The sequence below is a fragment of the Rhinolophus hipposideros genome (assembly GCF_964194185.1).
Source record: "Rhinolophus hipposideros genome assembly, chromosome: 25".
NCBI lineage: Eukaryota > Metazoa > Chordata > Mammalia > Chiroptera > Rhinolophidae > Rhinolophus > Rhinolophus hipposideros.
This window is the reverse complement of record NC_138071.1, coordinates 11,624,109-12,654,329: the sequence shown is the minus strand read 5'-3', so window position 1 is coordinate 12,654,329 and position 1,030,221 is coordinate 11,624,109. Positions and strand designations below refer to the sequence as shown.

The 1,030,221-nt window shown below is 38.7% G+C and overlaps 7 protein-coding genes and 4 pseudogenes across 14 annotated transcripts; 5 read left to right on the top strand and 6 right to left on the bottom strand.

Moving 5' to 3' along the window:
• Positions 1-17,866: 17,866 nt before the first annotated feature.
• PAX4 (paired box 4) lies at positions 17,867-22,004 on the top strand (the record flags this gene model as incomplete). Its single annotated transcript, XM_081038312.1, is given in 12 exon segments — positions 17,867-17,879; positions 18,289-18,419; positions 18,702-18,917; positions 19,236-19,311; positions 19,862-19,987; positions 20,201-20,283; positions 20,637-20,706; positions 21,050-21,105; positions 21,389-21,526; positions 21,528-21,530; positions 21,860-21,931; positions 21,933-22,004. Coding segments are annotated over 12 exon segments (1,056 nt in total).
• A 3,247-nt stretch (positions 22,005-25,251) lies between these two features.
• Positions 25,252-32,766, bottom strand: FSCN3 (fascin actin-bundling protein 3; the record flags this gene model as incomplete). The annotated part of the gene is made up of 7 exons (XM_081038311.1): positions 25,252-25,423; positions 27,513-27,718; positions 28,037-28,207; positions 28,669-28,828; positions 30,461-30,579; positions 30,903-31,599; positions 32,623-32,766. 6 exons carry the CDS (start codon positions 32,764-32,766, stop codon positions 27,513-27,515), a joined length of 1,497 nt encoding a protein of 498 aa, XP_080894437.1. The 3' UTR covers positions 25,252-25,423.
• Positions 32,767-34,257: 1,491 nt separating this feature from the next.
• Positions 34,258-37,299, bottom strand: ARF5 (ARF GTPase 5). Its single transcript, XM_081038450.1, has 6 exons — positions 37,083-37,299; positions 36,488-36,568; positions 36,047-36,156; positions 35,511-35,582; positions 34,854-34,979; positions 34,258-34,745 (listed from the first exon to the last, which is right to left on the bottom strand). Exons 1-6 carry the CDS (start codon positions 37,147-37,149, stop codon positions 34,659-34,661), a joined length of 543 nt encoding a protein of 180 aa, XP_080894576.1. The 5' UTR covers positions 37,150-37,299; the 3' UTR covers positions 34,258-34,658.
• Positions 37,300-39,922: 2,623 nt separating this feature from the next.
• On the top strand, positions 39,923-45,050 carry GCC1 (GRIP and coiled-coil domain containing 1). Its single transcript, XM_081038676.1, has 2 exons — positions 39,923-41,328; positions 42,206-45,050. The coding sequence occupies exons 1-2, from the start codon at positions 40,297-40,299 to the stop codon at positions 43,499-43,501; spliced, it is 2,328 nt and encodes a 775-aa protein (XP_080894802.1). The 5' UTR covers positions 39,923-40,296; the 3' UTR covers positions 43,502-45,050.
• Positions 45,051-141,373: 96,323 nt separating this feature from the next.
• On the bottom strand, positions 141,374-147,096 carry LOC308492851 (uncharacterized protein; the record flags this gene model as incomplete). Its single annotated transcript, XM_081038310.1, has 3 exons — positions 141,374-145,191; positions 146,237-146,737; positions 146,874-147,096. The coding sequence occupies 3 exons, from the start codon at positions 147,094-147,096 to the stop codon at positions 145,109-145,111; spliced, it is 807 nt and encodes a 268-aa protein (XP_080894436.1). The 3' UTR covers positions 141,374-145,108.
• An 86-nt stretch (positions 147,097-147,182) lies between these two features.
• Positions 147,183-190,903, top strand: ZNF800 (zinc finger protein 800). 2 transcript variants are annotated; one of them, XM_081038399.1, is made up of 6 exons: positions 147,183-147,827; positions 148,260-148,381; positions 153,336-153,431; positions 161,379-161,522; positions 163,684-165,376; positions 190,588-190,903. In XM_081038399.1, the coding sequence occupies exons 2-6, from the start codon at positions 148,321-148,323 to the stop codon at positions 190,772-190,774; spliced, it is 2,181 nt and encodes a 726-aa protein (XP_080894525.1). In that variant the 5' UTR covers positions 147,183-147,827; positions 148,260-148,320; the 3' UTR covers positions 190,775-190,903. The 2 variants fall into 2 exon arrangements, with proteins under 2 accessions (XP_080894525.1, XP_080894526.1); XM_081038400.1 differs by lacking the exon at positions 190,588-190,903 and adding an exon at positions 166,622-168,403.
• Positions 190,904-237,214: 46,311 nt separating this feature from the next.
• GRM8 (glutamate metabotropic receptor 8) lies at positions 237,215-944,613 on the top strand. Of its 3 annotated transcripts, XM_081038725.1 has the most exons (11): positions 237,215-237,320; positions 246,916-247,739; positions 375,512-375,728; positions 561,185-561,320; positions 561,792-561,946; positions 563,195-563,332; positions 684,943-685,143; positions 818,379-818,515; positions 869,832-870,767; positions 938,277-938,578; positions 944,035-944,323. In XM_081038725.1, the coding sequence occupies exons 2-10, from the start codon at positions 247,230-247,232 to the stop codon at positions 938,571-938,573; spliced, it is 2,727 nt and encodes a 908-aa protein (XP_080894851.1). In that variant the 5' UTR covers positions 237,215-237,320; positions 246,916-247,229; the 3' UTR covers positions 938,574-938,578; positions 944,035-944,323. The 3 variants fall into 3 exon arrangements, with proteins under 3 accessions (XP_080894851.1, XP_080894852.1, XP_080894850.1); XM_081038724.1 differs by lacking the exon at positions 237,215-237,320 and having other exon boundaries at positions 247,085-247,739; positions 938,277-938,523; positions 944,035-944,613; XM_081038726.1 differs by lacking the exons at positions 237,215-237,320; positions 869,832-870,767; positions 938,277-938,578; positions 944,035-944,323 and adding an exon at positions 237,690-237,923 and having other exon boundaries at positions 818,379-819,358.
• LOC308492887 (large ribosomal subunit protein eL32-like) lies at positions 274,479-274,925 on the bottom strand (annotated as a pseudogene). Its single transcript has one exon. The product of its transcript is annotated as a large ribosomal subunit protein eL32-like (transcript).
• Positions 494,772-495,893, bottom strand: LOC308492825 (ATP synthase F(0) complex subunit C2, mitochondrial-like; annotated as a pseudogene). Its single transcript has 2 exons — positions 495,832-495,893; positions 494,772-495,129 (listed from the first exon to the last, which is right to left on the bottom strand). The product of its transcript is annotated as an ATP synthase F(0) complex subunit C2, mitochondrial-like (transcript).
• Positions 666,644-667,685, bottom strand: LOC308493064 (annexin A1-like; annotated as a pseudogene). The gene has a single exon. The product of its transcript is annotated as an annexin A1-like (transcript).
• A 28,947-nt stretch (positions 944,614-973,560) lies between the features above and the next one.
• LOC308492850 (5' exonuclease Apollo-like) lies at positions 973,561-1,030,008 on the top strand (annotated as a pseudogene). The gene is made up of 2 exons: positions 973,561-973,654; positions 1,028,502-1,030,008. The product of its transcript is annotated as a 5' exonuclease Apollo-like (transcript).
• The last annotated feature ends 213 nt before the right edge of the window (positions 1,030,009-1,030,221 follow it).

Below are 1,030,221 nucleotides of genomic sequence, written 5' to 3'. Positions count from 1 at the left end.
GACCCCCAGCGTCTACCGGGCACCCACCGAGGCCTCCGCCGCAGCCGTGGCGCGAGCGACGGGCAGAGCGCGCAAGATCTGAAACAGCGTTCACTATGCTTGTTTCTCAAACATCCGTCATCAACACACCACACCTTGAAGCACGGAGTGATACAATAATTGGCTAAAATAGAGTAATGGACCTGTCCCAAAGTCAGAGTCCTGCTGGAGCGAGGAAGGGTGGCTGGTCATCACTTGGCCATATTCTGTTCATCAGAAGAGTCATTAGTCCTGCCCGCACTCAAGGACAGGGGACCGCAGGGGGCATGACTGCCAGGAAGGGAGACCACGGGAGATCGTCACACTCTGTCCCCGAAGTGGAATTCAAAGGGCCTGGACCTCACTGACCTTTCCATCTACTCCTTTCTGCTGGGAATGTCTTCTGTTTCCTCAGTCACTTTGATCTCCCCCAACTCCATTGGGTCTGGGTTGTTGGTTTTATTAAGACTTGATTTTTGGGTGGCTGTCTTAGGTTCACAGCAATGTTGAAGGGAAGGGACAGAGATTTCCCCTATTCTCCCTGCCCACAGACACACGCACAGCTTTCCCATTATCGACATCCCCCCACCAGAGTGGTACATTGGTTACAGTTGACGGACTTCCATTCACACATCGTAATCACCCAAAGTCCATAGTTTACATTAGACTTCACTCTTGGTGTTGTGCATGTATATTCTCTGGGTTTCTGCAAATGTATATCTCCCACACTCTCAAAGTGATAAAGCCTCCTACTTCAGAGAGATAACAAAAGCCATCAAGTACTCCCTCTGGTTCCCACCATCAAATGTACAAACTTATCTTCCTTCTCATTCCTCTCTTCTTCTCCCTTATTTATTTTTTTAGCTTTTTTTGGGGGGTGGGTGGAGATGAACAGGACTTTGTTGGGGAACAGTGTGTACATCCAGGACTTTTTCCAAGTCAAGTTGTTGTCCTGTCAGTCTTAGTTGTGGAGGGCGCAGCTCAGCTCCAGGTCCAGTTGCCCTTGTTAGTTGCAGGGGGCGCAGCCCACCATCCCTTGCAGGAGTCGAACCAGCAACCTTGTGGTTGAGAGGACGCACTCCAACCAACTGAGCCATCTGGGAGCTCAGCGGCAGCTCAGCTCAAGGTGCCTGTTCAATCTTAGTTGCAGGGGGCAGAGCCCACTGTCCCTTGCGGGAGTCGAGGAGTGGAACTGGCAAACTTGTGGTTGAGAGCCCTGCGCTCCAACTAACTGCGCCATCTGGCACTGGCCCATGTGGGAATTGAACCGGCAGCCTTCAGCATTAGGAGCCCAGAGCTTCAACCGCCTGACCACCGGGCCGGCCCCTTCTCCATTATTACAAAGAAAAATTTTCCTCCCACTGCTTAGGCTAAACTCTCCATCTGTGTTGTGGACCCACATCCTCCACCTTCTCAAGGACTCTCATAACAGATAATTCCTTCTCCTGTTTATATAGCTTCTCGGTTTACCCTGGATTCTTCTCATTAGCGTTTAAACATTATCAAATTTCTTGCATAAAAATAACTTAATTAAATAAATCTTTCCATCACTCCACATCCCCCTCCAGATAGCTCTCCCCACTTCACCAGCAAATCCTCTTAGTGAAATTCTTTGTTGCTTCCACATTCTCTCCCGGCCCCCTTCAGTCCTCAGGCCACTACATTCTGACTATTGCTGAGACTGTTTACAGAAACTGTTTTCTCCAAGGTCACACATGACTGCCTTGTGACTCCATTCGATGGACACTTTTCACACTTCACTTTGCTTAGCTCCCCACAGTATCTGCCATATTTGCTCTTTGAAATGCCTTTTTCCTTCCCATACTCCTTGTATTCCTCCCATCTTTCTAGTGGCTGTTCCTCCTCTCCATTCTGAATGACTCTTCTTTCTCCTGTCCCTTAATATTGATGTTCCTTTGGGCTCTTCTCAAAGCATCTTCTTTTTTAATTTGAAACATTATTCCTAAGACATCCATTCCCATGGCTGCAGGCTAATGAGTCCCAAATATATAGTGCCTATTAAAATCTCTTGAGTTCCAGGCATATAGACCCAGTGATATACAAGATACCTTCCCATGGCCGTCGCCTTGGAAATTCAAATTCAACATGTTTCACAAGGAACTTATCTTTCCTCCCCAACCTGCTTTACCCTAGTACGTGTCTCAGCTCAAATAATGACACTAAAAGCTACCAAGTAGCAAGCCAGAAATCTGGGGATCATTGGTGACTCCCCATCTTCTTCATTCCCCAATTCTTAGTCAGTCTCTGAAATCTGATGGATCTACAGCAGCAAAGTCAAGCACACAGGCCCTGGAATCAGGCTGCCTGCGTTTACATCCCAACACTGTATAACCTTGAATACGTTATGTAGTGTCCAATGAGGTCCAGTGAGGTCCAATGAGGTCGTAAGAGTAGGACCCTAATCTGATAAGATTGGTGTCCTTATAAGACAGGAAGAGAGACCAGATATCTTCTCTCTCTCTCCACGTGCACAGAGGAAAGGCTACGTGAGGACATAGCAAAAAGATGGTGTCTGCGATTCAGAAAGAGAAGCCTCATTAGAAACCAACTCTGGTACCCTGGTCTTGGACTTCTATCCTCCCTAAGTTTCTGTTTTCTAGGACACCCAGTATCTTTTTTTTTTTTAATTGGGGAACAATGTGTTTTTTCAGGACCCATCAGCTCCAAGTCAAGTTATTGTTTTCAATCTAGTTGTGGAGGGCACAACTCACTGGCCCATGTGGGAATCGAACTGGTGATCTTGGTATTACAAGCACTGTGCTCTGACCAACTGAGCCAACCGGACGCCCCCAGTATCTTTTTATGGCAGCCCGAGTTGACTAATACAGTGTTTAACTGTATGTTCATAAAAGAAAGGCCTCACAAACCCAAGTCGTCTGGATCAGCCCTGTCCAAGAGAACTTTCTGCAGTCATGGAGTGTTTTATATAAACTTTGTCCAACACAGTAGCCTCAGCCACATGTGGCTAATGAGCACTTGAAGTGTGTGTGGCTAGTACAACCAAGAAGCTGAATTTTTAATAGTGTTTAATTTTAATTAAGTTTAAATAACCACAAGAGGATAATGACTAATGCATTACACAACACTAGTCTAGGTGATTAAACTTGAATCTTGCTGTCATATCTGATGCCGTAATGTTCTATGCAGGTTTTAAGTTTATATCCATATGCCTCGTGCAGTCCAAATTTGTTTAAAATGTATGATGGCATAAGGCATCATGTTTTAAAAATCTTAAGAAACAACAAAAAACATTTATAACATTAAAAGTGGAATTCAAATTCTGTTTTAAAAAACAATGTATCCGTGCTTGTGACTTACACATTATTTCTCAAAGTTCACAGCAGAACAAAATTCATATCAATGTGCTATTCCTAATTTGCCCTATCTATACAGTCAGTCAATGCAAAGGATTCATTTATATAACTATATGATTTGGGTAATGGTTACAAAACTTAGTTAAAGGATTGGCTTTGTACCCTGTGCTGTTGTCATTTAATAGCAAGACCAACCTTCATTCTGTTCTCCTAAAAGCCATTAATTAATGTCTGGCTTCTCAGTAGCCTTAGGTAATTATATATTGATTTGCTCCTGCTACAGCCATCAGTTGTAACCACTATCAGGTTGGTTTTGTCACGTTGGACCCTGGCAGCCATACTCAAGTCTCTAGGGAAAAAGGCATAAGGAAATCTCCTGCCAATGGGGCCACGTTTATCACAGGGTGTTCTGAATCTCTTGTCTCCTCTCTGCAAACTGAGATGATCAAGCTAAGACGGAACCTGAGGATTCCTTTCTCTCTAGCCCCTGAAGTCAGTGGCTAGCAAACTCAGAGTTAGGAACATTTCAGGTAGTAATAGCAACCTAGATTACCTATGGGATAAACATACGTGTTTTCTTTCACAGCCCCAAAAGTTGGAGATATTCGTTTACAGGCTCAAGCATCGCAGGGCAGGCATCTCTGAAATTCTCTTGACTTTTCCCTTGTAGTTGCAAAATAGTTGCTTCAGCTCTAGACATCTTAGGAAGAAGGAAGAAGAAGAGGAAAAAAACCAGTACAGGAAATATTGGCCCATTTTTATCAGGAAAGCAGTAGCCTTCCGGGAAGTCCTGAGCACTGGGCCCTTCCTTTGTATCTGGTCCCATTCTGTCCTTCCTAGAACTCCTGCCTATTTCTAAACCCCATTCCTTCTCTCCAGGAAAATCCTGTCTCCTCATTCTCTCCAGACTAAACAACCCAAAAGCAGTGACCCTGTGTTTCATCTCTGCTGCCTCCAGGCTAGAGACCCTATTACCACCTCTTCTCCCAAAGGCACAGTTTCCATGGTAACGCGGCCTTCCTCAGCGTCTCCACCTTCTCCTACCTGCAGACTGGAGGACAGAACCTGGTGTTATAGTGCCTTGTATTACTCACTGTGGCTCCAGCAGCTCTGGCCATACTAGAAAATTTACCTAAATACGCTCAAGGCTTCCTGTCCCTGAGTTTTTGTTCTCCCAATTCCCTCCACTTGGAATGACCTTCAATTCAGTTCCAATCCAGATTTTTCCATACAATCTTCTGAGACAGCTGCAATCGGTGGTGACTTCTCCCTCCTCTATATCCCCAGACCCTGTGGTTTATGCCTTTCCCATGCCGTGCACGACATTCTCCCTGTGTCACAGTTTGTGTAATGGTTGAACTAGCCTGTGCACTTTTTGACAATGAGCTCCTATAAGTCTTGTTAATTTTTGTGTTCCCTAGAGGCCTGGCACTGCCTTGTAAAGAATCATCACTCAGTAAGTGTGTTTTGAATTAAATTGAAGTATTCAGTATGTTCGAATAACAGAGATGACTTATTCACCTTCTCTTTTCTTTCCACATAGCCAGCATGTATCCTTTGTGTTTTCCAGAAATTGTAACTGAGAATTTTGGGGGTGTTTAGGGTGGGCGTTAGGAATTATAGTGGGGGCAATTATCATTGGACAGGTCCAGATAGAGGATAGTTCATCTGAAACATGAATTTCATTTAACTCCTGCCAACAATTACCTGTGTTTCCCCTCTTCTTGAACCCTGGCAACCACACATACTTTAATTTTTGCTTCCTCCTTGTATTAGATAGGGTGGGCCAGCTGTGGAAACAAAAGAACCGACAATTATTTAGTATCTTAAATAATAGAGAGGTGTGTTTCTCTCTCACATAACAGCCCAGGATGGGGACTCACCTCATGTAATCATCCAAACACCCAGGCTGGTGGCAGCTCTTTTATCCATCTACAGAAATTCTACAGAACAGCCCTCCTTTAATCAAGAGCTAAAGAGGGATCATGTAATGATGCAGACCCATTTTGAAGAAGAGAAGAAAGACGTTGAAATGGTCACATTGGACATTCTCAGTCTTCCACATACAGTAGGAGGACTCAGGATACAGAAGACAGGATGAGTCCCTGTAGAAACAGTGACCCCATGATTGAAGATGAGGCTCTTTCCAGGGTGGGCAGGGGTCTGGAATAGCCAGGAGCTAAGGCCAAACTAAGGCCGGGATTCTGCAGTGGGGCGGTATGGTCCCGACCCGGACGGCTGTCAGAGCTGAGGGGCCCGAGCAACAAAGAGGAAGCAAAGCAAGAGGTCAGGACCTGGGTGAGCAGTGACGGTTGGGGAGGCAGACAAGGTGAGGACTGGGAACTGGAATGTGTGGGGATGGGGGTGCCAGAGTGAAATGGCCAGAGTCCAGGCAGAGAGGTCATTTGCTGGGAGTGACAGGGCAGGGGTGGAACTGAAGCGAGGCCAGGGTGCAGGTGGCAGGCAGCTTGAAGGGGCACACAGTCTGGTCAAGGGAGACGTCAGGTTGATCCATGCATTTTTTTCAGGCACCCTTTTCTGAATCTCCGCCAGCTTAATTCACCCAAAGGAGAGCTACTATGTTGGTGCAAAAGTTATTGTGGTTTTTGCAATTATTTTTAACCTTTTAAACCACGATTACTTTTGCACCAACCTAATATTTCAAGGGGAAGAACACTCTATTTCAGCCACAACCCATACACACCACAGACATATTTTGAGTCAGAAAAATAATCTCTCTTTCTTCCTCACCTATGTCTTTGTTTCGTGTATTTGAGAGTGGCACAAATTCCAGGAAGAAATGATTTTATGAAAAGGCAAGATAATTCTAAAATTGTACCACAACCTATTGTTCAGTGGAGAGCAGTTAACAGAGTTTGCTCTCTTAAGAGTCCTTCAGAGGATAGGTTGTTGCTTTATGTTGCAATTGAAACAGGCTAAACAACCTTAGAGTTATGTGATGTTTACAGGTTTTTTTCAAAGAAAAGCTCTTTCCTATCCAGGGCCTTTGAACTGTTTCCTTCTGCCTGCAGCTCTGTTCCAGCAACAAGGAACAAAATGGACAAAAACAAGGAATAAAGATGGCCACAGAAATATCTCTCAACACACCTGCTTTTTTTTCTTTTCTTTTCTTTTTTTACAAAGTGACCTTCCCTTAAGAGGTAGAATCTATGTCCCCTTCCCTTGAATCCAGATGGGTCTTTGCTCTGCCTCGGCCAATAGAGTCCAGCAAAATTGACTTCTTCAGTCACTTCATAAATATGCCCTATACTTTACCTTGTTCTTTGGAGCTCCTTGCACTTGGAACCCAGCCACCATACTGTGAGAAAACGCAAGCTACTGCATGGAGAGCCTGCATTCAGGTGTTTGGGCCGGCAGCCCCAGCTGAATTCCTGGCCAATAGCCGATATCAACAGCCAGATGTATGAGTGAAAAAAGCCTTTTGATGATTCCAGCCCGTCATTATTGAGTCACAGCCTTTGAGTATTGCAGCCGAGGTCACAGACATTGCCGAGCTGAGACAAGCAATTTCCTTTCTCTGAACTCCTGACCCATAGAATCCATGAGCATAACAAAATGCTGATAGTTTTATGCCTCTACCCTTAGAGTGCTTTAATACACAGCGGTAGTGTCTGGAACTGGGTTGTATCCAGTTTTTTAGCTATTATAAATAAACATTCGGAGCATGCATTTCTGTGGGGAATGTATAGGGGTCATAGGTTATGAATATCTTTAACTTTGGCAGATAATGCCAAACCGTTTCCAAAGCGGTTGTACCAATTTCGATGCCCTTCCGCAGTACATGTGACTTCTAGTTGTTCCACACCCTCACCAATATTTGATACTGTCGGTCTTTTTAAATTCCAGCCATTTGGAGTGAATATATCTCATTCTTGTCTTAATTTGCATTTCTCTGATTTTTAATAAGGTTGACCGGTTAAGAATATGTGCTTCTGGCACTTGGTCACAAAGATATTCTTCTATATTATTTCTGGGAACTTTATTAGTTGGCCTTTCATATTAATAGCAACAATTCCAGAACATACGGTGATGTCATTTTAGTTTACTTCCCTCATGTCATATTTTGGGATTGTAACCATTTGGATGCTAACCTAATCCAAAATGAGGTAGGAGAGTAAGAGAGGAACTAGCTCTGGAATAGTCTCCTCCTCCCAGACCTTAGAAATTCTTAAATGTAAAACAAGTAATAAAATCAAAATTCTAAGGCCTTACAAGAGTAAAACTCTTTATTTTTCAAGCAGCTTAATCCAACTCCATCATTTGGGACCCAACCTCCGCAGAAGAGGTTACCCAGTCATTCTGTTCTCTCCATCTCAGGCCTCTCCTCCTTTCTCATTGTAAAAGCCAAATAAGCATGAATTTGGCCACTCCCATCTGGGCCTTGTGGCCAGGACAAGGTTACAGTTAAAAGGCACTGAGATCCTTGTATTTGACTCTAAATTCTAAGTTCTTCCAGAACTTAGGGAAGACATTTTTCTTAATCATCTTACCAGCTGGAAAGTGATCTTCGCGTTTCAGAGCACTCGCAGCTGCCATGTCTGTCCTAAATCTGCATCTTCTTCGGCCCTGTGAGCTGGTGCTGACTCCCCTGCCAATTACACTGCTGAAGGGAGCCTGCGTTACCGACAATTACGTGTCAGGCCGCGTCCCTACGCAACGCAGAGCCCTGAGCGGGCTGCAGGGGGAGCCCACGTGCAGACCCCGCGGGCCGCCCTGCGCCGCCGGGTCCCAGGTGAGTGAGCCTTGTGGCTGAGGTCAAGCAGCTTTCCTTTCAAGCACCGTTTGGATGGAACAATTATTAGTGTACATTAAATTATGAGAAACATAAAGAACACTAAGAGAAAGAACTCCAAGTACAAGGAGACTGAAGAGAAACATCGGCATAGGGAGTGGAGCAAGTCAGGGCTGCAGTGCAACGTCTAAATGCTGGAGAGAAGAGAAGAGAATCAGGGAGTAAGCAGAGGCTTCCCCTAAACAGCAGGGTTGCTCTGACTTCCGGGGGGGGGGGGAGAGAAAGAGAGAGAGAGAGAGAGAGAGAGAGAGAGAGAGAGAGAGAGAGAGAGAGAGGTGGAGCAGTCCAGGGAAGGCTAAAATTGCTGATTTTGGTTATTGGAGACTTGAGAGTGGAGAAGCAGTTTGATGGAGAACCAAGAAGTGGGCCTGAGGACCAGTAAAGAGAATGAGGTGAGCTGGGAATTGGTGATGAAGGAGATGCCAGCTGGGCTGATAATGAACCTGGGACAATGGACCATTCAAAATCTGGCTATTATGTTTGATGGTGCCAAGCCAGAGACAATAATGAGACTTCATTTATAATTATCTATTTTACATAGCTTGCTCTCTGGGTAGTGGGTGACTTCTGTTGTGCTGAGCAGGTGTTGCTTTGAGGGCCCTTATGGGTGCAGTAAAGATAAATAGCTCTGGATTCCTGGGACAGAAGTAAGATCTTTATCCTTAGGGAGGGAATTTTCTCCCCCATTGCCTTTGGGTCTTGCTGAGCAGTGGAAAGTTACCCAAGCTGAAGCACTGAGCTTTCCTATGTAGGACCTGTTACAGACTTTTTAGTGATGGCTGGATTAAATTAATACAGTCCCCTCTCTCTCTAACCTAGGCCAGGCCAAGATCCCATAACCTTTAGAAAACATACAGGCAAAGACCTTGGATCATCCATGACTTATACTCTTCATCCCCTTCCTTTTAAAAACGGCAGAGTTTTGATATATTTCAAAGGCAACAGAAAGATAGCTGCTCAACTCTCAGGTGAGGTAATTCTAGGTCAGAGAAGAAATCTCATGTCATAGGCGTAATCAGCCCAGAGGTCAAGAGGGTCAATTGAAGAGCAGAGAGACAGGAAAGACAGGAACGCAGCCCTAGGACAGCAGGGATGGCGCTGGAAATCTCCTAGACTAGAAACCCTGAACTCAATCAATAGATAATAGTGTTACCTATGGGCACGTACTAGTAGTAACAACAACAATAATACAACACTTACATAGAATGTTCTTTGCATATATTAACTTGTGTAATACAACAATCCTTATCAGGCAGGTACTACTATAGTCCCATTTTATTCAGGTGGAAAACTGAAGCACAGAAAGTTTAAAAATGTAAACCTCAAAAAAAAAAAGTAAAAAAACTAAGCTCTAGGAAGGCCGGGATTGTCTTTTTTATTCGCTGCCGTTATCCCAATGTCTGGCACATAGTAGGTATTCAGTAACTATTTGTGAAATGAATAGCTAACTGGGCCAAGATCATGCAGGTAGCATGGCAGGGCTGGGGTAAGAACTAAGGTTTGAGGGTCCTAAAGGTCCTGCTGTTAATTCCTGAGTCACACTGTCTTGGATGCTGTGATAGGTGGTAAGCTTTGCGTGTCGCTCAGCCTCAGTGACCTCTGCTTGGTCAGCCCTGCCCTCACTGGCTACCCGAGGGAACACTTCCGAACTCCTCTTACGAGACCAATATTACCCTACTACCAAATGAGATAAGGACATTACAAGAAAGAAAAACTAAAGACCAATATGTCTCACGAACATAGAGGGAAAAAATCCTCAGTAAAATATTACAAATTGAATCCAGCCATGTGTAAAAAGAATTATACACTGTGACCAAGTGCACGTATTCCAGGTATGTAAAGCTGGCTCACCAATGAGCAACCGATCAATACCACCTATCACATCAACTGGCTAAAGAAGGGAAAAAAACTCGTATCAACTGATGTAGAGAAAGCATTTAAGAAAATCCAATCCCCATTCATGATTAAAAAAAAAAACCTCTCAGCAAACTAGGAATAGAAGGGAACGTCTTCAACTTGATAAAGAACATCTACAAAACCTACAGCTTAGGTTCTTTAATTGTAAAAAATGAGGGATGTTGAAAATAGGGGACGCTCTACATGTGTGGGGGCAAGGAGTATATGGGAAATCTCTGTACCGTCCTCTCCATTTTGCTGTGAACCTAAAACTGCTCTAAAACATAAAGTCTATGGGTATGTTCATGTCTCTTTAGCTATAAGACGTAAGATGTTATTCATGAAAGAAAAATAATTGATAAACTGGATTTCATTGCAGTTAAAAACTTCTCCTCTAAAGACCAGATCAAGAGAATTAGAAGACAAGCCACAAACTGGGAGAAAATATTTGCAAAAGACTTGTCTGATAAAGGACTGTTATCCAAAATATATAGAGAACTCTTAAAATTCAACAAGAAAACAAACAACCTGATTACAAAATGGGTCAAAGACTTTGACAGTCACCTCCCCAGAGAAGATGCACTGATGGCAAATTAGCATATGACACCATGCTCCAACTCACGTGTCATCAGGGCAATAGAATATTATTTTGTACTAGAAAGAGAGACGCTACCAAGCCAGGAAAAGACATGAAGGAAGCTTAAATGCATATTAATAAGTGAAAGAAGCCCATCTGAAAAGGCTATATACTGTGTGATTCTACTATACGACATTCTGGAAGAGGCAAAACTGTAGTGGTGGTAAAAAGATTAATGGTTGCCAGGGGTTGGGGGCAAGGGAGGAAGGTTGAATAGGTGAAGCACTGGGGATTTCTTAGGTAAAACTGTTCTGTATAATACTGTATTTGTGGATACATAACATTATGCATTTATCAAAACCTATAGAACCTTACAAAGATTCATGAGTGACTCTTCATGTATGCAAATGTTTAAAAATTATGTAGAGGTCAGGGGTTCCTAAGATGAAATGTAGAACGTGATCGGATTACAAATGCATGAAGCAACTTCAGTGAAGGGAGTGGGGGGGAAAGGTGCTGATTCAAGTAACGTTGGAAATGAGTGGGGTCTGTAAGACTAAAGGTAAAATAAATGCTACATACGTATGGTACAGAGTGTACAGATAAGCAAGGGGGGACACTAGAATGATCCATGTAATAATGGATTCAAGTTGGAGACATCAGTATGAACTCATGTTAGTTTAATATAGATACAAATGGTTACACATATAGGACTATGGGTAGAAATGTCTATATACGTGGGTTAGCACACACATGTACACACACACATATTTCTTTGATCTGAGAGAACCGAGACGCATTGACACCCCAGTAACAACAAGCACACTTAGTGCCCAGATCTTTGTTTCTCATGCCATTCTCCAACAAAAGGTACCAGGGCTCTTCAGAGAAATGGCTGATTCTAGGAAAGGTGGTGCATCTTGCAGTGCCAGAAAGTAAGAAAGTGCACACACACACACACACACACACACACCAAAAATCAAATTCCGTACTAATGAGAGTAGGCCAACGGGACACACGAGTCAACTCCCAGTGGCCAAAGCTGGAACAATTTGAAATCAAAAGAAACAAAGTACTATATTGGGTTATAATCCAAAAAGTAAAATAAGCATCCATAATTTCCTACTGCTATAAATTATTGAAGAAATAAATGGGAGACAAGAGAGAAATCTCCTGGGCAGAAGAAATCCAAATGATTTCTGTAGATATTCTGCCCTCAAGCAGGTAAAGCATAGCTCCCACTCCTTAAGTCTGAGTTGTACATAAGGACTTCCTTCAGAAAAGTGTGGGAAAGCCAACAAACACGACCTCATTGTGGTGATCCAGGTCAACTTCCACAGAGATAAGCCAGGTTGACAGTACGTGATGAAATGGCACTTTACACCCCACCTGAATCCTTTTTTGGGTCTTCTTCCCCCAAATCTGTTACCCGGGTCTAGTCAAGAGAAAAACATCAGACAATCCACTTGAGGGATGTTATACAAAACACCTGGCTCCTCCAAATGTTCAAAGTTATCAAAACCAAGGGAAGTCTGAGAAACTGTCACAGCCAAGAGGAGCCTAAGAAGACATCACTAAATATGAAGTGGTGTCCTGGATCCTCGGACCGGAAGAGGACTTTAGGGGAAAACTGAGGCAATCTGAATAAAGTGTGTGGACTTTAGTCAATAACATCTCAATATTGGTCTATTAATTATAACAAACATACAATGTAAGAGGTAAATAATAGGTGAAACTGGCTGTAGGGCGCATGGGAACTCTGGATTATTTTTGATATTTCTCTTAAATCTAAGACTGTCCTAAACAACAAAGTTTATTAAAATAAAGCCTATTTTTAAAAAAGCACTTCTATCTGCTCCCCCAGATCCTCCACAAAGCGAGGTTGGGGGTAGGGACGCGTTGGGGAGCGCAGAACAGGCAGTCCGCGGGGAACAGACTGAACTTCAGGTTTCGGTGACAAGGTGGGTCTAAAACGCCAGGCAGGGTGCACACAGCACATTCCCCACACGGCAGGGCTGGTGCGCACGCAGACCCAAGGTGGCACTCTCCACAGGTGGCTCACAGAGCATCGTCTAACTGCCCTGGTCAGCTGCGGACAGAGGCACACAGCGCCGGTCCTGGCGGCTCTGGGCTGGGCTCTTCCCAGCCTGCCCTTCACATCCCCATGGGTTTCTTCTCTTGGCCTCCGTGGGCCCGTGGCTGTAAGCCCTGATCTCTGTAGTTCTGCTGGGGGTTGTCCAAGGGAGCGCAGACTCATCATCCCACCAGCAAAGAGAACCGTGGGCAGCGTAGAGCTCAGAGGTTAGGGCCTCATGGGGAAAAAGAGGGGAAAGGGGAACTTTTCCTGTGCCCCCAGTTCAAAGCCACAGACAGGAGAACGTGTTCTTCACTCCCTCCCAGGGGAGTTCAGAGGGAGGGAGCTGGGTAGCCAGAATTCTAAAAGCTGAGCACAAAAGTGCGGGGGATTTGCTGGTGTCCGAGCAGGGTCCGGCCTGGGAGAGGAGGGTGACTGCATAAAACTCTGGGAGTGGAGAGGTTGCAATTTCAGCACCAAGTTTAGGGATACCCAGGGACCTTGAGGATTCCCCATATTTTTGTAGCAAGGAAACTGCTATGACTTTAAACTGAAAGGTACGTGCTGCCCAAGAGTGGGTTTGGAGACGGGGGCACGGTGCGCTCTGGAAAGCAGAGGGCTGCGTGAGATGGAAGCTTGCTGGGGAGAGGGAGGATGGGAGCCAGAACGCACAGCCTGCTAAGAGGCACCACAGGGAAGGGTAGAAACAGCCTGGGACTGGTGTCACCTGCCCCAGGGAGTCCAAAAGTCCGAGGTAAGGTGTCAAACCGAAGCTGGCGGGTCCCTGTGCTGGCTGCGCCCTGCCGTCTCCAGCTTTACGCATGGACTTGTCTTCTCTTTTGAGGAGGGCCGGGGAACTCCAGCCATCTCTCCAGAAGACAGATCTTTTCCCACAGCCAAGAGGCTTTATACTAGAAGCTCCCAAGGGCAGAAGAAGCCAGCAGTTAGGGCTCTACATTAGGATGAAGGACCAGCTGGGATGGCCATGGCTGCCCCAGAGAGGGGCGCACAGCTTGGCTGGCGGGCAGCAAGACCTCTGAGTTAATGTATAATTGTGAGCAGATGGCGGGGGCTGGCGGCAGCCTGGGGCCTGGGCCCAGCTAATGAGGTACAATTAGCCCCAAACCCAGTGGGGGCGGTTGAGAGAATCAGACGGTGAAGGTAGATATTTGCTCCTCAAACAGTCTGGCGCACTGAGCAGTGGGCTGAGTGCTGAGACTTTGGGCTGGCTAGGCCCCCCTGCCAGGGCCCTTTCTCTCTTTTCCCTCCCCCCATCACCTCTGGGTCGAAAGCCTCTGTTTGTTCAGACCCAAGAGTGCGTTGTAAAGGCGGGGGGAGAGGGTAGTTTATGGGGGAAATCCCTGCCACCACCATCTGCCAGGGCCTGTCCCTTCTCCCCCTGACACCCCTCTCTCCACCCTCATGCAGCTGTCTATGGGCATAGCGGGTCAGCACACGGAGCCTGGCACCCTCAGATGCAGGGGTCGATGGGGGTGGATGAGATGAAGCAGGAAAGGGGAACTAAGATCAGGTTGCCATATGCTCCCTTGGGATCCCCTCTCACCCAGGCATGGCTGAGTGGACTGACCAGCAGTCCCAAGTGCCCTGGGGTTCAATGGACTCGCAGGCACTAGGGGATGTGCTGTTCCGCTCATGGTGCTGAACCACTGCTGGGGGCTCCCCACGCCCCAAGGCTCTGCACCAGCCTGAGGAGGTGGGAGGAGGAGAGGAGCAGCTGCAGGGTAACGTAGAAAACCCATTTCCTTGCTTTGCTTGGAGAACAAGAGCTCCCAGCCCCAGGATCAAGCTGAACATACAACACACACCTCCACTTCCTCCCAAACCAAAGCACTTACCAGTGAAATCCATTCTCCCCACTCTGGGTCGAGTCTTCTTGCCCCACAGCCTGCCTACTTTCATCCTGACTTTTGGGAGGCTTTCACAGAATCCACGGTGTGGCATGGACCCAAAGAGTTTTCCATGTTGGCTCCTTCGCAAGGGACCTGCCCAAGGCCATGATGGCAACGAAGTTTCTATGCACTGGGGACTGTGTTTCGTTACTGGCATCCCACTTTACAAGAACCACTGGTGCTGGTACCTCCACCTGATCAATGATCCAGAAAACCTGCGGAGTCCTCTGTGGGAGCAGGAGGGTCATGCATAACTTAGACGCTCAAAGCACCAAATCCTCAGTGGAATGGAGCCTGATAACGCCTAGAGATGGCAGAAGGCAAATCAGGCTGCACACCTCCTCACAAACACCCCACCTGCATCCGAACTCCCTTCAGAGGCTCCTTCCCACTGCCAACACTGCTGTCAGCATTATGAAGTCCAGGATCACTGATTCCTAGGCAAGAATTCTCCTTTGGTGTCACCTCCATCAAGGAGCCAGTTGGAGATTTGGTGAGGACACTGTGGAGAGAATTGGTGCCACGTGACACCAACTCTTCTAAATGCACCCTAATTCTCTGAGATTTAGGAGTCAACTTGGCCAGTGTTTGGGTCTCCATCTCTATAACCACTAATGTTTTATAATAATACACAGGACCCAGGAGTTGGCCCCCAGACCCAGGCCTGTGCGTTCTGGCTGGGAAGCTGCGTCTGTGGCTCTGGAGGTAACTTTGGGTGCCTGTGTATTTGAAGCCTTGGACACACAGTCTGCAATTCCCCACCTTCTATAATCCCCATTCCCTCCAAGAGTACTGGCCCCTGAGTGGGGGCGCTCAGAGCCCGGGGCCTTCGTGAGACTGGCTCTGTACCTGATTTAGGTGGCAGGTGGACACGAGGTGAGCTCTGAGGACTTCCCCTGGGAGGACACAGTGGGTCACTGGCTGTGGTTTGCCCTGCCTCAGGGCTGGTGTCAGTCAGCTCCATGCACACCTCCCTCCTCCTCTCTCCTCTGATCATGGCCTGTGACATCACTGGCTGCTCCCAGAAGGCTGCCCTCTGCTCCTGAGCACAGGCTCTCTGTAGCTCTGGACCCCCAGGCAGGACTGACACAGGAGCAGAGTGGAGGCTGTTACCAGAACCAGACCACCAGCACCCCTGGAACCTGCAGGGGTCTTGGGAGCCCACAAAGGAGACGGAGACTGAAGCTCCCACTGAAACTCCCTCCTCATTGCCTCCACACAGGTAGCTCTCCTGCAGGTTCATTGTCTGCTCTGCCTCCCATGCTGTCTCCACGTCTGTGTGGCCAAACCAACTTCTCTCCTCCTCTGTCTTTGCAGCACCCACCCGCTTGCCCCTTCACGCCCCTATCCTGCTTTCCCATCTTGTGAGCACCAGTTCTTTGATCAAACAAGTTAATATGAGTGTTGGGATATGTGATGTGACTCCTGGCAGTGGAGCTTGTCTGTGAGTTGGGGCATGATGATTTTCAGTTTGGAAATGATTTAGGTTTATGTACTGAACCTCTGAGCTCTCGTCACCTAGGGGAGGATTCAGGGTTTGGCTGATATTCTGAGCTCCCACCCCCATGTCTTGGCAAAGCCCCTCATGTTCCCAGCTTGGCTCTCCTCTCTCCATTGCTTTGGTGGCAATTACAGGAACATGAAGCAGGGATGAGGGCAGAGAAAAGAGTTGGACCAGTTTCTGGTGAGGAACTGGCTTCTAAACCTTCTTGAACTTAACTCTCTGGGTGGCTCTTGGCTTGTGTGAACCCCAGTCTGTAACTCAGTGTTCTTTTTGGAAAAACTTCTGCCTTCCTTCCTGACTTTCTGGAAAGAGGAGAGCTTGAAGGGGGATGTGTCTCCACCCAGAGAGGAGTGGGTGAAAGCCACTCCTACTGAATTTCAAAAGTAGCTCTGGATTCCATACTCGCTGTGAGCTCATTGTTATTTCACAGGTGCCAAGCTCCTCTCCCGGATGCACTGTAATCTCTTGGAAGGCAAAAACCTTGTCCCTTTGCTTTACACCCCCTTCATCCTGAACAACTGGCAATATGTCCATGATTAAAACCTTATTCAGGAAATAATTGCAGATTAGTTAACTGAACCAAGATGGCGTGGTTATCATAGGAAAGTTCTATGCCTAAGCTATTCTCTGCAGTGAACTCCAGCTCTGCCAGGGTTCCAGGCATGGAAGGAGACTTGTACTCCCGAAAGACACGGTGGTCCGTGACTTGTGTGCTCAGACACTCTCTTGTGCTCACAATGGCTTCTCTGTCAGTCAGCAGACAGCGCTCTCCTGCCTCTGACTCCCTCCCTCCCACATGCCTTCTACAAATGTTAGTTGAATGAGTGAGTGAGTGCTCCCGGAGAGTTGGTCTCTGAAAGTGAAGCTTTCCTGAGCGATCTAAAACTGTCCAGAATTAACAGGAACCAACAATCCCAGCAGGTCAGAAAGAGATGTGTCGTTTAGAAGCCAGGATCTCAGGCTCATTTATCTCTACTTCCGATATATGGGGTCAGAGCCTCAATGCCCGGGGCGGAGCTGAGCCCCATGTTTCCCAGTGCTTCCTGGAGAGTTGAAGAAGCAGGAGCAAGACCTTCTCTTAAAGTGCTCTGAAGAAAGCTTTCTGGCCGGTGGTTTGGGGAAAATAACCTCAGCAGCTACCTGGAAGTGAAGGCAGAGCCTTGAACTTGGTCAGACCAGGGCAACTGGGATCTTTGGTCACTGGTGCCCTTTTCTGGCTGGACAGAATATCCTAAGTTTTGGGTTTCAACCCTATTGAGCCTGAGCTGAGGAGGCAGGAGCCCAAGTGTGTCACGTGGGGCTGAGAAGGCTGTGGAGGGGCAGAGGTGACACTTGTCTGTTTGGAAAAGGGAAAGTCTGAGCATGTGGAAGCACCATCCTTTTCTAACTCCTGACCCCTTGTAATGGACGTTTGAGAAATGGGAGCCCTCCCACCCTCTCAGGCCCTATGAAGACATCCGGAAAGATCCAGTCCTCTGCTAATCCTGTGATGTTTTAGTTCATCAGAGAAGGATTTAAGAAGATTTGAATTTTCTTAACCAACCTGCTAGCAAATTTTATAAACCTGACCCTCTATCCCAAAACACTACATCCCAATACCATTTTAAGCAAGAGACCAAATACACCCCGATTATTGCAGGCCCAGCCCCACAACCAAGGAACAACCAAGGAAGGAGCTCTCAGGAGGAACTGCCCTCCCCAGGCTTCTTAGTTCCTGCCCTTCTGTGACAGGGCTCAGCATGCCGCAGGACGGTAAGAGACCTAGGGCCTGGGAGAGTGAGGAAAAACAGGATGATGTCAGGACGGAGGGAAACTCGCTGGGCTTTGCTTCCATCCGCATGGTTTCATCCGCCCTTGACCAGTGTTCTGGGGAAGCTTCGTCCAGTTACCCTCCCTGCTCTACTCTGCTTACCTTAGATGACAAGGGTCAGTACATGTGCTCACAGAGCACAGACTCACCCAAGAGCCAGCTACCAAAGACACTGGCATGTTTGGGGTTCCCTGGGAGCAGAAGGGGAGCAGTCCCTTTGGGGGCAGGACTTTATGGTGGGAGGCCAGGCTGGAGGGGTCTGAGTAAGTCTCTCCCAGGAGGGTCCTTCCTGTCACAGGTGGGCCGGGGAGAGGGGGAATATGGTGTGTGGAGGCCTCCTTCTCTGCGCAGGAATCAACAGTGTGAACCAGCTGGGGGGCCTCTTTGTGAATGGCCGGCCCCTGCCCCTGGACACCCGGCAGCAGATTGTGCGGCTGGCAATCAGCGGGATGCGGCCGTGTGACATCTCACGTAGCCTTAAGGTAGTGTGCTGGGACCTTCACCTAGTGACGGGGACAAGAAGCAGGGAGAAGGGGCCCTTCTTAAGGCAAGTCTGGGGCTGCTGCAGACTCTGAGGGCCGTGGGGGCTTGGGCTACTTCCTAGAAGACCCTCTTGGAGGCTGGGATGGGAAACTCAGGTTGGACTTTCAATTCTGTGACCTGGGCCAGTAGGTCTCACTTTGCCTTGTAGCCTCCTTTGGTCCCAGGGACACTCACCCTCTGCCCATCGTGCCATACCTGTCCCTAATTCTCACCTGACCCAGGTATCTAATGGCTGTGTGAGCAAGATCCTAGGGCGTTACTACCGCACAGGTGTCTTGGAGCCCAAGGGAATTGGGGGAAGCAAGCCACGTCTGGCCACACCTCCTGTGGTGGCTCGAATTGCCCAGCTGAAGGGTGAGTGCCCGGCCCTCTTTGCCTGGGAGATCCAACGCCAGCTCTGTGCTGAAGGGCTTTGTACCCAGGACAAGACTCCCAGTGTAAGTACCCGCCTCTCCCTGACCAGGGCTGGCAAATAGGTTCTCTGGGGAGAAGAAGATCCCTACTTACTTGGTAATGGGGTCACCTCAGGCTGGGGGACGGGCTCCCGGGCTCTCCTCTGACATATAAGTTTCTCTCCTGAAAAGTAGTGGTGGTGAGACAGGTGAGAAGAAGAAAGCATGGCGGGGACAGGAGGCTGCCCTTAGGAACTACGTGCGGGGCAGGACAGAAGGAGAGAAAGGATACTGGGGAAATATCCTTAGGGTCAACCCTGGGACTGGGCATCATCTCCCCACTCAACACCCGGACACTCCCAGGTCTCCTCCATCAACCGAGTCCTGAGGGCGCTGCAGGAGGACCAGAGACTGCCCTGGGCACAGCTCAGGTCACCAGGTGGGTCTTGGAACCAGACCTCAGCATTTTACAGTTCTCAAAGCCCTTTCTTGTTCTGTCGTGGATTGCCTGCATAACAAGACAATAGGATGGCCTGGCGGGCATCTTATTCTTTCCTGGCTGAAGAAAGGGACGCCCAGAGAAGGGACGTGAGGTACCCAAGGTCGCCAGCTAGTTGCTGGCAGGTCCTGGAACAGAACCAGGGCCCCTAGCCCCTAGGTTCACCTGATCTTCCGCACCCCCTTCTGCCTCGTGCGCAACTCCCCAAGCACCCTTTGTGTTCTGTGGGATCACACGAACCTGGGCCAAGTTTGCTGCTGTTTCCCCCCAAACACCAAGCATGGGCATTGCTTGGCAACCAAGGCATTGAGTGTCCCTCCCATGGTGTGATCCTACAACGACATCCAAGGAACTGTGAATGTGCCACCAGAGCAGCTCTGCTCTTAGACCCATGCTGTCCCCTGTCCACAGTGCCAGGGCCTCGGGGACCCCACCTGACCAGAGGACTCACCATCACAAACCACCACAAAGCCATTGTCTCCCTTTGCAGCTGTTTTAGCTCCAGTTCCTCGCAATCCCCACAGTGGCTCTGAGGCTCCCCGGGGTCCCTACCCAGGGACTGGCCACCGGAATCGGACTATCTTCTCCCCAGGCCAAGCTGAGGCGCTGGAGAAAGGTGCTGGGGCCGGGGTCGAGGTGCTCAGTGTGAGGCATGGAGGCAATGGCCCTCAGGCCTGTGGGCAAAGATTGAGAGGTGGAGGCTATGGATGGCCCTGCCTTGGGGAGGAGGGTAGTGTAGGGTTGTCGCGGGTGGGGAGTGGGGCCTCAGGGGGAGACTCATGGCCTGCTTCTCTCCGCATGCCCTTGCTATGAGCCTCAATCTCTGCAGAGTTCCAGCGTGGGAAGTATCCTGACTCAGTGGCCCGTGGAAAGCTGGCTGCTTCCACCTCTCTGCCCGAGGACACGGTGAGGGTGAGTGAGCTTTGCCACACAGTGAGCACAAACCATGAGGACAGAGTCTGTGCCAGGAAGGCTTTGGATTTTGGTGAGGTGAAGAAGGGGCAAGGTGTGGAAACAAATTTGTCTGGAGCAGAATTAGAGACGAGACCCTCCTTGTTCTCCTTCTGCTGATTTCTCTCTTCTCTACACTCCATGCCATTGAGTGGAGGAAGGGGCCAGAGAGCAAAGGCCAGAGCAGGAAAGGGAAGATCTCAGGTCTGAGGAAGAGTCTGCACTCTGAGCCCAACCCAGGACCAAGTGGTGAGAGCAGTAGGTGCCAGGTAGTGGGGAACACAGCCAGTCACTTTGTTTCTGCCCTTCCTCAGGTCTGGTTTTCCAACCGAAGAGCCAAATGGCGCCGACAAGAGAAGCTCAAGTGGGAAACTCAGCTTCCAGGTGATTTCTCTATCTGTCCGTCCATCCGTCTGTCCATCCATCCATCCACCCACCCATCAAACATTTATTTGGCACCTCCTATGAGCCAGGCCCTGTGTGAAATGCTGGGCACACACAGTCCCTGCACTTCTAGGATGCACTGTCCTCAGTTTACCATCCCTGGGATTTAACCCTCTTCCCCAGTCTCCCAAGCCTCTCTCTGCCTTGTGGAGGAGGGCAGTGTAGAGTCGTAGCACCCATTTTCTCTCACCCCTTTCCTAGAACCTCCTTGCCTCTCACCACCAAGTCCCCTTTCCGCAGACCCCAGTTCTTCCCTCTGAGAGGATCCACCCTCACCTTGTAGGTACTTCCCAGGGTCTGATTGTACCGAGTGCTTCCTCAGGGATCGTGTCTGCACAGGTATCCAGGATTCCAGGAAGGGGAATTGGTGAAGTGGGATGGCCGAAGGGCTCACCGCTTCTCCCATTCCCAGGGAAAGCCTGAGCGACATTTCACAGCTTCCCCGGGACATTTCACACTTCCAGAAAGTGCTACCCTCATAGTCTATTATGTGACTGGCACCCTCTGGAGCTGCACAGATATAGCCAGGGGGTGGGGGCGCGGCATGGGCAGCCCTGGGGTCCCAGTCCTGCTGAACAGGAAGCATTACTGGCATCTCAGGGTGTCCTCTTGCTTTTCCTAGCAGCCCCCTAGCAGTGTGCCCACCGCAGCCCTGCCTGCCCTGGAATCTTTGGGTCCCTCCCGCTATCAGCTGTGTTGGGGAACAGCATCTGACAGGTGTCTAAGTGACACTCTACCCCAAGCCTGTCTCAAGCCCTGCTTGGGTAAGAATCAGGCTAGGCCTCACTTTTGCAGGTGTGGGGAGGGCTAGCTGATTCCTTAATCCACAGGAGGGCATGGGTCTCCAGTCAAGGTTACCAAAGGAAACTCGATACAGCCTTCCTTCTTCCTTACATGACCCACATGAAGTTGGGGAGACTAGTACCCCTTGAGTCTATAGTACCACTGATAGCCATAGAAGGAAAAGGTTTTGGGGTTGGGATTTGAGTGAATCCATTCAGGGTAGAGAACTGATGTCCGCGTGTCTCCCCAGTGACTTTGGGGGTGGGGTGGCAGCAACAAGCCCACGCTCACCCTCTCTTTGTCCCTGCAGGCTACCTGCCCCCCACAACCGAGCTCCCTGGATTCAGTTCTGCTCTGCCATCCTTGCCGCTCCTATCACTGCCCCCGCCGCCGGTCTTGGTGCCCCTCAGGCCTTGCTCTGGCCTGGCTCCCCACTACTGAAAGGCCTGGGATGAGAGGAAGGCCAGAGTGGACAGGAGATGGAATGGGCAGGCTCTCACACCGGCCTGCCCAAGCAGCTCGCTGCTCCTTCCTCCTTTGTCCTCCCTCATCTGTGGGCTTTGCCTGGCCCTGCCCTGCTGCCCCTCCTGCTCATCACCTGATTTGAGGGGCTGGAGAAACCGTGCCCACCCATTCTCCACTTGGCACTAATAAAAATATTTTAAAATTAGTAGTAGTTCCTGTTGTCCATCATGTTTTTCCCATGAGCATTCATACTCCCACCTTTACCTTATATCTAACAATTATAAACAGTTTGCTTTATCTATCTATCTATCTATCTATCTATCTATCTATCTATCTATCTAATCTATCTATCTGGTATAATTATCTATAGATGTATGTATCTATCATCTAGCTAAATGTGTTTATGTGTCTATGTAACTATGCATGTGTGTAATTATGTATCTATATATGTATGTGTATGTGTATCTATCTCGGTGTTCGGGTGCGCGCGCGCGCGCGCACACACACACACACACACACACACCCTGATAGTGTATCATAGCATGTCACCCCTAAGTCCTCTAGCATGTGTCTCCAAAAAATAAGAAACTTTTCTTACATTACTACATCTAAAATCTACAAGAATTCCTTAATTTAAAAAAGTAGACATTAATTTCTTAATTGCATATGTATTTTTTGCCTAGTAGCAGAAAGAAAATGCCATTTTTCATATTCTGCTTGTCCCTTTATACATGCTCCTGGGCCATGTTTGCTTGCTGCTTCTTGGCTGTAAGTTCCAAATCTATTCAATTTTGTCCCCTGCAGAGAAATCTCTAGGCTCATCCCTAGAAACCTTGGGATATAGGGAAAGATGATTATGGGGAAAGGGAGTGAAGGAAGGAGTATTTGAAATGGGGGATGGGCTGATCCTGCCAAATTCTTTCCCTCTTGAAAAGCAGGGATGGAATGATGATGGTGCAAAATGGTAGTGGGGAGGGGCACGGTGTTTACTCCCACCTGGGACCGGTACTGGTCCAGAAATTGTCCTTTAAGAAATCTGTTGATCATCAAACACTCTAGAACTACGCTGTGCAATAAGTAGCTACCAACCACATGTGGTTGTTTGAATGTAATTAAAAGTAAATAAAATGAGTAATTCATCTCCTCACTCACACTAGCCATATATCAAATGCCCAACAGTCACATGTGGCCTGTGGCTACTGCATTGGACAGTAAACATTATAGAACATTTCCATCAGCACAGGAACTCCTATAGGACAGAGCAGCTCTACAAACTCTAAGGAGAAGAGAGCACACCCTGCCCTGACCTGCCCTCTCTATCCTCAGGCTGGAGGCCCTGCTGGACAGACTGCCCAGGGAAACGGGCAAGACCTTGCGGGCTGACAATCTGCACAGCACAGTCCAAGAAGAAACCATTCACTTCAGTGATAGGACTGACATCAGCCATGGAAGGAGCTGTCAGCTGAGCCCTCACAGCTGAGCACAGTCAACTGGAGGTTGGACGGGCATTGTGGGAGCTTGAGAGAGAAAGCACATGCGTGCGTGTGCGTGTGAGTGTGTTTCCCCATGCCATGCATGTCCACAAATCTCAGCGTGTACATTATTTATGGAATGCTGAGGAAGAGGTCCCGCATTAAATGAACTCCAAGGTCCTCTCTCTCTGAAGAATGTAATCTACTCCATCTGTGACCTGTTCTTGATATTCTCTAGGAAAGGAGGTACCCTGGTCTCTAGTGTTCTCGACATCCACTATTGGATTAAAATATTTACAAAATTCTTTTATAGCTCTTGAGAAGAAACCCACGTACAAAACCTTGAGGTCATTTTCCTCTATTCAAATGGAATCTCTCTCACCTCCTGGTTTCAGCTTTTCTTCTCAACGGCCTTAAACACCAGGCACTCATTATGACAGGGCACAATTTTCCCAAAGTGGGGGTGAGGTATCAGTGTTGGTATCTGAGAGCGTTTCAGCAGGAGTGCAATAATAATGAGTCAGAAATGAGAAAATGGTTCCCTTTTCAACTCCTTTTCAATTCCGATTGCATCAAAGAGAAAGTCTTCATTTTGGTCCTGGTCTTCAACACCTCTGTAACAATTGTTAATGTTTTTTAACAGAGGGAAGGGGAGCCTTGGGCTCTGAGCCTTGGGCAGGGAAGGGAAAATCTAACTAGGATTGATAACATCACTTTGTTTTCATTGTGTTTATTTTTTATGGCCACTTTCTGGCAAGTGATTCTGGTCTTCCGTTTTATGGTAGCATTTTTTATTTAAAATACTCTTTTCTAGATTTTAAGCCAGCCCTGTCCATTGTTCTTGTGCATTTAGGTTAACACGCCTTTGAAATACCCCTTGAAGAGAGCACATAATATCGTTAACTATTCTGTAAATCAACTCCTGCCTTGCTTTCTCTAATCTTCCTTACGTTCCCTCCTTCGTTTCAAACTCATAAAAGAAGCTGCAAAACTGTTTTTCTCTAGAGCATTTGAGATCTTTTGTCTCCCCAGCATATATCGTCAAGTTTGGCTCAAACAAACTCATAAAAATTTTTAAAAATCCTTTTAAAATAAATGTACTTAAGAATCTTTGTCAATAAAAACATAATAGGGCAGATGGAAGATCAATAAATATCAAAGTTAGGAACACGGTACAAGATTGACAGTCACTTTGGAAGCTCTGTTTTGATGGAAAGAGTAGTGGACTTTAGCGTCCTTTCTGAAGAATTGAGTCAGACGTCCCAGTCCTGGTACCTTTGGCAAATCACTCCAGCTCCCTATAAAAGGTGGGCAATGATGGGGAAAGTACCTGTTGTGCCCAACTGACTGGATCGAAGGTAATAATAAGGATGATTATTATTATCATCTGTAGGATGAGCTGTAAGATGATTGGTAAACTTCATGGGGTGTTGGGATGGTGGTGAGGTGGTAGGCTATACAGGCATATTGGGTTATTACCATTACCCAGTGCCCATAGGATTAATAATCCCTCATTCTTTCTAAACCAAAAGGACATTTAGTCATACCTGGATTCTGAATCCTTTGGGGTAAGGCTGACTCTTCAAGGGATCACCGGGAAAAGTCTAGTGGTTCTGGTGGGGGCGGAGAGGATCAATGGAAGAACTGATTACCGTTTGGTCTCCCCTCTTCCAGCTGGAACTCGGAGCAGCCTGGGACCTGTCTCATGCCCCCGTCCCCATCCAGACCCCTACTATGTACTGAGTCAGATGCACACCAGGGTTTTGGGGGTGGCCTTTTGTGATGTATTATTGCTCGAAACAGGTGTTTTGCAAAACTGGGTAGGAAAAGTTGTGTAACATAATTCTCATGGATCTTGACTCTGGAGTTCCTGTTCCATTCAGTGTAGTAGTTTCTCCCGGAAGTATTGGATTTCAGTAGTTGGCATTCCCATTGATCTGGGGAGGGAAGGGGAAATAGAAACCTTCAGTTAGTCATTTGCTGATCTCTAGCTTTTAGGAAAAAACCTGGTAAGACCACGGGGGAAGAGAGAGAATAAAGTGATTTGTCCTATTCTTAATGAGGTGAGTGATCATATAGACATATGAAGTTGATTTATAGGAAAAGGCAGCAGAAATTACTTTTAAAAGTCAAATTAATGGTACAAAAATATCATCAGAGTTCGCAGGGAGAATGCAGTCAACAGGTAAAGTTTACTAAGAATTCAAACTGGATTGGGAAAGACCTCTGATAGAGTGAGAAAGTACTGGGTGCCAGCCTGTTTACTAAGCATTTTGTAATCATTATCTCATGTGACAATAATCCTATAAGGTAAATACTATATTCCCATTTTACCCATGAGAAACAGACTTTGAGAGGTTCATTTGCCCAAGGTCAAACAAGTTTAACTGAATCTAATTAGAAGCCAGTTCTGTGTCCAGAAATGAGCTCTTAACCACTACAATACATTGTCTAGAATTAGGGTTTCCAGGTGGGAATTCCTGCCCATTCTCAGGAATTTTTTTCACTTTTTCTTCCCCGAATCCCGAGATATAAACTGTTTTCTGTTCTCCATGATGAATTGTTTCCACAAAGTGGCGTCTGATACTACCAACCACCTGGGTTCAAGGAACCGATTTTCCTGATTTCTCGACCAACTTTTCTTGGGATTCAGGACAGAAAAGCGAAAAAAATTTCTGAGAATGGGTGGGAATTCCCGCCTGGAAACCCTAACTAAAATGTCAGGCTTAGAAGGAGCCTGAGAAGTCCTTCATGAAATAGAACAGAAAACGGGCACAGTGGGATTTCATTTTATTTTCTCCCAGTTTGGCCATAGTAAAGGGTTTGTGTAGAAAATTAGTAGAAAATGGAGGAAAGGAGTGAACACATATTGGGGGTCTATACCTAGGTTCACGCTGTCATTTAACCTTCACACAACCCTATGAGGTAGATATCATTCCCATTTTCAGATAAGGAAACCAAGGCCTATAAATGTTAACACAATTTCTCTAAAGCTACATAGCTAATAAGGACCAAGTCTTACTAGCTCTTGGGACCACAGGCCTATATGATATCAAAACCAAACTCTTTCTGCAACACCCTCATGACTTTTCAAGTCAGGAAAGGGAGGTAGATTGTGAAGGGGCAGGTCTAAGAGCGCTGAGGTGTCTGCCCAAGAGTTGTGAACAGGAAATGATGGCATGGAGGCAGTATTTGAGGAAAGCCAACTTAGTGTGGAGAATGGATGAGGTGGGGCTGGGTCTTGGGGCTTGGAGTGCTGCTGGGGTCCGTCTTTGCAGAGCAGGCTTTTGATGAAAAGCCTGGAACCACTGGTGGTGACGGTGATTTAAAGGAGCAAGCATTCCGGAGGCGATGTTAAGGAAGTAGCCAAGAATGTTCAGAGTTTTGTGAAGGGAACGAAAGGGAGGAAGGAGACATGGTGCTGGGGTCTTGAACCTGAGTGTCTAAGAGGATGGCAATGCCCTAGACAGCCACGGGGACAGCAGGAAGTCACCTTTGAAGGGGAGGATGAGGAGGCTGATTTTGAAGGGACGGCAGGATGAAGTCAACTGTCAATCAGGAAGGAAATGAGGTTAGAGTTCAGGAGAAAGTTCAGGCTAGAGATAAATATCTGGGACCCATCAGCACCCCAGGGATTGAGGGGGTAAGGATAGAGGTTCATAGGGTAGCAACATGTCTTCAAAGTCACTCTTCCTGAAGAATGAGGCAAAAGTCTGCATCTTAATGAAGAGAGACGGATACTTAGATACACCTCCTCCTGTCCCCTGCAGGCTTGCTTGTGTCAGTGTGGCATAACTGAGAAATCTAGACCTGACTGCTCCTCTCTCTAGCATGGCTAGGGTTAGAGGCCCTCAGAGGAAAGGCATAGAGGTGGAATAAATGTCTGGAGCTGATCAGGTTGTGGGACAGAAGTCAACCCAGGGTATGTTCTGGTCTTACTCTCACATGCCTCCGACCCACCTCCCTTCTCCTCTTGCCCCTCAGCTCCTGCTCCCCGACGCCAGGCCCTTAGCCACTGCACCTTACCTAAAATTCCCAAATACACTCTTTGGTAATGTCCTCGCTGTCTGCCAACAGGGTGCCGCTTCGGTCGGATCTCATGTAGAAGCCATTGGGTGCTAGCACTGTAAGCAGGTTGCTCCCCTGAAGCTCGATGCAGAAGTTGAGGGCAAACTTTCCCCAAGGCCGGAAGGTGCCAAAGGATGTGATTGACCAGAAGGCCCCACCCTGTGCTGGGGAGGGAAGAGCTCGGGTCAGTGGACCATTCGGAAGGGGTGTCCTACAGCAGCGCAGCTCTGAGGAGGCTCCCGGGAGACATGCCACCCCCCTGGCTGCCTTAGCCTGCCCATGTTGGCAGATTCCCTCCATGGAAACGCAGGAGGGCTGGTTTCTGTTCCGCCAAGCCACTCCAGGGGCCGTGAAGTGTGAAAACAAACAGAAACTCTGCTTTTCCTTTTCTCATGAACAGACCCTGAGAGGCAGGCCCTGAAGTCTGAGCCGGGGCTGAGGCATGGCTACATTGGAACTGAGGGGTGCGGATGATTACTCACCCTGGAAGTGATAAATGCCCTGGCGGCAGGGCAGCAGGTGAATGCAGTCGGGCTGATCCATGTTGCACTGCATGAGGTCGTGTTCCGATGAGGTGCCCACATACCCATACCGACCTCGCAACACGAGGAAGGGGCGGTTGGCTAATAGAATCCCAAATTCCTCATTTGGGCCTGAAAGACATGGAAGGAGTTATCTGGTGGGTTGTCTCTAGATGCTTCCGCAGATGGAAGCAGGTAGGGAGGCACTAACTGCAGACAGTTGTTGTCAGTATTTTAACATTTAGTGAACACCTACTGTGTGCCAGGTCTCATGCTAGGTACTTGTGGAATGTTTGTGAAAGCACTTAGAAATTTTAACATTCTTCCTTCCTTTGAGATATATGAATCTATTTAACCTTCATGATAATCCTGTGAGGCAGGCAGGTTGGACATCACCTCCATTGATAATGGAGACGATGAAACCAGGCTCCAGGAGGTGTTCTGCCCAAGGGATGACAAAAATTCAGTGACTCACCAAGTCTACAGACCCAAATCTTCTGACCCCAACTCCAGTGCTCGTTCTAGCATAGCGCAGCTCCCCCCGAAAGCATCTTGGACTTGGAATAAGCTGCCTGGAGGGCTGCTTAGCTCACCTGGAACCGTGGCATTGGCCATTAGCAGGCTGTTTGGTGCGATGCCCAAGAAGCGTCCGCTGGGAGACTGCAGGATGATCCTGCCGCAATTCCAGTGCATATGGAAGAAGGTGTCAGACTCCAGTGGGTGCCCATCAGCCATCACCGTCCTATGGCGCCTCTGGAGAAGATATTGGGAAAAGAAAAGGGAAGCAAGGAATGAAAATCTCACCTTTCTCCCCATCATTTTTATCCCTAGACCCTCTTTCCCACATATCACCAGTAGCCTTTTTCACTCTCCCAGGGTACGCTCATGCTTTCAGATCCTTTTTGGAAAACATGTTGTGGCCTCAATTCTCCCACTTCCCCAGTCCGTACTGTATCCCAGAGCCCAATATCAAAAAGGATACCCCATATGCAGAGAAATAAACCTCAGCCCAGACGCCAAAATTTCAAAATGAATCATAGACATAAAAGTGAAAGCTAAAATATAAAACATCTAGAAGAAAACATAGGAGAAATTCTTTGCAACTTTGGGACAGGTAATAATTTCTTGGGATAAGAAAGCACTAACTATTTGCAAAATGGAAAAATTGGATTTCATCAAAAAATTGGACTTCATTAAAACCTGTTGCTCAAAATACACTATTGAGCAAATGAGAAGGCAAGCCACAGACTGGGAAGGAACATTTACAAAACATATATTAGGCAAAGGACTTGACCTGAGAACATATAAAGTACTATTACGACTTAATAATATGACAAACAACCCAATAACAAATGGGCAAAAAATGTGAACAGACATCTCACAGGGAAAATATATAAATGGCCAATAAGCACGTGAAAAGATGCTCATACATTATTAATTATAAGGGAAATGCAAATTAAAGTCACAATAAAATGCCACTACACATCCATCAGAGTGGCTAAAATTATTATAAAAAGACAGGCAATTCTAAGTGCTGACGAGAGTGTGGAGCTATTAGAACTCTCATACGTGACTGATGAGAAAGTAAAGTGGTGTGGTCATTTTAGAAATCTACTTGACATTTTCTTAAAAAGTTAAACACACATTTATCCTATGACCCAGTAGTTGCAATCCTAGGCATTTGCCCAAGATAATTGAAAACAAAGGACCACAAAAACACTCATATGTGAACGTTCATAGCAACTTTATTCATAATAGCCCAAACTGGTAACAACTCAAATGTTCATCAACAAGTGAATGGATAAACAAATTATGTTTGTGTTTGTGAGTAATATGATGAAATACTGCTCAACAAGGAAAAGGAATGAACTGCTGATACATGAAACATCATAGATGAATTCAAATACATTACATTGAGTGAAAGAAGCATACATACTGTAATATTATATGATTCTATTTATATGAAATTCTGGAGTAGGGAAATGGAATCCACAGTGACAGACTACCAGTCAGTGGTAGTGGGGAGGGCAAAGGTGGAAGGGAACTGACGGGAAAGTGGCAAGAGGGAATTTCTGTGTTGATGGAAATATTCTCTAACTTGTGAAATGGTGTGGCATGGTTGCATGGGCATATACATTTGTCAGAACTTACTGAACTGTACACTTAAAATGGGTGCATTTTATTGTATGCAAATTATGTCTCAATAAAGTTGAATTTTTAAAAAAGAGGCCCCATTGGATGAAAATAGGCCCACTGAGTGAAAATGAATGTTTGACAAGAGTTCACCTCACAATCTGGTCATCTGACTTGAAGAAGAGAAAGAGTGTCTAGAGAGGGAGAATTCAGGGCTTACGGATTGTCTTGCTTAGAAAGCCAAGGCCTTACCTGGGCTAGGTAGCAGCCATTGGTTGAACGAAGCTGCAGGGTGTGGCTCTCCTTGTCACTTTCAAACTGGAACAATGACATTGGGGTTAAATGCTCAAAGGCAGCATGCACCTCAACATCTGCAGAGGGAGAACAAGAATATGTCATAAGAAGCCTGAGTCTCGTCTCACTCTCAGCCCCTCCTCCATGCTTTATGCTGGAGTTTCCTCTCCTTTCCCTCCTCAGCCCTCATTACCTTCTGCTGGAGAAGACCCAGACCATTTCCCCCTAAAGCCCATGCCCCTGCTTCATCGCCCTTTCCCATGGCACAGAGAAGCTCCTGGGACCCCAAGATCTTCCTGATGAGCAGGTTTAAAGATCCTCACTGATCCCAAACACGTTTCCCTCTTTTTTATCAGCCAGCTCTCCCCCACTCTGTGGCTGTGTTGGACTCTGCACTTGCCGTAGATGAGGGAGAGGAACTTCCGAGACTTGGACCTGAGGCTGACCCAGGTCGGACAGCGCTGTAGGATGAACCACTCCTCGCCCCTGTGGGGATTGGAGCCCAGGCCCAGGAGCAGGCGTGTGCCCTGTGCGTACAGCATGCCTCCTTCTCCATCACCGAGTGCCACGAGGCCTCCAGGCCGCACTTGCATGTGAAACGCTGTCTGTGTTGAGGGTTGGGAGACAAGCTGGTCTAAGTGGGACAAGAAGAAGTGGGTAGAGGTCTCCAGGTGGTAGCATTCATCTTCGAAATGCAACAGGAAGCCACATTCCTCCAGGCAGGGAACTGGTGCGTCCACCCAGACTCGACACGTGGTGGGGTCCGCCCTGGCATAGCACTGGTTGAAGGGACTGTAGAGGATCACGTGGACATGCAGGGCTGGCCGGGGGATCCACATGTGGTAAGCTGAGAGGACCCGGGAGTGGCAGAACACATCCTCACCGTCAGACTCCAGATAACGACCACTGATTATGCACTGGAGGGTCCACTTGCCATTTCGGTGGAAACGGAGTAGGAAGCATCCATGGTGGCTGGTCCGCGGGCGGCCGTAGCACAGACTGCCATCCGCCTCACACAGAAGGTAGAAGCCCTGCAAACTCCTTAGTCGTACCACAGCCTGTGTGTCATGCTCATTGCTCACCAGGATCTCCCAGGTCTGGAGGCATTGGGAGAAGAGGGAAATCAGTGCTTCCAAGTGACTCGACCGAGCAGTTCCACAACCATCAGCCCAGCACTTTCACTGAGGCCAACATACTTCCCGTGCACGTCAGCCTCCTTGGCTCCTCCACTCTCTCACGCAACAGTAATCAAAAGATCTCAGGGCACCTCGAGCACTGGAACCACAGGGATTCTCAGGATCCCAACAGAAGTTCTAGATGCCCATCTCCTCCAGCTAACAGAAGGTGAACCTCCCTCTCTCTTCCTTGACCACTTCCTTTAATACCTAATTTCCCAAGAAATGTTTTGGTTTAAGTCTTACTTCTCTCTTCCCCACTGTTGCCCCTGGATAGCACACTCAGCCAACACTTCCACCCCCAAAGGCCACCTCCCCAACATGACAGGAGAAAAGCGAGACCTCTTATAAGCAGGCCTGGGCTCCAGGGATGAGATTGGGAGCCCAGACAGTTGAAATACAATTGTTTGCTTCAGCTGTGACCAACCGTTATAATTGAGAAGACCTTGTTACTGCCTTGCTCCGTATGTGGTAGCATCCCAGATGTGCCGACATCCCTTCCTAAGATAAGAACCAACTCTCTTAGGGCTCCTAGAGTACCCCATTCTCAAGCTATAACCTGGACAGAGACATAGGCCTTGCGATAAGTCCACTGCTCCAACTTCCCCTGGATGCCCACAATTCTGCCTTCTAGCCTGGGCTCTCCACCTCTCCTCTTTGTGATGACACAAGCACTCTGTGCTGGAGTGGAGGGTAGGTGGCTGCCAGAGCCAGCCAAAATAGCAAGGTCAGGGCTGAGGCTTCACCTCCTGGGAGAGGTTTAGAGAGGGTGAGATGGAGCAATGGAGACCCGTGACCAAGAGCCTGGCGTAGAAGGGTCTTGGCCTGGCAATGGCAGAGGTTAGACAAGAGATTTAGGTAGAGAGTGCACCCCCACTCCCACCATACACACAACGCTTAGTTAGCCACGGGAAAAATGGTCCCAGTACAGGTGTGCTTTGTTACCTGTCTCCGGCCCAAACCCTTGGCATCTGCAGTGACAGTACTCTTATATGGCTCGTAAGTGAGGTAGGATCCTGCCCAGCTGATGAGCCCGACCCTTAGGTCCTCTGGCTTGGGGTGCCTTGGTGTCCACTCCACCTCATCCATGGGGCCGGCAGCACTGCTGATGACTCCGTCCGGCCCAGCCGTCCCCCCCGTGGTGAGGTTCCACAGGCCATAGGGACCAGAATCAGGCCCAAGTACCCACCAGGCCCAAGATGTTCCCAGGGGGACTTTCCAGGAAGAGGCTGGCCTGGGTCCCAGCACCTCTGTGACCCGGAGGGCATTGTGACTGTGAGGGGTGCCTCTCACCCCGTGGGGAAAGGGCGGTGGCCCAGCAGCATCAATCCATGGCCCAGAGGAAGCAGGTCCAGGCCTCCTGTATGAGCCTCCCCACCCCACTCCACGCACCCAGGTGGGCTGAGCTGACTATCAGAGGTTTGGCCGGTGCCAGTGACTACCTGTGACTTCAGGCAAGTCCCTCCCCTTCTCCACCTCTGTTTCTCCTTTTAATCACAGGAAATCAACCCCTTTTCTCCCAGGAAGCGGGTTCTGCCTGGCTCTCTTGGGGCTCAAGTGTTTTTGGAGTTCATGATATCCAAGAAAAAGCTATTGATTTTTATGGCCCTTGGGAGGATAAAGCCACAATGTCTCAGAAGGTACTTTTCAGGGAGGGTGAGGAAACCCTGGCGAGATAACCAGCAAGGATCAAATTTCCCATATTAATCAAGGACTGGCTCGGTGGCAGGGTGGAGAATGGTCCAGGTGGGGAGAGTCCTGTGCACCCTTGTCCTAACCCCCAGCTGCAGCCCTGCTGCACAGACAGTCAGAACTGCCTCTCAGGATACCAGCCCAGGCCCCAGTCTGTTGGCCATTAGCCTCCGGACTCATGGAGAAAACCAGCCCACAACCTAGAGAAACTGACATGAAAAAAGGGAGAAAGGCGAAAAGAAATAATGGTGTTGATGGTGGGTTTCAAGCTTTGCTGGGATGCAAAGGGAACTGGGCGGTGAACCACGCTCGGAGAATTGCCCACAGACTGGTTCCTATTCCCCGTGGCAGGGTCTTCCCAGGTAGAAAGTCCCAGTGATGCACAATGAGGGACTGTAATCCCCGGTTTTAGAAAATAAGGCTAACCGGCAGAATCACCTGGGTGATTTTACAGATGCCTATTCTTGGGCCTCAGACCAGTCCTGATGAATCACTTTTTCTCAAGTGTGCCTCAGGAACCTTATTTTTAATGATTCTCTCACCCTCACATTTTAATGTGCATCGTAATCACTAAGGACCACGGCTACTTAGGAGGTGAATAAGAATGGGAGTTAAGTCGTTCACAGAAGTATGAAGGTAGATCCTGTTACCCTCAGCAAAGGCCCCTTGAAATTGGGGAATGGGATTCCCTACACTGAAACCCCTAAAATACTTCCAGCCGCAAGGATCAGGAGGGAGAAACTAAGCTAGACGAAGGCAGCAATGTGTGCGTATGCTTGGGGAGAGGGGGGTGGGCCCTGCAGCCTCAGCTGCTTTGAGCCTCCCCCATATTGTTTCTTTGCACCCAATAACCCAGCGCCCCACTTCTAGGCTACAGACAACACCGTGTACAAACCACAGCAAATTTATTACTCAATATCCAGTGCCATATCATAGCACCACCTGGAGCCCTCACCTTCCCTCCCCACCTAGCCCAAGGGTACACCCAAAATGGAAAAAACAAAAGTGAACCCAGATCCCTGCTCCTCCTCTGGAAGAAGGGGCCCCGGCCCTGGAAGTCCCTTCCACAGGTCCCAGCAGGCAGGAGAGTAGACCCCTCCGTGCCCGGAGAGCAAGGCTCCAGGCTCCAGCGACAGAGAGAACATGCAGGCAGGAGGGGCAGGAGCAGAGACCTGTGTCTGTGGGAGGAGGAGCAGGAGGGAGGAGCACTGCCTGAGGAGTCCGGGAGTCTGGGCATCCCGGGGATGCACGCGGGAGCTTCCGGGCAGCAGGGGCAAGCCACTGCTTGCTTAGCGCTTTGACAGCTCATGGGACAGCCAGTCCAGCCCATCATACAGGCCTGTGCCTTGGGTGGCACAGGTGGCCTGGACGTACCACTGTGGGGCGAAAGAAAGAAAGAGGTCAGTAGCAGGGAACAAAAAAGGGGGGGTGCTTTTACTTCCTGCCCCAGCCTGTGGCTCCCTTGGGAGAGGCAAGACCCTCACCGTACGGCTTCGCAAGTGCTGCAGGCCCAGCTTGTCGGTCAGCTCGCTCACTGGCATGGCGTTGGGCATGTCCTGCTTGTTGGCAAACACCAGCAGCACCGCATCCCGCAGCTCATCCTCCTGCAGCTGAGAGGCCAAGGGAGTAGAATCTGGGGTCCTTTGGGGTCTCCAGGCTCCCTCTTTCCCACTGTGTAGGGGAGCCCCTTTCCACCTTCTAGCATATTTGTGGGAAAAATATAACATTATGCAGTCTCCTGCTGAACACAAGACATAGTTCTAAGTCAGCTAGAGACCTTCTTGGCATTAAGTCCAGAAAGGACCTTTTTCTAATTCGTTCTAGGACATGTTCTAGTCAAAATGACAAGATTTCCTAATGGAAAAACAAGAAGGTACGATGATGTTTATCTCCAATGCATATAATTTCCCTCTCCCCAACTTCTCAGACTCAGATGTGAAGACGTGAGAATTCAAGGAAAAAGTCAACCCTATACTCTTTACCTGACCCAAATTCAAAACAGGGTGAGATTCTCCATGTACCTGTGTCCACCAAGAGAACTGTATATTCAAGGCCCATGAGGCATTTCCTGACATTCACACCAGCACAGCGACCTCTGTTTCCAAACTAAGGGCTCAGTTCCCAGGGTCCTGGGTGCTCACCATTTTCTGGAGTTCATCAGCAGATTCCTGGACACGCTCTCGGTCATTACTGTCCACCACGAAGATGAGGCCCTGGGTGGGAAGGAAGGAAGGAAGGAGGAGCAATCACTCCCACCTGGGACATACCCGAGTCTGGCTTTCTCTCTTTAATTGTGTCTAAATCCTTCTCATCTAGTAAACTTCCACTAAGGCTCTGCAGACATCCTGGCACAAACTGGTGACACCTTGCAAAGGACACAAACAGCTTCTGCCCTCAGACAAGCAGTCTAGTTAGAAGATATGCATGGGAACGGGGAGACATGTGATGAGAGCTAAATCAGCCTGGACCCAGAACCCTGCTTCTCAGAAGATGCCAAAGGTGGCTGAGTCTCAGAAGATGAAGGCCAGTTCTGAAGGATGAGTAGAGGCTGACCTTACTAAAGGGGGTTAGGAGGGGGTAAGGCTTTTTCCTGGCTTAGGGGCCCAGCCTAGGCCAACAATTTTCCTAATGCTATCACCTCCTCCCCTGGGGTTGGGGAGACACCCTCGCCCCCCACCTGAGTGTTCTGGAAGTAGTGCCGCCACAGAGGTCGAATCTTGTCCTGGCCTCCCACGTCCCAGACTGTGAAACAGATGTTCTTGTATTCCACTGTTTCCACATTGAAGCCTGAAGAGAATTGGGGAAAAAAATATGAGGAAAAAGTCGTGATAGGAAGAAACTCACTAAACTACAGTGCATTCAGCAGGGACACGAATCAGAAGGCAATGATCAAGGTCTACGGGAAGAGAAGTCCAGAAGACTGGCAGTCAACTGGCAGGGCGGGGCCAGGTCACATCCACCCCCCCTCGACACCGTCCAGCAGGTACAGATAATGTGACCCACTTCTCAGGTAGCTGTATCCGGTGTCAGGTCCCAGCACGGAGGTGCAGAATGAGGAGTAGACCCCGAGGTCGCCGCCACGCTCCAGCTCCTCCCAATCTCACCTCCTCTGACTCACCTATGGTGGGGATGGTGGTGACAATCTCCCCCAACTTCAGTTTGTACAGGATCGTGGTCTTGCCAGCTGCATCCAAGCCAACTGCAAAGACGAGGGGCACAGGGATGGAGATGGGAGCGAGGGAGCCCCCTAGAGACCAGGGAAGGGGAGAGGCCAGGACAGCTGCCGGTGACAGGGGCGGAGAGCCCGAGAGCCTCCAGGTGCGCGCTGTTCTCTACCTTCCGGGCCTTAAGGGCAGTCCGGGCGGTGAGCGCCAACTCCTGCCCCCGAGCGGCCGAGGACTGGGGGCGGAAGGGGCACAGGAGGAGGGCCGCGCTCCTTTTAAAAGTGGCCTCCAAGGGCGGAATCCTCCCTTCTCACCATCCGGGCTGGGGCGGAGGGAGCGTCACCCCACCCAGGCCCGCAGCTCCCGGTTTCAGGCCCCGGGAGCGGCGCTGCAGACGGTGACCCGCCCGAGAGCAGTGGCCCCAGGGGTTTAGGCGGTGGGTGACTCAGAGTCAGAAAGCGGGGTGAGCTGGCCTGGAGGGACGCGGGGGCGGGAGGGCTGCGCGGGGGCCGGCGCTCCCGTCCGGGCCGCGCGCTCGATCTGCCTCACCCATAAGGATCCGCATCTGCTTCTTCCCGAAGATCCGCGAAAAGAGCGCGGACACGGTGAGGCCCATGGCGGGGCCCGGGGAGGGGGCACGGACGCGGACACCGGGTGCAGGCTGGAACCGGCCGGCCGCGGGGGGATGGGGCGCAGCAGCAGTGGGAGGGGCCGCCTCCGCCTCCGCGCGTCGCGGCCCGCCCGACGTCACCGCGGGCCCGCCCCCATCCGCGCCCCGCCCCCAGCTCCGCCCCCGCCCCGCCCCGCGGCGCGGGCTCCCGGAGAAGCCGAAGCGGGACGAGTCTCCGCAGCGGGCTGGGTCCGCGCCGGTTTTAAAGACGGAAAGGGCCAGGGTCTCCCCGTTTCTAGCACGCCTGTCACATCTGTGGCTGTTGAGCCGGCAGTCAGAGGGGGGCGGAGGAAAGCCTTCCGTGCTCCGCAGCGGCCCCCACCCCCATCTTCCGTGGCCCGCCGCAGGGCTTTGGCTTGTGGCGTCCGGCTCACTCGGGTCTCCGGTTTAGTTCTTTCTAACTGGCAGCGTCGACTGTGTGCACCACCCTCTTAGAGGTGCGTAAGCTCCCTGCAGTCGTCTTAAGACCTCCCTTTCGCCCCCTCAGCTCCCAGTGAGGGAGGGGCTTTGAGCATAGTACGTGGTTCAGGGACCGTAGAATCGCGAGAGGACTGACGGTACCGGGTGTGCCTAGAGGCAAAGCCTTTCAGTCTGGACCCAGGCAGCCTTTCTGAAGTCCTTCCTCATTTTGCCACAGACCTGGCAGCCTGGATTATTAATGCACACTTATCCAGGATGTGAGGATGTTGTTGCCTCCTTGGGCCCGAAGAGCTTCTGCAGTAATTTCCCCATTCATCTTAGCGTTGCAGGGGAAATAGCCAGATTGGAAGTCATTTAAATATCTTGGATGGCAAAAACTGGATCATGCCAGGCTTATGCTTAACAAATGCCTGTTCGGTTGAACTGGACTGATAGGTTGCTCAGTGGAGCGTGGACAGGTGTTTTGCCTGTTCTGGGTCCCAGTTGCTTATGGACTGGACATGGTGAGGTGAGCTGAGAAGCAGAGAACCTTCATTCACTCAGTCAACAAATATTGAATGCCTACTGTATGCCATTGTTCCAGGCCTCAGTTCAAATCTCAGTTCTGCTTCAGATCTTGCCTTCAACAATCCTCACAAGCTGTCATTTTCCTATTTATAAAAGGAGACTGATATTTGTCCTATCTCATGAGGTTATGGTAAAGATTAAAATGATGAGATACTGTATCTGAATGTTTTGTATGAATGTTTTGTATGAAATAGCTGGATGTGTCCTGGGCCACTAAGAAACTGGGTCTGAACAGAGCTCCAGGGCCTGCCCCATCTAGACCTGCAAGTCTGTAAAGAGAACAGACTTTGGGCATCAGGTATGAGTGCACGACTTTACTCTTCAATCACACTTGCATTCCTGGGAGACTTTTACAAGGTCGAAGAATACGTTTAAAAGAGTCCCAATATAATAACACAGCTAGCGATGAATAAGTCAGGTCAGTTCCAAATCTTCAGCTTTTTTATTAGCCTCTTTCTTTCCATCACTGTTGTCACCGCCATATTTCAGTACCGTCTCTTCTCCATGACTGCAATAGTCTCCTCACAGTTCTCCTGCCCCTTGGTATTGCCACCCTGTCATACAAGTCTTGATGACACCTCTCTTGTGATTAAAATCCTTTAGTGTCTTCTTATCACCTAAGATAAAATCTAATGCCTTAATTTGGGTCCCCACCTCCTATGCCAGCCCTGTCTGTTGCCACCTCCTTCACATACCCTAAACTACTGCCTCGAGATGCTTCTCAATGCTTCCCACGTGAGCCAGCCTCCCTGATGCCACAGGAGTCCTTGTAATCTTTTCCCTCTGCCTGGAATGCTTGTTTCCCTGATCTCTAGTTAGATGGGTAGTCTCTACTCATCCTTCACATCCGAAAGTATTTTCTCCGAGAGCCTTCTCTGCCTCCCCTACACAGGACCTCCTCCGCTTAATTTCCATATCACTTTGAATATACGTATGCGTGCTGGTATGGCAGGACTTGTGTTTGCATGCCTGGTTCTTCACTAGATGGGAACTCCGTGAGGGCAGGACCTTGTCTCATCATAGTGATCACCTGGCACAGCATCTGGTATGTTGAGAGTTGGATTGATCTAGATAGCATCCCTAAACTTTGTAGCTGTGCGACCTTGGGCATGTTACTTACCTCTCTGTGCTTCATGTTTCCCTATCTGTAAAACAGTGCTGATAATACCCACTGAGCAGAATTATTGTAATGACTCCATAGCAAAGCTCCTGGAATATAGTTAGCACGAAGGACAGACGTCCTGGCCATACGGATGCCCTTTACAAACATTTGTTGCATTAACTCCGCAGAACTCAGGAAGGGTGCTGATAATTATTATATCATACGCCTTCCAGGTGCCAAACACTGTACTAGAAAGGGTTGCAGTGTTCGTGGTCTGAATGAGAGTCTTAATTGTTGCTCTTTAGGGACAAAGGTACTGAGCCCCCAAATGGAGACGCGTCGCGAGCTGTTCAGTAAGGACGCCAGTCAGTGCGACGTCGCCCCCTGTCCCTCGCTGATCGTAGCCTGAAGGCAAGCGCGGGCGAACCTCACGAAATCAGCATCACTCGCGTCCTTAGCTCGGCTTGCTCGGCCCTTCCCGGAGAGGGAGAGGGAGAGGCCCGCCAGGTTCCCAGCAGGCCGCGGCCGCGCTCCCCGGGGGTGGCCCCGCGCTCCTCGGGCCACTGGGGCGGAGCGGCGGCGTCCTGCTGTCGTCACTTCCAGCGGCCCCGGAAGCGCCCCGGTCGGGCCGCTGTAGTTCGGAAGTCGTGGCGGGGCTGCGCTCCGCCTAGAGCCCTGGCGGACAGGGGGCCGAGGTCCCGCGGGGGCTGCCGTGGCCGGGGCGGGCGGGAGCGCGGAGCAGCTCGGGACGCGGCGGGGCGCCCTGGCCTGCGCTCCTCTCTTGCCCGCGTCGCCCCGCCTCTAGGTGGGGACCGCCCCCGCCTTCCGGACCCCGGACCGGACCGGTGGCGCTTCTGCCCCGCCGCCCCGCCTCCCCGCGTCGGTCTCGGACAACTGGGAGGGACGGGCGTGCGGCCGCGGGGACCACAACGCCCGCCAGCGTCCCCGCGACCCTCTCCCGGGCTGCCCCCACGCTGACGCGGAACCACCCGTTCTGAGTCCTCATGGAGAAGTTTGGAATGAATTTCGGGGGTGGCCCCAGCAAAAAGGACCTGCTGGAGACCATTGAGACGCAGAAGCAGCAGCTCTTCCAGTACCAGGCACGTCTCAAGGATGTGGTTCGCGCCTATAAAAGCCTACTGAAAGAGAAAGAGGCGCTGGAGGCCAGCATCAGGGTGCTGTCAGTATCCCACGAGGCGGATGTGGGCCTGGCGGAGGGCCCGCCTCCAGGCCTCACCTGTCCTGACAACGTGGACGACCGATGCTCCACTCACAGCGAGGATAGCACTGGGACCGCCACCAGCTTGGATACTGTCGCCAGTCTCACTAGCACCAAGGGTGAGTTTGGGGTAGAAGATGACCGACTGGCCCGAGGACCACCACCTCCAAAGTCGGAAGAGGCCAGCGGGTCGGAGAGTGGCGTTAGCAGTAGCAGTGGGGATGGACCGTCTGCAGGTGGGGAGGTGGACAAACGACTGCACCAGCTGAAGACTCAGTTGGCTACTTTGACTAGCGCTTTGGCTACAGTCACCCAGGAGAAGTCCCGCATGGAAGCTTCTTACCTGGCTGACAAGAAAAAGATGAAACAGGACTTACAGGATGCCAGCAAAAAGGCAGAAGAAGAGAGGGGCCGTCTGGAGGGAGAATTGAAGGGGCTGCAGGAGCAGATAGCCGAAACCAAAGCCCGACTTATCACACAGCAGCACGACCGGGCCCAGGAGCAGAGTGACCATGCCTTGATGCTGCGTGAGCTTCAGAAACTGCTGCAGGAGGAGAGGACCCAGCGCCAAGACTTGGAGCTTCGGTTGGAAGAGACCCGAGAAGCCCTGGCAGGGCGGGCATACGCAGCTGGTCAAATGGAAGGGTTTGAACTGCAGACCAGACAGCTGACCCGGGAGGTGGAGGAGCTGAAAGGTCAGCTGCAGGCGCTTCAGGATGAGAAGAATCAGCCAGACCCCCGGCTGCAGCAGCTGCAGGAAGAAGCTGCCTGCCTGAAGAGCCATTTCCAGGCTCAGTTGCAGCAGGAAATGAGGAAGGTAATTATCTTCATCTCCTTCAAAAAGTCATTTAAGCCTGAAATGGGAAATAATTTTTTTCTTCTTTTGATAGATCTAAGTGGCTGCACTGTCAATTTTTGATGCTATTCAAAACGTTTTATTGAGTTGGAAATTCTGTTCTACGTGGTGTTGACAGTATCCACAGAGCATGTTTCCAACAGGATGTCGAGTTTCTAAGTGTAGGCTGGGTTGGAGCCAGACAGGTCTAGCACTGGCATCTTACCCGCTGTGCTCTGTGAAGTAGTTCTGTGGCAGACATGCAGTGAAAAGGGCGTGTGTCTGACTGTAGCTATATGCCTATGTGGGGGTAGGGGGATATGCCTATAGGTAGGATGGCTGAAGGGGGAAAAGGGAGTTTTCTCAGAAGAAATGACCTTTTGTCACTGCTTTCGGCCACGGTTTGCCAACTCTGGAAAGGTATTCTATTTTATAGTGCCTCCATTCAGTGTGGAGAGAGGTCCAACTCAGTGTTGAACTTCCAGGAATATTGGAGGAGGAAGAGAATGTCATATGATTCCTTAATAAGATTTGGGGCAACACATGATAAATGAAGATAGCACTCTTTATACGTGAGTTTGGTGTATGATAGGAGACAATGGAAGAACTCAACCAGAATAGGAGCAGATATGCAGAGGTTCTTAATTGTTTGGTATAACATGTGTCTGTGAGCAGAACCCAAGCAAGTTACAGGAACTTTTGTTAGCTCCCAGATCAACCAAAAAATCCCCAGTTCCTATTCTTGCCTGGCCATCCCCATTCTATGACTCTTTTGCTCTCCTCTCTTGTGATCTCACAGTTTGCCATAGCCCTCTGTGGCGTTTCTGGGTGCATTTCCATCTGTTTCCTTGTTTTACAGACAGCCCTCGCAGAGGATCAACGACGTCAGCAATCTCAGCTGGAAGAGCAGAGGGTGGCAGCCCTGGAGAACCAAATATCTGAGGTGTCGGAACTGCTAGGCACATATGAGAAAGCCAAGCAGAAGGACCAGCTGGCCATCCAGAAGCTGAAGGAGCGCATCATGCAGCTGGATCTGGAGAACAAGACGCTGGCTCTCGCGGCCTCCAGCCGGTCCCCTCTAGACAGCCATGGAGAGGAGTCCAGTCTGGACGTCAATGTCCTGAAGGACAAGATGGAGAAGTTGAAGAGGCTACTGCAGGTGGCGACCAGAAAAAGCCAGGTGACCTTGGATGTGGAGAAGCTCTGCGACCTGGAGATAATGCCCAGCTCCGAGGCCGCTGATGGGGAGAAGGCTACTGCACTCTACTACCAACAGGAGCTAAAACAGCTGAAGGAAGAGTTTGAGAGGTACAAGGTGAGGGCCCAGGTCGTCCTCAAGAGCAAGAACAGCAAAGACGGTAACCTGGCCAAGGAGCTGGAGCAAGCCCAGGAACAGCTTGCAGAGCTCAAGGAGAAGTATATTTCCCTGCGTCTGTCCTGCGAGGAGCTTGAGCGCCAACACCAGCAGGAGGCTGAGGACTGGAAGCAGGAGCTGGGCCGGCTGCAGCACCACCACCGGCAGGAGCTGGAGCGCAGCCAGCAGGAATTCAGGGACCGCACGCTGAAACTGGAGGAGGAGCTGCACAGGCAGCGGGACCGGGCGCTGGCCGTGCTGGCCGAGAAGGACCTGGAGCTGGAGCAACTGCGCTCTGTGGCCTTGTCCTCTGGGCTGCCGGGACGCAGAAGCCCAGTGGGTGGCGGAGGTCCTGGGGACCCAGCCGACATCACTTCCTCGGAGAGCCTGACCCAAGCCCTGCAACTAGCTGCGGCCAACGAGCCTACTTTCTTCCTGTACGCTGAGCAGTTGGCCCGCAAGGAGGTGGAGATCACGTTGCTGAGGAAACAGAAACACAGGCTGGAGGTCGAGGTCCGTCAGCTGCAGGAGCGGCTGCTGGAGGAGGGGGAGCGGCATCGCGAGGAGGTCGGGGTCCTGCAGAGCCACATTGAAAAGAACTTCAGGGACCAGAGCCGGGAGGGAGCCAACCTCGAGTACCTCAAAAACATCATCTACCGCTTCCTGACCTTGCCCGACAGCCTGGGCCGCCAGCAGACGCTCACAGCCATCCTGACTATCTTGCATTTCAGTCCAGAGGAGAAACAAGTGATCATGCGGCTCCCCCCCAGTGGGAGCTGGTGGCCTTCTGGCAAGAGATGATGCTGTTTTCACTGACTGGAAATTTCTGTGCCTCTTATGTGGGAAGGGACAGGCTCTGGTTTCTACTGCCTCTTCTCTTAACCTTTTCTTTCTTCACTGTGTTGAACTGGGAGGAGTCTTCAACGTAGGGTGGAATTTTCCGCCAAATACCATTAATGCCGCTTTACCCCTTGGGCCGTAGAGACACTGGAAGAGTTGGGACAACATCTTGTGGTGGTGTGTGTGTGAGGGGGAGAGGCAGGAAGAAGTTGGGATTGACAGGTGCAAAAGTTGGGGAAGTGGTGAAAATCTTTAAAAATAAGACTTCTCTGTTTTAATATTATGCTCCTAGTGCAGAGCTAGGAGTAAACGTGACTCCAAAGGGAGTTCAGTTAATTTCTAAACACACACAAGGACCAGCTATTTTCTCCATCAGCACAATCTGAGTCTGGTCCACTGCTGCCCCAATTCTCTGGGGACACATATCCAGGCTGAAGAGGGACCAGGAAGTCTGAAATAGTGACAGCTTGCCCACTGGTCCAAAGGGCCAAGGAACAGGGAGTTCATCCTGGAACTGGGAAGTTTGGTTTAGTTAGGGCTGGGTACGACTTAACCAGTCTGGACAAAACGCTCCACTTGTGACCATTGTAGAGAGAGCCCTGAGCACCAGTTCGATCTTGGGGATTTCCTGAGTGACCTGCTTTTGGTCCGGATAGGGCTATCATAGACCCTCCCTGCTTGTCCCTGCCTTAACCTGCCCTCCTAAGGTTGGCCTGAGATTGTGCAGGAATGACTTTGTCATCTTCAGTGTTGAACTTCCATTGCAAAAAAAAAAAAATTGTAGCTTCTTACAGAGAGGGATCTGATTAGGCAGCTGTGGTCCTGCCTGGATCCAAAGAATTAGTTCAGAGATATATAGGGCAGAGGAGGAAGACCTACTGCGGAGGATTCCAGAAGATTGCTGTGAGCCTCAGAGGAAAAGTGGCGGAAGTTCAGCCAAGGCTAGGCCAGGGTGCTTGCTGCTCCGTGGACAGCATTCTGGGTAAATGTCCACGTCCCTGCAGCCAGGGTATTCATGGGTTACTGTTATGTTACCAGGGTATTTTGCCCACTCCCTTGAGGCGGTAATTGAGTTTCAGCCCACAGTCCTCATCTTCCCCACGCGTGTTACTATAACTTTCCCCCCTCCCGCGGAGTTTCTTACATTTGGTGTTGCGTAAGCAGATTCATTCTGCCCTTAAGGAAAGGAGGACACAGACTTCTAAGTCAGGTTCCAACAGTATCTATGCGTTCCTTGCCCCCATCTGCTCTTGCTGGTCTTTGGATCTTAAAAGACCAATGCTTTGCCACTCACTGAACGAATACGTTTTTTTTCTGTTATTTCATCATAGAGATCTGGTTTGTGAAGGTTTGGGGTGCAGAAAACTTTGATTAAATGTTCTGATTGGGAGGCTGGGCAATCTGGACTATCTACAAACAGTGAGTGGACTTTAATGGAACAGAAGTGATGGGTTCAAATGATAATAACAAACCATGGAATCATTAAACCTGAACGACTTGACCTGTGTGCTTTTGAATGGTACACACACACACACACACACACACACACAATGTGAATATAAATGGTAAGTTCAAAGAATTGAAATAATATATTAATCCATGAGCTTGAATCTAGGGAGGAATGCCTCAAAGCTTAAACAGTCTCAATTACAACACACATTTTTTAGCCGACAATTATGTGTGTATGTGTATATTTGTGTGTAGGCAGCTACACTGGAAACAGATGTCTCATGGATTTAGTGAGTGGGCTTGAAACTTCCATAATTACTTCTAAAACTTTAGAAGTAATCTCTTTATGAATGCTTTGCTCTGCTTCCAATCGGATTCATGGTTTCCTAGAAAAGTTGCTCAGTACATCAATAACATAAACTAAATCATCATCTCTTCGTTTTCTTACCTGATCCCCTTACATATAGGATATATTCTTCTTGTTTCTAGGTGGTTTTAGACAGAATACAAAGATCCATAATCACAGTTGCTTTCCTGGGATTAACAATTCTTGTGCTTTTTACTTTTGAGAAGATTCCAAACGACCAAAGAAGCAAGTCAATTTGTGATTAAGTATCGATTTACATAAGGCTCAGAATGCTCCCCACTGAATCAAAAAGTCTTGGTCCCTCCCGACCCTTAAGGTCACAGGTTCCTTGTCTCTCCACTCCTTTCCCCCAAATACAATTTTCAGTTATTTGATTGCCCTCTCGGAAAGAGAAAGAGAAAGAATGGAGATCAGCCTCAGTCAGAGAAAAATACACTTTCCACGGGCCCTGGCCCCAGAATGTCAGACAGTGTACAAGGTATGTCAATAAGGTAATGAGACTGCACCTTACTTGTTTAACTTGTACCACGTAAGTCGGGAGGGTCACTGGAGAAGAGATGGAGGGAGAAAATGGCAGGAAGGCAAGTTGACAACGGTAAGGCCTTTCTGCTTTGGTTCCCTCTCTCTCCTGTTGGGTACCTCTGACCTGGGGAATAAAGGTCCATTCATCGTGCCCTTGATGCAGTTAAGTCTCCATGTGTTACCTAGAACCCCAAGGTTCTCGGCTTTGTGCTGGGGAACTGCTATTACAGGGTTGTTTTGCTAACTCTTGTGGAGGTGCCAGAACCATGTTGAGCCATTTATGCCCATTACATCTTTTACTCCTCACAGGTGTCATTACCCCCCATTTTACAGATGAGGAGGCAGACGCTGAGATGGTAAGTTTGCCCAAGATCGTGTAACTAATATATGTCTGAACCAGGTCTGATTAACCTGAAAGCCTGCTTAATCTAGGTGTGCTCCTGTCTCCTCGGGTCCTGGAAGTGCCTGGCCTGTCTCCATAGGTGATTTCTAGGGATGGAGAGAGTGATCTTTAGACTGAACTGGGCTGGTTCACATGGAGAGAGAGTCTCTAGCTATAAAATGCCGTCTAGCAAAGTTGCTGCACTATATAGAGGAACAGGCAACGTTGGTTCTTTCTAAGAGCCCTAAAGCTGCTCTGTGCCCCAGGTTCTAGATGACTGCTAATTTTAGAACTTGGATCATTCTAACAAAATAAAAGGAGGGCTGTGGACTAGCTCTTGTTACAGTGTGTTCCAACTATAACCTCTAGGTAAACCGGGGAAACAGCACTGGGAATTGGAAATAGAGCCCTACTGAGTGGTCACTTTACCCCATCTTCAACCACCTTTCCTCCCTCCCCTTCACTCTTCCAGTGCTGCCCCCAAGCAGCCTGATTATTGATGATTTTGGGAGCAAGAAACTAGATTCAGACATTCTGGATTGAAATCTCAGTTCAATATCCTGCCAGCTGTGTGACCTTGACAAATGCCTTCATCTCTCTGAACTTAATTTTCTTATAATGGGGATAATAATACTTTTGTCAGGGTTATATCCTCAAGATTAAAGAAAGATACGTAAAGAACCAGCAGAGTACCTAAAGCAAGGTACGGGCTAAACTGCATTTCTTTTTTTCCAAGAATTTTTTCCAATAAGTGGGAGAACTGGAAGCCAGACTGAGCTCTTCCGGATCTAAGTCCCATGCTTCTTAATCACAGATGTTGCTGTAAACAAAAGGAATATCACAGATGTTGCTGTAAACAAAAGGAATAACAGCTATATTTTATCAAGTGCCTATTATGAAGCCAACGGCTAGCATTTCCCCTGCATTATTTTACTGATTCCCACAGCAGTCTTGTGAAGCATGTCTATTTTGCAAAGGAAGAAATGGAGGCTTGGCAAGATGAATTGCCCAGGGCCCAGAGTCAGTGATGGCAGAACCTGGATTCAAACATGTTTCTGTGAACCAGCGGTCCAGGTTCTTTCTGCTCTCTATGCTGTCTTCAAGCAGAGGGCAACGTGGAATACTGAAAACGCGTGGCTCCCTGGAACTGGAGGGGGCCGTGTTTCTGGCACAGGCTGGGGAAGAAAGGGCGCTTGTCCAGGTAGTGCTTGCTTTAGTGGCACCTGACTTCCTTATAATTTCCCAGAAGCTTCATTCTTTCCTAGCAGCACAGCTCTTTCACGCCGAAAATTTGAAATGGACTCTTTCGCTCCAAGTCGGTTTTATGTAAGTTTGAGTAGAGACCTTTGTTTTCCCTGGGACCCAGATGTCCTGGATGACCTACATATCAGTGTTTCTGACAAACCCACAGTGGAAGGGAGCCCAGAAAAGCAAAGGCTACCTGGAGGCCAGTGGCCCTCATAAGGAAGCAAACCCTGTTCCTTGACTTTGGCCATGAGACCCTCTCTGGCTCAGTGCAAATTCATCCATCCCTCTGGGCCTACCACCAAGGGACTAAATATTCTCTTTCATATCTGAGAGAATGAAGATTGATATGACTTTACATGAATATTAGTGTTTAAATGTAGATGACACATTAACTTTTAATTAACAGAGGCCGTGCTGTCCACACGGTCAAAAGTTTTGGGAGTTAGTATTTAGCGGAGGGTCCATTGCCTTTCCCTTAGTTTACCAGCTATCTGATGTCTGAAAGTGAAGCCTCAGTTTAGGGAATTTCACAGGCCCTTAGAGGGACGTCCTGCCCTGGTGTCCTGTATACTCCGCTGGGATATCTGCCCGACCTGCAGCCTTAGTCAGCTGTGTGAGATCTGAAAGAGCCTGCAGGCCAAGCTTGTTTGTGCTGGTTTTGAATGCCGGCAGTATCACCTGGTCAGTGTACATTTTCCAACGTAGGATCCTTCGGCACATTGTTTCCTCTACCTTTAAAGTGCCCCCCCATCCCTGCCAGCCCCATCCCAACCCTCTGCGGTATGATCCTGTCCTTTCAGACTCAGTTGGACTGTCACTTCCTCTGTGCTGATTTTTCTGCTCCCCAGGTGCACAGGTACTTTCTTCTCTGAAATCCTTCAGCACTTTTTTTCATACTGACCTTGGGCACAGTGATTTCTTGTACTTTCATTTTTGAATTTACGTCTCTGCTCTTTGACTACTTTATACATTCCTCAAGGTCATGCCCCATTTATCTTTGTGCTGTCAGGACTTTTCATAACCTGGCACATACTAAGTGCTCCATAAATAGCTGAATGAATGAGCAAGAGACTGCAAATACCAATCTTGTACAATTCTATGATATAATCCTCCATCTGCATTCCAATTTGTCAATGAACACATAATCTCCTTTATGGGATTTTTCCCTCTGGTATAAGATCCTGTCTAGGATCAGTACTGCATTTAGTTGTCATGTCTCTTTAGTCTCCTGTAATCTGCCACAGTTCTTCACCTTCTTATGGTCTTTTATGACAGTGACAATCTTTCTTTTAAGAATACAGCCCTCCCCACTTTTTAATAGAAGGCTTCTCATCTTGAGTTTGTCTGGTGTTTCTTCATGATTGGATTCAGGTTATGCAGTCCCTGCCAGAATACAAGGGATGTGAGCTTATTAGGACATCACATGGTGGGGGGGGGCAAATTAGATCCATTTGCCCCTCATTGGTGACATTAATTTCGATACGTAGGCACGGTGTCTGATTTTTTCACTGTACAGAGTAGGATGGGCCAGAGGGATGATTTCATGGCAGAGATTCTTTGAGTCAGGGTTGCGCCTCCAGGGCTCAGAGGAGGGTAGGAAGGGAGAGCCAGTGAAGAGTGAACCCTTGGAGGAAGGAGCCTGTGGATTCTGAGGGTTCCCTTTGCCCTGGGAACCAAGCATGCTACAATGGTAGGTCTGCCTGACCACCAGACTCCAGATCATTTTCTAGAAGCCCAATGGAGGAAGCTTTCAATTAACTTAATGGCTTTGAACTCTTTCCATCAGTGCTAAATATGGTGGCAGAATGCCTGAAAACATACAGGAGACTTAGGAAAGTGAGCTTTTTGTTTCTGGCACCCTGGGACCCAAGTTCTTTAAAAGAGTAAGATTTAAAAAAAAAAAAAAAAAAAAAAAAAGGCTGAGAACAACTCCCGAAAGAGAGAAAAACAAGATGCTAGTTCTGTCATTATCTGTCTCTGGGACATTCCTGGTGACTCATTGTTTTTTATCTGTCAAAAAGGGGAGTGAAAAAAAAAAAGGGGAATGAGGCATTTACGTTAGCTTTTCAAAGTTATTGTGATGATCGAATCAAACAATATATTGAAAGTTCTTGGAAAAGCGTAAAGTACTATAAAAAGTAATTGCTATTAACATCTGACATCATATATACTAGCTAACATAACACAATGATAGAATAACTATATGTTGGTGAACTGTCACCTAACCCTCACCTTGGCTCCCCCCCATCACCCTGTTTTCCTTAGCTGTAGATTCATACTTTCAACAGAATGAAGGGGGGGAAATATTAGCATATGTATTGATTTTCTATTTGCTGCCATAACAAATTACCAGGAACTGAGTGACTTGAACACAACACAAATTTATTATCTTATAGTCTGGAGGTCAGAAGTCTGAAAGGGGTCTCACTGGGCTAAAATCAAGGTGTCCACAGGGCTTTGTTCCATTCTGGAGGCTAAAGGGGAGAATGTTTCCTTGCCTTTTCTAGCTTCTAGAAGCTGCCTGCATTCCTTTTCTCCTGGTCCCCTTTCTCCATCTTCAAAGCCAGCGATGTTACATCTCTCTGTGCCTCTCTACAGAGTCACACCTTCCTCTAACTCTTTCACTCTTAAGGACCCTTGTGATTACATTAGACAGTCCAGAATAATCTCCACGTACACAATCCAGGATAACCTCCCTATTTGAAGGTCAGCTAACTAACAACTTTAATTTCCTTTTGCCATGCATCCCAATAGGTTCTAGAGATCAGGTTCACGAGCATCTGTAGGGGGATATTATTCTGCCTACCACAGTATGTATTTTGTAAATATTTTATCTGGAAAGAACTTTGGCAAAAGCAAAAATGGAAAATCAAAATTCTTCCTTCCTTCTTGGTAACAAAGGTTTATGGTGCTACTGGGTAATTCCTAACAATATTCTTTTTCATGGGAAAGCAGCAACACCTAGTGTCTCTCCATTTAATTTCAACAGAAAACATAAAGTGTCCTGTAATTAAAAAGGTAGAATAGAAGATGCAGCTCAGTGATCGATGGTGGAGAAGGGAAATTCTCACTCGTCACAGAGGGTGAAGGCTGGTGATTCTCTCTGCATGTTCTTTAGACTCAGTGTAAGCCCCCACATCCGTGCACATAAACAGAAGTTATTTTAATTCATTCTGTTTGGGGACATGGCACCATCCTGTACTCTGTGATAGATGCAGGAATATAAGAACACGATCCCCATCCTCAACTTGCTTCTAGTCTTACTGGGCAGACGAAAAACAGCCGGCAATTAAAGGCTATGTAACCACTGAGAAAACACTAAAGACTTAATGGTCAAAGGTACCGGTTATAATTAGGCCCAGTTGTACATACATCCAAACACAAAAGAACTCTGGCTTAAACAGCGGGAGAGTTTATTTCTTGTACACTTGAAAAAATTGGGGCAGCCACAGTCCTCAACAAGTTAAACACAGAGTTATCCTATGACCCAGAAGTTCTACTCATAGGTATATATCCAAGAGAATTGAAAACACTTTCATACACAAGCTTGTACACTAACGTCCATAATAGCATTAAAAACCAAATGGTGGAAACCTATGTCCATCAACTAATACATGGATAACGAAAATGTGGTATAGCCATATGGTGGCATATTATTCAACCATAAAAGTACTGTTACATGCTGCAACATGGCAAAACCTGGAAAACATTATGTTAAGTGAAAGAAACTAGAGACGAAAGGCAACCTATTGTGTGAATCCATTTACACGAAGTGTTTAGAGCAGGTAAGCCATACAGACAGAAAGCAGCTTTGTAGTTGCTAGGAGCTGGCACGTGGGGGGGCTGAGAATGGGAGTGACTGCTAATGAGTACAGGGTTTATTTTGGGGTGAGGAAAATGTTCTGGAAGTAGATAGTGTTGATGGTTGAACACCTTCGTGACTATACTAAAAACCATTGAATTATACACTTTAAATGGGTGAATCGTTTTATATGTGAATTTTATCTCAATAAAGTTACTAAAACATACTAGGAAAATCGAGGCAAAAATGGGTGATGAATAATTAGAGAACAAGAAGAAGAGATTGGAAAAATACTTCCGATTAGTTTTTTGTCTTCCAACCCCCCACCGCCGTTCCTTCTCCAGGCCTCAGAGTGGTCACCCCTTTCTTTCCAATGTATTAGGTCTTCTTCCTCTTCCCATCCCGAACTAGAGTCAGCAGAATGTTGACTATGAGGCTATGAGGCTGGGCTGGCCCCAGACAAGGAGAGAGATGGTGGTTCTGATCCCTATGGAGACAAATGGAGCGCGTGCTGATGGAAATAGATGATGGAATAGAATTCATGCCCTTTGACTCCTGAGGGTGTCCCCACTTGAGAGGCACCTCTGGTTCTGGGAAACAATGTCCTTGGGAGTCCCTAGCCTTGGTGGCACAGGGAAGGGGCTCCCTGAGCCTGGTACATCCCTGTGGCCTGCCACACAGTTTCCCCATCTGTTTGGAGAATGAAGATCTCTTGGGGTGGATTGCCGGACTGTCCCTTTGTCTGTACTCTCCACGGGGAACGTGACCTTGCAGTGTTGTGTCTGCTCGCCTGGCTGGCCTTGCTCTGGGGCCTCAGGCTAGTGACACTCCAGTGCCACTGTGGGCAGGTCCTCATCAACACACTTTCCAATGTGTCCTTTGCAGCCATGTGGCTTTGTTCTTGATCTGTCTCCTGTTCCTCTTCTTGTGTGGTACATACCAAGGGACTTTTTCTTTTCTTCTTCTTTTTTTTTAAAGAGTATAGGTCAACCACTTTTTTTTAAAAAAACTTTTTATTTATTTAAGTGTGTTTCCAGGACCCATCAGCTCCAAGTCAAGTAGTTGTTTCAATCTAGTTGTGGAGGGCGCAGCTCACAGGGGCCCATGTGGGGATCGAACTGGCAAACTTATTGTTAAGAGCACTGCGCTCTAACCAACTGAGCCAACCAGCTGCCCCAAGGGAGGTTTTCTTACAGGACAAGATACCACCCTCACACCACTGTAAGAGTTATTTCACTTGTTCTAATAGAACTTTTATCAACTAGGCAGATTGGGTCAGGCTCCATGTGTTACCTTGAGTGACTCATGTCTTCCCCTCTTACCTTCCTCCCCATGCTCATGGATTGCTAGGTAGCCCAGAGAGGCATGAAAGTTGAGTCTGAGAGGGCAGAGCCATTGTAAAACACAGTGTCCCAACTGTCACAGCCAGGAGAAGTGGAAGGAGACACGGTGACTAAATGTAATATCCAGGATGGGTTCCTGGGACAGAAAAATAACATTAAGTAAATACTAAGAAAATATAAATATAGACTTTAGTTAATAATAATGCATCAGTATTTGTTCATTAATTGCAACAAATGTGCCGTACTAATGTAAGATGCTCATCATAGGAAAAACAGAGTTTGGAGTATATAGGAACTCTGTATTGTTTTTGAAAATTTTCTATGAATCTAAGATTCTTCTAACATTAAAACTTTGTTAAATCCCCCCAAATATAGTGTCCTCACCCCCATTAGTACATTCAGCTCTGGCCTGGCTGGGTCGTTTGAAAAAAGAGTGCCATCCAATATGTCTCCTTTGAAGGGTAGTTACCAGATCCCTGTATCATCAGGGCAGTAAATGGAACTTTTCCATTACTGTCTATAAAAGATAGCGTTTTAAAGTCCTGGGTGAGTGGATAGGAAAATGAGAGCATGGAACACAAGTGAACGTCCTGGTTTTAGAGTGAGTAAGGACTTCAAGGACAATGAGTGACGATGAGTGACCTTGCGGTCATCCTGTACCACGTCCGAAGGCCGTTAGGGAAGGCTCAATCTGTGAAGGGAGTTGAGGTTAAGTTTTGTAGATGGGGCGGAACCAAAAGTCAGCATCTGAAAGTGTAGCCAGCCTTGAGAATTTAGGCTGAGAATGAACAGGAGCTGAGGGTGTATACACCACGCAACTGGGTCAGTCAGGAGTGGGTTCAGGGCCCTGGGTTCTCTGTTGTGTGCTCAATGTGCCAGCACACTTCTCAGGACAGACTGTTGAAGGTGGATGGACAGCCTGGTCAGACACGATGCCTCTGGAGCTCTGCCTTCAGGCCAGGGTGAGCCCTTTAAAGGCTCCTAACTGGATGGAAAAGTAGTCTTTTCCTGTCTCTACCGTCTACCTTGCAGCTAGGTTCTGCCTTTCCTCTCTGTAATAACACCCTTCCGGTCTAGCTCTTGGTGAGCTCCAGCAGGCTGATGAGCCTAGAACCTCCTGTCTGACCTATGGTCCTGAGTCTTGTGCTTTATGGCCCTCACACTTCCATCCCCAACCCCTCCCTGTTCATATTAACTACCTCGGGTTAGAGTCCAGGCCAGCGAATACCGCCATGTACTCATAAGAATGATCAAAAGTCTACAATGGTCCAACGGCCGTTTTTCTTTAAACTTAAAATGTTTATGGATCCAGAAGTGGGTTGGGAAGTTGAGAAGAGGGATGAGAACCCCATATAATAACATTTATTTCCCGATGTTGCTAATGATATTAAGTCCTGACACTAGAAGCTCGGGAATGTACTGACGATATTTGTGGGATAGCACTGGGTATTCCCCCAGCATATGAACACTCAGTTGGTTTTTGAGACATCGAGTAATGATTAGAAGTGTCCCCCTAAGCATCTCTGGGCTCAGCTCTGGCACTCTTGTCTTAATTAGATGGGTTTTGACTCATTATTTAGTTACCCATTTGTCCTTAACAGAGGGTTTTAGTTGTTTTATGCAATTAGAAGGAGAAAATTCACAAAAGTCATCCCCTTACAGAAGAGATATGACAGGAAAGATCATTAACTCTATCTTACTGTACAAGAGCCAGCAGTAATTAAGAATTTACGTAAACAGCACAGCTTAAATTATTTAGTCGGCAATCCCCAATAACAACACCAGCAGGGTGGTACACTTTATTCTTCATAAAAGTGATTCATTTGCGATATAACCTAATCATCATCAAAATGTAATTCCCACAGCAACATTTGTTATTACTAGCTTGTAAAAGATCACATTAAAGGCAGAATTTTGACACATCACATTGTACTGCAGCACAAAAGCCAAACTAAGTGTTTCCTCCACTAGAGGGCTGGTACCCACGCTGTTTCTGGAAGTCCTTCCCTGGGAGGCAGGCGACGTGGATGGAGTTGGGCAGAACCTAATTTTCAGTATGTTCTTATCTTTTTCACTACCTGGATGAATTCTAGGAATAAATTCTGCAGAAGCTAATTCTTTCAGGAAAGGAGTGATTCTAGAAAGATAATTGAGGTTCATCTGAGAGATTTGGGGGGATTTAAAAACTTCCACTCAGCAAACAACTCAACTTAAATATTTATTGGGTTCATATAACCTTGGATATGTGAGAATGTGGGCCAGTTACTAGATACAGACATAGTGAGACATGGCACTGGCCTCTAGAAGCTTCTTTCTAACCCCGGATCATTAGCCACTGATGTCCAGTTGCCTAGGCACTTGGTTAGGCATGGTCATGTCCCTTGCTTTGACCAATAGGAACACTTGTGTAATTCTTTCAGTTCCCTGTAAGTGGTCAGTGAGTTTTCTTTTTAACTCCATCGTATCTAGCCCATCCTGCCTATTACAGAAAGTAAGTTGGACTTTCCCCCACTCCTGGCAATGGACCGTCAATGAGATGATAAATGCAAAAAGGCACAGCAGTTGGCATGAAATAGGCCTCAGTGAAGGGTGTTTTATCTTTTCCCTTTCAAACTTTCATAAAACAATGTGAATTCTTATTTCTTAAAACTGAATCTATGTGTATTTTTACTATAGCGATGTCTGGAAATTTTTCACACGGAGATTTTTTTCATTTGAGGGTTATGTAATGGCAGGGATGATTTTATAGTTATCGTGTGTGACAGAGTCTGCTAATTGTCTCCCATTGTTTATTCTCTTCTTCTCCCTTGGTAGTAGCATCTCAATATTTAGGTAGGCCTATTGAGCCTCAAACTAAAAAACATTTGCCAGGTTCCCTTGCAGCTATGCAAAACCACGTGACTACTAGACAATAAGATATTAACAGGAAGTGTTGTGTGGGATTTCCGTAAAGCCTCTTCTTAAGGGGCAGAGTAGCCCTGTTTTTCACTTTGATCCATTCTGCTGCCTGGGATGTAGATGAAGTGGCTGAAGCTCCAGCAGCCTTTCTTGGACCATGAGGATGAAGTTCCCATACTAGGGATGGTGGAGAGTAAGCTGGAAGGTACTGGGGTCCTTGGTCACTTAGTGGAAGGCCATATACCATGTTTCCCCGAAAATAAGACCGGGTCTTTATATTAGGATTTGCTCCAAAAGACACAGTAGGGTTTACGTTCAGGGGATGGCATCCTGAAAAATCACGTTAGGGTTTATTTTCCATTAGGTCTTATTTTCAGGGAAACACGGTAGGCCATGGACTGTCTGCTTCTGGATTTCTTTCAGATGAAAGAAAATAAATTTCTAATTTGTTTACGCCACTGGCTCTTTTACATTTTAATTTAATTAATTAATTTTTTCATTGTGGTAAAAAATAACATAAATTTACCACCTTAACTATTTTTAAGTGTATAGTTCAGTAGTGTTAACTATATTCACATGAACTACTGTTGTTTTCAGTTTTTTATTTGTATGAAGTCAAACTTAATCATCACTAAAACATAGTAGAAGCTCTTTTAACTGACCTTCCAATGAACTAACTTATTAACTTAACAACACTCTCTGTTTCTACAGTAACGTGTACCAGTCGTTGCCCATCCCATGAGTGCTCCTGGCTACTAGACTATTCTCTCCGACAGCAGTTCTCAAACTAGCCTGCGCATCCGAATCATCGGCAGGGCTTGTAAAAACAGACATTTCTGGGCTCCACTCTCACGTTTCTGATTCAGTAGGTCTGGAGTGGGGCCTGAGAATTTTGCATGTCCAACCAGTTCCCAGGGGATGCTGTTGCTGCTGGTTTGGGACCAAAGTTTGAGAAACACTGATGTAAATAAGTAAGGACACCACTGTCTTCTGTCCTTGCTGGTGGACTTGAATGGTACCAGGAATCAACTGTGTTTGTCCTCAAACCTGCTTCTACGTGTTTTCCTTGGTTGCCCTTATAATTGTAATGATGTAAACCTGTTTATATGTCAGCCTTTTGATATGTAATGTATTTGTGATTGTAACATAATTAAACGTGACATAAACCTATGGAAAAGTCGTTGAAAAAGGAATTGTTCCCATGAAACTAAGCTGAGTGCCTTGGAATGACTTCATATAGGTACTCACTAAAATAATGCTACCAAGTTATGTTTGGTGGGGCAACTGCTAAACATAAGAAAAAAAGTTTATAAAAATGTAAAGGAGTTATGCATTCAAGTTGCTTTAAAAGGGTCTTTAAACTATTGCTTTACTTTAAACAAATCAAGTCTATAAATTGCAAATGATGTGTTGTGGCTGTGATTTAGTCAATAAAGACAAAATAGGACTCCAGTCAATGGACGTATTAATTAAACGTATTAATTAAAATAATGTTCTAAAGTAAAACAAACATTTAAATCAAAATAAAATGTTTAAAGTATGATTCCTTCTTCCTTGCTTTCCAGTTAACTGATGGTCGTAGCCTGGGTTACCCAAAATGCGGAGACTGTGAGAAGGGCGTAAGTGATATTACTTTAATCAGGAATGCACTCCAAGCAGGAGCGAGGCCAGGAGGGCGTAGAGCTGATATGAAAATGCCCAATGGAGATGCCTGCACTTGGAATTGAGTGTGACTAACTTCTCGATCTTACAGAACCGTTTTCCAAGAGGCTATACAAACGACTGCTTTTCAGGACAGCGCGTCTGGAGTAAGGAGGGAGAAGAATTCACTTGTCTCCCCTCTCCCATTGGTTAAAAGTGCTCCATGGGGTGTTAATTCTCTTATACTCCCAGTTAGGCACGCCTGGGCGCCAGGGCAGGCTTCTTGGGCTGGTGATTCCTGCAGTCATGCAGGGACTGAGCTCAGAAGGGGCCCAGCTCTTGGGGTTTAGTGCTCTGTAGTCACTGCCTTGAAATTCTTAATAATTTTATTTCTGAATTTGTGTTTTGTAAGTGAAGCATGCACTGGGGGCTTCGAACATTTGTTAGCAAGTGGTCTCTTTTCCCTGCCTCCCTGGGGTGGATGGGTTCTCAGCAGCCTGCTTCTCCCCTCTGCTGCTATCTTTGCCCAGGGGGTGGGGTGGGTGGGGTGGGACCTGGATTCCTGCATTGGGTAGAGCTGGGTTGGGAATAAGTGCTGTGTGCACTGAGTCATGGTCAAGGTCCTGGACTCCGGAGGGTCTGCACTCACCCAGGGAGAATCTCTATGTCCGAGGGAGAGCAGCATTAAGTAACAAGTAAAATGTACCAGGACAGGTGAAGGCAGACGCTGTGGGAGAAAGAAAAAAGCTTTTTTTCCTGCGTTTTGAACAAGCAACCACCCAGTTTCACTTCTGCTGGGCCCTGCACTATGCAGCTGGCCCTGACGGGCATTATGGGTCTGTGCGTCATACCTGGGTGCCAGGAAGGATGCCTTGGGGCAGGGGGTAGGTGCAGCATGGACATAGGGCAAAGTATTACCAGGTCCCCCTGGCCTAAAGAGGGTCAGAGACTGCAGGGAGGAGGTCACTGCCATTGCAGCCCCGCCAGAGGCCCTGAGGGCAGGTGAGCCCCAGGGGATCCGGACTGGCACAGAAAAGGTGCGGATACAGTTGTTCCCTGGCATCTCTCAAATCACTCTGCCCTTCCCGCTATATCTGGCTCTCGCACTATAATAACATGTGGCCTTCCTTTGTGTGAAGTGAAAATGTCTTTATGTCTTTCCCGAGAAAGGAGGTGCAAGTTCAGTAATTCACAATCACCTTCAAGATGGTAGCCAACCATAATTTCTGAAAAGATTTAAGGCAGGAGAGAAAAATGAACCGAGGTCCCCAATGCTATAGCTCATTCCTTGGCAGTAATAGATATTCATCGTCTCACTCCTCCACCACTCATTCTAGATTTCTCTCTCCCATGGCCAACACATTGCCTGGTCTGGGTTTCTTCCAGGGTAGAGAGACCTAGACCTTCATCCTTGAGGGATCTGAATCATTAGCTGCCTTAGCTCCATCAGGTACTGGTTGCTCAGTTTTCCATCCGTTATTATCACTGGGCATGGAAGCAACTGGAGATACCCCAGTGAGCCCCTGGGGTTCAGACACACTCGTCTTGGCCCCATTCTGTAGCTTGGATCCTAGCTTTTTATGGCAATTAGAAATAAACTCATGTATATGCCTGTTTGTCTACTGGGATGAGGAGATGAAAGTGACCAAGTCAGAGTTGAGGCTTCAAGGTTAGTCCCCTGTTTCCCTGAAAATAAGACCGGCTCATATATTTATTTTTGCTCCAAAAGACACCTTAGGGCTTATGTGCAGGGGATGTCATCCTGAAAAATCATGCTAGGGCTTGTTTTCTGGTTAGGTCTTAGTTTTGGGGAAACATGGTAGAACTCTACCGTGTTCCTTGGTAGAAGTAGCGTCACTTAGGATCAGAATTTCTAACACAGCAGAGCCTGAAGCGAGAGGACTGGGAAGCACAAATTCTGTGAGGGAGTCACTGGGAGTGATGGTGATGAGGGTTAATCCCACTTCTACCCATTGGCTCTTGGTCTTGGGTATTCTAAATATTGGAGGCACAGAACCGCGTACTGCCTATTGGTTCAATGCCGGTGCCATACACTGGAATAAAGCATGATAATTCCATTACACTGCATGATAACAGGCCATTACGCTGTCTATTAGCCTGAATGTTTCAGGGTGATGAGGCATATGATAAGACAGTGGAGTCTGGTCATGTGCCCATCGTCATACTGCCTCTGCTGCAAAATGGGTCCTTTGGACCAAGGCAATATTTGTGTGATATAACAGCCACAGAATGGACATTGCAGACCTTAGATGTCCCACAGGGAGTCATGGGAACATTGTTTGAGGCAAATCCTTTGAGTTTTGTTTTGCCTTTTTTTTTTTTAGAGGGGTAGGGAAATAAGGGGGGGGAAAGGTGTCGTGGTGTGTTGTAAAAGTCTCTTTGTTAGGAGATCTGAAGTTTGGTCCTGGCTCTGCCTCTAACTAACAGAATGACCTCGGGCTACCCACTTTCCCACTCCAGGCCTTACTTTCCTCATCTGTAAAATTATAAGGGTAAACTGGGTGATTTCTAAGGGCCAACCCAGAAGTAACATCAAAGAGTGACGAACGAGCGTGTTCCTCTGAAGGATGCAGATAATAGTCATAGAACGGTTCCAAAATAAATCTCTTATGTGCTTTCTATGTAACAGAACAGCTCCACTAGAACAGGGTGGGGATGGGAAGGTTTTCTCTTCACCTCCTACTCTTAGCATCTCTCTGCTACACATAAATTAACTTAAATGTGGTCGATTTTGAATTAGACATGAGGTTTCTGGCAGATAACTGCACCAATGGATCCCAAATCTGCATCCTCCGTAGGAAAGCCTTGGATGGTGGTGCTGTTGGAGGCATTGTGGAGAGGAAAGGAAAACATTGTCTAAAGCCGACTGGAAAGCGCCACTACTGTTCCATGTCGGCTGTGAAGCAATAGTGCCACGTTAGTGTCTCAACGTCAGTCTCTGCTGTTGGCAGATTGGCCATTCAGCAGTGGTAGTAACTACATCAATGTCGTGAGGGGTAATTTATGCTTTTTAGCCCCTCCATACTGTGGTAGCAAGGATGGAAGTGATGGTGTAGCATGGATCTTTTGCACAGGCAATAGCAAGAAGGACTGGCTCATGTCCATAAGACAAGTCACCCTGTCCACCTGGTTGGCGAGATCCTTATGTGGGAGGGACACTGTCTAGTAGGGACACATAAGACACGAAGATCTAAATACTTTGTGTCTACTTCCATAGTTTCACCCACATACTTTTTCCTCAGACCTCTTTATTCCCAGTATTTTAATCTTGTTCCCATTAGGACTTGACCACACAGTGAAGCCACTGCCCAGAATCTCAGTATATCTATACTCCACACCACTCCATAGGGAGGAGATGATCCAGTAATCCAGCTCAGAGCTCTGCCTACAGGGAGAATCTCCCTTCGTTGCTTTCCTTTATGTCCGCTCCTGAGTAACGTAGCTGCAGTCTTTTCTTTTCGAAGTTTTGTTTTATTTTATTTCTTTGTCTTATGTTGTTTTGGTTTTTCATTAAAATGTTGTTACTGACCCATCTATGAACCAGGCTTGGAATAGTTCTTGGCACAAAGCAGGCGCTCAATAAATATATCTTGACTGAAGTCATGGGTACTGAGACTTGTACTGGAAGTATTTATAACTAAAACAAGACTTCCTCTTTACAAATACGAAATGCCTAAGAGAAATGTTTGTCAAATAATTTTCAAAAATACCATCCTGTTTTCCCATTTGACTGAAGAAAACATAGAGACTGGTTCTAGAAGACTAACAGTTTGGGCCTAATGGCCAGATATGTAAAACAGGCTTTCCTGTGGAGGATTCAGATTTGGGATCCATTGGTGCAGTTATCTGCCAGAAACCTCATGTCTAATTCAAAATCGACCACATTTAAGTTAATTTATGTGTAGCAGAGAGATGCCAAGAGTAGGAGGTGAAGAGAAAACCTTCCCATCCCCACCCTGTTCTAGTGGAGCTGTTCTGTTACATAGAAAGCACATAAGAAATTTATTTTGGAACCGTTCTATTACTATTATCTGCATTCTTCAGAGGAACACGCTCGTTTGTCACTCTTTGATGTTACTTCTGGGTTGGCCCTTAGAAATCACCTAGTTTACCCTTATGATTTTACAGATGAGGAAAGTAAGGCCTGGAGTGGGAAAGTGAGTAGCCCGAGGTCATTCTGTTAGTTAGAGGCAGAGCCAGGACCAAACTTCAGATCTCCTAACAAAGAGACTTTTACAACACACCACGACACCTTTTCCCCCCTTATTTCCCTGCCCCTCTAAAAAAAAAAAAAGCAAAACAAAACTCAAAGGATTTGCCTCGAACAATGTTCTCGTGACTCCCCGTGGGACTCTGAATCCTGACAATTGTGGTAACAGTGAAGGCACTGATCCTCTTCTCTTATTTTTCTTGGAATATTCATGACTCATCATCAAACAAATATTTACCATCAAAGGGAAGTAATTGTATTTTCAATGAGGGCTCCAGTGACACCTACATAAAAAGTCACAGGAAACATTCCCATTTCCATTAGTTAACAGTCCACTGAAATTCCACTAGAAATAAATGACTGTGGATAGGTTTTCTCACAGTGCCATAGTTTGTCTCAATAAATTGATAGATGTAGTTGTCTTTTCCGTTTTCTTTGTAGGTTTAGGTTTGCAGAATTTCAAAAAGTTTAACAGATCTCCAAAAACCAGAACCATTTTTTTTTTCAGACTGTGTTGCTGTCCTTAACAGTTAGCACGGTCAGGGAAAGACTGCAAATAATTTGTTTAGAAGACTTGGGGGGCAATTGAATGTTTCCCTTCACGGCAAACAATTCAAATTTATATTCCCTCTCCTGTATCTGTGTTCACCATTTCCTTCTTCCCTTGTCTTCCTGACTTCTGGGGTGGGAGGTGGGGTAACATTTCCAATGTGAAGAGTTTTTTTTAAATGCATATTTGTTTTTTTCTAGATAATTCTCAGGATGATTATGAGGATTTGGTTGTTGGGGGTGGGGAACACCTATGTGCAATTTGAGTAACTTATTAGCCCTGTGCATTTTTAGCTAAGCACGTGACCAAGAACTTCAGGACCCGTGTTTTATGGTAAGTGTGCCCTTTCTAAACATTATATGTGATGTGATTAGAGCAGCATGACGTTCTTTTGTGTCCAGGGTGGGTTAGGGGAACAACAGACAGCCCAGGACGTTGAGTGCATCCCTCCTGAAGCAAACGATTGAAACAACCGGCTGAAATCATCACCGGGTGCCTTGCTCCTGCAAATGACTTTTATATGCGTTGCAGCTGTCTGTGCTTTCAGCACCCTCCTGGCCCGGCTGGGTCCCTGAAGAGGCAATTGCACATCTTGCCAGACTTGTCCTGTAGCCCTACCTTTGTGCAGCTGTTTACCGAGGAGTAAAATGTTCTCAGCGCACAAAAGCAGCCGCTGAAGGGAACAGCTACGGGCCGGGGAGGGAGCTGGCGGCTGCAGCGTCGGCGGCACCCTCTCCAGTGGAAACGGACGCTGCCAACCCCACCTAGGAAACTAAACGGAACGTCCCTCAGAACCCCAAACTCCAGCTTGGCTCACCCCAGCTTCCTCCCCCACCTCCAGACCCCCAGGTGAGACGAAAACAAACCCACAAACCCCGCGCCCGGCCCGGCCCTCCCCTAGACAGCCTGCCTGGAGAAAGTGGGCTCGCAGCCTGTTTAGAATCCCGGAATTCCCCTCCCCCCGAATTTTTGTTAGCATGTTTTGTTTTGTGCAAAGAAATGCTGTCACCACTGTTTTCTTTCGTTTTCCAGCAATTTGTTTTCTTGTGGTAACTTCAAACGTTTCCTCGGGGGATGGGGTGAAAAAAAGTCGGCTATAAATGTTTACGGGGGCGAAGTGCTTTGGCTTGCTTGATGCAGTGTTTGAGATTTCAGAAATGCCTACTGCTCCCCAGGTTACCCATGCCAGGCTTCCAACTGCCTCCTAAGAATGGTGGTGGAGAGCCCAGGGTTACCAATGTGATGCTGCCATTTGTGGGGGTCTGTTTCCGCATTTATATTTAAATATATTTCTCTCCAAGAATTTTTAATTGGCGATGTCGCCTTGAGGTGCTCAAACAAATCAGAGAAGGCGCCAAACCTAGTTATTTCGCTTCGTAACCAAGCTTTATTTCAGGGCGTTCTTTCCCCTGAGGTTCTTGCCCCAAGCGATCTGTAAAGCGAACCCACTCTGATACAATTTGAAAAGTGCATTTTGTACTTGGCTCTTTCTTTGATCGAATTAATCTGGGCTTTTTTGTAGTTCTAAATGAGGCCTATGGGCTGACAATGTAGCTGTTTAAAGGGGATTTTAGGGGATAATAGCCAATGCAAATAGTGGTCAAGAGAATGGCAACTTGGTTTTGCACTTTCAATCACATAATAACAGCAAAGAAAGCTTTTAAAATGAATTGAAATTTTGTGGCATGCCATCTGGGATTATTTGGGGGAAACAGTTCTGAATACTGCAGTTGGGCAAAAGAATGGTGGTAGGGTCTGCTCTTAACCTGACATGTTTCAGATGGCATCCTTATGCTAACTGGTGCGAAGTTGGCTAGCATTTTTTTTTAATTTTATTATTTTCTTTCTCTTGGATTATCTGCAAAAATTCTCTTTGATTGCTGGTATTTGGGTTTGAAAAACTTTTCTATTGTTGAAGAATTCAATTCAACCCCTTGCAGCTGCTGATCCCCTCATTGTTCCACTCGTTATGTGTATGCGTCTCAGATGAATGTAGCCAAGCCTTTTAGTGCCTTAATAGGTGTCTACATAAAGGTCATTTATTCGGCCGTACTTGTTTTAACAAAAGTTTATACACAAACAACAACCACAGCTAAAACATTCGCATTAATCAATTTCCTCCTGATGCCGAATGCAAAAACTGCGTCAAGCCATGGCCTGAGCGCGAAAAATGTTTTCTGTGTGTGTATGATGTAAAGAAGAAAATAGGTTCAGCAATTCTATCAAGGGCAAAGCGTAATTGTTTCAACACTGTTTCTAGCCGAGAGAACTCTCCCAGTCTGTGTTTCTGTGTCTATGTAGCGGTGCTACATTGAGGACTGAGAGGCCCTTGGGATGGAGTGAGTTGAGGGTTTAGCTCTTCCCTTGATGTTCATGCTGGTTGGGGAGCTGTTCTCCATGTACTTCTGATGGGTGTCAACTATTGCCTCTGCAGGAAAGGGTGCGTAGGTAATGCCAGAATTTGGAGAAAATATAGCATAAAGAGGTACAATTGGTATCTAGAATTTGCAAAAAATAAATCATTTCCTCACAAGTGTAAGTTTTCCCGTGATGCAAAAGAAAAGACAGCACAGCCACTCCTTTCCTTCTGCAAACCCCATAGCAGGCTGCTTTTAGGATGAAGTAAATGGAGAAAATAATAGTCACCAATTGCAAACGCTGGTGAGGATGATGATATGCTCACTACACCACTGGGGGCTGGCGGGAGGCAAGCAGGGGTGTCTGAGGGATTTAGTGCTGTCCTTTGGTGCTGTGAAGGGATCATCCAGCACAGTGGACGTCATATAGGAATTACAAAACTCTGGCCATGTGGGGGAGGGAGCGGGGCGGCCGACCTACCTTGTGGCCCTGAGCAAACCCCCAAGAGCTTGCCTCAGCCGCAGGGTAATTCAGAGACAGGAGTGCATTCTTCCATCCATCTCAGGATGGTACTCACTACCAGTTTGTGGCCTTGTTTTCATCCAGAGCCTTCAGGAAGTAAAAATAAACACACTCTGGTATCTCTAGATTATTCTTCTCTGCTGTGGGTTTGCCGGTTCATTAATCTTTCAAGCTCAAGGCTTACACTTGAGAAGTTAAGAATTCAAGTCCTTAGATGATGTGGGGGGGTTTTGTGAAGGTCGCAAAGCTCTGGGATTTGAGCTCTGGGATTTGGCCTCTGGATGTGGCTCCACCCCCTCCCCCAACCTATCTGAGGGTCTCTTCCCTTCAAACACTATCCCAGCCCGAGGCCCCTCCTAGTGGAACCAGCTGATTCTTTCCCACAACTTCTCAGCCATCAGACAGGGTGCTTCTCAAACTTTAATGAGCCCGTGAATGACTTGCGATCTTGTTAAAATGCACATTCTGATTCTGTAGTTCTGCGACAGGCCTGAAAATCTGCATTTCTAACAAGCTCCCTGGAGATCCCGCTGCTGCCAGGAGCTTGAGATTCTAACTTACCTGGAGATGGGTTACAGCTCGCACTGTCCCAGAGCTAAAGCATCCATATGTAAAGTGCCCATTGATGCAATCAGGGATTTCTTGACTTTTCAGCTCCAGTAACTTTTTGGGAGACTGGGAAGGGCTTGGGGGCAGTTGAGTTTTAGGCAGTTGAGTTTTAAACCGCTTATTTTCTGGTTTATCTTGCACTAGTCTTGAACCTTCATTTCCAAGCAGAGGAGACAAAGTAAACGGTGCTTGGTCCCAATCCTTGATCATTTCTATATTTGTCACTCATTTTTAAAATGACCAAATATATGTATATCAGATGACTGCTAGATGCAGGCACTGAGCTGCTGTGGGTACCATGGTGGCAGACAGAGTTCATCTTTGTTCTGAAGCAGTTTACCTCCTAGGGCAGAGGGTCTCAATCCTGGCTGTTCATGGGAATTACTGTGGGAGTCTTTTCAACTAAGAGATGTCTGGGCCCCACGTCCAGTCTCCCAGAGTCACATTTAATTGGTCTGGGAGGGGGCCCAGTCGTCAGCATTTTGAAAGCACTCCTCGGGAGTCTGGTGTGCAGTGAGGACTGAGGACTCCTGGCCCAAAGGGTCGAACTAGATGTGGGTGGGAGCTGTGAGAACTGCGGCCTCAGGTACAGACTCCAATCCAAAGCTCGGGAAGGACAGTGGGATGACCAGGTAAGTGAAATTCTCCTTCCCTGCCAGCCTGCCTTTCCAGGGCACGATACCCATCGTCGTGAGAGAAGCAGTGGTGATTACCATGTGTGCCAGTCAGAAGTTGGTAGTATCATAACTATTTGTGTGTCTGTGACATCATGTCCTGATTCGGGGTCATAAGGCCTCCTACTATGCCACTGAGGCTGCTGTGGAGAAAAAAAGGGACAGGATTCCATTGGTTCTAGTTAGGGTGACCAACTGTCCCGGTTTGTCTGGGATGCAGGGGTTTCCCAGGATGCGGGGCTTTCAAAGCTAAAACCAGGAAAGTGCTGCACAAACCTGAATGAGTTGGTCACCCTCATCCTAGTGCAGTAACTCTTGTTTCAGGGTTCTTAAACTTGACACAAGTAGCAGGCTTTGAAAAAGGAAAGTTTGAGAATTTGGACCTCACCAAATTAAAAACTTTCGCTTTTGTGAAAGACTATGTGAAGAGCATGAGAAGATAAGCTACAGACTGGGGAAAAAAATATTTGCAAACCACCTAGATTCTTTACAAAGAATTTTCAAAACTCAGCAGTAAAAACCAAACAGTGCAGTTAGAGAATGGGCAGAGAACATGAACAGACGTTTCACTGAAGAGGATATACAGATGACAAAGAAGCACATGAAAAGATGTCCAGTGTCGTAGCCATTAGAAATATGCGAGGGGCTCATTTTGTGTTGGTCATGCTACAACGGCACCCTACTGGAGCCCTACCTCTAGAACCATAGAAATAATAACAACTGACTCCTGTATAGTAAGTATTTTCCATCCACCAGATGCTGTTCTAAGTGTTTTACACATGTCGACTCATTTAATTCTCCTTACAACCCACGAGATATGCACTATTCCTAGCCCCATTTTACTAATGAGAAAACTGAGGCACAGCAGAAGTTAAATTGCCCAAGGTCATATAGCTTAGCAGAACAAAAATTCAAACCCAGTTCATTTGGCTCTGGAGTTCATTCCCTTTCAAAAATGGATGCAAATGTGTAGACCTTATAATAAGTCATTTATATGAATGCCAAGTATTTTTATTTTATTTTTTAATTAGTTTCAGGTGTACAAAGCAGCATACTAGTTAATATTTTTATTTTAATATGCCCCCAAGTTTTTAGAATTTTTTTTGTTCTCTTTTTATGAATCAATTTATCTATTAAGTGTCTATATCACAAAGCCTGTGGACCGACATACAATATTCCAGTTCAACAAAATGGGAAATCATGGGAGCGTATGTTAATTGTGGCGTCTCACAGATGGCAAAACCAAATCAAGATGGAATAACGTACTTCTCAAAGTCATTGTGTTTGTCAACTGTTGTGATGAGGCCTGCATAATATACCAGTTACTGGTGCTGTGGAATAATTTATTGAATGGTATCATTTTCATTTATTCAAAATTATGGTTCATCATAATGTGTCACTTGTTTGTCTTCATGGTTTGTTATTTCCCATGCGTACCTTTGAAGATGAAGGACAAGCTTACTGTAGAAGCCCTAATAAGTTTTAGAGAAATTATCTGAAGTTTGTATCTGCTCTCCCTCTCCCCAGTTTAGCAAATTTACTGCAGATGGGCTGACCTAGGCACACCAGAATGGTTTTTTATTTTATGGTATGTTCACAGGCTTAGAGGGATTTGTTTTAATCACCGGTTGCTGTTTCTTAATGCAGCATGTATTCATTTAAAAATGAAATGAGACCAATTAGGTCTAGGGATTTTTTTCTTGCAGGAATTTGTTGTTATTTCTGAGACTCTCCTTTAGTATTATTTCTGTTTCTCTATTTTCTGAAACAACCAGTGGCTGCACTAAAGGTTAAGTTGTATGATTTCTCCCTTTCCTTCACTCTCAACTTAGACTGCTGGGCTAGCTCAGCGGGTGAACTAATGGCTGGTAATTAACTTTTAGATAAATTACTGCTTGAATCAAAGGGAAGACACCTTGAGAACCAGAAGTCCGTCTGTCAAAACAGTTGGTGGAGACGTTCCTGTAATTTTGTCATTTTGCTAATGATCCCAATAATGTTTGCTTGACAATCTAAGAAATAGCATTTCAAACATGCAGGCATCAAAATTAGTAGGAAAAAAAACCCCAAGCCATCATCAAAGTGTCTTCTCTCTGACTCAGAACATAAGGAGCGGAGAGAACAGAATGTATCACTGTGGCTTACCATAGACTTCCACTTGCATATGCACCCATTTTGTGACCCGTATGAGCAAGCTTAAGTATAAGAAAGTCATGGAAAGATTCTAACAAGATATGGAAAAAAATGTTTGTGTATTCAGGAACAATTTAACGGCCACATACAACCTTACTGAACATTCTATTTTATCTGAGAAATCAGACAACTAAAGAAGATGGAAGAAAGCATTTGAATACATCCTGTTGTCATGGAAGTGTTTGTACAGAATGACAAGAAGACTTCAACTTCTTAGGATTTTAAGCTCTAGGTCAAGTCAACTTAAGCTATAATTCTGTGTTCTTTGATATTTTATTATATATACTATTTAAATTGTAATTCTATTAGATATCTCAGAATTGTAGAACTGGAAGGGGTCTTTGAGCAAATACCAGCTGCAATTACAAGTGCTTACTCCCCATTAGGGACCCGAATAAATGCTATGTATATTGTTTCATTCTCTACAGTCTGTGATTTGGGTGTAATTATCTGCACTTTATAATGAGGATAAACAAGGCCCGGCAAGGCTAAGTAACATGACCAAAGTCCCCAACTGGTAGAGCTGCATTAAAAGAGTAACAACACCGACTGTAACATGTATTCTTCACATCTAGGTTCTACTTCTCTTGGGTGAATACTTTAGGAAGAAAACGGAGATCAAGAGAAGTAAATGTACCTAAAGTAAGATCAACACAGGGCTGATTTTCTGAATGAATTAAGTAAAGAAAAGAAGGGGAAGGCCCGGGATGAAGGCTCTGGTGTTCTGGAATGGAACGCTGTCCCCTCCAGGTCTTAGACACCCCAAATTTCCGTCTCCGGAGACTCCTTCACTGATCAGAGCACAAAGCACTTCCTAGCAATAAGCACTCACAAAGAAATAACAGCTTATTGAGATATAGCGTACGTATCATAATGTTCACCCTTTTGAAGTATACAATTCAGTGGTTTTAGTATGTTCACAGAGCTGTACAACCATCACCACTGTTTAAAGTCAGAATGTTTGAATCACTCCAAAAGGAAATCCCACACCCATTAGCAGTCACTCCCCATTCACAGCTTCCCTGGACTCTGGCAACTTCTAATCTGCTTTTTGTTTCTATGGATTTGCCTGTTTTGCACTTCTCATGCAAATGGAATCATATAATATGTGGCCTTTTGTGTCTGGCTTCTTTCACTTAGCATACTGTTTTCAAAGTTCATCCATGTTGTAATATGAATCAGTTGCTTTTTATGGCTGAATAATATTCCATTGTGTGAATATACCACATTTTGTTTATTCCTTCAGCAGTCAATGGACGTGTGGGTTGTTTCCACTTTTTGGTCATTGTGAATAATGCTGCTATGAACGTTTATGTACAAGGTTTGTGTGGATGTATGTTTTTACATTTTAGGGGTTGTTTTAAGGCGTGGAGTTGTTAGGTTATAGGTTAACTCTATGGTTGACTTTGAGGGATGCCAGACTATTTTCCAAAGTGGCTGCACCATTTTACATTCCCACCAGCAATGTTGAGAGTTCCAATTTTTCTACATCTTGTCAACACTTGTTAGATTATCTATCTTTTTTATTGTAGCCATCCTAGTGGGTGTGAAGTGGTATCTCACAATGGTTTTGATTTGTATTTCCTTAAGACTAATGACGTTGGGCATCTTTTCATGTGCTTATTGGTCATTTGTGTATCTTCTTTGGAGAAATAGCTATTGAAATCCTTTGCCCATTTTCAATTGGGTTGTTATAAGAGTTTTTTATAGATTCTGGGTGCAAGGCCCTTATCAGATATATAATTCACAAATATTTGTCCTAATCTATGGGTTGTCTTTTCACTTTCTTGATAGTAGTGTCCTTTGAAGCACAAAGTTTTTAATGCTCATGAAGTTCAATTTATCTATTTTCTTCTTTTGTCACTTTTGTGTGTGTGTGTGTGTGTGTGTGTGTGTGTGTGTGCGCGCGTGCGCATGATATCTAAGAAACCATTGCCTAATCCAGGTTACAAAGATTTACTCCTGTGTTTCCTTCTAACAGTTTTGTAGTTTTAGTTCTTACCAGTTATAGTAAGAACTGTAAATTTAGGTCTATATTCCATTTTAATTTTTTGTATAAAGTATGAGGTAATAAACATTTTAAATGCATATTTATGGGAGTTAATCAAGTTGGCAGTTATCACTGATTACTAAACTGATGTATTTAGAACAGTATAGTCAATTACTTGAAATTATGGTACTCTATTAATCTGATTATGAAGAAATATTAGAATTTTGGTTCCAAATTTAAGATTGATTCTAGCCCTGTCTTTTCTAACTTTAATTTTCTTAACACAAATAATAGGAAAATGTTATATGATTCCTTGATTTACATCTGGTAAGCCATTATACGAGGGAGGGGAAACCATTTTCTGTTAGTGATTTTGTTAATTCCCGGGGGAAAAAAAGCAATTCATGAGCCACAGCAGTAAAATGTAACTTTAATGATTATTTTAAAGAAAGGAATAAGATGATAAAAAGAGTGCATGAATCTCGTTCTTGCATTTGGAACAGGCAACTGAAAGTACTATTGAAGCCCTTAAGTACTGAATATTTAAGCATGCTGTAGTTCTATATGGTGGTCCCCTGCTGAGGGAGAGAAAAAGGATAAGTGAATTGAGAGGGAAGGATGAGGGCAGTGAAGACAGATGACTAGTCAGGGAAGCCACACCCAGGTACCTAGTGGGGCCTGGCAGTTCATATGGGGTGTGATCAGTAGGGAAGGGGGCCAAAGTGGGACACAGGGGCAAAGACCCACCCAGATGAATGGCACTCAGTCACGAACCTGTCAAACTTTCTGTGCTGTTCCAGATACAACGGTAGGTAGAATAAAAGAGGAAAGAAAGAGACTAAACTGGAATTATTCACAACCATGAAGAGAAAACGAGGTTTCATGAAGTCATAAGCATTTAGGGAGATGGAGAATAAATCATTTTAAAGGGGAGGGGGAGTCCCTTTATATAACCAAAAGCCCAACAAAAGATGTCCCATGTTGGGACTACCACTTTGGGTACAATGACGTTCAGAGCCCGATTCAGCTCCACAACCACCTTCTATATCCTGGGTGGTCTCTGTCCTGCATCATAGCTAGACCACCGTGCAGAAGATAGAATTTCTTCTAGTGAGTTCATAGGCATCACTTTGTATATTATTCTGCTTATTTGATATATTTCATGCAGCCTTAGCACGCCAGGAACTTATTAGGATCAAATATAAATGAATCTTTTTTTTGGGGGGGGGCTTTCAAGGAAATTGCTGCTACTATAATGCAGGTCAGTAGGCACAAGAGTCTAGGTCTTCAACACAGCACGAAACATGGACTATTATTATTGCAAACTCGAATTCAGGTTGTAAATTTACTAGAATTCAGTTGTACTGAACTGACATGAGCTACAGCCTTGACAACTTGATGAAAGGGTTTGAGATCATTAAACAAAAATTAAAATGTTGATAAATAGCCACAACGTGAGACTCTTTTCAACAAGTTTTTAATTTAAGAACATCACATTCTTTTGTATGAAGTCCTTCAATAATATTAATTTTCAAGAACATTAAATTCTGTCTAGTGTACTGAAGCTGCTAATTACAATGTGTAAAAACAGCGGAATAACCAGGGTAGTGCCGATTACTCTGTCACTCATGAGTAATCAGTTATTTTTGGTCAGCGCCATATATATCTGAGGCCTGCACAGAAACTGATAATGGACAGCACATAAATGAGAAACATTTTCAATGGCATGGCAAGGCCTGCCTTAAAGCTTTAACACATTTACTTGAGAGCTAGGTTCTGTCTCTTTGAGGAGTGCCGAAGCGAATGGTTTGAAGAGATTGGGTCCTGGGCTGGCCTACACGTCAGGATTCCAGGAATACTGGTGGCACAGCTTGCACGTGCTTCGGGTAACCCATGACAAGTGGCAGACCAAATGTGTGATGTGTGGAGCATCAAGAATGGGTGGGTTCCAGCGGTGATCATGGTGTCTGTATGAGGAATGGGTATTGCAGCTCCAGGATTTCCCTGCAACTCCCCAGCAGCGTCTCTGTGAAACTGGGGGAGGCTTCTCTGAGTGGGTTGCCCCTGGTGCTTATTCTTCAGGTATATTCTAGCATGCTCACCAAACCCCTGGTCTTTTGGAAGGCCGCAGGAGTGAGCCTTTCAGATGTCTCAAGTATAGCCCCCTTCCTCTGTGATGGGCTCTTTCAAGAACGGAAGCTCAGGAAGAAGCTGATAAAATTCAGAAACAGCAAGAAGACCACTTGAGCGGGTTGTTGTTAGAATTAAATGAGATATTTATAGAGCGCTTACTATGCCCCAGGCACTGGTTTGATAGACATGAAATTATTATTATTATTACTATTCATGGTTATTAATGATAATCATACATTAGAACTAATTGCTTATTTCATGCTCTAACAATCTATTGCCCTTTTATGGAAAACTACAGTCACAGAGGAGGTAAGAGATACTTTTCTTTGTAAACACTGTGTTTCACTTCAGATTTACGTGTAATTTTCATTAAAATCCCTCAAATTGAAGTATGTGAGAAAAAAAAGATTGGACCCAGAGGCATTTCAGAAGATACTAGGTAAAGTCTTATACACAGCAAGTTATTGGATTCAGAGAATGGTATTTATTGAGCATTCACCGAGGAGTTCTAAATAAGAGCAGAGTGTAACATGGCATGAGAGGTGGAAAAGAATACATGCCTGACACAAAGGATTTATCACAAAACGCAAGCAGAGGGCTTGGACAAAGTACATAAAACAACGGGATAACTGGATGTTAGAATAATCAGTCATGGAGGAAATCAGAGAAAAATTCACAGAGGTTGAGCTATTAAGCAAGTTTAAAGAGAGGAGGGCTTTGGTAGGAAGAAACGGGAGAATGTGAGGGAAGGGTCAGCATGACAACTAGAAGGAGGACTCAAGTCAGCCCTTGGTGAAGGTGTGTGTGAGTGTGAGTGAGTGAGTGTGTGTGTGTGTGTGTGTCTGAGTGTGTGTGCTCGCATTGGGATAAGAGGGAGAAGGGCATTAGGTAATCAAAACCAAGAGAGGAGAGTAGGAGCTAGGGAATAATTGGGAAGAAAGGATTCTAGTCATTTTTATTGCATACTAGGTACTGTGCTACATGACAGAGGTCACTGTGACAAGCAGAGCCAGCCTCTCTGCCTTCATGGAGCTTACAGTCTACAAGGGGATAAAGGCAAGACTAAAGGCACAGAGATAAAGGCAAGATAAAGGCAAGACTAAAGGCACAGAGATCAGCTCAAAGTCACCTGCAATAATCTGGAGGAGAAATATGGTGGCCTGAACTAGGGAGTGTCAGAAGGTGCTGTAGATACTGTACTAGATAACTCAGAATTCTCCGTGGCTTGACACAATAAGTTTGTTTCATGCCGTGTCACCGTCCACTATGGGTATTTCTGGTAGACAGTCTTCCAAGTGCTCATTCAGAGATGTGGGTTCCTTCTACCTCATGGCCCCATCGTCCTCTAAGACCAAGAATCCACTCCATTCAGCTGGTGGATGAGGAAAGAGTCTTGGCAATATGCATCTGCTCCATAAGTGTTATACTAAGTAGCACAAGTAACACTGGCTTACATTCCATGGGCAAGAACTAATTATATGCCCTTTTCTCATCCCAGATGCTAGGGGCTTAGAAACATAGTTTCTGTCTAGATAGCTGTTTTCCTGTGACAATTCCACACAGTAGAAGAGGAGCACAAATATTGGGTAGTCAGATAGTGGTGTCTGCTACAGTTGGGTTGGTGAGACATGAATAAAATAGAGAGAAACGCAGGAGCTGACTCAGGCAAATTAATTAAGCTTTTGTGATTGACTGAGTATGATATCTGAAGGACAGGTAGGAATTTGTGGATGGCTCCCAGGTTTTTGGCTTGGACAACAAAGTCAGTGGTCTATTTGCAGAGATAAAGAGCACAGGAAAGGGAGGTAGGTTGTATTAGAGAAGGGAAAAAAATAGAAATTTAATTTTGGGTATGTAGAATTTCAAGTACCTGGGATATCCAAGAGCAGATGACCAATTATGTGGATCTGAAGTTGAGGGGAGAGGTCTAGGTTGGAAAGGGGAAGTAGAGGTCATCAGGACATGGGTGGTAATTGGTGTCGTGGAAGAGGATGAGTGTTTTGTTGTCTTTGTCCAGGTAAGAAGCAGTGGGATCAGGGACCAGGATTCCTGCTGCAGAAATGGTTAGGGAATGTTGCGGGGGAGAAGAGAGAGAAGCCAGCCATGGCACCACATCCAGCTGCGATTAAGGAGCTGGGAGGACAGCACTGCGTTTGATAGAAATAGAGGAGTAGGGCAGGGGTGATGATTCAGAAGGGGGAACAATAGCTCAGTGTTTGTAATGCTAACGCTACAGCTATTGATAGGGTGTAAAATTATAGCATTAAAGTAGGGACTTTGCAGGTCATTGCTCTTATTCTAAGTCATGGAAACCTCAGGAGATCCAGGAGGGAAAAGGTCAGGGAGTTCTTATTCAATGGCATACTAAACCATGTACTTACAGTCGTCTGGATACCGCATGGGAGAAGTGGCCGCCCAGGACTGCACAGGGAGGATCCTCTACCTTCTCTGGGCAGTGGGTAGAGGAAGAGAAAGGATGCAGGGTCACAGACAGGAGAAGAACACAGTGGAGGTCAAGGAAAGAGGGTTAAAAAGGAGAGTCAAGGAGGAGAGACAAGTTAGCAGGGTGAATGGCAGGACGCTTTTGTATGGAGGACAGGACTTGTGTCGATCAACATGTCCATGTAATCGTCCTCATAACTAACATTTCAATATTGTGTCAGTCGAATGACAGTTCTTATTTATATAGCTTGTGCTTGGAATCATGGGGCTGTTGCCTACATGGGGGTCTGATTTTTGTTTTAGAAAAGAAGTACAATGGCATTAAGTCTCGTTTCATAAGAGTTGAAGGAAACGCGAGAAACCACCATGAACCTGAGTTTGCAGTCTATTAGGAATGAAGGGTGTAACAAACCTTCAGTGGAGTGATGTACAAAGCAGGGCCAGTAAGACATTCGGTTTAGAAGTAACTGCTCTGCAGCTGATGAGAAAGGAGGGACTAGACAAAGCCTCAGTGCACTTGTAGCCAACAGATGTCAGTGTTGTGATGAGATACACTGCAGAGTTTGGGATTCTCCTCTCACGCCACACCAGACTCTGATTTAATGTATGAGTATTGTCTCTCCCCTGTAAAAAAAAAAATGCCAGGAAAAGTACATTATAAGGAAAGCTTTTCTTCATACAGAGAACTGTTTCTCACACCCTGGCAGCTTCATCTGATTGTGAGAATGGACAAGAGTTGATGTCGTCTCAGTGCATCTTTGCAGCAAAGTGCAAGATAATAGCATGCGTCTGATGATGAATATCTTGGCACGAGCAGGAGAAATATACGATGGTGAAGGATACATTAGCTAACTGTTGGCACAGATCTTTTTTTTTTTTTGACAGTCACTGACTCTGAAGGTTGTCGTATTTATTCTTTCATCAAGCTCCACTGTAGTCTTTGAGAAATTATGATCATTGAAAACAGGCAGCAGCTATATAGAATGCTCCGTCCTTCTCGCATCATGCCTTCATGTGTCAGAGGCTGAGGTCCGGCTGTTTTGTAGGGTCCAGGCAATCCTGAGAGATTAAAAGTGGGGTGAGCAGGGGATTCCTTCTTGTTCTTTGGAGAGCCTGATACTGTGACCCAAAACACATGTTGTTAGAGGCTGAACAGAGCTAGACATCTTACCAGGCTGCTGCTGTTTCGACCAGTACTCAAAGTGGTGGTCCAATCGAATGGGGAGAAGCTTGCAGACTGAATTCGTTTTGGCCTAGTCTAATTTCTTTTTTCTCTGTGGATGGGACAGCGTTGCTGACAGTGTAAGCAGCTGTCTGGTGAAAGCACAGGTAAGGAGAGGAGATGATACAGCGGTCAAGGTCAAGGGAAGACAAACTATATTCCTGACCACTGCAGCTGCCTAGCCATCATGTATTCTCAAGTCTATTCAGGTATTTGGTCTTTTTTGTTGTCTGGGTCCCTGGATATGACCAACTGCTCTTTTGAGCAACATTCTGTCTGAAAGGAAGGAGACTTGGTACTAGAGAAACTCATCCTGATTTCCAGGACTCAGTTTTCTAGTTACAATAGCGAGGTAATATTGACTTCTCAGCAGCTGGAAGGTGTGATATTGTGATTTGTAATAGGAAATATGTATTTGGTCTTCATCGCAGTTTCTTGCACAGGGCTCCTAAAAAAACCTTGGAATTTCCTAAGTGATGAGACCACAAAGGTGTCTTCTGTTATATTAATGAAGTGACTTTTGGAAAGTACCTAAGGGTGGAGGCTGGTAGCCAGGACTGCCAACCATGTGATTAGAGGGTTGAAACTTCCAGTCTCATCCCCTGACCTCTGGGGAAGGGAGGGAAGCTAGAGATTGAGTTTAATCACCGGTGGCCAATCATTTACTCTGTCATGCCCAGGTAATGAAGCCTCCATAAACACCCAAAAGGACCAGTTTCAGAGAGTTTCCAGGTTGGTGAACATGTGGAGATTTGGGGAAAATGATGAGCCTGGACCGGGCATGGGTGCCCCGTGCCTCTTCCCAGGGAAATTTGTTCTATGCATTTCTTCCATCTGGCTCTTCCTGAGTTCTACCCTTTTATAAGAAATTGGTGGGTCGGCCCGGTGGCTCAGGCGGTTAGAGCTCCATGCTCCTAACTCCGAAGGCTGCCGGTTCGATTCCCACATGGGCCAGTGGGCTCTAAACCACAAGGTTGCCAGTTTAACTCCTCGAGTCCTGCAAGGGATGGTGGGCAGCGCCCCCTGCACCTAGCGATGGCAACTGGACCTGGAGCTGAGCTTCGCCCTCCACAACTAAGACTGAAAGGACAACAACTTGACTTGGAAAAAAGGCCTGGAAGTACACACTGTTCCCCAATAAAGTCCTGTTTCCCTTCCCCAATAAATTCTTAAAAAAACAAAAAAGAAATTGGTGACCTAGTGGGTAAACAGGTATCCTGAGTTCTGGGAGCTGCTCTAGGAAGTCAGTGAAACCTAAGGAGGCGCTCATGGGAGCCTCTGCTTTGTCAGAAGTACAGTAACGACCGGGACTGGAGGCTAAAACACAAGGAGGGTCTTGCAAGAACCTCCAATCTGTAGCAGTTGGTCAGAAGCAAAGGTAACAATGTGGGCGTCTGAAGTGGAAGGAGAGAGGGAAGCATCTTGTAGGACCGAACCCTAAACCTGTGGAATCTGATGTAGACAGTGTCATAATTGAGTTGAATTGTAGAACATCCAGCTGGTGGCCGCAGAATTGCTTGTTCTCCCGCCCACCCCACCCCCAGCGCAGCACACTGACACGTTGCGATTGGGTCCAGGAGCCTAAAAGAGAAGGATTTGCATTTGGTAGTGGCTAAACCTGATGACTATGAAATTGCTTCAGGTAATAGGAGGGTGCAACCTTAGGATATACGGAAGCTGATTCTATTAGCACACAAGGGGCGGGATGTCTTAATGACACCATCGTGCCTTCTGAGATATTTTCCTGCATGTGACTTCTTTTCACTGTGTCATTCTCAGTGCTCATGGCTGACTCTGAGATGGAAACCAGAAATCTGTGAGCTGGATGCTGAGGATAGGTCTTAAACCCACAGTTGCATATATTGGCATCGGGAATTTTGCTGGGCTAACACCAGAAAGTCTGATGACTCGCCAGAATGTTGTGGCAGAAGTGCCCAAATTCTGATGATGACTCAGAAAGCCCAAACCCGAAGACACAAAGTAAAAGGCCAGCTGGGAGTGGCAAAGCTATCAATAGTGCTCTATTCCCTTTTGAGCACGACCACTGTGTTTCCCCCCAAATAAGACCGGGTCTTATATTAACTTGGCTCCAAAAGACGCATTAAGGCTTATGTGCAGGGGACGTCCCCCTGAAAAATCATGCCAGGGCTTATTTTCCGTTAGGTCTTATTTTCGGGGAAACACGGTAGCCAGCGATTGGGATGGGGTTTCTTCGGGAAGCAGATGTGGAGGAATCAAGGTTTGCGTATCATGAAGCTAAGCAGTCGATTTGGGGAAAGAACTGACAACCTTTTGGTCTTGTGTTCTCGAGGGTCATGACCAGGTTTGGGTCCCAGTTGGTGGCTGTTATGGCTGCCTGAGCACCATAGGCATTGAATTCAACCCACAAACTTTCTGTTGATTTAAACTATGACCCAGGATTACGATTTGGGTAGAACATGTGGGGGGTGAGTAGGAATTCCAGCCTAAGGGAACAGCATGAGGAAAGGGGACCCTTGAAAGGCATGACCTGGGTGGATAAGGCAGGCTGTCTAGCTGAGCAAGGTGCATGAAAGGACACAGGAGAACACAAGGCTCAAAGGGTGCTTTGGGGTTAGGTCTCAGAGAGCTTTGAAACTGATGCTGAGGAATCTAGGCACAAGTGACGCCATTTTGGGTCTGTGGTTTTCTCTTTAACAAAACCTAAACTATCTCTTCTAAGTTCCAAAAAATCAAGCTACAAATGAAATGTGGAAACACAATCTGTTACTACTTGGAGGTACCCTGAATTCAATTTAATCAAAGAGATTAGTTTGTATCATAGGAGTTTGGGAGCATGGGCATCAAGAGAGGAAGGGAGAGAGCAAAGTGGCTTTTTAGTGTGAAGCATAAAGAGATTTCCAGGAATTAGTCATTTGGCTGTCGACAGACCATCCCATTCACGCCATCACAAGGATGGATGCTGCCTCATCATGCAATGGTCTACACTGTACGGTTTCTCCGCTTAGATCTGTGGATCTCGTCTGTGTGCAGTCACATTATATACACTGATGGTGATAAAATAACACAGATGGTACTACTGTGTTTTCCCAAAAATAAGACCTACCCTGAAAATAAGCCCCAGTTAAGATCGTCAGCCAGACTGACGCATTTAGTACATTATGACGATGTTCCAGAAGAAGATGACATGACTATATTTGAATAAATGAAAAAATAAGACATCCCCTGAAAATATGCCCTAAGCCATATTTTGGAGCAAAAATTAATATAAGACCCCGTCTTATTTTCGGGGAAATACGGTATAAGACCTGGCCTTATTTTCGGGGAAATATGGTGTGTACTGGAGTGATAAGTGATATTTATTGAGTGCTTCCTCTGTGCACATATTGACTCATTTAATTATCACTATGACCCTTTTAGGTATTAGATATCAATCCATTTTTCAGTAAACTTGGATTTGACCCAGTTAATCTTATTTTAGAGCCTGGGGCCTTCATTACCATCCTACTAGAGGTAGTAGATGTGAAGAGCTTAGTTGAGTAGGACATTCAGAAATGTATACATGATAAAAATAAAAGCAAATATTTAAAGTATTGCATCATATCTGACTTAAGAATAGTTTTTCTCTATGACTAAAAAATTGACATACCAATCTATAGCTACATATTTGTAATAGATACAAAAATAGTTCTATTATACATTTAATAGTATTTGGTTGTATGAGGGGCACAAAATGCCTATTAAAAAGGAAGATATTATTTTAGTATGACGATAGTAATAATTGCATTTTTAAGTACAATTTTATTGAAATAGTTGTAGAATCACATGCAGTTGCAAGAAATAATATAGAGACATCTCATCTACCACGTACTCACTTCCCCACAGTGGTAGCATCTTACAAAACTGTCCCAACCAAGATATTAGCATTGATACAATTTATCTTTCTTATTTCCTGTTTTATTTGTGTGTGTGTGTGTGTGTGTGTGTGTGTGTGTTTGGTTGTACATGGTTTTATCACAGGTGTGGGTTTATGTATCTACCCCTACAGTGAAGACCCTGAACAATTCCATCGCAAGGCCCTTTGAGTTGCCCTTTTGTAATCACATCCTTCTTTCCCCTCTCACCACACCTTCTGTCCCTGATCTGTTCTCCATTTCTATAATATTGCTATTTCAAGAATGACAGATGGACTCATATAGTCTGTAACCTTTTGGGACTGGCTTTGTTCACTTGCCATGAGTCTCTTGAGACTCATCCAAGTTGTTTTGTGTATCAATAGTTTATTGCTTTTTTTTTTTTTAAGATTTTTTTTTAATTGGGGAAAGGGAACAGGACTTTATTGGGGAACAGTGTGTCAATCTTAGTTGTGGAGGGTGCCGTTCAGCTTCAAGTTGTTCTTTCAGTCTTAGTTGTGGAGGGCACAGCTCAGCTCCAGGTCCAGTTGCCGTTGCTAGTTGCAGGGGCCACAGCCCACCATCCCTTGAGTCGAACCGGCAACCTTGTGGTTGAGAGCCTGCGCTCCAACCAACTGAGCCATCTGGGAGGCAGCTCAGCTCAAGATGCCGTGTTCAATCTTAGTTTCAGGGGGCGGAGCCCACCATCCTTTGTGGGAAATTGAACCTGGCAACCTTGTGGTTGAGAGCCCACTGGCCCATGTGGGAATCGAACCGGCAGCCTTTGGAGTTAGGAGCATGGAGCTCTAACCGCCTGAGCCACGGGGCCGGCCCCAATAGTTCATTGCTTTGTATTGCTGAATAGTGTTGTGTGGTACGGATGTACCCCTGTTTGTTTAACCCACCTATAGAAGGACATCTGGACTGTTTCCAGTTTTGGGGCTGTTACAAATCAGGCTGCTCTGACCATTTGGGTACAGGTTTTTGTGTGAATATAAGGTGTTCATTTTTGGGGGATAAACACCCAAGAAGCAATAATGATGTCATATGGTAGTGGTATGTTTAATTTTATAAGAAGTTGCTTATATTAGTTTTTTATCATTGCTGCAAATTTAGTGGCTTAAGAAACACAAATGCATTCTCTTATAGTTCTGGGGTTTAGAAGTCTGAAAAGAGTTTTATAGGGTTAGCAGGGTTGATTCCTTCTGGAAACTCCAGAGGAAGATCTTTTCCTTGCCTCCACCAGCTTTAGAGGCTGATGGGGGTCCCTTTCTCCATGTTTAAAGCCAGCTTTGTAGCATCTTTTCTCTGACATCCTGCCTTCCTCTTCTAAGAACGTTTGTGATTACATTACACCCACTAGATAATCTAGGATAATCTCCCCATCTGAAGAGTTTTATTTAATCACACCTGCCAACGATCTTTTGTCATATAAAGTAACATTTTCAAAGATCCTGAAGATTAGGACATGGCCCCTTTTGGGGACCATCATTCAGCCTGTCGCACTGCCAAAATATTTTCCAGGATGACTATGCCTTTACGTTTCCAGCAGTAATGCATGATGATGCTTTATTTTTCTGCATCCTTACCAGCATTTGATGTTGCCACTATTTTTCATTGTAGCCATTCTGATGGGTGTGTAGTGACATCTCATTGTGGTTGGTTTTAATTTGTATTTTCCTGATGGCTAATGATGTTGAACACCTTTCCATGTGCTTATTTGCTGCCTGTATATCCTTTTCATTGAAATGTCTGTTCATGTTTTGACTGTTTTGTAATGGATTGCTAGTGTTTTTTTTTTTACTGTTGAATTCAGAGAATTTTAATATTTTTAAGATACTAGCCTTTTGTTGGATCTGTGGTTTGCAAATATTTTTTCCCAGCCTGTAGCTTGCTTTTCATCCTATTTACATGATCTTTGGAAAAGCAAAAGTTCTCAATTTGATGAAGTCCAGTTTATGAAGTTTTCCTTTTATAGAGTATGTTTTTTTGTGTGTCCAATCTAAAACCTGACCCCATCCCTAGACCCAAAACTTTTTTCCTTTTTTTTTGTTTCAAAAAGATTTGTAGTTTTATGTTTTACGTTTAAGTCCATGATACATTTTGAGTTAATTTGCGTAGAAGAAATAAATGTTTTTAATAGAAAAATGGGTGATTTGAGAGTCTTTTGGCTCCTGATGTTTATATTCATGATGTCACTACTTTAATAAGACTGTCAATTGATGCCAAAATAGACATATCCTTTGCAGATAAACTGTAATGCTTCTGATTCCCCAGGGTATAGCCCTGGTTTCTTTTTCACATGTACATCAAAAAATGAATGCCAAACTTTGTAGTGCTTTTGTGAAGAAAAATAATTTAAAAAATTCTATGACATTCTGCTTACTTGATTTTGCTACTGGTTTGAGTAATTTTAACTGATACTTTATTAGAAAAAGAGCTCTGTAAACTGTTTTACTTTTCTTAGTACGGATTGTTTCATTGCCTGTTCTTCTGGTTTTGGAAGTGGGAAGTGTCCTTTCCAGTGCTCTAGCATCTAATTAAGTTCCATGTTATTTTGTTGGACTTTGGCTGGAGAGTACAGCTGAGGCAAATAGTAGAGTGAATTTTGGAAAAGGACAAGGCATAAATTTGTAAAAGCTGAAAACCAGAATCTTGAAAGATGGGACAAAAACAGGAGGGTTATGAATATTATTGCTGAATGGTAATAAGAAAACAGTGGAGGGTCTTTCACTGCACCCTAGGTTATATACTAAAGAAGAAAATGTAAACTCGTATCATGCTCTGAAATATTCAGGAGTGTTCACTGTCATCAGTACAGATAAATCCTTATTCTGGCAATTTTATTTTACAAATTTCATGATGGATTTCATACTCTGCATATGGAAAGGACAAATTCAATAGAATATAATGAATGTATGCACTATGAGTTTCAAAAAGTCAGTATGGAAAGTGAAGTGGCTTTTGTAATAAATATAGCAACTGGATTCGTAAAGATAATTATGGAGTAATTCTACCCTCGGCCTTGAAGACAGATTCCACTGAAATCAATGAAATTACACACATGGATCAAAGATAGAATGTTGATAAACTTTCACATGTCAAATTAAATCAGCTCACAAACTAGTTACTACATGTGCTAGAAGAGTTATTTTAAAATATAGAATCAGATCTTTATACTAGTGCAAAAATTATTTGTTTTAAAGAAAATATTTTATGCATGTTATTTTGTTGTCAAAAATGAGATAAAATAGTGTGACTGTTATTACTGCATCCATATCTTGAAAATGATAAATGCATAATTCCAAGGACCTTGGTGATGCATTTGGTCTCCACAATCATAGCTTAATTGTAGATCACCAAATGAAGGGGATAAGCCTCCAAAAATAAAGATAGCACTATTATAATTAGTTTTCTCCTCTCAGAGTGAAGATGGAAGTGAATGTACCAATGGAAGGCAGAAACCTTTGGTCTTCTTGGGCTGACAGTATAGTCTCCTCTTTGAGACTTATAACCTACTTGGGCTCAACTCGTATGCTTCTTGTTTCTCATTCTCAGCATCAGAGACTGTGGAAATGACAATGACATGCAGACTCCTCCCCTACGTGTTAGCTCCCTAACGCTATATGTCCAGATCATACCTTCTCAAATATCCTATTTAAGACTTGAAGCTAGAACTGAAGAGGACCAATGTAAAATATCAAGAGTCCCTGCTTTTGTCCTTTTGGATCACCTGATCATATTTTCTAACCTTGCCTTGGTCTCTTTTGCTTATAGACAAGTCTGTGTTGGTATACCCTTATTTTATAGCTTATGCAAACAGTGGTGTGGATGAAATGAGCTCGAGTTCCTGCTCAATAACCAAGTGTGACAGATGTTCACTTTAGCCTGAAAGGGCCCTTTTTGAGGGCCATATACTTTCCTGGATTTACTTGGCCATATGATTGAGGGCTGTTTGCCTTCTCCAATCCCTCCATGCAGAAGTAATTGCTTCCTTCTGTGAATTTCCTCAGCACTCTGATTCTGTCTCAGAGAATGTCTAACTCTTTACCTTGCTATAGTAATTACCTAGGCACCAGTCATCTCTCTCAATAGACTGGAAGCCTCTAGAGGGCTCAGGTGGTGTCACAGCTACTGTTGTGGGTTTCCCATGGCATCTGGCTGGGACCTGGAACAGACTGGGCACAGGGGCACAGTGCACGGGTTGTGTTAATGTTTTCCACATATTCTGAAACCTAAGCAAGCCGTGTTATAATACCTAGCTGAGCTATACATGCTATAACATTTAACGACAAAGCTTTCATTGGTGTGGATTAGAGCTTTCAGATCAGTGGGTCTGCCATTCTTATGAGCACATTTTCTGCATTTTTGTCTTCACAGAGAGAAGTGGCTATCTCTTCTCTTTGCTCCCTGTTTTTATCTCCTAGGATGCGAAACATGCTTATATATCATGCACTTCTAGCTAATCTCTACTTTGTGACTAATCATCAGGGACCTTAAATTTAGAAGAAAATGTGTAAAATTCATGCCCTGAATTTGTTTTTAAGAAGCCACTGGGGTATTTTCCTGAAAAAAAGAAAATCACAGTCTTTTTATTTATTTATTTTTATTTTAGGGAATTTAAAAATCCGTTTATTTGAGCCCAGCTGATGAGATATGTCTGGAAGCAGGATCTCAAATGCTCCTCAGAAAATTAGTCTTAATCCTCTTATTATTAATGCTAGATGATCCTAAGGATACACATTATATATAGTGAGCCTGAAGAAACAGCGTGATATTCTTACAGAGAAATTATCTTACATAAAAAAGAATGCCTCTAGTTTTCATGCAGAAGTATTGTATAAATCCAAAGTACAATTATTATTTTGTGTTTTTAATTATTATTAAAAGTGGGTCTATAAAGCCAGGAAGATATATGTTTTCTAAGAAAACAGGAAACAAATTTGGTTTTACTAGTCATACCTAGTAGAAAGCTATTAATTGTCTTCCAAGAATAAAATAGGATTGAAAGTGGGTGTTTAAAAAAGTGCATTAAAATGGCAATGTGCACATAATTTAAATGAGCTAAGAGCTGCTAATTATTCTGGCATGTGTTCAGTTACTTTTGTACTATTTCTCCTCTAATGTAAACAAGAGAAATCCTCTTAATTGTCACAATTAGCTTTTAGTAGGTGTTGCTTTTTTCTATTTTCTGCTGTTCTTTTGTACAGTTTGTATATTTAAGCACTAGTCACAAATATACGATTATTTAGAATAATTTTTTAAAAAGCAATGCACTATTACTTATATTTTTCAGCTCTTAAAATCAAATTAAAGAGCTAATTAAGCTATTCGTTTACTAGAGCGGAAAATAATTCTGCAATGTGTATCTGGAGGAATAAATGGCTTCATGTGCATCTAAATGAGGAAAAAGTGGGCTGAGACGTACGCAAGTGTATAGGGGGTGCACATAGCAAGATGCGTAATAAAGAAGGCAGCTCTTTCACTGGAGTGGACTTGATCATTATTTTCAGAAATGACCTTGATTTGTAGGCACGACTAACTATTCTTCACAGCTCTGGGCCTTCAGTGTAGGACTGAATACTGAGGCCGTATTCTGAAGGCATTTTATCATACATTTACAATATTTAAATGAGTTAATTAAGTTTATTAGAACATGTTCCTGCTTCTACCAGCACGGAGGATGAACTACTCAGCTAGTTCCTGGGTAAAGCATACATAGTGATGAGTAACAGAATGTTAGACTGAATGTCTTCCGCCTGAGTTTTGCCGGAAACACCAATGTGAGTGAGAGTGAAAATTCTGAGAGCCATGTCCGTGCGGCCCTAGATCGAGGATATGAAGAAGGCCAGGGAGACAAGAGGATTAGTGAGGAGGACATCTGGAGAGAACTGTGTGATAATCCCACTGCTACCCTCCACACAAGAGAAGATACTTTCTTCTTCATCTCAGATTCCACGGCACTATCTGGAGACTTTTAATGTGTGTGGGCTGGAGTCTGATTCTGATGTTGAAAGTGGCAGACACTGGGGGCAATTGACATTCATATATATATATATATATATATATATATATATATATATATATATGTTTTGTTTTGTCTTGTTTTTGGGGTTTTTTTGTTTGTTTTTTGCAAAGCCTGTATCATTGTTTCAAAGAGACTAGAGGTGGGCACTTGGGAAAAAGAGTGAGTGTGGTTTCTCTTAGAGCCTGCCATCTGTAAGGGGTGAGAAGATGTCAGCAGACAGAATCTGGTTATGTACCACTGGTGTGCAAAGACTAAGGGGGTAGGGACTATGAATGACCACTCCAGTTACAAATGCAGCCACCTGGGCCTACTAGTTACAAGAGAAAGATGTCCACTGATGGTAAGTTCTGAAGAGCTTATTAACCTTCAGATCAGGAGGACATCAGTTCAGGTAAGTACCTTTGTCCTACTCCTCTTCACCATCTTCCTGCTTTGACCCTGAGGACATCAAAACATCAGCTGGGGTTAAGGACAAGGAAGGAGGAGAGAGGAAAGAGGAAGCGCAAGGCCCTGAATTAGGGAAGAAACCAAGCAGCCCCTCTTTCTCGTTGCAGGATTTCAGCCTGAAGCGCAAGCAGGCTGGGAGAGCAGTCGATTTACTGCTAAGTCAAGCCCAGAGTTATAATTATTGTACAGAATTGAACCTTCTAGTTTCTGAATCAAGACTGTTTTCATCCAGGCATAGGGAAACGTTATTCCTGCTAAGTAAAGCCTCATGGAAGAGTGGGAGGCAAAAATAAAGTTGTGTTTTGATTACATAGGTTGTAGATGTGCTTGAGTAACATCATCATTTCAAATGCAGCGCTAGGTTTGTAGGAAATGGGGGAAATGTCCAACGGTGTAAAAGAAAAAAAGGGGTTTGTTGAAATTTGAGCAGTTGGCCAATGCCATGAGGAGACTAAGCTTTGTGCCCAGTGTCAGGCGAAGGAAGGGAACCTGAGACTTCTGTGCTACTTTAGACCCCGGAAGGGGGATACGGCAGCTCTGTGTGTAGCATTCCTTGGCCCTCAGCAGAAGGGGAAAATCTGCTCTGGAGGTCGGCAGCCTTAACAGGTCCTCAGGATTCCCACAGGTTAAGATCTACCAAATATAAACTCACAATCAAAGATCACCAAAATGACAAGAAAAGACCTCTGTCTCACCATGAGGAGAGTCAGCAGAAACAATAAACAAAAGATTTAGAGCCCTACTGAATTCAGATTTGGAATTATCAGATGTAGATTATCCGATGATTATGTATAAAATGTTTAAAGAAATAACCTGGTGGCTCACAGAAATAAGAAAGCAATGAGAATCACCCCAAAATAAGCAGGAAGATTTGAAAAGAAAATCAATAGGAATTTCAAAATGGAAAAATATCATTGTTGAAATTTTTAACATTAATGAGCTGGTTAAATATCAAATAAAATAATTGAAGAGAGCATTATTGATAGATAGATGGAAAGAAATTACCCAGAATGCAGCACAGAAAGACAAGGAAATGGAAAATATGAAAGAACTTATCACCAATAGCTCCTCGATAAAGGAACAAAGGTGCCGCGTTCAATTTTAGTTGCAGGGGGTGCTGCCCACCATCCCTTGCGGGACTCAGAGGAGTTGAACCAGCAACCTTGTGGTTGAGAGCTCACTGGCCCATGTGGGAATCGAACCTGCAGCCTTTGGAGTTAGGAGCATGGAGCTCTAACCGCTTGAGCCACCGGGCTCCTTTATATTTTTAAAAATTATATTTTATATTTTTAAACCCCTTTATATTTTTAAAAATTATTGAGGACCCCAAAGAGCTTTTGTATATGTGGGTTGTATCTGTTGATATTTACCATATTAGAAGTTAAAACAAATTTTAAGAAATTTATTAATTCATTAAATAACAAAATAATAAACCTAGTTGATGTTATCATAAATAACGTTTTAAGAAAAATAGCCTATTTTCTAAAACAAAAATATTACTGAGAAATTGCTTTGCATTTTTGAAAATCCCTTTATTGTCTAGATGAATAGAAGACAGCTAGATTCTCATATCTGCTTCTGCATTCATTCTGTTGCTATTTGTTATCTGTTGTTATTGTTATATGTTATTTTGAAATGTTGAAATGTATGAAGGCAGTCTGGCCTCACACACATGTGTAGCTGGAAAAGGGAGAAGTATTTTAGTAACCTTTTCAGACAATGTTAGAGATTATTTTTAATACTACATCAAAATCCAACAAATGGTAGTTTCCTAATGGCTAATTTCAATGTTGAAATTGAAAGCCATCTCAATAAACTTTTTATCTTCTGTTACGTTAAAATTCATTTGCCTATCTTAAGCTTTAAATAGGTCTTTTACCTAAGTGTGATTTTGTGACATCATGGACTAGTGATTTGTAAAATACTGGTTCATTGAGTAATACACGTCCTCCAAACATTGATGCAAAAAATCACACTGATTAACATCACTGCTAATCTCGTTAGAAAAGTCCATGTACTGAGAAGCTGTCAAGCTCATGGTGGGAAATATAAATTTTCTAACATTCTAATTTTTGCTCGAAAACTTGAATTTTATCATTGGCAATAAATTTTGTCAGTTGTTTGCCTTGAAGTAACAGTCTTACTTCATTCAATTTTGAGAAAATGTCTGCCACTTATCCAAGTCTGAATAGCCATAGTTCATGTGTCAGTCATTCTTTTAAATAAAGATGGTGTTCCATGAAAAAACTGGTTACGTCAGCGTGAAACTCAATCACACAAGTGTTTTTCCTTGAGACTACCATCATGCTTTGGTATTCAGCAGAAGTGTGCTTTGTACTTCCCATTTGGCCACAGAGAATATTAAAAAAGACGTTGCGTAAGGGTCAAGATTTAATAAAATAATGCCTGTTTTTGTTTGTTTGTTTTTCTTTTTCTGCTTCACCAAACACACTGTTAAGTGAAGCTGGCAGCTTACTGTGAGTGGTGACCGTGAAGAACGCAATGATTCCTGGCGTAGTTGGATGGCACTGTCTGGATGTGTGCTAAGTACCAGCACCTTTACCTTCCATTGCTTTTGCACCATCAGTGTATGTGTCACTGCGGTGAAAAAGTCAACAGCTTAGTATTTTTATGAAAGTGGTTTTGACCTTGTGGACCCCTAGAAGGGTATTGGGGCTCTTTAGGTCCATAAATCACACTTTGCGACTGCTATTCTAAAGAAATGGGAAAAATATCTCCAGAAATAAATTCTAAAATGGAAAAAGGTCTGGTGAGCAAAGAAACTTGTAATCTAATGTACCTTATCTATATAAAATGATGTTTTATTTGTGGGAATCTAAGTATAAGAGTTAAATTATAGGCAACGGTAGCATATAAATTGGGAGAGGTGAAAATGTCATGAAAGGGGAAGGGTGTTTAGGAAGGAGCATTATGGTATTGAATAACTTTACAATTTCACTTAAATATGAAGGAAAAAATTTAAGGATGGAGAATGTCCAATTAAACATTATAGATTGAACGTATACATTTATTTGCAGTCCTTAATCACAAGCATGACAAGAAATGGATGTTTTAAAAAAAGATATAAAGCTACAGGAACAAATGAGATAATAGCAACCAAATTTAGGAGGGTAGAAAGCAGGTGGATGAGTTGAGTTCCAAGCTTCATGAGGAGTGAGCAGTAACAATAAAAATGATTTAGATTCCTAAGGACTTCAGAGTTACCAGATGAAGCATATAAACTGATTGTGTACAAAAATGCTTAAAGAAATAACATGTGTACTCACATAAAAAGGTAAGCAACAAGAACTTATCAGAAATGCAATGGTACCTGGAAGCAATAAATGGTGTCTTGTGATCCAGATGGAGAAAGCTGTGGAGCAATTTATTTATGCTGAGGAATCAACAAAAGGTTCAAGAGGTACTTCTTGGTGTCATTCGGTACTTCGTGGAGGCGGAGGTAAAGTGAAGCTATAAGGAGCAGTGGTTGAAAGCCTTCACCTTTCCTTCGCCACCCTGAAGATTACCTATGGATAGGGTACTTCATTTCAGGGGCTGGGAAGTGCCGGGCACAGTTGGGAGTGGAGTATAGTTAAACTTTATATACTGAAGTGTAGGTACTGAATGTGTGCAAAACAGGAGTCCCTATCTAAAAGTCAAATAACTATATTATGAAGATTGAAGGATGGTGTACGTAGTCCCCCCTTTTCTGCTGGGGGATACATTCCAAGAAGCCTGAAACTGTGGATAGTACGAAACCCTACATACAGTCCTCTTTGCATAGCTGAGTTTTCTTAATCATCTGTGCTTGGTCTTGATTATCTGTGTTGTTGGGGAATGAGATGGCAGATGTATGTGTCATAGATGTAGAGACATAGACGCACAGAGAATTTTCCAAACGTGTTTTAGTCATCAGAATCAATCTCAATCCCCTAAGCACCATCAAAATTTTGTGAAAGTTGTTCACACGACACAATACACTATTTTAAACTTCTGCCTTTCTTTCCTCCTACCTACTTTTTGAATAATTAATAGCCAAATGACCAAAAACTGGGAGTAGTGGGGAGGAGGTGGAGAACCAGGATTCCAGGTGAGAGGCTGGCTGCAGGGTAGGAAGGGAAGGAGACCTCAGTGTTTACAACTTCACTGATGTGCACGACGGACATGTTTAGGTAATGAAGTAATTTTGTAATGCTCTGGTTCCACTTCTGACTTAGTGTGAAGTTTCTTTCTGAAACTGTGTGGTCCTAGTGAATGTCAAGACCCAGCTGACTGAAAATCGGTACACATTTTATAAGTGGCCTTTTGTGGATTGTACTTTGGTGGTTGTAGTTTTCTCATCTGACCGAGAACTCCGAGATGGAGCCAGAGAATTACATGGATGACAGAGAGCAATGCTATTAAAGAACACTTGTGATTAGAGTTAGAACTCTACTCTGAAGAAATTCCATTTCAAGAAGGGACTGCTTTTACTGCTTTTATATGACACTGGAAGTGTAGGAAATTGGTTTTGGCAAGGAAAAATGGGGGAAAGGAGTTTGGAGGACATGTTCACAAGAAGTATAGTGCTGAAAGCCACATTTTTGAGAATACAATGGTGGAAATCTCTGCCATAGCTGTCTAATTCCATGGAATCTAGAATCTTTCCCTAAGACCTAGAATGGAGAATGCCACCAGCCCCACCACATTTAATCAGTTTGATGATGTGAGCAGAATGGTAAAAGTTTAGGTGTTTAGAGTGTCATCTGAGATTCCCCACAGGTATAATCGATGACAAAGGACTGCCAGTCTCTCTAGAGTTCCAGCCTGGAGAATAATACAACTTGTGTGATACTTCCTTGTATTTGAGATTTCTACACCTGGGAAGCAGTTGCTCGGTGAGTTATGGTTCAGTTCAGGCTGAGATAATGTTTGATTCAAAACTTGAGCTAACTTTTAATGAGAATTGAATTTCCTATGGTTAAAGGGAGAAACATAAACCATGGAATAAGTGGTGAAATTTAGCAGAGCTGTGAGTATGCAAATAAATCTTTATGGAAGTCATTGAAGTATTTTAAATTCCTGCCTTTATCCCTTTATGAACCCTTTCCGTGCTCCTCAGCCTCTTCCCACACCATTAATTTACAAGCTCCACAAAGTGCACGGTAGTGGTCATACAAAGCACTGGTGATGGACCATACTTTTGCTGTCTTGAAGAATTCATGCACTCATTGGTTTACGCACCAGCTCACATGGATAAATTGCATTTCTTTATCTCTTGCCCTAATATATTCTCTGCAGACCAAGGATTCTGGATTTCTAAAGAACATTTCTGTGGGCTTAACATTCTGTTAAACAGGTTGCTTTACCTTTTTCCATCAAAGTAAATGGTATCAACAGGGTTCCCAGGGCTTCAGTCTCATCCCATTATGATACTTTTAATTGACTATATGTTTTCCTCCTACTCCTCATCTAGAACTATACTGCCTACTATGCCCATGTGGTTATTTAAATGTAATTTTGTATGAATTAAAATGAATACAATTAAAATCAGTTTTCCAGTCACACCAGCTACATTTCAAGTGTCCCATAGCCACATGTGGCTAGTGGCTACTGAACTCAACAGGGATGACAAAGAACATTACCATCATTGGACGGAATTTTTTTTGGTTAATGATGATCTAAGACATTTCTTGTACTCATCTTGAGCTTTTAATTTTTTTGGATTCTTTTTTCTTTCTGCTGTTCCAGTTGGGAATTTCCTGCTACCTTGTCTTCCAAATCGCTGCTTTGATCTAGTCTGCTGGCGATTCCTTCTAGTGCATTTTTCATTTCAGTTATTAAATTCTTCACTTCTGACTGGTTCTTTTTTTTATGGTTTCTATATCCTTTTTTAATGCTTGCTATCTCTTTGTTCTCACTAAGTTCCTTGAGTATCCTTATAACTATTGTTTCAAACTCTATCTGGTAGGTTGCTTACCTCCATTTCATTTAGTTCTTTTTTTGGAGTTTTCTCCTGTTCTTTCTCTTGGGACATATTTCTTTGTTTCCTCATTTGACTGCCTCTCTGTGTTTATTTTATTTTATTTTTATGTATGAGGTATATCTGCTATGTCTCCCAGTCTTGGCCAGGTGGACTTATATAGGAATTGCCCTGTGGGGCCCTGGCACAGTCTTGCTGGTCACCTGCTCTGGGTGCTCCAAAAGTGTCCCTTGTGTGGGTTGTGTGTGCCCACCTGTTATAGTTGAGCCTTGCTTGCTATTGGCACTTCAGTGAGTGGGATTGACCCTCCGTGATTTGGCCACATCCATAGCTTATAGGCTACTGTGCAAGGGGCTTACCCCAATGAATGGGATTCACCCCCGTCGGCTTTGGTGCCTTTTGAGACTGCTCTTCGTATATGTCAGTTGTGGGGCTAATGGGGTGGTGCTTTGTTGTCTTCTGAAGCCTTCCTTCAAGTATGTTGGTTCTGGGACCTCTTGGGAGGGGCTTTGATGGAGGCCCAGGTCACCCACTGCCTGTGACCTACTGGGGACTAGCTGGTAAGAGCTACAAAGTGATCCACAGTTGTTTGCTGCCTGTGCTAAACCCTGGAGGCAGGTGGGAGACGCTATGTTGCAAACCGAGGATGTCTGCCACCAGTACTGGGCCTGGGGTAGCTCTTCAAAAAGCCAGGATGCCCTAAGGTCTGTTGCCACCTGCCAGCTCCCTTTAGGTTCAGCCGCTGATAGAGCCTTGTGTGGTATGCAAGTTGGGTGAGGCAGGGAGTCATTAGAGTGGGAAGAGTTGTGGTCACCAGGTAAATGTAGACTCTGGTTTGGTACTAGTGCTGACCCTGGAGCTACTCAGCAAAAATCTGAGAGCACACTGAGGACAGTTGCCAACTGCCTCCGGCCTGCTGGACTCTGATAGTTTTCTAAGAAAGAGTGCATCTCGGGCCAGGCTGGCTGCCTGCAGAGAAAGTGCGCCTGTCATTGGGGTAGTTGGGTGGGGTGGGTTCCCAATGAGTCAGCAGGGTGGAGTAGCGAAGCTCACCAGCTCAATCAGATTCAGATTTGGCTGTGGTGGGGGCAGGTTCAACACAAGAAAGATGGCTCCCATATGCTGGCTGCATGGAAAGAGGGCCCCTCACAGGGAAAATGGCAACTGTTTCCAGCCCTCGCCTTATAGCCACACACCTCAAATCTGTCCCCTGTATGCCTCCAGCGTCCCCTGAGTCACCATCCCTCCGCTGGAGCCCAAGGTGAATGCCTGTGAGTGAGAGAGTCTGTGCCCGGGCCATTTAAGCCCTCCATCCCAACTACATTGTTAGAACCCTTACAGTTTTTCACAGCCAAATATTGTGAGGGCTTCTCTTTCCGATACTGTTATTCCAGGCTGTGAAGTCTGGTGTGGAGCTGGGGTCCCTTGCTCCTCTGGGGGAACTTTCTTGGCCTGCCAAGATATCCTTCCTTATTCTCAACTGCCTCACAGAAGTTTGGGGCCTGTTCCGTGTCTCTGCCTCTCCAGCAGTCTTGATGTGACTTCTTTTTTTGTATTTGTAGTTGTAGGACTTCTGTTTGGCTAGACTTCAGATGGTTCTCCAGGTTGATTGTTCTATAATTTAGTTGCAATTTTAATGTGTCTATGAAGGGACGCAGGCAGTGTTTAGTCCGCCATCTTGGATTTCCCCACCCACCATGAATTTTTTGTATTTGTTAAAATGGAGAAAATCTTGATATTTTCTCCTTTGTTAATGAGATTTCCTAATGTTGAATTATCCTTGCATTCCTGCAATAAGCCTTGTATGGTCATCATGTATTTTTCTTTTAATATACTGCTGTATTTGATTTACTAAAGTTTGATTTAGGATTTTTGCATCTACAATTTTGAACAATATTGTCAACAGTCTTATTTAGCGTGCAATTTCTGTCCAATTTTAGTAACATGATTATGTTTAATTTGTAAAATGAAGTGGGAAAACTTTCAACTTTTTCTATGTTTGATCTGGAATTGTTTGTGTAAAATAGAAATCATATTTCTTCCTAAAATTTTTTCTAGAACTCCCTTGTAAAACAATATGGATCATCTTGATGCCTTTTCAGGGATAGATTTATAAATATATTTTTATTTTCTCCAATAGTTATTGACCTCTTTTCTTATACTAAAAGGTATTTGTATTTTCTCTCTCATTTTCTCTTTCCTTAATTAGCTATGATGAAAGTTTGTCTGCCTTATTGGTCTTTTCAAAATTTGAGCCTATCTGATTTTTGTTTTCCATCGGGTTAATTTTTCTACTTGTCTTCGTTAATTGCTTATTTCTACTTTCTTTGGGCTTATTTTGTTCTTGAGTGGATAAATCTTAGTGGGAGGCAAAGCCTGCCTTCTCTATAAAGCTGAAAATGTTGGTTTCTCTTGTAGCTTGGACACAGACACACAATTTGGGCTCCAATCATAGGTATGTTACCCTGGTTTTTAATCAAGAGTTAGTAATGCACGGAAGTGACAGTAATGGCATTTACAGCAAGACCAAATTCTTGGGACAGTAGTGATAGGACCACCAGAGGAAGTCTCAGCATCCATGGCTGTCAGGGTCAGTGGTGAAAGATGCAACTTCTGGCTCCTCATGATGGCAGTAGCATTGTCCCTCCAGATTGGTTCAATGACACTATGGTGGGCATTAATCTAACTGCACAGTTTTGAGCCTACTTCTACTGCCATGGCAGTGATTCTGTGAGCAAACCAATGTCCTGTCAATAAGTTCATTTTCTGCCTAAGTCAGCCAGAGTGAATTTCTATTGCTTCCAACTAAGAATTGACTGAATACACGTGTCATTGTCTTTCCTTTCTTAATAGCGTTTTTAAATAACAAACAGTGTTTAAATAACAGTGTTTCTAAATAACATTTTGATTTCCTCTTTATTCAAAGAGTTATTGAAAAGAATGTTTAAAAGTATTTCCTAGTTAATAAACATTTTGGTTCTTTCTTTGTTGTTAATTTCTCTTTTTGTTACAATGTGGTCAGCTAATGTGGCTTGTAATATTTCTGATTTTTGGAATTTATTGAAATTTTACCTGTGATCTTATATATCTTGTCAGTGATCCAAGAGTGTATTTTTTATTTGTGAGTATGAAGTTCTACTCTGAATGTAGCCATTCATAGATTTGTTAATCTTACCTTACATTTCTAAGAATTTTCAGTCTTTATGATTAATTGTGCATTTTTTGCCCTAAAATGTTCTTTTTCCGTTTACTGTTTTTTTAACCTTGAATCCTTTTGTTTAATATCAATATTGTTACATTTCCTTTTTGTTTGCAATTGTATATTTTTCATACCTCTATTTTTAATTTTACTTCATAATTTCCTTTCTATCTTTCATTTTTCTTCCTTCCCCCCACTCACTCCTTCTTCCCTTCCTTCCTTCTTTCCTCCCATCCTCCCTCCCTCCTTCCCTCCCTCCCTCCCTTCCCTTCCTTCCTTCCTTCCTTCCTTCCTTCCTTCCTTCCTTCCTTCCTTCCTTCCTTCTTTTTTTCATCTTCTTTTCTGACCTCACTCCTTCCTCTACACTATGTGCAAATCTCTGTCTTTTAAAGGGAGAATTTAACATATTTGTATTTATTATGATTATTAATATTGCTGGTTATATTCCTGCTACTTTATTTTGTATTTATCATTATATCTTGGTGTTTTTTCCTTTTGGGTCTTGTGTTGGATTTATTGCACTTTCCTCATGTAATTTTTATTTCTCTTTTCCTAATCATTATCCTTTAAATTTTTATCCCATATATTTAAACTTAAAATTTGACTTCACACTCTCAAGCAGCTTTGTGCAATAGAAATTTCTGTGATGATGAAAATGTCTTATATCTCTAATACTGTCCAGTATAGTAACCACTAGCTACATATGGCTACTGAGTACTTGAAATATGGCTAGTGTGACTATGGAACTGAAGTTTTAATTTTAATTTTAATTAATAGAAATTTAAATAGCCACATGTAGCCAGTGAATACCACTGTATTAGTTCGCTAGGGCTGCCATAACAGAATACCACAGACAGGGTGGCTTAAACAACAGAAATATATTTTCTCATAGTTCTCGAGGTTGGAAATCCAAGATGAAGGTGTTGCTAGGTTTGGTTTCCCCTGAGGCTTTTTGTTTCTCTCTCCTTGGCTTGCAGGTGACTGTCTCCTCACTGTGTTCTCACATGGTGTTTCCTCTGTGTGCGTGCATTCCTGGTGTCCCTTTTGGGTCCAGCTGTCTTCTTCTTATAAGAACACCAGTCAAATTGGGTTAGGACCACCTTAACAGCTTCATTTTAACTTAATCATCTCTTTATCTCCAAATACAATCACATTTTGAAGTACTGAGGGTTAAGGCTTCAACATATAAATTTCATAGGGACACAATTTAGCGGATAACAGCCATATTGGATAGCGCAGGCCCACGGTTAGTCTGTATTTCTTTCTTCTTCTCCAGATACACTGCTACTCACCATAGGATACTTTGATTTTTCTCCTCCCCATCCTACACTGCCATCTGCCACATGGTAATCACCTGGAATTCTACTTCCGATTTTCTCTTGCTTTCTGCATTAGCAGTTATTAGAATTAACTAGAAAATTTACATTTCTTTGTTTATCATTGTTTTCTTGTATACCATGTATTTTTCTTTAACTCATTTATTTTGTTGCCACAATATTGCCCTCAAGAAATTCTTTCAGAGAGGGGCTTGAGGGCCAGGTATAGCGTTCTGAGTTCAACATTAATTTCTCTTAATAATTTGAAGGCATTATTTACACTGCTGGTGTCCCCCTGAGATCCCCTTTAGCAGGCTAGAGCACCCATCCCTCAACTGCCAACAATGTTGGCTACTAACAGCTACTCCTGACCTCTTACCTGGAGAACAGCCCTTTACTCATTCACTTCCCCTGGGGGCAGCCTCTAGACAAATGCTGCCTGCTGGGGGAGGACAAAAGGCCTCAGAGCCTCCAGGTGGGACTAACTCTGTGGGGAGTATTCCTGCTCCAGGGCTTGCCAAGGATTCAAGCTGCTGAAGCCAGACTCTTGCTGACAACACGTTTCCGTTTAGTTCTTTCCCCAGCCCTCTTCCGTTTCCCTATCCTCTCTCCCGAGTACTCCCTTAATTGATCATGTGCGTCCAAATCCTTATCTCAGGCTCTGCTTCTGTGGAATCTGGTCCAAGACACATTGTTTCAGTATTTTCTATTGGCCTGTGCCCTCACGCTTAGCCCATGACCCCATGGCAATTAGACCTTCAATAAATGTTCACCGAATGTGCAAGTGAAGTCATCTTCCTGGACAGCATGCTGATCACATTATACTTTCTTTCTGAACCTACTTCTAATTATGAAGTTAAAATGCTTGATTTTGGCTTTAAAGTCTTATTCCAGTGGTTTATTCACATTAAGCCCATCTGACTTTATTTATTAGTCTAGTCTGATTTTTTTTTTACTGCTTTTATGATCCCAAAAATATATTATTTTATACCTGAATTATGCAGTCTTACATTGCTTGTACACTGTGTTATGTGGTAAGTGTCTTATTTCCTCAGCCGGAACACAATTTTATGGACTTTGTTTCTCTGTATCACTTAGGATCTAACACTTTTCTAGATACATAGTATTCAATTAATAATTACATAATGTTTATATGACAACTTAGTTTAAAGGGATGTATTTGAACACAGATTTTCTCTTGGAAAATACTTTTTTCTTTTTTTATTACTTCTGGATCATTTAATTCCTTTTTAGAAACTCTATTTCCATAGCAAGAGACTATCATAACAGAAAGAGGATAGTATGGTCTTTACTTTGAATAACGAGAAAGAGAAGAGTTACGGAAAGAAAACTTGTGATTGCAAAATTATAAATAAAATGAGTGACTCAAGCAGAGGGAAACACTTAGTGCAAAGAAGGATAAATCATTTCTAACAGTGTTTATAATATTATTGTACTTCAAGATGATTAAAATAGCCAACAGAATCCAGAGGCTCAAACATTAGTAATGTGATAAACTTCAGAAGCTGAAGGCAGAAAGCATTGGGTCAGTCCCAGGAGTCCTGCAGACTCCAAAGCGGTGCCCTCTATTTAATCAGTGAGGCCAGTGGCCCAGAACCTACGCTTCTTAATGATTTGCAGCATCATCAAGCCTCCAATAAACTTGTACTGGAGAGTTGCCTGAGGTGACTTTTTCTTTAATTTGCAAAAAGTGTTCAATATCCAAGTTGTGCCAAGTTGAATTTGGCCCACAAAAAGGAGAGAAAAATAATGCAACACAAAACAGATTTCTCGAGAACATAAAGAAAATTCAGGACAAACTCCAGTGGCTGGAATTCAGTGGAGATTTCTTTGGCTTTACGTGGCAAGATATTTTAAAACACGTGAAGTGGATGTTGCCATCAACCGGACTCTCTCTCGTCATTGAGCGTGCTCACTTGTTCTTGACGTGAAGAATTTGTGGTGGGAATAAAGGGCTGCTGGAGAGATGAGACCACACCTGTGGGTCAATACCCAACCAGCCTTGGCGGTGCAGAGATTCAAAAGAGGAAGCAATGTGGTAAAAGGCACAGAACATGCTACACAGCCAGCTCTGGGCTCTCTGGGGCGTGGTGACTTCAACTGAGAAGTAGAAGATGAAATAGGATGATGATCTCTCAGGAGAACTGAGTTCAGCAACGTCACAGTTCCAAATAAAAACCAAAGCTATTAGTCTCTATTTTTCCAGTTGCAATTTCTTCTTTCTCTTTCTAGAAAAGAGTTTCTCTAACTCTTCTTTGTGTCAAATATGGTTCTTTATATATTCTGGATACTAGTCCTTTGGTGGTTATATATGGTGCAAATATTTTCTCCTACTCTGTGGCTTGTCTTTTCATTTGTTTATGGGGTCTTTTGATAAACACAAGTTTTTATTTAATGTAATGTAGCATCAGTTTTTACTGTCACCATTTGTTTTTTTATGTCTCGTTGAAATACTCTATGCTGTGGTCACAAATATAGTCTCCTTTTTTTTTATTAAAAAAAATGATTTATTGGGGAATATTGGGGAACAGTGTATTTTTCCAGGGCCCATCAGCTCCAAGTCGTTGTCCTTCAATGCAGTTTTGCAGGGTGCAGCTCAGCTCCAAGTCCAGACGCTGTTCTCAATCTTTAGTTGCAAGGGGCATAGCCCACCATCCCATGCGGAATTGAACCAGCAACCTTGTTGTTGAGAGCTTGTGCTCTAACCAGCTGAGCCATCCAGCCACTACAAATAGACTCTCCTTTATTTTTTAAGATTTTATGTTTTTTCCCTATTACATTTACATCTTTAATTCATCTGGAATTGATTCTTATCTATGATGTGATATAGTAGTACAATTTAATTTTTTTCACTTGAGTACCTAACTATCCGAGCACCGTTTATTTAAAATCTAATAGCCTTTTCTAATGAATCTGCCATGCAACTCCTCTGAATTATAAATGATCCATATGTGAGTGTATCCTTTTCCAGACTCCTTCATTTGTTCTATTTGACTGTTTCTTTACAAACACCCCATTATCGTATTTCTTATAGCTTCATAATAGGTTTATATCTATCAGAGCAAGCTTTTCTATTCCTTTGTTTTTTGAAGATAATTTAAAAAAAAATTATTTTAAGTGTGTTTTTCCAGGACCCATCAGCTCCAAGTCAAGTAGCTATTTCTATTTAGTTGTGGAGGGTGCAGCTCACAGTGGCCCATGTGGGGATCGAACCGGCAACCTTGTTGTTAAGAGCACCGGGCTCTAACCAACTGAGCTAACCGGCCGCCCCTCCTATTTTTTTTTAAGTCATGAATGTATGATAACTTTTATCAAATGCCATATTCTATACCTACTGAGATGATCACGTTGTTTCCTTTACTCTGTTCATATAGTGAATTATACCCATTGATTTTTCTAATGTTAAAATAACTTTTCTTCCTGGGATAATCTAACTTTGTTATCATGTAAGTTACCTAATGCAGCAAAACAACTGACTCCAAATCTCAATGGCACACAACAATAAGCATTTATTACCAGGAGTATTAGGTCAGCTGGGTTTTGGCTGATCTAGGATGGGTGGCTTTGTTTTACGCTGTGGCAGTTGGGGCAGCTCATATTCTCACTGAGGATTGTGATTGAGTTGGGGCAACTGTGCTGTACCTACCCCTCACCCCTCTCTAATCAGTGGACTAGATAGTGCATATGCTTTCATTATCAGGAAATTAACACTGAATTAACACAGTACTACTACCTAACTTATGGACTTTAATGAAATATCACCATTCGTCTCACTAATATCCTAAATGCCAAAGAAGGAAAAAAATGTTCTGGTCCAGGATCCCATTCAGGACCACACCATGCATTTTCTTGTCATATTTCTTTAGTCCCTTTGACCAGAAACATTTCCTTACTCTTTCTTTCATGTTCTTGGTATTTATGAAGGGTACAGACCATTTCTTTTGTAAATATGTTTGTATTTTGGATTTAAAAATAATAGTCTATAAGTGGGTTTTGTTTATTGTTTTAATCCAATTGGAAAATATATTTCTTCCACTGGGCACTTAACTTATTTACATTTATTATTATAGTTAGCAATATATTTGGATTTACTTCAACCATCTTTTCATGGGTTTTCTCTTTTTCTACCTTTTCTGTCACTTTTCTCTTTTTCTTTGCATTCTTTTGAATCAGGTATTTGTTTTTCTTATTCTGTTTTCTTCCTTTACTATAGACTTCGTTTCTATTTTTTACTTGTAAACCTAGGTATTTTAGCACACGTGTTTGACTTATCAAATCCTAAAGTTAATCATATCATCACTGTCTTCTCTAGTAATACAGTTTTCTTAAAACATTTTAATCACCTACTACTGAAACATATTATTTTTTATACATTTTAAGTTTATTTTGTTTTTGTTTTAATCCCACAAGACAATATTTTATTATTTTATAAAATTAATGTTTTTATAAAACATTGTTTGCTACTTTTTAAAAATAAAACATATTTTAAAAATAAAACATATTTGCTACTTTTTTCACTGATTATTTCTTTCTGCATCTTAGATCTTCTATCTGGGATTGCTTTCCTTCAGCATAGAATATATCCTTTAGAATTTCCCTTATTGAGTGTCTGTTGGTAGCAGCCTGTAAGGATAATTTTATTAGAAAGTAACTTCCTTTGTCTTCTTTTTGAAAAACATTTTCACAGTGTGTACAATTCTACACTGTCAGCTATTTGTTTCTCAGCCCTTTGAAAATATTGCTCCACAGTCTTCTGTCATTATTGCTATCTTTGTCCTTCATCTGGAGGACCTTCTTAGCTTAATCTGTCTTTTGCCTCTGGTTCCTTTTAAGATATTTTCCTTGTCTTTGTTATTCTATACTTTCTCTGTGATATGTCTAGGCATGCATTTCTTTTTATTAGCTAGCTTGGGATTCATTAGGTTTCCTCAACTTGTGGCAAGCACCCATCATTTCTGAAAAATTCTCAATCATCAATCCAATTGTTCTTTTTTCTATTCTTTATCTCTCTTTTCCTTTTAGAGCTTTGATTTGGTCTCTCTTTCATAATTTTTAATCTGATCTCTCTGTGCTGCCTTCTGGATGATTTCTTTGGATCTGTTGTCCCATTTCACACTTTAGCTTTTCCTAGCCTGAGTTTTTAATCTTTGTATTGTATTTTTATTTCTATAAGTTATATTTGTTTTTAAAATGTCTGCTTCATTATTTCTACAGTGTCTTTCTCTTTCCTTATATTTTAAACTACTCAAATTTATTTAGACATAAGCCTTTTAGACTGTTTCTTTTCCGTGACCTCATATTTCTGGGAATTTTTTTATATGAATTATTTGAGACTCTGACAAAGCTAATACTCCAGAGAGGATTTGAATTTGTTTCTTCCAGTAACCTGGAGGAGCTCCCAGCCCAGGATAACTCTAAACTGACTTCTTAGCTTGTAATCTGTTGGACGTCGCAGGTAGTGTGAATTTGGCCTGCACAACTACAGGAAGGCTCGCTTATAGCAAAGAATTTTGGAGAAAAGTCTCACTTTCTCCAAGGCTAAACTTCTGGATAGGTAATTTGGCTTTCAGTTCCTTGAGTGGCAGGAGTTTTTCCTAGTTCATGCTTATACTGAAGGGGTGGCCCTTTGTCGTCTCATTGTATTGCAGGGGGATCTCTATTAAACCTCCCACCTTGAGTGAATCCTGGGCTTTGTCTTCTCTTCTCTGTGACTTTATTGGATCAAGAAAACCAATAAAGAGCCAGTTCAGTTTGGTGAGTGTTCCCCCAGGCGTGAGGTGGCTTCATTTCTATGATTACCTCTCTGGATTCCTACTTTCACTGAGTTCTCCTTCCTAAATAGCCAGATATTGATTATTAAAAAATATTTTTAATGTCTTTTATCTATGGTCTTTATTTATGGCTTTTTATCTTTGTTTTTTTTTTTTTTTAGGAGGACCAAGCAGGGTACTTTGTTAACCACGTTGTCGGAAATAGAAATCCAGATATCAATTTAAAATTATATTGGGGAAAACTTCCCTAATACTGAATAAGTGGATAGCATTGATGATCAAAAATAGGATGTCTGACAATTTTTCTTTTTATAAAAAGCTAATAACGAGTACAGGCAGTAATACTAATGTAAATACACAAATTAGTAAAGCAGTATTCGATCAGGACTTTAATGAAAACATATCCATTAGATTTTATGAGTTAATACATTATGTTAATGATTGTGTAACAGAAAGAGCTAGGGTTTTGTGGGAGTGAAATATTGTATTATCCTGCCTTCCACTCTCAAAAGACCCTCTAACATCCTGAATGCTGGCCTGGCAATCAAGGCTCTTCAAAATAAGAGCTAATTTTGCGGTATCTCTCTACTCCTCCACTTGTAGAGACTGGTACCCTGAACTCCACCCAGATTTCATCACCAGGGGACCCTGACCAGGTCTTTGCTTTGCCACCTAAGTCTTTGCACTTGTCCTTTCTCCTTCTCCCACCCACGCCTTGAATATTTTTGCAAATAACATGGTTTTTGGCATATAACAAATCTTTTCTATCTCTATTTCTATTTTGAGATTTATTTAGAAAGCATCCTTTTATTTAGAAAGCAACCACACTCTGATCACCCTGGTAAGACAAGATATGATCTCTTTCTTCGCCGCCCAAGGCCTTTTAAACCTCTCTTAAAGTTCTTCTATTGTGTCTTGCATTATCATTTTGCTTTTTTCTTACCTTCTTTGTTAGAATGTAAACTTCCTGGATGCAGAGACTCTTATTCATAAGAGTGTTCCCCCACAAATGACCCAAACGGTGTCAAATACACATGGTATAGGTATAAGAAAGCACCAGACATAATCTAATCAAAAACATCTATTTAATTGAATGAAACAGACTGGCTCGAACACAGAGCTCTTCTTTCAGTGTTAGTGCATGTGAAATTATGTAAATATGCAAATAATAAAATGGTAGGGAAAAAAATGTGTGGCTTGTATGTAAACAGGATTTGGAACCCTTGTACCATGCAGAAGAAAGGGAATCATTATTTAGGAAGTAGGTGGGAAAAAAAAGAAGTGATTTTTGTATTATTATTAACCTTGTGCATTAGTCTTTGTAAGTGGATTTAAGTTAAATTTTGCAGGATTATGGTCATGAATAAGAATTAGAGGAATTCTTTTAGGATATAATTAAGCATAGGCTAAATGCAAATTGCATAGCTTGAAGTCCCCCAAGAGTAGCTTAAATTGAACATGACAATTTTTCAAAATATTATTTTCGTGTGTAAGGATCCTGGAATAGGTGCAATCTTTTTGTTTTGTTTTGATTTGTTTTGCAAGCAGCATACCTTTATTTCTGCTCCCTGTTAGGTCTTTTATGTTTTCAAATGCATCTGCGTCACTAGCAGCTTGTGGCTGGGTGGAGAGGAATTGCCGCTGTTACATCACAGCGGGTCTGCCTTTTATACTCTTCACCGGATATACAGCACGTTATATTCACACAGCACTTTTAACTTCTTCAGAGCACATTTACATTTTTTTATGCTTGCAACTCTGTGGAGTAGGTAGTGTGAGTTTTTCTACCCACCTTTTACAGGCGAGAACAATGAGCCACAGAGAGGTTAAATGATGGGTTAAAAGCAGACACCCTTCCCCACCAGCCCATGCTGCTTTCCTTTCCTGAGTGAAAGTATGTGAGCACATAAGTTCTACCGGAGCAAACACGAGGCAGGTGACCCCTGTGTGATTGCTCACTCCATTGTGTGGACAGAGGGCTGCAGGAAAATGAATTTGTTCCGAGAAAGCTTGTTTATGTATTCACATGTTTTATCTACTCTGTCGTTCAAACTCTGTAGATCAGCCAGTTTTCATAATGACCTCATATCATCAACACTAGGAGTTATTCATCCAATGATTTGGAGATCAGTTCGTTTAATTTATGCCAGATGCTTTCTTGCTGTTTTATCACCATCTGCAAAATAACACTCAGATGTGAAAATTTTAATTTTAAGATTAAGTTTTTGGCTCCCAAGCCAAAAACTCGAAAGACTGGTTAACTTGCCTTTTGTTAATAGCAAAGTAAATACATTTCCTGACAAGAAGCAGAGATGTATTTTGAATCATTTGCTTCATCCAGAACTAAATCCACAAATTAGCCCAATGAGCATGATGATGTTATTCAAGAATTTGTGGAAGAAATGAAGGATAAACGTGTTCACAGCTTCTTACTCTTTCGGTAATTCCTATACAAACTTCTCAAAAGATGAGATCTTGCATGGTACATTCGTCAGCGCCTTATTTACCCCAAGATTTACATTTAAAATTGTACTCAGTTTTGTGGCACATCTTCTGTTTTGTCATTTAAATCCATTTCATTCTTCAGTTTTGCATTAAAGAATTAATATAACCATAATGTTCTGTATAAATAAGACCTTTGATTCCCAAACCTGTTTTTCACTAATGAATTTCTCTTACTCCTTAGATAATTCTTATTGTTTTCCTCCAGACCAGGTAAACTTGTTTCCCTTTTTCTCTATTAAGATGACCTAACCGAAGGCCACAGATCAGAATATTCACTTTGCATATAAAGTAGACCTTACCTCTTAATGCTTCCACTAGCTATGTTTAAGTGATTCCCTTAAAATAATTCCTGACCTTAGTTTTTGCAGGATGAAAGTAACAAGTGAGGTCATCAGCAGGCCAAGAAGGAGCTGGGAGAACTCTTATCCTTCGTAAAGGAAAGCTGGAAGTTGGTGACTAGGTCAGCAAATGAGATTTGGGGAAGAACAGGGTTACCAATGGCCCTTTACTAGGTGAACAGAGGTTGTATGTGTGCAGCTTAGTGTAGTATAGAGTGTTGAACTTGGGGACAGCCTAGAATTCTAGGCCCTCTTCTGCTGCTTTTTAGCTCTAAGACCTTGAATAAATTACCTAATCTCTCTGAACTTTACAATTTATAAACTAGGAATAATAGTATCTTCTAGGGCAATTTTGTGTATCAGTTATCTGTTGCTAAGTAACAAATGATCTCAAAACTTGGTGGCTTAAAACACAATGATTTATTTGCTTACAGTGTTGGATGGGTTCAGCTGAACAGTTCTTCTATTGGTCTTTCTTGGGATCACTTATGCAGCTCCAGTGGTCTGGAGTTTTGACTGCAGCTGAATGATCCCAAATGGCCTCATCCTCATTGGTTGATCAGCTGGGAGTATCAGCGGAGTGTCTCAGTTCTCTACATGGCTGCTTCAGCAGCAGAGTTCAGGTTTCTTACGTGGCAATGACAGTCATTCCAAGAAGGCAAGTCCCAATCTGCAAACACTTATCAAGTCTCTGCTTGTGTCACATTTGCTAAATGTCTTTTTGGCCAAAGCAAGTCACATGATCAAGCCCAGGGTCCACGAGGGAGGGAGCTATGCCACAGTGTAGAGCTCGGTGTGAGACAATTAGTGGAACCGTCTGCACGTTCTGTCAGTCAAATGTGACAATGCATGGGAAATCACTTTTTTAAAGTGTTAAATCAACGTAAATTTTTTGTGGTGTGTTTGTGTGTATGAGTGGTGGTGGTGGTGGAGGGGAGAAGATATGGAAACCTTAATAGATATTGAATTTACAGTCCTGAAAATAATTATTTAGACTTCCTTATTAAATTGAAAAATATTTAATTCAGGTGGGCTCAGAGGTGTAGCATTCTGGAACCTGGGTAATGTGATTAGTATGTGAAGCTTGGAGAAATGGACTCAGCTACAGAGAATTGGCAGTCCAAGACGCAGGGTTTCAAGGATATGTTAATTATATATATATAGATAGATAGATAGATATCTGGAGGTCCATTCTAAGTGAGTGTCACTTGAAAGTCAGAAGGATAGAGGTTAATGTCCTGAGAACTTTCCACACATCCTGACTGTGGATGGAGACAGTAAGCATGAGGATTCATCTGATATAGTCTGGTTGGAATTAGGAAGATACCATCCCTACAACCAAAGGGGATTAGGGGAAGAGCAGGGGGCCTGAGGAGGCAGGCACCAAGGCAAGTGCCTATTTATTTGGACTAGACAAAAATACACAGAGAGAGAGGGTAAACAGCATATCAATTTGTGAGTGCTGTGACTCAGGGCAGAGTAAGATAGGTGCTTAGAGTTTGTGTGTCCTTAAAGTTGGCCCTTAAAGAATTTTGGGTTGCAGAACGATGATGTGGCAGCTCAGCAACCACTGGGTCCTGAGCCACTGGGCCCCAGCCATAAAGACAGGCCTGACAGTGGGGCTGGAGCTTTTAAGCTTCCTAAGTCAGGATCAGCTCTGGAACTGAAGAGAACACAGACATCAGTGGACCCAGAGGGAAAGCTTCAGAAGCTGACACAAATGCCCTATGGGATAGTGGGTCTCACACGTCAGTGAGCACAGGAATTTCCTGCTTAAAAGTGCACATCCCTGGACTCACTCCAAAGATTGTGACTCAGTACATCTGGCGTGGTGCCCGGGAATTTGCATTTCCAGGAAACTTCTTCCTGTTGGTAAGCTAACCTGTGCTGCCCAAGATGGTACACCCGTGACTATTTAAATTTAAGTTAGTTAAAATTAAATAAAATTTGATTATTCCTCTATTAGCCACATTTGAAGTGCCCAATAGCCACATGTAGTAGCTAATGACTACTACATTGAACAGTGCCCAATTAGAACATTACCATCATGACACAAAGTACAACTGGATGGCTCTAGTTAAGCCATCTACTCCATGTTTCTTTTTCTTTGGACCACATCTGATTCTGCTAGGACTTCCTGGTTTTGTGCCCCATCCCAAGTCCATAATCACATTTCCTACTTCCCAGAGGAGTAACTCTAGGGAGCATGATGGTTCAGGACCATGGACAACAGCACACACAGCTGTCCCTCTCCTCAAATAGTTTGAGTCACTCTGTACTTAATTAAATCTAACCAGGCGAGAAGCCAAGAATGAGTGGCTAAAGTAAGGAATTCGAGCCATGTTGAAGAAGAGACTGACCTATCCTGAAACCTTCAGTCCATAATCCCATAGCTCAAGGGTAGTGACTTTGGCTTCTGGTCACATTGGCTCTTCACAAGAAGTAGGGGGAAGGGAGCCTTGAGCAGCTATTTAGAATGTACTACTAATAAGCAGCACACATGCTGATGTAGGGCAGTGACGTAGGAGACAAGCATAGGAACAGTCAAGCAGGATTAAATTCTGGGCTGCCACCTACTTGTGGTGTCACTATAGGAATATACCTTGACCTCTATGAGTCTTGATTTTCCAATATTAAAGCGGCTATAATAATATTAATGTTACCAAATGGAAAACTACATGCAATGTGTGTAGTGTAAGGCCTAGCACATAGTAGTCATTCAATAAATATCAGTTCTATTTACCTTCTTGGTAAGTTGAACTTCATACTATCTAGTGTGGCAGTTCCCCCTTATGGTATAAAGTCTCTACTTTCTGGTAACTGTGTCTAAATTTAGGGATAGAGATGACTTTCTGTTTAGACCTTTTACTCATTTAAAAAAATGGGTTGTTGATATTCTTATTGTTGACCTATGAGAGTTCTTTTCATTCCAGACAAAAGTTCCTTATCAGGTATGGGTTTTATGACTATTTTTTCCAAGCCTGTGGTTTACCTTTTCATTTCCCTAACAGTGATTTTTGAAGAGCAAAAGTTTTTAATTTTGATGAAGTCCGATTATTCAATTTTTTTCTTTTAGAATCTGTGTTTCTATGTTCTATTAAAAAATTATTTGCCTAACCCAAGGTCACTAAGATTTTCTCCTACATTTTCTTCCAGAGGTTTTATAGTTTTAGCACTTATATTTAACTCTATGATCCATTTTGAATTAATTTTTGTATGTGATGTGAGGTAAGGGTTCAGACTCATTTTAGTTTTTCATATAGATATTCAATTTTTACAGCATCATTTATGAAAAGGGTATCATTTCCCTATTTAATCGTCTTGGTGCATTTGATGAAACTCAATTTACCATGTATGTGTGAATCTATTTCTGGACACTCCATTCTCTTTCATTGTCTATCTTATTTATTTATTTATTTATTTATTTATTTATTCATTTATTTATTTATTTATTTTTTATTATTATTAGTTTCAGGTGCACAAGACAAGGTAATACTTAGACGTTCATCATTTATATCCCTCACACTGTGAACCCCCCTCCCCCATCCCTCATTGTCTATTTTTATGTTTATCGTTACTGTCTATATTGTCATCTGTATGTCTATCTTTAGTCTATACCATACTATTTTGATTACTCTAGCTTTACTGTGAAATGTGTGAATTTCTATAAAACATCTTGCTGGCATTTTTGTTGGCATTGCATTGAATCTTATGATCAATTTGGGAGCAATGACAAGTAGATTGGAGCAGCCATGTTGATGACTGTCATCAACTTGCTGCTGTAATTCTCTTTTAAAATGAAAGACAGAATAACTGAGTGAGTCTGTCCAGATTTCATATCTGTACTTGGTATATCTTGACAAAGTGCTAAATGAGCCTTCAGCTTTCCTTAATAAGACAGGGTGGATGTCTTCCCAAAAGTTTTTAAGGGCAACTGTCAAATTTGGGTGTATGCAAATGTTATTCAATCATGAATCCTACAAATATTGATTAAGGGCATAGTATGTGCCAAGCACTGCTCTAGGTGCTGGGGTTATATAGCACTTAACAAAGCAGACAAATATCCCTGCTTTGAAAGAGCCTAATTAACTTCTAGTCTTGTGGAGAACCATCCGTGTATAAGATTAATTAAATGTAGAACCTTAAACATTATTCTATCTCTTGATCTAGTACTATCTCTTCTAAGAATTTATCCAAAGAAAATAATCAGGGATGTTGTCAAAAAATTATGTAAAAATGTTCATTGCAGCATTGATGATAACAAACTCTAGAAAAAAAACCTTACATCCTTAATGATAGAGAAGTAATTAAATCACTGGTGATATATACCTTTGATGAAATATTATGTAATCATTAAAAATTTAAATTTTAGAAGACTGTAAGACCACAGGATAGATAACTTAAAATGCTCAATCTTTTCTAGTAACATACGTCTACCAGCAGTGTTAGAGTGTCCATCTAACTTTACCTTACTATAGTGAATACTTTGAAAAAACAGAATGTGGTGTAATCCTAAGTGTGTGTGTGTGTGTGTGTGTATAATTATAATTATTGAATAAAGCCAGTTTGGATGGTACAAGTGGTATCTCATTTTAATTTACATCTCTTTGATTACTAGTGACAGAATATTTGTATATCTGTTTAGGCTATTTTTGTATTTCTTTTGTGAATTGTTTTTCTTGAGTTTGACTTGTTGAGAAAGCACCTGGTTAGTGAGATTTTTATTCTTTTACTGAGAAATCTATTTATTGTGCTACAATGTGCTTTATAACAGATATCTTAAAATTTAGAGTTTTCCTTGTGTTTCCTGGGGAAGTCAGTAACTTAATACTACTGTAAATGTGAAAAATCTCACACCTAACTAACTGAAGCAGTAAGTGTTCATTCTTTCCCCATAATTTTTTGCTGTTTAAAAAGCTTAGTAGGTAGTATATAACTTATGTTGTTGATTTTGCTTATCGTTTTGGATATTTTAAAATATCTATTTCTTGCATATTTGAGCAGTATGTATTTCAGTGCTCTACCCTTCCTGTTTTTGGAAACATCTGCTTCTATAACTTTTGACATTAAATTTTCCATTTGAGAAATAAAAAATAAAACTAATAAACTAGGGCCAAAAGAAAATTGTTAAATGTACACTCTAGAAATGGAAAGCATTCACCATCTGTCACTGAATTGCTTTTCTAATATAAAATGACAAGATGCAGAAACATTATATCACTGTGTTCAAGCAAATACAAAGAGGTGGGAGATAGTCTGACATGTTTAGAAGACAGGAGAGATGGCTCGCAGGGAGAAGGGTGTTGATATTAAAGAAAGGTGAGGAAAAGCTGGGTGGACAAGGTGGGACCTGATCATAGGAGTTTGAAATTCTTTCTGTAGATAACTGGTGGCAATGAAAGATACAAGTTTAGAATAATGAGAATAATATAAAAATATCTTGTTGGTAGTCTTAAGTCTATTCATAGCCAGGCTGTGAATGAAAGGTCCTTATTTTAGTATTTGACGTACTCCTATCCCTCTAGACCATGTATGTTTGCTCCGTTGAATTTGACTAAAGCAAACAGAATGATCCAACCATCACTCATTTAAGCAAAGGGAGACTTAATACTTTTAACAACAAAGATGCCTGTCACAGCCAAAAGTATTAGAGGCCAGCAAAGATGGGTTCTAGTTTGTGGTGGCTTCAGTGAACTATCAATGTCTGGACCTTTGTCACTCAGTCTTGCAATAGCTGCACCTTCCTCGATGGACTAGCATTCATTCTCAGTGTTCATCCACAGAAGAATTCGGAAGCACCCCTCTCTCTGATGGTGTGGTGACAAAGGTCTACACCCTTATCCCAGTGACTCTGAGTTTCTTGGGAAAAATTAGCATCTATAAAACTAGAAGACTCTCACTTAAAGTCATAAAAGAATTGAAACGTGTGTGATTGTCCCTTGAAAGGCAAGCAAGGCGGGACCACCGAAGTCTGCTCTTGGTTGTAGTTTAGGCAGCAGGGAAAGGTCTAGGTGGGCTATTCCTTTGCTGTATGAATTAGCAACTCCTCTGTGAGTAGGAGGGAGATAAGATAGTCAAGATTCAAGACTAAAGGGAGTGTGAGTGATCTCACTGTTTGTGCTTGCCTGAGATATCCCTTTAATATTTCACTGGACTGAAAACCAGGGCAATTTCCCTGGTTTCAAAAGGCACACTTAAACAAGATGGGATATACTCCGAGAAAGATAAAAATTTGAGTGTATGTGAATGTTATTCAAGTATTCATTCACCAAGTATTCATTAAGGTCATACTCTGTCCCAGGTACTGCTTTATATTGCAGTATGAAACAAAACAGGTAAAAAACACTGCTTTATTAAAAGCCTATATTCCAGGCTCTATGTTTATTAAAAGACTTGCATAGAACAACAAGTATATAGGATGAGGTAAAAGGAAAACAAGAGAGAGAGAAAAAAGGAAATGGTGGGTAAAAACTTTTGTGCTTCAGTAGACACCATCAAGAAGTGAAAAGATAACCCACAGAATGGGAGAAAATACTTGCAAGTCATATGTCTACTATCAAATACCTAGAGTAAAGATTATGTAAGAAACAACAATAAAAAGACAAGTACCACAATTGAAAATAGGCAAAGGATATAAATAAACATTGTCTCAAAGACGACATACACATGACCAACAAGCACATGAAAAGATGCTCAATGTCGCTAACCATCAGGGAAATGCAAATCAAAAGCACTATGACATGCCACTAGGATGGCTATGATCAATGAGACAGATAATAACAAGCATTGGCAAGGATGTGGGAAAATTGAAACCCTCATATATTGCTGGTGGGAATTTAAAGTGGTATAGCTACTGTGGGAAATAGTCCGTCAGTTTTCTCAAAACATAGAATTACCATATGACCCAGCAATTCCACTCCTAGATATATATCCAAGAGACATGAAAATATATGTCCATACAGAAACTGGCACACAGATGTTTACAGCAGCATTATTCATAATATCCCAAAGTAGAAACAACCAAATGTCTATTGACTGTTGAATGGGTGGGTAAAATATGGTAAATCCATATAAAGGGATTTTTCCCCCCAGTACAAAGGAATGAGGTACTGATCCATGCTACAACATGGACGAGCCTTGAAAACATTATGCTAAGTGAAAAAAATCAGACACAGAAGACCATATATTGTATGATTCGGTTTATATAAAATTTCCTTAACAGCAAATTCATAGAGACAGAAAATATATTAGTGGTTGACTAGGGCTTGGGGGTGGGGGGTCGAGGTGCTGTTGGGGAAAAATAAAAATGATTGCTAATGGGTTTGGGGTTTCTTTTTGTTGCCATGAAAATGTTCTAAAATTGTGGTGATGGTTGTACAATCCTGTGATTATACTAACAACTGTTGAATTATACATTATATATTATATATATATGTGTCTCTCTATATATGTGTGTCTATATATGTATGTATATATGGATTGAAATCTATGCTTAGAAAGGGTGGTGGGTGAATGTGTCAGACTCCATTCTGCGTGACTGGCAGCTACAAAAGCGAAACAGTTCTGGAAAGGAAGTTCCCATCCTTTTCGATTAGTGGGTATGGCAGCTCCACGTCCGCTCTGCAGCCCTAAAACGGAAGATCTGTCCTCCATTTCTCTAAGATAGATCAGGCGTGGCAGTCTGGACAGGGCCATTTGTGGACCACACTGATCTGACTTCTCCTGCACATGAGATGGCTGAGTTCCCCGCTGTGGTCTGGGAAATTCCTTCTCACCTGAGTGATAGAAACCCTGGAGAGCATGCTGGGGAAGAGGGGGTTAGAAGAAGCAGGCAGTGGACCATGGACGGGAGCAGAGAAGAGTGCCTCCTGTTTCCTTTCGATAAAGGGAGACATTCGAGAGAGAAGAGATCATCTTTGGCCTCTTGTACAGAATATTTAAGCATAAATTATAAGTTGGCTTTCAAAAGCCAACTTATAATTTATGCTTAAATAGTCTGTCAAACAACATACTTTATTATATGCTTTTCAAGTGAAATAAATTTCAAGTTACTTTTCAAGTCCTTTCCAAATTCAAACACTTAAATAACTTTTTATATATTTTTTAAAAACTACAGTGATTCAAAAAGCCCCCTAAAGTTATTATGTAGTGGATATTAAACTAACTAAATAAACACTGTAAACTAAATAATAAATAAATAATAAACTAATACATAATAAACTAACTAAATAAACACTGTAAGAGAGCAAAAGAAAAGTGGAAACAATTCAAAATGAGTTTGATATTCTGAAATAAAGCCAACATCCAGTAGGGATGAAGCACTTTTTCATGCAGTAGGTTTGAAATGGTGACAAAGTGTGTAGACTCTGGATTGCTCTTCGTCCAAAGAGCTGTCCTTCCGTTCAGCATCCTCTCCTGGTCGCCACTCGCAGCTCTGTACTTTTCTGCCTGTACTATCACAGTTCGTGCCTCTTCCTGTGTAGACGACATGTGATGTGATGGGCTGTTCGTACTTGTGGGGTAGGTTTTGCTTACACTTTGAATCAGCATGAATTCTGTAACCACTACAGCTCCCAGCATTTGCTTTTGCACAGCTCGCCGGTAGTTCCCCAAGTTCACTGCACCTTGGCTTCTCCTGACTGATGCTGGGCTCCCACTCGTAGATGTGTGGTTTCATATGTATGGGGTGTCATATGAACACTGGGATTTCAGAAATTCCCCAGAGGCTCCTCATGGGTAGCTGTACCATTATTTAGGACTCTTAGCATAAGCCACTCCCTGAGCAAAAGGAAAGCATTAACCCCTGCAAGCCTCCAGTCCAAGGAAACTATGACGATTAAATTGAACAGTAGCATATAAAGGCAAGTATAAGAGACGTTCCAATGACATCATTTCAATAATTTTCACTACAATTTTTTTTCAGTTCCTAATTTTATGTAATACCAGTATTCTTAGCTGCAGGCTAAGTGCTTTCTCTTTCCTTTTGGCATTAATATATTTTTTATATCTTTCTCTCTGTACTTTGTCATCTTTTTGTAAGTTATGAATGTTAAATTTCTTGCTCTTTTTTTTGATGACTGCATCCCTGACGACTCCTATTTATATGCTTTGCTGGACCGACTGTTCACTGGTTTCTTGTGTCCCCACTTTGAACATTATGTGGGACTAGATGGTCCCAGCAAGCCAGAAGCAGCGGCGGTCTTGCCCGGCTACTCTGTCCAAATCAGCGCTCGTGTCACTGGAAACGAACCTCTCATTTCTTTCCCATAATCATTCCAAGATCTCTTCCCTTTTCTCCACTGCTGTTCCTGCTTGCCCATTGTTACTTTCTAGGCTTCTCTATTATGGAATAATATGGAGAAAAGAATTTCCCCAGAGGTTTTGAATTGAATTTTTTCAAGATTTAAAAAATACCCTTGTTTATTAATGAACTGCTGGTCACTTTGATCAACTGGGTTGGCTTGTTCTTGTAGCTCTCCCCATGGCTTGCCAAGATACTGTTTGAAATATGACTTAATATGCCTTGAACTTCCTTTTGGAAGCTATTAATATATGTAATAACGTCAGAACCAAAACAACAATAGCCCCACATCACAATTGCCTTAAATGGATAGGCTGAAGGGTTTTTATTTTTTCACACACAACTCTGTTTAATGCCTACATCTCTTTTACTCCCTTTTTCTGATTATAAAAATAATATGTGATAATTAAGAAAAAATTTGAAATTACAGTGTAACATTTTTTAAATTGAGAGGGAAATCACCTGTAATTACGCTGACATAACTACTGTCAATATTTTGGTATATTTCTTCTTAGTCTTTTTTCTCTCTCTATATATATATTTTCTTTATATATATATATATATTTTCAAGCTTTTATAATAAAAATTTTAGACATATAGAAAAACTGAAATACTAGCATAAGGAATACCTATATACCTACTCCCTAGATTCAACAGTTATTAGGATTTGCAATAAATGATTCATCTTTCTCTGTTTTTTCTGTCTCTGTCTATCTCTGCCTCTGTCTCTTTTTTGGGAGAGCGAACCATGCTTCTTTACTTTCCAAAAAAGAAGACATTCTCTTATATAACAACAATAGCATTAGCAACAAAATTAACAACTCTCAAATATAACCTATAACTGAGTCAGTATTTAAAATTTGCTCCATTTCCCCCAAATGTCTTTTATAATTGCTTTTCTTCTTCCAGCCAGGATACGATCAAGAATGTCCATTGGGTTGTCATGTTTCTTTACGCTCTTTTCATGACATTGCCTTTTGAAGGGACTAGTTTTACAGAATGTCCCATGTTTTGGTGGGTGATTGTTTCTTCAAGATGACATCTAACTTGTTCTGTTCCTTGTGTTTCCTATAAACTGGAAGTTAGATCTAAGGCATTGGTTAGATTTACACTAACATTTTTGGCAAGACTGTTTCATGGGTGATGTTGTGTAGTTCATATAGGTTCATGTCTAGAAGAATCTGATATCAGGTTGTCTCACTAGGAGTGATGCTGTTTGCTTCCCTCATTAAAGTGGTGTAGCCACTTCCCTCCATTTCCCCCTCCATTTTGATTGGTAATGTGTGGTATGAAATGTTGACACTTTCAAATATCTAGTCCGTCATCCTCTTTTCATCTAATGGTTTCAGCATCCACTGAGATTCTTGCCTGAATTAATTATTTCATTGCGGGGAGCCATGTTGCAAAATAGTGATTTTATAATTCTATTCTGTCTACATCTGTGAGCTGGAATTATTCTGAAGAGCAGAGCTTTCCCTCATTAACTTTCTTTCCTCCTATAGAGCCTGGGTAAATGCTTAATAATTTCCTTTTATTTACTAATTTTCAGAGTAAATAAGTAGTATAACATTTCATGTTTTTTTTTTTAAAGGCACAAAGTTGAGGTCAGAATGCATATATACAGTTCCTGTACTTCTTTCTTGTTAGTATACTATTATAGTAGAGTTAGCAGTTTCTCATACTTCTAATGATTTGTAAATATCTCTCCCTTGATGAATACATATAATTTTTCTTATAGTTGTATCAAAATTCTTTTCTATTAAATATTTAGATTGTTTCCATTATTTGTGGTCACGAATATGTTTTGGAATAGTTTGTACCTGAATTTTTGCTTAAATTTTGAGTTATTTCCTTACGATAAAGTCTGTTTTCTTAAAACCCCTAAGAAGCATGTAGCTACCATGCTTCCCCGAAAATAAGACTGGGTCTTATATTAATTTTTGCTCCAAAATATGCATTAGAGCTTACATTCAAGGGATGTCATCCTGAAAAATCATGCTACTGGTTAGGGCTTATTTTCCGGTTAGGTCTTATTTCAGGGAAACATGGTAGGTAGAGCACTTTGGTCAATGACTGGCTCACGTGTATATAATGGACCTTAATTAAATGCTGGCTGCCCCCCTTTCAGACTCAATGCTCTTCTACTCGTAGTGCTGTAGTTTGCCTCATGCTACAGTGTGTTTTACTTCACTTTTAATATCTATTTTCTCTTTCTCGATCATCTTATAAACACTTTGAGGTCAAATATTGTGCTTTATTTCTCTGTGTATAGCCTTAGCACTGTGCATTATGTTTTTTACTCGTCATAGACATTGAAGAAAATGTTGGTTGATGATGGTGATGTTATGATATTTTGCCTGATTGTGGCAAATTTAGTAGCCTTAAAGTCATTAGGACTGTCTGTGATTTGGGGGCTTACGTCAATATTTTGTCTGATTGTGGCAAATTTAGTAGCCTTAAAGTCATTAGGACTGTCTGTGATTTGGGGGCTTACGTCTAATGGAAGGCTCACTGAGGTCTGTTCCTCCTATTAGAAGGGTCCATCGTTTTGTGTGTGAAGCATGATTGGAAAGATTGCGGAGGGTGCTGCTGATGTGTTTCCTAAATTGCTCCCATGTCCTGGATAAGATGTTGTGAACCTTGGTGCTGATGCTGGTTTATTTTAACACACAATCTACTGTATCTACTGTATCTTCTCAGGTATGCTGCTGAGAAGTCTCAGGTGGGGACCAGTTAGTGACGAATGTGGCTGAGTGTCCCTGTCCATAGTGTGGCCGTGTCTACTCCTGGGAAGATTTCATTGGCAGATGATTCTGCACAAAAGGAATGAACATTTATCTTGGGATTAGCCATGTTAGGGGAGATAAAACCTTTATTACCTACAATGATTATTATTTATTTGGTATTGCTAGACATCAACAATGCCCCAAAAAACAACGCACATTTTAATGGCTTATTTTAATGAAATGACAGCTTCTCAGTGGTAAAACTTGTTCTTTGAGGATTCTTCGGTTTTATTTCAGTTGGAGTAAAGTTCATAATTAATTCATCCTTCTAACTCATAATCTATCGAATAATCTTTTTTGGTTGTACTTCACATACATTCTTTTCAAAACAAGTTCTTAGTTAAAAAAAATTTTTTTTAGTTTGAAACATTTTATATTCAGGAATGTTTAGACATGGAAGTATGACTTATTTTTTGAACTAACACAGGCAGATAGACAGAATTATTCTTCACTGTGCACTAACTATATCTCTGTTGCATAGACCACCGAATAAACTGTGAAATGCATGATCACATTTTTCTTTTTCATTGTTTTAAAATGAGAGAGAATTTCTTTAATAGAGTTTACCTATATTGAGGACAGGAATCATGTTTTAATAAAATTGAATCTTTAGAAATCAATATAGTGCATAGCTGGTGCTCAATAAATTTTGCTTGAGTCAAAAATGAGTTTTCCTCTGTTGCTATTGGTAAGGCCTAATCAAAGAACAAATAGAGTAGTTCCACTTGTCTCTGAATGACACAAAACCCTTTGCAGTTCTAGTAATACTTCCTTCTATCTTAAAATAAAGAAGTATGTTTATTTCTTTCGGGCCAGCTAAGCGGATATTGCCGTTTTTCTTCTCAAGGTGTTTTTCACAACACACACACACACACATGCACACCCCATAGGAAAAACACACAAAATTAATGAGTTACACCACCTTCAGTGCTTTATAAGCATTAGTCCTATTCCCCATCATAATATTCTTATAAAATAAGTATTATTATCTTCTGCATACAGCTTGGTAAATTCAGGGACCATGTGTGCAGTGAATGTGTCGAATCACTTAGTGTCACAAGAGTTTTCTCATTCTTCTATTAGGTACACAGCATCCATCTCTTCTTTTGATAGAATACTATTTTTCATCATTATTAATTGTAGTTGGTACAAAATCATTTCTTAATTCTGGGAAATATCAAAAAGATATTTACAAATGAGAATAGAATGTAAATGAAGTATCCTCTAATGGACAAATGTTTTTCATTAGCAGAGCAAAGCATAGTGAAATAAGAGAGACTAACCACTAAATTGCAATCCTTTCTGTATTTGTAGTTAACCAACAACCACCTGTCAATGTCATACATATTTTAAATTTCCATTCTGGTGGTCTAGAACTATTACTTTTGTTCCCGTTCTGTAGTTACCCTAAGACTCAGATCTAGTCTATGGCCACAGTAGCTTGAACGCGCCCTACCTCCTTTGATCTGGGAAGACTCAGATCTTCCTACATATCTGTTCCCGTCTGACTTCTCAAACTCCTAGAAATTGTTCTGGGACTGTGTCTTTCTTCCATTTCACAGAGTCCATCTGTTCTTACTTTCCAGTTCTCCATTTGTCCCCATGAATCTAAGTGACCCCTATGTATACCTGAGTGCACACCTGCATAGCCACTCATCTCTTTTCATCCCTATCTCAGAATCGCTATCTACCGGTAGCTTCAAACTGGCTTGAGGGCAGGATATGCCACTCATTTCTGGGGGGAAACTGTATAGGTTGAACAGAAGATTGAAGTGCTAGGGGAGTGTTTAGATTTTGTTTCCTTCTAGGATATTTTTTACCAGTAGCCTCCAACCCCACCCTAGAAACTCAATGGAGACACTCTCCCAGGGCCTGGTTAAAAACCTCCCCAACCAAACCACATGAAAAAGATGGTAAGCTGAAAAAAGGCATGCAGTATGGTGAAGGGTCTGTATGTGGCAGAGAAAATGTGACAAGGACAACTTCTAGGCTCAATTCTGAAGGCAAATTTTAATTCATTGTAATGGTGATGTCAAAGGGGTAGTGGATGGGGGAGGGGGTTGATATAGTGTGAGGGATATAAATGATAAATGTCTAACTATTACATTGCTTTGTGCACCTGAAACTAATAAAAAATGTTAAAAAATTTTTAAAAAATTCATTTTACTTATACTCTTCCCATGTCATTCTTTAATTATTTTATGCTACCTGGCACACTTGCGTGAGGACAGAAAACAATCAAAGTAATTACTCTAAAATGTCATGGTCTCACTATTACATTATTTATTCCTATAACCCTGTGATATAGTTAATATTGATTCTGTTTTACAGCTGAGAAAAAGTGGAATTCAATGAAGTTAAGTTATTCATAGAACCAATAAGTGGCAGAAATTGAACTTTGTCCAGGACTTTGAACTCTAACTCTGTGCTTCCTTTATCAAACCATAAGACAAAGACAATAGCACAGTATATAGGAGATGACAAAAATCAACATAAGAAAAAAGACCATATTTAGGATTTTGGAAAGTTAGTCTAACAACATCATATACAGAGTCATTATCTGGGTAGGAAACAGTAGAGAAATAGAATGCCAAACTTTCCTGTAGCTCAGTAGACTGGTACAAGTCGATCCTAAAAAAGGCTATGCTTCATTAATTTCAGAAATGACAACTACAGCAATAATAAGAATAGAAGCCTCTGAAATTCACAGGAAGTACCTAAAGGATATCTAAATGAAAAACATTTAAAAATGAAAACAATAGATCTATGTTAAGGGAAACACATCTTAAGGAATCGAAGTGGGGAACATAAAAATTTCAATCTCAGTGGCTGCAATAAAGAGTGAGTAGCTAAAGTACGAATCTCTTTTCATTACAGTATAACTGCCAATCAACCAGAGAGTAACAGCCCATGGAACTGAGGACCATAAAGAATGACAAGAGGTTTCATATAGGGACTCCACGTATTGTAAAGAGAATTTCTCTGTAGATTCCAAAGCATATTTGTTCGGGTTGGAAACATTTCAACATTTAAAAAAAACTGTTTTGATTAAACTAAATCTATTTGCCCTTCTTTTCTAGAATAATTCTTGTTTAATTCCCATGTAATATAGTCCATCCATCTGTGACACGTTAGAAGGAAAAGAAGAAAAGTAATGGGGAAAAAAGTCTCTGTTCAATCTTGTTTATTGAAAATGCATTCTATGTCAATTTATATGAAAAAATCTTTTTTCACCTATAAATAGTGAATCTGGTTACAGTTATATGAATGATGGATTTCTCTTGGGTTTAATGGAACCTCCTATGCTTATCTAACCTCATCTTAATATTTTCAAGGAACAATTAATACAAATATATAACGACAAGAATAAAATTCATCCATAATTCCTCTGCCTAGAGAAAACCACTGTTAACATCATGGTATATTTCTTATTTGGATTTTAAAGTGCTGATGGAATCGGTTAGGCTTCAGAAGGATATTTTCATAGAAATGGCACTTTATTTTTTTTTTATGGAATGAAAAATCTAAACTAAGAAAACTAAAATGCCAATTATTTGTAATTATACAATTACTCAATCAGGAGATTATTCTGTCGCAATGCTCACAGATTCTAGGTTTGACAGGTACCCAAGAGGCCCATATGCAGAGATCACTTCAATAGGTAGTATTGAGTCTTTGACAGAATGATTTCATAATTGGTTTGGATCATTCTGATACCTTCCTCTTTTAAGTCATTTACTTATGGAAGACTTTGGAGTTTAATATTTCAAGACTTGATCAAAAATGAAAAAATATTAATTATAGAGCAGTGGTTCTAAAACATACGTATGCAGCAGAATGGCCTGGAGGGCTTATTAAAACACATTGCCAAGTTTCTAATTCAACACTGTGTCTGGGGCAGGTCTTGAGACTTTGCCTGTCTAACAAGCCCCACCCCAGGTGCTGCTGGTGCTACTGGTTTGGGGACCACACTTTGAGAAACACAGATATCATGCCCACTTACAAGAACCCAGATTAGAAGAGGTAATTTCCCCTAATCATGCCCCAAATAGTTTAACGCTTGCAAGTTAGCATCTTCCATTTGAGCTATTTCACACAACAGTGACGAGCTCTAGGTTTTATTTAGGATTTTGAAGGTGAAATTTTGTAGTCTGATTTTAATGAGAATGTCAGGAACATGCTCGAATATTAAAGACTTCACCTAAACAAACCTCTGTAGGCCTACGAGAGGAAAAGCAATTCCTTCAAAAGAAAACCTCCTAAATGCCAGAATTTCCTATGTATGTGCAGATTGTCTATAAAAGCACTTAGGGTGTGTGCCAGCTTATGAGTCTGTACGCATGGTGAAAACTTTGGTTTCTCACGTTCTAAACCCCTGCTATTTGAGTTTTCCTTTTCAAACCCTAAACCTATCAGCATCGTCTCTTGCCCACGATCAATGTCCAGGCACTCTCACAGATGTTTCTAGTCCAGGAGCCTCACACATTTCCGAACATGCTCAAATCCTCTGATGCTTTATAAAACATTTGCAGAGCATGAGATAGGAATAAGTGTTCCAGTGGCTCTCAGAATTTTGCCAGGTAACCACACACCAGCACATGAACTCTATAAAGCTTTGTATTTCAAAATGTCTTTATAGTAATTGAGTCAGGATACTGGTTTGGGGGTCAGGTGACCTCCATTTCATCTCTCGCTCTGCTGTGACTTAGTTGCTAACTTCAGGCAAATAGTTTAACTCTTTCCCATGTAGTGTTCAAGACTTCAGGTGTGAAGCAGACCTGGGTTTGAATCCCAGTTTCTGGTGCTCACTGGTTCTGGAATCTGTAAAAATGGGGAAAATAACAAATACACAGAGCAGGGTTGATGTAAATATCAGAAAATGTCTGCCCCACACAGCAGGCACTCAATGCTACCAGTTATTATTACTATACATAAAATGATAAGGTTGGACTGGAGAATTGGTGCTTGGGCACTTTCCAGCTCTACAATGCTATGATTTTAAGTGAAATATATAGTTGAAAACAATGATAGCTGTATTAATTAGTCTGTTAGAGTTGCCATGACAAAGTATCGCAGACTGGGTGGCTTAAACAACGGAAATTTATTTTCTCACACTTCTGGAGACCACAAGTCCAAGATAAGATGTGGCAGGGTTGGTTTCTTTTGACACCTCTCTCTTTGTCTTGTAAATAGATGGCTGTCTTCTCCCTGTGTCTTCACATGGTTGTTTCCTCTGTGTGTTTGTGTCCAAATTTCCTATTCTTATAAGGAATCAGTCTTATTAGATTAGGACCCACCCTAATAACCTTATTTTAACTTAATTACCCCTTGAAAGACACTATCTCCAAATTCAGCCACAATTTGAGGTGTCAGGGGGTGAAGACTTTTAACATATAGATTTTAAGGGGACATAATTCAGCCCATAACAATGGCTGAGCATGCAATTTGGGCCTTTTTCCTCCTACTGGGTTTGATGAAGAATTGTGAGGAATTTATCCTTAATTTTGGCTTTTTAGTTTCTGTTTTGGTGAGTCATTTCATGGTAAACCATTGGCTAGCCAAAAACAAAAACCGAAAGAAACCCAAAATGCCACTGCCATCAACCACCAAAACACAGAAAAAAAGCAGTGGCATTGATTTAAAACAAAATAATTCTTGAATGACCATTTGACATTAGAACGCATGTTTTAAATGCTAAAAGATTTCCTTAATCATATCTTGTTTTCTAAGAATTACTGGCATGACTCCATATGAGCTGGCTTTTTCAGTGGTGTTCATATTGGTTGTGACTTCCTTTTTGGTATCAATGAATGTCTCAGAACTGATGTCCTCACTTTCTGCTAATGAACACTGATCATCCACAAATTAAATACGTAGTACCAAGACATAATTTTTACATTCCATGTTTTCTGCTATGTGGGCATCCATTAACCAACAATTAATGCCCTCATGGGCAGTTACCTGGCAAAGCTCTGAGATCCACTGGACCTCTTGTTTCTGCCTCATGCTCTTAATTCATGACACGCTAAAGATTGTCCGACCAGTAAATGTATTTAAGATGTATTTAAACATAGTCTATTGCCAGAGTTGGAAAGAATACATCAGCTTGCCTTGTCTCGGGAGCTGTTTCATCAAGAAAGTTCTTCTAGGTGTGAAAGAGATCGCGTTCGAGTGCCAAACTTAGTGTTTGGTATGTACTTGGTACTCAATGAATTTGTTATGAATTCTATCAGTCTCAATTCATTGTGGGTGTAAATATGAACTAATTTTACTATCTCAAGTTAAGCTCTGCTTCTAGGTGATGGGCTCCTTTGAGACATTGCTGTGCATTTCCACAATTTTGAAGACACAGTTATTAGAACAGTTTCTCAACCACGTTTTAAGACCTAGTACTATTCACTTCCAAATATTAAACTCATACTTGGTTCAAATCTCTATCCATACCCCTGTCCAGATTTTTGGTACTGGAGTAATGGTGGTGCTGGTGGTAGGTGTGCAGGTGGGGGTGATGGTAGTGGTGATGATGATGGATGTGGTGGTAAAGGGAATGGCGGTGGTGGTGGTGGTTGTTGGTGGTGATGATGGTAGGAACTGGAGCAGTGGTTTGTGGCCTGGCTGACTGGAGTGGGAAGAGAACACACAACGGACACTATAGAGGCAACTTTCCTCACCCCTACCTTCTCACTGCTTTCCCTGTGGTGCTGGAACGAGAGTCAAGTACGAAAGCGAGAGGCAGTGGTCTCCTTATAGAATGGCTCATAGAAAAGTAGCAATTACTCCTCTGTTGATTATGATTGGTGCTTATACATTTTGTAGTAGCAACAAATGCTGATTCTCTTTGAGGTGTATTGGTTGATTCTTTGAAGGGTGCTAATAGGGACCTCCTCTTTGCATGAGAGATCTGGCTTGGACTCCACTGCTGCCTTGGCCACAGCCCCTGCCCTAGGTTGTCCACTTCACATGGGGTCCCATCAACTATTGGGTGATTCTTCATTGCAGTAAAAGCAAGATGGTGCAGGTTCAGACTCCTTCAGCAGGGTCATCTCAACTCACAGACACTCAAGCGTCCTTGTGTCTTGAAACAGTGAAAATGCAGGTTGCCTCTCCCAGAGAAACTTTCTCTCAGAACTGTCATATTCTCTGAGGCGGCATCAGGCACTTGGCTAACCCAGCCCTTGATATACTCTTAGACAAGATTCTAATCTCTATCCCCTGGGTTGGTTGAGGGAGAGAGTTTGGGGATCCTCAGTCGTTCTGATTGCCTTCCTTTGGCTTTCTGAAGGTAAAGGACGAGTATAGCTTCACTTCAACAAAACTGTAGCCTTCCAAATTGTGACCTCTTCTCGTCCAGTTTTTCCCTTTTCAGTTCTCCCAGAATGGTAGCTCTTCTCAAGCCTCAACAGCTGTGGCTTTGACTCATAACGTGGGGATTTTCTGGACCTCTTTTCTCAGCTCTGGGTCTTAGTTGCCAATTCTGTTACTCAGAATCTGAAACCACATTATTGCTTTAGCTTTGTTCCTCGAAGCAGAAATAGGAAATGAAAAGGTTGGATTACATGGTCTTGAACTATGGTCATCTAACTATGACATACGAAAATCCCTTAGTAAAGAAGGGGGACTACATCTCAAGAAATTTTGCTGGAGCATTACCTAATGCATTCGTAGACACCATCAGAATAGGTGACTACCTAAAGAACCGTTCTTCATTTGCTTTGTTCTGTAGGCTGAGATTTATATAGTCTCTCATCTTCATAGAATATTGCAGGGAGAGTATTATCAGTTCTATCCATTCTATGGATGAAGATATGGAAGTTCAGAGAAGTTAAGTGGTTGTTCAAATTATGCAAACTTCTGAAGTAACAGCATCAGGACTTGAACATGAATATTCTTATTCGAACATTTGTGTTATGTTTTACAGTTTACAAAATACATTTACTGAATGTGTTACAGATAGTCTGAGCTGTGGACCCAATACAGATGGACCCACGCTGGGCCCAATCCAACTGAAGTTTATTTCTCACATCACAACCCCTGGCAGTTGTTCAGGTCGGTGGGTGACTCTCTTCCATGTTGTCATACGGGCTCCTTTCATCTGTGATTCTGTTATCTCCTGGCAGAGTGTTTTTTTGCTTGTTTGTTTTAAAGTCAGGTTTATTTAGGTATAATTTACATATAGTGAAATTTTCCCTTTTTAGGTTTATAGTTCAATGAGTTTTGATAAATATATACTATATAGTTGTACAACCATCATCGCATTTGAGATATACGTTTCCCTCATTCCAAAAAAGTACCCTTGGGTCTTTTTGAAGTCAATATCCTTCTCTCCCTAACTGATTTCTGTCTCTATCAGTTTGCCTTCTCCAGTACATCTTATAGATGGAATCACATCGTAAATAGCCTTTTGTCTCTAGATTTTTTTCTCTTTAGCACTATCCTCCGAGGGGCCCTAATGTTTTGTGTCAGGGGCCACTTAGGCAATCTGGCTGAGCCTCTAGCCTTCCTTCTTGGATTAATGTTTACAAATGCATAAAATAAAATATTTAAGATTCCACAATAAATGTTGAAATATGGTTATTAAAGTTTTAAAAGAGCTAATTTGTGATGTGCCACACATACGTTTATTAATGCATTAAATAATAAAATCTAACAGTGGGTCTAATTACTGTCGTGTCAAAGTAGTGATGAGTACACACTGCATTTTGAGATGTCTGCAACAACTGTAATAAAATACAACAATATTAGTGATCTTTTTGTTTGTAAAAGGGTCAGTTATTGCTCACAGTACTGTACTTTGTTGCCTACATTAATAAGGAAAGGAAATGCAACATTTCAAATAGAGATTAGTGGAAATAAAGATTGAAAGTTTTTCCTCATCTAAAGCACAGACTCCTTGAATTCTATCCATACATCCCTTGGGGCCCCATGTACCCCAGGTTAAGAATTCCTTTTTCTAGGGTCTCATCATTTACAACCAGCCTGCCGAATGGGAAGGGCATAGAGAAGCAGCTTTGGGAGATTTTTCTGGGCTCGGCCTGGGAGGGGCATATGTCACATCTGCTCACATTCTGTTGTAGAGAACTTAGTCATATGGCTCCACCTATCTGTAAGAAAGACAAGGAAACATAACCTCGCTGTGTACCCAAAGATGGAGTGAAAGAATTTTGGTGGCTAGCTTGTAGTCTCTGCCACAACGAGCCTTATGTAATATAACTCTTGGAGGACATCACCTTTTATGATACCATCATAAGTGACAGAAGCATGGTTTTGAAAAGTTTAATGATATTATCATTTATTAGTAAGTTAGAAACTCAGGACACAAATCTGGATTTTCTTATTCCATATCCTGTACTGTTTGCAGTATATCTTGGTGTCCTTATGATGACATGTGATTGAAGGACCAATACAAAGATCTTGTAGGAAAATACTCTCTTTTCTATGGAGCCACTGTGCTTGGGGTTTAATGCTCTGTGGCTACTGTCTTAAAACAACAATGTTGTCTTTGAAGTTGTGTTTTGTAAGTGGAGTCTGATGGAACAATGGAGTGTTTGCTGGGGACTTGGAGCCTTGGCTCCCATGCAGTGTCATTTGCCACTGCCCTCCTTTCCCCCACCGCCCCTCGCAGGTTCTTGGTTGCTTGCTCTCTGCCTCCTGGTGCCCTGGGCTCAGCTTGCTTCCTCCTCCCCTCTCTCGCCCCATTGCCATTGCCACCCTCTCCTTGGCCCAGCAACCAGGTCGCCTCAGCAGAGAAATCTACATTCTGTTGGCCCTTCTGCCCTTGGTGGCAGCCTGGATTCAGATGCAAGGAGGGTCAGAGTCAGCACTGCCACACGTTCGTCAGGTGACTCTGAGGGGCCCTCTTGAACATCCCCAATCCTGGCACTGAGTGTTCACTGGCGTGGAGGTTACGATCCTTTGGGGGTTGCCTGTCCCTTGTGGGTGGGGTCTTGCATTTTGATTTTGCACTGGACCCTGCAAATTATGTAGCTATCCCTGTCTGAAAATCCCAACGAAAGCCATTATGCTGAATTATACAACAGGCATCCGCTGCTGTGTCAGAAGTTGTTTGTTCTTTTTTTGTTAACACAGATTTACCTAGAAGGGATGGAAAGACCCTTTGTCTGTCTCTCACTACCCCATTGCCATGGGGAAAATTCATTAGTTTTGCAAATTATAATCAAAGATTTAGACTCTGATTGGGAGAAAATTCAGAACTAACAGATTTCGGCAGGTAAATTCCTAATAATAAATCCTGAGTGGCAGAGGCAGAATGAACCAAACAGCAAGGCTGGCAGGCTCAGACAGAATGTCGACAGGACCCCAGGGGATCCTGGCCAGGAAAGGCATTTGCACATGGTGAAGAGTCTGAGAAAGGCTGTGCAAAAAGAAGGAGCAGGGTAAGGAAGAGAAAGGAGTAGCCAGAAAGGAAACTCTCCTTTACTTCACCACTTTGCTTAGGTTGAGTTTTGCTTTGAAGATTCTTGAACTTAAGGAAAATGGCAGCAGGAAGCTGAGGTGTAATATGTATCAGCAATGTTCTATATGATCACATCTAAAACTAATAATTTCTTGACACTTTTAAATATGGCTGATAATTTTGCATAGTTTCCATGACGAATCGCTGTATCTCTATTGCTACCATCTCACGAAAAACACTCAGAGCGACTTATGGGTACTTAGAATGGTCCAACACTTCTGGTACGTTTCTTTCTTTTTTTTAAAATTTATTTATTGGGGTGACAATTCTTAATGAAATTACATAATTTCAGGTGTACAATTCTGTATTCCATCATCTAGAAATCCCATTGTGTGTTCACCACCCAGAGTCAGAGCTCCTTCCATCACCCAGGGAGATGAGGGTAAGGAGGATCAAATATATGGTGATGGAACGTTTCTTTCTTAAAATCAAGAAGAAACTTAAGCAGGAGGACTTAGAAATCGAAAGTAGAAGTCATGGTTGCCATACCACTAATCAAAACCACGAGTTTACTTCCTTTCCCACACTGTAAGGCAAAGCATTATTGCTTTCATAGGCAAAGCATTATTGCTTTAAGCAAAAAGGTAATGTTTAAGAAAAAATGTTATGGGTTGAATTGTGCCCCCTGCCCCCAATTCATATGTTGAACCCCTAGGACCCCTAGTACCTAAGAATGTGTAATTTGGAAATAGGGTTGTTGTGGAGTAATTGGTTAAGATGAAGTCACACTGGAGCGGGGTGGATCCCTAATTCAATATGACTGATACTCTATGAAAAGGGGAAATTTGAACACCGAGACACACACATAGGGAGAACACATGTGAAGACTGTTATGCTTCCAAGAGACAAAGAACTACCCGAAGCTGGGAGAAAGGCTTGAAACAGAGCCTTTCCTAGTGCCTTCGGAAGGCACACAGTCCTGCTCACGTCTCCATCTTATATCTCCAGTCTCCGGAACTATGAGACAATAAATTTCTGTTGTTAAAACCACGGAGTTTGTGGTATTTGTATTGGCAGCCTTAGAAAATTAATACAGTAAGCACAGGATTGCTGAGTCTATACGGTAAGAAGTCATATTTCACAGATTCTTCATTTTATTAAGAAGTGACTTGTCAACAGAAAAGTGACAAAACGCATGTATTATTCAGATACACTGAGTAAACCATCAATTTCAATCAAGTAACCAGCCAGTAAATAAACTAAAAAATCTTAAATTTTTAAAAATTACATTTCTTTTTTTCCCCCCCAAAAAAGACAGAAATTCATTTTTTAATTCACCGTCTGAGTTCCAGGCTGCTCCACGCAATCGTGTCTTTCTTCTCAATCATAACCTCTAGGACACTGTCCTCAATAATTGAGTTGACTATGCCTGAAAGGACATCTTTTTAGCCCAAGGGGAAGCAAAAAAAAAAAAAAAGCAGGCTCACCATCTGAAAGTCTCTGCCTAGGAACGACAGGCACATATCTCTGCTGAAGGGAAGCTGGGAGATACAGTGCAGTTGAGCAACTAATTAAATTATATTTCTTAATGAATCACAGAACTCTCTGTCTGAAAGGGACAAGGAAAGTCAGTACATCCAGTTTTCTCTCTCTCTTTTTTTTAATGGATAGATATATTTTTGCTTATTGACTATTTCCCATAGAAGGAGTCCACGATCCTTCGCAGGAATGTCTTCTTCTTTGCCATCTTGACTTAGGTATTCTATCCTATACAATTTATATCCACCTCCTCCCCCAAATAATTTGAGGCAATGGATGAATCTTTCCTTCTTCTTACCAGTCTGGTATATCATAGCCATACTTGTGGCTGGATCAGTAATAAAGTGTTCATTAAACAATTCACATGGACCAATATGACTCTTGTTGCTACAATACCATGTGATAATTATAGGAGATGTCTTGATATTGGGTCTAATTCAACTTCATTAAATCATATGAAAACTAAAATAAAAGGGGAGGATTCAGACTGAGAAAGCAGTAATGCATAAAGACCCCATATTTTCCTGTTCATGCAGCAGCAACTGGACTCCCATTCCAAGACCTGCCTTTATTAGCTAGAAGCTGTAAAGACTCAGACCACAGCAGAGCAGCTATTTTAGTTAAAGATAATCAATGCATAAAATTATAACATAAGGGAGGAATTAGATTCTTAAGAACATTAAACCACTCCCCAATTATATGTTTCACGTCTCCATAAATTATACTATTATTCAGTTAGTCTCTTAATGTCCCAGATGACTTTTAGTGGTAAAGGATTAATTTAATGATACCTGACACCATAAGGGAGCATGGGGAAATCCCGGCCGCAAGAGAAAACCGGAAAGGCTGTTGAGTTTCTCTTGAGTCAATGCTTGAGCCTCTCACAGTCGTTTACCTGCACAGCAGCTAGAGTTTGCAGAACCCAAACATGATTATGTGACTCTCTCCCCTGCTTCAAACATTTATTGTTAGCAATAATTAAAATAACAGATTTTAAGTTGCCCCTTAAATCATGAGTTTTATCATCTTCCACATTTGAAGCTGAGTCTTGAGGCTTACTGCTCTGGGAATGAGAGGGAAGCTACCTAAAGTCTTTAATCTTGAAATCAGGTTTGGGTGAGCGATTATTATGTAATTCCTTTAGTGTATCAAGAACCAAACCTACTCACTTGAGATCATAGTGTGGAGAAGATACCCCCTCCTGCTAGATAGCCAGGCCATGAAGCTTGCTGTCCTGTAGTGGATGAGGAGATGACATAGAGCCATAGTTCTCAGCCCTCTCAGGTCCCATGTCCCATTTTCATAGCTAATGTTTTGTAATGCCTTCTATATTATCCTGAAATTAAAGTCATAGGTAATATAAATTATCTCCACATATAATTCCAGAAAATCAATGTAATGACCTAAACCTAATATAAAGGAGAAATAAAGGGGAAGTCATTTATTATAAAATAATAAGTTTTTCAATGTGTAAACACCTGGGTATGTCTGGACTAGAAGATATTATGAAGGGGTGAGATGCCTGGGTCTGGTTATAACAAAAAAGTTTGAATTTAAGAGAAGTAAAAAACTCATCTGTACAAGAAATACAGGAAAATGAAAGACCAGAAGTACAAGTGGAAATGAAAATATAAACTAGAATCGGAATGTAATAATAGATCAGACTTATTTGTATATGATAAGCAAAAGAGAAATAAGGATAATGGAAGTGTGGGTAACAGGACAAATTACAGGCAGTGAAATAGAGAAAATGAGTAAGTATAAATTCGTACAAATGAGATTGGTCTTATTTTTTAGTACAGTGTCGCATAATTCCCTTTATTATGACATCGGTCAGGCAGTGGTACAGTATCATTCACACACACACACACACACACACACAAACACACACACACACACACACATCTCCTGTCTTAAAATCCCACTGCTTCCAATCTTTGGTATTTATAAAGACCTTGGGTACTGTATTCTTATAGGCAAAGGGGAAGAAGGCAGATTGGAGAATAACACCGCTATCAGTAGAGGCTTCCAAGAGGATGCTTTGATTCTGTCTCCAGAATCAAAGTAAGACTGAAAAACAACAGATCATTACAAATTATTTAATTTTAATATGTAATTTTTACAGCATGGATACCACTGTTACACAACATTAAAATATGTTAGAAATACCATAAAATATTTAAAAACAACCCTTATAGGTAACATTCAATGAGATCCCTGGTTCTAACTCTGTTAAAAGAATCTCAAATTCCTTTCGATTCATATTTGCATGTCATTGCAACAAATGCAGACCGATGTAGAAAGGCATGTTGCACCAGCATTTCAAACACCGTGGGGGCACTGCCACTGCTGATGTGTTCTGGAATAACGGACACATCTTGCTAAGCTTCCAAACAGAGCAGGTGTAATGGACACTCAATTTACATGGCAGTTGCATTCCTTGAATTCACTGTATTTTAAAACCATGCAAAAATACTTCATGATTATATATACACTGGAGTTAGATTCTAGGATTAGATAATTATAAGCAAATGTTTTCATCTTAATGAAAGTCTAGTGGGACGTTAAAAAGTCAGGTATGATATTTCTCCAGAGAAGAACATATAAATGGCCAATAAACACACGAAAAGCTGCTCAACATCATTCGCTGTCAGGGAAATGCAAATCAAAACCACGATGAAATACCACTTGACACTAACTAGGATGGTTATGATAAACAACACAGACAAGTGTTAGCAAGGATGTGGAGAAACTGGAACCTTCATTCACTGCTGATAGGATTGTAAAGTGGTGCAGCTACTTTTAAAAAAACAGTTTGCATTTCCTCAAAAAGTTAAACAGAGTTACCATATAACTCAGCATATTTGGCAATGAAAAGAAATGAAATACTGATCCACTCTGCGACATAGATAAACCTTGAAAACATTACGCCAAGTGAAAGAAGTCAGACACAACAGACCACATATTGTAGATGTCCAATTATACAAAATATTCAGAATAGACAAATCCAGAGACAGAAAGTAGATTGGTGGTTGTTAAAGGATAGGGGATTGAGGTGAATGGGGGTGATTATAATGGGTACAGGATTTCTTTGGGGGGTGATGAAATGTTCTAAGATTGACTGTAGTCATGGTTGCACAACTCTGCATATATACTAAAAACCATTGAGTACTACTTTAAATGGGCGAATTTCATAGTAGGTGAATTTCATCTCAATAAAGCTGTTAATGTTAAAAAGTCAGGCAGCACGTTGCACAGGGTGAGACATCTGGTATCCTCAGTCTTGTTCAACTCAATGCCAGTTGCACTCCCCCAATAATCGTGACAACTAATAATACCTCCACAGAATTCTGAAACTCCCCTAGAGAGAATCACTGAACGGTGGCAGAAGTGAAAATAAAGTCTCCCAGTTTGGTGGACTAGAGGGGCGGAGACAGAAATGAGCGGGAAGACTTCTGGACAAATTCTCGTCTCTTTATTCTGAGGTCCTGAAACTGGAGGGGAGATGAGACACGCTGGCCTCACCCACTGTGGGCAAGTGTACTTGACAAGTTGGGATGAATTATTCCTCCACTCATTAGTTGCAATCCTGGGTGGAAGCTGCAGGGCAGGGAGTCTGCCACCCAGCCGGGGGAGTGCATGCCGTAATTAGAAGTGTGCCGTGCTGTGCTCAGTCAGAGACAGGCTTAATTTGCATTGGTGATTCTTCCTCAGTTCCCCTGTGGCCTGGATGCTGGGTACAGAGCTGGCTGATGTGCTATGGGCAGTCTGCCAGGAACTAGACGGAGTTTGTAGCAAGCACACAGATGCCAGCGTGATCCCAGGAGAGGCTGAGCAGGGGCCAAGGGGCACCTCTGAGCTCTGACTAAGCAGAATGAAGAGCAAGCCGGAAGTTCCTCTACCGGAGATGTTAATGGTGAAAACTAGCAGAACATGCCTATGAGCCAGGTAATGCCACTCCTACGTACTACCCAAGGGGTATTAAAATATATGTCCATACAAAGACTTGCATGCAAATGTTCATGGCAACCTATTCATAAGAGCCCCCCAAATGGAAACGACTCAGATGTCCATCAGCTAATAAATAGATAAATAAAATGTGGTGCATGCATACAATGGCATACTTAGCAATCAAAAGACATGAAGTCCTGAAACTTGCTACAATGTGGATGAACCGTAAAAACGTTATGCTAAGTGATAGGAGTCAGGCACAAAAGGCTGCTTACCGTGTTTCCCTGAAAATAAGACCTGGCCCGACAATCATCTCTAATGCGTCTTTTGGAGCAAAAATTAATATAAGATCTGGTATTATATTATATTATATTATACCAGGTCTTATAGTAAAATAAGACCGCGTCTTATATTAATTTTTGCTCTAAAAGATGCATTAGAGCTGATGGTCCGGTTAGATCTTATTTTGGGGGAAACACGGCAGCATATGATTTCATTCATATGAAGCATCCAGAATAGGCAAATCCATAGAAATAGAAAGTAGATTAGTGGTTTCCAGAGACTGGGAAGAGAGGGGAATAAAGAGTTACTGCTAAGGGGAACGGGATTTCTTTTGGGGATGACGGGGGTTCTGAAATTATACACTGGTGATAGTTGCACAGCTCTATAAATATACTGAAACCCACTGAATTGTTCATTCTAACATAGTGAATTTATTATATCAGTTATATAATATCAGTGTTATCTCAATTTAAAAACATGTATACACACACACATTGCACACACACATATAACAATGACACATGTTTTGTGCCCTCATATGAGTGTAGTGATTAAATCTGTAATCTTGCTACACACTCTGATGCTTTTACTTCGCTCTTAAGTTAAAGGACCTCTACGAATGGCCCAGAAAAGTCATTCCTACCTCATGTCACATCTTGTCCCCTGTGCAAAGTGACACTAGCCCTCATTCTTCTGTATGAACTTTGCACTTTCCAGATCCTGCACCTGGAACACTCTTTCAACCTTACTTCATCTGGATAATTCTTTGTCACTTCTTTAGCAAGGCTTTCCTGACCTCCCCCCGGCCGACAAGGTTCAATCCCTCTATTATACCCTCTCTTAGCACCATAGCTCTTACATACCATCTATCATATTATGTGTGTTACTTTTGCATTTTAATGGGTGATTTTTGGATTAATATCTGTCTTTTCAATTAGACTGTAAACTCCTTGAGGGGTAGTATGATCATGTCTGGTTTTGCTTATACCTGTGTAACTTAGAACATGTCTGACACACCGTATCTGATCTATTTCCAGGGATCAGCAAATATTACTGAATCGAGTTAATGAGTGAATCACTTTCTCTTTCGTCCTTGTTGTGCCACTTCTGAGTTTACTTCCACTTCTGCCCATTTGTTCATTCATTCATTCAAAAATGTTCATTGAGTGCCACCTCTGGGCCAGACTCATGGAAGGAAGAGTTGCGTGTGACTCATGAAATGATGGCTGGTTTAATCAATTATGATTATGAAGGCAGGAGTAGTTTTACCTACAGAAAATTCTGAATAGGCCTGCAAGAATATAGGAATTTAGCTCCTCATTATGCGGTAGGAACTTAAGTCTTCACAGACTCTGCCTTCGGAATTTTCACTATATTATTCTTGGTGATGTTAGTCACTAAATCATATAACTTGATCCTGAAAGTTTCTTCTAGCTCCTAACCTAATCCTACTACCAAACTCCCAGCTCAACTGTAAAATTAATTTTGTAGCACATCAAACTATCATGGTCTGTAGGAACTAGACATACTAACCAAAAAGTTTCCAACCACTTATCTAGACTGTACTACCTATCTGAAAACTGCAGAAAGTCAGCTAACTAATTTGCACAAATGATTTTCAGTTATTTAAGTTATTGTGTTCTCTTAACGAATTGTCATTTTGAACCCCTGAACCCATTTCTTATGAATTCATGGCATGATAAATGTAAAAACAAACAAAAAACCTCTGTACTGTTAAAAAAAGAGAAAAAAGAAAAGAAACTAGTGAGTAAAATTCTAACTTTGAATTAGGAAGGGCAAGAAAAATCTGATTTGTTAGTGCATGGCTCATGTGAGAAAAGTTTGTTCCAAGTTATTGTATTTCATACTTATATGAGTTCAGAGGCATGGACGTTTGGTTCAATTACCAGTCATTTTTGCATGATGTCAAGGTTGGAAATAACTTCAAAGTCCTCTTTTTAAAATTCAAACTTCAATCTATAGTTTGAATCTCCTTTTATAATATTTCTGCCAAGGACCCAACCAAAGGGGGAACTTAACACCTCCTGGGCAATCCATTCCGTTTTAGGACAGTGTGGTTAGAAAATTCTTATTCTATTGTGTTGAAATTGGCCTTTCTGTGCTTCTCACACCCAGTAAGGATGGGTCTATAGAACACATATACTTCCTCTTCTATCCAACACCCCCAATATGTATTTGATGTCGTCTGGGCTAGGCCAAATGTCCCCACTTTGTATGAATACTCCATGTAGGACATGATTCCAAGTCTCTTCTATTTCCTGGTCACTCTCCCAGCGAATGTGTCTCTGTTTGTTTATATCTCTTTTAAAGTGTAGTGTCCAGACAGAACGCAGTATTTTAGGTAGTTTATGTGCAACAACTATGCTCCTGACAAATACTGGGTTTGTAGGTAGCCAGGAGTGTCCCAGATATGTTTTCTTGGAAGTATAGGGACAATTCCTATGAATCTCAACAACCTTTTTGTCTTGCTCACAATTATCAGAGCTAGAGCATTTTAGATTGGGGGGAAATGATTCTTTCCTAGGTCACATAAAAAACAAAGGGAGAGAGTATGTATCTACTTTGATCTCCATGCTCAGAGAACATGAAGGTTAATACAAAACTGTTTAATGTTTAATGTTTTTGCCTTGCTTTTAAGGGGCCTAGCCTGGTGTCTGGTTCAGAATAGTGATTCAACAAATCTTAGTTAACTTTCCTTTTTCTCTTGCCAATTCTCTTTACATTAATATTTTTTTCTTGGAATTTCCCCCGCCCCCTTTTTAACACAAGGATGATATAGGGATGAATATGTAGACTATAAAATATTTCTGTAGACTCCTTTTTAATTTCCAGAAGACATGAGTTTTTTGTTTTCTTTAAGTCAAATCCTAAGGGACACTTAGATAAGATACAAATGTCTCAGATGTTTTCCAAATAAAATATAGCACTTAAGTTGAACAATCTTTAGACATCCATTTTATTAATCTAGTTGACTTGTTCATGATTTTGATCTTCATTCATTTGGCTGGATAGTGTATTTAAAATGAGCTTCCAAAGACTAGAGAGACAAGAATTTAAAAACAAGAGGTTTCAATTAGATCCTCTCTCACCTTACTGTATTATAGTTCTCAGTTTCACTAGTAATTAAGAAAAGAGAACTAACATCAATGGGGGAATTTTTGAATATCCTATAGCACTTGTTCCTTTTAAAAAAAAATTCTGAGAAATGTAAAGTAACTTTGTTCCCATAAATGAAACTGCCATTCGTGACAGTGTTGGCACACTGTCATTTCTACCAGTAAGATGATTAGAAACACACGGAACTTTGACTCACTTTTTTACAAAGCCATTTATTTTAGAAAAGAGAGTGACAGTAGATTTAGGTACTCCCCCACAAAGTGTTAAGAAAAAAGAGTCATACTACGGCACTGAACCAAAACTCATAGACACAGACAACAGTTTAGTGGTTACCAGAGGGTAAGAGGGCAGGGGGGTGGTAGAAGACGGTCAAGGGGATCCAATATATGGTGATGGAAGGAGAACTGACTCTGAGTCGTGAGCATACAATGTGATATATAGATGATGTATTATAGAATTGTATACCTGAAACCTGTGTAATTTTATTAACCGTTGTCACCCCAATAAATTTAATAAAAAAAAGAAACCAGTGATATTAACTCTAGCATCTAGGTGTCACCAGATGATTTAGCACTGCCTAGCAAAACAGGTCTTGCCAAGAATCTTGACGCTCTGGATATTGTGGGGCTTTCTCCTAACTAAAAACTATTCTGCCTGAGTAGAGAGAGTCATTTCCTGATGCTTTTTCAAAATTTTCACCAAATCTAACTCTTTCCTTATTATACGAACACTTACAAGTCTGAAATTGCTTTTTAAACATGTTGTCTGCTGTCAATATCTGATGAAACATCCACCAAGCTTCCTGACTTTATATGAAATACCTTCTACCTTCATACACTCTAATTCTAGAGATTTCTCAGATTGAAGACATACAACTTTTATTTGAAAAAATTAGAAAGTTTGAATGGGAAAAATTGATGTCGTCTAAAAATGTGATCATTTTGTAAAAATTATTTTAGAACTTATTTAAAATCTCAGATAAATATAATAAGTGCAAACACCAGACATTGGCTTAAAATGTTCCATTAATATAGTATTTGTTTTTGTAGGTTACAGTCTGGTGTGTTGTAGTGTATGTGATCAACTGGAATTAAGACCAGAGGCACATGGATTGATTTTAAAATTTTGACTCAGTTTTCATTAGACAAAACCAAAGGTGAGCATTTCTTTTATACTTTGTCGTTGGAGATGAAGCATCATCTCACTTTTCCAGAATAGGTTTCCAATTTGGTATTTTAGATCAAGATGCTAATGAAGTTAGAGTTACATAAAAAAACTAACTTCATTTTGTTCCACAGTCTTGAACTGTAGTCTTATTCTCAGTCTTGCAAACCTTCTTGGCTGTTAAGGAAGAACAGTTGGGAAAATGAATGAAAAACTCAGAATGCCTTTTGATGATATAATTATCACATGTAAAGCTCTTCGATGACTACCTGTTCAAATTGAATCACGTAGCATTTACAAGTTAAAGCTCACCATGAATTAGCCTGCTAATATATAACAGTAGATAATCTATTAGTTAGCTATCCTGAAGAAATAGGTCTTGGGGGGTAGCCGGTTTGCTCAGTGTTAGAGTGCAGTGCTGGTTCTATTTCCACATGGACCAGTGAGCTGTGCCCTCCACAATTAGGTAGACTGAAAACAACGACATGACCTGGAGCTGGTGGGTCCTGGAAAAACATGCTGTTCCCCAATAAAAAATTGAAAAGACAAAAAAAAAGACATAGGTCTTGGTAACATAATGTTTACTTGGAAAAAACAACACATTATTGTTCATCATCTATTATATCTCTTCTCTAATTCAAGTGAGTTGAAAAACTACTGCTGCAAACATCCTTTCCCCCGCCCCACTGCTGTTGTTGTGTAGAAGACCTTATAAATCCATGGTTTCAGTCATCTCTCTTGTTCCTGTCTTATGTAAATATCATGAAATAATACATGCCACCATAATTAGATTAGAATCTCCTCAATAATTAGACTAGAAACTCTAGGAGGGTAAGAATTTCCTAAATTATTTATGGATGTATTCCTATGACTTAGTGCATAGGCACTAAGGAAATTTTTGTTGACTAATGGAAAGAAATCTTGTCTTACTTCATCTGTGTATTCCATTTGGCATGATGTTTGGAATATAACAGAAACTCAGTAAATGTTGGTTGAATGGATTTACTGATAATAAATTAGCACCCAGGGTAATTAAACTTTTTTTCTAACTTCATATCTTATAAGAGCAAACCAAAATACACTTTCCAGTTACATAACTAGTCATAGTTTCTAATTATATTCTAGTCCATTAACTTTTACTCTTGCCTTGATAATTTCTAAAACCTAAGTAGGATTATTAAGATCAGTAGTTAAAAGGAGTCTATAATAAAACCATTGTTATCGTCTTACAAGTTACTTTATTCATAACAAAAAAGGTAACTATTCATTGGAAAAACTAACCCCTTAAGCCAGTGTGTATGTATGTATGTGTGTATACACACACACACACACACACACACACATACACACACACACAGTGGGTTATTATTTAGCCATAAGAAGAAGGAAATCTTGCCATTTGCCACAAAATAATATCTTGAGGGTATTATACTAAGTGGAATAAGTCAAACAGAGAAAGATAAACACCATACGATCTCATATGTGAAATCTTAAAAAAACAAAAACAAAAACAAAAATCAAATAAAACCTCATAGATACAGAGAGCATATTGGTGGTTGCCAGAAGTGGAAGGTGGGAGGGGTGGGTGAAATGGGTGAACAGGATCAAAAGATACAAACTTGCAGTTGTAAAATAAGTAAATCCTGAGGATATAATGTATAGCATGGTGACTACAGTTAATAATACTGTATTGTATATTTGAAAGTTGCTGAGAGTAGATCTTAAAAATTATCCAACACACACAAAATTTGTAACTATGTATGATGATGGATATTAACTAGACTTATTGTGGTAATCATTTTGCAATATATACAATATTGAAATATTATGTTTTGTACCTGAAACTAACATAATGTTAGATGTCAATTATACCTCAATAAAAAAAAGATTAATGTCAGACATTACATGTCTCTGGATGTCATACCCTGAGAAAGACACATCACTTATGCTCTATTCCATTCAAAAAATGTAAAACATCAATCTAATCATGCAGGAACATTGACTCATTCTATAAAACAACTGGCCTGTATTAATTTCATTGTCATGAAAGACAAAGAAAGGCTGAAGAATGGTTCCAGGTTAAAGGAAAGTAAAGAGACATAACAAGTAAATGCAGTATGTGATCCTGGAGCAAAAAGGGAAAAATTCATAAAAGACATCATCAAGATAACTGATAAGATTATAATATAGACTATAGGTTAAACAAAAAAAATGTATAGATGTTAAATTTCCTGAATTTGATAACACTATTGTGCTCATGTAAGATAATAATATCCTTGCTTTTAGAAAATACACACTGAAGTAATTAGGAAGAAAGGGGCTTGATGTATGCAACCTACTATCAGTGGTTCAAAAAAATCATTTATGTATATGGTGAGAGAGAGAGAGAGAGAGAGAGAGAGAGAGAGAGAGAGAGAGAGAGAGAGAGAGAGAGAGAGAATGCAAATATGACAAAATGTGAAAATTTGGTGAATCTGGGTAAAGAAGTATGGGAATTATTTGTATTCTTGCAATTTATTTTTAAACTTGAAATTATTTAAAAATTACAAGTTAAAGAAAACCAAACAAAAAACCACCTCTCATAAAAACAAAAATAAAATCATAATGAAGGTTTTCCATAATGAATGGTTAGTGGTTTCAAGCGTCCAGCTATATAGTATAGCATGTATTCTACAGCATTACTAATTCTATGCAATAGTGCTGCCTTTAATTGTCCTTACATGGTTGTTCTCTACACTGAAAATGGATGTCCTATTAGGCCAAGGGCCTAACTAAACCGAACTACTAAAATTGATTTTCCCCACCAAACTTTTCCTTACGTTTATTGCAAAGAATGTTGCAAATAGTTCTTCTTTAGCCCAGTTGAAATGAAAATTCACTCATTAAAGCCATCCAGTAACTTTTAATGGTTACCTATTATGTGTCAGGTAGATGATAGCAAAACGAAGAGGAATAAGGTATGGTCTGTTTATTGATGAATTCAGACTAATGGGAGAGTCAGACATTTAATCAGAATGGTGTACTACAGGTGCAGGAAGATGGAGCAATTATTTGTCCGTGGGAACTAGTTTCACAGAAGTGACATCTGAAGTAGGTCTTGAAGGAGAGTAAGAGTTTTCCAGGTGAAGGGGAAGAATACTTCCATGCATGAGGAATAGCATGTACAAAGGTACTTTCTAACTTAATGCTGGATGTAGTTCAGAGGCATTAAAAACCTAGATCAGCTGCTTGAAAATACTTTTATTGTGAAATGTTATACACATTCATAAAAGTGCATAAAACATAATTATCAGCTTATTGAATTACTACAAAGCAAATAAATATGCAATAATTGTTGAGATCAAGATGCATAAAATGGCCAGTAACCCCAAAATTGGCACACCCCCATCCAATGTACTTCCCAGCCCTCTCCTTCCCTCAAAGGTAACCACTATTCTATTAGTTGCTTTAACAAATGGATACAACCACACAACCAAAACCTCTATCATCTTTCTCTAAAATTCCCTGTCTCATACTCTCTCCCCACCCAGTTTAACGACTGTTTGCTTTGTTGGTTTCTGTAAAGTGTGAGAAATTGTGTGTTTGGAGCATAGTGTTGTAAAGTTATGGGAGGGACATGTATCATTATAAGTGTTTGTTCTCATCATACCTTGTATGGTGTTCCAGGTCCTGCTGGGTGCTTTATTTGTTAACTGACTTCTCACAACGCCGAAAGTAGCGTGTAGCAGAGGAAACTGAGGCTCAAGAGAGTTTCTTGCTTGTTTAGACACAAAACTCATAAGTGATGAAGATAGGACTAACATTTAGATTCATCAGACTCCAAAGCACATGCTCTTTTTGCTAATGCTTCTTTTTAAGATTTGACTTTTTCACGTAGAAAATTGGCAGTCAACAGGGATTTTAAATTGGGGAGTAATATTATTAGATTTGTTTGGACTATAATTTTGTTGATGGTGTGGAATAATGGAGTGAGGGAGATTGATGGTAGGGAGACCATGGGAGTAGTAATTGCAATGGTTCAGAGATGAGGTTTTGTTCTAGAAGACTGATGGTGCATGTGGAGAGAGAAAACTATATCCTAGGCCTTTCTGAAGTATAACCAATTGTTTATGGTGCTAGGTTAGGTGGGGATAAGTGAGATGAGAAATCTTTTACACAAATAACTCTCATTACTTTGCATCTTTGCATATGTTCCTCTCTATGACTCCAAGGCTTCTACCTTAATAGCCTGAATGAATAACAACTGTTGATGAAATTTTGGAAGAGGGACAGATTTGGTGAGAAGATAAGTCCAGTTATGGTTCTGCTACTTATGAAATGCCTGGGGAAATTCAGATGCTCTGTCTCATGGGCAGTTACAAAGAGCTTAGAGGCTCCAGGGGCAGGTAATAAAATGTTAGGAATAATCAAAATATATGTAACTTGAGGCACAGGACCTGCATTCAGACAGACCTACACTTAAATCTTAGCTTAGATGTAAATATCTTTCCCCCTATTTGTAAAATGGGATAATATCTAACCCAGAATATTTGTAAGGATTCAGTGAAAAACTAAGAAGCACTTAGCACATTGTCTGCGTTCAACAAGTGACAAAATTATCATTAGCAATTATTATCAGATTACAATACAGATTTACTTACAAATTCCACCAAATAAAAAGTATTTTTTAAATGGAATTCACTTAAATGTCAGAAATGAGTTTGAATGGAAGATCTGTAAGGTATGTGGTGCTCACATGGCAGCCTGACGCATGCATTGTGTCACCTGGCCAGCAAGGCCTAAGTGTGCCTTTAGCGCCAGGAATGGAAGGTACAAGTCCATGTCAGAGGTTTAATACTAGTAGGCAACTTAGCTCCAGGTTACCAACCCAGGTGCACCTACTCTCTACTCTCCTAAAAATAAGCATTTTAGGGAAAGCACTATCCTTTTTTCATATTATGATGCTTGCACAATATCAGGTGTTAAGTTCCATGTAGTTGAAAATAGATCAACAGTTTAATATTTGTCCTTCTGAATCAGTTTTCCATGACCTTTTCTAAACTCTCAGCCTTTATTTTGGCCTGTAATTTGATTTGTACAGTCATGAATTTATTTGTGCTGTACAATGCAACGTTATAATCAAAGGTAGCAAAATCTGGACCAGAGTATATAGGTCCTATGTGAACGATAATTGCTTCTACTTGATGTTCGGATTTTATGCTGTGTTTTAGTGGGATCTGTTTAGAGCAGATGGGAAAATCTTAACGAAAGCAATAAAATGATGAGAAAGAAGTCCAGGAATAAAAGTTAAGGAATCACAAAAGTTTATCTACACAAGGCCATCAAATTGATCCAATTAGTCAGTTTAAAGAATGGGTTTGACTAGCATTTCCGTTTTGCTGTTCTCGAAGGCATCATCAAGCATTAAAAAAGTCAGCAGCTTTAATTAGCTAGTATCATTCTTGAATTATATATTGTAATAAACTATGCAAAGATCATCACAGTAATTTCTCCCATTCTTATATGCGTATCCCTTTGAAATGTCACGTTGCCCCTCCTCCCATCAAAAAAGGGAATCTATTGCCCCAATTCTTGAATCTGTGCTGGCCTTTTGACTTAACTTTGACTAATGGAAGTGGTGGAAGTGATGTCATTCATGTAACTTCTGCTTCAAAAGGTCTGCTTCAAAAGCAGCTTCCATTTTGTACCCACTTGGCATGCTGCCCCCATATAGAGAAGCTCATGCTTACCTTGTGAACAAGGTTATCAGGAGAGAGAGGTTCCAGTGTCAAGGTCAACACCAACTGCCAGTCATGAGTGCTCCCAGTCAAGCTGCCAGATGACTGTGGCAGATACAAGCATGATACCCGGCAAGGCCAGTCCAAATCACTGATCTATAGACTTGAGAGCACATCAAATGGCTTTGAGGAACTAATTCTAGGGTGGTTTGTAATGCAGCAATGTGTGTGTTCTGCAATGAAGATGAGAGAATAATTCTGTGTTTCCCCAAAAATAAGACCTAGCCGGACCATCAACTCTAATGTATCTTTTGGAGCAAAAATTAATGTAAGACCCAGTATTATATTAATTATATTATTATTATAGACCCAGGTATAATACAATATAATACGGTTATAAACTGTAACACGGTTTTAAACTGTAAAAGGGTCTTAGGTTCATCATTAGAATGTACTTTCAGACTATAAGGATCAGAAAAGTCCCTTAGGGCTGGCCTGGTGACTCAGGTGGTTGGAACTCTGTGCTCCTAATGCCAAAGTCACAAGTTCGATTCCCACATGGGCCAATGAGCTGCGCCCTCCACAGCTAAGACTGTGAATAACAGCTCTCCCTGGAGCTGGGCTGCTGTGGGCTACTGTGTGCTGCCACCAGTGGCGGGTGGCGTGTGAGTGGCCTGCAGCCATCGTGAGCGGCAGGCAGCCTGCGAGAGCTGCCGTGACCAAGGACCAACTGCCTCAGCCTGAGGGGGTGTGGGGGGAGCGTAAGGCTCATAATACCAGCGTGGGCCAGGTTGCTGTGTCCTACACAACTAGACTGAGAAACAATGGCTTGAACCGGAGTGGGGTGGGGAGGCAGAAGAAGGGGGAAAAAAGGTCTCTTAAAGCTGTTATGATGGATGAGTCATCTCTATGGCTGCAGTCAAAAGTGGAAGGGAAGACAGATCATTTTTTTCTGGGAAGTTTTGTACCCAGTGTCTTCAGAGATACAGGGGATACTCTAGATGGTGTTCAAAGTCTCTCTAAATTCCAGAGCCCTGTGAAATTCCAATTCTTGGGCTTTTAGCAACTCCATCTCCACTTCATGAACTTGTACATAGCATTTTAATACCTTTCAAAACTAACAGGATCTACTGGCTTCTCTTTCACTCGCAATGATTGAAAACAGCACTGGATGGTATAGCGTAGAAAACACTGGAAAGGCAATACAGCATAATGACAAGGTTGTGAGTTCCAGAGCCATACTACTTGGGTTCAAATGCTGGCTCAGTGATGTTATCAGCTGTAACCTTGATGAGTTCTCTTATCTTTGCCTCAGACTCCCCACCTGTAGAATTAACAAAATCTTATTGAACTGTTGATAGGAATAAGTTAACATTTGAGCTTAAAACATATTAATTATTCAATATATGTCAGATACTAATATTGGTATGTTATAGAAGGGAATAATCTAGGTCCTAGACAGGGTTCTGTTACTGTGTGACCTTTGGCAAATCACTTAACTTCTCTGGGTTTCAGTTTTGTCATCTATAAAGTAAGGTTCACCAGATAATTTCCATAGTTTCATCTTTAAAATTCTGTGGTTCAGTGTTCAATATTTGTTTTACTCATTAAACACATTTCAATCTTGTCTCTAAATTTTCAGATTGTCTAAGCTTATTTGAATAGCAAGCAATTTTGAGGACCCTCTAGTCAGGACCACTTTGAAAGTATAAATAACACTGCATTTACTGAGAAAACTAAACTTTTGTACTCACATCTGGCCAGCAAACATTTATAACTCTCACGTATCTGAAGCAGTGCCCTTTCAGGTTTATGGAAACATAAAATTGTACATTCATTTTAAAACCTGTGACAAATAGGCTTATTAAATAAAAGTTAGGAAAAGATCCTCCAAAAATGAAGAAAATATTTCACCTCAAATTTTACTATAGATCTTGTGTTAAGTAAAAATCACCTATAATTCCATTAAGGTATCACATTAAACATTCGTTTTTTTTTTTTTTTTTTTTTTTTGCTTAAGCATATTGCATACAATTAAATGTTATATAAAATGTTACACATTTCGGCTGCATAACTGGCATCTTCATATGCATGCATCATCATTTATCTTAAGTTGATTTGTGGTGTTTCCTTACGTTTTAGTTTGATGTTGTGTGATGCTCTTGACAATGGGACAGAAAAAACCTGATCATAATAATAAATGACTGGTGAGTGTGTATGATGTGCACATTTTAAAAAGTTCATAATTTTTTTATCCTTTTCCTGTTCCCCCCGCAACCAGGCTGCTACACTCCCCCAAGATCTACGCAAATGCTTCATTCGATATTTTCACAGTAACAAATTTGTTAATTACTAGGCCTACTAAAAACTTTCCTTTGGATTTTGAAAATGGATTCCAGTCACTCGGTTCCTCTTCCAAAACGCACAGTGCGCCTCCCTAACTACACTTCGCTTTTTCAGGACCCCCCAAAACTGGCATCGTGGACAACTTCCAGGGTTTGCAGTGGAGCTTGGTGGTGGGGTGTCCACAGAGCGGGGGCGCTTTTTCTCCCTTAATCTCCCGGCACGTATGCGCTGCTCGTCGGTTTCCGCCCTGGGAGGTGGGCTGATGGTGGAGGAGGCGGCTCCGCTCTTCAAGAAGCGGACCGCGGGTGAGCTGAATGCGACAGACGACAGCGACGTCCCACCTGCGGGGATTTTCCGAGCGGGAGGCAGGCGCCCGAGACGACGCCGAGTGCGTGCTGCCCACGTGCCCCGCCGGCACGTGCGGGTTCCAGAGCCGAGCGCGGCTGGAAGCAGAGCCACCACGAGGCTGTTTTCCTCGCACGGACCTGATAAAACCCCCCAAGCTCTGAGGCCCACGACGGAACCTGTTGGGTGAAAAAAAAAAAAAAAAAAAAAAAAAGAAAGGTCGTTTACCATTTATCAGGGCGCCCAGCACCTTTGCGGAAACCAGCACCTCTCCCGGCTCACACGTTCTCCAAGCCTCTCCCAACAGTTCTTTACCAACGTTGCCCGTTTCCGTGCCACTGAACAGAAAACAGCGACAGCAACAGTGTGGAGGCGGAGGAGCCCGTCTCCGGGGCCTCTGTCCCGTCGGCGCGCGCGGCTCGGGGCCCCGGCGCCTCGTCCGCCGGCGGGAGGACGCGCGGCGAGCGGCCTGCGCCACAGCCCGGGCACCGTCCGCCCCGCCCCCCCCGGCGCCTCCGCACAGGCCGGGCCGGCGCATGCGCGGGCGCTCCCGGGCGCGCCGGCCACACTCCCCCCACCCACTCCGAGAGCTTGTCACTTCCTGCCCTCGCCCCATCTCCGTCCGGGGTCAGTCGGTCGCTCGCTGTCGCCGCCGGAGAGTCTCTGCTTCCCCCTTCCTACCCGCTCCGCGGCGGTAGCGCAGGCTCTTCTGGGAGGGGGAGACAGAGAAAGAGAGGGGCTGACTTAATAAAGTTTCCCGAAACAACAACTACTGGCCGAAAAGGCCCAAGGAGGGGGGAGACCCCCGTTCTCCTCCGCCCCTCTCCGAAAGCCCGAGGGACCGTTGCAGGTGGCGCGGCGCTGGGGGAGCCGGGCTCCGGCGGCAGCCGTTGCCCGGGCGAGGGGCGCCTCGAGTCCAGCCCGCTCCGGTTCCGGCTCCGGCGGCGGCGGCGGCGGCCGCTGCGGGGCGGTTCCTCCTGTCAACTGCCCGCACCGCGCGCCGCCCGCTCGCCGCCCCCAGCGCGGAGGGACGCCGTGGGCCGCCGCAGCCGTCGCCTCGGGTCGCGGAGGGCCGTGGTGAGCGGTGGCGCTTCCGCGTCGGCGTCGGCGGGGACTCTGGGAGCGCGTCGGGCCGGAACCCAGTGCCCTCGCGTGGTCCGCGGAGGCCGCGCCAGGTGTGGCCCGGAGCCGCCTCCCACGCCAGGCTGTCCCTGCGGCCGCCCGGCCTTCCTTCCTTCCGCCTGCCCGCCGGCCCGCCCTAGGAGTTAAGTAAGTTGGGCGCACTCGGTGGCGGGGACCGGGGCTCCGCCGGGGAGACCCCCGCGCACGTGCGTGGCGGGGGGGGGGCGTGGGCCGGTCGCCGGGAGAGGCACCGCGGCCGCCGGGGCGCCTCGCCCCCACCCGGCCGCCCCGCGTGCGCCCGCGCCGGCCGTGCCCGCCGCGCTCCGCGCCTCCGTCCCCGCGCGCGCCCGCCCGGCCGGCCAGGCCGTGGTCCTGCGCTGCGCGTTTCCGGGTGGGCCGGGGAACCTGTGCGCCCGTGTGGCCCCGAGGAGCCCGGTGCGCGTTTGTGGTTTCGGTGCCCGAGGGAGGTGCGGGTCCGGGGAGGGCCGGCGGAGGGCGGGGGAGGGCACGGAGCTGGCGACTGCGCCCGGAGCCTCCCCAGGAAGTTCGGGGTGAGTGACGGGCGTGTGCCTCTTTCAGCAGCCGAGCCGCGATGAAGAGCTTCTCGCAGTAAGAGGAAAGTAGGTCGCGCCCACTGAAAATGCCTTTGAGGGACAAATACTGTCAGACTGACCACCACCATCACGGCTGCTGTGAACCAGGTACGCCTTCCTCCCCCTTCCCTCCCCGGCTCCTTTGCCCTCCCGGCGGAACCGCTCCGCCTTCTGTTTCCTTCTACCGCACTTTTCTTCTTCTCCGGCCCGAGAAACCGTTCTTAAGTAAGCAGGCCGTCATTTTCCCAGCAGCAAACCGGTTGTGAAGCTACACGGCTTGTACAAATAAGAGGTCTCCCCTGCCTGAGCCCTTAGAAAAGCACAGGTGTCACCTTAAATCTTTAACACAAGATCCATCACCTACTCTCCTCTCTTTCAAGGCAGTCTGCAGTTGGTAGTGTCCCCCCATGTTCTGTAAATATTTACAACTCAAGAGAAAGGAAAAAAATAGCTAGTAGAATGCTAGCATTTAGCTTCGTGAAAGTTGTTTCGTTTAAACTTGAAACACTTAAAAGGCTCTTGGGTATTTTTTATCAGAGAATAGCACTGTAAAGCCTAAAACGAGTGTAGTTTGGACTAAAAAAAAAGTTTGTGGAACTCCGCTTGTTGGGAGAATCAATCAGGTTTTGCCAAGTGCAACCTTTCAACAAATTTCTTGGCCAGAACACACTGTATTTCAAAATAAGGAACATCTCATTATTTAGGTAGAACACATAAGTATTTTCAGCAAATGTATGCGGTGGAACTTTTAAAAGTCAAACTTATGAAATGAAAACGTTGCTCTTTGGAGTCTCATGAAGAATATTAGAAAACTTTCATTTAATGAATGTGATACACAAACCATTGATAGTTTTTCTACCTAGAGGTGCTTTGTCACCAACAGAGGAACAACTTAAAAGGGAGTTATTGAGCATACCACCGCTAAACCAAATAAAGGCTGCTCTCGTTAAAGGCAGGTGTTACCATTATTTTTGACTTAAAAGTTATTAGGACTTTCGTAAAAGTTAGTAGGACTTTTGTTGGAGTATTTTTAACTGCAGTTAGTAGTATAGTGATGTACTCAGTTTTATCACAGTAGAGTTCATTTTAAGTATTCTTTTCCTTAATGGGAAAAATTGGCAATGGTTAAGGGGAAGAACTTCCATTTTCAGAAAACTTTGGTAGACGTGAGAATAAAATTTGTACTATGACCCTATCCCCACTGATTTGCTGAAAAATCAGTAATTCACCTCTGCTTATAAAACAGGTGGTTCCAGGATGGGAGCCAGTTTCTATTCAACTGTCCCTTTACCTATCTAACTTGCAGCACTGTTTCACACTGCATATTTTGTATATTTGAAGTGAAGGTAAACCACTTGTTTTACCAAATGTTGAATGGAGTTTGCTAGTTTTGAAATAGAAGGCTGTGAATGCCTTTTATACCTATGTTCCACTGGCTTTTTATTTCAGTTTATTTCTGAAAACACTTCAGGTTATTTTGGTTGAATTAATTAATGAAATCTCATTTAGGAAGAAGTTTATTCATTTCTTTGATAAATTGTTATTGAGTACCTGTTTGGTGCTAGGCACTGTCCAATGCAATTGGGATATAAGTGGTGAACAAAACAGGGAAGGTCATTCCCTCACAGAACTTTTGAGTGGAAAGAGATAGACATAAACAAATAAATAAGTTGTGACCATACCTTTTTTAGTGTATTATGTAGAGACTTTATTGTCTTTTTACAGACGTTTTCTAGAGTTGAACTTTTTAATATGCATTGGAACTTTCTTGATTCTTTTTTCTCTCCCCTTAACAAGGAATCAGATAAGTTGCGATAATTAAAACATTTCAACTTTATTTTACCATAAACTTCCAATGCAATTTATTTTTCAGACTATCAGGTCAAAAGTAGTTATTGTTTCTTTGCTTTCTTAGCTATAATTGAACACTTTTTGAGCATTTAGTTCAGTGGAAAGGTAGAAGTTTGTAACTTCTACCTCTATTAACTAAAGGGTAGTTAATTGTCATTATTTCAGAGGAAGGTAGGTGCTGAGTGGGAGGATGGTTTCAGTCCTGAGAGGAATATATTACAATAGAAGAAAATGATATGATGTTTGAGAAATTCTTTGAATGGGTTCTTCTGAGAGGTCTGTCCTGGTTTGCATTATGAATAGTGGGTGAGTTCCTTGGATGAGAGCAGTGTTTCCCTGAGAAGGCCTTGATAGGATGGGTTAGTTTGTGTCAGTGTATGCGAAGTATTTTCTTAGTTATCTTTTAAGAATGTTTTTTATTATAGAAGTTTTCAAACATTCTAAAGTAGAGAGAATGGTATAAGGAACCTACAACTCCTGTGAGTTATCAATACATGGGCAGTCTCTTTTTATCTCTATTCTCCCTTCCCCATGATTACCCTCTTCCCCACCCTCTATTTGTGAGCAAATCCCAGACATCGTAAGTAAAAGGATCTTTTAAGGGGCTTTTTAAAAGGTAGGAGGCACTCTCACAAAAATAAATATTTTATTCTGGAATTGTGTTATTGGAAGGACATAAAGAAACATGTTAACTTCTGAGGGTTTTGGTTTTTTTGGTTGGAGGGAGATGCTGGTTTTTTTTCTCCCTAAATGGTCATGTAACCTGTTGGAAGTGATATGTAAGAAGAAACTTTATAAAATATTAATACATAATGCTTTTTAATGTATGTTTTCAAATGAAGGAAAAACAGTTTCTTAAATGGGAACTACACAGACGTGTCTACCAAGTGGATGTGTCCATGCGTAACTAAACCTGGGGTTATTTTGAATGGTATCTCAGGATGTACATGTGTTCTGGTGGTAGCAGTGATGGGTAACAAAATTTAGCGCTTGCTTTAAAATCAGATGTCGTGTGGAAGTAAAATTTGGTATATTACAGAAACTTTTCTGGAGAATGGACTTAAATGAGGAAGGGGGCTCTAAGTTTCCATTTTTTTCTTTTATTCCCTCCTTTAATCATTACTGTTTTTTCATTCTCCTTTTCTAGAATTCTTGCCACTTATAGGGCCAGATCTTGAAGATTTTAGTTTTTTACAGTAGTACAGTTTCCGTCCTTTTTTGTTGTAGTTATATTTTGTAAACAGTTATCAGTTATAATGTCCAAATACTGGAAAGAAATTCATCTAATCCGAATAAATGGTATCACCAATCTATTTACAAACTTTTGCTATTGTTTCTCTAAGGGGTTGAATTTTGTTTCTTCTCTTAGATTTTGGAAAAGATTTCAGCTTTTAGTGTCAGGAAAGTAATTGATTTGTACATGGTGGTGGTGGTGGTGGTGATGGTGATGGCGATAGAACATTTATTGAGCACTTACTATGTTCTGGGCTCTGTTTTCACCAGTTTACCTGCATTAGCTAATTTAATCCTCACACAGTCCTGTGATTTAGGGTTTTTTATTATCCCTATTTTACAGAAAAGAGACATCAGAGATTTTAATTTGCCCTAGTTGGCAGAAAGGGAATTTCAGCGCAGTCAGTCCAGGTCTGGAGTCGTAATCACTGCAGTTAGTGCCAGTGTCGGATGTTATCAGAATGAGGTGTGTGTGTGTGTATGTTCTGAATTTGTTTAAAATACCTCGAAAGTATCTCTTAAAATTAGGAGAATTTGTCTTAATGAAGTGACGTGGTCCTGAGACATAGTTCCTCTTATTTGTGTGTACTGAGCGCAAGTCTTGGAGCCTTAAAGAATCTAAGGCCGTGTCTATATACAGACCACAGGCTTTAGCCAAAACCTTATCAGAAAGCTCAGTGCTGTCCAAGCCCAGGCTGTGAAGCAGTAGCCGCACACATTACTGAAGTAAGCTTCCTTATCTCCCCACACTGAGCAGGTGATCCTGGGTTAAGATGGTAATAGTTGAGTAGAACGTTATAGTGTATTGAAACAAGAGGTAATTAAAGGGGCCGGTTTTCTCCACCACAGCCATCTCTATTTGATATCTGATGGAAAACGCAGTTTTCCTTTTCACTTACCTTGTTTCATATCACCATTATCTAATTGATTGCATATTTGTTCTGCTAATCTGAGAATTTTGGAAAGCAGGGATGGTCTAGACCTCTGTATAGGAAAATGAAAATTTTTATTTTTAAAAAAGAAATATTTTTACTTACAAAAATATGTTCTTTCTCAAATGCACGCTTCTAAAAGCCAAGGCTCTGAAGTACTAGTGAAGTGTAAGGCAGGCAGAAAGTGAAAATCACCCCTGTAAACCCACCCTGACAGAACCTTGGTTAAGTTTTGTCATCCCACCAGACTTTTTGTGTTTATATTAGCATTTATACATATACACAAATATACGTTAAATTTATGCCTGTCTGTATCTAGTGAAATACATTAATTTATATTAATATAAAAATAATATAAAAATTAATAAAAAATAATATAATCTATTATTGACATCTTTTGTTGTCAGTACATGTAGATCTAACTCATGCTTTCTAACAGCCATCAGAGATTCCGTTGTATAGATATTTCATAGCTCATTTAGTCTGGTTCCTTTTGAGAGACTTTTAAGTTGTTCGGAATTTTTCTCCATTATTTACAGTGCTGCAGAGTGCTGCAGTGAACATTCTTGTACATCTGTCATTGTGCACTCCACCAGTTCTTCCTTTAGGCAGTGGTTTTTGAGTTCCCTTATGATTGCCCAGAGAGCTGTAGTAGATTGTCCAGAGGGTTTTGGATGGTTTATGAGGTACGGCTATGCCGTCATTGCCCTTGAGTTTTGGTTAAATATAGAGGTTTCTCTTCAAGGGGAATAAAAAGGCAAACATGACAGGTAGTATGTACTAAAATAATACCAGAATAGGAAGATCTTTGCCTTTAAACGTATTTTCTAGTCTTAAGTAGCCGTATTTTAGCCTTGAATTGAGAATGATTTTAGTTATTTTTTTCCCCATTATTTCATTTTGCTTTACAACGATGATGGTGAAATACATACAAGTGTACTTGTCATTTACCTGATTGTAGCAAGCCATTATTTTATTTCAAGAGTAAATGATTTAAATAACCCTTTTTTGTGGGGATTGGGGTGGGTATTTTGTCTTTCATGTAGTTTATATCCTGGAACCCGGAGATGCTCCTTTGTTACAGCAACCACTACAGACATCCAAATCTGGTATTCAGCAAATAATTGAGTGCTTTCGATCAGGTATGAATGTTTTAGGATGTATTTTTCAATCTTCACATAGTAGTTAAAAACTATCTAGAAATCCTTAGAAATAATTTTGAAAAATTAAAATGTGTACGTTGACTTTTTTAATAGAATATTTTTAATGTCATATTTTTAAAAAAGTGGGTGAATAAATATTAACTTGATCTACAAATTCTTTTTCAGTACTATGTGTTATATATTAATTTAAAAATAAACTTAATATGGTTAAAGAAACGTGGTATATTTGCTGATAAAGTGCCTCTTCCTCTTAAAGAGTCATTGTTATTTTTTGACATGTTTTATAAACTCTCAAAGGGCATTAGTAAATTATACTGGGTCTTTATAAGCTTTGGCGGAGTAGATTATTTACTCAGAATGTTGGAGATGTCACTTGTTCTAGATTAATTACTTTATCATCTCTGTGACTCACCTTCTGCCTAATCCTGGAGTTTCTGGAATTTAAATATCTTTAATAGAGCACAAGATAGAAAAAAGACTTATTCCAGCCCTCATATCTACAGATAAATTTGTTTAGTTTTTCTATTAGGTTTTATAATAATTACATATATAAGTGTATCTGCGCAGTTGCAATCCAATGCTTTAAAATAGGTGTTGCTTACTATATGTAAGTGATTGAGAACTGTTAGAACTCCTGTGCTGTCAGTAAGATCTTAAGTTGCTGTGATTCTTATGATCTCTTTGTCACCTCTTAGATTTGGCTTCTCTGACAGTTCAGACTATTGAGTCAAATATGAACAAGCAAACATGACTGATGGATACTTAAAGGATTAGAATATCTTTTATTATTTTAAACCTTACTATCTTAATGAAAAATTTCTGAAATTCAAAGGAAAAGATAATTTATATGCAACCACGTGTTTTGTATTGATGAGAAATGTTTTGAGGTGCTTGTTTTTAAAACATTGTAAAGGGAAATAGCATATATTTGGTTTATTTTAGTATTCCAAGAAAAAAATTGTACCTTAATCTAAAGGATTTTTCCTGACTCTCTAAGATCCATTTCTTAGACTTTTCATCTATAGTTCTCATGGCATTGCTTTTATGTATTATTTAATTCAATAAGCATTTAGTGTTTACCATATGCCTGTGCTCATGTTGGTTGGTGGCATAAACTATTTTGCTTTTTAAAAATTCATAATTTGAAATTAATCTTATGCTTTAGTATATTATAGTGTTTATTTGTTTAAGAAGTTAGAATTGATCCATTCATAAATGCTTTCTTATAAAAAGTACCTTTTTGACAAGATCCTATACTCAAAATCTGTATTTTTTTAACTTTGAAAGATGAATATTTAAAAATGAAATGATTTGTTTCCTTATTATACTGTGGTCATAATCTGTTTTCTATGTTTGCCATTTTTTTATTAGCTAAAGTAAAGGGACTATGAAATGGGTAATACCTTCTTTTCTAAATGTCCCCAGCAAATTTGCCTTCTGAGTTATTTTTTATTTAGGCAAATTCTGAAAATACTAAAATTTTAATTCTTTAAGTACCAATAATTTAAATTAAAGATCATTTAGAAATGTACTGATTGGTACAGAGAAACTAATTTTAGATTAAAATTGATTTATTTTACTTCATTAATGTGTCTTATAACTAAGCAATTTTAATTTCCTCAAGATTGTAGTAATCTCTTACATATCTGGATAATCTACTCTACTCAGGTAGCTCTTAGTTAGCACTGAGGTATTCAAGCTGTGGCTAACTGAAACGTTGGGAGGATGGGGTTGAGGTTTGGGACCATATGCCTTAGGAACTGAGATCGCTTCCCACTCGGAGACTGCTGGAAGTTCCTCCTAGGCCCCACTCTACTCCCAAGCCTGTCTTCAATAACTCATCTCTTTGTAGGCTCTTTCCATTACAGCGAGGTCACACACGTGTTAAAGAGCTCTCTTGGTTGTTATGCATCTGACAGATATCTGCAGGTAGAACTTCGAAGTCCATGCTTTTGTTCTTGTTGACCTACAGAGGCAAAGTCAGGTAGGGCAATAGTAATGTGTTAGGTTATCTACCTTTGTCTTCAAGCTCAGATAGTTGTCTTCAGCTACTGTATCATTCCTGTTTAAGTGACTCACCTTCTCCTGCCTACACTGGGCTCTCTATGACCTGGTTTTAATTCCTACCCAAGCTGGAAGTTCATGAAAGACTGAGGAAGGAGTTGACTCATTGTTTAGGTCCACCAACGCCATGTGTGCTGTAATGACTGCTTAATCAGTTTTGCCTCACACTTGTTTTGGCCTGTTTTCCTGTCTTTAAATTACAAATTCTGCTTGATCTCTGATATTTTTATTTCTTTCTGCTTGACTTGTAAATTAATTTGAATAGATTTTTCTTTTTTGGAATAAGTGATGTGTACTTGTGGTTTTTAAGAAATAAAGAAGTACAAAAAGAGATACAAGAATACAAAAATAACTCTCTTTGCTCAGGCAACCACTGTTACATGATTTGTATCTTCTTCCAGAGACCTTCCTTCTATATGGTATAAGGCATATATCACATATCCCTTAATTTCTTCCCAATACAAATGGTAGCATTCGACTCTGCGTACTGTTATGTATCTTTGCTTTATTAATAGTACATTCCACGCTTGTTTGGCATTTATCCATAGATAGATGTTTCATTTTTTTTTTTTTTGGTAGAAAACTGCCTGTTTTGCCAGATCTACAGATTTTCGACTCTGAAATCCCTGGTGGTTGGGTGACTTGAGACATGCCTTTTGCACTGACTTCTGGTCCTACCTTTACTGCGCCAGCCCTTTGTTGGAGCCTTGGCTTGGCTGTGTTAATCCTTATAGGATCACATCTGTGGCTCAGTGTCTTCAAATTTCCCTCCTATTCATTCACACTTTTATTTTAGCTTCCTTTCTTCCTGACTTTTCTCGCCAAACCAAAACAAAATTCTAAATAACAAAATTTTGAGTAACAAAAGCAGTTTATTAAAATGGAATTAATTGAGCTTAATATTCATTCTTAGTCTTCTGGTAGAGACAGAGGAGTTACAGATTTCCCTAAGGGTAGAAACAGAAAAAATGGGAGGAAAAAGGAGGCTAGTCATTTTTGTCTGGTATTCAAAACTAGTCTTTAATACGAAATTGACATCTTGTTTTGAATTCTTGAAATATGTAATATTATAAAAAGAGACAACATGTAATATTACAGAAAAAAGATTCTACCTGTAGAATGCACGACTGCTATGTACAATGAACAGCATTTTTTTTTTATTTTAGGGAGGAATAAATTGTAGTGAAAATGAGAATTGGCTTTGTGTTTATTACTGTCATTATCTTCCTAAATTTAGATCTGGTCATTTAACTTCTTAGAAGTTTTTTTTTTTTTTTTTTTAAACTGCTTAAAGCAACTTTAACGTCAGTTAGTATAAGCCATGACTGGGTGATGATGTCTCATTTCTGACTCTGTAAGCAAAAGTTACGATGGAATTAAGATTTATCAGACATACATAAGAGAGTACCATATTACTATATGATGGATTTTTTGTTTCTTACATAGCAGTTGTAGGCAATTTAAAATAGGACTAGATATTTTTTGGATGAATAAGAAAAATTTAGATTTCTTTGTTTGATTTGTTCTTAAATTCATCTTCAAAGCATGTCATTTGGGGCTGTTTTTAGAAGAGCAGACATTTATATTAGTCTGGGAATTTCTCAAGGGTACATATCATACCCTTCACTTTCATGTCTCCAGTGAATAACGTTGTACCTGGTATTTAATAGATGTTCAATAAATATTTGTTAAACTAAACTCAAATATTCACCAAGTAGGTAATAAAATAATTTTATTCTACTTATAAATTTATGTTCCATAATTAACCTAGTAATTTGTTTTCACCAACCCTTGTAAGTGGTAGTTTTAAGATAACAATCTTAATATTCTTAAGTTTTCCTGCTTTTTACCTTTCCTACTTTTTACCTTTACATAAAGGGATGATCAGTTAGAAATTTCTTCTGTACTTGCCTTGGAACTCAGGCAGTTTGACAGGAGTTAAAGATTTGCCTGCAGTGTTGGGATGATATTGTGGTTAAATAGTCATCCTAAAGAAGACCGAGCTGATGTGTGAGTCAATAATAATAAAGCAAGAAGTGTACCATTTAAAATGACTACTGCCACACCTTAAAATGGTCATTAACCAACACATCAGTATACTTTTTTAAAAAAAGAAAGCTTATTTTTTTCTAGCGTAGAAGAGTTGATATTATTGTCATGTAAAGTGGCAGCCCTCCAACCTAATGTAAAATTGAATACTGATTCCTTTTGAAAAAAATCTTTTAAGCATTTTTTGTCAATGCATACAGTATATTTGGTATTAAGGAATAGCATAAGGTAAACCTTTGATGAGGTTTGACTAATTTTTATTGAACACCTATTAGGTGTGAGAATCTGAAATATTAACTAATTAATTTTTAGGCATCAAAAACCTTACCTTTTATAGAGGGCTGGTTTTTTGAAAAATACTGGTATGTAATCAGTGTGTAGTGACTTCTAAGATAATTTAGCATAAGAAAGAGACAGGAAAAGGAATAATTGGGAATAAGGCAGCATGGCTCTCTTCAGGATCAAGAGCTGTGGAAGAACGATGTTGCTGACCAGGTGTTGTCTCAGGTGACAAAGTTTTAGCTGTTGACAGAGGCTGTCTAATTGTTAGTGAGTAAACAATCAGAAAATGGTAGCTGATTACAATAAAGTTATTTTGTCCCCATGGGAAAAAAACCAAAACCTTAAATGGCTACTGAAACTAACTTGGGGAAAAACTGTCACTATCTGTATTTGTGGAATGAGGGACATCTTATTTTTCTCATTTGTAAAATGTGTAAATACAATTAGAAAATCTTTCGGGTCCCTTTTTTGACTTCTCAGTCACCTTTATATAGACTAGAAAAAACATTTATAGAGGTTTTCTTAAACATAGAGAAAGCTCTTCAATATGTCATTTAAAAATGTTAATCAGGCATGGTCCTGAGGGCTGGGAATATAGTGGTGAGCATTAAAAGATACTTTCTCTGTTCTTTTAGAGCTTCCAGTTTAATGGGGATACAGAAAAGTAATTAATTACAAGATAGTAAGATAATATAGATGTGTAAGATGCTATGGGAATATAGATGAAGAATTCTTAACAAAAAAATAGGAAGGGTCAGAGAAGGCTTCCTGGAGGAAGTGACATCTAACCTGGGACCTGAAGGATCACAATAGATGAGCCAGACTAGGGAAATGGGAGGATGAAATAAGCAGAGAGAACAGAAAAAACATAGGTGAAGGCCTTAAAAGTGACAGAGAAATAGAATTTGGTGAATCCATGGATCTGAAGTACACTTGTTACGCCCAGATCAACACAACTGTGTATGTGTGTCTTTTGTGTAGGTGGAGTGGGGGTGAGGGAACATTTGTGATTGATAATTAAGAGTGATTAGTCAAGGTTAGAGCTAAATACTTCTTTTTAATGCTTATTGGGCACACTACTGAATATAACTAACTCTATAACTAGTAATGTATGTGTAAGAATTAATACATGTATTTTTCATGGTTGATTGAGAGAACCTGGTAAAGAAAGGGATATGTCTGATTTAGGGATGCAGTCGTATATTTTTACAAGTAACTGTGTTTTATGTGTAACCTCATGTGTAACTGTATTTTTCATTTAATTCTTCAGTTGAATTCTTTCTTTTTTGTTTTTTTTTATTAGTTTTACGTGTACAAAGCAATGTAATAGTTAGACATTTAAACCCTTCATAAAGTGATAACCCACCCCCCAAGCTACTATCCTTCAGTTGAATTCTTAAGTTAACCTAGTTTAGGTTATTTCTCTATCCCTCTGTAGTTCTTTTTGGCTATCTGTAAAGGCAGAATTGAATCTTTAGTGTAGGTCTTGCAGGTCTTTTAATTAAATGTGCAAATATTTCGTATGTTTTATTCCTACTGGTACTACACTCAACTATACTTCCTGAGAACTTCATGTAAATCAGTTAGAGAGGTTTTTATTTAAAGTATTTTTACCATCAGTCTACCTTTCCTAGTCTGTCAGTCACTTACGAGGTTAACTGTGAACCATGAGCAGTTTATTGCCAATATATTTTGTAATGTGAATTGCACTGCACAAATAATGTGTGTACGCATGTATATATGTACATGATTTACTTTTATTTTATTTATTTTATTTATTTTTATTTTTTCCCCTGGTATTATGATTTACTTTTATATAAAGAGTAATACCCAGGCTGTCTTCTGAATTTTTAAAAATTTATGTTTTCTGATTTTGTGTTAATACAGTCTAGTGGAGTAAACATTGATTTGGATTTGGGGAATGGTGGAAATTATTTCGTTACACATATTTTTTCCCCAGTAGAAACCTAGATGTATAATTTAACTTTGGGGGGTTTTAGGTTCATATTTTCTTTCATAATTCTCCAAAATAGGTTTGGTTTAGTTTGTTTATTTTACAAGATGGATAAACCAAAGTGCAAAGATTATATAGCTCTTTAAGGTCACATAGCTATCAGAATTGGAATCTCTAAAGACTTAGTAAAGTTCTAATAATCTGGTAATCCGTCTTTTTGTAGTAGAATTTTGGGGGCTGGCCTGTATTCAAAATGGTGATAAAATATACAATGGTAATTAATACAAAAATTCAATGTAAACAGATTGCAAAAGATTGAATTAGACATGCTTAACTTTTATGGACTCTGTGGTATTAATTATACTACTAAGATTGTGTTTACTCTTCAGTAGTCCCAAGCTAAATAGATAGTCAGATGCTTGTTGAATGACGGAACGAACACTGCACCTAGCTAGTCGTAAAGATATTTTTTAGGACGCTTTTTTCCCCCCTGTTTAACTTGAGTGAATATTATTATCATTTGTTTTTATTTGATGAAACTGAAGGCTCCTTAATTAGGAAAGTGCTTCATATTAATTTTGTCATTCTACCTGTGGCGAAGACCTGTAGGAATCAGTGACAAAAGACCTTTTCCCAGTTGTGTATTTTTTCCTGTGGATGTTTTTATTTCAAAGGTCAGATGCTTGTTGCCATTTGCTTTTTCTTTGCCTTTTGATCTTTTGTTATAGTGCTCAGGTTCTCTAGTTCACTGGCATTTTTTCAACGAATATTTATTGAGCATCATTAGAGCTGAGCACTTTATACTTATAAATAAGACAGACTTGGTGTTGGCTACTTTGGAGTTCATAATCTAGTGGAGAAGACAGACTTTAAACTAGTTACTATGTCAGTATTTAATTAATCGCAATTGGAGTTTGAGGGAGAAAGGTTTTGAATAAATTTATATTGATAACAAGAGGCCTAAGCAAAATTCAAAATTATGGACAACTGCTGTCACAGTAAATGGCCGTAATCCTGTGTTGGCTCAGAACCTGAAATAAAAGGAAAGTCACAGACAAGCCTGTGACAGTTTTGACCTTCTTTAAGGAGTCGGGGGAAAATGTATTACAAAACTGCATGTTCACATCCTAATGCAGAAAGAGCTGGAAGAACCAGCCAAAAACTTTGGCAGAAAATGGGAGGGAATGGGAACGTTTAGTTATTCTGTCCCACTCCAGATCCATAGAATTAGAATCTCTAGCGGTGCATGACATATATCTTTATTCCCAGGTTATTGTGATGATCAAACAGATGTTTGAACCACTGTTAGGCTATCCCAAGAATTGATTGGCTGTTGCATTAGAAAAAGAGCATCAATTTTAGCTCCCCTAATATCTAAATGATAGTAGGATTTTTGCATAGAACTTAGTTTATAACTTAATTCTGAATACGTGGTAGTAGAAATTGGCTCTGACTGTATATTTTGTTTTAAAAAAGTAAAACTGCACTTTTGGGTTGTCAACAGTGGTTGCCCAGTTTAAAAAAGTACATATTAAAGTTACCTTTTGTGTGAAGTTTTCTTTTCTTTTTTCCCTCAGGAACTAAACAACTTAAGCATATTTTATTAAAAGATGTGGACACTATTTTTGAATGTAAATTATGCCGCAGTCTCTTCAGAGGATTACCAAATTTAATTACCCATAAAAAATTCTATTGCCCACCAAGTCTCCAGATGGATGACAGTAAGTTTTATTTATGTATTCAGTTATGCATTTTACAATTAAGTATTCTTATGCTATAACTATATGTTTGTGTTAAATTATGGCTATCTAGTTATGGATAGTTTAATAATAGACAATAAAATTAAGTACTTGACTCAATGTTGTATTCAGTTTCTTAGGTAGGTGCTTACATGTATGTGCTCTTCATTTGGGTTTTCCTAAAGATATGAGATTAGATTTATGATTATATCTGTTTGTATTAAAATACTGAATATTGTTTTTGAGTGTTCATATGGATCATCTAGGTTATATTCAGGATTTTTGTAAGTTAAACTAATGCTTGAAGGGTGGTATTGATATTTTTCCTCTTTACGTCTTTAACAACTTGTCACCAGATATGACTTAGATTTTTGCTTAGATTCCCCTTAAGTAAATGAGATTGTTGAGAGAGAATAAAGAATGAGTCAATGAGTTGATTTCTTGGAAATGGTAGAGAACATTAAAAAATATTTACTAATCTTTCTGATGTTCTCTGGGTCTTGATTTGAAGGTCAGTTTTGTTCTCAGTGAAATTTATATTAGTCTTTTTATCAGAAGTTAGATTTATTATGGGCTAACTTGAGATCTGAAATAGGTAAAGGTAGACAGTAGGCTAATAAAGTCTTTGTGGAACCAAATGTTTGTTGAATTAAATGTATTGTCCCTCTGTGATTAAGATAGCAGTATATATAATGGTGTTATTTTCTTGCTTTAAAAAAACTAATGTAATTTCCTTCAAATATTTTAATAAATAATAGGTTACTTTCATTATTCTTGTTCAGGGTTTTAACTCTTGTGGACTTAATATAGAACTTATTTTGTCCATTTGATACTATGGTTGCATTATGGATTTTGTGTGTTTTTAAGTTAACCTTTGTGATGGGAATGAAATGCAAATTTCAGTTATCCTAAGTCCTGCGTTAATCATTAGCATGAAACTGATTTAAAACATGATACAGGACATAGATGAAATGAAAATTTCATATGTGTCTGGAAATTTCCTATTGCTATAGGATCTACTATACTTTTTATCATTGAGATGTAAATGAAAAGCCCGTCTATAAAGATTAGTTTCAAATCTAACTTTTTAATTAAGTACTATTAGAAAAGAAGTTAATTTTTTTGTAGTTATGTGTTATTTTTTAGTATGGAGTTGACTAGTATGGAGTAGCAGGAAATAGATAAATGGATTTGCTGGATTATTGTGCTCTCTTCTTGCCAATGCTCACTGTAGAAAAACTTTTGTGAAGGAAAGTGTTACCTTTCTTATAGACACTACTTTTTAAAAAGGAATATGAGTAGATGAAAAGAGCTATAACAAATCATTTTTTACTTTCTAAATAGATAGCAGATTTGATGCTGCGTTTCTATCTAGAATTTAGAGTTGCATCTGGAAACACAACCAGTGTTAAAATAGGAATATTTAGTTACCTATAGAGTTGTAATTGTTGTACAAGTAAATAAAACTAGCTCTATTTTCAGAATAAATCTATAATTTTTAATCATTTGTTTTAATAGAATGGTGTTATGTTAAGGAGACTCGTAATAGGACCAAGTTTATTTAGCAAGTACTTACGTATCATGTCATTCATGTTTATATATTTTCCTACAAATTTTCTTTTTCATTTCCATAAGTATGTCTCCATACAATTAGACTAGGTAATTTATTGTGAATTAGGTTAAGAGGAATACTGCTATGTTTTCTTAAAAAAAAAAAAAAAAAGTTTTCATATATAGTAACATTCTTTATGATGTTTTCTCCATCTTGGGTTATGAGAACTCTGGTTTGCCTTTGGATAGCCTAAAAATTATAGACTAAAACTAAGAAATACTTTATTGTTTAGGACATCCATTGGCTCATCTATGTTATATTAAGGGCACTTAGAAGTAGAAATAGGTCTTCAGTTGCATCTGTTTCTTAAAATTTGCGTACCCTAATGAGGTTTTAAATTAAAGCAAATTTTAGTTTAATACTAGTTTCTATCTTCATAAAATACTGAAAAGAGATAATGCTGTTATAAATAGAAACATGAACCAGAAACATAATAAATTTTAAGATAAACGTTCATAATACATTAAAAAACATTAGAGGGCTAGAGAAGACCAATTATTTCAGATTAAAATGTTGTTTTTTTCTTAACAGACCTTCCTGATGTAAATGATAAACAAAGCCAAGCCATAAACGATCTACTAGAAGCCATATATCCAAGTGTGGACAAGCGAGAATATATTATTAAGCTAGAACCCATAGAAACTAATCAGAATGCAGTGTTTCAATATATTTCAAGGACTGATAATCCTGCTGAAGTCAGAGAGTCAAGCAGTACTCCAGAACAAAGCGAAGTTCAAATACAGGAAACTAGCACTGAACAGTCTAAAACAGTTCCAGTTACAGATACAGAAGTGGAAACTGTAGAGCCCCCTCCTGTTGAGATTGTTGCAGATGAAGTTGCACCTACATCTGATGAACAACCTCAGGAATCACAGGCTGACTTGGAAACTTCTGACAATTCTGATTTTGGTCACCAGTTGATATGCTGTCTTTGTAGAAAAGAATTCAATTCCAGACGAGGTGTTCGTCGTCACATTCGAAAAGTACATAAGAAAAAGATGGAAGAACTAAAAAAGTACATTGAAACACGAAAGAATCCAAACCAATCCTCTAAAGGACACAGTAAGAATGTTCTAGTTCCATTAAGTAGGAGTTGTCCAGTATGTTGTAAATCATTTGCTACAAAAGCGAATGTAAGAAGGCATTTTGATGAAGTTCATAGAGGACTAAGGAGGGATTCAATTACTCCTGATATAGCAACAAAGCCTGGGCAACCTTTGTTCCTGGATTCTGTTCCTCCTAAAAAATCTTTTAAGACTCGAAAACAAAAGTCGTCTTCAAAGGCTGAATACAATTTAACTGCATGCAAATGCCTCCTTTGCAAGAGGAAATATAGTTCACAAATAATGCTTAAAAGACATATGCAAATTGTTCACAAGATAACTCTTTCTGGAACAAACTCTAAAAGAGAGAAAGGCCCTAATAATACTGCCAACAGTTCAGAAATAAAAGTTAAAGTTGAACCAGCAGATTGTGTAGAATCTTCACCCCCTTCCATTACCCTTTCTCCACAGAATGAATTAAAGGGAACAAATCATTCAAATGAAAAAAAGAACACACCGGCAGCACAGAAAAATAAAGTTAAACAAGACTCTGAAAGCCCTAAATCAACTAGTCCGTCTGCTGCAGGTGGCCAGCAAAAAACCAGGAAACCAAAACTTTCAGCTGGCTTTGACTTTAAGCAACTTTACTGTAAACTTTGTAAACGTCAGTTTACTTCCAAACAGAACTTGACTAAACACATTGAGTTGCACACAGATGGGAATAACATTTATGTGAAATTCTACAAGTGTCCTCTTTGCACTTACGAAACTCGTCGGAAGCGTGATGTGATACGACATATAACTGTGGTTCATAAAAAGTCATCCCGCTATCTTGGGAAAATAACAGCCAGTTTGGAGATCAGAGCTATAAAAAAGCCCATTGATTTTGTTCTAAATAAAGTGGCTAAAAGAGGCCCTTCGAGGGATGAAGCAAAACACAGTGATTCAAAACACGATGGCACTTCTAACTCTCCCAGTAAAAAGTATGAAGTAGCTGACGTTGGTATTGAAGTAAAAGTCACAAAAAACTTTTCTCTTCACAGATGCAATAAATGTGGAAAGGCATTTGCCAAAAAGACTTATCTTGAACATCATAAGAAAACTCATAAGGCAAATGCTTCCAATTCACCTGAAGGAAACAAAACCAAAGGCCGAAGTACAAGATCTAAGGCTCTTGTCTGGTGAGGAACAGTTACAGAGTTTTGCTTTTTTCCCCCCATCGAACTAAAAAAATCATTTGACCTTAATTTATAGCTGGTTCCATTTTAACACGTTTGCTTCCATATATCTTATGGCAGTGGGAACTGCAAGAGTAATGTGCATATTGCATTTATCTCTTCAGTGACCTTTATTCCAGTGGCTTGGGAACAAAAGTTAACTTCAGAACTTCCACAGGACAATGCAATATAGTTACAGGTAGATGGCACAGGGTCAGTGCTTTCCTCTCACTATTGTAAAATACACATTTATATTGGCTTATGTTTACAATAGAAGACTTCTGTTTAACTAACTTTGCACAGGTTTAATTTGATTCAGTGACTTAGTCTACTAATTAATGCGTTGTAGGAAAGTTAAATATATTAGAATGAATTTGTGAAGGAGATAATTATAGGAAAAAAGTCCTTTGAGGCACTGTAATTATTGTAAAAATTAATCTGTGACGGCTAAATAAAGTGCTGCACTCAGAAAAAAAAAATCCCCAAAATGACTTTAGAGCGATTAACATTTATTATTTACTTTTAACATAGTGCTTCTAGGCAAAGGGGGAAACTTGACAAACAAAAGTTTGGAATTTTTTTTTCTTCCTTCTTGGGAGTATGTGTCAGTTTTTTAGTTTTGATCTATGGAAAAAGAGATTACTTAGGTAATCACTTTTATTTCCTCTTATTTCCCCCTTTTTGTTTAAATACACTTTTTGGTGATCATTTCAACATAGTTAATATTATTAAATAGGGATTTTATTGTTTTTTTTTTGGTTTATTTTGGTGTATGTGGTTGTGCATTGCAAAAAAAGTAAAATCCCTATCGGGAAGAAAGAAAAAAAATACTACTTTTTTTTAAATAAGATTTTGAAACAAATGCCGACTTTTAAAATGCAACATAAAATAAGGAGTAGACGCCCTAGACTTGTTTTTGCAAGTCTCTCTGTGTTTTTAAAGTTTACCTTCAGTACCTGTGTCCCTTGTGTTAAGGCAGTTAATATATTTAATTAGTATTAAATTAGTTTTGGATTCAGATTCTAAAGCAGTATAGTTTGAGTGCTGAGTAGGTTAAATATTGTGGTTTGATGATCACACTTTTTTTTTATTTGTGTGGAAAACTTGAGATGAAACCGTTCTTTAGAAGTCATTTACTATTGTATAATTTTAAAAACAAGGTTTTATTGGTAAACTCAAAAGTGTTCATTTATTCCCATTTCTCCTCAGATAACTTCAAGTGATGTACGAAAAGGTTTGGAGTTCATTTTTGTGGAAAGACTTTAAATTGGTGTTAGAACCACTAAACGTCTTCAAATGGTACTATGAGGAAAAAAAAGAAAAACATTTTCATAAATATTCGACTGTAACTGCTGTTTTCTGACTAAAATAATAACCATCTAACCACTTATTTCAAAGGCACTGCCTTTCCCAGCACTTTCAAGTACCTGTGACATTATATATTGTCATCACAGTCCATCAGCTAACCACCCTTGACCTTGTGCATTTGGTCTACAGTTTCTATAAAAAAATGTTGCAAATTTTGTTTTCCAAACGATTTGTTGATTAAAGTGATCAACAACCTGAAGAAAATATCACCACTGGTGATTTTTAATTGACAAGACTTTATATTTTAATGATTTTAGTTTTGTTCCACTTTATTTGGCAAAATTTTTATCTGAATTGTATAGATATATGATTTCCTAGTGAGTGTATGTTAGGAGTAAAAGACAAATTAGTATCAATACATTATATATATTTAGCCTACTAAATATTTGTAATTATTTTTAAATCCATTTATTTCTAACTTGTTCTCCAGCACTTAAATGTTTGAAAGTTTCATTCTAAAATATATACTACAGGAAAGTTCTAGTTCATTTTTGTCCATGGATCATTACATTTTTCATTTGTAAACATTTTATGAAAATTAAACATTCCCCTATTTTTCTTTAAATTTTATACAAGGCACTTTAATGATAGAGGCAACTTAACTTTTCAGTTTCTATTGTTTTTTAAAGACCACACATTTACTAATGTTATATGAAGGTAGTAAGTAGCTTACTGATATTTTTATGGATGCAGACAATCCATGCACAACCACTTCTTATGATACTAGTTTATTTCTTTAAATATTGCTGAAAAAGGAAGATAGGGGTGTAAACCCTGACTTTTTTCCCTCCCAAGTAAAGTCTTAAATGACCACTTTAGATAATATTTGATTCCTACTGTAAAATTTGGAAAATAATGAATTCTTGTCCATTTTTATAATCAAGATTTTAGGAAAAACAGAAGTACATCTATCTTTATGAAATTTTGGACAGGTTTTTGTGTATCAATATTTTGTACTTTTTAGGGAATATTTTATTTTTTAGTAATTTTTGTCAAATTATAATTTTAAAAGGTACAGCAGAGACTATACCATGTTTTTATATAGGTTCACACCTGTACTTAGGAGGGACCCTGTCCATCTATACACTTTTTGTACAAAATTTAAAAATGTTGAAGATCCACAAGGTCATAATAAAATGCTTCTATAGCTAGAAAAACATTTACCCTTCCCAGTGCTTTGCACTAAAATATACTGTGAAAGGAAACTAGAAAGACTGTAACTGTTGCTGGAAATGTTCTATATTGAATGTACATGCTCTTGTTGGAAAATGTACTTTATGTGATGGAAATAAACCAGACTCGGAGTTATTTCAGCTAAATGTGCTGAACCAAGGTGCATTGGTTGAAACTTAAATGTTTTATTATCAAATTTAAATTTATTCAGTGACCGAGCAGCTACACTTGAATTTTATCCTGATAGTTTTATTTTTAAGAATTAGAGTGATAATTTCTCTTTAATTTAAAAACAGATTTACTTTTCCACATGTGGAAAACTTGTACTTATAGGTCTAACTTTAATGATTAATAGTGTAATATATTTAGGGAACTAAATGTGTAGGTGGTATTTCATTTATAAACCATCTTCATTAGTTGCACATTATTAAACCTGTATGTTTGACTTTTGCAAGGTGTTATCTTTTATGCATTCCTACACACAAGACATATTCCAAAGATACTTTCCAGACTTAAATACCTATAACCAGTGAAAAGATATAAGGATTCCTAAAAAAGCTTGGGCTAGCTCTTCGCTGCAGTTTCTCATCTGTATGCAGCCTGTTCCTCTCTGCTTTATTTGTTCAGTACTATCGGGAAGAAAGAGAAATAGCCTGATGTTGGTAGAGGGGAGCCCAACTGCTGGAATTTCCTACTCACCTGTTTACACGTCTTCTCTGTCATAACTCCAGGGCCACAGAACAGAAATTTAGAAGGAGGAATAGGGAGTTCAAAGACTGTCAAAAATTATTATCTGGGTCATTGAGAAAAAAATAGCTCTGTGTCAGGACTGGGGTAAATTAGAAGGGCCTAGAGAGATTAGGAATGTTTTATCATAATAGTCAAAGTAATGGATCATGGAGACACAAGTTAGAGGCTGAACTGGGACCAGTTTAGAAAGGGAGAAGGAACAAGTGAGAAGTGATTAGAAATTCTTTGTTCTTATTTCTTTCTGGTCTTCATTCTTAGCTTTTTGGTTTTATTTTGATTCTTGAGTGCCGTCATCTCAGAGGCTTGAGGGTCTTAAGAAGAGGCCCAGGAAATTTGTGTCAGAAGCTTTCCGACATGCAGGCTATGTAAGCTAATATTAACAGCACTTGTGTTGGGAGGAATAGTTAAGCAGGTAAAGAACCATCAGAAACTGCTCACATTAAGACTGATCTCAGGTTAAAGGATTATATCCTGTGCTGCTATTTGATCACTTAAAGAGTTTTTCTGTAGAATTCAACTCATCTTCTTTCCTGAAGACACCTTCCATTCCTATGTGAAGTGGAAGAGGAGAAACAATAAAAGGTATGGCTTGCACTTCAACTTCCTAAGTTTAGGTAGTCTAAGTAGAGCTGGAGGAGGTATAGCTGACACTGGGCAGGTATTCGTTAGAATATGCAGATGTACCTTGAAAGCACAATGACCACTTGATGGTGGTGGTGTTCACATCTCTTACTTTTCTTCTTTACTCCCTACTGCAAGAAGAAAACCTTAAAGAATATATATGTATATGTTCTTGAAGAATATATAAATTACCCATCCTTAAGTTTTAGCCTACTTTTGCATATAAGAGGTAGGTTTTGACACCGATTGCTTGTATTGTTTAAAAAGTACCTTCACATTTTTGGGGAATATGCGTTTCTTATATTGCTTTATGGTCAATAGGCTCTTCTCAATTTACTTTAAAGAGCCTGTGGATGCAGTAGTAGGGAGTTCTGTGGCTTTGCTAAGGCTTGAGGATGTGGGTCTAGAAAGAGGAGTTTCCCAGTAGGTGTTATGGCAACTAGGAATGGAGATGGAGAGGCACAAGTGGATATCATTTCCTGTCGTGAAATTGCTAAAGATCTCTTTCAGATAGCATGACCACTGAAGATGAGACAGGAATGCTTCTAAAACTATAGATGAGGTTTCCTGCAGGGGCCTATGGAAGTAATCTAGATCCTTAGGAGTTACTTTCTAATGGGATCCATAGATAAAAGCAGGATTATGATTTAGCCATGGCTCTCATAGTTGATCTGAAGCTGAGCTCTAAGATGTGCAGCATATCGGCTGTGGGATAGCCAAAATCCTTCTGCACTCTATGCTATTTCCCTCTTTTCTGACTGGAAGAGCTAATGGAAACCTCATGATTGAGAAGGAGTAAGGATCAGCAATCTTAAGAACTATTTATTGTTTGGTTTCTAAGTCATGAGGCACATGGTAGAATGCAGAATAAAACATGTTTCACTTAAACTCACAATAATTTAGTTTTTCTAACTTTCCAAATTTACTTCTCCTCCCGTATAACTTATTTCTGCATCCTTTTCCTCTGACCTCTGTTCTGAGCTTCCAGCTCTTTCGTATTTTCTCTTCTTGTTAATTAACAGTGATCATCAGTATCGATATAGCTAAAACTTTTTAGCTTAATGTTAAGAGGGTGGAAAGTCAGCTCATTTGTTCCTGAATCTTAATACTCTGCCTTCTGTTTGTCGGGTTTATTATTTATTTCTAAGCTGCTTCTCCATATATTCACCACTACCGCAGAACAAGCAGAGGGGAACGTAGGTACATCTGGTTGGGAAAATGCCCAAAGTTGGAGGTTTTGCTGTTTGTGCCCATTCAGCAGAATTAATTTGCTTGATTGTGTATTTTTGAAGTCAGGGACTATGTCTTGATAATTCTGTTTAGTGCCGAGCACATTTTGATGTATACCCAGGCACTTTAAATAAATGTTTGATAATGATACAAAGTAAGTAGTAGCCGTTTCCATCTCAACACTGTGCTGTCATATACTTTGAGACTTTGGGTCTAAATTTCATAAACTTTTTATTATCTCAATATTGATAGCTTTCACATTTTAGAAAATGCCACCAGTACTAAAATGAGAGTTTACGCTAAAGAGAATTCTTAGTATTAGCTAATAATAATGAACATTCACGGAATACTTATTTATGCCAAGTACTCTGTAATCTTTTACATGCATAATCCACCAACAGCCCTAGGAAGTAAGAACCATTACTTCTTTATCCCCATTTTATAGAACAGAAAATTGAAGTTTAGAGAAGGTTGGTGATTTAGTCAAGTTCACAAAGCTACTAAGTTACAGATTGAGACCTGACACTAGGTCTTACTACAAAGCATGTACCCTTGATCAATGCTCCTTATATTTGCACATTTTACCATTTGCAAAGTACATTCATTGCATCATTGACAGTTTAGTGTAATAATCTGGGGCTAGATTAGTGGGTGAAATTTTTGGATCCACAAATTATTTTCTGTGTGACCTTGTGCAAGTTACTCAAACATTCTGTGCCCTAATTACCTACGTATAAAATGGAGATATTTCTTACCTCATAGGTTGTTCTAAGGATAAAGTGAAAAATATATGTAAAACTCTCAGAATAGTGCCTTGTGTGTTACAATAAATGTTAGATATGATTACTGTAAGTAATTTTCATAGCGTATCCAAATGTGGAGATTTTTTATGGCCTCTACGTTGAGATGAAAATGTGTGCATTAAAAGAGAACTTTGAGAACACATCCTATTTTAACTGCTGCTTTTGTATTTAATTAGGACAATGGAGATAACCAACTATATTATTTGCTACAAACTATTCTAGTCAGATATTACTAGTTTATCCTTCTTACTCAAATTTTTCATTGATCTTGAAAAAGATATTAGGTAGTGGTAAGCACATTCATTGTAAGTTAGGCTTTGTTTTTATGCTTACTCCCAAGAGTAAGCCATCTGTCTTAAAATTCTCTTTAGTATGTGTCCTGTCACAGAAATATTTTATTTTTGGTCATGTACAAAAGACTGACATGAAGTAAATATTAATTAACAGCTGAAGTAGTTGTATAAAACAAAAGTAGATTTGAAAGAAAGCAATTTTGGAAAGAGTGAATTCTTCAGGACAGCATGATTTGGGCTAAGTCAGGAATTTCTTTGGTGAGTGTGTCATGAAGAGATAAGAAATGGCAGTTTTCAACAGTCTTGCCAATGATACACGTGGCCATCCTCCAGATTTCAGCTGAGGCCCAAGGACTGTTCAGTTATCTGCTAAGAGGCTTTACCCACACACCTGACTATTCTTGACCTGGTTTTCATAACAATAAGATGATGATTTTAGAAATGTTAGTGTTTAGGGACTGGTATAATTTGTCCCTTGGTTTGGATGAACCTTCATATCCTGAACTTCAGATAAAGTGCTGGGGTACCAGCACCTGGGTTGTGTGGCTTCTTAATGATTCTGATACTCAAATGCTTGCGTCAGGTATCTGGGGCATATTCTTGGCACACAAAATATAACATTTAAGCAATAGAATGATGTGGTTGAAAAAACAGCCAAGCAAAAATAAACAGAAAAGCCCACTTTGAATGCTTGAGCAATAATAACTTGCAATGTATTTGGTTGTCCTGTTCTATATAATCTGGTAACAGTTTGAATACGAGAGTGTGTAATGATGTTATATTCAGAGGAGAAATTATTACCCAAAATGAACCTTAGGTGCATAGAACTTACTACAACTCAGGTTTTGAATATTGGTTTTTAAGCTCTTTTATCTGTGGGATTATCCTGAAAATAAATTAGCTCTGAGAAATGGAACTGTGGGTTTTAGTCAAACTTTCTAAGCTGTGCAAAAGCGATTTTTAAAAAAGCTGAGACTCTTTTGGGTAGATCAGTCCTTTGGTAGACCTGAACCCCAATGTACCTGATAGTTGAGACTGGTAGCTTTTTTTTCAGATGGGAAAAAAAAGCAAGAAATACTTTTCTTCTAAGAAAAAAATAGTGAAACACCAGGAACATTGTGTGCACAAATGACTGAATTATATGGAAAAAAATAAGTGAAGCACAGTTGCAAGCACAGTTTTACTTGGTTGGTAGCTAGTAACTTGGAGTAATTGTGCAAACTGAATTCACCATGTAGATTTCAAGCAGGTGTTACAGAAATGAAAAAAGTACATTTTTATGTAGTTTCCTTAAATTTTTGACATGCAAGTTGTTAGGGTTAAGCTTCTGTGGGAGAGTGGCCATGTCATTTTCATGCCTTTTGATTCTGCAATAATTGTGTGAGTTTCTTGGAATTCAGACTGGGCATTTGTCAGTGTTGGAGACTTTCTGAGCATCATTCTCCTTTTCTTTGAATAGGTAGACTTTGGGGAGATAAGATAGGCTAATGGGGCTGTCTGTGATAAAGATAGGCAAGAACAGACTTAGTGAAATTTAGAAATAATTTTTAATATATATGTTAAATTTATAATATTTATATCCTCAAGTTAAACTTGTTCCAAAACATTTTCATAATTTTCCAGTTTGTCCTTTTTTTGCCTGGCCATCTTGACTATATAGTCAGCTATTGTTTCTTGTGATTGTAATAAAACAAAATCACGTATTTGTCATGAAATTCAGACACAGTGAGATTTATGCATACACAAGAGAAATAAACTTTTAAGAGATGGTTTTGTTGCCTATAACTGCTCAGGATCTCTTTTTAATCTCTAAGGGCACACTTGTAATGATATGAATTATTAATTTTTACGGTTTAAGGTAGTTCGTTGAAAGCCCTTCTTCCTAGAATAGTTAACTAGGGCCAAGTAATGCAGTATTTTCAAACCACAGATGCTACAAGATGAAAGTAAGACCCAGAGTGCTTGGATTACTAGCCATCCAACTTGCCATGTCGTCTAATTGCAGGTGTGTGAGTATATGTGCACCCATCTACCCATATATATAAATATAGTGCTGTGCTTTTTCTTTTTCCCTTGTGGTTGCAAGCACAGTTTTACTTGGTCAGTAGCTAGTAAAGAGAGGTTTATTAGAACTGCTGGGATAGGACCAACAGAGAGCACTTATCCCAAGGTTTATTAGAAGGCTTTATCTGGGGAATTAAGGGAGATACAAGTGGCCAGGTCTTACGGAATCTAGGAGTAATTGTCGGGGGCTCCACCATGTAGACTTCAATGAGGTGTTACAGAAACGAAAAAAAATCAACTCTATAGTGATTGGGTGTTGCTTTCTTAGCAGAAGTATTGCTTCTCTGCTGCTACTGGCCCTTCTTAGACTCTGCTTTTACTTTTTTTCTTTTTAATGACCTCATTCTATATCTTCTCAATATGATTATAACTGCCTCATTACTTCTGCTGCCTGCCTCTCTGTGTCTGTCAGCTACTTTTCCCTCTTCATATAGCTTGAGTTCAGACCCATGCAGGAGAAGGTCTGATTGGTTCAGTTAGGTTGGGCAGATCTGCCATGTCTGGCCTCTTCATAGATTGCTGGCCTTAGGTCACTCTTTGTTGATTGGCTGCTCTTGGGACAGGTGCTGTCTGTCGGCCCTATCCTAGGTGGTATGGTAGCAGACCCTGGTATAAAACATGGCCCTGGACCCAGGAAAAGGAATCTTTTGATGGGAATCTTTTAAAAGAGCTCTGGATAGTCTTAAAATATAATAATCTTTCCAGTACCAAGGCTTCTTCCATTTTAAAGGTGACAGAATTAAAAGTAACGTGGGCTTGACTGTTACGTCAGTGCGGCCCCAACAGTCCTTTCCATACTGAGAAAGCGTGGGAGCAAGGTTTGTGATCCGCACCTGCACTTCCTTTCCTGGATTGCCTGATGCTGATTCTGTCTCTGGCTTCGCAGATTCATAGGCAGCCTGAAGTTTTCACTCAGAAAGAGCCCCTACGTTTCCTGTAACGGCGTAGCAGGCCTTTCTGTCATTGCTGCTATTTCCCAGACACCCACTATTATGCTGCACAATTCGAGTTGGTGATTTAGCGAATCCTTCAAATACTGCTTCTGCTTTTCTACTTGTGCTTTCCGCATCTAGGCTTACTGTGCAATAGCTGTTTTATATCCTCTAATTCATTCCTTCAACGACAGACACTGCTGAGTGTCCATCGTATGCCTGGCACCATTCCACTCTTTTTTTTTTTGACAAAATGGTTTTTTCTTTTTTTTTTTTTTAAATTTATTGGGGTGACAATTGTCAGTAAAATTACATAGATTTCAGGTGTACAATTCTGTATTACATCATCTATAAACCCCATTGTGTGCTCACCACCCAGAGTCAGTTCTCCTTCCATCACCACATATTTGATCCCCCTTACCCTCATCTCCCAGCCCCACCCCCCTTACCCTCTGGTAACCACTAAACTATTGTCTGTGTCTATGAGTTTTTGTTCCTCATTTGTTTGTCTTGTTCTTTGGTTGTTTTTGGTTTATATACCACGTATCAGTGAGATCATAGGGTTCTCTGCTGGCACCATTCCACTCTTGTGGGGAAGCAGAAGCACCCATGGTTAACGCGTGGATTTTTAAGAACCATGCATATATGTGTTCAAGTTCTGGCTCCTTTACTTAAAAGCCATGTAGTTTGGGCAAGTAATAATTTTTCGAAGCTTTACTTTTCTTGTCTGTGAGATGATAATTAGAAACTGTAGGTAGGTTTGTTGTGGGAATTTAGAAAGTTTAATGATTGATAATATATAAAATACTTAGCACAATGCCTGGCTCAAGTAAGAGCTCAAGAAGTATGCATTGTTGCAGTGGTCACTAAAATTGCTATTTACTGCTGAGATATTTTCTAGCACTTAGTTTCTGGTTATCTTGCTTTGCCATTTGCTGTTTGTTGGCATTAATCCGACCGTTTAATGAAAAGTCAGATGTAACATCTGTGATAAAGCAAAGATATGCAGCAGTTTATTAAGTTAGAACCTATTATTTTATGGGTCTTTAATATGTGGCCATTTTTGGCAGTACCTTTTGCTAATAGTTGAAGGATTGAACTTTTTGATACAGCTTTGCTTCTTTGTGATTAATGTCTTACAGAACATGTATCATTTTGGGTAACGAAACTGAGCAACTTTTTTTTTTCCTGGTGGTTGTAGACATGGGACTATGGGTACATGAACATATTCTGAGTTTACAAGCAAAAATTATGTCTTCTCTTTGTATCACTAATGTCTCAGAGTATACCTGGCATATAACAGGTGTTAGAATGTAGAAGGAAGGAAAGAAGGAAGGCAGGACTATTATATCAGTTATCTTCAGGCTTTATTTAGGGCTTTATCATTCGTCCTAAATATGTCTTTGCTTTTAAGCTTCTTTTCCCATTTCTTCATCATCTAATCCATTTCGCTTCTCTGCCTATAACCTCTTCATTCTCGTTACTGATGGCTTCTGTTGCCTGCCTTCTCTGTGTGAGATTCCTAGTTTCTGCCATTGCTACTAAGTAAGGGTGACAGATTCAAACTCACAGGAGCTCTGTATTGACTGTATACCCTGATAAATCATCCATAATCAATTATACACTGTATGGACGTACATTTGGGGATTTTGTTTTTGATAATTGTAAGATTTACTTTTGTTTAATTCATGCCTATTGAATTTTGTGAAATGCAGGTCGCATCTCACTTCATACTCCACTTCCAGATCCAAACAAAGTGAACATACAATTGTTGATTGCCTCTTCTGTCATTGGCATAATCTTAGGAATTGGAATTGATTGGTTATTTCATTTACCCAGTTTCATATTGCCTATTTCAAAACTTTCACACTGCCCTCAAAGCCTCCAATGCTATTTTTGCTTCCTTGATAAGAGGCAACCTTGCCTATATTATTGCAAAAGGTAGAGCACGTTTTTTAATGCTCCCCTTCCACTTCAAGATTATTTTTTGTCTTCTGTTCCTTTGGTTCTTGGGAGGAAGAAGAGTACTTGTTTTCCAAGTCCAACACGTCTACCCTTGCCAGCCTTCTTCCCCGGACCTTCCTTCAGCAACCCTCCTCTCTTTTCCCTTCCTATCCTCTGTCTTCCTTTTCACAAGTTTCTCCCCCTCAGCCTACAAACATGTTCAAATTCCTTTTAGCCAAAAAGTAAACTTTCCCTCCCTTTCCATACTGTCTTCACTCTAGTTACCGCCATCCCTTCCTCCCTCCTTTCACTGTCAAACTTCCCTGTGCTCTCATATTGCTCTGTTTTAGCACTCATTTCACTATAACTGTAACTGTCTATTTCCTTGTCTTCCTTCTCCACGACACTGTAAGCTCTTAGGAGATCTGTGTCTTGATCACCTTGATTCCCCAGGGCCTAGGATAGTTCCTCAGACATAGCAGGCACTCAATGAATATTTGCTGAATGAATGAACAATATAGAGCCACGCCTAGACCACTCACTTGTGAACCATGTGCAGTTGTTTTCTACTCCGGCATTTCTACTGAAAGTTCACTTCAAGGGCGTCAGCAACCCCATAAATGCTAAATCTGGTGGCTTCTCCCTTTTCATCATGCTTGACTTCTCTACAACCATTAATACAAACTTACCTTTCCCATATTTCCATGGTCACTTACAACTGGGTCACCTTAGGCCAGTCTCAGCATGGTATTAGATCCAAAAGAAATAGATAAGCCTCCACATTCTTAGGAAAATCATGAACTTCTTTACTATTTACAGAATCTTACATAAAGTTCAGCAAACTTCACACAAGTTCTCTTTACCAATTTCCCATCCCAAATCCTCGTACCACTTGGCAGCTTCCCCCAAACTGTCTTCTGTAACATTTCCCCCAAAACCTATAAACTTTCTACCAAAACTGTCCACTTTTCCCATCATCTAGGCCTCCTTTTCTTCCAAGAGTAGCTCTACTCTTTGCAGTTTAAATCACTTTAGCTTTTAGGATTCTTCCAGATTTTTATTTTTCATTTATTTATTTTTTTACCCATTATCCTGTTTAGCATTTCAAAAGTCTGGGAGCATTCTTTTGGCTTTGTCTGGTTGGTCCTTACCAACTTTCTCTGCATGATTTTAATCAACCTTAAAACCTTCCATCAGACATTGTCTCCTCCAGTTTGCATTTCCTGAACTCCTAGGTTCAGTTGGGTTTCCCCCTGGTGTGTTCCTCTCGTGTCCCATCTATAACTATGTTGAAATGGCCTGTGTGTGTCTCACTCCTGGGCTGTAAGCATCCCTAAGGCTAGGGCCCGTCTCTTACTTAGACTCCCCCCATCTAACATTGCACCTGGAACATGGTGGGTGCTGGTGTTCACTGAGCTGATGCTCCTCGGAACTCTCATCCTTCCTCTCGCCACTGGCTTTTATTTTGTTACTAGGTTTTTAAATATGGGTCAAAGTTTCCTTAGTCCCTTTTCTTACTGTATACTCTGAGTGGTTCATCCACTCCTAAATCATCACTCATCGTTCTGTGAAGATGACCCCAGACCTATTTTCTAGTCTGCCTATTCTTATTATAAGAGCATTTGTTTTTAAAGCTGCACGTCAGACATCTCTGCATGGATGTTTCTCCAGTATCTTAAATGCTACAGAAACTCAGTAAACCAAACCTGTCTTCCCTTTAAACTCGTTTTTCCTTTATGTGTTCCCTGTCTCAATTATTCACACTCCTACCCTCCCAGTTTTATCTAGGCTAATTAGAATCCGAGGAAATACCTTGACTGCTTTCTCTTACACTCCCCCTAATCAGCCATCAATGCCTGTCCATCCTGCCCTTGAATGTTTTTCCCATTTGCCATCTCCACCTTAGTAGTTTAGTTTGGACTCTTATCTCTTACTTGCACTGTTGCAGTAGTCACTTAACTGACCTCCTTTCTAATCTATTCCAAGCTGCTGTAAGAACTATCTTCCTAAAACAGATCTGTTGTTACTGTGTGTTTGTCGCTTTTGTTCATCACTTGACTAACTTTCTCATTCTCAGGTCTCATTTTAAATGTCATTTCTGAATAAAGATAATCTGAAGTATGGCTCCCTTGTAGTTCTGTTTCCTGTTCCTTTCCTTATTGTCATCTAATACAGTTTGTAATTACTCCTATATGTGCACTGGTTTGTTTAACGTCTGTCTTCCCACTGGAGAGATTTATATAAGAGACTAGGGAGAAGAAAAGAGAAGACTGGGAAGAGTTATGCAGACCCTGTATCTACCATAATGCTCAGGACATTGTAATATTTAAAAAATATTTGTTGATTGAGTGGATGGATGGTGGATAGCTTATCAGTATGGGCAAGCAGGAGAGCAACAGCAGAAAAGTTACAGGCTCCTAGAGTCTCCCTCCATTCTCGGGGTCCTTGGTTTGTGTTCTAGCCTTTCAGAAACAGTACTGGGCTTCTCCCTTCTGCCCTTTGCATTTGTTTCCCTGAGGATGGGAATCAACAGTTATTGTACAGCACTCCTACTAATGCTGATTCTGGGGCCCTTGGTAGTGATAGCTAGATTTGTTTACCTGTTAAATTGAGGTATAGGTGGTGTCCGAGGCATGCAGCCAAACAGGTATTTGCTAGGTTGTGTCAACCCAGATTCCTTTTTAGCCTCTTGATGCGTGCCTTTGTACCACATGTTAAAGTGTTCATTACTTGTAGAGCCAGTTGTGTTTGAAATGAGGTATCGATTTGCCTTCTACAGAGTAAAGATTTAATTTTCACAAACTTTTATTGACTAGAAGATGAAATAAATTGTTAAAAATATTATCCAGGGGCAGATTAGTAATAATAAGCAAATGAAACTATTTTCCCTTAAGGAGCCTGCTCAGGTGTCAAAAGTCCAAGAAGTTCATGAGTATTCTTCAGATTTTACTTCTTACCTTCACTTGCTTCATCCATTCAGTAGACATGTTGAGCTCCTACTTTCTGGGAGACACTGAGTTAGCTGCTGGAGTTACAGAGAGAAGAAACACAGACCCTCCTCTCAGGTTCTGTGGAAGGACACATTATAAAGATGCACAGTGTAAGGGGAGTATTAAGGAACACTGAGGGCTCCGGGAAGGCTTTTCCTAATTCCTAAATTCAGTTTTGAGTTGAGTTTGAGGGAGTCAGGCAGAACATCTTTCCAGGTAGGTACAGAGACATGAGACCTCATGTAGACCAAGGGCAAGAATGTGAGAGATGACAGTGGCCAAATCAAGAAAGATCTCATATACCAAGTCAGTAATTTGAATCATATTTTCAAGACTAGGAGTAGCTGCTTGGGGTTTTAGGCAAGAATGTCTGACAGCATTGAGGAGGCTGAGTTGCAGTGGAGGGAGAGGGTAATACTTGTGGGGAAATCAAACAGAAACCACTTTCAGAAATCTAAGACTTGGTAAGGGCCTCCACTTAGGTAATGGCAATGAGACTATGCAGATGAGTACAGATTCTCTGGTTGTTTCAGAAGTGGAATTGTCCAGACAATGGAGATGAAGAAGGAACCTAGTATGATTCCCAGGTTTGGGCGGGTGGGTGGTACCACTTTAAGGGAGGAAACACGGGAGAAGGGAACACTTTTCCAGGGGGGAAATGTTGAGTTCAAGTTTAGATGTGTTGAGTTTGAAGTGCCTTTGGGACATCTAATGGGAGATGCTTAGTCGGGGCAGCAGCTGCAGACTGGAGGCCAGGAGAGAGATTGTCCGGGGTCTGGAGGTTTAGGAGTCATTAGTGTATATGTGGTGGTGAAAGCTATAAGTTTCGAAGAGATGACCAGGAAGAATAAATGGAAGTACTGTATCCTACTACTAACATTCTTTTAGTTTATTATGTAATTTAGGTCAGTGTTTTCCTATTTCAGTTTTCCATTTGGGAAATGATGTTTGGCCAACACTGGTTCTCTGTCTCTTTCCTCCCCCATCCTATCCGCCCCCTCCACCCACTATCACGTATAAAAGCTGTCATATAACATGTATTTGATACTAATCTAAGAAGTGCTGGATAATTAAATCGTAACAGTATTAGGCACTGTGAACTAATCTATGTGTCATAGAGGGCTTTTAAAAAATCTGTAAGACCTGTTTAAAAAGATTATTTCTTTAAAAAGGAAATGTCTTATTTTCAAAAATAAAATAATCTATTGGTATTCTTGGGCTGAACGAGATTTGTTGAGTCCTATAGTTTTGATCTGTCCAGGAATTGTTTGTGATTTAGTCCCTAAGCCTCTGACCAAGGAAGAAACTTTCTCAAAAGTAAGGGCACGCCATCTGGGTAAACTAATAGAATCTGACATAATCCATATGATAAACTTAGTATCCATAGCCAGGTTCTATGGGGAAAAAAATATGCTATTAAACATTGAATAGATGATTGAAATATATTCTACTTCGGCAACCTGCACTTTTTGGACTGTTGCATATTTAAAATAACACTTAATAAAAACTAGGTCCTGCACTGTCACCTGTGTTCCTATGGTCCTCACTGGTTTCTCCCAATTTCTTTTCGCTTCCCTTTTGAAGGGAGAACCTAACAATAAAACCTTGGACTTTGCCATCTAGGTAACCACTAGAGTTCAAGTGAAGGTTTTTGTCAACCTCAGAACTGAAATGAAGCAGCCTGTTTACCCTGCCTAGGTCAGTGGATACTTAGGAAGGTGTGCAGAATGACTTTTAAGAAGTCAGCCCTGTTTGGGCTTGGAACCGATGATTCAATGCGGAAAGCATAGCTCTGCATCCATTTGAGATATCCAACTTTTGATTAACTTAAAATCTGCCTTTGAAGGGAAGATATTCCCAGGAGACTTTTGTCAAATTTCAAGAGTAAATTTTATTGTTATGACCCTTAAAAACTGAACTCAGTAATAAAAGGATGACAGACTTGAACTAGAAGAGGATATGATAAAACAACATTTTATTATAATCTTATAATCTATAGTAAAATGAGGGAAAAAAACCTTTAAAGTTTTCTGTTCTAATGGTTTTTCTTGTGTTTTGAATTTTAAACTAATCAATAAACCTAATTTCTGTGTTAGCATAAACCTAATACCCATGTTAAAATAACACAAAACACATTGCTATAGCACAGAATCATTTTAAATCATAAAACTTTAATACCTGTTTCAAACCTTCCTTTTAAAATAAATTTGTTTTTAAACATTGATTTGTTTTTTCCTGGCAAGCCTCTATGTACCCATTCTAACCTCAGTAAATCACTAAGAGATAATTGAATAAAGGTAATGTGTATTTAGGCTTTTGAAGGATTGCAACACAAATGAACAGTGGAATAGTATTTTAGAATAATGTACTTTCTGAATTGAGGACTTCATTTGCTTAATAACCTTCTTTATATTCTCACCCTATGCTAACATTTTATAGATAAATTTTGTTTAGAAATTCATTTCAAAGTTCATCAGTATGCTACAATGACATACACACACACACACACACACACACATTCTTTTGCATATTTTGCTCAAAGTTTTTAAGTGGTTATACATTATTCCTTTAACTTTACAAGATCACTAGATCACTGAAAGAGAGAGGATGTTTTTTGTTGTTTTCACATTTTTTTCATACAGGGAAACCCATAGCACTCTATTTCATTAACCAGACCCAGTTCACAAACTTAATCAATGGAAAAGAAAACCTGGCAGCTCTTGATTTCCTGGTTTTGTGTATTTTTGGGTGGAGCTGACTCCTGAGTATGAAGGTCTTGATAGGAAATAATAGAGGTACATGTAAGAAAATACTGGAAGAAGATTGCCAAACATCCTGTATGTCTGATTTTCTCACACCTCAGAGCCCTTCCCTGTTAAAAGTTACAGCTAGATGTATATTGATCTTGTATTTGAGCCTGTTAAGTCACTTTTGATATATTTCTAGCATGTCATCCTTCCTTTGTTAGTATTATATGAAGAAAATTTGGCAACCCACTATTTCAAAAATGTTTCTAACATTTTTTTGCCAAGTTACTATTTAAACTCAAAGTATGACTAAAACTAAATTTATCATCCTACTACCAGATCTGACTCCCCTCGCTGACTTTAGTTTGTCCATGCGAGCGCTGTCATTTTGCTTATCACACAGGTTTCAAAGTCCGGTTTCTTCTATGAATCTGTTCTTGATAGTTCCAGCCCATGGCGACCTCTTCCTTTGATGACCTCACAACATTTACCTTATTTATATTTCCCTTTCATCTTTTGTGTTATTGCATTTCTATTTAATTACAGTGTCCTCGTGATTAGACTCTAACCCCATTGAGACCCTAGACTAACCGTTTTACTCTACAGCATGTAGGGTTATGATCGAGGGCGTCCCAGGCTTACCCCTATTCTCTGCTCTCCAAGTGTCAGTTTTGGTTTCTTGGTTTTCAGTGTACTCTTCATGTCCTGGTCTAAACTGGTTTTACTGGTCTAAACATTCAATTGCTCTACTCTTGGCTCCTGTGGTTCTGCTAGTATCTTGTGTTTATGAAGATTATGGATGATTTTAGGAGATTCTGGGCAAATTTTATGGGACTAGAGAGGTTCTTTCTTAGCTTTTTCCTATCAGGATTCATTTTTAAACTACCACAAAAATTCTTCCTGTCTATAATCACTTTTAATAATATTTATTCATTTATCAAAATATGTTTTGATCTAGTGATCTTGTCTATGTCTGAGAAGCAATAGTTTGTATATATAAAAACGAGGATTAACCAGACATTTACTTTTGATACAGAACAAGAAGAAGATAAACATTGTCAAGTTCACGAACACAAATTTTCTTCCTAGACTCTTGCTTACTATGCTGGTTTTATAGCCTGATGGGAACAGAGCAGGCAGAAATGTAAATAATTATAATAGCATGTTATAGAAGTCACTGCAAAGTAAGGCTTATATCATTTTATTTCGGCACCTAGCATTTTGTATACACCTTCTTCCGAACCATGATTCTGCTGAATTGTAGATGGGGACCTAGAGATTTAGTATAACCTCATTTTAAAATGGAGAAAATTGAGGTAAGTGATAGCTAATGAAGAAGTCAGGAATAGAGGCCAGCTGTTTCTTAAAAGATCATTTTAGTATGTGAGGACACGTACATGTAAGAAAATGAAACAGTGCACAGAGGTGTGCTGTGAAAGGTAAGTTTCTTCCTGCCCCATCTCTCAGTTCTCTCATGCTCTTCCCCAGAGTCAAATTACCAGTTTCTTGGGCTTTCACGAGCTGTAATTTATATGTATATATCTCTCCATATTAATATACACATTCCCCTTCATGCAATGGTAGCATATTGAACACTTCTGTTCCTTCCCCCCCCCCCCACATTTTAACAACATGTCTGAAAATTGTAGAACCCAGATATTTTTATTCCTTGGTCCATGAACTTTCCATTTTTTACTATATTGCCTATCATTTAGACACCCAGTTTTTGTTAACGTGAATGGACAAAGTGTTAAATTATTCTTTGTTTCTAGCATATTGTACTGAGTACCTAATGTAGTATTTCACATTTTTTTTCAGAAAGAGATCGTGGTCATTTATGATAAATGTTGAAGTTAAAAAATAGCAAGTAATTCTATAATAATTACTGCTAGTTACCAAAAATAGCTGATTAGGATTTTTTTTTTTTTCCATTTGAGGAAGAAATGGCAGGTGAAGTTTTCAGGGAAATGATTTACCTTTAGACTTTTGTAAAAATCTGTGTGGTAGGTACAAAACAGTTTAATATCTCATTGCCAGTGAAAAGCAATCGTTATAAATATCAAACCACAAATGTGTATTTTCTGAATTTTAAAATCTGCAACCTCATACAAATCACAGAAATAACTTTTCATTTGTTTCTTGAAACAGTTTCTTGAAACTTTTTAAATTTTTTTGATAGGACTCATAATCTGTATAAAAATATAACCTTAATTTTGATCATTCTGGGTTTATTTTGGCTAACTTAGCTATCAATGCCATTATTGCTTTATTTCTCAGAGGTGAATGGGGCCTGTCAAAGTGCTTGATTTTAGATCTTTTGGACCAAACTGTATCAAAAAAGACAAATCATTAAAAAAATGTGTCCCATGCCAAATGTCTATGATAGCATTCATAGAGGTTACTTATATTTGGACTAAATAATTAGTAATCTAGCATTCTTCCTAAAGATGGCAGTACATCTCAGTGTATTATTTATGGAGTAATTCTCTTTGAAAATAGTATTAATTGCAACTCCATTATTGATTGAAAAAAGTTAATCAGATTAAAAGTATATTTTCATAATACTGTCACAATAGTTAAAATTCAATGGTAGAACAAGTAAGATTATATTCTTGCAGGTTGTAGCATTAGTGCAGCTGCTGTGTGTTGTACTCAAGCCTGGACATCGGGTCCTCTTGGTTCTTACTGCATTCTGACTTTGGAATTCTTGGTGTAAGATCGTGCACTAAAGTCTTGTCAAGAATTGTGATAAATCATGTTAGGACCTTGCTGTATTTATAGGTCTTTCTTCTATGGGGATGTTATCAGAAAACAAACTGACAAAACGCTCCAAACGGGGGCGGGGGGACCCTAAGAACAACTGCTTATTGTATGTATTTGAGGACATGGGAAATGTTTTGATATTTATTATTTAGTAAAAGTTTATATGAACTTTTTTGTTTAGGTGACTAATTTTTTAATAAGTGAAACAAGTACTTGTTTATGCCATTAGGAAAAAAACACCTTCAGCCTTCTCTACTATAAAAACGAAGTTCCAAATTCACAGTGTGGTGCTCTGGAACATGGAGAAACAACACTGTATTTTCCTCCTTTCCCATCATTTGCATTTCTTTTTAAATGGTTCTTTTGAGCATGTGTTTGAAATCACATGGTATAATTTGAAAACGGTGAACAGCAAGACAGAAAGGGCAGGCTAATCTCCCTGCGAGGCCGCACAGGTAACTTTGACATGGCCATGACTTCCTAAGGCTGGCCGGATGGTTGGTTCTCTAGCAAGGTGACGAGCCTATACTGGCATATAAATACCACAATACTAGTTGTTAAAATTTGCAATGAGAAGTATTGGGCACACTCGCTTCTCATGTTTATGGTTCAACGTATTTTTCTCTCAGTGGGCAGATCTACATGGAAAACTAAATTATAGTCATGAGGTTGCTTGATGAGTGTTGAGTTAGCTCTCTGCCCAATGTCAGCAAGCTCTGGTAGTGTGATACATTCAATTTTCCCATAGGAATATACTTGCCACTCAGGCCAGATCGTTCGCAATTTTCAGAGCATCCTTTCTTCTAGGCCAGGGTGCAGACACGGCCAGCTTTTCCTTGATTTCTTTTCTTGTAGAGTTACTATAGACTATCTCTTTCAGTACGTTTTTTCCTACTCGAGTTTAATAAAATTGCACTAATGTATGTGAAACACTTAGCTTAATGCCTGGCATATCAGTAAATAAATGATAGTATAAGTATAACTGGTGTTGAATTCAGGTCACTTTGATACTTAATAATGTCAAGACAGTATTTTGGACCATTTCTTTAGATGACTATCTCATCTTTTACATTTTTTTATTTTTTAAGTCTTTAATTCTTTTAACTCCTTAATATAATTTATCCTTAATGTTTAATCCACGAACTACTTAGGACAATCCCTTTTGGCTCTGCATGATTTTGCTACTATTTTTTGTTTTTGAGATTTTGATTTTTTCAAAATTTTAGTTTCTTCAAAATACCTTATTCCCCACAGTTCCCCCATCTGTAATGTGATTCTTTTGGCAGAAATGATCTTCAAGTTAACTGCTCAGGGGGAAAAAAAAGTATATATATAGATATATATGTACATATATATATGTATATATACATGTATGTATATATACATATATATACTTTATATATATATGATGTCAGTTGTAGTCCTTTCCGTCTAATCATGCTTACCTTCATTACGAGCTCTGCTTAATTTCTCTCTCATAGAATGTAAAGTTATTTTGAAAATGGTAACAGCATCTGAATCTGAATCATTAGAACAGTACAATGGGCGTGGAATTGGCAGGCAATCAATGATTGAAAAACACAGGGGTGGAGGTTTAATGATGGTAAATTCAGCAGTCAACAGTGACATTACAGATCTTGCAAATACACATTGACAGATCAAAACTTTTTCTGTGAAAGTGAGTACAGAAAGGAATAATTGAGATGAGTCAGTTGGTCACTCCAGCAACAATAAGCCTTGTCAGCCATCTCCTCCCCATGTATGTGGGGATGAGTTAGTCTTTTAAGAGTTGCAAAATAGATTTGTGAAAACAGTGGGAAAATTGCCACAGCTCTTTCTGGTGTTTGTAAAAATACAGATTATCGTGCATTTTTGAAGCTGGTGGTCTCAGAGTCACGCTTTGAGGACAGTCATAGATAGTAAACATTGTAGGGGTTAAGAAAATGGATAGATCCTTTCAGATTGCAGTAACCAGGGAAAGCCATTATCACAATGGCTTTTGCTCTGGGACTTGAGGGATGGGCAGCATTTGAACAGATGAGAGAAGGGAGAAGGTATTTTTATTGATGGGTGAAATGCCAAGAATGAAAGCATCGGATGGGAAATAATAGTGTATGTCGGAGGAGTGGAGACTCAAGTAGTTTGGTGCAAAGTTTCCTAAGTATGGTCCATGAGAGAGAACTGAGGCAGTGCTTCTGTCCAATGATATCATTCCAGAAAAAAGTGAGCACTCTGCTATTTCTGTTCAGCATGCAACTGGATGAGATTTGATGCCTCTCACTGCACCAAGCTTCATGTTTTCATGTGCTCTCTGATGTTACCAAATAATTTCATTTTACAAAAAGTATTCATTTTAGGACACATTTTGGAAACTGCAAAGAGTGTCAGCATCTTCAAAATTCTCTCCTCTCTAAAAAACATCCAAATGGAAGAAAACAATGATTGCTCCCTGAAAGCAGATGTGCACCTGTAATGTCAGGCACGTATGATTTTCCTGCTTTGACGAGGACAGGAAAGCCACACATCATTGTGCCTTATTATTTTCCATATCAGCAGCTGTCACCAGCTTTCCCAGAGGTATTGCCAAGAAATCTGAACAGAATGTGATGTTTTTCTCTACCAGACAGAAATTTGCCGCCTTTCCAGAAGTCTTAATTGAACTTGAAGGCAAAGGAAATAGTGTGACTTGAACTTGAAAGTCTTGAAGGAGGTTAGTGTTCCAGGACACAGGCTACCTTAACCTGGCAGGCACAGCATGACATGGAATTCCACTTTGGTTCTATGGACCTCTTTGAGCCAAGGATTTTGTCATTTGTTGCCATGGAGAAAAAAATTGCACTTGATTATCAAAGATGATGTATGTGTTGATATGTCAAAGACCATGTCACAGTTTCAACTCACTAAGCCATATCTCATTGAAATTTACTACAGAGCAGTTAGAATTTTTTAAATTTTTTTCACACCCTTTTTCTTTCATTAAAAATAATGTGAAGAAGGCATATTCCTTTGTAAGTAATATTTTTTATATGTTGCTTACATTCAGGAGATCAGTTTGCAGTGACAAAGTCTATGGTGTATGCCTCGCTTTGCATGTTTCTGCAAGACAGAGTCCACATCTTTAATCAGAGTCTCAGACTGGTCTTCCACTTCCCTGAAAGGTTAAGAACTAGTAATTCAGCTCCTGTGAAGACAATGAAGTGCTCTGGATGAATTTGAGCAAAGGAATGACAGGAAATTAGCTCACCTGAGGAATATGGGAAAGAAAGCCTTGGCAGGACTGCTGGGTGGTTTAGGAATTCAGCCCCAGGGTCTGAGTTATCCTAATGATCTGAAGGTAATTTTCTAGATAGAGCTTCTCAAAGGTAGAAACCTCACGAGAGAAATATATATATATATATATATATGTATATATATGTGTATATATATGTATATATACACACATATATATGTATATATATATTTATATTTATATATATTTATATTTATATGTATAATATATATTATATGACATAATATATGTTTATATATATTTATATATAGTTCTTTGTGTCTAAGCACAGTGTTTTAAACATAATGGGCACTCAAAAATGGTGAATGTTGAATTAAATTGAAATATGCACAATGAAAGTTGGACTATAGCACCAAAAATAAATGCTCTTCTGTCTTATCTGTATTCCTGTTAAGTCATTTTATGATAAACAGATTTTTGGAGAGAGAATGCTTCATAAAAGATCATATAACCTTTTTGTTTAGGAGCTGTTGGTTAACAAACTTTTGTCCCCTTAGGATTTGTCCTCTGTGTGAATTTTATTTCCGGTATTTTTTTCAACTAAAGGTATGCCTTTAGACATGATAATTTTATCCAGTATCTTTAGAGGGAAGAAAACTTGCAGGTTGGTGTGGTTGATTAGGTCATCATCTGTTTAAGCAACATTTCAGTCAACATCTAAGCTTAGATTTGCTCATCATTAAATAAAACCAACCTGACAATTCTGAAATCACTTTGGGTTAAAATATCATTGTAACTTATAATGGCTCTTCTATCAGTTTAATAACACAGCCCTGGAAACATGCCCCAATGCCATATTAGTATAATTTTATTATCATCCTTACACATTTTCCTGGTAAAAGATTTAGCAAGACAGATTCCCTAGGTATAATAACTGCAAAAAATTTAAATTTGACCAAGATGTTACGTTTAAGCTCTAGTCCATTGTTTAGACTCTAGTTCATTGTTTAGACTCTAGTTCAATTATTTTCAGTTTTGCTCTTACATCATTCTTTCAAGTTAAAGACAACACTATTGAATACATTGTTAAAACATTGGTATTATCTAAATTATTTGTTCCAAATGGTAATTTTATGGCAATTTTTCTTCCGTTTTTACAACACTTTGTGTTTCCAAGTGTGTGGAGATTACAAATCAAATTAGGTTTGTTAGAAGCCCAGACAGCTTTCTTTTTTTCTGAAGTAGAAATGTTTAATAGCGTAAAATAAGGTAAAACTTTACAAAAGACTGGTTTTGATTACCTATGTAATGTTTAAGGAATAATCTGCTCTGTAATATGGTGATTTATTTAGAACCTTTGAGGAAGATAAATTTCTGTAGACCATTCATTAATTCTTAAAATCTTCGGGTGTGCACCGCTTTGCTACACAATATAAAATAGGTTTTTCCATAAATTTGAATTGGGAGAATGTTAGAATGGGTAATAAGAATGGAGTAAAATTCCTTTCATTTAATTAACTTGGATTTTTATTATAAATATAGAATATGCTTATTGTACACAATTTGGGAAATATATAAATAAAGATTACCTGCAGCCTCATCACCGGGAGATAACCAGTTAACATTTTGGAGTGTTTCTGTTTTATAAATGTGTGGTGTGTTGTGTTTATACATAAGGGTACACACCCCCACACACACTACAAATGGGGATGAAACTGATGTTTTAAAAAAATTTCATCTAGTATATTTCCCCATATGATTAGGTGGTATTCCTCAGCATTATTTTAATAGCAGATTAGTATCCATTATGAGAAAAGGACTGACCTAACCAACCCCTTATTGTTGGATATAGGATACTTCCAGTTTTTATTTTTTTGACTTTGTTTTTGTTGTTTTGGTGCTATTATAGACATTGCTCTGAACACCCTATGTGAAACTTTTGTATGTCTTCATAATTGTTACTTAATGGAAAATTCTAAAACTGCAATCTCTGGGTCAGAGAGTATTAAAAAAATGTCAGGGTTTTGATGCTTTTTCCTAAATTGCTAAAGCATGTCGTATGAGACTTCCGCTGGATGCCGTTGTCCTCCGACCCGCACAGGTTCACACCTGTGTCCGTGCGCCAGACCCCCTGTTGGGCGCAAATGGCACCGCGCTGAGTTGGGGTTTGCAGCACTTGGAATAACTGGGAGGCGCGTTTGTCCCGTTTCTAACCGGCGTGTCTCTGTCTTTCTCCCTGGGGACCGCTGCCGCCCGCGCGCGCCGAAGCCTCGGGAAGCCGTCGCCCCGAAGCGCCGCCGCCCTGCGCCCGGCCGCCCCCGGGAGCCGCTGCCCGCCCGCGGCCGCCGTCACCACGCGCCAGGCCGCCGCCAGCTGCCGCGCCAAGCTCCGCGGGGGCGCCGCCCGGGAGCGCCAGCACGCCGCCCGAGGCCTCCGGAAGCCCGCGCCGCCCTGAGCGCCGCCCGCACCTCGCGCGCTCCTCGCCCTCCCGGAGCGATCGGAAGCCCACGGTCAGCCGCGGACGCCCGCGTGTCCGCTGCGGTTCGCAGCGCCCCTTGTTTGCCCCGGACCGGACGCCCCGCACTGAGGGCCGCGTGCCTTCGCGCCGGCGGGCGGGGCGCGTGGCCTCCTAGCCCCCTGCTGCTCGCCCAGCGGTACTTCCTCCTCCGCCCTGCCGAAACCCGGGCCGCAGAGAGGCTCGCCACCGGGCAATGCCACCCTCTTTCCCTCCCCACAGGATCTATCAACTACCTAGTCAATTTCTTTAATTATTAGTTCTTCAAAGACTCGCTCCCACTTAAGGCTTCGTCACCTCCAGGCCTGTCAGCCAGCTAACTGCCCCCTCCCCACCCCCACATCTGCCAGAAGACTGTTCTAATAAGTGTGCAAATCCCAGTGACTACGGAGCGATTGACACAATCTGGCGCTGTGTGATGCCCTTCTGTGCTTGAACTTGAACTCCAGCATCCAGCCCCCGCCTTGTAGTTCATCTCCGACGACCATATTTCTTCCCTTTGGAATCATGCTCGCTCCCACCGTTCTAGACTGCCATCCCAGGGCGTGCACTATGTGCTGGGTTTGCGCTGAGGCCCCACTTCTCCCAGGCTATTTCCAGCCACACCGAGCTCAGTGAGGGTGTTCGTGGGGACCCATTGGCGTGAGACGCTGGACTCCTCTAACGAGCAACTTCGGCTGAGGACTCTTCAGCAGCCTGGCTGAAACTTTCTTACAACTGTGCTGCATGCACTCTAAGGCTCTTCTCGCCCAATCCCTGTCTCCTTTCATAGGTGTCAGACGTGCATTATGGAATGAAGGCCTCCTCCATCCTGCTTCTGATTCCTCCCCTTTGTCCTTCACTGATGTTTCCCTCAATAAAACTCTTGCAAGTTGAACCCCCGCCTTGGTGTCTGTTTCGCAGAGGACCTGAGCTAACACATTATCAAACATTCCACTCTCATCATCACCATCCTATCCTCTTGGATCCCTTGTTCGCTGATAGCTAATTCAGTAACCTCATTTTCCCCTCCGTTTATCAACCCCTTCTTGAACGCACTTCCTTCTTCTTCTAGCCAAGATCCATACCCTGGTTCATGATTATGATCAACCTCTTGAAATACAATGCTTTCAGCAGCATTGAACCTCAATTTCTTCCAATTTACTTTCCCGGTAAAATTCCAACTCTGGATGGACCTTACCATTTGCCTTCCGTGGGCCTGACTGGGATAACTGAACATTTTCTTCATGAAAATCACACAACACAGCCAACTTGTTTTCCTTTCAGTCTGTTATCTCAAATTTCAAATGGGTGCTCTTGTTCGTACTGCGGCTCTCAGTTTCCCATTTCTGAAACTACTATTTATACCGTTTCATCTCCAAATTTTCTGATCCTCTCCTCCCAGTTTACTTCAAATTTTCCTTGGAAAATAGAAGATATTACATACAAACTTTCTCATCTTTACACCACAAGACCCGCCAACCCCCCACCCAGCTGCCTTGGTAACCATCTTCTTGTGATTATGGAGGAAGTTTTAAAGGCCAGCTCCTCTTTTGCTCTGGATCCCATCCCCTCTTGCCTTTTCTTAGGCTTTCACCTTTCTCTCTTCTGCTCATCAATCCCTGTCTCAAATGGATCATTCTCATCGGATTGCAGACATGCTTCAGTGTCCCCAATCTTAACCAAACCTTTCCTTGTGCACATTTCTTCCATCTACGTATGAGCCATTTCTCAGCCCTCCTTTATAACCGTACTTCTTTATAGAGTTATCCTTATATATTGTCTTCATTTTCGAATCTTCTATTCACTTTTCAATCCACAATCTGACTTCCCCATCAACACACTGAAAGTGTCATTGTTAAGGTCGCCAGTCACTTCCTCATTACCCTATCCAAAAGGGTACTTTCCAGTCCTCACCTGACCACTCTCTCCTTCTTTAAATGTTCTCTCTTCATATTCAAAACACTATTCTCTCCTGGATTTCTTCTTCACTGATCAGTCCTCAGTGTTATGCTCCATCTCCTTATGCCTAACTGAAATGTTGAGGTCTCTCACCTCCATTTGGCTCCCTCTTTTCTTTCTATGTTCTTTCCCAGGACGAGCTTATCACTTTCCATGGATTTAAGTCTTTATGCGAATGAGTTTCAAATTTATGTTTCCACCTTGACCTTTCCTTTAAGTTCTAGACTCAAATGTCTAATTGCTTGCTCAATATCTTCCTTTGGATGACTCAGATCTCTCAGACTTAATATGTCCAAAGTCTAATTCCTCATTCTCACCCCAAACCTGTTTCCACCCTTCCCCCAATGATAGGAAACAGCACCACCCATCCAACCAATTGCTCCAGCCAGAAACCTAAGCATCATCCCTGATTCTTTTCATAACGTTAACCCTGCATCAAATAGACCAACATAATCTATCAGTTTTATCCTCAAAATATATCTTTAATCTGTCTGCTTCTTTCCATTTTCAATGCCATCACTTAATCCTGATCAATATTTTTTCCTCACTTGATTGTAGTGACAGCCAGTCCTACCTGGTCTCTGCTCCAACCCATGACCCACTTCTTGATAGAATGGCAACAGAGAGCTTACTCATAAATTGAATAGAGTCAAGTGATGCTCATAGATACAATCTAAACTCCTTCTGTGTCTCACAGAGCCTTGCAAAATCTGACCCTCACCTCTCTCTCCAACCCTGTCTATACTCCTCTGTGTATTGCTCACTCTGATGTAGCCACACTGGTTCCTCCAACATGCTTGAGATCTGCACCTCAGGGTCTTAGTAAATGCTGTTATCTCTGTGTAAACTGTCTTCTTATCTACCCTCTTCCTCCACCACACCCTTGTTTTTTAGATAAGAGCTGAAATACTTCTTGAGATAGGCCTTCCCTGAGCATTGCTTGAAAGTAGTCCTTATTTCCATTCTCTGATTTGCTATCTCAGTTCTTTACTCAAATCCCTTATCTCAATGTGTAACTTTATTTATTTGTTTAATTACATGTTTGTGTGTGTGTGTTTGCCACACTGGAATGAATGAGGGAAGAGACTATGTGTGAATGTCTAGATTCTTCAACATTGTATTCCCAGCCCCTAGAACAATACTTGGCACAAATAGGTGCACAATAAATATCTGTTGAAAGAACAAACACATTTGCTCATTTTTCTTTTGGGGGGGGTTCACTTTTTATTGATTTGTAAAAGCTCTTTATATATTAAAACCACTAATGATTTGTTTATTCTATATGATGCAGACGTTTTCCCCATTGTCATATATTTACCAATTTAATTCATGCTGTCTTTGCTATACGGAAATATTACATTTTTCATCTAGATAAATCTATCTTTTCTTTCATGATTTCTGCTTTTGGTGATATGTTTTAAAAAGTCTTCTCCATCTTGATGTTACATAAATATTTGTTTATGTTTTCTTTAAAAATTTTCTTTTAGATTTAAATCTTTACTCCAAATGAAATTTATTTTTGATATAGATGTAATTAAGGACCTAAATATTTATTTAGTTGTTGCATCATCATTGATTGGAAACTCTCTCTTCCACTGTTGAAAATTCCACATTTATTAAATATTAAATATTTACATATACTTGGAATGTTTCTGAATTTATTATTTGTTTGTTTTTTGGTATCCTTCTCTATTCTTGAACCATACTGTCATTTATATTGTCATTTTGTAATTTATTTTATTGTGTGATTAACTTTTTAATGGGGTAAACATTACTCTTCTTTTTCAAAAATATTTTCAGCTCTATTTGTGCACTTATTCTTCCAGATGAACTTTAGTTATATTTTGGTCACGTTTCAAAATAAATTCCATTGGCATTTTGTTTAAAATTGCTCTAACGGTATAGATAATTGGGGGAGAATTGCCATCTTTGTAATATTAATTTTCCCATTCAGGAATTATCACGTCAAGTTTATTGAAGGCTTCTTCTATATTCTTCAGAGATTTTGTAAGTCCTGCATATTTCTTAATAATAATATTAGGTAGTTTATATCTTTGCTGGGATTATTAATAATATTATTATGTAGTTCATATCTTGGTTGGGATTATTTAACTTGATCCTTCTTGCAGGGTCAAGTTATTGATTTTTGTATTTGGTAACTTTTCTGAACTCTTTCATTAATCCTACTAGTTGATTCTCTTCTAAATAGACAATCATTTGAAGTGTAATTAATGATAATTTTCTCTCTTTACAATTTTTATACCTCACATATTAAATAAATGATAGTATTAATTTTGCTCTTACTCCTGACTTTTTAGGAATGCCATTAATATTTCACCAGCTTTAGATGTTAGCTGTTGGATTAAAATAGAGGTCTTTATCAGGTGAAGAAAGTGGTTTCCTGGTTTAAGTATACTAAACATTTTGTTGGAAGTTGTTGAATTATATTAAACATATTCTGGGGAACTAGAAATTATTATATGGTTATACTCTCTTGACCTATTATTACAATAAATTATATTAATTGATTTTTCAATATTGAATTATTTCTGCATAAGATGCATCCTCTGTCATCAAGGTGGGTTTTTCCCTCTTTCAGTATAATAGTGTTGAATTTACCTTCTTACATTTTATTTAGGATAATTCATGTATAAGATTGGACTGTAGTTTTACATTTTTTAATTCTATAATTCTATTTTTATCAGATTCCGAAAATGTTCTGTGCTCCAGATTAGTGTAGAGGACAGGAATTGCCTACTCTGAAGTTTTGGAGGAAGCGACCCATAGTGCTCTTTAGGCTCCAAGCTTTATTTCAGGGTAGGTGAATGAAAGATAAATCTCTGAAAACATTAAAATTTTCTTCTATGATTTTGGGCTAGACAGGTTAACCACTAATTCTTCAATACATCAATTTAAAAAATAACATTTCAAAAAGGAAACCATGCATTTTAATAGAATTTTAGTTTATTAGTAGATGTCTATATATAACTAACGTATTTTCTGTATATTCATAGTTATAACTCCTTTCTTATTTCTGATCTTTTTAGCTGCATTTTTCCTTCTTTTATTAGACTTGCCAGTCTTTTAAAGGAACCAACACTTAGCTGTTTTATAAATTATACTTTTTTCTATTTTCAACGTTATTAATATAACTTTTACAACTTATTAATTTCTTCTTTATTTTTTCTTCAGTTTATTTTGTACTTTCCTGGATATTTCTTTGTAATTGATGACTTAGTTCATTTATTTTATTTCTTATTTAATAATAGGACATGTAAGGCTATAAATTTACCTATGAGCACAGCTTTCACTGCATCTTAAAAGTTTTGGTATGTAGTTTCTTAATTGTTGCTATTTTAAAACAATGGATTATAATTGCTGTTTTTATTTCATTTTTGACTTGTGTTATTTAAGATAGTGTTGTAAGGTTTTTGTTACTGTGAATTGTTTCCTTCTTAATAAAGAATAAATTTATTAGTATTTATGTTGCTATTTTAATAAAGAGCTAATTGTGTTTGGAAAAAATGAAGTTATCTGTGAAATGGTCTTATCTGAAGTTATATGCAGACATTACCTAGAGTTCCTTGTTACAAGAGCCTACCAATAGCATCAACTAGTGGTGACTATACTAATTACAATGGGATTTGGCATACCACTAATAGCAATAATTTACTGGAATTGTGATTTCTGTATAATGTGCTAGTTACTCATGTACAAGACAAGAAAGAGCTTTAAAAATGTTTATCAAAAATCCTCAGGTAATATAGAACTTAAATGAGCATCTAATAATTAGAAAAATTCATTATCAAAGTTTATGAACTCAGGAAGGATTTGAAAATTGTGAACATGGACTTTGTCACAAAATTTTAGCATTAGAACAGTTTCTCTTTTAGACTTGGAAACAGTAGTTTTAAAAATATTTAATTTTATAATTACAAATGTAATTGATGTACATAAATAAAGTCAGAATTACCTATAACTCTATCATCCAGAAAAAACCCCATAACATTTTGTTGTATTTCCTTCTAGGACTGTTTCTGTACATTGTTCTTTCTTTTTTTTTAAATAGAACTGGGCTCATATTCTTTTGCACCCTGGTTTTGTTTTTTCACTTATTTGTGAGCATTGCCCTAATACACAAGGAAGTAGAGATCTTTGGGAATTGACGTTTTTCAATATTATTAGCATTAGCATTGGGCTCTTTCTGCTGTGGTTTCTAAGCCCAGAGCGCTTGCTTGTCAAGCCTTGTCCTTGAAGACTCCCTTGGTAATCTTCCATTTAATATTTTTGCTTCTTAAACTAGCTTTAAGTAGTTTTTGTCCCTTGCATTCAAGAACTCTGACTGATACAGTGATTTTGTTTTATTTGATAGTATTTCCAGAATTCTTGTGCCAAGAGATATATTATGCATATGTGCAGGCACATGCCCTCCACCCCCTCACACACACCCATAGATGTTTGGGAAGTATCACGTATAATATTTGCTTATTTGGAGGTTCATAGACTACATTCTTACATTAAAGACTGAGAAGTTGTGCATTAAAGAAAAAAGTTTGCTTTAAAAATATGTATTTCAAACATTTCATTATAAAACACATTTTTAAATGTAGAAACTGATAATTTTTTTTTTTTTATAAAACTTCAGGAAACACTGATTTTGTTTATTAGCTTAGCAGTATCCTGATGGCCCTTTTGCTTGGCTTCTACATATCAGTACAGTGGTACCTCGGTTTTCAAACATCTCCATTGACGAACATTTCGGTTTATGAACGCCGTAAATTTTATGGATCTATGGTATCGTTAGATGGTAAAATTCATGCTAAATTTGCAGTTTTAGGGGTTAATTTTAAAGGTCTGGAACAGATTAATCCATCTTGCATTACTTTCTATGGGGAAACTGTGCCTCAGTTTTTGAATGTTTCAGAACTCGAACGGTCTTCTGGAACGGATTATGTTCGAAAACTGAGGTACCACTGTATTATGTAGTCAAATTGGTATTGGTAGTATAACTTTCAATTGACTTAATGTGTAGAATAAATTGGTTTTTTGGTGCCTCTTATTGTTCTGTACTAAGAAGTTGATCCTAGCATGGCCTGAGGATCTGACCTCAGGATTGCCCTCAGACTCTGGTATGAGAGACCCCTGTTATGAGTTCCATGCTTTATAGGGCCCCACTCTGGGCCTCCTTTGGTCACTCTTGCTGTGCCAAGATGAAGAGTCTGGGAGCCAAGGGAACATGCCCACTTGGACCCTGAGCCTTCTTATGTAGACTACATTCTGGGTGCCTGGGACCCAAAATTCTCAATCCAAACAGCCGTGCCTTCTGGAGCTTCTTCAGGTCCGTTTTATTGTGCCATCAGTTGAGCCTTCGTAGGTCCAAAGCGTGGTCAAAAGATGGCTATTTGCAGGAGTGTGGACAGGCTTCTTCCCCCTTTCCTGGCTCAGTGCTCCTACCTCTCTCTTAGCTTGCCCAACCTCTTTTGTTTGGGAGAAAGCTGCCCCTCCAGCCCTCTTTCTGAAGCCAGACAATTCAGTTCCTCCTGTATGTCCCTGGCCCTTTTCAAGCTGCTACCCCAGCGCTGGAGCTCAGAATCTGTGAGTCTATCAGCAATAAGTCTGTGTGTGGGCCATTTATGTGGAACGCCTGAGACTCCAACAGTCATTCGGCTCACTCAGCCACAATCCCCACTGTTTTTCACAGTCAGAAGTTATGGGGACTTCTCTTTCTGGCACTGGAAGCCTGGGCTGGGGAACCTGATATGGGGCTGGGTACCCTCGCTCCTCAGGGGGGACCTCTGCAGCAGAGATAGCCCTTTCGTTTGTTAACTGTTACACTGTGGGTGTGGGGCCTGCCTGATCTGTGTCTCTGCCCCTCATACCAGTCTCCATATGTCTTCTTCTGTATGTCCTCCGTTGTAGGACTTCTGCCCTTATAAGTAACAGAGAGGCAGGAGAGCAAGAGAAGATGTGATGACAGAGGCAGAGGTTGGAATAATCCACCAAGGAAGATGAACAGCCTTTAGAAGCTGGAAAATGCAAGAAATTGATTCTCCTCTGGAACCACCAGAAGGAACACAGCCCGGTTGATACCTATAATTTATTCTATTGACGCTTCTGACCTCCAGAATGGTAAGATAGTACATCTACATTGTTGTAAGCCACTAAGCTTGGGGTAATTTGTTACAGCAGTAGTAGGAAACAAACACAAGCAAGAGCCAGACCTCAGCTCATTGTAGCCCCAAATTTGTAGGAACACATGGTGACTGGGTGGTCTTTTTAAAGTCCCTCTACTTTGACTTTTCATAAGTCAGATTTCAATTTCATTTTCAAACAGCATGGTGCTTGGATGCTTGGCATAACTCCCTTTTAAGCGGCCTCATTGCTTGTTTGTGGGGGCAGAAATCAAAGCTTTGATTTGACCTGGCAGTGCTTAATAAAAAGTTTATTAATTTTGAGCTGAATGAAAAATATTCCCCAAATTACAAACCGTAAATTTGCAGTTTTCGTTTAATGTCATCCTTTAAGAATATTCACTGTTTCTAAGTAAAAGGAATATGCAATCAACAATTTATCAAATCAGCTTTGATAATTTTCTCCGACACTTTTCTTTCATCCAAATACTATAAAGTGCTTTATAGAAATTAGATTTCGTGCAAATAATACAATTAATCTTCCTTTGTAGGTGTTTGCCTGTAGCATTAGCAGAAATCTGAAAATGATATAAGCAAACCCAAGTTTCTTAGGATTAAAACAACACTTAAAAGCAGTTTGCTATTGTTTCACTCACCTGACTCTCATGAGTCTGTGCTATATGAATATTTATCATTGTGCGTAGTTAATCAAACACAATCAAATGGCTTAATGCTAACTTTCTGAAAACACTTCAGCTATATTACAGTTCTGTTTCTTAAGTCAGTAGAAATTCTGTATTGTATAAACGTAGGCTGAGGTTCAGAAAGGAAAAACAGTAAGGGCAAGACTTAAAGTTCACAGCCCTCAGAAATGTTCCTATTCATACTTCATAATGTAGATATTTGCTGACCATTGAAAATGTAAGACAGCGCATTAAATTCAATAGAATGTCAGAAATTGTTTCTCTTGATTAATTACCCAGGAAATATCTCTAAGTAATTGGGTGATCAGCCTCCGGCATATACTATTTCCAGTAGTTGCTCACGTCAGCATTATATCATATACGTAAAAATCAAAGAGACCAAATGAAGAACTAGGGATATGTAACCTGAGAAAATCCATTATAAAAGGACTGATTTTCTGACTGAAGCAGATGCTTTAACATAATCAAACTTAAAAAATGTCACGCTTTCTTTAACATTTTTTCTTTTAGTCCTCCTCTGCGTTCTCAGGTAAGTTGAAAAGATGATAAAGGAACTAAAGAGGAGAAACGGTTTGTTTTTGAGCTGTCACTATTCTGGGGCCCTATCAAAGAAACTCAGTTCATTTGGATTGAGTAAGTTAATAGAAATGAATGAAGAGAATTGAATTGAAATATAAATGGAAAGAAAGTGTAGTTTAATGGGATAAGCAAAAGATTGGGACATGGATTTGACATCTAATAGTTTCAGCCCGTAGGCACTTGTTTTATCTTTTGATGCTGACTTCTTGGCTATAAATAAAGTGGAACCCGTGGAACTCATTTACCTCAGTGTTCTTGGAAAACATGTTAATCAGACTGACAAAAATGAGATCTGCAAAGTCCAACTACAGTACATGTTATGGTTAAAGATGAAAAAATGTGGATGGTTGGGAAAAACAAAAAGGAAACCTTGAATTCATCAGTTAGGGCATTGTTTATACTTCTGTTTTCAAGACTAATCTTTAATTTGTTTTAGGTAAGATTTTTTTCCCCCTTTAGTTACTTAGAAACCTGGAGTAACTGATAATATATTTTCATATATGCTAGCAGGTTTGAATTTCACATCTTTGTATGACAGAAATGAAAATCATCAGTACTTTTCCAGGCTGCCACCAGAAATCACATTTCAAGTAGTCCTTTAAGTTAAACAATTCTCAATAGAAGAAAAGACATAATTCTACTTAAGGCCCACTATTATTCCCAGCAATGTACACTGGTATTAGTCTTTAAGCTTCAATCAATATTAAATTTCTTCCCATTTTAGCTGTATAATAGGAAAGAGAAAATTTTCAAGGTAATTTTTCACTTATGTATAAAACTGATCCCAGAAATGACAGCCGAATGCACTCTTGTCAGAGAGTGTAGGCTCAGAGGAGGTATGCCCTGGTACTTCCTAAAATCAGGATCATTCCTTACCATTGTTCATCCATTTCGAGATGAGGTTTTGTTTTCTTTTTTTTTTTTTTTATCACCCTGACCTTGGTGGCATCATAGTGACATTGACATTGCAGCACAAACATGCTCATGGCTTTTCATACACTCCTTTCATCAATCAAGTGATGTACATTGTTGGTACTACACGGTGAGTTTAATTTAAACAAAAGGTATTTAAAACTGTCTTGAAAAACCTTTTCCTTCGTCGTACTGCAAAGCCTGCAGGTCTGTATGAGGCCATGAAAAGGAAGGACAGGGTTTGTGAAAGTTGTCAAGAGATACAATGTGAAATTGAGAAGGAGGAGGGGAAAGTGTGATCCTCATGCGTAGGGCACCTGGTAAGCCAGGCTACGAAGGAGTCCACGTCACCCAAACGCAGGGTGACAGTTTGTGGTTCCAGCCAGGGCATACTCTGCCAGCTTGCTTGTGCCTGAATGAAAGTGGACATGGTAGTCTGTGCAGCTTCTGCTCATGCTCTCAAGCATGTGTGGGTTGGTTTCTAAGCAACGCTAGGGCAAGAGGGCACTTCTATGGACGAGGCTACATGCAGTGCAGGTGACTAGGGAGGAATGCAGTGTGCCAAGCCGATGGTCAGCCTGCTGCCTCTGTGTGCTGTTCAGATGTGGGCCTTGCCAGATGCCTTCAGGAACAAAGTTTTTGGGACTCCGAGGGAGCTGAGGATTCGGGGTGTCCCACCCCTCCCAGGTCCCAGGTGATTCCCTGGTTACAATTCAGAAGGCAATAATTCCATGCAGAAGTATGTGGTCAACATATGACGGGGTGTATGCTTCTAAGAAATAATTATTTCAAAGCTTAAGAAAAACATAACTCCAGGCTTGATGGAAGAGGTGTTAGAAAGCTCATGCTGCTACACTGGAGAATCCAGGCTATCACAAGAAATTTAGAGTTTAAAAGAAAAGGTAGAAGTGTTCTCAAATCTGTCTTGTCTAGAAGAAAGATCAGGTTGCTCAGGAAGCGGCCAGCTTCCTCAGAGCTCAGGAATAGGCTTAAACGAACCACAACAATCTCAATTCTCCATGAAGATTGGTTGTTGTTTTTCTGTTTGTTTTTTTTGTTAAGCCAATAAATTTACTGATAAAAAAGTCTTCAGAAATATTTCTCTGTGATTCAGCATTGAAAAGTTACGATGTACAAAGAAAGGCACAGAAATAGAGCAATAGGGCATATATTTTATGTTAGTAAATCAGATGCTGATTGTTGGAGGAATCACTGTAATACTATGAAAGAAAAACCAAGCGATCCCTGGCAGGCAGGTGAAGCGGTGGCATGTTACTTCCTGAGACATGTGCAAAAGCACTCCCTACTGCAGGTCAAGGCAAACCCCCGAAGGCACAACTGGTCACATCCCTTGGAATCGGTGATCGAATTTTAAAGCAATGAGAGAAGCTGGTGTGCTTAAGTGATGCCGGATGCAGCTCTATCGTTAAGGCACCAACTGTGCCTTTATCAGAAATGTCCTGCTACCTTTGAGTAGAAACTCCTTAACTTCCAGCAACATGTGATTTTGTTGAGGGAGAAAACTTGAACTCTGAGTTTAAAGTGGCTATGCTAGTAAAACCCAGGTATGCCTTGGTGTGCCTTGAACTTACACTGTCCCTACAAAGGTGCTAGAATAAATCTAGATCAGGTGAGCACAGGTTACTTGACATCGGTCTCTAGGTGTACCAAGAATTCTTTTAATAAGGACAAAATAAAAATTACAAATGATAAGAAAGTAGTGTTAGTATTTATTAAGCAATACTCAAAAGAGTGGCATCTTAGGCTCTGTGATATTTACTAGATTTTCTGGAATCCTGAGTCTAGCACAGCATTAGGCCCCCTCGAGGGGCCCAGGGAGGGGTTATTGGCGGACTGGAAGAAGGAGTGGCACAGTGGTGCAGGGAACTGGATGTGTTTCTCGTGGGCACTCAGGTGGGTTACCTGTGGTCTATGGATTCCTATTAAGCTTTGAGTCTGCTCTAGTAATTTCATGTACTAACCAAAGAGGACTTGTGTGTGTGATGGGAGGAGACTTAGTTATGCAGAAGAAAAGACAGGCAGTAGCTCCAAGTGGGCAATCTTTTTCTGTCCTAGCACTAGCGTTGGGAGGTGGTCCAGTGGAGAGGTTAAAATCATGGGCTCTGGAGTCAGGCAAGTAAAGGTGACTCGATGTGCAGCCTTGATGGAGTTACTGAGTCTGAGTTGCTTCATCTGTAAAATGATAATAAAGGATGTCTATACAATGGCGTCCGTACAGTGTGCTTAGCGCAGGATCTGACATAATAAGTGCCCAATGAATGCTATTACAAGCATTAAAGGTGGAGGAATTATCGTTTCCCCCTCTAAATTCTGGGAAAGGAAAATGGGTGGAAAATGATGTGAATACATGTTAGCCACCAGAATGGCTACAACTCTAAAAACCGGCAACACTGAAGGTTGCTGAGCGTACGGAGCAGCCAGACACTAATGTTCATTGTTGCTGGGAATGGACAGTGGTACAATGACTTTGGAAAAAACCTGGCAATTTCTCATAAAATTAAACACACAGCTACCAGATGGCCCAGACATTTCACTCCTAGGTGTTTACCTAGGGGAAATGAGTATGTCGACCCAAAGACTTGTATACGTACATTCATATTAGCTTTGTTCATAATAGCTGCATACTGGAAACATCTGAGCTATTCTTCAAGAGGACAATGGACAGACTACAGGGCTTTGGCTTAGAGAGCTGTGTGCATTTGTCAACATACAATACATGAATTAAAATCTGTGCTTTTCACTGTACGACTATGTACATTTTAGAGCAAAAAGTGAGATGAGCTGTAAACAAATATTGAACTCTAGTTGATGGTATGCCTGCTGAGGTGTTTGGGGACAAGCTGTACTGATGTCTGCAACTTACTTTAAAGTGCAGCAAATATAAGAGGCTGATGGGTGGGTAGAGGGATGGAGAGAGGGTTCTATGTGTTACAATGAACATGTAGTAAAATGGTAATTTAAGTGGGAGTATGCAGGTGTGCGGTGCACAATAATTTCAACTTTTCCATGTGTTTGAACAGTTTTATAATAAAATGATGGGGAAAATATAGTATATTTACACTTGTGCAGCAGTCATATTGCTCTTCCTGGAGTTGGGGCTTCAGCACGCTCATCCTCCCAGTAAGCCCCCTACTCTTCAGCTTTCCTTCTTCCCACCTAGGTTGCTTTAGGTCTTTGCTTGCAGGGTTCGGTTTCGGGATATTTCCTATGCCCTCTCCAGCCCTTGAACTCTCTGGATATTTTTGGTCCTCAGGCCACTCAAATTCCCGTTTGCTGTCCATCTCATCTGTGTTTCCTCGAGTCCCCTTAATTCTCCCCATGCTGCCCGGCACGTGGTGGTTCTGCCCCCACAGCCCACAGGCATAGCCTAAGAGGGCACGTGGAGGGAAGGACCAACTCCCCGGGTGGATGGGCCATCCCATACCACCTCTCAAGGAATGAGTGTAAGTGTGTGCTTGACAGTATTAGGCACGGTGGCACCTGTTTTTTGACTCTAGGAATCAGAATATGAGACAGTTCCACAAAGGCTGTTACATTGGCTTTGCATAGTGTAAAGGACACAGAGCTGAAGAGAGGAGACCTGATTTCTTGCCCTGCTCTTTCTTCCATTAACTCTCGCTGTACAACATGGCAAGAATCATTTGTACTCTAGGTGTCAGCCCCTTAATCTCTGGAACGAGGAACTAGATTAGAGACCGTGTACAGACTGCTTCAGTCCTAAAATTCTGAGTCCAGTTGTTTAGATCAAGGCCTGGTTCAAACCCTGCCTCACTGCTTCTTCATTATGGGACCTTAGACAAGTCACGTGTTTTGAAGCCTTAGTTTTCTTATCTGTAAAATGGGAATAATAATAACAATAATTACTTATCTCTTAGAGATTTCCTTAAGGATTAAATTAAATAATGTATGTAAAGACCTTGTAGGTTCTGGCACATAGTAAACCCTTCAATGTTAGCTGCAATCACTACCACTCGTATTGTTATTACTTCTATGCTCATCCTCCAACTCGGGGGTAAACTGGAAAGCTGCCATGAGTACATTTAGCTGCAAAAGTCCTCCAATGCCTTCACGTTTCATTTTCTCTCCTGGAGAGAAATGTATTGTTATTTTTTTAAATTTAAACAAAGTTAACTTAAATATTTTTTTCTGATTTAGATTTGCTAGCTATATTTGCAGTAACTTTAGGGGGTGTGCTCTTTCTTTCTTTTTTTTAGTCACATTGATTTTTCAGAAAGGATATCATATTAAAAATAATGATTCATTTTAATTTCATATTCTCTTCATGAGCTTTCATATTCTAAAGGCAAAAATCTTCATATTCTTTCTTCTGCGAATCATAAGGATTAAACTGAAAAATCAATTCTTCCTAAGAAAGGAGAAAATGAACTATTATTAACAAGTAACGAATAGTCTGAGGATGATGTGGGAAGATCAATGGAACCATCGGAGATAGTTTCTTACTTTAGTATTTTTTGCTAAAAACTAAACCATCACCTCAGGCTGTTGATGATGAATTTCCATTCCCATCAGAATCAATCCGAAGACATATAGGCAAGTACCCATCAGCCTCAGCTCTCAGGATCTCTGCCTTGTATTTTTCACTCTTAAAAACAAAACTAAACGACTGAGAATATTAATCCAGTTAGATAAATGCAATTAAAAAATAATTCTAGTGAATGACATGAACTGCTTTTAGCTATCTGATATTCTATACTAATTAGAAAAATTTAACTAGAACTTTTAGGAGCCAGTGAGCACAATTTTAGCTCAATAGATGAATTATATTTGTAGCATAAATCATAATACATTTTCCAAAATGCTGGGGACCTAGAGTCATGAGTGAAGATAATAGCGGTATTTGATCAGAAGTCCCTACTCTATGTAACCTTTGTCTTGAAGCAGTCTTCCATCTCCTCAAGGAACTTGTTGGAAATATGGGCACAGAAGACAGAAGTCTGCCAATGTTCACTTGTTATAACTTTGGCACCAAGCCTTAATCCTTGTAGCACAGGGTTCCGTTGGCTGCCACAAGAGGCAGCTGGGCATCTAGTACCAAGACAGGCTGAAAGATGACTCTTTCTCTTAAGCTCATTTCCAAGTCTCAGACCTCACCACCAAGGCAAGAAAAGGCCAGTTAAGAGCAAGCTAGCCACTGGGTCTCTAGTAGGCCTTGTCAGGATGGCACAGAAGTTCCCTGGCTGGGAGGTAGGCTGTGTTTGAACTTGGGAAATACTCAGACCATAAGTATCCCCCAGAACATTAGATCTACTAGTTGAGAGTAAAGAAAGTGTGGGGGTGGGGGTGGAGATAAATATGGTACCCAAGAACCCTGCGGCTGTAGCTAGGCCACTGATAAAGAGTTTTATAATTTATTTAACACCAAGTTTAAATATGAAATTAGTGTGGTTTAGAGATGGGCTCTAAACTTGTTAGCTGTAAGACCTTATTAACCTGTCTATGCTTCATTTGTTCCATCTATAGATTGGGACTAATAACAGTAGTTGTCTCGGGGTTGTAAGCATTAAATGAGCTAATTTATGTAGAGGCATTAACCAGTCCCTGGCATAAGTAAATGCTCAATCTCAATAAGTGTTAGCAATTACTGTTATTATTAAACAATCCCATATGGCATCATGACGCTAGATTATGTGAAAGAAGAAAGGTGGTATGAAAGGCTCTGAATTGTGTTAAAGCCACTGCTTTGGCAGAGCAAGGAGTTAAACTCATTTTCAGAAAGAATCTACATTTTGCAGTTGTGCAGCTTAAATACAAGCTGCCAAATGAAACATTTCATATTTTATTCCTCAAGTTAAAGAATACACACTATTGACACCATGCCTTACCCGACCACTCTCACCTTGGGAGAGGACATTCAATGAATAATAACTTAGTCCTTCCACCATTAAGGTCTCCAGGGTTAAACCGTCGGGATGAAGCAGCTCTGCCTTGAACTCTGGCCCCTCCCTCACCGTCACTTTGGACACAAATGGTTGGCAACAGGTGTTGTGTCTTCTGCCGCAGACTCGGACCACAACTTATTCCAATTTCCTAAACAACCATGTGTGATCCGGTTTTTCTAAGAAATGGACCACTATTTCCTCTCTGAGAACAGACAGGGTGAAAGAAGTGGGGAAAGTCCACAGTTAAAAAGCAAAAGTCTGAAGTTTTACAAGGTTGAATGTCCCTCTTGGGGCGGACTATGGAATTCGAGTTCCTCGCCTGCAGCTGAAAGAGGCGAGAAGTGCGGAGAAGGAGACACCCGAGAATACATAATGATTGTTTCGTGTGTGGCAAGCATGATATTCACATAGTTATAAAATTCAAGTGGTAAAGAGAAATATAGTGGTTTTTAGAAAAAAAAATCAATAGCGGAAAGGTAATCTTGCCAATTCAAGGTAACTCAATCACTGTAAAATGGAGTTGCCCTTCGTCTCTTTCCTTCCCTTCTCCCTGGCTTATCGATTTCTTCATCCAATATTTAGTAGTTGGAAATCTACTGTAAGGAAGATTTGTTTGTTTGTTTGTTTGTTTATTTATTTATTTATTTATTTATTTATATCACTATGAACTCTTGTATTCCTATTTTAGTCCATGAGTCCTAATCCATTATTATCCTTTTTTGTTCTTGTTGCTCAAATTGGCTCATATTTGACTTTTGGGACCCCCTTCAAGTTGGCTATCACAATATTTGAAGTCGTTCCTCTCTGAAACTGAAATACTACAATTATTTGCTCAAATCCTGAGAAGATACAAATCCAGAAACCTCTGGAGTTTCATTCTGGCCCGTCTTAGAAAGAAGCCGGCTCTGGCATCTGAGATAGCTCCACAGAGGGGTTGAATATCCCAGAGGCTGAACTCAGGGGCGTCCCGCTTTCTAACAAGGCCATCTCATCTACCGTAAAGTTCTCATTGTTTCATAGGTGTCTAGATCTTTCCTGACTTCTTTCAATGCCTCAGTGGCACAGGATTGGTTTTGGGTGCACTTCCCATGGCGTGTCTGGCTATGCATGCCCCAATACCACCTCACCGTGGGGTAGCGAGAGGATGGAGCTTATACCCCTGCTGCTTCATTGCCTGTAAGTTTTTTCTAAAAAATTTATTTAAAAACTCATTTTGTTCTTACATCATGTGGTGTCCATGCCTGTTTTCACGACAGATCCCTGAAGCAACCCTGTCATTTAGATATATTCATGCAATGATTTTAAAGAATGTTAGAAGTTGCCTTATGATCAAATGAATTTTTATAATGATCTCACTAAACTTAAGCTGCGAAAGTTTTAACAACATTATATGCAACATTCTGTATTGATTTACAGTATTTCTACATTTTAAAGGCATAAAAATGAACTACTACTCAAACATAAGATTATGAAAGAATGAAAAATGGGTGAAAGTGACAGTAAGTCAACAATTAATCTAAGTACAATGTAAAATAAAGAATTACCCTATCCAAATTAAGTTTTGGGGCATTTTCAGTTAGATTATTTCAAGCATGGGCTATTAAGAAGCAAATATCAGTACAAATTTGCCAGTTTTTTATGGTATGCTTTAGGCCAGATGTTTTGTTCAATGTAATTGCTTTTAATTTTTCGTTGTGTCTATAGTAGGACCACTTTTTCAAAAAACATTTTTTTAAGAATTGAGAAGTAAGGATTACTTATAATATTCTTATAATGTTGCTGTGTTTCCCTGAAAATAAGATCTAGCTGGACCATCAGTTCTAATGTGTCTTTTGGAGCAAAAATTAATATAAGACCCGATCTTATTTTACTATAAGACTGGATCGTATATATAATATAATGTAATGTAATATAATTAATATAATATAATTAATATATTATAATATAAATACCAGGTCTTATATTAATTTTTGCTCCAAAACACATGTTAGAGCTCATGGTCTGGCTAGGTCTTATTTTCAAGGAAACACGGTATAAGAATATTGATATTGTGTAAAGACTTTCTTTAATTTTTCAAATGCCTTATAGGCCCTAATAGATATGTCGTATTATGTTAGAGGCATTCCATGATAAAGGAGCTTGAGACTCTTGGAATTTAAAAGGGGCCAGATATTTTGTAAGGTGAAAGGAAGCAAAGAGATATGCTAACAGGGAAAAGAGGAAAAGAAGAGAAGACATTTCCAGGAGGAAAATCTAACACCTATTCAGCGTCAAAATCATATTTGGTTTTGTCAGGGCTGAAAGTAGAGATCGTAGTCTGGATTTTTGGTTCAACGGTGCCTTACAGGCAGTGGGATAGCCTGGTTGTTGTTGAGTGAAGGCACTGAAATCAGGCAGACATGAGGTTAGGTCTACTTCTATACTCACGAGCTGTGTGACCTTAGACAAGTTCCCAAACTTTCATGAGGCTTATGGAAAATGGCAATGTCTATAGTACGAAATCAGATCACAGCTCAAATAGCTTGGCACAGTGAATAGGCCATAAAACCTGCCCCCGTAAGTGAGAGCTATCACCATTATCTGAGACCAAACCATCGGGCAGTCATTTCATTATGCACTTAATATCAGTCTGAGGCTATTGGAGTGAAGGTGAGGCCAATGAAAATGATCAATAGTTTTGTGGTTTTACAGAAACGTGGAACAGGCTCCATTTACACACATAAATGAATCTGAGATTTTAAAAGCTGCCTGCCTGGGGCATTCTGGGATCCTGCCTCTCCTGTAACATAATTAACTCAGTTGTAACCACTGAGCTGAATCTGTGGATTCATTAGTGCCTGAGAAGCTGACATTTGAAACACGTGTCTGGAGACAATCAGAAGGCGGAAGGACGTTGTTTTGAGGTAGAGTTACCTTTTCTCGCATAAAGTTTGGCCACTTGAAGTTCAAATGAATGTGGACTGATTTAAAATGCCTGGTGGTGTCATTTAGCTGTTTCTTAACAAGGCTTTTGAAGACTTGACTTCAAGCTGTAACTTTAGAGCCAAACAGATGCTTTCAGGGGCTCAGTCTGAGTAATGTCCCCTGTAGTCTGGGTTGTAACTCATCAAACATGGCTCTAGTGGCCTGGAAGAGGCAATATATTTCTGCGTATGCACAGGGGACGCACTTGAATGCCAGAGGGTCGGGTTCAGTAACCAAAAACATATTTAGAGCTTAAAGTCAAAATCCCAGTGGAAAGTCTATGATTTAAATAGATTTCTAGAGGGTCCTCTTCAGATTGGCTACCCATCAGCTCCCACGGTGTTGATGCCATTTGTGCTCAGAACAAAGCTCTTGTGAGAACAGACTTATTTAATGTTCACTTTTTTGGGGAAAACCATTAACATCGTTCCTCTAGTACTATTGATGACAGCTGAGTCCTGACGATGAGTTTTTGTGAAGATGGCTATTGCACCCCTGTTTTAGTGTACTTTTGCATTTTTCCATGAGTTGCCTCAACTAATTAGTTTAGCAGGTTATTGCCTTGACTAGTGTTTAACTGCACTCATGATTCCTAGGAATATTAAAAGCATGGGGCAGGCATAACCACGCTAGCCACCTTGTCGTTCTTCTCCCCAGAAAATGCTGAGACTAGTAGTTCAATTGAGAGGAATACTAACTTTTTAACTTACACTGTTTTCATTATAAGTACGTATATGCCCGATAGCAGGGATCAGGGTTATTGCCTTGGGGGAGAGACAGGTGCAGAAGACTAATTCTTGACTTTGAACCTCCACTAGTTCAATAGTTCCTTGATATCTAGGGCAAAGTCAAGGACTTAAGTTGCAAAAGTCCAGGTTTGTGAAAGAGAAAAAGTATTTTGAGTTCTAGGAGGCTAAGAGACTGAAGGATTCAGAGCACAAAGTTCATAGAATAGACAATTGCTTTGGACAGACAGCACAAGTGTGACAGCTAGTTCTTCTCATAAAAGGCTAGGTGGAAGATGCTGGTGTGGTCCTAGGAGAAGGGATTCCCATTCCAGCCTCCATCATGGATTAGCAACAAAAACACTACCCAATACATCTAACACTTACTATGTGCCAAGCATTATTCTAAGTGCATTATATATTTTAATTCATTTACCCTCTCAACACCTTTATGAGATCCCATTTTGCAGATGAGAAAACTGAGGCACAGAGGGGCAAGTGATGGGCCCTAAGTCACATAGTAAGTGGCCGAGCCCGTGTTTGCACTCAGGCAGTTTGGCTCTGGAGTCCTTGGTTGGCAGTTATCAAGCTCTGGGAGAGGATGACAGAACGCTCATCTTGGTTTGGAGGATTCCAAGAGCAGGGACGATCTGTGCCTTGCTCCAGCATGAAGCCTGAGTGTGCAGCAAACTTCCTGGGCACATTGGAACAGTAGTAAAGCAGAGGTGGCAGCCTGGCCAGTCTAGGCAAGAAGGGATCTGACAGTTTTGAGTCTCTTGCAGCCCAGAGGAGAGCCTACAAAATATTCATTGTCCCTGAGAGGGTTGTGGACACAGCTGAGAGAGGTTGTGATGAGGGTTCACTGTTAGCAAGAGCAGCATAGAAAAGCCAGAGGCCATAGTGGACCCATGTACAAGGTCAGGGGACGCTATGAAGGTAGTGACCAATGACCAAAGACCCTCATCAGATGTCAGTGGAGGGTCTGCCTCACTCCCCAATGCCACGACATATGCACACCCACAGAATTCGCTGCCATCTCAAGAGAATGAAAGGAAAAGGGTGAAACCCAGAATAGATCTGATTTTATTCATAAAATGATTGAAGAATCACTAATTTGAGTTAAATTATGGAGGTAAACTGTCCCACTACAGAAAAGACTGAGAGCTTGAGATACAAGTTCAATTCTCGGAAAGGTAAAGGTTATAGTGCTGTACCCCTGATGATTCGCTTGTAAAAACTATATTTAGTATATAACTACGGAAATCATACAACTTCAACACAGGAAGCCCCATTAGGAACTTTCTGTCATGTTTTCAAATAGAAAGTGCTCAGTCTTTGACCTGGTTTCATGAGATGGACTCTCGATCCCTTGCTTCACATTTCTAGCACAGCACAACTCCTTGAGAAGCAATTTCCATTCAGTTGCATTTACTTTTCCATGGTTGAAGCAGTTAAGGGAAATGAAGGACATTTCGGTGCCAGTGTTGTGTTGGTACCGATACCAAATTACTTCTGGATTAGAAACACAGTGGTCTGTGTTGTGGTGGTAAAAGTCCTTTACACCCCATCTATGGATGAGGCTAATGTGTCAGTTTATAGACCTTGTACTCCCTGGAGTGCCTTGTAAATCTGTTGAGTTGTTCCCAAGTGCTCTATTTTGCATTTGGATCCCTGAGAGAGCTGGCAAATCAAATGAATAAACACACATGCATGCAAAGAGGTACCTGGTTAATTATGCATCACAGGAAGTAGACATGCTCCATTTATTTTTTGTTTTTTTTCATAGCTTTTTTTCTTTTCTGGTTGAATTTTTTTTCAGAGAAACAAAAGGGACTTCTATTAATACCTCAGTAAGAATTTGTTGGCCTTGAAAGACATGTACATGGCCAAAGGGGGTCTGGGATGGGCTCCTAAACAAAGAACAACCAGGTCCTTATTGTTGCTACAGCCATCTAATATTTATTGAGAATCATCAGTGCAAATAGCTCTGTTATAGGTTTCATATATCATTATGTCTTAGTTTTTCTTGCTAGTAAATAAGCAAGTTTTAAGTCTTTTCTGGCCAAATGCTCTTCATTGAACTTCAATGCATCATCCTTTGCTAAATCAGCCTGCTGCTTGGGAGCCAGGAGAGGCTCCAAGTTGTTCTATGATTCTCTCCTTCAATTTCTTCCTCTTGCTAAAATGGAGATATCTGCCACAGACACGTCACAGAGATGTTAGGGTAATTTGCGAGTTATTACCTGAAAAGTACTTTAAGTATCTTAGGAGAAAAGAATCATAAAATATAGACCCGCATTACTTTCACACTGCCCACTAGGAGAGATTCCATTACGTAACAGGTCTTCCCAGGAATATCTACTTAGGACAGGAAGTTATCCACTTAGGACAGGATGTGGTGATCCACAGGTCTTTGAACATACTGTTCTTACACTGTTTTTAACTGTCTCTTCACCCTAGGGCATGGAGCTGCAGGCCTCGGAGGTACAGTCCCTCAGCCTGCAACATAATCTCAGTGTTCCAGTTGTTTTGTCTGTCAATTTAGAAAATGTAGTTCACAGGATTGCCACACGGAGTAAGTAACCAGGGCACTCACAAAGCCCTTGGAAAATAAAAAGTGATATATGTAAGTGAAGAATAACACTTAAGCACACACATTATGAATGCAGAGATACGGGTATTTGTTAGTGCAGCCCTTTATTTGCAGGAAATGAGTATGTTGGCTGAACTAAAGCCGTCCACAGCTTTTAAGACGACAGCTGTGAGATACTTAAAAACATATGCTCCTCCACATTTTGTCTGCTTGACACTGCCAGATTGAAGGTTACAATGAATTTTAAAGAATTTTCATGGTATTGCATATTTGGAAGGCTTTTTCATAAAGAACTCAATTACTCACAGTCTATTTTACCAAGCCACCTGTTTGACATGCCTGTCATGGAAAATCTACCAAAAGAACAGGGTGTCCAGTGGGTGAACAGAGGTTCCTTGGACATGTTAGGATTCCTTCAGTCTACAGCAGGGACTACTGTCATCCCAGACCAGCAAGAGGCCCAGAAAAGGAGCACAAACCTGAACCTTGTTAGTTAGGTAGGCCATGGCTCATTTTCAATTCTTTTATGGTGTTATAAGCACAATAATATTTTCTCATTATTTTTCTTGAGAGTTGGGGGCACACATTGTCTGAATTCTGGAGAACTAGTTGATGTCTGAATGTTACAGTTGCTTCGTAAATCCTGAAGAGCACAGCATCATTGATGAAGAGCAGGCACAAACAGGTGTTTCTTCTCTTTTGCACTTTCCAAATTCCTCTCAAGTAAAGCCTGACATCAGTGATGAAGATATTTTTATTTCCTGACTGTGAGTTAGGAGTAAGTCTGACACATAATCAGAGTTCTAGAAGAGTTATTTATTTATTTTTGGTTAGTATTAGATGGAGACTCCCTGACGGTAGATTATGGGGAGCCAAAGTCTTCTCAGGAAGGGCCAGCCATTGCTGCCAGAGTGGTCCTTGTTGGAGAGCCCTGAGCCTAGGAAGGGTGTTACTGCTCATTGTCATGGCAATACCAAGCCCACAAGGAATGAAAGGAATGAAATGGCAAGTGAGGAGGCAGAAGGGCACCAAAGATTTTGCAGGGTATCCGATGGGCACGTGTCCCATTTGGGAGACCACCTCAGGGAAGATGTAGATGCCTGATCGCTGCACTGTACACCTGAAGCTGAAGCTGAACAATAATAAATATCAACTACAACTTTATATATATATATATAGTTACAAGACGTGGAGTGTAGCATTAGGAATAGAGACAGTGGAAATATAATGGCTGTGTGCGATGTCAGAGGGGTAGGAGATGGTTATCACTGTGTGAGGGATATAAATTATAAATGTCTAACTATTACTGTTTTGTACACTTGAAACTAAAAAAAAAGGTGTGATCAAATGTGAGGATGGGGAGAAGAAGACCCTGGAGAATGGGTGCCAAGATAGGAAGGAGGTAGAGGTACAGAGTAGGAGTGGTTCCATTAAAGAAATAGGCATCAAACCCATTAGAAAGGTGGCTGGTGGTGGAAGAGGGAGATGGAAATGGTAGTAATGGATAGTAAAAAGTAAAGTAAAAGAGAGACCTTTCCTGGAGTCGAGGAAAACAATATGCCATGAGCTACGGAGTATGATGAACCTCTGTTCTGAGGTTCAACCAAGAAGACAGATAAAACAACTTCAAGAATGTGGGACCCCGGCCCCTGAGTCCTTTGTATGTGCAGCTAGGAGCGTCTCCCATGAGTGGGATTTAGCATCTGGATGCCCCTGACACACGTGAGGCGGAAGCCAGCTCTCTTGGACTGGGTCTTACATGCCACTTCTAAGATAAGATGGCCCTTTTCCTCACCCCACACCAGTCTTCCCCAGGAAGAAAACATAAATACTATGCATAATGCATATGACTGGGCACAAACAGGTATTGAAGTGGGGAGACCATTGAATTAAGAGAAGGCAGAGTGGAGGTTCGGCCACGCTCAGTATTGGAGGCTCTACCCAGCCAGGTGAGACTCTTGTGGCAATTATCTGCATGTAGATGGAGAATCACGGGATTCCATCATTCTCCTGTCTTTCTGCTGCTTCTTCATTTATCTCCATTCACCCCCATGTCCAGGTGGACCTGCAGGTGCCCCTTCTTTGGTCCCCTACATTTTTGAAGGTCAGGGAAACCAGGAAAAAGTCTCCGGCTGACAGATTGCTTCATCTCCTCACTGGACTGTAGCAAAGAAGATCTGTGTCTCTTCTGCTCAGGCCCAGGCTTTGTGAGGGAGGGTCTCACACAGTCGAGGGCAGCCACACAGGCAGATCTAGAACTCGGGTTTCTGAGAAAAACGGAGAAGACATTTGCCTTTCAGGTCTCGTCAACACCGTACGCAAAGGTGGTGGCTGCCACTGTGTCCAAAACACCTTGATGAGATCTGGCGGGTCCAAGTAATATTTCAGAGAGTATGTGGGAACTACTTAAATAAACTTCTCTGGCATGTAAAACAAGCTCATTTGCGGAAAGTCAATAGGCCAATTATTCTTAGCCCTTTATAGAAAGACTCCCAAGGGCGGAAATCTACTTGACAGCATTCTATTGGGTTATTGCATTTACTTAAGGATAAGAAAACAAAATTTCTTCTAAAAAGTCTTAGAATTTTCACTGTGCTTCCTTCAGTAAGAGAAAAACTATATCTTAACGTCCACAGAAATATGTAGTTGTCTGAGCAATATCCCATCTCGTTTAATCTTACAACCACACCTTTTGATGATGAGAAACGGGGCTTCCGAGGGCTTTGCCCAGGGTCACAGCCAGCAGGGAGCAGAGCAGGATCATCAGATTTCAAGTCTTATTTCATGGCTCTTTGGTGCAACATAAACTTAGAGTGAACTTGAACGTGGTGAATGTAAAGTCTCTTAGCTCTTCCCAGTTTCCTTAAGTCATCACAAGCACAAATTGAGGCAGTTTTAGCCCCTTCATAGGTCTTCCTTTTTCTTTGGGAAAAACCCCAACATCTTTCTCTATCTTTTCTCCTCTCTGTTTTTTTCCTTTTTCCTGTGAGAATTTTGGGAGATTTTTATAATTTTGTTTTTGAGTAATTAGGTTATTTAAAAAGTGACAGTGATATCTTAACACAAGTATTCCTGCAAGTGAGAAAAATGTATCCTACAAGTTGTTTTCAGATATCGTAAAGGTTTTAGATATATTACATTCAATAATTAATAGAACCTATGCAATGCTATCTGTGGTAGACATTTTATTAAGGATTTGTTTTCATTATGCAGTTTTCTTTTCATATCTTTTTAGGCATCACATATTTTTATAGGCTTTCAAAGCACATTTTCAGTTTTCTCATCCGTATATTGGATATAGTATCACCTGCCTCATAAGGTTGTTACAAAGACTAAATCTATTTCAGTTGATAAACTTAAAGTTCTCAGAACAATACCTAGCACATGACACTCAATAATGATTAGTTATTATTATTATTATTATTATTATTATTATTCCTATTGGACAAGAGCTTTCATTATACACCTCATGACAGAACAAATTTGTAGGGAATCAGTAATTTGACAATTTGAATCCTAATATAACCCATGACTATTACTAGTTTATGCTGAGCACCCAAATAATTTAGGAATATACCTCTTAAGAAATGACACAGTTTAAGAGAAGAAACTGTATGAGGTAATTACAGTCAATTATAGTAAGAATGTTAAGGGGAATGTTCTAGTGAGAGGTGAACATCAGCTCTTTCCAGTAGAATAGAATGGAGTAAGGTGATTAAGAGTTTGGATGTCCCCTTTAAAATCTTGGCTTTGAGTTTACTCTCTGTGTGATCTTGGGTGAGTTATTTGAGGCCTCAAAGCATCCATTCCTTGACCTATAAAATGGAGATACATTAGTGTGTATGTCAAAGGTTGGGGGAGGACTAAATGAGATGGTGCTAAAGGGCTTAGCCCAGAGCCTGGCACAGAGTGATGGTCAAAATGTTGGAGTTATGATTGTGAGCTCAGGGCAGGAGTCCAAACAGAGACTGGTCACTTCTTCAGTCCAAATAGCCCTAATGTCCATTTACCCTCTTTATAGCTCCCATATGCCAATATTGTACAACCCTTTAAAATCCTTGACCACAGTTGATAAAAAATTTACTTGAAATCTTTCACTCCTTTTTTTCTGAGATTCCAATGTCACCCCCATGGGTGAACCTCCGTTTGAGAATTGCTGTGTATTGTGCATATTTCTTCCAGCCTAGAAAGTGTTGTCAAGCATTGGTTTGCTTTCTATACTTTCTGTTTTGAAACACACACACACACACACACACACACACATTTATATATGAAAGTGATATATATATATATATATATATATACACATATATATACACATATATTTAGTTTCTGTAATATAAAAATATAATATTGACAATTCTTAAAACCTCTATAGTTCCATTTTCTGATTCCTCTATCCAGTTTGTCTGAAACATAGCTTACTCCTTTAGTAGGAGTGCAAATGATACTATTCACATCAGTTGGCCATAGGTTGGAAAAAAACCCAAGATTTCCAAGGCAATTCACTAATTGTGTGTGTAAAAAAAAATTCATATTTCAATGCATAACTAATAATGCCACAAGTTACTCATTTGAATACTTTTGTCAAAAGTAATCTATTTTCCTTTTAAGAGAAATATACCTGCGCTTGATCATTAGATTTCTATTAAATATTTTTTTCCTTGTGTAATAGTCTTTTTTTTCAACCCCAGCTTCTTTTATTTAAATATGAAATTTGTGAGTCAAATATGGCAAACAGTATAAAATGAAAATTATCTTTAATTCTTTACTTTAAGTTTTATTCATTTGCATAATAGGCTTCATGGTGGGAAAGTATTGACTTTAAGTCAATTAATTTAGAAACGATTCCTATTTCTAAGACAAAGCACTGGTCCTACCCTGTTCTATGGTTCATCACTTTTAAGCATGAGTGAGCCACAAAGAAATTTTGTAAGAAATGAAAATCTGAAAATGGGGATAAAAGAAACAGGTAGATATCTGTCCTGGGTAGAGATTGATATACCACCCCTAGGAAGACAATAGGACAGGTAAAAGAAAGTGTTCAGGAAAGGAAGAAAGAGATAAGTCATGCAGGCTTCATGCAGTTGAGTGCGTACAATATAAAAGAATATTAGTGTTAGAAGCCCAAATAGCATAATTAGATCTGAATCACATAGGACATTGAGATTTCTAACCCATATCAATAATTCCAGGAAATGATCAAAGGTTAAAAGTGGGTCATTGATTCCAAGAAGCCCTCTGTGCTTAAAATTCATTTTCACACTGATGTTCAATATAAAAATACCCACAGCTCAATACAGGTATGTCCCCATTCAATAGCCTGGCATTTATCCGTTCCATGGGACAAATTTTATTTTATTGCACCATTACACTTTATTCAGGCAATATTAGCAAGTACAATGGCCTGTAAAGAAAAATTAACTTTCAATAAAGATATCAGGAATGAGGTAAAATATGTAAAGTTAATACTCTGGCTACTAGGGTCCCTAAAATGTACCACAAAGTCCTAGTAGTAACATTTCTTTGAAATATGTGGTGCTCCATGATAGAAAGGATACCCTCTTACCCTTACAAGCTGTTTCCAAATCTGGTGTAGATTAAATGCCTGCCCATTTCCTTCATGCACAGATCTAACATTGTATCATCTCTCATTTAACTGCGCAGAATTGAGCACATGCATAATTTATAAAATCTTTCACTTAGAATGTCAAGTGGCCTGAGGTGCGTATATCTAGGGTTGAATTTTCCTGTCTTGCACAGATATAATGGCTTGTGACTAAAGGTCTAGGGCCATTGCTTTTTCTTCAGAACACAGCTTTGCACCTAAATGTCATAGTAGGGTGAGACTTGGCCTGATATCCAGGTAGGGCTGGCGGTAACGCTTAGGTATTAGGTTGAGAGTGTGTGTACAAGTATGCACATACACTCACACACACATACACCCAACACTCACACTCGTCTCCAGAGATATCATGTTTAAAGATGGTTATGCAAACGTGGGAGAGTCCGTGGGCAAACTTTGTCCTGTTTTAAAGTTCTATTATAAAGAACAATCACTCTAAACCCAAGCAGAATCTATTCCTCTTGAAAAGGACTCATCTATTAACATTTTTTGGACTTCAGCAAACACCTTAGAATATATGATGGAATATGATGGAAGGGTATCATCTTTAAGAAGAGGTTAAGAATCATGATTCTCATGCTCACATCACTCCTCTGTTCAAAATCCTGTAACTACTCTGCCTTTCACCCCGAGTAGAAGCCAAAGTCATCATGGCGCTGCAAAGGCCCTCCCCTTTCACTCCCCCATTTTCGTAGGGCTTTTGCACCTGCTGTGCCCTCTTGGAAAGTTCGTCCTCTGGCTCCCTCCCTCCCGTCCATCAAGTCTGATCAAATCTCACTTTCTCAAAGAAGCCCGCCTTCACCTGTTCTCCCACCCCTGCTACCCCAATCTGAATTACCCTGCCCTTACTTTTTCTTTTCTTTCCATTAAATTTAGCATTTCTACCCTCTGCTATAATTTACTTTATATTTTATTTACTGTTTACCATTTAGCTCCTTTTCCTAAAATGGATCTTTCTAAAAGATCCCTGTCCTCAGGCTGCATGAGGACAGGGATCTTTTTTTCTCCTATGGGTCCCATGGGAGGTGCACAGTTGGTGCTTAGGAAATGTTTGTTGAATGCCTGATTGAACAACCACATTGCAGAAATGATTTTGAGTCCCCTTCACAGTCCCTAGTGTGATGATTCCTGTTTTGTAGATGAGGAATCTGGAGCTCAGACAGATTAAGTATCTTGTCCAAATAAAAGAAGTTACTAAGAGCCAGGGACAGGATTCATGACAGGTCTGCCTGCCACCGAAGCCAGTGTGCTTTCTTTAATGCCAACATCATGTCCTCTAAAATGGGATTATAGTTGATAAAAACAGACTGAATTATGGTTTGTCATGCTAGGATGAAGGCAACTGCATACAAACAAAGGGAAGTTTGTGGATTTTTTGTAATTCTAGCCTTGAACATGACCTTTTGAGGTTTTGAGGTCTTGGGGAGGGGGGTCTGGAATTTGAGGATCAGAGAGATGACAACATTCTTGAATTTACATGTAAAATAAACTAACCTAGAACAGAAGGAGAAAGATTAAGTAGACGTTGGTCAAAAGGATGTATATAGTAAGCAGTGTGACATTCAGTTTGGTTTTTATTTTTAGTTTCCTATTCACCTAACATCTCTTACGATAGTGTCTCTCAAACTTGAGTGTGCTTAGAAACTTCCTGGGGATTACATTAAATACCGATTCATAGGCTCCACTCCAGATGTAGTTAATAATGTGGACCTGGAAATCTGCATTCTCAACCAGCTCTCCTGTAGTTTCGAAGCAGCTGACCTAGAGATCACAGCCAGAAATCTGTCCCTAAGGTTTGTAAGTGAAAAAAAAATGACTTTAGAGACTTATTGAGTCCCTAAAATATTCAATATTTCAGTTTTAATCTCTTTCTCTAAAAAAATGGAGGATCCTGTCATATGAAGACATTCACGTTGGTTTAACTGCTCCCTTAAGGAGCCTTTGCCATTTGGCTGGTTGGTGACTGACACTGACAGGGGTGGTGATTGGAACACACAGTTCTTGGGTGCCAACATGCCTTCTGAAAGTATTCATTGACTTGAAATGCAAGTGCTCTGCAAACTCTCTTGAAGAGCTCTCTATAAATGAAATGTAACGGTTATCCTCGCGACTGTCATTAAGTTTAAATGTTAATGTCTTCAGCCTCTATATCCCTAGGCTGCACTCCCAAGTTCCACAACTTATGAAGAATCTAGAGAGGCAGAAGCATTGAATCAATGCCTTTCTCTGTGTAGAAAAATCCTTCTTTTTTTTTTCTTGAAATCTTTTTGTTGTCACCATGTAGTTGGGAGTGGTGCCTCAACAAAGACGTAATTAAAACGAAGCCTAATCAATGAGTTTGCTAATAGTGTTTATAGGTAAATTCTGGTAAAAGCCCCACACATGCATTTGTGTTGCACGTCAGGGTATGGCTGACTGCCTGTTTCAGGTAGAACTTCATGGTTACATTTTGGAATTATATTACTTTAGCCCAGGCTGAGATCCTCAGTTTTTATAAGTTATGAAATTAAATTTGTCACTTCATGAAGCTTAACTTGTCTTGGGGTTGATTAAATCAAGCTGGATTCATAGGATGTTTTATGAATAAATAGGAATTCCAGTTTCCTCAATTGCACTAGAAGGACCACGTCCCTTAGATGGTGGGATGATGGGTTTGTTTTTGGATGCTATGGCTGCGGTTGGTGAGCAGAGAGTTAGAGGGAGGAAAGAGGGTGTCACTAAAATGATATTTGATTTAGGTTAATATTAATTCCTAAGTGAGCTTTCTCCAGCTTAGGAATGAGTATTTTGTGTAAGTCCTGATTATCTATATTTAGGGTACTCTTTTCCTCCGAGCTGAAGTTACAAGTATTTATTTTGATGACCCTGCTCTTTTTGACCCCTTATCAGTTACCCCAAACTTTTATTATTACAATGTCACTTCTTAAAACACTTAACAATTTATCTTAGTGCTACATTTTAGTTAGTTACTTTCTGACCTCTAATTTTATTGGCAAACTCTTTCTAAATTAAGACAACACATAACTTCATAAGGGACCTCATCTTGAGGGTCTGAATGGACTGTGTCTTACCTAAAGTCACGTAGCCTGTTAGTGGTAGAATCTAGACTAAATTCCAGCCCTCTGACTACTAATTATAAACTCTTCTATGTAATTCACACTGCCTCATGTTCTTACGGTTAACTGGAGATATGGGGACAGTTTTTAAGCTGTGGGAATGAGTACAACAACTAGCTCACCTTGGAAGATGACCTTCCATCACGATCTCTTTAACACAGCATTCTAACCAAACTAACCAGTCCATATGGGTTATCCCAGATTACCAGTACTGTTTATTTTCATTATTAGGTGAATGAGGGAGAAATACTTGCTGGGTGTAGACCTCAATCTAATTAATACTGCTAGAGAACTTTGTCTAAGAATTACCAAAATTCTCATTGCCTCCATTTTCTTGAAATTTTCAAGTATTTGTAATTGCCTTGGGTTTTAAAAGTATTTCCTCTTTCGGTCTTGGAAAAGCATTGGCCCATTAAAGCCATATTTTTACTGCAGATATAGACTTTTCAAGTTTAGTCTCCTTCAAACAGAAAAGGAACCATTAAATTTCTTTTTTTTAGAAAAACTGGTAAAAAACTGTACAATAGCTTTTTATGTCCTTATAATTTGAAAACAATTGATTTTTTCAAAAGGTCATTTTCCCATATTTTCTAGTACAGAGACAATATAATAAAGGTACTTAATAAATATTGTGGAATGAATGAATAAATATTTACTTTGGTCATCAAAAAGATGTATATAAAGTAACATAAAGATGTTTATGTTACTTATCACTCCTTTGGTAGCACTGGATGAAGGTAACAAGATTCTCACAGATGAGAAGCCAGACATCAAAGGACTAGCTGGTTGCATTGCAGAGCCTGAGAACCAGGTACAACTGTAGATGTTTTAGTTTCTAAATCACCTAATGTTTCCCTAATGGTGTGTCATGAAGATCATTGATAATTTTTGTAAAAAGAAACTCATGGCTCTCATGCATATATAAAATGAACATCTGTCAAAGATTTCATTCAACTCATTAATTAATGAGGGAACCAGTATGATGTTAAAACTTGTTCAAAGAAAATTTGAGTAGCTGGGCTTTTATAGGCAATACTAAGATAAGAGTGAAGGGTTAGATACAAAACTGGTTAATATCCAACAGAGCCATAAACCATAACCTCTCTGGTTATCTATTCCACCAAACAAAAATCTGCACATTAACCTCTGCACCTACAGAGTTGTAAATTGGTCCAGAGAATAAAAAGCCAGGCCCAGCACTGCACTGAAAAGTGTTCCTAGTAATCTCTTTTTGCCTATTTCCAAGATAATTTTCGGACACCCTGGTACGCTAAGATTTCTTACCATCACCACTCTCTTACCATCTATACTCTCCGCCCCGTCTTCTCCAATAAATATATATACATATATACATATACATACATATACATATACATATATATTTATGCATTTATTAGAAGGAAATATGTGTGTGTATGTGTGTGTGTGTATGTGTGTGTGTGTATTTCCTTCTAATTGACACTCTACTTGTTTCATCTTGGGTGAAAGTGAATTGTGGCATTTAACCTGACTTCCCTTCTAGTCCCATTGACCCTCTCCTCTTCTCTTTCATCTATCCAACCATCCATTTATTCATCCATCCATTCATCCTTCCATCTATCTATTTTCCTATCTCATTTTTTATTAATTTATTTTCACATTTATTCAGCAAGCATCAGCTGAACTCTGATTACAGGTAAGGCATCTTACCTGTGGAGAATACGTCCTTAAGATATCACTATGTCTTCTCTGAATATAAGTTTATAAACTAGTTTGTGAGACAAGACATCCATAAAATTATATTACAGGAGTTATTTTCTTTGCCAAGAGTAAAACAACAATGTTGCAATTCAAAGATTTTTTTCTAATGTCAAAATTCTCAAACCCTCCTGTATGAATTTTCAATAGAAACATTTATGACTCTGATAGCAGTATCCTAATGAAGATAGTTTGATTTGGAAATCTTTAATTTTGCCTACTGAACTATATGTTGATTCAATTAAACAAAAATAGCAAAGCCAGAAGTATCATACTCCCTGACTTCAAAGCATTATGGTCGCAGAATATGTTTGGTATGATATCGGTTTCCTTAAATTTATTGATAAGGCTAGTTTTGTGTCCCAACATCTGGTGTTCTGGGATGAAAGGATCCATAAATGTTGATTATTTCCATTTGGTCTGTGTCATTTAAGGCTGATATTTCCTTATTGATTTTCTGTTTGGTTGATCTATCCATAGCTGTCAATGGGGTATTTAGGTCCCCTACTATAACTGTGTTTTTGTCACTTTCTCCCTTTAGTTCTGTTATTAGTTGCTTTATATATTTTGGTGCTCTTTTGTTGGTGTATATATATTGATAAGTGTTGTGTCTTCTTGATGTATTGTCCCCTTTATCACTATAAAATGTCCATCTTTGCCTCTTGTTACCTTTTTTATCTTGAAAAAATTTTTTTCCAGATATAAGTATGAATGTACCTGCTTTTTACTGAATGCTATTTTCTTGGAGTATCATTTTTCCACCCTTTTAATTTGAGTTTATATTTGCTCTTGCAGCTGAGATATGTCTCCTGAAGGCAGAATATGGTTGCGTTTTGTTTTTTGATCCGATCTGCTGCTCTGTGCCTTTTTACTGGTGAGTCCAGTCCATTTACATTTAGGGTGATTATTGATGAGGATTTCCTATAGTCATTTTATCTTTTTTTTTTCTTTTTCTTTTTTTTGGCAGCTTTGTGTCTCCTTTTTTTCTTTTCCTTTGTGTTTCTGTCTGTTATTTTAGTTTGGTGGTATTCTATGATATTTTCTTTTGTTTTCTCTTTTACGTTATGTGTCTCAGTTCTAGATTTGTTTGTGTGTGGTTACTATTAGGTTTATGCAAAAGAACATTTCATATATACAGTACTCCTTTTTCTTTTGAATACATCTTATCTCCATTCCTCTTTGCAAATTCAGACATGTCTTTGCAAAAGAAAACATTCATTTTATGTGAATGTTGTCACAAATACTCTCTTTTTATGCTCTGAGTTCATTACTAAATTGCAGTAACTATTGTCTTCTTTTTTTAAATGTTTTTATGTCTTTTAAACTTTATGTTATATTTAAGTGTATAATACCCTATTCTGAATAAGAGTTGCAATTTCCTTCTTTTGTCTGTTTCTTAGTCATCTTATCATAGTTTTGTATCCTTTTGTCTTTTTGTTTCAGACAGAATAACCCCTTTCAGTATTTCCTGTAATATAGGTCTTGTGGTAGTAAATTCCCTTAGCTTCTGTATGTCTGGAAAAGTCTTTATTTCACCTTCATATCTAAAGGATAACTTTTTTGGATATATTATTTTTGGCTAGTAATTTATCTTTCAATAATTTGAATATTTGATTCCACTCTTTCTTCCCTTGTAGGGTTTTTGCTTTAAAAATTTGATGATAATTGAACGGGATTTCCTTAATAGGTTACCATCTTTTTTTTTTACCCCCTGGCTGCCTTGAGAATTCTTTCTTTGTCATTAATTTTTGACAGTTTTAATACAATGTCACTTGGAGAGGCCTTTTTGGATTGAGATAATCTGTTTGCTTCTTGGATTTGAGGATCCAACTCTTTTCATAGGTTTGGGAAGTTCTTGCCAACTGTTTGAATAGGATTTCTGCGTCCTTCTCCCCCTCTTCTCTTTCTGGTATACCCATTATTCTTATATTGCTCTTTCTGCTGGAGTCGGATAGTTCTCGTAGAGCTCTTTCATTTTTTTTTGCTCCCAAATTTCTATCTTCTTCCATCTGTGTTATTTCTAAATTTCTATCTTCGATACCACTAATTCTTTCTTCCATCTGTTTAACTCTATTTTGTAAGTTCACTAGTTCATTCTTCATATTTTTTTATTGAGTTCTTCAGCTCCAGAATTTCTGTTTGGTTTCTTTTTAAAGTTTCGGTGTCTTTGGTAAAGTACTCCTTTTGTTCATTGATTTCATTTCTGAGTTCATCAAGCTGTGTATCTGAGATTTCTTTTATTTCATTGAGTTTTTTTTCAGAATTGCAATCTTGAATTCTCTGTCATTTAAATCACATATTTCCAAGTCTTTAAGTTTATCTTCTGGAGGTTTCTCATTTTCTTTCTGAGCTGCCTTGTTACCTAGGTTATTCATGTTATTTGATGGATTATTTATCTGCCTAGGCAGTTATGAGAATGAAATCTGGTTTTTGAAAAAGTGGCACTTCTCTATTTAGCAGGTTGATAAGAAGAAGTTTTTCTGTTGTTTTCCAATAGGTGGTGCTGAAGTTCAAGTTTTTATTTTCTTTTGCACTGCTCCAGCTTCTTGGATCTGTGCGGGGCAGAGGAAAATGCCTTGTATTCCGTGAGGTGGGTTTCTCCTCTGTGCCCAGGTCGCCTCTGTCTCAGGGCACCACCCCCATTGGGAAATGTGGTGCGTGATGGGGTTCTGAGCCTGTGAAGTCCCAGGGCTGCCTCTGCAACCAGATGCTGCTGGCGGTGCTGCACTGCCCAAAGCATTTCAGGTGCCCCTGCTGGGATCAGCTGCGATGGGTGGGGTTAGGGTGGGGTGGGCTGGGAGAGGCCATATCCTGCATTTGTGGCTCTGTTCTCCTCCCAGTAATGGCGATCACCAGACCCTCTGTATCGCCACCCTTGTCATTGAGATTAGCTGCACTGTGCACCTGACACTCGAGGGATACTTCTGCCTCTCCAGTTCTCAGGACTGCAGGTCATGTGCTCTGTAACTCAACACTCACTGCTACCGCTTCTTCTGGGGCCAGCTGCTAGCTCTGGGGGGTCAGGGGAGGTGGCCAGGCTCCATGGCTTTGTTTTTCGCCGGGACCACAGCTGTTGCACTTCTGTATTCCATCTCTGACCTGCTCGCTGGCTTCAGCCACAGTATGTGCTGACCGCTCAGGCAGGAGTGCTTTTTCTACCTCTCTCTTCCTCAGGACTGCAGAGAGTGTACACTATAACCGGATTCCTCCCCTCTCCTGAAACCTGTAGTGAGCTCAGGGCTGCGTCTATGGCACCCATTTCTGCCCTTCCCCCCCATTACCCCATTTGCTCTGATTCATCCGCCTTCAGATGTTTCAATGTGCGCACCTCTCAGACATGTTTGTGTGTTGAGCAGGGAATTCTTTCTTGAATTACAGTTGTTCAACTTGTTGTAACTTCAAGGGGAGGGACTAGGGGACCTCTCACACTGCCATGCCTCTGATGGCTCAGTCTTTTCTTGAGAGTAGATTTTGATTGGAATAGAGAATGTGAGAGCATTTGAGCACCCAAGGGATGAAAAGAGAGACTGCCCTTGGAAAAATAGAATGAAGAAAATGGATGGTAGAATTTTAGTCATTCTTAAGAATGTGTAGGAGGGTTGAAGGAATTGGTTTTAAGTTATTTTTTTGAGAGAAGATGATTGATTAGTTATTTGTTGGTTGGCTGATTGGTTAAGGAGAGAAAGAAAGGAATAGAAGGGAGAGAAGGACATTACAGAAATTCAGCCATACTTTGCTATAGTTATCTGGGCCCTGACTGGGGAGTGTTAGTAGGGTAGGTGGAGGAAACAAGTTCTAGAAATTCAAAGGATCTCATTGTCTTATAAATGGACACCAGCTTAAACATGCCACAGAGTTTGCTAAGTAAGTCACTTAGGAGCAATCCTTGAGGAGCTAGGTACTTTAACCTTAGCTGAGGGCAAAATCTGGGAAATTATATTTCTTTGTCTACCCAATTAACACATGACTGCTTTCAGCACTGGATTATTTGGTTTGATACAATTTAGTAATCTGAACAGTTTTCATTAATGAAGAAATAGCCTGCATATGTTAAGCATTAAGGGTTTGCAGTAAAATGTTTATAATTTGACTCCTGGTATAGAGGGTGCAAGGGACAGGGAGGAGGAAGGCTGGGGACTAAGGTCAAGATAGCTCGGGAAGATAAACTTTAGCAATCTTGGTAGTTTGTCGGCGTTATCCAGGATTAATCCTATTCTCAGGGAGGAGTCTAGGTTGTCAGAGTCTCCATACCTTTTATTTATATGTCTTGAAAATAAGATTGACTATAGAAAGCCATAGCCAGGATAATGCTCTGCTCAAGAGTAGGTAACGCTTAATACACGCTTTTGGGAAATGTAAATAAATTGCAATTGTTACTTTGTTTATCTGTCTCCTTCATTTCAATTATTTGTGGTTAAGACTTTTGGTCAAGTAAACTTAAATACCCAGTAAACATTAGAGCATGATTTAGTAGAAAACAATTTATTACCTTAATTTGAAAAGTACGTTGCATAAGACAATCTACAAACACAGGGAAAGAAATCTATAATAGTATAAACATATATACATATATACACATCTAATAATGTAAACTTAAACACTCCTTATTAGAGTTTTGGGGTGGTGTGCAAAGGACTGGGCCAGCACCATCAGGCCAATCTTCTACTTTCATCTCTTCCTCTAACCCCCAAGGGAACTTTGGGCAAGTCTGTGTCCTGTTCTGGGCATCACTTTCCTCACCATGATTTGAAGGGTTTGGAAGAGATCATCTCAACATTTTTTTCTAGCTCAGCGATTATAGGTTTGGCCAAAATTTAAGTTCTTTAGCAACAGTGCTCCTCTATTTTGGTGACTTTAATTCTGTGCATTCCGCAGCATCTTTCTGGCTTCCTTTCCTGCCTTATCTTCCTCTCGTTTCCTTTGCCCTTTTTGTTTTCTTACACTGTTGTGTCTTTTGAAAGCCCAGGTGGGTGTTCTCATCGATAGAGGAAAGTTTCGCATTTCTTCTCCCAACAGTTATAAACTTTCATAAAAGGAAACCCCATACCTTATACGTTTAATTTTAGCTTCAGAGATGACTGTGTGAGATGCATTTGTCTAAAAACAATTCTTAAGAAGGAGCCACACCGACAAAATGGCTGGTCTTGTCGGATGGTAAAATGGCCACCATCCACGCTGCTGGTTGGGCACAGTGCTGCTTTGAAGACATGCTAGTATTGTCTGTCCATTTCATAGGGAGTTTACAAATTTCTTCCTATTAATTTGGACTTGGACACAGTGAACTATTTAATATCTCTGTGGTAGGTCACTGGATGTGCCTGAAATGTTTACTTACTTGGGGGGCTGTTTTGGCCTAGCATGGTGTGGGGAAGGGTGAGGCCCCCCCTTACTTGTGGCAGCTGGGGCACCATCTAGTGACATTCAGTTACCTCTGGGCATTTCCCTAGTCAAGATACTGCTATGACACAGTCCTCCTTACGCTGTGACAATGACTGGATCACTCCTCAGAGTGTAGCAGCTGGAGGCCTTACACATGCTGATAAAATAATATCAGAATTGAGGCGAAAGGTTTAATTTTAGGCTTTTAAGATCTAGGCTTAAAAAATTTTTTTTTCAAAGGCTGAGATCAAATTGTTGCTTATCATCTTTTTTTTTTTTTTTTTTACTGCCACCCATAAAACTCTTTAATGTCATTCATCAGGCTGTAGCAATACATCTGCAGTACAGGTTACTGAAACCAGTTTAACATAAGTCTGTCTTTGCACTGACTTTATATTGTAAGAAATCTTCAAGCCACACGTCACATGCAAAGATTTTTAATTTAGTTCAGATTTGACAAGTCAATTGGAAACTTGGACTTTCTTTTTAAGTGACCGTTTCATCAAGGAAGAATTTACTAACAAGTGTTCTATTTTATAGCCAAGCATAATATGTAGCGACTCAACCCTACCGTTAGAGGAAGGATGTGAAAACTTTTTCTATCAGGGGTCAGAGAAGGGGAAAAATCTATTGAAGGTAGCACAAATTAAAAATAACAAAACATAATAAGGGTTTTAAACAAAAAACCCATCTGTTTAAGGTTTTTAACTGAGAATAGAAAATGGGAAATTTTATTCTGGAAATGCACCATACAATAAATATTCTTTTATTCTGCTTAACGAATGAGGACTGAAAGAAAGGGAGAAAGAAAGATGGGAAGAAAGGAAAGTAGACAGTGAAAGGATGGAGTTAGGAGATAAAGGTAGAGAAGGAAAGGAGAGAGAATGAGCAGATCCAGGACGTAGGGATGGAGACTTTCCATGGGCAAGTCTAAATACCCCTCCCAGTTCTGAGCAACCATTAACATGTCCTTGGGAAAAATTACTCCTCTTCATCTCTTGTTTAATTTCTCACTTTTCATATCCCCTTCTCTGGACCTGGCCCTGCCCACCAGCTACTGTTCTTGTGACAGTTCTCTCCCCTGACTTTCCCAGACTTGCCATGGTCTCACCGCGCCCCAGAGCTGTGGGGTAGCCCTCCCTATCTGCAGTCCTGAGTGTTCCCAACGTGTTCCACACCCTTGCTCTCTACCACTTACTTTCCCACTCAGAAAACTGCACTTAGAACTTGCCTCTGGAAATCCTCCTGGATTTTGCTTCTCTAACTCAGAAAAGTGGACTGGGGACTCCTCCCTCATTTCTAATTGGAGGCAACACTCAGATGGTTAGAGTCTTCCTCAGAGCCTTCATTTCCCCTCCTCTTTCTCCTTCCCTGTTTGATTCCTTTTCTGCTTCTCTGCCTCCCTTCTCTCAGCTTGAAATAGGAAAGAAAATTAAGAGGTGCAATAACTCTTCCAAACAAAGATCACCTTTTTCACTCTTGTTCCCTCCAATTAAATCACCACTAAGTATCTGAAGATGGGAGAAGTGAGAAGATAAAGAGGAAAAGAAGAAGAAAGGAGAAAATTAGAATACTGTCAGGTATGGGCAGGAGAAATCCTTTAGTGCTTTGCAACCATCAAGAAGGAAAATAACAAAATTAAAGCCTGTTAAAAAGCAGTGGATTTCCACTGTTGTTTCTCTACCTCCCAAATTTATATTTTTCTCTTTAAATGCAACAATATATTAACACTTTGTCAATTGAAGAGCGCTTTATAAATGGTAGATGCTGTTCCTTATTTAACAACAGCTCTGAGTGCCTGGTGGAGCTATAGACAGGCATATGTAAAGCTCTATAGCGCCCCCCCCCCCCGCCGCACCCCTGTAATAGGATCTTTAGGGCAACAACTGCAGACCTACCTGTGTGAGGCAAAATTCTCAGATGGCCCCCAAAGATCCCCACTTTCTGGAATTCATACCCTTGTGTAATTGCCCCCTTTCCCTTGAGTGGAAGTTGAACCTAGTGACTCACTTCTGCTGAATAGAATATGGCAAATTGATGGGATGTCACTTCCAAGACTGGATTACAGAAGACTATGACTTCCATCCATTGTGCTGGCACTCTTCTGCTTTCCCTCTTACTTGTTCACTCTGATGAAGTCAGTTGTCATGATGTTAGCTGCATTATAGAGAGGTCAGGTGGCAAGGAACTAGGGGCTGCCTCTGCCCAACAGCCAGCAAGGAACTAACGCTGTCAGTTCAATATCCCGCCAGGAACTAAATGCTGCCAACACCACTAAGTAAGCTTGGAAGAAAATCCTGTCCCAGTCAAGTCTTGAGATGAGATCCCAGTCAATACTTTGCAGTTTTGTGAGAGAATCTGAGCTGGAGACCTAGGAAAATCAGGTCTGGATTCCTGACCAATAGAAATTTTGAGAAAATAAATGTGTGCTGTTTAAAGCTGCTAAGTTTTGGGGTGATTTGCTACATAGCAGTAAATACCTAGCATACTGCCTTTTAAGTTAACTTTCATTAACAGAGTCCTTTTGGTATCCCGATATATCTAGGTGGGATTCATGATTTGCTTATTGTAAGCCACATTTTGCACCTAGAAAATAATGTTTTAGTAATATTCATTAGAACTGCCTGGGGAGGGAAAGCTGTGATTCCCACAAGCACAAGAACATATTCATTATTTCTTCTCTACCTATTCTTCCTAGACCAGCTTGGTTCTATCCTCTAAAAACCTTCCCAAATTCCACAGCACCCTCTTCTGACCTATATAATTTAGCTGTTGGTTGTTTATTTTCCTGCATTTTCTCTATATTATTACACATTTGTCAGGTTGGACTATATTATTTTATGATGTATTGACTGTGACTTTATTTAGTTCCCTGGGCCATGAAGGTAATTATGAGTTACTTGGTTACTACTCTTGGAAAGAATCAAATAGCTTATCTGGACTCATTGTTGATTTCATGCTCATCTGAGTACTTCTGTTGGGTTATTACTACCTGGTCAATTGATGACAATCAGCAAAACAAGCCAAAATACCCTGTCACTGGAAGTCTCATGAAACTAATGCTCATTTTTGACATCAAGATTACCACAAGACGTGTTTGTTATGAATATAAACCCATATGAAATGTAATACAAATTGTTCTCTGGACAATAGCCATAGTAACGGGGATGTGGCTATCTGATTCTTTCTAACATTAACAGTCAGGGTACTCACTATTACTTAGTATATGCCCAGGGACCCAACATGAAGTCACTGCTGCTACACCATAACACAGTCCAGTCCAGCCGTACAGACGTGCAATAAGGGAGACAATGTACGACTATAAACAACCAACCGCTGACTTGTAGAAGTTGTAGTGAGGTGCTCTAGGAGTTTGGGAAGGTTTCTGAGAAAAAGAGGACTGAGCTGGTCTGGGAAGGATGGGTAGCGAAGAGACAATGAATGTGTTGCAGTGCTAGGAAACAATTTCCATTTTCCAGGTGGTTCCAAAGAATATTTCTTTGGTCCTTGAAAGAGGTCGTATAAGAAAAAGTGAAAAGCAATTCTTCTGTCATCAGCTCAGTGCCCTTGGCCTGGAGATGTCACTGGTCCCAGTGAGTGGCTCTTCAGGGAGGAGGCAAACCTTATAATTATGTGGGGTTGTTGCATTGTCTTTTCTTTCCTTTGGGCCAGGTTATGCCAGCGATCTGGAGGATTGCGCTTGGGAAGGACGTGAACATGACCCTGTGTGTCTGGGTGCGTAAATGTTGCTAAGAACGGGCATTTGGATGTGGTAGGCTGGAACTGCTGGAAAATTAACCACCTGGGAGCAGTTCCTACCAACAAATGACAGCAGTGGGTGCACAGATTTCTCGACTTCCTCACACCTAGGTTGAAGCAGCACGGTGCTGTGTGTTCTAGCCTTCCAGAGTCCTCCAATGGAATTAAGCTCTGGGCACCCAGACTGGGAGCGGGCTCGGTAAGGTACCCTTTATTGGCCAACTTATGCACCCGATTACTGGGGCTTCCTTCAGCTCTGAGATAAACCACCTGCCCTTGAATGCTTGCCTCAGATCGTACTTCTGGGGGAAACCAAAGTACACTGTGCGTGTAGGGATGCATGTAGTACACTGTGCCACATGTACCCTCTCAGGAAACCCCTTCCATGACTCCTGCTCAGAGGTGGGAGCTGATTGCGGAGGTGACCAGCACAGTGCTGCTGGCAACCTCATAGGCTCTGTCTGTCAGACCCTCATGCCTGATCTGCTGCCAGTAGCCAGGGCTTTAATAAACTGAGCAAAACCCACACAGTACACTTATCACCACTTGCAGGTAGTCTAGCAAGAAAAATATGGTCTTCGTTTCTAAAACAAACAAATCCCATTCCCACTTTGCCCTGTCAGCTTTGCTCCATGTGGGAGCTTCACGCTGTCAATACTTCTCCTGGGTGAGTAGCCTGCAAAGGTTCGAGTCTGAATGATTACCCCAAAGCAGGAATTGTGGCATAAATTTCCATGTGTGCAATACACATAACAGCTTGCGTTAAATGGACCCTAAACATATGGCATTGTTTTCTGTATTTTCTAACACATGGGCAGTTTCTCGTATCTTAAATCAACTGCATATGAGAAGATTATAGGGAAATCTTCTTGGAGTCTTAGCCACCAGGAAATAGATTTGATTTGCTTAAATATTTGGGGTGTGATAGATGATGAGGTCAGAAAGGTATCCAAAGACACCTTTCATATTGTCACGTGGTAGCCCAAGGCAAGACCAGGGCATGACTTTGGAATCAGCTGCTCTCTGGACCTGGGCTCAGACCCTCTTCTCTGACACAGGCTGCAGCAGAAGGCAAGCAGAGCCATGGGAAGTGAGCTTGATGAATAGGGGTTGAACAGCCGAGAGCCTCTTTTGCGTGTTACTGACAGGGACCAATGAGTCGTGGAGACCATCTCTCTTCCTGTGCCCCGATGTTGCTTTCATTTTGGATGGATTGTAACCTGTGTATAAGCTTATGTCACCTGCTTAGGGGCCACGAGATAAAGTCCTTAGAAGCACTCCAGAGTATATAGAATGGGTCTGTTTTCTACTGACCAGATTCCATGTAGAAGTGGGGTGAGGACCCATTCTGAGTTTCAAGACGTCAGATTGTATTTTCCCTAAGAGACATCGATTTTACTCACTTCTCAGACGGCTGTACCAAAAAAGGTAGCATTATGCCTGTAGGACACCAGTTCTCTGCAGGGAATGATCAACGGGGAAAGGAAAAAAAGCAGCTCATTAGGCATTTCTGCCCTGAGCAGCTCACTTAACCTTGTCAGGCTTCCCAAATCACAACCTGCTGTGCTGTCCTTGTTACTGAAATGGGCCCACCTGTTTCAGTGTGCTGCCCTCCTTGCTCGTTCTGGGGCAACAACTCTACTGGGCCCACAGTTGGCCTCTAGGAGACCCTGAGGATCATGGTGTGGTTAGAAGCTTTATGGGCTTCGGGTATTTTTGGGCTTGCTCTGCCTGCTCCCTTCTTCATGCCCCTCCCCCAGTATTGTAATGCCCACATAGTTAAGGGTTTAGAGAGGGACATTCATACACGGTGTTACCTATGATATCTCTTCTGAGACAGGCATCACCAATCTGCAGGTTGGGCTGGGGTGGGGTGGGCTGTCTACTATAGAAACCAGGCTGCTGAGCATCCTTCTGGGGGAAAAGGAGGGAGCCCTTCCAGTTGGTAAGAAAGTCCCCAAAGTTCATGTGCAGATATGTGACCAACGAGCCCCCAACCCGAGCCCCATTTCTGTGCCAGTTAGGGGTTCTTCTCTGCACCTTCCCTGCTCCACGCTGCGCTGCCTACTGGTCACCCCTTTCAAGGCTGTGAATTGAGCTTCCCTATATAGAAACTTGAGGACAGGGCACCCAGGCTGTGGGGACAAAGCCCCAGAAAGCAGTTTCCAGGCTCTCGGCCTCACATAGAAAGGTGCTGCCTCGGGTAGTAAATGGCCATCAACTGTGATCAGATGGCCATCAGCTGTGGCTAGTTGGCCGTCAGCTGTAACCCGTAAGCCATTGGCCACTAATATAAGTGCTGTGGCTACGCTAGCAGAAGAAATGGGGGCTAGCAAGAGCGGATTGCAGAAAGGCGGATGCCGCTGGTGAGAATATAGTGATATGACTCCCCTACTTATGGCTCCGTGGGTGTTCCTTTTTGGCCTCACCATGTTCAGTGTTCTTATTTGGGGAGCGGGAGCTGAGACCCCGCAGGCCGCCCCGCATGACAAATGGTGCAGCGAGCAGGGTCCCCCTGCAGGGCACAGGCCCACCCCATTTTATCTCTCCAAACCTCCCTTCCTCCCTCCAGGTTGTTGTGGCCAGAAAACAATGATTCTATAGCCCCTTATGTGGAGGAGAAGGGAAAGAAAAAGGAAGAGGTCTCTTGGGCTGGAAACATATAACGTTTTCTAAGTGACAAAGAGTGGCTTTCTGAAACCAGGAAAGAGACAGTTTTCCTCAATGGAAAGTTCATGCAATAATGCCAGCCTTGGGAAAAGCAACAAGCCACGCAGGAAGTGTGTGTGGGGTGTGGAAGCTGGGCAGCCCTCATGTTTGACTCTAGCACTTTCCAGCTGTGTCTCTAAGTCTCTTTCCTTCTTCCTCTGTGGTGAACTTAATTTTGATCATCTCACAGAGCTGGTGTGAGAATTAAAGAAGCCCAAACAGGAGAAGCAATATACAGGATAATGCGAGAGACACCTATCACGATGCTTAGGGAGTTGAAGTTCATTGCAGAGATGCCCAGTGGGGGAAGAGGACGTGCCTTGCACGGGGCCTGTCCTCGCTCCTCCATCCTCTGTGTCCTGCCGGCTGTCCCTGTCCCCCAGCGCCGCCACCCCACCTGGGCTCACCCGCGCGGGCTGCAGTTGCGCGCGGCCGCCTCTAGATGGAACTTTCTCACCAACAGAAGGCCGGGCCGCCGCTGCCCCCGCGCGGGGCGACCAGGGCGTCCCTCCGCCTCTCGCCGCCGCAGGTGCAGGGCGCCCGGGCGGTACCTCGTGGGGAGGGCCGCGGGACTGTGCACGTCAGCCCGCCGAGTTTCCGTGAGCTCGAGGCGACGGGAATCCCGAGGTTTCCCTCCGAAACCCACAGCCGCGCGGCGCGGGTCACCAGGAGTTCCTGCGGGTGTCCGCGGCTCCTTGAGTCAGCTCAATAAAATGACGGTGACTGTGCCCGCCCGCGGGGCCGTGTCGTGTCCAGCTCGCGCTCCGGCGGCTCGGTGGAGGGCACCCCCGACAGCCCGCGGGGCGAGGGTGAGGGAGACTGGCGCCCAAGCCGCGGGGCAGGACGCAAACTTTGCGGGGGGACCGCGCGGCCGCCGATTCTGCTCTGGGCATCCCGGGGGAGAAAGCGTGCGGCGGACACTTGCCATCTGCCAGGTGTTCTCACAGGGACCCTTGTCGGAGCTGTGCTCGGGAACCAGGAGCCCCGGCTTGCGGTCCCCGACTCCGTGCTCCGGGTGGGTGGCGGTCGCGCGGCGCCTTCCCGCGTGGGTCCCGCGCTGGGCGGGCAGTGGGAGCCGCTCAGCTCCTTTCCAGCCATATTCCTCCTTCTATGCACCCGCTCCCTGCCTCTCTCCCCCGTCCCCGCCGCCTTTGGGTCCTCCCTTTTCTGTTGGGGGCGGGATGCTGGGGGTGATTTTAAAAATCAGAACGGTTGACATTTCTGGTCCCCGCGCGTCGCGGGTGAGGGCGGAGGTGATGATGCGCGGAGGGGAATCCGCCGAGCGTCCCTCTCCGCGCCCGCGCCCGGGCAGCTCAGTGACAGCGACATCCAGGGGCTCCTGCCCCCCGGGGTTCCCCCTCCCGTTTCCAGAGGTGACTGGTTGGCGCGAAGCGATTGGCGACTCGGGGCGCGATCCCGGCCGCGGCTCCCCGCGCCGCGCCGGGTGAATGGCCGCGGGCGGAGGATCGGGAGGCGCGGGGCGCAGACCAATCGCGGCCGCCGGTGGGAGTATTTGTTATTCACATGGAAGAGACTTGGCGCCGGCAGGGCCAGCTCAGCCCCCTCAGCCCCGAGACCAGCCACAAGTGCGGCTGCGGCGCTCGCCTCACGCGGCGGCGGCGGCGGCGGCGCTGACATGGAGCTGCGGTGTCCCCGCCGGCTTCCTCGCCGCGCCCTCTGCGGGAGCAGGGTAAGGCTCGCCGGGCGCAGCCCCGGGAGGAGCGAGCGAGTGCCCCGCGGGAAGAAGCCCCCGCCCCAAGTGCCGCAAACGCCGTGTGGGAGGAAAGGGGACCCCCGCACCCCCGCCCGGCACTGGATCCCCTTTGCGTTTTCTTCCCCAAACCGTTCAGCGCACAGCCAACCAGGGGCACCGTTCCTTCTCGGATCACTTTGGCGATCTGCTTTTCCTGGGCACGGGCCACGGCCTCGCACCCCCGGGGGCTGGGAGAGAACGGGGGGCGCGGGGCTGGCCGGGCGTTGGCGCTTGATTGGGTGTCTGTTGATTTTACGTGGCAAAGAACAAGGCAGCCGCCCCTCTCGTCGTCCCATGATTGCATTCCAGGGAAGGGGTTCAGAAAAGAGGGAGCTGAGCTCGGGACTTCCAAGGCTGGGGGATGTGATCCCCCAAAAGTTTAGCCGGCGAATGGGAGCCTGAAGGGCGAGGGAAGGGGGCTGGCGCCCAGGTCGCTCCGCGGGCGGCGGGTTTCCAGGCGCCCCCCCTCGGCTGGCCCGCCCCGGGTGACCTCCCGGACCTGCCGTGGCGGAATCCGGACCTGCCCGCCGACATGACGAGGTACCTCCGTTCTGCGACGCTAACTACCGGGAGGGATTTCTGAAGTTAGGGCTGCGCTGGGGGAACCCCGTGTCCCTGGGCGTGGGGCCGGGCCATGCGTGTCTCACCAGGACCCGGGAGGGTGGGGGTCGCGGCAGAAGCCCGGCGGCTGGGGAGTCCTCGAGACCCCGCGTCCCCTCCCCGCACCGCGGACGCCTGCCTGGAGTTTGCGTTCTCCGAGTCGGCGCGGCGAGGCTGGGGTTTCCGCGCCCCCCTTTCGTGGCTTTCGGGAAAACGCTGGAGTTCCGTGTCCTGTTGGGGGCGGGGGGAGGGGAGCAGGAATGATGTCGAGTATCTTGAGTTTAAGAAGCAAAGGCAAATGCGCCCAACGGCTCCCCCCAAGCACCTGCGGCCCGTCTGGCCCCAGTTTCGCGCGGACCCGCGCGGGGCGTGGGCGCTCGGGGCGGCCAGGTGCGGTGGGGCGGAGGCTGGATCCCCGCGCGCTCCTGGGCGGCGCAGGCAGATCCCCGCGGCGCGGGAGACACGAGAGCCACCAGGTGCTTCTCCCAAGGCCCAGGTCTCTCCTGGAACCCGGGTTCAACAGCTGAAGGAACCCAGAAGAGAAAGGAAGACGCGGTGGAGAAGAGGGGAGCGGGCAGGGGTGAGTGGCTGCGGGCTGACACAGCCGTAGGGGGAGAGACCCTCTGCGCCGCGCGGGGAGCCAGCCCATCTGCTCTGCCAAACAGCTCGGAGATCCCGTAAGGTTCGTACAGTTGGCGGAAATATAACAGACTCTCACACACACCCCCCAAAACCCGTCTGTCTGACGCGCTCTCTTAGTGCAAATGAAAGGCAGAGGGACGTGCGAGTCACTCAACTGCGCAAGACGGCACCCTCACGCTTCCTTGAAGATTGTTTTCCCCGGGGCCCGAACTGCAGAGCTTGGGGTCAGGTGTCTGCGGCCGGGGATGGCTGGAGTGGAAACAGACCTGTTCACCAGCTGCAGAAACCCAAACCTCGCAGTCCTCCAAGCGACACGCAAGTCCCGCCCTGGGAGGGAATGCCGTGTTTGCCATTTGGGGTGATCCTTTCCCACAGACCCGACGGCGTGGGAGTCTCTCTCGCGAATACTCAAGAGTATACTACTGTCTCCACCACTTACCCCGATTGAATACAAATTCTGCCAAAGGACAGAACTGGAAATCAGGGTTGGTAGTGCAGATACAAGAAAAATCATAAATGGGACAAATGCATTCCGATGATAGCGTGTATTTTGCTTGAAAGAAAAAATAAAAAGAGAAAAAGAGCCACCAGCAGGTAGATCTTGGATAAACACTTGACTGTAATTTCTATTTTCCGTTATGAAATTGTTTGTCAATAATTGCAAATGGCTACAGAAACCACTTTAGCATACCTTAGCCACTTGCTTGTGAATAATGTCTTGAAAGATCTCTGGAGGACACAGAATCGGCTGTCTGAAACTCATTGCCTGGTGTTTGAAAATGTGTGGTTTGATAATTTTGAATAGAAAAGCCATATTCATCAGGGAAAAATGAAGTAAGAGTTTTAAATGCAGTTTTCCCATTTCAGAGTCAACTATAGGTTGTATCATACCTGAGATAAAGACAGAGAATTCTTGCTTTAAAATCTGGGACTTGGGGAGAAATAGCTGAGGGGAAGCTCTCTAGGAGAGGATTTACCCAGAATAAAGAAAAAGATGCTGAGAACACAGCTCTATTGTGTTATTTAGGCTTGATTTGTTCTATTTGGTTTGTGTTAGCTAGTTTTGCCTGACCATGAAAATTATCACTACTTGAATAATTCTAAAAACATCTAAAACCAAAAGGAATAGATAAAAGGAAGAGTTGAGCTTCAATGAGTTCAGGAGAAAGTTAGAGATCTGGGGAGATGTGCTCCATTTAAAGTTGGCTGGGCAGGTTGGAGCTGCTACAGGGCATGTTTAATCGGTATTTATGTAGCAAACAACCAGCTGACATTCATGTTGATAATCCAATGCCAATCTTTGTGTAAGAATGTTCCATTGTCTTCAGGGCATGAGGCACTGTACACACACACTTCTGGTAGCAATGATGCTTTGCCTTCCAAGTTTCTTTCTTACTGTCTCCTTCCTGTAGTTAGAATGCCCAACATGAAGAGATCCTTGCTTTAGTCTGGGGAGTAGAGTTGCTCTGTCCCAGTGTCTTAAAAAGAAGATGCTGCCTGGATTTATCTCTTAACTGGACTCAGCTAAGACCTGGCCCATCTCCATGCCTGTTGAATAGGCTGCCTTTCGAAGGGTCAGGAAACTGTCTCTGTTTTCTTGTCCGACTTGACTGGACATTACCAGACTCACACATGCATTTTGCTCAGGAGAAACAGTCACTCGCATTGTTTGAGGAGAGGATGTGAACAGAGAGCCAGCCGGGACATATTGTTTCCATCCTAAGAGCGTGTTTTCTGTCTGCTAGGAATTTATATCCCTTCCTTCCCCTTTCCCTTCTTCCCTCCCTCCCTCCCTCCCTCTCTCCCTCCTTTCCTTCCTTTCTTCTTTCCTTCTTTCCTTCCTTCCTTCCTTCCTTCCTTCCTTCCTTCCTTCCTTCCTTCCTTCCCTCCTTCCCTCCCTCCCTCCCTCCCTCCCTCTCTCTTTCTTCTCTCTCTCTCTCTCTCAGCTCAGAGAGGTGTTTTCTTTGATTTTCATACCTACTTGTTGCTTTGACAAGTGGTGACGAACTCACTGACTAAGGACCTTGAATGTGATGCATTCTGATGCCAGGAGCTGCCTTCTGAGTGGTGGGCCCTGTTGGAGTGATTTAAGGGGCACTGCTGAGGCTCCTGATAATTCCCTTCTTTGGCATATTACGTTGCCAGTCTTTACCATTATTAGAGAGCTTTCTTTGGTAAAGAAATTATGGATCTCCTGGAAATTATCTTGTAAATGCAGATGTTCCAACTGGGGGACGACAGTATCTTCTGGTTTTGATACCTGTTAAAGAATCTACTCACTCCTTGGGGAGGGCCAAGGTAAGGAGAGAACCAGGTCTTAAGATTATGAGCTGTAGGACACATCAGTACTGAGACAGGGAGGACAGCCAGGTCTGGGGGATGGGGTGGGGGGGTGGGGAGGGAGCAGGTGAGCAGAAGTAGGAAGATGCAGGAGACGCCCAAGAAGGATATGTGGAGATTATTGAGCACCTGTGTTCCCAGTTTCATACTTTTCCAGATGAGGTTATGCCTAAAGATAGAAATCTGCTGGTTGTTTATTGGCTAACTTTTCCATGGTCAGGTAATGACTCTTAGTTGTAGAAACTCTGTATTATATCCTGCATACAACTTAGGAAGGTTTCCGATTGTCCTCTTTTCACTGCAGAAGAATATCTTGTCACCACTTCCTGCAGTAGCCCCTTTGATGTTCCAAGCGTTCATGATCTTCAGCCACCCAGGTCAGATATTACTCTTCCATTGACTTTTCTTCTGTGTCCTTCCCAGTTTTCCTTCGATATCCTTCGATTTCTGGGACACATGACTTGTTAAGCTCTGATCAGCCCTGAGTGTGAAAGGAAAGTGTTTTTTTTTTTTTTTTTTTCCTCTTCAGGTCTTCTAAGCACAGTACTCCAGCAAAATATTTGAGTTCTGGGATTGGTTGTTAACCTAATAATATCCCTGTACGTTCTTATAATACTGGCAGTTTATAAAGTACCTTTGCATACATTATTTTATTTCATTTCACAACCGGGAGAGGTGGCCAGAAATCATTCCTCAGTTTAGAAACAAAGAAACTGAGCCCAGGTTAAGTGACCTGCCCAATGTCATGTAGTGAGTACTGGGGGAAGTGAGGTTAGAATCAGGGACTTCTCGGACGCCAGGTGCCCACACTCAGCGTCCGTATTATCTAATCAGGGTTAGCTCGATATCTATCATGTTGTCCTGCACCCAAGGGATGTGGAATCACGGAAAGAATGTAGTAGCAGCCGTTCCACATCTGAATTCTGGCTCAATATTTTAGACATATTCATATAAGATTTCTGTTTTTTGGTTTCTTTTTATCTCAAATAGGGGCTGTGATATCAACCTCATAGGTGTATTTTGCGAAGGAAATGAGATAACATGTGTTAGGTTCTAGGTAAATTGTAGGCAGTCAATGAATGTCGGATTTACCCCCTGTCCCTCTTCTTATATAAGTCATACTAAAAAATAGCTTCTCATTACTTTAAATTTGGTCTGTTTATGCAATAGCAGTGTTATTGAAAAAAAATTGGGCAAATTGAATTCCACTAAATCAGATTGCATTTTAAATGCACAGGGGATTTAGCTATTTAAAGGAAATCTGTAGTGAATTCTTTTGCGATGCAAATAATCACTTTCTAATTTATCTGTTTAGTCAGTTGAACATCTCATGTATCAGATTTTCTTAATATGGGGCTTTCTTGTACAGAATAGCTTTCCTCATCTTCTCTCACTCATGGGAAAAAGTCCCTCAGCTTACAAATAAAATTAGTTATTGTGTTCATTTGGCAAAGCTTTGCTCTAGTGTTTGAGCATAGTCTCATATTCCCTTATTATTCAATAATAGAATCTCAGAACGGGAAGCTGGAAGATACCTTAGACATCACATGGTTTATCTCGTTTCTCAGATGAGGAAATGGAAGCACACAGAGGTAAAGTGACGTGGTCAGTGTCGCCAAGCTGTGGCTATCAGACAAGGATCCAATTCCAGTCCTCCATTGCCAGGGGAAGGCTCTGTCTGACCTATCCTCACTCTGTTCCCAGCAAGATTCCAGAGCCAGGCACACATGTTTCCAAATAGGAGATAATAGGTGACTATCATGCATTTTCTAAAACAACCCAAAAGAGCGGCAAGTGTGAGCGCTTTCAAGGGAAAACTGCTGGATTTGCAATTTTGTGAATTGATGACAATATTCACCTTAACCTTTTTGTTAAAGAACTGAATGGAATCCAGCACAGGGATGCTGTTTGGCCTTTTTATAGGAAAAATAAAAATGACAATTTTTGGCTAATGGTATTCTTCAGTGAGGATTTTACCATGTCATGTCTTTTTTTTTTTAATTAAAGTTTATTAGCATGACCAAAAACAACAAAAGAACAAGACAAACGAATGAGAAACAAAAACTATGTCACGTCTTATAAGCACTTGCCATGGCCATGACAGACCCTCATAAATCCTATGTTGGTGGGTTTTTCTCCCTGACATCAGGCCGGCGAGGAAACTTGATGTGAAGTAGAGGTGTTTGGAAAAACTGTATTTAATATTCTCCATCCTTTGAGAGATTCAGAGATCACACTGCTCTGGAAATGCCCCCAGGTTGTCCCCTCTTAATTAGTATATTCATTTTCTTAAAGAGCTGACCATTGAAGATGTACACAGTTCTGAAAGATTTCAGTGGAGGGGCAGCGCTGGGGTCCTCACGTGTGCTCCCACAGCCGGTCTCTGCAGCGCTGGGGGCTTTCTCAGAGGACAGGACCCACCTTGGGGCCTGAGGATTTGGACTGTCATGCCACTTACTAGCTTAGGGCCTGGGGCCTTGCTCAACCTTTCTGAGCCTTCCTTTCTTATTTATACAAGAGCTAATAATCCGTGTATGAAAATTCAATAAGATACATTGAATTTCATTACAATTCAGTGTAAGGCATTTGAGACTTTGGTACAGAGAAGGTGCGTAGGAAATAAAAAGGAGCAGAATTCAGGGCCCTGACCCCTGGAGGAGCTATCCTTGTCACTGGACTTTCAGGAAACGGCTAGAACACTGTCAGGGAGCCACAGACTCAAGTTCCAGTGTGTGTGTGTGTGTGTGTGTGTGTGTGTGGTGTGTGTGTGGGTGTGTCTGCTCTCCAGCAGACCCAGGCCAGCAAAACTGTTAGGTGCTGTCATTTACTTAGGACGGGCTGGGAGGGAGTGAAGCGGAAGGGCTTCCCCGGCTCAGGCTAATGGTTAGGCTTTCTCCAAGGTTGAGGAGCCCCTCCTGTGGGCTCAGAAACACTTCACGGCCTCTGCTGCCCTCAGAGGTCGATCTCAGGAGTGCAGCAGACCTCTCACCTCCATGAAGAAGTCCCTCAGCACCAGTGAGGTTTGTACCAAACCCCAGAGGAAGCAGGTCAGTTTGAGAGAAAAACTCTTCTAGTTCAAATCAAGCACAGAAGGGGAATTGGAACTACTGGGTTTTGTAGACCCCAAAAGACATTATTTCTTTAAAACTGATCGACTTCAACTGGAGTCGAAAAGTTTAGATTAAAGCTCCCAAGAATTGCATGAGAGCAAGAGAAGCAATGTAAGATTGTACAATGAAACCGATTTTATGTAGTTTTCTACACACTTTCAAATATATTTTCCTTAGAATTTAAAAGGGAAACAACCCTCCGGCTTTCAAGTCTGTGATTTTTATGACACTGTATCAGATTTTGAGACAACCTCAATATTTCAATATTTTATAAGTAGCTCTGATTTTAATTTTAAAGTGACAGAATTCAGTGACAACCTCACCAACTGGGCAAACATGGAGAAAGTCGCTCTGCTTTAATGGGACATAAGTTGCAGACTAGATCAGTGATGGTAGTTCCTGTTTACTGAGCTCTTACCCTGAGCCAGGTGCTGTGTGTACTGTGTGGCAGGTTCTGTCACCCCTTCACAGGCAAGAAAACCAAGCTTTAGGGAGGTGATTGGCCGCTGGTTGTATGTTGTAAAGGAAGGATCTTAAGCAAAAATTCAAGTGAGCTGTCCAAGAAGGAATAACCAAAATGAACCTCTCGTTTTTTATTTAAGGGCGTCCATCCACAAAACACAACTATTTCCTGCCTCACTGCTATTCAGCCCCCAACCTTCCCTTACTTAAAGCTCTAAACAGACCTTTGAGATGCTAAAGAAACTAAAAATTATTGCAAACGTGAATACTTTGAAAAGAACCTTAATCTTATTACTTCTAGGACTGTACAGCAAGTAGGTAAGGATGCTTTGCTATTAACAGATGGAGTGTCTTTATGTTTGTCTATAATTGAAAACTGTTTGTTCTCTGTAGTGTTTTAAATACTTGGGAGGCGGCTCCGTGAAATGAAGAAAGGCTGGTCTTTGGAGAACAACAGGTCCCCTTCCTTTCCCCCATACACAGTCCTCCTTCATGTATCTGTTTATTTTGTGCTCTGTCAGAATGGTTATGCGAAGGGTCAGCCTAGCCATTGGACCTGGATTGAAGTTCTGAATTGGTGGTCAGAGTTAATGAGGTTTGACTGTCTTATAACTGATCTTCCTTGTGAAACTAAAACACACTCCTACTTTCCTTACTACGTGGTCGGTGTAATTTATGATCCATCTCTTAGATGGTTTCATCCAGAAAGTCAAGATGACTTTCTAAGTGTTTCCTTTTGCAGAATGCCTGAGGTTAGGCTGTTGTTGAATCACAGATTTTTTTCTGAAGGAGAAGCAGCTGCCGCGAGAACTGAGTGTAAGGGAGTATCAGTCAAATGGTGAGAAAAGTCAGAAAAGGACTATGTATTTTGGGTCAGGAGAGAGGAAATCTAGGACGTAGCCTGTGCTAGGAGGCAAGGACTGCTTGTCACAGGCAGAATGGAACAATCTCAGCAGAGCTGGCCATTGGCTGCGTCTCTGAGTATCGTCCAGGTGAATACTCAGAAATCCAGGCCAGTGGACTATGACCAGTCCCCTGTTCTAATCTGAAAGTGACAAATGTGCAGCTTCCTCTGAATGCTCTTGGACATATGTTCAGTTGTCTTCTACGGAGGCACCATCCTTTCCTTTGGGACGGGGAGGATGGGATGAAAATTTCGTGAACTGGAAATTGAACAAGTGAAAATAAACGCAGATGTTGGTTGGCTAGGGCAGAAGAAGATTGTCCAAATTTCAGGTTTCAAATCCATAGCATGTATGTACACACACACACACACGTTAGAAATGAGCATTAGATTAACCACCCTGCCCAAATATGTTGGTGCTGTTGATTTTCTTAATTGTATGTGCGTTTCAAATATGAGATTCCCTTATGTTAAGTCAATTCTTGGTTTCCGTTAAATCTTCTCAAAAGCCCTTTGAAAGAATCTCATAGAATTCTTTAAGAGCGAAGGTCCTAGAATGAACTTTTTTTCTATAGATGTGCTTGTAGACGTTTTCACTCTAGGTTATTTCCAGTCTTGATGAAATAACTGTTTTCCCCACTGAGTCAGACAAAATTAAGAAGCTCTTCAATTGATCTCCAGCTCTGATTTGCTCCTAGTGATTGTAGGATGAAGGAGTGTTTACTTCAGAACTGTAAGCCTACCCATGGCTTCCACCCCAACAAATTTAATAGGAAACGCTGACAATGGCAATAGGAATATCTTCACACACAACCCTCCCTATGTGTTTCATTTTTAAGTCTTTGTTTTGTTATCAGAGAACAATAAGACAATTTTTATGAAGTAGCTGACATGCGATGTAAAAATCTTTTCACAAGCTATGAAACTTAGATATTTTGGGCTTCTTGGGTGGATTTCTTGCTTTTTTGTGTGTTTTTTGTTGTGATTGAATAATCACTTTTTCCCACTGGGAAATCTGAGGCACCAAAAAATGTCATTAACAGATGATTGGCTTGTTGAATACATCACAGAAAATAACCTTTCATTATGATTTTGTGGACAAAATTTCAATGCTAAGTTCAGACAGCTGCAAAAAGTAAAAACAGGTTTGAAAAGAAATAATGCCATCAATCACAGGATTTTTACCTGCATGGGAATTTGATTTATTGAAATAAACTGGTAAATAAAAATACTTCTGGCTTGGGAGAATCAACCTCATTTCTGATACTTTTTCTGTTTTCCTTGCTCCAAAAGTGTCATCAATCTCTCTGTTTGGGTGCTGTGCAGCCAGGTGTTCAGAATCAGAGGGGGACAAAAAGAATTAGCTTCTTGCTGAACAGAGGAAATTAAAAAAAAAAAAAAGTTGGTGTAAACAGGGCTTAAAAATGTAGACCCATTGAACTGAACCTTTTTTCCCCCTTCCTCCTGCATCCAGGAATAATTCTGCATCAGGGCTGACTTCAAGGATGTGAATTGTTGACCTCACCCCAACATCAGAACCTCAGCTGTTATTCTAATTTTTGCACCATTCCAGGCAAGTTGACTGTATATGGAAATAAAATTGAACCTTAAGGGTCTGATGGACATTCACTGTGACATTCAAATCAAGAAAACTTGCTGAAACCCACAGAGCCTTTTCCCCAGGGGCCCTGATGGTAACCTCCAGAAGGTGCAGCCTCAGGTGGTCCTCCTTCTTCTGTGGCAAGAATAAACTTTGGGTCTTGGATTGCAACACCACCTGTGGAGAAAATGGTATGCGAGGGAAAGCGATCAGCTTCCTGCCCTTGTTTCTTCCTTCTGACCGCCAAGTTCTACTGGATCCTCACAATGATGCAGAGAACTCACAGCCAGGAGTATGCCCATTCCATACGAGTGGACGGGGACATCATTTTGGGGGGTCTTTTCCCTGTCCATGCCAAGGGAGAGAGAGGGGTGCCTTGTGGGGAGCTGAAGAAGGAAAAGGGGATCCACAGACTGGAGGCCATGCTTTATGCAATTGACCAGATTAATAAAGACCCTGATCTCCTCTCCAATATCACGCTGGGTGTCCGGATCCTTGATACGTGCTCCAGGGACACCTATGCTCTGGAGCAGTCGCTGACGTTCGTGCAAGCCTTGATTGAGAAGGACGCTTCCGATGTGAAGTGTGCCAATGGAGATCCACCCATTTTCACTAAGCCTGACAAGATTTCTGGAGTCATAGGTGCTGCAGCAAGCTCTGTGTCCATCATGGTCGCTAACATTTTAAGACTTTTTAAGGTAAGTAAAGGCATCGTCTTTCAGACCATTGCAAAAGGATAATACATTGTTCTGACTCCAACTGCAGGTTTAGGAAGAAAGTGAAAATGGTGAAGATGCTCATGGAGTTACCAGGTTCCTCAACTCGAGGAAATCTCGGGTTGCTACATGTGTTCATTTAGTTCCTGGGTGTCTGGGTTGCTACATGTGTTCATTTAGTTCCATTATTTGCAATTAATTACATTCGTTGTGACTTTCCCCCCCTGAACAAATAGAAAGGTGATAATTTCTGTGACATGGGGAGGGCTCAATATCTTGGAATAGCGTCTTTCTGAGGCTCATTTTCAATCAAAGCAAGTACTTTTAGAGTAGAACGAACTCCTCACCCATTTATCATATAAAACGCTTCTATGGTATTCGAGGTATAAGATAATTTAGTTGGTGAAACTTCTTTAAAGTGGAATGCTCTGTTATGACAAAAGCTCCTGTGTGAAGAAACAGTATTTATTACTAATGTGTAGATGAGAGTGACACTCTGGGATATAAGATGGCCATAAAATTGTCACATTTATTATAGCTACAATAGAGCAGAACCTCATTAATTCCGACTGCTCTGATTCAGACTTGCAATAATTATATGTAATTCTTATTGAGTTAAAAGTTCAAGTTTATAGGATAACTCAAGACTTTTTGATTTAGATTTCTACTCAGATGATCTATTACCTGTAAACTGCATTTACATATTGAATAAAAATGGCAAAATACAACAATATACCTAATACCACTTTGAAAGTATGAAGTGCCACAAAAATAGTTATCGTAACTCACCATCTTTCATTAACTTTCTCATTTTATTTATTAATATCCATTACGTAGTCTTTTGTAATGACACAATTTTTTTTAATCGACAATACTTTTCACTCTGGTTTCTTACTCAACTCAATGGGACACGACTTTTCCAACGTATTCTGAATTAATGAGGCTTCGTTTTATATTATGAGAAAATGTACTTAGGCATATTAGACTTTAAAATATTAAAAGAAGATGGAGACGTTGGACAGGTGACAGATCTAGTGAGAAAATCAAAGTGATAGAAAATTTGCTTCACAAAAAAAGAAAAGGAATCGAATCAAAGTTTTTCTGGTTTGGATGATATCTTGGGGGACCATCTAGTCTGGTTCACTTCATACACGGGAATCCTCTCTGTAACCGACCCTCCCCACACCCCCAAGTGGCTGTCCAGCTTCTGTGTGAATTCCCTTCGTTTAAAAGAGACAGTGCTAAGAGGCAGTGTAATGACTATTTTCAGATTGATGACATTTTCTCGAAAGAGGATGCTGCTGAGCAGAAGGAGGTGTGTCTGTCCAGGCACAGACGGGCGTCAGGGAATTCCAGAGACATTGAGCAGGATATCAGGAAGAGCCTCGTGGCAGTGAGAAGGACACAAGGTTGAAACAGGCAGCCAAGGGGGCTCTAATTCTCCATTGCTGGAAACTTTCAAGGGAAACAGGAAAGTTATTCATCATTTTTCTTGTGTTGGCGGACCTCCTCCTTGGAGGCAAGATGCAGAACCAGGTTTCTCCCCACATCCTGGGATCTGGGATTTCTCTTGCAGTTTCAATTCTGAACCGCATGGCGTTTTCTGGTCGGGGGTGATGTCCAACTCCAGCCACTTTCCCAATCCTCTCTCCTCCCTTTCCCTCTCCTCCCCTCCCCTCCTCTCTGACTTGATCTCCCTCCCTGCCTTCTCTAAAGCATCTCTTTTCTGTTCTTAACTCAGCAACTGTGGCCCAACAACACCCACTTTTAGAGAAGAGGAGAACTTTCACGAGGGTCTTCTCCTTTCCTTCTCTTATCTTCCTCTTATACATTGATTCTGGTTCCCATCAACCCCACTGTCTCCTTCCTGTAGCCTGGTGCCCACCGACAGTAGGCAAGGATTTGAGGAGTGGGATGGAAGTGACAAATGCTTACTTGAGGTTCTCATCGCTTGTTTACATTAATTTTGCCACAGAATCGGCTTATCTGTAAAATGGGAATATTAACATTCTGTTAGATTGTTGGATGGATTTAATGAGAAAATGCAGGTGAAGGGTTCCAGCAAGACCTGGCCATGTCCTTTGCCCCCTTAACCTACCCAAGGGAACCTGGGAGCCTTTTTAGGCAATGTGAAGAGTGGGGTTTTTTTTTTTTCAATTAATTTTATTGGGGTGACAATTGTTAGTAAATTTACATAGATTTCAGGTGTACAATTCTGTATTACATCGTCTATAAATCCCATTGTGTGTTCACCACCCAGAGTCAGTTCTCCTTCCATCACCATATATTTGATCCCCTTTACCCTCATCACCCACCCCCCACCCCCTTACCCTCTGGTAACCACTAAATTATTGTCTGTGTCTATGAGTTTTTGTTTCTCATTTGTTTGTCTTGTTCTTTTTGGTTTATATACCACATATCAGTGAAATCATAGGATTCTCTGCTTTTTCTGTCTGACTTGTTTCACTTAGCATTATTCTCTCGAGATCCATCCATGTTGTCACAAATGTTCCTATATCATCTTTCCTTAACGCCGAATAGTATTCCATTGTGTATATGTACCACAACTTCTTTATCCATTCATCTATCGAAGGACATTTTGGTTGTTTCCATGTCTTGGCCACTGTAAACAAAGCTGCAATGAACATTGGCGTACACGTGTCTCTATAGAGAAATGCTTTTATATTTTTGGGATAGATACCCAGGAGAGCGATTGCTGGGTCATATGGTAATTCTATTCGTAATTTCTTGAGGAACCTCCACACTGCCTTCCATAGCGGCTGCACCAGTCTGCATTCCCACCAACAGTGTATGAGAGTTCCTTTTTCTCCACAGCCTCTCCAACACTTGTTACTATTTGTTTTGTTGATGAAAGCCATTCTGACTGGGGTGAGGTGATATCTCATTGTGGTTTTCATTTGCATTTCTCTGATGATTAGCGATGTTGAGCATTTTTTCATATGTCTATTTGCCATTTGTATATCCTCTTTGGAGAAATGTCTCTTCAGGTCCTCTGTCCATTTTTCAATTGGGTTGTTTGTTTTTTTGTTGTTGAGTTTCATGAGTTCCTTGTATATTTTGGATATTAGCCCCTTATCAGAGGAACTGTTTGCGAAAATCTTCTCCCATTCAGTTGGTTGCCTCATTATTTTGTCAATAGTTTCTTTTGCTGTGCAGAAGCTTTTCAGTTTCATATAATCCCATTTGTTTATTTTAGTTTTTACTTCCATTGCCTTTGGAGTCAAATTCATAAAATGCTCTTTGAACCCAAGGTCCATAAGTTTAGTACCATGTTTTCTTCAATGCAGTTTATTGTGTCAGGTCTTATGCTTAAGTCTTTGATCCATTTTGAATTAATTTTGGTACATGGTGACAGATAGCAGTCCAGTTTCATTCTTTTGCACGTAGCTATCCAATTCTGCCAGCACCATTTATTGAAGAGGCTGTCTTTCCTCCATCGTATGTTTTTAGCTTCTTTGTCAAAAATTATCTGTCCATATTTATATGGTTTTATTTCTGGGTTCTCAATTCTATTCCATTGGTCTATGTGTCTGTTTTTCCGCCAATACCAAGCTGTTTTGATTATTGTAGCCCTGTAGTACAAGGAAAAATCAGGGAGTGTGATACCTCCAGTATTGTTCTTTTTTTTTAATATTGCTTTGGCTATTCGGGGTCTTTTGTGGTTCCAAACAAATCTGATGATTTTTTGTTCTATTTCTTTAAAAAATGCCATTGGGATTTTAATGGGGATTGCATTAAATCTGTATATGGCTTTGGGTAATATGGCCATTTTAACTATGTTGATTCTTCCAATCCATGAGCACGGAATGTCTTTCCATTTCTTTGTGTCTTCTTCAATTTCTTTCAAAAATGTCTTATAGTTTTCAGCATATAAATCCTTCACATCCTTGGTTAAGTTTATTCCTAGGTATTTTATTCTTTTTGCTGCAATTGCAAAAGGAATTGTTTTTTCTATCTCTTTTTCTGAGATTTCATTGTTGGTATATAGGAAAGCAATGGACTTTTGTACGTTGATTTTGTAGCCAGCAACTTTACTATATTCATTGATTGTTTCTAATAGCTTTTTGGTGGAGTCTTTAGGGTTTTCTATGTATAGCATCATGTCATCTGCAAAGAGTGACAATTTAACTTCTTCATTCCCAATTTGGATGCCTTTTATTTCTTTCTCTTGCCTGATAGCTCTGGCGAGGACTTCCAACACTATGTTGAAAAGCAGAGGTGATAGGGGACAACCTTGTCGTGTTCCTGAACGTAGAGCAAAGGGCTTCAGCTTTTCACCATTAATTATGAGGTTAGCTGAGGGCTTGTCGTATATGGCCTTTATTATGTTGAGGTATTTTCCTTCTATACCAATTTTAGTAAGTGTTTTAATCATAAATGGATGTTGTATCTTATCAAATGCTTTTTCTGCATCAATTGATAGAATCATATGATTTTTGTCCTTTATTTTGTTTATGTGATGTATCACATTGATGGATTTGCGAATGTTGAACCATCCTTGTGCCCCGGGGATGAACCCCACTTGGTCGTGATGAATAATCTTTTTAATGCATTGTTGTATTCGATTTGCTAGAATTTTGTTTAGGATTTTAGCATCTGTATTCATCAGAGATATAGGTCTGTAGTTTTCTTTTTTTGTGTTGTCCTTACCAGGTTTTGGTATCAGGGTAATGTTGGCCTCATAAAATGAGTTAGGGAGTACTGACTCTTCTTCAATTTTTTGGAAGAGTTTGAGCAGGATTGGTATTAGATCCTCTTTGAAGGTTTGGTAGAATTCACTGGTGAAGCCATCTGGTCCAGGACTTTTGATTTTGGGAAGGTTTTTGATGACTGATTCAATTTCGTTACTGGTGATCGGCCTGTTAAGATTTTCCAGTTCTTCATGATTCAGCCTTGGAAGGCTATATGTTTCTAAGAACTTGTCCATTTCTTCTAAGTTATTAAATTTGGTGGCATATAGTCCTTCATAGTATTCTTGGATAATCCTTTGTATTTCTGTGGTGTCCGTGATAACTTCCCCTTTTTCATTTCTGATTTTGTTAATTAGTGTCTTCTCTCTTTTTATCTTAGTGAGTCTAGCCAAGGGTTTGTCGATTTTGTTAATCTTTTCAAAGAACCAGCTTTTTGTCACATTAATTTTTTCTATTGTCTTTTTGTTCTCTATTTCATTTAGTTCTGCTCTGATTTTTGTTATTTCCTTTCTTCTGCTGACCTTGGGTTTCGCTTGTTCTTCTTTTTCTAGTTTTTTAAGGTGTAACATGAGGTTATTTATTTGGGATTTTTCTTGTTTCTTGAGATAGGCCTGTAATGATATAAATTTCCCTCTTAAAACTGCTTTCGCGGCATCCCAAAAATTTTGGTAGGATGTATTTTCATTGTCATTTGTTTCTATGTATCTTTTGAGCTCTCCTCTAATTTCTTCTTTGACCCAGTCGTTCTTTAAAAGTATGTTGTTTAATCTCCATGTATTTGTGTTTTTTCCTGCTTTCTTTTTGCAGTTGCTATCCAATTTCAAAGCTTTGTGATCAGAGAATATGCTTGGTATGATTTCAATCTTCTTAAATTTGCTGAGGCTGATTTTGTGTCCCAATATATGGTCTATCCTTGAGAATGTTCCATGTACACTAGAAAAGAATGTATAGTCTGATGTTTTAGGATGAAGTGCTCTATATATGTCAATTATGTCCAATTCATCTAATGTGTCATTTAGGGCTGCGATTTCGTTATTTATCTTCTGTTTGGATGATCTATCCATAGCTGTCAATAAGAGTGGGGTTTGTTTTTATGCATCCTGGACCTGGCTTCTTTTTGCTCCATTCCTCCCTCACTGACAGGCCAGTTCTCTCCTTACTCTCTTGGGTAATTCTGGATGGACCTATCTAACCAGGTGGGAGAATTACCACTGACTCTTTGGACAGAGTCCAATGCTCCAGGCCAACTCCTGGGACAGTGGCAGGCACAGAAAAGGGCTTGTCTTGCCACCCTCAACCAAAACACAAGGAATGGGTGACTTTTAGCTCAGAGGGGGTGCTGGTTATGGTGGATTTCATGACTAAGATCAGTACCCTGTTATGGAGTGAGCATTTACTATATGGAAGCAAATGTACTTATTGACCAAAATACCGGCACTTGAAAAATTTGTGTCTTTCAAAAGTAAGTGAAGGGATATGGGTGTTCAGTCCATCTTCCAGCTGAACCTGGAACCACATGCACGTGAATCTGATAATTGCAACTTATTGTTGTGCTACTTTAATTTACTTTGATGATTTCTATGACACCTCCAGCCAGCAATTCACAAGGATATTAATTGTGATATTATTATGGTCACTCTTGGAATAGAAAATGTTTCATTTTATGTAAGAATGTATCCTATTTAAACACATATGTCAGGACTGACATGAAATAGTAGAATAGTTATCAAAGGAATAATTAGCACATTAATGCACTAGGGATTCGCTTCTAGTTCTGTTTTGAAAAATAATACTGAGAGGAAGCCAAATTCTATGACTTGAGTAAAGGTGAGCCTTCAGGACAGTTTTATGGAGCTTAGGTCCCCCCCAGGACAGTGTAAGACCCACAGAATCTAAAAAAATATAAATATATTGCCACTTCCTCCTGAATTCATGGAGTTAATGAAGGTAGAGCATCTTGGTTTGAAAACATACAAAATATTAACCTTGACCATAAGGGATGTAGGTAAGGTGTTGATTAATGAATTTATTTACTGTCCTGCTCAACAATAAACATTAGTTTAAACATTGGTTTAGAATGTGGCTGGGACCTGTTTAAAACTGTATAGAAAATGGGCTAACATTGGAAGTAGTTTTCACATTCCTCATTTCTCTTTTTCTTGGACAATCCTGGTAAAGCCATGTAGTATCTGCCTGGGCTAAGGATACAAAGCCTTCCAGGACTCCCTGTCTTCCTCGTCCTTCAATCTTGCCCCTCCCGTGCCCCTCACCTGTCCTTATATGCCTCTGTGTTCTCCTAATTGGATCCTGGTTTCAGGGAAGGCTCTGTGTTATCAGTCATCTGCCTATAGTATGCCTGTGTTTAAGTCACAGCAGGCTTGCATTTTCTGCAGGGTCACTAACTGGAGTGGAGTGACTTGTCTTTGTAAAGGGGATGCAGGCATCAGTGTGTGTGGGAGTTCATGTAGCTACCCAGAGACTGAACCTCCCCCAGGGCAGCTCCTCCTTCCGGGAGTACAGCTGGCCCTGCTCATCTCTAGAGGGGAGGGGTGTTGTCCTACCTTTGTCTCTCTTCTTATCAAAGCTCAGAGGCAAATGAAAAAACTCAGCCCCTGTAACTTCAGAGGAGACTTGTACAGGAGGCCGGAGCCTGACACCACCTGACACCACCGGCCCTGCAGTCTGGGCCCCTGGGACACTGAATGCTCTCCTCATGTCTCGGATGGGTTGAGCACCTGCCTCCCAACTCCCTCCCTGAGAATCATTTTTACTGACTCAACTGCCTCATATATCTTAGGTGTGTTGGAGTGAAAACAAGTTGGAGAGTTACAGAACAAGACTTTAATGATCTGAAGTTTTTAGAAGCGCTATTGTGTCTTAACACAGACAGACAGACAGACAGACAGACAGACACATACACACACACACACTTCATAGGTGGGTTAACATGGGGCAGAATGGTCACCTAAGCGATAGTTTAATCCTTATAGCAAGTTAATGGTTTTAGGTAATAGTAGTATCAAACAGGGTAATGTGACATGCCAATTCAGAAAAGCAAATCCAGAACTGGTCCATCTTATGTAAAGGTGACAATGCCAGCTCGGTGGCTTCTGTATTGCAGAGATTGAAGGAAAGAGGGGTCCAGCTCTCACCGAGACATTGTGTAGTTTGAAAAGAATTAAAGAAGAATAAGAGGACCTTTTGGAAAACTTGACTGGGAAGCCCATAATTTCCATGTTTTGTAAATCGAATATGTATGTTTTATAAAGAGCTCCGATTTTCCCTCCTTTTTTAGAACATTTCCACCCCTCGCCTTTAAATTAGAGCTGTCATGCAGGGTGTCATGTGGGGTCTCTAGTCCCGCTCCCCACATAAGAACACAGGACATGGTGAGGCCAAAAAGGAACACCCACGGAGCCATAGGTAGGGGAGTCATATCACTATATTCTCACCAGCGGCATCCGCCTCTGCAATCCGCTCTTGCTAGCCCCCATTCCTCTTGCTAGCGTAGCCACAGCAGTTATATTAGTGGCCAATGGCTTATGGGTTACAGCTGACGGCCAACTAGCCACAGCTGATGGCCATCTGATCACAGTTGATGGCCATTTACTACCCGAGCCAGTACCTTTCTATGTGAGGCTGAGAGCCTGGAAACTGCTTTTTGGGGCTTTGTCCCCACAAGAGCAAATCAAAACACTAATCTACGTCTTACTTTGAGCAAAGATGGAACATTCTGAGTTAAAAATAGCACAGTGATGCTGGTAATACACAGTAATGTCTTATAGATGCATTGGGTTTATAAAAGGGCAGTGTCAGATATAATTTCTCTCTCATGTGTTTCCAGTTAACTTTACCTGGAGAGTTAACTTTCTACTCTTGACGGATAGGGGTTACCGTGTTCCCCGAAAGTGAGACCTAACTGGAAAATAAGCCCTGGCATGATTTTTCAGGATAACATCCCCTGAACGTAAGCCCTCATGCGTCTTTTGGAGCAAAACTTAATATAAGATCTGGTCTTATTTTCGGGGAAACACGGTAGCTAGTCTGCAGTGAATACTTCCCAAAGCAATCAAATGAGACATTTAAAGAGAAATCCACCTGTGGGTGGGCTAGGTAATTTCTTCCCAGGTGGAAGAGTCCTGGTGATAAATGGCTACAATTGACCTTCGTGTTAAGTAAACGAAGTCCTGTGAGGCATCCTGTTACACTGGAAGTCTTTCCTACCCACCTTTGTTTATGAAGATATATTTTCTTCCAAGACACTGTACTAACCGTAGCAACCACTTCCATAAGGCCAAGAGTTTTGTGAGTTATGTATTGCATACAGTGGGCTTTATTAACTGTAAACTCTGAAAAGGTAAATCTGCCATTTCCGGGCTCCTCTAATTAGATGGACCCATAAATAAGCCCAGTCAATAAACTTAGCAGGAGGTAACATTTGATGTTAAATCTTATTTGATGGTAAATAGATGATAGAAAATGGAAAGATAGACTTCTTCACTCCCTCCTTTGCTACTGTAGCAAGCTCTAATTTATTTGTAACGAGTCCACTCACCTCATATGAGAGATGCTGGGTATTCTTTCTTATAAATGCCGTAAGTGGGCATATTAGGGGAAATGAGCACTGCCCATGGTTATCAGCACTTAAACTCACGGCCATTATATATACGTGTGTGTGTATATATATATATGTATATATACACACACACGTATATATATATATATATATATATACACGTGTGTGTGTATATATACATATATATATACGTATATGTGTATATATATACACATACGTATACATATATATACGTATATACGTATATATATACATATATGTATATATAATATTTGATTTGGGAATGTTACTCCCCTTCTTAAAACTCTAATGGCTAACATTTCCTTCAGGATGAAGGCCATCCATCTGTACTTTGGGAAATCTTTTCTCACTTCTCTTGACAGATTAAGTAACTTTGTTAACGTTTTAAAACTCTACGAGAGCAGAATGATATCCATAATATCCACGAGGGCTTATATATCTTGTTTGTTATTTTATTTCCAGCACTTAGCATGGACCTGTCTGGAAACCCAATAAATGTTTGCTAAATGAATGAATGAATGAATGAATGAATGAATTGTATCTCTCAATCCCCGCCATACTCCTTCTCTTACCCCAACCCAAATATTGGAAATAATAGGTATTGGGTAGATAGTATAGAAATTTGTGTATTTTGCTTTTATACTTTTTGAGAAAAGGGAACGGAAGGAGGGAGAAGGGGAGAAAGAAGGAAATATGGTATATTGTGGGAGTTCCTATTTTCATGTTGTTTCTGCATTTCTTTTTTTAAACCAATTCACAGTTTCTCTAAACAGGTTTTTAAAATTAAAAGTTAAATAAGTAAAAGAAATGAGCACATTTTCATTTTGGAAGGTTTAAGCAATGAATAAATAAATAGTGTAAAGTGGGAAGAAACCACGTCTAAACACACATATCTATTAATAAAATAATATATCTGGGAGAAATTTCCACATTGGTTACGATAGATCTACCCCAGTAATTCTCAATCCTGGCTGCACATTAGCACCACCTGGATGGCTTTTTAAAAAATATGGATGCCCAAACCCTGTCCAAGACGAACGGAACTGGGTGAGAGCCCTGGCACTGGTATGTTTTTAAATGATCACCAGGTGATTTTGATATTTGTCCAGGAGTGAGAACTACAAAACCCTTTATAAGCAGTTGCTTGGTTTTTAATTATATGAATAGACCTTAATTTATTTAATAAATCCCTTACTGATAGTTTACTTCCCTTTCAGTTCTTAAGATCATTTATCATTTGAAAAAAGTCTAAGTGGTGCCAGAGGCTTATTCGAACACTATTAGCTCTAGAGTGAATTTTGGATTCGTACAGCACCTTTTTTGACCAGCAAAGGGGCTCAATTAATGAATCACCAAAAACACCTTACTACATGGTTTATTCACACTACACACCACACAGGCCATGGCTTTTCATAACATGTAGTAACTTAGAATCAGTGCAGTGATCATATGCTCAGACCGCTAAAGGAGCGTTGTGGCTCTCGTTGGGTGGAGCAGATTGTTAACTTGGTTAATTTAAGTTGAATCTTTCTTACTTTTTTCCCCCTAGTCTTCAAAGGTCTGAAATCCTACAGTGAATACTGGAGACATCCTGATAGCTTACCTTGTGATTAATGCCTGTCTTTTGGGTGTTTTAAATAATGAGGTTGTTTTAAAAGTAGAGAGGAGTCTTTCCAAGAGAATGGCTTGTAACTGGATGCTATAGATATTTTATTTAAGAAGTTGCCTGAAAACCTTTATAGAACAAATCAGGAGATAGGTAGATAAAGAAATAAATTCTCATAAGAAAAACCCTGGGGGCGGCCGCTTAGCTTAGTTGGTTAGAGCGCGGTGCTCTTAACAATAAGGTTGCTGGTTCAATTCCCACATGGGCCACTGTGAGCTGCGCCTTCCACAACTAGATTGAAACAACTACTTGACTTGGAGCTGATGGGTCCTGGAAAAAAATACACACTTAAAATAGAAAAAAAAAAAGTCCTGTGCTCTTCTTTCTACTTATTCACCCTAAAGATTGCAGTAGTTTTATGAGGTCTGACAATCAAGTTCATGAACTTGCTGCAACGATGTTGCTAACCTTTTTTTGATATCAGAGGGATTATTCATTAGGAATTTGCACCAACAGGACAAAGAGTTAACCAAGTTTCCTATTTGGAAGTGCTGAAAAGGCTGCATGATAAAGTTAAATGACCTGAACTTTTCAGCAACAATTCCTGGCTCCTGCATCACGACAATGCACCAGCTCACACGGCGCTGTCTGTGAGGGAGTTTTTAGCCAGTAAACAAATAACTGTATTGGAACAGCTTCCCTACTCACCTGATCTGGCCCCCAGTGACTTCTTTCTTTACCTGAACATAAAGGAAATATTGAAAGGAAGACATTTTGATGACATTCAGGACATCAAGGGTAATACGATGACAGCTCTGATGGCCATTCCAGAAAAAGAGTTCCAAAATTGCTTTGAAGGGTGGACTAGGTGCTGGCATTGGTGCACAGTTTCCCAAGGGGACTGCTTTGAAGGCGACCATTGTGATATTCAGCAATGAGGTATGTAGCGCTTTCTCTAGGATGAGTTCGCGAACATAATTGTCTGACATAAAATCAATTGTTATTTGATTTCAAGACAGTTTGCTTCCCAGAGTTTTCTGAAGGTGCTTTTTGCAACCAGAGGTTGTACCATCCTGGGAAGATTTACAATCTACCAGCAGCCCCCTGGCTCCCACCCAGTAGTTATTAAACTTTAGTGTATATCAAAATCACCCAGAGGGCTTGTTAAAACCCAGCTTGCTGAGCCCACCTTCTGAGTTTCTGTGTTGGGGTCTGAGTCTTTGCATTTCCAGCAGTTCCCAGAGGCTGCTGTTATTCAGAACACACTTTGGGAACCACTGCTCCATACACATCACTTGCTGGCTGACTTAGCAAGTCAAAGGACACAAAACAAAAATGAGATTGAACAAGGTTCTATCTGGCAGCAGCCTTTTTTCTTTTGACTGAGGCCTGGTTGGATTTCTGTTTGTATTGGTCATAATCACAGCAGCTGCCGTATGGATCTATTTTTAATTGTGTGCTCTTTTGGAAGTTGTGTTTCATATTAAATAATGCATAGCTCAGGAGTAATGGTCAGTGCAATGGTTACTTGAACACAGTTTCTAAAGCAGAGTCACTCAGATGACCACTTTTCCTCATTTTCACTACCTGTGACAGTACAGCAGACTGATTTAAGAAACTTAGACTGTAAGATCCACATTAACTGGGAATTGAGAACAGTAAGAGACGAAAGAGGCTATGATTTGTCTCAGCTACCAGCAATTTGTCTTCAGAAACCGTGACAGCTACCTCCTGATTTCCATTATGCAATGGGATTGCAAATAACATTCTATAGCAATCTTAATCAATAGAAGGTCACAAGAGGCCCTTCTCTCCCCGCAGTGGGGAAAGAGGGCCCATTTACCCATTTAATTGACAGAACACACTCTGGCAAAAGAGAGACATCTCTTTTAGCTGTAGTTAGGGATTTTCCCTATCTTCAGGAACTCTTAATATCATAAAAATATACATGTGATCTCTGTATTTTAAATATGTAATGAGCACCAGCCTGGTGGGGTGGCAAGGGGTCCAGGTATAGCTTTGTCCAAAGCCACCTTTATCTGTTTCCAGAAGGCGGCCGATCTCTGCTGCTTACCCTTTCGGCCCACCAAGCTAGTACAGTGTGTTCTCATTGTTGGCCATTAGTCTCTTTCCCAGACAATCCCAGCTCCCTTGGTACTTGGGGAGGTTGGGTTCCCTGGTATAATTTTGCCCCAGATCTATTGGCTAGCCCCAGCTTTGGAAGAGTCACAGGTCTGTCTCTGGGTCCCCCCAGTGCCACACTGGTCTCCCTTAGGATGTGAGGATAGCGACATATTCTTGCTCCCGCATCTCACCCTTGCTTCCTTTCACATGGATGGGTTGTGAACTCTAGCTTTGCTTAGTGCACGTGCTATTTCTTACACTTGAAGTGCACATTGTGACAATTTCATATATTAGAGTTGTCAAAGTGATTTATTGTCTCAGCTCTGAGAATGCTTGCATTTGTATTGTTTATAGAACAAATGGCATGTCATACTTATGCAGATTGGTTGTATAGATACTTGTGGCCTATAGATATTTATCATCAGGTGCTGTCTATTCAAATTATAGGTTATTATATTGTACTTATCCAGTGGAGCTGACACTCTTTTGAGTAAAACAGATTAATATGAGTTCTATGAAATAGGTCAGGCGCTGTAGTCAGATTTGCTTTCAAATTCTTATGCAACGCTTATTAGCTGTATTACCTTAATCAAGCTGGTTAATCTCTCTAAATCTTAGCTTTCTTATCTGTAAAGAGTAGATAATAATAGTACTTCCTTCATAAGGTTTAAAGTAAAGACAAATAAGATAAAGAGTGTAGAATCCTTCTTAGGATTCTACACTTACGGTTAGCACCATAAATGATGGCTCTGATGATGAGAACGAGGGGGATGGTACATGTCTACCATCAATAGGATATTCATTTCGAGTTATGCTTCTTCCTCGCATTTCTCAGCCATTCATACCGACTCGCCTTAGTTTGTGAACAGTGGCAGGTTAGCATTAAAGGTGTGGTCACGGACCAAGAAACAGCACAGGTCCGGAGAGGCTCTGGCGTGGAGCAAGCGTGTCTTGTTTGCCTGAAGGCCAAATAGGAGACTGGATCTCACCAGTCCTATGCTCCCGCCAACTGAGCTAAGGAAGTCAGCTTTGGAAGTCTTCCAAACCCAGGTGGTAGTTGGGCAGAGTCAGTTTTATTTAATGAACAGAAACCAAGGGGAAGATTGGCAGGCGAGCACCCTACCGCCGCACCACTGGGGGAGCACCAAGGGGAAGATTGGATGACCCAAAGATAAGCTGTGCTACATTCTAATATTGTTCCAGTACCCAAACAAAAGTGCCACTCGGATTCAGTTTAAAAAAAAAAAAAATCTGGCTCTTTTGGAATCTTTCCTAGTACCCAATTTGATGGTTTAAGAGGTGGAGCTGTGGTTGAGGATAAGCGGCTGACTAACCCCAAGTGTAGACGGCAGCCTGTAAGTCTGTCTTTTGGGTTGGAATTCCCCCTGCAACTTTTATTTTTTTTTATATTTATTTTTGCTGTGTTTGGTATAAGGACCCAACATAGACAGAAACACAGGCCCACTCTGGACAAAGAATACTACCCTTTTATTGCAGGAATAATTTTTCTTTCTCCCAGCGATGGACTGTATAACACATATCTATTACTTTCTGATACAGATGTCAGAAATGTAAACAACAAAAGAATTTAGAGGTGCTTCCTTTAGAAGTCACATTTACTTTTGGACAACCAGAAAAATAGTGGAACTAAATATATTCAGGTTTGACTCACACTATGACCTATCTTGCTCCACCTGTTTATAATGTGAATCATTCAGGTCAACACATATCAGTTATGTCCATGTTAATCAAACATAATGTGCTCAAATGTAAAAGGACTTCACAGAGAAAGAGAAAATTTTCATAATGCGGAATTCTGTGGTTTCATTAGGAAGCACAGAATCCTATCGGAGTGTTGGGAGATACTGCTGAATAGTTTTTGGTATAGTTCTTTAAATTCAGTAAATGCTAAATCTGTATTTTTTCCCCCACTAAGAAAAGCAGAATAAGATGAAGAAATATCAGCATATTATCCAATTATTTGCCTTCTTTACTTAACTGGTGAAACAGGTAATAATCAATCAATCCCCCAGCAGGTATTTGTTCAGGATCCTGTAAGCGTGTGCACCGTGTTTGGCACTCTAGGGGATGATTATGAAAGAAGTAGAAGATTCTAAGCTTTCACGTTGCTTAGAACCTAGTTGGAGAGAAGCCACTAACTCATATAAAACAACAATGAATAATATAAAACGATGTAATAAGGCCTGTAGTGTGGTGCCAGGGTTGGGAAGAAAGGCCAACTTCACCTGGGGAAGCTGCGGCTCTCAGCGAAGGCTTGGTGTGGAATTGTGGAGTTGACCTGGGTCTAGCAGGTTGGGTAGGAGGATAAAAACCGACTGGCCAGGCAAAGAGGGCTCTTCTCGGCATGGGGGAATCCCTGAACCTTTGACCTGAGGCCTGGTCCCTGTCAGCTATGTGAAAATGGAAGTAAGTGAAAACTTCATTCCTTCCTCATAGCCTCTCTCTCCCAAGACAAAACTTCACAGGGTTCCTTTAAGAGTCTCCTAGGAGGATTCAAAATGAGGAAGGTTGGAGGGCTCTGTCCCAGCTCCCATTGAACACAAAACTTGAGGCCTCAGTTCAAGGCCACGTAGTGGGTAAGAACGTCCAGAGGGCAGAATGCTATACCTTCTTAATCTGGGGTGGGAATAGATAAAGGAAGTGAATTACTGTGGGATTTAAGGAACGAGCTGGAGGACCCAGCAGAAGCCCTACCCTCACTCCCCATTCTTTTGCTCTGCAAATCCATGTAGCTTAAGATCAGAGAAAAAAAATGTTCATTTGCCACATGCATTTCTTGACTGTTTATACTGTTCTCATTAAGCATGGATACACAATTAATTGCTGAGAGAGAAATTAAATGCATTCTCAGTGAATCAATTTTACTTGCCTCATTCCAATAAGGAAAGCCACTGTCCTTGCAGGGCTCACTGTTTGTTCTTTCTGTCTTCTTGACCCTCGGAAAACTGGGAGTAAGCATATATGCACTTTCCCTGTTTCACAAAGTGGCCATAGATGTCGGTAAGGTAAAAATTTGGAGATTTTACAATATTCTAAGCATAAAGTGTTTTGAGTGATTTGGAAATAGGTTCTGTATAGAAAATGGCATAAGTGATTAATTTTCTTCTTAATGCTGTGGTACTTTTAGCTTGTAATATCTACTCTTGTAACCCCAGCAATTTAAATGGGAGCTTGATATGTTTTGTTGTCTTTGAAACCACTGGGATGAAATTTTGAATCCTTGGATTTTTTTTTTCCCTTCTGCCCGAGGAAAGAAGTTACTAGAAATTTCATTTTTCAGGTTGGCTTCCTTTATTTCATCTGTTTTCATGCAGCTAAAATACCTAGTGAGTTTTGCATTTGTATAAATTAATATTACAGATGACGCCTTGCTGAAAATAAAATAGATTAAGCGGAGATGATGGAGAATATTTTCCCACAATTTCCTTCTCTCACGAAAATGGAACAACCCAGCACCACTCCTTAATGAATGTCCCATCTGTCACTTCTGTGCCGATTTGAGCCAACACTGTCCTGAGAATGGTGTGGGGCCAGGGACCTGTATGCAAAGCAAGATAGGTAGGTTTAAGCACATGTTGGGAGAACTGGGATTTAAAGCATTGGACTTATATTTACCCTGAAGTATTTCTGTGAATTAGGAGGAACTAAAATAAAACCTTGTATTTTTGGACTGTAATTACAGGTAAATTTCAGCCTCTATTGATCAGTATTAGGTATAGCATGTGATAAAAAAAATTGGAGATTAAATTAGTAATCTAAAATACTGTAGTGGTTCAAGGTGGATGAATAAATATTATTTTAACACCTTGTTTTAAAAATTTCGTGGTGTTTAAACTATAGCATTAATATTTCATTCTAGTGACATGTACAAGTTTAGGATTTGAAGTAAAATAAACGTAACTCCTATACATAATGCTGATCACACCTACGTGATGAGAATTACTCTTAAATAATCTATGTCCAGTTTGAAAATAGTTCTTATGAGGAAAAGTATGCAGTTTTGCATTGTACATTTTTTTTTATATAACTCAAATTCAGTAGCAGAGTTCCATTGCTTTTAAATATCATACACACTAATGGACATTAAAAAATGTTTTGGGAACACAGTGACTTTTTAAAAAAGTTGATTTTCCTCTTTTCTCCAATACTTGACATTATGGAAACTTAGAGATAGAAAGGATTTTTGAGATCTTCTGTGATAACCTTTCATCCAACGCAGAATCTAATCTACTTAGACCTTTGATATATAGGGAGTCTGTAGCACTGTTTGTTCCTCTTAACTGTGTTAAACATATCTCCACCCAATCCCCGTCTAGAGTACAGTGTTCTTCAAGGCAAGAAACATGTCTTACTCATCTTTATGTCCCTGAGAGTACCTGGCATGGTCCTTGGCACATAGTAGGTGCCAAATGAATACATCCAGAATCCATTCATTAAAACAATGTCAGTGTGGGATGCTAATAATCTCACAAACTGGTCCACTCCATTTTATAATGGCATTAAGTTTTTTTCTCTATTTGGACCTGAAATCTTCCTCCTTCTTGAATAGTTTTAGGAGGGCCAGCCCGGTGGCTCAGGTGGTTGGAGCACTGTGCTCCTAATGCTGAGGTCGCCGTGGGCTGCTGTGTGCTGCCATGGGCTACCATGTGCTGCCAGGAGTGGCCGGCAGCCAGTGTGAATGGCCGGCAGTGAGTGTGAGTGTCCGGCAGCTGACAACTCTGGTGACCGAGTGCCTCAGCTGGGGGGAGCACAAGGCTCATAATACCAGCATGGGCCAGGGAGCTGTGTCCTACACAGCTAGACTGAGAAACAATGGCTTGAACCAGAGAGTGGGGGGAAGGCGGAAGGAAGTGGGGAGGAAGATTACAGCATTTTAGATGCAGCAGTGGTGTCTAATAAAAAAAAAAATTTAGGAATGGCTTTAATTCCAAAAAGGATGGGGAAACCCACCCAGCCAGTTGAACCAGAGGAAGCAATCCTGGTGCTGAAAGGGGAGCCAGACGTCATGGTCAATCACCTCTACCCATTGGCCTTTTGCCTGTGTCTTCTGGTGCATTTCTTTCTCATGAGACTGTCCGTTAAATGTTTGAAGAGCCCAGTTGTTCCGGAGTCTTAAGTTCTCCAGGCTAAATGTTCTATTGGATTACCTGCACCTAGTAGTAACAGTACAAGAGCTAATGTTTACTGACACAAGTCCATCAGATAGGTATGGTTTTCAGATGAGGAAATGAGGCTTATTTACGGTGTCTTAAACGACTGACTTAATAAGTGGCCAAGCATTCAAACCTTGGTCTGATAGATGCAAAAGCCCATGCTTTCCACCAGTGCTTTGTACATCCTTTCATACAGTATGATTTCAAATCCTTTCTGTTATGGTTTCCTTCTCCTGAACACACTCCCGCTGTTAAAGTCTGTTCTAAGTAAACCAGATTTTCCTTGCCATTCTAAAAGATTGTCTTTGAGCAGGTAAGTTAACTTAGAGAACTTCACCCTGTAAGCTTCACACTCTCATTGTGGAGGTGGCCACAATCGCAGATGGACTGGCCAGCACATCCTTGATACAAGGATCAAATCAGGCGGCTCCTGACCACATATCCTTCTCTGGAGTGGCCACATGGCTTCCTGGGAAATGTTGGGAAACGTGTACTCCTTTAGAGTCGTTGATGGGAGCTTTCTATAATATTATTCCAGCTGTTTCTTGAGGAGGATACTGGATAGAAAGAATTTATATTATTACAGATGGCTGGAGCAGCTTAAGTATCAGGAATTTTTCCATGGAAGGGCTAATGTATCCAAAATTATTCTTTGAAGTGGATGGCAGGATATAGTGAAACTCCTTATGTTTCATGAAAACACTGAGACTATCAAAATAAATACCTGTAGTTTGCACCTACTCCTTTCCCAAACGCAAATATGACGCACGACAGCATTTCCTCAACACGTGGGATCAAGTTCTAGATCAAGTGGAGTTATGATAAAATGAGTGTATTTATAACAAGGATTTTTCTTTTTTTAAAAAATTGAAGTATAGTTGACATAGAATGTTATATTAGTTTCAGGTGTACAACATAGTGATTCAACATTTATATACCTTTTGAAATGAACGCCACGTAAGTTTAGTAACCATCTGTCCCCACACAAAGTTATTGCACTATGTTCCCTATGCTGTACATTACATCCTGTGACTTATTTAATTTATAACTGGAAGTTTGCACCTCTTAATCCCCGTCACTATTTTGCCAATCCTCCCATCTCACTCCCCTCTGGCAACTATCAGTTTGTTCTTTTTTTTTTAGTTTTATTTTATTTTATTTTATTTTTACATCCCTCACACCGTGAACCCCCCTCCCCCCATCCACCACCACCCCGACCTCACACCGAGCCATCACATTATACACATAAAATTATAGTTGGCATTCATTAATGTCCAGCCTCTGGTGTACAACGCCATGACCAGGCATCCACAGCATCCCTGAGGTGGTCTCCCAAACAGGGCACATGTCCATCGGACACCCATATCAGTTTGTTCTTGATGTCTCTGTTTTGTTTGTTCATTTTTTTTTTTTTTTTTTAGATTCCACATATAAGTGAAGTTGTATGGTATTTGTTTTTCTTTGCCTTATTTCACTTAACATAATATCCTGTAGGTCCATCCAGTTTGTTGCAAATGGCAAGACTTCATTCCTTTTTTATGGCTGAGTAATATTCCATTGAGAGAGAGAGAGAGAGAGAGAGAGAGAGAGAGAGAGAGGGAGAGAGAGAGAAAATGAGAATTTATACCACATATTCTTTATTCATTCATCTATTATCTATTGATGGACACTTAGGTTGTTTCCACATCTTGGCTATTGTAAATAGTGTTGTAATGAACATAGGGATGCATACATTTTTTTGAATTAGTGTTTTTTGATTTCTTTGAATAAATACCCAGAAGTGGAATTGCTGGGTCATAAGGTAGTTCTATTTTTAATATTTTGAGGAACCTCCGTACTGTTTTCTAGTGGCTGCACCAGTTTGCAATCCCACCGGCAGTGCATGAGGGTTCCCTTTTTTTCTAATCCTGGTCAACACTTGTTGTTTGTTATCTTTTTGATAATAACCAATCTGACAGGTGTGAGATAATAATCTCATTGTGGCTTTGATTTGCATTTCCCTCATGATTAGTGATGTTGAGCGTCTTTTCATGTTTCTGTTAACCATCTGTTTGTCTTCTTTGGAGAAATGTCTATTCAGATTCTCTGCCCATTTTTTAATTGGATTGTTCATTTTTTTGATATTGAGTTATATGAGTTCTTTATATATTTTGTATATTAACCCCTATTGCATATATCCTTTGTAAATATCTTCCCCCATTCATTAGATTGCCTTTTCATTTGTTGATGGCTTCCTGTGCTGTACAAAAGCTTTTTAGTCTGATGTAGCCCCATTTGTTTATTTTTGCTTTTGTTGCCCTTGCCTGAGGAGACTGAGTTAAAAATTTTTTTTTGCTAGGCCTGAGGAAAAAGAATTTACTGTCTGTGTTTTCTTTTAGAAATTTTATGATTTTAGGCCTTACGTTTCAGTCTTTAATCCATTTTGAGCTTATTTATGTAGATGGTGAAAGAAAGTGGTCCAGTTTCATTTTCTTTCATGGAGCTGTCCAGTTTTCCCAACACCATTTATTGAAAACACTGTCTTTTCCCCATTGTATATTCTTGCGTCCTTTGTTAGAAATTAATTGACCATATAAGCTCTCTATTCTGTTCCATTGATCTATGTGTCTCTTTTCGTGACAGTACCATACTGTTTTGATTCCTGTAGCCTTGTAGTATGTAGTTTGAAGTCAGGAAGCATGATACATCCAGTCTTGTTTTCCTTTTTGAGATTGCTTTGGCTATTTGGGATCTTTTGTGGCTCCATACAAATTTTAGAATAATTTGTTCTAATTCTGTGAAAAATGCCGTTAGGATTTTGGTAGGGATTTCACTGAATGTGTAGATTACTTTGGGTAGTATGGACATTTAAACAATAGTCTTCCAACATGAGCATAGTACATCTTTCCGTTTATTTGTGTCATCTTCAAATTTCTTTTCATTTGTGTCTTATAGTTTTCGGAGTACAGGTCTTTTGACTGCTTGGTTAAATTTATTCCTAGGTGTTTTATTCTTTTTGTAGCAACTGTAAATGGGATTGTTTTCTTAATTTCTCTTTCTGATAGTTTGTTATTAGTGCATAGAAATGGAACAGATTTCTGTATATTAATTTTGTGTCCTGCAAGTTTAATGAATTTGTTTATTAGTTCTAATAGTTTTTTGGTGGCGTCTTTAGAGCTTTATGTTTATAGTATCATGTCATCTGCAAATAGTGAGAGTTTTCCTTCTTCCTGTTCAATTTGAATGCCTTTTATTTCTTTTTTGTTTTGCCTGATTTTTGTGCCTAGGACTTCCAATACTATATTGAATAAGAGTGGTGAGAATGAAAGTCCTTGTCTTGTTCCTGATCTGAGAGGAAAAGTTTTCATCTTTTTACTGTTGAGTATGATGTTAGCTGTGGGTTCATCACATATGGCCTTTATTACATGGAGGTATTCTCCCTCTATACTTGCTTCATGGAGAGTTTTTATCATAAGTGGATGTTGAATTTTGTCAAATGCTTTTTCTGCATCTATTGAGATGGTCGTATGATTTTTATTCTTGGGTTTGTTAATGTGGTGTAACATATTGATTAATTTGCAGATATTAAACCATCATCCTTTTGCCCCTGGAATAAATCCCACTGATTGTGGTGTATGATCCTTATAACATATTGTTGAATTTGGTTGGCTATTTTTTTTTTTAAAGATTTTTGCGTCTGTATTTATCAGGAATATTGGCCAGTAATTTTCTTTCTTTTGTAGTGTCTTTGTCTGGTTTTGGTATCAGGGCCCTTATAGAATAAGCTTTGAGGCTTTCCCTCCTCTTCAATTTTTTTTGGCATAGTTTGAGAGGATAGGTGTTAACTCCTCTTTAAATGTTTGGTAGAATTTATTTACCTGTGAAGTCATATGGTACTGTACTTTTGTTTGTTGGGAAATTTTTATTACTGATTCAATTTCATTACCAGTTATTTGTCTGTTCTGATTTTCTGTTTCTTCCTAATTCAGTGTTGGAAAATTGCATGTTTCTAGGAATTTATAAATTTCTCTTAGGTTGTCCAATTTATTGGCTTGTACTTTTTCATAGTAATTGCTTATGATTCTTTGTATTTCTGTGGTGTTGGCCTTACCTTCTCTTCTTTCATTTCTGATTGTATTTATTTGAATTCTTTCTCTTCTTTCTTGATGAGTCTGGCTAAAGGTTTATCAATTTTGTTTATCTTTTCAAAGAACCAGGTCTTAATTTCATTGATCTTTTCTGTTTTTTTTTTAAGTCTTTAATTCATTTATTTCTGCTCTGATCTTTATTACGTCCTTTCTTAGACTAACTTTGGGCTTTGTTTGTTCTTATTTTTCTAATTTCTTTAGGTGTAAAGTTAGATTGTTTATGTGAGCTTTCTCTTGTTTCTTGAGGTAGGCCTGTATTGCTATAAACTTCCCTCTTATAAGTGCTTTTGCTGTGTCCCATAGATTTTTGGAATGTTGTGTTTTCATTTTCATTTGTTTCAAGGTATTTTTTTTATTTCTTGTTTGATTTCTCTGTTGACCCCTTGGTTGTTTAGCAGCATGTTGTTTGGCCTTCATGTGTTTGTATTTTGTCTCGTTTTCTTAAAATTGATTTCTAGTTTCATACCATGTGTTCGGAAAAGATGCTTGCCATGATCTCAATCTTCTTAAATTTCTTGAGGCTTCTTTTGTGGCCTAACGTGATCTATCCTGGAAAATGTTCCATTTGCACTTGAAAAACAAGTGTATTCTGCTTTTTTTGGATAGAATATTTTGTACTGTGTCACGTGCCACATATCGAAGTGTTGGTCAGCCATAGACCACATATAAGATGGTGGTCCCATAAGATTAAAATGGAGCCAAAAAATTCCCATCACACAGTGATGTAGTAGCCTTTGTAATGTTGTAGTGTAACACGTTAGTCTTGTGTTTGCGGTGATGCTAATGGAAATGAGTGACTGCACTGCCCGTCATATAAAAGTCTAGCACATACAATTATGTACAGTACATAATATTTGATAATGCTAATGAGTATGGTGCTGGTTTATGTATTTACTATACTATGCCTTTTCTAATTATTTTAGAGTGTACTCTTTCTGCTTAATTACAAAAGTGTGCTAGAAAGCAACATGTTGTGTTACGCTGGCAGCAGCCTCATACCTCTTGTGTTTACAGTGTCTCTTGACGGCGTCATTTTCTCTTGTGCTAGATTTAACCTTGTTTTGTTTCATTCATCACAGCCCCTAAGCATACAAAATCCACTGCTGATGTTGCCAGTCAGAGGCCATGTTGAGGGATTGACCTAGAAATGGAATTAAAAATGATTAAGGACTACAAATGTGGAAAATTAGTGATGTTATTGCTTGCCAGTCAGGCGTGTCCCATTCCACCAGAGCCATGATCTTGAAGAACAAGAACGAAGTGACAAGCACTGTTAAAGGGTCTGCTTCATTGCAGGCAATGAGACTAACAAAATTCGACAAGGGCCTCTATCAGACTTGGAGAAACTTCGAATGACCTGGATGGATGACCAGACACAGGAGTGTATTCCTGTCAGCACCATGATGATTGTGGCCAGAGCAAAAATTTTTTTTTTTGCCCATTCTTCCTTTGTGAGCCTGCTTTATTATTCTACCCTAAGGCTTCTTCAACCTAAGCTAGAATGTATTTTGGTATACCTATATTTTAAAAACACTTTTGATCTTTTGAGAGTGCCTCTAGGTTTTCCTATTAGATAAACAGCTTTTTGTACCTTTTGTTTCCATGGTAATGGATTCCAGGACTACTGTAGAAAACCACTAGCTTTTTGTGCCAGTGGAAAGTTGGAACAGGATGGACTAACACAATAAACATCCTACCTGTAAGAGGAGAGCAAGCTGATGGAAATACTCTAGAACCATGGTCATGAGATGATGTGAGCATTTTTTATTTTTGCTGCAATCAGCAGAATTTGGAAAGTGAGTCCCACATTGCCGGCAAGTGGTTTGGGAGTATTAGCATGAAATTTAGTGTTCATTAATCAGTTCAAGGTAGAAAGCACTAAAGTAACTTGAGGCATTAATTGCAAATTTAACAGTACATAAGAAGCCATGGAACCTCTTTGAGGAATTTTCAGCAAACTTCCCAAATTTTTACAAGTGCCAGGTCTGCTCTTGAGAAGATGGAGGAGGATGGAGGTGGAAGAGGGCCTTTCTTGAGATGTTTGCCTTTTGCTGAAAGGAAGATTGTTTCCAAAAACTCAAGGGAATCTACCTGGTATGTCTGCAAATATACCTTTTAGGAATCTAGGCTACAGAGCCGAACTCAATAGAAAAATCTATTAGAGTTGGCCAAAGACAGGGTAAACATAAAAAGCAGAGATTTTCTGGGGAATATAGAACTACTTTTATCAAAAGCCTTAGGTTTCTGAGTGTGTGGAAGGAGAAGAAGTAATCTGATTTTTTTGGGTTAACCCTGACTCTGCCCCTTGAGCCCCGCTCTTTGTTATCTCATAAGGGAGCAGAGCAAGAGGAAAGGGAAAAGGCAAAAGGAAGGAAAGAGAACGAGAGAGTGGAGAGGAAGATTGGAGATGTGTGCCTAGTTGATTATGCTTGTTTGAAAGGAGAGAATGAATCAAATTCCTCTTTTTTCCTAATGTGAATTTTAATATTTAAAATTACCAATGCCATTTTTGAGGATATTAAGATGCTTTTATGTTGAACTGATTAAAATTACATTTGGAATAATGAATGACATGCAATGTATAAATACCCTCCCTAGACATCTTTTTGCTTTTTTAAATTTTAACATAACAATTATATAAACAACTGTAATGGAAAGTTTTCAGAAGCATTTTTCTAAGAGACAGGTTTGGAGGTTTGGGCGGCCAGAAACACAGGGCCAGCAGGTTGTATGCAATGGTTTGCTATGAGATTGGGGGCTCCCCACATTCCTGGAAGGATTTAGGACTCCTGCCTCTAATAAAATTACAGGGAGGTGGAACTACTCTGGAACTCATTATCCATTTTTTCCTTAATCTTTCTAAGACTGAAGATGCCTGTTGAAATAGTCTTTATCTGGTAGGAATTGTTTACCAAGGCTGACTGATTTTGAACCCAGCTCATTTCTTTAGCATTTGGGACACGGCTCCAAATGATGACACTTGCTGCTTCCCCTTGCTCAAGATACATCAGACCTTCATTAGAGCCATCTTCGTTCTCGTTTCCCAGCAGTATAGACTGCACAGAGAATGGAGCTTTGGGCTTTTGTAATTGGAACATAAATGTACCATCTCCCCTTTGGAGGGAGCCTCCACCAAGCTGAAGGTTAGCTGAGACCCAAGCTTTGACAGGGAGCTCCTTTTGATGCTGGCAGGTCAGCCTGATGGTTTTGAAAAGAGCCTTCCATGACTACTAGTACAAACATTCACCAACCCACGGTAACACCCCAGGCAAAGCTCTGTGGAATTGCCTGGAGGGCTCCTCCTGCTGTCCCCACCCCAAATGCATACCTGAGAAGCAGATGGACAGTGCTCCCTTGTGAAAAGGGTCTAGTGAGCTCTGGAGTGATGCTGGCATAAGAGGTGGACATTCCTCCACCTGCCCCCTACCCTTTCAGTCTCTCCTTTGCTTTCTTTCTGCTTTCTGTGGATTGCTTGAACATTTCATAGAATTCCATTTTGATTTATTTCTATTGTGTTTTAGAGTATATCTCTTTATATAGCTTTTTTAGTGGTTGCTCTAGATACTGAATTTATCTATACATAATTAATCACAGTCTACTGGTGTTGACATTTAACCAGTTCCATTGAAGTGTAGAAACTTAACCCCCATCACCCTCCCCTTTCAATGGCTGTTTTAAATATTTCCTCTGCATACCTTGAGAAGTACAATAGACAGTGTTGTGGTTTCTGCTTTAAACACAAACCATATTTAGAAAATTAAAGAGAAGGGATAAAATCTGTTGTATTTACTTATTTTTTTGCTTTTTGTTCTTTCTTGATGTTCCAAGATTCCTTCTGTTATCTTCTCCTTTCTGCTTAGAGAAAGCCATTCTTAAGCCATTCTTTTAAGGTAGGTCTGTTAGCAAAAGATTCTCTTAGTTTCTCATCATCTGAGAATGTCATTCCCGAAGAATATTTTCTCAGGACATAAAATCCTGTGTTGACAGTTCTTTCATTGCTTGAAAAATATTGCACCACTTCCTTCTGGCCTTGATTTCTTTTGAGAAATCCTCTATCTTTCAATCTGTTTTTCTCCTCTAGTTCATGCATTGTTTCTCTCTGGCTACTTTCAAGATTTTGTCTTTGTCTTTAGTTCTTACAAATGTGACTATGATGTGTCTTGGTGTGAATTTCTGGGTTTATCCTGTTTGGTGGTCACTGAGATTCTTAAATCTGTCTTTTACCAAGTGTGGGAAGTTTTCAGCTGTTACTACTTCTTTGAATACTTTTTCAGCTCCACCCTTTTCCCCCTCTCCTTCTGGGAGTGAGATGACCGAAGTTTTTTTCCTTTTTTGGAAGAATTTTATGGTTTTGTTAAAGCACAATTTGCACACAAGCTGTCTATTCATTTTCTTCACTGTGCAGCCAGGCATTGGGATTGGTGACTCTGATGGCCAGCTGGGCTGCTCTTTCCACAATGGCTTTGTGGTTCTTTGAGGAGACGTTGTGAGCAGTCTCAGCACAGTAAGATTTGTTGCACATGTAGAGCACTTCAAGCTCCTTGACATCGTGGACTAGGAACTTCCGAAAGCCACTGGGCAGCATGTGCTTTGTTTTCTTGTTACTCCCATCACCAGTGTTGGGCATCAAGATCTGGCCCTTGAGTCTTCTGAGCACCTTCACTGTCAGTGCCTCTGGGTTTCTGCCAGTTATGATTAACTTTGACATATTGGTCTGACTGGTGCCGGATAAACTTCTAGGTCCTCTTTTTGATGATCTTGGGCTTCACAAGTGGTCTGAGGGCAGCCATGATACCGAAAGATGAATGCCACCTCCGTAGGCAGCACAGAGGAAGGGCGACCGAAGTTTTTTTAAATAATCTTTTGTTATAATTTCATAGGTCTCTGAGGCTCTGTTATTTTTTTTCTAGTCTACTTTGTATTATTTTGATTGGGTGTTTTCTATTTTTCTATCCTCAAATTCATTGATTCTGTGCTCTGTCCTCTCCATTCTGCTGTTGAACCCATCCATTGAGTTGTTGTTATTTAAAAAAAAATTTAGTTGGGGTATATTTCACTTCCAAAATTTCCACTTGGTTCTGTTTTGTGTCTTCCCTTTCTTTGCCGAAAATTCCTACTTTGCCAGGACTTTGTGGGTTTTCATTTGTTTCAAGAGTGTTTATAATTGCTTATTGAAGCTGGCTGTGAGAAGGAGGGGTGCTTTGACACTGCTCCCAGGTGTCCTCCAATAACACTCCTGGCGACTGGCACTGCTGAGTGGTGCTGGTGAAGCCCCGACTTCCACTGGCCTCCCCCAACACCATCTCAGCAGGAACTGCACCAAGCAGAGATAAAAGACCAGACGTCTTTGAAACCATCCTGGTGGGGGTATTGGGAAAGCTCGTTACAGTCCAGGCTCCCCACCAGGGACTGTGGTGTTGGGATAGGGGGTGGGACACCTGTTTTTTTTTCCTGCTGTGTTTGACTGGAGCAGATTTATTACCATTTAAAAGTTTTCTATCTAAAAGGAGTTAGGTTGCCCTTGTCTTGGTTCTTTGGATAGAAGGAGGAGTTTTTGTTTTCTGTCTATGCTTGTTGGCATTTCCATATTGCTGACTCCTTCAGTTTCTAGTCTGGAATGTAAGAGAAGAAAATAAAATATAGGAACTCACCACCATGTCCTTCCTTGGGTCCTGAGGTCTTTAACCTTCTTGACTTCTCTCTACCTTTCCAAGTCTTCTTGTGTCTGTTTTAGACATAGAATGTCCATGGTTTTTAGCTACCCATGAGAGGAATAGGGAACAATATGTTTACTCGCTCTTCCTGTCAAAGCCCCTTTTGGTCCTTATCTTTATCTGCACTAGATACCCTTCGAGTTGCTTCACTCTCTCAAGGTCAGAGGACACGAGGGGGTTTCAGGAACATCCAATGATTTGTAGGAATCTTAGCTTGGGACAGGAATTGCTTCAGAGTCTAGCCAGTCCTAAGCACTGGGGCTGTGGCAGGGACAGTGAGCTGAAGTGGCCTAGTCACATGCTTTGTAGTTAGATGGACCTGGGTTCAAACACATTTCCACCACGTGATTGTTACATAACAATGGCACTGATATGGCCTCTCTGAGCCTCATCAGTTCATATCTGTTATGAGAATGAGAAGGGGTAAATTTCTGGTGCCCGGCACATAGGAAGTGCTGTAAAAGAATAGCTGTTATTGGTATAAAGCAGGTTATAAATTCTTCAGATATGTCATCAATAATCTGACCTTTGTCAGGAAAGAAACAAACCCAGTGAGGGTGTTGTTTTATGTAAGCAAGTCATAGTTAAATAATAAGTCTCAGAAATGGTGTTTTCCTATCCAAATACCACATCCAGATAAGAATGTCAGTCAGAACATGGAACAAGCTCTAAGGAAGCAAGATACAGTCAAGCAACGGTGGCTTGTGTTAATATTAATGCTATGATGAGACCCTATTCTCTGCTTAAAAGACTTCATGCTACAAGAACCAAATCAAGGGACCTTGGGGGAGTTTTTGTGCTCACGAAGGAGAACTGGAGGAATGAGTCACTGATAGTATTTTAGGCAACGTTCTCCTGCTGATAACCTCAGCTTGATCGTTCACTGACTTCAGAATATGTTTTCAGCTCCTAACTACAAGTCAGGTGAGAGCTGCAAGGGCAGGAAGGAGGGACTCGGTGCTTTTCCCAGGAGGAAGGGTGGACATCTCAGCTCGAAGGGACAAGGGGGCTATTCCTGGTTACCTGAGGCACTGGACTTAATGCTGATGGGCTCTGGATGAAGATAGTCTATGGGGGCCTTTCGACCATTGTGGGGGCTGAGCCAATATGCAGCTTGGAACACTCAGGGAGAAGCACAGCTTTAGGTCAGGTTCCCAAGACGGGATGCTTACACAAGTGCTTTATTAAAGGGAGTTCTCAGGAGAGACTGTGGTTTCAGGTAGAGTCTATTGTCGGCCTGATCCTGGGTGATGGTCTGTAGTGTCCATTGCATCAGAGCCTGTTCTGTCTTGAGTCAAGGAAGTGGGGGATTTGTATCCTTGTATCCGTCAGTCCTTAGCTAGGAACAGCCCACCCCTAAATCGGAGAATTCCCAGGCACCTTTGGGCAATGTGGCTCTATCCCCCAAGGGCAATTTTCTGAAGAAGGGTAGAGGTGTGAGGTTAGCAGTGGCTCTATCAGTAGCTGGAAGAGGGATCCCTGGGAATATGGGCAGGGCTCAACATGGCCTCTAACCCCAGGCTTTGTCAGTGGCACCAGGTGAAAACCATTGGCTTGGGTAACAGAAGGCCTGGCTTCTCCCTAATTTGCAATGTGACCTTAGCGAGTCAACCTCTCTGTCTTATGTGGAAAAAGAGGATTGGCACAGATGGACTCAAGGCCTGGTTGACTCAGGTGAATTGACTGAAGACATTGGATTTAGTATGACCCACTTCCTGGTCTTTGGACCATGGGGACCTTCAAGATGAGCAAAGGAGGCAACTGCAAGGTTATTGTCACAAGGTCTGAAACACGGGGAGGGCTCCTTGGCAGCCTGTTAGGGAGGAGCCTTCCTTACTTCAGGGCGGGGGACTAGAATTGGACCTGCACAGGCCTCGGGCCAGGGACAGAGGGCTGTGTGGCTTGGTGACCAAGGGGACAGCAAGAAAGTCCGTATGAGGGACTTAGTTTAGAAAGCAGTTTCTGGGAAGGACAAACGGTCCTTGCTCCTTGTCTAAGTGGTTGCAATGAGAATCTGGTCTAGTTCGAAGTTTGCATAAATGTGTTCAGTATCTGGACTTCAGCTCCTGAATTCTGCAAACTATGTTCTTGCTTTTAATTCCACCTATCTAATAAGAGCCCGTTGGGAAATCGATTGCATTGTTAGTAATATTTTGCAATATTCTTTGGCTCATTATTGTAGCTTATGCTCTGTTCAGGTGAAAAGGCAGATGTTTCTGCATTTTCATACCTGCCCATATGCAGGAACTCGACAGCTGTAGGGAGTAGTGCGAGCAGTTGAAATTAAGAGGATGGAGTAAAAGCCTCAGTCATTTCAGTCCTTGGACTCTCTCAGGATAGTGGAGCTCGTCCCTCTAAGGCAGAGAGTTTCTTTGTGTAGGATAAAAGTTTCTAATGAGAATATTTTGTTGTTGTATGACATAAGTGGTTGATATTTTGCTTAGGCCAAGCATTTACAGTCTGGAGTTGGAAGTTGCTGAGAAGTTATCAGGCTTGATTAATTTATTAATAAAAAGGCGTGATTCTTAGGGGACCAGTATCTTTTCCCCATTTTTCAAAGGGCTCTGAATCTAACAAGGCTTCAGTCTCTTTCGAAGGGAGGAAGGTCTCAGCTTGGTACAGAAAAAGGAAGTCCTGCCAGAGAGTGGGCTGCCTGTTTGTGTGGGTCCTGCCATGTTCGGGGTTTGCTGAGTGGATTGACTTTTTCAAAGGAGGGGTCAGCTGGTGGGGCTGACTTGCCACGTGGTCAGCAGCTACGTGGTCTGCTGGGACTTGTGCACCTCGGATGTGTCCTCTGGGTGGAGCTTTTGGGATCGCCATGGAAGTCCACAGGCTATCACTGGTTTTGCGCGAGGATAGTGTGGTGATGACACCTTTTCTGCTGACTCCCTTTTCCTGGGCACTTGAAATATCCGTGGTCAGAAACAGTGGCTTATTTATAATCCTATGCATAACTATAAAACAGTTTCATTTAGAAAGAAAAATTAATAATTTTAAGTACCTTCATCGTGGATTTTGTAAAAACATGGTATGCGGAATAATTTTTGCTATGGAAGACTAAAGTCTTCACTGTATTCTATATTTCAGTCTCGCAGTAGCTGACATTCTAAGGATGAAGGTTTCTTCTTTGGCTGAGATGTCACCCGGACAGATATCACCATTTGCTACTAATGATGATTGATGGTAGTCCAAAAAAGTCGCTCTATGTCAAGAGGGCACTTGGAAAGCAGGTTATAAAGAGCAGTTCTCACCGTCTGAAAGTGTTTGTTATCACTCATGCTTTGATGCAGCAACACATTGCAGTTCGTAGCATAATGAGAGCCAGGTTTCAGAAGTTACCGCTGCAACCAACTCTTACTTGCCCAACTATAAAGACAAACTATTTTGAGGATTAAAGGATGGAATCCCTTTGTGCTTTGTTGAAGCAGAACTGAAAGGTTCATAATGACAGACAGAACCATTAGGAGGCATGAAAGAAAAACAAGCAGCAAGGCTGAAAGTGTTCTGTGCTAGAAAGGCGTTGACGCTCTTTGAACATTTAAGCTCAAATAATGTGCGGTCCTTTATCTCCGAAGATCACACTACTGACCCACTGTCAGTGAGGCATGTGCTTTGGGTTGTTTTCCAGCAGAACGGATAGCTTTTTTTTTTATTCAGGTCTGTCTTCTCAGGCGTGCCAGAGGTGTCCTCTGGGACCAGTGACAAGCCCTGAGGAGCCGAAAGGCTGGATTGTAAGAAAGGGGAGGCTGGATTCGAATGACTAACGCCTGAGTGTTTGTAAGGTGCCAGATTCCCTTCTAAATACTTTTTATGAATCACCTCAATTATTTTTCACAACCAACCACCCAATGAATCAGGAACGCTCATTACTCCCACGTTATCAAAAGAACTTACCCAAGGGCACACAGCTAATAAATGGTGCAGCTGGGATTTGAACTCATGGAGGATGATACCAGGGCGGCAACTCTTAGGCACCAGGTCCCGCTACCACCTAGTTAGCAGTTGAGAACATGGACTCTGGAGTCAGAGAAGCGTGGCCTCAAATCCTGACGCCCCCAACTGACTGCTATGTGAGTTATGTAACAGTGTTGGGGCAAGAAAGGAAGTCAAGCAGAGAAGCCTGATACAGATCATGGTATATAGAAGCCCCCAATAAATACTAGTCACTGTGACTGTTAGTGTTTTGTGTTTGTCACATAACAGAGTGAAGCTAAGAGACTGTAGTTCTCTATTTGATGATGCATAAAAAAGAATTATCTGGGCATTCTTAACAGTGAAGATTTCTGGGCCCCACCAATAAGAGAATCTAATCTAGTTGGGCCTGGGGGAGTGGTGTCTGGTTGGACCAGGGACCTGAGTTTTTAACATGGACTTTATGTGGTATGGAAAGGGTGGTCTGCAGATCCCATGCTGAGGAGCTCTGTGGCGTGTTATCCTAGGACTGCGTCAGCCTCCCTGCCCTGTGCCCATGCTGGTGGGGCTGACTGGCCTCCGGCACTGTGCGCAAAGCTTTAGATTGTACCCAAATCCAGTTGCATTTCATAACTAATTTATGCAGTGAGCCATAATCAAGCACTGGCGTGGAACACATGTTCTGTAGACTCTCTCTTAATCATTAAAAAACAGAAAAGTAAACCGGCAAAAAAAAAAAAAAAAAAAAAATTTAACCATCAAAAGTCATTGATGTTTCATGCTTCAGTATCGGCCATTTTAGGATGTGTGCTGGAGCAAACACAGGAGTAACTGACAGACTTTTAGGGCTGGAAGGGATCTTAGGATCGTTGAGTCACATCCTGGTTCTAGAGGTGCTGAAAATGAGGACTGGAGAGGTGAAAGAATGTGCTTAAAAAGCACCCAATTAGTTGGCTGCAAAGTCCACAATGCAGCTTTGACGTTAGATACCCTGGAGACCTCCAGATGAAAGGCAGTACTTGAACCCTTTGGGAAGTTCTACAGTCTGAATGTAGGGTGACTGCATAAAGGGAGGAGGAGTCTCTCACTTGCTGGCTGCTCATGCGCTCTTTTTCTGTCCAGATGCTTTTCTCTGCCATATCTAGCCAGTCACTTCCTGCTCATTCTTTAGGGTCTTTCGTAAATTGCCTTTACAGTTTCTCTGTTACCCACACTTGCTCCCAACAGAGTTCATTACTTCCTCTTCAGCAACTACGGAACCTTATGGCACGTGCTGCACTTAACTGAAACTTTTTTGCTACTTATTTCCTGGGGTGCAATTAGGTGGCACAAGTGGACGTCACTCTCCTATTTTTCACACTTATAGACATCATTGACCATTTACGCATTTATTCTCATATGTTAAGGGAGTACCTATTATGTATACCAGGTTCATTGAGGGGATACAGAGAAAAGCAGAGTGTGGGCTTAATAAATGAGAAAACACATGAAAAACTAGGTAATGTAAAATACTGATATGTACGATGAAGAAAAAGGAAAAAAGAGTGACGTGATGGATAAGTGATATGGTGGCGGGGCTCCTTTTGCCCGGGGGTCAGGGAAGGGTCTCCTCAAAGCATTTCTAATTTGAACTGAGACCTAGTTAATGAGACATAAGATCCAGATGAACACCTGAGAGGAGAGTATTCTAGATGAAAGGAAGAGTATGTGCAAACGAGAATGAACTAGGCATCTTTGAAGAACAGAAGGAAGCCGGTGTGGAGAGAATGGAGTGAACAAGAAGAAGAGTTGTGTTGGATGAAGACTGGGAAACAGGCAAGGCTACAGCTCTTGGGGCCTTGGAGGAGTTTGGAGTATAATTTAGTGGTAATGGGAAGCTATGAGAGGTGCTTTAGCAGGAACATGGCATGGTAAAACTCACATTTTTAACATCATTTCTATCTACCAAACATTGCCTTGTGTTCATATTCTTAACACGATATTTACCTATAGATCCGTTTGCGCTTAAAGAAAAAAAAATCTTTTAGGAATTCTTGCTAAACTCTTTGAGGGCCAAGTTCATGTTTTAATTCCTTTTACATGTCTAACACTTTGTGCTGTTGTGCCTGGCAAAGAGTAGGCTTTTTTTTTTTTTTTGAGTAAATAGTTTCTGAATTATTTTATCCTTTGGAATAAAGAAGTGGTAAGATGCCTAGTTCTCTATGTGGGGTGACTTTTATTTTTTCACTAAGTCCATTAAATGGTAAGTGTAGCATATTGTGAAAATTAATTGGTTGACATCCCAGATTATCTCAGTTCACTTCAAACAGTTTTTAGTTCTATAAAATTCAGGTACAGCTAAGCTGGGAGGTAGCAGAGTGGGGCCTCTTCAAAGCCCCTGAAGTTACAGATACGTTGTCTCACTAGCATTTAAGCATCAGAGAGGGAAGGCCTGGTGGACTTTTACCTCTGGTATCATGAAAGACGGAATATTTTGAGAAACTCTTCTAATCATACACACAGAAATGCTGGATATCAGGCAACAATGTGTAGCTAAGCTCATTAAAATTTAAAGTAAATCCACAGGAACAAAAAAATATAGAGAGAACTGACATCAGGGCGGTGAGGGGGCGCCTAAGCTATGGCCTGATTGGGGCGGGGGTGTCTGAAGATAATGGAAACTTGGAGCCTTGGTTTTACTGCCATACAACTGGGGGTGAGTCGGGGAGGGTTGTGAAATAGGAGAAAAGGTCTTGAGAACTATAAGGTGGGGAGTCAATACCAAGAGCTCACAAAAAACCAGGAGTCTTAAAGATCTGTACCCTCAGTGAAAAGATGGAGAAGAAAAACCTGGCAAAGAAAGGTGCTATGAAAAGTTATTTGCTCCAGCCTTAGCTGGGATGCGGGCATGAAAAGAGTTTCTCTTGAGAATTCTGACCTTATGAGGGTTTTGGGTTTAAACTTATATTATTCACATATGCTGTCCAGGAAACCTCAAGAGAAAGAATTGGGTTAAGATGATTCTAGTGTGAGAGAGACTCAGAATGTCTGGCAAAGTCAGATGAGAATTCTCTTTGGCAGAATGTACCCAGAGCCAAGGGTTTCTAGGATCCCCACAGATTGAAATTAACCACATATAAATTCACAATAAAACTTAACCAATTATACACAGTATACAGCACATAAATCAAAACAAAGAATTGCAGAATTAGACTTCCCAAGGCCTTTACTGTAAAAGCAACCTGAATTAGAATAGAAACTGAAATGAAATTCTGGAAATAAAGAATATTATATGTGAAATTAGAAACCCTAAGAGAAAAAAAAAAGATTTAATTACTAAATATTTTGTTTTGAAAATCTGACACATAAGGGTTTTGAATTTTTAATATTGTAAAAGTCTTACACATAGAAAAGTGTAAAAATCATACATTTATACCCTGATGAATTTTCACAAATTAAATGTGCCATGTGACTAGTGTTCAGCTCGAGAAAAAGAACATTATCAGATCTCTGAAGTCCTTCATGTATCTTCCAGATAACCTCCCCACTCTAAGGGTAACCACTATCCTAAATTCTAATATCATAGTTTACCTGTTTTCTTTTTAAAACATTTCATAAATCAATTTATATAGTATATGCATTTTTATATATGTCCTTTAACTCCCAATACAGGAAAAAATAAAAACATGAAATTTATTTATATTTTTCTATATAGTTGTAGCTTGCTTCTTGCTATTGCATATAGTATTCTATTGTGCAAATATACCACAATGTATTTATCCATCCTACTACTGATTGGCATTTGGGTAATTTCCAATTTGGGGCCATCATCTATCCATTTCTGTTTGTTTATACCTAGGAGTGGAATGCATAGAGTATGCAGGTGTTTAGCATTGGTAGAAACTGTAACAGTTTCCAACGTTTTTCTCACCTAGGTGAAATCTAGGAAATTCAACAAATAAAGCCATATTCGCAACGTCAAAACAAATGTACAAAACCTTGTGGAATGGATGTATTAACAACAGATTAGACCCAGCGAAAAAAGAATCAGTGATTTGGAAGATAAATATGAGAAATTACCCAGAATGCAGCACAGAACGAGAAAAGAATTGAAAAAGAGAGAGATTAAGATACATAAAGGATAAAATTAGAAGATTCCACTTACGTCTAATTGAAAAAGGCTCAGTGGAATTGAGTCAGAGAAAGAGAGCCTAAAAGCATCTAACTTAACATCCTTCAATAGAAATATAATGTGAGTCACACACACAGAAAATTTCAATTTCTAGTATATATGTTTTACTGGATCCTACATGTATCCAAATATTGTAATTTCAACAGGTAATATAAAAATTATTGAGATGTTTTATATTTTTTTTCGTACGGAGTCTTCGAAATCTGGTGTGTAATTTTACACTTACAGAACATCTCAATTTAGACTAGTCACATCTCAGGGGCTCAATAGCCACATGTAGGTAGTGACTATGCTATTAGACAGTGCAGATGTAACTACTAAGGGTGTATAGGGAAGAAAAGGCCCCTCGATGTCTGGAGAAGTGAGCCAGTTGAAGCAGAGGGCTGTGTTGTGAGGGTGGGAGGAATGTGGGTTAGTGTAACACCAGTGCTGGCATCAGGCTTTACGTTTATGCACATTTATATACCTCTGAACACTTGTTATACCCTTCAACCTCCAGTAAATTGCCGAATTACAGCTGTTGAGTAGTTCAGAGCAACAGTAAACAATAGCTTAGAACAAGAAGAGAAATCTATCATATCTGTTGAACTTACAGAAGGGACTGGGAAACTCAGAATTTAATGATTCTCATGCAGATTTGACCAGAAGCCTTACGTGAGCACGGCTGACATTTACATCAAAGTTCACTGTGTGTATTAATAGCAGCAGGCAGGTTGGACGTGGCTTTCGTTTCTTTGGCTCTCATGATATGAAAACTTGAAAATGAATGCAAGTAGGCTGTTACCTTGGTTTTTATGTCTCAGTTAAAAGAGAGCACCATGTTCTCGTGTGCTCATACAACACAAAACCTATAGTATCAGTCTCTGAATCAAATACCTTATGAACTTGACCCAGATAATGTCAGACTTCCTGGGAAATTTCATGGTGGGTAAGATATAGGACTGTAGTCAGTTAGGTCACAGTTGCCACCGGCTTCAAAAGCAATGAAGCAAGGCGCTTGGAACCTCTGTCTAGCCTCTGCTATTTGAAAAGTAGTAATAAAATTGAAAATGCATTCTTGTCCTTCAAAACACCTCTAAAGTACTGTATGTATTTGTGTAATGATAACACCTTTTATGCTGGCTCTGCCACTCCAAAAATAGGGGTGGGACTATTATGCAAGGGAGACCATTGTGTAAGGTTGTGATTTTTATGATGGAAAGAAGTCCTTCTTTTTCCCATAGTCTAAGTATGAGACTGATGCAGCCAAATAAATGCTGCCATTGTATTTGATTACGAGGCTAGTAGTGAAATGATTAGGTTAATCCAAATGTCCCAAACTGGAGTATAGTGTTCTAGGATGTTTTACTGTACTGACTTTGAGGTACTCTTTATATTACCTTTCAGAGGTTTATGAAACAGTCTGTCTAATGTAGAACCTATAGTAAGTTGACCACCTTAGACAGTATGTGAAAGCGTATCCATCAGATATTGAGCCTTTTATTTGTGCCCGTTATCTATGAAAACCAGGGAAATTTCGTAGCCAGTGCCAGTTTCCTCCTGGTGTCATGCGGTTGCCTTTCCCGGTGATGCTGAGTATCATCCAGGGGAAAGTGTCCTAGGAGCTGGAGTGTCTGATTGTATGACTAGGGGAAAGTCACTGATCGCTTTACTTTGGGTGCTCTTGCAATTAAAGAGATTCCTCACAGCCATTAGGATTAGAAGAAGTCTTAGGGGTCATTTATTCTCACCTCACACCCAAATTATTAGAACTCTCTAAAGCATCTGTGATAAATGACATCTAGCTTTGGCTTGAACGCTGGACGAGACGTTGCGCCCCTGACAACGTAGGACTCCATTGCTTATTATTTCACAGGGTTAGAACATTCTCCTTTGCATTGGGCCAAAACCGTTTTAGCCAATGTCCAACTTATAAGAGACTTGGGAGGTAAAACATCATAAATGTGAAAGTATTTTTCAAACAAAGTAAAAAGATAGTCTGTAAATCTGTTATCACAATATTTACAGATATGGACCTCCATGAATGGGTCTGGTCTAGTTTCTAATACCTAACTTCTTGCTCTTCTTTCCACAACTCCCCAGACTGAAAGAATCAACATTTTTGTGGTATGGCTTCATAATCCAGGCTTTGAGCTCCTGTGGGTTTATTTTGAGTAGGGAAAAGAATTCTGCCTCTCTAGATTAAGCAGGAGCCCTCACTTTTTAAAAAGTTGGTTTCATTCTTATCCCCAGAGTAGGACATTCCAACTCATAACAGGGTTAGGCATGCTCCCACTTATAATGAAGGGCTTGCTTGCCTGGACTCCGGAGCCTTCTCTGGGATGGAGATAATGCGAGAATTCCATGTGTGGGGGTGCTGTTGCTCCCTGTGGATTCTACAACTACAGTGTGTCCCTGACTTGTAGCTCTCTTTCTGTAGGATAGTCACTCACCATTCAGCTACTATTTGTTGAGCGTTGATGGTAGTGCTTAGCACTGTCTTTCTTGGGAAGCCCTAAATATCCTCTTGAATCTGATGGGTCATGGCGAGAAGACCCTCAATGAAGACGGGGCTATTCCAATGAAGATGGAGCTAGTCCAGGCTAGTGGCAGAGGTCCGGATGACCTGGACCTCCATGGGATTTCCCTTTAGGTGAGTTAGAATCCCCAAAAGACTTTACTCCCCAAGACCCCCAACCCCCCGCACACTGGTCTTAGTCCCTACGAGGATGCTAGAATCCCCTTGGTCACTGTACTCCGACTACCCTGAAAAATCTGGATCCAGCTCTCAAGGTTTGGACTTTACCTGGGAGGGAGGAATGTGGCAAATGGAGCAGCAGAGCCAGGCAGACTCTGCAGAATTCTCAGGGTTTCTGTTACCTCAGTGTTCCTCTTTCACTGAACACTCAACAGCAGAAATCTTGGCTAGGCTTCCTACCGGACAGCATATTCTTGACTTTGGCGGGGTTTTAATGAGCATTTGGCCCTGGTCCTAGGGTAATTTCTTCCCAACAGCTGCTGTGAGTCTCTGCTCCTCCTCAAACGAAGTTTCCAGGTGAATTTACTTCCTCAGCATTCTCGGAGTGCAAACTGAATGTGCAGTGTGTTCTAGGTGCTAAATCTTTTTGGGGTAGAGAGCGCGGAGAAACCTGAACTATATTTAAATGAACCCAGTAAGTCCCTAAGCTCATGGTTGGCTGCCCCTTGGTTTCTCACAGCAGCATAGCAGCTCCAAGAAGCACCTCTGTTTTAAGTATTTATATCCCTTGATTTTGACACACACCATTAGACATTTCAGGGTAAAACTTCTGTGGGAAATAGAATTGGGAACTCGGTATCCCCAAGGAAAAAAACTGAAATAACAGGAAAAAGAAAAGACATTCAGGCAGCCCACCAGCTGGAACACTCAATGTCGCTCTCTAATGAAATGACGGAAAACAAGGGACTGCTGTGATTACCGGCAGAGTGAGGAGAGGAGAGGCTGTAATAAGGGATCATGTCAGATGTACAAAAATCAAGTGGCTAGAGGCCTTGAGACTGGCAGGTCTATGAGTTTTGAGGTGAACAAACAAGGTGATAATTATAAAAGCTTTGTAATGATTTCTTTATGGGTGTGCCTCCCGAAGGGATCCTAGGTTCTGTGAGGGCGGAGGCACAGCAGAGACTGGCTCTGGGGTCTCAGTGTGGGGTACAAATCCTGGCTCCCTACTTGTTGTCCAAGTTACATAGCACGTTGCTGCCTCAGTTTCGTCATCGATGTAACAGCCATTGCAATAGCACTTTCCTCACAGGGGCATGGTGTGGATTGTTAATGGCAGGTCAAGTACTCAGCATGGTGGCTGGTACTTCTTATGTGTTAGGTATTATTATTAATTGTTAATTATTATCATCATCATCATCATCATCTATGTTTCCATAGCCCAGAGTGGTACTTGGCTCACAGCTGACATCCAATAAATGTTTGTTGAATAAATAAGTGAGCATTTATGATTAGTATTTTAATAAAAGTTTCATATTTATTTAATTTTTCCCTCCCCTGCTGATTAATATTATGTGATATCCTATTAAAACATAGAGAACTTTGGAGTAAGCATACTGAAAATAAAGAAGGACCAAAAGCATAGATAGTAAATACAAATATTCTCTCTTAAATCAAAGTATAATAAGCATTTCATAAATAAAAATATATACACTTCAATATGCTTCATTTTGCAAATGGTATAAATTAGTGTTGAATTAGTTGTATTTCTCTCCAGCTCTGCTTCTTGTTCTATGTTTAATGAAAAATGGCAGCTTGTTCTCCAACATCTAAGCCAGAAATCTGGGTGTCATCACTGTCTCCTCATTTTCCCTCATTCCCCACACCCATTCATGTTCATGGACGTACAAGCTATGTCTATTTCATCTCCTGATTAGCTGCTGAATGTGTCCTTTGTGTCTATTCTGTCTCTGCTCCAATTTCCTTAGTCCAGCTACTGTCATCTCTTATCTAAATTAATGTCATAGTGCCCTGACTCATCATTAAAGAAAAGTCCTCTGGGAATGCCCAAAGCAACCAAAGTTTGAAGTGCCTGTTGGCCAGCTCTCCAGTGTTCATGCACATTGTATTTCTGAAAGATTTAAGCAGCTTGGATTTCTATGGGTCTGCAGAATGTGGGAGGTATTGCTTCCTCTTCTACTGAATTATGTACACAAAGACTGCTGCTGAAACTAGTTGGACGTGCATTTGTGGTACATGTTAAGTGTTTCTGAAGTTCGCTGTTATTGTGGAGCCATACTAATTCCAAGGAAATAAAACTTCTCAGGATTACAGGAGATCTAGCTGTGGAAAAATTTGCAAAGATGGGAAAATCATTTTTATGTGTATTAGAAAAACATAAGTTATTTAATCTAAATTTAGTTAGCAAAGCCCAGAGGTATCTTGAAGCTGCCCTCCTTAGGGCAGTTGATACTCAGGGAAAGCCATGCAGGACTATAGAATCAATCTCTTAGAATTCAGAGGCTAAAAGTTTCTACATTGTTTAGGGAAACCCATGTTAAATGGATTAATAGTCACAATCAGCAGTTCTAAGAGAGGACTTTACCACATTTGGGCAAGATTATTGGCAGCCATACCTGAATGGTGAAGGAAGCCAGCTTTGCCAGGAATCACAAAGCACATTGGTAGAGCAGCATGACTGCATCTCACCATGAGGTCCAATTCTTTAACTCTGTAGGTCAAAGTCGAGGTCGAGGAGGATGCTAGATAGTATCCAGTGATTGGGTGGAGAAATATGTTTGTCAGAAAATCAAATCAAGCGGTTTAAAGACTGATTCTCATGTCTTTGATGCCAACGGCTCTTAGTTTCCTTGTCTATCCATATCTGGCAGGACTTCCTAACGGAATCCCGCATGGATTGTGGCTTTCAGAACATCAGTCTTTCAGAACATCTCTCCTATGAGGATATAGCTGTGAAAGAAAATGATCATAAACACTTCTATTCCTGACAGAAAAACAGGGATGTGTTTTGTGCGTGGGGGCCTGGAGAGGGGTGGGGGAAAGATGAGAAATAAAGGGGAATATATGGAGTCTAGCTAGAGAGAAGTAAAGGTCAGTAGAGAAGAGAGGAGTGTTTGTGAAAGGCCATGTGAAAAGTTTGGGCAGGAAAAAGTTGTAGGACCCAGAGGACCAACTGTAACCTGAACAACGGGTGAGTGTCCATCTTCCTCTCCTCACGTGTCACAGACCCCAGGGAAGAGTTGTCACCCTGGATGCTGCTAGTGCCCCCTGCTGAGCACCCTGGAGAGCTGCAGGCAGCCGTGGAAAGGATAGCTCCAGAAAGACAGTGATCTTGTTCGTGGTGGCCATGGGACATGACATGTCAGTGAGCCATGTCTGTTACCTGGCTCACGAGGAGAAGTCTAGGAAAAAGGCCAGAGTGGAGGAACATAAATGGTTAGTTAGTTTGTGCTTATTGAATGTGAAGTGACATCTGGTAGAACCCCCCAAATAATTAAGGGAGACTTCAAAGGAAGCCTGAGCCCTAGTAATTCAGGCATTAATGGAAATGTGACTACATTTTTATTCATGGGCTGGTGAGACTTGCAATATTTGGAATATATACAGTGCCTGAATTCTAAAATGCTATGATTACATTCTATTTAATAGCATTCACACATGTGAGACAAAAAAATTACTTCGCACTAATTTACAAATGAATCACACAGTTTTAGCCCAGGAAGGAACTTTAGGAATAATCTGCTTCAACCCCCACGTTTACAAATTCAAGTCAGAGAGCAAAAGAGAGGAAGTGACTAAACTCTATGATGCTGGATATGTTCGTGGCAGAGGTTGGATTGTATCTGCAGCTCCTCGGTCCTAGACTTAACCATTTTAGACCAAAAAGGAAGAGGAAGGGGTGACATAGAAAAAAATAATTTGTAAAACATACGAAGTACGGCTTGATCTCACATCAAGGTAGAGTCCAAGAAATTCCATTTTAACAATAGTTATATACCAAAACATTAGTGGTTCTCTATAGTTCTCTGAATAATAGTGTGTACTTAAAAAAAAAGTTTCTGAAATTTCAGTTCTGTGATTAGATATCCACATAACTGTGTCTTTGATTACTTTGTTTTCTGCATCTCCTCTATGATAGGTTTTATTATGTGAGAAATTTAGTGGTAGTTTCGTTGCGGGCCTGGAACAGAGGCGTCCAACATGCCAGCTTGCTCTCATCTCAGCTTCGCTCTGGCTGTTTCCTCTAACTTAAATACTAGTCCTCTGAATCATCTCCTCATCTTTTACGTCTCAGCTCATGAGTCACCTCTTCTGAGAGACTGTCACTCATCATCGTTTGCTCCTCAGGCTGGTCTATCCTAGTGGCTCTCAACTGAGGGTGATTGTCCCCCAGGAACATTTACCAACGTCAGGAGCCATTTCTGACTGTCATGACTGGGGCAGCGGGGTGCTAGGGGTAGAGGCCAGTGATGAGGCTAAATATCCTATAATGCACAAAACAGCTCCCCACAACAAAGCATTATGTGGTTGAAAATGTCCATAGTACCACCCCTTGAATATAAGCTCTCCAAGGCCAGGAACTGGGTTTTGTTCATTGTTATGCACGGTCTAGGAAAGTACTTGGCATATAGTAAGTAGGTGCTCCATAAATATGAGTGAAATTGATTGAATGACTCTGTCTCTACTACTGGAAAAATAACTTACAAGGCCAGCTGTACTGTGTGGTGTAGCCTTCTCACTGATGAGAGAAAGCCAGGCAAAAGTACTGGGTACAATACAATAATAGCTTTTTTTCTTTTTGGTCCCATACAATCAGGATCAGCCCAATTTTGTCTTTCAGAAAACCAACAAGTGCAAACCGGTGAAGGTTATTGAAAAGGAGTGGGTCCTGCCTGTGTGACAGCTGCCAGTGGAATCCGGCAGCTCCTGTAACAGTGGTTCTCTAGGCTCAGACGGCAAAAGGGCATGGAAGTGAAGCCATTTGTACATAAGCTACATTTGGAAAAGAGTAACAACTTATTGATTCAGGCTGGTCAGGAAGGCCATGTTTCTTCTCCATGTCTTTTCATTCCTCGTGTGGGCTGAATTGAGAACACAAATTCTACTCAAACGTATTAACAACCTTCTAGTGTAAGCCATTGGTCATGAAGAAATAAAAATAATTATTTGAAGCACTCCAGAAGACCGGAGTTTCAAGCTGGTTTATTTTACCTGATATATTATATAAAAAAGAAAGAGCAACGTGCATTTAATACCAAATCGGAGATACCTCAATACAGTTTTCTCAATAGCACTGAAAAATACATTAGTGAGTACGCCTAACGAGCAAATGTGATCAGGAGTGTCATGGAAATAAAGACTGGAAAGGGTCTTAACAGCTTTAAAATTCACAGATGGCAAATCAAGTAAAAGATCTGTTCATCACCCTCTGAACACTCTGTAAAATGCACATCTGAGGGCGAGGAAGTTTCTAATGGCAACGGCTGCACTTTTGGAAACCTCCGTGGGACCCTAGGCTCTCTGACATGAAGCTCTTCTCGTGTCTTGCTGCAGAAGGGGGAGCAGCTTTCCTGACCACACCGCTTCTGTACCATAAAACTGTGAAGCCATTGTGCTTGGTCAGGAGTGTGTGAAGGCAAAGAGGAGCACGTCAGATATGTATAACAACACACTGGAGATTGTTGGGCCATGTACCATGTTTCATAAAGTCTTGAATAAACAGCTTGATGTAGAATATTACAGACTAGTGAAAGCTGCTTTCTAAGGTTTTATGCTCTTTCTGTCCACAGTTCAGTGAATATTATGTACATTAATTGCATGACTTGGCTACCAGATTCTTTTATGCCATGAAAACGTAAATGAATGAATGAACTCCACAGTCAGTTAGAATGCCAATACATTTTGACCGTGGCTCATATTTAATGTATGTTATATTTTAAAAACATTCAGCTTAGTCCCTCTTTATCTGAATTCTATACATTTAAGTAATTTTGTAAAAATAAAAATGAAAAAAATTCTACAATTAGGACATTCCTTTTCTAGTTATGAAGAGTTTTTCCTTTCTTTGTCCTTTTTCTCTTCTGCCTGCCCTACTCTCCTTTCCTTTCTTCCTTAAATCAACTCATGCACTGTTTAACCCTTTTAAGTCCCAAATTTAATCACCTGCTTTCTTAAATATTTGTTATCTAATACAAAAATGTAGAAGTATATTTGATAATATTTACCTAGTCATAAAATAAACATAATTTCGTTTATAACATGGAGCTCTATTAGATGCCCAGATGTAATATGGATCAAACCATCTCTCCTGAAACATAATTTATGGTGAAAACCTGACATGTAGCAGTTGGCCTCTAAGACAAGTCTTAGGTCTATCTTCTAAGCGAATGTGAGGAAATCGTCTCAATAGTATAGACTCAAAAGCTCTGGCTTTATTGAGCTAAAAAGACAAATATATTCTGAAGATGAGGATTCTTGATTGTATGTCTGTTAATCAGCATTAGGTCAGAAGGATCTCAAAAGAAGAGAATGGCTGATTAATTTTTAAGAAGGCTGGGATGAAACAGGGCATACTTGAAGAGGTTCACGATCTTATATCAATGAAGGAGTGAACATTTTATTGTGTGGAGGCAGGCTTCAGAGTTACGTGAACTTGAGTCCAAATTCTGCTCATCTGATTTACTAGGTCCTGAATGACTAACTACTTAAACTTCTCGAAGTCTATACATTGGCAAAATGGGGATTAGTAATACATCCTTTGTAGGATTATTATAGGGCATGGGAATATGTACAGAAAGTACTTTCTTTTTTGGTACCCAGTAGGCATTAATAGGTGGTTGCTATTTGCAATATTTATGTGTAAGCAGGTAAAATGGAGTGCATTAAGAATTTGGTAAGTTCTGTTTTTGTAGTCTTGTTTATAAGAAAGAACTGATGATTAACATATACACACAAAACATACATGCACAAGTATACACACACTCTCTGCCCGAATTTGTTTCTGGGATATCAGGTTCAAAATAGCATCTTTCAACAATGGATTTTGGATGTTGCTTCAACTTGAAAATGAAGATTACTAAAAAATCTTCGGATTTTAATCCTGCTATAAGTAGAAATTAAATCTGACATTATCTACATGTAAGAGCTCCCAAAGTATTGATTATTTTTGGAAATCCACCAAAGAAGTTGGGATGAAGTCTGAGTTGGGACAAAGGTTTCAGCTTCCGGTTAGTCAATTCCATCCATTTACTAACCAGGTAAACAAACTGACAGAGACCAGAAAAGGTGGGGGGAGTGGGGAGTCTAATGAAACTCGACAGAGAGGTTTTTATAATGGAATTCTCCTTTTTAAAATTAAAATCATGTTGGGTGTCTTGACCATGACCGCTTAAGGGATCTGAAAATTCTCTTTTACCTCCCAAACCATTTGGGGCTATTATGTAGGCTGCAGAAGGCAGGGAAATTAGACAAGTGTAGCCTAATTCTCTTGTCTTCTCCATGTAACCCCCAAATCAAGTATAGGGCCTCCCCCGGTCTTTGGGGAACATTGGCTGAGTCAATGTGTGGTTGGATATAGGGAATGGCAGCTGACTTGCATTGATACTTCTTGTGAGAATTGAACCCCACACCCCAAACATCTCAATTACTGCTCAATTTTAACTCCCTGTAGAAGACCAAAAAAATGTACAGGCTTTGGTGAGCTTTCAATCTGTGTAGTCTTTCCATGTTTCCTCAAGCTCAGGCTCACAGCCTGTGATTTGTTGGTACCAAAGCTCTTTCTTTCTCTTCTCTAAGAAAAATGTACACATGGTGTGTCACCCCAATAAACTTTAATTATGAAAAAGAAAGAAAAATGTACACATAGTAGATAATATTTCTACATGTAACTTAAACTACTCTTGGTAATTTGACCTACATCTACAAAATAGGAAAGCTGAAGTTAAATATTCTAAAAACCAATAGTGTAATGCATTGAATGGCATTTTGTCTGAAGCCTCTTTTTTTGTTTGTTTTTCCGCTCAGAGGATCTTTCAGCTTAAAATAGGCACCCGCCCTGCTGTCATTGTGTTCCCCTGGCTAATTTAGATCCTGTACAGTGCTTAGACTTGGGAAAACAGGGGACTAGTTTGTATTTTTCTAAATGGAGGCACAATTTGCATCGTTTTTTTAACAATAGGCAGCGGGCTGTCAGACAAGGTTGCTGAAAGATGGAGGGATGGTTTGAGGACAGAGTAGAATGAAATCCTATCCTCATGTGGCTCTGTTCTCTCAGAAGGTGGCACAATATTTTAAAAGCCAAGGCCTGGAACTGCCTGTGGTTGTCATCTTGAAGGGTAGATCAACATCCAAAGCAGCAGAATCTGACTTTTGTCACATGTAATCTCTGCTAAGAGATTGGCTCTCATGTTATGTAGAGATATATATCTCTGTAAAAGAAGGGACTGTCTATTAGCAATGTTTTCGTAGTACTTTGTCACTGTTGTAAAATTGCAATAGGACTGACTTGATCATGACATATGTTTTCATTTTATTTGAAAGCAATTTTAATTTCTACTTAATAAGCATTGAGCATGTTGTCTATTAGCAATCATCTTTACACGGGTTGAGTTGAAAATCCATCAGAGAATATGAAATGAAACATAGCATACTTCTTTTGCACTAGACCGTATAAGCCAGAGGTCAAATCCTAGAATAGGATAATGGACCAAAATAACTCCACATAGTGTCTCAATGAGAAAAACAATTAACAACAATAGCTAGCATTTATTAAGGACGTACTATGCACCTCTGCACCGGGTGCAATACTCTCATATTACAGATGAAGAGACCAAAGGATTAACTTGTCCAAGGTCATATAGCAAGTCAAGGTCAGAGGGGATGTTTGCACCTATGTATATTGAAATGCCTGCCGCTCTAAAGCCCACATTCTTCGCTATTATCCTTTACTGCTGTAATTATACACTAGGAAGTTGAGGCAGAGGAAAATGAATTATGTTACTAAAAGCACAGGACTTATTACTTAGAGAGCTTGGGTAGGAGCTACATCTTTGGACTGACAGTCCTTTGAGGCACTCTGAGCTTGTAGGTCAGCTGGTGGTGAAAGCTGGTCTTACTCTTCCCTGGATGCCCTCTCACCCCTGTGGGAGCTGCTGATCTTGGAGATGGGGCCTCACGTGGCTTGCTCACACTTCAAGTATAATTCACGTTGTGCTAGGGATGAGATGTTAAAGCTTTTGGGATTTTTATTAAGTGGTATTCTTTCTTTGTTTCTGTTTTCTGATAGTTGCATCAATGATGGAAATGTTTCCTGAAAACATATGGCAGAAAGAGCTTTTCAGATGGGCTGGGCTCTGGATTTTAGCGATGTAGAAGCTTATAGAAACAGCTTCCTAAACTATGAGTGTATCCCCCCACCTCCCCATCTTCTCTGCAAGACTGTAGTATTTGAGAACGTGATTATGACGATAGGTTCCAAATCACTGTGTTTTCTTTTGTTTTTTGTTTTAATTTTTATTGGAGAATATTGGGAAACAGTGTGTCTCTCCAGGGCCCATCAGCTCCAAGTCGCCGGACCTCCACCTAGTTGTGGAGGGCGCACCTCAGCTCCAAGACCAGTCACTGTTTTCAATCTTTAGCTGCAGGGGGCAGAGCCCACCATCCCATATGGGAATTGAACAGGCAACCTTGTTGTTGAGAGCTCTTGCTCTAACCACCTGAGCCATCTGGCTGCCCCTCCGGAAGCTCAGCTGCAGCTCGTTGTCTTCAATTTAGTTGTGGGGGGGTGCAGCTTACTGGCCCATGTGGGAATCGAACTGGCAACCCTGTTGTTCAGAGCTCACACTCCAACCAACTGAGCCATCCGGCCACCCTCCAAATCACTGTTCTTAACCCAAAGTATTAATAATTGCTCAGGAAAAGCTACTGCTGTACTCTTTAAGCCTCAGGAAGACTGGGGACTTCTTGAAATGCCCTGGAAGTGTGGCTTTAAATGAGAGTTGACATGGAGACTTATTTCATCTCACATTCACTTTGAAGTTTTGTCCTGTGGTGCTAACCCACTTAGGGATCCCACTCTTTTAAGGGGAAGCAGGTTTTGATTGAATTGGGTCTTCCAACAAAGGATATGAAAAATTCAAGCTTTACTAAGCCTGAAACACTGACCTGGGTCATTAGGGCAAACTCTTCCTCTCCCACCAATTAACTTAACACTTTTGAATGGACATGGATGAGAGTTACGGCTTTATAGGCACATTTATGTTTGAAAGTTGTATACACGATGACATTGTATTATTTTTGTGGGAAGAAAAATATTAAAAGCAAAATGTTGAAAATATTAAAAGCATAAAAAAACAAATTTGTGTTATGCATTTACTTTGAGTAAGGCTCAGTGTTAGCCATTTAGGGGCATAGTGGAACATTCTGACATGGCTGTGTCCTTACGAAATGTATTACCTATTAGGGAAACAGTGAATATTTACATAAGTCATACGGTAGATATGTGAGGTCTGACAATTCAGTTTGCGAACTTGTTGCAATGACGTTGCTAACCTTTTTTGATATCAGAGGGATTATTCATTATGAATTTATACCAACTTGACAAACAGTGAACCAAGTTTACTATTTGGAAGTGCTGAAAAGGCTGCATGAAAAAATTAGATGAAAACGACCTGAACTTTTTGCCAACAATTCATGGCTCCTGCATCACAACAATGTACCTGCTCACAGGGGGTCTGTGAGGGAGTTTTTAGCCAGTAAACAAATGACTGTATTGGAACACCCGCCCTTCTCACCTGATCTGGGCCCCCGATGACTTCTTTCTTTACCCTAAGATAAAGGAAATATTGAGAGGAAGACATTTTGATGACATTCAGGACATCAAGGGTAATACGATGACAGCTCTGAGGGCCATTCCAGAAAAAGAGTTCCAGAATTGCTTTGAAGGGTGGACTAGGCACTGACATCAGTGCACAGCTTCCCAAGGGGAGAACTTTGAAGGTGACCGTAGGGATATTCAGCGATGAGGAAAGTAGCACTTTTTCTAGGATGAGTTCGAGAACTTAATTGTCTGACCTTGTATGATGGTAGAGAAAATTAAAAGCTGTAATTTTTCTAAAGCATTGACTTTGGATCAGAGTACTCAGAGAGGGTTACAGGTGGGAAATGGCTTAGACCTTAAAATATGGGTAAAATTTTTGGTGTGAGAGGCTTGAAGGGGGGAAGCAGAAAATATATTCAGGGAATAGGTCAGTCTGGATAGAGTAGGATCAGCAGGATGAGTGTTCCTCGGGATTTTGGAATGAAATTGAGAAGCGTGTAGTTGTCTGTGCTCCCGCCTGACACATCTTCTCCAACACAGGTTTTGGGAAACTTCAAATATAGTTAGACATTGTGTTTTAATAACATGAAGAACGTGAGGAAGGCAACCCAGTCCATCCCCATACTTATTGAGACCATGACCTTCATTTTCAGCAGTTCCAGGGGTTCTTCTTATGCTGTACAGCATATAATTTCTTCTTGGCTTGGTGTCAAATATTTTTTATGTCTCTCAGACTTCCTTTCCTTTGTAAGCTCCGTTGGGCTCCCTGAAACTGGTGAGAAGGCACAAACCTAGTGGGTGAAAGCAGATATGTCATAAATTAGCATAGAGGAACTCAGAGAGCTTTGTTTGGAACATTCTGGACTCTGAGACCATGGTTTGCACTATCTCCCAGAAACAGATTTTACGGTTCAGCTTCCTGGAGAAGCCATCCCCCCAACACTCCTGCCTTGGGAATTTGAAAAAAACTGCAAATGGACTAAATTTTAAATGAAGCTTTAGCACCTATAACACACTTTGTTTAGCTATTCAAAATAATGATGCACAATTTGGTAGCATAAAACATATGTTCCTCTCTTACGCATTTGTCCTATTTACTTCCTCCATGTTTTTATATGAAAAGGTACTTCACATACATTCTGTGCCCCAGGTAGTATTTCCTAATCATAATATTCTGTAGATCTTTTCATGTTGAATTTACTTGTGGTGTGACAATACATTAACTGTAGCAGTTGTTAAACACTATTTTACAAGAAAGGGGGAGAAATGTGTTTCATCAGTTTGCGACCACAAATGGAAACATACATGCAAAACCATGAATTTTAATAAATGTGACACAAGTTAACAGAGCATGGAAGACAGAAGAATGGAAAATGGTGTCTCTAAATCAAGTTAATGTGGTAACAACCCCAAACAAACAACAGATTGGGCTTCTTCAGCAAAACACACTAAAGAAACAAAGGTTGTAGGAAATTGTTCATAGTATATTCTTCATTAAATTGCAGAGGAGATTATCTGACAGACTTAAGTACAAAGCCAGTTATGAGAAATTTGTCCTCTTGGTAGCTAATGTTGAGAATATTATTTATATGAACAGGCAAAATAGGCTGGCAGTCTGCAAGCAATTATCTAAGTTTAATGGATGTGGTTCTGCCTATAAATCTGGGTAATGATGGCATATCTCTTATGGGACTACATTAACTGATGGGTTACCATAATCGTATGGAATCAAGGGAATGTCCACTTGAAGATTAAGGCATCAGAGTGATAGCTAGCTACTAGCTGATAGATAGACAGGCAAAAAGGCCCTGGTCTTCAACAACTAGAGAAACTTTCCAATTAACTAGAAAAGAATGTGATTTGAAAACTGACTCCTTTTGTATTCATTATATTCTCCAGAACTATTTCATTGCTAGAGGGTTAAGGGATGTGAAATTAAAGTAGTCTCTTTTTCATATGATAAAAACAATGTAGGTAGTTTAACTGTCAAATGCATTGAACCCAGAAATAGGGATTCTGATTTCTACAGAGATGCCATTTCATTTTAATCTTCTTTCCATCTGAAGCTTCTTCTGATATTGCAGAGTGATTTAGTCTTGTCCTGATGTAAATGAATGGATATTTCCAAAATACTATAAACTTACCTAATTGAATCAGATGAGAAATACAAATCTAGGAATCAGATACCTTTTTTTGCGTTTGTTTTTGTAAACTGTTCAATGAAAGTATTTATTAAATGTAAAATATTGAAATACATTTCTAATTTATTCATGATCTTTGTTATATCAGATGGGCTATTTCAGTTCTTCCTCTCTCCAAAAAAAATTAGGAAAATTTACTATTGTCAAAGACCTACAAAAAGGTTTAAAGCTTTTATTAGCCCATAAAAATGTTTTACCGGGCCACTTGAATAAAGAATATCCATAGAGGAAAGAAATCAATTCATCCTCAGCATAAATGTTACTTACCCCAAGCTAATACTTAACTAATTATAATAACAATGAGACGAGTATGAAAAAAATAATGTCTGAACTAGGTATTTATTAGAAAAAAATAAGCATCTTCTTTCAGATTGGTTGCCTAGTTTAGTATGTGTAAATATGCCTGGGTTCTATTTTTATAATTAAAAATACCATGATTTTTATTTTTATGTGACTATACATGTGGTCAACTGCCTCATCGGCTTCAGTTTTTCATCTCTCCCTGTACTATTCCCTTTGCCATTTATCTTTACTATCTATTTCCACTGAGAGCAAGACGTAATTCCCCTTCCCTGGTTTCAGCCATGTGGCCTGCTTTGGCCAATAAAATGAGGTAGAGGTGAGACCTAAACTCTGAGCTTAGGTCTCAAGAGTTCTTGTGTGTTTCTGATGGCAACCTTCTCCTTCGTTGTCATGAGCCCATGCCTGAAATAGCCTGCTGGAGGATAAGAGACACATGAAACAGAGCTGAGTAATCCCAGTTGTCCCAGTCAAGGCCAGCTGGTATCACCAATATCCAGTGACCACAGATATGTGAGCAAGCTTAGCCAACACCCGCAGAGCCATGTAGCCAACCCCCAGCTGACCCACACATAAAAATGAACGCTTACCACTAAAGGCTATGCGGTTTTTGTGGCTCTTTGGGGTGCACGACTGTTAAGGCAGTAGATAGCTGATATAACACATATGCTAATCTACCTTCGGAGGTCAGAATATGTTGACTGGCATTTTCCCAGCAATAGCCGCTAGTTGCTCTAAGCTGGTTGCTCTCTTTCTAAAAGTTTTCCTAGTAGTGGCATTCAAGAGGGGGTGATGAGCACTTGAGGTCATGGAAAGGGGTCAAACCTGTAAGGCTCAGTGGCTCATGAACCAGACAGAGACGTAGTCTATGACCTTGATTTCATCTGCAGTTACCAACTTTACCTCCGTCCCTTCTTGCTTCTATTTTTTCCTTTTGCCTTTATTGTTCAGCAAATATTAAATAAACATACATTTAATGTCTCCCATATGTCAGTGACTGTGGGGCCACACAGACTAAGGGAGGAATTGCAAAGAGCACTTTGTTTGAATCCATTAAGAAATAATTCAGGTAAGACATCAACTTGGGGGGTGTTTGCTTAATATTTAGGTATGTGATTCTTACAGGAGGAGAAAGAAAGAGGAATAAGCTAGACCTGCTACACAGGGAAAATGAGACAGAATTCTGCAGATCCTCTATCAAATAGGAAAAACTGATGCCCCACCCCCCTGGCCCGTTCTAAATAAAGCCACTTCTCTGAACTGGAGATGAATCATTGCATTCATGATAAGGCACCAGAGAATTATTGCTGTTTATGGAAAGCATCACCAGCAGCAGAGCTGAAGAATACTCCACGGTGAAAACACAAAAACGTTTACAGTGAGTGATGGAAAACCTGCTTAGGTCTGCAGGTCTTCCTGACAGGCCCAGTGAACTGGTGTGAGGTAGGAGGGCAGGAAATTCCACCACTGGAAACAGATCACTGAGGGTGGGAGTTTGACTGTAATCCAAATTCCTATAAAGGCGCTTTGGAAGCTTCTAACTTTTATGGCAGTTTTGGATTTACAATGTAATATAAACACTGGGGCTATGGAAACCAGGAGAAAATCACAGTTACTTTCACTGCTTTGGAGATTCAGTGTTTCTATTATCATTTAAAACAAGAGCCAAGCCAAGGGGATGGCAGCATGGCACACTGATGGGAGAACTGTTGTCCACTTCACCCTGGTGAATTGATGAGGGGGCGTTGCCAGGTCAAGGTCAGTGAGTGTCCTTGGACTGGTCCGGACAGTTTCGATTGGACTCCCTGGATCAAGTGAATTCTTTGATTTATTAACAAACTTTGCTTGCTATTTGATACACACTGTACCGGGCTTGACTGGAGGTGCCTTTGAAAGGTTGGTCAGAGAGATTAAACTTGGCAGTGACACCAAGTTAAAACAAAGTGATGTCAGCTGTCGTGTTTGTACAAACCAACAATCTCATTGTGTAGCAAATAACAAAGCAGAGACAGGAGTCAATTCACTGAAGATGGCTCCTTAGGGGTGAGTGTTGGGCCTTCTTACAGTGCTTGAGATGGAACTGACTTAGCTGAAAGTATGTGACGAGGGCTCCAGATGGGCGCAAACATTGACACAGGGTGGGGGTGGAAAGTGTCCTGGAGCTCAGGTAGCCCCTCGTCCTGGAAATCTTAACAGAGCTAAGACCTTCCTGTTCAGTGTCTTATTCATATCTTTATTTTTATTTTTTTAAATGAAAATTTATTGAGGTGACAATGGTCTGTAAAGTCACATAGGTTTCAGGTGTACAATTCTGTATTACATCATCAATATATCCCATTGTGTGTTCACCACCCAGAGTCAGTTCTCCTTCCATCACCATATATTTGATCCCCCTTACCCTCATCTCCCTTCCCCCTCCCTTTTTACCCACTGGTAACCACTAAACTATTGTCTGTATCTATGAGTTTTTGTTTCTTCATTTGTTTGTCTTGTTCCTTTGTTGCTTTCAGATTTATATCTCACATATCAGTGAAATCATATTTATTCATAGCTTTAAATAAGAACTTTTCACTGTTACTATTTAACAGAGAGTATCATTTAGAACCAAAGTACCTCGGTCTGCCACTTACTAGTTGTATGACTTAGGCCATTATTAATCTCTGAGTCTCAGTTTTCTCAACTAGATGGGATCGTCAATAGTGCTTCGTCATAGGGTTGTTACAAGGATACAGTAAGCCCTGCTTAAGTACCCCATGTAGAAGTGCTCAGAAATGGTAACTGGTATTCCGTGTCAAGGGCAGGTGTATTCCTAGAACACAGCCCTGTGCTCTTCTCATTGAAGACACCCAGTAAATGTTGTTAGATGAGTATGTGAAGAATGGCTAACACCCCGGGACCAAACACACAGAGGATTATTGCACGAGATCAGATGAGTTCAGTGGAGGAATAATAAAATCAAAGCTAAAAGAGCCTGTTGCTTACTTTTATTCTGTTATCATTTTACAGATGAGACAGCAGGTCTGAGCACATTCAGGCTCATCTGAGCCATTTGGACGTGGCAGACAGAAAGAGACAAAGCTATCGTATTGGAGCAAAACTGGGCTTGAGTGTAGAGGTGAAAGGAGTCAGGGAAGTGAGAGCAGATGTGGGCTCCAAGGTCTGTGGAGAGAGACCTGATAGAGAAGGGGCTGGGAAGGAGGGACATGCCCGAGAGTCACGCAGAGGAAGGTCCAGGGATTCACGATTCAGAAGAGAAAAGATAATACCGAATGCAGATTTATGACAAGGGAGTTGGTGCCAGTTAAGGGCCATTAGCTGATGGCTTTGGATGTCATCTGGGTGCACTACTGTTTGCTATTTGTATGCAAAACCCTAAATGTAATGTTCTGACTTAACAGGTTAGAGACTCACTTTGATTTTACAGATAGACGTGCAGTTCCTCTTTGAAATTGAATGAAAAACAAAACCAGAAACCTACTCCTGCTTGCTTTGACACGACCATTCTTTAAAAAATAAAACGTCTCTCAAAAGAGTTGGTCCTAGTAATGAAAAAATACAGGCTTGTATGTATAACATCTCAAGGTACATTATGTTGGGGTTATTGTAACCTAGATGTTTTGACGTTAAATGATAGTTTAAATAGCTTGTACTTGAAGTACAACTTGGAAGATAGTTCTGAGTTCATTAATAAACGCTGATTATGTCCATATTGTGTATTCTCAACTGAGGTAGGAGATCAACAGATGTTTACTGAGCAGTGGGCTAGACCTGGGAATGGAAAGATGATGCAAATTGCCCTCTTGATCTCATTCTCTGACTGAAAAGACAGATGTATTGGAAGGCCTCAGTGAAGTGCGCAACGCTTGTATTTTGATTATCTGTCGGTTGTGCACAACTGTGGAAGCCAACTGCAGGGGCTTGGTTGACATAACTCCAACTGTCCGACCTCTAGGATTCCTGTACTTCTCAGATCCCTTACTTCACCATGCTCTCCCGAAATGTGACCCCACACAGTCCCAGGATAATTCTGTGCTAGGTATAAAGAGCAAGGAGAACAAAGAGAAAGTCATAACCAACTCTGGGGCTTGAGAGCTCCACAGAAGACGTAAACCCTATTTATATGTCTTTTGTGGAAGAGCTCTTTCATTAAACCTAAAGAGTCCTTGTCAGCAAATTAAGGTATTTCATATTCTCTTTGTGTGTGTATGTTTTACACCTGTGTCAGTCAGGGTCTAGGCAGGTAACAGAGGGGGAGAGATAAACAAAAAGGGACTGTTTCAAAGATGTGGACAGGGTAAGAGAAGCCAATAAGAGGTGGTGGAAAGCCATAGACTGGTATCACTGCCCTAACTGAAGGCACTGGTGAGGGGCTATAGGAGAGGGTGGGCCGCCAGGAGCTGTGGCCTGTGGTACACAAACGTGGCCACTGTCTATCCACCGCTCAACAGAGGGGAGCTAAGAAAATACCTACTCTTGTCTTACTCTCCTTTTACCTTCTGACCTCCTGCCATGTGGCCTATGGGAATCCATAGTGAAGGCACCCATTAATGTAGATCAATGAAGACCATAAAGGTCAGACCCCTCAGGGAGGGGGAAGAAGGTGGATAGTGTATCTGAAGAGGCAATGGAGAGTATCTGGTGTGATAACTGTTACATCTCGTGGTTTGAACCTTCATAGGTGGCCATGTCTAATTAACCATAGAGTCATTTCCCTCCAAGGCAATAATAATTCAACATATTTCTGATTTATAACTTATCTAATTCATTTTTCTTGCCTGGATATCTCTCCTGGTTATCTCTTTAGCCATGGTCTATAGAATTTCCATGTCTCTGTTCCCCACATCATTTCCTTCCCTTGTCTGGCCTAGAGCTCTTTTTTGTTTCATGCTGTTACAGCAAGTATAAATATATACACAAGGCATTTTATTTAGTACCCCCCCCTTAAGGCTCCAATCAATGCACATTATTAATTAAGTCTTAAAATACCCCAGTGAGATAGATAGTAATGCATACACAATAAGAAATATAACAGGAGATAGAAATTTATTGAGATGATTAAATGGGTAGAAATTTTCACGTGTGCAGGGGTGAAAGATTAAAAGATCCACACCACATTATACACATACATCTTTGCTGTTGACGAACTATTCTTGGAATTGACGAACCTGCCTGAACCCAGTGCATGGGTGGCCACTGGGATAGTGGAATAGGATGGGGTACAGCTCAGGTACTAATATTGTTCAAGAGACTTTGCTATGTTTGGGGTACCAAAAAGGAGGGGGTCCAAGGATCCCTGGCAATGTAGTGTCTAAGGAATAGGCAGTCCCAACAGGAATCTATGTGAACAATGTGCTGTGGCTATTTTAACCTTTTACTCTGAACAATGAAAAGGTGAGGAAAAGAAGGGAAAACATCTAGTTTCTCCTTGGCCCTGGACACCTTCCTTTCTAACACCCTACCCTTCTGTGTTGTTGCTATTAGCTATGGAAGCCAGCGTTAAGGAATCACCAGTAAGAATCACCACTTTGGGTCACAATTTTGTGTTTCGAAGTTCCTCTCCTGTATCTCAGCGTTAATAATAATTCGAACATAATTAGCAGTTAACTATGAATCCCTTGCCATCATAGAAATAGAGTCCTGAAGAAATAGAACAGAAATACATAATTGTGATGGAAGGGCAGGTAAGTGGAGATGCTGGGCGTGGTGATGGTAGACTGGATTAGGTAGTATGTTCAGGGAAACTGGGTAGCCAGCAAACAGCATGAAGGAGCTGCATGCTTCGAGGTGGGCAGGGCTGTTATTCCAAAGTTAAACTCAATTTCCTATTCAATGGTGACTTAGGTAGTCCCTGATTTTTATTATTTGTTTTTTTTGCTATAAAGTTCAATGGGTTTTGACAAATTCATGCTGTCCTGTATCCACAAATATCATACAGAATAGTTTTACCACCCTAAGAAATCCACTGCCCTTCACCTATTCAACTCTCCTTCCCTGAGGTCCAAAGCCCCCGATAATCACAGATCTTTTCATTGTTTATATTTAAAGTAGGTTTCTTGTTGGCAAAATATAATTGAATCTTGTCCTTTTTTAAAAATTTATTTATTGGGGTGACAATTGTCAGTGAAATTACATAGATTTCAGGTGTACAACTCTGTATTACATCATCTATAAATCCCATTGTGTGTTCACCACCCAGAGTCAGTTCTCCTTCCATCACCATATATTTGATCTCCCTTACCCTCATCTCCCTCCCCCCACCCCCTTTACCCTCTGGTAACCACTAAACTATTGTCTGTGTCTATGAGTTTTTGTTTCTCATTTGTTTGTCTTGTTCTTTGTTTTTTTTGGTTTATATACCACATATCAATGAAATCATAGGGTTCTCTGTGTTTTCTGTCTGACTTATTTTGCTTAGCATTATACTCTCAAGATCCATCCATGTTGTCACAAATGTTCCTATATCATCTTTCCTTACCTCCGAATGAATCTTGTCTTTTTAATCACTCTGACAATTCCTGTCTTTTACTTTGTGTATTTAAACCACCCACATTTAAAGTGATAACTGATATAGTTGTATTACTATCTGCCATGTTTATAACTGTTTTCTATGCATTGCCCTTTTCCCATTTTTTTTTTTCTGGTTTCTCTAGTTTTAATTGCCATTAGTGTGATTTCATTGTATTTCTTCTCTTAGCAATTATACTTCTTAAAATTATTATTTTTCAGTGGTGCTCTAGAGTTTGCAATATATACTTTAAACTAATCTGTATCCAATTTCTAGTAACACTACAGCACTGCATGTGCACTGCAAGCACCATAATTATAACAGTATTGCTAATTCCGTCTTCCTCTCTATTACGATATTGCTGTCATTCTTTCACTGTTCATATATTACAATCACCCAATACATTGTTACTATTACTTTCAGTAACCATTTGTCTTTAAATCAGTTAAGAAAAAAGAAATGATTTTATTTTAATTCATTGTTCTTTCTCTGTGCTTTCCTTTATTTATACAAATTTCAATTTTTGACCCATATTATTTTTCTTCTCCCTGAAGACATTTTTTATTTTTTTATTTTTATTTTTAATTTTTTTTTATACATTTCTGCAGTACAGGTCTGCATGTGGTGAATGACAACAGTTTTTGTTTGAGAAAATCTTTTTCTTTTAATATATTTTTTTAATGTTTCATTGTATATTGTATACATACAATATTATATTAGTTTCAGGTGTACAGCATAATGATTAGACATTTATATAACTTAAAAATGATCCCCCTGATAAATCTAGTACCCATCTGACACCATGCGTAGTTATTGCAATATTATTGACTATATTCCTTATGCTATAATTTACATCCTCATGACTATTTTCTAACTATCAATCTGTACTTCCCCTTTTTCACTCATCCCCCCAACCCCTCTCTCTTCTGGCAACCATCAGTTTGTTCTCTGTATCTATGAGTTTGTTTCTGTTTTGTTTGTTAATTTTGTTCTTTAGATTCCACATGTAAGTGAAATCATGTGGCATTTGTCTATCTCTGCCTGATTTACTCCACTCAGCACAATGCCCTCTAGGTCCATCCATGTTGTTGCAGATGGCAAGAGTTCATTCGTTCATAGCTGAGTACTATTCCATTGTATATATGTACCACCTCTTCTTTATGCATTCATTCATCGATGGACACCCAGGTTGCCTCCACATTTTGGCTATTGTAAATAAAGCTGCAATGAATGTGTGGATGCACAGATTCCTTCGATGTAGTGTTTTGTGTTTCTTTGGATAAATCCCCAGAAGGAGGATTAGTGGGTGGTTCTTTATCTCTTGTTATAATCTTTGTTTTAAAGTCTATTTTGTCTGGTATAAGTGTTGCTACCCTAGGTTTTTGTTTTTTGGTTTCCATTTTCATGAATGGAAATTCCATCTCTTTAGTTTTAGTCTGTGTGTGTCTTCCTATCTGAAATGAGTCTTTTATAGGTAATATATATAAGGGTCTTGTTTTCTTGTCTATTCAGCCACCCTATTAAATGATTGGCGCATTTAATCCATTTACATTTACAGTAATTATTGATAGATATGTAGCTATTGCCATTTTAGTATTCATATTTTTGATTCTTCTTTTCCACCTCCTCCTTCTACTTCTTCTAGAAGTCCCTTTAACGTTTTTTGCAATACTAATTCAGTGGTGAAGACTCTTTTAGCTTTTTCTTGTCTGGGGAGCTCTTTATTTGCTCTTCGATTCTAAATGATAGCTTGTCTGGGTAGAGTCATCTTGGCTGTAGGTCCTTGCTTTTCATCACTTTGATATTTCATGCCAATCCCTTCTGGCTTGTAAAGTTTCTGTAGCAAAATCAGCTGACAGTCTTATGGGAGCCCCTAACTGCTTTTCTCTTGCCACTTTTAAGATTCTTTCTTTGTCTTTAACTTTTGGCATTTTAATTACGATGTGTCTTGGTGTGGGCCTCTTTGGGGCTTGTATGTCTATTTCTTTTGCCAGGTTAGAGAAGCTTTTTGTCATTATTTCTTCAAATAGGTTTTTAATTCCTTGCTCTCCCTCTTCTTCTCGTACCTCTATGAGGTAGATGTTGGTACACTTGATGTTGTCTGCCCAGAGACCCCTTAAATTATTCTATTTTTTGGGGGAGATTCTTTTTTTCTTTTTACTGTTCTATTTTCTGACACCTTATCTTCCAAATCACTGATTCTGTCCTCTGCTTCACCTAATCTACTGTTGATTCTTTCTAATGTATTGTTCATTTCAGTTATGGTGTTCTTCATTTCTGACTGGCTCTTTTTTATGTTTTGTGTCTCCATTTTTATGTTTCCTATCTCTTTGTTGAAGTTCTCACTGAGATCATTGAGCATCCTTATAACTAGTGTTTTGAACTGTGCACCTGTAGACTGCTAGTCTCCATTTAGTTTTGGTCTTTTTTCTGGAGCATTGTTCTGTGGTTTCATTTGGGACATGTTTCTTTCTCTCCCCATTTGGCTGCCTCACTGTGTTTGTTTCTATGTATTAGGTAGAGCTACTATGTCTTGGTCTTAGTAGAGTGATCTTATGTCGCAGGTGTCCTGTAGGGCCCAGTGGCACAGTCTTTCTTGTTACCTGCCTTGGGTGCGCCACATGTGTCTCTTGTGAGGTTTGTGTGTGCCCTCCTTTTGTATTTGAGTCTTGGTTGCTGTTTGCACGTCAGTGAGAGGGGTTGACCCTTGGGAAGTTTCTGTTGACATGACTTCATCCTCACTGATTCTTTCCTTGACCATGTCCCATATGCTGATGATGCCATCACATTCATTTCTATTATAGTGTTTATGATTTCTAACATTCTCTTTTGATTCTTTCTCAGAGTTTCCATTGCTTTGCTTACATTCCCCATTTGTTCTTACATGTTGTCTAATGTTTTTCATTATGACTCAAGATATTAATCATAATTATTTTAAATTCCTTTGTGATCATTCCAAAATCTGTTCTATATCTGAATCTGGTTCTGATGCTTCTTTTGTGTCTTCAGACTGGTTTCTTTTCTTGTCTTTTAGCATGTCTTGTAATTTTTTAGTGAAAGCTAAACATGGGATATTAGGTAATAGGAACTGAGATAAATAGACCTTTAGTGTGAGGCTTTATGTCAATCTGGCTAGGAACTGGGCTCTTTTTAATGTTTTCTGTGTATATAGGTGCTAGATATATTGAAAAGAAAATTCCATCCTGGTAGGTGGATCAAGAAAGACATCTGGAAGCATTTTGGGTAGTTTTGTAAGGTGGATAAGGTTTTGACATGTGGAGTTAGGATTAGATAATCTGGACTAAAATATTATAACAAAGGTCAGAATTTAAAAGGGGGGGATTAGAATACCCCCAAATGATCCTGTTTTCTAAAGTTAGGCAGAGTAGGGTAGTACGGTGTTTCCCCCAAAATAAGACCTAACCAGAAAATAAGCTCTAGCATGATTTTTCTGGATAACATCCCCTGAACATAAGCCTTAATGCATCTTTTGGAGCAAACCTTAATATAAGACCTGGTCTTATCTTGGGGGAAACACAGTAGTGGTAGTTATGGCTAGAGTCAAAGTGAAATGAAGGCTTAATTTATAAAAGGTCTTGGAAAACAGGCTAAGGAATCTTTATGTTGTACCCTTGCCTCTTTGAACATTTACAAATGGGAACTTATACTTGGGTAGTTGAAATGGCAAAAATCTGGGGTTTGGGGATGGGCTAATGGTGGTGTCACCAACGAAAACTGGAGGGGGCTCCATTGCCCACTAGGCAATTGTTAATATGCACAAAGTAGCCACTGCTTTTCCTTCTTTCTTAAGGAATTTTTTACATCATACTTTTTTTTGCAATAGGACTATATTTCTGATTTTAAAATGGAAATGATGAAAATCAGATTTTTTCCTTTTTAATAGTATGTAGAAATTCATAATACAGTTAGCACTATAGGAATACCTCATCCTTTGGAAAATTTGAGTAGGAATGGAGATGAGCTGGAGAGGGTGTTCTAGAATTTCAGTGCTGATTGTGGTGACAAAGGGTGCCCTCAGGAGATATCCTCAGGAAGGTTGCCTCCATTTTGTGTTTCTTAGTGAGGTTTTAGGCTTTCAGGGGCTTGTGGTCTTACTTGCCAATGTTTTTCTTCCCTTTCCAAATTTGCATCTCCTTTTGTGCTCTTTCCACTCTGCTTTAATAAAGGAATAGGACACTAGCCAGTTACATGTTAGGGTAAATATATTGATTTTTCCCCCTGGGTGTATTAATTTTACGTGTTAAGAGTCAACTTTTATTGTTATAATCTTTGCCCCGTGTTAATGATGTTAAATCATCAGTGTTTGGGTGGGAAAACTTTGTGGGTGATGGAGTCAAGGAAGCTTCCCAGTGTCCTTAAATTATATCAAGTAGGGGAGTTGCCATTCCCTTCTCATTAAACTCGGTGGGGTAGAAGCTGTCAAGAGTGAAAAAAGGCTAATATATTACATACAATGTGAAACTCCCTGTTGTCCATAGCTGATTGTCCTAAGGGAAACAAGGCATTTGTAATACAAGCATTCAAATCTGGGCTTCTGAAGTATAGGTTGACACACTGGGAAATTACCAGCTCAGAAGTGTGAGCACTGGCAAGATACTTGGTGTTAGGAAACATCAGACAAAAGTTTTAGACAGCCTTTTCTACATTGTTAGGAAATAATATTTCTTATATTTGTTCAATCCTGACCTCAAATTCAACTTTCAGTGGGAAGTGTGTGTAAAAATTGGTATTCACCTTGAAGCTTTTCATCTTGCTTCTGACAGTGCTACTCTTGAAGGAGACTTCAAAAAAATAGTTGAGAAGTTAAGTCTTCCATAAATACAAAGAAATATTAAGAAATTTTACAGAAGAAAGATCTCAGCAGAATAAATGTAATAATAGTGTTTTTTAAAAAAAGTTCGGGGACCAGTATGACAAATTAGCCAAATTAGCCTAAGAGGCATATTTTACTTACCTCCCTGGGAGGTGGTAGGAGGTGGGAGGAGGGTGACAGTCAAGGGCAAGGAAAGGCACACCCTAATTCTCACCTCCTTCAAGTCTTTGATCAAAAGTCATCTTCCCAATCACCACACTATTTAAAACTATAACCTTCTGGCACCCCTGATCCCCCTAACATGTTGCATTTATTATTTTCTCCATAGCTTATCACCTTCTAATATACTACATTATTTACCTGTTTATTATGTTTGTTATTTGTGTTTTTCCATTACAATATAAGCTCTCAGGGACATGAAATTTATCCCAGATGTATTCTTTGTGCCTAGATCAGTGCTTGGCACAAGGCTGGATGCTCACTAGCTATTTATTGAATGTACAAAGTTATGGATACATGAGAATGAATGCTATCTTGATTACCATTGTCTCTCTTTTCTCTCTTCCTAGGAGTTACTATTTTTTTTTCTAGCTGTCTTAGAATCTGCCCTCTTAGGCCAGTTCACAATTTTGATGCAAAGTTGTGTTAGAATTGAGACTCAGACAAAGGTTAGAAAGTCATAAAGAATCTAAAAAACAAAACAACAGAAAGCCAATGGTATACACAGCGTATTTGCATTCAGAGCACATCCTTTTTTTGACCCTCTTCTCCTCTATGTGATAAAATTATCTTCAAAATTATTTCATATAAAATGAAATGTATAGGGCTGGCCCGGTGGCTCAGGCAGTTAGAGCTCCATGCTCCTAACTCCGAAGGCTGCCGGTTTGATTCCCACATGGGCCAGTGGGCTCTCAACCACAAGGTTGCCAGTTCAATTCCTTGAGTCCCACAAGGGATGGTGGGCAGCACCCCCTGCAACTAAAATTGAACAAGGCACCTTGAGCTGAGCTGCCACTGAGCTCCTGGATGGCTCAGTTGGTTGGAGTGCGTACTCTCAACCACAAGGTTGCTGGTTCGACTCCGGCAAGGGATGGTGGGCTGCGCCCCCTGCAACTAGCAATGGTAACTGGACCTGGAGCTGAGCTGCGCCCTCCACAACTAAGACTGAAAGGACAACAACTTGACTTGGAAAAAAGTCCTGGAAGTACACACTATTTCCCAATAAAGTCCTGTTTAAAAAAAAAAAAAAAGAAATGTATAATAATAATGGCCATAAAAGAAAAGCAGATGGTAGAAATATTTTTATGGGACTTCATACATAAAATTATGCCCCATAATAAGAGAAAAAAATATTGTTTACAAAAAAGGAGAAAAATAATGGATTGGTATGTTTTAATTATATTAATATAAATATTTGAAGAAAGGGTAAAAACTTATTCATCGATCCATAACAATAATGAGTAATTTTGGAGTTTAATATCAGTCAAGTGATAAGTAAGGAAAATTGGAAAAATTAAAAAATTAAGTTTCAGTTTTAAAGCTATGTAACTGGGAGTTATCTAAATTACCTCACTTATGGACTATAATGCATATTAAAAGATGAGGAATAAAAATGTGCTGATTTAAAGTTTGCATACATAGTATTAAAACCCAACAGTAACCACAGCAATTGTTAGAATATATATGCTGCCAAAATATGCACATTTTAATAAAGGAAAAAAACTGTATTAAAATTGTAATAATATATACTGATAACAAAAGATGAATACGAGTCATGTGTATACTTTTTTTGGAACCCCCGGTGTGTGTGTGTGTGTATTGGTGTGTGTGTATGTATGTATGTATACATTTGTGTGTGTATATATATATACACACACTTTTTTTTTTCCCCAGGGAGGAGTGTTTACCACTTATCTTATTTAGAATTGCTGGTACCTGCTGATAATAAAAAAAAGACCATTTTCAGTCAATGTAATTATTGTTCTAAAATTTTCTATAGACACCTCCCCTTTTTGCCTTCATCCCTAATTGTCCCACTTTTCCCACCTTTGGCCTGCCGCTGAAACATAGGACCTTTTTTGAAACCTTCAGATTTTAAAAGGATATTTCAGAGGTAATGATTTTCTTCTCTTAGTAAAGTAAACTTGCAAGTTCATTCAACTCGTGCCTGCAGATTATAAATTTTAAGCCAAATACAAAAGGAGAAAAAAAATCCTTTCCTTTGATCAGGGTAAAGTATTTATTGTCTGCAAGATTAACATGTGTCACACCAGAGGCCACTTGAGGGTGAACCAATATAAATTTTAACAAGTCATTTAAGAAGAATTATAACAGTCTTTTAAAAAAATTAGGACGATTCAGGATATTTTTATGAGGGAAATCTGTGTATAAGGATGTGAGAGAACAAAAGGCTGGACCTCTTGGGATATTTTCTTCGCTGTGTTATTTTAACTTGTGAGATAACGAAACTGTGTTTTTTTTTTATTATTACTGCAAAGAAAGCAGTATTATCTCTCCTATTAATTTATTTTTTTCATATTTAGAACATTGTGTTGCTTATTTCGAGTGCCACCTGCACAGACGGTGTTACCACCTCCTTTTCCACTCGCTACCTGGGGATGTTTTGGGCATGAGCCAATCTTTGGTCGGTGGCTCGATCCCAACACTTATGTGGGACATGCAACAATATGAAAACCAGGCCAATTTTGTGTGGCCCTCACTTATCATAACTTCAGAAACCAATGACATTAATCCAAGTTGTTGAGTTCCTGGCTAAGAAATGCTCTAAATTTATATGATCTTAGGTGAATGCCTTAGGAGTTGATCTTAAGAATTTAATTTGTGAGCTTTTCTATTTTTGACTGACTTTGGGCCCTGTTTATGAAGAGGAAGGGGAACAAAATCACAGCAAGGGAGCAGGAAGTAAAGAAGAATATTCATATAAACAAGATGTTTGTCTGTGGTTATTGCTTCATGGAGGGAAAGAGCCCAGGGACTCAGTATTCAACTGTCCACTGTTGTTTTATATATTAGAAATACATTATCATTTAAAAAGAATTCATTCCATTAACCAACTCATAAAGTGACAATTTTCATTGCCAGATTTTTTTCCCCTGGTGGAAATAAGCATCATATTTATCTTTGTGAATCTCCTGAAATTTCCTAACACCAATCCTTATTTTACTAATTCTCAGATTCTGAAATTGTCAGAAAAATGATGGTAAGTCTCAGATGATGTTACCTCTTCTCACCCACATCTTATGTTTTCTGAATCCTCTGCTCCCACCAGTGTAGCCTCCCACGTCCCTCTCCCTCCAAACACACACCTCCCCTGGGGTTCACAGCTTCTTTTGGAATCTCCTCTCCCTTTGGCTATATATAGGGATGAAGACAATAAAGAAGAGAGAGTAAAAAGGTGGAAGAAGATGAAAGAATTCAATGACAATAATTCGGATATAAAAGGAAAACAGGTGAACAGTACCATGTTTCCCCGAAAATAAAACCTAGCTGGACCATCAGCTCTAAAGCGTCTTTTGGAGCAAAAATTAATATAAGACCCGGTCTTGTTTTACTATAATATAAGACCAGGTCTTTAATATAATATAATGTAATGTAATGTAATGTAATATAATATAATATCATATCATATCATATCATATCATATCATATCATATCATATCATATCATATCATATCATATAATATAATAATATAATACCGGGTCTTATATTAATTTTTGTTCCAAAAGATGCATTACAGCTGATGGTCCGGCTAGGTCTTATTTTCAGGCAAACAAGGTAGCATGAAAGCAGTTTAAAGGCATAATTTAGACTGAAGGCAATTTCTTAGCAACAATTAAAGGTGAAGAAATTAAAAGGCTAAGTCTGTGAAATAGCAAGAGAAGAATCTGTCAACAGGGTGAAAAAGTTGTGATGACAAATCTCTGTGTTTGAAAAATTAGGTCAGTATGAAAAAGACAATATGGGAAGTTAATAACATTTAATAAGGCAATGAAATACAGCTTAGGAATGGATTCTAGGTTTATAATGTGAATTTGTCCATTGATGAGTCTACCAATCCAGGCAGGTATTTGAAATTATCATTATTACTTAGCTAGAAAACACAGAGTTCCAAATATTTACAGTCTTTTGATATTTATCTATGAGTTTTTTCCTTAGGCAGTGAAACTGGTTTAAAAACTAGTTTCAATATGTGACTTTTCATTGAAATATCACCTTCTTAGAAAGGCCTTTCTGGATCACCTTATCTAAAAATAGGCTCTTCCATCAGTTTTGCTCTGTTTTAGTCTCTTAACACTGTTGGAAACCCTAACATTTATCAGTTTTTGTGTTTATTTGTCTCTGCTGTAAATAGAAAGCTTCATGATGGCAGGGGCTTAATTTTGTTTATTGTTGTATCTTCGGTACACACACACACACACACACACACACACACAGTGAAAACCAGACACATAGTGGAAGCTCAATGCACATTTCTTGAATAAACGATAATAATAGTAGTTAACATTGATTGAATAGACTTCCTTAACATTCATACAAATCTGAATAAGTACCAACTGTTAGAACTTCATTTTACAGATGACAAAACTGAGGCATTGAGAGGTTAAGTTCTTCCCCAAAGAAACCCAGAGGAGAGATAGCAATCCCTAGGAATGGAAGTTCATTTTGAGCCAGTATGATCAAGACAGTCTTCATTTATTTTTAAATAATTTTTATTTTTCAATTACAGTATACATACAATATTATATTAGTTTTAGGTGTGCAACATAGTGATTAGACATTTATATAACTTGCAAAGTGATCGCCCTGATAAATCTAGTACCCATCTGATACCATACATACATAGTTATTATATTATTGACCATATTCCTTATGATATATTTTACATCCCCATGACTATTTTGTAACAAACAATTTGTACTTCTTAATCTCTTCCCCCTTTTCATCCAGCCCAACCCCCCTCCCATCTGGCAACCATTGAAAGGTTCTGTATCTATGAGTTTGTTTCTGTTTTTGTTTGTTTATTTATTTTGTTCCTTAGGTTCTATATGTAAATGAAATCATATGGCACTCATCATTCTCTGTCTGACTTACTCAGCACAATACCCTCTAGGTCCATCCATGTTGTTGCAGATGGCAAGAGTTCATTCTTTATTATGGATGAGTAATATTCCATAGTATATATGTACCATCTCTTTTTTATCCATCCATTCATTGATAGACACTTAGGTTGCCTCCATATGTTGGCTATTGTGAACAATGCTGCAATGAACATATGGATACACACATCCCCAAGAAGTAGTGTTTGGGTTTCTTTGGATAAATACCCAGAAGTAGGATTACTAGGTCCTTCTTTGTCTCTTGTTATTGCCTTTGTTTTAAAGTCTATTTTGTCTGGTATAAAAAAAGTATTGCTACCCCAGATTTTTGTTTGTTTGTTTCCATTATCAAGAGCTATCTTTTTCTATCCCTTTTACTTTCAGGCTGTGTGTATCTTTCTACCTGAAGTAAGTCTCTTGTAGTCAGCATAGGTAAGGGTCTTGTTTTCTTATCCATTCACCACCCTATATCTTTTGATTGGAGCATTTAATGCATTTACATTTAATGTACTTGTTAATAGATATATAGCAATTGCCATTTTATTATTCATATTTGTTATTTCTGTTTTTGGTCTTTTTAAAGAAGTTTGCAATACTAGTTTGGTGGTGATGAGCTTATTTAGCTTTTTCTTGTCTGGGGAGCTCTTTATTTGCGCTTCGATTCTAAATGATAGCTTGGCTGGGTAGAGTCATCTTGGCTGTAGGTCCTTGCTTTTCATCACTTTGATATTTCATGCCAATCCCTTCTGGCTTGTAAAGTTTCTGTAGCAAAATCAGCTGACAGTCTTATGGGAGCCCCTTTGTAGGTAACTAACTGCTTTTCTCTTGCCACTTTTAAGATTCTTTCTTTGTCTTTAACTTTTGGCATTTTAATTATGATGTGTCTTGGTGTGGGCCTCTTTGGGGCTTGTATATCTATTTCTTTTGCCAGATTAGAGAAGTTTTCTGTCATTATTTCTTCAAATAGGTTTTTTTTTTTTTTTTTTTTTTTTTAGTTTTGTTTTCATTTTTTAAAAAAATTTATTGGGATGACAATTGTTAGTAAAATTACATAGATTTCAGGTGTACAGTTCTGTATTACATCGTCTATAAATCCCATTGTGTGTTCACCACCCAGAGTCAGTTAGTTTTTTAATTCCTTGCTCTCTCTCTTCTTCTGGTACCCCTGTGAGGTGAATTTTGGTACACTTGTAGACTGCCCAGAGGCCCCTTAATTATCCTCATTTATTTATTTATTTATTTTTTGATTCTTTTTTCTTTTTTCTGTTCTGATTGTTTTCTGCTACCTTGTCTTAAAAATCACTAATTCTATCCTCTGCTTCACCTAATCTACTGTTGATTCTCTCTAATGTATTGTTCATTTCAGTTATGGTATTCTTCATTTCTGACTGGCTCTTTTTTATGTTTTGTGTCTCCATTTTTTTATGTTTTCTATCTCTTTGTTGAAGTTCTCACTGAGATCATTGAGCATCCTTATAACTAGTGTTTTAAACTGTGCCTCTGATAGACTGCTAGTCTCCATTTATTTTCAGTCTTTTTCTGGAGCTTAGTTCTGTGTTTTCATTTGGGACATGTTTGTCTGTCTCTCCATTTTGGCTGCTCGCTGTGCTTGTTTCTATGTGTTAGGTAGCGCTACTATGTCTTGGTCTTAGTAGAGTGGTCTTATGTAGTAGGTGTCCTGTGGGGCCCAGTGGCACAGTCTCTCTGGTCACTTGAGCCAGGTGCTCCAGGTGTGTCCCTGTGTGGGTTGTGTGTGCCCTGATGTTGTAGTTGAGCCTTGGTTGCTGTTTGCACGTCAGTGAGAGGGATTTACCATCATGTTTTCTGGTTTGAGTACTGGCTAAAACTATATTGGATGAACTGTTGTGCAAGGGCTGATCCTACGGAACAGGATTTACTTTAGCAGGGCTTTCGTGCCTGCCCAGTCTGCCCTTTGGGTGTGTGGTCCATGTGGGCAGTCCGTTGCTGCTCCCATGTGGTCCAAAGCTAACCAGTGGGCATGTCAGCTTTGGGGCCTCCTGGGAGGTACCCCACCACAGGCCAAGTTCAGCTGCATCCTGGGCCCTATCTTGTGCCAGGTGGCATGAGCCACAAAGACATCCATAGATGTCTACTACACATGCTGGGGTTGGAGGTGCCTGGGGGTGACTCAGCCTCGAACTGAGGCCGGCTGGTGCCAGTGCTGAGCTTGGGGCTGCTTAGCAAGAAGTGCAGGGCATGCCGAGGACTGATGCTACTTGTTTGGGTTTTTTGAACCTTTGAAAGACTTTAGGAAAGTTTGTAGCATGAGCCAAGAGAGACCCTCTTGTATGGAAAAGCCACTGGAAGTGGCTTGTGTGGGCCTACAAAGTTGGGTGTGGTGAGGTCCCAGGGAATCACCAGGGAGGGGCCAATGGTGTTAGCCAGGTTGATGGAGAGGCACATATGATGCCTGTCTGCATTTGCACGATGCTGGGAGCGGGCAGAGCTCAACAAAGGAACAATAACTTCTGCCCACACTTTTGTCTGGGAGAAAGCTGCCCCTCCTGCCTTCACCCTGTAGCCAGACAATTCAGTTCCTCCTTGTATATACCTGGTGCCTTTGGACTTGCCCCAGTACTGGAGTTCAGAGTCAGTGAGTCCATCAGCAGTAAGTTCCTGTGTGGGCCCTTTAAGAAGAATGCCTGAGATTCTAGCAGCCCTCTGTCTCACTTAGCCACAATATTCTCTTGTTTTCACAGCCAGAACTTGTGGGGACCTATCTCCCTGCCCTGAAACCCTCAGGTGAGGAGCCTGGTTTGGGGCTAGGACCACTTCACTCCTCACTCCTCACTTTACTCTGCAACTGAGATATCCCTCCCAATTTTTAACCTCCACATGTGGGTACGAGAACCAGCTCCCTCTGCGTCACCCTTCTACCAGTCTTGACCTGGTTTCATCTGAATATCCTTAGTTGTAAGACCTCTGTTCAATTAGACTCAGGTGGTTCTCAATGATGGTTTTTCGGTAATTTAGTAGTAATTTTGATGAGGTCGTGAGAGAAGGGCAGCACAGCATTTCCTTACTTCACCATGTTGATTGGAAATCTCAAGACAGTCTTTAAAGAAGTGTTTAAACAAGCTGAATTTTCAGGAGGATGTGATTTGAAGTGGAGAGAAGGGCAGAAAACTATATTAGCATGAGGAAAAGCATATCTAACATGGTTATAAAAAAGTTTTCCATAAAGATTTATAAAAAGGTACATTGTGATATAAGATTGGAGAGTGCATGAAGGCTAGCTGGAGATTAAAAGTAAATAAATTACTCAATTAAAATAATTAAAAATAAAATTTCTCACATTACATAGATATTTTCTGGGTCAGATAGAATTATTCTCCTAATTAAGGTGAATTTGTGAAGTTTGTCTGTCTATTCCTAGTTTAGAAAGGACCCAAAACACATTATTTGGAACCTTTGCTTTTTAGGGATAGTTCCAGGCAAAATTATATAATAGGCCATGTTCATCTTGCTGATGTGCTCTACTCATTTCTCCTCTATTCCTGTATCAGTCCAGGTTACCAAAGGGAACACATAGCTTAACCAAATGGGGTGATTAAAAAGTTTTTTCCATTAAAAAAAGTTTTTATGATGGAAAAATTTAAACATGTATAAAAATAAAGATTATAAAGAAGACTGTGTACCTATTTGCCAATCTCTTAGCTTTCATGATTATCAACTCATGGCCAAACATGCTTCATGTAAATATCATTTGTCCCTAAATATTTTAGGATGTATCTCCCAAAGATGAAGTCCACTTTAAAAAATAATAATCACAATGTTTTTTTCACCTAAGTCCACGTATACTTCTATAAGAGCATGATTTATACTAAAGAGTTAATGAAAAAAAAATCACAATATCATTATCACACTCAAAGAAATGAATAATTCTGAAGAAAGTTGTGGTTGAAGCACAGATGTATAAAGGGTTAAGCTTTGAGGGAATCCAACAAGGGTTGGTGAAGCACCCAAGGGTAGTGGGAAGCTCCCTTTCCTCCCTCCCCCAACCATCTCTAGCCTTGAAGTGCTTAGTGAAACCCATGGAGACCTGTAGCTATAGGCGAGTTTCGCCTGGCAGGAACTGTGGCTGTGGGCAGAGAAACACAGAAACTGCCAACCCAGCAGGGAGAGAATGGGGGCTATAAATATCCAATTTTACACTGCATCTACCTTCTCATTGCTGGCAAGTCCTTTCCGTTGACTAAACTCAACAGGAAGCCAGAGGGCAAACGCAGGCTGGTATGGTTCACAGAAGTTAGCCTCCCAGGCACATATCAGGATGAGAAAGACAGAGAGTGGAACTGGAGCTGCAATTCATTCCCACTTAGTGTTACCCATCTCCCTCTATGCCACACATCTTCTTCTAAGGATGCTTTTGAGGCTCGTCTTTATCGCACTGTATACTAGACCCTGGTCTGTCATTTAGGACCTTACTCACCACCCATATAACTAAAGAAAATAATCTGCACTCTCAACATTGATACACCAGTGAGATTAGATATTTTGGTAAAGAAAGTCCTTTCCCTTCCAAAAGCATTCCTATTTTCAGCTGGTCTTGATGCTATAAAACTGGAACTATATTTCAATATAGCAGCCTCAGGCATTGATAAATCAAGGCAGAAGGAAGCTATTCTAACCGCTTTTTGAACTTGCATTGCTTTGCTGTGTCCCAATTAGGTTTAAAATATTTAGATGAGAAAAAGTAGTTCTGGTCCATTAAAAAAAGCCTCCAGTAAGAGGCAGTTTGGAATTTGCTGTTGGAAGTGGGCAGGGGTTATAAAATATAGGCTAGTTAACTAAATCCTTTTGTTATTAACTCTCTAGTAAGACAGGAGGGAGAAACCTGAAGAATGGTTAATCTAGCAAGAAAGAGAATAGGAATTACTTCCCGTTAATACTTGGTTACCCTGGCAACTATTCCCTGACTGGAAGAAAGCCATCTGGAAGTTTTGATTAGATGGAAGAAAGACATCTAGTCTTTCTTTTTGTATCTCTCTCTTCTGGTCTGGGAGAAAAAGGACCAAGAAGTAGGTGATAGGACAATGCAAGTGAGGACGACCCCTGAATGGAGGTGTTAGTGGGACGGGTGGTGGCTGAGGGAGGATGGCAGCCTTTTCATTGGCACCTCCTGTAGGAGCTGAGATGCCAAACAGGCTCAGAGTCCCCTAAGGCTTTCCAAGCAGCAAAACCCATCTGGAGCTCTTGCTTCTCATCGCCTGAAACACTTCAGGACCCCAGAGTATCTTAATTCTGGGAGAACACCAGAGATCTGGAACCATAGAATTTTTACCATATAAAGGAATCTTATCGATGATACAAATGATCAAAGTCCAACACTTGAATAGTTGAAGAAACAGACCAGGAGGATTAAGGGAGCTGTCAATAATCACACAACTAAGGCTGGTAGGTGAGGGATGAGTGATATTGCATTTCACCTACTGTAAGATATACTACACATTTGAATGTCCCTGTGACCAGAACTGTCCGACAGTTGATGTGACAAGAAGGCACTGAGTTACAGTTTATGTGGTAATATGTTTTTCTTTCATCATAGCACTTAAAATATGGTGCATCATTTAATCAGTGATCCATTGAAAGATGGGGAACAGTGGCAAACAGTGACAGATGAGTATGTTATTCTGCTGTGTTCCCTTTAAATTTTGCTCATTGTCATCATTCTTGTTTATTCACATCTTATCAAGGTTATTTAAGTTATCAACAGGTGTTGTGTTTTTTTTTTTTGTAGAAAAAGTACATTCAAATAAAGAACTATGTTTTCCTTCAGATAGTAGCTCTTCATGTTTGGAATAAGTCTATAGTTCTGCCTGAGCAGCACACACGTAACCCACACACATGCACATGGACAGACATACATCTGATTAGTAACCCAGTTCTCACTTCAGCCCCCTTTAATTGCTGCCCAGACTGTAGATGACTGAAACTGGACGTCAGGGCTTGCTGGTGATTGGGGTAATGGGAGAGTCCGTCGGGGAAGTGTGGGGTGGGAGGGAAAAGCTAGGACCAGAAGACAGACTCCATTTCCACCAACTACTCTAGGATCGTCCTGGATCCCAATGTCTCACAGATCAGTTTCCTCTTTTGTTCTTATCGTTTTTTTCTAAATCTTTGTATTTCCTTCCTCTGTTCTTTCTTTTTTCTTCTCCTCTCAAAGGTCAAAGTACGAAATGGGTTGGATTTATTTGATGAAGATGGGAACCTTATGGTAACCTCAGGTTCATGAGTCTCAAAAATCAGTGTGGTGAGCTAAACACCAGTCACATTTGTTGCTTTCAGTATTTTTTAAAGAAAAAAGGTTTTTCATTTATACAAAAATTCAAGTTCATTATAAAGACTAAGCAAATCAGAAACATGCAGAGAAGAAAGAAAGGAATGACCTCAGTCCCATCCTCCAGAAACGGCCACCATATTTGATTGTCTTTGCCCCTTTATATGAGACCTACTTTCTACTAAGAAAAGACAGCTCATGCTTTGCTTTTTCTTTGGGTTGGATCCACTTTATAAATTCGTGGCAGGGACCAGGCAGGCTCAGCCGAGATGGACGCACTTGTTAGATTGTCTGGATGCCACTCTCAACTCTGAGCGTGGTGCTGCTAAACGTTTGGTTGGGAGGTGACCTCCATTCCCAAGAGGGGGCCCTCACATGCTTCTGATCCTTCCCCAGTTCATCCTGCGGTTCAGAGGCTTCTCTTTTGCCAGAGAACTGCAAACATTTCTCTCCCAACAGCCTCTCTATAGCTCCCGGGGGTGTGGGGGTGGGGAGGGGGAAGCAGCCCACTAAGCTTGCCTCTCTCTCGATTTATTATTGATGTGAGGGCTCAAGATTTCGCAGCGCCCCAGTGTAGCTTGTGAGGGCCATGTGGGAGGGTGTGTGTGTGTGTGTGTGTGTGTATGTGTGTGAGTGAGTGTGTGTGTGTAACTGAATCTCCTTACACGGTGATATTTTGCTCCCCTCCTAAATCTTTTTCTTTTCTCACTATCCTCTGAGGTAACTGCCTTAGGCTGTAGACTTTTCTTTGTTTGCCATGTGCTGATCAATTTTTGCTTTACTTTTTTTTTTAACTAGTTTTTGTTTCATTACGTTTGGGTAGAGGGAAATGACATGAGCTAGTTTATTCTGTCATTCAAAGCTGGAAGTTTGATCGGTAGGTTTCTGTGCTCAGTTCAGTGTGAGTTTGGAAAATTCACTAACAACCCTTCTCCTGCCAGAATGAGCTACAAGTATCTGAGAGTAGATAATGTTGGTAGGGGTTTTATCTGAGCAGGAAGTGCACAAATGCTACTTCTTTGCTATAGTATTAGATTAGTGTTTTCTTGGAAGAGGTGCATGTTAATAGGATTTAAAATACCATTTTTTAGTTTTCTCATGCTTAGCCAATGCTTTTATAAAATAGGACTATTAAATATGTTCTTTTACATTCCATTAGAGTATTTGTTCTTTAGTTTAGCTTTGCTTTCCAAATGTGGAAATAAAGTTAATCTTTAGAATCATTTTTTATTTGCAAAAATAACAAAGTAATATGCGTCAGCCTTTCAAGCATGTTTTATTGCCCTGAAGGGCAGTATCTGTCCTTCAGGGGGAATCCAGCATTTGGATTATTTTGTTTAAATTTTAGAATTCTCTAATTTAATGACAGGCAAGCCTTTTTCTTTGATCTATTTCCCATTTAAATAACATTAACCCTCATCAAAACAAAACAATATAAAGATCTATGGCCCTATTTTCAGGTACAGTTGGGGGGAAAAAGCCTGAGGCAAAATGACTACAATCTGATTTACTAAATCGGGAGTATGTTAGGAGATAAACGCAGATTAATAATTACCAAAATAATTTTTTTTCGGTCACTTTTTAATCCCATCCTTCCTCCCACCCCCAGACTTAAATGGTTTTCCACACTCATGTATCCATCCTGGCGTGTTTGACAACTGTGTTAAAATCATGCCAGAAGCTTTTATAGAATTGCTCCAACAATGTCATGCATTTAAAGTTACTGGTGGGTTTGTCTGAAAGCTTTGTCTGTGTTTCTTTTCTCCTCATATCCTATGTAACAACTAATTAGGTCATCTTTAAAAATAGATGCTGGTGGCTAAACTCAGCATACACTCAGACACTATTTCCTTTCCATTAATTTTCTGTGTTCACAAGTGCTTTATCTTGCATCTTATTATCAAACTGTGGCTAAAAGACTTAACACAGCTGAGTAATTTTAGACCAGAGAACCTCTATATAGATCAGATCTGTTATTATTAGTCCACAAAAAAGAGACCTGGAGAATACCCAGGGGAACGGGAAGCAAAGGCTTCATTTTCTTCCTCTGTGGCTTACTCCAGCTAAGCAGCTACGTGTACTTGTTCCCAATTTAGTATCTTCTCTTGCCAAACCTGAATGCAGGAAAGCATGTGTCGCATTGTTTCCGTATCACCTTTCTATTGTGACGTATGCTTTATATGTTTGGGGACCAAGAGGACTTGTTTGGAGTGTTTGGTGTACTGGCATTCCAGTTTGGTTAGGGCCCTGGGGGAAGGTTGCCACACAGATAGAGAAAGAGACAGAAGAAAGAACACCAACTAGCTGTGTATTACCACCACCTGCCACTAGGGGAGCAGTGACAAAACCAGGACGGTACCTTCAGCTGTCTTTTGGGTGTGGATAGGATGTCCTGACTCCATCCAAATGTCTGGACAGCCACTGGATTCCTGAGTTTGCTTTGAGTTCCAATGACAAGAACAGGAACAACAGTGAGGGTGTCATATGTCTGAGCTGGAAAAGACAATCTGTGACTAGCCTTTCCGAGGCCAGTCCTGAGGACCATCCGATGGCCCTTCCAGTTTCTCAGGCTCTTATCCCTGACCTGGCCTCATACTCTCTTGAGATGGGGTAAGGGCATCTCTGAAAATAGCAGTTTCGGGGCTACTAGACCTGACAACATCTGTGTTTATTTGTACAAGCTCTTTAGTTGCTATCTTCCATTTTTTTTTCTATCTAGTCTCATAAATGCCAATTACTCATTACTTTCAGCCTCCAATCATCCGTAATGGTGGTGTTTGTTTGTTTTAATCAGATCTCAGGTACAGAGAGTTAAGTTAATTATTTTCCTTAGTTCATAGTTCATCAGCATCATTGATTGGTGCGAAGAACTCTTCTTGTTTTATTTTCTTTCTCTTTCATCTTCCTGGATCACTGCAACAATTCCCTTCTCTCCCTTAGCATTCACTCCGGGGTCTTTTATGTATGCTTTAAATGTATAGTATCTTAAATATGTGTGTGTCCTTGTGAAGTCTGTGGTGTTGTTTTGCATGTGAATGTGCTTTTAATTTTCATCAGTGGTATTGTACTATAACTCTTACTGTGTTTTCTACTTTTATCACTCAGCTGTATCATGTAGTTGTGTGTATCGTTAATGTTTGGTTAGGCTGCAGTTATGGCCAATCCCCTACATTTCAGTGTCAGCAACAGCATAGGTTTTCTTATTCATGCCACATGCTTGTAGTGGGTGGGCTGTGTCTCGGTTCAAAATTACAGTAATTAGGCCTTCCACTAAATCTTGTTATGTAATCATTAATAAAGGAGAACATACATTACTGGCCAAAGCCAGATCCTATCTTGTGTCATCCTGGTGGCTTTAAGGAGGGGAGGTTGATGGTGTGCCTCAGAATAGAGAGTTCATAGCACTAAACCTTGGACTTGAGCTTCACATTTTTTCCCCCTCACTAACAATCTGTGAGGGAACCTCTCTCTGTGCTTCTGCCTCTGAGCCTTCTCTCTACATCTTTTTTTAGCTGGGTTGTCTAGTCCTACGCCAAGGCTGTGTCGGTGCCAGGCAGGTGAAGGGACGACTCAGGGTTGGGATACTCAGCCTGCACTTGTTTTTAGCTTCTTGCAACACCCCTCAGCCCCCAGCTCTGCCCTGAAGTTATCCCATGTTGCTGCAGGGTGGTAAGGGGCAAGTAGAGTTCTACAGAGTGAAAAGCACACACTTCTGCACACCACCAACCTACCTGTTCATGCATTACTCCTGCCTCCTCAATACTGGCTGCCATTTTTTTTCCCCACTGAGTTATTACCAATCTTTTTCTTCCCCGAGTTTCTTCATAGTCTTTATATTAGGTCTTTAAAGTCATGCGCTTTTCTTTTCCTTTGTGGCTTCTCTAGGGTTGGGTGAGGGGAAGAATTCAAGAGCTCTTCATGCTGAAAGAAAAAACTTTAATGGTTACACATAATAGTTATTATATAGGAAGAATTATTTCAAAGATTCCTGAAATGTGTGTGCCATTGTATGATTTTGTCAGTGAGAGGAGAAGGATCTTAGTACATGGTTATTTTTTTCTCAGAAATTCCTCTTACGACACAACAACCCTATAAACATAAGTAAACCCCTGCTGGAATTAGCCACTTCCTGTAACAATGGGCACTGGTGGTTACTGAACATCTGTCAGTCATCGCAAGTGCCCCCTGCCCCCAAGTCCCTGGTTACCTACCACTCTCCTCTCCTGTGCTGAGACACAAGCTCTGCCTTTAATTGTTCCCCATGTTATCAAGCTAAGAAATCCCTTCATTTTCTTCCAAGTCCGGAGATCCCACATTAAGGTAAAATGAGCATAAGAGAGAAGACTAATTTCATTGTCTTTCTCTACTTCCTTACATATTCCTGATATGTGATTCCAGCCATTTGTATGCAGTTTGATAAACATTATGTTTATTGAGTGAAAATTTTGAGGACTCTACGTGATAAAATTTGTGAATAAAGCTTTGGTGAACCAAACTTGCCATTAGGTTTTAGGTAACATCTTTCTGCTTTTTCCCCCTTTACCATGGGGCATATGGCTTAGCAGACTAAATGCGTGCATGTGGTAACTCAGTTTTTCCTTCCCCAAGTACAGATGGTTTAGAAAGACATTCAGCTTGTGGCAGGGGTACAACTCTTTTTTGACCTGCCTCATGTACTTGTTGAATGAAGTAACTATTTTGGAAGATGTTTTATTTTAAATGACTGTTGACAGTTAAGTTATATAGGATGAACCAAAGAAAGAAAGACATCCTGTTTCAAAAAAGTAAATTTCCCCAGACAGCCAAGCTGTGATTTTAGAATATGAAAGCACCAGAAATACCATCCTGGGTTCAATCAGCCCAAACTGGACATATCCTGCTCAGTGTTATAGCTAAGGATACAGATGACATTTTGGGGAGAGGGGGGAGAAGGGGAGATGCAACCTACTGATAAGGTAAATAGCTCTGATTTCTACTCAGTGACATGTTGGAACCGTCATCTTACATTATAGCTAAGTCCTTCTTGGAACCTACTTATATTCTCAAATCTGTACCAATTCTCAGAATAAAGAGTTTCATGTTTGCCACCTGCTGTGTGAAGTGGTGCTCCCTTTTATTTATTCTAAAGCCACCTTCTTCTGGCTTCAAGGGGTGCCTCTAATTCTAATATTTCTGAATTTGGAGCATGAGCAGAATCTTATTTCCATAACCCTCATGTCTTTGGTAATATTTGAAGCATCTTTAAATTGATATCCAACTTCTGCCTTCTAGATTGTTTGAATTAAAAAATAACTGATAGAACAAAGTAAAGAAATCAGTACTCATTTAAAATATTTTTATGTTTCAGGAATTTATTCAAAACCCAATAGTATATTTATAGGATGAGGTCCTAAAATCAGTTTAAGAAGAAAAAAGATTTTTTACTGCATGGGTTGGAGAAAGGAAATTTCAAAATGAAGTTATACCTAAGACACAGCTATTTGTTCGCAAGGTAGATGAGTGGTAAAACGCAGTTCAACAAACATGCGCTGAGTGTCACTATGTGCCAGTAACTTTTCAAGCCACTGGGGGGAAAAGGTCAAATCAAAGGTGGTTTTCTCCATGCCTACATGTATGTTCAAGGACTGAGAAGAGGTGGGCTCCACCACTCTGCGAAAGACAGGCTTTGTCGAGGAGGTGGCACCTGAGAGCGGGGAGTAGGAGTTTAAAACAGATGGGATCGGGAGAGAGAGGCCTTCCAGTGGGAGGGGACATCCCGACATCCCGTACACAGCTGGGAACTTAAAACAACATGTGGCATCTTAGACCAGGAATACTTTGGAATAGCTGGAATGTAACATGCTAGTTTGGCAGCCGTAAGAAGAAGCTGGAAGGTCTGTAGGTAGGAGCAGCAGCTGGATCCTGAGAAAGAGAGCTCAGCATGCTCTGTTCCTTCCCTGAGTTTCAGGGAAGAGTGCTCTTTGTAAAACTAGAAAGCTGGACTAGGAGAATGATGGGTTTCCTTCAAAGCTTTTCTCCACATTCCAGAGTAATTTTCCCATAGAACCAGGGTCCTGGGGTGACGCTGTGGATTCCCTTGATCCTGTTTCTGGAACCCTGCTGCCCTCAAGGTGGCACTCAGCAGGGGTGGCTGGACTCCGGCTAATCTTCACACTCCTGCTCCCCAGGTCCGCTGCACTTGAACCTCTTCTCACCTGGCCTTTCCTGTACCACTGACTGACCTTGAATGTAAAGTCCAGGCCTCGGGTTTTCCTCTGTGCATGTATTGGACTTCATTAAGAAATCAACTGTATTTGAAAACTTCCACAAGAAAATCTAGTATTTAAAGTTGGTTTATGCTCAGACAGTTCAGATATTTGTTGTATGTAATTGACTTCAAATGACATTTATGAAGAACTACTTTGTGCCAGGAGCTGTGCTAGGTGCTGGTGACTCTAAATCAACTAAGGCCTTTAGGAGTCCAGTCGAGCAGGAGAAACGGGCAGAAGTGGCTTGAGAAGTCTGAGACTCATATTCACCAACTTCAATTGGCGGGACAACCCTTTGTGTCCCAGTTAACCGGCTCTGCAATAGCCAGCGTGACTCTTTCAAATCACCATTCTCCCCACTTCCCATCTGTCAACAAAGGACTTTCTACTACTTCACAGAGAAAAGAGAAGAGGTCTGCCCCAGGCCTTCTCAATGTCAACCAAACCTTTAAACCAGCCTACAGCCCAAACCACCTTGGCCGTTTCCCTCTTGTTATGGTGGCAAAAGTGTCCCTACTAGGAAAGTTCCAGCTGTGGTTTGGATTTGACCTTCTCCCACATTCTCATAGTCCTTCTGCTATTGGTGTTTAGAAAATGAATTTTTCTCCCTCTTTTACTGGGTTTCTGACTGACAGGGACCTCAGGATTGGACTTGCACTAACTTTGCATGGCACTTAGATTAATGGTGACTTCTTGGCAGCAAGAAGTACTTGTGATGGCCATGACATGTGCCTTTTCCCATGGACTATAAATAAAATGAGCCTCACATGTCGTTAGTGAGCTCTTCCTTTCAATATCCCAAACGATCCAAATGCTAGAGATACAGTATTTCCCAGCAGGTGGTGCAACCTTTTACGTAATATTCCTTTGAGTAAGTGTACTACGGTCTTGTGATTGATGTAAGCTGATGTTCACGTTGAGGAAATGGGAGGTGTTGAAGTCCTTAAGAAACCCAAGGTCTTTAAGGAGATATTTGTGATGCATGCTAATAAGGTTGACTAATTCGTTATTCTACAAATGGAATACCTACAAGTCATTTTTTTTAATTTATTGGGGTGACAATTGTTAATGAAATTACATAATTTCAGGTGTACAATTCTGTATTACATCATCTATAAATCCCATTGTGTGTTCACCACCCAGAGTCAGTTCTCCTTCCATCACCATATATTTGATCCCCCTTACCCTCATCTCCCTCCCCCCACCTCCCTTACCTACAAGTCAATTTTTGACTGACAAAGGGTTCCACACTGTTAAGAACATAAGTATCATAGAGCATTTGAACTCCAGTTCTATAAAACATGTTTGAAAAATAATTTAATTCATGATTTTACTCTTTGGAAAATTTCTTCAGGGACCTTTTAATTGTTTTCTTCAAGTGTCATCAGCTGTGCAAGTGTCTCATAATGCCTCTATTCATTTATAAAAAGAGCTCAAAAATAAACTTGCAAAGGAAAAAGCCACCTAAGCCACCTAAGGATACTTTAGGCCTACCTTCCCCTGGGATCAATAATTGATTACTGTGAGTTTGAATGTGGAGATAAATGCAGTCGGATTAGAAAATATGTGGATCCCAATGGAATTTACAATCTAGCTCAAATCTTTCATAACAGAATCAAGTTGTTAATCAGATTGGGAGAATAACTGTTATAGGTACTCAATCATGATCATTTCTTGATTTTAGGGTAAACTGTATCCAGTGTTGTCGTCTCACTTTCCTACTTTTACCCTCTCGGCCCTGTCTTGTCACTTGTGCCCATCGATTTTCACCATCACCATCACCACAACCACCACCATCACCTTTGTCATAACTGGGATTTCTACACTGTGGCAAGTGCTTTCCCTCTATTTTATCTTAGCCTTGGACCAGCCCTCCAAGGAGAGTATTATGCTTGTTTAACAAATGGAGAAAACGAGGTCATGGAGGTTGATGAATGTGTGCAAGTTTCCTCAGTAAGTGGTAAAACCCACATTGGACCTTGGGCCCAAATGACTGAAATATTTCTGTTGTTCCCCTCCTGTGGCTTCCATGGGTCCCACTGGTCTAATCTGTTTCTGTAGTTTCTACACTGTATGTATTTGTTCCCTTTTTCCCTAAGGTGATGGGAAGGTCAGGAGAGATAGCAGTTTCCCTATTTTCAAGATTAAAAATTAACATGAAAATTCAACAATTAGCAAATGAGACATAGTAAGAATAATTTAACAGTAGCCTAGGAACATCTGATATTGAAATATTATTTTTGATATGTAGAATTAAAAGGCTTTGGAATGCAAAGGGGAAACCGATACACCTTCAGAAATTAAAATAGAATCTGTATTTAATACTGCCAGGAGAAGAACAGGGTAGCATCTAACTTTCTAAAGACCCCTCAAGGTCCACACAATCCTTTCTTTGGGATTGTTATCTGTAAACTAAATGGAAGCAGCTTTTCTCCTATATGCTTCCTAGGCTTCTTATCACACGGAAGAGTCTTTTCCCTGAGATTCTCTATAAATACACAAGCTCAGATTAGGAAACCACTCTGTGTGTATTTCTGAAAAGCCCAATAGAGAGCTATAAACTCAGATTCAAGGCATATGGGATGACAGTGAGGTGAAGGGCAGAAGTTGCCATGTGACAGAACGCCTTTCAGTAGATCAGCTGATGTGTTCACTGTCGAACATATTGTTGATAAGCTAACCTCAGTTTCATGTGGCTTTTCACAACTCCCTGTAATTAGGTTTTAGGTGTTTTTTTTCTCTTATAACACAAGCAGATTCTTTGAAGGGATAAGTTACTTCCTACTGGGGTGCTGCTCATGGGGAGTTTTCTGGAGGTACTTGGTCTACATACTCAGGGGTGACCAGACCCTTTGGTGATTGAGTTCATTGTAAGAGTGTGTAATATATAACTTTCCTTAGGCAGGCCAAGGCTGGGAGACGAGTCTGGGGTCGCAAGACTCCAAGGACACAAGCAGACCCCCCAGCCAGGCTGAGAGACCTTCAGAATATAGAGTGTGCTGCCCTAATGAGACCGGACTTCCCACAAAGTCCTTTTGTACAAGGAACCATGTGGCCACACAGTCATGCCAGCATATGCTATTCCCCAAGGAAGGAAAAGTGCTTCATTTTTGCTAAACCCTGATGTTGTTCATTGTAATGTATAGCACATACCAACTGGGAAAGGAAAGAAAACCAAAAACAAACACCTTTTGAAGACAGCATTTCATAATTCCAGGTCCTTAAGCTCCTTGGGATGGCGATCTTGTTTTTGAGGTGAGATCTACTTATTTCAGACATGAGCGTGTAGTGATATCTGGAGGGCTTCCTCATTTGTGGACTTCATGAAGCCAAGCAAGGGGTTAATTTGTAACGATGGAGTCCCCACTATGTCATGAAAACCCCAGGCACTTCACTCACCTGCAGTAGAAGGAGACAGTGAAGCACAGGGTAAATGCAGGCCTGGGAGCCAGGCTGCTTATGAACCCTGTGTCATCACTTTCACTGCTGTGTCTCGGATGACTTTCACAGTTTTTCTGTTTTTTCAGTTCTCCCATCTGTGAAATGAGATAATAACACTTATTATAGTTGTGGTCGAATGAGGTGACATAGGTGGAGTGCTTAGTCTAGCTTCTGGCACACTACAGTGAGGCTTCCCAGAGCCAGTGGGCTGTGATTGAAATTTCCAGTTGTTTTCCATTCAGACCTGGGACAGTCTGCACCTTTGTCTTCTTTTGTGGTCTGGTTCTGGTGACTCCCAGCCTCTGCTGGGCGCTCTTGGGTATTCATCTTGGGTGCTCCTGTTCCACTGTCTGAGGACACTCCCTGATCTGGGACCTGCCTACCTTTGTGGCCCCTGCTACTGAAAGGCCTCCAGTGTTAAGCACCAATGCTTTATCAGTTGTTTTCCACAAGGTGATTCGTCCTTTCTCATCTGAGCCCTCTATTCTAGGTCTGTCTTCTTTCGCATTTTACTGAGGCAATGAGAAGAAAATTTGAAATTTGTCTGGTGGGATAGTTGTTTCCGAATCGATAGGTTTGATTGGGCAAACATAGAGACATCTGTGTTGACTGCTCTGTTGCAGCCATTGAAGAGATATTCCTTGTCGATTTTTTTCATGCCTGGTATTGCAAAGTCAGTGTTTCTCAAACTTCATTGTTCATACTACTCACTTGAAGAATCTTGTTAAAGTGTAGATTCCGATTCCGTGGGTCTGGGTTGGGGCCTGAGACTCTGCATTTCAACAGGTTTCCAGGGGATGCTCGTTCATGGACCACAGTTTGAGTAGCAAGTGGATGGTCTACATAACTGTGTTGAAGAGTTGAGTTCCAAGATGGGCAGAAGTAGACACACCACAAACTTTGGACAATGAAGTTCGCGAACTTAATCGTCCGACAGTGTGTGTCTCAGAGCAACAGAGCTTTCTGTGCTCCTCTATACTAATTTTCATTTGCTTAACTGCTTTCTAAAGCAGCATGTGAGGCACCAATAATATGCAAGCTCTTGACGTTCTTTCTCTGAGCAAATAACATAAATATAGGGTAAAGTCTTGACACATAAGTGAGTAAGGGTTCAGAAAGGAATAAAAGGAGAAAGTAAAATTGCATTGTGTGAATTAATTCAGAAGAGGTACTTCGAGCTCAGCTTGCAAGATGTGGCAAATGTAGATTGGAGGATATTGGAAATATGGTAAATCCAAGTGCTCTTATAAGGGGCAGAGGGTGCACTGAACCCCTAGAGACAGCCAAAGAAAGGTGGGGGAGGGAGGACTTGCCCAAAGCTGAGACCAAGAATGAACGGCTGCTCATCTGTAGTAAACAGAGGAGTAGCCAGCCGAGCTTGCATGGAGGCTTATGAGAGAGTTTAACAATGTATTAGGAAACAAGATCTCTTCACAGCACGCCCTCTGGTAGTGGGGCCTCATCCACAGCAGTAGGAAGGCAGCACCTTACTCTCTGCACTTCTGCCCAGCACTTCAACTTCCAGCTTTGTCTGGTGGGGGAGGGGACAGTCTTCAGATCTCTTGGGAAACATTGATTAAGTCTGAGGGTGTCTGTGTGCTGCCCAACTTCTACTCATTGGTTCTCCATTCGTACATTCTATATTGTTGAACTGAGTGCCTCGTATGTTTGAACCTCATGCTAAGGGTGTCCTAATTGTATGTTCCCAATTAAATAGCAACAATAGCAATAACATAGAGACAGATGCTTTCCCCATGCCTGTTAAAGAATTTCTTACGTTGCAGGTAGGCCATAGTGTTAGGTGATTGGTTTCTGTTCCACTTTTATTTCTCCAAATACCCACCTTTTAAAGCTGGGGATCCTTTGAGTTGAAGAGCAGCCAGGGGCCTTCTTTCAGGATGTGGAGTTTTCTCTCAAGAGATGTGGGAACTACAGAAGTGGGGTGGGGTAGAGAGTTGCTATACGATGAGTGACTCCAAAATTATAATGGACTTTTGAATAACTGGAGGTGAATAGAGGGATGTTCTTGAAAGAGAGGGGATTACTAGCCCTAGCTGTGTCCTATTGGAACTGATGCTTCTCTCTGGTGAAATATCTGTATAATTGAATTCGAACATTCAATTCTAATCCTGTTGATTAAAAGATAGGGATTTCAAGGAGATGATGTCCTGATCATCCCATCCCTTCAGAGTTCTCAGCAAGAAAAAAATGCTTTCACTTCCAAAAGCTGGGATTTTTTCTTCCCCGTCTCTCTTCATTGGTCTCTCAGTCTGTGAATGTGTCTGTCGCCTTGTTCTTTTGCCTTTCTGAGTCATGAGACCCCCACTCTTTCATCAGAAGCTCTCGTTTGCCCTGGAGAACATTTGTAAGTCTTGTCAAGCCGTATCTCTTGGAACTGAGTTGTCTTCCAAGGATTTCCCCTCAAGACACTGGGGAGTGCCCCAAATGGCTCCAGCATTCTCCTTCAGGGACAGAGCACCCCACACCGCTGGCTGTCCTCTGAGAGCTATGGATAACTCATAATTAAAAAAACAATCAAAGCAGAGAAGATTAAGCAGTAGATCAATAACTTTTTAACTTCAGGTATCACTTATTAAATAAACAGAGTGCTTGTCTCCTGGACACGCTCCTTGATGCTGGCTGAGGGCCCATCCTGGTACCCTCCCAGGCCAGAGCATCGTGTGCCACCAGATGTCTTCTCTTATTGCTCACTCTCTATCAGAGACCAAAAAAAGGTTTTCAAGGTGAATTTATCTTACAGATACTGCTCCTTTAAAAGTAGGGTTGCCAGATAAAATACAGGACACCAAGTTAAATTTGAATTTCAGATGAATAATTGTTTAATATAAATATGTTCCATGCAATCAACATGGGACAAGAAACAAACTATCTATCTATCTATCTATCTATCTATCTATCTATCTATCTATCTATCTATCATCTATCTATCTATCTATCTATCTATCTATCTATCTATCTATCTATCTATCTATGCTAAATCTGGCAACCTTGAGAGCAGGACTTATTCTGTTTTCTAGACAATTCAATGTCTGTTAATATTTTTGGCATTATTTTCCATATTATCATTGAACTGTGCTTCAAAGTGTTGAATGGCTCATAATTATTATCAAAAATAAAATGATTTAAATCCAATTTTGCATTGATAAATTAATAATGCCACTTGGCACGAGTAGCAACCCCCAGTGTGTTGTAAAACTAGGGACAGGTGTCACTGACCTATGGCAATATGAAAGCTGGGTATCATGGAATTGGGTTGCTAAGCTTGGCAAAATGGTTTATCTCTATTTAACCACCAAGCGTGAATCTTGAACTATAGAATATAGCTATAAGTACATCAGTACTATGTTTTGGCCCAGGACATAAACAGATGCTCTGAAACATGTAATTATTCCATGACTATACTGTGGCTTGTGTACCATAAGAAAAGAATGAAGTTTACAACACTGAGAACCTTTACTTGGAAACTTACTATGGATATGACATTATGACCATACAAATACTTAAAAGGGAGGTTGTCTGATCATGGGTAGTTTGAGGTCACTGTTTTATCAAGGAGAAATACTTAAATCAGATTTCACAATGACTTCCATCAGGCTATTTACAGTTGAGAAAATTAATTAAAATGTCATCTGTTTCATTATTATTTGTTATTCTTAATTAAAATGTTCATTGAGTACATTTATATGTGCAACATGTTTAATGTGTTGACTCTTTGACAAAGGCAATAACACCGTTTTCTACCTTCTACATTCAAATGCTTAATTCCCAAATATTTTGGAGAAAAGACAAGTATGTGGAAACCACCTAGGAGCATAGTTGGAAAGGTCATTTTTCTGCTAGGGCTGTACATAGTAGCAGCTCTGTAGGAAATCACCATTTTAAGCAGCAGAAAGAAAATGTACCAGAAGTATGCTTTTTGGTCTTGTATTTGCATATGAGAAAAAGGGACAAAAATTAACCAGCTGTAAAATGTCCATTCAGAATGACATTTTCAAGTACAGAGATTGATTATGAGGAGATGCACTTTAAACACATTCTTGCCTCCCTAACAGAACAGGCGAAAGGATGATGAGAAATCTTACGTTCTTTTATGTTGATGTACGCTTGACCTTTTCATCTGACAAACATTTGAGACCGTTGTTTAAAACAACATAAAGCCCTATGTTGCAACATGAGTTTGAATTTTCTTTTAACAATGATTATGATTTCTTTTTTCCCTGCAAACCTATGGTACTCACCTCTGTTCAGTAAATAAACATGCTGGTTGTGTTTTGCAAAGCGAAGGTATCTCATATATATCAGCATAAAAACAAAATGGGTTCCTTTCCAAATAATTTATGAAGGGTAATGTTTTCCAAGAGCAGCATGAGTTTGGCAATGGCATCGATGTGCCCTGATCAGCAGCCGAAACAATGAGGGAACGAGGGACAGATAATGGAATGGATATCATTCTCTGCCTTTACAGAGCTCAGAGTTTAAAGATTTCTTCTTCCCTTCCCCCACCCCAGAATTTACTCTTTGGTTTCTTTTCTTGATACATTCTAAGACTTTTCATGCTCAGTGGAATGAGATGAGCTAGTGCTTCTTAGAAAAGCCATAATCACAAGGATAACAAATACATAGTGTTTATGTAGTGCTCCCATTGTTCTAAGTGCATTACTGATAATACCTCATTTAATCCTTAAGACAATCCTCTACCTAAGCACTATCATTATTCCCGTTCTACAGATGAGCAAACTGAGTCACAGCTTTCCCAAGGCCATGCAATTCATAAGCAGTGAGGTTGAGAGTTGAGACCCGATATTCTGTGCTAGTCTGTCCTCTTATCCTCCTACTATCCTTATGGATAATAAGACGGTTTTGCGCAAGAAATATCGAAATGTTTTGAACAACCAGATACTTAAACTTATTGCAGCAAAAGCAGGACAAAGTACTTGTGTGTACACTTTACTTCTAAACTTAATGGGTTATTTATAGTCTTCTTCAATGACCACTAAAGTATTGAAGAGTGATTAAGAGCAACCAAGGGGAAGCATACGCTTGTAAAGTAAGTTTTCTAAGAGTTAATCATTTTTCATACATAATGAGTCTTCCGCCCTTAATGGACATAGGATCAGTCATTTTGTTGAGCTACATGGTGTTTGTTAAAATTTCAGCTCTGCCCCTTTATGAGTCAAATGGTCACAGACCATTTATTTAACCTCTATAAGCTTTAGTGTCTTCTTTAACAAAGTGCAGATAATTCCTCCCTCACAGGATCATTGTGAAGATGAAAGACAAAGCACATAGTACAATGTTGGGCTCATACTGGAGACCCACTAAATGGGAGCTACATCTGCTACAAATTAAATAAGCAAATCATTATGTGGAGAAGTATTGAATTGGACATTAGTTAATACCTATTAGGATATCTCTGACGAGAGTTCGGGAGTATATGTGTAGAATTGTTGTTTAACTGGCCTAAGAGAATAGGCTATTATAATTTCAATGGTTTGCCTATTACTAGCAGTGAATATTTATTAAAAATTAAAACGAAACTTCTCCATCTGTTACACTACCAGGGAGTATCCAACAAGAGCTTGTTTGCTTTGCTCTTTTCCTTCCCTTTTAACAACTTTATCTATTAGAACTGGCACAAAGAGACAAAGCTAAAGGAGAAGATACAAAGTAGAGCAAAGAGAGGATGGCTTGACTTTGAAAGCAGGCTTGGAAGGGGAGAGAGGGAATGCCTTAGATTATTCTTTCCACTTCACCCCTATTCAGGGCTCTCTAATGTAACAGGGTGACTACTGGATGGTCCTGTGCTTGATTGAGTGCTGGAGACAATGCTTGGGCATCTCTGTTCTATAAACAGTGGCTTCCAAACTTAAAAAAAAAATCTGTGACACACTAGGAAACATATTTTACATTTCTATCTAGTCTACTAGTATGTAATATCATGAGTGCAGGGGTTTTTATCTGCTGTAGTCACAGATGTATCTAAGTGTATGGCAAAGCACTTAGTGTAGGATAGCTGCTCAATAAATAGTTGAATAGTATATCTCTATCAATCAATCATCTATGTATCTATCATTTCTATCTAGGATATGTATCTATTATTTATCTAGGAAAAAAGTTTCATGGAACATTTTTACACTTCCTATTTGCTTGCAGTACATTCTGAAATTTTCTATTCCATTCCATAAAAAGAAAAATAATTGCAGTCAAGACCTAGTAAATTAATTTTAGTACATTCACTTGGGAGAGAACTGTAAGAGGTCATTCTTTCTAGTTCAGTGGGTTATGATCTGCAATTTGAAAAGCACTGCTTATCACTGGGAACAGTTGGCTTTGTGTGTAAATTGGCTTGTGTAGTTGAGACGTATCTTTCTTGCTGTCACAATACCTCATTTAGCCTGCATGTTTCCCCAGTCCCTGCCTTGGCTGGGGTACTCACCCTGACCACGTTGTGGGCCGGTAGCAAAAGTCAAGTAGTATTGAGGGTTCTCGCCCAACTTCTGGGCAGCTCTGAAAGTATTTACTGTACTCTAATGGGTCTTGTTTTTGTGAAGCCCCTATGCAATTACTAATTGTTGGGTAGTGCTATAGCCTAGCCAGTGTCTATGCGTGATTCCAGTGGTTTGGATGTAACTTTCCATTATAAAGCAGAGGATCGGAAAGAGTGACCTGTGACTTTTCCCTCCACAGTGAGCATACTTTTAGCCCATGAAAATGCTGAAATTGAAATTAATTGCTTGGTGGATTTTGACACTTTTAAAGTCTTTATCTTTGTTTCTGATTTTTTTCTGAGTTACCTGTGCTTAAATTTTACACTCACTGGGGTAATGAAGAAGGAAGGAGATGAAGAAGAGAAATTGATGCAGTTAAGTGTTTTGATAGGAGTGAGAATTGCAAAAGTCTTTCATTTCCTGAGAAGATATGTGGGAGTAAAAAGGATAATGTATTCAAATGTTACATTCATTGTGAAACTCAAGATCCTGTTCCTGTTAGGTTTCTAATCGTCCCCCCTTTTTGGATGACCTAACTAAAAAAGCAGTATTCTGGCTTAACGTTTAAGTAAAATTGGAGTAAACTATCCAGAAGGCTAATTGGATGTTAATTCTGGTGTCCACTCTAGGTCTGAGTGGCATAGCCTAGCTAAGGTAACTAACATCATGACCAAAAACCTGGCTCTGGAAACCCCCCAATTGAATGGGTGAGGCTGGGGAGGGGGCAGCGTTGCAGAATGAGACTGACAGGTGGAAGAGGGCATCCTGAGGGGTCGTTCAAAACACAGGTGGTAGCAGCTCAATGCAGCCATTGACCTCTTGTAGGTGTGGAAAGGTCTAATGAGCATGTGTTGGCTGGCTGTGGAAGGTCAGTGACAGCCAGTGCCAAAGCAGGCGATACTTGTAATTGCGAGGAGCAGGCAAAATAATATTGGGCTAACAATTCCATCAGCATGCAGCCAGTCACAAGTTCTGAGTCAGAACTGGTCAGAATAATTCAGGGTCCTGATCCTAGAACGTCATGGCTTCTGAGACTGATTATAAAGCATAGGAACAAGACAGAACTTAAACTGTCAACATCAAGTGGTAAGTGGAGACCTTGTTTCCTGTTCATGGCTCATGCCTGTGTTTTGTTTTTGTTTTTTAGTTAAAGTTTATCGGGATGACAATGGTTAGTAAAGTTACATAGGTTTCAGGTGTACAATTCTGTAATACGTCATCTATATATCACTTGTGTGTTCACCACCCAGAGTCAGTTCTCTTTCCATCACCATATATTTGATCCCTTTTACCCTCATCTACCACCCCCCTCCTCCCTCCCCTCTGGTAACCACTAAACTATTGTCCATATCTATGAGTTTTTGGTCACAAGGATGTGGTTTAATGACAAGCAGCAGGAGTAACAGGACACTGATTATGAGGACATTAGTGCTTCCAAATCAAGATCAATCCTTGACAGAAGAGGTTGGAGGTTAGTCTAAAGCTGGGTAGAGTTTGAGGTTTCCAGGTGTTTGGTACAGGAAGATGGAGAGATGGAAACCAGGCAGGGCCTGGCACTTCATCCGAGGACATTGAAGAAAGGCAGCACACTTGATGTCCGAATAAGTCAGAACCACAGAGACTCATAGTAATGAGGAATAGGAAATGCCTTACAAATAGCTGCATTGTAGTACAGAAGTATTACATTGGCTTTTCAAAGACCACTGACATGGGCCAAACTGAGCAACGAGAGCCTTGATTCTCAGCCAGCGATGACTTGCTTTCCAGGGGCCTTTGGCAGTGTCCGGAGACATTTTTTGGTTTTCACAACTTGGGAGGGAGTTTGCTATTGATATCTAATGATGCTGTTAAATATCCTACAATGCACAGGACAGCCCTTCCCAACAAAGAATTATCCAGTCCCAAATGTCACTATTGCTGAGACTGAGAAACCTGAAATAAAGTAAGACGATTACTACATGGACTTGACTGTTGAACTTTTAGGAGCAATGCAATGTATTTCTGGGTGCACATAAATGAGTTCTGACTTTGTTGTTGGTGGCCATGAACCTCCCAGAGAGTGAGTACAACTAGGAGTATGTTTTCCTTGAGGTGCAGGGTAACCCAACCAGCAGGCAGAGTGGGGCTGGCTGAGGTGGCATTTGAACGTTTATCAACGGGCCTGCGAGGGAACCAGTGCTTCTAGTGTGAGTGGAGAGCTGTCCCCAGTTGTGTCCTGGCATCTATGGGATTTTGTGTGGGATGTTTTCTAGGGGTCACTCAACCTTTCCCCTCCACTTTGACTTTTGCCCTCATTGTAACTTTTGATGGTAAGAGCCTAAAGTTAAGGACTTATGTCCTTTTTTCTAACAAACTTCTGGCCAGTGTCCCAGTCTTGGTCTGCTCTGACACGGGCTTTCCACGAGCTACAGAGATCTAGAGCAGACAAGGGAAAATAATAGTGATGGAGCACTTGGAAGAGAAGGTGCTGACGAATGGTTGATAATTATCTCCAGACGGTCTTGTAACTTGAAAACAAGTGACTGATTCCAAAGCTGAAACTTAAAATCGTTGTTCTGGAGTCAGTGAATATTTTGAAGAATATATCCAGAATTATTTCTCAATCAATAAGTCTATTTAGACTTGATTATTGGGCAGTTTGTTCACTACTATTTCCTTTCTGATATTGTTACTTTCACGGTTGGCTCCATTATTCAAGATGGGGTACCACAGCGATATGTCTGTTGTGAGTTACGGTGATCGGTAAAGTTTGCGTGGTGGTTAGGTTACATGTTGTAACCTTTCTCCTGTGGAAGGAAGAAAATGAGCCCCTTAATAGGTTTGTGAGACATTCAAGGGGACTGACAAACTTAACATCCAACTGTAGTGTCACAGTTCATGGGAGCGGTTTCTGGATAACTAACAATCAAGAAACTATGTGAAATACACCTGAAACTAATAAAAATAAATAAATAAATAAATAAATAAATAAATAAATAAACAAACAAACAAACAAATAAAAGAAAAAAAAGAAACTATGTGAACTCGTTACTTTCCCACTGTCCACCAAATTGGAGCTGATGGGCTGCAAGCCAGACAGCCATGTAGTTAGAGTTTTGGGCTCAGGTCAGACATACCGAAGCTGAAGTCCCAGCTCTTCTCTTTAAGATCTCTAAAACTTCACCATGTTGCTTAACATTTCTGTGCCTCAGTTTCCTTATTGTGAAATGGGGGAAATTGTTGTGAAATTAAATAATATACGTGGCTCATTTGACAGAATGCCGGTGTCTGTAAGGACAAATTAATTATTTTACGATCGCTGTTACTGTTAATTGCATTGAACCATCCGTACTCTCCATTCTGATTTTTCTTATTGTGAAAGATGGAGAGTGTGAGCTGAGAGTTGAGTTTCAGGTAGATGGGGCTATTGGACAGTCTTCAGTGCTCTCCCCACTAAAGATAGATGTTTTGCCTTTTTCCTTCAGGATTTCCTTCCAATTGCCTTGATGTGTGTGTTACACATAACATTTTAAAATTTATGGTGACATAGTTCAAAATCTAAGAGATAAATGCTTTATTTACACAAATATTAGTTACAATGAAATGGAAATATTGTGACTCCACTCAGAGTTGTGCTTAAACACTAAGGCATTGAAATCCTGACCCTGAGATTTGTGACTGGAAGTCTTCAGCATGTTTATAAAAATGAGAAGCCATGAAGGAAACCTGCCTGGCTGGGCTCCATCTTGAAGGGCTTGCACAGAGGTACTCAACCCGGGTGCACAGCGGGGTCAGCGGGAGGCTTGGGAAACTCAGGTCCTGCGCCCCCTGCAGGGAACATACAGGTCCTGCAGGTTGCTAACAGACTTGACTCTCAAATAGAGTTTATAGGAAGTATTCAAGCTTCTGGGTGTATGGGCGTAGTTATACAAAATTATACAACAAACAAACAAAAACTCATAGACACAGACAGTAGTATAGTGGTTACCAGAGGGAAAGGGGGGAGGGGCTGGTAGATGAGGGTAAACAGGATCAAATATATGATGATGGAGGAGAACTGACTCTGGGTGGTGAACACACAATGCAATATATAGATGATGTCTTACAGAATTGTACACTTGAAACCTATATAACTTTACTAACTAATGTCACCCCAATAAATTTAATAATGAAATAAAATAAATAGGAATTGATTTCTATTAAAACAGAAAAAAAAACAAAGAAAAATGTTTCAAAAGGAGCATGTGTGTGACTGGGGGTTGGGGTTGGATTACATGTCTTATTTGTTTGGAAAAGTTAAATTGAAGAAAGGACTTTGCATCTCTGGACTAAAAGGATCATAAAGGTTCAAATTAATGATCATCTTCTGTGCTGCCTGTTTGGGTCACCCGTTGTGGAGAGGAGACTGGAGGAGCTGCCTGTACTTCTAATTGGGATTAGGCCTCCAATTTGGAGGAGAGAGAGAAAGATGAAATATGGAAATAATCTGATTTGTGCCCAGTAGGCTGCTGTAATCTTGGCAAATTGTTAAAAATTAGGATCACATTTTTAAAAAGGATGTGAGCTTGGAAGATTAATACAAACTCTAGTCTTTAACTTTCCTTTGGGTTTACAATCTGCAAACAATATTTTGATTTTTTTAAAACAAAGAATTGTAAGTGGGGAATCTTGCCACTAGGCAGAAATTAATTATTATTATTATTTTAAAATTTCCTTTTTTTAACTTTTATTTATTTTAAATGTGTTTTTCCAGGACCCATCAGCTCCATGTCAAGTAACTGTTTCAATCTAGTTGTGGAGGGCGCGGCTCACAGTGGCCCATGTGGGGATCGAACTGACAACCTTGTTGTTAAGAGCACTGAGCTCTAACCAACTGAGCTAACCAGCTGCCCCCTTAAATTTTTACCAAGGAAAATTTATTGTGTTTTGAATAAAAAAAGAAGCTCACCTGGTATTCAGGACCCACAATTCTGTTTTTCTTTTTAAATAATAATGCAAATTAAATTTTTGTAAAGGTACCCATATAAACCCAAAGATGGCAAAACTATGGGGGAATGTGAAATTTCATACGTCAAATAGAAAAACAACAGCTGATGGTCACAGCTACATAAATTTCCACCTACGTAAGTTTAACAAAAACAGAGGGAGACAAATTAATAGGTTAGGAATGAACACTCTTTATTTTATGTTTGACTTACTTGATAAAATATGTTAACCTATAGGAGAAGCCAACTTCTAGCACCAAATATAGTAGCAGTTGGTTGGTTGCTACTGTACGCCAGGCATTATGTTAGCTCCTGAGCTTATAGAATTGACTATAGCACAGATCCTACCTGTAGTGGCCCATAATGCAGGGAAGCAGGGAGAACATGAGCAGGTAATACTTATATAATGTGGGAAATTGGGCTGTGGAGATGTCTACACGTTTTTATGCGTGTATGGCTACAATTCAGAGTGCCTAGCCTGTAGTATTGTGCTGGAGATTTGTCATGTATGGTGCATGCACACACATACGTGTGTGTGTGTATGTGTGAACTCTGACTACCTCTACAGTTCTACTTTTTATCCCCATTTTACACACATTGGAATCAAATGACCAGAGAAATTAAGTTGTCCAAGATCCCGTCGTTTTTTATCAAAACTGAGATTTGAACTTGGAGTTCTGAATGAACTTGAAAAATTGGCATTATAATGCTATGTTTTTTAACCATCAGATCGAATTCGTGCAAACCTTGTGTCAAGCTAATGTGCAATTATTCATTTTTCCAGGTAGATCTGGAAACCTCCTTGTATTGCAAATATTTTAGAAATTGCTCACGTGTGATGAGGAATCTACTCAGGAGTGAAATATTAAAAAGGACAGCTGGAACTTACAGCACTCTCAACTTGAGCTTTACTGTGTAGTACACACTTCTCTGGAGGAAGGAATGTGACCGTTCGTTACTTTCTCAAATACAGATACGTCCGCCATGCTAAATGTACAATAAATTTGCTCTTCATAAAAATGTCCACTGCCTCTGCACATACGTGTTTATAGAAACAGTGAATTAAATCTCAGAAGTACACAGCAGAAGTTGACACGTTTTTCTCAGTCCCTGATACGTTTTGTAGCTGATCTCAGACATTAGGATTTGGAAGATTTGAATAAAAAATATATCCCTTTAGTGGAAAAAGAGAGAAGCGTCTGCTCTGCCACAACCTATGAAATTTACGTTTTAAATATCTTCACAATTTTATGTTATAAAGGTTTTGTTGGGTTGTGCTTTATAACACACAGCTGAATGCTATTATTATGGATGCTAGCTTTCTTCCTGGGGGTAGAATGAATACAACATAATCCATTCTGCCATAACATGAGCTATTAGAAGTGATGCTTCTGGCTATTAGGGGTAAATCATATCTGTGGAATGAATTAAGAGTTGGGCTGTTTGCAGTATATTGAATTTGCCCATTTCACAACTGCATTCATTAAATCCAAATTTGATGAGAGCTGTTCATATTAAATTTGATAACCTTAATCTAGCAATTTACACAGATTATAAAGCTCCTTTGAAAATTCTATGACATTTGTGTTATTTTTGTCCTTTAATAGCTAAGTCATTTAAAATTAGGTACCCGTACCTAACTATATATATTGGTGGAAGTACTTCATAATTTATGACTGAATTAGTTCAGAGTTCACTGTTCTAGTGTGATTCTATCTTTATGCTTTGACATTGAAGAATCTAAGATTTGTGAATAATCTTAGGTTTTCAATGGAATTCACAAACTTTTGAAGAATTCCTATGATGTGTATAGCACTGTGCGAGATACAGTCAGTTTGAGGAGGAAAAAGAACTAATCCTCACTCTAGAAATTACTGTCTATTGAGATAATAACAGGCGAGAACTCTGTACTGGCATTTTCCCATTATTTATCAGACAGGGGCAAGCGCTTTGGGGCTAGCCAGGTGGAGAAAATGATGTATTATATTTAAATTCTCCTTGGGAATAAGTACAATTCTAGATGAAATGTATATAGAGTGGCTTTGCCCAACTAGTTCTAAAAGTCTTATACCGGGTTTATTTTTTAAAAAAATAAATGACCCATTAATTCATTATCTCCCAAATCTGACTTCTCATCTGTTCCCCTGAACATCAAAACAAAGTTGCCTTGTTCTTTTTGGTTTATATACCACATATCAGTGAAATCATAGGGTTCTCTGCTTTTTCTGTCTGACTTATTTCACTTAGCATTATTCTCTCGAGAGACAAACAAATGAGAAACAAAAACTCATAGACACAGACAATAGTTTAGTGGTTACCAGAAGGTAAGGGGGGTGGGGGGGAGGGCGATGAGGGAAAGGGGGATCAAATATATGGTGATGGAAGGAGAACTGACTCTGGGTGGTGATCACACAATGGGATTTATAGACGATGTAATACAGAATTGTACACCTGAAATCTATGTAAATTTACTAACAATTGTCACCCCAATAAAATTAATTAAAAAAAAAAGTTGCTTCTGGAGAGAAAGGTGAGAAAAAACTCAGTTGGAATTAGTTAAAAGTCTTTATAATGAATATTTAAAAATGTAGTTTCATTATTTTCAAACATCTGCAATAGTTCAAACAATGCCTAAAAGGAATTGCTTGGAATATTTCACAGATTTCTGTGGACCTGCTTTAATGAATAGCTAAAAAAAATCGATTTATAATTAGTTATATACAATGTTCACATGTATTTATATGGAAATGGGCATGCTTAGAATCCTCAAAATAGTTTTTCTTCTTTTGAATGGGTTAAATACTGTTTCTAAAAATGTTTCCATCCTATTAATTTACTGAGTAAACTTCCCTTTTAAAAATGGATGATAAAAACATAAACTCAACCCAATGTTTTCTGTAATCTGAATCAGTGATTTTCTTTACTATAACAAGTAGTACCATTGATGAGTTAAATATAAAAATACACTTGCCTATTAAATTTTTTCCATTAACCATACATTTAATATTTTTTAAAAGATGATTTCTGAAGTTTGCAGAAATGTCAGCCTGTTACAAGGTCTTTATGAAAAGCTAGCTGAAATTTGGACAGACTCTTCACTTAGCTGAAATATTTTCTGTTTTGCCTACATTTTATAGCTAAGAACATAAAGATTTTTTTCATTATGAAGAAAATGTTTATCAGTTAACACACCAGAAAATATCCTGAGCATTGCTCTGACAATTACAATGTTTCAAAAATACTGTGGTAGTAAGATGAACAATATTGCATTTTATTTTTTAATTTTTCCTCTTTAAAATTGTTTTGACCCTCTTGTAATTCAAAAACTATTTTTGCCTGCATTTAGCTTTGGTAGCAAAATGTTTAATTAATTCTTGAAATAATCCCACTTGGCTCTCACACTTCCTTTATTGAATTCATAGCAGGTTTTAGGGCTAAGTCAGGCCCACTGAAATTTATGTAATGGTAATTTATCACGTTTAGGTGGTATTTTATGGAGGTGAGATCTGTAGCGAGATGTGACTATGTTTTAAATTGATCCTTGAGGTGTCGAACCACTCTGTCTATTGCAACATTTAAAATATTTTCTCACCCATTTTTTTCTCAGTAATTTCTGTCATTTTTTTCCCCCTCAAGATTGGAAATTCTGAGTACAAACGTACTTAATGATAAATTTGTGATTTACCTGCATTAATAGAGGTACTGTATGATAATAATATGAAATGATAATAATAGCAGCTAATACCCAGTCAGTACTGGCTCTGTATTAAACACTTTACACGTATCATTTCATTTACTCTTCATAGTTAGAGGTACTTTTGGATGGGGAAGCTAAGGGAAAACCCTATGAAGATGAATGGAGATAACATCCAAGTCACATAAATAATATGAGGTGGAAATAGGATATAAACCCAGATTTGCCTGATGCCAAAATCTATGTGCTTAATGGTCACATCTACCTCAAGAAAACTACTTTCCTTGGCCAGCTCGCACCGTTAGGGAGTCCTATGTCCTAATAAATAACCTGGTATAGACTGCAAATGGCTTCAATTCTCTGCAGCATTAGAAGGTAATGCTTACTTGTTGACTATCAGGTTAGTCATTAACTTACACATCAAAGAAAATTAGGAATAGAACAAAAAGAGTAAGAACAAAATGTCAGTTTATTTGATTTTTTAAAAAGTTGGCAGAGATTTATGGAGTTAATTTTTTTTAATATCTCAGCTACTACTCTAAGGATCTTCCTTACGGAATGTGGGTCTGGGAACAAAGGCCATATGTCTTGCTTTCTCTGGGTGGGGGGGTGGTGAACATCCAGGACTCATCTTGTCAATCCATCCACTGCAGTCAGAGAGGAGTTTCCCAGAGGCCTCAGACCCTATCCTTCCTCAGGGCTTGTACATAGCTCTTTCCTGCACTCAGAGCCCTCTTCCTCTGGTACTTACAAAGACAGGCTCTGTCGTGCAGGGCGGCCTGTGGGGTCTCAGCTACCGCTCCCCACATAAGAACGCAGGACATGGTGAGGCCAAACAGGAACACCCACGGAGCCATAGATACATATTCTCGCTGGCGGCTGGGTTGGAGACACAGGAAGCAGGACCCACACTGCCCGCAACCCGCCGTCCTAACTGCAATCCGCACTTGCCAGCCACCATCTTCTTGCTAGCCCCCCATTTTTTCTGCTAGCGTAGCCACAGCAGTTATATTAGTGGCCAATGGCTTTCGGGTTACAGCTGACAGCCAACTAGCCACAGCTGATGGCCATTTACTACCCGAGCCAGCACCCTTCCATGTGAGGCCGAGAGCCTGGAAACTGCTTTCTGGGGCTCTGTCCCCACAGGCTCCTTGTCCTAAATCTCAGCCTAAACGCCAACTCCTATGAAAGCCCCTCTCTTCATCCCCAACTGTGGTGAGACTCCTCGTTATTGTCTCTCCCACACCCTCTTTATTTCCTGTGTCAGGTTTTCATTAGCTGTTGTCAGTTTGTTCTCATTATCTCCCACCAAAGGGTGGGGTGGGGGCCTCTTTCCCTCATCATATGAAGTGCAGACTTGCTTGTCCACTTTGAAACTGAACAAGGGACTCACAACTTCACCTCTGAGAAACAGCTGTGTCCTTGGCCACTTCTTTTAATGAGGCAGGACCCCAATCCAAACTCCAGGCCTCAGATTTGCTGTATCCCAGAGAAGGCTGTTTGTACCTTGCCATAGATAATGAAGACTGGTCTGTGGTGCATAATAGAGTCTATTTTTTTTTTCTCCAAGAGTACAGAATTCAAAATAAATAACATGTTTTAAAGTACGGTTCTTTATTTTGAAAAATGTTATTATTAGAGTTAAAAATTAAGTTCACACTGTGCAGATTAATCTTTTGCATTTAAGAGTTCAGAGATGCATAGGTTTAGAGAGGAAAACATAGCTAAATATAAATAGCAGATGCCAGGAAACAAGGGATAAAAGGAAGAAATGTTAAATTACAACAGTAATATGGCAAGAAGTAGTAGACTTTCGACAAATCTCCTTCCACCACAAAATCACCACGAGGTGACCAATCAATTCCATTTTAAAATCCTGGATTGAAAAGACACAGAAAAGAGAATTAGGTAAATTGATTGCCTAAACATACGTAAATCACATCATTATTTTAAGAATACTATATAAGAAGAAAATTAGGAATTTGGGGTGGTGAGATGCCTTACACTAGGTTTTCTCTGAAACTTAGACGTTTCTGCAGTTGTTGCTTGGTCTATCTTCCTGAAGGTCAAAGGCTGACGGTTTAGTGACATTTTCACGTTTTGACAATGTTGGTAAATACTGTCACTGTTATATTACTGCAATGAAAGGAGCTTTCAGATAAAGACAGATCACTTTGGTAAGAATGAATGATAAACCTTGTGCTTGGTGGGCAGGTTTCGGGCCCTACAGAGACAGGGTATAAACAAAATGACTCAGCTTGAAGGTCTTGACAATGAGACTTTCCTCCAAATAGCCCTACTGACTTTATGATATGGTACTCAAACCTCATGATTTTTAGTTCAAGGAACGTTTTAGTGTCGTCTCAGAACAGGATATATGAATCTTTAAAAGTTGCCTAGGTGATGCTGATAATTAGACAAGTTTGGGAAACACTTCTTAAGATTCATGCCCAACTCTTCCAGACTAACTTTGGGCATCAATGAGTGAGTAGCTACAAATTATTCTTAAGAACTTTTATCTTTTTAAAAAAACTGTTATGCTTTTGGGAGGGTTTCGGATTACTGATTCAATTTCCTTACTGGTAATCAGTCTATTTAGAAAGATGAATGGATAAAGAAGTTGTGGTATATATACACAATGGAATACTATTTGGCCATAAGAAAAGATGAAATAGTACCATTTGTGACAACATGGATGGATCTTGAGATTATAATGCTAAGTGAAATAAGTCAGAAAAAGTAGAGAAACATATTTAACTGATATGTGGTATATAAAACTGAAAACAACAAAAGAATAAGACAAACAAATGAAGAAACAAAAACTTATAGACAATAGTTTAGTGGTTACCAGAGGGTAAGAGGGGACGGGGGTGGTAGATGAGGGTAAATGGGGTCAAATATATGGTGATGGAAGGAGAACTGATTCTGGGTGGTGAACACACAATGTGAAATATATATACCTATCTATCTATCTATCTATCTATCTATCTATCTATATATATATATGATGTATTGCATATATATGATATATATGATGTATTACAGATTATATATGTATATACATATATATGATGTATTATAAAATTGTATACCTGAAATCTATGTAACCTTACTAACAATTGTCACCCCAATAAACTTTAATTAAAATAAAACAAAAACCAAAAACTATTATGCTTTTCAACTTTGAACAAAATTAATGCAATTCCTTAATATCATCTAAAACCCATCAATGTTCAAATTGCCCAAATTATCTCAAAAATGTCTTTCACAATTGGTTTGTTTGAATCTGTACCTAAACGAGGCCCACATATTCCATTTGGTCGATATGTCCCTTAAGTCTTTCATCTTTTTTTATATCATTGATTTGTTGGAGAACCTGTTTCATTTATACTATAGAGTATTCCATTTTGGATTGGACTGATTGCTTTCTCATGTGTTATTTAATTTGATGCTCTATCCTTGTATGTAATGTAAACTGGTAATTTGATAGAGAGGCTTTATTAGATTCAGATTCAATTCATTTTTGGATTATTATATTTTCAATGTGTTCGAATTCATTGCAGTCATTATTCTTTTTGATGAAAACTGTCCCATCTTAGGTCAGTGGGAACTCCTTCATATTGGCTGCCATGTCCTTTGACCCAACCCTATTAGTTATTGATAATGTCTTTGACTTCTGGCACAACATGTGCCAGGTTCATCTTGTTGTATATCTAGAACCAGAGATTCCTAGAAGGAGCCTTGCTTTATTTCAATGGGGAATGGTATTTAGAGACCATGATCTGAATACCAGGAGAGCTCATTGCTACTGGGTTGTTATGGCGTTTAGCCTTTCCAGGAGATAGAGTTACGAAATTCATAGTCAAAAATAAATCATGAGTGTAGACTAATGTTTATAGTTCAAGTTTAAGGTTATAGAATTTTTACTTAATTCGCTTGATTTTATACTTTAAAAATAAAGATTTTATCCTAATGTCTCATGCTGGCAATTTCAAGGCTTTTGCCCTAACCTTCATAGTTGGGCTGGCCCTTGGTCGCTCTGATTTTATCTGCATGCTTTTCCCATCCTCTTGTTTGCCCTGCATTATGGGAGGTTGATCCCTGCAGTTTGCATTTCCCTGGCTCCCTTGTCATTTGGCTTCCAGTTGCTGTTTGTCAATGAGGGGCACTTGTAGGAGACTGGTATATAAGGCCAGGTCAGACAATTAAATTCATGAACTCATCCTAGAAAAAGTGTTGCATACCTCATTGCTGAATATCACTATGGTCACCTTCGAAGTACTCCCCTTGGGAAGCTATGCACCAATGCTAGCCCCTAGTCCCCCCTTCAAAGCAATTTTGGAACTCTTTTTCTGGAATGGCCATCAGAGCTGTCCTTGTATTACTCTTGATGTCCTAGATGTTATCAAAATGTCTTCTTTTCAATATTTTCTTTATCTTTGGGTAAAGAAAGAAGTCATTGGGGACCAGATCAGGTGAGTAGGGAGGGTGTTCCAATACAGTTATTTATTTACTGGCTAAAAACTCCCTCACGGACAGTGCTGTGTGAGCTGGTGCATTGTTGTGATGCAGGAGCCATGAATTGTTGGTGAAAAGTTCAGGTCGTCTAACTTTTTCACGCAGCCTTTTCAGTGCTTCCAAATAGTAAACTTGGTTAACTATTTGTCCAGTTGGTACAAATTCATAATGAATAATCCCTCTGATATCAAAAAACTTTAGCAACATCACTGCAATCAGTTCACATACCTCATTATGGGAATGAGAGAGATTTCAAATTATTTCTTCCCTTCCACCTCTGACTGAGAATACTCTGGCCATGTCTCCTCTGAAGCCTCTGCTCCCACTGTACTGTGGTGCCATAGTTTCAGGTTTCATGGGTGACGCTGACCACTGGCTCTCGTTATACCACCTTCTCACTCTCTCCTTGGCTTGGGCGCTAATAAATGCAGAAGAAATCATTTCCATGATGGCGACGCCCAAATGTGTTTACTGCCTTTCAGCCTACTTTGATTTGGTTTCTCCACAGGACATTCCAGATGGCTTTCTCTTGGTGCCAGTCTCTGGGTTTTCTCACTGTTCTCTGGGTTTTCACCTCTCCCGTCACCTGTATAGCCAGTTCCCTATATTGTACTCTTTCTATTTTAAATTCTCAAGTGGTTTCTATTACTTAGTTAGATTCTCATATATTAGTGTTGTTTAGTAATTTAAAATTTTGTTTTACCAACAGAATACTGTGGAGTTTTGACTGCTTGGAGCTTGCAAACTGAATCCTGACTGTTTCTATTATCATTATCACAAGTCATTTATTAACCACCATGCTGTGGGTATCATTTCATACATTGATGCTTTTCCTTTTTAATCATAACTGTTAGCCTTTGTCTAATTATACTTCCCCTCTGGCTTCTGAATCTGCCATTCCCACTTCAGGCCATTGTGACAGCCTCCTTATTGTTTGCAATAACTTCACTACTCTCTCCCCACCTCTAGTCCCTAAAGTCTCTCGTCTGTTTTAATATATGCTGCCAGATTTATTTTTACACCATAAAACACAGCTCTGAAAATGTCACACCATCACTCAGAAAGAAAATCTCCTGTGACCTCCCCATCACCTGCCAAATTAAGCACACACTCTTTAGGCTGGCTAGAAAATATCCCAAAACTTACGTCTGTGTGAGTCTCTCGTCTTACAAACCATACTTCAGCCTATTGATCCATTGTCATGGACGGTCCTTTGAAGTAAGAGGGATGTTCCTGACTTTGCCATCTGGAATATCTTGTGGAGAAACCAAGTCAACAAGTCAAATTAGGCTTATAGGCAGTAAAGAAATTTGGGTGTCACCATTATAGAAATGATGCATTTTGCCTTTGTTAGATGGAATTCTTCTAAAAAGAACTTTCCCTCATGTAATATTTTTTTCCTCTGAAATACTGAAAATTCAAGTTAAATATTAGATTTTTCTCTGTTTATTATCAATTTTCAGTGTCACGATTTGGGGCTCAAGCAACTTCTAATGCTGACCAATTAATTTTTGAGTATTATTATGAATTCATATATCATTATATATTTTATGTATTTACAGTAATTTTAGTGATTATTCTTCTTGATGCACATTGTCCCATCCCAGGTAATGAGTCCATCTCTTTTAGATTTTAAAACAGATTACAATGAATAAGCCCTTAGAATGACATTCACCTTTTATAGCTTGTTTATTCTACTCTGAGTTCTGTGTCCCTCTCGACTCATTTTAGAGACAAAATGTCAGTGATTAAAGGAGCTACTTACTCTCAGAGAAGGTCATTGTTGCTACTTTATTTTATTGTCACTGTGGGCTCCCTTGGTCTTACTTTGTTCTTTGTTGTAGGCTATATTCCTTCATTTGTTCATGTTTGTTGAACCTTTAAATAAAAGGTACTGGGGATAGTGTGGTGAATAAGAAGGACAGGACTACTGTTCTTGTGAAGCTTAAATTCTACAGGAGATACAGACATTAAATGATAAATTACTCAAATAATAATACAATTCCAATAGAAGTAGGTACTATGGAGGAGAAACCCAGCTTGATATGAGCCACTCTGTGGGGTACTCTGACCTGCTGGGGGAAGCGGATAGGAAGGCTTTCCTGAAGAAGGGATGTCTGAGCAGAGATCTAAAGGATGAGCCAGGATTTAGGTGAAGTGGTATGTGCAGGTATTTGAGTATAGCACTCACAAGTGAGAAACAGTAACTTTCAGGACTGAAAGAAAGGCCACTGTGGCTGTGTGTGGAGACCTACAAGACGACTGAAATAGGTGGGAGAAGCATGCAGGGACCAGTCCATTTGGGCTGCTATAACAAAAATACCCTAAACTGAATGGTTTATAAACAACAAATACTTAGTTTGCACAGTGTTGGAGGCTGAGAAGTCCCAAATCATGGCACTGGCAGATTTAGTGTCTGGTGAGGAGCTGCTTCTTAGATGGCAACTTCACATGGCAGAAGGGATGAGCTAGCTCTCTGGGGTCTCTTTCATAATGTCAATCCTGAGGGCTCTGCTCTTATAATCTAATCACTTCCTAATGGCCCCAGCACCTCACACCATCACCTTGGGGTTAGGATTTCAACAAATGAAATTTGGGGGGACACAAGTATTCAGACCATAGCAAAATCCAACTTACCAATTTGTTTTTAGATGGACTGCGCTTTTTGTGTTCTTTCTAAATATCTTTGTTTAACCCAATTCTGTGAAGACTTTCTCTTGTTTTCTTCTAGTAGTTTTATAGTTTTCTCATTTATGTTTAAGTCTATTATCCACTTGAAATTAACTTTTATGGGCAGTGTGAGAGTCAAGGTTCATATTTTTCCCCCCATATCTATTTTTAGTTGTTCTACCACCATGTGTTAAGATCATCCTTTCTCCTTTAGGTTGGCACCTTTGTACAAACTCAACCTACTATCTCTGGACTCAGTATTTCATTCCATTCATCTATATGTTTATTTTTATGCCAATGCTTCACTTTGTTAATTGTTATAGTTTTATAACAAGTCTTGAAATAAGAAAATGAGTTCTCCAAGTATGTTCTTATTTTTGAAAATTATTTTAATTTTTGTAGATCCTTTGTAATTCCATATAAATTTTAGAATCAGCTTGTCACCCTCTACCAAAAAAGCATCCTAGGATTTTGATTAGGATTACATTACATCTCTAGGTCATTTTGAGGGATAATTGATATTACAACAATATTGAGTTTTCTGATCAATGAACACATTACGTGTCTTCATTTACTATATCTTCTTTAAAATTTCCCAGCAATATTTGTGGTTTTCAGCATAAACATTTTGTATATATTTTGTTACATATACCCCTATGTATTTAATGTTTTTCAATGCTATCATAAATGGTATTTCAAATTTTTCATTTTTCAATGTTTGTTGATAAATTTATCCATTCATTTTCTTAGCTTTGTTGTAGATTTTTAAGGATTTCTTTGTAGGTGATTCTGTGGTCTTTAAGTAAACACAGGTTTTACTTACTTCTTCCTTTCCAAACTGGTTGTGCTATCTCTCTGTCTATCTATTATCTATCTATCTATCTATCTATCTATCTATCTATCTATCTATCTATCTATCATCTGTCTATCTAATCTATCATCTATCTCTAGTCTTTACTTACCCTATTATAATGGCTAGACTCCAGCATAATGTTTAATGACAGTGGTGAGATAGATATCTTTGCCTTATATACAATCTTAGGTGGAAAACATTGAACTCAGCACTAGGTATGATGTTAGACGTATTTTTCCAATATACATCCTTTATTATGTTGAGGAGGTTCCTATTTAGTCATCATTTGCTGAGTTTATTACTTATCTATTTAATCATGTATTTTTTAATATCATGAATAAGTGTTGGATTTTAAAAAGTGCTTTTTCTACATCAGTTGAGATGATTATATGGTTTTCTGTTTATCCTGTTAATACGGTGAATTGATTGCATTCCTGGGATAAACCCTGTTGGCCACTGTTTATCATTCTTTTTATATATTTTTGGATTTGATTTGCTAATATTTTGTTAAGGAATTTTGTATTGATTTTTTAAAAGAATATTATATAGTAGTTTTACTTTTCTTGATGTCTTTGGTTATGGTATCAAGGTAGTGCTGCCCTCATAAAATGAGAGACTCTCTCTACATTTTTGAAAGAGTTTGTGTAGAATTGTTTTATTTCTTCCTTAAATGTTTAAAAGAATCTACCAATGAAGCCATCTGGGTCTGAGTAGAAGAGGTGAGATAGATATCTTTGTCTTATACACACTTCAAGGGAAAAGCTTTTTTTTATGGCAAAGTTTTTCAGTTATAAATTCAATTTCCTCATTATATATTGTCCTATTCAAATTTTCTACTGAATTACAAAAATAATTTGTGTCCTTAATTTATGAATTTGTCCATTTCATCTAAATTGTTGAATTTATTAGTATGAGATTGTTCATAATATTTATTTATTATTCTTATTATATCTGTGGGATCTATAATGATGTCCTCTAAGTCATTCCTGATATTGGTAATTGATATTTCTTTTTTCTTTTCTTGATAAGTATTGCTGAGTTTATCAATTTTATTGGGCTTTAAAAGAAAACAGGTTTTAATTTCATTGATTGTCTTTATTGTTTTATTTCTATTTTCATACCCAAAGATATAATTTCTACTCATTCTTTGTTATATCTTTCCTTCTTCTTACTTTGATTTTAATTTTCTCTTCTTTTCTGTAGCAACTTAAGACCAAAATTTAGTTAATTGATTTGAGGACTTTATTTTATTTTATTTTATTTTATTTTATTTTATTTTATTTTATTTTATTTTATTTTCTAATGTAAGCACTTAAAGCTATACATTCCTCTTAGAACTGCTGTATCTGCACCCCAAAATTATCATCTGTTGTGTTATCAGTTTTATTTAATTCAAATTTTTTAGATGTGTTCTTTGACCCATTTATTCTTTTAAGTGTATATTTAAATATCTAATTATTTGAGGGATTTACCAGATGTCTGCCAGGTATTGATTTCTAATTTAATATCATTGTAGACAGACAGCAGACTTGATATGATGTCCATTCTTTAAAATTTTTTTAAAGATGTTTTGTGGCCCAGCATATGGTCTCTTAGTGAATATTTCATATGTATTTCAAAAGGTTATGTAGTCTGCTGTTGCGGGCAGAATGTTTTATAAACATGAATTAAATGAACTTGGTTGATAGTCTTGTTCAAATCTTCCATATTCGAACTGAGTTTCTATCCTATTGTTCTATCAATTCCTGAAAGAGGAGTGATAAAATCTCCAATTATAATTGGAGATTTATATGCTTTTCCTTTGAGGTCTATAAGTTTTGCTTCATGTATTTTGATATTCTATACTTAATTTCATATAAGTGTAGGATTATGTTTTTTTGAATGTTTCTATCACTGTTAAAAGTCTGTCTTGATTTCAGAACATATTTCTTTGTTCTGAAGTCTTCTTTGTCTAGTTATAGCTATTTTAGCTTATGATTAGCGTTTCTAAGGTATATATTTTTATGTTTTTACTTTTAATCTCTCCGTATTTTTATAGTAAAGTGAGTTTTCTTTTTTCAGCTTTATTGAGGTATAATTGACAAATAAAATTGTACTAGAAAGTGTGCAATGTACTTAGTACTTACCAACAGGGTCAAGGAGAGACCTATGCAGAATTCGGAGATCTTTCTCTGCATAGCTTCCTCTTCTCTGGTTCTTTGACCTACCAAGTACTGTCACTTCAGCTCCTTTGATCTCTGTTTTCTCAGTTCAGTGGCACACCTTGCTCTGCTTGATGTGTCCCTTCCAGACACAAAGCCAGGACAATCCTAGGGCTCAACGCATTTGTTTCCTTTTCTCGGAGATCACAGTCCTGAACCGCCTACTGTTTAAACATAGTTATTTTATATATTTTGTCCAGGGTTCTAGTTGTTTACAGTGTGAGTGGAAGGGTGCATTCGGTCTCAGTTATTTCATCATGGCCAGAAGCGTGAGTCTGTGTATTCTGTTTTGATCATATTAAATTTAAGTTAAGTGTGAAAATTACTTGAAGGTCCATTATCCAGTTGGTGTTAGATTTGTGTTTTAGAGAAGAAATTTGTGTTGAAGAGATAAGTTTGGGAGTTGTGGTAATGTGGATGGTAATCAAAGTCATAAGCATGATTGGATATTATCACCTTGTGAGAATGGAACCCTGTGAAGAAAACTGGGCTTTGGGACCTCAAAGAACCTCACTTTTAAAGTCTAGGCAGAGAAAAATGAACTAGAGGAGATGACAAAGAAGGAACACCTAGAGAGGCAGGAGAAAACCAGGAGAGCATGTTTCAGAAGCCAGGGAAAGTATTGTCAGAGCTTCCTCACATTGGTTCAAGTGAAATGAGGCCTGAAATCTGGCCTTTGGATTTTGTGATATGAAAAGTTTTAGTGACCTTGCCCAGAATCGTTTTAGCAGAGCATCGGGACAGAAGGCATATTGAATGCTGATTTCAGAGTGGGACGTAAGAGAGTAAAGGTAAGTTTACAAATGGAGAGGGTAAGTTTAGGTAATTTTAAGGGTTTGGTTGTAAAGTGGAGGCAAAAGTTAACTTGAGAGCTGTAGCTGGATGAGAGTTTCAGAAGTGGTTTTACTTCTTTTCTTCTTAAAAATGTCTTTTATTTATTTATTTTTTTAAAATAGGCTTGCATATATAGAAATGCTGGTGGGAAGGACCTGTTTGAGAGTACGAGGTTAATGATTTGAAAGAGTGATGATGATCTTTAGTGTCAAAACTAGAAAGGCTGCTGTGTGTACAAGTTGAGGCTTGACAGAAAAATCGATATATTTTCTTGTAACTGAAGGAAGGAAGAGAGAATGGGTGCCCAGGAAGTCAGGTTTGTCTGTTTTGTGGTGGGAAATTGACAGTGATCTTTCACTGATGGCATCTATTTCTTATGGGGATTATAAGGATGCTTTCTACAAAATGTTTCAAAAACACTTGACCTGATGTGGGAGGAGGTGATTGAGAAAGCGTGGCCACCAGCTGACCCCAGAACTGGACTTGGCAACCCCGGGCTCCCCTGTGCCTGGAATGTACCTCCTCCCCACCGTTTCCACAGAGGGAGCCGTCTTCAAGGACATAGCCTTGAGAAAGCAATGTGTTGTGGAGACCATCTGGATGATATACATGACTGAACCCAGTTAAGGCCTCTGAGTAGCTTTTAAGGTTTGGTGGGCATGTGTGGTTTTGCAATTGCTCAAGATAAGCCTTTGTGAATAAGTTCTCTTGCGTATTGAAACTGCCACTTACCAATCTGGAGTGGTCTGCCTCGCTTTGGTCTCTCCCTGCTTTCTGCATATGGGGCCTGGTTTCAGATTATACTCAGAAAGCTCCCCAGGACGTTGTGAACTAATACCCATATTGACATAAATCTGAGGAAGTTTGAAAGACAATCTGATACTGTTTAATCAGAAACCACAGACAGAATAATGCCCTTAAGTTTGTGTAGTCCCAGACATGTTTGATTATAACATCTGTCTGGTGGCTACACCAGTCCAGAACGATGATTGGCAGATGATGAGGTCGATGGCGGCCCCTTAGCAGGAATGGGAGACTGGAAAGACAGCAGAGGTTTCCTGCTTATTCTATCTCCTGCTAAAGGCTTCTGCTTCTCTCCCCTTTCAGGTTGCTTTTCCTGTTTCTGATGTTCATTCCTCAAGCCCCACTCCTGTCTCCGCTCATCCTCTTCGCCTCAATCTCCAGCCTTATTTCTTTAGTCCTGGTTTCTCACCTGGTATTTAACCTTCTTCTCACTCTTCTGGGCCCCTCTCCTGAAAACAGTCTCTTCATTACTTATCAAAAATCTTCTTTTGTGTTTTTCTGCGTTTCCAATTCCTCCTCTTCTTGTGTGTTTGTCCTCCTGTTATATTTTTTTTTCTTAGCTCCCTTGAATCCCACTGTTGTCCCGCTCTCTGTTTACGAAAGAAAAAGTCTAGATTTTCAGTATTATCGGTCCCACTTTAAGGTAGATTATATTCTTAAATGCCATCTTGAACTGCTTTAAATTTTCTCAAATTTTTCCCCTTAGAATTAAAAAATTAAAGGGCGTCTAAAGAGCGATGCGTCTCATGAAGTTTGAGGTTCAAATAGCATTTTTTTTTTAAATACAGAAATGCCTGAAAGATTTTTTTGTTTTGTTTTCTTGTTTGTAAAAGAGGGCCCAATATTTACATATAGTCTCTGGCAAACCATTATGAAAACATTTCCATATTTAGACTATTTAGAAAATTAGAGAGAATTGGAAAGACAATAAATGTCTTCATATATCTAAGTTATGGTCTATGAAAAAGGAGTTAGCTCTTCATAAAAAAAGTGAAGTATATTTTCACTTAAGCACCAAAAAATGTGGGAAGCTTTTGAGAAGCAGTTTTACCAGGTAGTCTGCAGATATTAAAAGTCAGAAATCTCGATTTGTTTTACTGTCACTAGTGGCAGTTAATGAACAGCATATATGGGTCATCTACTATGTATTAATACACAGTACTTTCCTGGCATCTGCCAAAGAATAACAGTGGATCTCAAAGTCAGTTCTCAAGCCTACCCCCTGATAGGGAGTAGACGTAAGGAATGAGTTTGCTCTTTAAAACTCAAGTGCAAGATTTCTTTTGTCTTCTATATCAGATAACTTGGCATTGAGCCTCACTGACCAGCGCATCAAGAAGTTCAGTTGCTTCCAGTGCTACACAGATGTTCATTATAAAGATGCTCTTGTAACCCCCATAGGCTATTAGAAGGAGGTGACTCCATTTCTTCCATGGCAAACACAGGAAAGGGGCTTCTTTCCTAAAGTTTCCAGGCATCAAAAGGGAGCAAAATGATCTCCACCATTCCCCATACCCTAATGGAGCACTATTCTCTCTCCATTTCTATTTCCACATCCTCCTCCTCAAACCTTGTGTGCTCAACCTTCTCTAGATAATTCATTAGTACAGTGCCTGTAGGTTGGGGCTTTAGCACAGGAGGGCTGTTCATTCTCTAGGGCACACAGGCTTGATTCGTTTTGGGGAGGGTCCCCCAGGGTCCCCCCCACAAAAAAGGAAAAGGAAAAGAATTCTTTCATGGGTCTCCAAAAGCAACAAGAATCAGATAAACATGAATATCACTAAATTATCTTGCGTATGAATGCTGTGAAAAATATATTGAGGACAAGGTACATTGGATTTTATATTTGATATTCAATCATTTGATATTCAAGCAGCCTTTGTCAAATTTTTATGTTTCAAAAAGAAATGTGTTATTTCCAAATAAGTAAGAAACATATTTAAAAACTTCTTACTGACTCAACATTGGGTGTGATATATGCACAAGTCACACACCATGACACTAAAAATAAACTTCATGTCAGCATCCGATGCAACAATTAAAACGTAATATACTTGGTGGGATTGGAGATTCATGCAGCACTATGGAAATCAGGATGGAGGTATCTCAAAAAACTGGAAAGGCAACTACCTTATGCCCCAGCAATTCCACTGCTAGGTATCTATCCAGAGAAATCCAAGATGCTAATTCAAAAAAATTTATGCACCCCTATGTTTATTGCAGCTCTATTCACAATAGTCAAGGCATGGAAACAACCGAAATGCCCATCAGTAGACGACTGGATTAAGAAATTGTACATTTATACAATGGACTATTACGCAGCCATAAAGAAGAATGAAATCTTACCATTTGCAATGATATGGATCGACCTAGAGAACATTATGCTAAGTAAAGTAAGTCAGACGGAGAAAGACAAATACCATATGATCTCACTTATATGTGGAATCTAAAGAATAGAATAAATGAGCAAACTAATAAGAAGCAGTTTCAGAGACATAGAGAAAAAACTGAGGGTTGCTAGATGAGAGGGGGATAGGGATGAGGGAGAAGGTGAAGGGATTAGAAAGCACAAATTAGTAACCACAAGATTGCCACGGGGATACAAAAGACAGTTTGGGGAATATAATCAATAATGGTGTAAAGATTTTATAAGATATCCGATGGACACTTGTCTTATTAGGGAGACCACCTCAGGGATGATGTAGATGCCTGATCACTGCACTGTACACCTGAAGCTGAAGCTGAATAATACTGAATGTCAAACATAATTTAATATATATATATATATTTGTGTATATATATATATATATATATATATATATATATATATATATATGTATATGGTCACAGGATGTGGAGTACAGCATAGGGAATAGAGTCAAAGGAACTGTAACAGCCATATATGATGCCAGAGGGATAGTAGATCGGGAGAGGGGGCTTATCACTTTGTGAGGGGTATAAATGTCTATTCCATTGTTTTGTACACCTGAAACTAATAAAAAAAAGAAAGAAAGAAAACATAATACACTTAGAATATAATTATAAGTTTTGAGTAGTGGAATGCTTTTGAAAAGAAATGCCCAGCTATCAGGAGACGTTGTTTACCTCAGGGGACGTGACCTCATGTTCCGGTCAACAACACCATCACCAAGTGGACTTAGAGCATCTGAATCTCCTCATGATGGCAACCTGCAGAGGTACCAAACTCAGCCTTGCAGCGAGTGCGTTTAAATTCTTTGAGCATGTCTTTCCATTTCTTTGTGTCTTTTTCAATTTCTTTAAAATGTCTTAGAGTTTTCAATGTCTTAAGAGTCTTTCCCATACGTGGTTAAGTTTATTCCTAGGTATTTTATTCTTTTTTTGTTGCAATTGCAAAAGGGATTGTGTTTCTATTTCTTTTTCTGAGATTTCGTTGTTAGTATACAGGAATGCAATGGAATTTTGCACATTGATTTTGTAGCTGGGCACTTGACTGTATTTGTTTATTGTTTCTAGTAGCTTTTTGGTGGAGTCTTTAGGGTTTTCTATATATAGCATCATGTCATCTGCAAAAAGTGACGATTTAACTTCTTCATTCCCACTTCGGATGCCTTTTATTTCTTTCTCTTGGCTGGTTGCAATAAATTTTAATTAAAAAAATTATTTGAGCATGATATGGAAATTTTTCAAAAGAAAATACAGGGCTCGTGAGTACACATTCAATGCTTGAGACCACAGCGGTGCTTCTCCAGTTTCACTGTGCTCCCAAACCACCTGGAGAACGTGTTAAAATGAAGATTCTCATTCAGTAGGTGTGAAGTGGGGCCTGAGGTTTTGCCTTTCTAAGGAGCTCTCAGGTGGTGCTGATGCGGTGTTTGCTGGGAACACTAAGCAGTAAGGTTGTAGAGAAAACTTCATTACTACAGAAACGCTCGTCAATGCTGGTACATTGATCTTTTGCAACGTGAATGTATCCTTCATACTGAAGCACGTGGGTAATTTCTTTCCTCTTAAGGAACTGTGCGCCCGAAATTTAATTTTTAAAAAGTATTCGTTTATGGCGGTAAACCTGACCAATGAAGGATATAGGGAAGACGAGGGCCAGACAAGGTAGACCAAAGTCATGCATTGTATGCCGTAGGAGGAGAACATAGTACTGCATAATTGTTATCCACAGTGAAATGTGTGCCTTACTTAAATTTGGAGCCAGGCTGATTGGCTTCTTGTGATTTGAGGTCCTCGGTGTGTCAGTTGGACTCTGGTTTATGCTGAGGAAGATATGACAAGTTCTGGACATATTTTGAGATAGCCGTTGGACACTCCGGTGGATATTTCAATACATAGGATATGGGTCTGGAGCTCAGTAAAGAGATTTAGACTGGATGTATAGAATTGGAGTAGGTGTGAAATGAAAAGGAAAGAGAGCCTGGGCCATATCCTAACGAGTACTAACTTTTAAAGAAAGGAATAGGAATAATAGCCAATGAAGGCGATAGACATTTGCAAGGAAAATTGGGCGAGTGAGTCTTCATGGAAGCCAAGTAAGAGTATTGGCATCTAGTAGGTACTTAACAAGTGCTTGAAATGAAAAACAAAAACAAACAAACAAAAAATAAATGAAAAGGAAACCATGAATTGGGCTCATGAGCACCTTGTATCAAGACCACTGAATCTATCACTTTTCCGAAGCATATTTTTTTGTTTGTTTCTATCAAATGCTGTCCCCTCTGCCTGGAATAACTTTCAGTCTCCTTCTACCCGACCTCTGCCTCTGCTACCTACCCTGTTGTGTTTGCACATGCTCTCTCTGGACTTTGAACCTCGATTATCCATCCTCTTTTGCTCCTGGCTGCCCTGGTGGACCTGGGTGATTGCTGCCCACCTTGCCTGAGTCCTACAAGTGCCAACCCTGTCTCTGACACTTTTGCTGGTACCCATTTGGGCTAGGAAGCTCCCCTCCCCAGGAAGGACTATAGCAATTGATAGAAACCAAAGGAGGGAGATTATATTTGCTGATAGTAGATCTTAGTGTTTCCTTTTCACTATGATGTCATATGTGGTCATACGAGTTGGTGTGTTCACGCTTGAGCTGAACTATGTATGACCTGTGACCCTGAGGGGGTGTGTATGTGACCGGAAGAAGTAGGAACAGGGAACTGTGGTTTCTCCAGGAACTTGAGCACTCATGAAAGACAAAGCTACTGAAGAATGAACATTTTAAAATGACCCTGAGGTAGTGGGGAGTAGAGGTGTTTAAGAGATAAGTGGAGAGTCAGACTGCCTGGGTTTGAATCCCACTCTGCCGTTTATAAACTATTCAGCCTCGGGAAAGTTACTGAACTTCTCCAGATCTCAGTTTTCTCATCCATAAAATGGAGCTAGAGCACTTAGCATAGTTCCTGGCTAATCCAGCCTGTTGAATAAATGTTGACAAAACCAACCAAATACCTGTACACAAGTATAGGTCTGCATGCATACACACATGTACACCCGTTGTTTCATATGTTAGGTGTGCAAACGGGATATGGGGCATAAAAGAGGTCTATTAAGAACACTGGGCTAATCTCCTCAAAAAAAGATTGTGGATGGTGCAGAGATGGGCAGAAAGGGTTCATCAGTCCCCTTTGGGGAAACTTAATGTACTGCCATTTGGACACTATGATGAGGAGGTGGTGTTTGCCAGAGGAACATGTGCTTGGTGTGTTTCCAGTATGTAATAATGGAACCTGAGTCACTTACATTCTTTCATCTACTTTTCATATTATCCTTTTATGCTCATTTATGGAATCAGCTATTTGGTCTTGGATGTGGATCTTTTTTTTTTTTTTTCTTTTTCTTTTTTTGGTTCCTGTGTAAAGGAGCTTTAATTAAGACCTTTAACCACATATGTACCCTCTTCTAGCATGCTGAGTCCATCAACTTAGACAACATAAAGGAAATGAAAATGTCCAGTGGTATTTGGTATTCAGAATCAGTACCTGAATGCCAGCTGGGGAATAAATTATCAGTCGAAGACCAAGATGTCAATGAATGTAGATAATCACCAAAAATCCAAGAAATTGTCAACTGGGAACTTTATTTGCACAGTCTTTATCAACATTCGTTCTATTTTCAGCATTCAAACCATGCATTATTGAGTGGCAAAATAGCACCCAGCTTAAGTTTTGTTGACTTCAATTCATTGGTTATAATTATTAACTTTATTTTTTTAATGTTCTAGTACTGACATGCTTGGGGGGAAACATTGAACCACGGTGGTGATTGCACAGCAAGGAAATCAGCAGAAGAGGAAAATTAAATGCTAGGTGATGGTTTGAAGTCAGCAGTGATGGGAATGAGTGGGTGGGAGAGTTAAATTTTTAAGTGATTTAGCAAATGATGCTAAGAAAGTGCCATATGATCATTTTGGGTTATTGAGTATAACAAATGGTAATTGATCATATTTTTGTACTCAAGTAAAAAAAAAAATCCAAACTCTTTATATATAATTTTGACTGTCCTAAGCAACTCATTGCAAAGTTTTTCCTATGTTTTGTTTAGAAGAATACTTAGAGATAGATTTCATTTTGAAATCCCAAGCTACTTGAAAACTTTCTCAAGAAGGTATCAAAGAAATATCTTTTATTCCGGCATGCAGTGGAATCCTGGCAGTAGTAGTTAGAAATAATGAAATCGGGGAATGACATTCTCCTTGTCTCTCTGGGGTGCTGGGTCACTGAGCAGAGTTTTCAGAGGTGGACAGATCCATTTATTTCTCTTTCCTCCTTGTGAGAGGTGCCGAAAATGTATATTATCTTGTAAAAAAAAAAAGAAAAAATAAAGGCCAGATTATTTTTCTCCTGGGTTAGTTCTAACCTGCTTCTCATGTCTTTTGAAATCCTGTCCTGAAGCCTTCACTGCCTGAGTAAAAATGAAGTTTCTCTTTACTTTTCAATCAATTTTTTTTTATTTTCGTAAGGAAACAAATAGTAAAGCATGTAAGTAATATAAAGTATACATTTATTTTTTTCCTGAGCTCTTGCCTTAAAATGGTTTCTCTTCTATGGGCTTAGTTTCTGCTGGATTCATTCTTTTTTTTTTTTTTTTTCATCCTCCATCTATCCATTCATTTGTTCATTCATTCCTGATCCTTAGCACCTATGACAACATAATGCAGTTTCCTGATGATAATTGCATAGTTATTTTGTTAAATAGTTCTGATACAAGAACTCAAATTATGCATGTACGGTACTACTGTGTGTAAAAAGCACAGGAAATGGTAGTCTTAGGTTTAATATTATTCAGCTTGTGGCAAGTTTTTAAAATTAAGTACTTGTCGGTCAACCACCCCTCCTCGTCGCTTCTATAAATTGGGTAGTTTACACATCTGAAGGAAGCCTGACGGAAGAGGCAATCTGTGTCTGGTGTTCAGTGTTCATTTCCTTTTTGCCATCTTTTTTCATGCGTCAGCTTAATGTCATTTCTGCAGGGAAGTCTTCCCAGCCCCCCCCCCCCCCAATAGATGAGTTAGGCCATTATTCTTTGCAGCCTGTATTTGTATTTCACAGCACTCATTACACTTACTCTTAAATGTTTATTTGGGTGATTGTTTATTTAATGCCTGTCTGTTCCATCAGACCATAGGCTCCGTGCTGGTCGGAAGACCATGTGTTGTTTGCTGCCATATCCCCAGAGCCTGTCACGGTGTCTGGCACATAGATGGGGCTAATTTGTTGAATGAATTAATCCAAAAGTAACCTTTAAAAAAATTTAAGGTTCATTTGACCACTAATCAGAAAAATTGTGTGTATTGAATTAACCTGTTTAGTTTGGGTGTGATATTGCTTATGTCCTACTTATGATTTTCGAGACATTGCAGAGTACTGAACTGTATGAAAAGAAGAAAAGATAGTGTTCACTTTTTTAAAATAAGGAAAAATGGAAGATCAGGAGAAACCATAAACTAGAGAAACTATGGAACTAGTTGAAATATTAAAGACCTTTCCTTAAAAAGTAAAGGTTTTAAATTCAACTTGCTATTAGAACTTTTGGGTGAATATTTTCATGGTAGTAAGGCTTAAAAATTCCCACATTACTAGTGACCTAATCAATTATAACAAGTCTTTCCCTTCAGAGCTGCTGTGCTTTCTCATTGTAAAATGTAATTAGCAGATATAAAAAAGGTTTATTAATCTTATTGGGTATACTCGTACTTATGGTTGTTTATATGTAAATTATTTCATGTTCCCGGATTACTTGTCTTTCATTTTAAATAAACAGGTCAGAAGTCAAGTGTCACTACCAATTTGATTAAAATCATTACTTCTTTTTTAAACAGGATGTTAGTTATTTTCTTCCCACCCCCAAATTCCATTGAGTTGGCCGAGTTGCAACATTGGAATTTTCAGTAGCCAGACCAAAATATCTTAGTGTAGATGTTCTGCCAAAAGCATTTGAGAGCATCGTTATAAAAAATTAGTATATCATAGGAAACTGGAAACCTGCACAGTCATTCATAAGTGTATTTAAAGTGTCAAGTGATTGATGATAAACGAGACCCGGGATGGATGGTATCTGCTTGCCCCTCACATCCACCTTCTGTCTTTTGCCTTCTGTTTGCTGCCCTGGAAGGCAACGTCCAGACAATATCAAGAGGTCCTCTTGCCCCTTGGTTTCCAGTGAGTTTGGTCAAGGGGAGAGCCAGCAGGGAGGGAGGAGAGGTCAGTATATAATTTTTTTCGATCCGTCCCTGTGGGTTGCCAGGGGCTGGCTGTGTCCCCCCAGGGAGGTCACTGCTTCTCCCGAGATGACTTCTGTTCATGACTCCTTTTGGTTTCAGTAACTTTTCCCTCCTCTGCCTTCCTTTGACTTTTACTGGATTAGGGCTTTCTACTGCCATTTCCTAAATAGTGCCCCTGCCTTGAAAATAGTCACTTTATGAACACTTCTTGCGTTACCCTAATTTCAGTGTGCCATGTCCCTGACTCATACAATATCTTTGAAAGAGTGGATATTGATATCTACTGAATTTTACAATTCAGTAGAATATCTAAATGGATTATCTGAAAGCCCAAAATGACTTTATAAGTGTAATATGTGTGTATAATTTCAAGCATACATATGGACAAAAACACAGGAAAATGGTAGTCTTACCATTTTACCAAAAAATGCACTATTTATGTTTTGAAGTGTGTCTTTAATGCCTTGATAGTCTTCATATTTGCTGCTGAAATTTCACATTCGCCATCAGTAAGCAGTAAGCCATCTTTGATTTACTTATCCAGTTATGAGAATGAACTGACTTTGTCTCTCCTCTCTGTGGTTGATTTTGTTATTAATGTTATGTATTTGTGAAGAGGAAGGTTCTGGTGAGGGGTATGCTCTGCATCCTGGCCCATCATGGAATTAAACCTTCTAACCTTAAACTTTAAATCTTCTAACATCATGCTATACTCAGCTATGTTAACCAACCCAAGGCCCTTTCAGGTGGGCATGTAGAGTTAGCATACTGTGGATGAGCTGATGGTGGGAAGAACAATAAAAATATAGTACAATAAAATCTTTTCTTTCCTTCCTTCTTTCCTTCCTCCCTCCCTCCCTCCCTCCCTCCCTCCCTCCCTCCCTCCCTCCCTCCCTCCCTCCCCCCCCTCTCTCTCTCTCTCTCTCTCTCTCTCTTTCTCTCTCCCTCCCTGTCTCTCTCTCTCTCTCCCTCTCTCTCTCTCTCTCTCTCTCTTTCTAACCCTCTCTCCCTCTCCCTCTCCCTCTCTCTTTCCCTCTTCCTTTCCTACTCCCTTTCTCTCCCCATGGCCTCCACAATTTCCCATCTCAATTGGCCTACTCTCCTTTTCTTTTGCTAAACTCTACCATATATCGAAACACGAAAGTTTGTAATCTTCCCTAAATCAACTGCGGGAATTTAACTGAGAGAAAAGACAGGGACTGAACTTCACATTTGTCACAAAGTTTTCAAATCAGGAAGCCTACTATCTGTTCACTGTGTGGGTGGGCTCACTATACTGAGCAGGTCTTGGTTTGGGAGGAAAGGAGTATTTCTTCATGTTTTTGGAAGCAAACTTTGGATAGCCTCACTCTTCTTTATTATTCTATTCTTTGGCTCTACATTTTCTTCCTCCTTTTGCCTCTCCTTATTCCATTTTATTAAAGCTGAGAGGAGCATGACAGCTCAGGGCAGTGTGTGGAGGGGAAGGTCCTTGCTGGACATTGACTTCTAGCCCTCACTCCTTATTTTTATTTAATTTCTGATTATATACTCATGTTTTGCCACAAGCAACTAGTCGTTTTAATACCAGAGAGCAGTCAAGTCTGAAAAGAGAAAGTTAGTGGCTGTAATCATTATGCTTTCTGGGCCTGATTCTGCAGCAACAACAAATCCATCCCCAGACCAGGTGGCAGGAAGCGATCGCAGTGGTGGCTGCTGTTGCGAAGGCCAGCATCACTGAAGGAGTGTTCAGGCAAGCACTACCCCCTGGGGAAAGAGCACAGCTTCAGGCTGATCATTCGCCGGAGAAAACCAATGATGCTATTGAACAGCACAAAGATCAGATTGCACCCCATCAACCTCCGCCAGTAAGTTCGACAGTCAATGGACAAGGTTGTTTGTGAAGATAAAAAAGAGCAAAAATCTTTTCTGGCAGGAATTGCTGGAAATGTGTGACTCAGATCTTAAACTGACTTCTGTCTGCAAACTAGTATAGGAGTTTCTTGCTGGAAGACTTCAATTTACTGTGATTCTGAGGGTCTTCCTCTGAGCTGTGCTTTAAGTGGCTCATTGCTCATCAGGGATGTCTTGGCTTCCTAGGGATCTTGAGCAAAGCAGAAACTGGGGGAAATGGATGCAAAATTCATGCCATTTGGAGCAAACACAGAATGTTTCAAGCTCACCACAGTGTTTTGATGTGCAAACAGTGGGGAGCCTTAAGAAGGCAGGTGGAGCGGAATTGTAACCTTCTTGGAAACTGAAAGCGTATGTATGGTGTCTAAAGGTCCCTTAGCCCCTTCTCATGTCAGTTATACCCCATATCATCCTCCCAGTCATGTGCCTTCAGATTCAGTGATGGCAACAGGAAGAGACACAGACCGTGTGAGGGAGATATAAGAAATTTCAGCCCTGTCTAGAATATCCATCCTGTAGAGAAAGATGAGCAAGAAGGGAGAAATAATTAAAGAATCTGTGACTTTGGTCCTTGATTGGAAATGTCATTTTTAGTCTTCTTTAATGACAGATTTCAGTCCATGAACTGTCAAAGTGTTTGCCAAGATGGTTATAAAGTTTTCATGACCGTTTTCAGCATTTCAAGAAGCTGCGTGAAAATCGTTTGCTTCCCTATAATGTGTCCGAGTAGACGTATCTGAAATGGCACTTGGTTGACTTGGACTGGAATTCTATGTCCTAAGCTTGGTGACAACAGATACCTCATGCTGATCAGATGCTTTAGCTCGAGAAGAGTAAGAGGTGGAGCTCTAGGTAGGAAATACATATTCTGGAACTCCCCAAGAGGGCTGAGGTGGGGGCAGGAATCTGTTCTTCTGTGGGCTGCCATGAAAATGGAGTGGGAGAAGATGAAGGGTTTTTTCATCACAAAACAATTATCCCAAAAGTGGAGGCTAAAGCAAATGCTTAAGGAAGGTATGGTGGTGAGTATCTTGAGTTGTGCAATTAATTGTCTCAATTGCCTGCTTTATTTGTGTGATGGAAATAAGGTCTTTTTTTAAGCACACATCATGTTCTTCTGATACTTCAGCACAAGGAAAATAAGAAATGAAATAAAGCAAATTGGCAGGTGTTTTCAAATGATGCAGTTTGATGTCTTAAGGTACTGAAAGAGAAAAGAAAAATAAGTCATGTAAGGACAGTGGCAGAGAAAGCTGGAAGGGAAGGTGGATGGAGAAGGGATAAGAGGCCAGGGCAGGGTTGAGGGTAGGGAAAGAAGTCAGTGGATGTCCCTTCTACAGAGACCTGGAAGAGAGGGTATGTTAATAGGCTCTGGCACACTCAGAGGGAAGAGAGGTTAACAGAAGGACTATTTATAAGGTGTGGGCAGAGTGAAAGGAAACAGTGCAGGTTGGGGAAGTACTCAGGAACTAGTAGAAGTGGCAAGACCTGAAGGGAAAAGGATAGAGAATGGTCAGTAGAACTGGCAAGAGCTTTAGCTGTGGATGAGGGGTTAGGTAGAAAAACATAGAGTTGGTAGGGAAGGAGATAGGAAAATCAATATTTTTTACTTTTGTCTCTGCCGGCCCTCCCATTTCTTACTGGTGTCCCATTGCCCAAACTCAACTGAAAGCCTGAGGCATGAGACCCAGGTCTATCATTATGGTGCAACCTCCTAGGACGTGCAGCAGGGCAGAGAAGGATTAAGAGGGGCAAATGGAGAGTAGCCTGCACAGTGCTTTGATGGGATGTAGGATTGGAGGTCCTGGGGAAGAGGCTATACCAAATTCTTGCCCCAGCTTAATTAATTCATTGCCTCCAGGCAGTTGCTGAGCACTTGCTCTGTTAGGTGCTGGGGATACCAAGGAAATCAATAGAGACTTTGCCCCCGAGAGTCTCATAAGCCAGCATGTTGTCGTGGTTCTAATGTCAGAAGATGGAAACTATGAGAGTGAGGAGCAACAGACAACAGCTCAGCCTGGGAGTTAATGAAAGTGTCCCGGGGAGCAGGTGACTTTTGAGCTGGGGTATTACATTTGTGCAAGTGGGGGAGGGAGGGGAGTCTGTCTACACAGGGATTGGCATGGGTGGGGGTGCAGACACTGGCAGGGTACGGCAGGGAAGACAGGAAGATGGGACAGAGTGTGACATCAGGGCTTCATGAGCCAGCCTGAAGAGTTTGGATATTATTCTTTGAATGGGCAAGTGGGAATTACCAGAGGCTTAAAAAGGATGTTACTTCTTACACAGGATGGAAGAGCTGATGCAGAATGCTTTTCCTAATATCTTCTTTTCTTGGTATGTTCTCCTCATTTTCCCTCTTATTTCCCTCTCTACTTCTATTCCCTACCCATCACCTTTTTTTTTTTTTAAAAAAAAATTGTTGTTGTTGTTTCTGATAGATGGAACCTCCAGGGTGAAGGGATTAATTAGGATGGATTTAGTGTAGGGAAAAGAAAAAGAAACATTCCAGGTTTTAAAGCAATTCCCACTTCAGTTGTCAGTAGGGGTTTAATTTGAGGACAGTGGAAATATTGGGGATGCTGGCACAGAAATTAAAATGCTTAATGAGCCAATGCTTAGTGGTCGAACACAATAAAATGAAAATGAGATGTGACTTCATGACAACTTGAAAAATTGTCTTGAAGTACTGTCTGTATACCCTGATGTCTAGCATTGTAGACTGCAATACAGCAAATGTTGAGAAAATGAAAATACAAATACGTACTCTCACATTACTTTTCCACAAGTTGATAGGCAAAGAGAAAACTCTTCAAGAGTTTGGGGAGAAGTCCTTTACCTAATTATTAAAACAACCGTTCCCCCTCTGCACTTTTATTTTGTACACCCTTTACACCTGTTTAATTAATCCTAAACATAATGCTGACTGTTAATTAAACAGCCGTGGAAGTGACTGACTGAAGGTAGTAATTTGAGATAATTAGTTTTGGTTTCAAACACTTAACTTTCACACTTTGTGCTCATTTTTAGAAAGGGGTGGCTCATTATTATAGGCAGGTTGTGTAAGGCATTTTACTGCTGGACTCTGAGTAGCCCTTCAGCTGCTGGACTCTGAATGATTCTCACTGAGAGGATTATTATATATCTGAATAGGACAAGGAAGTGTGCTATAACATGTACTACAGAATGCTTCCCTACACAAACACGTGCACACACACAGACACACACACATACACATACACACGTACACATACACAGGCACACCCACATTCACACAGGCACAGAATTCTTTCCAAAGTGAAGGTCAAGCTGCTGAATCTCTTTCATTGGAACATAGAAATGCGCATGCTCTTGATCTTTGGGAAGATTTTACCTAGTAAGAGGTAGATCACTCTGAGTCCTCCATTGTCTCTTTCCCAGGTTCCTTGGAAGCAAGCAAGAAAAGGTGAAAAGGCCAAGATGTGGTGTGTGGTTCAAAATTGGAGGGTGTCCTTGATGATTAGACATATATTACAAAGGCACAAAACCTAATCAAGGGAACAGCCTGCCAAGAGATGGCTGTTGTATTTGGCAGAGAAAGTAAAGGGTCAGGGAGGAGGCAGGTCAGACTGGTTTTCATGGATCCACAATGATAACAAGCTAGTTAATAGTGCCCTAGGGGAACAAGACTGGGAAGTATTGGGGGTTAAATAGGCTAAATCATTGTCAAAGCCAATATAGAAAGATACGGGTTATACAGAAGCTGAATGGATCCTGCAGCACCCTGGAGAGCTCCAAGCACTTTCCTGTACTTCTGTTCCCTGGGTGACTGACGCTTTTATATCTTGGGAAGTTCATTGTCACTTCATTAGCCACCAGTATGGAGTAGGATTCTCTAGCCCCAAGAAAGGTTATCCAGATGTTAGCGGGCTTTTCGAAGATATCAAGAGGAGAGTTAAAGCCTTCATCTGGATTTGGAATCATTTGGCCAGGGGGTGGTGGGTGACGGTTGGATTCCAGAGGGTGTAGGCCTGTTTGGGGAGATAGAACTGCAGACTCTGACACCAGAGCACTGACATTCGCTGCAGGATCTGAGGGAGGTCCTCAGTTAATGGTTTTATGTAGAAGGCAAACTTGCATCTTTAACTGAGCACTCTGAGTTAGGGCATCTTGTTGTCATTTTGACCTATGAACTTTCACACCACAGCCTGGCAGCAGAGGTGTGATGAGATACACAGCTCATAGCTCACCCTCCCAAATTGCCCTTCTCCCTTCGCTCTTCATCCTTTCCTTGAGTAACCGCATGGCCTCCTATGGCTTTAACTACCTCTCCCATTATGCACACCCCCACCTTTCTTTCTCTCCAGTACCAAAGACCCTCATAAACTCCAGATCCCTCAGTATTATTGCCCGTTGTTTAGTTGCTTTCATCCATCTCCCAGGAACCTCAAAAGAAGCAAATCAAAGTTAAACTTACCGTTTTTGTCTGACAAGTCTCCTCTTCGTTTATCTATCTCGGTAAACAGCAAACGTCACCTACCCAGTTACCAGAGCCATAGAACTGAGAGTCACCCCCCATTTTTCCTCATCCACTGCACCTTTCCTCGTCCTTCAGACACTTATTGGTTCTACAGCCTCTCTTTCCCCCTTCATTGTCTAGTTTCTGTCTGGCTTTGCTGTTTTCTTTCCTGACACACCTCCCTTGGCATCCTACATTCCTGTCGTCTGAAATGCTGCAATTCCTGGACTCTGTCATACCCTTTCCTGACTCGATGCCTTTGGACGTGCAGTTCCCAGTGGCAGAAATGTCCTTTCCTGCCTTGTTTGCCAGATTTCCTGCATGTCCTGTGCCCGGTGTAGCCTTGATGTCTTTCTGCTGTACTCTTTTAGCAACCACGTGTTCTTTTATCATAGCACTTTTCACTGGGAGAGTAACAGTTTTAAAATGTTATATTTTAAAAGTGTTTTTAGGGGGCAATTCATGGCATGTAGTTAATTTGTTACTCAGTTTGAATTTATTTAGGAGCAATGACATAGGAGTCCTAGTTTTGAAAACCTTCTAGCAATTCACAGTCCTTATGTCAGAAAACAGTCTCTTTTCCCAAATGAATTACGGTATGGATTACGGTTTTGTGGTGTTTTTTTTTTTTTTTTGGTGGGTGAGCCAGGCAGTTGAAAAGATATTTTTGTTAGAAGATACAGGTTAGCTATTCCCAAATCTGTGTGTGGTACTCAGTGATTATGTTAATAATCAATGAATAGATTTGGGAAACTGTATGTTTAAAATACCAAGAATGTGATCCTAAAACTGAAATGGTATCAAGTGCAAAAGAATCTCATCTCAAAGTCTCTGTTCATTATTGTACAGCCTTTATGTCCTAAAGCCAAAGATAATTTCAGAGATGACCTTTTTGATGCATTTATATACTATACTTTCATTTCTGCACCAGAACTTACCATGTACAGAATAAAACAGCAACAGCAACAAAACGCACATTTTTCTTTGGTTTCAGAAACCTCGGAACCTGAAGCAACATTACATATTTTCTTGCTGTTTAGAAATGTGCTTTGAAAGAAAGTGAGCCCACAGACCATTATAAAACACTTCCTAATTAAACTGGTAGTCATCAAACCTTATTTTGGTTTCAGGATGCTCTGTCATCTAGGTTTCTGCGATAGATTGTTCAATCTCTTGTGACAATCCATCATTCCACCTGATTCCTCCCAGGTTGAAAGGACATGTCATTTATTTTGCAGATACCTCAAATCAGCTATGCATCTACAGCCCCAGAGCTAAGTGACAACACCAGGTATGACTTCTTCTCTCGTGTGGTCCCGCCTGACTCCTACCAAGCTCAAGCCATGGTGGACATTGTGACAGAACTGGGGTGGAACTATGTGTCAACACTGGCTTCTGAGGGCAACTATGGAGAGAGTGGCGTGGAGGCCTTCACGCAGATCTCGAGGGAGATTGGTAAGCATGGATTTGTCACCTGCTTGTATTTTGAGGCGATGGGCTGAGCGAGTCTGAGCATGTCCAAGCACTCTCTGATCTGTATAGGATAATTAGAGCTCCTACACATGCACGGCTGAGGCTGTCTGCTCGAGAGGGAAGCTGGGTGTATTATGAATGATTTTGTTGTTCATGGTCTACCAAGGTGACCCTTTGGTGCTAATTTAGGAAATAGAGCTCCTGACTCAGGAGAACATTTTTTAAAGATGTCTGTTTTGACGAGGGAGTTTGCTGGCACATTAGAGTCACTGTAAATTTGAATAAATGACATACTTTTTGATTGTTCTAGATGGAAGTTTACATTAGCAAGTCATTAAATTAAAAAAAAAAGGCACTGGAATTTAACATCCAACACTAGAGGGATTAAGACTGGTAATCGTTTTGAAACAATACTGAAGTAGCCCCCAAGGCTATGCTTAAGCAATATTGTTATTGTCATCTTTGACTTTTTGCATTTTTATTTTTACCTTAAACCCTGAAGCTTACAGTGAGATGAAGGGCAAGATGTGAAAACTTGGTTATAATAAGTTGCTGATGAGCTCGGTTCTGGGCTTTTTTTAAGGTGCTTAGACAAATCTCTATAGGTATTTCACCATGTGTATGTTTACTTATGAGGGTGTAAATCCATTCCACTATGTAGGAAAGAAAACACCCAACAGAACAAAACAAAAAACAACCTAGAGGACAAATCTTAATGCTGATTGGTCAACAACATAACTTTGCGGATGAAAGGATATACTATAACTCTTATTAAGAATTACTGAATAAAATTTACATTTTTTTCTGTAAGACTAATAATATTTTTGTGGAAAAAATTAAAGTACCCATTGGCTGTTTCTGAGTAATTTTGAACTCGAAGGAAGAACTGATATTGATAATTTATTGTCTTTCCTGGAGACTTCAACTCAGGAAAAGATCTTGGGGGGTGATTTGGGCTTATCCATAATTAGCAAGGACAAGAAAGTATACAATAAATTATTGGAATGAGCTGTTTTCTAAAAAGATTAGCAGATGCCTGGGATCTGTTTTGTCCATAACAGGGCATGGAAATTTATTATACATAATACTTAGTATGTTTAACATTTGCTTCAGTGCTGTGCTTTCGCATAAAAGATGGAAAAGGCCTGGCCTTGTTGGACAGATTGGGTTAATTGATTTAATTGGACAACTATTTACACCTGTTGTAAGTGTCCATGATACCATAATCATTGCTCTTTGGAATTTAAAATTACATCACTATTGCTATAAAAATGATTCAAAACACTCAATTGAACTTTAAAGGCTGGCAAATTATATTACCTTCTTGGATAAGAATCCCAAGTTTATCCTTAGAGGAAATGCCCACTCGAAAATAGTAGCTTCTGGAAGCAGTGTTAATGCATTATTTAAGCAGCTGATGTCAGTTCTCACCAGAATGACAATTCAACAAAAGAAGGAAACTAATAGAGTATCTATTGAAATGATAAGTTTTCTGTAGTGATCCTATACATTCTTCAACTACCGGATATATTTTTGTGACATGAAACAGATGACTATGAAAAATTCAGTACAGGACAATTTGCCAGTCGTTGCAGAATCTGATAAAATGCTTTGTTCTAAAAGTTAAGTGAGATACCACTTTTATTCTTTTGACTAAAATAAGAAATATTTAGTTTCATTTTTTGGGGGAGCATTGCTATACTTTGGTAATACTGTCACATAAAATGATTCAGATGGTGCCATTCATTATTCCTGTTTCTATCTTAGCCATTGGTATGGGAGAAAATAATTTTAGTGCCATGTGTATGCCCCTGATTAGAGTAACATGTTTCTTCTGTGTTGATCTTTCAGTATCGTATGACTTGATTGGCTGTCCATTCCATTTCCATTCTTACTTATCTGGGGGAATGGAGGCGGGCTGCATTGTCAATTAATATGCAGAATACTGAAAAGGCCAAATTAGTACCACACTAGAGTGTGCCGTGGAATATATTACATATCAAAATCATTCCTCATTTTAATGACAAAGATTTTATCTAGAACAAAAATAGCTGAAAATTAAACCTTTTACATGACAATGATATTAATGGAATGGTGAATGGTAGCAACTTAACCCATTCTGAAGTGAACGGATGACTCTAATGAGAATTCATTAGTTCTCTAACATGGGCTTCTCTTACCACAACACTGATGGCATCCCTGTCACCATGTTAGTAGTGTGTTTTTTTTAAAAAAATCTTAATATCTTGACTGAGGGATGTATGCATTCATTTCCTGGAGTGTTTGCCTATTATTAATAATGAAATTATGGATTTTCCCATCTCCTGAATTTCCCTCTTTAGCAACATTGATTGTGAAGACATTTCCGGGTACATTGAGACTTCCCATGTTTTATCTCTGATTCAGACAGATCATAAGGGAATGTTAGTGAAATGAAAACCTGTTTAGTGATAAATTGCTTGTGTGGTTTGATTAGAACATTTTTCATTTGAACAAAGTCTGAGACATGGAGCAGTATCCTTCCTGAATCTTAGAGAACGAAGTTTAGGAGCAAATGGTGGTCATGAACAGAGACATCAGTGATGGCTTTTCTCTAGTCAAGATCCTTCTGGGGGAGAGAGGGGCAGGAGTTATTTGATAAAATAAAGACAAATAGCTCCTCGATATCCTAGCTGTTATAGTCTCATCCCAAGGCATCCTTTACTGTAGGATTTTTACTGGGCAAGGCAAAAAATATATTTGAGATCAGCAAATAGCACAATTTGACTGAAAAATAGTTTGTGTAATGAGGTATGGGCATCAAAATAAGAAGGCTTGACATGGACACATAATAGAGTATTCCACCTGATAGGGGGTAAATTTATCCTTTATTTGCCAGACAGTAAAGGAAACTGCTGAGGAGAGGGCTCTATCAGGATATGTATTTAAGAGTGTACAAATCAGAAGAGGAAGATGGGGAGACTAGTTGAGAGGCCATTGCAATATCAACCTCACCAGATATAGGGCAGTAATAGTAGAAATGGAAGAGGGAAAATATTTGAGAGACATTTGCAAGGTAAAATGTGTGGAACTCAGCAACTCTTGGAAGTAGAGCTCAAGGGTTAGAAAACAAGTAAAGTTGAACTTAAAATTCTGAACCTCGGCAATTGGGAGAATGCAAGTGCCATGAATAGGAAAGCTAAGTGAAATAAGTCAGACAGAAAAAGCAGAGAACCATATGATTTCACTGATATGTGGTATATAAACCAAAAACAGAAAAAGAACAAGACAAACAAATAAGAAACAAAAACTCATAGACACAGACAACAGTTTAGTGGTTACCAGAGGGTAAGGGGGTGGGGGGAGGGAGATGAAGATAAGGGGGATCAAATATATGGTGATGGAAGGAGAACTGACTCTGGGTGGTGAGCACACAATGGGATTTATAGATGATGTAATACAGAATTGTACACCTGAAATCTATGTAATTTCACTAACAATTGTCACCCCAATAAATTAAAAAAAATGAAAAGGTTGGTTTGGGGTGGGCAGCATGGTTTAATTATAAAGACAATAAATGATAGGTACCAGTACAAGTCTTTGTGAAGAAGAGCAGCAAGGAACATTGGTCTAGAGCCAAGGCAGGAAATGAGATTAGCTCTAAAGCTCATTCTTACAAAATTGATAATTGAGGTGGGAAAGGTCATTGCTGAGGTAGAATATGTTGAAGGGGGCTGAAGATAGGCCCATGGGGTAAATTTTTACATAAATGTATGGAATAACAAGCACTGGTGAGGATGTAGAGAAAATGAAACTGTTGTAAACTGTTGGTAGGAGTTTAAAATGATACAGTTGTTTTGGAAAATAATAGAGTTTCCTCAAAAATTAAAAACAGAACCATCATATGATCCAGCAATCCCTCTTCTTGGGATATATCCAAAGAAAAAGAAATCAGTATCTTGAAGAGATATCTGCTCTCCCATGTTCATGGCAGCATTATTCGCAACAGCCAAGATATGGAAAAAACCTAAGCATCCATTGATGGATGAGTGAATAAAGAAAATTCATATATAATGGAATATTGTATATTTCAAAAGAAGGAAATCCTGCCATTTGTGACAGCACAGATGAATCTGGGGGACATTAGGCTAAGGGAAATAAGCCTGACACAGAAAGACAAATACTTATACGTGGAACCTGAAAGTTGAACTCATAAAAGCAGAGTAGAATGGTGGTTTCAAGGGTTGTGGGGGTGGGGGAGAAATGGGGAGACATTGGACAAAGGGTACAAACTTTCAGCTATTCAGGATGAATAAATTCCGGAGATGTAATGTACAAACTGTTAACCATCGTTGATAATACTGTGTGGTCTACTTGAAATTTGCTAAGAGTTGATCTTAAGTGTTCTCACCACACACACACACACATACACACATACACACACACACACACACACACACTTATGTGAGGTGATGGACATATTAACTTGATTGTGGTAATCATTCTACAATGTATATGTACATCAAAACATTATGTTATACACCTTAAATACATACAAGTTTTACTTGTCAACTATACTCCAATAAAGCTGCAAAAAATAAAATTGGTATAAATGAAAAAAGAAAGGTCTGGGAATAATGGCCTAGACTTAGTCATGGAAAGCTAAGAGTGTGGCAGAATGTTCTCTTGATTGGTTTGTGGCCATGGGAGGCCCTTGGGCTCCTTTGAAGAAGATTCCCGTGATGGGAGATGGTAGAAGTTTTTGAGGAAAAACTCAGGGATATTGAGCATATTTTCATAAGAGAAGAGGAACTTCTATGAAAGGGCATAACTGAACAGGTGTGAGGTACAGTGACAGAGAATCAAGGGCTGTCCTTGAGAGGGGAATGTTAGTCCCTAGGGCTGCCATAACAATATACTGCAAATTGGATGGCTTGACAATGAGGGAAATGTATGTCTGATAGTTCTGGAGGCTCGAAAATCAAACAATCGGCAGGGCTATGCTGCTTCTGTACACTATGGGGACCATCCTTCCTTGGCCCTTGTAGATTCTGGTGTTTGCTAGTAATCCCGTATTCATTGTAGATACATCGTTCTAATCTCTGCCTTTATCATCATGTGGCCATCTTCTCCCTCCTATGAATTCTCTTCTTATAAGGACCAGTCATATTGGATGAAAGGCCCATCCTGCTCTACAATGATCACATCTTAGCTATTATATCTATGATGATCCTATTTCCATATAAAGACACACTCTGAGGTATCCGAAGGTATCAACATATCTTGTTGGGAGACACAATTTAATGTCCATTGTCACGGGCAGTACTGATGAAGGGGGTACTTAGGGAGGTGATTTCCAATGACAGGGATGGAAGGGGAACCAGGAGAACAACAAAGTTAGCAATAAGGAGGAGAGGGGTGCTAAGTAGACAGAAGTTGGTGAATGGAGAAGCCCAGAATATCATCAGTTCACGAGTTCCTTCGGAGTGTTACAGAATTCTATTCTCCCAGTCCTGACACTTGGGTAGATGGGGTCATCTACTGGATACGTCAGAGTTCCAGACTGGGGTAGGTGGTGGGATCCTAGGGTCCCGTTTTCCCAGGATTCTGTAGTCAAGAACTTCTCAGTAGGATCGCAGTGGGTACTTTCTACACCATGGTGTTCAAGCACCCTGCTTTGTGTCATTCCAAGATGCTGCTCTTTTCCATGACACCTGGAAAATTATGGAAATCCGGGAAGTCCTTTCTGTCCTAATATACTTTTACTTCTCCTTTGGGTCTCTTTTGGCTTGAGGGGAGGAAATAGCTTAGTTGCCACTGGTTGTTAAGACTTACCCATCACCTGTGTTCTACACCCTCAGTTGTTAGGACCATCGTCCTCTATTTCTGTCTTGTTTTAATTATCTGGTCTGATGTTTTCATTGATATTCTAATAAAGAGGTTGAAGATATAGGCTCATGCTTTTCATCAGAAGCTCTGGGGCTTGTAGCTTGCGACTTAAGAAATGATTTCTGTGAGTCTTTTGATAGGTTCTTTCACGTCTTTGTCTCCCCCTATTATATTATTTTAAAAAAGAAGACAGGATAATAAATGTTAAAGCCACCACTATCATTATAAGGGGCAAGGAAGCTAAAATGTGATCTTCGAAGATAACATGAATTTGTGAAAGCTTTGTATCTTTTCACTGTGGATTTGCACAGTGTGGCAATATACCTCCTTTAGTCACTTGTGTTTGTGAATGGCTTCTTGGAAATGACAGGCCTGCAAGTCATCATTGCACACATTATAGGGGGCAGAATAGACCTGATTCTGTCAAATCTTCTACCATATGTGACCCCACCCCCACCCCCAATGTGCAAATGCTGGCAGCTTCTGGCTATTGTCTGAGACATGTTCAAAACCTTAAAATCTCAGAGTTGGAAGGGACCACAGAGGTCGTTGGCTTGGCACAATCTGTTTGAAATGTTAATGCCGTACACCAATTTAATTAATTATTATTTTTTGGATATAAAATGACTGACCCTTGCCAGAACATGTAACAGTGATTTAGTTTTGGTGAAGGTCAAATAGTGATGTAAGGGAAATTTTATTCCTATTATACAATTGAAAAGTACCCACTGACCATAGTTTTAAACTATCTCAGTACAGTTTTCAAAGAAGCATTTTTTCTCTCTCTTGGATTATAAACAAGAACCAACTTTCTGTTAACTGAAATGGATTCATTGCAAGATTAAAACAAAGTATTTTCAATGACACAAAGGAAAGAATACATGAAGAGCAGCTTTTTCCCTCAGATGTTCAGTACTCGGGAAAAATGATTTCCAGCAGGCAGAAATCAATTTGACAGAAGTATTAATGTTGTAAAATACTACGAATGAAAGGAAACATTTTAATTCAATTGAAAATTTTACTTTATATTTCTACAGCTGAGTTCCATTGATAACACCACATTTCAAGTTGTGAATCATATTTAATTAATATTAACACCAGGTAATTGGCAAGAATAACTTCAAAGGAAGGCTGAGAAAATTGCAAATTGCCACTGCAGGTGCAACCACCTTGTAGAAGCTTTATAGGGATCCAAAGAAAGTGTGTTTGATTTTAACAATTACTGCAGAAAATGATCAAATAGAGTGTCATTTCAAAGCTGTTCTGCACTCTGCCCTTTCTTAATATTTAGGGCTTAGGACCTGCTAAGTAGCAACGACCCCTGTTAATGTGAAATAACAAATGGCATTAAGTAAATGCTTTCAAACCTAGGATTCTAATGCTACAGTTAAGTGTTTAGTAAACAACACCAATTGGATGCAATGGAACCTACCTTGGAGCCAAGAACTTCTCTGAAATCTCTCTTCTTCAGTTATGAGATTTCATCTGAAGATCAATTTCCTTGTCTGTTAAACGGGAGCCCTCTGCTCAGGGGTCATCAAATGATAGAATACTTGTGAATGTTCTTCCTAAACTCTAATGTGCTATTTGATATCGGGTACGACTAATGAAAGGAATGGGGCGAATTTGGGTTTTTTTCCCCAACGTGTGGCAAAGCTGTATATTATTATGAGGGTGATAGATGCCCTGCCTGGTGTGTGGGAGAAATAGCTGGAGGGGTTAGCTGGACTTGTTGATGACCTTATTCTTAGTCATGTTCTGCCTGAAAGGTCAGAGAGGAGGATTTTGAGTGGCTCCTGACCACCTGCCCTTTCACTTCTCCTTACTGATTCTCCACAACTACCATAGTAGGTCTTCTACCCTAAATCTTATTCCTGTCACCCTCGGTTGTCAAAATTACTAATCCTGGCACCTGACGGCTGTCTTTGCTTGGGTCTGACCATGCAGTTGCCACGTAAAAGGTTGGGAATCAGAACCAGCTTGGGGTATCTTGCCTTGTCTGTGGTGACGTGCTTCCAAAAGTGCCTGAGCTGTGGCACTGCTTGTCACTCTGGTTGTAATGCCGATTTCTCTGTAGATGTCTTCCACCACAATGTGATTTTTTCAATGGATGGAACCTCCCCCTGCCCCCAAATACACTATGCAGCAGAGTGCCTGGCAGATAACGGGCTTCATGACTTTGTGGAATAGCCCTGGTCACCAGATTCCTGGATGTGTGGTTTTGTGAGCCTAGGGGTCAGGCTTGCTCAGGTTCTGGGGACTGAAACGAAGAGATATTTTCAACAACGGCTTATGCATTTTTTTTGCTAATGTGTAATCTATATGGGAAACTTCAGGGGCTTCCATGCTGTCAAAACATTTAGAATTCAAATTTATTTATTTATTTATCTATCATCTATCTATCTATCTATCTATCTATCTATCTATCTATCTATCTATCTATCTATCTTTTTTCTTTATTATCGGCAAATACCAAAGCCTGTAGGTACATCCCAGCCCTAATCCCCCAGGCCAACTAGTGCTGGGAAGTGGGTCAGAGCTCCTCACCAGCTGGGCATGAGTGCTAGATAATGTCATGTCCTAGCTGAGACATTGGGTGAATTATTTAATGTTGTTGTGCCCCAATTTCCTCATCTGTAGAATGGGGATAACAATTGTATAAAATATTGGATGGAATCATATGTGACAACGTATGGCTCATGGTAAATGCTCAACAACTGCTGACTCAGTGCTGTGTTCGGAGCCCTTTCTCACCAATGGGCGACTCAGGTGTGGTCTTATTGCCCTGAGTCTGTGTCTAGTTTGCTCAATGAGGACGGAGTCCAGTTTGCTCAAAGGCCACCCGAACTGTCCTTTCTGAAACTGGCTTCGTACCTCCTAGCAGTGACCAATCCTAGTATGCTTTTTCTTAGTATGATTACTAAGAAATCATACACAGAATATGCGCTGTGTATGCGTATATTCTACTATACAGAATAGCGCTGGCACCTAGTTGAATGCATGAATTAATTAAATACTAGTCAGCGTTGGTACACCAAATCTGCTTGTTTCTCTTCCTTTCTCAACCTTTTAATTATTAATTGATTCTGCCAGCATTTATTGTACACCTCCATGTTTCCGGGCTGGGCTTTCAGGATACAGAGATGCACTGTGTCCTCTGCTTCCCAGGGGGTCACTGTGTATCAGAGGATGTGGAGATGCAGACAAATGATCACAGAGGGGTAAGATTGTTGCCCCAATGAGGCATCATTTAGACGCATGGCCCAAGAGCGCAGTGCCTAAGAGAGGGCGTCCTGCAGTTCATGGAACAGGAAGACGTCGCATAAAGCAGTGGAGGGTGGAGTGTGTGGACCTCAAGCTCACATGCAAGTACACCCTGTGATGTGGATGAGATTATGTTAGGTAACTTAACTTCAACAGATACAACGAGTTTTGAGAAAAGGAGGCAGCACCAAAATTGAATATAGAATGTGACGCCAACTCTGTAGTGTTGTGTATGTTTGTGAAATGTTTAATATGTGTGAGATACACACACACACACACACACACACACACACACTATTTGCCCTATAGCTTTAGCCCCTGTTCTCCCTGATCGCTCCCACCTGGCGTCACCCATGCCCTTGGCAGCAGTTTCAGTTTTGTTCAGTTTCTGAGTCTCAGCCAGGGCCAGTAGTTTGTCCCCCACTTCAGCCCTCAAGTTTCTGGGATTTGGAATGACTTTGCCATGATAGAATGTGTACCTGGTGGTCCCAGGGTGAGCCCAGAGCCCCTTTATAGCTCACTGCAAACTTAGAATGTTGTCCCAGCCCTGACTCACATTATGGATCCCTAGGAATGGGGCTCTGCCTCAGACGCTGGCCTCTTCTTGGTCAACTCCTTCACCTGATAGGTGGGGACGCCTGGTCCTCTGCCTCTACTCTCGTAGCTGCTAAGGTCTGACTATGCATGAAGCCACTGAGTGAGTCTTGCCTATCTACGGGGCCCCTAGTGTGTGCTGGGGTCTGGACCCTATCTTAGAAGCTTGTTATCTTTACATTTCTCATGTCCTTTTAGTGTCAGATGTCTAGAACAAGCGAGTTCAGCTTCAGGTGATGCTTTGAGTTTCTCTCTCAGAGATTCCCAGGCAAATGCCCAGAAAGGGCCATGATCTGCCATATCAATGGTATGGCCCCTGTGCTGAGTTATTTTTTTCCTGCTACCTTGTTCTCATGGCCAAGTGTATTGGTCTCCAAGGGCTGCCATAACAAAGTACAACAAACTGGGTGGCTTAAACAACATAAATCTATTGTGGCATGATTCTGAAGGCTAGAAGACCAACATCAAGGTGTCGGCAGGGTTGGTTCCTTCTGAGGGCTGTAAAGAAGAATGTGTGCCATGCCTCTCCCCTAGCTTCTGGTGGTTTGCTGGCAATATTTGGTGTTCCTTGGCTTGTAGAAGCATCAACCTCATCTCTGCCTTCATCTTCACATGGCATTCTCCCTGTGTGTGTGTGTGCGTGTGTGTGTGTGTGTGCGTGTGTATCCAAATTTCCCCTTTTTATTAGGAGCCACTCTAATCCAATACAATCTCATATAAGATGAATATGACGTCATCTTAATTAATCACATCTGTAATGAGCCTTAATTACATCTGCAATGAAAATAAAACAACATTCTAAAGTACTGGGAGTTAGAACTTCAATATATGAATTTTGGGGGGATGGAATTTAGCCCATAATACCAACTATAACTGCTAGATTGAGCGCTGATTTATGGAGTTCTTTCTGAAAGGAACCCATATTTGTCCTGGCTCTGGAGATCGATTTCAGGCTTTGGGTTACCCAGTTTCTCCCGAGGGCTTAGCTTCTGTCACTGCGCTTGCCAGCCCTGCTTCCCCTTCTCTCTGCCAGCTGGTCTGTGCACACCTCACATCTGAATGCCTGAGTCATGATAAGAGTGTGTTTCTCCTGTGCCTAGCCCAAAAGAAATTGCATTCTTTTATTTCCCTTCCCAAAGTCATTTCCTTGTTAAAGCCATTCTGTTTGGAAACTCCAGCACTAGATGAGAGCTTTAAGGTGCAATCTGTACTTTACTGTGTTGATAGAAGAACATTATATAAAAACACCCTTTTGCAGAAATGAAGCAACATCAGAATCCTTTTATGCCATTTTTGCAGGCTCTGAAAGAGTTGGCTTGAGAATTAGGAGTGTGTTTTCCCAGTTTGCTTCATATCTTATCAACTGAGCAATAATTATGGTTTCCTTGAAAATAAATGGCTCAAGAAGAATACAATCAGAAGGCTATATAAGATGAAAATAGTTTATTGAAAAAGTGCCAATTATTTCAAGGGTCACGTCCCTCGGCAAAACTGTGCCACAGTCTTTGTTCTCTGTCATCTGCATGTTTGACAGGTCCAGGGCTTCTTTCTTGACTGCTTTCAATGTTACCTGATGAGAGCCTTTTCATGATTCATTGGGGGCCCCACAGGGCAAGGCAGGGGAAGGGAGAGAAAGTGCAACTCACGTCAGCACATTTTGTTTCTTGTTAACAGCTCTGGGAAGAGGTTTTCTTGGGAAACAAATTTTAAGTAATGATTTAAACATATCTTCTGGCAGTTGTAGCAGAAAAAAAAAACAATGCCTCTTGTAAGAGCTCAGATACACTTCAAAGGCAGTGGTACTCGGCCTTGAGACTCTGGGGCCACATTTCCATCATGGCTCATGGCAGACATGCATATAAAGGGCTACTACGGGAAAGAGCCGTGTGCAGAGCACACTGCTAGCCTTTGGTGTTTGATGTCATGGAGGGCAACCACGGTGTCCCCTTCAAAATGACGCTCAATGGTATTGCCAGAAGGAATCCCATGTTGGAATTATTTGTGGGAGATCATGTGACATTTCATTCAACACATATTTGAGCACCTACTGTGTGCTGGGGCCTCATTCTAGGAGATTAGGGATAAGGTGCTGGATGAGTCAGACTTGATTCCTGCCCTTGTAGGATTTCCAGTCGAGTTTACTTCCTTTACATCTCTTATATCCTTTTAGTCTCCTGTCTCTGGGCTATAGGAAGCTAAACCCACAGTGTGAGATGCCTTGGACTGAGTGTCCATGAAAATGCCGAGAGAGGGCCTGAATCTATCCCATCAACACCTTGGCCCTTTGGGTGTTGTGGAGATGCCAGAGTTCTGCTGAGGTTCCCAAGGCATGTTGGGGGTAAGGGGCACATATGTGAAGGCAGAAGTACATGTGTGCATGTGAGTGCGGGCACAAACAGAGGGGCAGATCTGGATGGTGGAAGCTCACCTGCATTTCCGGTGGGGCCAAGCTGAGTTCAGGGCCAGAGCTCTGCTGGGCCTGACTAATAGGGTGGATGCTAAATCAGAAAGTAGGTAAATATGCTGAAGGTATTACTCGTCTTTCTGCTGGCTTTGCGTGTTCCCGGTACACAAGTATACATCGTTCATGACTGCCAGATGTCCCGAAGGTATAGGGCTTCTGATATTGAGACTCATGAGTCAGGCCCTGGGCAGCTTGTGTATTCATGACTCATATGACAAATGAGTGGAGCCCATATGAAGTTCCAAGAACTATGCTAGATGCTGGGAACGCCAAGGTCTTGATCTCTGGCCTCAAGAGGCTTCGATTTGAGTGAGGAGACTGATTTGAAAAGAAACCAAATAAACAAGTTAATAATTTTAAATTTTAGCTAACAAGTATAAATCATGTCTTATTAAGACAGAAACAAGGGCGTGTTTATGGTTTATTTGTGAAATGACTGGGAAGCCAGGGGTCTAGAATCCGGCAAGGGAGAGGGTGACAGCCGGTGGGACTGAGAGCAGAGGCATGACTGACTACTTTCAGAGGCCCTGGTGTGAAGGGTCGATTTTATTCTCAAGCAACGGAAAGCCTTGGAAGGGGTTTGATTGGGAGAGTGGCATGGTACAATTGAGGTTTTAAGGAGATCATGTGCAGAAACTGGGCAGTAGGGGCAAGGTGGAAGCAGAAGGTGAGTTAGAAATTTATTGCACGTAAGGCCTGGGCCTGGCTTGGATGAGAATGGGGGTGAAGAGGGAGGTCTGTGGGCTGATGTAGGTTCTTAGAGTCTTAGACAAGAATCTAACTCACAAGCCTGGGAGAACGAGGGGATTTGGTACTACAAGAATCTAAGCCACTGAAACCAATCTCCAGTCAGACACGTTGGCTGACAACAGGGTATGTCCTAGAGCCCTTAGACTGGGACAGGTCTGTTCTAGATGACTATGCCGCTCCCCAAAAAGGATGATTCAGGGTGGGCCATCAAGTGAATTATTTCCTGGTAAAATTTCATTCCAATGAATGCTTCAGTGAAAAAGAACTAAAAAGATAAGTGTCCCCAGGTTGTTGTGACTTTTCCTTTTTTAAACAAAATTCATTCAGAGATCTTTTTCCTGGGATCTAGGAGGTCCTGAAATTTAGAGTGTTCTTGTTCATAGTTCTATACATTTTCCTCTTAACTCATATTTCTTGTTGCTTTTTTACTGTCTTGTGTTACTGATTCATTTCAAGGCTCACTAATCATTATGTTGTTTTTCTGAACCACATTTTTGTCCTGGATCCACATAGCCAAGGATCATAGATATGGGTGATTTGTCACTGTGCGTCTGTAAAAATTAGGTTTATTGCATCTTTCATTAAAGGATATAAAATTATAATCTGATGTAACTACTTTTGATTTGTAAATTCCACACACACTATGTTCTATTAAATATGAATGTATCTTACCAAGTCTCAATAAAGCTTCAATAGCAGATGGAGGTTTTGGGTCTCTCTCTCCCTCTCTCTCTCTCTCTCTCTCTGTCTCTCCCTCCTTCTCTGTCTTTCACTCTCACTCTCACTCTCTTTGCCTTATTGTCTCCAAATCCAAGATTCTTCTTAGATAATTCATTGAAAGGAGGAACCTAATATTTATTATTGCTTATTACTTTACATGTATCATCTAATTGAATTTTCACTATATCATAAGGCATATATCGTTCCTATTTTACAGATGGGAAAAATCAAGTCTCAAACAAAGTATACAAGAGCCTAAGATAGCCTAATTAGCAAGAGGTAGCATGTGATAAAAACCCAGGGTTCTCTGACTGCCAAGTTCATGTTCTTTTTACCACGTCTTGCTACTTCTCTTTTGAGGTTGCCGACTTTGGTTTTTGCTATCATGTGTCCCATCCTTGCCTGGCCAAGCACAGAGGATCAGGAGACAATGCCCTTTACATTCTGTGCCTTTCCTTGCCTCTTTTCTCACTCATCGCACTCTGTGCTGTACCTGCTGGGTGACCTGCACATTTTCTAATGTACCTACCTGTGTGGATCCTCTTCCATCTTCTGGAATTGCTGCATCCTAATATCTGTCTGGAACTATTTTCATTTTTTAAGACCCAGCATTAATGATACCTCCTTAGTGAATCCTTCCTGGATTCCCTTAAGTAGCAGTAGTTGAGCTCTTTCTGTGATTGCAACCCTTTGTACATATCTTTAGTGAAGAAAGAATTTACTTTGCTGTCTTAGGACTCAAACTTAAGCCAACGAGAGAATTTGGGGTTCGGAAATTTAAGACGTCTAGGGGTACATCGGACTTCAGGTCGGTTGAGTTCCACATTTTGAAAGGAAGTCAACAGAAGTGGGTCCTGTTCCAGCTCTGGGCTTGGCTTTCCTGTGTGTTGGCTTTATCCTCAGGTCTCTTCCCCATGGTGGGAAGAGGGTCCCCAGCAGCTGTGGGCCCACAAGCTGCCAGTTTAGCGACTGCACGAGTGTCCTGGGATTGCCTTAACAAATTACCACACACTGTGTGGCTTAAAACAACAGAAATGTATGCTCTTGTAGTCGTGGAGCCAGAAACCTGCAATCAGTGTATTGGCTCTGAGGGATAATCTGTTCCAGGCCTCTCTCCTAGCTTTTGGTGGCTGCCAGCCTTTTTTGGCATTCCTTGGCTTGTGGCTGCATAACTAATTTCTGTCTCCATTGTTACATTGGCTTCATTGTTACATTGGCTTCGTCTCTGGGTGTCTGTGTCTTTTTTTCTGTCTCTTATCAAGGCACACTTTAGGGTCCATGCTAATCCAGAAGGATCTTATCCTGAGTTCCCTCCCTTAATGATATCTGTAAAGACCCCTATTTCAGGTAAGGTGACATTCTGAGGTTCCGATGGACATAACTTCCGGGGGGAATCCCATCCGAGCCAGTGTTATTTAGTTCCAGCAGACGTCTGGGCTCAGCCTCACCGTGTTGGGTTACAATCCATTCCTGAAGCAACCACTATGGTCTAGGGAAAGCACTGTTCATTGTGGCCACTCATGGGTCACCTTGGAGCTAGGGCCAGGAAGGCAGGGTCAACCCCACTTGAAACACATGTTCAAGGCTACAGGGAGGGGTCACCTCTTGGAGCTAAACTGTGGTATTGTTCTAGAACAAGAGGGAAAGGCTGCCGGGCTGCCGGTGCAGATGTCCTGCACACACTGTGTGGTGTTGGTCTGCTGACATCTCTGCCTCCTACCTAGACCATGGCCTTCTCAGGGGGAGCAGCCACCGGCTCTTGTTCATCAATGCCTGGGACATGCTGGAGCCCTGTCAACATGTATGAAATTAAGTTGCAGGAGCAAAAGTTTCCCCGACAATAGGATTGAAATGGAACCATGAATGATGATATGTGTTAAAAATATTATGTGGAGGTGTTCTCCTGCACTTTGAGAAGGATCTTCATTCTGTCTCGCCTCTCCCAGCCCTAGTGTATTGGAAACCAAAGGATTGAACCCTGGGGCTTCATGCTTGTTGACATGAGCCGTGTCAACCCACCCAACAGTTATCTGTGATGAGATGTACACAGCCCACCACCACTGGTGGAGTCCAGTCTGTGAAAATAGCTCAAATTGCACAGTGACCAAAAAGCAGCCCTAATAGGACTTCTCAGCCATGGGCCAGGTCTCATCATCAGCTCATTGGACAGCAATCCGAGGAGCCCAGGTCAGAAGGAAAGAACTAGAGCCCTTTGTTTGGCTGTAATAAACGTGGCCAAATCCTCTAGTTTAAAAGAAGCTATGTGAATTCTTATGGTTTCTAAATCAATGACTTTTTAATTTCTCTATTAAGAAAATGGAATTCTCTGTGGGACCGTCAGGAAGCATGGAAGCCTTCTGTGTTCTCTGAGTCTTGAAGGGAGGAAAGCACTGTGGGAAAGCCCTATTATTGAGAGCTGATTGAAAACATGTAAATGTAATTGTCTTGTTGGATATAGCCTGTTGTATCCCTTCTTTATTTTAAAAGTGCAATTGTTTTATTTTAAGGAACTTCTCTAATTAAGCAACTTCTTTATTTTTCTTCTTTCCACTGCTTCTTCACATGTGATGATATGGCTTCTCCATTCCCCGCTCTGGAGGATTTCTTGGCCTCATACTCTTAGTTCGCTAGTCACTTCTAAATATATGAAGTCTTATTTCAGTTATGAAAATGTCCCGTCCAATGGAGTAAAACTTTGAAATTTAGCCAGACTCAAATTTTCTCCCCTGCCGTAGTTTGGGGCTGCTTTCAGCTGGAACTCTGGAATGGAGAAGGGGTGGGGCGTGCGGCAACCTGCCCCCTGCTGCCAGGTCCTGCTTTAACATCTCACAGCACTTGAGGAGGCAGTGGGAGAGGAATTTCTGATGTGGCATTGGCTACAGTACCTGTCCTTCATTAAGGGTGTCTTCTCCTCTCTGTCCGATTTATTTTTTCCTTGGAGAAACTTTGGTTTTCTCCCTGGCTCTTGGCATTGGGCCCTCCATGTGGGCTGACATATGCTTTGGGTCTTGATCTCAGCAGTATGAACTTGTGAGTTCAGCTTTTCTCTCCCTCGCTTGTAAACAAAAAGCTGGAGGTAGGACTTGATTAATGAAGGTGGAACAGGAGCAGAACTCGGTTGCTTTGATTGATGCTGTAACAGGAGGTGTCTCTCAGTTACGCTGGATAAGATGTGGTGCAGGCTGGCTGTCAGCACGGCACTGTGACAGGCACAGAGGGGGGACAGCAAAATGGATGTGCTATGACTGTAAGACTCCAAGAGCTCAGAGCCAGAACGAGAGAAAATAGTGGCTGGAGAGAGGGACAGGCCATGAGCTGTGTAAGTGCAGAGGGTGAAGTGATGGGCTTCAATCGGGGACATTGCAGGAGGGGAAGCACTGGGTTAGGTACCGAAGGAAGAAGACATCCATGTAGATGGGGAGCAAACAGATGTTAGCATTTCAAACACTGTGTGCTTCATAAAGTTAAAGACATTCGTTAATAAACATGTGAGATTGCTTTGGAATTCTTTTTTTTTTTTTTTGCTTTGGAATTCTTAATTATAAAAATAAAAATGAGTCTGCTCCTTCTGGCATGCGTGCCTTTGTTTTCCTTTACCTCAATTTTATGATCAAGATGGACCTGCTGCATCGACGGCATTTATGTTTCTCAGTTTCCAACCTTCTTGATATGCATAATTTTATTTCATGCCTTTACCACGTTCATGGTGACAAAGAGTTTTTGCTCTGTTCTCACCCTGAAACATTCTGAATGTCTTTGGAACTGTGGTGTTTCCTTTACTCGCGTTCTCTAGCAGTGATTTCTAAACAGGCACCAGGATGGGTGGGTAAGTTAATGAAGGGGCAAAAACACTTCTTAATATCCTCGGGGTTGGTCGTGTTGATTGGGGCCTGGAATCCCTGTCTCCCTCAGCACATCTTACCTCCTGTAGGTGTGACACAATTGCGTTATGGCTTTATTTTAGTGACTTGTAGAATCTAAAGTTTATTACAACCTCATGTCCCCATCATGTCGATGGTTTGTGTTCACCAGAACTATAAAGCTAATCTCTCTAATGAAGGTGACTTGTGGTTTCATGTATTGGTTACTGTGATGAACGTGGGTTAGATTATACTTGAAGTTTCCTAGTCTACTCCCACCAGTCAAGCACTCAAATTCATAGCTGCTGGAAACAGCAAGACAACTACAGTTCAGCCTATCTCCTTAAAAGGATTCACCCCCTAATCTGTTTTGTGTCTGAAGATTCCTGTGTTTGCAAGTATCTTGAAGAGCAGCTCAGTCTAGCTCCTTTTTTCACTCCTAGCAATCATTTCTTTCTTGGTTACTGATTCTTCTTAGAGGGTGGGAAACACATTTTTAACCCTTGAAAGACAAAAGAATATATTCCTTCTCAAGGAAAAGTGGGGCTGCTTGTTATTTCTAGATATCTTCAGTGATTTTTAAGCCCTGTATTATATTATGAGACGATAGGCAGGTTTTTTTTTTTTTCACTAAGTGAGAAGGGAAAACCACAGATGTTATTTCTAGAGGGTCATATTTCTGCTAAGGTCTCCAATACACTTATAAAGTACCTGGTCTCATGTATCCAGCTTCTATATTGTTAAGAGTTTAGGTTACTCAAATGCCCAGCACATAGCACTGTCTCCTGGGGATTTACATCCAAGAGAGGGCTTTACTTACAGTGGTTGGTTAATTCTACATCGAGACTCTAGGATGGCAGGTATGAAAGTATTTTCCCCCTAGATTTCAGGAAACACTTTCACTAAATGTTGATGTTTGAACTGATTTGGGTAGAAAGGGGGCTGGCATTTGAGGCAGAGGGAAACAACATTTGCAAAAGTTTAGAACCAAGAAAGGATATGGCAATTTTAAGGGAATGCAAATGTTTTTGTAAGGCAGATAAAAAGAGTATGGGGGTTGGTGGGGGTGTGGATGATAAGAGATGAGACTCCAAAATCAATGAGGACAGGATTGTGAATGGCCTTTTCACCAAACTAAGGCAATACGTCTATTGATGGATTTAAAACAGGGCAGCAACGTGACTAGATTTGTGTTTTAGGAAGACCCCTCCGACAGGAGGTTGAAAGGTGGACAGAGAGACTCAATTCATCTGCAGGCAGCAAGATGAGTTAGTAGGTTATTGCAATAGTCCAGGAAACAAGTGACAAGGCTTTAAATAAAGCTGTGGTACTGAGAATGGAGATGAGGAACACTGTTAGGAAGTAGAATCAATAGGTCTTTGCAAGCAACTGGATGTAGAGTGAGGGAGAAGGAAAATTCAGGGATAACTCTCAGAGTTCTGGCTTGGACACCTGTGTGGACAATTCTGTTATTAACCAAACTGAGAAAAACAAAAGGAAACATTTGAGAGTGAACTAATGATTTTTAAAAAATATTACTGAGTACCTTGCTCGGTTAAGTGCACAGGTATCATGGTCAATTTTATGTGTCCCCTTGGCTGGGTCATGGTATACAGAGATATGGTCAATCATTGTGGATATCTCTGTGAGGTTATATTTGGAATGAGATTAACATTTAAATTAGTGGACTTGGAATAAAGCAGATTGCCCTCCCTAATGTGGGTGGGCCTCATCCAATCAGTTGAAGACCTAACTAGAACAAACGATTAGCCTCCCCCAAGCAAGAAGGAATTCTGCAGCAGACAATCTTTGACCTGCACCATTGGCAGTTCTTCCCTGGGTCTCCAGCCTGCTGGTCTACCCTGCAGATTCTGGACTTGCCAGCTTCCATAATCACATGAGCCAATTCTTTAAAAGAAATCTCTTTCGATATATACATATCCTACTGGTTCTGTTTCTTTGGAAAACCCTGACTAATACAACAGGCTTTGGGGCCAGGCTGCCATTTTGCGCAGTGATTAAAACTGTGATGACATTAGGCAAGTGATTTCTCCAAGCCTCGCTTGCTTCATCTGTAACCTGAGGATAACAATGGTCTTCACCTCTAGGGTTTTTGCGATGATGAAAAGAGACAATTCATGTAAAATGTTAGGCTTAGGGTCTAGCATGCAATAAGCTCTTAAGAAATGTTTGCCATTATTTTAACCAGGAAAACATTAACACTAGAAATCATTTCCTGGTGTTAATTACTAGCAACAGCTCAGATTGTTACCTTCCCCAGGAGGGATTTATGTGATAAGAAGGATCAGAGTTTTCCATTAGAAGAATTAGCCTCTTAACTTAATGCTTTGCACATTGAACTGACAGGTAAATATTTGTTGAATTCTTTCCCAGTACCAGTGAGTGGGATCAGAGAACCACAGCAGGTTAGAAAGGGAGAAACTGAGGCCCAGACAGATGAATAGCTTAGTAAAGATCATAGAGTGAGTTAGTGGGAAATCAAGTACCAGGACTCAGGTGTCCTGGCTCCTGTTTAGTGCCCATTCTATTGCAGCAAGGGGTCTACCCTGAAACCACACCATGTGGCCATTCGCCAGATTATCAAACCATCCTGCGCAGAGTGGACCACATTCTATATCCTTTTTGTGTAGCAAAGTGCAGGATAGTCATCTGGTGGCCAGTTTGGTAAAATCCTTAAAGGACTCATTCTTGAATGGACCAAAATGTGTAAAGGCTTTTTATTATTATTATTTATTATTATTATTATTATTATCACTACATAAAAATGTTTTCAGGATTATCATCTTATATGAATACAAAACAAAAGAAGACAAAAAGTTACATATTTTGTTCTTTTTTTCTGGTCAAGCTCTCTCACATGCAGGGTGTGATTGGTGTGAGCTCACTGACTGTTCCTTTTCTCCTTAACTCCCTGCCACTTGACCTCTTCTCTACTCATCCCAGTGAAATATCTTGCTTTGAGGCTATCTCTCAGAGGTCAATGCCAAAACCTTTCCCAGCCCTCTTCCTTCTTGACCCCTCTCCATCATCTGCTGCTGTTGATTCCCTCTTCTTCTGGAAGCTGTCTCCTCTAGCAGCTGGCAGAGCTCCTGCTTCTGTTTCCCTTTTGGCACCTTTACCTCCACCCACCCTAGTGGTAAATACTTCTGAAGGATGTGTTCTTGGCAAGCTCATTCAAGCTTTCACTTTCAACTATCTTCTGAATGCTGATGACTCCCCAAATGATACCTAAAGTCCTGATGTCTCATCCAAGCTCCAGACTCACACTCCCTCCCTCATATTTATCCTCCCTTCCTTTCTCTCTCCTCCTTCCCATTCTGGGCCAGGCATGGGACTAGGGGTCACATATGAAAGCCACCTCTTTTGCTTTCAGAGCCCAGGTCAGTGGCGGAAGAGACAGACGTTGGCTCACACAATCACAGCAATCCTAACAACTGGAAAAGTGCAGATGAAAGTGTGTCAACGATTCTATGAGAACACAAATAAGTAGATTATTAATGTTTAGTACTCTCTGGGTAAGGGTGACGGCAGGGTGGGTTGGTTCCACGAGGTCCACATGAGCTGAATTATGAAGAATAGAAGGGGTTAGCCACGTAAAAAGGACTCCAGGGACCATTCTGCTCCACTGAACAGGGAATGGAAAGCAGCTCTTTGCAATGACAAGTTGTTCAGTGTGACTGGGGTATAGGCTACATGGAGGTCAGGATAGAGGCTGGAGGGGGTTGGGCTAAATAAGAGAGAATAGACTGGGAATATGGGCAAAGTCTACTGCAACAAGGCCTGTGGTATTCTAGGGCTTTTTTTTTTAATGGTCTGCTCAACATCTCTAATTAGCATCTCATTCTTATAGTCTCTTAGACTGAAGTGAGCTTCTATTTCAAATATTTCTGTTCACCATATTAAATTTCAGCTAATGCGGGGATACCTAGCGGTGGGTGTTTTGTTTACAGAATAAGTTCATTTCTGGTAAAGGGAGGAAAGTTTGCTTTTGATAGCAAGCCTTGAATCCAATCCAAACCTGGCTTAAATAATAAGTGTGTTTTTCTTCCTACATACCAAGAAGGCTGAAGGTATGTCATTTCCAGGGTTGGTTATGTCAGTGTCCAATGGAGGAAGTGAGGATTTAGCTTCTTTCCATTTTTCTGCTCTTCTTCATTAGTGTGTGGTCTTTCTCTTTATCCTTCTGCCCTCGTTGTCTCATTGTAGTAGGTTCAGATATCACATGTAGATGGCAATATCTATAGAGAATGGGTATCTCCACTTTTTTTTTTAATCTCCGCTTTTTGAGGAGCACTAATAAACCTTTCCCAGAAACCTACATAAGACCTCCCATCATGTCTTGGTCAGAATTCTGTCACATGCCTATTTCTAAGTCAATGCTCGGGTAGGAAAGTAGAAATACAACGGTAGAGATTGACCTTGCATTCATAATGGTGGCAGAATCGCTACCACAGTGACAAAAAATTGATTTGGGGTGAGGAGGGGTTTAATTCCTATACTGCTATTATAATAACACACACTTAGTGGCTTAAAAACAACACAGATTTATTATCTTATGGCTCTGGACGCCAGAAGCTCACAGTGTCTTGCTGGGTGATAATCAAGGTTTGGGCAGCACTGTGTTCATTCTGGAGGCTGCAGGGAAGAATGCATTTGCTTGCCTTTTTCCCTCTTCTAGAGGCTGTCTGCTACTTTCACTCGTTGTCCCCTCTTTCCATTTTCAAAGCCATCAATGACTGATTGAGTCTTTCCATGATGCCCCCTCTTTCTTTCTGCTCTTCTGCCTCCTTTTTTTCCCATTTAAAGACTTTTGTGATTACATTGAGTCCACCAGGATAATCCAGAATATTCTCCCATCTCAAAATCAGCAGGATAACAACCTCAGTTCTATCTGCAACCTCTATCCCCCTTTGCCATGTAATCTAATATAGTCACAGGTTCTGGAGATGAGAACGTGGAAATGTTTGGGGAACCATTCTTCTGTGTATCACAGAGACAAAAGAATGTTAGATGTTACAATAGTTTGTTGTCCTCCAAAGCGGCACAGTAGATGAACAGATGGATAGTATATCTGTGGTATTAAAATTTCATGGGAAAGAGGTTGGGGAGTATTTGAGGAAGACGATGTCTACAAAAGGCTCTGTAGAGCGGTAATGAGGGACAGAAGGTTGAGAAATACTGAATTAGACAAACTAAACCAGGGTTCACCAAGGGGCTTAGAAAGAGCCCCTGTGCCCTGAAGCTGATGGCCAGCGCTCTGTGAACAATCCACTAGCAAGGAAGAAGGGGACTAGTTGGGCCTACTAGTAAGCAGGATCTGCTCCAGGAAAGTAGTCGGAAGCTGGGGCAAGAGAAAGGGTCATCAGTAACTGGGCAAGGGCAGAGAGCCACCAACTTTGGCAGGGATGGAGTCATACAAATTCCCTATGGTTTCTGCCACCATTTGCTCTTTATCTCCGCTGATTTTTATTGTTTTTATTTTATTTTCAATAAACAACAGGATGTAGCACCTGTCTTCAGAAGGCATCGAAGTCTGATTGTCATTGACTTTTAAAAAATATATAAATAAACTTGCATCATCCTTCAGTTGTGCTTCTATCTGTCATGGTTGGATAACTTGAAGTAATGATATTTGGAAAGTGAGATCAAAATAGTTGATTAGAAATGTTATCATGAAAGTTCATATTTGTTTTATGTATGTTCTTCTTTATATGTAGGCACCATTTTTGTTTTCTTTTTCTGATCAATTGCTTATCTGGAAGTCAACCATTTGAAATGTCATTACTTCATGAACTGCTCACAAAGCTTTGGAAAATGACTGATAATTGCAAAATAATTGTACCACTTATTATTACTCAGTCAAGCAAAATGGGCATTTGTATGTGCTTTAGAAATATTTAGATAGGCTGTTATACCTCTTCCTTTAAAATCGTCCTGATTGCAAGCTGTGATACCATCACTGAAAATTGGAAGGTAACAGTCTCTTCTAGTTGATATCCCCTGTTAACAATGTGTGCTTCTGATAGTTGTGCTCAGTCATCTTTGGATCTCTTCGCTTAGAGGATCAGTGTGTGGTCTTTTCAACGAAGACCATACCTAGCACATCATCTAGTCATTCCCATAGCGTGTGCGCCTTCTCTCTCTAACAGGAATTATGATTTTCTTCTGCTGTCAACACAGTCTCCACCATTCTGTGAGGCTTAGTACCAAGGTTGGGGGAGATTAAATGCCTATTCTATGCCAGGCTTTGTGTTGGGGGTGGCTAAGAGGGAATGACCAATGCTGCTAAGCATTTGTGGTCTATGAAGATGGATGAATGATATAATGCTGGTGTGTAAAAATGCCATGAAAGCACAGATGGAGGAGTGTAAAGAGGCATCAGGGAAGGCTACAAGAGGAGGTGACATTTGATCTGAATCTTGTTAGTGCAACTGAAATAAGAATATGCTATTTTAGACTATAGCCAGTTCTAAGGAGGGTGGAAGGAATTCAGGTAAGCTTAGAACCGCATTGGGAGTAAAACTGGCTATAGCCAAGTTCTTCTAGCTAAGGATTTCTCAACCCTCAGGACTCTCAACCCCAGGACACTTTGGGCATAATTCATTGTGGTGGGAGCCTGTCCTGTGCATTGTGGGATGTTTAGCAGCGTCCCTGATCTGGACCTACTAGAGGCCAGTGGCACCCCCTCACTTGTGACAATCAAAAATGGCTTCAGCCATTGTCAAATGTCCCTTGGGGGTCAAATTCGCCTCCAGTTGAGAATCATTGTTCTACGCAATGGAGTAAGAATACAGAATCCTGAGCCATGCAAAAAGGAGGAGAATGGGAGAACAAAAGAATGGTATTGTAAAGAAGAGTAAAAAGGGGTCAGGGAAATGGTAAAAGGTTAGGCTACCAAGGAGGGTTGCCTGGCCAGTAAAAAAATTCCTGGAAGAAGAAACTTTAAAAAAAGCCAGGCATGTTCCTGGCCAGTTTGAAGTGGTTTGCATTGCTTAATGTGATGGCCTCACGCATTTTCTCGTATGCATGGTAGTCTCGTGTGGGGGGTTTTGTTTCTGAAAAGGGTTTGATGTCCACATACAGTGTAGAACAGGCAATATCACGTCCCCTCCGCACTCTCACAACTAAGCCATAGCTAGAACTATTTGTTAGGAAAGAACCTAGGACCACAAGTGACCATAAGGCTGGAAACTACTCTGGAAATCCATGCATGTATGCAGGGAGTAAAATGGAGATTTAGGCTAATACGGTTGAACTGTCAAGGTGGGCGGAGCACCTCTGTCTGAGATCTGGGTTGTATGGGAGAATATGCCAATTCAAGGAATGTCAACTTCTGAAAAGCATTTTACCTGGCAGAATCCCGAGGGCTAGAATGAGCATATGGACACCCCTAAGACCTCTTCGTGCTCTTATTCCAGCCAGCTTCCCTGCTCAACACAGACACACACATACGCACACACATGTACTCACTCCATTCAAGACCAGGACTGGGAAGAGTGGATGGCCAGAGAACAATTCAGAATAACAGAGGCTGTCTAAAGGGGAGAACAGCACACACACACACAATGTGTGGGTAGTGGTTGGAGCACTGGCCAGGGAATCAGGAGACTGGGCTTCTGGCCTGGTTCACCCTCCATGCTACCCTAGGAATTATTTCAGCTCTCTGGACTTTATTTTCTTGCTCTTTAAAGACTTTGGTTGGACGAAGTTGTCTAACTATTGACCTCTCCTGCTCTAACATCCTAAGAGTCCGTGAGAAATCTAAGGCATCAGTGATGTGACTGCTGTTCTCCACTTGAGTGGACATTTGTTTCTAGTGCCTCAACCAGGCCAGCTCATTGAATGCCAAACCCAAGTGTGGGAGGGCCACCATGGCCAATCATGAAGCAAAGGGTCCTTTTACAGCCTGAGGCTTTGATCAGCCACAAGACCCTGCAGAGTTCCCAACAGATCTGAGTCTTCAGGGACTCCTTAAGGGCATTAAAATCTGGGTGTTGTCCCTGGGGGAAACAGGAGGAACAGAAGGATGGAAACTGCTTCCACAGCGGGAGCTAAGCCTCCTGTGCTGGGTGGCCCAGAAGCTTCCTAAAGCAGTTGCTGCCTCATCTCAACCTTCTGGACTCTCTCTCTTGTTTCTGTTTCCCTGGGCTTCAAACTGCAGCCCTTTTAGTATTTATTCACCGTCGATAATGAGGACTCAAAACTGACCTTCTCTTGGTTCCCTGTTTACTGTGCTTTCAAGATAGGTCTGAATATGGAACAGAAGTAGAGGGTTTCTCTTCCCGTTGTGCATTGACACATTGAAAGTCTATTTGTATTCAGAGCACAGGGGAGTTTTCGGGCAGTGAAACTACTCTGTATGATAGTTTAATGGTGGATGCATGTCATTATATTAGGTTGGTGCAAAAGTAATTGCGGTTTAAAAGGTTAAAAATAATTGCAACCATTTGTCCAAACCCTAAAAGGTGCAGCACCAAACGTGAACCCCAATGTAAACTATGAACTTTGGGTGATGACATGTCCGTGTAGGTTCATGCACTGTAAAAATGGGCCCCTCTGATGTGGGGTCCTGATAGTGGGGGCGGCTGTGCCGGCTGAGCGGGCGGCAGGGAGATATGGGAAATCTTGGTACCTTCTGCTCAATTTTGCTGTGAGCCTAAAATTGCTCTAAGAAAATAAAGTTCATTCTGAAGAAGTCTATTTACCTCTTTTTTTTTTTTGGTTTCTCTCAGATTTTCCATCCCTCTTTGGGGCTCTGAGCTGCCGTTATAAATCTTTAACCATACTATGGGAAGTTGTTTACCAATTTCTGCTTTTAATGCAGCTATCAGATACTCAAAGTGTCTGTTAACCAATCTGGCTTTCTACCAACCACCTTTTCCAAGCTTCTGTTTCTTAACTACAATGTTTTTGATGAGACTAAGCACATCAAACAGTCTTTTAACACTTTTAAAGCATGGTATTTACCACCATACTATTCAATTCAGTAAATGTCTTAGCACTTTCTCTGTGTGAGGGTTCTGCCAGGTGCTGTTGGGTTGTATGAAGATGACTAAGGTGCTCTGCTATCCTTTTCAATTTGAACCCCAGGGAGAGCTAGGGAAGTAGGTGGGGCTGAATTGGTTATTTTTCTCTACTTTTTTCAGGATCTTTGTGGACACTGGCCCAACCAGTTGGTCAGTGCTGGCTATTTGCATACCCTTCCCTTCGTCCCCCAATAATGGGAAGTATCCCTTGGTGAGTGCCTCAAAAACAAGACAGGACTATGTTCATCAACTAGATTCAACAAATCCCTGCAAGCTCTGTCGGTCAGTGCTACCCTCCTCCACTTTACTCCATTCAGTCACCAAGAAGGTAGTAGATTTATCTCATGGACAACGAGATAAATAACCCAATTTGTTTCTGATTTCTCTGTTGTTATCATACCATTTTCCTCATTGCTTTCCAACAAAAACAATACATGAATGCATTTATGAAGTAAATACATGGTTGTTTATCTACCAATTTTACTTTAATAAATTAACTTCATTTTACTAAATTACTAGTACAGCCACACTTTCTGCAGGATAGTCCATTAGCTATGTCCTTGTGTGGAATATCTAATTCTAATGGACTTAAGTCTTAACTTCAAATGATGCTATGTTTTACTGTGGAAAATAGTATTTGTTAGGGGTCCACAATCTAAGTTGGGCAACCTACAGATAGAATTTAAAGCCCCACCTGGTGAAAATGGAAGATGCTGACTAGTATTAGGTCTTTGTTAGGAGCTTGACTGTGGGCAGCATTTCCCACCCCAGAAATTATTAGGAAAATAAAATAAGCCAGAAACCATTAGGAAAATAAAATAAGCCTCCATACAAAAGGGTAGGAGTCCCTATATTTGATATGGCTATCCGAGTGTAGTAAATACTTATAAGGTGCTGCGAGTATACAAAGGGTGGGGCTGTCCTTCTGTTGGAACATCTCATCTGGGAGAGTGTTTGTAAATGGGACACTAATGAGCACCTGAAGAGGATCTAAAATTCCAGAACTTCCAGTCAAGAGATCAAGGTGTAGTCCTCACAGAGCCTGACCAGACAGTGACCTAGATAGCTTGATCTAAAGAGTGGATTCCAAACTGTGGCAGGGTTGATGGTGCTGATATTCAAGGAAGAAGGTGCCTACAGAAGATGGAATTAGTGTAATGTTTAAAAGGAGGGAGGAGAGGGTATAGACGGCTGTTATAGTGTATCTACTACTATTAAGAGTGAGGGCCAGTAGACTGGATGGAATCTTATGGCCTTAGGGGCAAGGCAACTTGCTTTATAATATCTCCTGAAGCATGTCTCAAAATTATCTTCTTGTTTCAAAAGCCCGTGAAGTGTGTGAGCATTGGTTAGTGTCATCCAGTTCCCAGGTGTTTAGCAAAAGTGCTGGATGTACAAAGCGGAGGATCATCACCCAGAACAGGGCAAGTGGGGACATCCCAGAATCTCTGTCCCTACGGGAGGAACAACGCTCCATCCCTTCCAATACACACATCTGTGACCCTCTGCTGTCCTTGTCCTTTGCCTATATCGCACAATTTCATGCTCAGATGTGATGTGTGAATGAGAATTGGAAATGTAAAAAAAGGAACTAAGTGGAATTAAATTTTCATAAATGGCAAAAAGGCTGAGTTTTATATTGAAGTCTCAAGAGTTTCCCCCATCCCACTAATGGTGCTTGTAGCCTGGATTATAATTAATCAGAATACTGTTTTATTGCTATCTTCTATTACTTAAAAAATTCAATATTGTTTAGAATATCAGATTAATTCAGCATACTATTGTATTGCCATCTGGGCTTATCAATAGCAACTGCTTCCGTTTCCAAGTGTTATTAAACCAAACACATTACAACAATTTGTACATGAAACATTCTGGCATTGTTAAAACTTCTCTAGTTGTGAAAACACAGGTTAAATTAAAGCATACTTCTTTGGTTACCTAAGATTTTATTAATGTTGCAGTCTTATCTGCAGAAAACTTTTCAAGGACAAAAATTTGTTACAGAAACTTCAGATTATTTAAGAGCTAGTGACTCATACTTGACAGGATTTTCTACCTAGTTAGAGAAGCACAGTCTTATCATATGCATAAAAAATGTGGGAGGGAGACTGATCTGCTCAAGAATCTGGGTTGGGACTTTCCTCGGGTCCAGGGGTGGGCTGGCCCCTCCCCATGAGCGCCTGGTAGCTCATAAAGCTTGAACTGAAAATGCTTCCATGTTTTTTTTCTACTAAAACCAATCTTTGCTGGGTCAGCTTCAGTATATCATAGACTTTGCGAAAATCAAGCTATCCAGCCTATGTGATCAGACAAAATAAGGCCCCTTGCCCCATACGTCCATCTCTCCTGAAAGACTAAGTGGAAACTTATAAGCCAATGACACCCTCTGAACCCCTTTGAAATGTTCTTCTTATCAAAACTCATTCCCATCATAAGCATCCTGAATAGTCATCTCTGGGGTGTCACTGATGGGATGTAGACCATCCCTCTCTGTGCTTCTTCATGCTGTCCCCTTTGGAGCCATGGTCCATTACTTCCTTCTTCTGGTTCATGCGGTCACACTGACCCGGAAGCATTTGGGCTTACCCTGAAGGCCTTTTGTGTGGCTGACACTCTTCAGCTGTTAAGTGATTTCTCCCCTGACAGGTCCCTATAGTCCCTAGAAGTTTTGATCCCTGCAAAGGTCTACTCAGTGGCCTGGAATGCAGTGATATTTATTCCTGCCTTTTGTTTAGAAAGAGGCTGCCTTCCTCCAGCTATAGCTGTGATGAATGAGTGACTTCTCCTTCTTATTCCCCCTTCACCTTCCCTCCTCTCCTCTAGGAGTTATTTCCACAGAATACTACTTTTTGAAGCAAGAAGAAGAAGAAGGAAAAAGGAAAGCATGGCTTATTTGCAAGCCACTGGTAGGCTAGTTTCACCTTCCCTCGTCCCCTGCCAAAATGAAAGAAGGGAACTAGAGGAGCATCTGACCTTATCTCCCCCTTCTTCAAGATGAGCCTAAAAATAACGTTTGAGATTTATCATGTAGGCTGGAAAAACACCTAGAGCTTTCTACCCTAAATTGTACTTTTCACCTCTCTATGAGCATTCTTTGCGTTTTTTTTTATTTTAAGGTAGCATTGTATTTTCATTTATTCATTCATCAGTCATGCCAAATGAATAATCATTTCTTGGGTGCCTAAGATATGTGTGTTGTTGAGCCAGATGCTACAGAATAAATATAATAAGAAGGTTTAGCATTTGGTTATTGATAGGACAGGCAAGAAACACACATACCATCCTTATGAGACAGTGCAAGGAAGTATATAATTCAGTTCAAGAACAAATGATACAGACGTCAATACTAAAGAGTTTCAGAGAAAAGGAGATCAACGTAATGTGGAGTGGGTGGGAAAAAGAAATCCACAGACACAGTGAGTCCTTGGAGAACCTTAAAATTCAGGCTCAGGGATTACACTTTATTCTTTGGATAATGGGAAACTTTTTGGAAATATGTGAGATGAGAGGGTGTATTGGGTAAATGTAAATTGTTCAGGGTGATGTCTGAGTGAACATAAATTCCAGGGATTGAGCACATAAGATGGGCAAAGAGACATGAATACATTAAACAGAGTTGGGGCAGCTAGGCGAAAGCCTTGGAAACAGAGCATAAGCCTCACAATGTTGCAATGGGTGGAATGGCAGCACTGAAGACAGCTTGAGTAAGAGTTGAGTGATCAAAGGGAATGGAGAGAAATCAATGAGCTCAGGAGATATTTATCAGCAATATCACTGGCATTCCATACACAGCAAAGTTGGGCACATGGGAGAAGGGAAAATCCAGGTACCGAAAGACAAGTATTTCTATTTTTACCATATAAGTAGTTATTATGAGTAGTTGGGGGGTCTGAAATTCAGTTCAAAATATTTTGAACAGAGGGGAGGCCAACGTGATTTCTTTCTACCAAAAGAAAAAAAGTACAGAAAAGGTCAACCATGAATCTCAACTGTGTCACTGTATTTCAAATCTATGAATTTGATTTACATTAAGAGACAACATTTTCTTTTGAGTTACAGTGTTTCCCATTGTCTCTGAGCTGACATCTACAAATAAGAAGAGGGATAGGAAAGATGTCTGAGTTGCCAGGCAGGGTTATTTTCACCAAGCGTTTGATCTGTTCTAACTAATGAAGGCACCATCAGGGGCTAATAGAGGAGGCTTGTGGGTGATGCAGAGAACGTAACTCTAAACGGTCTGAAATTAATATCTGTTCACCTTCTTGATTGACATTGGCTGAGCCTAATGATATCAATGCACAAAGGAGGCAGGATGAGGTGCTCTTAAATATTATCTGAAGTTTGTAAGAAAGAAGTTCAGTTTTAAACTCATTAAGGGATACTCTGAATATTCTAGGACACCAAATTAACCATTAAAAGCCTTTGAAAGTTGAGTTGAAAACAGGAACATGTTTTTCAAGTCTTTTGAGATTCAGTTTTTGAAGTGAATAAAACTCAGAGCTTTTTAGTTTTTTTTTTTCCCCCAGACATGATGAAAGGACATTTGCTTAAACTACTTACATCAAGTCTAAGAAGTTAGTTTGGAAAAAGAACTTTGGCAGTGATGTTCTTTTCTGTAGAATAGTAAGCATGATGCAGAGTCTGAAGCTCCTAGAAAATGCAGGGTAGAGTCTGGTATATGGGCAGTTTCAAGGGTCAAACCAAGGTACTTGTTAGGATACATCATTTAGTGGTATTAGACTCTTAGGATGAAGTTGACTTGTTCAATAACATTCTTGGTTAGAATTATAATGTTACTGCAAAGGAGAAAAATTCCCTTTGTTCTTTTATACAGTTGAGTAGCTGAAAAGTGTGGACTTTGAAGTGAGCTAGACACAGGTTCAAGTCTTATTTCTGTTACAACCAGCTTTGGGATTTTGGGCTATTTTCTAAGTCTTAGTTTCTTCATCTGTAACATGGGGATAAATGTAGTCCTTACAGCACAGAGAATTATTGTGAGTTTTGAACCAATTAACCAATTTATCATATCTATGATGAATAAATATATATTATATGTATATATCTATCTATATCTGCATCTATATCTATCATCTATCTATCTATCTATCATCTATCTATCATCTATCTATCTATCTATCTATCTATCTATCTATCTATCTATCTATCTATCTATCTATCTATCTATACCAGGGTGCCAAAACATGTACACATTTTAAGAGATGGTATCTATGTATTACTTTCCGAAGTTGAATTGAATGACGGTAGCCATGTGTAGTATGACGTTCGCGCAAAAGATGGCAACAATCAAATGAATGCCAGCGTCATTCATTGTATTACAATTTTAATACGTTTTTTTTCTTTCTTAAAATGTATATACATTGTTTTGGCACTCTTGTATACATATATATATATATATGAAACGGGCTTGGGTCCGTCACTAGCATATGGTAATAGCTCTTAATTTTCAGTAGCAATAAACATTAAAATTAGGAAAGATAGTCTCTGTGCTAGCTCCCTTAGTCTAACAAGCTCCTGTGATGCCTCCTGGTTTATAGTGACTTGTAACGTCTTTACATGGACAAGGTATGGAAAGAATTATTAAATGTATTGACTTTTGCACATTATTACCAAAAGAACACCCGATTTCTGTCATGTTTATTATTGCTCAGAAAAGATGGTGAACTGTGTCATCTTCTACTTGATGCTTGTGTTGGTGATATAAGGGAAAAGCAACTGGGGAGGGGTGTAAGTGTAGTATTTACCCTTCTACTGGAAAATCATGATTTTCCTTAGAGGACAATCAAATCCAGTGAGGTGCTGAGAATGGAGCCTATATATAAGTCTCCTTGTGTAGAAATGAGCTTTCTTGCAGGTACAACGCACACATAGCACATAGATTAATTGATTGTCTAAGTGCATTTTAGAACTTTTCAAGTACAAATATCAGGTTGTCTCTCCCAGACATCCATTTGTTCTGATAAACGTACTTTAAAACAACATTTAGATTTTGAAGGCTAAGGTTAATGTAAAAGACAAAAAAAATGAACTGAATTAGTTCCCATCATGCTGCCGCTGAGATCGGAAATAAGTGGTGGTAATGAACACTTTTTTCCAAATTGGAGAGTGACCTATTTGTTCATTTTCAGACAGGATATTGGCAGGGAAAAGGGAAAGGAAAATAACTAACATTTGTCGAACATCTATTGGTGTCAGCGGTAGCAGTCTACATTTGTTATCCTGTGTACTTCTCACAAAAATCCTGCTAATTTTGAGTTACCCTGCCCATTTTGCAGATGAGGAAAGTCTGTCTCAGAGAGGTTATACAAAACATGTCAGGATCCTACATTTAACAATGGAATATAGATGCTCCTTATCATGGCACCATGATGCCATTTAATGGGAAGGAATATCGTCGTCTCCTTTAGTGAAATAAATCAGTGTGTTGAGTATCACTAATGTTTAGTTCTGAGAAAGGAACTTCTGGTGGGAAGAGATGAATGTTGATAGTTCTACTTTTCCACTTCTCTCATCTGATTACTCTGATTGTACGATCACTGCCCAGGTAGTGAGTCATATTCTCAGGTGTCTGTGTTTATAAAACAAACAAACAAAAAACCCCGAAACAACAAAAAAGGGAGTTCCAAAGCACAAGGGTGAGGTTTCTTTTTCTTTTCTTTTCTTTTTTTTTTCTGGAACATATTTATTTGCATTCTTGCTCAAGTCTATCTCTGGAATCCCTGGGTCAATGGATACATGGCTTTTTTTAAAGTTGTTTCGGGTGGTGAACACACAATGGGATTTATAGATGATGTAATACAGAATTGTACACCTGAAATTATGTAATTTCATTAACAATTGTCACCCCAATAAATAAATTTAAAAAAAAAGGGTGAGGTTTCTTAATACGGGTTATAATAGATGTAACAATGCTTACTGGCTGCCTGTGGAGAGAGTGGTAAAGAACTTCGGTTGCCTTCCAATGAAAAGAGCTTCAGTATAACAGAAACTCCAACAGTACTAAGTTTATGTGTCTTTAATAACATGCAGAGACCTTTCCCTCACAAAAGCAAGTATTATATGTATCTATCTATCTATATCTGCATCTATATCTATCACCTGTAAGTATGATTCAAGCCTATGCCCTTATGCCAGTGTTGCAGGGGGTGCTGTATTCTGTCCACACAAGTATAGAATGGTGCATCTCGGTTTAAATGAAAGCAAGAAAACAGCTGACCCATCAGGCTAGCAGAGGATGGCTGAGAAGCTACGCATGGAGAATAGAGCTTCTGGATACCTCCTTCCCATATTGCTCTGAGCTCTGTTGTGGGCCCATCTGTGCCCCAACTGCAGACTCAGCCTGTCTCCTGCTCTGGGGCTAATCTTGTCCTCAATTGGGAGTTGGTAAAAAGCTGTAGTTTAATCCTCCTGCGACATTGCATCAAGGCCTCTAGTCCCACTCCGACCTTGAGTTCTGGCTCTGGTAATGCAGCTTTTGTCCCATTCCCAGGAGCGAGTCCTCCTCCAGTTCCAGTTGGAGGTTTTTCTTTCATCCCGAATCTAAAGAATGCAAACTGGTGTGTCTGGGACTGTCCGGATTTTAGCACTGAATGTCCCATGTCTTAGGAAACCTCAGTCCCAGGCATCCTGAAGGGTCAGTTACCCTATAAGCCCCCATGTAGATAATATGCCTGGAGTGCCCTTAGCACTAGGCCTAGCGCTCTTGCTGTTTCTTTTGAAGTTTGAAACCTCAGACTAAATTGCTAGAATACACTGTAGTTATTGCTGAATGTGTTCATAAATTGAATTTGGAATTCTGGCTGACAGTCCCCGTAAAGAATGTGATTTTGGCTAGCAAATCACCCACGTCTTGATGTAAAGTACGGCCTAGGGAATATAGTCAAATTTTGTAATAACTATGTATAGTGCCAGGTGGGTACTAGACTGGTGAGGATGACCATTTCATAAAGTATATAAATGTTTAATCACTGTGTTGTATACCTGAAACTAATATAATGTTGTATGTGAACTATAATTGAAAAATTGAAAACAAAAAACAAAAAACAAACAAACAACCCCCAAAATCCAGCCATGTCTTTTGAGTACAAATTCTAAGTGATTAAAACTTCAGTTTATAAAAGAGTTCTATTACTACCAGGTATTTTGGGAAGTTATCCTTGATTAATTTGAGGGGGTGAAAAGAGTTAGGAAAACTCAAGGTTGACTATATTAGGGTAAGTGTTTTATTTTTATTTAGTGGGAAAGCATTCTGCTCTGTTGTTTGTTTTCACTAGTCTAAAGGAATCAGGCACATACAGTTACCTAAATATGTACAATTATAAATCATATTTCCCCTTGTTGTTCCCCCTAAATCACAAACCACTTTTGCTGGAGCTTTGTCTAAAAGCATGTTTTACACGGATCCTCGGAGTGTTGTTACTTATAAGTAAAAAAATATATAATAATTGAGATGAAAATAAATATCATTGCCACAAAATGATTTATGTAACTAGTAAGGAAGGGACCTGCCATATTACTCTAAATTGGATTGAGTTTACTTTTGCTATAAAAGAAATGTCAGTTTTATCTAATGACACTTTTAATTGCTTGCATCTAGTGCAGGATAATATCCTTTGAAACAAAGGGGAGACATTTAAGCATAATGAGGAAATCTCAAGAGCAGATTATAGAGGTAAAGCATTGCTTTTCATCATAGGCAGTCTTGGTTAGAGAAAGAGAGAGACAGAGAGAAACCTAATAAAGAATATTCCAGATAACTCCTCAAATCAAGCTAAATATTGAATGGGCAAAATGAACGCTCACAAAATTAGCTTCCAGTGAGGCAAGTCTCCTTTAAGAATTTGAAATAAAGATTAATTCTTGATTGGGTAGAATTCTGTTTGCTGTTTACATGACCTGTCACATGGCAGGAATCACTGTAAACAGAATAAATACAGCAGCTGTTACAACCAGATGCGTGGCTTCCTTGGCTGCAGAGATGATGGATGTACATGGCAGAAATGCTTGCATGTGATTTGGTTCATGAGAAAGTGAACAGTTTTGCCCCGGAAATGGTAGCTTATGGTGCTCCTCTAGCGGGAGCTCACGGGAGAACCCTTGGTCACCAGTGGGAGGTGGCCAAGAGAGGGGAGCTGAGCCACAGCACAGATGGCTGTTGCAGCTGTGTAAGAAGGACTGAGCCTGCTTTAAAAAGCCCATTGACATTGGTATTTTTCACACCACCAAAGAATCTTGGTGCAGAAGACAGAGCATGATTTTTGGGGGGACAATCTCAGCTCTACCACTTAACAGTGAAGCAGCTTTAGGCAAATCACTTCTCCTCTCTGTTCTTTCTTGTCTTCACCCATAAAATAGGTCGGGTTAATAATACCTCTCTTGCAGGGTTGTTTTGAGCATCAGCTGAGATAATATCTGAGAAAGTACTTTATAAACTTTTAAATGCTACACAAAGGTTAACTATTTTCCCATAATGTGGTTTATAATTGCATGTGTTTAGGTATTCCATGCATCACAATGTTATCTCCAAAAGCTAAGACCTGATATGTTAGTCTGTGACACAGATATTAGTCCCCTCCTTGCGTAGAAGCATTATAAAAGGTTAGCACTATATTAAGTAATAGATCTATTGCTCTACTAAATTATTCATGGTTATGTATTCAGTCAATGATCAGTTTGATTGAAATAATCGTCAGGTGTTCTGAGGGCTGTGGAGAAGAAGCTGATGAATCACGTAAGGCTTCTCCAACACGATGACTTTGCTACTACTCAATGTTAAGAAAACCCAATTAATGGAATCTCTCTGAAAAAGTGTCATCAAGCTACAGTCTGGAGTGTTAAAGGAATTATCCCTTTTTTGAAGTAATTCATCTTTTAACAAATCAAAGCTTTTCAATAAAAGTTTCAGAGCGGTGAATGATTTGAACCATTTTCTAAAGATTAGCTTTGAGTAAAACAGAGAAAAAGCCATTTCTTTTTCACAGGGAAAGACATATTAATTTTTTGTTGTTGTTTTCAAATGAATGAATGAATGGGTTCAGTTCATTTTGGCCAGGAATTTTAATTGTTGTTGAAGATTTCTGTTGAGCCTCTTTTTGGGAAACAGGTATCCTCCATATCTCTCCCAAACTTCTTCTGTGGGCTCTTGAATCATGGTAGTGACAGTCAACATGAGAATCCTACTTGGGTACTGAGTGCCATCTCAAACTGCTCACATCTAAAATGAAACTAATTTCCTCCTCCACCGTTTCCGCCACCACAACCACCTGACATCCCCATTTCTGTTACTAGTCCAACATACCTCCCATCTCCCATGCTAAAATTCTTTGGCGTTATATCTGTCTTTCAATATGTTCTGACTTTTAGACTGCTGAAAATGTCTCTCGTTGGATGCTCACTCCCCCACATCCCCTGCACCAGCCTAACCCTAGTTCTCATGCTTGCAGTATCATGGCAGCTCTGACTCCAACAGTTGGCTTCCGCCAGTTGCTTGTGGATCTTTCCATGATACCACCTTCATTACACCATTACCTCTTGTGTAACTAGCAATGGCTCTGTACTGCGTGCTGCATTGAGCCCAACTCCCCTCTTGGTGCAGCTTTTTTTGTCATGTATGTCTCTCCAGCACTGCTAGGACTCTGCTCCTGCGTATTGGGCTTGGCCAGTTTAGCCACTGCCTGCTCCCCCTTGCAGCTCTGATTATCTAAACTCCTCAGGATTGGCTTTTCCCTACACAGGAAAGGCCAGAGGCAGCGGGGTAAGAAAGTGTTTCAAAAACAGATATTCACCAACCTCCAAGTTCAATTTGTGCTTCTCTCTTCAGTTCATCATAGTCTGGGACTCTCTTCCTATTGTGAAAAAGCAAGTACATCCTGTAAGCAAGTGCAGTAGGCCATTTGCATTCTTTCCAAGATTGGCATCTGCAGCCCTGGGTCTCTGGTAGTGACCAGGGGACAGCCAGGATAGCACTGATAACGTCTGTGCCATTAGTAAGAGTAGCAGAGAAATGGCAGCAAACACCCCAGATAGTAGAGTAGGATCTGGGGGACACAGCAGAACTTGGGATGTCCACAGCATTAGCAGGAGGAAGAGGGTGGGAGGAGATGAAAATGGTGGTGGGGTTGAGTGTTCCATGAGAAGGGCCCCAAAGCCAGAGAATATTAATCAAATTGGTAACTGGATCTGTGCCTACTCACCTAGAAATCACACGGAAATGACAGTAAGTTTGGTTAATTTTAAAATAACAGTGCTCAGGTCATAGAAGCATTTAAAATATTAATATATGTATTATTAAAAATGAGCTATCAGATTAATTCAAACAGCTGAATTTTGTTGTTTGTATTGGTTAATAGTCATGCTTCAAGATCATTAAAGATGTGACTGAGTTAAATACCATGTAAAGTACCGAGCACAATTTCTAGTAGCTAGCACGTCCTTAAAAAATGGACTTCCCTTTCCCTGAATTCAATAATTTAAAGAAAATTATTCACATAGGTAAATACAATTTGAAATCTCCCTGTAGGCTGTTTTACTCTAGTCCATGGGAATCTGAAAAGTTCTCAAGAAGTAGAAAAAATGATACGGGGGTAGGAAGAGTGAGTACAGGTGTTTACGCATTTGTGTTAGACCTGTGGCAGCTGCAGGTGTAGAATATACATCTCAATGTAGGTACAGACTATGGAGGCAGGCTCCACGCGAACACTTCTAGCGTTACTCCCAGGCTCAATCTATCACTACAGAACCGAGACATAGTTCAGAAGTGAGTCCCAATTTGAGAAAGCTAGTATGTGGAACTCTGAAATTATAAAACAGGCAAGTTATGGGGGATTATTCTACTCCCAAAGTTTCTTTGTTCCAAAAGATATAAACCAAATGAAAAATATTTGCCACATGCATTTGTTGCACAAAATGAATTCTATCTGGATGAAAAGTACATTAATAGCCACCTGAATAAATCTGCAAAAACAAGGAAATTTTGGTATTTGTATTCTTGTTTTCCTTTTGGATTTGGAATGTTTAAAAAAGATGTACCTAAAATTCTTAAGGAAATAAGTCTTAAAAAGGTCTATAGTTGCTGACTTGCAAAACAATAGTATATCTAGCTTAGAAATGACATTTTAGAAACTTGTTTAAAAACTTGGCTCTCAGCATCACGTAATTCTCAGAAGACGGAGGCAAGTCTTTTGGGGCTAAAATTTCCTTGAGTTATATTCTCTTGTCATGTCAAGTTTTTACATACCTCTTGAGGATTATGGTAGCAGTAGAAAATACTCACCAGTGGCTTTGACACAGGAACCAATGTCAGAATATATAACCACTTACCATTGACTCGGCTATGGTATTTCTTCCGCAGCATATATGTATATATATACATATATATCTATACATATATTTATACATATATACGTATATATATACGTATATATACACATATATATGTTCTTTAATGCCTATTTAAAAAAGGTGAATCATCAGCAGGGATTTTTCTAATCCATCTTCATGTACATTCCAGAGAAGAAGTTATCAAGATCTTTGTGGCTAGTCAAATGTTTTCAAGAAAACACAAGTGACTTTGATTTCCAATTTGTATTTGGTTATGACAAGAGAATGACATATTTAACCTGAGGGATAGAAAACTCTCCTAAAAAATAACTCTATGCATTGGTGTATTTAAGGGTCATCTAGAAGCTGTTTGTAATTTTGATGAAGGATTATGGAAATGTTAGTGTGTGAGTCAGTACCCTTCAAAATAGCATTTACATGAACCAATCATTTTGAGAAAAAATATGTACAAAAAAATGAATTCGTCTTATACTCTGGGGTCTCCTATATACCTGGTTTTTAAAGTTTGAGATTGAAAAGCATGTTTCCTCCCTTGCAGGATCCTTGTGGCAACTCCCGATATTCCTTTCCTTTTCTGAGTCTCCAGAACACTCTGTCTCACCACCATTAGCGCCTGTAGCAGATTGTCTTAAAATCTATTGCTCACCTGTCTCCCTTACTGCTCTGTGAGCTCCGAAAGTGACACTGTTTCTTCTGCTCGACCTGAGCCCTTAGACTGAGAACAATGCCGGGCACACAGTGACTGAGATAATAACAGAGAGGTCACGCACTGGCAGTACGCATAAACTGCATGTTATGGTTCATGAACAGTTAACTATATCTTTTCTTATGGAAGAGTGTCTATAAATTCAGATAATTCAGTCAAAACATCATTTGGATAACGTGTGCATATGTCTCATCTAAATGCCCCATGTTTATGGTGGTAGCTAGCATGGAGACTCTGTTTGTCATCAAGGTTGTGATGGCAAAACGTCCGCTGTCACAGCTATCAACACTCCATCCAACCTTATATAAATGTTTCTAGTCAAAACTATTGACTGCATTTGCCCCCTGCCCTCTCATTACGTGCTATTTCAGAATGTGGGGGAGGAGGAAAAAAGAATTGGAGGAAAGTAGATGGTGAGGGCCAGAAATGAGGAGTCAAAGAATTAGATGTCTTGTTTCACCAGGCCAAACGCTATCCTATAACATGACCTGGAAAAATAAAAAAAGAAAAAGAGAGAGAGAGAGAAAGACTAACCTATGTGAATATTTATCTCTCACATGGGTTACAGGTGTTATTAGCTATGGGCAAAGCACTGTGACAACCCATGAAAACCATCCCCATAAACTCTCCCTTGTCCTTTTTAAATACCCCTAACTCAGATCCAGGAAGTTTTGGGAGCCCAGGAATGATTGGGAAGCCGGCTGTACTCACCGACAGACCAGGAAGAGTTGACAGGAGCAAAGACAGTTTCATAGTCTCTCTCGCCCTTCCAGGGGCCAGGCAGAGGGCATGCTGATGAATTTAATTTGATATATTATGCCATGATATTGTGTCAATATGCGATGATGTGTGTGATGGCACAGCGTCATCACATGGTGGCGCAACATCATGACATAAGACGTCACAACGCCAATTAAGGACGTGACTCCAGGAGGGTTTAAAATTGAGCAACACATCTACCGTTGTGTGACTAAGGGCCTGAGATGCAAGGTAGTGAGGCAGCTGAACTGTGAATTATAGATTAGAAAATGTTTCTTTGCATGAATTATGGCTCTTTTTAAATTTGTATATGGAATAATAACCCTGTTCTTACAAGGCAGGTTTCAAAATCAAAACATAATTTTGTTTAATAGGTCACTCCTATCACAGGTTGTCCCTGTATTAGTTTTCTTTTGTCTGTGGAATATGAGCTGGTGGTAAATTTAAATATATTTTCAGAATGAGATTAAGAAAATATAAAGGGGATCAAATATATGGTGATGGAAGGAGAACTGACTCTGGGTGGTGAATACACAATGGGATTTATAGACGATGTAATACAGAATTGTACACCTGAAATCTATGTAAATTTACTAACAATTGTCACCCCAATAAAATTAATTAAAAAAAAAAAAAGAAAATATAATCTACTCTTAATTTACATATCTGTTAAAAATTATTTAGCACTTCATAGAGTTCCAGGTAAAGTGATTTATGACTGAAATTATATTGTAACTAATATCTTTTGTAGGCATACATTTCATAATAATAATCTTGCACTGAGATTCTAATAATATAAAAATATTAAAAAGGAGAAATGAATTGCAAACTATGGTTTACTGTGTGTGTATGTGTATGTGTGTGTGTTTTATATCTTGGGAAAGCTTTTATCATTTTGTACCTTAGTTCTCAATTTAAAAAATGACGATAATACTTTTTCCCCCCTGAATTTTAGAAGACTATTGTATGGACAAATTACATACTGTATGTGAATATTCTTTGATCTCTTTGGAACAAATGTTGTTATATAAATCTAGGGTACAATATTAAATACCTTCTCAGAAGTACATAGCCTCTATTTATAAACTTGAAATCAAATAGGGAAAAATTTGTTCAGTTAAAACTAAGATGCATTTCATATTTGATTCTTCATCTTGACTTTTTTCCTGATTGTTTCATTTCTAGATTTATGTGTTCAGAAATGAACTAGATTTTGAAGTCAAGAAGAATAGTGATATACACAAGATCTTATTTGTAATACTTAAAAGTTTTGGTAATTTTCTCTGTCCTGTAAATGTGGATTTAAGGTATATATTTTTCACCAGTGAAAGGAACTTTACAATTCACGTCAAAGAGAATATAATTTGAGCAAAAGTTCAAAATTCCCTCATTCACATGTAGCTTTGACAGTTCACAATCCAGAGAATACTGAGGAAACCTAAAGTGCTGTGAGTGTTCTTTGCTATTTCTAATTTTCCATAGTGAAGTGAAGAGATTGTTTGTTTTCTTCAAATTCACACTTGCTTTATCACTTCTGTAACTTCAGTAAAGATGCACCAAAATTTCATGCCTTCTGAAAGTGATACATTACTTTTTGATGGAGTTTGAAATGGTGGCTGATTGCTTTTGAATACTCGAGCTCTACTGGTTGGCAGCTCACATCTGGTGCAGAGAAAAACAATTAGCAAATTTGTGAATTAGCTTTGGTTTACACATTAAACAAGTAAAGTAATTCTTTATAACTTTAACCAACAGGCTGTGTCTTGATTACAGGATATTGTTGCTCATTAATAAATGGAGATATTTTTGGATTTTGCCAGTGCGTCTGCATTTCATTTGCTTGCCTTTGGTATCTCCATACCGTTATGTACCAGACTCCAGTGCCACCTACATAATCTGTAAGACCCAGTGTTCAAAAATTATTAAGAATTTCAAGACATTGACAGTAGAACATTAAATCAAGTGTGCAACCATTCTGAGTGCAGGGCCATTTTAAGTGCAAGGTCCTGTGTGACTGCATCAGTCACATGTCACGCACGTGGTCTTGCCGGTTACACATTTAACAGCATTGGGTTCTATGTGCTGACTCACAGTTTTTATAATTTATGGTCAATTTGTGTGATCTCTAGCTTTGGTTGGATCCTTTAAGGTAAGTTTTGGACTACTTGTAATACTCATTTCTATCTCTCTCTAGATCAAAATTACGTTGTTTTGGTTGGTAATTATCGATTGTCATTTCTTGCTTTTCTGTAATTAAGAAGAACTCAAAAGCAATGTATCATCAAAAAAGTCCCTTAAATAACTTGAATTCATGGGAGCTATTTTAAATTTGGGAAATGCTTAGTTCCCATGAAAGCTGGATTTCTTAACATTTAAAAAATAACTTTATTATTTTCAAGTTTGTCACAGTGTTCAGAATGTGTGCTGCCAATAAGTACTTATAACTGTTAAGTCCTACATGACATGGGGTAAAGAATGGATCATTAAGAAACTTGAAAGATTTATTTGTACAGAAATCATAAGCTAATTATTTTTAATGGTGTGTTTTCTTGGCTTTATATATAAGGCCAAGTTTTCTCCCAGAATCTTGTTTGCACTAACAATTTACTTCGCAAACATTTTTTGGCCATACAAATGGCAAACTTTGATCCTATTTCTCTCTGAATTATTACAAATTTCAAATAGTAGAATATGAACTGATGAGGCTTTTCTGGCTATTCCACCTTAATAAGAATCTTATTTTTTTAATTTTTATTTTTTTCGTGTGTGTGTATATGTGTGCGTGTGTGAGGAGTGGGTGGGTCAACAGATGTAACTTCAAACCGTAGTTTGCTGAGACCATTAGTAACACGAGTAAGTGTTTAATGTCACCTTTGTTTTAGGCAACTTGTAGATTGTGAATGAATTTTTCTTCAGGTTTGCAAAAGACCTCAAAGTTCGTTGAGACAAACGCCCACTGATGTGTTCATCCGCTAGACAATATCCCATCAACAGATTGTTTAGTCTGTTATCCGTCTATCTAGTGTGTGGGCACTCACAATTTTATACCATGAATTTCCTTGTTATGCTAAGTTGCAATCTGCTTTCTTGGAATCTGTTGATTCTAACTTAACCTCTGTGAGTCCTTCACAGTCAAACTTCTTTGAAAATATTGAAAGATAGCTATCATATCCTTCTAGAGTCTTCTTTCCTCCAGACTAAACATTCCTCTTTCTAAAATTTTATTTTTTTTAATGTCTCTTCATCAGACATGGGACCCTTCCAGTGTGAGTGCCTAGTTTGCCTACATCTTTAAGTTTCAACACCCCTTTGTCTATGTTATTGAAGTTCAATACTGAAAACTACATGCAGCATGGAAGTAAGTTACCAGTGCCAAGAAGAGCAGATCTATGAAATACTGATTTCTGTTTTTGCAGAAATTCCTTATTTCTATTATTGCTAAAGGTAGCACCCCCACTGTTGATTCATATTGAATTTACTGTCAGCCAAAGTCCTATGTCTCTGTAAAGGTAGCTGAAAAACCATTTTTTTAAAAAAACATTCCGTACTTAAATTTGTTTTTTTGGATCATAAACTTATCTCTGTTAAATTTCAATTTGTTTGACCGTGACTCATCTCTTCACCCTGTCAAGTCTATTTTGATTTATATAATCCATTATCCCACCCAATTTTTTTTGTCATCTTCACATGTTAGGACCTTGCCATCTTCTATCTAAGCCATTGATAATATTTGGGAACAGAAAAAGGTCAAGAACAGAGAACCCTGTAGCACAATTCTTGATCCAGTTTGAGATTCTTCCTTTAATCACTAACCTTTTGAGTACAGATGTCCAACTAATCACTAGTTGCGCTAATGTCCAGTTTACATTTCTCCATCTTTTCCATTTGGGTATGAAAGACCCTGTCAGATGTTTGGTTGTAATCCAGTGCACTTTACTGACTGCATTTTCTTCCTTCCTTCCTTCCTTCCTTCCTTCCTTCCTTCCTTCCTTCCTTCCTTCCTTCCTTCCTTCCTTCCTTCCTTCCTTCCTCCCCGCCCTCCCTCCCTTTCTCTCTCTCTCTCTCTCTCTCTCTCTCTCTCTCTCTCTCTCTCTTTCTCTCTCTCTTTCTCTCTTTATTAGTTTCAGGTGCACAAAACAATGTAATAGTTATACATTTATCATTTATATCTCTTACACCGTGACAACCCCCTACCCCAATCCACTATCCCTCTGACATCGCACACAGCCATTACATTTCCACTGTCTCTATTCCTAATGCTCTGACTGCATTTTCTGACCAGACTAATCGTCCCCTCAAAGAAAGTTATGGAGCTGATGTACATAATGTAATTTACTAAGAAGTTTGGTGAAGATAAGATAGGTACCACCGATAATTCACAAAGTACAGGTAGTAAAAGTCAACTGTGTTTATCTAAGTGAGAGTAAGGTCTGTGATCTCACTGACTTATTTTCATTCTAGGCACCATTAGTTTAGCTTTGTTTTCTAGTCACCAGAGAGGCACATCATCATGGCAATGGATAATCGAAAATGTCAGAGGAGTGCTTAAGTAAGAAATAAAAAGATGCAGGTAATGTTGAATGGAGGCTATAAGTGCTTAGAGTGATACACGAAGGTGAAGCTCTTAAGCAGTTTATTTACAAAGCATGTGTCTATCTTTTTGGGTATTAATGTTGTCACTGAGATGTACCAAACAGACTTAGAAACCTGATGGCATTTAAGAGTATGGTGATTCATACCAGGTAAGAAATATGTGCCTCTCAGAGTTGTTTTGAAAGATTAAATGAGTAATTGTCATAAGTACTTAGCATAGTCCCTGACATAGGATGAACTTAATAATTAATCCTCTTTACTTATTCAGCAAACATTAACTGTATGCTATTGTATACTGGATGCAGGGAATTTTTTTTTTTTCATGATAACTGAGAAGCTATGTGTATTTTTCCCTTCTGGTTTTATATATGCATATATAAAAAATAAATAAGTAAATATGTATATACACAACACTACATTGAATCTAGCTAGAGTCTGCATGTCTCATTAATGAATTTATTATTTTTTTTCAACTAAAAAGTTGAAAACTTAAACTGAGACTGTATTACAAAGACAGAACAATTGGTTTCTTTCGTTAGTCTATCTAACCAATGGATTTCAGAAATTGGAGGGATTGTATTGCGTATTAGGAATCTGACACCAGGAGATGATTTCATGAAGACCACTTAGTATGTCTTAAAGCTAAAACCAGATTTGCTTGCTTTTGACTCATAATCCTAGTTAGTCAACATAAGTTATGTTTCCTACCATATCACACTGAACAAACTCCTCAAAAGGGGGCGGGCACCCTCAAACTTATCACAAACCACAAAGTGGAAAATGCCATCCTAACCTGGCTTGCTGATTTGAATATGCAGATTAGTGAAATGTAAAAAGATGTGACAAATCTTGGTGGTGGCCATACTTTTTTGTGCAGTTGAAATATTTTTAGTAAATAATGCACTCATCAAAATATGTCACCCTTTGTAGGCGTAGTTCATCAATATGATGTTTATATCAAGATGACTGATCACATTCAAAGGATAAACAAACAAACAAACAAACCTATTTGGAAAGGGAATTGCCCATATAAGATATAATCTGAGGGGAGCTGAAAAGAATCAATGGAAAATGAAAAGCTAAGTTACTTCCTGGAAAGAGTCAGTTAGTCGTGTTGAGTCATATCTGATGTGGACCTAAGGGATAAGAGGTGGAGATGATGCCTGAAGAATAGCGACAAACTGGTGCACGTTGCTGTGATGCTGATTCTCTTCCACTTGGTGAAATCCATTGCTTAGAGATAAGATTCTCTTTCCAGGAAAAGTTGCTTACAAATTCAAGGTCATTTTCTAAATCCTCCACAGCTTTTCTTTATGACAAATTTCTTTGGTTTTATTTTTGTTCTTTCTGCCTTAAAATATATCTGAGAACACAGGTTCTATGATTCCTGCTTTGTGATATGTTGTTAGACTCTGCCCGAGTTGCCAGGGCCCCTGAACAAGGGGCATTTAGGGAGTACAGCTAGATGAGGACTAAAAGCTAAGGAGACCACAGCCTATCCATGGAGAGGAAAAAGGCAAGGGGTAGGGCATTTTTCTAACAGCACCAAAATAGGTCCAAGAGGGTGAAAGAAGCAGCAGGAATTCAGAGATCACTGAATTCAACCTCCTCGATTTTGCAAATGAGGAAACTAAGGCCCAGAAAGAGAAAATAATCTGCCTAATGCCAAAGAGCTATTGTCGGAGTTTGCCTTAAAACTTGGGTAATGTGACAGAGGATTCCAGCTGATTTTCTTATCAAAAATTTCTAATGAAATATTTCAAGTATATAAAAAAGTATAAAAAATAATATAAGAAACACCAGTGTACCATCTCCCCATGTCAAATCTTAATTTATCGCTATATTTTTAAAAGTTTTTTTTAAGAAATAAAATTGGTGAAGCCTATTGGTACACAGCTGTCATTCCCTTTCCTCTTACCATCTTTCTTCAGGGCTAACTATAGTTCCATTCCCTACATATAGCTTTATAATTTTATACTTGTAAACATGACACAAACATTCCCCATATTGGTTAGCATGCTATAAACATTATCAAATTGTATGTATTCTTCTACAGCCTGTTGTTTTTTTTTTTTCCTCAATATTGTCTTTGAGATTTCTCTGTGTTGAAACATATAGTTTCAAGTAATTCATTTTAACTGTGAATGGAATTCCAATGTACAAAGACACCACAATTTATCCATTCTTCTCTGTGGATAGGTGTTCTGGTGAATCCTGATTTTTCATTATTAGAGACAAAACCACGGTGAACATTTATGTATATTTTATCTTGCACTGGTGTGAGTTTCTCGAGGCTAGAGTCTCCCTGCTGGAGGGCTGTGAAAAGGTGATAGTGAGCTGCTCGAGCCCGCGCTACGGAATTGGGTCTAGGGCACTCAGAGCCTCTGGGATGGAGACTTCAGGCCACTACCAGTCTCATCATGGAGTACCTTACAAATACCATCACTTTTTATTTTTGCTGAGATACAAAAATGTCGGGAAACACAGTCATAAGGTAATGGTTCTCAAACATTGTCATGTATCAGAATCACCTGGAGGGCTTGTGGAAAAGATTGCTGGGCCCCACCTCCAGAATTTCTAATTCAGTAGGTCTATAGTGGGACCCATGTATTGTAGTCTAACAAAATTTCAAGGGGAGCTAATACTCCTGGTCTAGAAACCACATTTGAGAGCCACTCGGGTATATATTTAAGAATTGAATACGAAGTCATAAGAAGCCCCAGTTGATTATTCAAGCGCCTTTGTATTATTGTAAAATATTTGATCAGAATTAGCATGTCATGTAATGTAGAGTATAATTTAAAAAATAGAACTATGATTCTTTAGTCCAGTAGCTTGGTGTTTGCAAGCTATTGTGTGAAAGAAAGATGGAGAGCATTGACTCATGCTCAGAAATAACTTCCCCAGAATTGCAAATTCCACATTCCTTTTTGAGTGTTTGGAACCAGGAAGAGGGCTTCAAAAAGGTAATTGAATGGGAAAAACAGTCTTCCCTTTCTTCCCCTGTTACATTTGTGATGTAATCAATAGGTACATCACCCATTCACCAAGAAAGGAAAACAAAAAGGGAACTGTTCCAGTTAGAACAGGGTCAGCCTTCGGCAAAGTTGTAATCAGAATGTTCTTCCATGGGTACCTTCTTTGGGTCAGTGGTGTCTGTTGTGCCCCATTCCAGTTCCAGTTCCTGCCATTGCACCCCATCAGTGCTCAGCCTTCTCTGGAAAGCTCTGCTGTTAGAACTTTTCTCCCTCTTCCTCCTGCCCTTCTCAAAAGACATCTGTGTCTCAATCTTGTATAGGGAGACCCTTCAGCAAGAAGAGACCAATGAAATAAACTCTTTTGCAATCAAGAATTTAACCTGGTATGGAGAAGTGGTGCTGAAATGGACTAATACTCCTGCCTCCACCCTCAAACACTCTTCAAATGGGGTCAGACCTGGTGTGAAGCTGCACTTCCTCCATGTTCCCCATCTTAGTGAATGACCTTTACATCCACCAGTCAGAAAAATGAGGACTCATCATTGGCTCCCACTTCTCAGTCGTCCCCGCCCCTCAGTCCCTATTGATTGAACCTTCACCTTCATCCACCCCACTGCATCCAGCTCCATCTGCATCCTGCTCCTCTCCTCAGGATGACTTTGACATCCACCTGAGTGCTCTCTGTTCTGTTCCCTTCTGATCCATTCTTCACATAGTAGCCAGACGGACCTTTTAAAAATGAGAATAAGATATGTCACTCCACTGCTAAAAATTCCCCCTCGTGGCTTCTCTCTGTTCTTAGAGTTAAATCCAAACCTTTTAGCCCCAAATGACCTGCTCTCCATCAGGCACATCAGACTTCTCTGTTTTCCCCCAAGGCATTGGATTCACTCCTGTATCAAGCCCTTTGCATAGGTTCTTCTCTTTACTTGAAAAGTTCTTTCATCCTCTACTTCTTTGCTCTTCTCCTTGGTAACTTGTGTCATCCTTCAAGTCAAGCTGAGACATCACTTACACAGGACAGGCTTCTCTGACCATCCTCTCCCTACCACACTGGGTGTGGTCCCCTGTATCAAGCAGCCCTGCACCCTCCCTCCTCCTCCATGGCACTTCTAATATTTCTAATTATGTATTTATTGTTTGGTTTCCTTACTGGGCTATAAGTTTAATGAGGGCAGGAGGCCTGAGGGCAGGAGGCCTGAGGCAGTGCCTAGGGGCCACTCAATAAACACAATAAATGCCTATGGCTGATTGGCTTAAATTCTTGACTGAATTTCTGATTATATATATATATATATATATATATATATATATATATATATAATCAGAAATTCATATATATATGTATATTATATATTATATATATATAATCAGTATATATATATATATATATATATATATACTGATTATATACACACGCATATATATTTAAATTTCTCAGAATCCTTTACCTATACAACTGAATCAATGTGCCTGGTTTAAAAACTCAACACCAATAGACTACAGATAAAATTTATATGATCTATTTTTATGCTGTTTTTGTTTTATGTCGAGTGGCTGGAGCCACCTAATTTGTCACCAGAGAGTAAGTAGACATTTCATTAGCAACTCCTTCTATATGACTATCTCTCCTACCAGTAATATTACAGAAGATGACATTTCCAGTGTGCAGGATGGGATTTCCCCTTGGGAATGTACCTATCAGTCAGCAGATTTTTAAAGAAGACTCAACACTCCAGTGATGTGAATTTTAAAGAATATAATTTGAGACCTTCAAGGAGAGTAGGAACATAATGTTGAGCTCCTAATTTCTAGGGTTAAAGTAAGTAAATTGATAGGTCCTTAGGTTTATTTGAAGCAAACCTAATATTTGAGTCTAGGTTTAATTTTTTTTTTTTTTGGTGATTCAAGAACAAAATCCATGAGTCTGGATCTATAGCATCCACGTAGGTTTTATTAAAGATAAATATGATATATCCAAAAATCTATGAAATCTATAAAACAGATAAATAATCTAAAATCATGAAACTCTTGAAATAATTAGAATTGTACCCATTGACTAACAGTTACTGATGAAGCACTTCTACACAGTGAAATCCAAGTTGGCCTGACTCCAGATACCACCCTTTGACCTTGGACACACTCTGGTTTGAACTGGCTCTGCTTTAGAGTAGCTGAGTAGCCTGGCAAGTGATCCTTCTGTAGCCTTAGTTTCCTCATCCATAAAAGGACATCATGATAATCTCTGTCTCATCCAGCTGGTGGGGGACGAAACAACATAACTCTTCCGTGGAGTTGCAGTGGCCTTGAAGCTCTTATGACCTGTCCTCTCCACAATAGCCAGGGTGATTTAAAAAAGAAATCTGCTAAATCACTCAACTCTTCTGCTCAAAATGGTTCATCAGTTCCTCGTTTTCATCAGAGTGAAGCCTATGAGTATCTGACCCCTCTAATCTCTCTGATCTCACCTTCTAATTTTTTGTTTCATCTGTCCCAACTACACTGGCCTCCTTGCCACTCCCTGAACACACCAGGGCCACCCCTGCCATGGCCTTTGGACTTTCTCACTTATCTCCTTCAAGTCTTTGCTCAGATGTCACCTCAGTGAGACCTACTGGCTGCCCTGTACGACTCAGTACTCCTGACCCCTCCGCAATCCCCTTTACCCTCTATATGCTCTTTCTCCATCACTTACTATTTGCTCTACTTTTTACTTTTTGTTTCCCTCCATTAAATTAGAAGCTTCGTGAGAGCAGGAATCATTGTTTGGTTCACAGATATAGTTCAAGCACCTAGAACAGTACCTGGTGTTTTAGTGTTCAGTACACATTTGTTGTGTGAATGAATTTTAAATGAAGTAATTTAATATAGTACCTGGCACATATTAGATACTGAAAAAATACTGACCAGCTTTCCTTTTCATTTAATCAGAGGAAGAGATTTTTACATTGCTATTTTAAAAATATAGAACAGTAAGAGAGAGAGAGAGAGAGAGAGAGAGAGAGAGAGAGAGAGAGAGACAGAGAGAGAGACAGAGAGAGAATAAGAGAAGAGAAAGGGAATTAGGAAAGGAGGAAGGAGAAAGAAGAAGAAAGAGAACCACAGACATGAGAAAAGAAAGAACTGAGATTTGGAAGGTAGAAAAGTTATTTTTAAAAGGGTTCTTTGGCCTGCTTCCCTGCTTATAGAGTAAAATTGTAAGAGGGATGTAATGCTATGTATATCAGATATCAGGATGGGCAGATTCCTTCTGCAAAAGACGAGCTGGTAAGTATTTCAGGCTCTGTGGGCCATTTGCTCTCTGTCAACTACTCAACTCTGCCATTACAGTTTGATAGCAACCATGGAAATATGAGAACAAATGGGTGTGGCTGTGTTCCCATAGCTTTTTTTTTTAATTTTAATTTTTCTATCATTGTGTAGTCTGTCGTTTGCTGACTCCTGGCCCAATGTATATTGCTGCTAAATGTTCACTGAAAACTACAACATAAGGATTAAATGAAGAAAAATCTAAGTAGAATATCTAACAATATGGCAATACAAATCTTTTTTTAATTAAAGTTTATTGGGGTGACAATTGTTAGTAAAGTTACAAAGATTTCAGGTGTACAATTCTGTAATACATCATCTATATATCAAATCTTAAAGGTGAAACTTCAGGATATATCTTTGAAAGAGAATAAGACAGGAATGTTCCTAGTTCCTGCTCCACTTATGATACTGTTAGTCTTTGAGAATCCAGAAAGAAAAGAAAGAGAAATATTTATAGGTATAAGGAGGAAGACAGAAGAAACAGTTTGTCTTTACTTGTAGATTATATCATTATTAAAAACAAAATCTAGTAATCTACAAACTATTTGAACTAACACAAAAGTTTGCAAGATTGCTAGATATAAAAACAATATATGCAAATTCATAATATTTTTATAATAAAAGCTAACATTTGTATTTGGTTACTATCTGGTAGGTTCTTTGCATATGTTAATTTATTTACCTCTCGCAACTACCTTATGAGGTAGCACTGTTATTATTCCCATTAGAATTTGTGAAAATTGAATCACAGAGAGATTAAAGAATTTGTGCATGGTGACAGACAGTGTCTGATGAAACTGGGGTCAACCGACTCCAGAATTGGTGATATTGCTTCTTTTCCTCTTATATACAAGACATACCCTATTAAAATGTAATAGAAAGAAAACACTTTTCTTGATATCAACTAAAATCACATGGTCCTTATGAATAAATGGAAGGAAAATCTGTAAGACCATTCTGGAGAAAATATAAACGTTACTGAGAGATAGAGAAGAAGCACTTAATTATTAGTGAGATAATACTATGCTTATATAAATTCATATATTGGGTATTTCAGTACTGCAGTGTGTTGTAGTGGGTGTGTGAGAGAGAGAGTGTGCGTGAATGTGTGGGACTTGACAGACTCTAAAACGCATATGCTAACGTGACATTGTAAGACTAGCCAGACAATTCTGAAATAAACAAGCAAAAAAGCAAAACACAAGGATTTGCCCATATATTGATTTATAAAAAGGTTTCAGTACATGGCACAGTTGGGAATTTGGCGTTAGCACAGACCTAGACAAATAGAGCAAACAGAGCAGAATAAGTAGCTTGCGAAGGTGCTCACACACACATGGGAACTTGGTATCTGATGGAGGTGGGATTGCCATCGGTACGGAAACAATGAACTCTTCATTGGATTTTTGTTGTTAAAAAATAAAATTAGGTCACTACCTTACACCACTAATAAAAAAAATATAAGATGGAGTAGAGACAAATGTGAAAAAGAAAACTTTTATAACTGTATATAGGAAATAGAGTTATTAGATAGATAGAGATAGATAGATAGATAGACAGACAGACAGATGATAGAGATATGGGAGGATATCTTCATGACATCAGGTAAGGAAATACTAATGGATTGGACTACATGAAATTAGAAATCTTCTGAATGACTGAAGACTCTAAAACAAAGCTAGGCCACATCCTAGTAGAAGACACGGGCATATATGGCAAATCAAAGACTCCTACAAGTTACTTTTTAAAGGCAAATAATAGTCAAATAGATAAAATGGGAAATGAATATAAATAGTTCCACATAGAAGAGGAAATCCAGAGAGTCGATGATGTATGAAGACACGCTCAATCATGCTAGTGAGTAATCAGGAACATGTAAATTAATAGGAAACTGATATGCCCGTTTTACTCTTGTCTGATTGTAAAAAGAAAAATAAATTGATAATGCCAAGTGTTAATGAGCAAGTAGGAAAGCAGTGAGAGTGAAAGGTGGTAAACAAGCCTCTTTGGAGAGTAACTCGATAATGTCCAGTGGAATTTAAAGTACACACATTCCATGACCTAATAATTCTGCTTTAGGTAAATGCCTTGGAGGGACTTTTGCGTAAGTCTACAAGGATTTCATGCGATATTGTTTGTGACATCAAAAAAATTAGAAGTAACCCAAGGAAACCTTAGTACAGAAATGAACAAATGCATCCCGAAGGATGCGTAAAGTAGAATATTTTAGAAGTTAAATAATTAACTGAACTTATATTATTCATTCAACAACTATGTCTTAAGCATCTACTATATGGCAGGCACTGTTTATGTGCTCAGGATATATTGTTGAAAAAAGCAGGAAAAAATCCCTGTGTTTCTCTTATAATCTAATGATAAGAAGACAATATATTATAAACAAAACATATGAATAAATTTAATAGCATGTTCAAAGTTGATAAGTGCCATGGAACAGACGAATCAACAGTAATAGATTTTGAAGTCATACACTTAAGTTGATAAAAGAAGATTTCAGGAAATGAAACAAAAACCTAAAACAGTACTCTGTAATATTTGTAGGTACAGATAAATGTAGTAAAATGTGAAAATATAATTGAAAATAGGCACCTGATTCATGGCATAATGGCTGACTCTGAAAAGAGAGACAGGGAAATGGGGTTTAGGAAATATAAACTTCTTTTTTTAACTTTCTTTTTATTAGTTTCAGGTGCACAAAACAATGTAATAGTTAGACATTTATCATTTATATCCCTCACACAGTGTCAACCCCACTCCCCCCATCCACTATCCCTCTGACATAGCACACAGCCATTACATTTCCACTGTCTCTATTCCTAATGCTGTACTCCACTTCTTGTAAATATATATATATATATATATATATATATATATATATATACACACATACATGCGCACACACACACACATATATATGTATACACACACACACACACACACACACACACACACACACACATATATATATATATATATATATATAAAATTGTAGTTGACGTTCATTATTGTTCAGCTTCAGCTTCAGGTGTACAGTGCAGTGATCAGGCATCTACATCATCCCTGAGGTGGTCTCCCTAATAAGACAAGTGTCCATCAGATACCCTACAAAATCTTTACAACATTATTGATTACATTCCCCAAATTGACTTTCATATCCTCATGGCCATCTTGTGGTTACCGATTGTGGTTTCTAATCCCCTCACCTTCCCCCTTATCCCCACTCCCCTCCCATCTAGCAACCCTCAGTTTTTCCTCTATGTCTCTGAAGCTGTTTCTGATTAGTTCATTCATTTATTCTTTTCTTTAGATTCTACATACAAGTGAGATCATATGGTATTTGTCTTTCTTATTTTATTTAACATAACTGACTTATTTTACTTAACATAATGTTCTCTAGGTCCATCCACGTTGTTGCAAATGGTAAGAATTCATTCTTCTTTATGGCTGTGTAATACTCCATTGTATAAATGTACCAGTTTCTTAATCCAGTTGTCTACGATGGGTATTTCGGTTGTTTCCATGCCTTGGCTATTGTGTATAGTGCTGCAATAAACATAGGAGTTCCTAAATTTTTCTCAATTAGAGTTTTGGATTTCTCCCGATAGATACCTAGGAGTGGAATTGCTGGGTCATAAGGTGGTTCCATTTTCAGATTTTTAAGATACCTCCATACTGTGGAAATATAAACTTTTTCATCTGTTAAGTTTTTTTAAATTTATTGGGGTGACAATTGTTAGTGAAATTACATAGATTTCAGGTGTACAATTCTGTATTACATCATCTATAAATCCCATTGTGTGCTCACCACCCAGAGTCAGTTCTCCTTCCATCACCATATATTTGATCCCCCTTACCCTCACCTCCCTCCCCCCCACCCCCCTTACCCTCTGGTAACCACTAAACTATTGTCTGTGTCTGAGTTTTTGTTTCTCATTTGTTTGTCTTGTTCTTTTGTTGTTTTTGGTTTATACCACATATCAGTGAAATCATAGGGTTCTTTGTTTTTTCTGTCTGACTTATTTCGCTTAGAATTATACTCTCAAGATCCATCCATGTTGTCACAAATGTTCCTGTATCATTTTTTCTTACTGCTGAATAGTATTCCATTGTTTATATATACCACAACTTCTTTATCCATTCATCTATCGAAGGACATTTTGGTTGTTTCCATGTCTTGGCCACCGTAAACAAAGCTACAATGAACATTGGAGCACATGTGTCCTTATGTATAAATGTTTTCAGATTTTTGGCTTAGTTACCTAGGAGAGGGATTGCTGGGTCATATGGTACTTCTGTTCGTAATTTTTTGAGGAACCTCCATACTGCCTTCCATAGCGGCTGCACCAGTCTTCATTCCCACCAACAGTGCATGAGGGTTCCTTTTTCTCCACAGCCTCTCCAACACTTGTTGCTATTTGTCTTGTTGATGATAGCCATTCTGACTGGGGTGAGGTGATATCTCATTGTGGTTTTCATTTGCATTTCTCTGATGATTAGTGATGTTGAGCATTTTTTCATATGTCTATTTGCCATTTGTATGTCCTCTTTGGAGAAATGTCTCTTCAGGTCCTCTGCCCATTTTTCAATTGGGTTGTTTGTTTTTTTGTTGTTGAGTTTCATGAGTTCCTTGTATATTTTGGATATTAGCCCCTTATTGGAGGCACTGTTTGCAAAAATCTTCTCCCATTCAGTCGGTTGCCTCTTTATTTTGTCAATGGTTTCTTTTGCTGTGCAGAAGCTTTTAAGTTTCATATAGTCCCATTCGTTTATTTTAGCTTTTGCTTCCATTGGAGTCAAATTCATAAAATGCTCTTTAAACCCAAGGTCCATAAGTTTAGTACCTTTGTTTTCTTCTATGCAGTTTATTGTGTCAGGTCTTATGCTTAAGTCTTTGATCCATTTTGAATTAATTTTGGTACATGGTGACAGATAACAGTCCAGTTTCATTCTTTTGCACGTGGGTATCCAATTCTCCCAGCACCATTTATTGAAGAGGCTGTCTTTCCTCCATTGTATGTTTTTAGCTTCTTTGTCAAAAATATTCTGTCCATATTTATGTGGTTTTATTTCTGGGTTCTCAATTCTATTCCATTAATCTATGTGTCTGTTTTTCTGCCAATACCATGCTGTTTTGATTATTATATATATACATATTGTTCTTTTTTCTTAAGATTGCTTTGGCTATTCGGGGTCTTTTATGGTTCCAAACAAATCTGATGATTTTTTGTTCTATTTCTTTAAAAAATGCCATTGGGATTTTGATGGGGATTGCATTAAATCTGTATATTGCTTTGGGTAATATGGCCATTTTAACTATGTTGATTCTTCCAATCCATGAGCACGGAATGTCTTTCCATTTCTTTGTGTCTTCTTCAATTTCTTTCAAAAATGTCTTATAGTTTTCAGCATATAGGTCCTTCACATCCTTGGTTAAGTTTATTTCTAGGTATTTTATTCTTTTTGCTGCGACTGCAAAGGGAATTGTTTTTTGTATTTCTTTTTCTGAGATTTCATTGTTAGTATATAAGAATGCAATGGACTTTTGTACGTTGATTTTGTAGCCAGCAACTTTACTGTATTTGTTGATTGTTTCTAACAGCTTTTTGGTGGAGTCTTTAGGGTTTTCTATGTATAGCATCATGTCATCTGCAAAGAGTGATAATTTACTTCTTCATTCCCTATTTGGATGCCTTTTATTTCTTTCTCTTGCCTGATTGCTCTGGCAAGGACTTCCAACACTATGTTGAAAAGCAGAGGTGATAGGGGACAGCCCTGTCGTGTTCCTGAATGTAGAGCAAAGGGCTTCAGTTTTTCACCATTAATTATAAGATTAGCTGAGGGCTTGTCATATATGGCCTTTATTATGTTAAGGTATTTTCCTTCTGTACCTATTTTATTAAGTGTTTTAATCATAAATGGATGTTGTATCTTATCAAATGCTTTTTCTGCATCAGTTGATATAATCATATGATTTTTGTCCTTTATTTTGTTTATGTGATGTATCACATTGATGGATTTGCGAATGTTGAACCATCCTTGTGCCCCGGGGATGAACTCCACTTGGTCGTGATGAATAATCTTTTTAATGCATTGTTGTATTCGATTTGCTAGAATTTTGTTTAGGATTTTTGCATCAGTATTCATCAGAGATATTGGTCTGTAGTTTTCTTTTTTTGTGTTGTCCTTACCAGGTTTTGGTATCAGGGTAATGTTGGCCTCATAAAATGAGTTAGGGAGTACTGTCTCTTCCTCAATTTTTTGGAAGAGTTTGAGCAGGATAGGTATTAGATCCTGTTTGAAGGTTTGGTAGAATTCACTAGTGAAGCCATCTGGTCCCGGACTTTTGCTTTTGGGAAGGTTTTGTATGACTGATTCAATTTCATTACTGGTGATTGGTCTGTTTAGATTTTCCAGTTCTTCATGATTCAGCCTTGGAAGGCTATATTTTTCTAAGAACTTGTCCATTTCTTCTAGGTTATTGAATTTGGTGGCATATAGTCCTTCATAGTATTCTTGCATGATTCTTTGTATTTCTGTGGTGTCCGTGATAACTTCCCCTTTTTCATTTCTGATTTTGTTAATTAGTGTCTTCTCTCTTTTTATCTTAATGAGTCTAGCCAAGGGTTTGTCGATTTTGTTAATCTTTTCAAAGAACCAGCTCTTTGTCACATTAATTTTTTTCTATTGTCTTTTTGTTCTCTATTTCATTTAGTTCTGCTCTGATTTTTGTTATTTCCTTTCTTCTGCTGACCTTGGGTTTCGCTTGTTCTTCTTTTTCTAATTCTTTAAGGTGTACCATGAGGTTATTTATTTGGGACTTTTCTTGTTTCTTGAGAACTAGAAACAAGATATAATATCTTGTAATGATATATATCTTGTAATGATATAAATTTCCCTCTTAAAACTGCTTTTGCTGCATCCCAAAAAGTTTGGTAGGATGTATTTTCACTGTCATTTGTTTCTATGTATCTTTTGATCTCTCTAATTTCTTCTTTGACCCAGTCGTTCTTTAAAAGTATGTTGTTTAATCTCCATGTATTTGTGTTTTTTCCTGCTTTCTTTTTGCAGTTGATATCCAATTTCAAAGCCTTGCGATCAGAAAATATGCTTGGTATGATTTCAATCTTCTTAAATTTGCTGAGGCTGCTTTTATGTCCCAATATATGGTCTATCCTTGAGAATGTTCCATGTACACTCGAAAAGAATGTATAGTCTGATGTTCTAGGATGAAGTGCTCTATATATGTCAATTATGTCCATTTCATCTAATGTGTCATTTAGGTCTGCTATTTTGTTATTTATTTTCTGTTTGGATGATCTATCCATAGATTTCAATGATTTATTTAAGTCCCGTAGTATAATGGTGTTTTGGTCTCCCTTTAGTTCTGTTAGTAGTTGCGTGGTATATTTTGGTGCTCCCTGATTGGGGGCATAAATATTGATGACTGTTATGTCTTCTTGTTGTATAGTCCCCTTTACCATTATGAAATGTCCATGTTTGTCTCTTGTTAACCTTTTTCACCCTGAAGTCTGTTTCATCTGATATCATTATGGCTACAGCTGATTTTCTCTGGGTACCATTTGCTTGGAGTGTCAATTTCTACCCTTTCACTTTGAGTCTATGCTTGTCCTTGTAGCTGAGATGTGTCTCTTGGAGACAGCATATGGTTGCGTTTAGTTTTCTGATCCAATCTGCTACTCTGTGCCTTTTTATTGGTGAGTTCAGTCCATTTACGTTTAGGGTGATTATTGATACGTGAGGATTTCCTGTCATTCTATCTTTAGTTTTCTGGTAAGACTGTGTCTCCATTGTTTCTTTGCCTTGTTGTTGTTGTCTATTATTTCTGTGTGGTGGTATTCTAAAATGTTTCCCTCTGTTTCTTCTTTTATTACAGTATATATTTCAGTTCTGGATTTTTTTTGAGTGGTTACCCTTAAGTTTATGTAAAAGAAAGTTTGATATTTGGAGTATTCCATTTTCTTTAGCACGCTTACTTTCTCCATTCTCATATTCCGGTTCAGGCCTTTACTCTCCCCCTTTTTGTGTTCCACAAATTGTCCCTGTTGATGGTGGTCGAATAACCTCCTTTAGTATTTCTTGTATTGCAGGTCATGTATTAGAAAATTCCCTCAGCTTCTGTATATCTGGAAAGGTCTTTATTCCTCCTTCATATCTAAAGGATGTCTTTGCTGGATATATTATTCTTGGCTCATAATTTCTCTCTTTCAATAGTTTGACTATTTGGTTCCACTCCCTCCTGGCTTGTAGAGTTTCTGCTGAAAAAAATCTGATGATAATCTAATGGGCTTTCCTTTGTAGGTTACCGTCTTCTTTTCCATGGCTGCCTTGAGGATTCTTTCTTTGTCGTTGATTTTAGACAGCTTCAATACATTGTACTTTGGAGAAGGCCTGTTGGGATTGAGGTAATTAGGTGTTCTATTTGCTTCTTGGATTCGAGGATCCAGTTCTGTCCACATGTTTGGGAAGTTCTCATCAACAATTTGTTTGAATATATTCTCTGTTCCCTTCTCTCTTTCTTCTCCTTCTTGTATGCCCATGATTCTTATATTGCTCTTTCTGATAGAGTCAGAAAGTTCTTGTAGAGTTCTTTCATTTCTTTTAAGTCTCAAGTCTCTTTCTTCTTCCATCTGTGTAATTTCCAGGTTTCTATCTTCGATGTCACTGATTCTTTCCTCCATCTGGTCAACTCTACTACCTAAGCTTGTTATTTCATTCTTAATTTCTTCTATTGAGTTCTTAACCTCCAGAAATTTTATTTGGTTCTTTTTAAAAATTTCAATCTCTTTCGTAAAATGCTCATGTTGTTCTTTGATTGCGTTTCTGAGTTCATTAAGTTGCCTTTCTGTGTTTCCTTGCATCTCGTTGAGTTTTTTCAGAACTGCAATCTTGAATTCTCTGTCATTTAAGTCACATATTTCCATATCTTTAAGTTCCTTTTCGGGAGACTTTTCACTTTCTTTCTGAGCTGTCTTGTTGCCTTGGTTATTCATAGCAATTACTGATTTATTATTTCTCTTCCTAGACATCTACAGGAGTGGCTTCTGCAACAGGTTGATAGGAAGAGGTCTTTCCTTTGTTTTCCAATACTTGTTGGTAGAATGTTTAATTTTCTCTCTGACTGCAGCCTTTTTTGTCCTCTCTCACATAGTAGTGCTGTGTTTTCTCTGCAGTATTCCAGCTTCTCACTCAATGGGGGGATTCCCTCGGAAACGGGCTTCGCCTCTGTTAACAGTTTGCTTGGGTCATAGGGGCCTCATCCCTGTGGGGATGCGGAGAGCTTTTGAAGTTCCAAAGCTCTTTCTGTACCAGATTCAGAGCCCGTACGTTTCAGCAGTTCTGTTTACCTCTGCAGGGATCTGCCCAGATAGGTGGGGCCAGGGGTGGGGTGAGTTGTGAGAGGTGACCACCACCACAGCCAGTCCCGCTTCCACAGCTCCCTCCCCTTTGCTGGAACTAGTTGGGCTGCGAATCTGTGTTTGCGGTCCACAGTTCTCAGAACAGTAAATATTCTGTCCTTTTGATCTGACACTGCTACTTTTTCACTTCTAGCGCCGGGCATTAGGGGTGGGGTGAGGTCTGGGAGGGTAGGGAGGGGGCGGCTAGTCTCAGTGCCTAAGGCTTCCGTTCCCTGCTTGGCAGTGAGGGCTTAAACCACCGTTTTCAGCCTTCTTCCCTCAGTCTTTTCTCCGAGGTCTCTGCTGTGAGCGTTGGGTTCAGCCGTGTTATATGCTGCCCACTCAGCCCTGTGGGCCATAATTGGAGCCCTAGCAGTCTGAGTTTTTCCGTCTCCCGCAGCTGCGGTAGTTCCGGGAGCAGCGAGCTCGGAGCACTGAGCTAGGTCTGCGTCCTGTGCCCGCGTGGCTTCACCTCCGCACTGTTCCCCTCCCTCCTCCCCCGCCCGCGCGATTCTCTCACCTTTAGGTGAATTCAGTAGTGGGCCTGTACATCTTGCCTGTCTGCTGTGCAGGGAGTCCTTTGTGGAGTTATTGTTGTTCGATTAGTTGTAAATTCCAGGGGAGATTTACAGAGGCTCACCTCACACCGCCATTTTGATGACCTACTCTGTTAAGTTTTTTTAAAGTGAAAAGTCTGAAGGAAATGTGACAAGCTGACATTCGTTAGTTTTGGATGGTGGGGACATACATGTTGCTGTATTTTCCTTGGTACTTTTATGTCTGTTAAAATAAATGATTGAATAAGAAAATGCCCAACCCATAGAAGCGATCTAAGTAAACATTAGTCACTGCTGCTATCATTGAGTTATTGTTTCTGTTTAATTCTCTGCCCACAACAGCCTTTAACAGCCCTTAGCCTTCCTGGCACCCGTCCTGGCTGGACTTGTGAACGGAATGAGCTCTGCTGCCCCAGCTGACATGGAGGGATGTGGTGTTCTGAGCCAAACTTTGTTACTTAAATTCCCTGATGGTTCCTTGAATTTTAGCTAAACTCTAGTTCTAAAGGGAATCTACTGAGAGATGCATACTTTAGGTAAATTGCCAGTAAAAGATATGCTTTAATTACTTTTGATATATAAATTGTAGTAGGACTTCTAAATAGACTCCATGTGAAGACCTACGTGGAACGGTGAACGTGTATTTCTAAGCTTGGTTACTGCAGGGCCAGGTACCTTCGCCATCCAGATTGATCTTCCTTCCTTTCAGTGGCAGATGGAGTTGGCAGGAGGCTGGGCTGCCCACTGGACAGTGGGAACAGGACAAGTGTAACACTTGAGCTTGCTTCTGCTTCAGAGAGTGTCTGTGCGTGGTGTGTGTGTGTGTGTGGTGTGTGTGTGCGTGTGTGTGCACACACCTGTGCATGTGAGAGCTTGGTACTCCAGGGGATGGTTTCAGAAGAGAGTTAATGATCTGGGAGCAGGCACCCTCCTGTGCAGCTGCTGCGGGCAGTGTCTGGAGCTCTGAGTTTCCTCTCCCCACAGGTGCCAGCTCTGGCATCATCACAGCAAGGGCTTAGGCATGGTTGGAGAATGTTAGATTCTAAGAAGCGTTAAAAAATATAAATTCAACATGACACGTGATAAGGATAGAGAAAAGAATTTAAGCTTGTCCTTGGTGATCTTTTACTCACCTTTCAGGACCCTGCACCTACTTGGCCACTGCTCTTCCAGAACCCCAGTGCCTCACCATGCCCCTGCTGCCCAGCATCTCCTTCAGGCGACTCCAGAGCCACCTATTTGTAATGAATTTCATCTTTAAAATTATTTCCTTGTTCCTGTCTCATAACCTTGCACCGTCCTACTTCATCTCAATCAAAACCATTGCCCTGCTGTGTCTTTGCACCTGCCATTTCTCTGCTCTTCTGTCTGGATGGAGTACGCTTCCTGCTTTCCTGTGTTCCACTTGGCCAGGCGCGAGTGTGAACCTGTCGTGATCCCATTACTTGTCCTGCGGCCACTTCTCTGTCTTTTCTCTGGAAGCTCTTTATACATAACCTTTCTTACCACATCTTACACATTGTACTATAATTGCTTTTTGATACATTTAACTTCTTCAATGGCAGAGAATACATTTTATTAATTTGTGTTCCCCCAGCACATAGCCTAATTCCTGATCATGGGCCCTGAATGAATGAATGAACAAAAACTCCATTTTGTCAGCATCAGGAAGACACTGGTAAATTCTGAACTGAGTTGATTCTGATTTGGAGAGCCTGTATGTCCTATAGTTCAGCCCTCTCTCCCTAAATACTACCCTTTCCTGACTTTATAAGAGGCAGTAAAATGAAATGCCTCAACCTCGTCCCTCCTGCAAATACACTCCTGCCCTAAAACCTGCTGATTCCAGGCCACTGTCTGTGCCCCACTTTGTTTTCCCACGTTTGGGGTTGACTCTGGATTCTGGAAACTTCAGAAGAAGCTTACGGCATCTTTCTGCTCTGGGTAATTTAGCCCCTACTTATCTGACCACAACCATGCTAATTACAGTCGTTTACAGGAACTACTGCCATTTATTATTAATCACTATGAAACCCTATAATTCAATATGTGTGCCGTTATGTATTCCTCTCACATGAACTCTCTCTCTCACATCTACTCTCTGCCACAGTGCTGGGTATTGGAGATGCAAGGATTGAATTTGCATGTCAGATTAACTTGGTTACATTTTGGTTTTAATTTGAATCTCACAAATCCTCTCTTCATGCATACTTGTCTTTTATGTTCTATTCTTCATGTAGCATGTTAAATAGTTTATACCTTAAAAAACAACGGGCATTTTGATTCTCCATCCACAAGAAAGAAGGCAGGTTTGAAACATGTGCGGTTGAGTGAGCCTGTGAGATCTTGGGGCCAAACCCCCAACATTACCTTTGATATTCCCATTCAGGGTCAGCCAAGCAAGACTGTACCACCTATAGCAAAACTGCTTTGGAAGTTCCTCAGCTATCATTGTATCAAATAAAGATAGTCATTGCTATCTTTATTTACATTATTAATTTGAGTGGCTAGCCTGTCTTTTCACAAGGAACAGCGAGGTAATTTGCAGGACAATTATCTTCCATGTGGCCAGAATTCGTCAGCCAATGGTGTCTAACTCCATTAGTTTTTACTCTGCTGAGCGTGGAACAATACTTGTGTCTGAGGGAAAATGAGAACATTCTGTAGCGTCACATGGTAACCAAATTGAAAAACTGGTTCATTCAATGGAAATTTCCATGGGCATTTGTGTTGTCTGAATGTTAAGTTCTTCCTGGATTGTCTAGAGTCATGGAGGTCTCCCAGTATAGACAGCCACGAGAATGCACTTCTCAGATTTCCAGACGTGGGGAGTATGATAAACTGACCATTCCAGCTTCTGTGCTCTGAAATCCATCACCAAAGCTGCCCATGAGCAATTTCAGCCAGTAACTGAGCATGGCAGGGGTACAGAGGCAGCCCATTCCAGGGAGATTTAGGACTCTACAGCCTTGCCAAAATTGCCTTAGGCCTGCATCACAGTCTTACACTTCCATCACTCCACTTTCTCCTTCACTCAGGTCAGACCAGCTTTGTGGGGTCCCAGCTGCCACCAGCTCCTTCCTCATTCCCTCTCATTGGAGTTTCCTGGAATGTATTAGTTTGCTACAGCTGCCATAACAAATCCTGCAGGCCAGGTGGCTTTAACAAAGGTAATTCATTTTCCAACAATTCTGGCGGCTAGCAGTCCCAAATCAAGATGGAGGCAGGGTTGCTTTTTTTTCTGAAGCCTGTCTCCTTGGCTGGGAGATGGCTCTCTTCTCTTCTGTTTCTTCTTGTGGTCTTCCTTCTGTCTGAATCTTCATTTCCATTTCTCATGAGGACACCAGTCCTATTGTATTAGGGGCCACCCCAGTGACCTTATTTTAACTTAGACGCCCTGTAACCTGTTTAAAATCCTTAAAGACTATATCGCCAAGTGTAGTCATGTTCTGAGGTCCTGGATGTTAGGACTTCCATGTAGGAAGTTATGGGCAATTCAACCCATAACACCGAAAAAATGTGTCTCGTGTTTAATCGTACCTGGGTGTTTGCTTTTTGGTGGACATGGACCAACACACCCAGCCCCCCTAAATGGTCTCCAGAATTCAGATCGCAATGCAGTAAGTTTGCTAAGCCCCTGGGCACTGGTGCCAGCGGGGTGAGAGCTCTCCTCGCCCACGCTGTTCTGGTGACTTCCTAAAATCTTTAACTCAGACTTTCAAACATTTCACTTGCTCTCACCATATATAGTGTAATACGTTTTGCTAGGGTTATGATGATTATATGAGTTTACTGACAATAACTGTCATTAATTTTAGTTGTTATCTGATCAAGTATGATCATTACTTTAGTAGGTTCAAACCAAGAAATTGAAGAAATACCTCTCATCAACCTACTACTCCATTTAAACAAGGAATATAAAGGTTGGTTGTGTTATCCACTGTTGGTGATTTTATTATGCCAGTTTTACAATAAATTATTTTTATTACTTAAGCTTTATAGGCAACTTTATGACTTCTGGATATTTCCCGGGATTTTTTTTTCGTAAGCTAACTGTCACGATATGAATATATATTTCTGTAGGTAAATAAATAAAAATAATGCTTTGAATTTCTTATTTATAAGAGTTCATTCAAAGATTGTCTTATTTCATTATGATGTAGTAGGTATATTAATATGAAATAAAGAGTTCTTTAAAATCTTGAATATCTTCTATGTTACAGGAAACAATTTTATGCCTTGGCTGGAATGCCCTTCCACCAAATTCATATCCTAGATTTTCTTTAAGGCTAAGTTCAAACCCCACTTTCTTCATTTTTATTTTGGCCCTTGCTAACCCTCCTCCACCTACTTTTTGCAAACCATATGTATTGTAATCTTCTTTTATGTTGTCTTCGATTTTTCTCTAGGAGTTTCAGATATGTATGCAAACTCTGGTCCTTATAACAAGACTATCAATTTCTAGGCATCTCTTGCCATGTTATTTAGATGATAAGGGAAAAACAAAAGGAGTATAAGATATGGTTCCTGTTTATGTTTCCCTTAATGTTTGAAATTGTGAGCAGCAAATCAGGAGGCCCAACTGACAGGAAGCAACTTTTAGCATCCAATTCATATGCAATTTACAACAAAATCAATGACATATAAGTATACAGCTATACTAGTTATTTTACATATGGTAATTAGTCACTAATGGTAAATATATTTCATACTTAACTGTAATTGCCATTTCTTTTACACATTACATATTCAAACCATGTTTTAGTTTTTCTTCTCTTTATTAAATCTTAGGTGTATATTAAAAGCATCAGAGTTGGCACTTTTTTGCTGATACTACATATAGGGTAATTTTAAACACACACACACACACACACACACACACAGCTGGAATTCAGCATCTGTCTAGCCATGGTTCCTTGGGATCCTTGGGCTCTGCAGGTATGAGGTATCTTCTGTTTTGGTTCCTGCTTCAGCAAGCTCCTCCGTCTGCCTCTCTGTCCCCTCACTTACAAGGTCCTGATAGCCTTGTTCACTTCTATCCACCACTGAAATTGTGATGCAGCAAAACTTTGGGGTCTGAAGCCTGAGCTGTGGACCCAGCCAAAACTCATACTTCGAGAAAAAGGACGAGATTGTTAAGATGCAGTTGTGGCATGAGAGAGGGCAAGGAGACAGCAAGACAGCCTGGAGGAACCATCATGTCACAGTCTTTTGGCAAAGAGGGAGAAACAGGGTTGGGAGGTGGGCGGCTCAATAGCATGGGAGGGCTGGGCCTCAGCCTTGGTGACAGGGACTCAGGAAATTTAGTGACTCCCCATTCTTCTGGGCTTCCAGCAAATCCTGGAAGGTGATTCCAGAAGTCTTGTGCCTTCACCCGAGCAAGGGTCTGTTCCCCACAATCTGTAGACCAGGGTCCAACTTCAGAGATTAAAGAGCTCCTGGATATGTGCTGAAAGATTTTGGATTTGGGGGGAAGGATGCATATTTTTCTGGAGAGAAGATCTATCTTTTTAACAAAGGGATCTCTGACTGAACAAATGGTTAGAAAACATTTCAGCATTGTGTAAAATGACTTTGTAAAATCTGTGTTTGAGCTGATGGTGTTAGGGAAGCAGGGGAGGGCATGAAAGCATTAACAGTGGGGATAGGGGAAGGCTGAGAGAAGTAGAGGGATAGGCACAGTTCCATCTCCTCTCTGGTGGTTTATCTTCCTGTTTATCTACTTTAAATTGAAAGCAGGGGAAAACGGAAAGGAAAAGTAAATGTGAGTCATTAAATAGAATCAGGAACAAGATTAAGGTGACTCTAAGACGTATTTGCTTCCTTAGGATAAGTCACAAATTCAGCTCTAACCAAAAAGGGAAACCTGATTAGTTAAAAATGCCATAGGGTCCATAAGAAAAGGTAGAACAATTGCTTTGGAAAAGTAATTGGTACCAAGACCAGACAGGGCTCTCTTTCCCAAGAATCTTAATGAAGGGGATTCTGCAATTTAACGAGCAGTGTCCTTACAACGTCCTAACCGTGGACCCATAGTCGAATCTCACAGAGTTGGCTACTTGGCAAGTTGCCACTTGGCTCAATCAGTAACATAGCCAAGTCTATAGCTCTATCATGGTCCAATACTATTAGGGTGAACTGCCCAGTTCTCCTGGGCAGGAGATTTCCCAGTGTATTGAGAGTATATGAGCTTTAAGCAGTCCTGCCAGATAAAGGATTCCTTCCACCTAGTTGATGAAACATAGTTTGCATTAAGATTGTACAATTATGTTAAGAATCACATGCCTTAATAATAATGCTGGGGAAAGGGTAAACATCTTAGAAACGCTGATGAGCCTTTGTTAGAATATGTTCCCCCCCTTTTACTCACAGGGTCCGAAAGAGATTTACTATTTGTGTCATCATAAGCAAGTTCCTTAACGTCTCTAGACTTCCATTTTCTAATATGTTAGATGTAAGTATTAGAGCTACCCTTATAGCAATTGAATGAAATAAAGTGATAGAATGCTGGACAACTGTTGTTGTTTGTTATCTAATTGGTCAAACACAAACACTGCTGGGCACAGCTTAACAGATGCATTGGTCCAAATCTCAGAGAGTTTAATAATCTTTGTGGCAGGTGATACAAAGTATATACTGATGAATAACAGTACAAGCCAATGGTTTGTGAATGCTCAGGTATCGAGGGTAAACAGTAGAAGAAGTCAGAAGGGGGGATATCTGTCAAATTGTCAGGGAATGCTTCCCGCAAGGTGTGGCATAGGAAAGTGGAAGAGGGAAAGGCTGGAGTGGAGATGGCAGAGTGGAGAAGCCAGCTGATAGATAGGCAGGTATAGCCGTGTAGAGAGGAGAAAATGCACGGCACCTTTGGGGAAGCACTTAAATGTTTTTCTAGGGCCCTCTAGACAGGCCACACAATGAAACATTTAGGGATTAAGAAATATGGCAAATGCCTATCACACCACAAAGGCAGCTTGCCAATAACCATGCCATCAACCGATTCTCCACATGCTACAGACCCGGGCACTGAGCAAGGTGCTGAAGGTAGAAGATGGATAAGAAGCTGCCCCTGCTCTTTGAGGAGCTCAGCATTTAATGAGGGAGATAGAACTGTACTGCTCCAAGTGGCTGAAAGAGATGCTGGGAGAGCAGACAGGGTCCAGCGAAATGACCAGTCGATCAAATAAGCCAGTCAATCACTCGGTTCACATAGGCAAACAGCATGGGCTTGAGCAAATGTTTCAGTAAGTTGACTGGTTGCTCGAGTGCATCAACCTAATCAAGCGTTTGCTGGCCTCATATAGACAGAGCCTTAACAAGGCAAATACTGTTATAATCCCTTGCCTTTGAAATGATTTGATGGGACTTTCCAGGAAATCGGGGCTCCAGGTGGTGTCTAGGCTTTTTTGGCTTTCTTCCCCATGGTGAGAAGAGAATTGGTTGTTATGGAATATCATTCACTGTCTAAAATACAGCTCTGCAAATATTTCCAATATTGACATTATTTGTATGGTTTAAAAAGATATATTTGAAATCTCTTTTAAGGCTAAAGTCCTTTGCTTAACCATTCACTAGGAACTGATCTAAAGCAAGCTGCTGGAGTTTATAACCATAACCACTTTCCTGGGTTCTGCTTTTAATGCTCTGCAGATTTTTTTCCATGCCCACCCTCACCAAGCACTTTTAAAGTGATTTGAGTAAAAGCTCAGAGTTTTATGGGCTTTCTACAGTAGTGCTATTTTTAAGACGGAAAGCAGGATCTTTAGTTCTTTTCTTTTCCAAAAAATACAATTTTGTGTCTATGATCCACTCTACATCAGTGTCAAGGTTATGTGAGGGACAGAGTGATTGCAATTTTGCTTTTATCTCCTGGAGCTTGTGCCATACCGGACACAAGGAAAGCACCGGATTTGTGGAAGGTCAGAGATGTCCCTCTGTGACATAGACTGTGTAACCAATTTTGTGATCTCACTCTGCAGCGTCCTGGTTTGAACTTGAGTAGCGATAAGCACAACTATAAACCTCGCCGTTTAGGGCTTGGCGTGGAGAGGAAAAGGAGGAGCAAGGAGGATAAGGTGAGGATAGCAGAGCGACTGTTGGTTGATTGTGCAGGGAGAGAGGACTTTACCTCTTCATTTTTTTGAGGGGGAAATGTGCCTACAGTAGGTTCAGATAATAATGTCTCTAATATGGACGTCTGTCTCCCTGTCATTGCAGTCACGTGATTTATTCATGGCCCATAAACTCAAATGCCAATAGAGGTGGGGCCAGGTTACATAAATACATCACATCAGGCCAGGTGTGACATAGTAGGGACTAGTATTGGCTGTGGGAAACTGGAGAAATAGACACTTGTGTGGACCAATGAAGGTTTTTCTGCAGGCTGATTTTTGGCCACTGAACATTACTAGTTTGCAACTCTTGAATTTAAAGTTTATAAGAAGAAAATATAGTTCCATGTAACTGATGAAGAGATGTGCAAACTAATTATGCAGCAATGTCTCTGTGTAGTTTGCCTTGTGTGTCCCCCTCCAATTTGATGAACGGAATGAGGAAACGGTGGATAGGGACATTCCATCTTGGCGATTCAGAATTTTCATTCTCTTTGAAAACTATTCCATTAGACCATGGCCATGAATCTTCCAAACTTTAAGTTTCATGGTGTGTCTTATGGTGAGCAAAATTTGTGATGCACAGTTAGTGTTTATGGGGAAATAATTGAATAGATTAAAAGCAATATATTTACATGTGATTTTAGCTTAAATTATTAACAGAGGGTATTCTTCTTTTCCCCCCATCATAATAGTTTTTTGGAGGGCATTCTTTTTAATGTATGCATCCAGAATTTATATGACAGAGGATTGTTCTGTGGGTCATCAATGCTGTACCATATATATGTATTATACATATATGTAATACGTATAATACACACACATACACATATACTATATAAGCTATGAAATCTGACAATTAAGTTCGCGAACTCATCCTGGAAAAAGTGCTCCATACCTCATTGCTGAATATCACTATGGTCACCTTCGAAGTCCTCCCCTTGGGAAGGTATGCACTAATGCCAGCGCCTAGTCCACATTTTAAAGCAATTTTGGAACTCTTTTTCTGGAATGGCCATCAGAGCTGTTGTAATATTATCCTTGATGTCCTGAATGTCATCAAAATGTCTTCCTTTCAATGTTTCCTTTATGTTTGGGTAAAGAAAGAAGTCACTGGGGGCCAGATCAGGTGAGTACGGAGGGTGTTCCTATACAATTATTTGTTTACTGGCTAAAAACTCCCTCACAGACAGTGCCGTGTGAGCTGGTGCATTGTCGTGATGCAAGAGCCATGAATTGTTGGAGAAAAGTTCAGGTCTTCTAACTTTTTCACGCAGTCTTTTTGGCACTTCCAAATAGTAAACTTATGTAACTAAACTTAGTTGACTTAGCTGTCTGGTTGGTACAAATTCATAATGAATAATCCCTCTGATATCCAAAAAGGTTAGCAACATTCTTGCAACAAGTTCATGAACTTAATTGTCTGACCTTGTATATATGAATATACTCTATAGCATTTATGACTTGTTCAACCTTGAGCAAACTGCTTAACCTCTTTAATCTTAAGTTCTCTCTTCTATAAAGTGGAGTTTTTGTAAGACTCAAAAGAAATGGTGCAAGTAAAATAACCAGGTATGTCCATGGTTCAATAAATGTTCATATCGCTATGATTACAATTATAATTAATATTGTTAGAGATATGGGTATTAAAATCTGATACAAGGACTACAGAATATATTTGGAGTAAGTCTCAAGGATGATATAAAGCTTAAACTGAACCTTGGGAAAAACTGGAAGAAAAAGATTTAATATTTTTAGATTAGAGAGAATAAGGTTGAAGAAAGTGAATATTGCTTTTAATTTTGATAAAAGTATACGTTACTTATTTCTATAGGTTAAAAGAATTAGAAATTGACATAAAATATATTTTTATAATTTTTGGGTGGGGAAGACACCGTAAAAAAATCCAAAAGCAAACAACAGACTAGGAAACAAAAATCACAACACGTATACCAAACAGAGGCTTACACTGAATTAAAAAAAAAATCTGACAGATAAAAACAAGATAATATGTTGATAATTCACATGTGAAAAAATGCTTAACTTCACTATGGTGAAGAAAATATAATTAACACAAGATGTTGCATTGGCAGAAAACAAGAAAAGAAAGTAATTTCTAGATAGAGATGCATTGATTAAGGATATTTAGAATGGTCTTCAAGAAAAATTTTAGATAAAAGCTCTCCAGCCAAAGATCTTTCCCAATTCAGCATCCAGTAGAAATAAAACAAAAACAACAAAAAGAGAAAAATCAAAATTTAAAAATAGAAAACTCTTACCCTCTTTATCTTATAAGAAAAAAAAAACACCCCACAAATGCCTTCTCACATTGCCTCTCATCCCCAAATCTGGATGCCATCCAGACTGGGAAAAGTGGAGTTCTGAGAAGTTAACAGATAATTTGGAGGCTACCCTGTCTTTTTACATTTTCTTACATTTCCTATGTTCATGCATAGTTAAAGATTTGGGCTCTTTACCTCCAGTGGGAATTAAGATTGGTATTGATTTTTTTCCTTTAAGTACCCCAAATAGAGGCAGTAAATGGCCTTTACAAAGTACAGAGCTTCCATTGTCGTTAAGGAGCACAGCTAGAAAGATGGTGAGAACAGTCTTCTTTGGTGGCCAACTGCAGAGCTCAGGTGTCCAGAGAGGGTGCACCTCTCTGCAGGTGTCCAGGGCAATGAGGAGAGGTGGAGTCCTGCCCTTTTGGAAATGCTGCTAGACGCCAGTTGACCACAGATGAAAAGGAGCTGAATGTGATCGGTTGCTGGGCAGGAGTCCTGTGGGAATCACTGATGCATGATGAGGTGAGAAGCCAAAGGAGAGTGAGAGACCGGTCAGAGCGTGTGTGAGGATTTAGTTCCTGGGCTGAGCACAATGGTGTCAGGAGAGGTCAGAAAGAATAAACTGTAGCTCTGAGAAAAGCTGGCCCATAAAATAGCTCTTTAAAAATTTAAATTTGAAATAAGTAATCATGAAAGAAAAGGCTCACTACTTGGATATGATAGTAGATTGTGGAGAAAACAAAGAAAACTCAAATAATAATTTTCTTCTACTTCATCATTTCTAGCAGAGCAAATAATCTTAAAATTGGGAAAGGGTGGGACAAGCAATTTAAATAATGTAAACAATGGTGAATTCCTGCTGTGGACTGAACTGTATCCCTCTGAGATTCGTTGGTGGAAGCCCTAACTCTCAGTGTGATGATATTTGGAGAGAGGCCCTTTGGAGATAATCACATCTCCAAATGTAGATGAGGTCATGAGGGTGGGGCCCTCATGATGGGATTCGTGCCCTTCTAAGAAGAGACACTGGAGAGGCTGCTGTGGCTCTTTCTGTCTTTGCCATGTGGACACAGTGAGAAGATGGGCGCCTGCAAGTTAGGAAGACGGCTCTCCCCAGAATGCAGCTATGCTGGCACCCTGTGCTGGGACTTGCAGCCTCCAAAGCTATGAGAAAATAAATGTTGTTTAAGCCACCCAGTCTGTGGTGTTTTGTCATAACAGCCAGAGATGACTAATACGGTCCCTAAGATAGACGAGGATATAATAGAGGAAGGTCTAGCCACTGTCAGTGCTCTAGGCTCAGACATAGAACTTCTCAAATACTAAAGATATGTGAAGATTTAGCCCTGGGAACTGTGGGCTTCTGTGCACATTTATGAAGTTTACGAGGAGTCTGAAAGTAGACAGATATGCAGATTTTTCAAACAGGTGCGAAGGCTCTCAGAAGATCAGGAGAACACTCTTGATACTAATCAGGGTAGTTTTTGATAATCTAGAAAATAACTATGTTTTTCAGTGAGGAAAGTAACCTAACAACATATATAGCATACTAACTCAAACAGACATATGAGGATAGGGTGATTTAATCAATATTACATGTATTTTTATTTCACCAGAGCATTTCTTTTTTTTAAAAAAAATATTTATTTATTTACTTATTTTTTTTTATTAATTTCAGGTGTACAAAACAATGTATTTCTTAAAAGCTCCAGAGTTTTGTAACGAGAGAGAGAGATTAGAATGTGGGCAACATTAGGTAGATTTAGGTGGATTTGCAGTTGGGTGAGCAGCCACATTCATAAAAGAGCCAATCAAAATAGAGGTCTCCAAGAACACCCCAGGGCTCTGAATTGGCTTCATTCTCTGCAAGTTTTTGAAAAAAAAAATTGTGGCTCAAATGAAGACAGAAAACATGTTTGTCAAATTGCAGGTAATGACAAATTTAACATCTCAATATGATCTCAAGATTTTGAAAACTTCTGGAGACTGGAACGAAAGGATAAAAATAAAAGGAAGAGATGCAGTGGAGCTAAATAGAAGTTTCGGCACTTATATTTGAAAAAGGCACTTAAACCAGTGTGGGAGGGGAAGGTCTGACTTGGCAGGAGTCCATAGAAAGAAAATCTGAGGTTTGTTGACCACACATTTAATGTGAGCCAGTTATGTGGTTCCTCTGCTGAAAAATTAACCCCACACAATGAATGCCCCAATCCTGATGCAAGTGTAAGCTGCACTGACAGAAGAGGAGTGTCCAGTTCTCAGGAAGAGATTGTCCACTGCTCTTGTCTGGTTAGACCACATCTTAAAAGTAATATTAATGTCTAAGGAAGGGCAGCCAAGATGGTCAGTGGGTCTGGAAACAACATGACCTAAGAAGGAAAGGAGTTAGGGTCATCATCTCTATCTGGGAACCTTTAAAATGGATGCCATGTAGGGAAAAAAAAAAGTTATTGTGTTGTTGTATTGGGCAGAAATACAATAAAATGGATGTATGTTTTAGCTAATTAAAAATAAGAATCTTTTGATTTTTGAACCACTAGAGCCATTCAGCACACTATGAGTTTCATTATGATGTAGTTAACTCCTTATTCTAAAAATGTTCAAATCTTTAATGAACACCTATCATGTGTCAAATACTTTTCTAGGTGCTGGTGGTAGACTAAGATGGTTGAGATTAAGAAAGGAATGAGCTGAGATTGACAGAGAATAAATCAGTACTCCGCAATGGTATTTTCCCTATTAGTCCTGGAATTGGGCCTTGGACTCAAAGCTGGGGACCTGAAGAACCATGTGCCCCTCTAAGTTCAAGGTGTTGCTATAGACTGGAACAACCCTCCTGCAGTGCTTACTGAGAGACATCAAGTAAGAATGAACTTAACCACAAAACCCACTCTCACCAGTCAATATAAGGAAAAGACTGAGAAGGATGGAGAGTCAGCCTTTTGAGGAGTGTATATTCAGAGCCTCGCTATTCCTTTCCCTCCTCACGAGGGAGAAGAGAGGGACCCTTTTCCCTCCTTGGAGCTAAGTGAGCAGGGCTCTGAGTGCACCAGTACTGGAATGTGGCCAGAATGATGGGCTAGCGTCTCATTCCCTGGTAGAATGTGCAGTAGTCATTCTTTGATGCTGCCATGAAGTAGAGTGGGAGAAGAGGTTTGGAGAGTGTTATTGGAGCCAGCAATAAGACTCCACCCCCACCTCTGACTAAAGAGAATAAAGAGTGAGTGTTGGATGTGTTCCCCTGAAGATTGGGGGAAATGTGTCTCCAGGTACATCCTGGAGGTCCACTGGCATCCAGGACACTGGACACTGGAACCCAGGACAGGGGTGTGGGTGGTATGCCTGGAAAGATAGGGTCGTCCTTATACCATCCTGGTTACTGGCAGCCCTCAAAAGGGGGGACTCCAGTGGGTAGTGTGGCTCCACTTGTAGGCATTTGGGGAATAGCCAAGTTCAGGAGCTGGGCTAAGTCTTGGGGCTCTTCACTTGGGAAAGGCAGTGTCATGGCTGTTCCACTGGAAAGGTAGGGGTGCTTCCCTTAGAAAACCCCACTCCTCATCTAAGCAAATGTCTTAGAGCCATCTAGAATCAGAATAAGATGCAGAAAACCTTTCACCACCAATGCATGTCCAGGCACATCAAAAGATTGTCTCCGATGATATTCGGGGAGGTCGTACATGTTGGGGGGAGGCAGGTGTCTATGGGAACTCGTACTTTCTGCTCAATTTTGCTATGAACCTAAAACTGCTCTAAAAATACTAAAGTCTATTAAACAATGATAACTTATCTGACAAGGAGGATCCTGCCCTCTCAGAGTTGTCTAGAATTGATATGATTATAATTGTTAAAATAAAGCTGCTCTAGCTGTTTGTACTGAGAGCAAGCCGAGCTCCTTTGTTTTTCAGAATTATAAAGATTTAGCTTAACAGAGACAATAGAATTTGCTTCTTGCCAGCTATCTTGGGGACTGTCTTTGGACGGGATGTTGATTGCCAGTGAGTTGGACATGACTTGCAAGGGAAGAAGGAACTGAATGTCGAAGATGTAGGCGAGTCCAAGAGATGTTTAGACATATGCTTACCACAGCACCTGGCTCATACTGAACACCTAACACACGAGTGCTTGTATGAATGAATGAAAAAGTGAACTAGAGAACTGAAAAAGAGGCAGCTCTTGATCTAAAACAGCACACAGTGGAATGAAACTATCACATATCACACTCTGGTGGCTAGGAGGATGGGGGAAATATGAGAGAGAGAGAGAGAGAGAGAGAGAGAGAGAGAGAGAGAGAGAGAGAGAGAGAGAGAGAGAGAGAGATATTCTTCTTCTTCTTCTTCTTTCTCTTCCTTTGTGAAGCTTTTCTCCTGGGTGTGGTGGGTGAAACTGAGGTTATCTGAGAGTTTAGTGTGGAGCGAAGAAGAGGAGGAAGTTTAAAGAGAGGAAGGGAAGGCAAAGTGTCTAAAAGAGTGGATTTCACTCAATTCCCTACCATACGATCCTAAGGTCTGGCCTGTGATGGGGAAAAGGAAGAGAGTAGATATGAATTAGCTTTGAGGTAGGTATTTGAAAATGAAGAAGGCCACGTTTTAAATACCAAAGTGAGACTGCTGTCAGCCACAGTGACTGAAATGCTGTGGAGTTTGGCCAGGATGCCATGTGGAATCTGTGTCCTCTAGAGAAAGGAAGTTGACATAGTACTGTTAGGGGCAGTGTTTCATATTTATGTCCCAATAGATGGAGATTTTCCCATAAATGGATTACATAAATAAAAACGCCCTAAGCAGAAGTGAAAGAAATAAAATTGAATGGGGCACAGAGTATGATGGAGGAGGCAGGGGGATGGCGAGAGGGAGAAGCTTTCTATGCAAGGGCATGAGTGAGGTCGCCCTGAGGAAGCAGGCTCTGAGCTAAAGTCTTCGTGAAAGGAAGGAGGACAAGAGGAGCACGGCAGATACTCAGGCCCTGAGGTGGGAACAGGCTTGGCCAAGTCAAGGAACATAAATAAAAATGGCCCGTGTGACCGGAAGGAGGGAAGACGGGGCATAAGACGAGGTCAGAGATTGGTTCTGGGGAGGCCTCGTAGGTTACAAGATGAAGTTGGATTTTATTCCCAGTGTGAAGATCAGACATTGGAGGGTTCAGTCAGGAGAGAGACATGATCTCATATATATGTTGGATGACTTTGAGTGGTATGTGGATAATGGAGAAAATGAGAGCAAGAGTGGAAACAAAGACCAATTAAACAGTGGCTAGCTCTGTTTTCTCAGTTAAAATAGACAAAAAATAGTAAATTCAATGATTATTTTCATCATTAATGATACATAAAGAAAAGCCCCAGACAACAGTGAAAACTTACTGGCTAACACTGGACAGGTCATTTTCTCTCTCCTTCAGTTTAATAGCAATTGTAAAATAATTGCTATTAAAATATTAATAGCTGCCATGAGTGCTTATTGTAGGCCACACCCTGTCTTAGGCATGTTCTTTAATTTTACCTTATTTACTCTTCATAAGAATATGCACCAGAAATGCTGTAGAAGAGGTGGCACCTGTTAATAACCAAATATGCGACTTGACAAGCTATCAATTTAGTCAAGCAAATGATTAGCCATGCAGCGATTTAAAACTAATTCCATATTTGACTAAATTCCATCTTTTCTAAAAATGACTTTATTTACAGGCTTAGCCTTGGAGAGAAGACTTTCATATCAAAAGAAACACTTGAAATATTCCTCTCTAGATGCAGAGATATTTTGAAGTCACAAGCATTGGCAGTCACATACATCCTAGATAAAGTACCAAATCCTTTTCTAAAATGCACTTCAGATGGTATGGTTTTTAATATTATGAAATTTTATAACATATACAAAAATCACATTGGAATCCACTATTTACGGAGGGCCCCACTTTAATGAGCAAATAAAACTCCTTGGAGCTGTGCAAGTAATAAATGAGAGATGACCATGGATTTAAAATTGGACATTTTCATCAGCCAAGGAGATTTTTTTTTGGTCTGTCTCCTTGAATTCAATTTTACAGTTTTTATTTGATGAAATGATCAAAGCCTTTTACTTCTCAGCTAACATCTCTTTGAAATGTAAAATTAATAGTTTAAAACTTGAAGGCAAAATAATCATGGGCTTCGGTGTCAGAATATCAGCAGTTGTTGTGAATATTTGGAAAGAGAAATTCCTCTTTAAAAACCAGTGATCACGTTTGGTAATTAACCTCCCTCTTTTCTGTACAGGTGGAATGTATTCTCAGTGTTTGTCCCTTTTTGCATAGATACCATGTGGTTCCACCAACAGCGTGGGGGTTGTTGGCACTCACTGATAATGAAGACTAAAATATATTTTGCTATCATAAGAAACTATAAATAATGGATGAATAAACAAAGTTCATAAACATTTAAATTTCATTCTAAATAAAGAAAAAGCATCCATGATAAAAGCAGAGAAAACCTGTTATGAAGAAAATAGCTACTGAAAGCATAAAGGAAGAAGTATTCATTCTAAGTATTCAAGAGGAAATGTACCTACAAGTGGTAGTGCGTGGCTACTCACAAATGGTAGCCCACAGAGTAAGGGACACAGGTGGGTTTCTAGAAGGTCAGTTAATATTTTTATATTTAATATATTATTACCATGAATTAAGGGCCTACATCATGGCAGGCTTTTTGCAAGAGACTTAAAAATGTGTTTTCATAATGCACATATCATTATTCCCATGTTATAGATGGAAAAATTTAGGCTTAGAGACATTAAGTGGGAGAGTTAGGTCTTAAACTCAGATCACTATACTACACTGTATTTCAGGTGCTATAGAAGCTGTAACATTTAGGTGATTGGTGAAATAAAATCTATAGGAAAGTGTGTTTAATGAGATTCTCACATTAAAATCAATTAGATTCTATTGAGTAGTTAAGAAATCCTCAGCCGCTGATGTTTTTCTTTCCTGGTTCATGTGGTTCTCCCTAGAAGAAACAATCATGGAAACTGGGTTTGCTCTGTTATTATTTTGCCAGGGGCTAAATCCTTTTCTCTACCTCCATCCCCACCTCCCCTCGTGCCTCTTCATTTCTCTTCTCCTGCCAAGAGTGGCTCAGGAGAATATTCTGTGATGGTTTGGGTTGGGAAAAGAGTCATTCTAGTTATTTAAATTAAAAAAAAAAAACATTTCGGTTATACTAGAAATTGACATTTATAGTAGAAACTCTATTGTATACTTTAACCACTTCTTCAGTTTTTAATGAATTAAAGTTTGGATTAATTTTTCAAACATCTAGAAGATTCTAATAAGCTACAGTGGAACTTTACTTAAAGAACTACTGTTCCCAAGATTACTTAGAATTCAGATATTTACCAGGCAGTGACTTATGCAACCATAATAAAATGTATGCTAAAAAACAAAAGGGACACCATCAATGCAGAGAAATGCAATAAATGCTATTATTTTAAGAACATCCAAATGCAGTTTCAACTATGAATTTCTATCATGTTTGGGCTGTGAGCCAGCTAGTTCCTAGACAGAGAAGGTAGAACTGATAAGTGCGAGTTTAATATTGTTGCCAATTATTAATTTCCTAAAACATAAGACTTAGGTTTGGGTGACATACTGTTTTGTCATCATTTAACTCAATTGAATTACGGAAACAAATTCAGCTGGACTAGAAGGAAACAAAAATTTCAAAACATCCTCCAAAAGCCAGAGAGATAACAATGGCTTATATCTTTTCATTGTGTTTTGTAGTAATCTTCCTAGTTGGAATCTAATCTTGAAATGTATTTACCACCTTAAAAACTGGTTGAATTTAGTCCAACAAACATAATAACCGGAATTTAGTAACTGTGTGGCCAAATGAATCTCTTTTCTAAAAATGGTTTTGTGTGCCTAGCAGAGGTCCCTGTGTTCAAACATCAGGACAGGTAGCAGATTTCCTAATGAGATTATCGATGGATGTTGCCTTTTTCTAAATAAAGTCTACTTAGGAATATTTACTTTGGGTATAATTTTACAGGGTTAGAAGACCCACCACTTGGATTCATTGATTAAACCATCCCAAACTGGATTGATTCACTTTTTCCTTTTATTGCACCTACAGCTCTAGTGACTAAATTGATCAGTTATATGTAAATGACTTGCTGGAATTTAGTATCATTTAATTGCTACCTTTATTAGCAGAAAAAATAAAAGTTACCGAGGAGAGAAAATAGCTTAACAATTTAAGTTTGGGCTTATTGTATTTCTTAGATGTTTATGTGCGTTAAAAACAAAACAAAACAAAACAAAACAAAACAAAACAAAAACCCTCCCTGCAGTTCTCTGGCTTCAGATTCTTAAAGGAAGAAGTTGATAAGTATTGGGCCCCCATGCCTCACGGTGAGGGCACAGTTTTGGTGGGAAATGTTATGACCATGGCACTCTACAATGTGGAAGCCAAGACTCAAATCTCTGATTTTCTCCATCTTTCTTTCCCTCTCTTCTTGAAACAATAACTGCTGTATTTGCAGTACTTGTGAACGTAAGTGCGCGTAAGTGGCTTTCTCCTATAGCAGCCTTTTGAAAAATGTGAAGATATCATTCCTTGTAAGCATTTAGAAATGAAGTTGAAAGACGAGAAAGTGTTGGCAGTTGTACATCACACAATTGCTTATCTCTTTTTCAATAATGTACTCTTCAGCACCATGTCCATTACCTTAAGAAGCTCTGTGGAATTGCCCTTTCTTCCACTTAGAAAGAGAGCTTTAATTTCCTTCCTGTGTTGCTCTGAATGGTAACTGGACTATGAGAGTCTTGTTTCCTGATTTATGATGATGATTAGGGCAACAGAGGAATAATACAAATTTGGCCACTCTCACATAAAATAAAATGAAACATCCCTGAATAATTACAAGGCAATAATGATGGTTCTCCTGTCCTTCCCCAACCCCCCTCCCACCTTCCTAGGAGAAAATCAAAGAGACAACCTATTTGTATCCACAAATGAATTGACATTTTTGTGTCTGGCCAAGGAAATGTTAACATTTCTTACGGGAAATGTTCCCGTAAGAAAAAAATGTCACTGTCCATAAATATTACTGCTGTTTTATCACTAGGGTCCTAATTATCAATGTTTTGCTCTCACTGTCCCTTGCCTGCCGGATTTCCCTAAAAGGAGTGAACTAGTCAGAGATGGCTCATCAGGTAGGTGATGCGTGCTGAGGGGCTCTGCCATGCTCTCCTAGGGAGATATTTGCTGCAGCTCTGTGTTGGTTCAGAGTGAGAGAGGCAGGGAGACAGAAGTTGTGGGGCACACAGCTGTGGACGTAAGGAAGGGTCACAGGGTGATAAGCAGATGGTGACACACATCCGTCATCCTTAACCTTCTCTGCTGAGAGCTCTGCCCAGGCACATTCCCCACCCCACGTCTATAGGACAAGGAGGGTGAGTCCTCAACATTCTTTTGTGTGATTTGTATTTTGTGATTGCAGAATACTAACATAGCCTTTTAAAAACAGAAACAGCCCTTAAAATGTTCTTTGGTCTGCATAATGTTCCAATAATGGACACAATTGATTTTTACCACCCTCGGTGTGTTTATTATCTTTGCTTTGGAATTTAAGTCAAAACCCTCTCTTCATGGTGCACTTAATCAGGTGGGGATCTGTCCTGTAGGAACACATTTTACTAGCTCTTGCGTCTGTTTTCCTTTAATGAAACTTTTCCAAATGCAATTCAGTATAGGAATGGTAAAAGGGAGAGGAGACAATGTTTGCCGAGAGCTTACGGCAGAGTAAGCCTCTGTGTTCACTTTGTTTGTAAAGGATCTCATTTAATAAATGTGTAGGTATTCAGAAAACCAAAGCTCAGACAGACTGGGTAACTTGCTTCAGGTGACACAGTCACAAGTAATAGAGATTCAATTCAAATTCTAAAAGTTTTGGCTTCAAAGCTGCGTCAGACTTGACACACTTTACAGGGAAAGTCACGCTACAGTGGACAGCACTCTAGAATGTACCATGTAATGGTTCTTGGTCAAGCTACCCAGAGCTGGCTTTATATACCCTTCACATGGGAGTGTCGTGACTGATCAATGTGTATAATTAGGAAAAGGAAAACGTTGGAAACCTACTTATACTTTAATAGCAAAAAAAGGTGCTGATCTCCTGCCAAATTGACATCCATTTTTGGAAGTTGAGACTCTAAGATACTCCTTTATATGCTACTTATGATAAATAATTCCATTAAAATGTCCACCACCTGCTACAGCACATGGCAGAGTTTTCAGAATACTTTCATTACTTCCTCAGCTGGTCTTGATTAATGTTCAACAATGGAAAATGTTTTATTGTTTTTAAGAAAATGTTATGATGTGACAACTAGATGTCTTTAAATATACTGGTTTTCGGTGGTTTAAAGCTCAACAGCTTCTGGGGATAACTTTTACAGTTCCAAAGCATTACCCAAAATAAGGTAGCACTTGTTTTATGGTACAGCTTGATTATTCCATGTATTTGTGGCATGAATGGTGTCTGTATTGTAAAAAGAGACTGGAAATGGTTTTTGATTCCTTTTCTGTCCATGTCATGTTTACTTTGATGACTTTTAACAATGGCAACTCTCCCCCGCTCCCCACTACCACCCTGTATCACTTAGGGAATATATTTGACTGCAAGTAACAAAAACTGGTCTATGTTGGTTTAACCAAACAGGAGTTAGCTTTTCTCACCTAACAAAAAGCCCATAGGTAAAAGTTTGGAATTGGTACAGTGGCTCCAGGATGTCATCAAAATTCCAGGTGCGCTCTATTTTTCAGTTCTGTAATCCTTAGTATGTAGCTTTTCTGCTTATGGTTGCCTCGCCGTACAAGATGGCTTCCAGCCTCACAGCGTCATTCCAGGTAGGAAAAAGAAAACCAGGTGTCAAGCAGGAAGCAGCTGTGCTACTATCAGGAAAGCAAAACTTTCCAGAAATCCCCAGCAACATTCTGCTTATGTCTGATCAGTCAGAATTATCACAAAGTCACCTGTAGCTGCAAGGCAGGCTGGCAAAATTCGTATTTATAGCTGGGTTCATTTCTACCCTAAAATACTTAAGGTTCTGTTTAGCAAGGCAGAATGCGTGGACGGATATTGGATAAACACTTAGCAGTGTCCATTCCAACACAATCCGAACCCTGTACTGCCTACTTATACTTGGTTTTGAGACTGGAATGGAAAGTGCAGGAGGAAAGAAAAGGAGACCTCTTAAAGGTTACTACATTCCTCTATTGCTACATACTAGGTGTTTTACCTTTCTCTTCCTTAGTGTTGCGATATCTTTGCTCCCTCTGACTTTATCAATTTCCTTTCCCTTCCTTCCTTCCTTCCTTTTTTATTACTCATTTGCTAGGTATTGTCATTTTCTCAGGGTAACCTTCTCTGACACTTCAAATAAGATGAGGCAGTTAGGTCCCTTTTATATATACTCCTAGGACCTGAACTTTTTTTCTTTCTTCTTTTTTGATCATTTATCACAATTGTCCTTACTTGTATATGTGCGTGTGGGGTGACAGTTTTGTTATTTGTCTGATGTCTTGGTTTCTTCTTCACCAGAATGTAAACTCCATGAGGGCAGAGGACATGTTTCCCTAGGGAAATAACCAGGTGCAAATAAACATAGCCTCTCTAGGTGCAAATAAACATGGCCTCTTTAGGTGCGAACGAACACTCAAGTGTCCTAGCACAGTGTCTAGGACAGAGTAGATCTGCAATAAATATTTGTTGAATAATTAATAACGAATGAATATATTTTGAGGCTCTTCTCTCACCTGCTGTTTTTCCTTTTTTTAATGCATTCTTTTTTGTATTCAGTTATAACTTTAAGCATTCTTTAAGTACTGTCTTCACTTATTCATTTATGTTTCTTCACTTATTCATTTATGTTTCTTTTTCTCTGTCCCTCCACTCTCTGAATTATTCTTCCTCTCTCTCACATGGGTATGATCTTTACTCACAACTGTACATTTCTCCCCCCTCCCCCCCTGCCCCAGTTCTTTTACTCAGGTTTCAGTATCCCACATCCAATTGTCTACTCCTTTTTAACTGGGATTCCTCTCTATTACCCCACACCCAACAATTTCCAAATGATACATAAAAAATGTCCAAAACCATGGAGAGTTTTTATGAGTTTGAAGTAAACTGACGACAATTGCCAGGCAGCAAAATCTCAATGAATTGAGAAACTGGTCTAGAGAATGGCAGTTTTGCAGCATATATATTACATTAGAATCAAAGGGGGAGCTTTAAGGAGGGTTACATGGAATCCGTGGGTGGTAGATTAGGGGTGGAAAAAAACAAAGTGGGGAAATCTCTGGGATTGGATAAAAAGTAAAGCAGAGAGACAGGTACTTCTTTTACACTGGTGGGTACAGGATAATTAATAGTTAACACAGCACACAGAGATGGTATGTGGGGAACAAGGTAACAGTGAGGGGTTCAGTTGCCTCATGCTGTAGTGAGGCGTGTGTGCCCTGAGAAGTCTGGAAACGCAGATTACACTGACATTCCAAAGGTATGTTGTGTTAGATGCTAAGAGACAATAGACAGGCTCACTTAAGGTAAAGATGGACCTTTGTCAAAGAAGCTACAGGCCTAGGATGTGACTACCCATGATGGCCTGCTTTTAGGAATTTTTATGTTCAGACCATCCTCTGTGATTACTTCAGTCTCTGAGCTTGTAGGGCCTGCCATGAGGGGCTCCCCTGGGCTTGTCAGGTTTAGTGTGTGGCCCATTTTGCATGCTCCCCTCTTTTGCCATAAATCAATCTGAAGGATATGTTAATGACCAACTCTTGGTTGGATAACGTGCTCCCATGGTGCTAGGAAAGCTGATTCCTAGGAAGTCTTAGTGTCATCATTTGTGTTGCTGAAATGGTGGACCACGGGAATGGGGCAAGCATGGAAACTTGGATGAAAGTCAAGGCTGAATTTTTTTCAAAAGGGAAAGACAGTCAGATCTTATCGGCTCTTGTTAAGCGAAAAGACCTCTGGATCATTTCTAAACTGCAAGCTATCATGATCCAAGTTTTGCTGTCTGTCTGCTTTTCTGTATTTTGCATATAATATAACATCTACTTATAGTGTGAGGGCACACCATACACCTCTTTGGTTTTCACAGTCTGACCATGAGGTGGGTTCCCATTTGCTGGTATTATTATTATTAACATTATTTATTATTATTATTATTATTATTTTAATATGGCTCATCTACTTCCCATTGGAAGCATTCAAGTTCATCATTATGATTGGGATCTGTAATTTTAAGGTTTAATCAGGGCCAAGGCTGGACGAACACAATGGCATAAATTATAATTACCATCTAAAAATTTCCAGAGGCTAGGAGGACAGTAAGAGTTTCATAATTAAATTTCTTGTGCCTTAGTGCCATGATAGAGGCCCATTTTTTTATAGCCACTCCAGCTCTCATCTGAATTAATATAATTACTAGTCTTTGTTGGGGCAAGGGGTAAGCACGTTCCCATGATTAGGTTCCAGTGTTTATACATAAAATTTCTTTTGCGGTATTCCTTCTCCATGAATCTTCTACAGCTTCCCTTGTTCTTCGTAGTTTGTCTCTTTTTACTAATCCAGAAAATAAGCAATGTTTTTGGGCAAACTACTTCCTTGTAACTTCTCTCAAATACACACATCCCTTTCCTTCCTTCTGCAATAACATTCCTCCTAAATTTCAAAAGAGAAACCATAAGAAGAGTATTATTGATAATACAAAAGTTATCTTATGTACCTTCAGCAATTATTAACAGTTGGGCTATACAAGAACAAGGTTTGAGAAAAGCCCAAAGAACAAGTGTAACTATCATTATGACTAATATTGTTAGCAGACCGATAAAGACAAACAAATGTTTTTTTTAAGTTCAACATCAGTTTGTAGGTATACAGTCCTTCTTGGTCTTGGGATAACTATCCACTTCTGGTGTTGGTGGCTTGTCATCCTTGAGGAGTCTTTGATGCCGCTGATAAGGTCCCTTTCAATGAGACTGGAGAGTCTTTAATTGATGTCTTTTTCTATGGACAAAATCTCCTGGTTGTAAGTTGTGGTCTTTGAAGTTTTTGTTTCCTGGGAACACACTGTGAAATGAATCAGTTAGTAATTTATCAATTTCTTTAAGATGGTTAATAAGTCCTAATAATAATGGAGACTGTCTCCTTTTCGTAAGGTTGGTTCATATATTTCTTCATTCAGGTGCATATGGTGACCAGAGAGTATTTAATGAGGAAAAAGTTCATGGTTACCAAAAGGTGTAGATCTCAGGTTAAGGAGCACTCTAGGGAGAGCTTTTGGCCAAGGGAGATCAAAAGCTTCTGAAAATTTACGTAGTTGAGCCTTTTTTTTTTTTAAGATTTTTATTAAAATATAGCTAACAGAATATTAAAGTTTCAGGTATACATCAAAGTTATTCAAAAATACCCATCTAGCACTATACAAAGTCATACCACATTATTGATTTTATTCCCTATGCTAAAGAAGTGACCTAGTTGAGTTTTAATTGCACCATTTTTATGTTTTACCAATCCCGGGGGCTGGGCTGAAAGCACAATGAAAATACTGTAAAATAGGCCAAATATTGCAAATGGATTGCATTATTTGTCCAGTGAAATGAGCCCCTCAGTCATTATATAACTCAGAGGGAATTCCCCAATTGGGGATTATTGTTTTCCAATACTAATTTACCTACCATTTAGGCAGTTCCTCTTCTGCATGGGAATGCCTCAACCCAGTGAGAAAAGTTACAAATGATAACTAACACATATTTGTATCCTTGAGATGATAGCTTGTGGATAAAGTCCAATTACTATACCTCAAATGGACCTAAAGGAAGTGGGAAATGTCCTTGGGACCCATGGAGTGATTTTCCAGGGTTCTATTTTGGACAGAAAGAACTTCTGCTATATACTTTATGTAGGAGAAGGTTTCCAGTAATATTGTTTACTCCATGAAATCGTCTTTTCAGGACCTCAATGTGTTAGCTCATGCACATGTTGAAGTAGGTGATTGAGCTCCTATATGTAAGATTGGTTTCTGATTAGGTCCAAGCCATATCTGTTTGTCTGGGTCAAAGGTTCCCCCTTTTTGTTGCCATATCCTCTTTTCTTCTTCTGCAGCTGTCCATTGGAACTGTAAAAGAGAGTCTTTTATTTCTTTAATGGGGAGAAGAAACATTCTCAGGGCTGGATAATTTGGTTGCTTGTTATAGATGCTTGTCTAGCTACAGCATCCGCTCAATTATTTCCTTTTGCTTCCATGGTGGCAGCTTTAGAATGACCTGAAATTTTGATAATTGCCAATTGTTTCAGTTGCTGTATGACATCTAACCATTCTGCAACCTGTTTCCCATTCTTTATGAGTTGCCCTGAGGAAGTTAAGAAGCCTCGCTGTTTCCACAACATTTCAGAAGTTGTGAGCTACCCCAAAGGTGTAACAACTATCAGTGTAAATATTGGCTATTTGATCTTTGGCCAATTGACAAGCTTGAGTTAAAGCAATTAATTCAGCTTGTTGGGCAGATCTTATTCAGGTAAACAAGAACCTTCAATTTTGTCCACCATGGAAGTCATTGCATATCCAGCTCGGTAAATTCCCTGTTCGTCTTTCAGATATGATCCATCTGTAAACCAAATTAAATCAGCATTAGCAATAGGAATTTCCCGTAAATCATTCCTAGGAACAAGGAAATGGTCAGTAAGCAAAACATAACCATGAATGTCTTCATCCTGCAAAGAAGGTAGCGAAGTTGCTGGGTTAAGACTGTCACATTGAGTTAAAGTAATATCAGGTACAGAAAGCAAGAGTACTTTGTGAGAAACCAGTCGTTGAGTGTGATGAGAATTCAGTGACAATTCAGCAGAATCAGGAACATAAATAAAGGAGAGCCCATAACTGTTTCTTCTGTTTGTTTGTACAACACAGCTGTAGCAGAGATGGCTGGCTACTGAGTATAGTTGCTGAAGGTATATGTTGATTTCTATTTTTTAGAGTTAAAACTAAGGTATATGTTGATTTCTATTTTTTAGAGTTAAAACTTCTAAAGCATTTTCTTTATTTTCATGTATAGGAAGGAATAAGGTTTATAATTAAAGTGTCCCAGAACGGAAGCTTTAGGTAATACTTCTCTAGAGCTCTTCAGCTTGTCTCCCTTCTGGGTTCCATTGAATTGGATCAGGTCGATCTGATTTTAATAAGACTTATAGAGGCTGGGCCATGAATGAAAATTTGGAACCCAATTGTGACAGTATCCAGTCAGACTCAGGAACCCTCTAAGCTGTTTTTCGTTTGTTTGTTTGTTTGCTTGTTTTTGGAAGAGAAAAAGATACGATTCGTCTACATCTTTCTGGGTTAATTGGTAGCCCATCTTGAGATGCCGAGTGGAAGCTTGTTCTTGGAGACGCTGTGTCCCTTTATGGCTAGCTGCTGTACTGGGAAATTTGTGTCCCCGTGGGAGTCTAATATGTCTTAAAGCATAAAAGTAAATCATCCACATATTAGAATTTCTGAAAAATTCAACATCATTCAAATCAGCTTTTAGTATCTGAGAGAAATAAGTGGGACTCTCCGTATATCCCAGGGAAGTTACTGTCCAAGTAAACAGCGATTTTTCCCAGGTAAAAGCAAAGAGGCATTTCCTGTCTTTTTTTTTTTTTTTACAAGAATGCTAAAAAAGGCACTACATAAATCTATGACTGAAAAATATTGGCAGTCCACAGGAATGGCTGATAATAAGGTATGTGGATTTGGAACCACAGGATGTCTTTCTTTATAGCTCTGAGATTCTGTTCAAATTTCCATCCTTTTCCATTTAGTTTCTTTACTGGAAGGATCGGAGAATTACAGAGGCTCGTGTATGGAACTATAAGACTCTAATTTAAGTAATATTGTATAATGGGCTTAATTCCAGCTAGTGCATCAGGTTTTAAAGGATATTGGTAAATATTAGGTAGAGGCAAAGTATTGTCAATAGGTATTTTAATAAGAGTGGCTGACTTCGTCCTGTCAATATTTGTGCAGGAAAAGGCCCAAAGTTCCTTTGGGATATCCTATGACAAACATTCAGTCAGTTTCAAGATTAGTTTCATTTTGTGGAGATTCCTTAAAAAATCATTATTTTTCCAATTGGTTCAGTATCTGATTGATTTAGTTCTAAATACATTTTGCCCTTCTGGGAAAAGGATATGTGGGCATCGTTGCTTTTAAGAAATTCTCACTCTATCTGGTGAATTGGAGCAGATTTGACTAGTAAAAATATATGTTGCCCCATAATGTTCCCTGTCTGGAAAGAATAGGTTCTGACTTAAATTGGTTGATTATATGTCCCTACCATTCATACAGAATCTTAGTCTGAGAGAGAGGGCAACTTAATTGGGTAGGGTTAAGAAAGATAAAGTAGCCCCACTATCTACAAGAGCCTTTAGTTTCCCCTTTATGGTAATTTCAATTTCTCCTAAAGTATTAGTAAGGAAAAAGGGAAACACCCTCTGAGAGTCCTGAGAGCAACTCTATGCTTGCTACTGTTTCTTTTCTTTTTCTAAATCTCTTTTTAAGTTTTCTATGATCCTTCTTAAGGTAACCTGACTTTTGACAATAAAGCAGACTCCTCTACCAGAGTTTCTTCATCAAACCTTATTTAGTAATTCTATTGTTTTGCTCTCAGAAAGTAGGTGTATTCATTGGAATGGGTCAGAATAGCCAGGATCTTATGTTCTAACAGTTAAATCAAATTCCTTTATGAACCTATTAGGGTCTTGGAGAGGGTCGAGGAATCTTTAGTTAGATTCCTTAATTGTATCCTAGGATAAGGAGAGTGGATTATGGCTGGTTCTCCTTGTCCTGAGACTGGCTTTTCTCTAAAGAAGGGCTGCCACGATTTCTTTGTCTTGTTTTTTATTTTTTTAGTCTATCCTGGTCTGGGTTTCTATTCTGAGTCTCCTCTAGGTCAGTGGAGAGCTGCAGTGGAGGAGGTGTAGAGGAGAGAGAAGGAAGAGGAAAGGAGAGTAAGTCCATACAGTGAAGTAAAGGGTACACTGGGGCAGTTGGAGAAGAGGGAAAGTGGGCTGTTGGCATTAAGCAGCTTTGGAAACCTTCTTTAGTTCAGAGACAGCCTCTAAAATATTTTTATTAATCGCCTGGAGAGAAGAAAGTCTCTCTGTCATTCGTTTCAGAGGCTTCTATGTATGAATTGAGGTAAGCTTCTCATTCATTCAGTCTGATTTTAGAGCTGGCTTTTTTGTAACCCACTATGGTGCACACTGAAAAAATTAATTTAGGTGTCAAAAGAACTCCATTTCAGCCATCTTAAGTTGATATCACTTCTAGTTAAATCTTTCCACGTCTGTAAGTACTTGCAAGTAAAGATTCCCTAGGAACTGTACATTTGCAGGAGTATGAATGGGACTGGAGTCTGGGGGCTTGTTGGCCTTGGAGGCTAATTTTAATTTTCTTTTGAGATCTGCAGAGTCTGAACACATTTCTAGGGTTATTGTGAAGTGGGTTGAAGTGTGCTGCTTATATGTTGAGCTCCAAATGGCTGTTACCTCTTGACTCATTCTAACTCTCTTAGGTGTCTCCATTTTTATCCCCATCTGTTTAACGAAACCAACCTTGAGGACTCTGAGTGCTAGGAAGCCAGAATCTATGTGCGTGTCCCTGGACGAGCCAATTATTTAATTACAGTTGTGTGGGAATTCCCTATGGGGCTCTGCTTATCTTGAGAGGTAGTCTCTGAACCTCCACAGAGATTCTTTAGTAACCTAAGGATGCCAGAAATTTGAGCTGAAGGGAGTAAATGTCCCTTATCTTTGGAGCTGAACAAGTTCAGACTCATTTATCCAGCAAGAGGTTTTATTCAGACTTACAGTAAGCAATTCCAATTGAAAAGCGGAGATTAAAAACCAATCACCCATATTTTATTTTCTCCTGTCCCTGAGTTATCTCAAACCTTATCCTTAGCCTGGGTTATCTCAACCCTTAACTTTTAGTGCCATCTCGAGGGATTGGATAAAAAGTAAAATGGAAAGACACATATTTCTTTTACGTTGGTGGGTACAGGATAGTTAATAGTTACTATTTACAGCACATAGAGATGGCATGTGGGGAACAAGAGAATAATGAGGAGTTCAGTGGTCTCATGCTCTGGTGCTTGCATTTGTGCCTTGAGGGGTCTGGAAAAGCAGATTACTCTGACATTTCAAAGGTATGTTGTCTTAGATGCAAAAAAACTATCGAGAGGCTCACAGAAGGTAAAGATGGATCTTTGCCAAGGAAGCTACAGGCCAAGATGTGACTACCCTCTGTGATCCACTTTTAGTTAGGAATTTTTATGTTCAGACCATCCTATGTGGTTAATTTCAGTCTCTTAGTTTGTAGGGCCTGCCTTGCGGGCCTCCCTTGAGCTTGTCAGGTTTAGTGTGTGGCCCCTTTTTCATCCACACACTCATCAGCAGCTCCCGTCTCAATGTTCTAGTCTCCAAAAGTGATGACACCTTCTTTTCGTTGCTTAAGCTTGAAATCTTGGTGTCATTTGTGGCATCATTTATTTATATCAGGAAGCTGCTGATTTCTTTACCTTGACACATAGCTCTAGCTATTCTCCATTCTCATGGTTGACACCCCAGGAAGTTTGTGGGTGGTGGCACGTGTGAGATAGCAAGATCCAAGGTGAAGGAGTCAATGGCCCAAATGCTCCCTCTTAAGCTTGCAGCAGAGCAGAGGGTTCTGCCAGTTCACACTGCAATGTACTCATTTGGTGCTCATGACGCATTCACAACCAGTTTGATAACCTGGGATTATTCTATAGTAAAATTCCAGAGGATTAGCTACTTAAAATAGTGGTACATTTCCTGATGGTCTGTATGGACTTTTGCGGTATTGATGAAAAGATCACAAAATGGTATTAAAAACCTGTGGAAGTATATTTTAACTAATAAAGGGTTTTGTAAAGACAGATTAGATGTTCCCACTCAATCAATTTCATAATGCAGAAATTAGTGGAAATTTATTGGAATTAATAGGTATGAAATTTAGAAAAGTTAGCACAATTGCTTCACAGATTATCTCATTAATCAAGATGTACATTTTTCTTTTATAGAAAAATCATGGATAGATTGGATGAGTAAATGAATGCAGCAGTGTCTCTATGAGGCTAAATGATTGGTTGAAAAGTGAACATTTTTGATAAACTTTCTATTTAGCATTTGCAGTCTACAACTCATTATTTGTTGGAAAAAAACAACAACCCTACTGTTTGCAAACATTATAAGCAAACAAAGCCATATTTTAAAATGAAACTTTTTGAAGCATTTTGTGAAAGGATAATTTCTGCATGGTTTTCAGTTAATTATACATAGAGTTTTAAAGAAATTCAGGAAACATCTTCTACTTTATCCGAGTTATTTCCTGTAGAGAATGTACGTTTCTTTGGGATTTTTTTGTTTTCGTTTTTGTCTGTTTGGATTGAGAAAGAGCAATGGTTTATGACATAGTTCATTTTTTAGTTCACTGCGTTTGTCAGATTGAATTTCATCTGTCACATGTTGTTCTTTAGGATGTGTTCTTTTGATAGATTGATGTTTAGATATATAGGGAATAGTGGTTCAGAAGCACAACTGGTATCAATAACAGGCTCATGTCACCCTCAATTTCCCTGACTTTGTACCTTGTGCCTTGCTTTGTCATTCAAGGATCTTCTTGATTATGGGAGTTCTATACAGAGAAATTGTGTCCTATATGAATCCATGAAGAATTTGTTTCCTTTCAAATTTAATTCAGCTAATTCTGGTTCTCTCGATGTCTCTAGCACTGGGATGTGTGAGTTATGGTCGTGTTTGGTTTCCTGCCATGGGGAGGAGTTGGGTTCCAAAAGGAGGGCAGGGACCAAGATTCTAGTCCCCTTTATTGGTGGGTGTATTTCATTTGTTACTTGTAGAGAGTTTTCTCCTCTGGACATTTTCACGTGTTTTCCAATAGGATAGAGTAAATATTATTTGAGTTTTCATCCATCATAATAGAAAAGCTACTGTCAAAGAGAAACGTGAGGCTTGAGAACTAGGACAGTGCTAAGTCAAAAATGTAAGCTTGTTTGTATGACAAAAACAGTGAGGAAAAGGCATGCAAGAGATAAAAAAAATGTGTGCTTAATCCTTTGTTGGGGTGTTTCATCTTCATGGATGTCTCAAAACAAGTGGTTATAATGTAGGCAGTCAGTTCGACTGACATCATTCAAATTGGCTGTCATTAATCATTAGTAAAACTGTTTAATTTTTTCCCCTTTTAGGTAGTTAAGTTTTTTTTGTTTATATCCAACCACCCTTCTATATCTTGATATATGTCACTGTAGTGAAATAGGAAAATTAGCTCTATCAAAAAAATACGCATCAACTAACACTGAAGCTAGTAAGGCATTCTGTTTATAAGGAACTTTCTTTTTCTCTACCATGTTTATGGAGGTGGAAAATCCAAGGGCAAGAGTGGACAGCAGCCAACACCATATTTTTAATATAATATGGTATTGAGCAGAATTACAATCAGTAAAAGTTCAAATGATGGCTGTTATTGAACACTTGTATCTTATGGTTTGAGGTCAAAGATGAGTAAAGAAAATGGTTTTGAAATTATAGGGGCCATTCGTAGGTTGCCCACCTAGTCTCCACCTCCCTTCTTTCCTCTTCCCTCCCCGACCTCTAATTTCCCAAACATCCAGATCTAGCAAATCAGCATATCCTCACCCTCTGGCCAGGGGAATTGGTCTCAGGATGATCATGTGACCTGGTAAGAGACATATGTTGGAGGGTCAGAAAGACTACACCTCTCTCTTTCTTGGATCTCTTTCTCTCTTCCTTCCCTCCCATCTTGGATATGCATGAAGTATTATGCTTCTTTCTTGCTACTGATCAATGGACTTTTAATCACAAGAAGGCCTGTTGTAAGGTGAAGTTGAAACCTTAACTGGTAGAAAGTTAGCTCCTAGCTGATTTAAAACCATTTCATTTAAAGATAGGTGGTAAAACTAATTTATCTACATTTTTTTTTTTTTACTATTTAAAAAGACTTTAATCCAAAATTTAAATGTGATGCTTTTAAAATCAATAATAGTAACATCTATCAGAGGCGGAAGCACTATTCACAGATTGAAGATGGCAGAGAAGGGAAACAAAAGAAAATCACTGAGGCCATTGATAAGACAGTGAACTAACTAGGACTCTTATTTCCACACTTTCTGTGAAGTAAACAATAAAGATAAATATCCCTGTGGTTTAGATCACTTTTATTCAAAAATTATTTTACCTGTGATTGAATTCTTACTACGTGCTAGGCATTGTATTAGATAATTTATATGCCTTAGTTCATTTAATGTGGAAAACCACATTATGAGTTAAAAACTACCATCGCCATTTACAGATGAGGAAACTGAGGCACCAAGAGTTTAAGTTACTTGCACAAAGCACACAGCTAGCAAGTGGTAGGGTCAGAATTCATCCCAAAGACCATGCTTCTAATCTAGTCATCCATGGTTAGACCATAAGTTTGGGGAAGCCTATTCTGATGCTCACTCAGGTCTTTATTCTGAGTATCCTAAAAACAGCTCTTTGAGGACAATTTTTTTTTAAATTAAATTTATTGGGGTGACAATTGTTAGTAAATTTACATAGATTTCAGGTGTACAATTCTGTATTACATCGTCTATAAATCCCATTGTGTGTTCACCACCCAGAGTCACTTCTCCTTCCATCACCATATATTTGATCCCCTTTACCCTCATCACCCACCCCCCACCACCTTACCCTCTGGTAACCACTAAATTATTGTCTGTGTCTATGAGTTTTTGTTTCTCATTTGTTTGTCTTGTTCTTTTTGGTTTATATACCACATATCAGTGAAATCATAGGGTTCTCTGCTTTTTCTGTCTGACTTATTTCACTTAGCATTATACTCTCAAGATCCATCCATGTTGTCACAAATGCTCCTATATCATCTTTCCTTAATGCCGAATAGTATTCCATTGTGTATATGTACCACAACTTCTTTATCCATTCATCTATAAAAGGACATTTTGGTTGTTTCCATGTCTTGGCCACCGTAAACAAAGCTGCAATGAACATGGCGTACACGTGTCTCTATAGAGAAATGCTTTTATATTTTTGGGGTAGATACCCAGGAGAGCGATTGCTGGGTCATATGGTAATTCTATTCGTAATTTCTTGAGGAACCTCCACACTGCCTTCCATAGCGGCTGCACCAGTCTGCATTCCCACCAACAGTGTATGAGAGTTCTTTTTTCTCCACAGCCTCTCCAACACTTTTGAGGACAATTTTGCAGATGCAACTTTTGAGACTTTAGAGGAGTTATAAAGTCGTGGTTATATTTGTATAATAAATGGGATGAAGAAGGCAGAGGTGGTGTGGTAGGAAATAACTGAGCTCTGTGAACACAATTCACTCCACTGTCTTTAAGGCCAGTGGGCTCTTTTACCTGCTTTGCTTCCCAGTATTCCTAGGCATCCTGCTCTTCCATTTTTGACCTTATCATCATCAAATACCGTGTTCTGGGAACCCCCATGTTGCCTTGTTTGATTAGACTCACTCCACTCTGTGAGGACTCATCCTTTACGTTTCCATAACTCAACAAGCATCTTCTCATCTGGGATCTTATTTGGGCCTTTCAACCACCCTTATGAGATGGGCTGTTGTATTCATTTTCCTTTATGTCTTAGGTGCTTAGATGTCACTCTGTTTTAAGTTAATTTGCATGTACAAGTATGTTGCCTGAGAAGTGATTTTTGGTTCTATCTTATAAATGTTGCTGAACTTGCAGCTGAATTATAAGCTCCATGAAGAGAAGAATTGGTTATGAGTTGGATGTGTTTGGCTTTCCTTCAACAATGCCTCCTGTTGGTACACAGTGGTTTCTCAGGAAAAGAAAAAAAAACGATAACTCATTAAATTAATATCTGGCACTGACTTTCCAGTGTTGATTGTTAAATATTCAAGAATTGTGTTAGCCAGTTATTACGCTGTTGATAGTTTGAAATCTATGGTGGGATTATTTACACCATGAAAATTGGCAAAAGCTACACATCAAGGCTCCCCTCCATCCACTCCCACCCTCAGAGAGCCAGTTTACCAGGACACCCCCTTTTATAGCCTTTCTTTTGATCCACAGGCAACTGCCTTTAGATTCCTTTGGGACTTAGCTAACGGCCATGGCCCAAGTGTGTACCAGGGCAAAAGTTGGAGGAGAGGTCACTGTGTCAGTCTCTGTGTGTCTGCTGTCCTGAGATGCTGAGCAGAGGACGGCAGTTTATATTCCTGGTGGAAAACCAGACTAAAGAAAACTGTCAGAGGCAACTTGATTGGGAAGCCCAAAATAGGCATCATCGAAAGTCTGCCCCCTTCCCTGCTCCATCCCGGGATTCCCTTCCTCCTCCATCTTGGATTGAACCAGCAAACTGGTCCAGTTTTGCTTATAAGGATCTCTGAGACTGTCAGAGGAGGCTTAAGATCACAGGTAAAATAATTTTTCATCCAAAATGGTCTAAACCACAGGGATCTTTATTGTTTACTTCACAGAAAGTGTGGAAATAAGAGGCCTAGTTAGTTCACTGTCTTATCAATGGCCTCGGTGATTTTCTTTTGTTTCCCTTCTCTGCCATCTTCAATCTGTGAATAGTGCTTCTGCTTCTGGCTGCAAGAAGGCTGTGTTAGACCTCTATACTAGAAAGCAATACACTACCGAAACCCCCGAGAATATCTTAGATTTGTGATAGCCCCTTTTTCTTTTTTCTGAAGTAATAACATTCTTTTACCTTAAATAAAGTGTTTAAGGAATAGGGGCAATGGCACATCTTGTGCAATATTAGAAGTAGCTTGATAGTAAAAATAATTTTGAGGTATTCATTTCCAATTATCAGGAAACTCCAGTGATTCTATGTGATGAGAAGTTAATTAAGCAAGCTATCAACCCACGACCATCACAGAAGCTATAGTAAGAACTAAAGGGAAAACACTGCAAGAAGAATAAACAAAAGCTTCCATTATAACATCCAAAGCAGTAAAATACTATTTAAGTGGAATTGAATACCCAAATGGCTGCAATTATGGAATATTGCAAAAATTTTCACATTAAGAGAAAAGATAACAATATTTTTATTTCTGTGGGAAGGAAAATTAGATGAAGCTGCCACAGGAGACAAAACGTCTAAAATCATAACAAGTCCTGTGCTAAAGGTCTTGTTCTTTGTTTCCCATCACTAACACAGTACCTGGCATACCATGCCAGTGTTGAATGGAAGAAAAGATAGGAAAGGATGCAGATAGTAGAACTGTGGTACCAGGTGGAAATTGGCCATGGTAGAAGGAACCCACATACCAATTATTTGAAGTGAGGGAGATAGACATCAGATGGACTTGGGGGTTTGCTAATATTTGGACCCGTGTTTCCCTCATTTGCTGCAGAGGGGACAGAATTGGCCCCATAATCTGAAGAAATTACTGTGAAGGTCAGAGGACTTCAGGGCTGGGTCACTAAACCCATGTTTCCATCAGGGCCAGCTTTCTGGATCAATCTTTTTGACACCAAATATTATTCCTCCTTCCATACTATCGGTCAAAATTAATTAAAGAAACGATGAAAGTTGATTCACTTGTGACAGACATTTGTATTTACTAGTTTGACTAGCCATTTTGTAACCCTCTTGGGAACAGGTGGGCAGTCATTACAATGGTAAGGCTGGATTAGAGAACAGCCATACCATTTAGGCCAGTCGCATCATCAACTTAAAATGTGTTGGGAAGGCATTCCATGCCAAGATGGCACAGAAAGGACCATCACACAGAATTTAGAATATGAAGAAAGCCTTGTAATCTTTCTTCAAGATTTTCATTTTTTAAAACAGCGATGTATGAGTACATATGGTATGAAACTTTTGTTTTTTGGAAATCTGCCTTCATCAGAAATGAAAATCTCCTTTAGGCATTGAATATCAAAACACATTTTCATATTAAAAAACTACCACCCTTTCCTAAAACACAATGGATTTTGTCTTTTTCTAAAGGAGAAGTCCCCATAGGCTCCAGATACAGAATAAAGAGGAAGAGAAGAAGAATATAAATACAAGGAGTTCAATAAGTGTGATATTCCAGTTTCACAACTCAATTCATCCTAAGTGAGATGTAAAAATCTAGTAAAAAACAGAAGCACCATATTTGTGAAGGATAGCAGCTTTATTCCAAAATTTTTAATTTATATAATTAACTCCCAAGTCATGCTTTGCATGTGGGTTTTCAAATTAAATGCATATGTTCAAGTCAGTACTGTGGTTTTATTTCACTGAATTTTAAGTCCTTTCCTTTCTGGGGCAGTATCACCACTTTCACAATGAATATGTGAGAGGCCAAGTGTGCAGAATTTTATCAACGTTGTTGTGAGTTTAAGATGGTGCTGTTTTGGATTCCATGCATTTATTATTGAGTTTCATAGAGTCTGACACTCAAAGGAAATGTATCTTAAAATACTACCTCTGACTGAATAATATATTGACTTCTTTTTTTTTAAGGCAATATGTGAGAAAATGAAATAGTATCTAGGACAATAAGAGAAACTGAAGGGCAGTAATAAGTAATAATGAACTAGATGGTAATCTCTTTGACTTCAGGATCCTTCCTAATAATATTTCCCTTCACTGTCTTCTTTTTCCTCTGTTTGCCTCCTGTTCTTTCTCCGTGCATTTTCCTTCCTCTCTGTTTCTCTTCCTTTCATGATATCCTATATAACAAGTGGCTTTAACGATCATGGCGACTAAAAAAATGAATATCTTCTGAATAATGAATGGACACATAAATCTTTTTGTTCCTCCCCCAATCTGGCTCACCATGCTGGATATACGAATGATTGATAAGCATTTGTTGAATGAAATCTTTGAATTAGACTTTTCGCTCTAACGGGTTCAGTTATATAACCTTCAAGCTTATACTTTATTGAGCAGAAAGCTATGAAAATATTACTGAGTAAAAGTTTTGATGGACCCACTTTAATAAATGAAGAGGAGTCCTTTAGAATTAATACGGTGGTATGCAAATAAATACTAGGAATGGGAATGAAATTAATTTGTTCATCCAAGTAGATGGTTTGCTTCATATATAATTTTTTAATGGATGGTTTTATATATTTCTAACATCTAGCCATTTTTACCACTTTTATGAGTTTTTTTAGATATACTTGCTTACCACCTGTACAGTTATTACTCAATATTTTCTTTAAATTGATTCACTTTGCAATCTAAATTTATTTGAAGAGAAAACTTTATATTAGCACTGTGGATAGAAAACCAGCATCCTCCACTGAAAACAGAAGGCAACTATAAAAATAAATATAATGTGATGAAACTGACGTTATTAAATTTTGGCCAGTTTCTGTTGCCTGGAGAAAGACTGAGCCTGAGATAAATTTTCTTAAAAAGAGAGTTTGTCAAATGTTAGAGAAATGTTAAAAACATACAGACACGGAACTGGCCCTTTGTCTCTGGCTGTGTTATAAGAGTTGAAAAAGAATCTAAAGAAGAATCTCTATACTGAGTCTAATACAAACTTGAACAAAGGAAAAAAATCTTGATTTTTCACAATTCCAAATTTGTGGAGCTATAATTTGTGAAATTTTAGTGCTCTGTGATTTTCTGATGAAGTAAAAACATTGTCTTCATTTTTAATTTCATTTAAGATATTTGTTTAACACATACAATATTAAGAATATAATTAGAGAGAAGCTTCTGTTTTCCTTATTTCCTCCCCAGTGGCTTATATAAACCATGTTTAGGTTTTCTGTCTAAGTACCATATGCTGAGTCAGGTTGTACTTTCTATATCATTAGTGCTTCATAAGGAATGTCATTTATTGCCCATGAAGTTACGATATATAAGTGAGTACAATTTTGTTAACAGTTTAGTGACTTATGGAACTAACCTAGCAGAGAATAGGTCTAAATGATTAAAATCCTAATTTAACGTCATGGATACTGAGTTAGAGAAGTGTGAATGTTAGTTTTGTAACTTTTAAAATACTTTATTCTTTGCTTTGGACTGGTTATCTCAACACTGATAAGGATCATTGTAGGTCATATCTAAAGCAAAATCAGCTTTGCCCTCTTGATTGAAAGAATTGATTTCTTAACAGGTATAGTAATCGTCTGTCAATTCAGTCAAACCCCTGGTGATCAGTGTCTTTAATCAAACTCAAAATGATTTTGTGTACAGATGGAAAAGAAAACTTGTAAGTTCTGCATCATTGGTCTTCTCTGCAACTTCAGGCAAAGCTCTGTGACTCAAACTCAGCCTGGAAAAGTTAAACAAGAAAAAAGGCAAATGAAAGATATGATTCAGAAATTTCAGATATATGCATAGTGGTGACGTGTTATGTAATGCTTTTTAATGAGACTTTCATAACTGATACCTCCCACTGATGTAGGTAGAAATACATTTGAAAGACTGAAAAGTCGGAGCACTTGACTTTTCAACTGCTTCTTTTGTTTGTTTTTAGATAAGCAATGGATGCCCTCTTTACTTATGCTACATAGAAGGAAATCTACAGTGACATGGAAAATACTCCAATGACTAATGACTGATGCTTCGTAACAACTGGGAACAGAGGCGATTTTTAAAGTGGACTTAGGATTTTAAAAATTGTTTTTATACTACTAATTGATTAAAAAAATTTAAGTTAAATCAAGCAGAAATGCTATTACAAGACAAAAGCAAGGCTTAGGTAAATGTTTCACTTTTAATAGTTAATCTGAACAAACACCGAGAGATTAAAATTTCCCCATGAAATGCAAATAGTTTTAAATAATTTAGAAAACAGCACATACTTTTCAGAAATACATTGCAGACAATTTAGTACCCAGGTTTTGAGGCACAAGGAAGAATTTTAATGGTGCTGTGTTTATAAGCATGAATTTGCTTTAAAATGTAGACATTCGACATTGTGGCCTGTTTAGCTTCTTCCTTCGTATTCTGTGGCCAAAAGTTTTTAAGGTTTTCTAGAGGGAAGCTCATTATTTGAATCAGATGCTAAGAAGAGCAGGATGAGGGTTACAATTTTTATACAATTCTTCCTCTGTGTCACCTAATGTTAAATGGTTATATTCAACCCTATGTAGCTATTTGAACCTACATGAGGAATTCCAGAGAGAAGCCATTTACACTTTGTATTATACAATCAAATACGGCTTTAAAACCTCTGCCTGAAAGATAAAAATGAAGAGGACTAGGAGGTACTGTACCTTTTAGTTTGTCTTTCTTATCTTTCTTTGTTTCACTGTCTTTATACTTTCAGATAAAATCCACAGAGACCATTAATCCCGACAAGCAGTGTGGGTGGTCATCTTCAGACACTGGGTGTCCGTTATAAACGTAAAAGAGTTTGGTGAAGTGACTCCTTTCTTTGGTATAAGTACATGTTTTATGGCAACATAGACGCCTGGCAATGAACCTTGTTAAATTTGTGGAAACTCCTGGAAATTAGGGACTTTATCAGTAGCTCTGTTATAATGAATTCTAGATGGGGGCATCTTTGACTTCTGAATCCTATAATCTTGTTGGAGTTACTTAAGCGATAGCTATGTGTGTAGATTTATGTTAAGGAGATACTTGATAACGTACATTAAGACAGTTTCATTTGGAGTCTTTATAAAAACCATGAAAAAGCTTTTCTTAACTATGATTATAAGAAAATTATCTTGGCCTTGAACTTCCTAAGAATGCAAAAAAGTTATTCTCTTTTATTAAGATGTGAATTCTTACCATATTGCCCTATAGTAATCTGAAAGAAGTCACTAGCGATAAAACACTGCTGGAAGCCAAAAGTTAATAGTAAAATTAATGAAAAAAGTTATTAATATAAAATAAAGCAAAGTGATTGGGAGATCAAGGATTCTTCCCTAACAGATAACTGTTTTCTTATGGGAGAATTAACATTTTTTAAGAAATTGAGCATAAAATGTCACTAGAAACCTTTATGTTTTTACCACCTGTATAGAGATAAAATCTCTCCTGCAGTCATGAGTGATCAATATATTCCTCATTTTTTAAAAGGTGTGAGTGGTAATTAAACAAAAATGACAAATTTTCTCATAACTGAAAACTACTGCTATCTCTACCACGCAAAGTCACAATGTGTATTAATTTCATATACAAATAGTTCTGAGATCATTTGGGGAAAATGATAGTCCTGAAAAGAAGAGGATGAAGAGTTTGTAGCTCTCCATCTTTGCTAGAGGGAGAAGTTGGAATTGTTTCTCTGAGGTAGAATCTTGGGAAGGACGGGATCTACCTACACTAACAATCCCAGTGTGCACTCTACTCTAGTTGACAGGCTTAAGCTGGCTGAGTACAACCTAGGTCTGTTACTTAGAAAGAAGGAAAGAATTGACATCTCCACAGCGAGAAAGTTGATTTTGGAGCTCCTTAGGAGGCAAAAAACAGAGGTTATTGTATTAGTCAGGATACTCCAGAGAAACAGAATAGAATGCCTGTCTATCTATCTATCTATCTATCTATCTATCTATCTATCTATCTATCTATCTATCTATCTATCTATCTATCATCTATCTATCATCTAGAGATTTATTATAGAGAATTGGCTCCCACAGTGATTATGGAAACTAATTAGTCCAAAGATCTGTAGTCTGAGAGCAAGGAGAGTTGATGGTATAAATCCCAGTCTTGAAAGCAGGATAAGCTGAAGATTGTCAGGTGGAGAGAAAACTCTCTCTTGCTCAGCCTTTTGTTCTATTCAGGCCTTCAGGACACTGAACGATGTCCACCCACATTGGGGAGGGCAATCTTCTTTACTCAGTCTATCAATTCAAATGTTAATTTAATTCAGAATCACCTTCATAGTCAGACCCAGAATAATGTTTAAATATTTGGTTACCCTGTGACCCAGTCAAATTGACACATAAAATTAACCACTGCATTTATTTAAAACTGTCATGAAAAGTTTTAGCACCTATAAATTGCTGGAACTCTCTGTCAAAAGTGGGGAGGGAGAAAAGTTGGGGAGGCTGAATTGATAGGATATAGAAACAGCTACATTTTGGGCACTGCAGTATGCTTGCTCTCATGGAGGTGTTCTAGAGCTCACAGAGTCTGTGATGTGGGTCATGTGTACATGCAGATAGCTACCAGGTAGGATGAATATGGTGAGGGGAAGGGACATTAGAAAATAGGAAAGTGGTTCAAAAATTACCAGGTTGAGCATTGCCTACATTGAAATTTCACCTGGTTTAAGCTGTCTCCACATAGAAGACTGAGTAATTGTCACTTAACACTGTCAACAGAGAGCTGAGTCAGGCAGATTTTTCAGTAGGCAAAAGACATTCATTCATTCATTCATTCATTCATTCATTCATTCATGAAATAGCGCTTCAGCACTTTCTATGGGGCTGGTACTAGTTTCAGGATGTATAGGGATACAGCAGTAAATACAGCAGAGTTCCTACCTGAAGGGGTTACATTCTAGTGGAGAAGACAGCCAATAAACAGATGAAGAGACAAATAATGAAGTATATACATTTCAGGCTTTGTCAAGGTTGTGAAGAGAAGAAAGCGCAATAAAGAAACAGAGCAATAGGAAGATGGGGTGGGGCTATTTTACATGGGCTGGTCAGACAAGGCCTGTTTATATTAATGATGTTGGAGAAGGTATTTGAATGATGTAAGCAGTCCATTGATGTGAAGATGTTAGGGGAAAGAATTCCCCGGAACAGTGTGTGTACAAGACCTGAGAGAGATGGAAATTTTGTGTGTCTGTGGAGGTAAGAAGGAGGCATGGTTGGAATGGAGTGAGCAGGAGATGAAGTCCAAGTGGCAGGTTAAGCCAAGGTCACGTGGAAACCTGTGGGCCTTGGAAGGAGCTAAATTCTATCAAGAGTCAACTGATGTATATTATAGTTTTCATCAGGGGAATGATACAATCTAATTCATGTTTTTAAAAGTTCAGTTTGATCATTTAATGGAGAGCAGAGTGAAGGGAGGCAAGAATGGAAGCAGGAAGACTAGTTACTAGTCTAATACAGTTGTCTAGATGTGAGACGGTATAGTTTGGACAAGGTGATGGCATTGGAGGTGATGATACATGTTGGATTTGCAATATTTTGAAGGTAAAGCCCAGAGGATTAGCTAATGGTTTGGATCAGGGTTGAGGAAAAGGGATAATTAAAGCTTTTTGATAATTAAAATTATAAGCAATCCAAAGTTCCACTTAGATTTTTGGTCTGAAAAACAACAAATGGGGGTGATTGGGGAAGGTTCCAGTTTATTGAAGATTGAAATGAAGAGTTTTTCTTTGGCCATTAGTTTAAGAGGCCAAGTAGACATCCTAGTGGAGATGTTAAATAGACCGTAGCAGGATATCAAGAGTTGTGTGCTCACGGCACAAGTGGGAGCTTGGGAACAGAATACAAAGATTAGAACGTGGAATGTAGAGACAATAAAATACCTATATGGTTTGGGAATGATAAGCATATTGGTGATTACATAATACCATGGAACTAGATGAGACTACCTAGGAAAAAATAAACATAATGAAAGGAAGAGAACCAAGGAATAAACTCTGGAGTGTGCTAATACCGAGGGGAAGAGGAGCCACCAATGAAACTGAGGAAAAAAAAATGCCAAAGAATTAAAAGAAAAACCAGTAGAGCATTCTTCACTGGAAACCAACGGAAGTAAGGATTGAAGAACAAAGCTATTATACATTAAGTCAACACAGTTGAGAGGTTCAGTAATTTGGAGACAGATGTGGCAAGATGGAGGTTGTTAACGACCTTGATTCGAGCAGCTCCATGGGAGTGGTAGAGTTGATTAAAGAGTCAATGTGACCAAATAGAAATACTCTTTCCCAAAGGAGCAGCAGAGAAATGGGCAGAAGCTGAAAGGGAAATAGGATCAAGCAAGTTTGCTTTGTTTGTTTGCTTTTCAAGATATTTTTTTATAGCATGTTTCCATGCTAATGTAAATGATCCAGTTGAGAGGGGAAAGTTGAGGAGGGAGCAATAAAGAAGGGGAAGAATTCCAGTAGCAAAATTCTGAGTAGGTGAGAAGGGATGACAGCCAGTGCATTGTGGGAGTTTGCTTTAAATGGACCAGGGACAGGTCCTTGTGTTAGGAGGAAAGACAGAGCGGATGGCTCAAATATAACTAGGTTAGAAGATTTGGTGATGGGAAAACAAGGAAGGTTTTTTTCTGGTTGTTTTTAGTTTTTCAGTGAACTAGGAGACAAGCCATCAGCCCAGAGTGAGAGGCAGAGGGAGGAGGGAGGATTGAGTATTTGAGGTGAGAAGAAAATAGATTTTTAGAAGAGTGGAAATATGAATTTACTATGGAAGCATGGAAGCATCCTGGGTGGTGATGAGGTCTTTCTTGAGATTTGTGGTCTGAAATTTATTTTAAGAAAATAAATAATTTTCTGAAAATTCTTTCTTCAATGTTTACACAAAATTAGGTAACTCAAGTGAATGTTTTTCTCCAGCCACTTTGCAGCTGCTGGAGTGCAAGTGAGGAGTACATAGAAAGTTGGACTTTAAAAGAATTTTGGTTTTGCTAAGTGAGCACAGTAGAGAGAAAGGGAATAAGGAAATATCTGAGTTACTAAAAAAAGTGCCTGGCATAGTGGTGGAGAGGTTTACAGTGAGCCTGTTGCTAAAACCCTACATGAAATGCAAGTGAGTGATTAGGAAGATAGATAATTATAAGAAATTCATTGCAAATAGAGTTGCATTAGGCAGAGTCACTTAGATCTGCAGCTTAGTGTAGATTATGTCTGATCAAGATAGTTCATGGTCAGCCTTGGGATTTGAAATAATATCATCATAACCATCAATTAGCTCACAATTTTTTCATTTTTATTTTTAGTATTTCCACACATTATCTGGAAAAAAGAGAAAGCATAGCCTATGTCTTCAGGGAATTGACAATTCTACGAGAGATCTGGTAGGAAAGATAATTAGATGTAGAAAATGACCCACCCTTGTTTTGTTGAGTTGAGTCTGTTTAAGTGAGAAAGCGACAGGCACACCAAGTTGTCTCTGCTCTTGTAGAACAGAATGTAAATATTTATGGAATACAGACCCCTTTTCATCAGTAGCACAGTTGGGTCTCTACAAATATGGAGTTCTCTTTTAGATACTTCAAATTAGAGACAAATATCAGGCAAAATTACTGACAACAAAAAATCTAATATATCAAGTATAAGGAGATATTCCCAAGACTTCAGATAATGCGATTTGTGATCAACACAAAATGAATGATTTTTCTCTTTTTTTTTTCCTCCTCCTCCTCATACTTCTTTTCCTTCTTTTTTTGTGATGAATAGATAACTAGGAAAATTATAAAATAGTATCTTGGCAAATCAATAGTCCCTTTCCTTCCTCCCTCCCTTCTTTCCTTCCTTGTTTCCTTCCTTCCATTTTCCTTTCTTTATATTAATAACTATTGCTTTTGTAAAAGTAACATATGTTCATTATAAATACATAAGCAACAGAGGAAAGTACAAAGAAAAATGTACTCAAATTCCACCTTCTAGAGATAATCATAATTTTGATGATTATCATTCTAGAAATCTCTCAATGCTTATATTTATAGATAGAATAGATAGTAAGAACTGAAAACTAAGTTGTTTTCCTTCATCCTCGAAGTTGGAGGACAAAAACTTAACCAAATCTCTTTCTTGTACATGATTGTTGTTTACCAATTTTTTTTTTTTTGGAATTGCATGTGTCCTTTCAATCTACTGACTTATTTTTTTCCTTTATATTAGAGAAGCTTCATTGTGCTATATCTTTGAACACTTTTTCTGTTGCATTGATTATGTTATCTACCTTTTCTGCCTTCTATCTATGTTAATTTTCTTATGATTATTTTAGTTTCTGTATGTTTTCTCTGCATTCACTGTGATTTTTCTCAAATGTTTTCTATAGTAATTCAATTTTACACCTTGTCTATTCAGTTCTTTTATCTTACTAATTTATTTTTTAGTTTACTTTATTTATTGAGTTTGTTTGATTAAATTCATAGTCACATAGTTTATTTTATAGAATAAAGCACTCATACCGTGTTTCCCCAAAAATAAGATCTAGCTGGACAATCAGCTCTAATGCATATTATGGAGCAAAAATTAATATATGATCTGGTCTTATTTTACTATAATATATGACCATGTCTAATATAATATAATATAATATAATATAATATAATATAATATAATACTGGGTCTTATATTAATTTTTGCTCCAAAAGTTGCATTAGAGCTGATTGTCCGACTAGGTCTTATTTTCAGGAAAACACCGTAGTGAATTTTTTAAAAACTCTTTCTTAAAAGTTAAGAGCCACCAATAAAAAGAGGTGCTCTTATTTTATCATAATTGCAATTACTGATTGGATGCACCTAGTTTGAATATCTTTTCTTCATAACGCCTATGGTTATAAAGTTCTTCAAAGGATTTACTGAAAATGGTATCATCATTGCCGTACCCTGTAAAATAAACTGTTTAAACTGAACCAAATCGTTCATTAATTTAGGCATATATAAAGAAAAATCTAAAAGTAAATGACATACAAATATTGGGGGAGGTCATCAGGAAGATGTGACCCCGGTTTGACCCTCGAGCTGGTCCCCGGCCATTGGAGTCTCCTCCATCTCTCCCCTGTGCTTGGAAGGTGTGCTCCACTTGCCTTCCTGCACTAGAAGATGTCCAAGGACACACAGTTATGATGCGATTCACTGGACTGGGTACATGACTGAAACCAGTTCAGGCCCTCTGTGTACGTAACTGAATCCACTTAAGTCTTCTATGTAATCTTTTAACATTCCGGCGGGCAGGTATGGAAAACTACTCGTTATGCGGCTAAAACAAGCCTCACAAGTAAATTTCCTTGCTTCTTAAATCTGCCACCTACCCATCTGGAGTGGTCTGCCACTTTCTTCAGTCTCTCCCTGCCCTCTGAGCATGGGGGAGAGTTTCAGGCTACACCCAGGATCTCCCGGGAGTTTTCAAACTAACAGTAACTCCATGTTGTTCCGTGAGTAACTGTCAACTCCACTCGTGAAATCCTTGGCGATGCCTTTAACCATGAGAGGCTAAGAAGGCATCCCTCGGGCTGGTGGGGGCCGATCCTTTCTCTGTTATAATCCCAGGTCCCTTCCACTTACTGATCCTCTCCGCAGCCCATGTGTGTTTATGCTGATTGGTTATTTTCAAGACCAAAACCAGATATAATTGTGGAAAATTGCTAGTTTGCTTACCATTGTCTAAAATTTAGACTTTGACATATTAATTAGCCATCAACTCAGTTTGTAATGTAGTTATGTGTTCCATTTGACTCTACACAGTTACACATAATGTAAATCACCCCCAAGAGTTGTAGTATTCTTACAAGGCAGAAGTTGCAAAATTTCTTGGCATAAATTGTCTTCCCTTTCTTCCACTGTTGTGGGAGAGGTTTTATAGATTTTTCTCATGTGGGTGGGAAGGGACGAATTCCCCATCTGGATACCACCTGTAAGAGTTCACACCTTTTCTCAGAAGAAATTTAATCTGCAGCAGCAAGCTATTTCAAATGTTGTATTTTTTTTTTTTAAGCAATCTGTGTTGCCATTCTCTAGGAGTCAAATGGAAAGATTCTTTATGAGTTGTTTTCCTAGGATGCCGCTGTTTATAGAATCAATGTCACTTGTATCTAAAATTGGTACATGGTACATTTTCATGAGGGACAGCTTGAAAAAGGTATATTGTAACTAAATTGACTTTGATTATGTATAATATTTGATTATTATCTAGCTTGCTTGTCTACTCACTCCAACCTCATTGGAAGACTAAAGAGTAAGTGTCTCTGTAAGGGTCTCTGGCAGAGTAATGAAACAGTGAAGCCATTAGAACAGTGTTTCTCAAACTATGTTTGACGTCATGTGCACCAGGTGTTAAAATGCATATCCTTGAATCCTAATTCCAGGCCCATCATAGACCTCTGAGGATTTGGGTTACGAAATATGAATGTTTGAGGACTATATTAGTATTGATATCAGTATTAGAAGCTGTCTGAACTTTTATTAAGAAATTTAGAAAAGCTACAGAATGAATTTTTATCTGCACAATGGAGAATATGTAAACCATCACTTTAGTTATGCTTTCAATGTTTTAAAATCATTTTTAGTTGAAAACTAGGATTTTGAAAAAATTCCTAAGGGACTATCTTGGAAGTGGGAGACTGAGAATTAGAGAGCTTTTTTGGTGAGGAAGGCAATGGAAATGACAAAAATGCACAAACATCTTATTATCACTCACAGATAAAATAGTTTACTAAAAAATTCACCTTCTGGAGAGCTGGTCGTGACAAAAGTTTCCTGAGTCCTATCTCAAGTACCCACTGCCAAAAGCAGCTCTCTTTCTCTAGGAGAAAGATGCTGTGTAATTTTTGTTCTGGCTCTCGAGCTGTTTACCTGGGATATGTACACTGATGGCAGAAAATAGTGTGGACATTTCCCCACTGGGCATGATGGAAAGATGGCCCCTGGTGGTGCCAGTGACTCTGAATTCTGTCCTCAACCTGTTTTTTTTTTTTTTTTTTGGCTATTATGAATAAATCTGCTATGGTTGGTTATTCATAAATCTGCATATGATTTAATTACTCTTGGGATTTTGGATCATATGACAGATATATGTTTAACTTTATAAGAAGCTGCCAATCTGTTTTACAAAGTTGTTGCATCATTTTACTTTCCTATCAGCATTGTATGAGATTTCCATTTGCTCTAGTTTAAAAACTTGTTATTTTTAGCCATTCTAATGGGTGTGTAATGGTACCTTAATGTGCATTTTCCAGTTGACTAATGTAGTTGTGAATTTTTTTTATGTACTTAGTGGCCATTTGTATCTTTTCTTTTATAAAGTGTTTGTTCAAATCTTTTGACAATTTTTTAAATGGGGTTTTGTCTTCTTGTTTAGTTGTAGGTTTTTAAGTTCTAGGTATAAGTCCTGGTATCCACAAACACATACAAATTCATATACATATCAATTCATATACATATATAACATTTCATCCCAGATTCTCCCAGTTTGTGTCTTATCTTTTCATTTTCTTAATGGAACTTGTGAAGATCAGATTTTAATTTGGGTGAAGTTTATCAATTTTGGGTTTTTGCTAAGTGGTTTCCTTTTAGGAGACTCATAGGTTTAGTTTTTACATTTAAGTCTGTGATCCATTTTAAGTTAATTTTATGTGTGATGTGAGGAAATGTCAAATTTTATTTATTTGTGTGCATATATAGATATACTACCACATTTATTGAAAAGACTCCTCTCCCTATTGAATTACCTTGGCACTTTGTCAAAAATTAATTGATGAAACATGAACCTAATTCTGGGCACTCCATTCACTCCCATTGATCTATATATCTCCACTTACACATTGTTTAGATTATTGTAGCATTATAATGAGTCTTCAGATCAGGCATGTATGTCTGCCAACTTAGTTTTTTTTTTTTCCCAAAATGATTTTGGCAATTCCAGGTCCTTTACATTTTCGTGTATATTTTATAATTAACTTCTAGATTTCTAGTCAACTGTAACTAAAATAAATAAATAAATAAATTTTAAAATAAAATGACTATAAAAGAACATTAGGATTATAAAAATGCTGAAGAAATCTATAAAAGAAAACATTAAAACATTTTTCTTTAGAGATTAAAAAAAGAAAATTATCTCAATTTTCAAAGTGGGTAACATTCAAGAACAATTTGTAGCAATCATGATGACTCTGTTAAGGTCAGATTACAAAGATGGAAGGAAGGGCACATTTTAACTCTAAATAGTGAGCTCTCAAAGAATAAAATGGGGTGTCTCAGAAAGTGCTGAGGGAAGAAAAGAGAAGTGGTGTCATATTATCTGTAAGGTTTCTTTCAACTTTAAAGATTCTGTTATTCTAAAATATGTGGAAATAGATTTTTATTCAACATTTAAAAAGTGTTTTTAGATAGTGGTGCTAAACAATAATTTACATATTAGAATGATGCTTTGTAATTTACAAATTTTTTGATGTGCATTATCAGGTTTCACCACAGCCACGAGAGCTCAGTTTATAAATAAGCAGACTGAGACCTACAGAGATTAATCTGTGGCCCTAGGAGACACATTTGTAGGAGTCAGGGCACAAGTACAAGTGGAGGTCCACATACCTTATGACTGAATACTTAAAAGTTATAAATCAAACAGTGAACAGTTAAATGTGTCCCAGCCTCCTACCTTGGAAAATATATCTTCAAACCACAACATCAAAAAATATATTTTTTTATGACTAAAAGTTGGCAAAATATAAAAGACGACTGAATTTAATTATTATTAATAATTACTATTGCAGGTCTGAATGTTTTGTGGATCGGCCTATGACATTTAAAAATACATTTGTAATTCATAAGTTATATATTTATTCCACAAAATGTTTTCTTTAATTTATTTTAATAAAAGTATAATTACACTGTTACCAATATTTTCACATAATTTAGATTCTATTGAACATAATGATTTATAATTTAAAAAAATGTAATCATTCAAAGCACATACATTTTAATGTACTTTGAAAAAGTGCAAATTAATATAATGTAAAAAGTTAAAAATATTTTCATATATAAAAAAGCTAGATTTCTATGAAAAGGTTTTCTAGAATATATTTGTAAACAAAGTTTTATTTATTATGGTAAAATATATAGGATGAAGGTTAACATTTTAACCATTTTTAAATGTGGTTAGTGGCATTAATTACATTCCCAATGTAATGGTTTTGCAACCATCACTACTATTTCCAAAAATATACATCACTGCAAACAGAAATTCTGTACCCATTAAGCAGTAACACCCAGTTTTCCCCAGCCCGTGGTAATCTCTAATCTTTCTGTCTCTATGTATTTCATATAAGAGAAATCATACAATATTTGTCTTTTGTGCCTGGCTTATATCACTTAACATAATGTTTTCAAGGTTCATTTATGTTGTAGCATGTATCAGAACTTCATTCCTTTTCATGGCTCAATAGTATTTATGGTATGTATATACCACATTTTGTTTATCCATTCATCTCCTAATGGACAGTTGGATTGTTTCTACCTTTTCACTATTGTTAATTATGCTGCAGTAAACACTGGCATACAAATATCCTTTTGAGTATCTGTTTTTAATTACTTTGGGTATATATTCAGGAGTGAAATTGCAGGACTATATAGGCCTGCTGGGAGTTTATTTGGGATTGTGCTGAATTTGTAGGACAATTTGGAGTGAATTGATATCTTAACAATATTGTCTTTTGATCCACGAACATAGTATGTCTTTGTCTTAGCCTGGGCTGCCATAACAAAATGTCATAGACTGGGTGATGTAAAAATTGGAAATTAATCTTTTCATAGTTCTACAGTGTGGGAAGTCCAAGATCTAGGTGCCAGCAAAGTAAATTTTGTACTGAGGCTTCTTCTTTCTTGACTTGTAGGTGACCGCCATCTTGCTGTTGTGCTCATATGATCTCTTCTGTGTACGTGTGTGTGTGTATGTGTGTGTGTGTGTAGAGGGAAAGAGAGAGCGAGAGAGAGAGAGAAATAACCTCTCTTATAGGGGCACTAATCTCATCACGAGGGCCCCATCCACATGATCTCATCTAAACCCAATTACCTTCGAAACGCCCCATCCCCAAATACCATCACACTGGGACATAAGACACATGAGTTTTACCAAGATGCAGTTCAGTACACAGCAATCTCCTTATCTAAGTCCATTTTAATTTTTCTCAGTAGTATTTTGTTCTAAGTGTATTACCTGTGTCCACATCTTGTTAAATTTATTTCTTAGTATTTTGGGTTTTTTTGATACTGTGGTAAATGCATTTTTTGTTTAATTTCCATGTATATAAAATACAAATGATTCTTGTTTATTCATCTTGAATCTTGTAACTGTGCTCAATTAACTCATTAGTTCTAGTGACTTTTGTTTTATTGGTTGTTGTTGTGGATTCTTAAGATTTTCCACATCCCCAGTCAAGTTGTCTGTGAATAAAGACAGTTTTATTTCTTCCTCTCCTATCTGTACAGCTTGTATTTCCTGTTCCTCCCTTGCTTTATTGTACTGGGACATTCTGTACAATGTTCAAAGGAAGTGATGTGAGCAGACATCCTTGGTTTTTCCCAGCTTTATGGAGAGGACATACAGTCTTTCACCATTAAGTGTGATATTAGCTGTGGGACATCTTATTTGCATTTTTTCTATCTGTAACTGGTATGATCAACTTATTGGCTACACAGGCCTTTTCTTTATCCAGATTCCGTAATCAGTGAATATGGTAGCTTCAGGACTTTTACATCTGTTTTACTTAGACAAGTTCTTACTTATCTATTATACATATTAAGCTGCTATATAATATTTGATTTTCCAGGTCCCATGGCTAAAAATAATTTTAAAAATATTGATATAACATTATGCTATTGACTTTTATTGAAGCTCAAAGCAGCCACTGAACCTCATTGATGAAAATACTGTGTATTATGAAACTCAATTGTCCTTGAAGAAGGGCCCAGAAGATGCATTCCTACTGGAATTTAGTACCACGTCCACACTTATAAACTTAGAATTAGTTTACAAAAATATTATAGATCTGCTCTATAACGTAATGAGGATTACTTAATCAAATGTATTTCCATTTTTGTCTTAGTTTCATGACAGCTAAATTTTGTGCATAATCACAACAATGATAATTTTTATATTTACATCCTCTTTTGTAGTGCTTTGGTATGTTTTGATTTATTTTAACAATCTTTATTTGTGTCTTTTATTGTAGGTCAACTCAAATCCTATTAGAAAGGATTTAGAAGTATAAGTAATTATCTCTTTTTGAATTAATAAAAACGCTATTTCATAAAAGGACCTACCTTTTAAATATTTAATTGGAATAAATACCTACCTTTAAGAGGCTTAATAGAGGCTATAAATGGAGAGTCTCTAGGCTTGGGAACAGTCTTTTATTGGTCTTGCAAGATGAGCTTCCAAAGAGAAATAATTGGAATGATGATCTTGTTGAAATGAAGCTAACATGCTTATGACTAAAACAAAACAAAACCCAAGCCAAAAACCTGCTGTTTTCTTCAATGTTCCAAGAGAAATGGTGGAATGTCCTGAAAATAACCTAATAAATGAAACACTAAAGATTCACAATCCCTCGGGTTTCTGAGTGAGGCGGTGAGATAAAGTGTCGGGGTTTCTATAAGCTGTTTCAGTCTATCTTTGTGCTTGAGAAAATAGTATGTGTTTAGTGACAATAATTAGAACAATATAAAAATTTAAATTATAGTAATTATTAGTTGATATTTGTACCACCTAATTTAATCACACATGAGTATATTTGTGCATTTTAGTGCTAATTGTAGATGTCCTGACCTTAAAGGTATATAGAGTGAGAATTATTTGATAAGTAATTGAATTCTCAAAACACTCTAAATATTTAATTTTTTGTATGGAATTATTTGGGAGGGAGGGTGAAGAAGCAACGTTTGCTTTTAAAATATTCCTAAGTGTTTACATTTTAGTATTAAAGTGCATCTTCAATGTTTGAGAGTAATACTATATGCCAAGTTCAATGTGAATTACTTTACATGCATTATCTCATATTTCTCACAATGGTTCACAGGAATCCTACAGTAACAATTGCATTTATGCCTATTTTACAGATGAGAAACTGAAATTTAGATATGTTTAGTAACTTGCCCACGGCCACACAGTTAGTAAAAGGCAGCACCAGGATTTAAACCATGATTGTCTTAACCAGCGTCTCAGTTGGAAGGCATTTGGCTGTAACAGTAGCTTCCACGAACAGTCTTTTTTTCTCACATCAGGCTGTCTGAAGGTAAAGGGTTGCTTGCTTTGCTTAGTTGTTCAATAATGCTATTTTATCTTCTGTTTCACTGTCCACAACAAGTGGGCTTTTCATTTTCATGCTTTTTTCTTCATGGTTGCAAAATGCACAATGCAGATCTAGGCATTATACATTCAAGACTGGAAGAAGGGGAAGTGGCAGTGCCAGCCAGAACTGTGTCACATGGGGACCCCTTGCAGCAAGAGAAGCAAGGAAAGTAACCATTACTATTTGTAACCACAGGAGAAGGTGGCTGGGGCCGGGAAATGGCTGTTTGGCCAAACAAGAGTGTCTGACACAATCATATTACATAACGCCACGGCTGCCAGTTTAGCACTAGTAGAATAGGATTATGTATACATTTTACAGGTGGTGACTGAGATAGAGAGAATGAAGGAGAATATTTCACTTCTCTTAGAAACTGTAATTCAATTTTCTAGCAGAGGCCTTTGGGATGCTTTTCGCTGCCTCCTACCCCCCATTTTTTTGCAGTACTATATTATCTTTCTCAAACGTGCCCCTGGAATGGATTCAATAGTGTGCGTCTTGTCAGGGTGTGAGGATGACAAAAAAGGACAGGAACCTGGACCCTGCTCTAGCTTTCAGTTGGGAGGCAAGGCAAACATGTATTATAGTAGAATGGGTACAGGATAGCATGATGGGAGGTGCAGACATCATATCATAGTACAATCAAAGTTATAAAAAGGAGATAAGCTTGAATAATCATGCATTGAAGCTGGTAACCAAGAAGCAGAGTTAGTTATTATTTTATTAGCCTCTAACTTAATAATCAGAATAGCGTAAAAGAGGAAACAATAGTCCAACTCAAAAACAAAGCAATCAGTGATGAAAAGTTAAGAGAATTAAAGAAGTCTCACAGAAATTAACAGTTGCTAGTAAAGTTATAGCTTGTCTTGGTTAAATCATCTAGTTAGCTGCAAATTAATTTGTCTTAAGATCCTCAATATGATGTGTGCATTTAGGAAGGGTTAATATAAAGGTAAAGGCCAAATGGCCATCTGCATATCTGGTACCCCTGGAAATTTTTATAAATGGCATATATTTATCTGTGTTTGAGAGCAGTTATGTGGGGTCATTCTTTCATTCACTCAAAGAATCATATATCGATGCCCACTCTGTGTAGGAAACACATCCAGCTACAGAGCTACGGAAGTCATGGTACTTATCTTCAGGAGCTTATGATCTAGGGGGGTGTTGGTCTTCCAGTGCCCATTCAGCTATCTCCTCTTATGGACTCATGGTCGACCCGATCTAAGTGCCAAAGCCAATTGAACTATCTCAGTGAATTGACTGATCAAGTTAGGCAAAAATATGCAAAATGAATAGTTAATCAGACTCAAACTACATGTATAAGCTGATATTTACTTATGTATGTTCCTGCCATTCAAGATAAAATATAGGATTATTTACGTCAACTAAAATTCTGCTCCTTTTTCATGCATACAAAGAAGTCACTGTCTAATGCTGTAGCATTTGACAAAAATCTTGGCATTACTAACCCAATTAGAAAATATGGTTTTATTGCCAGGAAAAATGATTCATATAAGTATAAGTACACCCGATAGAGTACCTAGCACATAATAGGTACATAATTAACAATGTGATGAGTGAATGTTGGCTGAATGAAAGCAAATAAATCACCATTTCTCTGTAGAACTCTATTTTCTAAGAGTTTATAGGAATTTTCTGACAAATTTTTGTACTTATAAAGAAGTAGACATTTTAGAAAAGTTATAGTTTATGTTGGTTAATAAGTCTAGTTAGGTTCAGATTATTATGGCTTAAGCGTTTCTATGGCAATTTTTGGACATACTTAAAGTGGTACATGAAAGTTTTCCTGTGGTGTATCTACATCCTTTGTTAAACTGACAAGTTGTTTTGATGTCCTTTTCACAAAATGACATAACGTCGTTCTTCAGGGAGAGCAATGTGCTAGCTGGCAATTGTTTGCTTGCTGCCACGTTTCAAAGGAGGTGTTTTGTTACAGTTGCGTGGTATATGTTCCTTGACTTTTAGCTTGAAATGCTCAGTGCAGCTGTGCTGGCTCTTTTTCAAACAAGGACTTTTAGTGTCTTTAAGTCCAACCCCCCACCCCCAATTTTGAAAGCTCTATGCCAAGACGGGAGTGGGCCATTCATCCCCTTACTTTTCTGCAGTATCATTTCCTTCAAATCACAAGCCTATTTCCATACACTTGCTAATTTAAAAATTGGGCTGGGTGCCTACACCCATGGGTAAGAGAAGATATTTATTGTAGGTGTCATACTTTAATAAGAAATCAGTGTAACTCTTTGGCTGCTGGATGATCTTTAACAGTGCTTTATCTGTACAGGTAGAGTGTGTTGGAGATACAACTGGGGGGAAGGCATACTCCTTGCTCTTAAGTAACTTAGTATTTATAGGCAGTAATCATGGTAGGTGCCACCACAGGAGAAGGCACAGAGCTGGATGGTGCACGGCAGGGGGGCACCTGAGCCATAGGGTGGGGGGTCAGGGAGACCTTGGGTGTCTCTGTGGGAGCAGCCACAAAGCGATTTCAGATATCAATGGGAAATGTGTTTTTAAAAATGATAAGCTGTCACATCCTTATATAGAAATTAGATTCCAAATATGGAAATAATTTTGAATATTGACAGACAACCAAGCAGAGTGCTTAGGAGCTCAGACTCTGGAGCCAGATTTCTAGGTTCAAATGCTGAATGTGCCATTTACTAGCTCTAGGGATTTGAGCAAGACACGTAACCCTTTTGGGCTGCAGTTTCCCCATTTGTAAAACAAGGATAATGACACTACCTAACTTACAACGCTGCGATGAAGTAGAGCAGAATTAACAGTTATAAAATGTTTAGAACAGTGCCTGGCATAGTAAGTGCTATATAAGTGTTTGTTAAATAAGTATTGTCATACAGATATAGAAGCATTTAAGCACAATTATGTATTTGCTAATGACCTGTGACGTAACTTATGTCTTCTGTTTTTTTCCAAGTCAATGAAGATAATTCTAGTGACCTGAAGCTCCTGTCAAATGGTACTAAGAAATGGGTTAAACAGTGATTGGTTAGGATCTAGTCTCATCTAATAGAATTGTTTATATATAGTAGTGTATATTATATTATGTATACATGTTTGTATATTAATAATTTTGAACATATGTCAAGGGATCTGAGTGAAAGTCTACATAGTTTCTCAGAGTCTAGTAGACTTATGGTAATAGAAACAGCAATTATTATGAAAAATATTGCAAATTTGAACATTAGTAACTTTAAGTATCAATTAACTTGTATAATTGTAGTAAGGATATAACTACAAGAATTAATTCAACTGCAATAAAATATGACAGAAAGATAAGAAAACCTTCTTTTCCCTTGATTGCTAGGGCAGGTAAGGATAATAACAAATGAGACTTGAATTTTCTTTTATATAATTAACCCTCATGAAAAAGGAAGTAGGTATTTTTGAAAAGGTAACTAGAACGTTTTAATAAGGTATCTTTCATTAGTTCTGCCTCAGTACCTAATGAAGTCAAAGCGCAGTTTTGCTCTTTGGACATTTAAAATACATAGAAGATAGATATTGAGCTTGAGATCACAATAAAGGATGAGTTTGTGGTTTTCAGTTTTTAGCATCCTGAACACTGGCAAAATTACTAGTCACTACTGGATCCTCTGACCAAATGCCGAGCTGGTTTTCGTTTGTAGATGTTGATCCAAAAGTTGTCTGAAGAAAGTCATTCTAACGCAAGTTGTTGGGCTTCGGACGCCGTGGAAAAAGACAGTGTAGGCTTCATGTGGGTGGCAAGACAATGGGAATGGTACATAAAATTGGCCAGAATATGCTAAAATAGTTTTTTGTACTTCTTAAAACTCCCATTTGTGTCAGTGAACTCAGTAAATTACCTTTATAAGCTTGTTTCTCTCTCTCTCTCTCTCTCTCTTGTGAAAGAAGAGTTTGGTGGAAACTGTGGGAGGAAGATGATTAGAAACACTTTAAGTAGATAAAATGAGGAGATATATGTAGGTACATAATATGTCATAAGAGCCAAGAGGTACATCAGCCTGAAAAATTTAAAATCATTTTCAGAGACCAAACAGATTATAATTCTTATTCCTAAATGAAACAGTTACTTTAATAACAGAATTATTCAGTGTTAGCTTTATCTCCCAAAGCAATAAATTCATGAAAAAGAAACTTGATTCTACAGCTCACAGGGTACCATGACAGATTTTTGGGTAGGGTAATGACAGGCTACTTTTTTTTTTCTTATTCGTGCAGTATTTATTTGTCTTTCCTCTGTTGAACCCTGAGCCAACCACTTTTCCCAGGCTGCTTGGAGAGGTACAGGGAAAGGGACACAACAGGTTAGATGAGATGTGGAAGAAAGAACTATGAGAGGTGGAGATGGCTCCTTTGCGTGGCAGAGAGGATGAGAAAGGCCACTGTCAGGTCAAAGAACTCCAGGGTCTCCGGAGGGCAAAGCCCAGCACGGCTCAGGAGAAGAACTGTGGCTTCAGAGAAGGGTTCCTGGCATAAGCAATGCGGAGGCTCCAAACTCAGTCCTAACCCCAGGCCAGAGCCAGCGACCCCTATTGTGTCAGCCCCAGCCCCAGTGAACTTGGCTGCTGTGTCAGTGTCCCTTGAAATGGCACTGGCTTGGAAGCTGCTGCTAGGGCTAAGTGAGGTCAGGGGACATGAGGCTGCCGAGCTGCTGAAGTTCTCATCTGTCAGTGTCTCTGGTGGGTCACTTCAGTCACTGCAGAGAGTGGTTGGCCCAGAGCTGAGAGGTGGAAGGGGGAGAGGCAGATATACACTTTCAGGGGGTGGCGAGCTATGGCCAGAAAGCTGCTTCCAGTGCAGAGAAGACAGACAGGGGTGATGACAGCCCATTTTAAGATTAATCATGACTTAGTGTGCATGATCAATTGCAAGGAAGGGAAATTGAGACATTAAATCTTTCAGGGAGGTTGCTTTAGTAATTCACGTATGAGTGGTGACAGTCTGGATTGTATATCCACTGAGAATGGAAGAAAGATACTAGTTTAAGAGACATCATGAAGGTCTAATGACAAGGCTAAGAAGCTGGGAGTGGGGTCTTCCAAGAGGTAGTATGGAGTAGTTTGTTGTACTGTTTGGGAATATAAGTAGTTAGGAGGAGTCACACCCAAACATGTGATAATTGAAATATAAAGCCTGGAGAACGCTTTAAGAAAGAACCAAGGACACAGGCAAGGATTAAGCTGTGGGTAGAAATTCTGAAGAGAAGACTGAAAAGAACACTAGACTCAAATACATCCTAAAACCATCAGTGTTGCCACCGGAAAAATGTCATGCGCGCCCATTGCCCTGGGGCTGTGGTCACTTGAATGAAACAAATACTTGTCATTAGGAGGCTAACAGGGAGATTGAATCTTACATCTGAAATAGTCTTTTTCCATTAGCTCTTTACCTGTTGGTTTTCCCCTTAGAACTAAGTTTCATGAGAGCAGGTACCGTGTCTGTTTTGTTCATGGTTTTATATCTAGCAGCTAGAAAAGGAATTGATAAGTGTTTGTTGAATGAATAAATGAGCACCTGCACACTCTGATATTTAGCAGGAGGTAGAGTCTGATCAACTCCAAGAACAAAGTTTGCCCAAGAACAATGTCACCCCAAGTCAAAATGGGATCCTGGAGCAATCCTCCAGTAGAGAAGGACGAGAATGAAATTGACCTAACCGGATGTGGCTGGCGCCTACTGCATTGTACAGCACAGGTGTGTAGGGAGACCTCTCCAGTTAGGAAAGCCTGGCCGCTCTGGGCAGATTCTATCAGGGCCTGGAATTGGTGTGGGACTTGGGGAAAGGAATTAAGAGTTAGCTGCTGGGGTTGTTTTTATTCATCCTTTGCCCAAGGGACAGGAGGAGTCTGCCACGCTCCCATGAGGTGCAGGTTACCTAGTCAGGGAAGGAGACCAGTGAGGTACCTGGGGCCCAAACCCTAGTTAGGGATAAAGTTGTGTTTGCACTGAGCGTTTTGATGAACATACATGTTAGGGAATACTCTGGGCATGGTAAACGCCCCTGAAAGAATTCAGGGCTTAGGGATTCTGCTCACCTTTCTTTGTACCATGGTAAATAATAATTGCATCTGATCATTCAAAGATGGATGAGGCACCTATGATAAACTCGAAATAAACACTTGGCCACCCAGGAACTCACAAAATGGAAAAGCAACATCTTTGAATATTAAAGTACTGCAGGTAAAAGATACTTAGATATTTTAAAAGACTTATTAAATTAGAGAAATATTTATCAGACTTATTATGTTTATTTAGTTTCTGTTAGATTTTGGAATGCTCTACTGGGGTTTGCTTCAGCAGATTTACCTGGTTAGTTATAGCTTGTGTAGGCAAAGAGTCAAATTATTCTGATTTCCTTGAGCTTTCTGTGACTGGGCCGTGGGAGACGGAGGGAATTGTTTAGGAGTGTGTGAAATAGGCCTCACATTCAGAATTCACCCAGTGATAATACCTATCAATATCATGTATTGAACTGTGTGTAGGAGCCGATGTTTGGCATGTTTCAGGCTACTTTGGGGAATAGTCTCTATTGAAGAAAGGAAAGTACGCTTCAGATCCATTCACATAATTTATGAAAGTGAATAGGGATTTCTCACAAAGGAAGAATGCTGGACAGACTATTATATTTCACAAGATAAAGCATGCTATGTGTAAATTCCCCAAATTGGCCAGGATAGCAGCGGACAAAAAGATATTAATAACTTCCTAGGGAATGAGATTTGCTTTCTAAAGAGTAAACAGGCAAGAAAATAAAGGATTCTCTTAGGATTTCCTAAAGACTTGGTTCACCTCCCTGAAGCTAACCATTCATTTTCATTGTTTTTATAAGATAATATCTTTTGCAAGAATCTAATTTGTACCACAGGAAAATTTCTGAATATTGAAATCTTGAGGTTGGTTCCAGAGATCATCTAGTCCTACCATCTATTTTATGCTTTAATTAGTTTTGCAAAAACCTTGTCAAGGATCTTCTAGTCAGGACTCCAACGTCTGGACAGAGTGGTCAGTAGCTGCCAAGCTGAGCCATTTCATCCTTGGAGAACTGAGACACTGGGATACTCTTACAGAATCTACTTCTGCTCCTCTGAGCTTTCCACTCATTCGTGCCACTTGTAACTATTGGGTCAAACAACAACACCTCCAATTCTTTTTCTATTAAAGTTTTTAGGATATTTGAACATGATTATTAGATCTCCAAGGCTAAATAAGCCTGATTCTTTCAAACATGTCTTGGATGTTATTGATTTGAGTGTTTGTACATACATGTCAGCTGAATGTACCCAGCTTGTCCATACTTGTCCTGCAAGGGTGGTCTGGGCTGCACAGAGACAAGTGGGTCTCCTTTCTCCTCCTCCTTTTCCTTCTTTCTTTTACCCTCCTCTTCCCTCCTTTCCCCTCCTCTCTCATTGATTCTACACTACCTTTATTCATTCGTTCAACAAACATTCCATTCACTGTTGATTCATATTAACCTTTCTATAGAATAAATTGCATGGATTGCTAGCTACTAAGCTGTTGCTATTGTCTGTTCTGTACAAAACAGCTGTACCTTTGGACTCAATTACCTCATTTTAAATTGATTGCTATTACCTTTCATCTCATTAGATTTAACTGTCGTTTCTGATCGGTCAGCTTCCTTTTCAATCCTGATTCGGTCATCCAATATGGTCACTCTCCCTCCTACAAATTTTATGATGTCCTCTCTAATATTTTCATCCAGGACATTGAGTAAAATGTTGAAACAGATGGATCCCAGGAAAGAATCCTTTTACGATGCTGGAAACCTAGAACCAGGTTGATGTTCTATTAATCAGCACCCTCTGGGAGCTAAACAGTTTCAAGAGCTGTTTGTTACAAATTTGCTTTACTACTCAGACACTCAGTTTCTGCTTATTCCATTTTGGCCACAGGTTAAGTTGAAAGATCTAAAGGTCTCTCTGAAGGTGATGTGTGTTAGATCTCTACATTTTCTATAATCCTAGGAATTATACCAGAGAAGGAAAGGTCATTTTACTGTTACTCTTTCCTCCTGAAATTGTTGTCTCATCCTGTCTTTAGCGTATTTCTTCTTAAACAAGCAATACCGTTTGATTCCCTAAGAGACACAGAAGACTGAGAGAAGAATATTGGAAAAGCTGAACATTCAGATAATGATTAGAAATGGCAATGGAATTTTATAGGATTGCAAAACAATATCAAAATGCTTTGACATATCAAGTGAGATCTATTAGTTTCTAATCAGCAGAGGACTTGAAATAATTGATGTTTCTGTTAAAACAAATCAGAATCTCCAAACCGTTGCTAATGCTTATCTCTTAAGGTTTCTCTTTTGGCTTACAAAGACTAAAAATATTACAAAGACGTCCCATACACCAATGTGATAAAACTTTTGGAAGTATATACACAAAAATAGATAAGGTGCATGAAGAATCTCTCAATGAAGATAAACCCTTGGGGAAAAGTGTGTGCCAATAAGTTATTTGGTTGTTGCTGTGGTGGATGGAATTGAAGAATTGCAAGACCAGTCATTATCTTCTTATGTGGAAGATAATGGTTGCACTCATGGTGCAACTAAACCTTTTAAGACAGATCAATTTAAAAAATGCTGTCCTCTATATTTATAGTAAAACTGGAACTAATTTCCTATAAAGATCTTGCTGCTTCCTCCTCCCTGGTCTCTATGACCAGTGTGACTGCATCTAAGATGTCCTTATTCTAGTGACAACATTTTATATTAAATTGTATTCTACATGTTCAGTCATTTAAATCAGGTAGACATTTTTGTTGAGTTTCATGATATCTTGTATTTCCCATTCTGCAATTAGAAGCGTGAAAATTTAAGAACATCACAGTTTAAAAAATATTGTGGCAAATATTGAATGTATAACTATAGAAAGGAATTTAATATGAGCCAGGACCAACAGAGATTTCCAAGGTACAAAAAAATATTTGGGGAAGTATAGATTTCATTGACTTTGTGTGTATGTGTGTGTGGAACCAAAGCAGTAAGAAAATGACAAAAGCATTCATACTCATGCACTTTTCAATTTTAATAATGATTGCACTGGTTTGCCACTATTTGGACCTTTATACTCCCTGACTTACACATCTTATCTTTGTCCATCTGGATTGAGTCCTAGAAGACTATTAGTTGTTGGCGATCCCATTCATTGTAGGAGGGGCTGGGTAATCACAAGATAATCACAAGTCAAAGTGAAATTTTCATCGTTGAAAATTTGCAAATAGAGCTATGATTTTACTTTAACATTTCATTAGAGATTTACATTCTTAGACTTTTCAGAAGTGAAGATGAATATTATTTTATTTTCTTGTTATAATTAGTTTCTGTGCATGGAGACTACCAGAGGCCATTTACTGAAGTATTAAAAATTCTTATCTCCCAAGCAAAAATGTCAGCAAATATTGCCATGTTGTATGGTGCATTACAGAATACGTGTATTTCCGATGGGTGAGGGCATTCGTGTGAAGTTGAGGGAGGTCATGTAATTCATGTCTTCATCCAAGATTCCCAGAGTGTAGGGAAATCGCAATTGCTATAAACTTGATAGACTAATCAGATTGTACAAAATCAGCTCTTCATGTTTTACAACACTTTAAAAACTACAATTTAAAAATCACGATGGAAAGTAAAAACCTATTATGGCCAAGTTTTGGTAATATGTGTGACCTCTACCATCCTCCCTTCTCCCCTGAAAGTAAGCCATGTTTTGCTTCCCTTAAAGGTGTTCCCCAGTACTCCTCAAATCTCAGGATTGGAATTCACGTTTAGATAAGAAAAAGCTATCTTGGCCTGACACCTTCCTGCTGACTCCGTTACGCTCTCCTGTGATCTGATTAGCTCCATCAATGGACTGATTTGTTCTCATCATGTGGGTAACTGCATTCAGTGGGAAAGCCTCTTCCAAGATGAGAGGGTGAATGCTGCTATGAAAACAAATGGGAATGTTTTTCTTTCAGTAACAGCCTATGGAGTCCTATGGTGGGTTATGATATTGGGCTATGTTACAGTTCTAAGGATGGGCTTCCGACCTGCCAGCTCTCCCAACTTCAAGGCTCCTGAACTTGGTGGTCTGCTTGCAGCTGTCACATTGACTAAGCGAGTGTTTCTCAACCAGAACTGCATATCACAATAACCTGGGAAGCAAGCCCAAATTCACATCAGTGCCCATTGTATTTTATCGATTCCAGGATGCACATTTCTTCCCAGTTTCTCATTTCTGAAACGCGAATGTACTTTCCATTAGTTTAATCATGGTATAATTGCAGAATTTTCTTTCTTATCAGTAAAATAATAGTGCATCTTATAATCAATGGCATCTTAGTGTCCACTAAATAGGGACTATATCAGAATCTGTGAGAGTGGGGGTGTCTTATCGTATGAATTTTGCAAAAGCTCTCCAAGTGAATCTGATGCACACTGCTGATGATAAATAATTTGAACTAGCTCTTGGCATATTTTCCCAATTAACAATAATAATAAACTGCTGCCATGCATTGACTTTTCCCTATGCCAGGAATGAGGCTAAGCACTTTCCATGTTTCTTGTCTCATTTAATGCTCACAAGAAGTCTATTGGATAGATATTATTATCTGCAGTATGTGGATTAAAAAATTCAGGCTTACAGACATGAAATAACCTGCCCAAGACCACATAGATATTAGTGAAAGAAGCCAGGATATGAATCCAGGTGGTTTGACGCCAGTGACTCTTAAAGTGTAGTCTGCCAACTAGTAGCATCAGCATTCCCTAGAGACATAGTAGAAATGCAAGTTTTAGGAGCCTACCCCAGATCTAAGGAATGAGAAACTCTGGAAGCAGGGCTCAGTAATGTGTTTTCACAAGTACTCCAGGTTATTCTGATGCATCCTAAAGTTTGAGAACCACTGTTATATAGCATAGACGCCTCCTACAATAGGAATTTAGGAGGCATTGCTAATAAAGATCGTGACTAATAAAGTTTATTGAATAGCTGGCCGCCTCGTATTGTAATCCTAAAATAATGCTATGTTCGCAAGGTTGACTAAGCTTTTAGTTGCTTAATAACAAATAAAATTGCATTTGTTCAAATGTGCTTTAATTATGGTTCCCAGTAGGCAGAACTATGGTAACAAAATATTCTAGCCTCTAATGTTTTCTGCATAATGAGCACAGTCAAAACATTTAGCGTGAATGGGATTACAATTCCCCATGTAAAATGGGAAAGCTCTAGAAGAAGCCTTTCTTTGGTCTAACATCCTCTTGTCCTCAGTCTTAGTCTAATCCTATTATTTCCTTTCTTCAAAAATACAGAATCCAGTATCTTTGGTCCTGAGAGGAAAGGACGAACTGACAAAGTCCCTATTGGTATTATCTTGGGTTGATAGATTGGCTCAGTCTACCATTTGTAATGCAGATAGAAATAAACAGTTTCAGAACAAAAGCTGATTAAAGAATTTAGTGGAAAAAACAAAGAACTTGCTTGCTTAATGGAAAAAAAAATTGACTGACATTAAGGAATTAAGCATCCCAAAAGGATAAATAAATTTGATTCCAAGAAGAAAAGGCAGTTTAAAAAATAATATACCAAAGTGACAAAGTGTAGAAATGCCTGGGAATATGATTATGTCTACCCAACATCAGTACAGCTACTTGAAAAGCACAACATTCACATAGTAATTTTTTGGCTCTGGATGATGCAAAATAAACAATTTGATTTTCCTGTTTCCACTAAATGGACTGGCTCTTGAATGCATGATTGGACCCACAGTTCTGTATTATCAATAGCATTTCCCAGACGACTGAACTAAGTGGATGTCGTATTGTGTATGAGGATGAAGATAGTCATAATTGGAAAACAAGAAAGCATAGAACTTGGAGTTTGGGAGTGGAGCTTTTAGAATCATGAACAGTCCTCGGCCTAGAAGATACGGTGTTTGGCTACAGTGACCTACAGGTCCTGTTTCCACCTCCACAGGCTTATACACACTTATTAGCACTGATTGGTGCCTTATAAATAGGTCAAAGAGTCTTGTTTCATATCTTGAAATGCTCCCTTTTTAATATCACTTTCTAACTTTTCTCTGATTTGTGACTTGAATCTCAAAATGGGCCCTGATTTACACCCATGAGCTGTTTCCTTCTGGGTCTTTCTGCCTTAAATGAATCTCTGGACTTCGGTCCCATATACCCTGACCCTGGAGCTGCCTACTTTTGACTTCAGCACCGGGGGCCCAGACTTCTGGTCCCAGCCTTGAACATGCCTGCAACATGCTGTTTGGGCTGCTCTTGGAAATTAGCCTTTTTCATAGGCTTATGGGGGAGAAGGAACTGGTTAAGTACGCTGATTGTTAGTTTGGGCAACTCTATAGACAGAGCCATTGGTTTGGGTTTCAAAGCGTGGCTTTTGCTTGGCCTTGGAGTAGCAGTCAGTCTATCTAAGCAATTTGTCATTCTTATAACGAGGATACAGAGGAAGACCCACAAGTGGTAAATGGGTTTGTAAGTCATTGCAACTCGATGGAGTTAAAGGAAAAGACAATGACTGACATACAAATGCTTTATTGACCATGGCTTCACAATTTCTTTTCATTCCTAGAACATTTACATAATTCTGAGTTGCTAATAGATAAAGCTTACACAATGGCATTATACCATGATGATGACACGTATTATATCTAATGGATATCAAAAGCGGTAGTTTCTCCAAGACCAACATACTATGTCTATAAGACATTTTTATAAGCTGATGTCATAAAACACATTTATATCTGCATATGTATCTGTGCATTTAAAGGTGCACATCTCACTATGCACGAATATTTATATATTCATACACGTGAATTTGGATTTATTATAAATGCTGAATATGGAATTGTAAAGACATGGATGGTTAAGGCAGTTTCCTGAAGACCTACATTTGCTTGATTGTGATTTATTAGTTTAAACTTAACCAGTTGTATATTAATTAATAGTATTGTTCTCTTTGAAGAGAGGACTATTATTCAAAGCTTATTGGGACTGTATATGCATTTTGGACCTATTTAAGAATTGCCAAATTGGATTAAAGCAATAGTATATGAAATATCGCAAGTGTCTAAAAATGAAGGCTGCTTGCTGTTTCATGTGATTGAACATTTTAAGATGTTTTTCGACATTCATTTAGGGGGGCAAAAGGAAGAAATGATTTTCAAGAAAGACAAAAATGAAGAAAAAAGGCCCATGTAATGTACCTGAGATTGCTATATTTTTTTCCTCCAAGGTGGGTAGATTTAAGAGGTTGGCAGATAACCTTAGGGTATGGGGTTTTCACTCTGACATAGGTTACTATTATCCATTGAATTTACCAAATTATTTGTATTATTCATATATATGTATTCATACTGTTTCCCCAAAAATAAGACCTGGCCAGACAATCAGCTCTAATGCATCTTTTGGAGCAAAAATTAATATAAGGCCTGGTATTATATTATATTATATTATGTTATATTACATTACATTACATTATATATTATTAAAGACCCAGTCTTATTGTAAAATAAGACTGGGTATTATATTATATTATATTATATTACATGATATTATATAAGACCCAGTTTTATATTATAGTAAAATAAGACTGGGTCTTATATTAATTTTTGTTCCAAAAGATGCATTAGAGCTGATTGTCTTATTTTCAGGGAAACACGGTTTCCATATATATATATATGATTCATATATATGTATATTATATATATATATATATATATATATATGAGGTGTGATCAAACAATATCGTGAATGTTTAAATAAAAAAAGTTATTAAGTAAAAGGCACTGCCATTAATCCTCCTCAAAATACTCCCCCTCACTTCAAACACACCTATCCCATCATTCTTCCCACTTTCTGAAGCAGTTCTGGAAGTCCTCTTTCGTGAGTGTCTTTAGTTGCACTGTTGTGGCTCCTCAACGTTCTGAATTATTTTGACTTTGGGGGAGAACCAAATGTTGCACTGTGCCAGATCCAGAAATTGCCACATACCCGAAGTCATATGTGATACAGAGCGTTGTCATGATGGAGGATGATTTACGGCACACTTTAAAACACACCTTCTCTCAACTATACCTCACACCCGACTGACCGCACTGAATAAGTTGAAACTTGTCACACTGTTACTAAGGTTGGACATACTGCTTCTAGTATTGAAAATCCCTGCCTTTCCATTGGATGGCCCCTGGCAGCAGCATTCACCATATTTTGTGATTATAATGGAAAGGCTCCATGTCACACATCCCTTCTGGTACGGCAATTTCTGTCAAATAAAAACATTACGGTCCTCATCCACCTTTTTCACTGGATCTGGCACCATGTGACTTCTGGATCTTCTGCAAAGTCAAAATGATGATGAATGGTAAACATTTTGAATTCATTCAGGACATCGAGGCAGCCACGACAGTGCAACTAAGGACATTCATGAAAGTGGACTTCCAGAACTGCTTTGGAAAGTGGCAAGAGCAATGGGATAAGTGTGTTCAAAGAGAGGCAAGAGCGAGTATTTTGAGGGGAACTAATGGCAATGTGTCTTTTACTGTAATAATTTTTTAAATTTAAACATTCACCGTATTTTCTGATCATACCTTGTATGATATATATATGGTGAAAATTAACTAAAAAAATAATATTACTTTAAAATACATTGCCATTAACCTATCTATCTATCTATCTATAAATCTATATATCTGTACATATATATATATACATATACACATATATACATATATACATATATACATATATACATATATACATATATATATATACATACATATATATATATATATATATATATATGAAACCCATCTCACCCATGGCCCCAGTGTAAGATATGCTTATGGTCCAGGCATTCTGTGTCTCAAGGTGAATTAGTCCAACAGCAGATGCAATGTGAGGACATCTCATGGAGCAGAGCTTTGCTCTGTAAGTCCTTATTTTATCTGCCCTGGGAAGATCAGGGGTGGTAGGGTTGGGCCCTAGGAGTGACACTAAAACATACAGTGCAAACCCAGCAGCCCTAGCCTGTGAACATTGGGCGATTTACCCCTCTCCCCCATGCTTGTCTTTGTCTGCCCCTTGACACGTGTTTTTTAGAGTGGGTCAGAGCCACATTGGTCTATCTCTCCCAAAGGCAATTCTATTTCTCATTGACTTATTTTTCCTGAAGATTTAGGGAGAGTCTTGGGCAGTGCATTATTATTTCTGTTGGCCTGGGTTAGCTTTGCTTTACTTAAGACATGTTTAGTAAATCAAAAGTCTTCTGGTTGAATCATCTGACCAGTACAACAGTGTCTCCAATTATTTTGCTATTAGAACAAAACACATTCACTCTCTAAACCCTCAGTGTTGAAATCATGATATATATGTTTCTCTCTTTCAAGGAGCGAGGTAATCATATTATTTTGTAGAAAAATTTCCAGGGCAGAAGCTGATATCATTTGTTGATTCAACTTTCCTTTTAAGGTGATATAATTACAAACAACTTTAAGAAATATCTGTACACCCTTACTGAGTGCATACAGTTTTTCTTTTATTCTTGTGGAAATATATTTTGGATTTTGCTTTGGCTCCACGAAGTGCCATTTTCTTGGTTTTAATCTAACTTGAACAATATTTTTGAGTACTTACCATGTGCCACACTTTGTGCTGGGGTCTGGAGAGAGGAAGATGAGAAGACATGAAGATCTTGCAAGAAAAAGAATCACTGTTTTGTGCTTATTTGTTTAAGGCATAAGTATAATGAGAAGCTGTTCACATTGTGAACAGGCAACACAATGGGAGGAGTGGCGGGGGGGTGCGAACGGAGGCAGTCAGGGACTGCTTCATGAGGGAGGAGCATTCTGAGCTCATTTTTGAGCAAATAAGGGAATTAAAAGGCTGTATTAGTCAGAAAAAGAAATTTAGGGAGGGTGCAGGAAGAATGTTCTTATTTTACAACTAGGGTAGGATATATGGTAGAAAATGTTCTCAAAAATGTATCATACTATGAATCCTACTTGACAGTGGAAGAACAGATTTAAGAGAATTTGTGCTATTATCACAAAAATACATGAGTGGGATAAGCCTGAATTACTATTCTTTTCCTTAAAAAATATGATTGGATCACTTTAATAATGTTTTAATAATACGGTACAGTAAACTAACTGAGATTTAAAAAGTTACATTTATGAAAGTGTCAGTTTTTATTTATTTAGATAATGTACTAAGAATTCAAAATGTTCTGTTAGTTTTCTTTTCCTTTGCAAACCTTCCCCCACCCCCATCCCCCATATTGAGCAAAAGCAAATTCTGACCCAATGTCTATCAGCAATTGTAAAATCTGAATTAGTTAAGTGCAGATTAATGAGGTTTTTACGGTATCAACTAAAATGCCTTTTGCTTAGGTCACTGAAAACCTCCTAAGTGCCCCCTTCCAATAAATACTCTCCACTCCTGATCTGACAACAATAATAATTTCTTCCGGCCTGTGCATGAGCAGTAGCCCTTTATCAGTTTTTGTTTCTCTTTCCCTCTCTGCTATCCTGTTGTATTTTGTTCACATTTCTGTTTGAGTAGTTATCACAGCACTGTACGTACTTGTGATGTCTGTCTGTCTCTGTCTCCCCTCTCTGTCTCTCCCCTCCTCTATCTTTGTGTGTGTCTCTCTCTTTCTCTCTCTCGTTATGAGCCCCTTAATGTTATTTATTGCTGCATCCCCTGACATTTAAATGAACCAATGACTATGTCCGTGTGTTTGTTAACTTTCTCCATATGTTTTTGGTCAACTTTGGCTGCTCATTGGGATCACCTGGAATCTTTAAAAAATATTGATGTTTGGGTCTTGCTCCCAGAAATTCTGAGTTCATCAGTCTGGGGGGTGGCCTGAGCGCAAGATGTTTAAAAGTTCTCCAGGTCACTCCAATGTGCAGTGAGGCTGAGAACAGGTCATGTAGATTCAGCACTCAGCACAGTTGGCTTTCAGCGCTTCAACTGGGGCTAGTCTGAATTGAATGTAAATATATACACCAAGTTTCAAATACTTAATACAAAGAAATGTAAAATGTGTCAATCATTTTTATATGATTACATATTGAAATGATAATATTTTAGATATGTTAATAAAATTCATTTTATTAAATAAAATTCATTGAATTTATATTAATACTTTAATCAATTATAAAAATAAAATCAACTTTGCTGGTTTCATTTAAACCTTTTTAACGTGGCTGCTAGAAAATTTTTAGTTACATATATGACTTGGCATCATACTTCTATTGAGCAGTGCTGAGCTAGATGATGTCTAGAATGGAAGGGAGAGAGATGTTTAATTAATAAAATAAATCCTTAATAAATGCTTGCTGGAAAATTAAATTGATGGTGTTCATGTTTTATACAATATGTGGTATAAATATTTCCTCTGTATAGCTATTTATATTTATTTAAAATAGCTCATATTCAATTAATATTTATTGATTACATGAGTTGTAGAAATTACTGTGCTGAAAAAGAAATAATACTCAAGATGTAAGCAGAAATAAACCAGGGACTATATGGTATCACATATTGGGGAGGGGGTCACTGTGTGAGGGATGTAAATAATAAATATCTGACTCTTACATTGTTTTGTGCACCTGAAACTAATAAAAAATGTTAAAAATAAAATAAAACAGTTCACACACACACACAAAGAAAAAAGAAAAAGAAAATGAAATAGTCGCTTGAAACTGCCCCAAATAAGGGGGAATTAAGAATTTGAAGTGTTATTTTTTTGTCATTACAATTGCATTATAGGGCAAGTAAAAATATTCTTCCTAAACTAGATTTGATCTGTTCTTAATCATAATAAAACAAAAACAAAAACAAAAAAAGCCCTAAGTGGGTTATTTGGTTTGCATGCAGAAGAGATGAATATGTTATTTACATAAAGGTACGTAGTATATATTTACAAAAGTGGAAGAGTCATCTCAGGAGGAGAAGTGAAGGTCAAAGGTGCCTACAGTTTTCATGAGTAGAGAGATGACTATAGACATGAAGACATGAGACAACGAAACCATCTTGAACACTGAGCTGTAAACTTAGTTTGGGGGGAGCGTACACAGGAGTAACTTGACCTGTATGGGCAAGCCACTGGGCAGAGTAAATACGTGGGTGGCAGGAGGCAAACGTTTACTGCAGGATTCGCTGATTGGGTTATCCTGGTGGGCAACATTTGCACTCACCACAGGTATTCAAAGGAAATGATGTTAAGTGTTCTGAGCAAGCTCCTATTGAAGAGGATTGGTTAAAACTGGAAATCCTAACTGTGAATTATTAAGAGACACAGTGTCCATAAATCAATTCAGGTGCATTATATTTTAGCCCATGGCCAGTATTCATTTAAACATGAACTACTGCACGTTCTACTCACAGGAGTACAAATCTAAAGTTTAGGCAACTTGAACTTTGTAGTGTTCGTCTTTTGTTGGACTACCATGAAATACTTTTTTCGATTTGGTTTCTGATAAGCTTCAAGGAAAATACATTTGTATTCAGCAAGTTCCTTGTGCTATAATCATATTTTTGTTTTGTTTCTCAACATCTTGACCTAATGAAGCAGTGTGGGGGCATTTTGAAAGTTGGTCTTTGGCATCTGAGTAGACCTGGTTTGAACGCTGTCTTGCTCACTTGCTGTTTGACCTTGGCCAAGTTACTTAACCTACCCATGCCTCAATTTGCTTGGCCCTAATGCCTACCTTGCAGGGCTGTGTAGGGGAGGAAATGTGAAATGTATTGTCTAACACATGGTTAGTCTGTATAAGTATTGTTATTCTTATTATTACAAGATTGAAAAGCATTTTGAGCAGGGCCGCTTTTGTGTAGTCAAAAGCTATAATTAAAATTAGTATTTTATATGTGAAGAATATTATTACTCTCCCCTGAGAGTAATATTATTCTCCCTGAGTTTGGAAGGTAGAAAAGAGGGCTATAGCAGAGAAAGTTTGGGGAGGGGAGAGAGAGGACATATGGCTTCAGCAGGAAAGATTTCCCATTAATCGTTGGAGCCATTGAGGAGTTAAATCTCCTCTGTGGTAGGAGGAGAAATACTTAAGGGGAGTATTTAAGATGAGAATGGATGAGTGTGGAGGTAACAGAGCTGGGTGGTCCTCCTTTGATCATGGAGCAGGGTTCAGCTGTGCTTGACCAGCAGATGTCCAAGTAAAAAGGGTGTGTGGACTGACGCGCCTCCCCTGGCCCTCCTACAAGCCTGGGAACAAGTACTTTTCTTCAGGATCCTGGGACTCGATTTATGTGCTGCCTGATATGTAGTTGGTGAGCAGAACGTCACCTTGGGATTTGCAGAGTTGGTGACGTATCAGGAAGCACCTGCTGTGTCCTGTTCAGAGGCAGGAGCAGAGCCAGCACCAGCCTGCGTAAGCAGGGTCAGGCACATAGTAGGAAGGCCTTACTTACGGACAGGATCCGAATGAATGCACACATCCTACACTTAAGGGCCCCTGCGAGTATCTGGAGTGTGGACAATTCGAGCTTTATTCCAGACAAATGAGAATCTTGTTATATTCCCTTATACATGGTGACGGTATAAGAGAGGAAAAGAGAATGGCAATCAATAATAAATTAAGCAAAGGGTATTAACTTCCAAAAGACAAGCCCTTTAAATGCCTCTCAAAATTCTGCATTTGCCTGTTTTACAAAATGCTTTGATCAATGAAATGCAGTAAGTGAGGAGTTTCACACTTAGTGATTCTTTCTCCAAAGCCTATTTAGAATGAACCAGAAAAATCTTTCACTTTTTTCCCCCTTAAGCTTAACCTTTTTACATAGAGAAAGGATTTCTGTTATCTTCATTTAAAGTAAGACTTAGATAACTAAGATCAATTGAGTTTTGAGAGCTATATACTTGTCCTTTAGCTATGATAATATGGTCAGAACCATCTTTATGAAAATGAGCAAAGAGAATTTGTTTGATGTGTGAATATTTGCAAGAGAAGAACCGGCCCCAGTTCTAGGCATCACATTTGTTTATGTGTCAGTCATTCATAAGGATGAAGGAGAAGTATCTCCCGGAGGTGGGGATGCTCTTTGTTGAATTTTAAGTGTTGCTAAGCCATTTAACAGGGTGATTTGGGGTATCACTCATTTCATAGAGAAAGTGGGAGTAGCAGGGAAAGAACAAAATTCAATGGAATTGTTTTCAAAATAAGGAAGAGTTTGGAGTTTAAAATTTATCTGCCTGGAAGTGATATAGTCCAATGCCATTCACATATTTCAATTCTATTCCTTTCTCATATGTACCTGACATATATTATGCACAAATAATTTTTCTGGGTCTAGAACAAAGCCAAATCTAAGTCCGAGTCTAAGGCTCAAACATTTTCTTGGATCTACCCAAAATATATTAAGATGATTGCCTATACTTCTCCCCTGATAACTTTCTTCTCTGAATATATAACTTCACGAACTATAAAGTGTTTCATTTTCAATTCTAGGGTCAACATTCAAAGAATAGTGTTGTCTTTGGGCCACAATAATGTTATTAATTACTTTACTAATTTTTTAAATTCATGTTCTAATAAAGCATTGTCTACTTTTTGATAACTAAAGCTATGTTATGTTCTCGTCATTTTTTCAAAAGCCAAGGCATCACAATTTTTTTTTTAGGAGGTGTATTTTTCATTTTTTAAATGTGTTTTGCTTGAGTCTTTGAAGAAGGCAGAACGAAATAACATTGTATTCGTAGATTTGTCTTCATTTGTAAAAACTTCTGCTAACTGTGACATCATCTGACTCTGTTTTGATAACAAAGATGATACATCTTTGCAGCAGACTTTTTTTTTTCTCACCACCAGTTGCCAGGATCTTGTCAGAGTAGGAAAATTGGAAGATTGATTGGTGTCCTTTTCTTATTTATTGATTGACTTGAGTTTCTGACTGACTGATGTATGTGTAGCCTAAGATACCATGGATTATGTGTGTGAAAAGAAATAATAAAAAGTTCAATAGTATAAATAATAAAGACCATTTTTAAATGCTTACAGTTTGCTAGGCCCTGTGATAAGTACTTTATACACATTATCTCTTTTAATCTTCAGAACAATTGGATCTTATAGATAAAGAAACTGTTTAGAGAAGATAATTTATTCAATGTCATACAGCTAATAAGTGATAAAGTTGATTTCAACCTAAATCTATCTGACTTCACAACTCAGACCAGATGGCTTCTGATCAAATTATGATTTATGATCATGTTAAATTGAAAATATTTGAATCAGGCATTTTACTAAGCATCATGCAGGTTGTGGAGACTGAAAAAGTTTAGAGTTAGAGTCCCTTAGAGAAAAATGACAAGTATGGAAATAATGAAGTAATAATTCTAAGCAAGTTTTACAGGTAAACTTCAGTTTTTTTCCTTTTTTGCTGGAACTCTCTGAGTCTTTCAACCCAGAAAGTAGCCTCTTTCCCTCCGAAATTTGGGTTTCATGTCCGTTGGTTCTCAAAGTGGAATATAATGAAGATAATAACTTTCTATGACTTTCACTCAATTCCAGGACAATGTTGTCATCTCTCAAATAAGGAATCAAAAATAGTCTTTAACTGAATGGTTTCCTTTATTTCTCAAGTTCACTTTTGCTGAATAGTGCCTCTGCGTACTCTATCTTTCCCTGGCTTCGAGGCACAACTTTGGTTTGGAGACTTTCCATCTCTGATGTGGTCAACTGTAGTTTTTCTTTTGCCAATCAAATGGCACCACGCTCTGTAGTCTGTCCTCACTGACTCTCATGATGGTGTTTGACTCTCAATTAGAGATCAACCAAGGCAGTCCTTAAAGTTCTGTGGCTGCACAAGACCCTATGAATGAGAACTAACAGCCTCCACTCTCCTTCAAAGTCTTTTCCCAAAGTTACTCTTACAAGTTCACTGGCCTCATCTCCTTTTGTCTCCCAGCTTTCTTCTAACATTTGCCCACGTTTAATTTCACCATGTTTTGGGAACTGGATAAGGAGTCAATAAAGTAAATTTTGAATCCAAGCATATTCTCCATGCTGGTCATGCATTCCCTCACAGGAATGATGACATTGGGCAACTTTACTGAATATACTTATTTGTGAAATAAACTGGGTCATGTGTTGGCTATTTGGTATTTTAGAACACTAGAGGGAGTTGGGGGACATGCAGAGAAAACCCTTCATCCAATAGACATGGCTCTTTTCCATGTAGATTTTTCTTTAAGGAAAAAGGTCCCATGATTATCTAATTCTTTCAGGGGAGTGGAGGGGACTCTTCTTTTATAGGTTTTCTACTTTTTCTTTCAGTCAACATTTTTTTTTTTGGTCTTAAATTTATGTTTTTATTTAAGTAGAGCTGAATACAATCTTTTATTGGTTATATTAGTTGCAGGAGTACAATATAGTGATTAGGCATTATTATACCTTACAGTGTGATCACCCACTAATTCTAGTAGTCATCTGTCACCGTGTCAACTTATCACAATGTTATTGACTGTTTCAGTGTTACTTTTGCTCGGCTTTCCGAGAGCTTCCTCATCTTCCGGGCGCAAGCTCCCTCTGTATCAATGCAGTAGTCTAATCCCTGCCCTAGGCACCAGAATCATCTGTGGGATCTCTAAAAACTGCCCACACCGTGGTCCCACTCCCATGCTTCTGTTTCTGTGATTTGTTACCCCGGGATGAGAAAGATGTATGGGCTCATTAGAAGGGCTTCCATTGCATAGATTATTTTTCTTTTCCCAGATCTATCCTCATGACTCATTTTCACAGTAATAGTAGGCTCTGTCTTGGGTGAAGAATTCCATTATGAGAGCGAAGAAAAGATAAACTTTGCAAGTTGAATTAGGCCTAAGAACAAACTTTGCTCCTGGTATATTCTATGGTGAATTCTGACAAGATACATCTCTCCTCATCACAAGTTATTGATCCCTTCCTGTCACGTGCTTGTTCTTTTGCCCTGTTCACACTCCTGCCAGGTTAATAACAAACATATTAGAAAGTAATAAATCAAGTTGTAGCCTCTTCAGTGATATTTTCATTTCAAAAGGGAATGCTGAAGACAACCCTAATGGGAATTAGCACTTAATCACCCAGTACTAACGGTCAGACACTATTTATTCTTAGCGGTATTATATACTCGTACACTATTATTTTTAATCGAACAGCAAACTATGAGGTGGCCATTATTAGTTGCCTTTTACAGAAGAAAATGATGCTCAAAGAAATCAAATATGTAATAGTAAGTAGGAGGGTGGGATCCATGTAACACCACAATCAATTGTCTTTTCTCTCATCATATTTTCTGCTTGAGGACTCTCAAACCTCAAAGGTGATTACCTACGCATCCTTCTTCCTTCTTTACTCAAAATAAAATAAAATAAAATAAAATACCCTAGTTTTATAGTGATAAACTTAGATTTATTGTTAGGTAGTTGATAATAGACCAAAATGGACTGAGTTTGGTCCTCTGTGCTGAGCAGGTCACACAGACATGTGCAGAGGCTGCCATTTTAATTTACTCAGCCTTCAACTCGACCACTGCAAGTTCTATTATTATTATTATTATTGTTATTATTATTATTATAGATGGGAATGTTATGACTAGAACAGCGTTCCTGTAATCATTGAGAAAACCCTCTAGAACAAACATCAGTGTGTACTCATGAAGTTGATAAAGTTGTCAGACTGGTTTCTTATTAAGGAAATTAGGGGGGGAAATTGAAAACCTTATAGAAATCCATATATTCTTTAGAGGCTGCACAATTAAGCAGCAACGTAATGCAGAAAGAATTTTCTTAAAATGTTGGAATCTGGAGTAGATCTGATTGAGTAGGGAAAGAGACCCACTGGGATTTGTTAACAGGAAGACAGACTTGAATTGACAGGAATAATTAATCTCTGGAGGCCAGATAAAGAAAAAGGACTCGTTTGGGTCTGTGGAACACCCTCAAATACCTGTGAATACTAATTATAAAGAAAATGAATCATTTATGCTGATCCTAGTTCCTGGGAAAGAGGGAATGGTCTTAGAAACTGCTGGTGTAACTGGAGACTCGGAGCTCTTTTTATTTCTTTATTTTTATACCCCTCCAGTCAGCAGAAAGAATGAATTGATAGTGATTCAAACAATTTTCATGGAGGACCTCTCTGCAGTTCTGGTTTTTGCATCCAGCCAAGAGGAAAATGTTATTTTACAGTCTTTGTATTGGTGTTGATGGGTTCTTAGGAGACTTCTTGAGGAAATGAAGGTGGAAGAGGAAGATAGGACACTTCTCTAAGAGAAGCGCTTAATATTGGCTATTATCCGAGCATAGGTAATCTTGGAAAGGGACTGTAAACCAGCCTCCAGACAGAAATATTTTACCAGAGGTCACTGTCAATTCTCTCTCTCTCTCTTTTTAAAAAAGCTAGTAATAAGTGTGTTTTTAATTTACATAAGTATATACTTTTTCTTCTTTTTTTTGTTTGGGCTTATCTCAGTTGTTTCACTCCAAGTCTTTTACCTTTTATTCTGAATTAAAATGAATTGTATAAATTATTGCAAGCACATATTGTAAGCTTTCCTCATTCTGAAGCCTGATGGTAATTATTATTAAGGGATTACAGGAAAATCTTGCAGTGTAATTTAGGGATTTTCCATTTATTCACAGACTCTTCTCCCTCTTCCTTGCTTAGCAAAGACATTTTCTATCTTCCTGATAAAATCTAAACTTTGCTTATTGACTTGTTTGCTTCTCCAACAAATATTTTATTCAATGAACACACAGTAATATTAATTATAACAATAAAAGCAAGCGTTTATTGGATACGTAGTATATGCCAGGTACTATGTGTGCTAAGTGCTGTGTTGGTTATTTGATTTACTCCTCAAAACAAGCCTATGAGGAAGTTACTACTATTATTATTATTATTATTATTATTCCGTTTTACACATGAGGAAATAGACACATTAAAGAAATTGCTTGAGTATCAAATCAGTGAGGAAGTGATGGATCTATAAAAAAAATCTAGGCCTGGATATTAAATTATAGGATGACATCCATTTTTCAGAAAGGGGAGGGGAGTTGCCAGATAAAATACAAGACGCCCCATCAAATTTGAATCCCAGATAAACAATGAATAATTTTTAGGGTAGTATGTCTCAAATATTGCAGGGGGCATGGACACTCTATATTTTTATTTTCTAGACGTGGCAACACTAGGAACACGACTTTACAGAATCATTTTTGGGCTAGAAAGGTTATTTGAGGCCATATAGCTCCAGTATCTTAGTATACAGGTGAGGAAAGTCTAAGGGGTCAATGTTTTCATGTTCCCTTGACTGGTTACAAAGCAAGGTTTAGGCCTTTGCCAAGCTGCGTTGCCTAATTCCTCAGCAGTTTTTCATTTGACTGCCGAGTGAAAGTTCCTTGTTATTTCTAAGGGTGTTTATCTTGTGCCTATTTTCTGAATTGTTGTCTGGAAAGCTAAGCTTTGCAAACTACCAATAACAACACAAGGAGAAGCGGAGAGAGGGAAGGAGGAAGCAACAAATATAAGTTACGAAATATAAGCTCCTGTGTGCTGGCCACACACATCATTTTTTGCATATGGCATCTCCTTTGATAGGAAAAAACGGCACGAGTATAATGGCATACATTAAATATCTACTTGTCTTAGTCAAATTTCGTCTAAGACTTTGGCCGGGGGGTCCAAGTTGAATGACAACTTGGTGTCATCAGAGAACGAAGAAATAGGAATGCATTTTATAAAGTAGTCATTCTTTTAGCAGATAGTAAATGAAAATGTTGTCTCATCCATTGGAGTTCAATATTGGGTCATTTTCTCCAAAGAAGAGAGGTATTAATTAGTCTGTTGCTTCGAGGCTTCATTATGTATGCTCCATTCCCTTTGCTGTTGTAACAAACAGTTCCTGGGCACTTGGGCCCTGACTGATTAACTTGTAGAGCTGCCTCTCGATAGCTCTTCTTCTGACAGACGCTGTTAAATAAGGGAGAATGGGATCAAGGAGTAGAAAAAGAAAAAGAAAAAAAAAAAACAAACCAAAAACCTGGCTCTCTTCATGACGTGATAATGCAAATAAACACAACACCTGATCATCAAAAGTCAAACCGCTGTCTGAATTGTCCATCTTAGCCAGAAGCTTCCTTTAGACTGAAAATCATACATGCACTAGAGGGGTTTCGCATCTGGAGTGGGAAACAGCTAAGAGATGACAAAAAGCTTCCTGAGGTCCTCATCTTTGGGAACAACGCCTCTCTGCCAAAACTGGAAAATTAAGATTGATTAACACTTGAGAAATAAAAACTCATAAATGTGTTTAATACAAGGGACAGAATTGATACAGATTCTTAAGTTGTAATTGTCAAAAAGTGGGAATTTTTCACCAAATGCAGTTTTCCTGGTATTATTTTCACACCAGAGTGCTTTCACCCCCAATTTGATCTTTCCCCTTAAAAGAGATTTACTTCTTCCAAAGCATTTTCAATTCTGTTGGAGTAAACACAATATCTTATCTTTTAACTTTTGACTTTGAACTGTTTTTAAACTTACAAAAAATTCTCAAAACTTGTACAGATAGTTTCCATATATAGTCTCCGTAACCTCTGCCGGTTAAAACCTTACTTCCCTGTGACACAACTATGAGAACCAAGAAATTAACATTGGTATGATACCAATAACTAAAGACCTTATTCAAATTTCACCTTTTTTTCCCCCCTTATTATTGTTTTTGTTGTTTCTCTGGAATTCTATTCAGGATCCTACGTTGCATTTTGTTGTTACTTCTCCTTACTCTCTAACCTTTATAACCTTGACATTTTTGAAGATACAGATCAGTTATTTTGCCATATGTGCTCGGTGTGGGTTTGGCTGGTGTTTTCCCATGATTGGATTGAGGTTATGCATCTCTGGCAAGGATACTACAGAAATGGTGAGTTCTTCTCTTCTCAGTGAATCATATCGTGGAGTTCACGATGTCAACATGTTTCATTACTGGTCGAGTTGACCTTCGTCACTTGGTTAAGACGTTTTCTGCTTGGTTTCTTCGCTTGACAGTTACTGTCTTTTCTCTTGTTGTTAACAGATATCTTGGGGGAAATATCTTGAGGCTGTATAAATCCTGATTCTCTTCAAACTTGCGCACACTGATTTTAGGACACATCCGTGGATCGCAATTCTGTAACAATTGTTACTATGGTATTTGCTCACTGGTGATTTTATATTTTTCTCTTTCCTTCATCATTTTTTAAACTAGACTTCTATAGCAAGGAAGAGTTACCTTTCTCTCCAGTCTGTCTAGATAATTGACTATTTATATCCATGAGTATGAACTCATGGATATTTATTTGATTCTATGGGTAGTAATCCAATACTAACATTATGTAATTTCCTGTTCAATTTGTTCTAGCTTTGGCTATTAGGAGATTCTTTGGATCAGTGCTCTCTTCCTAAGCCCTTATCTTTTTTCTTTTAGCACTTTTTAATTTTTTACTTCACACTATATTTCGGGCTCATATGTATTTTCCCTGCTGTAGCACTGGACTCAAACACTCCTCTATGTTTCCTTTGGTTGGAGAATGGTGTTTAGAAACTGAGATCTTGGTGCTAGGTCTACTAACTGAGGTGGACAGAGCTTGGAAATGATATGCATGTAAGCCAGCCTGCACATCATGCACATCTGTATTTGTCTCTCTGTCTCTGTCTCTGTCTCTCTCTCTCCATATATATATATATATATATATATATATATGGATATATATATATATATATCCATATATATCCATATATATACATACATACATACATACAAAGCCATACATACCGTTACTTCAGGGTTCATTTTTGTCTCCCCCTTTCTTCCTTTGTAACTCTTTCTCCTATAGTGAGAAATCCAGTTTTTGTATTGTATAATATATTTACTTGTTTAGTTTAATTCTCATGTATACATAAGTAGTTTCGAAACTGCATACCCAAAGTAGTTTCTGAATTGCATTCAGAACCCATACCCTGTAAGAAACACATTCACTAACTAAATTATAGTATTTTACACAGTTCTTTTTGTCTTTAGCTTTATAGCCTCCAGTCAAGATACTGTTCCCACAGTTTTTTAGGTTAGTTTTATTATTCCCCACCCTCTTCAGTATGGTTTTGTGATTCTTTTGTTATAGAGTTAAGTTTACTGGTTAAATTTTGTATTTTATTTTGGTATCCCCCTGCTCCTCATCCAAGTTAGTTTTAATTGTTTATTTTTTAGGAGTATGTGAAAAATACGAACCTTAACTGTGGTTCTAAGAGCCAGAGCTTTACAGAATGTACCCAGAGAAGTGTCACCTTTCCCGTGTCCCTTCCACCCAATATCTAATCTCCTCTTCATTCCAGCCCTTTCATGCCCACCCCCTATACATAACCAATCTCTTTAGTTTCTGGTAAATCCTTCTTATATTCCTTTGCACGAATGGGCAATCATACATATATTTTTGTATATGTTGTATATATACTTTCTTGGCAATCACTTATTTCTTACACAAAGGGTCCCATGCTATAGACACTATTTTCCACTTTGTCTTTTTTGCTCAACAGTAAATCCTGGAAATCACTCCGTATTAATTCATTGAGCTCTCCCTCAATAATTTTTGCAGCTGCACTCTACGTCGTTGCATAGCTGTGTCACACTATCTTCCTCGTGTACCACTTTCCCTAGGATCTAGGCATGCCAGCTAACAGCCTAGGGAAGTTTAATATTATAACAACAAGAAGAGAGCGTGGAAAGCTTTAAAAAGCTTAAAAATGGAGCAAATTGGGCAAAGTTGGTAAATGTACCTGCTGCATTTATATCAATCCAAGTGGAGCAAGCAGAAGTCAATCATAGTAATTCACTAGCTCAGCATTATCAGAGATGATGAGTCTCGGCACACCTCTGGGACTCTGTTAACACCTGAACGTGGTAACTAAGAACAGTCGCTGCCATTACTGGTTTGAACCATTGAAAGGTTTGGACTTTTGCAACTTACTAGTGGTATGAATCTGAGCAAGTTATTTAACATCCTCATGCCTCATTTGATCTTATCTGTAGAATAGAAATAATAAAGATGTCTGCCTCCCAGGATTAATAAACCATGGGAAACAGCACAGTGTATGGAACATGACAAGCCCCAAACTAGGAATAATAATCGTTATTGTGTTGCCAATTGCTCTTGCATATTATACTAAAGAGAATACGTAAAAAGAAAATGAATATTATCCCTAATTTTAATAACCAGAGAAAATCACTGCTAATGTCTTAGTATAAATTCTTTCAAATAAATTTTCTGTGTTTATGCACACAGTGTATATCTTTTGAGTATACACACACACACACACACACACACACACACACAAATGGTATCATATTCCACATACTTGCATCATTCATTTAAAATTTTATTGTGAATATTTCCATAGTATTATTCTTTCCACCAGAAGGCTTGACCAGATCATTTGGCCATTTCAGTCTCAGTTATGATCAATCAAATGAGAAATAAAATTGAATAAGCAGATGGACAAACTAATCAAAAAAAAAAAAAAAAGCTCAGTAAAGCTGGGTGTTTGAATTGCCTGGGTCCTCAACTTAACCAATCACATATTTTTGTAAATGTGCCATTTGCTAAGTACTTACCTAGAAAAGACATAGTTAAATCCAAGGAATTAATTCCTTGCTTTTAAAATTTTTGTTTGCGATGTCCATGTTAATGTATTACAAAGTGAGGAAATTAACCTCAACTTCAAACCCATGTCTTTGATCTAAAATGCTTCACAGAAGCCTCTGGGCTATCCCTAAGGCTGCAGTTCTAAAGGAAGCACTTCCATCATGACAGCCGTTTGTAAAAGTCATAAGTAAATTTTCAGACTTTTGAAGACAAATTATTTAAGTGTATGGTCTTTTAAATGGCCTTTTTCTCTTCTTTCTAGACAAAAGTCGAAGCTCCTCTTCTTGGCGTTATCTGTTCCTGCCTATTTCTTCTTTCATGTTTCGTGACATTCCCAACCTGCATTCTAGGTTCAAGCTTTTCCAGCTGCTTACAAGTACACAGATTGTGTGTGTGTGTGTGTGTGTGTGTGTGTGTTTCAAATGCCTTTGTATAGGCTGTGTTCTCTGCTTGTTCCAACGTGCCTGGTAGGCCTTACAAATTCCCTATTTTTCAACATGCCCCTCAATTGTCTCTTCATTCCTCCTCTGGGTTCTCAAAGGTCCCCATGAATACCTCCGCCTTGGCATTATGTGTTAGGGTTTGGCAGTGTTCCCTTCTCTTTTACCTCCCCTGTATTGTGAGCTCCATGAGGGTAATGAGTTGGTCTCAGTGCTCTTCATTCTTAGTGCCTAGCAGAATGCCTGGTAAGTTTCCATAAAGCTTGCTTAAATGGATTATAGATGGGCCGAGAATTAAAAAAACCTAAAGTTAGAACTTGCCCTGTCCATCAAGACACTATGGGATTTGGTAAATGACAGGACTTTTGAGGGCCTATGTTTCCTCATCTGTGAGATCAAGATGTTGACCATAATCTATGGCTTTTCCTTGATTGACATACTTACAATTTAGCCAGTTTTACAATGAGCAGTTAAGGAGCTTCTGATGGCAACTACTTGTGAGCTTGCTTTTGACAGACATTTTCATTTCAATCCAAGTCTTTCAAATGAATCATTTGGACTGGAGAAAGGAAACGTCTGGACATTAAAGTGGAAGGAAAAGGTGGTTTTTATGATAGAAAGGCTTGTTTCTTTGTCCTAGGATCACAGATTGTTTAGATTGGTAGGAACCTAAGAGATAAGTCATCCAACCTCTTCATCTTATACAAAAATTAAAAAATAAATAAATAAATAAATAAAAAGACCTGGAGCGTGTAAGTAAGTTGCTCAAAGTCACAGCACTAGTTTGCAGCAGAACGAAGCCTGTGGATTACCAGTTTATAACCTCCTGCTACACCAAGCACTTGATGTATGTAACTAAATCAAGAAGGGGAATGACATTGTGTGCTAAGATGTGCTTCTGCGTCACAGTTGGTTTAGTTCGGAGCAGACTTACTGAAATGCTAGACACTTTTGGTTTCTTTGTGTGTATATTGACTGGGAACTCTACTATCAAATGCAGCATGTTTTTATGAACAATATATGTTGTTTATTGTCTTTTTTCCTCCTCATTGGTTTAAGAAGGCTCACAAAGGGTACGTGAAAGCACGTGACACCACGCTAGAAGATTCCATGCTGAAAGATCCCACTTGATCCCACTGGGGCTCCCCGTTAATGGAAGATGAAGTAAACATCTTCTAAATAAGAAACTGAACAGTGTGTGGACCAAATAGACCAAGTTCTGATGTCAGACCCTAATGGTGACATTCATAATAGAGGCTTGAGTTGGTACGCGTTGTGTATAGATATGAAGGTCACCTTTGTTTCAATGCACGGACCTTGTTCCACTCTTAAAAAATTCATATGTGGTGAATGTGTGTATGAGCTCTTAAGGCATAACAAAGCCACTCCAAAAACTCAGTGGTGGAAAACAATAAGCATTTATTATTTTTCATGAGTTTATGTCTTATGGGTATATATCCTCCTTTGACAATACGTATAGCTGTTGATAGACTTTATAATATACATTTATTTAAAAATTGATTATAAAATACTTCAAAAATACAGGAAACACAGAAAAATAAAAAATCTATACACCCATCTCCCTGATTGAGTAATATAATATTTATAATGTAATTGCATCAGATCCCTGTTTTCTAAAGGGAAAGAAATGAAATACTACAAGTAGAAAATACCGACATTTATTTATTAATTGTTCCTTGTTTATGAACATTTAATTTTCCTTTTTTTACTATTACAAACATTTCTACAGGGAACATAATTACCTAGACGTGCAATTGTGGGGTTTAGGGCATCTTCCCATTTATGAGATGTTGCCAATTTGCTCCCCAAAAGGTTGGCACCAGGATCCCCTTCCCACCAGCAGTAAATGAAAGTTTCCTCATACTTAACCCACCATTGGTATCAAATTTTTAAATATTTGTCATCCTGATTATTATTTAAATTGAGCGATTTCTCATATACCTATTGGAATTTGAAGTCTTATTTTTGGTGAAATATCAATATGTATAAGGTATGACAAGTAAGCGAACTTGTTGCAACAATGTCACTAACCTGTTTTTGATATCAGAGGGATTATTCATTATGAATTTGTACCAACTGGACAAACAGTTAACCAAGTTTACTCTTTGGAAGTGCTGAAAACGCTGCATGAAAAAGTTAGATGAAAAGGACCTGAACTTTTCGCTAACAATTCATGGCTCTTGCATCACGACAATGCACCAGCTCTCACGGCACTGTCTGTGAGGGAGTTTTTAGCCAGTAAACAAGTAACTGTACTGGAACACCCTCCCTACTCACCTGATCTGGCCCCCCAATGACTTCTTTCTTTACCCAAAGAGAAAGGAAATATTGAAAGGAAGACACTTTGATGACATTCAGGACATCAAGGGTAATATGACGACAGCTCTGGTGGCCATTCCAGAAAAAGAGTTCCAAAACTGCTTTGAAGGGTGGCCTAGGGGCTGGCGTCGGTGCGTAGCTTCCCAAGGGGAGTACTTTTAAGGTGACCATAGTGATATTCAGCAATGAGGTATGGAGCACTTTTTCTACGATGAGTTCATGAACTTAATTGTCTGACCTCCTATCTTTAGTTCATTTTTCTATGGGATATTTTTGCTTTTTCTTATTAATTTTTGCGAGTCCTTTATATATTCTTGATACTAACTCTGTATTTTATGAATATTCACTTATCCTTTTTCAGTCTGTGCTTTGTCTTTTAGGTTTGTTTATGTTGTCTTTGGGTAACAAGGACATACAGAATTTGGCTAATTTTTTTTTTTTCTATTTCTTGGGACAGTTTGAATTTAAGATGGTAATGGCAAGAATGACTTCTAAGTTTCTTTTTACTGTTTAACATTTTAATACTTTACGTCTACTTAGGGTAGGGACTAAGCTTTGTTTCAGGCTCCCTGGGTGGAGTGAGGTTTTTCCTGTCCTCTCTTTATCTCCTGGGCAACCCTGTGGGACAGATACTCAGTTCTACTTCTTCTCTGGGCCAAGTCCAAGGTCAGGGTTTGAGGCCTGGCCTTTGAAGCCCATATACTCATAGTACACCTTTGGGATACGACAGTTCAGCTCCATCTCACATCTCTGACTTTGACTTTCCTGTTTGTTTATGACACCTGAAAATCTTATATCTTTCATTCAAGTTCAGTGTACATTACGATGTTTATTTTGGTTATGTTTGGTTCAATATTCCATGTGTTTGTGGTCAGAAGTAGGTTTGTGTCAGCTTAGTGTGTCATGTTGCTGGGTAGTCTCTGGGGAAGTTTCACAGCCACATTCATGATTCTGATGGGACTATTAGTGTCTCTTGGGTACAGTACTTACCTAATAACCTTATTTTTATTTGCATGCTAGTAGTACTTAGCCCAGGAAGGTGGTCAGCTATCTGGAAAGATACAGAAAGAATTAATGTACATTTTCTGCTTAAACGTTTTATATTTAAACTTTCATCAACCTTACTGATGAAATGAGTCCTTTAGAAAGAAAAAACATTAGGACTATGACTTCCTTAGACAGGGAAAACTCTTTTGGCAAATATTTGACAAACGTCTAAATCAATCCAGACACGAATGTAAATTTGTCTATTTGCTCTCTGTTGAGCTCATAGCTGACTCACCCTCCTTGTAGCACTTCTGTGAACATGACTCTATAAGCTTACTTTCAGCTGCCTCGCTGCTTTTTGCCTAACAGACCTCAACTAGAGAGGGAAAAATGGATACTATCTCACCTTAAATTACCCCACAACTACTCCACTGTGCTCAAGTCAAGTGGAGTCTAGGGCCATTATTTAATGTATTTGAGATGGAGAAGACTGCCCACAAGTCCCCAGACATCCACTCACTTGTGTCAATGGTTTGTAAGCCATGTGCCAAACTTTCGCCAATAGCTGTGCCGTTCTGATCGTCGTCTTCCAGCAGGGATCTGAGAGTCGAGTGGCTACTACTTCCTTGACTCCCAACACCTTACAGCCTCCTATGTGGAGCAGCACACCTATCTCTCTAGCTTCAGCTGCAGTGACTTCTCTTGCCCAGTGTCCACAAGATTAGACCCCTGCCTTGTGTCCCACAGACCCCCTCTGCCTGGTCTGGGAAATGGAAACAGAGCATCACGTGACTCAGCACTCATCCAAACTTACTTCCAATCTCTCCTTAGTGATTGTGAGTGAGTCTAATCTCCAGATTGCTGAAAATGTGTGGTGATCTTACTACTATTTGTCAATTTGTTTAAACCTTCCTGACCATCTGGTCTGCTGGGGTCCGGGATTTCTGTGCACAAACCAACCTGAGAAACTCTCGAGTCTTGCTACTTAAAGTGAGGGTCAAGGACCCATCCACCTTGGTGTCCCTTGCGAGCTTATTACAAATGCAGAATCTCAGGTCCCACACCAGACCTACTGAATTAGAAATTATTTTAATCAAATTCCAAAGTGATTCATATGCACTGCTCCCCTTGACTGAATTTCAGTTCATAGTAGGTGTCATTATCAGCCAGGCTCCTGTGCTTTTTTCAAAATATACACCCCACTACATGACACGGCCAGCCCCCTTCACCTGCCCAGTGAGAGTGTTTGATGCTCAGGGCTCACAAATCACTTGGGCACATTAGAGAAAGAAACTGGTGAGGACCAATGAGTCCTATCTTGGCTGTGCCTGCATCTGACCTTGAGCATAAGCTGGGTTTCAGAATGTGTGCTCATACTTCCCCAACCCTGGTTGTCCTGGGGACTTGAACCAGCACATTCCCATACTCCTCATGGTCAGCAGCCCCTTTTCCCCCCTCGCCCTCCCACACACTGGGTGAGCCACAGCACAGACCAAAACATTTGGCTTATTGTCACGGAGCAGAGCAAACATAGCCCCACGGTCCAAGGACCTTGGCCTTGTTAGCTCTGACCTACAAACTGAGCTTGTTACTGCAAAGTTCCTCGTCAGGTAATGAGTGCTTAAGCACCTACTGCTTCCAATTAAAGTGAACTATTGGCAATATGGTCTCAGCCTTCCAGCAACTTTTGCGGTCTGAAATGGCACAAGGATGGAAGGACAAAAGACATACAGAATGAAAAAACTAATAGCACACAGGCCTGCAAGGTGCTTATCTTGACCATATGGGGATCCTGATACATTATCAGGAAATGCTGGATTTTTAAAAATAGACACATTCTCGATATAGCAATGAGGGATCTCCATACGGTTATCTTTAGTTGGGAATGCAGACATTTGGAGATTTGTGGCTTCACGTAATCAAGCCATCCAGAAACTAGTTTTCCACTTACAATTTTTTTTTTTTAAGTTTAGAGAAATCACCTCCTCAATTTCACTATCTAGAAAACAATTCATGTGTTGAACAGGCTTCACTAATTCTGTCAAAGTTTTACTCAAATCCAGATAAGGAAAAATATTGCCAATGTGCATTTTAATTATAAATCAAATTTCAATTTTTTTAAAAAGAGAAATGCTTTCATTTATCCTTCATATTTAGAAAAAAAGTATTTAGGCTCATCTGATGTAAGAGTGGAGGGACTTACCAACAGATTTCCTTTTTAAAGAAATATTTCCAGGTCGATGCAATTTTTGTGTTCAATATTGATTATTTGTAAATCTAACAAACTTGGGAGTTTATAGCTTTTGCCATCACTGTTGCATTTGAATGTTTTTTGCTATTTTTCTGAACATGAAAATTAACTACTTTAAAAGTTATAGGAACTTATCCTGCTGATCATGTGGATTCAAATAAATATTAATTAAGACCATTCCCTGAAGCCCTTCCTAGGAAGGGTTTTAATTTGTCTGCTTTGGTTTTAGCAGAATTCTGTTTTAGAAAGTGAAGAAAGAATAGCTCCCACTCAGGGTGAGGAGATCTACTGGAAATATTGTGTGGCTTTGGGCCCAGGGTTTCCTGAGCCCATGGTGGAGTCTGCGCGGGGGCCCTGAGAAAGGCCCCTGGGGGAGGCGAGCATGGAGACTGTTCTCCAAGAGCTTGTGAGTTCGTAGGGGAGACAAACCTGATGTGAGCCATTTTAATCCGTGGTTGGAAATGATTGTCGTGGGAGATATAAAAAGAGCAGTGGCCGTTCAGAGAAGGAAACAGGAGTGAGGGGCGATAGAAAACTCAGTGGAGCAGAGACAAATGGACTCGGTTTGGATGGATACGTGCAATTTGAACATGGATCCCTTTCCTGTCTAAAAACCTGCTGTGAAGATGATGAACTAAACTGTGTAAAACCAGGCTTCATTACCATTGCCTTTGTTTCAAGGTAGGTGCAAACAGCCTGAAGACGGGCCAAGCCAACCAATAATGATATACAAAGCCACCCTTTCAACCACCTAATCTGCAATGATTACACAGTGGGCACCGGCTTTAGCCTGGGCTCGTAGCCGGGACAGCCAGCCAAGCAGCCAACAATCCTACAGGACAAAGTTGAAAACATCCCCAAAGAAAAAGGAAAAAAAAAGCAAAACCAAAGGACAACCATAGAAGACAGGCAAGACTTTACAAGGGGATATTACAGCATAGTCAGGAGTCCTGGAATCAGACTGCTTATGTGAGGCTACCCAGTAGAACACTTCAGTTGGAGTTCTTCTTTAATTTCTTTTTTGATTTACAGAGGTTCAAGGGCTCTTGTCTGCATGGTCACAAGAAAGATGATGGGTTTTGGTCTTAGTTCTGCCCCCACTGAGCAGGGTGACCTGCTTACATACTCCCCTGGGGCCTGAGTACAGAAGGGCAGCAGCACTGACCATTTCACAAAGTGCCCAGAGGTGCCACCTCGATGTATGAGGATGGTTCTGAGGTCTGTGGCATTAGGGGACGGAAGGAAGTGAACCGTGAAGCGACTCAGCTCCGCAGCTGAGAAAAATCAGCTTAGAAAATTGGGCCAGACGGGGTGGTGACTGAAATCAGGAACCTGCAAGACGAAACACTATAAACACGTTAGCCTGGGCAAAATGGATTGTTTTAAAGGTGAAGATGAAGCAATGGATTAGAAGAAGCAGAGCTAAATCCCTTCTGCCCGGAGAGAAATGGGATGAGGGATTTGAATTGCAGGTGGGGGAAGAAAGATCCTATTTTAATCCAGAAAAGAAAAGCCTCATTTTCCCTACAGTTTCAAGCATATTTTTCAGTTTCGGATTCCTCTCCACTTTATGGCAGAAAGAGAGACGGCCTCACTCCATCCCGGACGTTGGGTTAGTCGATGACACTAATTGTCCCAATCAGCTCCCTGAAGGCTAAGAGGGCATGTTCTTTGCAAACTTAATTTTAGTTGTGTGAAATCATTAAGTCTTAGAGGATGCTGGGTGACACACACTGCTGTAATTATTTTTTTAGCCAAGTCTGCAGTGGTCAGCAGAGGTAGATAGAATGTGACACTAATAAGAAACAACATTGTGGATACAATCTCATGTGAAGCATATAGCTTCACAGCTGGGAGAATCTATGTTTCCCCAATGCGTTCCATCCCTGGACAACAGGCTTGCAAAAATAATGGTTTGGCATCGATGGGGATAGGGAGAGAACATACTTCAGTGGTCACTGTGACCCATTAATGTGATGAGGAAAATGGCATAAAGTGCGTGCCCTACAACCAGCGGGTCTCAGATTCACATGAGGGTTTCACTGTCTAATGATATAGACAGTATTTTACTGCAAAGAAAGTTTCCGTTGTGCATCATCTGAATGCTTCCTGTATGGCAGGCATTGTAATAAGGATCTTGCGTATATAATTTAACACTCGTAGCAATCCATGAGGTGGATATTATTGTCTCCATGTTACAGACGAGGAAACCTAGTTTCCAAGATGCCTGGAAACTTGCCCAATATCACACACTGAGGAAATGACAATTCAAAGACCCGGCGTTCCTTGTACAGTTGGGCACAGCATGGGGAAATAGAAGTTGGTGTCTCAGGGTTAGAAGTTGTTTTTAAGAAAACCTGTGAGTCTGATGTTTTAATCAGTACATTTATTTCATTACATTAACCATGCCCTTCCTGCTAGGGTATAAGCTCACTTGGTAAATAAATAAATTCCCGGTCGGATTGCTGCCTCCCCTTGAAACCCGAGACGTTCAACATTCTGTGGCTCTCGGCATCCTGAAAAAGAAGTTAGTCTCATAGAAAGCCTGCAGGTTCAGATGCCTGGCTTCTAATAGTGACCTTTTCCCAATTGGGTGGTAATGATTTTAGACAGCATTCATTGAAATCTTGCTATGATGTGGGTAATGCCTTCAGCATTTTGTGCATCGTGTCATTTAATCCACAGGAAACTGAAACACAGGCAACCGAGGCATAGAGAGTCTAGGTAAGAGTTCAAGGTCAGATAGCTTGAAATTGGGGAGTTAGGATGCATAACTCGTCCATCTGTCTTCAGGATCAGAGCTCTTAACCACTAGCATTTACTCCTCTCTTCCCTTTCTGGGATTTTTTTTTCTTGAATAGATTAAGGGACCTTCTATTTTTACCTCTAAACTATTGAAATAAAAAAATAAATGACCATTTTATAATTCATTTTATTTTGTTAAGATAAAATGTTGTCAGGCTGAATGTGGTTTTACTTATTTACATGCATTTTCTTAGCTGTGCTTCGATAAGGGCTGCTGGATTTCAAAGCACTCACTGCATCTTAGGACCACCTCTTCTTTTTAAAGTGACAGTTTCTATTTCCTCACGTTTAGCTCAAGTGTGTGTATATACAAATGTACTTTGTACTCAAATCACTTTGATTCCCAATTCCCCCCCATATTAATTAGGGTACAGGCATAACTGCTATAAAAATGAGACTTCACAATATAGTGCTGCAAACAACGCAGACGTTATTTCAGAAGGCACTTCAGGGAGAGGAGGAGGCTTGACTGCGGGAGGTCACCCAGAGACTCCGGTTCTTTCTGTCTGTTGCTCTGCGCTGCTAGGGGTGGTTCCCATCTGTGTGCTCAGCAGAGGCACACACCATAACATGTGCATTCCAGCTCAAGGGAAGAGGGGAGACAGAGAGAGAGAGACAAAGTGGAGAACAAGCAATTTTCCTTATAAACATGTACTCCACTGGTCCAAATTCACATCCCGTGGACCCAAATCTAGCACTGTGGTCATTCATGCGTAGTCAGCTGCAGGAAAGGCTGGGAGTGCAGGCTTTGTCTGGGGGAGCTCAAAACTCTGTGCCTGCTGCTGAGAGAACTGACACTGGAGGTGATGCCTGGTCTCTCCCTTGTGGCACCAAGTATCCTATCTCACTAGTCCTCACACATGAAGGACATGCTGCCTTACTTCCCAAAGGAGACAAACCGAAGTCCACTTAATTACTGCACCCAGCTCAGAGCTCAGGCTCTCTGGGATGGATTCAGCTTCCCTCTCAGCTCATCTGTGGCTCTGATGACCTCTGCACATAGAGGTGGCTCATCTGCTTCAAAACCCTCAGTTGGAAAGCAGGGGGGAGTGGTGCGAGAACTGGAAGCCCCCAGCTGAGTGCTTCCAGAAAAAGTAGGTAGCAGTGATCACCGTCTGCTGGGTAAGAACTGTTTGGTGGTCCTTGGTAAACCTTCTTGGCCACCATACACTTACCATCTGGCAGTAACATCTTTGTCCCTTGTTCTCGGTGGCCCCCGTCTTTTGTGGCCACATCTGTGGTGAGTGTTCCCTTATTGGAGGTGCTCTCCTTTTACCAGCTGCTTGTTATTGGTACAGGTTTGGAGACCTGAAAATTGGTTTAGTGATTAAATACCCACAGGCTTCATCAACTAGGTTTAGTTTTCTTTGGCAATGCAAGTTCCTCAAAAATTCCAGTCTGTGTGCTTCCAGTCTGTCCCATATGAAAGTAATGTTTAGCTATCGTTTTTCAGCTTGAAGAGTCCACCTTTTTATTTACTGGCTTCAGTGCCCATCCCACAACTCTCTCCCTCTCTCTGTCTCTCTCTGTCTCTCTGTCTCTCTCTCTTTGGTGAAAACATTTAAGTTCTACTCTCTTAGCAAATTTCAATTGTACAACACAGTGCTATCAACTATATAAAATGAAATATACTCAGAGTCCCTATTTTGGTGCCACTGGCCAGAATTAAAGCTCTCCTCCATTATGTAAGGTGAATTGAGAGTTCCTTTTTGTCTTAAATGCTTGCCTCCAGGGTGTGTAAAAATGGGAGCATAATTAGAAACCTGAGCCTAAGGGGGATGTGAATGAGATTAAATAAAATTCAGGGGATTCTACAATTAGAAGGAAGAGGGAAGAGAGTATACTGGGAGTCGGAGAGTCTCAACCACAATCCTGCTGACTAATTATAAAATGAGGTTAAAATGTGACCAGATTTCTGGCATGCTCGTAGGAACTTTCTCCTTCATAAGAAGCCTTATGCATCATGGAAAATGATGGGAAACATAAATGTCTCCCTGGTCTTGTTCATTTAGCTTTCGCCCTGTGTTCAGTACTATGTGAATTGAATGTTAAGAAAAGAATAGTACAGGACAAGTGATTAACTTTTCATTTCAAATATGCATATTTGTTGAGTTCCCTTCACCCAACCACATTGTAATTCCATGACGGAAACTTATTTGTGTGTCAGGAAAGTTGCAGTCATAAGTAATTACAAGCAGCATGATTTCAATGTTTTTTTATCTTTTTTTTTTAAGACAGACCAGTGGATTTTAATGTAATTATAAAAATGTTTATTGATATGGTTTCAGATTCAATATAGCCACTAACCTTTAAGAAACTACTGCTTTTCGAGTTTTGATGTAGTCTCAAAGGGGAATATGCATAATCATCTGAAATTATTATAATAATACTCCTCCCTCTTCACGCTATTTGAGAGAGGCCAAAATTATTTTCATATTATTCATTCAATATAACATTAAAAAGTTTTTTTCAGTTACAGTTGACATACAATATTATTAGTTTCAGATGTGCAACATAGTGATTAGACATTTATATACTTTGTGAAGTGATCACCTCAATAAGTTTAGTACCCATCTCAGACCGTACAGTTATGACAATATTATTGACTATACTCTTTATGCTGTACTTTACATCCTGTGACTCTTTTTTTTTTTTTTAATTTTAAGACTGCCTCAACCAAGAAGCTTTTAGAAAACAAATTACTGAGTACCACTTGATACTTAATGAATCAGAATTTCAGGAATGCGTGCGTGCGCATGCCTGTGTGTGGGGGTGGGGGGGAGGTGTGTGTTTGATGTTCTCAAGTTGATTCTAACGGGGCTGCTTCCAATGCGTGGAAAGCACTAAACTAGAGTGCCTGTAAAAAAGAATAAAATCTATATATTTGCAACATAAACCCTTGGTTGTAGATCCTTATTTCTAAATCTTTTCCAGTGAAGCCTCCTTCTTTAGCGCGAACTCCTGGGTAGCTGAAAATGATCTACCTCAAGCATGATTCTTCTTCGTACTTTCATGTTTTGGTTTAAAAATGAATGCATATTTACGGCACATCATTTAAATGATTTAAATTACTACAGTGAAAATGTTCTTCTCCCTCTGTCTCAAATCTTCAAGTAAAACTTCATTTGCAGGAAAATAAGCCATGTTTATCCTGTGGCTTTGCACAATCTTTTGCCACATGGGTCCAAACCTCCATGGAGTCAAAAAATATTCCAACTTAAGAAACACATAATTTTTAGCCAAAGAAATGGAGCTCTAATAGTGGGATTTGAGTTACAGGAGTGTTTTTATCCCTTATTTTATTTTAGTTTTTTGCTTGTTCAGCTTCATTAAGGTATAATTGACAAATAAAAATTAAATATATATATATGTACTTAATGTGTACAACTCCGTTTTGATATACATATATAGTGAAATAATTACCACAATCAAGCTAATGAACATATCTATCACCTCACATAGTTTTACCATTTTCTGTCTCTTTTTGTGTGTGGTGAGAACATTTCAGATCTACCCTTAGCAAATGTCAAGCGTACAGTACAGTATTATTAACTGTAGTCACAGTGCTGTATATTAGATATCCAGAACCTATTTGTCTTGTGTAAATGAAACTTTGTATCCTTTGACCAACAGCTTCCCATTTCCCCCTCCCCCGGCCCCCGGCAACCGCCATTCTGCTCTCTTTCTAGATGAGTTTGACTATTTTAGATTCCACACATAATTGAGATCTGACAGTATGTATTAATCTTTCTGTGGCTGGCTTACTTCACTTAGCATGATGTCTTTCAGGTCTATCCATGTTTTGGTAGAATAAGATTTCATTTTGTGTGTGTGTGGGTGTGTGTGTTTGTTTGTTCATTTATCCCCTGACAGATAATTAGTTGTTTCCATATCTCGGCTCTTATGAAGGGTAAGCCTCTTTCAGAAGCATAGGGATCATACCATGGAAAAGATAACTTGTAAGTCTAGTCTAAGCAACTGTTCTAATTTCTTCCCATGTCTTGTTTGACCCATGTAAGTGTAGTTGCCTCTCTTCTGACTCTAACTGCAGGCACGAAGGAACTGAGGTTTTTTTCCCTGACCCTCAAGAGTAACCTCTTGAGAGTAACCATTTGAAGATACATTTTATTTATTTACCTTTCATTTTTTTTTTTTTTGTATTGCTCCGTTCCCTAGCTTAGAGATTCCTGGTATGTTCATTTTGACTCTGTGGTTTAACCTCTGTGGGTACCATTATTAAAATTGATTTTAAAAAGTCACAAGCATGCTGTGGAGACCCATCACTAAGCATTTTTATGAATGATTTAAAACCAAGCTAAATAATTACATTTTGTGACTGAAAGACTCTCAGTTGATGAGTTAAAGGCATTGGCCATTCTTTTTGCCTCTCTGAAATATATAGTAGAATTATGAACTTTCATATACGTTTACAACATGGAGAGCATTTTGGTATCACAGTTGAGAACTCTGGGAGATTTTGTCTCTACGTACATTGGTTTATATTTGCCTTTTTGAGTATTAGGAAAGTACCTGGTTAAATTTAAGCATGAACATCACAAGCAGTTGTCCAGGGCATACAAAAGGCATGATGTCTTTCTCCCAGTGCCTGGAGAACAAGGGGACAGAGTAAATGGGTCTCAACATATATATCAAGAGCTTAATGAGTAACAAATTCTGGAGCCATTATTTGTTTGTTAATGCCACATATATTGACTAAGTTCCTCCTATCTTCCAAACACTGTGCTATGTCCCAGAGAAGTGGTGGTGGATGGAACATACAAGGTCCCTACTCTCATGGATCCAGTGGGGGTGACTCCATATTTATTGGAGTTATTACATGCCGGACATCGTTCTGCCAACTTCATGCACGCTAACGCTTAATCTTTACAGTAACTATTATGAGGCATGGAATATATGTGTTTCCGACTAGTCAATGTTGGCACCAAGATTTGAGCTCTAGCCATTATCTCCATAGCACAAAGTTTTGGCTTCCACACAGTCGTCTTACATAACCAACGAATACATACATACGTACAGGTTTATCAATCTGTGAGCTCTGAGGAGTGCAGGATGCTAACTGGAAGCAGTAAGAGATGCGGGTTCGGAGAAGAGCACACGAAGAATGGCTAAATGCGCCAGCCACGCAGGAACAGGAGAGACAGTGGGCCATTTGAAAGAACCCGGTGTGTTGAGCTCTGCTTTCACTTGGCTAGATAACCTCTTGCCTGCATCGCCTCTCACATTTGTGGGATTGTGTACAACTGAATAGAAACCTCTGCTTTCTTTCATTTAAAAGCTTTTGAAGCCTGACTCTTTTAAGAGGTTTGCTTGAAAAAAGTTAGGGAAGTATGTTTCCATTAATTGCATCCTGCTGGGGGCTAATCCATGTTGCAATTGTATTGGTGTCCAGGTGCGATTCTGCGAGCTTTGTCCTTGCAATGAGAGGATCGGTGTTTCTAAAAAGTCACAGGACATAGTTCCTTAGAGAAAGAATCTTGGGATTTTTACAATCAAAATCATCCTCATCCTGATTCTAGCCCTTTTCTGGATAAAGGGGTTCCCGGAACCCTGCCATACCTCTTGACTTACTGCTTTTTCATATTGTACAGCTCCAGAACTTGAATTCTTTCTATACTTTGTCTCATAGCATCTAGTCTTAGTCATACATTTGAGGAACCCATCTCCACCTCTCCTTTTTGTCTCCCTAACTTAATACAGATTCATTTCTGATAATCCTTTTGAATTTTCTTCATTAGGTAGCCTGATAACATTCACTCCTTCCAGGACATAGGGCATTCTCATTCTTTGTTTTTTTTATTTTCAATACATTATAATTCTTAAGACCTATAGCTCTTCAAGAAAGTCTTCTTTGATTAACTCAGTTCATTAAACTTTATTCCAAGTCTCTAGGTATTTTTTGTATGTTATTTACATGCTAGCCTCTGAAGCTAACAGCACTCTCTTAGACGTGGGTTTGTTTATGTTCCCAGGTGACATTGTGTAAAGTTGAGCACTGCGCCTTTCCTTTATAATTCTTCCTTAGTGTCCTGAGTGTTGACCATCTGTCAGGTCTCAAAAAGATTTGCTAAATAACAAATACTGTGTTCCTTCTTTTTCTGTTGACTGAGGTTTGCTTTGTATGGTACCAACCTTGAGCTTAGTTTTCCAGCAAACAAAAAGACCCCCTTTATTTGGTATTAGCTAAAGACAAACAGTGTGTTCATTGACTGGCTTTCTTACTTTCCAATCTGTAGTGTTGACATCGGCTAGGGTTCGCCTTTACATGCTTTAGATTTCTACCACCCTTAACACCAAGTCCAAATGCTGCAATGAACATGACCTATTCCTCAGGAAAGACCCACAACAAAGCTAGACCAAGCGAGGGAGCTGACCTACCAATAGACGAACACAACAGTGCTTCAGAGATGCTGAGGAAAATAGAAAAATCCTTTGTGGCTATTTGTCGGATATCCTAGAAAGAGTCCCACATTGGGAGGGTTGACCCTAGATTACCCTGAAGTTTCTTTTTAACTAAGATTCTATTTTGAAATTTAGAGGAGAAATGAAAGAAGAGGATTAAAAGGAATGTTAGCAAAGTGAGTGTAAAAATGACGCCTTTGTAATGTGTTGTGAGAAGGTCAATAGTTATTTTCTGTTGAGTTAGATGCTAAGTGCTATGCAATGCTTTCAGAGCAACCATGATAAATTATTAAGTATTTGTAATTTATTACACACATCAGGGAATAATATATTGCAATGTGAGCTGATGTCACTGAACAGGGCTGGCTGAAGCATTTGTCCAGATATTGTACACGATTGTCTGAAAAGCAATGGACTCATTAGTAACTCAGATTGTTGCCAGAGACTGTTTTCCTTCTTATGAGTTTTTCTGTTTCAAATGAGAAAATGAAGAATTGCAAAGATGTATTTACATTATTCAAGTGTCCTGGTGAGACTTCTGCCCTCTGAAATTATTAAGATAATCATCGGTCTTTTCCAAGCTTAAAAAATGAAAGACAGAACTCAGCTCCTTCTATTTAAAAACCAATATTTATGATTTCTTAATAAATATATATTTGGGCTTTTGACTTATCAGTTTTCTATGGCTAACAAGGAATGTTATTAAATTATTCTTTGTTAACCTAGTTACAAGCTACATTTTTAATCCTGCTCAGTATACTTTTACAAGAATAATTCACACTAAGCATTCAAACACATGCCTCAGGTAAGGATTAATTCGTAAAACCCATTGCAATGAGTGTTTTTCATAGCATCTTCACAATCTGAGTGTTTTCTTCCACCAATTCAAAGTACAGCATTGGATTTGTTATTTGGAGGAGAATAAAAAACATGCCTGTATTTTCCTTCCTAGTAATTATAGGAGCCCTTGTCATATACTGTAACTTGTTAGCTCTGTAACACCTTGAAAATCTTTATTTTATATCCCTCTTAAAAATTATTTTTTTGGTAATCATTCTCTATTTTAACTAATGCTTTTCCTATTAGATATTCTAAATATCACCTCCATTCCAATGTGTTCAACATCAGCTCTACTTACAGACAAATTATTTTACTGCTCTTGAGAGCTTTCCATAAAACTTTAAAAGCTTCTGTCCAGCTACACGAAGCAGTGAGCTAGCTGGAGAGAGAGAGAAGGAGAGGTGAGGGGTATATGAGTAACAGATGGAAGGGGAGAGTGGAGGCTTGGAAAAGCAGAGAAAGTTCACACAAAGGCCAGGGTGGAACCAAGACCAAGGTGGTGAATACAAAGTACACTCCAGGAGAAAGTTGTGAAGTAGGGGACCTTCAAGAATCCTGACTATGAATGTCATCTATAGTGCTATGTTCATATGGACGCATTTAATAATTCGTAGGAGCCATCGGCTCATAGTCTCCGCTATACTTTGGAACCTGTCAGAAAGAAAAGTGATCATGAAAACAAAACAGAATAACAAAATAGAATAGGCTGATAGGCTGATAGAATGAAGGAATTCGGTTATGAGGAGGAAGTGACAACGTGGTTGAAGACCCGCTCTTATCACTTGTTTAATATTGTCCTCTCCTTTGTCTGGGACCTTGTCCGACATTCAAGAGGCAAAGACGTATCAGAAGAAAGACTCAGTCAAGACCAGAGCAGTGCATTCTTCCATAAGAGGTTTGTCTGTGCATTTGAGGGACTGCTAGTCCCTTGGTTAATTGCTCACTCATACTGAGCAATTGGCTGTGTATGCCAGGCACCGCCCTCGGTTTTGCATGTATTAACTTCTATCGACCTACGAGGTTGGACAAGTAAGTTCGTGAACTTGTTGCGATGATGTCGCTAACCTTTTTTGGTATCAGAGGGATTATTCATTATAAATTTGTACCAACTGGACAGTGAACCAAGTTTATTCTTTGGAAGTGCTGAAAAGGCTGCATGAAAAAGTTAGACGACCTGAACTTTTCACCAACAATTCATGGCTCTTGCGTCACGACAATGCACCAGCTCACACAGCACTGTCTGGGAGGGAGTTTTTAGCCAGTAAACAAATAACTGTATTGGAACACCCTCCCTCCTCACCTGATCTGGCCCCCAATGACTTCTTTCTTTACCTGAAGATACAGGGAATATTGAAAGGAAGACATTTTGATGACATTTAGGACATCAAGGGTAATGTGACGATAGCTCTGATGGCCATTCCAGAAAAAGAGTCCAAAATTACTTTGAAGGGTGGACTAGGCACTGGCATCGGTGCATAGCTTCCCAAGGGGAGTACTTCGAAGGTGACCTTAGTAATACTCAGCAATGAGGTATGTAGCACTTTTTCTAGGATGAGTTCGTTAACTTAGTTATCAGACCTCGTATGAGGTCAATACTAGTACTGTTCCCATTAAGATGAGGAGAAAACTGAGGCACAGAAAAATTAAGTAATTTGACTAAGGTCACACAGCTAGTAAATGAGAACTGGGCTGGGTATTGAGTGCAGGTCGTCCGGCTCTAGAGTCTGCGTTCTTACTTGTCACTATTGTGCCCTGACTATCAGCATGGCTCAGTTATGATCTCCGCTCTGCAGGAAACATGTTGTAATTAGGTGAAGGCACCGGGTTCTGATGCCTTTCTTATTGCCTCTGTCGATGCAGGTTCTACATTCATCGTCAGCTCCTATACTCTTGTTCAATAAAACACATGAAAGTACGTTATAAATTGTAATGGCCAAGAAAAGCATTATTTCATTCTCTCTCAAACAGGTAAACTTGCCTCTTAAGCCCTCTTCCTCCTTAAACTTAAAAGTTTTCTTATTTTTTTAAAGCTTGTAGGGATATAGACTTCTGCTCTGCCCACGAGGGCACTAGCCACATGTGGCTATTTAAATTTAAATGAAAATCAGATCCAATGAAAATCACAGTTCCTCAGCCACACAGTAGCCACGTTTCACGGGCTCAGTAGCCACATGCTGCCAGTGGCTACTGATTGGACAGACCACGTCTGTGATTGCAGAACGTTCTATTGGGCAGCACCAAGCAGATGACAAGAGGTAGTATTCCCTTTCAAATGCTGCAGCCTAACAATTAAATCACTTTAGTATTGGGCCGTCTTATTTTCTCACCATTGTCTTCATGCTTATAGAATAAATAGGATATGATGTCCTTTCCTCCCATGTCTCTTGCTGACTTATGTCTTCCTGTACTTTACACAAATACACTTGGTCATATTCCTTTTTGTCTCCCTATCTCTTGCTTCAGCTCAGTCTGAATATGTGTGAAAGCAGCTGCCACAGCCCATTAAATGCGTCAGGACCTCTGCCCCCGGCAGCCTCCTTCAGACTGCCTTTTCTGACCTGCAGAAGGACTCTGAGACAGACAGTTTGGACTTGAGGCTCTGCATCACCCCCAGATTCAATTTGTCCTTAAAGACATTCACTCTTCATTTTTTTTTCCCTACTATGTATTTTTCTATTATTAGGGCAACCCTCACATTTAACGTACACTAAGTATTCTATTTAGTAAATCATCCAAGAGGACCGATGTCATGTATCTTTCAGGCCACCGACCACTCGAACACTGCTTCGCACGTTTCGACAGAACATTTGCCCAGTCATATGTAACAGAAATGTGATAATAGCTCTCTAGTTTTTAAAGGTCGCAACAAACAGGATGGGCGATCGCAGTTAGGAATTATCATTGGAAGTCGCTGAGAGCAGACTGGACTGCTCATTCATTCATTTATACTCCAACAGGCATTTATTCACCACCACGGAGCACTCACAGAGTGAAAGGCACATCTCTCACCTTAAGGAGCCAAAGAGGCTAGTTGTGAAGATCAACAGCTAAATAGGCCCCCGCAGTACGGTGGAATAAATGCGGTTTCTAATCTCTGTTGATGGAATTATGAAGGAGCCCCAACACTGGAGGATGTGAAGTTAGGAAAGGCTTCTGGAGGAGTGGACCCGTGAGATGAGTCAGGCAGGACAATAGCCGCCCAGGTGAAGGCTTGTAAGAGCCATTTGTGGATGTGCATTGGGTGTGGGGTTAATGGTGAGAGATGAAACTAGAGGCTGAGCTAGATTGTGAAGAGCCTCATATGCTAGGCCACAAAGTTCAGATTTTGTTGTGGAAAACAAAAAGACTCACTATTGAAATATTTAAGGAAAGGAGTAACAATCACCATCTCAGCTTAATAATTTAGACCACACACCATTGAACTGCCAACCATTGAACTGGAGGCAGAAATGCTGCAGAAAAGGTTACTGTAATCCAGGTGAGGGCCGAGGAGGGCTTGAACGAAGCTATGCAGGGGAAAGAAGAGTGGGCAGACTTAAGAGGGATTTGGGGTGTGAAACAGCAGAACTCAGTAACACATTGAATGAGGACAATTAAACACAGTGATGAGTCCAGTGTAATTGCCAGGTTCCCATCAAAGAAAAGGCCGCAAAAATTCTTCCATGGGTGAAAGACTAGGGTAAATTATAGCTATAGTCCTTTACAGATCTATGGGTCATAATATAAAATTTTATTAACTTTCAGGACTCCTGGCAGCTTCCTCTAATTATCATGAAATATATAATAAAGCCAACACCGTACATCTAACAGACTATGGTGTGATATCCTTTTTCAGATATTAGCATTAGCAAAACATTAAACATATAATATTCCATACTGGCAAGGCTGCTGTCTAATCACATATTCCTGGTAACAGTATAAGTTGTTATAAATCTTTTGAAAAAGAACTTGGTGATATGTACCAAAACGTGTAAAGCATATATAAGGATGTGTATCTTGCCATGAGGTCATATCAAGGATATTCTTCAAAAGAAGAAAAGAGCTATATCAAGGCAGTGTGTATTGCAGTGGTATTTAGACCTGTGAGATACTGGTCATGACCTAAAAGTTCAAGAACAAAAAGAATTAGTAAAACTGGTTATATTAATTCCATAAAAGATTGGGTAGCTAAGACCTTCGTGACCATCAGGACTGTATAGGAACTAGTTTGTGCCAAGACTTAATCTACACCTTGCTCAAGATCCAGTGCTCTTTCTGCTGCTTCTCTTGAAATTACATGGATGAATCCTAATGACACAATGCTCAGTGGAAAACCAAACACAAAAAGTATATGCATGTTGGTGATAACTAATAATTATGGGTTAATGTGGATAAAGACTGAAATTGTAAAAAATGTTTATTCTAGGATGGTAAAATTATGGGCAATATGCTTTTCCATCTTTTTCTTCAGATGTTCTTTATGTTTCTTGTGCTATGATGCCACATTGATATTTTATAAAAGTAAAAAAAAAAAATAACAAGAGTTTTCTTTTGGTTTCAGAATTGTATTGTTTAGGTCTTCAGCTTTTCCACACAAGACTGCTTGTTATTATCCTTCCTAATTTGGAAGTTAGATATTTAATAATAGAACACATGTGCAACAATTCTAGTACTGCTTTCTAAAAATTCATTCAGCGCACATTTCATAGAAGCCCACCTACACTTTTTGAGCTATTTAGTTTTTCACAGTTTTATGCCCATGTCATGCTCTAGCACCCATGCAAAAATAAATCAAATGATAACCATTCCACAGGAAAAATAGAAAAAATATAAGCTATGAGCTCTAAAAAATGTCAAAGCAAGTATTATTTTGGATGTCTTTCACGCTTACTAATCATAAATGGAAAACAGGAAGAAAAAGTTTCTGTATTTGACATCTTGCTGCTGAAGTTATTAAGAATCACCTTTTCATACAGATGCTTTCACGTCTTCCCTTTCCTTCTCTCTCCTCTTCGCCCATGTTTTTCCTTTTCTCACATAAATTGTGATCTTGCCTGCCTGAGTCCCGCAGACATTTGCTGGAGACTTATTTTCCTGGAGTACTGTGAAGTAGCATTTTTTTGGCTATGGATTTGGTCCTTATAAAAAAAGGCATTGACCTCTTTCTCCCTCTTTTACCTCATTAAACTAATCGCATCAATTGTAAACTCTAAGAGGCTCCCACGTTTGTTAATTTCCTTCGTATGATGCTATGTCCAATTAGAGCTTGATAAGAATCTGGTGCTTACTGACACCATCACAGTCTAAGATTTGTGAACGTTTTTTCTAAAAAAAAAGGAAAAAAGTCACACAGATGCCATTTCAACAGGGAGTAAAAAAGGAAAGAGGTGATATCATCCTTATAAGGGTAATGGATATGAGTTGGTGGAGGGTGAGAAAACCTGTTACTGGAAGACAGTGTAACAACCTGATGCCACGTAAATCATTATACCTGGGACACCCATGAGAGAGATTATACCGTAGAATCCCTGTTGTACAGTGACCTAATGCAGGAAAACAAATGAACACTTTTTGTTACATGACTATTCCCAATTTTAAGCCCAAATAGTGGTGGTACAAAATCCATGAGATTTAAAATGAATTATTTGGTATTAAAATGAAGGAATGTGTTATAAATCTAATACCTTTTATTTCTTTCACTGCTTGGATCCCATAGTCTCTGAAAATCAGTGTCTCGTCTCCTACCCTCCATGCCTGATGCAGGGTTTGCCATGAGACTTTTCTCCCCAGTACTGATGTTTGATTCTTCTTTCTCCTGTGTACGTGCTAAGTGCCAGAGGCCTCTTCCTTTACCACGTAGTCTAAAGGTTTTTGTTGTTGTTGTTGGAAAATAAATCACTGCAAATCTTTTCCGGAGAACTGTGAGGTACAAATTAATTCCCAGGGCTTCATGTACAACATATATTTAAAAATACATGTAGATGTATTCGCATCACAGGTTATTGAAATCTGTGATTTATATCCCACCTAGGATTCATCAAGTTTCAATTCTGGACAAATTTAACTGAAATATTGCCAAGAAGCTCCTTCATACCTTCTTATATCTTCCTGAAAGCCCTTGCCAGGGTTTCAAACTCTGTCTGGAGGGGTTTAGATGACACCACTGGTATATTTCCCACTCCCAACCCCCTCTCTTATGAAATACTGTTGAACACCTACCGAGGTTTCTATAAACTCCTGTACCTGATAGCTAGAACACTAGAGTAGCTGCTACCAACAGACACAGCTGCAAATACCACTTCTGGGTCCACCTGTGTTCTCTGCCCTGCAGCCACTTACCTGTGGAGCGTCATTTTTTCGTGGACCTTGCAATGCTCTGATAAGATTACCTGGGAGACAAGTATCTCCTTATTCACACATGAACTCTTATTATTTTTGTTTTAATAGTAAAAACAAGCATTGTATTAAATTGTAAATAGTATCCAGATAAGGTCACAGTTGTGGTCTTACTTAAGGCATAGGTCTTTTATGTCATAAAACCAATCACTGACATATTTGAGAAGAATCTTTGGAGTTTGAGAATGAAACAACTTATGGACAGGTGAGCGATGACCTAAATGAAAGCTGATGCTTGAAGCCCTGGCAAATGGAGTATCAAGTTGATCTTATTAATTATTATTTTTGTCAAAATACATTATTGGGTGGGTTTGGTGTTAAGAAGACTAAACAAGCATCTGTTAGACCACTAAAAAACCAAACAAAATCCCCAATTATATAAGATAATACAGGCACAGGTTTAAGGAGACAGAAATATTTTTAAGAGAAACCCAGTGACAGAAGATGCTTCTCTTAGCAGATAGCATTAAAATCATCTTGCCATCTTTCAACTTTGTTTTTAATTCCTACTTTATGACTTCAAAAAGCAGAGCCCCAAACATGTATTTTGTCTAAGTGATATCATATGTAGTGCAACTAAGCTTAACAGAAAACGGTAGTCACCCACCCCACTCCTCCCACTTTTGAATCTTGATCCCCCTAAAACATTTGTTTTCAACCCCTTTAGTTGTTTTTTTTTTTGTATTTATCTCCACATTTGCGCATAACATGTTTATGCTGCTATCTTGATTTTTATCTTTCAATTTTATTCTCTCCCTACTATAGAGGATGATGGCTTAATTCCCCACCATACCCAAATTGTGCATGTGTGTGCACATGGACACACACATACACGCGCACACACACATACACACACACTTCTCTCAGCCCAGGAGGCTTGTATCACAGTTTTGGTTCCATTAATGCTCAGTGTTTGTATTATCACGACTGTGCACACGATGTCACAGCTCATCTCTTGTTCTACAACATTTTATTTTGCCTGGAAATAATAATTCCTTGCTTTGTCATATGCTTGGCTTTTCTTTGTATCTCTTATGAATTCATCCTCAAACTCTGACAGAACAGTACGTATTCTTTCAGTACATTCAAACACATCAAACAGCCCATCAATTCTGTTTCTTTGTCTTCTTGGAGAAACTTCTGGAGTTTTCCATCTTCCCGCTGTAATTCGGTCTGGAGGATCTATAGACCAGTTGCACAGGTGTTAATTCTGACTTCCCGTCATCATTACTTTGAGAAATCTCTGTAACTTTCCTGTGTTGGATTACCTGTTACCTGGGTTCATAGCCTTCTTTTTTGGTCTCCTTTCTTGTTTGGATGGTGCACAGCCTTCAGAATCTTCTTTAAAAAGGTGCATGGGAGGTAAATATTATTTTAGATTTCCGCATGTCCAAAATATGCTTTATTCTACCCACACACTTGATTTATAACTTGGCTGGTTTTATGTTTGTCTAGGATAAAACTCACCTTTCCTCATTATTTTGAAGGTGTTGCTGTATTTTCTTCTAACTAGCATTGTTGCCACTGAGAATCTTGAAGTCATTCCGAGCCCTAATCTTATTTTCTGCCATCTATTTTCACTCTCAAGTGTTTTAATTTGTGCGGACGTTCCTTCACGTGGGTCTTTCCCCGTCTTATTCCTTCTCTTTTCTTTTTGCTGGGGATTTGATAGGTATTTTCAAATTAAAAACTCAGTGCTCCTCAGTTCTCAGTAATATTTGTTTATTTCTTTGTTAATGACATCCCTTTATTTATTTATTTGAGACTTCAGAATTTGAATGTTAAACCTCCTGAATGAATCCTCTCATTTTCATGACTTTTCATTGGTTGTACTTTCTCAACTTTCTCATATTCTTAATCTATTGAAATATTTCTATCTCCCTTACTCTTTTTAATTTCCAGGAGCTCTTTTTTGTCCTTGGAAAGTTCCTGTTTTTATAGCCTCATGTTCTTGTTTCATGGACACAATGTCTAATCTCTGAGGAAATTAATATTTTTGAGTCACTTTCACCTTATGTCTTGTTTCTCTCTCCTGCGAGTTCATCTCTTCTGTTTGGTGTGACATTGAGAATGGGGTCCTGCCCTGCTGTTTGGAATCTTAAGTCATTTGGCAAAGGTTCACTGACTGGTGGCCCTATGTAAAGTGGGCAGGTCGACATGGCTATTTTGTTGGGAGACATCCATATATGAGTGTCAGGATGTCATTACCTGTGGCCAGTTCTCCGGAGAAGAATCTTCCAGTTACCTGCCTGGGAGAGAAAGTTAGGCTGCCGGAAACTGGGTAATAAGAAGGAAGAGGGACCAGGAGCTCCCCACTCCACATGCAAGCTTTCACTATATAGAAACTTAGTCTTCAGCTATATCTAGTGTCCTCAAGTTCATCTTCTAGAGAAAGTGACCCTCTGATTTTCTGTGCGGATGGATTGTAGTTTGAGGAAGGGCCTTGCAAAGATGTTCACCTAATGCGATTATATTTTCATCCCACCTTCTGGAGTCTCTGGAACATCCATTTGCAGGTCCTTCCCGGGGCTGGTTTCTGTTGGCATTAGCCTCATCCCCACGCCTGGGTGGCTTTTGTTTCAGTGTTTTCTACTCTGGTAAGTCAACTATGACTTGGTCATCATCTGCTTTTTAGTTTTTAAACACTGGAGGCATTTCTTTCCTGTTTTCCCCATTTTATACTCAACAATTTAGTGGCTATTTGGAAGAAGTGGAGATAAACAAATGTGTTCTATTTTCCATGCTTCAGCAGATTCCAGGCCATACAACAGGCCTTTTTTTGCTCCTGCTGTCCTGTTAGTGAGTTGTAGAGAAACAGGACAGACGTAATTAGAAGGATGCTGTATCATGTGCCCTGTCACTATTTTCTGGTTTTTGAAAGGGGAAAGGGTAGAGTAAAAGAGGAGAAAAGGAAGAAAAGGGGAGTGGAGAAGAATAAACAAATACAAGAGGGAAATTAAACGGTGAGAGAGGGAGGCTATTATTGAATAGTGGAATGAAAATTATGAATGTACAAATGAACATGGAGATGTCTCATCTTATTCACGACTATGCTTAACCCTTGCTCTTGTTTTATTTTTATTGACCTGACAAGAAGTTGTGATACTTTGACAAACTGGTGTCCAGATCCCACACACCTGACTCAGACTCTAATACTCATAAAAATTAGTTTTTAAGTTTCCCAGTCACACTCTGACTCATGAAGCCAGGCTTCATAATTTTGCATTGAACAAGCTTTCTTGTGTATCCTCTCATTCTTCTATTGTAGGCTTTAAAAAATGATTTATTATATTTTACATGATGTTCCATTCCCATATTAGAACTTACATAATTCACAGCACTTCTGGAGGCCGTGTATGAGGTATATTCATAGAAACACAAAATGTTGAAATTCAAAGGTCTCTTGACATCATCCTATAAGTACCCTTTTTACAAATGAGGAAACCACTAGTCAGAGAGGCTAAGTGTCTGCTCAGGGTCAGACAGAGGGAAGATGTGCAGGATTCAATGTAGGAATAAGGAAATTATATCATATCACAAACAAACTTGTTGTTGTAATGATAGAAACAGTGCTTCTGGCATACTATTTATATTTCATGATTTTTTTTTCACAAGCCAAGCTGCTTTTCATTTTATAGACATTCACATGCTATATATGGTTAAGATATAATGCATTTGTAAAGAGAATGAGTTTTATCTAGGAGTCACTGCGTGAACAGAAATTGTAGAAATTATATCCCAGAAATTTATGAGGTAACAGATTATCTTTTTTGTCATTTGCAGTTCTGATTGGTTTCCATTTTTGTGTTTGGAAGATGTTGGGGCTATTGAAAGCTTAATGTTCCTCTCCAGAAACCCCTTAGATAAACAATCTAATGCAAAATGTTGTAACACACCTGCCAAATTTCCAATAACACTGAGGATGTAGAAATTTCTTGATTTTTGTGAAGGAGTATTTGATAGTGAATACTTAAATGGTACAATTTTGCCCTGACTTAAAGATTTTCAGTTTACAGTAATAGGAATAATAAAAAAACAAACAAAACCAAAAAAAAAAAAACTATTCTCTCAAGTTCTGACATATTTTAACACTGAGATAAATAATGCCCCATATATAGCTGTTTGATTAGTTGTGCTTAAAGTTTATTGAATGCAATTGAAATCCTTGGTTCTTTTCTTAGGATTGATGTTTTGCTATTTCCCCTTCATGAGGCCATTTTAGTATATGTGCTGCCAAAGCGAGCATGATGTGGCCATTTTAAAGGTTATTTAACTTTTATCCCCCTCTGTGTTCCTTCCACTCCAAGGTGGGATATTTGCTTCTTATTGTGGAAAAGTGAAATTAAATCCCCCTTTGTATGTAAATGCAGAGTGTTTATTATATCTTATTTAAATCATTAATGATAATCCCATTTTCATGTGAAACACTGACCATGACTGCTGTCTGGTGGTATCCATTCGAAATAGATTTTGCTGGTTTCTGGCTGGCTAAAGCAATCATAAGCTCACATCCAGAATATTTTCTGACTTGTTGATTTCAGTGAAAATCAATGTGCCAGCTCCTTTTCATGCTTCTCTGACCGTGTATTCCAAGGTCACTGGCAGGGGCTGGTGAATCTTGTTCACACTTACTCGACTCCATTCTCGTGGTCTCTTGTTCCGAGGCTTCCCTGTAGTATAGCATTTCTCACATCAAATTGTAATATTTATTTACATGTTGTGTTCTTACTCTGAGTGCCTCAAGACCAGGGTCTGTGTCTACTTATTCATTTTGTGACTCCAGATTCCAACAGGGCACTCTGCCTGTAGTAAGAGCTCAATTAATGCTCCGTGAGTGATGGCGGGTAAGCCTGGATTGATAGGCAAGAGAAGCCCATAGAACACTCTTTTGAGAAAATGTTAATGAATGAAATTTTTGCCCAAAAGGGAACCAGACCAGAAAGCATTTTTCTAAATTATTCAGTACTGATAGTATAAAACTTTGGAGTTGACATTTTGATTATACTACCTCACCTGTTGATGCTGTGTTTAATTACACATATTGAGGAGATTTAATGACCAAGAAGACAATTGTAGAGAGACAGTAGCAAAATACAATGAGTATATTTGGCTATTAGAATGAGGTTCATGAGGTCTGTACTTAAGGTGCTCAGAATCGCTAATCATTAGGGAAATGCAAATTAGAACTACAGTGAGATATCACTTCACATCTGTAAGGATGGCAATTATCAAAAACAAACCAACCAAACAAACATAAAAAACCCCAAACAACAAAATACAGCAAGTGTTGGCAAGGATGTGGGGAAATTGGAACATTTGTACACTGTTAGTGGAAATGTAAAATTGTACAACCATTAGGGAAAACAATGTGAAATTTCATCAAAAAAATTAAAAATAGGACAACCATATAATCCAGCAATCTCATGTGTGGGTACTTATCCAAAAGAGTTGAAATCAGAATGTTGAAGAGATGTCTGTACTCCCATGTTCATTGCAGCAGTATTCACAAAAGCCAAGAGATGAAAACAACCCAAATATCCATCCTCAGATAAATGGATTAAAAGATGTGGAATGTACAGCAATGGAATGTTACTCAGCCTTCAAAAAGGAAATCCTACTATTTGGGCCAACACAGACTAACCTGGAGAACGCTATGCTCAGTGAAATGAGCCACTCTTAGAAGGATAAACATTGTCTGCTCCTACTTATATGACCTATATAAAATATGTAGCCAAACTCATAGAAGCAAAGAGTAGAATTGTTGTTGCCAGAGGCTGGGAACAGGGGGGAAATGGGGAGTTGTTGTTCAATGGGTATAGTTTCAGTTATGCCAGATGAATAAGTTCTAGAGATCTGCTGACAACACATTATCTATAGTTCACAGCACAATATTATGCACTCAAAAATATGTTAAGAGGGTAGGTCTCATGGGAAGTGTTTTTACACACATACACACACACACACACATAAGACACAAGGAAACTTTTCGAGATGATAGATACATTTACTACCTTGATTTTGGTGATAGTATTATAGGTGTATGTGTATGTCCAAACTCATCAAATTGTATACTTTAAACATGTGCAGTTCTTTTACATATCAATTACATTTTAAAAACACTGTTAAAATTTATTTTAAAAGAGCCATTTAAATAATTACAATGTAAGACGATTTGCTACCAAAAACATGTCTACTCACTCTCTTTTCAGTTTTATTTGAATCAAAGAAGCTAAATATATAACTATATTTTTAACCTTTTTATATCTCAGACACATGATCACATCCTGCTGTTGAATAATGTTGCATTACTTAAAGAGATACTACAAGTACTTGCATTTGCTAAAAGGCTGAGTTTTTAAATGCGTTTGGTGCTTATTGTTTTTCTCTGAAGACACCTTTACTCTACAGTTATTTAGCTAAAATCATAATGATCTTTTAGCTATAGTTCCTTCTTCCTTAAATTGAGAATGCCAGCCTGCTTCGAGTGTCTGTTGAAAACGCTGCTTTGAGCAAAGGCCACTGATTGAACTCCAGTATATATATCACAGAATTCAGGTAATGATGAGCAGTAGAAGATGTTCTTTGTGCGCTGGCTAGAAGAATGCTCTTGGTTTGCAAGCTTAGATTGCTGCTGTTGAGATATTGTTGAGACAGTCCTAGTTGCAGAAGTATTGAGAATGACTTGGTTATGTACACAAATAACAAGAGATGCATTTTTTCCCGAATGATGGTATTTTTAATACATGGATGTGCTTATTATCTTGTTAGATCATTCCACTCTGGCATGAAATAGGAGCTTCTTCTTCATTCTCTTATTTATCAGACATCTAGGGAGTGCCCACGGGTGTCAGGCTTCACTGGACTCTAGAGACACGCTGGGATGTGAGTTCTGTGAAGTCAGGGCCTTTCTCTATGTTGTTCACTGCTGTATGCTCTGTGTCTGAAAAACACGTGACATGCAGTCTGAATGCAAAAGGATGGATATGATACCTCAAATATACTCCTTCCCCTTCACTAATTGAATGGGTGTGTAATTCTTTAATGAATTCCTAATCTGTAATGGAATTACTCATTTCTAATCCGTAACTATAGTGGGTTTAATTCCAAGTCCAATACTAATTTCTTTTTTTCTCATCCGGAATGGGTAAGAAATTTAAATAGTGCCCCCTTTGATTCTAATAATCTTTGGTGTAATAGTTTTTCTAGGCAATGGGATGGAAAATGTAAAATTCCTCTTCTCTCAGAAAGTCTGTTGATATTGGGCATTTGAGTATTTACAGGGAATCTGTTTTACCTTTTGAAACCTTTTTGCTATGTTGTTGGTCCCAGTATCTGGTAATCTACTCTACAATGGCAACAGACAAAACGAAACAAAAATCCCCAAACACTCAAAAAATAGTATTCAGAAATGAATCCAAATAAATCCAAATACACACCACCCATTAGTAAAACTTATTTTAAGTGCTCCTTTTCCAACTCTTCCAAACCGCACATTTGCTCTTTATTTTTTTATGTTTTTTAAATTTATTGGGGTGACATTTGTTAGTAAAATTACATAGATTTCAGGTGTACAATTCTGTATTCATTTGCTCTTTTGACCCTACAGAGAATCCATGTTTTGCCCAGCTCCAAAGATACTTATGGTCTGGACGGTCTGCTCTCTAGTCTTTGTTTTCTCTACTCTTGTTCCTTTTTATTTCTTTCCCCTGTCATTTTTTTTCCCTCACTCTCCCCCTTTTCCTTGTTTCCTTCTTCTTTTTCTTTTCTTCTTGATTTCTTTCTTTCTCTGAATCTTTCCCACATACTATACTAATGTCTCCTTAGATCTTTTCTGTTTTCAGGAGTGGGAAGAAGCAATGCGTCAGAAGTTTAGCTCTAGCTTGTGGCAGGCACAAGTTTTCTTTCTGACTGTGGAACTTTCTGCAGTTAACACCCTCATTGACTGGAATCTCTAGTAAGAGTTATTATTCTGTGTCCATTTGGGGAATGAAATTTGAGGTGTCTAGAAATAATGTTATAGGTGGATATTGCTTGGTGAATGTGAGTTGCTATATCTATTTGGGGTTTGTTGATTTTTATTTTAAGTAATTTACAACTAATGTGTTTTCTGAGGAAAAAAAATAATCTGTTAAGTACTTATTTCATCCTTTCACAATCTAGCATTTTCTCAATCTTTAGGTGAGAAACAGAGAAGTCACAAAACTGACCTAGAGCCACAGAGCCAATAAGAGAAGAGCCAGGATGTTGTACCCCAGAGACGACCTTTGTAACCACTGTTTTTCTGAGCAGACTTTTGGATCTGTGATGGTCTGTGGCTAGGTTAGAAAGTCTGGTATGCACAGACCCTGAGCCCTTGAGCCTACCCCAGCCCAGTTTGCCTCCAGAGCATCAACATCTGAGAGTATCCCTGGAGACCAGCAGGAGAGGGGCTCTCTGTGTCGGTCCTCTTCCAGTAGCGGTGATAAAAGTGAACTGGCATCTTAAGATGCTTAACCATAGAGCTGGGAGGACTATGGGTGGAGTTGGGCCCCTTGTTAACTCTCTAGTCTTGATTCCTGTTGAACTTTGGTAACTGTTCAGGGGAGGGATGTGAATAAAGGGGGAAGCTATGTTCCTCTGGGGAGCGTTTTCCACGTGGGCAGCCGATTGGGACACCAGCCAGCGAGTGTGCATATACACACTCCTCAGTGGCTTTGTTTCTTTTTTTCTTTTCTTGAATAAACCGTTCTTTTGGTGGATTTTCTGAAGAGTTATTTTTTGCCGGTGGACAGTGGGTTGTCTCTATTGTTGCTATGGGACACGTAGGGGAGTTGCATTTGTCTCATGCGTCTTCTATGAGCTTCATCGTCTCATTTCAGTGCTTTTCAGAGTCACTTTAAGAGGCCACATGGCTTTTGATAGAGGAAAAAGCATAAAATGTTACAGAGAGAGAGAGAGAGAGAGAGAGAGAGAGAGAGAGAGAGAGAGAGAGAGAGAAAATGAGCACAGATTTCAGTGCAATTTTGCTCTTTTAATCTATGTTGTTACAGATAACACTTTCTCTTTACTGTGATGTGCAAGATAAATCTCTCACAAGTGCACTTTAAGCTGACAAACATACACTTTCATCATGTTATGCACTTTCCTGCTAAGTCCCAGTTGGACACTGAATAAGGAAGTGAAAATACTGTTACAGGAGGTGCGATTACACTTATTTGAACCTTAGAACAAATTTTACTCAGCTATCACTAAAGGACCAATTACATTAGGCCAGATTGTTATGTTTTACTTATGCTTCCAGAAAGATGGAAAGAAATGATGCCAAAGGTAATCAGGGTGGAAAGTTGTAATATTGTGATTTATAAGAAATATACCTATACTGTATTTGGTCTTTTTTTCTGATGCTGAGCTCCTAAAACCTTTGGAATTTCCAAAGTGTTGAAAGTGATTGAAGTGTCTTTTGTGACTTGGGGGTGGGGAAAGCCCTTAGCTAACCTAGGAATGGGGGCTGGTTGCCAGGAGAACTATACTTGTGATTAGAAGCTTAGAACTTTCAGTCCAACCTCCCAGTAGCTGGGGAGAGATGCAGGGCTAGAGATTAAGTTCAGTGAATTAATCAGTCATGCTGGTGTAATAAGCCTCCATAAAAACACAAAAGGACAGGGTTCTGAGAGCTTCCACGTTGGTAAACTTGTAGATTTGGGAGGATTGGTGCACTTGGAGAGGACATGGAAGTTCCATGCCCTTTCCCTGTGCCTTGCCCTATCCACCTCTTCCATCTGGCTGTTCCTGAGTTGTATACTTTTAAAATAAACTGATAATCTAGTGAATAAATGGGTTTCCTAAGCTCTGTGGGCTGTCCTAGCAAATTAATCTAACCCAAAAAGGGGGTCTTGGTGAGGACAGAAAAAGGCCCGCAGGTTAAACCTGACAAGGTCAGGAGCCTGAAAATAACCACATAAGATGATGTGAACATAAAAAATTCATAACTAAGGTGGGCCATGGCAGGAAGTCACATCTTTAACCTGAAGCTTTCTGCATAAAGTCAGTCTTCACCTTAAGTGAACCTGTCTATTGTCTTTTTGCACTTAAGATGACATCCTTGGAATGTCAGTAATTTCTTTTTTCCAGACCAGAGCAGGAAAGTACAGAATCCCTCATTATTATTGTTGTCGCCTGATTAATGTTTCTGTGAACCATTAACAGTCCTGTACCCACCTATGTGAAAGAAGTACCTGTTTCTCCAATTTACTTTTATTCAATCCCAGAGATTCCCCCCCCCCCCCGCCCTTTTGCTTTCTCCCATCTCCTTAATCTACCAGCAATTTCATGTAACCCTCCTCCTTTGATTATATGTATAAAATAAACTGCAAACCACCATTTTGTGGAGCATTTTCTCAATCCATTGAGATTTTGCTTCCTGGCAGTTTTTGTCAGTTTGACTCAAATAAACTCAGAAGCTGTCTCTTAGGCTGGATACTTTTTGTTGACATCGGGAACCTCTGATTTAAAGCCAGTTGGTCAGAAGTTCAGATAACAACCTGCACTTGCAATTGGCATCTGAACTGTGTAGGGGGGTCGTCTTGTAGAACTGACCCTTAATTTGTGGAATCTGACCCTATATTCTGGTAGTGTCAGAAATGAGTTGATTTGTAGGACACCCAGTTGGTGTCCAGAGAATGGCTTGGTGGTGGGGGGAAAACCTTTGCCTCCACCCCCAATTTGGAATTGGGATCTAGACACTTTAAGAGTTTATGTGTTTCTATTGTCTTTAAAAAAAAAACACAAAACACACACACACAGAAATGTTTATTTGGGTTTGCTCATTGCTATTATCTGAAGGTGAATTCATAAGAAATCAATAATAGTTGATGGGGTATATCACATTTTTATTATGTCAAAAATGGTCAGTTATAGGCAATTTCTTATGATCAATCAAAAATTTTGACCACTCATTTTTTAACCAATAGGTTAGTCATTCTCTTTAACGATTGATAAAATGCTAATTTTGTTCACTTGTTTATACACCAAAACCAAAGTCTGTCATGCAGATCTAACAAGTTATTCAACCGGAGACTTGATCTGATTTATTTAGAGCTTAACTTGACCAAAACTGTGAACCAGCCTCAGAGAGTGGTAATAATCATGTTTAAATAAAAATCACATTTAACATTCTACACATAGTTTTGTAAGTAATTTCATTCCTAATAATTTAATCCTCCTTGATTTCTATCACAGTTGGAACGTGGTGCTTTGACATTGTTTCTTGTTTTATTTTTTCCCGTGGATATAATTAATAGAAATTTTGTTCTTAGAAATAAGCAACAAGTAAACACCTGATTCTTTGTCCTTTCAGATTGTTTTAACAAAACTTCTCTATTGAAATACCAGCGAGTTTTGTGATCCTAGTTCTCTTTGAGCTGGCTACAATTCTAATTTTGTACTGTTTCTACTTCCTTTCTCTGTGCAGTAGGTGCTGTTTGAAGAGGGATTTTGCAATTAAACAATAACATTTTATTAATTATTTGACTTATACTGTCATTTCAGAGATACATCTTCATTTCTCTAAAAATTTTAATTTGTGTGTATGGTCAGTCTCCCCTGGGATCCCCATTAGTCAAGGAGCCATGGCCCTGATCCCAGAGGCTGCTCTGTAGCGCCTTGAAGGGTTGTCAGGCTGCAGAGAGCTGCCCTGCCCAATGTCTCTGTTCCCCTCCCAGGATGGTCCACCTCCAAGGACTGACTGATGTGGAGGTGTGATGGCCTGGCCTTCCTGACTCAATTCAGAATAACTCCGGAGGCCATTCGAGCCTCAGAGCTTTCTGTGGCATTGGGAGTTTGTCTTGGGTCCACAGCCGGCTGGACGTCTCCTTTGCCCAGTCCTGCTTCATTCCTTGGCCCTCCATAGGGTGGATGTCAAGGGCAAGTATACATTTCAGACTCCTTCTAAGGGTCTGCTCCCTGGGGAGCCCAACCTGCAAGAGTATTGTCTCAGACTTTAGATGCTAACCAATTGATAATGTACAGGCGGGCTTTTAAATGAAACAAAACAGGTTTTTATTTTTAATAGTTGGCACCATTAATAGTTTAATAGTTTTTACCCTTCTTTTATTATTTTAAAGAGTAAATTCTACTTTTCAACCCAGATCTTTGAAATACTTATGGACTCCTTTTGAAAGGAGACTTAGATCCTCAGGGTAGGAATTGGGGCATCGAGGAGAACGTAAGTAACTTTTAATATTGTCTCCCATTGAGATTCCCCTGATCACATTGTGATGACCAGTAATAGGTGAAATTTAATCATTTATTGGCATGGACAGTGGGCAAGTATTAAGTCTCAGAAATTAGTGTATTTGATAATATTATGCAAACAATGATGGAGGATTAAGAACATGATCTGTTGACAATCCCATGTTTCAGATTTGAATATCAACTATCTCCTATCTCAGGTTATGGTGATGATGCTTTTCTGGTTATTATTATTATTATTAGAAATAATAATAATTATATACTTCATTTGTATAGAACGTTATCATTTTACTTAGATTCTCTTGACATCTTTACTTAGATTCTCTTGACATCCTGGGTAGTAGTTATTATGAACCTGTCATAGAGGTAAATAAACTAAGAGATGAGAGACTTGTTCAAGGTCATACAGGATCCACTGTTAGGTTTACTGGCTGCAAGTCTATTTTCTTTCTCATTCTAACATCTTTCTGCAAACCGACACACACAAATGAACCTTTCGTCTCTCAGAAAAGAGACATCTAGACATTCACCCAATGAGTCTTGGCTTTCTAAAGAGATAAAATTATGAATGGAATTGTTTACTAATTTGTTCTTATGTCTCATTGACATAAGAGAAATTATTGTACCACCTTACAGATGAATACTAAAGAATACTAAATACAGATGAAACTAAAGCCAAGGTGATACTCTAATTCATATCATCCTTGTAAAAGCTATTTTGGGAGACAGCCCATTTCAATGGCAACTTCCTCTGAATTACAAACTGTCCAAATTTATTTTATTTCTTTTATGCCATTTAGTTTTAAACACATATTTATATGCATGTTTTGTTTCCCTACTTGACTGAAAGGAGTTTGAAGGCAGGACTACCCCAAGACTATTGTTCCATACCAGCATTCGATATTACAGGTTTTGTGTATAGTAACAAATATTTGTTGACGTCTCTGTGTATCACACAGTGATAGGTATCGTGTATGGGGGTAAATGTAACAGACAGGGTTCAGTAGTCAAGAAATTCATACGCTAGGGTGAAAACAAATTTTGTAAATACAATTATTGTGGTTGCTGTGGTGCAAAGGTGAGGGGGAAAACTAGACACCTCGGGAAAGTCTCCTGAGTATATGCATTTACAGGGGCAATTGGAAAGTTGTTCGTTTTTACTTTTATTTTTGTTTTTCAGTAGGAAGCTTTATTTTTTATTTTTGGCATCACATTTTTTAACAAACTTAAGATGTAATTTATCGATCTTGTTATTTTTATTTTTTATTGAGGGTGAACTGGTTATATAGTGAAGAAGTTTAATTCAGTTCTATAATCTGCATGACTTCTAAGTGTCCTCATTCAGTTCTTAATAGTCAATAGAAGAACTATATTTATGGAGCTATCAGTTAGACTTACAAGGGGTGAGCTGCTAGATTTTTAAAATGAGTCTTTAAATTTACTTTATCTTATTTATCAATTATTTGTATCCATTCAACGTTAAGCAACAGGTTTAATCAATTATTGATGGGAGAATATGATGGAAAAGTCTAGACTCAGAGTCAGACAGATCTGGCTTTGAACCTGGGTTCCAGCCTCTTGCTAGCTTTTGACACCCCTGTTTCTGAGTTTCTGCATCAGAAATGGATAATACCAACGTTAAAGTGCTGACATTAGGACTAGTCAGATACCATAGAGTGAATGAGACTGGAAGGGGCAATCTCATGTGATGTATACTTACACTTAAAGGGTTCAGTTGAACAAATTACCTTTTAATTATCATTAAACAATCCAAAGGAAAACATTTACATGGGCAAGGAAGTCAGGAAATTCTAGAGAGTGGCCAATTGTACATTCCTCCATTCAATATTCTTTTCCTAAGTGCTAAGCTTTAAAAATGACTTCTTGCAGAACTGAGCACACCTGAAGAATAGAAAAGTTAGTGTCCCTGGAACTGTACATAATCAATACTCTTTCAGAGTGAGATATGGGGAAATAGATGCAATTCTATTTTAGATGCATTTTTTAAGGGAGGGCAACTCCTCTTTCTCCTACTCACCCCAAGAATCTAAATCAAGTTAGAGTCTCTTTAAAAATTAAAACAGTATATAATGAACATTGTAGGAAAACATACCTTGAGTAAGCCTGAATGTTTGACTAAATGTCACTGGTATTTTAACCAAACTCTAACACTATATAAGGACTTCTTCTTCCTATAAAGTATAGGACTGTTTTAGGGGATGATGTCACGTGTTACTGTATTTTAATATGTCTTATGCTGTTATCTTTCATCATTAGATAATTTTACATTCTTATCTGGCTTTTCTTATGTGTGCATCTTGTCATTTAATTATATTATAAGATTGCTGAGAACACACAATCTTTGAAGGTCGGTAGCTCCTGAAACATAGTACACTATGAGTGCTTATGAATGGACTGTCTGGCTTTTTGACAGATGTGAAGATAGAAAGTGTGAATGAGTTTTGGGGCTAAGAAAAGAATCCTAATCTTCTAACGCCAATCACTTGAGAAGCAATACAGTTCATGATTTAATAAAATATCTGTAAAGCATCAAATAGCAAAATGCCATGTGAGGCAAATTCTCCATTAGAACTTGTTTAGCCAAAGTAAATTAATTATGCAGTCCCTCTTTCCTGGAAAATACAAATTGGCCAGGCTGACAAATATTGGGTGAGGAAGAGGAATAAAAAAATACGAAATGGATTTAGACTCTAAAATTCCAACCTTACAAGCAATTTTTTACAAGCAAAAATGTTCAGTAGATTCTGAATGAATGAATAAATCAATGAATTCAGACTAAACCCTAAGTCTGGATTGCCTGTTTGCCTCATCTGAAATAGTCATAATAAAATTTTTCCAGCCTTTGTTTCTTCTGGCTATGGAGTCAATAGTAATCTCCAAATGATACTTAGGATATAGGCTTGTCTTTAATGGGATGCTTAAGTAATCACAGCGATTTAATTAAAAGGGCAGTCATATTTTAAAACAGCTATTGTTCCCTAGAGAGTGTTACAATTGGGTTTTACATTTCTACAGTTACCTAATGCTTCCACTCACCACAGTTTTTGTTTGTTTGTTTGGTTTGGTTTTATCTATTTATTTGTTTGAGTTTTAAAGACATTATACATGGTTTTCAACTTACCTCTGAACTTTGTCCCCAAATTTTCCTCCTCAACATATGTGGTCACTTCTTTCCATTCTCATTCATTGCCCCCACTCTCCAAAACAGAAATATTCAGTAGATTCTGAATGAATGAATGAATGAATGAATTCACACTAAACCCTATGTCTCAGTTGCCTGTTTGCCTCATCTGAAATAGTCATAATAAAAATTTCCAGGCTCCATCATTCATTGTTTCTTGTTGTTGATTTAAATATCCCCTCTGATCTCTTCACTACCAGCACTTCATCTACCTACTGTATCACCACCTGACAAAATTGTAATTACATTTCCCTTCTCTCTCCTTAGCTCCAGATCCACTTTTTTAGTTTCATGATCCATGGGTACTTCAAAAACAACCTCTTCTGAATCAAAATCATGCTCGTCTCCTCTGTATACCTGCTCACCCTCCTGCATTTCTTACTTGCTTAATGTAACATCACAGAAACTGGTCACAAAGGCGAAAACCTTAGCATCAGGCTTGGTGGCTTCTCACTACTCCCTACTTAGATCAAATCAGTACAACGTAAATACCGGGGGTGCCAAAAAAATTTATACACATTTTCAGCAATGTTATCTGTGTATTACTTTTTAAAGTTGAATTGAATTACATAGCAATGTGGAGTAAGAGGTTCGCTCAAAAGATGGTGTTAAACAAATGAATGCCAGCGTCATTCATTGTCTTACAATTTTGATACAGTTTTTCCCTTTCTTAAAATGTGTATACATTTCTTTTCCCCTCTGTATATACGATTTCTATATGCCAATCATACTTCAATAAGGCTGGAAAAAAGGTACAAAGCCCCATAGATTCTAACCCAGAAATTCTAACAGCTCCATCAGCTCTAGCTCAGCACCATAGCACTATGTTTCCCCACTGCCTATCCCCATAATCTCTTAACTGAGATCATTGCTTCCTGATCTTTTCCACTCCAGGTTGCCTTCTACGGCAGCAATCCTCTGCCATTGTTCTTCCATAAAATGCAGTGTTCATAGACGAGACATATTCATATGGGTTACTGAAACATTTAGTGAGAAACTTAAGCAATTTAATTATTTATAGTCTTCCACAGGCCCTGCACAGCCACGCGTGATCCGGCCCCTGTTTGCCTCTTCTTTGTTTCACACTTCTCCCCATTGTTCATTAACTCCACTGGCTCTTCCCTGTCCTTTCCCATGTTCTCTCCTGTTCTCTCTTCTTTTTGAGCTCAACTAAGTGATACCACTTTAAAGAGGCTTTTCCTGAACACTACTCAATCTCAATTAAGTTCCCTTGCTCTTCCTCATAGGACCTGCCATAATTTATAATTATAATAACTATAAACTTTTTTTTTGTATTAAGCCTGCTTCACTCACCACATTTCTGAACTCTGTGAAGGCAGAGACCATGTCTATTTTATTCACTATTGTATCTCACAGCCACCACACAGAGTCTGGCAGACTGTGGGCACTCAATATATATTTACTGAAGGAATGAATCAATTATCCCAACTGTTAGTGGCATATTAGTAGGCAAGCTAACTACAGGCTCAGTCTGTGGGTTATGGTCAATTTCCATCCTCAAAGAGCATATTGTAAGGTTAGTAAGAGTATTGCTATCATGGGGATAATTCTGACTATGTTCTAACTTAGAGAAAACGAAACCTTCAATACTCTAGCACTGTTAGTCAAACATTATTGCCACACATGTCACAAGACACTGGACACCTATTGTCTGGCTATTAGATATTTCTTCTTTGTTTGGTTACCTGAGATTTCTTTCTAAAGCATAAAGCTCATCCTGTGATTCTCCAGCTTAGGAACTTTTAGTGGGTTCCCTTTGTTGTCAAGATCAAGTTCAAATTATTTGGCATGTCTAACATAGTCATTCTCAACCTGGGCCTGACCATTCTTTCCAACTCCAAACCCAGCCAGTCTCTACTATGAGCCATGATCAAGCAAGGTTCTCTCATACCTTGGTCTCTTTCAGAAATGTCCCACTTTTGTCCGTACATGGCTCTGTATTTTCTCTTTAAAATCCATCTTTTCCAACCTTTTGAGTTACAACTTCCTCTGTGCTCCCATTGTATGGTATATACTCTTAATTCTAAACTTTATCACATATTCCATGATGATTTATTGGAAGGCCTATCTCCCAGACTGGATGGTAACTTCTTGGATTAGAATGTATATTCCCAGAGTCCAGCCCAATGAGTAGCATATAATGACATCCAGTAAGTTGGGCAACTGAACGCATTGCTAATTGTTTGGAAGTAAAAATGCCTTTGCCTACTGAAGCAGTGATACAAAGGGTGATTGAATTCTCAGCTGACTCAAAAAGCCTGTTTAAACCATAATAGAACTGAAACATATTGCTGATATTACTTTTTTTTCTCTAGTATTAGCACATGTTATTTCTCTCCTCTATTGAAACTTAGAAATATCTTTATTCTTCTTTATCCCAGCCCAGTGGCAGAGACCTTTTCTAAACGTTTCTCTTTGGTCTTTCATTGTCTTAGAAGGGGGGGCTAAAAGAAGAATTCTTTTTTTTTTTTTTTCTGTGATAGTGGGATGGGATTTCTGCTGTTTTGATTTTCATGGTGGAGACATATGTCAACAGAGGGTTTGTATCTTTGGTACTTGCCTACGTGTCAAACAATCTTGAAGACCGCTTGTCTCATAACATGTCATTATGCTAAAGCATAAGCACCTTCCTGTAATACTATGAACTCTAAGATGAAATTAACTCTAATGGAGGTCTTCTAATAAATAAAAGTAGTAAAAGGACCTTCCTATTTAGTAGGTGCTCTCACATATAAGACTTACTCATGCTTTTTATTAATCTAGGCTTTTGTTCTTTGATTTATGTTAAATGAATCAAAACAGCCCTTCTTCTTTGTTTGACTCTTTGACTCTTGTCAAAGATTTTATACACTTTGGTTTTCTTATAGACATCCACAAAAACAATCTTTAAACTTGGGAAAAATAAACCCCTGATGTATGATTAAGTAATTGATGTAATTTATTTGATACATATATTATAATGCAAACAAACATGATTGCTTTTAATAGATGGGAATGACAGATGTTTCGTGAAACAATATCCTGTATCGAATCATGTGTTTTTATATATAGTAGCTAACCTCATTAAGTTTGTTAATTAAATAAATGCCCTTTTTGAATCCCTTTTTCTTTCCTTCTTTTCACAAAAACAGGTGGTGTTTGCATTGCTCAGTCACAGAAAATCCCACGTGAACCGAGACCTGGAGAATTTGAAAAAATTATCAAACGCCTGCTAGAAACACCTAATGCTCGGGCAGTGATTATGTTTGCCAATGAAGATGACATCAGGTGCTGGTTGATTTTCTTCCTTGTGTAGGATCATATTTGTGGCTCACATCCTTTTTTTTCTAACATATTTCATGTTCAGTGTAAAATCTTGTGAAACTTCACAGGAATTGCAACCTTCTCATGTAATTGCCGACTGCCTTCTGCTGCAAGGAGACACCACAGCCTTGCAGTTTCGAAGTCTGGAATGTCTATAGAGTCAAACCTGGGCCTGAAAGAAATGAGACAAATAAGGATGACAGCCAGAATGAAGTGAATGAGGTTAAGGATAAGGCTAATTAACAGGTGCTGGAGCTAAAGTCGCCAATATACTTCCTTTAGGAGATGATAAGACTCAGGCAGTTAGAATGATTGACTAATTGTTTAATGGTGACCTACTGAGTGTATATAACTTGATATAGCTGTCTCGTAACAGTCATACTTGTAGTGTTTCTTGATAAATGTGGTATGTTTTATTTCTTTTTATTCCTATAGGAGGATATTAGAAGCAGCAAAAAAATTAAACCAAAGTGGGCATTTTCTCTGGATCGGCTCAGATAGCTGGGGATCCAAAATAGCGCCCGTTTATCAGCAGGAGGAGATTGCTGAAGGGGCTGTGACCATTTTGCCCAAAAGAGCATCAATTGATGGTAAGGATACACCACAGACAATTGGTTTCATTCCAATTAAATCAAACTCAAAGGCATAACCAGAGTAGCAGCATATGGTGAAATGCACCCATTATTGATGACTCAGGAGAGAAGTTTTAGCTCTGATGGCAGAATTGCCAAGAGAGTAACTATTTAACCCAGCATACATGTATTTTTTTATTAGAAAAGAGTGCCTGTTAGATTTTTTCTTTATGAAACGGAATTAGAGTTGGCCGTCGCTATTTCCGTGATGTTGGCCGTCGCTATTTCCGTGATGTTGGCCCTTTGCTTGATGTGTCCTCTAAGTTTGCATATTTCCATGGATATACATGATGGTTACATCATATGCTGTGGGGTAAGAATGCTCACTTCGTAGAATATGAAGACACGATGCGGGACTGACCCGATGGACAAAATAAACACAACAGCAAAGATGAGGAGCATCCCTGAAAGGCACTCTGTCTCCCAAATATCTTTGCCAATGGTCTTGACAGTGATTAAAACTCCCACCTTTCCCATTATTCTTTTGAGTAAGGCATTATTTCCAGGTGGTCTCCCTTCATTGAGGTTGTTACCTGAGCAGGCTGACACTTTAGGCCATTACCCACGACTCCAGAAGATTACATGAGTACCGATTAGTTAATTGAATTAGCTGAAAATGAAACATATAGGACAGATAAATTTTGAGGTGGGTAGGAGCACAGAAACCTGGAACATTAACCCCTGCTAGGAGAGAGAGAGAGAGAGAGAGAGAGAGAGAGAGAGAGAGAGAGAGAGAGAGAGAGAGAGAGAGAGAGAGAGAGAGAGAGAGAAAGAAAGAGCGCATGCGCGCGCGCAATGGGAAAAGTCTGAGCTGGTTCTGAATATTCAGCATGAGGTTACTGGATACTGCCATTTGCAGACATAGAGGAGAGGGAGAGGTTGTGACGAAGACACCAATAATAGGCTTTCCTGTTATGCTCATCCGTAGAGCCAGGTGCCTGAATGGTGAATGGTGGGGTGCAGATATTGTTCACTGAGGCCCTTGGCTTTTGTCATAAGGGAAGCTTTTGGCTGTCCCCATTTGTTAATATATATATGTGTATATATATATATATACATATATATATATATACACACACACATATATATATATATATTTTCCATGCAATGATCACAATATAACTTAATATCCATTCAAAAGCTCTGACAGTATTTGGTTTTGATTTTGAAAGAGTATTAAAATCATACCTTTCTTCTTTAAAATAGGGTTTGATCGATACTTTAGAAGCCGAACTCTTGCTAACAATCGAAGAAATGTGTGGTTTGCAGAATTTTGGGAGGAGAATTTTGGATGCAAATTAGGATCCCACGGAAAAAGGAACAGTCATATCAAGAAATGCACAGGTAGCCACTTAAATGTTTTCCTTGGTGCATTTGTTTTATTGCCTGAGGCAGGAATTTTTTCTTTATGGATAATCATGAGGGTATTTTCTGGTTTCTTGTGTCTCTTTCTACAGTTTCTCAGTAGGACTGGGCATACACTGATCATGCAGCAAACTCAGGTGTATCCCTTGGTTTTTAGAGTTAACCAACAAGTACTTGTTGGACGTGTGCCACGTACCCAACACTGGGGTATTTCAATCCTATTAAAAAGACGTATTTTTTGAGATTCTACTTTGGGAAAGTACTTTGTTAGGGTTGGCGGGTTATAGACAAATAAGTAAGATGTGATATTGCTCTCCAGAAGCTTAAAATGTAGTGAAGATAATGGATCATAATAAATTGCTATAGACAGTGGTTTTTTTTTAACTATTTCCATCTGTGTCCCCTATAAAACTGTTCTTCCCTATATCCTGCTGCATAGCACTAGCAGCTATGATTTTCAATGATTTATTTTCTGTATCTTGTGCTTAAAAATAATAGTACAAGATTTATTAAATATTATTAAATATAATTTATTAAAGATTTATTAAAATTATTAAATATTTATTAAATATATTAAATAATAGCACAACATTTAATGATATTAAGTGTTTTCTTATTTTGAATGTAAGAATGAAGCATTTTTTATTTGCAGATAACATGATTGGATACATAGAAAAATCTTTGGTTAAAAAATTATTTAGAACTAAAGAGTAAATTTACAAGTTTGCAGATACAAGGTCAATATAAACGTCTTTTTTAAAAATTCATTTTATATATATTAGAAACTAGTGTATGGAAAATGAAATTTAAAGGATATTGATCATACTATGATCCGAAAAACAAAAACATTAGGAATAATTTTAACAAAGATGCATAAATCCTCTACATTCACTACTACAAATCTCTAATGAGCATTTTATAACCATATATACCTCCCTCTCCAGCCCCATATTTTGATACATTGTCCTTTCCCTCTACTCAATTCCTTTGGAAATAGCTGTCCAAATAAAAGATAACGTATGATAAATGCTAGAGCAGACATATAAGCAAGTTGAGGATGGGGATTGAAAATAGGTGCCGGAGTGTGGAGGGGTCTGACTTCAGGCTTCCTGTGTGCCAGGCCCTGTTCCAGGAGCTGGGGGTGAGGAAGGGGGATGAAGTCTATTCTCACAGAGCTTATACTCGATTGTCAGGGGACAGACTCTAAATAAGTAAATGTATAAAGAAATAGAGACTTCCAGATGCTGAGGCACGCTTGCGGGTACAGCCAAGTACTGTGAAAAGGTGAGTAGGTGGTATTGGCAGGGAGGGTGGCAATTAGATTGTGCGGTCAGGGAACACCACGGAGGTGACAATTTGAGATAAGATCTGAATGGCAAGAAGGTGTCAGCCACGTGAAGATTTGAGGGCAGCCCCTTCCAGGATCTAGGGCAAGTCTCTTTTGTTCAAGGTACAGAAAACAAAGTTCAGGGAGGCTGCAGAGAGTGAGAGTGAGACAGGGAGTGAGAGGGAACATGAGGGCAGATGAGGCTAAAGAAATACCTAGGCTGGGGTCAGGTTATGCCAGGTCTTCAAGTTCTTCCTAGAAGCTCCAGACCTGAGGAGTTTGGGCTTTATTTTACCTGTCAGGTAGAATACTTGAGGCTTTTTATCCTGGGTGTTGCTCAGATGCCTGTTTCAAAGAAGACTCCTCTGGCAGAAGCATCAGGAGGGTTTTAGATCAGGGGAGAGAAAGGAGAAAGGCCAGATCTGGCTCATCCAGGAGTTCTGGTATTGAGCCGTCACAGCCTAAATAAGGACCCGTGAGTTAGGGGCAGATCTCAGAGGATGGAAGTCCAGTAGGTAGTGTTTACAGTACATGGTGAGTAATTAATGCTGGGGGTGGAAATTCTGAATATCAAATCTCTACCACCTAGGTCCAGGGAAATGGTGATAAACTTACTTAACCGAGAAGAACAGGTTTGGAGGGACTAACCTGAATTTGGTTTGGAGGCGGCCCCGTGAAACTGCCCAGCAGGTGGCAGCATAAGGTCTGGGACCCCACAGAGCATTCAGCACTAAATACAGATTAGGGAATGCAGATGGAGACCAGGAAGTTAGAGAAAAGGGCAGAGGTGCAGATGCCATAGGGGTCTGAGCAGAGAGGAGGGAGGACCACTGAAGACTCTAGGGGAGAAGCCAGGAAAGGAAACTGAGCAAAGTGAGTCTGGGAAGGAGATGAACTGGAAGCTAATGTCTTCCCAGTCTCCAGGAGAGAAGATGGGGTACCTATATGTAGTTTCTGAGAGGTGTGGCTGAGGCATAGGAAATATGATAGAGAGATGCAAATTGTGAGACAGACCCAGAATAGAGGAAACGGAAGAAAGCATACCTTTTCAAGAAGTTTGGCAGAAAAAGAAAGTAGCCGTAGTAGGAGAACTTGAGAACGAGGCAGCAGGGCTTGTGGAAGTTTTCTTTAGAAACAGCACGTTTAAGCATGTTTTCAGACAAACCTAGTATTTAGAAGGAATTACTGGAGAAAGAGAAATTAAATGTGGAGTAGGATTTTTGACAGAAACTTTAACGACAGGCATGCAACCTGTTATCTTTAAATAATGTGATTAAATTGAGGGGGGGAAAGATACAGCCAAACACATACATAACTAGAGGGGGAAAATCCTATGATTAAATGCTAAATTTGGACAAAGACAGGAAGGAAGTTCAGAAAATGTATGACTAAGTTCAAGTTATAAAGTTCATAACTTCGTGGAGAAGGTGAGTGGTTGATACAAAGAAAGATTTCATTAAGAACATCCAAGATGAGGGCAGAGGTGGATGAGCGGGAGATGTGTGAAGAACAGTGCAGAGGTTTGGCTTATTGGAGGGTAGGGTGCTTGTTAAGGAATAATGGGAAATCAAGGGGCCAGTTTAATAGGATTTGAAAGGAGAGTTTATGCGCCAAGTACCTTCTATGTTTTTCATTCAGATACATTTTACACTGTACTTCATTCTGAATTCTGAATTTGATCATCTACTCATTCATATCCTATTATTGTTTAGACTATATTAATGAAAATCTACCAGTTAATAAAATGGATGAACAAAATTTTATTTACATATATGTTATATGTGATAAAATTGGTAAGAAATTAGTTATTCACTAATCACATAACTTTTTAACAGACTGCTTTCAGAATTACCAGTTTCTCCAAACTCATATTTTCCAAAAAGGTTGATGTACATAGATTTCCCTTTAGCATCTGTGGATGGTGTGTACTGGATACTTGTTTCAGGTATACATACAGAATAGGGTTGTAAGTAGACTCCTGACATGGTGCCATACCTGCTTTAGATTCCTTTGATTTATTTGGGTGTTGCTAACATGGTAACCATATGTCGAGTTAGAACTATTTCTATTGCAATGGAAATGGTGTTGACTCCAAGCGCTAGTGCAAGCACACTGTTAGGCAACAGGGGCAATAAACACATTTGCATGCAAATTGCATTGTGGGTGATACTGAAATAACTTGCCTGTGGGTAGAAAATAAATAAATAATGCAACATCCTAAACAACAACAACAAAACAGTAACACATGAACATTTCCAGACGGTGAGAAAAGATACTTGTATCCCAAATTACCATTAACATCCAATTTTCATCTTTGTTTTGGGGGAGGAGAGAAAGTGATACATAGCCCGTTAATGGTCAAATGTACTTAAGAGGAAATATCAACATGATATTCATGAGCAGAAGTGTCCCGGGTGGGAAAATTATTTATACTTCCAATTCCACCTAATTCAGAAGTGAATTTGTACAGATGTGCGAGTTTCGATTTTTGGTCTTACAAGGTTCACGTTTTAACCATGCACAATGAGTCCAGAAGTTAGGGAATTCTGTGAAAGTGGCATATCTACAAGGCCCGTTTTGCTACATTTAGAGCATCATTTGTGAATTATGTTTTGAGTAAAATTTTACCTTTAACAATGGTAATCTGGGAACGTAATTATCTGCTTCCATTGGGGGTGATACAGGCAACGATATATTTACGTGCATAAGAGAGTACTTCCCAGCAGGGTAGGGCTTCTGTCAAGTCAATTTTCAGGAGCTAGAATGTCTTCAAGGAGACTCCTCTTCCTAAAATTCACTCAGCAGAGTTTTCTGAGATGATTTTCCTTCCCAGACTCTCAGGGAAGCTTTGAAAAAGATGCGATGCGACTGTTAACTTTGATATCCTGGCCGAATTCCAAAGTGAAGTAATTCCTACCATCCACTTAGCTATTTATGAAGTTATTATTGCTTCTGAGAGCTGCTGAGTTCTGAAAACTACTGCTACTTAATCCTACTTAAAATTCCCTTTGTCTCCTCAAGAAGAAAAAAGGATTCTTTTATACTTGTTATCAGTGGTGATGGGTGTTATTTTATAGACATTTCTCTGACTTCTCCTTTTTCCCCCTCCCTTGGTCTACTTTCAGCCTTAATACCTTTTCAGTCCTCCAAACAGATACCCATATCGTCCCTCAAGAATTGTGGGTCTTCATCATCTCTCCCTGTCTTCGCAGATTTTCCACACACCTATTTCCCTACTCAGGCCTCTGCCTGAACTCCTCTTCCACTGTTCCCCTTCACCTTATTTTTTTCTGTTTTCCACCTCTCTGATCAGTTCCTTACCTGACATTGTTTTGTTCAGGAAGACTGTCACTGGCAGTGGGGGAGAATTTCTTTTGAGGCCTCACTGAACTTTTTTAATGGCTGCCATTCTGATTTGTTGTCTTTTAGCAAGCCCCGGTAGTGAACATTGCAGGGACCTGAGTATGTGCAGTTGAACTGCTCATCAATGTCAGGGTCCCTCTGAGTCACATTGTACCTTGGCTTTCGTGTCTCCATCATGAATTGTGACTAGCCCTGCCCTTATCAAAACAACATCCCTTGACCAACCCAATAAATCTAATCAGTTCCATACAATATCTTTAAACCTTTCTTTTGCTCCATCCATCCATCCATCCATTTATCCATCCATCATTCATTCACTTGTTTATTCATTTGGATAGCCTGCCTTGTGCCAGACCCTGTGCTACAAATATAGAGACAAAGAACAAACCACCCTTGCCCTCAAGTTGCTCACACAGACATATGCACTGTTACCGAATTTCGAAAGTTTTCCTTGTCTGTTGGGTTTCAATCCTCAGCAACGGGCACTGCTGCTTAGCCTACACATGCCTGACACTCAGATGCTAAATTGTGGTGAGCAGATGCTACTTGAAATGGCCTACTGATTCTTATTTATGATGATAGAAATAATGGTAATGGAAAAAGCAATGGCAGAAATATGTTTCTTCTCACAAACAAGCAGTTCTGTCACTGAACCAAATAACAGGCTCAATAATCAGCTCCCTGAAAGACCTGTCAGTTTATCTTCTAGTGCCAGAGTAACTAGATAACTTTTCAGGCATAACTACCTCTCAATAGTCCTCTTATTTGCTTTGGGAGGCTATGAAAGGTGGAAGCTTTCACCCATTCACTCAGGACTCCTGGAGACCATGAGTGAATTGGGTGGTTAGTGAGGGGGATGGATTTACAGAATTTAATTTGGTGATTCAGAATGAAAGGAAACCAAGATAACTTCTCCTGTGTTAAAAATTTTAACATTTGCCTTTTGCCTAGAGTAAATGTCTATAGGGGACAGTGTCTTTACATTAGCACCATGAGGTGTCCATTAGCGCAGGTACTTCTGTTCTTAGTGGAGAACAGAAGTAAAATAACAGAAATTCCAGAATGACTTATTTATGCCACTTCTGAGATTCCATATTGAATTTCATACATGATGACAATACAGACATTGATTTCAGACATACTAGATTTCAGAAATTCAGAGCTGGAGTGTAAAGTCAAGATCATCCTTTCATTTTCTAGATGTAAAAAATCGGATCCCAGAGAAATTAAGTGAATTGTTGAAAAAAATTACACAGTCTCAGAGCTGCAACTAGAATCCTGGTCTGTTTTATTTAAATTTGTCCTTGACTTTTATGTCCTCAATTTATTTTATTATTTACTTATTTCAGAGTTTTTACCATATAGTTGAATGTATATTTTTTCTTTATGATATTTTATGTAGGACAGCAATACGTTATGGGATTTTAAAATTACTAGCTATAAAGTGAAATAAAAATAACATATTGGTTGTTAGCTAATCTTATAGAAAACAGTAAATATTTTAATATTCATATTGATTTTCTTTATTTTCAACGATGTATGTAGTATTTGCAAGTGGGTCCTGAACAGAATAAACTTTTTCATCCAGTTTCCTGGCCCCCTGCCTTTTATAAAAATAGACCTAAGACTATATTTAAAAAGAAAAGAAAAGAAAAGAAAAGAAACTCTGAACTGTAAGCTTCTGTAACTCTAAGTCCAGTGGCACTAAATTATAGCCCTTCACTTTGCTAAATTGGTTATTTTGCTCATTTATTCATTCCTTTATGGAAAAAAAACAGACCTACCTATTTTAAAGCAGTGTGGGAAAGCACTGTAATGTATAATAGCACTTCTAGAACTTTAGTGTGCACACAAATCACCTGAGCACCTGGTTAAAATGCAAATTTTGATTTTGTAGTTCTGGCGGGAGGCGTTCTGCATTTCCAGCCAGTCCCAGGTGAAATGGCTGCTGATGGGCTCTGGGCCACACTTTGAGTGATAGTGTATGTTAGAGTTAGTTTGTGGAGATAGTAACAGCATCTGATGTTTAATTAGCAGAATAAATATTTAACTGTGCTAACGATTACTGATAAACCCAAGGTATCCTATAGAGGAGTATCTAAATAAGACTTTACATTGTCAAATGTAAAAAATTACAATCAAAATCCTGTGTTGTACATACAATCTAAGCAGATCAGTAAAGTATATGAGGCTGCAATAGTGTGTGTGTATGTGTTTGTGTGTGTGCGCATGCACGCCTGCCTGTCTTTTCATTAGGAAATTGAAAGTGGGAAGCTTAATTACTAAATTTAAAGAAATGTACACAGATGCACCTATATCTCTAAAATTTGCAAAGTAGATCGCAAAGTTTGCCATGTCAGTATCTGACATATTCTGAAAACTTAAAAATGCTGCACTGTCAGTCATAAACACACATAAAGTAAAGGCGTTGTAAAGGTCTGTAGAGACTATTTTGCTTAATTCTTTCATTTTGCAGAAAAGAAAATTAAGGCCCATCTGGCCTAAGTGAGGTGTGTAGAACCACCTACCTACCTGATGGTGATGATGATGCTGAAATCTTGTTTGACACTTGATTCCTTCCTCCATCCTTTCCTGCTCTGAAGGCTTTTCCCAGTGAGGGATTGTGTTGCACTGACCCATTCCACTATTTTTTCCTGGTCTCGTTGCCTGAATGCTTTTCCAATGGCCATCTAGAGTTACCTATTCCCTCTTTGTGAAGCTCCCTGCCTACGAAGGGGGTCAGATTGATGCTCTCAGTCTGAGAAGCACTATTATTGGTGGAATTGTGGAAGCATGAGGAAATACCCTCTAGTTAGCAAGAACGTCAAGGGTACACAAAGTCTCACATTTTTCAGGCAGTGACTTAAGACAGAGGAAACAGCCATTTTTACAGAGCCAAAATGAATTTAGGAGTCTAGGAATCCCTTCTTGCAAAACATGGAAGGGATGCTGGCATTAACTCGGTTGGTTGGGATTCACACATATTTGGATGAACATGGTCTCTGGAATATAATACTGAAGGGCTCAGAAATGGAAAAGGGAATATAGGTAATCAACTGACCATTAAGCGTTTTTGAGAACCAATTATTTGAAAACTCACAATCAGACTTGGGCCAGTGAAGATGAAGGAAGAGGTAGAAAAGTACAGAAACATTAAAAGAAACTGTCTTTCCCTCAATGCTTATTAAACTTCAAGAAAGGGAACCAATTCATTAAAACAAAACAAAGAAAGAGAGAATATACAGGTGGCTCAACATTAGGAAAATGTGATATCCCTCCCCTCTAAAATAGTACAAACTAATTATATGCAAGGGGCTAATTATTTGCATTGCGAAAAGAGTATTTCTTTTTTTTTTTTTTTTTTTTTAATTTATTTATTGGGGTGACAATTGTTAATGAAATTACATAATTTCAGGTGTACAATTCCGTATTACATCATCAATAAATCCCATTGTGTGTTCACCACCCAGAGTCAGTTCTCCTTCCATCACCATATATTTGATCCCCCTTACCCTCATCTCCCTCCCCCCACCCCCCTTACCCTCTGGTAACCACTAAACTATGTCTGTGTCTATGAGTTCTTGTTTCTCATTTGTTTGTCTTGTTTTTGGTTTATATACCACATATCAGTGAAATCATAGGGTTCTCTGCTTTTTCTGTCTGACTTATTTCGCTTAGCATTATATTCTCAAGATCCATCCATGTTGTCAGAAATGTTCCTATATCATCTTTCCTTAACGCTGAATAGTATTCCATTGTGTATATGTACCACAACTTCTTTATCCATTCATCTATCGAAGGACATTTTGGTTGTTTCCATGTCTTGGCCACCGTAAACAAAGCTGCAATGAACATTGGAGTACACGTGTCTCTATAGAGAAATGCTTTTATATTTTTGGGGTAGATACCCAGGAGAGCGATTGCTGGGTCATATGGTAATTCTATTCGTAATTTCTTGAGGAACCTCCACACTGCCTTCCATAGCGGCTGCACCAGTCTGCATTCCCACCAACAGTGTATGAGGGTTCCTTTTTCTCCACAGCCTCTCCAACACTTGTTGCTATTTGTCTTGTTGATGATAGCCATTCTGACTGGGGTGAGGTGATATCTCATTGTGGTTTTTATTTGCATTTCTCTGATGATTAGTGATGTTGAGCATTTTTTCATATGTCTATTTGCCATTTGGAAGTCCTCTTTAGAGAAATGTCTCTTTAGGTCCTCTGCCCATTTTTCAATTGGGTTGTTCGTTTTTTTGTTGTTGAGTTTCATGAGTTCCTTGTATATTTTGGATATTAGACCCTTATCGGAGGAACTATTTGCAAAAATCTTCTCCCATTCAGTCGGTACCCTCTTTATTTTGTCGATGGTTTCTTTTGCTGTGCAGAAACTTTTAAGTTTCATATAGTCCCATTTGTTTATTTTATCTTTTACTTCCATTGCCTTTGGAGTCAAATTCATAAAATGCTCTTTGAACCCAAGGTCCATAAGTTTAGTACCTATGTTTTCTTCAATGCAGTTTATTGTGTCAGGTCTTATGCTTAAGTCTTTGATCCATTTTGAATTAATTTTGGTACATGGTGACAGATAGCAGTCCAGTTTCATTCTTTTGCACGTGGCTATCCAATTCTGCCAGCACCATTTATTGAAGAGGCTGTCATTCCTCCATTGTATGTTTTTAGCTTCTTTGTCAAAAATTATCTGTCCATATTTATGTGGTTTTATTTCTGGGTTCTCAATTCTATTCCATTGGTCTACGTGTCTGTTTTTCCGCCAATACCATGCTGTTTTGATTATTGTAGCCCTGTAGTATAAGCTAAAGTCAGGCAGTGTGATACCTCCAGCACTGTTCTTTTTTCTTAAGATTGCTTTGGCTATTCGGGGTCTTTTGTGGTTCCAAACAAATCTGATGATTTTTTGTTCTATTTCTTTAAAAAATGCCATTGGGATTTTGATGGGGATTGCATTAAATCTGTATATTGCTTTGGGTAATATGGCCATTTTAACTATGTTGATTCTTCCAAGCCATGAGCACGGAATGTCCTTCCATTTCTTTGTGTCATCTTCAATTTCTTTCAAAAATGTCTTATAGTTTTCAGCATATAAATCCTTCACATCCTTGGTTAAATTTATTCCTAGGTATTTTATTCTTTTTGCTGCAATTGCAAAGGGAATTGTTTTTTGTATTTCTTTTTCTGAGATTTCATTGTTAGTATATAGGAATGCAATGGACTTTTGTACGTTGATTTTGTAGCCAGCAACTTTACTGTATTCATTGATTGTTTCTAACAGCTTTTTGGTGGAGTCTTTAGGGTTTTCTATATATAGCATCATATCATCTGCAAAGAGTGATATTTTAACTTCTTCATTCCCAATTTGGATGCCTTTTATTTCTTTCTCTTGCCTGATGGCTCTGGCAAGGACTTCCAACACTATGTTGAAAAGCAGAGGTGATAGGGGACAGCCCTGTCGTGTTCCTGAACGTAGAGCAAAGGGCTTCAGTTTTTCACCATTAATTATGAGATTAGCTGAGGGCTTGTCATAGATGGCCTTTATTATGTTGAGGTATCTTCCTTCTATACCTATTTTATTAAGTGTTTTAATCATAAATGGATGTTGTATCTTGTCAAATGCTTTTTCTGCATCAATTGATATAATCATATGATTTTTGTCCTTTATTTTGTTTATGTGATGTATCACATTGATGGATTTGTGGACGTTGAACCATCCTTGTGCCCCGGGGATGAACCCCACTTGGTCATGATGAATAATCTTTTTAATGCATTGTTGTATTCGATTTGCTAAAATTTTGTTTAGGATTTTTGCATCAGTATTCATCAGAGATATAGGTCTGTAGTTTGCTTTTTTTGTGTTGTCCTTACCAGGTTTTGGTATCAGGGTAATGTTGGCCTCATAAAATGAGTTAGGGAGTACTGACTCTTCTTCAATTTTTTGGAAGAGTTTGAGCAGGATTGGTATTAGATCCTGTTTGAAGGTTTGGTAGAATTCACTAGTGAAGCCATCTGGTCCCGGACTTTTGCTTTTGGGAAGGTTTTGGATGACTGATTCAATGTCTTTACTGGTGATCGGTCTGTTTAGGTTTTCCAGTTCTTCATGGTTCAGCCTTGGAAGGCTATATGTTTCTAAGAACTTGTCCATTTCTTCTAGGTTATTAAATTTGGTGGCATATAGTCCTTCATAGTATTCTTGGATGATCCTTTGTATTTCTGTGGTGTCCGTGATAACTTCCCCTTTCTCATTTCTGATTTTGTTAATTAGTGTCTTCTCTCTTTTTATCTTAGTGAGTCTAGCCAAGGGTTTGTCGATTTTATTAATTTTTTCAAAGAACCAGCTCTTTGTCACATTAATTTTTTCTATTGTCTTTTTGTTCTCTATTTCATTTAGCTCTGCTCTGATTTTTGTTATTTCCTTTCTTCTGCTGACTTTGGGTTTCACTTGTTCTTCTTTTTCTAGTTCTTTGAGGTGTAACATGAGGTTGTTTATTTGGGATTTTTCTTGTTTCTTGAGATAGGCCTGTAATGATATAAATTTCCCTCTTATAACTGCTTTCGCCGCATCCCAAAAATTTTGGTAGGATGTATTTTCATTGTCATTTGTTTCTATATATCTTTTGATCTCTCCTCTAATTTCTTCTTTGACCCAGTCGTTCTTTAAAAGTATGTTGTTTAATCTCCATGTATTTGTGTTTCTTTTTGCTTTCTTTTCGCAGTTGATATCCAATTTCAAAGCCTTGTGATCAGAGAATATGCTTGGTATGATTTCAATCTTCTTAAATTTGCTGAGGCTGCTTTTATGTCCCAATATATGGTCTATCCTTGAGAATGTTCCATGTACACTCGAAAAGAATGTATAATCTGATGTTTTAGGATGAAGTGCTCTATATATGTCAATGATGTCCATTTCATTTAATGTGTCATTTAGGGCTGCAATTTCATTATTTATTTTCTGTTTGGATGATCTATCCATAGCTGTCAATGATGTATTTAAGTCCCCTAGTATAATTGTGTTTTGGTCAATTTCTCCCTTTAGTTCTGTTAGTAGTTGCTTGGTGTATTTTGGTGCTCCCTGATTGGGGGCATAAATATTGATGACTGTTATGTCTTCTTGTTGTATAGTCCCCTTTACCATTATGAAATGTCCATCTTTGTCTCTTGTTATCTTTTTCACCCTGAAGTCTGTTTCATCTGATATCATTATGGCTACACCTGATTTTCTCTGGGTACCATTTGCTTGGAGTGCCAGTTTCCACCCTTTCACTTTGAGTCTATGCTTGTCCTTGTAGCTGAGATGTGTCTCTTGGAGACAGCATATGGTTGGGTTTAGTTTTTTGATCCAATCTGCTACTCTGTGCCTTTTTATTGGTGAGTTCAGTCCATTTACATTTAGGGTGATTATTGATACGTGAGGATTTCCTGTCATTCTAGCTTTAGTTTTCTGGTAAGGCTGTGTCTCCATTGTTTCTTTGCCTTTTTGTTGTTGTCGATTATTTCTGTGTGGTGGTATTCTATGATGTTTCCCTCTGTTTCTTCTTTTATTACAATATATATTTCAGTTCTGGAATTTTTTTGAGTGGTTACCCTTAAGATTATGTAAAAGTAAGTTTGATATTTAGAGTATTCCATTTTCTTCAGCACGCTTACTTTCTCCATTCCCATATTCCGGTTCAGGCCTTTACGCTCCCCCTTTTTATGTTTCGGTTGCCACAAATTGTCCCTGTTGATGGTGGTCTAATAGCCTCCTTTAGTATTTCTTGTAGTGCAGGTCGTGTATTAGAAAATTCCCTCAGCTTCTGTATGTCTGGAAAGGTCTTTATTCCTCCTTCATATCTAAAGGATATCTTCGCTGGATATATTATTCTTGGCTCATGATTTCTCTCTTTCAATAGTTTGAATATTTGGTTCCACTCCCTCCTGGCTTGTAGAGTTTCTGCTGAAAAATCAGATGATAATCTAATGGGCTTTCCTTTGTAGGTTACCGTCTTCTTTTCCCTGGCTGCCTTGAGGATTCTTTCTTTGGAGTTAATTTTAGACAGCTTGAATACAATGTGTCTTGGAGAAGGCCTGTTGGGATTGAGGTAATTAGGTGTTCTATTTGCTTCTTGGATTCGAGGATCCAGTTCTGTCCACAAATTTGGGAAGTTCTCATTGACAATTTCTTTGAGTATATTCTCTGTTCCCTTCTCTCTTTCTTCTCCTTCTGGTATGCCCATTATTCTTATATTGCTCTTTCTGATGGAGTCAGAAAGTTCTTGTAGAGTTCTTTCGTTTCTTTTAAGTCTCAAGTCTCTTTCTTCTTCCATCTGTGTAATTTCCAGGTTTCTATCTTCGATGTCACTGATTCTTTCTTCCATCTGGTCAACTCTACTACCTAAGCTGGTTATTTCATTCTTAATTTCTTCTATTGAGTTCTTAATCTCCAGAAATTCCATTTGGTTCTTTTTTAAAATTTCAATCTCTTTCGTAAAATGCTCATGTTGTTCTTTGATTGCGTTTCTCAGTTCATTAAATTGCCTTTCTGTGTTTTCTTGCATCTCTTTGAGGTTTTTCAGAACTGCAATCTTGAATTCTCTATCATTTAAGTCACATATTTCCATATCTCTAAGTTCCTTTTCTGGAGACTTCACTTTCTTTTTGAGCTGTCTTGTTGCCTTGGTTATTCATGGCAATTACTGATTTATTATTTCTCTTCCTAGACATCTACAGGAGTGGTTTATTCAACAGGTTGATAGGAAGAGGTCTCTCTGACACAGTAGTGCTATATTTTCTCTGCACTTTTCCAGCTTCTCACACGATGGGGGGATTCCCTGGGAGACGGGCCTCTCCTCTGTTAACAGTTCACCTGGGTCATAGGGCGTCACGTCCCTGTGGGGGTGCGGAGAGCTTTTGAAGTTCCAAAGCTCTTTCTGCACCCGATTCAGAGCCCGTATGTTTCAGCAGTTCTGTTTACTCCTGCAGGGATCCGCCCAGATAGGTGGGGCCAGGGGCGGGGTGAGTTGTGAGAGGTGGCCCAGAGCAATGGCGGCGACCACCACCACAGCCGGTCCTGCTTCCACAGCTCCCTCCCCTTTGCCGTAACTAGTTGGGCTGCGAATCTGTTTCTGCAGTCCACAGATCTCAGAACAGCAAAGATCCTGTCCTTGTGATCTGACACTGCTAGTTTATCGCTTCTAGCACCGGGCAGGTGGGGGTGGGGCGAGCTCTGGGAGGGTAGGGAGGGGCGGCTAGTCTCAGTGCCTAAGGCTTCCGTTCTCTGCTCGGCAGTGAGGGCTTAATCACAGTTTTCAGCCTTCTTCCCTCAGTCTTTTCTCCGAGGTCTGCCGTGAACGTTGGGTTCAGCTGTGCTATATGCTGCCCCCTCAGCCCTGTGGGCCGTAAGCGGAGCCCTAGCAGTCCGAGTCCTTCCCTCTCCCGCAGCAGCTGCGGAAGATCCGGGCGCAGCGGGCTCCGAGCACTGAGCTAGGTCTTTGTCCTGCGCCCGCGGGGCTCCGTCCCGCACTTCTCCCTTCCCTCCTCCCCCGCTCGCGCGATTCACCCACCTGGAGGTGAATTCAGTAGTGGACCTCTTCGTCTTGCCTGTCTGCTGTGCAGGGAGTGTTTTGTGGAGTTATTGTTGTCCAATTAGTTGTAAATTCCAGGAGAGCTTTACAGAGGCTCACCTCACGCCGCCATTTTGATCCGGGAGTATTTCTTTTTTAAGAAGCTTTAATCTTGGGATTCCTTTAAATCCATGGGAATCCATGGCTACCATGACTTGATGAAATAAAAGAGATTTACCACAAACTTTTAGGAACACATCCAAACAAAAAGAACTATCTAGCTGAACAAAGGACTGAGTACTTTAGGGCAAAGACGCTGTGAAATGAAGTGCCACCAGGGTTTACTAAAGTGAACTGGGCAAACCTCCTGTAGAGTCTTTTTTTCTGGTCCTTGTGCCATTTATTGAAACTCTACATCTTGCTAAACCTCTTCAGTCTCTCTCCTCAAGGAGCTTATAGTTTATGAAAAAGAAACTAGAAAAATGAAGTGATTGGTCTGTAAGTTTTTAGTACACCAGACTTAGAATATGTTTGCATTACATGTTTGTTAAATTAGTTAATTGGTCAACAATGATGGCAAAATCGTCCTCTTGCTCTCCGTTCCAGTCACGGAGATATGATGCACGTGGCCTAATTTGGCATGCCTTGCACAGATATTTTGATGGATGGAATGGTATTTTTAATGAAAGAAAAAGCTCAGGACAGATGGTTATATTCTAAGGGCCTTTCCTATAATTTAAGAATAAAATTAATTCTGCTGGTAGTTTATCCATTTTAAAATTTTTGACTGCCCTGCTAATAATATAGAGATGACAGTGTGATTCCAGAAACACATATAGGCTGGTGTCCGTCCGTCGGAATTCTTGCTTTCCTGATTATAAATGCCATGACTGTATCATTGTGTTTTAAAGAAATTACATTTGTATTTTCTGCTGTTTGTGTGGCAGGGGTGGGGGGAAATACTATATGTCCATATGACCTCTAAGGTAACAGAATAATGAAAAGTTAGAAAATGTGATAGAAAATATCACTTAATAATGTGTTCATTCATTCAATTTAAACATGTGTATTTGTTTGGTAGCCTATCATTGGTTTTCTTTCTCAACAAGAACACAAACTTCATGAGGGCAGAGACTTTGTTTTGTTCTCTGCTGCACCCCATTGCCTAGGATGACATTTGGCACAAATCAACTTCCTTAAGATGAATGAATGAATGAATTCAATTCAGTTATTTATTACGTACTCTTTGTCAGGCTCTGTCTATTTGATGTCAGGGTCATGTTGGCGAACAAAGCAGCCATAGTCCCTGCCCTCATGGGGCTTACAGTTTACTTGAGAAGATGAACATTGAGTCATATCCCTGAAAAGAAATGTGTTCTGGTTAGTGAATGGGAGTGTAGATCAGGTGACCCAATGTAATGTAGGGGAGAAGAGTGGTGTCATTTAAGTTGAGACTGAAACATGAGCAGAATTTAGACAAGATTAAGAGGTGATCAGTAGGATTATTTCAAACAGAAGGAAGCACAAAGGCCAGTTGACAAGAGAAAGGATGGCAGTTTGAGGATGTTGAACAAGTTCAGTATGGTGGTGGTAGAGTAGGGTGGAAGAATAGTAAGACAGGAGGATAGGGACCTAGCCAAAGGGCAGATCATGTCAGATTTTATATCCCTCTTGAGGGAGTTGAAATTTGTTTTGAAAGGCAATAAACAGGCACTAAAAGGTTTTAAGCAGATCAGTGGCATAACTGGATTTCCATTTTAGCAGGCTTATTCTCGCTGTAGCATAACATTGGCAGGGTATGAAGAGAGACCAGTTAGATAGATAGATACACAGTAATTCCTTCCAGGTTATGATGGCTGTACTACATTGGGAATGGAGCAAAGTGGGCAGATATGAAAGATATATAAGTAGTTGCTTATGTGGGTCTGAAGCTGAGAAAAGAGGTCTTACTGTAGAGACAAAGTTGGGACTCACTAGTCTGTAAATGAGGCAGGGTGAGATAGACCCGGAAAGTATGTGAAGAACAAATTGCAGAGGACCTGAGTCAGAGCTTAAGGAACTCAACCTTTAGAGAATGTGTTGAAGGGGAGGACTCTGGAATTCCAGTTTTTCTGGGAATTGTCCTCAGTATTTACAGATGGACCGTCCCCCTGAGGACATATCTCTGATCTACAGCCTTAATTCCTTCCCCAATGTCTCTTCAGCTACGGCTGATTGGTTTAAGGTTGGGTGCTTGATCCAAGCTGGATCATGAGTCCTTTCAAGGCCTATTGAAACCTGGAACTGAAAGGGACAGATCGGTCTCTCTTGGGAGTTTGGGGTGAAGCTGTGAGAAGGGAGTCCGGGGACATTGTCAAGTTCTTCACCATGAGGAGAGAGTTGGCCTGGAAACACGATATTGACATGTAGACAGAACAGAGCTGCCAAATGCAAAGAGTTCTGACTGTGATCAGACTTTTTAACTATGCCTTTCCTGCAGGTATGTGAGAAGATCAAGATGCTTCTGATTAAGTTTTCTCATTTTTAGGCAGCAACCTAGTGTCCAGACTAACATATGGCAGTGATACCGGGGAAGATTAGAGATGATATGCATAAAGCTCATGGCCTTCTACATAGACAGTATAGCAGGTACTGTTGCTTACTTATCCAACAGCAATTTCTCTTTCTTCTAGGTCAGCACATCCAATAGAACTTTCTATGATGAGGACAAATTTTCTATATCTGCATTGCTCAACGGGGTAGCCACTAGCCATGTGACTATTGGTCATTTGAAATGTGGCTAGTGAACTGAAAAACTGAATTTTAAATGTTATTTAATTTTAATTAGTGTACATTTAAATATGAAGGGTGATGGGTGGCTAGTGGCTATTGTATTGGACAGCAGAAGTCTAGGCTGACAGACCTACAGGACCAGACTTCTGTTTTAGGGTATATCCTGTGTAACTCAGTTGATTCTGATTGGTTTGACCCAGTTATGGAGGTCCTATCCTACTTGTCAGCTTTGGTTGAAAAGGTAACTTGTAATGCAGTTACGGTAAAGGAGATAGATGAGAAAATCTTCCAGGACTCTTCAGGGAGTGGAAAGTGGGTGGGGAGTTCTTCTTGTTATTACTGTGTCTGCAATTGGTGGCTGGACCCGCTGCAGGAAAAGCCTGCAATAGAATAGTAGAAGGAATCTCAGTCTCTGCTGACTTCTTTGAACCTCTGATTTAACCAGCCCTGGAATGCCCCTCCATTCTTGAGATATGAGATAATAATAAATCCTCTCAGTTTTAAAGCCATTTCACATTGGGTTTTCTATTATTTGCAGCTGACAACATTCTAAATAGTACAATGTATTATAAATAGGTGGAAATTATTTGTTTAACATGATATGAACATGCCCCAAAAGATATAAAAAAATTAAAAATTCTAAAATAAATCAGGGGGTTAATATTTGCAATGCAGAGAAATTGTTTATATTAAGTGGATTCACCACAGGTTTCTTAAATGCTGACTTCCCTGTCAGTGAATATAAAATGTGATTTGATTTATTAAAATTAAACAGATGTACAGGTTTTCAGCAATAATTCACTGAGACATATTTCCATATAAGTTGCAGAATTATAAAGCACACATATTAGAGAATGTGCCTTAATTTGTCAAAATAATTCACCTTTGGGTTCCTACAAAAATACTGTTTTACAGATCATGGGGAAGTGCTGATTACCACCCAGACAAATGATAATTTAGCTAAGCATGTTTCTTTGTAGTGTAAGTGAAAACCTGTTCAAAGTGCTTGCAAGTTTATCAACTAAATAATAAGACCTAAAAGGAACCGTGTGTTTCTATTATGTTTCCTGTGTCTAGTACAATTCTCAGCCTCACAGTGTAGACGTTCAAACAGTGCATCTTAAGTGTGTGATCTTGGGCAAGTGAGTTAACCTCTAAGAATTCTTTCTGAATGCTAATTTTTCCTATGTCTAGATTTTGGGGGTGATGATTGTGGTTGTTATGGTATACCTGTCTTTCATACAGGCTATTCACTTTGCTCTGGTTCTCCCTATGTTACCAAAATGCTCTATGGCTAAAACATTGAGCTTACAGATAGAACTTGGATTATTTTTACAAATAGTACTTATTTCTTTATGCACTTTTCCACTATGTCCCAACAGTGAACCGACTTGAAATGTGGCTATCTGTTGAAAAATGAGTTAGTATTGTGACCAATAGGTGATGTCATTCTACCCTGTGTTACTTTCCATTAAACCACTGACCTATACAGAACCTTGTAGCTTTAGGTTTATTTGCTTACAGCACTGTGGTCAAATGGTTAGATTTGTAGATTTTCATTTGGAAAAATTATTAATATCTTTTATTAAGGACATTAAAATGCTGGTTTGAATTTCCCTTTCATTTGTGGTTCATGAACCACTGAAGCTTTCCCTAGCCTTGCTGAGGGAGGTGGGAATGTGCTGTGTATCTGTCTCCGACCCAGGTCTTTTCAGAAAGAAAATAGGTAATGTGAGCAAAGCAGTTAGATGGGAGAAGAATTCAGTTCTTTGCCAAGACAGATCCAAAATTCCAAATATGCTGATTCAGCAGACCACAGTGAGATGGTCTAAAACTGAAGGGCTCAGAAATCCATCAGAACATATGATAATTTAACTAAAATTCAAATCCTATTAGCCAATAGAGAATCAGAGGGCCTTAGAGAAAGAAGGAAACATAGAGGTCATCATGTCCAATGTTTTGCTGAGCTTCCCCTCTCAGACTGATATAAAATGAGGACAGGGAGGGTACAGAAACATTTTGGTTTTACTGATTCAGTAGAACTCATGAAGCCTTTTATTGATGCAAAATGAGGCTCTCTCATTGACTCTAAATAGGCTTATTAGCAGCATACAGAGGGATTTCCACTGCAATCGTCTCTTTGTCCCCAGAGTGGAAGGCATAGGTCTGAAGCAGCAGATAACCATGGGAGTGAAAAGTACCAGCAGACCCGAGCACAGAGAATGGGCTGTCTGCCAGCTTTGGGTTTAGCACTCTGAGGAGTGTCGTTTGTCTGAGCTACGCTTATGAAACAGAAGCCCTCTTTTGTGTATGTGTACCCATGAAAGGGAGCAGTGGTGTGGTTGATTCAAAGTAGCAGAAAAGCAAATAATTCATATTGCTTTAAGATGCCCACCTACCCCCTCTTTTTTAGGAGTGTTAGTTTCCATTTTAATACATGACCAACGTTCTGGGAATTCTGGCTTGATGCTTCCCACAGGGGTTTCATTAACTGGTATGAATGTGTAATCCAGCCCAGTCCAGAAAACTGTTTAGCTTTGTCTCCCTGCTGAAAGACAATGTCCGGGTTAACTGATTTCGTGTAGAATCAGTCTGCATGCATCTATAATCCTGACGGACACAAAGCCCCACTTCAGTGTGCCGTGCTCACAGCGTGACTCCCAATCTTCTCCCAGGGGACAGGTTTGAGTAGATGTTTAAATGATCTTTTAGGACAAATGATTATGAGGGTAGGCAAGCAACTTGTTCTTCCAATTCTTAATAACTTCAGTGTGTATTTGGGGTAAGTGTAGGAAGTGTTGGGAAGAATGTGAACAAGAGACCTGGGTAACCATTGGCCATGGAGGGGGTGATGATGGTGATGACAGCGATGATGATAATTGTGATGATGATGATGGTGGTGATGATGATGATGGTGGTGATGATGACAGTGGTGATGATATAAATAAGCAGAGAGTAAGATTTGTCAAAAGAAGGGCAAACTCACACAGTACCTCACCACGAGCTCCCACTTCTCCCTCTCAAAGACAGACACCCATAACGTGCTTGATCACTGGTGACTTTTTAACTGCACAAGAGTTCCAGTACCCTTACAAGGACAATGATCCCATGGCCAGGGCACTTTTCTCCTTGATAGCTCTCTGAGTAGCTTCGTACTATCTTTAACATAGCAAGTGCAATTCGAGAGTAGATTTGCTTTAAGGAAATCTCCAGGAAAATACTGTGTGCATTTGTAAACTACACACAATCTCATCATTCAATCTGTCCTTACAGAATCTTGTAAATTGGCTATAGGTTTCACTTCCCAGATTTCAGATATCTATCTCCAAGTAGTTCTTGTTCATCTGATTCTAGTTCTGGAAAAAGCAGTCTCTCCTCATTTGATTTTTAGGTGCATCTCACCCTCCCTGCAGGTCTGAGACTGAAAACTTCTTCTGGAGACACCCAGATGGACCATATCTTTGTCCAGTTGGCTCTCATCATCTGTGTCTCTTGAATGAGTCTACCTTGTCTGGACACATTTGCAGAAGAATGCTTCTCTGTCCTTTCAAAATGCAGCCTTTCCTTCTTTTGGCCATTTCCTCTGCTCCTCTAATACAGTCGTTTATTGTCACTCAGAATAAACACTACATAAACATCTAAGGTTTAACTTCACATTTTAAATATTTTATTATCTGGGCAACTGGCGACATATAAGCTACAGTACCTTAGGGATGGGGTGTTACTCAAGAAAATCTCCATACGTATATATTTTGGATAACAGAATTTTGACTCTATTAGAATAACAAACTATGTTTTTTTTCCCCAGAAAAATAGATATTCAGTGAATTTCTTTTATATTAGTATGCTATTAATCTGTAGGCATTAATGGATTCACACAGCCTGCTGAGAAATGAATGAAGCCTGTTTACGCTATGGGATTTCTCACTCACTCCTTCCTCTCTTCTTGTCTTCTTGGCACCACTGTTGATATCTTTTTATGGGAGGCTTTGCAAAGTTTTTGTTGATTATTACACATTTAGGAACTTGTGTAGTAGTGGATATCTGGTCAAATTATTTTGAAAGTGTAATACAAAATGCACAGGAGAAAACTGAAAATGTACAGAATTAGGCAAGCTTTTTATTTTTTTTTTGTAAAAAATGCAATCTACAGAAAGAGTAAGAGGTATACAATATGTTTGGGATTTTGCTGCTCTGTTTTCTTCAGTCGTTGCCCTACACATTTAACTCATTGATCTCAAGATGTGTTAATGGGTATGACAAGCATATACACATATGTAATTCCTGGCAGTAATGGGGGAAAATTCAGATTAAATTGTGTGGTTTATGTTCGTGTGTGGTTTATGTCTATGTGTTATATAACACCTGCTTTGGCTTTATGATCGAGTCCTTATTTTGAAACAAGCCAACTTAAATAAAGTAGAACATCATTGTACCTGCCCAGTTTACCTGGGTTACTTTGTGGGTTATAAAGTGTGAATGAAAATTACACAGTTGTAATCACCCCATGTTATTTATAAGGCACCTTGACAGAAATAATACAGTGTCAAGTACCAAAAAGAATAAGAAAATACAGCCTCCTGCCCTTCAGGTGCTTATGTTTCCAAGGTGAAAAACAAGCTTGCCTTTGAATTCCGGTAAGAACCTTTATTATGATGACAAATAGGGTTACCTCATTTTATTTCTGGAAAGTTACATTGGAAGGTAAGAGATAGCTAGAAATGCCTCCGTCCCCCACTTCCTGAGGATTTAAAACCATTCTTGAATTAGTCAATGTACTCAAAAAGTAAAAATTAAATCACATTTGTTGTATGAAATCTCTAAACCTAATTTCTCTATTAAGGCTGTTTTAAGTTGGCTCTTCATTTCTTACATGTCCCATGATTTCCTGCTACAGAAAATAACAGTAGATTCACCTGCTGGTGTGAAAGAACTAGGCTCTTTATCCAGCTCTCTATTTCCCAGACCTACCAAAGACATTCAAGTACGGAAAAAGACAGATCTGGCTAGGGTACCCCTCTGACTATTCTAAGGGTACAGAGGATGGGAAGGAGCCGGTTGAGGTTGCGGGGTGATCTTGGATTGGTTTTGTACTCCTCTTGATGCTGATAGCTCTCTCTTGTCAGGAACTTCTATTTTCAGAAGTTAGGACTTAGTTGGTTGGATGTGTGCTTCTCAACTCTAGAAAGTTCTGAGTTCATCCAGTCTTTCCCTTGACTTATTTACTGAGGCTCTTAAACTACAGAGCAGGTGACTCTGGCAGTAAGCTGGGGCATGGGGCAGGGGGTCCCTGTAGGGTCTCCACAGAACCAGCGATGGTGTAGCAACCCCCACACATGGCGCAGGACGAAGGCTGAGCTGCTGAGGTTTGAAGATGATGTTGGATGATGTGGGGTTTGTGTCAGAGTGCTGGTTCGTCTCATGACGTGTTGAGCTCACTTTCAGCAAAGCCAGCTGAATAGCAGAGTTGGCTTTGGAAGCAGAGGAAATAGGTAGTGGCTGCTCATAGGACAGGATTTTGGGATGTCCAGCATTTTTTATTCTTGGAAATGCTTCCCTCACCTGTTTGCTGATAAGAGACACTTCAGGAATAGGATACCTCCCTGAGTAGGTCAGACCTTTTTGTTATATCCCCATAGAGCTCTATCCTCACTTTTACATAATAACTCAAGTGTGCATTTATTTGTGGGATCATTTCATTGATGTTTATCCCCTGTTAAATTGAAAGCTCCACCTTTGTGTCCACTGTGCCTGCCACTTAGAAGACACTGGGTAAATATTTGTTGACTGGACCTAAAAATACTTCTGTGGTATGCGATGCATTCATTAAGTTTACAATATAATGAAAGACAGTTCTGCCCAACAGAATATCATCTCCTTTGTCCTTCTATGTCATTTCTAGCTGCTAAATTGACTTTGAGGGTGAGAGATTGGGTTGTGACTCAATATGTGCATAAACTAACAAATACTGTGCTCAATTGCCTTCCTTTCTTTCTTTCTTTCTTTCTTTCTTTCTTTCTTTCTTTCTTTCTTTCTTTCTTTCTTTCTTTCTTTCTTCCTTCCTTCCTTCCTTCCTTCCTTCCTTCCTTCCTTCCTTCCTTCCTTCCTTCCTTCCTTTCTTTCTTTCTTTCTTTCTTCCTTCCTTTCTTTCTATTTTTTTTTTGTTAAAGGATAAGGATGATAAAGGACAAAGAAAGTGAAAGGTGTGTTAAACTACTGAATCCAGTTGTTGGTTGAAAAAAAGTATTTGGGTTGTTTACATTTTGTTTAGTCATGAAATTCCTATATAAGTATTTCTATCTTTGATGAAGCTTTATGCAATTGATCTGGCTGCTCGATTCTCTTTCCCTTGATTTTCTTTATTTAATCAACTGGTGAATGGCATTCAGTTTTTGGTTGTGGAAAATGGTCCCATGTCTCCATCTTGTAAGGAAATGTTCCTATGTAGCTCAGTCATTTTGAACACAGTTTTTTGGTGTGTTTTGTTTTTAATTTATAGTACCAGTTAATGATTTATATCGTATTGTTACTAGTATTCACGAGGATGATGATTTTTAACTAAATTCTGGGGAGTTAGAAGAAAAAAAATTACAGCTCATTTTATTGCTCTGTGGGTTCTCATGACAGATATACTTAAATGCTATTATTCACCCTTAATCTTTTCTTACTAAACTATCTGTATTATCTCTAGTCTGATTTTCATTTTTCACTGAAAGTACATATTTTTATGTAACTACTTTTTCAGAAAATGTAGTTGAAAACTCTCCATCTCTGTATTGATTATCTGTCTATCTATCTATCTATCTATCTATCTATCTATCATCTACTGTCTATTATATCTTATTTATCTATCTCTAAATCAAATTTTTTGATACATATCCAACAAATGGGTGTGGAATACATCAACAATATAACTAGATATGAGCCCTTCTTGGTTAAAGGATTTATTTTATCTCTGTGACTTGGATTCTTCAACTTGGCATTATTCTGGCTGAGTCCTTCTTTTATCTGGCATTAGAGTTTTGAATATACATTTAGCTGTTTCAGATCCAGAAATGCAGCCTCATCGGAACACAGGTCTGCAGTTCATAAAATCATAGTCTTGTTCTTAGTACATACAACAATAGCTTTTTTATAGAGTTGAAAGAAATAGTAGAGATTATTTATCCTGTATCCTTTTTTTTCTTTTCTTTTACAGATTAGAAAACGAGAATTGATTGGAATAAGTAGCTTGTTTAAGAGTCAGAGAAAGTCAGAGAAAGGAACCAGGACCTGAACTCCTATATATTCTTGATGTCTTACAGTGAATTGCTCTTAATGTGATTTACTAGTCGGAATGATTTGTGCAGACCATTCTATTTGTCTTTCTGGCATAAAAGTAAAAGAAAGCCCAGTTTGTTTTACTTTCTTCTTCATATTTGCACAAGTAAAGTGAGGCTCAATATTGTGTTGTAAATTTGGAATGCTTATCTAGTCTACAACAATCAAGAAGAAGAAGGAGGGCTTTGACTCACCTGTCTAATACAAACACCGACATTTGCTGTGTATTTATTTGTCTGTGAAGCTTCTTGAGTGTTGTTGTGGTGTTTTGGATTGAGGCCAATCAGAAATGACCCTTGCGTTCTGATTCTATCCAGCCAGTCTCTCCTTGACGGAGGAGAGTATGTGGGCATGAACCATAGTTTTTATTCTTGTGACTGACTCACATTAGAAATAGCTACCTGAGGCCGGCTTTCTGTTCTATTTTGATCTAATTATTTTATAGACATAGCCTCTATGACCTTTGAGGACCTCCCTGGGGCACAGGGAAATTATAAATGCCATTGAGTTTGGAAGGTGTCTCGGTAATGACGATACTATTGTACATACTTAGGGATAGACGCTTTTTCTCTGTGGGATGCTGGAGTAGGAAATTTTTATGACCCTGAATGTAGCCACAACATTGAAACATAAAGAGAGTCTCCTACTACGGAAATTCTCCTGAAATTGAACTCTGAAGTATCAAACTGTTCCCAGTACAGACACTTGACCTCCTAAATATAAAGCCTTTATCTATCTATCTATCTATCTATCTATCTATCTATCTATCTATCTATCTATCATCTATCATCTATCATTTGCCACCTGTCATTTCTCTCTCTATTGATTCATTTATTTTTGCTCTCATAGCAGAGATAAGTGCAGAATCTCATTCCTTTCCAGTGAACATGACATTCAATTTTTATAAATATTCTCTCAGCTTTTAAGTTCCTTTTTCTAGGTGAGTCAAATTGCCCACAGATTTTTATAGGCTATCTTTGGTATTCTTGTTTCTTGTGATTTAAAATATTCAAATGTTAATATTTTTGTAATGAGAAGAAGTTCAAAAAGAGCAGAATGCCCTCTTCCTAACATCCTTCATGATACAGAAATAACAGCTAGAATACGTTTCCACATTTTCTTTCACCTTTTTTTTTTAATCAAGGAGATTGAATTAGAGACATGAAGCAAAATAAGCAAAAACTTGAAGCTATAAATTTCTGGGTTAGTCCAAATACATAAAGTATTAAAAAATGTCAGCTACAAAGCTAGATACAAACTGACAGGGAGAAAAAAAAAATCTGTTTGTGTACTCAAAGCCCAAAACAAAAGCAAAATTAAAATCTGTGCTGACCCTTCTCCCTTGGGGCTGCAGATGTCACTGCTGTCCAGGGCACCGTTTGTTACTGAGTGGAAGGAAGATAAATGGCATCCAAATCACTAGTGTAAAATAAAATAGTCTGCCTGCCAAGTCCTAAAGATGTCGTGCCATATATTTTAAGGCAAGGGGATGGGGAATAGAGGTGAGCTACATAGATAGATGACCGCTAACACTCATTGATTCTTATCTTTGATGATGCATTTAAAAAAATTATGAGATGTTTTATAAGAAGGCATATACAGAGGGTGCCAAAAAATGTATACACATTTTAAGAAAGGAAAACTATTAAAATTGTAATACTCAACATATACCGATAACAAAAGATGAATACAAGTCACGATTGACTTCCGCAATTATAAGAGGTGCTCAAAGTGGTTACCATCAGTGTAATTTTAATACACTTTTTTTTCCTTTCTTAAAATGTGTGTAAATATTTTTGGCACCCTCTGGTATATATTTGTGCATATGTATGTATATATGTATGTATATATGTGTGTGTGTGTGTGTGTGTGTGTATATATATATATATATATATATATATATATATATATATGTATGTATATACACCAGGGGTGCCAAAAAATTTATACAATTGGACACTTTGGTCAACGTTGCTCAAGCAGTAGTTCACCGTAATCAGAAGTGTCTGGACGCTGATGGTAACCACTTTGAGCACCTCTTGTAATTACAGAAGTCAAATGTGACTTGTATTTATTGTTTGTTATTGGTATATATTAAGTATTACAATTTTAATAGTTTTTTTCCTTTCTTAAGATGTGTATACATCTTTTTGGCAATGTATGTGTGTGCGTATAAAATTTTCACTTAGTCAAAAACAATATTACCATTTATTTAGTGTTCTTTGTGCTAGATATTTTATATACATTTTTAATTTATATGAAAACGTTCGGAACAATTCTATGAACTGAGTGCTGTATTATTCTTATATTGAAGGTAAAGACACTGAGCCTCTAAGTGAAGTTGCTCCCAGTGACACGTGGCTGCGATTTCAGTGTAATCTTATAGCTGTTTTCTCATCCAAATGAGGTGGTTTCAGAAACTGCCACCCTTCCGAAGGCTAGGACTTGGCTGGGGACTGTCCAAGTTGTTCTCCACCTGCCATCCCCACAACCATTCTTCACCTTTCTGTGTCCTCCCTGGGCCTTTGGCAGCTGACCCTTGTGATTGTACAACCAGGACTCCTTTCCCGTCTGTCTTCATCTTGGGCTTAGCCAATGGGATGCATTAACAAGATATTGGAGGGTTAGAAGAGAAAGAGGTCGGTATATTTGTAGTTCGTATCCCACTGTGGTCACGTCCCCGCCTGAGGTGGTGTCCTTTCCGGCTATCACTGCCTCCAGGCTGCCTTCTTCCATGCCCCCAGCTTTAACTGGGCTCCTGTGGAAATTCTACCTCTTCATCCCTACCAGAAGGATTACCCTCTTACTTTTGCTAGTCTCTAGATGCTTCACCATCTTGTTCATTCCTTAACTCTGTCTACAATTCGGTAAAGAACTCCTTCATTAAAATGTCTTCATTTAAACCATCTGAGATGAATTCTGTGTCCTTCTGGGACCCTGACTTATACAGAGACTGATAATACACCCACATGGAACTATGTCAAAGATAATTTGCAAAGCAATTTCAAAGGCTCTAAATTAGGATAATTGTACTATTATAGCATGCTGAAAATCACAGATAAGAAAATAAGTTGATTTCGTAGAGAACCTGGCCGAAGTTTCTGTTTTTTTTTTCTTTTTTCTTTTTTTTTTTTTAAATTAATGGAGAATCTGCCTCAGGATGATGTGAGAGGCTAGGATGGTGAGGGGGCGAAGACTTTAAGTGTTTGTTTAGACCAGGCTTTAGAGAACTGTGATAGGTTTTGAGCTTGTGATAAATGCTGTGTTGGCTAAGATTTTTCTAGCAACTATATGTAGGAAGAGTGAAAGTTGGAAGAAAGGTTGACAGCAACCAGATTCACATAGTGGCTGCAGGTTTGGAAAACAAGGAATGAAACCTATCAGAAAAAAAAAAAATCACTACTACTTGAATTTGCATTCTTGCCCATGGGATGTGTTTTCAAGTGATATAAACTCTTCGCATGAGGAGGACCCGTGTGCCTTGATGTGACATTAGATCAAATTGCAGAAGTTAAATTTGGAATTAAGGCACTATTTAGCTGTAGAGATCATCAGTCCTGTTTGTGTCTCTTGGACTTTATGTGGAAGCACTTACAGTCCTAAGAGGCTAATTTCAGTTCAATCTATTTATTTAACAGTATCTGAGAGCCTTGATTTTCTGTTTCCAGATGATCAGGCTCCTCAACTTGAAATCCAAGGGCATTATAGACTTCAAGCAAATTGCTTGTGCACGAACACTGTTGAACTTGGGAAGAGTAATCCTATAAAAGCCCCATCAGTGCTGAAACATTTTCCTAATTTTTGTTTTCTCCTGAATGTTTATTTGAAGATGTTCTCTCATGGTGTGGAGATAAACGAGCTGATGTATATGGAGCCTCATCTACCCATTCCTTGGTTTATTTATTTATCTAATAAATGTTTTAGTGTTTAAGTATATGAGAAAATTAACAAAATATTGAAGAAAATATAGTATGGCTTTTTCTTCTGTTATGTAATGGGTATAAAATTAATTCCTAGAATCTCACATTTTGTCAACAAATATGATAATGTATGTTGCGATATATTGGTTTGTCTTGAGAAGGAAAACATAATTGTAGCCATAAAACACTTAAGAAAATTCTGGAAAATAAGAGTAATAGAATTATTTTTTTCAAACATTTTCTAAGTGCATTTTAAATCGCTTTCCTGAAGGCGAGAGAAAGAGAGGAGAAAAAATGCAGATATAAAACTACAGAGCAGGTCCATGCATATTATTAGTGGACTTAAAAATAATCATGCATATTCATAGCTAAATTGCTAATTAACATTCCCAGAATTTTGTTTAATATAAGCAAGTTAGTTTAATGGGGTTAGGGCAGAAACAATATGATAAAGGTCTAAATATGTGGCTATTTAACCAGCACAGAAAATGACTAAACTGCCTCTCCCCTACCCATAGACATAAACAATTAAGCCTCATCATCATGTTTTTTAAAGAATAAAAAGGGCAAGTAGAAAACAGTTTGTTGAGATGAAACACTTTGAGTGTTGATTATCGATGGGTTTTGAACCCTCAGGGGGTTTGAAAGAAAAGCTGATGGAACTTGGTGGCGGAAAGCCTGGACTGAAGTTCCATCCCTATCATGAAACAGCAATGAGAACTTCGGAAGGCCTCTGAACTCTCAGCCTCTGTGAAATGGAGATAACGTTTCCTGCAGGGCTGCCTCAGAGTTGTTGGAGAAATTATATGGAAATAAATTATGGCTGTCAACAAGTTTTATGAACTGTAAATTACCTTATCCATATAAGGCGTTAGTCACGTATTCACTCATTCACCAATGGAGTTGTACCCCGTATGACAAGGCATGTGGGGTGGGCATTAATTACTTTGCTGAATGAGATGCAGGAAGCAGTGTGTTCCTGCGATTAAGAGTATGAGCTTTGACATTAGACCCACCTGGAATGATTCAGGGTTCACCATTGCAACTCTGGACAGTCGCCTTTCTTCTTGAAACCTTTATTTGGCCAATCAGTTCATCACCTTCAATCTCAGTTTATTTAACAATGTGGTAAAACACCCTAGTTATGAGGATCTGAGAAACGTCAAGCTCTTAGCTTAGCACATTGAAAACACTCATTGACAGTTGGCAAATATCAACTCTTCAGACACTTTAGTCTCTAATCAGGGAGAGCAGAAATTCATCCTGGTAGTGACAGAACAAAGCAACATGGCTAAGAGTGATACAAAGAACTTTGGGAGTTCAGAGTTGAGCTGCCATGCTTTCAGCTAGAGCGATCAGTAGAGATCTTAGAGAGAGGTAATTATTTACAATGAATCTTGAAGAAAGGGTCAGATTTTGGTAGGCAGAAATATGATTGATGGACAGCATTCTAGGTAGAGGGAATCATATGGGCTAAAGTTTAGAGGTGAGAAAGTCAAGTAGTGTAACTGTCTAGATTAGCTCTGCCCAACAGGACTTTTTGTCATGATGGAAATGCTCTATAAATGTGTTGTACAGTATGGTAAACTCATCATAGATGGATATTGAGCACTTGACATGTAGATAGTGTGACTAAGGAATTGAATTTTTAATTTCATTTAACTTAAAAGCCACATCTGACTAGCGCTGGTCTAGACCATAGGCTACATAGAGGAGAGTTTTGTGTGATAAGATGTGAACAGCTTTCCACATTTGGAAGAATTTAACTGATACCACAACATGTTTAGGTTTCAAAATGGAACCACACATACTTAGGAGAAGCAAACGATTGAATTAGCAAAGGAGACCCAAAAGTAACAAAGAGAGAAGTAGGAAAAGCAGGAAGCCAGCAAAGAATTATGTGTTGAAGAAAAGCTTACCAGGAACTCTTAGTTCAGAGGCCAAGATGAAACCCCAAATTTCATTAGATTTGGCAATTCCAAGATTATTAGTAATCTTTAAAAGAAAAGTTTCCATTGAGTGGTGGAGTTGAGAAGATTATTGCAAGAATTAAAGAGGGAGGTATGTTGAGTGGGTGACAACATGGAGTAGTCTTCTCTCTTTGAACAATTTGTGTTCCTAGAGTTAAAGAATAAAACATTACAAACTAAGTTAGTTTCAGCAAGTACTGTATAATCACCAGGTAAGTGGAATTCTTGCAGGCAAACCAGGTAGTTTCAATGCCAGGTGTAAAATTACAGTGGTTTCGATAACATTTTGGAGCAATTCTACAAATAACTACTCTGAGTCATGACACTTTTAGGCCACATTGAAAACACTGGCTGAAAGAATACAAACAATGTTGAAATCATAACCAAGCCCCTTACTGAGTTTATATTCTGAGCTAAGAATAGATTATCTTTATATCCTTATTTTTATATGATGAAATACTGTTATTGTTTTCTTTTGACATACACAGCACAGAGAGGTACCAGATAAAGGGAAATAAAGGTCCCCAAAGATACCTCAAAGAAAGGTAACCCAAGGACAGAGATATTTTGTACAAAGACAGATTTTCTTATCTCTCATGATGAAATGACTAGAGTAATTCTCCCATTTCCTCATTCATCCTTATGAAATCATTGGAATATTTGATAAATGTACAAAACCTTTCACCCAAATCCAAACTGGTCAATATGAATCTCCAGGGGATTAGCTTGGGGATCTGCATTTTTAATTAGCACCCAAGTGATTCTTAAGATCAGACACTTTGGGGAAAATACCATTCTATTTTATTTATTCACCTTCTCAGCAAACATCAGCTGAGCATTTTCCATATTCCAGGCACTCAGCTGGATCCTGGGACACAAAGATGAATAAGATATAGTCTCTGGCCTCAAGATATTGTTCTGGTTGGGGGAGATAGTAAATGTCATTGTAGACTAAATGGTTTGGTAGATGTTGCAAAGAAAGCACAGAGACAATTAAGTTCACAAACTCACCCTAGAAAAAGTGCTACATTGCTGAATAACCCTATGGTCCCCTTCAAAGTACTTCCTTTGGGAAGCTATGCACCAGTGCCAGAACCAAGTCCACCCTTCAAAGCAATTTTGGAACTCATTTTCTGGAATGGCCAACGGAGCTGTTGTCGTATTACCCTTGATGTCCTGAATGTCATCCAAATGTCTTCCTTTCAATATTACCTTTATCTTTGGGTAAAGAAAGAAGTTATTGGGGGCCAGATCAGGTGAGTAGGGAGGGTGTTCCAATACAGTTATTTGCTTACTGGCTAAAAACTCCCTCACAGACAGGGCCGTGTGAGCTGGTGCATTGTCGTGAGCTGGTGCAGATCAGCCTGGGATAGGTCATGGAAAGCTCTACTTGGGGGAGATCAAGTATGAGTAGGGTGTCAAAGAAGAAGTCAAGCAAATGTGAGAAGGAAAGAGAATTATTCTATTGAGAGGAAATGTCACATTGAAAGAAAGAAAGAAGAGAGAATGTTGGTTCTGGGAATAGTACTGAATTCAATATGGCTGGAACAGGTTTTCCATGAGAAAGTGGGCCAGTGTGGCTGGAGACAAAGGCATTGGTCAGAGGGTTTCTAATTATTCTCAAGGTGATGAGAAGTCATTAAAAGGAGATGTAGGGTTGATGAGATTGGAGATAGAAAGACCTATTTAAAGCGTAATACAATCATTCAGATGAGAGGTGATGGTGTCTGGCTGATGGCAATATCCATAGAGGGAGTATGGAAAGAACATTTTTGAGAAATAGTTGGTGATTTATTATGTATGACATAACCAGCCAACAGTTTACTTGATTCTTCTATTTAGGTTGTCTTAATGATATGAATTGGATTGCTGAACAATTGATTGTGTAGATGGCCCCCGTGATGCATTTTGGACATGATGGGGAACATATAATTACTTATTCATAGCTATAATAACTGCTTAAATTAGAATGCTATTGGACAAGATTTTTCAATATTATCTCATTGGTGCAGGACTGAATCAACTCAGGATTTATACAGGTTTTCACAGGTACCTCTGCAGTTATCTCAAACACTTTGATATTATGTAGATGAGGAACTGTATATTGCTTATTACCTATTTAAATTCTTCCTAGTATTTTGGCCCTTCAATACTTTATCCTGTTTGTTTTTCCCTCTTTTGTTACTTACAGTTGTAATACAATTTTAAAACTTATTTTGTATCTTTTCTTGAGCCATTCCAAATATAAATTAATATACAGAATATGCAGATTTCCAAAATATAAGTGAACTAACTGAATTATTTTTGAGATTTTTTTTTGATAGTCACTAAAACATTTTAATATACCTTGAGTTATGAAACTACGTTTGAAGGGTGCTGATTTATAGTGATAATATCTGTGGCAACCCAGGAAAAAAAGGCACTGGATATTTTTAATAGAATCCAAATACATGACATCCAATTATTGATAAAGAGAACACAAAGCATAACATAATGCTTGGCTACCTTATAATTTACAGACACATTTTACAAGTTGGAATTATTTAAGGATTCGTAGCATTTGTGTAAAATATATTTTGTGTAGTTGTTAACACATTTGAATATTGTTTCTATTGTGGAAAATCCTATAATATGAAGGGTTTAATGGTTAAAGTGGTCACAGGTATTTCTATGTTTACACGATTTGCATTCATAAGAGGGAAGTGGTTAACACAGAAGGAGCATTGATCTTGAGAAGCTGACTAAAACTAGGGAATTTTGAGGGAAACAGAAGTGGTTTCAGATTCTGACTCTTCCACTACATAAACCTGGATGAACAGGTTCATATTCCTGAGCTTTTCTTCTCTCATTTGTCATGTGGGGTATTAATGCTTACCTTACAGGGTAAGGATTAAATAAAATAATGCAAGTAGAACAATCACCATGGTGGTTGACTCGTAGTATGTCTAGTATAAAGGTAATAGCAGTTACAGAAAATAAGGAATCAAAATTCTAGTTGCTGCTTAGCTACAAATTCATGATGATGTTTAATAAGTCACGTTTCTCTCAGGGTCTGAGCCTCCTTATCAGTTAAATGAAGCAGGTGAATTAAATGAGTTCTAAGTTTGATGATTGGGCTTAGGATTCGATGACTAATATGAGTCACATCTAAATTTTTGTCAGAAAATGTTTACTTTACCATGAGTCATGCATTCCTGTAGGAGCATCGAGAATATATTTAATTTAAACAGATTTAGAAATTTCAGGAATGGTGGCATGTTGATTTTGAAAGCATACTAGGTACCCAGATAAAAAATTCTACGAGGCAGTGAGAGATGAAACTCAAGGAAGAGGTCAGATCTTTAAAGCACATGGGAATTTAACAATACAAATGATATTTGAGGAATGAAAGTTACTGAGACTTCCTTAGAAACAAACAAAAAATGTACACTGGGAAATTTCACATATTTATTTATTCCTTTTCCAGCAACCATAATAGGGGTGAACCATTAAGAAATTGATGCTCAAGTAAGACTGTTTATTATTAATTGCAATACTTACAACATAATGACTTAGAAGGGATATAAAATTTTGAAAACAATTTGAACTTCCACACATTTCTATCATGATAATTAGCAAATGTTTGACATATTTGGAATAGGCAAGGCCAGTTATTTTTGAGAACATGGATAAATTTTGTATGTCTCAGTTAGGTAGGTTCCTATACGGAAAGCCTGGACATGGACTACTGCTTAGGGCAAAACACAGCTCTGGAAAGGAAGTCAGAAACTAAAAGATTCACAATTTTGCCTTATTTACCCTCTGCTTTATCTACTTAGTTTGAATTAATGATAGGTCTCTACTTATATGCCTATATATGCGCTCAGTCCTAGGGAGGCTGAAGTGTATAGTGTCTCGGTTGGGTGATTGACTTTGGAGCTAGACTTCATAGGTTCAAGTCCTAGCTCTATAACTCTGGGAAAATTGTTTCACTCTTGGAATGTTAGTGACCCCGGATGGAAATGAAGATAATAATTAATAGTTGATGTGCCAGTGCATTGTACAGACACAATTTGCATTGAAAGTTCTCTTCAATGAGAAATACCAAAGGTGAAACAATACCGATATATGAGGTCTGACAATTAAGTTCACAAACTCATCCTAGACAAAGTGCTCCTTACCTCATTGCTGAATATCACTACGGTCCCCTTCGAAGTCCTCCCCTTGGGAAGCTATGCAAGCTGTGCCCGAACCAAGTCCACCCTTCAAAGCAATTTTGGAACTCATTTTCTGGAATGGCCATCGAAGCTGTCATTGTATTACCCTTTATGTCCTGAATGTCATCCAAATGTCTTCCTTTCAATATTTCCTTTATCTTTGGGTAAAGAAAGAAGTCATTGGGGGCCAGCTCAGGTGTGTAATAAGGGTGTTCCAATACAGTTATTTGTTTCCTGGCTAAAAACTTCCTCCCAGACAGGGCCTTGTGAGCTGGTGCATTGTCGTGGGGCAAGAGTCATGAATTGCTGGCAAAAAGTTCAGGTCGTCTAACTTTCTCATGCAGCCTTTTTAGCACTTCCAAATAGTAAACTTGGTTGTCCAGTTGGTACAAATTCATAATGAATAATCCCTCTGATATAATAAAAGTTTTTAGCAACATTGTTGCAACAAGTTGGAGAACTCAGTAGGTCAGAATAGGAAGACTGCATCTATAAAAATGTAACATGTGTGTATACATGTGTGCAGGTGTATGCAGGTGTGCGTGTGTGTGTTTTAAACTGTAGTGGAGAATCTAAATATCTAGCACGATATGGGCCACTTGGTAGATTATTTTTCTTACTGTAAAACAAATTTTATGGTTTTGTAATATGAGAATTTTGTAATTGTGTTTAAAGAATGAAAGGAATTTCACAAAAGTTGTCTTAGTTTTTCTCCCTCTGAAAATTCTGACATATGCCTGATGGATATAGATTTTCATTTTAAAAATTAAAGAGGGGCTCAAATGAGTTTAGTTATTTTCTTCAATGATGAAATGCTCCCCAGAGGTGGACCGAGGGGAGTAATAAATCTTTGATACATCTGTGTAATATATGCAGTGCACTGCTGAGAATATCTGGTTTTGAGGTTTTGGTGGCAGTAAACCAACTGCAGGGGAATCTGGATATTCTAGTACAGTTCTGACCTTAAATGTTTTATCCACTGAAAAATATTAATGCACAGTTTCAAGAATGTTAGCATGGTCTTAAAAGAAGGTGAGGTTTGTTTTTTCTTTCCATACAGCTTTAATTCCATTGTACTAAACAGGTTAAACCATTAGTATCACCTTACTACTAAAACAGAGGACTCTTTAGAGTTCTGCTAATTGGGGGTGGGACCTGAACAGCATCTTAGCAGTTAAGAGTTAATGCTCCTAACACTTCTTTCTGTAAATGGCCTCCATGGAAGACAGAACGGGTCTGGTATGAAGAAACAATGGAATGGGAATGGCTTTCTTCCTCCATGATCCTAACTGTGTGATCTTCTTCCCCAACCTGGCATTTCAGAAGGAAGAGGAAAAAGGGGAAAGGATAGGAAAGTAGGAAAGAAAAGATGGGGCAGAACAACCCTTAGAGGAGTTTGCTCGTCTTCAAAACTAAAGACAGAGTTGAAGTTTCCTGAGAACGGCAGAGCTTTTTCCTTTCCTCCATCCTATGCAAACACGAAGCCAGGAGCAGAAGCACATTTTCATACCAAGTCATAGACCAAGCACCGAGGTTGCTTAAAAACATACACAAGTTTATTCTGTGTCTTTTGCTGTGAGCTGACAATGTTGGAAAATGCTTCATGCAAAGGATAAAATATGGATAATTTGGCCCCATGAACATAAAACATTGTTCTGAATCATATGTATGAGAAAGATTTTAGTTTACCATGACCAAGCACAAACTTGTCTCTTCTTCATAACACCTCTTTTATTTAATGTGTCTAGTGTTTAATAAGTGGCTATAATGCTTATGGATAAATTTAATTTCACTTATGCAAGTCATTTCAGAAGGCAGTCTTTCCTATAAGTTTTAGCACAAAATGTACAAAATAGTTCACGCACTCCACTTTAGTCATACACTTTCATTCTCTTTAACATCTAGAAAGACGATCGGTTATCATATTAGGACTCATCTGTCCATTATATACACAGTAAGGTAAAGCACAGTTCGCAGGACGTACAGGACAGTGGTTCGTCTTGTCTTGTGATGAAGCTGCTGCAGGGATCGCCATGCACTCCCTCCTCCCTTGTGGCCTGAAGCTGCACATGCAGTATGGAACTCTCCAAGAGGTGGGTTCCATCTCCAAAAGACAAATTTCATATGAATTTTAACAAAAGAATGTATACAAAATGTGTCAGTTTACTCTCTCTCCTTTTGACATACATCAGCCACTTTCTAGAAGGATTAGATGTTTCAAAAAAGTACTTAGCATTGTTAACTGTCTACCCAGTTGTGAAGAATCAAATGCACATCACAGAATGATGGGCGTGATATGAACATGCCTCCTAAGCGTGGCACAGTGAACCATCAAGTTCTCCTCATGGCCTTTGGTTCCATCTCCCCTAACCTACTGAACAGACGTGGACTCACGTGGCTTCTGGCCTCTCTTCTAGCGGTGGTCTAAAAATTCCATCTCCAAAAGTCAATGTCAGTAGACATTTCCTAAGATTTCTTTTTCCGTCTTCTTTCAAAAGGGCATTTTCAAGATGTGGGATTTTTCTATTGTACATCAGAAATTCTTTCCATCTAGAGGGCCCAGATGTAGTGAAATAAGACAAAAAAAAAATCAGCTTTATGGAGGTGTACTTGACAACTAAAATTGTAAGATATTTGAAGCACATCGTGATGATTTGATATACCTGTGCCTTGAGAAAGGACTTCCCCCATCGAGTCAACACATCCATCATCTCATTAAGTTCTACTCTCTGAGCAAATTTCAATTACACAAGACAATGTTTTCTTTTAAAGAGATGGGGGAAACTTGAGAGCAGCTGTTTCATATTATATTCACAGGCATCATGTAAATGGCCAGTAAATCTTCCCAAAGGGTGGTGGGCACTCCCTGTTGGCCCAGCGTGGAATGCTGTTCTACCATTTCTCTCTTCCAATGTCAAGATCTGAAGGAATAAAGATTCCAACCAACTCTTCTGTTCTCTGCTCCTTCCAGGATAAGGCGTGTAAAAGGCTGGTGTCTTGTTCACTAGGGACATAAGGGTAACCCCAGGTCCAGGATCTGAGTGGCTCAGTGGCCTGGGACAGAAGGGGCAGCGCTGCAGTCCACACTGAGCTGCCACTTCCGGCATCAGAGGTGCTTCACAGCCTACCTGTGTTCCTGCGGCGGCCTTTTTAAACTTCTGGGCCTCAGCGGCTGGCTGCCCGCAGAGCAGGGGCCAAAGGCAGGAGAGGCCATGGACCCCTTAAGGATAACGTCACAGGTGGGACAGGGGTCATTGCTGCCTCAGAGCCTGGGCCCGGTCTCCCTGGTGCCCTCTGCTCACCTGAGGCCTAGAGGGCCTGGCCTGAGGCTGTAGGCAGCGCTCCACTAGTTACCACTCTTTTTGCTGAAACTCCTTTATTTTCGTATTTCATTGTTTTCTCTGATTAACACTTTAAGATCGGTAAGTATCCTGAGGTCCTGCTTATATAATTTTTTTTTTGTTGCAAACTGTTAATAAGATTGAAACACTTTATAAATACTATTAGATATATTGTTGATTACTTCTCTAGAATGCCATTTAAAATGATGTCCCTGGTTCAAAAACTACATTCTTATTAATACAGGTGGATGATAATATTTTGTCCCCATTTCTTGTCTTTGATTCTCCGTTCCCTCAGTTTCCATGTCCTCCCCCCTCTTTTTCTCCGGCTCTCCTGTCTTCTCTTTCACCCTGTTAGCATTCTTACCGTCCTTCGTTCCATTGACCCTTTTGACAGGGTCTTTTTTTTCTTTTTTCTTTTCTCACTTCTCCGTTAAATCTCTCTTATTTTCTGATATTGCAACACACACACACATATATATATATATATATATATATATATATATATATATATAGAGAGAGAGAGAGAGAGAGAGAGAGAGAGAGAGAGAGCAGAGAACTACTTACTAGGCTTTGCCATATTATAAAGTATTTTTCTTTTGCCAGTGATTCATTACGTGAAAATATTGATATCAATTTCCAGAAATTCATAAAAGTCTCCAGTCAATACATCTAAATTTCAAATAAACCTCCAGTGGTTTTTGGTAAGCAAATGATCAATTTATTACTTTTCTTCGTTTCTTGTACATCACAGTCATGAGAGTTTGGAATAAGGCATCAGGACACCGTAAAAAGTCAGCATATATAAAAGAGTTTTTTATTTCCTTAGAATCATAATACTAGTGATTCACGTTGGTTAAAGTCACTGAATGTTTAGTGCTGGTGCTTCAGTACTCTCTCCTTATATCAAAGTAAAACAATGATGGCTCCTTTTAATTCTGTTAACTATGGAAAAACATACACACCAGGAATAATGTGAAAGAATCACCATCTCTGCACTAAGGTTTTATAATCCCATGCTTTTTAGAGAGATCAAAATATCAGGGAGGCTGGTATCTCATATCATCTAATATTGCTGTGATAACAATTATACATAATGACCCCAAATCAAGTCATTTACTTGTCAGATCTTTAATGCTTAGAGAAGACCTCTCCCAGCGGTAGCCACTTTGAAAAATACTGTTTATAGCATATAAAAAATGTAATTAAAAAAAATGTAATTCAAAATGATCAAAGACTTAAATGTAAACTTTAAATCAATAAAACTCTAAAGCAGGAGTTCCAGAGGAAAGAATAGAAAGAAGAAGAGGCAATAGCCAAATAGATAACAATAGAGAATAATCCAGATACATAGAACAAAATGGGTCCTGAGACTGAAGGAAGAGTCAGGCCCACTTACACACATCACAGCGAATCTGGGAAATGCAAAGACCAAAGGAAGTCTTTAAAGATGCCAAGGAGAAAAGACATATTATCCAAGATGGTACAGCAATAAGACTAACAGCATAGTTGTAATTAGTCAAATAGATGCCAGAAGACATCAGAAAAATATTTTTTAAATGTTGAGAAAAAAATAACAATAGTTTTATACTCAAACTGTCATTTAAGGATAAGGGGAAATGAAAATGTTTTATGTTACATTAAAAAAAAGAGAGAGTTTTCCTCTAATAGACTCTGAAGGAACTACGAGCTTTAAAAGGAGGAAACTGATTTTAGAAATAAGCAGTAGGATGTAAGATGCAATAATTTTTCGAAATGTGCCCAGCACTGGTTTTAAAGAAAGTGGAGTTAAAGTTCTAGACAACAATTATATGTTTGAAGGGCTGGAATGAAGCCTTCCTAAACTCCTTGTGTTATTCAGAAGAAATGTAAAAATATCTTGACACATGATTATGTAATTGTTCATATTAAACATTTAGGTTAACAATTAAAAGAATAAATGTACAATTGTTAGCCTAGAAATCACTAGTAACAAAAAAGGATATACTGTACTTAAAAGCTGATTAATCTGATGGAAGGGAGAAAAGGAGAAAAAATAGAAACAACCAAAAGGATGATAAATGTGTAATAACAAAATAAATTGGTAGAAATAGGTATCTAATAATATATCAATAGTTACAACAAAATTCAACCATTGAAACAGAAAATTGGGTAAAATGTAAAATCCAGCTAAAAAGCAGTGTATTACACATACACATATGTATGTGTATGCATACGTGTATATATATATATATATATATATATATATATATATATATATATATATATATATAAAATAGAATAAAAAATGAAAAGCAATATACCAGGAAAATTGGAATAAAAGGAATAAAGAAAAGTGATATAGCAAATTAATATCAGAAAAAATAAAATTTATTCTAAAATATTAGAAGAGATTATGAGAAATATAAAGTAATAAAAAATCAGTGGTTACCAGAGGGTAAGGGGGGTGGGGGGAGGGAGATGAGGGTAAAGGGGATCAAATATATGGTGATGGAAGGAGAACTGACTCTGGGTGGTGAACACACAATGGGATTTATAGTTGATGTAATACAGAATTGTACACCTGAAATTATGTAATTTCATTAACAATTGTCACCCCAATAAATAAATTTAAAAAAAAAAGAAAAAAAAAGTAATAAAAAATCATGTGTCGAAAGATAAGACAATTATGAGCTGAAATAAACTTAAAAAGCAAAAAACACAATAAGATAATATTAACAAAACTATGATCCAAACGGGAGCTCTTAACACATCTCTCAGAAATTAATAAATTAATTAAACCAAAATATTCAGAAAGGGTGTAGAAGATCTGAATAACTCAACTGCATACACAACAGAAGTACACATCTATTCTCTTTAAGCACGCTGGTTCAAGGTAGTCTGTTGTGGAGGTCATAAGTACAGTCTCTGAATTTCACTAAGTTGGAGTCAGTGCTGCCATGTAGTAGCTGTGCTACCTGGTTAAGGTGCTTTATCTTGCTATGGCTTAGGTTCCTCGTTTGTAGATTATAAGTGATAATAGTACCTAGGACTTCTTGTGAGTTCTAACAAGTTATAACATGTAAACTGTTTAGAATAGTGCCTAACACATAATGAATATTGGACTAATTTGCGTCAGTATTGTCATTATACACAGCTGCAAGAAAAGGAGAACAAAGTTCCATGAAATAAATTCAATAAAATTAGGCGCTATCTATGTAAAAGCAGCCTAAACTCTCCTAGATAGCTGGAAATGGAAAAAATAGCCTTCTAAATAATTTATGAGTTAATGAAGAAAGTAAAATAGATATTATACAATATTTATAATTGAATGATAGTGAATATAGTAAATATATAATAACTCATTCGATATAATAATCACTTAAAGGGAAATTTCTAATAATAAATACCAGGGGTACCAAAAAAATGTATACAAGTGGACACTTCGGTCAACGTTGCTCAAGCAGTAGTTCGCCGTAATCAGAAGTGTCTGGACACTTATGGTAACCACTTCAAGCACCTCTTGTTATTGCAGAAGTCAAACGTGACTTGTACTCATCTTTTGTTATCGGTATATATTGAGTATTACAATTTTAATACAGTTTTCCTTTCTTAAAATGTGTATACATTTTTTTGGGCACCCTCTGTATATATGTTAGAAAATAAGTCATTTGAAAATCAATGAGTGAGGGGTCAACATTAGCCAAATCTTGAAAGCATACCTGTGACTGAAAAAATAAAAGTTGGAATAATACAAACAGTCCCCAATTTATGATGCTTGGACTTACACTGTTTTGACTTTATGATGGTGAGCAAGCAATGCACTTTCAGTAGAAACCGTACTTTGAATCTTGACCTTTTCCTGGGCTGTGACATGCTGTAGAGACTGTCTCACGATGCTGGACAGTGGCAGCAAGCCCTCAGCTCCCAGTCAGCTACGTGACCAGGAAGGTAAACAACTGATTCTCTGCAGTGCACTGTGTTGCCAGCATTTGCTGGATATTGTGTTCAGGCAACCTTTAAGATAGGCCAGGCTAAGCTATGATGTTTGGTAACTTAGGTATTCAGTGCATTTTTAATTTGTGATATTTTCAATTTACGAAGAGATTATCGGGACGTAACTTCATGGTAAATCGAGGAGCATCTGCACCTACGTTCTTTATGAATAGAAACATATGAGGGAAAATTAAAATATGGGTGGGGAAGGATATACAACTTCAATACTGGGTTCAGCTGAGGAGGAAGAAAGGAGATTATAAATGCTTACTGGTGGGTATGCGAGTATTTCCTATAATCTCTATGCATTTTTGCATGTTAGGAATATTTTAGGTTAATAAAGTCCCACTCGGTATGGTATCCTTATGAGCTGCTGAGATCAAACAACCAAAAGACCAGGCCTGGGCATGGCTGAAGGCCACAGAGGAAAATTCACCAACAAAAGATTTATAATAATTGTTGCAGTCACAAACCATAGAACAATCTTAACATATTCATCATAGCAAATGGGTTCTTTATTATTTATAAGTCTTTTCAGTTATATACCGATAGTCACAGGTCATGAAAACTAAAAATGATTTTGGTTTTAGAAAAGCAAGAGGATACCAATAGATAAAAATACACACTTAAACAAGTGACATTGCACAGACGTATTTTTAAAATTGCAGTATTTTCCTAGTGTTCCCAACGTAAGATATTTTTTTTTGGCCGGTAAATGTATTATGTAGGATGGAGTGGAATATTTAAATTTAGTATGCTTGTAATTCCCATAAATAAATCTTTTGTAGTTTAAAAGAATTGGAGAATTGGAGTTAATATCTACAAATGGGGTAAAATACTAGCACATTTCTAATGAGGTTATGTGTATGCTTTTATTATACCACTATTTATTCTGTGCTTATTTTAATTTGTAATCATTTCTCCATAATTGATACTATAATTTTACAAATATATCTGTGTTGCAAGTATCTTAGCTGAGGCACTCATTCTTTAAATAAAATTGTTATCAAAAACACGTTTCTTAAGGATGAATACATTCTTATGCATACATGTAAGTAATTATGTTTCACAGTAGTACTACTGGGTCTATTAACTGCTCTCATAGCTGACTTTTGTTTAAGAAACCTAGTTTCAGGAAGAGCAAGGAAGCCTGTGTAGCTTGGACCCAGTGATCAAAGGTGAGCATAACAAGATCAATTCAGAATTAGAGGAAACATCCAGATCGTTAGTTAAGTGAGAGAATGAATGTGCCATTTAAAAAATATGAATATATTTTGTGACATAGAGAACATGAGTTTATAATCTGGATACGAATCTAGGCTGTATCATGGATTTCTCACATGAAAGTTTCTGGACCTCATTTGTCTTCAGTTGTTCGATCTGCAATAATGGGGCTTATTGACCTCACAGGTTTATTTGGAGAATTAAAGATAGTAATCCATGGAAGGTGTATTATATAGTGCTGGACACATATTCATGTCCAATAAATGTTAGTATTCCTTTTTTTCATTGTTTTCCCCAATTTACTTATTCTTTCTCTTCAATTTGTAAGACCATCATAAGTCGGGGACTGTTTGTAAGGGCAATGGAGAAGTCCAAGTTGCTTAAGGAAGAATTATAAGCAAAACCAACAATGACCCAAGATTTATAATGGGATAAAAATGGAATCTTGTTATTCACATAGTAAATAGAAGATTTATTTATTTAGAACCCAGTCTTCAGAGTGTATCATAGATACGCTTCAGGAGGCCCGTGTATCACTCGAATTGTATGTAAATTTTTTGTGTTTGTCAATTTTTTTCCAGCCATTTCCATCCTAACTTGTGTCAGACTCTCAAAGTACCCATGATCTCCTAAAATACAACTATGCACACGAGTGGAGTATCCTTTATAAAATAAAGGGCCTGCTTTTGAGGATAATCTGATATCTTTCATGTTGGAGTAAACTAAGTATTCAACTTCATAGACTAATTGTACCTACAAGAAAAAAGTCTGTTTCTCTCCACCTTCTCCACCATTAAAGTGCAAATAGCCTGGGGAAAGTATGACCTAATCTTGGTCAATCAATCTTCAGTGTGAGTTAATTCACTGGGAGTGGGAAGTGCCTTGACCAAAAGGCTTATGAAGTGGAACTGGTTTCACCTTGAATGAAAGCCCAGCTTTCATTCATTGATTCATTTAGTAAATTTTAATGTTAAACCCACTATATGCCAGAATCTATGCTAGGCACTGGAGCTGCTATGGTGAACCAGAGAGAGAAGTAAGCAAAACCGACAAGATTTTAAGTCACAATGGCAGGGAGGTTGGTGGCAAGTGGGAGTGTGTTGGGAGAAGTGGGAGTGCCATGGTGAAAACCAACTGAGCTGCTGTGGAGGAGGCGATGTATAATGTGGCAGTCGGGGAAGGCCTCTTTCTAAGGAGGGATATTAGTGTATTGCCAAGCAAAGAACAGTGAAAGGCACCCAAGGCAGAGGACATGGCCGAGGGCTTGGGTAAGTGGGGAAGTGTATGGCATATTCAAAGAACAGAAAGAAGCCAGTGTGGCTTAAGCATCCTGAGTGACAGGGAGACAGGGAAGATGTAAGGATGAGTGGTATGGGTAGGCGAGAGTTAAATCATTCAAATACTTATGGACCACGATTAGAAATTTGGGTTTTGCTATAAGAGTAATAGGGATGGATTGAAGAATTCAGAGTAGAGGACTGACCTGACCTAAGTGTTGAAACTATGACTCCACAGCCAACAGTAGAGCAGGGACACTCCCTCTATCCAAACCACCAAGATATGTCAGTTCTATCACCACCACATGCATAACAGATCCAACTTCTTCTTTGGTCATGAGGGCTGAGGGAAAGAGTTAATTACCACGGTTTTGGCTTTAATAACTAGGTGAGTGGGAATATCATTTTCTTCACTAGAAAAGGCTCAGATTTCAGTGTGGGGAGGGTAGGAAAATTTGTTTTGAACATATTAATTTGTAGGTACCTACTAAACCTCCATGTAATGCTAGAGTTGTATATACGAGGCTAAACTGTAGAGGAAATGTGTGGCCTGAAGATGAAAGTTGAGAATCAACAGTATACAATGTTATTTTTTTAAATTCAAATTTATTGAGGTGACAATGGTTAGTAAAATTACATAGGTTTCAAGTGCACAATTCTATAATACATCACTTATATATCATATTGTGTGTTCACTCCAGAGTCAATTCTCCTTCCATCACCATGTATTTGACCCCATTTACCCTCTTCTACTATCTGTCTGGTAACCACTAAGTGTTGTCTGTGCCTGTGAGTTTTTGTTTCTTTATTTGTTTGTCTTGTTCCTTTGTTATTTTCAGTTTTATATCCCACATATCAGTGAAGTCATACAGTTCTCGACTTTCTCTGTCTGACTTTTTCTCTTAGCATAAGAATCTCAAGATCCATCCATGTTGTTGCAAATGGCACTATTTCATCTTTTCTTATGGCTGAGTAATATTCCATTGTGTATATATACCACAACTTCTTTATTCAATCATCTATCAAAAGACACATTGATTCCATGTTTTAGCCACCGTAAAGAAAGCTGCAGTTTTATAAATTGACATTTAAACCATGGGGTTAATAAGGCAGAGAAGCAAAGAGGACCTGGCTGCTACCTCTGCCCTGATGAGTTTTGCTCTGATGGAACATGTAGATATGATGCTGTAGGTAGAAGTGGGTGGAGGGTCAAGCCTAGGAGGCTTTTTTATTTTGCTATGTTTTGTTTTGTTTGTTTTATTTAAGATGAATGCTATCAGAACATTTTTGTATGTGACTGGAAATGATCCATTTTTAGGGAATAAATGATGGTGGTGAGAGAAGATGGTTTATTGTAATTGTCAGAATTAAGGTATTTCCTTTATTGATGAGTCACAGATTGTAGTTCTTTTTCTGTTTCTGTTTTTGATTTTTTGTTTTTGTTTTTTTTCCTGCTGAGTATTTGAAAAACCCAACATCTTCACTCCCTTTACCTGGGTAACTAAGTGGAAAATGGTTGCTTATAAATGCAGCTGCCGCTTCTGCCTGCAGAATCACAGGCAATAGTGCTATTTGGTTCAGAGGTTTTATAAAGCTTAGACAGATTTCTCTAGGCACCAATAAGAAGCAAAGGTACCATCCCATGTAGTTGTAATGGTAGTCTACAGAATTTTTCTGTTTGTATTTCTCCCTTGTCCCTTCATCTCGAAAAGGCATTGTTTCTCTTTAGTGAGTAATTAGGTAAATTTTCACGATCCTTTGAGTAAAGAGCTCTGCTCACAAAAAGCAAGTTTATTTTGCTTTTGTCACAGAGTCAAGGGACCATGTAAATACAAAGAATTTGCTTATATCATTAAGACCTGTGCCTCAGGAATCTAGTGGCAAAAGAGGGGAAGAAAAACATGCTTATTCCCCAAATATCATAGACAAGAGTTAATTAACCTAACTGAGAAGACTACCTCTGACAGGGGGGCATAAAAGAATGCGTGGGTCTTCTAGTGGATAGTAGGTCATGTTTGATGGTGTTCTTCAGAACAAGAATTACACAGCAGTGTGGAACTTGACAACTTCTCCCTGCTCTAAGGGCTTCAACATTTTCTCATTGGCTGGTTTAGATGGCAACTGAACATTGTTGTGAATATTTGCTTCCATTTCCAAATCTTTGCATAGTGAAGTCACCCCCAAATGAGTTAGCTAAAATGTTTCCAGGTTCATCCACATCATGGAGCTAGGCACTATGAATTTATTCATTGGTCTTACTGACCTGTACACTTAGTTGTGTAAAGGAAGATATCAGCACATAACAGAACTCATCCCTGAAGCTACCCAGACAAGATTAGGAGAATAACAACTAAATGCAAATGAAAGGCAAATGGAAATAGCACTGTTTTCCCTACAAGTTCTAATCACTTGAGACCCAAGTCCACATTTAAACTCATCTATTCAGATCCCTCAGAATGGATTGCTAAAAAAATAACGTGGAATGTTATTTTGGTTATTTGATTTTTTAATTTACAAGCATTCCCTGTAGATATCACAGTGATGGCAAATTTATGGAGTGCTAATAAAAAGAATGTACTGGCTGGAAATAGTTTAAGATATGATATTCCTTAAAGTAATTACTCAAACTGGTAAGGTCCATAGCTGTAACATTTTGTATATTAGCCCGATCTTTCATTAATTATTTGAGTTAAAAATAAAAAAAGCTGAGAGGGAAATTACTTTTGAAAAAAAGAAGATTTTAGTGATACTTGGGAACAAATGAAAAAAGCTGGAGAAAGTCCATGCTTCTTAATCATTAAGGGCATTTAAAAAATTCTCCTTTAAAGAAAGACTTTCTCCTCTTGGTCTGAAATGTTTTAGATTTCTTGAGGTCAGGGTCTGCATCTTTAATTCAATAAAAAAATACTTATTAAATATCTTTGGCATGCATTAACGTGTTTCCCCTAAAATACGACCTAGTCAGACAATCAGCTCTAATGTGTCTTTTGGAGCAAAAATTAATATAAGATATGGTCTTATTATATTATATAAGACTGGGTCTTTATCATATCATATCATGTCATGTCATGTCATATCATATCATACCAGGTCTTATATTATTTTTTGCTCCAAAAGATGCATTAGAGCTGATTGTCCGGCTAGGTCTTATTTTCGGGGAAACACGGTATTAAAGATGCAAATCACTATCATTATTCTTAAGGAATATTCACTTATAAATTAGCTCTAATGCACGGTAGGCAGGTGAAGGTCCAAGACAAGTCCAACTAATTGCAGAGGCACTGAGAAGAAATAAATTATTTTTGGTTTAATAAGTAGATTTCCTATAAGAAACAGCACATAAAAAATGAAGTAAGGGTAGCATTTGCATGCCCATAGATGAGTAGAAGAGCATTCCTGAGAGATTAAACCAGTAATTTTCAAAGTGTGACCCCAGGAGCAGTAGCCTTAGCAGCACCTGGAGATTTGTTAGAAATGTGAGCTCTTGAGCGCTACCCCAGACCTACTGACTCAGACATTCTGGGAGTGCTTCCAATGATCTGTGTTTTAACAAGGCTTCCAGATGATTCTGATGCTAAAACTGTGAACCACTGGATTAAACTATTCAAGGGTAAGTACGAAGGTAGGAAAGATAAAGCCATTTCAGGGATGTGACATATGTTTATTCTTCTGGGCTTTTATGGTAAAAGAGGAGCAATAGTGAAAGAAAAAGGAAGATTGCTGGAACCTAGATTAGGGATATTCATGTTATGCTTTGGAGTTTTGGCTTTATTCCATTGGCAGAGGGGAACCATGGAAAGCTGACGAATAGGAGCGTGACCTCAAACCTGAATTCAAGGACTCTTCTGGTAGCAGACTATAGGATGAAGAGGAGAGTACAAATGGACAGACCATTTAGCAGGTTATTGCAATTGTCCAGGTAGAAATCGATTATGGTGAGAACTAGTGTGATGACAGGAACAGAAAGAAAGGGATTCCCAGGAGGACGTGTTTTAACACTTTTCCCAATGGAGAAGAAAGAGGAGAGAGGAGGAAGTAAAATAGAAATTAAGCAAAGACAGTAAAGGGAACAGATCTGAGTGGGTAGCATTAATCTGGTTTGGGAAATTTTAAGTTATCCTTGCAGGTACTGAGGTAGAGATGTCTGGGGCAGTTGAAAATGAATATCTAGACCTGTACTAGCTAAGAAGACCACATACATATGGCTGTTCAGCACCTGAAATATGGCCGATTCAAAGTGAGATGTGCAGTAAGTATAAAATACACATTGAATTTTGAAGACTTAACATTAAAATGTAAACTCTCTGAATAATTTGAACAGTATTCTTTGAAATGATAATATTCTGGATATGTCTAGTTATATACAACACATTATTAAAATTAATTTTATCTTATGTCTTTTTACTTTTAGTGATGTGGCTACTAGAAAATTTAAAGTGACATGTTTTTCTCATTATAATTCTATCGGACAGTTGGTGTATAGTTTGGGTGAGAGGTTTCATTAAAAGAGTATATATTTGGGGGTACTTTACCCTAACTCTATAATATACTTGAAAGTATGGGATAAGAGGACACCCCAAAGGAAGAGAATTTAGAGGGGAAAGAAGGGAAGCCGAGGAGAGAACCTTAGAGAACTCTATCAGTTAGAGAGAAGTAAGCAGATGAGGGACAGAGAAGTTCATACATAGCTTCATCTCCCACATTTATGATTGTTATGTTTATGTAAATATTGTTGAAGAAATAAGTTCAAGGCTAAGTGAATGAATTAATGAATGTTCACTTAGTTCAAGTGGATTCTTCAAGCTGTTCATTTCCCTAAGGACCTCATTTACTTTCATTCTTCCAGACCACTATTTCCTGTCCTTCTCTTTAAGCCTCTAACCTCCAATCCTTCCTCTTCTAACCTCATTCTGAGCTGTTGGCTGATGATCTCACTTCTCATTTCACTGAGAACTAGAAGGCATGTCTTCCCCATGCTCCACTCCACTCACCTCAGGGGCCTGCATACCTGCCTGGCCATCTCCTTTCCCTTTCTGGAGGAGAAACGAGCACTCCATGCTCTTGCTTAGTGAACGCTTCTGCTTGTGCAGTAGTTCCCAGCCCCATTTACCCAAGGCCATGGTCCCAGAAGTTCTTTCTCTCTTGCCTCGTAATTTACCCCGTCTTTACTTGATTGTGGCAGTCAGTATGGAAATTTCTCTATTTCTCCCATCTTAAGAAAACAAAACAAAACAAAACCTTCTCTTGATCCTACTTCACCCTTCAGTTATGACCCCAACCTTTTTTTTTCTTCTCTTCACATCAAAATATCTTGAAAGAATTGGTTATAAATGCTGCTTCCAATTTCACATGCTGAAGCCTTACTGCCAACATAATTTGTTTGGAGATAGGGCTTTTGAGAGATAATTTAAGGTTAAGTGAGGTAATAAGAGTGGGGTCCTAATCGGATAGGATTGGTGACCTTTTAAGAAGAGGAAGAGACAGAGAGATCTTTCTCTCTCTCCTTGAACGCACTGAGGAAAGGCCATCTCAGCACGCAGGGAGAAAGAGCCTACCTGCGAGCCAGGAAGTGAGCTCTCACCAGAACCTGACACTGCTGGCACCCTGACCTCAGGCTTCCAGACTCCAGAGGTGTGAGAAAACACATTTCTGTTGTTTAAGCCACCAGTGTATGCCATTTTGTTATGACAGTCTGAGCAGACTAATACAGCAAGTGACTTAACCCTTTGCCTCTTCATCAGAATGGGGATAATAATAATAATAATAATAATAATAATAATACCTAAATCGCAAGCGTGATTGTGAGGACTAACTGACCATGCACATAAAGACTTGGAAATTTAAAGAAAGGAGCTTGAGCCACAATATCATCTTCCCGATTTTTGTATGATTGCAGAACAGATCTGGTTACATATACCTGATCCTATGGACCAGAGTCTTCCAGAATGCTTTTGAAAACTATACATTCCTGGACCACACAGTACACCTAAAGAATTAGCATCTCTCTGATGGGACCCAGGAATCCAGAATTCCAGGTGATCTGTCAGTACACTTAAGGGTGCTGCCTTAAAGGAAAGGTATGCTGATCAGTGTCTCAATGTTGTTCTACAGATGCTTCGTGCCAGATTAAAGGAATTTATGTCAGTAGGTGCCAGTCGACAAGATAAACAGAAGTCTTATTCTGAAAGCTGTTCTCAGAGCCTGCCTTAGCTGGTAATCTGCGCGCAAATACTTTAGATGTACCACAAAGGACAGTGGCTGAATGCTGGTCGTAAAATTAATTAAGATAATGTCACAAGATTGCTGTGTGATTTTGCCTTTCTACCCAATTTAAGTATCACTTTGTGTTCAATAATATATGAGAACGTAGTATGTTCGAGAACATGAAACGAAGTTACTGCTCGTGATTCTTTATCTGTTGTGCTGTCTTGAGTAAATAAGGACGAGGTGATGTTGACTTTTGGTGGACATGTAAAATGGCTGAACAGAAGGAAGACATCAGTGTTATTCTGTCCCCAACTCACAGAAATATTGACTTCTTTTTTAGGGATACCGAGTCTCATCTTAATGATTAAATCTTTAAAAAGAATGCCAAATACCTAGCAAATGGTAATTACAATGCCTAATCCACCTCCTCACATCTTCCTGCAAGACAATATTTACTCTGAGTTATGTGTTTCCCAGAACAATCATAGCCCAGCTTTAGCTGGTGGGTGTTCAGCTGTATCTGCGCCATGCATTTTTGCAAGATGTTATGAAGCCCCAGCTAAAATTAAAAGCGCTTTGTCAATGGTTAAAAATGTCTCACTAGGAATGTATTAGCATTTTCACTTGGATCTCAGTTTACCTTCTATTTTTATTCCAATTAATTTTAGCTCCCTCCTCCCTTCCTTTACTAATATATTCAGTATCACAAGCCATATGTGATATTGCGTTTTGCTATTTTATAGCCCCATTTAGTTTATCTAATGGATTTATTTCCTTACTGAGCTTCCACTATGTACCAGGCACCGTACTAGTTACTGAAGTCCAGATCTGCCAAAATCGACATTAAACAAAACAGGAGGGGGCTGGTAGTATTCCAAAGAACACATGGAGTGCATTTGCTATGAATTTGACAGGGTAATGTTAAACATTATGCGTCACAGGAAGTTATCTTCTTCTATAATATATCTGTAAGTCCTGGTCATCCTTGAACAACTCTTCACAAACTTAAATGCTTTTATTTTTCTCTTCCAAGTCCCCCATGCATTTTTCATAATTGTGTTCATTTCCTATTGCTGCTGCAACAAGTCACCACAAACTTAGTGTCTTAAAGCAACACAAATGCATTATTTTACAGCGCTGAAGGTCATGAGTCTGAAATGGGTCTCACGGGGCTAAAACCATCGTGTCAGCAGGACTGCATTTCTTTCTGGAGGCTTCAAGGGAGAATCTGTTGTCTTGCTTCTTCCAGCTTCTGGAGGCCCCTGGCATTCCTTGGCTCATGCTCCCCTTGCATCTTCAAAGCTGGCAATGACCAATCACATCTGAGTCTTTCTTGGGATGCTGTCTGTTGTGGACTGAAAATTTGTGTGACCCCCAAATTCATATCTTGAAGTTCTAGCCTCCAACGTGACTGTATTTGGAGATGGGGCCTCTAAGGAAATAATTAAGGTTAAATGAGGTCATAGAGTAGGGCCTTGATCTGGTAGGATTAGTGTCCTTATCAGAAAACTCACCAGATCGCGCGCTCTCTCTCTGTCTCTCTGTCTCTCTGTCTCTCTCTCTCTCTCTGTCTCTCTGTCTCTCTCTCTCTCTCTCTCTCCCCCCCTCTCCCCCCCCCCTCCCCCGCTCCCTCTTTCTCCTTTCAGAGGCTGAAAGTTATTTACTAAGTTCTTTTTCCTTTGATTGCATTGTTTGGGGTAGGAATGCCGTTTTTCTTTACAGCAATTTGTGATTTAGAAATCATCTGCTTCTACTGTCAGATAAATTATAAAGGCCTATACTGATTTTCAGTAACCTAATTCTCTTAAATATCTCTTTGAAGACCCTCACCCTCATTCTCCTTCTGGTAACCTTCTGTGTAAGGCTGTCCTGGTTTTCCTCCTGGGTCTGCTGCTGGGCCTTCGTGGTTTGCCCTTGTCATTTAGAATCTTTTGTTCCCTTCTTAGAATATTCTTTTCTCTATTCCATGTCAATATAGATGCATAAATTACATTTAAAGTTTTTATCCAAAGTCTTGTGATCTTTCTTTTTAGCAATAAATCACCCAGAAAAATTAATGGTTAAGCAATTTGTTGGTCACATCTAACTTTTTTCTTATGTATCCTCCTTGCATCTTTTAAAAAACAAAAACAAAAACAACAACTAAAGGCCACATTTTATTCAAATTTCTTTGATTTTCCTTACTGTCGATTTTCTGTCCCAGGATGCATGTTACATTTAGTTTTCATATTCCCTTAAGATCCTCTGGATGGTGACAATTTCTTAGATTTTCCTTGTGTTTGATGACCTTCACAATTGGGTGAGTCCTGGTATTTTGCAGAGTGTTCTTCAGTTTGAGTTTGCCTGAGGTTGCCTCAGGATTAGACTGGACGAAGGTGTTTTTTCAGAGGGAGACCATGGAGGTTAAGTTCCCTTCTCTTCACAGTGTGTCAAGGATGCATGCTGTCCACGTGACTGATCATTATGGAGGTTAACTTTGACAAGGGCTGAGAGGGTGTTTGTTTGTCAGGTTTCTTCATAGTAAAGTTACTTTCTTTTCCATTTTTCTCTTTGGAAGGAATCACTATGCACAGCTCACATTTAAGGGGTAGAGAGTTGTACTCTACCTCTTTGATAAATATAAATTTAAATGTAAATATATTATTACGGGGGTGCCAAAACATGTACACATTTTAAGAGATGTTATCTATGTGTTACTTTTTCAAGTTGGATTGAATTACGGTAGCAATGTGGAGTATGACGCTCACTCAAAAGATGGCATCAATCAAATGAATGCTAGCGTCATTCATGGTATTACACTTTTAATACAGTTTTTTCCTTTCTTAAAATGTGTATATATTTTTGATGTCCTCTGTATTTTTAATTATTATTTAAATACTAATATGACATACTATATTAAATATAAATATAATAAATCGTTTGGAATTCTGTGCAGATTTTTTTATTCTTCCACATTTATTTATTCAATCATTTATTTTTATCAGTATTGACTCACGAACATTTATTTAATACTGTGTGTTATGACCCAATACTACATTATTGATTTTGTTGTTCAAATTGTTCCCTCTTTGGCCATGGGAGCTTTTGAAGTTGGCTCCTTTGTTTCTTTGACATACTACCATCGATGTACATTTTGAGCACTTTCTCATATTCTGGCATGACAAGACATTCAGCCTTATCTTATATATTTTCTGCTCTCCACTAGGATCAGTCATTTCTCCAAAGAGCGTTCACTCAGTTCACTGGGGGAATGAAATTAGAAACCAAGATCTGGGTCCTAGGAGTGCCCATTGCTTCTGAGGTGTTGTTGCTTCTAACCTCTCTCAGTGGACAGAGCTTGCAAATATATAGGTATATATTAAGCTATACACACACACATATCTATGATTATTTCTATATTTATCCATCTACATCTATCTTAAACTGAACAGGAGTTCATACTGATGTCTCAAACTCTAATCTAGTGCCACATGGGTTATTCTAGCCTTTTCCTCTTGCTTCTGTGTAACGTTCCACGCCCACAGTGAACTCCCACCAACTACAATCCATGAACAGCTGTTTCAGAATTGTTAACTTGTATCCCATGAAAAACAACTTTATCAGCTAGAATATTGTATTTAGGTACTGTTCCTTTTGTCTTTAGTCATTTCCAAAGTTACTTTGGTCAACATCGTTTATCCCCACCTCCTTCAGGGAGGTTATGTCGTACATTTGTCACATAATTAGATTTTTTTTGTTATGGTCTTCAGTCCATACTGGGTTCTTTTGGCTTCCTAGTTGATTTTTAAAAAATCATACATTAAGTTTCACTCTCTGTACTATAAACATCCATGGGTTTTGATGAATGAAGTGTCATGTCTCCACCACCTCAATATCATACAGAATAGTTTCACAGTCCAAAAAGTATCTCCTGTGTTTTGTCTATTCAACCCTTCCTTTACCCCAGACCACTAGGAACCACTGATAGTCTTTCCCAGGTGTCATGTGAATTGAGTTACATGGTATGTAGCCTTTTTAGAGTCCCTTTTTTCACTTAACAATGTGTATTTAAGATTCATCCATGTTGTGTGGCTTGATAATTCATTCTTTTTTTATCACTGAATAGTATTCAGTTGTCTGGATGCACCACAGTTTGTTTATCCATTGCTTTTTGGAAGACATCTTGGCTACTCCCGGTTTTTGATGATTATAAATAAAGCTGCTATAAACATTCATATATATGTTTTTGTATAGATGATTATCAAATCATCATAGTACATTCAGCAATCGCTGGATCATATGGTAAGACTACTTTTATCATTGTAATAAAATGCAAAACTGCCTTCCAAAGTGACTCTATTATTTTGCATTTCTACCAGTAATGAGTGAGAATTTCTCTTGTTCTACATACTTGACAGTAATTGGTATTTTCAGTGTTTTGGATTTTAGCCATTCGAATAGGTGTGAAGTAGTATCTCATTGTTCTTCTCTTAGCAGCATCTGAAAAGTGTGCTAAGCAGCTATAAAAGGTCTAAACAAGAGAAATTTAAATTAAAAAAAAAGATGTTGGTGGTGGTGTATATGCTTTTAATGTAGATGATTAGTTTGGGGAAAATCAAATTGTCTATACTGTATTACTACTCAACTTATTTTCTAGGCCAGGACTCATTGAGGGAGTTACATTTAGGAAAGTGGAGCTTCCTTTACATTATATAATACTACATTAGGGATTTACTGTATTATACATTTAAACATATGTCTTCATCTTTCTTTTTCTATCTGCACATCCAACTCTACTTATTAGGTTGAACAAAAAAGACATAAAGATCTAAGTGGTTAACTGTGGTGGATAAGATGGCTTCACATGTTTTGCTACTCCTCTTATTGAGAAGTAGAGTCTGATTTTATTCCCGTTTAATTGGTCTGGCTTTAGCGACTTGTTTAATGAATAAATGCAGTGGAAATGACATTCTGGGACTTCTGCATCTAAGTCAGAAGAAGCCTTACATTTTCTGCCATGGATTTATAGGGCATTTTCTCTGGAAACCCTTGGCTGCTAAGAAAGATACCTGACAACTCTGAGACCACCATCTTGCAGAGGTGAGACCACCATATTGCATATGTCAGTGCTGCAGTCAACTGCCAAGCCTACTCTTCCAGCCATTCCCACCAAGATTCCAGAAATGTAAACGCAGCTAGCTTGAGCTGTCTGGAGAAGCCCAGCCATCAGCTGAATACCATCCAGTAACTTCTGTCAATGTCTCATGACACACAAGAATGAGACAGGCTCTTCCTGAATTCTTGATCCATAAAATTATAGTACATGATGAAATGGTGATGTTGTAAACCACAAAATTTGGGGGGTAGTTTGTTATGTAGCAAGAGGTGACCAGCACAGCACTCAGTGGCTTTTTGGGTCTGAAAGTGAGTCCCTCAGCACATGTTAGGGCTCATTCTATGAGATTTTAAAGCAGTCACAACAGCAGTGAGTGCATTATTCTATTAAAGAAAATGAAGGATTTCATTTTCAGGCACTGCCAGTGTCTTTAATCTTCACATATGCAGCTACTTACGCAAAATGAAATATATTTTTATTAAATTTTCAGATCTTCCTGTGATAGGAGCTGGAGTAATCTAACAAATATTGATTATAAAAACAGAAACTCTAATCTCATCTGTGACATAAAATTAGTGTATACATTCCATTATTAAAATGAAAGTTTGATGAAACATTATAATCTGCCTTTCAAAAATGAGTTGCCTGGTATTCCCTTTCATTTATATTAAAAATATACACAAAGCTCTTTTTTTCTCTGTGGAAATGTATTAGCAAGTCATGCTATGATGTGGAATTTGGGGAAGTTTTCATAATGAAAAAACATATAGCCCAAAATTCATTTTTAAATGAAGAAACTCAGAGGCATAGATATTGACACAACACGAATATCTCCTTGAGCCACATGGTTACAATAACACAATATAATGGGAACAAGAATAAATATACTTAAAATTAGCACTAGATTCACCTTCAGGAAAAGATGAAAATACTGGAATTACAGTGCTAAAAAAATTAGAGTAGATACTACGAAAGTCACTTTACATAATATTCTAGTACAAGAGGAATGAAAAATAATAAGACCAGTTAGATTTTCATGAAAAGGTAATGGAACTACACCTAATTGATTATGATAATTGAATTGTGGATGGCCTACAGTTTGCCTTTCTAGTCTGGAAAACAAAAATATTTACTTGGAAAATTTGATAGTGTACATAAGACTGTAGCAGAAATGCTTGACCAACTTAAGGTTTAGGGAAACTTTTCAAGATCAGGTGCTAACTTTCATAAAAAGAACATATTTTGATTACGTTGAATTCCATCAAAGCAGATCCCAGATGGATGATTGACTGGTTGATATAGTTTGATTTATTGTATATGGTGGAAAAAACTAAAATTGCATTTAAAAATATTCTTACTCATAAAAAGTTTCATTTATCAGACTTAGTGAAATAATTGGTATTTCTAGAAACTTGATATTGGACTGATTGATGTAAGAACATGAAGACGTATACATATTCTGTAAAGGAATGTCTCTGGATCGTTATTCATAGGATCTGGGTTGTCTTAATTGATGAGAAAGTGATCCTGTGCATAATTCAATTAAGGACAGCTTGAGCTTCCCGATGAGGTTGTCAGGTTCCCAGATGTCACAGATAACTTTAGGTGAGCTGGAACAGTTTTAGTAACAGAGTCAGCCTTTAGTCCATTGCCAAACTGTGAAATGGACAAAGTGTACTTTTAGCCCCATTAGCTTTCCCAGTGGTCCTCTCCTACTCCCCTACCAGGGGTATCTACTAACTCTATGATTGCCAGCTCACCCTTTTCTCCTCCAAAATTTATACTTCTCAGTTTCAGAATCTGTCAGCTAATGAAAAGTATCATGCCTAAGTATCAATGTGCTCAGTGTTTTTCATTCTTTAGGTGTAACTGCAGCGACAAGAAGAATAGACTACTTTAATATCTGGAATTTTGAGCTAGATACACCTGAGTCTGAATTTCAGTAATTCTGTTTACCTTGAGCAGTGCATCTTATTATTTGTATGCATATAAATCACCCAGAAATCTTATTAAAATGCAGATGCTAATTCCATCATCCAGCACTGGGCCTGAGATTCTGCACTTCCAACAAGTTCCCAGGTGATGCTGTAGATTCTATTCCAAGGACTGTGCTTTAAGTAGTAAAAACCTGGAGCATGTTATCTTCCTCTGTTTCCTAACCTGTCACTTGAAAATAATGCCAGCCTCACACAGTTGTTACAGGTGCTATGTGAGTTGCCTTATGCAAAGTGCCTGGTGCAGTTTTCTGGCTAAGAATCACGCATTGGATGGTGGGAATGGCAGTAGTGCGGTGATGATCAGAGGCATTTTAACAATATATTGGAGAATTTCAGGCTGAAGTCCTTGGAAATAGTTTTTAGGTATAGAAACTTACTCGGATAGCAAACACTGTCCTCGGATGCAGCCACCAAACCACCATCTGCCCTAAAGGGCAGAGCAACGCCCGGATAGTTCCTCAGTTGTCCTCCAATAACTCTCAAGACCAGAGCACCTTCCGAGAGTCTGTGTCTTACTTTAGTGCTGTGGTCCAGTCACTACCAGTTACTAGCAGTGAGTGAACATTTCCTCACACAGCTGACTTAGATGGTTTAAGTAGAGATTTCAGGAAGGGGAGACATGGGGAAGGGGTTTTGTTGTGTTTCAATTTGATTTGTTAGTAACTACAGGTCAGGAGAACTCTTCTTTGAGTATTTCAGGAAAGGGAAAGGGAGACTTCAAGTGCAACATTACAATGCTTCTCAGCAATCATAGAATCATACGTGGGAAACAGAAAGACAGCATGTGTTCATCTCACATTTATCTCTGGGGTCTCTAAGAATGTGAAATGGAACAGTCACTTTCTCCTTCTTAAGGGATAGTGGCTGGGGAAGGTTATGAATCCTGTCTCTAATGTCTTGGGTTGCTTACCCTGCTCTGTAATTCCAGAAAAGTCTGCATATAAGTGCAGAAAAACTGGAGTTTGAGTACCTCAATGCTGAACAAGCAGAGCAGAGGAAGAAAAGAAGAAAGGTGATATTACCAATACGTGGCTGTATCACTGGTGTCCTACTATCCATGTTTTACTGGCTGATTTTTCAGAGAAACGTTTTTTCTCTTGGGTCTTTTATTTTTCAAGATGCTATTTCTAAAAGGTCAGTTATTTGTCATCGCACTACTACTGCATATTAAAAGGCAGAATGCATCAAATTAAAATAAGATAAAAATACTCCTGCAGTTCATTCAGCACATATTTTTAACGATATTATTTTTTAAGATTAGTATGTTTAAGGGCACAGGTAGTATTTATGTTTGAGCATCTATCAAAATTTTCACTTCTGTAGCGATGGTTACCTTTCATAATCCATTTGAAATAGCCTTCACGGTCCCTGTAACTTGGAGAGGGATGGCTCCCTTCTCATATTTTTTAAGAGAAGCACTACAAGTCGTTGATTTTTTGCAGTACTGCTTGAAAGATGAAGATGTCAAGATGGATGACAGCTAATGAACTGAATGTTCAATAGTTCATCACCTTGGTTTTTCCTGAAACCATTTCTTGTCCTTGCTTGGTAAATTGAAATAACTTGACTTTGTTGCAATACCTGACAGGAGTCAAATCCTCAAAATATCCAGACAGGAGTAAATTCTTTTAACATCACAAGTGTTCCACTGTCAGGGGCCATTAGGCCAGTGGGTTAAGGTATAGAAAAGCTGAGGCCATGGTCATGTTCTATCTGGCACTTGTCCGCTCCTTTCACTCTGATAAAAAGTACTCTCAGACCATAGATCTACTCACCTTGATATTCAAAGAAGGAATGAGGTGAGAATTGTACGTTTATCAGCACTCTTGGAAACATAGCTCAGACAATAAGTCCATTTATAGTTGGTCAATCACATCATTTTTGTGTATAAAGTATTTCTGGGCTTCATGTTCATTTAAATAGTTGTTCATGTCAAGGCATATTTGAGTTTATAGAGTGGTGTGTACCCTATATTGTTTTGTCAACTACTGAAATTGTCTACGTAAATAGAACAATCATGTAATATCAATCGATTTCTTGTATGTTACATCTTGGCATAAACTGTATTAAAGGAAATCGTCTTACTCAAGATTTTGACACACCTGAAATGGTATCACTTCAGCTGTAGATTACAAGGAATCGTTTGTTATTCAAGGCCCTTGGTAGTCCTTAGATACCAAGCTTTATTAGTAGGAAACGTGAGGCCTTTTTGGATATGTCTATAGAGTGTTATAACAACTAAATGAAGACTGTAATGGTCAATTAATCCATTCTTTGATTTATAATTTTGACGCTATAAAGATGATGTCTTGAATTGGAATGGCACTTTTCACTTTGCAAAATGTTTTTGTAACAATAACTCAAATAAAATATACAGAGATTATGAGATCATTGCCCATGTTTACCAATCAGAAAACTGAAGCTCAGAGAAGTTAAATGACTTGTCTAAAATAACATAATTAGTAAGGGTCAGAACCAAGATTTCATTAATTTAACATCATTTGTTGAGTGTTTACTATATGCTGGTCACCATATGTATGCCCTCAGAATTCTTATGGTCTAGTAAGGGAGAGAGAAATTAAATAATCACACAAATGTATAATCACACATTTTGATAAATGTTTCAAAGGAAAATAAAGTGTTCTCTGAGAGAGAAGTCTGGACGCCTGATTAAAAACGTGGGTTAGGCAAAGACTAAATTTAAGGAGTGACGTGTGTGGTCTAGGTCATGTGATTGAGGAGGAGACAGTGACTGCTGATGGCACCCACACGTGTTAATGATTAGAGAGAAAGGCAGTGCGTAGCTCATGTAGGGTGTTGTGGACCATGTTCCAGAATTTTAATTTTATTGCAAATTACATGGGAAGTAAAAGGATGCCAGGATCAAACCTGAACCAGGTATTCTGCTTCCAAGTTTATTGGCTGTTTCCATGTTTTTTTTTTGATGCTGCCAGCATGGAATTCTTGTGTTTTTTTGTTTGTTTGTTTGTTTTTGTTTTTTTGTCTTTATTTGCCTAATGTTTAAATACACTATTTTCCTATGTCAAATAAATATATGCAAGTCTGATTTGTTGGCTGCCATAACTGGTGGCCCCTGCATTTTTTTTTTTTTTAACTTTTGCAAGGACATAGTTCTGTCCAGGAAATTAATATAAGGTTTTAGGAAGGCTGTGTTTCATTCTCTGTGAACTTCAGTAATGTGAAATTCAGCTTCGATTTTGACGTCATTTCTTTGTTCTATTAAACAAATAGTTACATATAATGCTTTAGATCAAAACGGAATGAGCTGCCCAAAGAAGGAATTTTTCTTAAAGATATGGGATGATGCCCTTGAGTGAACTGCCTTCGCTCTCACTTATCTATCTTAGCAACCTGTACCTAGATGTTGGACAAATATTCAGGTCTTGAAGCTGACCTAAGCCTTTTAGATGGGAGTTTGCGTGTGTTTTAAAAGCAGAGAAACACAATCACTTTGAAGTTGTTTGTTTTAAAACAACCTATGCTTCCGTTTTTTAAATTAATTTCCTGAAGTTTTAGAGAGGCATTTAGGACACATAGATGGATCATCCACATAATTTTTCTCTTCCTGAAGCAATCTGTTTCTGTGCCAAATGGCGTTATGCAACCATAATTACAAATCACCTGAGACCAACTCCATGATAAATCTACATTTTAGGAAAATTTCATGTTTTCAGAGAAATCAAATGGATTTTGAAAAGATATTAAGTATTCAATCTAACTTCGATAATAATCACTTATCGTGACAAACATTTTTTATGCTTATCAAATTATTCCACAATGTGCCAGTGATAAGATCCTAGACACTTGGAACTTGCCTGATAGGTTTTTATTATATTTCCTAAGTCCTACCTTTAACCGGAAGTATTTTACCAGAGGCATCGATAGAGGTAATTTAAGTTGGTATCAAGGAGGTCTTTACTTTCAAAGAGGAGGCCTCTGCCTGTAGGAATTACACCTCGTTTTTTAACTTACTTGTTCTTTTACTAAAACATAGCTGGAAAAAATCCAATATATAAATAATTTAATACTAAGCAGCACTGGGAAAGGTAGTCATTTTCATTTGAAACATCAATAGCTTCATGTATGCGTATTTGAAGGACAACTTGAACTTTCGTCGAGAAACATGAGATACACTAAAAGTTATTTTCTTTTTCTCAGCTTATAATTCTGTGTCTTTTGGTTCTTCTATACTGATGAATTATATAGACTTAAAAATCCTCATAATATCTGTGCTACAAAATACATTGAACCTATAAAACTTGTGATTTCAGTGTTTTAAAAAATTAAGCCCCTGCAGTTAATTCTATTAGGTTGGTGCAAAAGTAATTGTTGTTTTTGCAATTATTTTTAATCTTGTAAACCACAATTACTTTTGCATCAACCTAATATTAAAGCCTTGTTCATTCGGGGATTTTATCTGACCATACTACGTTATCTTTAGGACAATTGAATTATCAGTTCTTCTTGTCACTTTTTTTTTTTTTAATTAAAGTTTATTGGGGTGACAATTGTTTCTTGTCACTTCTGAATGTTATATGTGTCTGTTTGTTTGAACCATCTCTGGCCATAGATTCCCTCTCATATTTAGCAGAGAAGGCAAATTGAATCAATACACTTAAAAACATTTTATGAATTTAAACATGTCCTCAAAAGTTACTTGTTGTTATGGTTTCTCTTTCAAAAGACTTTCCCTTGATGTTACACCGGCAGAGAGATGCTTTCTTGTTCAAGTTGAGCTCTGTCTGGCCAGACAAATCCCACTGGCCCCCACACAGATGTATTTATTCCCCCAATTGTCAGTTCCCTTCTACCGCCCCTCTCGAAATCCATCTGAAAAACTCATCTTGAGCTTGGATATGAGGGCACTACCCAGGCTTTTCTCTTTTTCATCTCCAGTCTGCTCAATAATAGTTTTCCTGAGGTCACGGAAATGACAGTGGACAAGGGGATGGGACAGTGAGCACGTTTCTCAAATCAAGCACCATTTGGCTGCCATTTATGTAAATGTGCCTCTATTGGTACTTCCTGGTTCTCGCTCTTCCCCTCTGTAGGACTACCTGACCTCGGAATACTTCCTTTCACTCCTCCAGGTACAGCGCAGGGCCGAACGAGCAATCCCTTCTGCCCAAAGCTGATCTAGGGCCGAACTCTCACAATGGGGTCAGTGGATCCTTACGGTAGAATTTCCTTGACTACTTTTGAAAGTATTCCTTGGCCACCTTCCAGATGGAATGAATCCGAATTTCAAGGGTTGCAGGGCTAGTGATCTGCATTTTTTCTAAATCTCTCCAAGTGTTTCTTAGGCACACTAAAGTATTATGAACTGAATGCTTATGTTTGGTTCAAATTCTTCTGTTGTAGCCATAACCCCTGATGTAATGGTATTAGGAAGTAGGGTACTTGGGAGGTACTTCAGTTTAGATAAGGTCATGAGTATAGAGCCCCATAATGAGACTAGTGCTTTATAAGAGGACTAGACACCAGAGCTTCCTCTCTATCATGGGAGGATACAGGAAGAAGGCAGCCATCTACAAGCCAGGAAGAGAGCTCTCACCGGAGCCGAGACCCTACTGGCACCCTGGTCTCTGACTTTCCAGTCTCCAGCTCTCTGGGAAATGTTTGTTGTTTAAGCCACCCAGTCTATGGTATTTTGTCATAGCAGCTCAAGCAGACTAAGACAATCAGTGTCCTAAGGGAAACTCCCCGTATCTTTATCCTTTAGGGTGAGAATGAGGACCTGGGGTACAAAGAATGATTATTCATAGACTAGTTTTTGCATATAATGGTCATCTTAGTTTTTCAATTGTGGTGACTATTGTCTACTTTCAAGTGTCTTTGTACCCCTCCTTTCTTACCCTCAAATTGCTCCTTCCACCAGCTGTATTTGGTGCAGAAAAGTTTCAAAGTGCATCTCAGGTGTTGGATTTAAGCTTCTAAATGTCCTGATTCCTAATCTGCCCATGGCTAGCCTGTGCAAGACTGTGCAAGACTCCTTATGTTTCTGCAGAGTTAACTGAATTTGCTTTACCATTAAATTTGAGAATATCGTGTGACCTTTCAGTATACATTAAAATGAACAACATCCCTTTAGTGTTCAATGTGAAATCATGGCTTTTTCTTTTCTTTTTTTAAGTTTCTGCAAAATTCATGAACTGTCATTGAATTTCCTGAAATTAAAACAGCAAGTTAAGAAATGGCAGTAAATATGATTTATGGGGTGATACAGCCATTCAACATATGCTGTAGCTTTTAATTCTTGGTTATTACCATAAGCCAGGGAATCAGGGCAAAATGCTTGAGAAAAGGAACTGATAGAAAAAAGTTTTCTATAAAATGCAAGTACCAAACGCACATGTTTCTTCCTAAGTTTTGTTGGGAAAGATAGCCATGTGGTTTGGAAAACTGAAGATTTACAACTATTTTCACATCCTTTCCTATAATAAAGGTTTCGTATTGAATGGCTTCTTAGTGAATATCATGGCTATCATCGATTATGTAATACATAAATCTTGGTTAAAAAGTGAAAATGTAGAAAGCCAAATTACTATAAGTAAAGAAAAAAATAAGTTGCTATTCCAACTCAGCTTTATGTTAATATTATTATTGTTATTAATTTATTTTTTATTGTTTTGCTTTAATGGAATGGAGATTGAGTTTAGATACTGAATATACAACTAGGTTTAAGAATGTCGAAATTTGAGGAAAATGCATTCATTACAAAGTATTAAGATAAGTGGAAGATGTTTGGATACCCGTTCCTCACTTTATGAGATTGATATGCTACAATAATCAACCCTTTCAATGTGTACCATTGTCATGACAGAGCACAGCTCTGAGTAGACCACGGATCATCCACTTTCTATGACATTTTGGGAAGACAGCATAGTATGTGTGCTGGCTTCTGGACAAAAGAGAGGCAATGATCTGGATTCTAGTTATGACTCTGCCCCAAGTTTGTGGTTCACTGGGCTTCTGGTACATAGTAGGTACATGACAAATGCTTGAACATGGATTTGTGCAGTTATGAAAATCTGTACTGATTTATTAAGATGGCTTTCTCATCTGCAAAGAAAAGTACATCTATTTTACAAAACGGCTAGAGATGTAAGCTCTTAAAATGAAATAGAAAATAAGTGCAGCCACCCAACTATGTAAAAGGCAAGGCTTTATTTTATCTATGGGCATTTTATTTGTGTGTCACAATTTCAAAGTTTTGATTTTTGAAAATACATGTTTAGGTTTCCATTGTAAATCGTCACTTAAAGGTCCACTTTCAGAGTTTGTTCTTGGCATGGTTTCCTTGTTTTACTAGCTCCTGTGCATAGCCTTTTGGCAGTCTTCTGAGGCCACCTGTGGCAAGAGCTCTGGACTTGAATTGGGAAACTTGGTGAACTGCCACTTATTAGCTGTTTGACCCTGGTCCAGTTATCTAATGTCTCGAAACCTTAGCTTTCTTATTTATTAGTTGGGCATAATAACAATGATAATACCTGTCTAAATTGTTGTACATTTTAAAAAAGGTCATGTTTTGGTAATTGTTTTGTAAAACTCTGATGCAGCAACAGACACCGGGTGGTCTTCTCAAGTTCTGCTGTTTTCTAACTACTCTCCCGAGGAAGAAGGGGTTCTTGAGAGAGTTCTGTAGTATAGGAGGTTTTGTGAATCTTTTTAAAAAAGATTCTTATTAAAATATAGTTAAATAAAGTATATTATTAATGTCAGGTATACACCATAGTTATTCAACATTTATATACCTGAAGAGGTGATCACCATGATAAGTCCAGCAGCCATCGGACACCGTACCACGGTATCACAATATTATTGACTATATCCCCCATGATGTGACTATACATCCCCATGATTTATTTGATTTGTACTTGAAAATTCAGACCTCTTAGTCCACTTCACCTTTTCTCCCCTTTTGAAATTTATCAATTACAGTTGACATTCAATATTATTTTATATTAATGTCAGGTGTACAGCATGGTGGTTAGACATTTATATAATTTATGAAGTCATCCCCCTGACTAGTCTAGTACCCACCTGGCACTATACATAGTTATGACCATATTATTGACTATATTTCCTGTGCTTTACTGTATATCCCCCATGACTATTTTGTAACTTCCAATTTGTACTTTTTAATCCCTTCACCTTTTTCACCCTATCCCCTAACCCCCTCCCATCTATCACCCTGATAAATCTAGTACCCAATATTGTAATAACTACCCAAACATAGTTATTACAATATTATTGGCTGTATTCCTAATGCTATATCCTACATCCCATGACTACTGTGTAACAACTGATTTGTACTTCTTAACCCCTTTGTTCCCTTTGCTTATTCAACTGACTTTGCTGTATTCTTTAATTTTAGTACATATGGGTTAGGGAGGAAGGATCCAATATGATGGAACTGCTGAGAACTCATGAAGGCTGAACTATTTCAAAATACTTCTTCATCACTAACCAAGAAGGTCAAAAAATAATAATAAAACGTTGCATATTCCTGTTTTTGCCTAACAAATACTCCTACTGATATCCCAAGCTATATTTCATAAAGAATTCTATGTCTGGGACAGGTGCCATAAGTGGTCATGATTATGACATGCCAAATAGAGTAAATGACCCACACCTTCGAGCATGTTGGAGGCTGAGCCACCATCTGTGGCTAGATGTGGCACTTTAATGGGACACGCTGGCACATCAATGAACATAATAAACCTTTATGTGTCATGTGCTCTCTTCTCCCTCACAAGGCACCCTTCTCCCAATCAACAACAAAGGGGAAGGGAGCTGCTATCATTGGACAGTAATAACCTCCTGGGATGTGGATCAACAAACTTTTAGAATGTTTTTATTTGTTGATTGATTATTTGCGATTGACTTTGAACTTTTTTTCCTCATGTGTGCTTGTGATATATGTATATATGTATACATACATATATACATATATATGTACATACATATATTTAATTTATAATACAATGCTAAGACAATGATTGAAACAAACTCTGCAACATCCCCTTGTTATGAATGCACCCATTTTGAAGTGACTCATTGAGGAATGAGCACCGGCTACCCCAACCTAGGAAATAATAACAATCTGAGTGATAATATATTTACTACGAATAAAGTTTCTTCAGTCAATAAAAACGAATAAAAGTAGTTTTAGAAATTCTATTTTTTTATTTTTAACATAGAATCTAAACAGAAAATACTGTTCTTTTATGTAAATATAGATTTAAGACAGATTCCCTTGTGTATTTTCCACCCCTGGCTGTACACAAAGAGACACTTAGACCAACAGGCACACACACACACACACACACACACACACACAGTGGATATAAATATGTTCTGTACAGAAATTCTGGAAATCCACCAGCCACTAATGATAAAAACCTTGCATTCTTGGTTAGTCGTCTCCCTACTATAAGAAATCATGGCAGTGACCCAATACTTTAGTCAATATTATTTTCCTTAGTTAAGGGTAGGGGATACAATGTGACGTGGAAAACACCACAGAGGAGTTTGTGTGAATTGCCTCCTTACTAGGTGGCAGAATATGCCCAGAAACGTCAGGAGATGTGCTTGAGAGGCTGGGGCCAAGCCAATGTCTCCTAATTTCTCAGCCACTACAACAGGACAGCTGGGGAACTCTGGGTTTCATACCAAGACAATTAAGATTAGTAACCAGTTGAATGGTTATACCAGAGAGCTGCTGACCAATGCACTGTTACAGCCCATATATGTAAGTCTCCAGTTGTGTGTGGAAGAATTCTATCCTGCTTTTTCCTTTTTTTTTTATATTGTACTTGGTTCTCATGTTTTAGATGAAGATTAAGAAAACATGCTCATTAAATCTGCGGATGGCAGGCATCGCAAATTCAGGGTCTGAAATGTGGTTGCTTGTTAAACTCTTGTATTCTTTAGCTTCAAGTGGAAGCTGCTGTACCAGAGACTGTAAAAATACATGTAGTTTCCTTTTAAGCAACTATAATTTAGTTGCAAGTGTAAATTCCTTTCACAGTCCATTGACAGGGACACAGCTACACCTCTGTGTCTCTAAACTGTCCAATACAGTAGCAATGGCCACGTGAGGCTATGGAGCTCTCCAAGTGTGGCTGGTCTGAATTGAGATATGCTCTGAGGGTAACATACACATCATTCAAAAACTCAGAATGAAAAAAAGAATACATAAAACCTGTTTATTAATACTTTGTATATTAATTGCATGTTGAAATGATAATATTTTGGATATAGTGGGCTAAACAAGATATGTTATTAATATGAATTTCACTTCTTTCTTGTCACTTCATTTAATGTGGCTATTAAAAAAATCTAAATCACCTTATGTGGCTCCCATCATATTTCTGTTGGACAGCATTGCCTCTAGCTGATAGCCAGGAACCCAGGTTAGAGTGCAGTCGTGTGAAGAAGAAAATGATGGATTGAGATGACAGCTGGAAGTCTGTCCCACTGTTGTGCCTCCAGTGTCTCAAAAAATTGATTACTTAGTGCTTGTTCAGTGCACGTTAATTTAATGAATAATTGAGTTACTGTGTTTGGATTCCAGAATATATAAGACTTGAGTGATAGGCCATATTCAACAGAGTGACATAGTATGTCCTAAATTTTATCTGTACAACTACAGGACTGGGGAAATACCTACAGCAATGTATTTATTAAAAATGCAAGGACATTTCTTTTGTAGTCAACTCAATATGTGTCAGTGACGTAATGTGGCCACCACAAAATCTAATGCAATCTTAGACTGCATTAATAAAAATTATTTCAAAGAACAGTTGACATTCTTGACCCACTGTCTATTTTGTTGCATTTGTATATATAGTGGATTAGTATGTTTAGGGGAGGGGTCCTCTTGAAATGTAAAATCATATTTCACAAGGCTAAACTTTACCTATGGCAGGATTGATTGGGGGGGTATGTATAGTCTATGATTCCTATAGGCTATCTTACAGAGATGTTTGGAATACAATGGTATATGTGGGTATGTAAATTAGGAGAGAGAAATATGGGAATTATCCATATATGGACGGCAAATAACACCAGAGACAGGCCAGTTCTTCCAGGGAGAGTGCATAGTTAGAAATAAGCACTCTGACATTTTGAGGGAGGGTATCAGAAAAGGAGCTAGGAAAGGGTACTGTAAAAGCTCTTAGAAAGGTTAGTGATAAATCAGGAATGTGTGGCCTTGTTAGAGATGAGTACCTGTGTAGAGAAAGAGAGAACACTCAGTGTTGAGGCCACCATGTGGTCCAGGAGTAAAGGACAAGAAGTTTCTTTTAAGTTGAATAACTAGAGAATTCTTGGTGTCCTTGACAAGTGCAGTTTCAATGGACTGATGGGGGATGAACGATGGATTGAGAAGCAAGAGAGAAGAGATGAAGTGGGGTCAGTGAGAGATCAGTCTTAGAAAAAGTTTTGCTCTGACATATTGGTGTCATGAATCTCTTCACGTGATGTCTTGAGAAGGACACAATATCATTTTTGTGTTATGATTACTAAAAATGCAAGACTTCAAATTGCAACCATGAGAAAATATCAGGCAAGCCCAAACTTGAAGGATGTTCTACAAAATAACGGATGAATTCTCTTCAAAAGTGTTAAGGTCATGACTAAGGAAGACAAAGAAAGATTCCAGGAGACTAAGGAGAAGTAACTAGTTGAAATGTGGAATTGCAGATGGGATCCTGAAACAGAAAAATGACATTACTAAAAAAGCTGGTGAAACTTGTATAAGGTCTGTAATTTAATAGTATTGCACCGATGATAGGTTCCTAGTTTTGCTCACTGTGCTGCTGGTATGCAATGTGTTAACAGCAGCGGAAGCTGGATGAAGGGCATGTGGGAACTCACTGTACTACTTCTGCCATTTTTCTGTAAGTCTAAAACTAGTTTAGGAAAAAGAAATTTTTTAAAGTTTTGCTCTGAAGGTAAGGTGAGGGATGGGGGATGGCTGGAAAGACTATGAAGAGAGTTCAAAATTAGCAATAGAAGCGGAAATGATTGATAATATTTTCTAAGAGCTTACTGTACATTGGGCCTCCTGCTTAGTGCTTTGTGGAAAGGTTTTCATTCAGTGCTTATAACTATAGTTGGGAAGAAATGTTGCTCTTTTTGTTCTTGTTACTCCACTTTTATAGATAGGGAAAAGGAGACATGAATGAGGTTATAAACATGATCACACACAGAAGGAAGTGTCAGGGCTGGGATTCGAAGCTGATGTTTTAAGCCACTGCATTATGTATCCTCTTCAAAACCTGAGAGAATTGGGTATGTTTAAATGTTTAAAGGATAGAGGCTGTTAGATGCGGAGAAATAGAAAAGACAAGAAAAAGAGGAAATAGAAAATAGGGGGTAAAAACCAGAATGTGGGTGGAATATAGACTTGGATCTGAGAAGGGAAACTGTCCATGATAATAGTAGAGGAAGTTCAGAGAATAAGGACACAGGTAGTAATTGTCTTAGACTGGCTGGAGACTGAGACAGTTCTCAGTGGTTTTTAATTTCTTTGTGAAGTAGGAGCTGGAACCAAAACCACCAGTAGCTTTATTATTATTATTATTATTAGTTTCAGGTGTACAAAGCAACCTAATAGTTAGATATTTACACCCCTCAGAAAGTGATAACCCTCCTCCCCCAAGCTACTACCCCTCTGACATCTTATATACCTGTTACAATATAATTGACTATCTTCCTTATGCCCTACTCCACCTCCTGTGACTCTCTCTCTCTCTCTCTATATATATGTGTGTATATATATATATATATATATATATATACACACATATACATATACATATATATACACACACACATATATATATATATATGTATATATATATATATACACATATATATTTAATTAAAGTTGACATACAATATTACTCTACTTCAACTTCAGGTGTACAGTGCATTAAACCACCAGTATCTTAATACTAGATAAAAATTTATTTACCTTTCACCACAATTTGAAGATTAATTTTGATAAGAGTTGTGAAATTTATAACTTTATAAATTTTAAATGAATGACTCAGAGTATCTTCTCCTCTACAGAATTTATGTGAGGCATACTGAATACCAAGAATTATTATAGTTGAAAAATTTGACATTTGCTATTTTCCATTGGCACTAAGGGTCTGAATTTTAGTTTAATAACAACAAGTATCCTTTGATTATATCTTCTGATCTTTCTTCCTAGAAAATATTTAACAGAACAGTTGTTGTTATTCACTTAAAGAAGGTAATCAAGCCCCATGTCAATACCACAGAAAATTAAATTGAGATTTAACTGGTTTTAGGACATGCTTATATTAAGGATCTCATGTTACATCTCATAAGATTTGTGGAAGGAAAAATACCTCATCTGGAAGCCAATTTTATTGTTTGACAGCTGAAAATAAGACATTTCTGGTAATATTACATTTGATTAATACATTTTCTATCAAGAAGTCAAAAACAATTTTCTTAGAACATTTTTCTCTGTTTACCATCCTTCTTTTATCTGGTTGAAGAAAAATCTCTTAAGGAATTTTTGTTTCATTTCATCATTGTTGCTATTTCTCAAATGAAGTGTAAGGCTACAATTCACTAGTTGAATTAGCTCTGATTCTAAGTTGTTGGGTTTCTTTCCTTTTTTTTTTCCCATAAGGCTTGTGAAGATTTTGGGATGTTGTGACATTTACTATAGTTTGGGGGGAAAGTGTGTCAAGAGGAATGGAAAGAAAAAGAATATCTAATGAAATAGCTATATAGAATGAATCTAAGATTATTTTTTTGTTATCCTTTTAAAAAGACTCTTACCTTGGTGAAATTAAATTTTTTTCACTGAGGTGAATTATTGACTCATAAAAACAGAAATGCTCAAACGACCTCCCCTTCATCCACTCCCCTCAAATATTTGCTTCTGAAAATCAATTGCTTAAAACTGATGATGGCAAAAGTGGTCAGGATGTGTTTAGAGGATGAAAAATGATAGGGAAAGGCTTTTTGTAAATATGCAACCTACAGGATATTTTCTCAATTTACGGGTAACTGTGCATCAATAATATTCAGTAAATAAACTGAACCTTATAAATGAATCAGACAGGCAAAAACTCATCATCCCTCAGGTAAATTATTTCTGAGGGAACTGGTAAATATTTTAAAAATATTTAAACGGATATTTATGGCACTGATTAAGTGAATCCTCATACATATTCTCGATGGTATCATTTGGCTATAATTCTTTTTACTGTATTAAAATGAACTAAATAGTAAACGTTACACTCTGGGTTGCTTGGGTATTAAAATACTAAGAAATTATAAAGAAAACTCACCTAAGGTTCGGAGGATAGTTATTAATAGAGACAAAAATCTGTTCTATTCCAAATTCTTCCTCTTGACAAATCTATAGAAGTTATTCAATTACTAACCATTCATTTTATGAACATCATTTTAAAGAAAAGGGAAAATGAAAAAGGAGCCATAAATGTGTGGAAACAATTGAAGTGTGTATAAATCAATGTTGAATTTCTTACCATATTAGATGCAAAGTACAAGCAACTGGTATTTGATAATATTAAGGAATTTTAGGGGTGATAATGATATTGTGGTTATATTTTATAAAAGAGTCATTTTTAAAAAGATATATATTGGAATATTAAAATTGAAATGATGGTGTTTGGGATTTGCTTCAAATAAAATAAAATAGGAGCGAGACTTGGGGGACTACGGATGAAAAAGATTGTGAATTAGTTGATAATTGGTGAAACTGGGTGATGAATACATAGAGGTTTTATGTAAATATATATATAAATATATATAAACAAATATATAAATAAATATAGATATATAAATATAAATAAATATATATATAATATATATATATATATATATATATATATATATATATATATATATATATATATATACAAATATATATATACCGGGGGTGCCAAAAAATGTATACACATGACTTGTATTCAGCTTTTGTTATCAGTATGTATTGAGTAATACAATGTTAATAGATTTTTTCCTTTCTTAAAATGTATATACTCTTTTATATATATATATATATATATATATATATATATATATATATATATATATATATATATGCGCTTGCATATATATGAACAATTAGCTGTCCCTGTAAGATGCTTTGGAACCAGGAACCTCGATTGCCCAACTTGGGCCATGAAAACAAATTCCATAGGGCATGAGGACCACATTAGAGATCCAGGTAACTTTTCCTTAAGGCAAAATTCAGGCCGTTCTACTTTGCCTGCTTCATTGGTCCATGCACACCAAAAAGTATTAGCAATAGCACAGAGGGCAGCAAATAAGAAATTGAAAGCAATGCAATTGTCTGTTACTGCTTCTTCCAATGAGTTGAGACCAGTGTGTATTGCATCTAGGGCAAAGATCATATTGTTAATAACTTCTGACAGAATTAATGCGAAGTTTCTTACAGTCTTTTCTATTTATATGATTCCTACTGTTGGGGACATTTTTCTATTCCTATAAACAGTGAGTCTGTAATTCTCTTAGGTAGTGTGCCTGAATAATCAAGGGTGGCCTCATTTTGAAGTTTGCTTGAGTTGGAATTTTAAGACTTTAGTGTGATTTTTAGAATTAGGGTCTCCATGTACACAAAAGTCTTGGAATACTATTTTTAAAGTGTCTGAAGTGTTAGTCTGAGGCATACAGAACCAAGTAACCTGGTCACACAAGAAGTAGTAACCAGTAGGGAACATGGAAAGCCATGAAAAAAATGAAAAAGAAAAAAAAAATTCATTACATGATGTTGGAACCAAGGCTTTACATTAGCTGAGTAACACACCGTGTTTACCCAAAAACAAGACCTAGCCGGTCTTATTTTAATATAAGACTGGGTATAATATAGTATAATATAATATAATATGATATAATATAACATAATATAATATAATATAATATAAAATACCTGGTCTTATATTACTTTTTGCTTCAAAAGATGCATTAGAGCTGATGCTAGGTGTTATTTTCAGGGAAACCCGGTATTTGAATCCCTATCCCACTGTCTTCTAGGTAGGAAGTAAAGGGCTCATTGTCCAGTGAAGACTACGGAAGTCAAATTTAGAATTTTCTAGTGTCTGATCAATAGATGGTAATAATTGGTTCTTTTTTGGGGATGGAGGGACAATAGCAAAGTTTACAGGTTGATTTGTTTGAGGTCCTTTGTCTATGTAGGTGCAAATGGAAATGCCATCAGCTGTAATTCCTATGGTGTCAGGAACCTTCACACCCTGCTGGGGAGTGTAAGCTGGTACAGCCAGTATGGAAAACGGTATGGAGGTTCCTCAAAAAATTAAAAATAGAACTACATTATGACCTAGCAATTTAACTTCTGGGTATCTGTCCAAAGAAAATGAAAATACTTATTTGAAAAGATATATGCACACCTATGTTTATTGCAGCATTATTTATAATAGCCAAGATGTGGAAGAAATCTAGGTGTTATTGATAGGTAAACGGATAAAGAGGATGTTATCTATATGTCATATATATATATATATATATATATATATATATATCATATATATGTGTGTGTGTATATATATATATATATATATATATATATATATCTGCAATATGACTGAGACGTAAAAAAAGAATGACTGTGGGATAGGGATTCAAATGCTGTTTGTGATAACATGGTTGGACCTAAATGGTGTTATGCTAAGTGAAATGGCAGACAGAGACAAATTACTGTATGATTTCACTTACATGTGGAATCTAAAATAAAGCATAACAAACAAACAAAATAAAACAGAAACAGACTCAGATACAGAGAACAAACTCTGGTTGCCAGAGGGGAGGGAGGTGGCGAAATGGGTAAAAAAGGTCAAGGGGAATAAGAAGTGTGAACTTCTAGTTATAAAATAAATAAGTAATGGGGATATAAAGTACAGCATAGGGAAAATAGTCAATATCATAATAACTTTGCATGACAGATGGTTACTAGACTTATTGTGATGATCACACCATAAGGTACATAAATGTCAAGTCACTATGTTGTAGGCCTGAAACTAATATAATATTGTATGTCAACTATACTTTAATAAATAATAAAAAAGAAAAGGCCATTATGAGTAGATGGCAAACAGGAGTCTATAGAAATCGAGAAGACTTGTTATAGGCAAGAAGATAAAGTGAAACAAGAACTATGCAGGGGTTTTGGTCTGATGTCTTAGACAGAAACTGAGGTCATATCCTTTTTCTGGAGGCTTTGGGTCAGCTGTCTTCGTCTGAAGACTGGCTATTTCTATAAGATCTCCAAGAATCTTCAGTCTAAGTTCCCATATTGGAGTAGCCTTCTAATTGTGTTGCTTTGAAGCAACTAAAATTTTCTTCTTTAGTTGTGAAACATGAACCAAGGAGTTTCACTGCTGTACTTTTTGTTAAGAGTATCTGATAAAGTCCCTTCTACCGAGGATCAAAAGCACTGCTTTCTGATGTCTGTTCCAGTAGTCAGAATCTCCTGGCTGGAGATCATGAACAGGCTGTTTAGGAAGATGTTGTAGGAAGGCAGACTTAACTTGTTGGTGATAAGAGTGGGTATACTTCCTGAGTCCCTTGCAATATTTTGTCATATCTTTTGTACAGCACGTCAAAGTATAGTATCAGAGTTCCCTAAATGAATAGTCTTCAAGTTGCCAGTTCATAGGTGGAAAACTGCTATGTCCCTGATCGAGTGGACCATTTAGCCATAAATGCTAGAGTAACTTTTTGTTTAGCAAGTAACTTTGACCTCCCAAAGGAGGCTCTCAAGGTGTTGAAAAATTTGTTAATTTTTATTTAAAGATGTCAGTGGCTCTTTCAACTTTTCTAGAAGATTGTGGTGGTAAGGTGTAAAGGGTAATTAAGACCTTGCAGATTTCTCGTATAATTCTTCCCATAAAGCGTGTGTCTTGGTGACTCATATAAAAGTTGGTATGCCCCAGGTTAGAAATCAAGGAGCTTGGTGACTGTGAAGGCTATGGCTTTTCAGGAAGGAAATATTTCAACCCATGCTACAAATAGACATAAATTAACTAAAATATATTCCAACCCTATGGAAGATGGAAGCTGGATGAAACCCATCTGAAGGTGTGTATGGTTCCTAATCATGTCTTACCTTATAGGTTTTCCAAGATGGTGTTGTCAATTAATGACCTATGACCTGAAAATAGCCTCAGCTGTCTTTATAAATTTCCCCCCAACAAAGCTGATTTAAGATAGTAACCAAGCTTCTCTACCACGATGAGTAGTTTCATAGAGAAAGTTTGCCATTGGAAATTCTCTTCTGCTTACAAGCATCCTTACTGGGAATGACAGAGATGACTTGAGGAAAAGGCACAACCAGATTTTTTCCCATTCTTGCATTTCAGGGACTTAGTCCTGATATTTCATAATAGCTTCTTTGTATCCCAGAAGGGATTTATCTCTTTTTGCATCTGCCTCAACTTTTATAATAGCCAGCTCTCTAGGAAGCATCTAAAAGATCCTTAACTTGTCCATTTTTGATAAAGTTCCAGCAGAAGTGAGAAACCCCTTTGGTTTTAAAGCATTCAAAAGTCATGTATCATTAAAGCATACCTGCTCTCTCTTTCTATGTTTATTTTCTGGTGTTTGGCTAGATGACAAGCTCTAGGAAGCATAATAGGTTCTGCCACCTGAGTTTATTTTATGGTAATAAGAGGACTATATTCTAAAGGAGAACTTAAATTAGTGATAACATAACCTGTTTAATAGCCTCCAGTTCTCATTTTGAGATATAATCCATCAACAAATAATAACAGGTCAGCATTCTCAAGGAGAGTCTTTACTAAATCTGAGTGAGTGTCCTTAACTTAGAGAAGGTAACCATAACATTTCCCTTCTCCTGGGAGGGGCAAGAGAGTGGCAGGGAAAGGATATTGCAGTGGTAACTGACAATGTGAGAAAGAGAGAGTAAAAGAATCTCATAAGAAGTTAATTGACTGGCTAAAAAACGTTTCCTCTCAGTCAGTAGTTAAGGTCTGTGCTGTGTGAGGAACCATGAGATCAAGCTGGATGCTAGATCAAGCTAGAACTAATTCAGCAAAAGCATTGACAAGTTTTGCAGCAGCCACTAGTGCCCTGACACAAGGAGGTTAAGTCTTTGCAACTAGTTCAAGGGTGAGGTCATAGTAAGCAATGGGTTTTTGAGGGTTCACATAATGTTTGGAGTTAAACCCTCAACCTGGTCAGATCTCTCATGTAAAAATAGATAAAAGGGATTTTGTAGTAAAGGGTGCTTGGGGAGGGAGGCTTTTAAAGACCTTTCTTCAGGTTACAGTTTGTGCGCACAGGACCCACGGATACTTGACCTATATCAACTTAAACACATGTTGATTGGAACCTCAGATGTTAAATCTAAATGAAAAAATCTTATTGGACTATTTGTGTTTGGCTTCTCCGAGGAGAATATCTCTTTCTGAGGCTAGTTCGTGGAGTTTTTGCAATCTCAGAAAAAATTGGCACCTATGATCTGCAGCATGAGTTAGACCCAGAAATTCTCTAAATTGTCATTTTCTGAAGGGGTGAGGTTAAGTTAGTCTTCAGTCTTTCAGGAAATTGTGTTTTCCTCTTTATAAATAACTCCTACTCTAAATACTGGCCTCTGTTTTGGGAAAATGCATTTATCTTTTGAAGAGTTGTGTCCTTTTCTGCTAAGGCTGAAAACAAGTAAAAGGTATCCCTTTTACAGGCTTCCATTGTCCTCTAAAAAAAAGTAGGAGATCATCTACATATTATGTCAGAACTGAATCACAAGAGAAATTTAGATCTTTTAAGTCTTCATTGAGAATCTGGGAAAAATAGGAGGGGGCTTTGGTGAACCCCTAAGGCATGGCTGTGCAGTATTTTGTTGTCCTCACCAAGTGAAGGCAGGAAGGTCTTGACTTTACTGGCTAGAAGCACACTGAGAAAGGTAGAGCAGGGATCCATCTCAGTGGCAAAAGTGACTCCACTGGAGTTGATGATGGAATGGTAGCTGGGTTAGGTACTATTGGGAAGCAAGGGGCAATAATTGTGCTGATGGCCCTGAGGTCTTGAACATCTGAATACTTCCTCTTGTTTGGTTTCTTTATTGGTAGCACACGTGTTACAAAGACTAGTGCAGGATATGAGGAGGCCTTTGGATATAAGACTTTTATCTGTAGACTTGAGGCTTCCCTTTGCTTCTGGCTTCAAGGGATATTAGGGAAGTTTGAGTGACTCTTTGTCCAGATCTATCTGAACTTCAACAGAACTTCAGATTCAATGATGGGCCAAGAAGTTTAGGTGGCCTCTGAAAGCTGAAAAATACAAGGCAATGGATTCCCCCCAGAACCTTTAGAAGAAATGCAGCTCAGCTGATGGCCAACACCTTGATTTTAACCCAGTAAGACCTGTTTTGGATTTATGACCTCCAGAACTGTAAAACAATAAGTGCATGTTGTTTTAAGCCACTATGTTTGTATAATATCTTACAGCAGCAACTGGAAATTGAAATAATCTGTGTGTTAAGACCTTTATCTGGCGTGCATCAGGCATAAAGTTGGGGGCAAAGATACAACTTGGTTATGAATAGAAGCATCCTCTGGAACGTCAAACATAGTCCCTCTGGTTTGCATTTAATATTACAATTTCATTTTTAAGATAAGTGTCATGCAAGGTGGCCTGTGGGGTCTCTGCTCCCGCTCCCCACATAAGAACGAAGGACATGGTGAGGCCAAAAAGGAACACCCATGGAGCCTGTCACGTGGCGGGGGACCCTGCTCGCTGCACCATTTGTCATGCGGGGCATCTGGTGGGGTGTAAGGTGGGGTTTCTTCTCCCGCTCCCCGCCCAAGAACGCAGGACACGGTAAGGCCAAAGAGGAACACCCACGGAGCCATAGATAGGGGAGTCAAACCAATATATTCTCGCTGGCGGCTGGGCTGGAGACACAGGAAGCAGGATCTACATAATCTGCCTAACAGCAGTCCGCGCTTGCCAGCCACCATCTTCTCGCTAGCCCCCATTCCTTTCTAGCATAGCCACAGCTATTGTATTAGTAGCCAATGGCCTACGGGTTACAGCTGACAGCCAACTAGCCACAGCTGCTGGCATCTGATCACAGTTGATGGCCATTTACTACCCGAGCCAGCACCTTTCTATGTGAGGCCGAGAGCCTGGAAACTGTTTTTTTGGGGTTTTGTCCCCACAGAGCCATAGATAGGGGAGTCATACCACTACGGTCTCACTGGAGGCTGGAGTCACACGACCTGCAACCTGCTGTCCACTTCTCTGCCTGCCAACCAACCTACCTCACTTGCTAGCTGCAATCTGCCGTGCTAACTGCAATCTGCTCTTGCTAGCTCAGCCACCATCTTCCTGCTAGCCCCCATTTGCTGTTAGTGTAGCCACAGCAGTTATATTAGTGGCCAATGGCTCACTGGTTACAGCTGACGGCCAACTAGCCACAGCTGATGGCCATCTAATCACAGCTGATGGCCATTTACTATCTGAGCCAGCACCTTTCTACGTGAAGCCGAGAGCCTGGGAACTACACTCCTGGCCCTGTCCTCACAGTAAGTCTCTCTCTATTAAATTTGGAGGAATTGTATCACAGAGCAGGAGAAATGTTTTTCATTCAAGGGCCTGAGGATTAGGTTACAGTTAAAAGCTAAGAAATAGGGAAAACCTGTTATATTATTTGAAATACCTACCATCTGTGTGGTATACTTACTCTGAGCAAGAGCTTGCGCAAAAGTGGCCGGATTTAATGAGGACGGAGTAGCTCTTGTATCTACCAGGAGATTGACCATCTGTTTCTATGGTTCGTTCATCTTGGGTGCTTAAAGGTAAGTCAGGATATTGGGTACTTTTTCCTGCCTCCGAGCATCATCATCTATCTGAAATGAGGGATTTTTCTTCAACTTGGTTTTCTTTTGTGAAATGAAGCTATCTTTTCCCAGTGTCCTTTCTGCTATGATATTTACAAATGTCTTTGGCAGTAGGTGATCAATCACAAAGGGAGTTACCTAGCTGTTCGATCTGTAGGACCATAAGTTTATTTCGGATCTTGTCTCATTTTTGCTCCAAACCCTTTCAAAATGTCCTGTTGGAATTCAGGTAAAGTGGTATTTCCCATTATAATTTCTGTTTATAATTTACATCTCCATTTATAGATGTAGCTCCATTGACAAAACTAGATGGAAGGATTGCTGTTAAATCAGCACTTTTCTAACTCCCAAATGTTGCCGAAGATATTTTCGAGTCTATCCTGAAAATGTCCTAAAGTGTCATCTTTTGTGTTTGCACGATTGAATTATGGTCCCATCATTTTTATTGAAAATGTTCAGCTATGGTTTTTATGAGACTTTGCCCCACTTTTTCATCCTTTTTTGACTCTTGGGTTTATTGTGGAGAGATCCTTTCAGTCCATTTTTGGGTCTGTTCAATAAGTGTTTTCCATTTAGATTTAGCATCTGAGGTTCTGATCAAATTGTGTTTAAGTGGATATAGGTCAAGTATCCATGGGTCCTCAGTGGTCAAAATAACTCTAAATTCTTTAATGAATAATTGCTGGTCTCGCCTGGGTTTAGGGAAATCTTTAATTATTGCTTTTAATTCAGCTTATATCTGAGGTTTAAATTCAAGGGTTGTCTCACACCTGGCTCTTTAGAGGCAATTGGCATTTTACCATCTTAGGATCACTGGGAAAGGGTAGGGGACTGTTCAAGGGGAAGAGGAGGGAGGAGATGATAGAGGAGTGTTGTCATGCGGGGTGGCATGTGGGGTCTCTGGTCCTGCTCCCCACATAAGAATGCAGGACATGGTGAGGTCAAAAGGGATCACTCACGGAGCCATAGATGGGGCAGTCATACCACTATATTCTTGCTGGCGGCTGGGTTGGAGACACAGGAAGCAGGAGCCACACTATCCGCAACCTACTATCCACTTCTCTCTGCCAACCAACCAACCCCACTTGCTAGCTGCACTCCACCATGCTAACTGTAATCTGCCCTTGCTAGCTCAGCCACCATCTTCTTGCTAGCCCCCATTTTCTCCTAGAGTAGCCATAACAGTTATATTAGTGGCCAATGGCTCACTGGTTACAGCTGACGTCCAACTAGCCACAGCTGATGGCCATCCAATCACAGTTGATGGCCATTTACAACCTGAGCCAGCACCTTTCCACGTGAGGCCGAGAGTCTGGAAATTGCACTCCTGGCTCTGTCCCCACAAATGTAAGGGGGAAGAATGATTAAAAGGGGGAGAAGGAAACTTAGAATAGGGAGGCAACTGGAGGACAAGGAGGGAATGGATTTACCAGGGAGATGAGTCTTTTTGTTGTTTGAATGTATCTATTCCCTTTTTCCCTAAAGCACCTCCCAAATGAACAATTTTGTTCAAGTCAATGTTTCTTAAAGTGGCCTCTGAAGGCCCAAGTAAATCTTCCTTGGTGAAGTTATGCCATTTAGAGAGATAGGCCTAAGGATCCTAATGGTAATGGGAGCACATAGAACAAGCAGGAGGAGAAGATTAAGACTTGAGACCTGACAGTGGTTAGTTAGTTGTGATGCTGTGTGCTTCTGTCTCTGACCCCCAACCTATTGGCTGCCTATAAAAGCAGAGCTAACAATCTGTGACCCATGGCAGGCAGAGAAGCCAAGAGAACACTCTCCCTGGATCAAAGCTTCACTCTCAGGACAAAAAATTAAAATCGAAGTAAGACCTCATCCAGTTCATCAGTGACCCACCGTAATGCCGGTCTGATGAAAAACCGTGAACTCACCGATCTGTGTTGCTGGCTCCAACAACAGGCTTATAGGGCCTGTGCCTGTGTTTTATTCTGTGATTCTCCTTCACAGTGTTGTTATGGTGTTGAGTGTTGTTATGCTAAACAACACTTTTAGACAGAGGCACAAACAGAGGCACAAGAGAAAGTGATGAATGGGAATGGCCTGCCGAGGGTGAGAGTGTCAAACAAATGGGAACCAATAATGTAACTCAGGTGCCAAACAGCAAATAGCAGAGAAACGAAAATGTCAGGACAGCCGAGTTCAGGGCTTGTGCTGATTTGCCACATCTGTACAGACGCAATGAGCCACAGCAGTAAGGCACAAGGACCATGCGTGGGTAGAACCTGACTGCAACCTTGAGTGGGCAGCGACAGGCAATGCAGACAGTATGTCAGAATGTCCAGGAACAATGTGGAAATCACAAAGGCTACTCAATGCAAACAAACAGGTATTTATTTAGAGCTTGCTATGGCAAGAAAGACACAATCACTGGCCTTTATCAGAGACTCATAGACAGGTGGGAATGAGAAAGCTTTGTACTAAAATCGGAGTCAGGTAATGCTCTGATTTTTGGCATGGAGAAGCATGGGGCATCTTATGTGAAGGCTTTGGGAGCATATTCCACTTTCTTTGATTGGTCTTGAGTTGGAAACAGAGCGGGGACAAAAAGTAAGCACCTGGCAGTCACTGATTTGGTCAAATTGTGACCGTGGTGGGCAAATTTCTGTAGAAGTTGTAGTTTGGCTTCCCAGGCTGATTACTATAAGGTTTGTGGGTCAGAGTTCTATTGTCATTTGTAGTCTGGCTATTGCCTGTTTGTCTGCTTAGGCTCAGATGGAGAGTCTCAGAAGAGGTTCATATGTTTCAAATTGTGAGAGGATCACAGTTTGGACAAAGAATTTGCTCCAGTTGATTGATTGATTGACTGATTGATTGATTAATTGATTGATTGAGTACCTTATAGAATAATTTCTGACAGAGCAAGATAGAGCTGGCTAAGATTCTAAAAAACCTACAAACCATCAATACGCCTTTACATAGGTAGGGCTGATCTAGATGGAAACGCGATTCAGTCAATTCCATCTCCTTTACCTTGTTATAAACACAGGGAGACAATTCAGCTACCACCACCAAGTGGCTGTAGTGCAGCCCAAGAGAAAGGGTCACTACTTCTAATTCAGGCTGCACCATTTTTGACTTGTAAAACAAAACAACACATTCACTATGAGGATAAAAAGCAGGCATCTTTGTTGAATGGATTTCAAAATGGAAATGGAATTACAGCTGCTAAATTTCCTTCAAACTCTGATCCCTAGATGAGGGGTGAGGGTTCTGAGATCAATGGGTTAATGACATAATGTTTACTTCAGCTCGCGAACTAGCATGGCCAGCTATGGCAGGAGAAGAACCTGAGGAAAGAGACAATGAAATGGAATAGAGTTGGAAGGGATTTGTAGAGAATAAAATGCTTGTGTACAGCCATTTCAGTATATCTTGATCATGTTTGGAACATGTTTGGAAAGATAACTAAAAGAAGAAGTGACCCTGGTAAGAGTTTCATTAAAGCATTAGCAATGGAAGGAAAAGAACAAAACATCAACCTTCTAGACAGCTGCAGGAAAAGCTGTGGGGCCGGTAAACCAGGCCAATGGAAAACTACATCGTTAAGAGCTGTAATTACAGAGTGCAGACTGAGAGGACGGTTAGAGAGGAGATTGAAATCAGTTGTCAAGGGGAGAGTGAGCCCCCTTGCTAAGGTGGCAGTCTGGTTCTGCATCCTTTGTTATTAGGGTAAGAAACTAAGGTGGGTCAGCTCTTGCGATTTTTTCATCTGAATGTTCAAACAGAGGAAAAGGTGCCCAATTGAAGACTTAACAGGGGTAATGACGAGACAGAGCATTAATGAGGGCTTACTATGTGCCAGACACATAATAAGCACTTTGAACATTTCTTTAGCACTTTAAACATGTGTTCTTTCATTTAATTCTGTGAGTCAGGTGTACCGTTACCACCATTTTACAGATGAGAATACTGAGGCTTACAACAATGAAATAATCTGTCCACATAATGGTGAACAATCTAAACCCATGGCTCTTTGACACCAGGGCCATAGCTCTTGACCACAGTGGTCAGCATCCTCATTTAGGGACATCAATTTACTTGCTTGTGGGGGTCACACAATGATGCTTAAATCTCACAATAATTAGAACATACAGGGCTGGACGAAAGGCAAGTAAGGCTACGTTTTAGGATGTAGAAGAATATAAACTCTAGTTATGGACGTCACAAATATTCATTGATAGTAAGGTATTAGCCACCTAGGAGACCCTCAATATACATATAGATTTTTTTAAACTTTGATTTGTAATTGAAAATGGAACCTCAGTTCTTATAACCTTTATGTAGTACTTATACACATTTATTATTAGAGGTACCTCTTTTTCTCTACATGTTGGAGTCTCCATAAATAGTTTTTGGGTTTAGAAAGAATTAAAATAGACATCTTAGGGAGAATATCTAAGAGACTTTTACCTGCTATGATCCGTTACTCAATAAGCTAATGATGCCACCTGCTGGTAGTTTCTCTGAACTGCAGACACAAGGTTCCAGGGTCCTCACAAGTTAGTGGGTGTGTCTAGGACGGCATCTTAAAGAGAAACAAATCATGACACCCCAAAAATTCACAATGAAAAGCCAGAATAATTTTGGGTCTCATGGGCACCAAAAGAACCACCAACTTATTCAGAGAAGATTTTCATTTACTAACTGGGAGTTGACCATTCGGAAACCTATCTCTTTGACCTGTCTCTATAAATATCTGCCTGGATCTCTCTTTCAAGGTCATTAAATCCTGCCAAGAGATACCTGCAAATGTATGCCTGTTCAACAAATCAATGGTCCACAGTATATGAGTTTAATTCACATGATACTTGGATTATGTAAACGCACACCATTCTTCCTTGAAGCAAGCAGTTATGGTGGCCATTATATTCTGAAATGACAAAGGTTTGCTTTTCTAATTTTAATTTTTAATTTTATGATTTTGTCCTGGTTTGCCCCATGGCTTATAACAATAGTGTTATATCTGCTCCAGCTCTAGAGAAAAACAGGCCACGTTTAGGAGAGGCTGTTGCTGAAGGGGTTAGGATAGGGGTTCTGAAGAGGTGCCATGGCAGGTCAAGGGGAGAATCTGGTCAAAGAAATCAGGGGTGAGGATCTCTAAAATTTCTTCTAAGATAAGGGAAACTCAGAGCTATCACAATCCTTTGAAATCTCACACAAATAGTATGTTGACACATTGTTTATGTTAGCTATACAAGTCATTAGGAAACTCATTTGCTAGAAGTCCATTTTAACTCATGGTGACATTTATCTGTCTATATTTCCTGAAATAGTTGAGAAAGTAACCAAGCAATGGTATCTGACTCAAAGCAAAGGAGGCATTACCACCGTCACCTATGTCCCGCTGTAACTGGTCACACTGAAAAGATAGGCCCTCTCTACTTAGCAAAATGAGTGGGAGTCCCTTCTGAATATTTCTTGTGCTGACTCTTGCTCTTTCTCATTCCCCAAATTGTAAATACTTATTTATTTTAAATTATAATCAACATGTAGTATAATAATCAATGTATACACAATATAGAAAATTATATAATACAGATGAGAAAAAAATTAAGAACCCACTAAATACCACCTGTATATTAATGCTGAATATTTTGGTTCCTATGCAAACATGTGCATTTCATTATTTTCATTTTCCACACAATAAATTATACGGAAAAACTACCATGCATTAACCTGTTTTTTCCCTAATATAGCAATATATGGTATCATGAACACCATTTGATAAGGTTGTTATTATAAGTTAATAAGTATTGATTTAGATCATAAATTTTAATGACCATAAAGTATTCCTAGTATACATATGTCCCCCCTTATTGGTTGCTTTAATAAACAGCAACTTTACACCTAGTTAAGATATATTTCTATAAGTAGCGTTGCTGGGGGAAGCATGTACACATTTTTAAAGTTTAAAAAAAATATATTGGCAAATTGTCTTTTAGAAAATGTGAATCAAGTTATGTTACCACTAGCAGTATGTGGAATATTAATACGTGAATAATATAGTAGTGGTATATGGACTATTAATAGGTGATAAGATAGCACTATACTGTGGCTTTGATATGTATTTGTTTGATGCATGAGGTTGAACACTTTTGTATGCATATTGGCTGATTGTATTTCTTCTTTTTTGAATATCCTTTGTATAGCCCTTGCCATTAATTTTTTAAGAATTTATTTCAGACCTTTCTTATTTCAAACATTTTTTCCCATATACAATGTTATATCCTTTCATCATCCTATGTTACAAGTTTTTAGCCCAGAAACTTATATGCCTTTTAATATTGTTAACAAAATATGGCTTTTTGGCATTTCACAAGTTTTGTATTTTTATTCGGTTAAACATATCAATCATTTCTTTAAGGCTTGTGACTTTGGTATCATGCTTTAAAAAGTTATTTCTCAAGTCAAGGTCATATTAGCACTGTTTTCTTTTACACACTGTTTTTTTTACATAAAAATAATTAATTCATCTAAAATTTATTTTGGTGTACATTTCAGAAAAGGATTTGATACTGTTTTTCCCTAAATCGTTGGCTGGGAACCACTTACACCATCCCAGAGAGTTGCATAGTCTATAAAAATTCACACCCTTCACGTACTAACTGTGCTCAGGCAGCAGAGTCAGGATGGGGAGAACAGCAAGCCCAGAGGCCAAAGAAACAAGAAATCAGCATGCTGTGTGAGAGGCACATTCAATCTGTATTTAATGGTCCACATTTCCCTGTCACTAAATATAAGAGGAATTACTACTGATAAACTGGGGCAGGACTCCGTTACACTTATAAATATTTAAAGAAGAAAAACAGGGAAAATGTAAAAGTGGTGATTTCATAGCAGGGGTGTGAGCAAGAAGCTGGTGTGCAGAGGAGGGACTTCTAAGGGAACCTAGGATGCATTAGGAAGGACAGTTTGATGAATGATAGAGGCTAGTCTCCTTCCTGGGTCTGTACAAAGCAATGCATTAGGATGTGATGAGATTTGTAGAGCTTATGGTTTTTAAGGTACCACAAAGTCATTTGGTAAGGCAGAATATTTTCAGCAGCATTAGTCACCATTATCATCATTGGCATCATCGATAAAAAATAAAATCAGAAACAATTTGAAAGTTAGAGCTTATATTGGAGGAGGAGGAGGCCATCTCACTTGAAAAAAAAGAGAATGTCTTTCCTTTCTGATTTTGTAACATGAGATGAGTCTTCCAATTCTAGATATGTCTTTTGAAAAGAGGTTAGGGCTCCTCTGTTCCTTTACCCAGTTCTTGTGTGTGCCAAGCTGGGAGTCAAAGGATGGTTTTAAATCGGTTTGGCTGACCCTACTGCACAGGTGTAATCCTGTCTATGTTAGTATTACGTTCTTTGAAAAGATGGCTGCCTGTCTCTTTACCCTTAATCTATCCTACTCACCTTCACCAGATTAATATCCCTAAACCACTGCTTGGTATTCACCTTCCCTGGGATGTGTGTTGAAAATGGAGACCCCTGAGCTCACCTTCAGTGTTAGTATACCAGGCGATTCGATTAAATATTGGAGCAGAACTTCTTCAACATCAGTGTGTCCATGAATTGTACGTGGGTCTCACAGATTCTGAAGACAGAGGTCTGAGGTATCCTGAAACTGCATTTCTATGAGTTCCCGTATGGTGTTGCTGCCCCTGGCCCACAGATCACACCTTGGGTAACAAAGGGTCAGCGTGTCTAAACTAGTCATTCTGTCATTTCAGTCCTTCTGTATAGTTGGCCCCTTTCCAGCTCTCCAAATGACTCCTCTAGCTCCCTACTTAGCATCTTGATGCAGTCGAGCCAGTCTCTGGAATGTTCTCCATCAGAGCTACCTAGACTGAATTTTACTCGAAGTCACCATCACTGCTGTTCTTCCTTATCCCCATTTGTCCAAGAGAAATCCTTCTTGGAGGCCCTTCCTGGTCTCACCTGAGGGGGTGAAGTTCTTTCCAACAGCCCCAGCCATCCGAAATCCCTTGACCTTTTTATACAAATGCCAATCGTCTGTCTCTGATATCACGTCAGGGACAGCAAGTTCTGCAATGTCACCCTCGGATACATGAGGAGTTCAGTTAAGTAAAAGTAGTGTTGTTGAAGTGAACTGCTTTATTGTGTCTCCTCCTCTACACAAGTGTGCTACTAGGCAGGAGCCCAGACTGGCATAGAGCCAGCATGGCCCTGTTTCAACAGCCAGAGCTCTGTCTGCCACCCCTGCTGCTGATGCACAGAATGCTCAGTCCTTGTAGTTACCTGACTTAAACAGATCATTCAGATTAATTCTCGGAGTGGGCGTGGGGGACATACCGAAGGGACCTACCCTTAGGAGTGGGCATAACCACATCTGCCCCTCTCCCCAAAGTAGAGGAAAAGGTTCCTATTTTTACCCAGTTTCCTTTGCCTTCCACTTCCAGACTAACTGCTCTAGATCTGTATTTTCCCCATTACAATCCCCTGATGTCTTTGTTCTATCTTGGTAAGATGCTAACACCAAAGCCTTTCTTCCTTAATCCTGAGTTATACACTTCAAATCTGTCCTTGGCCCTTCTCTTTGCATCCATGAAGGTGATGAATACTATACAATGGGAGAAAATGCTCTATAATATTAATCCCAATATAATGCATGACAGGTCGAAGACAGTGGACTTAACACTGTGTAAATCTGGAAAGAAATTTGGAGACATTCTTTAATGCAGAACTTAGAGTATCATGATGTCATTTGGCTCTTCTCGTAGAGGCATTTTCTTTGTACAGTTTTTCTGGAGATGTAAATTTTTCCCCCAAAGAAGACAGTCCTGAATCTCTTTTCAATGCTATACTTCAGGTTAGGTACACTTTGATGCATTAAATAGACTTGCCCAATATTTGTTATCTTCTTCTTTCTACTTTGAATGTGGACATACAGATGTATCTTTATATGGTATCAGGCTCAAGCCACACAAAAATTCACGTTGGAGATTACGGGAGAAAAGAAGGGCCAGCCAATTTTGAGTTCCTTTGTTGGTTTAGACTCTCACTGCTAGCTATGGATTTTGGAATAATGTTTCATGTTGTAGAAGTAGTTTTCAATCCAATGATTAGAATTTTAATTTTCAGTTTTTTCCCCCCTAAATCTCTTAAGGTCAACAATCATGAATAAATCCACCCTTGGTAGGCTGAATGGTTTTAGTTTCCAAGAGTTGTCAGTAGACTTCAGATTGGAGCAGTTCTTCAGTTGTGTTACTTGTGAGTTTTTGATAAATTTACACACTGCTGACTGCAGACCTAATACATTTATGGACCATGGAGCATGGCTTGGTATTTAAAGGAATCTAAAATGTGATTTTTTGAAAAATCATATTAAGTTGGGAATGTTGTTTAGGATTTATATTTAAAATAAATAATAAGAATTATGAATATGTGCCATTGTACTATTCACTCCAGATTAAATGTAAAACTATGCAAATAATAAATGACAAATCACAAATGATGTTCTTAGGCCATTCAATTTAAGCCATCTTTGCTAATGCTAATCACAACACAGAAGTATTTATAAAAATTAAGAGGTTTAGTGTGGCAACTCTGATTAAATTCTAAACTTAAAACTGACCAAAAAAAGCCTAGGAAAATTATAAACCATGAATATCTCAAATATTTTTTTAATTGCATTCTGTTAACAACTCATAGGGTGAGGGTAGGAAACTTTCAGATTTAATGACCATTTCTATAGTCTAGAATTCAAGTTGAACTTTTTTTTTTCCAGTAAGTAAATTGAAAATTTAAAATGTCCAATTTAACTGTCCCACTCAAAGGAGAGAAGAGAGCATTTCCTTTCCTCAAGGTATGTCTTGAAGAGAGGTAAGATGGCGAGTTCAGGGCTGGCCTGAATGCAGAACTGAGCCAAACCCCAATGGTCCTCCAAAAATGTTTCTTGGAATGATGAATTGAGTGTTTATTTGCTGGCAATGAATATAATGCCCATGAAAAGAGAGTTATTCTTTCTGAAGAGCACTTTAAAAGGACAATGTTAGCCATTGGATTATGTTAGCCATGCATTCTCAGAGATCAACAAGCTAGTGTCCCCTGAGACCCCAAATGGAGAAATGGGTATGCTGTGAATCTCAAATGAGGTGGCATCTGATATATAGTTCATTTTTAACTTAAAGGAATTTGGTGTTTCCTTCTTTGGTAAATATCACATTTTGAAAATGTGGGTAAATTACTACCAAATCTCAAGTTGTACTAATGACCCCGTTTCCCCGAAAGGAAGACCTAGCCGGACAATCAGCTCTAATGTGTCTTTTGGAGCAAAACTTAATGTAATACCCGGTCTTATTTTACTATAAGACCAGGTATCATATCATATCATATCATATCATATCATATCATATCATATCATATCCTCATATCATATCATATCATACTGGGTCTTATATTAATTTTTGCTCCAAAAGACACATTAGAGCTGATTGTCTGGCTAGGTCTTATTTCCAGGGAAACATGGTAGATATCAAGATAACTTTAAAATTTTATTTTTATTCTGGGAAGTAAGATGATTGCTGATAAGTTTATACTGGACCTATAATATTTTAGGATAATTCCATGAAATTTGGTATGTGGACACAGTCCTATGAATAATGATGAAAAATAGCTTAAAATGGGCATGTGCCTTTCCCACATTGATCCATTTGTGTTCTTTCTTTTTTCATTTACAGGAGTGTATAACAAAGATACATTCTCCTTAAAATGTATTTATTAGCCCCTGAAATCAGTTATCTGATTAGAATTCAGTTTTGTATAAATTTTGGTCTTTAAATTCTTAACTCATTCATGTTGAGAAAACTTGCAAACTTAAATTCTTTTAAAGATAATGTTATCAGTTTAATGTTAGTATATTGACTATTTTAAATTATTATTTGTTAATATTTTCAGTTTGGGTGAATTTAATGAGGGAAACTGCCTTTCCAGAAATTTGGGGGTTGTTATTTATTTGTCTTACTTTATTGTTCCAACTTCATCTACAGCACATGTATTCAATAACCTTAATCTTCTCTCACTGTATGAACCGGTGGATGATTTTGAACCTTTGTTTATTTCACCTGTAAATCTCTATTCATTTGGACAATTGGGTAATGTCTAAAGACTCCCAAACTTTTTCTGAGGAGGATATGGCGTTAATTTTATGCTGCTTTATAATCGCTCCAATGCGGGGTGAATATTATTAAGGAAAGTGGCTGTTATTCACAAATTCTCTCCTACTGGGGATCCAAAAAGAGGGGTTTGTGATTATAGAAGCCAATTTACCAATTATAAAAAGAATTTAGCTGACCATGCAAACCGACCTTGTGAAGGACCCCATTTTATTTAGTAATTTCTAAGTGTGTTCTAAAACATACTACGCTGGTTAAGAATAAACACTATTTATTTTATATATATATATATATATATATATATATATGAATATATGAATAAGTGATATAAATTTTTTCAGAAGAAAAATAAAAATGTGAATTGTGTTGTGTTGTTTACCAACATGTCTTATGAAAAATATAAAAGACATTTATACTCTAAATTGGAAAATAGGTCTGTGATGACAATACGTTAGATTTAAGGACCCTTCCTTACTGAAGGACTCTAATCTTTGGTAATGGAAGAAAGTGACCTTAGGAAACAGTGAACCTGGGAAATTGACACTAACAATCTGGGATTGATTGTAATCTCGTTGTCATGCAGGTGTCATGTGGGAGACCCTGTTTGCTCCCCACATAAGAATTCAGGACATTTTGAGGCCAAAAAGGAACACCCATGGAGCCGTAGATAGGGGAGTCATACCACTATAGTCTCGCTGGCGGCTGGGTTGGAGACACAGGAAGCAGGAGCCACACTGTTCGCAACCCTCACTGCGCCACTTGCAGGCTCAGCCACCATCTTCTTGCTAGCCCCCATTTGCTGCTAGCGTAGCCACGACAGTTATATTGGTGGCCAATGGCTCACTGGTTACAGCTGACGCCCAACTAGCCACAGCTAATGGCCATCCAATCACAGTTGACGGCCATTTACTACCTGAGCCAGCACCTTTACACGTGAGGGCGAGAGCCTGGAAATTGCACTCCTGGCTCTGTCCCCACACTCATGCTGAGCAAAATGTCTATGAGAATGTACTCTACAAGGTTAATAGGCTGATTTTTTTCCCCAAGATTATATACAAGGAAAAATAATGTAGATAATTAACACTGCTGGTGCCGAGGGCTGTTGTTGTTTTTTTCTTTCTTATGCAGTTTCAGTAATAAAGAGAGCTAAGACATTCTGTCTTATTTTAGCCTCTTTGTTTTGGTGATTTCCGAGTTCCAAATCGATTTTTTTTCCCCCTAAGACTTAAAGAAAGACTGGGGAAGTAAATATTATGCTTTATTTTCAAGGGCCATTTAAATTGATGGAACTCTGCACTACTGTTAATGATCCAAAGTAACTTCTATGGGTGTGATTCCACCCCTGATCATGTATTAATGCATTATTGATTAACCACAAAGCCTGTTTTATATTAGTAAACATTTTCATGTAGGATCATGACCCCAAGTCCCTTTCCATGGTTCCTGTACGTTGCATGGTCTTCAGTAGGTTGACTCCCTTTCCTCCAACTATGGAAATATCTTAGGCAGTATTTTCTAACTTTCTCTACTTAGAACCTTTTCAGCAAAACAGAACAATTACCATTTGCTTTTTATTGGAAATATTTACTAGCTAGTCAATTGGATCAACCTGCCTAAATGGTTTGTGGCATTCTGCCTCTATAGATTAAAAGGCCACTGTTATTCTAAGGAGACTTGGAATAGCTTTCAAGTCCTAGTTCTATTTGTTTTCACTTTGCGTCTTGTGAACTCCCTCACGGATAGTAGTAATTTAGGTTAATACAGCTCTTTGCAGTGTTCACCATGACATCACATACATTTTTAAATCTGATCTTCTCAAGAGTTGTATAGAGTATGCCGGTCAAGGGTAATTGTTAATCTCGTTTTCCAGATCAGGAGACTATAGCTCAGAGTTTTAAGTGGTGTGTGCTGATAAGTCTTGAAGTGCTAAAATTATTCCCTGAATACGAATCTTTTGTCCTGCAGTGACCTTTCCACTCTAGCATAACCATCTCTTATTTGAACAGACCAAACCAGGCAAAAGATTATAAAAGGGCAGTGGGAGGGTAGCTGTTACCAAGGAAACTGTTACTTTAATTTTTCACGTATTGATCAGAAATGAAGTAGAAAAAGAGGAGGACACTTTTTATCATAGGTAGAGAAAACAAATCATCAAGTAAAGAGGTGAAAACAAGCTGATAGGAAAACTGTCGTGAAAAAAGATCACATGTGTTGTATGATCATGTACAACACATTCCTTCCAACTTTCTTCTGTGTCTAGGAAAAGAAGGTACAAGAGGATTAGTATGAACATGAAAGAGAGTTCTGAAATTCAAATTATATTGCAGGGAAGACTGTCATGTAAATTCTGTAGAGTGGACCTCAATAGGGAATAAGATGAGAGAAAGAATGAGGGATGAGGAAAGAGCTTGTATAGAGCTTAGGGGCAGTGCAGAAGGGGGCCAAAGAAAAGTGGGCACACGCTGTGGCTGGATATTATGTTGAGAGTTGACAAATACTCTTTAGTTTCTCTCAATCACTGAAACAGCATAGACAGTGTGAATATACTATTTGTGACCGGGATGGAAAATTGACCCGATAACTTACATAGAGGACTTAAAAAAAAAAATCAGAAAATTGGCTTTATTTCCCAGCTCTGTGGTTGTGCTTTAGGTTGAAACTACTTAAAATGTAAGAGCTGTGAGAGTCAAGCCAGGGGACACGACCAGGTTCAGATTAATTAGTGACTAAAGCTTAGAGTAACATAGAATAACTACACCTAATTGCTTACAGTTGAAACCAATGGCTCTAATTTTACAGCGACTCACAATTACTTTGTTAAAACAGATTGCCAGGGCCCAGCCCAGAGTTTCTGATTCAGTAGAACTGGGGTCGGAACTGAAGATTTACTTTTCTAACAAGTTCCCTGACAGGTGCTGCTACTATTTCTGGTTCAGGGACCACATGTTGCAAAACACGGGTTTAAACATCGTTTTGATTACTCTGGGTTTTCAGGGGAAATGGATATTGCTTAGAAGAGAGCACAACCCTTCACTGTGCCGTTCTTTTAAGTTCCCATCAAGACAACAGACACTGATCAGACAGAGAGAGGCTACCCAGGACCCAAGCAATCTGAGTTCCCTCTCCTGGATTCTCCCAGTTCATTGCTCCTGAGGGGCACACTGTGCCCCCCTGCCCCAGAGAACCATACTTCCAGAGACTGCAGATAATAGCAACATTTTGCATGTACCACAGCCTTTTAAATCACCACTATGGAAATGTTTCACTTATAATCTATGAGCTTCCTTGAAAGGATATTCACAAATGCCAGGCACTCCTGGTTTCAGAAGCAAACAGCCACAGTGAGTCTGTACCCACGTGGAGGGGGAATACGGGACTTGGGCGAGATGTTCAGTATTTCTGTCTCCATCTCGTCATCTTTCCACAAAACCCGTTTCCCTGTAATTACATGTTCAGTTTCAGCATAGTGATTAATAGCCTGATTAAAATTGATGTTTATCTGTTTTAGAGTTGCATTTTTAAAAAAATGGAATTCAGTTAACCACCCCAATGGTTCTTTTACCCGCAAGCTGTGCCCGAGAGGCTATTTTTCACCTGATGGCAACATGCGATAATTATGAGCGGAATACTTTGAAAGATCATGTCAAGGCTATGCTCTGACATGTCAGATCATGTCAGTTCTGTGAACTGACGGGGACTTGACAAGTCAGTTTCTCTTTCCGAGCTGCTAAACAAGGAGAGAAGAGAATACCTCCTTCCTCGATCCTGTACTTAAATCGAAAGTCTGTAGAACTCAATGTGAGTCATCACCCCGAGCTGGCAGCCTCCCTAGTTACAGCAGGACTTTTAAGAAGTGGTCTGGGGAAGCTATCTCATATGAAACAATAAAGACACTATGAATATTAAATATTAAGTAACATTAAATATTAATTAAAATAAATATTAAAATATGAATCTATGGCAGGAGGTAGAAATATAATAAGTCTAAAAGAAGGTCTGTGATATGAATGCAAGTCAAAGTGAATGTAGACAAAGAAACCTGGTAGCAAGTTTAGACACTCGATTATCTAAATGTGACATCTCAGATTCTTTTTCTTAAAGTAAGAATGGAATATTCTTAGGAACTCTGTGCTATGCCTGAATAGATCTCTCCCAGTCTCTATCTCTGTCTCTGTCTTTAATATAATAGCTGCGTGTACATGATGTACACGTACAAGTCATTCCTACGCAGACACATTTTTTGGGTGGGGGTAACCCTCTCCTTTAATAAGTGGGTAACTTTAGGGCATATGTTCCTACCAGCAGATGCTTGGGCTCCATTTGGAAAACTGGCATTGTCATTCATCAAATGGCACCCTAGTAGTCTCAAAGAGTTAATGAGGATCTCAAATTTCCTCCTTACTCCCCGCAGGAAAGGCATCTGACTTACACTTTGTACTCCAGCAAAGCAGTTGGCACCCCCTTGACATTCATATTAAGTCATTCTTCTCAGAGCCCCAGACTCTCACCTACCAAGTCACCAGTCGTCCCTGTCGTCCTGCCTGCATCTATACTTTCTGGGGCATCACTGCTGCTTTCCCCACTCACCTTCACCCCCTGGGACTCTGGACTGTTCTTACCATATGCTCCTGTGACCATTAGTGCAGCCCTAGCTCCAGAGGTGGCTTCTGACTTGGCAAATTTCTGTTTACCCTCTGATTTCCTTGGCACAACCATCTGAAAACATAGCTGATTCACTTCTAGGACTTATAACCATCATCTTTAATGAAAAAAGAAGCAATATTTTAAATAAAATGTGGATACAATGGTTGAATACGTTGCCTAATACAACTACTTGAAAAAGTACTCACACCAAGCCACATATTGAACACTTAATTAAAAATGTTGGTATGAATAAGTATACTATCTATTGCCATCTATGGAGCTACTTAAAAGTAAATTTCTTTTTAGAAAGTAGAGTTTCTCCATATTTATTAAATGAGAATAAATTCAATACACACATTGATTATGCCAGTAATGTGCATTTTTGTTTGTTTTTTCAAAAGGTAGAATATCCTTAACAATATCTTTAAGGATATGCTCTTACACAGACTAGCTTTGGAATTAAGTAAATAAAATAATGAATTTCATACTCCAAAAGTTGAAAAATTTCGTTAGTGATTCAACTCTTTGAACAAGTTAAGAGTCTTCATCTCCCTCCTTTTCCAGATAGATTAATCTCTGAGTCTGTATGACATAAACTGTATAACAAACCTTCTCTAGAAAGTCACTATAGGAAACGTAAATGGCTAAAGTAGCAGAAGGTAACTTACACTTTCTATTCTACTAAAATTAAATAATTTTTGCAAGTCATGATATCAGATAATATCCACATATTTTAGAGAGAGCATTTTTCCTCCTTCTGTAGGCTATTGGTCACAAACAAGAAGGTACTTTTTTCTGATATTTTTGTTTTAGTTATTTATATTTTAAACCTGTTATTTGTCATGCTTTATGGGGTTTTTACATTAAAAAAAAATGAGCTGTTGTGGAACATTAACCTGTACATCTGGTCTGGATGCTTGGTTTGATGAAAGGACCAGCCGCCTAAGAACTGTATTCTCCATCGTCTGTCAGGGCGGTGAAGATACAGAGCATGAAGGTACCATAAATTTATGACATTAAAGTTGACTAGGAGTTTCTTGCTGTTTCTTTATGTGTTGCCTTGTTGGCAGGGCCAGGATTATAAACTGATTACAGCTAGAGAAAAAAATGCTTCCGTTGGTCTCCCCACTGAATAGTAATTACTCTGTTGTGTTTCATTGCCATGTCCTTTTTGTTGTTGTTAGTCTTTTGAACATTATTAGGCTATCTTATCTTTCAGTATGGCTTCTGGCAACAAGGAAACACAAGATAATTGTAATGTATATAAAATGTTTGTAGTGATTATCTTACTGTATGTCATAAATCATATTGTAGAAAAACTAAGTACATACTGGAAACAACATAACTTGTTTTCCTATCTTCCTACCATGTTTGATGCCGTTTCTCCTTCGCTTCTTCCTTGATCATGTAGGTAGTTCAGAAAAGCCTGTTTCAAATTTAGAATGCCATATGTTACAAGATTTCAAATCTGCTCTGGACAGTATGAAATCTATTTCTCTGCAAAAAAATGGTTTATATTTCATTAAGGCTGCTTTACATCAGCTGCAAAGCAAAACTATTGAGGTGTTTTTTTCTGTTCCTGTTTCTGAGTTGATTTTTTGTTTGTTTGTTTTAAATCGACTCAATCGACCTGATTGCTGTCTCACAGGCATATTCTGTGAACTTATCTCATAGAGTCAAGGCCTAATTAGTCTAAATTTTTCTTGGTCTGCTACTACTTGTATGTTTAACTGTATTGTTATGATAAAGCCCATTTAAAGGGTAAACTATAATTCATTCTTCATGTCCTTTAATGTAATTATATTTTGTTATTGCAAGAAGTGGGGAAAAATCAATTTCCCCCACATTCTAGGGCAGAAGGGATATGTGAGTGGCTCTGAAATAGGGGGGATATTCAGGAAGATCGTTATAAGAAGAATTGTTAAAAAAGCATGCATAGGCATAACGCAGAGATAAGATGGGTTTAGTTCCAAACCACCGCAATAAAGTGAGTTATCGCAATAAAGCGAGTCATTATTTTTTTGGTTTCCCAGTGTATGTCAAAGTGATGTGTACAGTCTACTGTAGTCTGTTAAGTGTGCAATAACTTTATGTCTGAAAAACCAATTACCTACCTTAATTAAGAAATAGTTTATTGCTAAAAATGCTAACAATCATCTGAGCCTTCAGCAATTCATGACTTTTTGCTGGTGGAAGGTCTTGCCTCAATGCTGATGGCTGCTGACTGATCCGGGTGGTGGTTGCTGAACGTTGGGGTGACTGTGGCAATTTCTTAAAATAAGACGACAATGAAGTTTGCTGTATCGATTGACTTTTCCTTTCATAAGCAATTTCTCTGTAGCATGCGATGGTGTTTGATAACATTTTACCCACAGTAGAATTTCTTTTAAAATTGGAGTCAATCCTCTCAAACCCAGCCACTGCTTTATCAACTAAGTTCATGTAATATTCTAAATCCTTTGTCATTTGAACAATATTTGCAACATCTTCACCAGGAATAGGCTTCATCTCAAGAAACTACTTTTTTTGCCCATCCACGAGAAGCAGCTCCTCATCGGTTAAAGTTTTATCATGAGATTGCAACAATTCAGCCACATCTTCAGGCTCCACTTCTAATTCTAGTTCTCTTGCCGTTTCTACCACATCTGCAGTTACTTCCTCCACGGAAGTCTTGAACCCCTCAAGATTATCCAGGAGAGTTGGAATAAATTTCTTTCAAACTCATGTTAACGTTGATATTTTGACCTCTTCTCATGACTCATGAATGTTCTCAATGGCATCTAGAATGGTGAATCCTTTCCAGAAAGTTTTTAATTTGCTTTGCTCAGAACCATCAGAGGAATCACTATCTATGGCAGTGATAGCCTTACAAATTGAATTTCTTACATAATAAGATGTGAAAACTGAAATTACTCCTTGACACATGGGCTACGGAATGGATATTGTGTTAACAGCCATGAAAACAGCACTGATCTCATTGTACATCTCCATCAGAGATGCTCTTGGATGACCAGGTGCATTGTCAATGAGCAGTACTACTTTGAAAGGAATCTTGTTTTCTGAACAGTTGTCTCAATAGTGGGCTTAAAATACTCAGTAAACCATGTTTAAACAGAGGTGCTGGCATCCAGGTTTTGTATTTCCATTTACAGAGCATAGGCAGAGTAGATTTAGCATAATTCCTAAGGGCCTCAGGATTTTCAGGGCGGTAAATGATCACTGGCTTCATTTTAAAGTTACCAGATACATTAGCCCCTAACAGGAGAGTCAGCCTGTCCTTTGTAGGTTTGAAGCTGTGCATTGACTTCTCTCTAGCTATGAAAGTCTTAGATGGCATCTTCTTCCAATAGAAGGTTGTTTCTTCTACATTGAAAATCTGTTGTCTAGTGTGGCCACCTTCATGAATTATCTTAGCTGGAGCTTCTGGATAACTTGCTACAGCTTCTCCATCAGCACTTGCTGCTTTACCTTGTACTTTTATATTATAGAGACAGCTTATTTCCTTAAACTTCATGAACCAACATTTGCTAGCTTCAAACTTTTCTTCTGCAGCTTCCTTAATACCCCTGCCCCCTACCCCAAACTTCATAGAATTGAAAGGGTTAGAGCCTTGCTCTGAATTTGTCTTTGGCTTAAGAGAATGTTATGGCCCGTTTGATCTTCTAGCCAGACCACAAAACTTTCTCCACATCACCAATAAGACTGTTTTGCTTTCTTATCATTTGTGTGTTCACTGGAGTAGAACTTTTAATTTCATTCAAGAACTTTTTCTTTGCATTCAGAACTTGGCTAAATGTTTGGCACCAGAGGCCTAGCTTTTGGCTTACCTCGGCTTTTGACATGCCCTATTCACTAAGCTTAATTATTTCTAGTTTTTTATTTGAAGTGAGAATGTGAGACTCTTTCTTTCACTTAAACACTTGGAGACCAAGCTGGGGTTGTTAATTGGCCTAATTTCAACATTTCTGTGTCTCAGGGAATAGGGATGCCCGAGGAGAGGGAGCAAGATAGGGGAATGGCCAGTTGGAGAAGTCAGAACACATGCAACATTTATCAGTTAGGTTTGCAGTCTGATATGGGCATGGTTTTTGGTGCCTCAAAACAATTATAATAGTAACATCAAAGATTACAGATCATTATAAAAAGTATAACAATAATGAAAGAGTTTGAAATGTTGAGAGAATTGCCAAAACGTTACACAGAGACACGAAGTGAGCAAATGCTTTTGGAAAAATGGCACCAGTAGACTTGCTCAATGCAGGGTTGCCACCAATCTTCCATTTTCTAAAAAACACAGTATCTGCAAAGTGCAATAGAGCAAAGTGATGAAATGAGGTATGCCTGTACAATTTGGGAACAAGGAATAAAATAACTGTAAAGGATATATGAAGGAAATTTTTGGAAGATGGAATAACTATAGATATTTCAGATGACTTTTGTTGTTTTAGTTGGATTTAACAGAGCAAGAGTATTTTCTAACTTGAAACTTTCAAATACAAAGAATTAGGTGGAGATTTTCCCCTTATTTTAGTCATTTGTATGTGATTTTTCAGCATCTTTTTTTTTTTTTTTAAAGATTTTATTGGGGAAGGGGAACAGGACTTTATTGGGGAACAGTGTGTACTTCCAGGCCTTTTTTCCAAGTCAAGTTGTTGTCCTTTCAGTCTTAGTTGTGGAGGGTGCAGCTCAGCTCCAGGTCCAGTTGCCGTTTTTAGTTACAGGGGGCACAGCCCACCATCCCTTGTGGGAGTTGAACCGGCAACCTTGTGGTTGAGAGGCCATTGGCCCATGTGGGAATTGAACCAGCAGCCTTTGGAGTTAGGAGCATGGGGTTCTAACCGCCTGAGCCACTGGGTCGGCCCTCAGCTGACATCTTTTATTTAAGAGAAAAAAAATTGATCAAGAAATGATAGGTTTAGGAATTTTTCTGAAAATTAGTGAAACTACTAAAAATTATATTTCAGTAGGATTTACCTTAGTTGAAGAAATTGTGTAATTGGGATCAGATGATTTACAAGTATGTAGAAGAGAATAAATCAAATATCCAAAAATAGAACTAAGGATCCACAAATTATTAGAGCACAGAAGTATATGCTGCAACAAGTAAAAGCTACGGATAATTATGATGAAGTTTGAAAAAAGCAAAAATGTGAAAAATAGCAAATTAATTAATAAAGAAGATGAGATGAAATACCACTTGCAAAATTGATCAAAGAGAATACAAAATTCCCTTTATTTATAATTTTGTAAATATAACAGGAATAAAAGGTCTTGAAGGGTCATTTCTTTTAATTAGATTGGGAGGAAAAGAAAGCAATTGATTTGATAATATTTTTATTCCGTATTTATTATTTAATAGTGAATTTTCACTTTTGAAGGAAGATAGCATGTTTTTAGTAATATAATACCTAGGGAACCTTTAAAAAGTTAAATATTTTTACATATTTAATTTCAAGTGCCTGGTATCAAATAAAAATACTGTAGAATTTGGCTGGAGTTGTTACCGTGTTTCCCCTAAAATAAGACTGGGTCTTATATTAAGGTTTGCTTCAAAAGATGCATTAGGGCTTATGTTCAGGGGATGTCATCCTGAAAAATCATGCTAGGGTTTATTTTCTGGTTAGGTCTTATTTTGGGGGAAACACGGTACTCCTTCCCCCCAACCCTTTTTTGTTGACTCTGGGAAATCTGAGAAGAGGATTATTATTGGGATAATTGAAATGAATGGCCATGTAAATTCAATGATTCTTTCCTACATGTAACATGCTGATGACATCCATTCCAGAAGTGAAGGTGTGTTAACAAAATGCACTCAGGGTGGTAACTCCTTGAACATTATCAGTCATTAATATCTTTTTGTGAAAGTTTATCTCGCTGATACCAGGCACTTGTTAGGCAGGGATGGTAAGAAAGGGGGACGGCTAGAGGAGAAAAAATGATCTAGAATTGCAGAAACAAGAGGCACAGGAGTCTCCCTCATATCTTGGCTAGATATAATCTAACTGTGGAAGAAGAAAGAACCAATACTGTGAGAAAAAAACACGTGAAAAATAGTCACACAGTTCCAAAACGTTGCAGATTAATCTGTTCTTCTAAATTAGACCCATGCATCCAACTGACCAACAAAAGTCCATGCATGCTAACTATAATAACTTTAAAGAGCTTTTGAGTCATTTTATTTTATTTTTTATTTTATTTTTCAGCATATGGGAAGTCAGCATATTTCTTTTTTTTTTTTAATGTATATTTTCAGTCTTTTTTTAATTGGAGAATATTGGGGAACAGTGTGTCTCTCCAGGGCCCATCAGCTCCAAGTCATTGGTCTTTCATTCTAGTGGTGGAGGGCGCAGCTCAGCTCCAAGTCCAGTTGCCACTTCCAATCCCCAGTTGCAGGGGGCGCAGCCCACCATCCCATGCGGGAACTGAACCGGCAACCCCGTTGTTGAGAGCTCGCGCTCTAACCATCTGAGCCAACCGGCCTCCCTTGAGTCTATTTTATTTATTTATCATTTTATTTATTATTAGGCTGTAAGTGTGTGGAATAAGAATATGTTCTTATCAAGGAACATAATTGGCTATAAGATGGTACTTAGAAAATAGAGGACAGAGGTTGTCAGTAGAGGTAGCCTGTAGGGGTAGGGCCTAAATCCACTCTCAACTTTTCATTACATGACAGAAGAAAGGCTCCTTTGCAGGAATGGCTGTCGTAGAAGGATTGGGAGGTGGGCCTTTAACATTTACTGAGATGTTACCATGTGCATGGAAATAAAACGACGAATGAAAATGCACATGGTCCCTGCCCTTTTGGACCATTGTTTTACAATCAGATAGGATACAGAGATAATTTTAGAAACAGTAAAAAGGAGAGTGCCTTCCAAGGGTTTCGTTTTTCCTTGTTTATTTTATAAATGACAATTGATTTATTTGCTGTCCCTTAATTTGGTGAGCAGGGAAAACCAGAAAAGAGGTACTAGGGCTGAAAGGTATTTTAAAGTTAAAGGCATCAAATCTCTAATTCAAAATGACTTGGATCCTGTAGAAAAAGGACAAAAGAAATTGTAGTTTTCATTTGATTGACTGTAGATCACACAGTTTGAGGTAGGAGGTCATTTTCCCCTCCTTCACTGATGAAGATACTGAGAGCAAGAGAGGTTAAGACATTTGCCATTGACAAAAGAGCTAGTAAGTAAAGGAATTTCTATTACAAATTTTTTCTTTTTTTCCTGCTGTTACATGCTACCTCATAAAGACTGGTACAATTAAAAGTTACAATGTGAGGAGTGGGTTACCGTCCTCACAAAGAGGTCGTGGTTGTGTATCATGTAGGATAAGGTGCAGCAATAAGTAACAGAGAGGGTAAAGAACACTTGTTTCAACCAGATGGAACTCTGTGTTTCTTCCGGTAAAATCCCGAGGAGGCAGTTTAGGAATGGAGTGGCTGCTCTGTTTTACCATACTTCTCTGTGATTCCTCCTGGGTCCAGATGGTAGGTAGAGCTTCAGTGAGATGGAGGATGGAGGAAAGGATGAAAAATGGCAGAAACAAAGGGCACATGCCCAGGTGTTTTAAGAAAGGTTACCCAAAGTTGCCACCATATCTGTATATTTGTTTACATCCTATTGGAACTATATTTAGACATAAAGGAGGTTAGAAAATCAAGTCTTTACTTTGGTCAAGCCTGTGCCCTGCTAAAAAATCATGAGTTTTTTTGTTTATTGGTTTTTTTTCCAGTAAAATCATTTTGTTTTTTGTTACATAGACATCTTTCTCAGGAAATGTTACTATAACAACCTGTTTATGGGGTTTTATAGTTGGGGTAAATATATTTTTAAAAAATTATTTCTATTGTACAGAGTTGTGATACAAAAAATGATTTATAGGCTACAGTGTTCAGAAGGCAGTTAGCTAGACTAATCCTGCTGAAGAAACTTTCCTATTTAAGTGTATAATATGGATTGAAAAGATATGATTAAAAAAATCTTCTGATCAAAAAGCTTGAGATCATCAAAGGAATGTTTACTGTCCTCCACAGAGAGCCACTAAGATTTTCTCATAATCTCCTTTGGTTTCATCCAGGATAGCTTGGCAGAGAGAGAGACCATACAACTTCTGATAGCATGCTTTGATATCATTCATGTTGATTTCAGAATGGGAAACCATAGTTCTTATCAAGGTCTTATGACGTGTTCCAGCACCCTTCATGGCCTGATGAAGCTTCTCAGCAAAGAACATTGGCTTGTTTGTGGCACACTTCACAATTGTCGTGAAGCATTTCTCGATGTCACCTTTCATCTCCTGGTCCAGAACTTTGTTCATGTCATGCTTACTGTACTTGGCATACTTCCAAAACACTCTGCGAAGATGGGGATAGCTTCTGGTGGTAAGCCTGGTACTGAGCACATCCACATCTGTCCCTTTTCTCCTTTCTCCTGCTTCATATAAAGCCCTGGCGTGTGAGTCAGCCAAGTCTTCACGTAGGCCGAGAACCTCAGATCAGTCACCCTTAATAAGAGAAAGCAAAGCCTCCTGGTAATCTCCAGATGTGTCTGAGGTGATGTCTTTAGCCAGGTCTCTCTTCGGTTCTTCTCTATAGACTCTGTTAATTTCTCTAGTTTCTCTGTTAGTTCTAGATGCCAAAATTTCATTCAGAGTGTCTTCATCAGTTCCAAGGCCCTTCATTGGCAGCACGGAGTTCATCAGCATCTAATTGGGCTGGAGTTTTTAATAGAGCCAAAACAACTTCCTCAAGGTGACCTGTAAGGGCTTTCTTCAGAACTTCATCCAAGGGCTTTCCTTTTTCCTGGAGATATGCGGCTTTGATCTGTTGATGCTGTGCATTGTTTCTCCTGGTGAGAATGTCAATGATGGTTGCTTCACCCACACCTTTAACCATTATTGCCTTATGCAAGACAGCAACATCTGAGGATGGATTGAAGCTAGGATAGGGGCTCACTGCTGACCCGGGACCACCTTTGGATCCTTTCACAGTGTTAATGTATTCCTGCTCTTCATCTTCAATAAACCAGGCCTGTTTGAGGAATTCTGATACCATAGCCATTTTTAAATAAGTTTCTTTTCATCCACCTTCTTCCAAAGAACTAAAGAGAGACTCTTCTCTCAGCCTTTCACACATGAGTTCTAATACTATGGAAATGGCAGGGAATTAGTATTGAGGTACAACTGATGGTCTCTGCCCAGATAGCCTTGATGTGTGTTTGAGCTAGAGTCAAACTGCAGGAATCAAGGTGTGAATGGCAATGAGAAAGTAGAAGCATAAATGCTCTTGTGAGAAGCTTGGGTCTGAAAGACAGGGTGGTTTACTAGATGACTCTGTCTCATCCCTAAAAGCATTTGATTGAAAGACTATAGAACACTCACATGTTTTAAATGCCAATTCATTCAGAAGCTGAATACACAAGAAAGTCAATGGCCAAATGTTGAGCAGGTGCTTACACAGTGTGGTTAAATGAGATGGTTGATCCAAGGACCTGGTAAAAAGTTTATATCTTAATCTTAGATCCACTGTGCTGTATCTGGGCACATTTTTAATTGTTCAAGCCTAAGTTGTAATGAAAAAACCAAGACAATTTGAATAGACAGACATAGTTGGAGTCTGGCTTTCCAGCTTGCTACATCTTTGATAATGGGCAGGTTATGCGTATTTAACCTGAGACTCAGTTTTCTTATCTAAAAAATGGGAATAATAAAACTTGCCTCATAAAGTTATTGCGTGGATTATATACGAACATTTCCAATTTGTCTAGCATGGTAATTGCCTCATAATAGAGCCCAATAAATGTTCAATCAGCTTTTAAAAAGAGGCTGTTTATGAATATTTGTATACTTGACCCATTACGTCTAAATGTTTCCTTTATTATATCTCCCTGTTTTCTATCCACATCCTTGATGCTAATAACATAATCTGGAGAGTAAAAATAAACCACTGAGAACAGAATCCAAAAAGCAGATTTGTTAAAAATAAATTTAAAGTGAATTTCAGGCTATGATTTTTCACATTGTTTCTAAATATATCAAATTTCTATTTATAATTTTTCTCACAAAATTTGATATTCAAAGCATGTGATGAAAGTTTACAGATGGAAATATTTTCAGTTCTCTTTTGCATTTACATGCATCGAAAGTTTAAATATGAAAATATTTTCTTTTTTTTTTTAAATTTCACATTAATGTACAGGGGTAAAGATGAGAGATTCCCATGCCTCATCTCTCATGGTGAACCTGGGGCTTGTTGCCAGAACACAGTCATGATGGTTCATTTAGTCTTCACAGGGCCACAATTCCACTTTTGTCTTGGAAAGTTTTCTAGGTGCCAATAGAACTCACATTAAATCATGAGCTATAATTTAGTTTATATGTAATGTTGAAGGACATCACAGTTTATATTAGTTAGATTTAAAAATTAAAAAAAAGACTTATCAAACAAATCTACTCCCTTTCCATTGTAATATATGTTCCTAATCAAAAGCTACAAATTTTGATCTTAGGTAACAGTGTGTATGCGTTCTGTTTAGTGAATACAAATGTTTTATTGATTATGTAGGAAGTGATGAAATACAGCCACAGGTTCCTGATTTATGAGGGGTTTGAAATAAGCAGTTACCTCATCTTGGATCTGTTAGTCTCAGATATTCTATTTCCTCTATTATGGAAAGTATCCTACTAGACCATGCGGAGAGAAACAAAAACGAAAATACCCTTACTGACTCTGCCTTTTATGTACATTTATTTAAACATAAAAGTAGAATGCATAGCTTTAGTTTATGTGACAAAAGTTCTCCCAGCTTTACTCTGTTATATCCCATAACAGTTTCCTAGACTGGCGTTTCATAGAATATTAAAGCAAAACGGATGGAGGCTTTATGCAGGCTAATTGGGATTATCTCATTGACACGCAGTTCTTTAGAAAGAAACTTGGTTCCAGTTGGTTGAACAAACATCGATACTAACCTAAGACGTATTTTGGATCCGTATTTGGTCCTGTTGGGGTGCAAAGGAGGTAGCTCCAACCCAAGGAGGCAGATTATTGGGAGAGAAAATAATATTTAGAAACAAGCCGTAAATCAAAAATGATGCCTGAAAGATACATCCTGCTAATTCATTAAACAGTCCACAGCTTGTGTGTTTACTGGTTCCTGGTGAGGACTTGGCACGAGTGGGTGGCTTGCTTCCCTGACGATGTCTGATGAAGCAGAGGCTGAGCGAATTAATTGGAAGGCAACAAGAGAGGTCATCTTGTCTGGTCCCTGTCCCTTTGAAGGATGACACAGAAACTTGCCCAGACAGATTGTGATCTGCTTTAATCATCCACTGGCATTATACCTCCGCCTGTGCGGTGACCCCTAAAATTGGGAAGAAAAGTGAAAGACCCAGTCAGTCACCCAGAGGCCTGACCACATTGCACAGCGGCAACAATTGTTTTTCTTTTTCATCTGGGTGGTCCAGCACTAACCACAGGTGCCCTAAAATGTTCATTTAAAGGACATGCAGTTAACATACTCTGGTTGACTCTTTTAAATGTAAATTTTTATTATAAAATCCTTTGCTTTCCTATTTTTGGCATTTTTAACCAAAAAGCATAGTTCTTTGAATGTGATTTGTTTCCACTGACACTCAGTTTCATTTGGCATGAGAACGCACCGTAACTCGCACCTGCTTGTTATTCATTTCATCGCATAATTCATTTAATGAATTCTTTCAAGGCTCTTCATTGCTCATGGGCAAACTCATTTAGTGATTCCCTCAAGTTTTACTCGTTCTCAATGGATCTTAAATACAAAGGGAGAGGAAATGCGGCTGAAAAAGCAACATGATATAAAGAGAACAGTCATGGATTTAGGTGGTTAGGGTTTTGTTCCTGGCTCTGCGTCCTCATCAGCTGTCGGCCCTGGAGAAATCACACAGAGTTCCTGTATCATTTGTAAAATAAGAAGATGGGACTACGTCAGTGGGTGTCAAACTCTTTTTGAGTACATGCCAATTTAATAATTTATTGTATATGGCAATCCAAGATACACATGCCTTGCAACTGAAAAAGTTTCAAGAAACAATACTTCCTGTTACTGTATGTGCTGCGCTTGACTTCTATTTTATTTAAAAAATATGCATTTGTTACCCACCACATTGATTTTAAGAACCACTAATAGGTCATGTTATGAAGTTCCAAAACAGCAGATAAGATGATTTTTGAGGTTGTTTTAGCATGAACATTCTTATTTTATTAATGACAAGTTCTAGAGTCTATACTCTAGCTATTATTACTATAAATATGTTTTTATAGTAATATTACTTCGTTGTTGAAAAAAATCTTAAAAGAAAAAGTGCAAGAACATAGGGGAGTAGGTAGGTGGAACGAGAGAGTGGAAAGAGAAAAGGTTTTATTTCCTATGTGTATTTTTTATGGCGACTGTCATATTTACTGTTCAGAGTTTTGTTCAAAAGAGAATGCCTGAGAGAATACCACTGATAACTGGCAGATAGAACGACTGTAGTCAGTTGTTCAGAGATAACACAGTCTTGGAAACAATTCCTGTGCCATCTCTTTCCCCAGTGTCTGGGTTGTCATTTACATCCTAGGGAGTTTGTAAGGAACACAAAAATATAGACGTAGTCATGGAAATTTGACCTGAACATACAAATGTCATGAATGAGGCAGGATTCATTCCCATAGTGCCAAGTGAGCAGACAATTTCCAGGAGGTGCAGGCTAGTGGTATGTCCCTTAAGAGGATCCAAAACATGATATTAATGGCCCATTCGACAAATACGCAGTTAGCCAGTGGAATGGTGTATTTCTGGCCTAGACACTGAGCAGCAGGGTCTGCCCAAATATATATGCCCGTAGCCCAGACATCACTCTTGGCAACCCTTGGCTTCAGTTCTACCTAAATGCTGTCACTTTAATCACCTAACGTATATTAAGTGCATTTACATTTCTCCATCTTCAGCGTCACCTTGGCCCATGCCACCATAGACCCTTGTTCGGATATGAAATAACCTCCTACCCAGCCTACTCCTCCTTCCTGTCTGTTCTTCTGAAGTGCTCTTTTTGAACTGGAAAGCTGATTATTTCCCCTTTCAATGGCTTCCCACTGCTCTTGGGAAGAAGACAAATTGAGTCCAGATAGCCTGCGGGATCCCATAATCTGGCCCCACCCACCTCTCAGGCCTCACTTGTGCTACACGCCTGCCTGGCTCCAGCTTCACAAGCCTTGTTTCCGCTGCTTATTCTTTTCTGCCCCTTCTATCACTGGGCCTTGGCCGCTACTGTCACGCTGCATTTTGTGATCTCCCCACTTCCCCTTCTCACCTAATCCCTCCTGTTTACCCTTTAAAGCTTAGCCCCAGTGTCAGGGACCAGGTATTAGTTTACCATGATATTCAGCACAGTGCTTAATGTATAATACAAGCTTGATGAATGATGATAATAAGAATAACAACATCCCCTTATACACTACTTACTATTTTCAACAGACTCTTCAAACTGCCTTATATATATCTGAACTCACTTAATTATTGACAACAACCCTATGGACAGATACTATTATTATCCCCATTTTACAGATAAAGAAACTGAGGCATGGGAGGTTAAGGGACTTAATCAAAGTTCCATAACTAGTAAATGGTGGTGTTAAGATTTGAACCCAGGCAGATTGGCTGTAGGGTGGTTGTTCCGAATGATTGAAATTAAATTGCCTTTATCATGTTTACTGAATAAATATATGTATATATATGTATGTATGTATATGGTTTATATTTTTGTTTCTTTTGTTTGTGCAATTGGAAAAGCACTGCACCTCATAGAAGGTTAAGTCCCACGTGACAAATAATGGTGTCCATTTATTCATTATATAATGTGCCAGATACCCTACACTTAATCCTCACAAAAACCCTGTGACATTGGTGTAAATTCCCATTTTATGAGTAAAGAATAAGATATTCAGAGGCAGGGACCCAAATCTTGATCTGTCTGATATCAGAGAGATCTGGGGTAATAGTCGGGGAGAATTGGTTTACAATTTGGAAAACATAATGTTAGATTCCTACCTTGCACCAAATATCACACTGAGTATCAGAGAATAATTAAATGCAAAAACCTGAATCCATTAAGTGAACTACAATGCAAGCATAAAAACCGTATGTTCCTACAATGCAGGGGAGTTTTCACCATAGAAGTGACTATAGCATATTTTTAAAAAGTATACACAGAGTCACCTTAATTTTAAAAAATAAAGAGAGAAATGATGTAAGGCAACAGATGGATATGCAAATGCAGTTAACATGATGGGCGAATAGATATTCTTTATTTTCTTCTTTTTTTTTTTATTAATTTTATTGGGGTGACAATTGTTAGTAAATTTACATAGATTTCAGGTGTACAATTCTGTATTATATCGTCTATAAATCCCATTGTGTGTTCACCACCCAGAGTCAGTTCTCCTTCCATCACCATATATTTGATCCCCTTTACCCTCATCACCCACCCCCCACCCCCTTACCCTCTGGTAACCACTAAATTATTGTCTGTGTCTATGAGTTTTTGTTTCTCATTTGTTTGTCTTGTTCTTTTTGGTTTATATACCACATATCAGTGAAATCATAGGGTTCTCTGCTTTTTCTGTCTGACTTATTTCACTTAGCATTATTCTCTCGAGATCCATCCATGTTGTCACAAATGCTCCTATATCATCTTTCCTTAACGCCGAATAGTATTCCATTGTGTATATGTACCACAACTTCTTTATCCATTCATCTATCGAAGGACATTTTGGTTGTTTCCATGTCTTGGCCACCGTAAACAAAGCTGCAATGAACATTGGCGTACACGTGTCTCTATAGAGAAATGCTTTTATATTTTTGGGGTAGATACCCAGGAGAGCGATTGCTGGGTCATATGGTAATTCTATTCGTAATTTCTTGAGGAACCTCCACACTGCCTTCCATAGCGGCTGCACCAGTCTGCATTCCCACCAACAGTGTATGAGAGTTCCTTTTTCTCCACAGCCTCTCCAACACTTGTTACTATTTGTTTTGTTGATGAAAGCCATTCTGACTGGGGTGAGGTGATATCTCATTGTGGTTTTCATTTGCATTTCTCTGATGATTAGCGATGTTGAGCATTTTTTCATATGTCTATTTGCCATTTGTATATCCTCTTTGGAGAAATGTCTCTTCAGGTCCTCTGTCCATTTTTCAATTGGGTTGTTTGTTTTTTTGTTGTTGAGTTTCATGAGTTCCTTGTATATTTTGGATATTAGCCCCTTATCAGAGGAACTGTTTGCGAAAATCTTCTCCCATTCAGTTGGTTGCCTCATTATTTTGTCAATAGTTTCTTTTGCTGTGCAGAAGCTTTTCAGTTTCATATAATCCCATTTGTTTATTTTAGTTTTTACTTCCATTCTTTATTTTCTTCTTTATGCTTCCCCCCCATTTCTAAGAATGTGTGCTACTTTTGTAATTAGAATATATATATTGAAAGGCAAATCCTAAGCCACGTCACAGGGATTGCAATAACTATAAAATATTTGGGGGAGAAAGGGGCATTAGAAGTTTTACCTGCTGAAGTGGGAATTATGAAAGGAAATTTTGAATTCTTTTATGGGGGAGCTTTAATATGCTTTAAAGAGAGAAACTGCTATTAACTACTGAGTTTACTATTTATCAACAGTTTTATACACTTTTTTGAATCTAAATTTGTCTCTAAGGTACATGATCTAAGATGGGTATGGGAAAAATGCAACTGTTTGAATTTAGCAAGCACCTTTTCTTTGGGTACTTAAGGATATATGTATGAAATAACTTCCTCTTTGGAATGTCTTTTTTTTTAAACTGGTTGTTTTGCCTAAAGGTACACTCTTAATCTTATTTGCCTCTTACCCAAGGTTTTCAGTGTTATAAAAACCCTAGGGCATTGCATGGAAAATTTGACACCTGAAGGGGACACCTGGCACCTGCTTGAAGCATTTTCCTATTCCTGCCAGGCACAAAGGAGAGAAGTTATTGAGGGCTCATGTAGGGCTCTTCTGTGGTTGATTTACAAGTATCTCCTGAAATGTCCTCAGGCAGCTAAGAGCCCAGTTCTTGGGACTGCATTCAAATTACCCAAGATACAGAGCAAAGGACCCTATCTTCTCATTTTCTCTGCTCTTTGTAAATAGATAAGGCTGAGGCTCAAATCACTCCATTAGTTCAGTACATCTGTTTATACATGTTGTTGACAAAGCCTACTTGTAGAATCCACAAAGCAGAACTTAAGTGTGCAATTCTCTTTTCAACTTGATGTTATTTTCCCAGAGAAGTCTTATAGACTTATGAACACATACACTCACCTTCCAAAGCGAAAACACTCTATTAATTTTTATAAACATAAATCTATAAGCCTTATAAGCTTTGGCTTTCACCACAATATTCAGTCATCTTGCTTATGAAGTTCAGTCATTTTATGCCAAGTTTATCTCAGGCGTATGGCAGAAATTCACAAGCAAGGTGATTATTTTGTAGTTGAGAAAAATGCTTAAAATGTTATAGAAATGTATTTTTCCCTTTTACTACATTTTGGTATAAATATTGTCACTTTTTAGTATTTGTTAATATTTATTAGTCATTATTTCTGTAAAAATATGTATTACTTTATAATATTCTTTAATTCCTGCTCCAGAACACTCACACACACACACACACACACACACACAGAATCTCTATTTACTATTTAATTTAGGAGACAAGTCAATCATGTGACTAGTGGCTGAAAGTTACAGGAGTTTGAAGAAGTGAAAATTAAACCTGAGTTGGAAGAATTAAAAAAAGTTTCACAGAGGAGGAGGAAGTGTAGTAACAGTGGCAGAGATTTTGAGTCAGACCCGACTTTTACCATCTGCTGCCACAGCTGTGTGACCTTAGGTCAATCACCCAACTTTTTGAGTCTTACTCTAGTTGTTTTATCTGTAAAAAAGGAGTAACAATAATTTAGGAGTAAAGAGATGCTATTTGTAAAGCGCCCTGCCCATATTAATTATCTGTGTCCTCCCTCTTCCCTTTCATTATTCTGATCTAATTTTCCATATTTTTTTTCTTTCACCACCATTGCATCAAAATAAAAAGAGAACTGAAAACTTTTCCCCTTGGTGAGGAATCAGATTCGATATGTAGCTCAAGTCTAAGAATAATTGAAAGGTGGTGACACAGTTAACCAGACTAAGAGTGAGAGAAGACAAATCCAGGCTGATGTTTAGCTTCTTTTTTTTTTTTTTTTTTTTAAGTGCAAAATTTCCCGGTCAATGGTAGCTCAGTTAATGGCTATTCTAAAGTCTTTTGGAGAATTGAGCTTATTGGTATTTGTTCACTTATACCCTTATGTAATTTTCAAGTGATCTTAGGGATTTTAAAGAGGAAAAAGAATGAAGAAAACATGTCCTAGAATCCAGAATTTTATGGCAGAAGGGACCTTAATTGATCACCTTGTTCAATCCCCTAATTTCTCCTGAGAGGTAAACAGATGCCTGAAAGATCATGACTTGACCAAGGACACAAAGTCACTTGTCGTGGCGTTAGAACTGTGACTTCTCTGGGAATTCATTGGTGGTAGGGCAGCACTGCTCAAGGTGGCTTAAATTATTGCAATGTTATAAATAAATGACCAGCCATATCACTGTTACATGATTACTCTAAACATTTGGACCCTTTATTCTTTAAATAATTCAACAAATTTATGTAAAGTGTACTATGGTAGAGGATGCAATAAATACTTCAGAATATTAAAAATAAGTCATTTTTTAGCTGAGGTCTTGATGCAGTAGGGGGGCTGTCATAAACTGAACCTTCTTATTCACCTGATTTTCCAAATTCTGTTAATGGTGCTAATATCCTATCTAGTCTTAAACCTTTACTCTCAGATTTAGTCAGGTGCCCAAATACTTTCTATTTGACATCTGAAATATATTTTCTCGTGTTCTCTTTCTTTTCCACTGTTTCAACCTCTTTCTGCCCTTTACATACCCTGCCTCCCAACTTGTGTCTCTACCTTCAAGCTATGTTTGCTTCGATTCACTTTTCACATCATTCCCAGAAATGATTTTAAATACCATTCATTCTTGTCTCTCTGTTTCCAACCAAATAATATTCAGTCTTTAAACCCAGCATTCAAGTTGCTCTTTGATCTGATCTGGGTTGCTAAATTGAAAAAAAAAATATTCAGTATCATTACTCCAGTCTAACTTGACGTCTCACCTGAAGCTTGGAGGCTGACAAAGACACGTTCAGGAAGGAGAGAAGGAAGTTACAGAGCAGATATCTAAGTGAAGTTCTGTGGTTCGGAGACCTCATTTTATAGCCAAGGACCCGGAAGTGGATAAGAGAGAGGTGGGGTGGGACCAGCAGATCAGGCCGGAGAGATGGGGACACCATCACAGAGGTTTCTGTGAGCAGCTCGGCCAGTTGAAGGCTTAATGAGGTTCAGGATAGTTTCCAAGGCCGCAGTTGGGCAGCTGGGACCTGAATCCAGGTCTGCCTCCCGGGTCAGTCCTCCTTCTCCTGCGGGCAGCTGCCTCCATCTGCCGGTTTGTCTTTCTGCCTTAGCACAGGGCCCATGTGTTCATCCCTCTGCAGTTTGGGAGGCGGACACATTTCATTTGCCTATCCTAGTGCTCAGGAGATATTCCTGCATGATTGAACACGCTTATGTTTCTTTCCCATCCTCCCCTATTTTATCCTTGAACCCTAATCAGTTAAAATTCAGTGAAAGATGACTTATGTTAGCTAACTTGATAGTGATTACGTTTTAGAGTGTGCTCCAGTTTTTGGCAAGGTTGTCACCCATTTAAAAGTTACTCACTATGCCTGTCACTACTGACATGTGAGGTTTTGGGAAAGCACGATGGATAGCATGACAGCCTCGTCTCTGGTGTGTCAGTAGTGAGGCATATGGAATTCTTGTGGAATTCAGAATAACTTTCAAATTTGATCCTATATGCATAACGTATTTATTCATGGCAGCTCACAAATTCTCCTCTTTCCTCTTACCATCCTGTCCACAGAAACTGCAAGAAAATGATTTATTTAAAACAGTTGCTATGTACTTAAGAAAAAGTCAAGGAGAAACTAAACAAAGAAATACTTTTTAATCTACAAATTTAGAGTGTGAGATTTTTTCTACATGCTAAGACTGTAGTAAAAAAAAATGGATGTTTCCTTTCTGGGAAATAAAAGGACTGATGTAACTTCCTTATTTTCCCCCCACTGAATTTGGCCAGGTGTTTATTAGATCTTCACTTCATTAACATTAGAAGCATTTTATACATAATTTCAAGAAAAGGAAAATAGCCCCTAATATCTCAATTTACAAAACTAAACTATATCCTAAGAAATGAGCATTCTTAGAAAGTGAAGCTCAACACTGTGTCAGTCAGTCAAAGAATTTAAAATTTATGTCAGGCTCATCTTAGGAACTCACATTGTTACATATAGAGCAACTTCACAACCTTGAGCAGATTTGCCTTTTAGTAAGTTGGAAAAAAAACCCAAGAAGATATACCATGATGTGTGAAACATGTTAACTAAGGTACACGTGGTATTACCTGGACCAATAAGAATTTACTTTATGTTCCAGGAATATCAGATAATGTCAGAATTTTAGATTTCATTGATGAAAACATAAAATAATCTTGCAGTAAAATTTATGAGGCTGACTCCATCTCCCACCACACAAACACTTTGCAACGTGTCATTAATTTTAAGCTATACACTAAAAACACATCACAATTCGTGTTTTAAATGGATGGCTGACATACAGCCTTTGACAATATTTAGCACTTTATAGCAATGCATAAAGGCTAACTTTAGAAACTATAGCATAATGAAATTTTACAGCCAATTAAGTTGATTAGTCACTGTCAGCTTCCTACATTCGTCTTTTCGATGAAAGAGAGACACAGATATAAGAAGTGAGGAGCAAATTGATTTCTGAAAAATTTTAAGTATCATCATGAGGTTGGAGTGTTGGGGAATGGAAAAATACATTGTCTAAACAGCCTGAAAAGAAATCGAATAATTTCTTTTTAAATTTAGAAATGGTGACAGCATTCAGTCTTTTAGTTTGTCACGATGTACTTACATTATAGAAAAAAGACTTAGGGTCCTTTGACTCATGGGTCACAATAGTCACTAGAAAGCCTTCTGACCTTTACTTTAAAAGAAAATGATATGCAAAGTTGGATAATTTAATCTTCACTCAAACTAGCTGGAGTTTATAAATAGTCAAGAAAATAAATAGTTTGACTAGTGAAAATTTAAATATTTCCCTTTACTAAGATGGTGCGGTATTTGAGAATTAAAATAAATCCATTATATATGAAGTTGATTTTCTTAAGGAGAATCCAAGGAAGAGTATGTTTTTTAAGTTGGGGCATCTTCATTAAAATTTATTAGGAAAGTGTTGTATATGAGGTCAGACAATTAAGTTCACGAACTTATTGCAACGATGTTGCTAACCTTTTTTGATTACCAGAGGGATTATTCATTATGAATTTATACCAAGTGGACAAACAGTTAACCAAGTTTGCTACTTGGAAGTGCTGAAAAGACTGCGTGAAAAAGTTAGAAGACCTGAACTTTACGCCAACCAATTCATGGCTCTTGTTTTACGACAATGCACCAGCTCACACGGCACTGTCTGGGAGGGAGTTTTTAGCCAGTAAACAAATAACTGTATTGGAACACCCTCCCTAATCACCTGATCTGGCCCCCAATGACTTCTTTCTTTACCCGAAGATAAAGGAAATATTGAAAGGAAGACATTTTTTTTTTTCATAAATTTATTTATTTATTAGTTTCAGGTGTACAAAACAAGGTAATACTTAGACGTTCATCATCCATATCCCTCACACTGTGAACCCCCCTCCCCCCATCCACCATCCCTCCGACCCCACACCGAACCATCACATTATATATATAAAATTATAGTTGGCATTCATTAATGTCCAGCCTCTGGTGTCCAATGCCATGATCAGGTATCCACAGCATCCCTGAGGTGGTCTCCCAAACAGGACGCATGCCCATCGGATACCCAACAAAATCTCCACAACATTATAGAATACCTTCCCCAAATTAATTTTCAAAAACAAAACAAAACAAAACAAAAACAAAAACAAACAAACAAAAAAAAACCCCGAGGCCATCTTGTGGTCACCAGCTGCCTCCAAATCCCTTCACCTTTCCCCTTATCCCCAACCCCCTCCCACACACCCATCTAACCACTCTCGGTTTTTTCTCCGCGTCCCCAAAACTGTCTCTGATTAGTTCATTCGCATAGTCTTTTCTTTAGATTCCATATATAAGTGAGATCATATGGTACTTGTCTTTCTCTTTCTGACTTATTTCACTTAACATAATGTTCTCTAGATCCATCCATGTTGCTGCAAATGATAAGATTTCTTTCTTCTTTATGGCTGCGTAATACTCCATTGTATAAATGTACCACAGCTTCTTAATCCAGTCATCTACCGATGGGCATTTCGGTTGTTTCCATATCTTGGCTATTGTGTAAAGTGCTGCAATAAACATAGGAGTGCATACAGATTTTTGAATTGGAGTTTTGGATTTCTCCGGGTAGATGCCTAGGAGTGGAATTACTGGATCATAGGGTAGTTCCATTTTCAGATTCCTGAGATACCTCCATACTGTTTTCCATAGTGGCTGCACTAATCTGCAGTCCCACCAACAGTGCACTAGCGTTCCCTTTTCTCCACATCCGCGCCAGCATTTGTTGTTTGTTGATTTATTGATAATAGCCATTTTGACTGGAGTGAGGTGGTATCTCATTGTGGTTTTTATTTGCATTTCTCTGATGGTTAGTGAGGTTGAGCATTTCTTCATATGTCTTCTTGCCTTCTGTATGTCCTTTTTAGAGAAATGTCTCCCCAAGTCCTCTGCCCATTTTTTAATTGGGTTCTTTGTTTTTTTGGAGTTGAGTTGAGTAAGTTTTTTATAGATTTGTGATATTAATCCCTTATCAGATATATCATTGGCAAATATCTTTTCCCATACAGTAGGATCCCTTTTTGTTTTATTGATGGTTTCCTTTGCTGTGAAGAAACTTTTTAGTTTGATGTAATCCCACATGTTTATATTTTCTCTTACTTCGCTCGCGCGAGGGGATATATCAGTGAAAATCTTACTCCGGGTAATGTCCATGAAGTTTCGAAAGGAAGACATTTTGATAACATTCAGGACATCAAGGATAATATAACAGCTCTGATGGCCATTCCAGAAAAAGAGTTCCAAAATTGCTTTGAAAGGTAGACTAGGCACTGGCATCAGTGCACAGCTTCCCAAGGGGAGCACTTCAAAGATGACCGTAGGATATTCAGCAATGAAGTATGTAGCACTTTTTCTAGGATGAGTTCGCGAACTTAATTGTCAGCCCTCATATAAATTTATTCCAATTGTTAAATGCTGAGAAATATATAGATTAATAGGGAAATTGCAGTAGCATTAAAATAAAATAATGCTATATTAAATCTAGAATATTTTGGGGTAGAATAAACTTAAACGTATGAAATATTAACAACACCTAGCTCTTACATATAGTCCACATATTATGGAAAACTTCAAAATTCCTTAATGTTTTTATGGTCATTACTTTCTTTCAATTAATTTAGCTTGGGAATTTTCTGCCAATTCTATGTCTGCTGACAACACTCTACATTGTAGTAATGGAGATACAGAATTCCTCTATTTTCCTTTAAAGTCCATAAAAGAAAACAAAATTAGATAAACAAACAATAATGTTCATAGAAGAGATGTTGAGAGTATGTGTGTGTGTGTGTGTGTGTGTGTGTGTGTGTGTGTGTGTGAGTGTCCACATTACAGAGATTTGCAACATAACCTGGAATGGTAGTGCTATCAAATGAATGTTTATTTTCCCTCCATATTCATAAGCTGAACCCCCCCCCCAATGTGATGGTATCAGGAGGTGGGGCCAGTGGGAGGTGCTTAGGATTAGATGATGTCATGACGACGGAACTCTCACAAATGGGATCAGTGTCCTTATAAGAGTCACAGGAGAGCTTGTTCCCTCTCTGCTCTCAGCCCTATGACGATAGAACAACAAAATGGCCCCCTGCAACCGGGAAGGGAGCCTTCACCAGAACCTGACCACCCTGGCATCGTGAATCTGGATTTCTAACTTCAGAACAGTGAGAAATAAATTCCTGTTGTTTGCAAACCACCCAGTCTATGGTACTTTGTTGTAGCAACCCAAACTGACTAAGACAGATTTCTGTGTCCTGAAATTACAGATTTGTCTCCCAGTTAAGAAATTCATTAAGTCTGGAATGGCACTGAGGAATCTGTACTTGAGAAGATAACCAAGAATGGGAACGACTGCTCCGGGACGCACAGTCGTCATTTTCAGTTATCAATTTCAGTATGCAAAATGAATGAAACACAAGGATCTACATGTAGATCTAAGGACCTACCCTGAAAGTAGTTATGTCAATCTTATCTCACAAAATTTCCTTGTCCTTTGCCTCTTTTTTACGTGAGCAAGCATGCTGGTGTGCTCAGATCTGTTAGGGTTTGGTCCTCTATCCTGAGAAACTCTTTAGTCCTGGACTAATCAGAGCAACTGGTCACCAGATAAAGTCTTTAAAGAACTAACGGAATCCTTTTAGCTTTTGTGACTATTATTCTTCAGCATTTATTCATGAATTGTCTATTTTGTGGTTAAAACTGCGGGAGATAAATTGTAGGCAGAAACTGAAAGGACTGTTTTCACAGGTCACTTGATGCCATCTGAACATAAGCAGCACTGTCCTAAGAACCAGGAGACAAAGTGCCATCCAGACATAGGGAAAGGACAGTGTCCCGACATCTGCATTGATCTTGGCTTAGAGCACACATCTAGGGCAGGATGAAGGAGACAGTATACATTTTGGCACCTTGGAGGTATTCTTTGGTAGATCTGCCCTCTCTGTTTGTGCTCCCAAGCCTGCAAAACCCCCAAAAGGAGATTTTCAGGGAAACCATGACATAATTCTCAATAACTATAGCCTGATTTTAGATCTACTGAGTTTGACCTCAGGTAGACTGGGTAGAGATATGGTTGGCAATTAGAAAGGTGACAGGAAAGTCCTAGAAAACTAATTGTTCAGAAAACTAGATTCCAAAATGAATTAAGTTGATTAAGTTGATCTAATGATTGGGACTCTATAACCAGCATTTTGTATTCCAATTTATATTTCTAGACCATAGAAATCATAAGAGTTGACGGTGTTGAGAATGAATGAATTCTGAGGTTGGAGGAAAAAACAGGACTTCATCTTGGAGAACGAAAAGTTGAGCCATCAAAAACATTCAAAAAGGCATTTGGAAAGGGAGAAGCAGAATTCAGCATCATGGTAGCCTACAGGGAACAGAGCACCAGTCAATAGCATCTAAGGGGTCAGAATGTAAAAAGTAATTGAGACCAGAGGAAAAACGTATTCAATGTTTGGATGAATAAAAATGAATGAATTGACCACTACATTTATCTAGAAGAACGTCACTGGTTGTATCAGAGTCTAAAAACCCAAATAAAAAAACAATCATTTTAATTCAACCCTTGAAATTTAGAGGCGATGTGCAGTAGTGGGAAGAAAAGAAAAATCTGTTGAATTTAAAGACTGTCTATTAAAGGTTGCTAACTGACATCCAGGGAAATGTTTAAAGTGCTTTTGCTTTTGGTCTCTCTGAGTGTTAATGGATACATAAGGTTTGGGATATGTGGAAATGACAGGAGACTCTTTTTGTCCCCCTATTAAGCCCTCAATATCCTTTCTGTAATTTTTTCATGTGTGCCCAACATTCTTGTCATCTACCACTAACTTTTTCCCCCCTGGGGTTTTAGAGAATGTTGCATTCTGAGTCCTGGGGAGGGTTCCTGTACCTGCTCTCTGCATCCTAAGTGAATTTCACTTCCATGTGACTCAGTTTCCGCATCTTTACAATGAGAATGTTGGATTATTACTAATTACACATCATCTAATTTTAACATCAAATTTACCTTCTATTTTTGATTCTACGCTTCCATTACTTATTAAGTGAAAAACGCTAAGCTGAAAGTAATCTCCCATGCCAATTCTCAGATCTACATATACCTAAACATAAGAACAATTATTGTGAATGACATTCATTTTGAGAGCTCTACATCTTTTTAATAGAAAATTAAAGTAGACAATTGATGGGGATCTAAAACGCAGCATATGACTACAGTTAACAATACAGTACTTTGTACTTGAAATTTACTGAGATTCAATCTTAAAAGTTCTTACCCTAAGGGAGAAAATGACAACTGTGTGAGGTGATGGATGTGTTAATTAACCTTATTGTGTTAATCATTTTACAATATATGTATATCGAATCACCATGTTGTACACTTTAAACTTACCCAATGTTATATGTCAATTATAGCTTAATAAAGCTGGAAAAATAAGAAAAATAAAATAGAAAAGTGAGTTCAGGAAGAAAATAAATTGAATTATTTTACTAAAGATAACCAGGTTCACTTAAGGAAATATTATTGTTTAATATTTACAAAAAAAGCTCCCAAATAGAGCACATTAAAAACAAGAACAGACCTGGGGATGGGGTACTGACTTCCGGCCACTAATTAAATGATACTCCTGGAGCTGAGGTAGATGAAAAGAATAAGTCTACCCTTTCACTTGAGAGATCAAGTCACTACCAAAATGTTATGTAATTAGCAGATTGTACACTACAATGGGACTTAAGGTAGAAAGAAAGATCATGCAATGCCATGTCTTATATTTACTTTATATCTTTTTGTTGCTAATGAAATAGTTTCAGTTCTTTCCAAATTAATATGTGGTATATAAACCAAAAACAACAAAAGAACAAGACAAACAAATGAGAAACAAAAACTCAGACACAGACAATATTTTAGTGGTTACCAGAGGGTAAAGGGGGTGGGGGGAGGGAGATGAGGGTAAGGGGGATCAAATATATGGTGATGGAAGGAGAACTGACTCTGGGTGGTGAACACACAATGGGATTTATAGATGATGTAATACAGAATTGTACACCTGAAATTATGTAATTTCATTAACAATTGTCACCCCAATAAATTAAAAAAAAATTCAATACCCCGTTGAATACTTGACTCAGTAAGTACAGAACTAAAATAATTGGGAGTACAAATCGTTTGTCTCATAAGGTGTTCCTCAACTGATGGAAATCTTAGCCCTAATGCCATCTTTTCGTGAAATCTAACAGTGCCAGTTGATGGGTTTCCTTTTTACTTTGTAGGGCTGGAGCGAATAGCACGGGATTCATCTTACGAACAGGAAGGAAAGGTCCAATTTGTAATCGACGCGGTGTATGCCATGGCATATGCCTTGCATAACATGCACAAAGATCTTTGCCCTGGGTACATCGGCCTCTGCCCACGAATGAGTGCCATTGATGGGAAAGAGCTACTTGCTTATATCCGGGCTGTAAATTTTAACGGTAAGTTACAATTTTTTTGTCTCTAAATACTTTAGAAGACAGTATGTTCTTTCCCCCTATATATAGAAGACACTCAACAAGATTTGAAACAGTTCCCCTTTTAATCAGAAGTGTGAGTTTTTTCCACCTGCTTTTAAATCCCAAACATATTTTTCTTGTGCTACTCTTAATCTGCTCAAAGAAGCAGAGGTTAAAAATAAGCCTCTACCAATCAAAACATTCTACTTAAATATCACTATTTCAGAAATAACTTTGGAACCATTGGCAACGGATTAGGTTTCTTTGAAAATGTGTTGTTCATGCCGTTATTAGAGAAGGAATTTTAGACATTTTGGTTTGAAATGCATTTTAAGTTTTTTAAACAGTATGTTGACTTGAGGAAAGTGAATGATTTGGAATTGCTATATATTTATATTCTAAGAGTGCTGTGTTAAAAACTTCTGCATGTTCTTTTCCCTTGTATTTCATTCAATGATTTGGTCAATTTAAAGCAATGAGCTGCATTGTATAAGATAGAACTACATACAATGAAAAGTACATGGCATTTGCCTCCTGCCGAAGGAGAAATGCTGCTTCTGTGAGTGTAACAAGAAAGTGATACAGAATATGCTGGATTCATAGTATTTGGCTGAGAATAGCCAAATTGCCTGTCTGTAGTGATGAAATTATTGAATGCTGTTCTTTTATGAAAGTTGTAATGGTTGCTGCCCGTGACTTTGACCATTATTTTCAAATGAAATGATAGAATGCTCTGAGCTGTCTGATTCTTTCTATTTGGCTTTCATCCACACAGTGGATGTGCCTCTGAGCAATGCACAGTACTGCACTGTCCATCATAATACACTCCAGTGACCTCAGCTGCCAGCCTCTCTCAAAAAAGCACAAGGTCATCTTCAATTTAGAATTCAAGTGGAAACTTCTTCTTTTGCTTTGTTCACGCAACAGGAGAGAAAAATTTAGTTTACATTCAACACAGAGTATACTCTTTTTCAGCAGATTTTTTGTGAAGCATTGCATAACATTAATCTGTTTGTTAAGAATAAAAGTACGAAGGGGAATTTGAAAATAATTTTCTTGCAATTATCAAATTGAGCAAAAGAGGAGTGTTACAATGCAAAGTTATTTAACCTAACATGAGATTGGGGAACATTTCATTTATCCAAATTGGTAAAAGGTGGGAGGAAGAATGCAAAGGGATATATTTTCTCAATAACTAAAGCTCATCCTCAGAAAATAAAGAGATTTTTTATAGAAACACTGGATTAAAGTATTTTAAAGGTGAATTACCAATTTCTCTTTTATCTTACCATAAATAAAAGCCTAATGTTTCCTTGATGACTTCAATTATTATACCACACCATAATATAATGGTGCTATTAAAGACTCTTAAAAGTATCTTAATGATGTCCTACAATTATTAAGAAAATTTGCCTGTAGACTGCAATGATTTCTGAGGTCTTCTGTCCACTTTTTACTGTTTTTTTGCCCTTTTACATTAGCAGGCTAATGTTGCTGTGTTTGTTTTTTTAGACCTTATCCCTTCCATAATTTGCTTCTTCCAATCCACTATGGACACAGAAGCACACATAAAATTTCATTAATTTATTCAACAGATATTTATTGAACACATAGAATATGTTAAACATACGTTTCTGAAAAACAACAACAACAACAAAACAGTCCAGACATGATATTTAGAGTTTCTTGGGGGAACTGAAGTATTAATCAGGTAAGGTATGATTATATAATCTGCAATGAGTACTGGAAGGAGAGGTATGCTGAAATAAGAGTTTATAATAGGGGAAATATCCCTAATCTAGGGAGTTAGGGATGGTGAAATCTGAGAGAGATGAGTGTCAGAGATAAGGGTGAAGCAGCAGGCAGGGCCAGATAGATTGTGAGAGGTCATATATGTCATTTCTCCAGATTTTGTTTTCATCCTGAAAGCAACAGAAACCCACTCAAGCATGATAGAACTGTGTCTGATAAAAGAGTAAGTATACTCCAGATGAGGATCATGTAAAATACATGAATTTTAGTGTATAAACTTAAAAAAGAATCTCTTTGAGCTTGTTGGAGATTTATTTTGCTAATGGTTTAGAACTTGGCTGTGTTCCAATAGCTTATCATAAGCAAATTATTGTGGGATATAGAATTCTCTTGATTTTCAGTAATTTTCAGGAATTTCATCAATTTTTTTGGTTTCATTATTGGCTTATCTATTAGTGTTCCTTTATTATTAATAACTTGCCTGTTGATGATAAAAAGACACATAAAGTTCTTCAAATATAGTATACCATCAAAACCATTGAAGGAGCTAGAAACAAATATGGTAGCCAGAATGAACTACATTAAATTCTCAGCGTCCTAAGCAGACAAAATGTAAAGGGACATTCGATGGGATATATAAGTTTCATTATATGATAAAAACAAGCCTATCTATTTTTCAGGAGAGAATGGATTTTCTTGGAAATTATTTCTAAAAGAAATGTATCATATGGGTCTTGGAAAGCCTAATATGCAATACTATTTAACAAATTTTTACAGAAAAAGCAGAAACTGTCTCTTTGTCTGTTTTGTATTATGTACCCACAGTCAACGCTAAGAATTTAATGCTTGTCATGCTGAAGGATATTTTATTAAAATAATTTTCAGGGAAAGAGACATAGTTTTCCTTGATCTAGATTTACACCTCTTTTGAGCCCTGATGATATAGTCATTACTGTAATCTACTAAGAATAAATGAAGAGCATCTCCCTTACACTCTGCTTTTCAAACGCTGTCTTCAAAAGAATCCTACTCAGAAATTTAACGTTTCAGTCACTGAAAATAAGAATTGCTGAGTTGAAGGGGTGGCCATAATCTTGGATACTCTGCTTCTTTTGAAAAGTCCCTGTAGCCATATGGAGCACACATCAAATCCACAGATTTAGATATCTTTGCTCTTCACAGGACTTGCCCAGAAACTGAAAACAGACATCTGGAATTTGTGTTCTCTGTTGGCAACACTGGTATTATATGTTGTTAATTGCATGCCAGTTGAGCAGGTTGTGCTGGTGATGGCCAGTGTTTTCACCTGTTGAGGTAGCGCAACCACTTCCCAAAGACTGGAAGTGCTAGGGGTCGTTGGTCAAATCATAGTTTCCTTAGGACCAGTTTCCGATCTCCTGAAGAGTTGAGAATGTACTTAACTAGACCCAGAACTGCTTATTGTACATGACAACAAAAAAAGTTACTGTATACTAAAAGCTTTCTTAGCATAGAAAGAATGAGCTTTGTAAGGCACTTGTCAATTTTGTGCAGTGTAGCCTTCTAGATTTTCTGTCAGGATCAGTGAGCTATGAATTGCACTCCCAAGTAATTAAAACAAACTGACCCATTGGATGATATTACTTAGTAATGTCCATGTAAATATTGGATGTGTCTGCCCTAAAGTGTAATTTCTGTGTAGAAAAAGTTGTTGGCAAACTAGTTCTTTCTGACATTAATGAGATATCTGAACAAATTGCTTTCTGCAGTTCCTTTCACTTTGAGATAGTAAAACCATGTCATCTGTGTGGAGGGAGACTCTTCTTCCGTTTTGTAACAGCAGGAAGCAAAGCAGCCAGAGCAGTTGGTTGATGAACAGACCATTGGTATAAAATTAAAGAGAACTGTTTAAAACTAAGTCTTGCTGAGATTGTAACCTTGCTGAGATTGTAACCTTGAGTAGGTATGCCTAATTAAACAGTGGTTTAAAGATACTTGGTTTAAAAGGTCATGCTTCTAGTTTGTTTAACGGGCAACATAAAGATCACATTAGAATTTAGAAAGATGAATGATTAGTGTATCAGGCCAGAATTATTCTATAACAAAGCAACTAGTTAAAGGTAAAACACTTAGTCAAATGGTTGAACTATAAAGACTACTTGGCATCCTAGATGTCAACGACGATGGTGCTTTGAACTGATCTTTTCTCATCAGAGGAAAAGTGTACCTGAACCATATTCTGCGTGGGTATTTTAAGCACCATCTGAGTCATAGCATATCTGTGTTATGCATGTGTTTCTTACAACTTTTCTCAACCTCTCCTCTCAACTGGGGAGACAGAGGGAAACAAACACCTGCCTTTTAGGATTACTTTAATTGCTACCACTTTAACAAAATGCTATTTCTATAAATTTTTTAAATCCAAAGATTTATCAAAAGAAAAACAAAAGAAAAAAGAGGAGTTCAGATTTTTCAGGAACTTAAGCAATGGTGTCAATTCCCTACTCTGGTCTGGTCTATAGGCAATAAAATATTAATACGGTACATCTTGTATGGAATCAAAGGTTTTTCTGTTGCCATGAGAACCTTATTTATCATAAGAAAAAGAGTTGAATAGAATTCCGGAGGTCTCTCCCCACTCCTTTCCTCTATAGTTGAGCTCACGTCAGGGGCAGTGCAGGCTCCCTGGAATACTGATCAGGAGTGTTTGATTGCAGGCATCAGAAACTACCTTAAGCTTGTTTAAGCTAAAAGGAAGAATTTATGAGGATGTGTCAAGAAACCTACGGCAGACTATAAAAGGGTCTAAGAAAGGAACTGATTATAAGAACTAAAAACCTGCCAGAAATCCAAACATATCTCTGTCTACCTGCTTTGTTTGGTTCTCTTTACCTTGGTTTCCCCTATTTCTAGGTTCATAGGGTAGGTAGCAGCAAGCCATCTACAGTATTTAGATGCTGTTTGTTCAAAACTCCTGTTAAGATTAACATACTTTTTTTTTTTTTAAGTCCCAATTCCAACTTCTTGGAAATTTGAATCTCATTAGTCAGACCTCATCCAAAATACCGGTAGCAAGGAGCAACTAGTACGAACTTAGCTGTCATGGGGCACTTCCTGGGGATGAAAAGGGTCGCTTAGGAAGTTTCTATAAGTGATTTATGGAGAATATTTAAATGAAGTGGGCAGAAAGGAAGAAACCTGAGAGGGTAAGGCTGTGGTCTCTGAATCTCATTGCTTTGGTAGGTGGGTGAGTTTTTGTTAAGCTCCAGGAGAGTCAAGTAGAATCTGTGGGCATCTGAAAGAGGACTCAACTTTGGAATTATTTAATGCAAGCCTTCATTTTGTGATTGCGTTCTCTGACACCAAGAGGAATGAAGCAGCTTCTCTAAACTCAGTGAGGTCATGGTCTAACCATTTCAGTGCTCAGTATTCTAAGGAAAATACAAACACTCGCCTGATCACAGAGACTGATACAGAAGTGGAATTTATCAGCATCTTCTTTTCTCCAGAAACCTTATTGATTTCAAGGACTTACTGCAAAATTTCCAAATATACAATTTTCAGAGTCTCTGAACACTATAGTCTGATTTTGGAGCAAATTTATTTGCATGAAATATCTTTAAGCCATCTTAAAGAAATAAATGGCTTAATACACTATCAGGAAATGTACCACAAACACACTACTAGGTCAAATAAGACCATGATAAATATCTGATTCTGTAAAGCTATTTGATTAAATTTTAACCCTCATTTCTGTCACAAGTACAAAAACATAAACTAGAAATGGAGTAAATATTTAACATGATAAAGAACATCTCTCTGAGCCTACAACTGATTATATATTTATCTAATTAAAGAAATATAATAGTCCTATTTCTACTATTAATATTTTATAAATTTTAGTCAATGTGATAAAACATGAAACAAAAATAACAGAAATTACTACTAAAAAGGAAGTAGTATTACAATTTCCAAATGATTTGATCTCAAGACAATAAATTAAAAAATATACTAGAAGTACTTACTTTAGGAAGATGATGAAATATAAAATTAATATTAAAATGATTTCTCCTATATATTAGTAAGAAATCATTGGCTGACATATGGTAAATGAAACTGTTTCCTTTGCAAAAAATATTTAAAATATCTTGGAATGAGTTGAGCCCAAAATATAAAAGACCCATGTGAAGACAAATTTATCAAGAGACATTCTTTGTTCATAGACAGAGAAACTAATTATAGGCAAAGTGTTAATCTCTTCTGAATAAATCTGCATTCAGATTTAGTGTAAGTTAGTATAATTCTGATCAACATGACAAAGGAATTTGAAATAATATTTAAAATTTTAATTGTGAGGAAGTAAAAATAACTAAAATGCTTTTGAAGAAAGAAATATTCCTACCCAACGCTTATCGTTTAAGGATAATATTAAGCTACAATAATCAATCCAGTATAGAACTGGTCCCAGAATAGACATATGAGAAAAGAATCAGGTAGAAATAACCAGAAATATATAATGATAATAAATAAATAAGTTTATACTATATATGTACATACATATATTTGAATGGGGAAGCTTTAATTCAGTTAAATAAGTTATAACCGAAAAATAGACATGTTTGATTTGGTAAAATGTAACACTTTTGAATATTAAAATTATCAATAACAGTTTTAAAACAGAATATAAAGTAGGGGATATTTGGGGGTTGTTGTGTCACAGGATAATACCTCAAGCATAGAAAGAGCCAGCTAGGTTGACATCAATTGTGACCTCTCCGAGAGATCAATAAGCAGAACTCGGAAATGGGAATAAAAGTTTGAAAAAAATGTTAATCCTCATTATAATGAGAGAAAGCCTGTTGAATCAACAATGAAAGACTGTTTCCCACCTATCAAATTTACAAAGATTTAAAAATTGTAATAGTAATTATATGAAATAGTTGTGTTTACAAAACTTTATTTAAAAAATAGGTAAGCAAAATCACAGTTCGTTCTGTCACGCGGCGGACCCTGCTCGCTGCGCCATTTGTCGTGCAGGGTCTCGGCTCCCACTCCCCGCCCAAGAACGCAGGACACGGTAAGGCCAAAAAGGAACACCCACGGAGCCATAGATAGGGGAGTCAAACCAATATATTCTCGCTGGCGGCTGGGCTGGAGACACAGGAAGCAGGATCTACATAATCTGCCTAACAGCAGTCCGCGCTTGCCAGCCACCATCTTCTTGCTAGCCCCCATTCCTTTCCTGCTAGCGTAGCCACAGCCGTTATATTAGTGGCCAATGGCTTGATGGCTACAGCTGATGGCTAAACCAGCCACAGCTGACAGCCATCAACTATCCGAGCCAGCACCTCTCCACATGAGGCCGAGAGCCTGGAAACTGCTTTTTGGGGCTTTGTCCCCACAGTAAGCAAAATCACAGTTCGTTCTGTTTTTAATTAAAACCCACCAACAATATGTCCTAGTGTGGCATGACTTGACTGCATCTTGGAATCCAGCTTTATTCTAGCTCTGCCACTACTTTCCTCTGTGTTGTGAGTCCATCCATCTTGACTTCTCAGCTTCATTTTTTAAACGGAAGGACTATACTAAAAGGATCTAATGTCTGAGGTCTCTTCTAGCTCCATATTGCCTACAAATTCTTTGAAAGGTAAAGGTATATTTTTCAAACATAGATTGCTATCAGTGTTGCTATCTGTTTTTCTTTCAGTTGCTTATGTTAATTTTTATCTCTTATGGATTATTCATTTATCCCACATGCATTTTATTGGGAATCTTACAGAGTACCTAATAAAATGGCTCTGTGCTAGGCATTTAATAAAAAGATTAATAAAATGTGGTTCTCTGAGTTGTCAAAGATCATAGCTTAATAGAAGGGCCTAAAACATGCTGCCAACAAGAATTCGATTTGGTAAGTGATGTGACAGACGGATGGGCAGGTACAAACACAACGGAAGGCGGATATTAGGAAACTACGAAAGTGGGATTAGGGGCTCAAAGAATGCAACACAGACAGTAGGTGACATCTGATTTCAGGTACAAATGGAAATTGACATTTCCTCAGGTAGAGAAGATGGGAAAAGGTATTTATGACAGACAAAGCAGTTCAATAGTAGCTGGAAGACAGGGAAGAAAGACCATGCATCTAAGGAAGTTGAACATCCCCTGTGGAAGAATTGTTGCGACCCAGGAGCAGCCAGGGGATGAGAATGGGAAAATGAGCTTGGGCCTGGTCAGAAATCTCTGCCAAACTCTGATGTTTGAATGTGACACAGAAGGCAACAGGGAATTGAAGCTTTTTGAGCAGGACAGTGAAGTGCTAAGATTTGTGTTTTAGGAAAGTAACTATGGCAGCAATTTGCAGACTGGAGGAGATGAGATTAAAGAGGAGGATGACAAGTTAAGAGATATTTCCAATAGTCCCCAGGAGAGAATAGTACCTGAGATGGGAAAATGAAAGTAAAAATGGAATGAAAATAAGTGAAAGAGGGAGGAAAGGAACACAGAACCATTTGAATGCTGGCTCTCTTCTAAGTCACTGTGCTTTCACTAGAAATTAAGAGGTTTTGAGAAATATCTTAACTTCCCCAAACGGTCTTTCTTTGTAACTGAGACAAGTGTGTTACTAGAGCTAATTCAATATTTTAGTATGTATTCTATTGATGAAATGGGCTTGACACTGCTTTATGTTTTATCTACTTGTTTAAGTAGAAAATGAGATACAAAATGTCAAAATATGGAAAAACTGACATAAAATATCATCTCTAGAAGTTATGCATAATTTCCTTGTGATTCAACATTACTTATTTAGTAAATAGATATCAAGCAGAGTCAAATGTGATGAAATGATTATGTGTTAATTTGAAATATAAATATTCTTTTTGATAGTTACCTCATTTAGAACAAAATGGAGAAAATCATTATTAATAATTTGGAAGTACTTTATATAATTTATTCTTGAAGCTAAAGGTCTGCAGGTAGTGAAGTAATTTCTGGAAATATTTATACATTAAAAAAATTGAATGATGTATATAGTGATATTGAATTCTGGTATGTACAGATAAATAAACAGGCTGATTTGAAATTAGGTAATTTTTCAGTTTCTGATTAAGGAAGATTAAAGCTAGTTATAAAATATTAATTTTACAAATTAAGTCATCATGAAATTTGCAGCATAATTGTACCTACCTCTGTTTTCTACTAAGGTGACAAACTGTGGGGTTTTTTTAAATCTAATTTATTTTATAGTCATGAAGAACTGGACTCTCATTTCCTCCCTTAATATATAAGAACTTACATGTGGATGAAGGTGGAACCACCATTGAAGAAAAGCTTGAGGCAAATTAATGTAGCTTTTCCTAGGGTCCCACTCAATTCACCCACTGCATTGGGCTTCTGTTACTCATTCTTTGGTCTTGTAATTCCTGAACTTCTTCATCATGTGCCAAAAAACTAGGAATAAATGATAAGCAAATTCCAGAAACAGATGGGGTCCCATGGGCTCAGTAACTGAGAGACAAAGGCTGGCTTTGGGTGTTAATGGGGATGTAGCAGTGAGCCTTGAATGAAAGATGAGGAAAGAGATGAAGGAGCAGAGAGGATCTGAGGCAGTGGGAAGTTTCTTAAGGAGTTCCATTTAACAGTTAGTATTTTTCATAGTGATCAGAAGCACAAGCTTTATATTCAGATAGAGTCTGAATCCGGTTTCACCACTCGGTAGTTTGTGATCTTGGTCAAGTAACAAAACCTCTTTACATTCTTGTTTCTTCGTCTATAAAATAGGGATGATAATAGTATAGACATTTTAGGGTTCCTGTGAAAGCTAAACATGCTGTGTTATATAGAGAGAATATTTCATCAATAGAAGCAAAATGATCTTATAAAAAGGGGACCAGATGGGTGGGTTGGGGTTGAGAACATAAGAATCTTTAGAAGATGCAGAGTTAAAAAGCACTGTCTGCAAGGATCACTGTTGGGGATAAAAACAAGGCAGAAGTCGGAAAAGATGATTCTGCCGTGGCCCCAATCAACACATTTTCCTAGCAGTGTCAGCTTCTTAGATAGAAGAACAAAAATGGGAATGTTCTTTCAATTTTCTCAGTGTAGATGGGAGAAATACATTACTGCTGGTAGGGGTACCTGACGAGTCTTAAGTAGATCAAATGGGGCTCATTCTCTCATTATTTCTCCTACTTCCTTCAAAATTATGTACATTTTTAAAAAGTGAAGAAAGGGATTTAATGGAATAGCTCCCCTATTATTAGGCGTAATTATTTTCTAGTGTTACTTCGCTTCAGAAAGAATCTACCTGAAAATTATAATGAAGACTTGATTATTTTTCTCTTTAAGGTTATTAATTCATATAATTACATTAATGTTTAATCAAGAAGTTAGTTTGAAAGTGAGGGACATAAATGAGAAAGTTCTTTTAATTCAGGTGCCTAATTGTTACACCTTGGGGATTTAGTTTTCTTAGACTTTTGAATGTGTTCAAAAGCATGACGATGAAATAATTTTTCTTTTGAATCATATAAACACATTTGACTGCAATGCTAAGGGAACAATAATCAAATTATAAGTTTTAAAAAATTTATGGAGTATGTATTATGGCATTTATTTGTATGTGTCACACACATTCATTTAACAAACACTTATTGAATGTCTAGTATGTGCTTCACTGTGTTATTTGTATTTTGTCTCTCTTCCATTTTTGACTTCTTCTTTTCCTTACTTCATCTTCCTTTATATCTTAAACTTCTTTTTCTCTCTTTTTGTTCTATTATCTTGCCCAATATTTTTCTCTTTGCTATTGTGTTCACTAAGTAATCAAGACAGTACTAAGTGGTTTTGAGGTGAGACAAAGACGAACTAAAATTGTATCTCTCCCACTTAGGTTGTGAGACCCACAAGTCACTTAAACTTTACAACCCTCTAAGTTCTTATCTTTGGACAGAAGTAATAAGCATACTTACCTTGTCATGTTATTGTGAGCATTTAGTGAGATAAGTCATGCTTAAGGGCTTAGCATATTATCTGACACATTGTGAATAATCAGTAGGAATATGCTAATTGAATTTCAAACATACACACATAAACAACCCCCAAATACACACCCATTCACACACATTCCCCTATACACCTTAGATTTCAAAGCATCTGATAAGTCGGTTATAATCAGTAATACTGAATACTGTTGTCTGAAATTACTTAATTTCTTATTTCTTCAAGGCTTAATTCATCTCAAGGTTGATTAGGTTTTTTAAGTTCAGCTTTTCTCCTTAGTTGTGCATTCACTTTCTGAACCCTTCATTTCTTATTAACATCTCGGGGTGATATGTGGAAATAAGAGGATATAAAGGCTATACTCATCTATTTTGCCTCAAGTAAAATGACCTGCCAGGTAAAGAGGTGAGGGCTGTTGCTTGAAATAGCATTCAGTGAATGTGCACTAGAATATACCACCTATGTTAAGAAACTCTTTGGAAACTCACTTAGGCATAATCTGTGAATGAAACGCTTATGACCTGTGCAAAGAATTTAGCTGGAGGTCATAGGTCGCATCCTAACACAACTCAATGAAGAAAACAATTGTACCAGTACATAACTATTCAGTTTTTTGTGCCCACAGAACAGACAAGAGTGGACTCCACGTGATAGAATGAGTGAAAAGTCCTAAACCCTGAGCATTTTGCAAAGTGCAATAATTCACATAGAAATGAAAGTACGCATTTTGGCAGGGATGTGGTACAAGTCTCCCACAAAGATATTTATTAATTCTTAATTTACTCTTCGTCTTGGTTAAGATAGCTCTAACTTTCCCCATATCTTATGTTTTCCTTTGCTGACTGTCTAGGTTATACTGATGTCCTTATGATTTACATTAGCTCATGACTAACACGGAGAAATCTAACCTGTTTAACAATACATTCGAAAGGCCATTCCTCTCAGCTTCTTTAAGCTCTCTTACCTTCCTTTTATTCTTCTCTATCCTTAAATAAACCATAAGCTTACATAAAAAATTATATACCCTTCTCTCTATCTCCTCTTTGCTTCAATAAAAGCTTAAGGAAGAACAATGTTTACTGCCTTTTTTGTCTGTTTGTTTGTTTTTTACTTAAAAAAAGTATAACACACATGCAGAGAAGTGCAAAAAAGGCTATATAACTCCATGGATTTTCACAAATTGAGAACACCCAAATAAGTATCCAGAACACCCAATCAAACTCCAAAATCTTCAACTCACACCTCAGAACCTTCCGGGGCTCCCTCCCAGTCATCATACTTCTTTCTAAGAAGTCACTTTCCTAACTTCTAACAGCAAAGAGTAGGATTTTATACTCATGTAAATGACATGACACAATCTGTACTCTTTTATGTCTGGCTTCATTTCCCTGCAATTTTTGATAAAGAGGAAGCAAAGCATTATCTCTCTCTGTTAACATTAGATTCAATTATTTAAATTTACTTTGTAAGATATTCAGCATTTAATTTTTAAATTAAGAATTATTTTATGAAACAATTACACCTAATATCTTTTAATGAGGTTTTAAAAATATATGAAAAATTAACATTATAATACACTACCTATGATTTCTTAGAAAGTGGTGAAGAAAATATTACCGTGAAGAAGGTTCTCATCTTAGTCATGTTCTCATCATTTTTAAAAATTGTAGACTTTGTTTTTAAGAGCCGTTTCAGGTTCACAGCAAAATTAGGTAGAAAGTACAGAGTTCCCGTTTACCCCATCTCCTCACCCACATACTGCCTCTCCCACTAATAACATCTCCACCCAGAGTGGTACATTTGTTACAGTTGATGAGCACTCATTGGCATGTCACTGGCATCCAAAGTTCTTTGGGTTCATTCTTAATGTGCATTCTGTGGCTTTTGATGAATGTATAATAATATGTATCCACCAAGATAACATTATACAGAATAGTTTCACTGCCCTAAAAAAGTTCTGTACTCTGTCTATTCATTCTTACCTCTCCCCTAATTCTTGGCAACTGCTGATCTTTTTACTCTCTCTATAGTTTTTTTGCCTTTTCCAGAATGTCACGTGGTTGGAAGTTGACAGTATGTAGCCTTTTCAAATTGGCTTCTTAGTAATGTGCACTTAAGCTTACTCTTTGTCTATTCATTGCTTTATAGCTTGTTTATTTTTAGCACCAAATAAAATTCTGTTGTATGGATCTAAGACAGTGTATTTACCTATTCTCCTAATGAAGGGCCTCTTGGTTGCTTCCAAATTCGGGCAATTATAAGTAAAGCTGCATTTCTACCAGCAATGAATGGGAGTTCCTGTGGCTCCACATTCTTGCCAGCATTTGGTGGTGTCGGTGTTTTAGATTCTGGCTATTCTAATAGCCAAACTTGAGGTTCTAGAACATGAATATAATTGTGTATGTTATCATTCTTGTGGTTGTTTTTTGTGATTGTTGGGGCTGAAGGGGCATAAATATAAAAAAAATATATGAAGACATAAAATTAATAAGATCGAATTGAGAAACTACCCAGTGAAAATATTGCTACATAGGACTTATGTACTGGCCAGATGTCGGACGCTTGATTAATGCATATAGATGTTAGATATGACTGCTGAAGTATATTTCACGTCTCAGAAAATGGCATTCTCATGACTGTTTCAATTTTTATTAGCATGATGAAAAAATACTCCTTAAGTACCTAATTCATTAGTCTCTGTCCTGAGCATTGAAGAGAAGGAAATTATACTCTTTCAGCTAGTTCTCTAGAATAATTCCAAAATACTCAAAACATCAGTGTAGGACTTAGGAAGACAATTTTTATTTTTCTCTTTAGCCTGTAATCCTTTTATTTCACCAAAGAAGAGAATACCTGTGGTTTCTGTGACCTTGCTATTAATGACAACCTGTCGGATTAGTCACAAGTTTTAGAGTCAATAAGTTCTAGAGTGCTAAGAGGCATTTGACAAAACTAATGGAGTTCTTGATTGCACATTACAGCCATTTCCAAAAATAAGTATGCCCTGATTTTTCTATTCCCACGTTTATCTTTGAAATGATACTGGGACTCTTGAAAAAAGCTTCAGACTGACATTTCAGGAATTATTTTCCCAGGTAGTATTTAAATACGAATTAGTTAGGTATATCTTTCTGAATCCTCTCAATATATTTCAACCAAAACCAAAAAGAAAACTGACACTGTTTATATACAGACACTAGTTTGGGGTGAGGGAGGAGAATGACATGTTCCCACTGATAAAGTCTATAATTAACTACCCTGTTACCCCGAAAATAAGACCTAGCCGGACAATCAGCTCTAATGAGTCTTTTGGAGCAAAAAATAATATAAGACCGGGTCTTGTATTATATTATATGAGACCTGGCCTTATAGTAAAATAAGACCGGGTCTTAGAACGTTAATTTTTTGCTTCAAAAGACGCATTAGAGCTAGGTCTTATTTTGGGGGAACACGGTAATAGATTGTGAAAGTTTTTCTTCTTAAAAATGGTCTGTCTGCCTGGGTGCAAACTATCAAATATTGTTTTAAAAAATGAGATCCTTATTGCAATGGTTATGCAAACCTTCTTTGTATACTTTTATAGGTCATATGGTTCATCAGTTTGAACCATCTGAGCCTTTGAAGTAGGCTGCAGATGCAAAATTTCCATGATACTGCTTAGGACAATTACATGCTAATATATGAATGAACAAATACCATTTCAGGTTGGCTTTTTTTTCCTTTTTAGCATTACTTGAAGTCATCTTTTGGCTTTTGGACACGATAGCAATGTGCTTCACTGGTATTGAAGCAGAAAATAAGCAGTCCACACATTTTCTAACAACCTCCACACACAAAATGTTTATGAACATAAAATAACACTTTTAGCAAACTCAGGCATGATTTCAGTTGAATTGATTTAAGTCTTGCAACGCATCTAACTAAAAGTGAATTTCTAATACCATGAGCTTTTAAGTTTATGGTAAAGTTTGTGCATATGTACACACATACACACACCTCTTTATATAGAAATAGAGGAAGTGAATAAAGAATAATAAAGAAAAGAATAATAAAGGAAAGAAAAGACATGTTTCCTTGCCAATGTCAAGATACATTTTCTAACTTCATAGAGACTGGGTAAGGGTAGAATTTTTGAATTGCTTCATATCTTTGAACAGGGCTTGGATAATCTAAATGACACTTGAGCTTGTGTTAACTTCAGCTGGCATTTACAGAAAATGTTTCCAGAGCCAATTCATTACGTATATTATTATTATTATTATTATTATTATTATTATTTTAAATCTTCAGAATTAACAACAAGAATCAGAAATGTTCAGAGTATTGTGATCAACATCCATCTTCTTTACTGCAGTTTTTAGAGCATCATAATTTAGGCATAATGTGATTGCTGATTAGTGTAGGGCACTGTTTAAAAATGTTAGTGATCTACCGCAGGTTTTAGGTATTTCATTTTGAACGGCCCATATGCGAGCTTAGATGATGCTTGGTTTCATTTGATAGCACGAGGGACTGTGCTTAGCGAGTCCACCTAATGCAAAAAAAAATAACTGCACATTTCAAGAGTTCTTTGCAATAATAATACCTGATTAGTTTATTCATTTCTATCATTTGGTTTGAATTAGGAATAAAGTGTTACATGCCATGTTATTATCCAGTGATAGTTCTCTAAGATTTTAAATACTTTCCTTTGTGGATAAAGGAATATAATTACTTAATCACTATGATTAAAAAGAGGTTTTATGGTTTTCTGGCAAAGACAACGATGTCACAAATACAAATAATTCCAGTGTGGGAGTGTGGGTGCAGATCCCTTGAAATGTAGTGAGAGGGGCCAACTAAAATTATTTCTGTGGTGTTTAGGAAAAAATAACTTGATTGCTTAAAAATGTTGTATATTGTTTTCTGTCCTCATCATAGACTTTGAATTCAATTAGTAGGAGAGGTAAAAAATAATCTTGTCACTTGGGATTTACATTTAAACAAGTGTTTATGTATGAAGACGATAAGCCCCTGATAATTCCTCTAGTTTTCTCAATCTGTATCATAGAGAAAGATATTTTTTGATGACAAAATTTAAATTTATCCACCACATTAACTCTTTTTAGTGCTAATTACCTAGAATTTCATCATATTAAAATAATAATCCCAGGTACCTTAATGCTTTTTATTTTAAAGTACTTTCATATACATATGTATTATATATAGATGTATTTTCTCATTACCCCTAACAGTTACATGGGAGGGCAAGTAAGAGTGTATTATGCCATTTGACAACAGAAATGTATAAAATTTAAGTATAGTATGATGTACCAACATGGATAAATCTAGAAAATATGAGTGATGCAAACTAGCTGCAAAAGAGTATAACAAATGATACAATAAAATATTATATAATATACAAACATTAATACATACTATGTATTTTTATAGACGCAAACATGTATGTACAATGAATAAAAACATACGTATATACGATAAATGCCTAAAATAGTGGTTATCTCTGGGAAGAAATAAAGAAGGGAAAAGAAATTGGATTGTGAAAAGGTCATAATTTTTCAATTGTGTTTTATGGTTTTATTATGTGAAACAAAACTGGAGGAAAGAGAAAAGAACAGGTAGTATTTACACAAACAGAAAAATAGGAAGAACTTCAGAGGACTTTAATGAGAGAGAGAGAGAGAGAGAGAGAGAGTGTGTGTGTGTGTGTGTGTGTGTGTACATATGAGAAATGTAAGCATAAAGAAACTGAAATGAATACTGTAAATATTTTTCTTGGTGAGTAATGAGAAATAAGGTCGGTTAATAAGTTGGCATCAGAATATTGATATTATTGAAAAACAACTAGAATAACTTAGATTTGACAGTGTAGGCCAAAGGGAGCCATTGTAGTTTCTTGCTGTGTTACCAGGCCTGTATTTCCAGTAAGTTATCATCAAATGGGTCATTTGGTCTTGATTATAAAATCTTTATCCAGAGAATTTGATCTTGTTAGAGGGCATAGTCAAACAGTTGACATGAGTGTGTAAAACTGGCAGGATATAAGACCACAGAACAATCTGGGGCTAGTAGCTAGGAACTCATGCCTTTTGATATTTTAAAATTCAAATGTGAATGTTTTGTTTGCCCCACCAAACATTCCTGCAGATGCAGTTATAGTGAAAACAATAACAACTGCAGACTAGAGGCAAACCTGCCTCTGAAAAAGTAACATCAATAAATATGACTAACCAAGCATTTCAAAGTAGATTGCAGTGTGATTTGACATTGAATTTTGCTGAATGTATACTATGCGGAAAGTGTAAATAAGGTGTTGGGAGGTGCCAAAGATATAATTTGACTAACATATTGCCCTATAAAAATTTATATTTCATGTAGGAGTTAAGGTACATGCATTAAAATATAACAAGGTAAACAAAGTAGTATGAAAATATTAATAGTTATAGCACAGTGACTCCCCAATGGTTTATACTGGGTTCTCTATTTCTTTTATATTCTGTCATTAAAAATTATGTAGAAATGCAAAACTGAAACACAGAAGCATAATTTAGATTATATCTGCCTTGTATGAATGATAACTTTATCAATGTATTACATATTTTGTTGAGTACTTTTAGATGTCAAAAATCTAAATTTAGCTTTTTGTTACTAATTATACAATTTTTAACTTTTAGAACAGTAGATATGATGGTGAGCCCAATAAGGCAATAATAATATCTAAATCAGAAAATTTCACTTCCCTATTCCAGTCATCAGTGAATTAATTTCTTTATATTGATGAATCCACCGCCTTGCATTCTGAAAAATATAATCTTAGGCAGCATGAACTATCTCTAACTTTGTTAATATAATTTTAGTAACATGAATGCTATTCTATAACATGGAAATATTTCAAGGGGTATGGTCATACTTTGAAGGTTAATTTTGATTATTTTTATATAATTCACAGGGAGTCTGATATTTGATGTTTTCCATGGTGAGTTTAAAAATGTATGTACGTCATCTATTTTAAATAACCATATGGAAAACTCTGATTGTAGGATTTTATGATAAGGGTCTCTTGGCCACTTTAACAAGCAGTCCTGCCTTAGCTTGCTTTAGGGAACTGAATGTATGAAATCAGTAAGAGAATTTTCAGAAGGTGCAAATTTACTATCTATTTCTGAGTTGCTAATGAATTGCAACCAAGTATTAAATAGAATATATACTGAATATATAAAATATATTCTAAATTGCTATTTTTTTGTGAGGATGACATTTAATATTTGGGAGGAGAGAAACAGTGGATGAGAGGAACAATTTTGTGAAAATTCAGTGTCAAAAAAGTAATTCAATAATCATGAGTTAGGGAGAATAGGTTTACAAGCAGAGGTTGTACCATGGGATAGAATCAAAAGGAAGGAAATGTCACTGCTATGATTTGCCTGCACAAAAGTAAAAGAAAAGTTCTTCATATTTTATGCCTAGTATTAATATTAGGGGGAAAAAGCATAAGGAACGTAATGACCATTCATTGAACATATGCAATTTAGTGAATAATTTCCGTTTTGGAACTATTAAAGCTCTCTGTGGAACATCCAAATAAAGATATTTAGGAGGCAGCTGGACACACATAGAAACACAGGTTTCAATGTAGAGGAGAGATGGGAATAAAAATGTGGATCTATCATTATGTGGATCGTGATGGAAGCTGCAAGTGCTCTAGTGATGGACCCAAGTATCATGATATTGGTTTCCCTGTTGTACTCGGCCCACCGCTGAGACTGAGCAGTGGTTGTTGAAGAAATGACACGTGGATCATTGAATTTGTATAGTAAAAGATCCCAAACTCAACAGAATGAAAAATAACATTGTCAGGGAATTTGTTTTTGTATCTATTGATAACCAACATTCAAAATTAAAGTGATAAAAATTTAAAATATTTAACTCACCTAAAAATAACAATAATATACCATTACATGTTGATATAAGTAGAATTTTAATGAAATAACTATTCTCCAAGAAACATTTTGATGAGAATAGTGGTGTTGTTTTACTTTTTTATAAATCTCCTTAACGTTCCAATAGATAGAAGATAGCCTGCATTCTCATATCTTCTATTGCATTCAATATGAAGTTCTGTGTGAAAAATATTAAAAAAAAATCTTGCCGCACATAGAAATGTAGTGATAGAGAAGAGTATTTTAATAGCTTTATCACATTATCCTTGATACTATACCAAAACTTGATAATTATTGTTTCATAAAGGTTAATTCCAATATATAATCTGAAACTATGTTAATGAACTTAAAATTCATTGGTTTATGTTGTGCTTTGAATGGATCTTTTAACTATAGAGGATTTTGAAATTTGAGGATAATATTGATACACAGAGTTATATATCTATTTCAAATGTTGGAACATTTTACTATATAATGACAAAACATTGCATTTGTTAAGATCACGACCAATGTAAATCAGGAAAAGTCTCATCAGAAAAGCCTGCTTAGATTCGTGAAGGATACAGATTTTCCAAAATATGAATTTTTTTTTGAAAGCTCAAGTTTTATCATTGGTTAAAATGTCTGTCAATTTTTTTTTGAGCTGATAAGTTCACTTTGCTCATTTTTGAAAAAAATCTTCCAAACATTTAAGTCTTCATAATTGTGGTTTTTCTGTCAGTAGTTTCTTCAAGTAAAAATGATGTGCCATTAAAAAGGGGGCTAGTTTAGCTCACAACTGAAGGGATAATATTTGTGCCATCGCCTCCCCATCCCTCCTGGGCCAAACATCATCCTTCATTCTGTAACAGAAGTGCTTTACGTGTATTTTACATTTCAACATACAGAACATTACGAAGCTTTTTACTCCCGTCAAGATGTTAGAAGTCAATAAATTTTACTGCTTCATCAAGGCTATGTTTAAGTGAAACTAGCAATTTTTCTTTTACTGCAAGTGTGTAGCAGAGAAGAATACACTGACAACTAGTATAGTTTGGCTCTACTGTTTTCTTCATGGTAAGACGTCACCACAAACCCTATTTATCTTTATTTTTACCACCATTGCAAATATTTATATAGCGGAAGAGGCAAATACAATTTTAATACTACTATGAAAATGGTTTTCACCCAGCAGATTATCTGAAAGGGACACGCAGGGGTCTGTGGGCTATACTGAGAGCTACTCTTCTACATGCTATCGCTCCATAAGTACTATTGTATGAAGGAGGAAGAAAAAAAAAAAAACTATTGTAAAAACATGTAGGCAAACTATACTGTTAGGGGAGCAGCTCAAATATTTCATTTGAATTTTAGTATTTGGTACAATCTGTTTAAGGAATACCAAGATAGAAAAACTGTTATGTTTCTCCATGGCTGGATTTTTCTCTTCATTTTCCATCCAGGTGCACATTCTTTTCTTTCATTTTTTTTTTCAATAAGATTATGATTGAAATCTAAGTTAGTATGTTTTTAAAAAGTTGTCAAAAGGGTCAGTGTAGCATACGATATGAAAAGTGGTTAATTATAATAGCATGTGCACCAAAAATGAATCTCTGTTCCTAGGTTACCCTGTGTGTCTTTAAATATTTAAAAATGAACATGGTACGGGTTTTTATTAGATCTGCATTACAGTACATTCAACTATAATATCTTTATATTAGAGAATGACTTTTTATACTGCCAATTAGTTGCTTCCTTTCGTTGAAATCTTATTACGTAGTACACCCTAGGCTCAGTTTTATACTAGTCTATTTTTCAGCTATTAGAGACTTTAAGCTTTATTTTTCAGAGCACACTTTCACCTCGCATCTGCCATACACTGAGTTTAAGGCATCCTGGCAGGACAAGACTGGGATGAGTTTTGCTTTGGGTTCCTGTCGCCATGCAACAGCTTAACTTTTTGTTTCCTTCTCCCTGCCCCCAACAGAAAGGAGAGTCTGCAAGACGGATCCTTTCAGGGACTTTGCTAAACCTTCATGTTTGCACCTTATGTCTCCCTGTTTGGTCCCAGAAAGATGAGTGGTCAGTCAATGATGAGTAAGATTCCTCACGGAAGAAACAACCCAAGCCAGATGTAGTTGTGGGGACCAACAGGAGAACACACAGTGTTCACAGAGGTGGGCACAGCCCCCCACCTTCCTCAGGCTAAGGAAAGTCTCAGCCTCTGTGGCTGCATTCCTTCCTGAAACCTGCAAGGGAAGTGATTCAAGGAGGTGCTCTCCATCTATTCATATGCATATAGGTTTTGTCCCTTGGGGAAGTTGAGACTCATGTGGTCCAGCTGTCTGCAGGCAAGGGTGATTGACTCTAATCGGTTTTCTATTATGATGTATAGGATTCACAGATCTTGAGATTGACAAGCTTTATCTCCTTTGCTTCCCCACCTAATAAAAGTTATTGCTCAGGCCCTACCAGGTGCCACAGCCCAGACCTTGAGGCTGCTGGTCCCTTGGCCTCCGCACTTAAACTCTGCTCATGGCTACTGTCTTTTCTTAACAGTAGCCATGGATAGAGTTTATTCATGCGCCGCCCTCCTCGCTCCCCACAACTCTCCTCGCCAGGTTCCATTCATGGCAGGCTGTCATATACACATATTATTTCAGCTAATTTGTGTTGAATACCTACTATAATGCAAGATAGCAGTTCAGCCTCTGTGGAAAAAAAATGTGAAGATATGTAAAGTAAACTGCTTCCATCAGGAAACTTGAAATCGAATAAAAAGCCAGGTTTTTTAAATTGCAAATCTTTAAGATATATCGGAGTGAATTTGTGACTATATTTAATAATGGAGGTGTACACAGATAATTGTTCTATTGGGAGTCCAGTGGAGGGAATGATGCATTCTGACTGGGAAACTTAGGAAAAGGAGAAATAGCATTTGGTCAGGTCTTTGGGGGAGTAAATTAGGTTTTGCTGTGGTTTGTGGGTTGCATTCCAGGCAGAAAGAAGGGCAGGAAAATAGGCACTGAGGAGCAAAATACTAGGCATGTTTGATTAATGGCAAGTTGACCGTGGGACCCAGTGGGGGAGGGAGCTGGGAATATGGGCTTTTGAGTAGTGGCATGTGTGCTCGTGGTGGGGACTGTGATAACAAGCAGAGGTTAGTCTTTGGAATGCTCATCCTAGGTCTTCCCCCTCCCCCAGATTTATATAATTGTGTAAGTTTAAGGTACACAGTGTAATGATTTGATATATGTATATGTTGCAAAATGATGACCGCACCTCACATAGTTGTGTGCACGTGTATGTTGAGAACTTTTAGGATCTACACTCCTAGCAACTTTCAAATACATGATACAGTATTATTAACTCTAGTCACCTTGCTGTAATTACATCCCCAGGACTTATTCATTTTATAACTAGCACTTTGTACCCTTTGAACACCTTCACCCATTCCTATCACTACCTGCTGGCAACCACAGATCTGCTCTCTGTTTCTGTTTTTATGATTTTTTTTTTTGCATACTCGACATAGAAGTAAGATCATACAGTAGTCGTCTTTCTGACTTTGACTTATTTCACTTAACATCAGGTTTCATCTATGTTGTCGCAAATGGCAGGATCTTCTTTTTTGAGGCTGAATAATATTCTGTTGCATATATATATATATATATATATATATATATATATATGTATATACATATCACATTTTCTCTACCCATTCATCCGTCAGTGGACTCTTAGACTGTTTCCATGTCTTGGCTATTATAAATAATGCTGTAATGAACATGGGGGTGCCAGATAGGGAAACTAAAGGAGAGATAACGATTTCCTTTCCTTTGGATATATACCCAGAAGTGGAGTTGCTGGATCATATGGTATTTCTAGTTTTAATTTTCTGAGGAATCTCCATACTGTTTCACCCAGATCTTTTTAAAAGGCCAAATCAAGGGAAACTAAAGGAGAGAATTTTAGTACTATTTTATAGTCCTGAGACATGTCTTCCAACTGCAATCCTTCCTTGTGCTTTTTTACCCTCTCTGGTGGCACATGGGTTTCTGTGCACAGCGGTGTGGATGGTTTCTCCTGACATTCTTCATAGAGACGACGTTAAAAATATGAGAAAGTAATGTGTAAAAATCCTATATTGGGCCAGTTTCATTACGAGGCTTTAATGTAATCATTGCCGCAGTCCCAATACTTACAGTAACAATGCATGCGTTATCTCATTTACTCCTCCTCATGCTCTCTGAGGTTGAATATCTGAGAACCCCCCTTTACAGATGAGAAGCAGTCTTAAAGAAATAGGTGGCAGAGCTGGGATTGGAATCCATTTTTAACAGCATGCTGTCCTGCTTCCCACAACCTTGTGGAAGTGGCTCCGACTACTATATCCCTTATTTATTATAAATAAGGAAACTAAGGCTCAAGGAGAATGAGTGATTTCCCTGTATTTGCATACTTGCAAAGCTAGCATTTTTGCTTGTATTTGCTATGCCTCTGAAGCCTTTCTTCTTTTCATCACATCATGCTGTCGTCTTGTGTTGGCCTAGTCTTGCTTCTTAAAGACATGTCAGTTCTCCCACATTTGGGATTAGAGTCGCAGAGGAAAAATCCTGGCCTGTTATTAGGATAGGCAGAAAGGAGAACAATTGATGATTACAAAATTGTGAGCCCTAGCAGGCATATTAAGTGCATCTCTGAATTAAGCAAAGCTATTTTATGACAAAGCTCTCAACAAAAGACCAAATGTTTGGACACTGATTTCTTCCTTTTGCCTCTTTCCTTCTTCCTCCTCCTTCTTTCTCTTTCCTCTCTATATTTATAGAGAATTGTTTCTTTTTTACAGGTTCTCTAGTTTAGTGATTTCCATGCATTGAACGCAGCCCCGTTAGAGTCAACTTGGGAATGTTGAACACACACACACACACACACACACACACACACACACACTCACATACACATTCCTGGGATTCTGGTGCAGTAAGTATCAGGTGGAGCTCAGCAATCTGTTTCCTAGAAGCTTCTTGGTTGAGGCAGTCCAGTACAATGGTAAAAAGCTGTGTCTCTAAGCCAGATCTCATTGGCTTTTTTCCCAACTATATAACTTTGGCAAGTTAGGTGGCCTCTCTGTACCTCAATCAATCATCTGTATTGGAGTTCCCCACACGCTGTGGTTATTATGCACAGTCTGCTTTGAGAAACACTGTTCTAGAAGATACATTAATTTAAAGAGATAGCAAGAAAAGGGTAAGAAAATTCCATGCATCTGGAGTACTGTTTCCCTAGTTGTGTGAAGAGAAAGATAACTACAAGTGAATAAACCCAGGACAATTCTATTGAGAACTGTGCAATGAACAATGTGCATTGGTCAAATATTATAGTCAAACAGCACAAGTTTAAACCTACTAAATGAAAATCAGGGTGATTTAGATGTAGAATAAACTGAAGTTCATTCTTAAAATGATTATAGTACAAGTGGTTAGCAAGGGCATTTATATAATCGAATTGCACGAGGGGCATTTAATCTAATTAAATGGAAAACGACAATAGCAACGACTCTTAATTACCTTACAGCATATACTTGTGCACAATCAAACACACAACTTTTTCTGGCAGTGAGTCTATTAAGCAATGATTTTATAGACTCCTAGGACCTTGGAACTTGTTAAAACCTGATAAGTTTTTAATTTTTTAGATGAAGACATTGAATACCAGGAAAGTGAAGGTGACCATCTAAAAACTCCATACTGATTAGGAGTCAGACTTTAAAATTTTTTGATCTAATCAAAACTATAGTAAAACTAATTTTCATTAACGTAGTTCCAAGAATGGCGATCATTCACTATGCCAGACTGCATGTTGTAAAAGAGAGAAAACAGACTGGAATTTTTTGGACCTCAGTTGAAAGGCTGTCTGATTTATTGGATGTTTGGCTGGAGTATATTATTAGCTTTACTAAGCTTCAGTTTTCTCTTTTCTGTAAATATAGATTACAATAAAATTGATCCTTGTTATTCATGAGTCTAGCACTCATGCGAGGTCTGACAATGAAGCTCACGAACTTGTTGCAACGATGTTGCTAACCTTTTTTGATATCAAGGGATTATTCATTATGAATTTGTATCTACTGGAAAAACAGTTAACCATGTTTATTATTTGGAAATGCTGAAAAGACTGCATGAAAAAGTTAGATGAAAATGACCTGAACTTTTCATCAACAATCCATGGCTCTTGCCTCACGACAATGCACCAGCTCACACGGCGCTGTCTGTGAGGGAGCTTTTAGCCAGTAAACAAATAACTGTATTGGGACACCCTCCCTACTCACCTGATCTGGCCCCCAATACCTTCTCTCTTTACCCAAAGGTAAAGGAAATATTGAAAGGAAGACATTTTGATGACATTCAGGACATCAAGAGTAATACGATGACAACTCTGATGGCCATTCCAGAAAACAAGAGTTCCAAAATTCCTTTGAAGGGTGGACTAGGTGCTGGCATCGGTGCATAGCTTCCCAAGGGAGTACTTCGAAGGTGACTGTAGTGATATTCAGCAATGAAGTAGCACTTTTTCTAGGATGAGTTCGCGGACTTAATTGTCAGACCTCTTATGTTTCTATATTCGAGAGTCATTTCCAAGTTCCATAATGTGGAGCAAACCATGTCCTTCTGAGCAGTGAATTCCTTAACTAACAAATAAGCATAATCAACTATGCAGAGTTTCTCTGGAAGCTATGACAATCTCTATTTCTTTATTTAAAAACTGAGCTTGGAAAGAAAGTCTACTGGTGGTGATGATGATGGAAAAAAAAAGAAATGAGAGGAAGTCTAATAAAGTGAGGTCTCTTAGCAGATGGAAGGTTAGGAGACATTAGAAAGTAGAATGTCAGATTCTATACTGGTTCAGACCCAAGCTCTGGGTAGTTCTGCTATAAGTTCTATACGTAGAAACTAGAGAAAATGATTCCTGAAACTGTTTCAATAAATACCATCATTTTTGCCAAACAATTCAAAGAAAATCAAGCCTTAGTGCAAACTGAATGTAGGTTACTATGAAGATATGCTCAGGAAACAATTGAATTAAATATGAGTGTGGTTTTAAAGACCAGACGCCTGGACAAAAATTTCCATGTTTGAAAATTTAACAATTTGCAAAGTATTGGAATATATAGCTAAGAAGTATAAGACTACTGTAACTACTTAATAAGGTAGTTATGAGGATCATATGAAATAAAAATATAATACACTTAACACATTGTCTAGAGTATACCTTGTCCTGAATTACAATAGTTATTATTTCTCAATTTAACCTATACAAATAAAGTTTTACCACATAGGAAAGTATAAGTTTTATACTTACAATCATTTTGTATATAAAGGATTAATCAATAGCACTTATTGGTTATATTTAACACAAACTCTTAACTGTCCCCACTTTCAACTTCTCATTTGCATGGTAGAAGTTATTCAGATCTTATGTGTTTACTGCTGGAAGCTGTTCATCACGGTAGTAAATGTTTAGCCTTGTGTTTTCTTGTTAATAGTTGGCAACGTTTTAAGTTACCAACGATTAAGACTAGTTGATGTTCATACCTGAAAGAACATGTGGCTTCAGGATAAAACTCCTTCACTACAATCCTCAGAATCTAGAATCTTTCAGCACACTTTCACGATCTTTCAAATCAAGAATTGCTCTGAGTTCAAGTGAGAAATACAGTTTTGCTTCCAAACCTATGAAACGAAGATAAGTAGTGTAAATGATTTGTACAAGGTCATGGAATGAGTGCTTATTTGAGTCTAGATTTATGACTTGCGAGCCACCTTTTGTGTTAGCTGCGAGCACAGAATTCCCTGGTTAGCAGTAAAAGCTGAGTTTAAGAAAGAAAGAAATTTTTTTTTAGTACACATTAAATACTCGCATTTTATTCAAGCATTTTTAAATAGCCGTTGATCTTTTTTGGCAAAACGAATTCAGTCTTTCTTGCTAGGAGTTATATGTTAGTGAATAAAAAAGTGGCCCCTGTTAATAGTCAGAGATAATATCAGCTTGGGGCATGGTGCTCAGTGGAGCGACTCCCCTGATTGATATTGGCTGGAGTCTGGTAAAGCATCTTTATCATTCCAGAGCTAGGTAAATAGCATGCTAATTGAGTGACTGGTTGTTTTCATTCTCCTTCAGGATGCCTGTCATTTAGTTATGTGCGCAGTCTATAGTTTGAAAAGGTGCTCTGGGAGCTCTCAGGGTGAACAATGCCATATAAATGTAAATCACCATAATTATTAAAATTTATAGCTGATCTTAAATTAGAAACAAACATCAGTAAGAGCTAAAAATAATCATAGAAAGGGATGGTGGAGGAATTACCAGTCTGAGAAAGCAATAATGAGAGGAGGTTTCACTGGGAAAATTGAGAGCAATGATTTAAATCTCTTGGGAAGAATGAATCTAAAACGCTAGTGTTAAATATTAGGTTACTAAGCAGAACACCATGATCTTAAAAGAAATATAAAATGCAATGACGTGAGTATTACATACTCATTTACATTCTGATAGGATAAACTATGTTTTGAATGGCATGTAGGTGCACAAACACAATTTTGAATAACTTTCGAAGGAAACTTCAAGATGAATCACCCTAATTCCCAACTGCTGCTCCTGCTAATGCTGTTATTTTATTGAAACTTTTGGCATCAGATAGAAAGGAAAAAAGTTTGTCTTCTATTCCATGAAAACTGTTTCCAAAAGACTTCATTTCTATTTCTATTTGGAAAGGATATTGCCAAAATATGCATTGTGAGAGAATTAGACATGAAGATAATCAGGTATTTAAAAGTTAGTAGCTGATATGGAGTATGTCTGTACTCTTTCCTTTCTTTTGTAAACTATTTGCAATATTGGTCTACACTGTCTACACTATTTCCCTCTTTAGCCTTCTGAAATCTGGCTATTTCTCCTCTTCTTTCTCCTTCTCCTCATCTGCTCCTCTAGCAATTAAGTACTTGTAGTCTACTTATTACCCTTCCCTTACTTGAGTGTTTCCCAGGTTTCTATGCTGGGGCCCTCTGTTCTTTCTGCATAACAACTCCCGCTGCCCGTCAATTCAGTGAAGTCCCATATCTCTGACCTACACCTTTCACTTATCCAATTCTATTCTGCACTAATCCCCTTGATATTGAACTCATCACGTTTCAAAATTAAGTTCATTTTTTACTCCAAAACTATTGCTTCCCTTGAATTTCTCATCTTATTGAGTTAAACAGCATCACCTAGTCCCTCTAGTCAGAAATTTAGAATCAGTTTACACTCCTTTCCCTATATAGTATTTCACCAGTATCGAAATACATTCCAAATCTGTTCTCTCCCCTAGATGTCTCCTACCTTACCTGAAGCTATTAACATTTTTTTTTGCCTGGATTATTGCAGTAGCTTTCCTTTCAGTGTATTCTACAGAGAGCAGCCAGAGAGAGGGCTTGTTTTCCAAATATTGATCTCATCACAGAAAGTCAGGAAATGGCTCCTGCAGCTTTCAGCATCATGTCCCAAATCCTGAGCGTAGCACACCACATTCTTCCTGAAAAGGTTCTTATTTTCTTTCTACCCCATGTGCCCTCTACTTTGGCTGTGCAGGACTTGTGATTCTGTAAATTAGCCATGATAAATCACATCTTTGTGATAACTCATGTGTTGTTCTCTTTCTCTGGAGAATTCTCCCTTCTGGCTTTGACATGTCCTCACCTTTTCCCACTCATATTTCCAAACTCAGTTCAAGGGTCACTTCTAGATCAGTCTGCTTTCAATGTTCCTCCTCCAGGCCCCTTAATTACTAGGTGACTCTCACTACACTGCACCTGAGCTGCTAATTTACTTGTCTGCCTCTGCCTAGACTGTAAGTTTCTGGAGGGCAGGAGTCATGGCTTTTTTGACTTATATTCTTACAGCTTGTTTCAGTTTTTAGCTAAGTTCAATGAATCATTGCTGAACGAATGAAGAAATTAGTGGGCATTGGGAATGGCTCTTTTGTAAGTCTGGCCAGTGGTCAAGAAGGAAATGGAAAAATCACATGCTACTAAATATTTCATTGAGTGTTAAATTTACTATCATGTGAGCAGCGATCTTTACAGGGAAAATGAGAAAGACCATATTTTATTGAAATGGTACTAAGGTGGGACATACTTCTGAATCTCTTAGAAATTTGACAGCATTGCTCCAATGACAGTATTTTCCAATCAGACAAATCTTTGGATATTTAGAGAGATGAGCATATTTAGTTTCTTCTAGAAAAGCTGTTTAATGACAGACTGTACTTTTTAAAATTTCTATTTAGATATTTTGACATCATGTCGCCTCAGAGGATAAACAGTAGCAAAGGTTAGAAATACTTCAGGCACTTTATCCCCTAAATATAATGAGAGGGACACAAAAACATCCAGATTGCAATTATAGACTCATAACACTGGCACTCATAATTAATAAATGACCTTGTCCAAATTACAGGACGGACTGATGTGTCAAACATGGTAAATGGAAGTGCTTTTGCTTGGTTCAGCAGGTTATGTTTACAAATGTTCAGTTTGTTCATTTTGATACCTATTTTGGGGGATTTATGTCTACACATAGTTTAAGCAATTGAAAATGAGCTGAAATAGGTGCATAGTTTTAAAGGTGATGCACATTTCCAATTAGCAAGAACAGACTATAGGTGCCCACATGTCGTAATCAGGTTACGTTTCCTCTTTAATACAACACATTCTGAGGAGGGCTTCCCGGTCCCTGGTTCCCGAACACATCACCGAATGCTGTTGATATTGCCCATATTAAGTAGAGTAGTGCTTGATGTATGGAAATGCTCAATTGGTGCTGAGCCACAAGTCTTTTCCCAGAGCTTCCATCAGCCTTCTGGAAGATCTTAACATTAACAATCTGTGCACTTCGGTTTAAGGTATTGTGTAGATATTGGGCTCTTCTGGTTCTTGAATCGAATTTACCATTAGCAAGGCTTCATTCTCGTCCAGGGAAAGAGAAAGAGCTAGTGCCCAGGTGTTCTTGTTTCTGCCTCCAGCTTTTTAGTGTTCCAGAGAACCCATTTCCCCGCAGGTGTACAAATGGGACTTGCATTGTCTCCATCTGTCTCTTTGATTCTGTGTCGCCCTTTGTTCTTGTGATTAGAGCGTTTGAATTGTGGGTGCCATCTAAAAAAGAATCTCTGTGTTTTCTTGATTTGAGTATGCTGTGAGGACAGGGTCGTTATAATACTAAACCGCTTTTCATTCTGCAAAATAAATAATTCATCAGAATCTTTGTAATAATATGGTGTCCTTTGTATGTGAAAAAGATGATAACAATCTGTTTACTTGTTCAATTAGTTTCTTAGGAAAGATTCTTAAACGTGTAGATTGCTGCCTTTAAAATTCTTGATAGATATTATCAACTTGCCTGTCATAATTACACACACAGTAAGTTTATCTACCTTCCTATATGTTTACCAAAACCAGGTATTATTATTTTTCACCTTAATACCAAAGGTAAAATTCATTTTACTATTTTTGTTTACATATCTTTGATTCCTAAGGCGCTTGAATGTTTTTATATACTAAGTAGCCAATGGTATTTATTCTTTAGCAAATTGCTTGTTCATTACTTTGCTTGTTTTTCTTCTGGTGTATTCTCTATTTCTTATTGATTTATAAAAATCTCTTTTAAACTAAGTACATTAACCCTTCATCTGAAATACATTTTATAAATGTATTTCAGTAGTTCATTCTTTCATATTTGGTTTTATGTGCCCTATAGCAATTTAAACAAATTATGAGGTCACATCCATCAAGATTTTCTTTATACTTTCCGTCATTGTGTTATGCCTAGAAGCATGTTAACAGCCCATAGAAAATCTCCCGTGAAAGGCCTGGGTTCTCCAAAAATACTACCTTTTCTTGAGACTTTTTTTGCCCTCCAAACTCTCAACTAAATTGTTTGGAATCTGAGTGCCTCAAGTTATAAGTCACATTATGCAAATTTATTGTAGTACAATAGTTTAAATTAAGGTGAATGTTATATTTGAATGACAAGAACACACTTTGATTTTAGTGAAGCGATTTCAGAGGCTTGTGCATCTCTTGTGCATGTGCAGGCTAGCCTGTGAATGCTGGGTAACTTCTAGGAGGCATAGCTACTCTCAGTTATCTCCAGGAAGCAGGAAAACAGCCCTCTGCTCATCTCTCTGAAGCAAACAGAAACATACCCGCACGCGTGCACACACACACATGCGTGTATTCTGATTTCTTAGACTTCTTAATGGGACTTTTAATCCCTTCACTACTCTGGAGTACTGTTTTCCTGTCGAATTGAGTGGAATGCTCCCAGACTTCCTCCTAACTCCTGCTTCAATGCCATTTCTGTTTCTCCCACATTCTCCAGCTAGTATGCTGGAATCACGGCCTGGAGACTGACCACCAAAAATCTTTTTCTTTTCTAGTGGGAGAGACCCTTCCCCTTTCTTGCTTCTGTCTCTAGGGATGTGGGTGTCAATAAACCCCTTTGTTTCATTCATAGCTGATGAGTTTATGTTCTCCATTATGTCCTGTTCACACTGAGATCTTTTAATTAAGAAATTGCTTTTAAACTAGACTTAAAGCAGATGCACTTTCAGAATTATTAAAAAATATTTGTTTCTTTATGGCTTTTCCATGCTTTCATGCTTTTACAATGAAATATTTACTTCATCTTCATTTTGTATTGTAAGATACCAGGTAGACCCCTGTCTTTTAAATTTGCGTATAGCCAGTATCCAACATTATTCATAGAAAAAGCCATCATTCTCTTTCCCAGTGATTTGAAATGCCATTTTAATCATATACTATATGACTCCATTTTCTGGATCTGTTTATGAATTTTCTATTCCACCGATCTATTTATTTTTAGTGCCGGTTATATAATATATTGTTAATATCTGGTAGAACAAGTTGCTACCATGTGGTTTCAAAATTTTTTTGCTTTATTCTTGGAAATTTGGGTACATATTATAAAATTCCTTCCAAAAAATGAATTGGCATTTTCTTTTTAAATGCACTGAATTTACAAATTAACTGAAATAGCATATTGTATCTATACTGGACAGTGATGTAAAAATTTTTTACTCAATTCATATGTGGCTCTCGGCAATGTTACCAGTTTTTTAATATATCATGTTTTCCCCAAAATAAGACCTAGCCGGACAAGCAGTTCTAATGCGTCATTTGGAGCAAAAATTAATATAAGACCCAGTCTTATATTACATAAGACTGGGTCTTATATTATAGTAAAATAGTCTTATATTAATTTTTGCTCCAAAAGATGCATTAGAGCTGATTGTCCGGCTAGGTCTTTTTTTCCATAACAGTAGTTATGGAAAATTCTCATAAAGTTTATTTATGAGCATTTTATATTTTCCGATGTTATATATATATTTTAAATTAAAGTTTATGGGGGTGACAATTGTTAATAAAGTTACATAGATTTCAGGTGTACAATTCTGAATTGTACAACAATGTACAGCAATGAATATGCATTTATCATAATGCCATGATTGTTATAATCATGGTGCGTAGACTAGTCAAATATACTAATCTAAATTCGAATGTTTTCTTCTTATGACTTATTCCTGGTATGAAATTTATTAAATGAAGAAATCATAAGAGGACGATTTGGGATGGCTAGAAATAGTACATACTGATAATAAAATATCAGAGAATGCCTAAATTCAACTGAGAAATTTCTGGAATGGACTTTCTCTTCTGTTTACTATCATTGGGAATGTCAAGACAATATTCCTTCAATTTCTTTTTATAGAAAGTTTGGAAATTAAGGATTAAAGAAATATTGGGAATATAGCAGGTGAAAATAGAATTCAGAAAACCTATAAAGTGATTTTTCAAACTTCTGAGATGATTCAAGCCCAAGGGTAAATATTTAGGTCAAATTTGGGTCTACACTTAACTTAGTTATAGAACAAGTTCTCAGGATATCCAGTGGTTCTTTCACATCCTACAGATAATGGCCAAAGTGTCAGACTGACCTAATTAAATATAATCTCAATGTAGTTAATCAATATTAATCAATATTCAACCTTACCACTAGGACATCAGGAGAGACATGGTTAAAGAAACATAAAATTGTTTTTACTTTCACAAGTTCTTTCCAATTGACAAATTTGCTTTAATTTGAGATATTAATCTAAAACATTTAAAAAGGTCCCTTTAGGCAAATAATTGTATCTAAAGAGAATTCTTTAAAAAATAAACATAGATGTATAAATGAATTACATTATAACTTTTAATTGTATTCATTAATAATAAAATATTGTAGTGTTTATCAAATGATAGTATTAAAGACAAGAGACATTACACATAATTATCAAAAGGTAAATTTGATAACTAAATTAACTAGATAGCTATTACCCCAAAATGTAAATAGTTAATGGATGACATCATTCTTTTTCTGCTCTATACGTAAAATACCTGTTTCCTTAACATTTTAGTTTAATTAACCTCAACATTTCCTACTTTTGATACTTCATTTTAGTATCTTTCTCCATATTGAGCTTCACAATAAAGCTTACCAATTATTGTTTTTTCCATTACACTATTTCTTCCATTTTCCCTTCTCTTCTTTTAAAAACTGTTCTGATCACTTTCTATTTTGCCTCTCTCGTGCACAGAAACACAGGTTAATGCCCCTTAGTTACTCCACTTTTGATGCTCAAAACTTTTCAACAGTTCTGCTGTTTTTACTAAAAAATGTATAAACTTCCTGAACTGACATCCAGGGTCCTTCATGATCTACCCAAAATTCACTTTTCCAAATTTATTTTCTAATATCCCTAAAGTGATTCTTACGTTTCCAATCCAAGTGGTATACTTATGGTTGCACAAATTAACCATATATATCCCATATCTAGCATCTCTGCTCAGGCATTTTCCAACTTTGAAAGTGCTCTTATTTTGTATTCACTATCCATGTAAGTCTTCATCTTTTTCTTCTTTTTTGTTTTTCAAATCTCTGCTCAAGCTACATAGCCTTTTTTATTATCCTCAATTCTTCCTGTTTCTAAATTAGTGCATTGCCAATGTCATTTCTTTGACATATATGGTTTATGTGTGGATGTATTGCTAATCTTCTTAACTAGTTCCATAAGCTTTAGATCATGATCTGAACTGAAGTGAAGAGACTCACTCATTACTTTTCCATTACTACTTCCTTATTTGTAAATCTTACCTTTGATTCAGCTCACTTGGTCTGTATGTTTTGTTTTGTTTTTCCCATTGAACTTCCTTAGTAGGAACATGGTCTTGCATATCTGAGTCTGTAGTTCTGTTCCCTTTGCTTAGCTGGGTATGAACCTTTGAGTCTTGGGCTTTTCTCCAGCACTTTTAGATTTGTTACATTGTCTTCTGACATGTAATGTGGTAGAGATATCTTAGAACAGTTTGATTTTCTTAACTCTTTCATTAAGGTCTTTTGTTTTGCCTCAAAGCTTGAGAGATATTTACTTCCTTATTTTTGTAATTCCAAAAAGAATTGCCAGAGTGTATTCAGGTGTGAGCTGTTAGGGGGTCCAGTGGGATTTCAGGGCTTGAATTCTTTTCTCTGAGATCTTGGATGAGGAACAATCACAGAAGAACAAGGTAATCACAGGCAAAACTATACATCACATTTTTGGGCCAGTCTATTACTCAGTGGGACTTCTCAAAGGTGGGACTTCTAAACTGGAAAACACAACTTATTCTATCTGCTTAGTAGAATCCACATACCCAGCCAGCTGCACAGATTACAGCAGTTTATCCAAAGGTCAAAGCTCCAGGAGTCTCCTACAACATGGGAGTGGGGACTGAGTATTTGGGCAGGTTTCCTCTCTTTTAAGGCACAGGAACAGGAACCTACCCTCCTCTCCCATTAGTGAAATGTGGCCGAAGAATGTCTTGGGCTCTATCCTAACAGATGAGTGCTTTTTTTTTTTTTTTTTTTTTTTTTTTTTTGTGGAGAGCTATGCAGAGGATAAAGAAAGCAGAAATAACTCTTTGCATACTTAGGTCCCCTTCTTCCCCCATCTTTTTAATATGGAGACTATTCTTTCATTGGTTATTATTACTATTCCTAAAGAGACCTTTTGATCTCTTCCTTGGGAACTCCTATAATTCTTAGCTTTGATTTTTATTCTTTGTTCTCCCTATTCATCATATTCATTCTAGTCACTTTCACCTCTTTGTCCCTTTTCTTCCTGTTCTGGAATAGCTTCTCAAGTCCGCTTCTATACTCCTAACATGATTGTTCTTTGTGTCATTTTATCATTTCAGGCCCTACCTATCCTTTCTTTTGAATTATAATAGAGCTGCCGCATATTTTTTTGTTATGGTTCTGTATTTCTCTCATCTCCCTTTTTTCTCATACTATTGTCCTTTTATCCTCTTTTTTATTCATTCCTCAAAGTATTCTTTAAGTGTGTACCTTTTCCCAGGCATTGTCCTAGACACTGAGCTAGCAATGAATAAGAAAATCAATACTATCTGAAGACTTACTTCATCCCAGGTACTGTTGAAGTACTTGCTTATACCAACTAATTTAATTTACCCTATAATGTGTATTTCATAGGTTGGGTCCTCTCAAAGGCAAACCATGAGTGCTGACATTTAGCATTTGAGTGCCGACAGTGTAAGTGGGAAGGGATCTTGGGAAGGACACGTCAGGGAGCCAAGAACTGAGATAGGAAAGGAAAGGAGGAGAAGAAAGTCATTACAGGGTGTATGGGCTGCAGGCAACGGGGGCTCAGTCTAGTGGCAGACCTCTGCTATAGAGCTGGCTTAAATTGCTCTACCCAAGGAATGAGAAACCTGAGATATTTATCTTCAGACTTTTGTTCATCACAGTGTGGGACCTGTTCCCTGGCGTTTTAACTCCGTGCTACTTCGTGCCTGCCCTGCATATAGGTTGAATGTGCTCACTGGGCCAGAGGATGCTTTGTGATTGAAGAATGTAGGTGTTTCAGCAGGAAGCCATTCTGAGGGCACACGCATGGGGAATGCAGAGGGCGTGGGACACACATAAAGTCGGGTGCAGTTAGTACCAAATGAGAAAAATGAAGAAAAGAGAGACTAAGTAACTTGCTTAAAGTCACACAGCCAGGAAGTAGTAGATCCAGGATTTGAACTCAGGCCTAGTCGCTATGATAGAGTGCTCTTGTGCTGCTTAAGTGCTATGAAGACTCTACCTACTTTAAAGAAGGGGAAGGCAATAAAGAGTACTGGAAACTTCTGTTCACCAGGGGACGCCTTTCTGGAAAGAGTACCTGTGAACAGAGACCTGAGTGAAGTGAGGAGGTGGGCCTAAGGATAACCTCAGGAAGAACCTTCCTGGTTGGAGAGTGACCTGTCTAACATGAGGCAAGGAGACCAGGATGGCTGGAGCAGGGCGAGCCCAGGGAAGAATGGCAGGAAGCCAGGGGCCAGCTCACATTGGGCCCAGAGCCCACATGAGACTTCCCGTGTTTCAGGCTCATCCTTAATGCTGCCCTTCTTCTCTCCTGTTGACCATCAGTTTTCTAAGACATTCATTTGAAATGTTTTCAAAGGTCTTCTCTTCCTATGACTTCAGAATCAAGTTGTTTTTTCTCGTTTGGAGTGTTTTCCAGAGGCACTATGTGTTTTTCTTTTCTCATTTGTGTGTTTGTGTAGCAGAGGCAGCCTCTCCAGAGCCAGTGTGGGTGGGTGGCTTCCTTGTGTTTCTTTCTCTACTCCTTTGTTTGATCTTTCACAGACTGAGAAGACAATAGGGGAATGCACAAAGCACCAAGCCCAGTTCCTAGCACCTAGGAGGCTTTCCTTTTCTGCAACATTACTGCTCTGTGATGGGAACTTTTCTTTTACTCCCAACTGCGAGCCAGCCAGCTGGGGCCCATATTTCTTCAGGAAGTAAAGGGAAATTATGCACAGAGAGCATCCTCACAGTGTTGCAAGCAAGGGCAGAGACAGGAGGAATTCTGTGGTCTGACATTGAATTTGTGAAAAGGAGCCATGATGGTGGGGGTCGGGGTGGGGATGCAGGGCAGTCATGGCGGACATCGGTTACTCTTGCTGCCTCGAAAAGCAGTGGCTATGCAGTAGACAGCTTCTCGACAGTTGTTTTCTTCCTGGCATTTCTTAAAATGATGTACACGAGCACAGCCCACTTCCTTGTGTGTCTACAGGGGTTTGTGCAATTCCTTATGTGCTAGATGTAACTCCAGCCCTTTTTTTCTAAATTAGTAAATCATATCAGAATGCAAGAACTAATGTAATCTTAGATGAAATTGTGTTCAAGTGTACAGAAGAGGATATTAATAAGAAACTACTTGTTACACACCTCACAGATAGCCTCAATGGCCAGTAACTCAGTTTTCAGGTTGTCAAAAATCTGTCATGTCTTAATGGTTTGCGGGCGTCGGGGGGTATGTGAATAAGGCAAAGAGCACAGGGAGGACCTAGGGTTTGTTGGCATCATTTCAGGTGAGTAGGTGTTCTCTTTTCTAGACCCTCCACTGGCTATACACTTAAATCCACTTTAAGCCATTTAAAATTCTCCCTGCATCCTGAAATTAGACTTACCTTTACTCCTTTCTTTAGATGCTATATTTGTTTTCATTTTTTCTTAGTGTTCATAGTTATTTTAGTGGGAAATTGAGACATCTCCTTAGAAGACAATTTATTTTGAGGTTCTTTTTCAACTTGTACCAATTCAATAAAGCTAGATTTTTCATTTAAATCACTTTAGATTCAAAACTATATTTAAAAATATGTTATTCTGAGTCAATAAAATTCTGAATCAGATATTATTTCTGTATTTCTATGGCTCAGATGTTAATTGATGAATATCAATGGTTAGGTTAGAGTATTTTACAAAGTATGTTCTTAATGTACTCATGTACCTCATATCCAAACCCACAGAAATTTATAGAACATTTTAAATACTGTCTTATTGAACTTATATATTGATATTTATTAATATTTAAATATATATTTTATATGTGTTATAATATATTTAACTATTTAAATATTTTACTTGAATACATTTAGACACTACCTAAAATTATTTGATTTGTGTGACCCAATAATTATATATGGATGTATGCATTTGTGTAGGTAGATTCTTAAATAAAATAGTTAATATATTTAAATATGTTTGTATGTTTACCAATGGTATATATAATATTTAAAATACTGTTTTATTGGTTTTATATTATGTAGTAATTGGAACATTACTAATTAAATACTGTGATAAACTTTGGGGACTCTCATTTTGTTAAAGAGGAAAAATGATATATAAAAAATATGTCAATTTACATTTTTAAGTGCTTGACAGTATCTTTTATGAGTGGTGACACATTACTCATTCAGACCAAAAACTAGTTGTTTCTAAACCTCTTGGAGCAAATCTTGACTGGCCAGTCTTAGTTTCATCAGAAGTTTGTTCAGAGGGAGAGATTTGCCTAGCTTACACTTACACATTTTTTTAAAACATATTTCCTTTTGGTAGAGCTCTGCAGTGGGATATACCAATCTTCATAAAAACCTGAGGATTTTTCTGGGAGGTGGGAGCAGATACTTTCCAACTGCTTGTCTGTGTTCTGAATTAGAATGGACTCGTGCCCAGTGGCCAGGAAGGGGACTCATTTCCTGAAAGGAGGTTCCAGGAAGGTCACAGCAATAGGACAGCAGGGCCAGGGCTCAACCCTGCTTCTGAGCCAGAAGGGGAAGTCAGTGACAGAAATAGCCAATTATGTTGGGGACTCAGATCGCCTGCCTGGGAATAGCCCTGCAGCTCCAAGAGGAGTGGCCCGTGCAGGGAACTTCTGGGTCTGCACAGGCGCAGAGAGGCAGCATGGCTGCTCGGAGCCTGGGTCCATATGCCGTGCAAGCATCTGGGTTGGGGAATCAAAGAACCATTGAATCCCAGTATGCTGGACAGTCTAGCAGGCACTCCACTGAGGTGAGGGCCTGTCTGCCTCAGAGACTCGCAAAGCAAGATCTGTGATTGCCACTGAAATCAGGGACTCACCTACCCCCTACCTTCCTACTTTTGTTTTTCCTTTGGGGCATGTTCCACTGATGATGATGATGGTGATGGTGGTGGTGTTGATGATGGTGGCAGCTGGCACAGATTACCATGTGTCAGACATTCTTTTAAAAGGGCTTAATATGCATTAATTTATTATTTTTCATAAGAATATTACGAAGGCGTATTATCATTTCCATGTAAAAGTTGAAGAAACGTAGGCACAGAGGGAGGTACATTTCAATGTCCAGCTCAGTAATTGGATGACTCTGCTCCTGACTCACCTCACCTCCCTGAACTTCTCAGTCATTCCCTGTCTCTAGTCAGAAGCCAGTGGACCTTCTACTGCGGTCAGTGGATTTTTGTGTATCCCCCTCTTCTTAGCCATGCTATTAAGCAACTCAGGGATTATGGACAATTAACAGGAGTGGGGTGCGTCTTGGAGGGGACAGACAGGGTCCTTCTGCAGCTATTGGTGAGGTCCTGAGCATCACACTCAGGGGCCTGACTCTTGCATATGTGTTGCAACCCAAATAGTAAAGAGACTTGCCATGGATTGAAATAAGCATGTGTCATCTGTATTTATGCATGTGATTATTTACAATCTAAGTTAAAGCTGACACCCACAGACTGCTTTCTTTCTTTATCGAGTATATTGCAATTACTCACGGAGGGTCCAACTTTGTTGAAGATGCAAATTGAAAGGTTTGTGACTAGCTACAATCTGCCCGGCTGTTGATAACTTATAGGCTGTATACTTTGATGCTTTCAGAAAATCTCCAGTTGTCTTCAGGAAACATCTGCTCTTGTCATTTCCTTTGCAATTCTTTTTTACAGCATGTACCTCATCTGAGAGAACTCACAGACAACTAAGGCTGACATGAAGTACTATCCATTTCTAGCTCCATCTCAGAATGTATGTCAATTTAAATAACTTTGGATATCTTTTTATTTTATTTCCTTCTCTTCCCCAATCCTTATTATAAGTTGCCAATGATTTCTCATTTCTTTTTAAAGCACTGCTGAAAATCAGTTTAAAAGACAATTACAGAAGACTCATATTAAAACAATTGAAATCCTCAATCATTTTTTTTTGTAAAATAGAAGCTTATTATGCATAAGTGCATCTTTCCAGACTTTTCTTTACAGACACATATTTTGAAATGTACTTTAAGCAAACATCTCTTTAAGTTATACAGATTCACATCCACACAGGAGGGAACATAAGTGTATCGTCGTGATAGATACCATCAGATACACATATTTGTCAGGATAACCAATTGTAATAAGCAATGACAGAATTTCAGTGGATTAACACGATGATGGTTGATTTCTTTATAAATGTCTCTGTCCAGTGTAGGTTAGTGAGGTTAATGGAGGGCACTTGGCTCCGTGCTCTCTCCTAGGGCTCGGATTCCTTTCACACAGTGACTTGGCCATCCCATAGGATCTCATAGTTCCCTACTGGATATTTGCCTCTGTCTAGTCAATAAAGGAAGTGAAAAAGCATGGGATATCCAGCAGGAAGTCTTTCAGAAGCAGGCTTGGAAGGGCCATGAAATACTTCTGCTCACATTCATTGACCAGAACTCAGTCATGGCCACACCTAACTGCAAGGGATGCTGGGAAAATGGTATTCATACAGAAAAGTGTAGCAGTTGCAATATATTTAAAACATATTGATATTATTTATTAATGAATAATTAATATCAACAATATATATTATTTTCTGTACCAATGGGGTAAGCATTATATTGGTTTTCTGTGGTACCTGTAACAAATTACCACATACTTACTTAGTGGCTAAAACAACTCACATTTATTAGTTTATGATGCCTGAAGTCTGAAGTTCAAAATGAGTCTCACTGAGCTAAAGTCAGGTCTTGGTAAAGCTACATTCTTTAAGGAGGCTCTAGAAAAAATTCTGTTTTCTTGACTTTCACAAAGTTCTTAGAAGCCATGCATATTCCTTGGCTCGAGGCCCTTTTCTGTTTTCAAAGCCAGCAACAATGGAGTACCTACCACATGGAATCACTCTGACCTCCTCTTCTGCCTCCCTCCTCCACATTTCATGTACCTTGTGATTCCATTGGGTCCACCTGAATAATCCAAGATAATCTCTCTATTTTAAGGTCAGCTGATTAGCAATCTGAATTCCATCTGTTACCTTAATTGTCATTTGACATGTGATGTAATATAGTCACAATTTCTGGGGATTAGGACATCTTTGGGAGAGGGCATTGTTCTGCTACCACAGCATTGGTCCAAAAGTTCGGTGATAGCTTTGTCCCTAAGGATTGTAACGTCCATTCAAGAGAACATTTATGAAGTGATAATACTGTGATAGAGATGAGTCACAAATTATTATTGTAATTCATCAGAAAATGTCTCAAAACAGAATGAGGACTAAAAGAGAGAAGCCGTTGTCGTGGACGCAATCTTAGTTGAGCTTTGTTGATTTAATGAGAACAGGGTAGGATTAGCTAAATATAAGCAATGGCAAAAGAGTTAGAAATGTATTTCAAAGGCCGCAAGAAGCAACAAAGACTTTCTAGACTTTTAGTGACATGAATAGTTTGTCTCTAGGAAGATCATCCTCCTAGCCCCATGGAGGATTGATTGCAGAGAGAGAAGCCTGGAAGTAGGAAGATAAAAAATGCTATGACAGACATCCTGTGAGTGATGATGAGAGCAGTGGAAGTGGAGACAGAGCCTGGAGCACATTTAAGAAGATATATCCTATGGCACTGAGTAATGCTTGGCTAGAGGAAGAAGAACAAAAGGGGGTCTAGCCAAGCTCATCTTCCTTAAGTTATGGGAGTTTTATAATTAAAACAAATAAAAGAAAGAGCAAAAATATGCTTAGTTTTGGCTGTGTTTAGTTGAATTTCCCATCAGGCATTCAGGTAGAGATCCAGGGGGAAATAAGAAAAACAAGAATGGTGCTCAGGAGCACCATTGAGGAAATATAGTTTCAATGCAGATTGGATGGTGTGATGCCTTTTGATAGATCATGATGCCCGGTCAGTGGCATAATTTGTCATATATGTGTGTTTCAATCAGCCACCTCCTACTGTGATTTTCCTAAGGAGTCCATTGGTCCAACTCGGCCTTTCAAATCTAGGATTATAGAGGTTTTGGCCTAGCCCATTTCTCAAAAAAAGCAAACAACAACAACAACAACAAAAATCAGAATAACAATGAAATCTGCAAAACGAGGTGAGGAGTAAGCCTTGGAAAGAAGAAACTCCATTACCAATATTATCCTTTTAGAAGCTGGAGAATGGGATAGAGGGAGAAAGAGGAAATATTTGATAGTGCAATTTAACATGGGGGTAGGGAAGCCCTGTCTACAGAAAGAGCTTATTCTCTAAATGAATGTTCATTAAATGAAAATGAATCCATAGGCAGGGAGTGAATGAGAGGACAACTCTAAGAAGAGAGACACTGAAAAAGAAAATGAGAGAAAGAAAATATGTGAGGCCAGTTGAATATCCTGTGAAAATAAACTGATGATGTTGGTTTTCTGATGGACTTAGGAAACTACCTTTTAAGTCAATTCCAGAGAAGAATTCCAAAATAAGTGCTCTGAATAATGACAGCAGCAAAGAAAGTATTTAAACTTCCAAGGGGTCACAAAAGGACACTCTTCTTTAGATACACGCATTATAGGAGTAGTACAATCGGTACAAAAAATCTGTCTCATTTCTTTATAACCTCATTATGTCCATTTTTAAAAAGCTTTAAGGAGAATGGAGTGCTTTAGCGATGGCTGAACTTCACTGTGGTGAGACAAAGTGTAGGGTTTGAGTCAGAATTGAAAAGATTTTTGATGGTGTAGAATCAGGATCAGACCCCAGACTGTGTGCCTTTGAATTTGATCACCATGCAAGCCAACCTCTGAGGCTTTTGCCATTGTGAAGAAATAGTGACAGATCAAGGGAAAAACAGAAAAAAAAAAATCACTGCAGATAAAATTCAGTTCACGCATTTTTAAAGGCAGGTATATCCTATATACCATTGGGGTATAAGGTCAAGCTGTTAGTTGCTGATGAAATGGCAGCTCAGGAGAGCAGAAAACATTTTATGTTTTGATGACAGTAGAATGACCAATACACTGATCTTTAATACCTGTGTGTGCCAGAGGGAAAAGTGAAGGAAAGCAGCAAAACAAACGCTCACAAAGCGGTTTCTCCAAAAGCTATCTGTAAGATCTGAGTCTCCTCAAACTCTTCTCAGAGATGCCAGTGAAAACACCACCTCCATCCAGAGAAAGTGTTCTTTTATCTCACTTATAAAAATAAGACAATCATTATAAAGAAATATATTTGTTCTAGGGAGTTTTGTATATTACATTCAGTTTTATATAAGATACCCGTCATGTTTTCCTAATTTATTTTATAACCATTAAAAGTTTATATTTTATTAGTATATTCCTTCTAATTAGAATTGTGAAATCTTGGAATTTTAATGATGGTTGGAAGTCTTAGAAGCCATTTAGTTATTCATACTGCATCATTCCTTTGAAATAATTATATAGTGACAGTTTTGCAGAAAAATCAAATTTTGCTTTAAGTTCACATATAGAAGTGCCCTTGTCAGGGAGGTAATTTGTCATAAGAATGTCAAATGCTCTAATAATCCACCCACCTGTTTCAAAAATAATATTTGAGGATGAAATGAGTTAAATACATGGAAGGAAGGAAGGAAAGGAAGAGAGAGAAAGAAAAAAAGAAAGGAGGACAATGTAAGGAAGGATATGTTTATGATGTTAGACATAGCTAACTACGACTTTTCTGGGGGCATTATAAATTAGGGAGCTGTAAAAATTATGAATGTTGCTTTAAAAAATAGAACTGGAATTTAGAGAGAAGTCAAAGAAGAGAAAAATAGAACTTGCTATATAAATCAGTAAACACCTTGTATTTCTTGATTTCTTTTTTAAAGACTCAAGATTGCCTTTTATCCTAACAGCTGCTGCTTTGGAGAAAAAAAAAAAATCCACCCACTCCTTAAGTTTCTGTCTGTTTGTAATTGCCCAGCTCCCTGGAGGCTGGGTGAATTGTGTGGCATTTTTCCAGACAAAGATTGCCCACGATAGTGGATCGCAGACCAACTAACCTTTAGCTATCACAAGGCTGTCTAATAATACACCTCGGTAAGGTATCTCAGTGGTTGTAAGACCCTGTATTGTCACCTTTCACACGTGTTGACTGACCCTCATGGGCTACAATAGTGTATATTCATGGGAATGGATTGAAGACTGGACAAAATCATTTACAACCGAGTGTATGGCTCCTTTTTGTACAACACCTGAACTGTGCCTCCCGGGTTACTGATATTTGATTGCAGCCAAATTGCTGTGGGTTTAAAACTATTCATACTGATGAATACTTTATTGAGTAAACATTTCAACTTTGACCACTTAATCAAGTTTAGAAAACAAATCTATTTCTACTTTATGTTAAAAACAATTACATTGAAAATGTGCTTCTCTATTGCAAGGACTCAATAAGTTAAAAATGAGTAATGTGTACTGTGACAATGTATTGATTGCATGCCACGAATTAGGCAAACTGCTTACATAGATTATCTCATTTATTGACTTACTCTTCACAATAATTTTGTAAAGTACATATTACCCATTTTATGGGTCAAAAAAAAATCTGAGGTTCACAAATGTTAAAGAACTTTCTTCAAGTCTCCTGCCTCTTATGTGGCTAATCTAGGTGTTGAACTCACATGTTTGACTGCAAAAGCCAGGTATTTCCATTCTCTCACAATGTATAATATCGATTATACATTAATTTTCTTTTGAGGTGCAGAAAAGTAACCACATGAAAGATGACCCCAGAGAGCCCAAGCATTTCCCTTACAGAAGTAGAAAGTAAGATCATTTGTTTGGGAAGTGCAGCAGATTATGAAAAAGATTTGAGGCCACCTCCTTAAGAAATGTTTTTGGGTATCGGTGCAAGTTTAATCAGTGCAGTGGGAGCCCAAATTAAAGTGGACGGCACACATGTATCATGGTGTGGTCCTTGAAATTCTGCATCTCAGGCGATTCTGGGTAGGGAAGAGGCAGAAAGCATGAACAGTGGAGCTTGATGCCAGAGAGAAATCATGCTAGAGACTGGAAACAGAAAACAAATGGAAGAGTTCACATCTGGTTCCATCTATCTCCAATTCTCACTTGGCCACGTTGCCCTTGCGAAGTAGACTGTAGACATGAACCTGACAATGCTGCCCTCTACCTCAAACCAGCCAAGGAACTCACCAGCCCAGAAGCAAACCTCAGCACCATAAATTCTTTTACCTGACATGCTAGGCTGCAGAATTTTCGAATGAAAAACTAGAACCTCTGTGAATCAAATCTTTTCTCCTGTTCCAGGCCTGATCCTGCAATAGTCAGGTATAAACACACTTGGTCTCTGAAGAGTGCGTTTTTAAAAGACTTCCCAATATGAAGCAAGCTTAACCTGCCCTCTGGAAAAATGAGAAAATAGAAATAACCCACTGAAATTCTGAAAGTCATCACTGTTCAAATTAAGAGATTCACTCAACTGTGTTCTTGTGAAAGAGTTACTTCTAGAAATAATAAAATAGTTTAGAAAAATCTTAGATTTATACTCTCAGCATGGTTTCTAAATAAATAGACTTTCCCATAAAATTATTCAGATATTAACCAAAAGAACTAGTAATTTCAGCTCTATTATTATTTTGAGTAAATATTGCTTTGTTTTATTTCTTACAAAGATGTAAATTGGTAAGATGTGACAAGGTAACATGTATTTTCGAATAGTAGATGTTACAGTCCTTTCAAGTGGAAATAAAGGCTACAGGCTACACTGAAAAAATATAGCTCCTGAATTTGTATGTAGCGAAAGTATGGCTACTGATCTGCTTTGTTTTCCCTGATTGTCCGATTTTTGGGGAATCTTGTCCATATAGTCGTATGTCTCAGCTAACTTTGACCTGCTCTCCTAATGTAAAGGAGGACAATAGGTGGCTGTCTGTTGAGTTCTGTCACTACCAGCACGCTTGTCCCTGGACGGCTGACGTGCATGTTATGTGCAGGCCCAGAAGGCTCCTGTTTTTTCCTCCCGCTCACCAAGTCTGAATCTTTCAGTGAGTCCTGCCAATCCTTTCCATTTCCAGTCTCTAGAATTATTTGCCTCTGGGATCAGTTCCACCGTTCACGCTTTCTGCCTCTTCCCTGCCCAGAATCGCCTCAGAGCTGCAGAGTTTCAGGGACCACACCGTTATACATGGGTGTTGTTGGGCTCTCACTGCACCGATTAAGTTGTTATAGATGCCCAAAACCATTTCTCATGGAGGTGGCCTCAAATCTTTTTCATAATCTGTTGCCCTTCCCAAGCAAATGAGCTTACTTTCTACTTCTGTAAGGGAAATGTTTAGACTCTCTAGGCTTTTGTGTGGCTACTCTTCGCCACCTTGAAATAATTTTTAAGAAACTCTTATCCTCTTCCTGCTTCCATTGACATGTTTATTACCCCTCTTCAGTGCCGGAAGAACAAGCTCGCAGGCCTTGTTTCAAGAATCACCCGTCCACTCCTGTTCATGATCCTTCCTCTTTGGTTTCATGCTTTCCTCTCTCAATTGCTCCCATTCTTCAGTCTTTCCCTCTTCACTGATACTTTATCTTCTGCTTGCAAACATTCTCAAATATTCTCTATGCATGGGAGTAGAGTGATCCTTAAAAAATATGCACAGAGTGAATGGAGTTTCTTGGCTCTTGAAGTTTCTGGGCACAGGCACACATGGAATAGGAAATGTAGTAGAACTTTTGGACAAAGGAAGATGTGTGACCAGAGGGTGGAGTGAAAACTGATATTCCATAGGGGTACTTAGGAAATGATTACTGGAATATTGGGCATGATGTACCATGAAGTCACTTTCTGGTAGCCCTACGTTTGGCACTCTGGGAGAATGACAAAAGCAGACACCATGGGGGAGCAAAGGGTGTCATAGAAAAACAGTACATACTAGAAGCCTGCCTCATCTTTTTCCAAATTTCAGTGCATTTTTATAGAGAAATAACTTAGCTGTCAAATACACTTCTCTGGCTAACTGCTTCCTAACTCCAGATAGTTATGGAAAATGCTACCAAACTGATTTTTAAATTAGGCTAGTTAGACTGAAAAGTCAGGAGAATAAGACTGACTATGTATAAGGAAGGGAAAAGCAATAAAACCAAATTTGTTTTGAAAAATAAATCAGGCTAGTCTTTTAGAAGAGAAAAATCAATGTTTATTCAATTTGCATGCCTAAATTTAAACGTTTCCTAATGTACATCAGTAATATCAAACAGATTATTACTGAATACCTACTGTGTGTCTACTTATTCTAGAGAAAGTAAATATATTTATGATGAAGTGATATGAAATCTTTTTCAGGCGATAGGTTTTATGCCTGTGAAAAATTAGAGAACAGAGTTGAAGTATTATCAATGGTGAAAATATACGTTCAGTTTGTAACCTGTAAGGTGATCAGAAAAGAGAAAATCAGTGTTAACTGGAATTATGTGTAAAAGAAATGGAGTAGAAAAGTCAACGGATGGGGCTAGAAATAGTATTAGAAAAGAGACTAACTAGTGTATCTCAGCCTGGGAGAGCAAAATTTTAGCTGTGGGAATATGGATAGGAGCCTGGCCTAATTAAATGTGAATATTACTTTTGGGGCTATAAGGATGGAGACAAACAAAATACTTTAAAAGGAGGGGACTTATCTTCCTTGAAGTCACTTCTGGGGACACTCTTCATTTGGGTTCCCACATACTTCCGGGCAAACCTTTCTTCACTATATTTCACAGTAGAATTTCATGATCAAACGCATAGGCTCTGGGGTCAGACTGGAGTTCAAACCCTGGTTATACCACTTCGTGAGTGAGTTTGAGAAAGTTATTTAACTTTTCTGTTCCTTGTTTTTTTTTCACGTGTAAAATGGAGATCGTGAGAGAACCTACCTGACAGGGCTATTGTGAAAATTAAATGACTTCATGCATATAAAATGCTGAGCACTATGTCTGGCACAAAGTTAGCATTCTGTCAGGAGATACCGTCCTTATTGAATTACCTTCTGCTCGTTTCTGAGCTCCATAAGGTCAGTGACTGTGCCTTTAGTGTTTCGAAACACTAGTGTCCAGCATATACCTAGGGCATAGGAGAAAGTAAGTAAATGTTGGATCGAGGAAAGAACTAGCACCTAAATGAAGTACTCCCTGATGGTACACTACCTCTCACACAGATACCCGATAACCGACAATTTGCTCTGAAGTCACACCGTATGTGCCGTTAAAGAACGCAGCTTATTTCCAGTGTGCTTACATTTCTGACTTCTCCATGAAATGCTGAAAGTCAGTATAGAGACCCTGACTCCTAATTAAAACAAAATGTCTAATACATAATTATGGTCATAGCCTCTTTGTAGGCGTGAGGTTTTATCGGCCTTTGCTGCTCTGATCAGCCATTGTAGGTTCTTGGTAAGGGCATGGTGATGGTGTTCAGGGAAGATTTATCTAGTAATTGTGTAGAAATGGATTGTTATGAAGAGAGATTGGTGGTAGGACTGCCAGGTGGGCATGAAGCAACAAAGACCAAGGGCCTAATGAGCATTTTATCCATTTTTGCAGTAGACATGACAGCTACTGGGTGTGTGTTAAGTATATTGAATAAGGAGGGCCACTGGAAGTAAAGACATGAGGAGAATGTATGTAGTACTTTTTAAACCAGACTTAGAGTAATTTATACTCTTAGCAGTAACTCTTTCTGTTCACTGTTTTCTTTAGTATTGAGTTTAAGTGAGGATAAAACATCCTGCATTCTGGGAGGATGTTGGCCTACTATGATGATCAACTTCGTGTGTTAACTTGACTGGCTATGATGTGCCCAGATATTTGGTCAAACGTTATTCTGGATGTTTCTATGAGGGTGTTATTAGATGAGATGAACATTTAAATCGATGATGGAGAAAAGCAACATTACCTCCCCCAAACAGGCCTGGAGAGAAGAAAAAGGCTGAGCTTCCTCTGAGTAAGAGCGGGTTTCTTCTGCCTGACTTCCTTAGCACTGGGACATCAGCTTTTTTCTGCCTTCAGACTTGAACTGAAATATTGACTCTTCCTGGGTCTTGAGTCTGTCAGCCTTTGCACTGGACCTGCACCAGCAGTTCTCCTGCTTACCTGGCCTTCAGACTGGGACTGGGACGACACCATCAGCTCTCTTGGGTCTCCAGCTTGCTTACCCACTCTACAGGTCTTAGAACTTGTCAGCCTCCATAATTGCATGATCCAATTCCGTATAACACATCTCTTTCTATATATATAGAAATACAAATACATACATCTTATTGGTTCTGTTTCTCAAAAGAACCCTGACTAAAATACCAACTTTTATTTAAATACCAATGTAATTGATGATTTCTCTCAGGTTCACATGGATATTGAAACAAAAAAGAAAAAAAAAAAACAGATGTTGCTTGCATGCATCTTCTTCCTACTAAATATACTGTAAGTGGCATTAAAAATTATTATCAACTCTTGCAATTATGTATTCCCTCCTATCTTAAAATGATGGAACTTTTATCTAAAATTTATTTCCAAGTGATATTTTTAATGATTCCTTGGGTCTGCTTTACTTGCGTTAGGTTTTAACAAACCAGATAACCCGTAAAACAATAAATAGTTTGAAGTTAATGTAGTGAAAATTTCTAAAGGCAATTTTCCCTTGGTTACTTAATTTACTAGCATTCCTGAATAAATTTGCCATGATATTTGTTTTTTACATATTTTTTATGGTGAATAACTTCATCTTAAAGGTTGAATGTTTTTACATGTTGAGGGTCTCCAATATTTTCAGGTAGTGAAACCTTAAAACCTTTGCACATTTCGGGGCCGGCCCGGTGGCTCAGGTGGTTAGAGCTCTGTGCTCCTAACTCCGAAGGCTGCCAGTTCGATTCCCACGTGGGCCAGTGGGCTCTCAACCACAAGGCTGCCAGTTCAATTCCTCGACTCTCGCAAGGGACGGTGGGCTGTGCCCCCTGCAACTAGCAACGGCAACTGGACCTGGAGCTGAGCTGCGCCCTCCACAACTAAGACTGAAAGGACAACAACTTGATTTGGAAAAAAGTCCTGGAAGTACACATTGTTCCCCAATAAAGTCCTGTTCCCCTTCCCCAATAAAATCTTAAAAACAAAAACAAAAACAAAACAAAAAACCTTTGCACATTTCAATGACTATGAATTGAAAAAAATACATTCATGATAAAATGTTAGTTTAACATTAAATATATATATGTATTTATATGTAATACACACATACATATATGTTTAGACACGTACACAAATATTTATACATGTGCATATAAATATAGAGATAGGTGTGTCAACACATATGAGTATATCCATGTATGTTCTTTCTGTAAGATTTCAGGCACAGAAATATATTTATGTAGAGATAAAGTGTATGTTCAAAGAATGACTGATGTTCAATATATAGCAATTATAAAAGCAAAGACCACCACAACGTTGGTGATGATTATGATGACGAAACTTACATATGGGATGGACTTGGTATGTTAACACACCAACAAGGAGATTGGCATCGTGGCACATGTCCAGCGAATCTGGGAATGTGTGTTTATAGAAAGATCTCGTTGACAAGAAGACTGAAAGTTGTGGTCTCAGGGCTACTGATCTGGGTTAGAAGTATAAAGTAAGAAGCTTGAAGGTAACCAGACAGTCTTATTTAGTTACCTGATGGTAGTAGCTCGTCAGGAGGGGTCCAGGACTGACTGGGTCTGAGGAAGTGAGTGTGAATTTGGGGGAAAATTGAGGGGCTGTGTTTGTAGGGCCAATAGGATGGAACTACCGACGGTCTTAGATAATAACCAATGTAAGAAATAGGTGCTTGGATGCACTGTGCTTGGAGTACCCTTGTGCTAAAGCAGTTTGACCTGGTTCGGAAAAGCCTCCAGATGAAAAACTATTCTGTTATCGACTCTTACTTGCAACCTCTCTTTGACATAGTCCTTTGGATGCCCAATTACATCTGTCTCCATTATATCTTGTCCTTCCCATCCCCTCCTGCTTACTCTGCTCCAGAAACAATTACCTTTTTGTTTCTTGAACATGCCAAGCCCTCTTCCAACCTCACTACACTTTGCACCTGCTGTTTTCTCTGCATTTTCTTCTCCTGGTTTGTCACATGGCTCTTTTTCAATCTTCTTTATCACTAAGTCTTCATCACTTTGCATTCTTTTCCAGACAAAAACCCAATCTGTTTTTAGCAGGAAGGAATATAACATGATAAATGAGTTTACAACTTTTTGGAAAGGCTTGGGGATAGCTCTCAGTTGGGCCTTCAAGAGTGACTCCAAGAACACCACCCCAAAACTGGTCCACTCGACCTGCCTCATCAGGAAGCTGGGGAATCAGGAAGCCACTGTTCCAGTTGCTGGCTTCCGGGTTGTACCACTGTAACTATGAGCAGGGGACGAGGAACAGGTCTGTTTAAAACAAACCAGGGCATGCAGTCAGCCTACTTATGATCCTTCCTTTCTGACATCCCTCTGCTTAGGTTGCCTCAGAGATGTTCAGATGACTCTACCTTGGCCTACCCTGTTGGCTTCTGTCATTATCCAATGGCTGGGCAGCGGTTTGCGTTTCACGGACTCTGATAGCAATTTTCTACTTCTGGTGGTATTTCTAAGACTAAACAATTTCTCATAAAACCTGACTATTCAGATGTGATTCTAGTTCTTCCAATAATAAAAATCAAAAGCAGGGTGATAGTCTAAGGTTTTCCAATACCACTGTAAACAGGCTTCTCAGCAATCGCTGAGAGAGTTTCCTAGAAACAAAGCCATTTTCTTTTTGATTGTTTTTTTAACTTCCTTCCTAGACATACTGATTTCTTTGGTGGAGCTCAGGAATTCATTCCTTCTAAAAACTACTGGTTCCTTTAGTACATGGTTAGACTTGAGAACCATGAGATTAGAGGTCTTTGAGGTCCCTTCCATATTTGCTACAATGATTAATAAGTGCCATCTACATACATAATGTGGGGACAAAACCCCCAAAAAAACAGTTTCCAGGCTCTCGGCCTCACATAGAAAGGTGCTGGCTCGGGTAGTAAATGGCCATCAACTGTGATCAGATGCCAGCAGCTGTGGCTAGTTGGCCGTCAGCTGTAACCCGTAAGCCATTGGCCACTAATATAACGGCTGTGGCTATGCTAGCAAGGAAGGAATGGGGGCTAGCAAGAAGATGGTGGCTGGCAAGCGTGGACTGCTGTTAGGCAGATTATGTAGCTCCTGCTTCCTGTGTCTCCAGCCCAGCCACCAGCGAGAATATATTGGTTTTACTCCCCTACTTATGGCTCCATGGGTCTTCCTTTTTGGCCTTACCGTGTCCTGCGTTCTTGGGCGGGGAGTGGGAGCTGAGACCCTGCACGACAAATGGCGCAGCGAGCAGGGTCCGCCGCGTGACACATGGCGTAGTCGGCAGGATTCGAACCTGCGCGGGGAGACAGGTGGTACCCTAAGAAGCCCAGGAAGTCTGGCTGTGACCAGAAGTACTGTGGTGGTGCCCTGAGAAAAGCTGGCTGTGCCCGGGGAAATAGGTGGTACCCTAAGAAGCCCAGGAAGTCTGGCTGTGCCCAGAAGTACTGTGGTGGTGCCCTGAGAAAACCTGGCTGTGCCCGGGGAGACAGGTGGTACCCTAAGAAGCCCAGGATGTCTGGCTGTGCCCAGAAGTACTGGTGGTGCCGTGAGAAACCCTGGCTGTACTCAGAGAGCCTGGCTGTGTCCAGGATATTGCATTCACCTCCAGGCTCCTTGCACAGGGCCCCTCGCAGAAGACGCTTGTCGCGTAGATTGTGAGGCGAGACCCTGTAGGGGTGGAGTGTGGGGACAAAACCCCCAAAAAAACAGTTTCCAGGCTCTCGGCCTCACATAGAAAGGTGCTGGCTCGGGTAGTAAATGGCCATCAACTGTGATCAGATGCCAGCAGCTGTGGCTAGTTGGCCGTCAGCTGTAACCCGTAAGCCATTGGCCACTAATATAACGGCTGTGGCTATGCTAGCAAGGAAGGAATGGGGGCTAGCAAGAAGATGGTGGCTGGCAAGCGTGGACTGTTGTTAGGCAGATTATGTAGCTCCTGCTTCCTGTGTCTCCAGCCCAGCCACCAGCGAGAATATATTGGTTTTACTCCCCTACTTATGGCTCCATGGGTCTTCCTTTTTGGCCTTACCGTGTCCTGCGTTCTTGGGCGGGGAGTGGGAGCTGAGACCCTGCACGACAAATGGCGCAGCGAGCAGGGTCCGCCGCGTGACACATAATCACTGGCTTTAATGAAGGTGAAAGCTCTAAATGAGCTAACAGTGTGACTTGACAGGCCTCTGTGCTCCTCCTACACGTCTGTGTTACATGTGATTTAAATATATGGAGGCCCAACCGAACATTCTGGGCCTACAGCTGGGAGTGACTGAGTCATTTAATTGCTTCTTATTTCTCTTATTGTACTTTCCAATGTTTGCAATGGAGAGCATAGCACACTACCCCGTGCATTGTAAGTGTTTGGTAGTTACTAGTTATATATACATCTTTATTAGAAGGGAGAAGGGAGGGAGGCAAGGAGGGAGAAGAAGGGAAGGATCAAGTAATGAGATAATGTGGGAAATAAGGCATAGAAACAGATTCACTGTTCTTAGGTCAGGCTGCAGTTTTGACTTAGGAACATAAATACTTAAATCTCTTGGAAAGAAGACAACATCATGTCCTCCACTGTTTTATGACTGGTCAAAAAATAAAACTTTGTAGAACTGGTTTTTAGGCATCTGAGAGCTTTTAGGTAGCTGCTCTTTTGACTGTGTATAACTTAAAAATAACTGCAATTGATGTTTTAATTTCATCAAATGATGTAACAGATTGATGTGAGAATGGCCGTGGGCAGGGCAAACTAAATCTAGACTGGAGTTCTAGAGAACCCTTTACCACCCTTTATCAAATTAGCTAATTTATTTCTCTCAACTTTTTCAACTCTATAATGTAGATTTAATAATTTTTTAATTATAGGCTTCTTAAGAGAATCACATGAAATAATGAGAAAATATTAAGAAATATTTAAAACTGAGATATAAAAAAGGATTATTTGGCATTTTCTCAGAAACAGGTTTTTTAAAAAAATTAATCATTCATTGCTAGACTTTTGCTAGGCATGCTGTGTTCAATTCGGTTACAGTCTTTATTCAGCCATATTTTCATTAAGCTGAATTTTTTATTACTTTAGGTCTAACGTGGTTTCTTTCAGGCACTGCCACATGACACAGCTTTTTATGTTCACTATGGTCTAGAAATTGTGACATTCCTATTGTTTTATCTCTTCTCCATGAATCTCCCACATCATATAATCACTGTGTAAAGTTAAGTGGATGATTAAAATAACACTATTAACTCTCTGACAATGTGTGCCTTCATTCTGATGCTCTCCTGTCTCATTGTGGACCTAACACCAGTTCTGTTAATGTCCTCTATTCCCTTGTCAGCGATGTTGCTTACCCTGAACAGATATTACAGTGCCAGGGAAAAGATCAGTTTTTCAATAGACCTAGGTCTTATGTGTCTGAGAAACACTTTCCATCACTCTCCTTTGAGCCAGTGTTTATCATTGCCCTGGAAACCATACATTGCGGCCAGAGAGATACAGCCAGCTCAGGCAAGCAAGCCCCCAGTGCACTTAGGGGATTTCTGGGGCACTTTGGCTCTTTATCTGGAGCTTGAAAATAATTGTTTGACACACACCAAAGGGAGAACCTCATCAGACACTGAAAATGGCACCCTGGAGCCTGCAAAAAACTGTCCAATTGCTTCAGGGGTAGAAAAACGCAAAGGTGGAGAAACATAAAAGTCAAATTCAAAATGTAATAGAAAAATGAAAAATGAAACAGAAGATGAAGAAGGTGATGAAAAGAAATGTATAGATTGCTTTTTTATTTTGCAGTCTTACCAAAATCATAGGTGGTCTGTTTTGTCTATCAGAGTTCAGAGTCCTTTGGGCATCTAATGAAAACATCATGAATTTTCAAAGTGCTTTACACTTTACATTTTTGAAAGCACGGGGATTTACATTTGGCATCAATCCAGCAGATATACACGAGAACTACAGAGCTCTTAATAAGCTTATTTTTATTGAATTCAATCCTCATAAAAGCAGTGCAGTTACAATTGAGGGAGAGTATGGAAAATGGCTTTGCCATGAATTTTGATAGCATTGTTCAATCTTTAAATCTCCCATCATTCCAGTCATTCTGTCATTAGTCTTTTCCTCTCAAGTTCTTCCATGGCAATCATGTTACAGAGGAATCCATTAATTCAAGGGAAGTTAAGTGATTAGCTTGGCTTTGCAGTCAGGTGCAAGGTTAAGATTAGATAAAAGTCCCTCGGGTTCTAGTGATTTCTAAACCTTGAGGACAGCGACCTGCCTTATTATAAAACCAGACATCAGAAATCATCTACCAGCTTCTTCCACCACAGTCAAAAGAAAGTTTATTTACTTTTCACAGAAAAACTGCCCCTGGGGATTGCTAGAAATATCAGGTTGCTAGAAATATATGCTCTTCTCCTCAGAAGCTAACATTATAATTTAGGGAGAATATCTTGAAATATGAAATATATATGTATATATATTTGTATTTAATTTTGTGCAATACACATGTAATTAATAATTCAGTAAGTATTTATTTGACCAGCAAATACTTCAGGTACTACAATAGGGTTACAAAGATATGTAGCTCAGAGAATTTTCTCACATTGATCCATTAATTGATTGCTTCATTGTTTTATTTATTAATAGTCAATAGCTATTTGTTAAATTCATGGAAAAATAGCTGCTGGAGTAGGAAAGGTGTAATGTAGGTAGCATCAGATGGATAAAGTGTTAATAGGCCAAGAAGTCTGGTTCATTCCAGGCACAGGAAATAACATGATACTCCCCCTTCCAAATAAATCCCAGAGGTGGAAAGTCTTAGTATATGTTTAGTGAATAGCAAATACTACACTGACATGCCTGGAATGTTTTGTGACATGAATGCAACTGGAAAATAGTCTTCATGTAAGTTAAATATTGATAAAACATTATATCATAAAAGATAAGCATTCCTTACGTTAATTTTTCTGTAAATGTATGTTTGCTTAGTTTTCCTTAAATAGGAGAAAGTAGAACAATTTTGTTTTATTTCAATCCTAACACACTTGTCTAAATAAAATTATAACAAAGAGCAAGGCACTATTTTAAAATTCCCCTTCCATTTACTGTAGGAGAAAAACAACTCCTAATGTTAACTGGTGAGGGTTTCACCAGAGTATTGCCTCATTAAAGATGACCAGAGAAGTGCCAGCCTGGGCAACTCCTTTAATGTGACAGCCTGGATATTTAGCATGTTTGAGAAGTTCTCCAGGGTGGTCCTACAGTCTATTCCATTAGTTGAAACCCTTGGAACTTAACTCCAACAATAGCGGTACCCAAAGGAATAACTCACTTTCCCCGAATAACAAACATTTTCCGCATTTGCTTGCATTATCTTTCCCCTTTCTGGTACATATTTTATTACTAAAACACAAGATCTGTTTTCTGAAAAAACTGCTCTCAGGTGCTAACTGTGGTGAACTTGGGGATCCAAGCCTCTGCAGCCTTGAGTATAATTTCCACCTGAAGTTTGGGCAGGAGCTTTTTTTGAAGCCATGTGAGCAGCACTTAAGCACCACTTCCATTATTTTCATCAAACAGTGTTTTTAGTGCTTCTTTGTTCTTGTTAAAGCTTCCCATTAGTGACTGCTGATTGGCAGTCATAAGAGAGGGGGATTATAAGAAGATAAGTATTGCATACTAATTTCTCTAAATGTGGGGACTGGGAGAAATGCAGAAAGATGTTATAACATGTCAAAAGAAAAAATAAGTGACCTGCAGAGGGGAGACTACTCAGGTGTTATTCAGACAATAAAAGCACTTCCCTCCTCTTTCAGTTCCTAAGCAGACACTCCCTTAGTTTTGAACCTTCATTCTCTAATTTACATACGTCGGTCACCTTCTTCACCTCTTTCCTTTCAACCTCCTTCTCTAGCCTTGTGCTTTTCTTGCTCCTAACACCCTTCCACGATCACTTCAAAAAATAAACATGCTCAACTTTCTTCTCTCATAAAACAAAAGTAAAAAGAAATAAATGAAAGCGCTGTCTTTGTGCTAATTAACTAGATGGGGGAAATCTTTTCACAATGTATAAGTATATCAAATTATCACGATGTACTCTTTAAATATATTGCAGCCGTATTTCTCATTTATACCTCAATAAGGCTGGAAACACACACACACACACACACACACACACACACACACACACACAGAGTAAAGTAAAACAACCTCCTTTAAACCACCTGCCTACCTGGTACTATCTGATCTCTCAGTCACTGAGTTCTTTAAGTCCTGGGGACTCTCAGCTATCACCACTGCATTATGTACTAAAATAGGCATTCCTGATTTTCCTTTTGCTCCAACGTGACTTGATATGTGGGCATTGCCCTGTTACTGCTTTTATTTAATAGTTTGATGTCTTGTTCAAGGATTTTTGCCTTAATGCTGATTCTTAAAAAAACCAAAAATTGATTCAAGTAGTATCTATCCTGGTTACTGAGTTTTCTTGCCCCTCAGAATTTGCATCTAATTGAGTGCCTTGCTCACCTCACTCATCTCCCCCTTGGTGACAAGGGGACCTGCACGCCCACTTGTACAATTGGTAAGTAACTGAAGCTAATTGCATCTACCTTCAACCAAATCTCCTCTCATGCTCTTATTCCCTGTTTCTGTGAATGTCATCACATTTTACACAGCCAGAAACCTGGGAATCCTACACATGCCTTCCCCCTCTCCCTTATCTCCCCAACCATATAATCAGCAATCTATTTTGCCTCCTTTAGCTCTTTAATATTTCTTTGGAGTGAGATAATCCCTCATAATTTTTTTCCCAAATTGCTAAAACAGTCCTGTATTCTTTTTGTGCCAGTATGTCCCTCCATCATTCTGCAATCACACAGCTGCAGCCAGAAAAATTCTTCTAAAATGCACATCTGATCATCCCCCTTGACTACTTAAAACCCTTTAAAATGCACCCATTGGATTAGAATAGAATCCAAAATCTTTAGTAAGACATAGAAGGACCTTAATCATTTGGCCCTGGTAAGCCCTCCATTTTCATCTCTTGTCACTGACCAATTAAGACCTTCGCTGGAATAATTTCAGGGCCCTAAATGGGCGATTTCCTGTCATCTTGGAGCCTTCTAATGTGCTATTTCAACTGCCTAAAATTTTCTACCTTTAAAATTCTGATCATAGATTACATTCTCCAGGAATTCTTCCAGATGTTTTCAGTCTGAGCTAGACAGCCATTGCACCTGCTCCCTGTCACTCAGCGTTTTCCTCTTAAAGCTCTGACACTGTTTCCTAGGCAGTCTGCCCACCAAGCAATGAGCTACTTGGTAGAAGGGACTATGTCTTTTAATCCTTTGTCTCTAATACATGATAAGATTCATGGCACAAAGTAGGTATTTCCCAAATTGTAGAAGACATCCATCTGGATATCATTTTTTTTCTCATTCCATGTATGATAAAAACAGAATCTCTTTTAAAAAGCATTTTCATATATCACTAATCCAGTATTTTGATGGATCATGTCATGATGTGTCCATCTGCATAAGATTTATTATTTTTAAATATAGACATCTCAGTCCCTCCTGTCCCTGCCCTACTCTACCCACTCTTGGGAAAGTCACCCCATCCAGGCTGCTCTGGTAGAAACGAGACAGACCCTTAAAACGATGACATTTTTCCACAGGAGATGAGGAGGCAAGACCAAGGTTGCAGGCTGAGGCTCGAGTTCACCATCAGACAGGACCACACAAATGCGGTTTCTCCATTCTTAAGCTTAGACCTGCAAGATTCATGACATTATCAAGGCAAGAGACCAATGTTGACATAATTAAAGGCCTTTGGCTGGACTTTCGAGCTGAACAAGAATTGCATGCACATCTAGTGCCAGCCAAGGAACCTAGAAGGCAAATACGAGATATCACGTAGGTCTGACTAAGACTAGTCTAATTTAATAGTAAATGCCTGAAAGCATCATTGAATCTAACTAGCTTTGCTTAAACAGAACCCGGATGAGACACAGAGATCTAAAATGAGATGGTATATTTCAGCATTCAAGAGCTTTCTTGATCAATTTCAGGCATGCTAAGACTTTTCCATAGATTTGACAGTTATGAGGCAATTTGATGGGATTCTTTGCCAATCAATTGCAGAAAAAGGAGGAAAAAACTGAGTAAGAAACAACTGAAGTAAAAAATGAAACTGCTATAAATATAGATAATAGCTTCCATTAAAAGTGCCTTCCAACATTGGAACGTTTAATCACAGTTACTCAAATCGTTGGTTACACTCTATTTCACAGTTATCCAGCTTGGGAAAATCTATGCACCATTAAACATGATAGGTTCAATGTTTTTTATAATACTGGTCAACAGTGGAAAATTTTGTTAGCTAATTTCATTAATAAGTTTCAGTTTCATTTAATTTTAACAATAACAATTAAAAACCAACTACTATTTTTTTAAATCTGTAGGCCATATTAAAATGAAATCAAACTGGCTTATACAGAAGTAGATCCTGGAATATATTAGAATTGAATTTCTGGGAAAAAAGTGGTATCACTAATTAGTGGGGAACATAATGTGTTTTCTTATTTGAAAAAGACTCAAGTTTAACTCTCACCTCAAATATAATTCCAGTGGGATCAGATCAGGGTGTTATGTGCAATAGCAAACCATAAATCAAGTACTTAAAAAATGTAGACAGGCATATGTAATCTGTAGAAGGGGGGCGGTTTCTAAACTTAAAGGAACTGGAAAAATTACATAGGGAAATAAAAATAGATTTCACTAAATGAAAAGCTGAAACACTGTAAACAGAATTAAGAAAAATAGCTGGAGAAATATTAGCTTCCAATAGAAGAGAAAAATTAATGTACTGAATGTTTACAATGGTCATACAAATGTTTCACAGCTCCTTGAAAATCCTAAAATATCAGTAAACAAAAAACATATTCAAACAATTCGCAAAAAAAGCTATAGTTGACTGTTTATGAAAACTATTAAGCTTTAGAAGTGATCAATGCAATATGTAACTTGAAACATATTTTTCACTTATTGAATTAGAAAATATATTCAGAAGGAATATTTTGGGTTGATGAGAGTGTTCTTTTCTATGGCTGGCAAAAGATTAAATAGGATATAAAATAAAGAAAGAAAACTTTCTGGAAAATAACTTGTCAGTTATTCTCTCCTTACCCTTTGGTTCAGAAATACTGCTTCCAGGAAGTTTACTCTAACAATATTCTGAAATTAAAAAGTATTTGTGCATAAAGATTTTTATTGAAGCTTTTTATATTAAAAAAGATACACAAATGTCAATAAAGTAGATCTAATACAGGCATTAAGATGACAAAAATTTAATAAAAGAAGATTCTTATAAGTATAAAAGGAGAAGCATACACACACATTCACACACACGCACACATAGGCACGCGCGCGCGCGCACACACACACACGGTTGGATGTATGGTACGTATATGTACCAAAAGACTGAAAGAGGAATGCTCATTCATGACAATGAGTATGCATGGATGGCAGCTTTACTGTTAATTGCTATTGTTTTGTATTTTTCTCTATCTCCTTGATTTTCCATAAGGGGCGTGTATTACTTTCAAAATTAGGAAAATAAACATCGCTAATAAAAGAATTTGTTTATAAATGGACCACAAGGGAATGCTGTTAATATAATACTTCCCATTATCCACTAACCTCCAATAAATTGGCAGATTCTTTGGACCCACGATGACAATTTAGTTTCCTGTTTTGTCATTTGCTATTCCAATAAATGACTACTGTGATCTTTAGGGGAGGTGAGATATCTAATTAATGTTAGTGAAGTCTGAGGAGATTATTAAGTTATTTACTTTGTTAGCCAACTCTTCCCTGTTGAGAGTTTGAAAGGTCAGAGCAGGGGGAGAGAAACGCCATTCTTTATACTAAAATAATTTAATGAGAAAAAAATAAGTAAAGAATTCACCCATAAAGTATAACCCACTGATTTTCTGATCTGACATCTGTTTTACAAGATTGATATTTAGAAGGTGATTATTTTGCTTTTTCAGGATTTGACATTTGATGGGAATCAACTTCTGAAGGAATAACTCAATTAACATAACCTTAACTAAATTCAAAATTAGTAACTAGGAACTCTTCCGTGGTAGGGAAGACAAAAAAATGATAGTTGTTTTCTTCTGTTCTGTTTTTGTTTTGTTTTCCAGTTAGAACAGTATCAACAGAGTAAACTTCTATATTCTGCAGTTAGGAGAAGCAGTGTTAGACGTAGTCTTGAAATTCTGAAATATTCTCAGTTCATTGCTCAGTGCTGTAGTATTTTTCCATTACGTGCTACCGGAAGGGCTCAGTCTTGTCAGGATGGCATACTGAACACACCTTCCCAGTGGAGGATAATGCTTTGTCCTGAAGACTGGTCCTACCCTTCATCACCTTTAACAAAGTTCACCTGATGTTGATAGCAGGGACATAGAGAGTGGCCGTAGCAGTCCCAGTCCTTGGTGGGTGACAAACTAAAGGACTTTGGGGCTCAAAAATGAGGCATTTACTCACCATTCTTTTTATCTCTCTTTCTACTGTAAATCTGTATATCTGTCATTGTTCCAGAGTTTAACCCAATTATAGCAGAACTTCAGAGATTGCAAGGTGAAAATAAAAATTCTGGTATTCGGGGTGTTTTTACAACTTTGATACACAGGAGAGCTGACTTCTGTTCAGAAAGTGACTCCCACTCCTGTATCAAGAGCCTCCTCCCAGGAAAAACCGAGTCCATGTTGGGATTAGGCAACATTCCCACCTTTTCCGTTCCCGCCTTTCCCTCCAAATTGCCTCTTCTTCCAGCCTATTTCTCCTTCCCTCGGGATTCCAGAGCTCTGGTCTTCTCTCCATCCTACCTGACAGCTGCCATTGAGAAAAAACTTCGTACACTCCTTTACAGTCAGACCTAAATATCAGTTAATCTAAAATAAGATTCCTATTACTCCTGGTTTCATTTGTATTTCAAAGGCCCAAAAGATCTGCGTAGTTTACAGGATTCAGTTCTGATTAAGTAGAATTCCTTGAGTTGTCAGATCTGTAGGGGGTAGCTATTGTGAGGATTAGTACCTGTTCCTTCTACCTGGCCAACTCTGTTTGTTTGTGGAGAAAGACAGCTTATTGAGGAAGCTGATTGGCTCCACTCTTACTACCCTGCTTGCTTGCTCATTTTCTCTTTCTTGGGCCCCAGCTTCATCCCTTTATATGCACAGGTGGGCCCAGGTGGCGTCCCATTGTTCTAATATTGTCTAAACTGGCATCTGAAGTTTTGGTCCTCTGGCCAGGCCTCATAACAGGAGCAATAAATTCAGAAGCAGCTCCAACACAAGAAGTTGAGGCCTAGAATTTGTCTTTGCTTTGACTACTTTACTTACACAATTAGAGCTTATGTTTGTTACCTTTTTCTTTGGCCATCTTCCTTATAATAATCTCTACAGGGAATCTCCCACCTCACAGCTCTCTGTCCACATCATCTTAAACAGAAGAAAACACTCCCCCCCACTGATATGAATTGATCCAACAATTGTTACAGATGCACACATCCTTTCAGAGTCGTCATATAGCAACAGACTTACCCATGATCATCCAGAGACTTCAACTCATATATTTGATATATACATAAATAGTATGTATGTAGACAACCATAAAGAAAACAGCGATGGGGTCATTATTACAAGTGGAAATGCACGCTTGTTAGTGGGATACATTTGCAGAGGTACATCTGCTTTTGTGCGGTCCCGTCTTGTCGCAAATATCCTTTGCAGCCAACCTGCCCTGGGTCTCACCTCCCACGCATTCTAATGGCACTCTCTTTTCAACTATCTAGAGAGTGATTTTGTTGAGGCCGGAACCATGGCATTAACATTTAATTGGGAAATCGAGGCTACTTGGTTTTATTTTAGCCATAAGTAAATTTTCTTCTATTAGCTTTATAAACCAGGTCCTGTGCTAAGCGTCTCACACACATCACCTCCCTCAGTCTTCACAGTAACTCATTATTGTATTTGGCATCACCCTTATTTTACTGATGAGGACACCAAAGCTCGGGATTGTTGGTACCTGTCTCAGGTCACTATTGTGCCACAGGGCTCCAGGTGAATTCCATAGAATCACATGGTCAAAGGACAGGCTTTACTGGGACTTCTTACAAGCTGATGTCTGTAAGGGAAGAACACCTTTCCACATCCCCCAGGGAGCTGGATCAGGGCAGTCCCCTGCCGGATATGCAGTAGGTTTATGTCCGGGGAGGACATGGCTCCTAACTGCTCTCTCTTCTTAAGGGGCAGGAGGATGACCTCCTTGACAAGACAGTGCAAGCAGAAGTGGATTATAGGAAGTCTGCAGTCAGTTCTCAGCTGTGTGCTGTAGTTACATAAGAGGGCCGGGTGCTCAGAATCTGGGGACCTGGGAACCCAGTGGAAGATGCAATGTCTCTTCTGGGGTGGGGAGAGCACTGTAGCACCATCCCTCGAGAAAGTTGAGGACTCCCAACTCTGGCTATTTTATTGTTCAGGGGACTGAGAGAGCACTTAGGGTCACGTTTTGAAAATTCTGCTTCACACACCATAGTCAAACAGGGGCGCGCGTACGCATGTGTGTGTTTGTGTGTGTGTGTGTGTGTGTGTGTGTGTGTGTGTGTGTGTGTTATGGGGCATGGCTGGAGGAAAACAGAATTTAAGCCCAGATCTCTGTGACTCCAAAGCTGATTGTTTATAATACCCATCAAGCTTCTATTGGCGTCTTTTCTACTCACAACTTCCAAACTCCCTTGTATCGCCACCCAGCTCAGCTCCACCCCAGTGCTTCTATCCTTAAAACTTCTTAAAACACAAGACATATTGAAGTGCAAATATGCTCCTAAATCTTGGAGACTTCTTTTACCTTTCCTTAATTATACCCACGGTTCTATTGATCACTGGATAAATGATGAATAGACCTGTCTTGAAAACTTTTTTTAGCCACGCGCACTGCTCTCTCAGCTGTATTAATAGGACAGGAGAGAGGGGTCATTGTATTTGCTCTATTGAGACCCCTGTTCCACCATCATCAATCAACAATCACTCTTCTATAAAAGTCCACACCATCCGTATGTACCACTCTTCCCACATTCTTGTTGGAATCATTTATTCCCCTTGAGAATAAATACTGATTATTATCAAATCACTTTAATGCTAAACACATGATTTCTCCAATTATCCTCATTGGTTTTGAAATTAATCCCAGCATCCTGTTGCCTCAATTTTCTTAGTTCCAATAACTGGTTTCCAATCTTTTTAATTGCACATTGGCATGAGTATATTAGGACCTCTGGATTATTTGGTGTATTCGTCGGGGTTCTTCAGAGAAACAGAAACAATTAAATGTATAAATTAGCAGAGTGAGATTTATTTGAAGGAATTGGCTCACATGACTATAGGGGCTGGCAAATACAAAATCTGTAGTGTAAGCCAGCAAGCAGGAAAACTGGTGGTCTGGGAGGAGGGGACGCTATGGTCTGAAGTTCAAAGCCATCCTGGAGGCCGAATTCCTTCTTTCTCTGGGGATCTCAGTCTTTCCTGTAAAGGACTTCTATTGATTGGAGGAGGCCCACCTACATCCTGAAGCATAATCCACTTTACTCAAAAACCAACTGATTTAAATGGTTGTTAATCACAACTCAAAAATACCTCACAGCAATATCTAGACTGGGGTTGGACCAAACAATTGGATACCATAGGCTAGCCAAGTTGACACTTAAAATTGCATCTGGTATGATTCTGCTGTTGAGATTGTTAATGATAACCTGTTGAACTAATTTTCCTCCTGCTTCAGGGACTACTCTTCAAATTTCTTGTCTCACTGTTCCTTTTTTTTTTTTTTGTCTCATAGGTTCTCTAAATATGACTGTCAAGGTTTGATCCTTTGCTTTTCTATTACCCATTCTTCCTTCACAATCTCATTTACTCGCAAAGTATCGCCTGTGAAGCTTAGATTGTGTTCTCTGTAGCTTTCTTCTGAGTTCTCTTCATTCATGGAAGTCCCATTAATTTTCTGGAAACTTTGCATATGTGTTTTCAAGATTTATCTTCACGTGACCTTCTTTGAGTTTTTATTCATCCTAGGTTTAGCCGGCAGCTCCTCTGTGTATTCAACAGTACTCTAAATATATGTCTGTCAGAGAACCTTCCACAAAGACTGTATTTAACATATGTCTGTCTCCTATTGGATTTAGTGCATTCAAAGACTAAAAAGGCATTCATGGAATGGGAAAGGATGTTTGATATATATATATATAATTATATCCATATATATAAGTAAAGTATTTGTACATTTTTTGGACCTATTAAGAGAAAAAAATCTACAAGTCAATGAAAAAAAGGCAGACAACCCAATAGAAAAAAGTGTTCATGCAATTTGAATACATATTTCACAAATAAAGAATAGTTAAAATGATTTTAAATCCCATTAATAATCTAGGAAATGCAAATTAGAACCACAATAAGATAGTAATATTTATCTATATGAATGCCTAAATTTAAATAAAATCGACAATATCAATTATTGTCAAGGATCTAAAGCTGGATCTCATACTGCTGGTAGGAGTATGATTGGCTCAACCAATTTGTAAACCAGAAAGGTATACCAGTTCATCATCTACCAATTCCATTCTCAGTTACACAATGGAAATACCGTGTTTCCTCGAAAATAAGACCTACCCGGAAAATAAGCCCTAGCATGATTTTTCAGGATGACATCCTCTGAACCTAAGCCCTAATATGTCTTTTGGAGCAAAAATTAATATAAGACCCATTCTTATTTTCGGGGAAACACGGTACACATCCATTTTTAGAGGGCACATATAAAATTATGTTTAGAGCAGTAATTTGCATAATAGCCAAACTAGAAAAAACCCATATGTTCATCAATATTAGAATAGATACACAAATGACACAAAATATTTATGTCACAAAATATAGTATGTCTATCTACTGGAATACTATTCAGCAGTGCAAATAAATAAATTACAGATAACCAGAAGAGTGAAGGTGATTCCCACAAGGAAAATCAAAAGTAGCCAACCAGATTAACTGCTTCTATTATATAAAGTTCAAATAGGAAGAAAAAAACGTTTGATTTTATTTACATAAAGTTAAAAAAAAGCAAACAACAAAAAAGTCAAAACAAAACTGAAAGGTTGAGGGATTCACATGACGCACATTTAGGTGGAAATGATAAAAAGTAAATTTAAAAAGTTGTCTTAAAAGTTAGAGTGGTTATCTTGAGACGAGCGGAGAGATTTGTGATTGGGAAAAGGTAGAGGAGGGTCCCTGAGGTTCCCCGGGATGGGAATTGGTCGCCTGAAAGCGTCACTGGAGCTCTGTCACCTGACCCCTGTGGCGGTTTCGCAGATATTTGTTTCCTGGTAATTCATGAAGGTGTATCATTAGGTTTTTCTGTATGTGTGCTATATTTCATAGCTTCAAAAATCATAAAAAGAGTAAAAGCAGGTGGAGGTAAAGGACTATAACTGTAGGGTGATAGGCATCCTGACAGAGGACAAGACAGGCTGGTGATTTCTGGCTGGTTTGTCACCTACCTTTGGCCTGAAGGCAGTGGTGACACATTAGTCCAGATGTCAGCACACTGTTTTTCACTGAGATCACAGTATGGAAAGGCAATCGAGGGTGACATGAGTGTGCCAAGCTTTTAGACTTCAACAACCTGTGACCAAGACGACAAGGCTAACGAAATACACAGAACACGGGCCTTGGGCTCTCAGTTCTCAACGTAACAGAAAATGCAGGCTTTACCTAAACTGTCTCTACCCAGATCATCCTGAGAATCTGCAGTATTGGTCGCATTTTACCAAGAATCCTTCCTTATTGCCATCGATCTGTTTCCATGTAGTAGAAAGCAGCAGCACCCCTCCAGGCCAGGCTCTTCTGAAATCTACCACTGGACAGACCACTGCAGCTCTGGGCAACAACCAAGCCACCTTTGGCTGATAACTTCTGTGTGTTGCTGAAGGCCACCTCTGCCTCAGGTGCAGAGTTCTGTGACTCTCCCTGACGCTTCATCCATCCAAGTGTGCAAAAAGGGTCTTCTTTTCCGTAGTGTTGGAAAGAAACCAGTCACAGCAAAAATCACTGGGAGCCAAGGGTGCTAATACACAAAGTGGGCATTTCCTCAAGCTGAGCCCGTGATGCCAAGAGGGGTTCCAGTATCAGCCACAGTCTACTGTGACTGTATCAGCTTTCCACCCCGAGAATCAGGTGGTAGGTCCAGAGGATCAGTCTAGAGCATCTACTCCCATTGTGGTGAGTGTACCAGTTTGTTTTTCTCTCTGATCTCCTTTCTATCTTCTTTCCCTCCATCTAGTCTCCCACACCCCATCCAGTCTCCTTCCCTCCCTTCTGCTCACCTTCCCTTTGTCCACAAATATTTACTTGCCATGCATTGCGCTAGGTAATGTATAATAGAATAGTGAAAACATTCCACACATTCCTCCATTCCAGGAAGTCACAATTTCCTGCTATCTGGCCTTATTTTGGGTTATCTAAGAACCTCAGAAATGTTTGAATAACTATCTCACAGAAAAGGGTATCCAGTGCAAATTTATTTTTTTTCCAGGAGGACTTTACTATTAACTCATCATTCATGGATGAAAAGAGCAGTGGGAGAGAAGGACTTGCCTTGTGTTCAACAACCTTTCCAACTAAAGCAACCAATTTTCAGGCCCTTGCCTGGACAAAAACACCTTGTCTGTGTAACATGTATCATATGTAATTGATTAAAACTTCTGATTTAATATTAAGAAAGGAGCATTGACTTTTATTTAATTAATACGCATACAACAAATACTTGACATTCAGTAAGTTCCATCTATTAACAGTTAAGTAGAGATATGAAAGGAGGAAGAGACACCCAGGAAAAGAGAACAGAAGAGAAAGGTTTACTAGGTTCTGAAATATTTTCACGCATTACATTGAGAGCTGAAGAATGTGATTACCTTATCTCTGCCCTTTGAAAGTCTAATGAATTGTTTAACTGGAGTTTCAGCTCTCTAGCTGCTCTTATCTTGAAATATCAGCGGCTTCACTGGGAAGGACTTAATCATAGCACCAAACAGTGATGAAAGTGAGCCAAGGCAGCAGCTCAGATGAAACTAACATTAACCTAATGCTGGCTGAATTTAATTAGGGCCTTGCCTGGGTGTTTTTCATACCACAATAACCCAGTTGGCATGGAGAGTAGGAGGCCATTGTGGATTCAGCAAACATGGAAAGCAAGACTCTCCCTTGGGCAGCTTCTCTGCTTTTCTTTCATAATTCACCTCACCCCTGCAATCTGCTCCTTCCATATATCTCAGGGCGGTGATCACTCAACTTCTCTGTAAAGGGCCAGATAATAAATATTTCAGTCTTTCATGCTGGGCAGTTTCCATTGCAACTACTCACCTTTTTCATTGCAGCCCCACAGCAGCTTCAGACAATATGTGAACAAATGAGTGAAACTGTTGCAACCAAACTTCTCTTGCTAAAACAATGGGGAGCCAAAGGACTGCGGGTCATGCTTTGCTGACCCCTGTCCTGCTGAACAAGAGCACAGGCTTTAAAACCGACAGCTTTGAGTTCAAATTAAAGCTGTTGTTGAAGAGATTTGTTACCTTTGACAAGTTGCTTAATCTCTTTAAGCAGTTATTTGCTCATCTGCAAATGGAGGACAATAATGCCTGCTTTATAGTATCGTGGGAATTAAATTGAATCTTTCATAAAAATTATCTAAAACAGTGCCTGATTTGTATTGTGTCTTCAATAAAGGGAAGCTGTAGTTATTAATGACTCACTCATTTCATTCATTCATTCATTCATTCATTCATTCATTCATTCATTCATTCAATTATTCATTTGACAGTCATTTAGTGAGTGCCTATTATGAGTTAGGCACTTGGTAGAGTTGGGAAAGGGGTACAATACCTAATGTCTATTCCTGATCTAAGGAATCAGATGGTACAGCAGGGGAAGTGAACATATGTACAAGTATTTGTAGGGTAAAGTGATAAGTGGTAAGAAAGGTGCCCTCACTCAAAAATGCTTTGGGAACTAGTAAGAATATGTCCAGTTTAGTTTTGAAACTTCCTGGCTTCGAATGATGCTTTTTATACTTAGAACAGTTGCTAATTTATTTCTATATATTGCATTTGGGATAGCTTATAAAGATCCAAGTAAAACACATTCATAAAGTGGGCGAGGATTATCCATGAGAATTGACTAAAAATAATGAATACGGTGAATAAAAAAGATAGGAAAAAAGTCATCTCCGGAGTTTTAAAAAAATTGTGTCTTTATGCAATACCTCCCTGGACACATAACCATTTTCCATTAGAAATATGGGTTTGGGAAAGGGGTGATTCTTCAAGCTAACAGAGGGATCCTCTTATATTTGCTTCTCAAAATAGGTATCTAGCAATTGAAAGTAAATACAAGTCAGCAGGATGCTTGGAAGTCTATGAACTTAGGACTGACACAAGGTCCTAGCTCTGTCACAAGTGATTGGCTTAGTCCTCAAATCTCCAAATCTTGGAGTGTCAGCCTAGGTTTTCTTTTCCCTGAAAAGGAATATGAGCTGGGATAAAATATATGCATGGTCCTTTCTGTCTAGTTTGCAGTGTTATGTTAGCATGTCATTGTGAGGGGCAGCACCTGGAGCTTTGGGATCAATGAGAGAGCACCTCCTTTAGTAGATTTAGTTCCCATGAGGGGCAGGAAAACTGGAAGTGGTTGAATAGCTCTGAGAGGATTGTAGACATAGAGGATGGACCCAAAGTGGATGAAGGCAAAGATACTGCCACAGCACTGTGGAGAGCCACTGTTGTGAAATAATGAGATACCTGTTGGGCAATCCTAAAATAATGGAGGGGAGGTTGTCGGGAGCTGCCTGTTCTGCACAAATATCTGTTGAAAATGAGGCATAATAAATATAGGGATTAAGGACTCAGGAACTGGCTGCCTAACCATTTATTTTCTCTACCTTCTCACTATTCCTTCAAATGTTTCTAAGGTACTTATTTGTAAGTTCCAGAATCATTTCTCATTAAATCCTAAAAATAAATACGTGTTCTTCCTATCTTAAACAACCAGACAGAGGAATTGTCCCGACCGGCAGGACAATGCAACGTGGGACGAGGGGAAGAAACCTGTTGAGGATGAAAAAAAAAAAAAAGGGGGAGACAGGAGACGCGAAGAATGGAGGCAAGACAGGGATCTGATCAAGCCTCAAAATTTTATTAAGATGGCGGGTTATATATATAGCTATGTCAGATGGGGGTGGGATATGCTATGTCATAGGGTGGCGAGGTACTTGTCGCGGGCTGATAGGCTAGGACAGGGCGATGCCATATGAGGTACAAGGAAATGGGCAGGCTCTGGGTTTGGCGCGCGCGGGCTCTGGGTTTGGCGCGCGCGGGCTCTGGGTTTGGCGCGCGCGGGCTTTGGGTTTTGTGACCAGGAAGTTCTGCCTAGGCAAGGCCTGGGGATTTCTATGGCTTCCGACATCTCCTCCCTTTTTGTTTGTTTTAAGGAGGTGGGCCTTGACCGAGTGAGGGAACAGAGGCCTGGTTCCTCCAACGAGCAGAGCTCGTTATTGGATGGTTTTGGGTATCTTTTGTGGAGGAGAGGTAGAGATTTTTTGATACCAACCTCTATGCAAACCAGGTATGTTCTCAGGAAAGTTAAAGGGAGCCGACCGTTGTGAGTCGAGCCCTTTCCTTGCAAATGCTTTGCTTTGCACTCACCTCGGTGCCCATACCCCTCCCCAACTCGTGGGGGGAGTAGACATACCCTTAGTATTATGTCGTCCCCGTGGGGAGGAAGCCAAGATAGCCTTCTTCGAGGCCGTCCCCTGTTGCTAGCCGCTGATAATGGATTTGGATTGGTTTGGCCAAAACAGCATCGATTTGGTTTTTAATGAGGTCAGTAATGCGCCTAAAAGCCCATGGCCCGAAGGCTATTAAGAGAAGGATGCATAGGAGGGGGCCAAGGGTGGGGAGCAGGTAGGGGAGAAGTCCGTTGAGACCCGTCCAGAGTGGGTTTTCGAAGAGTTCTTTGCGTCTTTTTACTAGGTCCTCTTGTAGTTTTTTGATCTTGTCTCGGACGATCCCAGACTTGTTAGCATAGAAGCAGCAGCGTTCCTGTAAAGCTAAGCAGATACCTCCCTGTTCTGCAGTGAGAAGATCTAGGCCTCGACGGTTTTGTAAGACTACTTCAGCTAAAGAGTCAATCTGATCTTGGAGATCATTGATGGTCCCAGAAAGTGTTTGGACATCATCTATCAGCTGGCGTGATAGTTTATTGTAGGACTGGACTGCAACACCTACTCCCGCGGTACCCGAGGCTATTCCAGCAGTAATTCCTAGCCCTACGAGTAAGGGAATGGCTGTAATAGCACGCTTGTGGCGCCCGGTGGCAAATTCTAGGCTGGGGAGAGGGACAGGTGTGTCTCCTGGGATAATAGAGATATCAGGGAGGAGACTAGCTGAGACACAAAGTCCAGTCCAGTTGGTGGGTAACGTGGTGTAAGCGAGGCTGTTCCCACATATGAAAACTTGTCCAGGGCTAGAACACAAGGTTCCGTTAACTTGAATGATGTCAGAACAGTTAGTAAAAGTGACAAACCCTAGATCTACATCAAAAGTGTTGTTTTGAAATTGTCCCTGATAGCAGGGGGAGGTATTAAATCCTACAGGTTGAACTCTAAGAGGAAGGGAGAGACGGGAACAGTTAGAGATTTGTGTGTTTACTGTGATATTGGAGGGGATTGCAGTAGGTATGGGAGTTCCCATAGTCATGCAAAGCCAGCAGTCCTGGGCAAGAGAAGGGTTGGAATGATTTAAGGCCCAGAAGGTGGATTCGAGAATGTTGTTGGTTTGTGTGTCTAAATCCATATCCCGGGATTTTGGGAGAGCCAAGGGGTGGTAAGTTAAAGGGGGGAATAGGTGGTGGAGTATTTTTTGAATGTGCTCAGTGACAAGAGTCTCTTTTAATATGTCATTTGGCCCTCCGCCATCTGAAATGTGGACAGGCATTTTAGTTGGCCAACAGACTTTATTTCCAATTGTACCACTGCAGCCCGCCTGACTATATTTGTTATTGTCAGAGAGGGAGGTGGAGTCCCAATCGCCTCCGAATGTGGCGGACCTACGTCTCAATAACATGGCTGTGAGATAAGTTTGGTTGTCTGAGCCAGTACAAATTTGGGTGGTTGTGTAGCAGGAAGAATGCATTTGATCAAAATAGCTGCATTCGCTGGGGCAGGGCGGTGGTAGTCCTGCAATGGGGGGAATAATGCGGGGCTTATTGGTACAGGTCCATTGTGTTTCATCTATTCCTAGTCCGAATCCCCCCTTTATATTAGGATTATAGGCGAGGTAGGCTACTTTATTACCGCAATCAGTGGATGCTAAGTATGCTAAATCTACCTGTCCTTGTGGGGCTGGCTCCTCGGTGTGGGCACGGAGGTATCCACTGGGCACTGTGCCTCCCGGGCAGTCACATGGGTTGCCATAGAGCTGTCTGTATAGCTGCTCGCGGCTTACGGGGGGCCCAAACCCTCCGTAAACGGGGATGATGAGGAATGTGAAGAGTGTCAAAGTGAAGGACTCCATGAAGAACTTTATGTCCTGTGAAGAGAGAGAGAGATTTTCTCAGGGAAGATATCCCTGGAGTCTTTATGTGTTATTTGGATTTGGGGTGTTGACAGGCTTAACGAGACGCTCTGGCAGCCATCGCGCGCCGCCTTCCTGAGAATCATAAATGCAGGCTGACCCACGTCCCCAAATGAGGACTGGATCGGGGCCGTTCCATTTGGAGGTTAATGGATCTTTCCACATAACTGTAGCATATTGATTTTTTGTTTCTTGGTGCCAGAAGCGATCGGCAGCCGATTTTCCCTGAGCGTCAAGTTGTAGGAAATTAAGGGTAAATAATGCATGGCTGAGAACATTACGAGGAGATCCTTTGGTCGGATAGGCAGTGGTGGTTTTTAACTTGTTGATGGTGTTTTTGAGTGTCTTGTGGGCTCGCTCTACAATGCCCTGGCCTTGGGGATTGTAAGGGATGCCAGTGACGTGTTTGATTTGGAATTGAGCACAAAAGGCTTGAAATGCCTGGGAGGTATACCCTGGTCCATTGTCTGTTTTTATAGTTTGAGGTTTTCCTAGTGTGGTAAGGCATTGGAGGGTATGGGCTATGATGTTTTTTGTAGCCTCGCCCCCATGAAGGGTGGCAACCATGAAGCCGCTGAAGGTATCTATAGTTACGTGTACATACTTTAAATGGCCGAATTCAGGAATATGTGTAATGTCCATCTGCCAGATTTGTCCAGGGAGTAAGCCCCTTGGGTTAACTCCTAGGTGAGGAAGAGGCAGAAAGGTTATGCACCCTGAGCAACTTTTAACAATGTGTCTAGCCTGATCTCGGGTAATTTTGAATAACAAGCGAAGTGTGTGGGCATTGACGTGATGTAAGTTGTGGAATTGGGTGGCTCGCGTTATAGGATCTAAGGTTAAGGGACATACTAAGCGGGTATGATTGTCTGCTATAGCATTGCCCTGTGAAAGGGGTCCAGGGAGGTCAGTATGAGCCCGAAGATGACTAAGGAAAAATGGGGTCTGTCTTTGTAGTATGAGATGTTGTAGTTGTTGAAAAAGTTTGGCAGCGCTGGTAGAGGGCTTGATATATGGCACTGTTTCTAGTTGGGGCACAGACAGGGCGATATAGGCACTATCAGTGTACAAGTTAAAGGGTGACTCCTGTAGTTTTTTAAACACTTTTATAACGGCATAAAGTTCAACAAGTTGGGCAGACTGAAATGGAGACTGCACCTGAAATCTTTGTGAGTTAATGACATATGCTGCTACGCCAGAAGAAGACCCATCCGTGAAAACCAAGGCGGCATTTTGTAATGGTTTAGTGGCTGTTATCTTTGGAAAAACAAAGGGATGTAGTCTGGAGAACTGTAGGAGTTTATTAGGGGGATAATGATTATCTATCTTGCCCTGAAATGATGTAAGGGAAATGATCCAGTCATCGTTATTTTGGGTTAGCCAATTAAGCTGTTCTTTAGTGTAGGGGAGAATGAGCTGATCAGGGTCCCTGCCAAAGTGTTGTCGGCTTTTTTCTCTTCCTATCTTAATAAGTTTGACTACCAGGGATGGGTATGTGACTAGGACCTTAGACGGGGAGGAGGGTAAATGAACCCAGAAGAGGGGATTATCTTGCCATAAGACCCCAGTAGGTGTATGAGGGGTTGCACAAATAATGAGGGAGAAGGGCTGTTTGTATGATAGAAAGGTGACTTGTTGTTGTTGAATTGCCTTTTCTAGTAATTGAAGAGAGCCCTTTGCCTCAGGCGACAGCTCTCGAGGGGAGAGAGGGTCTGAGTCTCCCTGAAGAATATCAAAGAGGGGCTTGAGGTCTCCTGTAGTGAGCCTTAAGTATGGTCGAAGCCAGTTAATATCTCCCAAAAATTTTTGAAAGTCATGTAAAGTGTATAAATGACTAGTTTTAAGTTGGACTTTTTGGGTGGTTATGGACTGATTATGTAGCTCAAATCCCAGATAGTAGTAGGGGTCTTTGAGCTGGATCTTATTGGGGGCAAGTTGGAGTCCATAAGTGGTAAGATTGTGAGTTAAGTGTTGGCAGCATTGGAGTACCTCTGTGGTGGTCTTTCCTGCTAGAAGGATATCGTCCATATAATGAATAATATAAATAGTGGGCCATTGTGTTCTAACAGGATCCACAGCTTGTGCCACAAATTTTTGGCATAGGGTGGGACTATTGGCCATGCCTTGTGGGAGGACTTTCCACTGAAAGCGCTGCATAGGACCCTTGAAGTTGGTTACAGGCAGGCTAAATGCGAAACGCTCTCTGTCCAGGGGGTGTAAAGGAATGGTAAAGAAACAATCTTTAAGGTCTATAATAATCTTGTGATAGTTAGCTGGGATAGCTGTCGGGGAAGGGAGGCCTGGTTGGAGGGCTCCCATGGAGAACATGGTTTTATTAATTTCTCTGAGATCCTGAAGGAGGCGCCAAGACCCAGACTTCTTTTTAATAACAAAAATGGGTGTATTCCATGGCGAAGTAGTTGGTTCTATATGTCCTGCCGCTAATTGTTCCTGCACTAACCGAGAAGCTGCGGACAACTTTTCCTCAGGTAGTGGCCATTGGTCCACCCAAACGGGGGAATTATCTTTCCATTTTATCTTCTCCGCATGGGGTGCAGGAGGATCAATGGCCGCTAGGAAAAATCCTGACTGCCTAATCCTTGTCGGTTAGGGTTGGGCTTTATAGAGAGGGGATTTTTTATCCCTTGACCAGCTTTTCCCAGTCCCTGTCCAGGGAGATAGCCTTGGTTAAGCATCTGTTGAGCAACTATTTCGTTGGGGCTGCACATGATAAGTTTGAGTTGTGATAGGATATCACGGCCCCACAGATTAATGGGAATTCCAGAAATAATATATGGCTGGACCTTACCAGTATTGCCCTCTTCGTCTTCCCATGAGAGTATTTTAGAGCTTTGTCTGGGATTGGCTGATTGTCCTATGCCCTGTAGATGGGTATATGAGGCTTTAGAGGGCCATGTTGAAGGCCAGTATCTATCTGAGATGACTGTTGCGTCCGCTCCCGTGTCTATTAAACCTTGAAATTTTTTTCCATCTAAGTACAGGGTTAAAAGTGGCCTCTCTAAAGTGACCTGTTGTATCCAATAGGCATCTGAGGAGCCGAAGGCGGACTCCCGTCTCTTTGGTGTCAGATATTGTTTATTAGAGGTGTCTAATGGGAGAAGCACAAGCTGTGCTATCCTTTGGCCTTTTACTATGGATACAGGGCCCAGAGGGGCCGAGGCTAAGAGTTGTATGAGTCCTGTATAATCATTATCTATGACTCCTGGGATTATATTCAGGCCGGCGAGGGAAGAGCTGCCCCGTCCCAATATAAGTCCAAATGTTTCCGGGGGCATAGGTCCCGTCGTGGTGGTGGGAACGAGTTGGACCCCTTGGTCTGGGGTTAGTATCGAGTCGGCGGCGGCACAGAGGTCCAGTCCTGCGCTTCCGGGGGTAGCCCGGTGGAGGGAACCGACACTTGAGCTGGGAGGATCTGAGGACTTGGTTGTTGGGGAACAAACCTGACAGCCCCTAGGTTGTGTCCCGATGGAGGGGCCAGGGGCTGGCCCCGACTGGGGTTTCCCGGTTTCCTGGAAAGGGGGATACCTTCAATATCTGTTTTAGAATAACAATCAGAGGCCCAATGTTTGCCCCGTCGACATCTTGGGCACACGGTGGAAGGCATTGGTCTGGAGGGTGTCGGTGGGGGCTGTGATGAATTTTGGGGTTGTGGACCTCTATTTTTTATTGGGCAATCTCGACTAAAGTGTCCAGGTTGTTTACAGGAGAAACATAATCTAGATTGTTGATTAGGAGGCTTGTTTGAGGCAAAGTCTCGGAGGGCGGCTCCGATAGCGAGTCCCAAGGTATGGGAGGCTCCAACCCCTGAGCATAGTTTAATGTAGTCAGCAAGGTTGCCTCCACGGTGGGGGCGAATGGTTGCCTGGCAAGTGGGGTTAGCATTTTCATAGGCTAAATGTTTAACAAAGGCGCTGTCGTTCTCGCCTTCTCCGACCAACCGTTCGGCGGCGTCGGTGAGTCTGCTGATAAACTCACAATATGGCTCCTCGGGGCCCTGACGAATCTTTGCCAGGGAGGTGGTAGCGGAGCCTCTTGGAGGTAGGCGGCGCCACGCCTTGAGACCAGCGTTCTGAATTTGAGCTAACAGCCCCGGGGGAAAAGTTGCCTGGATTTCATTGGTATGATAGGGTTTTTCTCCTAGTAATTTATCCCGAGTCCATGATCTTGTTGTTCTATTTTCACTATTGCGCTGTGCTATCTCTCGGCAGTTTTCTTTAAACTCTGTGTGCCAGAGGACGTGGTCCCCCCCAGAAAGGGTGGCACGAGCTAATTTAAACCAATCATTGGGTGTGAGCCAACGGTCACTGAGACCTTCAAGAATTGCCAAGGTGTAGGGCGCTGTCGGGCCATAAGAGCTTACTGCACCTTTTAAATCTTTAATATGTTTGATGCCTAGCCGGTGATATTTTTGGCCAGTGGGATCATTGGAGTTGGGAGTGTTATCTTCTGGGTCTTCTGTGTCAGAGGCCTCATCGGCCGAGGGGGGATTATGAGAGTCGGGGGGTTCATTGTCAGTCTCTTCCATTGTATCCTCTTGAGAGGGTGGGCCACGGTTTTGGCTGCGGGTAACTGGAAAGGTCATTAGGGTCTTTTTATTAAGTATTGGGCCTTTTTGAGGTTTTTCAGGGTTTTGGTTAGGCATTAAGGTTTTAAGTTCTTTTTCAAGGGCATGCAGCTCCTTTAGGAGTTGCATATGTTCGCGTTTTTGTTGGAGTGTCTCTCTAAGAGAAGAAATTTCTTGGGTTAAAGATATTTTTGCCTGCCTAATGGGATCGGTTAAGGATGGGGTGTTTTGAACTAGGGTGTCTTGAGGGAATAGGGGTGGGTTTGGGTTTAAGACTGGGTTATAGAATGTTGGGAGTTCCTGAGGGGGGACATAAGGGGGAGGGGTATGTATTTTTTGTGAAGGGGCGCGCAAGGTTGGCGCGGCGAGGCCCCAGGGATCTTCTTTTTTATTATAGCGGGCAGCTTGTTCCTCTAAATCTATCTGGTCTCTTGGGGAGAGCTGGTCCTGATTATTAAAGGCCAAAAGGGAAGGGTAGATTTTAGGGGGGTCTTTTAATGGGTGATTCTCTAAGGCAGAGGCTTCCTGATTATCAGCTTGTTTTTTAGGTTCCTCTGGCATGTCTATTGAAACAGATTGGCAGACAGAAGGGGGGCGGGAACTCTCTTTTAGGACTGTTTCCCCTGTCTGTAAGATCTCTCTAACATCTGGGTCTGAGGAATGTATTTTTAGGATATCATTAATCAGATTCCAATATGAGAATGCCGATACAGGGACCTTGTTGGGTCCAAAAACCCGATAGTAATCATTAAAACAGTCTCCAACTCTCTTCCAATATTTTTGATCAATCGTTCCTTCTTGGGGGAACCAGGGGCAGATATCAGAGACAAAACTGAAAAACTCACGTAAATCTTTTTTTCTAGCCTTAACTCTCCGCATCTTGAGAGATTCCTTAATACCCTTAAGGAAGAGTTCATGTGAACTCAACTCCTGTCCCATGTCAATCACCTACTCACCAATCTCTCGTCCTTCGCTGGGCGGCTACTCCAACGTCGGGCAAACTTGGAGTCTTTTCTTACGGGTGAATACCTCGTGAACTCCAAACGAGCCTTTTTACTGCCGAGGGGGCTGTCGAGTCTTGTCCCTTACGGGCTCGAAACAAGCCACACTCGCGCCGGGGAGGCCCTCGAGTCTTGTCCCACGAGTGAAAACTGCGTGGGCTCGAAAGAAGCCAGCCCGTGGAGGCTCAGGGAGGGGGGGGGGGCCGCGGCGGTTTCCAGAGTAGGTGTCCTCATAGAATCTTCGTACCTCGGGCCCCACGTTGGGCGCCAAAATGTCCCGACCGGCAGGACAATGCAACGTGGGACGAGGGGAAGAAACCTGTTGAGGATGAAAAAAAAAAAAAAGGGGGAGACAGGAGACGCGAAGAATGGAGGCAAGACAGGGATCTGATCAAGCCTCAAAATTTTATTAAGATGGCGGGTTATATATATAGCTATGTCAGATGGGGGTGGGATATGCTATGTCATAGGGTGGCGAGGTACTTGTCGCGGGCTGATAGGCTAGGACAGGGCGATGCCATATGAGGTACAAGGAAATGGGCAGGCTCTGGGTTTGGCGCGCGCGGGCTCTGGGTTTGGCGCGCGCGGGCTCTGGGTTTGGCGCGCGCGGGCTTTGGGTTTTGTGACCAGGAAGTTCTGCCTAGGCAAGGCCTGGGGATTTCTATGGCTTCCGACAAGGAATGAGGGAAAAGAGGAGATAGTGTAACCCAGATGCATATATGTGTGTGTGTGTGTATGTATTTTTGTAGGAATTAATAAGGGTGAGTTGATAATATGAAGAGGAACAAATATTCTAGGTGTCAAATGAATGGCCTCTCCTGAAAGGCACTGAGGGCTTGCTTATTACCACGAATGGTATCTGAATATTGCCAAGTAGTTGGAGGTAACAAATATTTATGGGGGGACCACACAAAATTGGTTCTCCTGGCGTCCTCCTAAGCAAAGCACACTACTAATAATGCTTGTTAGCCGTACACCAGGGCAGATAGACAATGACGAAATGAGTATATCGGTGATTAATAGGTTACTTACAGGAGTTATAAATCTAAAACTCTCCTTCCTTTCTTTGCATTATTTAATGGGTTGTATTGCATACCACAGAGAAGCAAGACCTCACTATCAAAAAGAAATAATTGGGGAAAAAAGACACAAGTACTATTTAGTGTACGTGTATGTACTGCATTTCCTCAATTCTATTATTATCTATTGCAAAAGCAATTTGATTTAATAATCATTTTTCTGGACATAAAAGGCATTAAGGGTATGTAACAACTAAAAAGCAAGTTATTTGGAAACTTCCACATGTGGCAATCAGTGCTTCTTGATCCAAGAAGTATGGGTTATATATATTGTAGACACTCTTGTTGAAGGATGAGCAGGGTGGCCAGGCAGGGCTGGAGGTGAGCTTATAAACTAAGCAGATAATCTTCTACTGATAAGCTCCTTGTCAGTGCACAATAAATGACCACCAGTAGGGAGCTGGCCAATTTATAGCAGAGGATAAGCAGCTCATGGCTTAAGAAACTTTGCTTCCAGCTCATTGTGCCTCTCACTAGCAATGCAACCTGGAATGAGCCTCCTACTGTCAAACTCCCATCTTTAATGAGATCCTCTTTGAGGAATAACCCCTGAATGCACAGATTGGGTTTTGTCCCCATTTTATTCTCTTTCCCCCTCTCTTACCTCTCATTTATAGCAATTATTGCAATTATTACACATTCCAATTAATTACACATTCCAATAGTGTGGATCTCATTCATCACCGTATTTCCAGCGTCTGCTTCAGCACCTGGCATATGGCTGCTGCTCTAATTATATTTATTGAGTAAATAAAATTATTTTCCTCTCTAGGCACCAGTGTTTCCATCAGTAAGATGAGAAGATTACACTAAAAGATCTTTACAGAGCCCTTCTTGCCTAAAATTCCATGATTAACTTTATGGTAATGTTTGAAATTAATTTTTTTTTTTAAATCAGAGGAAACGCTAGGGTTTAATTATAAATGTCCATGCATCCAAAAACAATAATACGCAGAATATCAGTTTGGGAAAGATTTCCTGTAGTATGCACATTTTATGTGATAATTTTAGAAGTGTAAAATTAGTTATTAAACTGAAAAAAAAAAAAGAGAAAAATGGGCTAGCAGAGTGTTCTCCATTGGGCTATAAACCCCTGGAGGGGGAGGACCATGATTTCCTCACCTTTTAAATTCTAGTTCCTAGTATAGACCATGGCACACAATCTTTATTGAATTAATAAGGGAGTTTGAGTGAATAAAATGGTAGGGAAATAGGAAGAAACAATGTAATGGAGAGCTCTGTAGGCAAAAACCCCTGAAATTCGGAGGAATAAGAGGGTTACATAAAGGTGGGAAGCTTTAATAAGAATGAGTCACAGTTCCCGGCAAAGACATTTCTGAATTTAAGAAAAGTTTTCGAATTGTTAGTGACAATAGAATTTTTTATCCTCTGAATTTAAAACGGTGTAGGAACCCTAGTGCTTAATTGGAAGCCTACCCGCTCCCACAGTGAGTCAATTTTGGAAAACTCTCTCTCTTCCTGAAATTGAGATACTGAATGCGACCATAGCCACAATCTGGATTCAGTCAAAAAGAAGAGCAACAAGCACACTCAAGATGCATCAAGTTTTCCCGGGAGCTGAGTGACCCTGAAGGAAACTCGTTTACAAAATAAAAGGGTGTGTGTGTGTGTGTGCCTATGTGTGTTAGAATTCTTCTAAAGAGTGCTCTTAGTTTATCAGAAAGAGAACCACTGCTTAAAAGTGCTTTAAGAAGCTCAGATAAAGATACTTCCTTTTTGCTGCATTGTTATTTTCCCTTCCTTTGCTCAGAGAATCTTTCAGAACCAACACATTTTTCTCCCTACTTCACACAAATATAACACTTTAATGGCTCTTTATGGATGAAAAGCTTGAGCTACTCAACAGTTGTAACAAGACCAAAGATACTTCAAAATCAGATTTCTCCACAATGTTATTTTATTATTTTCCCTGAATTCAGGACACTGATCTCTGTTTACTTATCAACTAACATATAACAGATAAGTCTTGAATATAAGATGCAAAATATAAAGAGCATACGTCAGTATCTTTTTCCCTCCCAGATCTTTGTAAATCCTAACCCCAGAAGCAGTTTTCCGAGAGAAATGATCAAATCACAATGTTAAATATCAAATCTTAGGGTTACTCATGTATGGGTTTCATCAATGTTGCTGCTTCAGATCAATGACACCCACTGATATCTTTAATAAGGAGAAAATAAATCAGTGAACCACTTTGCCACTTGAATTTTATTCATTTCTAAACTTCTGTCGTTTATCGTTCCTGTGCTTTCCACTTCCCACATTCATGTCATGGCACACACAGAAAGTGATGACACTTAGAAGTCTCACTGGGACAAAAGAAGAGACTGTCTGAGCCTGAGGTGATTGGCCTGGGAGTTCCATTCCTCTCCTGGTACCACCACTCTCAAAGCTCGACCAACATCAATCTGTGCATTTAGGAAACATTGCTGAACTTTAGACCTCTGCCTAGAAATGTGACCAGAGCTCTGATTCATTTGTTTGTTTTTCAATTATTTTTCCTGACCCAGGTTTTGTGCTCAGGGATGAAGAAATCCAACGGCAAGTGCTAGATGAGTTTCACCTATGTGACTTGGGTAAACGGTCAGCAGCCATTCTTGTTGCCATGGTAACTTGCTCAAAACAATTGATGTTTCCCCGTGTTTGCAAGTCAGATGACTCTCTTGGGCTGGCCAATGGCACCTCTCTATTATACTTATTACATTAAATTATAGTTATTTTTAATTTTTATATTGTGTGTTCTTTGGGGTTATGGACTACATCTATGTCTCCAGTATCTATCTAACACAGTGAAAGCACCTGGTAGGTTTCCTAGAAATCTAAGTTTGCCCCACTCAAGAGTCTGACTGAACATAACTAATGTGAAGCTGGCACCACTGAGATGCTTTGAATATAGATACAAGCTTAATGAGGGCGTGAGCACCCACTGCAGGAACACAATGTACCCTCTTATTTAAGGGAGAAAGAATCCCAAATAGGTCACAGAAAACATTATCACCTGCATTTAAGGCTAATGGCTGGGAGAAACACACTACCTTTTATAGCCCTCAGTGGTGATGGCACAGACCACTATAAATCTACTCTGTTGCTATTTGGGGATTATCAGATCTCTGGTAAGTAGTGCAGTAGCGCTGGAATATGGATTTTGTTGAATCTGAAGCATGATTAGGGGAAGGAAATAAATGGGAAGAGGCTGGCAGGTTGAAGGATGGAATAAGAATCAGAAGAGATTGGATTGTGGTGTTTGAGTGAGGTAGAAATGATGTTCAACCCGAGGGCAGTTTATATTGCACTGAATCAGTTAATAGAATTGAGGAGAAAGGTCTATACTGATACATGTAAATTCTCTATTCACGGTGCGATATCAGTGAAGAAGGCTAATCGAATGCCAACTAAGATTAGGGGAAATATTAATAATACACAATCCTTTCCCAGAGTGTCTCATAAAAGCAAAGATCTCTGAGTTGGAAAGTATCTTAGAGGTCATATACTCTACTTTTCCCACTAATGTCTCTTTAAACTTTTATGTTTAAGACACACTTCTGAATGTTAGAACTTGGAGCAGCACAACTGGAGGGATTAAAGCACTCAAAATAACAACTAATAAAGCAGCAGTTATTAAAACTCAGTATCTACCATGATAAGTTTTATAAGCATGAGCTTGCCCTTTAAAAGGAAAAAGAAAGGCAACCCCCACACCATGTATCAAGCAGCTTATGGAAGCCCCCCACACCTCTCGATGAAGACAGTAGAAGGATGACAGAGTCCTTGTTCTCTTCTTGCTCACCCCATCTTTGTCAGTTTCCCTTTTCCTCAGTAAAGCCTCCTCCTGGTGGGATCTCTTAGAATTTGTCCCAAACCCTGGTATCTATCATGACTGTCTCAAATGGACCCACCTTGCAAGACACCCTTGTATGTCCTGTGAGTACCTTATCTCCCATTTGATGTCTTTTCTCTAAATTGTCCAAGTCCATTCGTTGTACTCAGTCCACAAAGGCCATGAATTCTCCTTCCAACAGAAGGGGAAGAGGCAGGCGGAAGTCTGACAGTCTACTTTTGTTGCTTCTCATGCTACATGTTGCTCCTGGGATCTCTTCAATGGGGATGCCCTTGCTGGTCTGGATGCTGTGACCCCAGAGTGGCACATAGCGCTATTTACATGTTAGGTATTATTGTATTGTTATTATTATTTGCAATACTATAGTATTATTATATATTGTATACTATTATATTATATAGTGATATAATAATTAGTATGCAAATAATTATTATCACTCTGGTTGTTGTTATTATTATTAGTTCATAATCCTTTACCCCAAACCCTTGAGACCAGGTGTATTTTGAAATTTTTATTATTGGAGTTTTATTTTAAAGGTAGTATGGAGATAAATTGGGATTATTAAGTAGTATTCCCAGTGGAGCCTAGGGCAGATTCTCCTAATCAGGTTCATTCATATTTTTGCAAATAAACATATAAACATGTACACTAAGTTGGAATAGTAAAGACTACAGACAGTCTCTCTTTTCTTATTTCAAATCAGGATTTGGCAACAATCAAGTTAAACATCTTTTCATTTTCTAACTTTTTGGATTTCAGAACTGTAGATAAAAGATTACAAATCTGTATTATTATTATTATTATTATTAGTGTTAGTATTGCTATTATATTTGCTATTATTTTTTGAATGACTTTTGGAATTTACTATCCCAATTATTCTCTGCGTGGTTCCCAGTTTGCCACTATCTTGCTGAAGCTTGAAGTTCCCAGAGTGTAACATGCTATTTTGGGTGTGACAGGCTGGGCTCAGAGTAGAATCGATATATCCCCTTCTTGCTGTTGATATTAATGCATTTGTGGCAAACTCACCACTCTATGATTTTCAGTCAACAAAATTTTTTTTTCACATGTGCTATTATATAACCTCATGTCTTCTTATTGTTTTTTGTGCAATAGGTTTTTGGAAAACAAATTTCTCTCTATGAAATTGTTTCTCTCCATGAAATTCAATTTTTAAGTCTTGGCTCATTTTCCCAGTCTGATGAGATAATTTTGGATCCTGACTTTGTCAGCCCAGTACCTGCTAGTGCCATGCATCACATGTAGCTTTGATCAACATGTCTTAATCCAATTTGGTGAGAAAAAAATATCGAAAAGGACAATGCCAAGGGCAGAGTTAATGTTGCTCATTAATGAACATTAATCAGTACTATTTGGAATAGTCATTCAACCAATTAAAATCTATCCAACAGTGTGACAATTCATATTTCTATACTTGTCTCTAAGAATATCAAGAAGATCTTTGTCTGAGGTCTTATTAAAATCTACATTCAATCTGTCTACAGAAATCCCATGACATGTACGACAGTAGCCTGAATAATGAAGAAATTAAGGTTGATCTCACCTGATTCAGTCTTTATAAGACGACGTTCCCTTTTAGTAGTTGCTTTCTCTGTCTCACAGTCATCACAAAAGTCTGTGTGATACTCGGTCTGTCAGATTATCAAGTCTATATTTTTTAGTGTAGATATAATAACATATTCCTTCTTGGCATTTCTGACAATTAGAACATATGCCCATCTCAACTATCACAGCACCACTTCTATTCTCCATAGATTCTCAAAGATCATTAAAAACAAGTAAACGTGAAATACCTTTGGCATCCTGATATATGTTAAAGATGACCATATAACTTATGGGCCAAATAAAGATATTTTTAAAAGAGAAGGAAGGTCTATTAATATGAATGCCAGAAAGGCAGACGTAAATGGGACAATCTCAGGCAAATTTGGACGCATGGTCACCCACAAGTGAACATGGCCAAGGGTATTCAATTCATGGAGAATTAGAAAGTGCCTTTTACAATCTCCCACTTGGCTAGCTTCATGCCCTCACCATCTTTAATGGACAGTTGTCTTCCACTTTGTCCTCCTACAGAAGAGAATGAGAAGTAGAGCAGCACCCCGTCTCTACCAAAAGTAAGACCTAGCCGGACAATCAGCTCTAATGCATGTTTTGGAGCAAAAATTAAGATCCGGTATTATATTATTATATTATATTACATTATATTACATTATATTACATTATATTACATTATATTACATTATATTACATTATATTATGTTAAAGACCCGGTATTATATTATATCATTATATTATATTATGTTATATTATGTTATGTTATATTATGTTATATTATATTATATATTATACCCAGTCTTATAGTAAAATAAGACCCGGTCTTCTATTAATTTTTGCTCCGAAAGATGCATTAGAGCTGATTTTCCAGCTAGGTTTTATTTTCGGGGAAACATGGTAGTTATTCCCTGTGTAAAGAAGATAAGACATTTACCTTTCTGGCCTTTCTTAAACTGAATGGAACTGTGAAGAGAAGGAGGAGAGGGAAGTAGATCAGAAGGAGAATATTTTTTTTCAAGCCTTAGCTTATTATGTGCTTTAGCTTTCCAACTGTACATTTAGTTATTAATACTCTCCGCTTACAATTTGTCCTTCTATCATGAAATTGGAAGTCATCAAAGATTCCTGCTGATCTCTTTAGATATGCTTCCCACCCTTTTCTCTGTTTTCTGAATTATTTGCAGAACAGAAACTGAAATATCCTGCTGAATAGCCTAATAAGCCTCTTGAGCTTTCCTCCATTCCAGAATCTCAGCTGGTTTTGTCCTTCATTGTATCGGACTTTTTGAAAGCTCCCTTCCTGATGTCTATACATCTGATGAAACAACATTCTTGTCACTGGCTCACCGAGCCTTAAGCTGCCACACTTTTTCCTATGGTTTTTGCCATTGTCACAACTCCCAATTTACTTAATGGTCAGACTTATTTGAAAAATAGCATGTCTTATTCTATCTTCCTCATTGCTTATTCTATCTTCCGCGTAATTTACACATTTCTATTAAGAGATCCCTTTTTAGTTTTCTTTACCCTTAAGCCTCCCAATCCCTGGAGAAAGTAAAAGGACACAAAGAACCTGTTACAAACTGTAAGTTTAGAGTACTTCGGAAAGTCTTCAGATATTGTGAAATAAAAACTGAGTAGGAACGTGGACATGGCCTTTTAACAGTCACGACAGGCCTGTCCAGTGATCTACCAAAACATGTGCTTTGCACACAAAACCCTAGGATCACTGAATAGGAGACTGGACAGAAGTGAGGCCTCTCTGTGAAGACAGGGGAACTTCCTCTCATTAAAATGGCATATGTTAAGTTGAAACCAGTTGCTCAGGAACTCCTTTCTTCTTCTTCTTTTTGTTATGTTTCTAGGAGGGGATTTTACATCTTCTCTCTTGGAAGGAATCGAATGACAGGAACATTTCTGGTGCCTTTGTCTTCCCACTGTCATTAGCTTCCTATTCAACAGGAACGATGGCTGACTGAATAAATGAGGCCCTGTTAGAACCCCACAGCCACCGCGCCAAGCTCTGTAGTGCAGAGACACCATGAGAAAGAGCTGGCCCTTGGACTTCCCATTCTCAGGCTCTGCAGGGGTTTGGTGGCTTCCTCCTCTTTGTGGTAATGGATGAAACAGGGGCTGCTTGGGTGGCCTGACCACTATCCTGTGATGAATCAGGGTCCGTGGGTCCCTGATGCGAGGTTTAGAGAATGATGTGGGAAGGCTAAGTGTATTCTTCAATCTGATCTTTACAAAGAAGCTTTAAAAACATGATTTTGTGTTTGCTTGTTTGTTTGACATTTGGTGTTGACCTTTGAACACTTATACTCTACTGAACAGAACCTAGGAAGTAATTAGGGTTAAAGCAGGATTTAGACAGAAAAGTTCACCTTGAACTTTTCCTACAAATATTTAGAGGGAGCACATGGAGTGTTCTTTAGAGGAATGACGTTTTCATATACTTTTGTTAATTCCCTCTTGGAACTTTAACCATGAGTTTTGGCAGCCTAATTAGTCGAGGGCATTTTGTGAAAAAAAGAATAATTTTGAAGGGATAATTGTACTAAAAGTAATTAAAATATTATTCAGCCATACTAATTTTAATATAGTAGAGTTGCATTACTAGCCAAGTAGATCAATAGACTTCAATAAAATGTCTTGAAACACATTCAAACACCTGTAGTCATTTCGTGTCTAATAGTGGTATTTCAAATTAGTGAGACACAATATGTATTATTCAAAATATAGTATTAGGACAAATTTGGAAAGTTTTAAATTTAGGTTCATTTTTATCATATTCTACAAAATAATGTTCATTTGTAGTAAGGAGTTAAATGATCTCTAGGGTTTACTAAGTATTTATTATATGCCAGCTACAATGGAGTACACTTTACATGGATTATCTCATTTATTACTCGTAACGGTTCTATGAGAGAGATACTAATAGTAATCATTTTTTATGATGAGGAAATTAAAGCACAGATCATATTAACCCTCAGGCCAGTGGAGGCAGAATAGAGTCCAGAGTTTAGGTGATGGTTTTGAATGGCTTCCAACCTCCAGATTTCAAACTCATTATGACTTAAAAGAACTAGAAGAAACGATTGGTGAATATGTATGTGTGGTTGTAATATAAAGGAGATCTTTCCAAACTTGACACCAAAAACAAAAACCGTGAAGGAAAATATTTAACATCATAAAAATTTAAAGCCTCCTATATGTTAAGAAAATGCCATAAATAAAATAAGACAAATCAATGATATTCTAAATATGTACAACAGAGATTGGATGGATTAATGCACTTTACATAGACAGAGCTCTTTTAAAAAGCTTAATACATCAAGAGAAAAATGGTAGTAGACTTGTAGGCAATACACAAAAGAAATGCAAATAGCCCAAAAACATGAAAAATGATCAATCTTACTAGTAACAAAATATATACAAGAAAAACCAAGGACATTAATCCACAACTTTATTTGAAATCATAGTAATTTGAAAACCGAATTTTTTAACATTAGGGGATTTATTAAAAGTAATAGAATTTTATGCAGCCTGTAAAATAATGTTTCAAGATTATAATGAAATGGCAAAGTACACAGTGCATTGACAAATAAAAAGAAAGTATTAGGGTCTCAATTTTATTTATTAAGTTCACAATTTTATTTTAAGGCACAGATGTACATATAAATAAAGCCTGGTATGTAATGCACAAAACTGTTAACAGTGACCATCTCTAAGTGGAAGGTTTAAGGTTGAATATTTCTCCTTTTTTTAAAACCCTCCCCCTATTTTCTAAATATTCTATAATGTCCATCTGTCACATTTATATGCAAGAAAAAAATATAAATACGTGCACACACACTTTGTGAAATGAGGACTCAAATCATATGATGTCCCTTTTTCAGTTTTTGCTTGTTTTACTTTTTCTTTTTTCTTTTTTTTTAAATTACACTTTATTAGGGTGACACTTGTTAGTAAAGTTACATAGATTTCAGGTGTACAATTCTGTAATACATCATCTATATATCACATTGTGTGTTCACCACCCAGAGTCAGTTCTCCTTTCATCACCATATATTTGATCCCCTTTACCCTTATCTATCCCGGTCTTCCCCCTTCCCCTCTTGTAATCACTAAGCTATTGTCTGTGCCTATGAGTTTTTATTTCTCATTTGTTTGTCTTGTTTTTTGTTGTTTTCACTTTTATATACCACATATCAGTGAAATCACGTGGTTCTTGACTTTTTCTGTCTTGACTTATTTCGCTTAACATAATAATCTCAAGATCCATCCATGTTATCACAAATGGTACTATTTCATCTTTTCTTATGGAAGAATAGTATTCCATTGTATATATATATATATATATATATATATATATATATATACCACATCTTCTTTATCCAATCATCTATCGAAGAACACTTTGGTTGTTTCCATGTCTTGGCCACTGTAAATAAAGCTTCAATAAACATCGGAACACATATATCTTTACGGATAAATGTTTTCAGATTTTTTTGGTAGATACCCAGGAAAGGGATTGCTGGGTCATATGGTAATTCTATTCTTAATTTTTTGAGAATGTGCAAACTGCCTTCCATAGTGGCTGCATAAATCTGCATTCCCACCAACAGTGTATGAGGGTTCCTTTTTCTCCATAGCCTCTCCAACAATTGTTACTATTTGTCTTATAGATGATAGCCATTCTAACTGGTGTGAAGTGATATCTTATTGTGGTTTTTATTTGCATTTCTCTGATGATTAGTGATGTTGAACACTTTTTTATGTCTGTTGGTCATTTGTATGTATTCTTTGGAGAAATGCCTCTTCAGGTCCTCTGCCCATTTTTTAATTGGATTGTTTGTTTTTTGTTGTTGAGTTGTATGAGTTCCTTTTATATTTGGATATTAGCCCGTTATCAGAGGCTAATTTGCAAAATTATTTTCAAAAAATCTTCTTCCATTTGGTTAGTTGTCTCTTTATTTTGTCGATGGTTTCTTTTGTTGTGCAGAGGCTTTTAAGTTTCATATAGTCCCATTCGTTTATTTTAGCTTTTACTTCCGTTGCCTTTGGAGTCAAATTCATAAAATGCTCTTTGAACCTAAAGTCCGTAAGTTTAGTACCTATGTTTTCTTCTATGCAGTTTATTGTGTCAGGTCTTATACTTAAGTCTTTGATTCATTTTGAATTAATTTTGGTACATGGTGACAGATAGCAGTCCAGTTTCATTCTTTTGCACGTGGCTTTCCAATTCTGCCAGCACCATTTGTTGAAGAGGCTGTCTTTTCTCCATTGTATGTTTTTAGCTTCTTTGTCAAAAAATATCTGTCCATATTTATGTGGGTTTATTTCTTGGTTCTCAATTCTATTCCATTGGTCTATGTGCCTGTTTTTCTGCCAATGCCATGCTGTTTTGATTATTGTAGCCCTGTAGTGCAAGCTAAAGTCAGGGAGTGTGATACCTCCAGTACTGTTCTTTTTTCTTAAGATTGGTTTGGCTATTCAGGGTCTTTTGTGGTTTCAAACAAATCTGATGATTTTTTGTTCTATTTCTTTAAAGAATGCCGTTGGGATTTTGATGGGGATTGCATTAAATCTGTATATTGCTTTGGGTAATATGGCCATTTTAACTCTGTTAATTCTTCCAATCCATGAGCACAGAATGTCTTTCCATTTCTTTGTGTCTTTTTCAATTTTTTAAAAAAGTGTCTTATAATTTTCAGCATACAGGTCTTTCACATCCTTGGTTAAGTTTATTAATAGGTATTTTATTCTTTTGGTTGCAATTGCAAAATGAATTGCTTTTTTTTTTTTCTTTTTCTGAGATTTCATTGTTAACATATAGATACAAATCCAATGGACTTCTGTACGTTGATTTTGTAGCCGGCAACTTTACTGTATTTGTTTTTTGTTTCTAATAGCTTTTTGGTGGAGTCTTTAGGGTTTTCTATATATAGCATCATGTCATCTGCAAAGAATGATAATTTAACTTCTTCATTCCCTATTTGGATGCCTTTTATTTCTTTCTCTTGCCTGATTGCTCTGGCAAGGATTTCCAACACTATGTTGAAAAGCAGAGGTGATAAGGGACAGAGCAAAGGGCTTCAGTTTTTCACCGTTAATTGTGATATTAGCTGAGGGTTTGTCATATACGGCCTTTATGATGTTAAGGCATTTTCCTTGCATGCCCATTTTATTAAGTGATTTAATCATAAATAGATGTTGTATCTTGTCAAAAGCTTTTTCTGCATCTATTGATATAATCATTTGATTTTTGTCCCTTATTTTGTTTATGTGATGTATCACATTGATGGATTTGCATATGTTGAACCATCCTTGTGCCCCGGGGATGAACCCCACTTGGTCATAATGAATAATCTTTTTAGTGCATTTGTTGCATTCGATTTACTAGAATTTTGTTTAGCAATTTGCATCTGTATTCATCAGAGATATTGGTCTGTAAATTTCTTTTTTTGTGTTGTCCTTACCAAGTTTTGGTATCAGGGTAATGTTGGCCTCATAAAATGAGGTGGGGAGTATTGTCTCTTCTTCAATTTTTTTGGAAGAGTTTGAGTAGGATTGGTATTAGATCCTCTTTGAATATTTGGTAAAATTCACTAGTGAAGTCATCTGGTCCCAGACTTTTGCTTTTGGGAAGGTTTTGGATGACTGATTCAATTTCCTTACTGTTGATCAGTCTATTTAGATATTCTAATTCTTTGTAATTCGGCCTAGGAAGGCTATATGTTTCTAAGAACTTGTCCATTTCTTCTAGGTTATTGAATTTGGTGGCATATAGTCCTTCATAGTATTCTTGGATGATCCTTTGTATTTCTGTGGTGTCCGTAGTAACTTCCCCTCTTTCATTTCTGATTTTATTTATTTGTGTCTTTTTTCTTTTTATCTTAATGAGTCTAGCCAAGGGTTTGTCAATTTTATTAATCTTTTCAAAGAACTAGCTCTTTGTTGCATTAATGTTTTACATTGTCTTCTTGTTCTCCGTTTCATTTAGTTCTGCTCTGATTTTTATTATTTCCTTCCTTCTGCTGACTTTGGGTTTCATTTGTTCTTCTTTTTCTAGTTCTTTATGGTGTAATGTGAGGTTATTTATCTGGGATTTTTCTTCTTCTTTATGATAGGCCTGTAATGATATAAATTTCCCTCTTAAAACTGCTTTCACTGCATCCCCAAAATTTTGGTAGGATTTCATTCTCATTTGTTTCTATGTATCTTTTGATTTCTCCTCTTATTTCTTCTTTGACCTGGTCATTCTTTAAAAGTATGTTATTTAATCTCCACATATTTATGGTTTTTCCTGCTTTCTTTTTGCAGTTGATATCCAATTTCAAAGTCTTGTGATCACAGAATACGCTTAGGATGATTTCAATCTTCTTGAATTTGCTGAGGCTAGTTTTATGTCCCAATATGTGGTCTATCCTTGAGACTGTTCCATGTACTCTAGAAAAAAATGTATAGTTTGATGTTCCAGGATGAAGTGCTCTGTAAATTCAGTTATGTCCATTTCATCTAATGTGTCAATTAGGTCTGATATTTCTTTCTTTACTTTCTGGTTGGATGTTGTATCTGTATCTTTCAATGATATATTTAGGTCCTCTACTATTCTGTGTTTTGGTCGATTTCTCCCTTTAGTTCTATTAGCAGTTACTTTATATAACTGCTTGGGGGCATAAATATTGATGCCTGTTATGTTTTCTTGTTGTATAGTTCCCTTTACCATTATGAAATGTCCATCTTTGTCTCTTGTTACCCTTTTTTATTCTGAAGTCTGTTTCATCTGATATCAGTATAGCTATACCTGCCTTTCTCTGAATACCATTTGCTTGGAGTGTCAATTTCCACCCTTTCACTTTGAGTCTGTATTTGTCCTTGTAGGTGAGATGTGTCTCTTGGAGACAGCATATAGTTGTGTTTAATTTTTTAATCCAATCTGCTACTCTGTGCCTTTTTATTGGTGAGTTCAGTCCATTTACATTTAGGGTGATTATTGATATGTGAGGATTTCCTATCATTCTATCTTTGGTTTTCTGGTAGGACGGTGTCTCCATTGTTTCTTTGTTTTTTTGTTACTGTCTGTTATTTCAGTGTCGTGGTACTCTATGATTTTTCCCTCTGTTTTTTGTTTATTTATGTTATATTTTTCAGCTCTGTATTTTTTTATTCTGAGTGGTTATCATTAAGTTTATGTAGAAGAAAATTCTTTCCTTCTTCATTCCCTTGTGCCGGTTCAGATTTTTACTCTCTCTCCTGGCTACCCGCCCCCCCCCCCCTTTTCATAAATTAAAGTTTATTGGGGTGACAATTGTTATTCTAGTTATTTTTCATTTACAAAGCTCAATCACATACACATTCTCATTTAACAGAAACTCTACCCTAGGTTTGTTCCCACGACCACTGTTATAGCTTAATTTTCTATTCCACAGATTTGAGAATAAGATAATTCTTTCACAAAGAACCCATTTTGGGAATTTCTGGTCTTCCTTCTTTGTTTCACATGCATTTCTCCCTTCCAATTCAGTAGAAAACATCATCCATGGCTCCCCTTTTGTAAAGAACCAAAATATGTTCCACAGTTGATCTAGAAGGCAGCCTTCATACAAAATAGCATAGACACCCAGTGCTATGATATTCACCATGGCCCAAGTCTGAAGCATTGAACAGACTGTGGACAGAGCTATCGGATGGTATGTGTGCCTCACATGTATCATCCAGAAACTTCTTGAATTAGATGATGTACTCGCAGGTCCCTTCCAAGATTGACAGCTTCACATCCTCTTCTCTGCTCAACCATCCTCTTCTCTTAGCTCATGTGTTCCAGTCACTTGTTCCTGTCCTTCTTTGTAATTTATTTTACTTCCTCCCTCTTGTCCAAGGCCAGGACATTCTTAACATATTCTCTTTGGTCCCTGAGGAGATGTAGCCTTATTCTTTCCAGAATCCAGGGTCATGTATTTAGTGTCCCTTGAGAACTGCCTTCTGTGACTCGGTGAGTCATCACTTAGCCCACAGCTCTTGAATTATCCTAAGAAATTGCTTCGTCTCAGTAACACATGATGCTATCACCTCCACTGAACATCACTTTCTCTTTATTCCCCTCCCTTTTTTTCCCTTTCAAACTCATACTCCCCTTAAATCTGTAGCTCCAGCTCTCCTTCTTTCTCAGCAGACTGAGACAATTCTAGACCCCACGGCATCAGCGCCAGGCTACTGTTTCTTCTTAAAACATTAATATAACCATTAGCCTCTCTTTACCTAATTTTAGTTTCTTATCTCCTTTCTGAGAGAGGACAGATCTATAATCAGGATTAGGGAGGAGTGTCTGCCCTTGGGTCACAGACTTCTTTCCTGTACTCTTTCAGTCACCCCTGCGTGGGTGCCCCTTCAGTGGGTTCTTTCCATCTCACCCCACCCCAAACAGGATGGTTCACTAATTAAATGACTGAATTCAAGGCTTCCAGTGCACACTCAACTCAGACATCATGGCATTATGTTTACATATCCATATCAGTATTATTGAATTTATAATTTTACTGTCAGATTAAACAAACATCTCCCCCCTATAGCCAGTGACCCTATGGTTTGCAGAGTTCAGGAGTTATGAAATTCCAAGATGCTGAGAGTGATAGAAGCCTGGGACTATTATCCATGCTCTCTGATTTAAATTATATATTCATAAAATCATCAATTGCCCTAATAATTAGTAAATGTTAGAAATTTATATTTAAAACTTCTACTTGTACAACAACATAGTTGTTATGCTGTTTACAAATTGGAATTGTATATAATATTATTTTGAAAAAAAACGTGGAGTTTTACAGCTAAGAAAGTATTTCAGTGCCATGGGCTATTTTGTGTCAAGCAAGCAGTTTAGGAACATTTTTATTTTCCAAAAGTGTGTGTGTATAGACACAGCCTGACTTAATCTCTATGATTCCATATTAACTATTTGATGTCTTATTTTCCTCACTTAAAGAAATGGAGACACTGTTGCGTGGATCTGTCTTGAAGAATAAATAATGGACACTACTGTCACACTCAGTAAATATAAATTGCTGTATGAACATTACTAAATTATAGCCACTGTGCTGTGTGCATAAGCACTTTTCATTTGGGTTCCTCGCTAATGCATTAATCTGTTGCCAGAAGTTGACCCTGCAACAATGTCAGCGGAAGAGGACTTGGCCTCCCTCGGTACTCATTGCTTTCAAAGGCAATGCCTACTGATGTGAAATAGCATATTTTATTTTTTTGTTTTCAATAGTAAACACATATTGTCTGTGAAAGCAAGCATCTCTAACAACCAAAGGTAACCCTCGTCCATCCCAACTGTTAACGCTGACCCCCTTCTCATGGCTGCTATTCTGCTTGGTGGTCTTACTTCCAATATGGTAACATGAGCCGGGGTGATAGTCATTATGTCCCTCCCCATTGGCAAGACAGTAGATGCCCTAGGAGGTCAAGGCCTTTGACTTTGCCCATCCTTCACATTCACATTTCTCATTGTTCTAACTGCAGAAGACAACAAGGTGTGAGGGCATTGTCCCTCAGCAATTCCCTCTCATGATCACGGTCATCATTAGCCCTGATATCACTCTCCAAATTCCCCAGATATTGGCACTTAATGCCCCTTGGTATTATATTATGTTCATTATTTCTAATTTATATTTTGTAACCCCTACCTTCTTCTTAAAAAAGAAAACCAAATTCAGTGATCCATTCCCTGACTTTGATAACTGGTAGACTATTTAAGGTTGTTTTTATTACTTATGTTATAATACATTGCCGATCATGAAGAAATGGCTGAACACAATATTTATTTCCTGCATTAGGAGACAGTGCCAAGTTTAGCCCATTTTCTGTGCATTTCTGTAAATATAGTTACCCTGTAAAGTGATTGTAATGCTGTATTACAATCCATGTGACATGCTTGGGAAATATCTCTTTCTTGGGATTCAGTTAGATCACTTGAGGTTGGCTTGATAATTCCTATTGTGATTGAGCAAAAGAAATCACCTTCTTTAGATGTGGACTAGCTACTTAGTTTCTATTACCCAAACATTTTGGATATTATTTGATGTATTAAAACAATACCACTGATTCAAATGCCAACTACATGTTTGCAATAAGATATTCCAGAAAATGTTATATTATGTGTTCATTTATAAATAGTATCAGTCAGGGATGAGCCTGGTTCAAGACGGGTAACCAGTAACTGAGACCAAGAAGGATGAGTTGTCTTAAATTTTACATTTTATTTCATAGGATTATGAGATGCAGTTGGGATCTAATCTCGTAGGATAGATAGGTAGGTAGTGAATTTAGCGATATAGAACTCAACCAGATATTCTGATAGACTGAGCTCTGAATATGTTGAATAAATGAGTGAGTGAATGAATATGAGCAGCTGAGGATATTCTGACTATCTTTTTGAAAATATGAAAGATAGGAAGAGCACATTTCAGCAGAATCAATATTCTGTCTGAAAAATAAAATCTGCATTGTGCCCTCCATTTCACATTATCTCCCTTACTTTTCTTTCTTTTTCTGCCTATATTTCCTCAGCTCTATTTCTTTGGGTCACTTCCTGCATTTGCCAGTGCCATTTTCTCCAGTCATTGATAATTAGCCTCAGTTCCCTGTGGCTCTTCCTGGATTTTTTCAACCGAATAGTAATTTTTCTTTAACATTTTCTATTGCTTTAATTTTCACTCCTGTTTTAAATTCTTCATTAACTTTATACTTTTCCAACCCCTAAATACCTGTAAAAAAATTTAAAACTTAATCATTTGATTTGCCTGCTCAGCTTTCCTAATCTTGCCTAGTTTTAAGACTGTTAAACCTAAAATTGTGCCTGGAGATGGTGTGATCACAGGGGGGGAAAGAAATAATGGCATTGTTAGTGAAAATTTAATGAAAAGTTTCGCTGGAAAAATCTCACGCTTCAGTGTTCTTTGTGTTTCATGCTGATAAGCAGGTAATAATTTTAAATGTCTTCATTTTAGGTTTAATTTATTAAAACACTTACAGTTTTCAAGTCCATATAAATACTGGGTACAAGTTCACCCAGTCTAGAAGAAAATTAACCTTGTTGCTTACCTCAGCAAGTCTCTTTGATTTTAATTCTGTAGACCATTAATTATTTTCCTAAACCTGCAATAATTTTTCTGACTAAGAATTTGGAGCTGGAGTTTGAGTTAAAGGAAAAAGTAGTCCACTTTTCTTCAACTGATAGAAACTTAAGCCAAGAGAGGTTAAGTTTTCAGAACTGGACAGTAGCAAAGCCACACCAGAACCCAGGGAGTTGGCTGTTTGGGGCTCCTTCCATACACCAGACACCAGGGACCTTCACTATAACCATAATATGGGCATGTCAGTTGGTCTGAAAATTATCCTTGTCACCTCATATCAACTCAAGTCCAGGTGTAGAGTAAATATTAGAGTACACATGCACCTTCTTGGGGCTCTGGTTATTTCTATAAATGCTTATAGAGAGAATTCAATTTAATTCTGAAGGATGACATTTTTCTCTTGACTCTAGGGATAAATTCATAGTAACCCTCCTACAATCTCACGATATAAACTCTAGGACTATGCCGTTGTGACTTTTAAATTTAGCAGTTTTTCATAGTGTCTGTTATGAGATCAACTGAGAATTACCAAAGGATATGTTTTGCATCATCTCAGATAGCCTTGGGTCCAATTATTTCCCCTTCTTCCCCGCAACGGGTATTACCAAGATCAGCTCTGTTACTACTTCTGTGGAAGATAAATAGAAATATGGATTGCTCTTTGATTAGAAAGCAAACAACCTTATTGAACTGAGCTATATTAAAATAAATACCAAGAGTATTCCAGGGTATTCTTGTTACAGATTATTTGCCCTGGGAAAAAAATTTTCATTTGGCTTTGTGGTTTTCGAGGTTTCCATATGTAACATAATCTTTTATTTTAAGCCATAGAGACAGCTGAAAAGCGAACCACTGTTTACATTCTGTGATATGTTTATATTCTGTGATAAGATTGCATCCTTTTAGGTACTATAATTCTTGTCTATATAATCCATATAATTGTCTCCTTATCTCTGTTGGAGTTATCTTATTTTTATATAATTTGAGACCAAATTAGTTATTTCAATGCAATTGGAAAAGAGATTTATCTTCTTATTTAACAAGGCCATTGATTGGGCTGTTTCAGTCTAATAAGTGATTTGAATGACTTTCACCCTACTTGAATTAGATGTTTTGGTAGGGTTCACCCCCTCCACCTCTCATACACAGCCCCCTCATGAGTGATTGGATGGCGTCACGGTAGAGAGATATGTAATAAAACCGCACTGACATCCCTTGACTCTCTTGACCACTTCTGAACTCTTGTGATCCTTACACATTTTAGAGAATTCTCCCTAAAATACACCCCTCTCTCTATCCCAGGAAGTCCTTATTATCCTTCAGGATCCCCAGTGCATCAGAGCGGGGGAGTTGGGTGTGAGGGAGGTGGGGGAGTGGGCAGGTCAGTGTTCCTCTAACTGATCACTAACTGAGATGTGTGTGTCACTGAAGAAAACTGTTCATCAACTAAAGTGAATCCTGACATTAGGAAGAAGGAGGTCCGTAGAATTGATCTTAAACCTGTGGAATAAAGAATGTAAGCCCTCTAACGTGGTTTTCCCTCCTTTGTCTCTGTTATCGTATCTAGATGTTCACATTTGGGATCCACATTTTTATCATAGATGAAGACAGCATGATTTACCAAATAAAAAAATGCACCAAGCTACCATGGCTTCTAAAAGCCTGAGTTTAACACCCTGAAGCTGTCTTCCCACAACCATTTTGTAAGTAATTTGCAAATGAAGTCCCCAAATTATATTGTCACTATAGGGATAATACAGGACTACAGATGACTCCAGTAACTATGGTGAAACTACAGTTTCCCTGTATTTTCGTTCTAAGGATTACATCATCATAATAATTAGGTTTTTTGAAACTTTTTTAAAAAATTAGTTTCAGGTGTACAAAAAAAGTAACAGACATTTATCATTTATATCCTTCACACAGTGATAACCCCTCTCTCTCCATCCACTATCCCTCTGACATCGCACACAGCCATTACATTTCCGCTGTCTCTATTCCTAATGCTGTACTCTGCTTCTCGTAACTATATACTATATATATGTATATATATAGTATATAGTAACTATATATACTATATATACTATATATATGTACATATATAAATGTAGGTTTTGAACATCACAGTCATTGTTCAGCATTTTTTAAATTTAAAGATATTATTTAAATCATGGTAATTTTTTTCTGTTTAAGATATGACCTATATGTTTGAAATACTCGAGTTTCAAAATACCCAACTTGTTGGTATGTATGAAATTCATCCCTGACCCAAAAGCACAATTGCATCTAATCTTCTGAGAAAATAGCCAGACTGGGCTTTTGGTTTGGGGTATTGCTATTGAATCTGTCCTGTCAGATAGTCCTATCAGTCCTACCCTTCAATTTAAAGCTGTGATGAGAACCCATAAAATAAGTACCACAGACTTCAGAGCAATTGAAGGTGTGACCATTGGAAATGATTCATTCAAACGTCAGAGAGAGATTGTTGAACAGCATCTCTGTGTCAGGCACTGCACTAGGCATGAAGTATTAGAGACAAACAAAACAGATGAGTTATTATCCTCATGAAAATCAGACAAGTAGGGAAGACACATTATACACAGTCACATCAAGAAATAAGTAATTTCCAAGTATGGTAAGTGCTGTGAAGAAAACAAATGGAGCGTGACACGAGAGAGTATGGTAAGCACACTTCACTGTCATTAGCAGGAAAAGAAGGTCACTTCTGAAGTTTGGCAAGAGGTCACACTGGGTGGGCAGAGCCTTCTTTGTAGAGAGAAACTGCATGTGTAAAGGTCCTGAAACAGAAAAGCCCATCTCTTTTGAAGATGTGAAATGAGATCAAGGAGGAAGGATCCTGGTGAAATAAATGGCAGAGGAGATATACAGAGGGTGCCAAATACACACACACACACACACACACACACACACACACACACACTTTAAGACAGAAAATAACTGTGTTAAAATTGTAATCCTCAATACCAATAACAAAAGATGAGTACAGGTCATGTGTCCACATGTTTTTTTGGCACCCCCAGTATATTGTTCAGAGCTTAACAAGTGATAGTAAGGATTTTGTATTTTTTCCCATGTGCAAGCAATGAGACACTATTGAGAAATGTTCAGTAAAGGAATAACAGGATTTTTGTTAGAGAGATTTATTTTACTGTGAGAAGAATGCATTGGAACAGAGCACAGTGGGTAAAAGGTGAGGGATTTTATAATCTGATGTTTTAGTTCATTTCTGAAATAATGGTGATTTGATTTAATGTGGAAACAAATAGAGATAGAAAGGAATGAATTCAAGATGTATTTTGTAGACAACCCTGACCACTTGAAAAACGGGGAGTGTAACAAAGAGAATATTTAAAGATAGCTCCCAGGTTCTTGATGTGAGCAACTGTGGGTGGTGTTGCCATATGCTAAGAGCAGTTTGGCATGGAGCAAAGAGGGAGATCAATAGTTCAGTTCTGCACATGTTAAATTTGAGATGACTGTGAACTATTTGAGTGGGAATGTCAAGGGCATAGTCAAATATAAAAATCTGAAATTCAAAGAGAAGAATAAGCTGAGTTAGAAATTTGACTATTTTATCAGGATTTTTAGTTGCAGCAATAAAATCCAAAATGGTGAATTTACCCAAAAAGAGATTTGTTAAAGTATTTGGGTGAAGTTCACATACTTTATAGGAGTACCCATTGGGCATAGGCGTCAGAATCACCCCACAGACGTTATCTAGGAAAGAGTAATGCTTCCATACATCGGCTAAGTCTTGGTGGTTTACGAGACAGATAGCACTGCATGTAGGGAACACAGTGTCTCTTCCTCTTCCTCTGGAGAATGTTGTTTCATGAAATGTAAGATAAGAGAATGGTTAAGGAAGAATGAAAACCAATAATATTCCCAATTATAAAAGCTAATGACTATAGAATTTTTGCTATGTGCCAGGTACAAGAAAGATCAAGATTTTACAATAATTATATCATGTAATCAGTACCAAAACACCCATAAGAGGGAAATAATTGCTATGCTCATTTATAGATGAGGAAGTTAAAAGGGTCATACATCCAGTAAGGGGTAGAACTAGGATTCTCACATAAGGACTCCAGAACTCATTCTCTTAGGTATGGTGGATATTATACTGCTGAGAGGCTATGGAAAGTAAGAACTGCTAAGTGTCTCCTGGTTAGGCAGCATGAATGCCATTGGTGACTTTTGAAAAGGAAACTGCAGCACTGTGGGAGGGAGAGAACTGCAGAATGCTGGAGAGTAAAGAAAGATGCAGTAGTGAGTGGGGAGAGGCTTTTAGGCAACTTTCAAGAACTTTGGCTGAGAAGTGAAGGGAAAAGATAAGGTAGTAGCTGAAGAAGGATCAGAATATTAAAGGACAATCCCTTCCTCCCTCCCTTCCTTCCTTCCTTTCTTCCTTCCTTCCTTCCTCCTTCCCTCCCTGTCTCCCTCCCTCCCTCTCTCCCTTCCTTCTTTCCTTCCTTCCTTCCTTCCTTCCTTCCTTCCTTCCTTCCTTCCTTCCTTCCTTCCTTCCTTCTTTCCTTTCTCCTTCCTCCTTCCCTCCCTTCCTAGCTTCCTTCCTTCCTGTCTTCCTCCTCCCTCCCTCATCATCTCTACCTTCTCCCAATCATAAAATAAACTCATGTACATGTAAATGCTATTTGGTAAGCCTTGGTAATGAAGAAGAGGTTGAGGAAGTAGGGAGAGATGCACTAACCCCTGAAGAGAGGGTAGTGAGTGTGTGGAGGAGGCCATAACCAGAATATGTAGAGTGGGGTCAACCTTTAATGGGATAGACACTTTCTTCACTTTAGTGAGAGAGACAGAGAGGGAGGGAGTGGGCAAAAGACCTTGAAAATTCAGTTGTGGAATAAAAGTAGGGGCTATGCTTCATGACTTCTATTTTTTTTCCAGTGAAATATAAGATCATCAGCTGAGCCAAGAGGAAGGTTGGCACAATTGGAGATTTAATGGAAGGGAGAATATTTGTTGAGCAAACATAAGAGAGGTTCCGCTGAAAGAGAAATTTAGTAAGATTTCCAGCCAGTGTTGAAGTGCCTTCAACATTAATGATCATGAAATTAAAGTGATGCTAATCAGAAAAGTTGCATTATCCCTCCCACCCCCAGAAAGACATTTTCAAAGTGTAATGCTAGGTAGAGTGTGGAGAATGGATTGGGGACTGAATAAGGCTCATGGAAGAGAGACGTCAGCATCCTCGGAGAATAATTCTTCCCTTTGGAAAGATGTTTATCTGTTATGACATTGTTGGAGTGTGATCCTATGGAACCTGGTCATGGCTATCATTGTACAGAACATAGAGTTCAGGCAATGAGCTAGATGCTCTAGTTAAATCACACACACACACACACACACACACACACACACACACACTCAGGTAATTATAGTGCAGTCAATAAAATGTGTGAGCTTTCTTTCTGAAGTTCTTCCCTCATTTACTTTATCATCTATCTGCTGACATGAACCCATTAGCTAATCATCCAGGCTAGTTTCCTCTTCACTGTGAGAAATTTGTTTACTTTGAATACATAGAGCTATATTTTAAAGGCACATTAAGTACTTGTTACTCAATGTAATGTGAACATATGTTTAAACAAATAGTGCCAGCTAATATCCTTAGAGGAGGAAGAATAAGAAAAATAAGCAAACATTTCCATTGTGTTATTTTTCCTTTCCCGAGGATAATTAAGCAAGACATTTTGCCTTGATTTAAGTGTTTAGCATCAGAAAAGAATATCTATAAAATACCTGTGAAACTGAAAATATTTGTGAAACCTGTTCACATGTTCATTTGCTAATGATCATCATAATGCTTGATTTTAAGAACCAGCAGTTTGTCTTGAGAACGGGATGTTAAACTTAAATAATTCACCGTGTTACCAATTTTTCCTTCCCCACTGTGAGAATTAGGAGGCATTTGCATATTTACTGTAACACATAACACTTGTATGATGTATACAGTGCTGTAGAATAGGAAAATTCAGGCAACACTCTATTCTGAGTCAAGTGGGAGCTCTACACAGAAAACCAATAATTGTTTCCATGAGATTTTGATTGAATAGTCTAATTTGCAAATGGAGAAACATCATCCTGTTCTGCAGAATGACTTAGGTGCTTGGAGATATATAATTTCTGTCCATGGGAAACACTGCCATGACATCAGACATTTTTAATCCTTGAAAATTAGATCTGAAAGTAGAAAAGCCAAGGGATGAGGTGAGTTCTCATATTTTGTCTATATTCCTTCCGAAAACTCAACCAGATTATGGTGGAAAAAATAAATTTTATTAGTGAAGAATGAGGCTATTATTGATATAATTATAGTGATTTATGATTAAAAATTTTAAGTTCACAACATAAAATACATGTTAATATTGAACTTATTATAAAAATAAAGTTCCGTATGACTTATTCATAGTGAGCCCTTAAGGACTAATCATGGAATTATAGCATCATTTCACCTAAGGTAAGATACCACCTAAGGTAAGATTCACAATTAACTTAATAGCATATTTCTGGAAAAGAAAAAGAAAAACACTACGGTCCAAACACTATGGTCCAAAATGCCTAATTTACCCAAAAAGAGATTTGTTAAAGTATTTGGGTGAAGTATTTGGACCATAGCCATTCTATGTACAATATATATTTTTTCTTTTTTTAAATTAAATTCATTGGGATGACATTGGTTAGTAAAACTATATAGGTTTCAAGGGTACAATTGTATAATACATCATTGTATATTCACCACCCAGAGTCAGTTCTTCTTCCATCACCATATATTTGACGCCTTTTCCCTCCTCTATGCCACCCTTTCCCCTTACCCTCTGGTAACCACGAACTATTGTCTGTGTCTATGAGTTTTTGTTTGTTTGGTTGTCTTGTTCATTTTGTTGCTTTCAATTTTATATCCCACAGATGAGTGAAATCATAGTTCTTGACTTTTTCTGTCTGACTTATTTTGCTTAGCATAATAATCTCAAGATCCATTCATGTTGTTGCAAATGGCACTATTTTGTCTTTTCTTATAGCAGAGTAGTATTCCATTGGGTATATATATCACAACTTCTATATCCAGTCATCTGTCGAAGGACACTTCAGTTATTTCCATATCTCGGCCACTGTGAATAATGCTGCAGTGAACATACGGGTCCATGTATTTTTGCAGATAAATGTACATTATATATTTTTTTTTTCAGATTTTAACTTTTTATTTTATTTTATTTTATTTTTTTAATTAATTAATTTATTTATTAGTTTCAGGTGTACAAGACAAGGTAATACTTAGACGTTCATTATATTTTTTAACCAGTCTCACTTTTCATTAAAATGATTTCATTTGACTTGATTCTTCTGTATCATAATCAACACTTGTAAGTCTTCATCAGACCTTGGTCTGCATATTCTACATGACCTTTGATCTTTGGCAGCTCAGTGCCAAGCTGCTTTTCAAAGCCTGTGCTTATCGTCTTGTTCTCTTACTTGCCTTAAGATTGACAGAATAATTCTGAGGCATATCTAGGAATACCAGGTTTTGTTTCCATTTTCTACTTTGTTGAATTCACAGTTTCAATTTTTCTATAATAGAAGTATGTATTGCTGGATATTAAATAGTTTCTTTTGAATACCCGCTGGAAACTTTTGGCAGTTACTGAATTTTGGTCTCTAATGAAACTCTATAGGTGTCTAGAACTTCTCTTAGTTTGTAAATCCTATGATGTCTTCCAAGATATTTGACAGTTTTTATTGTCCTTATCGTTTCTCATGTGTGTTAAGGGATTTTTTTATTTGAATAAACATACACATACATACATATATACATATGCTTATATACATATATACACAGTTTTATTTACATGTGTGTATCTTCTTTCTTAGAAATTAGAAAGCACTTGATTTGGGACTTGAAAGATAATATGAGAATGCATTTATTCCCCTACAGTGATTCATTTTTTCAAGCAATATTAGTAATAATGATAGCTAATATTTATCGAGCACTGCTTATGTACCAGACATAATCCTTAGTGCTCTAATCAGCATTAACTCACTTAACCCTCACACCAACATTCCTGTCATTCCCATTGGATAGATGAGCCACAGGAGATAAAGCAAGTTCCCCAAGGTACACGGCTCCTATGTGGTGGGGTCACACACAACGAGCTGCTGATTCCAGCACATGTATTCTTGACCACCTGCAAGACTGCCTCTTAGAGGAAATCTACTTTAATGCTATTACTATTTTGTTCGGCATAACAGTCCTTTGCTTGAATGCTATATCATGACATCATCTTTTTGTTCACATTTTAAAGCACAATTAGAAATGAAAACTTCAAGTTCAGTCATGGACTGCCAGTGAAAACACCTTCGCTGTGGTGACACATGGATGATCATCAAATACCTTCAATACAAAGCCAAGCTGGGCAAGTTTCTCCTAACACCAGTTGTAGAACATACGCTGATTTAAGAAATGTTACTCTGTGGGAATTGTGTGTCTTAGACTCAATACAATGCAATAATAGTGAAGAGCTAATTTATTCAGTGCTTTGTATGTGTGGCGGGTAATGCTAGTGCCTTCCCAACAGTAACGCTCACGTCCCTTTTTATACAACCTAATTTGCCTCTGAGGCAGTGATGTGCTCACTCAACCTCCAGCTGAAGGTGGTCTTGTGCCAGTGCTGGCCAGTGAGGTACAGCTTGGAATAAGGAGATTAAGGTCTGGGAAGATTTTTCTCTCCGTATGAAAAAGAACAAGGCACATATATTCTAGTTCCTTGAACATGTCTTGGATCCTCTTGCCTTTGTGCCTCAGTTTATCCTGTACATTTGATCCATTTCACCTCCCCAAAATCCCACTTACCTTTCAGCCTCAGCTGCAGAATTTTAGGTTGTGGTGGAAAGAGGCCTGGTGAACAAATGACCATGGGTGTTTTTTACCAAATCAAATAATCTTGCTAAACTTTATTTCTTTTCCCCTTACCAGCAAAATAGAGACTAAAACTACCTACTTGTCAGGGATGTGAGAATTAAATGGGACAAGGTATGGAAACTGCACAAAATAGCATCTTATCAAAGAAGCTTGCCCATGTAAACAGCAGAAATGGTCTTGTTCTTTCTCCCCGAGGGCTACTCTGTACCATGCTTATTCCATATCTTAGTATATTTTCTTTGTGTGGTTAATGGTATCTGCATCTTCTTTACCAATTATAAAGGATGCTCTTGAGGCCATAAGCCCTTGCTCATAGGATTTTATGTTTTGTTTTTTAATTAAAGTTTATTGAGGTGCCAATTGTTAGTAAAGATACAAAGGCTTCAGGTGTACAATTCTGTATTATATTATCTATGTATCACATTGTGTGCTCACCACCCAGAGTCAGTTTTCCTTCCATCAACATATATTTGATCCAATTTACCCTCATCTACTACTCCCCTCCCTCCTTACCCTCTGGTAACCACTAAACTATTGTCTGTGTCTGAGTCTTGGTTTCTTTATTTGTTCTGGATTTTATGTTTTAATTGGACTAAAAATATGTGTTGTGGGACTTCTGGTTTCCAGTGCCACAGGTAGGGAGCTTGGAAGTCAGCCTCTGCCCTTATAGCAAGTAAAAAGCTGAACAGACTGAAAAATCAGCACTGCTTCTACAGTCCTTGAGAGAGAGGGGTTGTAGGACAAACTGGCCTCCCAGATTGGAGAGACAGACAAATTTAGGGAGTCATGCCTTACAGAAGCAGAGACTCGGGAGTGGAAACCACTGCAGGAGCTAGTGCCTGGGCCAGAAACCCTGAACTGTAATTGATGAATTACTGGGGCTCAATGTGGAAACCTTTGAGAGTTAACAATTCCAAGGGAAGCCTGACATAGGGGTGGCCCCACACTTTTGTGAGATTTAGCTCCAAGAACTCAACCAGTTCCCATGGTAAACATCAGAGAATAAGCCTCTGTGTGTCCGGGCCAGAGGGGGGATAAGGAACCATTCTGAAATACACCAGAGCTTCTGTTCTTAACAGGACCTGTCCTCACTCAGGGGAAGCTAACCTGCTGGTGCATCATCAGAGCCTAACTGACCTGGGGAAAATAACCCCAGCCACAGAAGCCATTCTTTCCCACCCAACGGAGGAGAAAAACACCTGAAAAACACTTGTGAAGTTTACAGTCCAAAGCAATAGGCTCACTAACAAACTAAGGCCTAATCACAGGACTATAACTCTTCCCTGACCCCACATCATGCTACCACATTACTAAAGGCCTATTTATAGCATTTCTTAAAACCCAGAATGTGGTGTCCAGCTAGCTATTAAAAGCAAACAAGCAAACAAACAGTAAACTACAAGGCATACTAAAAGGCAAAAACACATTTTGAAGAGACAAAGCAAGTATCGGAACGAGTCATGTCAGGAGTGTTGAAATAATGAGACTGGGAATTTAAAATGACTCTGATTAATAGATTTAGGGCTGTAATGGATCAAGTAGATAGTATGCAAGAATAGATGGAAAATATAAAAGAAATCTTAAATAACCAAAAGGAAATGCCAGAAATTAAAAACAAAACAATACAAAAGACTGCAACAGAAATGAATTAATGCCTTTGATGGACTCACTAGCAGACTGGAGACAGTGGAGAAACAATCTTTGAGTAGAGGATATATCAATAGAAACATCCAAAACTGAAAAGCAAAGAGAACAAACATTGACAAAACAGAACAGGATGTCCAAGGGCTATGGGAAAACTACAAAAAAGGTAACATACACGTAATGGGAATCCCAGAAGGAGAAACAGTAGAAATATTTGAATCAACAATGATGGAGAATTGCTCCAAATTAACATCAGACTATGAGTCACAGATACAGGCATCTCATAGAACACCACGCAGGTCAAATGCTGAAAATAAAACTACTCCCAGGCATATCATGTTCAAACTACAGAAAATTAAAGATACATGAAAAATCCAAAAAAAGCCAGAGGAAAGAAATCTTACCTGTAGAGGGATAAAGATAAGAATTACATCCAAGTTCTCAAAAATGACACAAGCAAGAAGAGAGGGGAGTAAGATATTTAAAATAGTGACAGAAAAACAAACTGTGCCCCCCGCAACCTAGAATTCCGTACTCAAAAATATCCTTCAAAAGTGAAGGAGAAATAAAGGTTTTCTCAGACAAAAATTTAAGGAAATACGTTGCCAGTAGACCAGCCTTGCAACAAATGTTGAGAAGTTCTTTACAAAGAAGAAATAATATAGGTCAGAAACTTTCTACATAAAGAAAAGAAGAGCACTGAAGAAGGAATAAGTGAAGGCCAAATAATAACTTTTATTTTTCTTGTTCTTAATTGATCTAAGTAATAAAGTTTGTTCAAAATAATAATATTGGCAGTGCATTCAATTATATATGCTTATGTATATATGTATATATGATATATACATAAGCATACATAATCAAGTATATATGTGTATATATTTATATATTATAAATATGTATGTGTATATAATATATAATATATAAATATGTACACATATATTTAATTTTAGAGCTTAAACTAACCTGAATTTGTTTCATGGATTTGCAGATCTATTTTTTTGTTTGGGCTTCAGAATAGTAGATGGTCAATTTAAAAGGTTTCATTGAGTAGTCACAGATCGTTACACTAGGGACAAAGAGAGCAAGTAGGTAAATCTAAGCTAGAGAAACTGATGAAGTATTTCTGTTGCTAAGAGAGCAGTGTAATAGCATGATTCAAATATAAGTTGATGTTGACTATACAGTCTTTTTGTGCTGACAAAAGTAATCGGGAATACAGCAGTTGATCAGGCATTTTATGGTACATTTAGACCAATTTTCTTTTTAAAATGCTAAAAATAATAATAATGGGATTTACTGATTCATACTAGAGAACAAAAACCCTTTTTGTTAGAAGTAATTAAACTTTGTGATGACACATTCCTCAGCAGTATGCCCTTCTAGTTATTATGAAGTTCATACAGTAAGAAGGGAATGAAAATATAACTCAGAGCCTCACTTTTCCTCAGGAATCTTCCCCACCTGTATTCAGGATGGTGGAAGCAGGAGAGAGGGAGAAGAATAAAAGGAAGAAGGAAAAGTGTGTAGAAATGTTGTTCTATAACGCTCCTCAGTTTCAAAAGATGACAGGGCTTGCTAAGGAGAGTGAAGAGGGAGTAGACATAATGGAGAGAAGTCAAATCAGAGAAGTTTATTACTGATTTCCTCTAAGTTCAAAAACTACAGAAAATATATATGTGCACATCTTAATCCATATTCTTATACATGTCCACACTGAGAGAAACAGACACACCATATAAACACACAACTTTATATGTAAGTCAATATGCATAGACATTAGAATAGTTCATTTCCTCTCAGGCTTCAATCCATCCCATTGATGTGCTTCTCAGAGACAGACTAGCTTGGTTTTATTCCAGTTTGAAATAACATTTTCATTTTAGTTATCCTGGTGAATTCTCACAAACCGTTTTTCCCCCATGGCAGATGGAATCCAATGCAATCATAACTATTTTTACCTTTCCTCCTCGCCATTCTGTAAAATAGAATCTCAGCCATTAATTGCATGAAAGGTTATCTTAGGTTCCGATTAATTTTACTGATGTTTTGAAATTCTTCAAAAGTGTTTCTCTTTTTCTTTTTTTTCTTCTAAGATGTACTCTTCTGATGACCGCTTAGGTTTTAAGTGAGGCAACCCGGAAGATTTCATATGCCACGTTCCTTCCACTGCTCTGTAATGGTTTGTGTGCTTTGGTTCTGTTAATAGTTTTCTGACATCTGACATCATGACCCCACTTGAGCCCCATGGAGTGCTTTTATCTCAAAGGGATTCAGCCTTAAATACAGATGGGCTTGTCAGCATGGTCTAGATGACATTTTTATAACTTGTAATGCTCTTCAGCAAGATGTGGTTAATGATCCTTCATGTCATCCGACCAAGAGAGTGCTGGGTTCCTGGCGGAAGGTTGTATTCACATCACAGCTCTTGAGTCTGCTCAACACAAAGTTATCGCTGTAGGAACTGGCTAATGAAAATCTGGGGATTGCTACATCCTTCATTTTATCATGATTGGCATTAATATCATTGCCTCCTGTTTGTGCTCTGGTCATGCTACTTTAATTTAGACCCCTTTTACCTTTTGCTTTAGAAATGCGTTTCTTCTTAGCCCTGGAAGGAAAGGAATGGCTCTGTCAGTGCTTCCTCTTGCTTGGCCATGACTCCCAAACGAGCTAGTCTGTTCTGGAGACTGATGTCCAGAAGGTTTAGGGACCCCCTACTCATGTAATGAGATGATTCAGAAAACTGTCCTGGAAGATACAATGAGGCCAAGAGATAAGCCTTCCTAATGCCTGTGACACATTGTCTCTAAGCAGTTCCTGTTTGCCCCTTTCCTCTTTGCAGATTTCAGAGCACTTTTCTCTGGGGTGTGGACCCTACCCTGCTGAAGATGAGTTCAATAAATGACTCATAAGCATCATCTTTGTGTAAGGCACTGTGCCATGTGATAACACGGTACATCCTTACTTCATACAGTGCTTAGTGTGTGAGAGTAGATGTGCTACACAGGCAGTAGATGCATTTCCACCCGAAACAAGAGGGATTCAATAGAGATGCAAGCAAAGTGCTAAAGGTATTTCCGAATGGCAGGAAATAAGAAAGAACCAAGGAGGTGGCATTTGGACAAGGACTTAAAAAAGGATTAAGAGTTTGATAGCAGGAAGGAAAGAACAGACATGCATTTCAGGCTGTTTGAAGGGCATGAACAATTTTGGGAGCGTGGATGCCGTGCCTGGGGAATCTCGTGTGTTGCTCAAATTGACAGTGTGGTTAGAGTAGAGTGTGCAGGGAAATTCCGTGGCAAGAGTGGTGAAGAGGCAGAGAGGCCAGAGAACAGGACAATGGTGGGTGTGGGGGTGCTTACGAGGCCAGCAAAACTAAAGTGACCTTTATCCTGTTGGTAGTAGGGAGGCATCAGAGATTTCTGAGTCATATGATTTGACTAATGTTGCAGAGCCATCACTCTGGTTAATGGAGGACCACAGAGATCAATTAGAAAGTTCGTGTGCTAGATCAGCTTTCAAGGGCTACCGTCATTGGATTAAGAAAAAGGAAAGACATAGGGGGGAACTTTCAGACGTCGAAGATCATACTGGGTGAGGAAGCTCAGATGAATCGTCAGAGAAAGATGGAGAGCACCTCCAGAGTGTGTAGAATGGGTGTTGCTGACTTATTCTGTGGCAGACTCGTATCTGTAAACACAGCAGACATGCAAGGTAGACTAAATTATGAAGCAGGCAAGTGTCATCTTAGGCACATGCTAGTGATCAGTATTTGAGTGTTGCTCTTGGATCCTGCTGGCTTTCCCATCCTGTTCTCTGGTGCCTTCCAGCTGTCCATGTGTACTTGTCTACTCAGGCTCGCCTTCCAATTCTCTGAACTACCTTTTTCTAAAGAAACCTACTTCATATGCACCATACCAGCAGAAACCTGCGCTGAGCTAATTAACAGATAAAATTATCTATGCATGGATGATAATAAGTTAGTGAGTTAACCTCCCAGAGCAATCCTGTTGCACTTCACACATAACCTTCTGTTTAATCTAAGTAGGTGTGCTAATCGTGGTAATTCTCTGCTTCTTGCTGGGGCAGTAGGGTGATGTCTGGAGGCGTGTAGGTCAGTCATATAAGGTGCATCTATTCTGCTTTTGACAGAGTTGGCTCTTTATAGAGACATAAAAGGGAGGAAGGAAAGTAATAGTAAAACCAAACAATGATGTTTAGGCAATCCAGCATTACAAAACAAAAACTGTATTTTAGCAGCTGATAAAAGTATATTTTTAAAAAATACATGTATTATTCCTTTAAACACATTTATCTTATGGAAAAGTATGATATAAAATGTTTTTATTTTTTTCAAAGTGTACTTCCCTCATGGAAAAGTATTGGTGAAACCAAACTTCAGGAGATTTGGGTAACAGGGGGCTAATATTACAACTGCTATCTTGGAAAATTTTCTGTTTCTTTCACAGGTGCTTCCAGGTAAATTTGCATTGTCTACCTTCAGGGGAGTAATAGTTTATGCTGGGTACTTCTGTAATGTGGGAATCATGTCCCCTCCTGCTGACATGCAGCCACCTTCGAGGCAGATGGTAATGACCACTTGAAAAAGCATAGACTGTTGTAAACAGATTAAGGGTGGAAGTGACACAGATTATAAGAGACTTTAGGGGACTTCAAGGCAGCTAGAACATAATTACCTAAATTAAATTTGGCCTAAACAACAGGGTAATGCTTCTTCTCCAGCCACATTTTTCACAAAGACATGAGTGTTCTACGTCGTAATTTTCCGCAAAGAAAACAGGCATTTTTGAGCAAAGCAACAGTTTCTAAGCCATTATTATACTTGGTTTTTTGGTATCTGATGTCCAGAGTCCTCATTTATTTATTTTGTCAACAATTTATTTGTTTGCTTTACTTGATTTATTTGTTTAAAATCGTGGTAAAATATACACTACAAAATTTAACAAAATTTACCATTTTAATAATTTTTAAGTGAGTAGTGCATTGAATACATTTGCATAGTTGTGCAACCATCATCACCATCCATCGCCAGAAATGTCCTCATTTTTGTTCCATAGTTATATTTGTTTATATGATTATGTGTACTCAAAGAATGGTGGTTTTCTGTCTTCTTTCATTTATTTATTTGTTTGTTTGTTTGTTTATTTATTTATTTATTTATTTTGTTATCACAGTTTTTTTCCTCCCCTCAAATTTTGTGACTGTTTGAAAAATACACTTTAAATTCAAAATGTATGTTTCTCTTAGGAAGGTAAATCGTACATTCCACTCTTCTTAATAGAACTGACATCCCAATTTAAAAAATGCAGTAATGCTTGGCCTCTGCAGGACTGTGTTGCTAATTCTTTAACTATGAGTCAGTTATAATTACGGTACTTCCTTGACAATGGTATTGAGGTGACATCCACACGCTTCACGGCAGCTTCAGGGGAAGCTGCTTTCAGCGCAATTTGAATTCTTCCCAATGTTTTTAAAAATCTTTTATTCCTTAAGCCAATAAATGCTGATCTTGAGATTATCTGTGTTGTGCTCCACAAATGGTCTAAGAGAGAGAGAAGGCGGCAGTGAGCACGGCCAGCGCAGGGCGTCAATGACCAGGGTGTTTTTTTTTGGAAAGACTTGGAGGAGACATCTGGCAGATAGATGAGAATGTGGAGCACAGCTTGGTCAGTCTTTCAATGCATTCCCTAAAACAATCAAATATCATTAACGAGCGTTTTGGTGACACCACCCCTCTGAGTTTTGGGGTAAAGTATTTGTTCTCTCCAGAAAGCATTTTCACATGCATGCTGTGTACTAAACATTACGGGTGATGCAAAAAGTTCCTAAAGCTCATTTATAGACGCCTCAGGAGATGGTAATGGTAATGACCACGGGTTGTAGGTTAAGGATCAGTGACATGCTGATGTGGAGGTGAACTCTTTCCTTGATGATTGTATAACACCACAGTTAGACCTGTAGGGCTTGCTGCTCAGGGCATGGTCTACAGATGAGAAAAATTGTCGTCACCTGGGAGCATGTTAGAAATGCAGACACTCACACTCCATCCCAGACCCCCTGAGTTAGAATCTGCCTTTTAAGCATCTCCCAGGTACTTTGTGCGCACATTAGCCACTGCACACAGATAGACTGGAGAACAAAGTGTGTGTGTGTGTGTGTGTGTGTGTGTGTGTGTGTGTGTGTGTGTTTATCCAAGAATAACTCTTAAAGACTTTTTTGTGTTATATAAATATGAGTAGTTATTCATAGATACTGCTATTTAGATGGAAAATTCCTAGAAGGATGTCATTTGCCTTAGAAATGTTTGTGCATTCTGACACAGAAAATCCAGATGAAGACATTTTAATAAGCAGACTATAATACAAAGGTATCAGCGTGAGATTTTTTTGTCAATATTGTTTTATGACCAAATAATTGACAATGACATAAGTATCCACCACTACATGATTGGTTAAGTAAATTATGGAACATATATAAACAGAATAAATGTATAGCCAGTAAAGTTATATTAATGATCTTCAATGTATTGACATATAGAGTTTTCCATAATTAGTGTTAATTTAAAAAGGAAGGATTTAAAACCGCCTAGACAATACAATCTCATTGTTTTTTAAATAGATGCATGTAGATATAATGAGAAATAATGTAGATCAAACAATAACCATGGTTGTTACTAACTGATGATAAGATAGTGGACAAATATTCTCTTTTATTCCCCTCTCTTTCTTTCTTTTGCTTATCTCTACTTTCAAATTTTCTTTATAATAAATATGAATATCTCTATAATGAATATTTAAGTGAAAAAAATCAGCATTGTTCTCTAGGACTAATATTCAATCTTTTCATCTGATATTTGATGATATTCTGCTTCCTCCTATTTTTGATGACAAAGATGGACAATTATATAAGATTGATTTTAAAAGGACAATAAGTAAATAGAGCATATCTTTTTGGATATTGGCTCTTGGATACACAACAGACTAGACTGTGGACCAAGAAAATGTGGGCCTTTATTTTTCTCCTTCCCCAATGAGATAATCTGATTATTGGTTGTTGCAAGGTAACTGCAACTTCTTCTTCAGCTTTGTATAATGTTTCAATAATGTTGTTATCACTGAGATGGTGAGGAACCAAGGAAATTAGCGTGACAAAAGTTAAGTGTAATGGAAAGTGAATGAAAAGAAATAGAGTTACAAAATTTACATACTGTTGAAAGAAAAGCAATAAGAACCCACTTTTTTTAAAGCTACTTTCAATGATTGTGATTTTGTTATTTTTTCTGACTTTCTAGTTTGTATTTGAATTCAATTAGGGTATAAAAACAAGTTAATTAATTATGAGATAGCTAACAGACAGAGATAGAATTTCTACAAGCTTTCAGGTGACAGGAAAAAACTGAAGTATGGTCTCTGATTTTGTTTTTCTAAAAATGAAAGGCCCTTGCAGGATCTTGCTGTCTAGCATATATTATAGACACTGTTCTTCTAGGCTAGTCTCAGGATTCAAAAATACAAAAATATGTATTTTACATAAGTTTATGAGGGTTTTTTAGTCATAAAGTTAAGTGCTTCTATCGACTTCTGAGAGCTCAATTTCAGAAGACGTTTACATCAGAAAGCATAAAGCATTTAGCAATTTCGGAGGAAGAACAACAGAGTTTCAAAAAAATTCCGAAGAATATTTTTGTTATTCTTCTTCTCAGATATTTGTTTTGGAACTTATGAGTTAAAAAAAAAAATGGAGTGCCATTACCATGACCCTGTGATATCTATCAACTTTCTAAAAAAGGAAGGTTTCTGGAACAAGTTTTTTAAAACCACTTTATCAAAACTGGATGCATTTGATGTATACAACTTGATAAGCCTGGAGTTGAGTATATACTAGTGAAACCATCCCCACCATCAAGGCCATTAACTTATCCATTACCTCCAAAAGTTTCCTTCTGACCCTCTTACTTATTTTTTTCTTTTCTTAATATATGTACGTTTCTATTTTGTGGTAAGAGCACTTATAAGAGCTACCCTCTTAGCAGAAATTTCAAGTGTACGATGCAATGTTGTGAATCATAGACCATGGGTTGTCAGCAGAACTCTAGAATTTATGCACTTCACATAACTGAAACTTTATACCCTTTGAACAACACCTCCCAATTTCCCCCCCACGACAACCCCTAATAACTACCATTCAATTCTCTGGTTTTATGAGTTTATGATGTGAGATGCTTCCATGTATTTAAAAAGCAATGTCATTGCAATAAGACAGTAAGTGGATTTGTTTTATCATCTTATTATTACAGTGAGTGTACAACTCACGGCTGAGCCGAATGCCATTAGTCTAATCCTCTAACAGGTGCACCCGTGATCCCAGTGTCAACGAGTGCAAAGCAAGGGGTCAGGTTTCCTCTCTGCATGTGAAGTGATGAACAGACACATCACACATACTGTGCATTTGGAGATGCACTTTACCTACTGTGCCAGAGTTAGTTAATATGCCAGAGTTCTTAGGTAGACGTGTTTTTAAAACAGATTTATACCACGAAAAAAAAGCCTTCTTATAGTTTATGTGGTGTAAAAATTCTTTCCATTTTTGACAGAATATATTTTGTAATGTACTGAAATTTTACTTTTATTTATAGGAGCAAATAATCGCATTAAACCTGTATTAAACTTGGGCCTCAAAAAGCAATGAAGGTCAAAGTCAAGGGTCAGGTGGGTTTAATGCTTTTGATGTTTACATTTTCTTAAATGTGGTGGGATTCAACAGATCAATCTTTCAATGGGTAAATATAGAGTGAAACATAGAAATTTGATATTAATCACCAAAATGAGCATAAAAAGCTATAAGGCACTAATGCTTTTCAAATGGGAATTCATGTTGATGAAAATGAAATGTCAACTTGGTAAGTTTTGTTTACATCCTTGATTAAATCAATGGGGAAAATGAATGTTTGTAGTTAATTAGTTATTTGGCCAAACAAAATTATTGATTTATTTTACATTCAGAGACATGTCACTGAGCAATGGAGACTATACCAAATTATTGACAGCATACTGTGTTTTACAAATGTTGTGTCTCTTAACCCTCCAGCCACCTTATGACATAGACGGTATTTACTTCATTCAGAAGAGGGATCATGCAGAGTCATAGCTTTTCAGAGCTCTAACGGCTGTGGCAGGGCTGATTCCAAAGCCTCTGTTCATTCTTCCATGAGACCCTTCTCCGTTTTGATAGCTGTCTGGTCATGACCTCATGTTCATTATTTAGCATTCCGTCATTGAAAGTGAAGAGCACCGCTGCTTTAAAGATAGAATCACTAAGATCTCATGGGTCATCTTCAGTAGAGAACAGACTTACATCTATGCATATCCACCATGTCCAGGAAACGAGAAGGACTCAGTACTGGCTTGATAACGTTGCTGATGATCTCAGTGGAATGATGATAATGTATAATCTCCCTGGAAGAGCAGGAAAACCAAGTTTAACAGGGGCCTGGTTCTAGGTGTCTAGAAGGGTGAGGCTAGGTTAGGAGGCACTCTGTTATACTACTTTTGAGCTTCTTGTCAGTAGCAAATATGAGAGGCAGAACCCCATAGGGATAAAGTCAGCACTGAGATGAAACAGTCCAGAGTTGAGTTTTGAAATGCAAAGGGAACAAGGAAAATGAGAAACCAAGATTCATAGCCTGTGGGATTAGGAAACCCATTTAGTTGATGAGGAGAAAATAGCCCCAAGAAATTCCCAAGTAGGGTCAGATATTCCCTATGACTCATTTTTTGTGGTGCTGTCAGCGTGGATATGGGCATGCTAGCCGCAGTTAAAAAGAGAGACAGTTGATGATGGCCTAAGCATAGAACTGATTTTTTATTTTCACACACATATCAATATTTAGAACCATTTTAAAACACTTCTACTTTCTTCTAATTCCTTAATTAGTTTATTAATCCAACATGTTTCCATAAAACAGAACTTTAAAATGGCAACAAGTTATTTCTTGAGTGATCATGAATAATACACCCACTTCTCTTTTCAAATGGAACCAAGAAATTTTTTCAAATTAGAAACTAAATTTTATATAGCATCCCAGTATAAAGCTATAATAAATAATATACTGGAGGAAAAAATGAAGGTTTTTTTCCCTGCAAATGTAGGTTTAAAACTTACATCTCCATTTTAAGATAGAAGAGTTATTCCTTCCTACACTTCTAAACATAATAGAAAATATGAGGCATTGTTCTTTTGTAATTGACATAAAGGTTAAACAGAACTAATTGTAAAACAGAGGCTGAAATTGCTGGTCAATATTGATACTCTATATTGTACCATATAGTTAGTAAAAGGAAGAGATTATTTTAATATACATTTTTGGATATGGAACTTAAGAATTTCGAGTGCTTTTTGGAAAAACAGTATGTTTTCAGCTATTGAAATGTCTTCAAGTTTAAAGAATAAATTGTGCAAGAATATCCACCTTGGGAATACTATCTCAACCATCTGTTTTTGTGCAAAAGTTGTTTTCATTTTAATCAAAAAGATCTTGTCATCCAAGTGTTCCAAGAAGTTTATATGTGCAGACCCAGACCCAGAGCATATAATATCATGATCTTCAGAAATGCCAGTGCCAGCCATCATTAATTATTGAATATACAGCTCCTTTTCCTGCTTTTCATTTCAGGTGCTAACATCTTTTAGACAAAAATGCAGGCATACTATCGGGGGTCTTCTCAAAGATAAGCTTCCTGTCTGACCTGAACTCACTGGTGAATTCCTTTTTCTTTTTCTTTTCTTTTCTTTTCTTTTCTTTTCTTTTCTTTTCTTTTCTTTTCTTTTCTTTTCTTTTCTTTTCTTTTCTTTTCTTTTCTTTTCTTTCCCTTCCCTTCCCTTCCCTTCCCTTCCCTTCCCTTCCCTTCCCTTCCCTTCCCTTCCCTTCCCTTCCCTTCCCTTCCCTTCCCTTCTCTTTCTCTCCTTCCTTCCTTCCTTCCTTCCTTCCTTCCTTCCTTCCTTCCTTCCTTCCTTCCTTCCTTCCTTCCTTCCTTCCTTCTTTCCTTCCTTCTTTCCTTCCTTCCTTCCTTTCTTTTTTTTTAAACAGAACCACAATAACTGAACTAGGCTCTCCCATATTTCTTCTAAACTGTGTTGAGGCGAACACTGCTGTCAGCAGGCTCTGAGAGCCACTTCTTTCTATCTGCTAATATCGGTATTATATTAGCCATCAATTTGAAGTGTAGTATTTACCAAAATATACTTTCATTTCTTTCTTCCAGATCTTCTGTCTTGACTATATTTTAAAGAAAAATAGGTGTTTTTTTAATATAAAAAACAAATATTTATTGCAGGAAATAATAAAGAAGAAAATGTAGATCAGTTTTCATTTCACTAAACAAAGATAACTTTTTTGGTACTTATCTTTCAAAATATGTATCTATATCCTATTCTTTTTTTCTATCTTCCTGTCTTGCTATCTATCATTTGTCCATCATCCATCTATCCATTCATCCATGTACCCATTTTACACATATATAACACAAAATGAGATGATGTTATATGTTAACCTATAATTTTTTATTAAGACATAATTCACATACAATAAAATTTTAAACTATACAATTTAAAGGTTTTTGGCTTGTCCACTGGGTTGTGTAACCATCATCACTATCTAATTCCAGAATATTTTCATCACCCCAAAAAGAAACTCTATGCCTATTAATAGACCCTCCCCATTCTCGACCCCCACTCTCTCCAGCCCTTGACAAACAATAATCTACTTTCCGATTCTGAATTTACCTATTGAGGATATTTTTTCATATAAATGGAGTCATACAATAGTGGCCTTTTATGACTAGTTTCTTCACTTAACATAATGATTTGAAGGTTTATGCATGTGGTAGCATGTATCATTCTTTTCATAGTGAATTTTGTATGAATATATCTAATTTCATTTATCCGTTCATCATTGAATGTCCTTTTGGGTTGTTTCCACTCTTTGGCTATTATAAATAACGCTGCTATCAACATGTGCATACGAGTTTTTCTGTGAACATACGTTTTCAGTTCTCTTGGGTATATACCAAGGAGTGAAATTGCTATATCACACGATAACTCTTTATTTAACTTTTGGAGAAATCACCAAATCCTTTCCCACAACGGCTGTACCGTTTTACGTTCCCACCCGTGATGTATAAATGTTCCAGTTTCTTCACGTCCTCACCGACATTTACTTTCCATTTGAATAATATTACCACCATAAATGGGTTAGTGTAATCATTTTAAGTGTAAAATTATACCCTGAAATCTCTCCATGTTAATAATATGTATTTATATTACAATTTTGATGCTACATTGCATTCCATTGGATGGATGTGTCATTATTTATCTATGCCCTGATTGATATACATTTGTATTGATTCTATTTTCTCTGTAGTAAAGAACATTGGATTAAAGGTTCATATATCTGTGTCCATTTAGATTGACAACATTTTTCCATTATCCTAGTACAGAAATAATGATACAGTTAACATGTTTAAGTATATCTTTGTACAGTCACCTGCCATTTTCATAGCATAAATTTCTACCATTGGATCAAAGAATAAGAGTATTTTAAATCTTTAAAATTTGCCCCAGAATGATTATATCAATTAAAATTTTTATCAACAGAGCATGAAAGGGTTAATTTTACCCCACCTTCACCTATAATATTATTCTTAAATCAAATGTGAACATGCATGTTTCGTGGATGCTTTTTATTATTGGTTAGATGGAATATTGTATGCTTTCTGTAATCATTTATGTTTTATTTTCAGAATTTCCTATTTATTTTCCCCCAGTTATGCTAAAGTCCTATATATTTTCTTATTTTTAAGAGATCCTTGCATATTAAGAATAGTAATCCCTTGTTACATTTTTATAGTTTGATTCTTTAAAAATAATTTTAAATAGTTTATGAAATTCAGACATTTTTATTTTTATGTTGTTAAAATTAGCAATTATTTCTTTAATCTTTTTTATTTGATGTCATACTTAAGAACCCATTTGTCATTTCAAGATTATGAAAACATTTTTCTGTAAATATATCTAGGACTTGTATAATGATAAAAATTTTCAATTCTCTAAATTTTCATCTGAGGGCAGTTTTGGCCACGTCCTTTAGGTTTTGAAAAACGTTATCTGTTAAGTAGTACGCTATAATTTTAGTTTTAGTTTTCTCTTTGACTCAGCATTAATTAATTAAATGAGTGCTTAATTACTTTTTTTCTAAATCTTTAGGAGGTTTTGAATTTTTAATCTATATTTGTGTTGTTTTAACTTCTAAGCTTTTCAAAGCTTTTATTAAAAATTTCAAGTTTTACTGCACAGTGGTCAGTGAATATGAATCTAGATTTTTACTTTATGATAATATTCATAGTTTTGACAGAAAATACTTGTTATAAATTATATATTTGAAATATATATATATATTTCATAAATATTTGAAAATAAAAGATATTATTTAGTAACTATTGTTTTCATGTGTCTGGTGGGTCAGCTTCTGTAAGGGAAATATGAAAGCCAGACTATACTTTTAGTTTTAAAAATATTTTGACAGTTTTTTACTTATATATTTCACTGTTTCTTTTAATTATGTTCCAAATTGTTTTGCACTCAGTGTAGAATGGAAACACCTCAAATCACCATGGTAACAGACAATTCACATTTATCACAGTGGCCTAATATACATTGACAGCCTGTGTAATTATAGAAAATCAAGTGCATTGTAAATAAATGATTTGGTATCCTTTTTAAAAATTCAACACATAAATTATTGTCAGAAATGAGCAGACTTCTCCTAATTTGAAAATTTATCCATTTCCTTAGACCCTTTGGCATCTGTTTCTACAGTTATCTGTATTTGATTGACTCACAATAATTCTACAAATATTAACAAAATATCAATTTTGAAATATATTGAAAGACTATACCTTAATGATATTTCAGACAATGAATTACTACGAAGACGTGCATACCCAAGAGAAAAGAACAATTTGATATTCAGCAGGAAATGAAGTAATGACTCAACTGGTATTTCAGCCGTATTTTACTCTTCAGAAAAATCTTCATAATGAGAAAGTGAATTAAGTTTTTTGGCTTAAAAATATAATGCGATTCTAATCCCAGAGAGTTATATTTTATAAACTGGGGATTCTGACAGAAGTTGACTAATATAAAATCTAAAAATATACAGAAAAGCTGCTTTAGAGAATCAGGGAAGGCAATGTGCATGTGACATATTTTGTTTGGGTTCGTAGAGCTCCAGGGAATATTCACATTTGTCAAGGGCATAATATGAAGGCTAAGTATAGCGTTCAGTTAATACATAGAATGACACCATGATTAAAGTGCTATCTTTCAAAATACCCTTCCTCTTTTATAGTTTTTAATGAGGCTCTCTCTCTTTTCTTTCATTTTTTTTTTATTCATTAGTTACACATTTCCTTTATTCTGTTCCTTTATACCTTTCTTCCTCCTGCTTGCCCATCTTTCTGTGTCTTTCTTTCTCTCTCTTCTTCATGGCTTCTTGGTTTATGATACATGTTCATCATTGATCTATGCAAAGTCTGTACTTATTTATTTAATTGTTATTTACTTGTTTGTTTGTTTGTTTATTATTTAATCATTTGGTTATTTTAAAGAATATAATGAGAACCTACGAAAAAACTCCCCTGTCTCCAAAAGCGAAGATTTTGACAAAAAGCTATAGTCAAACATATATAGGTAAACCTCATTTTATTGCACTTGGCGTTATTGTGTTCTTTATGAATTGAAGGTTTGTAAATGGATAGGCTTCGAGAAAGTCTATCAGCACCATTTCTCTAAGAGGCTCAGATGATGCTCAGCATGTTTTTGCAATAAAGTATTTTTTAATTAAGGTGTGTACATTGTTTCTTTAGACATAATGCTTTTGAATACTTAATACAGTACACTATAGTGTAAACCTAACTTTGATATGCACTGGAAATCCAATAAATTCATGTGACTTTCTTTGTTGTGATAGTTACTTTATTGGGGTGATCTGGAACTGAACCCGCAGTATCTCCGAGGTATGATTCTATTTCTATCACCGACCCATCCTGCATTTCTTCTGAACAATCAACAATCTTACATTTTAAAATATATTTTTCTTGCATATGTATTCTCAAACCACATTTACATTTTTTAAAATTTATTTATGGGTGATGTATTATAGAATTGTACTCTTGAAACCTATACATTTTACTAACCAATGTCACCCGAATAAATTTAATAAAAATTTAAAACAATAGTTTTTTATACCTTTGTAAAATTTAATTTTGGTGCTTTTTCTACTGAATATTATATTGTTAAGATTCATCATATTTATGGCTGTCTGTACTCACTCATTTAGACTGCAGTCTAATATTCCATTGTGTGAATATTCCATATACCACCATTGATTTATTCACTCTTTTGATGGTGTCTGGGGTTATTTCAGGTGAGTGCCATAAAAGTTTCAAGGAAGATATAATATTTATACAAATTCTTGCAGAGAATGGAAAAAGAGGGAATGTTTTCCAATTTATTCACTGTGGCTGGTGTAATCCTGAAACCAACACAAAAAGGATATTATAAGAAAGAAAAATTACAGATCCATCTCACTCATGAGTATGAATCTACAGATTCTAAACAAATGTAAACTAATTGAATCCAACCATGCCCCCCCAAAAAAATAAAATCAAGTTGGATCCATCCCAAGACTCCATGACATAATAGTTGTAAATGTATAAACATAACTCATTACCATAACACATTAAAAAAATCTCAAAAGATGCATAAAAATCATTGTTAACATTAAAAACCTATTAATGATATAAAATATTAGTACATTTAGAATGAAAGGGACTTTATTAAACTAATAAGAAACACCTATAAAATGCCTAGATCAAGCATAATCCTACATGGAAAATGTGGTAAAGTTAGGAGAAGTATAAGAATGCCCACACTCACCACATCATATACAAATTATATTAAAGGTCCTAGATAGTGCAATAAGAAAAAGGAGGAAAAAGGATTGGTGGCATAAGAATTATTAAAGGGAAATGGAATTATAATTGTTTGCAGACAACAAATATTCTTTTAGAAATATTCTTATTCTTTACCTAGAAATTTAAAAATTTAGAGATAAATGCTTAAGTATAAGAAGAGTTGTATTAGGGTTTTTCAACCTCAAGACTATTGACACTTTGAACTGGATAATTATTTCTTGCAGGTGGCTGTCCTCTGTATTGTAGGATGTATAGTAGCACCTCTGGCCTCTTCTCCTAGTCACAAGAGGTAACAATCCCCCAGTTGCAACAACCAAAAATGTCCCTGGGGGACAGAAGCATCTCCATTTGAGAATCCCTGGCCTAGATATAAGACTACCGTATTTCCCTGAAAATAAGACTGGATCTTATATTAATTTTTGCTCCAAAAGATGCATTAGGGCTTATGTTCAGGGGATGTCATCCTGAAAAATCACACTAGGGCTTATTTTCCAGTTAGGTTCTATTTTCAGAGAAACATGGTAATACAGAAAAAGGTCAGCTTCATACTATATACTAGCAGATATATTACATAGTTGATAATATAAGACACCATTTACAATAGCATCAGATAATATTAATAAACTTGGAGTAAATCTACAAAAAAATTGTTAAGTGTTATGAAAAGAAAATTGTAAGACTGTATTAAGACTAAGAAAAGAATATGTAAACAACTGAGAAACAACTCATGCTCACGGATAGGAAGATATAAAGATATCAAATCTTCCCCAATAATTTATAGATTTCATATATTTTCCAATCATAATCTAAAGAGAATTGTGCTTGAAATTTAATAACATGGTTGTAAATTGTATATGGAAGAATATAAAGCAAAGAGAAGTCAGAACACTTGTGAGAAGAAAAACAGGGCATGGGAACTTACAATACCAGAATGTCTTATTATGAAACATTAGTAATTTATATAGTATGATATTGGCTCAATGAGAGACAAATAAATTAATGGAAAAGGAGAGAAATGCTGGAAAAAACGAAAAGCATTTGTTCAGTCAATTGGAAAAGGGTGGGGAATGTTGCTGAAAAAAACATCAAGATAGGAAAAAAAATAAGTGTATCCCATCGTCACACTGTAAATCAACTATGGGTGGATTAAAAATGCAAATGTTAAAAGCAAAGTTTAAAAACTCTTTAAGTGTAAGTGACAGTGAGAGGAAACAGGCTAATCTGGATATGGTGATCTGACAGGGCTTCTGTCTCTGATATTTGAGCTGGAATATGAATGATAAGGAGCCAGTCATACAAAATCCAGGTGGGGAAAAAAAAAGACAATGGGGGGGGGGAGAGAGAGAGAGAGAGAGAGAGAGAGAGAGACAGAGATAGAGAGAGAGAGACAGAGAGAGAGAGAGAGACAGAGAGAGACAGAGAGAGAGAGAGAGAGATCCTGAAATAGAGCAAACTTCATGTGTTTGGGGAACAGGAAAAAGCCTAGAGTAGATGGAATGTCGAAATGAGTAAAACTATAGAAACGACAAGACATTAAAGGCCATGATAAACGTTTTGTGTGTTATTCTGAGTGCAGTAAAGCCACTGCATACTTTAAGGAGAAGAGCCATGTGATTTATGTTTCAAAGTGTCAGTCTGGTTGCAGGGCGGAGAGTGGACTGTTGTCCATCACTGTGAGTATAGCATATTGGCTGGGACTGCAGGAGAGATCACAGTAGCTTGGACCGGCATAGAGGAAGACAAAATAGAGAGGATGAGAACATTCTGGGTGTGTTTTGGAGATAAAAACCTTTCAGTGCCTTAAAGGTGGGCTTTTCTTTGTTTGTTTTTTACCACTGGAGCAGGTTGAATTTTATTTTAGGACCTTATCTCTAGATGTGGCATCCACTGAGTCTGGGGTCAGATTTGGGTGGATTCACCTCTTTAGGGGAGAAACTAGTGAAGGGGTCTTAGTAAAGTTGAAGGAGAGGTCAGATCAGAAAGGCTCAGAAGTGGACTTGTTCCCCAAGCGTGGAGGATGGAGCCGTGACTGCTGAAGTGATTGGTCCTTTAGACTTGCACTGTTGAATACAGGTGGCTATTGAGCAGGTGAAATAGAGTCAGTCTGAATTGCAATGATCTGTTAAGTATAAAGTATATACTATATTTTGAAGACTTGGTATGTGAAAAACGTATAAAATATCTCATTAATGTCTTTATATTCATTACATTTTGACATCATAATATTGTGCATATACTGGGTTACACAAAATATATCACTGAAAATATTATAATAATTTCATCTTTTTTCTCTTACTTTTTAAGATTTCTTTAAACAACAACTTCAGCTTTATAGAAAAATTAAGCAGCTAGTGCAGACAGTTCCCATATTTCGCCCTCCCCACAGTTTCCCCAATTATAATTTTGTATTACTATAATACATTTGTTACAATGAATGAACCAATATTGATACATTGTTATTATCTCTGTCCATAGTTGACATTTACTCTTTGGGTTTTACATACACTTAGATGTAGGGTTTTAACTTAGATGTGATTGAATGGATGGGCAGTCCTCAGCTCCTTCTTAAGAGAGGAAAGACTGTAAGGAACGTGTTTGAAAATAAAAAAACAGCCAAGTGTTGTGTCTGGACATATAAAGTTTAAGATAATTATCAAACAGCCAAGTGGAAGTACAGGTAATTGGATAAGTCCGCCCTCGGGGCTTTATGTATAAATTTGAGACTCATCAGTGGAGGTATGAGGTTACATTTCAAATTAAAATGGTATGAAGAGTTAACGGACAATACGAAAATGGAGCTAGTGAGGACAGCTCACTGAAAAGTTGTGTTTTACTCTTAAGGAGAGTGGATAAATGAGGCAATTGGGTTAGTAATGGGATTTGTTGGCTTGTTCTTTCTTTTTTTTTTTTAACATGAGAGCTATTAGAAGTCTTTCACTTGTAAATTGAAGGGAATGCTGTAGACAGTCTAAGTTTGTTGGTGCAAAAGAAAGATAGCTTTGAAATTGAGAGTTCCTGAAGAGTGAGAGTGAGTGGGACCCTGGCTCTAGGGAGAAGTATGCCTCTGACTGGGTCAGGGACACCTATTTCAACAGGAGGAAAGAGATAACGTGAGTGTAGCTGCAGGTAGGTTGAGGTTTTGTGATGGACTGATGAGGGCGTTTTTGTCTTATTGCTGCTTTTTCTCAGTGAGAAAGACTGAGACAAGCTGAGGTGATGGGGAAAGGAAGGGGGACATGTGTGGCGTGGGACCATCAACCATCCGGAATGGGGGAAAGTGGACTCACTGGGAAAATGAGGTAGGATTGCAGAGGACTGTTGATTACACATCTGAAATCTGAGGTCATAAATTGAAAGTAAGACCAGACGGCAGGGTCAGGACTACCTGAAACAAGTGAGGCAGCACATGTGCAGAATTTAGGGAGGTATGCACTCTCAGAGTCTGCCCACAGCACCTCGTATGCCTAACTTTTATCCTGGCCTCGCCAGGCAGATTTTCTCAAACGATACTCAGCTGCTTGAGGGTTGGCAAAGAATACGTACATCTCAGTTTAATCATGATTGTGAGTTGGCAGAGGAACAAAACTGGACAGAGGGAGAAGTACAAGAGAACAGAGGTATTTACCAGATCATAGAACCTATGCAAGAATAGGAGGGAAGAGAAACTACATGCGGGTGACGGGTAATGACAGCTTGGGCTGATAAATGAATTAGTACATTCAAGGCCTCATTGAATTGTTGCAGTGGGAGTAGAAGGTAAGTAGAAGGTTATCCAGAGAGCAAAATTTGGGAGATGATGTAGTCGTTGGACAGGACAGCTTTCAGAGTGCGATTCTGATCGTGGCTGGTGAGATGCATGAAAGGAATGACAATTGGAAGTGCGGACGTCAGCTTGCAGAGGCCAGGATGTTGAGTCATCCATGTACATGATGAGGCCACCAGACGTGATAACACGAATATGGACAGAAAGGAATGCAGTGAGTCAAATGCTAAAGTCTTCAATGAACAAAAGCCAAGTAACTGAATATATGTCAGAGTAATCTGACTGATTCCTAAATAATTCAACTATAATATGACTCTAATTCACATATATAGTTCTGTTTATTGATTGTAATAACTATTTGATAAAATAAATTGGATAAGGAGAGGGAGAGCATGAATAATTGAGATTCCGTTGCAAATTGCTATTTCCTAAGGCATTTTGGTCGATGACTTAAATCTCATATACTCATTTTTCTTTTAAGGGCACTAAAATTTACTAAACTAACTGGTTTCATTTTTAGCCTTCTTATTTTTTCCTGCTTACTCAATAGCATAGATGGTGATAAGAAGGAAAGTAGATAATGATTTGTAGCAAGAGAACGTAAGAAAAAGAATAAACATGAAATAAAGTGAGTAGCTTACACTTATTAAATATATTTATAATATTCCACATAAAGGAGAATTAATTATCCTTGCATTGTTTTCTGGCATTATGGAAACAAGCACATGTAGATTAAGGGAGCATAAGGGCAGGCAAGGGACAGATAATGATGATGATAGTTTCCAATTATTGCACCCCTATTCTGTGCCAGGCACATACTAAGTGCTTTACGCGAGCCTCTCATGTGACCCTTGTGATAACCCAGGAAGGTTATTAAGCTCCCTTGATGCTTGAGAAAACAGGTTTAGTGAGAGTAACTTGCCCAGATCACACAGGGAATTGGCAGAGCCAGAAAGCAAATGCCAGCCCCTAAATTCTGAGTCCACACATCCTCTTCCCCTGAGCAAGACTCCACAAAGCCAACGCTTTCACATAAAATCTTCATTGGATGGACCAGTGTTCCTACAAAAACACATTGATGTGCTTGTTATGCCTAAAAATAAAAATGCAGTTTTTCCACACGTTTCTCATTGCACAGAAAATATTCAAGGAGATGTATAGACTCAGAGCAGCACCTGACCAGTGAACATTGCCTCCTGACTCCATGCCACTCGTTTCCATTTCTCCACTAGTGTGCATCGATTAAAAAAGTATTTTAAAAAAATGAATTCACATCATGATTTCTGAAATAACTAAAGTTTAGGATGGAAAGAAACAAAACAAGCAAGTTTGCTGGAGAATAACATATATATACATATATACATATATATACATATATATACATATATATATACATATATATACATATATATACATATATATGTATATATATATATATATATATATATATATATATATATATATATATATATATATATATATATAAGTTTAGCCTAACCAAATATGTTTATGTTACATACGAGGTCTGACAATTAAGTTTGCGAACTCATCCTAAAAAAAGTGCTCCATACCTCATTGCTGAATATCACTATGGTCACCTTCAAAGTACTCCCCTTGGGAAGCTATGCATCGATGCCAGTGCCTAGTCCACCCTTCAAAGCAATTTTGGAATTCCTTTTATGTAATGGCCATCAGAGCTGTCATCGTATTACCCTTAATGTCCTGAATGTCATCAAAATGTCTTCCTGTCAATACTTCTGTTATCTTCAGGCAAATAAAGAAGTCATTGGGGGCCACATCATTGGGAGCTAGAGTAGGGAGGGTGTTCCAATACAGTTACTTGTTTACTGCCTAAAAATTCCCTTACAGACAGTGCGGTGTGAGCTGGTGCATTGTCGTGATGCAAGAGCCATGGATTGTTGGCGAAAAGCTCAGGTCGTATAACTTTTTCATGCAGCCTTTCAGTACTTCCAAATAGTAAACTTGGTTAACTGTCCAGTTGGTACAAATTCACAATGAATAATAGATATCAAAAAACGGTTAACAACATCATTGCGATGAGTCCGCAATTTAATTGTCAGGCCTTGTATTTTACCTGTGTTTTTAGTAAACCATAATGAAGCGACGGATATATTGAGACATTTACCATTTGAAAATTTTTTCTCAATAAAATCCACTTAACTCTGTTGTTCAGGGTGGCCAGATTTAGTACAAAGGATGATCTTTTAAATTTCTTTTGTAGAAAGAAGTAACCAGCAGGAGCCCTCGTGGATACTTAAGGGTGTTCTTTGTCACATAGACCAGGGTACCAGGGCAGTCACTGGAGATGAGCCAGTAGACAATGGTGTCAGTTCTTCACATGAAAGGGTTGAAGTAACTCAACGGCAAGCCTAGCCCAAGATCAGAAATCAGATTGGTTAAAAAAACAAAACAAACAAACAAAAAAACAAATCCAAAACTTGGAAGCATGGTTTCTAACATCACACTGCTAACAGTGTGAAAGGGACTGATTTGGTTTCTTCGGTTGTGAATATAAAAGATGAGAGGTGATATAAATGAAGTTCACAATGTTACAAAGAGGGTATGTATGGATTTTCTCAGGGTCACAAGTGCGTGCATCTTTCACGCTTTACTGTAATATACTGATTGCTCACTCACTCTCGAGTGCTGTCTTTGGTGCAGTACCTAGGAAGAGAAGAGATACACTCTGACTTTATAAAGGAGATTGGTTTTGGGAGACAGGCTGAGGGTCCACCCAGTGCTGAGCATGTGACAAGTTCTTAATAAATATCTGCTGAATAAATGTTTTGATCTGGGATGGGGGTGAGTAGTAAACGTGCGTGGAGTGTAGGAGGGCTAAGAATATGAAGAGGGATTTGGACCCCTGCTCAATGTTTAGGTCATGTTTATGTAAGTGTGATCTTGGAGCTCCATGTTGAAGGAATTATATAGAGAAGAAGAGTTAGGAGGAAGGGAACTTACTGAAAATAATGTGCAAAGACAGGATGGTGAGAAAGAACAGGGTGAATTTAGAGAACTGGATTTTAGGTACACATGACATTGTGTTGAAAGAGGAGAACCAAGGTTAGTAAGGGTAACTTCAGGAATGTCCTACATGCTCACTGAGAACTTCTTATGTTCTTGTGGAGACACTGGATCTCAAACACAGCATTGCTATAAAACACTAGAGGAAATAATAGCCAATACTTGTAATGCCTACTATCTACTAAATGTTTTATATGCATTAATTCATTTAATTCTCACACATCCCTCTGAGATGAGAATTACTATTAGCCTGTTTTAAAGACAAGTGAAGTATAGTGAAATTAAATAACTCAGTGACAGAGCTGGGGTTTGAACCCAATGATCTGGCTCCAAAACCCATACTTCTAACAACTTTAATATATTGCCTCTTAATGCAGTGTCAAATTTGGTGTAACTTGCTATTAATAATGATATTTGAGTTATCTAAGTCGGACAATTATTATTTTTGTGATAATAGAGCTCTCCTTCACTGCTTTCCAATATACTTTCTCAAGTTGGAGAAAAGAGAGGTAGAAACAACTGGCACACTAGGAATTATGTATAAAACTCAAAGTACATTTATGAGAGTGGGTTATGCATGTGGCATTCTTTTATCTTGAGTATCAATAGGGTAAAAAAGATTGGGACTGCTCTTATAGGAGATAAGAAGTCATTCAGTGTGGGATGTGACAACATTAGGGATTTTAGTTAGAAAAGAGTTAAATATTCCTATATTCATGGAGAATATCACATCAGAATTTTTTTTTGAGAGATTATATACATGTCAGGAATTGTCGATGATATTAATGTGAAATTCATAACTCACATGTGTTTTTCCATCCAGGAATCTCTTTCCGCTTTGAATTTTCATAATCATTTATCTAGATATCACTTAAAGAACTTTCGAGATCCTGTCTATTACTCTGCATTGGTGTGTACTGAAAATACATATGGGGTGAATCATCATCACCATCATCATGTCTAATTACCCATGCGTTGTTCTGTGCACTTGACAAGTATTTGCTCATTTTAATCTCCTAACAACTCTATGAGAAAAGTGTCTTCATTATCCCAGTTTTACTGATAAGGAAACTGAGGATTTAAAGGTTAACCTGCTGGAGCTCATTAGGAATTTGGAAGGCTTTTGGTCCGGTATGACAAATGGGTTTCCACTTGAGTATCTAAGGAGTAGTTAAGATAAACTGATTGATTGGAAAGCTCCTATTGTATTCCATAATTTCTCATTTCTTTCGTAATTTACATATAGAATCATTTCCCATAGGAACTAATAATAATAATTTAAATACATAGAGCTCTTTAAGGACTTCCAAATGTGTTCACCATATTCATTGCTAGATCCCTATGTGATAAGTGAAGCAAAAGAGACATGCACAGTTGAGAAAATAAATAGGGAAGTGGCTTTCGAATCCACATGCCCCTCTTGACCTCCAGACCAGTGATCGTTCCTCCATGCTGTGCACCTCTTGTGGACTCAGCAGTGTTTCCCAATACCAGGTACCTGTGGTCACATCAGAGACTTCACTGTGTTCAGATGGTAGGAAGATTCCAGAGAACAGAGGGTAGTAGAGATCTCTCCATTAATATTAGGGAAGTCCACTAATTGCTGCTGTGCGGTACAGATTGTATTTATTTGCAAGTTACTATCTTATGTCACCCACTTTGTTTGATATATTAAATGTTTTAGCATCTTGTGATTATTGATTTTACTTAAAAACCTCTACAGGCAGAATAAGAAATTCACTCTAAGAAGGAAATTATACATAGAGTTGACATAGATAAGTATGAGTAGTATATATTTTTGGAGAGTACAATATGGAAAAGAGTAAGAAGGGTACAGCACAGAAATTAGTACAGCGTAAAAATTAAATCCAGTATGCTGCGAGATGAAATTCAGGGAAGGGGGCCTGTGGAGAGAAGATAGATACAAAGAACAGGGATTGCTGTCAGGTGAATTTGTCCAGATAGGAAAGGGTAATCCAAGAAAATGAGGCAGGGAAAGGGGCCTAAATTCTGTTAGAGAAAAGGAAGGTTTGTATAGATAGTGAGGCTCAATGCAACAAGAAAACATGAAAGATAGGAATCCTTTTCTCCCTTTAAAACCTGTGATTCTATAAAAGTTAATTGGAGGGAAAGTAAAAATGAGCAGACACTGTTAAGAGAAACGATGAAAGCTTCTGAGAGACATGGGAGTCTGGAAAAGACTACATTTCTGGCATCCTGCTGTCCTGCCACTGTTACACTCATCCCAGTGAACTGGGGGAAGTTTTCTGATCTGAGCAGAGTTGACACTTCCCAGCGACCATGTTCTCACCCACTGAGAGGTTCCCACCAGCAGCCCACATTGACAGACTCGGGCAGAGGTAGCAGAAGCAGAGGATAGGAGAGAAACTGAATAGGGGAGCTAAGATCAGAAGGGAGTACAACTCTGGGGACTCCGGTTGGGTCGTTCTCCTGCCACATTTTGAGAGCTGTGTGTAGTTCATATCGTACAATAGCAATTATGCTTTAAGATATGTACACTCTTCTCTACAACTGTCGTTCTCTGTAGCCAGTATTGGACATTCAGCCTATCAACTTTTATTTATCCAGCCTAACCTGGATCCTCATCATGTACTATCTAGTGTGCACAATAAAGCATATCTTCTTCCTGTACGTACGTCTGGGCTTCTTTTCATGTAAAAAATATTATGCTATCAAGAATGGCCTTGTGTGGATTACAATCTTCATAGCTCTTACTATGCACAATATATTTTTATCTACCATTTTTTTCTTAGAGAAAAATAAGCCCAGTGGGCTATCTTACAAAAATGTTATTACCACTGTGTTCTAAACATTTATAGGCAGTGCTGGGACACCTGTCATTTTTAATGAGAACGGAGATGCTCCTGGGCGTTATGATATCTTCCAGTATCAAATCACCAACAAAAATCCAGAATACAGAGTCATCGGACACTGGACCAATCAGCTCCATCTAAAAGCAAGTATCGATATAAATGCACATTAATGTATGTTGTTCTCAAGGAGGGATGCTTTATTTTTAAATATATAACTTTTGATAAAATAGATGTTTCCCATAAGTACATTTTTTTTAAGAAAATGCATGATTTGATCCTTCCTTCTGCCTGAAAAATGTTACGGAGAATCTTAAATGTTTGTAGAGAAATCTGATCTCTGTAGGGAGTTATGAAAGATTTCGTTTCCTTTGGATTGACTATATATACACTTAGGGAAATTTGGCCCTTTTCTGAAAGACTCACTTGTTCAAGTCTTTGTACTGTGTGTGTGTGTGTGTGTGCGCTTGTGTGTGTGTGTGTGTGTGTGTGTGTGTGTGTGTGTGTGTTGGTGGGTGGGTAAGAGTGTGCCATGAATGATAAAGTTTGGGCTTAAAACTAAGTGTGTTTAATCTTTGCTACATAATAAGGTGAGACCTTTTGGCTATGTCTGGTTGATGGAAGTGAATCACGGTCTGTATTTACTTTACACCTTTTAATCACAAAAAAGTTAATGTACCCAAAATGATGTTTGTCATTTAACAATGCTTAGAGCTACCTGCTGTTCCTGTCTTACCGCCAGTGCTTTAAAAACCCAAGGTCTGCAAAATTGATCAGACTCAGAGAAAAGTAGTTGTCAGTCATAGCACACATCGGACATTTGGAAAACAGCAATGGCAACAACTGTATGACACACTTACTGCCTGGAAACAAAACTTGAACAAAGTGAAAAACAGCCTTTTGAGTCTTTCTGATACCTGAATTTTTAAGCTATAAATTTTGTTCTTTTTGGGAAAGATATCCAAATCATAGTGAAATGTTATAAGCTGAAAAAAAACAAAAACAAAACAAACAAACAAAAAAAAAACCAAGGTCATGTAAAGACAACATGGAGAGCCCAGCCTGAAGGGGAGGGTTCTAGGGAGGTGTCAAACGCAGCTGGACATTTGCATGTTCAGGTGCCACGCTGCCACAGGGCTGGGGTGGGAAGTGTCTCCTCCCACTGTGGTCTGGTGGGGACAAAATAGGGGTGGCATGCAGGATGGTGGCAGGCAGAGAAGCCCCATCAGATGTACCTGAATGATGGGCAGTCCTCCTAGGAGCTCTCCTAGGGAAGGAGTCTTCAGGGACTTTGGGCAGAGCTGTCTCCTACCGGCATCTACCCATCATAAGGGGCCTGGAGCAGGAAGCCAACCCTGTACTTGAAAGATAGGGAGGCCCAGAAAGTTGCAGGGCACAGGCCTGGCAGTGGCCATGTGAGGAGGGTACAGGGTGGTTGGAAGCAGCATCTGCTTACCCCTGGGTGAGGAATTATTTCACATTGGAGTAGCCCATGGTGCCGTACCACTGCTGACTTGCTTCTTCCGCTGTAAAGGAGGGAGCTGCCCGGCAGTCTCAGCTAAAGATGGGAGTTCACTCATACAGCATTTCTTCTGCATCTGTAATATAGGACTATTTACAGGAACTGAGTGGCCAAGGAATTGCTACGACAGAAGTGTTTCCTCTGTAGGCAGTAAGACACTTTTAAGATGCTTCCAAAAAATCTAGAAACATATTCTTCTACTGTTCTATTGTTTCAATGTGTATCAGTCTTTCTTCTAATGAAAGTATCTCCTCTTGATTCTCACCAAAACACTGTGAGTGTTGAGTTCATTTCCTCAATCGATAATGACATTCATTTCCTAGCTACAGCTTATCCTAGCTAAAAGGTAAATGCTTATGACATAGGTGAGGATGGAGAGAGAGATCATTTTTGTTTGTGTGTGTGTAACATGTGCACATATGCTTTTGTGAGTTTAACCTACCCAAAAGACATCAATTTGGTAATTTAAGTACATTTTCCACTTCTGTATGTCCAAGTATAACACCTGAAGACGTGTGTTTATCCAGCATCAGTCACCAAAGTTCTCAGAAAAGAAGCAGATGGTGAGAAATAACAAACGTAGAGTATTTATGATTTCCTGTCTTTGAAATGACTTCCTAATAATTATCACACTTCTGCATTCAATAATGCAAAAAGACAGCTTATATTTCAACTACTGATGTACAGTTTACGACATGTAGAAGCCTGATGAAATCTTATCCATTATTCTACAACTCAAATTGACAGTTACCCAAACATAGCTTTGGTATCTCTATAGGTTATTGATACCAATCTGAAAACCAATAGCTTTTTCAGCAAAAGCCCTTTTGAAAGTGGACCTATCTGAGATAAAATAGACAAGACAAGGAAGATTTCATCAGGGCTTAAATGGGAAGCTAATTTTATCTGACTTTTATTAATGCCAAACTGCCTACTATATTCTCATAATTAAGGATTTACATAACAAAATTAAATGGTTGAAAAATATGTGCACTACTATATAATATCATGATAGCTAAAATAATTATACACACAAGTACATGTACAGACATCTCTTTATACATGCATGATATATTTATTATAAAACTTTATATTGACTCTCAAGCTGATTTTTTATGTACATTTAATGGTGCGTGAAACTTTTATATTTATTTTTGTGTTATCGTTCATAAAATACATCAAAACAATTTGTAAGAATTATTTCTCATGCATAATATGATTACTTGTAACTAGACAGCAGTGCTTGTTTTATTGAAGCAGGGAGAATGCACCTCTGAGAAGAAAAGAGAGTGAATTAGATTGTGTGGAGGTTATGTCAGAGTTGAATTCTGGAATATATCAGGATAAACTAAACGATTGTTTTTCCAAGTCACCTGCTTGAAGGTGGAGGAGTGGGTGTGTGGAAATGACCGATTTACTAAAATTCTGCTTAGAAATTGGGCAAGGTACCAAACCAATTCTTTGCCTCACTTTCATCATATGTAAAATGGAAATATTAACAGCATCAACTTTATTTGGTTGTAATAAGAATTAAATGAAATAATAAAATAACACAGTCCATCGCTTGGCACACAAGAAATCCATAAACATTACCTCTTATTAATTCAGTATCTCATGATTCTGTGTTGTCAGTGGGAGGTCTGATGATGCGTGTGGTGAGCAGAGACATGAAGGTCCTCATTGGAATAGGCACTTGCTTTTAGAAAGTTGGCTTTAGAAAGTTCAGAGAGGAAAGAAAAAGAAAGTTCAGAGAGAATCTCCACTTTTGAAATGCCAACAATTTGTCCCCATAGCTCATTGTTTCTGTCATTCCTTTACTGGCCTTAATACTGTGTTTCCCCGAAAATAAGACCTAGCTGGACCATCAGCTCTAATGAGTCTTTTGGAGCAAAAATTAATAGAAGACCAGGTCTTATTTTAATATAATATAAGACTGGGTCTTATATCATATCATATCATATCATATCATATCATATCATATCATATCATATCATATCATATCATAACATAATATAATATAATACATTAATTTTTGCTCCAAAAGACGCATTAGAGCTGATGGTCCAGCTAGGTCTTATTTTAGGAGAAACATGGTACTTTAGAAACATCGCTGCACTTAAACAGTAAACTCTATGTAAGATAGATACATAGTTTCGTTTCCTATAGTAGCATGTGACAAGTTATCCTCACTGAGGCAGTTCATTCTGAATGGACTTGATAAGTTCCTTCTGTGCACATGTTCTGTTGGTACTAGTGAATGTGTCATCCCAGCTGTCAGGGAGCTCACAGTCTAGATGGATGGACAGACACTCAGACTCATAATTCTAGTGCAATGAAGCGGGTGCTTGGTTTTGCAATGGCAGCTTAGATAGCGATTCCTAATCTGGCCTGACCCCTGGTGGGGTCTTGTTGAGGGACAGAGGGGAGTCTTCTTCCCGTACACTCCATCCCTCCTTATTCTATTAAACCAGGTTTACAACAGATTTCACATTCTCAACTGTAAACATTTATCAGCCAGTTATTGAACTAAACTCTTCTTATTTTCTTTTTCTTTTCAATTAAAGTTTATTGGGGTGACAATGGTTAATAAAGTTACATAGGTTTCAGGTGTACAATTCTGTAATACGTCATCTACAGATCACATTGTGTGTTCACCACCCAGAGTCAGTTCTCGTTCCATCACCACATATTTGACCCCGTTTACCCTCATCTACCACTGCCCTTCCCCCTTACCCTCTGGTAACCACTAAACTATTGTGTGTGTCTATGAGTTTTTTTTTTCTTTTGAGATTATTATGCTAAGTGAAATAAGTCAGACAGAAAAAGTTGAGAACCATATGATTTCACTGATATGTGCGCTATAAAACTGAAAGCAACAAAGGAACAAGACAAAGAAACAAAAACTGCTTATTTTCAAAGAGCCAGTTTTTCTGGCTGAATTGCACCATAGGATAATTCTGTACTCAGAGTATATAATTAAGCATATATGAATGCAACAAATTGGTCCTGAATATATATTAGTGGAGTGAAATAATTTTTTAAAAGGCTAAGTTATTCTTTTCTTTTTCCTCAAAAATTGCGAGGCCTTTTATTCCCACCAAGGCATTGTCTATGGTACCAAATATTATTGTTTCTTTTTGTTTTCCATGAAACTAACATATGTTCTTAATTTAGCAATTACAGTTAGTTAATATAATTGTTTGATTTAGGTTTTCTATTCAGTAATCTCAGTGCACAAATGAAGGGTATATTATTTACCTGACAGTGAATTTGAACAATTAGTTCCCTCCATGTTGTTAGACTGATTTTCTAAAGAGACAGGTGGTCCTTATTAGTGATTACAAAACACACTGTAACCTAGAGGTGCACAGTAAAAAGTGAGTCTGAACTGTAAAGGAACAGCCATATGCTGCTTTGAGTCCACAGGGAGAGGGTATGTTGGGGTTATTGGATGGGCCTGAAACAACTCAGGGCTTCATTTCTATTCTTCCAATTAAAGTCCCTTTTTGTGCAGGAAGGAGACATGTTTTTGCTTGTTTTGTTTGCTTCTCTTTCTCTTCAGGTAAATAATTTAAAAGTAAGTAAAAATAGTAAAGTAGAATGACTTCACAAGAGTGCCACAACCAGTTACTGGTGGCATGGTGTCAGTTGGAAAAGGTAATTTGAAGGAGAAGGGCTTCATTGGCCCTAAATTAGTTGTGAGGGGGTCATTCCTTAGACAAGTGTAATTCTTGACAAATACTGAATTCTGTGCGTTGGTTTTCCCATCTGTTAAGTGGGGATAATAAATGGGCTTCCTTTGAAGATTAAATGTGCTGTAATCTGTTGGTTGAGAACAGAATCTCAAAGTCAGAAAGATGTTTGAATTCCAACTTTCCACTCATGAATCTTATAGCCTTTGGCACGTTATTTTACCTCTCTTAGTCTGAGGTTCTTCATCTTCATGGAAACAATCATCACTACCTCATTGAGTTTTGGGGATAATTAAAGGAAATTACATAAACGAAGATCCTAGAACACTGCCTGACACATATTCAGTGTTAAATGAATATGGTAATAATAGTTTTGTTTTGTTTTGCCAGTATAACCAGCCCACTGCAGAAGATCTATAATGGGCATTTCAATCTGAAATTCCATATTTGCAAAATCTTTTCTGCCTTTGTCTTGATGTTCTGAGTAGGAAGTAACAGTAAGAAGAGGTCCATACGCCATGATGTCTTGTCTGTGCCTATAAAGTAAGCCCCAAATGTTTATTTTGGTGTGGAAAAAAAAAAAAAGAAAGAAAAAGGGCTCCATGATGCCAATTCTTTGGATATAACAAGAAACTTGAGCAAAATTTCTGGTGGAATTTAGTCCCATTAAATTCTATGTACCTGTAGTATAGTATTCATAACATGATATTTTAATTGAATATGTATGTTTCCCTAGAAATGCCCCGTTAAATACATTGCTACACAGGGTTGCTCCCCTTGCCTAGAATACAGGAAAAGAGAATTTCTGAGTCTTCTCATTTGCCTCATGGGTTTCCTATTTTGGATAAACATCAAAAAATAATTTTAACTCAAATCATTAGATTAATTAATTTCATGGAGGAAAAGCTTTTCTATAATGAGGGATATTGCAATAGTCCTGACAGAGGAATGGATTGAATGGAGTTGCAACAGTGAGTGGAGACTGGACCCTTCATTTGCTTCGTCTCTTAGGAGTCACACATTTTCTCTTTGCCTTTTTTGTCCCATTTGTAAAGTTGTCAGCATTTGAAAATGTTCTTTCATATTAATGTCAGTGCATATAAAACATAGTCACCTCTATGCCATGAGCATTATATAAAGAACTTCCTTTCCTACAAAACACAAATGAGAAGTCAGTTCCCTGAGACCTTTCACTGCATTCCAGCAGAACTTTAAATGACCCTGTATTTCCTGCCTTTATACTTTCTTCTGAAAATGCTTTGTTCTGCTTCCTTTCCTTGTTACAAGATGATTTGTTGTCAAAACTATATCTTATTTATTAGATGCAATCTCAGTCTAGTTTTCAGAAAAGTCATTTTTGGTTTAGTACTTTTATCTCTGTTTTTGAGAAAACCAGCATTTGGTAAATTCATGTTTTTGACACATTGAACAAATGTCAAGGTGATTAAATTTTAACTACGTTCCTGCCAAGCCAAGAGTAGGTGTTCAATAAGTATTTGTTGACGATGTCATGAATAATCTGCCATTTTCTAAATACTGACTGAATATGGAACAATGATCCAACATTATTGATTAGAAAGTGGACTCGTACACAGATTATTTATTCAGTGACTGCTCCCTGCCAGGCAGGATACTAAGGCTTTGGGGAGTACAAAGTTCAATAAAATAAAATTCCAGATATCAAAGCATTTACAGGCCATTAAAGGCAGTGCTGTACTTGAATTTAACTGCAGTAAAAGTATAATTAGACAGGTGCAGATTAAAGAATAAGCTAGGGATTCAGAAGATATAATGGTTACCTCCAACTGGGGGGACTGGATGCATTTTTTTGATAGATGAAATTCAAACTGGATTTTAAATCACTTTGGTGGCCAGAAATGGCTAGAAGAGTATATAGGCCATGGAAAAATCATCTATCCATCCACTCACCTATCCATTTATTCCAGAATAAAGTGCCTCAGATGTGCCATTTCTGTGCTAGGTGCTGGAATGATTTAGAGGTATTTCAGATTCAGTCCCTAGTGTCACTCTTGAATTAGTAGCACTATGCAGGAGCAGAATCCAAGGATATGCCTCTTTCACAAGACTTTAATGCATCCAGTTGTGTTCCTTTAGTCTTATCAATTTTAAACATACATTCTTATTAGTAGAGTAGGATTAGTGTTTTCAAGAAAGCATCTTCTTGGTCTGGAAGCTGGAGAATTGGGGAACTATTTTGATCTAACTGGTTTGCAATATCCCCAAGGAGATAGGTTGGGAAGACCCTAATATTAGGATGGCCTTATAGGAGAAGTCTGACATTCAGAGATCTCTACCATTCATATTCTTGCCCATGCCATGTGCAGAGCTTCCCATACTCTGTATGTAGTTCTTTATAATTGCCGAGTGGCTTCTGATGCCTGCCTTTGAGAAGCAATATCCTTTGGATGGGCAGGCCTATCCTGACTATACCAAGATTTCATAATGCCAGTTGAAAGTGCATTGATGAAGATGAGGACTGTTGCCTGTGTTTTCACAGGGAGCAAGAAAAGGGCACAGTTTATTTAGGGAACTGAGTGTGATCTTGAGCTGCCAGAACAGAGGGAAGTCTGAGCAGAGGACATCATGGGGAATGAAGAAAGATGGCTAGAAGCTAAATTTGATAGGGTCTCAAATACTATGAGAACATAAGTTGGTATTCTTTAGGCTAAAGTGCACTTTCCAACAGAGATATGCTCAGCTTTAAACTCCTGGAAATGTCTTTGGAGACAAAGTGTAGATTGGCTGGAGAAGAGGTTGTTCCATTACTTAGTAGAGGCTATAGTTAAGAATTAATTCTTTCCTATTTTATCTAATTATCTGACAGATTTTCTCTGCCTTATCTGTCCATCTATTTGGCTTGCACCTAATTTCCATAAGATATTTTAACGGACTTACTGAGATACATTTATCATAGTAGAATAACAGAAAAAAAAAAGGTGAGGAAATTAGGAAAAAAGAATAAAGGGATTTTAGTTAGTAGTCAAGTTTGATTTTTCTCATCAATAATTAGTCAGTAGATTCACCCAGGTTGTTCAGTAGAGTGAGCATTAATCATGCTACTATTTCAAGAACTTACAAAATTATGCCATACAAAATATGATTTAATCTAATTAGGAACTGAGAAGCTGGATTCAGTTATCTGGATCTACTTTGGGGCAGATTCTTGGGGAAATTTAATAGTATCCAGGGAATTTATTAGGGGAAATATAATGAGCATTTAAAAAAAAATCTATCATTATTAATGAAAAATAGGAAAAGTCACAAGTGTTTAATTAGTTATTTCAATAAATAATAATAATAATAAGGAAAAAGAAAACTGAAAAATGATATTGGTCAAATAGAAAAGGCAAATCAAAGAATATGGTACAACTTTAAAAAAGACATAACATAAAGTAGAAAATGCTTCTTTATACCAACAACAAGAAGAGTAAAGGTAGATGGTGACTCTAGACTTTTGCAGGTATAATAAAGTTATAACAATGATAATAAGTGGTATTTTAATCCTTATTTTAACCTCAGGAAGTGTAAAGTAACTTCAATTTTAACATGATGAGTAGAATAAATAAGGTTAAAATAAGGTTGTAAACATAAAACAATAATCTAGAAAAGAAGAATAAGTGGTAAAAATCTCATTTCCTTATGGTAGATTTACTAAAACATATGTGAACCCTGTATCCTAGAGTACTTTTTAAAAACTCAATGGACACATCAGCATTATGTAAATTCTACAATGTACAAGGGAAATAGAAGGAAGACTGGAAAGTACTATATACAAATGGAATATGTAGTCTCCAGCTCTGGCTAGAGGTCAGTAGCTGATAAGATCATGAAACTAATACAAATAAAATTAATATGTCTGTTGAGTGAATCAAAAGTTTAACATGCCATCTTTCCTCAAAGATTTCACTATTTAAAGGAGGAAAATAAAGCCAGAAGTCCTTATGCCATTCTAAGGAGGTTATGTATCCTTATCTCCAAGTGAGGCTGCAGAAATTTGCAATTGTGTACAAACTGAGGGGTTGAGATGTAAAAGAATGTTCTTTCTTTAAATCCATAAAAAAATAACAGAGATCTAACAGTGACATAACAAGGACACAGAAAAGTACTAAATTTTATTAGTATTTGATTGCTTTTATTTGTTTTAAAATAATTTTTAATTAAATGGATTAGTTTGAAATAATTTCAGATTCACATGCATGCACTTGTAACAAATAATAAAGATCTCATGATCTCATTTCCCAGTTTCCCCTGATGAAAACGTCTTTAAACTTACACTTTATTCAGCATAATTCCTCAAAATGTATCCAAATGGTCACATTCCTTTTAATTTCTGAATATTATTCCAATGTATGAGTGTACCAAAGTTTAACTATTTGCTCTTTGAAAGACACCTGCAAAATAATTATGAATAAGCCTGCTATGGGTACGTGTATTTGTTGAATTGTATGTATAGAGAAACAGCAGGGAAGAGTGATGTCTCAGACCTGAACTAAGTCATTTTTATGTGACAGTTTTGGAAGTTATGTTTAACCCTTTAATATAAAATATTTGTAGAAAATAAGAAAGGGAAATGTTATTGCTACAGTATACACCTCAGATCTTTTATCACTGGCATAGTGATGCCTTGACTGTGGTACACTTACTCCAGTTGCGGAAAAGATTCCCAAGACAAAAGGTCCCATTTAAAAGTAATACCATCTGAGAGGTTTCCACTCAAGATGGCAGAGTAGGTTAATGCTGTGCTTTCCTACTCTCATGACCACACCAACATTACAACTAAACTACAGAACAACCGTCATTGAGAATCTCCTGAAATCTAGCTGAACTGAATTCCTACAACTAAGGACATACAAAAGAAGCCACCAGGAGACTGATAGGAGGGGCTTAGACACAGAATGGGCTAATTCCACAGCTGCGTCTGACCATTAAAAATCTTAGCTGTGGAAGTCCAACTCAGAGGAGCAAGGAATCCCAGCCCCACACTAGGCTTCCAGCCCAGGGTTCCAGTGCCAGGGAGAGAAGTCTCCATAATTTCTGGCTGTGAAAACTAGTGGAGATTGTGGCTTATTGAGCTGAAGGCAGCTGGAGTCCCTGGTGTTCCTCTAAAAGTGCCTGGCCACAGACTTACTTGCTAATGGACTCACTTATCTGAGCTCCAGGGCTGGAGCAGCAGTTCAAAAGGCACCAGGGACATACAGGGAGGAACTGAACTGTTTGGCTTTAAGGTGAGAGCTGGAGGGGCAGCTTTCTCCCATGGAGAAGATCAGGCAGAATTCATTGTTTCTTTGTTGAACCCTCCCCTCTACCTGTGTACTGATGCAGGAGGACACCGAATCTGAGTCTCCATCAGCCTGGCTAACGTCATTCACACCACTCTGGTGATTCCCTGAGAACTTGCTGATCCAATTTGTGGACCCACTCCTAGCACTTCCAGTGGTTTTCCACACAAATGACCTTTCATGCTTCATGATTTGGACTTTCATAAAATCTCTCATAGGTTCACAAAACCCAAACACGCAACATCTAGCTTTGGAAGCCCCTTGGCTGCTCGTGTTGAGGAGCCTCAAGCCTGGCACTACAGGCAGCCAGCCTTGGTTCATGGCTTCGCCTCTCCCTGGCACCTCCAAGCACAGCATTGGTGCTGGCCATCTGTGAATTACTTTGTGGCTCATGCCAGTTGGCCTCAGGCAGGGCACAGACTGTGGCTGAATTTGGCTTAAGGCGATGCCCCTCCCAGGAGGCCCCAGAGCTGGCGTACCAAATGGCCAAGATGCAGCATCATCTGGCCACCTCTAAGGATGATACACCCAAAGGGCAGACTGGGAAGGCACCAGTTGCACTACAACTCCTCCACTGTTGTCATGGCCAGTCCTCACAACCAATCAGCCTCAGGATCAATCCCTCCCATTGTTGTGCAAACAGCAACCAGGGCTAAAATACAATAGGAAGGCACACACAACCCACACAAGGGACACACCTGGAGCACCAAGCTCTGGTGAACAGAGAGACTACTCCACTGGGTCCCACAGGACACCTACTAAATAAGGCCACTCTACTTAGACCAGAAGACATAGCAGCAGTACCTAATACATAGAAACAAATACAGGGAGACAGCCAAAATGGAGAGAAAAAGAAATACTTCCCAAATAAAAGAACAGAATAAAGCTCTAGAAAAAGAACTAAACAAAATGGAAATAAGCAATCTACAAGAAGGAGAGATCAAAATACTAGTTATAATGATGCTCAATGATTTCAGGGAGATCATCAACAAAGAGATAGGAAACATAAAAATAGAGGTAGAAAACACAAAAAAAAAGAATTGAAAATACAATAACTGAAATGAAGAATATATTATGGGGAATCAGCATTAGATCAGATGAAGCAGAGGATCAAATCAGCAATTTAGAAGATAAGATAGCATAAAACATGGAACTAGAACAGTAAAAAAAAAAAAAAGTCCAAAGAAATTAGGATAGTTTTAGGGACCTCTGGGACAACATCAAGTGTACCAGCATTTACATCATAGGAGTACCAGAAGGAGTAGAGAGAGCAAGTAATTGAAAACTTATTTGAAGAAATAATGACAGAAAACTTTCCTAACCAAGAAAAGGAAATAAACAGAAAGTCCAGGAAGCACAGAGAGTCCCAAACAAGATGAACCCAAAGAGGTTCACACCAAGACACATCATAATTAAAATGCCAAAGGTTAAAGACAAAGAAACTTAAAAGCAGCAAGAGAAAAGCAGTTAGCTACCTGCAAGCGAGCTCTTATAAGACTGTCAGTTGATTTCTCAACAGAATCTTTGCAGGCCAGAAGGGATTGGCAGGAAATATTCAGTGATGAAAAGCAAGGACCTACAACCAAGACTATTCTACCCAGCAAAGCTATTGTTTAGAACTGAAGGACAGACAGAGAGACAAGAAAAACTTAAAGGAGTTTATTATCACCAAACCAGTATTACAAGAAATGTTAGAGGGACTTCTTTAAGAAGAAGGAGAAGGAAAAGGCTTTTAAAAAGTATGAATAATAAAATAGCAATAATTACATATCTATCAATAATTATTTTCAATGTAAATGGATTAAATGCTCCAATCAAAAGACATAGGGTCACTGAATGGAGAAGAAAACATGATCCTTACATATGCTGCCTACAAGAGACTTACTTCAGATTGAAATACACACACATACACACAGAGTAAGTATGGGTATGGAAAAAGATATTTCATGAAAATAGAGATTAAGAAAAAAAAGTTGGGGTACCCATACTTATACCAGACAAAGTAGACTTTAAAACAAAGGTTATAACAAGAGACAGAAAATAACCCAGCAATCCCACTTCTGGGTATTTATATGAAAATGCTACTTCAAGAGCATGTGTTCATCCACATGTTCATTGCAGCATTGTTTACAATGGCCAAGATGTTGAGGCAGCCTGGGTGTTCATCGATGGATGAATGGATAAAGGGTAGGTAGTACATACAGAGGGTGCCAAAAAACTGTATACACATTTTAAGAAAGGAAAAAACTGTATTAAAATTGTAATACTCAATATAGCCAGTAACAAAAGATGAATACAAGTCACATTTAACTTCTGCAATTACAAGAGGTTCTCAAAGTGGTTACCATCAGCATAATTTTAATACAGTTGTTTTCCTTTCTTAAAATGTGTGTGTGTGTGTGCGTGTGTGTGTGTATATACATATATATACACACACAATATCCCGTTGTATATACAGAGGGTTCCAAGTATATACAATGGAATATTGTTCAACCAGGGAAAAGAGTGGGTTCTTGCCATCTGTGGTGGCATGGTTGGACCTGGAGGTTACTGTACTGAGTGGAGTGTCAGACAGAGAAAGACAGATGCAATGTGATTTTGCTTATATGTGGAATCTAAAGAAGAAAACAAACAACCAAACAAAACAGAAAGAAACTCATACATACAGAGAACATATTTTTGGTTGCCAGACAGGAGTAGGCTTGAGGGAGTGCATGAAAAAGGTGAAGGGATTAAGTACAACATGATGGTTACAAAATAGTCATGAGGATGTAAAGTAAAGCACAGGAATATAGTCAATAATATGGTAATAACTATGTATAGTGCCAGGTGGGTAACTAGACTAGTCACGGGGGATCACTTCTTAAATTATACAAATGTCTAACCACTATGCTGAAATAATAATAAAATAATATTGAATGTATCAGCTGTAATTGGACAGTTAAAAATGGGGGGAGAGGAAGAAGGGGAATAAGAAGTTCAGATTTCCAGGTATAAAACAAATAAGTCATGGGGATGTAATGTACAGCATGGGGAATATAGTCAATAATATTGTGATAGCGTGGTACGGTGTCAGATGGTTGCTGGACTTACCATGGTGATCGCTTCTTTACGTATATAAATGTTGAATAACTATGATATACACCTGAAACTGATATAATACTGTGTGTTAGCTACATTTTAATACAAATCTTTAAACAAAGAAGCCATGCCAATATCTAAGGGTAAAGCATTGCGGGCAGAGGTAACAAGTTTGAAGGCCCTAAGGCCGGGCACGCCTGGTGTGCTCGGGCATAGCCAGGAGGCTCGTGTGCATAGAGCAGAATGTAAAAAGGGAGAAAAGAGAACAGGAAATGAGGTCAGAGAGGTAACATGGGAGCAGATTATGTCAGGCCTTCGGGGCCAATATAAGGACACTAAGTTTTTCTGGGTAATATGAGACGTGACTGTGCTGAGCAGAGGCTTAATGATTTTATTTAGAATTCTAAAATGATCCGTGGTTGTCATGTGGAGAATAGACATATCAAAGGCAAAGACATGGAGGTCAGTTAGGAATCTATTGAAATAACCCAAGAAAGATCATGGTAGTTTGAACCCAAAGGATTAGTGATGGAGATGGGGGAAAGTGATCAGATTCTGGGTATATTCTGAAGATGAAGCCAACAAGATTTGTTGAGAGATTGGATACGAGGTATGAGAGAAAGCGAACAATTGGTGTTCATTTGTTCAGATAAATAGAGACAAATTTAGAGAGCAGGGACAACTTTGAGGAAACCTCGGAAACTCCAAATTTGTTCTCTCCAAATTTGTTCATTTGGACAGATAAATGGATAAAGAAAATGTGATTATATATAGCAGAATATCTTTCAACTATAAACAAGATGGAAATTCTAGCATTTAAGACAACAAGAATGAATTGGGAGGACATTATGCTATGTGAAACAGACCAGACACAGAAAGACAAATGCTGTATAATCGTATTTGTATGTGGAATCTAAAAACGTGGAACTGATAGAATCAGAGAGTAGAGTGGTGGTTGCCAGGGGATGGGGGTAAGGGAAATGGGATGACGTTGGTCAAACTTTCAGTTACAAGATAAATGAGTTTTATCCTTGAAATTTGCTGAGAGTAGATCATAAGTGATTTCACCACACACAAGGTAACTGTGAGGTGATGAATGTGTTAATTAGTTTGACTGTGGCAATCATGTCACAATGTATATGCATATCAAATCATCAGGTTGTACGCCTTAAATATATACAATGTTTTTCTGTCAACTATACCTCAATAAAGCTGGGGGTGGGGAATGAAAACAATAAAAGTAATACCATCTGGGTCTATTTAACATCATAGTCTGTGAAAACAGACCTACATTCATTCTTCTTGTATGTCACTTTTACATCTGTCGAAATCACACTACAATTGCTGTCAGCACACTAAAACCAAACTCTGAATGAGTTTCCGAGGTTTCCTCAAAGTTGTCCCTGCTCTCTATTTCTTTTATTATTATTATTATTATTACTAGTTTCAGGTGTACAAAACAATGTAATAGTTAGACATACCCCTCCCAAAGTGATAACCCTCCCCCAATCTATGACCCCTCTGACATTGTATGTAGTTGTTATAATTCCATTGACTCTATTTCCTATTCTGTACTCCATATTCTGTGACTATATATAAAATTATAACTGACATTCAATATTACTCAGCTTCAGCTTCAGGTGTACAGTGCAGTGATCAGACATCTATACATTCCATGAAGTGGTCTCCCTAAAAGACAAGTGCCCATCTGACACCCTACAAAATCTTTACATTATTGATTATATTCCCCAAACTATATTTCATATCCCTGTGGCAATATTGTGGCTACCAATTTGTGCTTTCTAATCCCTTCACCTTCTCCCTCATTCCTACCCCCCTTCTATATAAAGAAAAAACTGATGGTTGCTTGCTCTCTATTTCTTCAGTTGTTCTGACACTTTGCTAGTCTCTGCTGTAACTAGTTTTCATTTGACTGTTGGTGCATGCATTTTTCTGCATTCAGGTAATAGCTTTAAATTCCAAAACTCAGATATGACTTCTGGATTTAGCCACTATATGATCTTTGAGACTAATAGTCTAACCTCTGTAAAATTTTTCGAAAGGGACGCTGTGGTTGGCATATGCTATATAATTCTCCTAATAAGAACATACACACAGCTGTGAATTAAATTCCTTTAGCTCGAGCAACTAATGACCATATTCTTAAAGTTAACTTATCAAAGAATCAACTGATTTTTATCAAGTTTCCATAAAATAGTATTTTTTTAAATTAAAGTTTATTGGAGTGACAATTGTTAATAAAATTACATAGGTTTCAGGTGCACAATTCTGTATTGCATCATCTATATATCACACTGTGTGTTCACCACCCAAAGTCAATTGTCTTTCCATCACCGTATATTGATCCCCTTTACCCTCGAGTGTGCATTCATATTGTTTAAGAAACAAATGGACTTAAAGGACAGACCCTAGGAAGCCCTGTGATGATGTGGAAATCATAATTATAAGCGTAATTTGGAGATGTGTTTTTAGACTGAGCTCTCACTATTTCTCAGATAGATACGTTGTTTATTACTTAATATTTGGGGCTTCAATTTCCATGTCTATAAAATTAGTAACAGTATAGTTATTCGCTAAAATTTCTTCCAGATCTATTATTCTCTAACTCCATACTTTAGATAGTGAGTTATGTTAGAATGTGTTTTGCTGTTTGTTTACTTACTGTTTTTAGATTTAAACGTTACTCTAAGTTCAAGGTCTCAATCATTCATCTACACAGAAGTAATGCTACAGGTAAACTTCACTGGTTTTTAAAAACTCAGAAGTCTTCCTTATGTAATTAATAATGCATCTTATTTTTAATTTGGGGTATTAGATTAGGGTATTTATTTTAAAGAAGCATGGCTGTTTATAGCTTGTAAAAATAAAATGAAAATGGGAAAACTTAATGACAACATGGTTATTTTGCTTACCTTTCTTTTTATCAAATTATAAATATTATTAAAAATTACTGTGGTATTAAGTTTTCTTTTGCTCTCACAGCACATGTTTTTACAATGTGCTTTAAAAAATAGGATTGCTGTAGGAATGTTAAGATTATCCTTTTAGACTTCAAACAGGACTAAGTAGAAATGACTAGTGTGATTTGAGAAATGCTAGTTTATTCAAAAAGGACTTTTTGATAAAGAGAAAGGAGGAGCTAAGTTCTATGTTTGTGAAGAATTAGGGGATGCCATGGTAGCGAACAGGCTACCTTATGAGCCATAAATGTGAGCTAGGCTTATGTTTGCTCCCATAAAAAGAGAAAAGCAAAATTCTCACTGTGCCATGTAAAATTTGGTGGCCTTCAACTTGTGACATTGAGACAATCAATCCACAAGTATTTACTGCCCTTTTACCTCGTACACAGTAAGACGTTTTATGTTTGGAGGTAGATGTATTAGAATGCAGGGGTAGTGATCCCAACTCCATCGTGCTTTCATCACAGGCCTGGGCTTATCCATTTCCTGAGTCTCCCCAGAGTTCTTCCCACTCTTTATCAGATTTTCACATATTTGTATGCTAAACTTTTCTCCTGAGGTGAAGTCTCGCATCTGCTGCTGTCTGGATAAGCAATTACTGGGCAGCACATGAAAAATAGAACTTTTTCATATCCTTTAAGAGATTGTAAAGAAATAATTGGCCTTAGAAAGTTAATACCATCCTGCTACCCTGATGACACTGCTTCCCACAGGACAATTTGATTCATTTTTTTCTGAGAATTTGTGATGGCTCTGAACATTGGAAGGTAGTCTTTTCTACAAAAAAATCTTTTTTTCCAAAAATTGTTGGAAACCTGAGGCTGAAATAACTTCCCAAATGATAACTGGTTCTTGTCTGAGTCAGCATTTTCTCAGATGCCTTCCTCAGAATACTGGTTCTGCAGGATTTTAAATAGCTCCTATATAGGCACTCAAAGGCTCTATGGTCAAATAAGTTTAGGGAATGTTCAGACAACTGTTTTTGTTTTGATCTGTTTTCCTGCAAGACTTTCTAGAGTTTTTGATATGCTAGTGTACATCATGGCTGACTGAGAAGTGAGCACTGGATGTTCTGTTTAATAAAATAATTTAACCATGAATCCCTTTTTATTAAAGAACATTTTGTGGAACTAATATTCCTTGAAACTCACTTTGGGAAATGTTGCCTTAAGTTGAATTTTCCACCTAAGTTGAATTTTACATTTATTAACTCATTTAATTTTCATCATCACCCTGTGAGTTAGATACTCTTAGAATGGTCATTTTATAGAAGAAAAAACTGAGATTAACAGCATTTCTTATTTAAGTTCGCTCGACTAGTGGAAAAAGATGAAATTCACGAGCATCTATATCCGAATACAATGTGCATGCTTTCAGGAATACTGAAGAAATAGAATCAAGAAGGTGGTGAATGATTGGATATGGCAAACCAGGAAAAGATGGAGCTCACGATGACTCTTTTTTTTTTTTCAATTTATTTATTGGGGTGACAATTGTTAATGAAATTACATAATTTCAGGTGTACAATTCCGTATTACATCATCAATAAATCCCATTGTGTGTTCACCACCCAGAGTCAGTTCTCCTTCCATCACCATATATTTGATCCCCTTTACCCTCATCACCCACCCCCCACCCCCTTTACCCTCTGGTAACCACTAAACTATTGTCTGTGTCTATGAGTTCTTGTTTCTCATTTGTTTGTCTTGTTTTTGGTTTATATACCACATATCAGTGAAATCATAGGGTTCTCTGCTTTTTCTGTCTGACTTATTTCGCTTAGCATTATATTCTCAAGATCCATCCATGTTGTCACAAATGTTCCTATATCATCTTTCCTTAACGCTGAATAGTATTCCATTGTGTATATATACCACAACTTCTTTATCCATTCATCTATCGAAGGACATTTTGGTTGTTTCCATGTCTTGGCCACTGTAAACAAAGCTGCAATGAACATTGGAGTACACGTGTCTCTATAGAGGAATGCTTTCAGATTTTTTGGGTAGATACCCAGGAGAGCGATTGCTGGGTCATATGGTAATTCTATTCGTAATTTCTTGAGAAACCTCCACACTGCCTTCCATAGCGGCTGCACCAGTCTGCATTCCCACCAACAGTGTAACGATGACTCTTAAGCAGACGAGAAAGCAGGAAAAATAGATTTTAGGGAAAAAATTGCTATAGGAGAAAGCTTCAAGAAGTAAGTCACATTTAAGCCAGATGGATGTTGAATGTTCTAGACAAGGGACAGGAATCTCAAGGACAAGGAGCAGACTTCACAGTCAGTGAGAAGCCGGATCAACATTTTTATGAAGGACAGAGGGAATAGGAAAGGAATCAGAAGTTCTACTTAAATAGTGAATTTTGGAGTTTGGATCTCAGCTTTCAGTGTGGATATCCTGATAACTAGTGTCATCCACTGTGAATAAATGACCTGATGATAACTGGGCATGAGGAAGCTTGACTACCATCAGTCTGTAAAAAAGATGACTTTCAGAGACAATCATTATTTAACCATGCTACTTGACTAGTTAAATTATTAGTCAGTAGGCATGCCTTTAACTTCCAGCTTATTTACTACTAAAAAACAACAACAACAAATATCCTTTACTCTAACCACAACCTTTTCTCAGTTTTTCAAATGGGACAAGCGTTTTTTTTTTTTTTTTCTTGTTACAGAACACCTCAGCCTATTCTATAGTATTTTTTTGAACTTAATATGGACCTGATCTCATTTTAAGGAATTTAGGGATTTTTGAGGGAAGGATAATAGCAAGCCAAGTTTACTAATTAACCATTTCTATGACATTGGTTAATAACAGAATACTAACTAGATATGCTATAGTTTAAATTAGTCTTTATTAATTCTTTCAATGCCACAATTTTGCTCCTGTGAGTGAATGATTTAGTGGACAAATTCAGGAAACATCTGTATTGAGCTTTAAGTTCAGTTTACAAATTGTGAATACTTTTGGTACACCTCAGAAAGCCATCAAATAACATTTCTTTTCCTAGAATACCAACTGTTTTTGCCTTTTCCATAAAATCTCTATAAAACTAGTTGGCTGATGGTGACATGTTCTATCAGTATCAGAGCAAAGCTTAGTTGTCCTGTTCATTGCCTGCCTTGGGCTTATTAAAATGTCACTGCTTGTGAGGGATGTGGATGATGAACGTCTAAGTATTGCCTTGTTTTGTACACCTGAAACTAATAAATAGATAAATTAATTAAAAAAAAATGTCACTGCTCTAGAGTAGGGGACGACTCAAGTCAGCGCCCTACAGCTCTGAAATCTTTGTTCATCTAGGAATTGAAGGTTCCTGTTATACAGGGGTTCCTATTTTATAGGATCTTCTTAAAAAGCAGATGAATTTGCATGTGAATATCCTATGTAAACTTCAAAACACTGTAGAATTGTTAGGTATTATTTGTGAAGGCTATAATCATTTTGTGTGGAGAGTAATAGCTACACAAAATCACATTTAAAAAAACACCTTTGGAAGAATTACTGGCATATTTTGAGATAAGTATAAATTTAGTCAGAATTGGATTTGCATACATTTTAAGAATGAAATTTCTAATATTTCATGTTTCCTCTAATTTTTGTTTCTGTGAGTGTGTGTGTGTGTGTGAGAGAGAGAGACAGAGAGAGAGAGAGAGACAGAGAGAGAGAGAGAACTGGAATCTTTTACTCTTACTTAGAAAAATAACATTTCATTTTTCATACCCACCTCACATAAAATAACGCCCATGGAAAATTCTTGTACTGCAGTTGGCACACAGAGTAGGTGCTCATGAAATATGAGTTGGAACTGAGAAATTCCCTTCCAGGTTTGTCACTTGAGTATTTCTCCCTTACTTCCTATGGGTAAGGCCAGATAGGAAGAGAATATATGTTTTTCTTTTTCTTTAAGTTTAATACTTGTCTTATAGCCAATGTACAAAAATAAAATACTACTAAAATTAGAGAACTAAATTAAAGATCAAAATTAAAACTGATGATTTTCCGCAAGTGTGCATTTTACAGCCTTTTAGTAGATCATATTTATTGGCATATAAAAGAAAGCTGCTTTGTGTAACTGGAGGCCTCACCATTCAAGAGTACATAGGCCTCTGGAGCCTGGCGGCCATCTGCTGCTGCTCCCTAGTGGCTGTCCCCAAACTGCCCAGATTCTCTAAATGTTGAGTGGAAGGAGCGAAAGGACAGCTGTTCTGGAGCTCTGTGACTGCCTCCGCCATCCTCCCCACCTGGCAAAGAGACAGCAAGGCTCACGGAGCAGCAGACACAGAAAGCCAAGGTGTATTCCTCTTCACACCAGTTGCTCATTCCTCACGCAGACCACTAATCTTTTTTCTGCCGTGTTTTGTCCTTCTCTTTTCTCTTATTCACATTCTTCCTTCAGGATGCCAAGAAGGAATGGGCTAGGGAGACTGAGAAGCTCTTCCCAGAGGGACACAAGGTCATGGTCAGCCTCTATCCTGCTTCCCGTATCGCTATTTTTTTCTTTCATCAAAAATTCTTAACAATCTTTGTCAAGACTATGTGTAAAACATCATTTCATTTAGCTTCAAATCAACCCTCTATGTTGGTATTGCTATTTATATGTAACGGGGACGCTATGAATTTCAGACTATTGCACATTTTTCACTCTTCTCTTTAAGGAGAAACATCTTTGCTGTCCAGATTCAGGTCTATCAATGAGGGGGGAAACGAGGAATCATGGAAATAAGCTTGATTGATTTACCCTGAGAAGTTCAGAGGAAAAAAATGAATATATCTAGATGGGAGGGAGGGGGACAAAGAAAGGAGAGAGCTGGTTTGGTGGGGGATTTTGGGGGTTGAGGAAGAGAGCCTTTGAGGACAATGCAAATATGAAAGATCTATCATCTATCTATCTATCTATCTATCTATCTATCTATCTATCTATCTATCTATCTATCTATCTATCTACCTACCTACCTACCTACCTACCTTTCTATCTATCTATCTATCTATCTATCTATCTATCTATCTATCTATCTATCTATCTATCATCTATCTATGAGAGAGCTTGAGATCAGGAAGAAACATGCTCCAGAGAGATGCAAAAAGGACTTTAAGACATTGTGCTTGGTTAGATGGGTTACATAGAGATTCATCTTTTGAAATTGCTAAGGAATTTCAATGAATATTTAAGTTGCTTCCAACTTATTATTTTTTTAAATTTATATTTACACACTATACTATAATGCCTTGAGGCAGCTGAGTTTTTTGTGGTTATAGTATTTGAATGTAAAGTATCATACCTAGTGGGCTTTCTTTTCTTTTCTTTTCCTTTTTTTTTGGAGTAAATTATCATCTAGACCAGGGATGTCCAAACTTTTTTCAATGTTTTTCACCAAGGGCCATATGTGGTAAAATACACAAACAGCCAGGCCACTCACTCAAAGTAAAGTATGTATTGCCTCACCTGGTTTATTTAAGTAAACTAAATATATTTTTGGAATTTGCTGCGGGCCAATTAACAATGGATTGCGGGCTGCAGTTGGCCCACGGGCCGCAGTTTGGACACCCCTGATTTAGACCACAGATTAGAGTAAAATTTTGTTGTCTTTCAGCTCTGAAAATTCACAGAAATTTTCAAATGACTAGATGTTGTCTGTGGTTGTCCCGGGAATACTATACCAAAGGTGGAGGGAAATTTTACTACTCTGAGATTAAAACAATGTTTCAGGGTGATAATCTATTATTTGGCATTGGATTACTATATGGATTACTTTTTAAAAATTTAGTGTTAAATGAATTTACTAAATTGAGACAGCCTAGGAAGTTCCCATAGGTAGGTGCAGATTGGAAATTAGCTTTTAAATCTTACCTCGTAAAATATTAAATGTCTTCAGAAATGACAGATCCTTCAGAATGGACAAAGGATGTGTGGCACCCAAGCCGGAATGGATTTTTAGCTTAAAGTCCTGTTCCATTGACTGAGACTCTACTCTTGGGGGTTAGACTTGGAAACCAACAGTGACGCTAGGAATTTAAGGAATTGATGGACAAGGACAGAAAAATAGGCCTGGGAATTATGGAGAGGGTTTCCTACTGAAATAGGACAGTTTTATAAGCCTTGGAGGCCATGAATCAGTGACTGCAGGATTGGGCCTAGGATATTTTCTTGGATTCAAAAACTGTACAGCCTGAGCTTCTGAAAGAAGACTGCCTCACTGACCTAGAAGGGAACTGCAGTGACCAGGAGTGCACATTTCATCTACAATTACGCTTTTATAATATGAGAAGAAGTATCTACTATGTGTTCAGATTGGAGGGAATTTATATCTTGAGTCTCATGAGAGGTCAGAATCTCCACCGAGTTTTTGAGGGATAGAAAATGAAAATATCAAAAAGGTCGGAAGAGAGAAAAAGAGACAAGAACCAGTGTGGGCTGATTTTAGAGGAATTTCTGTAGAGTTTTAAAGGAAGGAAGAGACCTGGAGACTGTTGCAGTCTTGAGCCATTAAAAAATGGAGATCGATGACTTTTCATAAATTTTGCTCTGTGCGATGAAGTGAGCCCTCCCTCAGCACTTGTGAGTGACGCCAGTAGCTATTTGCATCATTTTGTAAAATTTTAGTGGGAATTTCAATTTTAAATATTAAATGGACCGTATTAAATGGACCCAATAATATGGTACCTTGGCTTTACAAGGGTTAAGCGTATTTACAACGAGGAAACCAAGGCTCAGAAAATAGAAATAATTTACTCGTGACTATCTAGCTTTCAGCACTTGACCTGGACTCAAGTCACTTGCACTGTACAGTGGCTGTCCCACTCACCTCTATTGTGTTTCAACCACGCTGGGAGAAGAGTGGATGGAGGACTAGGGGTGGGGAGCTAGTAATTGAGTGATGAGAGAAATATATTTTGGTACAAGACCTAAAATTCCACTTGGAAATTAAGTTGCCAGAGTAAGAGAGGCATAAATACAAGCAAAGAAAGTAAAACTCATTATTGTGCCTTAGGACATAGAATGTTCTTTGTGCCTCAGAAATGTCAGAGTATCATAGGCTTACAAAGTCAAAACATATGGTGTGTGTAAACAAATATAAGGCTACTGAGTCCCACACTGACATCTGATTATTCAGTTATGATAGTTGGGTTAATACTTTCTTTCTTAACTCAGCAATGAAGACAAGACTCATGGGTCAAATAGCAGATTTTATTTCACTCCCTCAAGGATCTGTTGTCTACCCTTACAGGGTCTGGTAGCTCAAAGCTAACTAGGGGAAAATGACCACCAGAGAATTTAAGTGGATAGCAAGTGAGTCAGTTTTGAGACAGCACTGGAATTCAGTAGGGTTGACAGACAGCTGTGTGTCATGTGATACTCTCCTTACCTAACAGAGTCAGCATTCATCAGTGAACCCCTGCCCAGGAAGTGCCGAATCCACGCCTTAACAGCCAAGTCAATCCATAGCATCAGACAATAGCCAAAGTCAAAAAAATAAATACATAACAGGAGCCTGATTAAAAAAAAAAATAGTACACTGTATTTTGTGTCTGATTAAACAAAAAAACAAACAAAAAGAGAATAAAAGAAATGGAACTATAGTTGCCCTGGAGGATTTCAGATCACAGAGCACTTAAAAACATCACTTTGTAGAAAAAAAAAAAAAAACAAAAGCAAAGTGAGAACATGTTGGGAAACACATCTGAAGATCCAGGCAGTTAAGATTTCCAACAGAGGCCTGTTCTGAAGATGTAGCTTTATTATTGACCCCATGACAGGTGGGAAAATCCTTAGTTCCTCAGAAAAGGCCCTTTTACACCCAGCATCAGAATGTGTTCATGATGAATGTGTGGTTTTCCAAATTCATTGCCTCCTTTTCTTCTATCCGCTCAATCCATGCTCACATTTACTTGACTGATTGTTAAGCCTTCATGAAGTCATGATAAACTCTCTATGGTGATATGGTAAAGAGTTACTGTGTTCCAGCTGAAATCAGTGAATTTGCTTATCTCCAGCAATGACGAGGAGTTTAATGTTTCTCCAGTAACAATAATAATATTTTTGAGGTGATGGTTTATTTATTAAACCAGTAGCTACTGCTCAGTATAAGCACATTGAACTGCATCGTTGACTGAACCCAGGAATAATAGAGTCCCCAGAGTAATTGGTGATGGTTGTGTGTCATTTAAAATGGTGTTTTAAGTTTTACTTTTAATTTTTTTTGAAGTTTTTATTTTAGAAGATGGCTTGAAATGGAAAGCAAGAATATCTGACCCCACCTCTCTAGACTCTTGGACCCATTGTAGAGAGGCAATTTTTCTTAGTTGTTTTTTTGGTGTGAACTCCAGATATTATTTATACATCTCTAGGTCTTCATTTATCAAGTTATTTACTGACATTATAAGAACAATAAAGACTTAGTTTACTTTTGCTACCCTTTACTCTCTCTTCTCCTCCCAGTGTTTGTTTTGTTTGGTATTGTTTTTGAGATTCTTGTTTTTCTTCTGGTAAATTTTGTAATCTTGGAGAAAACTATGAAAGCCTCTCTTTCTGGCTCCAACCTATTGACATATACCTTGTGACATATATCTCAATTCTGTTTCATAAGAAAAATATATTAAAATATGTACACTTTGTTATACTCTCTCTTCCCATATATACATCCTGATTTTTTGGAGCAGACTTTCATTTTTATATCATGTTTTTAGCATTCACATTCTGTTCTTCAAGGAAAACCGTGTCTTCCCTTTCTTTGTCCTTAGGTTGACTTTAAAAGAAAACAAATAAACATTTACATTATTATGTCTATGTGAACATGATTTAAGTTCTGGGCTAAGACTCCATGTCCTATTCCAGAATATCTGATACCATAAACCTGGGCCACCCAAAGAAGAATGTGTTGGCAGCAGGTCACATGGGTTCTCGTTCCTTACACTCAGTCTATTGTTTAACATTCTAAAGCTTTTTTATCTGCTTTAAATTTAGACTTCAAATAAATTTGTCTGGATATTGCCAGTCACCATTCTGTATGTTTTACTTTGCATAGTTGGTTATTGGTCCCTCTTAATCTCTCTCTCTCCTTCTCTTACTCCCTCTTTTCATTATCTTCATGGATCTTTCTTCAACTGCCTTGGAGATTTCCCTTCTGTACCTCTCTCAGCTTTACTGGTTGCTTTCTAAGTTTGCTGCACAACTGCCCTCCCCTAAATTCCCTTCTGGATGGAGCATTATCTCATGAAATTCATGTTTTCCTTTTTGATAGCTTACGTCCTACAATTTTGAAATACCTCCTCAAATAAATTTCCATGCTAAGGTACAAGGGAGAAAAACTATCTCAGTAAATGTCTAAAAAAATAACTATTCTGGCCTACACTTATTCGATAGTTTGGTTCGATTTGGAAACATTGATAGAAAATTGTTTTCCTTCAGAATTTTTAAGGATTTGTTTGTTTCTAATAAGAAATTCCTTTGTAAGAAAATAGGCATGATTTGGTGTCATCTGTCATTCCTTCTACAGGGGATTCAGTGGGCCCTTTCAATGTGAAGACTTATGTTCTAAGTACTGGAACATTTCTTTGCATTATTTGTTAGATATTATACCACTCCTCAATCTTCTCTGATTTTTCTTTTTGGAATTCTGTTAGCCAAATATCATATCCTGTAGGTTGATCCTTTATCTCTCTTACATTTTTTGTCTCATATTTGTCTTTTTGCTTTATATACTTTACATGTTCTCAGTTTTATTTTCTAATTTTTCCAACTTTTTATTTTAGTAATTATGTTACTAATCTCTAATAGTAGCATTTTTCATCCCTGGCATTCACGTTTGATAATCTTATTTTGTATTTGTGGATATATTTTCCTCTTGAATATCCTCTATAAATATCTTATTTACAGTTTTTAAACTTCCTTTTCATTCTGTGGAATATTTCAGTTTCTTCCAAGATCAGGGAGCTTTCAGTTTATATGCTGTTTTCTCTTTCCCTTTTCTGCTGTTTGGTGAGACGTGGTTAAGAAATTCCTGGATAGTTGGAATGGGGTTCCTCTGCTGTTATGAAAGATGATTAACTTTCCCCCCTTCCCCAAATCTCTGATCTGAACGGGAAGTCAGACCAGGGGAAGTCTGTACAGGGGAGGGGAGGATGGGGCACATCTGTTGGCAGGTGAAGAAGACTTTTTTCTCCTGGGAAGGGCCAGCATACACCCTAGAAGTTTTAGTATACCCAGGTTTTGTTCTATTTCTTTCAGAAGAGACCTCTGATTTCTTGCCTAATGAAGTAAGTGCCAGCTGAGTTGGGTGGATATCGTATCCTGGTCCTAAAATACAATTATCCTGCATATAGACTATTTTCAACACAGCATTAAATATCATTTGAATCTCATGACATCAAATTACTTGCTCTCTCTGGGTGTTGTTGTGTCTCCATGGGGTTCCCTTTGGGCTAATTGGTTTCTTCTGAAGCCCCCTAGCAGTATGTTTTAGATTACGAATTTTCCACTTATATTTATTTATCTGTCAACCTATGAGTCTCCACATTCTATTAATATATGTCTGGTATTTATTCAAAGTCTCTGTTGGGGACAACTCCCTTTATGTTTTGTATAATTACATAGTCTCTAATGACTTTATTCTCTCTTGCACATTTAGACTTTTACTGCAGAGGGTCCTGGAGTGATAGAGAGAAAATTGATGAGTCCCCTCCCCATTCTAGACCATCAGTGTCAATGCGGTTTTTAAAGTAACCTCATGAAATGTAGTCTTGTAAAGAGGGTAGTTGCCTATCAATAATGTAGATTATTCGATTTAGAAAAGAAATGACAGACATCATAGTGATGACATTTGAATCTGGTCATAACTTACACTGCTGACATTCAGGCAAGATTTCATTGGGATATGTTTATGAATGGTTATGTAAATTAATTGGACACCTACTTTCCAGAAAGAGTTCTGGATTGTGCTTTTGCTCTTCCACGTCTCTGGTTTTCCTAGGATGGGGTAGCCAGAGGATGTGTTGTCATGTTCACTCTTATGGATGGGGGTGTTGGGAAGAATGTCAGAGAATGCTCCTGAAGTTTTTCATAATTTTATAATTTAGCATCAGTGGCATTCAGTAAAAGAAGGTGTTTTTCAAGAGCACCTCAACCTTCCTATAAATAGGAATAGTGCTAAATTAAATTATTCATTGTTACCACTTTTAAAAATATCTTTAGAGACTTCTAGTCCTTGACAGTGGGCGGGTGCTTCCTGAGAGTAAAGGAGATATTTTGTATTTCTAATTTCTAGTGTATTTTATATTCCTACAAAGAAGTTGGCTCTTTGATCCCTAAAATTATAATTTAAGAAATATCCTTCCTGACAGATATCTGGGACCCATATCCCACTCCATGTTCACTGATGCAAGGATTTTTTTTCTCAACTCTATTCTATACTGTCTCTCAGTGGGAGAATTCAGGTGAACCAAAATTAAATATAAAGTGGCTGAAAGCCAGAATATATGAATATATGATGCAAAGAATAGGCATGGGGCAAAGTATTGATTGAGAAGAAATGAGATGAAAAAGAAGCGGCTAGGAGGAAAAGAAGCCAATAGAAACCAAAAGAGAATATCAAGTTGACTTTAGGAATCAAGGAGATTGGAAAAAATGTGATGAATGAAGGAAGGGTTATGAGGAAACTAGGAATGTTCTAGTCATGAAATCCAAGTAAATAAGCTGTAAACTCACCTTCTAGGTGACTGTAGAGAGAGAAGAGGTTATCGTATAGAGGTAAGTTGTTCTTGGAGCTCTTATTGTAATCTCTAGGCAATTTTGAGAATTGGAATTCAAAAAAGTGTAATTTCTAAGATTGCTATTGTTTCCATCTGAAAAAACTGGCAGACCTGGGATGGGCTGGGTTCCTGTAATGCACCTTCCTGCACTCAGCTTAGTGGCCTAACACTTTGCAGCCAGTAATAGAGTATTTTCCTTTCTAAATGGATGAGCCTGCATTTTTGCATAATTTATGTTCTTGGGTAGTTAGGAGAAGACACGCTTTACCTCACTTGTGGGGAGAAACCACCTGGCCCCATTTCAACGTCACAGCAAAACTGATAGATACTAGCTAAGGAGAGCTCCCTCCTTGCAAGTTCTCCACCTGGTTTCATTCAGATTTTAGTGACACGATGTTAACACCGCCTGGGAAATACTGGTCAGTCACTATTTGACTGGCAGCTCTGATCAGAAAGGGTGTTCCTTTTTTTCTTGCTGTAGAATAAAATTAAAAATTAAATTCAGGCTCAGCATTTTTGTCTCTCTTTGAAGAAGTCCAATATACCTTGGGAGAACAAAACTTCGTTAACCTGGAGCCTGTCACAGTTGTTAAATACCCAAGTTGGAAAATAGCTCTTTGCCAACAATAGTTCCTTGGCACTTTCGCCAGCTTTATTATATGGAGCAAATTAGGGAAACATTGGCTTGTGGCTACATTATGTAAAACAAAAAAACAAAACTAGATTAGGAAACTACTCAGTCTTTACATAGCCTACTGTTTTGAGAGGAAAAATAGCATTATCCTTATTAGATAATTGTGAATGTTTTGTGTGTTCATTTGGAGTAGTTAAACTTTGGGCCATACATTTTAAAAAGAATAATTTTAAGAAGTATGATAGATGGGAATTTTGAAGAGTCATGAGTATGGGGCTGACTTATTGCTGTTTAGTCATAAATCAGCAATCGCTTTGTTCTTTAGTTTATTTTCATAGATTACGTGTCTTGATTTGCTCTTCTCTTTGATTTCCCTTTTAGTATCATCAACCTTGGTCGTCATTTCACTTTCTTAACATGTTGTATCCTGGCTGTATCCAAATCCCTTTGTCATGATTTCCAACTGAATAAAGAGCTACAAACAATTGTCATGATGTGGAAGCCACAAGATATGCTCCAGCATCACCCTTTTCTAAATTTAATTGTAATGTTATAAAAATCCTGTAGAAGAATAGTTCCATTTATTTTTTAACCTGGTCAACATTTTTAACTTTATTGTAGACATTATTAACTGAGATGAGGGAAGACATTGTACATATTTTATAATTTTTTTCATCAGACAACAGATTAATGATCTGCACTTAAATTTAAGAGAGTAATCATCTATCCTAAAGCCTGTCATTTTTAAAAATCTTGTAAAATTTACATTTATATGAAATTAAAATAGTAGTCCACAGAGGGACAAGAGACAGAGAGAAAGCTATGCAGTTTTTGTGGAGAAATGTAGACCCGAGAACCATGTTTTGCATAATAAGACAACTTAAAAGCTGTTTAGCTTTTAAGATTGACATCAGCACTGGACTCACCTATGTTAACAGAAAATAATTTTAAAATTCAGAAAATTAATGATTTAGAAATATTTTATTTTTTGGAATGTATCTTTTTTTTTTCTTTCCTGTTACCATCAATGTAAATATCAGTGTATTTGATGTTATAAAATCTTGAAACAGAGTTATGAATTCATGTTGGAAAGGTCTGAGTCAAGAGGAGATATATAGAGCTTCCCTCCTTTTTGCCTTTTCACTCATCTCTGTTCTGTTTGTCATTCCAGTTTTGAGACTCTCAAACTGACATAAAACAGCCGTGAAATGTCTTCCTTTATTGGTACTATGACTGGTTTATTAAATAATTTTGACTTATTGGGAATATAACTAAAACACATGTATTTCTCTTCCTGTCCTTCAGAAGAGTTGAGTGCAGATTCCATAGCTTTCTGACCATTTCTGGCTATCAAAAGGATTTGGCATCATTAGGATGTAGCAATGTCAGATCTTACTCAAAGCTCTAGCTCTTATACCCCTGGTGTAGGCTAGAGGTGTTATCTTGGCCAACTGAGGTATGAGTGAGGGGTTGTGGGCAGGGATGGTGTGGGTGTGAGGGGCTGGTTTTTAGGGTTGGTGTTCTCTTTTTGGAAATTATTTCCCTCTCTCTAAAACTGGTTGGAGACAAGGAGGAACAACAGGTGTCTTGTCTTGTCTATCTGGAGGCTTGTACTAATAATAGTGGGGAAATATATTTGACCTCACTCTGGTTCCTTCTGGTTCCATCTATTGGTGATCCTGGCTGACAGGTAGTGTCCAAATCAGTAGTATGTGTGATTCCCTTTAGCTGAGTTCAGCTTCAACCCCACATCTTCTTTGATGAGGAACTCTTCAGAAAACAGCAGCCATCATATCCCATGACTTTGCTTAAAATCTGCAAACAGAACTCTTTGACCAGGACAGACATCTCACTGCTTGACTGAGAGGCTGCTAGAAAAGCCCATGGAAACTGCCCATTGTCTAACTTCTATGTTTTTTCATGTAATGGTAGAGCCACTGGAACTACTAAATTCTCTACCCCATACTCAAGGTCCTGGCAGCTACCCACTCTCTGTAAACATAACCATAACCATCACCCTAACTTTTTCCTCTGAACTGGATGAGACACTGTTATCATCATTTTTTATCCCATTGGTTCAAGCTCCTCCAGCAAATCTTCAGCCTTTAGAAATCTCTAACAATAAGCACTCTGTCTCTTGACATAACACTCTTATACATTTTAGGACATCAATAGATACTAAAAAAGTTTTCACCATCCCTCTCTCTAGTAGTTAACCTAACTGTACCTGTAGGTTCTACTGCTCAGCAAACATCTTGCAGAACATCTCTTCCTGTTGATACCAGTAGTCTCTCTATAAGTGGTTTAACTGGAGAACCCTCATTCTGAGGAAGGAAGCCAATGGCCTCTATGATGAGTATCGCCCTTCTCTCAAGTCTGGTGAGCCTAAGATGGATGCCTTCAGATGGATGCCTTCCTCATCAATTTTCTCCTTATGTAGATGAGGGGTCAGTATTAGGGTTGCATGGAGGGAAACCATCCTTGAAATGGGGCCCTTCTGGAGCATCTTTTTTTGCCTTTAGGATCGCTCACTGACTCCTTTAATATGTAAATCAAAGGTAGTTTGAGGCCAGCTCTTATTGACCTTTCAGCTTTGAGTATCACTTGGATTTCTGGAGTGAAGAAAAAGTCCTACCCAACATTTTGTTACACTGTGACGTGTTAGTGTTTTCACTGGTAGCATGAGAGGTGATGAATGTTGCTTGCTGAATGAATATGCTCCTTTGAACTTCATAGGGCATGCACATTTTCTGTTATTATAAAAAGGGGACTTAAGAAGAATAGTTCAAAATATCAAGAATTTAAAAATACCAATGGTATTAGAATTAACTGAGGATAGAGTTTAGGGACTGTGTATCCTGCACGGACAAATGCCTTACTAGCTGCCCTGTAACAAAGGTGAATACACACAAGTGCCAGAGGGCTATGGCATTGCCATATTCATTTTAATGGGCTTTTAAGTTTCAAAATGTTACATCCACATATTGTACAATGGGAGGTAGTGAAAATTTTGAATAATATGCGTTAGCCACTTACTTAACCATACATTCCTTTAGTAATTCTTTGTTTTATTCACCTTTTTGACATATAGAGCTCATTTATTTAAAGCCTTTGCTTAGTTTTAAGATAAGTGATACCTAAATTTCATCCCTAATTTAGATTCTTAAATTATAGGCCACATTGAAACTTCTTGGTTAGTTTACATTAACTGAGCAGCTCTTCAACAGTAAATACTTAGTGTTGCATTTCTTTGCATGACTCAATGCAGTAAATACCTCTCATGCAAGGATTCCCTGGTCAATTAAGTCTCAAAAAACCCATTACCAGTCACCCATGGTAAGTAGTTCAGGATAAACTGGGAGTGCATACATTTCTTGTACCACAAGAAAATGACAGGGTTTTGGCCATGCCTTTGACACAAATAGAATCTTTTCTCTTTACCAAGAGTTTCACCCCAAATATTCCTATATAAAGCTTTGGACAGCAAGACACTTTACCTCTCTCAACCTTAGTTCAGTCCTTTTTATGACCCATCCAGCTTGGCAGTTTATGATTTTATAATCTGTAACTTTTTTATAGGTACCCTCCAGATCACATTGTCAAATTTCAGGGCTTTGGGAAATATCTTTTTGTAAGGCTAAATTAATTGGAGATATTAATATGAAGTGTAAAAGAAAATGCCTTATACATCTGACACTTAATTTAGAAAACAATGAAAGAAAACCCATGGTTCGATGAGGGAGACTCTATAGAATATAAATGTTGATCAGAACATTATATTATCATTTTGGAAATGATATGGGATAGCATCTGACTTGGTTTTTGTTTTATTGCTTTTGTAATTTTTTTTTCTTAAGGATGTACAAGATGAAGGTGCCAATAATAGTAATTATGGTGGACCAGGTAAAATAATGGAATATATATTACAGTGTGTGGGCAGCTGGTGGGATCAATAGACCATGTAGTGAGTCTGTCACAGGGAGGAAAAGTTGATTAATAAAGTTTTCGGTAAAGCTGATTTCTAGTACTGAACCTCAATTTTCTTACAATAAACTCACATTAAAGAGAGAAGATGGGGAAGCTCACATAGGCCATGATAGTTATTAAATTAAATGCAGGACTGTCATCCATTGGTGTATTTTGTTAACATTCCTATTTAGCCAACTTGGTCAATGTACATTTTATGCACCTTCACTGAATAGCAGTATTATCTTCACCCCATTCTTAAATCCCATCAATCCCAGAATCATTTAATTCTGTCTTTCAAATGGAATGCTAATACTTCAAAGTGGGATTTGTAGAATTATTGTAGTCCTTCTTTATAGCACTTTTGGTCACTTTGAGGAAACCTGTTGTACAAAGTCATCTATTTTCTGTGTAAGACCTAACTAACTGCCCATGATGCTATGTTGTTACCCCAAAAGGACATATTTTGACCCGTAAACCTTATTTGTGGTGTTTGCTTTTTTTTAGCATTGCACTCTTTGCTATTTTGCTGGTTCATTTCATCTCTATGCAGAGATTCCCACTTATTTATTGACTCATTTATAAGTAACAATGGAAGGCTGACTAACAGCACTACCCCCTGCTGTTTGAAGCCTCAAGATGTAAACACACCTTTCTAAAATTTATAAATCAAGAACACAATAATTTTTATATAATTTTTTTCTCTGTTCCTTGTTACCTTATTAAATAGATCAATGTTATTTGGGGGTTGTTCAAACCAGATGGAATATTAGCAATTCATTATAATTAGAAGCTTGGCTACTAACTCAACTTCCAGTTTAAAAAAAAAAATCAATGACTTATATAATCAATATAGACTAAAAATTCTCTGGGTTTGATGACTTCCCTGCCCCACATTTTTATGTTCTTTCATCTGAAAAAGAAGTTCAGTCCTGCCTTTAAAAAATGAAGCAAAGACAGCACATGATGTAAGTGTTGTTGCTGATATAAAAGTACAGATTAGCCTTCCCCTCTCACAATGCAGCTTTCTATCGCGGGGTTATATTTCAAGTGGTAATGCATTTGTCGCTCCAGCTTTCTCAGATCATAAAATGATCATGTCTGTTGACACAATTACGGATACTGCTATTCAAGACTGGACAGTGATTGAAGAGAGTTTCAAAGAGAAAATATAACATATCCAGTTGGAAACGGAGGCGCATGTCACTTTCAGAAGCATTACACTCACTACTCTTACACTGAGCCTACACCACAGAAACAATAAGGTTGGACTTTTCAGTTCCAATTTAAAATCATGGTTTACATTCATACTATGTGGGGCCCTGAAATTTATCCTCAAATATTCTGGTACAGTTGGGAGAATTCACCAAACCAATTGAGCATTTCTGGAGTTCTGATTCTAAACATTTTGTTCCCCACTCTGGTGTCATTGTAAGTTGTTAAGCCATTTAAACGGCATTTTAGAAGGAACTCACATGGCACTGAGGCACAACAAGACAATTTGATCCATTTAAGATTTATTCAGCATGACAGTAATAGAGATGAGGTTGCAGTCTTGTTAAAGTTGAAACTCTTCAACTGGTGTTGAAATGCCTAGTAACTGACAATTCCTTCAAGATCAGTATTGGACTTGCTTTGCTTTTCCAGTTATCTGCAGTCCATTTCCTTGTGCACGTTACACACACTGCGTACACACTGCGATTTGACATACACACTGCGATTTGCTCTGGCAAATGCATATAAGGGCACCTCAGCACCAGTGCCTCTTCCCTAAGGTGGCAACAGGGCACCTGAGCCTGGCTTTGTCACACGTGAGGGTTATTTTCTATATATTTGCTGTCCTTGTCACACCAGCTCCTGAACGCCAACTGGTCCCACCCCAATGCAGCTGCCTTGGCTCTGTCTTAATTTCAAGGTTTTCTTCTCAAAAACATCCTAATGAGGAGGAAATGACCAGTGAGGCATTGCTGAGCTCTGCTGAGTCTGTCAGGACACAGTGCTCCAGTGAATGTCACAGAAGATCCCTGATCTCTTTAGGAAGTAGCCACCCTGCAGGCAGCTCATTTATCAGGGAAAGAACAGGACTCTCTTTTATCTTTTTCTATATATTTCTTCTTTATGCTGTCTTCCAACTCCTCCCTTCCACACAATATTTATTGTTAAATTCATAATACCTTTTCGTGTATCTTTATGGATTCTAAATAAAACTAAAGACACTGATGAAGAAGTTTACCATGTATACCAGATTAGAGAAAGAAACTAAAGACAATGCTATGGAACTAACACTCTCTTTAGAATAAAAAAACACTTCACATTTAGAGTCTTTGTATGTTTCTTCCTTTTTTTTTTGTAAATCTCAACCATGATTGATGTTTGCACGACTGGAGTTTCCCTCTGAAAATGAGGAAAGGTTTTTAACTAAAATTTATAAAAGCATGTATTTTATTTTTTTAAGGAGTTCTGCTTCTCCACTGTAATTCTAGCTGCATTGTCATCCCTGAGTCCCATTTGGAAGCTTTACAATATAGGTGCCAATCTGAAAACCACAAAACAATAACTTTGTCTTTAACCACTTGCCTCACTTTGAGAACTGAAATTATTCACACCTATATCTGCTGGGATGAGTAATTTTATTTCCAGGATACAAAGTGTTTTGTCTCTCATTCAAGTAACTTTAGACAAAAGGAAAAATGTATCTAACCCCCAAATAATGTATTATTTAGGGAAGTAAGGGTAAAAAAGAACTCCAGCTGATTCTTTTCTTTTCTTTCCTTTTCTTTTCTTTTGTTTTCTTTTCTTTTCTTTTTTTTTTTTTTTTTTTGCATATCAAAGATGAGAGTATGTTCAATTTTAAACTGGGTGTGTTTGGTGCTTTATAATCATAGCCACTGTACTTTATTTTAGTATTCTGAGATATGACTTTTCCTTGGCATGTCCTTTTGCAGCAAATCAAATTGGTTTTCATGGACATTACCAAATTCTAAGCAGAGAGAACTCCAGTGTGGTGTTAGTGGAGTTCATTCTGAGAACATTTGTATTCTAGCCTTATTTTACTAGGATTAAAGTATCTGGGCATTTGCAGCTATACAAATACACAAACACCAGACATAAAAACAAAACAAAATTATAAAAGCTGAACAACAGTAACAAAATGTTAGTAGGATCTTCATTTAACAATCTAAAGTGTCAAATATCAGACACCCTGAGAATCAGCTATTTGCCTTCCACTTCATGTAATCATCAATCATAATTGTGACAATTATAAAAACAATTATAATGGGAAACTAAAAAGTCAATAATTTGAACACTCGATAGAATATGGAATGTAGCAAGTACAGTCAATGCTGGTATTTGTGATAGTTGTTCATTTCCAATCATTGATGGCTATCGTCCTACAGAGTGGTTTATGTGTGACTAGGCAGGGATTCTGGTTCCTAGCTTTTTCAGCAGTATATAAACTGGTAACAGTGAAGTCAGGTAAATCTAGCCAGATGCTGTTGGATTTTTGCCTAGTTCTTAACCCAGACGATGAAGACAGGCTCTTGGCCTGAGCAATTCATCTGAAGCTCCCTTCATCCTTTGTGTACTGTGCTTCTTCGCATCTTGCTGTGGATATCCTGTCTGCAACTTGGCATAGCGTTGTGGGATTAGGCTACAAATTGTACCTTCGTCTGCTCTATTCACATGGACAAGATTAAGCTTCCCATAGATCTATTAAGAAGATAAATTGCATCTGTTTTGGTCTATTGGTGTTTCTATTCTAAATAATTTTATGTTCTTTGTATTTGTTTTTAAGTGTTTCCTTGAGTCTTGAGATCATAATCTATTCTAACTTGTCAGTTCCATGATGCCCCTTTATAACTATGAGTCATCTATGGCCACAAAATGGAATCTCAAGTTCCAATGTAATGTTTTCTTCTTGCATTCATTCTATTATTCCTCCAACAGGACCAAGAGAATTCTTTGAGGATGTCACATATTAACCATGTGATGTTCTTAAGTATTCAAAGTTATATAATATCGTGCCTTAGAAAATAAGACAACAAAGAGGAAAATTGAAAAAAATCAGAAAAGAAACCAAAGACTATTTCTAAAGACTTATAAATAATTTAACTATGCTTACTATTCTTATTTCCTCATAAAAGCAGTAAACTATTTGTTGCTTATATTGTACCAATGTGCTTTGTTTTTTTCTTGTTCTTTTCTCCCACGCCACACTTTTGTGTCATTTATTTTTGGTGGTGTCTCCGAAACTTAACTTTATATATATATATATATATTTTTTATCCAGAACATTTTAATATTCTTATGTCTGCACTCATATACTTACTGGTTACAGGAATGCAACTTTCTATTCATCATAACTGAAAGTGAAAACTTAGCCATTTTTAGAAAGCTCTATCTAATTCAACTCATTTTAAATCTTATTTATTTGAAAAAAGATTTGATATATAGCATGCTCTAGAAATATAAAACATTGATAAATTATTATACGTGCATGCAGAAGATAGGCTTTGAAATTGGAAAAAAATCAATAACAAGAGAGTACTATGAGATTTGGAAGCAGGGAGGTAATGCCTATTTCACGTCATCTGTGGTTTGGTGGCTAATGAAACTAAGTGTCCTGCCATGGGCAATCCAGAATGCATTCAGCTTTTCTCTCGGTTTATGTGGACTCTTATATTTTGACTGATATACTGTCATTGATTTGCTTTCCAGCTAAATCCATAGTTACACTTGTGCAATTTTTACTAACATTATCACCTAACAAACCTCTGGAGATAGTAAAACACAGTTGTGTCCTGAAACACAATGGAATCATATATCATACTGTAGTCAATATGACCTGGTAAACCCTAGGAGCCTAATACCTGAGTCTGAGTGCAGATGACTAGGCTGGATTGGGTGTGTTCATGCCATCTCTGGGACATAGAGGCACATAGAGGCACATGTGGGAGCAAAGTATTGCATCAAGATTCATTCATTCACATGATAAATTCACTTTTCAGAATTGCTTTTGGTCAAACAAAATATTGTGTCAGGGAATACAAAGTAACAAAGCTGGTATTTTAATATTCTATACCCATTATTGAAATGACAAAAAAAGATATTTTTAGAGCTGCCTTACCAACTTAATAGGTATACAGAATCTCTGAATAATAAAAGCCATTTGACGTTAAGTACAAGTATCATTGTGCTTATTTAATTAATGTCACCAAAAAGAAAAGAGCCCACAGAATATGTCAATCATACATTAATGAGACTACAGGAATGATATACCAGAGCTGTACATTTTCTGGAATAAATTTTATACACAGAATGGAACAGTCAAGGTTTGTTGGTTTGTTTGTTTCCAAATAATTTATCTGTTGTTCATTATAGTTATTTTGGAGCAGGGAATAGAAAGTAGTATATTTAACCCTAACCCTAACAGTGAATTTCTGATGGAGTTTCCTTACAATGGTGGTGTCTGATTCGGCTGGGCAGGGGGCAGCTAAACCCTCCCCATCTGCTTGGGTTTCTGGGAGTGGGAATAGAAACAAAAACATTTAAGGCCACTGCTATGTCCTGGGTGCAGCAACCTGGAAAATTGTGTTAATCAAGGAAATAAAAATCCCTCTGAACTCTACAACACTGCAGTCTTAAAAAAGAAATCAAATGAACAAAAATAAAGTGTCCACCTCACAGCTCTCAAGGTGATGTGATCGCTGTAACTGGAGTCGAGTCCTTTGTCAACCCTGGACCCAGTCGTCAATTTCCACCAACCCTGGAGGAAAGGTGACCTCTTGCCTGGTCCCCTGATCCTTGCTTGGTGTAGGTCCCAGTGACGTCTCAGGTGGGCTGGCAAGGGGACACCTGGTATACTGAAGTACTCAGTGAGGAGGAGGGGGTAGAATCTCCTTTTTGATTCAAGTAGGAAGTAGGGAAGATGTCACAAATATTTTGTGAAGAGGAATACCAGCAGTGACAATGACAGGCAGAGCAAGCAGATTCTTGGAGGGGTGGGGATGGTTGATGGTGGTTATGATGGTGATTCCTATACCTGTTAGACTAACCCGGTTCTAGCATGTAAGTATGGACTCATCATTCCATCCCCAAAAAGTCACTTGAAGTCAGGTATTACTGACCTGTTTTCACAGATGGGGAAAATGAGGCTCAGAGAAATATATTTAGTAAGTTAGAATGAAGAGATTTGAATCCTGATCTGATTTTAAATGCTAATGTTGATTTAAAGATGGAAATTTTCAGAATCCCTAAGTAAAATATAGCTTTTAAGCTATGTGGGATGATTTTGTTATGGAAAACTAGAAAATTATAATGACGTAAAAAATAGATACATTTTCATGTTTAAATGTAAACCAAACCAACAACATATATAACCATTTTAAATGCATGCAATCAGCTAAAATGCTTTAAACAACACATGACATAAAGAAAGTGCTCAGAAAGGTTGTCATTATACATTTTCTGTTACATTTCAGAGTGAGGTTAACTGAACAGTCAAGCCTGGAAAGCATGTATGATGAAGAAAAAGTGTATATAGACTTGGATTTTGGAGTATTGATATGCAAAGCAAATTTGCTTTATTTAATTTATACTTTTGTTTCCTAATGGGCATAAAAATTGGGAATTAGATTACATTATTTTAAGATTGTACATTAAAAATATCATTAGCACCTGTTTTTTGGGGGAAGATAGGTTAAGTAATGTAAAATGAATCCAAAGTATAAGGCATATTTATATAGCTAGGTCCCTGACTTAAAGGAGATTAAAAGCTAATAAAATAACTAAAATATAGGAGCATGATGAAATTATCATTTATGTAATATCATAAAATACAATACATTATTGTATGAATACATAAAATGCATAAAAATATAAACAAAATTACATGCAGTGAGAGGAGGGATGGGCTGCTTATGGTTTAAGTGAGTAGAGGAGGCATTTGAAGTCATGCTTAAAGAAATAGGTTTTTTTTTTAAAGACTTTTTAAAGAGCGATTTTAGGTTCATAGCATATTGAGAGGTAGACACAGAGCGTCCCCACAAACCCCCTAACCCAATACGTGCATATAGTCTCTACCAGTATCAAAATCCACCACTGGAGTGGAACATTTCTTGTCATTGATGAACCTACATTGACATGTCATAATCACCCAAAGTCCACAGTTTACCTTAGAGTTCACTCTTGGTGCTATGCATTCTATGAGTTTGCAGAAATAAATGTCATGTATCTACCCTTGTAATATCATATAGAGTATTTTCACTGCCCTAAAAGTCTTCTGTGTTGTGCCTATTCACCCCTTCTCCCAACCCCTGCCCAACCCCAGGTAACCATTGATCATTTTACTGTCTCCATAGTTTTGCCTTTTCCAGAATGTCATATAGTTGGACTCATACAGTATATAGCCTTTTCATATTTCTTTCTTTCACTTAGTAATATGCATTTAAGGTCCCTTCATGTCTTTTCACAGCTCATTTCTTTTTCACACCAAACAATATTTCATTGTCTGGATTGTACCACAGTTTATTTATCCATTTACCTACTTAAGGACATCTTTGTTGCTTCTGAATTATGGCAACAATAAAAAAAATGCTGTAAACATCCTTGTGCAGGTTTCTGTATGGACATAAATTTCCACCTCCTTTGAGTAAATACAAAGCAGTGCAATTGCTGGATCATATGGTAAAAATATGTTAGGTTTGTAAGAAATCCCATGACTCTGTTCCAAAGTGGCGATACTATTTTGCAAATATTTCCTTCCAGTCTGTGGCTCATTCTATTAATATTATCTTTCATGGAGCAGAATTTTTAAATTTTCACAAAGCCTAATTTATCCATTCTAGGAATTTTGTAGTTTTGCATTTTACATATTTTTTTTCTCTCTACAAGTTAGGCTTGTCAACTCTCTGTAAATTGTGTTGGCTATCCCACAAAGACTGTTCTAACTTTGTTTTTAATTAATTCACCATTATTCTGTCCTCTAACTCTTTAATGTATGTTTTTATTCTTATTCATTCTTCCCTCTACTTTTATTAGCTTTATGCTATTTTTTCTGCTGAGTTTCTAGAGTGGAATACTAAGTTCATTTATTTTTATTTCTTATTTTATAATAAAAGCCTTGAAAAAATAGATTTTGTTTTTGTTTTAAGTACAGAACACTATATACAGTATTCTTATTATCTTTTATTTCTAACTGGCCCTAATTAACTTTTTAAAGAGAATTATTGTTTAATTTCTAAGTGGTTGCATTTATGTATATAACATTAATTAATTTATTTCTAGTTTTACTAGAAACTATCATTAGAAAATATGGTCTAAATAGGTCATTTTGTTTAATTTTAATATAGTAAAATTTCTTCATGATTCATTTTTAAGGACATTTTCTCTGAGCTCTAGAACTTGTCAATTTATCATTTTTCTATTTTTTTCTTGTCATTATTTGCTTTGCTGCCCATAAAAGCACATGCAAGTTACATTTTCATTGATATCTGGGGATTTGGGATCCAGATGATTGTAATTATATTTTTTGGTTTACATTATATATCTTTTTAAACTATTATTGATAGCTGTATCAGCTTTATAACCAGGTTTACTCATAATTTTGGTCAATTTTTCACACACTTCAATGATCAAGATCGTTTATATTATGATTCCCATTCTGGGTTATACCTAACTCACAGGGTTGTTAAAAACATTTAATGTTCATTACTTTAAGACAATTCTGACATATAGTGTGCCCTCCATAAATGTTAGCCATCTTCATCATCATCATCATTTTATATGTTTTGTTTGCTTAGCAATTTTTTTTATTTCTTAAAGTTCTTAACCACTGAAAATATTCTTCCCAAACCCTTTTGTCTACCTTGTCACATTCTATAGGCATTTACTTCCAGTAACTTTGTATAGATTGAGTTGAATGCACATTGAGTGATATGGACTCAGATTAAAATGGAGAAGTGTCTTGCACTGAATATCTATTATGTTGTTTAAAATATCACAAACTGCTTTATAATGAATTATCTTAGTTTCTGCATGCATTAATAATCAACTTAGTGCAGGAAACATAAGAAATATGTATAATTAAAAGGAATATTTGATTGAATAAAGAAGAGGTGGTACATATATACAATGGAATGTTACTCAGCTAAAAAGGAAAAAAAAAAAAAACACCAACAATGAAATTTTACTATTGGTGACAACATGGATGAACCTAGAGGGTATTATGCTAAGTGAAATAAGTCAGACAGAGAAAGACAAATACCATGTAATCTCGCTTATATGCAAAATCTGAAGAACAAGGTAAATGAATAAACAAAACAGAAACAAACTCATAAACACAGAGAACAAATTGATAGATGGGAGGGATGCTGTGGGGCTGGGTGAAAAAGGTGAAGGGATTAAGAAGTACAAATTGGTAGTCACAATATAGCCACAAGGATGTGAAATACAGCATAGGGAATATAGTCAATAATAAAGTAATAACTATGTATAGTGCCAAATGAGTACTAGACTAATCAGAGGATCACTTTTAAATCATATAAATGTTTAATCACTATACTGCACACCTGAAACTAGTATAAAATAATATCAAATGTCCATACTAGTTCTAAACTGATGTTCGTATTATTTATTTCCACTTACTATTAGCAATGAAAAATTTCCTCAATTGAATTTAGTCATCACAAAGTATTGGCACAATGTATTTAATGTAGCTACTCATATATGACATCTAAATCATATTTTAAGGTTTAGTTAACATTTACACTAAAAATATAAATGTCTTTAAATAATATTCAGAAAAGATCTAACATACCGTATCTTGAGATGTTAAAATAGTCATTTTTTATAGTAAACATTCAGATGAATTAGTCCTAAGTGAAAAAAAAATTATCTAAGGAAACTATTTGAAACTCTAATTTTGGTCATCTAGAATATAATCATGAATATAATAGCACAATTGTAGCTCAATGGCTTCTGATTAAAAATGACTACTCTTGAAAGCATTCAAATTAGAATTTTTATCACAAATTCAAAATTAAGAAAAAAAAATATTCTGCTTCAATACTATTGCTACAAATACCACACACTCCCTGGATATGTGCTTTTGCATGGTGTTGTGGCAAAACTCTGTCATAGGGTTAGTGCATCCTGTTTACCCAAACTATTGTGGGTCTGACTTCCTATACTCTTCCCTGAAACCACCGTCTCACAACATATACCCCAACATCCACACTCACAGATGTCACCCTCTCCAACCTCAGAGTCAAAGCAGAAGGCATTGCCTGGATGGCTTTCTTGGTATAGAGCTTGGGTGCAAGATGGGGCGTCTCATAATGCTAATTACCAGGCACTGACAGTAAGAGCTGAGATTGTGGAAAACAAAAGCAAGAAATAGCAGATCTGGATGAAATCCAGAGATGGTGACTTTTTGCTTATTGCTGCTCACGTAATTTTTGGACAGAGAAGCATATTTAATTATAGTTAGAAAATGGGTATCTGCCTCACACTCTGCCTGTCTTTTATATTTTCTGTTCACCAAACACTTCACAGATATTAACTTGTTAGATCTTTCCAACATCCCTGTGAGGTATGCGTCAGGGAGCATATATTCTCCGCAAAATTAGTTTCCCTGAAGGTATGGATGAAATAATCTAAAGACCACACAGGTTTAAGAAATAAGGTTACTACTCACATCTGCCCACTACTGAACACCATGCCTACTCAAAACACTAAATAGAGAGTAGCTGTAAATCTTGAGTAGTCGTACGTGAGTTTACCACACATTCTGTTTGTGAATCAATTTATGTATTTGTCAAACATTGAATTCCTACTGAATCCTGGGTCTTAATTCAAGTAATAGCAGGTAAAAATATCTTCCCTGAGATTACTGCTCTCTCAGTCTGGTGGGAAAATGGGCACATGAATAGATAATCACAATATAATCCCAAAGAGTTATAAATATAACATATGCAATGAAACTTAATGAAATACAGAGGAGGAACATACCTCCGTGACTGGTGTAGGTCAGATCAGAGAAGACTTCATAGGGCAGTGAAATTTTTCTCTCAAGTAGGCGGCCTGAGACGCTCAGTTTTCAAATCCCATCCTTATGAAATCTGACTATGTCTTTGAGCATAACTGACCACTCACTCATCCCTGAAATGATCTTTTGGCTTCCTGGACCTAGGACTTGATTCTTCCCTAATTTCCATCCGGTCTTGTTTTTTCATCCTCCTTCATCAACTTTCCTGGGTTTACTCCTTAAATTTTGCTCTTTCCAGGCCTCCATTTGTGCCATCTTCCCTTCACACTTACCATCATTTCTGTGGGCTGAAAATTCTCTAATAAATATCCATGGTCTCAGCTGCCTTGCCTATGACTGTGCCTTTGAAAACTTGACCTCTGGCAAACCTGACTCATAAGCACATCTCATGTGTTCATGGGGTTGGTGAGCATCTCGGCTTGGAAGCCTCACTGGAAATTTGAGCTCAATAGGTCCCTGAGGGAAACAAGTAATGATCTACCTTTCAAAACCAGTCATTCTCTTATATGCCCCTGTTCAATGAAGGATAGCATCACTTCTTCATTTGTTCATTCATTCCTTCATTCATTAAATGAAATTTATTGATGGCTAGTAAGGGTTAGTTGCCACGTTATCTTCTAGGATGCCACAGTAGAGAAACAGACTTGGTTCTCACTGTCCAGAGAAAAACAAATTTTAAATTGGTGCAGTAAGAGTAGAAAGTTGTGTATAACCCAAAGGGAATGCATGAATACAAAAAAAAGCATATCCATTCACATATGAATACATTTTTATATATACATATATTGAGTATATGAATATATTTATTGAGAAACTTTATTTTGAGTTGCATTATCAAACTAACTGGACAATATGTACTCATTCACATGTGAAGCACAGGATTCACAAAACATGATACCAAATTTTGACATTTTAAATACTCATGTTAATTAAGTGCATTTGGTAAGCCTATTGATTCTATAGAAATAAATGAGTAAAGCTTTATAAAAGATAACCAGTTTCACTATAATGGTTGCATATGCAATGTGCCATTACATAAGTCAGATGAAGAGTTGGGTTTTGAATACCGGGGTGGCAAACTAGTCACCAAAATAATTATTAATACTATGCTTATTTATAGAGCAAGATGAAAAGAACTAGTTAAGAATGGTATGACTAGATATCAATTATCTGTAAGTAATATATTTAAAATTTTCCCACATGTATAGTAATCACGTTAATGAATCACATTAATATGTGGGGGAAACACTGTAATCAAGTATTATATTGAGTGAGAATTTTTTAATGAACAATGGAAATGAGTAAATATAACTGGGCCTTTAATTGGGAAATATTCTTGTAGTCTGTTTTTTTTAAATTAAAATTTATTGGGGTGACAGTGGTCAACAAAATTACATAGGTTTCAAGTGTACAATTCTGTAATACATCATCTATACATTTCATTATGTGTTTACCACACTTGTAGTCCTTTCTCCTGGAGTCATTAAAACTACACAGAAGAAAATTATTCTATAAAAAGAACATCTATTTAAAGAATTTATGAAGCATTACTCTAGTTAGATGGATCTGGAAAGATTAAAGATTGAAGAATGTAAGCATACTCTGAGAGTTTTGTTTTTGTGGTTGTTGGTATGGTGTCTGCAGTAATACCACTATTTGATAGCACAAACCAACCAGCTGATGGTTCACATTCTATGAAATGTACTGAGTGAATCATTGTCAATGAACATTGTCAAGACAGGAATGGGCTATGGTTTTGCCCCTGGATGATCTGTGGATATAACATTCATCCATTTGTTAGACATTCATTCATGTATTTTAGACAGAAAACATCTCAATCAGAGTAATGTCAAAGGCTAAGAAGACAGATTTTAAATATTTGATGGGATTATAAAAGTGTTGTTCAAATTTTAATTATGAGTACTTCTCTTTTAGACATTCAAACTGATCTATGTATGGATAAATTAAATGATGTCTGCAACGTTCTTCAGAATAGTATCAAAAGAGATGAAACAGATCAGTTATAAATTGATAAATGTTGACAGGGATGCTGGGTACATGGGGGTTCACTGTTATTATTTTCTTTACTTTTATACACGTTCGAAATTTCCCACAATGAAATTTTAAAAAAGAAAAAGAAAAAAATGTATGGATAAGACTTCTATTTATATACTTTATGAAAGATGGTATACTTTGTTCATATAGCCATGCAAAAGTGTTGAATGATCCTTGATTATGCTTTGTAGCACAGTTGTGAAAATTAGGTACTTTAATTTACATTCAAGTAGTATTAGCAACATACTCATATGTAAAAGAAATTATATCTCAAATATTAATGTATTGACAAGATCCTGATTCCGGCATTTGCTATTTGTCCTTCTTTGAGGTAGATATTGGTTAGTTCCCATACTTCAACAAAATATAGTATAGTTACGCATAGATTCCTTAATAAAAATGGAGTTGTGTATATCTAGCATGTATATTTAACATATTTACTAAAACATATTTAATGTTTCTCCATGTTAAAAAACCCACATGTATTACTTGAATAAATTGTTTTTTACTTAAAATTCACAACTGTTAAAAAATTGTGTTATTTTCCATTATCTTATAATTTTATTTTTTATTTCTAAAAAAGTTTTTCCTTTGGTTCAATACACACTATTCAAGGAAAATTTAGTCTTTAGCTTATAATGATGAATATTTATCCCATGTAATAAGGCTTATCTGGTGTAGGTATACTTTTTTTGTTAACAAGTGTTATTTCCTTCTGGAAAATAGTGTATTGAGAATTAAAGAATTAGACATGTGGTTAGATAAGCTGACCTTTAAGATCTCTATCATACTTGAAGTTTAATGTTTTTAAGATTTTTTTTGCTGCCTTTTTTTTTTTAACAGTAACATAAATCTATATAAGCCCCAAACAAAATGCAATTTTGGTTTTACAATAGTAATTAGCTTTGAAACATAACCTTCGTAAAAAGTATTTCATTATCTTATAAGAGTCCATTATGGTATAAAATCAATACTTTAGCTACTCAGTATAGCATTCCATTTTCCTCAGTGTTTTTGAGGGAAGCCACTATATGCTTCCAATTTAACCTTTTTTTCTTTCCTAATGGACTCCTATAAGTAAATATAATAACTTTCTAAATCATGAAAACCTAATAGAAAATTAGCAGGGTTATCATAGATTGCTTTTCCTTTTTGGTGAACAGACAGGGTAGAGGTAATAGTCTTGAATGCCCTCCTGACACATCAAGTAGCATCTCCTTTCTCTAGGGAGGATGCTTGAAATTAAACACGCATGAATTCTCTACACCACCTTGGTGAGATTTGACAGCTTTCTGCAAGTATTGAGTTTGGGGACTTTAATTCTCTGCCCTTCACCAATGACTTCACATTCAAGAGAAGAAAACATTCTTAAGTAATAGATCTGTTCATGAGAATGATCTCAGTCACATAGTCCCAAAGGAGAGACGACCTTAAGAGTGATAAAAGGATACTGCTGACACTCAACACTTTGGGGTATTATTTTGGTATGTGGTAGCTGTTACTGGGTGTGCCTTCTCAGTACATTCTCAATAGATGACTACACTGGAGGGGGTTGCAGAGTAGCTAAGCTTAATTTGTGCTCTGTTGGTTTTCTATTGCTGCATAACAAATAACTCTAAAATTTAGCTGCTTACAACAATGAAACATCTTTTTTTTTTTTAGTCTCACAGTTTCTGTAGATCAGAAATTCAGGAGCAGCTTAGCTGGGTTGTTCTGACTTGGAGTCTCTCACGAGGTGTCAAGCTGCAGTCATCTGAAGGCTTGAGTCAAACAATCCCCTTCCTAGGTGACTTCCTCACTCCCATGGCAAGTTGGTGCTGGTTCCATAGGGTGACTTGAGAGATCTAATGGAGTGCGTGATCCGAGAGAGAGCAAGGCAAAAGGCCAAATGTCTTCTATGACCTAGCCTCAGAAATCACATACAAGGATTTCCAGAATATATTATTATTTACGTTAATTAGACCTATTTAAGGTAGGAGAGCGCTACATGTGTGCAAGAATTCCAGGAGTTGAAGTTACTGGAGGCCATCTTGGAACCAGACTACCTCAGAATACGGTAATTTTTCTCTGAGGTTGTTAATAGAGCTACAGACTGATCTAGGTATATTTAGTTTTAGGAAAATAAGCTGGATGGTTTTTTTAATTATTATTTTTTAAACATTCCTTCAGCTCTCATTGCTGTGTATCTTCGAGCAACCCTCTATTTCCACATCCCAGTACTTTCAAGTTGGCTTCTTATTCCTCAGGGCTCTGCTGGGGTGGCCTCCCCATCCTTCCTTCTGTTACTGGAGAGCAGGCCCTTCTCCGGGTCGTGCTTGGGCTTGGTTCCTACACCGGGGGTCGAACCCAGGCCTCAGGGAGGAAAACTGGGAATCCTAGCCACTACATTACCAGGGATGAGCCCTCCTCAGTGCAATGTCCAGATTCTTGGTGGCTTGAGCAAAGAATTGAAGAAGACACAGAGGTAAAGCGGTGAAAGAGAAGTCTATTAGAGGAGATGTACACTCCAAAAAGTTTGGAGCAGGCCGAGCACAAAGGAGTGGCTCAAAAGGCTCAAAGGGCTCAAAGGCTCTATGGCTTATTATTAGAAGAGAAAGTACACTCCAAAGGGTTTGGAGCAGGCTCCCGAACAAAAGCAAGGCTCAAAAGGCTCTGATTAGCGAGGATTTGGAGTTTTTATGTCCTTCTCTGCTAGAATGGGTTACTCCTCTCTAATTGTGGGGCTGCTTGACTGATACCTGTGTTTGATAATAGCTAATGGTTATGTAAACAAGGGCACATTTGGGGAAAGAGGGGAGGTCTTTTGGGCGGTTATTTCCCGTAGACTATGTTGAATGTGTAGGAATGTTACCTGACATATCCAGGTGTCTTGGCGACCCAATTCTGTCTCTAACTGCCTGCCTTATGTCCCCTTGAGAAATGTGATCCCCATAAGTGTCTATGGGAAGTTGAGGGGCAGTAGATCTCCTCCTCTGTATCTGCTTCCTGCTGAATGTGTCCATTGTTCCTACCTACTGGGGCTTCATGGGACTCTCGTCCTGTCTGACCCCAGATGAGGGGAAGATGTCTCGAGATATGCCTGGAGGACCATGTTGACCTTTGTGGTCAGGATGTACTGGAAGTCACGGTGGGGCATCACTTGTATCCCAACAGTCCCTAGATGAGGAAAGATAGATTTTAATTAATAGAGTTAAAATTGTTGGCCTAAGAAGCAGGATTCAAAGCCATTGACACAGGGTGACTGCTTGATGACAAATTTGTTCAGCTTCATGGAGCCTGGCCTTTCTTCTGGTTTAACCGGTCATTCAGTTATTGTTTACCTGGGAGCTAGTCCTGGAAAGCTAGTTCACTGTGATACAATGACCACAGTCAACAGACATTAATCACAAGCCTTAGGGTAATTATCTAAAGCAGGGGGTAGGAGATTTCTATGATTCAGGTTAAAAACAATCTATTATTTATGATTAAGAAACTGATTTGAAAAATGATTATAACCAGGGACTATGGAGCCAAAACACTAGGGAAAAGGAGACTTAGAGTTTTTATAGTGAGGAGCCCTTTTGTTGGGCCCGTATTACTTCCTCACAAATTCAACAAATATTTGGGAGTAAATTGTGTGTCAATCACTATTTGTTCATATCAGAGAAAAAAATCACTCTCTTCATAGAGCTTATCTTTTATAGTACCTGTTTTTCATAAGTTGTCTTTTGTGATCCATAATTTCCAGTTTTGTCCGACTGGCATTCTGCTAAAATTACTGTGTATAATAAAGTAAATGTGACATTGTGGTTTTTAGTAACAAATATATATTTGGTATTCAATCCCATTGCTGTCATAGAGCTCCTAAAACATTTGGAATTTTTTATGATAAGAGCATTACAGGTGTCTTTAGTTATGTTAATGTGGCAATTTTTGGAAAGCCCCTAGGTAATCTAAGAATAGGGAATGGTTGCCAGGAATTGGAAGACAGGAATTTACAATCCCATCCTACATCTCAGGAAGGGGAGAGGAACTAGAGGTTGAAGCAATTGCCAATGGGCAATGATTTAATCAATCATTAATCAACATGCAATGTTGTCTCCATGAAAACCCAAAAGAATAGGGTTGGGAGAGCTTCTGGGCTGGTTAACAGGTAGAGATTGGGGGACAGTGTTGCGCTCAGAGAGCGTGGAATCTCTGTGCCCTTCCCCATGCCTTGTGCTATGCATTCCTTCCATCTGGCTGTTCCTGAGTTATATCCTTTTATAAGACACCAGTAATCTAGTGAGTAAAATGTTTCTCTGAGTTATGTGAGCCACTTTAGCAAATTGAGAGAACCCAAGGTGGGAGTTGTTGGAGCCTCCAACCTGTAGCTCACTGGTCAGAGTCACAGGTGATAACCTGGGCTTATGACTAACATCCATAGTGGGGAGAAGTACTGTCTTGTAGAACTGAGCCCTTAACCTGTGGCATCTGATGCTATTTCCAGGTAGGTAGTGTCAGAATTTAGCTGACTTGTGCGACACTCAGCTGGTGTCTGAAAATTGCTTGGTGGTGTGGGAAACCCCTTCTAGTAAACAAATTGAACGTAAGAGGCCAGTGATTGGCAGAATCACCTAAAAAGAGCATTTTAATTTTAGTAGTGGTATTCTGTGATATAATCCAAAGTGCAAGTTTAAGGCCTGAAGCAGATACTAAGCACAATAGGGGGCCTTCCCTCATTTGTACCAATTTCACTGCTTTAAGGCACCTATATGACTACTCCTCTTCAATGGGAAACATTGCCATCCAGCTATCTCATTCAGCGTGGTCTTTTTCACAATGTGAAATGCTGGGACAAAAATGTATTTCAAGCTTAAACAGAGGCAAAAAAACATTACAATAGTTATCACCATAAACACACGAGGAGTGGCAGAGATTAAAGTTGCTAGTGTTGCCATTTCCTTTCAACATTGACACAGTGTGATTTGAATTTCCGAAAATATGGCATAAAAACTTGGATCACCATATATGTGTGTGTGTGTATATATACATATATATATATATATATATATATATATATGCTTATATCCTAAGGCAGTGTTTGAGGAATTCTGGCATTTACACCTGTGATTAGCTCTCTCTAAAACATCTTTCCATGTGGCTCTTTTTTTTTTAGCTTTAAAACTGTTTGGGCCAATAAATCTTTCTCTGAATGTCAGATTGGTCAACATTGAGGAGGTAAATGGAAACTAATGATACTCATCAGGTTGATGATCTGAATGATTTATTGGCCCCAATCATTTAACACTTTCATAAAGTCAATATCAGGGAAAGCAACTGGGCTCTTACTATGGTAAACTGTATTTATACTGTCAACATTCCGTGATTTATTACAAACCTGTGGCTAGGATTAAGATATTATAAATGGGGGAAAAATGGAAGGCTCATTAATTTTTTATACCCACAGGTGGAAGACATGCAGTGGGCTAAGAAAGCACACTCTCACCCTGCGTCCGTCTGCAGTCTGCCCTGTAAGCCTGGGGAGAGGAAGAAAACGGTGAAAGGAGTCCCTTGCTGCTGGCACTGCGAGCGCTGCGAGGGTTACAACTACCAGGTGGACGAGCTCTCCTGTGAACTTTGCCCTTTGGACCAGAGACCCAACATCAACCGCACCGGCTGCCAGCGCATCCCCATCATCAAGCTCGAGTGGCATTCTCCCTGGGCTGTGGTGCCTGTGTTCGTGGCGATCCTGGGAATCGTGGCCACCACCTTCGTGATCGTGACCTTTGTCCGCTATAACGACACACCTATAGTGAGGGCTTCAGGACGCGAGCTTAGCTATGTGCTCCTCACGGGCATTTTCCTCTGTTACTCCATCACCTTTTTAATGATTGCAGCGCCGGATACAGTCATCTGCTCCTTCCGACGAATCTTCCTGGGACTCGGCATGTGTTTCAGCTATGCAGCCCTTCTTACCAAAACAAACCGAATCCACCGAATATTTGAGCAGGGCAAGAAGTCCGTCACGGCACCCAAGTTTATTAGCCCAGCATCCCAGCTGGTGATCACCTTCAGCCTCATTTCCATCCAGCTCCTGGGAGTGTGTGTCTGGTTCGTGGCGGACCCCCCCCACATCATCATCGACTATGGGGAGCAGCGGACTCTGGACCCAGACAAGGCCAGGGGAGTGCTCAAGTGTGACATCTCTGACCTCTCGCTCATTTGTTCCCTGGGGTACAGTATCCTCTTGATGGTCACTTGTACTGTTTATGCCATTAAAACGAGAGGCGTTCCAGAGACGTTCAATGAAGCCAAACCAATTGGATTTACCATGTACACCACCTGCATCATTTGGTTAGCCTTCATTCCTATCTTTTTTGGTACAGCCCAGTCAGCAGAAAAGGTAAGTGCAAGAAATGCGTTTGTCAGGTCTTCCTTGAGGTAACTTTTTTCCTTAAGATGTTTTCCTGCCTTTCTTTTTGATTCACTTGTATGCTCTCAAGATGATTCATTCTGTCTTATTCTCATTTAGAAACACACACACACACACACACACACACACACACACTTCCCTTAAGGTCACTTTGCTTTGAGTATGTGTTGACGGAGGCTGATTTTCCATGAGTAAACTTGTCCTCCTTGGCAATATTGAAGATTGACAGACCTCACATCACTTTCTGGGTCTTTTCTTCCCGGCTCTGTGATATCCATAACTGTTCTTTTCCAAATGTTAATTAAAAGAGGAAGAGAGAAAGGGCAGGCATGATTCACAGGGGTGAGCTGTCCCATAGGTATCTGAATGCATGACAAATGGCTCTTTTCTTGGTTCTAATGTGACTCGGGGTTAAAGCGATTCCTTAATAAATGTACGGTTTTAGTCATGGAAGAAGGGTTTATAGTAAAACAACAACAAAAAGAAACTGAAGTGGCTTAGTTCATTCTGAATAATCTTATCATTCCTCTTCAACCCCCATTTTTATTACTTGTCCATATATGGAAGGTCATGGTGAGAGATTAAAGACAGCAATGGGCAGTTATACAAAGCAGTTTATACTTTTTTAGGTGAAGATCAATTGAATTTCCCGAAATAATTGTCTTTTCTCACTTAATTTCCCATTAATCTCTTCCACACAAAACACCTATATGTGTAAGAACATCTATATGTGTAAGGAAGTGTGTGCTGACCTGGATGTATGTAGTTCTATGTTCTATGTAGTTCTATGTTCAGACAAGCAGAGAACTAATGTTATCATGAATTCCAAGGTTTGGGTAATATGATGGAAACAAGCCAGCCTGTAAAGCAACTGGGAAATGATATCCTTCTGTAACAGATAACCTTTCCGCTCAATGTGCCTATGAGAAAGTTCTCTCCGTGTGAGGACGGAAAAACTGTTCCCCCTTCCAGCATCAGGAGTCATGAGGGAATCCAACATCCTGGGAGCAGTTACATTCCCTAGTCTCCAACATCCCACATAAGGTCATACATGACTCTGAACATCCCAACTAGTTCAGAGGAAAAAGTGCTCAGTAAGGGGATGGACATTAATATGAGCATTCTTCCCTTACTAGATCAATGTGGGCTTCAACTATGTTTGGACAAAAATGATCGTGAGCAAACTTGGTGCTGGTGGAGCAACCTTGTGATGGGTTCCAGACCTGTGAACTTTCAGGACATGTGTGGCCAGATGGACATCCGTGAATATTTTATACACGACTAAGCAGATGGTGGGAAAGCAAAGCAAGACCGTTTGAGGCTCTAAACTCAATAACTAGAAAACATTATATTTTGACATATGCATATGGGAATGTATTAGAATCAAACTTGTAAATTTAACTTAGGAAAGAATGTGTGAACTGGAAAATAAGTTTCTCAAAGTCTATTGGGTCTGTTTCAATATGGTTAGTTAGACTAGTCAGGGCAAAGCACTGTTTTTCAGAGGCTGAAGCATCCACATTATGTGAATTATTAATAACAACAACTTAAGTGGTATTTGTAGTTGAACCAAGGACTGTTCTTTTTTATATATTGTTTTATCTGGAGAGGGCTGTAAGTAGTTTATTTTGCTCTCTTGTGGACAATTAATATTTAACCAAACAAAATCTCCTGAGTTCTGGCATCTAGCTCCTTTTTCTTTGTCTTTCTTTACATTTTATAAATCACAGCATACTCTTGCTTTTCATAGTGTGACTTCCAAGGGTGTGGGGAGATGTAAATATAATGCTAATAAGTTTTTTTTTTCTATTCAGATAGGTCTTTCTGTTTTTAGATTTTTTTAGAATAAATAAAAGCATGGTCCTTCATCAAGCTATTGAATATCTTCATTGTAGTTCAAACGTGCTCATGCTAAGAAGTTTATTGAAGGTAATTATAAAACAACAAACATTGTCTCTCAGAACAAAAACTCTGCAGAATGGCACCTGCCTCTTGAGTAGCGGTGATGGAGGTAGTAAGAGTTTCAGGATGAGATGCCCTGGGATGAAGGCTGCCCCGTGCTGCTGAGCCAGCCTATAGGAGCTGTCCGTTCATCTGAAAACCTGGAGTTTAATGTGTGTATTTGTAGGTGGAGATTAATCCACGCCTATAGAGATATGACTGAATGTGACATGACAGAATGCTTTTTTCTTTCTTAGCTGTGTAGAATCAAAATAAGTCCAAGAAACACATTTGTACAACAAATTATAAAATAATGTTAATTGGAATTTATTTTGTATTCATGATATGATTGAACGTGGAAACGACTAAAGAAATCATTAAGAAAATCTAATTCTGGGAATTTTCAAAACATTGTGGTCCTGAAATTATTTAGTCTTAGTGTTGCTGAATTTATACCAGCTCAGTATCAAGAACTATGGTATTGTAAGTAGCTAAGATTTTGCTACTAAAGTACTTTACATAATACCCTTATGTGTTATCCTAATACTTCACATGAAAATTTCTCTGTCAAAGTACCTTTTATTTTTCAAAACAATACACAAACTGTTTGAGAATATTTCTTTTTCTCACATTGCTAAAATTATGGACACAGATATTAAAAGGGAATAAAAAAACTTTTATATCTCTAAAAGAAGGTTTTAAATAAGTTGTATTGACTTTGGAAGACCAAATAGCTGGTCAGACCTCCATTCTCATTTATAATGCTCAGCCAGTTAGGCCAACCATTATCAACTCGAAGTGTTTGCAACAGTTAGGCAGCCCACATATCCATTAATTCAGCAGATCCTCATTGGGCATTGTGTCCAATATTGCGCTAATTATTGAGCCCTTGTCAATCTGCTTCCCTGAGCCTTTCTTATGAGCCTCAGTCTGGCTCCCAGCCAATGCTGCCTGACGCCTGCCAGCACCAGCAGGTTGCCAGATTCAGGGCCTGAGAAGATCAGGCTCAAGGGCAAGAGAAGATGGTGAGAAGTCAGATCTGAGATGAGAAAGTAAAGATGGGAGCTATGGATTCTGTAACTATACATCAGTGACATAGAATTTATAACACAGAAGACAGCAGAAGAGCAAAATTTCTTGTTGCATGCATTGAATTATGCTTCTTAGAATCATATTTACAGAAGAAAACTCATTTCACCGTGCAGGTCTCTCTGAAAGTACAAGAGACGTAGGCATAAAAAGTAAAATTAGTTGAATAATTTTGACAGATGTTCCAGAAAATCTCTGAGTAAAGCCAAGTTATGAAGGGACATTAGTGGTATTCATGAAGACAGACAGCTTTCCATATCTTCATTCAATGATAGAACACCTTTTAATTTCCGCACATTCCTTTCTTTTTTTTTTTTTCTTCAGATTTTGAAATCAAGATTGTACTGGTATAAAATTAACCCCTGGTCATTCCCAGAATGTGAAAGAATTTACAGACTCAAAAGGAACAGAAGTTAGAGAGTTTATTCAAAAACAAAGGTGCCAGCAGAGAAGTTGCTGGGGGCAGAGAGCTGTACCTAACTTTAGGTTAGCTTTTATTTTTTTATATAGGAAAGGGTAGGTAAATTTTCTTACAGCAGAAGATGTGATGTCCATCTGACGTATAGACTTCGGTAATTTGATTGACATTGCAGGTTATATACCTAGTTTCTTTCTGCACATGCTTTTACCCATAATGCATACAGAAAAGCCCACCATAGGGGGTAGGGGGTCGGGCTAAGCCTTAATGTTTATTTTATTTTAATAGTGTTATAATGATGCTGGAGTTCATGCTGTGGGCAGGTTTCAGCGATCTGCGCAGGTATAAAAAACTAGATATTTTGGGTTGGGGTTTTATCTCCTTTTTTAAAGGATATTTTAAAAAGAAGATTTATCTCTAGGGGCTGAGTCAGGGCGGTCGCTGGGTCGGAGTGGGGGAGGGATGCAGGCCTGGGCAGTTCTACTCAGGCTCACTTTTATTAACTTTTGTCTGCTCATCAGTGATAAATCCTGTTTCTTCCAATATATTTTAATGACGTCATTTGTTAGCTTTGTGCATATTACTGCAATCTACTAAGTCATAGTATAAAAGCACTTTCTCTTTTCTTGAAGAAAAGTGGTGTGAAGGAAGGGTGGACATTCTGAGGCCTGGACATAGACTAACACAGACTCATAATTGTGCTGAAAAGACAAAAGATTAAAATATAATTAATGTAACAGTCAGTGAAAAAATCCTCAAAGATGGTTAGGGGCTGTTAGGAAGTCAAAAATCTCTTAAATATATATTTTATCATCTCTAATTGGTCTCATAAAACCAAAATAATCAGACAAGGGTTATGACACTGCCAAGCTCCAGTGAACATAGTGCTTCAATGAGAGCACTGGATAGAAACAAAACAAAACACCCTCAACATGGAAAAGAAAATAAACTCAAAAATGTCAAAAACCCGACCTGTCCCAAACCAGCCTTTCTTCCTTCACCCTCTGCTTGAACAGGGCAGTGTCTCTGTTGCAGCTCAAGTTGGTCCTGAGGGTGGTTTTAGACTTCCCTGTACTCACTCCCACCCCTTTATTTCCTCCTCTCTACTTTAAATGTCATCCTTCATAAATTCATGGAGGGTGAGCAGTCTGTCTGATGAGTGTTTCTTAACACAGAGCCTTTCATGTTACAATACTCTCAATAAACGCCTATTGAATGAGTGGATAGAGTGCCTTGTACAATAATGATATTAAATGCTTGTTTATGATTTAAGTTATGCTCTGGCATAATGGGAATGCTATATATACGTCTTATTGTGTTACCCATTACAACTTTTATTTCCCTGAAAAATAAGTTATATCATTTAAATGAGGGGCCATATACACTTATTTTTAAAATTTTGTCATTGTCACTTATACTGAAATAGGGCTGCTAAACACTTAAAGAGAAATGCAAAAAGAAATTATTCTAGTTGTCCTTAGTTCTAACTAAAATACAAAAAGCAAAAATAAATTAATGCCAGTTATCCAGATACTTTTGAGATGTATCCCTCCCTGTTCTTTTACTTCATCTATTGAAGGGCAGAAGAGTATAGAGGACAGAGGTGGATGAGTGGAGTAAGGAAGAATATGAATTCTGGAATGGGAGGATTTGGGTTCAAATCCTAACTCCGCTAAACCAGCTGAGAAAATGTAGGCAATGTAAAGCAACCCCCTGCCATCTGCACCCAGCCCTATTCTCAAACTAGAGCAGATTTGAGTTTATATCATCTAAGGAAAGGGCAGGAAGATGATAGACTTTAAATTTAAAACAAAATTAAAAAACAAACAAACAAAAAAAAACCCCTCATCTTGTCTCATTATGGTGTATTTGTATAATTGACCTCATGGTGTTTTACATGATATGAGTCCTGAGACCTGTTTAGTACATAATAAACAATCGATAAATGTTGGCTATTATTTCCATTAGCCTGTATTTCATGAGGCCAGGGACCTTATTCAATTTGTTCACCATTTTATCCTGGGTGCTTAGCCTAAAACAAAGCTGCTGTAGGTTCTCCAAAAAGTTTAATGACTGAATACATTCAGATTTATCCAGATACTCGCCTCAGTTTCTCCAGCCATTTATACCATAGCACTCCAATTGGAAGTGTTATTGCAAACCAAGGATGTTTCCTGAGTGTGTAGATCCTACAGATTACAGCAGTTAAAGAGTGAGGCAAGAACCTGTGGAACTAGGAGAAAGAAAAAAGAGAGTTCTTCCTGAGGCAATATATATCTGGCAAGATATTTAGCAGAAAATACTGGAATAAATCAAAGTGTCATCACAAAGTAGTTATTGAAATATTTCCGTTAAAATTTGAAAAAGTGAATAATAACTCTGACAAGAGTTGTAAGAGGTAGTTCTGAGAACAAATAAAACTGCTGTTTTCAGGAATAGCCCGGATGAGAAAAGAACAGCCTAAGAAACTTGGGCTAATAGTGTCAATACGACCTGGACAATAATGGAAGTAATTTTCAGAATAGATCAGCCCAGAGGTGGGTCTCCAGCCACACCTATCTCCTAACATTTCTTTATTTCCTTAGAATGATGGGAAGTAGATATGATTTGTCAATAACCATCCTGTGTGTTTGTAATTGTTTCAAACTGTGTAGTGTTTCCTTTCCTTGTCAGCTTACAGTCATTTGAGGATGATCTCTTTGAAAGCTTCGGGATGTACCAATATAGTTATACAACTATTTTAGGTATTGGGGTAGATTGTGTCTGGGCAAGAAGGGTCATCAGATTGTTGCAATCAACTCTGGAAAGGAAAAGCCAAATAAAAAAAAAGGAAACATGAAAAACCACTGGAAAATAGAAAAGCTTGTTTACGCACTCAGTGAAAATGATATGCTTGTGAAGATATAGAAGGAAAAAAAAGTGAAATAAGGAGACTGTAGGCAAGCCTGTTAAGTAGCTCTCCAAGGGAATGCTGCCTTAGTCAGACTTATTAGTTTGTTTCCAGTTGTAGTACATATTACCACGTCAGAAAATTACCCACTTAACACATTTACAGCAATTCTTTTGGGGGATGCCTATCTTGTTTGACAGAACAAAGAAATATTTACTCAATGAACCTGGCTTAGAATCTTGGGCTCTGAGGAATCTGTGGGGCCTAGGACTACTTAAATTAAACATTTGGTTGGTAGTGATTCTGGCATTTGCACATTGGCCTTTTTATTTTTAAATTGAATTTGAATTTTCTATGCTCAAATGACAATTTAATCAACTGGACCATTAGTCAATCTGGGAACTTAGTCATAAAGCTAACACATCTCATCAAAATGACTTAACTTTCTTAATATGGTTGAAAATGTTAGAATACTGGGTTTGATTAAGATTAAAACGTGAATATTTTCAAAGTATAGTGACCATGACTTTATTTCAAAATGTTTAAGGGACTGCCATAAAAATGGACTTTTTTTTTTCTATGTAGACAGAGCTCTAATGACCCTAGACTGTTTATTGTACAGAATGCAGTGACTAATTTACTTTATATAACTTCAAATTGCATTTTCCATGATTCAATAGATTCTTATATCTTACGGAACACACAGGGTGCCAGCAAGAGCAGACTACAAGCAAACAGTTCCTTTTGGCTGTAACCATATATACATTTTTATGTTGGGAAATTTTTTTCAAATCTCTAAATGCAGTATCACATGGGTTAGTACCACCCACCCCAAGGTGCTGAAAAATGTTTAACCAAAATTAGCATAAAGTCTAGGCTATTTAAAATAAATGCAAGGCATATTTAAAATAAATATATAAGAAGAACTTAGTCTGGCTTCTGGTTCAAGATATGGGCTGGCAGAAATATATATATCCCTTCCCTCTAAGATAAGAATGAAATGAAAAAAGAAAAAAGGAAAGAAAGAAAGGGAAAAGAAAAAAAATGGACATAAAAAATGGAAAGAAAGGAGGATGGGAAAGAGAGAGAGGAGGCCATAATATTTTCAGAGCCAATATTAGATAAAACAACTTGAGAAAATCCTGAAAAATAAAAGTCAAATGGGTCTGATTTACGCACAAATTAAAAGTGGGAAAGCACAGCCCAAGACACATAAGTTGTTCTTACCGTGGAAGTCCTAAATAATTTCTAAACTTAAAAGTGACATAGATACCTGAAGCAAGCATTGGAATGATCATCAGGAAAATTAATTAAAGAACTGCATTTCAAAATAGTGGGGCCAATTGAGCCCCTCATTTCCTCTTTCTGCTCTAACCTTACATGTAGAGAGAGTACATATCAAATTATGGAATTCTACTCTAAAGAATAAAAATCATTTGATGATAGAATTATCTTATGTTGCTAGTATGGGCATAAGGCACTGAGAGAGAAACAGAACAGAATTTGAAGTAATTTAATTCCAGATAGACATGGACAAGTGGAAAATAGGAAATACAACTTCTATACAAGATAGAAATATGATAAATTTCTCAACTCTTAGAATAAGTTTGTCCAGGGTCCCCAGTTGCTTGCTTGCCTGTATCCATGCAGCTTTAAGAGAAGCCAGTTAGGTAAAACAATTGCTGACCTAGACAGGTCTGTAGTCTGACTTCTCATCCAAGGAAAATGGACCCCACTAGTAACCCTTACCGATAAACCTGGCCCTTCAATCATAAGTACACATCAATAGGCAAGGATGTCATGATAACTGAAGAAAACCAATAGCATAATTTTAGAAAGACCAAAACCAAAAACCCACAAAAAAAGCAAAGCCAGAGATAATTCAGAAAATATAAGAGAATTTTTAAAAAGAATTTTAATTAACATTCCAAGAGAAAATCAAGAGAATATTGAACATATACATGTACACACACACACACAAGTTGCTATAGAAAAGACTAATCAAAGAATAAAAAATGTGATCCTAGAAATTAAAATTGTGAATCATGGGGTGGCTCTGGGTTAAAGAGTACAGTGGAGATCTGAAGGGTAAAATAAGTGGTAGAACCAAAAAAAAAATAAAGGAAGAAAAGTGAAAAAAGGAAAGTATGAGAAAAAGTTAACATGTTGAGCATGGAAGCAGGTTCTCAATGTATACTTAATAAATATACAAGAAGAAATGGGAAAGAAAGGGGAAAAATGATCATAAAAAATAACAAAAGAAAAGTTTCACAAACTGAAGAAAGATAATCTTAAAATTGAAAGGGCCGCACACCTAAGTAAAATTTCACTAATTGAGAGAAAATTCTAAAAGCTTTCAGAGGGGAAAAAGGAATGAAAGTCAGACCTCAAATGCCGCGCTGGATTCTACAAGGCAATGAGCAAAGACTTTCTAAGGGAAAGTGTTTTAAACTTATAACATATACCCAGCCAAACTATCCATCACTGTGAGACTAAAAATGTATGACTCAGAAAACTGATGCCTGCATATCTTATGTATAAATTATTCTGGCTATAATCCAAAAAAATAAAAATAGACATCTGATGAGTTGAATAGCAGTGACAATCACATATGACTTACAAGAAACAAAGAAATTAAAAAGGAATTGTAAAAGAATATATTAAAATCTAGTGTCTAATTGCCCTTCAAAATGCAAAATTTTATTATTTATATTTATCCCTTCTCTGTGAATCCAGTCATGCTACTTGGATGAATCTGAAGGGAATAACACTTAGTAGCCATACTACAGCAATTGCTTTTCTATCGGTCTTACATTGTTAGAAGGAATTTAGAAATAAAACACAGAATGTTAATGTATCTAATGAAGTGAATGTAAATATTATAAACGCTGTTAAATTAATAGTAATACAACTTTTAAAAATTAGGAGGTGCCTAAGGAGGATCAATAGAGAGGGCAATTGTGCAAATACACTAAAGCAGTCACCTTTACTGTAAGTAGTCAATATATAAATCTAAAATTGTTAATTCAGGAGATGTAAGTGTGTTATTTAAAGAACAGCAAAAACAAAACAAAACGCTGTTCAAGCCTGTTAATTCTATAGAACAGCATCAGGATCTGAGGACTGAATGATGGAGGGTTTTTTAATAAATGCTTAGATTTTATTTTATTTAATAAATAAATCTATAGAATAAAAATAGAAATCATTGCATACAGAACAGTTTAAGTGAAAGTCTTAAGAAAAACTTTTTTCAAACAATATGAATGCAGACACTTCTCTTATTAGGGAGACCACTTCATGGGCAGTGTAGGTGCCTGATCACTGCACTGTACACCTGAAGCTGAAGCTGAATAATAATGAATGTCAGCTATAATTTAATATATATATATATATATATATATATATATATATATATATATATGTATGTATATATATAAAATCACAGGATGGGTAGTACAGCATTAGGAATAGAGTCAGTGGAACTGAAACAGCTATATATGATGTCAGAGGGGTAGTAGGTTTGGGGAGGGAGGTTATCACTTTGTGAGGAGCATAAATGTCTAACTATTACATTGTTTGGTACACCTGTAACTAATAACAATAATGATAATAATCAATTTTAAAAAGTGGTTATTGATAGGTAAAAAGTCATGAATGCACATTTTCACATTAGGGAATTTTGATGTGTAATATGTATTTGGAGAAAATATTTTAGATGCAAAAATGATGAGTGATTTCGAATTAGTAAAATGACTCAAGATCTTTGATATCACAAGTGGTTTATGAATTTCCTCTTTTTTAGAGTGAATGTCATTACTAAATAAATATTTTAAGGGCCACAATTCAAGTATCAGCTCACTGCTGATGATTACATTTCATCAAAAATATTTGTTAAATGTTTGCTATATGCAAGGACCTTTTACTTGGTTTTTAGGAAAATACAATGATGAGTAAGAAGTTTGATATCAAGTTGTATAGTGTCAAGTGTGTGTGTGTGTTGGGGGGAGCGATGGGGCTGGCACACCAAGCACACAGATGATTGGTACAAGGCAGGGTAACAATACAGGAGTGAAGTGTCTACTATCAGATCTTGGAGTGAGTGCTGGCAAAGGAAAGAAGGTAGGATATCATTTGAAGGATCAAGAAAGTTTCTGTGAAGGAGGTGGTAATTAAATAGATCTTGAAGGGTGGAGAGAAGCAGATGAAAGGGGCTTCATCAGAGTATTCTGTATAAAACCTGTGACTAAAGAATAGTGTTGAGTTTAGCACAGTCACAAGGCGATCTGGGTGACCATATGTCCCAATTTGTCGTGTTCTTAATAGCACTCATTTTACTCTGAAAAACGTATTTCCCAGTGTGGGCAATAAATTATAGGGTTACCCACAACATAAGACTTGTTAGACAATTGGCAACCATTTTGTTGTAGAACTTATGCCAAGTTTGTACTTCGTTTGCTAGAAACCTGAGCATATTTGAGCCTTTGTCAGTGTGGCTGTATTTTCAGTGCACTGACATTTTGTGAGATTTCTTTGCCAGTAGTGAGTGAGATGAATTGTAGTGTGAAGGATAAGTAAAAACAGTAACACGATTATTGAACAAATCCAGGCAACAAATATTGGGGGCTTGACATGTGGTAGTGGAAGTAGAAAGAAGAAACTCATTTCCAGTGGAATTGGGAACAGAAGACAGAGTGGGAGGTGAGGAGTTTACACTGTATGGTCTGTGGCTGTGTGTTTGATTCTGAACATTCTCTGTGGCTGCCACAAGGGTTCTATCTAATCGGACTTCAGGAAAGAGCTTGTAGCTTTTCCTCTGGTCTGGGCTAAAGGAGAGAAAAAAAAAATAGTGGCTGATGGCTGCATCTAGCCAAATAAGGAGAAGGATTTTGGGGCCCAAAATAGTGAAATTGGGTAAAAATCAGTCTGTGTAGATAAAAGCCAAAGGTAGGGATACAAGGATAAGAATACTTGGTAGGTTATAATTTTTAGTAAACAAATCTGCCAAATAATACTCAAATGACTTTTGACAGTTGAAATAAAAAGATAATACTCTTTAGAAATAAAGCCAAACCATTTCTAAATGATAATGAACCCAATTTAAATATATACTCATCATTGTCATTATGTAAATTTGGATGGTAAATGAATTTTATATTCTAGTAATATTGGGCAAATTTTAAGACATTCTTGATTTTCACAGCTTGTCATGATCATAGCCAAATTCATTCAATATTTTTTTCTATAGGTCTCATTTTTGTGTAACTTTGGGCACCTTGTATATAAAATCTGAATCAATCAATTTCAATTACATTATTGTTTCTCTTCAAAATCATTTCTTAAAAATCCTGTATTGAGTCCATAAAGTAACCTGCAAAGTTCTGCCTTTGGGCACTGTATTCTGAATCTTGTTCACAGGAAGTAGTTGGAACTAATCAAAACCCTCAACACTAACTGTAGATTTTGGGGGGTTTTGTATGTATATATGTGTGTTTGTCTCTGTGTTTATTTTTTTAAGGATGACTTAAGGTTATTCTCCTTTTCAAAAAAATCTTTTTGGTGCAAAAATTACAATCAGTTGAATGTTTTCATCAGAATTTTAGACTCTCTCTCTTTGTTCAGTCAAGTTTATCTCCAGAAAAATACCCAGGAATGCAATGTTTTTTGATGTCCGTTGGTCCAAATACTATAGGATTTGAGTACAACTCCCTATACAACCTCTGTGAGTATATACAAATGTACATTTCACACACACACATATACACATATCTTCTGTAGAAGATTTCATGTTCTCAGGCAAGATTAAATGTCACATTTCTCCTGCGAGCTATTTTCTCTAAAATCCTCATCTACACAAAATGAATTGAATTGAGAATAGTATCAGTAGATGGTGAGCCTGTCATAAAACTATAAAGTGTTTACATCAGCAGGCAGCCTATCACTGTAGCACTGCCCTTTCTTCAACAAAACACTTTCCCCATGCGAAATATCCAATCAAACCACAATTTATTGAACATTTGGTTGTATTGCCTGCTTATTGTTAAGAACTGACAATGACAAGCATGCAATAAATAATTACATTTGGAATGAAACGTTAGAAGGTGGCAAGAAAAATAGGAGTGAGTAGAGGCAATCAGTACCACAGGTTTATAAAGTACATGTTTCCAAAGGAGGTCATCAAATTAGTTATTTCTGCCTCAGTTATTGTTTTATAGTGTATTTCATATACAAAACATGCTTACATTTGTGATTGCTAATGATGGACTCCATCTTAGGTTTTCCCCACCTCTACACTCTGGGAATCCATATTGCTTTGAACCTCCTTTTGTTTGTCTCCTTCATCTCATCTTCCTTCTGTTCAACTTCTCATCTTTCCCTGATTTTGGCCTTTCTCCCAGGCACCCGTCCCTTGACGCACTCATCATTCACACGGCTTCTGCTATAAAAGCAACACTCGTGCTTTTTGAACTGCTTTCTTAATCCCTGCTCTTTCATATGGGCAAAAATGTGAATTTAACCAATCCAAAAACCAAAATCTGAAAGCAATCCAAAACCCAGATTGTAAAATTATGATATGTCAAATCAACAAGTACCATATTAAAAATAGATGCTATTTATTCAATGCCTTCTACTATGTGCTAAGCTCTTTATGTGTAAATAATCTCCTTTCATCTCTAAAAGATGAACTTTACAGATGCAGGAAAGTTAAGTCAAGAATTTTTACATTCATACTGCTACTATGAGGAAGACGTGGAGCTGAACCTATTTCATTGAACACAGGTCTCATGCTATTAGCTGCTACTTCATATTTCTCCATTATGTTTTGTCTTTATTTTTATTCCTAGGTCAAACCTCTTCCCACTTTCAAGGTCAAATTCCTAGTGTAAGTCTGGGCTTCTGGAGTGACCTCCTGGACTTGCTCCTTGACAGCGACATCCAGATTTCTGCCACAAAGTTGTTCCACACATTTTTTCTGCTTTGTCACTTTTTAAATATTTCCTCAATCAACCAATAATTATTTAACACTTTCACTCTGCGCAATACTGACAGCATCGATTGAGCAAGATGTGGCCTGCCTTCATGGAGCTTGAATTCTATAGAAGAGACTGATTTTTAACTGATAGTTCAAGAATAATAAATGAATAAAAAATTTATAGGTTGTTATCAAAGATGCTAAGATGGATTCTTAAACTAAAATTGTTTCTTATTAAACATTAACTCAAATGTAAACTTTTCAAATTTTATCTTTCTACTACAGCCTTTCATTTCAATGAACCCAATTTTCTTACCAAATCAACCAATCCATGAATTCTTCTCTAACTTATAAAACATTAAGATTCTGAACATATATGTACTCTGTCTGGACATCCATTATTTCACATTTCCAGATTTGTTTTCTGTGTTTTTCGTGGGGCGTTTATGAGTCTATCCATCCATGGTAATTTCCTCATTCAGAAATTCTTCAGGAAGAAACAATCATCATAATTCTTTTGTGTTCTTCCTGACTCTCACTTCTTGCTGGTCCTGCAATGCCTGTCAAAGTACATTGCAGACAGTTCTCAACTAAAAGGTTTTTGTTGAATTAGATGAAGAGGAAAGTGGTAAACACTTTCACGCCAAATTCCGAGTCTGTGTATGCCAGAACGTGAGTTAAAGGAAAACGTGGGGGAAATGTTTGGATTGAATGGTTCTTGTCTCATTAACATTTCTGTGGCCTTGAGAAAACAAATTATCTTTTCTTAATTTCAGTCTCCTTACCTGTAAAATGAGGACTTGATGAGGTAGTCTCTCTTCCAGACTTTCTTGGAATGTTAACGCATAGGGAATGTAATCGCCCCCAGAATGTTTAATTTCCTAACAATGTCTCTAAGGCCCTGTCTAATTCTAAGATGCTCTTATTGTGGAGAAAATTGCCAGTACATAGGGCATGGTCAACCACTCAGAGGCATGACCTAATTTTTTTTTTTAAGTAAATGCACATGAAGAGTATTATGCCTATGTGGTGGGAGATGCAAATGAATGCACAAAGCATTTTAGAAGATAAATGTGCTTGAGGCAGTTATCAGTCTCATAAATCTTAATCGAGGGCTTTCACACCCACAGAGCATGATACAAATGTATGATCCAGAGTCTGAATTACTTTTCCAAAAAGCCCTGTGGGGCATGTACTAACACCATTTGTTTTTTTCAGTTTTTACTAAGATATCTTAGGCAGGAAAATGAAAAAGGCACTCAATAATCCACATTAACTTATAAATTTCTTTGCTCTCTGATTGAGAAAACAAACAACTAATGGTGAGGTATAAATGCTAGCTGACAGTAGACATCTCCTAGTTTATCAAATTCTGTTACTTCAGCATTCCCTAGTTTTTCTTTGGCACATTCTACTTGTCATTACTTCTTGTTTATCATTCAAATCATTTATCCCTGCTAGAAAGACACGAGCCACTGGCTGGAAGGCTTTGATGTGACCCCAGAGAAGTTAATGTGGAAAGTGATCTCTTGTTAGAGATTGATTTTGATTTCATCTCACATTAGTGAGTTCCTTATCCCCTTCTACCACATTTTCCTTGTACTTCCAGTTAATGCGGTATCATAAATCGTTCTGCCACAGTGCCCTAGGAAGAGAGAAGGGAATTATGTCTACTAAGCAGCTCTCTCATGACAAATTATAGAGTGTTGGTAGCAAGAACCAGTTAAGTTCCCTTGTATACCTTCTAAATTTCTCGCATTTAATTTTTTTTTCTTATTTCACTCATCTTGTGGACCCTGCAAGAAAGCTGGTATTTTAAAGTCCTTTTGTAATGGGAAAAAAGAAAAGCTGTTATTTTCTTGAAAAGGAATTCATGATAGTTTAAGACTTAATTTAAGTATGGAAACCATGTTAGTGACAAGAATTTTCTTCCTGTTGGTTGCAAACCTTATAGGACAAACAGAGAAATATACATTTATTTTGAAAAAATAAAGGGCATATTTCTAATACAGGATATTTTAGGGTCAATTCTAACTGACCACAATGTGTACTAGTTGTAAATTGCACATTATTTTAACTAACACCCTGAGCAATTCAATCGCATTCCGTCTCATGGCATGGAGGCTGCACACAGTGTTTACACACATGGATATCGAACCTGGCTTCCAGGATACAAATCTCAGTTCTGCTGTGTACTGTTTGCTATGTGCTGCGTGTGCTACTACTCTGAGACTCAGCTCTCATCTGTATAATGGGCGTTACAACAATACTTAGCAGACAAGATTGGTTAGATTACTCCTTCTTGCTATTCTAGTGTTGGCGATGGTGAGATGGGTATCTTTCATGTCCCATGGCCAACCAACCTGAATTGCTTTGACCTTCTCCATCTTCTTCCTTCCCTACTTTTTGTGCTGCTGCATTTGGGTACATGCAACATTTTAAGCTTATATTCTTGTTATATAAATCTGGCTAACTATAGCAGATTTTAGTGTAGACCTGGCCCCAAACATGCACTAAATATTTTACATTTTCATCTGGTTTAATAGAGTAGAGCTTACTTATTTAATATCAATTATTACATGATTTTGTGTTTAAAGTAAAATTTTTACAACTATTTTATAACTGTTCTATGACTCTTAAATAGAAGAAATATTAAAGCTATTTGCTTATAAGTTTTCTTTTCCTATTCCTCACACTCTAATAATATGTTGTATCGGGAAATAATGTTAAACCTTATGGTTCTTAAAAGATTGCTATGTTTGTAACATACAGTTGAAAAGCATGAATGATATATTTTCTGCAGGAAACTAGCCTCAATTTAATATCAATCAATGGGAAAACATATTTCTACATAGTGAAATTCACTTTGATACATTTAATTCCCTACTCTTTTTAAAATTTGATCCTATTAGTACACAGTTAACACTGTTGTTCATTAAGATACACATGGTTCATCTTGATAGTCTTATGAGAACTTTTCCCTCAGTGGGATAAAAAGCATAACCCATAGAACCACTCTCATCACAATCCACCCTGAAGGGAAAAATGATTCTGGAAATATAAGAAGTGTTATGATATTGCCTGGTTGTCTATGGATTTGTTCAGGATGTTTCCATTCTAAAATTCTCAAGGTGATGTCTTGCTAAGACCACATAATTAAAATCAGCTTTCCCTTATCATGCCAAAGTTCAGTGCTATTCGTGTTTAACATAGATATAAACCAAGAAGTGGTTGTGATCCTATCATAGTAGACTTGAATGGACAGTACAAGCCTGAGATACTAAGCTTTCCACTGAGCTTGACCTTAGTAACATCTGAGTCTCCCACATAGATGAAGGCCATGGGATAGCTGCTAAGCAGTACTCATCTCCCTGCTCCCCACACCCTGAGTGAGGAAGACTGCTTATGGGTATCTCCATGGGAAGAAAGGTCAATTTTCTGAATATATGGAGGTGTATAAATTTTAAGAATATCTCCATATGGCTTTTCAGGACTCAGGTAATGAGTCCAAGGATCTAGGTAAAATCTCCATGAAGGTTTCTGCATGGAAACCTTCAAGCTAGTTATGTCTAAAGACTGGTTTCAAAGCTTAGTCAAGATATTTCACAAATACATGTTAATATGACAAGCAAGGCTATGAAGCAATATGTACAAATCACAGTGTCAGCAGGGACAAAAATTTTAAAGGCCACTGAACCAATTGTCTGTTAAGAATTGAGGCTATCCAACATCTGTCCACAGGATCTCCGTGACTGAAAGCTATTTATCTTACAAGCTAACTTATAACATAGTTGTCTAAATCTTTCCTTAGTTTCGGTTATAATTTATCTCTAACTTATACTGATGGGACCATAAAAAAAAAAACCAAGACTAATCCTCCATCTTCAATCAATCTTTTACTTATTTGAGGACAGACACCATAGTTGTTTGGATCTTGTTTTCATTTTAAACAGGCTGATTGTCTTCAAAAGTCCTTCCAATATATATAGATATAGATGATATGGATATAGATATAGATAGATATAGGTAAAGAATAAAACAGAGTATGCCGAGAGAGGTTGAGACAGTACAGGTCAGTTTATCAGGGATCCAGTCAGTAGATTTTTCATGAATACTAAGATCACATCACTTTTCATTTGGAAGCTGTATCAACTCTTGACTCGCATTGAGCTTATTTTCAACTAAAACCCATGTTTTTTTTTTAAATGTGTTGTTGATCCATGGATAGTGTTCCGTGTCATTTGTATAGTCTTTGGTACAGCTTTGAAGTGCTGTTGTATGTCTTAGGAAAGAACTGGTAGGAGCTTCTGCTTTCTGCCCAATGAGTTGTGCAGCAATAGATAAGTATGTGCTGCTGTGGCAGCTCTCTGATTGTGTCAGGGACATCCTATCTATGTCCTTCTTCAGGCTAGTGGACCTCAGTATTGCTACAGCTGAATATAATCTGGATTTACAGGTGATTTCCCCTTTCTCTTGTAATCAACAGTGTGTGCGTGTGTGCATGTGTGCTTGCGTGTGCGTGTGTGTGTTAAAGCTTTCTATCCTGGTATTGTCAAAATGACAAGAAGGGCAATAACTGTCCATTTTCCCATGTTTTATTTGCACTTTGAAATTCTTTTGTATTATCATGACAATTTTATTATATTTATTACCTACATCCTATGTATAGATGTATCTGAAGTTCACTTAAGATGTTTTCTGCCCAAATGTTTTCTCCTTAAATGTCTAGGTACCATGGAGAGGCAATAAACTTAATGGTTTATGGCATTAACTGTGGACTCAGATGACCTCATTTTCAAATGTTATTTCCACCATTTTCTAGCTAAGAGATTTTTAGCAAGCGACTTAAATCAATTATACCACATTTAAAACAATCTGTGTATCGGAGACAATAATTACTTATCACAAAGGTACACTGGAACATTGAATTAGGTATCTTTCAAGTGTCTGGGAAATATTTAGCACTCAATGAATGGCAATAATCCTCACTTTTATTACTACTTGGTTATATTGTGATTTCTACACAATATTTATCTTCATCATGTGCTCAATTTGTAACTGATTTCATAACTTAATGTGGGCTTTTATTCATCTCCTCCCTCTATATTCATTTAAATTATTTATGATCATATTAGTTGTTCTCTGGACAAACACATAATTTCTAAATCACACAAAATTATGTACTTTGTCTCTTCAAGGATCTATCTTTCTGGTACCATAAGCAATATCCCAGAAATCAAAATCCCGTAATATTGCATTACCTATATAGCCAACCATTCTCATCCAGGAATCACATATCTATTTCAATATTTTAACTATAAGTTAGTAAAAAATATTAAAATAACTTTTAATCTCAAGTATCCATTTTCATTCCTTATCTGCAGAATTCCAATGTGCTTCCCAAATTTATTCTGGAATCATCATTTGTCCCCCTACACCCACCCCACCCCAGAATAATTAAGAATCAGTACCAAGTAGTGGATTTAAGTCCCCACATCCAGGTTTGTGTTGTGGAAAGAAAGCCATCTATTGATCCACTTTCTCAGGTCTGTGGAGCACCATTCCCACTGATGCACTCTATTCATTACGATGTTGGTTCTTGCATTATTATACTATTCTTATCTGATAATGATTTACTAGTGATCCTGATTTATTCAATGGGACAGAGCTTCATATAGTTCATGCCATTCTAGGGTTGCAAAATTTCTTTAAACTTTTCTTTATAAACATCATCCATTCTTTAAAACACATGCTAGATCATTTATTTGAAAGACAACTCATTTGACTTAACCAACTTACCTCTCAATTCTTAGTTCATGGCAGTAAAACAAATTGCATTCACTTACAATCCCAAAAGATATATAATATACAAAGATATAATGAAACATAAAAGTTAGGCCAAAAGCTCAAGTTGGAAATGTAATTTTCTTCCTCATTCATAACTAATAAATACTCTAAAATGAGGGCGTGTTGCCATACTATCCCTGTGCTGCCACTATAGATACTTTCAGTATCACTATAAGTAAAACAATGGCAGCAAAGGGGATTTCATGTTGAGCAGTGAGAATGGGAGAGGGAGAACCCAGAGCCCAGAAGAGATGTCTTGATTGATAGAAGTGGGTTATTGTTGCACAAATTGAAACCATGGAAAACTTAGGGTGGGTTATAGGAAAATAGGGTTGAAGAAGAATTGGGGGTGTTATGTAGGGCAATATTTCTTGCAAACAGGGAACATGCCCCTAGAAGAGCAAACTGATAATAGGAACAGGTTCTTTCCTCAGGCCCGGTCATCATTCTGGACTCCAGTCAAAGGGAAGTTAGTACTTTAACACTGCCAGGAGTAGAGAGCCAATAAAAACAAATCAAATTCCAGAAAAGAGAAGAAGGTGTTTAGGCAGAGAAAGTATTGATTATGGAGAAACTATTGAGTCCCTACTGTTTGCATTTTGCCAACATAGATAAGTGCTCCAAAGGGAATTATAATTTATTAAAGGTTATAGTTCTACTAATAACAATCTGATTACAGACAAGGACACATTATACACTGATAGCCCTATATTTATTGCTTACTAACTGCCAAGCACTGGTCTAACAGGACATTCTAAATGTATTACCCCAATTAATCCTTACACTGATGTCCTAAGGTACATGCTACTGTAATTGCGTTTTATAGATGAGACGGATGGAGAAATTGATATATAGGGACGGGTGGTGACTTGCCTGAAGTCACAAAGGGAGACAAGTTGTAGAGTGGAGATCTGAAGCCATGCTGTCTGGCTTCAGAATCAATTTCTTAATGACAAAGCACACTGCCACAGGGCAATTATGTGAGGAAAGTAGAAAAGGGAGAAACACTTATTCGACTGTGGGTCATTGGGAAGACTTTGTTGAGAACCTAAGTTTGGATTAGCACCATCTCCTTGTGTTTCTGTGATTATCTTTTGTATGTCACACTCATGTAAATTACTGCATTATATTTTACCTATTGGTTTGCATCTGTTTTCACCACTAGGCTATTTCCTTGAGAGGAGGAATTGCCTTTCATTTATGCACCCTTTGCTTAGCGGAGGCCACCCATTAAGACATTCAGGAAAGTTTCTTGAGTATATGGATTAGTGAGGCTTTAAATAATGAGTATGGTTTTCAGAGGTGGAAATGGGCTTCCTGGGAAAGAAAGAGGCCCTTCTGGGAGTTTCCAGTCAAATAGGCAGAAGGCTTGAAATCCACATTTCCAAGGCAAGAGTTCTACAAGGGATACGTTCAAAAGAAGCATCATAAAGTGGGGCAGGAGACACACAGAAAGAACAGACTGGGACTGAAGTTTGTTTACTTAATTTTTCCTGGTTTTTCCTGGTTTTCATGCACTTACCTTCAACTATAGATAAACACAGTTTGTAGAGTTGAGCAACTACCCTTTTCTTGCTCCATTTATTTTGGGGAACATTGGTCTTGCCCCAGACTTTGAGGGGTTCCTAAGCCACCACTAGTCTGGACTCCCCTCATTGAATAAGAACCATCTCTAGATTGGGGCTGTGTAGGGAAAACATATCAATATATAAATGCTATTAGGAATCTCATGGAAAGAACTGCCGTCTGAATGTCTGTTCAAGAAGGTGCTGAAGGTATTGAATTGGGACCACTCTAGTCAATATTCATGTTAATTAGTGGTAAGATTAATTAATAAGCCTACCTGATTAAGACACTAGAGGAAATTGAGGCGATGTGAGAAGGAAGGAAAGCAGAATGGTTGTGGTTTTTATACATCTATAAGTCTGCTTACACAACAAATCGATTTTAGTCCTAGTCAAGGTTTGCTTGCGTCCATCAATCTGAAACCTAATTGGTGACAAGAGTTGGTTTTTCTGTTCATCATTCCACTTTAGAAACTTGAAGCTGAAAAATTACTCCAACTGCACAATTGAAGACCTTCATTTTTCCTTCTTCATGTGAAAGACCTCTATAATTTGGCTCCACTACCAGTTATCACTACTTGCTAGCTGGCGAATTTGACATCTTGCACTATAGTTAGTAACAAAAACTTAGTTATTTGGAAGTTAGTGGTCAAGAAGCTCTTTTCCAGCACCCTTTTGTAAAATTTCAGGCACAAAATTATGTTATTTTCATAAACAGTGGTCAATATTTTATTGGACAAAAATGACCAGGGAAAATCAATTGATGCCATAGATTTATTTTTATTTTTATTATGTATATATGTGATTTTAGCCAAATAATGGAAAAAATTGTCAAAATGATTGATAAAAAATGTTTTATATGTCTAGTGAGATAAAAATTAAAAATCGTCAGCTGGAAAATCATCAGTACACTGATGCTATACATACATATACCGTACAAGTATATCATCATTGTAAATATAGTGAATAGGAAAAAAATTAATTAATGGGGAAAAGTCCATGTTCCAAAAGAAGGAAAAATTTGGACTTCTACTACCAAAAGAAAACCAGAATTAATGGGAAAACAGAAAACTTATAGTGAATGTTAAAATGTTTTATTTTCAAATTAATAAAGACTGCATCTTGTCAACATGTAATATGCATACCTTGATCAGTAATTAACTAACATTTCACAACTATAAGCATCTTTGTGATTCCTTGAAACTAGAATTCCCATAAATCACATTCTACATTTCCAAAATGGTACTTATGTAAAAAGCATTGGATCTTTTTTTTTCTTTTCTTTTTTTTTTTTTTTTTGGAAATGCCTTACTCAGATATGGTCAAATTAAACCCTTTGAGCAAAATGAAATGGGAAATAAAAAAGGAAACATTACTGAGAATAAACTAAGTTATGTTGTAACAGAATAACTCCCCAAATCTCAGTGGTTTATCAGAACTGAGGTTTACTTTTCATTCATGTAAAGCCTGCTGTGAATTACATGACTCTCCTGAGTCCCGCTGCTCCCCATGTGGTCACTCAGCAATGAAAAATGCTTTCAGCTGGTGTCTCCATTATCTCAATATGTGACCTCAGTAATCACGTAGCAGAGGAAGGAAGAACTGGGGGCAGGGCAGGGGGAGAAAAAAGGGGAGGTGGTCAAGTACTGGTTTTAAAATGCTTCGGCCCAGAAGTGATGCAGGGCACCTCTGCTAACATGTCAGGGATCCGACCTAGTCACATTCTCCCCTGTCTGCATGAAGCCTGGAAAGGAGGGAGGGCACAGTGCTCTTGGGAGTGGTAACTACCTTTTGTCATGTGGTTAACTTTACAATAATCCTTAATGTATGTGGTATTGTTTTTTTTCAATTTAATATATATTTCATATTTCTGAGGTATGTATCAAACTAAAAGGCATTAAACTCTAGTTTGTAACTATGCCAGGCTTGGAATATTGACTGATAAAGTGCCACCATATTTGGTTGCTAAAAACACATCTTCTATGAAAAAAAAAGAAGCCATGATTTGGTAACAGTTTTCTTGCCAAATATTCCTAGCTTTCTAGGACTGTGCCCATGTCTAATGTTTAATGTTCCCGAGTAATTTGGTCAACATCTTTTGTGTTCTCAAACTTTTGCTTTTTAAGGAAACATTAGGCTACGTAGTTATATGAACAGTCTCATAGTCAGTCTAGGGGACAGAGCCAAAGCTCATGTTTGTCTTATATTCGTGTGCTCTGCCTTCTCCCTCTTTTTGCTCTATTCCTGCTTCCTTTTTTTGTGTGTAGGTCTCATTCTCTCTGCAGTAAATATGCTTCCTCTTCATGACAGGAGAAGATGAAGGCTCATGATCCCAGATCACATCGTCTCAGCTTAGCAACTGCAACAGAAAGAGAATTTCTTTCTCTGAGACTAGTATCTCAGTTTCTGGGAATCACTGAGATTGGTCCTTCTTGAGTCTCACTCCCTAACTTTTAACCAATCCCACTTGTCAGAAGGACAGAGTTATAATGAAGGACCCGGGACCTGGGATCATTCCTTTGGTAGAAGACTTGACAGCACCCCCGGAACCATCTGGAATGTGTAGCAGGGAACTGTTGTTCCCAGGGGAACAGATAGGCCTTTTGAACCTACGTGCTCTGCACGTTTGATGATTATATCTACTCCTCTAACTCTGTGTCTGTATTCGACACCCCAAACTACATATTAAAAAGTATGCATTCGGTTAATAGTATTTTTATTTCTCTAATTTTTAAATGTACTAAATAAGCATTAAATTGGAGATAGAAGCATTCTCAAATTGTTTAAAAACTCATAAGAGATATAAATCTGAAACTCTATTTTGGATTATTACTACATAGAGTAATGTATGTCCTATTACATATGTTTTATATATATATATATACATATATATGTATATATGTATATATATATATATATAATACTTTTAGAACACTAAGAATCTGCAATGACTTTTACTAAAACAGTCGTAGTACATAAATCAATTTGCTTTTACTGTCAGCATTTTACCAAACTTTCTTTTTTAAGTCCAGTACCTGGTATTCATATTTTTCCTTTAAAATTGGCATTTGGGGGGTTATGCTGTAGTACACACTTTTGCATATTAAAAAGAGAAAGTCTGAAAAGGGGTCTATCTCTGACACTTGCCGCAAATAATTTCAGAAGCTTCCTTTCCCCATCTCCTGTAAGCAGATCTTGTAGGAAGGCTTTTAAACTACATGTGGTCTGATTGCATTGTCCGTGCATACCTCGACAAGCAGGCTTTCACACTATGTCCTAACTGACCTTGAACCATAGTGGTAAACTGTGTGCCTTTCACTGCTCTAGCATTAAAGGGTAGTCGACTGTTTTCCATTTTCTCCCATTCCCCAGTCATCGCCAAATTATAAATCTATTTAACTTTTTCATTCTTGGAATGCAGGTTTCTAACCCCTGCTGCCCAAAGAAGTGACAGAGTCACTTCCTCTTATGATGGAGGGTTCTTCAACACAAAGACAAAGAGTTTATAACTAATCCCAGTGGGTCATATGATAATTCTCATCAATCCTTCCTTTCTCTGCAAAGTAAACCAGTTCTAGCCATCAACCCCTGAAAATGCTTTGTGAGCATCTGCTACTTCTCAGACGTTGATCACTCCTGGCATGGCACCCAATCCTCCTGAATGATTAGAGTCTGTACTGCGGACAGTTGTCTTGCCCGGACCCCTATCAGCTCTCCCTGGACCCACTGACACAGTCTTCTTCCTTTTATAACAGCCTTCATTGATTGTCATACTCTCTGACACCAACTTCAGCCTGCCCGTACCTGTTTCCTGATTGGTACTTGGGTCTCCTAAGGAGTTCACCGAGTCTCTAGAGCTTGTTCCACCTGATCTGACCTGGTTCAGAGCCATCTTTATTGATGACAGTGCTTGTTCTTTATTTAATCTGTCCCTTACTCACTGTTGTTTCTAGTAAATATTATCTCTGCCACTGCTGCTGACCTCAGCCTCCCTTCCTTCCTTTTATAATACCTACTGTTCCTGCTCTTTTTTCCCAGACTGCCACTTTCTACATGCTTCTTAAGCTCCCCATGGTTAACTGATCTGAGTACACCAAGTGTTATTTTTAGGGTCTCAGTTCTTCTTAACTATGATCATAGGGGTAGTATAATATGTGGTGGATACTTTTGTTTCCCTGGCCAACTATTTCTTTGTCTGAAAATGCTGGAGATTTCATGGCTCTGGACAGTTGATTTTCGGATAGTGATTGTATCAGTGTGCTTCCATAATGAAGCCAGTTTCCCTCAACTCTTCTATGAGTTTTAAAACATCATTTTGCAGCTCTATGCTCATTTTTAAAAAATCTGTAAAATGGAAATGCTAGCAGTTACTTTTCTAACTATCCTGCAGTTAAAAATAAATAATTCATGCAGAACTTATGGAAATCCTTTTATTAACTATGTGATGTGAATACAAAATCTAACTATTATTCAAATAAGTATATTGTTACTAGTTGGGTGTAAACAGAATGTAAAGCATATAGATGGGAATTTTAAGAAAAAAGTAGTGTACTGAATGATTTATTTTTAACTGGTCAGAAAGATTAAATGTGGTTTTTATAAACAAAAACTAACGAGAGCATAACAGACAAGAAATGGTATAAAATAAGCCAACATCACACAATGTTACTTTGATATAATGCAATTAAAATTAAGTCTAATCTCTTTTGGATTGATGGAATACCTCATAATTTATATTATAATGCATTAAAAATCTATATGAGGAAGTACCCCTGACTTGACTAGTAAAAACTGAGTTTCTGGCACATCATAATTGCTAATGCTTAGTCACACTTAGTACTATGTGCCAAACACTGTTCTGAGTATTTTTCACACATTAGCTTACTGATTTCTCACAACCTCCCTAGGAAGTAGTTACCATTAAACCATTTTCTATCCAAGTGCTACTGTTCCAGGGTCATATCTTAGGTGGTAAAAAATGGAGTCAAACCCAGCTTGGCTGTCTCCAGGTTCCATGTTCTTAATCATCCAGCCATTTTGTCCCTTTTCTAACCTCTATGAATATTTCTTGTCTGTGACTTTTGTTGGCTCTTCTTTCTTTTCCCTAGTCTTCAATTATTGTGTTCTTACTCTTAGTTCTCTACTTTTCTAACTAAATATCCTTTCCTGGGTAAGCTCTTTTATCCCCTTTCCTGATGTTGTTTCCCAAATATATTAGTTAGATCTCTGACCTTTCCGCTAAGCGTCATATCTACATTTCCAGTTGCTGCTGAATATATCCACTTCTATGTATGAAAGTTGTTTCAAACAAACCAAATCAAAACAGAAATTCACTGCTTTACTTTCAGTTTCAAATCTCTGATAATGGCTCACTCCCTGACCCCAGGAACCCATGACTCCTCTGTGTCCCTCGTTCCACACATGGATTCTATCACCAAAATCTCTGAATTCCAAAATTCTCCAGAAACCTTTTAAATCTGCCTTATTTCTTCATGACTAATAACATGTCCAGGGGGTTCAAGTCTTCCTTATCTCTCACCTAAACTAACAACAACAAAAATCCATCAATCTCCTGATTACTAACTTCTTCGGCCCCCTAAAATCTGTCCTTCAGTCTGCATCCAGTGTTACTTCTCTAAAAATAAAACAAGAGAGAAAAAGAGAAAAGCTTTCTAGATTAAAAAATCTTTATGGATTTCCTGAGGTACAAACTTCCTAGCACTACCTCTCCTCAACCCACATCTTGCCTTATGCTCCAGCCATTCTAAATCATTTACTGTTTCTGAACATGTTTTCTCTGACAGACATATTCTTTTTTAAAAAAAATTGTTTTTATTGGGGAATATTGGGGAATAGTGTGTTTCTCCAGGGCCCATCAGTTCCAAGTCTAGTTGTTGTCCTTCAATCTAGTTGTGGAGGGCGCAGCTCAGCTCCAAGTTCAGTCACCGTTTTCAATCTTAGTTGCAGTGGGCACAGCCCACCATCCCATGGGGGAATTGAACCGGTGACCTTGTGGTTAAGAGCTCGCGCTCTAACCAACTGAGTCATCTGACCACCCCTTTTTTATTCTTTTTGTCTGTAAAACACCAAGCCTATTCCCTGATAAACCCCTATTTCTTCCTTTCTCCTTATCCTTACCAAACTTAACTCGCACCGCTATTAAGATGAATGAGTTTGCCACTTGACTATAGTTGTACTATGTACAAGGACCGTGTTAAATTCATCTTGATATCCTTAAAATTTAACCTGATACTTGGCACACACAAAAAAGGAGTTTTTGTTATTGTTGGTGGTGGTGGTTTTATTTTATTTTTCCTAGGCAAAGAACTTTATTAAACTTTGTTTCAAACTTTATTCCCAGGCTTCTTCACCGTAATTAGCTGCAAAGAATGATTTGTGTATGAGCAAAAATTGCAAAGAGCTGCAGTGTCCAAGGGGCTTGGGCTTAAAAAGATTAGAGATCGAGATTTTATCAGATCCATGAACAAAAATTTATAAAGCAGTCAGAATATAAAATAGCAGCTCCCAGTAACTTCAAGTTTTATCTTCAGAAGTTGACTCAATTCAGTTTGCTTCCTTCTTGAAAGCCTCACCAAAATTCTCCACAAGATCTGGAACTTGATCCTCCTCCTTTCCAGTATTAGCAAGTGATGCTTTTCCATCCCCAGATTTTTTGGGCAGAGCCTCAGCCAGTCGCCTTGAACTACCATGTTTCCCCGAAAATAAGTCCAGTTCTTATATTAATTTTTGCTCCAAAAGATGCATTAGGGCTTATGTTCAGTGTATGTCATTCTGAAAAATCATGCTAGGGCTTATTTTCCGGCTAGGTCTTATTTTCGGGGAAACACAGTAGTCAGCCCGTCTGCACCGAGTTGGTTTGCGATGCCAGGTAGTGTTTCTGTCAGTTGCTTGGTCTCCGCTTGGCTGGTGATGGTGAAAGTGATCCCTGCCAGAGAGGCCTGAGCTTCACGGTTGTCAAAAGTGCATCGCTGCTCCTTGGTTTGCGAACATAGTCAGCTCTTCACTACCAGAGATATTGTTTACCCCTACCTTCTTTAAGGAGAACTGAAGTTTTTTTTTATCATCTGCTGTAGCCGTTCTGTGAACTTCCTTCTGTGAGCAATTGCTCTCCCACCAACATGCACTTGTACCTGGAGTTTGGAAAATTTCTTCTGGTTCATGATAGTTTCTTTCAGTTGGTGAGAAAACAGGGCTGTGGGCAGGACTAGAGTTGTCGCTGAGAGGTCTTGGGTGGATGAGCAGAGAATAAGCGCACACACTTAGGCATGCCAGATGGCAGCTAGAGGGAGGTTCACAAAGGAGGAGTTTTAAAACTTATTCCTGAATGAAAGAATGGATGATAGTTCATGATTTCCCCTGATAACACATTTTAATATACCTAACAAAGTTGATTACTTATAGTGGGGACAGAAGAACAGTCATATCGGTTATAGTTTTTATTGAAAATGGTCAAACAATTAGCCTTATGCCACTATATATTTTATGTTGTGTCTCGGACATTAACTTGAGCTTGTTTTCCTTTGTTCTCTCTTCGTAAAGGATCATTTGTTATTGAGAGTTCTTTTAAAATATGAAGGCTACGAATGAGCTATATCTTGATCTGGGTGTATACATACGTAAAATTAATTGAGCTGTAAATCTGAGATTATTGCTCTCTATACATGTTGTGGTCTGTATTTTATATATCAGCTAAAAAGTAACAAAAATAAAAGAAAGTTGAAGGCCCAATGAGTTCCCAGATATAAAGAACCCAGTTATTAAAAATGGTAACACTAGTCCTGTGCTCAATTTCATTTTAAACAACAAAAGCAACAGCAATAAAGCTGAGAAATATTGGGTAGATCAAAGTTGTTAATATTTGGCATTGCTTATCTAATTATCTTACAGGGAGCTTTTTAATATATGCATTCTGTGCTCAGTTTGAGTCTACTCAAGGAAAACAAACGACGTGAGGTATTACAATAGAGATAAATTTGAAAAGAGAGTTGGTGACAAAGACGTTGGGCAATAAAAAGTTAACAGGAGTGCTATAGTAATACAGCAATGAGTTCAAAAAGTAGTGACTATTCCATAGGAATGGAGAAATAAAGGGAAAAAAACTAGGGTTATCAGAACCTGGAAGCTGGGAGGAGGAGCCCTGTGGAGTTATGATTCACATTTCGGACCTGGGAGTGGCGGGGGGAGGTTTGCTGTGTGGCAGATCTGGTACTTCAGGCCTCGGAGGAGGGGTCCTTCAGAGCCAGGACTCAGACCTCTGAGGAGGGAGCCCCATCCAGCTGCTACCTGTACCTCAGGGGCCTGGAGAAGAATTTCCTAGACCTAGAGCACATTCTTCTGAGGAAGAGAGCAGCCATGCTGTGCTAGCTTTTTTTGTTATATCTGTTTTTTTCATTTTTTGTTTTTTTAATTAAAGTTTATTGGGGTGACAACAGTTAGTAAAGTTACATAGTTTTCAGGTGTACAATTCTATTAATATATGTCATCTGTATATCACATTGTGTGCTCACCACCCAGAGTCAGTTTTCCTTCCATCACCATATATTGGATCCCTTTTGCCCTCATCTACCACCCGCCTCCCCCCTTACCCTCTGGTAACCACTAAACTATTGTCTGTGTCTGTGAGTTTTTGTTTCTTTATTTGTTTGTCTTATTCCTTTGTTGTTTTCAGTTTTATATCCCACTTATTAGTGAAATCATATGGTTTTTTGACTTTTTCTGTTTGACTTATTTCGCTTAGCATAATAATCTCAAGATCTATCCATGTTGTCGCAAATGGCACTATTTCATCTCTTATTATGGCAGAATAGTATTCCATTGTGTATATATACCACATCTTCTCATACAACTCAACAAAAAAATTTAAAAAAATAAACAATCCAATTGAAAAATGGGCAGAAGACCTGAATAGACATTTCACCAAAGAGGACATAATAAATGGCCAATAGACATATGAAAATATGCTCAATATCTCTAATCATCAGAGAAATGCAAATAAAAACCACAATGAGATATCACTTCACCCCAGTCAGAATGGCTATCATCAACAAGACAAATAATGAGAAGTGTTGGAGAGGCTGTGGAGAAAAAGGAACCCTCATACACTGTTGCTGGGAATGCAGACTGGTGCAGCCGCTATGGAAGGCAGTGTGGAGGTTCCTCAAGAAATTACGAATAGAATTACCATATGACCCAGCAATCCCTCTCCTGGATATCTACCCAAAAAAATCTGAAAACATTTATTCGTAAAGATATATGTGCTCCCATGTTCATTGCAGCTTCATTTATGGTGGCCAAGACATGGAAACAACCAAAATGTCCTTCGATAGATGATTGTGCCAGTTTTTATCAAGTAGAATGTGAGGCTCCTATAAAAGTGATGACAGGAAATGTAGACTGGAGCCAGATGTTGCCTTTGGGGTAGGGGTGATTGCTGACTGCTCTCTGGAAGCAGAAAGTCCCTTCTCCTCTCCCCTTATCTTCCAGTCTCCCTCCTGTGCTCCCTTTTGGCACAACAAAGCAGAAATCCAGCTAACAAGAAGAAAAGTAATTTGCAAGGACCCTGCCCCAACATCACAAACCAGAGTATACAGACGTGTGCATTTGGAGCTGGGAGACAATTTCATAACCTGAGAAAATAATAAATCTGAATTCTGAATAAATCTCTGATAAATTCTTCAAAAGAGGAAAGGTCTACATTTGTTTTCCCAGAGACTTAAAAAAGGAACAAAATAAATATGCTTTTGTATTCATGTCATGATATTCTATCTTATGCCAATAGAAAGTGTAGAGAGACTCACTGTAGGTCAATAACTTTGATTTCTTCTAATTAACAAGTTACTTTCATCACTTAATGCAAAATCAATGCATAATTTATTACCCATAATCAAATTTCATGTGATAAAAGGCCCAAGTTGACACCTCAGGTACATCATGCCCATTAGAGCTCCTCTTTTACAGGTGTGGGCAAAGTAAAGTTTGTATGTATTGGTATAGAAAAGGTCAGAAGTCAGGTGGAAAAAGTGAAGAAGTAAATAATGTTATAAAATATTTAGTAAGAATTGCCAACCTGTTCATCAGACAAAAACAGTAGAGCCAGCTAGCAGTGCCATTTCCCCCCACTTTTCTAGAGACACAGCACCTCCTTGAGTGTTTTCTATAGAGCTGTGTTTAGTTTCCCGTGGTGTGCCAGAGAGGGGCTTCCCAAGATGACGTCTAATGCAGTGGGGTCCTGTGGACCAACTCTCCTGCTGGGAGGTGAATCTCCTGAGGCCCCCCCAAATGTGTAGACATCCAAATGCTAATACCCCTACTTTTCTGGTCTTGCCCAGGAGATTAGGATGCTCTTTGGCCCTGGACACCATCTTCCTTTCACTTCATCCAACAGAGTCCAGCATGCGTGGCTAGGCAAGTTGTTTTGTTTTTGCTTTTTTCTTATAGAAGAAAATATTGTAGGTAGGAATATAGCATCAGAACAATTGAATTTCTCAAAGTAGCTGCTGCTTCAATAGGCAAAGCTGTGCCTCCCTATACACAACTCTCCCATGTCCTATGGTGAATTCGGAAAATTTGTATGTCCTCAAATCTCACTTCTCATCATGAAATCCTTTAACCCTTGGGAACCTGTGCCTAAACTGACTTCTTTAAATTTCCAAAATCTGTCTCCTGTCTTTTCTAGGACACATTTCAGGGTCAAGGGATTTGTTTGTCTTAGCTGTGATTTTCTAGTCCTCATCTAGAAACCTATTGCTTTGCACTCTGATCATTCCCTTGAACTTGTGTTCCACTCAAGAGGTCCCCACCTAAACTCTATTGACAAATGTCCTCTTGAGGCTTCTCCTTCATGGCTGATTGGATCGCCTATTCCTTTCTCTCTGTTATAAAAGGGTATTCTCCGTATCGGAAGTTACGCCTGCCTAGCATTTCAGACTCACATGTATACTTCACTACATACAGCTTTCATCCCACATTCTGGTGGAAGCTCTAAAGTTTCACATATACCAATTACAGAAATAATGTGATTTCTTCAAAATAGATAGAAAACATTCCACTCAGAAGGCTTTTAGTATGTTAAACAAATTCCTGAGTTGTTGCAATGATTGAAATGGTGCACGGTCATCGTCAGACCAAGGGAACTGTCCAGGTGGGGCGGTTCCCACTGGGGCTGTCTAAGTAGGGTAGCTGCTTAAATCTCTTTATAAACGAGTAAATTCAGCCTGATGCAGCTTAAAAATGCCAAGTTATATGGCCATGTGCTAATGAAGAGCCCGAATTTGAGAGACTGACATACAGTTTGTGAGACAGACATACAGAGACAGACAGTTTGCAGGATGGCCCGTTCCACCCACAGTTTTACTTTAAGAAGCTAATTTATACTCGCTGCACCCACGTTTCCTCATCTTTACAGATTTTTACTTAAATACATTAACATAATACCTGAAAGCATAAAACTCCTAGAAAACAACATAGGTGTTAAGCTCCTGACATCGGTGTTGGTAATGATTTTTTTTTGGGGGGGTTTGACACCAAAAGCAAAGGCAACAGAAGCAAACATAAACAAGTAGATACATCAAATTAAACAATTTCTGCACAGGAAAGAAAACCACTGACAAAATGAAAAGGCAGCCTACTGAATGGGAGAAAATATTAACAAATCATGTATCTGATAGGGGTTAATATCCAAAATGTGTCAAGAACTCATACAACTCAATAGCAAAGAAAAACAAACAGTCCAATTTAAAACTGGGCAGGGGAACTGAGTAGACATTTTTCAAAAGATACCCCTGTGACCAACAGTTACGAGAAAAGGTGCTCAACATCACTAATTACCAGAATATGTAAAGCAAAACCACAATGAGATATCACCTTACACCTGTTAGAATGGCTATTATCCAAAAAATAAGAAATTAAAAGTGTTGGTGAGGATGTGAAGAAAAGGGAAACCTCATGCAGTGTTGGTGTGGATGTAAATTGGTGCAACCACTGTGGAAAGGACTATGAAGGTCCTTCAAAAAAGTAGAACTACCATATTAACCAGCAGTCTACATCTGAGTACTTTATCCACAGAACTCAAAAACATTGATTTGCGAAGATACATGCACCCCCACCCATGTTAACTGCAGCATTATTTACAATAGTTAAGACATAAAAGCAACTTAAGTGTCTATTGATGGGTGAATGGATAAAGACGTGGTGTGTACACACACAGACACACACTGGAATACTATCTAGGCATTTGTGACAACATGCATGATCTGGAGGGTATTTTGCTAAGTGAAATAAGTCAGACAGAGAAACATAAATACCACATGATCTCACTTATATATGGAATCTAAAACAACAACAACAACACCAAATTTATGAATACAGAGAACAAATTGTTGGTTGCCAGAGGTGGGAGTAGGGGGTGGACAAAATGAGTTAAAAAAAAAAAAGAGTTTTATAAGGTTCTTGCAAAAATGAATGAAATAGCAAATATTAAATTCAAAGCACTGATAACATAGTACATAGTCATGTAGTAATTAGTAACATTTCCCACTTCTATCATCTTTCCCTATATGAGTCTATTTGTTTGTTTGGGGGGGATGTTGACACAGTGCTGCTCTTTATTTCATCCTCATGCTAAAATTGACCCATAATCACTATTGACATTGCTTATTAAATTCTTTTGATGTACCTGGTATATAATATTACCCCCATTTCATGCATTTTCATGCAAGGGGATGGAAATTGGTTTTGGTGGCAGCAGAAAAAAAATCTTACTTTCTTTATGTATAAAACACAGATATGCATTCAATATCTAAAGAGATACACAGTACCCATGTGGTGTTAAAATATCGTTGTGGGGAGATTAGGAAAAAAATGTCAAAAAAGTCTCCTTGGGGCTGGCAATATGAAAACTCAGGGGAGAAATACTGTTTTATCTAGTTGCACCACCTCCATTTTTCCTACAAACATCCTACAAGGTCTACAAAAGAAAGCTTAGAAGCAAAATGACTTATCCAAAGCCATAGAGTTCGTGAGTGATAATTACATAAATGAAACAGACCTCAGGGAGATTTTACTTTCAGAGAGAGAGAGGTTGACAAATTACAGATATAATAATAGTAAAAAGCAATCGAAAGAAAATTGGCCCAAATGAGCCTTTCCTAATTCAAACCTCTGCTGGCATCTGACTGCAAGTAACAGATGTGCTTAGGTTTCACCCTACTGGAACTGTTGAAACTTTCAGATCAAAAACTCAGAGAACTCTTCTTATAAAAATACAAATGAAGCCACTGATACTTCTTGTTATGGAAGAATTAGGAGGCCTGGGGACTAGTCCTATCTGTGTCAAAATGTGTGAGATGTCACTTATCCTTCCTAGGACTTTTCCCTCTCTCTGTCTCCTTTTCTCCTTTTCCCCTTCCTCCCTTCATCCTACCTTTCTTCCCTCCCTCCCTGCCTCCCTCCCTTCCTTCCTTCTTCCTTTCTTCCATCCTTCCCTTTTACCTACCTATTTTGACAGCAAACTCCTTTTTACAAATGAAATGTCTTATGAGATAACCAAATATAAAGATAAAGAGGCAAGGTTCCCATCACAGTGCCACTCCAGCTGGCTTCCCCCACCTCAGCAACCATTAAGAAGCTTAGCACTCCTGAGCCCTTTGGAAACCAGTCAGAAGACCATCAAATTCAGTCCGTTCCAGTTTTCAAGTCTTTGACTTTGGACCTATACTCTGAAAGGATGATTGAGTGTACCAAAAGTTATTATGCAAACAGTTCTGCCACTGTGCACATATGCCCGGTCAGAGATGAGATATTTTAATCCCTAGTCACCTCATGAGTGAGTTTTTGTTGGTACACACACATATAAACACACAGCAGCAGAAAGATGAGTGCATTTGCTGATGTTCATTAATGGGATATTTGCCAACAATTGTCCCATAAATAGGCTGGGCCGACCTTCACGCATTAGTTCTCATATCATGATTTAACTGATTGTTGCTCTTTCTTGACACAAGAAAGAACCCCTATTGGAGAAGACTGAATGACAATAATTTAAAAGCTTTATTACTCAGTAGACCCTGTCTATTCATACACCCCTTTCTTCCACTTGGGAATTTCAATTATTATTTTACTTTTAACTTCCTAGATAGTTGACTTCTACTCTAAATACAGTCAGTTATCAAACTTAGAATGAAAACTTATCAGGACCCTGTGATTCTTTCTGATGTGTCACATCAATTCTGATTGCTATACCGTGAGCACTGCAGTTCTAGTAGAAGCTCCAATGAATGGTTTTTAATCTACTCACCTCGCTCAGTGCTCAAATATTGGGTCTTCTTCATTTCTACCCACACTTCTGGTCTCTGGTTTCTTTGCCACTTAGGTGGGAGCAAATGTTGACTCACTATGCTGGCTCTGACCCGGCTTTCTGCTAAAACTCTCCACTAACTGACGTCTGCTTTGGAGGGCACGTGTTTTCAGACATCTCACTGAGTCCTGTGTGATTTTTCATATTGTAGCTTCTTTTTTGACTTTTTAGCTAGAGCCACAATCCCTGCCCCCATGCTGTAGCACAATTTGCAGATGTTTTTATTATTAATTGGCCATATCCACTTGAAAGAATAAACAGTTGTGCAATATATCAAGATTGTATTTTTCTTTTTATTTAATTGATTTTTAATTTTTGTTATTCCAAAAAGTCCATTAGTAAATGCTCATAGGAAATTATTTATGCTATGAATTTAATTGAGCCAATTTTTCATCAGCAGTTGTCTATTTTAAACAATTATAGAATATTTTCCAGGGTTCAGTTTTCTTTGAAGGGACAGTCTTTTGTCCTTAAACCTTGCGTTTTGTGACTTTAGTGACTTAGGCCAGCAGAGTAGCAATCTGTTTTCAAAAAAGTGCAATTTGAAATTCTGCATTTTCAACCAGTGACTGGCATTCAAATGTGCAGTTCTGTTTTGAAGAATTGTGTTGTTTTGTTTCATTTATTCATATTTATTCATATTTATTATTTGTGTGTGTGTGATGCATGAGGAAATGCACGTGGGGCTCTTTGAAATAAAAGGAAAACAAAGTGCAGCATGCGTTTCCCTGACTTCCCAGGCATTTTCTTCAGGAGGATTTATCTAAACATTTACAAACAATTCTTATGCTCCTTACCTGTACTGCTGGTTTATATTTTACTGATTTTGTTTGTTTAAAGAGATAAAAATAGAGGCTATGAACACAGACTCCAGTATTTGTGATGTGGCCGATAGGTGGCGCTGTTCAAGGTGCTCTAGAAATCAGTAGAGCCCAGTGTAGGATAATGAAGCTGCCTGTGATTGGAAGATTCTCGAAGGCTGTTTGAAACGATGTTAAGTTCACATCTAAGTACTAAGTTCACATCTCATCTAAGTTCACATCACAGTACTAAGTACTGTGCCCATCTATCTGAGCAAATGGTTAGATTGCTTCTTTTAAAAAATGATGACAACTTGCGCTGCTTTGTATCGGAAGACTTGTTTGAGTATGAGAATCACAATCACGCTCCTCTCTCTCTAGATTCTAAATCAATTGTAAGAGTAATGCAGTTATAAATAAATAAGAAAGTGATCATCTTCACTGCTGATAAATATGGGTTGGAAAATACAGCCTGGATCTGGGAGCTGAACGCTGGCTTCCTAACACCCCGCCTTTCCCGAGTGGCCACCCTGTCTGGTTCCTGAGACTCATTATAATGGAGCGCGAGCATGTCTGTGGAGCTGAGATTTCCTCTGCCTGTCATGCCATGGGAAGCTGGTCCATGACAGCGGTTGCAGAGCAAAGAATGTGCCTCCTACAGCCCACTGATTCCAAAAAGAGAGCCTGGAAGTAGCTGTGTCTTGCATTCTTAGTGCCTTTGCCTAATCTTAGGGTTCAGATAAATCACTCCCCCTTTCAGAGGGAACCGACCATAGGAAAGGTGTCTGGATGAGAGACAGATAAGGGTTGATAGTTGAAAACTCTAAGGTGGTCATTATTATTCCAACTTAGAAAATGAGAAGGCAACCTGATGGGGGCTCAAAGTCACAGAGCTAGGAACTGATGGGGCAGAGCTTTAGAGGTCCCCCTCAGGGAGGCTGCCTTCCTCAAAAGCAGCACAGTATAATCCTATGCTCATGCACATACCTGCTCATTTTCTATTTACACAGAGGCTGCCACGGGATGTGTTTTCAACAGCTCAGGTCCATCTTCTGCTAAAATCTGTTCTTCAGGGAACCACGATCGACGATCGTTACTGTCTTAGCATATCCTTCCTAATTTTACCAATTTTTTGGTGCTTGCCACTCTCTTCCTAGTCTAGGAGAACTCAAACTTCAGTCTGAGCTTGGGTCTCCTGAGTCTCATGGTCACTCTGCTCTGCTCATCCCCTCCACCTTAGCCCTCTGTGACTGTGTGGCAGACATTCTGTGTCTCTCCTGCTGTTAGTCCTATAGTTGCATTTTGTAACATAGCCCCTGGTTTCTTAAAGTCAGATGCTTTTTAACGCCCATTTTCTCCCTAAAATATATTAAGATATACTTAAAAATATTTTATTCACTCCACTCTCAAAAACAATAACAAATAAACAAAAAAAAAATCCCCACAAAACTGAACAACAACAAAAAACCCTCAAGGACCTTCTCCACCAAATCAATAAATAAACAGACATTCCCAGCGCTCCTCCCCCTCCCCAAACAAACTGGTGCCTGTTCTGATAGGTTTTACATTTACCCTAGCAAGAATGTTTTTATGGACTTTGAGAAGCATTTAAGGCAGTATTCAGATGGGTTGGTTTATAACTAAAAAATGCATTTGTGATTTCTGCTGGTGTTGCTATTTTGATGAACAGATATTCAGAATTCTACTTTGCATATCAGCTTTGCCAAGAAACAGAGATCCACATGACAGAATTACTCAATTTTGAGATTTATGTAGGAGGAATTCCTAAATCTATCTACATCTTGATCTGTAAAATCAATGATGGCCATATAATTAAACTACCTAAGTTCAACATATGGGTAAAATCTAAGTTTTATGAAAATAATTCTATTTAGTTGAATATTACCATATTGATGCTAAGACTCAACCTTATTAATAAAGAAGTGACATGAAGGGAAATAGCAGGAACAAGACTTCCGGAGACAAGAAACCTGGAATGGAGGTGGCTGGAAGATTTGCTGGGTGACAATTGCTTTGTGCAAGACAGTTATACCCTTTACAGTTCAAACTTCTTCATGTATAAAATGTGAATAATAAGACCTGACTCACTGGTTGTGTTAGGATTAAATTAAAAGAAGATAATGAATGTAAAGTTTTTTAGCACAGTTTCTGGCATATAAAAAGTGTTTCATAAATGCTAATTATGCAATTATTGTGTTTTCAAGGCTTATGGAGATCTAGCATGATTAATATTATACGGTGGAAGAAAGGATGGCTTGTTTTATTACTCCCCTCTGAAGTCAACTTTCCTATTTGGACATCAATTCAAAAAGACAAACAAACAAGGAAGCAGGACTTGTGGAAACATACAGAATCTATATGAATGATTAAAATGTTCTAAAATGTATAAAGACTAGCCTGAAAACAGTGAGAATCTTTCCATATCCACTGATTTGTCACTTTCTTATATTTCTAAAGTTATTTCCAACCATTGTCTTATTTTATTCTTTGTCAAAGTTGTTACGTTCTATACATTTACATCTACAAAGTTACAAAATGCAAGCACTCTAAATTTGTGAGTTGTCCTTTTCTTCAACTAAAGCTCCTTGAAGAAGCACATAAGATATTTATGAAAACTTCAATGGCATATGACAATATCCATTGTACGGTACTTGCCTGTAAAATGAAGATAATAGAAATGTCACTATTTTAAGACTTGTTTCTTTTTGAACATTTATAATAGTTCTGGATTACATTTCACTAAAATAAAACAAGAGGGTGGACTACATTGAAAAAATTGTCTAGGGTCTGTGGAGAGGGAAATTATGTTTCTGTGAAATGGTACATAATTTAATGAAACCCATAAAATGGTACTTGTCCTTATAAAGCAATGCTTACTTTTGAAATCTCAAGATAAGCCAATTTGGTTAGAAACTTCTAACCTCAACTTCACAGTGGATAAGGGTAAATATAGCTTAAACACACTTCCCTAATCATTTGAACTAATCTTCCCAAGGATACTGCATGTGGAAGTTATTCAATGCATGTTTGTGATTATTGACAAAATTGCCTTCGTATAGGAGAAATGGAATTGAACAATCAAAAGATACACACACATCCTGGTTCTGTTATATCAGCTATGTGGCCTTGGGCCTGTAACTCAGTCTCTCTGAATCATCGTTTCCTTATCTTTAAAGCAGTGAACTATCAGCTTTACCCCAGGATTATAGACCACCTATGGGAAGAGTCTAAATGTGTGGATGTTCCATAAAAGACAGTGATTGTCTGAATATAGGTTTCCCTGAAAGCAGAGGCTGACACAAAGACTTGGGTGCAAGCAGTTTATTTGGGGGGAAGTACCAGGAAGTAGGAGTGGGGGAGCATGGTGACTGAAACAGGAAAGGAAGCAGAGACAGATAACAGTATGTCTAAAGTCCATGAGGACCCCATTCCCACTAAAACCTCTGAAAATGTAAACCGCCTCTTCTATTTACCCATCTGCATAGCCAGGGAAACCGGAGCATTTGTCCACTGACATAGTTCATTTCTATATGGATTTCTTTTCCCCAACTTCATTTTAAGAAATGTCACCTGCTTTTTGTTTTTTTGGTCAAGATGCTATGGTTATTGACTCAAAAGCTCTCTAAGGCTTGACAATCCACCGGTAAATCTTCAGCATTTTATGTACAAGATGGACTTTTTTCAGCAGAATACTGGTACCATTTCCAAGAAATCAGTAGCCAGAATGGGGGAAACGTGCTCTTACCAGGGGCCTGGCTGAAGTGACGGGTTACATTTGTGAACTTGGGTAGGGTGAGAAAGAGGAAGTGAATAGAACACAGCATGCTGGTCAGGGAAATTTTCAGAGATAGGGTTGTAGAGGATGAGGGTACAACTTTAAAAGGAGAAGGGGAAATCTAATGATTTTTATGAACTCTTTCTGTGTGATGCTCTGCATAAATCTGTACCACCTTTTCAGAGCCTTGTTATTCCTCCATACTTTCAAAGTCAGACTGCTGAGGCTGGACCCTCCAGACTCTCGGCTTTATGTGGGTTGCATATAGAATGTACTTACTTGTAGTACTTCACCACTATTCAACTCATTGCCTAAGTGGAGTATTGTGCACCCACCTCTTCTGGATTGAATGTTCAAAGATATCTCATTTATGAGTCTCAATCCCTAATTTTTATGCTGTGCATTTTGTCATCTTACACCTGAAACTGGGTTGCAATTAAGGTGCAAGTCTCAGGGTCATAGTTACATGAAATATTACATTTGAATACTACTTTGTTTCTGAAAAAAAAAAGGTTTCTCATAAATTTCTCATTTAAATATCACACTAAAGGGGAGCACTGCACTGTTATAGGCAGTGAGACTCAAATAAGTTTTGTGGCTGCTCTAAATCACATACGGCTTTCTAGGTTCATACTATGTGGATACGAAAATGTCAATTTTCTCCCAGTCCAGTTTGCTTTCCACTCCACACAGCTACAGCATCATAATATTTGTATGCTGTAAGTTGTACATTGCTGTAGAAGTTGATATTCTATATTAACATCTTTGATTTTGATTGATTACCAAAGGAGAAGATAGTAGAAAAATAATTTATAATATTAAAATGTTTTCTATATAAAGATGTTAAAACAAGAAGATGGACTGTACTGAGACATATAGAGGCACATACGTGGAAGCACAGGTGTATTTGTGGTCTACTCTAAAAGTATTGATTTATAAAATTCAAAATATTGTTAATATCATTATTGTGTGTTCAACTGTGGGCAAAGTAGTATGTAAAGTCAGAAGAATTGTAAGACAGTTTTCAGCTGTGGAGATTTTATTATCTAGTTTAGGAGGTAATTCTGATTCTCAAAGAAATCTCATAAATAACATACATATCAGTTAGGGTTATCCAGAGATACAGAGCCAATAGAATCTCTCTCTCTCTCTCTCTCTCTCTCTCTCTCTCTCTCTCTCTCTCTCTCACTCTCTCTCTCTCTCTTTCTATCTCTATCTGTCTCTCTCTCTATCTCTATCTCTCTATCTATCTCTCTATCTCTATCTATCTCTATCTCTACCTAATCTGTATCTATATAATCTATAGCTATAGATATACCTATACTTAGACCTATAGCTATATCCAATCTGTATCTTCATCTATATCTATCTAATCTATATGTATAGCTATACTTATGCCCATACCTATCTATACCTATATCATCGACATCTATGTATCATCTATATCTATCTATATCTATACCTAAGTCTAGATAGATATATGAAGGGATTTATTACAGAAATTGGCTAACCCAAGTAGAGAAGCCGAGACGTCCCAGAACCTGCCATCTGTGAGCTGGAGAACCAGGAAGGTCAGTGGTATAATTCAGTTCCCGTCTGAAGGCCTAAGAACCAGAGGACCCAGTGGTGTAAGTCTGAATCCTCAGGCCCAAGAAACAAGAGCAGTGATTCCAAAGGGCGGCAGCAGATGGATGTCCCAGCTCAAGAAAAGAGAGCAAATGTGTCCTCCCTCCACTTTGCATTCTATCCATTCTCTAAACAGATTGGATGATGCCCACCAGCACCGGCGAGGAAGCTGTTCTTTACTCGGTCTACTGATTGAATTGTTCATCTCTTCCAGAAACACACTCACGGATATATCTAGAGATAATGCTTGACCAGCTATCTGAGCATCACTTAGCAAGTCAAGTTGACACATAAAATTAACCATCATAACATACAATCATTTGCTGATAATACAAAAATGTGTTCAGAAATGTGGCGTGAAAATGAATTGGGCTAGACCTTGAAAGATGGAAAGTTTTATACATAATGAAGACTTGGAGAGGACATGATATTAAGAAGTGAAGAAAAAAGGGTTGTTTTTCAAGTGATAAAATTGGTTTAATTCAATAGTAAAGTGGAACCAGATTATATGTGTATGGAGGTGTTAGTTATAGGACTTTAGACTTGAGCCTTTAGTGCAGCATTTTTCCAAGTGTGGCCTGAGAACATCTGGGAGTCCCACAAAACATGTTTCGTGTCTTTGATGTAAAAACTTATTTTTATTTTAATGAAAATTTGTTAGTCTCAAATATCAAATTGTTTTAACCTCAAGTATTATAAATATTGACAGATATAGCCCACATAAACAAAAGCACTTAGGTAGCCTCAAGAATTTATAAGATTTATAAGAGATCTTAGTGGCAGAAAAGTTGAGAACTTTGGCAGAAGGGTAGCCACGTAAGATTTCTGAGTTTTCTCTCTCCTTTTCACCCCATCTTTACACTACGATGGAGTGCTGTGGTTTTAATTCCTTTTTAAATCCCCTTGAAGGCCAGCTCCTTCAGACTCTTCAACCCTTCATATAAAGGCCACTATGAAAATCCCTTAGCTTCTTCCCCAGACTCCATTAACCATTTCACATATTGTTATTACCATGGGGTCACCTGCTACTTCACACACTCGGGAGCCTTCATTCCTGCTGTTTCCCTCACCTGAAAAACCCTTCATGTTTTTGTTCCTTCTTGTCTGTCAAGATTTAGATTGGCCACATCTCCTTCAGGAAACTAACTGAACTCTCAGGGTGGGTCCTATGCTGCCTCTTTGTTCTACTATCTCAGTTGTAGCCTTTCCCATATTACCTCTGACATTTCTTGCTTCTGTCCTGTTTTCTCTCCTGATTCATAAGCTTCTTGAGACCTTGTGACTACTACATGGTTATCAATTGAAAATGCTTGCTTTATTTAAATTTGCTTGCTTAATAATGCTTGCTTAACAAATGATAATACATTCTTGCTAAAAAATGATATAATAAAAACTAATTAGGAGAATTAATCTGGTAACTGCTTTCAGAATGATTTCGAGTCAAAAAGGTCAACCATATGACTGAAGAACAATTCTGATAAACAGACAAATAAAATAAGCATGTAAATCAAACTCCCTTTTTTCTTGTTGACATGTAGATCAAGCGACAATAATGTTTTGTAAAAAACGTTTAACAATAGATCTGTACAAACACAACTTTACTCAGCTTTCCCCAAAGGGGGGTGATTATTTAATATTTTTAATAGCACACTTGTTTTACAAAGGCCAACTCTGGCATTTGCAGGATATTGCTGCAAATTCGATGTCATGAAAATCTGTGCAAACGTTTTTTAAGGAAATAAAAATCAGATTGGTTTGGAATGGGTTATCATAACATTTTTTAAAAAAATCACTGTGCTGATATTAAAGTAATGAATACATTTAATTTAATTTCCTGTTTGGATTGAATACGGTCTTTAAATAGCGGTTACATTTCAAAATGAGATCTCTTTCTAGCAAACGTGCTCATTGCCCTACAATGACCAACTGTAAATTGATCCAGATACAAGAAACATATTTGACTGGAGCTACAGGGACTTATTGGAATGCTTTTCCAGGTGTGCTTCCATTTCAGCTATTTCCGTAGTCATAATGCAGGTCTGTCAGCATACTGCGTGGCTGGAGTTGGCATAATTTTCTTGCCAAGGGCTGCCCTGCAGTTGTTCCGTCAGTGGGGTAACCAGCTGTTAATTATTTAAAGCCTCCATCATTTTGTATGTCAGGGTAACTTAATTATGCACTGCTTTAGAGATGTTAAATGAATTATGTTCAAAACAAGTGCACTTCATTTAATATTTTTCTACATCAAGTACTTGAACTGTGACATTTACGTCATGAGCACAAAGTAAATAAATGCTTTATAAATTAAGGCCTTCCAATAGGGTAATTATTGTTGGGGCACCACGCTGCTCTGAAGTCCGTGAGATAAAAATTGTGGGGGCTGATGCTCAAGTCTGTATAAAAGGGTTTTGGAAAAATGAAAACTTGGTAAATGGATAATGAGTTGTCGTTACTTGTACCATGGTACTACTTGTACCAAAGTTTATGTTTCAAATGTTGGATAGGGTCACGTTAGTGATTGCTATAATCTATAATCCCTTCAACGGATCATAAAAATCTTTCTATTGAGTCATGACCAGCAGAGAGAGAGAGAAGGGGAGAGAGAGAGAGAGAGAGAGAGAGAGAGAGAGAGAGAGAGAGAGAGAGAGGAAGGAAGAGAATGTAAAAAAGTGTGGGTGCTAAGTTTTGTTTCATGAAATATTAATTATAGTTATATGTACATATCATATATCCTGGATCAAATATAAATATTTTTCTTACTGTGAGCCCATCAAAAACTGTACAAAGCAAAGTTATGAGACTAATCACCACATAAGCTTTTTATAGAAGTTACCCAAGCCCTCTATTCTGAGATTAAACTCCTAAACATACTTGCAATCACACAAATATCTGTCCTTGGTCATGTTGCTGCACCGTCCCCCGCCCCCAACTTCTTAAAAATGTTTGTTTTTATTGTGATAAAGTACACATAACATTTAATTTATCATTTTAACCATTTTAAGAGTACAGTTCAATGACATTAAGTACATTCGTATTGTTTTGTGCAACTGTTGCTACCATCCATCTCCAGAGCTCTTTTCATCTTGAAAAACAGAAACCCTATGTCCATTAAACAATATTTCCCCATTCCATCCTCTTCCTGGTCCCTGGCAATCATCACTTTACTTTCTCTATGATTTTGACTATTTTGAGTATCTCAAATTAGTGGAATCATAATATTTATATTGTTGTGACTGGCTAAGTTTTGTCTATGCTGTAGCAATTATCAGAATTTCCTTCCTTTTAAAGACCGAATTATATTCCATTGCATGGATATACCACATTTTGCTTATCCACTCATCCATTGATGGATACTTGGGCTGCTTCCACATTTTAGCTAAGGTGAATAATGCTACTACTATGAACATGGGTGTACAAAGATTTCTTTGAGACCTGTTTTCAATTCCTTGGGGTATATACCCAGAAGTGGAATTGGTAGATCATATGATAATTAATTCTGTTTGTATAACTTTTTGATGAACTGCCATACTGTTTTCTACAGCAGCTGTACATTTTTCCATTCCCACCAACAGTGTACAAGGGTTTCATCTTCTCTACAGCCTCACTAACAGTTATTATTTTCTGTTTTCTTGAGAACAGCCATCCTGATGGATGTGAGGTGGTATCTCATTCTAGTTTTTACTTGCATTTCTCTAATGACTATTGATGCTGAGCCTCATTTTATGTGCTTATTGACTACTTGTATATCTTTGGGAAAACGTCTGTTCAAGTGTTTTGCCCATTTTCAAATCAGCTTGTTTGTTTTTGTTTTTTCCCTTTAACTCTCCCTTTAATTTGAGATAATTTTACACTTATAGGAGAGTTGTAAAAGTAGTGCACAGAGTCCTCTATGCCTTTTCCCGAATGTTAACATCTTATACAAGCATGGAAAAGTTATCAAAATGACTAAACTAACATTCGAAGGAAATCTCCAACTTTATTCAGATTTCAACAGTTTTCCCCACTAATATCTTTGTGTGTGTGTGTGTGTGTGTGTGTGTGTGTGTGTGTGTGTGTGTGTGTGTGTATGTGTCCAGGATATAATCCAGAATCTCACTTTGTCTTTAGCTATCATGTTTCTTTTAGTCTCTTCCAATCTGTGACAGTTTTTTAGGTTTTCTTCCACTTTTGAGACCTGGAGAATTATTTCCCTCATTCCTTCTCTATTCATGAATTAGAATTCTTTAGGGAAGGGCTGTCCCTTCTTCTCCATCCATTCATTCATTCATTCATTCATTCATTCAGATATTTATATCTGTCCTTGGAGTTCATGCTCTTTTCCACTACACTCGACAACCACAAGCTAGCTCAAGCATAATATTAATGGAGAAAAGCAATGGTTTTCCTTGGGTGTTTCAGTGATTGATACTGTGACTTAGAATACTTAAAACAAGTGGAGTTCCTCCTCCACCCCTTTCAGCCAGGAGGCGCCCCCTTTGTTTTAGGTGCCTCACAGTTTTTTTTTGTTTTTTTTTAATTAATTTTATTGGGGTGACAATTGTTAGTATATTTACATAGATTTCAGGTGTACAATTCTGTATTACATCGTCTATAAATCCCATTGTGTGTTCACCACCCAGAGTCAGTTCTCCTTCCATCACCATATATTTGATCCCCTTTACCCTCATCACCCATCCCCCACCCCCTTACCCTCTGGTAACCACTAAATTATTGTCTGTGTCTATGAGTTTTTGTTTCTCATTTGTTTGTCTTGTTCTTTTTGGTTTATATACCACATATCAGTGAAATCATAGGGTTCTCTGCTTTTTCTGTCTGACTTATTTCACTTAGCATTATTCTCTCGAGATCCATCCATGTTGTCACAAATGCTCCTATATCATCTTTCCTTAACGCCGAATAGTATTCCATTGTGTATATGTACCACAACTTCTTTATCCATTCATCTATCGAAGGACATTTTGGTTGTTTCCATGTCTTGACCACCGTAAACAAAGCTGCAATGAACATTGGAGTACACGTGTCTCTATAGAGAAATGCTTTTATATTTTTGGGGTAGATACCCAGGAGAGCGATTGCTGGGTCATATGGTAATTCTATTCGTAATTTCTTGAGGAACCTCCACACTGCCTTCCATAGCGGCTGCACCAGTCTGCATTCCCACCAACACTGTTGGCCTCACAGTTTTTGATGCCTCATTGGTCCACAAGGAATTGAATGGGAGGGAGGAGAGATCGTCGGGCAGGAGAAGTCTTGCTTGATTGTACTGTACTGTTATGAGCTGTGACTCCTACTCTCTGAGCTGCCTCATTTTCTCACGGGGCATTTCTGTGTGATCTGCAGAATTCCCCACTATTAGGAATATATCAACCAGAGTTTCTATCATGGGAGGTGCCCTCTTCAGCTGACTACGACCACTGCTTGTGGTCCCTTACCTGTGGGCAGGCATCCTCTGTGTAGACATTCCCTTGGAGTCCCATTTCTTCCCCACGCATCCCTTTTGGAAAGAATACCTTTAAGGAGGCTCCAGAGTAACTTGTTTTATCTCTCTGATCTCTTTCTTCTCTCTCTCTTTGCCCATATTTGGCTCACAGAAAATATATACTCTTGATTATTTTTTGGTGGGAGTTTGAGAATGAATCCCAAACCTTTTCTCTAGTGCCAAAGGCTAATTCAGACAGCCTCTTGCCCTTGGTGTGTCAGGCACAACTCTTCTGTGTCCTGTTTTGCTCAAATTGCAAGAGAAACATAACACTATTTCTATGTAGTTGCTTATATTAATACTAGTCTTACATGAGGGGTAAAATCCTCTCCCGCAAGGCTAGATAGAAGGGAGAAAGCTAGAAAAGTGCAGTAACTTTCTCTGAGACAAGTCCGTATCCAATCTCTGGCCGATCTCTAGGCCTATTTAAACTCCGTTTGAGGAGGAAGATGGGTGATCTGCTAAGGATTAAAAATATGTCCATTTTGGGGACACCTCCTTGGCAAATGCATGGTTGGAGGTCTACACTTCACTTTGAAATGTGGGAAATAGAACATTCCACGTTGTCTTAGGACAGCAACTGAACCTGACTGGGATGATTAAATGTGTCAGATATTGATGAGAGATAAATCACGGTAAGGACTGAGAAATGGTCATTTGGATGTGGCGACACGGAGATGAACTTGACAAAAAGCAATTTTCATAGAGACTGATTGGAGTATGTTCAGGAGATAATGGAAGACAAGGAGATTCAGCAAATAGAGATAATTTCACTGAATTTATTGTAAAATGGTGAAATTGGTATTTTTTAATGTTTGAAAATTATAGAATCACAGAAGGCTTTTTTATGAGATGGGCTATATGATAGCCTGTTTTCATTATAATGACAATAAGCCAGTAGAAATGGGAAAATTGATAACACAAATGAGAGAAGGGAAATCATCAGAAGTGCTGTCTTTTAACAGGCAAAATGGATAGAATTTTGTGCGCAAGTGATGAGTTGGTCTTAGATAAAAACATGAGAAAAGACACAAATGATTGCTACATAAGCCAGTAAGTTACTAAAAGTGGTATAAAAGCGTGTGGAAGTTCTTTTTTTTTTTTTTCTGTTTTCTCAGTGAAATAAGAACTAGTTATCAGATAAAAGTGAAGGAGGAGAGTGAGTATTGCAGTTTTGAAGAAAGATGTTAATTAGTCATGTTCTTAAGAAAGGGCTAGTGAATTGAGGAGGACAATCTAATTGAATTGAGGGCTGACTGAGGTCAAGTTGAGGCTGATCATTAACAATTTATAATGAGGCTAATTTACAACAAGCTCACTTTTAGCTTTTCAATGGGTGCAGGCATACAAGCAGCAGGCTGTAATATTTAAACAGTGTTGGAATTCTATTTTCTGGATACAAACGACACAAGAGAGGAATAGTGTAGGGGAGTATATTGGCTTAGTAATTTTTTTGATAATATACAATGAAATCCAATATAGATAAGGAAGGAATATAGGAATAGGATGGGACCTAAGTATCAGTATATTGGAGGAAATTGTTGGGTTGAAAAATTATTGATGTGAGTACAGAAGGAATAGGTTTGAAAGAGTAGGGTGGTGGTCAGATTAGAATTCTTGAAGGAACCTTGGCAAGCATGCAATTATTAAGACAAATGGGATAAAAGACATGATTATTGCAAGTGAGGAATGTAAGAAATTGAGAGACCATAGAATCAGAGAGATCATGGAATTGGAACAAAGTAGATTTCGATATTGATATCAATACTGGAAGACAAAAAAATAATTAGTCTGATAAACTGTCAATATTATAGAAATGGTACATTATCCTTTTTCTTGTTATCTAGCATTTTAATTCTATTTGCAACAGTTGTCTCTCTTTGATTTCAGGCACATGACAAGGGCTCGTATTGAAATTTTATGATCAATACCACACGTCTAAAATGCCCAACAGCACTTTATGATCTTTATGGTTAATGAGGCAATTTCATATGTGTTATCTCATTTTATTTTCATAGTTATCTGGTGAGGCATTTAGATATGGCATTGTTATGACAGTTTTATAGATGAAGAAATAGAAGTTTGGTGATATTAAATATTAAATTATTTGTCAATGTTGGTATGGTTAGAAAATGACACATTTTTTCCATGGGAACATATTTCACGTGAGTGTTTAGAGAATGTTAAATGGAAGAAATTTATTAAACATCAAAAGTAAAGATCTTGATCTTATTCTTTGATATTTTTATAAAAGCTTTGTCTTTGCACATTTTATGCAATGGAATGTGATAAAAGAGTATATTATTTTTATGTTCTAAAACAAATTTTAATTTGGTTATAGAATAAACTTTCTTTTCTTTGTCTTGTCTTTAAACACTGTTTTTTTTTTAAGAACTTATAGTAATTCTTAAGATGCCTTAGTTATTGAAGGTACATGTTATTTAAAAGGTGCTAGACTAATTACTCTTATGAATATCGATGTAAAAGAGTAAATAAAACACTGGCAGCAACAATTCAACAGAACATTGAAACACTTTCAAAATGAGAAGATAATAAGTACACTGATTTATCTAATTAATTGGTCAAATCATAAAAGCCTTAAGATCCTATCAATGGATTATGAAAAAAACATGAAACTTTTGATATATATTCTTTTTTTAAAAGAAAACATTGTGAAAAATAATAGAGAAATGCTCCAATTTTATAATGAAGCATATGTATATCTTAAACAAAGAATTAGCATCATTTATAATGATGAGATTCTAGAGGCATTCTTTACAAAATCAGCAATAGCATAAGAATGTTTATTCATACCAATTTTGTTTAGAATTTTTCCAGAACTTTAGGCCAATGCAATTAGACATTAAACAGAATTGAGTTCTAGATCTTGACAAGGAAGAGGAAAAAGTATCTTTTTTTCAACTATTGTAGCTCTACATTACCAAAAGACTTCAAATAAAACTTCTTACATTAATAAGAAATTTTAGGGCAAAACATAATGACTAGATATATTATCAATAGCAAAAAAAAAATAACATATTTCTTATGTCCTACCAATAATCATTTAGAAAATGTAATGGGATAAAAATACACCCTACTTAAAATGGAACCATTAAATCCCAAGAATAAGTCTAACAAGAAAATATAGTAATTGTTTTAAGAAAATTATAGGACTCCACTGACACATTGAAAACAATATTTGAATAAGTAAAGTATGTTGACAGGAAGACTGAAAAAGTATAAAAATGCTAATTCTTAAATTGAGTCAATTTAATAAAAATCAATATCCATTTATAACTTTAAAAACTTTATCAAATTAAGAATAGAAAAGAAATTCCCTAATCTGATACTGAGTAGTTCAAAAAATGCAGCAAATAGCATACTTAATGTTGAATTACTGAATATTTTTTTAATAAAAGTTTATTGGGGTGACAATAGTTAGTAAAGTTACATAGGTTTCAAGTGTACATTCTGTATTACATCGTCTATATATCACATTGTGTGTTCACCACCCAGAGTCAGTTCTCCTTCCATCACCATACATTGGATCCCTTTTACCATCATCTACCACCCGCCTCCCCCCTCACCCTCTGGTAACCACTGAACTATTGTCTGTATCTATGAGTTTTTGTTTCTTTGTTTGTCTTGTTCCTTTGTTTTCAGTTTTATATCCCAGAAACCAGTGAGATCATATGGTTCTCGACTTTTTCTGTCTGACCTATTTTGCTTAGCATGATAACAAAGGGTGCCCACTATCGTTATTCAGTGTCAGACCAGTGTCCCTATTTGGTGTAAGACAACAAGAAAGACAAATAAAAGGGATAAAGCTTAGGTAGGAAAAAACAAACAAACCCTCATTATTTACATATATTTATTTCATACAAATGACATGAATTGTGTATATAGGTATTCCAAAAAAACCTACAGTTAAGCTCTTAAAATTAATATGTAAATTTAACTAAGTAACAAATACTAAATACTTAAAAATAAATCTTACAAAATAAATGCATGACGTTTACACTAAAACCACAAAATAATGTAGAAATATATGAAAGAGGACCTAAATAAATGGAAGTATATAAAACATTCCTGGATAAGGAGACTCAATTTTGTAAAGATTTCAAATCCCTAAATTGATCTGTATATTAATGCAATACCAATCAAAATCTCAAAAGGAGGGTTTTGAGTGTGTGTGTGTGTTATTTTGTATGAAAATTGATATGGAATTGTAAAGGACCAAGGATATCCAAGGCTATCTGTCTATCTATCTATCTGTCTGTCTGTCTGTCTGTCTGTCTGTCTATCTACCTACCTATCATCTATCATCTATCTATCTATATCTTAGGAATCATTTCTACTTATTTTGTTGAATCCTGACTGATACAATCCACACATATTTTTGACTAAACAAATCTATTTCTAGAAATAATTCTAAAGAAATGTTACATTTGAAGTAAAAATACCTGAGAAAAACATAACCATAAGTATGTGAAGGAAGTATAAGATACATAATAAGCAGCAGAGAATGAGGGGATAACAGTTCAGGCTTTGAAATAAGAATAGGGAGTGATGAGGAGTGTAATTTTAGATAATAAGGCCCCAAATTAGAAGCAAAAATCTAAGTATATAAATAACATCAGGATATTATTTTTATGTTGTCAATGGGATTGAAATCATGCAGCTATTAAAATTAGATTAATAAACATGGTACCTAAGAGGTACCTTAAAATGTCTATGGCCAAATACTTAATATTCACTCTATTCTAATTATGTAAAACATACATTCATTTAAAATATAATATGAAAAATATAAATTTTTATATAAAATGTAACAACTGAAAATTGCTACAAATGATTTAATTTTCAAAAATGGAAATTAGTCTCATAAAAAGATCATAATCTTCTAAAATAAAAGGAAAATATATGGTACCAAATTGTAGATCTTTTGGCACACCAAAATTCATCAAAAAATGGGCATCGTAGAGCTCTGAGTTCACATTCACTGCCTGATCTTGCAGTAAATATAAATAACCACATAAAATAGGTCACATACATATTAATGGACATGCAATGTATAGTTCTTTTGAAGTAAGATACAATTTACAACAAATTTTTCATTGACCTTGTGAAAATATATTGATAAATGCAAACTAGCACTCAAAAGGATTGCAAAATTAACAATAAACAAATACATATGTCCATAAGTATGTATTTACAGAATTATTCAATTATTACATTCCTAAATAAATAAATAAAAATTGTGGGTTTAAAATTTTTGTTTCATAATTTATTAAGATAATTCCTATATCAAAGACAGCAGTAAATTTCTACGAGAGCAATTAGATGTATTCTTTGTCATGTTGAAAGGGTCACACAAAACCTAACACATTCATGTTTCTGTAAATTTGTTTGGTTAGTAAGGGACATTGAGAGAATATAGCTTGTTTATAGTTCACTTCATCTCACTTTCTTGGTGGCAAGAGGGGGCTACTGAAAGGTGATCTCACATATGCTTTCATTAGTTGTTCTTGTTATTTTTAATAAAACACCCATATAAATACATGCACTTGGAAAATGAAGAGCATATCTCCTTTGTTTAGGTTCTACTAAATTTTTTTTTTCATTTTACAAAGGTAATTTATACTCATCATAGAAAATTTGGAAAATTTCAACCAAAAAAACAGAAAAAAATAAACATCATCCATGGTTCCACCTCATATGAACAGTCAGGGTTAATGTTTGGATTTATCTCCTTTTAACTTTGGTCTTAGAAATAAATGTTTGTTTTGGGATTATAGCACAGGTGCAACTCTGTTTCAACATATATATTCTTTAAATTATATTGTTTCCCATGGTTTGCCATTATTTTTATATTTCTTCTACTTTGGGTTACTGTTATGCTGAGTTTTAATTTTTATGAATAATTACTAATGAACGTCTTTGTAACTAATTTTTGTCCACATACCACATTTTTTATTTATTTTAAATGGAATAAGTTCCTAATAGGTAATTGCTGTCTTGAATAACAATATAAGTAATCAAGTTAAATTTTTCATTTTCCTTCATATGTTAAGCATTGATGGCAACAAGTTTTCTTAGCAAAGAATGGAGAGATTTAACTTAACGTATAATCCAGTTTTTTTAAAAGTTTCTTTTTCTTTTCTGAAAAAACCTGGAGTCCAGTGCTTTTTCAGAACTTGTGGAACTTCTTTGCTCCCTTTCCTTTTTATAGCCATGGAATCACTGATCTGGTCAGAGGAAGTACACAGACTCTGGAGCCCGAGTCCCTGGGTTGGGTCCCACTCTGCCAATCCCTAGCCTTATGACCTTGGGCAAGTGGCCGTGTGTGTGTGTGTGTGTGTGTGTGTGTGTGTGTGTGTGTGTGTGTGAGTTCTTCAGCTGTAGAGTGCTGATAAATATGGTACCCTCCTCAAAGAGTTGTACTGAATTCTTACACAGTGAGAATGTATGTAAAATGCTGACAAAGAACCTGGCATGTAACAAACATTATTGAAACTATACTTTATGATTATCGTAGGTTGGCTTTCCTCCATTCTAGTACTCAATCACTGGTTTCGCTCCAGTCTGTAAGGCAGAAAAGTCCAACTTTGCCCTCCCTGGCTTGGGTTTTTAGGATTCCTAACTGGATCATGGTCTTGGCTGGACGGCCTGTTCATTCCCTCTGATTACCTCTGTGTCTTGGTTGTGCTGTTTCCGTCTCCCTTCCCCTGACCAACACCTCATGAAAGCAAGATTTTCCTAAATCCCTTCTATTTGACAGAAAAGCTGGAGGCAGAAATACTTGAGGAAAGATATCAATACTGAATAATATTAACACCCAAACGTTGTGTGTGATTTCAGTACTTTCAAAAAACTTTTTTATACATTATTTACAATCAACCCTGTTAGTTTATCAGGTCAGGAGTATTTTTTCCTGTTTTACATATGAGAGAAAGAGACTCATGGGAGTTAATTTATTGGTCTGGTGTTACCATATTAAGGTGTGGCAAAATTAAGAATTTAATTTTGGTTTCCTGACTCTTTCAATAGAATGACCTTTCAATTGCACCAAATTAAGTCTCCAGAATATATTAGTCAGCCTTTACTAGTGTATGCTGCTATAATAAACCACTCAAAAATCAGCAGTGGTTTATTTCACATCTGCTTTACATATCAGAACTATAGCCTCCATCTGGAATATACCATTCTCTTGACAGAGAGAAAAAGCAAGGACCAACCACTGAATTATGCTTAAAGCTTCTGCTCAGGCATGGGGTACATTACATCTGTTCATTGTTTAAAACATATCACATGATGAACATTGTGATCACATGAATGGGATAGAGAAGAAAGCTCTTCCCTCAAGAGTGGTTCTGGAAATAATACAACAATGGGCAAAGGTGTATACTCATGTTACAGGGAAGGGTGGAGTAAATAACTGAGGGCAGTAATATACAACAGAAATTCACGAATTGAAATGGACATAGAGAGAGGTCTTTGAAGTAGAAACAAAGTATAAATATTCAAAGAAAAGAAATAAGAAGTTATAGAATGTGGCAAAAGTTTACTGTGTGAAAGAAGAGTTCTCAATGATAATTCGGTAGCTTAATTTTTATTCAGTATTCAGAAATTGGTCATAGTTGTTTCCAGTGTCAGAGATGTTGGTTAGTGTCTGATATGAACTAGCTGAGGGAAAGTGGTCCATCAGGTACAGTGCCAGGTTGCTGACTTCGGAATTTTAGACTATCCATTGATAGCCCAACTTTCACTCCTAAGTGCTGAGTTATACAGACTTCCTTTCCTAGAAACTCCCTCGGGTACTGAAGCCTACATAGTGTGCCTGAAATGATTCTTCCTTGAAAATGTAATAGAAAACCTAACTTGGTTCTTTCTTTCCCTACCCAAAGACCAAGGTCACTGAAGCTAGGAATAAACTGAGTGGCTCACGGTTATATTTGATAGACTATACACTTTGTTAGAATGTGGTAATGATGCAAACAAGGTCACTGTTACAATCCGCCTGAGGATATTGTAACTTCATTTTTCTGCCATAGCCGTATCCTTCACTCTGCTCAACCATCACACACCTCGCCTGAGGGACTAACCAATTGTTCAGTATAAATCCACCACCTCTAGAAAAATAACTCAAAGTATATGCTCTGAATACATAATTTTATGCCCACTCACATAACCGTCTGAAGCTTTCCTGGTTGACTGGCCTCCCTCCTCCATGTCGTGATTCAAGAGGCCCTATTTTTTCCATCCCATAGTTTTACTATCCACTACTGCCTCATTATCATAAATACCCAGTCATCAAAAAGGGGAAAGAGTCTATGGAGACATTACACACACTTCTTGGTTCCTTGTACTAAATTCTGCAAACCACTTTTATGACATTTGTTATTTTTGTTCACATTATGTTGGTTAAAAGCTAATCAAATGGCCAAATAATTTTAGTCAGAGTACTCACTGGCTGGTCAGGCACTCCCCAGAGACAATTCCGTAAAATGGAAAGAAGGACATTTTAATACCTACGTCACACCCATTTTCTCAATTAAAAAATGTGTGTGTTTTTTCTCATAATTTTCTCCTTGATAAGCTACTGTGTTTATAACTTTGCGCCTGCAGTTGCTTGTTAGAAGTAATAAAAGAGAAAAAGGACAGGACTATTTTTTTCCATAAGATTAAAATAAAGAGTATTCAATAATGTTTGCTTCGTGGCAATTAACGATTTCACTGGGGTGCAATTTTTGTGAAGACTGAAGTATCAATACTTGGAACTCTATCAAATTTACCAATGGAATAATTTGTCCACATAATTCTCTACTCTTACTGCTAGGAACACAGTTTTAATAATAGAGTCCAGATGGTTCTCCAACTTAAGAATAGTTTATGTTCTAAAATTCTGTTTATAATTAGTTGGTCATTTTTGAGATATTATTTTATACATATAATAATACATTTGACTATTGTCTTTTTGTCATCCGTAAAAGTCTATTTAATACATCCTCTAACTAAGATGTAGAAAGTTTGTAATAAAAACTGTAGTAAATATTGTTGTTGTGTAATTCACATAAAAACCTAGAAATGAAAGGTCATTTTCTGAATATATATATTTAATTTAAAATATTGATGCTATGATGTATAAAGCAGTTATTCTAACTGTACATACTTTATTTGATAATAACTGGGTTTACTTTTTTATCATAGAGTAAAATATAAGTTATGTTATTGAATATTTGTTTGTTCACACTTGAAAAAGTCCACATTTTATCAAAGTGAAGTATGGTCAAAGTTAATAGCTCCAATTTTAGAATACTTGCGACTAGTCATAGCCAGCTTTATTGCAAAAGGTCCTCGTGCACACTTACCTTAATTCTGGTGCCTTAATAGGATGCCTGGTAAGCCATTTCTATACAGAACATGCACGATAAGAAATGAGAACTGTCCGTCCCTCTGGGTATCAGCTACTTGTTCCTCCCGGGCAATCATGCTCACATCACTGAAGCCTGTGAACATAACTATATTTATTCTCAGTGAAAAATCCAAAGACTTAAAGGAAAATACAACGTCACGTAAAAAATATGTTACCAAAAACCAATATATGAAATCAAAAGTATTTTGTGGAATTTATCATAATAAATTTATTTTGTGGAATTAAAAAAAAAGAGTATTTAAGATCCAGGCTGTGGTCACGAGTGTGTGAGTGGCTGAGATGAAGTAAAGGACAACATTGCTGGGAATGAGGAGGTTAAAGAAATGACACGTCAAGCGATGGCGTAACCATGTATGTGGATGTAGAATTTATCCAAAATAACCACGTTGCGTGGGATAGAGAGCATGACTGTGGGCCAGAGCTAGATTCTCCAATGAATGAGGGCAAATGACGGCAGACGTAGGAGCAAGAAGGAGACACGATTTTGTTGACTATATGATAGTTTATAAAGCAGAGTACTGCTGGAAAAGGATGAGTCTGTAGTGAACCAGAAGCAGCAAAGGAGAGTAAGGAATGCCCCAACCGTAACATCCTCCCTGACGGATATGAGTTCAGAGAGTTAAAACAACCATCGCTTGGGAGACTAGAGGGGAAACAATACTTTTAGGAAGGGAGAAGTTTTAAAGACCACAAGATGAGAGCAGGAGAGGAAACTGGGGACAGAGGAGTTACAAAGCACTCTAAAACTGGTTTCCAGGGGAGGGAAGTGTAGGGCTGGGTGAGTTTCCAGAAATTCAGAGGACTCTGCTTGATGGTTCAGTAGGATATTTACTGTCAGAGCGGCATCACTTTGGAAGCTGACTGATAATTATAGCAGTGATCCGGCGACTTTAATCTTCACAGGACCCAGTAAGAGAAGACTCAGGTCCCATTGGGTCAAGCCATTCAGGACCTCAGCAGTGGTCCAACTGACCCGAGTGGGGACAAACTGGGTCATCTGCATCCAACATATAAGTGAAGCCAATTGTGGGGCCATGGGCTTGGGAAGGAAGGAACACTGAGGTCACGTCTGAGTTCACAATCTCAGGAGGTGAGATGCCTGGGATTTCTAATGGCTTCTTGGTTGCAGAATATGATTTACCAGTTTTTGGTTCTAGTTCATATTTCATAAATCTCTTGTCCTGAGAATTTATATTCTTTGCAGGACTAGCGGGAGGATAATATGAATGTCAAGAAATTGTCCTAAGTGGTTGGCTCAAAACCGTTGGGAGGGGCCTTGGTTTAGTTTCTCAGGGGAAATTACCATGTTTCCCCCAAAATAAGAACTAACTGGAAAATACTAAGCCCTAGCATGATTTTTCAGGACGACATCCCCTGAACATAAGCTCTAATGTGTCTTTTGGAGCAAAACTTAATATAAGATCTGGTCTTATTTTTGGAGAAACACGGTATAGAGAAGGCTCCCCTCCTTCACCTTACATTAGCCTCTTAGGTTACCTGATCCAGGTCATCGTAAGGCTCTGCTATCTCCGTCATTCAGAGTACACGCCTCTGCTAAAGCTGGATGAGGTCCTTCAGCTTTAGGTGACACTGCAGAATAACCACGCTCTCTTTCATAGAGTTTATGGAATAATCTGTAGAAAGAGGACCTTTAGCTGTACCCTGGAAATGTGAGCCTGCTGAAAGCATTCTCTACCTTTCCCTGGGTTTTATTTCACTCCCTCAACTTCTTTAGTCTATGATTTCTGAGTGTTTCCATGTCTCAGACACATTTGAAATAATCCTGCCTATTCCTGAAAGCTGTCATTACCACAATGAACCAAGTCTTCACCTGAGGTGCTTAGGGCCAATTGGTGTGATCAGTACAGACTGTATCCGGTTGCCGGTCTGACAAGAGCAGCACACCTTCATCGTGGTTCGGCATGAGGACTGGGGAGATTACCTTACATATGGGTAAGGTTTTCATTGTCCTGAATGCTTCGGCCATAGGTGGCAGTCAGGCAGGACTGCATATCTATATCAGAAGGGACAGTTATCTCAGGTTTTTTTCTTCCATAGAAATCTGGCTGCTTTGGCCTTCACCTCTACCTTTCAGCGGCACCAGTTCTGGAACAAGAGTCCTTACACCCGAAGCATTTCTCTATAGAGTGTCTCAGAATGGTGATGTGATGAGTCCAGCCCTGCCAGGACTGAGGCACATGCATGACGAGAGTAGGTAAAGTTCTAGCTGGGGCGAGGAAGTCATGATCCCTGAGTTATGGAGGCTGCCAGTGATCAGGGCCTGAGACCGAGATAGGACTGAGTCTTTAAGGCTGAGTTGGTTGTGGAGTTGTCACTCTTTCAGATACAGCTACATTATATCTCCCCCAATTCCCCTCATCTTAGGGCTAATCTCAGTAAAGGGACCCATTGTAATGTTCATGCTCCCCGGAGATGGTCCATGGATGAGGAGTGAGTGGAGATCCTGCACTGCAACTACAATTAGTCTTTTCAGCACTTCGTACTTGTGATTCCCAGTTGGCCTGCCTCCTGTGTTGTCGATGGTCTGTCTCTGAGGGCTGTGGGGATGCAGTGGTGCAGGAACAATGTGCTCACAACTTGTCTTCTGAATAAAGGGAAACTCTATCCCTTTGGGTGGTCAATGGTTCCATCAGGATCTTGTCTTCTCTGGCCAGTGCAAACTCAGTGCTAAGTATATTCAGCTCTTTACGTCCATATTTCCAGCCAGGTGATTCTGTCAAGCTCCACAAAATGTAGGTCTGAAAAAGTCAGAGCTTCTCTAGGATCCACAATGAGGTTTTTGATGAAGAAAGTGCGAATTGATAACAGCAGTTTAAAACAAACAAACAAACAAAAAACCCTCTAAACTCTCAAGTAAAAATTAATTCAGATGCTTTAACTGAGTTGCAGATTTTTAAGAAATTCAGCCCAACTCTATTAGAATAAAGATGATTTTCTGATTTGGTGAGGATTCAAGTCTTATTTTTCCTGCACTTTCACGTCTCTGTATCTATGGGAGCCATATGGCATGTGGTAAGGAGACGGGCTTCCAAGACAAACCTCAGTTTAAATCTTGGCTCTATCTTCATGAGTTGTGTGACTTTGAAAATGCTATTTAAATTCTCCAAAATAGACCCATTCCTAGCTTACAGGATCATTGTGAGGGGCTCATGTACATAAAATGTTTGGCAAAATGATAATATCTCCTCTTCAACAACTGACAGTATGGTTGTGATTACTGTACAATACGTAAATTCAGCTCTTTAAGCTACATTAGTAATCTCTGAGATCCTGTCAGCATACTCAAGCACAAACCAATCGTGACCACAGAACTTGTAGAATTCTCTGAGTGATATCAACTTACCACTTGTTAGCCTTCTCGGGCTGCCACAACAAAGTGCCTTAGACTGGGTGGCTTAAACAATATGAATTTATTTTCTCATAGTTCTGAAGGCTAGAACTCAGAGAGTCAGGTGTCAGCAGTATTGATTTCTTCTGAGGCTTCTCTCATTGGCTTTCCTGTGACCACCTTCTGTCTGTGTCCCCACATGGTCTGTCCTGTGTGCACTTGTGGGACCCTGTGTGTCCTCATCTCCTCTCTTATGAGGATACCACTCAGCTTGGATTAGGAACTACGCTAAAGACCTCATTTGAATTGAATTACCTCTTGAAAGACCCTATTTCCAAATACAGTCACGTTCTGAAGTACTAAGGGTTAGCATTTCGACATATGAATTGGAGGCGGATACATTTCGGCCTATAACACCATTTCTCTCGGCTCATCATGTATTGTCATTATCACAAAGAAAAGGATAGTATTTCTATAATGTGTTAAGCCCTCACCAAAGTTCCTATACTGAGGTATTGACCTAATTGTTTGGCTTTAGTAAGGTTATGCAGGAAGTGTCTAGTTGAGCAGGCATTTAGTGCCTTTTAAGAAATTATAGTAATTGAAACTATTTGCATAATGTTACCAAACTCCCTTCAATCATATAACCTAAATATTTAATTTATCCTAAAATTGAAATTCTGGAAAAGTTTCTATCTGCAGGCAATGATAACTATAGTATTCAAAATATTTTCTCTTTGCTCTGACTGCCAAAACTATATATATATCATATATTATATATACAATTATATAGTTTGCAGATCAATTTTGTTGTTGCAGTAATTGTTTCCTCTCCCTTGCTTCTCTCTAAAAAATTTTAAACTTTTGTTTATTTATACTCTTCATGTACATATTCTGTTTATGATAGTTTGTATCTGTTTCAATATACTGTTCAAATTATAAAAATAAAGGTATCTCCATTACTGTTATTCTCAGTTCTGATCACGCTTTTGAAAAATGATAAAGGGCTAAAAGACACCATTGAAGCAGTTGTCCATAGAGGGAAACCTAGAGAAAAAGACCTATAAAGGAGAAACCAATAAACACTCAACAAGTAGATGCCTCATCTTTATTTGCATATGTCACAATGGAAAATGCAACACCATTGTTTGAGAAATTATTTTTACTATGTTTCTATAAACAATGCTTATGTAGAATAATTGAAAACTAAAGACTACATTTTATTTAAAATGCTCTACTTTAAAACATCTACTTCATATACTATCTATCAGGCTTTAATAAAAATTATTTACTAATCTAAATATTAAATATCATGTATATTTAATTATAAGCACTAATTATAAATCCAATACCTGTTCTTCCTTTTTTAGAGAGTCTTGAGTTTCCTTACATTTGTCCTTTCATACTGTTAGCAAAGCTGATATTCTACTTGTTGGTTGATGCTTTATTATTCTCTGCATTTGTGCCAACCATTCGCTATAAGTCCAAGGTTAAAAATTCAGACCTCACACGTGAACCTGCCCTCTATCACTCTTTGATTTGACTCTTCATTTTGTTAACATGTGCCCTGACCAAAAGGGCGTGAGAGGCTGTAAATGGATCCCATCTCCATCTCCACTAATGAAAATACAATGCAATGGCTCTGACCTGTGAATGAGTTAGCGACACTCTGATTTCTACCTGGCAGGAGAAACACAACACTCAACATTCCAAGAATGAAATTAGACTAGGATTCTTTGAATGTGTTGACCCCAGAGTTTCCCACAAGCATAAAGCATATTTCCTTATGAATACGTATTTTGTGCCTATATTTGTACGTGTGTGTGTTTATGTGTATGTGCACTCCTAAAAAGGCTGAAATATTTGAGGCTGATTTTGAGAGAGCAGCACTGTCTTTATTGGGTGAGGAAAAGAGGAAGATGAATAGAGAAACATGATCGTGGTTAATTAATGACAATAATAGATGCCATTTATTGATTATTATATGCCAAGTACTGTGCCGATATTTTACATATGTTGTCTCCTTAAATCCTTTGAGTTAGGTCTATAGAGGCTTATGAATAATGTGAGTGTGTTACCGTCAATTAGAGAATTCTTACTTGGGGGGAAGGATCCGAGGGTGAATCCAGTGCTCTCACATTCCCAATAGTGGAGACTATTGACTTTTAATTTATATTGTCTTTTGCTAAACTGAGAGCAGAATGGCCCATTATTGTCAAATATACAGTTTTAAAAAGCATGGTCTTTATCCAAGATTTTCTGTTCCAGCCTAGATGTCGATCTGAGGGTTATTGGGGTCCTTAAATTTTCTAGCTTTAGAATCTGATTTATTATTTTCCTCTTGAAACTACATGGGTTATTTTCTTTAAATGCCAAATTCAAGAGTAAGTACCTATACCACTTCAAAGAATATAGAAAATTTATGTCATCCAGGCACTGTTGTAGGTATTGAGCTTCTAGCAGTGAACAAAACAGGTAAAAATCTTTATATGCATAGAATTTTTATTCTAGTTAAGGGAAAAAGACAATACCTAAATTAAATTACTAAAATCTATAGACTTTTATGGTAGAAAATGTTAGATGCTGAGGAGTAAAATAAAGCTGGGCAAAGATGGTGGAAGGGTGGGGTTTACAACATTTAACACTGTGTTTAGAAAAGGCCTTGCTGAGAAAGAACAGTTCAGGAAGCACCTGAAGGGAATGAAGGCACAAGCTTTCAGATAGAAAAGGCCCAAAGCAGAAGCATGTTTGGTATGTTCCAGAATCTGTCAGGAGGCCAGTATGGTGGGAAGAGAATGAATCAGGGAAGGAGTAAAGCCAGATCAGTTCAGAGGACCTCGTAGGCCATTGCAGGGAGTCATGGCAGAGTTTTGAGAGTAAGTGTGACTTTATCCAGTTTATGAATAATGGGGTTATTCTGGCTGCCATGTTAAGATCAGATGACCAGATGGAAGAGAACAGGGCAGAAGAGAAATCAGTAGGACAGCTAGGGTGATAATCTAAACGACAGATTACGTTGGCTAAGAACAATGTAGTACCAGTGGCGGTAGTGCAAAATGACCTAGCGGAACAAATGTTGAAGGCAGAATCAACAGGATTCTTTATAGAGTAAAAGAGAGGAGTCAAGGACAATTTCAAAGTTTTTGCCCCAACCCCTGGAAAGAAGGCATTAACAAGACGAGAAAGACCCCTAGAAGAACAAGTTTAGGAATGAAGGTGGGATTCAAATGCTTGTTAGTCTCAGGTACATGCCAGACATCCAAAGAGAGCTACTAGGAAGGCAATTGAATTTCCTGAGGAAAATCTGGAATTTGTCACCATATAAATGGTTTTTGAGGCAAGGCTACCTACACAATTTGTGGAGCCCAGTGAAATATGAAAATGCAGGCCTATTTGTTCAAAAATTATTAAGAATTACAAAAGTGACATCAGAGCATTAAATTAAGTATGAGACCCTTCTGAGTGAAGGTACAGGTAACACAGCCAGTAGGCCAGTCCTGATTTAAAGCCATAATTCCAAATGTGATGATCAAGAGAGCAATGCAGATAGATAGGTAGATGATAGGTAGGTAGGTAGGTAGGTAGGTAATAGACAGATAGATGATAGATAGATGATAGATAGATAGATAAATGATAGATAGACAGACAGACAGACAGACAGACAGACAGACAGATAGATAGACATATGTAGGCGATAGGTGTCTAAGGAGTGAGGTCTGGGGTATTTAATTGTAAAGATGAGAGAGCAGGATCCCTTGGAATTGACTCAGAAGGAGAAACCAGCAACGTGTTTGAACTAAGCAAAACAGAAACAGTGCTAAAATACTTGCTATGAACTTCATGATGGTTCGTTAGTGTCCAGCCTCAGCCAAAAGAGCTGGGTTGTTGCCACTGAGTGCCCTGTGCCCATCTGCAGGAGTTTTATTAGAGTTTGGCTTGTAACATGGTAGGTTGATTTGGACTTTTACCACCCACAAGGCAACTCCAGAGTTCCTCTGTAAACTTTTCTGTCTTTAAATTAAAAAAAAAAATCACTTCCATAATTAGTGAGATTTTGAAGTCCATTGGCTGAAGCCTTGCCGAAAAAGAGAAGAATATTCACTTTTGGAGGCAGGTGCCACGTTGGCAGAACACAGATGAGGAATAGCTCACAGAAGCAGAGAAAGGCAGTTTTAAGTATTGATGTTGTTTTCGAACTGTTCAGACTGTGTGTACACCAGCCCAATAGGGTCTGGCTGACTAGAGCAAAAGGGAGATGAAACCGTCGGGGGCAAGGCAGAAATACGCAGGAATAAATAATGAATGTGTTTCTCATCACATGGCACAAACCCACCTTGGGTGTGAGGTCTAATAATCGGTTATCTTAGTTACTGAAGCCTTGAAAATTTACCAGGTTGGGTATCATAGTCTATGGAATTCTTTATGCAGGGAGTTGGCTGATGTAAAAGTCTGACATTTCTAGTGGAATAACACAATCTCCTCCCTCCTAACTCTTCCTAGAATCTTTAATGACCTGTATTCAGTCGACCCTGAATGTGCACAAATGACCCTTTGGCGAATGAAGAGGGAGCTGTCATAGGTCTCAGGAAAGATGTCACATTGTGCCAGCTCCTCCCTGGTTTACCCCGAGATCCTTTAAATCTGCTCAATGCATCTGACTTCTTCAGGTTCAAAATATCCATGTGACATAGAGGCAGAGGAAGTGACAGGCGATCAGGGGATATAGCAGAAGAGATACTCTTCTTCTTCCAGGTATTTATATTTTGGAGTGACAGAGGGCAGAAGGTGGGACATTAAGTTTGGAGAAAAGAGGTTACATTAACATATCCGGTGCCATTGCCATCTCTCAGTGGATTTACATGGCTATAGGGCGTTAATATAGTTCTCTTCCACGTTCTGATGAAATATAATTTGATACAGAGAGCCAGTATGTTATTCCGAGATTGTAGCACAGACGGTGAAAATGGCCTTGACATCAGCAAATAGAATTGACTTTGGGGCATAATTTTATTCTGCCTCCTGTGAAGTGAGATCACCAAAGCCTTTTCCTTGACATCATATATTTAGACCATGGCTGTCAGCTCTTCAGTCAACAAAACTGTCTGCTTTGGCTAACAAGCTCGTAGGCCTCTCTTGTCCTATATACCTGGAAGGATGCTTTGTTGGCATCCTTTTAGATTCAAAGTTGTAGAGCCAATAACCTGTATTGAGCTACCATTGTGTGCTTTTGAGACATTTTATGGAGATTATGTCATTCCACCATGTAACCCTTCTATGAGGAAAGTATTACTTCTCCCATGTCGTAGGTAAGAAATTAAAGGTCAGCGAGGAAAATAAGATCAGCTGTCCAGTTGGCAGGGAAGTTATATTGGAGTTTGGATTGTTACGTGGTGTATCGACATGGGGGCTTTTACCACCACAACAGGCAACTCCAGAGTTTCTCTGTAAATTTCATCTTAAAAAAAAAAATGTATACGTCTACTATAAATGGTGCTATTCCTTGTTCCTTTCTTACATGGCTCAAATAATTAGAATTTTCTATAGGTATACAAATATCCAGTAGTTTTTGGAATCAAATGCTCATTTTCAATCTTTTCCATTTCTTCTTAAAGATGGGGGTAGTTGGGATCCTATAATCCATGATGCTAATGATTTAGCTTTTCTAGAATGAGAGTAGGTGGTATTTTTATTTCTTTGCTTGTTTTTGGTGTTACTTTCATGGGGTTATGCTCTATATAACTTTTTCAGTTCATTAAATATTCAAAAAAAAATTCAAATGCTCAGTCCACTTACAGTGTAAGGCCCAGTAACAAATGGTAGGCCACTGTAAGGCTTTGGATTTTAGAGTATGATTTTGTCTGAACACTTTTCCTATGTTAAATTCACCCTAAAATTTTTTCAGAAGCTGTTTTAAAAGGGCATACAAGTTAGATCAGCATTTTGATGTAATTTGACAGCAAAGTGTCTAATGGAGAACTTGGAACACTAAGCATAGTACTATTTAATGTCTATGTTTATAATATCTTCCATTGAGTTGGTTTGCCAAAAGGATAGACTGCAGTAATATATTTGATGTGGAAACCAGTATTCCAGAATCTTCTTCATGCCTAATACTTAGCAAGGTTAAACCTACCATGTAGTACAGAAATTATTCTGAATAAGGGAAGATAATTATCATTTGTATTTATGGTAGCAGAGAAAATTTACAAGAGTTTCAAGATTCAAAAGGTACATATGTATTATTTGGACTAGTGCTGTACATTTTAGCAAGACAAACAGATAAAGATTTATAAAAATAATCCAACTAATCACTGTGGACCTTCTAATCATTTCACGGCTGCTTGACCTCTGGAGGTCTTCTGTTTGTTTGTTTTTAAGCTACGTTGACTTGGCAGGGTCTAGCTGGAACAAACCTATAATATAATGGTTACCTATTTGAGTGGCTTTGGAATATTTACCTGTGTGGTTTGCATTGGGCTGTATCCTTTCCTTATCTTCATGTCCTTTTCCTGCAGCCCGTTTTCTGCATAGCAGTGCTAGCTGGAGAATAGTAGGAATTTAGAGAGGATTAACCAACACATGAGAAGCTTATAAGTATTCAAATAAGTTGCTTAGAAGTAGGTGGCAAAGCTTAGGGAGATTTATGAGGTTTAAAGGCACATATCCACAGTTTATCAGAACCTTCTAAATTGTAGTAGATCATTAATTCTCCGAAATTTAACATGAGGCTTCACTTATTAGCAGGTAGCATGAGAGGTCATGGCATATCACATTTATCATTTTGCTGACACATGTGTTTGAATCATGTCTCTAAAGGGGCTGGTATGCATGAGCCCAATATGCATGAGCCTGACCGAGAATCTGGATACCTCATGACTTTGTGTTTCTTACTTAAAATGTCATCAGTCATGTGTCATAGCCATTACTGATGTTCATTTGACAGAGTGGAAATTTATGGAAAGCTGTATGATCTGTGTAGGTCAAATCTTGTATAAATCAGATCTTCTTGAAGATATTTATACACTTACTAATAATGAGCAGTTTCTGATTATTGTTGTGTCTAGAATCTTGTGTAGTTTCTTAGAGCTATGTAAGAAACAAATGTAGGTTACAGGCTCTAAGGAAGTTTATACCCTAGTTGTGCATTTCATATAATTTACTACAAAGTTCATATACATGATTATAATCACATAGTTACATATTAGTAAGTGCTTCATTTTTCAATGCATTAGTATTTAAGGATAAAATAAAATAAAAATAAAAAATATTATAATTCAGATAGGATTTATCATGGAGGACTTCCTGGAGGAGATAACTTTGAAACAAACCAAATCCTCTATCACCTTGTTAAGAGTATTCCCATTCTCAGAGTGGGGTCTTATGCAGAAGGACAGCCTTAGTGGTAGATGAATTAAACAGTAAACTCAGTAATCTATTTTATATGATTTCACAGACAGGGACAGTCTCTTTGTTAGTGAAGTTCTCCTCATAGTTTGGACAATTCTTTACCTCAAAACTTTACAATCTATTAAAAGAAACTGTCTCCCCTAGGAAAAGACAACCCTGAGGCTGATTTAGGTATTTACTCTTGAAGGCGAATGCTTTCAGATCTTTTATTAAAAAGAACACAATTAGCTTGGATCCTGGCATTTCCGGATAAAATTTGACAACTTCCCATTTTCAGAGGTATTATTAGAGTGGTCAATGGACAGACACATACGTTGTCTGTTTTAAGGAACTGAGCTTTATAAACAATATGACCTTACCCACATTTGCAGGTGGGCACCAACCTTCTCTTCAGCAAAGAAGCTGCAATAATTACAGACAATGGTTGTTATTTGCTTTATTTTAGATCAGGTTTATCGAGACTGATTCTTTTTTCTTTTTTCCTCCCCTCAGATGTATATCCAGACAACAACACTTACTGTCTCCATGAGTTTAAGTGCTTCGGTATCTCTGGGCATGCTCTATATGCCGAAAGTTTATATTATAATTTTTCATCCAGAGCAGAACGTTCAAAAACGCAAGAGGAGCTTCAAGGCTGTGGTGACAGTAGCCACCATGCAAAGCAAACTGATCCAAAAAGGAAATGACAGACCAAATGGCGAGGTGAAAAGTGAACTCTGTGAGAGTCTTGAAACCAACAGTAAGTCATCCGTAGACTTTCCGATGGTCAAGAGCGTGAGCACTTCCTAATAGATGTACGTTGAACATTCTTCTGCTAGTCTTGGGGACGGTGCTACATAGTTCCAGGGCATGATGGTACCTGCATACCATGAGACCATCATGGCAGTTAGAACCATCTGGTTAGAACCAAAGGATTTCAAGGCACGTGGTTCTTCTCCAGAGCACAGACATAGATGCAAAACCTCCTTTGCAATGTCTCTCTTGTGAGGCATTACAGAGCTTGAAGCTTAGAACTATCTTCCATTTATAAAATTACCTTTTGGTGATTAGAAACTATTTACTCTTTGTTAGTTCAATATTAGTTGCTCTTTATAGAATTAATAGTTAACTAATATCTATAGAACATATTACCAAAGATCTTGCACACATAAATGGTATGTTATTGGGATATGTAGGGAAATGAGAAAATTGGTTAAGCGACAAATTGAGATTAAGACATAGTTAATACTTGTTTCCCCCAAGTGGTCCCCTTATTTGGCTTCCCTTGGCTTCCCTTCTTGAATAGATTAAGATAATTAGAGCTCTTCTCCGAAAGCCTCATGACCCTGTAAATAGAATCCTTTTTACAACCACCATGCCACTTTTCATTTCCTCGCCTATTTTCCTCTTCTCCATAGTTCACCCCTGAAGAAGCACATGATAACGATACACTTGTACCAAGCTAATCCAGTAGAGTTTAACTGACCTAGTCAGTCCATCTTGGTATCTGTGGAAGAACAGCGAATAGATTGAAAATTTGTATTGTAAAATACCAGAAACCTGAGTATAGTAAAAAAAATAAATAAATAAATAATAAAATAAGTCAAACTCACATTATTAGTTTCAACAGATTGGATCCCCTATGCTCTGTACTTTTGACACAAAATACAAAGATTAAGAGTTGATCTCATCAGATTGAATTGTTATAGCAATTTACAGTTTTCACTCGATTCATAAAACCTTGCCTTGGATCAAGATTTTTAGATGAACATTGTCTAGTCTAATGCCTCATATGCAGAAATATCCTTAAAAGATAAATATTGATACATTACATTTATTAGCTTCAATGACTCTCAGACTTCTCGGATTATTGGCCAGATCCTCTAAGAAGATTACTTCCAGCTCACTAATACCAAATTTCGTTACTTGTAGAGAAGCCTTTTAAGAATTCCACAAACACTCCACACCCAGTCATTTTTCTGCAAGCATGAACCCTTGAGAAACTGCAAGAAAAGGCACAACAAGGATGGGTTTTGGTCATAATTGTTATAATCATCTTTGATTACAGGTAAGCAATTTACAGGGCCTATTTGGTCTCTTAGCAAAACATGTACTAGAATTACTTTCAAAGTCATCCAAGCAGAAATGCTTGTGATTTGAGGGCAGAATTTTATCTGTGTTTTTCTGCCTTGAAAAGATCAGTTCAGGAACTTCAAACCCATCGCAGGATACCAATAATCCGCTGTTAGCCAACAGTACACTTTGTACATGGGTACTTCTCAGTATGATGCAGCAGAGCCTATAGTTGTACTTGTTTTTTAGCTGCACTCCAGAAAACGTTATATAATATGGTTGCAAATGGAAACAACCAAATACACAGTCAAATAAATACCAGTCATCCCAGACTCACCTCTAGACTGTGATGAGAAAAAAACGAATAAACTTTTCCCACTTTTTCAAAAAATAAATAGCCTCCCCAAAGAGGAAAATTTCCAGTATTGACAGAGACTAATCTCTTATTATAGAACTGTCTCATACATTTTCTTTTTTCCTTCTGTTACTTTCTGTTGATGATGAAATGGAAATTACGTACCATGTGTTCATTTCCCCCATTTTCTCTGAAATAAGAATGAAGGATTACAAGTGTGGAGCCTGTATGGAAGACAAACATATAATATTCTAGAGGAGTTAGATACTCACTTTTGGATTATAAAGGTGACTCAAAATCAAGTCAATTACTATCTGAAAGAAGGTTAAGTTGTACTTTGGAGATTTTGGTGTATTCATCTTTTACAGGAGTAGTTTGGATTTGAATAAATTGAGCCCAGATAAAGTGATTATAGTTTACACGTTCAGGAGAGACAGTGCATGAAATCTTCACCCATCCTTCCAAAATCCCACCCCAGATACCCATTGTTAACCTTTTTTCACCTACACCACTTGGATATCATGGACTTCTCATGTCCCTGTTACCCTTACTACATGTACCAGTGGTTTTAATGGAGTCAAAAGTCTTCTAAAATCACAAACCCTCTAAAAATATCAATAACTGGAATAACAAATGCAATGTTTGTCTTCTAAAAATGTGTCTTATCTCTTTAGACGTATAAGCGAATGTTGGAAAAGGCTTTGCCATTCCACTATAACTAGTAGCATGCCTCCTCAGGTTTAAAAACCCCTCCTCTGGAAATGGGTAGAGTCTATTCTCAGTAAGTAAGGAGCTGGTTAATGCACTGGACCAGTATCCATGTTGCTGCATTCTCATACTTTCTGCTACCGGACTTTTTGGTAAATCACCATTACCACAACAAAGTGATGATGACACACATGAAAGTGTTTTATAAACTGTAAAACACCATATGCAGGTAAAATGATCAGTGTTGCTATGAGAATATAGATTGGTCTGTGGTTAATAGAAAAGAGAACAAATAAAATTCAGAAACCATTGTTTTAGCATTCCTCTTTTTTTTTTATATGTAGAGGATTTTGATATTATAGCTACTGTTCCATTGTTGAGATTTTTTTTTCTGACCAATTCGCTGCATATTTATGATATACATTCCATGTTTTTCTTTCATTGCCATGGAGCAGCTCTATAGGTTGTATTTAGAAACTTACTTTAATGATGACTTGTTGATGCCAGAAATTCTGGTCACATATTTAAGGTTTTAATGCTTCAAAAGCTACACAGAATAAATATAAGTCATGTGAAGCTGGAAGGGAGACGAAGGAGTCCATGTTAATTACTGAATTTGCAGATTACTACATTTCAAACAAAAAAAGGTCAAGTGTTGTTTCATCAAAGTGTGGGAAAGGAGTTAGAAACAAAGTTGATATATATGAATTTTATCAACTGTACCCAATTAACAAAGGCTGTAACATGGTATTCCTTAAGCTATATACATGAATAATTCATGAGAACAGCTGCTGCTGGAGGGAGCTCTGCTTTCTCTGGCTATGAACACAGTGTGGTGTGCACAGGAAATTCATTATTGCTGTATTCAAAACCTGATTGTCACATAAGCATATTCATTACCACTGCGAAAATACTCTCTATTATCTCATATATACCTCCCTGATTCATTTTGCTCTGTAATACTACTTGCAAAATATCTGCCATTCCCAAGATTTGTCCCTTACCATTATTTTCCTGTTGACTAAAGTCACCGGCTTCCAAAGCCTTGCACTCCCTTTTCTAAACATTAGAAAAATTAAGATTGCTCTCCTTTCATAAAATATAGTCTCGATTCTCAATAGAATTCTACCATCTTTTCCCCTCTGGAGATCACTTCTAAGGGTTCAGACAATGAAGTATGCATCTTTAATTAGCTATGGACTTAAAGTTGGAATGATCCTTGAAGATGGTCTGATCCAAATCATTTTCTGTTGAATTAACATCTGAATATTATCTTCTTCAAAGTCTTTTGGCTCTCGTTCTTCTATGCCAACCATAATTTTTTTTCTAGCTACCCACAAATGTGAATAATATTTTCTACATTTTTAGTTACTGTTGAATATGTTGAATAAGGCATGAAATTGAACCACCTTTTTAAGGGCCATTTTCTAACTATTATGACAATTTTTCTTTACCTTTCTATGAAGAGTATGTGAAATTCCTTCAAAAACATAGCTGAAGTACAGATTTCATTCTTTTTTTTTTTTTTTGAGGAAATTTGGAGGCATATGAGAGCATTATGTCAATTAAAAATTTTTTAAAAATGAAGTAATAAAAGTAAATGAGCATAAAAATCATTGTATTTCACTACACACCAAACCAAATGTAAGACATCCTACTTTTTGGATGGGATAAGAAGAAATGTAGGATTCCTTATTGATTCTCCCAGACAACAGCCCCTCAAATGTGTTCTGCCTCTATGCTCTCAAAACCCAACATTGTGGATTTTGGACCAGTGATGAAACTGAAGACCAGTCACCTAGTTCGATGAACTTTTCTCACTCATTTTGTAGGAAACAGAATGTAATTTAAAACAAGGTCTCAAATCTACTTCCTTTCTATTGTGCCACAAAAATAACCTAAAAGAAGTGTGAGCAATGTAGATAAAACAAGCAGATATGTCACCTATTTTTGGCATGAAGCTCATAATATTCAATGAAATAAAAAATAGCAAAAACATCTACAATTAGTACTTCCTTGGGTTGTCTACATTAATTTTAGTGACTGTGAACTTTGCATGAACTTGATCTGTGGTAAGAACTTGTCTGGTCAATCACCAGTGGTGAGGTACACTAAAATGGAATGAGCCTGATTGCCAATTATTTCCGAAGAAGACTTTTATAATTTCCTCATTCAATGTTCAAAAACTAAACTATTCTCTAAAAGTCTGTTTCATTCTGAGTTGAATTTATGTAGTGAAATACATATGTTTTGCATTAATTTCATGTATTTCTTATGATTATTCATTCCAGAAACCCAGTGAAAAATAGGACATCACATTTGAATTTTAGAACAGAGATTTATTCCATCACATCTTTCAAAAAACCCAAAGGAATTATTTGGATTTAGATTTAGATTCTCTGGAAATTTAAGCATAAGTATAAATTTGATTTAGAATATTCTGTTATTCATATCTTTCTCATCTTACAATCGTGGGTTTTACTTCGTGGTAAGTTGGTACTAGAACAATTAATTATTCATTTCCTTCTTTGAGTCTTTGTTTTATATACATCTGCATTTGTATCCTTTGGATGAAAGCAGACAGCATATATTTACTTTCATATTTACAAATATTTTATGAACTTGATATTTTATTATGTTTCCGTCTAGAGTCTAAAAGTATTTTTCAATGGAAGATATATTCATTCTCAAAGTAATTATAATTACTAACTCTTTTTTGGTTATCAAAACAGACTCAAAGAATTTAGGTTTTTAACTGAGGTTGTAAAAAGTATTATTTTGTATTTTTCAGTAGGTATTTATGGTTTTTCATTTTTCATATTGCAAACTTTTGTTAATCAAAATATACATTTAAATTAAATTTGACCTAAATTTATTAAAGATTAGAACTTTTACATTTTTAGTTTTCTGCTAAACGCCTATGCTATGAAATGAGAGTGGTTTTACCTATTAAAATTGCCGCTGCATTTTTAGTCCCACAATCATTTAATTCCTACTACACGGTTTGAAAAATAATAAGTAACATAGTAAAAAGTGAATAAAAACTTCATTATGGAATTTGAATTTTAAAATGACTTTAATAGAATAATTTATTATTATTATATAATATTAATGTGTCTTAATTTATCTTAACAGCTTCCTCTACCAAGACAACATATATCAGCTACAGCAATCATTCACTCTGAAACAGCGAAATGATACAATGTGAAGAAATCTGTGTGATCTTAAACAATGGACATGACACCGCCAAAACTCACTCCCGAAGATCTCTGTAGACTACATTCAATCAAATCAATAGTCAATCTTGTAAGGAACAAAAAGTAGCCATGACCCAAAAGTATCAATAACAGAGAGTGAAGAAACCCATTTTATACAATACAACCAATGAGTATCAAGCTAAAGTATTGCTTACTCATGAGCCGTTAAAAATAAAAAAGTATCACAAAAGGAAAACTAATGTTAGCTTGTGAAAAAAAAAATGCTGTTGAAATAAACCATGTCTGATGTTATTCTTGTAAGTATTTTTCTGTGATTGTGAGAATTCCCGTTCCTGTCCCACATTGTTCAACTTGTATAAGACAATGAATCTGTTTCTTGTAATGGCTGACCGGATTGAAGCCCTGGGTTGTGCTAAAAATAAATGCAACGGTTGACGCATGCAATTTTTATACAAATAATTTATTTCTAATAATAAAGGAATGTTTTGCAAATGTTGAGAGTTGTTTCGTTCCAGTTTTAAAGCCAGGGAAAACTCTTTCTAGTTGGTACTTGTGCTGTTATGTTAATTCTTGCTCAAAAAGTCCTAGTGTTCCAAGGAAATAGGATTTCCTGGAGGAATGTGTTTTTGTACATTCATGTGTATATGAAGAAGATTGTCTTTTATTCCTATATGAAAAAAAAATATTTGTGTAATATTTTGTGACTATTTCAAGATTTACGTGGTAGCTTTTTCATAGTAGTTGCTTCTTTTATGAAGAATCAAGCAATAGCTTGAGGTGAATTGCTTCAGGTATCATAATTAACAAATGATGAGTTAAACTTTACTTGGGAGAATGTCATATGAAAATCATCATCTAAAAGTATATCAGAGTGTCACTAAAATTCTCCATTTTCTAACAGAACTTTTGCATTATGACATGCAGTATTCCAAGGTATGTAATATTAACCTCTTCTCACCCGGGCCTAGTATCCAGTGAAATCAAAGAAGTAATGGGCCTTACCCAGTACATTCCTCAAAGCACAGAATTAGCATATTTATTCCCTTGACATCACTAAAGAAACCACAGTTCAGATAATATGTCAATGCCTTCTTATTTTCCAAATGAAAACATTCATTGGTTCATAGAACAATATCATTAAAGAGAGAGAGAGAGAGAGAGAGAGAGAGAGATTGAGAGAGAGAGAGAGAGAGCAGAGAGCTTGTGTCATGCTAATAAACCATGATAGGATGGATAAAGGGAGGCTGTAAAGGCTTTCAAATCTGTTACTATTTTCATCATGGGCTCCTTTATTCTACACAATCCCCGACATCCATCAAGTCAATGGGTCTCTACAATCATTTTGTTAGTAAATGTTCTCTCTGCTGAGTTAGCTTGGATGGCTCATTGCACTCCTTACAGATATAAAGAGCTGTAAAATGCTCTGTAGCTTCAACCCAAATATCGACAGTCACTTTATTTAATAGAGTTGAAGTAGCATAGCTCATGCTCCTTCAATGCCTAGTATCATTTCCTAGATACCTACACAAACAGAAGGCTGCATACAAAAGAAAACGTGTACTTATTGGCTGTTTGTTGAGTTTCTCCTAATAGTATTTGTTGTTTGTAGGTAATATTTAAATCAAGGAGTGAGGGCATTATTTTCAAATTTTTAGATAATCTTTATTACTAATAAATACAATCCTATCATCAGGAGGATCCTAAACCCACCTCTAGGTGTGCCTTTTTAGATAAGACCAAGTTTAAAACAAAACAAACACATAACTGCATACGTAGTATATTTTATTGTGCCATGTAGCACCAATAGCCATACCAAGAAAAGTAATTGTAATTGTATTTCAGTTTTCAAGTTGACAGTTTGTATTGGAGATTATTAGTGGTTTTTAAGATGTTTGACTTAATTTTAATGAATAAGCATCCATATGCTTGGTTGAGAAAAATGCTTAAATTTTACAAGCCTTGCATTTCTTTCAGAGAGCAAAATTCAAGTATATTTTCATGTTTTCACTTACTAATTGACTCTAATCAGGGTAAGTGGATGTAACAGGGTGATTACAAGAGTAAAGCTGGCTCTCAGGCCAAATGTGGGTTATTACTATTATTATTTTTTCTTTAAGGTTTTAAGACGAAAAATAAAATATTGAACATAATTCATGACATTTCAAAATTGTTCTCCCTATTGCAAACTTACCCATGTGTTGTTTTTCCTAAGTATTTTTATAAATAATTGATATGTGTTCCCTGCTCTACAATCATATTTAACTTACAATAGAATTGAATAATAATTTTCATGGATTTACATATGCCAATCATCCTTTATAACATTATCTCAATGGGAAACTTTCTCCTTGATGAAACTATGACCCTCCCCAGGCAATGGGAGAATAAATTCTCTCAATGTCTTACAGTAGAAGCTGGAGAATTCTGACCTTCACTGTGGTTATTTCTCAGGGATTTTGCTGAGGGCTTAGGAAATGGTCCTATAAACTGGGACAATGGGAGGAATCCAGTAAGAAGGATTTAGCATGTGCTACCAGTGGTTCATAAGTCCCATGCTTTAAAATGAACTGCCTGTGTACTATAGATAAGCAAATAAAAGTTGCATTGAAAAATATAATATTATATTTTTTAAAATCGACCTTGTGTTTTATTCTGGCCAAGAAATGTCACATCTAATCTCAGCACGCCAGAGGGAATACTAAAAATGTAGCCCAGGGTAATATTCATCAAATGTCACTAGTAGAAGATGAGTGGATATATTAGTATGACCTTGGGCCAAATCTGACCTCAATTTTTTTTTAAATAGCTTATATTAGTTAATATTTTAAGGTGTCTACATCAGTGGTGATCTGCAATCAACTAATTTTCTTTTTAAGAAAAACTACTCATAAAATTTAAACTTGAGGGATGACCCATTGGAACATGAATAGGAACTGAATGGCTAACTTAATTTGGAGTGTTTGTCAGAAATTTTTACCAAAAAAATGTGACTTTTCAGATGAATAGGATTTTACTTTTAAATTTAAATTAAATACCACATTATGGGAACTCTCACTAGGGACAAAAAATTGTGTCATTTATATTCCCCCCTCCCCATTTTAACTATATTCTCTATTATTTACCAGTGACAGTGTAGAAAGAATATTAACAATTTTCTAAATTATATTAGCTAACACTGATAGTTATTCAGTCAGCAAGCAGAAAAAAATGGCATTCTTAAACTCTATTATGCAACCTTACCAAATTTTCTCATTTCATTTAATTTCTCTTAATGTCAGTATTTTCATCCATCTTTTAGAATAAAATTGCTAAGAATAACAATGAAGTTGCATGAAAGGATAATTGAGAAATAACAAATTGTAGAATATTCTAATCATATATAATAATCTTTAGAAATGTTTCATTTTTGCTTTTATTATGGTTTCCCCTTTAATGAAGACATGGATAATAAAGAAAAATTTGACCATAGCTAGAAGAAAAGATTTCTTTAAGAAGAAATTATGTCTGTGAATGTTCAGAAACTTGCTAACTGTCACTCTTGGAGAATGTCATATTTGAGGCATAGTAGCAAAAAGCAGAATAACAGTTGTATTCAAAAACTATTTTCTATTACTGTTCTATTTAAGTCTTTTTAAAGATTTTTTAGCATAAACTTTAATGATGTTATTGCTTTTGGGTATATTATTTCATCATTTAATTTAACCCTTCATTAAGACATTCAGAATATTTTTCCCTCTGTTGAACTCAGTGTATGAGTGGATGAATGTAAAGACTTTACATTGATGAATATAAAATCATATATTTTGACGTACTTGTCTGCCTTCAGAGTGATAAGGATAGAGGAAAAGAAATTTGACCTGTTAAATACAGAGGGTGGCAAAAAAAATGTATACACATTTTAAGAAAGGGAAAAAAAAACAACCGTATTAAAATTACACTTATGGTAACCACTTTGAGCACCTCTTGTAATTGCAGAGGTCAAACATAACTTGTACTCATCTTTTGTTATTGGTATATATTGAGTATTACAATTTGAATACAGCTTTTTCCTTTCTTAAAATATGTATACTTTTTTTGACACCCTGTGTATTTTTTTCTAATTGTCTAGTGTTTAATTAAGTAGCTTAGGCAAAGCTAATTAGGACAAGTAACTTGTTACAAAGTCAAGAATGCCAGCATGGATTGGGACCAATGAAAAATCAAGACATGATCATATAATCACTTGGACGGTAGAGGTGATGTGGTTATAGAAAACAGGAAAGACAAACAACTGGTGTAACGTTTCAGTTTTTAAAGTAAATATTAGAGATCATTTACCAATGAACTAAGTCCCATTAGGTAAGTTCACTAGAACATAGGATGGTGTTTGAGAGCTAATGAAAATGATTAGAGTGTTAAAAGTATAATTTTGGAACAGTTAAAAATTTTACTCTCAGACAGGTAAAATGAACAAGTCAAGGATTTTATTCAACTCATTAACTACTGAGGGCACAAGTAAAATGTACAACTAGTCTAAAGACCCTTTGAGATACTAGTAATATAAATAAATAAATAAATAAATAAATAAATAAATAAATAAATAAATAAATAAATAAATATTGGGATGAATCAGATGGCTAGATACAAAACTAGTTTAATGTCTTATAGTATAGTAAACCACAAACATTGAGACAATCTATTCCATTGGATAGATATTATTTGAATCTACTGGATACAAATCGACAAATTAACCCTTGTACCTACAGAAGTCTAAAGTACCCATATTGAGAGAAATTAAAAATCATCACCATACTGAAAGAATAACCATTAATATATTTTGCCTGTTTCCAAGTTTTGAATAAATTTTCTGGGCAGTGACATTTCATTGTTTCACTTCCCCTAATTTCAAGCATTACATCACCAGTATTTGAATAGTAAAGATCACAGCCATGTGTAAAATCATGTTAAAAGAATCCAAGTTAGTAAGGGAAGGGATCTGGGATGGGTCTGTGCTTTAACTATTCTTTCTTATCTTTATTTATATCTGCAGTTCAGAGTCTGGATTGCATAAGATGATATGGAGTATAAATGTGAATAAATGGGTGGCTGCCTTCAGCTAACAGTATCCTATCTGGCAGTTCCTCAATCATCTGTGAAAGTATGACTTCTTCCTTTTGTCCCACCCACTGTATTGTCATTTCTAGCAGGTATTTTCTCTCCCTTTTGGGGGTATATTACCCTAAAAGGGGAAATTAGCTTTTTAAGAGCATCTCTGAAGATGACAAACCATGGATAATTTCCCAAATCTCCATGCATATGTTCTATTTGTCATTGGCTATTAAACCTGTCCCATCCCAACAAAACCATTTCCCGGATTCTGCCACTGGCATCTTCCAGGCAGGAGAAGCACGAATGAAGTCTTCTCAATCAAAGAGGGAGTGTGGGGAGGGGACAGGTATGATCAATGGAGTTCTGATTTTCCAAAAATATCCTGGAATTTAAGAACCTCCATTTACCCCTCTCTTCCTTCTGGCATTCTGGGCTCTGCACCGCAGGTTAATGGTGAGTGTAGGGCCATGGGACTCTGTTTCCATATGGAACCCATTTTCTGAATGGAATACTAGAAGCCGTGGAGCTCAATGGTTCCTTGAGAATCTTTGCTAATCTCCTGGAAAGAGGAAGGAGAAGCCGCCTGTACGTGGTGAAATTATACAATAGATAAAATACGACTTCCTGATTTTTCTATTTATTTCTTCTTGTAATGTTCTCAAACTTCTTTACACCTTTTGACAATGTCGCTCAGGCGACCAATATCTCCAGTATACACTCTAGGTACTCAGAGATCCACTTTTCCCATTTTCTATCTATGCCTCAATCCTAAATTACTATTCTGTGTCAAAGTTGTTCCCACCCCCCAACCAACATAGATATCAAAGAGGCATATCAAAGGCTCCTGGGGAAGTTACTACAGCTGGATTTTAAGTACTCAACCATATAATCAAGATAATTTAATCATTTTATTTAGAAACTATTTATTGAGGACCTGCTACATAGCAGATGTTATAGGTACTGAAAAGAGTGGACCAAAACAACAACTAAAACCCTGACTCTCATGGAATTTATATTTCTGTAGGGGAGATAAATAGTAAATAAGATAAATAGATAAATATAGGGTGTGATGGTGATACAGGTTGAGAAGAGAAAAAAATAAATCAGAGAAAGTGGATAGGAAATGGTTAAGAAGCAGCATTGATAGACAGCAAGGTTCAAATTTCAGGTACAATGGTTAGGGAAGCTGACATTTAATTAAAGGCCTGAAGAAAATGAGGGATTGTTCTATGCAGTGTCCTGGGGAAAAGAATTCTAGGCAAAGGGAGAGCAAGGAGACTTGTCCTGAGTCAGAAGCATATCTAGACCAGGATAAGGTGAAGGGAGTGAGGTGGGGTGTGGTACAAGGTCTTGGAGGGTTTGTAGGTCATTGAAAGGACCATAATTTTTCAGCGAGTGATGGGAGACAGGGTTTTGAGCGAAGGAGTGATGCAATGGTTCTTAATTTTAACTGAGTCTTTCTGACTGGTGTAATGACATGAAATTAAGCTCAAGGAGCCAATGATCGAAGCACAGGTACCAGTTAGAAGACTGCTGGATGATCCAGGGTAGAGATGATCATGAATTGGGCGAAGGACAATAGTGGAGGTTGTGCAAGTGGTTAAACTCCCTCTCTCTATGTATGTATACTTTGACAGAAGATCCTACTAATTTGCTGATGGATTACATGTACATCGAGAGAGAAGGGTGATTCCAGGACTCTTGACCTGAGTAACTAAGAGGATGGTATTTGCTATTTACTGAGATGAGGGATACTGAGAAGGGTTGAGGGAAATATAATTCATACTAAAATATGAATGTCTGATATCTCTTACCACTCAGGCTCTTTGAAAGGTACATGGATCATTCATTGGGATAACTCTAGAAATCTCAGGATGAATTTGGGGACAGGAAATACTATGAGAATGAGCATTTGTTTCCTCTGGGATATTTTCAGATTGTCTCCCAATGTCACCAGACCTCTCTCTCTTCTCCCTATTCTCTCTTCCAGGCTAAATCCTGTGCTGATTTTTTTTTTCTTCCTCATGTATCCCTATAGCACTTACCTACCTCCCAACCCTATCCCAGTTCTTCTGTGGTTCTTTTAAAATTTGTTTATTGCTATAGTTGTTGATATTGTGCTGTTGTTTCTCCCCAAGGAAAGGCCTGAGTATTTGGTCAACTTTAACCCCCAGCTTTCTATTTCCTTGGCTTCTGAGTTATTTGAAAGTGAATGGTCCTCCTCAGAATATACCCTAGTAAAATTATCCTTTACCTCCAATCTTTTGTCCCAATGGAGACTCTCTTTTTGTCCAAGAAGGTCAATTGCCTTCTCAAGAAGCATAACTATCTGCCTGAAATATAAAATAAGTAAATAAAGGGGATAATGCCTGAAATCATAAACATTAAGGGGTTGCAGGAGTAAAATACTTTAGTTGTCTTCCAGTATATAAGCTCCTTATCTCTCAAGGACTTGCCTTTTTATTCATTCATTATTTCATTCATTCAATCATTCATTCATTCTTTCAATACAAGCAATGTGAAAAGTCATATATTAATCCTTGTGCAGAAATACAAAGGCCTTACTAGCTGGGAGGGATGATAAGACACCAAATAATAATAATTATAATCATAATATAAATTATAATCATTAAGATTATGAGGCTCTTATTTTATGTCAGATAGCTTGCTAAGTATTATACTGGAGTAAATCTTGCCACAGCCTTGTGGGATAGGTATTATTATTATTCCTGTTTATAGATAAGGAAGTAAAGACAAAGACTGATTAACTTGCTAGAGAGCATATAGCACATAGGTGTGGAGCCTGTGAGCTGCAGTATCAGACAGAAAGTGTCAGCTCAGAGGCCAAAATAGTGTAGGGGTCAGCTGGGAAAATCAGGCACAAGTCTATGACAGAAGTTCCAGGAATCCTTTGATTTGGTTTCTGATATCAGTGTGTCATACATTATCTGTCCAAGGAGAGCTATCCAACTTCCTTAGCTTTGGGAAATATATTTATGATGAAGGGATATTCTTTGGATAAATTCAAGTTAGTGCCAAGTTTTTTTATTTGATTGAGAGTTTTCATTTTTATTGAGTTGCCTCTAGTTTTTAAAGTTATCCATGCATATGACAAGACCAAATACAGAATGTAGGCCTTTTTCCTCAGGGTTCATCATTTATCTCATTTACAGTTTTCAAATACTAAATAAATCAGTTTTCAAATACTAAATAAATCAGAAGATAAATGACAAGACCACTTGAGAGACTTATTTACAACTTAGTGATAAGTTCACAAGTCAACCTAGTTTTATAATTTGATATATTTAAGGTAACTTTATTCAGAAGTTCAGTCAAATCACCCTTACGATGGAAAGCCCTGATTGTTTCTTTCATGAATGAGTAGTTTCTTAGACAACTAGTGTGTGGTCTTCTTCATTCGATATAGGAATTATTATCTTCCAGACAGAACAATCAAGGGTAAAAATTATTAAAGTTTGGTGTCAAATCATCCACCAGGCATTGAGCCAAGAAGAGACCCTTCCAATCCACTGTCCAAGCTAATTTTCCTCTCTTAGCTCACACTGTCCCACCATCGTCATTCTGTCCTGAGCACTGTCATGACCCAAGAGCTATCAACTGGGCCCATGGCCTTTGACTTGCTGTTCGCAGTTGTCTCCATTCTGGTCTATGACAACAGAAACTCTTGGCAGAGCCAAAAAACAGATCCGGCAGAGACCTTGCTGCCTTTTTACCGGCAGGTCCAAATCTTCTGAGTAAGAGGGGAGAGGGAAGGTGTTTGGATACTCAGCTGACAATCACCTTGATGGCAGCTAGAGTAGATCCAGCAATCAACTTAGGGAAAAGGTTTTCTAGGTGTTTTAGCGTTTAAACTGTCTAAGTCCAATTCGGTCCAACCCCCTCCCCTCACCTCTCTTCACCATCTTTCTCTCTCTCACATTTGTGATGCTTTTTAAGTAGCAAAAACATGACCCAGTTTGAGGTATGTAAAATGAAAATTTCAAATTCAAAAATCGTTATACCTATTCATGCATTGTAGCTGGGGTTTCAGAACGCATGTCTCCCTTCAGCAGGGATCTGAGATCTGAAATAGATAACTTAATGGGTCTCTGGGGTTCCTGGATGGGCACAATAGCCCATAATGACTCTATGGAGTAGACGAGTGAGCCAGAACACAGAAGCGTTTATGTGATAGGCCTTAACTGTTATGAAGAAGACATAATTGCCTATTGTAGCAAAAACCTCACTTTTCACTTTTCAGGAAGTACCTAAATACCAATTTACACAGTAGGGGTTTTTAACTAACAGTGACAGCTGTCCCCTGTTGAGGAGTTATTTATTTATTTATTTTTTACTAGGAACAGATGAGAGAGGAATTTGGCAGCTTCAATATATTTAATATCTAAGTATATTGACTACATAGTATTCAAATATAATTACCATATTTATGAGTCTCATTCTGCTTTCAGAATATAAAAGTGGCATATTTAATGTGAATAATAAAGTGAAAATGTCTATTAGTCTATTTCTTATTGCTGTCAGCTTTAGAAATTCACAAGTGTGTTGAAATATAGTTTAACTTAATTTTCATCATTAATGCATAATAATGATTCTTTCTTTCAATCATTATATGTTCTGAGGTTAGCATTAAAATCCAGTATGAAATGCCTCATGCTGTATTAAGATAAATATTGAAGATCATTTTGAATATGCAGGAAGGACGAAATTTAGCCACAGTATGAACCTGAAATATTTAATGGAGGTATTTTGTTTGGAGGTTGTACACAGATCACTACCATACCTACATGCTAGCATTTTAAAAAAAATCTTTTAATGGCTGAATAAAATCCATTTATTATTGCGCAGACCACAGATACTGCTTTTTAATGGAAAATGTAGCAGTAAATATTCAGAGCATGTTCTAAAATTGTATAATTTTATGGCTTAATTTAAATATGATGAGTATGGGATGGTCCCTCCACCTCTAAGCAAACTGGCATCATATTTTGTAACCTAAAATACCCCCCCCCCAAAAAAAAGTACACACTGGATATCAATAAATGGTGACAGTTTTCTAAATTAAAATACATAAAGCCCACAGAATCTATGTGGATGTGTTATTTTACAAGATGGGCAAGAAGGAAACAGAGATCTCAGTTCTCATATTTTTACTAGACCCGTATTATCATTTCACCATGCATAGCATCAGCGAAGGACCATGTCACAACTAGGTCTTTAAAAATAATCTATAAACCTATAAGCCTCAAGTTAGTTCAAAATAAAGTTGTTTAAAAATCCATAAATCTGCTTCACCTGCCTTTGATTACTACCCACTAGCCCAAGAAGTTCACTTTGAGGGGAAAGTACGATACAGATATATCAGAAACCAACTAAAATGGAAACACTTTAAGGATAGTTTTAATCCAGTGTTTCTTCAAGACTGGGCTGAACACGACTTTCATGAGGGTCCATAGGGATGTGGTTTAAAATGTAGTGTTTTTCTTAATTAAGTTTATAGGGGTGACAATGGTTAGTAATGGTTAATTAAGTTATAGGGGTGACAATAGTTAGTAAAGTTACACAGGTTTCAGGTGTACAATTCTGTAATACATCATCTGTATATCACATTGTGTGCTCACCACCCAGAGTCAGTTTTTCCATCACCAAACATTTGACCACATTTACCCTCATCTACCACCCCACTTCCTGTTTACCCTCTGGTAACCACTAAACTATTGTCTGCACCTATGAGATTTTATTTCTTTATTTGTCTTGTTCCTTTGTTGTTTTCAGTTTTATATCCCACATATCAGTGAAATGTAGTTTATGAAGCCCTGCTCGAGACCTACTGAATTAGAATTTCAGGGTTTGGGACTTGAGAAGCTGCATTTTTAAATGAGTACTTGGGAGACTCTGGTGTTCAATAAGTTTGGGAACAAACCGGGTTGGAGGGATGAGTAAATGGTTCATGATATACAATACATTTCAAGCACAGTGTTTGTTGTCAATTTTTAGCCATCCTTCTATTGGTTCTTTGTACTATCATATGTTGACTGATACATATGTTAAGGTTTTAACTATGAAATTGGAGAGTTTTAAATAGCCATGACCATTTATCATTCCTACATGATATGAAGGCTCTATCTTGGCTTTTTCCTTGATCTCAATGAAAAGTCCTTACCATACAGTAGTTATTTACCTTTCTTTATTTAATAAATCCTAAAGCCAATAACATCTACTTTTCAGTCTGGCGAACTACAGTAGACTTTCTTCTGATCTTATTCTATGCTTCTCCGTCCCCCATCTAATCAGTAGAAATCTATTTGAACATACATAAGAATAAAAGGGGTCATCTTCCCACCAATATTTTGGTCTTGTATCTCAATCAAGGAGTAAAAAGTAAATTGATATAGTTTATCATGTTGTGGATTCCTAGGGAGTAAATATAGCATGCAGAATCTGTTAAATTTTAAATATTGGCCATCACAGTAATGCAGTGATTCCACTTTATGGAAATTACACATTATTCTTTAAGAATTCTAAAAATGTTGACCTGTGTGCAATCCTAAGTATAATGTCATCTCTCTTCTTGGTCCACATTACTGCCTCGTGTTACCGAACTTTTTTTTTTTTTTTAATGGTCTCTGGAATGCATTTTTGCAAATAAAAAACAAAAACACTTATGTACTCATGATGTGTTTTTTCCCAGCATCTTGCCTCTCTGTGATGCAGGATAATGTGTACACAATAGAAGCTCTCTTTATTGAAGGTCAGACCTCAATAAACCCTCTTAAAGAGGGACCTCTTTTCTAATTGGTAGTTCCATAATGGTATGTGGTTTGGCATACCACGGTCTTTCTTTTCTAAAAATACTAACAGTTGTCTTTTCATTTAGGTTACAATAATGCAAAAACTCACTGCTTGGAAACTTACTGAGCATTAAAATAAGCATAGTGTTCAGAACATGACAGAAAGAGTTCATCACATCATATACTAATCAGACCAAATCTGTAGGTTTATATTTAGGGTCATGGAGAAATAGTGAAAAATGGGAATATAATCAAATGAACATGAATTGAAATCATTATACTGTAGGACATTTTGAAAAAGAAAAAGAATAACTGTGCATTTGAAGTTAGAAAAGAAGATTTAACTAAAGAGAAAAAAGCAAGGTAACTGACTCTAGATACATGGGCTGCCCTTAGAAGACTGAATTTGGTCAAATTATCAAGGCAGATTTAAACTGCTTTGCAATGTAACAAGGTTTCAGATGGAAGCTATATGACCATCTCTGAGAGATTATGTGCAGAATTTTCTTGCTTTAAATCATAAGGTGTGACTAGATGACCCCCTCAGATTAGTGCAGCAATTATGGGCTGAATACCTACAGTGTGTCAATCACCCTGCCAAGGGCTACAAAGAACACAGACGAATAAAGACACCATCTGTTTTCTCAACTGTGATAGATGTAGGAGGGAAAGCTAAAAAATCCTATGGGGTTTCAAAATTGGGCAGTATTTCATCTCTAAGAATCTTTGAGTTGTGAGTGTCTTTGAGATTTATCAAAGAGCTATTAATGTGACATTGACTAAGATAAAATAAGGATTCAAAATTTGTCAACTCTAAATAACCTGACACCCAATCATCTTAGCCGAGAAGTCCCTTATGATTCTAACAGGTATACCCTGAGCACAGAGACTGGTACAGGTGATGATGGGAGATTGCAGGGTTCTTCTAAAGAACAATGAAAAAGTTAATCTGCACAGGATGATACAAGCCTGACGCAGGTCTCTTTTGGGGGTACACATATACAGTTCACTGACAAATAAACACTGAAAATGCAAATACGAGCGTACTATGACTTATTTAAATTCTCATTGATCTGTATTTTAACAGCAAACCATGTCAATTAACTTAGTTGTCTGATATGCTTAGTATAAGTTCCAGATTTCTAGAAAGGATGGTATTTAAATGGTTTGCTTTTTTCATTTTGTTTTGTTCTCTTTTCATTTTTTTTAAGTCCACGGCTGTCATTTCTGTACAAGGTGTCATGAAATGTTTTTCAACACTGTCGTGTGGCTTTTAGTAGGTAAACAGACAGCACTAGCCCATGGCACCCCAGAAAAGAAGACCTACCTCAGCCCCACTCTCCTCTGTCCTGAAATCTCTTGGGGGTACCTCATACTGGTTGAACCCAAAGGAGTTCCTTGGTGGCTTCCAATGGGTTAGCCTACCAGGCACAGAACGGAGTGTATAAAGAGACAAAGTGCTTCTAGAGAGGCAAATGGAATAGCTCAGGCACACGTGCCTACTATGTATGTACAAGGCTCTCTTCTATGTAGCTGGGGTAAAATGATAAAGGGAACCATTTCTACCCTTGAGGAACTCAGAGAAGTAAATAGTTAACTTCAGAATGGTGTGATGGGCATTATGTTAGTAGCAAGCATGGGGAACTCTGGGAACAAAGTAGAGGGACCTGACTGACCTCCAGTGCTTCTTTCTCTTCTGGACTCTGTTTACATACAACCACACGTGTCACAAAGCTAAGACAGAATAAAGAGGAAATCCATGCATTAGTGCAGAGTTTCTAGGTCCCATCTGTGCTTTCATAAAGCTCCAAATCCAGGGAGATGGTTTTCTGAATCTATCTGATTATTGATACCAAAGAAAAATGTAAGTTAAACTTTTTAAAAGTTGCTATTTAATCTCTCATGCCTAAAGCAACTTAAAACAAAAACAAACAAACAAAAAAACAGCCAAAATGAGAGAAGAAAGAAAAACATTTTGTTATTCCATGAGTCAAGTATAAGTTGACATATTGACCAGAAAGAAAGTTATACTCTCTTTTAGGTTAGGAGATGACAAGACAGATATTTCATACCACAGGATTTTGTTTTTGTTTTTATCTCTAGATCTTAAACCCCCTGACCCCAGAAGCACAAGGGCTCTGGATGCTGTGAGGCTATAAAACAATCAGTTAGCCTTTGGGCCTTGACTGCTTTATCTGTAAAATGGAAGTAATAAGACTTTCGATCTCCTTCAGAAGACCTCAATTTTGATAACTAATAAGAAACTAATCATAAAATGTTTTGAGATCCTTGGAGGTTAGCCACTCGCTGGGATAAAGTGGGTTATTATAACAGCACTTCTTGAGCTATTGGTACTTACAGCAACCAAGAACAAAATATATCATATCCTGTTGAAACTACCCTTGGATAGGATGAGCACAATTACCCAAGGTTGAAATTGATTGCAGAGTGTCTGCGAACATCTGGACTTTTACAAAGTGTGTCTTTGGAGCCCTAAGATATGTGGACTATTTACAAAAGCGGATTGCTCTCACAGAAGAGGTAAGCATAAAACACTCTTCCAGTTTCTACAGTTTTTTTAATGTTGGGGTAGGGTCAGAAAGACAAAATTCCTTTCCCCCTGTAATCTCAGCCACCAGCAATGGCTGCCATTTTTAAAGGAGGAGATGAAGACAGATTTTTCTCTTTTGGGGGAGAATCATTTTGTGTCACCTCATTTAAAGAGAGACAGCAGATGTGGAAATGGCACAGGTTATTTCAGGCAAATAAATTTCAAACCCAACTATGTCAGTATGTGTGATATCAGATAAATCTTCTCAGGTCCCTCGTGTATAGAATGAGACCCACTAAATCAGACCCTCTAACAGGGAGGCACAGGCTGCTATATTTTGAGAAGCTCCAAAGGGAACTTTAATAAGGCAGCTTATTCACAGATGAGCTCCACCAGGGGCGATCACCAAGTTCCCAATATTAATTCTTCCTCTGTTTAGGAAATGGTCTTAGGCAGCCTCATATCCATTCTCCATAACCTCTTAAGACCTCCAGTTCAGCCTTAACTCCTCCATGCCAAAAAACAAAGTTTGATTGTACAGACCTGTTATGCAGGGTCTCTGGTCCTACTCCTCACTCAAGAATGCAAGATATGGTGAGGCCAAAAAGGCACACCATCAGAGCCATGGATAGGGGGTTCATACCACTATATTCTCGCTGGTGGCTGGGTTGGAGACACAGGAAGCAGGAGCCACACGATCTGCAATGTGCAGTCCACTTCTCTGCCAACCAACCAACCCCTTGCCAGCATAGTCATGGCAGTTATATTAGTGGCTAATGGCTAACTGGTTACAGCTGGTGGCCAACTAGTTCCAGCTGATGGCCATCTACTACCTAAGCCAACACCTTTCCATGTGAGGTCGAGAGCCTGGAAACTGCTCTCTGGGACTCTGTCCCTACAAGACCTATCTTTGGCACAGTAACCACCATCTCAGGTGGGTCTGTGTGGGGACAGAGCCAAGAGTGTAGTTTCCAGGCTCGAGGCCTCATGTGGAAGGTGCTGGCTCAGGTAGTAAATGGCCATCAACTGTGATTGGATGGCCATCAGCTGTGGCTAGTTGGCCGTCAGCTGTAACCAGTGTGCCATTGGCCACTAATATAACTGCCGCGGCTGCCCTGGGAGGGGAGTCGAGGAGAGTTGAGTTGGTCTGTTGGCAGAAAAGCGGACAGCAGGTCACGCGTCGTGTGAATCCAGCCTCCAGTGAGACTGTGGTAGTATGACTTCCCTACCTATGGCTCCGTGGGTGTTCCTTTTAGGCCTAGCCACATCCTGCGTTCTTATGTGGGGAACGGAAGCAGAGACCCCGCAGGCTGCCCCGCGTGACAGTCTGCCTCTCCCAAAGGCACAGAAAAAAATAGTGATGTCATGGGGACATGTCGCGCAGGGAACCCTGCTCGCTGCGCCATTTGTCGTGCAGGGTCTCAGCACCCGCTCCCCGCCCAAGAACGCAGGACACGGTAAGGCCAAAAAGGAACACCCATGGAGCCATAGATAGGGGAGTCAAACCAATATATTCTTGCTGGCGGCTGGGCTGGAGACACAGGAAACAGGATCTACATAATCTGCCTAACAGCAGTCCACGCTTGCCAGCCACCATCTTCTTGCTAGCCCCCATTCCCTCTCTGCTAGCGTAGCCACAGCCGTTATATTAGTGGCCAATGGCTTACGGGTTACAGCTGACGGCCAACTAGCCACAGCTGCTGGCATCTGATCACAGTTGATGGCCATTTACTACCCGAGCCAGCACCTTTCTATGTGAGGCCGAGAGCCTGGAAACTGTTTTTTGGGGTTTTGTCCCCACAGGACAGTTCTGTTTTCTTACTTCTTACAGGCACATTAAAACAAAAGCAGTTAGTTGGCTTGTTTCTATTTTAGCCAATATCCTTGACTCTGAAATTCAGCTCAGAAAAGGAAAAGTCATAGGATCGCCAAGGTAAAGTTAAGAGAAGGTGTCCGTATAGAAAGACGAGAGAATAGAAAGTAGAAGCAATATTTGGGTACCATTAAAAGATTATTTTAAAGGCTGCATCTTGGCTAAAGGACCCAAGAATGCTGGATATTACCCTCAACTACAATTGCTCCTTTAAACGTGCCCTGGGAATACGAGCACACATGTCACATGCAACCGTGACAGAGCTGGCAAAGGAGCAGGACAACATAGCGTTACCAAGTGCAGTTTGGACGCTAAATTCCAAAGGAAGACCTAAAGCAGTGTTCTCAACGTGTGGTTCTCAGACCAACATCATACGCATAACCTAGAAAATTGTTAGAAACGCCAATTCTCAGGCCCCACCCCAGACCTACCAAGTCTGACATTCTGGAATGGGGACCAGCAGTCTATAGTTTAACCAGCCTTCCAGGTCATGTTGCTTTCTGATTCAAGAACACTGACTTAAAGAAACAACATAAAATGGCCACCTGGTCTTCCCTCCCTACTTTTTCCAAAGCCTATCCCAGGTCTTTGGTTTTTAATTCTGGAAGTGGGGAGAGGCAGAGAGAAAACGGAGTGAGAGATAGAATAAGAGAGAAGGTATTTCCTTCACTGCCCCGGGAGGGTGGTTGGTTTGGGCTACCTGCCCAAAAGACCAAGAGAGCTTTCAAAGACAGGGTTATAGCTGCGGGATTGGCAAGACTGCTGGGGATGGAGGCAGTGTGGTCCCTGATGACCTAAGAGGTGCACTCACCATTGTGTATAATGCAACAGCATTGTGAAAAAAGAACAAAAAGCAAAACAAACAAACCAACAAAAACTTTGCTGACCCTCTTTACATTTATTTTACTCTCTAATGTTGTTTTCATTTATAATGATAAATGAATGAAACACTGTCATGTAGGGAGTCACGTGGGGTATCTGGTCCCCTCCCCACATAAGAACACAGGATGTGGCTAGGCCAAAAAGGAACACCCATGGAGCCATAGGTAGGGGAGTCACACCACTATATTCTCGCTGGCGGCTGGGTTGGAGACACAGGAAGCAGGAGCCACAAAATCCGCAATCCACACTCCACCACACTCCGCCCTTGCTAGCTCAGCCAAGGCAGTTATATCAGTGGCTAATGGCTAACCGGTAACAGCCAATGGCCAACTAGTCACAGCTGATGGCCATCTACTACCCAAGCCAGCACTGTTCCATGTGAGGCTGAACGCCTGGAAAATCCTCTCCAGGGCTCTGTCCCCACAAACACCACAGTCTTTAAGTGTGTAGTGCTTTTAAATATCTGAATCCTGTCCTAGGAGAGCCGTGAGAGGGAAGAAAAGAGAGAGAGTGCATTGGGGGGGGGGGGTTCCTGGGAGCTAGCCAGCTGGTCTCCCTCTGGGCATCAGCCATCCATTGCCTCCTTACCATGCAGCTTCTGTAGATATGAATAAAGACAATCGCTGTCACCATTATCTTTTGGCTGCACATTCACTGGCCAGTGCTTTAGTTTGTATTCTCAACCCTGAGTAAAATTTGATCTCATTGGGTAGGAAGGGTCGGACTAGAAATTAGTTTTATCCTTGGGTGGCTGGAGGGTGGTGAGAAGTGATAGGCAGGAGAGAAGGTCTCCAGCTCCCCCTAGAGGCGGGCACAGGGTGTCATTTTTCCCAAACTGAACCTCTTGTTACTCCAGCACAGGAAAGGAAGGTTCAACACTCCCTAGCAAATTGTTTCAAGTAATGTAGCTTGTGATGTTGCCAAACCAATGCTATTTCCAACCCATAGCCACAGGTAGCCATTCAATTTTAAATTAATTAAAAATTCAGTTCCTCAGTCGCATTAGCCACATTTAAAGCATTCATTAGCCACAATGTGACTAGTGGACAGTGCAGATGGAAAGCACCATCACATAGCTAAAGGCGGTACAGGGAGCAGGAGAGGTGACAGTGTGGCAGTAATCCAGTAGTAATAAGTCCAATTCTAGGGAAGGGACACCATGTCATATAGATGCCAACTATTGTATTCAGATACAGAACAAACGCCTCTGAGTCAAAGGTCAGTTAGAGGGGGGAAGGCATCCTGAAGCCTGGGCCTCAGGTGTTTCAGAGACACGGCTTTATCAGCCAGAGAGCTCTGTGATCAACCACTTCTCTGCGCTGCAGGGTTCTGCCTTCTCACCACCCACCAGAGCCACTGACTCTCTTTCCCCACCAAGCCTACGCCCTATGCTGTTCTCTATGCATTTCCTTCCTCTAATTTGTAATCCAAGACCCTATCACAGGCAAACTCAATTAAATACACATAACTAGATAACAGCCTTAAATTTCTCTTTACCTTGAGCTTGTTGTACTTATTACGCTCTCTTTTCCCGGTCATTGTACCAATTCACTTTGTACAGTAGGGGCCATTTGCCGAAAGTAATATGGAAGGTCAGCATATCTTCCAAGTAAGTTTCTTTCCCACCCTTCTTTCAGACGAGCATGGGAGAAGGAGAGTTGACGGAGTAAGGAGGCTGCTTTTGTATGTAGAAGAGTAAGTGAAAATCATTTAGCAGATACCAGTAGCTGTCCTGGCAGCTTGTTTTTGTCCTTTGCTTATTTGGCTTGAAGGCCTTTTATGAGCTCCACCAGTCCACTCCAATTTACGTGATCTGCTCCTAGAATAGGATGATTGCAAAGCATTATGCAGTGGTATATTTCTGAATTTACTTATCAGCAACTCTGTTTCTGAAAAGATTGAAGGACAGTTTTCCCTGTAAATATTCACTGTTCCCCCTCTCCTAGGGGGTGGGGGAATAAATCTATCCTCATATAAGGGGTGTTGTAAAATTTTATAACTGAATTCCCAAGTCACACATCCAATCAATCTCATTAACTTACAACTGTATCCTGTAAATACAAAACATATTGTCCATATCAGATTTATGTTGTCTTTCATATAGAGTACGATAATTGAACAGCATGGTCCAGAAATGTATTAAATAAAAATGAAAGTGCCTTGATCATTTTATAAAACAAATATCGAGTAGTTTTTAATAGATAAAATACAGCAATAGTGATTTATACAAGTTAAGGTCTAATTCTGTACACAAAAATTGAGTCAAAGCAGACACATTCATAGTAAGACTTCTCCAAACTGTATGCACTGGGAGACAGGATAATCAAACCTGGGAGAAAATCTGTGTTATAGAATGCTTTGAGTACACAGTCTTGTTACACTTAGAGAAACAACAGTGCAACAAAACTAATTGTTCACAGGGTATTTCCAGGTACCGGCTGGCCTCTTTTAATCAGCAGATTTTACTGCAAAATGAATAGTAGAGTGTTTCATTCGTTAGGAGGCAGAGGGTGAAATCAGATGACCTTTCCAGATCTTTCCAGACCATGACCTATGATTCCATGCTCTGTAAGTAGCAGCATGTAATTGCATAAAACTAATGAATGTGATAACATAGTTACAATAGTTTTTTCAAGTAGGTTAAACGTGGTTTCTGATAGTCTTCATGTTTCGCTTTTTGAGAGAGCATAAAACTGAACTACATAAAGACCAAGTCAAAATAAAGACAAGTCATGTTAATGGGATCTGAATTAATACTGTTCTTCTCTGATAGCTTAGGTAACTTCGATAACTTGAGAGAGAAAACATATGGTGAGTCCCAGTTCTGACTCCAGTGATGGTTTCACAACATCTGTGACCTAGAGGAAGGAGTTTCAAACCTATCATCTCTGAGGGGCCTTCCTTCTCTAACCTCTGCTATTACATGCACAGTTTTAGTTTCCTTGCAATCTATAGACAACATAGGACATTAATCCAAAAGAATTCCTAAATTCTTTTGGATTAATAGAGTCCATGTCTTATTGAATTGAGTTGTTATTTTTCAAACCTGAAGAGAACAAATGTTTTGTGTTTTGTTTTCTATCATGATGTGACTGAAAATTTCTCTGATAATAATTATTTTTAGACCTAATCTGAAAAAGTACATTCATCTGGCCTTTTAATTGTATACTTCAAGAAAATAACACACAAAAACATTCTGCAATACTCTCACTTTCAATTGCCTTGCTGTGGACTCAGATATATCTTATGGCAAGAATCAGATGAGAAACCAGGGACCTTTCAGGAGACTGTTGGCCAAGCTGAATGCTATGACGCATGCATTTCCTGTGAGAATCTTAATGACAGTGATCTGGTCATTAAGAACTTGTCATCTGGCCACACTTTCGAGTTCCTTCCACATTATTGGGAAGTAGAGTTAGTTCTTGTGTTGCCCAATTTCATGGGGTACTTCCAAACAAAATTCAGAGAGCAGAAAAGCAGCATCCTGATTAATTTCCAGATTCAACTGACTCCACTGGAGTGTAGACCTTAAGACAATTTTTCTTTTGTTCCATATTATAAATCACTCAAGGAGTAGAAAAAAGCATTCTGAGAATGATACTATAAACATTAAGATTGAAAGAGTTATACACTCAATGGCTATCCTGAAAGTCAGGTGACTATTTTCATTTTGAGGAAAATGAAACAGAAGGTACAGAAAATAAATTCATGTTAGGTAAAAATAGAAAGTGTTCACACTGTCTGTTAAGTATTCTGCTTTCATGTGTCACTCAATTGCCAGATTTCGGAGAAGACTGGATCCAACTCACAGAGGCTGACTCCTCCATTTTGATTGTTGGTCTGACTACCAACCGGTCAGCTCAGTCAAAAATGCAGTTAGTTTATATGTTTACAATCCTTAAGGTGCAAAACAGTATTTTCAGTGACTCTTATGACCTTTTATCTGACATTCATCATTCCAGGATACTTCAGTGCATCTGGTGAAGACGGTTGCAAAACTGGTCCTTTTGATTTAATAACAATGTCAGCTGACCAAGAGTAAAACTTTAATTTGGAAGGTTTGGAAATGCTTTAACCTCAGGATGGGTGGTTTGTCTATGATAGATACTTTGTTTCACCAATTTTCTCCTCTCCAATATGCGTGTCACTTTTTTAGTAGCTCTGACCCACACCTTGCCAAGGTGTATGTTTCACTAGATTAGTAAAGGAAGTATGCTGTATTGAAACATGGGGAAGAAAAAATAATAACAACATGACTTTGGGGATGAACAAACACCCTATTGATATTCAGCTACGGCTTCTGAAAATGCTCACAGGATGTTTGGAAATTGCATTTCTAAATGTTATGGGCTTCGGGTCTTTCAACCATGTAATGAATATATATTTTTTCTCCATTTATTTATTATTGGTAGAAATTGAGTGATGGACTTTTCCACCGATGGCCCTGTCCATGTTTATTTTTTCATTGCTCCAGTCGGCATTTGTTATCTGACAATGCAAAATAAGTTATGTTCGGATTGATATACAGAAACAATCCTTCTTTCAAAGAATTTTCATCTGTCACCATCATCTCCACTCAGATGCAGAATGAGGAGTAACAGAATGATTGGTTTTATCTACATTTTGGTATATTTTTCTTTGAATGGCAGCCCCAGCGAACACAATTTTCAAGATAAAATACAAAACTGTGATTATTTCAAATGGCAGGGTCTAATGGAGGATTATAAATTATTGTCTAACGTGCCAAACACTTTGGACCAGTAGCTTGAAATTGTGTTCTGGAGACTGTCTGGAATTACTGCTGCTGAGAATCTCTTTCTTCATTTAAGAAAATGAACTGTTTCTGGAAAATGGCAGAAGACCAAAACAGAGAGAGAAAAAGAGAAAAAAAGTAAAGAAAAAAAACTACACTGCACAAAATAGCAAGGCCAAAATAAATTCAAGTAAAATAGAGTGTATATTTCACTTCACATTAGAAGCTCTTGCCAATAAGTACTTACCGAAGAAATGATCGTGTTTTTTTTTTTTCTTAAAAAGAAAACAATTTTTAAAACCTATTTTTGCTTTACTTTTTCAAATGATACAATTGGAACACGGTTGCATAAATCTAATAAACAATATATATTTATCATCTACTCCTAACTGAAGGCTCATTACAAATACTTGATGTTCACGAAGAAGAGCTGTATGACAGATGTTAACCAATTTGAGATCCAGCTCCTTAAATATAATGAACTCACCAAAGAAGACCCATTTCTTGGACTTGGGTTGAATTGGGCAGTGACAGGAGGAGACTGATTGGCCAAAGGTGGTCATAATGACTGAAATATTTTGGCCAAAAGTCTTCCTTGGCTATCACAGCAGAATAATAACAATATTTTCAAACCTAAGGGTAAATGTTACTATGCAGAATCATCTCAACGTTAAAATGTAGCAGTGGGTTACCTGACCATTTTTCCTTCTAAGTGGGTTTCTAGATTAAGGAAGGAGTTTAAAACGCTGATGGTAGTTCTGTTTCCATAACCTACCAAATCTGACCTAATGAGATAGACTACAGGTGTCAATTTATTCCCTGCTGAGCAATGACAGAGGAAAATATCTAGAGAGATTGGTGTGATTGTTCTAATACGAAATTACCTGATTTCAGTGAAAATATTTTGCTAATCTGAATGAGCATCAAATTACAGGCTCCACTGATCCCCTAACCTGCTGACAAAATAACATATCTTGGAAACATGGATGATGTTAACACTGTCAACACGTACTCTGTTAAAACAGAAGGATGCCCAACTTTCTAGCTACCTCTGAGCTACGGATATAGCCAATCTAATGGTCCAGGCAGGAAAAACGAAAAGTCTTGGATCAAAAGTATCTGAATTAGTAAACCGCATTACTGTGAATTCAGTAGATTCTGACTTACTTTGCTAACGAAAGGCAAAACATTACATTGCTTTTCGGAACAGTAATGTGATTTTTCAAGCTACCAGTAGAGAAATGGCTGTGCAAATTAATTATCAATGCATAATTATAGGAGGCAAATTTTTGTGTTGGGTAACATATCATTAAGATAATAAAATAAATAGTTGAGTAGTTTACAAAGCAATTTTAACATTGATTGACAGTCACATACATGTCTGCTTTGTGGGCCTGAGAGATAAGAGGAAAATGAAGCTTTCTCCTCTGATTACTGCCTCAATTAAGTATGCCTGTTTCTTTCCCTTGCCTCCCCACTGCTCATTCTCCAAATAGAATATGCAACCTTGGTTTCATATTCTATTTGGAGAATGAGCAGTGGGGAGGCAAGTGAAAGAGGAAGAAGGAAAATTTAGTGAGAAGAATGGATGTAGCAAGAGGACAAGCAAAAGTGAGGAGTGTTTTAAATGATTTTATTCTATCTAGAGAAATTGAACCATTACAATAAGACTCTAGAAATAACTTCTGCATTTTCACCCCATTTCAAAGTACATGGGTAGTTCAAGAACAATAGATAGAGAAGGATCTCCTGGCAAGTATTTTGATCACTTCAGTGTTCCTTTACTTTCTTGAAAAAGAACAGTGAGTAAAGGTATGTTGAATCTTATATTAATACAATAAAACCATGGTGATGCAATGAATTTTTTATTCTTTATAAAAGAAGTGATGATTTGTATATGTTATAAGGGAAACTAAGACGGTACCATAGAAATCAAAGTCTTATTGAGTTGCCAAATTTTGCCAGTGCACTTAAATAGCTCTAGAAAAGACTCATTTCTGTCAAAAATAAAACAACATATGGTTTTCTCTAAAAATAGGTCTCTTGATGAAAAACAGTTCTATGTAGGTAACCTTGTACACTTGAAGGCTTCTAATCTTATTTTTCCTGAAATAAATTTTGTTCTTAAATTCTTTTTAAAAAGTTGCGAGTTCATTTACTCTCATCCAGCAAGAAATAAGTGACAACACAGAATGTGGCTACTGACTCATTGTTCTATTCTCTTAAAAAAAACTTGCTGAATGGAGAAAACTTGCTGTGGATCCCAGGGCTGAGGAATGAAAGTGGGTGTTACCACCCATGTCTGTCAAAATCCAAAGACAAGCACTTCTAGAAACCTCCTTTGGCAGAGGGGTATTCTCCAATTAAATCAAGTCAATGTAGGAATGAAGTCTTCCTTCTGCAGATCATCTCTGAAGAGACAAGACTGTGGCTGGAATTAGTGTTCATGTGGGAGTTGAAGTTTAAATGTAAAAATGAGTCATTTAAAAATCAATAAATTAAGCAAAATCTTGAATGCTTAGTGGAACTCCAAGCATTAGAAAACGAAACAAACAAAAACTTTCCAAGAAGAAAGATTGTCTTCGGTTTTATTCACTGATAAAATTCTAAACTTCTAGAACAATAAGTATATGGCAGGTACTTAGGTACGTAAATATTTGTTGGAGGAGTAAATGAATGAATAAATAGATACTTACAAAGTATTGGAGTATGTGATAGGAATAAAATATTCTACAATTGTTCAAATGGATTTATATGGATTACCTCCTCGACTATAACTACTGTATTTGGTATTTAATAATATTACTCTCATTTACATACAGAAAAACTGAAGTACAGACAATTAAATATTTCACTTGGCTATCATTAAATATTGGTGCCAATATTAGAATACATTCCATCTGACTTCAAAGCCCACACTCTCAGCCATTTACCACTTACACGTGCAGTGCTTATATTGCTTCCTTTGACCTAACACTCGCCTTTTTAGTTTAGTAGTTGCCCCTTATTCACTGGGGATACATTCCAAGACCCCAGTGATTGCCTGAAACCATGGAGCATAAAAAACCCTAGATATGCTATGATTTTTCCTATACATACATACTTTTGATAAAGTTTAATTTATAAATTAGGCACAGCTAAGAAATTAACAACAATAACTAATAATGAAATAGAACAATCATTAACATGCACTGTAATAAAAAGTATGTGAATGTGGTCACTCATTTCAGGGGACCCCTTGCTAAAGTCTTCTCTACGCTCAATGCTTTGTGGTAAACATGTTACCATTAATTGGGACATGTTTTCTGTTCATGTTTGTCTTCCATTCACAAATGTAATGCTATATCCATCTTCATTAAGCACTTATCATGCACCATGGCCATAACTTTTGAGTTAGAAGGGCAACAGTACACTAGCAGGAATGTTTTTCCTTCTTCACAATTTTATGAAGAGAAGATTCTTTCTTACCATAGATCTTATCAACCTCAGCATACATTTCTTTTCTCTAATTAAGTTGAGAACTTTCACTTTTTCACTTAAAGGAAGGACTTTACAGCTTCTCTTTGGTATATCAAATTGCCAGCACCACCACGCTTATGCTTTGGGGCCATTCATAGGTAAAATAAGGGTTACCTGAAGGTAAGTACTGCTGCTATACCACAAAGATGATCTGATAACCAAAAAGGCTACTAAATGACTAACAGGAGAGGAACATCTACAGCCCCCGTGGAGAGGCTGGACTAAGGGATAGGTCATGTCCTAGGTGGGAGGGCGCCTGGAGATTTCATCATGCTACTCAGAACACTGCACAATTTAAAACTTATGAATTATTTATTTCTGAAATTTTTCATTTAATATTTTTGAACTATGGTTGACTAAGGGTAACTGAAACTGTGGAAAGCGAAACGAAGGGTAAGGGGGGACTATTATATAATGAAATGTAAGTCAGAGTTGATTGTTAAACAACTTCTCTGAACATATGTCAAAACTCAATGATAAATTTGTCAAAATGCATCTGCCACTAATGATAAGATTTAATACTTAATGCTGGTAAGTATGGGAGTTGTTTCTGACATATTCATATAAACCAGCATTAAAGCTGATATAGTTATTGTTGTTTCATCAAACTCAGTTTTCTACAACTTAAAAAGGATTTGAAACCATAAATGTTTATATTTGCAATACTGAAAAAAAAAAAAAAAGAGCTACAATCATCTTTCCAGGGCACCCTTGAGAATTCTAAGTCATCGATCCACTTTCTATTTATCACTCACGTGACCACCTAGAGCACATTTACAAAATTTAACACTTGTAGAAAGAAATACATCACAAAATGCCGGGAATGCTGATTTTTTTGCACAATGGGCCTGGGCAATCAGATTCATCTTTTGACAAAATTCACTCCTTGTTCTAGCCAACCTCCCATTCCAGCTGCACCTTGGTGCCAATCAACTGGCTGCTGACCAGCCTAATCCTTTCCTGGAACCAAAAAGGAAGCAGCATATAATTAAATAGGGCAGATTTTTAAATACAGTTTAGCTGTTCCTTACCTGAGTGAAAAAATGCCAGGGATCCCTTGGGCACCATTTAAACATCAAACGGTACAAAACCGGTACCAGTAACAACGAGAAAGGGCAAATTCCTGCTCTCTAAACCTCCTCCATAGCTGTGGCCTGAGGTTTCTTGTTGCAAATGTATACTTGCCCCGAGCATCGATCCAGCTCCACTTTCCAACTTTATCACTCATTTCTCCCTTGTAACTTTCAGTGTTCGGAGATAGAGATAGTGGCTCTTATATTTGAGTGGTTTTATCTGAATCAAGATAATCTTAAGAGCCAAAAATATTAAACTTTAGGGACAATTTATTAGCTAATATATCATCTAAAACTGAGCAGAACTGAATCAGAAATAGATCATGAACCACGAGTGCAATAGTCACCTAAAGGAAATCAGGGATGGCCTCCCAGCTCAAGAAAACTGCAGTCAGCATATAATTAAGGAGAGAGGAAGGCAACACATTGGTATTGCTCTAGAAAACTGCAGTCAGCATATAATTAAGGAGAGAGGAAGGCAACACATTGGTATTGCTCTAGAAAACTGCAGTCAGCATATAATTAAGGAGAGAGGAAGGCAACACATTGGTATTAAATATTAAGGTTTGCGTAGTGAGGCAGGCAGAAAGGACTTGGGGACCTTCAGCACTGAGAGATGTCAGCCATGTCACTTCTCTGCCAGCCCTTGATGGGATGGAAAACCTGCCAAACTGCTGAATCATGTTTTTGTTTTTGTTTTTAAATTATAGTTCCTCTGGTAGAGACTTCTAAGTGTCCCTGAATATTCATTATATTCTTTTTATATAGTAATAGACACCTCAGTTTTCATCTGGACACGTGCCCACTTGTAATGAAGACCATATTTCCTATCTCCCATGTAGCTGGTATGAGTATTAACCTTCTCTTCTCTTTTTTACTTTCCTGCTGGTAAAGCACCGATGTGACAAAATATGTCCAGTTGATTTTTGACAGGGGAGAAAAACCAATTCGATAAAAAAGAAAAAGAGTCTTTTTAACAAATGGTGCTGAAACAATTGGCATCAGTTTCAAAAAGAAAAATGAACCTTGGCCTAAAGCCCACATATTACATAAAATTTCACTCAAAATGGGTCATAGACATCAATGTTAAATGTAAAACTATAAAACTTTTTTTTAAATATAGGAGAAAATCTTCTCGACCTAGTGTTAGGTGACAAATGCTTTGGTGACACCAAAAGCATAATTCATAAAGGAAAAACTCAATTATAGGACTCCATCAAAATTATATCATTTGCTCCATGAAAAACTATGATAATAAAATAAAAGGACAAACCACTGATTTAGAGAAAATATTTGCAAATCACATATCAGACTCATATACAGAACTTATAAAGAGCCCTCTAAACTCAACAGTAAGAAACCAAACAATCCAATTAGAAAAAAAGCAAAAGGTTCCAATAGACATGTCACCAAAGAATAGATACGGATGGCAAACAGACAGGAAAAGATGTTCAACAACATTGATCATTAGGAAATACAAATTAAAACTATCATGAGATACAATAGATACTACAAATCTATTAAAATGACTAAAATAAAAATATACATATGTATATGTATTGATAACGCCAAATGCTGGTGAGGTTGCGAAATAACTGGATCTCTTATACATTGCTGATGGAAAAGTCAATGACATAGTCACTCAGGAAATTAGTCTGGAAGTTTTTCCAAAGTTAAATATATACTTGCCATGTGACCCAACAGTTGCACTTCTAGGCATTTATCCTAGAAAATGAAAAGTTATGTTTATACAAAAATCTGTTCATGAATATTTATAATAGCTTTATTTGCAATAGCCCCAAACTGGAAATAACCCAAACATCCATCAGTGTGAATGATTAAACAAACTGTAATGCATCCAGCCAATGGAATAGTACGTGTCAATTAAAAAGGATTGAATTATTGTCGTAGACAGACTGGTTCCATCTTAAGGGCATTCTACTGCAAGAAAAAAAAAAGCTAGTCTCAACAATATACCTTCTGTATGTTTCCATTCATGTAGCATTCTTGAAAAGACACATTACAGAGATGGGGAGCAGATGACTGTTGCCAGGGGATGGGGACGAGGAGGTGGGGTGTGACTGGAGGATAGCACCTGGAAGCACTCGGTAGTGGTGGAACACTTCTGTGTCTTCATTATAATGATGGTTATACAAAGCCATACAGATATGTAATACAGTGTCATAGAATTAATCACAATGACAGAAAAAAGTGAATGCATAACATGGAGAAACCTGAATAAGGTTTGCGGTCTAGTTCACTGTACTCTTCTAATTAAGTTCCTGCATTGGTAAATGTGCTATGGTTATGAAAAATATCACCATTGGGGAGAGCTGGGTGATGGATACACAAGACCTCTCTGCACTGTTTCTGCAAACTCTATCATTATTTCAAAATTTTAAAAGTTCAAGTAAAACATTGCTGGTGATGGAATTACTAAAACAAATCATGAAACATTAAATACACAATTAATTTCTATGATCACGCAAACACTTGTAATACTAACACATAAGTCTGTTTTCTTCTCTCTCTCTTTTTCATGAGAGTGTAATGTGAGATGAGCAGATTCAATTTCAAGAGCTCATGTTTTCTTACCCAGACTGTGGAAACCCAACTCCCCACGAGACTGAGTAACTACCTGGCTCTGGATAAAGACCATGGTTTTGATAACTAAGTGACTTACATTTGATATTGCACCCTGATCCCAGACCATCCTCTTTCATATGTGTTACCTTACCCATTGAATATTTTATCACTTTATAATAGGCACTCCATCTTATTTTCCTCTATTGGAGTGTAATTTAGAAAACTGACCTCATTCAAAAGACTATCATATCAATATGGCGGCACTTAGGATAAAGTTCTTGGTGTCTACCTTTCAATACAAAGTGGCTGATGGCAGTGGGTGCTGCGGGTCCCTGGGGAGCTGCCCCACAGCCGCCTCATCGCACTGACATGCACAGCATTCTCTTCACGGAAAGCGTCCCTGGTTTGTGAGTCGGATCATTTTTATGCCAAGAAGATTTCAGCCCTTTGACTATTTCACATTTCATTCTTTTAATTAGAATTAGATAGGACTCCCACATTAAGGTTTTTACATTATTATCTTAAATATATGTCACATAGTCCGTAGTACAAGATATCAGACTTCATCCTATTTCCAATTTAATTCTGCATGTATTGTTGATGTAATAGAAAAGTTTCATTAGAAAACTTAAAGATCACAGAAGATGTAAGCCATTCCAATTAATGGGTTAATACGATGTCTTCACAGCACTGGACAGTTTAATTATCACAATTAGGTACTGAGTTCTTTACCTGCCATATCTGAATACAGTTACCTAGTAGTCATATCTGTCTATTTTTCAAACCTATGTTAATTACGATGAAATACCAGAGAATCATAATAATGTATAGAAAAAGAAAAGAGAAATGATTTAATTTGTTCAATTAACTAGTTTTATTATTGTACCTTTAATGATAGGACATCAATATTCTCTAATACATACATAAAATTTTCAATATTTAGACCATTAAGAATCCCTTGATAAATGAGGTCCCCCCATTTATCAGATATGGTCTGGTTCTTTCCATGTTTGTTTTCTGTACTCAGTGCCAGAAAATACCATCATTCTCATTCATTACACTTTTTTGAGTGAATAAATACATATGTAGATGAAGAAAATTAATGCCAGTGGCAGTAGCTTGCTCCCTTTCACCAAGCTAGCTATAATCCTAGCATGTCTCATATAAAATAACAAACTATTAACAATGATACAGAATTTGAGCAAGGTTGGCCAATTATTTTTAGGAAAAGTTGGATATGAGGAAATGAAAGAACTAGCCATGGAGCGAAAAATAAATACATCATAAACCTATAACAGATTGCTGGAGAAGAAAAGCTTGAGTTGGGCAATGTGTAAACATAAACTAGTTTGAGAGAATCTATTAAAACAAATAACTGGATATTTGGGATATATACTTAGATTTAATAAATAAATGTGTTTAACTCTTCACTGTTAAAATAAATTATTCTTTGTACAATGTTCTGTCTCTTTATTAATACTTTAGTGTCTTCATTTTCCCAGTCTCGTTCATAAGAAATTTCTAATAATCATGTACAGGGGCCCCTGGTGGCTCAGGCAGTTAGAGCTCTATGCTCCTAACTCCGAAGGCTGCTGGTTCGATTCCCACATGGGCCAGTGGGCTCTCAACCACAAAGTTGCCAGTTCAACTCCTCGAGTCCCGCAAGGGATGGTGGGCTCCTCCCCCTCTAACTAAGATTGAACACAGCACCTTGAGCTGAGCTGTGGCTGAGCTCCTGGATGGCTCAGTTGGTTGGAGTGCAGGCTCTCAACCACAAGGTTGCCAGTTCGACTCCCGCAAGGGATGGTGGGCTGTGCCCCCTGCAACTAGCAACGGCAACTGGACCTGGAGCTGAGCTGCACCCTCCACAACTAAGACTGAAAGGACAACAACTTGAAGCTGAACGGCACCCTCCACAACTAAGATTGAAAGGACAACGACTTGATTTGGAAAAAAGGCCTGGAAGTACACACTGTTTCCCAGTAAAGTCCTTTTCTCCTTCCCCAATAAAATCTTTAAAACAAAACAAAACAAAAAAACAAACAAAAACAAAACCATGTACAGAAAGCAAGTACTGTATAAATACTCTCCTATTATCTTTGCACTTGATCTAGTTAGGGCTGTCCCAAGTCAGAGATATTTCATTTAGGAGTTTTTGAAGATGCAGACATCATATTCTGTGTTAATTATATAAATAATAATAATAATAATAATAATAATAATAACAATAATAAAATAAATAAAATTCCAACCAAAAACTATTTCCAAATTTTTGGATTAAGACCCAATAAGATTTTGTCTTTTGCCCACTGAGTAATTCGTACTTCATTTTCATGTAAATTGGAAAAATAATATTGTGTGGGATGGGTGGTATTTCCAGGAAACAAAACAACATATTAGGCTCTTTTCCAAAAGCATTTAAGATTTCAATATAATTGCAATTCTCTGTCTTACATGAAAGTTATAGATGATTTTCTTTTATGTTTTTTGGGGAAAGAAGATTAAATGAACAATTCATTGCCTTATGTGTATAGGGATGTTTTCCTATTCTTTAAAATAACTAAGGTGCTTTGCACAATCTCCGTGATACTTTAAATGTGAGATTCAGATAATAAATGATCTAATAGTTCCATATATTCCAGCAATACTCAAATAACGTCAATTCTTGCATGCTGTGTTTATCAAATTTCTAACATATGGGGCTAAGAAAGGACACTGTCAAAACAGCTATAAACTCAGACATATTACCAAACTCCACATGAAAATTGGTTTAGAACTTCTCTGCTGATGTCATTCACAAAACTATTAATTTTAGGAACAACTAGATACTAACTAGCTAGTAAATAATTTCTAATGCAGTAAGAGTACTCTAGCTGAGACAGTAGCCAAGTATTTATTGAAGCCTAAATAGTTAGTTGTAGAGGAAAAACAGCAGCTTCAAAACTGTTATTTTTTTTCCATGTTCTCTAGATTATGACATTTGAATTTAATTTTGAGAACAGATTGCACCTTAACTTTGGGGAGGAAGGGAATGGCTTCTGGAGGGTTTTTTCTTTTTTTTTTTTTTTTTTCTAATGCAAAAGTCACTATTCTTGTCTGGAAGGAAACAGAAGTAAGAAACAGTTAATTAATGGAAATAGGCATAGTCATGAAAAGTTTGTTTTCTATTAGATGAAGTTACCTCTGTGAGATGGTTTACATTCAGGGAAATAAATACAACAAAGTAACATACAACAATGAAGGAAAGCTCTTATTTCCTGGCTAGAATCTTCAGAAAAACGAGGGTCTAGACTTTAGGAAGGGTGCCTATGAGACAGGGCCAGCCACTCCTATGTAGCTGGTGACCTGGCCTCTTGCAATGGTACTAGTAGGCTTCCAGTAGGAGCTGTGGGGGTACAAGACTAGAAAGATCCATTTTTCTCTTCTTAATGTACTTTTTGAATTTTTTTATCTTTCTCTTGTCCCTAAGATTTTGGTAATTTTTTTGCTAAAAGTAAAAGCCAAGTGTGACAGTTCTTTAGAGAATGAAGAGAAAGGTTTGTGTTGTCTTTTAGGATAACACAGTGTGAAAAAGGGACAGTATTTGAGTTTGACTTAACTGCAGAATAGAAGACTACCAGGGTAGAGAGGGAATAAGTGATCATCAGGCTGAGTAAAAGACAGATGCATTTGTTGGGCTTTTTCAAAAATAGGAAGGGGACAAGCCTTGGCTTTCTTTGACCAATTATGATGAAGGCAATTTGGGTATGAAAGAAGATGATCCCTAAAGGCTGAAAAAGTTGAAAATGGGTTATGCAGGAATAGCTGGTTCAACAGATAAATTATTTAAACTGAACTGAACTGTTTGTTTCAAAAAAAAAAAAGGTCGTTGCTTAAGTGAACAACGAGCTAGTGCATAGTTTGTTGATGTTTAATAAATATGTCATTGTTTATTGAAATAGCTAATTTTTTTGAAAAATAAATAATCATGTTGAGTTTTGGTATACTGATTTATGTGCAAAGTACATTTTAATCACAAAGGATATTAACTGTGAGACAGAGTTACATGGAACACAATAAGTAAGCATTCTATGATTAATGGATTCAAGGATTCAGTTTGAAGAGAATGAGACTAAAGTATACCCCGCAGGGCTTAAGGCATTAGGACACCAAAGCTTTGCTGATAAAAACAAAGCTATGTGATTAATCAATCTATTAATTCGATTAATGCAGCCAGTCAACCTTGATAATATGGGGAGAATCTTTTTATTTTCCTCAACAGCAACTCTTTTTTTTCTGTAATTGTCCTTAATCATTCAAATAATTGAATCAGCTATTTTATTTTGCTTGAGTGAGTTTTCTTGACTTATTTAGTTTATTCTGTATAACTTAAGTATTGAATTTCTGGAGGTGTTTTACCATATGCCTTGCCTTTGTCAGTGGTCATCCAAAAATAGTTCTTGTGAGATGATTTTTACCATAAACTATGTATAATTATCTGATTTTCCCCCTTACTTCCTCTTATTAGTATAAGTAAGTTCTATGATAATCAACCATAGATTGTGACCTTGATTTTCCTGTCTCAAATACCACTTTATCTCCTCCATAAAATTTTCATTTAATTTGTCTATACGTTTATCTTAATTAGTCTTCAGTTCTTTCAATTAAGTATATCTCTATCAATGTTTGCTGTGACTAGCACAAGTGGTGGATAACGGTGCTATTTTAGGGAGGTATGAGTCAGATAACTGCAGCTCCAGGAAAGCTGTGTCTTCCTCTGCTCCTGAAAGTCCAAGGACCAAGAGGACAAATGAAGTTATTAGAATGAGAGTTCTACTTTCATGAGAGACGCAGGATCCAGAGTTGTTCCTCAAGTTCAGTTAAGTGGTCATTAAGACTAAGTTACATGTTTAAATAACAGTAAATGAAAGTGAGATCTTTATGTAGAAACCCTCTAGATTTTGGTGAAATATTTTATTTATTTAAAGTAGATTATGAGGTAGATTTATGACATTTCAATCACACAGAAATTTAAGAAAAAGGAAAGTTGCTGCTCTAGCTGAGAAAATGTAGGAGAGTGGGAGAAAAATAACCCCACACTTACCAGCATTTGATTGTCATATTTCTGTTGTTTGCATGGAAATGGAGATAATAATATGAAAAAAAGTGGGAGCACATTCCCCCCCCATGGTCATAAAGCTCTTAGAAACTTCTCCCCAAATGGAAATTACATATATATATATATATATATATATATATATATGCTTTATAGAGGAAAACCATTTCTGATGGTGAGACATAAATATACTTAGACATTCATATACATAACTTTTCTTAATATATATGATTTTTGTCCAGATCCTACTTTATTTTCTCTGCATTCTCTGTGGTTTTCTGATCCATCTCTACTTTTGTACTTTATAAGATTCTTGAAGAAATGCTGTTTGCTTTATTACTATAAATTATCATTCTATAACTTTCATCATTATTTTTCTTTCTTACAAAATGGAACGAGTTTGATACATCCAGCTAACTCCCATTTTTTTTTTTTTTAAAGGTGCTAGTAGGGAGCTACAAGAGAAACAAAATATACAGGCTTAGCAGAAACATTGTTTTGAATCGTAAATGAAAGCCACAGAAACACTTTTTTTTTTTTTTTAGGTAAACCCCTCAACAGACTTTAGATTTGCAAGGGGTGTTCAAACAGATTTTACCCAGTCTGTCTTTTACCAACCTCAGCGATCTTACAGAGTTGCTTAAGCTGTTGCATCAGAGCTGTAGGGTGTTTGCCTGACGTAAGGCTTAGCTGTAGAAGGTTGAGAAAGACAGACATTGAATTTACTGTAGGTTAAACTTCAGCCTGAACCTCTGGTTGATGAGGACAGCCTCTTCTCAAGGTTCCAAATGGGGAGCAGAGCAAAAACTTCTTTTCCTTCAGTTACTTGAGTGGTAGTTTCTTTGTCCAAACCAAAGTCAGTTGTGTGTGATAACCCTAGATCCTCCAACCTGTCTGAACCACTCCCCGCCTGATGCCTTAGGCCCTGGAATAAATAGGCTGCTTTGTCCTTTCCTTCGCTGCCTTCCACCTCTGCCTTTCTTCCCTTCCATCAGCAGTCCTGGTGACCTCGTGGTGCCAGCCCATTAGTTCATTACTGGGGGACCCTATGAATGGAGTCCTCTAGCTTTAAACCTTAAGGTATTGAATATAATTGAATAAACTGAACTCGTCTCTCAAGGTCCTTCTTTGTGGGCCACTGTTTCACTACAAAATCCTATTTTGAATGCCCACAGCAAAATATTACTTCATTTCTGACTCTAAGTGTTCGCAGGGAAACCTAATGAGGCCCCAGAAAGATGGATGCTTTAGGTGGGGGTCAAAGAGAAATGCAGTAAAGAAAGCACATGAATGACCTTCAAAATAGAATTCCAATTACATTTATTTTATAAGTAAACAAATAATCCAGGTGAAATCATTAGGGAGAAGTCTGTGCCTCATGCTTTATTGCTAGTAGTTACTAAATTGTGACAGAGACCAAGGAGAGCTTCTAAATGCTCAATCAGAAGTTACTGTGCCTCACTGACGATACATTTGAACCCAGATTCCATTGCTACTGGAGTTATGCCTATGAGACGTCAGAAAGATTGAGATTCAAATAAATTGGAAACGCAGATTGGGTATCTGGGGAGAATGAGAGGTGTCTTTCTACCTCAAATACAGCACAATCTTGTACAGACAGCCAAAACTTACTACATGGATAAGTCATCCAGAGAGACTCAAATGATTTTTCCCAGTCTGTCATTCTGTGAGTTCATCATTTTTATGACACAGGATGGAGACAAATTGCAAGAGAAAGTTCACTTAGAATGAAAATCAAAGGCTAGCAACTACTCAAAGAAGTCAGCATCTTGGCCTCAGCCCTTCCTGGCTTTTTAGCAACTACAAGTAATCAAAGCCATTTGGAGGCTTTCGTGTGTGCTGGAACTATTTCCCTATGCTGTACACTTTACACTGTAGAAAGCAAATTTATTTACCTAGTCTGCAGACTGACACACAGTAACTGATATCTAAATACAAGTGAACCTTTGGGAGAATAAAGAAAGGCTTAATACATGAGGATCACTCAACTTGTAGATAAAGGTTTATCCTTCGGTGTTTAAATTCCCTTGTACTAGGATGCCATCGAGTATAACTTTTTTTTCTTTTTTCTTTTCTTTAATAGCTCTCGTGATTTTAACACTAGAGCTTGGAGGATTTTCTTTTTCTGTTTATTTTAAAGTGTTCCTAAATCTTTTATGAAAAGATGCTTTTGACATTTGCTTTGATTTTTTTCATTTAATTTCCATTTATATACTTGTTCCATTTATGTACTTGTTGCATTGTTTCTAGGAGCTGGGACACTAAAACTTGGATATGATCAAAGTTATTAAAAGTGTATGTACTTGCATTGAAACCTCTTACCATTTTGTTCTAGATACAGGCTTCAGTGTGGGAATATACAGGGGAAAAGTTGATATTTACCAGTGTATATTGCCCTTTGTGTTTGTTTACTTTTAAGAGATTGGGAATAGTGGCTATCATCTTAATGCCATCTGGGTAAGAAAACTCATATCTATGTGTAAGTTTTATATATGACATGATAGTGGAAGTTGATAACAAAAAAATCATTATTTTTTGACATCATAAAATTGAAAATAAATAAGACCTTTTCAATTTTTAAAATTAGATAATCGTACATTATTGATCGTTGGTGTAAATGTTGCCTTCTGACCCTATGATATGTGTATTTGCTAGGATTTCAGCTGTAATTTGTTTAGCTTAGAATCAGGGACATTTTGAAGCACGATTCATACATGTACCTAAATTTCACAAAAGCAACAATCTAGTCTTTTCTTTTCTTTTTTTAAACTTATGTTAGCAAAAGATAATATAATAAAGATGATCTGGAAACCTATCAGGAAAATAGGAACCGTACATTCCTGAAAGCATCTTAATGGATATCTTATGATGATGAGTTCACATTACAAGGCCACCTCCTCTAATTCTCGAAAAATAAAAACAGTTTTTCCTCAGCTAGCATTAAAAAACATCCCTTTATAGATTTAAAATGTTTAAGAGGTGTTCAAAACTTTTAACATCTGTACTAATTCATTCAACACATATTTATGGAGCACTAGCTATGTGCTGGTTTCTAGACTAGAGATACGTACGGCAGAAAAACTAAAACAGGCCATCAGTCTGGAACCGAGAGCTCAATTCTGGGCACATGCATGGGGACAATGCCTCAGGACAGAAGAGGTCAAGGACATAAAAAAGGCACTTTTCTGTTTTATTTCTGAATCTGATCTTAGAGCTACATTTCCTAACTGATAGAGTCTCTCTCTTTTTTATTTTTTAACTTCTGAAATGCAAATAAGACACATATACAGAAGAATAAACAAGACAAACATATGGCTTAATGAATTATCATCAGACTAACACCCGAGTACCCAGCATTCACGGCAAGAAAGAGAACTGTGGCTTGACCCCAGGAGGCCCTCTCACATCCCTCCCCACAAGTGCAGCCACAGTTCTTTACTTGAATCACATCTTTGCTTTTTTTTTATAGCTTTGTCATCTAAATATTCTAATGACTAAAACAGAGCTTTGCAAATTGTACGTATTCAAAAAGTGCCTAAACAAATTAAGTCATGGCTGAGGTATTCTCAAGCATGCCTCCCTAGATGCTGCATTTTATCTCGCCCATTTTCAGTTGTGTGTGTGTGTGTGTGTGTGTGTGTGTGTGCGATTTTTGGATGTGTCACCTAAATCACTATTACTCTGCAGTTTTTCCTTCCACCCCCAACTTTTCTTTACAATTTATTTTGTGAAGGACTAGGTCTATTTGACCAGTAGCTGTGGATATTCCTCTGTCCTCTGTATTTGTCACAATCTGGCAGATAACACGCCGGTTTCATTAGGCTCAGGCTCAGTCCCTTTGGCAACACCACAAGTTGTATTGCGTTCTTGTGTGAGGAGGCACGTGCTATTTGGCTGTCTTTTTAGTGATATTAGCAGCTGTGGACCCCATGACTAGATTCATTAATTTGATGGGAGTTGTAAAATTCTACTGCTTGTCATTTAATTTTTAATATGCTGGCTGGAATAATACTATCCATAAAGGCTCTTCCTCCACTATTATTTTGGTATCATATAAGATTAGTAAAGCAAGACCAATGTTTTAGTCTTTCCTTTTATTTCTCATTTATCACAATAACAAATTTGTCCTCAGTCACCTTCTGAAAGTAAATGATCATTTTTTTTTCTTTTTTACACCATTATCAACTCAACGATTTAAACATATTTGATGGGTGTCTTAGTCCAATCAGGCTTCTATGACAAAATACCACAGACTGGGTGGCTTATAAACCACAGAAACTTATTTCTCACAATTCTGGGGGCTGGAAGGCCAAGATCAGTGGGTCAGTGTTGGGGAGAGTTCTCCTCTAGCCTGTGGACTGAGGATTTCTCCTTGTATCCTCACCTGGTAGAAGGGGCAAGATAACTCCCTGGGGTCCCTTTTATAAGGGCACTAATTCCATTCATGAGGGCTCCACCCTCATGACCTACTAACCTCCCCCAGGCCCCACCTCTTAACAACATCATATTGGGGTTAGGATTTCAGCACAGGAACTTTAGGAGGACTCAAACATTTGCTCCATAACAATGGATTTCAATTCATTGCAATCATTATCCTTGTTGGAGTCCCAATTTTCCCATATTTCGCTAGTAGGAGCCTGCTCACTTGTCTGGCTTTGGTGCTGCCAGCTGGTGATGAGGATGACAGAGCCATGTGTCTAATCATCCAGTAGGCCAGCCCAGACTCCATCACGGTGGTCAGTTACATATATAAAGTTTACAAAGTTAATTATCCAATCTTTGTGTGTGTGATATATATATATATATATATATATATATATATATATATATATATATATATATATATATATATAGAGAGAGAGAGAGAGAGAGAGAGAGAGAGGTGTGTGTGTGTATATATGTATACATATACATATATATACACATATACTTACTTATAGTTGACATAGAATAATATTCTACTTCAGCTTCAGGTATACAGCACACTGGTCAGGCATCTACACCGTCTATGAAATGATCCCCTTGATAAGTCCAGTGCCCATCTGGCACCTTACATAATCTTGACAACACTGTTGATTATATTCCCTATACTATATTTCATATCTCCATGACTATATTGGAAATATAACTAATTTAAAAAAGAATAATCAGCATGTTATATCTAATGCAAGAACCAAGTTATTCAAGTCGTGCTTATTCATTTAAAAGTGACGCTGTATGCACCCAGGGAAAGTGGTCCATGCTGAATTCAAATTAAGTATTGCAAGTCTCATGTGCATAGATCCTGTCTTCATTACAGAAATTGCCAGGAAACAGTCTTTGATGTAAACCTGTCACCCCACATTGAATTTTAATGTCATTTGCTTCCTCCATCCCAAAATGACCAATTTTTGCAGCAGTATGATCTTTCAATAAAGTGACCTGAAGTAACTGATCAAACAAAATTTGATTTATTTGATGAGCAGATACAAAAATAGCACAGTCATATTTTTGTCTTGGGAGGAGACTTAAGATGCCTTTCAGCTGACCAATTTGTCTTAGCTATACCTGCATCTCCAATGTCCCAGAATCCCAGCAGCTGATGGTACTGAGAATCAAAGGTCCAAAGAAAAAGTACTTAATCATAATAATTTTAACTTCTATAAGGAGCGAAACCAAGGCAACGTCTATAACATCAGGTGTTTTGGGATTCCATTTGAAGCAGGCATTGATAAAGCTACTTTTAAAGTCAGTATACCAGATCCACACCTCGAATCATCTCGCTTCTTTCCTCTTCCATCTTCTTGAATATCATTAGGTAAGGAATTTAACTTCTGAGGGTAACTTTCAAGATATTCAGTCATTTGGTTTCATCCTGATTTTGAAGGTAAATAATTTTCTGGAAGGTTGCACAGCTGAGAGGCGGAGAAAGAAAATAAGGCATGCCAAGTCCCGAAATGGCTTTTGCCCCAAAATAGAATACCATCTCGTCAGTGTTGAGGTGAGCATAAGGTGAGAAAGCCCAGCTGTCTGTAATTTTTTTCTACTGAAAACGTAAAATGATTGTATATGTTTTTCCTGAACACTGAGGAGAGTTTACATTATAAGAGTATTGGGATATAGCAAAACATTTAGATTTTTAGATCTAAAAAAATTCCTAGTTTTCTTGTACAGAATCATCGGCAGGTGACTGCCATCCCTCACCACCCCAGAGACTAGTGACATTCTACATGGGAAATGAAGTTATTGTAAAAGTATTCTGTATTCTTTGCTTAAAATCATCACAATGACAGTAATAACCGTGAAAATAATAATACTAACAATAATAGTAATAAGAAACTTAATATATTTAGAACTGAATATATTTAGTTTTAGTTTTTCACATTCCTGTAAGTTCATAGTTCATTCTGAGAAGCTGTCCTATCCTGCATCATCTCTGTTGGTCTCCTCTGTAGCGTATCCTTCCATCACATTTCATTCTTCCATGTTTGCTCATGCCGTTGTCTCCACTTTCAAAGTCCTTCTCTCCTTACTTCATAATTACATTCCACTTCAGTTTCAAGATTCCTTTAAAAATGCTGCTTCTATTCAAAAGCCTTCCTTCTGTAGCACTTTGACTTTGTCTCTATTCCTGCATTTATTTTCTTTTCCTGGTGCAGAGGTTAACAGATGATGTGTCTGGGAGCTGCCCGCATCGTCATTTGTCTGTCCTCACAGCTGCTGTTGTAGAGTTGCCTTCCTCTGGGAGGTTGATTAATTATATTTGCAGTGGTGGGACTTAATGGGCCCGCACACATCAGAGCATCTTGCATTGCAACAGGGTCCTTCTGGAGAGAGATATATCCCAAAGGTAAGACTGTGAAATGCATTTCAGAGGATGTGGGGTGATAATCAGAAAGATAGTTTTTTAAAACCATTTCAAAGTATATATAATTCAGTAATTTTTTAGTATATTCACAATGTTGTGAAATCCCCACAACAAGTATCTAATTTCAGATACTTTCCAACATCGCCAAGGAAACCCTAAACTTCCCAATTCATCCCTCACCTCTGGCAACCACTAATCTACTTTCTGTCTCTATGGATTTGTCTATTCTGCGCATTTCATATAGATGAAATCATGCAATATATGACCTTTGTGTCTGGCTTCTTGCACTTAGCATAATGTCGTCAAGGTTCATCCATGCTGTAATATGCATCAGTACTTTCTTCATTCCTTTTTATGGCTGAATAATATTCCATTGTATAGATATTCCACATTCTTAAAATATCCATTCACCAGTTGACGGACATTTAAATTTAGACTCTTTGGATATTATGAATAATGCCACCATGAACATTCATGTACAAGTTTTTGTGTGGACATATGATTCCAATTTTCTTGGGTTTAATCACACGAATGATATTGTTGCATCACATGGTAATTCTGTGTTTAATTTACTGTGGACGTGCCAAAATGTTTTCCACAGTAGCGCTCTATTTTACATTCTTACCAACAATGTATGAGGGTTCCACTTTCTCTACTCATCAATACTATCAAAAATAATATGATCTTAAACTAAAATTTGTTTTTTTAATCAGAAAATATTGTTGTGAGATACATGAAAATATTGCTGAAGATTTGAAATAGCAACTAATAGATCAAATTATTTAGTGTGGAAGTTTGCTATACATTTTGATGGAAGTACATATTTCTAATAAATCTTACCATAGGAAATGTGATACATGATGAAATATTGAAATTATTTTTTTCTGTGAGTCTCTCAAAAGTATATGCATTGGTTAACATTTCAACAATAAATGATTCTTTCAATTAAAAAAACAAAAGCTTTAAGGAAAAGATACATAAATGTAACCACAGTAGACTAGTTGCCTTGACTGTATTTTTTTTAATGAGTGAAAGATAAGGTTGGGAAAATAGCATCCTGCATGAAACGCATTTATTGAATTATTTTTGTGCAATGTATTATAGGTTAAGAAAATAAAGGTGGCAGTGCACAAAATATTTTACTATGTCATTATTATTAATTTAAAAAATCAAAATCTTTTACAGAGGAAAATCTTTAAAATACCTTATAATGAGAAGAGATGTGACCTTGAAGTTCATTTACATTACTTAGAAATATACTGGCAGCTTTGTAAAAAATATTTAAGAGTTGAACTTAGATATTAGCCACACATATTTCATTTTAGAAAAAAAAATGTTTTCCAAATATGTGAACATTTTCTCATATGGTTTCAGGCAAATATTAAAGATAAAACTTTACCTTTCAAAGCATAGTACCATTTTAACAATGAATCAGGTAGTTACTGAGTTTTTGAAATAAACTTGTGTTATGGAGTAAGAATTTTTTACAAGGCTTCTTGGTGATATTTCCATTATGTGATTTCTTTTTCTGAAAAAAAATTGTGCATCACCTATAAAAATATTCATCTTTTCAAACTTAGAAGTGGAAATTTTAACATTTTAAAATATTCTAAACAAATGTTTCCATGGTTGTTCAATTTATTTGTTAAAATTATTCAAAGGTAGAATCTTCTGATTAGTTTAAAATCTGTACTTGGCATTAGGTTAAATGAAATTTTACCAGACAAATTTCAGTAAAAAATTCACAGAATTTGTGGATATGATTGAAATATTAGTATGATAAAGTAAGTGCAACTGAGAATATTTTTTTTCAATTTGGATATAACCTTCTCATGATGTCTTTTTCACTTGCAACAGCCATTAAAATAAATTATTTGTATAAATTGAACTGAAAATCAGAACTTTAATTTGTGGATACCAACTGTTTTACTAGATTTTCAAAATTAGCGAAGTATTTCTTATTAGAGTATCTATGAGAGAAACATTTTTAAAATCATTAATAAAAAATGAAATACTTTTTCTATTTTTAATTTATATTTTTACATATTTTATAATATAGTAAATCATTAATACAATAGTGTATAATTTATAAATAAATATGCTCAGATATATTTTCTACAACTATGTAAAACTATATATAACCATTGATTTAACCTTTGTTTTAGGTGTGAATACTATACGTCAGCAACCAAAAATACTGGGTTCTTTGCCCTTCATTTAAAGTACATTAAAACTGCTATGAGGAATATTTTTTTTATCTCATCTTTATTTTAAATTATCCATTTTTGGGAAAATGTTGGAACATTATTTTGAATTAGACCACGTTTATTTTTGACACATTCCTAACCTTTATTTGGGTTACGATATTGAAAGTTTTCTCATATTGTTCCAAATTAAATCACATCTGGTCCCCTTTTTTCCATTTTAAGCTATCCAGAATTTGTTTTTCTGAAAATGGAGTTGAGTTGTAAAGTATGTCGGAAATACAGATAAGATAACCTAGAATGAGTTGCATGCATGTGTAACAGAGACTTTTATGTACTACAGTTAAAAGGACAAAAGCCAAGGCACATATTTTGCTAGAGTAATTGAGTTTGAATGGTGATTTCTTTTTAAAATATAACTTTACTTGAATTTAAAAAGTCAGGGGCAAAATATTGATCAATACAACTTGGAGTCAGAGTGGAACAGACAGAGCACATGTGTCTACTTCAGCAAAGGCTACTGTGAACACTTCTCAGATCTCTAATTAGGTAATGATCACAGTAGTTTGGTGGTGATAGTAGTGGAAGTGTTGGCGATGGTGGCTATAATAAATAGGTATAATATTTATAATAGCTGTTTGAGCACAATTTGAAACACTATATATATATATATATATATATATATATATATATATATATATATATATATATAATTGTTTATTTAATTCTTCCAACAATCCCATGAGGTTGGTACTATAATTACATTCCTTATATCGATGAGGAAACCAAGGCACAAAAATGTAAACATCTGGCCTCCAAACTCACAACCAGTAAGTGGAATAATAAGGATTCACAACAGATACTGCAGGCTGAGGCCATGATCTTAACCACAGTACTACAGGGTGTGATAAAAAAATACAGTGAATGCTGCTGCCAAGGGCCATCCAGCGGAAATGCAGGGGTCTTCAATATGGGAAGTGACATGTCAAACCTTAGTAACAGTGTGTGACAAGTTTCAACTTGTTCAGTGCAGGCAGTCGGGTGTGAGCTATGGTTGAGAGAAGGTGTGTTTTAAAGTGTGATGTAAATCATCCTCCATCATGACAGCGCTCCGTGTCACACAACGCTTCTGGTATATGGCAATTCCTGTCCAATAAAAACATTACAGTGTGTCCTCATCCACCTTATTCACTGGATCTGGCACCGTGTGACTTCTGGTTCTTCCCCAAAGTCAAAATGATTCAGGACATTGAGGCAACCACGACAGCGCAACTAAAGACATTCATGGAAGAGGACTTCCAGAACTGCTTCAGAAAGTGGCAAGAACAATGGGATAAGAATGTTCGAAGCGAGGGGGAGTATTTTGGGGGGATTAATGGTAGTGTGCCTTTTGCTGTAATAAATGTATTTTTTATTTAAACATTCACCGTATTGTTTGGCCGCACCTTGTATATTCAGTGGTACAAGGGCAGAGCATTTGCTACTCAGGATCAGACAAAGAGAAGCACTCACAAGACTAGGTGTACTTATGTAAGGCTTCAGTAAAACTGAAGCACTGTGAAGGAATGCATTTTCAACAAAAGGCACTGTAACAACTGATTAACTACGGTACTGGATAAACAACTGGTTAAAAATGACTTTTGAAGACTATCTCATACCATCCAATAAAGCACAACAGAAGAAAGAAAGCATAAACAATGGAGAGATCCAAAAACTGCCAGATGCAGCCCCCCAGGTCCTTTTCTTCTTTGGATTATGAACCACCACGATATATATGATGTACCTCAGTTTAATGAAAAAATGGGCATGAGCTTATTGCAGAATCTTTTATACTATAATGTTCTGAAAACTTGCTAAATAATAGAATCCTTAGGATTTTCTACGTACACAATCTTATTGCCGGTAAATAAAGGTATTCTATTTCTTGTCCATCCATATGCACACATAGTGCACACTAATAGTATATAATGTATATAACTGTATATAACATATAACATTATATAATAGTAGATGTCAGCATAATAAATGTGCAAACCTGTGGGGAATTTTTATAAGAGTTTATTTGAGCCAAACTGATGACAAATGCTGGGGAGAAAGATCTCAAAAGCTCTGGAGAATGACAGTTTTTCAGCTTTTTTTATGCATTTGAAATTTAAGGACTGGACTAAGGAATATTGGAGAAAGCAAGGTGGGCATCGGATCACAGGATAGTTAACAAGATTATGTACTTTCCTGAGGGTGGTTATTTCAAAGGTGTGTTAACCTAAATGCACAGAAATAATGGGCAGGACTTGCTTAAGGAACGGTAAATCTTTTACTAAAAGGTTACATGCTTGGGTGTGACTACCCCCCATTACCTGACCAGTTAGGAATTTATGATCAGATAACCCTGTGAGGTTACTTTTCATAGAACCCTTTTTTCTTTCTTTGTCCACAGTATAATGTATGTAATATACTATAGCTAACATATAATATATATAATACATTATATTTAATGTATGGTATAATATATGCATAAGAATATAATATGTAGTACATAATCAATGTTGTATACAATGTATATAATACTTTGTCAGACAATTAAGTTCGTGAACTTGTTGCAACAATGTTGCTAACCTTTTTTTGATATCAGAGGGATTACTCATTATGAATTTATAACAACTGGACATACAGTTAACCAAGTTTACTATTTGGAAGTGCTGAAAAAGTTAAAAACGACCCGAACTTTTCACCAACAATTCATGGCTCTTGCATCACGACAATGCACCAGCTCACAGGGCACTGTCTGTGAGGGAGTTTTTAGCCAGTAAACAAATAATTGTATTGGAACATCCTCCCTACTCACCTGATCTTGCCCCCAATGATTTCTTTTTTTAACTCAAAGATAAAGGAAATATAGAAAGGAAGACATTTTTATTACATTTAGGACATCAAGGGTAATACCACGACAGCTCTGATGGTTATTCCAGAAAAAGAATTCCAAAATTGCATTGAGGGGTGGACTAGGTGCTGGCATCTGTGCACAGCTTCCCAAGGGGAGCACTTCAAAGGCGACCATAGTGATATTCAGCAGTGAGGTATGGAGCACTTTTTCTAGGATGAGTTTGTGAACTTGTCAGACCTCGTATAATACTATTAATATATATGCTATAAGTTATATAATGTATATAATAGTATATGTATATGTGTATTCTGTAGCTGGATAAAGGCTTTAATTATGTGGGAATAAGGAAGCTATGAAGAAAGGACTGGTCAGCAAAATGGGGAGGGTCAGAAAAAACATGAGGAAGGTAAGCTCTCAGTTTTGATCATCAATATACTTTCAGTAGTAATGGCTTTTATCCATTTTTTTTCTTTGCACAATTTAAACTTACTATTCAGTGCTGTACAAAAGTTTAACATGTGAAGGATCATAGTTCTTTCACCCTTCAAGTTTTTGCTGAACATCTATAAATACTACATAGTGAGATACAAAAATGAATAACATGTAGTGCCTGTACTTGTATCCCCTTGGATGGGACTCCTGTTCCCCATCCTGAGCCAGATGTTAGGGTGGATCTGACCTTACCCACCTCCTCTCTCTGTTCCGGACAGTGACATTAATGGGATAGAGCCAAACCCTCATATTCCAATCACACGGAAGGGTTTGCATATAAACATGTGATTTGGTCTGGGTAAAACAGAGTCAAGATGTTTTCTGGACGTTGGGCTTCCATGTGCTTTATTTCTTGTCTCGAGGAGCTACCAGAAGGAATGGTTCTCTCCTGGGTGGTTTGTTGCGGGGCTCCCATGAGTAGAGAGCTTGATTAGAATGCCTCGAAGAAGATGCTGACAGGATGATAGGGAACCAGAGCTGGAGCTCTGTAACACTCTGAACTTGTTTGTTTACACCTAGATAAACTAAATTAAGAGGGTATGTACCCTGGTGGGCGACTGTTCATGTAGGGGTTTGGGAGAAAATAAGGCTAGAAGGTAAGGTTTGAGCTGAAAAATGAAGAATTTTGAATTTACTAAACGTTTTCCTTTAACCATTGTAGAGACATGTTATAATTTTTTATGTGAGGAGCAAATATTTTTTTATGACAAAGGCCAAATTATACACCTCTGCAGTTAGAGATAAAGGAGACCTTAATTTTGGATAGCTAACATCTGAAAGTTTTAATATGTAATATAGTCTCTGTATAATAACAATGAAAGGTGTAATCAACTGAGCACTGTCAAAATTAATTGCAATCTGAATGGTCCAGGGTGCCATACTTCATGTCAGATTTAATTTGAATCTTTTTAAAAGGTAAGTCTGGTTTTCACTGGGTTTGAAGTCTTCCCCAAAGCATGTCTTTTCAACTGAAATCATTTCATTGTGAATAGGAATAAAATGTGCTTTACACAGCCAGATGAAATACATCACCATTTTACCTGACATCCAAGAAATTTAAACTGACAAGAACCTTTTAAAAGAATCAGAGAAAAAGTATACTTTGAACTAGGAATGCCACCAACAAACACTGGTGTGGCCTTGGGCACAATGGGGGACTCTTTTGTTTTTTAAACATCTCTTTTCTCAGATGTCTAGTTAAGAAATTAGGATTTTTCCTCTCATTTATAGTTTCTTAGAGAGCTTTGGGTGCCCAAACTACTAAAGCAGATGCAATGAGCTAACAACATGTATAGGGCAATACAACCCATTATTTATTTATTTTGCATACTACGATATAGTATTATATAGAGCATGAAAAATAGAGAAAACATTGCTCTCCTCAGTTGTGAGCTGGCTTAACCTAGAGCTTTAATAATAAGCAGAGATGATAAATGAAAGGCAAAGGGTGTACACATCAACTTATTTGTAAATTCCTTAGCAAAATATGAAAACAACAAATCTAGGAACTTAGTGAAAACAAAATCAAGTATAATGACTGAGCCAGGTATATTACAAGAATACAAAGGTGGTTATTTAAAACACAATCTATAAATGACATTTATCCTATCAACAGATGAAAAGAAAACCATCTGTTACTTCAAAAGATATAGAAAAAGTATTTGATAAATTTCAGCATCCATTGATGAAAAAAATGTTTAACAATTTAGGAAGAAAAAGAGCATACTTAATCTGTTAAATTATCTACCAATATTCTACAGCAAAAGCCTGTTTACTGTTGAAAGCTTTCTCATTTGATCAAGGACAAGCAAAGATATCAAGTATTAACCACATCTGCTTCATATTTTACTGGAGATATTAGCAAATCCAGTAATACCTATAAGTTAAACATGCAAACAAACAATAAATGATATATGGTTGGTCAAGTTAAAGATAAGACTATCAAAACTGTCATCATCACATATGACGGAATTCTTTTCATAGAAGACAAAATGTCAGTGACAGAGCATGATTAGAATTAACATGTCTGGCAAAGTGGATGAACAAAAGATCAAAATACAAAAATAAATTCATTGATGTCTATTAGCAGCAATGACCAACTTTGCACTCTCAGCCAAATCTTGGTCTTGCCACTCTGTAATCTATTGATGAAGCTGGTCCATTTTGCAATCTTCTATTAAATTACATATTGTTTTGCCAATTATGATATGGTATTAATAGAAATTAATAATATTTGTTTATCAACCTGAGGTAAATGGTTGAGAAGTCTTTTAGTTCTAGAGGGAATTGCCCAGAATCATTCATGCATATGCTCTATCATACTGAGAGACTAACTTGAAAATTACAAAGTTCTTTCATAAACATTTCATAGATATTTGATCTAGTGCCTAGAACTATGCTGTCATCTCCAATGAAGTGTTTTTTTTTAAATAGATATGATTAAAATGGTTATTCTGCCTATATATACCTGTGATCTTATACACTGTCCTGGCAACACAGCCTACTTAGAGCCCACTGAAAAAGCTGATAGCTAATGCCTATTGTAATACTGAATCGACTCAAAAAAACATTCATTTGCTTCCCCCGCCCCCGCAAATAGCTTTCATTTTGCCATTTATATGAAAGACAATGTTCAGACCAAGTATAGTAATATTCAGGCTTGCAATGCTCTTTTCATCTCAAGATCTGCAAGATTTCTAACTTCAGTATTTGTCAACATTAGTCAGTTTCAGGATGGAGTGGGAAATGTTAAAGTTGGCCAATTATTTTGGAACCTTTGCTATAAAACTTGTTTTAAAAAATATGACAATTTCCCTTCAAACTAGTTTTTGTCTACAAGTATAAATTTGAACACTTCTTTACCTAAAATATATATATATATATATATATACACACATATATATATGTATGTATGTATATATATATATATATAATTTTTATTTAATACCACTTTAGCCACCTTGAGGCAGAGCAGGTGGATAAAATATTAATGTGGAAAGGATATACAAGCTCAGGATTTAAGCTCATGACATTTGTAAATCAGTTTCCTCTATCCTCCCTACTGCATTTCTTACCATTCAAATGATTTCAACCTATGTCAGTTTTTTGCCATCTAATAGGAGCTCAGCGATTCTGGTTTGCTTGCTTCGTTTACTTGCGTATTTTTGGTCTCCATTTATCATTATTTTTAACAGTTGTCAGCATTAAATGTGATTTGCCACCTCAGCCAACTTACACAACAAATGCAAATCCTTTTGAATTTTACTTGCAGTTTCTGGACTTTCTTGGTCATTTCAGTGTTGCTTTATCAGCATCATTTGATTTTTTGTTTTTTTTTTCCATTAGGGACAGTTCTCACTGATTTTTTTATTATTATTGTTTTAAAGGAAATAGAAACTAAAACAGGCATGTACAATGAGACATAGTTCTTCAATGTTACATACTAGAGCCTTTATTTAACAGCAGCATTCTAGGTCACTAATAAAACATCACTATCCCATGACAGACAATGGGATTTTTTGATCCAATTTTTTTTATATATAAATTTTGGGAAGCCAACATGAAAAGGGAGTGTGTACATGCATATCCTCCAGGTTCTCTGTGTACTGTTCCGTTACAGCATAACTTTATTCCTTTTAGCTTACGACTGTTGGATTTCTTTTCTGCACATGACAATTCAGACCACATTTCTTTCTGAATATCCAAACACTGTGTCATTATCTAGAAATTTAGATTTCTGTTTGGAATTTCAATTATTAGCACCACCTTTAGATTTTTAATAAGAATTTATTATTTAAAAAACTCTTTGAGCATCCAAACCAAATCGTTTTATCTTCTTTATCATTGATCACACTTATGTTTATTCATATAGATGTATTTCCAAAGCTGGGTGAGGTGGAAAAATCACATAGATATACTTTTTCGCCCCCAATATAAGCAACAGCAAACATATCCATTTAATAATCAAGGCAGAATATCCTAGCTAAATGCCAAGGAGTAAAGCTAAGATTATATAATCTCTTAATTCAAATACATAAGAAAACTAATATCAATTAGAAACACAAACGAAAGAAATTCATGGGCAGTCACCTGATAATACAGCCCTAAACCATAAACTCCAAAAGTATTACTCAGTCAAAAGCAGTAATTTGAATCAAAATGGTTTGATGTCAGATCCTTCCCCTTTTGCCCCCCTCCGGCCTTCCCTGACACAGACATTCAAAGCTTGGAGTTGTTTTTGGGAAAGCACAATTCTTCCCTGGAGGAGCTGTCCCAGACTTCCTTGATATTGCTGGTCTAATGCAGCTGCGAGCAGTCTGGGGGAGGGGAGGACAGAGACCTGTGGTTGGTGGGCGTCCACGGATCAGATCAGGGGTCTCTGTCTGGACGAGCTGCATCCTCTCCAGAAGAAGGGTGTGTGTGGGGGGGAGTTGTCTAGCAGGTACCGAACTGTGTGTATATCACACTTATTTTCTACTAATTAGAGAAAAAAAACCAATGGCTTTATCACTTCCCTCTTCATAATAGAGGAAATAAGAATGATGGCTAAGAAGAGATGGGGGAAAACTGGAGAAATAAATAGCTAAGATTCTGTTACAGAATCATAGGGCTTATGGTTCCATGTGGAATCGGGGAAATAATCTAAAGTATATGGGGTTGCCAAAAAAATATATACACATGATTGAATTCATCTTTTGTTATTGGTATATATTGAGTAGTACAGTTTTAATACACTTTCTTCCTTTCTTAAAATGTGTATACATCAAAATGGCGGCGTGAGGTGAGCCTCTGTAAAGCTCCCCTGGAATTTACAACTAATCGAACAACAATAACTTAACAAAGGACTCCCTGCACAGCAGACAGGCAAGACGAAGATGCCCACTACTGAATTCACCTAAAGGTGGGCAAATCCCGCGAGTGGGGGAGGAGGGAAGGGAGAAGTGCGGAGACGGAGACGCGTGGGTGCAGGACGCAGACCTAGCTCAGTGCTCTAAGCTCGCTGCATCCCAGAACTACCTCAGCTGCGGGAGAGGGAAGAGCTCGGACTGCTAGGGCACCGCTTATGATCCACAGGGCTGAGGGGGCAGCATATAACACAGCTGAACCCAACACTCACAGCAGAGACCTTGAAGAAAAGACTGAGGGAAGAAGGCTGAAAACAGTGGTTTAAGCCCTCACTGCCGAGCAGAGAACGGAAGCCGTAGGCACTGAGACTAGCTGCCCCCTCCTCACCCTCCCAGAGCTCCCCCTGCCCCCACCTACCCGGTGCTAGAAGCAGAACAGTAGCAGTGTCAGATCAGAAGAACAGAATATTTGCTGTTCTGAGAACTGTGGTCCACAGACACAGATTCGCAGCCCAACTGGTTCCGGCGAAGGGGAGGGAGCTGTGGAAGCGGGACCAGCTGTGGTGGTGGGTGCCGCCATTACTTTGGGCTGCCTCTCACAACTCACCTTGCTCCTGGCCCCACACATCTGGGCGGATCCCTGCAGGAGTAAACAGAACTGCTGAAACATACGGGCTCTAAATCTGGTGCAGGAAGAGCTTTGGAACTTCAAAAGCTCTCCACAAACCCACACAGACACTGTGCCCTTAGACCCAGGTGAACTATTAACAGAGGAGAAGCCCATCTCCCAGGGAATTCCCCCATGGTGTGAGAAGCTGGAATAGTGCAGAGAAAACATAGCACTACCGTGTGAGAGAGAAAAAAAAGGATGCAGTTGGAGAGAAAATAAAATATTCTACCAACAAGTACTGGAAAACAAAAGAAAGACCTCTTCCTATTAACCTGTTGCAGAAGCCACTCCTATAGATGTCTAGGAAGAGAAATAATAAATCAGTAATTGCCATGAATAACCAAGGCAACAAGACAGCTCAGAAAGAAAGTGAAAAGTCCCCAGAAAAGGAACTTAAAGATATGGAAATATGTGACTTAAATGACAGAGAATTCAAGATTGCAGTTCTGAAAAAACTCAACGAGATGCAAGAAAACACAAAAAGGCAGTTTAATGAACTCAGAAACACAATCAAAGAACAACATGCACATTTTACGAAAGAGATTGAAATTAAAAAAAAAAAGAACCAAATAGAATTTCTGGAGATTAAGAACTCAATAGAAGAAATTAAGAATGAAATAACCAGCTTAGGTAGTAGAGTTGACCAGATGGAGGAAAGAATCAGTGACAGCGAAGATAGAAACCTGGAAATTACACAGATGGAAGAAGAAAGAGATTTGAGACTTAAAAGAAATGAAAGAACTCTACAAGAACTTTCTGACTCCATCAGAAAGAGCAATATAAGAATAATGGGCATACCAGAAAGAGAAGAAAGAGAGAAGGGAACAGAGAATATATTCAAATAAATTGTTGATGAGAACTTCCCAAACTTATAGACAGAACTGGATCCTCGAATCCAAGAAGCAAATAGAACACCTAATTACCTCAATCCCAACAGGCCTTCTCCAAGGCACATTGTATTGAAGTTGTCTAAAATCAACGACAAAGAAAGAATCCCCAAGGCAGCCAGGGAAAAGAAGACGGTAACCTACAAAGGAAAGCACATTAGATTATCATCAGACTTTTCAGCAGAAACTTTACAAGCCAGGAGGGAGTGGAACCAAATATTCAAACTATTGAAAGAGAGAAATTATGAGCCAAGAATAATATATCCAGCAAAGATATCCTTTAGGTGTGAAGGCAGAATAAAGACCTTTCCAGACATACAGAAGCTGAGGGAACTTTCTAATACACGACCTGCACTACAAGAAATACTAAAGGAGGCTACACCATCAACAGGGACAATTTGTGGCAACATAAAAAGGGGGAGAGTAAAGGCCTGAACCAGAATATGGGCATGGAGAAAGTAAGTGTGCTGAAGAAAATGGAATACTCTAAATATCAAACTTCCTTTTACATAAACTTAGGGTAACCACTCAAAAAAAATAAAGAATTGAAATATATACTGTAATAAAAGAAGAAACAGAGGGAAACATCATAGAATACCACCACACAGAAATAATAGACAACAACAAATAGGCAAAGAAACAATGGAGACACAGCCTTACCAGAAAACTAAAGGTAGAATGACAGGAAATCCTCACGTATCAATAATCACCCTAAATGTAAATGGATTGAACTCACCAATAAAAAGGCACAGAGTAGCAGATTGGATCAAAAAACTAAACCCAACCATATGCTGTCTCCAAGAGACACATCTCAGCTATAAGGACAAGCATAGACTCAAAGTGAAAGGGTAGAAATTGACACTCCAAGCAAATGGTACCCAGAGAAAATCAGATGTAGTCATAATGATATCATATGGAACAGACTTCAGGGTGAAAAAGATAACAAGAGACAAAGATGGACATTTCATAATGGTAAAGGGGACTATACAACAAGAAAACATAACAGTCATCAATATTTATGTCCCCAGTCAGGGAGCACCAAAATATACCAAGCAATACTAACAGAAATAAAGGGAGAAATTGACCAAAACACAATTATACTAGGAGGCTTAAATACATCATTGACAGCTATGGATAGATCATCCAAACAGAATATAAATAATGAAATAGCAGCCCTGAATGACACATTAGATGAAATGGACATAATTGACATATATAGAGCACTTCATCCTAAAACATCAGACTATACATTCTTTTCGATTGTACATGGAACATTCTCAAGGATAGACCATATATTGGGACACAAAATCAGCCTCAGCAAATTTAAGAAGATTGAAATCATATCAAGCATATTCTCTGATCACAAGGCTTTGAAATTGGATATCAACTGCGAAAAGAAAGCAGGAAAAAACACAAATACATGGAGATTAAACAACATACTTTTAAAGAACAACTGGGTCAAAGAAGAAATTAGAGGAGAGATCAAAAGATGCATAGAAACAAATGACAATGAAAATACATCCTATCAAAATTTGGGGGATGCAGAGAAAGCAGTTTTAAAAGGGAAATTTACAACATTACATGCCTATCTCAAAAACAAGAAAAATCCTAAATAAATAACCTCATGTTACACCTTAAAGAACTAGAAAAAGAAGAACAAGTGAAACCCAAGGTCAGCAGAAGAAAGGAAATAACAAAAATCAGAGTAGAACTAAATGAAATAGAGAACAAAAAGACAACAGAAAAAATTAATGTGACAAAGAGCTGGTTTTTGAAAAGATTAACAAAATCGACAAACCCTTGGCTAGACTCACTAAGACAAGAAGAGAGAAGACACTAATTAACAAAATCAGAAATGAAAAAGGGGAAGTTATCACGGACACCACAGAAATACAAAGGATCATCCAAGAATACTGTGAAGGACTATATGCCACCAAATTCAATAACCTAGAAGAAATAGACAAGTTCTTAGAAACATATAGCTTTCCAATTCTGAACCATGAAGAACTGGAAAATCTAAACAGACCAATCACCAGTAACGAAATTGAATCAGTCATACAAAACCTTCCCAAAAGCAAAAGTCCGGGACCAGATGGCTTCACCAGTGAATTCTACCAAACCTTCAAACAGGATCTAATACCAATCCTGCTCGAACTCTTCCAAAAAATTGAGGAAGAGACAGTACTCCCTAACTCATTTGATGAGGCCAGCATTACCCTGATACCAAAACCTGGTAAGGACAACACAAAAAAAGAAAACTACAGACCAATATCACTGATGAATACAGATGCAAAATTCGTAAACAAAATTCTAGCAAATCGAATATAACAATGTGTTAAAAAGATTATTCATCACGACCAAGTGGGGTTCATCTCTGGGTCACAAGGATGGTTCAACATCTGCAAATCCATCAATGTGATACATCACATAAACAACATAAGGGACAAAAATTATATGATTATATCAATTGATGCAGAAAAAGCTTTTGACAAGGTACAACATCCATTTATGATAAAACACTTAATAAAATAGATATAGAAGGAAAATACCTTAACATAATAAAGGCCATATATGACAAATCCTCAGCTAATCTCATAATTAATGGCGGAAAAGCTGAAGCTTTTCGCTCTACCTTCAGGAACATGACAGGGCTGTCCCCTATCACCTCTGCTTTTCAACATAGTGTTGGAAGTCCTTGCCAGAGCAATCAGGCAAGAAAAAGAAATAAAAGGCATCCAAATAGGGAATGAAGAAGTTAAATTATCACTCTTTGCAGATGACATGATGCTATATATAGAAAACCCTAAAGACTCCACCAAAAAGCTATTAGAAACAATCAAGGAATACAATAAAGTTGCTGGCTACAAAATCAACGTACAAAAGTCCATTGCATTCCTATATACTAATAATGACATCTCAGAAAAAGAAATAAAAAAAAACAATTCTTTTTGCAATTGCAGCAAAAAGAATAAAATACCTAGGAATAAACTTAACCAAGGATGTGAAGACCTATATGATGAAAACTATAAGACATTTTTGAAAGAAATTGAAGAAGACACAAAGAAACGAAAAGATATTCCGTGCTCATGGATTGGAAGAATCAACATAGTTAAAATGGCCATATTATCCAAAGCAATATACAGATTTAATGCAATCCCCATCAAAATCCCAACGGCATTCTTTAAAGAAATAGAACAAAAAAATCATCAGATTTGTTTGGAACCAAAAAAGACTCCGAATAGCCAAAGCAGTCTTAAGGAAAAAGAACAATACTAGAGGTATCACACTCCCTGACTTTAGCTTGTACTACAGAGCTACAATAATCAAAACAGCATGGTACTAGCAGAAAAACAGATACATAGACCAATAGAATAGAATTGAGAACCCAGAAATAAAACCACATAAATATGGACAGATAATTTTTGAGAAAGAAGCTAAAAACAATGGAGGAAAGACAGCCTCTTCAATAAATGGTGCAGGGAGAATTGGATAGCCACATGCAAACGAATGAAACTGGACTTCTATCTGTCACCATGTACCAAAATTAATTCAAAATGGATCAAAGACTTAAGCATAACACCTAACACAATAAACCTCATAGAAGAAAACATAGGTACTAAACTTATGGACTTTGGGTTCAAAGAGCATTTTATGAATTTGATTCCCAAGGCAATGGAAGGAAAAGCTAAAATAAACGAATGGGCCTATATAAAACTTAAAAGCTCTGCACAGCAAAAGGAACCATCGACAAAATAAAGAGGCAACCAACTGAATGGGAGAATATTTTTGCCAGCAGTGACTCCGATAAGGGGATAATATCCAAAATATAAAAGGAACTAATGCAACTCAACAACAAAAAAACAAACAACCCAATTGAAAAATGGGCAGAGGACCTGAAGAGATATTTCTCCAAAGAGGACATACAAATGGCAAATAGACATATGAAAAAATGCTCAATGTCACTAATCATTAGAGAAATGCAAATAAAAACCACAATGAGATATCACCTCACCCCAGTCAGAATGGCTATCATCAACAAGACAAATAGCAACAAGTGTTGGAGAGGCTGTGGAGAAAAAGGAACCCTCATACACTGTTGGTGGGAATGCAGACTGGTGCAGCCGCTATGGAAGGCAGTGTGGAGGTTCCTCAAGAAATTACGAATAGAATTACCATATGACCCAGCAATCGCTCTCCTGGGTATCTACCCAAAAAATGTGAAAGCATTCCTCTATAGAGACACGTGTACTCCAATGTTCATTGCAGCTTTGTTTACGGTGGCCAAGACATGGAAACAACCAAAATGTCCTTCGATAGATGAATGGATGAAGAAGTTGTGGTATATATACACAATGGAATACTATTCGGCGTTACGGAAAGATGATATAGGAACATTTGTGACAACATGGATGGATCTTGAGAGTATAATGCTAAGCAAAATAAGTCAGACAGAAAAAGCAGAGAACCCTATGATTTCACTGATATGTGGTATATAAACCAAAAACAAGACAAACAAATGAGAAACAAAAACTCATAGACACAGACAATAGTTTAGTGGTTACCAGAGGGTAAGGGGGTGGGGGGAGGGAGATGAGGGTAAGGGGATCAAATATATGGTGATGGAAGGAGAACTGACTCTAGGTGAACACACAATGGAATTTATAGATGATGTAATACAGAATTGTACACCTGAAATCTATGTAATTTTACTAACAATTGTCACCCCAATAAATTTAAAAAATGTGTATACATTTTTTGGGCACCCTCTGTAGAGGTTTATGGTGAGCTAAAAAGTGCACTCCTTTCCCTCCCCGCCCCATTCCCTGCACCCCAAATAAAGATATCCACATCCTCATCCCTGGAACCTATTTGTCAAAAAAGAAAAGGGTCTTTGCAGAAGCAGTTAAGAACCTTGAGATTCTAATAAATATTATCCAGGTGGGCTCTAAATACCCTAATCCTAAATCCTTATAAGAGTGAGACAGAGGGAGATTATACACACACACACACACACACACACACACTCACACACACACACCCTCACACACACACACACACACACACACACACACACTCGCACACCACAGAGAAGGCATTGGGACTACCAAACAGAGATGTACCCATAAAACCAAAGAACATTGGAAGCCACTAGAAGCTGTTAGAGATCCCCTGGACTTTTCCTCCACACTCATTGAAAGCACTCTGAAATGAGTTGACAAGATTTCCCCAGACACATGTAAAATGCAATGTGCTATATCAATGAAGAAGCATATATTCATTCATTTATCTTTTCAGTTCATTACTTCTCATATTCTTTCATAGGAATTTGTTTTCATTTTACTGAGAACATTCTTCTCTTTATGAGATTATGCATATAATAAGGAAGGGAACTTTTGAAAAGACTAATGCTTTCTTAATTAAGCAAATAAACTTTAGATTAATATGATGGTTAACACAGGTGAATAATGCCTTGTTACCATTTAAGCAGCATGGCACTTTACACTCACTTATTAAAGGCTTGTAGCCCAATAATAAATACTTTATGTATGTATATTTATCCTCATTTCATGAATGAAAAAAATCATATACTATGAAATTGAGTGATTTAAAATCTCTGGTATAATGATCCATATCTTTTCATGAGATGTAAAAATCTGCTTGAAGTGAATCAGTTGCCCTAAGGTATTATCACAAACAGTCTTGTATGCCACAGGTTGGCTTTGGGTACACATATAGTAGAGTTTCTTATTCCAACGATGTAGGGAAATTCCTTAATTTCCTACCCCATCCCCAAATCCCTTTACTAAAACCTGAGATTTCTCTCTTAGAGCTACATTATTTTACTTGAAGTCACTGTTTGTTAATATCAATAACCTGTAACAGAAGGTAACATAATGATTGGTATCAATAAGTCAATGAATATTTAAAATCTTCCAAATTATAGTTTCTGAATAAATAAATATGTATAAATCCAAGGGTCCTGAATGGATTGAGAGTATTTGTAGAAAGAAGGACTAAGGGAAGGAGCAGATAAAGGTTGGTGAGCATGAAGGGGAAAAACACAGATTGTGAGGAAAGCTAGTGCTAAAAGTAAGCTCCAGCTCTTCTGAAATTATAATGGGGGTTGAATTACAACTACCTATGTGTGGTTCTATCCTGAGTCAACAAACATCTTTAAGCATCATATAAAGATACAAACTAATTGAATTCCATTTAATGGCAAATAGTGAATCATGAGTCTCAGAAATATGTAACAAATAAAGATTAAGTTTACACATTTTGTTCTTTTCCATAGTAAAGAAATCTGAAATTTGGAGATTTTTCTCGGCCTTTTCAACACATGTCTTTGCCAACACACTTATCTTGGGAAGAAGCTTGGGCTCAATAAATTGTGTATGTCTGGACATTAGAAAATGGGTGAGAATACTAGAAAATGCTTGACAATGAGCTTTTTAAAAATGCTTACTCAGAGAGATGCCTGAATAATCAATCATATTTACTCAAGTGTATGTATGTGATGCAGATATTGATTTATTTTAAAACAAGCAAACATATTGTCTGCCTTGAATATAATATTGTTGGTTTAGCAGACTGCCTTTAGATATATTTGACATTTTTAGTCTTATGTACTCCTAGTTTATGTCAAAGAATAAAAGTTATGAAAGGGATTTTATACTTATGGATACATTTCTAGAATGGGATCTAGATATATAGAAAGCAGAAAGTATTTGGAATTTGATATTTCAAAGTGAGCAAATAATTTCCTTGAAATTTGGAGGTTATATTACATTGCCAATTATCTTTAAACCAGTGAAACAGTCTGGGTATTTTTAATTATTATTCCTTGGGAATCTGTATCTAAAACTTTGTTCAGAGAAACTGTTCCCTGACTGAAAGTCAGGAGACTTCCAGCATAAATCTGCTGAAATCATCAAGAAACCATTGGAATATTCTAAATGAGTATATGTGCTGCTCCAAACAAGAAGACTGCAGACGTGGAAGCAGATGATGACCAATTGCAGAACAGAACCCACTGGAACAATTGAGGGCAGGATAAAAATTGTGCTCAGGATCAAAAGGTTTAAGAGGTAAATGAGAAACATTATGAAATCTAGTGGTAGTGGAATCTAATGAGGGAAAGCTAAGAGATGAGAGTGAAGCATTTAGTTTAAAGAGATTATTGATGACAGCAGCAGACTTACAGCCATTGAATTAGAGGAAAAGAATGGAGATAGTAGATACGGAAGTGATTCTTTTTTTCTTCCAGCTCTATTGAGATAAAATTGACATATAGTCATGTACCACATAATGACTTTTCGGTCAATGATGGACGGACTGCATGCACGAAGATGGTTCCATAAGATTAGAAGCTGAAAAATTCCTACGGCCTAGTGATGTCTTAGCCATGGTAAGGTCGTACGTAGCACATGGCATTATTCATGTGTTTCTCATGATCTTGGTATAAGCAAACCTATGCACTGCAAGTCATATAAAAGTATAATATATGCAATTACCACAGTAGGCTATTCCATCTAGGTTTGTGCAAGTACTCTCTAGGATGTTTGCACAATGACAAAATCACCTAAGACTGCATTTCTCAGTGCAAGGCTGTATAACATTGTATACATTTAAGGTGTACACTGTACACTTACATATTGCAGTATGATTATCTCCCTTACATTACATAATTACAATTTCCATTTTGCTGTGAGAACACGTAAGATCTACTCTCTTAAGAATTTTCAAGTATACACGACAGTACAGTTAGCCATAAACACAATGTTGTGCATTAGAGCCCCAGAATTTATTCATCTTCTAACTGAAAGTTTATATCCCTTGGCCAACATCTCCTTAATTCCCCTACCCAGAGTCCCAGGTAACCGCCATTCTACTCTCTATTTCTAAGAATTCATCTTGTTTTACATTCCACATATAATTGATTCTTATATAGGAAGCATGGTCCTCTAATGGACTAATCAGAGTTTCTCTCGGGGTGGTGAGAGGAATACAATGATCTATATGCATTGATAAAGAATATTCAATACAATTTCATGTGAGAAAAAGTTGATACTGAGAATATACTGGGCATGCTTGGAAATTAAAGCACTAAATAACATGTGTAATAGCTAGAAAAGATGTATATATCAAATAATTGTGTTGAGCAATGCTATGGTGATGGTATTGGCTACTTCTGAGCAAACATTTTGCTGATATGTTTTTCAATGAATATGAAATGCTATACAAGAAGGATCTATACAAAATCCCTGATACTGCTGTGGATTTATTGTTACTAATGGTCCAAATAGGAATAGAGTTCATTTCAACTCCGATTTGCTATTGAGTGAGACAGCCAATCTATTTAAAACTATATTATGATTGAGTGGTCATAGCTGAGAGAACTAATTAGGAACTACTTCAACATGGAAAATGAAGAACTCATTACCTTAATATTCTGCTAACAGGCCTTTTGAGCCCTTTTAACCATCCCTAAGTTGTCATGGTGATGGCAAAAGTTAATGGTGGATTGGGTGAGAATTCTGATCGGAGTTTCTCAAGCAGCTAATGAGGTTATTCTGCCATAGAATTGGATCCACAGCTTTTTGGCACTTGCAAGGATAGAGATAATTTTTTAATGTTAGACACTTAAAACAGAACCAGCTCCTTGGCTCCTCAGAAGACTGACTGGTCTTGCAGTGATCTTTGGTGCTTGAGTCTTTTGACTGAGTAATTTACTCTGTTTTCTTTTGTGAGTATCATGCTTTAGATCATTCACTCTTCGAGCAAAATCATTTCTTTTGACGCATCATTCTGTCATATAACAAAACCTACAGCAAATACTGTTTCTTTTACTTTTTAAACTTACTTTTTATTCTACATTTGACATGCAAATGACATAACCATGTTCAAGATTAAAAGGCCCAATTCCTTCTTTTACATTTTTCTTCTCTCTCTTTTCTCTGCCTCAAAGAGAATGTAAAAATATTTCATGGAACAAGACTGACATTTAAACTATGTGCTCTTTTTGATTAAACCATCTTGCTAGTTTAACTGGAATCTATGCTATCACATTGATTAACCTTCCAAATAATTTAGTAAATTGAGAGATTAACCATGTGTTCTTAGTGTCATTCACACATTTTGTATTTGGTCCTACACTGTAAATGTGGTTTATATAATTCACCGAGGATGGTTTCAAGAGAGTGATTTTTCTTAAAAGATCACTGAAGTAAAGGAGATCAAGAAGGCTAAAGTAAAACCAGAAAGGATATTAGTTGGATATTAGTGTTTACCTAACGAAAACCATAAAGATACATCCCATATAAGCAATCTTGCTGTCCTATTGTTTGGGTTAAGCTGAAGGTCAACTGTTTTTTGTACACAAAATATATATGTATTTTATGAGAGGCTTATCACTGCATTTATAATCCTTGACCGATATCACCAGCACAAAAAAAAGGACTTAACTGTAAATTAAAAAAAAAAAGCACTTTATGTAACCCCTGGCTTATTGTATAATATTATAAAATTGTTGGGTTAGTGAATGGGTAGGTCATGAGCATGTACCCATATGTTGATACATAAAGAAATGTAGACCCCAGATCTAAAGAGGCCTTCAGTTCTCCTTGATGTCAATGGCTCCGGCAGTGGTCGTTTTCATCTCCAAAGACTGTCAAAGAGACTGTCAATAGTCTTTCTGTGATTGGAGACTTCACAGCTTTTTATAATGGTTTTATCCCAATCGTCATATGCTGGACCCTCAGTACTGGTCCTCAAAGGTCTCCATCAACTGTTTTCAATTTGTTTCTTCACACACTTTCTATTACTTAAATTGTCAGGCAGGCCTCATTAATACTCTGCTCATTTCTGCCTCATGTAATTTTTAATAATCTCCACACCTTGAACGAATTTTTCCTTTTCTTTTCCACTAAAAAAAGTCATAATGATTTTTACTCATCTCAAAATTGCAGTCAGCCCAACCAGCAACAGCTAACAAAATGCGCCATGAATAAAGCAGAGTCTATTTATTTTAGCCTCGCAGGACTTCAATTCACTGAAGGTCTAGCCCATGACACATAGGAATTCTTCTGAATTAAAAACTGATTTTGTTTTCTGTTATTTTGATTTTTTAAAATATAATGTTATATCATAGCTCACATATTAATGTGTTAGAAGTGTTTCCTTAGTACCTCATTGACATACATGCAAAAGTTATTTAACAAAATGTGTTGAAAACTCATTCAACTATAAAAAATGGGATCATTACCAGTGATGACACCTATTAAAATTTCATCTCCATGACTGAAAAGAGGACATTAAATTTCAACAATGATCTAGTATGTTGAAACAAGTACGCCTTTTGTCAAATTGTACCCTTAAAGTCACCACGCAAAAAATTAAGACTCAACACTTAGCTTTTCACATTATTAGTGATCACTGCAAAGTTGACATCTTTATATCACGAAACTGTATGGGTATAAAAACCGTAGAAAATAAAAAAAAAAATACCTGTATCACTATAACACACAAAAAAACACACAAAACAATAAAACTTTAAAATTTTGCTGTATACCCTTCAGAAAGATGGAAAGAAATTAAGTTAAACATGTTCCTATGAAATTATGTATCCTTATTGTTTATATTTTATGAATTTAAAAATACGATGTTATATGTACCTACTGGTAATCAGCTTCTCCAGTTTAAGAATGTATGACCGTCTCTCCATATTGATATACATACATTTATAATTTAAATGACTTCCTAGTATTTCATCGTATGCATATATAGTGATTAATTTAATGTGTGCCTTATTTGGAGATATTTAGATTGGCTCTATTTTAAATAAATTGCAAGAAGCATGTTGAAATCTTTATTTTTGTGATATTTACTTCTGCATGACATATTTCTACATGTGAAATTGCTTGACAAATAAGGAAGCTTATGTTTTAGGTTTTTTGCTATATATTCTCCAAAATATCTCCCAGAAAGTGCTCTAATATAAACTCCCAATAGAAGTATACCAGTATTCATTTCACACACAGTTAATGATACTCCTCTGCCTATTAGGATCATCTATAATCAGATTCGACATATTATCATTTCAACATGCAATCCACATAAAAGTTGAGATTCTAAAGTCTTTTACTTTTGTACTAAATCTTTGAATCAGTGTGTATTTTATATATCCACCACGTCTCGATTCAGACACTGAATTTTAATTGGAAAGATTCGATTAAATTTACAATTAAAATATAATCACATACCCAAATTGTTCGAAACGTATTTAAAAGTTTGCAATAGCTGGATCAAGTATCAATTTTTAAATTTTCATTTAATTTCAGTTCAATTAAATTGAAATTCAGTCACCCTAGCCGCATTTCAAGTACTCGACAGCAACAGCCGGTCAGTGACTACAGTGTGAGCTGGCACAGATCTCAGGTCCTTAGTCCAATCAACCAGACCCTACACGATTTAGTCTTCCATAAACCCTGTGACCTCATGTCCTACCATTCTCCTCCTCACTTACTCCACTTCAGCCCTCTAGCTTTCCCACTCCTTATGGAACACTACTGGTCATTGCAGGAACTTTGTAGTAGCTATTCTTTCAGCCTCATACTCTTTTCTCAAATATCCTCACAGGTTGCTATTACTATTTCATGTCTTTGCTGGTATGTCCCCTTATCAGTGAGAAGTTCCATGGTCGTTGCTATTCCCTTCTCACTTCTCTATGATCCTTATCTGGCATTATTATTTTTCTAATATTAATGTCCTGCTGCTATTGTCTGTCTCCCACACTGGAATATAAGAACCGTGAATGCAGGGACGTATTCTCACTGCTATCCTCAGTTCCTGGCACATAGATGCTCAGATATTTGTTTAATATGAAAGGTCATTTATAACTTCTAAGTTTTAATAGGTCGTGTGTGTGTGTGTGTGTGTGTGCACGCACTACTGCTCTTTGTTCTCCCTCTCTTCCTGTTTTTCCTCATTTTCCTTTACTTTTCATAATGATAATTTTAAGAACCTTATTTTATTCATTGCCGTGTACCCTATTAACTCTTTTACCAAATCCTAATTTTCATTGATGGGTCAGTTGGTGAGAAACACTTTCCCTTCAAACATGGGTTATGTCAGCCTCAGACCTTCATGAAAATATGCTTAAGAATTAAAAATTCTTGGCAAGAGCTGCTTAGAACAAAGTATACAAAAATATGGCCCATAGGTAAGTCTTACCATATAAATGATAATAAGTAATTTAAGACAATTAATGATCCCTCATTTCTTCTGTTAGACAAAAATCAGTTATTCTCTAAGTAGAGCTTATCTATGATTCTGGAATTGATAATAATTACAATCTCATGCATATATGTATTTTAGCACTGTTTGCATGATGAATATTTGGCTCTGAAGAGATCATATCAACTTAGAAAATTATATCAACAGTATTAAAATAAGGATCAAATCATCATTAGTTGTACCAGTCATTTATCAATAAAACCTTAGATCATATTTATAAATATTTATTATAAACACAAGAAATTTAATATAATTCAATTTTTTAAATTATAGTAAAGTAGTCATAATTATAGAAAGAGCAATCATTATTTTCAGAGAGCTCTTCCGTTTTACTGTATCTCCTACAATCTTCTTTCTGATGTGTTTCATAGATAATGCAGAAATTAATAGACCAAGTTTTAATGAGTGAAACACATTTAAAAATATTTTCATCCTAAGATAAGTCCACAGATTCTAATGCCTCTTGTGATACTGCAAAATTATTGTCCTCAGAGATAATCTTTTATTTGTCCATTTTCTTAATAGTATCTGCAGTCAGTATACCAAGTTCTCACCAGGGTGATGTCTTCTTATGGTTACCACTGCCTTTGTTATTTCAGGATGAGTTTTTCTAATGCTTTCTAATTAAATCTCTATTTGAAAACTCTCGAGGGAGTCAGGTCATAAAGCTGCTCATTTGTAGTGAAATGGAGCATATGGAATGTGTAATGTTGGTCTTGGTCCCTGGAATAACTCACTATTTCCTTTGTGTTTGAATTCAAGATCCAGCTAAACTCCATTTTAACATTGCTTCCAAATAAGCAGATTAAGCAGAAAATTAAAATTGCACAGGGAATTGGTACCTTGCATTATATTCCTTGGCTTTACCCCCTTGGTTTCTAAGGCATTTTTCCCTCGTTTCTCTACCTGGTAAGCTTCTGGCAATCCTTCAAGATTCAGGACAGTTTCTATTTCCTCTAGGAAAATTGCTCCAAATTTCACAGGCAGTTAGTTGGTTGTTTCTTACTCTGAGATATCACTCAGAATGATATCATAGCTCTATGTATTGCATTTTAGACACTTGTCATAACCTACTTATCTATTTCCACCAGCTACAAACCTAGGAATCATCCTTACTGCCCTTTACTCCCTCCGTTCTCACCTAGTCAGTCACCAAGTACTTTGCATTTTATCTTCAATAGATGTGGTAGGCAGACTAGATACCCACATCCTAACCTTGCTATTTGGGCAGCAGACACACTCTGTAACCCTTTGTGCTTCAAGTTTTTCGTGTGTAAACAAGGGATTACAGAAGCAATACTTGAAATGACTGTTGTGAGATTAAATGATCTATCATCTATCTATCTATCTATCTATCTATCTATCTATCTATCTATCTATCTATCTATCTATCATCTATCTATCATCTATCACGTCTGGCAGGAAGTACTCAAAAATGCAATTACTATGAGCTATAGTTCTGTCTCACTTGAGTCTTGAAAAACTCTATGAGGTAGGTATTAGCGTTATTCCCAAATACAGATGAAGAAATTGAGCTTTAAAGAGAATAAATAACTGTGTGAAGTCAGAGTTTGGGAACCCAGCAATCTGGTTCCAGGACATGCAAGTTTAAATATTTATTTGGATGATATATATGAATCTCATTGAATTAATTTAGAAATGATTTTTTTTTCAAAATTTGAGAAATTTTCATATCAAATTGGTAAACCTCTATATATGTAACAAATTGAGATCTCTTAAAGAACTGATGAGAATTGGAGAAAGGGAAAGGACAGTTGTAAATTTCACAGCATAATAATGACTGATCCATTCACACTTAAGGAGACTTGGATTCAGATCAAAACATTCTCTTAAATATGGACTCAAAGTGAAATATTGTAAGAGTAAGTCTATATTTACCTTCAAGTCTTTCTTGGATTTATAACATAAAAGAATCATGCACATGAAGGAGTCAGTAGCTTACATATGTATGGTAAGTAAATTTTGCAAGAAGTAAGTATACATTTCTTTTAACTAAGGATTAATTGAGCAGACTATTAATTAAGAAACTAAAATCAAAGTAAAATTACTCCCAGAAAAAAAGAGGTTTGACCTAAGTAACTCAAGTCTACTATTTCTCAGAATTTGAATTTGTTCTTAATGAGCACATTTTAGTCTATGTTTACGAATTTTCATTTGGACACATTTACACAAAATGTTCTAAACTTGTATTGCATAAATTAAGGCTAATGTGAGACTCAGCAGATCAAGGACTGTAAACTATTCATGTTTTTTTTATTACTCGTGCCAGTCTGGCTCATTCACTTTATTTATTCAAGTTACTCAGTGCCTGCTAAGGAATAGGAACTATCCTTACGTCATAAGACACAAAGAGACCAAGACAGCAAAAAACGTCTTTATAGAGTTTAGATTTTAGTTAAGAGGGATAAACATTAAACAAGTAAATAAATAAATTGGCACATAATGTCACTTAGCGATATCCAAAATAAATGATTATTAAGTCAATTCTTCTAGCATTCAGTTGTTAACTGCTTTTTACTAACTATATTTTATGTGATCGCAATTCTGGAAAATAATTTTGGAAGGTATTTTTACTTTTCATGGGAAATAAATAGATAAACGTGCAGATTAAATAATATTCTTAATTTACATAGCTAATTGCTGACAAAACCAGAATAAAAACATGTATCTTCAGATTACTTGATAGAAATCTCATGCAATTTTTATGAAAATTGTTTAAATTATTTTCACATGTAAAACCTATGGCTACGTAACAGCAACTTTAGTGGGTTATGTCTATACCACACCATGGTACCCTAAAAATCACTAGCTCTTCCAATATAATAACATATCCTAGGCCATATGCAAAGTCTACTCTTATAAACCAAATGCAATTTAAATGAAAGTGGTTGGGAGCAAGGAGAATATCTACATCTATATCTACATATCTTTGTATCTAGTTATCTATCCAGCACAAATATATTGTTTTTATGTAAAAATTTCAGTTCAGTTCCTTTTAAAATTGTGTCTACTTAACAGACCTTGACTTTCATTTAAAAACCCTCAAATGCTCATTTCATTTCATTTGAAACTGAAGTTGAGAAAAACAAATATCAAATATCAACTAACTGGAAACCAATCAAATGCCTAAAATCTCACAGGAATTTGACTAATTATAAATGATGAAAGTTGTTGGAGGAAAACAATTTGTGTCCTGCATATGCTTCCCCTCATGAAAAGAGCAAACTGCCCGTCTATAAGGAATATAAAGGACACAATTTAGCCTTCTCCCAACTTTCTTCCCTCTAATTCATAGCAACAGATTTGTACCAATGAGATAGCTGGGTAGTCCTCTCTCTGTTCCATTGGAATTATTTCTAGGTTGCTCTACTTCTTTCCACTCTTAAGTCACTCCCCTCTCAATGTTTGTGTCCTAAAACTACCAAACCAATTGCCTGCATCATAGTGGAGACTGAAGCTCCCAGACAGACTCCATTATGGTCCAGCAGATCTGCAGGAGATGGAAGCTGGCCAGATGCTGGACCTGGGCCCAGGGAATAATAGCTCTGCTCCAACTCTAAGAACAGGATTCAATCAGCACCCACATGGAAAAGAAGTATAGACACAGGCAATTCAAATTTTCTCCCAGTTGGCAAATTCTGAGTACAGATGACTTCTCTTTTGAACAAAAATAAACAGAAAACAATAACAAAAACAACAACAACAAAATGTGTGAAGTTTTGGAAGAAAATTACACAGTAAAAGAGAATAACATAATTCTAACAATTAGTAAATCCGTAATTAGAAGAAAGTCCAATGCAGGAGTTTTAGATTAATACAAGAGATGAAAAGAATAATTTAAACTGTTATATTAGAAAAGTGAGGACATTATATGACACTTACGTGCACTGTTCTTTTCATCTGCAGTATTTCCACCATACTTTTTGGCTACTTCTGAGAGGTTCCTTATTAAAACTCACTCTATCATATGACTCCACTCATCTGTCATTATGAGACTGGATCAATGATTGCTGCCTGGCTTTCACGTAATCCATCTGTAGGCTGGAGGGGGATAAGAGGTTGCTCCCTGGTGGATATCTACTGAAAGTTCTAGTATGGACAGAAGGAAGCAGACAGAGGGAAGGGCAGCTAAAAGACAAACAGAAAAAAATGCAATAAGCAAGAAGCATGTACAAAGTAGCAGAAATTATGAAGTAGAAGAAGCAAGAGAATTTGGTTGGTAACACTTGAATAGTTAGGCCTGGAGGGAGTGGCTATCAGATCCCAAAGAGTAGCTATCTGGAGAAGGGTCCCTGTCCAAAGCTGTGGTCTGTAGTGGAGGACGCAGCCAACCTACAGGAGAGGGCAAGCGAACCATTGATATAATATCTATAAGTTAGGTTAGTCTCTTAGGGCCGAAGGCAGGAGGAATTAAAACAAACAAATCAAATTATAACCACTACTCAATATATAAACAATGAAAAAATATAAATCTCATCACTTCTCAGCCTTTTGGCTAAGATCAAGTGTAAAAAATATAAATCTTTATGATAAAGAGAAAATTCTTGCAAATAAATATTTAGGTAGATAAAACATGTATCTAGAAAGGACTGGAAGATTCGTTTCCAAGGTCTCTTAGAAAGAACTTTTCAGGAAATTACTAAAGATTAATGCATGAGCTTCAGGCATCTCTTGAATTATAAAAGCCTATGTAAAATTCTGTTAATTTTTGCATAGATAATGCTTGTTTTCTATAGAGAGGCCCACACTGTTCATTAAATTCTTAAAGATGTTTGAAACCAAACAAGGTTCAGAACCACACATCAGTACAAATTCCAGATGAAAAGATTACAAGCAAAGAATTTTATATTCTTGAGGATTATTTTAATGTAAGATAGAATAGAAGACAGTTCTAGACATAAAATATTTCAGAAATACATGCCTTTGGTGACCTTGGAAAAATTTACTTCAGCGAACCAAAACATGAACCAAGTTTAAAACATAAGAATAAAAACACAGTGAGAAGAAGGCAGATAGAGGATATCGAAACTGATTTAGAATAAGGTTACAATAATTGTTGTAATTATGATTACACAACTGGGATAATGAAAAATAAATATATATAAATTAATGTAATTTAATAGCAATTATTTGTGTAGAAATGATTAGTCTATTACAAGAAAGACCAAGTTTTCTTGGCAGAAAAAGTGGGGAGATGAAAAGTGCATGGATTTAGATTTATAGTCTTTTGTAAAGAATAGGTAAAGGATGATGTATTATTGATTGAATAATGTTTTTGAGAAACTTAAAGGAAATCATTTGAAGAATCACAAGTGAATGAATTCCAAATCACTGTGGAACCACAGCATAGTTCATAGAACCAAGAGAGAAAACAAAGCAAATAACAAAAAATAAAATTAAGGGAGAGAAATAAAACAAACCACATACATTATGAAAATATTTATATAAATGTACAGTTGACTCTTGAACAACATGGGTTTGAACTACATGCGTCCACTTACACATGAAGTTTTTCCCACAAATACTGTAAATGTAGGTTTGGAACCAACATGGTGGATTAGATAAATGCAATGCCTACTGTATCCCAGGAGCACACCAAAGTTACAACTAAATTATAGAACTATCAACCTCCAGAATCATCTGAATTAGTATGTAAATACCATATATAAAATTTATATATTATATAATAAATAATATATATATATATATTATATATAACACATATAGTCACAAAATGTAAAAGTACAGGGCAGGGAATAGTCAATGGTATAGTAATAGATATGTACGATGTCAGATGGGGTTATCCCTTTGTGAGGGGTGTATTATAAATGTGCAATCATTATGTTGTTTTGTACACTTGAAACTAATGATAAAAATAAATGTATTTTCTCTTCCTTATGATTTTCTTAAAAGCATTTTCTTTTTTCTTGCTTACTTTATTGTAAGAATACAGTATATAATTCATGTAACATATAAAATATGCCTTAATCAACTGTTTAATAGCATTTCAGTAACAGGTAGGCAATTAGTAGTTAAGTTTTGGAGGAGTCAAAAGTTATATGTGGATTTTCAACTGTGTAGGGGTTAGGCGCCATTAACCCCTGCATTAAGGATCAACTGTAGTCTAAAAATATATCTAACTATAGACTGCTCATAAGAAATACATCTAGAAAAATTAGAGATTGGAAATGAAGATGTACGAAGATTAATCAGGAGCGTATAAATAAAATGCATAAAGAACTGTAATTTATGAAAATGTTGAGTTCAAGTCAAAACGCGTAAAAAGAGAGACTTGTTTTACATTGATAAAAGTAAAAATCCATTTAATGATCTAAGCCTTTGACAGATGTTAAACAAAAATTAATAAGGTTATAAAAAATGTTAGTTGTTTTTAAATTGAAAGAGATATCAAACATTTTAATGAGAAAAATACATTTTTGCTGATATATACTGATATATTTTAATAGGTAAAGAGTGATATCATCCACAATAAATGATGCAAAGACTTAACCCAAAAATAAAAGCAATCCCCCAAATTATAGGGAAATTTGAGGAGAGTTTGGAGGTAAAACTTATAATTTGATTGAAAATTTTATCTAGAAGAACAATAACTATTTGGCATGATGATAAAAATGTGTTATATACTTGAAATGTATCATGCATTTTCAATGTATTACAGTGTTACAATAATTAAAAAGTCATATGGTTCTGGTTCTGAAATCAATAAAAATATATCAGGAAGAGCCTAAAATATTCTTTTCTGTAATAATAATAATAAGTCTTTTTTTATAAAATTTATATTTTAACAACAGCAATTAACATTTGATAACAATGAATATGACTATCTTGAATAAACCATTTCCCAGCCTCCCTTGCAGTTAGGTGTAATCATGTGACAATTCTGTGACAATTCTGGCCAGCAGCATGCAAGAAGTAGTAGTGTGGTCATATTTCTTAAGTGTACATAAAGGATATGGCAAGACTTTCTCTCCATTTCCTTTCTCTTCGTAGCTGAGTGAAATACAGGTGTAGTGATTGGAGCTGGATCAGTCAATTTGGCTCGAGAGGTGAAAGCCAAACATGTTGAAGATGGCAGAGCAAAAAATCCAGGAGTCTGTCACAGAATGATTGGCCACCGTTTCTTTTTATTTTTTCTTTTTATTAAGAACTTTTTAAGGTATTCTACACAAATTAGGGACAAGTTCATATGCCAGTAAGAGAAAAAAATCCTTATTTTATAACACCAGCGAAAAACACCAAAGAGAAGCTGACGTCAGAACTTTGATGAACTCCATAATTCCGGGTTTCTGGTTCTTTTTAAACTACACTCTGAATAGTTCTCAGAGCTTTCAGAAAGAATAACAAACCCATTCACTCCTGAAATGACGCATACTAGCACTGAGTTTACTTCTTTAATTTCTCCTATATTCACACATACACACTCACATAGCTCACCACACAAAAATCTTCCCTTTCATATCCAACATGAGATTAATGGTAAATATGATACCATTTTTAAAAACAAAATTACTAGTACCAAAGCAGAGTAGAACACAAATATTACTAATTAAAGAGCCAATAATTTATTTTTTGACTTCAACAATGCTCAACAATATTTTAAAGACTTTTTACATAGGCTAATATATAACCTATTTTTCTTGTATGAGAAAAATGTATGAACAGTACCCTGTTCAAGTATTAAAAATTTGAGAGAGGGACCAACTTTTCTAATTCTGCTTCTATAGTTTGTCTTTCATAATGAGAGCATACACCAGTGCAGTGTCTGAAAGGAATAATGTTAATAAAATTAGCAGAATCTCCCTCCCCCTTTTTTTATTTCTCCTCTGTGGCCTGCTGTAGTGCAAGTTTCTCTTCAGGCTCTTGTGGAACTGCTGATGTAAAAATACAGTGAGACCGGAAAAAAAATACACACACACACACACACACACACACACACACACACGCTCCCACATGCATACAGGAGGCCTTAGCAGCAGGAACAGATCAATGAGGTAACCCCCACTATTCCTACTTTGTACTGGTGACTGCATTTGTGCTACTCCCTCAGCTCATTCACCACTGGGTTGTCTTCACTGGAGCGTTTCTAAGCCACATTTTTTATTCCTCAAATACTAGGGCTCATGGTCCCTGAATGGAATGAAATCAATCTACACATATCTTCGTTTTATATTTTGCAGGGACTTGATTTTATCCTTCAAAACTACATAGGATTTGTATGTTGATAATTTACACGTCTCAAAACTCCAAAGTAACAAAAGAGAACACAAGGAAAATTCCCCCCTCACTTCGTAAGTCATGCCTCTTCCTTTCAGGCAACTGGTATTAATAATTTTACATGTAATTCTGGCATTATTTTAAATTTTTATCATATAAATACACATATTTTTTTTCCTTAAAAAAACATTAGCATTCTATTCACATGGATATGTATTGTGGTTGGCAGAATAATGGCCCCAAGTGTCCATCCCTAACCCCTGGAACCTGTGACTATGTAAATTTACATGGAAAAAAGAACTTCACAGAAGTGATTATAGTTAAGTACCTTGAGATTAGGAGACTATTTTGCATTATCCAATCAGATAGCAGAAAAGCAGAGAACCTCTACGGAGGACAATTCAGAGAGCTACATGACCTTGCTGGCTTTGAAAATGAAGGAAGGGAACCATGAGCCAAGGAAGGTGGGTGACCACTAGAAGCTGGAAAAGACAAGGAAACGGATTCTGTCTTAGGCCTCCAGAAAGGACTACTACTCTGACAACACCTTGAGTTGCCCTGGCAAGACCCATGCCCTTTGTCTGACCTCCAGAACTGTAAGGTAATACATTCATTTTGTTTTAAGCTTCTGAGTTTGTATTTTTCATTTGTTACAGTAGCAGCAATAGAAAGTTACCCTAAAACGGGTAGCTTGTTGTTGTTTTTTTCATAAAAAATATATAAAGTCATTCCATATCAGTACATAAAAATCTTATTCGATTTTTTAAAAATGTTTTCACAGCTGCATAATACACCACCATATCCTTAAACCATCATCATGCATATTGAAGGCCAGTGAAGTCTTTTCTTCTGCTCTTTAACATAGGAGTACAGTGCAAACCTTGCATAGGTGCCAGTTCTTATAAATATCAGTTAATATACAGGACAAATCCTAAGAAATGGAATTAAACATTCACTGGAAATGTGCTTTTTACATTTGGAGTAACATTTCCAAATCAGGCCCCCTAAAGGTTGTTTCAACATCTATTCAATGTCTGAAAGTCTCGTTTCTGTATACCTTTGCTAATACATATGTTATTGAATATTATCTTTACCTACTTGATAGCAGATAAATGGAATCCTAGTTTGAGTTCACACATTTCTTGGGGTGAGTGAAGTTGAGAATCTTTTCATGCGTTTAAAAGTTATTTGTATTTTAGTCACTGAATTTTCTTCCCTGTTTTTCCTCCCTCCCTCCCTTCCTCCTTCCTTCCAAACTGTTTGTCCATGTTTCTACCTGCTGGGTTGATGGGCTTTTTCTTATTGTTATGTTGATGCTTTATATGTCCTAAAGAAACAAATTATTTTTCTTTTGGCTTTGCTTTTAGAAGCTTTGTCAAGCAGATTTTATTTTTAATTATCAACATTTTATTTTTTGAATTTTGGGTTTTAGTTCATATTTAGAAAAAAATCTTCACCAATGTAATTTTTATACTTTAATGAATTATTTAGTATTTTTATGATTTCAAGATTTATATCTTTTACCCATTTTCTTATGCTGTGCAAGTTATGAAAAAAATTACTTTCATTTTTTTTCCAGAAAGCTGCTTAGTTCTTCTAACACCATTTATTGTCTATTCCACATATGCTTTTAATATGCTTTTTAAAAAAAAGCATGTAATTTCCTTTACCGTCAAAGATTTCAAGTTTAAGAATGGGCATTATTGCACACAACTAAAAGTTTTTAGCTTCAAATTACAATTCATACAATTAATTGTATTAATATGTATTAAACTCTTATAAAAAACTAATGTATTTTATGTGTTTTTATGAATAGACAGATAATTTAATATATCTTGGCAAGAGATGTAATAGTCACAATTGGGTGAACTGTCCAGCTAATACCAATGCACCCAGTGCCCGTATCTGTCCTACAGGTCTTTCTTGAGGAACCATTATTTTTCTGTCTGATTATACAGACAATCATGGTATTTTACCACACCAGCCACAAAGCTGAAAATATAATTTACCTTGGCCAGTCACTGAGAGTAACTCATCTTCTTGGAAATCACTTCTTAGCTCCCCTCCCAGACTGAGCTAATACAGGAATGGAACCCAAACATTTAAACTCTAGGTCCCAAGTATCTTTTCCCTGTCACATCTTTCTAGTGTATTATTAGAGCAAGGGGGAAAAAGCACCTTTTGTGCCCATAATTCTGTTCCTTCCCTTCCCTTTATTGGGCATGATGATTCATCCTGCAAAGTTTGATCAACCATTGTAAAGAAACCTTAGTTCTTAGAGCACAAAACCTTTAGCATCTAGTTTTGAGAAGCAGAAAGATTTACCTCTCATCCTGGATGGCAGTAGGCAGTAGATTATTACTTACTGATACATTTTTCACTTCCAGGAATGGGTGCCAGAGCTTCTCTCTAATGTAACAACAAAATACAAGATAAATTACCGGCAATTTAAAAGCTGGCCACACCCATTTGTTTGAAGGCTTTTTTTCCCTCCCTGATAACTAGGCCAATTAATCAACTTTGCATCCTAGGGACCTAGTGTAAATACAGAGAAGATACTTAGCACATGTTTATTTAACAAATCAGTAAACACATAAATGGCCCCTAGTTGGAACTGTTTCCTCTGGGAGAAGATACCAGAGATGACTTGCTGCCTTTTGCTTAAGTAACTTTTCATGCCATTCTTTTCTATTAGCAGTACACCCCTGAGAGATTTCAGCTATATGGCTCTCCCCTGTGGTGATTTCAGTACCTTCTTCTAACTGTGTCCTCTCTCCACTGCTCAGGGTACCAGTGACCCCTGGACTGTGCTATTCAAGCTATCATCAGCCATTTTAATTAGGAGCCATGATTGATTCTAGGACGAAAGACCAATCTAGCCTTTTCTGATTTCTCAGAGCTTTATTCAAGAAAATGGCCGAATGTCTCCTCAAAAAACAACTTTTCCAATCTCTTTTGGGACTCTCCTCCTGCCCAGACTGTTACTACATAGAGTAAATAAAACTTGGTCCCAACCCTTTGGCCGTGGCCATGCCTTAGTGGTAAGCAAAACAGTTCTTCAGTTTACACTTATAAAACTCTAGGCAGAGGTCTAGTCGTGTGTCCCACGTAAGTGTGCATGGCCGGGAGTGCTCCCTTCAGCAGTACTTGTGAGCAGGAACGTCAAAGGGATGAGGCTTGGATTCCTCCCAGACATTGGGGGTTTGTAGCTCCACACACAGCTGCTTCTTCAGAGTCCTGATCCTAACGCTGTGATGGAGCCTGAACTATGCGCTTTGAAAACCTCTTACGCGATTCTGATGTATATATGCCTGGTTAAGTCTTACTCCTGAGAACTACTTACCACTAACCCAACAGTCTTAACTTCAAGCATTAGCTTTGCCTCCAACAATTTTCCTATCCAAATGCAAGTCCCTTAACACTTCGGACCTTCAATAAACTGCAGGAAATATTGTCTGTTTCCCAAACACTTATGAGGATTACATGATGTGACGTATCAGCAGCGCATAGCACATAGATATTCAATAAATACAATTATTGTTATTATATAACTCCGCGGCAGGACTCTGTTCCCAGTCAGCAGATGAAAAATATATCTATTCATTATGATAGTGAACAAGAATACACATCTTTTGGAGAAAGGTAGGGCTCATGCAACTTTGAAATATTTTATACTGGAAAAGCTCATTTGGTCAAAAGAGGGTATTAGAATGAAATCTAATAAAATATAGGCTTAGTTCATGGAAAGAGCTATCACAGAACCCAATGAAATTCAATTTAATTCTTTACCTAACCTTATAAATTAGTGCTGAAGTTGCCTTTCTCCATTTAAAGTGCTTTCAGCTAAGACAAACAACTCAAATCCTTTTATTTTCCTTTAGTCGCCCTTAAATGAACATCTCAGTTATTTCTGACATCTCTAATCCAACCTGGAGTCCTCCATGCATTCTACAGTGTGATTTATTTTCTCTGGAGTCTAATAGTTCCTGCCCTTCTCAAATATAAATTCAGAAGCCCCCTTCTAGATTTTTACCTATGGCTGTTTCAGGTTGGATTATTTACTTCAAAACCCATCGTGTTACCAAGCAGTAGACCCAACCCCTTCATTCATAAAAGGGATACGGGGCTGAAAGGAAAACTCGCCTCACTGTTTTCTATCTTTGCGATGAAGCAACAATTATGGAATTCATAGCTGGTGATTAATTGCAAAACCTTGGGCTGCATCATGGTGACACAGGAAACACAGGAGCCTTGACTTCAGGGGGAGTCAGACTTAGAAATAGCTTAACATCACAAGTCAGGGAAGTGTATATTCCCCATCCCATCCCTTGCTACGGCTCAGAGCAGAAGCGGGTTGGTCAGAGATGGCATCCACAGACCGGAGCTACAGCCTAAAAGAGACATTCTTCTTCCTTTAACAGGCGCCTGCACCAAATCTTTTTCTGCTTTCTGAAGAATCATGATATTTTTTTGGTATTTTAAAAATTTCAAAATTGAATATGTATTTTAATTTTAAAATAACTCAAATTATTACCTTGAACACATAAATTGTATGTTGTCTATAGCAACACCATTTTTGAACCTTTTAATTTTTATGTTTCTTATTTTAAAAAAAATAAATCAAACTAATTCACATGAATATTGCTTAAAATGTTAAATTTATTCAATATTTTAATGAGTATTTGAGTTCCTTCTGTGAGGCAGGTGATTTTTCTCGGCACTGAGAAATTCAATAATAAGCAAAACAAAACCAATAAAACTCCTATCCTAATGGTGCTTATATTTAGTTGGGGCTCAGATGCTATAGTTAGAAGATTTAAAGAGCAAAATACAATGAAAGAGGAAGACAAGGGATGCAGAGCATGGGAGGAGGGGAGAAATACAGTAACAATCACTATTCAGTAATTTAACTGAATATTTAAAAGATCAAGACCACATGTATATTTGGTTTTGAGCTCAGTTTACTTATGGGTTTTCCTCTTAATAAACCAATTCTGTACATTTTGTTGTAATTTGATTTCATATAGCCTTTCTAAAAAAATTGTCTGTAATATATGATGATAGCTTAGTAATAGGTTTTTAATGAAATTAATTTTCACTTGCTCCTAGATCATACCTGTCTTCTCATCTTTTCATTAAGTTACCTAAACCAAAGAAGAAAATACTTCTTCAGGTTAATGGATTTCTTTAATTTCTTGAATTCACAATATAACTGTCTAACATTAGGCTCAGCTATGATGAGTAAGGCCATGAAAAACCTGGAAAGACACGCTGGTTTACAGAGCAGTATCAGAACCGTAATAGAGAGAAGCATAAAGCTCCATTTAAGTAGAGAGGCTGGAGTGACTGAATGGAGATAACCATGGAACCATAATAGAGAAAAGGGAACTAGAATGATGTCTAGTTGTCCAGGCTGGAATCATACGGTTACCTTCTAGTACATGCCACGTGTAAAAGCATGAAGCAGTGAATTTGGTGGAGGCATCAGGGAAATTCTAGTCGTTCTTTTGGAATTTGAAACAAACAGTTCATAAAAGTCATGGATTTGTTAGGAGGGAAGTGACTGAAAAGGGACAAATATCTTCAAAACTTTGAATTTTTCAAGACTTGACTCAGACTTGGTTGGTGCTCTGCCCCTATCCACTGTCCTATTCACTGAAAGGTTGCCAGCTGCCACCACCTGCTTTCCTTTGTTGGAGGCTTTCTTTTGTCCCTGAAATCTGCTTTGCTAAGAGGTCAAAAAGGTAGGGGAATTAGTGCTTCCTGGGTTTATTGTTTAGCCAATGCTCTCAGGAGCTGGTATTAAAATTCTCCTGTTCCCTCGCCCATATTTTGGTTCAACCTGGAGGGGCATGCAGTGCCTTGGCTCCTAGAGTTCCTGCAGCTACTCAAGCTCCAGTTTCCCACAATCCAATCCTCAGGATGGGATGCTGGCATTGATGATGGTTAAGTGGGCACGCTGTAGTACCATGTTTCCCCGAAAATAAGACCTAGCCTGACATCAGCTCTAATGCGTCTTTTGGAGCAAAAATTAATGTAAGACCCCATCTTATTTTACTATAATATAATATAAGGCTATTAATATAAGATTTATAATATAATATAAGACTATATAATATAAGACTTATAATATAATATAAGGCTATTTACTATATATAATATAAGACCTGGTATAATATAATATAATATAATATAACATAATATAATACTGGGTCTTACATTATTTTTTGCTCCAAAAGATGCATTAGAGCTGATGGTCCTGCTAGGTCTTATTTTTGGGGAAACAGGGTACCACAGTTAGTAAGATGCTCACCAGTGCTGAACTGTGTTGGGATATATAGGTAAAGGGAGCTGCATTGCTTATGTAACAGCTCTAGTATTTAAGAAATATTAGGACTCTCGGGCTTCTTCTGTGCTGTCCAGCCTTATCACTCATCTCCTGCAGCTAGTCACTCATTAAGCACTAAAAGACTCAGAAATGCCACAGGTCCCCCAAAGAAATGAGAAATTCAGCTTTATAAAGCAGAACATGAAAGAATGGTAAAGGCAAATTTTTGTTGAGGTACCAAGATACAATAGACAGAACCATCTAAAAAAGGTGGCAATGTCATACATTTTATAAGGCTTTTGCTAAGAAAAATGTCATGGCTTTTGCATACATCTTCCATGTCTTAGGCATAAAAGCTCCAGAGACTGTTGGGAAAGCATGATTGAGAATGAATTTTGAAATGTGTTATAGCCCCCATCCCAGCCTCCCCCCATCACTACCACTAAGGAGGGGAAGATGTATGTGGAGAGTTCCAGCTTCTCACCTGAAAACTGTAGAGAGGGGCTTTACTAGGACCCCTTGGAGGATTTGATAGGTGATTCCTTAAGATGGAGGTGGTAGATCCATTAGACTGTTGTCATTCCACTCCCAGGATTTGTCAAGACAGAGGGTTGAGTGTTTCCTGTGGGCAGGATATGGACCACATGAATGAGAGCAAATGTGAGGCTTCCTTGAGAAAGGGTCTTGTATTTCAGGGGTTCGATAGGCTTTTGTGTTTACATTAATGGAGACAGCTGAAATTAAGTGTATGAATCAAGTGTATGAATTTGTCATAGGAATCATAATGAGTAAAATCATTCATGAAGAGTCTGGAATAAAATATTGGAGAGTACTGACAATGAAATGTTGATAAAAGCAGGTTTAGATAGGGTTAGGAGGACAACAAAAATCCCACTGTAAGGGGGTACACTGACAATGACAGCTCCCTGTGGTTACTGCCCTACTTTATCTTCTCTTCACAGACAAAAACATCTTAAAAGAGGTTTCTGTCATTGCTACTCTCATTTATCTATTAATCTCTCTTCAACCCACTCCAATTAGGCTTTCCTCTGTACCACTTCACAGAGAGTATACTAATGAAAGCCATTCGTATGTGTACCAACAAAGGCTACCAATAATCTAGAAGTTGTCACATCCAGTGGTTTCTCTTCTGCCCTCTCTTATCTGAACTTTCATTGGCCTTCAACACAGCTGACTGCTTCTTTCTCTTCTTGGCTTCTTTGATTCAGCACTAGTCTGTTTATTTCTCCTACCTCACTGGCTGTCTTTCTCAGTTTCTTTATGGGACCTACCTTCTCTATTTGAAATATAAATGTAGGAATGTACCAGGATTTTGTCTTGGCCACATTTCCATTTTTTTTTACAGACATACTTCAGAGAGATTGCGGATTTGTTTCCAGACCACCACCATAAATCACGTATCACAATAAAGCAAGTTGCAATCACTTTGCTGGTGGAGGGTCTTGCCTTCAATTTGTAAAAAATGAACAAACAAATGAAAAACAAAAAAAACCCGCAATATCTGTGAACCACAATAAAGCAATAAAATATGCTTTATAAAATATGTCTGCCCTCTTTATCCTTAGATAATATTGTCCAGTATCTTGGGTTTAGGATGTCATTTATGTGTTAATGTCTTGTAAACTGCATCTATAAAATAAAGTTACCAGATTACTAATGTGATAGAACTAGTTGAATGGGGAATAGGCATCTCAAACTTACCATATCCCAAAGAGAATTTTGATATGTTTGTGCTCTTTTGATATGTTTGTGCTGCCACCCACAACCTTTTTCTCCCTGAGTCTCCTGTCTTACTTACCATCCAGACAACATCCACCCAATTCCTGAAGCTAAAGGACCAGGAATAATTTTGATTAGACTTCTTCTCACTTAATATCATCACATAGATCATACACGAAGTCCTGAGGCTTCTGAAATAGATCCTAAATTCCTCTACATTCACCATCCCCAGTACTATTCTCCTTGTCCGAAATATTCCCCATATCTTGTATGGATGACTTCAATATCTTTATATATTTTTTCATGGCTTCCACAGGGCACTCCCCCATCACTCACAGGACACCACACACAGCTTGTGAGGAGTCACTAAGGCATTTTCTGACTACTCAGTCAGCACTGGCCACCCAGTGTTATTTCTCTGTACAGCCCCTATATTTTCCTGTTTATTATTAGCATTTTCCCTTTTGCTTATTTATTCTCTCCTCCCAGGGTAACCTATACAAAAGCAGTGATATGTGTCCCCAGTGTTTAAAACAATGTCCGAAGCACAGTAAATACCCAATAAATATATGTTGAGTAAATGAAAGAATGGATGAATAGTAAGGATAAAACACAGTTGGTAGAGGATTAATAGTTATGTCTGAAATATTGATTAATATTTCAAGACTCTGTACTTGAAAAGGAGAAAAAAAATAAAGTGGAAAATTAAGAAGAAGACAAGCTAAGGAAAGCTTTGTTTGTTGGTTTTTAAGACTGGAAAAGAACTGAATGCATGTGAAGTTTAGAGGGGAGAAACCAATGAAGCAAGAGATTAAAGATAATAAAAAAGACAAAGGATGAGACAGGATCATAAAATAATCAGGAAATACTGGATCAGAACTGATGATTCTTATTGAAGGATTAGCCTCAGAAATGGGAAAATGGAAGACCCTGCCTTCCTTCCATGCATGTCCTTCTCTCACCCTTTATTTTCTCCCTCCTTTTTGATTCCTTCCATTTCTCTTGCAACAATTGCTATTTTAGTACTTCTATAGTACCAGGTGCAGTGAAATAGCTAGGGGATTTAATTTGAATAAAAACAAAAAGCAAGATCTGACAATAGACAAGAGGGAAGGGAAACTGTCATTGTGCCAAGGAAATTAGCAGCAGCGTCTCCAAGGGGTTTATTATAGCTACGCTATTAGTCACAGATAAAATGGTCTCTGGCGGACTTTATGGACAATGTGTGTGTTGGAATTGTGAGGAATACCTCACAGAACCCACAGGAAGGCCATGTATAGGCTATGGCAAGAGCCAAGCAAGGCAGAGCTGAGACAACCTGGACATCACCAATGGCTGCTGCCACTTCTGCCATTAGCATCACCTCTAGTTGCAGGACACTAGTACTCTGAACTCTAGTCACCCCCTCCCCCATTGTGGACTTCCCACTCCATTGCAGGGGCCATAAAAAAAACCTTCATTGACACTTCCTTTTGCTTCACTGCCTCCATCAAACAGGGTCACCTGACTGGTCGTGCTTAAGTCACAGGACCTGAGGGGAAAGGAATGTCTAACCTGTTTCCAGCTTTTGTATGGGTCAGTGGAGCTGCCTCTTTCTTGTCTCTGTTTGAAATCCCACACACAGGCGTATGAATCCTAGTCATCCCAAAAGTCACGTATTCACTAGAGGCAATTCCAGAAGAGGAAGTAGCATGTTGTGAAGGCAGAGGAGTTGACTCGGGATACCTGGCCTCTCTATAACATGTGACTGTTGTTTCCACGTGTTTGCTAGCCCTTTTCAGTACTAAGTTTTTCTAGGTAGTACCCTATAGCTCAAGAAATATATCAGTAAACCAAGTCATACCCACATTTGCAGCATTTAGCATTTATGACCTTTCTTGAAAGCCCTTGGGGGCAACATAGATCAGAATATCTTCACTATGTATCACGAAGGTAGAAGAATACAAATGAGAAATGGTAAATGTCAGATATATATACACTGGACAAATGAACTGAAGTGAGACTTGGAGAGACATGGTGCCAACACTATGGTTATGTTTATGCTCCTGAAAAAAAGAAAGAGAAAACAGCATGCTGGGGGAACCAGATTTCCCTCTTAACAAACAGTTCAACAGAAACAGGGCAAATAACACAATATAAGAGGCACCGTATGTCAAGTCAACACAAACACCAGCTGGAGGTAACAGCCTAAATACAATTCAGGCTTCTGTTTCACAGAGATGTCTCCAGAGGTGGGAAGTTCAATAAAGACTAGCACGGACTACAAATGATGCAGAACTCATCTTTGTGCCATCATCATTCATCAAAGGCCATAGAGTAAAAGCTTCAGGTACAAATGCTGAAAGATCAAATGCCCAGAGTGTTTTTCATAGTAAGTGTTAGGAGAGTGGAGGTCCTGGGATTGCCCGGGACTGGCTCCTGTGCATGGATGAGGATGGTTCTCTCAGGTGACTTCCGAGATGTACAATTCCATCCCCGCACTCCCCTGAGCACGGTCACCTCTTTTTTTCTAGTAACGTATCCCTTTCCTGAACTGGCTTTCCCTCAGGGTCTCTGGCCCTGTTCTTGCCCCAGCATGACTTTTCCAGGGCTGTTGCAGGAGGCTCACGCAGGAGCTCCGTTCCCACGAAGACTCCAATCCCACCACCATGAACGGGGCCTGATCCCCCACACGCCCACCGCTGTGAGCTTTTGGAGCCTGTGCTCCGCCCCTCTACTGCTCCCCAGTCACTGCTTTCCTCCTACATCGACAGCTACAGGTATCTAAGCAGTGGACCCAAGCCCTGGAGGTTGGTGAGAGCCACGTCCTGCCTCTAGATGAAACTGGGAGAAGAGACCATGAAGGTAACCCTCCTGGGGGCCAATCACCACCCTGGCTTTGTCATGTTTTCCTTTGAAGGACACTTTAGAACCATCCTCTACCCAGGTGATTTTCGGTATACAAAGTCCATGCTAAAGGGGCCATCCCTCACAGGGGGGAAACAGATCCATAGCTTATGTCTGGACAACACCAACTGCAGCCCAGCCTTCTCCTGATTCCCCCTTCTCCAGGAGAAGCCCCCTGCCAGATTGTCGAGCTCATTCGAAAGTGTCCACAATGTAATGTAAAGATTGGACCCGGTAGCCTGGGAAAAGAGTCCCACTATTGGAGCAGCTGGCCCTGGAGTTTCAGACCTGAATGGGGCTCCAATAGTCTTGAGTCTTTGGCACCTGGAGCTGGTGCCGCTGTTGGGCAGATGGGTTCACAGTGGTGGCGAAGGCGGCGGCATCCACGCGTGGACCACTTGGAGACCTGCCGTTCTGCCATATAGCACCGGAACCAGACCCACCCTACCACAGCTCTCCTTCCCACAGCAGAAAATCCACACTCCCACCTCTCCCCACCTCCACATCGTCCCTTACTCTCATCATTCCTCCGGTGTGCAGCTTCCTGCCTTTGTCACAGCACTGAAGCCTTGCCACTTGGTGCCCACTGTTAGTGGCAAACGACAGGGGTTTGCAGGACAGCTTAAGCCCCAGGTTCTGTGTCCCAAATTCCAGACTCTGTGTGGCAATACATGTGTTCCTTCTCTAGAAAGCCAAGCATTGTCTGCCTATTGTTAGAAAGGAGGCTAAAGAAGCCAAGAACCCAGGGTGTCCTGTTTGAATGCCTGCAGGAAAACGCAGATCAATCTCAAGCTGACAGTGACTCGAAGAAGGCGGGGAATGAGAACCTTTCTGGGAACCTTGAGAAGAGCCCTTCCACCATCCTTTGCGGATCAAGAAGCAGTTATTCAGACCCCTGTAGCAAAGAATGGGATGGGACAGTCCCTTTCTCTGAGTCCCAGAAGATGGTGACCGTACTGCCGACCCCCTTGGGTTTTTCAGTGCATGTAGTCTGCAGATGAAGAATTTATCTCTGGGAACTGGAGAGGAAATTGGTGTAGGGCCCCACTTGGTCCCCCTCAGGGGAAACAATGATGGCTTAGCGGCCTCGGGGAACCAGAGTGCCTGGAGGGGCTGGGATTTGCCCCTGCCTCAGAGCAGCAAGGCAGCCCCTCTTTTGGCTCCTGAGTTAAGGGGCCTTGCGCTAAAATACCTCTTGAATCCAGTGAAACTTTTCCAGGCAGGCTTCTCTTCCAGGGGCTTTGACCAGCAAGTGGAAAAATACCATAAATGCTTCCTGAGTGCAGACAGGAGTGTACAACCTTGTTGAGCTAATACTGCAGTTTTGAAGATAGTGGCTGAAGGCTGGTGGGCTGAAGTAAGTTTGGGGCCTTACTTTTCTGTCTTCACAGGATCCTGACAAGCGCATCCTGGAGCAACGCTTCCCAAAGTGTTTTCACTGGACGCCTAATACCTATGGAAGCCTTAGTTTATAGTTGACCACATTGGAGAAACACGTTTCATTATAACCTCTTCACGGTAT

Bases quoted from the DNA above. Each gene is read 5' to 3' on its own strand.
- ARF5 (XM_081038450.1), bottom strand. From the start codon at position 37,149: ATGGGCCTCACCGTGTCCGCGCTCTTTTCGCGGATCTTCGGGAAGAAG. The intron at 36,569-37,082 runs GTGAGGCAGATC...TCGTCTTTGCAG, and splicing joins GCAGATGCGGATCCTTATGG to TTGGCTTGGATGCAGCTGGC. The intron at 34,980-35,510 runs GTGAGCACCCAG...TTGGCCTCTCAG, and splicing joins CTGATGAACTCCAGAAAATG to CTGCAGGAGGATGAGCTGCG.
- GCC1 (XM_081038676.1), top strand. From the start codon at position 40,297: ATGGAGAAGTTTGGAATGAATTTCGGGGGTGGCCCCAGCAAAAAGGAC. The intron at 41,329-42,205 runs GTAATTATCTTC...CTTGTTTTACAG, and splicing joins TGCAGCAGGAAATGAGGAAG to ACAGCCCTCGCAGAGGATCA.
- ZNF800 (XM_081038399.1), top strand. From the start codon at position 148,321: ATGCCTTTGAGGGACAAATACTGTCAGACTGACCACCACCATCACGGC. The intron at 148,382-153,335 runs GTACGCCTTCCT...TCTTTCATGTAG, and splicing joins TCACGGCTGCTGTGAACCAG to TTTATATCCTGGAACCCGGA. The intron at 161,523-163,683 runs GTAAGTTTTATT...TTTTCTTAACAG, and splicing joins AAGTCTCCAGATGGATGACA to ACCTTCCTGATGTAAATGAT.
- GRM8 (XM_081038724.1), top strand. From the start codon at position 247,230: ATGGTATGCGAGGGAAAGCGATCAGCTTCCTGCCCTTGTTTCTTCCTT. The intron at 563,333-684,942 runs GTAGCCACTTAA...TTTACTTTGTAG, and splicing joins TCATATCAAGAAATGCACAG to GGCTGGAGCGAATAGCACGG. The intron at 818,516-869,831 runs GCAAGTATCGAT...TTATACCCACAG, and splicing joins CCAATCAGCTCCATCTAAAA to GTGGAAGACATGCAGTGGGC.